The 1,096,015-nt window shown below is 42.7% G+C and overlaps 4 protein-coding genes and 3 long non-coding RNA genes across 36 annotated transcripts; all 7 read left to right on the top strand.

Annotated features, from left to right (window-relative positions):
• Window positions 1–178,978: 178,978 nt before the first annotated feature.
• Window positions 178,979–187,346, top strand: LOC135973742 (uncharacterized). Of its 2 annotated transcripts, XR_010590750.1 has the most exons (4): window positions 178,985–180,298; window positions 184,725–184,830; window positions 185,040–185,373; window positions 185,740–187,342. It is a non-coding gene; the product is annotated as an uncharacterized LOC135973742 (long non-coding RNA). The 2 variants fall into 2 exon arrangements; XR_010590749.1 differs by having other exon boundaries at window positions 178,979–180,298; window positions 184,725–185,373; window positions 185,740–187,346.
• A 105,967-nt stretch (window positions 187,347–293,313) lies between these two features.
• On the top strand, window positions 293,314–301,569 carry LOC135973948 (uncharacterized). Of its 3 annotated transcripts, none has more exons than XR_010591059.1 (4): window positions 293,314–293,627; window positions 294,798–294,911; window positions 299,338–299,443; window positions 299,653–301,569. It is a non-coding gene; the product is annotated as an uncharacterized LOC135973948 (long non-coding RNA). The 3 variants fall into 3 exon arrangements; XR_010591060.1 differs by having other exon boundaries at window positions 299,338–299,986; window positions 300,353–301,569; XR_010591058.1 differs by having other exon boundaries at window positions 299,338–301,569.
• A 36,240-nt stretch (window positions 301,570–337,809) lies between these two features.
• Window positions 337,810–901,431, top strand: RORA (RAR related orphan receptor A). 14 transcript variants are annotated; one of them, XM_042853815.2, is made up of 12 exons: window positions 337,810–338,135; window positions 733,479–733,508; window positions 860,432–860,517; window positions 873,981–874,122; window positions 875,898–876,293; window positions 880,068–880,189; window positions 884,556–884,688; window positions 885,317–885,424; window positions 887,440–887,550; window positions 888,419–888,531; window positions 889,107–889,267; window positions 889,583–889,882. In XM_042853815.2, the coding sequence occupies exons 1-12, from the start codon at window positions 337,964–337,966 to the stop codon at window positions 889,737–889,739; spliced, it is 1,731 nt and encodes a 576-aa protein (XP_042709749.1). In that variant the 5' UTR covers window positions 337,810–337,963; the 3' UTR covers window positions 889,740–889,882. The 14 variants fall into 14 exon arrangements, with proteins under 14 accessions (XP_042709749.1, XP_065414410.1, XP_008162310.2 ...); XM_065558338.1 differs by lacking the exon at window positions 889,583–889,882 and adding an exon at window positions 900,182–901,431 and having other exon boundaries at window positions 337,831–338,135; window positions 875,898–876,104; XM_008164088.4 differs by lacking the exon at window positions 889,583–889,882 and adding an exon at window positions 900,182–901,431 and having other exon boundaries at window positions 337,831–338,135.
• Window positions 901,432–916,408: 14,977 nt separating this feature from the next.
• On the top strand, window positions 916,409–972,964 carry ICE2 (interactor of little elongation complex ELL subunit 2). 10 transcript variants are annotated; one of them, XR_010591054.1, is made up of 16 exons: window positions 916,409–916,676; window positions 918,713–918,817; window positions 932,661–932,928; window positions 934,800–934,919; window positions 939,636–939,770; window positions 940,820–940,942; window positions 942,299–942,458; window positions 949,441–949,625; window positions 950,081–951,044; window positions 951,818–951,867; window positions 955,556–955,734; window positions 961,211–961,340; window positions 967,295–967,379; window positions 967,801–967,851; window positions 968,993–969,251; window positions 971,009–972,964. XR_010591054.1 is itself a non-coding variant. In XM_008164085.4 (15 exons), exons 1-15 carry the CDS (start codon window positions 916,648–916,650, stop codon window positions 971,183–971,185), a joined length of 2,970 nt encoding a protein of 989 aa, XP_008162307.2. In that variant the 5' UTR covers window positions 916,409–916,647; the 3' UTR covers window positions 971,186–972,964. The 10 variants fall into 10 exon arrangements, 5 of the variants coding, with proteins under 5 accessions (XP_008162307.2, XP_065415596.1, XP_065415597.1 ...); XR_010591057.1 differs by lacking the exon at window positions 951,818–951,867 and adding an exon at window positions 965,348–965,482 and having other exon boundaries at window positions 950,081–950,227; window positions 971,009–972,840; XR_010591056.1 differs by lacking the exon at window positions 951,818–951,867 and having other exon boundaries at window positions 950,081–950,227.
• On the top strand, window positions 971,327–1,040,877 carry ANXA2 (annexin A2). 5 transcript variants are annotated; one of them, XM_065559528.1, is made up of 14 exons: window positions 971,327–971,467; window positions 976,091–976,204; window positions 1,001,041–1,001,100; window positions 1,006,598–1,006,697; window positions 1,021,024–1,021,118; window positions 1,026,264–1,026,377; window positions 1,030,628–1,030,718; window positions 1,032,849–1,032,928; window positions 1,033,324–1,033,383; window positions 1,034,115–1,034,208; window positions 1,034,985–1,035,080; window positions 1,036,062–1,036,120; window positions 1,037,964–1,038,086; window positions 1,040,509–1,040,877. In XM_065559528.1, the coding sequence occupies exons 3-14, from the start codon at window positions 1,001,053–1,001,055 to the stop codon at window positions 1,040,566–1,040,568; spliced, it is 1,020 nt and encodes a 339-aa protein (XP_065415600.1). In that variant the 5' UTR covers window positions 971,327–971,467; window positions 976,091–976,204; window positions 1,001,041–1,001,052; the 3' UTR covers window positions 1,040,569–1,040,877. The 5 variants fall into 5 exon arrangements, with proteins under 5 accessions (XP_065415600.1, XP_065415599.1, XP_042709756.1 ...); XM_065559527.1 differs by lacking the exon at window positions 1,040,509–1,040,877 and having other exon boundaries at window positions 1,037,964–1,038,224; XM_042853822.2 differs by lacking the exons at window positions 971,327–971,467; window positions 976,091–976,204 and adding an exon at window positions 991,654–992,128.
• Window positions 1,040,878–1,046,176: 5,299 nt separating this feature from the next.
• Window positions 1,046,177–1,048,575, top strand: LOC135973844 (myb/SANT-like DNA-binding domain-containing protein 2). The gene is made up of 2 exons (XM_065559009.1): window positions 1,046,177–1,047,032; window positions 1,048,093–1,048,575. The coding sequence occupies exons 1-2, from the start codon at window positions 1,046,495–1,046,497 to the stop codon at window positions 1,048,290–1,048,292; spliced, it is 738 nt and encodes a 245-aa protein (XP_065415081.1). The 5' UTR covers window positions 1,046,177–1,046,494; the 3' UTR covers window positions 1,048,293–1,048,575.
• A 2,991-nt stretch (window positions 1,048,576–1,051,566) lies between these two features.
• Window positions 1,051,567–1,083,480, top strand: LOC135973843 (uncharacterized). Its single transcript, XR_010590882.1, has 3 exons — window positions 1,051,567–1,051,922; window positions 1,068,648–1,068,718; window positions 1,082,923–1,083,480. It is a non-coding gene; the product is annotated as an uncharacterized LOC135973843 (long non-coding RNA).
• The last annotated feature ends 12,535 nt before the right edge of the window (window positions 1,083,481–1,096,015 follow it).

The following is a 1,096,015-nucleotide window of genomic DNA, read 5'->3' as shown; positions in this document are numbered from 1 at the left end:
ATTGAGGGAGCATAGCTGTCCATCAGTCCAGATTGTACACCAGCAGATGCCACAGCCACTTACTTGGGTCACCACTTTATTCAGATGTCCCCGGGGAGCCAAATTAGCCTAATGAATGTCAATGTCAACTTATTCAGGACAGCATTAGTAAAAATTCCACTCTTACTAGACCTCCCTCTGAACCATTGGCTGTGGACAGAGACTGTGAAAGGAGTGGTAGGGTAATAAGCCCACCTCCTTGAGTTCCAATATGTCTATGGTTTTAAGTTTCCCCATATGTTCATATCTCAGTTCTCCTGGCACTGCTGCCTCTGTGCCCAGTGGAGATGAGGCAGCATTGCCAGAGGGAGCCTTTCAAGCTCTGATACCCAGATCAAGTATTATCTTTAAAGAGCAATGAGTCTGGGCTAAATGTACCTATGAGAACTTTTGATATATGTGCCCACTCTGGCTTGTCCCACTGACTCATTACCAATAGAATTATTGCATGCTAATACGCTATAAAGGACAGGTGGGCAGTTATCTGTTGTCAATGACTCCACACTTAAAAGTTACCTGAGCTGTTGCAACTTTCTTATATCTTATAATCAGAAAACAATCAGATACAATGATTAATACCTTCGTTTAATTACAATCTAATGTGAGTGTTGTGCAATTTTTGTGCGAGACCATTTTTCCGTTGTAAATTGGAATGATACATCAATGTGATGATTGTTTGAGGAGTGGTTCATTATCCTTTTTTATACATAAGATTCTTCTAGAATGGGCCACAAAGTGTCTAACTTTTCCTTAATGGTAGCTTGTGCCAGTATTATGAAACCATCTTGATGTAACCCATTAAAAAGAAAGCTTAAGAAACAGGCTGCTGCAATAAATGTCAAGAGAATCAGTATCCTCCTCCTCCTTTCTTGCCACTTTCCTATTTGGGGTCAGCGACTTTTAAAGCCTTCCTTTAAAACTTACGATCATATGCCAGACTGTCGGAGATTGGATCTCTCTGAGTTTCACAGATATTTGGTCCATGTACCAAGTCTTCAGTCTCCTACTTGGTCGTCTTCCATCCAAAATCATTGCAATCGTCCTGCCAATGTAACTCTCCAGTCTCTGCTGCATATTCCCACATTGTAGCTTAGCTTCCCTCAACTTGTCTTCAATTGGAGCAACCAGCATTAGGCCCCTTACAATCTCATTTCATTTTCTATCATGGAGTGCCCAACCATTCAACCATCTTGAACATCTTCATTTCCATGGAGAGCATACTGATTTCTCTTTTAATGACTGGCCAGGTCTCTGGTCTGTACATTAAGATGGGTCAAAGTACATTCTGCCTTTTAACTTCAAAGAGAACTGGAGTCACTCCCACCATTTCCATCAAACAGCTTCAGTACGCTGCCAGGCATCACTCAGGAGGGCACTGTCATTGGTATTGAAATTCTTTCACTCTTCTAAGCTCTCTGCACGTGGTATCCTTTACTGTGCATAAAACAGATACGTCCTTAATTTGACAGGTCTTTGCAAAAAATAGAAAATACTACATTAACTTTCTCATTTCACTGCTAGGATTTTTAAAGTTCAATGTTTAACGTTCACTATAACATATGAAGTTTGCTAAATAAACCAAGATGCCTCCGTTGGTTATTGTATCAATATGTATCATTGTATTATACTATAATGTGAAATGATGCTGTAAATTGTTGTTTCAGTTGTTGCCCACAAGATGGAGGAATGACTTAACATTTATATTTTGCTGCTGCCCTTTTAACATTTTTTCCACGTACTGACATTGGTGAAAGGAATTAAAATCTTTAATGCAGGACATAAGATGTATATCAGAGGATGTTATAAGGTTTGCCAGCTGTGGACAAAAACCAATGATTTATGGAGGACTACTGAAAATACAGCATAAAGGACACTCTTGCAATAATTCTTGCTGTGGCCACTGTGAAATATGAATTGCTGCCCAATTTGCAAATGCACAACATACCTGAAGGGATATTAGTTTTGAGGTTTAAGTAAAACCTTTGTATATAATTCACTCAACATACTCCTCTCTCTGCTGTATTGGAATGCAGAAGTTTGTGTATAGATCTTTGTATAAGACAGAGTATTGTATCAAGTCTGTACTATTTTTTGCTTGTATAGAATAACAGGCACAGAGGGATCTGAGAATATTTGAGATCCTTCCCAGGTCCTTTTCCGTTTAGGCCTTCCCAAAACTCTTCATGGGATTATTCTTTCTGTTTCCTCACACTATTCAGCTGAAATTATCATTTTTATTTTTTGGGAGAATAGAAGGAATGGTCTAAGCATTGTGTAACACAAGGAAATGTCTGACACATGAGACCATTGGGGGAAATGCTTTAGAAAGATCCATGAGTTCAAAATTTTTGAACTGTTGTTGTTCTGGGTTGGCTCTTGTTGGACAATTTCTATATTTTATAGTTATAAAAACTAGATGAGATTTGCTGATTTAAAAAACAACAACAACAAAAGCTCTAACAGAAGTTCAGAACATGGGTCATGGCTGCTACTTTCTCTCTGTCAGGACACTGAGGAAAACATACTTTAAAAAAAGGAATCCTTCATTATGAACTCACCATCATCCTCTTCATACCGGTGAGCTTGAGGAACCTTCTAGGAAAAGGTGTTTTAACTGCACAAGCGCTCCCTCATGGCACTGAACTTGGAGTCTTGCTTATGTATAAAAACACCAGTCACTTCAGGGGTTTTATGGTGACCTAGATGTGGGAAGGTGTGTGTGTGTGTGTGTGTGTAATTACATAGAAACAATAGGTGCACACACATACATGCAGTTGTGTATTATTCAATAAAACATCTTAGAAGCAATGTGATTTTTTTTTTAAATTAACGTACTGGGTGAAGGTCTGTACTGCACTGCTCAGGGACACAGCACTGACGCAATCTGGGGTAGCATGAGGTTTAATGGTGCTCAGGGCCGGCTCTAGGCACCAGCCGACCAAGCACGTGCTTGGGGCGGCACCTCAGAAGGGGCGGCCAATGTTGGGGTGGCGGAGGGGCGCTCGAGGGTTTGAGCAGCCCAGTGCTCTGGGGATTTGGGCGGCCTGGCCTGGCGCTGGGGGTGGGGAGGGGTTTGGCCGGCCAGGCACGGCGCTGTGGGGGGGTTCGGCGGCACGGCGCTGGGGGAGGGAGGTGTTACGGCGGGGCGGCACTCTTCTTTTTTGCCTGGGGCGGTAAAAAAGTTAGACCCGTCCCTGATGGTGCTAAGAGTTTTTTTAAGACATCCTTACATCCTTGTGACTCTGCCAGGTCTGGCTCCAGCATTTCTGCCGCTCCAAGCAAAAAAAAAAAAGCGATTGCGATTGGTGGCGGCAATTGGAGGGGAAAAAAAAAAAAAGCTGCGGTTGGTGGCGGCAGTTCAGCGGCAGGTCCTTCACTTCTCGAGGGAGTGAGGGACCTACTGCCCCCGAATTGCTGCAGGTGCCGCCCCTCTCCCTTGGCCGCCCCAAGCACCTGCTTGTTAAGCTGGTGCCTAGAGCCGGCCCTGTACTCTGCACTATTGTTAACACTGGAGTAGCCCCTGGCCTAATTTATGCAGACACGAGGCGCTGTCTGAGTTACAACAGCCTGTGCCCTGCTGCTTCTGGGTGACTGGGCTGCCCAGAATCTCTACAGTGCTGTTATCCAATCTCACTTTTGGCACAGCCTTCCCATCTTTAACCTCACCTCTACTATGCACCCTATCCCAGAGCTTGTGACAGGGTCCTCTAAGGACAACTAGTTGCTGTCTTCCTCAGTTCTTACACCAGGAGAATTCTGTACTGGCTGGATCCAGAGCTTAAGACTCCTTTTATGCCAATCCAGCCCTTTTACCCAACATAATGGGGTCAGAAGGGAGGTGAAAATCTCACCCAATATGTATTAGAACAAACCATAAAACGCAAAAAAAAAAAATTGCAAAAAAATTTTAAATTTCCAAGCTATGTTTTTGCAGAGTTCAAAATGGGACCATTTTTAAAAAATCAGTTTTGCATTTTGGGGTTTTTCCCCTTTCTCTCTTTCTGTTTTTTCCCTTTTTGCTGCATAGTGAAATAATATGAATATCCAGACTATTTTTTCAGATTTTCATTTTCTTCTCTAACTTTTAAAAATGTCTCCACCTTCATAATAGTTAGAAGGTAGGCAAGAGGGTAGAGAAAGGAAAAAACGAGGGGTGAAAAACCTCACAACAAAATTGATTTACATTCACTGGCAAAAAAGGAAAGGAAAATACTTTCCCTCTTTTTTCCCCACATGGGAAAAGTGAACTTGGTTGGTTGTAATGGAATCATGAAATAAGTAACCATTTCTCTTTTGAAACAACAAAAATGACGCACAGTAATCACAGTTTTAGGGGGAGGGGGGAATTAAAATAGAGGGTTTTTTGTTCCCTTCTACATACATTTTCTCTCAATTATCTCCAAGAGAGAGAAGGGAATTTTACAATTGTGAAATGAGAATTCTTTTGGGGGAAAGACTTTTTTCATTGAAAATGAATTTTTCCCCACACAAAAATGTGTTTGATTAAACTGTTGGTTTTTTTTACAAACTTCTCATAAAAAAAATTCCAACCATCTCTTTCATCTGTCCTTTTTCCTTCCACTCAGACAGGCAGGGGAACGATGTGGGGAGATGGAGACAACTTTTATGGGGAGAAGTTAAAGGTAAGGGGAACAGCCTAAGGGGGAGTGTGGTTGCTGGGCAACAGGTAGCCTGGAGATCACTGGAATAAACCTGGAAGAAGGGTTGCTATAGGGTTATATTAACTTCTGCTTCTTTTCCCATTAGTTTCTGACTCTCAGGACAGTTCTGCCCTGGCTTTTCCCATCCCTGGCCTTCTGCTCCTTCTAAGGGCCCACAGGAACTTCTCCACTTACATGCATGAACTCCTTCCTTCCCATGCCTGTGGGGCAATGAGGCTGCTGCCTCTGAGCCACTCTAGAGGTCTGGGAAGTGTCATGGGAAGCAGAGGATGCTTGCTCAACACTAATGCTTTGCAACAAGGTTGCTCTCCTATCCCTTTCAAAATATAATCCCGTCCCGGCTTCCTGCAGCCAGCCCAAATGAGAAGAGAGGGTTAAAACAATTGACCACTCACGCCTTCCATACAGTGCAGCTTGTCTGGGGAGTCAGAAGATAAGATCTGCATTTCTTCCTCAGAGTCTACCAACTGGTTCTTCTCTGCAGGAAGCCCCTAGACCCTGTACCTTTTATCTCCCTTCATAGCTGCTTTCCTCTGGAAGCCTTGGCTTTAAAGGCTTCCCTGTTCATGAGGTGTTGCCCTCAGCTGCCTCTGGCAGCAATAACAATGGATAAGAACAGTATCATGGTAGGCCTGTATCGGGAGCTTCTCCCCTTTCCTGCTGGTCAACTCTGTGGCACCTTCCAGACTTGCTTGAAGGAGGATTATGTAGAGTGGATGAGGAAAGGGGAACATTAAATGGTATGGAGAAAAAAGGAAACGCAACTCCACCCCTAATTCCAAGAAAAGGGGATGGTTCGTGTGACACTGTATTCTCTCTGCATTACGTGTTTCTTAGCCATGCTTTTAAAATTCTACTAGAACCAATTTATCATTAATGCTAACACTTGTAGCCTAAGAATTACTTAAAGAAACTCTCTTGGGTTAATGAAACCAGTCTAGTTTCTGTAATGGAAATCAATGCATTCGGGAATTCTTTAAAAAAAAAAAAAAAAGTGGAACTTAGTTTGTGTGTGCAAATTGTGTGTCTGTGTGCGTTCCATGCTTAATGCGGTGATTTCAGGATTAAATACAGTAATAATAGAAATGAACTAGCTTATTCTTTTCATAACAGGGCAGAAATACCAACTCTTTACTTCACATTTTATTGCAAAACTATTGAATATAAAAATAAACTCTGTGGAATAGTGCATTGGGGGATGCTCACACTGCAGCTATGAATATTGTGCCTATGCTGTGGAGAAACATAGAACTTCATCTCCAAAGCTGACAATCCTATCATCTTCCAAGAGTCCTACATTCGTTAACATGCTTTACTGCCGTTGTCTACAGCGTACGTTTGATGAATAAGTGGACAGCAACTTCTACTTTTGCCATTCTTCAGGTTTTGTTAGCTCTATTTTTACAGTTTAAATACAAACTGGCCATAAATCCAAAATGAGTGGCATTACTTTAATTTTGGGAGGAACTAGCATGTCACTGATTATCTTAATAACTTTTGGTACAAAACTCATGAAATATAAGATGGGAAATAAACATCATTTTTCAACATTTTTATCATCCTCATAATCAAGTGCTACGATACAAACATGGAAACATAATCTACTAAATTACCCATGATGGCTTATCCTGTGTTAATGCAGTATTTCAAAATTGCAGCAGTCTGAGAGAGAAATCAATTACCCTAATTCATATTTAAACTACACTACAAAAGTACATCTCTCTTCAGATAAAAACAGTTTTCTCCAAGCTTGTCAATTTTTTCTATTTGATGACCACATGTAAGTCTATAGAGACGCAGAGTGAAATGAGGAGAGTTCATTTCACTGTGGGGAGCTCAATGGGTGTTTTCTGTAAGGTCATCAGACATCCTTGAAAGATTTTTGGAGGGAAAATGACATGAGGGGAACCATGGGAAGCATGAAAGAAGAATTAATATAATAACACAATGGTTTTGCTAGCATACTTGTCCTCCCACTGACTGGCGGTTCAAATCCCACAGCATGGTTTGGGCTCGTAACCAGTGTTGTCTAGGGCTGGTTGAAAATTTTCCGTCAAATCTGTTTACTAAAAGAGAAATTGGGCGATTTATTTATATATTTTGCTAAACTAGTCTTTCACAGAGTGTCTGCTTTGCATGGATTCCTCCCCCCCCCCCCAACAATATTGGGAACCAAAAAATTATAGGTTGTCAGCTGAATGCCAAAACCTTTCAATTCAATTCTGAAATGCCACTGCATGGGAGTTGTAGTTTGTATTGCCTCATGCTCCCAATCTTCTTTAAGGGCCAGGCTTTCCAGCCAGTCTTCACCTTCCATGATGTACCTCCTACCCTCACCAACAAGGAGACACCATGGTACATCATGTAGTCCACCGAGGGAGTCTGTAATTGTTACTCATGGATACCTTTGGCATAATAGTACTGTACCATATGCAACTAAATAGTATTTTATGTTTTATAGAATAGACAGAGTTCAGACAGCTAATAGGGCCCTTCAGCTGGGAAACCTTAAAATGCAAATTGTTCAAATCCTTAGCCCTGAAGCAAAGAGAGAGAGACTCAGTGTCTGTGGGGGAGCACACTGGATTTCATTCCCAGATGCTATTGGGGTACTTGGGTTAAGTTTAAGTCTGCCTAAGACTTGAGGAAAATAAGACTAAGCTTTAGGTAAGAAAATATGCATATAGGCTTCCTGATGTTTAACCCTTTTATTTCCGATTTCTATATGTCTGGGGTGGCTGAACTTACTGACCCGCCGAGACCATTTTCAGAAGTTCCAGAGATGGGGCGCACCTGCTGGGACTTGGGGCTCCAACCATGCAAAATGCACCTGCTGGGGCTTCACCCCAGCTCTTGCTGAAGCCCTGAGCCCTAGCAAACGTGCCCTGAGACACACACCCCCTGTGGGGCAGGAGTCCTCTAAATTCCCCCCAGTCTGGTAGGTGGAGAATGGGAGGAATGGGGGGGGGGCCTGCAAGCTGCACTTTAATTGTAAAAGAGCCGTATGTGGCTTGCGGTCTGTGGTTTGGTCACCCTTGTTATATGCCTATGGATAAATAAATAATAGTTTGCTTTGAAGAAGCTGTTCTGAGTCACAGCATTTTCCTAATTGCCACAGCTCCTGAAGGCACCCAACCCAGCTGGGGCTGCTGAGGAAACATACCCAGTAACCTGGGGTGCTGTAGCCTTGAGACTTAGTCGAAAAGTAGAAAGAATCATGGGAGTCCTCTCTGAAAGAAGTGCAGGTACTGGGCCTATTGTTTGGAAAAGGTGGCCATGGGAAGACAGAGAGGACAAAAGTGTGGATAACCCAGAACCATAACACTAGATATACACCGGATTTGGCAAAAATTCCTTGGTATTTGGAAGGTGTTTAAAATAATGGATGATGATAGTGATTTGGATAATTGAGGTTTTATTGATTGAAACTTTAAAAAAAGCAAACACTAAAACTGAAGATGAGAGGAAACACTCAATTTTATAATAGATCCTAAACTATGAAGTGGAAAGGTGTGTGATGCATATATCCTTTGGAGAGGGAAGGAATATGGGGAACAGGAATGGTAGAGCTAAATTTTCACAAGAGAACTTGAGGACTAGAGCAAGTGATGTGTGTCTGTATAACAGTCTTAGCTTAAGGAAGGGCAAGTTCATCTTCAGGCGCACTTGTGCAGACTATTGGGTTGTCATGCCAGTACCCTTGCAGACCTTGGGGCAGATGTGCAGTCCAATAAAGCACTCCCAACCGCAAGATGAAAGGAGTGGAGCACACGGAGTGTACAATTTTAGTAGAGAGGCTGTTGGCAGGCATGCAGGCAATCCATCAATCCACCACCAGATAAGCGAGTGTGTGACTTTTTTACAAAGGCTTAGGGCAGGTGAGTAAGGCAGAAAACAAGTTGGCAGCTAAGCCTATCGCTCTATGTTGAAAAAAAAATCCCTCCAGCACCACTAAGATGTACTTTGTTTTAGTTCACTGTGATGGGGTGCGCTTTCTACACTGGCCCTGAAAGAGCCAAATTAGGACAGGTGGGCCCAATCAGCTGCAAATGGGGGAGCTTTAGGCTGGAGGCAGCTAATAAGAGAGAAGCTCACCTGTGAGGGACAAGTGGGGGTTCTACAAAAGACAAGAAGTTGGAAGTTTCCAGGGGGGCTCCAGGGAAGGAAGCTGTAGTCATTCCAGGGGGATTGTAGAGATGAGTTGCTTGAAGTTACTCCCTGGGAGGAGGGAGTGAAGGGACTGGTAAACCCAGAGGAGTGGGGCGGGTCAGAAGATATTGAAGTGCCTCAGAGAAAGGCAGCAAGGGGCAGGGAATGGGCCTTGGCTGCTGTGTGTGGCAGTGTTTTTCAAACAGTGGGTCGTGACCCACTACTGGGTCGCAGCATGTAAGGAGCTGGGTCGCCTTGCTCCGGTCAGCACTGCTGACTGGGATGTTTAAAGCCCCGGTGGCGGAGCTGCCCAGCTAAGGCAGGCTAGTGCCTTCCTTTTCCGACACCACGCTGTGCCCCGGAAGCGGCTAGCAGTGGGTCCGGCTTGTAGGCAGGGGGGGCCATGGGGCTCCGTGCACTGCTCCTGCCCTGAGCACCAGCTCCACACTCCCATTGGCCGGTTGCCGGGCAATGGGAACTGGGCGGCAGCGCCTGCTGGCGAGAGTTACGCAGAACCACTTGCATGCCTCCGCCTAGGAGCCAGACCTGCTGCTGTCTGTGTCTGCTTCTGGGACACAGCATGGTCTGCAGTGCACCCGGGCTACGCCGCTGACTGGGAGCCGCTGGCGGTAAGTCTGTGCCCCAATCCCCTGCACCAGCCCTGAGACCCCCCAAACCCAGATCCCCTCCTGCACCCCAGATCCCCCACCCCAACCCCCTGCCCCAGCCCTGAGCCCGCCCAAAACCAGAACCTCTCCTGCACCCCAAACCCCTCATTCCCAGCCCAGAGCCCTGACCCCCTCTCGTACTTCTGCCCCAACCCAGAGCCCCCTCCCACACCCTGAACCCCCTCATTCCTGGCCCCACCCTGTAGTCCTCACCCCCAACCCTGAGCCCCTACCACACTCCAAAACCCTCATCCCCAACTCTGTTGTATCACAGGCATCAACAATTTTCTTCAACTGGGTCCCCAGGAATAAAGTTTGAATATCACTGGTGTAGGGGGTCCCAAAGCAGGAACCCAGAGTAGAGGGTGAGCCTAGGTGCCCCTGCCAGTCACTGTGGGAGTGGCACCATGAGGCAGTGAAGCAGAAGACTGCTTGAGACACTCTCCCACTCCCCAATAGTGACCTGGCCGTAGGGCTGAGTCAGGAAGAGGATGCTGCGGTTACTGGAATGAGAGAAGCGCTGCAGAGGAGAAACTGATGGGGTGGAATGGCTGGAAGCGGTGTCTGCCTGATGGAGCTAATCCACTGAACTGCTAGGAGGCTGTGCCATCCAGCGGGGAGTAGGGCAACCCCGTCACATCCACTTACCTGCCAGTGTGTGACAAACTAAACATGATTCAAGACCCAAATATAGTGACAGCTGACAAAAACAACAGGAAGTAAAAGATTGAAGGGTGAATTCTGACAATATCACAAGCACATCTAGATGTTAGGAATGACAGCTGTTACCTAATCACTGAGAGTTAACAATGCTTTCCAAGGAACTTTTTGTATGAAGACCTCTTAACATTTTAAATTATAAATATGCAGGAAAGATGGTGAGAGACCACAGCCTGTCTCTGAACTGAGGCCAGTCGAATTCCTAGTACTCCAGTCAGGAGACATTCCTTGCATTTTCAGCAGAATCTGAAATAGATTTCAGTTAATATGAAATGCAAAGCAATACAGAGTAGAATGATTGCACTGGTCTGTAATGCAGTTAAGTGTTTCCAATACCCATTTTTCTTATTAAAAAGAGCCTTTTCTAAGCACCCAGGTGGAGATCACAGGATAAGTAGATGCATAATGTATTACACACACTATTCCACTAGGCATATTCTATTACAGGTGAGAGGAACTTGGAAATGGAGTCTTCCAGGTCAATGCATTTTCATTTGAGAGAAACTGTTTTATAATTAAGATTGTATCAGCATTTCCATTACAAACCTCTGTTTTAAAACTCACTCTAGAACTAAACTTGGCTTAACAGCTCTCCGTCTAGAAGCAACCTGTTCTTTCAGATTTAAAAAGAAAACTCCAGTGTAGGCATTCTGAAGTTAGACCACAGTAATGCCAAATTAGACATTCGTGGTAAGGCTGAATCATGAACATTTACGCATAAGCAGTAACTTTTTGAGAAGGTTGATCAGGTACATGAGGGATGAAGATGCTAAATATCTGCTACTGTGTACCTGCTACACAGGTAGGGGCCTCAGCAGAGACAGATGCATCCCGGAGGTGAATGCCTGGGTGCGAGGATGGTGTCACCAGGAGGGCTTCGGCTTCCTTGACACAGGATGCTGTTCCAGGAAGAAGGACTGCTAAGCAGAGATGGGGTCCACCTATAGAGGAAGGGGAAGAGCATATTTGGCTACAGGCTGGCTAATCTAGTGAGGAGGGCTTTAAACTAGGTTCAACGGGGGCAGGTGACCAAAGCCCACAGGTAAGTCAAAAACATGGAGATCTGGGAGAAGGGTTGGAATCTGGGGGGAGCATGGGCTGTTGTAGCAGAAATAAGGGAGAGACAAGACAGAACTGCGGGGGGGGGGGGTCAAATTAGTATTTTAGATGTCTGTATACTAATGTGAGTAGTGTAGGGAATAAGCAGGAAGAACTTGAAATGCTTGTAAATAAACACAACTATGAGATAGTTGGCATCACAGAGACCTGGAGGGATAATACGCATGACTGGAATATTGGTACAGAAGGGTACAGCTTTCTCAGGAAGGATGGGCAGGGAAAAACGGGAGGAGGTGTTGCCTTATATATTAAAAATATATACATTTGGACTGAGGTTGAGATAGAAGTAAGAGGCAGACTTGTTGAAGGTCTCTGGGTAAGGATAAAAGGGGTAAAAAACAAGGGTGATGTCATGGTAGGTGTCTACTACAGACCACCAAACCAGGAAGAAGAGGTGGATGAGGCTTTTTTTTTAAAAACATCTAACAAAATCATCCAAAGCACAGGATTTGGTGGTAATGGGGGACTTTAATTACCAAGACATCTGTTGGGAAAATAACACAGCAGGGCACAGATTATCAAACAAGTTCTTGGAATGTATTGGAGGCAATTTTTTTTTTCAGAAGGTGGAGAAAGATAGTAGGGGGAGGCTGTTCTAGATTTGATTTTGACAAATAGGGAAGAACTGGTTGAGAATTTGAAAGTGGAAGGCAACTTGGGTGAAAGGGATCATGAAATGGTAGAGTTCATGATTCTAAGGACTGGTAAGAGGGAGAACAGCACAATAAAGACAATGGATTTCAAGAAGGCAGACTTTAGCAAACTCAGGGAGTTGGTAGATAAAATCCCATGGGAAGCAAGTCTACGGGGGAAAAACAATTGAAGACAGCTGGCAGTTTTTCAGACATTATTAAGGGCACAAGAGCAAACTATCCCACTGCATAGGAAAGATAGGAAGAATGGCAAGAGACCACCCTGGCTTAACCAGGAGATCTTCAATGATCTAAAACTCAAAAACGAGTCCTACAAAAAGTGGAAAATTGGTCAAATTACAAAGGATGAATATAAACAAATAACACAAGTATGTAGGGACAAAATTAGAAAGGCCAAGGCACAAAACGAAATCAAACTAGCTAGGGACATAAAGGGTAACAAGAAAACATTCTACAAATACATTAGAAGCAAGAGGAAGACCAAGGACAGAGTAGGCCCATTACTCAATGGGGGTGGGGGAGACAATAACAGAAAATGTGGAAATGGCAGAGGTGCTTAATGACTTTTGTTTCAGTTTTCACCAAGAAGGTTGGAGGCAATTGGACGTCTAACATAGTGAATGCCAGTGAAAATGAGGTAGGATCAGAGTCTAAAATAGGAAAAGAACAAGTCAAAAATTACACAAGTTAGATGTCTTCAAATCACTGGGGCCTGAGGAAATCCATCCTAGAATACTCAAGGAGCTGACTGAGGAGATATCTGAGCCATTAGCAATTATCTTTGAAAAGTCATGGAAGACGAGACATTCCAGAAGACTGGAAAGGGGGAAATATAGTGCCCATCTGTGACGGTACCTCCCATAAGACTTTATGGAAATATGCTTAGAATGTGTTTTATGCTACATATGCCATGTAACATATCTCAAAAGTTATGATCTACTGAATCTATTAATCCTATTTGTATGCATGTATCATTTTTGTATTCAAAGTTATGAATATTGGCTTGATTTCTAAATAACCTTAGTAGAGCATTTGGTCAGTTCCTGGAGAAAGGAATGTTGAAGTTAAGTACCTAATGAAGAGACACTTAAAGGACAATGAATCTTGGAATGCTCCAATCCACATAAGAAGTCTACTTGAGGACATTCAAGGTAGCATGTGACCCATGGCTGCTACCTGGTAAGAAACTGTGAGTCATGCATGGACATGTGACTTGCCCAGGTGACTCCATCTTGGAGCTGAACTTTGCATAGGAGTGAGGAAGGGGTCTTTTGGTTTAAGTTGGACATTAGGAAAAACTTCCTATCTGTCAGAGTGGTTAAGCACTGGATTAAATTGCCTAGGGAGGTTGTGGAATCTCCATTATTGGGGATTTTTAAGAGCAGGTTGGACAAACACCTGTCAGGGCTGGTCTAGATAATACTTAGTCCTACCTTGAGTGCAGGGGACTGGACTAGATGACCTCTCGAGGTCCCTTCCAGTTCTGTGATTCTATGATTCTACTATGTTGGCACTGCTAGAAAATTCAAAAGACAGGTGAGAAGCAGTGATGAGAGAGAAACCTCAAAACTTAAATATTTTCATGCCTCTTGTGTTCCCGCCAACTCAGCAGCGTAGGGCTGAGTTAGTATTCATGCATAAAGCCTCCATGAAACAGCCAAGATGCTGCAGGTGTCAGTATTGTAAATTCATAGATAATACTTGTAACTTAAAGTAAGTACTCACCCAAAATGGTGAAAGAGGGCAGTAGGCTTCTATGGGAGATGAAAAATTGATTGTCTGGCTATTATTGTCATTTAAAAATCTTAGCACTTTTTGAAACAGTAACTATACTGGAAAAATGGTATAACTTAATAGTAATAATAATTACCACCTTGTCCTGACCAAATATTAATGTGGGTAACTGTATCCTTAAATTCACTCTGCTGTTTTAGTTGGGTTAAGCTTTTCACTTGCTATCCAAAAGACTTTGAAGTTTTTCTCTGCATTGTCGCAGTTGCTCCATTTCACTTTGGAGGCATTTGCAACTCATTGAAAGTAAGGATGGCCTCGTGGTCAGAACATCAACCTAGTTCAATTTCCTACTCTGCCAGACTTCGTGTGACCCTGGGCTAGGTGCTTTTAAAAATTTCACATTAGTCTCTCTGTGCCTCAGCTCTCCATCTGTAAAATGAGGATGATAGCACTTCCCTAACTAACTCTTGTGTTGAGGATAAATACATTAAAATTGTGACATTCTCACATAATAGGCTAATGAGAGGGTCCCATTATCAGTACTTAAGATAAGTAGATAGTCTCAGTTTGTCATTTCTTGTATATAGTTATACAAGTGTGTGACACATTTGGTGGTCCTTTGAGATGAAAGGAGCTATACAAGTTTAAAAATTGTACTAAAGTTAACGTTTAAAATTAAATATACACAAGTTAAGAGGGAAGGTACTGTACATCTGGGGTCTGGCTTGAGTTATGAGGGATTACAGGTATCGGTTATAAGGATGAAGAGATACATATCACATATCACATAACCAGCATAGACCCAGATTGGGGTGCGGGAGTTTTTAGAGCGTCAGTGGATAAGTGGGCTCAGGTACGCCACCCATGGAATGTATTAAGAGTCCAAGTCAGTATCGGTGTAGTGAATGGGTGGGGTGCGTCCCTTGGTTCGTCAGGGAAGGAAGTGGGTTATTTCCCTGGTCGGCGGTCTCAATTACTCAATGTAGTATTGATGGTGTCCTGTGATATGTTCCGTATAAATGTCTCTGGACCACTACTATACTCAGCCCTTAACATATATGTCCATTTTGGCTGATATCGCTATATTATATACATACTCAATCAACCTTGTCCACCACTCCATGCACCTTGACTTTCAATTCTTTATTAATTGTGAGAGAGATGCTTAGGAAAACTTTGAGGAAACATTGTTGTTCTTGGAGGGTTGAATTGTTTGAATTAAATTCCACCAGAAACCTGCCTGGTTTCTTGTTAGTTCACCTAGGTTCCCTAAGTTGCCTGAATGCCCATCTGGCAGGTTGTCACCATTGTGGGCAGCTTGGGAAGCCTCGGAAATGTTCAGATGAAAATTTTGGAACTTTTGGCTTTGTTCCCACATTAGAATGAAACCAAATTTTGAAATCTTGAAATCCTCCATGAAATTGAATTACCGCAATCTACCAAGCTCTAATTTTTTGTGTTTTCTCCAAGAAGTTAAACTAAGTTTTTGCATAATAAATAATCCAATGTCCTTTGGTGTTGAAACCAAGTGGAAGTTCAGATTCAGAATTGTCTTATAATTTATGATGCCATCAACACCTTCCCTTGATTGGGTCCCAGCTTTACACCAGAGACCCAATCTCCATGTTTAATCTAAAAGTTAACAGTTTGCACAGGATGCCTTTTTCTAATTTGTAAAGCAGGCAGAGATTCAACCTTTACATAAAAGGTACTGAATAAATCCATCTGGCTGTTAATGGCATTATAGTATGGGGAACACTAGATAATACTGACAATTGTCCTCAGTATTCCAGAAATGTTGAGGTTATGCCCTGTGTCAAGTGAGTGTCAATGCATTTTGAGTTGGAAATCTGTAGGGACCGTAAAATATGTGAACTTTTTCTTCTTTAGGAAATATTTCTGTAACTGTTGAGGAATTAAACCGGAGGTCTAATCTATAAAGTCAATTCAAATGGCTAGTCACTCTGAACTGCTTATCTTAGAAATTTGCTTAAGAACTTTAAAAGGATTGTAAATATAATCATCGAATATTTTGAGATGTTGAGCATTTGCTAAGTTCAAAAGGCATAATTTATTTATTTTGAATGTGTGTTCTGAAAGCCTGTGTGGGGTGAGCCAGAAAGGCCAGATCTAAGCGGGAAGTAAATTCCATAAAAAGTTGAAAAATTGCTTTAAACATTAAAAAGCAGAAATGTACTGATCAGTACTTGTGCTTAGAAATACTATCCACTGTAACTACTGTCATAGTAATGCACCAACATGAGCGTTGCCTGCCAGCAGACCGCATCGGAGATCCAACATATTGCTTAAAGCCATAGTAGATCTGAGTCTGACCCCAAAAGTTTTCAAATTTGAGTGTGGTCCTAGGCAATTATCTCATATACGCTATCAAAGGAGTGGCTAGTGCTCTGATTATCCACAGAACACACAAAGCTAACACTTGTAGCTAGGAAAGAAGTCCTAGCATTTGTCTGAAAGGGAATGTACAAGCGCTGAAGCATGTGAGTGCTAAGTCATCAAGGTGGCTGAAAGCTCAATAGTTCGAACAGCCACTTAAAATTTTTGAACTTAATGAAAGAGCCTCAATTATAAAGCTCTCTGCCTTTGACACTTCAGTATCCATCTCCATTTTCTCTTTCTTTACAGAGAGACAGTGATTAAAGATTCATTCTAAACATAAAACAAGTGATCAATGGCAGCTGGCAGTTGCCATTGTTCCTTTCTCTGAAAGGTTTACAGTGCACGTGAGGAGCAGCAAAGCTTGAACAATGAGTGGCTGGGTTAGGTTCTGCTTTTGCTTATACTGTACACAGTGTGTATTTTTATTTTTCATTTTTATCTCACAGAGATGAGACTTTGGAGTTTGAGAGTTTGGCATTGACAGTTCCAGAAAAGATGTGATGCAAGAGTGAAACCAAACTTTTAATTCAGTGAATTTGTTTAAAACAGAACAAACTGGCTGTGTTTTTAATCAAATTTGTCATTAGCAGTCTTGCCAACCCAAGCATTCAGAAACCATGAGTCAGACCCCCCAAAATAATTGAGACTGGCTTAAAAGTAATTAGAACAAAATAATAGTATTTTGGCAGTTCTATTTGCCTTCTGGTCTTTTGAGCCTTTTGGTTTTGCTTTTCCAAGCTTTTCTCTGTAACCATGAAGACTGGAGGCTTACTTTGTTCTTTAACAGAAAGCTGAGATTCTCACATAATGACTCCAAGAACTGGGACCTGATGAAAAAACAAAGTTGTAATGAAAAAGGTGCCGGGGCTCAAGCTAGGCAGCCAGAGAGTGGCGACACCTGGCCAGGCATCCAGCTCTGAAGGCAGCACCGTCACCATCAGCAGCAGTGCAGAAGTAAGGGTGGCATAATATGGTGTCTTGCTGTCCTTATTTCTGTGCTGCTGGTGGTGGCAGCACTGCCTTCAGAGCGGGGCAACCGGAGAGTGGTGGCTGCAGGCCAGGACCCCAGAAGTGCTGGGGCTAGGAACTGCCAAGCCTAGAGGTGCCAGGGTTCAGCCCTAGCACAAATTAAGTACTGATTTTCATGTATTGGTGTTAAATATGAGTGTTCCTATAAATTCACATTAGTATTCTGTTCTAGTTCTTGAACAAGTAAATCTGCTCTTGGCAACACAGGTAGTTGGTTTTATGTTTCAGTTCTCCTCTATCCTCTTAACCAAACCCTAAGCAGAGGGCACAAGATCTTCTTCCCTTTTGTACTATCCCATTTAAAGCTTCAGTGCCTTAGAGGAGCTGGTTAGTAGTTGTGGTAAAGTAGTGGTCCGCAGTAATGGTGCCAGTCAAGAATATAAGCTCTTCAGGGCATGGAAAAGTTGTAAATTACTGTGTAAAGCATGATGGAAAATTGATATAAAGATTTTTCATCACTTTTAGTCCAGATTTTTTTTTTGGGGGGGGGGACCCACAAATAGGCATCCAGATAAGTAGCCTGAATTTCAAAAGTTCGGAGAGCCCAGAAGCTTCCATTGTCCATTCCAGCCAGAGACTGGCTGCTTGGCCTTTAAGAAAATTAGCATCTATGGGTTTAGGAACATAAACGAAGGCTTGTATTTGTGAAAATCTTGGCCTTGGAGAATGTCACTTGAATTTCTCCCTATGTAAAGAATCTATTGTTTCCTTTTGTCTCATAATAGTTTGATAGTGGTCATGTCTGCCAACGCTTTATGTTGCATGTATACTGCTATCACTTGTTAGTGTCCAAAGCACAAGATGGTTAAAAAACACCTTTCCCATTTCATCCCATGGAACCGACTGCTACCTTCCAGATGTACATGTACAATTCTCTTAAGGTTTTAAGAGAAGGTATTTCTTTTGCTCAAACTAAAAGTCCAAAGTAGGTGATAAGCAAAGTTCCATCCAACTATAAAAGTAAGAGTTGTGTTATTACTGTATTAAAATGTGCTGCCTATGCAACTCCCAAGGAAGGTACAACTGAAGCAAGATATTGTTTAAAAATATTTAAAAGGATTCACACTTGTGATAGGGTTTATAGGCCTCTCACAGATGAGGAAGGGGCCAGAGAGGGCCTGGCAGCACGGCTAACCCCATTCCTCTGGCACTGTCAATCAGTCAGCAGCTGATTCTGAGGAGCGTGCAGTGGCAAGGCACTCCCAGGGTAAGGCAGACAGGCTGATCCTGTCCCAGCCAGAGTGATTTCCCCAAATCCATTGTGCTGGGGCTGCATCGTTGCCAACACATTCGCTGCTCCCGCCCTCCACCCCACTTTCTGGGACTTCAGGGAGAGTGTGTCCCTGGAGGTGAGGAGGCTTGTGACTTTCATTTTGATCCCCCAGCCAGAGAGACTTAAGGAGGCTCACAAAGGGCAAATAGTGGGGAAGTGGGACCGGGTTGTGACCACCCAGTGTAGCTAAGTGGTCAGGTTCCCCCTGCTTCCCTTGAGGAAGGAACCACCAGGGACTCCGTTACAGCACCAGATAACCTCATTGAGTTAAAAAGCCATGTTACTTTAGTATTCATGAGCACAGCATTGCAGAATACCGTTTCCTAAACTAGTTTTAGGATCTTAAAACATTGGAGATATTTGAGTGTAGGTCAATGAGGATCAAATAACATCCTATCAATCCTTACGACATATAAGCTGAGAGAGAATTCGCTGTGTGCTTGCTCACACAAATTGGGCACGTAGCATACGCTGACTTGTACAGCAAAAGCTAGAGTGCGCTACACAAGTATCACTGAGAAACGCAGTTCTCAATTTTTAATTCTCAGAAATGCCGGGATGCAGCTGAGGGCATAATGTTAAGCAGCTTAAGGTAAATGAGAAGGCTAAAGGAGACCAAAAAAAGATGACATCCATGCCAGGAACTCTCTTTTAACTGCATTTTTGCATTATGTTCATACCAAACTCGCCTGCAGCACTGTTTTGCATCAGAAAGTAGTCTCATAGAAGAAGCCCTTGTAGTCCTACGAAGATGACCTATCATAAAGTTGGAGGGGAATGTATTCTAGATGTCAAAGCATAACTGTGTGTGTCACTATTGCCTTCCATCACTTTACAGTACCTGCCTACCCAGAGAAGATAGGGGCATGGAAGAGTTTTGTATTTAGATAGCATTCTGTCTTTTGGAAACACAACACTTGTAAACTGTTTTGGTAAGATGTGACAGTTCTTTAACACCAGTTGCAATGGCCCCATTTTAGATTCTTACTTTTTATTTCAGCTAATCTCCTATATTTGCTGCTACTAGATGCACATTTTGTCTGCTTCCAGCCCTTCTGGTAAAGGAAGAAATAGGAATTCCTGCTATACATGAGCTATGTAAAGGCTAAATGTTGTTGTAATATGCGTGTATCTGCTTGGCTTTGATTGAAATCCTGTGCTGTTTCTACAACCCTTCATTCCCTGCAGGATTCTCCATCCTCCCAACTAAAATATAAGGGTTTCCATACATTCTTTCATCAAAGAGTTTCAGTATGTAGAAACAGCAAAGGAGGAAGTGACCATGAAGAAGTTGGCTGGATAGTTACCATCTTGGTAGCTTGCTGAGTGCTAGTCAAACGATTACTATGCAAGCTAAAGTTCCTCCTTTCCCCCAAATAGATGACATCAGTGCTGTCAGTTGTTTTAACATGGTATGCAGTCATAGGTAGTTAAAGCTGGTGGTAATGCATACTAACACGTTTCATACTTTCTTACTACTCACAAGAACGAAGCATCCATTAAAGGGGTGAATAGATGTTGTGATATGCATTTGCAATCCACAATAATACTGTATCCAAAGCTAGGTAGACCAACCTCAACATGCCTATTTTAAGGATACCATACTAGTAGTAGTATGCGTAAGTTTGTGATTGTGTGAAATCTCCAGCATTGATACTCGCACGCTTCCCATTCAATAAATGGGAAAATCTATGTCTGGGAAAATCCCCATCAAGAGTTGTGATAGGTATGGTATGTCTCAAGGTAAAGTAGATGAGCATTCTGTGAGGTATTAAAATAATTCTGGATCTTTGTTTGAAGACAGGAAGGTAATGTGCAAACAGAATAAAGTCCAGTTCAGTTATATACTAGGTGCTTTACAGGAATCATTTTCACAAAGCTGCAAACAGCTATGAGCAATTTTAGCTGGAAGAATTTAATCAGAAAAATGAATGGTAATTGGGTATTATTTAAGAACACTTTACTAGCTGACCAAAAAAACCACAATTGAAGAAGGCCATATTGATTTAAAAACTGGCCTGGTTTAGAGGGGAAGTCAAGGCAGCTATAAAATAATGTAACCTGGGTACAAGCAGACAATGTGTTTTAGTATGGCTAATTGTAAATATCTAGTAACAAAGAAGGTAAGCTATACTAATGGATGGAGACTCGAGTCTGGGAAGCAGTGACTTGTGACAAGCAGTGACAGATGGGAGTTGTGCTGGATAATCAGCTGAACCTGAGCTCCCTCTGATGCTGTAGCCCAAAGGCCTAATGCATGAACAAGGGAATCTTGAGTAGGAGTAGAGAGGTTCTTTTGCCTTTGTATCTGGCAATGATGCGATTGCTGCTGGAATACTGTGTCTGGTTCTGGTGTCCATAGTTGAAGAAGGATGCCAATAAATTGGAGAGGGTTCAGAGAAGAGCCACGAGAATGATTGAAGGATTAGAAAACGTGCCTTATAGGGATAGACTGAAAGAGCTCAATCTGCTTAACGTAACGAAGAGACGGTTAAGGGTGACTTTATCACAGTTTATTAAGTACCTACCTGAGAAACAAATGTTTGACAAAGGGCTCTTCAATCTAGCTGATATCTAGCTGGTATAACACAGTCCAGTGGCTCAGAGGCAAACCCCATATTTCTGCCAGTGCTGAACTGCACTTGCCCTGCTCAGCCTGCTGGTGGGGAAGGAGGGCTCTGTGTCTCCCCCCGGCTCACTCAGCCCCTCCTCCCAGCAGCCAAGCCTGGGCAGGGAGCGGAGGGAGCGCTATGGAGCCGCTTCTCGTGCCGGCTGACTCGGCTCAGGGTCCCTGCCTCTGTGCAGCGTGGCAGCTGCCTGCAAGAGTGCCCAGCTGGGGAGGCAGTAGCAGCCCACACCCTTCACTCCCCACCCAGCACAGCTGTCAGCAGGGGCGGCTCCAGGCACCAGTGCACCAAGCGTGTGCCTGGGGCGGTAAGCTGCAGGGGGCGGCGTGCCGGTCACCATGAGGGCGGCAGTCAGGCTGTCTTCGGCGGCATGCCTGCGGGAGGTCCGCCAGTCCCGCGGCTTCGGTGGCAATTTGGCGGCGGGTATGCTGAAGGTGCGGGACTGGCAGACCTCCCGCAGGTATGCCGCCGAAAGCCGCCTGACTGCCGTGCTTGGGGCGGCAAAATACATAGAGCCGCCCCTGGCTGCCGGGGACAGGGTCTGAGCAAGCCAGAAATGTGCCAGAGGGAGGAGCAGCGGGAGGACAGAGACCCCCCTGCAGGCAACTCTGTTGGGGAACAGTGCCTCGGCCCCACGCTGGACACAGGATGGGGGGTTGCCGGGGAAGGTGTCAGGAGCAGGGTCCCTCTGTTCAGCCAGAGGTAGGGGCATTGCCTGTGCCCCTCCCCCAGCTGAGGTGTCCGCAAGGGCATGGGAGCTCCAGGAAGACACTGGTGCTGAGAGTTGCCTCAGACTGGACCAGAGGCACGTTCTCCCTGCTCTTGTGGCCCCAGGAGCCAGCGGGATTGGCTGCCCTGGCCCAGGGAGATGGAAGCTTCCTCCCAGAGCTGGCACAGCCCCTCCCGCCCCTTTACATTGTACCTCCCCACTACCAGCAGGTGCGAGTCATCTCTGCCGTGGCTGGAAGTTGAAGCTAGACAAATTCAAATGGGAAATAAGGGGTAATTTTTCTAACAGTGAGGGTAATTAACCACTGGAACAACTTAACAAGGGCCATGGTGAATTCTCCATCACTGAGCATTTTAAAATCCAGATTGGATGTTTTTCTAAAAGATCTGCTCTCGGAATTATTTTGGGGAAGTTCTCTGGCCTGTGTGATATGCAAGTTCAGATTAGCTATGGCAATGGTACCTTCTGGCCTTGGAATCTATGAATCATAACACACACGTCCCTACTGAAATAAAAGAGATCCCTTCTTTCTATAACGATCTGGAGATGAAGAATTCAGGTGAAGGACATTTAGGTAAGTTACGAAACTTATTGCCATATCCCCCACCATCCTCTGGCAGGTGAATAACTTTGTGTTGAGACATGTCTTTGATGCTTCGTTGCTATCACTCTTTTCAAAATTTCTTTCCAGTAGTGACTTGTCTGTAGCCCTTCTTGGAAAAGAGACATACTAAACATTTTCATCGTAACCCCAGGGTACCAGTTTCTTGAAACAGCTTAGCATTATTGTATTTGTATAGTATTCAATTTGCTTTCAGGTGCCGAGCCTGCTTTTTACTTCTTTGCAAACAGAAAAATAGAACACATTTAAATGTCACTCTTCACTTGACTTTTTGAGACCCATTTTGTTGCTCTTAACTGGCACAGTAAATAATCTCTGCAGTTTGATGTCCTGTATTACTGTCAGGGAGAGGGATGCCCAGTGTAAGCTTTCAATTTGAGGAACACAACTAAGCTCCTTATAGAAAAGACTGCTTTTTATGTATTTATTTTTAAATTTGCCATTAGTGAATTTATTCCTTGAGAAATATGATGGCTTGGCAGTTCTAGAGCTGCCAGCCCTGTTTATCCAGAGAGGATAGCTTAACTGACACAGCCTCCCGTCTGAAACACCTACTCCCTTGAATCCACAGTTCAAACCCTAGCATGGGCAATTGAGCCTTTCATCCTACCAAGGCAGAAAAATTAAATTTCATGCTATTCACTTGGTGAGGGTCTTCAGATGTTATCTGCTTTTTGGTAGTTTGTATTGCAGGAGTTTGCCATGGTGCCCTTGTCCAACATTTTCCTTTCCCTTTTATATTGTGTTGTGTGCAATTCACCCGTTGGTTACTACCTTGACTGTGTTTGAATGAAGCAGTGTGCAAGTAGTTTGAAAACTTCTTGATGAAAGCTGCTGTACAAATGCAACATATACGGTAACTATCCACGGGATATGGACATTAGGGATAGTAACAGCACAAGCTGCCCTTTGCAGGCACTGTGATTAGCCCTGCCATGGAGGGATCCATTTATAGGAAGTAACTTCCATGCCTGTTCCCTCTTAGGCCTTTCTGCTGCGGCCATCAGCAAATGTGCTAGTGTGGTGATGGTTTTGTATTGTGAATGCATGTTCATTTCATATAGGCCAATTGATATTCATTAGGGACTTGAACCTGCTCTCAATGAAGTCAATAGCTAATTTTGCATTGAGTTCAGTGAAAGCAGGATCAGGGAAAGATGGAAGCAACTTTTCATAGACAACTGACCTCAGCTGGGCATGAATTTGTGGTGACCTGGCAGTGAAAATGAGTGAACCACTGAGTTCTTCGAGTGATTGTTCACGTCCATTACACATTAGGCGTACGCGCGCCGCGTGCACGGACGTCGGAAACTTTTTCCCTTAGCGGCTCCCGTTGGGCCGGCAGGGCCCCCTCCTTCCCGCCAGAGCGGTGCCCCGCTCCAGGGTATGTATATCCCTGCCGACCCGACCCCTCCAGTTCCTTCTTACCGTCCGTGGCGGCGTTGGAACAACTCTGTCTCTCGTGTGAGAGTGTCCCTTAGCAATAGTCATTAGTGTTACTTAGCAGTTATCAGTTAGTTTATGGTAGTGTTGAGCCAGTAGTTAACAGCTCATTAGAGTACTTAAAGTTCCTGCCGTGGCTGTTTGTTCAGCCCCGGCATCGGCCCTGGGCGGCGGGGTATGCCACACGCCCAAGGCTTCAAGGCTTGTGCCACGTGCCGTAGGCCTATGCCATTGAGCGACCCCCACGCCTCGTGTCTCCGTTGCCTGGGGGAAGCTCATCAGAAAGAGCGCTGCAAGATCTGCAAGGCCTTTAAGCCCAGAACTAAAAAAGAGAGGGACTTTCGCCTTAAGCAGCTGCTCATGGAGACGGCGTTACAGCCCTCCACTTCGACGGCACCGTCTGCCTCGGTGCGGAGCGCCCCGGCATCGGTGCGGGAACCGGCACCGGCGGGTCACCCGAAGCCCGCGGCACCGACCCAGCGGGGAAATGCACGGCGCCGATCGTCTTCGCCGGCGAAAGCGAAGGGCCAGTCTAAGGCCCGAGGACGCTCCCCGCACAAGAGGCCGGCGCCGGTAAAGACCTCGAGTGCCCCTAAGGCCGATACGGCCCCAACACGGACCCCGGTAGTGGCTCCGGCGCCGAAAGGCCCGTCGAGCCCCGGGATGGGCGCGTCGAGTGAGGATGAAGGGCTCGAGGAGCTCGTGGAACAGCCCTCCACTCCGGACATGTTTGAGGCAGCTAAGGACCTCATCGCGTTGTCCGTCGAGGCCCCGGCACGCGCTGAGGGCGCTCCGCCGATGCTGCCGCGTAGAGGCAAGCCGGCGATGTTGCGCCCATCGCGGTCGCCGTCACGGCACCGCTCCAGGAACCGGTCCCGGTCGAGCTCCGCCTCGGTGGACTCCCGGTTGCCCTCGGCGCAGGAAGCACTGCAGCAGTCGGGCTTCATCAAGCGGTCGGCACCGACTCAGCAACCGAGCACGAGTCAGCACCGCGAAGCGTCGGCGGTTCGTTACCCAAGGCCGACCAGTCGTAGCCGTTCCCGGTCCCGCGCCCTCCCCCTCCATCGCGACCTAGTCACGCAAGACGAAGGTCGCCTACTCCACCCGAACCTGTCTTCGCTACATCTCACGGCATGGTATCTCTCTGGCTGAATGATGCAGAACACAGGTGTTCTCACCAAGTTCAGCAAATCCTCCTTAATAGTGGGAAGCCCTCTACAAGAGCGACCTACCTGGCAAAATGGAAAAGGTTCTCCCACTGGTGTGAGCCTCAACGCATACAGCCTTTACAAGCTTCAGTTCCGTCTATCTTGGACTACCTACTGCACCTCAAGAATCAAGGGCTTGCGCCCGCCTCAATTAAAGTTCACTTAGCCGCTATTTCGGCTTTCCATCCAGGAGAGTTGGGGGTGTCAGTGTTCTCCAACCCCACAGTGGCCCGATTCCTCAAGGGGCTGGAAAGGGTCTTCCCCTACTTGCGCCCGCCTGTCCCGGCGTGGAGTCTGAACCTAGTCCTAACAAGACTCATGAGTCCTCCCTTTGAGCCCCTAGCCACTTGCTCCCTCACGCACCTCTCGTGGAAGGTGGCGTTTGATTGCCCCTACTTTCCCTGGGCTAGTCCTAAATAAAGAGGAGATTAAGATGACCACAGAACGTGTCAGCCTGTCCAGCTAGTTGCTCTGAGGAAGCTGGTTGGCCAGTGTGAGGTGTTGTCTCTGACAGGAACTGTGGTCATTTTGGTCTCCTCTTTACTTAAGGACTACCCTGGGAAAGTAGGGACATGAGCCTTTTTTTGTCTTCTGGGGGCCAGAGGGGAAGATGACATTTTCTGCGTTTATCTTGATTTTTAAGGTTGCAATTCTAGCTGGTTACACCCAATGGCACCTTCCCAGAGGTTCTCTATGCAATTCAAGGCATCAAAAATCTTGCACACCAACAGCGTGGTCTAATCCTGAGCAGGAGTGAGCTGGCTTGACGACGGACCTTTGTTTAATTTGGAAAGCTCCCTTTTTCAACTGGCAGTTTTTACAATACCCATCTTAGACCTCAAGCGTGTGATTACTCCAAAAATACAAAAACCCTGGGATCAATAGGAGAGAATTCCAGAGAAACCACTTCAACCTTCTCCTTTGGAGTGAAGAGTTAATGGATGCAGCTGGCTCCAAGTCTACAGAGGCCTTGCCACCTTCGTGGACATGACTTACGGGCCAAAGAAAACTGTCATCGGTTCTCATCCACTTACACATCTCACCCTCTCAGCATGTCTCTGAGGGCCTCCTAGCAACAGTAAGGAATTAGGGAACTGACAGTTTGTGGCTTAGCGTGGGTGAAAGGTTGCCTTGCGTTGACAGTGTCTAAAGGCATGGCTGCTTTTAAGATTCTGTTAATATAAATCTCTTTGAAGCTAAAGCAAATTAAAGTTTATACATGCTGTGCCATGCTCATCCCTCACCATGTCCTGATCCTGTACAGTGGAATGCAGATTTCAATAATTAAATACAAGTGAGTTCAGTGACTTCTCCATATAATTTCTAGCCCTCTATAACTGCTCTGTTTCTGACTGCCAGTATACCATTGTACCATTAGAAGATTGACTAGAACAAATGAGACATACTGTTGGGGATGGAGGAGGAATTATCTGTGTTTTCACTAAATGTTCCAATCCTTAGAGGGCTGCAATACAGAAGCAAGACAAAAGATATTTATATACATTCATCACTGTCTCATACTACAGGTGGAATTAAAATCATGGATGAGCTGTTGAACTAAATTTGAAAACAAACATGGTACTTGCCTACACAAGTGCCTTTAATCAGATTTTTAAGCAGTAATTTCCCCTCTGTTGATATTCACCCCTTCTGGTCAACTGCTGAGAATAGGCCACTTCCACCTTGATTGAATTGGCCTCGTTAGCACTGACCCCCGACTTGGTAAGGCAGCTCCCATCTTTTCATGTGCTGTAATATATATACTGCTTCCTGTATTTTTCACTCCATGCATCTGATGAAGTGGGTTTTAGCCCACGAAAGCTTATGGCCAAATACATTTGTTAGTCTCTAAGGTGACACAAGGACTCCTCGTTGTTTTTGCTGATACAGACTAATATGGCTACCACTCTGAACCTTTAATCAGATTGTTAGCTGATGCTTAAAACTGTTCACAGGATGGGAAGTTTGTGATTTTTCTTTAGGAATTTTTCTCCCTGTAACTTATTAAATTTCACTGAGTGCCTCTGAACTGCTGGTACTGGGGACAAAAGAAGGGGTGGCTACCAATAACTGAGACACGGGACCAGTGCACTAACTATTCACCTCTTGACTCCTGAAATGAAATCCTGGTCTTGGACTCAAGTGAAAATGAGTGCTGTAGTGTTAGCTTAGTTTCCCATATGTCCACATCATTAACTCATCCCTTGCCGTTGGGGTATAATGGACAATCTTGTGCAGATTGGCTCCAGCTTTTTTGCTGCCCCAAGTAGTGAAGAGAAAACAAAAAGCCGCGATTGGTGGCACTTTGGCGGCTGCTCTACCGCGCCACTTCATCCTTCGGTGGCAATTCAGCGGCCGGTCCTTCCCTCCGAGAGGGACTGAGGGACCCACCGCCAAATTGCCACCAAAGACCCGGATGTGCCGCCCCTTTCCATGGGCCGCCCCAAGCACCAACTTGCTGCACTGGTGCCTGGAGCCGGCCCTGATCTTGTGAACACGGGATCTATAACTGAACCAATTTACCAGCATTCCAATAGTTGCACGTCACCTCTGTGTATGCTGAAGCCCAGCCAGAGGTGTTCAAGCAGCAGCCGGCAAGCTCCCTTCACTGCCATGTGCTCTCCAGAATGAAATTGGTCTACACTTTAATCCCCAGAAGTGACCCACGCAGGGGCAGGTGGCAAGAGATCATAAGGAAACTTGTGTTGCCTTTGCCTTCATCATGGATAAACTAAGACCTTTTATAAGCATTAACATTTGCTAGGGAGAAAAAGAACAGCTGGGGAAAATACAGCTGAGCTCTTCCATAAGCATGTTGTTTGGGGGATTGGGTATAACCTCACTGAAGATAGTAAGTGTAACAGCTGTCCTTCATTCAAGATAAATGTAATAAGCAATAAAGTTCCTTTATTGAGTAGATAGCTGAAACAATAGGTGTCACCACTAGAAACACAGGCCACAGCAAGGCTAGTGAGGAAATTGAGCTAGGTGGGCAGGTTTGACTAGGGGCCGAATGCGAAGGCAGGGCACTGGGTATTGCTGTAGGAGGCTGTGTGAGAGAGAAGCAGCAGCAAACACCACAGAAGCATACAAAGAAGGCAGTAAGGAAGCCCCAGAGACACCAGAGAAGCTCTTGTAGCATGACCCTGAGAAAAAGCTGAGAGCACGCTTAGCGCACTGGCTATAAAAGGGCTTGGAACTGGGAGAAAAGATTTCTACATGTTCAGCAAAAGGGGACTTTATGTACGTTCTTAATAAACAAACAGGATTGTATCAAAAATGCCTGATTGCATCATTTTCTCCTCCTAATGGAAGTGACTTGCAAGATTCTGAATACTGTCTAAGAGCTTGGGTCAAAAGGAGTAATTATCAGAAAGATACAGGGATTCAGGCTGTCCAAGGAGGACTGCATTCCTTTTAGAAGAGAAGGTTGAGGGGAACGCCCCCTAAGGCCCAAAAAATGGAGGTCATAGGCACAATAAGGTTGTTGAACCAATGTCAAAATGTAGGAAGCAGTCATCTAAGGGAGGAAACCGTGGCTTTGGCTTGAAGTGTGCGGCGACAGTTCTGTTCCTAGCACTGCCATTGACTTGCTGTGTGAATATAGGCAGGTCACTTATTGTTTCTGTGCCTCAGTTTATATGAGTAAAAAATTAACATACTGAAATAGGCATGTAGTATTTGCTATTTCACTGGGGTATTGAAGCATAATTCATATGTGTAAAGTACTTTGAGATCTTCAAGATGGAAGGTTCTTAATAAATGTAAAGTATAATAACAAGTGAATGAGTTAAATGCTGAAGGAATCTACGTGGAAGATTTCTCCATAGTTGATCTATGGATAGGGTGACCAGATGTCTCGTTTTTAAAGGGACAGTCCTGTTTTGGGGGACTTTTTCTTATATAGGCACCTATTACCCCCCACCCCCATCCCGTTTTTTCACAGTTGCTATCTGGTCACCCTATCTATGGAACAACCAAGCAAATGCAATGACACAAGTTTGAAAGTGTTCAATTTTCTAGACAAGTATTTGGAAAGACAAGTGAGCTCCAACAACGAAAGACAGACATATTGGGGGATAGACTTAGCTGGATTGCATAACCCTTTTCTGTCTTAAGTCATCTCTATGTCTGTTTCTAAGCATTTTAGCAAAAATGTGAACACTAGACCATCCAAACCACATTCTGTGCACATTTTACAACATGAATGACTGCACCGCCCCTTTAAGTGGGGGAAAGAGGGTGGAAGGGGTGTTGTCGAGCTTGCCGGGGGAGAGGGAATAGGGCTTTATGGGCAGGGGGGGGGGGGGTTATGAGGCTCAGAAGCTTCTGCAAAAAGGGGATTGGGTCAGTGTGGTGATGCTGACTTATCCCTAGGGACCAGAAGGATTGGGGAGTTCACAAAATGCAAGCCCTGAGGGAGAAGCCCCTTTTTCCTAGACCTAAGGTGACCAGATGTCCCGTTTTTAAAGGGACAGTCCCATTTTTTTGGGACTTTTTCTTATATAGGCACCTATTCTCCCCCCACCCCGTCCCATTTTTTTCACAGTTGCTATCTGGTCACCCTACCCAGACCAGGTGGAGCAGCACCTGCCCTCCCTCCCCTTGAGGTGGCAAGAATACCAGGTTTGGTCCAGACCTGCGTGGACATTGCGCTAGCTGCTCCTTTTTAGGGGAGCTGGGAAGATTGGCCTTGGTGGGTTGGAGTTTTTTTCGCCTTCCCTACAGTGGGTTCAGGGAGGGCTTTGTTATGGTGAGTAGGGAAGGGCATTAGACTATGATGTCACAGCTCATTATGCAAGTGTGGGGCAGATGTCCAGTGCAGGTACATACACCGTGAAGCTATACAGTGACTGGATAAATGGTTTGCTAAAGGACTTAAAAAATGAAGTGTTGGTTAAAGGTGCAGAACTGGGGAGGGTGCAGGGCTCCTATGACTGGTATGGCAGGGAGCCAACCCCCTTTCTTATAGCAATGGGTTGGCTGGGGGACCTGAATGAAAAAAGGGGGGGCTGGTGGAAGCCCCCCAGGTAGTTATTGAATGAACAAGGAGTTACCTGCCCTGTACACTTTTATCTGCTGGGTAGACCCAGATATCTTCTAATAAAGTTGCAGCCTGATTAAAACCATATCAAATGTCACTTGTCCTGCTTTCAGGATAGCTGGCCCATGTTTGCAAGAAATTTCCAGTCCCATCACCTTACTACTTACTTTGATAGTATGAAGAATAGCTTTGCCTGTTAGCTGAACAGCCCTAAAGGCCATCCAGACTCTGTTCTTGTACAAGAGACCTCAAATGGCAAATTTTCAATTTGAATAGGCCACTAAATCAACAACAGGAAGTGTAAAATCGATCCACTCTCATATAAGACAATGGAGAAGATCTGAGCAAAAAAGCGGTTCAATCTAAATAAGAGCATGACATGAAGAATTTTTCACGAGCAATGCAGATTGTAGGATTTTAAGGTAAGTGGGTAAAAGCACCCTTTTAATATCCAATAGTAATGGCAATGTATGTTAAGGTCTCTGCTACTGGGTTTAAAGAAGGAAAATACCTGAGTAAACTAAGGTAGAATTAATTCCTAAGTAACAGAACAGTGTGCATCAAGGCTTACTTGTTGAATGCACAAAGTGACATGTGACTTGACAATTCAAATGTTCAAGTGATAGTTAATTCAGAACCAAGAGGTAATGACTTCGATCCTGATACCCAAACTGAATTTTCATGTATCAATTATTGTGTTAGCCAGAGACCGGGAGCCAATACTTCAAAAGGCTCAACAGCAGTAGCTGCTGTTTAGTAGAGACTAAACCTGTCTGTGCGCAGGAGCGGCGCCAGGGTTTTTGGCGCCCTAGGCGGGGGGTCCTTCCGCGCTCCTGGTCTTCGGGGCACTTCGGCGGCGGGTCTCGGAGCGAGTGAAGCACCCGTTGCAGAATTGCCACCGAAGACCCAGAGCGCAGAAGGACCCCCCGCCGCCGAATTGCCGCCGATGGCGGCAAAATGCCGCCCCCCCCCAAATCCTGGTGCCCTAGACGACCGCCTAGGTCGCCTAAATGGAAGCGCCGGCCCTGTCTGTGCAGTTCCTTCTTTGTTCTGAGATTAAATAATACACAGATTTAATATAGCATTAAGCAAAGCTCAAGTTTTGAGGAGTGGAGCCATTTTCAATTACTGAAGTCACTTTGGTTGACATTTGAATAATTATCTACAAAATTTATAAGAAAAGTGCGATTTCTATCTTTGGGTCAGTCTTGACATCTAAGCAATAGCCAGGCCTCTTGCAAAAGGAGCTTGAATTTGCTTGGTTCAGAAATTCTGCAGTATACCCTAGAAGATTCCTGTATCTATAACCCACATTCTTTAATGTGTAGCTAGTCATTATCATTGATGGACAATTTCCATGTCTCATACAGGCTTCCCAACAAAAATAATTTGGATCAAAAGTACCACTCTTACAAGTCTTCAAGCTAGAGGTAATGAACAAGGCTGGTGTTGGCCTATTGGCCACTTTTAACAAGCAGATTGACTTTTTTGTCCGAAACACATTATTAATTACTGTTTGTATTATGGTAGTTAGCTCCTAGAGGTCCCAATCAGGGATTAGGGCTCCATTGTGGTAGTTACTGTGCACATACATTAAAAGAAGGCTCTGCCCCAAGGAACTTAAAATCAATGTGTAAAATGAGAGACAAAAGGTGGATACAAGAAACAGATGGAGGAATACACAGTAACAATTCGATGATTGTAAGTGTAATATACAATGGTCACAGCATACTAAAAGCCTTGCCATCATCCACTGTTTTGTAGGAATCGTGGCAGAAATGACTTTTAAGGAGAGATTTGAAGATTAGTATAGTATACATTAAACTACAGACACCTGTGACAGCTGGGAACTGACAGGAGACAACTCATACATCAAATCCACAAGACAAAAATGATTTTAAATGAATTGCTGTGCTATCAATTTAGTGAGGTGAGATGGAAGCTGGAAACTGGCTGGATTTACCCTCTGCCCTATGTTTTATTTGTGTAAACAATATACAAAACGTTTTAGCAAATGTGGATATCTGTTTCAGCTCCAGAGATGACTGCCCCATTTTCAGTGGGTTTCACACTTGTCCAAGCTGAGCCTGGTACCTGCACACACACACATCAATTTGTTTATGGCAAAGCAGAATGGTCTGTGTGTGTGTGCAAAATGGATGTGACACCTCTAAGTCTTAATAGAAAATGTATGTTTAATAATGGGCTCAAATTCTGCAGGCTTGCAGCTACTTAACACCCCCACACCCCATAACTATGTCACAATTTTGGTTTAGATATCTGGCTCAAAGAAAGATTAAGAGAACATCTGTGCATAACTTAATTATGAGTGACTTATCAAATTTGCATCCAAAATACAAAATCGATTGCTTGGACGTCTCCTATAGGATTTCACCTCCTTGCACCCAGCTCCCAGAACAGCATATTTATATTTAACAAAATTCTAAATGTGTCTGTATAGAATTCATAAGTTTTGGTGTTGGGGGAAAAAAAGATCAGATCTTCCCAGGCCCCAAGTGCTGTTTACAAATAACAGCCAACGGTGAACCTTCAGGCTATGCCCACAGACATTTAAAGTAGGGCTGTCAATTAATTTGCAGTTAACTCATGTGATTAACTCAAAAAAATTAATCACGATTAATCACAGTTTTAATTGTTAAACAATAGAAAACCAATTGAAATTTAGTAAATATTTGTGGATGTTTTTCTACATTTTCAAATATATTGATTTAAATTACAACACAGAATACAAAGTGTACAGTGCTCACTTTATAGTATTATTTTTATTACAAATATTTGCATTGTAAAAATGATAAAAGAAATAGTATTTTTCAATTCACCTCATACAGTACCATAATGCAATCTCTTTATCGTGAAAGTGCAACTTACAACTGTAGATTTTTTTTGTTATATAACTGCACTCAAAAACAAAACAATGTAAAACTTTAGAGCCTACAGGGCCACTCAGTCTTCCTTCTTATTCAGCCAGTCACACAGACAAACAAGTTTGTTTATATTTATGGGAGATAATACTGCCAGCTTCTTATTTACAATGTCACCTGAAAGTGAGAACAGGCATTCGCATGGCACTGTTGTAGCCGGCATTGCAAGGTATTTATGTGCCAGATATGCTAAACATTCATGTTTCCCTTCATGCTTTGGCCACCATTCCAGAGGACATGCTTCCATGCTACTGACGCTTGTTAAAAAATTACATTTTGACTGAAATCCTTGGGGGAGAATATTATGTCTCTTGCTCTGTTTTACCCATATTCTGCCATGTATTTCATATTATAGCAGTCTTGGATGATGACCCAGCACATGTTGTTCTTTTTAAGAACACTTTCATTGCAGATTTGACAAAATGCAAAGAAGGTACCAATGTGATATTTCTAAAGATAGCTACAGCACTCGATCGAAGGTTTAAGAATCTGATGCGCCTTCCAAAATCTGAGAGGGATGAGGTGTGGAGCATGCTTTCAGAAGTCTTAAAAGAGCAACACTCTGATGCGGAAACTACAGAACCCGAACCACCAAAAAAGAAAATCAACCTTCTGCTGGTGACATCTGACTCAGATGATGAAAGTGAACATGCGTCAGTCTGCACAGCTTTGGATCTTTATTGAGCAGAACCCATCATCAGCCTGGACTCATGTCCTCTGGAATGGTGGTTGAAGATGAAGGGACATATGAATCTTTAGCACATCTGGCACATAATTATCTTGCAACGCTGGCTATGACAGTGCCATGTGAACGCCTGTTCTCACTTTCAGGTGACGTAAACAAAAAGTGGACAGCATTATCTCCTGCAAATGTAAATTAAACTTGTTGGTCTGAGTGACTGGCTGAACAAGAAGTAGGACTGAGTGGACTTGTAGGCTCTAAAGTTCTACATTGTTTTATTTATGAATGCAATTATTTTTTGCACATAATTCTATATTTGTAACTTCAACTTTCATGATAAAGAGATTGCATTGTAGTACCTGTATGAGGTGAATTGAAAAACACTATTTCTTTTGTTTTTTACAGCACAATTACTTGTAATAAATATAAAGTGAGCACTGTACACTTTGTATTTTGTGTTGTGATTGAAATCAATATATTTGAAAATGGAGAAAAAAAATCCAAAAATATTTAAATAAATGGTATTCTATTATTGTTTCAGTGTGATTAATCACGATTAATTTTTTAAATCACTTGACAGCCCTAATTTAAAGTGATTTGAGTTATTTCATGGCCAATAGCCCATAAATTATAGGGTGAAACTGATGAGTTTGTGCAAGATTCCTTGAAGAAGATAGGAGAATAACCTTATAATAAAGGAGAACGTAAAAAGATGGGAGAGGAAATATATTACTGTGACACAGAACAGGCCAACAATTTATGATTCTTCTGTAAATAAATAATTACATCTTATCTATCAGCCAAGCAACCACCAAATTTACATTTTAAATGGGCAAAAATTGATTTAGTCTTCTTTCTGGGTGCATGCATGTTATTCTCCATTAATGTTAATAGAAGTTTTGTGCACTCATCAAGAAGAAATATAAACCCACAATTGTGGTGGCCAGATGTTTTAGACCTTATCCACAGGACAACCTTTTAAACTAGACTTGAAACTTTGTTTTGGTTTAAATTTCCATGAGTATGTATGTGAAAGTAGTAGACTTTGGTTACAAGAAGGAGCCCAGTCTTAAGATATCAGGGTTGGAAGGGACCTCAGGAGGTCATCTAGTCTAACCCCCTGCTCAGAGGGGGAACCAATCCGCAGATAGATTTTTGCCCCAAATCCCTAAATAGCCCCCTCAAGGATTGAACTCACAACCCTGGGTTTAGCAGGCCAATGCTCAAACCACTGAGGTATCCCACCTAGTCTCTTACTGTGTAAAGGTCAGTTAGAAGGATATAATCATCACTGTGTCAGCATTTCATGCTGTTGTACAAAATGTTTGTTTCTTCTGCAAAGTGAGTGTCGACACATGATGTGAGGAAATCATCTTTTTATGTGGACCTCAGGTGTGCCTGGCTTTTCCTTGCTCTTCTCTACAACTGGCTGTAAAAGATGCATAAAAGCTCATCTATGTGAAAGAGAAATTATTTTTCTTTTGTTTCATTGAGAGAGAGAGAGAGAACTGCTACTCTCTCTGCTACCTCCCAAATAATGAATTAGGAAGTTTGTACAACCGAATTCTACAATATTAATCTCCAGCGAACACAGCACTTTGGTCACTTGCATCTTTTTATATTCATCAGTTGTCATGCTTGCATCCACTTTAAGTTGTTTTAAAAAATACCCCCCCCCAAAACACAAAAAAAAAACCCCAAAACCCTCCATTTGGCCAAAGTCTTGCATGCTATCTGTACATGCTGGACTGCAAGGTGATTCACGAGTACGATCAAGCATTTAGTTCAAGCTGTACAAATAGCAGGTTGTAAAAACACGTTGATATTGAATAAATTTAAAATGAAGCGTAAGCCATTATCTCAAGGCGTTGGTGTCCGTATGTTCTATGAAGGAGAAAGTTGCCAAGATTTTTTCTCTGGAAGTGAGAAATACTCTACAGATTTATGTGCAGTCCAGTTCTACAGGTACGCAGCAGCCCACCCAGCTGCTTAATTCTCCTGCACCCTAACCTTGTGCATCACGATTCCGTTCCAGAACTGCCCATTTTAGCTCTGGGAGACGACAATTGTAACGTAGATTTTCAAATTTAAGCACTTTCAAGTGTCTTTACACACAGATACGAATTTTAATAGATAAGAACGATAGTGCCTCTTTCTCAAAATGTTCTATCCCCATTAAGTGACTGTGTGCAACTGGCTAACATTTGAAGCCAATATTTGTATCATACTCTGAATCAAAAAGGAGATATTTGTTTGTGACTATTAACACACTCACATTGGGAGAACTGCCCTGGTAGGAGGGATCTTGCATTTTATTATTGCATAACAATGGGAAAGAGAGACAGTTCCTGAAAATAAATGAGTGAAGAGAGAGCTATATCCCTATAGTCCACATTTTCTCAAGGCTGTGATGATCTAAAGGCAAGTGATAACCTTGAGCTACTGCACAGGCTAGATAAGAATTTCGGAGATAAAGTAACTATTTCTGCCTTGACAAATGGAGCTGTCCCCGCAGTCCCAGGTAAAATCACAGAGTTAGAAGGGACCACAAGAGTCATTTAGTCTAACCTCATGCCAAGATGCAGCATTTGTTGTGTCTAAACCATCCAAGACAGATGGCTATCCAGCCTCCTCTTTGAAAATCTCCAGTGTAGGAGCTTCCACAACCTCCCTAGGCAATCTGTTCCATTGTCCTCCTGTTCTTAGAGTTAGCAAGATTTTCCTGAGATTTAATCTGAATCTGTCATACTGTAGTTTGAGCCCATTGCCTCTTGTCCTGCTCTCTGTGGCAAGAGAACAACTTTCCTCCATCTTTTTTATGGCAGCCTTTCAAGTATTTGGAGACTGCTATCATGTCTTCCTTTAATCTCCTATTTTCCAAACTAAACATACCCAGTTCCTTCAGCCTTTGCTCATATGGCTTGCATTCCATCGCTTTGATCATCTTTGTTGCTCACCTCTGAATCCTTAGATTTCACACATGTATGTATTTGTAATATAATAAAAAAAAATGCAAAACCAAAAAGAGGTTAGCTGGTTGTTTTTTCCTAACATAATGGTATTAACCTATGCTTGGTAATTGAATGCCAGGAATAAAAGGTACTCAACATTTGCCATTGAGACCGCAAGGGTTTGTTTTATCCATTACTAATCCTTATATTAAAAAATTGCTGTAAGTTGCTCATTACTATTTCCAGTGATGCTTCCTCAAGCTCGGAACAACGCTACATGGACTTGCAGAAGAGCTAACTCCTCGTACAAGAGCTAACATCCTTCCAGGACCTTGTAGTTACAAGCAAGGCATACACAGTCCATTCTCTATATCTGCATATCAATAAAAGGGCCGCACATTTAGAGTGAGGAATAGCACTGATGTAAAGCTGAAATGGTTAAAATTCAAATACTTTTTCAAAATGTATCATGGGTTTTTGGTGTTTTACCTGATCTTTATTGTTATTACATATATTAGTGATCACATTTTCCCCATTGTTTCTATTTTTCTCCTAAGTGTTTGGTTATGGTGGGGAGGAGGAGGGAAGCCATAGTGTTGGAGGCTTACATGTTCTCTTATAGCTACCAGAGTATGTGTCTTAAAGAAGAAATGGCTTGAATGATGCCAGCATTTGGTCTAGCAGTGAAGGAATGTGCTTGACACACTAAAAACAGTTAATAGACTTTTGGCTTGGTGGAGGAGAGAAGGAAGAGTTGGGGAAGTTTAACATGTCACCTGTTCCCAGGAACTGAGGCATCAGAGATTGGTTTGAATGTTTGTGTTTATGGTGGTGAAGAGAAATTGGGAAGAAAAAGATCAGAGTTGCGGGATTTCAGAGGATGGGTAAAGATGGTGTTTGTGGAATTTAGAAGTATTTGATTGAGTTTAGAGCAGAGGTCCCTAAACTGTGGGCCGCGTCCCCCTATGGGGAACAGAGGAACTTTTGGGGGAGGGGCACAGCGGAGTCCGGGATAAACACCATGGGGTTAGGGGAAGGAAGCACCACCCAGCTCAGCTCCGCCCACAGCCCCGTTCCTGGCTCCCAGCTCCACCCGCAGACCCAGTCCCAGCTTCACCTGTGGTCCTAGCCTCTGGCCCCTTACACCCGTATGGGTCCCCCAACCCTGGAGCCGCAGCCCTGGGTGCAGTTGGGTAATGGGGGACAAAATACTGAAAAGTTTGGGGACTACTGGTTTAGAGAATCATAGAATCATAAAATATCAGGGTTGGAAGGGACCTCAGGAGGCCATCTAGTCCAACCCCCTGCTCAAAGCAGGACCAATTCCCAACTAAATCATCCCAGCCAGGGCTTTGTCAAGCTGGGCCTTAAAAACCTCCAAGGAAGGAGATTCCACCACCTCCCTAGGTAACGCATTCCAGTGCTACACCACCCTCCTCATGAAATAGTGTTTCATAATATCCAACCTAAACCTACCACACTGCAACTTGAGACCATTGCTCCTTGTTCTGTCATCTGCCACCACTGAAAACAGCCAAGCTCCATCCTCTTTGGAACCCCCCTTCAGGTAGTTGAAAGCAGCTATCAAATCCCCCCTCATTTTTCTCTTCTGGAGACTAAACAATCCCAGTTCCCTCAGCCTCTCCTCATAAGTCATGTGCTCCAGACCCCTAACCATTTTTGTTGCCCTCTGCTGTACTCTTTCCAATTTTTCCACATCCTTCTTGTAGTGTGGGGCCCAAAACTGGACACAGTACTCCAGATGAGGCCTCACCAATGTCGAATAGAGGGGAACGATCACGTTCCTCGATCTGCTGGCAATGCCCCTACTTATACAGCCCAAAATGCCGTTAGCCTTCTTGGCAACAAGAGCACACTGTTGACTCGTATCCAGCTTCTCGTCCACTGTGACCCCTAGGTCCTTTTCTGCAGAACTGCTACCTAGCCATTCGGTCCCTAGTCTGTAGCAGTGCATGGGATTCTTCCGTCCTAAGTGCAGGACTCTGCACTTGTCCTTGTTGAACCTCATCAGGTTTTTTCTGGCCCAATCCTCTAATTTGTCTAGGTCCCTCTGTATCCGATCCCTACCCTCTAGTGTATCTACCACGCCTCCCAGTTTAGTGTCATCTGCAAACTTGCTGAGAGTGAAGTTCAGACCATCCTCCAGATCATTAATAAAGATATTAAACAAAACTGGCCCCAGGACCGACCCTTGGGGCACTCCGCTTGAAACCGGCTGCCAGCTAGACATGGAGCCATTGATCACTACCCGTTGAGCCCGACGATCTAGCCAGCTTTCTATCCACCTTACAGTCCATTCATCCAGCCCATACTTCTTTAACTTGGCAGCAAGAATACTGTGGGAGACCGTATCAAAAGCTTTGCTAATGTCAAGGAATAACACATCCACTGCTTTCCCCTCATCCACAGAGCCAGTTATATCATCACAGAAGGCAATTAGGTTAGTCAGGCACGACTTCCCCTTGGTGAATCCATGCTGACTGTTCCTGATCACTTTCCTCTCCTCTAAGTGTTTCATAATTGATTCCTTGAGGACCTGCTCCATGATTTTTCCAGGGACTGAGGTGAGGCTGACTGGCCTGTAGTTCCCCGGATCCTCCTCCTTCCCTTTTTTAAAGATGGGTACTACATTAGCCTTTTTCCAGTCATCTGGGACCTCCCCCGATCGCCATGAGTTTTCAAAAATAATGGCCAATGGCTCTGCAATCTCATCCGCCAACTCCTTTAGCACCCTCGGATGCAGCGCATCCGGCCTCATGGACTTGTGCACGTCCAGTTTTTTCTAAAAAGCCCCGAACCACTTCTTTCTCCACAGAGGGCTGGTCACCTTCTCCCCATACTGAGAGAGTAGGGACAGAGTGAAAATGGAGGAAAAAAGCTTAGTGTTTTGTAATCATACACAAGTTTCAGCACTTGGGTTCAGATACTGTAACTTGTAAATTTGTCTCTGCTCCCAAGTGGAGAGACATTCAAGTTATGACCTCATCAAAAGAGAAAATGCTAATATAGCTGCTGGCAAGGTAGTTAGGACCTCTTGTGTGGAGTACATGAAAAAAATACCTGGTATCTGATCTCATAACTAAGACTGATCATCATGGATGAGTGAGGAGATTAATGTCAGAAGACATGAACCACCATTGTGTATTTGTACTGTTTGTGCATGGGCTCAGAGTATGTATTTTGATTTTTCTCTGACTCTTCTGCAGCACTGAATCTGTTCTGAATGAGAATGCTGGAGAATTAAGTGATTGGATTGTGTCCAAATATGAGGTTATGAATACTGTTAGCTCATGTGTTGTTAGTGTAAAACTTGATCATTGCTGTAATAGTAATACATGTGGAGAAGTATTAGCCTAGAAATAATTACAGAAAGGTCCTGAAAACTCTCAAATTCACATAGGAAAGGGAAGATGTCTGTTGAATAGGAACTTGATATCATCTGCAATGAACAACAAATGGAATTTATTCGTCAAGACTGTTTATTATATTTGAAATATTGGCATGGGATGACTCCAATTTTTTAAAGTTAATCATCTGTTTAATTCTATTATCCTATCTCCTTGGGTTTTATTTTTATAAAGGTATTTTGGGACTGACCCTGGGACTCCTTTCACAGGCAAAATTCTCATTAAAACTAATGGGAGTTTTGCTTGTGACAGGACTGCTGGATTTAGCTTAAGATTTAACCTCCTGGTACATTAAAACTGTTATCATTAAGCAGTATGTCATCTGGGTTCTAAGGATTTATATTTCATTAAATCAACCACTGTATACCACAAGCAATTAGGTTTTTTTTTAAGTAAATGAGACTAGGATAAGACAAAAACTATCTTTATAATGGACCCAGAAGAGACGCTACAATCCAAACACCCCTGAACTTTGGCTTGGATTTCAATTTTATTCCAGATCTGAGTTTTGTGGTTCAGGCCCATCTTCAATAATAATGGAAAGGACCTATCATGTTTTGAGCCAGCAGAGAAAGTAGAAACCCTAATACAATAGAGACGCTGACACTAACAGTGCGGATACATAAGAAATATTGATCAAGAATATCATGCTAGTTTGTGTTCTCCTAAGCAAGAAAAACATTCTTTTTTTCCAGATGGGAAAGGACAAAATTGGTAGAGGGAGAAACTATATTTCCCGGTTTCTAGAGCTAGTTGGACTTTTCCAATGAACATTTTAGATGGAAAATGCAAAACCTAAACTGTTGGCAGGAAAGAATCCGTTTTGATGAATCTCCTGATAGAAAAAAGTTTGAGATTTTAGAAATGGGATTTTTTAAACCAAGTTCTTTGTTTTTCAATATGAGGCAACTTGTTTTGAAATGATAATTAATTAATCAAAAAGTTTCATTTTGATTTTGATCTTAAGCTGATCCAAAATTATTTTCAGATTCGTTCATAAAAGTTTTGGAAATTTCAATTTTGTCCCAATTTGGTATGGGGAAAATATTTAAAAAATCTCAAACTCTTGTGGAGCTGAAAAACTATAAAAACTATTTCCCATCCAGCTTCTAGAAGCAGATTACTAACAATGGGGTGAGCAATACACACAGATGGTTGGGAGAAGTACATGAGTCCTTTTTGAAACAATAAATAAAGATGAAGTAATCTGGAAATGTCTTGTTTTTATGCAAATACTCACTAAGGGACCGATCATGGAGGTGTTTCTATTCGGTGTATGTTTCTCAACATAAGCAGTGCAATGCTAGGTAATAGTGAAATACAAAATTAGGTAAGTACTGCATTTAACAATAGGGAAATGGGAAGATGCAAATAGGAGGCATTTCTTATTACTGTCCCTAAAATAGTTGGGTCTATTCTGAGGTACCATTGCTCCCATAGGGATCTATCTGTATAGCTGTTGCAGGTCTGGCACTTAAGCCATAACACACTGATTTTGTTATTCTAGCTCTTTCCCTTACCAGTAACGGTTTTCTCTTATGCTTTTCTAAAGTATGGGGGGAAAGCATACAGCAATAAAGTCTGAATTATGGACAATAAAAAATAGCAAAGTAGCTACTTGGGAGTAAAATCTGATCTAATTAAGCTAGACTGCATCTGGTTTTCAGTTTCACCTCTGGTGACACCATACTCCTCTGAGCAAGAAGTTCTGGTTGGCTTATCCTCTGAAAAGGTTTTTTAACGAATGTAATATTATGCATGTAAGAGGAACTTTAAAACATGTAATTTTACTCAATATATGATCTTACCAGTTATGGTTTTATGCAGAATATCCAGGAGCCTTTCCAGTATGGTGTGACTGTATGGTAAAGTAACTTGGAACAGGAGGCAATAGATTTACCATAGCTATATATTTCCTAATTAAAAATCTGAGGTCAAAATACTTTGGTGACTTTCAAATCATTATTTTGTAATCATTGTTCCTCAATTTTGGGGTTAACATAGGCATTACTATATTCTGAATTTTCAAATGCAATAAATTAAACAGCCGCTGCACGGTTTAAAAAAAAATCTGATAAGGTGCAAACTGCCATTAAATAATGCCCACAGCAGATTTAACTGCCTTTGGCTTTGCCTCCAGCTTTGAGACTGTCTAACTGTTGATACCCAATGAGTGCACATTTCCACGGTTTTTAGAACATTAATACGCCAAAATGCATATACAACCAATTTGAGTATATTGGATAAAATAAGTTACCTAACTGTCTTATGAGAAACCCAAACAGTGAATTTACCTAATTATACTGAAATGGAATCTCCAGCCAATCACAGTGAGCAGTTGCTGTCGAGTTACGGATAGAGAGCTGTACAGTTTTTTTCCTGTTTGCCAATTCCATACAGTCTGATTGGTGTGTTTCAGTTGCATAATTGTTATATGGTTATTTCTGAATTAATATGTAGTATGTGAATCGGTGTAATTTAGCAGGCATGAATGCTAATCAGAATGCAGAGGGATGATTTTCATTGCTGTACTGTCACTTCTGAATAACCATAACTTGGGAATCTACAGATCTTTTGATTCTGGCTAGTGTAATCTTTCTGCTGCGATTGAGCCTGTACTCAGATTTTCAGAGCCTAAACACTACATCATCTTAGAGAGGAGGGAGGGAGGATGGGACCCAAAAAGCAAAGAAAATGGCCTCTAACCACAGGTTAAAAAAACCCTCCCAAACAAACTTTGCTTTTTCTTCCCATTCCTCTCTCTCCATCCCAGCTTCCCCCATATCCACATTCCCCCCATATCCACATTCCCCACATCTCTAGAACAACCGTCACTTATTAGTATTTCAAATCCTGTTGTAAAACATGCACTTATCAGTTCTGGGGACAAGAACCTTGGTTACCTGTAAAGAGGGAAGGGATCAGACAGTAGAGAAGGAGTAATGGAGTGTGTGGCCTAATTGTTTATTTCCCTCCTCTCTTTGACTTACGACTTCCTAAGATACCTGTGAGAAATGTTATATATCAAGTATTCACGACTTAGAAAGATGAAATAAAAGATGAAAAAGGCATTGAAACCCCCAAATGTCCTAACCTGGGCTTCTGTGCTGGATTACACTCTGCCATGCTGAGTTACAGCACACTTCTGACATGCTTCTGTTAATCATAATAACTGAGGAGTTCTTTGCTTGAACTCCTTGTTTCAGACCCTGGTGCATCAGCAGTTGCTAAGTGAGCTTCCGAAGTGACATTTTGTCTTAACTTTTGTATTTTATGATTACATCGTAAATCTCTCCCTAAACCCCAACCTCCTTTATTCTTTGTGTAAAATTTGGCTCATTTTTACAAGTGGCCATAATGAAACTCATTAGTATTGGTAAGACTTAGCTGCTGCAGGCTTCCTTAGAGCAAAGCCATACTAATGCTGGCTACTGTTCCAGTGGCGTGTGCTCTTCATTAATACAAGGTCATTTCCACTTCCTTCTCTCATTTCTCCCTATGGCAATGCTTCCCCCAGTAGGTCATCTGGGGGGCGGGGGAGTTCTCCCCCTTTTTCTTGATGTGCTGTGGTGTTATAAAATTAAAGAATCCTGTCTCCTAAATAACAGCTACCAGCACACCCTAGTCCCAATCTAGTGTCGTTTCTATTTAAACAGGAGCCTATCTACTTAAGACATACGAGCCAAAGCATAACATCCCGCCTTTCCCAGTAAAGCCCTAGGAAATGAATGGGCTTTGCAGAGTGGCCTGAAGGCTATCAAAGTTGTGTTCCATTGGACCCAGGTAAGGAGACTGAGTGCCAAATTAAAAAGTCTCCTGGCTGAAAATGCCATGCCACCAGCCAACCCTAGCTTCCAAGACAGGGCTTGTAGCTCAAGCACATCCTCTGCACCCAGCTCTGGCAGTGTCACATAGGCGCAGCGGCAGTCACTGGGACAGCACTGACCCATGTCATTCAGGGCTTCTTAGGTTTAACAGCACGTAAGCTAATAAGCAGTGTAGAGGCAGACCTTAAACCACAGGTGTGACGTGCTCTGCGTCAAGCTCCACTGAGCGGCCACTCGGAGTCTCCCCCTCCCTCCCTCCCTCCCTCCCAGGTTCTCAAACCTGGGAGGGGGGGAGACTCTGAGTGGCCGCGGCGCGGGCGCCACTTCTCCCCCTCCCTCCTAGGCTTGAGAGCCTGGGGGGAGGAGGCAGGGCTGGGGATTTGGGGAAGGGGCGGAGTTGAGGCGGGGCCGGGAGTGGGGTAATTAAAGAACCGGGGGGGTGGCCAAAATTGTTTTTGCTTTGGGTGGCAAAAATCCTAGAGCCGGCCCTGAATCAAAGGGACTGATATCACCACCACAGGTTGCCTTCTCCATCCTACAAGCTTTACCTCACTCTGACCAGGAGAAAGCCTCAGCCAGTTGGCTTTTTCAATTGTCCATTTCAGCCAGATATTGAGTCAGACCCTCAACTATTCCAGTTTGGCCAGGTGAGATGCAGGCAGAGCTGAGTGCCACCAACATTAGAGCTCACAATTTGTTACCCTCCTGACTTCCTTGTATGTGCGTGCAACAGAAGAGGGGACCACAACACACTCCTGCAATACCCCTCTTCGGAGAGCCACTAGGGCAGAAGAGCAATTTCCAACACACGGCCCCTCTGGCACATCTCAGAAAGAAGGGATTGGATCTGCTTGTGCAACTCCGTTTCCCCTGCAATGGATTATAGGCTTGCCACCAATGTGGACATGATCAGTGGTATTAAAAGCAGCTGACACACCTAGAAGAATCTGCATGTGAGGTGAAAACCTGGCCCCCACTAAATTCAATGGCAAAACTTCTTTCATTTGAATGGAGCCAAGATGTCACCCATGTTCTTCATCTGCATGAGGACATCATTGATCATTCCAACGAGCACAGCGTCAGGCACACGCAAGCCTGAAATCAAACTGACTGAGGTCAAAGAGACGATACTTGGATTGAGGACTCCAGATATTGCCATAGATGCTTTGCCTCAATCTTTACAAAAAGCTTTGGCCAAAAATGCGTGTTTTTCCATAGTTTGAGATCATCCATTTCAAAAGATGACAAAGCAGCTGGCTGCTTATCTTCGCAGAATAGATGTGTAAAGCAAAGGTTGGAAATGGTGGTGACATGGTGAACTGTTTGCACCATCTTTGCATTTGTGTGTGCCCTGGTTGGACTGGACAGACTAAATACAAGGGGATTGGTTTCACTTGAGTTAATATTTTGAATTCAACTAGTGAAGCAACTTTTGCATGGAACTCATGGAACTTTAATGCCTTGTTCAGGCATTGTTTACTTGACAGGCTAAAAACCGCTCCACAGCTTGAGCTCCTAGAGGACAAAATTTGTTTCATACCTTGAGGGTATACAATCCCAGGTCAGCAGATGGCCCTATGATTATTATTTCCAACCTGTCTTACCTGACCATTCCTTCCCTGTATGAACAGCTGTTTCATTCACTTCAGTGCAACCCATCCGGATGGGCTATTTTTCTTCTGCCCTTTTCTTTGCACATTACATACATCTTTTTTTTTATTTTTGACCTGGCCTGCAGTTCCATCCACCTGTGCATGCCTTGAGCAATATATAACTTTTGCCAGCTTTGCTTGCCTTTACGAGCTACAGCTTTTTAAACCACACTTTTTTTCAATACTGCTGAATTGGCACATTAATTGTGTCCAGTTTATGGTTTTCAATTTTAATATAGTTTCACAATTTCAGATCCTTAGTTGTTCTCAACTGACTAGAATGGAGCTGCACTCAAGATAGGAAATGCCAGGATTAAGGTTGCTCGTGCATAATTAAATTGGTCCCTGGTGTGTTAGTATTATACATATAATTACATGATTGCATACCATTTTTTCACAGGGCCCCTGCCTCATTCAGTGTGCAGGATGGAGCTCACTGAATAAGCAGCATGGGCCATACCTTATTTACTGCACACTAGCCAAACCCTGCTCTGAATACAGACTTATTTCCTTATGGGCTTTTTTATGGTGCCTATCAATTGTAGCATCAGCATCCTTCACAGATATGAATCTATCTTCATAACACTTGTGTGAGAGAAGGTGGTGGTATTATTCATGTTTTGCAGATGAGAAACTGAGACACAGACCCTAATATCAAAAGCATACATTAATCTTGGGCGCCCAATTTGAGACACTTAGGAGCTAATTTTCCAAAATATTTAACATTATATAGTGTTTTATAATGTTCAAAGCACAGCACCTGTTGCAGCTGCAAGTGCTCAGCACGTCTGCAAATCAGATCCCAGGTGTCAAGTCAGGCACCCATAAAATGAGGAACACAATTAGTGATCACCGGTGGAAATTTCAAGTGACTTGCCCAGCATCACATAGGAACTTAGTAGCAGAGATAAGGATCGAATCCAATTCTCCAGGGACACATTCAAATGCTTCAACTGTGAGGCCCTCGTTTCTCTTCCTGCAATCCCCTGCTTCATTCACTACACACAATCAAATTTCTGCAACAAATAAGGCAAGGATCCTACAGGCAACAGCCTCCTTCACTATACAACCCTAATTGATTCCCTGGGCACTGCCCATTCTCTATACATGATCACGTAATTAAAGGCTGTCTTAGAAAGCATATTCACAGTGGGGCTGAATTAAAGATCCATGGGCATGTCCTAATTTTTGAGTGTTCGACTTGGCATCCTTAATGTTTCTTTAATGTAGTTTTTAATACGTAATTGTTTTTATAAATACAAATTTAAAAAATAAGATTTCAATCATGTCGAGCCTGCTGATTCACCTATGATTCATCAGGGATATAAACTTTAGGTCTTGAGCTAACTGATAGCAGTAGTAGGTTGTCATCTATGTGGGCCAGCCAGTAAAGGGAGATGAGGCACGCATTTTGACAGTGGCTTTCGCTGTTGTTTGCTGCCAGAAGAGGATGCTGAGACTCAGAAGTCTTGGATTCTATTCCTGATTCTGAGAGGTGTACTCTAATGCTTCCAGAGCCGCCTTCTAGTGCCTCTAGCTTAGCTTGACCACTTCTGCCCCGGTGCCTCCAGCCTGTCCTTCGCCCAATCTCAGCCTTACCTTGGCCCAGCACCAGTCTCTCTTCCCCCTACCATTCCTTGTCTCAGGATCCCCCCTTTGAGGAACTGCTCTTCGCCCACCTACTGCCAATCAGCCTACTTCTGCTTCTCTTCCTCCTCGCTGTGTGGGCACCAACAGGGGGAGAACTGAGAATGCAGGAGAGACTTTCCTGCTCTGTTCCTGTGCCTGGCACCACAGCAGCACTTGACAAGGAAAGTCCGGTTTGGCCCCTGCAGCCTTGGCTGAAGCATGTTCAGTCTCTCTGTGGGATGATGCATGCGCAACTTGGTTGCCATGCAGGAGTTGGCTGGGAATGAAGAATGCTCAGTGCAGATGGAATCTTGGGAGAATTTAGCTGCTACACACTCTACTGAGCTTGTGCAGACTGCTTTTGATTGGAGGCTTATAACGTGACAAATGTGTGTGAAATTTCACCAGGACAGAAGGAGAGATATCCCTGACATCAAGGCAAACTCCTTGCCAAATTCCAAGTCCCTGCTCCAGAGCATGGAAGCACTAAAGCTTGTCAACAAAACTGTTGTATGAAATTTAATATGCACAAAACATATTTTTTTCCATTACCATGTTCTCTGCTTAGCTGTTTTTGCTGAAGTTTATAATAAAATTCAGCCGGAGGGTAACAACCGGCATGGGACATTTCAACCTGCATGGTTTGTCTAGCAAAAGGTAGAAACAACTGAAAACAGGGTCTTCTAACGGAAGTGTTTGGCAACCTTAACTAAAGGCAATATTACCTGAGCAGCCTATAATAATGCCTATTTCATTAACTTCTTATTGTCACTTTCTTGAGACTTTGCAGAATCCTTCTGACCTCCTCATGTACATGTTGAATAGAACAGGTGACCAACACACAAACTCTGACATACTCCACCTGGGAGAGCCCTTAGGACAGAAGAGCAATTACCCAATAGTACCAGGCCATTATTCAGTGATCTCAACTGATCCCCAGACACTCATGTTGTGATATAATTGCTATCCAACATTACATTGATCTTCAGGGTTATTTTTTGTTGTGAACTCTTACTATCTGTGTGGGTTTTTGGGGGGGGAAGAGGGATCCACATTAAATGCTTTGCTGTAGAACCTTTATCCACTTTATCCACTGTCAGCAATTGCTTTTATGTAACTTGAACTGCAAATAAGATATATTTGATACAAACTAATCCTAAAAAAGGGCCTGATGAAGTGTTATAATCTTATTTCTTCTGAGAGTTTAGCGGAGTCCCACATTAAATATCAGGCTGTACTGCCCCACTTGTGCTACATAAATAATAAGGAAAAATAATTAGCAACCATGCTAATAAAAACCCGAAAAAGACCAGCTTCTGATTTTGATCCCGGTCTTGTCTCAGCATCTACGGTGACTTGGATAGCACCAGACGTATGCTACTTTACTGACCCTAATTTTGTACCTCGGGTAAAAGTATGTGTGCACATAAAACCCATGAAATTCAAAATAACTGACAAGTTTGAGACTTAAAAGACAGTATGGGAAACAAGGGATAGAAAGCTTTCCAGAAAGGTCTCGGAGGAGCAGTCAGCATAATCTAATATATATAATGTTTGTGTGTGGGGGAGGCTACATATATTAAAAATTCTATCCACATCTCTGCTTCTCTTACATTTAGAGACATGAGTATGAAATAGGGAGGTAGCCCTGACTGTGAAACGTTATGTTTGAAATATAATGTAGTGGAGAGAAACACACAAGTTTTTATAGATGATTTAACCAGGGGACTTAAAAGTATTACTGAATATTTTTATAGTAAATTGAGAGGTAAAAAAATATAAATTTGTGTCTCAGGCACCAATGGACAAACTCAGCAGTCTTGTGCTGTGTATAACTCTTTTTGAAAGACAGACTGGTAAAGATAGAAAATTAATTATACATAATATGAACAAGAAATTTGAAAGAAACAAGTTTATCTATGTTGATTAATAAGTTGAATTTTGGAGAGGTGTGGACATACATCATGAAAATGAAATCTGTTTGCAGAACAGGGTCAGTAACCCTGCACAGTCCCCACAGATGAAGCATCCAGCATGTGTTGAGGTTTTTAAGTGTAATGTTAGCTGGTCAGGTAGCGCAGTCTCGTCTCTCTGAAGCCACACGAATAGAAAGAAAATGATTTCCAGTATTCTTCGAGGAATGACCTGGATTTAAATTTCTGTGACTGATGGAATATACAAGCCCCACACTGAGCAATACAGGGCTAATGAGCTATTGTGGGCCCACTACACCTGTGAGAGATGTCAGACTTGGAGGGAGTTTAAAAAGGGGAAGCACTGCACAGTGGTGGCAGACCAGAGAGAAGTGTAGGCCTCCAGTCCTCAACTCCTGGAGCAAGGACTGGCTGAAGGTAAGAGCTCCTTAAACTACTGCTGCCTGATGGCTCTACCCGGAAGGGAGGGAGGGCGTAATGTTGATCTACTTTTGATGGGACTCTTCTTCCATATTAGCCTGTGAGCCTAGTTGGGGCTACAGCTTCACAGAAGCCCTCTGAAGAAAGAGACCCTTCCCATACATTCCCATTGGCATTCATCCAAGAGTTCTGAAAGAACTCAAATGTGAAGTTGCGAAACTATTAACTAAGGTTTGTAACCTGTCCTTTAAATCAGCTTCTGTACCCAATGACTGGAAGTTAGCTAATGTAATGCCAATATTTAAAAAGGGCTCTAGAGGTGATCCTGGCAATTACAGACTGGTAAGTCTAACGTCAGTACCAGGCAAATTAGTCGAAACAATAGTTAAGAATAAAATTGTCAGACACATAGAAAAACATAAACTGTTGAGCAATAGTCAACATGCTTTCTGTAAAGGGAAATCGTGTCTTACTAATCTATTAGTTCTTTGAAGGGGTCAAAAAACATGTGGACAAGATCCAGTGGACATAGTGTACTTAGATTTCCAGAAAGTCTTTGACAAGATCCCTCACCAAAGGCTCTTCCATAAATTAAGCTGTCATGGGATAAAAGGGAAGGTCCTTTCATGGATTGAGAACTGGTTAAAAGACAGGGAACAAAGGGTAGGAATTAATGGTAAATTCTCAGAATGGAGAAGGGTAACTAGTGGTGTTCCCCAAGGGTCGGTCCTCGGACCAATCCTATTCAACTTATTCATAAATGATCTGGAGAAAGGGGTAAACAGTGAGGTGACAAAGTTTGCAGATGATACTAAACTGCTCAAGATAGTTAAGACCAAAGCAGACTGTGACGAACTTCAAAAAGATCTCAGAAAACTAAGTGATTGGGCAACAAAATGGCAAATGAAATTTAATGTGGATAAATGTAAAGTAATGCACATTGGAAAAAATAACCCCAACTATACATACAATATGATGGGGGCTAATTTAGTTACAACGAGTCAGGAAAAAGATCTTGGAGTCATCGTGGATAGTTCTCTGAAGACGCCCACGCAGTGTGCAGAGGCGGTCAAAAAAAGCAAACAGGATGTTAGGAATCATTAAAAAGGGGACAGAGAATAAGACTGAGAATATATTATTGCCCTTATATAAATCAATGATACGCCCACATCTCGAATACTGCGTACAGATGTGGTCTCCTCATTTCAAATAAGATATACTGGCACTAGAAAAGGTTCAGAAAAGGGCAATTAAAATGATTAGGGGTTTGGAACGGGTCCCATATGAGGAGAGATTAAAGAGGCTAGGACTCTTCAGCTTGGAAAAGAGGAGACTAAGGGCAGATATGATAGAGGTATATAAAATCATGAGTGAAGTGGATAAGGAAAAGTTATTTACTTATTCCCATAATACAAGAACTAGGGGGTCACCAAATGAAATTAATAGGCAGCAGATTTAAAACAAACAAAAGGAAGTTCTTCACACAGCGCACAGTCAACTTGTGGAACTCCTTACCTGAGGAGGTTGTGAATGCTAGGACTATAACAGCGTTTAAAAGAGAACTGGGTAAATTCATGGTGGTTAAGTCCATTAATGGCTATTAGCCAGGATGGGTAAGGAATGGTGTCCCTAGCCTCTGTTTGTCAGAGGATGGAGGTGGATGGCAGGAGAGAGATCACTTGATCATTGCCTGTTAGGTTCACTCCCTCTGGGGCACCTGGTATTGGCCACTGTCGGTAGACAGGATACTGGGCTAGATAGACCTTTGGTCTGACCCGGTACGGCCGTTCTTATGTTCTTATACCCTTGGGACAATTCGTGTGCATTGATTTCTTTTTGTGTTAATTGACAACCCTGAAAGGGGTGGACTGTTCAGGGTTGAGCAGGAAGACTGAGTTTCTTAGAACTGGACTGGTGTGGTGGAACACCCAAATATCGCAGAATAGAGGTTGGGTGAATAACAATATAGGCATGTCCTGTATACCCTACATATACAAATCTCCCATTAACCTGTAGAGAAGATGTATATGCTGAAGGCAAGCATGATTTAGACCTGTGGAAATAACTTCCTTAAGTTTATTTCTTTTGGTCTTTGTACATTTTTTTCCCTGTGCTACCTTGTTAAAGGGCAAACTCCACTGTCTTCTGTGACTCTAATAGTGTAAGAAGGCCATAAACAATGCCCAAGCATGCTTTAAATTGGCAGATCCTGAAAGTTTGAACTGTGCCTATCATTATAAGGGAAAGGTGAAATAACTCAAAATATTCCCACTGCAGTTCTAAAGCCTATTGTCCAGGCTGAGAATCTGAAATGCAACCTCCCACCTTGAACAATAACTTCTGGGTGACTCACAGGAGATTGAGATTTTACTAGACTTATACAAAAATTTCACAAATTGCTTTCAATTGTCCAAGAGAGAACTCAGAATGAGAAACAAATGGTTTTCTAAAACAGATTAGATAGAGAGTTCGCTGGCTAGGGGTCATATCCTGCAGATCCAAGACTGGGAGTCCAGAGAGAAGAGTTTCATTATAAGCTCTGCTGCTGACTTGCTGTATGATCTTGGGCAAGTCAGTTTCTTTGTTGGAAAGTGAATAGTTTCCTGGTCTTCAGTTTCTCTTCCTATTAGATTTTCCTGCATTAGATGGCTATATGTAAGGATTCCCCTGGAGTGCTGCTACTGGGTTGTCAAATTTCAGGCTTGGTTGTAAGACACAAGATGGGATGTAGACCCCTCACAAGGCCTGAGGGGGTTAAGATGGCTAGCTGGGCCAATTAACTGTTTAGGCTGCACCTGGAGGAGGGGCCAGGGAACAATGAGGGCTAATTAAAGAGGAAGCTCAGCTGGACAAGAACAGGACTGCTTGTTATGGCATCCCTTGGCTGGAACCCACTGTAGAGGGCAGGCCTGGGTTCCCCTATCAGCCACTGAGGAAGTGGCACCATTAAAAGGCCGTGAAAGAGAAGACTGCCAGGGACAGTGAGTCCTGAGAAAATTTGATGTATGAAATTTCTCTGGAAGGGGAAAAAACACAGTGACCTGGCTGGATCCAAGCCATGACGATGGGTCAGTCAAGTCTACAGAGCACAAGACTTGGAGAGTGATACAGAGCAACCATAGGAAGGGTCATTGGCCCAGCAGAGTTAATCCCCAGACACAGCCCAAAGGAGGCGCTCCAGCTGTGAGTAGAGCGCCCCATGACATCATGGAACTGAGAACACAAAAGTGACTGGAATGGTGACCTGTTATGTAACCTCTATGCCAGGGTGGGCCCGCGGGCTGGATCCAGCCCCTCAGGGCTTTGGATCCAGCCCATGGGATTGCCATCCCAGTCCGGGAAGCAGCCGATACCACGTCCCTGCACCCCTAGGGGAGGGGAGGCAGAGGGCTCCGTGCGCTGCTCTTGCCTGTGGGTACCTCCCCTGAAGTTCCCTGTTCCCTCTGTCAGAGGGAACCTTGCCCTGGCCCGCTGCACGCCATTGCCACCCCAGCCACTCCAGGCAAGCAGCACTGTGCCAGAGTCTGCACCCCAATCCCCTGCCCTGAGACCCTGCTGCACCCCTCCTGCACCCCAACCCCCTCCCACACCCTCCTGCACCCCAGCCCTGAGCCCCCGCTGCAACTTGCACCCCTCCTGCACTACTGCCCTGAGCCCCACCACACTGTGCATCCCCTCCTGCACCCCAACCCCATTCCCTGAGCACCCTTGTGCACCCTGCACCCTTCCTCTGCCCCAACCCCTTGCCCTGAGCCCCTTCCTGCACACTGCACCCCCTCCCACATCCCGCATCCCCTCCCGCACCCTAACACCTTGCCCCAGCCCTACATTCATGGCCCTACATGCTATTTCCCCACCCAGATGTGGTCCTCGGGCCAAAAAGTTTGCCCACCCCTGCTCTATGCTTACCGTACCTTTTGTCATAGCTATTAACTTTTCTGACGAAATCATATTTCTCCTGCTGATAGCCCTGTAGAGCAAATACAGCTAGGACAGTACCTAGGTTCCAGTTTGACAATTCTGCTGATGATGCATGAGGCAGCTGTGTTCCAACTGCAGAATTTTTTTGCCAGTGATAACACAGGAGGCAGAGAAAGCAGCCTGATTTTGAGCATCCATGCTGAGTTTGCTGTTCTGACAATTTGGGCATGGAGGGGGAATCTATTTGGACTTTAAAACTGAGTTAAGGCGATATAGAAATCATTGAAAGAGGGGAGGGGGGAAGTATGATAGCTCATTACTGAAGGTTGATTTCAGTCACTTTTCTTACTAGCATTGTATTTCAAACTTGCATCAGCTGGGAGAAGGGGAAAAAACCACACACTAAACTAGATATACCTCATGCCTTGGTTTTGGTTTTAAAGCCACAAATCAAAACTTATCTTCAGTGCATGCTACTCAAAAAATTTCATCTGGAAGCTAAAATATTATGACAATGTATAGGGCATGTTGTCCCTTCATATATGATGATCTAGAATAGTACCAATTTTCTTGCTATTGGGTTTGGTATATTGTAAGGCACTGCACTTGGCTTCGTACTCTGCTCAGCCCCGTGAAGCGCCCTCATTTTTAGTGAGAATACTCATTTTAAAGAAGCTGACTCTGAGGGTTTCCTGACCTATACAATTTCAGGAGCTGATCTAGTTAGTTCTGTTTTATTTAGTAAACTAATCACAACGTATCCTAGGCATTTCTAATGGGTCCTGTGATATCTAGTGTTTTTCAAGTGAAAGATGTGGAAAAGATGCATGTATGTATGTGGGCGCCCTTTGGAGGGCACTTAAATTTTCAAATATTCACCACCATTCTCTTCACTCTTGATTACAAGTACTATAGCTTTGTGAGACAAGTTCTCCTCTCCCTAGAGACTATCGTTTGTGTCACAGCCATTCCTGTTTTGTGGTATGACGTGCTATCCTGGCACGAGGGAAAAATATTCTTCATAGCAAACACTCATCAGTGGTCTCTGCCAAAAGAGTTGCAAAAACAGATAGAGAAATTCTTCTCAGAGGCAGTCTAACTTGTTCATGGCAATTTGGAATTGTGAGAGGGAGATACGATACTGTTTGCCTTTTATGCATTTTACTTAGGGGGAAAAAAAACACAGAAAATAGCTCTGCAGCTATTGGATTTTCTGAACATCTTCCATCCAATTATCCTTCAGTGTTAGGACTTTACAGAGCTTATTGGAATGTCCAATGCAGGAAACAAAGCAGACAATGTGTTTTCTTTGTTTGGTACACACTGAGGTGCTCAGATAAGACACAGTTCAGTGAAATACAAAGTAGATGAAGTCAGAAAGCAGACTGGAGATCTATTTACTTATTCACGAACTGAAAGTGTTCGGGCATGTAGCAATCCTTTTGTAGAGTTGGCATGTGTCTGAGACACCTGGGTTATAAGAGGTGATTTTTAGTTATGCCCTCAATGCCTAATTTAAAAACACAAGACTCCATTGCATCTGCTTTTCAAGTATATGGATTGTTAAAATCCTTGTGATTTTGTCATTAACTGAAATTCTCTTTTTTTTTCTTTTCCCTGGCACTGTCAGAGGTTTAACTGAAAACATGTGGACATTGTGTCAGCTTGGAGCTTCCCCTTTTCTCTTCCAGAGCAAGGGGAGTGGTGGTGGATAGTGATAGGAGTCACACTATGTCCAGGTTCTGTTCTTCCTCCTCCCACCCCCTCCATTTTACTTGCTGTGGCTGGTGAGCGGTTGTGGTGGAAGTCTCCTTATTTTCTCTCTGTTCTGTCTGACTGACCAGCTGTGATTTCTTTGTTCTGTTCTTTTTTGTAAGGAGCCTAATTGGAAGGTTTCACAGCCCTAGTTATGCTCCGTCTGCTTGGATACTCAGACTGCAGTGTTTGGATCCCAGCACTGGACTCAGGTGCTTTTAAGCTTCCCTTGGTCAGAGTAATCTCCAGCACTGTATCTTTCTATGGTCTACTTCCTAAGCATAGCCATACTATCTGTTACCTCTTCTGGAAGTGGGACCTCATAGTTCAGCTGTCCTAGTTCTCCAGGATCAGTGCCGAACTCCCCCAAGACACCCCAGTAGCTTAAGCACACTCTTTCCTAGGTTCCCAGCCTTGCAGGCACTCTGGTTTAGAGCTTACACCTTCAGGGACATGTGATAGACATAGATTTACAGAAGGATTGCTTAAAACAATCACTCTTTTTACTTTAAACAGCACAAGACCTGAAGAAGAACTCTGTATAAGCTCGAAAGCTTGTCTCTCTCACAAACCAAAGTTGGTCCAATAAAAGATATTACCTCAACCATCTTGTCTTTGATAGCCTGGGATCAACATGGCTACAACAACACTATGTAGCACAAGAGATACACAGATCTAGGCAAACCAACAAACACCTGTACACTATTATCTGCCTCAGTTTCCTCACCACTTTTGAGCATTCTTGAGGACCTGGTCAGCATCTTCTAAGGAGTTGAGTATCTTTCCTCTCCTCTTTTCCACTTGCACATGTCTTCTCTTCCAGAATATGGAGTCTTTCTTCTTGGCCTATGCAGTCGATGTTCTCCAACTCCTTTGACAGTCAAATAGGTTCCCCCTCATTCCAGGTACCTGCCCCTTTGTTCCTCCAAGTCCCGTTCACAACTTTTCAGTCTTTTTGTTTGTAAAGGATGTCAACGCCTCAGTCTTTGTTCCCCTTCTTTTGAAATTCCAGGCCTTCTCCTTTAGCGATCAGGTTTCCCTGGGCTTCAGACATCTATTGTTCTATTCATGCACAGCCTATTAACCTGTTGATGATAGCCCTTAATGAGAATCAAATTCAGAGAAAGACATTCAGGCACCACTTCCCTCCCCTAAGCACCAGGAGTATAAGGTAAGAATATAGTACAAATAACTGGGCTTCACTGCCCTGCCCACTTTGACCCCAAAACCCTCTGTCCCAGTTGAAGTGAACACCACCTGTATTGAGGGCTGCCTAAAAGTAAGTAAGTAAGTGTGTGTGTGTGTGAGAGAGAGAAAGCAGTTTGCCCTTTGGCCCCCATTTGAGAAGACCCTCAAACCAAGTGATGTTGTGACTCCATAGATGGAAAGGCAGATGGGCCAAACCTGAGTAGTTCTGGATCTCACTTGAGCCACTTGAAATGTCGGGAGTAGGAAATTAATCTTAAGGGCTTAAACACACAGTTGATAATATCAAACAGTAGAGATAAGAGTGAGTGTTAGATCCTGGAAGGAGATGTTGAATAGAGCCAAATGCAAACAGATCCCTGCAGGATCCCACTCTATATGCCCTTCCAGCCTGACTATGAACCATTGATAACTGCTCTGAGTATGGTTTTCCAACCAGTTGTACACCCACCTTCTGGTATGTTCGTCAAGGCAATATTTCCTTAGTTTTTGCTTATGAAAAGGCCATGTGAGTCAGTATCAAAAGCCTTACTAAAGTCAAGATATATCACATCTATTGCTTCCTCACTCTCCACAAGGATTGTTACCCTGTCAGTGAATGAGGAGAGGATGATTAGACATGATTTCTTCTTGACAAATCCATGCTGATTAATTATCACCTTATTATTTCTAGGTGCTTACAAATTGATTGTTTGCTCCATTATCTTTCTGGATGCTGAAGTTAAGCTGGTCGATTACACTCTCACGCTCTCTCTCTCTCATGTTAATAAATGGCTATTTTTATATGCATCTTTCTGGCCTTGAATTTATCCATCCTTCTGAATCCAGTGGGGGTAGTGGGTTCTTGGTATAGGTCTAAGAATGCTATTGATTTTTACTTGTATCCTCTTTATTGTTCTGATATTCTTTTATAGAAATACTACAATACCTGGTCTTATTTTTAATATCTATTTAACCCCTTGGATTCTGCAGGTTGGCCAACACCTCTTTACAATGAGGCATAACACTGGGAAATCTCATCACAAACATTACTAAGGAAGATAAATGTACACACCTTGGGAAACACACGTTATGGGCCCCTTGCACTTTGTTATGCCTTCATGTGGCATAAGATACATGAGACCTTGTGAGAGCAAGAAAAGGGAGAACTAGCTTGAAACTCATCCCTGTTCCTAACCAGTGTCATCTCAGTAATATTCACCCTCTCTAGAAGATCTGTTCTACATACACAATTACCAAGGACATTGGAATTTAATATAAATTCAATATACATAACTTTTTCTTCATCCATTGATCTGGATTGCTTATCAAATAATTATACCTCCAATAAAAATACTTGCTAATGATGCTTATCTTTGTTACAAAAAGCTTTATCAGCCATCTTTTATAAACACAGCAGTGGCAGTCTAAACCAAGATTCACATTATATAACTTCACTTATATAGTAAAATGAAAAATTCAGATTAGAGATTGACATTGCACTAGAGAAAAACATACGGAAGTCTCTTTTGAAATGCCTTTCTCGTGGCAGCTAGGACTGTTGAAATTAAAACTGCAACCGCCCTGACTTTCATAGAGTTGTCTATTATCCCACAAACCTATTATTGGACACTAGCAGCATCCCAAAGTAGCTAAAGGTCAACATGCAATCACAACATGAAGTTATGTGGCTATGCAGTGACAAACTTCATGATTTTATTGTAGAAGTCACAGTGGAAAAACCAGCAAACAAAGCAAGGATGGAGGGAAAGGTTAAAAACAGAATGTCAGCATGACATTTCAATAGAAATTGATTGCTTTTAGTGGCTTGCTTTAGTAGTTTAAGTTATTTTAAACTATTTTTCTTGTCGCTATATAATACTAAAACACAAATATGAAACCATGCAATAAAAACTAATAATGAAAACATTAATACAGGAGGTGAATAAGAAAATCTTAAACTAAGTATTTTGTGGAAGTTTCAGATACTTTGAACTACTTTTAATGAATATTAATGAGAATGGGACATAGGGTTATAAAACCAGGAAACCAAACTTTAGAAAGATAAGAATTTAACACAAAATCTTAGTTATTAAAAATAATTGATGCTAATGTAATAATGCATTTCCAAGTCTTTAAGAGAGAAAAAATTCTCTTTGAATTTAAGGTCAGGGTAGTTACCCTCTTAAATGCCAGCTCAGCCACTGTTGTACCATTTCTAGCTCCCATTAAGCATTGAAAATGTATCTTAGGAAGCTTTCCATTTCCTTAATTTAGTTCTGTTAATAGGGAGCAAAAGTCAAAAGGGGCATGTACTAGCTGAACTGCTATTTGAACTCAATGATGGTAACCTGAATAACATGGAACAAGCAAGCAACTAGGAATAGTGTATTACCCCATGTATATGTAATGTCATTAAACTGGAATAGAAATTTTTAGACAAAGACTAGAAATAAAATGCAACATCTGTCTAAGCTCGGTTACCTTAATAACCACCAATATAACAGAAGCCCTTTTACTTGGCTTTGCACAAAGGATTAGAATTTTAACTAGATAGAGTTCTTACTCCCAGTATCTACATGTGTCTATGGCCAAACCCCCTCTGCACTGTTAGACTTAGGAATGAGGTGAAGGATCTATGGTTTAACGGAGGAGCAGCACAGTGGCCTTGGGGACGACCATCTCTCTGAAGCTACAGCAGGAATCACGAAGCAGCCAGTTCCCCTGGCATTCCATATCCAAACAGAAGAGAATTCCTTCCCTTCTGCACATTTTCCCCAAGTGGATGTTACTAGGTCCAATGCCAGCCATTCAGACTGTGTTCTGAGGCCAAGTTTTGGAAACAGCTAATAGAAGGTTTTATGCTTTAAATATTGCCTACCTGCCCAGAGACTGGATATGCTTGTACCTATAAATCATGACCAATATTTTTGAGCTTTAGTCCTGAAATCCTTGGGCAGAATATTTGTGACAAAAATACCCTGTTTAGAGGATACTTTCCAAGAGTCCTCAAGTGGAACTCATTACCTGGAAACTTAGTTCCTTCACAGGTTTAGGGTTACCCTGATTGCATCAACTGTTGCATGGTTATGAGCTATAAATAAGTTTGCAGCTTCCATTTTGGGGGATCTTCTTTCTTGTTTTCCTGCTAGAACCCTCAAAGTAAAGTATAACAGACTAACAAATATACCAAGAACAACAATACAAGCACTTGCTCAAATAACATCAGCTTTGATTGATTAATTCCCAGCATTTTCATGCTTTACCGGGGCATTTCTGAGGCCCTTATTCTTTACAGCAATTTTACACTGACTGATTTCATTGTAGTTGTTCCAGAGTTACACCATGGAGAGATCAGAACCAAACACCCATAGGGTTAGGCCTCATCTAAATTAGTTGCTGATGTGAAACTAATTAGGGATTAATTGGCTAATATCTAAAAATTATGGATTAGTGTTTATATAGTTCAGTGCTTTGAAAATGTAAATTGCTGTATAAGTGCGATTATTTGTCAACTAATAGTGTTTCTATTGCTCTTAATTACAGACTGCATACTGTAGTCTCTGCCACCTACATGCTTCTTCATGGTCCCTTCTGTCTGTATAGTCACTGATTACGGATCAGATCATCCCATCTCATAGAAGAGTTCAGAGAGGAAAAGGGAAGCATTTATGGGGAAGTATCTGCATCTCACAACTAGAGGTGTAAGGGAGAGTCGTCCCCCCTCCTCCCCCCCCAGCCCAGAATGGATGACTGTCCTGCAGAGGTATATCTGTGAAATCACAAGATGCAAAGATTTCACTCACTCTCTAACCATATAGGGAACAGGGCCCTCTCCAATATTCTGACACTTCCCTTCTTCATTGGCTCTTTCCTCCCAAACCCTCACCCCTTCAAAGATGGATAGATAGCACAGAAAGGGAGTTTAGGGTGTTTGGCACATTAACTCTTGTGCAGATGAGAGATACGTATGTTCTGCCTACCTAAAATTCTCACCCTAGTTCTACAGGGATAAGGTATTCACTTCTTGCACTAAACTGTTAAGCAGTGTTAATTTGCACGCTCAAAGAGCTGGCTGTGTTTCAATGGCTTTCATTAATTAAGTCATTCCTACGATGAGTTTTCAACCTAAATGTGTGCCCTCATCTATGGTGCTAAACTTTTAAGCAGTATGATTATTAGTTAATTAAGGTCAGAAAATGAAAGCATTGGGCCAGACCTGGAGGTGGTGAGATTCTCTCTCTTCTTTCCATAATTAAGGAAGAAACTTGTGTAAGAGTGCATAGGCTTTTTTTTTTTTTTTTTAAGTCATGATAGGTGTGATTTAACAACATGGACTAGGTACATACAACTAGTGAAAACCCAAGATCAATTAATACAAAATAAATCAGATTTAGAACAACTTTTCAAGCTTTATAGACTACCCTGCACCAGTCCAGAGTCTTAAAGCAGTAGACCATAGCAATATTACATAGTGATATTGCTGAGCGCACTTAAGACATGCCAACACTGCAGAAATGTTTATTAAAGGTAGCCCTTTACCCCAAATTCCCTTCTCTAAAATCTTTTAGTTTGTTGAAAACTCTGACAAATGAGCAAAAGAAAATCTTGTAGTAAATAAATTTTATAGGAAGAAAATGCTGGTATCTAAAGCTTTTTTTTTTTTTTTTTAAACCAAAAAATACCTTTTTCCAGTATTGGCAAACTCAAGATTCCAAAAACAATCAAATCTTTAGCCAGGAAAAATGTTAAGGACAGTTACATGCTAGAACAGACCATACCCAAGAAAACTTCCATAAACGGAGAATTCCTACAGAACAACAGCTAAAGCAGACTCATGCCAAGTCCCCTATTGTTTCCAAGTTACACAAATAAACTAGCAACCCAGTAATGAAAGTATCTCAGATAATTTACACACAATGAGCTTCTGAGTCTTCCTCTTGCCACAACAGTGAGCTCTTAACTAGCCCACAGCATACTGCTTGTAAGCACTCTGATTAATTCAATCAAACTATTTCAGATGGCTGCAGTTTCAACAACAGATTTGTTCCCTTGACAATAAACTGATATGATATAGACCCCCAGACAAGACAATTTCAAGGCACCCTTGTAGAAAACAACAGTTTGATACAATATTCCTCCTCAACCTTCTAGTTAGCAATGCAACTAACAACTGTGCAGACCTACAAATGATCAGGTGATGTGTGTGTTAAATGAGGATAGTGTTAACAACATATGCAAAATGTTCATTTTGTCTGTGCTACTTTGTATTTTTATGGCAAAGCTCTTGCTTATATTGCCATATCAGTGGAGACCAACAGGTACCAGAGCTCAGAATCCACAATGGAAAGCTGCACAAAATTGACTGATCCTGACAGAAAAATTTCCATTAACGACAAACTTCATCTAAGACGATATAAATAGCTAATTTGCCAAATTCTCCTTTCATAAGCTATCAAAACTGTGTGTGCCAGGGTATTTGTTCCCCACTCCGGGAAGCCCTACTGTCTTGGTGCACCTCTCCCGAAGAATGTGTCCTGGCCTGGGGAAGGGAGTTTACACCTGCAAGAGCTGCCTATGCAGGCCACCCAGGATCATCAGTAGGCAAAACCAGTGAGAAGTGGGCCTCCCTCCACTAGAAGGGCTTGGAGCAGACAGAAGGCAATCAGGGCCCAACATATGCAATACAAAGGGCTGCCTGCTTCTGCATAGGGTCAGTTCTTGGTTGGGATGGGGAGGGCTTTCCCAGCCATGGGCCTAAGTTTGACTGCACCTTTTTGACTGAGTTAACAGAAGGCAGTTTTGTTTACACCTTGTGGAATTGAAAGCCCAAGTCACCACATTGAGTCTGGACCTCAGTTTAAGTGCTGTAAAAATTAAAGGGAGCTTGCTTCAGGAGGTGTTCTGTTGGTTCAGCTGAACCCAGGACGCTTACCATTAAGGAGATGGTGAAAGGCTAGAAATACTGTTTAAACTTTTAGGGTCTGAATGCAAAGGCTGAACAATTCATATCCCATTTAAATTATACTTCCAGTGGAAGAAGCAACCTAACTAAATAAATGTAGCAAAAGGATCTCATTTAAGAACAGACAGCAGGATATTTAAATTTGTGGCCCCATACCTCCATTGTCTCTTGTTGATTTTTGTGATCTACCATTCAGTTTACCTAAATGTATTCATCTCTAACAAAACTAGTATCATTAAATAACTGAGCTCTGAAATGCTTAGTCATGAAACTGATGTTGTGGAAAACTCTATACATGTTAGGAGTTGAATCCCCAACACCATTTGAAGCTTTTTGCAAGATACCCTATGTTGTCTCTACTGCAGGGTTTTAATCACACATTTTAAAAGGTAGTGGCACATGTTTGAGTGCTCCAGTATCTGTTAACCATCTACTAAGCATCCAAGTATATTGCTATTAGTCATCCACAGGCCTTTTTCTCAGAAGCTCTTGTCTTTATGGCTGTCTCTACACTATGCTAATTATGCCTTACTGACAAAGCCACACTAGTATTGAACATGGTTAGCTGTAAAAGTAGGTAAGGATGAGATCTATTCAGCTAGCACTGTTTCAGTAACCGCTGTTAATGACTAAGACTTATCAGCAATGGGTGTTTGTCCAGTACAGACAGAGACTCAGGTTTTGTCTATGTACCCTGCTTGGGAGTCCCATGCGGGCAGGGGACTGGACTCTATGACCTCTCGAGGTCCCTTCCAGTCCTAGAATCTATGAATCTATGAATCTATTATGCCTGCTTAGATCAAATTTATAGAAGCCGATTTTAAAGAATTCGGTTTTATACAGTTGATTGTGTGTGTCACCACATAAAATGCTCTAAGTGCATTAAGTCGGCGGACCGCGTCCACAGTACCGAGGCTAGCGTCGACTTCCGGAGCGTTGCACTGTGGGTAGCTATCCCACAGTTCCCGCAGTCTCCGCCGCCCATTGGAATTCTGGGTTGAGATCCCAATGCCTGATGATGCAAAAACAGTGTCGCGGGGGGTTCTGGATACATGTCGTCAGGCCCCTCCCCCTTCGTCAGAGCAATGGCAGACAATCGATTCACGCCTTTTTACCTGGGTTACCTGTGCAGACAACATACCACGGCAACCATGGAGCCCGCTCAGCTCAGCTCAGCTCACCGTCACTATATGTCATCTGGGTGCCGGCAGATGTGGTACTGCATTGCTATACAGCAGCAGCTAATTGCCTTTTGGCAGTAGACGGTGCAATATGACTCGTAGCCTTCATCGGCGATCTGCGTGCTGGCAGACGTGGGGCTGTACTGCTATACAGCAGCAGCTCCTTGCCTTTTGGCAGTCGATGGTGTATTACAACTTGTATCCATTGTCGTCGTATTCCTCAGTGAGTTCAATCAGAGGCACCTGGGCAGACGTTTTGTCTCCTGGAGACTCAGTCCTGCCTGCAATCCTATTGAACTGTCTTGACGATGATGGCTAGCAGTCGTAGTACAGCATCTTCTGCCAAGCACCCAGAAGATGCCGATGGCTAGGAGTCATGCTGCACTGTCTGCTGCCAGCTTAAGATGTAAAAAATAGATGGACCAGATTTGTTCTGTATTCATTTGCTTCCCCCTCCCTCCGTGAAATCAATGGCCTGCTAAACCCAGGGTTTTGAGTTCAATCTTTGGGGGGGGGGGCATTCTGTGTGACAGTTGTTTATGTTTCTCCCTGATGCACAGCCACCTTTGTTGATTTTAATTCCCTGTACCTGTAAGCCATGTCGCCCCTCCCTTCCTCCCTCAGACAATAGTTTCGCGCCTTTTTTCAGCCCAGACGCCATAGCACTGGGATCATGGAGCCCGCTCAGATCACCGCGGCAATTATGAGCACTATGAACACCATGCGCATTGTCCTGGAGTATATGCAGAGTCAGAACATGCCAAAACAAACCCAGGCGAGGAGGCAATTGCAGCGCGGCGACGAGAGAGATGAGGAAATTGACATGGACCTAGACCTCTCACAAAGTACAGGCCCCAGCAATGTGCAAATCATGGTGTTACTGGGGCAGGTTCATGCCGTGGAATGCCGATTCTGGGTCCCGGGAAACAAGCACAGACTGGTGGGACCACATCGTGTTGTAGGTGTGGGACGATTCCCAGTGGCTGCGAAACTTTCGCATGCGTAAGGGCACTTTCATGGAACTTTGTGACTTGTTTTCCCCTGCCCTGAAGCGCCAGAATACCAGGATGAGAGCAGCCCTCACAGTTGAGAAGCGAGTGGCGATAGCCCTGTGGAAGCTTGTAACGCCAGACAGCTACCGGTCAGTCAGGAATCAATTTGGAGTGGGCAAATCTACTGTGGGGGCTGCTGTGATCCAAGTAGCCAACGCAATCAAAGACCTGCTGATATCAAGGGTAGTGACTCTGGGAAACGTGCAGGCCATAGTAGATGGCTTTGCTGCAATGGGATTCCCTAACTGTGGTGGGGCGATAGACGGAACCCATATCCCTATCTTGTCACTGGAGCACCAAGCCACCGAGTACATAAACTGCAAGAGGTACTTTTCAGTGCTGCTGCAAGCCCTGGTGGATCACAAGGGACGTTTCACTAACATCAACGTGGGATGGCCGGGAAAGGTACATGATGCTCGCGTCTTCAGGAACTCTGGTCTGTTTTGAAAGCTGGAGGAAGGGACTTTCTTCCCGGACCAGAAAATAACCGTTGGGGATGTTGAAATGCCTATCGTTATCCTTGGGGACCCAGCCTACCCCTTAATGCCATGGCTCATGAAGCCGTACACAGGCAGCCTGGACAGGAGTCAGGACCTGTTCAACTATAGTCTGAGCAAGTGCCGAATGGTGGTGGAATGTGCATTTGGACATTTAAAAGTCGCTGGCGCAGTTTACTGACTCGGATAGACCTCAGCAAAGCCAATATTCCAATTGTTATTGCTGCTTGCTGTGCGCTCCACAATATCTGTGAGAGTAAGGGGGAGATATTTATGGTGGGATGGGAGGTTGAGGCAAATCGCCTGGCCGCTGATTACATGCAGCCAGACACCAGGGTGGTTAGAAGAGTACAGCAGGGCGCGGTGCGCATCAGAGAAGCTTTGAAAACCAGTTTTGTGACTGGCCAGGCTACGGTGTGAAACTTCTGTTTGTTTCTCCTTGATGAACCCTCCACCCCACCCCCGGTTCACTCTACTTCCCTGTAAGCTAACCACCCCACCCTCCCCTCCCCCCTTCAAGCACCGCTTGCAGAGGCAATAAAGTCATTGTTACTTCACATTCATGCATTCTTTATTAATTCATCATACAACTAGGGGGATAACTGCCAAGATAGCCCGGGAGGGGTGGGGAAGGAGGGAAGGAAAAGGACACACTGCAGTTTAAAACTTTAACACTTATTGAAGGCCAGCCTTCTGATGCTTGGGCAATCATGTGGGGGGGGGGGGGGAGTGACTGGGTGGCCAGAGGCCACCATCTTTCTGGAGATGTCCCTGGAGGATTTCCGCTCCATTCCCATACACGTTAACATACTTTTCCAGTAGCTGTACTGGCCATGATTGCCAGGGAAAATTAATCATTAATCATTAAACACGCTTGCTTTTAAACCATGTGTAATATTTACAAAGGTACACTCACCAGAGGTCCCTTGTGCGCCCTCATGGTCTGGGAGCACGCCTTGGGTGAGTTCGGGGGTTATTGGTTCCAGGTCCAGGGTAATAAACATAAAAAAAGGGCTTCGTCGTGTGGACGTGCCCAGGCTTAATTCGATTTAACGCTGCTAAATTCGACCTAATCTCGTAGTGTAGACCAGGCCTTACAGGCAGAAGTGGTCCCCTTAAGGCAGAAAAAAAAATTGTTAGAAGTAACAAAATATGGAGTGCCTGGGCTGTGAGATTTTACTAGTGTGCCAAGGGAAGCAAAAGTATTATGCAAAAAGAAGAACAGGAGGACTTGTTAGTCTCTAAGGTGCCACAAGTCCTCCTGTTCTTCTTTTTGCGGATACAGACTAACACGGCTGCTACTCTGAAAAGTATTATGGAATATCTCCAGATCAGCTATTGAGTGCAGCAGTTTTCAGATAAAACTGCAAGTCCCCCTCATCCCCCCCCAAATGGATAAATACCACAAAATTTCTGTTCAATTTCCAATCTAAGCCACTTAGGTTTGGGGGATTTGTTTTTTTTAAACTTTGTTTCCCTAACTACACCCACTTAGATGGTCTCTTCCCACACAAAGCCAGAGTATGAATCTGTTTTCTCATGGGAGCAAGCTTGGCAGCTAGGACACTAGATCCTCCTTCCCTGGCAAGGGCTACCTTTGTCTGTTGCCTGTGCAATACTGTTACCTTGGCACTAGGAAGATTGTGTTACTGGATCCTTCCCATTTGACTCATAGATAGAGGGTTAGTCATAGAATACTTAAAGACTTTTTCACATCTGGGCTCACCCACTGTTTTCTAGAACACTGGTGGATGGTTTCACTTCCCCTGCATGACTGCAGCCATCAAAACACACACACACACTTTTCATTGCAAAGCACACAACACCTTTAATCTATATATGTTCATTCCCCATAGAATGTAAGATGCAATAGGAATTGTGTAATGAGAATGCAGAAGGTGTGAAAACTCATGTGTGTTGCTCATTAATTAGTCAAGTCCCCAGCTGTCTTCCTCATCCAATGCTGCTAGCTGGCTCTTTTAGGATTTTTTTGCAAAGGAAAACTTGCACCATGCACGGAGCTTGCGTTAAAAAGGATTTTGTCTCTGCAGTATTTTACTTGTACCTCTCAGTATTCAATGCCTCTGATCAATGTCTCCTATGCTAAAGGTGCTCCATGGAAAGCTTTGGAGAACTTCCTGGTCACATGGTGCTGAAGGCTCCTTTGTTTCTGCTCAAAACTGCACTAAGGTATAGATGAAAAGATAAATGATATTAGGGAATTCATGTATCTGCACAAGAAACTGCTGTTTCCATAGGGATGTTATGAGTATGAGAAGGAAGAAGGATGGCTCGTATACATATGAATATCAAAGGAAATGGTCCATGAGACAGTTGTTATACAACAATATGGCTGACCCTTTTTTAAAAACAAAAAAACCTCTATTGATTTGTATTACAATCATGCTTGCAGACCCCAATTGTCATCAGTCCAGTTGTGCAGGCACTACACAAACAGATAGTAAGAGACAGTCCATGCCCTGAAGAGCTCACGGTCGTCATCATCCCAGCTCATCAGTAAATCTCAGAGCACTTTACAAAGGAGGTCAGTCTCACTGACTGGCAAAGAGTCAGAGTAAGGCAGCATTATTCCCATTTAATAGATGGAAAAATAAGGCAGAGGTGGGAAGTGATTTGCTCCAAAGTTGCACAGCGTCTGTAGCAGAGACAAAAAGTTAATCCAGATCTCAGAGATCCAGTCCAGTGCCTTAACCAAGAGACTACTGTTCCTCTTTGGCCTCAACAATTTCATTGTTAACTATAATTATTGATTTATACACAATTGTTAAAATTCCTTAAAACAGTATACAAAGTGGCATTGATAGTAGGCTGGTTCCTTTATCGTGTGTGTGTGTGTATACGCGCACACACACACACACACTCTCTTAGTGGGATTATATACACAACACCTGCACCCATTATAGTTTTCATGGTAAGGGCTTTTTCCTGATCCAAATAAATACTCAGCTTTCTTTAATGGTAATTGGAAAAGTCACCATTGACATTCACAGACTTCTCACGAACCTTTTATTTTTAATCAAAACCACACACACAGTAGAAATTAATCCAAAATTAAGCAGGGCACTTTGCTGAGACATGTCTTTCTGCAAAGTAAATGAAGCTTAATTGCTCTCTTTTTAAGCCTACCATTGATAAAGCCCTACCCAACCTGTAAGGGTACCATTCAGAAATGCTTTTCAATTGTTTAGATCTTCTTCTTTTACCAGATTTATATGAAGGACAATCTTGAGCCATCTGGTGCCTATTTAATTTTTAACCACCTCTCACTTGGAATATTTATTTCTTTATACTTATTTTGTCTTAACAAATTGGCCATAAGCGAAACCACACCATCTGTGACTTCCAGTAAATACAACTGTTACTAATGAAATTACCCAGCTTCATCATTTTGATTTAAATGCTTTGCCTGCTTTTTCTATGACCTTTCATTGCTTGCCATCAAATAACAGCTTTCACACATTTAGATACATGTTCATGTAGGTCAGGCTTCAGGAATAAATCTTATCTGTGAATCTGAAGAAGCCTGGCCAAGCTTGCTCAGCAGGTTGGCATAAGAGACCACAGCCGGGGCCATGCTAAGAAATCATTATGGCATTTGTGCCCATCCAGCTAGGGGCTCGAACACTGTGTGCGTATCATGCTCCAGGGCAGATCCCCTGCCATGTGACCAATTGGTCACTGTTCCTTGTTTCCTTGCCTCCCATTTGTCAGACTGACCGTATTAATGATTCTAGAAGCTGAAGGCCATTCTTTTGGCTCCTCATTCTCACTTTCAATAAAAGGACTCGTTTGACCAGATTGAGCAACAGTAAAGTCACAACAAAGATTTGGCATCTGACATTAGGAAAAGTACACCATGAATATGGGACATCCATAAAGGGAAGAGATGTTTAATGACAGTTAAATATGAGTTTTTGCAAACATTTATATTGTATTTCTTAAATAGTTTCCTGTGTGATTAATATGTACATACAGGAATCAATTCATCCTCCCCCTGAATCACCCGCTCCAATCACTTCAGCATGCTGGTGTTTCCTTGTAGGTCTCTCATCCATGCACTGAGTATGTTACCATAGGCAGTGATCATCTTGTGACATCTAATGATATTGCCGCCTGAGCTGCCATTGCTACACACAGAGATTTGATCCAATCGTCACCTCTGTGGATGCACATTCACTCAAAAAAATCAGCCACTGAAAATTGTTGTGTGGCTGATGTGACAAAGAGTGGCTAGCACAACACAAACTTTTACAAAAACACACAATGATCCAGGTTCAGCTACTATAGAAATTGTCCATGCTATACACAGAAAGAACACTCGTATATAGTTTCCTGCTTGGATACCATCAAGCTAACAGAACAAAGTCTCAGCTAGTGTAAATCTGGTGAAGCCAGTGAAACTACTCAAATTTACATTAGATGAGGATCTAGTCTCAATAATATCAAACCTGAGAATGCAGTAAAGTTCTGCAATGGAGTTCACTCACCACTCAGGGGCCTCCTTGTGGTTGCATCTGGGAATTAGCTCTTTTCAGGTCAGATGCCCCTGGTTGCTTACACCAGCACACCCCTCTCCAAGACACGGTGCTGCCTCTTTGGGAGGGAGCCCTCCTGTCAGATCGCTGGATAGTCCTCCCCTTCTAGGTTATCCAAGTCCCACTGGATCCACTGTCCACATGCCTTTTCAGACAGTCTGCTGATCAAAGGCCAGGTCCTGTGCCATTTTCCCAGCATCTGGTAGGGGAACCAGGCACACCCCCTACTCCAGATTACAGTCCAGTGACCCTATGTCCATCAACAAGAGTCTGCTCATGCCCAGAACCTGTCGCTACTCCCATGGACTTCTTCCTAACTTATAGGCCCCCACCTCTGGGTTTACCGGTCCAAACACCCTTCTTCCAGAGACTAATTGTAGACTCCTCCTTCTCTCTTTCCAGACATCATACCCTCAAAGAAACCTCCCAGGGAGTGACTGCAAACTACTGCCCCTGCAGTCTCCTTCTGGTCTCCACTTAATCCTGTCATACAGGCCCAACCTGCCCCTTCTCAGATGAACTTCATCTTCCATTAGGCTTTATTGAGCCATGGCAGTCCAGGTGCAGTATATAAGGTCAATTGATCTAATTTAACCTATTCTGCCTTATGTGGGGTGGACACCCCATCACGAGCTCATGAAACCAGATGCATGTGGAATAGGAAAATAAACTGAAGATTTCATTCTGATTGCTCTTTCAGTTACCCCAAATCAAGGTGTAGAACTATGAAGCACAGGTAAATCACTGCGTATTTTAAATCAAGGCATAGGAGTTTGAACAGACCAGCATGGTAAATAAGCTCCTCTTCAACAGTGACAACAAAAGCCTTTAGAAACTTGCAAACCTCAGAAGAGCTGAAATAAAATGAATTGTGGGTTTGAAATTTGACAACTTCTCCTCTGAAGCTGTGTCAGAGTGGACATAGAGATATTATATTGTAAAATGAAAGGTCTTAAATTGCCTTTTCTGTGTTCCTCTACTCTCATTAGCAGGTATCAATTCTGATCACCACAGTGAGCCAAAATTTGAGCCAATGCTTCAGTTTTGTACATATAAAATGGCATACACAAATGGGCCATGTCTATTTAACTATAAATCTCCCTTATATTCAGCCTGCTCCTCTTCTCATTGGATTCATGTAGGGATGTTGTAATCTACTGTTTACATCACTGCTGTTCAGGCTGAGACAAAGGGTTATGATATCACAAAAATGTAACTCTTGGTAATTTTACTAAATGAACCAGGCTAGAGGGCTCATCAGCAAGTAGGCGGGTTATATTTTTACAGGGATACCGTGGTAGTCAGATGGAAAAAGGACAAACACCTATGGGAAGATGGCAGTTACAATGGAGTTTTGGATAAAATATAAAGGTTTGTCAGATTGAGGCAGGGCTTGTGTAAAGAATATGTCTGGGGAAGGTGAATCACCTCTGTAACATTGCACTTGTCTCACTTAGATTTCCAAGAAGGCTGTGGATGCCAGCTAGACTTCACTCATGACAGCACCATGCTCCCTTGCCAGTTTTCAGCAAAATATATGTTGTTAAACATGCTGTTCACCAAACTGCAGTCCACGGGAGTTGCAGGTGCTCTTAGAATTTGGCCTATATGTACTGTATTCATTTTCACTGGCACAGCCAAAGTTCAATGCTTAATAAGCACAATATTTACAATAATCAATAATTAATTACACTGAATCCAACAAGTGTTTTTCTTTTCAGCGTTAGATTCCACAGCAATGAGGAGTTGAACCCTATTCTGAATTTTATGAAAAATAGCAGAAAGCAAGGATAATTTTTCTGCAAGTGCACTGTAAAGAAGATATCTTGCTGGAATATGACTTCTGGCAGCAGAACATGCTCCGTGATATCTGAAGACATGAATGTTTTAGTATCAGAGGGGTAGCCGTGTTAATCTGTATCCACAAAAACAACGAGGAGTCCGGTGGCACCTTAAAGACTAACAGATTTATTTGGGCATACATCTGAAGAAGTGGGTTTTTTACCCACGAAAAAATAAATAACCCAAATAAATCTGTTAGCCTTTAAGTTACCACCAGACTCCTCATTGTTTTTATTAATATTTTAAAGTTTCAAATCTATTTACAGAGACAAAACTGCAAGGGCAACATTATGGACAGCATTGTTCATCTGGAGAGACTTCTGAGAGTCAGCAGTAAGTTTAGTATTCAGCCTGTGGGAACAGTTAAGGCTGGTCAGAATGAAGGGTGATATATTGCTGCTAGTGGATCGACTTGCTGTGTATATATTTACAGCACACAAATCCTGTGATCTAGAAAATGAAAAATTCCAGCAAAAAGGACCCCCGATACCTATTAAATATGCTTGAAAGTATTTTAGATATGTAATATACAGTATACAAAGCCCGAATATTTAGGCTGCAGACGTCTTGTAGATTTTGAATTAGTTTCCTATTATACATATATACACACTTGCAATTGGATGATCACAAAAATTCATGACTTGCCTTCTACAGCACCATTTTGTATTTGAGTTGAATATTCAAGAGAAAATTGTACTTGCACAGCTATTCATGAAAAGTGAATTTTAAGATTACAGACTAAAGCACTGTAATTGATAACATTATATTTTACATGGGATGGAATGCAACAAGAGGAAAAGGGCTCCCAAATCAACTTGCAAAGCTCAAGCACAAAGACAATTAGACCCTTCACAGCTAAGACTATTCATGTTCGTTCCATAACTGTGTGTCAACAATTGTTTTTATAACAGAAAATTGCAATGCAATTTGTTATATTTTATTACATGGAACTCTGCTTACCCTAAAAAGATAAGGTTCCCTAACCCCCCTGTTAGAGCCAGACACACATGCAGTTAAACATGCCTGAATGATTACCATGCGGTCAAATTTTTACATCATAACAGCATACTACATTCAATATGAGATTTCAGATGTAAACTCATTCAGCTCAGAGATCTGACAACTGCATGTATTGTCTAGGTGTGAAGAGAACATTATATAGGGTATATTAGAAATCGTTAATCTATTTTATCAGATATACCTCCAAGAGTCTCAGTGTTGCAGTGTTCTCTTCACTGTCTCCTGATGTCTGACAGCTATATGTATCCAATCAGTGAACAAATACCCTGGCACCAATCACAACTAACAAATATATCTTGAAATTTGTTTATCAAATGTATACAGACAATTGTTTATAATGAACCCACAGAAAAAAAGCTTCACAAAAAGGTGTTACATAACTTTGAATGATTTATAGGAAATCAGATTCAAATATTTCATAAGCAGTAGAAAGGGGCTAAGTTTGTTGAGAAAATTATTTCATAATCTTTATTATACAACAACTGTTGTCATTCCATGGTCTGTCGAATACTAGTGGTCTGTGGTGCCCTTCTTGGGGTTTCACATGATGAAACAGTGGAGAGTTGGACTGATGGGAGGGAAAGCGGGTCTAGTGAGGTGACTTCTGTTATGAAACATTCTATTATGAAACCCGTTCTACAAGGCACACAGTGTTCTATCATCAACGAAACCACAACACACACCCCTTCTAATTAAGTTCACATTACACGATGCCCAGCCAGAATTGTTTTACACAGAAACCATTAAAATAGAGAGGTTTATACAGGCATCGAGAGGTTTTGAGGTGGAACAAAAAAAGGGCGCAAAGACTTGTTTATTTATATGTGCATGTAACAGGATGACTGGGTTCCTCCTTTGACCCACCCTAGGTTGGAACCCTGCAGAGAAATGCTAGTTGATTCTACTGATCCATTGCAACAGGCGCTGCATTTTAACTCCACCCCACCTATGAGAGGGTAGGGGTGTGTGAAGCCCTTTGAGGTCCCCCGCTGGAGGCCTCATGGTCCTACCACATCCCACCCCAGGAGAGGAGCAGTGAAGGTGGGTCCTCCAGGCCTGCGTAGAAAGGGTATAGGGAAGCAGCCAATCAGAGCACAGCAGGCTCCGACAAAAGGAACTACAGGGCTTGAGCAGGTCAGTTCCTGACTGGGACGGGTGTGGTAAGGAAGGGTGCTCTGCCCTGGTCACAGGAGCTTGAGAGATAAGCAAAAGTTGAGTTCTGACTGCATTTTGCTCTTTGCAAGGAGAGAGCAGACTTGAGAACTATAATCATAAAGTAATAACTGAGACATGAGAGAAGAAGCCCAAGGAAAACAATAGCAGCTAATTGAAGGAGTTGAAGGGAGCAGTATGTGACAGCTGTTCAGAGGATCTCTGGGTTCGGACCTGGGATAGTGGGCAGTCCTGGGTTCCCCCCACCGGCCAGTGAAGACCCTGGTGAGGGCTGACCAGGCCCAGAGATGGGGTTGAAGATCCTGGTGAGGACTAACCATTTGTTGAACTTTGTTACCCCAGAAGGGGTTCATCGATTACTGACTGTGTGACTTGGCCAAAGGGTTGAGCCATGGAAGACCCGCCCATCAAGGGCAACAACCTACGGGGGTGCCAGAACCAAAAAAAAAGGTTACAGCATCAAACCCAGCCCACAAGAGGCACTGACGAGAGGTGAGTATGCCCCGTCACAGGCTGTTTCAATGAGTGGAAGGTACTGAGTCCAAGACAGAGGTTTCTGCAGAGAAACTCGAAGAACAGCTAAGATTATAGAGGAAATTAAGGCTAAGGATGAAAGATTTTTGTTATTTGAGGTAGCAGTAAAGAAAATCCAGGGTAAGTTTGGACTAAATACATAGTGGGGACTCTGCTGTTATGGTTAGCTGTTGGAGCATGAGACAGTTTTGAGGCACCGGGGGGCTGAAGTATAACCAAGCATTATAGTGAAACACACAGCAAACTAATTCAAATATCTAGTGATAATTCACAATGACATTTTTTTCCAGATTGTTCTTTCTTAATGTTCCATTTAAAATCCCAGTCTAAGCAGAATTTTAATAATTATCAAACTGCCATACAATTTTATTTGCAATCCCATTAAGGGAGAGATATATGTTAATTGTTGCAAAATTATAAAGGCCCTTAAATTACAGTTACTTAACTAGTTGAAGCAGCTGGGCTTGCTAAAACAGGAAGTAATCTGTTAAATGCTGACCGTGGTCGTGAAACTGATATTGTATTTAGATGTCCTTGCAGCATAGAGAGAAAGATCTGAAATCAAGTTTATAGTCTGCATGCAATAGAAATATAAGCAATGGTGTATATTTTGGCAGGTAGTGTTGAGATTTAGTTGTAGTAATTCAGAGTGTTGCTTCAGGGCCTCTATGTTGCTTTGGGCATAAAGCTGTATTATAAATTATAGCACACAAAGCTGAATCTGACCTACCAGTTGGTGCATAATAAACTGACTTAATTCTGAATATTAACTACATATTGTGGCCTTAAGGTTTTCTGCTCTCTAATTGTAGCACTGAATTATACAAGAATCCTTCTCTTGGGTGAAACCTATATATATATCTATATAAATTTCTCAGTCATAATACTATACAGAAAGGAACAGTTGCAATAGATAACACTGGGAGAATATATTAATCTTAAATATTTGTTATTGTATACCGATTAAGATAAGTTTTGAATATTGCTAAGTAAGTGAGGCAATTTTTGAAACTTGGTGATTGTATTTTTGTCTTGTTGAAGTGTCAGGACCCGAATAAATCATTTGAATACCCGGAGAACATTAGCAGTGATGATTATGAACAGAGAAAATGTCCTGATTATAATTGTACAGTATTTCAGGTTGTGTCAGAACCTGTTTTATGAATTAGTATTTTAATAGATTCTAACTTGGCTTTAAAACTTTGCCCTAAGCTGAACTATACCATAAACTATTTCAGCCCTGGTGAAAATATTTTTTTGCTGATTTTCTTTAAAATAGTTTAACTAGATTTTTTTTTTAAATTTCATTTCAAGTGAAGAGCTTTTTGCTATGGACCAATAGTACATATTAGCATACCTGGTAACATATTCTTCCACTAGTAAAGCTAGAGGAATAGATAGTTTCCATGTGATGCTGAAGACAGAGAATGTTTTTTCAAGTGATGACTCCTATGTTTCACTGTGGGTACACAGCCGCTCCATGCATTTGAGACCCAAAGATTCTTGCTAGCAATGTCCTTTGGTCCGTGCCTGCACCCCTCTCCTCCTCGTACTCTGAACCAAGATCATAAGGAGTGGTGTGGACCAATCACCTCTCCAGTTCCTTTCTGCTGCCCATGGTCTGAGATTGAAGCTTTTCACTGTCTGCAGCATTAGCTAGCTTCTTCAGTCTAACTGTTATCTGTATATAGTTTTTAGATCATAGTTTTAGATAAGTATAGTTTTTAGTGGTCAGAGTTTCGGGGCTCCACTTACCTGAACACCTTCCCCTGTATGGGATGACTAATATGCCCCAAATCCCATGATTCAACAACTGTGTATCCTGTCCTTGGGGCTTCCTGGTCAAAAATGACCACCTCAAGAACCTCTTATTGACTAGGGGAAGCTCACATCTCCACAAAGTGCAGCATTTGCCAACACGTTCCTTGCCAAACTCATCAAGCCCATGAATATAGGCTGTGAAGATTCCTAATGGATTGTGCTATGAGGCCCCAGTCAGGCCCTGGCCCATCAGCTCCCTCCTCCTCCATACATCGGGCAGAGGCACTGAGAAGGGCTCCAGGGCTGATAGGATTAGATCAAAGGACACCTTCAAACAGGAGTGTGAGGAGGTAGGAAACACTCACAAAAATGAGAGAGATCCTCCTCCACATCCTCAGTCAAGAACAGGACATCTTCTCCGACACCCTCCAAGCTGGGTGAGATGCTGTGCCCTGGTATAGGAGAGTCAGGAGCTCACAAGGACCACAATACTGTTCTTCTAGCTCCAAAGGACAAAAGTGCCCTGGAATGGATGCTATGTACAGGCGTGGGACTGTCCCAGGTACCAGGGAGGGAAAAACAGTGGAAACCTCCTACCCTGAGGGCACTGATCCACTATGTAAAGGAGTTGCCTGTGTCGAAGACCAGGACAAAATCGACACTGCCAGTGCCACCAAAAGAAAGGAGTCTATCCTGCTCCTTTGTGTCATGGGATAGATACACCGCCCCTGAGGACATTGCCTTCTGTGTTGCTGGAATCCCTGTAGTGGAACGAGCAGCTGACGACGGAGCAAGTGGCTGACAGAGCAGCTGGCAGAGTGAGTGGGCAGCAGAGCGCCCAATAGCGGAGCAAGCAACCAACAGCAGTGTGAGCAGCCAACCTGCTCTGCCAGCTGCTCCACAAACAAAACCTGGACAAACTAGTCTCTGTCTCCCACAGGTATGGGCTTCTCTCTCCTGGTGGGATTACAAAGATGTAGTATGGGTGAGTGGCGGGGTATCTCTTTCATGTCTCTCCCTCCCACAAAAAAAATGATCACTGAGAACTCCCTACTAGGGTGGGGAGTCTACCTGGACAAAGAGGTAATGCAAAGTACATGGACCCTCCAAGGATACCCGTTACACATAACCCCCCTGGAGCGTTGGGCAGTATGAGACCTGCAAACTATTCATACAGTTTGTTCAGACCTTGCATGTCCAATTCATGTCACACAACATGACAGCTGTGTCTTACATCAGCACTCAAGGAAGAGTAAGATCCACCCCTCTTTGATGTCCCTCTTCTGGAAATCTGCAGAGTGGCAATGTATGGCTCTGTTCATACCTTTATGAAACATTATGACTTGGTGCAGACTTCTTCAGCTGATAGAGGACTATTCTGCTGAAGGATGCGATCAGTGGTACAGCAGGGGTCCTCGCACTCTCCCCTCCAATAAACACTGTTTGTGAGTCACCCACATAGTAGAGTGCACATAGGGACCATCGCTCTTAGAAGAAAAAAACGTTTCTTACCTTGTGCAGTTACTGAAATTCTTTTGAGATGTGTGGTCCCTGTCTGTATTCCATTATCCACCCTCCTTCCCCTCTGCTGTGAAGCCTTATCCTAGGACATTCATGGTGGAAAGGTAACTAGAGAAGTGGTTGGTCCTCACTGCCCCTTTATACCCTCAGTTTGGAGCACAAGGAGGAGAGGGACCTGGGCACAGACCAATGGACACTGCTAGCAAGAATCTTCTAGTCTTAGGTGCGTAGATGTATGCTAGTGCACAGTGGAATACAGATAGGGACTACACATTTTTAAGAACTCCAATTACTGTATGAAAGAAAAATATTACTGAAAGAAGCTTAAAAAAACTGTAAAGAAGTTAGGTACTTATTAAAGTGACAGAGAAACTGGGTAAGAGTGTTGGTGCCAATTAAGATTTGTTAAAATATATACTAGAAATAAAGCTAATAAACTAATAGCAGCGTTCTGTTAGAGCCTTGGGGATCATCTTTATTTGTCATTCCCATAAGTTAGTATCTAACTCTTCAGGTCTTCTGAAATAGAGGACAGCAGTGAAAATGGGAACCCAACATGCGCACTTTCTATCGTAGTATGGATTGGTTCTGATGCTATGATTAGATAACTGTTGAAATATTTGTGATTCAAAACCTTTCTTCTTAAAGAAGATTATTATTATTTGCCCTTGTGGTAGCACCTAGGAGCCTTAGTTATGGACCAGGACCCCATTGTGCTATGTGCTGTACAAACACAGGACAAAACCACGGTCCCTGCCCTAACGGGTTTACAATCTAATCGGCCATTTATTACCAAAGGTGGCCAAAACACACACTAAGAGTATTATTTGTAAGAAATTAATTTCCCTTAGTAAATGATTCACCAACCAATCCTGATTTTTAGGATGAAGACATGGGAACCGACATGTATGCTGAGGTATGATTAAATACAAAGATGCTCAGGCCTGCCCGGGTATCCTGGTTGCTGAAAGCCAAAATACTCTTTCCTCCTCCTGCATGCAGGGAGGTAGGAGAGATGAGATATGGGGAATCCCAGGCTGTTTGTGGTATGCAAGCCTATCCCCTTGCTGTGCAATGTCATGCTCTGGGCCCAGGCCCAAATAGCCCACTGGGTTTCAGGGATCTCACATCAGGTCCTTTTTTAATCCCCCAGCTGCACTGGAATCCAGAGCCGTAACTAAGCATTTTAGTGCCCAGGGCAAGCAAGCATACTGGCACCCCCTACTGTTTTATTCATCACTTTTTCCACCAAGAGGTGACGCATGGGTGGGGGGTGCATGTGGGTCATGTGCCCCCCCAGATTTTTTGGCTGTGGCCCACCTGTCCAGACAGGCTGGGGGGCCTGCTGAGGTGAGTTGGGGTGGAGGTGATGCTCCCTCCCTGAGCTCTGCCACATGGGGCTTTATGTATCTCCTCTGTTTCTGCCCATTTTTTCACACCAGCAGCTTGGCGCCATGGGCTGCTGTCTCACTCACACCACCCCGGTTATGTCCCTGCTGGAATCTGCCAAACTTGTGAGAGTGCAATTTAAACTCTCAAAACCAAGTGTCTGAGATGCTGGATAGAATGTGAAAACACCGACACAGCAATTTACCTATTTTGCCAAATGGGAGAAATCTCCTCCAGTCTCCAAACACTTGACAACCAGACTGACCCCTGACATCATAAGAGGAGGCCCATCTCACTAGAAAGGGATGGGGCTGGAACAGAACCCAAAATGGCTACTCCCCAGCAGCAAGAGCAGAGTCCAAAATGGCTACTCACAAACAGAAGCTAGTACTTCTATTCCAGCAGGAGAGAGCCGTTCAGGGGCAGCAGGAGTGGGCATGATAGGCTTTTTTACCTGTAACCAGTGGGATAGCCACTGCACTGGGAGTAAGGGGAAGAGCGAACAAGAAAGAAGCAGCATCCTCCCTCCTTCCACATTATGCTCATGCTGCAGGGAGGGATGTACATGTCTCTGTTTCCATGTCTGCATGCTTTTAGCCCCATCCACTCCTGTTCTCCAGGATTTTCTCATCCACCTCTCCACTACCCAGAGGATGTGAGAAGTGGGATGTCCCCATTGCTTCTGGACCCATCAAAGACACATCCTGGCTAGCGAGGTGAGGATTGTTTCTAAGCATCTGCTAAGCAGTTTGAATAACAATAGGTAGGCTTGGAAAGATTAGATTTTTTTCTGGTCAATGTTGGTAAACATTAATTTCATCATACACACCCCAACGAAAAAATCCTTCAATCAATACTCTCAATTTACAGATGGGGGAAGATGGAAAAATGCTGCTTGAAAACTTGTTAGAATTTGATTTAAGGATAATTACTTTCTATATTTTTGACTTGTGATGTTGACAACTTGTTTTAGTGGGTATAAAGCTTTAACTTTTTGAATCTCAGTGTCTACTGTCATTAAAAGCAGCAAAGAGTCCTGTGGCACCTTATAGACTAACAGACATGGTCAGAATACTTGTGAATAACTGATATGCCCTTGTGAGTCATAGCAAACTAAACTTTAGTTTGTAGAAAACATTGTTGAATCAGCTTTTAACTATTTGTGAAAAAGAGACCCAGTATATGTCTGTTAGTCTATAAGGTACCACAGGACTCTTTGCTGCTTTTACAGATCCAGACTAACACGGCTACCCCTTTGATACTGTCATTAAATAATTGTCTGATTGCACCCCATAATCTCCTTCAAGTGTGGAAATTTAAATTGATAATCTAAAAAACAATTAAAAATAAATACTGCCATTACCTGTCAAAATGTTTAAAAAAGGATTGAATTCTGCCAAGCCTACCTATGGGCAATCTCAAACAATTCACTTGCAACTATTTGAAATTCATTTTTGCATATAGTGTAACTGCCCACCAAAGTGATCAGGAGAATAACAAATTGTGAATTTCCATCCAATTTTCTGAGGAACACTAAAATTAATTGAAATTTCAGATATGAGAACATTTTCATGAATACCCAGCAGTGGTCAGAATACTTGTGAATCACCGATATGCCCTTGTGAATCATAGCAAACTAAACTTTAGTTTGTAGAAAACATTGTTGAATCAGCTTTTAACTATTTGTGAAAAAGAGACCCAGACAGTACTTTTTCCTTTTCTTAACTTACAATATTTTTGCCAGGAAAAATAACCTGTTGCGATATTATGGTCTTGTTTTGAGTAGTGCCTTGGTGAGAAGCATATGACAAGCAGCAATGTACCCCGTCATTTTGAGGCACATCATCCATCATAAATATTTAAAACAATTTAAATCAAAATAGCTGTATACATGCTTCAGGTGATCAGCAACCAAAGCCTTAAGAACTCTGATTTTTAAATTGGCTTTTGTAGTCTTTTTCCCCGCCCCTTCTTGCAGATGGGATAATCACAGGCTACCGGCTATGATCTAAGATTCCTTCTATCAGCAGCCAAGTTGTCATCTTGAAATTTCAAACTTCTTAAGGAGTTGCACTTATTTGTAGGCCTCATGGATGTTGAAATTTTTCGAGAAGATGCTTGGCTCTGAGAATTAGCGTTATGAACTATGGTCTTGAGGCTCTGTGTGAGGATCCATGAGTCTCGAACCCAGATCCACTGGTCTGGAATCTGGGTCCACAGGTTCTCAGACAATCATTGCATCCCACCTGCCATCTGGCAACTTGCTAGTAATTAGAAGGCTGAGTAGCTAATGGAAAACTGGTCCCACCAGGGGCACCACTCACAGGTTTCATGATTGGAGGAGTGCCAGGCCCCACTGATGGTCCAGCGGCACAGTTTAAACCAGAAGGAGACACAGGAAGTCTGGACAACAGGGTCAATTCCTTGCTGGCTGCTACATGGAATCCTGCCTTTTTGTCTTGTTCCTGCCTTGTTCCTGATCTGGGGGGGGGGGCTCCAACTCGAGCTTTGACTCTAGGCTCAACTCTCTCTTGCTTGCCTCCCGACTCTGGCTCTGACCCTTGGCTCAGCTCCTGACTCTGGCCACTAGGGCTGACCACCCCAGCCTCAGTCGCAACACCTTGAGAATTCTTTGTACGTAGAGGGGAATAGAAAAAGATGCATGAAGAATAAACTTATTCTTACTTGATTCTCAACAGAAACTTGAACATGTTGTTATTTAAAACCAAAATATTTTGGGTGGGTATTAATGCAGAGTCCAGCTGTCCATTCACTGAATTTTAAAGTCTCATCTGAAACACCCCCACACAGTAAATTCTGTAACTTGTCTCTACCTTGAGAAAATGAAAAGCACTCAGTTCTGCTTGGAATATCAGTTTGCAGTTCCAGATATTTCAAACCTGAAGCTTCGACCTGTACTAAACTTCAGGTGAAGTTCTGCAATGGGAACAACATAAAGTGGGTAGTGATTTCTCATCTTGACTACTTCCTGTCAGGTTGGTTTGTTCTTTTATTATGTGCTGACAATTGCATGGTGTAAGAAAATAACAAGTGATATCTATAGATCTACATACACATAGCTTATGATCGAGGCTTCATGTGCTCTTATGTATATCTTAAAATATAATTGTAAAGTTTCTAATAGTGGGGCTGTTTACCACATGTTTGCATTGGACTAGGTTTTGAGTAAGGTAATATTCTGAGTGAAAGAGGGAGGCTATCCCATTGTTGCATAGTATGTTGTGTAATGTGTTGCTCAGCATATGTCATTGCTAGCCAGTGATTTAGGTGCTGAAGTACCTGTATCCTTGAAAAGCCCCAATGAGCTGCTGTGGAAGCTGGGTACTGTATTTATTAAAAAGTCTAGGTACAGGTTTTATCGCAGTTGTGGGAGTTTATTATTGAAACGATCTCCCAGGCAGGGACACAAATTTGCAATTTTGATCTGTAAGAGGGACATGAAAAGAAGCATTGCTGAGGTCAGTTGTAGGAAGCCAGCCACCTGGCTGTATAAATATGTTAGTTTTGACCAGTGGTTATCAACCAAGGGTTCATGTACTGCTGGGAGTATGCAAAGGTCTTCCAGGGGGTACATCATCTGATCTAGATATTTGCTTAGTTTACAACAGGCTACTGAAAAAGCACTAGCAAAGTCAGTACAAACTAAAATTTCATACAGATTATGACTTATTTACACTGCTCTATATACTGAAATGAATGTACAATATTTATATTCAAATTTATTTAATAATTATGGTAATGAGAATGAGAATGTAAGCAATTTTTCAGTAATAGTGTGCTGGGACACTTTTGTATGTTGTAAGTAAGGGTACGTCTACACTACCCGCCAGATCGGCAGGTAGTGATCGATCTATCTGGGATCGATTTATCGCGTGTAGTGTAGACATACCCTTAGTGAGGTGAAATTTGGCATACGCAAAACAAATTAGCCTTCTGAAAGTGGTACAGTAGTCTGGAAAGGCTGAGAACTACTCATCTAGATCAGTGGTTCTCAAAGCCGGTCCGCCGCTTGTTCAGGGAAAGCCTCTAGCGGTCCGGGCCAGTTTGTTTATCTGCTGCGTCTGCAGGTTTGGCCGATCGCGGCTCCCATTGGCCGCGGTTTGCCGCTCCAAGCCAAAGGGGGTTGCGGGAAGCGGCGCAGGCCGAGGGTTGTGCTGGCCGCCCTTCCTGCAGTCCCCATTGGCTTGGAGCGGCAAACTGTGGCCAGTGGGAGCCGTTATCAGCCGGACCTGCGGACGTGGCCGGTAAACAAATTGGTCCAGCCTGGCAGGGGCTTTCCCTGAACAAGCGGCAGACCGGCTTTGAGAACCACTGATCTAGATCACTTGTGAATACACTGAATAAAGTGTTTGTTTTGGAATGGAATGGAATGGAATTTTTGTGTTTGTGACTCAAATACACCCTGAAAATAGGTCCCAGCCTACAGAAAGGGAGAAAAAATGAAATGTGAATGAAGTTAAAAGTAAAAAAGCAAGAAACACACTCACAAGTGAGAACAATAGAGGGACACTGGGGCTGTGGTTAACAATTTGCACAGCCTTCCAAACCCATCTGAGTTTGAGTTCCTAAGCCTTCTTTAAAATGCAACCAAGTTAACAAACTTTTAACCCATATGGGCTAAAGATCTAGTTTGTAAAGCCATAAGATCCAACCTTGCAAGGTCAATGGGTATGAGGGGTCTCAGCCCTGCAGATAATTAGGCTTATAATTCCGTGTTTTAAGGAGCCTTCCAAGTTCCCTAGCAACCTCTCCTGATGGAAGATAGACCTCTACCAAAGGCCGTGGTATCTCTGCTAAGTATTCTTACTGGACATGTGCGCCAAATTAGGCCTGCTCACTCACTCCTATCTGTAATCATGACTTGGTTCTGTATTTTGGAGTAGGAAAACTGTTCACCGTTGTGCATCTCCTGATGGAAGTTTTGCCAAACAGCAAAACATCCCCAGACCACTGATGAAATCGTGACACCTTTGTGATGATGGGAGTTCTTGAAGTTAACTTTTTGAAGAATCCAAATATTAAACCCACTAGAACTAAGTGAGCCTGGACAAATAAAATTAACTAAATTTCTAGACCGGGGTTGGCAACCTATGGCACGCATGCCGATTTTGAGTGGCACACTGCCTGCCCGGTGAGAGGAGGAGGGGAGGATGGGCCGGAAAGCGCCACACTGGGGGAAGAAGCGGTGGAGGGGGAAGCTTGGCTGCCACAGGACCAAGCTTCTGCCTCCTGTCCCGGCGGGGGAGAGCGGTGGGGGGGGTTCCGCCCCCCCACCCCACTCATCCCACCGCTCTCCCCTGCAGAGGCAGGAGGCAGAAGCTTGTTCCTGCGGCAGCCAAGCTTCCCCCTCCCTCGCTTCTTCCCCCAGTGTGGTGCGTTCCGGCCCCTCCGCATCCCCCTTCCTCTCCCTCTCCCTCTCCCTGCCGGCGATGGCCCTGGGGAGGGGGAGTGGAGCGGAGCCGAGCCGAGCAGCAGCGTGCTCGCTACTCTGTAGAGCAGGCAGAGAGGTAGGGACGTGCCTTGTGGAAGGGGGTGGAATAGGGCATATCCCTCCCAGCCCCCTGCCGTGAGCCGCTCAGGGCAGGGGGCTGGGAGCACCCCCACGAGCCAAGCACCCCAGCCTTCTGCCCTACACCCCCCACACACCCCCCAGCCCTCTGCCCTGACCTCCCTCCAACACCCAGCCTTCTGCCCTGCACCCCCCCCACCCCCAGCCCTCTGCCCTGAACCCCCCCCACACCCAGCCTTCTGCCCTGCACCCCCCACATCCCCCCAGCCCTCTGCCCTGACCTCCCCCCAACACCCAGCCTTCTGCCCCGCACCTCCACACACACCCCAGCCCTCTGCCTGACCCCCCCACACCCAGCCTTCTGCCCTGCACCCCCCACACCCCCCCAGCCCTCTGCCCTGATCTCCCCCCAGCACCCAGCCTTCTGCCCTGCACCTCCACACACACCCCAGCCCTCTGCCTGACCCCCCCAGCACCCAGCCTTCTGCCCTGCACCTCCACACACCCCCAGCCCTCTGCCCTGACCTCCTCCAACACCCAGCCTTCTGCCCTACACCTTCACACACACCCCGCCCTCTGCCCTGAACCTTCCCACACACCCAGCCTTCTGCCCTGCACCCCCACACCCGCCAGCCTTCTGCCCTGACCCCTGAATCTCCCCACACCCCTGGCCTTCTGCCCTGAACCGCCCACATCCCCACTGCCCTGACCTCTGAACCCCCCTCCCCCACACACACCCAGTCTTCTGCCCTGCACCCTCTGCCCTGACCCCTGAACCCCTCCCCCCCAGGTCTGGGGTCCCAGCTGCCAGCCCCTTGCCAGCCGGCGTCCCGGCCACAGGCCCTACTCAGCCCGCTGCAGACCTAGGTGAACAGAACCCCAGGCTGGAAGCGGACTGAGCAGGCTGGCGGCGTAAGATCAGCATTTTAATTTAATTTTAAGTGAAGCTTCTTAAACATTTTGAAAACCTTGTTTACTTTACATACAACAATAGTTTAGTTATGTAATATAATATAGACTTAGAGAGACACCTTCTAAAAAACGTTAACATGTATTACCGGTACGCGAAACCTTAAATTAGAGTGAATAAATGAAGACTCGGCACACCACTTCTGAAAGGTTGCCTACCCCTGTTCTAGACCAAGAGGCTTTGGAGACAAGTTTTTGCAGAGGTTAAATTTCACCCATTTTAAAATCTCGTAACTTGACCAATTAGCCTGAAATGTGTAATTGCCCTGGGTCCCATCCTCAAATCCTCCTGTGAATGGAGAACTCACAGGGGCATTTGAGCCAAAGGGAATGCTTAAGGGGTGATAAAAATAATTAAAATAGAAAGCTTCACACAGTGGCAACTAAAGAGAAACTGTTTTCTCTTCTCATTTAAAAGCAGCAGGCTTTTAAAATTTCAGTTAAAACAATTGGGAGAAATTTAAGTGAGGATATTGATTAATGATCTGTTCAATTATGGAACCAAGTTATTTAGGGATAGCTTAAGTTTCAAGATATTACACAAACATATATGTATGCATATGTATATAAAATGTAAGTTGTTTAGAGGATGGTGTAGCAATTTGATACTCTGAGCCCAGATGGAGCTGCAAAGATAAGGAAGTGTCAGACAGATCATCTGTATTTGTAAATTGTCCATCTGCAGAGAGGAAGTACTTGAACCTACTTTTCTCTTTAGACATGAGATTGTGCCATTTCATGTTTCCTAGCTGTGTCTACTGCTTTATTTAAATCACGCTCGGGAGCGATTAAAGAAATGCTTTTTCTTTTAAACATATGTAAAATGAATGCCATATCTACTTCTCCAAGTGATATTAAATCTACTCTGGACAAATCTAAGATTTTTAACATGCCAGCTATTCACTTGGCCCCAATCCTGCCACATGCTGAGCATCTTGTGAGAGGTGCTGATCTGCCTGAGCGCTCTCTGAAGCTGACATGTCCTGAGGATGCGCAGCAATTTACAGGACTGGCCACTTAAAGGGAAGAATATTCCAGTCATGTATAATATGATCTTTGCTTTCAAAAAGTAAGAATGGCACTTACTCATTCCAAACTGCATTTTATGCCTGCCTTTTTTTGCAACCTTTGGTGATGTGCCAATACACAGAATGGCAACTGGAAATATTTCTTTTTCATGGATTTGCTATAATGCTTCATGAAATCCTGCAATAAATATAGACCATGCAATTTTGTTTGGTGCTTTTGTGTATGCTTTTCTTTAGGGCAGCCCCTAGACATTTTTGAGGCAGATTTAAAATGGTTAGTAATTGCCATTTGGGAGTGATAAAATGAGAGTAGGTGGTACTCTTTAAAAACATTGACTGGGCATGTGGTATTCAAACAGTTAACCTTAAAGCCAGTATGATTGTATAGGACCCCTCACAGTGGGGCACGATCACAATTCTGGCCTTTGAGTACTACCACCATACAAATAACACTAATGGTAGTTCATTTTTTAACTTAGGAAGGCTGCTGGCATTGGCTTTATATAGCATGTTTAAATCAACCAGATATGAACCCTTAGTCAGAACTGCTCATGGAGTGAAGGGCTAATCAGCATAAACCAGAATAACAAAAATCAGACCCTGTATTTATTTATATACAAAAATAATAAAGCATTAAGGAAGGACACTTGGAATATTTTTTCTTTCAGTAAAGTGCACTTACTCAACTTTTCTTAAAAAAAAAACAGTTATGCACAAATGCAAGGTAACCTTAAAGACAGTATGATTCAAAACTATACATAGTAGCATAAAATATAGGAAACAAAAAAGTAATCAAATAATGACATGCAAGTGCTTTGCAAAAACCAAGTCATGGACACCACCTCATTCTTCCGCCTCCCAGTACCTCCTTAGCAGTCTTGTGTATCTCTCATTTTGTAAAATTGTGTTCCTCCAGATAAGACATGCATTTATTTCCATATTATCTTCATTTTTATCTTTATTATTTGTATCCAATAGTACCCAAAGATTGCACTAGGTGCTGCACTAACCCATAGGAAGAGACAGTCCTTGCCCCCAAAGAGCTTGCAGGCTAAATAATCAAGATAAGTTAAAAAGGAAATAGAGGAGAAGGGATGTGACCAGAGTGCCACAGCATATCAGTGGGATTGCTGGGAATAGAATCCAGGTCTTCTAAATCCAATCCCATCAATAGACAACACAGCCTCAATTTTATGAGTAAGATATTCATAAGAAGCAACATACTATTCTTTTTTTAAAAAAAGGAATATAAGAGATTTTCTGTCTTCTAAGGAACAATCTCTTTGCATAACAAAGGGCAATTTCACATCCTTTAAAAATACTTTGTAGCCTTATGAGTTGAAGAACAATCCTGCAGCAAATATTCTGAGTTGATTGCTAATTTATGAGGCCATGCTATTTCTCATGTATAACATGTGAACAAAAATTTGTTGTAGTAGGACATGACAATTAGTGTGTGAAAATTTATATTGCTGTTTCCCAAATGGCGCCCTCATATCATTGTCTGCAGTGTTGTTGTAGCTGTGTCAGTCCCAGGGTATTAGAGACACAAGGTGGGTGAGGCAATAACTTGTATTGGACCAACTTCTGTTGGTGAGAGACAGACAAGCTTTCCAGCTTACACAGAGCTTTCTCATCAACAGAAGCGCAAAGCTGCGGAAAAGCCTATGGTTCTTAGCCGTAATGGATGTAACTGTTTGGAAGGTGGCTTGGCTTTTTATTGTATGGTAGGATCCAGACTATGATTGTGGACAATTGTTCGTATATCTCAAGCTTTCTCTTCTGTGAGACACCATAGGGCGATATCCTAGGCACACCCTGCTTTTGTACATTGTCCCAAGAACTTCTGTTTGGCACACCTTGAGCGTACCTTTTTTCATATCATTCTGTTTGGATGTTTGTCACTATACAAGGTTTGTTCAATATGTAGTGCTGTATTAAGTAGAATTTGTGTTTTGTTCACCAGGGACAAGCAGTTCAGTGAATAAGTGTTCACTGTGATGAACAATGTTTGGAGTGAACAGAGAAGCTGAGTAGAGTGTAGACGTTATCAAAGCTGTTTCTTCAGAGCAAATATTAATGACAGTGCCCAGGAGTGCATGATAAACTCATTAGAACAATAAGTTGCAAAAAAAAAAAAAAAAAAAAGTCCACTCTGAAAAGTGCTCATATGCTGAGTCAGAAGCTGTCAATTACACTGCTCTACAGCCAAAATGCTTCTGAAATAAATGTAGTTAAACTTTACTAATTCTGGGTCACTGAGAACGAAAATGATGCTTAAAATTGTTGATTGGCTCTAGTTTTCAAGATATGCTCTTGGGTCAGTATATACGACCCTTGACTTGGGAATGGCAGAGGATAAGTGAGTTATAAAGGGAAGGGATCTCAATTTAAACCAGAAATGACTAAAATACATCTTTGACTGGATCTATGAATAAATCTATGTTTGGGTTTGGACAGTACTTGCTTTTTAGGCAAAACAATGAATGATGCAATCTGAAGCTGGTATTGCGTCACACATGATATGAATTGCATCATGTTATTCCTAGAAGTCATGGATGATGCAATCATAACGAAGCTTACATCACTCTGCTGAACAAATTGCCCTATATCAGCTCTAGAAATCATACAGTGTCGTGCTCTCTTATTTGTCAGTTTGATTTTGCAAAGGGACACATTTCTGTTTAGCCAAAGTGAGCAGAGATGCCTCGTACTTGTGTGAACAGTGCAGATAACTTCTGCTATGTTTGTGGTGAAGTGACTTTTGCATCACAAAAGCGCAGTATAACCACTCTGGTTAAGAAAGCCTATCACCTTTATTTTGGCTGCAAAATTGGAGCTCAGGACAAGAGGTGGGCCCCACACATATGCTGCAACACTTGTGCAACAAATCTTCGCCAGTGGTTGAACAGGAAAAGGAAATCTATGCCTTTTGCAGTGCCAATGATTTGGAGAGAGCCAACAGATCATACCAGCAATTGTTACTTCTGCATGGTGCCTCCAGTTGGGAAAGGTGTGTCAAAGAAGAAAAAGTGGACTGTGCATTATCCAAACATTCCATCAGCTATATGCCCAGTACCCCACAGAGAAGGACTGCCGGTGCCTGATGCACCAGAATCATTCTCACTTGAGTCAGACGAGGAAGAGGAAGAGGATGAAACTTCTGGTCCTGAACCATCAATGTCACAGGACCCACATTTTCTCCCATCCTCCTCCTCTGAACCACACCTCATAACACAAGGTGAACTGAATGACCTTGTCAGGGATTTGGAACTACCCAAGAGTAAGGCAGAGCTGTTGGGCTCCAGACTACAGCAGTGGAATCTCCTGGCAGGTGATGTTAGGGTTTCCATGTTCCGTGACCGTCAAAAGGATCTTGTCCCATTCTTCTTCATGGAAGGTGATCTTGTAGCCTGCAACAACATCGATGGTGTGATGGCAGCCCTCAACATTGTTCACGATCCAGATGAGTGGAGACTGTTCATTGATTCATCGAAGACGAGTCTTAAAGCTGTTTTACTGCATAATGGCAATGTTTTGCCATCAATTCCAGTTGGTCATGCAGTTCATATGAAGGAAACCTATGACAACATGAAACAACTTTTGAGGTGACCAACATCAGTGGCAGCTTTGTGGTGATTTGAAGGTTGTTGCTCTCTTGCTTGGTCTGCAGACTAGATACACAAAGTACTGCTGTTTTCTCTGCCAATGGGATAGTCGTGCAAGAGATTCCCACTACATCAAGAAAGATTGGCCACTCCGACAGTCATTGGAGCCTGGGAGGAAAAGTGTTCAGCATCCACCACTTGTTGAATCAAGGAAGATTTTGTTACCACCCTTACACATCAAGCTGGGTCTGATGAAGAACTTTGTCAAGGCCATTGACAAAATACAAGCAGCTTTCAAGTACCTCCATGGAAAATTTCCAAGGTTGAGTGAAGCTAAGATAAAGGAAGGTGTCTTTGTTGGTCCTCAGATTTGTGAACTTCTTCGAGATGATGCCTTTGACCATGCACTGCGCAGCAAGGAAAAGACGGCATGGAAAGCCTTCCAGTTAGTGGCAATAAATTTTCTCGGAAACAACAAGGCAGACAACTACAGGTTGTTGGTGGAAAACCTCCTCAAGGCATACAAAAGCCTTGGTTGCAACATGTCACTAAAGAGACATTTTTTGCACTCTCATCTAGATTTTTTTCCACCGAACTGTGGAGCAGTGGGCAACGAGCACGGCGACCGATTTCACCAGGACATTGCAACAATGGAGAAACGCTATCAGGGCAAATGGAACCCATCAATGCTTGCAGACTATTGCTGGACAGTGACAAGAGATGCTCCATTTAATGAATACAAGAGACAAACCAAGAAGCGCCGAGTAGACACTGAATAGGACTAAACTATGTACATAATAGTTTTTTGCCTTTTGTTTCATAATAAATTTTATTTCTATAACCCTTTTGCTGATTTTTAAAGTGTTACATAAACAGGACAGGTGAAATATTATCTTTTAAAGCAACCATAAACACATGAAAAGACCTAGGTTTACAATTTATGATTAAAACTCTCCTATCTACACAATATACATAGACATAAAATGTAAAAACTTAAATATCTTAGAAACAGTAGCCAATTAGTTGTTTTAATTGTCATATTTGAATTCAGCACATGAAAATACATAATAAATAGCACATTTTATCTCTGAAGCAGACAACGTCTCAAAAATTGTAGACCAGTGTTATTTTTAAAATTTACTTTTCTCATTTGCATGACTATTATACAACCGTAAAGTGTCACCACAATATGGTCATTTTATTAATTATAAACATTTCCATATGAAATGTTACTAGAATTTCTTTTAAATGTTATTAGAATTGCTTCCCATTTCACAGACCTTCACAAACAAACATGTTTTTATGAGGAAAAGTAATTTCTTGTGAATAATCCACCCTAGCTGCATTAATGATTAAAATGATAAAACATGTACCTCTAATCTCAGCAAAGAGTAAAAATTTAAATAAGGAATTCTAGGCTACTCAGGATATTAGATACATTACATATATTATTAAAAAATAATAGGGACAAATTCATAAGGGAGAATAGAATCATAACAATTGGGCATTCGTTGTAGGAGGGAAAGAAATTACCTTTTCCTTTTAGATACACAGCGTGATTTCAGACCTGTAAGCCAGGTTGCTGAAATACAAATTTAGATGCATGGAACTTGACAGAGATGACAGATTTTCACATCTGGAAAACCGGATAATAACAACAATTCAGTTCATGTAGAAGGAATGAAAATTATGTTTTCAATTTTGATGCATGGCAGGAGCTCTAGATGAGCAGATACAAACTTCATTTTGTATGAGTTGACTATTTTTAAAAAAAAGTGACAGGAAAGAAATAATAGTTGGGGGAAATTGCCTTTTGGTGACTTCAGAAAGAAATCTTATGACTTTTTTTCCCCCTTTGCTGCTAGCAATGTAGATCATATGTAGTATGGTAAGTGATTAGTTCCCTCCAGCCACTTGATAAACTGCAAGGTGACTGAAATGCTAACATTTCTAAGCCTATCAAGCAGCAAATTAACCAATTTGTTGTATACACTGCACATGTGCACCTGCTAATTCAAAATGCTGATGCATCAAAGAGAATCTAGGCTGCCCAAAGAAGTAAGCTCTGGCCCATTTCTTTGATACGTGACTTGTTCTAACTTTGATGTTACTAAATAATTTTTTTCTATTCACTTTTAATTTGAACAATAATGGTTTATGACTTGAGTGCTACCTGTGATTTCCATTGTGCTGAGAATCATTGCAACACATATGCCCCAAATATAGGGAAAATATAGACATCAAAGGAAAACCACAGGAGGATGTGAGCAGCATTTTAGAAAAAACAAAGAGTTAGAACAAAAAAAACTGTAGGTAAGTATAAGCTCACTTAAAATGTCATAGACTGTGTATATTTAATACAGTAAAAGTGACATTTTTTCAGCTTAAAACATGTTAATAGGAAAAATTGCAGCCATAATAAATATTGTATGAAAAGCTGTCAAATAACATTAAAGCCTTGACAAACCCAGGAAAACAGGGAACTTCAGTTGATGCTGCCACTGTATTTTTTGTACAGTCTTCTACCCTTGTTCTATATGCAGAACTCACCAACTTCAATAGGAGTTTAGCATACAGGGTGGATGAATTTAGATGCCACAGTGATGCATGTGTGAATAGACTAGCCCATGGCCCAGATGCATCGTTATGGATACATGGTATTACAACACACCTGCTCTGTAATTCCAGGGCATGACATGATGGCAAGCTGAGAATGGAGAATTAAAAAAAGAAGCCAAACTACTAACAATTATTTCAAAAGTAGTTATGTGCCTAACAATTTGTCACAAACGTGGTTATAGATATAAAATCAGTGCTATGGTGCTATGGTGGGGGCAGTAGAAGAGGTGAGACTTGCAGAAGGGCTAAATAAAACAGCCATTGCAGGAGATGACCCCAGTGTGAGCTGGACTTAATGACACTGTAAATCACACTATCGATGCTTCAGACTAGGGCTGTCACGTGATTAAACAAATTAATTGTGATTAAACAATAATAGAATACCAATTAAAATTAAATATTTTTGCATGTTTTTCTATATTTTCAAATATATCGATTTCAACCCAACACAAAATTTCAGAGGGGTAGCCGTGTTAGTCTGTATCGGTAAAAACAATGAGGAGTCCTTGTGGCACCTTAGAGACTAACAAATTTAGTTGGACATAACCTTTCATGGGCTATAACCCACTTCATCAGATGCATGAAGCGGAAAATACAGTAAGCAGGTATAAATATACAGCATATTAAAAGATGGGAGTTGCCTTACCAAGTAGGGGTCCGTGCTAACGAGGCCAATTCAATTAGGGTGGATGAGGCCCATTCCCAACAGTTGACAAGATGGGGTGAATATCAACAGAGGGAAAATTACTTTTTGTAGAACTAACGAGGCCAATTCAATCGTGGTGGATGTGGCCCATTCCCAACAGTTGACAAGAAAGTGTGAGTATCAACAGAAAGGAAATTATTTTTTGTAGTGACCCAGCCACTCCCAGTCTTTATTCAGGCCTAATTTGATGGTGTCAAGTTTGCAAATTAATTCCAGTTCTGCAGTATCTCATTGAAGTCTGTTTTTGGATCTCTTGTGTGCACTGGTCCTGGCTAAGGTTGATGGTGAGGTGGAAATTGTTGAAATCCTGGTGGAATTCCTCAAGGGCCTTCTTCCCATGGATCCAGATGATGAAGAGGTCATCAATGTAGTGCAAGGAGGGTAGGGGCGCTAGGGGACGAGAGCTGAGGAAGCGCTATTCTAAGTCAGACATAAAAATGTTGGCATTCTGTGGGGCCATGTGGGTACCCATAGCAGTGCCGCTGACTTGAAGGTATAAATCGTCCCCAAATCTGAGATAGTTGTGGGTGAGGACAAAGTCACAAAGCTCAGCTACTAGGTTTGCCGTGACATTAAGCAGGGATACTGTTCCTGACGTCTTGTAGTCCATCGAGTGGGGTTCCGCAGGGGTCTGTTTTGGGACCGGCTCTGTTCAATATCTTCATCAATGACTTAGATATTGGCATAGAAAGTACGCTTATTAAGTTTGCGGATGATACCAAACTGGGAGGGATTGCAACTGCTTTGGAGGACAGGGTCATAATTCAAAATGATCTGGACAAATTGGAGAAATGGTCTGAGTTAAACAGGATGAAGTTTAACAAAGACAAATGCAAAGTGCTCCACTTAGGAAGAAAAAATCAGTTTCACACATACAGAATGGGAAGAGACTGTCTAGGAAGGAGTACGGCAGAAAGGGATCTAGGGGTTATGGTGGACCACAAGCTAAATATGAGTCAACAGTGTGATGCTGTTGCAAAAAAAGCAAACATGATTCTGGGATGTATTAACAGGTGTGTTGTGAGCAAGACACGAGAAGTCATTCTTCCACTCTACTCTGCTCTGGTTAGGCCTCAGCTGGAGTATTGTGTCCAGTTCTGGGCACCGCATTTTAAAAAAGATGTGGAGAAATTGGAAAGGGTCCAGAGAAGAGCAACAAGAATGATTAAAGGTCTTGAGAACATGACCTATGAAGGAAGGCTGAAAGAATTGGGTTTGTTTAGTTTGGAAAAGAGAAGACTGAGCTGGGACATGATAGCAGTTTTCAGGTATTTAAAAGGGTGTCATAAGGAGGAGGGAGAAAACTTGTTCACCTTAGCCTCTAAGGCTAGAACAAGAAGCAATGGGTTTAAACTGCAGCAAGGGAGGTCTAGGTTGGACATTAGGAAAAAGTTCCTAACTGTCAGGGTGGTTAAACACTGGAATAAATTGCCTAGGGAGGTTGTGGAAGCTCCATCTCTGGAGATATTTAAGAGAAGGTTAGATAAATGTCTATCAGGGATGGTCTAGACAGTATTTGGACTGGAGTCGATGACCTCTCGAGGTCCCTTCCAGTCCTAGAATCTATGAATCTTCGTGTGGAATGTTGTTGTAGAGGGATTCTACATCCATGGTGGCTAGGATGGTGTTTTCTGGAAGATTGCCAATGGATTGTAGTTTCCTCAGGAAGTCAGTAGTGTCTTGAAGATAGCTGGGAGTGCTGGTAGTGTAGGGCTTGAGGAGAGAGTCCATATAGTCAGACAATCCTGCTGTTAGGGTGCCAATGCCTGAGGTGATGGGGCATCCAGGATTCCCAGGTTTATGGATCTTGGGAGCAGCTAGAATACCCCTGGTCGGGGCTTTCGGGGTGTGTCTGTGTAGATTTGTTCCTGTGCTTCTTTAGGGTGTTTCTTGAGCAGATGGTGCAGTTTCTTTTGGTAACCCTCAGTGAGATCAGAGGGTAATGGCCTGTAGAATGTAGTGTCAGAGAGTTGCCTAGCAGCCTCTCGTTCATACTCTGACCTATTCATGATGACTACAGCACTTCCTTTATCAACCTTTTTGATTATAATGTCAGAGTTGTTTCTGAGGCTGTGGATGGCGTTGTGTTCTTCACGGCTGAGGTAATGGGGCAAGTGATGCTACTTTTCCATAATTTCAGCTCATGCACATCGGCAGAAGCACTCTATGTAGAAGTCCAGTCTGTTGTTTCGACCGTCAGGAGTCCATGCAGAATCCTTCTTGTAGCGTTGGTAGGAAGGTTTCTGTGGGTTAGTGTGCTGTTCACTGGTGTGGTGGAAATATTCCTTGAGTTGGAGATAATGAAAGTAGGATTCCAGGTCACCGCAGAACTGTATCATGTTTGTGGGGGTGGTGGGGCAGAAGGAGAGGCCCCGAGATAGGACAGACTCTTCTGCTGCACCAAGAGTATAGTTGGCTAGATTAACAATAGTGTTGGATGAGTTAAGGGTACCACTGTTGTGGCCCCTTGTGGCATGCAGGAGTTTAGATAGTTTAGTGTCCTTTTTCCTCTGTAGAGAAGCAAAGTGTGTGTTGTAAATGGCTTGTCTAGTTTTTGTAAAGTCCAGCCACGAGGAAGTTTGTGTGGAAGGTTGGTTTTCTATGAGAATCTCCAGTTTTGAGAGCTCATTCTTGATCTTCTCCTGTTTGCTGTATAGGATGTTGATTAGGTGGTTCCGCAGTTTCTTTGGGAGTGTGTGGCATAATTTCTCCTCTTTCAAGCTCCAGCCTCTATCCTGCTCAAGCATCTGGACTATAAACTTATACTAATAGGAGCATTCTAACCAACGGACTGAGGACCTTCCATTGATTTGGAAGCAACCAGAGACTTATCAAGCCAGCAGTTTATTCCATCACTGCTACAAGCGTGAACCAAGAACTCTGCAGTTACTGAAGTCTCTCTTTAGCTCTGTTAACCTTGACAAGAATGGAAATGTGAAATCAACCAGTAATAAATGTGAGAGGCAGACAGCAATGTGATATATACCATCATGTCCCAGCAATGCCCCTCTGCCATGTATATTGGCCAAACCGGGCAGTCTCTATGCAAAAGAATAAATGGACACAAATCAGACATCAATAATTGTGACATTCAGAAACCAGTAGGAGAGCACTTCAATCTCCCTGGGCACAGAGTAACAGACTTAAAAGTGGCCATTCTTCAACAAAAAAACTTCAATTGGTATTCTATTGTTTAACAGTGCGATTAATCATGATAAATTTTTTTAATCGTGATAAAATTTTTTGAGTTAATCATGTGAGTTAACGGCGATTAATTGACAGCCCTACTTTAGACACTTAAATAATGAACATAGATTAGATAATGATCGCCTATGGGCTCTAAAGCAGATGTTACTTTCAAATATAATACTGTAGTTTTATAATAAGCTCCCTTTTAGTTAAACTAGAGAAGCCCCATGTGGGTTGGTACGCGACTGGGACGCTGGGTGGAATGATTGTGTGTCAGCCCAAGCACATATGCTTGCAGAGAAATTTTTATGGTATTTTATAATTTCAAAATTGCACATTAGTTTGGGACAGTCTTTGGAAAGCAGTCTGGTTGAAGGTTTGAACATAACTTCCAGAACTCCAGCAGAGTAGTTAATACCATATTCTCAGTGCCAATGGTCATGTTATCCATCTTAGCTGATTACACTGAAATGAACGAAGTGCTTATATTATAAATAAAAAGAAATTAAGAATGTCTTTGATCTTTCTTTTCACTTCTTCCCAAACAAAGAATTAAACCTTTCCAGAAGTCTAAGACCAGCTTGGCATTCTTTATACTTAACATAATAGCAAACATATTACACCATTTTTGATTTCCATTCTAATTATATTTATGGACGTTAAAATCCTTTTCTTTCAAAGGACTCCATGCATATGCATCTTGGAAAACTTTGACTTTTGTTTTTGCTCCCTTTTCCCTTTCTTCTTCTTCAGCAATTAGCCTTTTGCTTTTCCCCCTGTACCTATTAATAGCCTTTGTATTCTATCATTTTAACCTTAAAAAGCTAATTAAAAATAGAAAGCATGCCTTCAAAGCATTGAATTACAAAGTGCAATGGTTCACTGTTTAGATGGATTATGATAAAAATGCGACTCAACAACAATTTTAAGGCAGCAAGGAGAAAGTAAATAAAATAATTGACATGTATTTTTAGTGTCCTTGTTCTTTAAAAAAACACCACACTGTTCTTCATGGTTTCAACAGTGATACTCAAGATATTTACTCTACTATATAGTCTTGTTTTAATGTAAGGATGGATAGGGTAGTGAAGGCAGAAAGCAGATGGGAGAGAGGCTTTTTCTTTTGCTCTCATACACCTCTAGAATTCACTCCAAAGTCAATGAGTTGTGTACACATATCTGATGGTAGGGCTGTGTCCTGTATTTTTCGGTAAAAAATCTGACTATTGTCCTAAAGCCTGTTTAACGATTAAGAACTAGGTTTTTAAAGCTGTTTAAAATTTCTAAAGCTGCTGCATTCACTGTTGCAACACCTAACTGATTTAGGAGTCTAAATGTCATTTTCAAATGGATTCAGGCAATTACGAGCCTAAATCCCACTGACTGGACTTTACACTCAAGTGCCTAAATCCTGTTTGAAAATGAGATTTAGGCTCCTAAATCAGTTACGCGTTGAGAAGCTGAGTGCAGCAATGCCTAAATATCTGGGGCTAATAATCATACATTCTCGGGCTGTTTTAATCCATTTATTTTCCAAAATAGTGAATGTTTAAGGACCAATTGCTTTTCTGAATTAAGCCGATTAATATTCTATTCAGTGAAATATGAAACTGCCGTGATACAGTTAAGCCCAAGCACCCAGATTCTCCCTTGAATTGCTGACTGAGCAATTGTCACATCACTACTCTGCATAGGTATTTAGTTAAGTTCCTCCGGTGTTACCCACTGTGAGGGAAAGAACTTAGCATTGCTGTGTGCCACCTCATCAGACAGAGCAATGTACTGCTTTACATTCTTACCACCCCCCAGTCTTACTTGGCACATAAAGTTGTTGAAATTTCCTGTCTGTGCTGTCATAAAACCCAGTGCAGCTACCAGGGCTGGGTTTCAAAGTCTCACTCTCTAGGTAGAGCCAGTTTGACAAAGCTGACTGCCGAATTCTTCACTTTATATATCGTGGATCACTGTGTTGTAATTCAATCTGAATATTTTCCTGCCATTAAGAATACAGTCTATCCATAGACCAGATTTCAACAGAAGCTGTGTGTGGTAGTGTGTTCGGTCACAGAACCATATATTTGTTCTTTCTGTTGGTATACTGTGTTAAAAGTAAAGTGCATGTTATAAAGGAGATTATAAAAGACCAGAAATGAGTTGGAAGCTGAAATATAAATAATTTCCTTTACTACCAAATCTGTATCCCAAAGGGCCTATCACAATCTGTCTCCACAAATGCTTTAGAGAGTTAAGTAATACAGTTACAAAGTTAAAATGAAAGTGGAGGGAGAGAAATTGCATATAAGTAAGGGAGAAAAGCCTTTTGATGCTGGATTTTTCAGACTCAAAACTTAGATGAATGAGGACTGAGCTTCCTTAGACTGCTTTGGAAAACAGTACATGAACTCTATCAGAAAGTATAAGGACATATTCAATGTAACCTTCACATCTGCAGTTTTTGAGTAAGCTGCTTGCTAATAATGTGGAAAATTTCAAACTGTCTCCAAGTATTAAAGCATCAAGCCAAATGGAAACGGAATGACTTATTAAGATGTTAGCACTATGTAAGTGACCTCCTTGATGTGACATTTGTTTGGCAGAAGAAGCACGTCCAGCAGATGTTTAGTATTAAAATCTGTTTGAGAGGCAGCCTTTCTGTAGGAGACAACTGCAGGAAAACTTCTATACAACAGGCTCCCTGCCCCCAACAAATACTAATAAACCAATATATAGCGGCAGATGATGGTTGGGTCCCTTTGATTGAAGTGTGGAATTGAGAGCTTGGATTTTGGGTTTCTGCTCCTGGTTCCATCACAAGCTTCCTATGTGACCTTGGGGAAGTCACATAACCTCTTTGAGCCTCAGTTTCCATACCTGTAAAATGGGATTTTGTTTTACCTTACTGGGGTATTAAAACTTAATTAATAATGTTTATAAAGTGATTTGGCATCCTCTGATGAGAAGTAATAGTGTTTGTGAACCATTACATAGATATGCCTTTGCTTGAAGGGCATTCTTGTGACAGCAATAATATTTCCTGTCCTGTGGCGAAAGGCAGACAATGCATAGCCTTTGTCTCTCCAAAGAGTCTCTTACTAAGTAGAATAGATGACCAGAGCACAATGTAACTTATGCATCCCTAAAACATAAATAAATAAAGGTTGAAACTGTTTAGTTTTCTCTCTTGATTAGGAAATGACTCTATTGAACAGGTCATTCCACTCTCATTTCATTGGTTCTGTATATTCCCTTGGGGCTACAGTTGCCTGACACATTTGCATATGAAAGAGTTTAAGTATGTTGGTAACAATGTTTTTTTCCCCATGTTTGGAGTGTTCTCCACATGTGCAGACTGCAAGCTGCAAAAACCCACGTAAAGTAGCTATGATATTACTTTGGAGCTTCATATCCAATGACAATATTAACAGGTTGAGTCTTGATGTCTTCTTATTACTCTTTAAATGTGGCTCAATACTTTCCAGTGCTATGACTTTACTACTCTGAGTGCACACATAGGGAGAATCTACTTTGACAATTAAAAGATCAAGCTTGCCTGATTATCCCACAATTAGTTTTTGGGCTGTGGGTATTAAGCAATTAAAAATAAAAGCTTCTTTCTGGATTAGAGTGTAGATATTAAGTGACTATAATAGAGACTAGGGAAAGTCTTTTGTTGTACCTGGGCAAATGAGTTAGCATAAAAACACAAAACAAATTTTGCCTGTGTTTCAATATGAAATATTCCTGCTTCATAGGTATTTCATGCACATTTAACTTTAGGCCTGTGAAACAGCCCACAAGGGAAGGATAAACATTTTCATGTGAAAACATTTTATTTTTCACACAGCTCAGCTAAGAATGACATCAAGGAAACATGATGGCTCCCAAAGAAGTAGATTGGACACCAATGACTGTAGTTTAATCACCTCCAGAGAGAGCGACAGCTTGACAATGCCATTGATAATCAGCCTCATGCTAGAGATGGTGACAGTGGGAATTCTTTGTGGGTATTTCCCCGCTGTATGATTTTGATGCATGTGGGCAGATTATTTCTGAAGGTATTGAGTATTCTTTCCAAAAAATCTAGCAATTGTGAAAGTTCCACTAAATTCCTAAAATATAATTTAGTGAAGTTTGTTATCAAAGTATCTGCATCTTGGTTGGCCGCCTTCAAGTGGATGAATTGAGGAGTGTGAGAATCAGAAATGGTCAGGAAGTCGCTCTTAAGGGTCGTATTAAATGCACCATATTTCTGCGTAATCTCGTATGCAAATGTAAATTCATCTACTATCTCTATTTTGACAACTGACAAATCTACCTCTCTACTCCTATATTGTCTTCTTCTGTCCAAAATAAATTTTCAGCCTGTATCTTTGACATTTCTTTTGTGGATGCCTGTCAGAGCAAGCTCAACATGGCTAACTCAGAGTTCTTAATCTCCTCTCCTCATCTCTTTTTTTCCTCAGGCCTGTAACCTGGGTGTCATCTTCAAGTTGGACCTCCATCTTGATTCTCACATTCAGGCTATGCCTAAATCTTGCAGATTTTCTTGTCATAACATTTCTAAGATGCATCCTTTCCTATTCATCCATGTAGCTAAAATGCTCATCCAGGCTCTTGTGATCTCATATCTCGATTACTGCAACATCGTTTTGTCAGGCCTTGACAAATGTTATCTTTCCCAGCCTATAACCAGAATGTTGTCACAAAGGTTGTTGTCCTAACCTGTTCCTTTGACCAGGTTAACCCTGTCCCGGCTATCACTCCTCTTTAGCATCAAACATAAAGTACACCTTTTCACTATCAAGGTTCTTCACAACCTATCCCTGTCCTATTCATTCACTATCAAAAATGCCAACTCTTGCCCTCAATCCATCCATGATGCCAGCCTCCACTGCCCACTTGTTCAACTTTCAAACATGCTCCTTTGTGCTTTCTCCCTTGCTTCCCCTCATGCTAGAGAGGAGCACCTGTAAACCTCTGCAAAGTGACTTCATTATTCTCTAACAATTCCTGCCTTAAACTCTCATTTTCTGTCTACAAAAAACTTGACAACTGTTAGGTCACTGGTGTGCTGACACGCTGGCCAATATTGTCTTGGTTCCTTGTATTCTTGCATCTGTCTGTCTGTCTCCATCTGTTGTCTCTTGTCTGTTCTTTGTCAGGGACTGTATTTATGCATTTCTGTAAAGTGCCTCGTGCAATGGGGTCCTGGTCCATGATGAGGGCTTCTAGGTGACACTGCAGTGCTGATAATAGTAATAATTGCCCTGTCTTAGTTTATTTCACCTGAGAGTTTAAGTAGGTACAAGATAATTGTGTATTAATAAATCCAATTAGTGAAACCATCACTGAATATAACGTTGCATTCCCTGATTGGAATGTAAAATTCCAAATGTAAATATACTAGGAAAAAATACATTCTAAAATGTGGGTCTGGTTCAGTATGGCTTCTCTACACTAGACCATTAAGGGATGTGCATACCAACACTTTTATCTGGCTCCAGGGAGATGGCCCCACTAAACTGAGATGTTCTACTGGTATAGAGCCAACATAAAGTCTTCTCCACACCCTATCTCCCTGTTTCCAGCCTTTGCTGCATAGACCTCTTATACTGACACCTGACCGTGTAAGTTAAAGCAGCCTTCGGACTGTGATTTGCCCTGCCCACAGTGGTTTCAGAATGCAACCGTTTCATGCAACATTCATGCACAAACCTGTCTAGGTTTGTGTGACATGCTCCTTGCTTGTAACTGGGCAGTTGGTTCATGGTATCACATTTGAAAAGACACTACAATTTTAAGTTCAAATATTACCTGTCTCAAAATTACTGGGTCAGGACAACCATCTGGAATGTAAAAATACTCACTCAAAACTGAGAAATTAGTGATTTAGTTTTAAGTCTTGTTTTGTGCTCCCTCTGCTGGTACCACAGCTAAATGGGAAATGATTCCAAGAGCCAACCTTTTCATCAATCAATGATGCTCTTGTACAAAGATACTTTGGCATAACAGGTGATCCGTATTCTGGAGCCTGAAGCTGAGGTTGTAGTTAAAATGAAGTTACGTGAATTGAAGTTCCTTTTAAAAAAAATTATGTGAGGGGGATGAGAGGTTGGAAATTGGAGTAGCCAAATGGAAAAGGACCAAATTAGTACAAGAAAATGTTTGTAAAATTATTACAAGTGATAGGTTAAGTGGGGATTGCAAATTATTTTAAAATTACTTGGTAGAATCACTTTCTGTTTCACTGTACTGTTGGAATGTAACTATAGTACTTCAACTTAATCTTCAGCTGCTGGATAATTAATCATTGGCATTAGAGAGATGTTGACCTTAGAGTGACATACTCTGCACTTGATCCACATGCAGAGATATTTTTGAATGTTTGGCTCGAGGACAGCCTACGGGGGAGAGAATTAAATCTAAAGCAGAGCTCAGTCTCCATGTAGAACACCATTGCATGTCTGTGGACAGTTATTAGGTCTAGTCCTGGTTCCTTAATGTTCCTCTTGTTCTGCAGGGGATTTATTGCAGGGGAAAAAATCTCATTGAATAGCATCGAGACTCTTCCTAAATAAATAACTCCCCTTCAGCATGGCAAGTGCACCATTTAAGGCTACAGGACTGTAGACACTTTCATGCCACACTGGTACTTCTTGCTGTCCAGACACGTTGCCCTTACCTGCCCTAAGTACCTGTAACTGCCTACATGGTGCTCCCGATCTTTTGTATTTTATTTATAAACTTCTCTGTGGTACTATGCTGATGTGCATCTTGCAAACATGGCTGAAATAATTATTAGTACATCCCTGTGAGGTAGAGACATACTATCCTTATTTTACAGGTAGGAAAACTGCAGGCTCAAAGAGAATCAAGTAATAGAGGAAATTTCTGGCAGAGCCAGAAATAAAACTCCTGTCACTCAGAGTTTGTCACTTTTTGGATCAGACCAATATCTTGTCTCTCACAATGGCCCAGGTGCTTCAGAGAATGGTGCAAGAAACTGTTCTGACAGTTATGAATACCTTGCTCATCAGAAAAGTTACTTCCTAGCCCCATTAGCCAGCAATTACAGACCGGTAAGTCTAACGTCAGTACCAGGCAAATTAGTTGAAACAATCGTAAAGAATAAAATCGTCAGACACATAGAAGAACATAACTTGTTGGGCAAAAGTCAACATGGTTTCTGTAAAGGGAAATCATGTCTTACTAATCTATTAGAGTTCTTTGAAGGGGTCAGCAAACGTGGACAAGGGGGATCCAGTGGACATAGTATACTTAGATTTCCAGAAAGCCTTTGACAACGTCCCTCACCAAAGGCTCTTACGTAAATTAAGTTGTCATGGATTGAGAACTGGTTAAAAGACAGGGAACAAAGAGTAGGAATAAATGGTAAATGTTCAGAATGGAGAAGGGTAACTAGTGGTGTTCCCCAAGGGTCAGTCCTAGGACCCATCCTATTCAACTTATTCATAAATGATCTGGAGAAAGGGGTAAACAGTGAGGTAGCAAAGTTTGCAGATGATACTAAACTGCTCAAGACAGTTAAGACCAAAGCAGACTGTGAAGAACTTCAAAAAGATCTCACAAAACTAAGTGATTGGGCAACAAAATGGCAAATGAAATTTAATGTGGATAAATGTAAAGTAATGCACATTGGAAAAATAACCCCAACTATACATACAATATGATGGGGGCTAATTTAGCTACCACTAATCAGGAAAGAGATCTTGGAGTCATCGTGGTTAGTTCTCTGAAGACGTTCACACAATGTGCAGCGGCAGTCAAAAAAGCAAACAGGATGTTAGGAATCATTAAAAAAGGGATAGAGAATAAGACAGAGAATATCTTATTGCCCTTATATAAATCCATAGTACACCCACATCTTGAAAACTGCATACAGATGTGGTCTCCTCATCTCAAAAAACATATACTAGCATTAGAAAAAGTTCAGAAAAGGACAACTAAAATGATTAGGGGCTTGGAACAAATCCCATATGAGAAGAGACTAAAGAGGCTAGGACTTTTCAACTTGGAAAAGAGGAGACTAAGGGGGGATATGATAGAGGTGTATATATAATCATGAGTGGTGTGGAGAAAGTGAATAAGGAAAAGTTATTTACTTGTTCTCATAATATAAGAACTAGGGGGCCACCAAATGAAATTAATGGGCAGCAGATTTAAAACAAATAAAAGGAAGTTCTTCTTCACACAGTGCACAGTCAACCTATGGAACTCCTTGCCTGAGAAGGTTGTGAAGGCTAGATCAATAACAGCATTTAAAGAGAACTAGATAAATTCATGGAGGTTAAGTCCATTAATGGCTATTAGCCAGGATGTGTAAGGAATGTCACTCCCTCTGGGGCACCTGGCATTGGCCACTGTCGGTAGACAGGATACTGGGCTGGATGGACCTTTGGTCTGACCCAGGATGGCCGTTCTTATGTTGGTGTATGCCTTGAAGCATGAGGGTTTATGTCAGAGACAAAAGTCTTGATGATTTTCAATATGGATATTCTTTATAGCCTTTCTTGAATTTTGCTAAACTCAGCCTGTCTTTGTAGCAGTAAGTTCCATAGGCTAATTGTGAGTCATATAGGAAAGTATTTCCTTTTATATTTAGAGTTTGTCAGCATTCATTTTCATTGAATATTTCCTCATTCTTCTGTTCATTCTCATATAATAAAAGTTCCTGACCTGTTTTCTCTATGCTGTTCATTATTTTGTATACTTTTATTACATCCCCCACATCATCTCTTTCCAATCAATTTTTATTTTAAGTTTTATAATCTTTGTGACAAGTATCAGGGGGTAGCCATGTTAGTCTGTAGCCACAAAAACAACAAGGAGTCTGGTGGCACCTTAAAGACTAACCGATTTATTTGGGAATAAGCTTTCATGGGTAAAACCCACTTCTTCAGATGCATGGAGTGAAAATTACAGACCTTTGTGAATCTTTGTGATCATTCTCACTGTTAGCTGAAATAGAGGAGATACAAGTAGGTAAACCCTTGAGAACTGAACACAATATTCCAGGTGAGGGCATCCCCTTGATTTATATGATGGAATTAGAATATTTTCCAAGATATTTCTGTCACCTTCCTTATGTATATTAACTTTGTTTACCTTTTTGACCACGGCTGCAAGCTTGGCAGAGGTCTTCACTGAGTTGTCCATAGTTATGCCCAGGTCTTTTCCTGAGGTGCTACAGTTAATTTAGAGCCCAGTAAGGTGCCTGGGTAATTCAAATTACTCCCTGTAATATGCATTATTATGCATTTGCCAACACTGAATTTTATTTGCCAACATGTTGACCATTCACCTAGCTTGGACAGGTCTCTCTAAAGTTCATCACACTCTTCTCCAGTCTTAACTAACCTAAATAATTTGTCATCTGCATATTTCCCATTTCACTGCTTATTCCATTTTCCAGAACACAGATGGGTAGACTGGGCAGAGTGAGAATATCTGAGCAGATAGGAACCCAGGTTGGGGAATAGTTATCAGGCTGATGTTGGCTCAGGTTTGGGAACTTGTAGTGATATCTGTATGGCTAAGAAGTGGGTAGGGGAGCGTATCCTCAGTTCTCCTCCCCGTCCATTTTGACCACTGTGTAGAAGAAGGGTCCCTATGACCATTCGGTACTATAGCTGCTTTGTTTCAATTCCCTTTTCTCAGGTTCAGCATATAGCCCTTCTACCACTAGACGAGGAGCTTCATTGACACCAATGTTGTCCGAATGGCTTTTCTCCTATTTTCTAACTAATGGAGTTGAGAGCCCTGAGACAGCTTGTCGTTGTGTTCATCAGCCATAAATATAAATATGCCACACTCACCTTGATTTCATGGAGGACAACTGCACAAAAGCAATTCAATGAATCAAGACTCTATCAAAGCAATTCTCTGAGTTATGCTAGGATTTACTGTTGTGCTCATCAGGACATTATAATTCAGTTTTCATTATTTTTTGTTTATAAACAATGATTTATGACACTACAGCACTTGTTCTATTGATACTGCATTGTTACTTTTGAGAACATTTCTTCAAGCTTGTAGACCTCCCAGCAGTGCAATAAAGATTGTATAGATAATGGAACTGGAATTGATAGAGACCTTTGAACTTACTAGCTACTATCACTACAAAGTTTGGTATGACAAATGGTTAAGGTCGGCAGCGTAAAACCAGGAATGATGAATAATTAAATCTAATAAAAGACTTGACCTGACTCCCAATGAAGGCATTGGCAGTGTTTCTATCCATTTCAATGGGAGTTGGAGAGGCTGTAAAGGTATTGACTGAAGATCAATACTTCTTTGTAAGCTAAATGAAGAATCCAGTTAAAATAATATGCCAGCAATACCTTGATTCTAAATCTATTCACAATTGATTTAAAAGTATTACTTTTTTGTTTGAGTAACAATTTCATGGCACAAGCTTCAGTTTTTCTCCTCTCTTGTATTCAATTCATGACCATTAGTACAGGAAGCATCCTGAATTATGCCTACTGATGATGATCTTATACAGTTGGATCCCTTAAATGTACTTAAAGCAACAGGCACTGGTTTATTTTAATCCAGCTGCTTCTAGAGATTGTAAGGAGAATCCTTTTGCTGACAGGTGGCAGAAGAAAAAATCACAACTATGCTCAGGTTTTATTAAAAGTGCTTTATAGGTGTAACTACCTTAGATTGATCGCACAGTAAATCTGCGTATTAGACCTACAAGAGTCTGTTAATTATTAAAATATTGCATTATAATATTAAAAAGTAGTATGAGGAAAGTCTGTTAAAGTAACTCACAAAAAATGACCCTGTTAGGTTGTTCAGCAGTTCAAGTTTAATTACAACTAGAGCAAGGATCATAAACCATCGAAATAGACACCTGACATCCTTAGAAGTCAGCTTACTAAATATAAACATGTTCCCAGACAAAAACCTTTCAGTTTGTTAAAAGAAAGGAAAACTTAAGTTGCAGTCAAAAATTTTTTTAAGTGTTTCAGTGCACAACTGATATCCACTAAACAACCCTTCTCGTGTGCCACTTGCAGAGCAACTAGAAACTGAGTAACACTTATGCATAATTCAGACTACATTTAGATCAGTTTCTGTCTCCACTACTTTCTCCTCAAAAGAGTCTTACTCTTCACTGTACAGTGGTTGCAAATACTCCAGTTGTCTTGATGTAGATATATTTTGCCATGTAATGAGTTGAAATCCAGAATAAATTCCTGGTCACAAAGGGTGAATATCATAAAAAGGCAAGTAGATGGAAAGCAAGTACCTCTATATATCTAAACCGCCCTCCTAAATGATCTTAAGATGGTTACATAGGTTATACTCAATATGTACACACATTACAGAATTTTACGGCTTGCTAAGCGGGGGTTACCCCATGGAGATATGTCAAACATCACATAGTTCTGGAATGTTTATCATTTATTACTTCAAATTTTAAAATTACACCTATATGTGGTACTCAGTGGGAATTTTGCCTATATAGTACAGAATCGGACCCCACGGTAAAAATGTTTAGAATTAAATACATAAAGAGTGATCTAAAATTGATGGCCATAGTACAACACACAACAGGCCTATCACCTTGTACTGCACAATGTTTACAGTAAATACTGGAGTATATAAAGTCTATCAAGGAGCTAATACTCATGGGATGAAAGGGTCGGTTTCAAATGAAACTGCTGATGGAACCTAAGTATTAACATGGATTACCAACATGGATCACTTTGGGGTGACATGACGTGATATTTTCACTAGTTAATTATAATTAAAAAATTACTGTGGGACAGAGTGTGATACCTCTGCGCACACTGAATTTATTCTATGAGTTGTCCCATTAAAGTCAATAGACTATATATGGAGTAAGCTACCCCTTCATATCCATAAGAATATCAAAATTTGGCTCTATCTACTTAAACAGCTAGAGTCTAGATTTCTTTGTTTGTAGTTTGTTGCCAAATAGGATTTTTAGTGTTGTGGGAAATACTAGGACTTTAGTTATTGAGAAACTTCTGACAGCTGCTTGTTCAGTGACAGGTATTTATTTCCCATCAATATTGTAGAGTGCCCCCATTTGCACAAGTAAACATTAACAGTATAAGGTTAGAATGGTGTTTAATCACTGGATTTGCAGTTATTCGTTATGAGAAGGCCTTACGGGTGCTCTGTAGTAAAAATTTCATTAAGCAAGTCACTCTGAGACTTGACTTAGCTTCCCAGAAGTTATTTAGAAGGGGGAGTGTCGAGGAGATGCATACGGTGGTGCCACTGGAGCCATGGAAATGCCATCCTTTTATTATTGCTTCGTCCTATTTATTAAGAAAAACTTTGCTTCTGTTAATGTCTTGAATCTCATACAATCCCTTAATATGTGTGAGTGGGAGAGAGAGAAGAGAGAGTGCCTAATTTTCAGTCTTTGATATAACAAATTCTGGTATCAGCCATTTAGTCCTTGGCAAATTTAGGTTAGGAGATTGTGCCAAGCTCTCCCTTTCTCTTAAATATTTTCCATTGATTTGCTGGGTTTTTTTTACCGTCAGAGGTGACAGTACATTCTTCTTAGTTGTTTGTAGCTTACTTTGAAACAAATACCTGAGAGTTTGGGCTTGACACCATTGCTGCTAGACAGCTCACTTTGGGATTTTTTTTTTTTTTGATGAGGGCTCTTGAAGGGGGGGACAAGACTTCTCCAAAAATCATCAGTGGCATGATCATTCCCCACATAGGTGGAGAGGCGTTGCATGTACCCACTGCCTTGATGGACCCTTGGCCTGAGAGTAGGATTTGGTGATGGTGAAACTATCTGTTCCACCTTGTATTTAGCTGTGACACACTGAGTATCTTTCCCAGACCTGAAGAAGAGCTCAGCATAGCTTGCAAGCTTGTCTCTTTCACCAACAGAAGTTGGTCCAATAAAAAAATTACCTCCCCCATCTTATGTCTCTAGCTGCTACAGGGTCATTTCTGAAGAGGTAGGAACTCTCTTGGGATAGATGGTGCACTCAACCTACGCAGAGCATTGCTGGTGCACTCAAATCTAATCTGAACATTTCAGTGCCAGCCCATTGCTTGCTACTTAAGATTTTGGTCTTAAAAATCTTTCTAATAGGCATTAACCAGATGTTTCAACTACAGCTACACAGATGTGTATGATTACAGAATACACTTTCTCTTCGTTTCCCTCTTCTCCCTCCCCCCAAAAAAAAGTTTTCTTGGCAGAGAAGACGTATGTTGTAAAAAGCTTGAGTGAGTTGTGAAAAGCTTTATATTACTTACTAGGAGAAGCTTGTCTCTGCAGCACTTGTATGCTCCTTTGGTTATTTTTACTCGCAAAGAGCTTTTCCCCCCCATTCTTCAGCTGCTGGACAAGATGGTGTTCATTTGGCTTCAGTTCTGACACAAGATAAATGAGCTTTGGGCCCTCAGTGATTCACTCTGGCTGCCAGAGGGTTCCAAAATAGCAAACTATTTTTCATAACCGCAACGTGATATGAAGTGAGTTGCAGCAGGTGCGCTAACATACACCACAGCCGTCTGTGGAGTGGGGAATTCATTAAGTTTCCTTGTTTGTCCAAAAAAAGTCACCTTTCTCAGTGACTAGTGTTTTGTCTTTGCTGGGTTAAGAGTCTCTCCTGACACTGGGTAGAGCATTCATTTGGGTTAGGTAACGATGTGATTGCTGCTACACCAAGTGCGTATTTTAAATGATGATGTGTATTTAATTTGTCCAATTTGTGAAGAAATGTTCTTATTCAGCAGCATGAACTTTTTACTTTCCTCTTCAATGGTCTTCTGCCTTTTTTCCCAAAAGATGGAATAAAATGGACTTATGAGTTAGGTGTATCTCTCAGGGATCATTTATATATTTGCTGCAAATATAACTTTCTGTGATGCTTTAGAAAAACCTACAGACAAAATTTGAAATAATTGACAAAATGCTCTTGATATTTAGGAATCTTCTTACTTCAGTCCTCCTCATTTAAATGGAAATCGGGATGTTCAATGCCCTATCAATTCCATGACGTTAAATATGTTTTAGATATTTCTTCGAAGATGAAGTGTTGAACCAAAAGGTACTCTGTAGTTCACCTTGTAAGTAGATACAGCTAGGTATTGAAGCACCCTAGAGGAATCCGCTCACAGCTGGGAAACAGGAAGACTTCAATTCTAATCCAGGTTTTGTCACTAACTTCTTGTCACAAGTCACACATAGACTTTCTGCCTCAGTTTCCCCATTCATAACATGGGGATGATAATGCTTATCCACTTATCAGGGATGTGAAGAACAAGCACTGATCTCTGTGCAGGCAGATGCCTGAGGCTGGCTGGAGCCTCACGGAATTCAGTGGGGTTTCACAGAAACATGGGTCTTGCAGGATTGGGGCTTGAATACAGAATGTTTGTACACTTGTGCAAAGGTGCAAAGCGCTATATAAATCCTACAGTGTGGTGATTATTATTTTATTCAAGGTCTTTTCCAGGTGAGAGTTTGTTTAGAAGAAATCTGTAGATAGATGTAAAACATATATATGTTTAAATCTATGAAATATAAATGGGAGGGGAGAGATAAATACAACCAAGTAGTCCATACGCATCTATGCATGTTGTGTAATGGTTATGTGGTAGTATTTGGTAACTGAAGGTACAAGACCCAGCCTCCTGCCTTAAAATACATCTTAATCTAGAAACAGCTTTGTTTCCTGCAGAGCCTGAAGTACGTGGTGGGTGAACAAATTAATGCCACTGTTTATTTTGGAGGCCCCAGTCATAAAATACAATTACATATGTTGCAAATTCTCATATGCTACTTCTAGTTTTCAGTTTATTTTTTACTGCATTGCAGGGGAGAAATGAGGCTAATGAATTGCTAGAATTTAGCTAACAGAACCTTAACCAAAACAAGTCCCTGTGGTATAAAAACAAGGTTTGCTTTTTAACTATCCAGTGGAGCATGAATATATTTTGCATGTATTCAGGTGTAGCTTTGGTCTTTTGCATAGTGAAGCAGTTGATAAGTGCAACATTACACAGGAAACTCAGGCTAATAGAACTGGTCTTATTGGCAAGTTTTGTTTTGCGATTTCTTAAAAATTCAGAATAAAGTTGTAATAAATAGATTTATTGCATATGATTTTCTAACTCTCAGAGTAGCTATGAGAGGGCCTGAAATTCAGTGACTAGCTTCCCAAATAAAGAGTCTTTCCCAGATTTGAAAGACCAGCTATAGTTCAAAGCCAATGATGCCTTAAATTTTGAGATTAGGATTTGCACATGTTCAGTTAGTTTAGTTGAGTGTGGTTTCACAAACAGCATGGTCTAGTCATCCGAACCCAGATTGCCTCACTGTCAGTCCTATGATTTCTTAGCATTGACACTGACCAAGAACTTGGATAATATGGCAATGGGCATGTGTATAAAAACCTATATACACAGATTTCCCATGTGACCATGGACAAGTAACGTAACCTTTTCTGGGCTGCAGTTGCCTTGCTGGTGAGTTGAGGATACTGCTTCCTTACACTGAGAAGGGGCTCAGGTTACTCAATAGGAAAAGTTGGTTTTGTCCCATTTTTGCTACTTTCTGATGTATGAAAAAGGCTTGAAAGGTTTTCACTTCCCCCTGCCCCCCATTTTATTAGAAATTCAGATCCCAATATTTCTGTGGTGACTAGTTAGCATAACAGCAATATAAGAGAGAAGAGACTTGAAAACTAGCCAACTGAGGAGAAGCGGATTTTTATTTACCGGTAATTTATTTAATTAAGTTATTCATTAGAATGTTATAAACAGTTTCATGTCAGTGTTAGACATTTGTGAGTAGGGGGTTGGAAGACATCTTTGGTATAGATACATCACCCTGTTCTTTCAGTTAACGTATGAGAGATCACGGTAAACATTATGTTGTTACTTTAACCAGCATAGTGTTAAACTATCCTATGGCAAAGTCTTGTAAAAGTCTGGCTTGCCTTCCATATTCTGTTTGGTAGTTCTTGATCCAGGAAACTGTCACTGTATTACTTAACTCTCTAAAGCATTTGTGGAGACAGATTGTGATAGGCCCTTTGGGATACAGATTTGGTAGTAAAGGAAATTATTTATATTTCAGCTTCCAACTCATTTCTGGTCTTTTATAATCTCCTTTATAACATGCACTTTACTTTTAACACTTGAGATGAGGCTGTTCAGGGATGTAAAGTGGCTGACATTCTGTAGTTTTCTACCACTGACAGTAATTTTTGGCTAAGTGCTAATGGGGCTGGTTGGAAGAGGTCTTAAGTTTTTTCTAGGCTGATGGTGAGTCTGAACTATTCAGCTGCTTCTGACTGCCTCCTGCCTGGCTCTCCGGCCAATCTCCAGAAGAAGACTGGATTTTTTCTGGCCAGGGCTGCAATGGGTCTCTACGGGAAAGGATGGCAGACAGGGCCTGCTCTGCCTCTGCAGTCAGGTCCAAGTCTTCTGCCTCCAGGCACTGCAGAGACTCCTTCATGGAGCAGGTAGTCCGGCGAGGAGCGCGTTGGTGCATGCCTTCCTCCACTACCTCCGAGGGTTCCAATACGACCGGCAGCTCTTCTGTCTCCACCTAAGGATCAGAGACATCCTGGACTATGACCAGAGGGACTGGGTGGACCCTGTGGTGCTTGTTTGGCACATAGGGCTCTCAACCCCTCATGTGCTCTGTTATGTACTCCAGGAGGTGAGGGCAGCCTTATCGCATGCCTCTCGCATTTTCCTTGAATGGGTCCTGCAGAAGGGTTCTCTCTGCCCTCTCCTCACCCTGGTCCTACAGAAAGTACCATCAGGCCTCTCCCCACAAGCTTCCCCAGCCACCCCATCCATCATCTAAGCTATGAGACATGCAGCCAGTCCATCTGCAAGCCACGCCCAAGAAACAACTGTCCTTGTTCATGCTCCGCACCTTTCACTTCCTCACCCTTGTATCGCACCCTGACACCAATTGGCAGGACCTCTGATCACCCAAGGAGGATGAGTAACCCCGGTGAGCTAATCCATATTTCATTCTGGTCCCATGGCCTGCCAGGGATATTAGTTGGTGGTCCTTCATGGAGCCATGAGCATGGGTGTGTACCTGGCCTGGTTCATTACCTCCCCCAACTCCTGCTCCTTCTGAGGTGAGAGGGAGACCCTAGCACACACTTATATCAAATGCACCAGGTTGCAGCCCCTTTTCCGACTCCTCCAGAACTTCATCCTCTGGTTCTGGCTGCACTTCTCCCCACATCTCCTGCTTTGCTTGCACCTCACCCGTGGCCCCACAAAGTCGCAAGACCTCCTCATCAACTTCCTCCTGGCACTGGCCATCCACCATACCAGGAGGAGGCAGCTGGACCAGGGGTGCTCTGAGACAGTGGGGTATACATCCAATCCTCCCTCAAATCACATCTCCGAGCAGAGTTCCTCTGGGCTGTGTCCCCTGGCTCCCTGGATGCCTTTGAGGAGTAATGGATGCTATCCAGGGTTCTCTGCTCGGGGTCCCCCTCTGGCTCCCTGATTTTATACTTGTGACCCTCCCTTACGTCCCTGTTTTTCATTTGTTGTTCCTCATAATCATTTGATGCCTGGATCCTGTGGCTTCTCCCATTATGCAGGGGGAGGGGCCTCTAAATGTGTGTGGGTGGAAGCCCACCCATCCCCAGTGCTTCAATAAGTGCCTCTGAGAACCTGTCAAGGATAAGCTGTAGGTCACTTTCATTATGACTAAAGCACAATCATTTGCAAAAAGGGCTTTGCATGGGAGTTCCTCAAGGACTTTTGTCTTTGTAGTAATCTTTTGGAGACTGAAGAGTTTCCCATCAGTTCTGTACCTTATGTAGATGCCCTTTTAAAGGTTTTTTAGTTGTGTAATTCACAATGGCTGCTTAGCCCTGGTCTACACTGGAGGGGGGGTCGACCTAAGATATGCCGACTTCAGCTACGTGAATAGCATAGCTGAAGTAGGCGTATCTTAGGCAGACTTACCTGGCCAGGAGGACGGCGGTGAGTCAACCACTGCCACTCCCCCAGTCAGGGATCGATTTATCCGCATCTAGGCAAGACGTGTTAAATCGATCCCCGATAGATCGATCACTACCTGCCGATCTGGCGTGTAATGTAGACCTGCCCTAAGAAGAGACCAAAGAGGACTGGTCAGGGCCGGTGCAAGGATGTTTCCCGCCCTAGGCGAAACTTCCACCTTGCGCACTCCCCCCTCTCCGAGCCCTGCAGCAACTCCCCACCCCCACTCCACCCTGAGGCACCCCCCCCGCAGTAGCTCCCCACCCCGCCCTCCGCCCTGAGGTGCCCTTCCCTCTGTGGCAGCTCCCCACTCCCCCTCCGCCCAGTGGTGCCCCCCCTGTGGCAGCTCCCAACCCCCCTGCCCTAAGGCCCCCCCGTGTGGCAGCTTCCCCCCCCCTTCCACCCTGAGGTGCCTCCCCCATGGCAGCTCCCCCACCCCGGCCTGGGGAGCCATGCGGCAGCTCCCCACCCCAGCTCACCTCTGCTCTACCCCCTCCCCAAGCCCTGCGGCTGCTCCCAACTCCCCCCCGCCCTGAGGCACCCCCCCTCCGGCAGCTCCCCACCCCCCTGCCCTATGGTGTCCCCCCCGTGGCAGCTCCCCACCCCCGCCCAGTGAGCCACGCGGCAGCTCCCCACCCCAGCTCACCTCTGCTCCGCCTCCTCCCCAAGCATGCTGTTGCTGCTCCACTTCTCCCACCTCCCAGGCTTGCGGCGCCAATCAGCTGTTTGGCACCTCAAGCCTGGGAGGGAGAGAAGCAGAGCGGGGTGGCATGCTCAGGGGAGGAGGCAGAGCAGAGGTGAGCTGGGGTGGGGAGTGGGTTCCCCTGTGTGCCGCCCCCCCTTACTTGCTGCAGGCGGCCCTCCCTATGCCACCCTGCCCCAGCTCACCTCCACTCCACCGCCGCTCTGGAGCGCGTTTTTGTCTGCCCCCAACCACTTGGCGCCCTAGGCAGCTGCCTAGTTTGCCTAGTGGTTGCACTGGCCCTGAGAGTGGTGCAAGCACACAGCCTTGTTTCACCCCACTGGAAATAGGGAATGGTTAAGAGAGGTCACCATCTGAGAACAGCTGGCCAGTCATGTCTTTGTGAAAATGACATGATGTTCAATAATTTGGTGGGGCACCCAAACTTTTTTAGGATTTTCCAGAGGCCTTTTCTGCTCATAGTGTCAAATGGTCTTTTTAGATCACTGAAGACAGCATGCAGTTCCATACTTTCTTCAGTTCATTTTTCTTGAAGCTGTCTCAAAAAGAAAATTTCAACTGTGGTGCTCCAACCTGATCTAAATCCACCCTGAGTCTTTGGTAGAAGCCTCTCTGGTACTCTTTTGACAAGCCAATTGAGTAAAATAAGAGTGCAGTTTTTATTACCTGCAGTGAGCAGAGAGGTACGTCGGTAGCTGCCACTGTCAGATTTGTTGCTTTTATTTTTGTATAGTGTAACTATGATTGCATCTTTGAAATCGTGGGAAATGTGCTCAGATTCCCAGATATCCTTAAGAATGTCATATAGATAGTTGACAGTTTGGGGGCCTTCAAGATTAAAGATTTCAGCTGGTATGCTATCTTTGCCTGGTAATTTACCTGACTTCATTTGTTTGAGAGCTTTTTGTACTTCCTCAATAGTAGATACTTTTATCATGTATGGGGTGCAGGGTTAGTTCCTTGAGCACCTGGGAGTTGACAGTAAAGTGCTCCACCCATATTTCAGAGATGCCTCTCTTGATCTTGATTAAGGTGGATCCATCTGAATTCTTTTGTGGAGCCGGTCCCAATTTCAAAGGGCCATAAATGGCCTTTAGGGAGTCATAGAACAACTTTGTGTGACAAAGTTCCTCCTCTACCTTGGTGGGTCCTGCGCTTATTGGCGGATTTGCTCGCTTCACAGATTCACCCTGTGGGTCAGGAAACAATCCAGAGACCTTCCCCTCTGGTAGAAGCTATAGTCCAGGTCAATTCCTCCTGTGTTTGATCAGGAGTTGAGAGGTATGGGGGGAACCAGGGCCCTGTGGACTGCAGCCTCCTGGTACAGTTGCACGACACCTACAACTCCCTGGGCTACTTCCCCATGGCCTCCCAACACCTTCTTTGTCCTCACCATCGGACCTTCCTCCTGATGTCTGATAACGCTTGTACTTCTCAGTCCTCCAGCAGTACGCCTACTCACTCTCAGCTTCTTGCACACCTCTTGCTCCCAGTTCTGCGCGCGCACACACACTTCCTCTCCTCTGGCTCCCTAGCTCCCCCAGCTTGACTGGAGTGAGCCTTTTTATAGCAGCAGAGGGGCCTTAATTAGAGTCAGGTGCTTAATTGTCTCACCTGACTCTTAGCAGGTTAATTGGAGTCAGGTGGTCTATTAGCCTGGCGCAGCCCCTGCTCTGGTCACTCAGGGAACAGAAAACTACTTATCCAGTGGCCAGTATATCTCCCTTCTGCTACTCTGCTGTTCCCAACTGGTCTGGGTCTATCACATTTTTTATTACATTGTTGTAATACACATATGGGGCATAGGGCTGTGTGCCCTGTGAATGAGGATTGCCTCCTATTTTTTATTTTATTTAATCTTTTAGTAATAAATTCCCAGATTTGACAATACTGCTTTTTATTAATTGGGGATCCCAGGCATGTCACTTGTGCATACCCAGGTAGGTTCCAAACAGGCTACTGTTACCATACAACAAAGCCTGAGGTCCTTTCATGTTGATATCTATTCTGCTTATGCTACTGTGTATTTACAAACAATCAAAACAAAAATCTCTCCTTGTTTCCTTTAAACAGAGAAATATAATTGCAAACATAAATAGTTTGTCCCTCTTCTGTTCATTGATCTAGCACTTTCCGTCCAAGGATCTCATAGCCCTTTCTCTACTCCCTGTGTGTGTTTCTCCTTTTGCAATCATTGTCGTCTGTGGGTCCATCCGCCTCCTGCCTCTTGCCCATGGAGAAAGGGAACAGGAATTACAGGAAGCATCTTTCTCCTTTTTCCAGGCAACAGCAGGTACTTGGAGGGGAAGCAAGCATATGTATTCTCATGCATCACAGGGGGACAGGTTTCTCTCTCTCTGAGCAAAATCCTTGGACTTCAACATTTTCTACTATGCAGACATGGTAGCCAGTTTCCAGTTGTCTACAGTATTCTAATATTCAACCAATTTTTTGACCAAACCTGGCCTACTTAGTGAAGGTCTGCATATACGTATGTAAAAGCTATTTAGTCGACATATCTCTCTGCTTGAGACCTCTTCATCATGACATACAATAATCTCATTTGGTGTATGCTATGGAGAGATTGCAATGCAGATCTCATTTAATGTTATACGTTTTGTCTAAAAGCGGCAACATTTGAAATCCTGCATGGTTCTATTATGAAGTCAATCTCCCTCCACTCCATCTTCATCATAATGCAGCCTCTGCTCCCCACCTCATCCTTTGTTCATAACCGTACAGGGCAAGATACATCATTGTAGCATTTACTATTTGGAAGGCAGAGCACACACCATTTTCTGCGCCCAGTTGTGCTCTTAGATTGGAAACAATGCCACCTGCAGCTCTAAATACCCTGCACTCTCATTATAACACTATCCTTTAAACCCAATCATTTTAGGAGTTATCAAAAGGTGTTATTACAGAAGTACCTACTGTAGTTAATGTTGTGTCAGCACTTTCATTTTGAAGCAGTATTTATTGGGGTTACGGCGAGACCATCAAAATTATTCTGGGAAGGCATTTTGATGTAGAAGATTGCTCAATGTGTGAGGGGAATTTGATTTTAAAAGGGTTCTATCAAATGGTATTAAACTTAATATGAACAGCAATGTTTTTATTAATTGTTTTAAATTTAAATGAGCACAGAGATTTGGGGGATTTAAGCAGCTAAGCAGTCCCCTTCAGGGTAGGAAATCTAAACAGACCAGAATTGTGCATCAGAAGGAAAGAGCACCCTCTTTCCTCCCAACAAAGACAGGATGAAGCACTAGAGAACGTGAACTTAATGGAGCAATCTCAAATCACCGGAAGGGATAAAGTAGATCTTAGAGATCTTGTCTAATTTCTGTGATCCGCAAAGTGAAAAAGGACATACACCAAAGTTAAAATGAGCAGTCTAAGTCCATTGAGTATAGTCAAATGCAAGCAGTGTAGAAATAGAAGTAATGGTGGCATTTAAATCAGTAAGGAAGATGTTCAATAAGAAAACAGAGAGGTTATTTTCAAGAAATTGATTATGCTATTGGCACTGATGATTTAACTACTTTCCAGAAATTTATGAACCAACTGGCCTTGTGCTCATGGCAATGAACAGAGATCAAAACCAATGTTTTTTGAGTGTGTCTTTGCACAGTGTATGTGGACATACACGTTAAGCATAGGCATTCATGATGCTCATACAAGCTTGGGGCAGAGTTCTGAGTGCTCAAGACTATTTGGGCACTCTTAACCCCAACTTGAGTTGGGAAATTTTTGTGCCTTAATCTTGCTCACATAAAATTGCACATGCATCTAGACACACATGCTTTTGAAAATTTGGCTCAGATATCCCTTTTGATAATATTGGATCTAATATCAGCCTTTGGCACCGTTGATTATAAGGTGCTGCTCATTCACCTACATTAACAAGTAATCTTCAGTGGAGTCATTTTTAGAAGGCTTAATTCATTGCTCTGAGAGATTCCATGAGATGTGTGTAATTAATTACTCCCCTTGCTCAACGTCTCTGAGGCCCTGGGATGGGAAAGGGGGTGGAAATGTCAGACATTAAGAGCTGAGATGTCCTTGGTATGCTCATGGAATCCAGGGCTATGTCTCTTTTTAACAAGCTTGAATGGGGAAAGTGTTCTTGCTTTCTCACTGTCTGGCTGTGGCAGGGACTTGATGATGATAACTTGCTGGTTAAGACTCAAGCCAGGTAGATGGAGATGATGCTCATTTAACAAAAGCCATTTCTATCTGTAAATACTTGGGAGATACTCAGAGGTCATGATGAGGTGAGCCACATGAGTACCTGGATGGATATGAAAGTACCTAAAAGGCTGCTGGCATGTTGAAAATAAATAATAGCAACAGTAATAACAATAACGGGCAGGTGTTTTGAGGAGCTGATGGACAGGGACCCCAAACTTTGTTAAAAGTTTATCCACCAAGTAGCATACAACTTTGGGGTCCTACGAGACCCCTTTCTACTCATTATATCCCTAATAGCTGTGGCTGGAAATTATTTTTTTCATATTTGCCAAGCCAGGAAAATGTATTTTCCTCCAGAATCCATCCCTAGCTATGGTCATCCATGTCTGTCACCTCCAGAATAGACTACTGCAATACATTCTTTTTGGCCTTCCCCTGAGGGACATCCAGAAGCTATATATAGAATGTTGTGGACCAATAACAGTAGATTACACTAGTATTCTGCACCTTTCCTCCACTGCCAATCTAGTACCAGTAGTAGTAGATTCTCTTGGGTATCTGGTATAACTATTGTGAGTTGAAGTTATTTCGGATTATGGACATCAAGGCTGAATTGGTAGGGGCAAGGGGCTAGGCATTCTCTAAGAGTGTCCTCCACCATGGAATGTATTCTGGATGAACATCCATTGTAGCCAAGTCTCAGCAGTTTCTGTTTGGGATTGCATCTCTGTACAGTCTTTCTTTCCTGACTCTTATGTCCTAGCTGGCCACCCTGGCACAATCAGGGTTCGGTTTCCTCATTTTAAGTTGTTTCAGAAAAAGTGAAGAGGAGGGTATTGTTCCAGATTTTGAGAGACGTTTATCAATTGTAATATGTAAAGAATACCTACATATTGCAGTGATGGGTTTGTTAAAAATATACATAATACAGTTATAAATTACGCCCTCAGAACCACGAGTATCCAATCCCTCCCACTGAGGTTAATGCAAGTTGCATGCATGTATCGGAGAGCACAACTTGGCCCTTGGTTTCCTAATCTGCAAGTGATCTGAGTGCTGAAAAAAATTAATGGGAATTGAGCCTTCTTGTGATCATAATGCAAATATGGCTTGAATATAAATAAAAAAACTCTGGGCCTATTGTTTCTTAGGAATAAATTCCATGGCAAAGTTAGTGCCAAAGTTAGTGTTTATGCATTAAATTTGTTTGAGTAATATGAGCACATCCTAGATTTTTAATCTTCACTCTGAATTTCCTTTCCTTGTAAATTTTAATAGGAAACAAGACAGATGAGCCGCAGACTAAAATAATGTAATTCTTCTGTCCTTAACTCTTCCAGTTGTACTTAAACCTCAAAACATATTAAGGAGCATGGTGAATTAGAGAGCACTGAGAAATAACTATAAAATCATGACAATTCTCTTCAGTCTCAACAAATGACATTTCAAAATGTGATACTGAAAGACTATTGCAGAGTGGTTTTCCCATCCTGAACTCTCTCTTCCAGGCTCTTTACAAAGTTGTTCCTTTAAACAGGTTTCAGGTACATTTTCTCCTTACCTCGCAATAATGCGGAGATTCAGGAAGTGTGGTACGTGGTCTATAGTGTTTTACTGAGAGCTGGGCTGGTCGGATGCTGCTGCCTGTCATTTGTTTTTTGTTTGGCTGAGGGAAAGGCAGATGGAAGGGGGAACAAGAATAGGGCAATGGGCTGGGAGGCAGGAGAGCAGGTTCCATTCCCAGATCTGCCACTGCTGTGTGACTTTGAGCAATCACTGCACCCCTTTCAGCCTCTGTTTACCATCCCATTCTGTCTTCTCTAAACACTTTGGGGGCAGACACTAATTCTGTGTGTCTGGCCATCACCCTAAGCAAAGCCAACCTCCTTTCTGAGGCTGTTGCACTACAGGAGAAAAGCCCTATGCCCATTTTTTTGGTACAAAGAGGACATGTGAAAGTACAAGAGGAGACGGGGTGCCACTAATTCCACTAATGGGAATGGACTGGAACGGGCGGCATAACATCCTTTCTGGAGACTTGCCTTTGTGCTCTCAGTGATACCAACTGACTCCACAACAAAACCAGCTTATTAAAGGAAGGACAGAGTTTCTCCCTGCTCCCTCCTGTGTGAAACTCTCATCAACAACCCCCACCATCACCCACCAACTGGTCCTTTTAAAATGTTGCAACCTGAGTCCCACATGGGCGCTGCCAACCTTTTTATTTGTATTAGTATTATTATAACGGTGAGCAGCTGTAATTGAAGTTATCAAACTAGGTGAACAAGTTAGCAAAACAACCCCTCCTCAGCAATTCCCATTATACCTCCCATTGCCTAAGGGCGGACCACACACTGAGGTGATGGATGTGTGGCCGATCGGCTATTCTTTCTCACCTTGCCTCCTCAGTCTTTTTCATTGTTGTTGTTTTTAACCCACCATGTGTTGTTGATGTGCCTGAAATGATCACAAAGGTGTCGGAGACATACATATTATCCTTAGCATCATTGCTAAAAAAAGGTGCGTTTTTTACCTGTGGGTAACCAGCGTAGCATGAGTTATCCCCAGATTAAAAAACACAGTAAAGAAGACAAGGTGTTTTACCTTGAACTGGTGGTAAAATGAGACAAGGTCGGCATGATATCTCCCCATCTGTGGTGACCTCATCTAGTGCCTTGTCTTCATTGTGTTTTTCACCTGGGGATAGCTCACACATGGCAGTTACACAGAGGTAAAAAATGCACCTTTTTTTAGCAGTGAAATGAGGCATAACAATTCTGCAGCAATAACTATCTGCACGGTATATAATATAATCTCTAAACTAGCGGGGCTCCCTTGCTCAAGAGCAGCATGTAGCTCTTGCCGGGTGTGTAACTTTTTGGTGTTCCACTTGCTGTATCAGGGAGTAGGGGACAAACTAATCAAATGGGAGTGGTGGAATTTCCTTCTACCCTATAGGGGATGATAGAAAGGAATTGCTGGGATCTTTCTATAGCTAAGAGCGCAGTGCCTCTCCTGTCTGATAACAAATCGGATGAGAGGAGGAGCAGGAAAGATTCCTTTGTCTCTATCCTTCTCTCTCAGCCAGGAGGCTAAAGGAAAGAGGGTAAAGTCTCCTCTTTCCCATCAACAAAGGATCACAGGCACTGGAGATGGCAGAGACCATTTAGACCATCCAGTCCAGGTCCTTGTAGATGTAGAGTTCTTCCCTACAATAGTTTTTCCATAGTCTCATAAGAGCTTGAGATGGAAAAAGGCCTATTGGAGATAAAAATGAGAAAGGAGGGAGAACTCCTCTCTCCACGCATCCAGGACTATTTGAGGAGAGAGAATCCCAGCTGTCAAGTGATACTGCATGATTGTATTTGTGCAACTTTGTGTTAACACTTAAATCATGATGCAAGGTTAGGAGGGATTATGATGTGTCATTCCAGCTGTTAAACGTTGAGTACCACTGATCTAAACAATAGCACAACTGTCTGTAATGTTAGACAGTATTGGCTGCCCAAAAATGTAGTTAAGTTTGACTGGCGGTGACTCTTCCAGAATAGCAAATGTGTGTGTGCATATATACGTAAACCACAGAAAACAGTGTTCAGGTACTCGCAAGCCCTACCCTGCAACCTTAACTCTGCCCTCTTTGGTCTTGTTTTGTCTACGGAAAAAAAAAGGGGGTGTCTTACCACATATCAGCTAACAAAATTAACCTCATTTTCACCATTGGCCCTATCTATTCTCGAGCAACACAAAGCACAGCAATTTTCAAGACAATCCGAGTAAGTGTGTGGAATTTAGAGAACTTAGAGATAAATCAACAGTTCAACAGTAAGCGAGTCTCAACCTTAACTAGACTAGGGCAGTAGTAACATTATAATATCAAGTTGTACATAAGACTGGTCACCAAACACATTCTTTCCATGCTGGTTCTACTAGCAGAGTTTTATCTAATGCTCTTTACAACTATGATACAAAGAAACCACATGGACACAGTTAGGCCCCAAATAACTGTTCACTAACTATACTCAAATACGCAAGGCCTAGCAGCATACATACTATTGCTCTGACTGGTTTACGGCCGCTTCTAAAAACTAGAACACAGCAAGGCCCACTAGAAAGCTCACAAACTCTTTAAATAAAGGTATCCTGCCCTATTCCTAGATCCTAAGAGTAAAAAGGAAATGGTAGAGGAAGTTCAGAAGCCAACTAGATCTATTCCTAATGTAAAATGTTGTCCTGTATTTAGTTACTAAAGTTATGTCTACACTAGAAACGTACGTCGACCTATATTGGTGCAGTGGTGCATGTCCACAGTACCCTCCTTGGGTTGGTGGTGAGCGTCCTCACCTGGAGCTCTTCCACTGACCTAAGAGGGATAGTGTGGGGAGCGGAGAGCCTGGTCTCTCAGCCTCGCTGGCAGCATCCTGCTGACAGCCCAGCTGCCCCATAGGCTCCTGGGCTCCGGGAGGGCTTCCCGAGAGGGGTCTCTCTCTCCTCCCTGCCCCTCTCCTGCCTTGAACTTGACAAGACAGCCAAGAGCTTATGTAAGGGACACAGTGTCTACGGAGACACTGAGTCACCCTAACTACAGTGACATAAGCCTTATGCCTCTCGTGGAGGTGGAGTTATGCCTGTGTAGTAGGGCACTTAGGGCTGGTCTACACTAATGCTGTAAGTCGACCTAAGTTATGCTAGTTCAATTATGTGTCTTGCGTAACTGAAGTCGACATAACTTAGGTCAACTTACAGCGGTGTCTACACTGCACTATGTTGATGGGAAATCCTCTCCCGTCAACATAGCTTCCGCCTCTCGGGGAGGTGGAGTACTGATGTAGATGGGAGAGCACTCTTAGTGTGTCTTCACCAGACCCGCTAAATCGACCCCTCTGCAGCGATCTCAGCGGTGCTGATTTAGCCAGTAGCGTAGACATGGTCTTACATCAGCGGGAGGAAGGCTGTAGTGTAGACATTTATATAATTAGGTCGACATAAGCTGCCTTATGTAGACCTAACTGTAGTGTAGACCAGCCTGAAGTCCTACTTGTGCACCTATAAAAAGGAATAAGAGCACTTTTGTCCCCCAGAAGCTCCCATAGTTCTGTGAGACAGTATTTCAGAGTCTACCCTATTAATAAAAACCCACATGAGGCAATTCTGTCTTTGAAATGTCAAAATATATAGATCATTTGGCTTTGCTTTTTGTATGTTTTATTTTCTAATACCCTCCTCTGTGATGCTCTGGGTTTTTGAATGTGAAAAATAGATTTTACCTACCAACAAAGCTATAAAACACACAAAGAAATGTTTTGCCTGATAAATGCATGTGAAAATGATTAATTATACTTAGCAGAAAATCTGTTAGGCCTTGGCTACACTTACCCGCTAGTTCGGCGGCTGGCAATCGAACTTCTGGGTTCGACTTATCGCGTCTAGTCTGGACGCGATAAGTCGAACCCGGAAGTGCTCGCCGTCGACTGCGGTACTCCAGCTCGGCGAGAGGAGTACCGCGGAGTCGACGGGGGAGCCTGCCTGCCGAGTGTGGACCAAGGTAAGTTCGAACTAAGGTACTTCGAACTTCAGCTACGTTATTCACGTAGCTGAAGTTGCGTACCTTAGTTCGAATTAGGGGGGTAGTGTAGACCAAGCCTTAGAGAATTCAGACCACAGGTGCATGTGCATTTTCTCTTCCTACTTTCAGACATGCTCTCACATTCCCTGATGTTCTTGTCTCTCTAATTCCTCCTCCACTTAGTGAGTGTTACTGTTCATGAGCAGTGAAGGATTTCTTGGGGCAAAATTGTCCTGTAGTACAGATTTCTCTCTCTCTCCCTCTTCCCATCTCTCCCTGTTTGTGGTCTCAGAGTAATGTGCAGCAACAGCTGAGCTGTTTTTCTGAACTTCCTATATTGTTTAGTCATTTTCTCAATTTTGTTTTTTCACAAAGTTGTTGCATTTCCAGACATGGATTCAGCTCCTGAGCTTGTGTAATTAACTACAAAAACCTGTTCTAATTTGACACACGCTCTCACCATCTGTCTACATTGCAGTTGAAGCCCAGGGTTTGAATTCTGGCTCAAGCCAAACCCCACTTTCATTTACATACAAATTGCAATAACCCAGTGCTTGGACCCAGGGTCTCAGGACCCCAGGGGGATGAAGGTCAAGTCTGAGTCAAGCTGGGACCCAGGTTTAAGCCCTATTGTTTTGCAGTGTGAATGCAGCCCACTGGACTCATGCTCTGGGAGTCTGCCAAAAGTATCCCATGGGCCAACTTTCTTTGTGCTCAAGTTTTCCCACATTGCACCACAAAGAGCAAGAGCAACCACATTTTGGGAGGGTGGTAGGAAGTCTGGGATATGGACGGCTGGACTCGGGCCCACATAATGCAGTGTAGACACTAGAGCCCTAGGTTGGGACCCACAGTTCAACAATTCCTAATCAAGGGTTACAAATGAGTGTGGATGCTCAAACCCTTGGTAAACAAACCCAGGGACTGCTAACTTGAGTTCTACTAAACCAGAGTTTACATTGCAGTGTAGACAGACCATCAGTCTCTTCTCTTCTTGAGTTAAAACATCCTGCCCCTCTGCCCTCAGAATTATGGGCAAAAATCTACTCACAACTCACCCATATTGCAGCCAACAAATTTATAGATTTGCAATTCAACAGCAAATGTATTGTGAGGGGCAGGATAATATACTTGTCAGAGGGTGTGTTGCTGTTATGGATTTAGATGTTCCCACTTTCTCATGCTGAATGTTGTTTGCTCTTTCTCTGTTTCCAGCGAGGTCAGTTATCCACTGCTAGCAGTACCCTATAGGCCCTAAAATATAAAGCTATTGTGGCAAAAAAAAAAAAAATCTTTAAATCAGTGCCTAAAGTTAAGTTCCTAAATCTACATTTATGCTCTTTAATAAATGGCCTGATGTTCCAGTCTGAACTTGGGACGCAACGAAAATCAGTGGGAACTGCTTGGATGCTCAGCAGTTTGGTAAATGAGGCCACTTATTTAAGAGTCTCTAAATAAATAGTTATGAAAATTTTGGTGTAAGAAGGAGGAAATGAAGTCCTGACATTAAGAGGCACAAAAATGGAGACAGATTTTCTAAATTAACTCTTTTTAGGCATTTTTAAATTACTGTAGTTTCCTGGCAAGAAAGGAATAAGATCTCCTCTCCATAGGAAATACATTCAAACATTGGAATGGTAGTGTCACTTCAAATATTTGCTATTTAACTAGTATCTGGTTCCAGGCAGTTGGGAAATTAGTTAGTCTCTCTCTTTGTGAGGAGAAAAGATTCAGAGTAATGACTCAGTAAATGAATATGTTAATTCTCACTTCATTGTGAACTTGAATGTGACATGAAAGCAAAGAGTAACAAGTATCTGAGACATTGCGTCATGGTCCAGTGGTTGGGGCATGGAAAATTTGGGGATGTTAGACCTGGGGTCTCTTTCTTGCTCAACTACTGACTTGCTTTGTGGCTAAGAGCAAGTCACTTAACCTGTCTGCCTCAGTTTCCTCATGTCATAATGATACTCGCCATCTCCTTTGAAGTTCTTTGCACTCTCTTGATGAAAAGTGCTAAATATCATTATATGCTGCCCAAGCATGGAAAGGACTGGAAATAGTATTTGAAACCAGTGGCAACGTCCTCGTGTTGTGTTGCACATGAGGCCCCCATTCAGCAAAATACTTATGCACATTCTTAACTTTAATGCAACTTTTGAACATCTGTGGTACATGAGTAATCCCATCTCTGTTAACATAAGTTACTCATATGCTTAGCTCAAGCCACATGCCTAAGTTCTTTGCTAAACTGGGCCCATTACCTACTGAGCTAAGTGGGCTTCTGAGCAGTTAAATGATTATTTTTATAGATCCATGTGAAAGCACCTTCTAAACTGTCAATACATATTTTAAGTACTTTAAAAACTGAAGAATAAGAGGAATGTTGTCTATTCATTTCGTGATGAAAAGGAAAGAAATAGTTCGGGATCAATAAAGCCTAAATTCTCCCCCGCACCTTATTTAAGATACAACAAAGCCAACAGCCATGGTATCTCTTCAGTCACTGTCAATGAGCAAAGAACAGGAGATGTGTCCCAGTGTCCGTTGCCTCCTGGTGCCCGCCTCACCCCACGTGGAGACCTACGTGTAGGCGTTTTGGGTGGTGCCAAAATGTATGGCAAGGTTGTCTTCTTCCTTGCCTCAGAGGCCGCCGCCCAGGAAGCAACGGACGCCGTGCTTCCTGGTCAAGGTGGGGAAGGGGCCCCGGCTGCTATAGAGGGAAGCAGAGGCGGTGGATGGACGAGATGACGTATCATCAGGCGGTGGGGCTGCCGCCACCTGGGCATACACGCTGGGGGCCGGGGGAGGGGCACCCGCAGAGCTGATGAAGGGAGCAGCGGGAAGGGACGCTGCAGCCGGTGGTGAGGCTGCGGCAGTGGGGGCAGCCCCTGCCATGGAGGGCCCAGTCTTCTTAGCGGGGCTCTTTCCTTTTTTTTTGCCCTGGCCTTTCCTGCCGGCTGGGGCGGCTCCCCCAGAATCGGAGGGGGCAAGGGACGTGGCAGCAGCGGAGGTCACCCCATCGCCCGCTGCTGCCGCAGCGGGGGCAGTGGCAGGTGGTTTGGCAGCGGCGGTTGAGGAAGAGGCTAAGGGGGCAGGCGGGGGGAGGGGCGGCGGAGTCTACTTGGTGGTTCTTGCCCGCCGTGTTTCCCTCCATAATGAGCAGGGAGGGAGGGGAAAACTAGGGTGACCAGACGTCCCGATTTTATCGGGACTGTCCCGATATTTCCTTGTTTGTCCCGCGTCCCGACCGACGTGCGGTCGGGACACTGGACAAACAAGGAAATGCGCTGGAGCCTGAAGCCCGGAAGTGCTCGCGCCCCCCCCCTGCCCCGACTCCGCTCCCTCCTCCCCCGATTGGCTCCCTCCCCGAATCCCCGCCTCTTCCCCGGGCTCACCATTCCTCCTCCCTCCACAAGTGCTGGAGGGAGGCCCGGGAGACTATGGGGAAGCGAGACTCAGAGGAAGCGCGGGGCCGGGGTGAGTAAGAGTCCGGCCTGGTCCCGAGCAGGCAGGACTCAGTTGGGTGGTAGGGAGAGGAGGGGGGCGGCCCGCGGGGCCAGGCGGCGGCTGTTCTCACCCCCGGGCAGCAGGACACAGGAGCAGCCGCTGCTGCAGCTCCCACTGCCGCGGGGGGAGGAAGCGGCCATGGCGCTTGGCAGCTGCGGCTCTGGCGCCCCCGAACCTCCCGGGCCTGCTGCAGGGACCCAGCAGCGCGTACGCTGCGCCCAGCCCCTGGCCAGTTGCGTCTGGGCTGCTGCCCAGCTGGTGCTATCGCGCGGCGGCCCCGGGGTGGAGGCATCGGCAGCCCAGCCCCGTTCGTTCCCCTGCGGGACCCGAGCGGAACGGGGGGGCTGGGGCCTGGGCCGGGGGCTCGGGGGATGGGCCAGCGGTGCCAGGCCGGGCCGGGCCGGGGGCTCAGGGGACGGGCCGGCGGTGCCAGGCCGGGACGGGCCGGGAGCTCGGGGGACGGGCCGGCGGTGCCAGGAGCCGGAACAGCGGTGCAGTGCCGAGGGCCGGGCTGGGGACCGGCGGTGCGGTGCCGGGGGCCGGGGGTGCTCGGCCGGGGGCCCGGGGGCCGGGCCGGGGACCGGCAGTGCTGGGCGGGCCGGGGGTGCTCGGCCGGGCCCGGGGCCGGCACCCCAGGGCCCAAGCCGACCCAGGCTGGAAATGCCGGGGGGGCCAGCCTGGGCCGCGCCTCCTCCCCCCACACCCCCTCTTACCTGCTTCAGGCTTCCCGCGAATCAAATGTTCGCGGGAAGCAGGGGAGGGGCGGAGACTTTGGGGAGGGGGCGGAGTTGGGGTGGGGGAGGCGTGGGCGGGGCGGGGGCGGGGCCGGGGCCCCGTGGAGTGTCCTCCTTTCGGAGGCACTAAATATGGTAACCCTAGTCTAGACCCCCACCACTAGAGCACAGTCCGAAAATTACTCAGTCCTGAATGGCCCCCGCCACAGTGGTCTCCAGAGTCCTGTGCACTCCCCCAGCAGCCGATGGTCTACTTAGTCCTCTTCCTTCTCCAGGCTCCAGCAGCTCCCCAGGAAAAACGCAGCAGCGGCAGCAGCTGCAGCTCCAGCAACCCTAGCAGCCAGGCAGGAAGGACCCCGCACAGGGGGTAGCAAAGGTGGTGAAGGTCGGGTCCTGGCTCCTCCCTCCAGAGGTGGTGGTGGGGGGGATGGCCAGCAAGGCCCCCCCACCCCTCGCTCAGTAACAGTGGTAGCAGCAGCAGTCCAGAGAAAGAGCACTCCAGCCAGCAGCAGCAATCCAGGAAAGGAAGGGAGAAGGAGCTCCAGCCAGCAGGGCAGCTAAAGAGGAGGAGGAGGGAGAGCTCCAGCCAGCAGGGCAGCCAGAGGACACTGAGCACACTCTGTACATATTGCTAAAGGGTCCCCCCCCAGCCTAAGGGGAGGACCCATAGGGCCTGAAACCCAAAAGATTACGGGGGACAACTAAAGTAATGACAGGGACAGGAGTGCGGTCAAAGGGTCAAAAGAAGGGAACCTGACTGGGACACCGAGCAGAGAACCCCAGACAGCGCCCACTGCTCCTCAAAGGTGTCAAGGGAGCCAGTGGACGCCGCCCAGAGGAACTCTGCCCAGATACGTGAACGGACAGAGGATCGGAAACGGGCCCCACAGTCACAGGAACCTCCATTGGCCAACCTCCTCTCCCTGGTTTTATAGATGGCCAGTTTAGCCAGGGCCAAGAGGAAGTTGACCAGGAGGTCCCGCGACTTTGTGGGGCCACAGATAGGGAGTGCGTATATAAGAAGGTGAGGGGAAAAGTGCAACCAAAAATGAAACATAATATTGGTGAGGAGCTGGTGTAGGGGCTGCAACCTGGCGCACTCCAAGTAAACGTGAGCCTGGGTCTCCCTCACGCCGCAGAAAGGACAGGTGTCTGGGACAGGGGTAAACCGCGCCAAGTACACGCCCGTGCTCATGGTCCCATGAAGGAGCCGCCAGCTGATATCCCTGGCGGGCCTCGGGACCAGGGTGGAATATAGGCTGGCCCACCGGGGCTTCTCACCCTCAACAGGTGGTAAGAGGTCCCGCCCCTTTGTATTGGGGCGGGACACAAGGGTGAGGAAGTGAAGAGTGTGGAGCACGAGCATGTATAGATGTTTATTTGGCGCAGTCAGGAAATGAACCAGCTGCAAGTCGTGCAGCCGGCTCATGGAGAAGGGGCAGGGGGCAGGGGGTCCACGGGGCAGGGGCCCGATGAAAAGGTCCGGAGGGCCAGGGGTGGAGGGTGGTAGGGGCGTGCCCTCGTGCAGGACCCGGTCGAGGTAGACCTGAGCAGCAGGCAGCAAAGCGGCCCTCACCTCCTGAAGTACGTGCCGGGCGAGCCCCATGCGCCGAGCGAGTGTCAGGGGATCCAGCCAGACTCCCCGGTCATAGTCCAGGAGGTCTCCGACTCTAGTGACTTCTGCCAGGACCAGCCTCTGGCGCACCGCGGGGGACTCCGCCACCTGCACACGGAGCTGGGAGTTGTGTAGCAGGGGCTCCGCAAGGAGATCTGCCTCTCCGGTGGCCGCCACGGACCTGGTCGCTGAGAACAGTTTCCAGGTCCGGAGGAGGTCCTGGTAGAAGACTGGCAGCCCGGAGAGGTCTCGTGGAAGACCTCTCGGATCGACATAAAAGAGCTGCCGGTCGTATCGGAGCCCTCGGAAGCGGCGCAGGAAGGCGTGCGCCAGTACTCTCCATGCTGGACTACCTGTACCATAAAGGAGCCTCTGCAGGGCCTGGAGGCGGAAGACATGGACCTGAGTGCGGAGGCACTTCAAGCCCTGCCCTCCCTCCTCCAAGGGCAGGTAGAGGACCCCTGCAGAGACCCAGTGCAGTCCTGGCCAAAAGAACTCCAGAATTGCCCTCTGGAGGTCGGCCAGGAAGCCTGGGGCCGGGACCAGGGTGTTGAGACGGTACCAGAGCATGGACAGGACTAGTTGATTGAGTACCAGTGCCCTCCCTCAAAGGGAGAGGCACCGGAGTAGTCCTGTCCATTTCCAGAGCTGCTCCATCACCCTGCCCTGTAAACCGTGCCAGTTCTCCGGCGGAGACGGATGCGTGGCAGAAAAATAAATGCCTAGATAGAGCAGTGGACCTGCGCTCCACCGGATGGCGCTGAAGCGCGGGTGGGAGGGAGCTCACCTGCCACCCGTTCCCTACCACCAGGCCAGAGCTCTTGACCCAGTTGACCCGGGCGGAGGAGGCCGCCGAGTACACGGTCTGGCAAGCCTCCACCCGCACCAAGTTGCCCAGGTCCTGGACCACGAGGAGCACATCGTCGGCGTACGCCGACAGGACCAGCCGCAGCTCCGGCTCCCGAAGCACCAACTCCGTCAACCTCCTGCGGAGGAGACAGAGGAAGGGCTCGATCGCCAGAGCGTACAGCTGGCCCGAGAGGGGGCACCCCTGCTGCACTGATACTGCAGTCTGCCCCAGGCGTGGGGCTAGATGATGACTGGCAGTAGCCTTACACTGAGGTGAGGTGGAATTAGTGGGTGGAGGTACCCCTGGGTGGGGAGACCCAGAGAGAAATTGGGGTACTGCCAGGGGGGCAGCACCCAAGTCAAGAGCACTGGGGTCTGGGAGGGCCAGGTGGGACACCTGCCCTGCAGAGGGCGCTCCGGATACTGGTGAGCTAATTCCTGAGATGACCAGCAGGAGGTGCCGCAGGGGTGAGTCTGACCCCTTACAGGCCTCAACTTTTTACTCTCTGTTAAAATACAGACATGATCTAAAACCCTTAGACAAGACAGAATACCTTCTCAACTGTACTAGATGTGGTGGTGCAAAACGAAATATTGTGGGTTTCCTGGCTGAAAATATAGTAGCCAACACTACAGAGCAGCTGTTAGAAAACTGAGTGGGAAAGTGGTAAAATGTATTCTGAGTTAGCTGTAGTGTAGCATCTAAATTGACTTTAAAAAGGGAGTAAGGATTGAAGAACTTTCCCAGAGTGAATGATTTTGTAGATTATTGATTTGGGCAGCAGTTTATTTAAACATTAAAACTCTGAATGAAGCAAGTTACCCCAAAGAAAAATGTCAGGTATAGAACTTGTTCCAGCTAACTGTTCAGCCTCTGAGGACTTTGTAAACTGTCCAGATATATTTATTAAAGACAATACTTTCTTGAGGAAAAAATAGATTTCCCCCCCTCCAGAGTACACCAGAGTATTTTCTGAAGTGAATGTTTGATGTTAGTGGTTTGTTGCCATCACAGGTATTGTAACTCTGTATTGTGGTTGCTTCAACATACAAAAAAACCTTTGTTTTCAAGTCAATGGCATTAGAGGGAAAAAAGGAAAACTTAAACTTGTATCAATAAATAGCAACAGTTGTACTGTGGGCACTGAAAGGAATTACTAGGACAGTGCACCAGGATGCTGTGATATGTGGATACTATACTAATCGTATGTATATAGGGCATATCATCCAAAGATGTAGCATTGGTGGCTAAGCAGCATCATTAGTTTTATGGACTGGTTGAAAATGAAGGCACTAGAATCTTGAACTCTTATTCAGAGTTAGGTTGAAGAAATAAAATCAAGGCAAATTAGTATTGGAAGGGATTTGGGGACAGCCAGGTGAATATCTGTTCTTTATTCCACTGAGGATCAAATGTTGGTCCTTGACCACAGCTGGGCAAAGGGGAACTGGAACCTCAACTTGGAGCTAGCGAATGGAGGAGTACTCATGTAGACTTTCTGCGGTTGCTGCTGCATTATACCAGTTCATAAGCCCCCACATCCAATATTCAGTCTTTAGACACTGATTTTGGCTATTGAGCACTATTCATGCTATGTGTCTGCTCTGACACAAATTGACCAGCTGTGGGCCTGCTGCTAAGACCACTGTCAAGCTATAAAATCAATGGAACTTCTGCCTCAGTGAGGGCTGAAAGATTAGTTCCTATGGCTCAATTCCTCAAATATATTTAGGCACCTAAATTTCATCAATTTCAATAGGAGTTAGGTGCCTAAACACATTTGAAGATCTGGGCCTATGTGGGTTTTTTAACGTGACAGCCATGTACTTCATCTGCACTTTAGAATATCAAAATCGAACCTCCAAACTTTCAAGTATTTGCATTGCTGGATTAGCCACACACTTCCCATGAAAGCCGAGAGGAGTCTGAATCACATTTCTTTGAAAACATAGGGGCTTAATGTTCAAAGATTCTGAAGGGACCCATCATAGTCACAGGGTGGGGTGCGGAAGACTTGAGTGAACTCACTGTATCTCTTCACAGTGCGATTATAAGAGCTGTTTTTTTTTCCAGTGCTGTATGTTCCTAACTGCTGCAACTCTTAATTGTGTAATAGTTGTAAAGTAATTTGCGATAATCTGATAAAAGGTGCTACATGCTATTTTAATGTGCTAATTATTATTATTAATAGAAGCCTTGGGTCTTCAGGACTATGAGTCTGGCACTCTTCATACACAATAAATTTACTTAACAGTTGCAAGATCCAATCATTTTTAAAAATTGCCTATGTGAGTACTTACACAATTGTGATATGAGCCACTAAGATATGATGTCAACATTGGTACTTCTCTACCTTTTTTTTTTCTTTGTATCTTTTCTTTAGGGTTCAAAAAAGAACTAGATCAATTCCTGGAGGATAGGTCCATCAATGGCTATTAGCCAGGATGAGCAGGGATGGCAGGATGGCATCCCTAGCCTCTGTTGCCAGAAGCTGGGAATGAGCGAAAGGGAATGGATCACTTGATGATTACCTGTTTTTTCCATCTGGGGCACTGGCATTGGCCACTGTAAGAAGACAGAATATTGGCCTAGATGGACCTTTGGTCTGACCCAGTGTGATGTTCCCCTGGTGTTATCTGGACTGGTGATCTGCTACGTCACTCCAATCCTTGACCCTGGGAGCCAGCCTTACCCTGCTCTGCTGTGAGAACCCCCACTCCTGGGCTGATGATGGCTAAATATAGCGGCATTCTCTAGCTGCCTTAAGCTTCTCTGGAGCAGTGCTGAGCAGCCAGAGTATAGTGGCAAATTAAGGTGGGTTTACAGCTGCTTTGTTTCACCAAATAGCAGTGAAAAGCAGATAGTCCATACACCTTAATTTCTCTCTCCCTCCTTCCCGCACTCCACATTGCCCTGGGCTGGCCACACACACATTTACACAACATAGGTTATCTCTCCCTCCTGGCCGCTGATAGATTTGGTGCCACAGATAGCTTTTGAAAAGAAGTATTTAGGATTAATGGTAATCTTCTCCTCCCCCCCCCCCCCCCGCCATAGCTAAAAGTTTGTCAGCAGAGGCTAGTGTATAAAATCTTCCCCAGCAGAGAAAATCAAAGAATTGTCCCCCTTAAATATGGCCACAATCTCCCATTGGTCCCAAAGACAGTGAAACCAGCAAAGATGGTGGGTACCTATTGTGTTAGGACACTCAATCCCATTGAGAACAAGATGTTTTTCTCAAAAGCCCACCTGAGAGCAGTCTGAAAACCACAGCTGTCATTTTGAAAGAGGGTGGTTCTTGTGGAATTCTCTGTAGAAGACCATTACTCTTCAGCCTCTGCTGAAGAAGAAACTTTCACTTTTGAAGAATAATGGGGAAAATTTCCATTAATCCTAAAACAAACAAACAAAATGTAGCTCACGCGTAAGATTTCAGTGAGCTGAATCTATTTGGTAAGTTTGAAGAACCTACCTCCTGTTGTTAAAATCATTTTGGGGGGGTGTCTGACATGGGATGCTAAATTTTTTTCAACGACCTATTTTTAATTGAACTCCAAACTAATTAAGAGATTTATTTGGAAACTCAGTGCTGAAAGATTAAGTACTGTAATTTAGGAGTAGATGCACTGTGGCATTCTTACATCAAGAGGTTGAATCCCTGCTTTCAGTGCTAAACCCAACTTATCCTTAATTATGGATCCTCACTTGATTCCTCCATAATTATTAATGTTACAGTAGAGTCTAAAGGCACCAAGAGATAATAGGCCCCAGTGTTATAAGAGCTGGACAAACATATAAGACAGTCCCTGTCCCAAAAAGCATAGGAAGAGAGGTGGAATGACTTGGCCAATGACACACAGCAGCTCAGTGGCTGAGCCAGGATTAGAACACAAGCTTTCATGGCACCAATGCAGTCTAGTGCCCCTGTCTTGTGGACTACATGGGTGCCCCTTAATGCATTCAGATGGCACTTATATTTCTTTCCAGGATATAGTATAACAAGGTTTTTCTTTTGGTTTGATTCTCCCTTCCCAACCTGTCTTACTCTGTGGTTGTTGTTTTTTTCCTCAGTGAAGTTGCTCATTTATACAGATATGATAGCAAAATCAGGCCCATTATTTTAAATGGTGAAGAAATGCCAAAAAATTACATTCCCCCCATCTTTCTCTATGCAGGAAGCAGGATGTAGACTTATTAAAATCCCACAACTGAATTCACTTAAAATATCCTAGCAAGGGGGAGTTTGTCTGACAGGCCAATTCTAGAAAGTCTATTGTCTAACTCATTAAGACACATTTTTGACAGGCTGGATCTTATTTAAGCTCAGTGTCTTATACACAAGCTAATAATTTAATTTTCTTCCAGTGAAATGAAATATGCTGAGGGGCGGGGGAACATCACTGGAAAACATGAACAAAAAAAAAGCTAGCAGTTCAGTGTTAAGTTGAAACAAGTTTGAGACAGCAGTCATTTTGTCTGGGGGAAAAATATGTTCCAGGCTAAATAGATTATACAGGGCTTCAGCCCAGGAGCACATACTTTGTTTGTGTTTTACAGATTGTAAAAATCATGAGTGCTGCCGTTTCTGTGTAAAACAGAACATAGAACCACTTTCCTCCTTCTAACTAAAACAAAAATAAAACCCTTTTTATTTTCAATAAAAGTAGTTAGAGGAAAACAACAAACGATACAGCAGCGTAAGATGACAAAATTCACCATCCAGTTAGAGGTTAGATTCTGGTACCCTTTCCACATTTGAAACAAATGGTTTAGAAATCTAAATTCTCAATAGTCTCCAAGATAGTGAGGTTTTAGTAGGAATTGCTGTGTACATGCAGTAAGTAGATGGAGATGTAATACATAGCCCATAGTAAAGATAAAATCCTGGCTCTCTTACATGTCCTGGACATATTGGGGTGGGGAAGGGTAAGACTTCAGAGAGCCTTTTCATTCCCAACACGTATTAATGCAGGGGCCTGGTTATGAGATACCTAGCAAGTGTCATGCATCTAGGCAGCCCCATCACAATCCTGCAGCCCAGACTGAGTGTCACACATTCCGCTGGGCTACAGGACTGGCCTGCAATTGCTGCTGAGCAGGTATCCAAACTGCCCCTGCTGGAGGCAGGGAGTTGCTGAGAGGAGGAGACAAATGGAGACAGCAGGGATAGGTTGGGGGGACTGAGTACATGTCTCAGGCTTTCCTAACCAGAAACCAATAAGTTCCCCATCTGGACACTCCCAGCCCCCTCAACTATCTGTCCCCCTCTCTCCTCAGCCACCAGCTCCAGCTACCAAACAGCCCCTTCCCAACTGTCCTCCTGAACACACCAACAAACCTACTTTTTCCCAAGAACACCCACTCAGCTGCTCCCTTTATTCAACTTCTATCCTTAGCTACCTCCAGAAACCCTGCTTCCCTTAGCTGCCACCTCTTTCCCCCACCACCCACTCGCTCCCCCAGTGCTCCCATCTTCCAACCAGACACCCTGGCAAATCAAACTGCCCTGACTTTCTCCCCAAACAGTCCTATACCTGTCAGCTTCCACACAACTGCCATATTCTGGGCAGCTCCATAACCAACCCCCACCATTGCCTGAGGCAGAGTGTATTGTCCTTAGGCTGGAGTTTTATAGTCTGTTTATATTTGCCTGTTGGAAAAATTATAATGAGTCTGCATATTAACAAATATTTTGCATAAAACACAAAACTTGGCAGCTGTGAATGAAGAGCATGAGATATGGTGCCCTAGATATCTCCCTTCCTTTGAACCATCTTCACTTCCCTGCACCTGCTCTTCACCTCCACTCTCACAGCATGCATCATATTAGAATATCCAGAATTTGGTCCTGAATTTATTATGCAGATATAGTGGTGTTATATATGTGCACTGCATACTGTGTGAATGCATAACCCTATATGGTTTAGGTCCTGGTTATCCCAGAAACAGCATCTCTCCTCATGCTCCATTCCAACAAATGAAATCTGCTACGGTGCTAGATTTATCCCATGTTAAAAAACCAAAACAAATACAAGCATGCCTTAGTTCTTAAGGTCACTTACGTTAATTTCCTTCCCATGTAATCACTAAAAATCCAGGACCATTATCCTGACCAGCCTCAACTCTTATTACTGCCACCCCACCTCAAACCACTTCAGCTCCATAGGAAACTCCCAATCCCTGCCACCATAGATCCACCGTAGTGCTCATATCCAACTGATCAAAATAGCATTTAAATACATAAACTCAACTCCAGCCTCAGCAAAATTGTAATCTTACAGACACTTTTACTCTAGAAGTGTATCTATAATGTGTTATTACTACCGAAGAAAAGCCTTGGATTTGTAATGATGATAACTAATATATTCTGAAGTGGGATCACTTCACACCGCACCACTAGAATGGAATCCTCTCTGGGGTAGAATGCAGTGTCTATCTGAGAGTGCACAGCAAGACTACATAAGTTTAGCACATGAAATAGAGATACTGTATCTCTCAAACTTGATTTCAAAGTGGGCTAGGAAATGGGGGTTACTATCTCTGTTTGTAGAAAAATAAAATTACCATTGGTACTTTAATGACCTCATGTGAATGGCATTTAAGTTGCAGTTGATCCAAAAGGTAGTGGACACTGAATTTGCTATTCTGCTGGGGTGCTGATTCAGTAATGACTCAACATGAAGGTTGCAATCTACCTCCCCAATGCTTCCTACAGCATCTTGTGTTTTCTGTGAGGTCTTGGGTTCAAATACTGTCCCACCCCAGCCCCGCCTCTCTTGTGAGAGAGTCTGTTTACTAGTTAGTCTTATGAAAAAGGAGGAACATGAGTAGAGTGCCTAAAATCAGCGGCAGCTCTAACTCCATAAATATTATAGCCTGCAGATAAGCTGCCAAAAGATGTTTTACACTTCTGAAGTAGTTTTAAAAATTGCAACTCCTACTATTCTGTTTCCAAGTTTAAAAAAATGGATTTGTTCAATTACAACACTTTTCTGGGGAAAATAATGGCAAATCAAGTTATGTAATGTAATGTATCTCATCATAAATTTCAAAAATTATACTGTTTCAATCACATTCCTGCTATAAATTTTAAGAATAATTATTCTTCTCTTGTGCTGAGTAAGAGGAGAAGGTCTGACTGTCCTTGGGAAGAATCAACAAACCCCACTGTGTTTTCCAAAAGACTCTGTTCTAATTCTTCATGAATTTGAGCCATGATGATAAGAACCTTAACATGGGTGTTTTTGTAATCAGGGTTCTGGGTTAGGCCCATCACATAGGCAGTCCTAACCACAGCATTTAAATCTGAAACTGCATTTGAAGATTTGCAAAGATCGGTGGTTATGTCTGATTCAAATTAATGTCAATTTATAACTAATATAGGTTGTCTGATGCAATTGGGTTTGTAGTCTATTTTTCCTATATGCCCGCAGTGAAACCAAGAAGGTTTCTTCCCATATTCCCATCTTTTAACCCTCCCACACCAAAAAAAGTGATCAGACTGTAGTCTGCATCTCCCAAAGGCAGAAAGGACTGGAATCTGACAGTGCATGGGCACTCCCTCTCATCAGGGACTTGCGCAGCCTAGAAGGCGGGAAAGCAAAGTTCAAGCCTGAACCAGAATCTCCCACTAGACAGTTCAGAGTCCTAGAAACCTGAGTCAGCCTCAGACTTGAGATTTCAGTGGAGACCTCTGCTTTATACTGATTTTAACATGCTTGTTGAGTTTTAAGTGGCACAATCAGTATTGTCAATATTCGCTGGTAAGTACTAGGCACAGTAAAAACCCAACTTCTAGTTAAATAGAAAGGAGTTTGTCTACATGAAATGGAGACAGTTTCAATTTTTATGGATAAAAAGAAAATAAATGCTATTATGTACTACCCATTTGTCACATTTAAATATGATTTATTAGGACCATGGCCCTTTGTATAGCAAGTATGCAGTTGTGCAAATAGCCACATTATTTGCCCTTGTCAGGTTTCATCAGTCAAAACAAAAATGTGGCCTTCTACTCCTGAGTTGCTCTGCCCGCTGTTGTGCCTTCTGATTCCCTTGTTTGTTCCCATGCTGTTGGCCATAAAAGAATAGAGTGGGAGCCAGTCAGAGGAAACTTTATCCAGACTGAGGACTGCAGCAAGGGCAAGAATCAATAGCCAACTTTTCCCGACCTTTACTGTGTGGATACAATGCTGTTTCCACTGACCTGGGCTCGCTGGGTTACTATTAGGAGCAGCATGCCATTGATAAACTGCTTCCCTCCTATGGGCCTTGAGAGCTCCGTCAGAGAGGGGACAGTAGATAGCACAGCAAGAGTCATGATGCTTGCAGTGAGGGGAGGCTGGAAGATGGCTGCTACTGTGCAGCTGCAGGGGTCTCCACCAATTTTCCGCACAATAGCTTCTCAAGCAGCAGGGGAAAGGGTTCATGGCAGATCCACAGGTGTGATAGGTTGTGCCCCTTCCTCACTCAACAACCTGAAACCTCTCCCACTTCCTGGACAATTGCCAGGACACTCTGACGCCGGCCAGCAGTTTCCTGGCTTCTCTGCTGAAATGGTTTCCTGAATCAGGGCCATAAGAACTGCAGCGGGTTTCTACATGGAAGGGATGATCCACAGGGCCGGTGCAAGGAAGTTTCGCGCCCTAGGCGAAACTTCCACCTTGTGCCCCCCCAGCCCTGCGGCAGCTCCCTGCCCCCCCCGCCCTGAGGCATTCCCCCCCCCCCGTGGCAGCTCCCCCCTGCCCTGAGGCGCCCCCCCCAAATTTGGGTCTGGACAAGAGACAAAGGCAGCAGAGTCCCTGCCTCAAGGAGTTTACAACACATGAAGGTTTATTGATGATGATCTATTTTTGCTCCCATATTTACCCTAAGTCTAGGACCACACCCTGCTCCTACACCGGAGCAAACGCTGCTCCGGATTTACTCCAGTGTCCTGAGCTCCCCCACCCATTGCCTGGCCCCGGTGGAGAGGGTGAGTGGCTGCTGTCTCTGGGAAGGGTCTTTGGCAGGTGGCAGCCGGGGGCAGAGGACAGGAGCCAGAACAGGGCAGTGCCATGTGAATGTGCTGCCTTCGGAGTAAGGGGTGGGTGCAAGATGCTCTCACCTGTCTCTGGCAGGTTGCTCAGCACAAACTCTTTGGCCGCGGCCACGTCCCGCTCCCAAGTGACATCCAGCGGCAGCACCCGCAGCAGCCGCTGCGCCCCTTCCCTGCCCGGGCAAAGGCAGCCGGTGAAGACGGTGAAGCCTAGGCGGTGCAGGCGCAGCGCCAGCAGGTGTCCGAAGCCGCTGTCGCAGCCGGTGATGAGCACCGCCCAGCCGGCGGGCTGCAGTGTTGCCTGCTGCAGGAGCCTGGCCAGCAGCGCCAGGGGCAGCAGCAGAGCAGTCGCTTCCCACCTGGTGGCTGCGCAGGAGCAGTGCCAGGGTTTTTGTGGCCCCCTAGGTGGGGAGTCCTCCCGCGCTCCCCGTCTGCAGGGCACTTCGGCGGCGGGTCCCGGAGCAAGTGAAGGACCCGCCGCAGAATTGCCGCCGAAGACCCAGAGCGCGGAAGGACCCCCTGCCGCAGAATTGATGCCGAGGGCAGCAAAATGGCACCCCCCAAATCCTGGTGCCCTAGGCAACTGCCTAGGTCACCTAATGGAAGCACCAGCCCTGATTATCCAGCTTCAAGCCCCCATTTCAGCGAGGACTGAAACACGTGCTTAACTTGAAATATGTACTGGAATCCATTGACTTCAGAACTTAAAGCGTGTTTTAGAAGTGCTTTTCCGAACAGGGACGCTTTCCTGAATTGTGGCCAGAATGAATAGATCTCAGAGTTAAATAAGTTCTAGTAGAATGGCTACCCATCTTCCACCTAAATATAGCTTTGAACTAAAAGCAGAGAAGTTAAGCTATCATGAAAGCTAGGCTGTTCTTACTGTTTGGGAAGCTGGGGAGTAAGAAAGTAAAAATGTGCAAGTTTAACCAAAAAAAGCATACGGCATCCTTATGTCACATCTAAATATTTTATTTTAATGTAGGGAATAAAAAATTGCTTAGGTTGGTCACTCATGTCTACAGACTTACAAGTGAATTTTGAGTTATCCAGCCAAAACCAAACAGAATTAAAAACCCAGTATAAAAATCACAAATTGAATTGGTTGGCTACATTTCTCCTTCAGTATCTCAGACATCAGTGATGATTAGGGGCTAATAAATCCTTCAATATTATCCCACATGTATTCTAGTGTGGAAATATTACTTTATGAGTTAAATGACCTCAAATGAGCCATTATATACAGGCATAGTGGCAAGAAGGTTTCATTTCACTTTGCGTTCTCAGCCCCTCGGTTACTGTTGCTTGGAATGTAAAAGTATCTGGAATTCCATGAGTTTTCCAGTAAAGTTTGTACACTTTCTTTGCTCTACAACTGTATAGGCCAGTTTTGTACAGTTTGGTCCATTTTCATTTTTATTTGCTGGATATTTGTTTTGCTCCTCATGTCTACTTCCAGAGCAGGTTTTTGAACGATAGCATAATGTGAACTGTGGGTCATCTGTCACTGGATTAAGGTGCTTTCATCTGTAGTTAATATGGAAATCACATGTAGCATAATTTAGTCATGGTTTCTGTTTGCTGTAGGCAAGTTGCAGGGGATATAGCCATAACTGCATATTTCAGGGTTCATCACATGGTCTTGAGAGATGTGGGGAAGCTTGGTAAACTCAGGACCAATCGGGCCGGCTTCTGCAGTCCACCCCTGCCCAAATTCTGCCCATTCCCCTTGCACAGTGGAAGCATAGCAGAGCATTCTAGACTGCCTTGTAGTGAGGGGGAGGAGTTGAGATGCTGAATACCCTTCACTGGTATTAATTTCAGTGGGAGTTGGTTTCTCTCAGCCTTTTCCTGGATTGGTCCTCACGCAGTCAAACCAAATCCAGATGTTTGGTACAGCTCTTCCCAATTACACTGTAAATATTTCAACATATTGCCACCACTAGTTTTATAAAACTAATGCTATCATGCCAGTTTCACTGGCTTGGGGATCCTCTATCATAGATTTCAGATAAGCACTGAACAGCAATATGGATGACCATTTGTTTAGTATTATCTCTTGAGGTCCCTTCCAACTCTACATTTCTATGATTGTGTCTCCAGTTGTACATCTATATAAACTGTAAGCAAAATGCAAGAATAATCCACCCATAATAAACTCCAAACACAATGGCTGGGTCTACCCTAGCGTACTTGTGCTAATATATCCAAGCAAGGCTACCAATCTTCCAACTCCTCTGGTAAAATTGGGAATGCTAGAGTAGACTGGGTTCTAGGCAATCACAGCACTGTGTTGTCTAACCCGCATCACAGCAAGTTTACTCAGTATGGTGATTAAAATTCTAGCAGCTGTCTGGAGCCCTGTCTATGCTGGTGCTACTACTACCAGTGATAAGTGAAATGGTGGCTAGCAAGAGGGGGAAATTTTATACCACAGGCAAGACTACATTGTTGCATTCTGACCTCCCTTAAACTAGTTTTAGACCATTGTAGCTCCATGGACTGTGAATTACTTCTGACGTATGCCAGTGTAAATAATTGGAACAAAACGGTTGGATTTATTATACCATCCCAAATGGTAGGTGATTACCAGAGCTGAGCAAATAATTTATTTTTCAAATGAAAACTGAATATTTAAGTTTACAAAACAAAAAATTGGGAAGAAAAAAAAAAGCTTGTTTGAGTCAAACAAAACATTTTGAATGTCAGTTTGAATTGACATTTTCTATATGGACTGGTTTGACATTTTCTAAAATTGTTTTCAGGGGTGTTTTGGGTGGGGGATGGTTTTTTGTGTTTTCGTTGGTTTGTTTGTTTTTTTGAGCAAAATTATTTACCAGATTTGACCCAAATTCTCAAATAGTTCTGGTGCCCCAAAAATGCATATTTTGGTGAATTTACTGTTGGCCAAAATAATTTTGCCCAGCTGTACTAATAATCACAAAAAAATTAACAGCAGACATTTCCGATTACCTCAGACCAGTTATACTGGATTGACATTGCTGTATCTGAGAGCACAATCAGACTTGGAGTATGTGTAGAATTTTTCAATGTTTCTTGACATTTATTATTGTTGTTGTTGTTGTTGTTGTTTTGCTTAATTTGTTACTCTAAATGTTTCTCAATTAAACAAAATAACCCCAAATTACTGATTTATTTGCTAGCATTATTTTTCCTTACCTTTCTTCAGTCTGTTTAATCTTTGCATAGACTGATTTATCTTCCCCACTTCCATTTTAATTCCTGTATCTCACGGTTGGCTACCTAAGTAAAACATTTCCCCCTTTGGGATTTCATTGCCGCTTGATTCAGAATTTCACTTTTATGAAAAACCTTTAAAACATCATGGATAATCAAATGAAATGATGAAATAGTCCCCTAAGGAAAAACATACTTCAATTTGTAAAATATTCCCTCCAGATGTCTTAGAAAATGTTCCCTCTCCTCATGCAATTCTCACTAGCAGTACAACATGCTTTGCATTTGTAGATCATTTTACTAAGTGATAGGCATTAGAACTCTTTAAAAACTCCATAATCTTTCATTTGCACTCTGTTTCACCTAAGGGATTTCTTTTGGGGACAGTTACCCTCAGAGATGGGAGTGGATACAAATCTGTTTTTTACGCTAGACTAAGTGCTGTTACATAGAGCCATATTTTCAAAGGGCTGCCTTAGATATGCAAATCAGGTAATTTTACATGCAAATAAGTAGACCAGTACTCACTTTATTTGTGAATATTAATATGAGGGGTTATTCTTGCATATGTTGCCAGTGCACTTAAGGGGGTTCTTTTGAAAACCTGGCCCATACACCTTAGCTGCATGGTTGGATGTATGAATGCAAGTGTTTCAGATCTGATGCATGTCTTAGAATATGAATAGTTTAAGTAAAGCAGCACAGTGTAGAGTGAGACCAAATTAAAACCCTAGAAACAAATGCTAAATCCATTTTTTTTTTAATCTCAGACCTGTAAATCAGGCAGAACACTGGCTCTAGACACTCCAGAATTTGGCAATTTAAATTCTAGATGTCAAACTAACCTTTGCAAATATTGTGGAGTATTCAAAGTCAGTGACCAAGTCTGGCCCTTTATAGACTATCCCTGATTTTCAGTAAATTCAGACCCAAAACTCAGACTTGTTCCAATCTGGAGTTTTGGGTTCAGGCCCATCCTTGTCATGTAATAAGCCTGTTCATAATCTAGGAAGTTGGAAACTACCAAATTAAAGCTCTCATTGTCTTGATAGCTGCATACCCTGCAGATGCTCTGGGAGCTGCAATGTGGCTCTGTAATTCTGATTTTGGTCCTACACAGATTCCAAGACCCGTCTGCTGGACTGGGGCTCCACCATCTCATATCTGGCAGATAACAATATGCTGAGGATTCAGGCCCATTATGGATGGATAAAATTTAAGCCTTACTTGGACATTTGCATACTTAGTTATTTTAATGTAAAAAGTGAAATTTTGCAAGCTAGCAATACAACAACTTACCTATCGGTGTAAAAATCTGACATCATGCTTTACAAATCAGTGACACATATGGCCTGGTCCCGAGAGGTCCTGAATTCCCTTATTTCCCATTGACTTTGGATCAAAGCAAGTAACAGACAGCAGAAAGAAAAGATCCTATTCAATATCAACCTCCTTGGCTAGCTCCTTAAAAGAAAAACAACCCCACCGAAATACATTTGCTGTGTCTGAGTGTATATGCTAACCTGTGTACTACAGAGTTGTAATAGATCTAATTGGGCAGGCATGAGCAGTAGTAGCTGAATGTAGGATTTTTGTCTAGTGGGAAAGTACAACAGGGGAATTGAAACTGTATTGGTCACATCCCTTGTAGTGAAATGATGCAGTTCTGTAGTGGTTCAGCGGCAGGGTTCCTCCCACTCCGGGTCCATGGGAAGCCAGTCGGCCTCACTACGTTGCTGGACGTTGCCTATCGTGGGGAATTAGCAGCGCGGCAAGAGTCTCTAACTCGGGCCTGTAGTCAGGGGCTGAGCAACAAACAATTAGCCCAAGCCCTCATGCTGGGTGAGGCAATGAGTCTATAGCTCAGGCCTGCTTCAGGGCTGAGCAGCAAGCGGTTTGGGCATCCTAGCTCCGGCGGATGGCTGACAAACACTGGCTCCTTGGCCTAGAGAGGGAGAGACTGGTACCCCAGGATTGGGGTGGCGGCGGGGGCGCAGGCCCACACACTCCACTGCACCTCGGCCCAGGGCCCTAACAGTGGCAGCGGGATTTGCCACTGGGTCAACGGGGATCCTGACTGCAACACGCTGACCTATGCTCAGGCGGTGCTGCAGCCAGACAAGGGTGAGCTGTCCCATGGCCACTTCCTAACTCCCCCTCGGGTTGTACCTGTGTCTGTAAAGGGTTGTCCAGATCATCCGGGTAGAAGGCCCGTGGTAGTGCTGGCAGCTCCTTTGTGGTCGGGTCAGCATACGGCTCTGGCCAGTCCTCAGGTCCCCAGGGGCCAGCAGCAGTCTCCCAACTTGGGAGCAAGCAGGAGGTGTCTGGCTCTTCCAGCAGCTGCAGCCCAACAGAGCTTTCAGACCCATCTTTTATACTTCTTGTCCTACCCACTGACTTCCAGCGGGAGGGGTGAGCATGGCCTGGCTCTGCCCAGCAGGCTCAGTGAGGGGTTCCCCCCCCTCCAGATCCATGGGAGGCCACTCTGCCTCACTACAATTTCCTATGCTCTTGTGCTTCTGAGTATATATCAAGGGTGCCCAGAGTGCTCCCTTTGGTTGTGGAGTTCATATAAAACCAAATTGTAAATAAATAATACTATTAGTTACACAAACACATCATAACGTAGGGATGCATATGTGTATGTGCACGTGCCCACATACTCTCACATGTTTCCCTCACTGTTCTACTTTGGCTAGATTACCACCTTTCAAGAGTTGACTTATTTCGGGTAGTGTCCCCTAGCTGTGAATTTGACGCACACCCTCTCTTCCTAAGCAGAACATGTTTAATGACAAGTGTGTTATGGGAGAATTGTGGCCTCCAGATCTGGGCATGGAGGGAGCTCTCTGTACACAGATTTACCCCTCTTCCATTAAGAAAGGGGTGAATAGGGCAGCTAAGACAAGGGAAACAGAGGCCCCTGTCAGGGACTCAGGCCCAAGCCTCTAGGGTCGCTGTATTGGGTAGCCTGAGAGAAGCACAACACCCCTGGTATTTCTGAGTGAAGGTGCATATATAATTCTAGATCAGCCCTACACACAAGATACCAGTTCCTATCAGACATGCCAAACCCGTGGAAAAAATGCAGAAATTGGGCTTGTTTTTGGCTTAATTGGCTTGTGAGTTGCTTGTTGGCTAATTTTTGGTTTGTACCTTGTTGCTTGTTGTAGCTTGTTGCTTCTTTTTTTTTGATCAGCTCTCGATAAGCAGGGGCAAGCAGGGGTGAGAGTCGGGGTGCACAGTGGGCCCTCCACAGTCCCAGACTGCATGCCGGGGGGATCTAGTCACATAGAGTGTTGGGGTTCTTAGGGATTTACTTGTTTTGGCCTTGTTTTCAAATGGGATTAGCTTGATTTTTGGCTTATTGTGAAAGTCGGGGTGCTTATTTACCATGTGAAAGTTGGCAACTGTGGTTTCTATATATGGACTTTGGATGCAGTATGTTCATCTCTACAGAGCTCTCTGAAATCTTTGTCACACTGACACCTGCCAACAAACATACTTGCTTGACTGTATACTTTTTGTATAGACTTCCCTATAGCTAATGGAAACTGTCAGTTAGTTTTGACTCAAAGTGAGAAGGCTGAACTCTGGTCAGTTACCTAGGTGTAAGTTTGGGAGAGCAAAATGTACCCAGGTCTTGTATTGAAAGAGTTTGCCATAATTGCAAAAAAAAAGTTGAAGTAATATTTGTTGGCATTTAAACTTTTCCCTGCATGCCAACCAGCGTGGTGCACAAGATCCAAACTCACTCACCTATTTTAGTGTTTGAAGCAGAGTGAAATGTAAATAACAAACAATCAGCATGAAGCATGACAAGGGACTTTTAATAATTTATTATAGCACAACTTCCTCTAATAAACAAATGCTTTATTAAGATAGGGTTTTTTTAAATCCACAAATGAGTGGGGGGTAGATTTTCCAAGGTCAAAGTCTAATTGTGTGAGTCTCATAAGGCTATAAAAGGTGCTCTCAACCCCTATTGATCCATAAGAAGGAAAGGCTAAGGATGAGATGCAATAGGTATTTCCTGCAGGCTGGGATTATTGTGTCTTCACTATTGCTGAACTAGTCTCTTTGCTGTCTTTCTTCAGAACCTGGCGATTTGTGCAGTTGATGGGATGGGAGAGGACTGCTCTCCCACTAGGAAATGTTCCAGATAGATGAGCCAAAGGTCAGGTCTACCCTACAAATTTATATCAGTATAAGCCACACCCATGTGCGATGTAGTTATACCAACCTAACCCTCCATGTAGACAGCACTGTATCAACTACCATCTCTCACATAGGCAGATTAACTACATCGTTGGGAGAGCTCTGTCCCATTGGCATAGGAGTGTCTTCACTTAAGCACTACAGCAGCGCTGATGCAGCATTTAAAGTGTAGATGTGCCCTAAGTCTAACAGTGCCCTTGTGTTACTAAGAGGAGAGAAAACAAAGTTTGTCACATTTAGCCTCCTTTTCCTACTGTGACTAATGCTTAAGGAAGGTCTTTAGCCATCTCTGCTATACCCTTAATCACACTGTCAAATGCCATAGAGATTGCAATATGATTTGGAGACATTTCCTGTGTTTACATCTCATCATTCATGGAAGCTAGAGGGATCTCTGTTCCCACTCTGCGGTATATATAGCAGATTGATCACTCTAGCATCTGAGCACAAACTGAGATGCAGCCAATCCACTGAAGTATCTTACAGATACCATTAGATGTGATTATTGCCTGAAGATAAAATAGGAAGGGACCTAGGCTCTCAAAGTGCATCCACCACCCTCCCTCAGGGCAGCAGGCCTCCAAGGGAATAGCTAACCTGTTGTATGGAAAAGAGACAGCATGGGCACCCTCCCATCCTCACCATGTTCTCTTTGGATGTTTAAGATCTCAATATTACAGTGCACTATGGGTGTGGGAGACTTTCATGGGATCCAGGAAGGAAAGGCTAAGTCATGGAGTCACTGTTCCCTGCATTCTCTGCCACCCTTTCACTATATCCACATGTTCTCCCTTATGAAGGCTGAACTGGCAGGGAGCAGTGGGGCTTTAAGTTAGTAATAGTACTGTCACTATGGTCTGTGTAGTACCTTTAAAACAGAGCAGAAAAGACTGAGGTGAATGGAGCTGCATTTACAGCCCCACCTTATATTCTCCTTCCCTTGTTTATATAGCTATTTGTTCCCTTCCTAGAGTTGTTGGGTTCATGCTTTCTAAAATGAGAGGCTAGCAGCTGAAATCAAAATCACTGTCTTGACTTCTCACCATAAAAGTTGTTCAATCTCAATATGGCTGTTTGAATTCCATCGGTCACACAACTGGACACACTTCCCAAAATAAGTCAGCTGGCCAATCCTCCAAGGTGATGTCCACCCTCTTCTTCTCTGAAGACCAATAGCAATAGCCCAGTATCTTGCAGGGAGGACCCAGAGTAAGGGCCTCATCCTCCTGAAAGTGGACGTGATCACTTGTCTTCTCTGGCTATAAGAGAAACCACTGGTTATTGTCCCTAGTGTTGTGCCCGTGTGTCAGGGGTTTCACTATTATTTATATTGCAGTAGCACCTAAGAAATCCAGGTCTCCGTTGTGCTAGGAGCTGTACAAATACAGGACAAAAAGAGGGTCCCCGCCCCAAAAAGCTTACAAGGTAAACATAAGACAACAGGTGGGTGCAGACCTACAGGATCACAAGATAACAGCTAAGACTTAATTTAACCATTAATTGAAGGTTTTTCTGTTTCCTGGGCTAGTATCTTTGTAATTAATGAGTTCCTACCCCAATTTTGAACTACCACTCGCCAAACCAAAGAAAGTCATGCTTTCTGGGTTTTGGTTATTAATAAAAAATATTAATCCCAAAATACTACCGGAAGCTCCAGGCTAAGCTTTCCCTTCAGGTTTTGCAGCTCCTAGGGTTTGTTCCCCCCAAGGTCTGCTTGTCCTAACCCCTAGTTTCCTTCATCTCTATGAAGGATGCGCCCACCTCATTTATAGCCACGTGTGATAGCACACCAGCTATGCTAGTGTGTCAGCAGAACCTACTTAACACTTTCCCTGCAGGATCAACAACAACTAACAGACGCAGATTATTTCAAGCAAACACTGCCAGCCTGTTACACGCTTATTTTTATCTACAATAGTTCCTCCAGGCAGAGTCATTAGGTAGGTTGATCATACGTGATGCCCAAGATTTGTGATCTCAGAGGCCTTGGAGAATCTCTGACTTGAACCTTCACTTCATCTCAGCAGAGTAATTAAAGAAGTGAATGCAGATAATGATGTACATGTAAATATAGTGTCTAAACACTTATCTTGGATTTTGTCACAGCTTGAAATATATAACTAGCCTGCTGCTTCCAGTTCTCAGCTGCACTATCATTTTATTTAGCTGTTTGTTAGTCTCCTATGCTATTTACAGACACTTGGATACTACAGCTCAGCTTCCAGTGTGGTTCTGCTCGTTGTCATCATAAGTTTATATTAAAGCAGGACAGTCACTAACTGATTTCTTATATCACAACTCCAGTAAAGCTGTGCACGTCTAAGGCTATTACTGTAATAATCAAAGATCAACATTTTCAACGATGGATTCTTAAAGTCAGACACACATCCGTACTTAGACACCTAAATATGGGGCCTGGTTTCCACTGGAACTGAGCACCTGCAACTTCCTCTTAAAGTTAGAGTGAGTTGTCGGTGCTTAGCAACTTTTGTTAATTAGGTACTATACTTTAGGAACTTCAGTTTGAAAATTGCAACTCAGCATGTTTTAAAATAAGAGGCTGACAGTGAAAAGCAATTTGAAAATAAGGGGTCAGAGCTGTGATCGGCACTTGAGAAACAAACATGAGCCCTGAACAAAAATTCATTATGTTCTAAATTAAGAGAAAATGAGCCTGGAAGTTATGCAATAAAAGTTGAGCACTCTAGATTAATAGAGGGTTTTTTTTATTAGTCTTTCCCATGTAACTCTCCTGTTAAGTGAACATTCATAATGGAAACAGTCTAGAGTATCCTATTGTTTCTGGTCATGCCACACCATCTCTTTACATTGGTCTCTATTTGCAGATTTACCCAGCTGAGTGATTAACAAAAACAATAGGTAAAATATATTGTGTACAGCAGAACCAATGTATATGTGTTGGCAAACAACTACTATGAGCTTAGCTTGACTTCTTAAGTAAAACTATTAATTACATGTTATTGTGCTGCACATTGATGAATTTCTTTGTGGTAGAAGAATTGTGCACATTTCGCTTGATATTAAAGCCTTTTCTCTTTGATGGTGGTAGTTAAAAACAAAGACAAAATATGACTGTCAGAACTGAGGTTTGTTTTTTTTTCCTGAGAAGACATAATTTATAAATTAGAAGCAGTATGTCTAAGCTAAGAATAAGCTGGCAGGTGGTCTTCTGAACTATGGTATGAATTTTGTCAAATACGATATGAAAAACATCATCTTTTCCCAGCAGAATGAGTGTTTTTTCTAGTTTCTTCACATCACTCAGAGCCTGAGCCTGCAATCTTTATTCACTCATGAGTAATCTTTACTCACTGGAGTCAGTAGGACTGCTCCTGTGAATAAAGATTTCGGAGACTAAGCCTCTGGTTCACATTTAAGACTAAACCTAAGCCTATTTTGGCTTCAGCAGTTAGCCAGAATTCAGGTCCTGGAAGGGATATTTCCATTAGGATGAGAAATCAATTATGTGGGCCAGGCCTATTCTAGGTATAATCTTGGTTATTTACAAAAAATGTACATAAAGTCCTGTTTGTCTGAACACAGTGGAAACAAACAGAAGCAGGCAATGTCCTTGCTCAGAAATCCCCACGTCTGCCCCTCCAATGAGCTCTGTCTCTGCTTCCCCTCAGGGTCACTACCCATCCTGGCTGTCTGCCTCTGATACACTCAGGCTACATCTACATGTTTCTGAGTGTATAGGATTGTATGTGTACTTTTCTGCCATTACCCTCCTATTGTCCACATCTGTAGCCCTGAAGGACAATATAGTGTGGGAAAGCTAGCATGCATGAGGGGTGTGAGTATGTACATGACCCTGTACCTATTTCATAGTGCAGCATGGACAGAAACAAGAGGTGTGTATTGAGTTACATGTATCAATAGTCCTCCAGTGCCATCCCCATAATGCATTGAACCCTTTGCTGCCTGACCCTTACCCAAAGTTATAAAGTTTCCCCCCTCACTCACACACACACACACACACACCATTGCCAGTGGTAGTAGAGACCTGAACTGAGCATTGAAGATCAGTTCTTCCTTGAACTGTATTGATGAGCACTAGCAATCACGGATCATGTTCCAAGAGCTGCCTCCTCGTCTGTGGAGCATACCTGGATGCTGATCAGTATGTGGCCGAGTGCACTGTCCTCCATGACTTCGCCCATACCAGCAGGAACATACCGCTGTACCAGGAGATTGCGTGGAAGGTGAAGGAGGCAAGCACTCACCAGACTCCATCCCACCTCAGGATGCTGTGCTGAAGGTTGAACAACTCTACCAATCACTCCAGCAGGAGATCTAGTTGGACTGAGTGCTCTCACGGGCTGAGAGTACTGAGTCTGAAATGACTCATGACCTCCTCCTCAAACCTGCTGTCCTCCTCGTATGGTGGGACACCAATGAGGGGCAGGGTGAGGAGGCAGCCCGCATCTTGGAGGAAGTCCCGGAGGAAGCCCTGGGAGACCCGGAAGAAGAGGAGTACATTATTCTGTACTTCTACTTGGTGGGCGTGGTTGAAGACAGCCCCCTAAGGATCCTGAAGATGACACTGAGCCACGGCAGGAAACAGATTCCAAAGCCATTAAGTTACAATAGTCCCACACACTCCCTGGAAATATCCCCTCTTGTTCCAATAATATATGCCTCAAGCTGGCTCCCCACCACACCACATGGTCCCCGAGCAAGACAAGGCTGTAAAGCAGTTATTTAATTGAAGTCCCATGAACCACTGTGTCTGTGCATTTCTTGGCCAGCACTCTGAACAAGGCTAGGCCCTGGGACCTGTGGACCAGTGGGGAGGAATGGCTGAAGGAAGGGAGGGGCAGGTTCTGAAAGGGTTAACCTATGGAGCCTATGCCAGCATAGCCCCCTAGTGTAGACACAGCGATAGAAGGTGTTTCTGTGCAGTGTAGGAACACTACCTCCCTGAATGACATTAGCTATGCTGACAAAAGCACTCTTCTGTCAGAGCAGCTGCATCTACACTAGGGGTTTTGTTGGCATGTGTCAATCAGTGGTGTGTTTTTCACACCCTTGACCAACATAGCAAAGCACTAAGTGCTAAGTGTAGATCTAGCCACAGTCTGCAACTGATATTTTAGTCCCTGAATTTCAACAAGGGAACCCCCTGTTAATATTTCTAGGTTTTGCTCTAGTTTGCTATTATCTTGGTCAGTCACCATCTTTATTTGCAGCTACATACAGTTTTTACTATAGAGCGAGCCTTGAAAGCCTCCAAGAATGCTCGTCCCACCCGTTGGTTTTAACAAGGTCAGTGTCCTCCAGGTGGCAGCCCATAAAGCGCTATTCATTCTGTGAAGTCTGGTTGGGTTTAGGTGTATGACATAATAATGATCCAATAGGGCAATGATAATCTAATACCTCAGTTGAGCTCGCCAAAAAAGAGTGTATAATATTTATATAAAGGCCTAATCCAATTATTTAAAGATTTCCATTGATTAGGGTTGTGCCCTGAATTCAGAAAAGTGAGCATGTAGTAGTTTAAACTTACTGCGTTGTTTGGCATTTCCCATTCTAAAGTACCGGAGAAACATTCTCTGAGCAGGTATTACTTTTTTTTTTGAATATGCATCGTTTACCCAGATATACCACTATACTATGCTTAAAAGAAGTGTCAGTTTTATAATATATAATATAATAGGGTGACCAGACGTCCCGATTTTATCGGGACCGTCCCGATATTTCCTTGTTTGTCCCGCGTCCCGACCGACGTGCGGTCGGGACAACCGGACAAACAAGGAAATGCCCCGAGCCTCGAGCCCGGAAGTGCTCGCGCCCCCCCCCCCCTGCCCCGACTCCGCCCCCTCCTCCCCCGATTGGCTCCCTCCCCGAATCCCCGCCTCTTCCCCGGGCTCACCATTCCCCCTCCCTCCACAAGCGCTGGAGGGAGGCCCGGGAGACGCAGGGGAAGCGCGGGGCCGGGGTGAGTAACAGTCCGGCCTGGCCCAGTGCAGGCAGGACTCAGTTGGGTGGTTGGGAGAGGAGGGGGGCGACCCGCGGGGCCAGGCGACGGGGGAGGAAGCGGCCATGGCGCTCGGCGGCTCTGGCGCCCCCGAACCCCCCGAGCCGGGGCCTGCAGCAGCGCGTACGCTGGGCCCAGCCCCTGTCTAGGCACGTCTGGGCTGCCCAGCTGGTGCTATCGCGCGGCGGCCCCGGGGTGGAGGCATCGGCCGCCCAGCCCCGTTCGTTCCCCTGCGGGACGGGGGGGCTGGGGCCTGCTGCCCCCACTCCGGGGCCGCCGCGGGATAGCACCAGCTGGGCAGCAGCCCAGACACTGGCCAGGGGCTGGGCCCAGCGTGCGCGCTGCTGGGTCCCCGCAGCAGGCCCCGGCTCGGGGGGTTCGGGGACACCAGAGCCGCAGCCGCCGAGCGCCATGGCCGCTTCCTCCCCCGCGGCAGTGGGAGCTGCAGCAGTGGCTGCTCCCGAGTCCCGCTGCCCGGGGGTGAGAACAGCCGCCGCCTGGCCCCGCGGGCCGCCCCCCTCCTCTCCCTACCACCCGACTGAGTCCTGCCTGCTCGGGACCAGGCCGGACTCTTACTCACCCCGGCCCCGCGCTTCCCCTGAGTCTCCCGGGCCTCCCTCCAGCACTTGCGGAGGAAGGTTTTTTTTTTTTTTTTTGGCCCCGCCCCCCGCCACGCCCCCCCCCACGTCACACCCCCCCCCCCCCGCGTCCCGATATTTGTCTTTGGTGATCTGGTCACCCTATAATATAACATATTATATACCATTATATTTTATATTAGTGTTAAGATCCAGGAATAAGAACAGAAGAATCCATTTAATGTCAAGCAGGAATGCACATGGATATTGATGAATACTGCTTTACCACCCAGTCAGCCAATCCTGGTGCTGTTGCAAGATTAAGATGTTACTGTCTTTGAGCAACAGTGCCATTGATTAACAGCCAAAGAGTATGACCTGCTTTCCATGCCCTACTCCACAATCCTATGTTCTAGGAAGACAAGTAAAATGGTTGTTGGTGGTTTTCAGACAACCACTATAAACTAGGCAACATTTAAAACATACCACAGCACCAAAAATCACCCTGGCCTGGTATTAATCCCAATTTAAGGTATGGAAACAGCTTCCCTTAAAGCAAATACAGCCCTATCTAACACATCCCAATAAATTCTAAAAAGTCTTGAGACCCAAATTTAAAAAATAAAACAAACCAAGGTGCTTTTTTCCATGATTGCAGGTGATACGGAGAGTCCAGAGAATGTCTTTCTCAAATGTGTAGTTAAAACATCCTCCATCCATGAATTGGATCAAGTTTGACACTTTCTGGTTGTTAGCATTGCTCTTGTAGCCATGTTGGTCCTAAGATATGTGAGAAAAAAGGTGAGTGAGGGTAGTATCTTTTATTGGATCACCTTCTGTTGGTGAAAAACTCAGAGAAAAGCTTTTGAGCTCCACAGAGTTGGGTTTGGGAAAGGTACTCAGAGCATCACAGCTAAATACAAGGTGGACCAGATCCTTGTGTTTTACAGTCTGGTCAAATAAAAGATATTACTTCACCCACCTTTTCTCTCTTTCCTGGTTGTCAGGCTGAATATCCAAACTTTAAGAGTTTGAATGTACCTCTGTAGAAGTCGTCCCCTCGTTTTCTCTCCCCCCCGCCCCCCCCCCGCCATCCGAAGCAGTAAAATATTTGATTGGTGGATTTTTTAATCTTTGTTAATTTGAAGGTTTGCTTCTCGTTACCTTGCACTTTACTGCTGTTTCCTCTAAAACCCAATTTTAGCCTGGCTAACTTCAGTGTCTGAATCACAGTCTGAAGCTTTGCGGTTTGTTCCCAGTTCCTGCAGCAGAAGATTGCACTTTAAATAGCTTTGTTGTTCTTCTATTTCATCAAGGAGCTGAGTTAGGTTTCGTGATCTGCTGTTGGGTGCTTGTTCCTTGTGGTTGTACACGATGACGTTTCATGGTACAAAGTTCTTTTTGCTGCTTGTATTCTGTCTTGGTACTGATAAATTCAGGACTTAAAACAGAATAATATATCAGATCAGTGGCTTTACAATCTTTTATCTAAAAGTTTATTAAAATTACAGGTGGCTGTAATTTTTCATCCCCAGGTGTTTTGATGAAAAATTGCTTATCCCCCCACCCCCATATATGAATTTTAAATGAACATTTCAATTTCTTTCAAAAATTTCTATTTTGGAATGAAAAAGTTGAGGATTTTTTTAAAGGGATCTCCCCCCTTTCTTTCAATGCCCACCCACCCCCCTGCACCAACACATATACAAACACACACACTCCTTTTCTAGTGGCAAAACAGAACACCAAAAAAAGGTGTGGAGCAGGGGTAGGCAACCTATGACACGCGTGCCGAAGGCAGCATGCGAGCTGATTTTCAGTGGCACTCACACTGCCCGGCTCCTGGCCACCAGTCCGGGGGACTCTGCATTTTAATTTAATTTTAAATGAAGCTTCTTAAACATTTTAAAAACCTTATTTACTTTACATACAACAACAGTTTAGTTATATATTATAGACTTAGAGAAAGAGACCTTCTAAAAATGTTAAAATGTATTACTGGCACACGAAATCTTAAATTAGAGTGAATAAATGAAGACTCGGCACACCACTTCTGAAAGGTGTGGAGAATGAAGAGGAGAAGGAGGGAAATCACCCAAACCAGAAAATATGAATGGAAAACTTGGGGAAGGAAAGCATTACCACAAAATATATTTAATGTGTTTCAATGAACTCTTGTTAAAATTAGCTGAAAGTATAATATTGTGGCATCAGTATCTCTGAGCTTTGTGTGGCACCTCTGCCCTCCTCTTGATATTTTTAGCACTACTTCTCCTTTTATGTCTTTCTGTTCTTCCCAGGTGAGGTTGCATTATAGGACAAAGTACCTTTCTCTGTGACTCTCCTGTTTTCCACTGCCCTTTAGTGGCTCTTGGCACTTTTCCTTGAAGCACTAAAATGAGTTTTACCGGTATCCAAGCTTCAGGCACCATACTGCCAGAAGTCTCTTATGACACTGGGGATCACAGGAGCTACAAAGAACTCTGAGTTCTTTTGAGAGGCATGATTATGCAGTGGTTGTCATGCTTTGTGTCTTTACGCTGTGTGTTTTCGTGCTACTAAGGGAGAGGTGAATGGGGAAAGAGTTAATGTCAGCTCCAGGGCCATGAGAACAGACAGTCATAGCAGCATACATTGCCTGGGGCCAGGCTCCCACTTGGCATCTCTGGTGTTGCCTCTGCTAATCCCTTTTGGGTTGGCTGCATGTGGCCCCAGTGTAGAGTAAAAGAGTGGAGTGACCTTCCACCTCTGTTAGAGGTTGTTAGTTAAAGACAGTTAAAATGGCAGTAAAAGTTTATTAAATATTGTTGTTAATAAATATATGCTAATATTGCAATCATCCTGATCAAGGGATTGGAGGTCATACCTGAGACACTTGAGCTAATTGGGTGCTGTGGAATTCACAAAGGAGAGACAGATTAAAACCAGAATCACATGAACCCTCATTTAGATACCACTGCAGAATAGGCAGAGTGTTCTCTGCCCACCCCACCCTCTATTTATCTTTTGCTCAGAAAATGTTATTGAATTTTAAGAACAGCTATCAAACATGCATAGACAATATTGAAAAATTCAGTCACCGAATAATATATCTTCAAAAAGAAAAATGTGACCAGGATTATGTCCTGTTATAAGATATTTTCCATCACCAAATATGAAGAGCTCTTGCATTTTCTAGTCTAAAGTCTTATGGTCATTCCAATGTTATCTTGTATTGTCCCAATCCACTAACAGTAAAAGCTGTTTTTTTCTTGTTTTGCCAATTAGTGCATATTTGATAGGGAAGCTGGCTGTTGGTTAAAGCATGTTTCTGGGTTGTTTATCCTAAAATAATAGCCCAGGCTAACAAGATGCTGGGTTATCACATATGGAAAAATAATTCATAGTGAATTAAATATGAAAGAATGGAGTAAATCTTCTGACTCTCTCTCTCTCAAATATTTAGAGTTAGTTTTGTCTTATTTAAAGCCAGTTGGGTCAACAAAATTGCATAAAGATGGTTTGATATAACAGGTATATGTTTTTTTTAATCCTCCTCATGATGAAAATTATGTGTTTGAACCTTATACATATTGTGAAAAGATAATTTCTATATTAGAAAATACTGTTAGTTGATTACTGTTAACGTTGAGCTTTGACGACCAAAGTTATCCCTAGAGTAACTCCCCTGACTTCAGTGAATTTACATCAGATATGAATTTGGTCCAGTGACTTTATGTGAGCAATCTAACTGGCATGTATGGCCCTTAAACCTGCTATGAATTCCACATGGAGCTGCACATTCTGTTCATAGCAGGACCAGGACCTAAAATTGTTGCTAAATTCATTGATAGGTGTCTCTTCAACCGGTCTTTCTGCACTGGTAAGAGGATTCAGAAATATATTTGAACCATATTTGAGTATTCTCTACATCGAATATGTACAAATTTGCAAAAAAAACATATCAATCTTACTGCTGTTTGGGGTTCTGATAGTGGTCATTCCACATTACAGTTATCTTCTGGATGACATAAATTCACCACTCCTTGTGAAGAATATTGAAGAAAAAAACTTTCTCTTACTGTAAGTGTATTATTTGGGGTTTATATATATTTAAATTTTGTCTGTTGCAAGTGCAATAACATGTCTGAAATAGAGAAAGTGATATTGTTATAAGAACATCTAGCAACCATTCAATATGCTAACTGGATTAGTCAGGTAAAGTTAATGGCTTGAAAATTCAATTTTCAATGGTACTTCATTTTTTCTTTTTTAAAGAAATTTCTTTTTGCAAGTACTTAAAGATGAACTTACTTTTAAATAATGGGACTAAATCTACCAGCGAGAGTACTATGAAGCCAACACGCTTGTGGGTATTAAATCATCTTTATGCAGTTTTTATGGTGTCCATTTGATGCAATGCAATGCAAAAAAACAAACAAACCCCAAACAAAACAAAATTGAGATCTGGAGACTTGAGACTAAGCCAGAAGATTTAAACATCCACTTTCCTATTTTATTTCATTTTTCCATGCTTTACTCCCATTGTAAATCATCTTTTCATAGGAAACATCAGATGACTCACATTTATTACTAATATTGAGGTGGCTCTTTTTTTTTAAAGACTGTCTGGGAGGATTTCAATAAGGAAACAGTTAAGGACTCAGCTGCATTCTCATATTTTAAAGGGCATGCAGTAAATTGAGAAGGAGAAAACTACAGCATGTTAATGGCATGTATTTATAGTATGGAGATTCTGCCTTACAGTATTTTCACTGTATTTCTGAGAATCTCTTCTATCAGTTGTTGTATCTACAGAGTGAACATTTTTCTGTCGATTTTTTTTAGTGAAATGGCATTTTATTTTTAGATGAGACCCACTGAGCCCCATCTGCCAGAGTGGTGAAACCCAGCGGAACAGCAACAGCACATCAGAATAGGTAACACTGTTTGTCTACAATTCAGCAAACTATTTCTCACAGCCAACCCATGACTTTGTGAATGGGGCAGCAGACAAGGGGTTATATGAACTCACGTACGTTGGAGCACAAACATGTCACAGCTGATTTTAATCCTTAAGCCACTTTTTGTTTTGAAGGTTCTTGTTTGATGCAGGTACCTAAATTTAGCCATATTTTTGTCAGCTAGAAACTATGTTACAGAAAAGAAGGCTAGCAAATCTCAGCAATGTCACACTTTATTAGTCATGCAAGCACTTAAAAGCAAGGTTAGACACAAAATTCCAGAGATTTGTGGTGGCAGTTCTTTAAAAATGCCACATTGAGCCTTTTAGGATTTGCCTCCTGAAACTGGACAAGTTATAGCATTAAATTTTATGAACAATGCAGCTTTTTTATGTTTGGAAAAAAGAATATTTAAATCCCAAAGAAAAGCTCAGCTGGTGATGCGTGCTCCCTTTTGCTGCGACATTGAGTCTATCACATTTTCTATCAAGTTCAAAGGAAGAAAAATTTTATTTTCTGATACTTTGCTATCTTACTTGGGTAACTTATATAGACTGTCAATGCAGGTTGAGTTACACAAATAAGCTAAACTGAACCCTGGCATCAAGTTTTAAACATTCTCCCTCTATATTTTTTTAGTCTGGCTATCTGTCATTGTTGCATTGTTCTATTCATAATGTTAGAGGCCAGAAGACATGCTATGCTGTTAGACAGCAGTTTCAGATACTGCAGCTCTAAAAAGGAGCTTAAAAGCACAAAGCAGTTCTGTTGCTTCTATGTCAAGTAAGGATGTATTAAAATAAATAAATAAATAAAATAATAGCGCCATGTCTATCATTTTGAGTTCCCCACCATGGTGAGTGCAAAGGAGAATAGCTAATCAGATGTTTTTATTTATCCTGTCCTGTCTTTTTAAGTTCTCTTGAAGTTACACAGAATTGATATTAGAGATTTAAAATCACAGGCTCACCAAATATCTCTAGCCCCAATGTCCTTGAGCCTATTATTTCTTTCCATTACATAATGTGCTGCTATTTAACCAAAGAGAGCTAGTGAGCGTTCTAACAAACAGCAATATAACAAATAAAATAAAAAGGGGGGAGAGATAGCAATTGATATCAATTTTCTGCACTTCATAACTTCCAATTTATAAGGGAAGTTAAGGACATCAGGGAAAAATCTCTGGCTGGCAGGGCAAAGGACAATAGGGAGTTTTTAAATGATATTAGGAACAAAAGAAATCCTAGCAATGGTATAGACCCATGATTAGATGGAGATGATAAAACTGTTGTTAATGATGTAGAAAAGGCAGCAGTGTTCCATCAATATTTTTGTTCAGTATTTGGAAGGAAACAGGATGATGTACTGGCAGGGCTGGCTCCAGGGTTTTGGCCACCCCAAGCAGCCAAAAAAAAAAGAAGCCGCGATCGCGATCTGCGGCGGCAATTCGGCGGGAGGTCCTTCGCTCCGAGCGGGAGTGAGGGACTGTCCGCCGAATTACCGCCGAATAGCTGGACGTGCCGCCCCTCTCCGGAGTGGCCGCCCCATGCACCAGCTTGACAAGCTGGTGCCTGGAGCCGGCCCTGTGTACTGGAATTATATGAGGATGATGAAGTACTTTGCAGCCCATTAGTAACTGAAAAGGATGTTAGACCACATATACTAGGGCTAACATTTTAAAATCAGCAGGCCCAGAAAGCTTGCACCAAAGAGTTCTCTCAGAAGATCTCGGGCCTGCTGATGTTAATTTGTAATCGACTTGGAATATCTGGGAAATTCCAGAAGACTAAAAGAGTGCTAATGTTGTGCCAGTATTCTGAAAGGACAAGCATGATGACCTGGGTAATTATCCACTGGTTAACCTGACATCAGTCCTGGGCAAAATAATGGAAAAAAAACATACAGGATTCAACTGATGCCGGTCAACACGGTTTTATGGAAAACAGATCTTGTCAAACCTGATTTCATTCTTTGATGAGATTGTGTTTGGTTGATAAAGGTAATTGTGTAGATGTAATATACATAGTTTTTGGTAAGGTGTTTGACTTAATACTGCCTGACATTCTGATTAAAAAATTAGCACTATAGAATATTAATAGAGAACACATTAAATGGATTAAGTACCGGACTGATAAATCTTTAAAGGTAGTTGTCAATGGGGAATCATCACTGAATCGGGATGTTTCTAGTGGGATTCTGCAGGGATCAGTAAGAGCCTTGATGCTATTGAGCATTTTTATCAATGATCTGGAAGTAAGTATAAAATCACTGCTGATAAGACGTGCAGATGACACACAGATTGGTTGAATCGTTAATAATAAAGAGTACAGAGGATGATCTGCCTCTCTCAGTAAATTGGGCCTATTTACATTTGATTGTATTAAAACACATTTGGTTTGATGTTTAAACATCTAGGAACAAGGAATACAGGCCAAACCTACAGAAAGGGGGACTGTATCCTGGATAGCTGCAGCTCTGAAAAGGCTTTAGGGGTTATATTGGACAAACAACTGAATGTGAGCTCCAGTGTGATGCTGTGGCAAAAAGAACTAATGCAATTATTGGATGTATAAACAGGGAAGTAGAGAGGTGATTTTTACTTCTGTATACGACATTAGTGAGACAATATTAGAATACTGCATCCAGTACTGGTGACCGCACTTTTAAAAAATATTGAAAAATTGGAGCAGGTGCAAAGAAGAGGCACAAAAACTGTGCATCTGGAGAAAACAACTTACAACGAGAGACTTAGTGCTTGTCTACACAGCAAGTTTGTGCATGGCAAGCCAGGGTGTGACTCTACAGTGCACTAGCTTGCTGTACCCTCATGGGACATGTGGAACCTGTAATAGCACACTGAAAGTTCCTATAGAAGTACATCAAACCCACTCAGCAGGGTCCACAAGGCCATTTTCACTATATTGGAACAATACGTTGGGATGACAAGGAGAGCCACAAAATGTAAAGCCATGCACAGGGAGGGCAAAATGAACAATATAAAAGCTATAAATACAGATCAGGACATGGGAATAAAGGACTTGTCAACGGTAACTAAATTATGATGACACTGGGCCAAATTCATGAATATCGAACAATGAAATTCAATTTTTTTACCCCTTCCCCAGTGATAGGACTAAGGCTTCCACTTTCACATAGTATTCTGTTCCAAAAACTGCAACTATGAAACATCAGCATCAGAGAATTGCACTTAACGTGGTTCCCAGTAACAGATTTACAAAGGCAGCACAATGTGAAGTTGTAGGGAATTGAAGCCTTGAGGCTGTTATCAGCATCCCTTGATCCCTACCTGGTTACAGAACCTCATCTTTCTGTGCCAAATCCCATTAGGATACCCCAAAATGACAGATGGCTGTGCCTAGCTGCCATTCGGCACAGATGTGATCCCAGTTTTTGGATAAACAATAGAGCTTGTATGTAGTAACCTAAATTTTCCTGGCATAAATGTAATGAATGCCATGATACAAGTAATGCAGGTGGTTAGTTGTCTGTTTGGGGGGCTTTTTTATATTGTGAATCAGGGCTTTTGTACATGAGAAAGTTATCTCATTATAAGGTAATGTGTGAATTTTAAACCCCCATAGTTAAAGCAGTTTAACCCCCCGTGTAGATACTCTTACTCTGGCATGAGTGACTTTTCTTTTTTCCAATTTAGCTTATGTCACTTTTGGAAGCAATTTAAACTAAGCTGCCAAAAGCCATTCATATTCTAGAATAAGAATGTCCACACAGGTACTCTTACCAGTATTATTATAACTGGTGAAACTTTTCCATGTAGACAAGCCTTCAATTTAAAAAAAAATTATTCAACTAATTGTTAGTAAATGTTTCATCATGTTGTAAATATAGGATTCTTAAAAATATGGCAAACTGGCCCAGCTAGTGTGTAATAATCTAGTCTTCTCCATCATACAGTTGATAAATAGTGGATGTTAATACAAAATAATTATTTACTACACCATGGTCAAAGTGCCCTTGCTGTTATAGGATCGTATTGTGACTCTTAACCATGGCTCTGGCTGGGGACCAGGGTGGACCTGTGTGATGTCAGCAGGAGCACTACAGAGGGATTGTGCCTTCTTCATTCCTCACTTTCTTGGAGTCTTTTACCCCAGGGCATTAGCAATGGATGGTTCCTATGACTGGAAGGGTGCAAGGTCTGTGATTTATGGCTGGAGGACACTTCATGCTTTCTCTGCTTACCTTTTACATTCACCCAGCTGCCAACCACAATCTGGCTACTGTGTGGTATTTGCCCACTTTCTAATGGCAAGTGCTTGTAGTAGAGCTTATTCTGTAAGGGGACAAATACACACTTAAGAGCACATGGCCCAGACTCTCAAAGTGACTAGTGATTTTGTGTGTTCAAGCTGAAACACCTTAAAGGGACTTCCTTTTCCAAAAATGCTGAACCACTTGACCTCTGAAAATCAGACCTCTTTAAGGTGTCTCGGCTTGTACACACAAAATCACTAGTCACTTTGAAAATTTAGGCCAAATGTGAATGTTCATCAAAACACAAAATATTGTGCATGTGTTATACATGTATCTTACTTTTGCATTTGATGTTCAAATGGAACTCACCTGTTTCTAGTATCTAGTTGTGAATCCTGTTTAACTGCAGAAGTAAAGCTCTTCATTTTACTCTCAAAAAGATAATGCACAGCTTACACAGGTAGCATACAAACTCAGAATGCATGAAACAAATAAATGAGAAGAGTTGTTTTCAGAAATACAGTTTGCTACAGAATTAAGATGGAAAAGTTGTGCTTTCTGGGAAAGATGAGAAATATTATTTCTTAAGGGAATTGACAAAGGAGCCCTGCTGTTATTGAAGTTGATGGAAATTTTCAGTCAATTCAGTGGGGAAGAATTAGGTCCTAAATAAGATACTGTAAACAGTACTCAATGAATCCCAGTAGTGGCTGACTGTGCTAGGGGACCAAACTTTAATATTTCCCCACCAGTACAATATGGAGAAATGATAATTTCTTAGCTCAGCACAGAAATACTTACCAATTGATTTCTGCTCCTGTGTTGTGAACAGTTGGACATACTTGTTAGCTTTCAAATAAGTCAAATAAACCTCCCATTTACCAAAGCAACCATTTCTGGACTTCACTCCTTTTGAAAAGGAAGAATGTAGAACCATGCTACCAGCCAATGTACATGGCCAAAATTGTAGTTGTGGGCTCTGCTGATGAAGTATTTGGGTCCAACCCCGCTCCAAAATGAAATAATACAGGAAAACTAGAAGGACTGTGCATTGTAATATACTTAAAAAACCAAAAAACAAAATAGAACAAACTTTTAGTTCTGCCTTGAGTCATTGTCCCTATATGTAGTGCACTTCAGGCTGTGCATGTGTTCCATGCACCAAGGCCAGAGATTTTTCCCTTGAGGTGTCTGTCTGGTCTGCACGTGCACACCTGCTTGCCTCATGCTCTGCACTGAGTGAATAAAGGGGGCTGCCGGACCACTACCAGCTTAGTTCTTTCTTACTGCTTGAGTTGCTTACTGCTTATTGCATGAAGTAACCCAAACCTTTCACGATCATGGACTTCCATGAAACCTGCTTGTCTTGCCTGGGGAAAACTCACATCCCTTCTAGGTTCAGTATCTGCAGGTTTTTCCTGAGTAGGACTAAGCAGTCCAGGGAGTTTGGTCTCTAAAATTTCTTTATGGAGAAAGACATGAAAGCAAGAACAACCTCTGACTGGGGAGACACCCCTGTATGTTGGCCTGAAGGAAGTAAGAGTGGCCCTTTTTTGGTCCTGGATAGCTCAATTCCTACACTCCCACCACTGGCTCTGAGAGACTCAGGAGAGCAGAGACAGAGCAAATATACTATTCCCATAAGGACAAGAGGGAAGGCTCCCCATCCAAGCCCTCTAAAAGGAACAGAAATACCCATCTCCTACGAAGTCATGCTCCAAGGCGGGACCATCTGGTACCAGGAAGAGCCGGAGTGGGACTTCTTTGAAGGGCAAAACCACCCTCCAGTACCATGGACTGTTTCTGCAGAACCAAAACCTTCACTGGTACCACCGGATCCAGCGCTCTCTACAAGCTATGGAAATGACTCAACATTGGCTTGCTTCCTGGCTCCAGAACACTTTCTATTACTCCTGGAACCAGAGTCATCTTTCCTTTCAAGACTTCAGTGTCTGGTCCCAGGACTTCAGCCAGTACCGGTATCACTACAGTACTCCACTCTGTTCCTGTCTACAAGTAAGGGTCAAGCCAGACTGTCACTGGTACTGTCAATGAGTAGAGACAAGTCTTCACCACCTCCTCGGATACCAGTGGCTTCTCCACTAGATCTGGGCTCTGAATAGTCAAAGTCGGAACAGGTCTGTAATAGACACCCACTCCCAAACTATCCCCCAGGGAGCACCTGGAGGGGATTGAGCCCAGACGGGACATCAGGAGTCTCCAGGGTATCTCACTACTCTCATTCAAGAGAATATCCCCCTCTACAGCCAGTAGTACCCATCACCCTGGGGCCCTGCAATGAGGGGAATATGAGATTCCACAGTGGCAGTACTGGGCCTTGAAGATCCTCAAGACTACTGCCCAATATGCCCACCTTGTAACACAAGGAACTCAAGCAGATCTAGGGCTCCAAGAGTAGAGGAGGGACATCTTCAGCCTCCTAAAGAGGCCCAACTTCAGCAGCATTAGCAGACAAGCAACAGGAACAAGAGGAATCTATGCTTGTGACCTCTTCTCTTTTTCCCTTGATGAGGTTGAGGTTCCAGCTTCCCCACCATGCCTTGGTGATCCTAAAGCCTTCAGAGTCACTTCAGATCCCCATGGAAGAAGTTCAGGAGGCACCATGCAAACTGCTGGGTATCTTGCATAGCTTGGCTCTGAGTATAGTGGCACTTCCTAGTAATGTGGCTATCCTCAAACCTGCCAGGGCCCGCTGGCGGACACCTGCCATGATCCCACCAGTATCTATGTGGGCTGAAAAGACATATCTCGTACCAGCAAAAAGGTTGGAGTACTATTCGCTCACCCACCTCCCAAAGCATTGGTAGTGTCAGTGGCCACCGAGCACAGCAGATGGAGACAACTCAAGGCCATGCCACATAAGAAAGATGCTCGACCTCTTTGGGAGAAAGGCATTTTTCTCAGCCTCCCTGCAGTTTCAAGTCTCAACTTCTAAGCTCTGATGGCCAAGTATGATTTTATCATCTGACAGATTGGCTGGCTTTGCCAATCAGGTGCCCCAGTATGATAGAGACTAGTTCCAGGCCCTGACTGATGAAAGAAATCTGGCGATGAAATCAACACTTCATACTGGCTTGGACATAGCAGACATGGTGGCAAGGTCCATGCTGACTGCTGGTGTGATGAGACTTTCATTGTGACACTCCTTTTTGGGAATCTCTAAGGAGGTTCAAGCTGGCAGAGGACCTTCCATTTGAGTGTGATGCTCTGTTCACTGTAAAGATGGATGAGTGTCTCCACTCATAAAAAGACTTCCAAGCCACATTGCAGTCGCTGGGTATTTAAACACCTTCACTCAAGAAGAAATCCAGTAAGCCGCAATTTAGATGACCAGCCCTTACATGCTTTTTGTCTTCAGCAACAGTATGACCCACCATGTTAGCATCAAAGGACAAACAGAAAGGGTGCATGAGGTCAACAATCTTTCACTTCCCAACCACTACCACTCTCAAAACCAGCATTTTCATTGGACCTTTGAGAACCACACACCATTTGTCCCTCTGGATCTGTACAACCCCTATGGTATTTCCCCTCCGATTGAAGGCTGAATTTCCAACTACCTATTTGCCTGGATGCAAACCATGTTGAACAGATAGGGTACACCATCCAGTTCTCTTCAATCCCCAGTCCCCACCCCCTGTCCTCCTTCAGGGACCCATTTCACACGAGGATTATTCTGCAGGAGGTAGAGGTTCTCCTTGAACTGGAAGCAATAGAACTAGAATCTCCCGCAGCAACAGAAACGGGTTTATACTTGAAGTACTTCCTCATCTCCAAGAGGACAGGGACATAGAGACCCATTCTGGACCTCATGGAACTGAACAATTTCATCCGCTGTGTAGCATTCAGAATGGTGACCTGCCATCCATCCATAGAGCCAGACAATTGGTTCACAGCTGTCTGTCTCAAAGATGCCTACTTTCATGTGGACATTCATCCAGCACACAGGAGATTTCTAAGATTTGTGGTGGGCCCCTTTGGGCTCTGAGTGGTGCTAAAAGCATTTACCAATGTGCTGTTAGTGCTGGCAACTCACTTTCATTGACAAGGGACAATAGCTTTATTTAGCTGATTGGCTCCTGAAGAGACAATCACACCAAAAAACAAGAGAAGCAACCACTGTACTTCTAGATCTCTTTGAGATATTGGGTCTCAGAGTGAACCTAGAGAATTCCACCCTGGAACCCTCACAGTGAATAGAATGTATTGGGGGAAGGCTGGATAGTGTAACGGTCAGGGCATACCAGACAACTGCTTCCTTTCCATCATTGGGCTTATAAAGTGAATCCATACAAGCTGTAGTTTCTGTGCTGACCTGCATGGCACTTCGGGGTTATATAGCCCCAAGTACTTATGTACTTATGTGACACTGTTTGCGAAGCTTCACCTGAGATGTCTACAAGCCTAGTTGTGGATTATCTACACTCTAGCAAACATAGTCTTGACTTGCAAGTTTCTAATTCCCCAAAGGGTCTTAGCCTCCCTTACTTGGTGGGAGGACAGAGGAAAGGTATATGTGGGGGCACTGTTCAACTTCCCAGTTCCATCAAAGACTATAACCACAGATGCTTCCCTCTTAGGGTGAGGAGCATGCATGGAGGGACAAGTTGCCCAAAGAAAGTGGTCCCCTCATAAGTCTATGCTTCACATCAATGTGTAGGAGCTAAGAGCTGTCCGACTGGTCTGTAAACAATTCCCTCTTGCATCTGCAGCCAGCCAATCCAGGTGTTATCAGATGCTATCATGGCGTCTATTATATCAACAAGTACAGAAGAGCACACTCTTCACAGCTCTGCACAGAGGCTGTCGCACTTTGGAACTGATACATTCTCATTTAGGTTACCCTGACTCCTACCAAGGGTGTACAACACCTTGGCAGATTATCTGAGCAGACATTTCTCCACAGAACACAAGTGAGCGCTGTACAGTCCAACTCTCCAGGAGGTGTTTCAGGTGAGATATCTCCCATCCACAGATCTCTTCATGTCCCATGTGAACATGTGCAAGGAGTTTTGCTCCAGGAGGGTTGCAGCCCAGCCTCTCTGGGTGATGTGTTTCTCATGCAATGGTCAGGAGCTTTGCAACACCCATTTCCCCAAATGACCTTATTACTTCAACTGTTGAGGAAAATAAGATAAGACAAAGTGCAAATTATCCTTATAGCACCAGGCTGGGCCCCCACAATTCTGGTGCACTATGCGTCTGCAACCAACCTCCCCTCTGCCTTCCTTTGATACATCAACTATTAACCCAGGACCAATGATGGACTTGCCACCCGAACCAAGCCATGCTTCACCTGACAACATGGTATTTGGATGGATGTCAGAGATAGAAAAGGTCTGTTCAGCTGATGTCCGGGTTATCCTGAGAAGCAGTAAGAAATGTTACGAAAAAAAGTGCAAAAGATTTGTTTTGATGCGACCAGTGTGGAAGCTCTCCTTTTATGGGCAAAAATTCCAGATGTACTACTAGACTACCTCTTTCTCTTAAAATCCTGGGGGCTGCCTAGTAGTTCCCTCAGGCTACACGTGGCAGCCATCCATGTGTTTCATCTACCAGTAGACACCTACTCTATATTTTCCTACCCTGTCAGTGCCCACTTCTTGAAGGTATGATTCAAGTCTTCCTTCTGGTGGCAAAGTCTGTACCAGCCAGGGACTTGAACCTTGTTTTAGCAACCCTGACTGAGTCACTTTTCAAGCCTCTGGCATCCTGCCCTCTACGTCTCTCTATGAAGGGACAATACGAATGTCTACACTTGTAGACAAGTTATTACAAGGGGAACGACCTATCTCTTTGGTTTTTCAGAGGAGTAATCTAGGAAAACAAAATTACAAGGGAATCTGGAAACATTGCCTCAAACTGTCAAATTCAATACATTGCTGATATTTTAAAATCTATGATGAGTGCCACAATATCATGCTGATATTGCTGGTAGAGTACAGTATATAATCAAGGTTGTTACATGTGAATATAGCAAGGTTCTCATCAGGCAGTACAAAGATAAAATACCCATTAAGAAGAACTTAAAAATCTAAAGCAAAAATCTGCAATGTGTTCTGTACAAGTTAATGACTTACTTGTGGTCCTGTTTGGTCATATAAATGGACCCATAAGTTCATGGCAAGATTGGGCCATAAAAAACAAGTGATATATAAAGGATGTCGAAGGGTACAATCAAACTTAGTATTTATACAAATGTGCACAATTTCTGTTTCTTGTTGCTTTTTTGAAGGAAGAGAAGGCAGTGGACGGGAGGGTTACAATAATGCAAGATTGGAGCCTTCAAGGGCTGGGATGGGAATTTTGGTGTCCTAGCAGAGTGAAAAGGCCAATCTTACAAATGTTATGGAGCAAGAAGCAGCAAGATTTGAATTTTGGTTCCCCAGATACTCAGATAGTTTACTCCACTTCTGCTGTGACCCCCCTTGGGGGTAGGTTATGAAATGATATAAGGTATATGCAAATCTGTGCCATATATCTGAAAAACAAAATAAAAGAAAATTTATTGATCTGTCCCTCCCTACTATGTAGATCAGCATCATGCTTGTAGTATGAATACATACACAGCAGAATTCTGGGACACAATGGACAAGCATAAACCAGCCATCTGTGATGTCCAAGAAATGCAGCGAGGAATGGGAGGGGAGAGAGAGAGTTTGAAATCACATAGGTGTGGAATGCTCCTTGACCCCTAATGTTTGGAATAAAGGAGCACATGTAAAATGTTTTGTATTTGATTTCCAGCCTGGTTGGAATCCCAGCCTCACTTTTGGTGACTGCTATTTCGCAGGCACAAATTAGCATTTATTGAGCTAGCTATCTGAAATACAGGCTCAGACAGATATCTGAAAGGTATATAAACTGCACCCACAACTATTTACTTATGCACAGTGCAGGCTCCAGAAGGGAGGCTAGGCTTTTTAAATTTGAACTCACAAGTGTCAAGTAGAAGAAACAGAGGCAAACTGCTTCCTGACTTTTTTAAAAAATATAGAGTAGTTTCAAGTTTCACAGTAATGAAACACAGCACACACACTTTAATAGCCATCCTGCTTAACAAAATGACTCCAAAGCAAGAGTATAGTGAGGAGCAGCAGAAATATAATGCCTTTTTTAAAAAAACAGCTGGCTCTTATTGACGTGATCAGCTGCACTCAGACTCATAAGAGATAGAACTCGAACAGAGGACAATCTCTGACCTACAATTTGAAGAAAATGTTGGGGTTGTAGTGGAAAAAACTTGCCTTATTAGCTTTATTAATTGGAATACTTAGGTTGTTTAGATTGGGCATTTTAAAGTGTTGTTTTGTTGCTTGTTATTAAAACTTTGCCATGTAATTTAAAGAAGTTTGTGGATGATTTCCTGGCCTCTGATGGGATTGTCCTGTCTTAAATCAGCCCTGCCAAAGTAAACTTAGTTTGGGGTTTCTTCCAATACTTGTAAAGTATAATTTTTGGTTGTTGGAATGCACCATGTTTGACCAAGAGTCAGGTATTTTAAAAACATTTCCCCAAAACTTCCAGAATTGTGTTTAACCACCCCACCCTCCTACAAGGTCTTGCTTTCTCCAGCATGTTGTTCTACTTTGTTAAAAACCTCCAGTTTACTTTTTGGGAACGAAGTATCCAAACACTTCCAGCAAATGTTACAGTTTTGATTAGCCTCAAACGCCACCAAATTTGGATCCAGACTCAGATTCTGAAAACCTCAAATTGTGAAGCTCTTCAGAGCTGGAGTTGTGAATGGGCCAATCTAAACTATTTTTTTCCTTAAATGTTAATGCAAATGAATTGAATACTCAGTCCTGTACTCCTTTTTGGTGAGCATACATACACACCCCTACTACATGGTTATCACAAACTAAGAAGAGCAATTTTTGTGAGCGCCTGTTTACAAGATAATATTGCATGTCACAGCATCACAGTTATCAGCTACACAGCTCATTTCAGCTATACTTGACTCGTCACCATGGTATCCGAAAGCTTCTGAACTGACATGGCTTTTTTGTAGGAGGCCTTTTACAAGTATAAAGCAATTCAGAAATATTTTTAATTCTGTCATTTGAACCAAACTGAAGTACTTAAAAAATGTTGAACCCTGTCTATGGATGATTTTTACCCGGCTACAAAGTATTTCATGCTTAGAGCATGCATCATACTGAAACTTTTAGGTTCATATACTTGTAATGTATTTTCAATACATGTATGCAGTACAAGCATTCTGAGCTGCCAACAGATGGTGCTGGTGTGACTTACACTTATCTTGCCCAATATGCAAATCTAGCTTCAGGCAAAGGGTTTTAGGGCTTACCTCTGTGCACATAGTTATGAAGCATCATGAATTGATAGCAGGAGATTGTTAGTAGGATTCTGTCAGGTTTTTAAGGGATTTCAGATAGCTGTGTTGTGCCCAGAGAAAAGTGCTAGAAAGCAGGTAGAGTTAGTATTGGCAATGGCCTTAGGGGGTTTTGATCCTAGGAGAAGCATAAGCCCATATATATAGAAACCCAGTATGTGCTCTCGCTGAATATCACTAGTTTTCCTCTATCTCTACACAGTCTTAATTTCCTCTAGCCTTCTCTTCCCTACCTACGACCACCCTAATGCACCAGGGGAATTTGCCACAGCGTACCTATCTGTGTGGCTTTTGGGTCTCTGGTGATTCCTCTGCATGAATGAGGAAGCCAGGGGATGGAGTTTTCAAAACCTAAAGTGGAGGTTTTGGGAGTAGATGGCACCCTGCAGAGACAGGTGTGTTAGAGTGTGGGGCCTATATAGCAGCACTGGTCTAAGGGTGCCACAGGTAAACATAGCCTGTTAAATCATCCAGACTTTGTGTTTGGAGCTACAGGGAGAAGGATTGGGTGGGACAAAGGGGAGAAGACTGTGACACCCATGTCACTCAGTGGAATCTTAGGCTGGGTCTACACTACCCGCCTGAATCGGCAGGTAGAAATCGACCTCTCGGGGATCGATTTATCGTGTCCCGTCGGGATGTGACAATCAATCCCCGAATCGACGCTCTTACTCCACCAGTGGAGGTGGGAGTAAGTGCCATCGACGGGAAGCTGAGAGGTCGATTTTGCCGCCGTCCAACCAGGGGGGTAAGTCGGCTGCGATACGTCGAATTCAGCTACGCTATTCGCGTAGCTGAATTTGCGTATCTTACATCGACCCCCCCTGTAGTGTAGATGTAGCCTTAGCCCAGTAATTCATTTATACATATGTAGCTTCACTCCAGAAATTAGTTACCAATGGCAGTACCGAGTCTCATGGGAGTTGTACTTGTTTTGTAGCTGCACAGTGCAGCTAAGTTGGAACTTCGGTACTGTCATGAACACTGACAACAGGAAGGGAAGATGCTTGTAATTTTAGCATGCTTTTTCCTCCGCTATTGTCCTGTTCAGTTTCATATGGCTCTGATACACATGGTAGTTGTACCTTAGGGTGACCAGATGTCCCGATTTTATAGGGACAGTCCCGATTTTTGGATCTTTTTCTTATATAGGCTCCTATTACCCCCCACCCCCTGTCCCGATTTTTCACACTTGCTGTCTGGTCACCCTATTGTACCTTGATGCTACCTTTAGTAAAACAATCTACAGAAAAGCTTGAGGGTGAATAACTCCCATCCCTCATTTGATAGTATCTTACTATACCATTCATTACAGTGGTTAGATAGTATTGGGTATTAATTCCAAAAGTACTCTGAGAAAAATGCATTAATTTATTTAATCCATCAGAAAATATCATTTATGGGAGTTCTCTTTACAATTAAAAAAACCTTCAACCCATTACAATTGTTATATTTACATGTTTTATATATTTTAAAAAATATTTGATTTTGGTGCAATTGATCAGAATGAATAGAAGGAGAGATGCATTTGTAGTCTTATTCTCTTTGAGATAAAATTGCTAAATGCATTAGTGATAATGTTTTTGAAAGTGAATGTAGAGAACATTCTGAATTAAATATTCATGTTTAAGCTTTTATAGGCAATCTAAATAAAGCTTTTGTGGTTTTTTTCCACTAAACAAAGCAGGCTTAATTTTACTCAGCCAAATTTAACAGGTTTTGGCTCAGTAGGTACTAAACTGTGGTTTTATGGGGAAAAGTGCTAGTAGTCTATGATCTTAACTCTGTTCTACAACTCAGAAGGGCAGGGCCAAGATGGCTTAATCTGAGCTATGCACCTCTCAAGCTGCAGAGGTTATACTGCTGTACACCTTGCCCGCAAACTGCAACAGTCCCCAGTGGATCATCCAGCAGTCCAGGATAATTGAAATGCAGAGCACTCCAGTCACATACCCTTTCCTCCTCAGTAAAACTGGGCGGTGGTGGTGACCCGCACAGGACTATTACCGTAGCCCTACACCAGGAAAATGCATCTGCACTAGGAATGTTCTTGGTTCCTGCCTTCCAAGAGGAGTGGTATCAAGAGCTCAGAATGCAGTCCTGAATCAGGGCCCGTATGTTAATTGCTTTCAAAATGGAACAGCAAATGGTAAACCTTCCTAGGAATGCTGTTAGTTACAAGCCTGGTTAACATAGTTCATTAATTACAAATGATGTATGCAATTATTACTGAGAAAAGGAACTTAAAAGCATAAAAACTAATGAGGAAAGGAACTAAAGGAGCACAAACTCCAAAGACATCAGTTATAGTTCTTCACTGATATTCTTCACATTAGATTGTGAATGTTTTTACCCAATAAATGACTGACTTTCAGAAACATGCAGATATATGACTAGCTTGAAAAATCATACACAGGAAACAGATAGGAAGAGCCTTTCAATTTTTGTCTTCATGGTGCATATACCTTAATGATACCCTACTATGAGACAGAATGTTTGGTATCTGGTTGTACTGAATTATTTGAATAAGCTGCGATCAAACAATGGTGGTTTATAATACAGGGGTATTTAGTTATAATTATAAATTTAATTGTATTGAGGAATGGTACAAATGTCTTTTCGCTTTCCTTCTTTTAAAATCTGAATGCCATTAAACATTTGAACCTGGATTGAAATTATAAAAGCATCACAAAATTAATAAAACAAACAAGCTTGTGATTTAAATATCTTTCACCCAACTTTTCTCGGGAGTGGTGGGTAATTTTATACTTAAAAAACAAGTGGGAGTTGCTTGAACTTGAAAGTAATGAAGTTAAATTACCTTTTAGTACTCAATCATAATCAAACCTTGAATATCTGATAGCCTAGCCTCAGCAGCAAACGTGACTGTCTGAGTTTGCCTGAAATGTGCCTGACTTGTAGATTGTAGACCCTAGATCCATAAACTATAACATGCAATGAAAAAAATAATCAACCAGTTCAAAATGTTCAAAAATAATGAGTTAAGCCCCACAAAATCATGATTGGCTTAAATCATGTGATTTAAAAAGAAATGGGTTTGTTTATTTGCCTCTGCTATTTCAGGTTTAGGGTTCAAATTGTCAAGCTTTCTCCAGGACAGAAGGCCTAGAAACTTTTCTTTTAGATGAAAGCTGAGATTCTCTCATAATTACAGGACTCCAGTAGCTGGGGCTTCGAGAGACTCCAAATATCACACAACTCACAATAAAAACTGAGAGAGTTGGTAAACCACTTCAAATAATACTTTTGAGGGTAGCATATATATATATATGTAATATTAAAATAAACTGCTCACAAAGTTACCAAGTTTTTGATTTTAATATAAAGCTAAATCTACTCTTATAAATATTCCAGTATGTCTTCATAATAGATCTGCCAGCCCTGAAAGAGCACCATCACACAATCCAGCTATATATATAATTAGTTTTACTTGATTAATATAAAAGAGAAGCACAGTACAGAAAACCGGTGGTATTCTCTTTGCTGCTGTTAGGAGTGTGCTTGGATAGGAAGAAAGCGGATACACTGGTTTTACAGCTACACTGGAATGAGAGACCTGCAGCACGGCTGCCCCGGCCTGGGTCAGCTGACTTGGGATCATGGGGCTCGGACTGTGGGTCTAAACATTGCTGTGTAGATGTTCGGGCTCTGAGGCCTCCCCCGATGTGGGGTTCTAGACCCTGGGCTCCAGCCCAAGCCCAAATGTCTACACTGCAATTAAACATCCCCATAGCCCAAACCCCACAAGCCCAAGTCAGTTGACACAGGCCACTTATGGGTGTTTAATTGCAGTGTTGGCATCCGAAAGTGAACAAAACCACCAAAAACTTGAAGGTCATTATAACTAGTAATACCAAATACACATGTAGGGTGAAATTCACCTCTGAGAAGAAGGGGCACACTCAGGGCCTATGCACCACTTAACTTCCATGTAAATATTCAAATTAGGATTTCATTTTTTTTTAATTTGCATTAAAAAGACTAGGGATCTTAATTTTCCTCTCATCCATAAGATGGCAGTTAGCAGGAAAGGCTCAGTGTCCAAATTGAAAGACTGCTTGCGTGTTTGCATATTCTAAAGCTGCAGTTTTGGTTGGTTTGTTACTTATTTATTGCCCAGTGTGCTAAGAACACCATACGAGCAAATAAAGAAGCAAGGTCACTGTTGTAAGGAGTTCACAAGCTAAACTGACAATGAACATGGGATAAGAACTAATAGGATTTTTTTCTTGCAGAAAATTTCAACTTTTTGGCAAAAAATGGAAGTATTTTGGCTGTAAACTGTAATATTTCAGCTGAGAGCCAAAATAGTTCAATTTGGAAATGCTGCCGCAGTGCCTCCTGTGAACTACTTGAGGCACTTCATATTCCCCTTGGTCTTCTACATGCTGGGATTCCTGGTTGGTTTGTATCTCCCAAGATGCACTATGGTCTCTCATCTTGGTGAGAGGAAGCAGTGTATCATGGGATAACCAGTCCAACTGGGGGATCTGACCCATAGAAGATAATGGGGACATGAGGAAACCAAACTACAACTCCCATGAGGCACTGCTGTGGCATTTCCAAATCAAAATATTTGTTGTTGGGCATTCAGTTTTTTCATGACAAATTGAAACTTCCCTTGAAAACAAGATACTTCTGTTGAACAAATTTGGTCAAAAACAGTTATCTGACAAAACGGTTTTGACAGAAAAGTTTTGGTAATGGAATGTTATGTGGGATGCAACAAAAGGAAGCTGATCCAGATGTGGAGATTGGAAAGTTTTTTTTTTTTACTTATTTAAAAATGTAATGTGTTGTAAAGTCTTCCTCACCATGGTAAGTGGAGTTAATAGGCTTTGTGGAAATATATTGTAATGATTAGGAAGAAGAGTTATCATACCACTTGGATGGAGCAAAGGGGCTAGGTCAGGGGTCGGCAATGTTCGGCACGCGGCTCGCCAGGGTAAGCACCCTAGCGGGCTGGGCCAGTTTATTTACCTGCTAACGCGGCAGGTTTGGCCGATCGCGGCCCTCACTGGCCGTGGTTCGCCGTCCCGGGGCAATGGGGGTGGTGGGAAGCGGCGTGGGCTGAGGGATGTGCTGGCCGCGGCTTCCCACCGCTCCCATTGGCCCAGGATGGCAAACCAGTGGGGGCCGCGATCAGCCAAACCTGCCGCTTCAGAAGGTAAATAAACTGGCCCGGCCAGCTAGGGTGCTTACCCTGGCGAGCCGCGTGCCGAACATTGCCGACCCCTGGGCTAGGTGAAGAATGGAAATGGACAAGAGCAAAGAAACAGGCAGACATTAAGTTGCAATTCCAGGGCAAGGACAAAAATAAATGTCTTACACCATGTCCTTTCTAATGAATGAAATAACAGGTTCACTCAGCTGCCTTATACCAGTGGTTCTCAACCAGGAATATGCATATCTCTTCAACTCATCTAGATATTTGCCTAGTTTTACAACAGGCTATATAAAAGCACTAGTCAAGTCAGTACAAACTAAAATTTCATACAGACATTGACTTGTTTCTACTGCTTTATATACTATACACTGAAATATAGGGTTACCATATTTTGTGCCTCCAAATGGAGGACACTCCACGGCCCCGCCCCCAGCCCCGCCCCCAGCCCCGCCCAACCCCGCCCCCTCCCCAAAGTCTCCGCCCCCTCCCCTGCTTCCCGCGAATATTTGATTCGCGGGAAGCCTGAAGCAGGTAAGGGAGGGTGTGGGGGGAGGAGGCGCGGCCCAGGCTGGCCCCCCGGCGTTTCCAGCCTGGGTCAGCTCGGGCCCTGGGGTGCCGGCCCCGGCCGACCACCCCCGGCCCGCCCAGCACTGCCGGCCCCCGGCGGCCCGGCGCACCCCCCCGGCTCCCGGCCCCCCGCGGGCCCGGCTCCCCGCCGGCCCAGCTGACCGGCTCCCCGCGGGCCCGGCTGACCCGGCTCCCCGCGGGCCTGGCGGACCCGGCTCCCCGCCGGCCCGGCTCCCCGCGGGCCCGGCCGACCCAGCTCCCCGCGGGCCCCGCCGGCCCGGCTGCCCGCGGGCCCGGCCGACCCGGCTCCCCGCCGGCCCGGCCGACCCGGCTCCCCGCCGGCCCGGCTCCCCGCCGGCCCGGCCGACCCGGCTCCCCGCCGGCCCGGCCGGCCCGGCTCCCCGCGGGCCGGCTGACCTCCTGATTTTCCCGGACATGCCCGGCTTTTGGGGATTTCCCCCCGGACGGGGATTTGAGCCCCCAAAAGCCGGACATGTCCGGGAAAATTCGGACGTATGGTAACCCTACGGGTGGGGGTGTGGGGTCTGGGAGGGATTAGGGTACAGGAGGGGATTCCGACCTGGGGCAGGGGGTTGGGGTGCCGGGTGTGAGGTCTGGGAGGGAATTTGGGTGTGGGAGGGGGTTCCAACCTGGGGCAGGGTTTCTGGGTGCGAGCTCCAGCCAGGCGGCACTTACCTCAGCCAGCTCCTGATCAATGGCACACGGGTGCTAATGCAGGCTCCTGACCCCTGGTCTCCCTCCGCTGGCAGGCTCTGAGCAAGGCCTGCGCCGAGAACATGGATGACAAGCTCTCGATCCTGCTGACAGCACCCCCCAGCACAGACAAACTCCAGCACATCTTGGAGGTGAGCAGAATGGGGAGGGGCAGCAGGGGTTTTACCTTAGCCCTGGGGACTCCTAGAAAGAAGAGACTGGAAAATCCATGTTTCTATTGGATCCTTCCGAGTATGCATTCGTGATATAAACTCACTGGGTGACCTTGGGGTAACTCACTTCCCCCTTACGGCATCAGTCTTCTCCACTATCAAATCTACACTGGGGAAGAAGGACAGAAGCCCCGACAATCACCTTCACCTCTGGGTGTCTGGTCCTGGGAGCCGAAACCAACTGGACTATCTGCCCCATCTCCTAAACTGCCCTGTCTTTCCCTCCTAGGGCCTGGTCCTTAGTGCTCAACCTGGCCCCTTCCCAGCTTGTCCCTGACCTTTAAAGGACTCTCCAAGCCCCTCCCATGCCTGCTTCCCTTGGGGTCTCTCTCCTGGCTGAGCACAGGCTGCCCTTCTATCTCTCAGCAGGCCTGGGTCCTAATCACAGGCTGCGTCTTGTCACGTGACCCCCACACTTATTCCCTTCACCCTAGGGAGCTGCATCACCTGGGCCAGGTGCAGTTGAGCTCCAACCCCTTTCCTGGCCATCTCACCCTGGGACAGGTTGAAACTGGAAACCTGTGGGTAACAGTAACTGGTTGCTCGCAAAGGTGCTGAAGACACAATGGAAGAGGAAATCCTTTGGCCTGGATTGAAATTATTCCGACTGAAAGTGAATGAGAGAAAATAGGTCCAGAGTTCTCTTCCTAGCAGCAGAAAATGTAGCGATTGATAGAGGTTCAGGTCAGAAAGGACCATTATGTGCATCTAGTCGCCCCTCCTGTATAACTCAGGGCCTAGAATGTGACCAAGTGGTTCCTTCAGCCAACCATAGCATGGGACTGAGCCAGAGCATGTCTTTTGGAACGACATCCACATGCAGGAGGGCCAGCTGGCTACCAGAAAATCTCTCTTCTGCAGTGACGTGGGGTTAAGGGACACGGGGGAAAAGACATGGAGGCTGTGACTAAACTTAGAGCAGCAAGGCCAGGAAAACCAGGGTTAGGTCCCAGGCCTGGCTATCAGATCTACTGTTTTCTATTCCTGGCTTTGGGACCATGAGCGAGTCTCTGCACCGCTGGGTGCCTCGGTTTCCCCAGCTATCAAATGGAGCTAATCAAGGTTTTGTTTGTTCTCCCCATTTTACAGGGTGGGAAACCGAGACACAGTTGGGACCTGTCTACACTACAGGTCTGTCGTGCGTTTGTAATCTGCTGACCCCCACATGTTGTTCAGAGCCTATGGACAACACAGCTCCTAAAGGTACGTTTGTTCTGTGCTTATCCCCTATGTACCAGCAGGGCTGGACAGCATTTCTCACTGTGATGTGGGGAGCAGGTCCTGGGTACTAAGGGTCTGAAGAAGCTCTCAAGGACTAATTTTTTAAAATAATTGTTATCAATGAATTGGGAGAAAACATACAATCACTGCGGATAAGATTGGGGGGTGACAAAATACAGGCAGAGTGGTAATTCCTGATGGGGAGAGGGCAGTGATACAGAGCGATCTGGCTCATTCGGCCAGCTGGACCCATTCAAAGAAAACAAGTTTGAGCAGAGCCCAATGCAAGGTCCTATGCGTGGCAACAAGGCACGCCGGCCACACCTCCAGAATGGGGACGTGTATCCAGGAAAGCAGTGACTCTGAAAAGGATTTAGGGGCCAGAGTGGAGAAGCCACTCAACATGAGCTCCCAGTGTGATGCTGTGGTGAACAGGGCTAAAGCCATCATTAGACGAAGGAGCAGAGCCGTGAGTAGGATAGGGAGGTGACACAGCAGCAGTGAGACTGCTATTGGAATACTGCCTCCAGTGTTGGTGTCCTCCTTTGAAAAAGATGGTCCTAGAAATTGGAGCTGGGGCAGCAAAGAGCCACCAAATGTTCTGAGGGCTGGAGAAAAATGCCTTCTAGTGAGCTATTGAAAGAGCTCAACCTGTTTAGCTTATCAAAAGAAGATTGAAGGGGACTTCATTGAAGTGTTGATGTGCCTTAATGGAGAGAAAATACTGGGGATTAAAGGGCTCTCTAGTCTAGCAGAGAAAGGCAGAACAAGACCCAATGGCTGGAAGGTGAAAAGAGACAAATTCCTATGACAAATAAGGCACAAATATTCAACAGCGAGGATGATTGAACACAGGAAGAAGCTACCAAGGAAAGTGGTGGATTCTCCATCTCTTGATGTCATTAATAAAGACTAGATGCCTTTCCGGAATGTGTTTGCCCCAAAAGTAGCTATTGTGATAGACAGGAGGCCTGTGATATGCAGGGGGTCAGATTAGATGCTCTAACTGTCTCTTCTGGCCATAAAGTCTACTCATTTCTGAGAAACCGAGTGTAGCATTGGGAGCAGCTTGTGATGTTTTACTGTCTAGCCGGCTTGCTTCCTAGAATGAACACTCATTGAGCGGGGTGATCCCCAGAGAGTAGCTCAAACCTCCAAAGTGTCTGCCCTGTGGCAGGACATTAACACTGCAGGGGAGGGGTGGGTGTGGCAGTGACATCACAAAGGCCTTTTGCAGGACCTCGGCCTATTGGCCAAAGGTGCAGGGGAGGTGGTGACCTCACAGAGGGATGCTGACATCAGCCAGGCAGGACAGGGGCGCAGGGCCAAGGAAACCTCAGAGACCCCTGTGGCTTTGCTTCAGCAAGTCTCCTCTCGAGATCTCTCTTTGAGGTCTGAGAGAGTATTTGGGTTCGTGTATGTGAGCACCAGGAGGAACCTCTTTTGAGTTTTCTCCTTTCTTTTTCCTGATTTCATTAGAAATCTGACGTCCCTGTTTAGAAGGTAAGAGCCTCCGAGAGGTTTGGAACCTGTTCAGTCTGCTGCATCTGGCTCCAGCTGAATTTTAGGCATGGAAAACACTAGCTTAAGGTGGCCAAATTTTATTCCCCACCTGGGATTTTGTCCCTTAGAATCTCTGGGGACATTAAGGTTTGTCCTTTTTCTTTTACCTTTTCCTCTATCCCTCCCTCCTTTCTTTTCATCTCTTACTTCTTTTGTCCTTTCCCTGTTCCCCTCCCACCACCAGGAGGGGTGTGTGTGTGTCATGGGGGTTGCTCTACAACTCCCATTGTGGGAGGTCCACCGAAAAATGTGGGGCTGAAATAGTGCTCAGACAGTGATCCCCAGCGGTGACCTGGGCCATCCTTTGGGCTCTCTGGTGAGAACCCTCATCCTCCCGCCCCTCGGTCTCTACCCTGATTGGCTGAGCAGGGGGTTATTGACAGGGAGGAGACTCAGGTCCCTGTTGTTTTCTTTTAAGACCAAGTAAATAGTCATAACCAGTCATATGTTCGACAAATTTTGCTGCGTCTCTGCAGTTCATTATTTTCTCTAACATTCCAGTTCTCCTAAAATACTTGCTGAATAATTACTATGAACTCTTGCTGGTCTGGAACTCACTTGAGAGCACTTTATTCAGGTCATTCAATGTCTGAAATTCAAGATCCGATGGTTAGTTTGAAAATCAGGGCTCTTGGGTCCTATTCCCAACTCTGCCACGGACTGGCTGTGTGACCTAAGACAAGTCAATTCTCCTTTCTCAGCCTCAGCTTCTCCCTCTTTCAAGTAGGGATAACAATCCGCCCTATTTACCTCCCGGCAGGTGGAGAATGGGGATCTATTGGAGAGTGTCACTAGGAGCAGTGCATAAGATGAGGTGTCCTATCCTGTTTACTCAGATCAGATTAGGACATAATAGAATGGCTGAAATAGTCTATTTTATTTGTATTTTATTATGTTGCAATTGTTAAAAGCAGCACCTACTTAGCTCAGACTGAAACATCTTATCTAATTTTTGAGATCTAAGTATCTCCTCTTTGTGTAGCTCAAACCTCCAAAGTGTCTGCCCTGTGGCAGGACATTAACACTGCAGGGGAGGAGTGGGTGTGGCAGTGACATCACAAAGGCCTTTTGCAGGACCTCAGCCTATTGGTCAAAGGTGCTGGGGAGGTGGTGATCTCACAGAGAGATGCTGACATCAGCCAGGCAGGACAGGGGCGCAGGGCCAGGGAAACCTCAGAGTCCCCTGTAGCTTTGCTTCAGCAAGTCTCCTTCTCGAGGTCTCTCTTTGAGGACTGAGAGAGTATTTAGGTTCATGTACATGAGCGCCAGGAGGAACCTCTTTTGAGTTTTCTCTTTTCTTTTTCCTGATTTTACTAGAAAACAGACGTCCCTGTTTAGAAGGTAAGAGCCTCCGAGAGGTTTGGAACCTGTTCAGTCTGATGCATCTGGCGCCAGCTGAATTCTAGGCATGGAAAACACTAGCTTAAGGTGGTCGAATTTTATTCCTCACCTGGGATTTTGTCCCTTAGAATCACTGGGGACATTAGGGTTTGTTCTTTTTGTTTTACCTTTTCCTCCATCCCTTCCTCCTTTCTCTTCATCTCTTAAGTCTTCTGTCCTTTCCTCTGTTCCCCTCCCACCACCAGGAGGACTCTGTGTGTGTGTCGTGGGGGGTGCTCTGCAGTGGGAACAGGGACAATTCTCCAACTTTGGGCAGTCGAGAGCCTGGGTGAGATAAGGGGCGTTAAAGCCCTTTGTGAAGGAGAAAGGGGAGTTTCACGGTGTTGAGCACCAAGGAATTCTAAACTTTGCTAAAACATCTAGTCTGCAGAAACCAGAAATGGTTGGGGCCACATTGTAACCATTGTCTTTTTTAAGCCCATTGAGGGATGTGAGTCCCACCCTTTTAGGTATCTGGGGTGCTGGGAGAAGAGAAGAGGTGCCTGTCTCCATTTTATGGCCTCAACAAACTAAGTGCTGTGCCCCAGTTCTCGTCAGAGATCCCTGAAAAAGAACGTCTTCCCATCCATTAACATACCTGGAAAGATACTGGAACCCCTTATTAAACAATCAGTTTGTCAGCACCTACAGGACAATTTGGTTCTTAGGACTAGTGAGCATGGACTTGTCAAGAACAAATCATTCCAAACCAATCCTAGCTCCTTCTTTGGCAGGGTTACGGGCCTAGTGAAGTAAACAGTAGATGTGATCCATCTTGGTGTTAATAAGGACATTCTCACAAACAAACTAGGGAGATGTGGTCTAGATGCAATTAGTATAATATGTGTGCACAGATGGTTGCAAGCCCGTACTCCAACAGCCCAGAACCAAACACTCCTTCTCCTGGGCAGTGCGCTCCGACCTCTAATGGTCAGATGCTGCTTAGCACTGTCAGAGCAGCTTTTGCTGGGGGATTCTCCCAGCACTTTCCAATAGTGGGAAAGTATGAAATCCCCATTTGACTGCTGGGGACAGAGCCTAGAGCGGGGAGCAACTTACCCAAAGTCCCACAGGTCAATAGGAAACTCAGGCGCAGGGCTGGGAGTCACTGCCCCTCCCACTCCCAGGTCACCGCCCAAGGGTGGCTCCTCTGGCAGAGGTGCGGGGAAGGGTCACTCTCTCCTGGCTGGGCTGTTCTTTTCACTCCAGTAACATTGCAACGGCTTTGGGGAGAGGCTCACTCCCAGGATCAGATACAGGAGGGGCAGCAGGGTCCAGGGAACAGGGGCTATTCCTGCCCTGCCACTGTCTGTCTGAGAAACCTTGGCCTTGTCATTCCCTGGCTCGGTGCCTCAGTTTCCATTCTCGCCAGCCTGTGCCTATTTCCCTGCAGTTTCACCTGCGTGTTGGTGCCAGTCCCATCCCCGCACTGCACAGTCTAATACCGGCTCCTCTCTCTTGCCAGCACTATGACACCTGCCGTGGAGCCAGAGCTGGAGACCCACCTCCTCCGAGCTGCCCTGCACGCCGTCTTCACCCTGGGCATGGAGAAGGACACCACCCAAGTGCAGGTAGATCATGCTAAAGTCATGGATTGAAGAGCCAGCTGTCATCCTGCCATGAGTCCTTGCTAATTGCCTGCAGTGGGATGTGAATGAGAGAGGCCAGGATATGTGTTTGGGGGTCTCACCAGTGTTTCCCAGAGACCCCACTTCCCATCCTGTGGCAGGTGTAGCCCCACTTTCCCTAACTCTGACCCATGGCTCTCCCTTGCTTTCAGGATCTGCCTAGGGTCTTGCCAGACCTCCTGGATGCCATGCTGGGGAACCTGCTGGCAGAGTCCCCAGACACCGACAGGCTCCAGTACATCTTGGAGGTGAGCCCGATGAGAGAGGTGGGGACAATTTTACCTTCACTCTTAGATCCATTTTCCAGTCTGTCCTCCTAGCCGGGCCCCAAGTGGGCATCCTTGGTCAGGGCAGTCAGTGCAATGCCTCCTTTCCCCACAGCACATTAACTACTAGATCGTGTCCACGGTGCCGCGAGAGAGAGCCAGGGCCGTTAAGAGCAGCACTGCCCTGCTCAGATTCACCATCACCCTCCCTGAGTTTGACGTAAGTGACCTCTGACCCCAGCTTCCTGACTCCAGGCGTAGGTGATCTGGCTCCGACGGGCTGTAGGATCTGCTGCTGCAGGGGCTGTGGGTTAGGAGTGTTCCTCTTGGGGAGGCAGAGTCAGAGCAGAGAGTGAGCCTGGCTTGAGTCAAGTTCTTCTTGTCCTAGTTAAGTGGTGACTCTGGGCTTTTAAGGGGACTGTGCTCCAGGTTCATGCCTCCCTGTCATCCTGGAGCAGCTGGGGAAGCAAGTCCTCATGGAGGGCCCTGCAGAGGGGCTGAGGGGAAGGAGAGTCCTGGCCCGGGGGGGACTGGGAGCTGACAGGAAAATGCTGATGGAGTCCCCTCTCCCTCTCCTGTCCATTAGAACTCAGCGGAATTCCCCAGGATGGGTCACCACATGGCACAGCTAGCTCTGTCCGTCAGTGACCCAGCCAAGGACATCAGCCGGCAGGCCAGGGAGGGGGTTTACCGGCTCTACCAGCTGCTGCTGCACCAGAGGAGTAAGGAACCCAGCTGGGAAATGGCACCCGCTAGAAGAGTGAGACTGGGACCCCAGCCAATTTCTCTCAGATTGACCCCGGCTGGAGGATGAGTCTCTCTATCTCTTTCTGTGTTCCACACCACGCCCTGCAATTCTGTTGGGCCGGGCACGCAGCGAGGACTCTGCCCACTGTGCAGCCACCAATGGGATTGGAAGGACACAAGCCCTGCAACCAGAAGGACAAATGTGTGTGTGTGTGTCTCTCTCCCTGTCACCTACTCCCTCCTGGGGGAAACCCAGCAGCTGATGGGGGACAAGGTGAGCAGCTGCATTAGACTCAGGAGATTGGGGCGCGGCCCAGGCCTCATTCCCATCCTGTGGCCATTCGCTGGCCTGGCACAAGAAGCCTGGTGGGGAATGAAAGGGAGAGCAGGTGCTCCTGGGAAGGGAGATGAATTCACCTCCATGAGCAGGAGCGAGCCAGCTTGTCCCCGGAGCAGCTCCAGCCAGCTCTTTAGCCAGGCTAATTAATGACAAGCTTTGCCTCATCCCAGACTTATGTTCTTAGGACAGGGTGCTATCGCTCTTGGGAAGGGCAGGAGAGTCCCCCAAGTGCCCTCTGCGAGACTCTCCTGTCCCACAGGGCCGCACCCAATTCCTAGTGGTCTGGTGTCTGTGTCACCCGAGCCACCACCCAGAGTTGCTCCCATCACTGGCAGCCTGGGAGGCCAAGGACTGACGGGTGATGGCGTCTGACCAGGCAGGGCTGAGGCACATGGGCAGGGGACGCTTGCCCTGCTGCTGGCAAGGCTGGACCCGTTCTGGAGAGAACAGGAGGATTCAGTCAGCAGTAGGGTTACCATGTCTAATAAATAAAAAAAGAGGACCCTCCACGGGCCCTGGCCCCGCCCATTTTCCCACCCCTAGCCCCGCCCCAACTCCGCTCCTTCCCCGCCCTAACTCCGCCCCCTCCTCCCTCCCACTCCCAGCCATGGGGAGAGGGCTGCCACAGCGCTACCGGCTTCACGGTTTGCCGTGCAGCCCCCAGACCCTGCGCCCCCGGCCGGCACTTCCCCAGCGCAGCTGGAGCACGGGAGGGGAAGCGCTCACCCGGTAGCGCTGGCTCGTGCAGCTCGGCTCTTAAAGTCTGAGAGGGGAGGAGCGGAGCAGCTCAGCTGGAGCCCGGGAAGGGAAGTGCCTGGCCGGCGGCTCGGGGTCTGGAGGAAGGGGGGGTGCTGCCCGAAGCAAGTAGCGCTGGCTCGGGCAGCTCGGCTCTTAAAGTCTGAGAGGGGAGGAGCGGAGCAGAGCAGCCGCGGGAGAGGAAGTACCCGGCCAGCATTTTCCCGGACATGTTTGGCTTTTCGGCAATTCCCCCCGGACGGGGGTTTGATTGCCGAAAAGCAGGACATGTCCGGGAAAAAACGGACGTATGGTAACCCTAGTCAGCAGGGGCTGCCGATCCGTCCCATTCACCAGGGCTGCCATCCTGCGGCTTCAGCATTACTGGCTGGGGTGACTTGGGGAAAGGTCTCAACCTCCCCACATCCCACTTCACTGCTGCCAGAATCCCTCCTGCCCCCCCCCCCCCCGCTACAGTCCCCTCCCTACCCAACCTGCATGGGGCTGGAGGAGAGGGGTCTGAGAACTTGAGCTGTGGATTGGAGGTGGAACAGCTGTCAGGGGCACTGAGGGGGAAGTGGCAGGAGCTCCCCGTACAAGGAAGGGGGTTGCCACTGGAGGTCACTAGGAAGGACAACAAGACTCCATCCTGGGGGTCAGGAGGGGAAATCCATCCCTCAGAGGTGGGCAGAGGCTGGGTGGAAATGCTGCTGGTTCCAGGGGCCGTTAATCCCCCCTGATTCCTCGGAGGCGTCTGAGTCTCAGACAGGTTCTCATTCCCTTGCAGCAGGAGGACGTCACGGCCAATGTGATGCGCCAGCTCCGTATCATGCGGCACTTGCGCCAGGTGCCCGAGGAGCTGCAGGGCCTGTGCCTCCCAGGACACCAGCAACTCCCGCTCTCTGCTGCAGGTACTGCTCTGGCTCTCTGTAAATGGGGAGCTAGTGGAAGGGGAAATGGAGCCCCCTGGCACTCACAGAAACCCTCTCCCCTCTCTGTGGAGCAGGGTCCTTTCCTCTGCCCCCAAATTCCTTCATCTGGGACAGGAGCTCTTTCCCTCACACCCATTCCCCTCCCCTCTTTCCTTGATCTACCCCCATCCCATTCCCCCTGCGCCCAGGCAGAGCTCTGCCTGCCCCATATGGTGCAGAAAGGCCTGTGATATGTAGGGGATCAGATTAGGTGCTCTAACTGTCTCTTCTGCCCATAAATTCTACTCATTTCTGAGAAACCGAGTGTAGCATTGGGAGCAGCCTCTGCTGTTTTACTGTCTAGCCGGCTTGCTTCCTAGAATGAACACTCATTGAGTGGGGTGATCCACAGAGAGTAGCTCAAACCTCCAAAGGGTCTGGCCTGTGGCAGGACATTAGCACTGCAGTGGATGGGTGGGTGTGACAGTGACATCACAAAGGCCTTTTGCAGGACCTCCGCCTATTGGTCAAAGGTGGTGACCTCACAGAGAGATGCTGACATCAGCCAGGCAGGACAGGGGCTCAGGACCAGGGAAACCTCTGAGTCCCCTGTAGCTTTCCTTCAGCAAGTCTCCTTCTCGAGGTCTCTCTTTGAGGACTGAGAGAGTATTAGGGGTCACGTACGTGAGCGCCAGGAGGAACCTCTTTTGAGTTTTCTCCTTTCTTTTTCCTGATTTTACTAGAAAACTGACGTCCCTGTTTAGAAGGTAAGAGCCTCCGAGAGGTTTGGAACTTGTTCAGTCTGATCCATCTGTTCCACAAGTCCTTCAGTCCAATCCACTTCCCTAACTAATTTCCTTAATTTTTTAAAGTTAGCCCTTTTGAAAAAAAAAACCCTAGTCACAGATCTATTTTTGTTTACCCTTCCATTTAGTTTAAACTGAATTAGCTCACGATCGCTCAAATGAAGGCTGTCCCCTACAACCATTTCTTCTAAGAGATCCTCACTACTCACCAAAACCAAATCTAAAATGGCATCCCCTCTTGTTGGTTCAGCAACTACTTGGTGAAGGAATCCATCAGCTATCACATCTAGGAAAATCTGAGCCCTATTATATTACTAGCACTTGTCCTCCAGTCTATATCTGGGAAGTTAAAATCTCCCATGATCACACAATTCCCATTAGTATTTACTTCATTAAAAACATTGAAGAGGTCTCGATCCCTATCCAAATCAGACTCCAGTTCTAACAGACAGCAACCCCCCCCCCCCCCCCGAAAGGCAGAGATAGAGCCCAGGAATCGAGATGGTGGGGAAATTTCATTGAAACCGTTTCTGACCGAAAATCCTATTCAAACTAAACCAGTTTGTTTCTTGAAATCATAACAAGTGGCAATGAAAATTCTTTGTCACAATGTGTTAAATTGTCTCGTCGCACTCAAAGAGGAGACACTTAGATCTCAAAAATTAGATAAGATGCTTCAGTCTGAGCTAAGTAGATGCTGATCTTAACAATTGCAAAATAATACAATACAAATAAAATAAACTATTTCAGCCATTCTATTATGTCCTAATCTGATCTGAGTAAACATGATAGGACACCTCATCTTATGCACTGCTCCTAGTGACACTCTCCAATAGACCCAGCAGTCCTTATTTCCAGGCCCCTTAACTAACCACTGCTGCACACTCCCTCCCACAGCTGGCAATTACAACCAATCATGTCCGGTCCCCCTGCTTTGAGAGGGAGTGTGCTCCGCTGGAGAGACTTCCCTCACGGATCACAGGGGGAACTCAATCCTGCCAACGATGCCAATCATAAATGAATCTACTCATCGTTAGGTGCCCCCCGGCAGCCAGGCATGGCATCACAGCCCTCTCGCTGGGCTAGCGTCCCCCATCCATGGTCGCTCCAGCACCACGGCAGTTTCTCTGCCTGGTAACTCCGGCCAGGTCACCACCTTTAGTCCACCCTTCTGGAGCCCAGCTTGCCTCACACTAAAAGTCCAAAGAGGTCTTTCCACAGACAGAAGTCCTTCTGCCATCGCTGGGGCATTTGCTCTGCCTGTAGCCCCCTTGCTGGGCTTGGGAACCCTCTCCAGGTGCGTGTACGCCGCCTCCTCTGGGGCCGGTAGGGGAACCCAGTCCCACCCTGACATTGATAGCAGCTCAGGGCCCTGGACCCAACAGCTAGGTCTGCACCTTTCTCTTTGCTGCACTTTTCCAACCTCTCTTCTCAAGTTCCCCTCCAGGCTTTCCTTGCTGCTCTGAACTTCCTACCTCGTTCTTAATCCTGTTGCTACCCCAGCTGGGCTGTATCACCACTGAAGTCTGGCTCTTTACGGGGGCGGATATGGTGCCTCTCAGTTCGGGCTCATTCTATAATCAGCTTTCTGTGAGTGCCGGGGGGCTCCATTTCCCCTTCCACTAGCTCCCCATTTACAGAGAGCCAGAGCAGTACCTGCAGCAGGGAGCGGGAGTTGCTGGTGGCCGCAGAGGCACAGGCCCTGCAGTGCCTCGGGCACCTGGCACAAGTGCCGCATGATACGGAGCTGGCGCATCACATTGGCCGTGACGTCCTCCTGCTGCAAGGGAACGAGAACCTGTCTGAGACTCAGACGCCTCGGAGGAATCAGGGGGGATTAACGGCCCCTGGAACCAGTAGCATTTCCACCCAGCCCCTGCCCACCTCTGAGGGATGGATTCCCCCTCCTGATCCCCAGGATGGAGTCTTGTCCTTCCTAGTGACCTCCACTGGCAACCCCCCTCCTTGTACGGGGAGCTCCTGCCACCTCCCCCTCAGTGCCCCTGACAGCTGTTCCACCTCCAATCCACAGCTCAAGTTCTCAGACCCCTCTTCTCCAGCCCCACCCAGGTTGGGTAGGGAGGGGACTGTAGCGGGGGGGGGGGGGGAAGGAGGGATTCTGGCAGCAGTGAAGTGGGATGTGGGGAGGTTGAGACCTTTCCCCAAGTCACCCCAGCCACTAATGCTGAAGCCGCAGGATGGCAGCCCTGGTGAATGGGACGGATCGGCAGCCCCTGCTGACTGAATCCTCCTGTTCTCTCCAGCAGGGCCGGCTTTAGGAAGGGCGGGGCCCAATTCAAACATTTTTGGTGGGGCCCCGGCAGGGATGACAAAAAAAATAATGTAAAAAAAAGCCTTTCATTTCTTCCATGTATTATTTACTTTCCATAACTGTATAAATAATAAAATTATACATTAAGTACATTGCATCATATATGCTGTTGATCAGTTATTAATGAGCTCCGTTTCACATGTGTGGGTCCCCGCCACTCCCTGGGGGTGTGCTAGGGTGACCAGATGTCCTGATTTTATAGGGACAGTCCCGATTTTTGGGTCTTTTTCTTATAGGATCCTATTATCCCCCACCACCTGTCCCGATTTTTCACACTTGCTGTCTGGTCACGCTAGTGGTGTGCACATGTGTGGGTCCCAGCTGCTCCCTGCCCTCCTCATTGAAGCAGGTGTGCAGGGTCACTGCCCTGGGAACTGCAGGGCACCAGTGGACATGGGGCTGGCTGGAGGCAGGGCAGGGGCTCACTGGAGGTAGGGTCTGGCTGCAGGCAGGGCAAGGGGTGCGGGGCTGGCTGGAAACAGGGGTGTGTGGGGCTGGCTGGCTTTGGGCAGGGCCGCAGGGGGGTTGCGGCAGGGGTTGCCTGGGGACAGGGCAGGGGATGCGGCAGAGGCTGGCTGTGGGCAGGGGGTGCAGGGCTGGCTGGAGACGGGGCTGGCTGTGGGCAGGGCAGGGGGTGCAGGGCTGGTGCGGGGACGGGGTGCAGCAGAGGCAGCTTTAAATAGCCCCTGAGTCCCCCGCTATCCCAGGGCTCTGGGGGCTATTTAAAGGGCCCAGGGCTCCCCTGCTTCTACCGACCCGGCCCTTTAAATAGCCGCGGGAGCCCTGGGGAAGCAGCGGGGCTCCAGTGGCTATTTAAAGGGCCAGGGCGGTAGAGGCAGCGGGAGCCCCGGACTTTTTAAATAGCCCCCAGAGCCCCGCAGCCCTACCCCAGGGCTCCAGCAGTGGGGGTCTGGTAGCAATTTAAAGAGCCTGGGGCTCCGGCCCCTGCTGGGAGCCCTAGGTCCTTTAAATTGCCCCCTGGGGAAGCCGGGCCACCCTGGTACAGCGCACCGGCTCTTGCCGGTACACCGTACTGGGGCTTGGGCCCGGGGCCCGATTCAGGGGAATTGGTTGAATTGGCCTAAAGCCGGCCCTGGTGGGGGTATGGCCACAGAGCCGCAGGGAGGGGAACCCTGAGGTGTGGCGGCTGGGTGGGTACTGGGAGTTCCTCCTGAAGGGACGGGGGTTGGCCAAGGTCACTCAGCCCCGGGGTCTGGGAGGGGGACAGGCTGAGGGCACTCAGAGCCCCATGAAGTGGGGGGGGGCTGAGGGGAGGGACTGGCCAGGGGCACTCAGAGCTCGGGGGGGGGGCTGTCCGGGGGGGCACTCACAGCCCCAGGAGGTGGGTGGGGGAGGGCACACAGGATTTCAGGAATTCCCTGGCAGTGAAGAGCTGCTGGCGGCAGGGAGGAGCCAGCCGTGACAATCCCCACTTGGGATCCCTGGCTGGGCTAGTGGCTATGGGGGCCCGTGGCCAAGCTGCAGCGGAAGGTGACCTGAAGGAAATGCCTCGGCCTCGGCCTCCGGCTAGGAAGGGCCTGGGCCAGACAATGACCCACCGCGCAGTGTCCCAGTTCCTTGCCCCACACCTGCGGGGCACGGCCCCTCCTCTGTAGGGAGGTTGGCATGTACCTTAGTGCTGCTTCCTCCATCCCCAAAGGCCTCTCCCAGCCAGTCTCTGGCAACCCCTGCCGTTCAATACGCACATTACCCTGCTGTGACATACCCGGGTTGGGGGGGGAACCCCTCGGGGATGGGGGGGCTGTCACACAGCTGGGCAATTTAACCCAGCTGGGCAGGAGTGACTGTCTCCCTGGAGCTGGGGTCTCAGCCCAGGTGTCTCTCTGCCCTTCCCCCTAGTCGCCCCCGGGCGAGGTGGGAGTGCCCCACGTTGCGTTCCAGCCCCACATTCGCACCCACAAGTGCTGGTGGGTTCCAATCCCAGCTGAACACGCCCACCCGGCCCTAGTGCGGAGCAGAAGGGCCCAGCGCTGCCCCACAGACCCTCTGGCTCTCCGAGCCCGCTCTTACCCATCACCCCAGCACGTCTGGCCCAGGCTGAACGCTGCTGCTCTGTGCAGAGAGGCTGGCACTTCTCGCTCCTGCCGTACGAGGGGCTGCTACCGACTGCTCCCCCTAACCCCCGCCCTGCTGCGCTCTGGGGATGTTGCCCTGCTGTGGAGCTCTGAGGTGTCTTGAACTGGAATTTGTTTGGAAAGAAACTGCTAAGGAGCCTTATCAGCCCCGGTCAGAGAGTACCTGGGAGCCTGCCTGGGTCGGGCGGGTCTGGTACAGCCTCCCCCCAGATAAGGCTCTTCCCTGGACCTGCCACCCATTGGAATCTGGAACGATTCCCTCCGAGGTAACACCCGGGGCAGCCAGGGCAGGGCAGGGCATGGCCTGCTCCCCTGGAGCGTTAGGACTTTCAGGAGTCAGAGGTGTCAGCGGAGCAGGTTGTGATTGTACGTTAAAGCAGTGAAGAAAGTTGGGGGGACAGAGGAATTGGGTGCTGTGGCCCCCCCATGCCTGGGGCCTATTTGAAAGGCAGCTGTCACACTGTCCCCTTTATCGGGAGTGCCCACTACACCCATCTCACGCAGTCCTCGGCACGAGAAGGGGGAGCATGTTCCCAGCTGAACGGCGTTCGTCCAGGACTCACCGACCCCTATTCCAGGATGGGGGAGTGACCTGAGAGAGAGGTCACCATGTAGCCTGCAATTATCAGTGGCTTCTGGATTCCTCTGGGAAAGGGTTAACCAGGGGCTTAGTTTAGTCCACACTTGGCTTTCTCGGCAGTGCTGGACTCTGGTGGCAGGGAGGTGTCCAGCTCGCACCCTTTCACCTGGCAGGGAAAGTGCCCTAAAGGTTAGGATGTTCTCACAGGCTGTCGTAGTTACTGGGACCTTGGCAGGGAGGATTGGTGGCTTGTGGGGCATCGGATACCTCCCCTCCTCCTAGAGCTGTGCAGTAACCAGAACATTACCCCCGCGAGGAGAGGGTTTCGGGGACCCTGGGATCTTGGGAGCCAGGGCTTCTCTCAGCAGCCTGGAAGCCCAGGCCCCCCATCAGCCTGTCAAGCAGGTGGGCAGGCGGGCGAGCTGGCAGGGAGCTAAGCAGCTTTCCGTGCTAAACCTGCCTGCTTTCTGTCTGAAGGTTTGTCCAAATCGACGTGTTCCCACGAAACGTTTGGATTTTGACAAGCTGGCAATTTCTGATGGAAAAACGGTTCCACTGGCAAATTCTGACCAGCGCCTCTCCTGACCGCACAGCTCCCTGCATCTTTGCTGAGCGTGGAATCAGAATGGACTTGACACAGGTGGTTGTGCCCTGGGATGCCATCTCAGGCCAGCTCCCCCAGTGCTCCGGCGCTCACATTCTCCTAGTGGTGACGTCTGACCCTGGGGAGATGAAAGGCCTCTGCGGGTTGTTTCCTGCAGTGTGAGCTTTGGCTGCAGGCTTCTGTCCCCAGCCATGGCACGAAGGAATCTGTCTAGCCAAGCTGGGCGTCCTCCCTCATCTGTGGTCAGAGGTCACACGGGCCCTTCCAGTGACAAGGTGGCAGCATCTGGCCCTGGGAAAACAGACTTCTGCTGTGTGCTCACCTCAGAGATTTCTTTCTTTCTGCAAACTGAAGAGGCCTCTCTCCTGTAGCCTCAGCAGAGGCTGCGAGGAGGCCAGCAGACCCGGTGGCCCCCTGCAGACTGGGGGAGGCCCTGACCAGTAGCTCTAAAGGCCAGAAGACCCCACAGGACAGGTGGGGAATGGGACTGTGACGTTACGTTGCTGTTCCATGGTTCCTTTCTCCTAGGGTTACCATATTTAAAAAAATAAAAAAAAGAGGACACTCCACGGGCCCTGGCCCCGCCCCAAGTCCACCCCTACTCCGCCCATTCCCCCAAAGTCCCCGCCCTAACTCCCCCTCCTCCCTCCCAGCCACACGAAAAAGGCTGCCCAAGCACTACCAGCTTCACGGTTTGCCGGGCAGCCGCCAGACCCTGCGCCCCCGGCCAGCGCTTCCCCAGCACAGCTGGAGCCCGGGAGGGGAAGAGCCCAGCCGGGGGCGCAGGGTCTGGAGGCTGCCCGGCAAACCCGTGAAGCCGGTAGCGCTCGGGCTTTGGGCAGCCCCTATGCCTCCGGACCCTGCGTCCCCGGCCGGGCACTTTCCCTCCTGGGCTCCAGCTGCTCTGCTCCTCCCCTGACTCTTTGTCTCTGTTTAAGAGCCAAGCTGCCCGAGCCAGCGCTACGGGCTTCGGGCAGCCCCCTTGCCTCCGGACCCTGCGTCCCCGGCCGGGCACTTTCCCTCCTGGGCTCCAGCTGCTCTGCTCCTCCCCTGACTCTTTGGCTCTGTTTAAGAGCCAAGCTGCCCGAGCCAGCGCTACCGGCTTCGGGCAGCCCCCTTGCCTCCAGACCCTGCGCCGCCGGAGCAGAGCAGCTGGAGCCCGGGAAGGGAAGTGCCCGGCCTGCGGCTCGGGGTCCGGAGACACGGGTGCTGCCCGAAGCCAGTAGCGCTGGCTCGGGCGCTTGGCTCTTAAACAGAGCCGAAGTCTGAGTCAGGGGAGGAGCAGAGCAGAGGGAGAGGAAGTGCCCGTCCGGTATTTTTCCCGGACATGTTCGGCTTTTTGGCAATTCCCCCCGGACGGGGGTTTGATTGCGGAAAAACCGGACGTATCGGTAACCCTACGTGACTGGTGCCCGGGGCCGGGGGCGCAGCTCCAGCCCCAGGGGGATCCAAATCCGGACAGTGCCGGCTCCCCGCAACGCGCTGGCGTCCACAACCCCCGGAGGGCGCCCCCCAGCCCTGTGATGGCTGCCAAGCGGTGCCCAGAGACACCCCCGACCCAAAGGACAGGGGCTCGCGCCCCCCCTCCTCCGACGGCTTGCTGCCTCACGGGGCAGGTTGGTCGCGTCGCAGGAGCCGCTGGGAGTTGTAGTTCTCGGCTGCTCCCCTCTCCCGGCTCTCCCTGGAGCGTGAGGCCCGGCCGGACTACAGCCCCCAGCATGCCCTGGGCAGGAGCGAGTGTCGCACCGAGATGATGTCACAGCGGGCGACCAACACACACAGATTCGGAGATCCTAGCCTCCCTATTTCCCCGGACATGTCCGGCTTTTTGGCAATTCCCCCCGGACGGGGATTTGGGGACCAAAAAGCCGGACATGTCCGGGGAAATCCGGACGTATGGTAACCCTACTGAAATATAAGTACAATATTTATATCCAATTGATTTATTTTATAATTATATGGTAAAATGAGAAAGTACTAGTGTGCTGGGACACTTGTATTTTTATGTCTGATTTTATTAGCAATTAGATTTTAGGTGAGATGAAACTTGGGGGGAAGGGGAGTACAGAAGACAAATCAAACTCCTGAAAGGAGTATGGTAGTCTGGAAAGGTTGAGAGCCACTGCCTTAGACAAGCAGATTAGATTGATGATGGTGGCTAGCTGTGAAGCAGTTAACAATTTTGGCCTTGAAGTGGTTTATATATAGGCTTCAAAGCTGACATGCTAAAGCAAAGAATGGGAGGCCAAGGCACTTCTCTATGTAATACTGTTTTAAAGTCTGTTCTGTTGCAGATGCAAAAAGAAATGTTTGCCATCTTCTCAACGAGAACGGCTATAACTTGTTCTGTCTTGCTCTGAAGGGAGGTCTTCAGGAAAACCTCTAGTTCATAGATTATATGGGTTTTCTGAATGCACAGGGTTTTACTTTCCTAGGCTTCAGTTCATCATGGCCAAAAGAAACTGCAGGCTGACAGTTGTCTGTCTCTTGTGCTGTGTTACTCTGACATTCAAGCTGTCTGTTTTCCATTCAGTTGCACTGTGAGTCTGACATGAGCGCTTGGTAAAGAAAATAGGAACTGTTAAGAACCTGATGCTCATAACATCCATCCAGTGGAGGGTTGCTCCTGGCATCAGGTGGTCAGGTTCAAAAGGTCAGCCTCTTATAACAGTGCTATGCCATTTTTAGCCTCTGATGCATAGTAATAGGTTGGCAACTGACCGTGATAGAATTATAGGACTTCTGGGTGAATCGTACAGTGTGTTCCTTTACTGTGCACTATATTACACTATAATATTCAATAGATATACTATTGAAAAGCTGAACGTTCTTTTCCACTTGATATTAACAAAAAGACAGCTTACCATACATTAAAGGACAGATCACATCATTATGTGATCAGTAGTTGTCTACAGACTTTGGTACAACATTGAAAGAACAGGGTATATAGGCTCAGTACTTCTTGTGCCATGCTTTTGAAATAACTGATGGCTATTAGGTGCTCGATTACTTTCTTTTTAATTAATTCCATCATGTTCGGAAATAAAGTATTAAATGAAGAATGTAAAGCTTCTTTGCCTTTGCTGTTTAATTGTAAAGAAATGAAATTGCCTGTCCCCCCCCCCTTTTTTGTGGGGGGGGATGCAGGGGGTAAGTGTTCCGCAACCTGAATGCTACAAAAAGTATTGTCAATGTATGCATATAATGTGATATACTAATATTACTTGAAATGTGAGGGCAAAATTAATACTGCTGGTACCATGGTTAAGGTGTGTGATGAATTATATCTCAAGCATTTGAAGCATTTTTTATACACCAGATCTGAGCACTTTTACGCTTCACACCGGCCGGTATTTAAAAATGATTGATTAAACTGACATTATCTGAGAAGACTGCCACTGTGCTATTCTGCCATGTTACAGGAACAATATCTCAATTTAATAGAATAGACGGCAAGTTACAAAACTACCAGGTTTATATCCTTCTGAATTAAGTTGGAAAAACATACACAAGCTTCCAGCAAGTAATTGTGTAGGGGTAAGGAGGGGGAAGTCTCAAAGAGGAGAAGAGAGGGGAGGGATTGAAGGATGAATATGGTACAACAGGAATTCAAACAGATGTGGCAATTTGTTTTAGAAAATGCTACTTAAAATATCTCATTTGTATTCTGTGTCAATGTAACAGATGTAAATCTTTCAGTGAGTTATTAAATACAGTATACATTTGTGTTGGCAAGTACAAAAAGCACATGATCCATGAAAAGGTCACAGTGATTTTTTAGGGGTGAATGATGGGATTTTCTGGACTTGTTCAGAGTAGCCTCACATTTTACTTAATTTGTTCTCTGCCTTTCCCTTTGACATTTTATTGCTTCATAGGTGGGTTTTTTGTCTTGTTTTGGTTTAGGTTTTTGTTTGTTTGTTTGTTTGTTTTTTTAGTTCTCATCATACACATCATGGTACTGGTCAGTGAAATATCTGCTATTGAAACTTGCTTGCTGTATAAAACAGTGATATGTCACAAATAGGGCAATTGTAAAATCCCCAAAGTCTTCTAGTGAATTTCCTGAGAAATAGCAGGTAATAGAGGACCTGAGGCCTGATCCAGAGAGTTGGTGAGTGTTTGCAGCTCTGATTGAGGAATGAGAATTATAGGATCAGGTCTTTATTACATCAAGAGAACAGTTGACTTCAATGGGACTACATGGGCATAGGCAGAGTTTGGCCAATCTTTATAAAGAATGGGAAGAACATATTTTCAAATGATTCTGGAAAAGGTGTAAAATTGGTCATCCGATAACAGTTTTAAATTATCTAATTATTTAAATTATTATTATTTTAAATTTAAATTTTACGTTCCATAAATATGATGACTGCTACGGACAAGAGTAACTACTAATAAAAAGAATTAAGGGAAGCACATATTTTAATGTCTGTATGTCTTACATGAAGAGTTCTATAGATAACATGGGGAACAAATTTCTTTTGTCTGCTAGTAGGTATTGACTTCTGTTCTGCAGAAAGTCTGGTTATGTGGACCAATTCTTGACTCAGAATTCAGTTCCTGTTTCTTTCACACGTTTGTCTGCTGACTTCTGAGCTGAAGCATTCTACATCACCTATTTTTCTAGAATGTGGTGCCTCTAGGAATGATTTTATGTCATGGAGAAGATAATAGCATTCAGCTGTGGTGAAATATAGGCACAGATCTTGCCCGTATAGGTTCTTATCACTGTAGTATTTAGTAAAATACTGGCATCACCCAGAAATGAATGTGTATTTCCATATTAGGACATAACTCTCACTTCATCATTCAAACCTGTAACAATTTGATTTTGCTGAAAAGTCTTTGGAACAGCTTTTATTTTTAATAGCAAAAATATGTCCTCTTAAAGTATTCTGCCTAATAATGAGGTTATAGATCAGTTAGTCTGCAATCTATACTGTGATTGATTTCAGTATCTGCACATTTGTTAATATCTGTAGCTGTCCTATTCTATCTTACTTATTTGATTCACTGCATCCATTATCATTTGAAATCTCACTTAAAAGGATTAATACTCTGAACTCTAATTTTTGATATAGTCCGAGAAGTTCATCTCCAGACTTCAGAACCCTTGAGGAACGAATCAAAACAATCACACAAAGCTCTTTGACAGACCCAATGTTTGAATTTTCTGGGAGCTGCTGCCTTTTGCTCTCTTTCTCAAGTGAGTTGGCTGACATGCAGGAAGTTATGACACCTTTAAGATCACACAGCAAGATAGAAATCAGATGCAGTTAAAATCCCAAACTGGCTTTGTTTCCAGTCCTTTGCTCTAACCATTGGACAGTACAGACCCGCTTGTGGGTATCATATCTTGCTTGGTAGCTACTATGTGAATTTTATGCTGCAAGTTATATCTTTTTCTTTTAACTTTACTAAATGTTGAAAGTATGCACACATAATTGTCCACGTCTCTCTCTGCCTTACTTGCTGGTTCATAATACTGTATTCCCGAAGCCCCAAAATCCATCTCCCTTGAGCTTGAGAAGCTGAAGACTTCAGAAGTGATTCTTTATCCTGCATGAGTAATAATGTGTCTATATATGCATAGCTGTGTGTTTGTGTCTCTGTGTGTATACGCATTACTGTGTTCTACAATAGTTGTCTAAAAGAGCATAATTTACAGTAATACTGCATCATATGGGGCTATTTATATTTAATGGTGTAGCCTGACCTATAGATTATGTATTGATTATATTGATTACTTAAGAATTCCCAGTTATCACTTTGAGGGTTGATAGGTTCTTGTCCCAAGATCAGGTCCAATATTATGAAAATTACTATATAGTTGGGAACCCCGAGGTGCATGGTTGCAAAACTCATACTACAGGAACTCTTCTATATTTACAATAATGTATTAATATATGTAGCAAAGTCACAAACACTCCAGCTCAATAAGGTAAATAGAAATAATACAGAATGTACATCTAAACATCCATACTTTCCATATTCCTTGCAGAACAACCTGAAATGTTAGCCATTATCTTCCTCTTCACCATCACCTTCCTCATCATCATTTGAAGCCATCATTCTGGCACCTCCCAAGGGCTACATTTCTCTCTTCTACTGCCCACAGGCTTGGGTGCAACTTTATAATATTTTACGCTGACACCACTACAGCTAATGCATATTCAGTAAGGGTTTCTCCCCTCTTCCTTATTTGTATTTCCTCATCCTATAATGTTGAGGTTTCGTCCTTCTATAGGTTAATATATTAACATATTATCATATACATCAATTAGTTGCCATGACACTCTTGCAGTTGGATGTTCTTTCCAAAAGTTTCCAAAGGCTGGTGTAAGCTTGTGTTTCTATGGTTGGCCGATATCATTATGGACCACATAAGATATAGGCTCGTAAGTTCCTTGCATCGCTGCTGTATATCATAAAGGCAGAATAACAACTTAAGGCAAGGCAGTGAATATAATAAAGGCAAGCTAGTCCTATGGGCTACAATGGTTATACAATAGAACTCAGGACTAAGAGCTAATTTTTACCCTAGCTGTCAGTCCCTGACTTAGAAAGACCTGGGAATTGAGTGGATATGGTCCAGATAACTCATGAGCCCTGTTTGTTCTCCATGTATCATCCTAGTCTCATAATTATCTTATTTCACCATTCTCTATGCATTCCTTCTATCTGTTCTCTGACTAAACCAATGAACTCTCTTTCACCTCTTCAGTTCTCCTTCTTTTTCTTTTTCATTTTATTTTAGAAGCTAATATTCTCTTTTCTTTCCTCCTTTGTTGGACTTAGGTTGTGATTGGTGCAAGAACTTTCCATTGTGAACTCCCGCATTAGCTTGTTTTTTTTTCTGAGATTTTGATTCGACTCTGCTGGAGTCCCTTCACAGTCATGTTTTACAATATGAGTGTCCCACCTGGCCCAGCTAATATTTCAACTTAATCGGTCTGCTGAGCATGGTGGCAGCAGCAAAGGGTATTACAAAGGCTGGAAAACCAATTGAAGTACAGTTATCCTCTGAAAAGTTACTTAAAATAAAGTATCGTGGGGTTCCACACTTATTTTCTCTTAATGACTTTGTCACTTCTGTTCACTTTACAAATCACATAATGACTTTTTTCCCCCTACTGGCTGACTCCAGTGACTGAATAGTTTAGTGCTACTGTATCTCATAGATAAAGGAGTTAAATAACTCACATATTAGAAGCCTATATTCTTGCTGCTGACATTCCTGGGTTTGATCCCCACTGGTAACTCCAGGCTACCTATGTGTGTGTGTGTGTGTCCATGGCATGTGACAAAATTAGCTGTATGGACTTGGGAAGCTCTTTGTTTCTCTTACTAATTTCAAATGTAATTCAGCAATCACTTGCTAGATACCTTGGCTAAGATTCTTACCCTGATACAGGCCCCATTCACCTGGAGCTGTAGAAAAGCCAGGTTTATATCTTTAATGAGAAAGGGGAAGAGAGAAAATGATCGGAAGCATAGTCTTGTGGTTATGGCACTGCACTTAGAGTCGGGAGATTTGAGTGCAGCTCCTCACTCGACACAGTCTCCTTGTGTAACCTTGGGCAAGTCACTTAATCTCCTAGTGTAAGTCTTAGCTGTTTAGATTCTAAACTCTTTGGCACAGGAACAGTTTCTTACTATGTACGTACAGCATTTAGCACAATCTGACCTGCCTGGGCCCTATGTGCTACTGTAATACAGAAAATAATATCAACAGAACTAGAATTTAAACATTTAAATCTGAGTTAAGGGTGTCTGTGCAAACAATGGGGGGGCTCACAAATAAGCTCAGCAAACTGGACCAAGGATTGACCATCAATCCATGCCTTTTCTGCCTCACAATGTTCTCCCTAGTATCACTGGTCTTTCCTTCAGAATTCAGTGGACAGTTAGGTTACTGATGTGCGTTTCCCAATAAAATCCGGCAGGTTCTTATCAAGCTGACTTGGCTCTGCAATAATAATGATGAACCTCTTTTATAGCTGTTTTCATCAGTACATGTCACAATGCTTTGCAAAGGTGGTAAGTGTCGTTTATAATGCAAGAAACTATTGACTCAGTAACGTCAACAGATAGGGTGTGTGAGATGGTGTCAGTTTTACATAGCTACCTTTTTGGCCATCACTACCATTAGCTGAATGGGAAGGAAATAATGTATTGTGCACACTTTAGCAGGAATAGAATCCAGGGCCTTTTAAGGTGTTGGACTTTTTCACTGAGAATAAATGAGTAACTCCAGTAGCTGTTAGCAGTAGTGGGCCTTCATGCTCTATGTGGACTGGCCATTAGAACGCAACTCGTTGCACAGTTACCCCAAGGATATAATCCAGATGGTGTTTACACCAATATTAAAATGCTAATCCCTACCCGCCCTATATTATGTAAGACCCCAGCATAGAAGAAAGATAAAGCAAGCTGCAGGGAATAGGCTAAATATTACCATTTTTAAACTATGTAAATGATTGGGAAAGATAAACACCAGCAATGTACTCCTTTTCTGTATACCTTTCAAAGCAGAGAATTAGCCCAAAGTAAATTTAGCAGATAAAACAAGTATTAGTATTTTTGTACATTTCCTGCTGCTGCAATAAGATATTTTTAAGTCCCTAAAATGTGTAGCATTGGCCCTAATGAATATTCTTATGGAAGCTCACAAATATTTAATAGAATACTATGGTATGTAGTTCTGCATACAGATGTATTATCATAACATTAACAATTATTCTCATTCCAATTCAAGTGACATTTAAACATGCTTAATCCTGAATCTTTATGAATTATTTTACAGATCACTAAAACAGATGCAAGCAAATGTACTGTAAACTGCAGATTTTATGTCTTCAACTTTGGGGCTATGTCGTAATTTGCTTTGTTTTCACCACCAGCTTCATTAAAGAGTAAATATGTTTCTTGGTCTTTCTGAAGCTCAGGATCATTTTCTCTTTCGTTATATAGTTCCAGTCTTCAAGAAACATATCCTTAATCTTAAAGAAATGTTCAGTATTGGCTGCACACAAACAGCAAATCTTTCGTCTCATTTCATACTCAAAGATAATAAGCTGATTCACACTGCTTGAAGCAGCAAAGTATGAAACTGGACTAGGTTGCATTTTACAGCTTAATCTATTATATATTTTGTTCTCCTTTTAAAAAAGATTCATGGCCACTTAAATGTACGTGTGTACACAGGGTAAGTATTTTATGTAGTTATATTTCTTTTACTGATTAGAGGTCTTGTTTTTCTGAATCTGAAACCAAAAATAAGGCTTTTTAAAAAAAATTAGAAACAGCATACTAAATGGGGAGAGACTGTATCAAAATGAAGCAAACTGTCAGGAATCTATTCATATAAGTAGTTTTTAGCAAAAACATGATATCAAGGAATACTGTCAACTATATTTGGCATTTCTGGAGCAGGAAAAATGTGGGTGCTTCATTAAAGACCAGCATAGTGAAAAGGGAAAGAGAATGTTGAGCCTCTATCAGGAATGTCCTTGAAATGAATATAGGTGATCTGAAAGGTATGTTCATATCATTGTGGTATTGTGTAATATCTTCAACAACAACAACAACATTATTTCTTTGTTTAAAGAGCAGTAAGCTGTAAATAATCTATGGGAATGTTGAAATGCCATGCACAAAATTATTTTTGATCAAAGGGAAGACCATAAAATATTAATATTTTTAATACACATGAAATTAAACATAATGAAAACCATATTTTGATCCTTTTGTGTCCCCTGGCCACATAATAATGATTTAAAAAATATATCCTGGCCAGAGTTCTAAAGATGATTTTAGATTATCAGATATAAAATGGCCAATTTTAAAATTGTACTTAATCAAATAATTTATGCAACAAAGCATACCTGTGTATCTTCCTTCCCCAACTATACACAATAAAACCATAAACACTAATCTTTATGAAGAAACAGTAATATTTAGTAAATATTCTGTATCAAGAGCCCACTACTGCATGCTCAGTCTTCCATTTTTCTTGCTTTCCCAAAACTTCTGTGAAAGCTAGTGAACATGGAATTGCAGGGTCAGCGTCCAAAATGACACTCAATAGAAAATGTTCCACCAATGCAGTGTGGTGGCATTGTAAATTTAAAATATAAATGTCTAACAGATGTATTTGGTATTTAAGCAAAGGCTTTTTAAGCCTAGTGAACTATCTCTTAAAGACTAATTTCCTTTTTGAAGGCGAGGGGGAAAGAATGTTCTGCCTGCAGAGGTGTGTTGCAGTAGCTGTTCTCTAGGTTGCCATGTGGCCAGGAGTGACCATAACACACTCATTCTTGTAGTGGATACTAGGTGTATGGTAAAGATAACCCTTCCTGGCATATAGCATGCTGTTGGTTCTGCTTTTCTTTTGATCCTTTGAGAAGGACTGAGTTTGTGAAATAATGGGGGTGTTCCATCCTCCTGATTGCAGATGTTGTAAGGTACATTGATGTTGGCCAAATTGTGGGTGTCAGGGGGGTAAAAAAAGGCTGAGAAGGCAGCCAAGAATGAAGGCTTGGCTAAAGCCCATAAATGAATGCTTAAAAATCCCTCTCTCCAGCTTTGCTGTGGGGTGGGGGGAAAGAAGAACATTACTTTTTTTATTGTGTTCCTTGTCTGGTGCTGCTTTTCTCTTTCTCCTTTTCTGTGCCATGCCACACAGAACCCTTTGAGCATGTTAAAGAAGCCAAAATTAAAACTATAATGGGGGGGAAATAGTGTGTCCAGTCCCCATGGTGTGGTGAATTGGCCCAAAAGCTAATACCACCCATATGCAGAATGAGGCGCTTGCTGCTGCAAGCCTTTGTTTCGTTGCCAGTGTTATATTCAGTCCTACAGATACCATTCCTGAAAACATCTCCCAAACACCAGCTGTAAATGCAGTTACTAAATGCCCACATCATAAAAGCACTTCTAAATGCAAATGGCCCAGTTTTCTTTTGTATATAAAACCATGGGGTGCGGAGTGTGTATAAATCATTTTCAGTTTGGTTATGATTGATGGACTGTCCTCCGTACCAGAGGGGAAATAGAAAAGAAGGAAGTCAAAGCCTCTGATTTCTGTTTCAGTGACAGCCAGGCACATACATCTGTGCACAGAATTTGGCACTCCGTAAGGCTGAATTTGCCAAACCAACCCAAGCAATTGGTGTAACAGGGCTCTCCTGAAATGCATGGAAAAAAGACAGTAAAGCTCTCTTGATCTGAACAGAACGAGATGTAAGGAACATATTTAGATAACAACCAGGGTTATCTTGAAGGTTAATGTAGGTTATCCAAGTAAGTTATCCATCAGGGTTAAATTGGTGTCTTTGCAATGCAAATGATGCTTGTAAGGGAGACTTGACTGATGATGTTATTTATTTGGATTTTGTTAATGGCCAAAGGCCCCATTGTGCTAACACATAGGAAGACATGGATTCCCAACTTCAGAATCCTTACAATATAATTCCAGACATTGCTCAGTTCACTCAAGTGCTAACAATAAGGAAGCTAAGAGAGGCAGAAGAATGGTTACTGGCATAATAATGTAAAAAGATATGACTAATATTAGTTATTGTCAGCATCATACTATGTGGTTTAGGCACAGAGGAAAGTACTTAACACACACACATCTGGGAAACATATTGACTGGTGGTGGTTATGGGAAGGGGAGAAAAGAGCTACTGTCTTGGTTTTGTAATGACCTTTTGTTTGGTGTTGTATTAACAACAATACGGGTACTTAGAGCCCTGGCTAATCACTGTCAATACTGACAATCCAGAGTGTTTCAATATCATGAGCCAGGCCCCAAAAATCATGACATTGGTTTTAAAATCTTGAAATGTAAAAAAAAATACATTTTTGATTTCCTTTACTTACTTTCTGGTATTTGCTGTGCATTGGGATGGCATTTTCAAGCTTTTCTCCACAATAATAATGGCTAGAAATTTGAGCACTTTTTAAAATGAAAGTTGAAATCCGAGCATTTTCACATCATTCCAGGAGCACAAATATTGCAAGGCTTACAATAAAATCATGAGAGTTGGCACCACTGCATTAGTGTTGCATTTAAATAGACCACTGCAAGGTTCAGAGATTGCTGATGAGAGTTCCATGCTGCCATCGGGGAGGGGCAGTCTTGCCAACTCCCTCTCCCCACACACACATCTTTTTTAACATGCAGTGTTTGGAAAGATGGGGAGAAAGTATATAGCGGAGAGAAATAAAAAAAATCAAATAATGTTAGCGCAATCTCTAAATGTTTTGTATAGATGATTGTTAGAGCTGGATGGAAAATTATTTTTTTCTGCTGAAAATGTTGACAAAAATAAAAAAAAAAGTCTTATTCAAAATTTTCTATGAAATATGTGACTTCTTGACAAAAAAATAAAAAACTGACAAATGAAAACAAGCACAACGTTGGGTATTTTTGGAAATGTTGTTGTGGTGCCTCATGGGAGTTGTAGTTTGGGGTCTGATTCCCCATTTTCCTCTATGGGCTGAGCTTCCATGGTGCGCTGCTGTCTCCCCTCTTGCTGAGGTGCTATGGTGTGTCAAGGTCAGAGTTGTAGTTCAGCTAGGAAGCCCACTCATGGAGGAGAACAGGGGCATGTATTGCCCAAACTTCAACTCCCAAGAGGCGCCACAGTGACGCGTCAAGAAAATTCTATTTAGGCATTTTTGCCAATGCCAGGGACATTTCTGAAGCAGGGGCAGCTCTAGCTTTTTTGCCGCCCCAAGCACGGCAGGCCGGCTGCCTTCGGCGGCGCGCCTGCGGGAGGTCCACCGGTCCCGCAGATTCAGGGCCATGCCTACAGGAGGTCCGCCGGTCCTGCGCGGCTTCAGCGTACCCGCCGCCGAATTGCCGCCGAAGCTGCGGGACCGGCGGACCTCCCGCAGGCATGCCGCCAAAGGCTGCTTGACTGCCGCCCTCTCAGGGACTGGCAAGGTGCCCCCCACAGCTTGCCACCCCAGGCACGCGCTTGGAGTGCTGGTGCCTGGAGCTGCTGCTGTTCTGAAGAGAAATTTTTGGTTTGGGGCCAAAGGTTACTGCATTTCAGATGAAAAACAAACACTTTTCAGTTTGGGAGAGGGGTGTTAGCTTTTTGATGAAAAGTTCATTTTCTGCAGTAAGGGGATTTTTTTGTGAAATGTGTTGTTTAATCCAAAAAAATCTGATGGAAAATTTTCCACTTGCCATAGTGTTCATACCTGAATAGTTCTTCAAAAACAAATATATACACTGTCTTCACCTATTCTACCTCACTGCCCTAACCCCCACCACTACCTCCCTGTGCACTGATCAGATTATGAACCATTACCTATTTCTAAAACCAAACTTCAGTCAACTGTTTAAAAAGTTTAGACAAGTTTGGAGGGAATATTTTTTTTGCTTCCAGTTTCTGTCTGTAAAGAAGGAACCTGCTCTCCTAAGATTTACAGCCCAATTTCTTAATCTCAAAAGCTTGTATAGTTGGAGTAAGCATCTGACCTGTTGGATGCTTATCTACACTGAACCAGATCATTTCAAGCTTTACCTGTTGGTGATCGGGTATATATCTCTGAATGTCACACCTACACTTTAACACTTCTGCAGATGCCTGTTTTGAAGGGCAAAGAAAATAGATACCTAAACTCTTTTATAAAGTAACAAAATCCAAAACAAAGTTAAAGCATGATCCTTAGCTTTAAGGGGAAGGGAGTTCAAAAGGAAATACTTGAAATAGCCTCTTTGACTTTAATGAGCTAGGAAAAGCAGCATTAGAAGACGCAGGGTTCACTTTACCCGAAAGCTCACGCTCCTATATGTCTGTTAGTCTATAAGGTGCCACAGGACGCTTTGCTGCTTTTACAGATCCAGACTAACACGGCTACCCCTTTGATACTTTACTCATATTGAAGCCAGCGGGGAGCTTTGCCTTCTTGTGAGCATTTTCTTGTGGATAGGTTGCTGGATCAGAAGTTAGAAGTCCTAGGTTCTGTCACTGGCTCTGCCACTGATCTGTTGTATGATCTTGGACAAGTCACTTTCATCAACAATTTCTCTCCCTCTTTGGTGTTGACAAATAATTATTGCCTCTTTTGTTATTGTCTTGATTTAATTGTCAAGTAGCCCCAGGTTTTGTGTCCACATCAAGGCACCCTAGTAATTAGTAATGTGCACCATGGCTATCTAAACTTACCTCCACGGTCATAGTACCTAGAACTGGCCAGGACATTTTCATTGGAATGGTTTTTCTGATAGAAAATGCCCTTTTTGCAAAATCTGAATTTTCCATATAAAAATATTTCAGTTTTCCTCAGCTGCCCACACGGAGAAAGGTCTTGTCATCTTCACTTCCTGCTCACAGTCAGAAAGTGAGATGGACAGAAGTCTTCAGGAGGGCTGCCAAGACTTAGTCCCCTGACTCTTTGCCTCTCTGATTCTCGGGCTAGAGAGAGAGAGAGATGGGGTGCTCCTCCTCCCTCTTTTCCTGTCTCCAGCTCTGGGGTGGAAGAGGCTGAGCACCCCAGCTCTCTGCTTCTCCAGCAGCCAAAGTGAAATTGACAGGAGTCGACCAGGCGGGTACCTGGGAAACCAAAGAAATCCATTTTCGGGACTCCCAAGATGGACCCTTTTCTTGAAATCCCTTCCTGTGAATCATTTTGCGGTTTTGACTTTTTTTAGCCTGGTTTGGAACAACTTTTTTTTTTTTCAAAAATGTGAGATTTTTCATGGCAAGGGATTTCCATTTTCTGGCCTGTTCTCATAGTGACCCAGTGATAGAACATGGCGTTGCTTTGTCCTTTAAAGGACTGCTATAGTTCCATTTGCAGCAGCTGTCTCCGCTGTACTATTCACTTTCAGATCCAAAAACAGAAAAACCTATTGCAGATTTTCATTTTGTGTTTGTAGAAATAAATTTTACAGCTGTTTTTTTTTCATAAAACTCAGTTTTTTAAATAATACCCATTTTTCTTTTCACATCACAGCCAGACAGTGACAAAGGAATTGCACAGGTGTCTCTCACTGAGACAATGTAATTGTTAAGTTTGCTGGCATCCTGCTTGCTTAGTCTCTGTCAAGACAGACAGCAGTATGAAGTGTTACTTGAGCGAGAGTTTTTCACACCCAGCAAATGGCTAAGAGTGTCTGTAGCTGGGACGCTAGCAGCTGTCACTGCAGAATTTGAGATCTGGTGAACTGAGATCTTTGCTATCCCCTGGGCTGTTTGTCTTTGCCCTTCTGTAACTTTCCTCATCTGATTTATAATGGTTTGTGAGATAGATGCTACTTGAGCAAATCTTTTCTTGTTTGTACACAAGCTGGCTGTGTAACTAGCCAAGACTGTAGCAGCCTCATCAACCTCTGTCTGTGGCCCAACACCACTAGAGTGAGACAGAGCACCACACTGAGTGGGTGTGGGTTACCCCTGCTACATACTTGACGGACCAGTTGGTAAACTGCGCTGCCTGACAGAGTGCAAGTACATGTATTGGGACTCACTACTCAGTGACTTGTCCCTGTACTATAGCACGAGGGGAAGAGAAGGCACAAGGATCTTTTCCCCACCTCGCATCTTGTACTGCACAATCACAACCCTTGTGTTTCCTGAGTGCAAGAGCTGGTTCTGGTAGCTCCCAATACACCCAAAGGAGGTACAGTGAGGATGCAGTCAGAGCCCAGCTCTTCCTCCTCCCCTGTCCTTGACCATGAGAACTGAACTCGTAGTAGGAGAGAGCACATTTTCATGTGGTGGCAAAATTAAAAGTTGAGTGCTTCCTCAGAGCCTCAAAAGGGATTCTGGCTGACTTATTTGGACACTGGGAAAAAGCTGGTCATGAAGTTTCTAGAGGGACTTTGCTGCTTCTCACCAGCTGAAGCACACTCTCAAGCTTAAATAGCATGTGCACATAATAATGTGATGTCCTGGTCCGCAGCAATTACATTTTCAGCTTTTGCAACAGCAAGCAAACAGAAGAACCCAATAAGTTTTTTAACTGAATGATTCTCAGTAATGTAGGATACACTGAGACCCAGTGTGTATTTAGCTGCTTTGTTTTGATCACGCTAACAATCAGTAATGGTCGATATTTTCCCTCACAAATAGCTGCTGCATTTTCTGTAAATGTTTTAGTGGTAAGGTCGCATTGGGAGGTGGTGCATCACAGTGATTTCAAAAAGGCTCAACTTGACCAGTCAGATTGTAGTTTTGGAGAGGTGATGGCCCAGCCCTGCTAGTACATGAGAAGTCCCAAACCTGCTCTCTTTCATCCTGTAATCTTATTCTTAGCCCATAACTTGAAACTTCATTGAGGCCTTTTGTCATCTTCTGCTCATTTTTTAAATCTGGCTCAAATTTGTTGACAAGTTCTATTAGACCGGGAAAAATTACCATCAATATTATGAAATCACCTGAAGACAGGTTATCCTGCTGAGCACTGCATAATAGCAAATAGCTGCTTCACCATGCTTTCCTGGTACTGTTTTCCCATTTTAGTAACCTTTGATTGTGGCTGTCGCTTTTGCAAGGCTTATAAAGGCTGATTTCTAGCTCCAACTACGTGTGCATATCTCCCTATGTTGTCTGTATGCTTAGGCAATCACTCATGTTGACATAAAATTTCCCTTGTTCTTCCAGGTGAGAGACCCTCTAGTCATTACATTAATTTGAACAGTTTAAGAATGATCAACAGCAAAAGCAGAAAACATCATTTCTTACTTTAAATAAACAATTCATCTTCTTACAATGGCTACCCCCACCACTTGAGTTTCCTACATATTACACCATAAATTTATGCTTTCAATAAACTATAACCTCGTGGATATTTCATAATTCTTTGGATTGCATCTTTGGCAACAATTCTGATTTCCAGCTTGGCATTAATTATGCTGTCCAAGTAGCTGTGATCAGATGGATGGGGTTGTGATCAGATGTAGGTAACATAGTTTGAACATCACTATTATGGGAGATATCTTTCAGTAAATCAGTAGAAAAAAATCTTCCTCTCTCCATGTTGGATTGTTCTTTTGTTCCTTAACAATATGGATGTTGTTAGATTTCAGCAAAGCACATTTTTTATCAGCAGCAAATGGGAGAAAGGAATCAGAAATCATAGGGGATGCTAAACTTCCTTCATATGATTTCAGTGCTTCCTCTGTCCTATTCTTCTCCCAGTAGTTTATTCTTACTGCAAAGATCCTTTTTTGATGTTTTAGAAATGAGTTTCATTCAGCCTTAATCGTCTGAAAGTATTTTTTAAATGATTTTTTTTCCATCTCTGATTTTAGGATTATTTTCTCATGTAACTAACATTGTTCAAAGAAGCCAGTCTATTCGATCTCTCTAGGAATGGGTGGAGCCCCATGTCTCAACAAAACAAAACAAAAATGCAGGTCTACAAAAGAACAAGATCAAATAATTACAGGGGGAGAGAGAATGCACAAACAGGGATTGAAATACAGGTCATAAATTCAAAATCAGGGGACACGAAGGGGATACGAAGCAGAGAAGCTCAGACAACACCCACTGCTCTGAGAGATAATCTAGGGAATTGGTGGATGCCACCCGAAGGAACTCTGCCCAATATGAAACTGAAGGAATGATAGGAAATAGGCCTGGCGTTTCATACTGTGTATATCATGAGTAAACACAGTGCAAGCTGACATTGCCCTGACAATGAGCTCTCCCCTTCCTTGGAGAAAGGACCTTCACAAACGAGAGGGTAATTAACGCCTTCATAGCCAAGGCTGAAAGTCCCAGAAACATGTGCAGGTTCATCTCCTCTGATCTACTAAAGAGGCACACTGAATTATTTTAATAGTTTTGTACACAAGTCTTGGCTCCAATCATTGATTTAAATGTACAATGTCTTTCCAACAATATTCGGAGAGATATCGGGAGGTGGGAGGGAGTTCTTATGAATAAGATACAACCCCTTTCAAATAAATTCAATAGTAATGGTTTATCTCCTACCACCAATTACTTAAAAGCAACAGGATGTTTTGAGACAACTATTGAATTATTATCAAAATGTCTCAGTCTCTCAACTCAGACTTTGACACATTCTATAGCATGGTATGTTCTTTAGCCAGATGTATGGAATTGAGGATTCCACTCAGTAACTTCCCACTCAAGTTATAGATTTTCTGTTGGAGAAAATAAAATCATACTCATATACAGCTATAATTAAAATGTGTGGCTGTGTTTTGGCATCTGTTCTTTCTTTTGATTAAAGATTTCAAATAAATAATAATAAGGGCAGTGTTATGACTACAGCTAGTTTTGGGTAGTGATTTACAGTTTGGGAGGCTGGTATTACTATATTCCTTTAAAATCTATAAGAATAGTTCTTTACTAAATGGTTCACAAAACATAACTATTTTGTGGGAATCTGGCCTGGGTTTCTAGAGTATCTGAATCTAAACATACAGTAACTCGTCACTTAAAGTCATCCCGGTTAACGTTCTTTCGTTGTTACGTTGCTGATCAATTAGGGAACATGGTCATTTAAAGTTGTGCAATGCTCCCTTCTAATGCCATTTGGCAGCCGCCTGCTTTGTCCACTGCTTGCAGGAAGAGCAGCCCGTTGGAGCTAGCTGGTGGGGGCTTGGAACCAGGGTGGACCGGCAGCCCCCCATCAGCTCCCCCTATCAGCTCCCCACTCCCCTAAGTTCCCTGTGCAGCAGCTGCCCAGCAGGCTATCAATTGCCGGCAGTTCAGCTGTCCCTCCCCCCACTGCCATGTGCTGCTCCTGCCCTCTGCCTTGGAGCTGCTCCCCGAGACTCCTGCTTGCTGTGGGGGGGGGAGGGGAGGAAGAGGGGGTGCTAATGTCAGGGTGTCCCCCTCTCCCCGCTCCTGCACCCCACTTACCCCATCTTCCATAGAGCAGGGGGGACAGACGACAGGGCTCAGAATGGAGGGAGCTTGCTGGCAGCAGCTGTGGTCTCAGCAAACTGATCTAATTAACAAGGCAGTGTACTTAAGAGTAGGGTCAGTGTACTTAAAGGGGAAATGTGCATCTCTCTCATACACACACACACACACGGTGTGTGTCTCTGTCTCTGCCTGCGATGCTGTCTCCCCTCCTTTCATTCCTGCTGCCTTGTAGAGTTTGAGAGTTAACCCTTGAGGGCTCAGCCAATTGCTAGTTCATCATTTAGCAGCAAGGCATTCCCTGGGAAATATCCCATCCTCTGACTCCTCCACCTCAGCCAAGCTTCACAATTATCATCGCTGTGTACCAGTATTAAATTGTTTGTTTAAAACTTATACTGTGTGTGTGTGTGTATATATATATATATATATATATATATATATATATATATATATATATATATATATATATATATATATAATATAGTCATTCCCTGGAACCTAACCCCCTCATTTACATTAATTCTTATGGGGAAATTGGATTTGCTTAACATCGTTTCGCTTAAAGTCACATTTTTCAGGAACATAACTACAAAGTTAAGTGAGGAGTTACTATATTAAATCAGACTAATTATGACTAATTCCTAAAAGGTATCAAATGTTGACACAAATTCAGCATTATTAAGGTGGAAATTTTCAAAGGCACAGTTAGGTACTTAAATTAACCCATTGTGCCTTTGAAAAATGCCCTCTAAATTCTGAATCAGTATTGTCTTATTGGAGCATGGTTTTTCACTACCTATTTAGACAAAACTAAGATCTTAGAAACAATGATAAAATATTCCTTATAACTTTTACAGCCGGGCAAGTAATGGGCAAAATCTTTATTGAATATTTTGAAATTGATTCACTTTGGAGTTGGTACCTTTTTAGTGTCATTTTCCTCCAACATTTGAGTTATCAGTTTGAAGGTCACAAATTGTAGTGGCACTGTTAGCACACACATTTTAAAGCTTTCTATTGTATTTGAAAGTGCATTGCATGCTCACCTGATCAAACAGTAAATACCATTTGACATATCTGACAAATCACAGCTAAGTAACACAGCTCAGAGTTTGATTATTCAGGATCCACAGAAATATGTGATAAGATATTCATCACATTCGAATAAAGACTATATATGAGGAAATAATGATCTTTTCATTGGTAGTCTATGAAGTGGAAGAGGCTGAATTCAATGAATAAGTTACTTGCTGTGAATTACTTGCTTAGCTCAGAAAACAATGTTGAATCTTTAAAAAGCAGCACTAAATTCTTGGGTGAATGGAATTTTAAAAGCATCTGGTTTGGATGTATCTGTATTAAGTTCTTTGACCAAATGTGAATGTTTCTTCCAGTAATGCACTAATGAAAAGAAAAAAACTTAAATCTCTAAGGGCAAATCCTGATCCCATTGAAATCAATGGGAGTTTTGCCATTGACTTAAATAGGAACAAAATTCTGCTGTAATTGCATTACAGCAGCTGGATGGTGTGGGTAGCAAATTTTCCAACTGTTTTACTGGAAGCCAAGAAGGCAGATTCTTTCAAATAAGCTCCTCATACATCTAGGTTCTATGTGGTACCACTAACTGCATGCTATAAGTCAGAGACTAACTGCCAGAAAGATTGACATTACATAGGGTATGTCTTCACTACCCGCCGGATCGGCGGGTAGTAATCGATCTATCGGGGATCGATTTATCGCATCTCATCTAGACGCGATAAATCGATCCCCGAACGCGCTCCCTGTCAACTCTGGAACTCCACCAGAGCGAGAGGCGGTAGCGGAGTCGACGGGGTAGTGCGGCCATGGGTCCCATGCCGTGAGGACCCAAGGTAAATCGATCTAAGATACGTCAACTTCAGCTATGCTATTCATGTAGCTGAAGTTGCGTATCTTAGATCGATCCCCCCACCCCAGTGTAGACCAGCCCCTAGTGCCTAAATTCCTTTTAGTTACTGTAGTGAATTTACATTTCCAGAATGTTTCCAGTTGCAGAATTCACAGATGCAGGAGCCTAGTGATAGGAATGTTTTATTGCTATGCAAGCTAAGACTATGAAGAAGGTAGTATATTAAGAGCTCTTGTTGCAGGGCATCAGATGATGACTTTCATAGTTTATGTAAGAACCCCGCTCCTTCTGTAGAGTGCTGCATAACTGGCTGGGGTGATTGTAGAGGAGTTTGCCCTAGTCAGTGGCCACTGTCAAAACAGGATACTAGATCAGATGGACCAGTACTCTGATCCAGAAAGATAATTTCTGTCTTAACTATACATCCCTTCACTCCCACTTGCTGTGCATACTGTATCTGTGTACTTTTTTGTTGTTAAAGACATAATACCCAGCTCTTGTATAGCATTTTTCATGAGCAGATCTCAAAGTGCTTCTACAGATATGGAAACTGAGGCACAGAATAGGGAAATTACTTGCCCAAGGTCACCTAGCCAGCCAGAATAAAGGTGGAGTCAGGAATAAAACCCATGTTTCCCCAGTCCAAGCCAGTACTCTATCTATTAGGCCACATTCCTCTGTGTTCTAGATATGTGGATGTTGCGGTAGAGAAGTCTATGATCTGGAGTCATTATTTTACTCAAATTTTTATGTCACTTCTTTAATGTTCTGTTTTTTCTTTTAAATCCAGTTAGATATTACTCCAGTTGTTTGTTATAGCTGTTTTCAAGCAAGGTTGATGCTAAATGACAATACTTAAATATAGATCTAAACTCCATGTCTGAAAAGAGGGAATTATTATTTTTTTAACAACACAGTTTTGGCCCTCAGGTTCTTAAATCAGTTTTGTCTGGTTATAGCTTTTAATTTATATGTACTGAGTGTTCCAACCTCATGTATTTTGAGCATAAGATATAGAATGAGCGTTCAGTCTAAAAATGTAGATTCATTGCTATGACTCAGAGAAACTGAATTACCATATCATAAAGTCCTGGTAATCTGTCTTTCCTAGGGCACCTACAGTTTTCACCATCTGCTCATATCGATTTTTTCCCTTTGCCAACTATAGTAGTCAGCTCTTTGAGACAGTGGTTTTCTTTTATTGTTTTACAGATCCGGGATCATATGATGGGCATAGAAACAGGCAGAAGATGCACCAGAAGTCTTCCCAACATCAACTACTGTATCCTCATATTTAAGAGAGCATTATGCTCTGTGTGTTGCTCATCCAAAGCTTCCTACATTGTGGTTTGTAGATAAGCTAGCTTCATGTGGCTTCTCTGATTGTTCGTCTCTGGGAGCCATCTTGTTTTAGAATACACAATTCCTGAGAGCTCAAGATGCCACTTTGTGCCCTTTGGGCTGGAGAATATCTTACAGCATGTGGACTTCATCATATTCCAATGTCCTGTGCTAGATCAGACTGGGAATACCTTTACCGTTTCCACCTTTTGGGAAATGCCACTGCAGCACTTTCAAAACTTAAAAAAAAAAATTTTAGCTGCCTTATTATGGAAGTAATTTTACAAATCTTCCTTAAAATATTGTCTCTTAGTGTTTCAATGCTGTAGCCCCTTTAAAGTGAGGTGCCTCTACCAATGGTCAGAGGGGAGAAGTCATCACCTCAGTAGGTGGTAACTGTACCCTTCCGTGCAAAGCTGCCACTGAAACAAAGCATCTCTGCTGATGTCCTATTGGTATTTGGAGGCTAATGGGGTTTGGTTGGGTTTCAGATGCCTCTAAGAAATAAAGCCATTATGCTCTTGGATCACTCTAATTGTAGCCAATTTGGACATGAGCTTTTTTTGCCCAAGTCACCCTTCATCTTCTTTGTAGCTATCCAGTCAGAAACTGAGATGAATTCACCAATGCTTCTACATTCCTTATGTTCACCACCCTACTTGAAGGACGGTTTTTATTGGGGAGAATTTTAACTTCATGTTGACAAGTATATTACATCCACATGTGTAAGAGTTTGCACCAGAAGTGCTTACACACTCATTGAATCAGGTCGCAAAGCAAAATCCTGGGACTTGACTGCTGAATAGCAACTAATCAACACAGTTTGATTAGTGAACATGTAACAGTAACGCTTGAATAATCCAGATTTGGGAAAAATAGTCTACAAATAATTGAATCATTTTCAATAATGAAAAAGATCAAGGAAATTGTGGTCTGCTTGTGGTTATTTTTGCAAAGAGAGGCCACATTTATTCTATTATTCCCTCAGTCCTAGTTAATTTTATTATACAGCTATTATGTGAAAGTTTGTGCCATGTAAACTAGAAGACATTTCAAGAAAGGAATAGTTAAATAAATACAGTGAAATGGGTGCAATTTGCTTTTTTGTCATTTTCCTTTCCAAGCAGAAGAATTCACCTATCACTTGGGTCAACTTTGCCTCAGGCAAATACTTTCATTGTTGATGGTGGTGGTGGTGGTGATATATATTTTAACTTTCATAGCAGAAAGTGCATCAGTGATAGAGGTGCAGGTTAAAGATGGAATTCAATTTGCTATGCAGTGACGGTTACCAGAGCTCAGTGTCACAGCCAGGGAAATGTGGCAGGCAAGGTCATGTAGGCCTTGAAAGAAAAATCAAAAGAAAATACTAAATAGAATTCACTAAACAGAGTTGTTTTTAAAAATATTTGGCAGGAGACATTCATGGAGTCGTTAAGGTTAACTCTCCATTCTAAATCCAATTATTACCAGCTTAGATGATGTTGTATCCTCATCTTACTTTAGTTCTCTTTTACTCTAAAGTTTGACTTTTTGAGCTTTGTTTGTACTTCATGGATTTTGGAAACTCTCTGTTTTGCTGGCCCATATTTCTTTTGTGCAAAACTTCTGTGACATCTATGCAAAATTGTCTTGGAAAATGTACCAGCCCAGACACACAATATTCTGTCCTACCTCTTGATGATGGTTGATAAAATGAATGTCTCGATCACCTAATAAATGTTTGTTACTAGTACTTTTGCAAGGCTGGAGTACAGTACATAGACAATACAATACATAGACGCCAATCTCCTGAGTTGCAGGCTTTAATAGCATGTTAAAATACTAAAACTTCTAAATTCCAACACAAAAATGCTGCTCTGTAAGTACATACTGAACCCTGAAAATTGTACTGAGCAACAAATACCAAATGACATGGGACAAAGGAAACCAATGAGACAGATTCTCCAGCTATGATTATAAGGGTATGTCTACACTACGAAATTAGGTCAATTTTATAGAAGTTGATTTTTAGAAATCGATTTTATACAGTCGATTGTGTATGTCCCCACTAAGCGCATTAAGTTGACAGAGTGCGTCCTCACTACCGTAGCTAACATCGACTCACGGTTCCAGCCGAATGGCTAGTCTACACTACCCACCCGGATCAGCGGGTAGAAATCTATCTCTCAGGGATCGATTTATCGCGTCTCATTTAGACTGATAAATCGATCCCCGAATCGACGTGCTTACTCCCACCTCGTCAGGAGGAGTAAGCGCCGTCGACGGGGGAGCTGCAGCAGTCGATTTGCCGCCATCCTCACAGCGGGGTAAGTCGAATAGGATACGCGTAGCTGAATTTGCGTATCTTAAATCGACCCCCCCCCAGTGTAGACCCAGCCTAAGTCTGAATGTCTACACCACAGTTAAACAGCCTGTTAGCACAAGCCCCTCAAGCCTGAGTCAGCTGGTACAGGCCAGCAGCAGGTTTTGAATTGCCATGTAGATGTACCCTTAGAGCACCGATGCTCTGTGGAGCCATGCATAATGGTCCACATAATGATACATTTGGTGAACCAACATGACAGTGGCTGACTGGTGTCCTCAGAGGAGAGATGGGTCTCACAAGAGAATCTCTGTGTTGCTAAGAGGCTCTTGGGGGGTGGGGTAGAGTTCCTGCATTAAGCAGTTAGACAAGGATTCTCAGGTTTGCCTTAACAATTGTCTCCTTTAGGATTTATGATAAAAAAAATTAAAAACCCAAAATCTATGGGACGTACTGCAGGAAAACTTTTCTGTGTATATATTTTAAAAGAAGAGCATAAGAGCCTTTCTAGTGCTCTTTGGGGAAAAAAACTTCATATGGCCAAAAATAAAATATCTTAAAAAATAAATGCCAAAAAGAGAGTATGAAAATATCACTACCATTCACACCTAGTATTAATGATTTAAAACAAGCAGGGAAAGGAAAGTATTAATTATCTATGGAATTACTTATTATCCAGGGACTCTAAACTAGCTCATGGAAAGTATCTCATGTATCACTCCTAACTTCTATATAACACTTTTCATCAGTAGGTGTCAAAGCACATTGCAAAGGAGGTCAGTATCTTTACCCCTATTTTGCAGATGGAGAAACTGAGGTACAGAGAACAAAGTGACTTGCCCAAGGTCACTCAGTAGGCCAGTAGCGGAGATAGGAATAGACTCGAGGCCTCCTAAGTCCCAAGTCATTGCTCTAGCTAATAGGCAGCATTTCCTCCATTTTAATATAAAAATATTTAGCATGGAAGCCTCTTCTCATGAAATCAATTCCCCCTCCCCATACACAGGTGAGAACTGTAACTGTCAGTTGGAGCTATGCTAACTAGAACTGTGATTTGTTCATTGCAGTGCATGTGTATAATTGGAGATTTTCATGCCTTTTCAGCATCTGAGCTTCATTATCTGAGTTGACTGTGGATCAAGTGCCCGAGGCACTTCCTGCAGCAGGGCCAAAAGCAACGTAAGGGTTGTAGTTCTGATCCATAGAAAAATAAGAGTGACAAACTCTGCACAGGAGGATTCCATGTTTCTATGAAAGCTGCCCAAACTTTTGCTGTTCAACATGTTTGGTGAGGGTGGTGGTTATAAACTTGTTGAACAGTGAGTCTCAACTCTATTCCTCCTTATGCTTGGTAGTGATTGTATGCAAACCAGCTGTACTGGAGATCTGGCTACTCAGTGAGCGTGAGGTTTCTGTTTGTTCTCTGTGTTGTGAATGAAGTTTTTGTTCATACCACTCAACTTACATCGTTCTCCCAGGCAATTCTCTTTGTGGGTTTTGCTGTTGCTGTACCTAGATTCTTGTCTGCCCTACATCTGAGAGAGGGAGAAAAACAAGAGGTCTCTACAGAAAAAAATAGAGCAGCATTTCAAACAAAGGGACATAAAGCTTACCAGAATCACATGCTGATACTTCCCAAGAAAAAACATGGGGAAACAATTAAAACATGAACCATTTCACAGTTGGGGGAGGGGGAGGAACTTGCACCAATGTTTTTTAAAGAAGCAAACAAATTCTGGGAAATATGTGCCTAGCACATTTAAGTGCCATAAAGACTAATGTAAAGATCCAGTGATACCAATCCATCTGCATTTTATTTAAAAATAAAGTGAGGAGGACAACCCTTGGGATAAGCATGTTCTGCGGAACATTCTGGCAGAGCTGCATTGATACTGGAGGCACTGGTTCAAGTAGCTCTGCCGGAGCTCCTACTGCTGTAGGGGTGAGAAATAGGATGTCAAAGTGTGGGGAGGGTCAGACACACCTGGGATGTGGATGTCTCGATGTGGCGAGGGTACAGAGTGGGGCTGCCAGAGATTGGACTGTAATGGGGAGGGCATAAGTAAAAGGTATTAACATTAGAGATATTTTTCTGCAATATGAAATCTCTGCCCTTTGCCCTTTCAAGACAAATGTATTGAATCCCAGGGATTTTGTCATATGGGTGGGAAGTCATACAGTTGAGAGTTTAAATCATGAGACTCTGTCTGCTCTGCATGGACATGGGAAATTTCCATAGCTCTTTTAATATGCATCTAGATTTGTCCACTTTTCATTGGACAGAATTTCAACTTCAGTCCATTTGGGTTGAATTCCAACCCAGAGATGGCTCTCTATACCAGTACTTCTGTATTGATAGAGACAGTACTTTCTCTGGTGCTTTGTGTTCATTCAAAATGAAAGGCAATATATTAAGATAAAATAGCATTTATTTTCATTGATTCTGACTCTAAAGAGATTAGAATTCCACCAAGTGAAGGTTTGTCAGATATATGGGTAACTTTACAAGAAGTACAATGTGTAATACTGCAATAGAAAACGTTCCATTTTCTTAATTTTATTTTGTTTGTCAATACGTAGAGTGTATTGAAATCACCTCATTTATGATTATATGGAATAGTCAATTATTCTAATAGTGTTGTCATTTCTTATTGGAGAACAATTGAAAGTTCATAGTCCATAGACACAAATCTATTCTTCCTAGGAATGACTGGAAAAAAGGGAGAGACTATCAGTATTCAGTGCCTTCCATTCTTGTTGGCTTAGTAATATTTGTCTGAATCTGTAACTCTGGGGGTTGGTATATGTGAGGGGGGCAGGAGTATTGAGAGAGATCTGGAAATGCAAAAGCTTAGGCAAGCATGGCATTAAGAGCAGACAAAACTATAGGTCAGTGCTGGCAGATGGTATTGTGAGCTGAGGAGGCTGAAGGCAGATGGCACTGACAGCGTGGACAAGGCTGAAATTTTGGCTACAGAAAGGGAGCTTTGGAAAGATATTAGATGTCTGTCTATCCTGATGATTTCACTGTTGAACTTGGACATACTACATGTTTTTGACCAGACATATTCAAGAGATAGAGAAGGGGACAAGCTTCACTGGTATAGAAAGGGAAAGGGGCATAAAATAGGGAAAGGAGGGCTTTGTAGTTTGGCTAGTGCCTTACCAAAGGCTGACCATTCATTGGCTGTAAGTAACAAGAAAGACACTGTAACTGACATGTAGCTTTATGATTACCAGTGAAGATCCTTCTGTCTCCTTCCCTGTTACTGAACTAATTACACTTTCCTTATGCAACATTAGCAAATGAAATCATTCCAATTATTCACATTTCTTTCTTTTCATTTATCTGTGTTTCCTTTTGTGCCATGCAATCTTTCTCCTCATCCCCTATGATGGTGTCTGTCACACTTTCATTTGCAACACAATTTCCTCTTTGGCAGCTTGTTCATTCTTCTGCTTAGCTTAGAGCCTACAACAAAATTCTGACTAAGGTACTGGATATGATCAGTGTGAATGTGTACATAACTCCGAATGTGTGTGTGTATAATAGTCTACTTGGATTTCCATGGTGACAGGTGACCTAAGAACCTAGGTAGATGGTAAGTATGTGAACACAGATATTTCAAAAGCCAAATGCTTTTAAATATGAATTAGGAATAAGGGAAACAGTTCATATAAAATAAGAACCCTCCTGAAATGTCATCCAGATGCAAACCATAGTTTTTAAGGTTCAAAATTGTTTGTTCTGTTGATTTTGTTTTTTTGTGCACCTCAAAATGTTAAAATATCAAGAAAGCAGGTATTAGGGAATGTTGGTTGATTTGTTTGTTCCCCCCCACCTCCAATTAGACTTTTAGGTCAAAGAGTCAGGGGTTTCAGAAAAGCAGCTAGATTATTGGCTGGGTGCTGATCATGTTACATGTTGGTATTCTCGGTGGCTTTAGGGGGAGGGGAGGGGGAAAGTGCTGCCTGGAGAAAAAAAAATTAGGCCGCTCACCCAAAAATGCTGAGGTCAACTCAGGAAACTGTCCCGAAACAGAGGAGTTTGGATCCAAATCTCAATTTATACGAAGTTCAGTGGAGTTGTAAATTGTCATTCTTGTTAGGATTTCCCTCGCAGAGATGGGCCTGAGCCAAAATGTTTGAATTCAGACCCGAGCTTCCTTAGATCTTAAGGACCTGCACCTGAACTGGAAAACCAGATCCATCTCTACTTTTGAGGTTCACCTATCACTACTATGAACTTGCTCCCCTGGGTGTCATGGTAGGTGTCATGGTAATAGGTAACAGAACCTTTCAAGAGCTCTACTTACAGCCAATAAGTAACTCTTGCTTTGCCCCATTATCCCTGCTGAAAGAAATGTTACAGCTGCAATTGTTTTTGCTTTACAAATTACAAATATACTGTAAGCATTAAAGTTCTGTGGGACTCAGACAGCACCAGCTATTTACAATATTCTCCTTCTGAAATACAGTTTGAATTTAATGTTGGTGCAATCCCTTTGTTATTATCTTCCCAAGCTTTTCCCGACTCTCTCTAAGTTGGCAATATGGCTTTAATTGAAACTTATTGACTACAGTGATAATTGCAGTACCTGAGAACTGTAGTTCACACTAAGAATATCTTGTTAAGTTGGCTGGCTTCCTCATGACAAGTATGGAACTTCAAAACTTTACTTTGCAAAAGAAAAGTATTAAATAGCAGTAGAAGCATTGTAAGAATAGTATTAATAATTGTGTGAATGTTGCATAAACAGGAATATATACTGCAGTGGTAAACATAAAAAAGTCAACCTTTGCTGGCCATTATATGTCAATAGTATGTCTGATATTACGGAATGTCTCAATATTAATAATAGGAAATACTTTAGTATTTAGTGGGTAACCACTGGTTAATGCTGACTTATTGTGGGGACCAATGTAGTGTAGAATTATGAAGTCAATGGATAGATTTTCAAAGGAGCTGAGCTCCCTCTTAAGCAACTAAAGGCGCTCATTTAAGCAATTAAATCAAGTGGCCAGATTTACAGGCGTGCTCAGCAGCTCATACTGGGAACAACAGAAGCTGTTGGGTCCTGAGATCTTCTGAAAATCTGGCCTTCTCTTCCTCCATCTAAAACCCTTTCACCTTACCACTTTTTATTTCAAAGAGCGGACTGAAAGTTTGGAAATGCCGATGCGAAAGTTGTAGTATCATCTATTCCATTTACAATCTCTGCTGGTGATGCTCAGAGTTGATAAATACCTCAAGCAAAGTAAATGTTTATGCAATACATCATCTCGAGACCTATTTACATCAACAAGAGTCTGGAGAACCATGCATGTGTCAAATTCTGCAGAGTTTAGGTACCAGGCAGTCATCAAGTCACCATTCCCTGTTGTCCATTCTCAGCTTTGGCAATCAGAGGCTAGGGACACCCAGACCATAGGGATGCATGCCTGACCATCTGGGCTAACAGCCATTGATGGACCTATCCTCCATGAATTTATCTAGTCCCTTTTTTGAATCCCATAATAGTTTTGGCCTTCACAACATCCCCTGGTAATGAGTTCCACAGGTTGACTGTGTGTTGTGTGAATTACTTTCTTTTTTTTTAAACCTGCTGTGTATTAAATTAATTGGTTGACCCTTGGTTCTAGTGTTATATTTACTTTCTCCACACCACTTATATAGACCTCTATCATAGCCCTTCTTAGTCTTCTCTCTTCCAAGCTGGAAAGACCCAGTCTTTTTAATCTCGTCTCATACAGAAGCTGTACATTATCCTTAATCATTTTGGTTGCCCTTCTCTGTACCTATTCCATTTCTAATGTATCTTTTTTGAGATGGGGTGAACAAATCTGCATGCCGCATTCAAGGTGTAGGCATACCATGGATTTATATAGTAACATTATGATCATTTCTTATTATCTGTCCCTTTCCTAATGGTTCCTAACATTGTTAGCTTTTTTGACTGCTGCTGCACATTGAGTGGATATTTTCAGAGAATTATCCACAGTGACTCCAAGATCTCTTTCTTGAGTGGTAACTGCTAAGTTAGACCCCATCATTTTGTATGTATAGTTGAGATTGTTTTCCAATGTTGCATCTATCAACACTGAATTTCATCTGCCATTTTGTTGCCCAGTAACTCAGTTTTGTGAGATCCCTTTTTAACTCTTTGTGGTCTGCTTTGGATTTAACTATCTTGAGTAATTTCGTATCTTGTATTGTCTCTGAAGCCTTTTTAAAAACAATTGGCATCACATTAGCTATCCTCCAGTCATCTGGTACAGAAGCGGATTTAAATGATAGGTTATATACCATAGTTAGTAGTTCTGTAATTTCATATTTCAGTTCATTCAGAATTCTTGAGTGAATACCATCAGGTCCTGGTGATTTATTACTGTTTAATTTATCAATTTGTTCCAAAATCTCCTCTACTGACGCCTCAATCTGGGACAGTTCCTCAGATTTGTCACCTAAAAAGAATGGCTTATGTATGGGAATCTCCCTCACATCCTCTGTAGTGAAGACTGATGCAAATCATTCATTTAGCATCTCCACAATGGCCTTATCTTCCTTGAGTGCTCCTTTAGCACCTTGATCATCCAATGGCCCCTCTGGTTGTTTGTCAGTCTTCCTGCTTCCGTTATATTTAACAAAAAATTTGCTGTTAGTTTTTGAATCTTTGGTTAGCTACTCTTCAAATTCTTTTTTGGCCTGCCTAATTATACTTTTACATGTGACTTGCCAGAGTTTATTCTCCTTTTAATTTTCCTCAGTAGGATTTCATTTCCAATTTTTAAAGGATGCCTTTTTTTTTTTTTTTTTTTTTTTGCCTCTAACCATTTCTTTTACTTGTATTTAGCCATGGTGGCACTTTTGGGCCTCTTACTATGTAAAGTCTTTCTCACGCTTGTACTGACAGAACTCAGAAGTGCAGAAACAAGTAAAAAAACTGCAAAAAATAAAGGTATCACCTTTTAAAAGGCTCAGTTTGGATACTGGGAGAAAGTGTGGGGTTCTTTATATGAATTGTGTAGCCCAGCCCTACATGGAATATATGAGTTTTACTTTCCATGGTTTCACACACAATGTATTTGCAAGTGTTAATTCACTGTGAAAATTCTGCTTACATAATGCCACTTAAAAATTTGGCAGGTGGCCCTGAAGCCCAGCTGTGGTTCTGAACCCAGACTTCAGTGATAATGCTTTAGCCTGTGATTGGCTGACATTTTAAATTTGGAGTAGAACAGGAAGGTGCTCACAAGCTGGCAGAGTGAAATCTGTGTGTTTTGCTTTATTAATGAAAACTATGCATGAACTAGAAAAATTCCTGATATTTCACCAAATCAAAATCTGAAATGAAATTTCACCCTACAACAAAGACAGGGAAGAGAATGAGCCATAGAAACAAATTTAGCTTGAAACTCTTTCCAAGATTTTGCTGATCACTAGGGAGGGGGAACTTCCAAAGGTTGGGAGATAGATTTGGTTTGAGCATTCATAGGGTTTGATACAATATCTAATTAAAGTATTCAACACATTTAAGCCTGTAAAACTGGGGTATAAAACTGGCTTTCTGAGTTATTTTCAGTGCTTCCTGTCCTTCTTAGAAAAACCTTTTTCTCCTAGTATTTTGGCACTTTCTCATTCCAATCCTGGCTGCAAACAAAAAGTATATCACACAAGCAGAACTTGTCCTTTGACATTTAGCTCCCATCCTCACAGCATTAAGCAACTGTGCGTGCTGCTTTAAGGCTGAAAAACTCAGCCAGGTTTTTGCCTTTTTGTGAAACTTAGCTCTTCATTTTCACTTTCCATCGGTACTTTACACAACTGTATTTCAGCTGATCTTTGAAAACCACCGCCCTCCTCTTTTTTTACCTTCTGGTGTCAATCTTGATTTTCTGTTGTTGACTTGTACATAACAAGAATATTTAGCTTTCACTTAGAAATAAGTTCCAGTTGATTTTTATTTCATTTTAAATGTTGACTTTTAAAAGATGGAGGGACTTTTCTTACCATTAAAATGTAATGAAAGTCCATATTTGGAATTACAAATATAAAATCAATGCAATATCATTAATAAGCTAACCTTTAGGAAAAACACCATAATATTTTTGGTTTATGTTTAGTATGATTGAGAGTATAATAAAAGGAATTAAAGAAATGTCAGTCTAATAGCAAGTTCAGAGGAATGGTGTGAATTATTCATAACAAAATGCTACTCAGAATTCAAAGTTTTTTCATGTTAATTCACAAATGATTCAATTGGGAAAATTTTGCAGTAGTGCTGATGTGCAAATTCTCAAAAAAATGAAACTAACTAATATTTAGTGACTTGGCCAACTCTGGAGGTAAAAATGGACCCATTTTTTCAAGAATAAATGTCTTTTGCACCAAATATATATATGACAATAAACCCACATGTCTGAATACTTGAAATGCAAAAATACATTATGAACTATCCATTTTGTAGTAATGGGAAATAAAGCATAATTTCGGTAAAGTGAAAGCATGTGACATAAATTGGTGGGTATTGCAGCTCATCTCTGAAAAAAAAATTGTGAATGTTGCAGAGCTTTAATTATTAGCTAACTAGATTCAAGATGGATCTGTATGTAAGCAAAACAATAGACAAAAAGAGTATTATGCAGAGCACAGCATGCCTCTAGCCACTGTTTGTTCCATTTCATTTGCAGCTACTCATAACAAGATGCTAGTTTAGCTTGGCATATATATACATCATTATTTTATAATTCAAGTAATGATTCTAGATTTTGCGATACAAAATTCTGCTATAGGTCAGGAATATATACAATATTCAATATACATGATATATATTGTATATATTGTATATACTGTATAAAATAATTCTTCTGAGTAAAGGTTAGAATCTGGTGACTGCCAATTTCTCTCTAATAAATTATTTCTGGTTTATATTTCATTGCAATAGATTAGATTTTTAAACTGAAATCAATTTTGTAGCTGAAATTCCTGAGCGAAGAGAACTTTGTGATTTGTTTATAAAATGCTGATAGTATACACATACTTAATTCATTCAACTTTCTTCATAAAGATTCAAATAATACTTGAAATCGCTGTGATTCATAATATTTAGGATTACTAAATTCCATGCTATTATCTAAACTATTATGTAAACTCTGCAAGATGTATCTGTAGAATCTTTGAGTCCAGAACCTTGTCTTCAAGGTTCAGTCATCAAAGTGCTAGTAAAGCAATATGTATTGTGAACATGGATATTTTGTGCATGGTGATGGAATAGAATTTTTCTCTAAGATATTGCATTGGTGAAGTTCATGGACCTCATCCTGCAGCTCTTATGTAACTTGGCCGATCACATATGACAAACCGGGGGAGGAGGAGGTTCTCTTAATCTGTTTCCACCTCATTTCCTGCATTTTTGTGTGTGTCCATTTCAATTGTAAACTCTTTAGGACAGAGACCCTGAGCAGGCATTTTTGTTTCTAAAGCACCTACTACACTGTAAACACTTCACAAATATAGCTAACATCTTTCTACTGATAAGTACAACTTAATTCCACCCTGAAATCTTGGTGATATATATTATTTTTAAATTAAATAACTTTAGAAATGTATGCATTGTTTTTTTCATTCCCGTGTAAGCAATTTTGTAGACGTCATGGCACATATGAAAGAACCCTATTGCTTTGTGCAACTACTGAGGGTGTTTATTTGTAGAACAAATGGCATGTATAGCTCAACAAACATACATTTGTAATCACACTTGAAATTCAGTAGCATATTCCTGCTGCATGTCAGCACTCAGAAATATAAATTGACCTCTCTGCAATGGCTCACATAAATTCTTAAGAAAACCACCAGAGAAAAAGGATGTCGTTTTCAACCAAGATGCACCTATCAGAGAAGAAACTTTGCTGCAGCAGAAACAGTCACAAAACCTCACTGATGTGCTGGAGAGGTGGATTTTCTTCTCCTTCCCCCCTTAAAATCAGTTATATGGAGATGGGGGCCATATGGATGATCTCATACAAAAAATGAAAACGTGGCAGACCATAACCATAAAACCCAGACAGAGAAACTAAGAGGCTAATGAGGAATGGGAGGAAGAGTTGTGTCACAAGGTATAGCCTGTGTATCGAGAGGAAAGGACCTCATGAGGACAAGGGTCATACCTTGGCACTGAAGTGCTAAGCTCTCATTGCTGCATAGTGAGTGTATATCAGGATATTGGTGTAATAGAAAATAAATCCAGCGATGACTGGAAGTCTGGTAATGGCCCTAGCTCCTAGATATTTGAGCTCTTTTTCTCACTCTGCTCCCCCAATTTCTGCATTGTTTCCCAACTGTTCTCTATTTTACCATGTTCATGGTTAGCAGAGGCAATATGGAAATCATTCACTGTACTTATTATCTCTGGGGTTTCTGTGGTGGTGGTTTGGAAAGCAAGCTGTTGGTTACTTGTTACTTTTCTGCTGCTAGGTGAACAGCATGGCAGGGAAACCATAGAGTGAGCATCGGGCCAACACTTCTCCCAACTTTTATGACATGGTCCTTCTTTTCCCCAGCCCCAGGGGCCTCAGGGCTGGCTCCTCAGAGCAGTCTTTCAAAGTCAGAAACCCAGAAGCAAGAATGGTGGAGGCTTATGTGAAGGGTTGCCCCCAGGGTGCCACCTGGAATTGGGAGCCCTCTGACCAATTGGGAACTGGAGCCCTCTGACCCACCAGCCTGGGCTCCCTCCCTCTCACACTGTGCTGCTTTGACAAGCTGCCAAAGCCCTCCAAGCTTGCATTTTCACCACCATTCACACAGGTAGGGCACACCCAGCTGGTTACATGCAGGCACTGTAACCACCAGCCTCCCAGGCTAGGACCCCAGAGCAATACCATTCTGCCCTGGTCAAATCTGGCCAGTATATGGTTTAATACCTGGTCCGCCTCTCCCTCAGTGTGAAGAGGACCGTGGACACTTGTGGTAACCAAGCTGAGATTTTCCCCAGACTTAGTCAAACACACTCTGGTTTGGATTAAAACATAAAATAAGTTTATTAACTACAAAAGATAGATTTTAAGTGATTATAGGTGATAGCAAACAGATCAAAGCAGATTACCTAGTAAATAAACAAAAACGCAAACTGATCTGAACATACTAGCTGAATTAGCAAATTCTCACTCTGAGTGATAAACAGGCTGGCAGATTCTTAAGGCCCTGGGCGGTGGGTGAAATTTTCCTGGGGAACATAGCCTAATTATATGACAGTGGTGAATAAGGGGTGCCAGGGCATCACAGCTTAAACTCCAAACTACTCAAGAAGGGGTAATGAGGTAAAGAATACACTTTTGAAAGTAGAATGAAAAGAAATAGTCTGTATGACTGCAAGAAAGTCATCTGTCATAACTTGAAATTTTTGCTATCCCCAATGGAATCAGGATGGCCTGCGCTTGTGAAAGGGGTATTAAATTGTGATGGTATTTTAGATTCACTGTAAATGTAGGTGAAAGGTGAAATGTATTCATGTCTGTTTTAAATGGTACTATTCTGGAATATTAAGCAATACTCAGCTCCTATGAGCTAAGCACTGTACGTATACATACTGAATTCTGTAATTAAAAACAATTGCCAGTATAAATAGAGCAATACTACATTTTATGCATCTACATTAAAATAGTGAGCTGTGACAAACTTGGAAAATAAGCCACAAATATCCCAAACACCCACTGACAACACAACTGCCTTATTATTTGGTTAGCCACATAAGTGCACATGATGCTTTATAAACAAGTACGAAGATCGGATCCCTGCTCTGAGGGACTAGCTTTTTCCTGTTAGACTGAAGCACAATAAAAGAGCAACAGACTATAGTGAGCAAGTGGGACTTGTCTGGAATGCACGTCACACTGAGTTACGCATCTTTCCCAAATATCTGCCTTGCCAGTCATTACCTATATCTTTTGGAGGCCTAGTTCCAGTTTCTAGTATTCGCAGAGTAAGACTACCACAATTACACAATGGAAGACTAGATGTCAGTGTTATCTTAAGTCCTGACTGAGATTTATAAGCACAGATGGGGAAGGGACATGATCAATTTCACTATCATAACTGTCTGGCAAAGAGTCATGAAAAAATCTGACACTTTCTCCTTTCTTTATTGCCTGGCAAATGCTGTCAAGGGAAGGTCATCTGACTCCTACCCATCAGTACAGGAAGGTGATAAATGTGTCACATCAGATTTTGTGCTATCTTCCCCCTTGTAAACACTTTCTTTTGCTGTTCGTTGAGTTGTTTGTTTTGTTTTGTTTCGTTTCATTTTCATATTTTTTCTCTATACCAGGAAAGTGGTTGAAACGTGAGAATTCCCCCACACACCCTCCATTAAGCATTTTGATTTATGTTGAAACTTGCATGTACTGTGTTTGTTTATTTTTTGCATAGGCTGACATAGTGGATGCACAACCCAGAGTCGGAGTGTGAGTTCTATCAATGGAGGGAAGTTGCAGGAGGGAATGTTTTTTCCAGTGCAGTTTTCCTGCTTAGACTCAAAGTCACATTGGCAGGCTTAGAAGGGGCACAGCATCTATTTGTGCACGTTCAATAGATGAATTGTGGTCATTTTGGGGTGAGAGGGTGTTTCAGGGGAACAGTGGTGTTTTGTTTTGGAGAAATGAAAATACTGAGTCAGGAAATAATGAGACAAGTTATCTCCTGTGCTAAGGCACTGCTTGGGGTATCAGGAATCCACTCCCAGCTTCCTGATTCTCAGGTCCAGGTCTGGCCCCAACACCACCTGGAGTACTACCGGGCAGTTTCTAATTCTCTGATTGGCTCCAGGAACTGTAATTTACCCCATGATAGTGCAGGATTTGCTTAGTGCAAAGGGAGATTCTCCCTGCCCTGCTATATCCTCAGCACACTTCCTATGCCAGAAAGCAGGAGAGTTGCAGACTCCAGCTGCAGTATGTATTTCTGCTGGCCATTTTGAGATGCCATATGCATAGTCCAAAGGGTCCATGTCAAGCCTTGAGAATCTGGCCTTAAGAATCTGGGCAAGAATTAAAGGAATACCTGTCCTAGAAGCTTCTGGAAAAGTTGCCTTAAAATTAACCCATTCATGGCCACTTTACAATGTTTGGTGGAAAAAGAGCAGATGCTTTGTCACTTGAAGGCAGCAAGACCTACAATAAGGTGTAAATAGATCAGCGTAACGGGTACATTAGCATGTTCGTTTGTGCTTTGAGGGTCTTGTTTTAAAAGGTACAGTGGAAAAAAAACAATTGAAGAATACGGAAAGCTTTCCGTTGTCTTTGGAACAGGCTGCAAATGATTAAATGTGTTGGGATAAAAGAGAATAAATATTTAAATCTGCTTTGCAAAATTTTAATCAATCATTCACCTGGGTGAGTATTTTTTTGATGAGCAAGTAAAATACCATTAAATGTTTTTATCATCAACATGGCAAAAGGAGTCTGAATAAAGTGTCTCAGATGTTGAATTCTCATGACAACTTTACAAGGTTGATTTAAAGCCGCTGTGTGCTTTAGCCAATCAAAAGTTGGAAAATTTCAAACTTTCTCGCTTTTTTATTCTATTAGAAAGTTCATATGTTTATAATAGATTTCAAGCTGGGGAGGAAGTGTGCATCTATGGATAAGGGCTTGGGACAGCAGGCTTCTATCCTTGCCTCTGTGTGCCTCTGGTTCCCCTCCTGCCATTTCTCTAGTTAAGACTCTAAACTTTTCAAAGTAGTGACTATCTCTTACAGTGCACAATGGGGCCTAGCACAATGGGGCCTCCTATGGTTACCATAATACAAACCAGTGTACCTTCTTTTGTACTTGATTCCACAACAAACAAAAGAGAAAAGTTGGAGAAGCTGTCTGAGGGGGTCCCTTGAAATAACAACAAAATCTCTCTGAAATAACAGCATTAATCATCACATTTGGGGATTGATAAATCTAATAACCAGGCAAAGAAGTCTGAAAATGTTGTGGTTCAAGCATGCTAAGAAATTTTAACTGCTTTACTTAATTAATTAATTACGTTTATTTTGAATTCTCTGCCACGTGCCTGGCTGCCTCTTTTCTTCTCCATTTGTTTCACTTTCTCACATTTCGAAGGCTACTGGGTTGTTGTTGGAGGGTGGGGGCGGTTTATTTTTTGGTTTTGGCATTATAAAAAACACTAGAACTCATTCTTAGAAAAAAATGAAAGTTTTTCCCTTATGAAGGGTAATCTCTTATTATCCTGACTTTCCTGATTATGCCCTTGGAGAAAGTATTGAGGGCTACTTGAACTGTAACATCTCCAATGGAGACCAATTTTTCAGGCTCATCGTTGTAGTCATTCATCAGCTTCAATGAGGGAATCCTGACTTCTGGTGCCTTAGAGGTAATATGTCATTGGAGTGAAAGTGCTATTAAAGGGCTTTGCGGTAAATCTGCTATAGGAGTTTTCATGTATTAAACAGCTGTTTTAAAATTTATTTCAAATTTTCATAAGGATCCTCTCAGGTCACGGTTGTACGTTATTTTATGGTGGAAATAAAACTGTCTAGTCAGTGTGAGTCTAAAGGAACATGTTTCATTTTGTCCTGTGCTCTGAAGAAGCACATTAGAATCAAGAGGATTTCAAAGGTCTGTATTAGTGCATAGTGAAACTATTATTAATGGTGAGTTAGTTAATACTGGAAAAAGCATTCATGACCATTTGTTCAAATAAATTGTGCGTTTTCTTTGATGGTATTCACAGCATCTTCTATTCACTTCACACAAACAATTATATGAGTGAGTTTTTGTTTGCAATAATACTTCTGGAAAGAGAATTTTGAAATTACTTAGTCATGTAAATATTTGGGGAAAAGTTTGTGTCGGCCATCTTGAATGTAATAATCTGAATAATCATGAAATCAAGGCCCAAGTTTGAACTACAAACTTTGGCTGACACAAGAGACGTCAGCATAAAGCTGCTGCTGCAGTTAGTACATTGCTTGTGTGCCTGCATACTTGGCTCCTTGCTTCAGTGCTGCACATACTTACCAGTAGTGCTTGTATTAATGCATGGCACAGTGCAACATGGGTAGTACCCCAGTCTGAAGCCCACCATCATCCAGCGCACTGTTTTGGCAATGCTTGGTGAGGCAGAAATGAGTTGCACAAGGGTGACTAGTAGCAAGGGCTCAGCTTGCCAGAGTGCAACTGTCTCCATCCTATGTCATCTAGATCCCATAACTTTTGTGCCTCTTTAAAAAATCCCATGAATCCACACAGACCTCCTTGCTGTCCAACCTACTCCCCTCCCATGAAGTTATACACCAGCCACCTTGACAGCACCAAGGAAAGATTCAACTACAAACATTCAGCAGGTGCAGAATGACAGCTGAATGAGCTTCTGGTAGATTGAAGGGACACCGGCACTGTTTACTCACAAGATTGGATCTCAGTAGGGGGGTGGGGGGAACATCCCAATTGTTGTAGCTGCCTGCTGCATCCTGCACAATATTCATGAAGCACAGAGGGAAAAGTTGCTGATAGGTAGAGGGCAGAGGTGGAGCGGCTGTCTGCCGAGTTTGAACAATGGTTTGAACAATGGGCCATTATCAGAGCTCGATACAGACCAATACAGCTCTGGGATACTTTGAAAGAGCACTTTAACAGTGAGCCACAGTAATGCATTGTGGTGTACTTTGCTCTGCCTGGCCCTGCTGTTTCGGGCTCTGTTAGGAATCGTGTGGTACTTGGTGCACATCTATGAATTTAACACTGTCGATGCTCCGATTAATGTTGCGGTGCTTGCTGTATATTCATTATTATTACACTGTTTGTCACTGATCCTATGAGTTGAGTCACACTGTAAAGTAACAAGTAAGTGGGTGCTTTGAGAACTGCTAGGCACTATACAGCATGTGTTGGGAATTATAAAGATGAAATATTTTCCAAATAGAATTTTATTCAGTAACAAAACCAGTGCAAAAATCTGTTCAATTTAAAAGCAAGTATATTACAACTTTATATATTAATGGAACAGAATTTAAGAAAGGGAAAGAAAATTCATGTCCATTTTAGCTACACAGACAGCAACCATGGGTCCGTGTAAGTGAAGCTGTGGTTGCCCTTACCATTCCCTAGTGTGGAGTGGGTGGGAAAGGAATGTGGCTCCTGATGCCACATGGAATGTTGAGAGGGTGGGGCTGAAGGGAGGTGCTGTAATGGAGTTGTCCCTGGACTGCAAAGGGAGGTGAGTCTGTGGTTGTTGAACCTGTAGGACCAGACGAGTCTGCAGCATCTGTGTTTGCTGCTGGATAAGCCCCATTATGTCCTGGTGCATCTCTCTCTTCTTTTCCTGCTGGGACCCTGGGACTTTCTCCTGCCTGCTCTTTCTTTCTCCACATAGACTGCAATGTTTACCTTCTAAATCTAGGCCCTTTGATCACGGTGTCATACAGCACCGGCTTGCAGGATCCCATTGAATATCATCCCAAGTCCTCTGTTTTCTCCTCCTCATCTGGTTCAGGCGTTCCAAGGATGTGGAGGGGGTGCTCCTGAAGACTGCAATGGCAACAGCTACAGATAAAACTCACAGAGGTAACATTGTCAGTGTTGTTGCATTGGGAAACAAAAGTTAAGGTTCAGAATGCCCGTCCCTTGCTCCCCTAAAGTTTTATACAAGACATAATTATTGACACTTCTACTTTGGAAGTAGATTCTTCTGTTGGTAAGAAAGACAAGCTTTCAACTTATACAACTTGAACTCTCTGTAAGCTCAAAAACTTGTCTCTCTCACCAACAGAAGTTGGTCCAATAAAAGATATTCTCTCTCCCACCTTGTCTCTCTAATCTCTGCTGAAGTCAATGTTTGTGCACATACTGATATCAGCATGTAGAACAGTGTTTCTCAAACCGGGGCCGCCACTTACGTAGGGAAAGCCCTTGGCGGGCCGGGCCAGTTTGTTTACCTGCCCCATCTGCAGGTCTGGCCGATTGCGGCTCCCACTGACCGCAGTTCGCTGCTCCAGGCCAATGGGGGCTGCGGGAAGCAGCAACCAGTACGTCCCTCAGCCTGCGCTGCTTCCCGCAGCCCCCATTGGCCTGGAGCAGCGAACTGCGGCCAGTGGGAGCCGCGATCAGATGGACCTGCAGACAGGGCAGATAAACAAACCGGCCCAGCCCGCCAGGGGCTTTCCCTACACAAGCAGCAGCCCCAGTTTGAGAAACACTGATGTAGAATGACTTCTCTTCTCCCTTTTAATCCTATCCATTAAAACAGTGTGTCTACTGCTGCTTTGTATACCCAACCCCGCTTGTACTCATGGTGGATTTTGAACCTGAGACCCATAGTGCTAAAGGCATATGTTTCTACCCCTTGAGCCATAGCAGTCCATTAGTGGACTAGCCATTTGTAGGATCAAAGATGCACACTCTCATAGTATGGGTTGTAAATGTTTGTGAGTACGAGTGTGTTCACAAAACATTCTTGCAAACAGTATTTGTCAAAGTCTACTTATTATATCTAAGCAGCTAATATAATTTTAATGTCATAAGTCAGCATTTCTGTCAAGGCTTTAACAGGTTATTTGGTTCTTCACACAAATTATTAGTAATATTCTGCTATATGTTTAAAAGCATCAGCCTTAGAAAATTATGGCTAGGCATCAGGGGTAGGGTCTGCACTTGGGTGCATGGTTGCTGGTACTTAAAATTTACTTGGCTAGATATACCCTGTAAGGTTATCAGTGGGTAAAATATATAGTATTTGGGAACCTCCCAGTGCTTACAGAAGATTATGATTACAATATGAAAGTTTGGAAGAAAACCTTGAACATTACAGCATAACAAAGCATATTGGACAAAAATCCACATAATTAATTAATTAATTTTAGAGTGTGACACGCAAGACAAAATATATGGCAATTCAATTCATAAGTCAAGAACTCATCAGAAAGGGAGGAATAGAGCCAACCAGAGCTGGATGATGGAAGAGCAGTAGCACTGAATAATTTATGAAACAACACAGCAGAGTACATGTACTGGTCGGAAGCCTCTTTAAAGCCTTATTAATAGATGACAAAGTTCAATCAATTCAGCTATTAATGAGTCTTTAGAAAGAAGGATGTTGGAGAATGTGTTTGTGATGCAGAATAAAGAATTAATATGAGTTAAAAGGTCAAGTATCCCTCACATCAAATATGAATGATCAGGACCAAAAAAAAAAAATGCAGGACAAGTATATGGTTGATAAAACATAAGGTAGCAAAGGCAAATGTGACCTTTATTATAGCTTTGATTGTTTAAGGTGTTTATAAGCTCTGCTAAACCCTGTCCAACAAGTTCTCAACCCAAAGGAATACAAAACAAAGTGTAACATGTAGAATAAATGTGGGTACAGTACTCATAGGTGAAATCGACATACAGGAACTTTACATACAAGTTTTCTGAGGGATAGAAATCCAGATTGTTACAAATGCATGTCCCTCAAAATCTGAGACAAGCCAATAGAAAATGGTATCCAGGAAAAGCCCAGAGAGCCCAGCAGCAAAATAGTCATGTGACAGATCCACAGGTAAGTCCAAAGCCACTTGAGGAGTCTACCACGAAAGAAGATGTTGCTGCTAAAATGTCTTCTGCAGCATGGCATTCAGAGCCTCTGAGTGCTGTCCAGAGACAGTGGGGAGAAACTACATACCCTGAGGAGGTGAACAGCAGTTTATCAGAAGATTTATTTGTAAACTAAAATCCAAATTATTGAAAACAATTGAGCAGAGGATTTTGATTAGGAATTCAAGATTTTTTTGCTTATGATGAAATGATACTTTGAAATAAATTTACAAATCTGTGTACACCTGCCATAGGCATGCAAATATCTGTGGTTTCTGCAAACCCAATATTGTATCCACACCCATCTACAGATGCATGAGGAATGAAATTAAAAACACACATTGGCCTAAATCAAGCGTGAACACATGTAGTTGTGTGCTTATGATTTTGAAAATATGGCCCATTATTATCAGTCTGAAATTGGACTCTGGTTTAACTATATGCTGACCTCAGTGTCTGTGAGAATGGGTTTTGTACTTGATTCAGGAAAATGGAACCTGTGGAGTCTTCAAAGTTTTTGCTAACCAGAACAATGTTTGTGACAGTAGCGGAGCTAGGAGTGGAAATTTGGGTGGGCCCTGACTTTCGAGTGGGCAGGCAATGTCAGGCTTTGTCTATCACCCAAATCTCCACTCCTAGCTATGCCACTGGCCTGCAGGCAGGGGGCTGGCGGCCAGAGAAAGGGAAGGGAGCCAGGCAGAGGAGAGCATGGAAGCGTGGAGGAGGACAGGTAGGAGTAGGCCATGCACATGTGCGTCCAAGGCCACTGTATGGGGGGGGGCAGATTAACCCACCACCACCCAAAACAAAAACCAGCCACTTTTTATTGATATTTTGCAGACTTTGGGAACCTAAAAGGAGAAATCTATTATGTTTCAGCATTGACCGTTTCGCAGGGTGAGAGTGGATAGTATCAACCTTTTGTTGCCACTTATGTACGGAGATATACCTATCTCATAGAACTGGAAGAGACCCCAAAAAGGTCATTGAGTCTAGCCTTGCCTTCACTAGCAGGACCAACTACTGATTTTGCCCCAGATCCCTAAGTGGCCCCCTCGAGGATTGAGCTCACATCCCTGGGTTTAGAAGGCCAATGCTCAAACCACTGAGCTATCCCTTGGTGGTGTCTGCCATAGTGAGGGTGGGGATGTTGTTGACACAGTTACTGCAGTCCTGGGGAGAGCTATAGAGTAGCCCAGGCAGGTGGAGTGTGTGTCTGGCAAGAGGGAGAGAGGGGGTGCAGGAGAGAGAGGGAGTGATGGCCGTGGTTTCCTCCAGCCTGGGAGCTCAGCTCCTCCCATTGTCCTGTGCCGCTGCCTGCCAAGAGGGCTCCGTGCTGCTCCTGTCCGACCCGCCTGCAGGTGAATTGAAAGTCATTGGCGAGGAGGGAAGGACGCAGACTGCTGGGTGTCCCCTGCTCAAATTTGGGTGGGCCGGGATGCTAAGTGGGTGGGCCGCAGCCCACCCAGGCCCACCTGTAGCTATGCCCCTGGTTTGTGATCTGGAGTGCAACAGGAGGTCAGACTGTCACCGGATGAATTCTATATGATGTGAGGCAATGTCATGGGCTGAATCAATATCCACTCACGTAGCAGTGCTTACGCTCCCAACAAGGGGAACTTTGAGAGGGGGAGTGTGTGAGGTTGGACAAAAATGGAGAAATGTGTTGATGGAACTGGATTTCAATACCGATTTACCTGGCAAATGCTTTGGGACCAAATGTGCCTTTAGACATGCATTGGTTTATTCCTGAGAGGGAATTAAAGTGAAGTTTTGATGTGAGTCCAAAACATTTAATTTAGGGGGACCAAATCCTTTTGGCCTTACTCAAATGAACAATCTCATTGGTTTCAAGTCTGGCCTGCTGGAGTTGACCATGTATCTGAAAGATTCTGCAAGCCTCCCAAACCTCTCTGAATTCCTGTATGAGTGTCTTGTGTAATTCAGAGGCTGGAATTACAAAAGGGAGAATGGTGTAGATAGAGACTCCTAACTAACCGTTGCAAAAGTCAGGTTTACAGTTACCACTCTCAATAAATGGGAGGTTGAACATGACCTCCCCTTCCAATAGTCAGAGTCCTTGCTGGACATTATGGTTTATTTAAAATCAATCAGTGCTTTACAGACCAGTAAAGTTTGGTCTGCCTGAGAGCCTGCAATCTGATTTTAGTTTTGAACATGACACAGGAGTGGGACAAGACAAAAAGCAGGTTAAATGGTGGGAAAGGAAAAGCAAGTAAACTGAATAGGAGAGTGAGCCTTTCTGTGAGCGGTTGAAATGGGAATCCTGGGGGCTGTATGTTGGTTGGCACTGAGCTGGAGCACAAAGGCCTTTGTAACCCACTTACCCGACCACAATTTCTCTCTAAAATGGGGTGAGTGAGTGGAGTTGCTGTGGCAGCATTTGGAGAGCACTGAGGATCAGCCAAATCTGGCTCCATCAGCGCAGTGCAGGAAGAAAGTTCATTCAAATATGACAATGGTGAGTTGATAGTGACACAGCCCAAAACCACGAGGCCCTTTACAGATGAATATTAACTGTACCTGAAAGCAAATAGGAAATTAGTACAATCTATGGCACACAGGTACAATGTTCTCCCTTTGGCCATCCACTTGAGTTTGTAGCAAATTTGAAATTCTTGTGGTGAATTTTTAGTAGATTTGAAATTTTTCAGCAGCTTCCTTTAAATTAAACAAAGGGAGGGTTTTTTTAAATAATGTATGCAAATGAACAGCCAATTAGAGCAGTAGCCCCGTGTCTGTTATTTGGATAGTACTTTAAGTTTATTTTACACGGTCCTTTTGTTCTCAGTTTTTGATATGACACAGATTGACATCCACAATGGACAGATCGCTGCAATGTAGAAATTACCATGGAGAAACACGAAGTTCGGGCAGCTGAGCAGAGAGTATTTGGGGACTTACCGGCACTTATTGTGGTGTAGGGAGTAATTTGGGATTCTGGAGTAAGCGCATTAGCTGCATGTTTCCACTATAAACACTGAAATAGTTAACAATGTAAGTTTCAGGCTTAACACCCCACTGAAATATATGGATAGTTCATATTGATCTGTGCTATTGTTTCAGGCAGTCTACAGACTTGGAAGAGAACATAGCATGGGTTTCCACTTAGTTAATGTTTTCAAGGTTATCTTTGCAATCAGGAAAAACTAGGCCAGGTGCACACAACAAATTTTTGCCAGTATGCCTATGTCTATCAGGGTTGTTGATGAGGGATTATTTCTGATTGACATAATTATGCTAGTGAAAGCCCCTAGTGCAGACATAGTTATCCCAGAAAAACTGTGCATTTGCAGGTAGATCTTATTTCACCTGGGTGGGGCGGGGGTACACCTTCCTTGGCTGACAGTCGTTAAAAGTCAGTGTCCATTGTTTCTTAAGGGTGCCATATTCATATGAGTTGATTCCATTCAGTTCTTGATGGTCCATTTTCATCCCACCATGCACACCTTTGCCTATGTGATTCAAAAAACCGTCTCTTATTCCCTGTGTCCCAGAGGAGAAATTAACCCCTTCATACTCGGTGGCAATACAGACTGAGTGGGTAAACTTAGTCACCCGGCTTGTTCATAAAATATTACAAGCATTTCAACATTCTCCACATCAGCGAAGTGCTCCTAATATAGACCTAGTTTTGTGTGTGTGTGTGTGTGCATGCGCACATTCGTGTGCTGACATTCTGGTGCAGTCTGTGGCAAAGGGTGGATTTCTTTCATTACAAAATACACAGGTCCTGCCTGCGGCCCACTCCATTAAGAAGGTGGGCGTTCTGCACCAGCTGAAGTTTCAAGGTTTTATGGGATAGTGGATGTAGAGCATAGTGAAGCAATCCTGTAAGTGGGGAGGGAGGGTGCACAGAAGGAAGAAGCAGGAATGCATAGGTAATTGTGGCCAGGTGGACATTGGAGAGATGTTGGCAGAGTAGATGGGAAAAGTCACTTAGCTGAAGAAAACCTCTTCCTGTAACTGAAGTCTGTTTCAGGAGCATACAGTAATCCTGGCTTTAGGTGGAGTAATACTTTGGAGCAGCTGTGGATGAGTAACCAACAGGAGCTGGCTGCCAAGATGTGTCTTTAACACATATATATGCTAATGTAAATGACCTAATGCATTTCTAAGCATTCAAAAACATTATGTGGATTTGGGAAAACCCCTGAAATTTTAATTCCATAAGCAAAATATTATTTTGGCAGTGGATGACAGAAATAATCCCGCTCCCCTATGTTTCATACTTTTGAAATTGAAATTAGTGTACAGCCATTTTCCAGCCAGAGCTGAAATTTCACAAGAGAACCATTTGAGTATGTGTCAACTGAAGTATACAGAGCAGCAAAGAATTTTGCATGAACTTGGAAATTGCAGTTTTCTGGGAAATGTGAATTAGAATGAAGTTGACTTTTGACCTGTTTTTGGAGCATCTCACTTGAAAAAAGAGAACAGAGTGGAAATAGTGAAAAGGGGGAAAAACTGAAAAGGGGGGGGTGACAACATTTTGTGGCTTGTGCCAATCAAGTCACAGTTATGTTACATGCCTAAATTTTGGGGCTGTGGCCTGCCAGGAGGCTGTGTCATGTCACAGTTAGTTTATAGGTCCTCTCTGAGGGTTTAGAGTTTGGCTTTTGAGCAGTCAGCATGTAGTGCATCTGCTACAAGAAGAAAATAAAAGTGTATATAAAGCTCTGTGACTGTATTTGGGTATAGCCCTAGTATGTTACCAACTCAAATTCAGGGATACTAGTCCCTACAAGAAATCTGAACCTAACTGAAGATCATAGGGATGGGATTATGAATTGTTACAACAGATGGATATTATCAGGGATGCTGGTTTGGTTGATAAATTATGGGGAATCCTCAAATAGGGAAACATTGTTTTTGCTGCTCTTTTTTTGTCAGAGTAATGTGTGTCATAAGTAGCTAATATTTCATTTTTGAACATGTATTTGTTTAAATAACTGGAACATGACCCTGTTTACTTAGGATTTGAATACAGTGAGAATAGTGCAACATCGTTTAGAAATCTTAAGGGCTTCAGGCATTAATAACATAATGCTGTACCTGTAGCAGAAGCACGAGGCATAACAGGCCACAAGAATTAGTTCAGGGGTCTGACTTAGGATCCAGGGAGGACTAGCCCTTCCCTGTGCTGCATAGCTGTGGCTCCTGGGGCTTTTATGCCATGGAGATATGCCAACAACATCTAAGTAGATTCATCGATTCCAAGGCCCAGAGGGACCATTGTGATCACTACATTAATGAAGTTTCTGCAAACTTGTCCCAAAAGTTTAGACCAGATTTCAAATACATCCTCAGGGATATCTTGACATATTTATAATATCTGAAGAGCTTGTTTTTAGGGGAAGCACAGCTTGAGGAATGGCACTTTTTCACACTAAAAAACTATTATATACTAATGAGACCTATATTAAATATCTGAATATCAACTCTTTTTTTATAAATGACTGAAGAGATGGTTTGTAGACACGTAATTGGAAGGAAAAGAAGAATATTGGAAAACTATTGAATCAGATATAAAAGGATTGCTTAGGTACCTGAGTGGCAAATAGAAGGCAGCTATATTAATGCAGATCTTCTAGCAGAATGAGCTACGATGTGAGGAATAAAAGGAGAAACATGATTATTTCTGATTCTCAGTCTTTGTCCTTGGTTTTGTGTAGCACAATGGTCAAAAAAAGTGAGAGAGCGAAATGTCTGAGTTGTTGCAGAAAAAAAGCCAATGCTTAATTGGAATTTACATTAAAGAAGGCAAGAAAGAAGCTATGGGTAGTGAATGCTTCTGCTTGTAGAATAGAGTGAAATATTTGCAACAAAACTGAACACACGTTAAATATTCCTCTCTTTCCAAACTCTCCAAAATCCCACCCTGTATTTTCACAGGCACCCAACTCCCACTGACTTCCACTGGCAATTGGGCAACTCCCTATCTCCTTGGAAATCCTAACCACAGTGATTAAAAAGTATTTTCTCTATTATTTGTTCACCCACTTATAGTAAAGGGTGTTAACCGGGATGACTGAGCTATTCTGCCTGTACTACTCACATAGGCTTTGGGGCCAGATTTGCCCACCAGATCACTGCAAATCCAGATGCTGGGCCACCAAAGTAGGATATCCTCCCAGGGGAGACTATTTCAGTACAAAATTGCAGCAATTTCTTTTCTGGCAAGTGACATAGCCAGGGGAGCAATGTGCTGACTGACTGAGTCTCCTTAGAGAGACGCGGTGGGTGAAGTAATATCTTCTATTAAATCAACTTCTATTGGTGAGAGAGACAAGCTTTCAAGCTACACAGAGCTCTTCTTCAGGTCTGGGAAAGGTAATAAGAGTATCACAGCTAAATACAAGATCAAACGGATAGTTTAGCATAAGTAGTTTACACACATTCTATAGGACCATTCAAGGTGTGGTCCATTAACACTAATGCAGCCATAGGACAAAAATGGGGGTTAGTGGGTTACAGATTGTTGTAATAAGCCATAAATCCAGTGTCTTTATTAAGACCATTATTTTTAGCATCTAGCAAAGTTATGAATTTAAACTCCCAGGCTTGTCTTTTGAAAGCATTGTGCAGGTTTCCTTTGAGGATGATAGGTCAGAAACAGAGTGATCACTTTTTATGAAATGTCTTCACCCACGGGTGAGAGGGTGTTTTTGTCTTTTTTCATTTTCCTGTGTGAATTCATTCAAGAGTGTAGTTATTGTCTGGTTTCACCCAGATAGTTGTTATTGGGGCATTTAGTGCACTGGATAAGGTACACCACATGTTGTGATAGGTGTGTGCAGGATCCACGGATCTTGAAAGGTGTATCATGGAGGGAGTTCATCATTGTGGCAGTGGAGATATGTCTGCAGTTTTCCATCTGTTGTTCTGGGATGGTCTGGTGCTGCTTTGAGTTGGTGTGTCCTGGTCTGTAGGAAGCTTACTTCTGATGACAAGCTTGGACAGGTTGGGGGGGGGGAGGGCGGGGGAGTTGTTCGAAGGCCAGAAGAGAGGGTTCAAGAACAGTGAGGCTCTTACTGACCTGTAGCACAAACCCTGAAGAACTGAATCCCTCATTCAGTGTGTAGGCCCTTTTTGGTTCAAAACTTCGATTGGCACCTATGCCAAGCAGAGTGAATCTGATCCTTGTGTCTGTAACAGTACATAATTGAGGCCTGACTGACCACAATCTTGCTTAATTCCCCCTTGAGTTGAGGGAACTAATTGAACGAAATTTATTGCCTTGGTTTAATCCCCTTGATTTTCAGACAGGGAACTGATTGTGGCTTCCTCTACTTATTGAGTTTCCTTTTTAGTATTAAATTCTAAAACTAAATGTGCTGCTGCTTATTACCACAATGGCATTTGAACCCAGCCCCCTGAGAAATACCAGAGTTCTCTTCTCTTAAACTGAGGCAGGAGGGAGACTCCTCACAAAATGAAGAGGGTGAATAGCACAGAAATAGCTTTATAGTCTCACACTTTGTCTTGCACAACTCTTTTCTCCCCAAGAGTTACCATTATCAAGGTATCACATCATGCTGTCCACTTCCCAAGCACACAGTTCTGTTTGCAGGTCTCAAAGAGGTGCCACTCAAGAATCCAAAACTAATTGACAGTAGTTAACCAGGATGATTAGTCAGTCAGCAAATTTACTTGCCTGAACAAGAGACTGTGATACAAGTTGTTGCCGGGATTATGAGGTGGCTGCTGTTGCAACTATGTCTGGAAATCCTGTTACATAAGTACACTGTTACAGAGCAGTTAGCAATGGCAAGAAGGAGCAGTAGAGTTGGCTGATTTTCAAAAGTTATTCAACCAAAAAAGAACGGTATTTTTGGAAAACTTTGGAAAACTTCTGGTAGTTTTCACTGTGGGTAATGTTATATCTCTCTTGATGATCACAACAGGCAGGTGGACACATTTGTTGAATTATTGTCTCTATACGCGTGAGCACCCAGTGGGTTATCTTTGAAGGAGGAAACTCTGAGGCTTGGTCTACACTACCCCCCTAATTCGAACTAAGGTACGCAACTTCAGCTACGTGAATAACGTAGCTGAAGTCGAAGTACCTTAGTTCGAACTTACCTTGGTCCACACTCGGCAGGCAGGCTCCCCCATCGACTCCGCGGTACTCCTCTCGCCGAGCTGGAGTACCGCAGTCGACGGCGAGCACTTCCGGGTTCGACTTATCGCGTCCAGACTAGACGCGATAAGTCGAACCCAAAAGTTCGATTGCCAGCCACCGAACTAGCGGGTAAGTGTAGCCAAGGCCTGAGAGAGAAGAGGAGGAGGGTTAGTACTCCAGGGCAGGATGCCGGGCTGTGCATATGCAACTTCAGGATGCCACATACTATGTGACAATCTTTTGCACAGTCTGAGGCAGTCTGAGTGGGTGCCCAGTTCTCCTCCCTGAGAGGCCACAGACACTGGGCTGGGTACGGTGCATGACAGTGGGTAGCCTGCTTTGTGCCAGGCCAGCCAAATATAATTGTGTATATAATGATTCCTGTCTTTTAAAGCTAGAGAATGCACAGCTGCTACAATATCTATGAGCATATTTCAAGGAAAAACTGTCTCCTTTGTCTTTGCAAGTGAGAGAGACCGAGATCGAGCCTCTGTCTGAAACTTCACGACAAAGTTCCATTTTGGGAGCGTGAAACCATCCTAAGTGAAACAGGAAAAAATGTTTACCAGGGAGCCATGCTAATTAGCTTGTAAGGCATGTCGGAAACCTAAGGTGCTATAGAATGCTAAGAATCAAGTGGCTTTTCATATTACTCCATGTGGCTCTTCACTGGCATTTCAAGAAGACTCTGTTCAACTTGATGACAGTTGTCCCAGGAAGTGGCAAATTCAAATGAGGACAAATGGAGAGATGCACACACAAGTGTTAGAGACACTGACTGTCACCTGGCTTGTCAAAATCAGTGACAGACGTTGAATAGCTCATCTTGGGTTGAGTTCTAAGCAATGCAACTTTTGTAAAGCTATTTGGATTAATAGTAACTATTTACTTACAGCAAACTTGTTTGTCGTCCCTCACCCCTCCCCCTGGCTAAATCCCACCCATGGTGAATGATGCATTCTCTTCGACAGGAATCCTGGTAAAAGCAGGAATCCTCACAGTGAACCAGTGTGTGATGCTTTGTGATGCATGGTTTGCTTGTCCTCTAAGTAGGAGCAAAGTTCCCGCAGGCAGCCAGGTGGTGGTGTTTTGCCCAAGGATCTCACAGGCTACATAGGCAGGACATAAGAAAGCAAAGCAGGGCAAGCAATCTGTGGAGTATGGAAACAATGAGAGTTACATCATATAGAACTATTTAATGTATACATCTTATGAGTTTTCTTATGAGCTGGATATATGGTTCTAGGTATTGTAGATGATGGAAATAATCCCATAAAATATCATGTGTTAGTCCTGTAGTTTGATGGAACAAAGTTTGGCAAGTGGACAGGCGTATACATCCTTCCTCTAATGTACACCGCTACCCCGATATAACGCTGTCCTCGGGAGCCAAAAAATCTTACCGTGTTATAGGTGAAACCGCGTTATATCGAACTTGCTTTGATCCGCCGGAGTGCGCAGCCCTACCCCCCCAGAGCACTGCTTTACCACATTATATCCGAATTCGTGTTATATCGGGTGGCGTTATATCAGGGTAGAGGTGTATGACTTTTCCTTCGGGGTTGTAGTTCCTTAGTGAATTAGCCAAGTGTGATTCCCAGTGCACAAAGGTGTGTGTTACCATAGAGGAATTCTACCTAACTCGCTCAGGGGCAGAGGTGGGGAAACAACTCCTTTACCCCTTGCACATCAGTGTAGCAGAGAACAGGTATCAGCCCTAAATGTGTGTTATTGTTTTGTGAAACTTGATGTACGGGTTATGCTACAGCTTTATTGCATTCGTACAGTACTGTATAAAGAGGTAATGGAAAGCTCTGATCATGTGCCCCAGCTTGAGCTCTGCTTATCATATTTAAAAACAGACATTTCCCTAAGGTATCAGACAACAGAAATAATACTGTATTTTATAGAGTGAGAAAATGAAGTTTCCAGTGAGAATGCTTAAAAAGCTCCAGAGATATTACTGAATTTACTGGTATTCCCCTTTATAAGTATAAAGAATCCTCTGAAACCTCATGACCTCTCCAACCCAGAATGAATTTTTTATGTGCGTATACTGTAGGCTGCTTGAAAACAGCATTCTCCCTCTTAGCAACCTCTTTGCCAATTAAAAGTTGAAGTAATAGAAATAATGATGAAGTTGGATTGATTTACTTCTTTCTTGTAAAGTTATGATATTTGCAAATAACAAAATCAGAATCGGAAAGAGAAATATAGGAGCCTGAACTTACCATAAATGTGATTGAATAGTTACTACCAAGAGGCATTGATGTAATGAATTTGAATATACTCCAAACAGTTCCAACATTCTTATGAAAAATTTAAGGAAATACCATGTTGAGCACTTTCAAATGTATTATAAAAAACCTCCAATAAAATCAGAGGGAAGCTAACTGAAAAATCTCTTACAATATAACAATAACAGTCCTTTCTACATGCCTATAGTACTATGCAGTTGGTTGGCAGTTTTTTAGGGAAGAAGGTGGAAAATACTAGCTTTCTAATTATGAACATTAAATTAGAAACCTGTTTTTCAGTGGTTGCTACTTACTTGACATCCTGACAGCCCCCTTTTTCATGCTGCACTATTAAATAAAATAAAACAAAGAGAAGGAAACATTATTTTTGTTCATCTCTCTACATGATCCCAAGGTGCTCAGTAAGTGCCTCCCTTTGGTACTTTTAAGTTAACATGCTAAAACTATAAATAATGCTTTTACTGTTCAGTTGAGCCCCTCTTTAATTATGGAGAGACACTAGTTTCTCCATAGTTAAAATGGGAAGCTAGCTTGATTTTTTTGACCTGTAACAATGCTTTGCACTTCTGTAACATTCTCCATAAGAGCACCTCCACAAGCTTGACAATCATTAACAAATTTAGCCTGCCAGCTCTCCTGTGAGGTAGATAAGTACTGCATTAGCATTGTTAGTTTACAAATGGGGAAACTGAGAGGTCTGATTATTGCTGCTATACAGTATGGAAAGGCACTTCCCAAAACTTACCCAAGACATGCTTGCCCTGAAGAGATTATAACCTAAATAAATACATTACAAAAGAAATGGATGCAAGAGAACAAAGGGGATGGGTTGAGTGAAAGGAGCACATGGTTACAACATCACTTGGTTGCTTTGAGAGTGGGGTACACATGTCAGTACTCAAGTTCTGAATTTTGTTTGGTGAGAGAGTGGTTTTTAGCTGCTGTGGTCTTTGCAAAATTAAAAAAAGAGAATTAGAAGATGGGTGAGAAACAGAAGAGAACAGGATGTAGTGAGGTTGGGCAGCTGAGGGGCCACAGTGATAGAAAAGTTGTAGGATGAAGGAAGATCATCCATCAATGGCAGTAGAGCAAATGAGAAAAAAAGTCCAGAGTCCTAGGTTTAACGTTGGGTGAATATGATATCTGGAGGTTCTGAAAGTCACTCTGAGTCTGGGTAGAGCTGGAATTCCCTGATTTATCCCATGTAATTTTGTAGCTAGTACTGGCTGCTTTAGTGAAAGAGCTCTGAGGATGCGTGGCTTCCCCAAAGTTCACCTCCACATGCTGACCTTGGCAGGAGCTGCTGCCCATTGAATGGGGAAGGAGAGGCTGCTAAGTGGAATCTTGTCCTTGGCTCCCCTCTAGTTCAGACCTACCCTTGGTATCCTCAGATTTCTTGAGCTTTGGAGTTGGAAAATTACCCTTTAAATGATGTTCCTTTTCCAGATTACTCTGAGATATCTAGCACTGAAGAAATAAATTGGCTTGTGATGAGATCAGTTATACGGCCTGTGGAAGCATCCGTAATCCCTCTTCTGCAAGCAGAATCCTTTTGCAATGTTTCCAGCTCTGTGATTTTATCATGACCCTTATGATATTTGGTGTATTCCTTAAGTTTTTAAGGAGTCGTGTGATTAGGTGACAGTCTGTTTGCATTTTTTTAAAATAAATTTTAGCCTTCAAGGTTCCAGAGAAAAGCTAAGAGAATCTGACCCAAGGGTATCACAAAGATTCACAAAACAGAAGGTAAATAAAAAGAATCTAAAATATATACATATATTTTTTTAATCTCATGATTTTTTAATGCTTGGGGCTGGCAATACTCCTTTTGGATTGTTGCTGGATTGTCACATACAGGGGCACCCATTTGGATTGGATGAAAATGGTCACACGTGTTTGCTTTGCTGCTTGCATTTTTGCAGTATGTTGTACCTTTGGCACCAACTGATGTTTCAGGTGCTTTTTGATATCAATACAGCTTCATTCTGTACCTGAAGAGTGCTCACTGAGTTCCCTGGGTTATAGAATCAGTCCCTTACCACCATGGTTTGATTCTATGCTAGGTTAAATACAGAGCTGCCTTTAAAGGCTCTGTAAACTACTTAAGCCTTCAGTACCATTATCAGTATGTGCTGATAAATTTTTCTAGGAGCTTGAGTGCTACATTTTAGTTTTCTACTGTAACATGCTACTGGATTTTAAAGTACTCAGAGGGTTGATCTTTCTCTCAAAGTGAAGGTCTTGCAACAGAACTTAAATTATTATGTAGTATTGCATGTGTATATGAAGGAGAGAACAGACCCTTATCTAATTTGTCCAAAAAACAAGTGACTATTCTGCAACTAAGAAGTCTGGTCACTAGCACCACTTAATGTCAAATGCTTCTCCATCATATGATTTAAAGGACTATAGTGCACTCGATAATTGTATTGGCAGGAAGCATTTGTATTTCTATGAAGCATGTGCGTTTTGCATTCAGGAGTATCCCTTAACATGGCTCTTAGAAGGATTGTCATTTTTTAAATATGTTTTGTCCTGCTTTTGAAAGACATTTAATCTTTTCCCCATTAATCTGCTTTCCCTAAACCTTTCCCTAATTCTTCTTTGAGGATTCCCCACCTGCTGTGCAAGCTACACAACATAGTGAATCTAATCATGTCTGGAATTATTTTATCATTTTAATCCATATTTTTGTGTTATTTGCTTTCCAAAATCTTAGATATAAATTGTACTGTGCTAAGCAATGGTGGGAGTTAGTCTCTTTCTGAAAAGGCTATGATTATGTAGATAAGATAATAAATTGATTATGTTCTGGAATATAGTGTTAGCCTTCTATGTAAGCTAAGCTTGATTCTTAGATTTGTTGAATTTATTTTAGACTTCAAATTGTACTTCCATTGAGCAACAACCCCCTCCCCCGTGCATTTAATTGTTAATATGAAGAAGGTTTGCTTTAATATTTAAAACATTTTCTGTCATAGACTCCACGCTATTGTCACTTTGAATTTGTTCATGCTGTGTTCATATACATTTTTTTCATATGTTTTTTTCTGGGAAGCTTTATAAAATAATTAAAATGAAGACAACGACATTGCCTATTTTCTCAAAAATTATTAATAGCACTAATTTAACTTAGGTACAAATCATACTATCTTGGCTTCAAATAGCACAGGAAACCAGTCTTAATTCAAATTAAGGGCTATATACTGGGCCAGACTTGGATTTTTGATGGGAATACTCTGGATTTTTGATGGTGTAACAGAGACTAGAGTTTGGTCGAATGTCCCCAATTCTTCTGCATGGAACTCCCGTTATATATGCTGAACAAGCACATTATTCAGTTTACATTTTTGCATGCTGGGAAGGGCAGATTCCTTGTGGCTTTGACTTACAACATATAACAACGAGGCTGTTGCTCCTGTATTATTTTGATATGTGATGTTTTCCTTATGGGCACCAGGTAATATGAAACACCTAAAATAAAATTATATATAGATACCTAAGTTTTTGCTATTAACAGCAGTTCTGGTGCAGGTGTCATAAAGAAATAGCCCCGGAGGCTCCGTACTGTTTCCTTCAATAGATTTCACTGTGGTTCCAGGGTAATTTACTCATTCAAGGTTGTCTTTTTTTCCCTCTACTTTTTATATCAGCTGAAGGAATGCTCAGCAACTTTAGCTATTGATCATCCATGTAAGTATAAAGGTCTAGTACTGCTCCTTCTGAGGTGTTTTATAAAATATAACTTAGCAAAATCCTCACTAACACACTGTAAACCGTTTGTAAAGGCCTATGATTTCTGCTATTTTCATTCTGAGTGGGACATTAGGGGTCCAGCCACATTTCATTATCCATCTGAATAAGTTTTTCAATTTAGAGCTCTCTGCCTAACCATGAGCACTAAATTATGACTAGATTCTTTCCCTGCCTAGTGGGAACACTAAATAGATAAATAAAAATCTTTGCAGAATAATTGTAGGTGCTGTGGGCTCAATGCCAAACCAGGCCATTTCAGCCTTTGAGCCTTGTCTGTCTGTTTTTTTCCCCATCGTAATAGGGTATTCAATTATAATCTTTTCTGTGCGTGCACAGTGGAGGTTTGCATACAATGGCCTAGGGGCATTATTAATCTCAATGCATTTGGAGAGTGAATGAAAAGACTAAAGGGTTAGGGGGCAAATCTCTTTCCCTTAAAGCTGTGTTCATCACTTAGGGTCTTTTTCAAATTGTACTCTTCCCCCCCCCCCACCCTTCCTTGGAGCGTAAGCTGGAAATGACTCCAGAAGTTACAGGACAATGAAAGCATTAGCACAGGGATTATGGATCTTCATGTTTACGGTGGGGGAGGGGGCCTGCTCCTGGCAGCAGGGTATGGAGGTTTAAATGCACCACTGAACTAGTGCTTCCTACTGGATAATGAGTCAACAACAGTATAATTCAGTGACAGAGCTTTCTGTGGTAATAAGGGGGTGCACTAGGTAGTTTCTAGAGTGGGGCAAATAATAGATCGTAGCATAAATGCCTAGATAGAATTCATAGCAAATAACATATTCCACTAATTTTGCTTATTATAGTTCAAAAACTGCCTTCCAGCAGCTTATGATTTTCTTGAATTTATTAATTACTCAAAACTATCTGAATACTTTCTGTGCATAATTCTTAGATTGCATATGGCTTGTGAGCACTTCATTGTAAGAGTCCAAAGTTAGCAATATGGGGTGATATTTTCAAAAGCACCATAGCAATTGGAAGCAGAAGATCCCATTGAAAGTCATTGCCACCCCTGAAACTATATGGGCTGGTTTTGACTGGACATGTATGTCACATCGTATGTGCTTTCTTTGCCTGTCTAAAAGAAAACAAATTAGAATCTGGTTTCACCACTAATCATAGAATCATACAACTGGAAGGGGCCTCGAGAGATCATCTAGTCCAGTCCCCTGCACTCATGGCAGGACTAAGTATTATCTAGACCATTTCTGACAGGTGTTTGTCTAACTCACTCTTAAAAATCTCCAATGATGGAGATTCCACAACCTCCCTGGGCAATTTATTCCAGTGCTTTTCCTAATGTCCAACCCATTGCTTCTTGTCCTATCCTCACAGGTTAAGAAAAACAATTTGTTTTCCTCCTCCTTGTAACAACCTTTTACATACTTGAAAACTGTTATCATGTCCCCTCTCAGTATTCTCTTTTCCAGACTAAACAAACCCAACTTTTTCAATCTTCCCTCATAGGTCATGTTTTCTAGACCTTTAATAATTTTTGTCACTCTTCTCTGGACTCTCTCCAATTTGTCCACATCCTTCCAGAAATGTGGCACCCAGAACTGGACACAGTACTCCAGATGAGGCCTAATCGGAGCGGAGTGGAGCAGAAGAATTACTTCTCGTGTCTTGCTTACAACACTCCTGCTAATACATCCCAGAATGATGTTCGCTTTTTTTGCAACAGTGTTACACTGTTGACTTATATTTAGTTTGTGGTCCACTATGACCCCCAAATCCCTTTCCACGGTACTCCCTCCTAGGCAGTCATTTCCCCATTTTGTATGTGTGCAGCTGATTGTTCCTTCCTAAATGGAGTACTTTGCATTAGTCCTTATTGAATTTCAGCCTGTTTACTTCAGACCATTTCTCCAGTTTGTCCAGGTCATTTTGAATTTTAATCCTATCCGCCAAAGCACTTGCAACCCCTCCCAACTTGGTATCGTCTGCAAACTTTATAAGTGTACTCTGTATGCCATTATCTGAATCATTGATGAAGATATTAAACAGAACCAGACGCAGAACTGATCCCTGAGGGACCCCACTCGTTATGCCCTTCCAGCATGACTGTGAACCACTGATAACTACTCTCTGGGAATGGTTTTCCAACCAGTTTTGCACACATCTTATAATAGCTCCATCTAGGTTGCATTCCCCTAGTTTGTTTATGAGAAGATCATGCAAGACAGTATCAAAAACTTTACTAAAGTCAAGATATACCACGTCTACCGCTCCCTCGCTTCCCCCATCCACAAGGCTTGTTACCCTGTCAAAGAAAGCTATCAAGTTGGTTTGACATGATTTGTTTTTGACAAATCCATGCTGACTGTTACTTATCACCTTATTATCTTCTAGATGTTTGCACATTGATTGCTTAATTATTTGCTCCATTATCTTTCTGGGTACAGAAGTTAAGCTGACTGGTCTGTAATTCCCTGGGTTGTCCTTATTTTCCTTTTTATAGATTGGCACTATATTTACCCTTTTCCACACTTCTGGAATCTCTCCCGTCTTCCATGACTTTTCAAAGATAATCGCTAATGGCTCAGATATCTCCTCTGTCAGCTCCTTGACTATTGTAGGATGCATTTCATCAGGCCCTGGTGACTGGAAGACATCTAATTTGTCCAAGTAATTTTTAACTTGTTCTTTCCCTATTTTATCTCTTTTGATCCTACCTCATTTTCATTGGCATTCACTATGTTACCCTTCTGTACCAATATTCCAGTCATGCATATTATCCCCCCATGTCTCTGTGATGCCAACTGTTTCATAGTTGTTTATTTATGAGCATTTTGAGTTCTTCCTGTTTGTTCCCCATATTTCTTACCTTAGTATACAGACATCTAAGATACTGATTTGATTTCCCCCTCCAGTTCTGTCTTGTCTCTCCATTATTCCTTCTATAACAGCCCTTGCTCCCCCCAAATTCCAAACCTACTCCTGGGTCTCCATGTTCTTGACTTACCTGTGGGTTTTGGTCACCTGTCCCCTTCTAAGCTAGTTTAAAGCCCTCCTCACTAAGTTAGCCAGTCTGTATTCAAATATGCTCTTCCCCTTCCTCAATAGTGGACCCCATCTCTGCTTAGCAGTCCTTCTTCTTGGAACAACATCCCATGGTCAAGGAAGCCGAAGCCCTCCTGATGACACCATCTTCACAGTCAGGCATTCACCTCCAGGATGCATCTGTCTCTGCCCGAGCCCCTACCCTTGACCGGAAGTATCGAAGAGAACACCACCTGCACTCCAAACTCCTTCGCCCGTACTCCCAGAGCCCTGTAGTCACTTCTGATCTACTGAGGGTCATATTTTGCAGTATCATTAGTGCCCACATGTATGAGTAGCATGTGGTAGTAGTCAGAGGGCCAGATGATCCTCAACAATCCCTCCATAACATCTCGGATACGGGCCCCTGGCAGGTAGCAATGCCTCCCAGGATGCCATGTCAGGGTGACAGATGGGTGCTTCCATCCCCCTCAGAAGAGAGTCACCAACCACCACTACCCTACGTTTCCTCCTTGGCTGCAATCCTCCCAGCCTTGAAGGTACGTGGCTTCTCCTCCTCCTTTGGGGGTGATTCCTCATCGCTCGTTGCCAAGGCAGCATATCAGTTTTCCATCACCATGGTGGGTGGGTTGCGAGTAGTGGTAGAGCACTGCGTGCTGCCAGAAGTAACCGGCTGCCAGTGCCCTCCCTGTGACAGAGCCTTATCCTCCTCCCCCGCTGGTGTGACAGCAGTCCTCGCTAGCTGGATAGCGTCCTCAGCCTTGGATGTCTCCATGTGAATACTCTTGAGGAATTCCTCGTGGGCATGGGTGCTCCTCAGCCTAGCCACCTCCCCCTGTAGCTCTCCCACCTGCTTCCTGAGAGATTCCACCAGCAGGCACCTTTTGCACTGGATGGTCCCCCCAGCCGGCTTTCTGAGAGTGGGGAATGCAGGCCACAGTCTCTGCAAATCCACACCAGGATCTAGGTAGAGGCATCCATGATTAGATTGTCTGTCTGGATACAGGTGCAGGTGGAGAAGACAGGAGCAGCGTTGGCACTTGCAATGCGGCCCTTCCTAATCATAGCGACTATATTACAACTCCCTCCTTCAAACTCCCCTGTTTGCAGTCCCCTGTTTGCTAGCTCCCCTTGGTCACTGAGCCTCTGGCTTTTAGGGCCTTCTCTACGAGGTCAGCCCTACCCCCTTATTAATCACAGAGGGGGAGGGCAATCACAAGGCTGATTGAGGCTGATCAAAGATGATCAATGATGATCCAGGGAACAAAGGCTCCAACAGTCCCCAGACACACAATCTCAACTGATCCAGTAACTGAAATAACTGAAATAACCTGAAAGAGAAAGAAACACACAAACAGCCAAACAAACTCACTCATCCCAAAGTTAGTACTCTCACCTTGTTCATTCAGCAGGGGAATCTCCTTCTTCCCCTCTCAAACTCCCCTGTTTGCAGTGAACTCAAGTTCATGAATTCAAAGATGACTCTGAATTTTCTATAACAATGGCTTAGGGGTTGGATAAATCATTTGGGGGAACTGGCTGTTTCTACAGAGTTCAGGGGTGTTTGGAGGCAGGATTTGGGCCAATTTCTAACAAACTTGGTAGGGATGTTAGTAAAGAAAACTGATGAGAGGTGAATGAATAATAAATGTAGAGTTGTTAGTAGTTTGGGATTTTTATTACTTAATTTCCACATTACATTTTTTCTTACCAAAGAAATGATTCTTCACCATGTATTAGCTGAAAACACAATGCAGTTTGTACAGGCGACCATCATTATTAGAGACCTTCCCAAAACACTGAGTAAAATTTTTCTCCTTCCTTATTAAGCTACTGATTATTGTTATCAGGCCTGAGAGTGCTTTAAATAAATCTTAGTGTTGCTTAAAGGAGGTTTCAACATATATTGAACTTACATGGGAACAGTAAAGATAAGGGAATAATGATTTCTCTACTTCTTTGTTTTACTTTGAATATTTTTCTGACTATCAAGGCCTGGACTTTTTGTTAAACAATTTTGACTGAAGGCTTGTGACTGAAATTGATCTAGTTCAGTGCGTTGAAGAGGTGGGGAAGGATTCTGGATACTACTGAACATAAGTCTTTCCACATACATGTCGTGACCCCAACTGGAGTGCCCTCCTGCTGCAGGTCGTATCATGACAGGCATGCCTGCCACAGTTTCCCCTTTGAGGGATTTCCCCTTGTAAATCTACTTCAGGGTCTCTTGCTTAAATAATGTCCCTCTCTGAGGCTGGATTATTACCAAACAGTTCATTGAATTATCAACAAAAGACACAGACATAGTCTATTTCCCACACACAGTGGAGACAGTCCTCAAAACCCCATTCTTCCCAGTGGGCATCCCAACCAGACCCTCCATTGGGAATCCTTCCATGCCACAGTCCGGTGTCATCTGCCATACCTTGGTTCTTTGTCGGTCCTCTTCTCTCCTTCTGCCACGACAGCCGCCCCAGTTCTTCCAGCTGAAATGAAACCCCCTTTTCTCTGCAGGAACCTTCACAGCCTTTCTACTGGGAGCTCATCCTTGGAACACCCCTCACTGTTCCCCTGGGTCCTTCTCTCTGGCACGGAGAAGTCAGTGGATAACCCTCTCCACTGCTCCCCTGCCTTCAGACCTCTGCGGCTCTCAGCTTCAGCTCCCTGGCTTAGAACTGGTAGGTAGGCATTTCCCTCTGCTGCTGCTCCTGCCTCCAGCCCTGGGTCTCTGCCTTGGGAATGTCAGCCAGCAAACCCCTCTTCCTGCTCTCCTTGCATTCAGCATTCCCCCAGTAAACACCTTCCAGCTCCAGCAGCCAGTGCCAGGTTTACAGTGGTGCTAGTGACGCCATGGAGCTGGGCCCATGCTCAGAAGGGGCCCCAGCCTGCTCTGCTTGCACTGTGCCCTGAGATCCCACCAGCTCTCTGGCTCCCCCCCCCCCCCCGACCCTGCCCACCACTTGCACCTTTCAGCCTTCACTCCCTGGCCCCATCTTCCGGCTTCTCTCCGCCCCCTGGCCAGACCCCAGTGCACCTCCAGCTTCGGGTAGTCTCTGCTTCCCACCACCTGTGGGGCCCCACCTGTCTCCCCCAAGCTGAGCTGCCTGGGACTGGTGCAGAAGCCTGGCCAGTCTCTGCCAGTTATGGGGGGGGGACAGTGTGGGGGGCTTGACTGGGCCTCTCTAGGCAAGTGGGTCCTGAGGGAACCCGGCCGGGGCAGGCCCTGGCCTGGCTGATTGCACCACTCCCGAGGGGCCAGAGCGATTCCCCGCCCTGGGACCAGCCCTGGCTGCACTGGCAGCTTAGCTTGGCAGACAGTTGCCTCCCAGCAGGGCCAGTGAGAGCGGCCAGGAGGCAGGGCAGGGGGGAGTGGGTGTCTGCAGGGCCTTCGGGGGTGGGGGTCCTGGGCTGTAAGGGGGTGGGGAAAACCTGTGTGTGCTGGGGCACTAGAGAGTGGGGGGTTTGTGTGGGGTGCTGGGCAGTTTTGGTGGGGCTGGTGGCAGGGGGGCGCTGGGCAGGGGTGGTGTTGTGCAGGGTGCTGTGCATTTGTGGCAGGGTCTGGGGGGGCGCTGGATATAGTGGGTCCAGGAGGGCTCTGGCCATAGGAAATCGGGGGGATGTTCCAGTATTGGGCAGAGGGGCTGTGTGGCATGGCATGGGCCCACCCTGAGGGGAAGGGGCATGCTGGCTGCACAGGGCTGGGCGGGCCACTGTGCGTCTGGCAACTGCCAGTTTGTAAATAGTGCCCTCACACTGGGCTGGGCGGAGCAGGGCCGCCCCTGCCATGCCATGCCATGCCCCTGGCCAGCCCCTCACTTAGAGACTGACCCCCATGCACCATGCTCCATTGCCCCAATGGGGGCCCACAAATATGTTGGGTGCCAGGCCCACAAAAGGTTAATCCAACTCTGCCAGCAGCTCTCCTCTGCCCTTCCTGATTCTCACTCAGGCAGCTCTGATCACTTGCTGTGCTCCACCCCCCGCTTCTCTGATTCTCCCATATCATTTTATAGCCCCAGGTGCTGCTCTGCCCTCTTAACTGGCCAAGTGGGAGCACCTGTTCTGGCACAGGGGCACTGGACCTACTTCATTTATAGGGGCCAGCCACCTTGTGATGCATACACTACTAGTTTTCTGTTGTTGAACTGTACGGTGCAGCTCTCTAAGTATTCACAGTTGTGATCTCTTGCATGACTTTGTGTAGCTTCATGGGATAGCCACTAACCAGGGCTATTAGACAAGAATGGATGTTAATAAGCCTTGACCCCACTGAATCTTTGGTGTGCAAAATTCATGGGCACGTTCCTCATTGAAAGCACACAATTTGATTTCAGAGGCTAAGATTTTCAAGGAGCCTAGGAGTTCAATGGGATATGGATGCCTACCTCCCTAAGGCTCTGTCAAGGCTGCTTCCCCACTCTGAACTTTAGGGTACAAATGTGGGGGCCTGCATGAAACTTCTAAGCTTAACTACCAGCTTAGATCTGGTCCGCTGCCACCACTCCCAAAGTGCTAATTCCCTTCCCTGGGTAGCCTTGAGAGACTCTTCACCAATTCCCTGGTGAATACAGATCCAAACCCCTTGGATCTTAAAACAAGGAGAAATTAACCATCCCCCCTCCTTTCTCCCACCAACTCCTGGTGGATCAAGATCCAACCCCCTTGGATCTAAAAACAAGGAAAAATCAATCAGGTTCTTAAAAAGAAGGCTTTTAATTAAAGAAAAAGGTAAAAACCATCTCTGTAACATCAGGATGGGAAATAACTTTACAGGGTAATCAAACTTAAAGAGCCCAGAGGACCCCCCTCTAACCTTAGGTTCAAAGTTACAGCAAACAGAGATAACCACTCTAGCAAAAAGGTACATTTACAAGTTGAGAAAACAAAGATAACTAACACGCCTTGCCTGGCTGTTTACTTACAAGTTTGAAATATGAGAGACTTGTTCAGAAAGATTTGGAGAGCCTGGATTGATGTCTGGTCCCTCTTAGTCCCAAGAGCGAACTCCCCCAAACAAAGAGCACAAACAAAAGCCTTCCCCCCACCAAGATTTGAAAGTATCATATCCCCTTATTGGTCCTTTGGGTCAGGTGTCAGCCAGGTTACCTGAGCTTCTTAACTCTTTACAGGTAAAAGGATTTTTGGAGTCTCTGGCCAGGAGGGATTTTATAGTATTGTACACAGGAGGGCTGTTACCCTTCCCTTTATAGTTATGACAGGCTCCTTGGAAAATCCCAGCTTCACAGTTTAGCTCCCTATCCTGTCTATACATGGTGCTACAGTAGAAAAACAGTAGAAGCTGTTTTAGTTGATAATTTATTACACACATGCAGTAGGTCCTGGGCTCCACAGAGAAAGTTGTTGCTCAGTATTTTGAAGGGTCTTTCCTTTTCAAACACCATACATAGACTAGGTCGTTGCCTCCCCCCATGTACCTCTTCAATGCTTCCCCCAGCGATGCAACCCAGATGAATTCTGCCTGGATACATGAGCCAAGGGAGGAGTGAAAATAGGCCCTACAGTCACAGAGCATCTCCTTGTCCAGCATCCTCCTACTGCAGTGTTTCCCAAACTTGGGACACCGTTTGTGTAGGGAAAGCCCCTGGCAGGCCGGGCCAGTTTGTTTACTTGCTGCGTCCGCAGGTCCGGCTGATCGCAGCTCCCGCTGGCCACGGTTCACTGCTCCAGGCCAATGGAGCTGCAGGAAGTGGCGGCCAGTACGTCCCTCGGCCCGCACCACTTCCAGCAGCTCCCATTGGCCTGGAGCAGCGAACCGCGGCCAGCGGAAGCTGTGATCAGCCAGACCTGCGGACGCGGCAGGTAAACAAACCCGCCAGGCCGGCCAGGGGCTTTCCCTACACAAGCGCCGTCCCAAATTTGGGAAACACTGTCCTACTGGTATGATGGATGGCCACCTTGCCAGAACCAGGAGGAGGTTGACGAGAAGATTCTCGCAACTTCATAGGGTCATGGATGGGATTTGCGTAAATCCGAAGATGCGGGGAAAAGTGCAGCCAGAACCTAAGGAGGAGATTCTGGAGGAGCCAGAAAAGGGGTTGTAACCTGGCACACTCAAGGTAGATGTGTGCCAGGGTCTCCCTTACACCTCAGAAGGGGCAGGCATCAAGGAGGGGGGTAAACAGCACCAGGTACATGTCTGTGCTCACAGATCCATGAAGGAACCATCAACTAATATCCCCAGCTGGCCATGGGAGCAGGGTGGAATACAGACTGGTCTGCCAGGGTTACTCACCTTCCACAGGTGATAGGAGGTCCTGCCACTTGGAATCAGAAAGCAGGAGCCTGATGACAAGGTCCAGAGGGCCCAGGTAAGAGATGGGCAGGGAGAACCCTCCTGTAGGACCCATTCAAGGAAGATGCGAGAGGCAGGCGGTAAGGCTGCCCTCACCTCCTGGAGTATGTGCCAGGTCCCGTACCATGAGGAGCATGTCATTGGCATACGCTGACAGGAACACCCATGTCTGTGGCTCATGGAGCACCAACCCCATCATCTTCCAGTGGAGAAGACAGAGGAAGAGCTCAATAGCCAAAATGTACAGTTGGCCTGACAGCAGACAGCCTTGATGCACCCCTTGCCTGAAGCTGACAGGTTCAGTCAAGGTACAGTTGAGCTTGCCCAGACACTCCGTGGAAGTGTTCAGCACCTAAAGAAAGCCCACAAACCAGAGCCCAAAGCTGAATGCCCGCAGAGTGCCCAGGAGATACCCATGGTCCACCCTGTCCAATGCCTTCTCCTGGTCCAGGGACAGGAGGGTGAACAACAGACCATCCCTATACCTGAGTGTAGGAGATCCCTGACCCAATAAAGATTATCAAAGATGGTACGGCCTCAGACAGTGTAGGTCTGGTTGGGATGAACCACATCTGCCAGCACGGACCCCAGCTGCAGCAAGATGACCTTCGCTACAATCTTGTTGTCTGTGCGGAGGAGCAAGATAGGACATCAATTCCAAAGGTCACAGAGGTCCCCCATCTTGGGCAGCAGGTCAAGCACGGCTCACCTGCATGACAGGAGGAGCACCCCGCTCTCCAAAGACTCAATCTAGACAATGGTGAGGTCCCAGCCAAGGATGTCTAAGAATGCATAGTAGATCTCCACAGTCAGTCCGTCGATGCCTGGGGATTTATTGGTGGGCATCAGACAGAGGGCTTCTGAGAACTCAGCCAGAGTGAGAGGCAGCTCCAGCAAGTACCGGTTGCGTGCGCTGACTGTTGGGAATCTGTCCCAGAGCACCCCGCAGGCATCGGCATTGGTCAGAGCCAGGGAGAAGAAGCTGGCTTAGAATGCCCTGCCCCTGCCCTGCATCTCCACAGGATCTGTGAGGGGGTCCTGTCCCCTGCCAGGAGGAAGGTGAGGTGCTTCTTGGCCCCCCTCCTTTTCTCTAGGACATAGAAGAAGCTGGAGCCACAATCCATCTCCCTGTCTTTGCATTCTCTTAACCTTCCTTTCAGTGGCTTTCCCTTCACCCAAAGGTGTTAAGGCCATCTGCTCTATTAATCTCTTTCACCACACCTTCCACTTAGCCCTCTAGAATGGGTAGCTCATTCCTCTGTTCTTTCTACCTCCAATTATGTAAGGGAAGGAAAGGAATTGTATTGCACTCTCCTGACCAGCCACTCCCACCCCACTCAGAGGTGATTAATGTTGGAAGTGACCCCTTTTTCTTTCACTATCCCCGATCCACCACAGAGAGAAGGGGTCCATCTATTGAAATGTTAATACAGTAGATATTTTGGCAGAGTTCAGACCATATTTATGGACCCTTTGCCTGATCTTAATTTATAGTTTCAATGGCAGACCCCAAGAGGGCTTGGATCTAGGAATCCATGGTCAATATATCTATGGTTGTAGAGTATGAACTGAATGACCTCGTTCACCACCATGACAGTGTGACGTGACACTTGCATCTCCTCTGGCAAGTAGGGCAAATGTAAAAAAAATCAGGGATCCCAGACGGAGTTAGCTGCTATGCTGAAACCGGTCTCCTAATGGAACAACATGAAGATTGTGTGTGTTGAATATTGCATTCAGTTTTTTTACATAACTAATTAAAATCCAAATCTTCTCTTTGTCCCTGGAAAATTACTGAAAATTTCAAGAAGAAAAATCAACAAGTTTTCCTATAACAAATTAAATTTCTCTGTAGCCCCAGAACATTTTACAGTCAGTACTGCCCCCTGAGAAATCATCCTTCTGAAATATTGATGACATGAAGAATGCTAATGTTGTAGAAAATATTAACTAATTATTGCAGACTACAAACAAATTAGATATATAATTTAGGTCATAAGCCAGAATATGGTCTTCTAATATCTATTGCATGTTTTTCAATCATGAACTGCTTTTATATTACTTATATTCTGTTTTGATTTTAGAGAAAATATTTTTAAAAGTATACAGTTTCACAAAAATTATACAATGTTACCAAATCTACAGACCTCTGAATGTTGTTGTCTAAAGTGTAGATGCCGTGATATTGTGCCAAACACTTCTATATGTAATTTTAGCTGTCAGCATGCTAGAAGCATCGTCAGCTGGAGAAGGATTATGACCTTTTCTTATTCTGTTCAATGAATTTGGTTCTAAGCCTCACTCTTAGCATTACAAAACTACTTGTTCGCCTTCTCCCAATCTTCCCATGCAAGTCCAGTGCTTGCTTTGAGAAGATGGCTCGCCTCAAAACACAAGGTAGTATTTACCCATGACTTGCAGTGAACTCAGTCCTTTCCACCTGTCTTATACTCTGGAAATCTTAAAATGATTATTCACATTTCAAGACTATCTTCTCAATAAAATCTCTCGAAACTGTAAAGCTCACTTGGCATATCCAAGTGGTAACCTTGAGGGAATTCCCGTTCTTATGTTGCCTCGCTAGTTTTTTTTTTTTTTAGGGAGGTTTATCCATGAAATATTTCCATGTGAGTGATATAGGATGGTTCTAACTCAACTACAAGAATAGAAATTATATTTTAAATGAGTAAACCATCCTCAGTCATGTTACTTAACCTCCATGTGGGAAGATATGGGTGTAGCTTTGTTAGCATGGCTGCATCTACTAACAAAGAATGACTTTTTTTAAACTTATGTGTGGTTCCATACTCAATCACAGTGACTATAAAGCTTGCAGACTTCCTCACTGAAAGTCTTCATGCCTGACTACTAGTAAACCAGGATTATACAGTATCTGATTTAACCTGGATAATACTTTAACAGTGTCTTCTGCATAAAAGCTTTAACATTTCACATCAAGACTGTGATTTACTTACCATCTGCTCAGAGGTCTGTCATCAACAGAAATGATTTCTGATTCCCTTCAGAAGACTGGAATTTGGCAGGGTTCTGGTAAACAGTCTATAACCTTGAAGATGAGGAGCATACAGTAACTCACACATATCAATTAACCTTTTAAAGTGGCTTAATTGACTCTCTCTAAATGAAGTCTGCAAGTCTGCCAGGTTTTTCATGACTTTCCACACGAGTCAGAGAGAAAACATTCAGTGAGACCTAGAGGGCAATGAGAAAATTTCATCACTGTTTTGTCTTCAGTGTCTTCTGGTCCTTCCCCAAAAATCATCCTTAAGGTACTTGTTTTCCCTTATATCTGTCTTCCTCAAGATTGCTGCAGTGGACAAAGTTTATGGCGAGTCCTTTTGGAAATTTTGTCGTGGGAATACAAATGTTTGGCAGAAAGTCATAAGCAACTTCACTGGCTATTTTCTGGAACCAAATTAGTCCAATAAAGTAGGAAGAATAATTTGGGCTCAGTTTCTGACTGTGGCTTTGGACAAACCACTTGACCTTGCTCCTCAATCTACCAAACTTTAATAATAAGTCTGATGTTTCAAGAGATATAATAATTTAATACTATATATTTCCCAGGGTGTCAAGCTAATGACTGAAAGCAGAAAGGAAAATGAATGTCTCCTGCTTAGGTTTAAAGAACAGAGGAACTGCAGAAAGATTTCTGTGCACGGAACTGCAAAAAGATTATGCTAAATGGTGGCCCAAGACTTATGTTTAGATACTCGTCAGACAAACAAGCCAATATTAGATGGCCTCATTTAAGGCATAAGAGCAGAAGGAGTGGCCAGAAAATAAGAGACTGTAGCTTAGACCAAAATTCCAAATGTAAGGCAAGAAAAGCTCCATCAATCTGACTGGCATCCAGTAGTTCATCAAGGTAGAACTGTAGTTAGACTTCTTTGGTGCCAGTCAAAATTGCAGCTGTATTTAGTACTAGATGTACTTGATTAAATAATAAAAGGGTGTACAGAAGAGTGGCCAACTACCCCATAGCAGCACATTCACTTAGATACTATGCTGGACTACTTATGGGGCAAATGTTTTTGATTTCAGTAGATGCCCATTCTAAATGGCCTGAGGTATCTTTTATCAATTCAACTAGTTCAGTGCAGTGTAAGTGCAGTGTAAAGACTCCCATTTTCAAGGACACGGGTTCCTGAACAGATTGTAAATGACAGTTGAACTCAATGGATATGCTTAATCCTGAGTACAGTTTTCCTGAGAAGCTAAATTACAAAAACTAAAGCCCTTTTAACTTCTCCACAGATTGAATTCTGTCTACATTTCACAGTCTCTGCTCAGGGAACAGAATGGGAGACCTTGGCCAAACATCCATTGAGGAAGAAGCTGCAGAATAGGGAATAGCACTGCTACTACAAATTACCAATCTTCAGTGATCCTTAATCTCAATCATTTTAAGTGCTATTTTACCTGAAAATGAATGTATTTATTCCTTCAGATGTGCTTTTTTCACTTTATGGTCATATAAAAAAGACAAGGCATTCAGAATCTAGCAGCCAGCACTCCACACCTATCAGGAGGTGATTTCTCTGAGATTTCACTGGGATTTTAACCTAGAGTCTCTTGCATCTTAAGTGAGGCTCAGACCCCAGGGCAGCAGGCCAGCTATACACAGGCACACTACAATGATTTTAGCTTTGATAATATTCAAGTAGCAGAAAAGAGGCTTTCTGATAAAAATCTGAACTTCTCCACTAGGTCTCAAGTTTTATATTACATGCTTTCCCTAAACAATAACAACAACAATCCTCCAACTGTCTTATTTACCACAGTCAGATTTGGGACAATCCAAAATATGACTAACATTACCATGAGAAGAATCTGAAGATGGAAAATACGATGCATCCTTGTTAAATCTCACAGTACCGGTTCAATGTAAAATACAAAAATACAAACTGGCTCATCTTTTTGCTAAGTGACATGAAAGTAGTACCAGTATGTGCAAGCCCACTAAGCCATGTTCAATACCTTTTGGATTGCACAGGTATAAATTGAGGGCACTGCATTTATGTCAGAGGGGTTTCATGAACGTTGCTGTTGTTATTTATGCTATTTTTATTACTGTAGTGTCTAGAAATGCTAATCAAGGATTTGGAGCCACAGTGTGCTGAGCACTGGACAGATGTGCAGTTAAGACAGTCCTTACTCCAGTCTTGGCCGAACACAAGATATAACTGCAATATGAGGTTAATAGTAAAAATACCTTGTTTTGCATAGACAGGCCATGTACTCCCTTCATTTGGCCAGCTGCTTTGCCATTATCAGCTAGCAGTGTAACTGAGCTGAGTTTGGTCCACTGTGGTTAAGGTTCTCTGAGAGTATGTCGACACTGCAGTCGCAGGATGTGGTTGCATCTCATGTAGACCTATTCATTCTTGCTTTAATCGAGCTAGCTTGGGTATTGGTAACAATGAACCCACAGACTTCAGCATGGGCTAGCCATCTGAGTAATTACCCAGGGTTCCAAGTAGGCTTGTACAGCCCATGCTGGTGTGACTTCACTGCTGCCAGTACTCAAACCTGTTAGATTAAAGCTAGCTCAGGGATGCTGACATGAGTTGCAATCATAACCTGAGGTTGCAGTATAGACATACCTTGCCTATTTTTTACTCTGTGTATTGCTCATTGTGGGGCAAAGGGAGCTCACCAGTGTGGTGTGGTTTGCATTTCTCTAGTCCCGTTTCCTACTTTTATATTTGTAGTTTTAGAATACAATCTATGGCTTAAGAATCAGCTGACAAAAGATGGAATACATGTGATGCTTCATGGAGCAGGTCAATAAGAAGCCAGTAAAACTAGATGGTATAGAGTTAAGGTCTGTGCCACAGTTTAAATACCTCAGTTCAGCATTGAGCCATGATGGGAATGGGGATATGGAGTTTAGGAGCCAAATGAAGAGTGCTTGATGTAAATGGAAGGAGTTGACTGGAATTCTCTGTGATAAGAATATGCCGACTAAACTAAAGATCGAAGTGTATAAGATCATGATTACACTAGCCATGATGTATGGGTCAGAATGCTGGCCAATGAGGAAGAGGGAAAAACAACTACTTCATACTGTCAAAATGAGAATCTCAGGTGAATGCTGAGTAAGGCGAGGCTACACAGTGAAATGGTATGAGCCATAGTGCAGGTAGCCCTTATCATGGAAAAGTTGTAGGAGTATTGGTAACTGAGAAGGCTGAGCCATATGAGATGATGAGATTGGGATATGTTGGCCAGAAAGTATAAGACCTAATAGTCACAGGACAAAGACAACAAGGAAGACCTAGAAAAAGGTGGTTTGAGACCCTGAAGGAGAATATGAAGAAGATTGATGTTAGCTTGGAAGACACACTTGACAAGAATGCTTGGATGTGAAGAGCAAGATCACCAACCCCAATTGACTGGACAAGCCAAAAGTGGTGAAGAAGAACGCAATCCATTGTAATAATCCACTACAGAGGCATGTACTTCAGTTTATACTCAGTACAATAACAGGAAGTGACTAAGCAAAACCAGGAAGGATTTTTTACTAGGCACAAAGGTAAACATTCTAACCTTCTAGCTTGGTTAACCTACCACAGAAAATTCAATCAGCCCCTTGCAAGAGCTGTAGTGAAGATCTGACGGCTGTTGAGTTAACTTCTCCCTATTACATCAAGTGTCTTTTGCCTTGTGGGTTCTTACCTGTTGGTAAGTACCTCTAGTACCTGCTAAAGGTACCTTACAGTGCAGTGTGCTCGTTAAGCTTCAAACTACATACTAGGAGGATTTCCAGGCATGCTGCATGTGCTGGGTCATGTCCCAGAGCTACCAAATTCAAAATAGCCAACAACAGTAGACTCAGCACTGTCTCTGATGACAGAATGGAAGAGAGAACAGAGTCAACCTCAGACTCTTGCTGAAAGGATTGCAGAGAGATAGTCTAACCAACCCAAATAGCCAAAACTCATGATAAAAGACTTTCATAGTGGGTGGAGGACATAGAACCTACCTTTAAAGCCTTAAGCAAATGGCAATGCCTAGCCTCTCATCTCCACGGTGTTACTCCCTGGTGTGACATAGAGGAAGACTCCACTACTGCAAAGTGTGTGTGTGTGCACACACGCATGCAGAAAGAAGGGCTCAGGAAGAAGGCCTTCTCAAATATTCAAAGACTTGTTAAGATGGCTGGGTGCTTATTCACAGTGCATACTCCATCATTAGGAAATGATTACTTTTAGACTTAGTCTTTTAGACTAAGTAGGAGTTCTAATTAAAGCACTTTATTATTATTTTATTACAGTATAATCTAGAGATTGGAGGCCCCAGTGTGTGAGGCAATGTACAAACACATGGCAAGAGACAGGGCTTAAAGTCTAAATAAACAAGACTGACAAAGGGTAGGAGAAAGGTTATCTCTATTTTCTCAGATGGCAAACGGAGGCACACAAGAGCTCGGTGTCAGAACTGAGAACTGGACCTAGATTTTCAGTGCCAGCCCAGTAACTTAGCCACAGGACTATCCTTTCTCTCTACTTGTATGCAGCTAGAATCACTCTGAATGCAAGAGAAGATGCCTTTCTAAATGCTTAATACTCCAAAACATTCTGCAATAATCTCTGGGGTGGAGTTATCAAGATTAGAGTTTGGACGTCAATGTTTAATGACATTCTGCACAATATACAGTAATTGAATTCTATATTAAAAATTTAAACTGAATTACATAACTTTAAATGGAATCCAGGTGCAGTAACAACTTTTTGCATTGTTTATATGAATTCCAGACTATGTATCAGCACTGCAATTAATCCATAATGAGGACTGGCATAAAACACCATAATGACTCTAAAGAAGTCATAAAGTATTGTGGTATTCATTAGCTTTTTCTGTAGTGTTTGTGATTGACATAGTGAATTTCTTTTTACTGCAAACTGATTTGAGGTATACATTAATGAATGTCACCTTCTTTTAAACACTGATTGGTTTAGATATATTATGCTTGAAACCCTTAAAGGAACGTGTCTATTACTGCACAAATAGAGTTTGCAAGTATCTGTTTGTATTCTGAACCACTGTTAGCTGCTTAGACTGTGAATGTGACTCTTTGTTTATGGACACTTGTGAGAACAGGTTTGTGTTTATCTGACTATGTGGGAAATGATGGTACTTTGTATGAATGGCTGTATGTGTACATAAACAATGATGTGCATGAGAGAGAGAGAGAGAGTGTGTTTTTGCTGTTTATTGTTCATCATTTCTTATTCTTGTATTTAAATAGTTTCAGTGATCCAGTCAGAGAGGAGAAACAATGCTTTGTGACCCAGCTGTCAAACATGTGCAGCACAAACAGTCTCTGTGAATGCTCCAAGAATAACCTGTAAAGCTGTAAAATGTTCAAAATCTTTGGTAAATAGTTAGGAATAACTAACATATTTTGAGGTAAACAGTATCAGTCTGGGAACAGAAAAAAAGTTAAATTCATAAGAAACTTATTGGAAACCAGTAATTCAACAAGCTGTTGTCTGAATAGAGCACCTTAACTCATATTGATCTTGAATTGTACTCGGGTGCCTAACTCCCTTAGGCTCATTTGAAAATCTTAGTCCTAATCTTGACTAGGTACTTCTAGTTCAGCATGTGACACAAGTGCTTGATGATGCTGTAGAAGTACAATAAAAATAGATGGATATGGAGAATCCTAGAAAGAAAACAGAACATACAGTCATAAATCCGGCCTCTCTTTGTGAGAAAGGAGAATCAGATTAGGGGAACAGTTTTTCTTTAAATGAAAGTTTAGAACAAACAATACCTTAAATTACCTTGCTCCCACCTATATCTCTGTCCTTGTTTTTCTAGGTGCTCAATCTCTAGGTTCTTCACAAGTCTTCCTTCACCTCAGTCTCCCACCCTTGTCTTTATGTTTCCTACCATGCTGCCCACCATGCATCGAACCCACTATCCTCTCAGTCTTCAGGTGGCCTCCTCTCTCCTCCTTAGAACCTCTGCAAATAATCCCTTCTCCCTTCTGATCACTAACAGTCCTCATGCCACGCCTCCTCCAAGCTGTTCTCCTGTCTTACCTTTTCTTTAGATTGTAAATTCTTCAGGTCAGAGATCATGCCACACTTAAGTTTGTAAAGTGTACATAAATACAGTGCTATATAAATGTTTTGTAATAATAATAGAAAATCATCCGGGTAGGATAATATGAAATCTCAGGTTTAGGGGGTAAATCTACACAGTGGGTCAGATCCTCTATCACAATCTGGCACTTCGAGCTGCCTGAGTGGTGCTAAGGAGCAGGCCCGCTGACAGCAATTCCGGGCCCCAAAGGCAGAACAGTCAATGGGCCCCCTGGCAAGGGATGGCCTGGCGTGGCATCGCCATATGGGTGTGGAGCTGGACCACGTGTGGCAGCTCGTGCACGCACACACAAGCTGTGCCTGCATGGACGCGGTCGACCTGACATTTGGGCTGTGCTGCATCTGTGCTGGCTAGTGCCCAGCAAGCTGCCGGCTGCACTAATGGGCGTGCTCTTCCAGCCAGGGCCAGATTAACCTTTTGTGGACTAGCGCCAAACATATTTGTGGGCCCCCATGGGGGCAATGGAGCATGGCGCAGGGAGGTCAGTACCTGGAGCGAGGGGCCGGCCAGGGGCAATGGGACGGCATGGCATGGTGAGGCCAGCCCCACTCCACCCAGCCCAGTGCGAGGGCACTGTTTACAAATCAACAGCTGCCAGATGCACACTGGCCTACCTGGCCCAGTGTGCTTTCAGTATGCCCCTTCCCTCAGGGGCTGTGCCACACAGCCTCCCCACCCAAAAGCGCCCGACTATCTATGCCCAGCATCCCCACGCTCTGAGACCTCCCCACAGAACCCACCACCACAAATGCACAGAACCCTATCATAGAAGATTAGGGTTGGAAGAGACCTCAGGAGGTCATCTAGTCCAACCCGCTGCTCAAAGCAGGACCAACGCCAACTAAATCATCCCAGCCAGGGCTTTCTCAAGCCAGGCCTTAGAAACCTCCAAGGATGGAGATTCCACCACCTCACTAGGTAACCCTTTCCAGTGCTTCACCACCCTCCTAGTGAAATAGTTTTGCCTAATATCCAACCTAGACCTCCCCCACTGCAACTTGAGACCATCGTTCCTTGTTCTGTCATTTGCCACCACTGAGAACAGCCTAGCTCCATTCTCTTTGGAACGCCCCTTCAGGTAGTTGAAGGCTGCTATTAAATTCCCCCTCACTCTTCTCTTCTCCAGACTAAATAACCCCAGTTCCCTCAGCCTCTCCTCCATAAGTCATGTGCCCCAGCCCCCTAATAATTTTCATTGCCCTCTGCTGGACTCTCTCCAATTTGTCCACATCCTTTCTGTAGTGGGGGTCCCAAAACTGGACACAGTACTCCAGATGTGGCCTCACCAATGCCGAATAGAGGGGAATAATCACTTCCCTCAATCTGCGAGCAATGCTCCTACTAATGCAGCCCAATATGCCGTTAGCCTTCTTGGCAACAAGGGCACACTGCTGACTCATATCCAGCTTCTCGTCCACTGTAATCCCCAGGTCCTGTTCTGCAGAACTCCCTTTTCTGCACCCCGCACACCATCACCCCTGCCCAGACTCCACCACGCCCGCCCACAGCCCCACCATAACTGTCTAGCACCCCACACAGAACCCCCACTCCCTAGCACCCCAACACACAGAGATCTGGGCCATAGCAAGAGATGCCATAGAGCCCAGGCTGCTGTGGGGACTCCTGGACCCTCCACCATGAGGGTCACCAGCAGAGAGAAGTAATGCAAGGAGAAGGCTGCGGGAGACAGGAGCTCCTGGGAGGAGGTGGGTTTATAGGCCCATGGGCCAGGGGGACTAGGTGTTTTGGAAGGGTGGGAAGCTTCAGTTTCAGATTTTGCTCCAGGCCCACCCCCTCCCCACCCCCAATCTCTGTGCTTAACACCACAAGGAACACTAAAACTGACCAGCTACATGGGGCACCAAGCTGGAAACACAACTCACCACAGCATAGAGATGTGAGTCTCTGTGTCAGTAACCACACACACACAGAATTGCTTCTTCCTGTTCACTTGAACTTTAAACAACTGCTTCCCATTAGGTCCTTGCACTATTTATATTTTCCAGAGGAAGATCTGCAGGTCCTGGTTTCATACACTTGCACCTCAGTGACATTAATAATGTCACTTAGTTAATAACACCACCTTACAAGCCCCCCTGAGTGAGAGACAGCACATAGTTGTGCTTCCTCGTGTTCATATCAGGTACTGAATTGTGACTCAATCAGTATTTCGTCTTTTCCTCCCCACCCTCTTGCTGCGCTCGGGGAAATAAGCAACACCAGCCCTTTTTCTGGCACAACTTACTTCCCCCAAACATGCTGTATGCCCTGCACTCCCCTTCCTCTCTCTCCATGTGCAGAATTGTAAAGTGATGCCTTTCTGATCTCTTACTTCTCACTGTGGGCACAATGTAGGCAGCCCACATCTTGGAAAAGGGCTGCCCACATAAAGAAGTGGAATTTCTACACTCATCACGTATCCTTTGGTGAATTCAGGTTCAGCCTTGGAGCCAATTATATTAACATTTATTCTTATTAGTACAATTGCTAGAAAGCAGAAACAGCAGCGGACTGACAAATGCCATCTCTTCCTCATCATCTTTCTTCTAGTTTCATATTAACACCTTTCTCCCCCACACAAAGAAAAAGTAGCGAGGCTAGAACTAACCTGTTTCCCTCATGCCTGCATTCTTTACTCAGGGCCAAATCTCCTTTGAAATCAATGGGAGTTGTTTGTCCTGGAACCTGTTTCCCCCTGCCCACACCGCAGCTTTTGCCGGGGCTCCGGGGCTTCCCCACCTGGCACGGCATCTACTGGGCTCAGGAATCCCTCCACCCCGCCCTGTGGTGTCTGCCTGGGATGGGGCTTTCCCCAGCCCGCCTACACACCTGCCCGGCGTAGCTTCTGCCGGGGCACCCAGGCAAGCTTGGGGCTTCTTCCGCCCCATGGCTTTGGCTGTCTGTCTGCTGGGGTGCCCAGTTTTTCAGGGCCCCCAAATTGGCCGGGGGCAGCCTGGGCATGGGGCCCATTGGCCTGTGCATTAATCTTCATGGCTCCCAGTCCCTCGCAGCACCCACTGCCCCATGCCAGTTCCTACCTTGTTGATCTCCCAGGGGCTGGAGAGAAGCCCTCCCGCCCCTCTGCCAGCCAGCGGGCAGGCCAAGAGGAGCAAGCGGTGGGGGGGAGGGGACAGGCAGGTGGGGCTTCTTCTGCTCCCCTCTCTTTTTTTTTAAAGTCCCGTCTGTGCTGCAGCGGTGGCAGATGGGGGCCCCTAGGCCCTTTTAAATCGCACAGGCCCCTGGGCAATTACCCCTTTTGCCTCCACACCCATCAGCGGACCTGCAAATGAGCTAAGCATTGCTTCAACATAAACACAGCTGCTAAGTATTGCCTCAGCATAGAGGGTTAGTCAGGGGAAGGAGGAGGCATGAGTGGAGGGAGCTCAGGTCCACTTTACTGATCCTCAACTGATATATAGTTCTTTTGGGATCTTACGCTGATAGCATAAATTAGAGCAGCCATAAGGCTGCTCTAACTCCATGTTGGGCCAATGCAGATAAGTTTCAAACACAGGGAGATGTAACCAGCTATTGGATGCCCCGTCCTTCTCCTATTTGCCTGCACATTGAGTGGAGTTCTGGTGCAGGAAAGAATCTGCACCACCATCTCTTTTAATATTCTAATAGTCTTCTTGGGTCTTAGAGATACAACAGGGTAATTATTTCCTAAGCACCTTGTGACATTGCACTCCATATGATTTTATGAAAATATGCTAGTAAGTGTGGATATAATGTAACTGGAATATGCTTCATGCAAAAGGTCTCTTGTAAGGTGTCATTACAAAGCTTATAATCTACTGAGTGTGTTCATCCTATTTGTATGACTGTATCATTCTTGTATCTGAAACTAGGAATATAAAATATAACTCTGAGGTCCTATTGTAGTTATACAAAGTGTGGGCCATTAATGGTGGTTTAGACTCTTGATGGCGCCCATCAACTAGGACAATTGACTGTAGATGGTTCTGTTTACGTGCAAGCCATCCTGTGAGTCAGGCTGGGAGGAATGAAGGCTGGGGGTCTCCCAGGACATGTGACCATGTCACCTGGTACTGGAATCCATCTTAAACCTGGTGTTTTTCCAGTTAGAAGGAGGTGTGGGGACCTAGAGAGACAAAAGATTTCCACCTTGTGCCAAAGGTATATAAGGGGGTGGAACAGAACAAAGGAGGCTGCAGTCATGAGAAATCCCCTAGCTACCACCTAAGCTGGAACAAGGTTTGTATCAGGGGAAAGGATTGGGCCCAAACTAGAAAGAAGTCTAGTCTGTGAAAGAAGCTCATTGGAACATCTCTGAGGGTGAGGTTTCATCTGTAATAGGTTTCTTACTGTATTGGGCTTAGACTTGGATGTTTTTGTTTTATTTTGCTTGGTAATTTACTTTGTTCTGTCTGTTATCACTTGAAACCACTTAAATCCTACTTTTTATATTTAATAAAATCACTTTTGCTTATAAATTAACCCAGGGTAAGTAATTAATTCCTGGGGGAGCAAACAACTGTGCATATCTCTCGATCAGCGTTATAGAGGGTGGATAATTTATAAGTTTACCCTGTATAAGCTTTATACAGAATAAAACAAATTTATTCGATGTTTGGATCCCATTGGGAACTGGATTCCTGGGTGCTAGAGACAGGAGCACTTCGTAAGCTGTTTTCAGTTAAGTCTGCAGCTTTTGGGGGATGTGGTTCAGACCAGGGTCTGTGTTTGCAGCAGGCTAGTGTATCTGGCTCAACAAGACAGGGTACTGAAGTCCCAAGCTGGCAGGGAAAACGGGCTCAGAGGTAGTCTCAGCACATCAGGTGGCAGTCCCAAGGAGGTCTCTGTGACCCAACCCGTCACACACCTAACATTCTTTAAATACATTTTTTTCTATTTAATTTTCTAAATAGCTAATAATCTTTATGTAATGTCCCAAGTAGGTTTCCCCAATTTACTTTTTCATTTGAAAGACTCTTGCAATCTCCAGAGCTCCAGTAGTATTAGCTGATTTTGTTGAATATTTGGACACCAACCCAGTTTCTACTTCACCTTCAAATGAGGTGATCTTCTGTTTAAAGTCCTCCATTGATCTTCTCTCTTTTTAAAATTTCTCCAAAATGCATGAGAACAGCCTGAAAATATATAAATTAGGCTTGTAGAAAATTCCCCTTTCTCTGCCAAAAAGGGATATCCAGAAGGTAATGCAATCCAGTCATGAAGCTTGGAGTAAGTACTTGCTATCTTAACTATTTATAACATTTCTGCTACATTTTTGTGATCTAAATACTAATCTCTGAATCTTGTGTTGCACTTCACAAAGTGATTTCTGTCCAGTGGGTGACTTTTAAACCCAAGTACAGGATTAGAATAATAGAAATTTTGAAATTTTGGTTTGGTAGGGTTTTTTTTTTTGCAGTATTCAATGCTTTCTTTTCATTTAACTCTTGCAACTCTAACTTCTGCTTTATTTGCAATTTTGAGATGTTACTTGCACATCAAAACCATGAACAAATTTCATGCAAGTTATGCGAAAAACCATCTTCATTCAGAAAATGGGTCTGTTAAATGTAATTTCTGCAGAAGTGAGTCAAATTTTGCATAAGGAAAAAATCTTCCATTCTGGCTAGTTTCACATTTTTTCCTCATTAATTTTTTGCACACTTCCAGCATAATCAAAATCTATCATGGGCAGTGAGTAACATTCTGTCTACAGAAAAATTCCTTTTTAAATTTTGTTGGGAGAATGTATTCTTCACTTGGCTCATTGTGTGAAGCTGCTGATACAGAATCAAAATGGTATTCACCACCTCTTTAGAGGTAGAGAGTAAGAGCATCTCTCTAATCTCCTTGGTATTCTTCTGGTTTAAGGATATATAAACTTAATGATGCTGTTACTGTATAGTATGGATTTTGGTATGCTTCATGGAAAGGACAGGAAGAGGTTGTCAAATATAGTGTTGCTCCTCAGTCATACTTGGTTTCAAGGAAGACTTCTGAAACAAAGTATAATAACATCACTGTATTTCAAAGGAAAATTAAACAAAGCATTAACAAAAGGTACCACAAAAAAGGCAGCAAAAAGGAAGTAGGGACAGGAATGCACAAATAAAAAATTGGGGAGAAAAAACACCAAGTAGATATTAACGTCTGGGTTCATTTCAGATGAAGAAGCTCAAACTATCTTGGAATGTGTTCTAAAGAAAATTTTCAGTTCTCTCTAATATATGCTGTTTTATTACAATCCAAAACTCTAGGTGTGGCTGGGAACAAATATGATTGTACTAAGAAGGCAGCTCCAACGAGGTAATCTGGGACTAATCAACTCAATAGGCGTTAAAGTAACACAACAATGGTTCTCAGGGTATAGGGCCAGTGAAAGTAAATGACACTGAGACTATTACATTGTAGAGAAGTCCCACTATAAACATCTCAAGAAACAATTCAAAGTGCAATTATGTTTCTCCATTGCCATGGATGCTTGGGTCTTCACTTATATCATTAAGACAAGGACCCTACTTAAAATCTTCATGAGACAAAAAAACAGACTGAGGGGTGAGGGAAGGCATGTTTCAGGTATGTGACATGCCTGGATTATGTTTGTCATGTGTTGTACCTCCAGTGTATCTTTAATAATATTTTATATTTTCATATTTATAACTGGTATTGAAGGCAAGAGAGTAGGAGAAGACTGTTAGTGCCAGAGAGGAAAAAAAGCCAAAATAAATTATTCTAGGTGCAACTTAAGGAGGCCACTAAGCAGCCTGGCGCACAGGAGAGGGAAAGGAAGCTATTGCAGGAATAGGGACCAGTGCTGGATAAAGGGGTAGTAACTTCCAGTGAAGAGCCTAGTCAGAGAATCTGATGACCGAGCACATGGCTAAGACTGGGTTTAAGAGAATGGGCTTGATTCTCTTCTGTTAGTCCAATACCAGTATAAACCTGTAAATCATTGATGTTATTCCATCCTTAAACTCATGTGGGTCCAGTAGATGTAGCTTTTCATTAGTCACATATAATCCTGGAGAGCCTCATTACACTTAACAAAATAAACAATAATAAAGATCACTCAGTTTGATAACCAGAAGATTTAAAACATCTGTTTGCGGGCAATAATGTTGGCCTGCAGCAATTTAAGATTAGGTAGGTGAGCAAATTGCTCTACACCATAAATTGAGCTAACTTAGTTCAGTGCCTCATAGCAGTAAATGAAGCATTAGAGGGATTGCTAAAGTATGTAAGGCCCAAGAGGTGATAGTTCAAATTTACAAGAGGCTGGATGAAGAAGCCTGTATGTTAAAAGCAATTGACTATTTTATCCTTGTTAACAATAGAAAGAACAGTAAATAACTGAAGTCTGGTGGGCTAAAACTAATAAAGCAAGCTATCAAAAATACAGCTAATTAAACAAGATAGAAAAATCGGCACTGAAGTAAAGTAACCTATGATAAAATCAATTTTAGCAACATGAGCTGCCAAGAAGAGAGAGATTTCAACCTTAATTTTAAAAAGATGCAGTTTAAGTAGCACATGGTGCCTTGGTGATGGAGGCGTTTAACACTTAAAATATGGCAGCTAGAGGTTTTTGCTTCATGCATCTTTCAGGCAATCTCTGGGACAGGGAGAAGATGTAATCCTACATAGTATAGAATACAACCAGGGACAGGAATACTTAAAATATTGGTAAAATGTGCCAGACCATGACACTGTATCCCTGATTTGTGCTACAAGTAAACAAAGCAATTTTTTAATCTATTCATTGACTTTGTTGCAACTGATGGAAAGACTTTGCAATCAGCGAAATATGTTCCAATCATTACTTTCTCAACAGAAATGGAGCAGCAGCCTGTACCAGCTGGAGACTTTGCAGAGCCCTGTTGTGCAAACCAGCCAATAAAGAATTACAGTAATCTAATCCTGAAGGAGAGACGAAAGTGTAAATTGCCTTTTCAAAGTTTCCTGAGATGGAAATGACAACCGCTTGGCAATGGCCTTTTCAAATGGTAGCAAGATGATCTCGCTGTGGAGATGAAATACTTCTCAAAGGTCTAACATGAATCTCAAACATTTCTGACGACTGAGAAAATAACTTGATTGCAAACTGAAGAATCGTTTGGTGAAGAAAAAAGCTTCTATGAACTTCACAGCTGAGAAGCAGCATATCTGTCTTGTCCAGATGGACTGGACATCCACCAAGAATGATGCTAGCACTCCTGTTACATGGCACGTATGTCTATGAGAATTATAGTATTAGAGATAGGCAAACTCTGTGCACTGCCTGCTTAGTGACTCACCCACTTCCCTGCTGGAATCTAACATGGATTTCCTCTCTCTCTAGTATAAAGCGTTCATCACTGAACAACTTCTTTGGGCTGAGAAAGGAAGTTCCTCTCAGGATTCACTTGGATATCAGCAACTACAGAGCAAGAAAAAAATATCAGGTCTCGTGGCCTCCATTCTGTGCAGACTTTTGGGCTGAGCATTTGGGCAATTTGTTATCCTTGTTATCTGGATGACACAGATAAAAACCCCGTCTTGAAAATTTTTCTTTTAATATTTTGTTGTTTGTAATGTGATTTTTCATCCTCGTTCAGAGTGTTTTTAAGAGTGGACGTTCCATCTAATGCAATGATCAGGCCCCTCTGGCCACTGTTTGGAGATTTATTATTAGAATTTTACACGTGTTTGATCTGAGGGTGTGAGGAATAGGCAGCAACACTAAATAATTATTTAGTATAACCAACAAGGCAAACATCCAGAAGTCACTAAAAAACCTCACTGAAGATTAACTACTTTCTGAGACATCTCTCTAATGATGTGGATATTACTCAATAAAATTTGTAGTAACTGATGTATAATGTAGAAACTATTGCAAGAAAATCAATCTGGAATTGGCAAGGGAGTTGTTCTATGCTGAATAAGGGGCAAACTGATCCTAGTATAACTCCACTGAAGTTATTCACTCCAAGTAATTAATTGTCTGAAAATGATGAATAAACATTTTCTGAGGACTAGCCTTGACTCAAACAACTGCTTTGTGTTTCTATGTAACTTTAAGGGTATTTGTGTAGATGTAGATTCTTTCCCACTTAAAAAGAACAGTCAGCTTGTAAATCAAATTTCCACTGGAACCATTTTGTAACTGCAATTGTTACATGCAGCTCCTAAGATTATGACTCTTTCACTGGCTTGTCAATTTGCATCATTCTCATGCACTACTTTGGGGGGAGCTTCCCTGCATGTTTTTTCCTCAGGCTTAAGAAAAGAGGGTGTTCCAAGTAACATTCAGCAAAGCTGAAACTTTGAAGACAGGTGTGTTCGCAGAGAGAGGAGGGGGAAGGAGAACTGGGCCTAAGCATGTCTGATGATGGTATGCTCAGGTTTGCCCAGGTGTTGCATCCAAAAATTTATTTAAAAAAAATTGTAGTGTTCAAGTGAATTGATCCTGTGAGATCTTGAAGAGCCAAGGATGGGTCAGTATCTGAAATAATGCATAATAACTTGGGAAGTTAATAACTATGGAGAATGGATGTTAGAACAGCAACTACATACCAATAAGTCAAGGAGTCCATTTTACATAATACGTAAATACACTTCAATTCTGCTTGCTTTTTAATTTTACCATGCATTCCAACATTCTGGAAGTAAGAAGGCATGTGATGGGGTGTACTCCCCACACTGGTCCTGAGAAAATTAATTAAGCCCAATTAACCTATTGATGCCACATGGAGGAGGAGTCAGGGAACAGGGCTTGATTAATCAGACGTGAGGCTCAGCTAGACAGGAACAGGAGGGGCCTGTATAAAGCCAAGTAGCTGGCAACTGAAGGGGATGAAGGAAGGTGTGTTGGGACTATAGAAGGCAGTCCACAGTTACTCCCGGTGAGGAGGGAGTTGGGAGGCTGGTAAACCCAAAGATGGGGGAAGCCAAGCAGGTAGGAGAAGGCTCACAGGAAAAGCAGCAAGGAAAAGGAGTGCAGACGTTGGCTGCTGATTAGAGGACCCCTGAACTGGAACCCAGAGTAGAGGGTGAGCCTGGGTTCCCCGACCAGCCACTGGAGATGTGGCACAGACCAGGCAGAGGACAGTGGACTGCCTGGGATGATTTATTCTGGAAAGACTTTGTTAACCTTCTCCTAGTCCCCCGAAGGAGGAACTATGTAGAGACCCAGCCAGAGGGCTGAGTCACGAAGGGGAGGCTGCAGTTCCTGGATCAAGAGGGGTCTAGAGGGTAAGAGGACAATGGGAGAGTCGCTGCCAGAGGAGGAACCAGCGCCTGGCCGGAGCTAATCCCCAAAGCGACCAGGATGAGGTGCCATCATCAGTGAGTGGACCCCATGACAAGGCATTATTTCAGCCTGAAGTTAAAATTTAAATCTGTATTTCCAGTGCTATCTTTCATGGGCCAGCATAAAATCCTGGCAGCATGTCTTCCTTTGAGAGCTTCTCCTACCAACATAGCTACCGCCTCTCATGGAGGTAGATTTATTATGCCAACGGGAGAGCTCTCTCCTATTGGCATAGGGCGCAGCTGCACCAATGTAGCACATATTGTGTAGACTGACCCTTAGTCTGTAGGAAATAAAAGGCACAGAAAGATGAAAGATCTATCAAGATACAGAAGAAATGAGGATGAGAAGAGAGAAAAGAATGACAGCTGAGAAAAAAACTTTCATCTTAACTGTGAGATGTTATCTTATAGAAAACCTGTTTTTGAATCCATGAATAAATGGTAATTTTGCTGAACCTGACCTCACCTGCTGCCTGCCCCAGATACAACCTGTTTGGTTGCTTATGTATATCCTCTGTGTGTGTTTATAGACAGAGCTGGCAGTAATGCTCAAGTTAAGATTGACTAACACTTTCTATTATTCACCAAACATTAACTATTAAGGTTGAAATTTTCCATGCTCATCTCTGACTCAGATTCTTTTTGGCAAACTTTCAGCAAAATGATTGTCGTTTCTAAGAATGATATAGGGGACAAATATATTTATTTGCTCAGGTGTATTCTTACGGTTTTGCTCAGAATTTTTATCACTCCATGCTTAGGAGCAGGAACTTCAAACTTGATAAGAGGGCCATCCTGGGGTCAGAGGTCATTTGTTGTTCCCATAAAAATCCACTCAAATCTGGCCATATTACAAGTCTTAGAAAATTGCTATTTGCACGTGTTTGGTAGGGGCTTGTTAGAGTTGGTCAGCAAAATTCCCCCTAAGATTCTTTCTGTGTTGAGTGTGCTCCAGTCTCTGAGAACTCAGTGAATATGCTGCAGGGAGCAGGACTTTCCCTGCAGTTGATTCTCCTAGATGCCAGGTGCTCCTGGACACAGGAATTGAGAGCAAAGATGCTGCCTCTGCTGTGTTCTTAACGATCCCCCAGCTGATGAGCAGGTAGCATAAAGAAGAAAGGACAACCGCATTGGAAAGCGGAGAGGTGAGGAACAGAGAGAGGGAGACTAGGGGGTGGATGAGAGAGAGAGAAGAGGAATATGTTGGAAGAGATGGGGCAGAAGGATCTGCAACCACTAGAGCAAACTCTCCTCCAGAGCCTGGAAATGAATCCAGGATTCCTGAGTCTCAAATTCCTCTGCAGTCTGCAAGTATCTTTGAAACCAACTGGCAAAATGTCTTATTCCCCCTTTAGTGGGTGGTCCAAATAGAGAGAAACTTGCTACTGCTGCCAATTACTCCATTAACTCAAGAAGACAAGAGGTCTACACTGTGGATCTAAAGGCTGCAACCCTGCTTATGACCCATGCTGAGGGGCAATATGATTCCCCATGATAGAATTTTGTGAGGAGTGGGATTCAGTTTATAAAAAATTCAGAAATCACATACAAACATCTGTTAAAAGAACATAAGGTTACCCATATGATCTTTATTCATTCCTCCCCCCCTTGTGCAAGTGCATTATGAGACAGTCTTTAATTCCATGATCACAAGACCCCTGCCTCATACTGTGCACGCTATAGACCTGCTCTGGGTTATGTAGTGAAGGAGCCTGTTGTCTGTAAGACCCCTGCCTCGTTTGTTCCAGAAGTTGGAAGGTGTGTAGTGAATAAGGCAGAGGACTGGAGGAAGAGAAAGTACGGTCTCATGGTTAAGACAATTGAATGCTGCCCTGGGAAATTGGATTCTATCCTTGCCCATGCTACAGAACTCCTGTGTGATGCTAGACAAGTCACTTAAACCAAACTCATCACAGGTGGTCACTTGTTGCATGTTCCTCATGTTCTAGGTGCCCAACTTTTTGAGACACCTCACCCTTGCAGTGATAAACACTAAAAACTGCAATTGAAATCAAAGGGAACTGCACTTTGAATGTAAAATGTGCTGAGTACTCTGAAAAATCACATTGTAGGTATCTCAAAATGGGAACCCAAAGTAAACTAACATTTGACAATTTTGTCATTAATCTCCTTCTGCCTCAGGTCCCATCTGTAAAATGGGGTAATAATACCATATTCCTTTCCAGGGGTGCTGTGAAGATAAATTCATTAATGAGCACCATACAAAAATCCATAAGGAAATTAATAATTCTGCATTCAGTGCAGGGTTTAAATGGCATACAGCAAATACGGTCTGATGGCACACATTGAATAATAAGGATAAAAAGAAATATTAAATGACTCAGAGGTCCAGTGGAAAGAAGACATGTGTAGCTAAAGTCACACAAACAAGGGGGGCTGAATTAAGTGGCATTTCCCTACTTTTGAGTGCTTGACTTTGCAACCTTATACTATTCGAACTGTTTGGGTTTGGGTTTGGGTGGTTGGTTGTTTAATATCACCTTAATTTTGGACTAAAAATCTGAACAGTAGCAAATGATAGTGGTATAAAAACTGTGTAGCCCAGGCCTAAATGTCCAAGATGAATAAATAGTGAAAAGTAAAGTAGATTTTTAAAAATCCTTCCATGCTTGGTGGAGCAGGTGCTGAGGTCCACCCAGTACAGGATTAGAGCCCTTAATTTACATTAGGTGGAGCCGACCCTGTAAACCCCCAGTCATGTGAGTAGTTCTTATCAGGACTACCTCCTCTGAGCAAGGATTTATGCCACTGGTTTTTATATTGAGTATTTGAATGCATTACAACTAACAAAACAAAGTGCCGTGGAACTGCTGGTACTTCTTGCTTTTGGTTGGGTTGATAATACAGAGAAAAGAACCTTTCTTACAGTAATTCAGTGCTTCTGGGTGGAACTCAGAAGTGTAGGTATGTGGTTAAAAATAACTTAATTAATATTCAGTGTTTTTAATGCTTTTAAAAAGTTTCAGTTCCTGTCTGATTTCAGAAGATCTATTACCATCCTTCCTCTTGCAAGATCCCTGTCCATTTCTGAACATGTTCATGAGGTTTAAAGCCTCAGGGTGTTCAAACTTTTATTAAATATGGTAGATCAAGAAGCTTTCTTCAGAAATATTATCTGGTAGAGACAGTGGAAGACAACTAACCACCAGAATTAATGTTACTCTATGAGTTACATTAGCTGACTGAGTGCTTCAGCTTGAGATGTAAGTGAGCTTTTACTTTTGATATTTCTATTTGTCTGAAAACAGAAGCACCTTGTAGTATACTTCATAAAGTTCTTCCTGGTTTGTTATCCATGTAAAGGACTGCAAATGTCACAGCAGCAACTTGCTTTTGTAACACAAAATGGGGTGAGATATGGCTGTGCTGAGAACATTATGCATTATAGAACATCCCAGCCACCTGTATGTGCATGAGGTGCTCTAAAACAGAAATGTGCAAATTAGTGCTTGGCCTACCAAATCAAAGTTCTATGGAAAGGATAATACATTTTACGGTTCTTGGGAATACAAAGTTGTCTAATAACCTACGCAAGGAAAAAGAAAGAAAACCACAACGCCCTGAGAGATGAATGCAAGGAGTGCTGTTTTTTCTACAGTTCTTTGAAGAGTATTTTAGACAAGATTTTACAGTGTTCATAATCTTGGACTTTTTAAAAGGAATGGGAAATGGATTGATTGGCATGGTGTGTTTGTTTTAAGTAGGTAGACTTGAATCAGAAAGTTAGGGAAAATTCAGATCCAAAAAGTTTGGGGGTGGGAGTGTTCAAAGGTTTTGCTTCATCCCATTAGGGATAGGAATAAACTATCTGAACTAGTCTGAGTATTTGTTATCTTAAGTTTGGAAAGAACAAGGAATTTAACTTGGATTATGTTGAAGTATGGGTTGGGACTGGGCAGTTTAGTTTGTTTTGTATTATGTATTGTATGTTGTGCTGTTTTTTGATGCTTCATGGGTTTGAGATTTGTGCTATTAAAAAAAAGTGGTGTCCAATTTTGTGAGGTTCTGAGCCCTCAACTCCCATTAATTCAGTAGGAGCTGAAGGTGTTCAGCTGCAGGATTGACCCCAATCTCTATTTCTAAGATTGGATTGAATGTCAATGAGGTAACTTAAGCCATGTACAGTGATGTAGGATATATTTGAGCAATTCCTTATCCGTTTGCACTTTGACTGTGACTCCTTGAAAAAATGTTGCATATTAATGCATTAAGCACTCCCAGAAGTAGTTCTCTCCAAGGAAACTGTATCAAGCAGGAATGAATTAAGAAAAAATACAGCAGGCAGCGTCAGCATCAGGAAGAAAAGCAGCAAGGTCAAGACCAATTGCAGGACACAAAGTTGAGTTTCTCATGAAATGTTTCCATTGTAAAGTGTTAGGATATTGCAGAACATTAACTATATATGTAATATGTATGTTGTATTCTTTGTAGTTTCCAACTGGAAACATTTTAGGGTCATTCCTCCCTAAATAAGAATTCTTTATCATATAGGGCTAGTAGCAAATGGGTAAGATACCAGAAGGAAAATGCATTTACTTAATTAATTTTTGGGTCTAGTTGTATTTCCATTAAAGTTAATTGCAGAGCTCCTATTGATTTCAGAGAAACCTAGATCAGGCCCACAAAAGATGCTTCCTAAGACGGAGAAACCAGTTTTATAAACAATATACAAAAACTGAGCATATTAATTTTAACAACAAATTAAATTAAAAACCTTTAAAATGTATTAGCAAAATCTAATGTTAAACATGGCTGAATTCTGTGCAAAATAAAGAATCTAAAACTGTTTACATTTTTAAATTTCATATTGTTAGTTTTATACATTTTTCTATGGATGATTTTTCTGGCAGAAATATACACAAAAATACATGAATACCGGAGACGATTTGTGAAAACCAAACTCTGAATGCATAAACATGAGATTTTGTATCAGAAAACTTCTACAGCCAACACAGCTCAGATATCAAATAGTCTCTTATGCATAAACAATTCACTTAGACCAATAATTATTTGTTCGAATTGTAGAGTGAATATTTTAGAATAATAAATTCATTTGAGGAAATTGAAATCTGCTCATGGATAACTTGAAAAAAAAAAAGAATTATTTGACTGCCCTAACACTCCCATATATATAACTAGAGCTATATGATCCTTTGGCAGTGATACCCAAAAACCACCTGAAAATCAGCTAGCTTTGGGTTCATAGGTGGGGGTGGGAGGAATCCAAGTGGGCCTTATAAATGTTTGGCACAACCTAAAGCCATACATGTCTATCTGCTAAGACCCAAATGTGAGATGCGGACCCAAAGTGCAAGAAGCAAAATAAAAAAAAAAATAATCATACAGAAAATGTAAAATGTCATGATTCCTTCCCTTAGTGTAAATAACCTCATATAATGTCAGTTTTATTATTATTTTACAGATATAATTTTCAACAGTGGGGGAATGACTTATTTTGGTGGTACATGGGTAACTTGGAGAATAAAATGAATGACACAGAATATCAGGGTTGGATGGGACCTTGGGAGGTCATCTAGTCCAAGCCCCTGCTCAAAGCAGGCCCAATCCCCAGACAGATTTTTGCCCTGGAGCCTTAAGTGGCGTTCTCAAGGATTGAACACACAACAATGGGTTTAGCAGGCCAATGCTCAAATCACTGAGCTATCCCTCCTCTTAGGTCCAGACTGTGGGGGGGCACTACTAGGACCCAGAGTGTAGAAAATTGTGTCTGCTACTGGTGCATATGTATTCTCTCTGCTCTAGATACACAGAGATGGTGGAGTGCTGTGCTGGAGGAAGGAGGGCACAAGAGACATAACAGGCAGCCAGGAGAAAAGGTGAGAGGGAATAACAGAAAGCAGCAGAAGCTGCAGGGAGAAAGAGGAGGAGGAGCCTCTTATGTACCTCTCTAGCACCCCCAGGAGCCTGGACTGATTAACACAAGCTTCTCAGGGAGCTTCCTGTTGCTTCCCTGAACCCACTTGAGGAGAACAGGCAGTCAACTGAAGTAGTAGGAGCCAGTTAGGCCCTTAAGACGCTGATATCTTCCCTCACTCAGGCCCTGCTACCAGCCTGCTTATTTGTCCCCTTCAACTGAGTGTTGAGAGCCACTATAGCTGGCACAGAACAGCAGTCATGAGTGAAAGAAGAAAACACCCCTGTGGGGCAGCATTCAGAAAAAGAAAGAAAGCAAAGGAAGCTTTTCTATCTAAGCAGGAAGGTGCTCTCCTGAGATACATAGACTGGACTGCACACCTGACATCAGCCATACAGAACAAATGTCCCTGCAATGGTGACTGTCAGACAGCATTTTCTAGAATGTATTGACATTGATGATACTACAGGAGCTGGTATGACAAATGTGCTTCTTAAAAAGCTGGAAGATACAGGAATTACGATAGCTGACATGAGAGGTCAGGACTACGATAATGGTGCCAACATGAGAGGAAGAACAGAGGAGTTAAAGAGTTAAACCCTCGAGCTTTTTTTGTCCCATGCAGTTCTCATTCATTGAACTTGGTGGTCAGTGATGCAGCATCAGATTTTAGTGAGGCTGCTGAATTTTTTGATACAATTCAGAGCATCTATGTATTTTTCTCTGCATCAACTCATCGATGGCAAATTTTGAAGCAACATCTGGGAACATCCTCTGAAACACTGAAACCACTGAGTGCCACACAATGGGAAAGTCGAGTGGAGGCGATAAAGCCTATCAAACACCAAATTGGGAAAATAGATGATGCCATAGTTGCCATGATGGAGGATAATGCTATGACAGGAACTGTTCTTGGGAGAACAGTGACAGAGGGAAATGGAATCATCAGAAAGATACATAACTTCAAATTTCTGTGTGGCTTAGTGTTGTGACATGACCTACTATTGTAAGCAAGAGACTCCAAGGTGCTGACCTTGATATATCTGGAGCAATGGAACAACTGGACAAAGCAAAGCCATATCTACAGTCTTACTGGTCAGATGAGGGATTTCAAAACGTTCTGAAGAGTGCACAGAAGTTGGCAGAGGAACTTCACACTGAAGCTATTTTCCCACCCATTCAAGAATACAAGAGTCACCGAAGAAGAAGACATTTTGATTACGAGGCACGGGATAATCCCATAAGAGACCCCAAACAACAATTCAAAGTTGAATTCTTTAACAAAGTGCTAGATTGTACAATACAGTCAGTTGAAGAACGTTTCATGCAGCTCAAGGAACACAGCAGTATATTTGGGATGTTGTATGATATTTCAAAACTCCTCACTATACCTGAAGAAGACCTACATCAGCAATGCGGGACACTAGAGACAGTGTTTACACACGATGACATGCGCGATATTGATGCAAGTGATTTAGGTGATGAACTGAAAGCCCTTTCAAGATACATTTCAGAAGGATCAACTCCAAAGGCTGTTCTGAAATATATGTGCACAAATAAGATGACCACCCTCTTTCCAAATGCTTTTGTTGCTCTGCGCATACTTCTAACACTTCCTGTAACAGTTGCCAGTGGACAATGCAGCTTCTCCAAGCTGAAGTTAATAAAAACACATCTACACTCCACAATGACACAGGAGAGGCTGGTCAGCCTTGCAAGCATCTCAACAGAGCATGAGCTGGCCCGCACTGTGGACCTTCAGCAGGAAGCAGTTCAAATCTTTGCAACCACTTTAATTATTCAAACAGATAAAAATGCCAGTGTTTACTATGCAGATAAGAAAAGTTACATTTGCTGTTCAGGTGTTTGAAAGTTAAGTGTTACTTAAAATTTTTGAACCAGGCATTTTAAGTTGTTAGTTCTCCTTTATTGGGGTAGGTAGCAGAGCAGTACCATGAAAGGAGTAGAACAGGAAGAAGGCAGAATTGAGACCTTTCAAAGTTTTGGCCCAAGCGAGGGGCCATGGGGACGACATTTGAGCTCCCCACCTCAGATGCCAAAATGTTGTGGGCCAGCCCTGTGAGGGGGAACTGAGTGCTCAGGACCTCAGAAATTAAGCCCTTTGAGTCTGGACGAGTTGTAGTTCACAATGAGGAAGAAGAACAAACCAAAGGGCAAACATGTAGAATCTCTCTCTTTAGCACCTCCCCCTTTCATCGGCTGCTTAGCTGACAGGCCTGCAGACTTCCTATATTTAAAGGTACAGTGCTATCCAATTTGTTGTATGGGTATGAGATCTAGACTTGGTACAGGCATCACATCAAGCTTCTAGATAAGGTTCATTTATGAAACCTGCATGCCTCAAATAGCAGCATAAAATTACCAATAATGAGAGCATGGAAAACAGTCACTCCAAGGGATTGAAGACATGCTCATTGCATCACAGCTACGCTGGGCTGGTCATGGGTTGAGGATGGATGACACCAGAATGCCAAAGCAGTTGCTGTATGGCAAACTGAAAGTTGGTACCCACACATGAGGCAGCCAGAAGAAATGCTTCAAGGACACATTGAAGCATAATGTGAACCAGTGCAACATTGACATCGACAGCTGGAAGTTGTCAGCAAGAGATAGATCAGGCTGGCGAGGAACAGTCAACAATGGAGTTATTCAGTTTGAGATTAATCACTGGATGGCTCTTGGGGCACAGAGGCTGAGTCATAAACAACGGCAGATTCAGTGGGCACAGTCAGTTATCCCTTCCTCAACACTGAGCTACATATGCGCTCAATCCAGAAAGGACTACCACTCCCGCATCAGCTTTTTTAGGCACAATAGTACTCACAAGGTCTAACACCATCATCTGCAACATCTTCAGTGATGAAGGGCAACAATAGTCGATAATAGAACATACACTATGGTGCTTCCTTCTGGTTTTGATATGCAACTTACACCCTGCTTTATTTATAAGGTGAATTGAGAGAAACTGCATTATTAATTTTTCTCTTCTACTCTCTGAATAGGTTTGTCATTGTTACTTTCTCTACTATACATAGCCTCTCAGCCTCAAAGCAGTTTTAAGCAGCAGAAGCGCATAAATTATTTCTTGTGTATATAAAATGTAAAAATTGAGGTGTGAAAAATCCCGTGAATGCCAGTCAAATTAACTGGATAACTTAAAGCAAGTATGTACTTGCATAACCTATTTTATATTATTAAAAATAGTGGAGCTAGCCTTGACTTCTTAAAAATGTTAATAAAATTGCTAACTTTATACTTTGCAGCTTGTTATAAATGACAAACATTGAGATTTTTTTTAATTAAGCACTTAACACTTTTTATACATTCTCAACAAGATTATTATAGGGAGAAACATTTATTAGTACAAAAAATAAGGATAGGGTGTAATGTAAACCAGAAACAAGCAAGGGCATTCTAAGATGAGACTGCCCCATAACTCTATGCCTAAACTCTGCAGGATCCATTATCATTACAGTTAGGATTGCTGGACCATATTATATATGCTCAGCGGTTCAGCTGTAACTAATACAATAGTTAGTAACCATTTAGTAGCTGTGGAGTAAATGGAGAGCTGTCAACTGGTGGAAAGACTCAACAATGACCCAACCCAACTGCAATGAGTAAGACTCTTTTAAAAATTATTTTGGGTAGGGATTGTATCTCGGTTGCATGTGTATATAGTGGCTAGCACAATACAGCCTTATGGGCTACTGCAACATGAATAATAAAAGTTTATATGTACTAATAATGAAGGAAAATAAAACAATTTATTTAGCGTGTGCATAGTCGTCTAGCCAAGCGATGGCATCTTCAGTGGCATCATGCAGGTCTCCTAGGCCACTGCTGACCCTAGTCAGCAGGCATCCATCGACAATGTGCGTCATCGTCTGTATTGCACTGCAGCTGTGCAAAGAGGTGTCACAAAAGCCCCAGCGATACTGGTTGGCTGCATAGAGACCTTGCCTGGTCTTGAACCTGTTCAATGGGGACCACTGATGACAGGGCAGGTCAAAACCAGGCGGGCAGATTGTGGGGTCGGCAACGAGGGACTGGTTGGGGATTATAACAGATATCCATTCCTCTTGCCAGAGTGTTTCCACCTACCATCCTGGCATGGCGGATGAGACCATAATGGGCAACGTAATGGCAAACATGCAGCTGGTGGTTTAAAAAGGTCATTGTGCAGAGGCAGGCTTGGGTTGGCGCATACTTTCTCCAGTAATTTGCCAGTGGCAGCTTCTCGTCTGATATGAGAAGGAGCAATATTGCTCAGAGCTGGAAGCCATGGGAGTGGAGTTGGATGCAGGGTGGCGGCATGTAACTGCGTATCCATCAATTTGGTGTGTAACGATCGACTCCAAACTGGTGCACAGTACTCCCCCACCGAATACGAGGTGGCAAGAGCTGACGGCAGAGTTGGAGCACTGGCACCCCATGACGAACCTGCCAGTTTACTAAGAAGATTGTTACACGTCTTAACTTTAGCTGCTGTCTTCTTCAGGTGGGCATGGTAACTTAGTGTGCGGTCTAAGGTCATACCTAGACAGACCGGTTCTACTTCATGCTTCACCCTCTGACCATTCAGATAAACATTCAGTTCTCGGGTTGCGCTGGTGTGATGAAGATGGAACAAACTGGAGACTGTTTTTATGAAGCTTGGCTGGAGGCACCAAGTCTTACAGAAGTCAGCTAACTTTACCATGTCCCGGTTTAAGGTGGCATCAAGCTCATGAAACATCCAGGCCGGGGTACCGCAACAGATGTCGTCTGCGTAAATGAACTTTTGTGACTCCGTTGTTGGCAGGTCATTCATGTAAAGGTTGAACAGGGCTGGAGAATGCACAGAGCCCTGGGGTAACCCATTGCTCTGTCGTTTCCAAGCACTTGTCTTCTCCCCCATATGAACTCTGAACTGTCTGTCGCGGAGGAACAGTTCAATGATGCCTGTGACCCAAGGTAGCAGGACCCGTGATACCTTCACAAGCAGGCCAGTGTGCCATACCGTAACATACGCTGCTGTTAGATCGATGAAAACAGCACCTAATTTCAAGTTTCTCTGGAAGCCATTTTCAACAAATGTGGTCAGCGCGAGACATTGGTAAAACAATGAAAAAGTGAACAGAAAACTGTAGAATAGGGTGACCAGATGTCCCGACTTTATAGGGACAGTCCCAATTTTTGGGTCTTTTTCTTATATAGGCTTCTATTATCCCCTACCCCCGTCCCAATTTTTCAAATTTGCTGTCTGGTCACCCTGCTGTAGAAGGTGGAGTGGTGAACTCAGTCCATTGGTTTCTAGATTGGAGATTTACCCTTGAATATTCTCACCACTCTGTTTTTTGTTTGTTCGTTTGTTTGTTTGTTTGTTGGAGGGTATATGTGAGGGGAGTACTGAGCCGGAGTTAGTCTCTTCTTATCCAGGACCAAGCCATGCTTCTGCAGCCTATCACAGCCCTATAATTTATTTAGCTTATTTGGGGGAAAATTGTTCTTTTCCAAGTATTATTATGGCTTACCATTAATGTCATTATCTGCCAGTAATTTTAAATTTACAGCAGCTTTCACATGAGAGTCCAAAGCACCCATACAACTACAGAAACTGATTACAAATGATATAGAGCAGTGGTTCTCAACCAGGAGTATGCGTAGCATACTGGGTACAGTAGATGTTTTCCAGGGGGGGGTACATCAACTCATCTAGATATTTGCCTAGTTTTACAACAGGCCACATAAAAAGCACTAGCAAAGTCAGTACAAACTAAAATTTCATACAAACAATGACTTGTTTATTCTGCTCTATATATGATACACTAAAATTTATATTTATATTCCAATTGATTTCTTTTATAATTATATGGAAAAAATGAAAAAGTAAGCAATTTTTCAGTAATAGTTTGCTGTGATACTTTTTTTTATTTTTATGTCTGATTTTGTAAACAAATAGTTTTTAAGTGAGGTGAAGCATGGGGGTATGCAAGACAAATCAGACTCCTGAAAAGGGTACAGTAGTCTGGAAAGGTTGAGAGCCACTGATATAGAGCAGTTACTTCACCCTTCACTGAAATGCACCAGCCCTAGGGATGGAAGTTGGCAGTACTCTTCGATCAGTGTACACCAATAATATATAATTCTTCTGGACACAGAACAATGCTTTCCCCTGAAGGAGAATATTGGGTAAGTGAATCATTTACCCAATCAGAGTTTAGTTAGGACGTTAACACTCAAATGCTTAAGTAGACATGTTTGGATTCCACAAGGAGTGCAGTATAAATGTCCTTAATGCCTAGACACTTCCCCCCTCTGTGCTTGTGAAAAGGCCCTGGAGATTGTTGATGACCACAGACAATGAGAACTTTAACTTTCATCTCATGTTGATATGGGGGAGTGGCCAGAGAATAGCTCCAAGAATGATTAAAGGATTGGAACACATGCCCATGCTAGACTAGGGTTACCATATTTTGTGCCTCCAAATGGAGGACACTCCACGGCCCCGCCCCAGCCCCGCCCCCAGCCCCGCCCAACCCCGCCCCCTCCCCAAAGTCTCCGCCCCCTCCCCTGCTTCCCGCGAATATTTGATTCGCGGGAAGCCTGAAGCAGGTAAGGGGGGTGTGGGGGGAGGAGGCGCGGCCCAGGCTGGCCCCCCGGCGTTTCCAGCCTGGGTCAGCTCGGGCCCTGGGGTGCCGGCCCCGGCCGACCACCCCCGGCCCGCCCAGCACTGCCGGCCCCCGGCGGCCCGGCGCACCCCCCCGGCTCCCGGCCCCCCGCGGGCCCGGCTCCCCGCCGGCCCAGCTGACCGGCTCCCCGCGGGCCCGGCTGACCCGGCTCCCCGCCGGCCCGGCGGACCCGGCTCCCCGCCGGCCCGGCTCCCCGCGGGCCCGGCCGGCCCGGCTCCCTGCGGGCCCGGCTCCCCGCGGGCCCGGCTCCCCGCGGGCCCGGCCGACCCAGCTCCCCGCGGGCCCGGCCGACCCGGCTCCCCGCCGGCCCGGCTCCCCGCCGGCCCGGCTCCCCGCGGGCCCGGCCGACCCGGCTCCCCGCCGGCCCGGCTGACCGGCTCCCCGCGGGCCGGCTGACCTCCCGATTTTCCCGGACATGCCCGGCTTTTGGGGATTTCCCCCCAGACGGGGATTTGAGCCCCCAAAAGCCGGACATGTCCGGGAAAATCCGGACGTATGGTAACCCTACGGGTGGGGGTGGGGGGTCTGGGAGGGATTAGGGTACAGGAGGGGATTCCGACCTGGGGCAGGGGGTTGGGGTGCCGGGTGTGAGGTCTGGGAGGGAATTTGGGTGTGGGAGGGGGTTCCAACCTGGGGCAGGGTTTCTGGGTGCGAGCTCCAGCCAGGCGGCACTTACCTCAGCCAGCTCCTGATCAATGGCACACGGGTGCTAATGCAGGCTCCTGACCCCTGGTCTCCCTCCGCTGGCAGGCTCTGAGCAAGGCCTGCGCCGAGAACATGGATGACGAGCTCTCGATCCTGCTGACAGCACCCCCCAGCACAGACAAACTCCAGCACATCTTGGAGGTGAGCAGAATGGGGAGGGGCAGCAGGGGTTTTACCTTAGCCCTGGGGACTCCTAGAAAGAAGAGACTGGAAAATCCATGTTTCTATTGGATCCTTCCGAGTATGCATTCGTGATATAAACTCACTGGGTGACCTTGGGGTAACTCACTTCCCCCTTACGGCATCAGTCTTCTCCACTATCAAATCTACACTGGGGAAGAAGGACAGAAGCCCCGACAATCACCTTCACCTCTGGGTGTCTGGTCCTGGGAGCCGAAACCAACTGGACTATCTGCCCCATCTCCTAAACTGCCCTGTCTTTCCCTCCTAGGGCCTGGTCCTTAGTGCTCAACCTGGCCCCTTCCCAGCTTGTCCCTGACCTTTAAAGGACTCTCCAAGCCCCTCCCATGCCTGCTTCCCTTGGGGTCTCTCTCCTGGCTGAGCACAGGCTGCCCTTCTATCTCTCAGCAGGCCTGGGTCCTAATCACAGGCTGCGTCTTGTCACGTGACCCCCACACTTATTCCCTTCACCCTAGGGAGCTGCATCACCTGGGCCAGGTGCAGTTGAGCTCCAACCCCTTTCCTGGCCATCTCACCCTGGGACAGGTTGAAACTGGAAACCTGTGGGTAACAGTAACTGGTTGCTCGCAAAGGTGCTGAAGACACAATGGAAGAGGAAATCCTTTGGCCTGGATTGAAATTATTCCGACTGAAAGTGAATGAGAGAAAATAGGTCCAGAGTTCTCTTCCTAGCAGCAGAAAATGTAGCGATTGATAGAGGTTCAGGTCAGAAAGGACCATTATGTGCATCTAGTCGCCCCTCCTGTATAACTCAGGGCCTAGAATGTGACCAAGTGGTTCCTTCAGCCAACCATAGCATGGGACTGAGCCAGAGCATGTCTTTTGGAACGACATCCACATGCAGGAGAGCCAGCTGGCTACCAGAAAATCTCTCTTCTGCAGTGACGTGGGGTTAAGGGACACGGGGGAAAAGACATGGAGGCTGTGACTAAACTTAGAGCAGCAAGGCCAGGAAAACCAGGGTTAGGTCCCAGGCCTGGCTATCAGATCTACTGTTTTCTATTCCTGGCTTTGGGACCATGAGCGAGTCTCTGCACCGCTGAGTGCCTCGGTTTCCCCAGCTATCAAATGGAGCTAATCAAGGTTTTGTTTGTTCTCCCCATTTTACAGGGTGGGAAACCGAGACACAGTTGGGACCTGTCTACACTACAGGTCTGTCGTGCGTTTGTAATCTGCTGACCCCCACATGTTGTTCAGAGCCTATGGACAACACAGCTCCTAAAGGTACGTTTGTTCTGTGCTTATCCCCTATGTACCAGCAGGGCTGGACAGCATTTCTCACTGTGATGTGGGGAGCAGGTCCTGGGTACTAAGGGTCTGAAGAAGCTCTCAAGGACTAATTTTTTAAAATAATTGTTATCAATGAATTGGGAGAAAACATACAATCACTGCGGATAAGATTGGGGGGTGACAAAATACAGGCAGAGTGGTAATTCCTGATGGGGAGAGGGCAGTGATACAGAGCGATCTGGCTCATTCGGCCAGCTGGACCCATTCAAAGAAAACAAGTTTGAGCAGAGCCCAATGCAAGGTCCTATGCGTGGCAACAAGGCACGCCGGCCACACCTCCAGAATGGGGACGTGTATCCAGGAAAGCAGTGACTCTGAAAAGGATTTAGGGGCCAGAGTGGAGAAGCCACTCAACATGAGCTCCCAGTGTGATGCTGTGGTGAACAGGGCTAAAGCCATCATTAGACGAAGGAGCAGAGCCGTGAGTAGGATAGGGAGGTGACACAGCAGCAGTGAGACTGCTATTGGAATACTGCCTCCAGTGTTGGTGTCCTCCTTTGAAAAAGATGGTCCTAGAAATTGGAGCTGGGGCAGCAAAGAGCCACCAAATGTTCTGAGGGCTGGAGAAAAATGCCTTCTAGTGAGCTATTGAAAGAGCTCAACCTGTTTAGCTTATCAAAAGAAGATTGAAGGGGACTTCATTGAAGTGTTGATGTGCCTTAATGGAGAGAAAATACTGGGGATTAAAGGGCTCTCTAGTCTAGCAGAGAAAGGCAGTACAAGACCCAATGGCTGGAAGGTGAAAAGAGACAAATTCCTATGACAAATAAGGCACAAATATTCAACAGCGAGGATGATTGAACACAGGAAGAAGCTACCAAGGAAAGTGGTGGATTCTCCATCTCTTGATGTCATTAATAAAGACTAGATGCCTTTCCGGAATGTGTTTGCCCCAAAAGTAGCTATTGTGATAGACAGGAGGCCTGTGATATGCAGGGGGTCAGATTAGATGCTCTAACTGTCTCTTCTGGCCATAAAGTCTACTCATTTCTGAGAAACCGAGTGTAGCCTTGGGAGCAGCTTGTGATGTTTTACTGTCTAGCCGGCTTGCTTCCTAGAATGAACACTCATTGAGCGGGGTGATCCCCAGAGAGTAGCTCAAACCTCCAAAGTGTCTGCCCTGTGGCAGGACATTAACACTGCAGGGGAGGGGTGGGTGTGGCAGTGACATCACAAAGGCCTTTTGCAGGACCTCGGCCTATTGGCCAAAGGTGCAGGGGAGGTGGTGACCTCACAGAGGGATGCTGACATCAGCCAGGCAGGACAGGGGCGCAGAGCCAAGGAAACCTCAGAGACCCCTGTGGCTTTGCTTCAGCAAGTCTCCTCTCGAGATCTCTCTTTGAGGTCTGAGAGAGTATTTGGGTTCGTGTATGTGAGCACCAGGAGGAACCTCTTTTGAGTTTTCTCCTTTCTTTTTCCTGATTTCATTAGAAATCTGACGTCCCTGTTTAGAAGGTAAGAGCCTCCGAGAGGTTTGGAACCTGTTCAGTCTGCTGCATCTGGCTCCAGCTGAATTTTAGGCATGGAAAACACTAGCTTAAGGTGGCCAAATTTTATTCCCCACCTGGGATTTTGTCCCTTAGAATCTCTGGGGACATTAAGGTTTGTCCTTTTTCTTTTACCTTTTCCTCTATCCCTCCCTCCTTTCTTTTCATCTCTTACTTCTTTTGTCCTTTCCCTGTTCCCCTCCCACCACCAGGAGGGGTGTGTGTGTGTCATGGGGGTTGCTCTACAACTCCCATTGTGGGAGGTCCACCGAAAAATGTGGGGCTGAAATAGTGCTCAGACAGTGATCCCCAGCGGTGACCTGGGCCATCCTTTGGGCTCTCTGGTGAGAACCCTCATCCTCCCGCCCCTCGGTCTCTACCCTGATTGGCTGAGCAGGGGGTTATTGACAGGGAGGAGACTCAGGTCCCTGTTGTTTTCTTTTAAGACCAAGTAAATAGTCATAACCAGTCATATGTTCGACAAATTTTGCTGCGTCTCTGCAGTTCATTGTTTTCTCTAACATTCCAGTTCTCCTAAAATACTTGCTGAATAATTACTATGAACTCTTGCTGGTCTGGAACTCACTTGAGAGCACTTTATTCAGGTCATTCAATGTCTGAAATTCAAGATCCGATGGTTAGTTTGAAAATCAGGGCTCTTGGGTCCTATTCCCAACTCTGCCACGGACTGGCTGTGTGACCTAAGACAAGTCAATTCTCCTTTCTCAGCCTCAGCTTCTCCCTCTTTCAAGTAGGGATAACAATCCGCCCTATTTACCTCCCGGCAGGTGGAGAATGGGGATCTATTGGAGAGTGTCACTAGGAGCAGTGCATAAGATGAGGTGTCCTATCCTGTTTACTCAGATCAGATTAGGACATAATAGAATGGCTGAAATAGTCTATTTTATTTGTATTTTATTATGTTGCAATTGTTAAAAGCAGCACCTACTTAGCTCAGACTGAAACATCTTATCTAATTTTTGAGATCTAAGTATCTCCTCTTTGTGTAGCTCAAACCTCCAAAGTGTCTGCCCTGTGGCAGGACATTAACACTGCAGGGGAGGAGTGGGTGTGGCAGTGACATCACAAAGGTCTTTTGCAGGACCTCAGCCTATTGGTCAAAGGTGCTGGGGAGGTGGTGATCTCACAGAGAGATGCTGACATCAGCCAGGCAGGACAGGGGCGCAGGGCCAGGGAAACCTCAGAGTCCCCTGTAGCTTTGCTTCAGCAAGTCTCCTTCTCGAGGTCTCTCTTTGAGGACTGAGAGAGTATTTAGGTTCATGTACATGAGCGCCAGGAGGAACCTCTTTTGAGTTTTCTCTTTTCTTTTTCCTGATTTTACTAGAAAACAGACATCCCTGTTTAGAAGGTAAGAGCCTCCGAGAGGTTTGGAACCTGTTCAGTCTGATGCATCTGGCGCCAGCTGAATTCTAGGCATGGAAAACACTAGCTTAAGGTGGTCGAATTTTATTCCTCACCTGGGATTTTGTCCCTTAGAATCACTGGGGACATTAGGGTTTGTTCTTTTTGTTTTACCTTTTCCTCCATCCCTTCCTCCTTTCTCTTCATCTCTTAAGTCTTCTGTCCTTTCCTCTGTTCCCCTCCCACCACCAGGAGGACTCTGTGTGTGTGTCGTGGGGGGTGCTCTGCAGTGGGAACAGGGACAATTCTCCAACTTTGGGCAGTCGAGAGCCTGGGTGAGATAAGGGGCGTTAAAGCCCTTTGTGAAGGAGAAAGGGGAGTTTCACGGTGTTGAGCACCAAGGAATTCTAAACTTTGCTAAAACATCTAGTCTGCAGAAACCAGAAATGGTTGGGGCCACATTGTAACCATTGTCTTTTTTAAGCCCATTGAGGGATGTGAGTCCCACCCTTTTAGGTATCTGGGGTGCTGGGAGAAGAGAAGAGGTGCCTGTCTCCATTTTATGGCCTCAACAAACTAAGTGCTGTGCCCCAGTTCTCGTCAGAGATCCCTGAAAAAGAACGTCTTCCCATCCATTAACATACCTGGAAAGATACTGGAACCCCTTATTAAACAATCAGTTTGTCAGCACCTACAGGACAATTTGGTTCTTAGGACTAGTGAGCATGGACTTGTCAAGAACAAATCATTCCAAACCAATCCTAGCTCCTTCTTTGGCAGGGTTACGGGCCTAGTGAAGTAAACAGTAGATGTGATCCATCTTGGTGTTAATAAGGACATTCTCACAAACAAACTAGGGAGATGTGGTCTAGATGCAATTAGTATAATATGTGTGCACAGATGGTTGCAAGCCCCTACTCCAACAGCCCAGAACCAAACACTCCTTCTCCTGGGCAGTGCGCTCCGACCTCTAATGGTCAGATGCTGCTTAGCACTGTCAGAGCAGCTTTTGCTGGGGGATTCTCCCAGCACTTTCCAATAGTGGGAAAGTATGAAATCCCCATTTGACTGCTGGGGACAGAGCCTAGAGCGGGGAGCAACTTACCCAAAGTCCCACAGGTCAATAGGAAACTCAGGCGCAGGGCTGGGAGTCACTGCCCCTCCCACTCCCAGGTCACCGCCCAAGGGTGGCTCCTCTGGCAGAGGTGCGGGGAAGGGTCACTCTCTCCTGGCTGGGCTGTTCTTTTCACTCCAGTAACATTGCAACGGCTTTGGGGAGAGGCTCACTCCCAGGATCAGATACAGGAGGGGCAGCAGGGTCCAGGGAACAGGGGCTATTCCTGCCCTGCCACTGTCTGTCTGAGAAACCTTGGCCTTGTCATTCCCTGGCTCGGTGCCTCAGTTTCCATTCTCGCCAGCCTGTGCCTATTTCCCTGCAGTTTCACCTACGTGTTGGTGCCAGTCCCATCCCCGCACTGCACAGTCTAATACCGGCTCCTCTCTCTTGCCAGCACTATGACACCTGCCGTGGAGCCAGAGCTGGAGACCCACCTCCTCCGAGCTGCCCTGCACGCCGTCTTCACCCTGGGCATGGAGAAGGACACCACCCAAGTGCAGGTAGATCATGCTAAAGTCATGGATTGAAGAGCCAGCTGTCATCCTGCCATGAGTCCTTGCTAATTGCCTGCAGTGGGATGTGAATGAGAGAGGCCAGGATATGTGTTTGGGGGTCTCACCAGTGTTTCCCAGAGACCCCACTTCCCATCCTGTGGCAGGTGTAGCCCCACTTTCCCTAACTCTGACCCATGGCTCTCCCTTGCTTTCAGGATCTGCCTAGGGTCTTGCCAGACCTCCTGGATGCCATGCTGGGGAACCTGCTGGCAGAGTCCCCAGACACCGACAGGCTCCAGTACATCTTGGAGGTGAGCCCGATGAGAGAGGTGGGGACAATTTTACCTTCACTCTTAGATCCATTTTCCAGTCTGTCCTCCTAGCCGGGCCCCAAGTGGGCATCCTTGGTCAGGGCAGTCAGTGCAATGCCTCCTTTCCCCACAGCACATTAACTACTAGATCGTGTCCACGGTGCCGCGAGAGAGAGCCAGGGCCGTTAAGAGCAGCACTGCCCTGCTCAGATTCACCATCACCCTCCCTGAGTTTGACGTAAGTGACCTCTGACCCCAGCTTCCTGACTCCAGGCGTAGGTGATCTGGCTCCGACGGGCTGTAGGATCTGCTGCTGCAGGGGCTGTGGGTTAGGAGTGTTCCTCTTGGGGAGGCAGAGTCAGAGCAGAGAGTGAGCCTGGCTTGAGTCAAGTTCTTCTTGTCCTAGTTAAGTGGTGACTCTGGGCTTTTAAGGGGACTGTGCTCCAGGTTCATGCCTCCCTGTCATCCTGGAGCAGCTGGGGAAGCAAGTCCTCATGGAGGGCCCTGCAGAGGGGCTGAGGGGAAGGAGAGTCCTGGCCCGGGGGGGACTGGGAGCTGACAGGAAAATGCTGATGGAGTCCCCTCTCCCTCTCCCGTCCATTAGAACTCAGCGGAATTCCCCAGGATGGGTCACCACATGGCACAGCTAGCTCTGTCCGTCAGTGACCCAGCCAAGGACATCAGTCGGCAGGCCAGGGAGGGGGTTTACCGGCTCTACCAGCTGCTGCTGCACCAGAGGAGTAAGGAACCCAGCTGGGAAATGGCACCCGCTAGAAGAGTGAGACTGGGACCCCAGCCAATTTCTCTCAGATTGACCCCGGCTGGAGGATGAGTCTCTCTATCTCTTTCTGTGTTCCACACCACGCCCTGCAATTCTGTTGGGCCGGGCACGCAGCGAGGACTCTGCCCACTGTGCAGCCACCAATGGGATTGGAAGGACACAAGCCCTGCAACCAGAAGGACAAATGTGTGTGTGTGTGTCTCTCTCCCTGTCACCTACTCCCTCCTGGGGGAAACCCAGCAGCTGATGGGGGACAAGGTGAGCAGCTGCATTAGACTCAGGAGATTGGGGCGCGGCCCAGGCCTCATTCCCATCCTGTGGCCATTCGCTGGCCTGGCACAAGAAGCCTGGTGGGGAATGAAAGGGAGAGCAGGTGCTCCTGGGAAGGGAGATGAATTCACCTCCATGAGCAGGAGCGAGCCAGCTTGTCCCCGGAGCAGCTCCAGCCAGCTCTTTAGCCAGGCTAATTAATGACAAGCTTTGCCTCATCCCAGACTTATGTTCTTAGGACAGGGTGCTATCGCTCTTGGGAAGGGCAGGAGAGTCCCCCAAGTGCCCTCTGCGAGACTCTCCTGTCCCACAGGGCCGCACCCAATTCCTAGTGGTCTGGTGTCTGTGTCACCCGAGCCACCACCCAGAGTTGCTCCCATCACTGGCAGCCTGGGAGGCCAAGGACTGACGGGTGATGGCGTCTGACCAGGCAGGGCTGAGGCACATGGGCAGGGGACGCTTGCCCTGCTGCTGGCAAGGCTGGACCCGTTCTGGAGAGAACAGGAGGATTCAGTCAGCAGTAGGGTTACCATGTCTAATAAATAAAAAAAGAGGACCCTCCACGGGCCCTGGCCCCGCCCATTTTCCCACCCCTAGCCCCGCCCCAACTCCGCTCCTTCCCCGCCCTAACTCCGCCCCCTCCTCCCTCCCACTCCCAGCCATGGGGAGAGGGCTGCCACAGCGCTACCGGCTTCACGGTTTGCCGTGCAGCCCCCAGACCCTGCGCCCCCGGCCGGCACTTCCCCAGCGCAGCTGGAGCACGGGAGGGGAAGCGCTCACCCGGTAGCGCTGGCTCGTGCAGCTCGGCTCTTAAAGTCTGAGAGGGGAGGAGCGGAGCAGCTCAGCTGGAGCCCGGGAAGGGAAGTGCCTGGCCAGCGGCTCGGGGTCTGGAGGAAGGGGGGGTGCTGCCCGAAGCAAGTAGCGCTGGCTCGGGCAGCTCGGCTCTTAAAGTCTGAGAGGGGAGGAGCGGAGCAGAGCAGCCGCGGGAGAGGAAGTACCCGGCCAGCATTTTCCCGGACATGTTTGGCTTTTCGGCAATTCCCCCCGGACGGGGGTTTGATTGCCGAAAAGCAGGACATGTCCGGGAAAAAACGGACGTATGGTAACCCTAGTCAGCAGGGGCTGCCGATCCGTCCCATTCACCAGGGCTGCCATCCTGCGGCTTCAGCATTACTGGCTGGGGTGACTTGGGGAAAGGTCTCAACCTCCCCACATCCCACTTCACTGCTGCCAGAATCCCTCCTGCCCCCCCTCCCCGCTACAGTCCCCTCCCTACCCAACCTGCATGGGGCTGGAGGAGAGGGGTCTGAGAACTTGAGCTGTGGATTGGAGGTGGAACAGCTGTCAGGGGCACTGAGGGGGAAGTGGCAGGAGCTCCCCGTACAAGGAAGGGGGTTGCCACTGGAGGTCACTAGGAAGGACAACAAGACTCCATCCTGGGGGTCAGGAGGGGAAATCCATCCCTCAGAGGTGGGCAGAGGCTGGGTGGAAATGCTGCTGGTTCCAGGGGCCGTTAATCCCCCCTGATTCCTCCGAGGCGTCTGAGTCTCAGACAGGTTCTCATTCCCTTGCAGCAGGAGGACGTCACGGCCAATGTGATGCGCCAGCTCCGTATCATGCGGCACTTGCGCCAGGTGCCCGAGGAGCTGCAGGGCCTGTGCCTCCCAGGACACCAGCAACTCCCGCTCTCTGCTGCAGGTACTGCTCTGGCTCTCTGTAAATGGGGAGCTAGTGGAAGGGGAAATGGAGCCCCCTGGCACTCACAGAAACCCTCTCCCCTCTCTGTGGAGCAGGGTCCTTTCCTCTGCCCCCAAATTCCTTCATCTGGGACAGGAGCTCTTTCCCTCACACCCATTCCCCTCCCCTCTTTCCTTGATCTACCCCCATCCCATTCCCCCTGCGCCCAGGCAGAGCTCTGCCTGCCCCATATGGTGCAGAAAGGCCTGTGATATGTAGGGGATCAGATTAGGTGCTCTAACTGTCTCTTCTGCCCATAAATTCTACTCATTTCTGAGAAACCGAGTGTAGCATTGGGAGCAGCCTCTGCTGTTTTACTGTCTAGCCGGCTTGCTTCCTAGAATGAACACTCATTGAGTGGGGTGATCCACAGAGAGTAGCTCAAACCTCCAAAGGGTCTGGCCTGTGGCAGGACATTAGCACTGCAGGGGATGGGTGGGTGTGACAGTGACATCACAAAGGCCTTTTGCAGGACCTCCGCCTATTGGTCAAAGGTGGTGACCTCACAGAGAGATGCTGACATCAGCCAGGCAGGACAGGGGCTCAGGACCAGGGAAACCTCTGAGTCCCCTGTAGCTTTCCTTCAGCAAGTCTCCTTCTCGAGGTCTCTCTTTGAGGACTGAGAGAGTATTAGGGGTCACGTACGTGAGCGCCAGGAGGAACCTCTTTTGAGTTTTCTCCTTTCTTTTTCCTGATTTTACTAGAAAACTGACGTCCCTGTTTAGAAGGTAAGAGCCTCCGAGAGGTTTGGAACTTGTTCAGTCTGATCCATCTGTTCCACAAGTCCTTCAGTCCAATCCACTTCCCTAACTAATTTCCTTAATTTTTTAAAGTTAGCCCTTTTGAAAAAAAAAACCCTAGTCACAGATCTATTTTTGTTTACCCTTCCATTTAGTTTAAACTGAATTAGCTCACGATCGCTCAAATGAAGGCTGTCCCCTACAACCATTTCTTCTAAGAGATCCTCACTACTCACCAAAACCAAATCTAAAATGGCATCCCCTCTTGTTGGTTCAGCAACTACTTGGTGAAGGAATCCATCAGCTATCACATCTAGGAAAATCTGAGCCCTATTATATTACTAGCACTTGTCCTCCAGTCTATATCTGGGAAGTTAAAATCTCCCATGATCACACAATTCCCATTAGTATTTACTTCATTAAAAACATTGAAGAGGTCTCGATCCCTATCCAAATCAGACTCCAGTTCTAACAGACAGCAACCCCCCCCCCCCCCCCCCGAAAGGCAGAGATAGAGCCCAGGAATCGAGATGGTGGGGAAATTTCATTGAAACCGTTTCTGACCGAAAATCCTATTCAAACTAAACCAGTTTGTTTCTTGAAATCATAACAAGTGGCAATGAAAATTCTTTGTCACAATGTGTTAAATTGTCTCGTCGCACTCAAAGAGGAGACACTTAGATCTCAAAAATTAGATAAGATGCTTCAGTCTGAGCTAAGTAGATGCTGATCTTAACAATTGCAAAATAATACAATACAAATAAAATAAACTATTTCAGCCATTCTATTATGTCCTAATCTGATCTGAGTAAACATGATAGGACACCTCATCTTATGCACTGCTCCTAGTGACACTCTCCAATAGACCCAGCAGTCCTTATTTCCAGGCCCCTTAACTAACCACTGCTGCACACTCCCTCCCACAGCTGGCAATTACAACCAATCATGTCCGGTCCCCCTGCTTTGAGAGGGAGTGTGCTCCGCTGGAGAGACTTCCCTCACGGATCACAGGGGGAACTCAATCCTGCCAACGATGCCAATCATAAATGAATCTACTCATCGTTAGGTGCCCCCCGGCAGCCAGGCATGGCATCACAGCCCTCTCGCTGGGCTAGCGTCCCCCATCCATGGTCGCTCCAGCACCACGGCAGTTTCTCTGCCTGGTAACTCCGGCCAGGTCACCACCTTTAGTCCACCCTTCTGGGGCCCAGCTTGCCTCACACTAAAAGTCCAAAGAGGTCTTTCCACAGACAGAAGTCCTTCTGCCATCGCTGGGGCATTTGCTCTGCCTGTAGCCCCCTTGCTGGGCTTGGGAACCCTCTCCAGGTGCGTGTACGCCGCCTCCTCTGGGGCCGGTAGGGGAACCCAGTCCCACCCTGACATTGATAGCAGCTCAGGGCCCTGGACCCAACAGCTAGGTCTGCACCTTTCTCTTTGCTGCACTTTTCCAACCTCTCTTCTCAAGTTCCCCTCCAGGCTTTCCTTGCTGCTCTGAACTTCCTACCTCGTTCTTAATCCTGTTGCTACCCCAGCTGGGCTGTATCACCACTGAAGTCTGGCTCTTTACGGGGGCGGATATGGTGCCTCTCAGTTCGGGCTCATTCTATAATCAGCTTTCTGTGAGTGCCGGGGGGCTCCATTTCCCCTTCCACTAGCTCCCCATTTACAGAGAGCCAGAGCAGTACCTGCAGCAGGGAGCGGGAGTTGCTGGTGGCCGCAGAGGCACAGGCCCTGCAGTGCCTCGGGCACCTGGCACAAGTGCCGCATGATACGGAGCTGGCGCATCACATTGGCCGTGACGTCCTCCTGCTGCAAGGGAACGAGAACCTGTCTGAGACTCAGACGCCTCGGAGGAATCAGGGGGGATTAACGGCCCCTGGAACCAGCAGCATTTCCACCCAGCCCCTGCCCACCTCTGAGGGATGGATTCCCCCTCCTGATCCCCAGGATGGAGTCTTGTCCTTCCTAGTGACCTCCACTGGCAACCCCCCTCCTTGTACGGGGAGCTCCTGCCACCTCCCCCTCAGTGCCCCTGACAGCTGTTCCACCTCCAATCCACAGCTCAAGTTCTCAGACCCCTCTTCTCCAGCCCCACCCAGGTTGGGTAGGGAGGGGACTGTAGCGGGGGGGGGGGAAGGAGGGATTCTGGCAGCAGTGAAGTGGGATGTGGGGAGGTTGAGACCTTTCCCCAAGTCACCCCAGCCACTAATGCTGAAGCCGCAGGATGGCAGCCCTGGTGAATGGGACGGATCGGCAGCCCCTGCTGACTGAATCCTCCTGTTCTCTCCAGCAGGGCCGGCTTTAGGAAGGGCGGGGCCCAATTCAAACATTTTTGGCGGGGCCCCGGCAGGGATGACAAAAAAAATAATGTAAAAAAAAGCCTTTCATTTCTTCCATGTATTATTTACTTTCCATAACTGTATAAATAATAAAATTATACATTAAGTACATCGCATCATATATGCTGTTGATCAGTTATTAATGAGCTCCGTTTCACATGTGTGGGTCCCCGCCACTCCCTGGGGGTGTTCTAGGGTGACCAGATGTCCTGATTTTATAGGGACAGTCCCGATTTTTGGGTCTTTTTCTTATAGGATCCTATTATCCCCCACCACCTGTCCCGATTTTTCTCACTTGCTGTCTGGTCACGCTAGTGGTGTGCACATGTGTGGGTCCCAGCTGCTCCCTGCCCTCCTCATTGAAGCAGGTGTGCAGGGTCACTGCCCTGGGAACTGCAGGGCACCAGTGGACATGGGGCTGGCTGGAGGCAGGGCAGGGGCTCACTGGAGGTAGGGTCTGGCTGCAGGCAGGGCAAGGGGTGCGGGGCTGGCTGGAAACAGGGGTGTGTGGGGCTGGCTGGCTTTGGGCAGGGCCGCAGGGGGGTTGCGGCAGGGGTTGCCTGGAGACAGGGCAGGGGGTGCGGCAGAGGCTGGCTGTGGGCAGGGGGTGCAGGGCTGGCTGGAGACGGGGCTGGCTGTGGGCAGGGCAGGGGGTGCAGGGCTGGTGCGGGGACGGGGTGCAGCAGAGGCAGCTTTAAATAGCCCCTGAGTCCCCCGCTATCCCAGGGCTCTGGGGGCTATTTAAAGGGCCCAGGGCTCCCCTGCTTCTACCGACCCGGCCCTTTAAATAGCCGCGGGAGCCCTGGGGAAGCAGCGGGGCTCCAGTGGCTATTTAAAGGGCCAGGGCGGTAGAGGCAGCGGGAGCCCCGGACTTTTTAAATAGCCCCCAGAGCCCCGCAGCCCTACCCCAGGGCTCCAGCAGTGGGGGTCTGGTAGCAATTTAAAGAGCCTGGGGCTCCGGCCCCTGCTGGGAGCCCTAGGTCCTTTAAATTGCCCCCTGGGGAAGCCGGGCCACCCTGGTACAGCGCACCGGCTCTTGCCGGTACACCGTACTGGGGCTTGGGCCCGGGGCCCGATTCAGGGGAATTGGTTGAATTGGCCTAAAGCCGGCCCTGGTGGGGGTATGGCCACAGAGCCGCAGGGAGGGGAACCCTGAGGTGTGGCGGCTGGGTGGGTACTGGGAGTTCCTCCTGAAGGGACGGGGGTTGGCCAAGGTCACTCAGCCCCGGGGTCTGGGAGGGGGACAGGCTGAGGGCACTCAGAGCCCCATGAAGTGGGGGGGGGGCTGAGGGGAGGGACTGGCCAGGGGCACTCAGAGCTCGGGGGGGGGGGGCTGTCCGGGGGGGCACTCACAGCCCCAGGAGGTGGGTGGGGGAGGGCACACAGGATTTCAGGAATTCCCTGGCAGTGAAGAGCTGCTGGCGGCAGGGAGGAGCCAGCCGTGACAATCCCCACTTGGGATCCCTGGCTGGGCTAGTGGCTATGGGGGCCCGTGGCCAAGCTGCAGCGGAAGGTGACCTGAAGGAAATGCCTCGGCCTCGGCCTCCGGCTAGGAAGGGCCTGGGCCAGACAATGACCCACCGCGCAGTGTCCCAGTTCCTTGCCCCACACCTGCGGGGCACGGCCCCTCCTCTGTAGGGAGGTTGGCATGTACCTTAGTGCTGCTTCCTCCATCCCCAAAGGCCTCTCCCAGCCAGTCTCTGGCAACCCCTGCCGTTCAATACGCACATTACCCTGCTGTGACATACCCGGGTTGGGGGGGGAACCCCTCGGGGATGGGAGGGCTGTCACACAGCTGGGCAATTTAACCCAGCTGGGCAGGAGTGACTGTCTCCCTGGAGCTGGGGTCTCAGCCCAGGTGTCTCTCTGCCCTTCCCCCTAGTCGCCCCCGGGCGAGGTGGGAGTGCCCCACGTTGCGTTCCAGCCCCACATTCGCACCCACAAGTGCTGGTGGGTTCCAATCCCAGCTGAACACGCCCACCCAGCCCTAGTGCGGAGCAGAAGGGCCCAGCGCTGCCCCACAGACCCTCTGGCTCTCCGAGCCCGCTCTTACCCATCACCCCAGCACGTCTGGCCCAGGCTGAACGCTGCTGCTCTGTGCAGAGAGGCTGGCACTTCTCGCTCCTGCCGTACGAGGGGCTGCTACCGACTGCTCCCCCTAACCCCCGCCCTGCTGCGCTCTGGGGATGTTGCCCTGCTGTGGAGCTCTGAGGTGTCTTGAACTGGAATTTGTTTGGAAAGAAACTGCTAAGGAGCCTTATCAGCCCCGGTCAGAGAGTACCTGGGAGCCTGCCTGGGTCGGGCGGGTCTGGTACAGCCTCCCCCCAGATAAGGCTCTTCCCTGGACCTGCCACCCATTGGAATCTGGAACGATTCCCTCCGAGGTAACACCCGGGGCAGCCAGGGCAGGGCAGGGCATGGCCTGCTCCCCTGGAGCGTTAGGACTTTCAGGAGTCAGAGGTATCAGCGGAGCAGGTTGTGATTGTACGTTAAAGCAGTGAAGAAAGTTGGGGGGACAGAGGAATTGGGTGCTGTGGCCCCCCCATGCCTGGGGCCTATTTGAAAGGCAGCTGTCACACTGTCCCCTTTATCGGGAGTGCCCACTACACCCATCTCACGCAGTCCTCGGCACGAGAAGGGGGAGCATGTTCCCAGCTGAACGGCGTTCGTCCAGGACTCACCGACCCCTATTCCAGGATGGGGGAGTGACCTGAGAGAGAGGTCACCATGTAGCCTGCAATTATCAGTGGCTTCTGGATTCCTCTGGGAAAGGGTTAACCAGGGGCTTAGTTTAGTCCACACTTGGCTTTCTCGGCAGTGCTGGACTCTGGTGGCAGGGAGGTGTCCAGCTCGCACCCTTTCACCTGGCAGGGAAAGTGCCCTAAAGGTTAGGATGTTCTCACAGGCTGTCGTAGTTACTGGGACCTTGGCAGGGAGGATTGGTGGCTTGTGGGGCATCGGATACCTCCCCTCCTCCTAGAGCTGTGCAGTAACCAGAACATTACCCCCGCGAGGAGAGGGTTTCGGGGACCCTGGGATCTTGGGAGCCAGGGCTTCTCTCAGCAGCCTGGAAGCCCAGGCCCCCCATCAGCCTGTCAAGCAGGTGGGCAGGCGGGCGAGCTGGCAGGGAGCTAAGCAGCTTTCCGTGCTAAACCTGCCTGCTTTCTGTCTGAAGGTTTGTCCAAATCGACGTGTTCCCACGAAACGTTTGGATTTTGACAAGCTGGCAATTTCTGATGGAAAAACGGTTCCACTGGCAAATTCTGACCAGCGCCTCTCCTGACCGCACAGCTCCCTGCATCTTTGCTGAGCGTGGAATCAGAATGGACTTGACACAGGTGGTTGTGCCCTGGGATGCCATCTCAGGCCAGCTCCCCCAGTGCTCCGGCGCTCACATTCTCCTAGTGGTGACGTCTGACCCTGGGGAGATGAAAGGCCTCTGCGGGTTGTTTCCTGCAGTGTGAGCTTTGGCTGCAGGCTTCTGTCCCCAGCCATGGCACGAAGGAATCTGTCTAGCCAAGCTGGGCGTCCTCCCTCATCTGTGGTCAGAGGTCACACGGGCCCTTCCAGTGACAAGGTGGCAGCATCTGGCCCTGGGAAAACAGACATCTGCTGTGTGCTCACCTCAGAGATTTCTTTCTTTCTGCAAACTGAAGAGGCCTCTCTCCTGTAGCCTCAGCAGAGGCTGCGAGGAGGCCAGCAGACCCGGTGGCCCCCTGCAGACTGGGGGAGGCCCTGACCAGTAGCTCTAAAGGCCAGAAGACCCCACAGGACAGGTGGGGAATGGGACTGTGACGTTACGTTGCTGTTCCATGGTTCCTTTCTCCTAGGGTTACCATATTTAAAAAAATAAAAAAAAGAGGACACTCCACGGGCCCTGGCCCCGCCCCAAGTCCACCCCTACTCCGCCCATTCCCCCAAAGTCCCCGCCCTAACTCCCCCTCCTCCCTCCCAGCCACATGAAAAAGGCTGCCCAAGCACTACCAGCTTCACGGTTTGCCGGGCAGCCGCCAGACCCTGCGCCCCCGGCCAGCGCTTCCCCAGCACAGCTGGAGCCCGGGAGGGGAAGAGCCCAGCCGGGGGCGCAGGGTCTGGAGGCTGCCCGGCAAACCCGTGAAGCCGGTAGCGCTCGGGCTTTGGGCAGCCCCTATGCCTCCGGACCCTGCGTCCCCGGCCGGGCACTTTCCCTCCTGGGCTCCAGCTGCTCTGCTCCTCCCCTGACTCTTTGTCTCTGTTTAAGAGCCAAGCTGCCCGAGCCAGCGCTACGGGCTTCGGGCAGCCCCCTTGCCTCCGGACCCTGCGTCCCCGGCCGGGCACTTTCCCTCCTGGGCTCCAGCTGCTCTGCTCCTCCCCTGACTCTTTGGCTCTGTTTAAGAGCCAAGCTGCCCGAGCCAGCGCTACCGGCTTCGGGCAGCCCCCTTGCCTCCAGACCCTGCGCCGCCGGAGCAGAGCAGCTGGAGCCCGGGAAGGGAAGTGCCCGGCCTGCGGCTCGGGGTCCGGAGACACGGGTGCTGCCCGAAGCCAGTAGCGCTGGCTCGGGCGCTTGGCTCTTAAACAGAGCCGAAGTCTGAGTCAGGGGAGGAGCAGAGCAGAGGGAGAGGAAGTGCCCGTCCGGTATTTTTCCCGGACATGTTCGGCTTTTTGGCAATTCCCCCCGGACGGGGGTTTGATTGCGGAAAAACCGGACGTATCGGTAACCCTACGTGACTGGTGCCCGGGGCCGGGGGCGCAGCTCCAGCCCCAGGGGGATCCAAATCCGGACAGTGCCGGCTCCCCGCAACGCGCTGGCGTCCACAACCCCCGGAGGGCACCCCCCAGCCCTGCGATGGCTGCCAAGCGGTGCCCAGAGACACCCCCGACCCAAAGGACAGGGGCTCGCGCCCCCCCTCCTCCGACGGCTTGCTGCCTCACGGGGCAGGTTGGTCGCGTCGCAGGGGCCGCTGGGAGTTGTAGTTCTCGGCCGCTCCCCTCTCCCGGCTCTCCCTGGAGCGTGAGGCCCGGCCGGACTACAGCCCCCAGCATGCCCTGGGCAGGAGCGAGTGTCGCACCGAGATGATGTCACAGCGGGCGACCAACACACACAGATTCGGAGATCCTAGCCTCCCTATTTCCCCGGACATGTCCGGCTTTTTGGCAATTCCCCCCGGACGGGGATTTGGGGACCAAAAAGCCGGACATGTCCGGGGAAATCCGGACGTATGGTAACCCTATGCTAGACTCAAGGAGCTCAAGCTTAAGAAAGTGAAGATTAAGGGGTGACTTGATCACCATCTATAAGTACATACATGGGGAACAAAAACGTTATCATGGGCTATTCAAGCTAGCAGAAAAAGGTTTAACAAGGACAAATGGCTGGAAGTTGAAGCTAGACAAATTCAAACTGGAAATAAGGTACTTAACCCTGAGGGTGGTTAAACACTAGAACAATTTACTGAGGGGTGTGGTCAATTCTCCATCACTGGCCATATTTAAATTAAGATTGGAGGTTTTTCTAAAATATCTGTGCTAGTTCAAACAAATTATCTTGTGGGAGCTCTAGGACTTGTGTTATGGTGGAGGCCAGACTAGATGATCAAAATGGGCTCTTCGGGCTTTAGAATTTATAAGTCTTATGATCAGTTATGGCCATCAGAGCCTAGAAACCAAAAACAGAGGCTCATCTTTCAAACTGTTTGTTATGGGAACTGTAGTGAGGCACACGCTAGGCCCCTCTGGTTTTGGCCCCTGTTGCCCTCTCCAATCAGCCAGGAATGCCTCAGCTTGATGCAAAACCAATGTTCTTTATTTACAGTTGTTTTCCTGCCACCCCTTTCCACCTATGTACAGGTTTCGCAGCCAACTTTGCCAAGTGCAGCCCTTGCCAGCAACAGACCAGAAGGCTCCCAGTTCCCACCTCCCTCCATGCCTGGCCTTTCTCTTTCCTCCATTCCTTCTGGCTTCCTCCCAGCCTTTATAGCCCTGGCTAATGAGGCTGGCAGGTGCTGCCCGTTACCATAGACACAGGGCTATCCAACCAGCCCCAATCAAGGGATTGGGGCTGGAGTGTCGGGCTGATTAAGTGCTTCTCACTCAGCCAGGGCTGGCGCCAGCATTTCTGCCTCCCCAAGCAGATCGGCGGCGGCAATTGGAAAAAAAAAAAAAAGCCGCGATCGGCGGCGGCAGTTCAGCGGCAGGTCCTTCGCTCCTAGAGGGAGTGAGGGACCTGCCGCCCCCAAATTGCCGCAGGTGCCGCCCCTCTTCCTTGGCCGCCCCAAGCACCTGCTCGTTAAGCTGGTGCCTGGAGCTGGCCCTGCACTCAGCACCCTGTCACAGGAATGTTAGGGGCCAAATTTTGACTGGTTTGCATGTATGGAGCCCCAGTAAAGTCAATATGGTCACATGAGCGAAAATAAGAGCAGAATTTATGTTTATAACTTGAAGGTTCCACTCTACTCTGTAGAACTTGATATCATAGTGACTGACTGCTGTAAAGAACTCCATACACAGAGTAGCAATCACCCCATCACCTCTACCTTTCTAAGCACAATCGAGGCAAGAGTTTTTGTGTCAATTTTTTTTGCTTTGTGAGCTACTGTTTTATTAAATATAGCTTTTCCCACTGTATTTTGCAGTAGCTGCAATTTTCTAGTGTTTTTAAGATGTAGCCCCATGTACATGACACTGCAGTAATCCAGTCTTCCAAGTGACAAAGATATTGAATAATTGTGTCAAGGTCCACATCCAAAAGATAAGGTTGCAACCTTGTTGCAAATCACCAGTGATTAAAAATATTCTTTGCAGCTGTTGCTATTTGGACATCCAGAGCTTCTAGAATCCAAAAAGATCCCCTAGTTGTGAAGCCAGGTAAGCAGCAGCACCCTGCTCATCTCGGTTGTAGGTGCTGACATCTCTGCTGTTTCTTCTAGTTTCTTACCCCAAATCCCACATTTCCTTGCCCAGAGCTGCCCTGTATTAGACGTTCCATAAATTTACCAGCTGCTGTGTCCGGTATCTTCTCTCAAGGGTGCAGAATGTTATCTGATCATGACCCTGCATTGCAATTCATGCTGTTTAAGCAAGGTCAGTGCCTAATGAAGTCTATATTATTGATTGATTTTTATTATGGAGAAGCTCTCTCTGATTTTGCATGTGTAGCTAAGACCTCTACTGATAGATTATTAGCCTGTATGACTGTGGATGGTACTCTGTTCAATCTGAATTGAGAGAGGGTCATGGATGGTTTGCTTGTACCTGGCCTTAATTGGAGAAGGTCTATGGTACCTCCAGAACCGCAACATGACTCTTCCTCTTTCCTTTTCAGCATACTGTGACTGGCTCTCCTTCCTTTGCTCTGCAACAATATTTTAAAGCACATAGCCTCTTCCTCAACCAGTATATTTAATAAAAATATTACACATACAATAAAAATGAACACATATAAAGTTATTTGCACCAAAGCAAATTAGAAATGAATAGAACTGAAAGAATTACTAAATAAAACTTCTATTAAATTAATAGAAAACAAAATTCGAATAAGCGAAAAAGTGAAGCTGTTTCACATACAGTCTTCTACCATAACAGTTTAACCTCATAGATGAAGTCTAAATGACTTAGGTGCTTTTGAAAATTTTATTCTGTATTTAATTGTGTCTCTCAGTCCCATTTTCAAAAGCAACTTCGAAGCCTTTTTTGAAATGGGACTTGGACACTTCTGGAAATGTTACTCCATGGTTTGCAAACAACCAGAATCACCATCACCACCCAAAAATGAATTTATAGTTTTCATTCCTAACAAGAGTGATACAAATAATATACCTTTATATGAATTACATGAACATTCTTTATCCTGATCTTCTAGTGCCAGAGATTGTCCCAATGCAGTCTAGAATTATCAAGATGGGAGAAAAGAGAAACCTCTTCTGAGTTAAAAAGTCAAAATTTGGTAGGAAATAAAATATTAGTATCAATCCCCAAAGAAATGAGAATTTTTGAGCAACTTTTTCTTTGGGCTTAGGTAGCTTGAGTAATATCTAGGAAAATAAATATTTTCTCCTCTTGATTCAAACTATTTCCCTGATACATCCAAACTTTACTCATAATGTGATCTACATTCTGACCAGAATAAACAGCAATATATGAGTTAGTTGACACACTGTGCCTTACCCAATTGTCATTTACACCAAACTGGCATAAGTCCATTGATTTGACTGTATTTATTCCTGATTTACACAAGTGGAACTGAGAACAAAATTACTGTCAAGTTACTGCATGGTTCTGTTGAGAAAGATGCAGAATTAAAAGGAAGCATAAATATATTTGATATCTGCAAAGACAGATAATACTTCCTCCAGAAAGGAGACTGTAGCAAAAGAGTGAAGGTTTTTCAGAGAACATCTCCATTACTCCTCCTAGGGATACATAATGCTTGATGATCTCCCCAAACTATTTTCCATTTTCTCTGTTTTGATTATAACAGCTTTTCCTTTGTGAGCACCAAAATCCACCATTTTCCCTCCAAGTTTTTAAGATCCCTCGTCAGCTTGCAATCCCACCTGCCGCTTCCAGGGACCTAAATGGTGCATAGAATTTGTGTGGGCCTTCTGAGCAGATTTTGCCTCCTGTGAATATTCAACAGATGAAAAATTCTCCATTACTTCAGCTTTTTTATTTTTAGGGCATCGTTTTAGAGACATCTTAACAAAAAGTAGCGGAAAGCATCCAAAACACCCACTCTAATTAAAGTATGGAAAAAGAGCTACCTTTGAGCTCATGAAGTGTAATTAAATTCAGTGCTTCTTAAAAGCGTATATGTAGAGTAAAATAAAATAGAAAGCAATATGCTAATCACTAAAGCATCCATCAGCCCATATCCCTATAGCCCTGTACTTTCTTAGAATTTCTTAAAGACCAAGAGTGATTCAAAATTACCCTTGAAAGTCCTCAGCTGGAGTATCCTTCTAAGCAGAAACATAAAAGGGGGTTGCAGCAGATCAATTGGGTAACACCCCAGCTCAGCAGTTCCACTTCACCCCTCTGAGCGCTTCAGTAGCAGAAAACTTGTCAAACAGCAACTCAAACACAGCCCATCTCATTAGCACAAGTCCCCAATGAAACATCAATTGGGCAGGCAGCAGATTCACCAGTTCTTGCTCCTCAGCATCTTCAGCTTGATAAATCAATATGTAGCTTAAAAGTTATCCTGGCTGGACAATACCAAAAATAAGACATCACCTCCTTAATTCAATGCTTAGGCCACTGTAATATTAGGCTGACCATAGTTACTGTACATATTTTTTTCTAACATTAGTGTGACAATCAGGGTCCAGACACACCCAGGGGAGAACAGGGGCTGAACACCAAAGAGTAAGCAATGGAATCAACTGGTTGCATACATTGATATTGTGTATAAAATATGTTGTCAGGTCTTTTATGAAAGCGTGTAATGTTCTGTACTTGGTCATTATGAGATAGACGTACGACTGTCCTTCTGACTGTATGTATTTGTGCATGTTTAGAGCTGTGCTGCAACATTCAGCTCCACCTCACAGAAGGGTGATGAAGCAGTCAGGCAATGAAAACAGATCAAAGGGGAAGGTGCAAAGCATGCTAGACTGTTAAACCTTTTGTTTATTTTTTCCCCAAGCTGGTCACAAACTGTGTGGAGTGCCGCTGCCCAAGGGAACTGATAACCATGGGCTGTTTTCACATCTCTGGGGGTAACAAACCATAGAGGGGAAGTGTAGTAAAGTACTTGGGGTAGACGGACTTTGGGGACACATGGGACTGGAAAGGTTTTTGGGGTCCCCCTGTAAGGAGTAACTGGACTGGTGAGAGCCAGGGTCGGACCTGATGCTTGTGGACTGGCTAATGGTGTCAGGGCTCTGAGCCATAGCGGCATAGCATTAAGGCACCCAAAGTTACATGGCAAGTGGTGACACAGCTCCTTAGTGGTCTGGGTCATGCCCAAAATGCCACAAATAGAAACCTAGATGGTGTATGGCTTAGGCCCTACTAACCTGAGATTTCTTTCTCTCACTGTGTCATTCCGCCACATTCAGCATCACTCTATGCACGAGCTGAAGCCCTACTGGATATGGGAGAAGGGCTACTCTCTGTGCGTTCTCTGGGAGGACATTCCAGACCTTGGTTTGTAATATTCCCAAACTGGGGTCTTTCAGGGTGTGCTGCAAAACTCCTTCCCCCTGCCAGCCTCCCCGCCCCCAGGTATTTGAGAACAGTCTCTGGATTGCAAGGGTGGGGAATTGCTGAAATTGAAGGGAACAATGGAAGCTGTGAAATTGCCTGGTTTGCTAGTTATAGGTTATATTGCATTTTGCTGCTGTACTTCTTGGGTCTCAGGTTTTTTTGTGTTATTAAGTAATGTTGCAGATAGGTGACCTCTTTAGCATTTTCTGTGAATCTAAGGAAATAACAACATTCTTCTGGTGCGTGCAGCTTCCCACAGTCTGTCTAAGGTCACTAGTGGAGACTGGCAGAGGGAGCAGCAGCTGCCTTGTTAAGGCGCTTCTATGAGCGTACACACATTCTAAAATTGCGGTTTCTGGGGTAGAGCAGGAAGGGGCCAGTGAAAAGTTTGCATGTCTAACTGCAATTTTTCTCTCGATCTTTTCTAACAGAATAGAAGCTTGGCATTATGACAAATGCCACGGTAAACTGAACTACTGTATATGCACAGCTCTGAATGATTCCGCCTGTACTTTGCAAACAGCTAGTAATTTGCATGACTACTTGGGCCATTGCAGAATTTTGTTCACTAGCTTCATCTCTTCAGTGCTTTTTATGTGTCTTAATATTTTTGTAGGTTTCTTCTAACTACAATATGGACTTACCTTTTTGTAGCCCCAGCTACTCTGAGCTCTAGAATGCTTTTCCTTCCATGATTAGATATTTGAATTTTTACCACCTTTGTCAACTGGTGCTAGTGAGGTTATACACATAATAGTATGGACTTACAAATGCGTGATGCTCATGCCTTATGGAAACAGGTACACCACCTTGTGAGCTATCTGTGTTAAGATCGTTCTAAAACATGGTTGTGATTTCAGACTAGCAAAAAACCAGCTGCAGAAGTGACACAGTCAGTGACCAAACAATGTAAAATTTCACAGTTTCTCCATAATGAGTGTAGCTAAAATAGAAATGTTAAATGTGGTACTTTAAGTTCAGAAATATTGACACAATAGTCAACCCCACCTCTTTGAATAATGGGCTATGACATCACTGTACCAGTTGAGATTGGAAGTAAAATAAAGAAGAAAATAAAAGAACAAAGAAAAAGAAATCCTCTGCAACCACAAAGCATCCCTGGCACTGATGAGTCAGGATTAATGTCCTGAAATGGTAAGGAGAGAGGTTCCAACTGGAGCCCCACCGCTTTTTGTATCTCCATTCAGGGTCCATATGGAACTGACTTAGTAATTAGTCAGGCAGCCAAGTTTCTGCTGAACAAGTCAAAAAGGCCTATTCCACATCCTGAAGGCCTGCATACTATTTAGGCATCTTTAGTTTCAAAGGGTCAACACTGGCATGCTACAAAAGACATCTTTAAGGGAAGTTTGTCTAGAATTTTGACAGATGTTGTTATGTAGCTTAATTCCTATTTAGATTGTAAACTCATTTTGTAAATTTCCTTACAGTTAAAGCACATTATTCTGTCAGATAAAATTTCAGTCTCTTCCAGTGAGAGAGGAAACCTTGGGTCAGATTCATCAAAAAGGGATAACAGATCGTTTTAAGGTGTTGCATTCTAATGAATAACTGGCTCTTATTCATTATTTATCTACTTCAGAAGTTTAATGAATAGCTTGAAAGCTAATTACTGAATTTCTCTATTTGTGGAGAAAGTGCTTTAAGAAAGTAGAACCAGGTGAATACCCTCCCCAATACTAAAGTATGGCTGAATCTTAACATTAAGAACAGAGTAAAACATAAGAGAAACAATAGCTTACCACCCCTCAGGAAAGTTAGGAAGACTTAACTTCTTCAGAACCCCAGGTGGGTATGTCTGTCTATCTGTTTGTCTGTCAGTCAATCCGTTCCCCATAGACAGCTCTCTGAAGTCTGGCTAGAGAGAGACTTTTTTAATTCAGAGGTTCTCAACTGGGGAAGTGCATCAAACTTTCTAGGGTGGCGTGGCAAGCTGGGTCAAATTGCCTGCTGGCCTGAGGATGGAGGACAGTCTGCAGTTTGTGCTCTGAATGAATCCCAGGGCTGTTTCACAGAACCCCACCCTCACAGGAAAGCCACGATTAGCCTGTGGTTTTGTCAATCACCATAGCTCTGGGACGGAGGGAGCTCCCCATGAGCCGGTGACAGGGAGTTCTGACCCAGGTGAGTGGGGAAAGGGACTTCTGGACTAGGGGGCAGGTGGTAGAACAGGAAACCTCACCCCTCCCAGGAGAATTTGCTCCATGTGGCCTCCCCTTCCTCATCTTCTCTCTGACTGCTCCATTGTCCCTAGAGGCAGGGGCCATGGACAGATGATAGAGGGTAAAGGGAGCTACCTGATTGGAGCACAGCCAGGACATTTGCAGCTGGGGCACTGCCAGGTGGGGTTGGGGCAGTATGGAGATGGAGGCAAGTGCTGCCAGCTGATCTGGGGGGGTTTAGGAAGTGGGGGCACTGCTGGGTGTGAGGGCACTGTCAGGTGAATTGGAGGGGGGAGCATAGGGAATGGGGGGCAGTGCTGGATGGTGTAGGATATAACAACAACACATGCTCCTAAAATAGATGGATTTTTAAGGTTAAAATGTAAATATCAAAGAGCTGCCAGGGGCCAAGTGGCCCCTGGACGCCCGCTGAAAGTTGCCCTCCCCCCAGTGAAATCTGAAATGGCAGCCTTGCCCTCTGTCATGACTTGGGGAGGAAGAGGGATGCTCCAATTAATTTTAATAAAATGCTAAGCTGGGGCATGATTCAAAAGAGATCGAGAAAAACTGTTTTAAGTGTTTGTGGTCCTTTTGATCTGTTTGCTCCCACCATTGACCAACCGAGTCTTGTAACATGGCTGGCGCATGGAAATAGTGCCTTCACAGCTGATAGCTCAGGCATTGTCCTTTATTGACCCTACAGGTCTTTACCAGGAGATTGCTTATGTAGGTTACCTTCCTGCTTGTTTTCCTAATAGCACTGCTATTAAACTAAACCAAATATGCATCCAGTAAGCATAATACATGTTTAGAACCTTGCTAAATAAGGACTTAAATATTTTCTATGATTTTCTGCTTCAGTCATCAACAGAAGGACGCAAGTACATTGCTATAGCATTGTAAAATGATTGGTAAAATGTTCCATTACATTCCATTGCGTTGTATAAAGACTGAATCTTCTCAAGATTGGTCAAAATGCTTCCCTAAAATTAAACTCTTAAGCCAAACTGAGCCCAGAATTTCACTCCTTATTTAGACAAAACTCTTTTTCCCCCCAATCAATGGAGAGTCTTGCCTAAGTAAGGAGGGCAAGATTGAACCCCTTTAAAGTACAAACCAATGCAAATCTTTTGGATAAGTTGCTTAGCAGGCTCTCAATGCGTGCATTCAACATGACCAGGGCTGGCTCCAGGCACCAGCAAACCAAGCAGGTGCTTGGGGCGGCACATTTTCAGGGGCGGCATTCCAGCCAGCCTTTTTTTTTTTTTTTGCGCTTGTGGTGGCAAAAGCCTAGAGCCGGCCCTGGCAGCAGCAGCGCGTCCTGCACAGGGGGCACCCTGTGGCCGCTGCGGTTTGCGTTAGGGAGCAGCGCCCACACCTTATGGCCGGGCGGGCTCCGAGCGCAGGACACTCGAGCTGGGGGCCGCCCTGCGGGGCACATGGAGCCGCCTGCAGGTAACACAGGGTGGCCGCACCCCAGCGCCGCAGCCGGGGCTGGATGAAGCGGCCCGAGCCACCCAGGGACTGCGGCAGGGCGGCCAGGAACAGCAGCAGCAGCAGGGCTATAGTGGGAACCGGTGCCCGGGGCGCTGTCGTGCAGGGCACACATCCCGCTCTCCGGGGCTCTGCTCCCTCTGGGGCTGCCCTGCCCCAGCTCCTCAGCCCTCTGCTGTCCCGGGTCCCGGCCGGTCCTGGAGGCAGGAGCCCCGGCTGGAGGGACCCTGGGCTGAGGCACGGCCCGGGAGCCGCGCTGCTTACCCCGAGCCTGCCAGCACCGGACCGGCTGGAGGCGAGGGGGGAAGTGGGCGGAGTCAGCACTGGTGGGGAGAAGAGCCCAGAGTTTGGGCAGCAGGGGGTGGGGGGGAGAACCCAGCTCTGGGGCGGCAGGGGGTGCGGATGGCGGGGGGAGAGCCTAGGGCTGGGGCAGCAGGGAGGTGTGGGGGGAGCCCAGGACTGGGGTAGGGGGCAGCCAAAAATGTTTTTGCTTGGGGTGGCAAAAAACCTAGAGCCAGCCCTGAACATGACATGCCGAAGTCTTATTCCTCCGCTGCTGTAAATCATCATAACTCCATTAACCTCAAATGTTTGGGTACCTACATTATTTGCATGCCCCCCACATCAGATGTGTGTGCACACAAATATTGATTGTTTATGGCCAAATGGGGCGCACAGATATCTGTTTGCCTGATTTGGGAGAGGAAATACCTTTTCATGAACAAATCCAAGTTTCTGTGTATGCAAAACCTAGGGCACTTAGTTTTGGGCTTGGCAATGTAGAGCCCAGATTGAGAGAGAAGGACATTCATTTGAAAACATAATGTGAAGTATGAGGAAATGTTAAGAGAGCACGTGTATTAAAAATGCCCAGTTTTCAACCATTCTTTAAAAAATTAAGGATTCTTCACTAATCATTCTGTATGTACTTTCCAAAAGTAGATTTTTCCTAAAGATTTTATGACCAATTTAGGACCCATTCCAATATATCTTTCCTCGTGGGAATAAGGTTTTGTGGAATTGAGGGTCTTAAAAAAGATATTCTCATCCAAATTCCATAGTTCTGTGGAAAAACCTACTACGGTAATCAACAGATTCATCTGGGTCAAAAACAGAGCTGAGCTATTTATTTATCTTTAATTATAAGTGGTTAAACAAGGAGAACAGACTTGCAGTTCTTACTGAACTTTAAAAAGATGTGGTTTGTGTAAACTGAAAATTAATAAGGGATTTTTAATTCCAACATCCCAGGCCAAGTCTATTTATTCCCCAAGGAAAGGGGAGGGGTATGAGATCAGATCAGAAGGAATATAAACTTTGTATTACACAAAGCTGACACTTTGAGCACCAGTGCATAGCAAGAGTCCATTTTGTGTTTTTTTATTTATTTATTTATTTTGTGGTAGAGCCCAATTTTTATTTATGTTGTGGTAGAGCCCAAAAGCCACATTCAGGATTGGGAGGCTCCATTGTGTCACATAGAGGAAGACAAGGTTCCTGAATATCACTAGAACACTTTCAAGTAGAAAAATATTAACAGTAATTTGGTGGCAGACACAAAATGACTCCCCTTTGCCGTGTTTATTTAGTTGGAATGATTTATTAGCTAATACTATTAATTTCAGGAGAACATCATACTTTTTACCCCTCCCTCTTCTCCATTTTTATTAGAGGGACAAAAAAAATTCACAACAAAAGGCATATTATTTATTCTGAGTGTTTTGGCATATTGAAAATGGGATTATTTTGCCAAAGCTTCACTACATTTTGTCTTATTTTGGAGGTGGGGGATTGAAAATGGAAACCTTTTAAAACTGACAGACTAAATGGACACATTTCATAAGGCAAGATTTTGAAGCTATTTTTCCTGTTGGAAATGTAAAGTTTCACATATTCTCAAAATGAAAATATCTGATTCCAAAGAAACACAATTGTTGAGGGTCGCAAAATCACTGACGGCAACTTTTTCTGTATCATATATTCACATATCACAGTTTCAAACACTTCCATTTATGAAGAGCTTCACCACTACCTCTGGGAAATGAATAAAAGAACTTAAAACATATTTGTGATTTAGCTTAATCTTCTAACATGCACCTATTGAAAACCTCTTAGTAGATCTGTGTTTTCCATTGTTGTTGCAAGTATATATTGATTATGCCTCAATTTAATTGAAAGCAACAAAGTCTTGCATGGAATTAGTCCTTAAGTGAGCGAACATTTTTTTCCCTTTGAAAATTATCCAGTGAGCACATGCAAAATGCATCTTCATACAGTTTTGTGACAATGCTATAATTCATCCTTCACTTGAATATTTAATATCAACATGAAGGTCTCATGAAGCTATAAATCAGGGCTCAGGAAAGGCTGAACAGAAGCCCCAATGGTGTAAGTACTGGGAAAATGTCAATGCAAGTCTACAGATGATATACAATATGAGGCAAGGCAAAATGATGTCAGTGTAAAGTGAATAGCTTAACAACTGTTGAACTTTCTTAACTATTTGTTTAGAGTATTGGATATCTGAAGGTGAGGGCAAATACTGGAATCCATGCTAAGGTGAGAACAATAGTATAATGTTGTCAATTAAAGTTTGTCTTCTCTGAGGCCTAGTCTTCACTTACCGGCTGGTCCGGCGGCACGCCATCGATGTTCTGTGATCGATTTATCGCGTCTGGTTAAGACGCGATAAATCGATCCCGGATCGATCCCGGAAGTGCTCACAGTCGGCGCCGGTACTCCAGCTCGCCGAGAGGAGTATGCGGCGTCGACGGGGGGAGACTTCCTGCCGCGTCTGGACCGCGGTAAGTCCGGACTAAGGTACTTCGAATTCAGCTACGTTATTAACGTAGCTGAATTTGCGTACCTTAGTCCGAAGTCCGGACTAAGTGGGGACCAGGCCTGAGTGAGTAATGGGAAGTCCGTATTGATGAATTTATGTGAGCAGTGGCAAAAAAATGTTGGGGGGGAAAGTCTATGGCTGTTTTATTATGAATGTAACCATGGGCAAACTTATTCTTATTAATGGCTATAGCTTTATAATGCCAGGCAAAAATTAGAGTCTATCTTTAGATAGGTAATGAGTTGACTTTAATTCACCCATTGAGTTGTCACCTTAGTAGAATTTTCTGCATTTTTATCTTTAAGGGTTTTCCCTGAGCTGCTGCTTTGCAGTACCTTTGATTGATAGCTACATTTCTACAATATAAATAAATAGAATATGGGAAACTTCTTCATTGCAGAAGCAATGTAAGCATAGAAGTCCCACTCAGACTCTCATGCAGTACGGAAGATAGGATAGCAAAAGCATAGCACATAATCTGGTACACGTGAAGAGCTCAAATGGAAAAGTATCTTGAGGTTCTTTCTTTTCCTTTATAAGTTCAGTTCAACTGTATGGGTAATCCTAAAATGTCTCTATCACAGTATTCAAACATAAGCTAAAACAAACTTGTGTAGGGAAAGGTTTTTTTATTCTGCATATAAAAGCTGAAAGCCAACTATTTTTTTAAATGAGAATGTCTGAGCCATGTTAATGGGAGTTTTCTGCATAGTTTGTTTTTACTTTTAAGTAATGACTTTAGCTGTAAGAAAAATGATGATTCCCTCTAGAGGGAAAAAAAAAGAAGAATCCTAACTTCCCTATTTAACTGCATTGACATTGTGTTCTTGGAAAGGTTTTTCTACTGCATATAACTGGGTTCTCTTTAGTGGAGGGTGGTAAACCCACACTGACAGTTTTGAAGAGAACTCTGTCTGTGTTCTTTGAATCAGAGTAATGAAGACTTAAAGAAGCAGTGAGTTATTTTTACATTTAATTTGCATAATTCAAGATTTAACAAGAATCTCGTCAGATGAGTAGTTCAAGATAGTTATTTTGTTACCAGTCTTTTCCAGCTTCTTGAGATTAAAGTTGATATACGATTACCCCCAAAAAACAAAACAAAAAACCCCCTAGAAAATATTTAAAACTAAACCTGAGGCCTTTGTTAGAGTTTCTCCTTCGACTGCTATGGGGGGGAGAAGGGACCGGATATGCTGCCATCTGGTTTCTGTCTTTGTCTTCGATTTCTACGGTTTATTGTCATTTAGATAACACTGGTCTACAATTTTTGAGAAGTCGTCTGCTTCAGAGATAAAATGTGCTATTTATTATGTATTTTGATGTGCTGAATTCAAAAATGACAAGTAAAACAACTGATTGTATTTCTAAGATATTTAAGTTTTTACATTTTATGTCTATGTATATTGTGTAGATAGTAGAGTTTTTATCATAAATTGTAAACCTAGGTCTTTTCATGTGTTTATGGTTGCTTTACATGATAATATTTCACCTGTCCTGTTTATGTAACACTTTAAAATCAGCAAAAGGGTTATATAAATAAAATTTAGTATGAAACAAAAGGCAAAAAACTATTATGTACATAGTTTAGTCCTATTCAGTGTCTACTCGGCGCTTCTTGGCTTGTCTCTTGTATTCATTAAATGGAGCATCTCTTGTCATTGTCCAGCAATAGTCTGCAAGCATTTATGGGCTCCATTTGCCCTGATAGCGTTTCTCCATTGTTGCAATGTCCTGGTGAAATCGCTCGCCGTGCTCGTTGCTCACTGCTCCGCAGTTTGGTGGAAAAAAATCTAGATGAGAGTGCAAAAAATGTCTCTTTGTGTATCCAGTCTGCAGACCAAGCAAGAGAGCAACAACCTTCAGATCGCCACAAAGCTGCCACTGATGTTGGTCATAGTTTATGCACCTCAAAAGTTGTTTCATGTTGTCATAGGTTTCCTTCATATGGACTGCATGACCAACTGGAATTGATGGCAGAACATTGCCATTATGCAGTAAAACAGCTTTAAGACTCGTCTTCGATGAATCAATGAACAGTCTCCACTCATCTGGCTCGTGAACGATGTTGAGAGCTGCCATCACACCATCGATGTTGTTGCAGGCTACAAGATCCCCTTCCATGAAGAAGAATGGGACAAGATCCTTTTGACGGTCACGGAGCATGGAAACCCTAACATCACCTGCCAGGAGATTCCACTGCTGTAGTCTGGAGCTCAACAGCTCTGCCTTACTCTTGGGTAGTTCCAAATCCCTGACAAGGTCATTCAGTTCACCTTGTGTTATGAGATGTGGTTCAGAGGAGGAGGATGGGAGAAAATGTGGGTCCTGTGACATTGATGGTTCAGGACCAGAAGTTTCATCCTCTTCCTCTTCCTCGTCTGACTCAAGTGAGAATGATTCTGGTGCATCAGGAACTGGCAGTCCTTCTCCGTGGGGTACTGGGCGTATAGCTGATGGAATGTTTGGATAATGCACAGTCCACTTTTTCTTCTTTAACACACCTTTCCCAACTGGAGGCACAATTGCTGATATGATCTGTTGGCTCTCTCCAAATCATTGGCACTGCAAAAGGCATAGATTTCCTTTTCCTGTTCAACCACTAGTGAAGATTTGTTGCACAAGTGTTGCAGCATATGTGTGGGGCCCACCTCTTGTCCTGATCTCCAGTTTTGCAGCCAAAATAAAGGTGATGGGCTTTCTTAACCAGAGTGGTTATACTGCACTTTTGTGATGCAAAAGTCACTTCATTACAAACATAGCAGAAGTTATCTGCACTGTTCACACAAGTACGAGGCATCTCTGCTCACTTTGGCTAAACAGAAATGTGTCCCTTTGCAAAATCAAACACTGACAAATAAGAGAGCACAACATTGTGTGATTTCTAGAGCTGATATAGGGCAATTTGTTCAGCAAGGTGATGTAAGCTTCGTTATGATTGCATCATCCATGACTTCTAGGAATAACATGATGCAATTCATATCATGTATGATGCAATACCAGCTTCAGACTGCATCATTCATTGTTTTGCCTAAAAAGCAAGTACTGTCCAAACCCAAACATAGATTTATTCATAGATCCAGTCAAAGATGTATTTTAGTCATTTCTGGTTTAAATTGAGATCCCTTCCCTTTATAACTCACTTATCCTCCGCCATTCCCAAGTCAAGGGTCGTATATACTGACCCAATAGCATAACTAGAGCCAATCAACAATTTTAAGCATCATTTTTGTTCTCAGTGTCCCAGAATTAGTAAAGTTTGACTACATTTATTTCAGAAGCATTTTGGCTGTAGAGCAGTGTAATTATTCCAAAATAGATTCTTTATTTGGTTATTTATTCATTTGTTGTGATAGGTGTTGGCTTCATGGCCCTAGACATGCAAGTTGGTCACTTATTCAACGGTATGGTTAGGTCCTTCGCCCCACTCTATCCCTAAAGCTGGCTCAGCTGGCGCAGTAGATGATTCCTCCTGCCTAAGGGTGTCCTTGGACAGCCCCGGTACAGGAGATGCATTCGGTCAAGAGGATATGTGACCAGAACTTTTCTATGTTCCACGGATGCTTGGCCCTGGAATTTCCTCTTGGGGAGCTGTTCTAATTTACAGCAGAGTCCTGGGCCAATCCAGATTTGTTCTGGGGCCACAAACGTGCCTTAAAGCTACTTTTACACAACTTGGCCAGACTGGAGGAGCTGGCCCAAAGATGTGAGCCATCAGACACCTCCTAAGGACCAAAATCATCATCTGAACCATAACTGTAAAGCATCACTCTGGACTACTGTTTATGGCCCATCAATTCGCAGAGCACACATTCTGAATTTGAAGGTTTTGAAGGACCAACTCCAGGGATGAGAGAGTAGTTGCATCCTGATTTCTAAGGAAGACTTGGAGAACTATGCTGAGAATATTAATAAGGGGTCTGGTTTTCATGCTGTGGACATATGTCTACTGGGAATTGGACCGAAGTCACCGACTCTTTGTATGTAGGCTATCAAGCAGCCACTAGATACTTCATTACACACTAGGCATATAGAAAACATCATGGTGAAAACAAATCACAGGATTTTCTTACTATTATAACTGTCGTTATGTATGGTCAGTAGCTACTTTCTTCTCTTCTCACTCATCTCTATACATGGGAGAAAATAACCTTCTTTTCCTGCCTTGTAAACCTTCGACACACTGGAATTATTATATCTATTATGAGTGAGTCTTCCTCCTTGCAAGCACAGATTTGTGGGTGTGAGTGTGCGCATGCGGGCACTGCCTGATGCTTCAGACTCAGAACATGCATGCAATGTATTTATCATCTACAAGTAACAAACACAAGGAACCCTGACATTAATAGTATCTTATATGGTAATGCACTGCCTGCAGATCCTTTAGGTTGTCAGTACATGAAGAACTCCCTGTTCAGATCCTCCTCCCCACCCCCACCCCCACAAAAGTTTTCTAACTACCTGAAAGCCTGGTAACAAGACCTGATTGCATACTGTAGCTCATGTCAGCTGTGTGAAACTAGAGCGAAAATAATCAGATGATCACTCAAATAACGAAGCCCAGTTGCTTGACTTTGGCATCTCACTAAGTAAGAATATATATGTTTATTTCCAGTGCAAATGTAATGACTGAGTGGATTTTCCATTTTATGTTTCAGATGCAGTCTTCCTATGTGCTGTTTCCCTGGCTCTAACCTGGTGAGGTTAAGTTCTCTAAAAGTTACATAGAATGGAGGACATATATTTTCAACAACTTTTGCCCTGCTAGATGACCTTTGCACACGGTGGATAGCTTCCTTCTTTTATTTAAAAAAAATATATATTTTACTAGCTACCATGTTCAATAAATTAAATTAAGCCCAATATTATGTAAAAGCTGAATAATTAATTAAAATTAAAATTGCAGTTTTCAACTCTGTCTGTGTGACATAATTCAATTTTAATGCTAATCTAAACCCCAATATCTCAGTTTTGTGCTTGTGCTGAAGAGACTGATGGGGAGTGTAATTTTTTGGTTCAGACATTGGGGTGCAATTTCTAAAGTTTTAGGCTAGCTGAAACACAAAATACTGTTAATGAAGAGGACTCAGTGGGGGGGGAGGGCAGGCTTGCCTCCTCAACATCATCCCCATCCTCAATAGGAACCCATAAAAGCCCCTCTGCCAGAGCTCTACAGGTTTGTGACTTCAGGTTAGTTGAAAAGTGCAGTTGTTTCTTTTTAATAGTCTTTCTTTTCATACGCCTCGGAAATTCCAGGTACATTCTGTGGAGAATATTAAGGTTGTGCAGTTAAGCACCAGATTCAGGAAATACCAAAACTACCACTAAGCATTTAGTCTTCACTCTGCCTCCTTGGGTGGATGCATTATAACATGGCCTATGAAATTATTGCCTTGATTACATATGTATATGCTGTTTTTTGAGCAATATAATGTAAAGTTCCATTTTTACAGCCTTACATTATATGCAGGACTAGGAATACTGATGAAGATATACACTAATCTTTCTGCTTTTACATACTGTTGGTTTATCAGTGTAAAGTTTTTCTTATTTTGAATACAACTGAACTTTCCAAGTGAGTTTGAACTATTTGAGTTTTTAAGATCTCCCCTGTAACAGTGCGGACTCACCCCGCAAAGAAAAAGTAACTTGGAACACATTGACTCTCTGATAAGATATTTAGGAGGAGTATCACTGGCAAAGCTCAATGGGAGCATGATAGGCACTCAGTACAATTTGAGAAATATATGCATAGGTAATGCTAAGAACTCTTTTATGACAATGCAGCTACTTTTCCTATATCCCAGCTTTAAATCGCCTCAAAAGTTTGCTAGCTCAACTATATTTTGCAAAAACCTTTGTACAAAAGGTGCTAATTATCATTCAGACTTAATGGGTAGGCCAACTATTTGAATTACATAACAACACTGCATTTGGGGAAATGGCTAGTCAACGGAAACTGTGTTAAAATTACGATATATGAAAGGGATTTAATTAAAAACAAACAATAACAATTAAAACTTAAATAGAGTTTGAGCTTTGAAATCTTTTAGAAATGGCCTCTCTTTTTCTGGTCTTCATTAAAATACCTAATTTTCCCCTCTTCTAAGGAGAAAAAAATTCATACTTTAAGATTTTCTTATCCATGCCTCACTTGGTTCACCAGATAGTTTGGGTTTGACAAAAGCTGTATTGCTCTTCACAATTCAATTAGCTCAACTTTATGGGAGGAAGAGTCATAGACTTTAAGGTCAGAAGGGACCATTATGATCGTCTAGTCCAGGGGTCGGCAACCTTTCAGAAGTGGTGTGCCGAGTCTTCATTTATTCACTCTAATTTAAGGTTTTGCGTGCCAGTAATACATTTGAACATTTTTAGAAGGTCTCTTTCTATAAGTCTATAATATATAACTAAACTGTTGTTGTATGTAAAGTAAATAAGGTTTTTAAAATGTTTAAGAAGCTTCATTTAAAATTAAGTTAAAATGCAGAGCTCCCCGGACCGGTGGCCAGGACCTGGGCAGAATGAGTGCCACTGAAAATCAGCTTGAGTGCCGCCTTCAGCATGTGTGCCATAGGTTGCCTACCCTGGTCTAGTCTGACCTCCTGCACAACGCAGGCCACAGAATCTCACCCACCCATTCCTGTAATAAACCCCTAACCTAGGTCTGAGCTGTTGAAGTCCTCAAATCATGGTTTAAAGACTTCAAGGTGCAGAGAAACTTCCAGCAAGTGACCCTTGCCCCATGCTGCAGAGGAAGGCGAAAAACCCCCTGGGCCTCTGCCAATCTGCCCTGGAGGAAAATTCCTTCCTGACCCCAAATATGGCAATCAGCTAAACCCTCAGCATGTGGGCAAGACTCACCAGCCAAAAACCCAGGAAATAATTTTCTGTAGTAACTCAGATCCCACCCCATCTAACAGTCCATCACAGGCCATTGGACATATTTACCGCTCAGAGTCAAAGATCAATTAATTGCCAAAATTAGGCTATCCCATCAGACCATCCCCTCCATAAACTTATCAAGTTTAGTTTTGAAGCCAGATATGTCTTTTGCCCCCACTGCTCCCCTTGGAAGGCTGTTCCAGAACTTCACTCCTCTGATGGTTAGAAACCTTCATCTAATTTCAAGTCTAAACTTCCTGATGGCCAGTTTATACCCATTTGTTCTTCTGTCCACATTGGTACTGAGCTTAAATAATTCCTCTCCCTCCCTGGTATTTATCTCTCTGATATTTTTGTAGAGAGCAATCATATCTCCCCTCAGCCTTCTTTTGGTTAGGCTAAACAAGCCAAGCTCTTTGAGTCTCCTTTCATAAGACAGGTTTTCCATTCCTCGGATCATCGTAGTAGCCCTTCTCTATACCTGTTGCAGTTTGAATTCATCCTTCTTAAACATGGGAGACCAGAACTGCACACAGTATTCCAGATGAGGTCTCACCAGTGCCTTGTATAATGGTACTAACATCTTATCTCTACTGGAAATACCTCGCCTGATGCATTCCAAGACTGCATTAGCTTTTTTCACGGCTATATCACATTGGCGGCTCATAGTCATGCTGTGATCAACCAATACTCTGAGGTCCTTCTCCTCCTCTTACTTCCAACTGATGCATCCCCAGTTTATAACAAAAATTCTTGTTATTAATTCCTAAATGCGTTACCTTGAACTTTTCACTATTAAATTTCATCCTATTACTATTACTCCAGTTTACAAGGTCATCCAGATCTTCCTGTATGATATCCCGGTCCTTCTCTGTATTGGCAATACCTCCCAGCTTTGTCATCCGCAAACTTTATTAGCACACTCCCACTTTTTGTGCCAAGAGGCTTGTCTCCAATTGTATGGAACCTCTTAAAGCTGCTCAGTTTCCTACAGGATGATATTCAGTAATTTATGACCAAATTGCAGGAAAACAGCGGTGAAAGAAAAGGTATTGAGAAAGCCAACTGTGGGAGACAGAGATGACTGTGCCATTTCCCTTACTTCAGTGAGAAAGGCTATTGGTCTGTTAGAAATACGTTGGTGCTGTTACTGTTCACCCTTTACATCAGGAGGTATTGAATGTGAATATGGTCACTAGTATATTGATGCGTGCTAAAGAACGAATTTGGTTTACATATTCTCTGTTTCAGCCATTTTCAGAAATAAATGAGGAATCCAGTAAGGATCCAAATCCAAACTGCAGGAGCGGGAAGTGAAAGTAGTGGCTTATCAAGCAATGAGCTTGTTGAAGGAAGACTAGTGGGTTATATTGTGAGTTTGCAGGGCACAGAGGAGACTACTGCAAAAAAGAATCTAACCAGTGACTTCTGCTGAGCTGTATCTGAGGCCAGCAGCCCACACTTCTGCTTCATTTAGGGGCTGAGGAAAGAGCACCCATCATTATATAAATGATATTTAGTTACATTTGTAGGTGTTCATGTATAGTTACAAATATGAATGAAGAGGCTTTAATAATTTAGTCACAATGCTTCTCCCTACCCCTTCACATTGCTCTCCCTTTATTTTCCAATTTTTTCTCCTTTATCCTAGAGCAGATGTTTAAAATTCTGCTAAAGTAATGTCTTATTTAATTACTGGCAAATGTTTGAGTTCCAGACATGTAACCAGCATTTTTTTGCTAGAGATTAGTGGGTTGGTTAAGTTACAGAAAGTTGTTTTCAGGTACAGACAGGTAGCAGATATTTCATGTGGAAGCCATGCCTGCTATTGTAATTGCAGTGCCAACTTTAACCAGCAAAACAATTTCAATTAAGTTATATAAATCATTAGAATACACACCTGAGGATATGGCAGCAGAGAATGGCTGCACACAATGCAAGTGCTTATTTTAAGAGGGAATTATGTAAAGGTGAGTATATCCTTAGTATTGCCAAGATAAATTCATACAGTCGTCTCCATATGAACTGACGCATTTGAAGACCCATCACAGGTCCCTCTCCATCAATGACTGAAATTAGCTTCTCCTAACTATCTACTACTCTCCCCCACCATCTCCAACATCTAACTCCTTTCCTGCAATCCTTGTCATCTCTCCTGTCCATCTGTTTGGCTTTGCAACCTGTAGAAACCCACCTCCTGATACGTACAGGGAAGCTAATAGGATGCAGCCAATGAGCAGTTCCCTAAGCAGGAAAGGATAAGGCTGGCTAGAGCCCATCCTGTGCTGTGGCCTGATCTCATTGGAGTCCAGTGGGAACACAGAAGGAGGTTGTAGGACAGTGCAGTAGCTGGTGTGTGGGTATACAATAGTGTGGCATTCCTTAAAGTTAAAGCATCTAAATGGCTGCATTAGTCATGTAGCGTTATGTGGCTCAAATTCAAAATGTGTGTTCTGCGAATTGATAGGCCATAAACAGTAGGCCAGAGTGATGCTGTCTAGTTATTATTCAAATGATGATTTTAGTCCTTAGGAGGTGTCTGGTTGCCCTATAGCTGCTGCTGATACATGCTGCCCGTTGTGTTTGATGGCTACATGCATTATTCCTTCTCTGTCAGTTATGCTACTATGTCACCACCTTGACAGTGTACCTACATTATTTCACACTGTGGATGTGCATTGCTCCAACACCTATGGGTTCATTTCTGTGTTCTGCAGACATTGTTCCAATAATTAATATATGCAGTGATACTTGGATTACACAATTTCTTCCCAAAATGAATGATAGTTTATGCAAAGGTCCCAACTTCTCTGACATAGCATCTACAAAATCAGCAGCAAAATGCATGCAATTTTATTTTTTATATATCTTGCTATGAGAAATATGCCATTACAGAAAGTTGTCAGGGATGGTCCTGGGTTTAGTGGGGCCACAAGGAAATAACATCTGCAGGAACTTATGTAGCACCTTCTCCAACCAAACATTTCTCCCCACCTTTCTCTGCATACCTATCTGTGCCAGCGACACCATCTCACCTGTTTAAAGAAGTTCCCTGGACCATAGAGAAGGATCCTGGCTTCCTACATGCTCCTGACAACCACAAATGGAAGAGGAATTTAACGTTCAGTACAAAGCATGAGACAGGTCATTCAGGGAACTGATTTTTCTGCCATGGCTCATTTCCACAAGTATCTGAAAGGCCTACAGATAGAGAACTGGGGATGGCTTGGGGCTTAGCGCATGGTGTGTTTTGTGGTGAGGAAGACTACTCGGGGCTCTATAAGTAGTGTGACCATATTTACCAAAGTAAAATTGGGACACCTCTCAGGGCTGGCCTGAGCTGTCTTGGCATCACCGCTCGCCTGAGCCCCCCCTCCCATCCTACTCAGGGCTATCCTGAGCCACCTGGTGTTGCTGCTTGCCCAAGCTCCATGCCACCCGGGACTGGGGCTGATTGCCTGAGCCTCGCACTGCCCTGGGCTGACTGCCCGAGCCTCGCCGCCCAGTGTCTCATGTCGCCACTGGCCTCCCTAAATGTTCCTCCATGCCCCCCCCCAAAGGGGAACAGCATTTGTTCCATTTGTTCTTGTCAACTGATCAGAGCAACTTGCAACTGGTGAGACCAAATGGGACAAATGCCCATGTTTGCCAAAAAAGTCAGGACACGGTTTTAAAAAGGGACTGTCCTGCCCAAAACTGTATGTATGGTCACTTTATCTATAAGTCACATAGGTCTAAGGCTGGCTGTGGGCCTAGTGATGTACCTAGAGCTGGCTGAAACAGGAATTTTGGTTCATAAAAAATGTTGGTATTTTGCAATTTGCTTTTGTTCTGAATCGGGACAAAAGCCAATTGACTTGAAATTTCTTGTGAACTGAAGACCCTTGAAAATTTTGTTTTGGAAACAGTGAAACATGGTGTTCCCAAAAGGAAATCTTCGGGGACAGCCGGGAATCCGGGACTGGCAATGGAAATTTGCTTATGTTTTTACTAAAGTTTCATCCAATTTGTAATAGATTTGGCCAACAGTTTGTTTCAGCAAATCAGCACTTTTGGAAAAAAAACATTGTTTTCTTGGGAAATTTCTGACCAACTCTAATTATATCACTATATATAAATCCGGCTGGCCACTTGACCCTAGGGATTGACAGTGTAGGGGAATGTTTATTAGAATAATGTACCTCTGCTCTTCTCCCTCTTCAAATCCATTTTTCTTTCCCCATTGCCACCTTTGCTTCTTTCCTAATACTCCTTTCCTTTCAGTCACTGAAATCCAGTGCTGCTGGCATTATTGGTAGAGGGACTTATGTGGGATCCAAAAATAGGCTTTTTTATTGTTCCTAATTATTTTCACTAATCTTGAGAAAATAATACTGGTCCTGCCAGTGCAATATCAGCTCAAAATGTAGCCCTCCTTCCTTCAGGTCTTTGCTTTGTTTAAGGATATTTGGCTAGAGTTTAAGCCTTCCCTAGAGAATGATGAAGTTGCAGGCAGCCAACTTCACTTGGGTAGTCACAAAATCGGTCAGAGAAGCATGGAAATGGTGTCTAAGGGTTCCTGGGGAAGAAGAGAGGTGTATGTGTCTGTGGCCTCCCACTGACCTTGTGTATGCGGTAGTGAAGTGGGCTCAGCTGCTCGCTTGTTTCTTCCATGCTTGAGCTTGCAAGACCGACAAGGGCTGCTTGATAGCAGCCTAGTTAGGGAGCTAATTTGAGCAATAATCTGTTTCAGTGCCCCCGACATAATGCCCCATAGTCTGACTGCAGTAATGGTTGTTTCTCCCCAATTATATAAAATGTGAGGAAGCTCCTGCTGCTATTGTTTCTCTGACACTGAAATTAGGTTCTCCCGAGGCTTTGTCTTTTGTTTTTACTGAGCAACAGGGCCGCTTTTTCCATTTCTTGTGTGGATGTTACTGAAACACTCCAGTAAAGAGATATTGCCTTTTGAGCTGTTACTTTAGGCTCTAGCCCTGCCTCAGGTGATTCTTGCTCCTAGTGAGTTATAGAGGAGAGGTGGTGTTGAGAGAGAATCTCTCTTGTGCATTAATTCAAATCCCTGTTACAAACACTAGCATTTTCTCCTCTGGTCTGTTTTCCCTTATTTTTAGTTTTTGAAGAAACCTCATTTTCCAACAACCAAACCCTACTGTACATTGTCCTACCACAGCCTTCAATGCCACACTCTCTTCTTTTTTCTCCCTTAAAAGTAACACAATAACTTTTTGATTTGTTTAGTTTTGCAAGCAGAAAAAATGAACGCTACATGAAAAATATTTATCCATAAATAGGATGAGTGTATTCAATCTCGGTTTGCGTGTGTGTGTGTGTGTGTGTGTGTATATATATAATCAACAAACAAAGATCCCTGGTTATTGAAAGTACACCTCTACCCCGATATAACGCTGTCCTCGGGAGCCAAAAAATCTTACTGCATTATAGGTGAAACCGCGTTATATCAAACTTGCTTTGATCCGCCGGAGCGTGCAGTCCCGCCCACCCGGAGCACTGCTTTACTGTGTTATATCTGAATTCATGTTATATCAGGTCGCGTTATATCGGGGTAGAGGTGTATATGGTATTCTAAAAGCATAGTGTCCTGCAAATACTCCTTACCCTCAGATGTAGTCCCATTGTATCCAGTGCTGGTGAAAGGCATTGGTTTGATAGTCTTAAGGACTGAAGTCCTCTTTGCCTTGTCAGCAGGCCTCAACCTGGATCTGGGAGGTGGGAGAAACTTTTGCTAGGGATAACAGGTGGTTCAGTTTCTGTGGCGTATGCAATTCTTGCTTTCTCTTCTGAGTCTGCCAGTTAGTAAAAAGAGAGTCATGATGTAGGAAGTTGAAACTCAAACCCACTAAACTTGCACCATAGAGGGGCCGCCAAACATCCATTAGATGGGAACAACTTCTGATCCCTACTAAGCTGAGCTGGTCTCAGAATGGTGATGCAAGTGAAAAAGCTTTGTAGCCTTTGGGGACAATGAATGGTGAGGTTATTAAATAAAGTTCTGACCTTCTGGAGTTTATGCATTCTCTGGGGACAAAGGCAAAATAGTTCTTATGCTGCTCTCTGTCTCCTCCTAACATACACTACCATCTCAGTTCAGCCCCATTGTATGTTTGCATTGGGATATGGTTTTTCCTCCCTGCATAGGTGGTCAGCCAGGACCGTCAGATCCACAGCCAAGATATTTTACAAGTGAGCTAAAAGAACAACCGGCAGTAGAGTAGGATGTTGTCCAATTTCTGAACAGGGCCCTAGAACTGTACATGTCAAACAGCATGTCATACAATATGAGAGACAGTTGTGAATGTTGTCTGTTGGGATTCATGGGTTCTTTTCCAGGCTCTGATGCAGGGCATGGTGTAGTGGTTGGACTAATGCTTACAAACAGTATACCCAAGCACATAGACTTGTCACTTTGAGCCTGAAAGGCAGTTTGGCTGAGATTTGCCTGTCATAGTCGAGGTGTATTTTGTTCCCAATTCTGGCTACTGTGGTTGTGTAAAACTCATGTTATGTTGTAAAAGAGGGTGATTGATAGTTGTCTGCTTTCTGGGATGGGGAATACAGGGGACTCGCATCTTACGTGGGGGTTAGGTTCTAAAGTCAGCGCGTAAGGCGAAAATCGTGTATAGTCAAAATTACCCTTGAAAAATCCTTTAAATCGCCCATAAAGTACAGTATACTGTACATGGTTTTGTGTATACAACCCTGTACAGTAATACTGTACATATAAATGTATAATGTATACAGTAATGTACAGTATATAATAAAGGGTACATATGCAAAATATAATTTTACAGTATTTTTAATTACATAAAAGAGAGAGAGATGGAAGAATGAAAGAATAAAAAAGGAAAACAGTAAATCTAACCACTCCATTCATCCTGGAGATTCTTGCTAGTCTACGACGACGATGATAATGGTGATACGATGACTATGACAATGGTGATGTGATGACGATGATTAGTACAGCGCCCGTATGTTGAACGATAAGACGATGAAGATGGGTGCTGTACACAATCCGATGATTAGTCTTCCTCTTCCCCTGATAACACTATTGGAGGAGTCATCAGGGCTTTATGTCGAGCCAGGAGATGGAGGTGACGGAGAGCGAGTCGTAGGTGAAGTGGTTGGCTCTGGTTCAGCTCGAGAAATTGATTGCGTAGGCTCATCTGCAACTGATCAGCAACTGTTGCTGTTGTCTCTTGAGCTGCTCAAACATTTCTTGATATGGTCTCAAATCGTCTGTAATACTACGTGTGATTTTGAGGCTTTGTCCATAGAGGGATCGTATCCAGAAATTAAATCATTCAAGTGTTTTGCTGCTTGGAACACTTCAGCAAATTTACCTTTTAGGGCACGGGGATTTGCAGCCCTGTAGCGCAAGCCCGGCTTTATTAAATACCCAGCCACATTGCCACAAAACAACACAGTCACACGCTCTTTAGCTGCTTTGAAGCCAGGGGCTTGTCTTTCTGATTTCGAAGTGTAAGTGCAGTTGGGCATTTTTTTTCCAGAAGAGCCCAGTCTCAACAGCATTAAAAACTTGTTCCGGAATATAGCCCTTTTCTTCTATGATTTTCTTTAATTGTTCGGGGTAGGCTTTTGCTGCCTCTTCATTGGCAGATGCAGCTTCACCAGTAGTCTGCACGTTTTTGAAGTTGAAGCAGTTCCTAAAATTGTTAAGCCAACCTTGCCTGGCTTTGAATTCCTTCTCATCAGAAGGCTGTCCCTCTTCGGGGGGAGGCTTGAACAGCATGTAGAGGAGAAGAGCCTTTTCTCACAATGTCTTGCCATCGATAGGCACACGTTTACGGTTCATGTCTTCCAGCTCTAAGTTTAATGCCTTTTCAGTCTTCACTAAAGCGCTCTGGCCGCCGGGGAGAGCGGAGAGCCCCGGCCGGGCTCTCTGTCCTCCTCCCAGCGCTCTGGTCTCTGGGGGCTCTCCGCCCTCCCCCGCAGCACTCTGGCCACGGGGGAGAGCGGAGAGCCCTGGCTGGGCTCTCTGTCCTCCTTCCGGTGCTCTGGCCGCCGGGGGCTCTCCGCCCTGCTCCCGGTGCTCTGGCCGCCGGGGGCTCTCCGCCCTCCTCCCGGCGCTCCGGCCGCCGGGGAGAGTGGAGAGCCTCGTCCGGGCTCTCTGTCCTCCTCCCGGCGCTCTGGCCACCGGGGAGAGCGGAGAGCCCCAGCCGGGCTCTCTGTCCTCCTCCCGGCGCTCTGGCCGCCGGGGGCTCTCCGCCGTCCCCCGGCGCTCTGGCCACCGGGGAGAGCGGAGAGCCCCGGCCGGGCTCTCCGCCCTGCTCCCGGCGCTCCGGCCGGTCGGGGATTGCGGGCCCACGGCCGGGCTCGGTGCCCTCCCCTGCCGTGCTGGGGGGCAGCAGGTGGCGTTTTTGCCTAGGGCCGCAAAAAAGCCAGAGCCAGCCCTGGTGGTACCAAGGGGAGCAGCCAGCTCTCTGACCCACAAGCCGGGTGCCTTGGCCTGGGCGTGTCTCCGCCGGCGGTGCAGCGAGAGCCCCCCGCCCCCGTGTCGGGGCTGGGCAGCCCGCGCCGCGCGTGGCGGCGAAGGCGGGGGGATGCGGGGCTCTCGCTAGCGCTGCCTGTGGTCACAGCCCGGCGCGCTCGCCTCCCATCCGGCTCCGACTCGCGCTCTCCCCGCTGCAGCCGCCGCCGCCGACCATAGAGTCGCGCTGCAAACAGAAGATAGAGGGAGTGCAGGAGCTCGCCATCTCCAAGCCATCTACAGCGGGAAAAACATGGAGTCCGCTCCGGCAGCCCCCGATCCAGCCGCCACCGAGCCGGGCAGCAGCGTCACCGAGCCGGCTGCCGGCGCCAGGGACACCCCGGTCAACCTGGAGCCTGCCCGGAAAAGCGAAGCGCCGGCTCCAGTCCGCAGGCAGAGCTACTCCAGCGGCAGCGGCAGCAGAGGTAGGGAGACTTGGGGAAGGGGGAGCGCTGGGATAGGGAGGGTGGGAATAGAGAGAGGGGGGTAGGAGAGAAGGGCGAATGCAGCAATTAAACCACCGGGGATAAACCAGGGGATTTATTGGGAACTGGGCACAAAAAAGCAACTCCCCACTCCATGCAATCTGGCAAACTTTTACAGCTCCTTTTAATTGCTGAGGGAGGAGGGACAGACCGGAGGGAAAATATTGAGAGAGAGAGAGAGAGAGAGAGAGAGAGAGGCTGCTCGGTGCTTTCCCGTTTCCCCGTTTATCGCCTGCAAAACTCAGATGGGAACTATGCCCCTGAAATTACATAATTAAAACACAAAACAACCCCCCAGCAGGATCATTAGAATTCAAGAAAACAAACTTTTAAAGCTGCAGTGTCCTTCTCCCCCACCCTTTCCTTTTCTCCCTGCTTTTGACAGTTTCGTCTCTGATGTGCTGAGGTTTGTTGTTGGAATGGGGGAGTTTTATGTGATCTCGCTGATTAACTAGGAGGTTGCCGATCTGCGATTTACTGCTCCACTCTTTCGCATGCTGTGTTTTTTTAATTTGTTTCTTCGGTGTGTTAAAAAAAAATCCCTCCCAAAAGTTGATGCTCTCCTGGCGTTTCTTGAAGGTGCACAACTTTGCAGAGAAGGCTCTTCCTGATCTCATGGATTTTCCTCCCCTCCACCCCCAGTCACAAGATATTGCAAACAAATTTTAAAAAGCCTTTAATTGCTGGTTTGATGATGACCTAAGCATTCTCATGATACCAACCGCATGTTTAATAGTACGGGCAGCGAGAAACGTGTGCTGGCCAGTTTAAGTTCGGCATTGTTTATAGCATTACCTGTCCACTTTTACTGAAAGTAACTGTCTTTCGACAGCATTGTACGCTAACTGTTCGCTACTGTAGAGGGAGGGAGAGACCCGCTGCCCCCCTTTCTCCATTGCACAGGAGCGGTTAAAGTCGATGGGTTTTAAATATATTTAGGGTTGGGGGGGGGGGGAAGCGAGAGGGACAAAAATGCCGCTTTAATTCCCGCTGTCAATAATTTATAAATCGCTGCTATCATCCAGGGGGAACTGACTCGGTAGGATCGTTGAGTGATCGGTGGAAACTAAATAAAAATACATATACTGATCTGTTAAAGAACTGACAGCCAGGCTGGCGCACACAGTCCTCGCATGGCTCCGGGGTCCTGTGCCAGCTGCCGGCTGATCGCAGGGAGTCGGGGAACGTTTTCAGGTGGTGCGGGGAAAAACCCGATTCCTCCCGGAGTGTGTGATTTTTGTTGTTGTTGTTTGGAATATGGCTGATCATGTGTTGGCTTGTGTTTTACAGTATTTTTCCCATTTTGGCCACGCCCCCCTTTCCAGGCAGCTTCCCACTCAGGGAATCCGAGTACAGTAAAAGCCAGCAAGATGACACACGCTGAAACATTTAATTAGAGGCAATTTCCGAATAATGACCGCGCAGTTATGCAAATGCACGGGGGAGGGGGGTGGCGAGGAAGAGCTGGCTCTGGAGAAGACGGGAAGATGGGGAAGGTTTTTGTGTGCAGAAAGCATTTGGCTGCAAAGAATATATTTAGAGCTTGAGACAGTGGATTTGGAATGCAAGCCGGTTATGTAACAAGGTTAATCAGAACCACTAGAGAAAATTTCCTTAATAATGTTAAGGAGTTTTCTGAATGTTTTCAAAGCGGCCGTAGTTTGTGGTTGTTACACAACCTCCCCCTCCTCAGTTGCTTCAATCTGCTTTAATTGTCATTGCTGGCATATGATGACTTTTACGGGTGGGAGGGGTGGGGAGAGAGGGATGGCAACCTTCAGATTAGTCTTGCGATGTTGTAACTTTTAGACCATAAATTATGTAATGGACTACTAGTAAGGTATGTATGTATCCAAAGGGGAGACGGCAATATTTTTGATGATGAGGGTGATCCGCTTGTGATTCTGAATCGTTTAGGCTTTGCTACCGCTAACCTGCTGACCCATATGTCCCTCCTCCCCCTTGTGTAGCATTAAATAAGGGGGGGGGGGTTAAACACACACACACTGCACGCAAGCACTAGGTTATGTAACAATCTGAATGAAAAAAACGAAGGTCAGTGATGGAGGCATCCATGCAGCAATGCAATACCAAAAGCCCCTGGAAATTGTCTTCAGAGTCTTTAATATCTAAGAGAATGTATGCTTTTTAGGGACAATAATTGTTTGTGCATTGGAGGGGGTGTGGGTATGGATAGGAATGATTTAAAGAAGGAAACTGTTTTGGGTTTAGGGATGATGTAATGGAGTTGGTAGGAAATACAAATCTGCTCCTAGATTGCAAACAGTAAGAAAATTGGAGCTTGCATTCAGGATTAATGTTGCATAAATTACAGTATTGAAAATAATTTGACCTATACACTAGGTGATTATGCCTTTCTAATATTTAAAAGGTGAAGGTCTGTAACTTTGCAAGAAAATACCAGAGAATTGTAATTAACGTTTTTAGCCTGTTTGAAAGCAGGATGCAGATGGAGACATTGGGTGAAATTGAGGCACCCGACTTATGATTTATTTATTTATTTTTTTAAAGATTCCTGAGGCTGGTTTAATGCTTATTTCATATAAAGGGAAAATATATGGAAATCTTCTTGACATTGGGATGACCTCGCAATGCATGAATAGCACATGTATGCGTATAGATAAAAAGAATAGCCCTGTAACACAGGTAAATTCCAAATCATGTGTTCGTGTACATGTTCAGCACATCAACTAATCTCTTAGGTTGTTATCCTGCAATGTGCTCCATGCAGGCAGATCCAGACACACATGCAGGTCAGTTTGCAGAATTGGTACCCAGAAAAGCATTCCTTAATTTTTAAATCAATAAAGTTAAAAGACACTGGAAATATTTCTTCTCTATCATCTATTTTAGAAGCTGCTACTGTTGTAAACCTGTACTCAGGGCTGTGCAGCTAAACTAGCTGTTCTTAACAGGGAATTTGAGAAAATAAAGAATTGAAGAAAAGGGTAGTCGATGAGACTCGGGAAAAAAAGATGGTGAGAGGTTAGATTCTTAACTGCAGCTTTAATTACTGTAACATTTGAAATACTGTATCTCTTGATACCACTTATATATCTGGCGTGTCAGAACCCTAAATAGCTTTATTTTATTTTTACTTTTGCTAATGTGTGGGTATTTTTACTTTTGTTCTAACGGGTTGGTGTTTATTATAACAATTAATTGTTGTGCTTTTAGATATCAAAAGCATTTGCAAAGCAAGTAGTCTTATAAAAGTGTGCGTGTGTGACTGAGAGAGAGATCACCTGTGGACTGATGGTATTGAGTAATGTTATTGAGTAGTGTGGAAGAATAATGACACAGTAGGTTGAAAAAAGTGACCAACAGTCAGATAAAAAGCCTGGTATTTCCAAGTAAAGATGTTGTTGTCACCTCCTCTAGTTGTTTATTTTAACCTAAGGGCAGTAGATTTCCAGTTTTTCATTAGGTTAAACCCTAATCCATACATGTTTGTACAGATGTTCTCAGATGTCTTCATACATGCACTGACTTCATTGACTACTTTGCACACCCTAGTCACAATTGTATATACCACTTCCGCTTTCATCTGCAGTCATAGAATATTCCTAAGGCAACTACAGCTGTTGCTTACATGTAAAGTAATATTAGGAGAGTATTTATATATATATATAATATATAAATTATTGAGCATCTGGAAACAAAGAGAAGCCAGAATCATGTGACCAGCCAGCTGTTTGTGGATCATCAGGAAGTGCTCCACACACCACAGTCTAAGATTCTCAGTGTTATTACCTCCTTCTAAAAATGAACGTATTTGAAAAAATGATAACAAATGTTGGACTGGGCTCTCTGTTATCCCATCAAAGCTTAAATGTTGCGTTTTCATTTTTTAAATCTGAAATATCAGTTGTCCTAATTTCAGGAGCCAAGTTCTTGTTCTCTAGGCTTTTTTCTCACCTTTTGTCATCTATAATATGTCAATCAATTGCAGTAGTTTTCCAAGGGCTGCCGAGGGGCTTGTGTTATACTGTCCTGAAGTTTCTCCCCTGTCTGTTAATCAGACCTAGGACTAGAAAGCAAAATATTATTTTTTCTTTTCTGGGCTGTTACTCTGTTTTTTTTTTTTTTTTGCAGTGTCAGTAAGTGGAGGGTGGGAGGGAAAGAAGTTTCCCCTCTGTTGAGAGAAGAGACAGAAATTGTTTAGTAAAATTTCCTATTCATGTCCCCCAATGCATTTTTCAGGTATCTTGTTAGGAAAGTTGAACATTTTAAAGGCAGCATTCATGTTGTTGGAGGACATTGTATTAAATGTTTTGTGGTGGTGATTGCCGTACTTCTTTGAACAGAAAGCTATACGCACATAGGAGGCAGTTTCCTGAACCCTTACTGATGAATATTGAGTGTCTGCTTGCATTTCCCAATCCCTTGTTGGGACTTGGGTTTTTGTTATCACCACTTGAGACTAATGATATCCTGATTTTTACTGTATTTAATTTTTTGCACTGTGCTGTGCGTAATTTGATTATAACATCAATGAATAGTGGCATCAGCCCTTTATTTCACAGCTCCATCTGCAGTTGCACACTTAGCAAATATTTCAGATGTTCTAAACAGAATATTTGTGATGTAACAAAATTTGTCAGTTTAGTGCGTGATCTTTGCATTTTCAAGTTTTGAGTATTCTCTTTAAATTTTCAGAACACTTTTCTCACACCGAGTGCTGTTTTGGAAGCACTGCTTCTGATTTAGGACTATAGATTTGCCTGTTGAGTAAATGAGATGTACTATGAAGCATCTGAAAGAAAACCCCAATCATTTAGTTTTAAACCTTTGTAGCATAAGAGCAATAATACCACTTTTGCATTATTTTCTCAGGAACAGTCCTGTTCCCTTGTTGCAATAAAACCATAACTTAGTCTTTTATTTTATTGACTTGAAAAGTATCTCAGTGGCTCGTAAACCAGTAAAGAACACATTTGGTAATGGAGATTAATTGGCAATACGACTATTATAGCTCAGGTTATAGAACTATATTTGAGTGGTAGGACAGTTTTGTCTGTTGAAAGTTGTCTGATTTTTTTTCTACTGTTTGTTTCCAACTGTAAGGAAATTTGGCCTTGGGAAAATATGGAGTAACTCCATTGAGGTTAATGGAGTTAGTCCAGATTTACCCAACTGCAAAGAAGAGAAGAATCTAGCCCTAAGGTTTTATAATGTCTAAAATTAACCTTAAAATGATTTCATTATCAATACTTCAGATTGAGTATTTTGAGTTATTTAAGGTTGTAAGATAATGGGCCCAAAAAACTGGGAAGTGAAAGTACTCTGGGGAAAAAATATTAAAAAAAATTCATTAAAATATGTTGATAAATGATAGATTTAATATGTTTGAGAAAGAGAGACTGGTACCACCAACTTCAGCACGCATAATTAATTTAAAAGTTTCAGTTAGCTTTAATATTGTTTGTTAATTTTGACGGTTATCAACAAATTTGGGTAACTGCCTTAAGTGTAACCTATATAATAGAATAAATGTCTTTCAGTTTAAAATAATTATGAAATAATTGTTCTAAAGTACTTCTTTTTTTTTTAAATACATTTTTCTTTACGTTAGGCTTGGTGCTGACTGTATTAAGGACTGGGTTTAAAAACCATAGGTATATTGCATTTTGAACATAATTGAAATGGAAAAAAGGAAGGGAAATGCACTTTCTTTTTTAAACAAAATTCCTAAAATCACTTTATATTTTTAAAGTTCATTAGGTATATTTTAAGTGATTATTTTGACAAGTTCAAACACAGTTAATATATATTTCACCAAAAAAAGGGGGTATATTAGATAATGCAAAATATTTCTTAGTTAGAAAACATTGTGTGTAATTTTTGCTACCTGTTTGGGGTGTGAACTTTCTGCTGCTGCTTCAGTTTTTTTGAGTAGCATAGAATGAAATTGAGTAAATTTCGCATGTGTTGAAAATACTTTAATATGGTACATTTCTGTTGTTCGCTGTGGTGCAGTCGTGTTTTAGAGGTTGAATTTCAAATTTCTCAAATGATGGGGCTTTCACCACTTACCTTGGGAAACTCTTTAACACTGTGTCATGTTTTCCTGATACTCTGTTTAACATATCTTACATCCCATTTGTCCTCATCTCTTTCATTTGAACCTCAATTTTTCTCACTGCATGCTATTCCATTCCTCCTCCTTAGACATCGTTTATGTCTTTTAAAAATATTTACTCAGGCATCAGTCCATCTAACTCTAACTCTCTCCCTCTTCTCTCCCCCCCCACTCCTTTCAATTGGACAATAAATAAGAGAGATTTCCTTTTGTCACCTACAAGAAATTCAAACTCAGCAGAGAAACCACACCTGTCCACCTGATAGCTGCCAAGTTGTGTGCAGCTCCATTTGTGACATTTCTCATGAATGACAGAAGTCACTGATTGGGGCAGGGTGCGTGAGATGGGGGGAAGTAGTCGCATTAGCGCATGGACATGGCAATGGGGGTGTGTGATAGGTGGGGGGCTAGGGATGCTGGGGTGCCTGAAAGGTAGTAAAGTTGCTGATGTGTCTGGGATGGGCGGGTGCAGGTGACAGCTTCGAACCCAGTGTCCCGCACCCACAAACGATGTGGGTAGTTGCAGGTGTCTATCTGAAGAGGGTATCTGGGTGGAAGAATCTTGGGCCAGTATTCTGTCCTTCCTTTGCCTTCTGTCCTTGCCAGCTGCTGCCATTGCCACCTTTTGCTGCTGTCTCCTCCTATTCCTCTATTCGGATCTAGGGGAACTGCTGCTGCTGGCTGTGAGGAGCAATTGCAGGTCATCGCTTCAGTCCAGTGGATATATGAGGATCCAGCTGGGTTGCGAGGATGCATGACAGGACTGCCAGATATGGCTGAATTCTGTTCTAGAAACCTAGCTTGCAGTGACGCAGGTGTCTCTACTCATGATGGTGTTGTATTGCAATATCTGATGCAGTGTCATGGTAGAATTACTTGATCCATGGACAAGAAAAAAAGTCATTAGAAGAGGGATTTGTAAATTATGTCAGAATGTAACAGTCTCCCTAAAGTTTCCTCTGTGAAACCTTCATTTCCTCAAAAACTACATAAATTCAAAGCTTAGCCCTACGTTTTCAGAAAGTTAATGAATTTTTCAAGTTAGCATGGGACCAATTTTGAGTGAAAATCGGCCAATGGAAAATTCTGTTTCACAAAGTTCTGATGGGTGAAATGGGTGAAACTTGCAAATTCTGACCAAATTTCACATTTTTATTTTTTGGGTTTGTTTTAATACTGGTTGTCCATTCTCCCTAACTGAAAGTGAAGAGGAGGTTGGCATGAACTTTTGTGAGATCTGAACTTCCACACTGAGCACTGCTCTCTCTGTCTACAAACTTCAGTTGAACACTTCAGCATACCTGTTATTGGTCTGTGCTGATAAACGCATAACTGTAGGTAGTGGTGCCTGTCAATAGGAGTTACGTATGTAAATTACGGCTTCTTTATGAAGTTGCTATTTGTGTGTGCTTGTGTTATAACACTTTAAATCTCCTAGTTATTCCTGCCATAATAGCATCTTTCCTTTGGAAGGCTCCTCAGGTACTTTAAATACTGTACTGCTATCAGGAACAACTTCAATTGTTGTTGAAATCCAGTCACTTCTTGTGTGGAATTTGACAGCTATATAATAGCACAGATAGGACAGGAAGTGAAGAATACCATCCCTGGCTGGAACACCGAAGGAGTTTAGATAGCTAGAATGTAGTTACCCAGTCAAGACGCTGGGATGAACAGCTGTATTCCTGTAGAAGAAGTCTTAGCAATCTTCCATGACTGTGTATGTTATTACATCTCACCCGAAAGACAGAACTTCCAGCAGCACAGTACACTCTAACATCAGTAATCAGTGCTGTCTCAGATGGAAGAGTGCTGTCTACTAAATCATGACTACTAGTTCTGTAAGCTTCTTTGGATATGTCTGCATTCATTCACTGAGCAACTCCAAGCCTGACTGGGTTTTGAGACCTGACAACACTGAAGCTGGAAGTGGTATGTCTGCAGGTCCTGCTTTCATTGACTTTATTAAACAGATTTCTATACAAAGTTCCTTTCTTTAATAACGTGTTACAAAGCATGGTACCAAATGCCCTGATATTACCAGAGGCTTTAAGAAGCTTGTCATGAAGCATGTGTTGATGTTAAAGCAATGTGATTTTTTTTTTCTTTTTGGGGTATGGGGAAAGTCTGTGGCTGTTACCCAACCTACTTAATTTCTTCTTCTCGCATAAATCCTCTTCCCCCCTAACCCCCCAAATAATCACACAAACAGAAGCTTCTGCAGTTAAGGGACAACCGTTAAAATTCACGCTCAACCAAATGTACATAAATGATCCAGTACTGGTGTCCCACTGCGGAGTCTTTCATTTGTAATTTAATCTAACAATTTCCATACACTTCTAAAGCAGCACACTATGAAACTGGCAACTTCTGAGAAATTGCTGTGCTGTTACAAACAGTGTTTGAGCTGGTATTATAGCAGCATGAATAGATGATGCGATGGAGAACAAAGTTAGTGGCTGAGAGAAATTGCTAGCAGAAGGTGAGAAAGCAGAGTTGGATTATGATAACCTCCCTTGTAGAATCAAATTAAATCTTGTTAAAGGTTTTATTGGTCTTAGTTTGTAGTTGTACCATGCATTTACTGCACATAGGTACATGAGATTAATGAGGCAGATGTTCTGATCCAGGAGTGAAAAATTACAGTGTTGCTGTTTTTAAAATGTTTTATTTTGTATATGTTGTAGGATAGTTTGTTAATTGACTGTATGTTTATGCACTTTAATTCCATGCCCACTCAAATATGTTGGAGGCATCTAATGTGTAGCAATAATGGAAATACAGTTAAAATGTAAGAACATAATATTCTACTCAAATGTGTTTGAGCAGTAAGCACCCACTTTCTCTAATTTGTATTTCCCAGAGAAAGTCAGAATTTGTAGTATACAGCAGTATTGTCATAGGAAGAGAGTGTCTGTGTAAAGAATAATGTATGTATATCTGATCATGTGGAGCTAGCTTTTGAAGGTAGTACATGCACACTGTCTGATCTGTTGCCCCTAGCTCCATAGCTTCCCAGAGTAGACATCATTGCACACAGTGGGAATCACTAGTAGATGCATGCTTTTAGATATTTTTAGATCTCACTATGCATTAAATGCTTAATGAAATACTTTACAACTTACCAGTTTCCATAAAAAAAATTGGCCTGGGAAAAAAAAAACGTGTGTGTGTTTGAAACCAATGGAAAAAAAGTAAACCTTGATATGTAGTGGGGTATATGGGATATGCTTGAGTACAACTTTTGGTATCTGAGCCATCACCTACCTACCCAATGGAAATTAAGGTTTGGCAGTATTTAGAGGTCAGTTTGTCTGTGTACATGTGCAGTAAGGTATAAACAGGCTGCTGAAACACACATACAGTTGTGGACATGGTGGGGAAAATGAAATTATGTATTAATAGAGTTTTACTTGACTTGCTTTGACACTGGTACAAGGTCTGTGATATACAGTCAAGAATAAAATCAAGGCCAAGGCTTGTGAAACACAGGTTGTAGGATTTCCCCCCTCCCCCCGTCATATGAGTGTGAGAGTATTTTAAATTGAGATTTTTCCTTTTTGATCACCTGTGAATGGAAAACAGTGGCTATTCGTATGGAACTTACAAACTGATAGACTTTGCTTGGCAAAATAATGTCAGTTGTGCACCAGTGATTGCCAAGTACTACTGTAAGTAAGGACAGAGAGAATTGGTTTTAACTATGCTTTTGAAAGAAGACTCGGAATTTGCTAAGACAAGCTAATATACAACTTTTGTTAATACTTGAAGTCATAAATCTGTTAGCACAAAACTTACTCTAAAACCTGTGTACATTAAAAAATAAAATGAAACAAATCCCAAAGAAAATGGGGTATACCAGAAAGTCTTCTCTCCACGCATAATGTTTTATGTGCATAATTTTCGATGAGAGTTTTTGTTAGTCATTTGCAGTGTGGAAGTTGCAGATAGTTGGCCTTGAAAGTAATATAGGACCAAAAAGTGATCTTTTTAAAATTTCTAACCGGGTAATGAATGTACTCTAGATTTTTAACACCTGATGTTGAACCATAGTGTGCTGAGACAATAAATATAATTTATGTTGGATCTAGCTAAAAACAGATGTAGCAACTATTTCCATGGCTGTTCCCTGGTGCTGATACACAGAAAAATTGTAAATGAAAAAAATGCACAGTAATTTCAAACTCTGTTAAATATACTCTCTCTCTCTCTCTCTCTCCAAGTAATTGGCTGATCATTAGGAAAGTACAAAACAAACAGCAAAAGAGATGTTATTTTAATACTTCTAAGAGCCTGTTTATAAGCAACAGATAACTTTAAAAAATATTTGAAAATGTCTTATTAAACATCCTCTTGATTTTTATTACTGTGTCTGTGGTGACATTTTATTTCATATTGAAATCGCGGTATACTTCCTTAACCGTATTAACCATAATTCCATGGAAAATCAGTATGCAGGAGATCCGACTTCTGGTTAGTAGTTGGTCATGCAGTACCAACGTGAAAACAAATCTTGGCTTCTAGATTGGGAGTGTTTTATATTCCTAACTAGGGCTCCAAACCTGCAAACGCTTAAGCACATGCTTAACTTCATGTACGGTGAGCTGCCCCACTGAAGTCAGTGGCACCACTCACAATGTGTAAAGTTAAGCATGTCCATTGATGTTTGCAGGATAGAGGCTGAGGTCTGCTACTAGTTAAGAATCATACTTTAAAGTAATTTTGGGGAAATAACAAGCTTCTTAGTAACATGAACAAGTGTTTGGAAAACAGGTGAATTGTATTTTATTTCATGGGTTTGTAACTACTTTGCAGAACCTACTGTTATCATGCCATAATACTGCCTCCCTGATAGTACTGTGCCTCTGGTGCTGGTATTGTTATACAATAAGGAAGGATTGTGTTATGGTATAGGATGTAGAACTTGAATTGTGCTTCTGTAACACTATTTATGGTATTTGACTATTGGCCAGTTTTTTGTTTCAGGGAAGTCTTGTCCCCTTTGCTCCAAGAAGGCAGAAGAAAGGCTGGAGAGACAGGCTTCAGAGAGCCCAGAGGGATTCTGCATCCACTCAGACCCTGTGGCTGTGGAGCAGAGTGCCCTAATGGTGCTGTGAGCTCAAACGCACAAGGAGGGTTTGCAGGCAGGTTGGGGGCATGGCCAGTGAATCTGTCCATTGCATGGCTCCATTGGCTTGAAACGCTGTGTAGGAGGCAGTGAAGGGAAGCAGGCTCCATACAAAATTGCCCCAGGAATGACTTGGCTGCTGAGGCAACCCAGTCAGTTGGGTTCTGTTCCTCCAGAATTTCCCTCATGGAGCAAAGCTTGCTTGTGCAGTGTTTGCTCCATACAACAGGTTTTGGCCTGGAGGGCTTAATTCTGCCCTGGCATGTGCATCCACAGTTCTGGGGATAGAACCTGACAAAACACTTCTGCTTTATCTCTTTGATTTTTGCAGGTGGGTGGGTTATTTCTAAAGACCTATTTTTCCAAACTCATCTGTACGATTACATACTTTGCATCTTTTTAAAAAATGTTTGGCTCTGGTTTTGAGCTATTTGCAGTTGTTCATGCTTTTGACCATATAACTTCTCACTAAAAGGACCATGTCCCACTGAGCAGTGTCTCAAGGATATCCTAGCTATGGTGAATATCAGTATTTTAACAAGCCCTTACACAGCAAAGTCTGCCTCCGTTGGATCAGTGCGGCGATAGGCTACTCCACTCCCGAAAGAACATTTGGTTTCTCTCTCAAACCACATTTGCCTGCATCCCAGCTAGTTGGGGAGGGGAAGCTCATTGCAATAATGTGAACGAGACATAAAGATACCGGGCAGACCCAGACTGAACAGCTCAGCATGTGGGCTGACAGAATTTGCTTACTTTAATTGGAACTGGTGCATTTTGCCCCTCTGACAGGCTTCTCTGTCTTTGCCTACGTCTACACTAGAAGCACTACAGGGACACAGCAGCAGCGCTGCGGTTACACTGCTTTGTGCTGACACTTACTACAGCTGTGAAAGGGTTTTTTTCCATTGCTATAGTAAATCCACCCCTTCAAGAGGCAGTATCTAGGTCGGAGGAAGAAGTCTACTTCTATCAGGGATATATGGGTGTCTATACTGGGGCTTAGGTTGGCTTAATTGCATCTCTCAGCTGTAGCCTTAGGCGTGTCAGAGGCAGGCAGGCTGGCTTACATCTCTCAACCCACCTCTTATCCTTCTCTGCCAAGCTTGAAACTGCAAGAGTGGTTTGCCTGGGATCTTTCGGTTGCTGCCTCTCCTCTGCACTCCCCCTGCCTATCCTGCCGCCTCCTCCTTTTCTCAGCAGAGGCTGCAGAACTAGGATGTTTTCAGGGACTTAAATAAAGGGTGGTCAGTTGTTGGGTAGGGGCATGTGCAAGCCTTCCTGGTACCTCTGAAAGATGCTCAGAAAATATTTGCTGAGCTGCTTGTCTCCATCTGTGGCAGTCCTGGCAGAGCTTTGAGACAGTGCACACTGGAGGCGTTTGAGAGGGTGAGAGAGAATTAGAACAGCCAGCAGTAGGAAAACTTGGGTTACGGGCAAGGGAACCATGAGAGAGCAACAGCGTGATTGTGGGAAACCGTGGGATGGTATTGGAGAAGCCAGGACACCCAAGAGAGGGTATTGAAAAGGCCCAAAGGACGTTAAGAGTATAGAACAGTGTGTGACGGATTGTCACCCCTGGAGTGCAGTCGGGGAGCTCTGGGGACCACTGCGCCCCCCCAAGACACACAAGTGGGTTTGGGAACACAGCCAGCCTCACCCAGGCCTTGTTATCACCCAGCACTACAGCAGGTGCTGCCACTCACCCAAAATGGGCTACCTGAGTGCAACCAGCAGACAGCAGCCAATTTCCCAGCTCCGTAGGCATGCGCCCCCCTCCTGTGGAGTAGAAACCCAAAATTGTACCGTCTTGCACTGCACAGAGATTGGTACAATGTAAGCTCGTAGAGTTTGCCCCTCCCTTAATGTGGAGAGGAAATACAACAGCCCCAGCCCCTGCTCCTTGAGCTAAGATTCCCAAGCACTTCACTCCAAACTTACTGGTTAAGATAATGCATAAAACACGTTTATGAACTACAAAAGATTTTAAGTGATAGCAAACAGATCAAAACAGATTACCTAGTAAATAAACAAAAATGCAAAGTAAACTTAACATCCTAGAAGGATAGGATTTGAATTAACAATCTCTCACCCTGACCGATGATTAGGGCTGTCAAATGATTAAAAAAATTAATCGTGATTAATTGTGTGATTAATCGCACTGTTAATAATAGAATACCATTTAAATATTTTTGGATGTTTTCTACCTTTTAAAATATATTGATTTCAATTACAACACATAATACAATGTGTGCAGGGCTCACTTTATATTTATTTTGATTACAAGTATTTGCACTATTAAAAAAAAACAAAAATAGTATTTTTTCAATTCACCTAATACAAGTACTGTAGTGCAATCTGTTTATCATGAAAGTTCAACTTACAATTATAGAATTATGTATAATTATGTAAAATAACAACAACCCTGCATTCAAAAACAAAACAATACAAAACTTTAGAGCCTGTAAGTCCACTCAGTCCTACTTCTTGTTCAGCTAATCGCTCAGACAAACAAGTTTGTTTACATTTGCAGGAGATAATGCTGCCCACTTCTTATTTACAATATCACCTGAAAGTGAGAACAGGTGTTCTCATGGCACTGTTGTAGCTGGCGTCGCAAAATATTTACATGTCAGATGCACTAAAGATTCATATGTCCCTTCATACTTCAACCACCATTCCAGAGGGACATGCGTCCATGCTGATGACTGGTTCTGCTCAATAACAATTCAAAGCAGTGTGGACCGATGCATGTTCGTTTTCTGAGTCAGATGCCACCAGCAGAAGGTTGATTTTCTTTTTTGGTCGTTCAGGTTCTGTAGTTTCCACATAGGAGTGTTGCTCTTTTAAGACTTCTGAAAGCATGCTCCACACCTCCTCCCTCTCGGATTTTGGACGGTACTTCAGACTCTTAAACCTTGGGTCAAGTGCTGCAGTTATCATTAGTAATCTCACATTGGTACCTTCTTTGCGTTTTGTCAAATCTGAAGTGAAAGTGTTCTTAAAATGAACAACATGTGGTGGGTCATCATCCAGGACTGCTATAACATGAAATATATGGCAGACTGTGGGTAAAATAGAGCCGGAGAGATACAATTCTGCCCCAAGGAGTTCAGTCACAAATTTAATTAACGCATTATTTTTTTTAACGAGTGTCATCAGCATGGAAGCATGTCTTCTGGACTGTTGGCCGAAGCATGAAGGGGCATACGAATGTTTAGCATATCTGGCATGTAAATACCTTGCAATCCCGACTACAAAAGTCCCATGAGAACGCCTATTTTCACTTTCTGCTGACGTAAATAAGAAGTGGGCAGCATTATCTCCCATAAATGTAAACAAACTTGTTTGTCTTAGCGATTGGCTGAACAAGAAGTAGGATTGAGTGGACTTGTAGGCTCTAAAGTTTTTTGCATTGTTTTGTTGTTGAGTGCAGTATGTAATAAAAAAAATCTACATTTGTAAGTTGCACTTTCACGATAAAGAGATTGCACTACAGTACTTGTATGAGGTGAATTGAAAAATACTATTTCTTTTGTTTATCATTTTTACAGTGCAAATATTTGTAATAAAAAATTATACATTTTGATTTCAGTTACAACACAGAATACAATATATATGAAAATGTAGAAAAACATCCAAACAACTTAATAAATTTCAATTGGTATTCTGTTGTTTAACAGTTTGGTTAATCGCGATTAACTCAAAAAAATTAATTGCTGTTAAAAAAAATGAATGTGAGTTAACTGCGATTAATGGACAGCCCGACTCATGATACAGGCAGGCTTGCAGATTCTCAAGGTACAAGATGCACTTGCTTTGCAGTATCCCCACCCCTGTTCCAAGTCCTTTTCTTTTGGAGCTTCTCCTAGGTGCTCAGTTGTGGGGGAGTGAAGAACAATCAGTGATGTCACTCTCTGCCTAATATAGCATTAGCACATGGTGGGAACCCTTTGTTCCAAACTTAGTTTCCGGACCAGCTTGTGGAAAAACACACACCCTCAAAATGGAGTCCAGAGTCATGTGGGCTGGTCATGTGCCCTTGGAGAGTCATAGCAGCCTTTGTTTACAAGCTGGACAAACTGTCCACAGGAAGGCTCACCAGGAGGGGGAAAGCTTTTCCTAAGACCTATTGTTTTCTCTAATGGCCCATTACCCTATTGGGCCCTTCACAGCCAACTATTTAGACTGGAAAAACAACAAGGAGTCCGGTGGCCCCTTAAAGACTAATAGATTTATTTGGGCATAAGCTTTCGTGGGTAAAAAACTCACTTCTTCAGATGCATAGAGTGAAAATTACAGATGCAGGCAGTATACTGACACATGAAGAGAAGGGAGTTACCTTACAAGTGGAGAACCAGTGTTGACAGGGCCAATTCAATCAGGGTGAATGTGGTCCATTCCCAATAATTGATGAGGAGATGTCAATACCAGAAGAGGGGAAATTGCTTCTGTAGTGAGCCACTCCCAGTCCCTATTCAAGCCCAGATTAATGGTGTTAAATTTGCAAATGAATTGTAGCTCTGCAGTTTCTCTCTAAAGTCTGTTTTTGAAGTTTTTTTTGTTGAAGTATGGCTACTTTTAAATCTGTTACAGAATGTCCACGGAGATTGAAGTGTTCTCCTATGGCTTTTGTATGTTACCATTCCTGATGTCTGAGGCAGGCCAGTGCTCGCTTATAGACAGCCCCCTCAACCTAAAGCAAATACTCACCAGCAGCTACACGTCCACACCACAGAAACACTAACCAGGAACCAATCTCTGTAACTAACCCCGTTGCCTATTCTGTCCCCATATCTACTCTAGCAATACCATCAGAGGACCCATTCACCTGCACATCTACTAATGTGATATATTCCATCATGTGCCAGCAATGCCCCTCTGCCATGTACATTGGCCAAACCAGACAGTCTCTATGTAAAAGAATAAATGGACACAAATCAGACATTGTGGGACTGCAGCCCAGGGCCCCGAGCCCTACTACCTGGGGCTGAAGCCAAAGCCTGAGCAAGTTAGCTTCACGGTGCCCCCTATGCAGTGTGGGGCCCTGTGCAATTGCCCTTCTTACCCACCCACTAACACTGGCCCTGGCTTTTATATGCAGAAAAAACAGTTGTTGTGGCACAGCTGGGCCAAGGAGTTTTTATAGCAAGGCGGGGGCGGGGCTCAGAAAGAAAAAGGTTGAGAACCCCTGGCATAGAGAACTGGGGAATGGAGATGGCACTGGATTGACTGGGGAAGCAGAGGGAATTGGAGAAGCTGAGGCATCTATTAAAAAAAAAATTCAATTGATCCATTGCCTCTGCACAGCTCTCATTTTGTAAATGATGACCTTGTCTTTACTCTGAAGTGCAACAGAATGTGCTTTAATGCATGATGAGGTCTCAAATACTTGCTTCTTACAACTTTGCTCCAGCACCCCATTGTTTCCAATGAGCTCTGACTAAATGCTTTCACTGTAGATATTGTGCTAACGTGTTATATGAATTATTTGTCTTATCACAGTGCTGGGAAATTAGAGGCCCTTTCCCACAGAGTGTTAAGCAGATTAAAATGAAAGGCTGTTTTTATGGTCCAGAAGCAATGCAAATATTAGGAAAATATTTTGTTGTGATCTAACAGTAGGGTGCTGTAAGGCGGCTTTATGAGCAAATGCATTTTGTAACCTAAAAGCTGAGATCAGCCCCCAAGGTTCCTTCAAAGAGGTTTTTATTTTATTATCTGGTGCTTCTTAAAGCAAAGGGAAAGGTTTAGGATTGGGTGATACTTGTTGGATGACTTTTTTGTTGTCTTTTCAGATTTTGCTTTTTTTGGCAGCAGTTCAGGTAGTTCTTCAGAACCTTCTCAGTAAGTTAAGGCCAGATCCATCCTCTTCCATTAGGCCATGCTCATTTCCCCCTCCCCCCGGAAAGTATAGTGGAGCCTAGTACTGGCTATGTTTTATTGTTGTTTTTAAGAGAGCTCTGAACAGAAACCATTTAAAAACCTAGTGAAGAGATGGTTCTGCTAAACTATAGACTAAATCCAATATTTTTGTTACTCCAGCTACTCTATTACTTGAATTGATCTGCCTCATGTGCTACCCCTTTGCTTATGGGTGTGGGTAGAATATAATCTTACTTTCAGTGATATTTTATATTCATCTACTTAGTCTAATCTTATTGTTAGTGTCTCAAAGGATCTTTAGTGTCTTAGACATTTATATTTTAGCTACTCCTCTCTGTGCAGTATTTGGTACAAAAATGGTCTAAAGCTATAATGAAATTTCTGCAGGTAGTGGGAGGGAGGGCAGGAAATGAAGTCACTATGCAGATATTTAAGATACAATGAATTTTGTATTGCCTTAGAGCAATAGTTTTAATTATAAGACCAATACTATTGTATTACGCACAGTAGGGGACAGAGTAATGGTAGCATGTTAGAGTTAAGGTTGCACATTTCCTAACCTCAATTCTTAACTAGGGGATAACTTTGTTTTCCCTCCTCTTCTTCTACTCTCTCCCCTTCTCTCCTCCCCCGGGTGTGGGAAATAAAAACAATATATATTTTTGTGTGTGTGTGTGTATTGTATGTGTGTTTGTAAGATCACCATGTGGGGTCTTCTGAGTAGTTTTCCAACTTTTCTTGGCCTTAGAAAAGCCAGAACTTGTCTCTTAAAGTGTTTGTTTTTTATTACAAGGCTTTCATTTTTCAATATTTTGTTTTAAGCATGAATATCTCTGCTCACAATAGTTATTTCATAAAAACACTGTGGAATACGCACTGTATTTAAGGTACTGCCTTAACAAATGGCATCTTAGTGTTTTACCTACGTAAAGAAAACGTGGTCACACAGAGGAATAAAGAGAGCCCTTAGAAGGATATAGACATGATCATAAATTCAGGTTATGCATCGTTAGTGGACCTGGTTCATGAATATTCCAAATGACAAAGTGCATGTTCCTTAGAATTTGTTTAACACTTCACATGGTGAAGAAACTGTGAATGTAGGTACTGTAGAGAATGCAGGGCACTTCCTGGAACAACATATTCAATCCTCTGGATAATGGGCTTCCACAGAATTAGTGTATACAAAGGGGCAGTGGAAGCATTTCGAAAAATTCATAGCAGCACTATTGAGGTGGCTCAACAGCAATGAATTAAATGGCTAATGGCAGGTGGTGGGATTGAGCCTACTCACTTACAGCATTTGATTTGTCTGTAGGTACATTTCTTGTAGGAAGCTGCAGGTGCCACGGCCCTACTTTATATGAACCCTCATTTGCAGGGTTAGTCCCCACTTGGTAGACTCAGACAGTCTGATCAAACTGCTGCCGCTTCAAAAGAATGCTAGGGACACTGAGCCCCACCAATGGTAGAGTGATGTTCATTGCTCTTCTTACAGTGTGCTGTGCTATGCAGTGTGTGTGGCTTCATGACTACTGGGAGCTCTGTTCAATGCAAACACACTGTTGAATCAGGATGTCTGCTACTTTTTCAAGGCCCTGGTTTGGGCATGTCACAAGTTTCCCTCCTGAAAACTCCTCCACTCTTCCCAAAGCATCCCCCTCCCCTTCCAAACTACAAACATATTGCCTATAATGTTTTCTTCAACCCATTGTCAGACTGAGCCTCTCATGGCATAAGAGCTTGGAGCAGGTGATGAATCTTTGGACCCCAATGAATGGGTTGGTTTTCTGGGGACGTTGGGGTAGGTGGGTCAGATTTGCTTGAATCGGCTCTTCCAAGTCGACTTTCTGCCACTAAGATTCATAGCCTAGGTTCTGCTGATGGAACCTAGGCAGTGAATCATGCTTGTGAATAGATGAGTCTGGGAATGGGGACAATAGAATTCTACATTCACTCTTCTTCCTACCCTGCTTCTGAGCTTAATTTATTATTAATAAATTATGGCTGAGATCACATATCTGTATGATATTTGGAAGGACAGGGGTTTGTTTGCATTGAGGAAGTGGGAGAAGTAGGAACTTCATCTTGTACCTAAGTATTTTAAAGCTAAACCAGGACATTAATATGATCAAATGTGAGCATCTGTATTTTACCCAGTGATTATTCCATCATGCCCAACAACATAAGTTTGAATAAATCCTTTCTTGCAGAAAGACATTCAATCTTAATTTAAAGACTCCAAGTGATGGAGAATTGACTACATGCCTGGGTAATCTGGTCCAATGATTAATACCTCACTATTAAAATGTGCATTTTATTTCCAGTTTGAATTTTGTTGATGTGCTCTTCCAGCCAATGGATTTGGCTGGTAGATTAAAGCGTCCTCAAAAGTCTCAGGAGAACCAACGTATATCCTTTTGACTGTATATTTTCTCCAGCTTCTCTCTCATTCTGACCACTTTCTGAATTAATATTCCCTTCTTTTGGAAAAGAAATGTTTTCTGAAACTTGTTTTTTCACTTTTACAATACACACAAACACCTTGTCCTTTTGAACTAGAGTCAAAAGGACATGCATTGCTTCTCAAAAGACTTAAAATGTTTCTGCTGCTTTTCTGTCTGGGTCTTGCTAATGCAAACTATTGTCAGATAGTATGTGTTAAATCTGCAGTGAAACCATTGATTTCTCTTTTTCTTTTTTGGAAAGATGAGAGTGGGATAAAGGGGAGGAGATCAGAATCTTAACCCTTATCCATCCTAAAATAATAGTAAATAAGCATTCAGAAAGGGTATGAAATCATTTTCTTAACCTCTAAATAAAAGATATATAAAATATTTTGTTGCAAACTAGTAACAGAACATTCTCAGCTAGATTTTTCCAAAGAGCTCAGCAGTTCCCATTGTTTTCAAAGTGAAGTTTTAAGTGAAATATTTCTATTCCTGCAAGAGGGGGCAAGGAAGTATTAGGAAAGTAAAGATCTACTTGATTGGTATGTACACTGGTACTATCGTTGTTCTCAATGAGTGCTGCTAGATGCTGAGGACTCTTGAAAATCTGTACCCAATTTTATTTTCAAAATGTAAGAGCTGGGTTTTGGAAAGGAAGATAGAGGTATCAAATTATAGAACTATGCTCTATTTATTAGCCAATAAAAAGCCCACATATCGAGATTCCATTCAAATGCAGGACTCTGGCATATAACAAGAGTCTTTTTATTAAATAATTTAATAACAGTAAAAAAAAGCTTTAGAAAAATAACAAATGCAAGGGATGTGGTATCCTATTAGCAAAGATCATCTCCCAGGCTGTTTTTTTTTTTTAATTGACAAAATTATAACAAATGATGGACCATTGGGTTCAACATGTCGTAATGACCAATTAATGGAAACAGGTTTTACTTCTGAAAATTGATGTGGCAAACAACTAGAGCAGATGCAAGTACATTGACAAATTGCTAAATTGATGTACTGTAGTGCTGCTTCTGAAAGACAAACAGCTGCGCAGGTTTTTTGGTAAGTGGGCTTTTTTTTTTTTTTTTTTTTTTGCACTAGCAGGATAAGTGCTGGTGATGCCACTAAGCCAAATATTAGTCTAGTAGATCTTTATTTTACTAATTTGTTGCATGTTCTGTTAATGCATTTGAAAGTGTAATAGATGAAGCATTTCCTTTCACTGTGCACTAACAAAGACTATGGGGTTCATCTGCGTCTTGTGTTGGAGTAGTGTTTCTTTTCCCTGTTTTGTCTCTTCCTAGCTGTTCATATTTCAGTTCTCTCACCCTCAGGTGCTTCTTATTTATTTATTCTTAAACATCTTGTTCCCCAATTTACAGGGAAGGATGTTTTTCAGCACGAGTAAACTTCTTGATAGTATAACAAAATTTAGCTTTGCTCCCTGCTGTCCTAACTAGCTTCCTTCTGGGTAGACAAAATTAGGCTCCAACCGTGTGCTTCTTGCACACGGATTTGACAAGTAACTTTGGCTGATTGTTAAAAGCAAGCTATGATTATGAAATGGCAGTATGCACTACCAATTCTGAATAGTAAAGAGGTATTATCTGCTGTTCCTTGGAAAAACAACCCCAGCTCCAATCAATACTTGAATAACAGGAGTTATTAGTGGAATTATTCTTGAAGATGCCTTGGCCATACAATTAGGGTTTTTTGCTAGGGATCTGACCTATTGGCTTTTTTTCTATTTTCCAGACTCACAATATGGGGGGAGAGGGGGCTGTTTTTCTGTAGTAGAATCCCTTAGATTGTATTTTACACCCCATAAAAGTAAGTACTGGATGCAGAATAATTCTAAAAGTTAATTTTGGATTAAATTCTATGGCCCAATGGAATTTAATAGGTGAAACGGAGAGTGGAATTTAGTTCAGTGCATATGAAGTCTGGCTTAAACATCCTATACTTGGGAGTCATGATAATGAACACGACAATGAGTCTGAGGAGCTCCATGAATATTTCATGATTTTTCGCTTGTTTGTCATTTTATTTTGACAACTGTAAAAAGTAAAAGTGGTACCAGATCCTTTCTTTAAATGTTGGCTCTGGGTATACAAAATGTATTACACTATAAAATAGACATGAAATACAAATAATAGAATGCCACACAGACCTCTTGATTCCTATAGTGCAAAATCAACAATTGCTTTCAAATGAGCTCCTTAATAGCAAAAGCTGTGCTTCTCTACGATCCTTGGCACATTACAGGATCGTAAATCATGACCCTGTAATGTACTGCCAGGTTACTTTAAAGAAATCTTATTTCTAGCACACTTGCTGTGCATGTTGTATCTGACTCTGTTCTGTTTTTAGATGTCAGAATATTTGTTATTAAAGTAAAAAAAGTCACTGAATATGGACTTTCTTCTTAGTATCTTAGTTATCAGGGCTGAATTAAAGAGCACTCGTCACTGTTAGACAGGGAATGTTAATAACCAAAGTTAGTTGCTGAAGATGTAATCTGATATGGGACATACAAGTCCTTCAGAACTCAATATGGAAACCATCCTGGGGCAGAAAATTTTGCTTTTTACACCAGATAATTGCCCTATCATCCTTGTAAATTATATTGAGAGGTATAAAGTCTATGAAGCCAAATACTACAGGCAGGAAAGTAGAAAGAGTCTTTCTGAATCTTAGGTAGATGAAGCAGAAATCCTGTAGAGTCAGTAAGTGTTCCCCTCTAGTCTGAGGGGTGGCAGTCTGAGAGCAGTGTTCGTGCGACAGCTAATTAATGAGCTAATTAAAGGGACTCAAAAAATGGGTTGGGAAAGAGACGGAGATGGGAGGACCTGTCCTGGGAGACTTCTGATGCATGGAAATCAGATGAGTGAGTTTTATGTACTCTATAGGTTTTGCGATTGCTCAAGTGTTTAATTTTGACTGTAGATACTATGAGCCATATGTCCATGACTCTGGACTGTAATATTTTATTGAGAGTCACAAGCACGATAAAATAAATCCAGCCTCCTTGAAGATGGTTTATTCAGTCATCTAATCTGCTCAGAAAGTCTGGGTTTACAGTAGCACTGATCCCCATCTCTTCCATAGCAGTCATGAAGTCCTAATCATTTACCTGTTGGCTTGTAAGGAAACTATTACTGTATTATTCACTTTCAACAGAATCCTCTTTCTGAGGGTATCCATAGGAAAGAGTACTAGAAGCTAATAAACTATGCCCTTTAGTGTTTCACTTTCCACAGTATAACTTTCATAGGGTGCTGTAATGAGACTATTTTTCAGACATGCATGCTTGATACTCTCCCATCCAGATTATAGAATGCAATTTATATCACCTAACAGTGATGTCAATTCATAGTTGAACGTTCAGAATGGGTGAATTAATCTGGGGGGCTCCTTTCCCCAACTCACAAACCTTCACTGTAAAGTTAAATTGAAACCAAATCAAACTTGTACTGAGATTTAAAAAAAAGTTTATTTTTTCATTATTTTCTCACATCTTTTGCATTTTTTGGGTTCAGGACTGAAAGTGTAAGTGCCAAATATCAAGAATGAGTTGTCAAGTTATTTCCAGCCCAAGTTTTGCAGATATAAGGTGTTTGGATAATTCAGATAAATTTTGTGTATGTACTGGTATTTGCCAATGCTTATGCAAACTGAACCTGCACTCTCTCTGAACACTGTATCTTGAAACTGATCCATCTTTTGTGTTAATGATGATACTAATAATAGTAAAGAAACTGTGTTGTGTTACTTTACTGTTCCTTTCATATGTTGTCTCGTTCTTTAGTTTTTGTCTTGAGTTGTAAACTCTTCTGAGCAGGGAATCTGTCTTTGTTTTGCATAGCACCATCTGTGTATACCTGTGTTGCTATAAAAATTAGCAATGTAAGGTAGGCTCCCCGATCCTTGTCTATGTCCCCAAATAAATGGCAGAGTTTCCAAAAGTGCTAGGCATTGTCAACACTCCAGTTAAGGTAGGTGCTCCTGATTTGCTCTTAGTGACACAAGACCAAGTTCTTGGTAATGCAGACAAAGTCCTTCCTTTCTCATAAATGGCAGATATTCCTTACAGGTTTGCTACAGTACTCGCAGTCACATCATTCTCATAATTATCCACTATTAAATTATGGCATCAGAGTCTGGGGGGTGCACTGGGCACACCTTTCTTAGGAGACTTAGGTTAAAAACTGGTTTAGGTCATTAAAGAAATTACTGATATAAACTGAGATACCGGCCCCCTTCCCCTGTCACAATTCATTCAAAGAATGTCTCTATATTGGGAAATATTTTGGATTAAACAAAATGGAAGGATGTTTCCAGTTGCGTGTGTGAGAGAGAGAAAACTTAAATTCCTAATGGTGGTTTTCAGGACCCATAATTAAGGTACACTTGTACAGCTGCCATTGGAGTCGATGCATGCACATCTAAGGACAAAATCTGGCCCTTTATTCCCATATGTTGTGTCACAGATTCTAGTGAGCACCCCTTCCTGTCACCCACCAGGGCTGCTGCTTGGGGAATCCAAGCCCTGTGTTTTGGATCCCCTGAGGTGTGTTAAATTCCTGGAGCCTGAACAGAGTCCAGCCACTGCCCCAATCTTGGGGTACCTAGGCATACTCTCAGGGTGCAGACCCTCTGTGTGTTTGAACCTGGTGTCCCACCACTTAGCCCCCCTGGAGAGCAGCATTGACTCTTTAGACTCCCCGGTACTTAAACACACCTCTCTTCCAGAACGCCAGCAAAGAGGTGTGAAGCTTCTGGTTTACAGTTTAACATCTCAGGGGCACGCAGCAATTGTGAAGGAGTTAACACACACATATTTGGTACAGTGTAACAACTTTATGCTCTCTTATTCTTATTCATATAATACACAGGAGAGTATAGATGAGAGAAAACAGCAAAACATTCTAACCACAGCATCCCTCATTAGTTCACCCCTCCCTTGGCAGTCCTTGGGGGATCATCTGTGTTCTGTCAGGCCTGCAGGGTCCTCTGCCCCCTTGCCTACCCTGCCCCTTCAGTAGCTTCCCTCATCCTAATCTGGTGCAAAACAGCTCTCTCCTCCAGTTCTTTCCTTATAGACTCCTACTGCGGTTATCTGCTTCTTTTGTTCTCCGAACTAGAGCAAAGTCACTGACCAAGGTATTTTACTTTGAATAGAGGATCGCTGTGAGTTGATTGCTCGCTATTGGCTCTGGCCTGGCAGACATGACACAATCCTGCTAATTGAGGGTGGGTCCACATACATGTCGTCTTCCCATGACACACTAATTTAATGGTACAATTTCATGCAATCTTCCACAATTCAGAAGTGGTTCCGAGGACCCCCTAATCATCATCATCATGTAGAAACAAATCACGGGGCTTAATATTTATATTTACTATATTTTAACAGTTTGCGGTTTCTATGTAAGTAGAATAATTATTCTATTTGAAATTTCTATTTTTTCCTTTAAAGCACCAAAACCTCTCCACTTTTGTCTCTCCCTATTTCTGTTCCTCCTAAGAATGAATAGTTTTGCACTGTAAACACTCATGGGTTGATCGACTTTAAAGATTGGTAGATCATGACCAGGTGCCCTGGCAAGTTGTAAAGCGGAGACTGCTAAATTTACTTGGCACCTTTGTTTTAAAAGAAGGAAAAAGTAGCTTTGAAAGAGAGACTGCTTTATGTGGGTTAGTTCCATGTGTATTTCAAGGGCTTGAGAACATATTGAAGAAACTACAATTGTGGAATTAATTTTCAATGATTTACGACTTGAGCTAGCTGCCAAAGAGTTTACTTAGGTATGTATGGATGCTAAGGATAAAGGGGAAAGGGAACGAAAAGATGGAGAAGAGAGCCCTATATTATGTTACAAGTTTATTTCCTTTGCCTTCCACCTCCTTCTGCAAATGCAGACTCTTAAGCAACCTCCTTGTCCGTTTGTTTTTCAACTACCTTTTCCTAACCTGAATTTCAGCTTTTGTTTTCCATGTAACCATGTAATTCTTGTAACCTGGATTAAAGATGAAAAGAGCTAATTTGTCTGTCTTGCTGGGCTAAATTAATCTTTAATTTGCCTTTGCTTAGTTGCAGCCCCATAAATGGTCTCACCCGACTTCTAGAGAAGTTTAAAGATAACTAGATACATGTAACTTCATGGTACATTTAAGAAAACTGCAAAGTCTTGAGTTGTTTCACCTGCCTTTGATTTAAGATGATGAGGTTGAAACAGTTGATGGGTTGTAATGTGGATACAAAATTCATTCTGACCTGGTTGCATATTCTCGTTAATATGGAAATCTTAAGGATTTTTCTCTCCCCCACCTTTGGATCCAAGGATTATTTATATTTCCCCGCCCCATTTCATAGCACCAATGATGATAGTCATTGCTGAGTATGATGCTACATCTGTAACTGAGGGGTTGGCTACAGAGTTACATGTATATCCATCTACCAGTTTAGTTCTGCAAAGTAGCTTTAATTCTTTCATTTTCACCACTACAGATAGAACGCAAGTCTGTGAATTTTCCAGCAATCACATGGCATCCTACACCTCCACTCTAATTGGTAAATTACCTGACTAGATCTGCTGAGAACTGAAACTAAAGCTTCACCCAGGGCAGCATTATCTGCTTTCTCCTGTTTGCACTGCATTCTTCTGTTATGCCACAATATAACGCTCACAATGAAAAACTGTATCTAAAGCAGAAGAATCACTTCAAAATTTATTCTAGTTTTGAGGCTTGCAGTATGGATTTAATTTACCATGAAAATGTTTTTCTTTTTATTTCATTGCTATCAAAGTGAGAAATGTATCTGTCTCTCCCCGCCTCCCCATATTCAGAGGAATGGGATTGTGCTGTGTAGTTTCAATGTATGTGTTGAATTTTAGGGCCATTGAAGATTTAATTCAGGAATGATTTAATTAGGGATCCAGAGAACTGGATTCAACTTATCCTTAAGTGTTGACTGTCCTGGGAAATGCTCTGGCAGATGGTTAGTTCAAAGTGAGTTTACCTTGGGCTCAGTTGCTTTAGACTGACAGCTTTTTTTACTCAATTAAATGAGACAACTGTCAAAAGAACAGACTCTGAGTTGATGCAAATAACTATGCAGCACTGATAAAGCTTAAATGTGTTCCTTGAGTCAGCTGAAACTGTCAGGTGCTTTCAGTAACTAGTTCAGCCAGCCAAAGAGGCACACTGGTATGCAAAAAGAAAATGTTAGGAGGCACCTAAAAATAAAACAAGCCTGGGTTTGTGTTACCTTTCTTTCTTGGTTTCATTTGTTACATACTAGTATGGAATGTTGGGGTTCTGTTGTATTTTTTTGCACTTGCTTTTGAGCCTTTTTACGAAAGTTACATCAGGATTCATTTAATTACCTTGTGGAGTTTATTTTTTGTTAGGGTGCACAAATGCCTTGGGGTGCAAGTTCATGAAGATGAGCTATTAATAATAACAATAATAATAATATCCTTTTTATTGCTGTTATGTCACAGTCCTTAACCTAAGTCCCTTGTCTGTGAATTTTCAGTTGATTCCAAATGAATTCATTTTATTCCCCAGCAATTATAGCCAAAAACTATGATGTATGCAGTTAAAATCCAGGCCTTCCCTGACCCTTAGAAATGAACTAATTTTTTTTCCCAGGTGCTGATTCTTAACAGTAAGTCAGCCCCCAGGGTTTGTGGTTTCTACTGTCCAGTCCCTACATCCTCCCTCTCAGATCAGATCAGCCTTACTGCTGGGATCTGCTTCTGTTCATGTCTTGAGTTCTCTGCACCAGATTTTGCTCAAGGAGGAATAACAGTGGAAACTTAGCAGATAAAGTGGAAGGCCAAGTGCTGCTGTTGAGCAAGGGGGAAGCCAGCTGTTTGGCTTTGAACTGAAGATGAGCTGCTGTCCTCTGAAGATCCTGTTGTCTCCAGGTTGTCATAGGAAAGGCCGAGGTCATCTTGCTGAGTGGGAAATTAGGGGAAGTGAGAGAACCAAGGGCTGCAGGAGAGAAGTCTCAAAATGGGGTGAGGGGTGTGTGGGGGTCTTGGCTTGTGTGTGGAATCCACTGTCACTGGATGTTGAAGTGGGGTGTGGCTGAAATTACTCTTATAAGGTTGAATAAGCGTTTATACTAGTGAATGCTTATCCAAACCCATAGTTTCCCCATTAGTGTTGTACACTGACTGAGCATGGACAGCAGTTGAGTTAGTGTAATAAAAAAGCAAGCTCTTGCTCCCACAACTCTGCCTGGAAATTTCAGTTGAGAAAAGGCAAAAGCCATTTTATTTTTTAAAGGCTATATCATTTCTTCAAGGGAAAAGGGGATGGGTTCATGCTGCCGATATCAGATGGGGAAGATCCTCTAGTTCACATTTTGTATGCCCTTGGAATGCTGCTCATGCCACATTTATGACTATTAACTCTCCATAGGCTGTAGCGATGACATAGAATGGTGGCTAATAAACAGATTTGCTTGCAGGGCTGCATATTTTTATAAATGGAGAAGTTTGGCTGGCAGGTATAGGATTTGACTGAGAGAATCCAGTGTAGCTGTGCAAGTCAGAGGATCCTTTAATACATGTTTATATAAATGTACCAGGAAATTTTTTTTATAAATGCAGTAACATTCTTCAATAAAATACCTGCCCAACATGGGAGGTCGGAGCACTTGTTTCCAGCTCATGCCTCACAATGTATCACAGGCATGCAGCTCTCCAGTATATAACTATACAGCTTATGTGTTATTACTTATGTATGAACCAGGGAATGAGACCTTGAATGTTCCTCTTTGGATACATCCTACTTGTCAGCCTGATGCCAACTCCCTGATTTACTGTGTAACAGCTTTGAGAATTCTTGTCTCACGGAATTACATTTTCCTGTTTCTCTCATGCTCTACAGTAAACCTGTGTTAGAACCATGTGCTAGAAAAAATAGAATTGTACAATATATACAGTAGATTTTATAAAGGAAATTTAATCTCTCTAATAGTTAGGAGGAATATATTTAAAACTTCAATCTCCCTGGCTAAGATAGACTCCAAGACCAGTGAATGCCAAGTGACTTGCAGGACTCATCCTGAGGGGTGGAGAGTGGTCTCAGATCAGGGTTCAGGGGAAAAAAAGACTCCTCCCAGAATAAAGCCCAGTCCGTGAGTTCTGTAAGTTTTTTACAGGTTTTGAACTTCAGTAGATAAATTTTATATGAACATAATTTTTATATTAGAGCCATTAAGATTTATTATCAGTCAGTGAATGAAAATGTTAACTACTCTGACAGGTAAAGAAGAAGTGATGAGAACATCAGAGAAGCTGAGAGGGAAAGGGGAGAATGTGAAATCCTGGGTAACTGGAGTGAGGGGTGTAGCTTCTGGATCATCAGTATACGAATGTCTGATTCAATATGCCTGAAATTGAAAGAGGTGGTAGGAATGGAGCGATAACATGGAGGAAAAGGTAATGCTACTAGTTAAAATGTAAGAACTGACATGAGTTAAGTGGTAAGGATTTGTGGTCATTTTAAAAATAAAAAGCAGAAAATCATTTGAGCCCAGCACAGGCTGAAGAAGTTGAAATGTGCCTGATTGAACATAATCCTGAGTTCCTTTCTTTTTTTTCTAGCATTTTCATTAGAGGTCCATATTTCTTTCCCAAATTTTCCAAAGGAGACTGAATCACAGTTCATTGTAGTAAAATGTTAGAAATGAAAACAAGGAAGAAATGACTTTAATAACTTTGTCAAATTTTAGAAAACCTGCATTATTGTCCAGCTAGCTCTCCACAAAACAAACATGTTTTTAACACATTTGGATTGGTTTGACTGAAACTTCATAATAGGTTAATTGCTGAAAAGAGCATCTAGGCCTACCGCTCATGTCTCTGCCTTTAGATCCTAGTACACTCTAATAAATCTATCTAATTATTAGTTTCAGGAATTGATTATTGTCTACTTATGTTTTATTTATGGAATTGCAGGTTATTTATTTTGGGCAATATATATACCTGTTTGAGTAATAAATATATTTGCATCATATAGCATGTGTTTTCCATTTCATTTGGTAAAACTTTGGATATTTTCCATTTTATTTTCTGGAAGAAAAATAGTGAGATTTCTTTTGGGTTGGGTAAAATCACAATGCCAGTGGCAACTCCCAGAAAAGCTGTCATACCTGCCTCAAGAGTGCAACATCATTCTGATAGGCAAAGGAACATCCACAGATGGCTGTCTTTAAAATATACTAAATCATATGTAGCTGGATCCTTGGTACATCCTTTCATAATGCCTTGATCAGGAGGTTTTAGCTTGTGATTTTTTTTTTTTTAAGCACAGTTACTTTGAATACTTTTCCTTTGGAACAGATTAATGTAAAGATACCATGGCATTTTCTATTCTAAACTGCACATATGAGAACATTGTATTAATGACAAGACTCATTACTGCTCTTGAAAAAAGGAATGCATGTGTTAGTGGAACATTGCAGTGTTTCATAGACTGAAGAGTCCAAGGGACCCTGGTGATCTGGAATGCTGGATAAAAGATAAGGACGGAAAAGTGCCCTCAGGTATGTCTGTGGGACACCTTAGCTGGTCATCTAAGGTAGAATTGTAATCACATGTGTTCCTGCACTTACACTAAGGCCCTATTACCCTGCTAGAGCAGCGTAAAAAGGCCTTAAAATGATGTGAGAATCAGGTGCATGTATGTTTAAGACTATTTCAACTGTGGGTTTTTGTATACAGTCTGAACTTCCTTTCCTTTAATGTTCATCTCCATACTTATACATTTTTGACTTTTTTTTTACTGTAATGTTATTGTTTGGGCTACATGTGTGCATTTGAGTGCTGACTAGCCAACTTCAGTTAAAGGTAACCCAGTGTTTTGTCTGGTAATAAATAAAATAAAGAAAACAGACTCACAGAGATTAGCCATAACTCTCAGTCATTGGGATGTGCTAGTTGTAAATGCTAAAGCAGTTTCATAACGATGCTAATAATATACTCTGTTCTCATTATAAAGCTCCCTGTTATGACACATTCTCTATACAAGTGCTTACACTTTGGCTCATAACTGTATTAAACCCCATAAGTATCTATATTGCCAACGCCTGCTGTTTGAATGCAGGTGGAGGGAAATGTGGCCAGCTTCGTAAATGAACAACCGTGCTCTTGTCAGGATTCATTGTTCTCAAACTTGCTATTAAAATGGCTAATGCGACCGTGTTTCTGTGACAAGCAGAATGTTGCCTTACAAAACGCGATGTCTGAGTGACCTATCTGATTCTTTCCGTGGAACCTCTGCCCTCCCCCAGCACAAAAACAAACAGGGTGATATGTCTTTAAATTTCTATTATTTCACGTGGCCTTCTCTAGCAACAGATCTCTGTCCTAAACCTGCAAAGTTAAATTTACCCAGAATGACAACTGTATACTCAGGGTTTAGTTACATAACAGCAGTTGCTGCGTTTCACATTGCACTAATCCAAATACACTGATAAAACGGCCCATGAAAAAGCTGTCTGTTTTCAAGATATTTACATAGGTGATAGGATAATGTGCCTTTTAATTTTCCTTTTACATTGTCAAAATTATGCCCAGTACCTTGCATTTTGCGCTATCTGGTGACTTATTTAAGATTTTAATTGTTAAATTAGCAGATGAGTGATACATAATTTTGTTAATTTATTCTGTCAGGTGAAAAAATGTATAATATCCCTTCCCCCATACACCCTTAATACCATTACCTGATCCTTTATGGTGCTGCAAGAGGAAAAAAATGCACTTCAGCTTTTGTATACTGTTGTGGGACTACTCTTAACACTGTTCATATGGAGAAGTTTCAAAACAGCACTGGGAAGAGCACCCCTGGACTACACTTTCAAGAAGTTACATCTGGGTGCTCAGAAGTCATGGTGGTCATATAATCTATTGAGTATCCTATTATTTATAGGTTATGGTTCAAAATTTTGAACCCTACTGAGATTGTGCGCCAGTCAGTTCTGTTTGTGAGCGCACACCTTCCAATTCCATGTGGGAATGTTTGCTCCAAATTTTCATTTGTTTAATCAAATGACAAGCCCTCCCTTGCACTCCTGATGTCGATGAAATGTTCTAGGGGTGTACAGAGTTGGGTTCTGGATTCATGCAGCTTGAGGTTGGTTTGTCTTCTCTTCCCTAAGGCTTCCCCTTCTCCATTCCTGCATCCTTGCTGAATCTATAGTTACCTTTCTCACCCCAGTGATGCCTTGAACTCCTCTTTGGTGGTGGTGGTTTTATCTGTTTTGTCCTAACGTTGTGCTTGGCACTTGTACAAGAAACAAAAATAAAGACTGTCCATGCTATTAAGAGCTTGCAGGCTGAAGGACTGTACCTTAGATGATCCCATGTGAATGATGTCTCTAGACTCTGGCAATGTGCCCATGGTCTGCAGTGGGGCCTGGCAGTGCTCCATTAGAATCTCTCATGCTCTAGTGCACAGTGTACTGTTAGGCTAACTTCGTAAGGAAAGCCACAGAGTGTGAGAGAGAGCTGAGCACAACTGTGTCAGGTGCCCAGTGTAAAATTGCAGGCACACTGTCTTAGGCAAGACCTCCCATGCTACGATCACTAGGGGATAGGTCTTGGGTGTCATGAAGGGAAGTCTCAGGAGGATGAGGAGAGGGAACTTAAAGCCAAGTTGTGGGGCTATTGGAGTTTTCCATAAGCCTGACAGCATAACACAGACGTGGAAGTGGATAGGAGCGTGCTAATATTTAGGAAACGGTCATTGGCTACTCAGATTTATGCATGTCTTTGAATACAAAAGCAATGTTGGGTGCTATGAATGAGAGCACTTCAGGCAAATGGACACCTCAGAAAAACTTCAATGAAATGTCCAGAACTTTATCTCACTGTTTGTTTAAATACAATTTACCTGTGTTGATAAGCATAAATAACAGGAATTAATGACTGAAAGTCAAATGTTCAGGCATTATTAACATTGATTTGGTAACAAATCATGTGCACAGGCCCTACAAAGTAATGTTGAGTTAAATAGACATGCATTGGTTTTGGATAGCATACATTGACATAATTACCCTGAACATGTTACATGCTGACCTATGAGCTAATAGCCATTATACACCTCTTCTTTACATATAGGCTTTTTATTTAGGGATCAGTGAATGTTTTTATTTGCAAACTAAAATTTTGTATGGTTACGTTGGCATTGATAGTATCATCCCTGGAAAAGAACACATGGTTCACAGCCCTTGTACTTACCTGTGGACATCACCTTGGCTGGAAGGATAGGTGAACTCAGGTCCCTCGTGGCTGATCCATCATTAGCAATGTTCCCATAAAAAACGAAGTCTCGCCATGTTTACACCCAAAACTCACTCCTAAGCTAGTTTCAGATTTTCATATAAAACTGTCAATTCACTTACCTAGATTTCTTCTGAAGCCTCATGTCTCTTGCGAGCTGAGGAGACTTCATTCCCTCGACATGCAGTGAACATTGGCATTTTACTTGCAAAGAACTAAACTAATTAGAAAATCATGTAGACTGTTCATTACTATAGCAGAACGAGTCCAAGGTCAAGTTATTTCATCTGAGTATCTCTAAGTGGACTTCTGACAGTATCCTCGTCGATCCATTGACACAGCTTCCTCTCCCACACTAGGAGAGGACTGCCTTTACAAGGGCACGGGGGTCCTTTCAAGAGGTATTCCTGCTTGATGTTTGCAGGGTATCTACTTGGAGTTCCATCCTCACATTCTTGAGACATTAGGCCTTCGTCCCGGACTCCTCCACTAACCCATCAATTGGGACAGCAGTTTTACAAATAGCTATACCTCCTGTATCCTTACACCTTCCTCCGTTCTGAGTACTGCTAGTCAGTCACCCACCATGGGAATACACTTAGGGACCAGCACTCAAAGACGAAAGGGAAGTTACTTACCTTATTGCAATTGGAGTTCTTTGAGATGTGTGGGCCGTCTCTGTTCTGCTAGCTGCCCTCGTTCCCCTCTGCTTGGATTATGACTCAATTCACAGTAGAGAAAGAACTGAAGAGGAGGTTGGTCCACTCCGCCCCTCATATCCTCAAGGCAGAGCATGAGGAGAGGAGGGTCACAGGCATGGACCAACAGACTCTGCTTGCGAGAATCCTCCAGTCCCAAGGGCCTGGGGTGCATGTGTACCCACAGTGGAATACATCTAGGGACTGCACATCTCCAAGAACTCTACTTAGAATAAGTAAGCTTCCCTTTTATTGTCTGTTCTCAGTGAGCACACGTTTACCCTCCCATTCATATTAATAGACATTGCACACATGCAGCAATTAAGGTATCAACAGACTCTTTAGCTTCTGTCTTTGATTTTTTTTATTTTACTGAGATTTCCAGTGCTTCATACCATTACTTGTGCTCCAGCATGAAATTCTATGTAAGCAGTCCTTTTAGTGACATTTCATTATTACTAGTTCCAGTCATAGCCAGAACTTGGACTCAGGAGAATGTAGGGGAAAAGAAAAATGTAATCCAAACGATATGAATCTAATAAAAAGTTTTGTTTAACTTTGGAGTGAGGTTTTTGTTCATTCATGTCTGTCCAAACTCATTCAACTCTACCTAATAAATTTACAGATCCAGTGCTGCAGGAGCAAATTTATAATGAGCAATTTGGACTTTAAAATGAAACATCCCAAATAGTAGAACAATATAGATTCAAGTCCAAAATGCATCAAGAGCAGAATCAATTGATTACATGATTTTGCTCCCAAAAGAGGGCAGGAAAACAAAAGGGGGAAATAAGTCATGGGCTTGCTCCCTCTTTGAGGGTATGAGAGGGATGTGATTCTCAAAGATAACACCACTTTTGGCTCTTCCAGGGAGTCTTGTATGTGTTGGGGTTTAGATTATAAACTTCCCAAGACCATGATTCTCTTTGTGTTCCGTGTAACACTGAGTGCCGTGGAGGCACTTAAGGGAGATTTTCTAAGGCACAAAAAGACACACAACTTCCATTAACAACGAACTTTTATTTATGCCTGTGAAACCACTTCCTCCTAAATAAATGCATTTATTATTTGTTATTGAGAATGGAATTGTGTGTAGCCTAATGTTCGAGTTCTAAAATGTGGCGCCGGGGGTTGGTGCAGTTTTTCTTCACTGTTTTGTAGCTGAGCAAGTAGAGCTAGCATTGGGAGGGTTGTTTTGTTTTTTTCCCGACAAGCTGACCATCCTTATGTTATCCTTATGAGATATCAGAATGTGAAGTTACCCGTATAACTCTCACTTTGTTATAGCTGAAATAATAGTACAGGCTCTTTGACTTTGTGTATTGAAGTTTCCTTGAATTTTGTGGATATCTGAAAACCAATATAGTCCTTTCTCTTTCTCACTTCCCCCGTTTTAAGGTTAGTTTTCTTTAGGGTATCTCCTCATGCCTGCCGATCTGATAAAGCTGACTTAATTAAAAATATTACCATTGGATCATACAGTTCTTTCTGAGTTAGATCCGTAGGGGTCCTTCTCCACTGGGAAATTATTTACTTCAGAACTTGAGAGGATAGCCTTGGCTGTCTTTTGTTTAACATTGCTGCTTTAAAGCTTTCTACCAGATGAATATTTTTCCAGGTCCTTTATTGCAAGTGCACTGTTACCTGAGATAACCATGTGATAGCTGAGTTGTACAGGATGGACTGTAGAATGTTGTTCTGACTGGACAGTTGTATTGCAAAGGAGACATAACTATGTATTTTAGGAGTTGAGGTATGGACCCAGTCTCTGTAGATCTCTCTCATTCTCCTTTTAACAATTCCGCAATGGCTTGATTGTAGGAACCGTGCAAGATCTTTGTATACTGACGTAATTTTTCCCTCCTTTTCGAGGGGGGAAAAATAAAGCAGTTATCCTCTTCCATCTTATCTGCCAGTTTCATATAAGGGCATTGATCCTGATCTGCTTGAGATGTAGCATGCAATATTTTTTGCATCCTAGTGAAATAGGCTATTGTGTTTCGGGTTGGGGGAGGCAGGGCAGAATGCTGTAATGGAGTCCTAGAACTTTGTGGTATTCTAGTCTGGGAGAGGATGCAGTGTGGCCTAGTGAGTAGGACACGAGACTTGCAGTCAGGAGATCTGAATTCTGTTCCTAGCTCTGCCACTAAACTATCATGTCACTTTGGGTGAGTCACTTCACCTCCATGCCCTGGTTTCCCTTCTTATCCTTTTTCTATCTTCTTTTGTTTAGCCTGTATGCTCTTTGGGACAAGGACTGTCACTTACTATGGCTAGTGCAATCCGTGGATGTGGTTGGGACCTCTCTGCACTACTTGGACACAAATAATAAATAATGATGATAATAGTATTGGCATATCTTCTGATTATACTGATACATTACTTCAGCAGGAATTAATTCTTTCAGCATGTGTATGTACATTACTCTTTGATCTTAGTGTGCCTAAACAAAGACAAAAGGGGGTTTATTAAACATGTTAGCTAACATATTTTAACTGAATCATTAGTAAACCTTCTTGTAGACAGAGCAAGTTGTATTCTACCATATTTTAGCCGGTTGAAGTGAACGCTTCAACTATCTAATGTGTTAAAATACAACTTGCCCCGTCTGTGCTGGGGTTATAAAATGTGGTCATTTTTATCCTATTTAAGACATACCATAGGAAATGGGACATTCCATGCATACCTTGAATAATGGGCACAACTCACCTTTATTCTCTCTCTCCTTCCTTTTAAAAGCTGTAATTCAGAGGATAATAGGATTTGCTGGCAATAGACACTATTTGTTGCTAAGATTCTGGTCAACTGAACAAGACTGTATTTGGGAATAACGGTAATGATAACTTCTGTTTCCTGAAGCATGCAATTTAATTCCCTTGCTTCCACCTATATTATTGTGCACAAAAATAAATACGGTTCTTTCTCAGAACATTATTTTAAGGTGGTCACTTGATGCTGATTCCAGCTTTGAGGCCAAATCCTGCTCACTTCACTCATGCAAGCAACCCCATTAAAGTGAGAAATGTGAACAGACTTTGTCCCCCAATCTTGTCTATTTTTGTTCTCATCGGACATGACTGCTGTAGCTCAGACTATGTTAAATGCTAGCATGTAGGGAGCATTATTTTTCATGATGCTCCCGCCCTCATAATTAAAATTCATGAGCAGTTCCCCAGAGAGCCACCTGAGGTAACTTAGTCTTTTCAGCATGCCATTAATATACAGGAACACTGTAGACAGACATTTGGCTGTGTTCACTTTTCCTCACTCTTCCCTGGCTGGCCGCCTGTACGTGTTATGAAACAGAACAACCAAAATCTGGACAATTTATATTTCGGTATTGACAGGATAGTCTCTCTTCCCCTGTCACTTCACATTAAGGACCTGTCACTAATAAAACTAATTAATAACTGTTGGCTCTGCACAGAATAGTTGGACTCCCTAAAGCTGGCACTGTGCCATTACAGCTTTTGAAAGAAGTGTTTCATCTTAGTCAGGGACAGGATGAATATTTCTCCACACTTCTAATTGGACAAAGTGCCTTTCAAATTCCCTGCCATTTCGAAGATAGCAGATAAGTAGACTATAGGCACACCAGATAGGATCACCTCTCCATAGCCCTGAGATAGGAAATGTGTGTGAGGTGGGAGGAACTATGGTTTCTTTTCTCATTTCCCCACCATAATAGCATCAGGATGGGACAAAAGCTGAATATGACTCACAATACGTACCCGTTTATCCTAACCATGCTTTTCATCTTCAAATCCCTCTTCTCTGCTGTCCTTCTGCTCGTGGCAGAAAGGCAGACCATAGTGGCATTGGCGGTCTGGGATGTCATTGCAGATATGTTTGTATCCAAGCTGATCTCTTTTAAAAACATGAATGTGGTACTGGCTGACAGCTCTGAAGGCTCAAGTCCTCTATCAGGTCCAGCATGGGCAGCTGTGATGCTTTCCTGACATTGCTCCCACCAGTGTGCTTAATCCTGAAGGACCAGTGCTAGAGGGAATACAGTTTTAAATGGAGCTGGCCAGAGAATTTCTGTCAAAGAAATTTTGCTGAAAAACATAGCGGGGTGTGTGTGTTGTGCAAAACAACCACTTTGAATTTTCTGAGCTATTCTAGCCCTAAAGCTTCTATGTCTATGCAAGCCTCAAGCTTCCTAGTCTGTTCAGTCCTTGGTCTTTCTGCTGAATCTACCAATTGCGGTGGGTGATGATTTTTAAAATTAATTTATTTTTGAGGGGAAGGTTACAGAGGGGAAAGGTTACAGGCATATTGGAAGAACTGAAGAGAATCCATAGTAGGGGTAATACTGTACTGATGTTAATATCCCGTCACGTACAGAATACGTGAGCTCCTTGCTTTTCTTTCCCACCAGTTTACTGTCAACATAAGAGACTTCTCATTTATCATAGAATCAAAGAATCATAGGGCTAGAAGGAACTGCAAGGGTCATCGAGTCTAACCCCCTGCCAAGATGCAGGATTTGTTGTGTCTAAACCTTCCAAGATAGATGGCTACCCAGCCTCCTTTTGAAAACCTCCAGTGAAGGAGCTTCCACGACCTCCCTAGGCAGTCTGTTCCATTGTCCTACTGTTCTTACGGTTAGGAAGTTTTTCCTGAGATTTAATCTAAATCTGCTGTGCTGTTGTTTGAACCCGTTGCCTCTTGATTTGCCCTCTGTGGCAAGAGAACAACTTTCCTCCATCTTTTTTATGGCAGCCTTTCAAGTATTTGAAGACTGCTATCATGTCCCTCTTAATCTCCTCTTTTCCAAACTAAACATACCCAGTTCCTTCAGCCTTTGCTCATATGGCTTGCATTCCATTCCTTTGATCATCTTTGTCACTCACCTCTGAATCCTTTCCAGTTTTTCTACATCCTTCTATACACTGGTGACCAAAACTGCAGAGTACTCCAGCTGAAGCCTAGCCAGCGGTACTGTCATGTCCCATGATTTGCATGCTATGCTTCTGTTAACGCAACCTAAAATTGCATTTGCTTTTTTTTTTTTTTGCAACAGCATCACACTGTTGACTCATTTTGATGTTGTGATCCACCGCAACTCCCAGATGCTTCTCAGCAGTGCTGCTGCCAAGCCACTTATCCCCCATTCTGTATTGGTGCATTTGGTTTTTCTTCCCTAAGAGTAGCACTTTACATTTGTCTTTGTTGAATTTCATTATTAATAATGTGACATAAATGTGCATGGCGCTTCACCAACAAAGATGGATTCTCTATCAGCAGGAACTTTCTGTGTAAGTTAAGCAAAGAAAACTGGAGGAGGTGACAAACGCTGAGATGGGGGGGTCGAAAAGGATGACAACAGTAAGAACATCCGATAGCTTAAGTGGGTAATGTGCACATGTGAAGTTTTGGTAAATTTTGGGGGGCCTACGATTAATACACAGGAATACATTATCTAGGCTGTGTTCACTTTGCCTCACACCTCTCATCATTCCCAATGCTACAGCTCCAGAGGGTGTAACTAACATGGTTCAGGTTCTAGAACATAAAGGCAAGGAGAGCTTTAGTCTAACAATAATGGCTCTGTCATCAGGAGGGAAAACCATTGGCAAATAGATGGAAAAAAGCAATCATTCTATAAAGCTCTCTCTGTCCTTATTATCATTGACATGCTAACAGATGTGAGGCAGTTACAATCAAATTCTAATCTTTTATACCGATACAAATCTGGAGTAATTACATTGACTCTAGTAAAGTTATTTTGGATTTTTACCAGTGTTAACTGAGCAAAATTGGCCTCCTGGTTTTGTTGCCTAATAAACTTGTAAGGCTCAAATACTAAATGAATGAAAGGACAGCAGCAATCCACACAGACATTCTAATGGTCCTGGAAAAGTAACTGCTGTGTTAAGTTCTATATCATGCTGTCAAAAGAAAATATGAGTCCCTAAATCCCAGCTATATTTCTTCCCTAGTCTCACTCCTCCAGTACTCCTCCTTGACTTTATGCCTTAATCTTTTTCAGCGGAGCAGCCAGTTGGCAGCCTCATGGTCCCAGAAAATATAGCTTTTCCCAGCATAAATAAGAGAGTGGCTGGAATAATAACGGATACTTCTTACTCAAGAAGCTTTCATGTATTGCCATCTCCCTCAATTTAGTCAGGAATAAGGACATGGAAGAGGAAAAGTTTCCTTCTCTCTAACAGGGTAACGTATCTTGCATTGAGCGAGCTGCTCCCAGCATTCTATCCTGGTCTCTGAAGTGAGAGAGAATGCACAAGTGGGATGCTTTGGGCCTTACCCGGACCACTAAGGGGTTCTGTCACTGCCTGCCTTGTAACCTGGGGAAGCCTTAATGCTGTGCTACTATGGCTCAGATGCCTGACACTAGTAGCCTGCCAACAAGCACAGAGTCTCACCCTGGCTTCCACCAGTCTAGTTACTCCTGTCAGGGTTCAGAGTAGCAGCCGTGTTAGTCTGTATCCGCAAAAAGAAGAACAGGAGTACTTGTGGCACCTTAGAGACTAACAAATTTATTAGAGCATAAGCTTTCGTGGACTACAGCCCACTTCTTCGGATGCATCGATATATATGCATCCGAAGAAGTGGGCTGTAGTCCACGAAAGCTTATGCTCTAATAAATTTGTTAGTCTCTAAGGTGCCACAAGTACTCCTGTTCTTCCTTTCAGGGTGACACCAATAGCCCTTGCAAGTTCCAAGTCTCCACAAATCTGTCCTTCCTAAATTCTTAAGTACTGTTCCTCTCTGGTCCGTCAGCCCTGAAGGCGTGAAGCTAGCCCCCCAGTTATCAGTTCACTGTAGCATGTATGCTCCCCACATAGTTTGCACAGTAGAGGCCAGCGTGAGGTAAAAATAAACAGTTCATTTAATAGAAAACTCACAGATGAAATAGTAAGGGAGAGCAAACATACAAGCTATGCAGTAAATAAATATAAAGGTTCAACCTCAGGCTTTACACTGCTATATTAGATAAAATCCATTTTCTAAAACAAGTTACTTATTACTTTTGAACATTTTTGCAGAGTACCCCCTAGCTAAAGGGGGATCCACTGTTTCATGGACAGCTTCCCTCCTAGAGACTGTCCCTCAGTTTCAGGCTGCCTTTGACTTCAAACACTTCCCATTTTAAAAGGGTTTGCTGGGTTTTTTCCTTCAGTCACTATAGATATTCAAAGTGGGGAAATCCCCAGTTGTTTCAATGTCTTTCCATTAATTTTTTCGGTCCATCATTGCCTTTTCCTGGGTTGTACAACTGATCATTACTTGAGTCTGGCTTTTCTGTAAAGACCTATCTTGGGAGCTGCATTATCGTGTCTGATCACTCCCTGTCCTGCTGTGAGGTAGAGCTGATGTGTGTACATATGTACATACACACACACCCAGAGCCTCTATACATATCTCATAATGATTTTGAAAGCCTGTAATGTTCTCAGTTTAATAAAAGACCTTACTTGACATATTTCTTTGCACAATAACATTATATACAAATGCTTATTCTTTGGAATGCAAGCTCCCTGTTTTCCCCTTGTAGCATGTGGACCCTAATTGTCACGAGTGTAGGGAAAGCAGGATTTGACCCTATATTTTCAGTGTGTGTGATCAATATTTTGCTTCAGATTTATTCTTCTGTCTTCTGTTTTTCCTCTTCGGGATTCCAGTTCTACACAAAGACCTTTTTTTTCATTTCTAAATTAAACAAGTAGTCATTTTTTTCATTGCAATAATTAAACTGGGCTGCCTTTTCCACCAGGGAGCCTTTATGATCTGGGCTGGTTCACGTTTTTCCAGGTAGTGATCAAACAGTTCATTAGTTAAAAAAATACTTTAAAGGCATTATAACCAATAGCAATATAGTGTGTAAATAAATGAAAGACAGAGCTGTGTGGTCGGTGAATTACCACTAGTGTCACAAGTCATCCAGCAAACAAATGGAGAAACTGGTTGTCTGAGATCAGTTCTGGAAAGATTGATAACAGGGAATTAATTGTGCTGGAGGGACTGGAAGGACAGCCGTGAAGGAACTGCAGGTGGCAAAGTGAACCAGGCATTTAAGGAACATCCAGGGAAATTCAGTAGGCTGGATTACAGGAACCAGGAACTGGACTCATGAAGCCAGAGGAGCTGTGGGAACCAGAGCATCAGTTGGACTTGGGGCTTTTGCAGCGAGGCTTGATTTTGCCCATATTGAAATTGGATTCATTTGATAATGTATTGGATTATCTGTCTCTCTCTCTTTCTGTCAAAGTGCTTAATTCCAAAATTACAAATGTATTTAAAAAAATGTATCAGGACAATGCCAGCCAGATTAAAGACCCTATTTCAAAAAGAGTTGGAGGTTAACATTTATGTGTGTGTGAGAGAGAAATATTTATAGGAAATGCACATTACCCCTCTCTGTGCAAAATCATCAGCGTACAGATGAATTACTCAGTATAATTACAGTATTGACATCACTAGCTTCACTTTGGGCTTCTCTTTAGAGGATTGGTAATAACTTCGACTAAAATCCTCAGCTAGATCAAGCTGACAAAGCAAATGCTTTAATTCTGTATTACATTGTACTGTGTTGCAGTAGAACTTAAGGGCTTGTCTACATGGCACTGCAGTCCAGACTGTGGGGGTGTGAATTGTAGAGTGGCTTTGAAGTGTTACCCAATAATTACCCTGTATAGGCCCAGCTGATGTGAACTAAAGCATACCTAGTTTGTGGTAATGTAGTCCTGTTTGGAATGGGAGTATGTTAGTGCAAACTAGACACCTCTTAGTTCGCACCAGCTGGGTCTGCACAGGGTATTTAAAGTGCAACACTTCAGAGCGCTCTACAATTCACCCCCCTCCCCAGAGTCCGGACTGCGGCGCTGTATAGACAAGCCCTAGGTCTTAAGTACAGTGGCTCTTAATATTTAAACAATAGTTTCAATCTTTAACATATGATATCAAATAATGCAGATCACTTTTTCTGTGGTGTTTCTAGTACATGGTGAGTCAGGACTAGCGTGCCCAGTCAGTGGAGGAAAGTGACTTTGGGTGGTTTGTGATGGAAGAGTGAGAGCACAGCAGCGTAGGGGATGATAGCCTCAAGAGTGGTGAGGAGGAGGAGGAACTGCTAATATTAATACTCATTTAAACCTAAATGAGTACACTCATCACAATTATGGGAGTACTATATTTTCAAAGGTATAACTACTAAGATGCTCTCTCTTAATTTACTGAATTTGAATGGCCCTGGTCTGTTTTTATGGTTCTAAAAGTGTTCTTTGGGCTTGGCACTTAATGACCTACTTAATCCGCTTCCCTGCCAGCATTTATCCTTAACATACAAATTCTTCCTCTGCTTAGCTAATGAAAATGCGTTGTTTATCAGCAATGAACATGTCATTTAAAACTAGGTGACAAAGTCTGATTGGCTATGGGGCACATTTGCAGAACTCTTAGACTTGGCAATGATTTCTCAGACCTATCTAATTTCTTTCTTCATTGCCTTTCTAACTTGCATCCTCACACTGCTCAACAGCTGGTTTTGGACATTATTTGTCACTGCTTCTGATTCTTGACTACTTGGCCCTTTTCCCTGGTTCCGTGCTGAGTTCAGGATGCTTTGTTCACCTTAGTAGTAGAGCTGGGCACACTGGATCCAAACCTTTGGTAGTTAATATTTGGGTCTGAATGTCATGGCTTTGGCCAGTCTCTGCTTGCTATACAGTATGTTTAATGACATTGTTTCATAAATTGCTCTGAAAAGTTACAAATCTGAATGTACTGGGCAGAGTGTGTGGGTTTTCATTTATTTTTAAATCAAATTTTCAAAGCCATTATAAGCCTCCTGTATTATATCAGAATCAGCAAGGTGGAGTATTTTCTGGTTTGGGAGTTTGTTCTTTTCCTAACCATTTAACCTGGTGAATATGGAATGGCACCTTTGTAGTAAAACTGTCCTAGATGCATCTTGACATACAAGGTGTGCACTCCTTTTAGTGTATATCTCATAAAGTAGAAAAGCCTGAGTTTAACAGTGCAGCTGAATGACAATGTCCTTGTGGGCATAGCACTCCAATGCCATGTCTTATTAGGATCCCAGGAGACAGATATCATGCATGTCTCTAACCAGAATTTTGAGTGGGAACTTTGATACAGTTAAATTCTTAAAATCTTGTTACTTGAGAATGGTGGTGTAAAGCATATAAACTTATACATGATTAGTAGTTAAAAATGATAGTGTTTTATGGTGCAGTCCTAACAAGCCTGTCAAAAGGTACAGAATTTGGAAAAAATATTTTTTTGTGCACCAGAGGAAAAATTATAGGGCCAGATCCTGCTTGCTTTATTCCTAATAGTCCCACTGGGGCTACTCAGGGGAAGAAGACAGACAAAAATTGTTTTGTCTACAGTAGTGCAGTGAATCCTTTCATATTTGTTTCCTTATCAGGTACTCATTTTAAAGACAGCTGTTCCACTGAGCCAAAAGGTGAAGTAGAATAGAAAATTAAATTGAAACACTAGTCTGTGTGTCCAGCATGTCACGCATTCTGTACATGTAACTGGAGTATAGTTCAAAAACATCATGTCAATTTAATTTTTATTGTAATTTTAATTTGAAATTAAAAGAAAATAAGTAATTAAAATAGAGCTTTCTTATTAAGATATGCCTGTGAAAGTTTGATACTTCTTGTTGAAACAGTATCAATTCTTGCAGATTTTCGGTGACTTTCTTTTCGCCTTTTTTGAGGCTTAAAAGTATTATTCAATATTGAGACTCATTTGCAATTTAAACTTGCATAGAATTATAGCATTGAGAGAGAGAAAATCAAAATCTGACTCATTTTTTGCAGTTCACTCACTGGTTGATGAAGGAGCAATGTGGACTTCAATTTCTACACGTACATTTTATCTGTAAGAATCCCTTTCTGCCTACGGTGCGTTGTAGGGTTCATTCATCAAAGATAAAACACTTTTTGCTCCTGTTACATTAGATGACGATTAAAATATACAGTGCATCCATATTGTCTAAATAAGTTGTGCAAGAAGAAACGTTGAGTAACAGGATTATAAATCAAGTAGGTACATTTCTACAGACTCAATAGCAAATAAAAACTCCACAGGATCATATCTTTAGCTTTGGTTTTGTCCCAAAATAAATCATTTGAAAGGTAAATGTAGACTATAAAAATATCATATAAATTGCTAATTCTGAATGTTTCAGTATTCTGTATTACTAGAAGTTGAAAGTCATGGCATATGCCACTGGAAATGTAATTTTTCTGAAGTTTGCAATAAGGTCATAGATCTTACATGGACCTAGGGGTTGTGAGAATTTGGGCTTTCTTTTTATATTTGTCAAATAATTACTATATTTCCTTTGGTATTTGCTAATTTTTCCTGTTGAAAACAGCTAGAATTGAAAATTTCTCGTTCCTTTTTTTTAAAGTCATACAGTGTGACTATTTCTGCATATTTATGGCCCTGTTACAGTCTGGAATAGTACATATAGAAATGAAAAGGGTTCATTTGAAACTCAGTTATCTTAGTAGTTGCAGTATTGCTGTATGGTTGGATTTGTTGGTCTTGAAATTGCTTAAGTAGAACCAAATGGTTCTAAACAGTTATTATGGGCCAGCTCGTTTGTGCTACCCTTACACAAATTTAATTGAATCAAGATTTGTGTGTGTGTGTGTGTGTGTGTGTGTGTGTGTGTGTGTGTGAGAGAGAGAGAGAGAGAGAGAGAGAGAGAGATAAGGCTGCCCTATCTGGGGTGCCCCCCTGCAGTAGGTCTCAGCTTTACAAGGACGCCTGCTGAGTTTTCCTTCCTCTAGAGTCCCCAGAAATAGTTCCCAGACTCTCTCCAAGTATAAATGTAGCCCTTGTGGGGTTCATTTATTACAAAAGTCCCACAACCCTAGTTGAGATTTCCCTCAAACAGTATGTACAGCATGCAGCTCCAGTCTCCCTCACCCTGCCCCAGCTCCGCAGCACGGACCTCTCCTGCAGGAAACCACACCCCCGCCCCGAGCTTCTCTGCTGGGAGCATTTTAGCCAGGAGAGCATCCCTCATTCCCTCTGGCTCTCTCATGGCTCCCCTGGGTCCAGCTCTCTGGCGCTGGCAATGTCAATGGGTAAGCTCCTCTGCTGCTACCCTAGAGCCTTCTGACCCTGGCTATATGGCTTGGGGATGCCAGCCAGCAAACCCCTCTTGCTGGTCCTGCCTTCAGCCTTCCCCCAGGAACCGCCATCTGCTTCTTTCCAGGACCACCTCTAGGCCCCTGGTTTCTGGCAGCTCTTGTCTGCTCTGACTCATTGGGACTCCTCCTGGCTTCCTTCAGGGACATTAACCCACTGGATCTCTGAAACTTTACAGACCCCAGCAGCTACCTTTCCTAAATTGGCCCAAAATGGGAGTACCTGCGCTGGCCCAGGGGAGCTGGACTTGCCTCATTTATAGGGGCCAATCACCCTAGGACAGAGTGATATTTATGTTATTCCCAGAAGTGCATCATATAAATGTAGTATGGACTAATCTGCACACAGGATATGTGGCTGCTGACACATGCAGTATATTTCTGTAAATATCAGAGCAAGACACAGCAAGTCTGTGAATCGATTGTGATAGACGAGGTATGGACCAGGACACTGGGGGTATATATCTGAGCTTGAGGACACTGGATTATACTTCCTTTTAATAGTAAGAAAAAGGATTTTTAACAATCAGATTGGAAACATAAGGCTGGGACCTTTTTTGTTTTACACTTCATCTGATGGCCTTTATCCCATTAGCACACGGTTTGCATGCAATACCTCTAGTTCTTTAGCATTTGGCTCTAGCGGTATATTGGATATAATGCAATTGTCCTCTAGACTAGGGTTTAAAATGTATACTTTACTGATCCACAGCAATGTCCCCAGTGGAATTATTCCAGGACATTAGTGTAACTCTGGATTTTATTAGGTTAAAATAATTTTCAAGACCTTTCGTGATCAATGTTTCTGAACTGTTTTTCTTTGTTTTGCATTAGCTTTGTTTATCTAAGGACCCCGTTTCCTGTTGTTAACTTTAAGCATGTGTGTACATAACTGCAGGATCGTGGCCTTAGGTTGCAAACCCTGAACAGTAAGGAATGTACTATACTCTGTTATCTAGTGGTGTGTTATTTTGCAGTGCTGTTTGAGATCCACAGAGCAGGTCTGAGGATAAAAAACTATTAAAATAGAGTGTTTAGATCGTCAAACCAACAAAAACCCTCAAGCCCTTCAATTTATCCATTTAGCTAACGAAAGGGCTGGGAACATAAAAACAGGATCCCACTGAATGAAGGCATCTTATCAAAGACCAGCACAGGTGGAAATAGTCTGGCGAGCCAGTTAGTATAGAATAGGCTGAGTTCAATTTAATAATAGTGCTAAATAAGAAGATTGGACGTTATGGCAGAATTTTTGTAAGACACATTGATCACTTTGATCTATTAGATGATGGGAATGGTTTCAGAGCCAACTAATTCAAATTCTTGTTTCAAACAGAAATAGAAACTGCAATTTTACTTAGTCCTTCCTCAATTTGAGTTCAAGTGTGTTTGCGAGGAATATTTAGATACGTACAGCCATGTTAAGTGGTCATTCCTGAATATAGGACTTTCCATGGTCCTGCATGGAAGTGAAACACCTGAGCTTCTGGATGGTCACTTAAATGACTGTACAGACTCTGTCCAATAGATAAAATATAAAGATCCCTATCACTGTGCTAGACAAAACCTCAGTCAGGAATAAACCGAGGATAGTGAATTCCAGTTGAAAAATATAAACAATCTCATTGGGTGAAATGTTGAACCTACTAAAGTCAGCGGGAGTTTTGCCTCTGACTTCAGTAGAGTCAGGACTTCACCCCTGAGGCCTGGTCTACACTACAAACATGTCGGTATGAATACATTCCTCAGGGGTGTGAAAAATGCATACCCCTGAGTGAAGCTGTTATGTCTACCTAACCGCTGGTGTAGACAGTGCTGTGTCAATGGAACGGCTTCTCCCATCAATGTAATAGCAGCGTTTTAAGTGTAGACCTGCCCTGAGTTAGTGTTCATTCGCATCAGAGTGAATTTGAGACACACGTTCTCAACGAGGGTGGAACATTGAACTAACAAGTGACAATAAAATGTATTTATATACTGACAAATTGCCTTGCATGTTTACATTTTTTCCCACTGCAATATGTTGAGGCAGAGATTACGTTTAAAAATAGCAGGTGTGAGCAGATTGGACCTTGTGAGGATGCATCAGGGTCATTTTGAAGTAATGGTTTATATACTCTAAGCAATAGGCCTTACCCACTCTCAGAAAAGTCAGTGACAACATATGTTGACTTAATTTAATGTAGTGTCCTTTTAACTAGATTGTAAAGCCTCATTTAGAGCCTTTATGAATGACACTTTTCCGTTTGCAGTTTCAGTTAAGTTTGCACAAAAGTGCAAAAATGGTCTCTTAAGATTCCAGGAAGCGAGTTGGTTTCATAAAGCCACTTACTTTAAATGCAGTTTTTATAATTGGTAATTTGTTTTCCTGATACTTCCAGTAACAGCTGATCCTTACACTCCTGCAACAAGGGGGTAATAGAATATGTAGATATTGTTTTTGTTATCTTGTATATGGTATAGTATTGTACAGAATATGCAGAGTATAAAAATAATGTATTTTTTTTTAAGATAAGCCCCAGACGCTGAATATTCAGTTTCCTTGTCAGAAATTTGGACTAAGTTACTGTGGTTCCTGTCACATCTTTTCATTTCGATCCTTCATCCTTTAGTCTGCATTGTTCTCATAAGATGCTACACACTGTAAATAGTCCCCTGTGCAAAGCTTAAAATCCTCATCTGCAGCCAACCGAGATATGCTAATATGTTCATGTTTCAGTCAGGCAGGGTTATATCTAAATACCCCCACTGCAATGGTGTAGTCATGCTGATGTGATCCAGAGTGGTGTTCTAGGAACAGTTTTACAGTTGGTTGAAGGCAGCTGCCATGTCTGAATGGAAAGGTGTATGTTGGCGTTCCTTGAATGCATTCCTTTCCTCTCCCCAGAGGAGGTACTGTAGGGTTATTTAAGTGTTACCAGGGAGAGATTTTTGATGCAGTAAAAGTTTTAGAGAGATAGTGATGATTTGATAAAAATGCCGTATGCTCATAACTGTTCTTGTTCTTATTTTGTCATGTCAAGGGTTGACTATTTAACTCTCAGAGTATGAGTTCCCTAAGGGCACGTCTTCACTAGCAATGTTAAAGCGCGGCATAACGCTGGGAGAGAGCTCTCCCAGTGCTATAAAAAAAACCACCTCCACAAGGGGACTAGCTACCAGTGCTGGGGTGTGTTTTTTCACACCCCTGAGCAAGAAAGTTGCAGCGCTGTAAAGTGCCAGTGTAGACAAGCCCTTGTGCTATCATTTAAGGGGAAGCTAGAATTTGATCTCAGCACTCCAGATCTGAAACTTTCTCTGTTGAAGTCACATATTGATTATAAAGTAATTTTCTTAGCTTACTGATTCAATATGAAGCCAATGCATCTTTCCGACTTCCTATTTTAGAATGTTTGTCTGTGTCTGTCCGGTCTTTTTGAGGGCTGTGATTATTGGCTTACTGATTTGTTTTATTTTTAACCAAGAATTACTTGGGTAAGGACTTCTTTGTGCTTTGTTTGAGCAATCCACTTAAACGTAACACTTGCGGAGGGGGGGAAGCAATTTTTTAAGTTCAACACTCGATGTTGGTGTGTGATAAATCTTGATCTGCTGCTAGATCTTTAGGTAAAGATCATGTCCATATGTGTCCCCTACAATATAGTTTATACATGTAAGTGGCATTAAGATTCTGCCTTGAACCCAGGTATAAAAGCAAACAAATTTGTAATACTGAAACATCTTCCATAATACGCCATCCCTCTTTACTCCTTGTTTGCTGAGCTCTTAACTTGTGTATAAAGGGACTGAAAATGTTCTAAGGAGCTGCCTGTGCAGTAACTTTGTGCATGTGTTTCACACCCATCTGCACACTGGCGGTCCTCAGAATTGTAACTCTTGCAACCACTAAGAGTGTACAAATCCCACTGTTCTTTGTCTAACACTAGGGATATTTGGACATCACACTTTCTCCTTCCATTAGGACACATTGTGGCAACTTTTTCCTTTGCTGCCTTCTTTTGCTAAACTCTCTCCGTCAGTTTCTCATTGGGGACGAAATGAAAGAAGTAATTCTAATTGTGTCTAGGGTGCTTTTACTACTGCATCATTACTGAAATAGTATTTTGCAGCTCAAAACCTGAGTCCCATAATTGAGAAGAGGAGGATGATGAGAAAGAGAGAGACTTCAGTGCTCATCTCCCAGGCTGCTGTTCTGTTACGGGAAAAGTTATTCAGCTACATCCCCATCTGTAAATTGAGTAATACCACTGCCCTCCCTTCCCGGGGTATTGTAAGGATAAACACGTTGAAGATTCTCAGGTGCTTGCATACTATGGCAATAGCAAGCATAGAACTATGTAAGATACATAGATGCTCCTCTTGCTGAAGCATCAGAAGAGGCAAAAAATAGGAACAGTTTTATTGCCTTAAGTGGGCTGTAAATGCTGAGAGTCGCACCATTACCACAGTACTTGTGTCTGCTTGGCAAGAGATGGGTTGTGTCTCACTGGGTAGAGGCAGGCTTTAGTTCAGTTGAAATTCGAACTTCAGCTTCCTGGAACGTGTTCACCTGGAATGTTTACATGAGCAATATTTCCCAGCTGGAGCAGAGCTTGTATCCACTTTCCCCACCTGCTCATTCTGCTGCTGTAGTTTTAGTCACTTATTAATCCCCATAATTTGGTCTGTCTTTTATATTGCTCCTTCTGTGGCATCTGCCACTGTCTCCACACCATGGTCTTCGAGCCCAGTGAGCCACTTCTCTTCTTTAAACATCAGGATAAAAAGCATCCTTTGCTCTTTAGTCTACAGTGGGACTCTTTGTGTGCATGTAACGAACACAGGTGGGGGAAATAAAGTGCATTGCATAGCATTCTTCCTGGGACTTCTGTGCTGCATATTACTCTTTCTGTAGTTGATGTTGGAGGGACCACTCCCAATACCAAGGGGAAGAGATGGGAGGATTCCCATTCCTGCACTCAGAACTTTGAGGGTGAAGTCCATGCATGCACTGTGGATTCTGTGCTTTTCTCAGATTACACAATGCAATGTGGATAGGTTGCACTGAACCAGAGTCGGTTTGGCTCTTATGCCAGTGTGCAATGTGGCCAGGAAGAGCTCGGGGAACTTCCCTTTTACCTTGTGCATGTTAGCCCTTGTAAGAGCCAAGCAGAAATGCAGTCCCTGTGCTTAGGGGAAATCAGGGACTGTTCAGTTCCTACTCCCCTGGTACCAGCTTGCATATGGGAGCAGACTGTACCCCATGAAGGTATGTAGTAGAATTCATACTCCCCTTGTGTGCTGGGAAGTTCAAGGAGGTGCTCTACAGACTGACTCTCCGTGCTTCCTCTGGGATGCTGCAGCCTCGTGTTGCGCTCTCTCTCAGGGCTCTGCACACCTGACATGATCTATCCCTTTAGGAACAATTCCCCCTTTTTTAAAAAAAGACATAAGGAAGAGCAATTCAAATGAGCACAGGTTAAGCCAGTGGATAATACAGCCCCCCCCCCCCCCCCCGGGTTACGCAAACCCAACTTACACAAATCCGCACTTAGGGAAAAAGTTCTGTAAGCTAGAAATAGTTGTTTTTTTGTTTTGTTTGTTTTTTTGCATAATAGTTGGGTATACGTTTCTGACTTACGCAAAATTCGAGTTACACAAGGCGTTCCAGAACAGAAAGCTTGAGTAAGTTGGGGAGCATCTGTAGTTACCATGCAACACCTTCCAAAGGGCATTATTTGATATGAGCTTTGGTTTAACTAGTAATATAATGTTCAATATAATATGGTGCAGAGAGGACTTGCTGTTTCAAGGAGACATATTTCTGGGCATACCAAACAACTCTTTCATAGGTTCAGTGGTTTTAAAATATTAGCTTTTTAAATGTGTCCCATGTTAAATATCTGGCCTGGTGCCTGGAAAGTGTTCTTGCACCATGGAAGCATGAATCCCTGGGTTAGGTAAAGATTTAAGCACTTATAGGCTCCTACTTGTTAAGTATCTTTCATGCATATTAAATGCATACATTCAAAAAAACCCTGATCTTTTAATGCTGTTTAAAAACATATCTGCTTTTTGCCTATATTCTAGGCAATACAGTAGATATGTAACTTTTAAAATGGTGCATTTGACACAATTGAATAAATTCCGTGGTTGTGCAATAAACTCGAGATGCTTTGTATTTAATACATCCAAGTGTAACTGCATTTTTTTTTATTGGGTGGTGTGGGGCAAAGAAAGCAAAAATTCGCTAAACTAAGGCTTATCATTTATTTAACTGAGGGAATGCATGCACAATGCCGCTATCTGTCAAATGGACACTCTTTGCAGTTCTAGAGACCTTCCCTTTCATTGCATATAACTTAAGCAACAACGATAAGAGCATTGAACAAGGAGCTCTTTCATTATTACAGTGTCTCATCAAAAAAAAAAAAGAATCAAACTTAGCTATGGCAGCTCCATGTTAGTTTTCTTTTAAAATATTAATATAATATAAAGAAGGATAAACTTCATATAGATGTGTGAAAATGTACATGGTCGATGCTATATAGGTGTAATATATATGATCTGAGAATGTCTATCTTCTGCTTTTCCCATAGCCAGTATAGAGAGAAGAGATTTAATTAATGTGATCATTATTCCCTTCCAAAAAAAAAAAGTGTGATATTATCTAGTGTTACTGAACACACATTAGGGTTTCAGACTGTAGAGCAGGGGTAGGCAACCTATGGCACGCGTGCCGAAGGCAAGCTGATTTTCAGTGGCACTCACAATGCCACAGATCCTGGCCACCGGTCCGCTCTGCATTTTAATTTAATTTTAAATGAAGCTTCTTAAACATTTAAAAAACCTTATTTACTCTACATACAACAATAGTTTAGTTATATATTATAGACTTATAGAAAGAGACCTTCTAAAACGTTAAAATGTATTACTGGCACGCGAAACCTTAAATTAGAGTGAATAAATGAAGACTCGGCACACCACTTCTGAAAGGTTGCCGACCCCTGCTGTAGAGGTTCTTGAGTTGAAGTTACCCTCTGTGACAAGCTTTTATATGCATATTAAGAAAGACCAGCTTCTCACAGGTCACCTAATTTGCTAATTACTCAGCATTCAGATCAGGTATTTGCAGTGAAATTAGCATGCGACAAAGAGCATTTTTGAAAGGGTTTTCTGATGGGAAAACCGGTCAGAGTTTAAAGTAACATTTAAAAACATGAAAGCAGTTTTCTAGGGTTTAGATTTTCAGTTCCATTGTATGTGGCTGCTACAAGGAGGAGGGAAAAATCAAACTTTGGGAAAAGGGCAAGAGAGGATTCAGAATAGTGAGAAGAATGATTTGCTTTGAGGCTATGGCATGAAAATAATGGTACCTTCCTAGAGATTATACAACTTCTCTTAGCCCTTCTGTCCGTATCCCTAACCCTTGTGCAGGGGCAAAAGGAGATGGAGAAGCAGACTCCACCTCCCTAGCTGGAAGGAACAGAAAAGGTCAGTGCCCTGGGATGTCCAACCCCCAGGTAGGTGGAAATGGAGATCATCAATAGCTGGGAGAAGGAAGAATCCTTGGAGAAGGGGAGAGAAGAGGACACCCAGCTTGATCAGGTTACTATGGGACTGTTCTCCGGAAGACTTACCCCATCAAGTTAAGCGCATGGGAATGGGATGGGGGAGCTACTGTCCATGGTGTAAATCTGTCTTCTGGATGAGGACTCTTGCCATCTCTTGTGGTTCTAGCATCTTTGTTTGGAGCCCTGACTTGGTTTCAAAACACATCCTCAGCTGTTACGGTATTATTGCTAATTCCTGATCATTATTGTTGTTGAAGAAAAGATTCTGAATTTTGTTTCTTTCCAGCTGAAGAAGCAACCCAGACGTTGTTAGCTAACAATGCAGACAGCACCATCATCCTGCTATCCCAGTGCCGGGGTGAGATTAACCCCTGGATGGAAAATCTAATCCTAGCAAGACAGAGTTCATGTTGGTGGGACAGGAGAAGCCACTTTGAAGAACTACCCAAAGCTATAACCCCTCTCTCCCTGGAAGATGTCTCCTTTCTCATGGCCTGGATGGTGGTATGCAGCCTGAGTTTTACAGGATCACACTCTGCTCCTGCCTACCTCTATAGTGACGGTGCCTTTTCAGCCTCTTCAGCTGTCCAGGAAGCTGTGCCTGTACCTTTCAGCTGTGAACGTGGCCATGTTGATCCATCTGTTCATCATAACCAGGCTCAGCTGCTTCTCTGAACTTCATCTAGGGATGGAAAGGGAGGTGATGAGAAAGTTCCAGGTGGTTCACCCTTTAGCAGCCCAGCGGCTACGTTACCCAGGGTGACAAAAACACATCAATGAATGGTTATTTGTGTGACATTGGCCACCCTTTTGGATACCAGATTGTAATCAAGATCCTGATAATTATACTCAATGTGCTGGGCCCCATTTAATTCAGTGATTCTTTCTGCAGAACCTACCATAACAGCTGTGCTTTATTAGGGTCCTGGAGCTGTTGGTGCCCAGGATGAGGCTCATAGGGGCAAAGGAAGAGGGCTTTCTCAGCTGCTGAGGCTCAACTATGAAATTGTCTTCCACCACACAGGTCAACATAACATCTTGCCACCTTCTGAATTTAATGTGAGACCTGCCTCTTTGCAAACACCTTCCTACCATAGCAACTGTAAGGAGTGGTCTGAAGATGAGTTAATGAAACCTTCTTTGAAACTCAAACAAACTATGCAACTTTAATGCTGTATAAGGAGTTGGGAAAGAAGGAAAACAAAGCCCTTTGAGACTGTTTCTTGCTTTAGATTCTGAGCACCAACAAAATTACATCAACTGATAGTTACATTAGAGCTACTTAAATAAAATCAAAGATGAATGTATTTACATTTTATCTAAATTTCAGACCTTTTGGATCTTTTTTTTTCAGCTGGCCTAAAACAAGCCCCTAATTTTGCATCCACAGCATTGCATGCATGTGCAATGGTGTCTTCCAATCATGTGATTGGATGCTAGCTTTCCAATATGTGTATGCAAATATCCATTTGCATTTACAAAACTGACATGCATACAAACACTTCCACACACATTTATGTGCCGCAACTGAAAATTTAGGGAAATTACATAAAACCAAGCCTACAGAAAATGATTCAGTGCCCATCTTATGGCCACAGTTCACACCCAAGCATACGTGCACACATATGGTAAGCTGTATTTATAGCTAATACAGTTTTTAGGTCTTTTCAACATATGGGCACTAGATGAGTGTTCTCTTGAGATGTATTGTACTGAAAAAGAATCACATCAGGTACAGATCAGAAAAAAAATAATGATTTGCTTCCAAACCTCAGTGGAAAAACTGCCAGACACTATTGTCAGTTGTATCTCTTCGATCTGTTGTTTCTTCTGGCACCCTGCTTTGGATCACCACTGCACCCACAAAAAATCCAAGAAAGCTGATGGCTCTTCAACAGGAAGGGGAAAAAAGTGGGCAGTTAAATTGTTCATCACTATAGTACTTGCTAATGATTTCTGTATAGTAACCGTAATGAGTAGCTGAGAGTAATACTGTGTGTACCCACAATAAATTGCTTCCAGATCTGGTAATTACCACATTTTTGGCATTCCGCCAACTTGGTAATGAATTATTATGCTGTGTCTTCATGTTATACCTTTCCCATATGGAAGATTTCCTTCCCATCTTGGGTGACAGTGACATAGAGTGGATAAATGATGCCTGGATACATAAGCTAATATTAGGAGCAGTAGCTGTGATAGGTTGCAGTGAGTTAGACATCCTTTGCAACACTCTTCATCTATCCTGTCTGACTCTTTTTTTCTTCTTCTTCTTTTTTTCCCCCCTTGGTATCTTCCGACATGGTGTTACCCTGACTTTGGCACATTTGTTTTGTTGTGTCAAAAATAGTACAGTAACTCCTCGCTTAACGTTGTAGTTATGTTCCTGAAAAATGCGACTTTAAGCGAAACGATGTTAAGCTAATCCAATTTCCCCATAAGAATTAATGTAAATGGGGGGGTTAGGTCCAGGGAATTTTTTTTTACCAGACAAAAAAACTACATATTATATAGATATACACACAGTATACGTTTTAAACAAACAATTTAATACTGTCCACAGCTATTGATGATTGTGAAACTTGGTTGAGGTAGTGAAGTTAGAGGTGGAAGAAGAAGGGATATTTCCCAGGGAATGCCTTGCTTCTAAAGGTTGAACTAGCACTCGGCTGAGCCTTCAAGGGTTAACACATTATTATTAATGTAGCCTCTCATCAAGGCAGCACGAACAGGAGGGAGGGGAGACAGCAAGCAGACAGAGACAGACACCACCTTGTGTGTGGGAGATACACACTGCCCCTTTAAGTAAGCTGACCCACTCTTAAGTGCATTGTCTTTTTAAGTGGATCAGGAAGTTGAGGGACCCAAGCTCTCTCTGTCTTTCTCTGTCCATGTCCCCTCCCTGCTCTATATGGAGAAGAGGTAAGCGGGGTGCAGGAGCCGGTGGGAGGGGATCACCCTGACATTAGCCCCTGCCTTCCCCCCCTGCACAACAAGCAGGAGTCTCTAGGAGCAGCTCCAAGGCAGAGGGCAGAGGGCAGAGGCAGAGGGCAGGAGCAGCACATGGCAGTGGGGGGGGGGAAGGACAGCTGAATGGCTGCAGCACTGGGAACTTAGGGGAGCGGGGAGCTGATAAGGGGAGCTGAAAGGGGGGCTGCCGGTCCACCCTGGTTCCAAGCCCCCACCAGCTAGCTCCAACGGGCTGCTTTTCCTGCAAGCAGTGGACAAAAGACGTTAGAAGGGAGCATTGCACAACTTTAACAGAGCATGTTCCCTAATTGATCAGCAACGTAACAACGTTAACTGGGACGACTTTAAGTGAGGAGTTACTGTACTACAAGGTAAACACCCACTGTATTGATCCTCTGAAGAAAGGAAAACAGCAGCGTCCTGTCAGCCTCAGAAGTGATGCTTGAGTCTTTGGAATATGTGGGAGAAAGTACTCTTCACGTTTGTTGGAGATGACCTTACTGGTGAAGGGATGGATGCCAGAAAATTCAGAGTTCACCGTCAGTTCAGATAGGCCCAGAAGAATTAAGCATTTGTTGGAGCCCCAAGAGCAGAACTTAACCCAGTGTTTACCTTTAACATTCCTTCCATTCTGCTGACTGCAAGTGGTGGCTTTTCTTTTAGGCAAGAGAAAAGTGGAAAGACCTGAAGAGGCTTTACCTCACTTACGTGAGCTGTTCCTACATGTATAATTTAACACCAAGCTCTATGTATAATTTAACATGTGGAATAAGCCTAACATTTGAATTGCACAAGTGGAACACTTCAGCTTACAAAGGCAGATTACTTTCTGCTGCAGAAGTTCAGTTTCTTAAATAAAATAAATCTCTTCCAGGCACTCGCAAATGCTACTGAAACCCAAAGGCAATGGTTGCCTGACCTACATGTCACTCCAATAGTGGCTGACAGGACCAATGTGCCTTGTGAACTGATACCTGCATCACAACTGAGCCCTCACTTTTGTCCTGCAAACTGAGCCAATTATTAATAGCTCTTTTAATAGTGTCCTAAGTGTATAGTGATGCTTTTCGAACCCACCAGAATTCAGGCTCCTGCTTCAAAGAGCTTATAGTATAAATGAAATAGATAACCAGGAAGACAGCTCAAAGGGAACAGTTGGAAAAGATACAAGGGTGGGAGGAGGAGGATACAATGCAGCTCTCATGAGAGCAGATCCAGTGTTCATTTTTTTGTTTTGAATTTTTGTTTTTAGCAAGGTCACTATTTTTACTCTTAGGAGTAGATAGGCCCAGAGCAGAGATCAGTGAGCTGATTGACAGGAGTGGGGAGATATTTTTAGTGTACCTGGGGAAGGAAAGCTGTTCTAGGCACTATGAGTGGCATAGAAATAATGCTTGTGAGGAGACTTTGGATCAGATGATCAGCTGGTGTAATTAAGTTTAGCTCTGTTGACTTTGATAGAGCTATGCCACTTTATTCCAGCTGAGGTTTTGGCCCAAAGGGGGCAGTAAGGAGCAAGAAGGAGTGGCCTCTGAGGGTGTGAGGAGAGAGGAACACATCTTATAAACTTAAGCCCTTTGCTTAACATTGACCTTTCAGTCTTCATGCACATTGCTCCTCTTATTCTAATATACTGACAGATCCTGTACCTTAGTAAAAACGAGGAGTCCTTGTGGCACCTTAGAGACTAACAAATTTATTGGGCATAAGCTTTTGTGGGCTAGAACCCACTTCATCAGATGCACGGAGTGGAAAATACAGGCGCAGGTATAAATATATGAAAAGATGTGAGTTGCCTTACCAAGTGTGAGGTCAGTCTAATCAGACAATTCAATTGATAGCAGAATACCAAGGGAGGAAAATAACTTTTGAAGTGGTAATGAGAGTGGCCCATTTCAGACAGTTAGAATCATAGACTTTTTAAGGTCAGAAGGAACCATTATGATCGTCTAGTCTGACCTGCACAACGCAGGCCACAGAAGCTCACCCACCCACTCCTGTAACAAACCGCTAACCTATGTCTGAGCTATTGATGTCCTCAAATCGTGGTTTAAAGACTTCAAGGTGCAGAGAATCCTCCAGCAAGTGACCCTTGCCCCACGCTGCAGAGGAAGGCGAAAAAACCCCAGGGCCTCTGCCAATCTGCCCTGGAGGAAAATTCCTTCCCAACCCCAAATATGGCAGTCAGCTAAACTCTCAGCATGTGGGCAAGGCTCATCAGCCAGACACCCAGGAAAGAATTCTCTGTAGTAACTCAGATCCCATCCCATCTAACATCCCATCACAGGCCCTGGGGCATATTTACCGCTAATAGTCAAATATCAATTAATTGCCAAAATTAGGCTATCCCATCATACCATCCCCTCCATAAACTTATCAAGCTTAGTCTTGAAGCCAGATATGTCTCTTGCCCCCACTGCTCCCCTTGGAAGGCTGTTCCAGAACTTCTCTCCTCTGATGGTTAGAAACCTTTGTCTAATTTCAAGTCTAAACTTCCTGATGGCCAGTTTATATCCATTTGTTCTTATGTCCACATTGGTACTGAGCTTAAATAATTCCTCTCCCTCACTACAAATATATCAGAGGGATAAATACTAGAGAGCAATCATATCTCCCCTCAGCTTTCTTTTGGTTAGGCTAAACAAACCAAGCTCTTTGAGTCTCCTTTCATAAGAGAGGTTTTCCATTTCTTGGATCATCCTAGTAGCCCTTCTCTGTACCTGTTCCAGTTTGAATTTATCCTTAAACATGGGAGACCAGAACTGCACACAGTATTCCAGATGAGGTCTCACCAGTGCCTTGTATAACGGTACTAACACCTCCTTATCTCTACTGGAAATACCTCGCCTGATGCATCCCAAGACCGCATTAGCTTTTTTCACGGCCATATCACATCGGCGGCTCATAGTCATGCTGTGATCAACCAATACTCCGAGGTCTTTCTCCTCCTCTGTTATTTCCAACTGATGCGTCCCCAGCTTATAACAAAAATTCTTGTTATTAATCCCTAAATGCGTGACCTTGCACTTTTCACTATTAAATTTCATCCTATTACTATTACTCCAGTTTACAAGGTCATCCAGATCCTCCTGTATGATATCCCGGTCCTTCTCTGTATTGGCAATACCTCCCAGCTTTATGTCATCCGCAAACTTTATTAGCACATTCCCACTTTTTGCCAAGGTCAGTAATAAAAAAAGATTAAATAAGATTGGTCCCAAAACTGATCCTTGAGGAACTCCACTAGTAACCTCCCTCCAGCCTGACAGTTCACCTTTCAGTATGACCCGTTGTAGTCTCCCCTTTAACCAGTTCCTTATCCATCTTTCAGTTTTTATATTGAGCCACATCTTTTCCAATTTAACTAGTAATTCCCCATGTGGAACTGTATCAAATGCCTTACTGAAATCGAGGTAAATTAGATCCACTGCGTTTCCTTTGTCTAAAAGATCTGTTACCTTCTGAAAGAAGGAGATCAGGTTCATTTGGCACAATCTACCTTTTGTAAAACCATGTTGTATTTTGTCCCAATTACCGTGACCTCAATGTCCTTAACTGCTTTCTCCTTCAAATTTTTTTCCAAGACCTTGCATACTACAGATATCAAACTAACAGGCCTGTCATTACGTGGATCACTTTTTTTCCCCCTTTCTTAAAAATAGGAACTATGTTAGCAATTCTCCAGTCATACTGTACAACCCCTGAGTTTACAGATTCATTAAAAATTCTTGCTACTGGGCTTGCAATTTCATGTGCCAGTTCCTTTAATATGCTTGGATGAAGATTATCTGGGACCCCCGATTTAGTCCCATTAAGCTGTTCGAGTTTGGCTTCTACCTCGGATGTGGTTTCTCAAACTTTTGTACTGCTGACCCCTTTTACATAGCAAGCCTCTGAATGCACACCCCCACCCCCTTATCAATTAAAAACACTTTTTAATGTATTTAACACCATTATAAATGCTGGAGGCAAAGTGGGGTTTGGGGTGGAGGCTGACAGCTCGTGACCCCTCATGTAATAGCCTCGCGACCCCCTGACAGGTCCTGACCCCCAGTTTGAGAACCCCTGATCTATCTCCATATCCGCATTCCCATTTGTCATCCTACCATTATCCCTAAGCTCCTCATTAGCCTCATTAAAGACTGAGGCAAAGTATTTGGTTAAATATTGGGCATGCCTAGTTTATCCTTAACTCCATCCTCAGTGTTTAGTGGTCCCACTTCCTCTTTCTTTGTTTTCTTCTTATTTATATGGCTATAGAACCTTTTACTATTGGTTTTAATTCCCTTTGCAAGGTCCAACTCTACATGGCTTTTGGCCTTTCTCACTTTATCCCTACATGTTCTGACCTCAATAAGGTAGCTTTCCTAGCTGATCCCTCCCATCTTCCACTCCTTGTAAGCTTTCTGCTTTTTCTTAATCACGTCTCTGAGATGCTTGCTCATCCAGCTTGGTCTACAACTCCTGCCTATGAATTTTTCCCCCTTTCTTGGGATGCAGGCTTCTGATAGTTTCTGCAACTTTGACTTGAAGTAATTCCAGGCCTCCTCCACTTTTAGATCCACAAGTGCTTTAATCCAATCCACTTCCCTAACTAACTTCCTTAATTTTTTAAAGTTAGCCCTTTTGAAATCCAAAACCCTAGTCACAGATCTATTTTTGTTTATCCTTCCATTTAGTTTGAACTGAATTAGTTCATGATCGCCCGAACCAAGGTTGTCCCCTACAACCATTTCTTCTATGAGGTCCTCACTACTCACCAAAACCAAATCTAAAATGGCATCCGCTTTTGTTGGTTCAGCAACTACTTGGTGAAGGAATCCATCAGCTATTGCATGAAGGAAAATCTGAGCCCTATTATTGTTCCATCCTTCCCTCTCCACTCCTTTCTGACATAAGGGTGTCTGCAACAGAACTGCTAGAGACACAGACAATGCAAAAATAGATGCAAACCTTTATTTAAGACTCCCTTGTAAAAGAAAACAGAGCCTGGAACAACATGAAGGGATAATTCATGGTGATTGCTGTTGTTCAGAGCCACAGTCTGTCTTGCCGTTCCGCAAAAGTTTGCTTCCTACCTGTTTGCTGGTCTCCAGTGCTTTTTTTTTTTTTTTTAATAGAAAAAAATCATTAGATCATTTTGTGTTATTCTGTGGTTTGGCTGAAACACTTGTTCGTTGCAATTTGGAACTGTACATGTGCTGTCTGTTAGTGGTCCTTGCTTTGACTTTTTGGTTTAGCTATTGCTTCTAAGACCTGAGTCCTGGTTTCAGTATCTCCCTGTAATGGCTGATGCCATCACTTCCATTGGCTATGGTCCTTACTCTGCTTTAGATAACAGTGATATCACCAATGGAGGAAGAAACACAGAAGAAAATTGAACTTGGGTCATGTCAGCTTACTGAAGGAGGAACTCCTCTTTAAAACGACTTTTTTTTTTTTAAATTGAAGTTGTGGAGAATTCACAAGGTCCATGGCAGCAGGAGGCGTGTAAAATAACTAAGTACCAAAGGAATTTCATGTACCTGTGTAGGCCAAGTACTGTGCACTCTGATCACACTAAATTCCCATCGAAGTCAACAGAAGTTCTGCATGAGGAAGCTGAACGGAATTAGGCCATATATGAAGTATAAAGCTGGCAGTAATTGCAATGTTCAGGTTTGGAGTTTTGTGTGTGTTTTTCTCTTTTCGTTGTGTGCAGGGAAGAGAGGGCTAAAGAAAACTTTCAATGATGTACATTTTTTAAATAGATTACAAAATGAAGGCGCTATTTGGCATCCTTTGTGCACCCAGAATTCCCAGTGAACCACTTAGGAACCTGGGCCTGCAAGTCCTTATTAATATGAGTATTCAATGGATTTCTCACATAAACTTAGGACTTCATAGACTGTGAAGGGGGAGATATAAGACTTGACATCTGTGGGCCTAGAATATGAGTGAAAGTTTGCAGTGACAGGCTCTTGTCTTTTAAAACTAAACCTATTTTTTCCCAATTTGGGATTTTAAAGAGGTTTTAGTATTTTATTTATTTTGGAGTATTTTAGTTATTGTTTCCAGGGACAGGCTATTGAACGGAAAGCCATATGTTAGATTCCACATAAAGAAAACTGAATAGCAACATTATATGTGAAGTGGTTTCAACATTACACGAATTCAGTATCAGGTGAGTAAATTTCAGGTATGAGTTCATTGTCCCCATTACAGTTGATAGGATCCTGAAATCTTGCATCACAGGATACTAAGAAGAAAATAGTAACCAATATCTTTGAAGGACGTCTAAGTGGTATGAGTTGCCCAGTGGTCTCTTGCAGAAGATTGCTTTGGTTGCTGAATGATAGGTACAACAGAAGTGCACTCAGTGGGCTTGTGGGTGATCTGTAGTAAAAAGAAATGAGACTTTTTTAATCTGGCATCTTCACAGATTACTCTTCTTTTCAAAAAAATGTATACATGAATTGGTAGGGGAGAAAGTTTTGTGCATTTGGAGAAAATCCCAGATCATATGTCTTGGATTTGGCCAATCATATGCCAAAGCTTGTGATCCAGTTACACTTTGCTTTTAGATTAACAAAATTTTGGAGTCGATTTACAAACAGATCTTAGTATGAAGTGTTCATTATTCACTGCTGTTCTGGCCTGAATTAATTATCTTAATTATGGCTTTTCTCCCTCTGTTATTTTTCAGGTATCCTACAGAGTGCAAATTTATAGCCTGATCGAAACATTTCATTTGTATTTCAGCCCATGTCTATATGTATCTTTCTTAAATGAGGTGAGCTACAGAGATGTGGTTGGGAATTGCAATCAAAGCAATTAGAATGAATGTTCTTAATAGCTAATGATAGGCAGTTGACGGGGGGAGGAATGCTGCTTTTCGGAGGAGGGGGAGAGTGAAGAAATGACCTTGAACCTTTAATGTGCACTGTTGCTGCATGTAGTAAGTGTGAGAATAAAGGCTATAAACAGCAATACTGTCAATTACTAAATAATTTGGAAATAGAATGCAAATGAAAATCCAGAAGTATAGAATTTGTTTAAATTGAAGATCTTTTTAATTTAACAGAACACCTTTAAAACATGCTAATGTTATGAACGTTATACCAGCCTCACAAAATAAGACACTGATATTTTGCTTGCCCAACCAGATTCCATCCATACTGGTTGCACAGTGTTTTCACCAATTTGAAAGATTTTACCAGTTTGAAAGAGATTTCCTATATGTCAAATGCCAAATCCCACCAGAACTGGTCAAAACCCTAAAACTAGTACAAACTTCTAAGTGTGTGTGTGTGTGTGTGTGTGTGTGTGTGTGTGTAACCCAGAACTCATCTGTCAAAAATTACTCTTCAGGAGTTTGTAGAATTTTCCACTGCTGACACATCAGCCATACAACACAATGTATGTCTGGGTCAGTACTGCAAAACTCTACTTGCCTGTTTGCCCAGAGCAAGGAATTTAGGCAGAGAAATAAAATATTGGAGTTTTCATGATCAGTTGTCATGATGAAGGATGGATGAACATATTTTTTGTTTGGCTAGTAAACTCTGACAACTTGGTAAGGTTGGTATAATGTCCATGATATTATAATGTTTTATAGTATAGAGATAATATAATATATTATACACGTACATATGCATTATATATCTACACATAGGACAATGTTTACAATTATGGCTTTTGTCTGATTAATTTTGCTATGATACTCCCTGTTCTTGATATAGATTGCATAGGGAATACCTTGGTGATGCTGATGACTTGCAAACTACAGCTGTAAAGTTCTTATAATGGCAAAATGAAACCAATCCATTTCTCACAGACTTTTTACATTCTCTTCATAATGTGCTGTTTCTAGTTTAGTGCACAGTAATGAGTATATTCTAGTTCTTTACTTAGAGTCAGTGAAACATCTTGCTGACGCTCTTCCATTAACCTTGCCTGGCTGGAGCTAATGGTGGCATCATATAATATTTTGCTATTGATTCCCTCCTTCCTCTCCCCAAATTGCCACATCAACACACAGGGTGAATAGCTATTTTAAAATACCTGTTAGGATTAAAAACTATAGATAAAGGGTGCTGACAATTTCCCCTTTATGGATGTAAGCTATTTCTGCAGCTTCTCCTGCAGGGAAGGGTGGCAAGTAGCAACCTTTTGGGTCTCTTTTCAGTATAGAAAGTGCAGTCAAGCCAACAGGCCAGCTTCGTTGACGTTCTTATGCAGCACATCGTGTTAACCAGTTTTCCAAAATCTAATTGACGTTTGCTGTATGACACAGTTTAGCCAAGTAGCAGATCAAACCCACAGCCTCTTTTGCTGAAATTTACTCTAAGCGCAGTATATTAGATTTGATGTTGTAATTGTGGTACCAGCTATTGAACTAGTTGGTGGTTTCTCTCCCCAGGGCCAGCCCACAACATTTTGGCACCTGAGGCAGGAAGCTCAAATAAGGCCCCCCTGCCCCCTCACTTGGGCCAGAACTTTGAAAGGTCTCAATTCTGCCTTCTTCCTGTTCTACTCCTCTCATGCCACTGCTCTGCTACCTGCCTCAATAAAGGAGAACTAACAACTTAAAATGCCTTGTTCAAAACACTTAACTTTCAAACGCCTGAACAGCAAATGTAACTTTTCTTGTCTGCATAGTAAACACTGGCATATTTATGTGTTTGAATAATCAAAGTGATGCTTTCCGTGCCTCCTTGGTTGCAAAGATTTGAACTACTTCCTGAAGGTCCACAGTCTGGGCCAGCTCATGCTCTATTGAGATGGTTGCAAGGCCGACCAGCCTCTCCTGTGTCATTGTGGAGCGTAGATGTGTTTTTATTAACTTCAGATTAGAGAAGCTGCATTTTCCATTGCAACTGTTACAGGAATTGTTAGAAGTATGCGCAGAACAACAAAAGCATTTGGAAAGAGGGTGGTCATCTTATTTGTGCACATATATTCCAGAATAGCCTTTGGAGTTAATCCTGCTGAAATGTATCTTGAAAGGGCTTTCAATTCATCACCTAAATCACTCGCATCAATATCATGCATATCAACACTGTCTCTAGTGTCCCACATTGCTTGTGTAGGTCTTCTTCAGGTATAGTGAGGAGTTTTGGAATATCATACAACATCCCAAATATACTGCTGTGTTCCTTGAGCTGTATGAAACGTTCTTCAATTGACTGTATTGCACAATCTAGCATCTGGTTAAATAATTCAACTTTGAATTGTTGTTTGGGGTCTCTTATGGGATTATCCCGTGCCTCGTAATCAAAATGTCGTCTTCTTCGGTGACTCTTGTATTCTTGAATGGGTGGGAAAATAGCTTCAGTGTGAAGTTCCTCTGCCAACTTCTGTGCACTCTTCAGAACGTTTTGAAATCCGTCATCTGACCGGTAAAACTGTAGATATGGCTTTGCTTTGTCCAGTTGTTCCATTGCTCCAGATATATCAAGGTCAACACCTTGGAGTCTCTTGCTTACAATAGTAGGTCATGTCACAACACTAAGCCACACAGAAATTTGAAGTTAGGTATCTTTCTGGTGATTCCATTTCCCTCTGTCACTGTTCTCCCACGAACAGTTCCAGTCATAGCATTATCCTCCATAATGGCAACTATGGCATCATCTATCTTCCCAATTTGGTGTTTGATAGGCTTTATCGCCTCCACTCGACTTTCCCGTTGTGTGGCACTCAGTGATTTCAGTGTCAGAGAGGATGTTCCCAGATGTTGCTTCAAAATCTGTCATCATGAGTTGATGCAGAGAAAAATACATAGATACTTTGAATTACATTAAAAAATCCAGAAGCCTCACTAGAAGCTGATGCTGCATCACTGACCACCAAGTTCAATGAATGAGAACTGCATGGGACAAAAGAAGCTCGAGGGTTTAACTCTCAGATCCATGTCTGCACTCCTCTGTTCTTTCCTCTCATGTTGGCACCATTATCGTAATCCTGACCTCTCATGGCAGCTATCGCAATTCCTGTATCTTCCAGCTTTTTAAGAAGCACATTTGTCATACCAGCTCCTGTAGTATCATCAATGTCAATACATTCTAGAAAATGCTCTCTGACAGTCACCATTGCAGGAACATTTTCGCTAGGTTCTGTTGTTGTTGTTACAAAACGCACCATTAAAGTAATTTGTTCTGTAAGGCTGATGTCCGGTGTGCAGTCCAGAATAACAGAGTAATATCTTGCTGACTTCAGATATGTCACAATCTTCTGTTTGACTTTTGTTGCCAGTAACTGTATGATCTCATTTTGAATTGTTTTTTCAAGGTAGTGGTGTGTGTACATTTCTTGGGTGGTGACTCTTCTTAGATGCTCCTGGAGTACAGCATCAAACTCAGCCATCAGCTCCACAATTTTAAGGAAGTTTCCATTGTTTGGCACATACAGCTGATCTGAAGTGCCACACAGTGCTAAGTTTTGGGTAGCAAGCATTCTCACAATGGCAATGAGCCTTTTCAGCACATTTTGCCAGTAAAGAGACTCTGATGCAATCTTCTCTTGATGCTGATCATCTATGGTGGCTTTTAACCTTAGTCTCATCTCAAGCTCTTTCCAACTATGGAATTCTCTCTGATGATTTGCTACCTTCTCATGGCATGCCAGATTTCTAGCCAGATTTTTCCAGTCCTTTGTTCCTATAGAACCCAATGTGGCTAGAAGATTAGACTGGAAGAGTTTGCAACAAAAACAGTATGCAGCGTTCTGGGTTTTTGAGTACATAAGCCATGGCCTCTCCACTTTGTCACCATTGGTGATTTCACGCCAGTAATGTGTTGGATGGAAACTTCTATTTTCATTGTCTTTGGGGAGCATGAAGTTTTTCACTTGCTGTGGCCCATGCAGTACAAGGAAGTCCCTCAGGCTACTGCTCAAGTGGGTCCACAGTCCTGGATCATCTAGACTTAAGGAACTAAACTCAGCAGCAGCTGTTTCTTGTGCCTCCACCACACTCTTCTCTGATCTACACTTTCCTTCAGGAATGTGCATGGTTACATCCATTTGAGATGGAGATATGGATGCTGCAGTAGCTGCCAGGTCACCTGCACTCTGACTAACTGGAAGATCAGGCATCTTCTCATCACTTACATCTTCACTGGGGCCAGAAGGCTCACTGTGAACATTTTGTGTCTATGTATCTCAGGAGAGCTCCTTCCTGCTTAGATAGAAAAAGCTTTCTTTCTTTTTCTGAATGCTGTCCCAAAGGGGTGTTTTCTTCTTTCACTCATGACTGCTGTTCTGTGCCAGCTATAGTGGCTCTCAACACTCAATTGAAGGGGACAAATAAGCAGGCTGGTAGCAGGGCCTGAGTGAGGGAAGATATCTGTCTTAAGGGCCTAGCTGGCTCCTGCTACTTCAGTTGACTTCCTGTTCTCCTCCAGTGGGTTCAGGGAAGCAGCAGGAAACAGGAAGCTCCCTGAGAAGCTGGTGTTAATCAGTCCAGGCTCCTGGGGGTGCTAGAGAGGTACATAAGAGGCTCCTCCTCCTCTCTCTCCCTGCAGCTCCTGCTGCTTTCTGTTATTCCCTCTCACCTTTTCTCCTGCCTACCTGTTATGTCTCTTGTGCCCTCCTTCCTCCAGCACAGCACTCCACCATCTCTGTGCATCTAGAGCAGAGAGAATACATATGCACCAGGAGCAGACACAATTTTCTACACTCTGGGTCCTAGTGGCGCCTCCCCCCCCCAGTCTGGCACCTGAGGCAGCTGCCTCAGTTCGCCTCATGGTAAGGCCAGACCTGTCTCTCCCCCATGCTTCTTCTAGTCATCCTAGACTGCTTCCAAACGGATCTTTATAAATACTCACTGTGACTTGTAATGGAAGGGTAGGAAAGAAGAGCACTTAGCCTAGGGTTACCATTCGTCCGGATTTACCCGGACATGTCCTCCTTTTTGGCTAAAAATAGCGTCCGGGGGGAATTTGTAAATCACTCAAAATGTCCGGGATTTCCCCCCTCCCCCGGCAGAGCAGAGCGAGCGGCTGGGAGGGCTGCAGGAAAGTCCCGGGCTGGACTCCGGAGCAGCTGTAGAGGAGCTCCTCCCCCCCCCCTCCCTCCCTGCATTCTGAGCCGGCAGCTCCTCCTCCCCGGCAGCCCGGCAGCACTGTGCAGGGCCAGGGACCGGGTTTTGTTGTGCTGGGGAGCGCAGCCACGTGTCCGGCTCGCACAGAGCCCAACACCCTGTTCTGAGCAGCAGGGTAAGGGGGCCAGGGGGCAGGAGAAGGGGCAGGGAGGCTCTGGAGGGGGCAGTCAAGAAACGGGGGGGGGTCAGGAGTTCAGGGGGGGGCTTTTTGGGGGGAGTGGAGAAAGTTTTGGGCAGTCAGGGTACAGGTAGGGGGTAGGGTCCTGGGGGGCAGTTGGGGGGGGTCTTAGGAAGGGGCAGTTAGGGGATAAGGAACAGGGAGGCTTAGGTAGGGGGTGGGGTTCTGGAGGGCAGTTAGAAGCAGGGGTCCCAGGAGGGGGCAGTCAGGGGACAAGGAGCGGGGGGGGGGTTGGGAGTTCTGGGGGGGGCTGTCAGGGAGCAGGAGTGGGGAGAGGGATCGGAGCAGTCAGGGGACAGGGAGCAGAGGGGTTTAGTTGGGTTGGGAGTTCCGGGGGGGAGATGGGGCGTGGGAGTCCCAGGGGTCTGTCTGGGGGTGGGGGGGTGGATAAGGGTTGGGGCAGTCAGGGGACAAGAGGCAGGGAGACTTAGATAGGGGGTGGAGTCCTGGGGGGCAGTTAGGGGCAGGGGTCCCAGGAGGGGGCAGTCAGGGGACAAGGAACAGGGGGAGGGTTGGGGGTTCTGGGGGGCGGGAAGTGGGCGGGGCTAGGGCGGGGCTCCTCCCGTCCTCTTTTTTTGCTTGCTGAAATATGGTAACCCTAACTTAGCCTGGGTGACTGAAAATGCCTTCCCTTTGGTGTTTGCTCTGTGCAGGTGCAACACACAGATCCCTTCCACCCCTCCTGGTGACAACTCGCAATTCACCATGGCTGAAATCCCCTGGACGTTTGGAATGTGTGACTGTGAATCCCAGCCCTGTGATCAGAAGGCTCTCTATAGCTTTCAAAACAAACAAAAGAGTGGCTGAAATGTGTGCTGGTGTATCAGATTCAAAGTGATATGTTTGTCTACTGGGTCTTCTCCAAGCTGTGGAGGAAAAAATAGAACAAGATTGGTTTTTCCATATTTTTTCCCTATAGCCCCCAAAAGACTTCATGACAGAGATGTCTTCTCTAATCTTTTCTATCTAGTCTGTGTTCTCTGCTTCCCCTCCTCCTTTCCTTCTGTTTCACAGCCGCTCTCCTTTGGCAGAACACTAGTTTTATTCTCTAGCTCCCTGGTTAGCCCACATAGGTGTCTAGCCAGTGCCCCAGCCCCAGCTAATACATTAGAGTTTGAAGAAATGTATAACAGCAGGTAGCAAGTGACTGGTGACAATGTGACATATTGACTTAATATCTTGTGTAATGTGATATGAAGGATGTGCCTTTTGGTGTGTATTTTCATTTTAATTATTTTTGTTGTGTGCCTTAGACAGACACTTGTAGGCAGTTCTGAGTAATTGTCTGAAATCATTAACATGTTTATTAAATAAGGAAGCAGAGTGCATTATCTGATGAATCAATTATGTAAATGCACAAAAAGCATAAGAGATGAATCTTTAACTGTTGCTGAACTGCATCCATTTTCCTAAATTATAGATGAAAGTGTTTTCTGCCTGTGTGTGCGCCTTTGTGGTGATAATCTCCATGTTACTCGCTTAGAGTAATAGCAATTAATTGGTGATATTGTGCAGGAAGAGGGCATTTCTGTTGTACAGTAACGAACATCAGTGTGCATACATCCTTTCTATAGAGGGCTAACAGATGGTCTGGAGTGAAGAACAAAAATAATCTCATCAGAAGGGTCTGGATGACGTGATAAACTGACAGTGAAACTCCAGCAATTTATTCTCTCATCTGGACGCTGGGAAAATCTATGACTCTAGCCTTGTTAGCAGTATGTTCTCTTTTGGGTCACTTACGATAAAAAATGCCCCCTGCAAATCCACCTGTCCTCAGATCAAAATCAAAAGGTTTCTTGATCACTGAGCACCCAGAAAATTCACCTCCTTCATTTAAAGCCCAAATAAATGGCAGGTGGGTAAGGGACTGTGTGGAGTTGGAGAAGTACAACTATCCTACTCCCACCCATATCCACTCCATCTCTACTCCAGAGATGAGAGGATGGCCTTTTTGACTACGAGGCTGGTCTTTTTGGGACTCCAACGATTGGAGTCTTCTTGCTTTTCTGCAGGTTGCCTGTGTGAACTGGGGCAAATCACTTAACTTCACTTAATAGGAAGAATTGCACATCCTTACTGCAAAGGTGTGTATGTGGAGATAGGTAACTTCATGTTTGTGAGGCACTCAGAGGCTACAGCGATGGGGGCATAGCAAAAGCTTAAAAGGCAGACAGGTTCATGGCAGTTCTTCCACAACTGTCCCTGGGCTGGAGTAGAGGCTGTTGCTCCCATACATTCTCAGAGGTCACCATTGGTGGGAGGTGACAGAGACCTGCCTCCTCCTGGCAACCTAGTATTTTGCTGATATCCTTCTGGTACTCCCTACAACTGTGCCTATTGAGTTTTGCCTCTATGGCTATATGCAGAGGGTTGTGGAATCTGGATCTGTGGAATCCTGGATGCAGTAGCAGTATTAACCCCACCCCCAAAGTACCCCTGAATAGAGGCCGACAGAGAGCTGATGCAGTATACTCATCTGCCCTCATCTGTAGGAGTTGCAGAGTCCACTTGCAGTGCCCATTTTGCAGCCCCCTGTTCACGCCCAATCCCCATAAAGGAGAGCTGCCTCGGGGACTTTCTGCAGTCCCTACTCCCTAGATGAATTTTATCCTTGGAGCAAGTTAACTCAGTTTATTCGCATTGGCTTTACTCCTTACCCAGTACTGAATGCAGATGTCTATTCAGTTTGTGTAAGAATTTTAAGTGGGTATTTCTGTTGGTAGTTGTGGCTGATGTAGCCACATACAATCCTTACACAAACTGAATGAAATGGTTTTGCACATCAGATCCGGTTACTAACTCAAGGTTGTTTCCAGCTCTTGAAGGCCAGCAATTTCTCTTTGTCTCCCAATCCTGACAGCTAGCATGAGGGGGAGGAGCCTTGTATCCATGGCTGTCTTGAAGGACTGTGCCCTACAATGGCAATGGCATTAGGCTATGCATTGCCAAAGTTCACTTGGCATAAAATCAACAGCCATGTTCCGTAGCTTAAACTAAAGAACTCCAATGCTGTGTTGCCATGTTACTCTGCTTTCAAATCAGGATTGTGTATTGTAATGTAGGGCAGTGCATTTAAGTAGGTCTAAAATGGATACTGTCTGTTGGAAGAATTTATGGGGTGCCATCCCTGTGGTGCCAGGGAATCTTACTGGCTTAGCTGGAGTGAGTAAAGATCTTAATGTGGCTGAATGTAAGATCCTTTGGCTTCTGCTGAAATTTTACTTATAAAATCTCATTTAAAAACAGTCCCTTTCCTGGAATTCCCAGTGCTTAAGTAACAGAACGACGTGTGTCATGTTTATTAATTGTCAAGATTTAATCAATCATAACAGAACTAACAGACGTGTCTGGTTGAGTTGAAAGATGAAGATGGAAGAGCTAACAGATATCACTCAGGAGCGAAGAGATGCCAGAAGAGATGACAAATGTGGCTGGACGTGTGCAGGGAAAGATTGCGGGGGGGAGGGTGGTCTGGAAAACACAGCCCCAGATGCTCAGTGGTGGCCTCAGGGAAGCAATATTAAGCCTTGTACATATTTAGAAAGATGAAAGAATATGTAAAATGAACAGGCTGAAGATTGTCGTATAACAGTGGAGGAATCTATTTTGTACTTGGGGGAAAAGGCCAACTTGCAAACGAGAAGTAAATGAGATGACGTAGTAAGGATTGTAGTAGCGGGGGGAGTGCTATTCACAGTCAGGGCTTTGTTTTTGTTCATGTTTTGTTTTAAAATCGACAGACACAATACAACTGAAAATAGTGAATTTGTGTATGTCTCTAATTGTGATCTTACTTCTGGTCATGCCTCATCATTTACGGAATGGTGAAGGTCCTGGCTAAGGTGCTGATCCTACAGGCAGCGGCTTGTGAGCAGACTTCTATATCCATGCAGAGGTTTGAGACGAGTGAGGCTCCAGTGTTAAGGCACTAGCCTAGGACCTGGGAGACTTTTTTGTTTTCAGTTTCCTGCTCCACTCAAGACTTTGGGCAAGTCACTTAGCCTCTCCATGCCCTAGTTCCCCATTTGCAAAATGGGCTGATATCGTGTCCCTATCGTACGGGGTGTTCTGAGCACAAATACATTAAAGACTGTGAAGCGCTCAGATATTATGCTAATGCTGGCCATATGAGTACCTTAGGTAGATGCAAAACTCGTTGCAGGATTAAAGCCTAATTTATTGACAACTTAAAATAATCATATTAAAATATCCCTTTCAATGTGTTTTAAATTATTATACTGGCATACTTTAAAACGCCTTATTTAATGTTTTCCACGTAGGGATGCCTGGGAAGTTAAAGTAGATGGGTTCATTTCATTTCTGTTTGTAAATGGTGGTTTCTGTGCACTAGCACAATACCATTGAGTTTGCATTTCCAGTACCTAAAATAGTTTTTCATTCAGTTGTTAAAAATAATAATGAAAATATTTATACTCTTAGTGAGTATGATAAAACAGCTCCCCACCCCCACACAATAGTTTTCTTACCAAAACCTGAAATTTGAGCCCAGACTATTAAAAGGCCCTTTTCAAAATAATCAAAGATTTTAACCTAATCATGCAAATGTATATACTTCAGACGGTGGTACTGTAGGTATGGTGTTTTTGTAAATGTTGGTTCAGAAAGTCTGCAGTACTCCCCCTCCTTTATGCTATAAATACATCTTTGTGAGGGAGCTGAAAATGTGGCTATAATATTTTGAAACTGGTTATAACTTTTTGATACATCTCTTGGCTTTCAAGATGAAAGGATTTACTCATAGAATTTACACTTCTCTGATGTGATTAAAAACAGATAGGTGTACCGTAAATAGAATATGCTGTGTATGAAGGTAGGTACAGTTTGGTGTTCTGAGCAGAAGGTTTCTCTCTGTGAAAAACAGCTTTTATTGACAAGCAGGTTGTCACAATTTTCAGTAGTGCCTCCTTTCATTTATTATTCATTATGGGAGATTAAATAGTGTAATTCAGGCATAAACTGGCAGCAGATGCTAATAAGCCATAACCCCTGAGAAAATAAGAAACCAGCGAAAATACTGAGGGCGTGATGGGAAATGCTGGAAATATATTCTTTAGAAAATATCAAAATTATCTCTGTTGTATTCCTTCTTTGTTTGCCTGCCTGTCTGTTATATTTACCCCTGTAGTTGGATCAGACATATGTGAGGGACAGTGTGTGTGTGTGTGTGTGTGTGTGTGTGTGTGTGTGCAGCGTACTGCCTAATGTATTTTGTACCACTGTCCTCTGGAGATATAGGGTTGCCAAGCCTCCTGGATTGGCCTGCAGTCTCCTGGAATCAGCCTCAATCTCCTGGAGGCTACTGCAACCAATCTGGGAGCTTTTAATAGCCTGCTAAAAGTCTGGTGGTGCAGCAGGGCTAAGGCAAACTCCCTATCCGCCCTGGCTTCGCGCAGCTTTGGGAAGCGACTGGCACATCCCTCTGGCTCCTAGGCGCAGGGGCAGCCAGCGGGTCTCTGCGCACTGCCCCCCATCCCGAGCGCTGACTCCACAGCTCCCATTGGCTGGGAACCATGGCCAATGGGAGCTATGAGGGCAGTGCCTGCAGGCAGGGGCAGTGCGCAGAGCCGCCTGGCCGCTCCTGAGCGTCAGAGTCAGACATGCCGGTTGCTTCTGGGAGCCGCCTCAGGTAAGTGCCGCCTGGCTGAAGCGCACACCCCTCAGCCCCCTACCACACCCAACCCCCCTGCCCCAGCCCATAGCCCCTATGAAAAGGGAGTGAGGGTGGGGGAGAGCGAGCGATGGAGGGAGGGGGGATGGAGGGAGCGGGGATGGGATCTTGGAGGAGGGGCGAGGCAGGGGAGTGGCCTCGGGGAAGGGGGCATGGCAAGGGTGTTTAGGTTTGTGAGATTATGCAGTTGGAATCGCTACATGGAAAATAGAATGTCAGACCTGCCCAAGTGCCTTTAACCATATTGTCTAATAATGTCTGGCCCATATAATAATACCTCATGTAACTACATCTAACATTCTCCATTAGCTCATTTGAGTGGGCCTATGTTTTTTGGAGAGGACGGTATAGAGTTTTTCCCTGTTGTTGATTGTGGGGGTCTATAGGCCATGGTATTTGGTATAAATAATGACTGTGAAGTCCTGTGCGGCCATAGATTTGTTGCAGTCTCTGTGTGCATGTAGATAGATATATTTATAGAAGAATCACTGTAATGTGAGAAATAAGCCTTTGAAGTGTCAAGCCAAATATTCTGGGGGGAATAAAAGATTTCTTGTCTACATCAGAAGCTTGCATTTCATGTAGAGCTATCTCATTTTGCCCAAAACATTTCCCCATGGGTTAGGAGAGCTGAAAATAATAATAACGGGGGGAAGCAGCAAACATCTTCCCTGAAATGTTTTTGTGTTGTTTTATCTTTACAGTTTCTTTGTTTCCACCAGTCCTTTCCCTCATTTATTTCCCATCCTGCCCTACAAAAGAATTCAGTAATCAGGAAAGCGGAGCTATGTTGCTGCCCTCCCTGAGCCAATACCCCTGCAGGTCCTTGGCTGGTAAGAAATGGGTGACGAGGAAGGGTGAGGCTTTTGGCTTTTTCTGATGGGTGAACATATCAGATCCTCAATGTGCTTGGGGTTCAAGTACTGGGTCGTTGTGAGATGATGTCCAGGATGGTTACATGTTTCCCAGTAAGTTGTCAGCACAGCTGCTGCTGCTGCCATGAAACCAGCCGAGCCCTAGCTTAGTTTTATTGGTTTCCCGTTAGAAAAGAAAAGGGAAAGGACATGTAGGAACTTGGGGGGAGGGGGGAGAAAGTGTGGGGTGATCTTTTTAGACTGCCTCTATTAAGGCAGCCTGAATGATTTTTGGGTTATCACAGATATAAACCAAGATACAGTGGTGGCAGTGATTTGCAGTCAGAGCAAAATGTAATAGATTAAGATGGCTTCTGAAATTAACTCTTTAGTTCATTGTAATGCTTTTATAGACTGTAGCAATACATGAAGGTCATTCTCACCAAGAATTGTTTCAGAACATCTCTTTCAGGAAGGAGTCCCTCTTTGCAGGTTTTGCTAAAGGTGCTTTTAAAAAATCTCTAGTAAATGTTATAAAGGAAGACCAATGCTTTGTGTATACAGGTGTGCGAAATGTAACTCTACTTTCTCTAGCAATACAAATTAATAGTAGTAATGCCCTGGATCTGCAGAGTACACCACCACAACAAAGACCTTAAAAACAGAAATTTGCAAATAGTTTGTGGTGATGTTATGAAGCTCTCTTTGTTTTTTTGGCCATAGACAATTTGCCATTTATTAGGCAACCTATATCAGTCCTCCGATTCTTCCATCCCCTTTTGTGATTAATGAAGAGTGCATCATGAACCTAGATGACTTTTTAAAATGAAATAAAAACCACAAGTTATTCCATATAAAAACTTAATTTATATACTTCTGTGTCGCTGATTTCATAGGAATGTTGCCTTCTGAGGCTTTTGCATGCTGAAATGATGCAAGGTTACGTGGTAAGATGTATGATCCATTGAAAGAGCATTTGTGACCTGAGGTATTTAGAATCGCTTAATATCAACAAAATATGTGAAATTTAGCCAGGCTAAGAATTCACCAGTTTATTGTGAAATGTATTCAAAATCCATTATTTCATATCAACTGATGTCCATTAAGTGTGTGATCGTTTTTATCCTGTTCTTAGATGGTATTGGCACAATAACTGCAGTTATTAAGTTTCTTGTTTACTGTTCAGAGGATTTAATGATCTTACATTTACATTAGAAGTCATGTATCACTACCTATTGCTTAATCGTCATCAATACACATCATGGATACTTTTATATAAAACTATTGCTATGCTGACTTAATAGAATGTAAATTGTTTGTGTGAGCAAGAGTATGGATTTAAGAAAATGTTTAAATGCTCAAATGGAGTTTCATTTTGCCTTAAGGCTCAATGAGAATAAGTGTTTAATCTCTTCATATAACTTGCATGTTTGGAATGGGCTTGCACTTTGGCATTTGAATAGACGTGCACTGCTGTAGGTAAATGTTAGCATGCAGCAGGCACTGCAGGCAGAGAGACTGGCTGCCAAAAACAGGCATTTTTCAAATGTATTGCTATAGTTTTGAATAGGAACTGAGACGATCTTTAACAATCTTAAAGAAGCGAGTAGCAATAGATGAAAGAGTGCCTATTGGTTAACAGCATTTGGCCAAATATCAAGACCAAATTGGGAAGTAGAACTTATAATTTAAATTACAGCCTATTTTATATTGAAATATGTGTTAAGAATTCTTTTTAATTACAGGATGTTAAAGCTTCAAAAATTAATATTCTTCAAAGTAAGTCAGAGTAAAATAACTGCAGACTTAGCTGAGCCTCAGCGTCATTAAAACTGCTCAAACGGCTGATGGAGCCCTAATAAATTTTGTTCAAAGATAGAGATCTTTGAAAATTCTCTGCAAATCTAGCTATTAGCTTTGATACTCCCTAATTGGATGTTGCTATCTCTGCTCATGTTGACCAGCGAATTGCATCCATAATAGGAGGTTGCAAATGTATAGCCTGATCCCATTGTCCTGAAATTAGCAAAATCCCAAGGATTTAAAGGTCCATTTTGAAAGCTCTTTGAAGCAATATCTTATAGGAGAAAAGCGCAAACAAGTATTTTGTCTAATATGGGCAAGTGTATGAAATCTATTTTGGGGGTTAAACTGGAATCACAGATGTTCTAACAGAATCAAATCATCAATGAGGGCAAAGATACCTAAATTATTGACAGTAAATTCTATGTGCTCATTGGGTAAGAATCATTAGCATTAAATGCAACTTGTAAATCACAGATCATTTTTTTTTTAATTTTCTTTCTCTTCTCTTTTTTTGTGATATAATTACTGATGCTGTTTTTTTCTCAAAAGGTGAGAGGATTTTTTCCTACAAAGTAAAATCAATAACCAATTTTAAATACAGAGTATCACCATCTTGAGAGCTATCAAAAGCGCATACACCATGGAGAAGCATGGACAGTTAGTATTTATTTTAATAAACTGCAGTGTATAGGGCGGAGCCATGATAGGGGTTGCATTATGTCATCCACTAGAGGAAAAATCAGGTCAATTATTCCTTTCTTGAAGATTGTCTAGTCAGGCTCCATCATTTGCAGTACAAGAGCATTTTGCAATATTTTCAAGGTCTATTCTTTGATTTTGGGAGCTGTTACTTTCAGGACCTACATCTGACCATTATCCTTTTGATGACCATGAGCCAGCATAGACAGCAGATACAAGGGCAGTGTATTGCTTTGTCTCCCAAGTGACTTGAAGGCTTTTGAAAATTTTGCCCTAAAATCCATGTGTATGTGCCTACCTAACTTTCAGAAGTGCTCAGAACAGATCCCAGTAGGCTGGTGTAGCGAAGTTTTCCCCTCCACCTCATATGTGTGCGCATGTTATAAACCAGGTGTACTTACAATGCCAGAAAGGGTCCTGCAACCCTGATCGCTTCATCTGAGCTATCCCGTGCAGTTGTGGACCTAGCTTAGATCCAAAAATGGAATGGGTCTTTTTGGTTTGGAAGAAGTCAGAATCCTTTGAGAACTTTTCCTCCATGACTTAAGATCAAGATGGTGGAAATATTGTAAAAACAATGGATTTTTTTCATTTGGGTCTGAAATTTTGCAAGAACAGTATATAGATCTTAATCACTGTTGAACTCTATTTCTGACTTTGCACTCCATCAACCCCCAAGCCCTGTGCTTAATCAGAATTTGGATATGACCATCATCTCCTTGGCATTCCTTCAGTTACTAGTGATACTTATCAGAGTAACAGCCGTGTTAGTCTGTATCCGCAAAAAGAAGAACAGGAGTACTTGTGGCACCTTAGAGACTAACAAATTTATTAGAGCATAAGCTTTCGTGGACTACAGCCCACTTCTTCGGATGCATCCGAAGAAGTGGGCTGTAGTCCACGAAAGCTTATGCTCTAATAAATTTGTTAGTCTTTAAGGTGCCACAAGTACTCCTGTTCTTCTTTTTAGTGATACTTACTCTTTCAATAGTGGATATGTTCAGTCTCTGTTCTTAAATGACATTACACAACATTTTCTCATGTCTGATGTCCCACCCAATCTTTAACTGGCCAATTTATTCTATATACCCCCAGAATAAATACTCAGAATTATGTGAAATAATTTTAGGATTTTTTTTTTACAAGGTCATGAGAGAGGATAAATGTCATGCAATCACTGAAAAATAACAGGCAAAGATGTGCAGAATTTCACCATCATTTGAATGAGAAGCTACACTTGGGACTTTGCTTGTATCTGAGCTCCTTAGCGCTATCGTTAGTATTAATGTTTGACCTTAGGCACTTTGATGTTGAGAGAGGTTGTTTAATACAAAACATTAACAGCTAACCCCTGTGATTTGTAGGTGTAAATACAAAATACTATAATATTTTGTGTTGAAATTCATTCCTGCATCCAGCACAGAAGTTTTATGTAAGGCCTTCCTTGTCAATTCAGTCTTTAACATGGGGACTGAGGCCCTTGTACAGTTCTTCTGTACTGGAATGAATTTTATCCTTGGAGAAATTATCTGGAGTGAAAATGGATGTATGTTCAGAGAACTACTGTTTTCATTTGGAAATATGGATTTTATAGGGTCAGACACCTTGCATAGAATCAATAGAATAAAAATGGGTGTAGAAATACTTAGCTCCCTAATGGAAATTTTAGGAGTAATTAATATTTGTTCAGTGCTTTGTAGGTTCTTTGTTGTTGTTGTTTTTTGTTTTTATTTTCAAATTAGCTACTCCCATGAAAAAGAGTTTTGTTCATTTTAACATGTTTCTTATGAGTTGTTCTTTTATCCCTTTCTCTCCCATTTCTTCCCCAAGGAGATAAATTGTCACTTCATCCTTCTGAAGGAATTTCTTCACGTTTAAGGTGGGGGGATTGTCTGAGAGCCGGAGGAAAAAATAGACTTGCATTATTTCCATGAAGATTTGTAAAAGTGCCAAATGTATGTTCTGATTTTATGCCCAGCTGGAAAGCCATTTAGTTTTAGAGACATATGAATTCTCAGATTATTCATTGTATCATTTTAACCCATTTTAATTCATAATGCTAAGTGATTTAAAAAAAACCCGTGAATGTGAATTCTGCCTGATATCCTCGTTGGCTTTTCTCCCCCATTCGTTAGCATCACAAATGAGTTGCTCTGTGCTCCAAATATTCTTCATGCTTATATCCTTTACTGTCTATTGGTATATGTACTAATCATGAAGACAAAACTAGTTTTAAAGCTACTTGCCTTATGGCAAGGTGCTCTGAAGGTCAGTGCATTTCTTGTAGCATCATCACTTGAATTTTCCCCGTTGTTGTTGATCATTAAATCAACACCCTGGTTTTGTAGGAATGATTCTTTCTTTGGAGAGTGGGATGGTATCTTATGCTTGAATGTTTAAAAATCAAATTAGGATTCAATAAATGGATCTGTGAAGATTTTCCCAATTTCAAAAAATAATTAAAAAAAAACCCCTTATGTATAGGTAGATCTTGGGGATTGGACCTGGCAACCTAATTACATTGATACACAAGAGGAAGCAAGAAGTTTATGGTTAATGTATAGGTGTGAGAGGTAGGAAATTAGGGTTCTGTACCCACCTCAGTCACAGATGTACTGTGTTTCCATGGACAAGTCACTTAATCCCTCTATCCCTGTTATGTCAGTTAATTAATGTTTGTAAAGTGCTTTGAGATCCTATGATAGAAAGTACTATGTAAGCACAAAGTGGCGGTAGTCGTATTAAAGAAGACAATAGGGCTTAATGAACAAATAATGAAATAATTTATAAAATGTCAAAGGCCTGCAATGTTAAATCAGATTAAAATAAAATAAAATTTACTGTTCCTATTGATTATTTCCAGAAACTTAATCAAAGGGGAAAATAGGTATAGCTATATAAGATTTGACATATTTCACATGTGTTTTCTCATATATACTTGTTTTTCTCCTAACTTCTGTAAAGATTTTTGAATTATTAAAATGAAGCTGGTTGTTTGAATTTGGAAGATTTTGTATACAGTACTGTCCTGATAATCCCCTTAGCAATTATCACTCCAGAACATACTGTCTTGTACAATGTGCAACATGGAGTGTCTCTTTTCATTTATAGAGATATTCTTCACATCAGACAAAACCCTATGCCTGTAATCCTTAGTAGATCCCTGTTTCATCAGTGACACACTCAGCGTTTCATTTGTTTAATCATTTGAATGATGAAGGTTTAATATTCTTCACTTGTCATTTTCTGAAGTAAAATTGGCTGGTAATAGCCATATTAAATCTACTTAGTCATGAGAACCAGATCTGGTACCTGGAGCCACCCTGGGAGGCCTTGTTGAGTGCAGATTTGAGGTTGGAGGGCACAGTCAGGATACCTGTGAAACCAGGTCTGAGACTCTGATTTTATTGCTGTATGGAGAATGCCCCTGCCATACTTTTCCTGGGTAGGTGTCTAAAGCTGTAATATTTTTATAATTGGATTTTAATGGTCATCTGATTTTTTTTTTAAATTTGCTAGTGCCAAAGGGGCAGTGATGTAAATGAAATTCTGCATCTTGCTGGGTAATTTATACAGAACAAAGGAAAGTACACTGAGACAGTGAACCAAGGGATACAACCTGTCTCTGCTTGTGCAGGGGCCCTCTTGCAGTGGAACTGATGTATCCTGCTGCATGAGGCACTGTGCGCTCTCTCTGCGCTCCCCCCCCGCCCAATGGATTCTAACCCTGCGGGGGTCCCTGTGTGTCAGTGTGCCGTTGGGGTTTGAGGTTGAGCTACGGCGGGATGGAGAGGGACCAGAGGATCCATGATGCTGGGACTCCTCCATTCTCTCTTTGCCCTTTATGGAGGCAGCTCCTGCCATTAGGCTGGATGGAGTTACTTGCTGCAGAGCATGCCTTGGTGAGGAGAGAACTTTTCCCCTGCTTCCCTCATGAGGAGTTTCCCAGCATCCAGCTGGGTTACCTTGGGTGGATGCGGGATTTTGGTCTGTTGTGTGTTAATATATTGCTTTATCCAAAACTCTGTAGTCTGGTTAATTAATTTATTGTTTTCATTTAGATCCTTCTGAATAAACCTATCAGACTTATTGAAAGTTTTCCCCATCATTGTTAAGGATCAAAACTCTGGATCCACACACCCCAAATTTGGGTAGAGTTCAGGTATGGATCTAAATTTAGGTCCTTTGGCCCATCTCTAATTAATACTCTTCTTTATTAAACACTCTGGGTGCTCATCACTTATGAAAATCAGGCCACACATTCTGGAGCCTAAATATGGATTAGGAGCCTAACATTAGGCACCAGTTTTTGAAAACCGTCACTCTTATGGCTAATCCAGCTTCAACAGAGCAAGAGAAGCATTTTGCTTCTGTCAGAAGTGAGGCTTGCATGCTCTTTGGTAACTGAGACTGGGGAACTTGGTGAACACTCAAGAGGGAAAAGGTAGTCAATCTCCCCCATCACCCTCTCCTGAGATACTCAGCCCCCACTGTCATGATAAAAGCATTGTTCATGCTAGGGTTGAAACAGTGCTAGCAGTAACTGTGTTTAAACATGCCTCAGGTGCCAATGATGGATAGCACTGCAGGAAAAGTGTAACTTTCGCAGTGGTCTCAAACTGTCCCTTGTTTAACCAAGCTGGGAGAAGAAGTATTGAAGAAATTGTTAAAGAATTGGATTGGGCTAGATGTTAAGTAAGGGATGTGGGTTAACGTGCAAATTAGGGGGGAGAGGGGATTTTTTTTTTAAATATAAGAGTGGTGAAGGGAATAGCAAAAAAAGAAGGCAGGAAGAGATGAAAAAGTAGGAAGAGAGAAAGCAAGGCAAGGTGAGAAAAATGTGAAATGGAACCAAAATAGACTCTGGTTTTCAGAGTTAAAGATGACAGAAGTTAAAGTAGCTATTCATCTCTTCAGCTTGGCTGAATACAGAGGAGTGGAAAAGCTAAGGTCACTTTAAAGGGTAGGTCAGCAGTGTGACTTCATTGTTCTGTGCTCTTGCTGCAATGTAAGAGCCTGGAAAAAAGGAGCAAGATGAATTGAAGACATACTGGAATATATAGTACCTTTAAAAGAACAAAAAGATTCTGCTGATTCAGCATGAAACATGAGCAGAGATGCCTTAAAATGAATCAGTTTTATTCATACTTTTGTAATGCTCACCATGCAAGGGATGGATACCCCTTCAACTATATTATCATGAACTGCCCCATAGGAACATGGGAATTATAATATTGGAGCAGACCAGTGGTCCATTCAGTCCCATTTTTATCCTGACCATGACCAGTAGCAGCTTTTTTCAAAAGGAAGTGCAAGAAAACCCAACATGGGTCAGTAATGGAATAGCTTGCCCACAGGTGAAATTTTTTCCCATCACTTAAAGGTTGGCTTATGCCCTGAAGCATGAGGTATTATCTCCCTTCCATATTTGCGTAATCTTGTGTAATAGAACTGCGAAAGTCTAATCCTTTTTTAATTTTGCTGCGCTATGGCCTCACTGGTGTGTGTGTTATCGCTTTCCCATGCCCTGTGGCTGTCTTTTCTGTTTAGATAGTGAGCTCTTTGGGGCAGGGACTGTTTGCTATCCTGTGTTTGTACATTCCTCAGACAACATTAAATCACATTTCTTTTTCTTACATGTGTGTGTATAGTCGGACAATCTGATATTTGGAAACAAATGCAGTTTCGCAAGAGCGATGGAAAAATATACAGTAGTTCGTTTTAGGGCATGACCATTTTCCCATTTGAAGTTACTGGGGAAATGATTGGGCCCTTCATGTAATTCCTCAATATATGTCACTGTAGATTCAGGTTTTTCAACACAAGAAAGTTCATAGTAAAAATTAGACAACTTGGTATTTCACGAAAGGATTTGATTCTGGGTAGGGGTGTTCCATACACTTGTAGCTACATTGAGTTCTGGTTTCCAAAATATCTTGAAGTCTACACAGGAGCCACTGGCTTTATGTGACATACACATGTCTTCTGTATTTCCAGCCCAACTGGGGAATTGAAGGCTTAAAAATAAACATCTTGGAATTTGGCTATGAAAAGCAAATAATGATGAATCAAGGTAGATATTAGCCAATGCTCACACTTCCAATAATGTTGAGACTGTTATCCAAGGAAGTGCGAAATGAAACACTTTAGTTCTGGTGGGCAGTTTCTGTTGTACAAGTGTTTTAAAAGTAGATTTGATTTAAAAGGACTTTTTAAACATTAAAAATGTTACTTCGGCATTACTTTGATGTTTCATCATGTGTATATTGTGACGTTGTGCAGTCTATATGGTTTTATAAAAATATGATAAGTGAATATAATGTAACTGGGATATGCTTCATGCAAAAGGTCTCTTGTAAGGTATCATTACAAAGCTTATAATCTACTGAGAGTGATCATACTATTTGTATAAATGTACCACTCTTGTATCTAAAACTAGAAATACAAAATATAATTCTGAGGGCCTATTGTAATTATGCAAAGTGTGGGCTATTAATGGTGGGTTTGGAATCTTGATGACTCCCATTAACCAGGACCATTGTCTGCAGATGGCTGTGTTTTACCTGTGAGTCTTCCTGTATACGTATGTGCTGGCAAGTGAGTAATGAAGTCTTGCAGTGACATAAAATTGATACACTTTTGGCCACTTACTGAAGGGGGCAGTCTCCCATTGGGCATTGACATTCCATGGTAGTTAGAGGATTTGCATAATGCTGTCCTCAAATGCACACATTGTGACTTTTTTTTAAAAAAAATTGAGTTCATATTTCTCCCAGCCCTGAAGGTTTCAATACCTGCATATTAAAATGAAAAGGTTAAATAAAGGAAAATGCCAAACCTCCTCAGAGGTTGTAACCATGTAACTTTCATACATTTTCTTTGGATCCTTGGCTTCAGGACTTATTACTTACTATGGCAGGGCACATCAGAATGAACATCTGAAGGTCTAAGTTACAGCAGTACCCTGTTTCCCCGAAAATAAGACAGTGTCTTATATTAATTTTTGCTCCCAAAGATGCGCTAGGTCTTATTTTCAGGGGATGTCTTATTTTTCAATGAAGAAGAATACGGTACACATCGGTGGATGCCTTATTATCGGGGAGGTCTTATTATCGGGGGGATGCCTTATATTACAACGAGAGGCAAAACTGTAAGTAGGCCTTATTTTCGGAGGATGTCTTATTTTCGGGGAAACAGGGTAGTAGATGCCCCACTCTGAGGCATGGTCTTTCTGCTCACCCTTCACAGTATACTGATGCACATTTAGCTGGTCAGACAGTGTCTGACAAATAAAGTGGTAACTCTGTCCTCTGGTTTTCTCCCAAATAAGCAAAGTCAAGTAAAATTGCTTTTAAAAATTTGAAAGTTGCAAAGCCAGATCTATTTTTTTCTATTAATTGGTAACTCTGGAGAACATACAGTTCTGTATACAGTATGTTAATGATCTGCATTTATCTGTGTCAGGTATTTTAATATTCATCTTGTTTGAACTCTCTTGCTTTTGTTAGTCTGGACTGTTTTCCTTACTTTCCCCGCTCATGTTAAAGGCTATATAGAAGCATCCAAATTGTCATTTTGGGTTTTACAGCGTGTAGAGAATTTTGAGCACTTAGGTCTATCTGATGCCTTGTTTTTTTATGATTTTTTTTAAATAGATAAAAACATGATTAAAAAAAACGTAATAAGACAAACAAAAAAAATGTGGAATATATTATAAAGCTGCATCAAAGCTTGTTGAGGAAATCCTGAATATGAGTAGTTTCTGGGAGTGTAAATAGAATTCACTGTGATTAAACTATCACTATATGGTAAGCCTAGGAAAAAGTAAATGCTTACAGCAATGGAGGAACATCATGTTAGCCTAAAAAGCCAATGAAAACACCATTGAAAGCTGGCTAGCAGTTGCTACTATTTTTTGTAATAATACACTTTCTTCAGTAAGAAGAGTTCTATATTTCTCACACAGTGTGAATAACATCCTGTACATCCTGTTTTCTGTCTCTCTTGCAATGACCACAAACTTTAATTCAAACCTTCCTCATCCATTGTCTACTAACTTTTTTTCAATATCTGATTTCAGTGATACTATATTTCAAAAGAAAATGTGTGTGTGTGGGGGGGGGGGGAATGTTGGTGAGAGTGGTTTTCTGGCTTTCATCTCTCCTTTTTCCAAGCAGTGTTGGACTCCTATGAAGTGACAAACGAAAAGGAAACAGATCAGTTAAGCTTTCATCAGTTGTCAGATTTCCTGGATGAAATGAAACTGGTGAAGTACAGAGTGACTGGCCAGACTTGTGAAACCCTCAGCATTCTTCAGGAGTCAACAAGCCAATGGTCAGGGGAAATGGAGGCCAAGGCCCTGGTGAAAATCATAAACTGGAACTGAAATAGAAGGGTTGTAGACAGTTGTTTCATGAACAGTAGATTACCAAAGAGGGAGAAGCTGAACAAGTGGTGGTTGGTAAGGATGTGTGTCCCAAATCAAATGCACTCTTTCCCTGCCTTTTCTTGGCACCAGACGTTCTTGCAACCCTCCTGGTTTTAACTTGAAAGAGAACTTTGAGGAAAAGGGAAGAGATATTTCACAATGTGTCCTGTCTGCAGAAGAAACCACAGGAATTGATCCCGTCAAAAGTTAATATCAGGAAAATGAGAGAAATTTACTCTTTAGTTGGTTATAGTTCAGGTGGATGTGGTCTGTTCAACATATGGACTGGGTGGTAGTGTCTATGTAGCATGGTTTGCAATGTCTATTTGAACTTCAGTAGGAGAAAACAAAATATAGGCATCCCTTTTTGGGTTTGCAAAATGGTATAATCCCTCTGCTGAGATGTTAAATATATTGAAGGACCCTCTCCTGGATTGTAGTGAGAGACAGTCAAAAGTACAGACACAGTTGACTAATCATAGAGATTTCAGAAATAGATGTTGGGTCATGACCATCCTGACCTTTCCATGTTCCTGAATACGAGGGAAGTCACAGCTAAATGGGATGGGGGTTCTGGGATAAAATAAAGGATAGTGTTATGAAAAAGGCTGAAAACCCCTGGTTTAGATACTCCAACATTGGACAAGAAACATGGCAATTTCTCATTTCAATGTAGGCAATCTCTGGTCAGAAAGGAATTGACTATAAAGAGGGAATGTGAAAGGAGCAGAAAATAATGGACACAGGTTTTTTTTCCCCCTTCTCGTATCCTTTCCTCTCACTACTACTGGGCAACTTGGAACTAGAAGAGAACTGTGTGTCTGTTAAATGCTGTTCTATTTCATAAGAGGCAAGAATTCCAGTTCTTGGGTCATGCAGTACTCTGTTAGCTAGCTAGTGTAAGGGCCTTAGTGTTCCAACTCACCGGTACTGAAGGAGTAATTGCACAGTGTTGAGATGTCTCAGACTCCAAGTAAAATATTATTTATGCAGGTAGATGAATAGTATATAATTGGATGAGGTTAAGGAGAGAGAGAAGATCTCTTGAAATGCTTGGTGCTTATGACCACATCATCAATACTGCAGTCTATTAAAATGAGAAGACATTCATCACTTTCCTTGTTCATGCAAACAAGAAAAAGCCCAACCAGACTTGACATACAGGAAATTAAGAGACCATGAAGGTGTGTCTGAGGAAGGCCTAGACACTCCCAACTCCAGTAATATTATTTAGTTGATTTAAAGGTATATTTCTCCCCCAGCACCACCTTAATGTATGTCCTTTTGGGCTCCAGTCAGCGTAGTATCATCAGGACAGAACATGACACCAGCACAGGATAAAATTCCATTTCTTAAACTCTGCATTCCTTATTCAAGCAACATCCTCATTAACGTATCCCATGGGCCAATTCCTACAGTACTTGGACCTTGGTCAGTCAAATCTCCCTGCAGCTTCAATGAGGATTGCATTAGCAGGAGTGTTGTAAGCAAGACACGAGAAGTAATTTTTCCTCTCTACTCTGTGCTGATTAGGTCTCAACTGGAGTACTGTGTCCAGTTCTGGGCGCCACATTTCAGGAAAGGTGTGGAAAAATTGGAGAAAGGCCAGAAAAAAGCAACATAAATGTTTAAAGGTCTAGAAAACATGACCTATAAGGGAAGATTGAAAAAAATTGGGTTTGTTTAGTTTGGAAAAGAGAAACGAGAGGGGACATAACAGTTTTCAAGTACATAAAAGGTTGTTACAAGGAGGAGAGAGAAGAATTGTTCTTCTTAATCTCTGAGGATAGGACAAGAAGCAATGGGCTTAAATTGCAGCAAGGGAGGTTTAGGTTGGACGTTAGGAAAAACTTCCTAGCTGTCAGGATAGTTAAGCACTGGAATAAATTGCCTAGGGAGGTTGTGGAATCTCCATCATTGGAGATTTTTAGGAGCAGGTTGGACAAACACCTGTCAGGAATGGTCTAAATAATACTTAGTGCTGCCATGAGTGCAGGGGACTGTACTAGATGATCTCTTGAGGTCCCTTCCAGTCTATGATTTTACCCTAAATTTGTACTGTAGCATGAGGTTTCTGTCCTGAAGCTTGGCTGCTTTTCTGAAAATTATTCCTGCTGTACTAGAATGCTGTGTCCATAATGTTTCATTGTGAGATACAGAGTACCCGCTATTTTAACACATTTTACAGTACAATGTCTTTCTTCAAATGGGAGTCCAAGGAATGTTTTAGTCTTTGAAGCTGAAATATTTTGGCATTGCACTGGGAGATGAATTACTGTGATTTCCAAGGGTAATGTTACTGCTTGGGAAAAATCATGCCCTTAAAATGAAGAGTTAGGTGATTAATCAATGGGCATTCCAGCCACTCCATACTATGTGTCTCATTATCTTGTGGGTCAGAATTCAGTAACCACCTCCTTCCCAATAGTGCTTCCATCAAAGGGCAGAAAAAAATCAGAGGGGAAAATATGCAAACTATTATTCATTTAATATGCAATTAATTTCAATTGAGCAGCACTTTATACACAAGAAGTCTGAGGCACCTAAAAGTGCATAGCTGCTTTCATTTAAAAGAGACACTTGCTATGTTGACGTGGTGGGCAGACATTTTGAGGCTAGCACTGCTCAGGGAAAAATGGACCATGTTTGGAAATTCCAGAGTTTCAGAGAAGGAAAGTAACCGTTTTGATGCTCAGAATACTTGACTTCTGTCAGAGAAAACAAATGATTTTCTTGAAGTATTCCCACTTCAGAAAGACTTTTTGCACACCAACACTCAAAATGATGTCTTGGCCAAATCAGCATTTTGTGGATTGCGTGGTTATTTGGGTGAAATCCCCTATGTGCTTTAGGCTTTAGGCTGACAGGGTCTTCAGTGTAATATTGGTGGCCCACTGTTGCACCTGCTTTAGGGCTATTCCTTGTAAGCCTTTTCTCATTAGTTGATAATTTTTCTGTTTTCTGATTTGTTTATAAATGATTACTGGTACTTGTTGATTTTGTTGTGGCTGCCTTTGTAATCATTGCTCAGCACTTAGCTATTAAGTGCCACACACAAATGAGTAAAATGTAGTGTAAGATTTAGTTCACATAGAATATGAAAGAAAAAAGATTATCTTCTGATTACATAGTCATAGAGGAATAATACCTGTTACAGGGCGAGCTAAACTTTAGACCCCATTTATAGTCCTCCTTGAGTGCACCCGGGTTTTGCTACCTTCTCCTCTGTCTGGGTGGAACCACATGGTCCTACTGCTGAATCTCTGGGTTGCAACAGCAGCACCTTCTCCCCCTGTTTCCCACTGGTGTTAACATGTTAACAGGCCCATGTGGTTTTTGGCATCTGTTTCTGTGATTATGAACCAAATATATTGCTGCTTAGTAGAAGCCCTTCCTTTCTTTGGTGTAAAATACAGTGGTCAAATTTTTTTTTCCCCAGCTGTTGCCAAACACTGGTATGTGAGATCAAAGATTTTCCCTAGTATACGAAATAGTTATTAACTCTGGTATCTCTTGACAAATCTGACTTTTCATTATGACCGCTGTAGTAATAATGAGAGAGCCTGTGTATAGCCCTCCAGGGCTCTGTGACAGCATGCTGGGCTGTAGGCATACCTTACTAGGACCTCATATGCTGTCTAAGAATGCATGTCAGCAGAAAAATAGCTACTGAGACACTAATGCAAATAACTTGTTTCTAGCAACTCACTGAGGTCAATGTTGATTCTTATTTTTTTAATCTCAAAGCAATAAATACTCTACTAATTGTAAATATAGCATGCACACACAATTTGCATGACACCAAATATTGATTGCTGTGCAGTTGTCTGTTAAATGCCATATTAATTCAATACTTTTTCAGTAATGGAAACAACGCTAATGTGAAAATCTAGCCTTTTTTCCCTACTGATTTGTCAGTTACCATTTGCCTTTTTTTCTGTCTTTGTTAAAGGGGGGGAGTTTAAATTTGTAACTGAAATGTAATTAATATGTAATTGGGTTAGGGTTGTCATTTAAAATCTTTGCCATTATTTTTCACCTGTAAATTGTGTGTGAGGGTGGGACAAGGGAAAGGGAGTGTCACAAAGTGAGAGAAGATACAGAATGGGAAAGGCACTGAAATCTCTTCCCCATCTTGTTCTAATGATCAGAACTCCCCTGACAATGAACCAACCATATTTGATATTGTTGGGGTTAAACCTATTGCTTTTAGAGGTAAAAATGTGCATTCCTGGGAATGACAAGGTGGGCGAGGTAATATTTTTTATTGGACCAACTTCTGTTGATGAGAAAGCTGTGTATAAGCTCAAAAGCTTGTCTCTCTCACCATCAGAAGTTGGTCCAATACAAGATATTTCCTCAGCCACTTCTCTAATATTACCTCTCTAATGCCTTGGGACCAACGCAGCTACAACACTGCATATGTTCCTGGGAGTGGCATTTAATGTATGTATTTATAGAAAATATACCATAGCTGCACTGACAGTAATGAAATGGATCTCCCTGAAACAGGGATGATGTCCTCACACGTAACGAATGCCACGGTGGAAGGTAATGAACAAATCCTATTCCACATGGACATGCTACAGTGTCCTTTCTGGTTCTAACATACAGTATCTATGACTCTGGCGTTGTTAAACTGTCCCTAGATTTTGGCCAAGGCTGCCATTATATTCATAACTTGCATTTATAATTGTGCCTTTGATCCCCAGCATCCCAGAGTTCTTTAACAGATATAGGAATGGGCTCCAATCCTCCAAACAGCTACAAGTGGGCACAGAGGTTCTCCTGTCTGATGCATTTATCCATACTGGGGCCATGGTTTGTAGTCACTACCAATGCACAGTAAGCAGAATTTGCCCAATAGAGGTGGACGTTCTTGATAGTGCATGGAAGCAGAAAGGAGAAGAGATAAAGAAAAGGGAAGAGCATGGTAATATTTTTACAGAGATGCTTGAAGGGATCCCATCTTGACTGGGTGTGTCCAATTCCCCTCCGTCCCCCGCCTGCCTCTTTAATGTTTTCTAGATTAACTGGTAAAATTTATTTACCTTTTCAGAGTAAGATATCTGTAAAATTAGTGAGCGACTGCTAGACCCTTGATAAGTTTGCTGATGAACTATATAGAATTAAGTTGAGCAGTTTCCAAGTTCAATGTTTTCATCAAGGAACTCAACATATTCTGGACAAAACTTTTAGGGGGAAAATAACATGAGGGTGACAGAAGAATTCCAAAGCTCTTTGAAGTTCTTTATCAACTAGTACCTACTAAGAACAGCTATATGTACACTGTTTTTTTTCTATCCATTTATCATCTACCTAACAAGCTTGTGGCATATATGCATATTTGTCTAGGAATCAGAGACAAATGTTTAGAAAGTCTATCGGGAATCCAATTAATCAATCTGATTCATTACATTACTTAATAGTAGTGATGGCTGAGCCTCAAAAGGTTTGCCATTTTCTCTGCCTAAAGTTCAGTGGATTCCAAGCCATAACACTGAGATTAATATCTTAACTTTTCTTTACCCAAAGAAATTGTCAAATGTCTCTAAAGATTGCAGCTGGACTGAGAACAGCTTTTTTTTCTTTTCTGTGTGTTATCGATTCTGCCTGAAGCTGAAACAGAAAGAGGATAGAAACACAAAAATAAAGGTGAGGGCGGATTTTAGTAAAGGTTTGTGTCCTTTTCAAATTTTATGAGGCCATTTACATAGTCTTTTATTTTGTCTCTTCACCCACCCCTACTTAACTGCTTGTAGAGATCTTTGAAATTCTATTACTTTATTCATTAGAGATTTGCCTGCTATTTTCCTCTCTCTCTCTTTGTCTCTTTGGGATTCTGTGAACTTTTTTCCTGTACGCTGTGCCAACAGCAGATTTTGTCTGAGTGTTCTTTTCCTCATTAACATGAATCGAAGTGAGACGTCAGAAACCCCGGGACCATTTGCAATGACAGGACACTGCCAATGCTTTTTTCTTTTATAGCCCATAGGAATAAAACTATGCAAAGCATCATTTCATTATTCACATTATGATAACCTGCATAAGTTACGGATCATAAGCTAGGGAAGTCATTTTCATGCTGTCCATTGTCAAATACCCAAAGTTAAAATTTTGAGAGGAAAAACAAAAAAGAAAAAACTCTAATGATACCACTATTAGTTTTTTGGCATGTCAGTTTCTCTCCAATAAGTTTGTCAATTTAACATGTTAGTGTGCATAGATGAGCGGAGATAAGCGATGTGTCTTTTTAAATTTTTGCATATATTGAAATTGGTACCAGTATGTTTTCTGATGATGATGAGATGTTCTGGGACTAGATCCAATGCCCATTGAAGCTAATGGATGCCCTATATTGACTTCATTTGGCATTGGATTAGGCCCTAATGACCTGATTCAGCAAAGCACTTTAAGCATGTACATATGTCCACTGACTTGAGAAAATGCTTAGTCAAATGTTCACTTAAGTGCTCTGCTGAATTGGGACCCTAGTACACAAGATGAAATAAATATTCATTTTAGTAAATTAATCAAGTATTCACTTGCAAAACGAATTAAAAAAAACATAATTATTTGTTGATAAATATTTTAACAACCTTGCTATGCAGTAGCTTTAAAAGGTCACTGTCTGATTGGTTTGTGTGTTTGTTTTATTAAAAAAAAAATATTTTCAGTTGGGGCCTCCCTACTCACTGTGCTTAAAGGCTGTGCCTTTATAGTATCTCCCTGGGAGAGTTTACACAGTCCTGAATGAGTTGCAGTCTCTAGCATTGGGTAAGGCCGTGTCTAAACTACAGACTGTGGCCAATGCAAGTTATGTAGGCATAAAGCCACCACAATTAGTATATTGCTCTTGTACATGCATACTTGGCTCCTTGCGTTGGTGCTGCATGTGCTCCTTGCGTTGGTGCTGCATGTGCTCACCTGGAGTGCTTGTGTTGGTGCACCATGGGTAAGTATCCCAGTGTGCAACTCACCACCATCCAGCACACTGTCTTTTGGGAAGTTTTGGCAATGCATTGTGGGGCAGAAACAAGTCATGCAATGGGGACTGGGAACAGAGGGTCAAGTTCACATCATGCAACTTTCTCCATCCCATAATGTTATCTATGTCCCATAATTCTCATGCCTTTTTAAAAAAAACCACTCGCATGGCCCTCCTCGCTGGCTGTCATCTCTGGCAGAAGCATGGAACCTTGCACAATTCTGCACTATTGTCATGAGCGTTGCAAGCACAGGATGCATGATCCCATGGTATTTGCAGAGCCGCAAAGAGAAGTGAATCAGTGGGGAATATGATGATTTCTTGGAAGCCAGATTTCTATGGGAAATAGTGAAAACCAGTTGTAAGTTGTTGTTGGCATTCACAGAGTGCTTCTTCTGGGCCTTAGAAATGAGTACCGACTGGTGGGATCGCATCATAATTCAGGCTTGTGATGACAAGCAGTGTCTGTAGAACTTACAGCTATGCAAGCCACATTCCTGGATCTGTGCACTGAGCTTGCCCCATCCCTCCAATGCAGGGACACCAGAATGAGATCAGCGCTGTCAGTGGAGAAGCTAGTGGTAATCATACTGTCTAAACTTGCAATGCTGGATTGCTGTTGGTCAGTGGGCAATCATTTTAGGGTTGGACAATGTGCTGTGGGAGTCGTTGTCATGCAAGTGCTCAGGACCATTAATTATCTCCTGCTACGCAGTACTGTGACTCTCAGTCATATGTAGGACATGTGGATGGATTTGCAGCAAAGGGGTTCCTGGATTGTGGGGGATCAATAGATGGTGCACATATCCCTATTTTGGCACCAGTCCACCTTGATCCAGAGTATGCCAATGGAAAGGGCTACTTTTCAATGGTTATGCAAGTGTGGTGGATCACCAGAGGTGCTTCACAGACATCAATGTTGGATGGTGAGAGAAGGTGCATGATGCTTATATCTTTAAGAAAACAGGACTGTTCAGAAAGGTGAAAGCAGAGACTTTCTTTCTCGACCGGTGACTTAACACTGATGAGGTTGAAATGCCAATAGTGATCCTGGGGGACCCACCTACCCCTTGCTCCTTTGTCTGTGAAGCTGAACACCAGCCTCCTCGACAGCACCCAGGAAAGATTCCATTACTGGCTCAGCAGGTGCAGAGTGACAGCTGAATGCGCATTTGGTAGGTTGAAGGGACACTGGCACGGGTTTACTCACAAGATTGGAGCTCAGTGAAAAAAATCCCAGTGGTTATAGTTATTGCTTTGTCCTGCAAAGCAATAACTATATACCTGTGAAGCAAAGGGGGAAGAGTCACAGCTGGGTTGGAGGAGGAGCAGCTGCCTGCAGAGTTTGAGTGAACAGCCAGAAACAATGGCTATTAGAGCTCAACACAGAGTTTTGAGGCTGAAGGAGGCCTTGAAAGAGCATTTTAACTATGATTCACGATAATGTGTTGTGGGTGGACTGTACTCTGCCTTGCCCTGGAATTTGGGAGCCTGTTAGGAACTATGTGTTGGATGTTGTATATTTATGATAGTTACACTGTGTGACTGTGTGTGTGAGTTCTGTCACATTGTATAATAACAAGTAAGTAGGTGCTTCCAATATTGCTAGTCATTCTGCAGCATATGTTCTGAACTAATAAAGATGAATTATTTCCCAAAAAATACAATTTTATTGAGTAACACAACCAGTGCAAAACAAATCTGTGCAATTTTAAAAGCAGATACATTTAAAAACTTAATAAATTAATAGAAAAGAGCTTAACAAGGGGAGTGAACGTTCATGTCCATTTTAGTTATGCATACAGCAACCGTGGCTCTCCCAGATGAGTGTATGTGAAGCTGTGGTTGTCCTTACTGTCCTCCATTGTAGAGTGGTAGGTGTAGGGATCCGGCCCCTAATGTCACATGGCATGTTGAAGGGAGGTGCAGGGAAGTGCTGAAATGGAGTTCTCCATGGGCTGCAAAGGGATGTGAGCCTGGGTGTGGCATTACACCCCATATTCTTCATAGTAATGTTATGATATACATATGGCATAATTATGATGTATTTTGTGCAAGATAAGGCATGTGAGATATCATTGAAAAGGTTATGAGTCACTGAATATGATTATCGTATTTGTATGTATGTATCATTTTTGTATCTGAAGTTAGGAATATTGTCTGTGCACCTATTACAAAGGTTTTACACCAGGGGAACACACACTAGATTGCTGGCTGGAAAGGGCCAGTAGGAAGAACAATAGGTCTTAGAAGATGCTAATCTTTTACTGGGAAGGCCTTCCTAGGCAAGCCTTCTTGGGGATGCTGCAAACAGACTTTGCATTATGGTTGCATGGTCATGTGATCAAGTCACCTGGTACTGGACTCTGTGATAATATTAGTACTTTTCCACTGACTGGGGGTGAGACTCATACTGGAAGACAAAAGTTTCCTGCCATATATAGAACCTATTTAAGGCAGGGGAGTGACATAATCAAGGTTGGTTCTTCACTGAATCCCTGCCCAAGATGACTGCTATAAACATCTAAGAAAAAGACTGAAGGAGTGGAAAAGGACTGAGCCCAGACTGGAAGGTTTCTAGCCTGTGAATGAAATATCTGAAGTTTTAAGCTGCAGCCAAGTGCAGCTGGCCTTCAAGAATCTCTGCAATCTGCCTAAAACAACATTTAGGGTGAGATATTACTACTTGTAACCTGTTTCTTTAGTATCTTAAAGCTTAGATTGCGTCTTTGTTTTATTTGCTGGGTAATCTGCTTTGATCTGTTTGCTGTCCCTTATAATCACTTAAAATCTATCTTCGTAGTTAATAAACTTATTTTGTTTTGTCTAAAACCAGTGTGTGTGGAAATTATAACTTTGGGGCAGAAAGCTGTGCATATCCCTCTCCACATTGAGGGAGGGGTGAATTTAATGAGCTAACCCTGTATAGTTCTCTGTGCAGCGCAAAACGCTACAATTTTGGATTTACCCTTTAGAGGGGTGTGCACTCGAGTACTGGGCAATTCCTAAGTCCTCCCATCCAGAGCTGATCTCAGCATCTGCGTGTATAGTTGCAGCTGGGTGTGTCTCTACCTGTGTGTATGCTGGTGAAAAAGCAAGCCTGGAGAGCTTGGCAACTTGTCACAGCAGCACAATGTAAAGGGGAATCCAGGCTGGTGGGTCAGGTGGGCTCAATGGTACCCCAGTTCCAAGTGGCACTCCGGCAGGGAACCCGTCACACTGGGATTGTTGAACCTGTAGGTGCACAGGAGTCTGCAGCATCTGTTTTTGCTGCTGTAGAAGCCCCATTATGTCCTGGTGCATTTTCCTGTCCTTTTTCTGCTTCTTTCTCCTCTCCACTCTTTCCTTCTCAAGGCTGTCTGCAATGTTCACCCTCCGGGCCCATTGCTTATGGTCTGATGCAGCACTGGCTTGCCTGACTGGCACCATTTTCCACAGGTGGTGGTGATTTTAACTGATATCTTGTTCCTGAAGGTAGCAAAGGCACAGAGAGCACAGCTGCTGCTGGTGTCCTGAAGCTGTCCGGGCCTGTATGCCACTAGTCTGTGTACTGCAATGATGTTGCTAAAGTTCTCGCAGACTGGCATGGGAAAATGTCCTCACATGGAGGAAGAAATAGGGCTGCCAAAGCTAGAAATGTTTAGGAGAGGATTACAGAGTACCTCCATGAAAGTTTCATTGAGATCTCTCAGGTGTATTCAAGGAACATCCTTGTGTACATAAACAAACTGCTCCCCAACCTATAGGGAAATGAAAAGCAGATAACAACTCCACCTCTCTTTGTACCGCTACCTCTTCTAATACAAGTAAATGAAAAGTTAATAGTGCTGTCCTGCAAAAGTGGAGATGCCATCATTGTAATGGGAAATACATTGACACATTTACCTGAGGTTCCTTCGCCTGCATTGGGCTTGGCAGTACTTGACTGCTGGGACTGTCTGGTCTGCGATGGAGTCTCAAACAGGTCCTAGCTGGCGGCATAGTTGGACCTGCCAGTCACGTGCTTCTCATTCTTGTCCTCGCTGTATCCACAGTGGGCCACCAAGTATGGCATGAATCTCTTTATAAATGCAGCAGGTCTGTGGCTCAGCACTGGATTGAATGTTGGTCACCTTGGCCTTCTAGTATGCCTGCCGCAGTTCCTTCACTTTCACACAGCCCTGCTGCTGATCCCTGTCGTACCCCATCTCCTATATTCCCCAAGCAATCGGCTCATAGGTGTGCACATTTCTATGGCTGGTGCATAGCTGTGCCTGCATTGCCTCTTATCAACAGGCCCAGGAGATATCTCCTGTCTACTCCAGGCCAGAGTGCATCTGAAGCACGGAGCTGGCATGGTAGGCTGAGCAGTTGCAAACGACAGTGGAGAGCTGCTAAGTGCTTGCCAAGCTGGATGATCAGAGAAAACATTTGAAATATGTGTGGGGTTTTAAAGTGTGTATGGGGGGGGCAGATTTTTTGGTCTCTGTCCCCTGGGCAGTGGTATTTGTGACAGTGTACCCCATAAGGCTTTATGAGGGGTGTGTGTGTGCTCATAAATGTATGTATGATATAACTGGAATATGCCATGTAAAGGTTATGATCTACTGGTTATGTTCATCCTAGTTGTATGCAGGCACCATTTGTGTGTTCAAAGTTATGAACATTGGCTGTATAATTGCTTGATTTCTGAGTAGCCTTAGTTAGAACATTTGGTCACTTCTTGAGAAAGGAACGTGCAAATTAAGTGCTCAATCAGGAAGCACTTAGCAGACAAAAGAGCTTGGAAGACTCCAATCCACATAAGAAGTCTACCTGAGGATGTTCAAGGTAGCATGTGGGTAATGGCTGCTACCTGCAAGTCCTGAGTCATGCATGGGCATGTGACTTGCCCATGTGATTCCGAATCTCCATTTTGTGACTGAATTCTACACAGGGTGAGCATTGGGTGTCCACCCACAAGAGAAAGTCTATTTAAACCCCTGGGAGACCCCTCCATTTTGTCTTCAGCTGGCTAAAGAAGGAGCCTCTCCACCCCTCCAGGATACTTGAAGGAAACTGGAACAAAGGACAGTAACTACAGTGGGTGTGAGTGATTGCTGGACCCAGGCTAGAATGCTCCTGTAAAGGGGAGCATTCAGGAACTGGTGAGGATCTTATTTGTATTTAGTTTGATTAGACATAGATTTGTACATTTTATTTTATTTTGCTTTGTGATTTACTTTGTTCTGTCTGTTACTACTTGGAACCACTTAAATCCTACTTTCTGTATTTAATAAAATCTCTTTTTACTTATTAATTAACTCAGAGTATGTATTAATACCTGGGGGAGCAAACAACTGTGCATATCTCTTTCAGTGTTATAGAGGACGAACAATTTATGAGTTTACCCTGCATAAGCTTTATACAGGGTAAAACGGACTTATTTGGGTTTAGACCCCATTGGGAGTTGGGCATCTGAGTGCTAAAGACAAGCACACTTCTGTGAGCTGTTTTCTGATAAACCTGCAGCTTTGGGGCAAGTAATTCAGACCCTGGGTCTGCGTTGGAGCAGACGGGAGTGTCTGGCTCAGCAAGACAGGGTGCTGGAGTCCTGAGCTGGCAGGGAAAATAGGAACAGGGGTGTGGCACAGCAGTTGGCACATCAGTTGGCAGCTCCCATGGGGGGTTTCTGTGATCCAACCCGTCACAATATTCACAATTTTGACCAGAGCGGTCATTGTGGGGTGGCTGCTGAAGGACTGTGAGGGTCGATATAAATAATGCAGTCTCTACATTTGCACTGCGTCGACTGCAGCACATTGACCATGGCTCAGTGCCATTTGGGAACTTGGTGTTACTGTGTAACTGTAACAGGGCACTTACATCGGTGGGGGGAGAAATTATGTAGAAGCATGTGTAACTAGGTTGACACAGGGCGCTTTCATTGATCTAACTTGGTAGTGTAGATCAGGCCTCTGGGAATGCCACTGGTGAAACTAGAAAGAAGTTTGAAGGGTCATGGCTTGGTAGGGTTGCCAACTGTCTAATTGCACAGACCCAAACACCGTTGTCCTGCCCCTTCTCTGAGGCCCTGCCCCAACTCACTCCATCCCTCCTCCCTCTGTCTCTTGCTCTCCCTCACCCTCACTCACTTTCACCAGGCTGGGGCAGAGGGTTGGAGTGCAGGGTGGGGGGCAGGGTCTGGGAGGGAGTTTGGGTGCAGGAGGGGGTGAGGATTGTGTGCTTTGGGAGGGAGTTTGGGTGTGGGGTGAGGGCTCTGGGCTGGGGCAGGGCGTTGGGGTGTGGGAGGGTTGAGGGATGTGGTCTCCAGCTGGCTGGCGCTTACCTCGGGTGGCTCCCAAAAGCAACTTTGGCAGCAGCTCCTTGGTGGGGGTGGGTGGGCAGGGGGTCTCCGTGCCCTGCCTTTGGGCACAGTTCCCAGCCAATGGAAGCTGTGGAGTCGGCACTCAGGGCGGGGGCAGTGCGCGGAGACCCCCTGCCCATCCCCACCCCTCCCCCGGGGATGCAGAGATGTGCTGGCCACTTCCGGGATTGGCGCGGAGCCAGGGCAGGCAGGGAGCTTGCCTTAGCCCCGTTGCGCCTGATTCCGGGAGACTCCCGGCAAAACTGGGAAGGTTGGTAACCCTATGGCTTGGTGGTAATGAGTCTATTGCCAGTAAACATGGTTTCCTGAATATACTAAGTTTCAACATTAGTTCAGAATAACTTTCGCTTACAGCAAACCACATGGTTTGACATGCAAAATTAGGGCAAATTAGGGTGTGAATTTGAAGGGCAATAGCTGTTCTGAAATAACTCTTCTGTGGACACTCATTCCAGAATAGGTATTCCAGTCAGTTTCCAAGTGTAGACAAGCCCTTACGGAGCCTTATTATATTAAATGTATGTTTTAAGTAGTCTATTTACATAAGAAAGGAGGCATGGGATGATCACATCTCTTGGCATTTCCAGCGACTGACCTACATTGATAATGAAGGCAGGCAAAGCACAAACCAGATGCCAGGTGATGCACACAAACCTCTAACCATTGTTTAAAATTCGATGGAGTTTCATGAAGTGTTTTGAATCATTTTATGATTGCCCACAGTCTTAGAACAGCCCAGAAATGTGTCCATGTATGATGGATGTAGATTAGCCTGGTCATAAGATACTCTATTACCTTGTTTTAAAGTGCCATTTTTTCTCTGCAATGGAAAGCTTTAACAGGTGAGGATAAACTTCCCTTGAATGCCCTCAAGGCCTTGTTAGATCCCTCAGTATGTAAACATATATTGCATTTTTCTTTTGGGAAAACAGGCTAGACTCTTTGCAAACACCTTGAAACCTAAGTGAAATCTTGAAACTTTAAGATAGAATGCATCCACTTGCTAGGAATCTTTTGACTGATGCCAGATCCATAGCATCAGTCATGTGTCTTCCATTAAAGATGGCTGTGTGGTGGTGTGCTGCATTGGGTGGAAGTTCTCATAAAGGTTTCATGCATTTATTATTATATTGATGGAGTCAGAGCTTTTTTTAGTTAAAGCCCAATTTTTATGTTACATCAAAAGTGCTCAAACTTATAAATAGAAGCCGTAGTCAAAGTGAGCAAGGAGAGAACAGAAATTCTGGATTTCAAAGGTGCTGTGCACTCTCAGCTCCCACTGACTTCTACTAGAGCTGCAGATGCTCAGCCCATCTTAGGTATTTGCTCTTTGAGCTTGATCACCAAAAATAACTGGAAAAAAACAGGTGCGAAGGTTTTCAAGTGAAGTATCTCTTCCCTCCTCCTATAATTTTGGCATTTCCTGACATCTGAATCCTTGGTTTTGAACCTTAACATTGTTTCAATGCGTTTTGATTTGTTTGTGTGTATAATAGTAAATAAAACGAAGTGGTTATTAGACAGATACTTTGTCTTTTTCGGGACTAAGACAGGATGAAGGATAAGTAGTTTAATCTGAATTTCATAATTGCATTCTGGAAGCATGTCTGTGAGTCAGCACACCTCGGTTCTATTCCTGGGTTCTGCTGGTGACCTGCTGTATGAGCTTAGGCCAGTCACTTCACCTCTCTGTCCCTTTGTTTCCCTTCCCACCTTTTGCATTGTCTGTTTAGAGCAGTGTTTCCCACGCCGCTTGTGTAGGGAAAGCCCCTGGTGGGCCAGGCCAGTTTGTTTACCTGCCGCGTCCGCAGGTTCGGCCGAGGTACGTACTGGCCACCTCTTCCAGCAGCTCCCATTGGCCTGGAGCAGCGAACTGCGGCCAGTGGGAGCCGCAATCGTCCGAACCTGTGGACGTGGCAAATAAACAAACCAGCCCCGCCTGTCAGGGGCTTTCCCTACATAAACGGCGTCCCAAGTTTGGGAAACACTGGTTTAGATTATAAACTTGTCAGGGCAGGGACTGCTTCTCACTAGTGTTTGTATAGAAGCTAGCACAATGGGAGCCTGATTTCAGATGGGGACTCTAGTTCCATTCTATGCATCCGAAGAAGTGGGCTGTAGCCCACGAAAGCTTATGCTCTAATAAATTTGTTAGTCTCTAAGGTGCCACAAGTACTCCTGTTCTTTTTGCGGATACAGACTAACACGGCTGCTACTCCGAAACCTGTAATATAAATGAAGGCTTCGTTTTCACAAAAAACCTGGGGTAGAAATCTTGGCCCATTTGGTCTTGACGTCACTAGGAAAAAAGGCCTGTTCTTACCTTACATTAGCTAACGTGGTAGACAAGGCAGTTGGTAGCTTTCACGCATATTAGCAGGTCAGCCTAATAATGGGTGAAAGTTATGAACTGCCTTCATTAGAAATTTATCAGGTGTTAGTTACCTCGGGGTAAGAACACACCTTTTTTCCCTATTTAAGGCACCCCATTGAAGTTGATGGTGGAACTCCCATTGATTTCAGTAGGGCCAGGATTCCACCTCAGGTTTGGCTCTCATGTTGGGTTTGTCTTGCCAGAAGTAATGGGTTATAAATATGGGATATTTCCATTTAATCTGACCTTGCATCAAGAGAAGTACTGGAATTCTTCCTTGGACCTGGCCATGGTTTAATAACAGGCTGGCTAGACCTAGCTGCATAGAAAATAGACTTTGAGTCAATGGGAGCCTTGCTCCTTTTTGAGAGTCAGAGCAAGAAACAACCTTTTCTTTAAATAAATAAAAATAAATGAAGAATAAAAGAAAGATCATTCTGTCTCTAGCTAATCCTGCAGATCAATTGTTACCCCTTCACCTCACAACTGCAGGTAGACTGTTTTGGCTTAGGCAAAACTATTTTTGCTCATTATAAGGGTAATTTAAGTAAATTGGAGATGTTAGAAGTTTTCTCTATGCTTGTCAGAGTTTATATTGGATGCAAACTGACGGCGCCTACAGGCTGTGGGGCTAATCATAGAAGAAATCACCTAAGTGGGTTTGTTAATTTTCTTGGTTCCCTTGGTGATCTGTCTGCATAGCATGAAGTTCTTCAATCTGACTTAGGGAACAGAAGGATATTTTTTGCATTGCTGACCGTGACAAGGGAGTGCAGGTTTTGAAATTAGGAGGCATAGAAAGTTGACAGGTAAACAGAAAAGAAGGTAGAATGTCTGGGATTCATTGCCTGCTGCTAAATCTTCAAAGCAGTGATTTGAAATGTACATATTTCTTTGTTACTCCTAGGCAGAAATAAGCTTTTTAAAAAAATGGAGAGCATGGTTGAATATAATTGTGCTTAGTTTAAAAAAGAAATTGAAATGAATTAGCATAGTCTTCAATAGAAAAAACAGAGAAAAAAAATCACCTTTTCCATCAAATTTGTTAAGATCTAAGAGAGTTTGATGTCCCTTTTTTAGATTCATAAAACACACTGTACTTGCAAAGTGGTATTTCAGGGAGGTTGCAAGGCAAATTCAGCAAGTTTAAATGAAAGGAATTTAATCTCCTCTTGCATGCAAATGATTTGGAGTTGCAATGTTCGCAGAGTCCTTTGTTTGTGTCCCAGTGATTTCTGGGCACAGGTTTTTGAGGTGTCTGGAGAGCCAGTATTTTATAAAGGTGAAGGGAATTGAAATATGCTATATGATGCCCTGCACCTAGTATTGTACTTCTAGAGTCATTCAGGATAGTTTTCAGCAAACACATGCAGAATGTTTAAAGTGTCAACAAGTCTCTAAATTGGAGGAAATTAGCAGTGTATTTAGCAGTCTCCTCACATAGTTCTTCCTAGATGGAAGTATTGTTCAATATTAAAGATTAAAACTAAAACAAAACATAACCAAGAGCTCTGTTACTATAACTCTAAATGTCATGTACCCCATACATAAAGTATTTCTCAGCTTAATTATGGAACTTTTGGATTTCAAGAAATCCATTATAGATGCAGGAGGGGTGGCCCTCCAGAGATAGATGTAAAGGTGTTTCATGCCAACAACAAGGAATTGTTGGGGATACTAATTGCTATGAAGGATTTAAAAAAAAAAAAATAAAGAAAGGACAGGGAAAAAGTCAGCAAGATGTAAGGAAAGAAAACAAAAGATGATTTGAGTGCTGCCAAGAAAATTAGTAGTGGAGTGGGATCATTTTGTGTGTGTGTGTGTGTATACATATGCATACACACACACAAAATGATCCCACTCAACTATGAGTGGGATCATTCATATATATATATATAGTGACAGACCCAGACCAGTGGGGTACAGGAGTCTGGTAGAGGGCAAATATACTGGTCACTGGATGAGTAGTTTTCTGTTCCCTGAGTGACCAGAGCAGGAGCTGCACTAGAGTAATCAGGAACCTGCTAGAACCAGTTAAGGCACGCAGGCTAATTAGGACACCTGGAGCCAATTAAGAAGAAGCTTCTAGAATCAATTAAGGCAGGTTAATCAGGGCACCTGGGTTTTAAAAGGAGCTCACTTCAGTTTGTGGTGTGAGTGTGAGGAGCTGGGAGTAAGAGGTGCAAGAAGCTGAGAATGAGAGGGTGTGCTGCTGGAGGACTGAGGCGCACAAGCGTTATTAGACACCAGGAGGAAGGTCCTGTGATGAGAATAAGGAAGGTGTTTGGAGGAGGCCATGGGGAAGTAGCCCAGGGAGTTGTAGCTGTCATGCAGCTGTTACAGGAGGCACTATAGACAGCTGCAGTCCACAGGGCCTTGGGCTGGAACCCGGAGTAGTGGTTCCCCCCAAACCTCCCAATTGACCTGGACTGTGGGTTCTTCCAGAGGGGAAGGTCCCTGGGCTGTTCCCCAACCCACACTGTGAATCTCTGAGGCAAGAAAATCCGCCAATAAGCACAGGACCCACCAAGATAGAGGAGGAACTTTGTCACTATATATATATATGATGGTGGGGTTTAACGGTTTTATCTGTACTCGTTTGCCAGACTCTAACAAACCTCCATTCCACATGTATGAACTGCAGTTTTTGTTTCTGAAACAGCAGAATCATTTTAGCTGAAACTCTTCCCCTCTCGCTTCTCTGCACCCCCCTCAAAAAAAAAATCTAACCTAATCAAAACAAAATCAGCCTGAGGCAGACACCCAGTATGGAAAATTTCCGTCTGAATGGTTAATGTTTGACAAAGTTTTAAGATCTCTTTTCTTTTGCTTTTAGGGAGCTTTAACTATAGATGATGTCCGCATCACCTATAATTCCTACCCTAATCTACCACTGCTTCTCTTGGCAGTTCTCCTACCATCTACTATTCTCAATCTTTGTATCAAACCAACCTTTTTCTGGGTGCTAAGAGCACAGGAGAGACCGGCCGCTCTTTTTATCTTTCACACTAGTCTCCACAACAATCCTGTGTGTGTGTATTGCCACACAGAGAGATGGAATCCATGTGATACACTGAAAATCCCTGTAATAAGAAAGAAACTAATGAAACACAATGATTTTTGGCATATACTGAAGCTGTCAGACTTCACCATGCAGGGAAGGTAGCCTTGACGTTAAAGGGTAAATGGCATTAAGGGAGATAGGCTGAGTAAGGAGCTGAAAGCAAGTGAGCCAGGTTCCCCTGTAATGGTCCCGATGTTACTGAACAGCAGATGATGCAGTGCACGGCTTAAGGTAGGACTTTGATTTTTTTTTTTTTTTTTTAGGAGAATAGTTACATGCTCAGTGGGGAGAGGAATGAAAGATCACATCTCACCGTTTTTGTGCCATTTGGAAGGATTTACATTGGCTAGCTCCAGCATTACTGTTTGCCATTACTTGTCGAGTTGTCCCAGGAGGAAAGAGTTTTGGGGCCCATTTACCAAGGGCCTCCTTTTTTACCTGTGGGAAAGAAACTTCACTGTAAAGCCCACTCCTATGTCTTACCCAGCAACTCCCTGGCAAAAAACTAGTTAAAACTTACTTTGCCAGGTTTCAGGCATGGCTGGATTTTTACAGAGATGGGCACAAATTTTAGATTCACATCTCAACTTCCCTCAAGTTCAGGGTGATGTTATGGATCCAGAGTTTTTGTTCAGCCACTATAAATATTTTATTTATTTATATTACTGTAGTACCCTAGGAGCTTGGATACAAAGATCCCCAGTTGGAGTCTATTTGGAACTGGGCCTTTTAATTTAAGCCAATCTTTATTTATTTTTTTTTCATTTTGCCAACTAAATGTAATTCATGGGTGGTGTGTGAGAAAAGGTATAAGCATAATGTCCAGAGAGCTGTTTGGAACTGAAAGATCAGTTTGCAGCTCCCACAACTGATAAACCTATCAGTCAGCTTCATCAAAGAGTTTGTAGACAGGTAGCCTTGACTTGCAATCTCTGTGTCCTGTGGGAAGACCCTACTTTATTCCAGACTGAACTAAAGTAGGAATACATGCTTCTCTTCCCTAGACACCTTCTACTGTTTGGGGTATTTGACAAAAAATAACAGTGAAAAACAATGTTTGAATATTGTAATCCGTGCACCTTTAGCAAGTACTCTGTGAGGTAAAAATCCAAAGCTGGGAATAGTATTAGGGGATTAAATGAACCACTACTGAGGATTTGGCTAAACCCCAAAGGTTTAAATTGCTCACCCGAACAAGGAAGGTGAAGGGGAGATTATTCCGCTCTGTCACTGCCCCAACACATTCACACAGAGACAGCACTGCACTTGGCAAAGCGGATCATGGAGTGTAGGTGATTTTCCTCTGACTCAGGCATGGTACACTGCTGAAGGCAGAATACAGAGTTTATGGATCAATGATCTGATACAGACTAGTAAATTCTAGGTTCCTACACTCCACTCCAATTGGCTGCGCATTTAATATATATAATCCTAACTATTCCACAACAGGATATGTTATGCCACAGAAGGCAGAGAGAAACAAAATAAAATATTTTGAACTTCTTTTTAAGCTTGAAAAACACGCTGGTTCGGAGTCATAGTCCAATGTCTTCATCTGCATTTTGACCATAGTTTTGGGTCACAGTTCAGGGAGGACAATTCCAAAAATCTTGCAGCTCCCAAATCAGAACTAGCTTCTGCCAGATCAAGGGGTTGAAGGCCCTTCTGTACCCTTCCTTCCCACCTATTTGTGGTCAAATGTCTAGATATTGCTTTTGGAGCTGATTAAAAACACCGAAACCACAGTGTAAGGTTTTAAGAGTGTAGCTGGGGTGGAGCAAAGCCCCTATACTCCTCTCTGCTGCCATTGTCAGAAGAAATGAGCTGTGAGCAGATGCCGTCAAACTATGTCCCCTAAAAAAGCCTAAATGACATTTTCTTCTTTTCCAGAGGAAGAACTTTCTCTTTGTACAGTGTGTCAAGTTCCAAAGCCTCAAGCTTCAGCTGAGCCTAATGCCAGTGTCATTAAATGAATCTGTTTTCAGTTACTTATCTATTTCTGCTTGAATGTGGGGATCGTTCTCCTCATGTCTGTTCATTATCCTCTGCGTGTCTGCTCCCATCTGCTGACTTTCCCAAATTAGTTGTGGCTTGTTCCTAGAGATGGGGATTTGTTAGGGTGAGCTTTATAAAAATGCCTTTGGTGTTCTTCTAACGGGGGGAAAAGAATAAGAAAAGAAGAAATCCCAAAGGCAGCCAGAGATAAAAATCACCCAGTGAAAGGATAAAAATGAACAATGCCTCCTTCAGTGAGCCTAAAAATACAGTACTTCCCTCTCACATGTGCTTTAGTTATTGAAATAACAACTTGATTGTACAATGCCAGAATTATTATGGCCTCAAGAAAATACAAAGTCTAGGAACTTTATACAAGATGCCAGGTCAGAGGAAACATAACTTCAAGTTTAAATTAGATCCAATATTCTCAGTAAAGAAGTGTGTGTGTGTGTGTATATATATATATATATATATAAAATAGAAGGAAGGATGGTCTGGTGGTTAAAGCATTGGGCTGGGACTCAGAAGGTCCTAGCTCTGCAACAGACTTCTTTTGTGACCTTGGGCAAGTTGCTTAATCTGTCTGTCTCAGTTCCCTGGCATTTTTTTAAAGTAACATGAGACTGAAAATCCTTTGTTAACTCATGGGCAAGTGGTGAAGATAAATTGATTGGTCTTGAGTTGCTCATGTAAATGAGATATTGGATGTATTGCTGACAGTAGCCATGATTTACATGGAAAGAGACAGAGGAAAGGATGTGGAACTGAAGGAGATGGGGGCGGGAGGGAGTGGAGAGGGAAGGAACAAAGAGTTTGAATTTTCTTCCAATGAGATATTGAAGGAGCAAATCTGGTTTGCTCCCTTCATTACAGATCCTATGGAACTCTTCGACACCCCATTTAGCAAGCTGCTTATGCACATGCCCCACTGCAGCCATGTGAATAGTTTCATTGGTTGCAAAAGGATCTTTACTCACAAAGAGTTGGGCATGTGTTTAAGTAGTTGCTGAGTTGGAGTGCCAAAGAGCAGGAGTTGACCCACATGTCCTTGGTCCACATTTCCCATCCCCACTGCTTTGTGACAAGTTTATATCCAGTAGTACCCTGTGTCCTGCACTTTCAGGTGAAGTCGGGTGATATAAGGCACTGTGGCTAGCTCCTCAGCTAGAATAAATCAGCCTAGCTCCACAGAACTTAATGGAATGACACTGATTTACATCAGCTGGGGCTCTGGCCCTATATAAATAGAAACTAACTGCTCATTGGTTAAAGAACAAATTGCCCCCCAATCATATTTGCTTGTGATTTTTTTTTCTTGACTGCGTTGTAAGTCTTGCACTGTGCTAGTGGTGGTTACTTTATCAAGTTATCTCAAAAGATCATCCTGCTCAGCTAGAAGGGGAGATCGGAGGAGCAGGTATGCAAGAAGCTTTGGTGTGTGTTTTTGGGGAGGAGAGGCCTGTTTTACACTTTAATGCCAGTATTTCCTAACTGATTTCAGGATGGGGCGTGGCGTTCTCTGAGGCAATGCCTTTGTTAGTTCACTGACACAATAGTGTACGTATTGTACTAGCTTATTTAGCAAAGGACTGGAGGGGGAACCTTGGAGTGGTTTCTTTTTAGAAGGTCAATTATGTCAATTTCTAGATTTTTATTTTTTTAAATCACTATATCCAAGTAGATAATGTTTAGGCATAGCTAGTCCACGTTTCTCAATCCAGGCTGAGGGCAGGTCTACACTAGAAGCACCGATGCAGCTGCGTTGATATAGCGCGTCTGGTGAAGATGCTCTATGCCAATGGGCGAGCGCTCTCCCAACAGCATAATTCCTCCACCTCCGCGAGAGGTGGAAACAGTCTATCACCCACGTAATCTCCAGCTGACATAGTGCCAGTGTGGATAGCACTGAGGTCACTGTAACTGGCGTCACTCTGGGGGTGGGAGGTGTGTCTTTTTCACACCTCTGAGTGACATAAGTTAGATCGACTTAAGTGGTAACGAAGACCTGCCCTGAGATCATAAAGCAACATATCCTGCCGAAAAAACAGGCTTTCCTAATGGCAGACACTGCAACTAATTGTTCATCCTAGGTAAGGATAAGCCCCTTTTTACTGTTTCTCTGATGATGGCTTTTTGTTTCCTGCTACAAGCAAATCTAATTTGCAAGTGAAAAATTTCATTATAACTCAAGTTGCCTGCAAGGGAATTAAAGCCCAGCACATTCAGAAGAGTTCAGCAGAACATACAATTGCCTTTTAAACAAAAGATTTACGATCCCAATTCGCAATTAAAATAACAATTGCTCTTAAGTGGTGCTTATTATTTTTAAAAGGGTAGACGTTCCAACAATAGCATTCAAAGGGAATAAGTCAGCTTGTGAGCAAAACATACGGTAAGTAATTGGCAAAGCTCACTTAATATTTCTTGTTTGCTATCCAAGAGCTATTCACAATGCCACTGTAGCAGTATGTTGTTGGTACAACAATGCTGACAGTTTTCTGAGATGAAAAGGAAGAGAATGGAATAAATCACACACATTTCACCACACTGTCTAATAACACTGCAAGACTGAGCGCTGCTAGTACCTGTGTTACTTCAAATTGCTCTGTTATATTAATTAATCCTTTCTCTGCTGACCTCTGCTGCAGTTTCTGTACAATAGCAGGATGTGGCTTGTTGCCTTTTGAAAAGATGAGGCTACGGTAGGTGATATCTCTGGTGTATGTGGCAGCATAGGAGGTGCACTGTATCCAGTACACGATGTAAATTAAGCAACATAAAATTGGTTAATCTATTCTGTGGGGGCTGGCACTCCTTGTGGTAGGAGTACAGACTGATGGATGGAAATATCTGAAAGGCGTACTGTGACTGAGAGGACAGTCACAGTACGCCAGGGGAATGTCATAAATACACCTTTCCAGTTTTGTTTTTTATATATTTTTCTAAATGTAGGTTGTTGAAGAAGGGTGTTGGTTTTTGTTTTTATTTTTTGCCAATATAACATTACTGGTGGGTTAGGAAGACATTTCACCAGGAAGAAACTACTCACCCGAGTTAGGATTTCTTACTTATGAGCTATCATGTGAGATTTGAATGCTTCCTGGTTGGGGAGGACATAGTAATTTCACATGGTATAGGGCCCTGTCTTGCACATGGTGTGGGATTCCCTTCCAAACACACACGCTTCAAAATTTAAAAAATCCTTTTAATTTACTCTGTCTTGTAATAAACCATGCAGTCGGCAAGTCAAGGTTATGACTATGTAGCTGCCCTTTGAGTTGTAATGTTCTGCATCTGTGCAACACAACACAGTGGAGAACATACAAAAGGGTCATGGGAATCTGGGTGTAGATTGGTGAAGAAAGGGACTAGGAATAATAGGAAAGTGTAACTGCTTCCTGAAAATACAGTACTCCATATCAGAGCCACTTTATTGACCAGGAAATGCTCCTGTACCTAACCAAAAAAAAAAAAAAAAAAGTCCACATTGAGGAATATAATCTGTTCCAGAGGACTGTTAAGATTTGGATATATCTAGTTTGAGATATATAGAACTATAATTTAAAACATTTATTGTATGTTACTTTAAAGACCTTGGAAAGACTCTTGTTCAGGAATACAGAAAAATTCACCTCAGAATATAATCCATTAACTCTGTTACTTTTAGTGGCCTCGGTTTCTTTTTGCCATTATCTAGAAAGCTCCAGTGACTAACATACATGAGTCCTGCTTTCCTGAACAATCTCTACTCTAGAGACACACTCGGTTAAATTTTCAGTTGATTTTAACCCAGCAGTTCAGTGTGCTTATTTTGTGTGCATACCTGTTTGCTTTGCAGAGAGTTAGGAATCTACTTTTAGAAGGCCATGTTTTGCAACATTTCACTCATTGGCAAAGAGAAGTCTTAACATTTTATTTTATTCTTTATTCAAGAGGCTCTTTTTTGACCTGTAAATTTAGGGTTTTGCTGAGAAACTGACTCTAAAGGAAAACAATGTGTGCACAGGAAGGAGATCTAAATGGCTTTTGGTATGTTGGTTTCTATAGAGAGAAAGAAAAGGGCTCATGAAGTGATAGCATTACAAGGTTTCAAAGGCAACTGTCCTGACTCTAACCTTTTTGCATATTTAATATTATGCGGTGGACTGCTTTGTGTAGACAAGACAAAATATTGGTCTTGCTTTTGTCCTCAAAGGATCACTTTGATTCCTTACACCTTATTTCCAGTGAGGTTGCAAATTGCTTCCACTGTGATGCAACCTTAGTGTGACGGCACTTTGGATGTCTGCCCTAAACCTATTATGAATTTATATTTCCATCTGGAGCTCAGACTTGCAATGTTAGTCTGCCAAGGCTGTATTCAGTGTCGGTTCCATCAAGCATCAACAGTCCTTTAGTTATCTGATCAAATAAATTGATGGACCACTGAATCATAAGACTTACCTGATGCTGTTTAATGTCCACCTGTCCCCAGCAAGTAATTGTTCAAAGCTTTAAATGTTTACTGTTGAGCTTTGAACTCTGGTGCATACCTCAGGCATATGAATTATATGCCATAAAGGAGGGAAACCAGAGTTGAATGAAAATCTAACATTTTGTTTAGTCTCTGATTACCTTGTGCACGTTCCTGATCTTTGAGGTTCGCACCCAAATCTCCTCTAGCTGCACAATTGCCATCTGGCTTCCTCCTGTGGTTTTACCACTCAAGCAGGAGGAAAGCCTGTTAGGAAACGCAGTCCAGTTTCTGACCAATGGGAGCTTGAGGCATAGATGCTGGAACTAGAGATGCTGCCACATCCCCTGGCTTGAAGTGGTTTCCAGCATCTACAGGATTTACAGTTTGGTTCAATGGCTCTCAGCACCCCCACTGTACAAATTGTTCCACCCTATGGCTTGAACCTTTTACCTGTGGCTTTGTGAAATGCCATATTTCATTCCTCTCCCTCTGTTCTTACTCTGTATCCGGGATTGTTCTCTTCTGACAGAGGGCAGCTCTAGCTGTACAGAGAGGAAAAGTTCATGGGATGTCACAATCTGGTTGACAGCAGGAATTAGGCTTTCTCTAGAATTCTGCATCCTGTCACTTCGGTGAGACGGGGGGATTGGCACAGTAGCAATGGGAAACGACCTGCTAGAGTTGCCGTCTCCACGGAGGCGCCTGCCAAGGTATGGGTGCTGTTTATAAACTTCAGGTAAATGACCCTTCCAACATGAGAGTGGGAAACATTGTTCAGTATTGTAAGACGGGCTCCCCACATGCCAGTGTGTCTTAATACCACTGAACCACCCGTCTACCAATGCTTTCCCTGTACACTTAAAAGTTAATTTGTGTAGGCCTCTATTAAAGTCATCCCAATTGCTTTTACGAGCCAGTAATATTACTGTGGGTTGCAGGGCCGGCTCTAGGATTTTTGCCGCTCCAAGCAGAAACAATTTTGGCTCTCAAACCTGGGAGGGAGGGTGAGCAGCGGTGTGCGAATCAGCTGTTTCGCACGCTGCGGCTGCTCGGGATCTCCCCCTCCCTCCCAGGTTTGAGAGCCTGGGAGGGAGGGCGAGCAGTGGCGCGCGAGCGGCAGCAGCGGAGGTGAGCTAGGGCGGCCAGGGCACATTTTTAGGGGCGGCATTCTGGCGCCAGCCATGCCGCCCCTAAAAATGTGCCGCCCCAAGCACCAGCTTGTTTTGCTGGTGCCTAGAGCCGGCCCTGGTGGGTTGGTCCAGAATAGCATGGTAATGCTGTCCATGTGCAAAGACAAAACTGAAGATTTTAGTGGCAACCCCTTTTGTAAGCAGTAAGAACAAAATACTGCGGGTCTATCATCTACCGCTGAAAACTCTTCATATTTCCTGAACTCTAAGTGCATTACTACATATTTCATCTAAGAGCTACAAAGGAAAAAATGTGTTAAGACCAATTTTATATCTTATTGTTTTAATATAAATTTACAGCATATAGAGTAGCAGACCCTCGAGGGACTATAGTAAAGACCAAAAGGGCTAACTGAATTGTATGCATCATGCTTAATGCTCATTTTGGAGCTGTTGCACTGCATTCTGAGAACTCTTTTAACAAAAAACATGTACAGTATGTTTTCATATTATGTTCCACAGGGATTTTACTTTACCTTTGGAATTATGGTTTCATAATCAGTGTATGCAAATCAGTCACCCATCTGGGATGGTTTTGACTAGGCATTTAAAAATACTGAAAGCAAGTATTTCCATTATGGGCTAGTTACCTGCAAATTTTCATTATAAAAAGATAAGTGGTAGGGGAACTGAATGGTTCAGATGCTTGGTAGTGTGATACATTGTGTGGTCTCTCTAAGGTGCAATATTGAATCTTTCCCCATTAGGTTATGCTTGAAAATTCATAGTTAATGAATAGCTGTTCAGACCCTGTGTGAAATGAGCTCCTTATCTTTTGTCCAGTTCTTAGTGGACAGGTGTTGGCATTACAAGCGCCATAACTGGGTAATAGTCAGAACCCTAGTTGGCTGTCCCAGCAGAAGATCCAAAGGTATGTAGAATGGACTGCCCCTTCCATTCCTAATTGTGGTTCCTCTAAATCAGAGTTGAAGCATGTTATTGGGAAGATAAAAGGGAATCTTGCACTGCCATTACTCATGCTATATGTCCTGGGTGAACAAGAAGTGAGCTTCACTGTCTAGCATTCTCATTGTGGCACCTTTCCTGAGCACTCTGCGTTTTTAAAAATGAAATAGGAAATTAAAATAGAAAATATTTAGAAATAATTGTGCATAATATTCCATTGAGTGGGTATTTGGCAAATGCAGAAATATCATTGATCATGATTTATTAAAAATTTTCTTTGGAAGAACTAGCCCATTTAGAAATGTTATCCCACTAGGAAATCAGACAGGTTTAAGGTACCTAGCATCATGCCTGGGAAAAGCCATATTTTCCCACTGCTTTTATAAGTGACAGGTATCATTTTGGAGATGGAACAATTAACATTTCTAATCACTGTCTGGAAAACACGATTCATTTTCAGAATATTGAAATCTCCCTTCAGCTTCGCTGCTCTTCCCCTTCACTGGAAAGCCAATGTCCTTTCCTATTCTCCTGGCATTTCAGCTGTTCATCTCTAGTAAGTAACTGCAGCTTGTGCTGCTGTCAGTTTTGTTTATCTCTTGACTGTCTATTTACACATCTGTCTTATTATGGCACTTGAAGTATGACTAGGCAATTTCTTTCCTTGTGAAAAGTGGAAATGCTTTGTTTTTGTTTTATAAACACTGATTGTGTTCTTTACCATTGGGGATTGCCATCAACTCTACGCTCTCAAACTCCTCTTGGGACTAGAGAGTTTTTAAAGCTAATACATTCTTCTCGTTTGTAGTGCCCTCAGCCTTAGGAGCTCAAATCTCCCCCCACGCACTAAGGAATTATTTTTTCTGGTGAGCAAGGGAAGCGTTCTCCCCATTTTGCAGGTGGGGAAACTGAGATACAACAGTATTAAGCAACTTGCTCAAGGAAGATTGTGGGAGATCTACTAAACCAGTTGGATAATGGAACCAAGCACCATCCTTTCTTTGCTTCATATTCTCTCTCTTCTCTGACTTAAAAAGAAATCTATATCAATACATGTAGTTATATCTTTGTAGTGTATGTGTATGCATATTTACCTATAGCTATAATAATTTACTATATGGCATTGCAGGTGGGATTGGAATCTTCACTTGACCACTATCCAGTTTACACTTTTATAAAGCAAGCACAGGTCTCTGGCCGTTTGCTTTAAAGAGGTGTCTGAAGCAGAAAGCAAATTCTGCAAAAAGCACACAGAGTGGATGGCGTATAGCTGACTTGCATGAAGAAAATGTTCCTTCACCTCAAATAGCCCTGCAGGTTCAGAGTCTGATTACGATGAGCTGCACACTGTGTCCTAACACTTGGGTAGAGCTGTTAGCCCTCACGTTAAATAGGAATTTCAAGTTTGGTTTAATAGTGTTGAGAGTCAGCATTATCCTAGTCCTGCAGGAATGGATGTATGGAGTTAAACAATATAGGTGACTATACATTTACCATTGCCATGGCAACTTCAGATGATGATTTATTAAGCTGCATTTTTTTCACATTCCAGACAATGCATTTCTGTTGGTCTGAGCTCTCCAGAGAATTTATTTCTTTCAGCTCCCCAGAGAATATTTTTTTTTAAAGTATAGAACAATGGGGACACATTTATAGCTACCTTTTGACAGGAAGGGGGAGTCATTAGTTGTTGCTGTTATTAGGTCATTAATAAATAAACTTGTAGCAGTCAGTTGGTTATCACTTACAACTGCAACACAAATCCAGTGACTCTAACATAGCAATTAGGAATAAAGGACCAAAGGAAGAGAAACAGTGTCAAAGAGATAGTATTAATAGAACATAAGACACTTCAGGAACAGAGAGAGACCTTTTGGCCCAGCTCGGCTGTTTGATTTTATTGATCTCCAGCCCTCTGTCCTGCTTTCTTTCCTATGTAGCTATGTCTTCCAGCTTAAAGCTTGTGCTATCTGTTTCCATAGCCACCACTTGGCTACTAATGCCATATAATTATTACTACAATAGTGTCATGGCCGTTTGCCAGCCTGCATGGGAATAGCTCCATTGAGCTCAATGGAACTTCTTGCATGCGTAATGTTACTCGTGTGCACAGGGCTGGAGTCTTGGTGTTCACAATGACCATAGTGGTCCTTGCAAGCCCTCCTGTAGCAGTGTTTGGGGAAGAAGGCAGCAGCCTTCTTCTTGTCTGTGCCGTAGTATGCACTCCATTCACTGCCTTCCTTTAGAGGCAAGGCTACTTTGCTCACTCTGGAGTGCCAGCCAGTTACAGCCCCAAATAAGGCTCCAAACACAAATGCATTTGTCTGAGACAAAATGATATTTTATATTCAGTTGTACAGACACAGAGAGAAACTCCCTGAAGAATAAAGGATGGTGGCTACACGACCCAGAGAAATTACATGAGCTTACCAATAGAATGGCCTTCCCCTTGGTGACAGAATATTGAAATATTAAATGGAGCCTCCCATAGCAGAAAAGCATTCTTTTCCTCTCTCATATTGAAGAAGTGTCCCGCAGAAAATCTCAGTAGTGTACCGTAGTGTGTCAGTATTCATTTGAGCAGAACTTGCTTTGTGGTTGGGTTGGCTCTTGAAGTCCAAGTCTCTAAGAGCACTAGGACATTACATCATTTAAACATTAGACACTTCTCTAAAAAAACATTTCAAAGGGATTTTTTCCCCCGGTACAGTAGTGGTTCTCAGGCAACTTGTTTGATACATGTCTTGACTGGTGAAGTGGGCATCTCCCAACTGGCACTGCTGGATATCAGTAAATTTTGTTTAGATGCACATTATTTAAATAGATCAAGATAAACAAAAACTGTGTTACTTGGACCTACTTGTGACAATTATTTTTGTTTATGCCTAATTTTATTATTATTTAAGTTACGCCCCCTGCCAGGTTACAGTTGTGCATTTATATGTCTGTTTATGCGTGTGTGTGTGTGTGTGTGTGCAGACAGATAACATAGTTTCTTTCTGTATCTAATGTTTTGTTGTTTGGGTTAGTCCCTCCTGTAAGGAAGTGGCAGAAGCACAGTCTGAGGCTGCCCCGATATATTCTCTAATCACATTGAAGTTCTTTCATTTTGTCTTGTCCCCATGGTAGCAATCGGACATACAGCACTTCTCTTGGAGAAACATTTTTTCCCCTTGCCAAGTAGCATACTGCACGTGTGACAAGCAACCGTGATCATTCTAAGGTAAGCGTATTTGGCATGATTTGTTTACCAAAGGCATTATTAAAGAGCTAATAAGTGAAATAGCTACCGGGTTACCAGAAAAGCATTGATGAGCAAAACAGGAGTTTTGTCATAAATGTCTGGGCCCTACTCTCACTTACACTCAGGTCCCTTTATACTGCTGTGGCAGTGTAAATAAGCCTTAAAATGGGAGTACATTAAAGTTAATTTAAAGTCCCTTCACATGGTTAGAGCAATATACAGTTGCCTTATGTGTGAGGGTCTTCCTTGACTTCAGAGAGAGCGTGGGCTCTTACCTGGGTATTCCTTCTAACCCCTCTCCTGTCCACACACACAAACATCCTACCTGAAATGGGTGGTGCTTTCAACCCAGGCTACCTAGGGTTTTGGGTTAGAGCCCCAGTTCTGCTTTCATTTAGGATGGTGACCCTCCCTCTTTCCAGTGAAAATGCAGGCTAAATCGCTCGAGTGCTGATAGTCCTCCAATGCCCTCCCACAATTCCCGCAGTAAAAAAATTCTCCCACAATTCACTTGGAAAGAATTCATAATGTTGCAACTTGTGACAGCACAAAGAATCATGGGATAAGCCCTTTGAAGTCCTAGTGACACACACAGAGGAGTGCAGTACCAATGAGAACACACTAACTTGACTATGGCTTTGCAGTGTGACTGCTCACATCTAAGCTAGGCTGGTGCTCAGAGCTAGGCCGGTGCTGATTACCCACGCTAATTCTGCAGTAAATAAGATTCAGGCCCCTAGTTTTCAAGCAGGCAGCTGATTTATAAACCTGATTACTCCTGGGGGAATTCTGCATCACTCTGCATGTGCAGAATTCATGTCCCCTGCAGATTTCTTTGCTTCCCTGCAGATAAATGACTTTTGATGGGGAAGCAAAGGGAAGCCACAAAAGCAGTCATGCGCTCCTCCCCAGCAGCTCAGGCAGATCAGTTCAGGTGCTTGCAGCAGCCAGTAGAGACATAAATCACCTCAGGGAGGGGCTGGGCAGTTGTGTGTGAGAGAGAGAGAGATACTCTGTCCCTCTTGCTTGCTATTATGGCACATTTGGCGTGGAGGGGCAGGGCTTTGGGGTGTTTCTGAGGCAGTAGGTTTGGGGCAGGCTCTGTCTCCTCAAGCAGATCAGAAAGTAGCAGCCTGCCTGCTTAGTAAATTGTTCCCATTGTTTTTCTGACTTCCCCCAGGAGTATAAAACAGCTGTAAATAGGCTCCTTTACATGGCCAGAGTGGTGTAAAGGACAGTATGGCCTTATAAATGCTTATGGTGCTTTAGTGATTAAAACTGGTCTAAATTTTTGGACTGAAAAAAATTTCTATCAAAATGTGCTCCATGAACTGTTTGTTACCTTTCTGGAGATGGCCAATAGCCAAAATAAATTGTGAATTTGATTCCCCAGCCTTCACTTGCTCTTCGGTTGCCTATGATGTAACACTGAGCATATGGCTGCATATATTTGTTGAATAATAATTAGAAATAAAGGGTCAAACCTAGCTACATTACTATCAGACAAATGGGGTTTGGGGATTTCCTCCAATGCTCCCCACTCCCATTCTCCATCCATTGTATTGTAGTTTAAATAAATTACCAAAATAACTGAAACCAGTGTAATTATATTGCTTTATTTTGACAAATAAAATATGCAGAATTTTTAAATATTGTGCACGGACTTTTTAATTTTTTGGTGCAGAATTTTTAATACTTTGGTGCAGAATTCCCCCAGGTATAAAACCTGGTGAACAAGCTCTTTTGTCTATGTTGAATAATGTTTTGCTCCTCTATTATATGTTGTATTTAGGAGTGATCACAAAGTGAATGGTTTGAACTGTTGTATTATAGTAACACCAGCCTACTGTTGCTGTTAGTTTTGTTCCTGGTTAAAAAGTTTATGTGAATTTGGACATTTTATAGGATGGAAAAAAATGTTCTGATGTTTCTGGTTGGCTGGTTTTTGTTTTTGTTTTTGGATTTCTTCAGTGACAAAAAATGACTTCACTTTTTCAGACTTGAATACAGGGATATGACTGAACAGTGATATAAATAAGTTAATTCTCAGCTATTGGCAAGGGCTCTGCAACCCCATTCACACTGAATCTGAAAAATACATTCAATAAATTAGTTAGCTACGGTATGTAACATCTCTTTGTGACATATATGCTCTTCTATTTGTTAATGTCACAAGATTCAGGATTTTTTCCTATATTTTGCTAGACTCTCAGTTAAAACCCCCACTTATTTACAAGTAGCATTTTCAAAGATAATGATGTTGGGAACTCAAGTCCCATTGAACGTCAGTGAGATTTGTGATTGTGAATCATTTAGCCACCTTTGAAAAATTTCACCCTGCATCATCGAAGTAGGTATAACATTACTATCAGAACTGGGCTTAGTTTTTACAATTTTGATAACTTTTTCTGAATATTTACATTTTAAATTTTGTTTACCAACTCTATAAAGGGATTGCAAAACAGCAGACATATTTCATGAAAAAAGCACATGAAAAATTTTTGACTTTTTTCAACTGTTCCATGAAGGGGTGCAGGAAATATTTTTTTGTACTTCAATTAAGATTAGTACTGATGTATCAATCCTTTCTGCAATATTCATATGCTGCAATATTTGCTTCCCTTTTACATTATGTGGACCTGAATTACCTTAAGAACTTTGCCATCTGCGGAATGATTGCTGCCAAAAGAAGGGATCTCTTGTGCATCTCTAAACAGTTGCTTATTTGTTGATTTATATCATTTGGCTTTTCACAGCTATGTCAAGTTTGTATGCAAGTATCTTGACTAGATGTCCCAGTTTATCTATGTATGTCCCGTGTAGAAGAGTTGAGAATCAAGGTCGTAGATTAAAAATAATAAGGTAATATTCTTTAATTTTAAAAAAAGGAATTCTAGCATAATGTATTACAATGAAAAAGTGACTCTAAAAGTTACTTTGCCTGTCCCAGCCAATGCTGTACTGGCACTTCCCAGAACCAGTACCTGTTGAGGAATGAACAAGAAATTCTTGCTTCTGGCACTGATTGTTCAGTGATGTGATTGGTGGCATCAGTGCACAGGGCTGCTGAAACAAATTTCTATTAAGTATGTGGGATAAAGGGCTTAATTTGTGCCAAAGCTTGCCAGGGCTTAGCCCTGGCATCTCTAGGTTTGGCAGTTCATAGCCCTGGCACCTCTGGGCTTGCTGCATCCATTATGAATGTAAAACAATTGCATGAGCTCCAGCACCTAATTTCTTGAGCCCCAGCACCTCTTTCATTACAAATTAAGCGCTGGTGGGATGGCAGAGCAGAATGGGAGAAAGGAACAGTTTGCCTACTACCTCTGTCTTTTAAAATCCTTCTTTGCCTGCTGTAAAATCCGACTGGCCTCCCCGTGTAGCGGAATGGCTTCAATAATAAATAAATAAATACATTTTTTAAAAGGTAGTGCCCCAGAGGATCTGTGTCTGAATTTAGCAGCTGGGGAGCCGCCGTTCCACCATTATCATTATGTCAGTGCAATCACTGGGAATTGCTGCTGAGGATTTAGAGAGGCTTGGGGATAATTCAGCCAGCCAGGAAGAAGAAAAAATCCCATAAACAGATTGTTAAAACTACTGGCAGAAGACAAACAATGCAAAAAAGGAACGTTGTCTGTGGAAGAGAAAGTGCTTTAATCTCTGAATAGATTAATATATTTTAGGTTTTAAGGCCAGAAGGGAACATTATGATTATCTAGTCTGACTTCATGCATAACGCCAGACATAAAATTTCACTCCGTAATTCCTGCATCAACCCTGTAGATTTTTATTTCCACCTGGAGGGCTTCCCTGGAATTTGAACCCAGAACTTGTACTTACCAGCACAAGCAAGAACCACACCCCAAGGCTGCCAGCAGCTGAATAGGTAGTGTACGTTTCAGAAAGGTCAGTTGCTAAAATATATTTCACGAAGTTGTAAACTCATTGAAATATAACTGTTGTGCTACGGACATCTGACCCCGAGAGCAGTCCACACTTGTTCCATTCCTCACACTTGTGAACAAAATGTTTACAGCAGGTAATATATACAGTCAACCTCCTGCCATACCTCTATCATTCCTTTAGTTGTATGATAAGTTGGCAGTATAATGCTATCCATTTAAGCAAGAATGAAAAGCATAGTTCAAATTTGCTCTGCCTTGGTGACATAATGTGGGATTAGTGAACAAATATTGGCGAATGTCTCAATCTCTTTCCCCAGAAAGGCATACAGTATACATTGCTTTTTTTGTACAATGACTCATCACTCTTATCAAACCATTCCATGCAATAACATGCTTGGAAGCAGTCAGTTATAGTGGTGTAGTGGGAGAGATTTGTGCTCTGAAACAGCTGGCAGTGGCTGCATAGCAAGGTGTGGTGTTATAGTGCAAAATCTGGTGGTGGCATGGTCTGTTATAGTGTATGGGTATATATATGGCATAAGAATATATCAATAATGTGCAAGTTGTACAATGATCTCATGTGTCTACCCCAGGGACAGAGTAAGGCACAAAGTTGATTTCTTTGTTAGATATCAAGAATGAAATTCTGGCTCAATTGAAGTCAATGGGAGCTGTAGCCTTGACATGGATGGAGCCAGGATTTCACTTCAAATATGTATATCGGGGTCGGCAACGTTCGGCACGCGGCTTGCCAGGGTAAGCACCCTGGCGGGCCTGGCCAGTTTTATTTACCTACTGACGCGGCAGGTTCGGCCGATCGCAGCCCCCACTGGCCGCGGTTCGCCGTTCCGGGCCCAATGGGGGCTGCGATCGGCCGAACCTGCCTTGTCAGCAGGTAAATAAAACTGGCCCGGCCCGCCAGCCGCGTGCCGAACGTTGCCGACCCCTGATGTATATTATATAACTGAAACTTGGTTTAAAAAAAAAAGACCCATATCAGTCAGATGAGGATGAGAGAGATTCATGAAAGATGTGAAAGGATGAGCATAAAAAAAAAAGAAAAATAGTAAGAGAAGAATATTTTACAGCAGGGTGATAGTGGGTGCAAAAGTGAATTCTGCTGTTTTGAAGGCATTTCACATGGGCATGTAGACAATAATAGATTCCTTCCTCTTCCAGGACTTACTCAAGAGTTTATTAGATTAAAATAAAAGGTCTGTGTACTGTGGGCAGTATCTTTGTATTACAAGTGTAGTGGTTAGAAGTGTTGGTAGAAGTACATTTTTTCCATCAGTGCTGAAAATAACAGCATTTATCTGTTGACTTTATAGCAAACAATATGGCTAGGTTTTTTTTAACCTTCAGAGCTTTTAGAAACTTCAAGGATCATTTTTTTCTCATTTCCCTGAAAATTTCCCCCCTTGAAAGCAGCTTGGCATAAGGGGCAAAAATTGTAGTTAAATGTGACTGTATATTTCAGTCTTACACGAGTCCAAATGAGCCCTTAAGTTTGGCATTTCTCTGTGTTAAGTATGTTTGGAAATGAACTTTTGACATTGAGAAATCCCAAGTCCTGGTACTAATGGGTTAACAAATGACAGCTATCTGTATGAGCCCAAGGTGAAGAGAAATTGGGTGGGTGAATGGCATTGCTGTTTTCTGGTGCTGTTAAATCTAAAATGAGATGAACAGATTTTTCCAACCATTGCAAAAGCTGGAGGCCTCATGAGTTCTGTGTTTAATAACACTTGCTCTAGAAAACCTATATATGTACCAAAGCTGGCTTGTATTGAAATGTAAACTAGGAAGCCAGCCTGGTTTGAAAGCTCAACAAACAAATAGATCCTGCTCTACTTAGGAGTGTGGTTTCATGTTGGCACTTCGGGGTTGCTTGAGGATTCCTGCAGTTCCTTACTTCTTCATGTGAAATGGCTTGTTCTATCCAGCTAAGACCAAGAGAGAGGCCAGAATGGCGAAATATATGCATAGTATAGCTTGGTGCTGAATGAATAAAGGAATTGCATGAAATAGCTTATGTCTTTTACTATCTTCCTTGGTGCCTGTCTCCCAGAGTTCTGGGAAGTGTTCAGATTATTTTCTTTCATATTGACAAAAAGATGCTGCAGAAAATTTTACTGATTACACAGGATGCCAGAGCTCTGGGGCTAATGATGATGTGTAGCCTCCAGTGTAGCAAAGCTTACAGAATTCCAGAACCCCTAGAGTGTATATCTATCACGGTTTTAGTTTGAATTCTGCACACACAGTGATCAATCTGTTTCCCCCCTTTGCTCCTCCATCCACAACATTTCATCAATCAATCAGTATGATCTTTCACACACTCGGTAAATAAAAAGCTGTGATAGAAGCACATAAACCGTGGTAAAGGACATTCAGTAGCAGAAAGGCTGCAAGGCAATGGTTGCAGTGGTCGAAGGTGGCTGCAATATCCCATTTAAAAATGGGTCAGCAGTGCCTAAAAAGTTTCCAGCACTGGTCCTTGGAAGAAATGTGACATGGACATGTGCAATTTGCATCACAGTGCATGTTGGATCTGAGAGTTCTTTCCCCAAAGCTCCAACTCCAAATCAGTCATATGGTTACTGAGCCTTGCACAGAAGTGTGTGTGTCATTGATTTCAATGGATGTTGCAAGGCTAAATTCACAGGCACTGCTCTGAAAGGGTGACTGTAGAACTTGTATATGCTGAGGCTGGAGATAGCACATTCCCTGCGTCAGTACGGAGGAAGCTTTGCTGTAAAAAAAAAAATTTCACATCAGCAAAATTTTCACTCTGCTAAATCCTTGATGAGTAATTTCTGCATCTGAGTCCTTGCAGTAAGGCATGGAATTATTCCTAAACAGCAAATAGAATAAAAAACAAATTGATGGTGTTAATGCCTCCTTCTCAGCTTCACCTCTGTTTGACCATTGCCAGCCTGTTAATTTTTTACTGTCTAAAAAACATTGGTCTAGTCTGTGTGCTTGCTGTGAGCCATTTCAAATTTTGTTAGGCAACTCTAGTGCCAATTTTGGTACCAGTTAAAATGGATTTGGGGAATGGGGCAGAAGCTTGGCCAACAGTTGCTTCCTGCATTCAAACTTACTCCTTCTCTGTTGCTCTGTAGGGGAAGGGGAGGGCATAAAATAAAATAAATGCAATCACTTGATGAGGCCTGTTTGAAGCTGGCTGTTCCTTTGCAATTTGGCGTGTATGAAAATTCCTGGAGCTTGATGAAAGCTAGTGGCTGAAGTGTGGTAGAAGGGGACAGACGTCAGCGGTCTAGAGACAACTGGATCGAATTACTCATGTCGTTTCCCTGCTGTAAGGCTTGTGAAAGTTGCTTCCTGCTGCCTTTGTTTTGTCTTCAACGGATGATTTAGAATAAAAGATCTATATGCCATGGCTACTTGTAATGTAATGAGAAGAGTAATACTTGTACAGCTCTGCATGTAATAAAAAGAAATCAAGAGAGATTTTCTATATTGAAAAAGATAAGCCCTATTAACTGGGTGACTTGGGGTGTTTCAGTATATGCTGCTGTTGGATGTTTGGCTGCATGTATGTGTTCTTTCAGCATGCTGTCCCAGCTCTGCGCAGACAGCTGGTATGGCAGACCTTGAGCGAACTGCCCAATGACCACAAGATCTGTTAAGGTACGAAGGCGCCTGGCCAGGTTTATTGTCGACAAGGCACGGTCCTATTATCCCGCAGACTCTAAAGGACCACTAATACATGTATGTCCGTTACAATGGACCAGCACAGTCAATGGTGGGACTGTCCGTTCCCCCCACCTCCAAGGCCAGACAAAGACATTCCTTCTGAGATGCCTCTTTATACACCAATACAAACAAGTTATGTACTGCCCCTCTGACGTAGTTAGGTGCCACCCCCTGATGTGGTTAGTTACTGCTCCTTCAGACATAGCTAACCACCACCCATTACCTTATACCTGTTGGTTCAATTAAAACATCTCTATCCATCAGCGTGTTCCTGTTATCTTTTGGAGAATGTGCTGTTATCAAGGTGTTCTGGTACCATCCTTCTGGAATATATACACCTCTACCCCGATATAAAGCAACCCGATATAACAAGAATTTGGATATAACGTGGTAAAGCAGTGCGCTGGGGAAGCGGGGCTGCGCACTCTGGCAGATCAAAGCAAGTTCGATATAATGCTGTTTCACCAGTAAGATTTTTTGGCTCCCGAGGACAGCATTATATCAGGGTAGAGGTGTATGCATGCATGGCCTGTGCCTAGCACTTCTTAGGAATGTGTGTTTCTGCAATATCAGACCTATTCTTGCCAGGTTCTGTGAGCAGGCCCTGCCTAGCTCACAGCCTGACTTTGCTTTATATTAGCAAACCTTTGACCACTACTTGAGCCCAGGCCTTTAATACAAGGGCTTATGTTTCAGGCCCTCTTCCTACTCCATATGCCACAGTCTTTCATTGTACCCAAACATGTTTTCCCCTTTCTATAATGGATCTAAGCATTTTTTTTTTCTGAATAAAATCATCCTTATCCGACAGTTCATTATCACTGAGGCCATCTACAGAACTGTTGCTTCATACAGTAGCTTTGGTTTTCCATATTATTGTGGCTGTCAGCCATGTAGCTATAATGCAGATGCCTGTCAGTGCATTAGTGATTGATAGTGCCTAGAGTCATGTTTTCAAAGGCAGGAAAAGTGTACATATAGGCAACCACCCATATTTGTTGTACCTAAATACATACATGTGCAAACTGGGTAACTGCACCCAAATATCTGCTAGCAGATGCATGAGATTCCCCTCAGCTGAGAAGCATGACATTTCCTCTGGATGGATACGTGTGACAATAGGAATATAGGTTGTTTAAACATTTAACTGGAGATAACATGACAGTGATATAGGTAACCATATAATTACCACGGTTTCTCATGGTCGCCATGCAGTTTATGTAAAATATCATGCAGCATTTTTCAGTAAATACGGGATGTAGCTAATTTATTGCATTTTCACATCTCAGTCACTTCAGGGACAAATCAGGTGGTGTTGCAATAGTAGTTCAAATAAATAACTGCTGGGATTGGTACAGCACCAAGTCTTTTTGTGAGAAATATTTTCTGATGACAGAGTTGATGAAAGTGCTACAGCCATCAAACACTTACCAGCTATGAAAAGTATACTATATATGGTTATTGCTGTATATAGGGAACATTTCTATCCCTTCTGTTATTCTTCATTGCTTATTTTTGTCCCCCATTTCATACCTCCTCTTTAGCACTTGAACCTTAAAGTTCAATCTGTTGTGCTGTTACATGTTTTTCAAAGGTGTTGGCACAAAAAAAACAAAAAACAAAAAAAACCGTGATACTGACGCACGGCAGTAGGAATTGCTATAATAACAGCCATAAGGGGACAGAGCAAAGGTACATCTAGCTCAGTATCCTGTCTTCCAACCGAAGCATCTGGCACTGGCCATTGTTGGATGACAGGATACTGGGCTAGATTGACCATTGGTCTGACTCAGTATGGCCGTTCTTATGGATTCCTGGATCCTCTTAACAATTACTTCTATATCAGTGGCTTTCAACCTGTGGTTGATGAAGGTAACTGATACTTAGACTTTTGTAAGGTGTTTGACTTGTACCCCGTGACATTCTGGTTAAAAATCAGATTAAATCTGATTTAAAATCAGATTATATAATATCAGTACACTTTAAATGGATTAAGAACTAGCTAACTGATAGATCTCAAAAAATAGTTAATAGGAAATCATCATGAAATGGGGATATTTCTAGTGGGGTTCCACAGGGATCAGTACTAGACCTTGACGGTATTCAACATCTTGAGCAACGGTCTGGAAGTAAACAGAAAACCATTGCTGATAATGAGACAACGTTTGGGAGAGAGGTAACGGTGGGGACAAGTCACTGATATAGAACAATTTGGACCATTCGGTAATCTGGGTCCATTCAAACAAAATACATTGACACGAATGCGAAGTTACATCTAGGACTAGAGAATGCAGGCCACACCTACAGAATGGGAGACTGTACCTGGACAGCTGCAACTCTGATCTAGGGGTCATAGAAGACAAGCAGCTCAACACGAGCTCCCAATGCGATGCTGTGGTGAAAAGGGCTAATGTGATTTTTGGATATATAAACGGGAGCAGTGTTGAGTAGGGAGGTGATTTTATTTCTGCATACAGCCTGGGTGAGACTGATGATGGATACTATTTACTGTTCTAGAGTCCACATTTTAAAAGGAATGTTGAAAAATTGGAGAGGATGAAGAAAAGAGCTACCAAAATTATTAGAGGGCTGGAGAATATGCCTTGCAATGAGAGACTTAAAGAGCTTAAACTGTTCGTAATCTTGCCTTAGACTTTAGTTCCTCCTGTGCCGTGGACACATCAGGGAGTCTGGTCCCGCCACTGACTATGATCATTTTTGAGTTGTGGTAATTCTTCCCAGGTGATGCCAGTGCATTCAGCATCCTCTGTCACTGTCTTCTGCCAGTTCTTCCTTATCCTTTCTTGCGTTCTCTTTCTTCCCTTGGGTGCCACTTAACAAAATGAGGATTGAGAGGTGACTTGATTTGTGTGTAAATACCTTCAGGGGAAGAAAATGCTGGATATTAAAGGGCTTTTTAATCTAGCAGAAAAAGGCAAAACACGAACCAATGGCTGGAAGCTGAAGCCAGACAAATTCAAATTCGGAGGTCACGGTGTCTGCAAATGGGTCAGAACTGAAAGTGTCAATCTCAGGTCAGGCTCTCAGAAAACAGGGCAGACACTCCAAACTGGTGGTATACTCTAGAATTAGATTTAACCAAACTAGCAACAAATGTGTGCACCTGGATCAATATACTAACCATGGAGTCACAGCCAGGACCCATAGAAACTCCCGCCTATATTACCACCCAGACAAACTGGACTTAATGATGAACAGTTATTAAAACCAAAAATCATCACACTGGTTACTCCCAGCCCCGAAGGGCCACTCACTTACCCCAGGTCAAGGTATACTTCAGATCTCACCAAAGACAACGCTGAAGCCAATTTCTTTAGTAAATTAAACTAAAGATTTATTAGCTAAGAAAGAGAAATGAGAGTTATTGAGAGGTTAAAGCAGGTAAATACTGGTGAATTAAAGTTTGTATGTCCGATATGATAGCAGAGGTGTACTAATTTGCTGGTTTCCAATAGTTTCTCAGGGTTACCTAGAATGGCTCTAGGGATCTCGGGATGCTCAGAACTCCAGCCTGTCAGAAGTCATCAGTCCAGAGATGAAAGATATTCATAAGAACATAAGAATGGCCATACTGGGTCAGACCAAAGGTCCATCAAGGCCAGTATCCTGTCCTCTGACAGTGGCCAATGGCAGGTGCCCCAAGGGGAATGAACAGACAGGTTATCGTCAAGTGAGCCGTGCCCTGTCACCCAATCCCAGCTTCTGGCAAACAGAGGCTAGTGACACATTCCTTCCCATCCTATCTAATAGTCATTGATGGACCTTGAATCTATCTAGCTTCCTTTTGAACCCTGTTATAATATTGGCCTTCACAACACCTTCTGGCAAGGAGTTCCAGAGGTTGACAGTGCATTGCGTGAAAAAATACTTTGTGTTTGTTTTAAACCTGCTACCTATTAATTTCATTTGGTGGCCCCTTGTTCTTGTATTATGAGAAGGAGTAAATAATACTTTACTTTCTCCACACCAGTCATGATTTTATAGACCTCTATCATATCTCCCCTTAGTCATCTCTTTTCCAAGCTGAAAAGTCCCAGTCTTCTTATTAATGAGGAGAGTCTTATTAAGCTCTCTTCATACGGAAGCCGTTCTATACCCCCAATCATTTTTGTTGCCCTTGTGGGTTTTGATGAGTAGCAGCTGCCAATTGGGCTGTGAATGTCTATTTTTGAACACGAAAGGACCCTTGCTTCAAAGTTAACATTCTACTTCCTGTGCATACACAAGTAATCCAGTTACAGTGATATAAAAAATGGAATTGCCAGCCATTCATTACAATAGGAATAGGTAACTGAAAAAACGACAGATAACATTCATTCGTTTTCAGGAAGTCTACACATCAAGGAAATTCTCATAGTAATGCTAACAGAAACCTCGGATGTAGGGTTATTTAAGCAAAGAGTATACATATATAATGCAAATTAACAGGTTACAGATATGTGAAGACAGTAGCACTAACATTTCTTTGTATTATTCTAACAGCCAAGTGAATTGGCTTCATCCCATTAGAGTGTCTCTTGGCATTCTTTTGTTCCTATCAGCACAAGTGAATGGGCCTATGTCTACTAGCCCACTTAACATCTCTTTGATATCCACACACAAGTGAATTGGTATGCTTAACACTTCTTTGAGGTTTTGACCTGAGCTAGCTAGTTGTCAGTGCCACATAGGAATTGGGTACCATTTTTTAATTAACCACTGGAACAAACTACGAAGGAAAGAGGTTAATTCTTCATCTCTGGATGTTTTCAAATTGTGATTGGATGGCTTCTTGAAAGATATGCTTAGCCAAATATAAGCTACTGGGCTCCGTACAGGAGGTAATTGGGTGAAAGTTAGTGAACTGTGTTACATAGGATGTCAGACAACATGATCTACTCTCTTCTGGCCTTAAAGTCAGAATCATAGAATAGAATCATCAGGGCTGGAAGGGACCTCAGGAGGTCATCTAGTCAAACCCCCTGCTCAAAGCATAGTCAAGTCTATGACTTGATGAATGCGTAACAGTGGTAAATGCTATACAACTGTGTTTGCAGTCTTTGCATTTTTGGAATGATGGTGTGTTTAAGATTACATATGCTGTGCTCTCAGTTTTAGGCACTATTAAGCACTTAACAGGATGAAGGGCTGCATTCATGTAAGATGTATGGGGAAATGACTTCAAATTCTGTGGCTGGATTTTAATAAGAGCTGAATATTTTTGACTTTTACTTTGATATGCATAAAAGCAGATGTTAACAATAGCCTTGTGTGAGGGCATTATAAAAATAAGATCATAGCTGCTGAGGTCAGAAAGGAAGTTTCAATGCCACCATGTTCAACATTTCACAATAACTCATGTGCATTATGCCTTTTCATCCACTTTTCTGTGAAGGTACTGGCCACTCCCACAAGCAGAACATTTTGCTTGACGGACCATTGATCTGATCCAGTACAACAATTCCTAGGTTGTTATGATTTTTGAGTTGTATTCAATGGCTTTCTTAATTTTTATTTTCTTTCCCGAATATTAATTATTTGGGCCAGTGGCAATTTTTCATTTCTGACATTTATAAGAAACTAGAACACCATGTAAATATCACAAAATTCTTATGTATGAAGTACTTTTGTGTGAACGTGCGGGGGGGGGGGGGGGGAAGGAGGAGTGTAGCGGGGCACCCCACTCCGGCTCAGAAAGGGTTAAAAGCCGGTCCTTGGAGAGGGCTGGGGCTGGGGCTGAAAGCAGCCGAGGGAGGCTGATTGGGTAGGCAGCCGCAGGTGTGGCCACACCCAATTAGGGTCCAGCTGGCCTTGATAAAAGGGTTGGGAGCTAGGCAGGCGGAGATTCACTCCACTGGTGGAGCTGGAAGGACTTGGCTGCAGGCTAGAGAGGGGTATCCCAAACAGAGCAGTGCTGGGGAAGGACAGGCAGAGCTGGGAAACTCTGAGAAAAGGGGTTAGATGAAGATTGGTAGTCGGTCATTGAGGCAAGGTGGGCTTCGGGAAATTGGGGTTCCCTGGGGAGGGGAGGTTCCCTGAGCGTGGGGTACTGCCAGGGGGCAGTCCCCGAGAGAAGGGGCACCACGGGCTGGGAGGGACGTGAGACCTGAACTAAAGGGTGGTACTAGAAAAGGGAGAAGCAGGCAGCAACACGGGAGACACTGGCCAGCAGGAGGTGCTCCAAAGCTGGAAGAGCTAATTCCCAGACCAACCAGCAGGAGGCGCCGCGGCGATGAGTGCACGCCATGCTACAGGGAGATAAATGCACTGGAAACCTTATTACTGGCATTCATGGATGTCCAAAGTTAATACTAAGCACACTTGCAAGGGCTATTTAATATTGTAGCCTTGGACAATATTTGATTGTCGTGATTTATTCTTGGTAGTCTGCATTTATCAAGGAAAATAGGGAGCCTGATATTCAGATTTTAATTAGTATTTGTACAGCCCCTAGCACAGTGGGGTGCTGAACCTGGTACCTGTCTCTGGGGTCTACTTCAATACAAATAATAAATGTTGGTGTTGTTCTTGACGTATCCAATTTCTATAATGCAGGAATTATTGTTGCAATATTTTGTGAAGAGACCAAAGGAAATACTGATTGCCACCCAGTTAAATTGGAAGCGTGCATTTGTCCCTTCCCTTTGGAAAATGAGTTCAGTCTGGTGACTGTATAATGTGGTGGTTTAGTGCTTCTGATTTATTTTAGGAGAGTGGGATAAATCGTTAGTTGACTACAGTTGTGTCTGAGTGTTGAATTGATGTTGTTGATCAGATGCATCATGTTCTTCTTCGAGAGATGTCCCTGTGGGTGCTCCACTCCAGGTGTTGGTGCGTCCCTGCGCCTTCACTCGGAGATTTTTACAGCAGTACTCGTACCAGTCGCGTACACACAGAGTCTGCCCCGCGCTCTGAGTGTACCTTAATACACTCCTCAGTTCCTTCTCTACTGTCCCCGGCCTGAGATGGAGCTCAGAAGACTCATTAGAGAATTTCTTCTCTCCCTTGTTCAACTTTTTCCCCTCTTAGTTTAGCTTACCAATATTAGTTAGGTACCTTTTCCCTTCCCTTCCCTTCCCTTCCCTTCCCTTCTGTTGTAAAAACAAAACAAAACCTTTTTGTTCCTGTCACCGCAGCCGCTTCCGACATGCTGGCTCTCTAGGTTTTAAGCGCTGCTCTAACTGTAATGCTGCCATCCCTCTTTCAGATGGTGACTCTAAATGTATTAAATGTTTGGGGGAGTCCCACATCCCCCCCAAATGTGCCCACTGCAGCAAGTTGAAATCCAGGGCATGCAAAGACAGGGAGCTGTGGTTAAAACTACTCCTGCTGCAAAAATCTCTCGGACCAGGCTCAGACCCGGACTCTGACTCTGCTGTAAACCGCAGCCCCCTCGCTTCAAAGAGACAAAAGAAAACTTCAAAAAAAAACAGTCTCTCTCACCCGCAAAGGGTATTCTCAGGGACATGCCTTCTCCAGGTACTGCTTCCCTCCCCACGCTCCCCCGGCTGAGTACCTTTGATGCGCTGGGCTCCTCCAGCACTGCGCGAAACCTGCCTGTCGCTGCGGCGGTCACAGTCGCACTAACCTCCAGTGGCAAGGCTTCAGGTTTTCAGTTGCCTGCTTCTCACACGGCACGGTTCAGCACCACAATGGAAGCGGTGCTGACGCATACTAGCTGCCTGACCCCCCACAGGCTTCTCTCTCTCTCTCTCCCGGTACCGTCAGCCTTTGAGCTAGCCAGCAGTGACAGAACGCTCAGGACATGGGTGCAGAGGAATCCCTCCTCATAACAAATTCCTCTTGCGCAGCCCTCCCCTCACAGAGGCACTGTGGCATCGCAAATCACACACTCAAGGGACTCCTGGTGTCACCTATCTTGTAGTCATCCCTACTTAACACCTACTTCTCTCCGGACACTCAGGCAAGGTCCGCATAGCTTTCCTCCAGTGATGAGGAATCTGGGCTGCAGGGAGAATTTTCACCTTATCAGATCTCCCGTCCACAGACCCCAATCAAGAGAGGTCATAGAAAAGCTGCCTCGTCCTACTCCGAGGGTCCTGCCTCATGGTGCGTGAACCCCTGGATGGCATCACCCATGTCCTTCCCACCGCTGTGGCAATATTGGGCTCCATGGGCTCCTTATATTTGGGACCACACTCATTATACCACTGCAGCTAGGTGTGAGACTGGCTTGGTACCATCAGCTGACAACCCTACCACTGACTCCAGATGCCAGGCAGCCCTGTCACGACCGCAAGAGCAAGCACGGCCTGCCTCTAACCTGGTAAAACCAGTTGTTCCGCCTGATGAAGCATTGCTTCCTCCTCCCCAGACTTTTTCGGATGACTTCTCAAAATGTCAAGACCTGTTTAAAAGAGTTGCCAATGAACTACAAATTAACCTGGAGGAAGTCCCTGAACAGCAGCATGAGCTAACCGGCATCCTGCAGCCCTCTTCTTCTTCTAGAAGTGCATTACCTCCAATGCAGCCCTTTTAGAACCTGCCAAGGCCATTTGGCAAACCCTGGCTGCAAGCCTGCCTACCTGTAAGAGAGCGGACCGAAAGTACTTTATTCCTTCCAAGGGCTCGGAATTCCTGTTTACTCACCCAGCGTCAAACTCGCAGTTAACCAAAAAAACAAACACCAGTTTCCCCACTCCACCCTTTCCAACAAGGACAGTAAGCGATTAGATCTGCTTGGACGTAAGGTATACGCTTCTTCCACATTGCAGTTTCGCATTGGTAATTATACAGCTATTCTAGCAAAGAACGACCACAAAAATTACAATAAATTCATGGACTTTCTTTTCTTCTGGAATGTTATCAATAAACAACAATTTACAGCCATAGTTTCTGATGGACAAATCATCTCCCGCGCTGCTCTTCAAGCTGCCCTTCATGTGGCCAATACTGCAGCACAGTCCACTGCCACAGCAGTCGTGATGCATCGAGGGTCATGGCTCTTGTCCTCTTCCTTTCCCCCGGGAGGTCCAGAGTACCATTGAGGATCTCCCCTTCGACGGTGACAAACGGTTTGCCTCCACCACAAATGATGTACTCCATTCCATGAAGAACTCCAGGGCAACTCTCCTGTCTCTAGGAATTCAAACCCATATAACCAGAAGGCGACAATATAGATATCAGCCTTACCAGCGACCACGCTACCCCACATACACCCAGCAATTCCATAAATCTCACAAGCAATAGCAACAACAGCAACGCCAGAGACCCAGATACCAACGCTGGCATCTAACTCCTCGGCAGCGTCTCAACCCCCTCCGACCAATACGCAAATTTGAAGCCTTGGTCGAGGATACAGAAAACAATATTCCCACTTCAGCGCTTACACTGCCTGCCCCTATTTTTGGTCACCGCCTATGCCCATTCTCCCATCAATGGCGAAATATTACCACCGACAAGTGGGCTTTAGAGGTTGCCACAGTTGGCTATTCCATCCCTTTCCTCTCCCCGCCTCCCACACACCTTCCCCATCCCGCTCTGGTTCTCCACAGAGTTCTGACAAAGATATGAACAGATCGTGCCACGGTAATTCTGATTGCCCTGTCGTGGCCTAGACAACCGTGGTTTCCGTTCCTCACCAGAATGTGAATTTGCCCGCCGATTTCATTGCCCCTCACTCTGAACCTCCTATCGCAGCAACACGGACGATTTCTTCACCCCAACCTGTCCATGCTTCACCTCAAAGCATGGTTCCTACATGGTTCTCCCAAAACAAACTAGCATGCTCTTAACAGGATCAAAGAGTGCTCCTACATAGCAGAACACAATCTACTCACACCACATATCTCCAAAAGTGGAAGCGATTCACACAATGGTGTTCAACTAAACAACTTCCTCCTACTTCTGCACCTCTTCCACCCATACTTGACTATTTATTAGATCTTAAGCAATCTGGCCACTTAGCTGCTATTACAACTTTTTATGACAAGATCGACGATACCTCTGTTTTTGCTCCAATCACCAAATATTTTCTCAAAGGGCTCCAATCCCTATACCCAGACATAAAACCTCCTACCCCTCCATGGGACCTTCATGTAGTATTATCCTGCTTAACTCAACAACCATTTGAGCCCCTAGCCACTTGCTCCCTCTTACACCTCTTTATGAAAACAGCATTTTTAGTGGCAATCACCTCCGCCAGATGTGCAGGAGAAATAGCAGCTCTCATGGCAGACCCACCTTATACACTATTTTTAAAGGACAAGGTTACCCTCTGACTACACCCCAAATTTCTTCCAAAAGTGCATTCGTCATTCCACATTAATGAGCCGATACACCTACCAACCTTCTTTCCTAAACCACATGCAAACACTTTTGAATCCACAATGCATATGTTAGATGTACGCAGGGCTTTGTCCTTCTATTTGGATAGAACCAAGCCCTTTAGGAACTCTTCTAGACTATTTGTCTCCATCGCGGAACGCTCCAAAGGGACACCTATTTCTACCCAGAGACTTTCAAACTGGATTTCTGAGTGTATCTGACTGTGCTTTCAGATAAAGAAAGTTACGCCTAGATCTGTGGCTACCTCCGTGGCTTTTCTACGCAAAGTTCCTCTGGCTGACATCTGTAAAGTGGCCACTTGGACCTCTGAACTCACGTTTGTTAAGCATTATGCCCTGACTCAAGGCCCTCTCTCTGATACAGGATTAGGCAGAGCTTCTCGGCTCTCTGTGAGCTGAGGGGTGAAAACATTATCTACTGCATTCCTACTAAATCTGAAGTCCCTACCTCCTTGAGATACACTGCTTTTCAGTCACCTAGAGTGGAGCACCCACAGGAACATCTCTCTCTCTCGAAGAGGAAGTTACTCACCTGTGCAGTAACTGACGTTCTTAGAGATGAGTGTCCCTGTGGGTGCTCCACTACCCACCCTCCTCCCCTCTACTTTGGAGTTGGGGCGGCCTCCGTTGTAGAGAAGGAACTGAGGAGACCGGTCGCACACGCTTACTATTAAGGCACATTCAGAGCGGGGAGGCAGGCTCTGCGCATGAGCGACTGATACGAGTACTGCTGTAAAAATCTCTGAGCGAAGGCGTAGGTACGCAGGTACGCACCGACACCTGGAGTGGAGCACCCACAAGGACATCTGGAGTGGAGCACCCACAGGGACACTCATCTCGAAGAACGTCAGTTACTGCACAGGGTGAGTAACCTCCTCTTTTGCGGGGAGGGATTTTTTGGTCTATTTGTGAAAATTCAATAAAATATTAATGTTCAAAATGGGTAGGGGGACCAAATGAAAGGTTAAATAGATTTTAATTCTGGTATGTTTGATTTCTACCCCTCAGACCTTTTCACATTCTATAGGTAACTGTCTCTTTACGGTAAGGAATCTGATAAGTTATGTTGAGTATATTCCTTTAAGTTCCAGTAGAGAGCTGTGAGGCAAAGCAAAGATCTTCTTGTGCATCTCTAGTTAAATCTATGACCTGTCTTGTTGTACAAAAGATGCCTAGTAAGTGAGTTACATAAATACAAGACGTTTCATTGGGAATAGGGAATTGTCACTTCAACAGTATCTTGGAACAGTACAGAGTATGGCAATGTGATTGAACTATGTTGCTCGTGTTGACTTATGTTCTGATGCTCATATGTCACCCTTACTATTTCTAGTTCCAAAATTTAGTAACAAAAATAAATGCATGGCACAAAATTTCTCCTAGTGTTACATACTGACAGCAATTTCTGCTGATGGAACTGCAGGAGGACTATTGCAGCTGAAGTCCAAGGTCTCTGAGAGTAGCTCAGGGATCGGCAACTTTTGGCCCGCGACCCGCTAGGGTAAGCACCCCAGCGGGCCAGGCCGGTTTGTTTACCTGCCGCGTCCTCGGCCTGCGCCGCTTCCCGCAGCCCCCATTGGCCTGGAGCGGCGAACCACGGCCAGTGGGAGCTGCGATCGGCTGAACCTGCGGACGCAGCAGGTAAACAAACTGGCCCGGCCTGCCGGGGTGCTTACCCTGGCAGGCCGTGGGACAAAAGTTGCCGATCCTTGGAGTAGCTGAAAGAGCCTTCATATTCATTAAAACTATTTTAGAACAGCTTTTATTTGTGAGTGAACAATAGAATATCTCTCCACATAAAAATTAAATTATAATTTGTGCTTTGATTAATATAGTAATGAAATAAATTTTCCTTTTTCTTTACCTGTCTTGTACTTTGCAGAGTTATAAAAGACAAAACAATTGTCCCTCCCACTTTCTTGTTGGTTATCCTCACCTTAATTACACCCAGGCACCACATTGCATTCCTGTTTGTTCTAGTTCGTTTCTGTAGTCCAGAAAGATTTAATCAGAATGTGCCCATTTTGATCTCTCTCTCTCTCTCTCTCTCTCTCTCAAAATATAAAGTGCAAATTCTTATGCTGCATTTGGGGCTGAGGAGGCCCCTAAGCAGCAGAGGTGGTGTGCTTCTGCTATGCAAGGGGACAGGCAGGCTTTCGTTGGATGTTCTGCAAAGTGCTTTGGGAATGGTGCAGAGCTCAGCATTCAAGGTGTGGAGGTGAGGGTGATGGTTCTGCTGATATGTGCCTCATCCCATCTTGTCCCCCACACAAAAGGTGGTGCCTTGGACATTTGAGGACCCTTATAGTGGTAGCAGAGAAGTGGCTTTTAATCTACTTTTAGAGGTCAGCAATATTTGCCCCATGTCTACAGAGATTGGAGGTCAGCATCATGACTCAGGCTGTTAAGATAGTCAACCTGATAGCCTACAGTGAAAAACAAACAATTCACTATCTCGCTCAGTTATTTGAGACTCTAGTTTATCTTATTGTACAAAACATAGTGTCTTCTGAAGATAAATTAATTTGTTAGACTGCTAATGTGTTTGTTTCCTAAAGAACAGACATTGCCTCAATGTTAATTCACCTAATTCAAAGTCAAGCAGAACCACCAAAAATGCACAAAAAGAATCTAGGTTTAGTAGTGGGCTGACCCGACACTTTGCTTATAAATGAATAGGTTTCTACAATTAGGTAAATTATTTTGCCTTGCAAGAACAATTGATCATTTCTGAATAACACCTCTGATGTGCTTGAAGGGGGTATTCAGTGCACCTGAAATGGGGACAAAAAGTTTCTTTTCTTCACAAAGTAAATTGCAGTCCCTAGGGGAAGGAAGGTAATCTTTAAGGTATTATTGGTTCTGAAGCAGGTGTTCAGTCCTTGGGGATATGTGTTATCCTGGGTCTAATGTTGAACAGATTTTTCCTACCAATGGAGTTTTTGTTGTTGGGTTTTTTTTTAACACTTAAGAAGGTCGTCTTCTGTAAATTACAAAAATTGGTATAAAAGTTGCTTTTTAAGTCAAATGCGGTTTCTGAGCTCCAAGGGCTGACAGCTGTTCTAGTTTTGCTTGGGGACATTTTCACAATGTGGATTAATCAATGTTATGAACTGGGTCCATGGGGTTTTGGGAATGTAATTGGTTTCAGATGACACTTTGCTAGTCAATCTGTGAAACAGCCAAATGTTGACACAGCTGAACAATTCCAGCTGTTTCCACTCGCCCCTTCTTCCCTCCCTGGACGCTACATCCTTTTTCCTCTCTCTCATCTCCCCTTTCTCATTGTGACTTTGCTGAACAAATTTATCTTCTTTTCTGGCATTTTTCTCTGCTTTGGTTTCCCTTCTCTTCCCAGCATGCCTTCAAAAATATATGATTCTGGGAATGTTTTCTGACATCCACCTTTATCATTTTAATCTTTGTTTTGTTTTACAGCAATTGACTGGTTGCTTTGTTGGAAGGAATACAGTTAGATCTCTGAGTGTTTAGAGGCAGGTATATTTGTACTTCAAAAGTGGCTGAATAACCTTTTTCTAATTTTTTTTAAAATTGAAGGTGGATGATGAAAGAAATGGAAGGAAATGTATTGTACAGGGTATTTTATTGCTTCATTCAAGGCTTTGCTGTTACCTCTTTACCAACCAGTCTAATGCAGCAACAGACATGATTCTGTCAGGTGTCAGTCTTGTTGCTTGAGAGTTGTCTGACTAGTAGAAAGAACAGACCATGTGTCCTGGGGTATTATGGGTTGATACACTTTTGAGGGTGAGAGTCTTAAATCACTTTAGTGGTTTTTATTTTTAACCCCACTTTCTTGCTCCACGCCACACACAGGTGATATTAACCCCAGATATGCAATCCCACCCCTTCTTCCAGTCCTGGGTTTTCCAAGGGAGAAAGCCAGTCTTTAGTTAAGATGTGAAGTGAGTTAGAGAGTTGATGAAGCAGAGCAGTAAACGAAAGCTATGTCATATTGCAAGAACTGCAGGGGTGAAGGCACTTGCACCAACAGAGGCCATATCATGTGTGGGGCCAGAAAGCTGTGTGAGAAAGTAGAGGGGAGGAAATCGAGGGGAGCAAGGTGTGTGAGGTAGGTTAGTACAAGCCTCTAGAAATTTTTAAAACAAGGAATTCCAGCAGTTTAACTAGTTCCTGAAATGAATGGGGATTTAGTGGTCTTTGAGGATGGGTAGATATGGCTTTGCAGCTTCGTATATGCAATAAGGCTGGCAGCAGCTTTCTTTGTATGCTGGAGTCTGGAGAACTGAGATTTGGGTGGCAGGGTGAGGCGGGAGCTATGACTATTCTAATATGCTCATGGTTTCATTAATGGCTGCAGTGATGGTGATTTCTTTCATTATTTCACCGAGGCAAAGTCAGAAACCTCTCGAGAGAGGACATGTGATCTCTCTATGTGTTTATATTCCGCCTCCAATAGCAGATTGTTCTAATATAAAACTTAAATTAAAAATTTCGAAAATCTATTTTCTTCTGACAGGATTTAGCTCAGCTACATTATTAAAGTAGCAAAGAGCACCTCCATATATAATACTGAAACTTGGTAAGCTGAGTATAGTACAGCATTTCTCAGTAAATAATGTAACGACTGATAAATTAGCATCCCTACGTGGATTCCGCACCATTATTCCAACCTTATGAAACTCTATCTGAGAATAGGATCCTGTAGCCAGCTACTAAGAACAGCCTTCTGTGGAAAATGAACAATATTTAAAACTTATAATAGGAAAACTGAGTTTGTATAAATGTCTTTGTGTGCGTATATGTGTATAAATATTAATTTATGGGAACATACAATCTATTGTGCATCCCAGGAGGAAAACTTAAGTACCATTGGTCTACATAAATGGTATTTTTAGGGACTCAGAATGATGTGTGTGATAAGAATAATCCCACATTAGTATTTTTTTACAGTGCATACAGAAATATACAGATCTGTGGACCACAGACCAAGAAATGTTCATAATTGTACATTGACTTATGCCATTTTCATCTGCATTCTTTAAGAGCATTCTGTAAGAATGTCTCTCTATACAAAACACCAGTGCTGAGGAGGAAGGACGGTCTTTGGATTAGACACTGGGACTCAGGAGGTTTGGGTTCAATTCCTGGTCCAGCCATGGGCTTCTTGGGTGATTTTGAGCAAGTCACTTTGCCTCTTTGTGCCTCAGTTCCCCATCTGTGAAAGGGATGATAATGCCTTCCTTCTGCTTCCTTCTCCTCCTCTTTTGTCTGCCTGGACTGTATCAATAGTTCCTGCCCCAAGGATCTGTCTCTTACTAACAGTTTTTAAAAGTCTTCACTGACTAAGCAGGAAGTGAAATGACTATTAATATTGTAGTACATTGAAAATGCATGACAGGGTGGTTTGATAACATCACAATCAAACATCTGCAACAAGCTACAGTGAAAGTCCTGTAAATTTATCCTTTCTTTTTTTTTTTTTTAATATTTAGAATGAGTTTTTTCATACCTAGGTATAGACAACTGTTGAAGACATAAATGCACATCAGGTATTTGTGCATGTAACTTAATGCATAACTATACTAGCAACTTAGCCTGTGGACTTAATTATAGATTTTACACAAACTATATTCCAAAATATTTTGACACATCCTGTACATACACTTTCTCTTCCTACACCTCAGCCATACCAGGATTCAATTCAGTATCATCATTGTGCTTCCCCAAAAGCAGAAAGTTGGGAGGGAAGACGAGTTGAAGATTAATCCTATGCTAAACCGGAAGGAAAGTTGGTAGCGCTTCTTATGATTAAACAAAAGTAAATGTAACAAGAACATACATCATGCTCTTCACTCTATATACTTTTTTCATCCTCATTTAGATGATCCATAAATGGTTCCTGTAGTTTCTTAACATATCCCCCTTCTGTTCTGCCTTATGTATACCGCTCTTTCATACCAAGTCATCCATAGAACTGGAGTTCTGGAGATGCAGAAATAGAATGCAGGCAAACATTAAGTGGCAGGAGGTTCCATTCTACTCTATTATGTGGCCAAATGAGTATCTTCTCACTTTGCTAAGTGGTTTATAATCTTTGTTTATAGTATTTTAACAAATGTCCTACTGTTTTTCTTTCGTAGCCCAATGAATTTCATTACTAGCTATTTTCGTGGTTAACTACAAACACACACACACACACACACACACACACACACACACACACACACACACACACACACACACACACACACACAAAAGCGGGAACAGAAAAGCAGAATCTTAGAGTGATGTATAGTACAATGTTGTCAAATGTCTAGCTTGACCATATTGATGTCACTAGTTAAATACAGCTGAAAGCAAAGTTTATCATACACTTGGTCTCATATTGCATTCTCTGGCATGCTGAGTGAAAAGTAATCTCAGCAAAAGTACCTGCTGAAAGTACTCAGTCCTTTGAATAGATGAAGAAATATATGCTCTCATTCTCTTCACACAGCAGATCCTTGTTTTTTCTCAGTGAATCAGAGGCATAGAGTTTAAGGCGGGAAGGGACCACCAGATGGTCTAGGCTGACCTCCTGCATATCACAGGCCACCAACACCACCAAGACCCACACACTAATGCTAACAACTGAAATTACACCAAAATATTACAGCACAAAGGAGTCTAGACTATGTCTGTGTGCCATGGCCAGAAAATCGGAGGGACCGAGGTGCACCACAATGGCAGAGATATATAATTGGTTGAAATATACCCCAATAATCCTGTCAAGCAATCTGTACCCACATGCTGCAGGGGAAGCTGAAAACCCCAAAGGTCACTGCCAGTCTGTCCTGGCGGAAAATTCCTTCCTGATCCCACATATAGCCATCAGTTACACCTGGAGCATGTGACCCATTGTGAATTACTATTACTTGGCAAATTAGGAATTAAGTCAATGAACAATCATTCAAAGGCAGGGAAAATGCATCACCACATACTTGGGTTAATTTATGTTAACATATGTAGTTTAAATTATTTATAATAATACACAGCATTCTGTAGTATTTTCTGCAAATAATCTTAGGCATCTCCACAACTCTCTGCTGTTGAAACTTTGAAAACTCTGATACATCAAACAAACAAATACAACCAAAACCAGCTCTCGACATTTGCCAACCACAAACGTGTTGCCTTTGTTTGTATGTTGTATTCCTGACCTCTTGGTCAGTCTTCCCTGTTTAGACACCAGTCTCAAAATCAGATCTGTGGGGTAGGAGAGGACCCTCATGCTCTGATGGAGCCTCATAGGAGTGAATGGGGCTCCTTGCAGGCGCAGTAGGCCAAATTTTCAATAGAGGCTAATGATTTGGGTTGTCCAACATGACGCATCCTCAAAGGGATTTGATTTTCAGAGGGGAGGTCCTCAGAGCTTTCTGACAATTAGGCTCCATTCAAAGTGTCTCAAGTTTGACAGTCAAAAGTGTAGAAACCAAAATCATTAAAGAAAATGAAAGCCAGAGATCTTTCCATTCACATCACCTGCCGGACCAGGACCTTGCAGTGTATACTCTTTGGGACTGCAACTGCATCTCGGCCTTTTGGCTAAGATCAAGTGTTGTATTTTTATATCATCTAATATAATGGCACCTTGATTCTGAGTAAGGGCCTTTGGGCACTGTCACAGTGCTAATAATAATAGGAGGAGATGGGCAGAGACAGAGTGGAGTTATTTAAATCCAAGCAATTTAAATCATTGGTTTTAATCATGATTTAAATCAGCAAGAAGGAAAGCTTGATTTCAACCAAGAATTTAAATTGTGTTTTGCATTTGTGCTTTGGTTACGTTCCTAAAGAAAGGTTGATTTTTGTTGATTGGTAACCATTAAAACATGTTGATTTGCAGGTTACATTTTTATTACGTTTGAAAATGGTGCATGGTGCATTTCTCGTTTTACTAGTTAAATGTTAATTAGTTAATTTTTTACTTGTGATTTGTGTCAGGCTCTATTAGGATGAAAATTCAATTAAAGTGTACAAACCTGCATTTTAATTTTGTTTATTAAATAAAACTAACTTAAATGTTCTGGATACAAAAGAAAAAAAATTTATCAAAACATGTTTTGCATTTAAAACTAACGGATTTAGTAAACAAAGGACATACTATCTGTAGTTAGTGAATTGCTTTGTTTCTGATTTGTTTCTGGTCATGAAGCTTTTAGAACCAGTAGATCTTAACTTCACACATCTAGTTTTTATTCATAGATTGGAAGAGTAGAACAATCTTTCCTGCTTTTTCACCTGCTTTTTCCTGCTTGGTTTCTTAACTTTGAATGAGCTAGTCATTTAACTGAACTATTTGGATGAACTGAAATGAAGAAAATAGTCTCTTTGCACCTTGAGAAGAGGCTGCTGCTGTGAAGAGCTAGTTTAGCACTTTGACAACTCTAGTTCCATATGCTTTAATCAGTGACTTCCACCAGTTCAGTGGTTTGACTATATTTAGAACTTGGCAGCAAACATGTACTGCTTAATATTTTTTTAATCAAATTTAAATTATTTTGATAGATTATAGTAATTTTAGGCCATAACCTAGGTTGCCAGTTTCAAATTTAATTTTAAATTTAATTTTAAATAGGTTATTTCTTAAAAAACTGTATTTAGTTTAAATAGAATAAAATTGATATTTTACTTTAAATCGATTTTTATCCATTATAGGCTGAGAACAGCTATAATGGCTGTATACAGATTAGTGAAAATTCTTGGTATTTTAAACATAAGAGTGTATGGAGGCATCTGGAATGATGTTTGGAGATAGTAAATTGTCTGTCTAATCACATATTTGCACATCATTTACCCATGTTCATAAGATGTTACTCTTACCTTCTGTCTCTCCATGAGTTTTGCCTGAGTGAAGACTGTTGGACTGTCATACTTTTATGGTAAATCTACATTATAGATTTACTTTTATTTATTTATTTTGGAGGCATTTTTAATCACAATATATTAGCATTTCAAAATAATCCAGATGGAACCTTTTGCATATTAAGGAAGATGTTTTGTGCTGTCATGTACCTCACTTCAATCATTTATATCACTTCTTGTAAAGCAGTATGTCCCTATAGTTTACAATGAGCTGTTACAGCTAACATATACTACCTGTATCTTTGTAGATGACATGGATTTGCATAAGATTTGCATGTAGATACATAAATTCACGTACAATTTTTGCATCACATCTGCATCTGTTTAGTCGTGAGGGAGAATGTTCCTGTACTGACTTGTGTGTTATCAGTAACCAGGCTCATGATTATTGAGGTTGTGTTACCACACCACCCTATACAAATATCATACATGTGCATTTTAAGGACTCTTGCATTTGAAAATGGTAGAGGTATAATTTCAATGATTAGAAGGTGATGAAATAACAATCTGTTAACTGCAAAGAAAATTATACCAAGTTATGTGTTCAAGCATCTTACCCATTGCATAAATAAAGAGGTTTAGCCATCTCGGGTTACCTAATACAACTTAGCCTGGGGCTGTACGGTTTGTAAAGCGATCTAAAAACAGTAATGGTAAAAAAAAAAAAGAGAGAGCATTAGAAGGAAGCAATCCTAATTCTTCTGTGCAGAGGCATTTCATTATTCACCCCACATATTAAAGAACTTAGTGAATGCAGCAGCTTGATATTAGTTGACCTTTTTAAAAATTAGTGCATTTTTTAAAGTGGATTTAAATGTATTGTGTGAAAGAGTTGTAAGTATCTGTTCATTTATAATGTTTAGACTAAATATTGTGGCACCTTTTAATATGCAAGGAAAGACTTTTTCATGTCTTCCCCTCCACCCCCCGCATCAGTGTTTAAAAAACAAACAAACAGAAAAAAATACCAGAAACTGTTATTAGGAATCTCAGGAATTTTTGATCCATAATATCAGAAAAGTCATTAGCTCCCCTTGTGTGCATGATGAATTATTAGAGAAACAAGGCGGGTGAGGTAATATCTTTTATTGGACCAACTTAAAAGATATTACCTCACCCACCTTGTCTCTCTAGTATTGGGGACCAACACAGGTACAACTAAACTGCACACCATGAAATATTGGTGTTTTAGAGAGGAAAGGGTTCCTAATTATGCTGTTACTGTTTATTCAGCTCACACTGCATTTATTTTGAGGCTGTTATTCTGTGAGTTGGTAGTGCTCTCACTACCAGGCCACAAGGTCCTCTGCTCCCATTTCCCAGCATTACTTGGGCTCTGTGCTGATCTGGTGCCATTCTGCGCTATCGGGCTCTGCCTTGTTAGTGCAGCTTTCAGGTGAGACATGGAACTGAATTCCCCTAGTATTCTAGCCCAGTGTTTGCCAGAGGAAGGCAGCAGGTGTTGGAGCTTCCCTATGAGTGGGAGCAAGTGGGGACCCAAATCAGCAGTCTGACATCACTTTGGTGTTGCTCTTGCTCAACTTGGTCAGCGCTGGAGGGTCATGAATGGGACACTGAACAGCTAGTTGCTCTGGCTACTTTACAGGAGGCATGGGCAGCCATGTGTTTTGAGGCAGATGTTTCCCACAGGTGATGCAGGTGCCCATGGGAGCAGAGACTGACAACACAGTCAGTTCCTCTACTGCATCCTCAGTAGTGGACTCCTTCTTTGGCTTTACAAGATTTTCTACTGCTGCAAGCCCCTCTTTCCCTATAGTCCAAGGGGATGTGGCATGCTCACCTAAGTGAAGCCAGGCAAGGGTGAAGTGACTTGAAATCAAAACCAGCAATAAGAACTCGCAAGCCTTAAAATAGTCAGATGAAGAGCCTAATCTTGCAGAGTTCCAAATACCCTCAGCAACATTGGAAGTGGGGTTGCCAGGCATTTGGTTTTCAATCAGAATTCCCAGTCGAAAGGGATCCTGGCAGCTCTGGTCAGCACTGCTGACCGGACTGCTAAAAGTTTGATTGGCGGCACAGCAGGACTAAGGCAGGGACTCCCTGTCGCTGTGCGGCTCCTGGAAGCGCCCGGCATGTCCGGCTCCATGTCGCAGCCAGTGGGAGCTGCGAAGGTGGCACCTACAGGCATGGGCAGCACACACAGCCGCCTGGCCCCTCCACTTAAGAGCCGGACATGCCTGCCGCTTCTGGAAGCCACCTGAGGTAAGCACCGCCTGGCCAGAACCCGCACCCCAACCCCCTCCCACATCCTAACTCCCTCCCAGAGCCTGCACCCTCACCCTCTCCCGCACTCCACCCCCCTGCCCCAGCCCTGAGCCCCCTCCCCACCCAAACTCCATCCCAGAGCCTGCACCCTCTCCTGCATCCCAACCCCCCGCCCCAGCCCTGAGACACCTCTTGCACCCCAAGCCCCTCATCCCCAGCCCCACCCCAGAGCCCACAGCCCGAGCCAGAGCCCTCCCCACTCCGGCACCCCAACCCAGAGCCCAGTGAAAGTGAGTGAGGGTGGGGGGAGAGTGAGCGACGGATAGGGCCGGCTTTAGCAAGTGCGGGCCCCGATTCGTGGGACTTGTACTCACCAGGCGGCGCTCTGAGTCTTCAGCGGCACTTTGGATTGCCGCACTCTGGCCAGGATTGCGGGGCCACGGGGTTGCTGGGCTCCAGCTGGTGCTCCGACCGGGGAGCAGGGCCGCGGGACTTGCAGGGCTTGGGCCACCGCTCCGACCAGGGGAGCAGGGCCGCCGGACTTGCAGGGCTCAGGCCAGCGCTCCGACCAGGGGAGCAGGGCCGCGAGGCTTGCAGGGCTCGGGCCAGCGCTCCGGCCGGGGAAGCGGGGCCGCGGGGCTCCCGCTGGGGGAGCAGGGTCGCGGAGCTTGCCGCGCTCCAGCCAGGGAAGCGGGGCCCGATTCCGGGGAATTGGCGGAATCGGCCTAAAGCCGGCCCTGGCAACGGAAGGAGGGAGGATGGAGTGAGCAGGGGTGGCTGTTACCTTTGCTGAGCAATAGCAGAATGCAGGGCCTTGCCTGTCAGTATCCAATTTGGAACAGAAACTGGAGATGTCTCATGGTTTTTTTTAAGTGTAGTTTTTTTATTTACAAAATGTACACAAGACTTGTTTCCTTGAACCAGGGTGGTAATAAATTGTACATGATTTAAAGGGTCAGGCACCACTGCTCTGTCTCCAGAAGCAGCTGTCTTGTTCCCCCCTTCTTCCCCCCCCCCATTACCCTCCCAGGGCTTCACATAAATCTGACTGCTTAATGAACTCTGTGACATTTTTCTCCCTCAGCCATTTCACATTTCACCTGGAAAAGTCCTAGTCCAAGGATGCTCATAGAGGCCACATGCCCTGGAAGGGTGACCCTACCCTCCCTTTGTGCAGCTGCTTTTCCATGCAAAGGAAGTTCAGAAAGGACTACTGGCAAAGACCCTAAGCCACCACACAACACCCCTTAATGACTCGGTGTACGGTTACTGCATGGCATATTTAGCTCTTTCTGTTGAGAATTTGAGTTTCACCCTCAGTGCTTATACATCAATGGCCTGTAATGTGCAAGCCATTAGCACTTGCTTTTTTCCAGAAGGGGATGGTTCTCCTGCTGATGTGGAAACTAAGGGCTTGTCTACAGTACTGAGTTAGATACAGACTTACTACATTGCTCAGGGCTGTAACAAGTACGGACAGTGCTGGAAGAATGCTTTCTGTTGCTGTAGTAAGTGTCTATACTACAGGACTACAATAGCGCAGCCGCAGTGCCACAGATCTGCCACTGTAGCATTTCTAGTGTAGACATACCCAATGGCTTGATTTACACTTAAAAGTTAGGTCGACACATCTATGTTGGTCAGGGATGTGAAAAATCCACACCCCTGACCAACACAGCTATGCTGAGCCAATCCCCAGTGTAGAACATAACTGTATTGAAGGAAGAACGCTTTGGTCAATGTAGCTAGTGTCATTTTGTTGGTATAGGCGGCATGTGCATTATGGGGTTATGCTGGCATAGCTACAGAGACAAGTTATGCTGGTATAGTCTCCATAGTGTAGACATGACAAGATGGAGAATATTTATCTTTTTTTGTGTCTGCGTTTTAACGATCTCACCATCAAGTTTAACATTTTCCTTCCTCCTCTTGTCTTATAACCTTGAAAAACAAAAAATGGGAGGAGATGTTCTGTTTGATGCAGAGGTTTTTAATGTACAAACAACCATGTTCTTCCTATGCAGAGTGGTTTAAATCTTTTCTTTTGGTAGATGAAACCACACCCCATAACTACACTGCTGACACAAACCCTGAGATAGCTATGGCTCAGTAGATCCTTCTTGTTCCATTGAAGTTGGTGCTTTTTGATCCAGATAAATGAAGCTCAAGGTAGGGGAATCACTATTGGTGGGAGGAAGAATTAGCTACCTCCTCTAAGCACTTGAATCTCTAGCTAGCTTCTGAGCCCCCCTCTTGCTTCCTCTGTGTCTATTGTTAGTGGCTGCAAAAGAAATTTGAGAAATATATAATTTTTCCCCGTAATGTGAGATCTTATGGCTCTTTTTTGAAGCCAAGTTCAGATAGATTTAAGCGGATTCAGAAAAGAGACCAGTTAATTTTTTTTCCGTTTTTCAAGAGATTCACTTAATTTCTCATGCTCTGGATTTGAGATGAGAAGTTGCCCCCTGTGGAGATTCCTGGCAGGCTATTTAAGATTTTATTTCATGAAGGAAGTTCAGATGTGGTGGAACCTGGATTATTCTGTGTGAAGGAAGCTATGCATAACTTGAAGGTAGCAGCAAATGTAACATGTCCCCTCCCCTAGCATGTTTCCCCCCCCCCCCCCCCATGTATTTAGTAGCAGATCGTAAATATTACTAGTCTGTATATGTTACAAACACCAGTGTCTCTTGAGGAAAGCTAGATTGGTATATTTGGCCAGGGAAAACAAAGCAGTAGTAAAACCTTGAGTGTCACAGCTGGGCCCCGTTCCCCTCTGGAAGGACACCAGTCTGGTGTGGGCAGATCAAACCACTGATCCCACCTGCTCCTAAGCCAACCGGGTCTGGGCAGAACCAGGTGACAGTTCTTAACAATCTGGGTCTCAAAGGCATGAACCCTGATCCTGACCCCATGTCTGCCCCTCTTCCTGGGAATGTGGGGCTCTGCAGTCTGGCCACTGGAAAACCCAGAACACATGCCTCAGACCTCCTGAGTCCTCAGTTGCTTACATACATTCCCTAAGAGTCCCACATTTCTGTGGGCACACAGAGCTCAATTAACCCCTTCAGGGACAATGTGGCAGGCTGGCAAGCAAAGAATTAGAGGCTTAGCAAAGGAATTTCTTACCCACAGACATTTTACTTTTAAACAGCTATGGAGTGTTTGGAAAACAACGAACAGTCCTGAATGCACCCTTGTGAGTCTAATCTCACCGCACCTGTGAGTCCTGGGTTTGATCAGTGTCCATAGGTAGTCCTTCATTTCTTTCCTCTGTGGGGGCCTAGTCTTCTGGCATGATGGTGGTAGTTTGTCCCCTTTCCACAGAGAACCCCCTTCCTTCATGGGTGGCGGGTATCATAGGCTGGGGGAGGCTATGCCTCCCCAAACAGCCAGGCATAGCCCTGCGCATGCTCCACCCCAGCCCCACCCCGCTTCCTGCTTGGCGTGGCTCCACTAGTCTCCATGGCCCCAGCTCGGGCCACGCCTGCGCCACCCACCCTCCTGATGGGGCTGGGGCAGTGCCACCTGCCCTCCTGATGCTCTGGGGCTGAGCGGGGAGGGCTGGGGCCAGTAGCCTGGGGCCCTCTGAGCTCCCATGGGGGGCACAGAAGGGGCAGGGCTTGGGAGGAAGGGGTGGGGCTGGGGGCTAGCCTCCCACAGGTGGTGGTTCACGTGCTGTCCACGCCTTCCTTATTTATTGTCTCTTACCACTTTGGTCAGGTAACCAGCAGGAAAAATTGCAGATCTCCAGCCATGTGCTCTAGCTGGGGAATTCCAGTTCCTGTGCAGAGAATTCATTGCTCTGGTGGGGGTTGTTACTTGATCGTTGAGAGACAATCAGAGTTGATGACCCTAGACTGATCTCTCATATTTTCTCAGAAATAGTTATTATACTAAGTTTCAAGCTGCTACTGCAAACTAGGTTTACTAACTTTCAGTGGAGATTTCAGTACAGCAAGAGGGTAGTAATTATTTCAGAAGATGACATTGAGAGTATTGAAGGGAAGGGAATATTGATATATTTATAGTGATCCCTATAATTAAACCTGTCTGAACCATTTTGCTTGACCTTCTGCAGTGATCTTGTGCACATGTAGTTGAAGTAGGTTTGTTAGTCTTTTTGTTTTTTCTTGTGTTTGGCCAGTTTCTGTTGTGTGTTGCATGGCAGTGTTTTGTCACAGTAATATTTAATGGCAACACTGTCCTTGTGAAATTACCAAGTGTGATAACATTAAATCATCACATATGAAAAACATAGCTTTTTAAATGCCTTTATGAAATTGCATGCAGACAGTCTCCAGTTTGATTTGATGTTTCTGATTTGGTAAAAGTAAGAATTGGTTAGCTTGAAAACTCTGTCTGGAAATCTGTCTAAGGTCCATTCTGGTCCTACAAAGCAGGGCATCCTTTGAAAAAGGTCAGATAATTAAAAAAATAAAAATCAGAAAGGTAGACTTAATAACAGGAAAACAAAGGGACAGTGGGGGAAAAAAGGAACAGAAAACTAACATCTATTCTAGACTGGATTTTACATCTCTTTGCCATTAAATGTGGTATCTACGGGAAAATATTAATTAGTAATTGACAATCCAGTGCAAGAAAGAGACCACTGACTTACAAAAATTATACATAGATGAAAATTATCTAACTGTGTTTGGAAATTTTTACTACAAGTGAGATAGTAATGTCCTGTGTCTGATTTGCATGGTGCAGCATCATAACTGCAACTATGCAAAATGTTTGCAACCAAAGTAGAGATGAACCTAAATCAGAACATCAGAATGGATCTGTCCTGAACTTTGTGGAAGCTGGATTTGTATCCAGACTCATATCTTTATTTAAAGCTTTCTTGCATTAATGCACCTTCCATCTTAGCCAGTGACAGTTAAGGAAACAAAATAAAGGTGCAGAAATGGTCAGTGTCTGAGAATGGATTGAGAATATTCCAAATTGTTAGGCTACCAGGGAGAGACTTTTGAATCACATTGTTGCCCTGCAGTCTCCTCCTCTTCAGAGGAGGGTATCTTTATTTTTTACTTTTATTTTTTTGTTTATTGCATAACTCTAACTAAAGGTACTTCTAAGGCATTGAAGCTGAAGTGAGAGACTAAATGGTACCAGTTAAATTTTAATGTATTATGGCCTGACAGTGAGAAATAATATTCTTTGCCTTTTATCCTGAATTTCCCTTTCAACTTGTGTATTAACCCTCCCCCGATCCCCAGCAGTAACGAAGTGTAAAAGATTGAATTAAATCCTAGTTAGAATGACTTTGCTTTAAATAGTGGAATATCTCAGCTCTCATTCTTTTTCTTTTCTCTCTCTCTCTCTCTCTCTCTCTCTCTGTCTAGTCTACAGAGACTTGGCAGTTTCAGGTACCCTTGGGTGTTCAAAGGTAGATCAGACTGTGTCAAGGCTGCCTTTGATGGTTTTACCTCCAAAAATGTCATATAACAACCTGCTCTGTTATTTCACATTACATGTGAAAGATTCACTAAAAGGTTAATTTCAACTCCTGTTGAGTTTTGTTCCATTAAAGTCGATGCCTTTTCAAAGATGCACCCAGAAAATTATTGGAAGAAAGAGAGGAGGGGTTAGTTGTAAGTTTCCACTGCGTATACACAGACACACACAACAGTCCCCAGGCATGCACACAATACTCTCAAAAGCCCAGGTCACCAACATGTGCATATACTGTCCTACCCAATAGAGGCACTCACAAACACCACCCCACATCACCCCCACCAATATGGCCAGCATGCATGACTGACCAACAGCGCATGCTACCCTAATGCCCCACACTCCCCATCAACACATGAACACTCACGACCACTGCCATTACCTCATGAACATGCTGATAGCCCTATACTACCCCCACCAGTGCCACCGCCCCAGGAATGCACATAGCGATATCACAGCTCCCACAGCCGAACTCAGGAGCACGCCACCCACCATCACACACTCGCTTGTCACTGCTGCACACCTGCATTCTAAGTGCATGGAACCGCGTACCCTTGTCACCACAGCCTCATGCCATCCCTCCCCCCGCCCCCATATCTTGTATTCTATACTGAAGGGAGGCTTAGAGGGCATTTGCAGGAACACTCATTTGTGAGGCTGAACAGAAGTTTGTTACAATAGGACTGAAACAATCACTTACAGTAACCTGTCCTGGTACATCTTTTGCGTCTTCAGCTTGGTCTCTCCTTTTGCTACAGAGTTTGGCTTGGCCTCGATTTGCCCACAACCCCCCTTTATATTTCACTCACTGACTGAATATGATATCTGGATTACAAATAAACTTATAAAAATACCTACTGCACTGTTCATCACTTAGTTTGTTTTCTTTTTTAACCATTATATAGGACCAAGACAAAAAATATTTTGTTTTCTGCTGTGAAAGCCAGCCGATATTGCACAAATTAACACCACACCTTTTTTTTTATGGTTTATGGACCATTAATGGCTCTTCATGAAGCATTTTGAGAACCAGCCAGGTTATGAGGGAGTAGGAGAAAAGCTTTCTCCGTTAGATGATTATTTTTAAAAGGAGTGACCTTTGGAATGATTAGGTTGGAGAATTGCTGTACTAAGAAACCCATAATGAAGATGCTGGTGCACAGATAAAGCCATGTTAAGTTCCATAGTGGTCATCAGAAAAAAAAAAAAAAAACCCAACAAACCCACCAGTGTTAAAGAAAGCAGGATAGATGTAATAGGAGAGGAGAATGTGGGCTAAATCTTTAAAAAGACAGGGACAGTTTTAAAGATCTATCCTGCTTTTAAGTGTTGACTTGTACAAAGTTATTACAAATATGGGGAATAATGTGAACATTTCTGCTATTCCAGTTTCATTCCCATTAAACTGAATCTGAGTAGACTTGTTGTGAAGAAATGCTACATCTTCATACACAAACCACTCTATAGTTTTCATGGGCAAGTGGAATACAATAGATTATGCTAAGGAACAATGCCTTTTCAAAAAATATATGTACTGGGAACGCAAAACATAAATTACAAAAGCAAATTTAATTTTAAAGCACTTTTTGTTGCAAAAATACATTTTCTGTCAATCAGTATAATAATATACTTAAAGGAGCGCTCTGAATGAATGTTTAAAGCATAATGTGCATATCCCATGCAAGATGCAGGTAATGCTTTGAAGTTGCATCATGTTTTATTTTAACTCTTTCTAAAAGAATAAATGTATTTATATATTTTCTTATATTAAAATAAAAAGTGCAGTTTAAGGCACTTACAAATGGACAGGGTCCTTCCTGCCCCCCTCCTCCCCAAAAAGAAAAAAACCCACATCTGGGTATATACTTTGTGAACTTGATCTCTTGTTCTCTTGCTCCTTTCTGTACAAAACCATTCTCTAACAGAGCAGCAAAGAATCAAGTGACTCCGATGAGTGCCATCACATTTATGTGGGGCAAGGGTTACCTGATTCATCAAGCTGTGTTTTTATGAATCCACCATATTTCCTTTAATTTTAATATATTGAGTGTCTCAATCACCAGGCTGTTGTGTTTTCCCATGTGAACCCTAATCATTGAAAACAGAAGGTACATAGTTGAGACAACTTGTAATTTAATTGGGGTATGAAGCTGGAGGACAGAATGAACAATTGGATGGTTTTGGTCAGCTTGAAATCAGGCTGCATTTCAGGCAGAACAAGAGAAAAAAAATCAGATTTTTACTGGGATGAATTAGAAAAGCTTTGTGCCAAAATTCCCAGACATATAAGTGATTTAGTAGTATAAGTCCCATTTTCAAAAGCAACCTAAGAGCCTAAGTCTCATTGCAAGTCATTTGGATTTAGGCTTCAAAGGGTATGTCTATACCACAATGTAAGCGTCGGGTTAGTGGAACTCGAGTCAGAGGGTTAGAGAACCCAGGGCTTGAGTGTCTGCATTGATTGTCAACCCTAGGTTAAGAATTTTCTAACCTGGTCTCAAACCCAGTGCTCCAAAATCCACAGTGCAATACACAGACCCAAATCTAACCAACCACATTCCAGACTTCTTAGCACCCTCCCGAAATGTGGCCGCTTTGGTCCTTTATTCATTGTTCACTGTGTGAAAACTTGACTGTCCAGAGGACAAAGAAAGTCGGTCTGTAGGATTATGAAATATTTTTGGCAGATTCCAAAGAGCACAAATCCAGCAATAGGGCTTGAACTCTGGATCCCAGCTTGACTCAGGCTCGGCCTCTTCACTCTCATGGGGTCCTGAGATCCTGGGTCTGAGCCCTGGGTTAATGCAACTTGTGTGTAAATGGAATGAGGGTTAGGCTTGAGCCTGAGTTCAAACCCTGGGTTTACACTACAGTATAGACATACGCTAAATGCCTAAGTCACACAACTTTTTGAAAATTTGGCTCCTGGGTTTTCCTGTGGCTTAATCCGGTACACTGTATGATCTCCTCCACTGTTGGTCACCTACATTATCAACTTAGCCTACTACATTCCACTGAAATCAGTTGAAGAAAGGGGTCTATTCTGTTTGGTCCATTCAGCTGTCTAAATGGGGTGTTTTGCCTAGATGTATCTGGAAAATGTAATGGCATCCCAGGAGGCAGGTGTACTGTGAATACTCTCTGATGCTATTTTAAAATAACCAGTCTAATAAAGGATTTGAAATAAATCAGCAAAAGAGCATATTTTATTGTGCAAAAGAGCAAATTTTATTGTTCAAATGATAGCAGTTGTCATGCACAATAGATGATGAAACTCATCAATTTAAAAATCATTTTTACCACTTCTATCTAATAAAACCTATGTAGGTTTTGTAGGAAGATATAAAAATATGTACAGTAGCATATCTTTGCTATTTTACTCTTCGTCTGACAGTTAATAAAATACCTGCAAGTTCTAATTCTGAAAATTAATGGTCCAATCTGTCACATTTATTATGACATATGTAGTAATGGCTGATCTTTTCAGTCTCATAGTATGAACAGTGTTAATTACACTGATATAAACTTGGTTGATAGCGGTGCAAACAGTAATATTATTGCATGTACGCTTCTATAATTTAGGACTGACAACATCATGCCTAACTAGCCATCTTGCTTTTGAATTATTTGCAGATTGCTCAGTGAAGCTGTTGGCAGAGCAATAGCCTAATGCTATTGTAGTTTCTGCCGAGGAGAAAATTAAGTCCTATTGGTCCTGTGCCCATCCTGCAAGAGGCTCACTGAGTGTTTAGAGAGTGAGTAGGAGAGATTCTGAGCGTTTGGAAAAGCAACAAACCTTCTATTTAGACCACCCATGAAAAGGTTCTGTACTGCCAACTTTTATTTTTGCCTTTTTCTTGCCATCATACCACCATTTATATTGAGCTCTCATCAGATGGGTCAGTATTTGGATGCAGGACCTCCAGGGAATACTAAGTTGCTGCAGGAAGTGTAATGCTAATGAATCAACAAGTGGCGTTCTCTTCTTGTGAATTAGTGATGAATGCTCCAATATGTTGTTTGGAGGCACAGTAGTGCTGGATGGGTTTCTTTTAAATGATTAAAAACAAAGTCCTAACCAGTTCTGGCTACTAACCCTCACCTCCTCCCACTCACCCTTCCCCCCCGCCCCCCCCCCAAAAAAAAAACTATGGCACTTCTCACAAGTGTTTGGATTGTTGATCCTGGTATTCTAACTTGTGTAGTGTCCTTCTGCTTGCCTGAAAACCTTCCATTAAGGTTCAAGTGTGGGAAAAGTCATTCTTCCCTTCCTGTCTTCACACTGTCATGTCATGCCTCTGTGCACTGTTAAACAGCTACTGTGTTCCATCCCAGTGCCATTTGAAGTAATTCCTGTTCAGAAATAATTTAGACACGTGCCTCAGTTACAAAGTTAAAATCCAGATTTTGTATAGTTCAGGGTATTTATATGTGGGATTTTGGTTTAGTTGATTACTTAGAGCCCAGCCCTGAAAATTCAGACCCATATCTAAAGTCAGGGTGTTTTTAGCTCCTGCATATTTATTTTGGATACATCTCTAATATAGTTTTTACTCTGTATCTCCTTGTAAAGCTAATTAGGATCCTTTGTGATGGGGCTATTTTTGATATGCACGGAGAAGAAAATGACTACCTATTGTGTGTGAGAGAGAATCTCTGCAGGGTATAAAGAGAATAAACCAAAGTCATAAATAGGTGACTTACTTATGGGGAAACATCCCCCTTTGTGAAGTAAGCAGAGCAACGGCCCTAGTGGTGTTAGCTTGATCCTGCCTTCTTGTTTGTTTGTGTGAGTGTGATTTGCCCTCCATATCTGCCTTAGTTCTGCCTTTGATTTATTTGAAGCTCAAAGGCTATTCCTACTGATATGAAGATTCCCCCGTGTTGGGGAGCTGTAGCAGATTCTTGGTGCTGTTTGTTTAGTAGATTATGCATGTGACTGTACAATATGTAAAGAAAATCTTTTGAGAATTGGCTTTTGCTGACACCTTTCTTGAGCTTCAATCTTTCTTTTTTCCAGAGGCTTATTTCCCAGTGTCTCCTAAAAACTTCTTTCTTCCATAAGATAATTTCCCCATAGGATAAGCCTGGATGATTCCTGCTGTTAATAGTAAAATGCTGCCACTGCTCAAGGGCTGAGAACTTCTAAATTCTAAATGTTTGTCAGGTATGCTAAACATAAGGTTCAGCACTGCAGTCTTATGAGTTCTCATTTTGGGATGAGAACAGTACATAACAAATATCACTAGGTGGCATAACCACCCTGGTGTACCACCCGTATTAAACCGCACTTGTAACAATTGTTTGTGTCTTTGGTTGTAGTCTGAAATAATTTCTGTTCAAAAGATAATATATTCTGGTCCTTTATAAAACTCTCTTAACAGAGAATCACTGGACTGACTCTACAATGGAAAAAAGCAACTAGGCTAGTGTATGCAGTCATATGAAAGTTCTAGCTTTTTGAGCTCAACATATTTCTGTTAATATATCACAAGCTAATGCAGAGAAAGTGCTGAGAAATAAATATTTTTCTTTCCTTTTCTTGTATGCTTGAAAAAGCATTCTCCAACGATTTCTTGAAAAGGTCTTTCTACCAAAAGTTAGGTTTATTCTTTCTTTAAAATTATTAGGGAAAGTCTTGTATATTTCAACCTGGCTATGACATACAAGTTCACTAGAGTGAATCAGCACATAAACTCATAGAGCAAAGCACTTAAAAGTGTTAAGCACATGCGCTTTGAGCTTTGAGCACCAAAAAGATGCTTAAGTTCATCCCTCAAGTTAAAGCATCAGCTGAATTGTTTTCTTAGATCGGGACCTTAGTGAAAATGTATTTATAATGAAAATAGTATTGAAAAATTTCTTCATGGGAAGTGGTTTCTTTATTGATTGTGGCAGGAAATCCACCTTTCTGAAACCTGGAGAGAGGTAAAAATAAAGTATATAATGTATGGTATGTGAAATGTGTATGGATCTAAATTACATTTACTTGATTTTTATTTAAATGTAATTTTTTAATTCTAAAATAGTACTTTATTTAGAAATATAGACTTGAATAAAATGAGGTATTTCTACTGTTTAAAATATTTTCTCTGAAACGTGATCCATATTGCAAGTATTTTTGCACCATAGCAAGAAGTTAGTTGTCTGAAAGAGTGCAACCAAATTCACTTTTCAGATATGTGCACTCATCTCCCATATTCGTGAAGAAGAACACAGTTTTGGCTTTGAGTTTATGATAAAGATTTTGCAGTATTTGTTCACAAGTGAGTGACAAACTTTCAAGTGAGTGGTGACAAAAATGGAATCTTGTGCAAGTCGTGCATCTAACACATCTGTTTGATAAGGGTGCACATTAGAGATAAAACTGAAATATTTGAAACAAATCAACCTTTCAATATCTGATATTATGAAAACTGAAAGAATTTTAAAAGCTTACTTTTCACCTTTTGAAGTTGACTTTTTTTCACCTGGAGAGCAACAATAGGGTGGATCAGCTTCATTTCAATCATTTCACATTTTGGTTCTGTGCTCCTTACAATGCTTGTGAGTTTGGGTTGCAAAACTGTAGAGAATGTTTGTATCCATTTCTTTGAAACTATAACAAACAAACTTGCAACTCTTTTGTTGATATTAAAAAAAAAAAAAACTAAGCGAAGGACCTACATCCAATTGAAAGTATCCCTTTGAACTGATGAACTGGTGCTGTGTGCACAGTGCCTTCCATCAAAGGAAATACTTAATTTAAAAAAAAAACAAGAACAAAAATGATCCTGGAGATGCAAGACAACCATGTAGTTCCAGCAAATACAGTTGCTGTTTTCATTAATTCAGTTTGTCATTCTCAATGTATGTTGTCATGTGACATGAAAAGTTTTACCATCCTGATGCTATCAACTGAATAAAGCTATTCCCAGAATCTGATTGGCTAATTATGAGGAAGTGGTGGAGTCTGTATTGTTGGAGGTGAAGGGATGGGATTGCAAGCTCAGTTCAGCCGTGTGTGAAGGTACATGATGGAGAGAGAATAACCTCTTCTTCATATTTAAGGTTGCAGCCACAGTCCCATTATAAGGCTGAACTGATTCCCCCTTGTAACTCTGAAAAGAGGGGAAAGAAATCCTTATACTTTCAAATATACCTCTACCTCGATATATCGCTGTTCTTGGGAGCCAAAAAAATCTTACCACATTATTGGTGAAACCACGTTATATCGAACTTGCTTTGATCCACTGGAGTGTGCAGCCCCGCCTCCTTGGAGTGCTGCTTTACCGCGTTATATCTGAATTCGTGTTATATCGGGTCGCGTTATATCGGGGTAGAGGTGTATGTAGTGTTCAAGGCTCACTGACAACTGGAACATTTTCTGAAGGTCTTCATTGAATTTGAGGAAATGCTTCTTGATCTCCTTTTTGAAATATCTGCAGTGTCTGACGTTTCTTTGTATTCCTCAGTCAGCCAAACAAAATCAATTCACATGAGGAAATAGAACTTCAGTCACATACTTAAATTTAAGCACGTGCGTAAGTGCTTTGCTGGACTGGGTTGAATCCAGGGGTAGCTTTCAACACTGGATGATGCAAGAGGCAGTTTTCGAGGGTTGTGATAGTAAGATTTTTAAGAGATTGCCATTATTTGAAAACTAGACATGATTCTCAGTCAACTGTAATAACAAAGGGGGGAAAACTGATGCGGGAGAATATTTTCATCATGGAATTCAGAGCCCATCTCAAGCTACCTTTCAAAAGTGAAAGAAAATGTCAGGATCAGATAAAATGACTCTTCCTTTCAGCATGCTTCATCAAAGTGCTCTTTTGGCTTGGCATTCTCTAGATGGGTAACAGAAGAACAGATCTGAAAACTTGCCAGAGGTTACATAGGAATCATCTGACAGCTGGACACACAGTCCTGCTATACAGTGTAGTAGATACATAGCTTATCCAATGAGCACGTGGAAGTTGGTTCAAATCGCAATTGTAATATCCTAATTCTCACTGTTCTTTGTTTAGTGCTTTCAGATCTACAGATGAGAAAGCAGTAGATATGTGCAGGTCATTATTAGTAGTCTTTTTTTTTTTTTCTTCCGAGAGATGTAACCAACACTCAGGGAAGTTCAGGGACTTAGTGAGGACGCATTGCACCCTAATGAGCTAGGCATGGGCTATGGAATTAAGAACTGTGCAAGAACAACTAGTCTTGTGCTGAGACTTAGGCCCTGATCATAGAAATATTTGTTTGTACTTATCTTTATGCAAGTTAATGGGATTACTAGTGTGTGTAAAGTTAAACGTATGTGTGTTTTCACAGTTGGGGCATTAATTTGCTGAGACTTTTTACCAGTCTTTGGAAAGAAGATAGCCTGCACTTTTCATGTGTATTCACAGTGTAGCTGTCTTGGCAAGTGCACTCTGCTCTGGGAGCCATCATTAGTTTGGGCTTCACCAGTCACTGCTTTATTTTATTTTTTTTAATAATCCACTGGCACATTCTGTCCAAAGATCGGGGCACAATGCGGCCCCGATCGTGGTCAAACCCTATGCACTATTGTAATAGTTACGATTAATAACAATAATTAAGAAGGGTGATTGAACCTACGATTGGTGATAGCAGCCTCATGCTGACAAGGAAAATGAATGTTACAACAAACTTTTTGAAATAAAAGCCAGTGAAGTTAATTAACTAACTAATGAAGTTAGTTAACTTCATTGGCTTTTATTACCTAATTCTTCTTCAGAACTGGGTGCTAAGCATCCAACAAAGGTGGGAGGTTCTTTGCCTGTCATTGGGAATGAAGAAATATACCTTAAGATTTTGTCAAAATATAGAGCATATGAGAGGTTTTCTGGATGGTTTTGGTTTCTTTAATCCAGATATCTGCTTTTAAAATAGTTTCAAAGCTCTTATTTTAAAGAGACATAAAAGCAAACGGATGGGAATAACATTGTCAGTAGCGAGAACATTTGTAATGAGATGCTGGACAACAGAATGTGTACTTTTGATGTCAGAATAGATTAGGGATCTGAATACATTAATGTTCTTAGAACGTATTACTAATCAACTTGGAGGTCAGGCAGAGACATTTAAGATGATCTGAGACCCATATTTGAGCTTACAATTAATATTTCTGTGTTATATTGTGTACAATATTTGTTTCTATTTCTTTGTGAGATTTACCTCCATAGGAATACAGTTTTATACTGCCACATTGGCACAAAAGTATATTTTATGTAGATTTTGTAAATCACTTAAGAAATTAATGGAAATGTGTGAATCTAGTGACCATGAAAGGTCTCCTACTGATGGTTTAGACACTGGAGATCTTTCTGTCCACAACTAGTAAAGGCCTGGAAGTTTAATTCATGTAACTGCACACTTTCTACACATACATTTATTACTTATGAATTCTATAAAATAATTAAAATAGCATTAATTATATTGGGGGCAGTGGCATTCAGTGCTGTCTATTAACAAACTTTCAGGCCATCTGGTCGTCCTAGCTAATCATTAATGTTCTGTGTCTAGAGAGCTGTTTCTTAACTAAACTAGAGACTGTCCAAGTGGAAACCCCAAATCTGAGCACTTCTGAATTCAGTGAGCATTGGCTCCGAATCAGATTGTGAGGTTCTGACCCATCTCTAACTAAGTCATGAATATGAAGACCAGATCCCATCCTAATTGTAGGTTCTAGGGCTCCTGTGGGCTTCCCATGTAGAAGAGGTTTAGTTGTTGAAGGGGATTTTTATGGCTCACGCTGGGACTGACATCACAGCCTCCCATAGTAAAGAACTGATGAAATGCTGAGCACTGCACATGCCAGCACTCCTGTCAGGCACTCTAATTAGAAGCAGGTTGGGTTCCTTGGCTGTGATGCACAGGAGGTTTGTGCAGGCAGAGGTTTGCTGAAATCAATGTGTGAAAATAAAGACATCCGTAGGGAAAATGATCTTCAGACCAGCTCTTCCCCATGCAGTATGGAGAATCCCTTACTTTGTTGGGTGTCTTCCTGCTCTCTCTGTAGTTGAATATGTCACAATAATAGATTTTTTTGTGTTAGTGCTTCCACTGGTGTTATATTGACCACCTAGTGGTCCTTTTTGCTATCTCATGTATGTCCCTTTTTAACATGTCTTGAAAGTTACCTCTATCTCACCAGTGTTCTGTCCAGTTTTCCCTATCTGATCATGCAAAGTAGCTTGCCAAGGCCATGTACCAAGTCAGTGGGAGCTCAGAAATATAGACCTGGACTTCTGATTCCAGTCTCCAGTACTAACCGCAGGTCTTGTCGTCGTCTCTAAGGAGGTGCAATTCTGGCAGCATGATTCCCACATTGAAGCTTAGTACCTTCCACAATCAGAATGAAAAATTACAGTGGCCTGAAGTTTTGGCTCAAAAGGTTGTCTCTCTCACCAACAGAAGTTGGTCCAATAAAAGACATCCCCTGACCCACCTTGTCTTTCTCTCTTTCATGGAAAATTTAGAAACAGACAGAGGAATTCATTTTGCAGTGCTCACCAAACAATCCAAGTGTTAAACACTCTTTAAAAATGATCCTGCTGGACAAGAGAGGCACTTGGATTGTCAGTTCAGTCTTGCCAGAGTGCAATTGGAAAAAGAAAGACAACTCCAAGTGCAACTAATCATCCCCTGTGTTTTGTTACAGCATCCCTGAGTGGGTTAGGGAAAAAGGGAGGTTATTCCAGATGAAGCAGCCTTTCTTCTTTCCTCTCTACCCTGAAATGGTCAGGTTTAGGTGAGCCATCTGCTTCCACTTCTTACATTAAAAATTAGTGGGCCGTGCTGTGTAGCACATTGCAAAACCCAGCTGGAGGAATCCTTGGAGTGAAAATATACAAAAGCAGTTGTGTTCCCCATGATGATTCTCATTTGAGAGGCAGAATTACACACAAGCAAGTACAAAAATTCAGCATTAGCACATGTCCTGAGCCCAGTTGTCTTTGCTTTGACTTATCATGAACCTGTGAGGTTTGCTAAAGTTCAGCTAAGTGTGACTCAGAGGAAAGGGTGCCAACTAGCTGTCCACAACCACCATCTCTTCATACATCCATTCACATTCTGTCATTCACCAAAGTTTTCTTTGTTAACCCTGCAAGTTACTCCTAGATGTCAAGCAACTCAGAGCTGTATGGGAAGACGACGTTTTTATTTTTGTAGTGTTTCTCATGCCACAATCCCCACCTACGAGGCATGAGACACCTGCGTTAAGGCACCGATCTCCGTACTCACGGTACCGTTGGGCCTCCCTGCAGACATTGCCACGACGCAGGTCACCTTCGCATAGGCAGTCTCCCTGGCATTGATCCACTCGGTTGCAGGATCGTTCCTGGTCACGGTACTGGTCTCCAACTCCCCGGTACTGCTGTTCAGGCAGGCACCGATCCTTGTCCTTTCCTTACTGGTCGGATTCAACACTGTGTCAGTCGGCAGACTCAGGCCTCTACAGCTCTGCCCTGGTCGCCGGAAGGGCCATGGTCTGAGTCGGAGGGGGAGTTCAGCCCCTCACCAAGGAAAGGTGTGGCTTCTGCGGTGGCGGCATGGCAGCAGAGACAGTTGCCTGCTTAGTGTCAGTACTGGAACCAGTGGGGTGTATCTGTTATGCCGGTCTCGTAATCCCACCATTCCTCCCTGGCCGCATCAGACGAACCACTGCCGGCATTGGAATTGGAGCACAGTGCTGAATCCGACACCGGGGCAACACAGCAGGCTCCAACACCCAAGGAGCCATCCCCAGACAAGAAGGGGAAGCTGCCCCTCCCCCTGTGGTGCAGTCATCATTGTCATTTCCGGACGAAGTGGTGGCGTGTCAATCCCAAATGAGCAACCCCCCAACGACTTCAAGGAGCACCAGGCCCTTCTCAAAAGGGTAGCTGCCAATCTGAAGTTGGAGGTCAAGGAGCTAGCAAGGGAGACTGATGACCTTTTTAACGTTATATCCACCACCACCCCGGCCCAGGTTGTGCTGCCCTTCCACCTAGGGGTTCTTAAAATTGCTAAATCAGTATGACAGACCCCCTCTTCCATTCTGCCTAGCTCCAAGAAGGCGGAAAAGAAGTACTATGTCCCTGCAAAGGGATTTGAATACCTACATACTCACCCTCCAGCAGGGTCCTTGGTCATATCTTCTGTCAGTGAGAGGGGCAGGCAGGGCAAGCCAAGTGGCACACCAAAAAATAAAGATGCCAAGAGGCTGGATTTGTTTGGCATGAAAAAAATTTCGACAGCCAGCCTGCAATTTCGGGTGTCTAGGCAGATACATCTTCAACCTGTGGGACGCCATCAGCAAGTTAAAGGAGGCCCTTCCACAGGACCATGTTGGTGGAGGAAGGCAGAGCAGTAGAGAGAGGCGCCCTCTAGATGGCCTGGAAAGGGATTCACTTGTTGGTCCTCGGATAAAGGTATTCGGCCCGAGCGGGCCTTGTTGCAGTTGATCCTGGACTACCTTCTGCATCTCAAGCTCCAAGGCCTGTCTCTTTCATCTATTAAAGTCCATTTAGCTGCTATTTTGGTCTTCCATCTGCTGCCTGAGGGCAGGTCGGTTTTCGCCCAAGACGTGACGGCCAGGTTCACCAAGGGCCTCGAGCGCCTCTACCCGCACGTCATGGACCCTGTCCCTCCGTGGGACCTGAATCTTGTGTTGTCCCGACTCACAGGACACCCCCACCTCCACCCAGCCTTCGAGCCTCTGGCTTCCTGCTCTCTCCTCCTCCTTTCCTGAAAGGTTGCATTTTTGGTCTCAATAATTTCAGCCCATAGGGTCTCTGAGATTAGGGCACTTACCTTGGAACAGTCTTTTACAAGGACACGGCCCAGCTGTGGCCACACCCGGCCTTCCTGCCCAAGGTGGTCTCACAATTTCATACAGGCCAAGACATTTATTTACCTATCTTTTTTCCAAAGCTGCATAAGTCGGAGGAGGCGCGTCGGCCGCATTCCCTAGATGTCAGAAGGGCACTAGCCTTCAGCATTGAAAGGACCAAGCCATTCCGCAAATTGACGCAATTGTTCATCGCAGTGGCTGACAGGATGAAAGGTCGTCCAGTGTCTGCTCAAATAATTTCTTCTTGAATCACTGCCTGCATTCTCTGGTATGGTCAGGTAAAGGTGCCACCCTGGGCGATCGTAACCGCCCATTCAACCAGGGCTCAAGCCTCTTCGGTAGCTTTCCTAACTCAAGTGCTGATCCAGGACATCTGTAGGGCAACCAGCCGGTCATCTGTCCACACATTCACGTCCCATTATGCACTTTTCCAACAGGCCCGGGACGATGCTGGCTTCAGTAGAGCAGTGTTATAAGCTGCAAGACGGTGAACTCCAAGCCCACCTCTGAGGATACTGCTTGCTAGTCACCTAGAATGGAATCAACATGAGCAAGCGCTTGAAGAAGAAAAAATGGTGACCTACCTTTTTCGTAACTGTTGTTTTTCGAGGTGTGTTGCTCATGTTCATTCCATTACCCGCTCTCCTGCCCCTCTGTCAGAGTTGCCGGCAAGAGGGAGCTGAGAGGGCGTAGAGTCGGTGGCACCTGATATACTGGGGGCGCCATAGTCGACCCTACGGATACCTCTAAGGCAAAAAGCTCCAACAACTGTGCACCTGGGCACGCAAAAATCTGGAATGGAATGGACATTAGTAACACATCTAAAAGAACAACAGTTACGAAAAAAGTAGGTCACCGTTTTTTCTCTTCTAGCTCACAACTGTTGCCTATCACTTTGGTGTGAGAGCTCTGAGAGGCACCTAGAAGGTTTACTCTGTACTAGTGAGCTCACTTTATTTCCCTCATAGTTTAACCAGAATTATAAAAAAATGTCTTCTAGCCATCAAACCCTCAGAATGTGCAACTAAAAACCAAATCATATTTTGAGCATATGTGATCTTCACTAAGTGAAATCTTTCTGTGGGGTATCTTTGAAACCCTTCATTTAGAATCCCTTTTAAAATCTATCAAGGCGGTGGGGGGGTGGAGAGAAAATATTTAACAACTAATTCAATAAACAGGTCATAAAAAGGTTATGTGAGACAGGAGAACAGAAGGGAGGAAAAACAGTAATGGCTCTGTTATATGCCTCTGTCCCCAATTACTGAGCTATCACCATCTCTTCCCAGACAGTGAGAGAGAGAGAAATTAATTTCCTGTGGCTGACCAATTACACACATACTTTTGTACAAAACAAGTTTTGAGAAATAAATTATTTAAGATTGCTAGCAGCACTTCCTTTCCCCTCTCTCGCTGCAGCAAAGCTTGCTAGCTATTGGCATCTATATCTCTGTTGATTTGATCAGAACCCATCTGAAAATGACCAGCCTTACCCCGAAGCCTAAAAATAAAGAACCTCTCAACAACATCTTTAAAATGTTCAGTTGAAACACAGATTGTCTGGCTTCAATATTGGAAAACAATGGTAGGGATGCTCTTATATTGGCATTTCTGTCTCAACCTAAAGGGTCCTCAGCCTGGCTTCTAAAATTGTGTCCATCATATTTCATGTGAATAATTCTGGATTTGTGTTTTGCAAAACACCTCTGTGTATGCAGATTGGGAGATTTGGGGTCTAGATACCTACATAGTGCATTGAACACAGACAGGACTGCAAGTCCAGAGACTGAGTTTGGTTTCCAGCTCAACCACTAGCTTTGTGTGTCCCTGAATAAGTCCTTTAACTTCTTTGTGCTTCAGCTACCTTGTTTATAACATGAGGATAATAATGCTTTAGCCAGCCTTGTAATGTGCTTTGAGACTTGCGTAGTTTGGGGTTGGCACTTAAAGCTGCAAATCTACTGCTAACATTCACATCTTACATATTTGAAAACGCACATTCTAACACTAACAAACTTCTTCAGTCATTCTGTTGATGGCTAAATCTCTGCTCGCACTAATCAGTGCATTTGGATAGACAGCGTTCAAGTTTGTGCTTTTAGGTAGCTTTCTTGCAAGCACTGGGAGTGAAACAGAGCCAGAAAAAATCATTGTAAAAAGTAAGTGACTCGACATACTTTATAAACCTCTGTCAGCTCATCAGCATTGTTGTTTAGAGATGAGCCCATGCTGTAGAATTTGGACCCAGATCTAAACATTCCCAATGTTTGGGGCCATTTGAATCTGGATTCCTGGTTTGAACTCAGAAAGAATGTATTAATATAGAATTAAGATAATTTAGGTTAAAATAAGGGTATCATGCCAAGTGAGGAAGAATAAGAAGGTATTTAAGGATAACGCCTGCCTAGAAAATACAATTTGAGGTTATGTACTTTAAACTTCCGATATTGAGTACAGAGAGGCTGAGCAGTCTAGATGGATAGGAAAGACCATATCTTAAGAAAAGATATGCAGAAAAAATCGGCAAGATTTAAACATAGGCTAGATGTGAGGACCTGGAGGGAGGTCTGAGTTGAAGATGACACCCAGGTTACAGATCTCAGTGGCAAGCAGGGATGGTAGTGGTGGTCAGAGTGGTCAAGAAAGAAGGTAACTGAGAGGGACTAAAATGAAAAACCATGTTGAGCTGGAATTGGCAGCTAGACATCCACTGGGAGATGTCAGAGACAGAAGCTGGAATTTTACCTTAATCAGAAGGAGACAGTTTGGAGTACACAGGTAGATATGTGAGTCATCAGCATAGAGATGGTAGTTGCACTTGTGTTTGTGGATGAGGCATGGAAGCCAGAGGAAGACAAAATGTCAAGTGGAGGAACATGGTCGACGGAGTCGTAGGCAACTGACTGGTCAAGGGGGATGAGGATGGACTACTGGTTCTGAGCTTTTGGTCAGGAAGAGGTTATTAGAGATGTTGGTGAGAGTGATTTCAGTGGAGTGCAAGGGGTGGACGGGGTCTAGGAGGAAATTGGAAGAGAGGAACTCCAGAGTATGAGTTTTAAACAGTGTTGAATGACCATAGAAATGACAGAGAGAAGAGAAAGGGGGTGGTAGTTGGAGAGGCAGCAGTGGTTTTTTAAAATGTAAAGGACTAAAGCATGCTTGTATAGTGAGGTGAAAGAGCTGAGAAGAGAGAATGGAATGGTAAGGAGAAAAGTAAGGGAAAGAATAAGATTCGGCACAAAGGGGATGGGATGGGATAGAGTCACTGGGGCAAATTAAGAGGCTAGAAGAACAGAGAATAAATGGCTGTAATCTGTGATGGGGGAGAAGAGGAGGTGAGGCAAGGGGAAGGTCATGTCATATTTTGTCAGTTTTCTCTTGGAAGAAATGAACACATTTCTGTGCAGAGAAAGAAGTGGAGGCAGGAGGAGGGGAGGGTTTGAGTGAATCAAGGGTGGCAAAAAGGTGGAGGGATTATGGGCATAGGGATTATGGGCACAGGATTCAGTTAAGTTAGAGAAGTAGAGTTCTCTAGCTAGGAAGATGGCAGACCTGAAAGAAGAGAACATGGATTTATAGTGGAGGAAGTCAGCCTGGTCATAGGATTTCTGCTGAAGATGTTCCACAGTGGGAGAGCATGAGTGGAGGAAACAGATTTTGGGGGTTAGCCAGGGCAGAGGGTTGGCAGGTGGACCTTTTGATGGGAGCGTGGGGCAAAAGAGTCAGACATGGAGGAGATTGGCAACAACCCTATTGGTGGAAGAAAGTAGGAAGGAACAGGGATGAGAAGGCTGAGTGCGGACAAGAAGTCATATGTGCTGCCACAGTCAATTCACCTGTCCCTTTTATAATTGGGATGGGGAGGAAAGAAAACCCAAAGATTCTTTGCTCACTGGCCAAAAATGACTCTCCCTAAGAGTGGGCTAGGGGAATGTTGCAAGGTTTCCCGAACCTTAAAAGCTATGATATTATATGTTCTATTTCTGCATGTGCATAGTTTCTAAAGTCTTTAGATTGTAATAAGTTGCAGTGTCAGGAAGTATGAGTGCTCTTCATTCTTAGGTGTTAGTAACTGGTGTTGTGGCTCCTCACTCCAGATTCTTTATATTCACTCTTTTACACTGCCGACAATGTGAATGCTGCACCTTTAAATCTTAGACCTGCAAGAGAAGTCGAGTAGGTCTTGTTTCTAGATGTCAAAATGTTCTCTTCTGACCTGACCATTCCAGGAAGAAGTTTGTTGAAAGTGTGACTGACTGACATAATGACTGATTGGCTGATAACAGCTGCTGACAGTGATTGATTGAGTGCAAAATTATCTGTTCTCGTTACTCTTGAAATTGAATTCAGATTGGTTCTATCATAGCGTTACCATGGAGATGGCAACCTGCTGTAGCAGGTGACTGTAGCTGTATTGTGCACTGTGATCGATACCTACTTCCTGTGCAGGTCTGGAGATGTTATTAAAAATTGGTTAGGTGAGAAAAAAGATACTTATTATTTTTAAGTTCATTCTGCTTTTTTTTAGTGCCAAACATTTAAAATGTAGAGTTTCACAAAGTTTGATTCGTGACTAAAAAGTTGAGTAGAATTTAATAGTGTTGAAATGAAGAGGGCATATGGAAATTTAATAGGCTAACTTAATATTTAGTCAAAAAGTCAATAGGGTTTAATACAAAGGATGTCATCTTCTATATGTTTTTAATCTTCTATGGTTCTGTCATATGTTAAATTCAATAAGATGTTTAAAACAATATAGGTTATCATTTTTAATCAATTCTCTTGGACTTTTCCATGAGTGTAAGTGACCTGCTAGAAGTCAATGTGTCTAATTTGTAGTTAAGGGATATTTGTATGTCAATAATATAAAATGATCAAGTTACAGTAATATATTTGAACTTTTATCTATTTAACTTTCTACCAAGGATTTCAAAGTGCTTGACAATTATTAGTTGATTATTCCTCACAACAGTTCCTGTAAGGTGCAGAAGATTATTATACCCATCTCATAGAAGAGTAAAATGAGGCTCAAAGTTCTTGAGTGCGTTTTTATAAGGAGACTCCCACTCTGCAAATGCAGTATTCTAATATCTAGGCCATCTTCCCTTCGATTAATAACTGCCATTTTCCCCTTAAAAAGGAATAAAATAGTAAGTGAATTTACAAGCCAGTAGAGATTTTGATATATAATTTCAATACAGTAAAGATCTTTGAGTGCCTGTTCTCCACAAGTTAACTCTGCTCACTTAAAATAAAAAGGGATGAGCAGGTTTCCTCTGAGCAGCTGTCATCTGAATAAAAAAAATAGCTTTTTATTAAATCTCCAGTACCTCATCCATGGTCCCCGCAGACTTAGTGTTATATCAATAAATTCAGACTCAGAGACCAAGGAATTAAAATCCATTCCTGAAGCTGATCATCTTTTTGACAGAATACATCACGTTATCTCAATGTTTTGTCTCTAAAAAGTTAGTCTTTCTGTAAAGGCATCTGGCTTGCTCAAAGCTTGCAGCCATATAACTGATAGTGTGTTAACATATTTCTTTCCTTTAAGTAGGCATTTCTGTACCCTATGACAGTTGTAAAAGAGGTTGTGGGAGTACAAGTTGCAAAACGATCTGTACGTTGATGACAGATAGACAAATAGTCTATATAAAGAAAGATCTGACCTGGATCTTTGTCCAGAATGTGATCCAAGCTATATTTGAGTATCAAAATGCAAGGTTAACTTTTCTGTTTAAAAACCTGTGTGCTTTCCTGCTTTGTAGGAGATCAGAAGGGAAAATACTTAAATATAATGCTAAATGCTTTTAATTGCAAGGAATTTATTGCAGTAAGTACTGATAATTATCACTATCTTCCATATATATAAGCTCTCTTTGGATGGCCATGGCATTGTGTAAAGGTGCAAAAACATAGCCTCTGCCTTAGAAGCATACAGTCTAAAGGTGTGAGTAGGTGCTCTACAGAACAAAGAAATAGAGAACGGTGTGTGCAAAGTAGGCTCTTGCAGCTGGAATGCTACAGGTGTGACTTCAGGAGTGTTTTCAAAGAGGAGTTAGGATACATTTATTGGAAGGTTAGTCCCAAGTGCAAGGGATATACACAGGAAGCTATGAAGTTTTGAATTGGTGAAGGAGCAACAGAGCAGTTGAAACAGAGCACGTGAGCCATGAAAACTTGCCCAGTCATCAAGTTCTTCTAACATTTTTGGCCATAATTTCTCTCACAGAAGGCCACATAAATTTCAGTTGATCATTCACGTTTCTGTCACTAAAAGATCAAATAAGATGTTGAGTCGGAGAGTCCAGAAACTTCCTTTCCCAACTAAATTAGTGCTCTTGGCTTTTTGTATTTACTTTCTGGAGTCTAGATCCTTATGTGGTGGAAGTCAGTGTAGCCCAGGTGGTGTCAGTGGTGCTGCACACATTTACTGGAGCTGAAGACTTGGTTTGGAGGTTGTTTAGTTCTACTTCTAAAGAGATGGTCCCAATCCAAAACAGTGGGGTTGAATGCTTGGAAATTTGGAGTTAGATCTGGGGTTTAGAATCTTAACCCAGATTCAGATTTTATAGGAGTTCCTTGTCTTGCTGGGCCAAACTAAAATCCCAGCTCCAAACACCACCAGTTGTTAGAGGTTTTAACTGCAAAATTAATTTTGTTGCTTGGGTCTAGCTAATTTTTTTTTTTAAATTTACCAGCCCATCTCACCATTTTGCTTGTAGCACTCTGCTCCTTGGATATAGCAATATCTCTGTCTAAAAACGGCTTCTATTTGATATGCATGTTGTTTTCTTTATAATGTCTGTAAGTACCTGTGAGGCAATGGATAAACAGCTAGCAAGCTATCTGAAACATGCTATATTTTGCCAGGAAAATTACATTCAATCTGCCATTTGGTTCTTTGTAGCATTTTAATTAAGAACTCCAGTGAAGTTATTTGAAAAGTGAAAATCCTTTTTATTCTTTCTCTCTCTCTCAAAAAAATGAGACATACGACATTGTCAAAATATTTGCCTACAGATTTGGAAGCTTGTAGCTACTCTGACAGACCAGAACAATGGTCATTAAATGAGAAATAAATGCAATAAAGTATGCATGCTCATTCTCTGACAGACGGAAGTGAGGAAAAATTAGCTGTTGTGAAAACAGTATTTTCAACTGTCCCAAGCTGACTTCAGATCTGGATATAACTTTCTGGGTTTATTTTTTATACTTTGCCTGGAAGTGAAATCTCCAGAAACAAATTTATAAGCGTTGGCTTAACTACTTTATTTTTTCCTGACTAACTTGTTGTTCAGCACCATTATTTACAGAGCACTCTGCCATCTGAAGTTCTTATCAACAGTTGACTTCATTACAGAATATTTGCAAATCCATGTGATTAAAAAAACAGAGATGGACCCAAACCAAACCCTAGATCTGAGCACTCTTGGGGGTTAGGGAATTTTGCATTTAGATCTGAACTATGTTTCTTTGGCACATCTTTAGTAACCACTCAATATTCTGATTACAGGGCGGATATGCAGACTTCTTTATACATGGGGCTAAATTCTGCCGTAAATTACGTTGCAGTAATCTGAAGTTAGAATTTGAGCTATTCCACTTTGCTGATGTTCCGGTTACTCAGCCAAGGCATGAGAAATTAAAAAAAATCTGTTTTACTAAGAAAAATGGAATTTATTCAATATTTCCTTCGCTGTGGGATATGTGTATGTGCATGTGTATAAATACAAACTCATGCTACACATATGATCTCTATCTATAGTATGTACGTGTAAGTAGATCACAGGTATTGACTGGAGTAGGATAGCTGTTGCCCCTCTGATTTAAAAAGTGACCATTAACAATATTACTTATTAGAGTGCACATTTCACATCTCTCCCTTGTATTGTTGTCCACTAAAAGCCAGGAAGACAATGAATATATATTCCGTTAAATCTTTTTGACAAAAAGTATAAGCTGTTAATGCTGGTTTTGCTGATGAAACGCTACATAGTGTTTAAAACTATGAGCCCATGCATGATCCCATAAAAAGTCAAAGCAATGTATTTAAAGGGGAAATGAAATATATAGCACTTCGTGTGTGCTAAATGTACAGCAGTGCAATATATTGTACACCTGTACCTCGATATAACGCTGTCCTCGGGAGCCAAAAAATCTTACCGTGTTATAGGTGAAACCGCGTTCTATCGAACTTGCTTTGATCCGCCGGAGTGCGCAGCCCCGCCCCCTCCGGAGCACTGCTTTACCACGTTATATCCGAAGTCGTGTTATATCAGGTCGCGTTATATCGGGGTAGAGGTGTATTATAGAAGGTTTTCCTATAGAAAAAAACACAATATGATCTGTACTAAACAATCCAGATTAAAACTGGTTTAAAAATCAGTTAACAATTATTTCTGGCTCTGTACTAGTGTGGGCAGCTCCACGCATCTTCTGCAGTGTATCAGTCAATCAGTTTGCTGTACGTGTGACTAGCTATTTAAAGGCCCAGTTCTGCAAAATACTTAGTGTCTCCAGATAGGGACCTTAATGGGAATTGGAGGAGTTCACTGCCTTGTATTTCAGGCTTTAAGTAAGTTCGGGTCTCAATGGCTTTACTGCAAGGATTGGTTCATGTGCTGAAGTCTTCATGAATACTGTACTTGGATATTTGTTTGAGTAATGAATTTTTATGGGGTAATAGGCAATGTGTTCTAGTGGATAGCCCCAGGGAATGGGGTTCAGGAGAGCTTTTATTCTGCCACCCTGCTGGGCAAGTCATTTTGCTTCTCTGTGCCTCAGTTTCCCCAATTATAAAATGGAGATGATTCGCTTACCTCCTCTGTGAAGCACTTTGAGATCTGCTAATGAAAAGAGTTAGATAAGAGCTAGGTATTATTCTTAGATTATTTATTTGTTTACTACAAGACTCAAGGAGACTCCTACCACTGTTTTCTTTCATTAAAACCTATCTCCAAATCCTGGTGTCAAGGAAATGGGAAGACTATTTATATAGTAATCACCCAAATGCAGCTGTATGTAGAACAGGATTTAATATGTTAGGCAGCAGCTGTAATAGAGGTTTATGTTCCTTTAGTTTGTAAAGGAGGACATGGCTGAGTGCCTGTTGTAGACAATGCCATACTAGGTAGTGATTTTTATAAATGGTGTATGGTCGTGACTTCAGGGGCATGGGGTCCTTTGGGGCATGCAATATTTATTGTTATTCCAAGGTTTGCAAGATGCAAAGCATATTAAATGCTCTTATTAGCCTGTTCTGCACAGTCAGAATTGCCGAGCTAGAAGCTTCCCTCTGTGTATTTGGAGCTTTGGGTGTTGCATCTGATGCCACAGTCTTTGCTTTAGATTATTTATGGCATTTTTGGTTAGTTTGTTTAATTATCTGTAAAGAGTTGGCACAGTTGGTTATAGGTGATGTGCGAGGCACTGTATGGATTCTCTTCTGAATTTTGTACCGTTACAAATGTATGTTTTGTTAACCTCTCCATTAACTAAACTGTTCTTTCTGGATATGGAGTATGCTAAGCCTGACAGCATGAATCCTACCTGAAGTGGTGTCCTTTTCCCAGGGCACGAAAAGGACATTGCTTAAGGTAAAGGCTTTCCATGTGATCAGCTAGAAAATCACTTTCCTTCTGCAACTCTCTACTTGTGGAGAAATGCTTCTTTTTACAACAGCTAAATCAGATCTGATACCAAAGTTAAAAACATCTGGAAAGAATATTTATAGTGCTTGGGAGAAATACAAAAATGTTGGTCATTAATTGAAATTAGAGACTTTTGTCACACATGAAAAATTATAGTGGGCATAGACTATGCAGCATTTAGCATAAATTCTAGTATTTCTTTTAACTGTCTTAATGTGTTCTTGATTATGGGGTAAATCCCCATGGATTCATTTGGGTAAAAAAAAAAGGTACTTTCATAAGTTCTTCATAATGCCCTCGTCTTTCCTTTGAGCTTTTGATCCTCAGTGAACTAATTAATAATGTTGAAATGTAGAATGGCACTCATGCTCCTAATGTCAGAAATGGGATGAGAGTCTGAGCTTGATGCTGCATGGATTGAAGTCATTGGCAAAACTCTTGTTAATTTCATTTTGAGCAAGATTGGGCCCAATTACACCAACTTCAGCCTTGATAGAACATCATTTTAGCTGAGTCTCCGATAGAGTAAGCATGATCTGTTATGAGGACTCTGTTTGTTTGAAGCACCAGCTCTTGAGATTGATAATCTTGGCCTTTCTCACTCTGTTTCTAACCTTCCTTTTTAATGAAAAATGTTGAGCTTGAATTTAGTTTGGACACAGCCTTCCAAACCTTGATGATTGTCCGGAACACTTTGGTCTGCAAAATGGTAGCTAAATCTGATTTGAACAGGCTTTCTCACAGTATTTTGTAACATTATTTATAATCTCACTTTAGTATATGACCGTTTCATATACATGAATCGAATATTCTTAACATGCCTGTAAAGTGGGAAAGTATAATTTGTTCCCATTCTTGTAGTTGGAAACTAAACAGGAGACTGAGAATATATTCTCAAATTTAGGTGCTACGTTAGGTGGCTTGATTTTCAGTGGTGCTGGGCACCCATAGCTCATGATGACTTCACTGTGTGTGCACATATATTGTGCATGCTCAACCCCTCTGAAAATCAAACCATTTATTTAGGTGCCTAACTTAGAATCATAGAATATCAGGGTTGGAAGGGACTTCAGGAGGTCATCTAGTCCAACCCCCTGCTGAAAGCAGGACCAATCCCCAACTAAATCATCCCAGCCAGGGCTTGGTCAAGCCTGACCTTGAAAACCTCTAAGGAAGGAGATTCCACCACCTCCCTAGGTAACCCATTCCAGTGCTTCACCACCCTCCTAGTGAAAACGTTTTTCCTACTATCCAACCTAGACCTCCCCCACTGCAACTTGAGACCATTACTTCTTGTTCTGTCACTTAAAACTTACTTTAAAACACTTTAAACACCCAATTAAAAAAAAATGTTGGCATAAGTGACTTGCCCTAATTCAAAGAGGAATCTGTAGCGGAGCAGGGAACAGAATTCCTCTCTCCTTGAGTCCAGTATGTATACCACAAGATCATCCCAAATTCCACCTCCTTTCCAGGCCCAAGCCTAGAAGTTCAGTCATAAGCTAAAATAATAAATAAGGGTGTGTGTGGCAGGGGGGAATGGCCCTTTCTAAACTTTACAGTTCATTTGGTTCAGATCGTAGTTTATCTCCACCAGTTCAGCTAGTTTGTAGGAATGGAACGGTAGCAAAGCAAAATGACTTCTATTAATTTTTTTTAATCAGTAAAATTAAGCTGAGGGCCAACTGAAAGGCTGTGGTTTTACTGAAATAACATTTCTAATTAGCTTAGGGCTAAATAGCTAATGCCAGTCAAGGATTTTGAATTTATGATTGGGCTTAATGTACAAAGCACTTAAATATTCTGTCATAGTTAGCTATTTGAAGTTTAGGGACCTTATACAACTGTATCTAAAAGGCAACCCTCCCCCAAATTAATACTTGAGATTTTACATTAATATTCCTAAATATTAGAACTTATGGTAGAGTTACTGCAGTTTTCTGAGTCATTCCTGAATAATATCATATTATTTTTTGTGTAAGGATAGGAAGATTGAATATTTTGGGATGGTTAATTTCTTCATTCTTCAGATCCTCACATATAAGCATTCAGTATTGACATCAATTAAATCTTACATAAAGTCTAAAAAAATACAGTATATAATATCATTGAAATTCTAATTATTGCAGTTTTCTAGTAGGATACAGCAAACGTAGAAGGCTGCATATATTTGGAGACTTAAAACCTTTTGAACTCTAGCTGTTGGATTTGTAATCAACGTAGCTTCTTCCTTAAACTTTATAAAATCTGGAGCCTCATGATTCAGGAGGGAGAAGCAAAAGTGGACAATTTTAACAATGATGGATGTGTTGCTAGGGAGTAAAATTAAATGGCTGATAATAATTGTGGTAGCTTACAAAGAATGATGTTATTTACTAAAGCTCCATTTTGCATGTAATCAGATGTCTATTCCCGTGAGTTCTGTCATAATTCATATTCCACTTTAATGTGTCTGGAAAATTTGATTCTTTCTGTACATGTATTATTTTTAGGATGTTATGTTTCCTTGTAGGAATCCTGTAGGAATGTGTTTAATTTGAAAGTTTTATCCTCTGGGCCTGGTTAATTCAAATACAAGGCTATGAACATTGCTTTGGTGCCTTAAAGAATGCAGGAATGGCAAATTACGTGCACAAAGGCAACTGAGAACCAGTATTTCGTTGATGTGTTTAGTGAAAGGTGCTGGTTTTCTGAAGATCTCTTTTCTGCCTCTACTGTACTCACTTATTTCCTATATTAATTCTCCAGCCTAATAAACTGAAGTTATCAGTGCTTTATAATCTCATCTCTAGTGGTCCCTTGGCATTATAGTGTTCCACTTCACAGGCATTCTTTTGTCCAGAGCAGTGGTACACTTGATGGATGAATGTGCCTCCTTTGACCTGATAGCTAGTGAAACACATTGTCCACGATATATTTCTAAGGTTTTTAAAGATAAAAGAAGCATCTGAAATTTGGCCAATAATTTTTTTTCATGCACACTGTTTTTGAAAGATGGATATTCACACATGCTGAGCGAGTCTGCTCTTCCACCATTTCTTGGAGATGTAAACTCTGTGTTTGCCTCTGTGGAGCTGCTAACCAGGCAGAGAAATGAAAGGCTTTTTTTTTTTTTTTTTTTTTTTTTTAATATCCTGCGCAGCGTATGCAGGATGTTAAGTCTGGCTTGGACTGGGCTTATATGGTGACTCCATTTTTTTCCTCATAGTAGTAGCAAAATAGATATATGGGAACTATAGGCTAAGATGGAGAGGGAACAAGAAATTTAAAATAATTTTTAAGTTGTACAGTATAGAATTCATAAGCTTTTGGTCAGAGAAATTGGGCAGTCACCAGAGACAATAGGAACTGAGTGTTAATTTTCTAAAGAGCACAAATACCAGTTGAATACCCAGATTATCCCAGATGTGTGCCATAATGTAGGAAAGGTGGTATTTGAAGTCAGCTGCTGGTCAGGAAAGGGAAAGGCCTCCAGGTCAGCCCATCTAGAAGACAGCTTCAGATAAGTGTGTGGGGAAGGGGAATGGGGAGGAGCTTTTAGCTAGAGATGCCCGAGGCTCAGCATCATTCAGGCATCACTGGGATGGCAAACACCAGGGATGAAAGGGATGATATCACTCCAAAGAGCGCGAGCAACAATTCCTTGAGCTCCATCTCCCTTTCCTCCAAGGATGTGGTGCAGATGGGATGGATTCATACCCCTTCCCTGAGCATAACTGGTGGGGCCTTCATTTTTACTCCTGCAGGCTCTAAAGCACTGGGGACTGGGAGCTTCAGTCCTCTTTCCTCCAAAGAAGAGGGAGTGAGTGGATGTTTCTCTTCGCCCCACTTTGATATTTGCGTAATCTTTGGGTCACCAATTACCATGAATATAAAGGTTTCAAGCAAATTAATTGTGAACCCTCTGAATAAAAGAGAAGGAAGGAGAACAAGATCTGTGGATATGATCAGGGATGTAAACACATATACTAATACTACTAATGTGTAAACAGCCCCTATCTGATTATAACAACCTGGGCCAAATCCTGCTGTTACTATTCAGCGTGGATTCTGGTAAAGCTCCCACTGAAGTATACTTAGCACTTATAAAGAACCCAGCTGTGATAAGTGCTTAGTCCCCATCTCGTCTCCCACCCCCCGCAAACTGTTGAGCATCCTTACTTCTCATTGAGATTAGTGGGAATTGAAGGAGGTGCTTAGCACCTCACAAGTGAAGATCCCCATCTCTTTTACAATCCAGCCCTGCTTTATGAACTCAGTGGCCAAACTCGCTGTGACCTCACCAGGCCCTTATTGAGAAAGGCCAAGCCTTATATTTCTTGCTCTACTTTTCCACCCAGTCCAAACCTCACCTGGTCCAGCACATTTCAATGAAGTGAAATGATCTGTCCCTATTTCTAGCTTTCAGATATTGCCACATATTATGATGTGGCAATCTCTCATCATTTAAAACCTAAAGGGACTGAAGAGAATAAAACAGCTTTGCAGTTATTCATATTCTGGTCTTAATATAAAGGAAGGTACTATGTTTTGCAGGAAAAATAATAAGATATTCATTTTTGGTACTATGCATTCCTAAGCTTGGCAGAAATCAGAGGGGAAAGAATTAGATTTTTTTTCGTCTTAAAAATGTATACTGGGATTTCTAGCTTAAATTTGTTTTGCTGAGACTTTGGAGTCAAGTTTTATATATAGTTTTTGATGTAGGACCTAATTAGGCCCTCTACATCTTAATACTTTCTGCTACATCTGCATGAAAGATAGCATTGCATACATTTGCATGCAATTTACATTAAAAAGTTAGCCATGCTGTATGCAATAATCATTTTAACTGAGTACCATTGACAGCCAATATTGTGAATAAGCATAGAAAATATGTGTCACTCACAATGCATGTGGTGTTCTGTCTTCAGAAATGTGGGGGTTTTTAGTGCTGTAAATTCATTAGGATATTTCAGGACAACCATTGTTGTTAATCTAACAAAGCAGTAAGAACAGCTTAAAGGCTTATACTTCCACACCAAACTGAATGGAGATGGGCACAAGCCAAAAAGTTTGGAGCCAGATCAAAACTTTCCCCAAATTTGAAGGTGTTCATTCTACTCCAGGTATAGGTGTCAGTCACGAAATTCCATCTGGATTTAAACTCCAGAGGAATTCTTTATTGGGGCTTTGGTTCAGCATTTTGGTTTGGTTGTAAGATCTAAACTTCTACAAGAAACAAGCCTGTGTGAGGGTTTTGCGTGGTGTTTGCTCTTTGTTTGTGTGATTTTGTTTGGGTTTTTTCTATGTACAAAAGATGTAGTTTTATTACAGTACTTTTTTCCAGAATATGGAGCTGCTAATTGACAGAAATGGGAAAATTTAAGTTCAGAATATTTCTTTGGTTGTACTTTTTTTATCTACCTCAAATCAAGAGAAAATTGTACAAATATCAAGAAGTCAGAGAAAGAAACAGAACAAATTACCTAACAGGACAAATAATCATTGTATTTCTGGGTTTATGCAAAGCCATGCAATCCAAGAGATGCAGATTTACATCTTGAATAGTCTATTTAAAGAGCACTGGGGCAGAAGTGCCAGTATTTTACCCAGCAAAACCATGTCTGCTTTTTTGCTTAAGGGATCAACATTTTTTATTTTATGATTAGGATGATGTCAACTTTCTCAGACTCTCATAATAAAGGCATGAAAACAGCTTCGACTCAGCTAGTGATTAGGCTAGTAAAGATCACACAGAGGCAGATTCTTTTTAGACAGACTTCAGATCTGATTCTATCACTGACTGGAACTAGAAAGTGACTTTCATACTTCAGATGAGTTACATAGACCAATAGAGTGAAATATTAATTTATGTCTCTGCTGTTAAGTAATAGGAAAAATTAAGACTAATGAACAAAACTTCTACAATTTCCTCTGATCTGCTGATAGATAATAGAGCCTTTCTCCATTTACTTGCTTTGATATTTCCTTTTTTCTATATATTTGTTCCATATACAGCTGTCACAAACAGACAGGGTCTGAGGTTTACTTGGAGGTCTGCAGTGTGATGAGTATGGACTTCATCCTGCGCCATTAAAGTTAATCGAACTTCCATTCACTTAAATGGGAGTAGGTTCAAGTCGTATAAGGCCGGGTGCTCTTGAAGATGCATCTTCAAGATGGTAACAGATAATCCCACCATGTCCCAGCTGGGTGACAAGGTAGCCTGAAATGCCTAATAATTTAAGGCCTGTGCCATGACATCATTAAGACTGCTCATATATTTAAAGTTAGGCACATGTTAAAGTGCCTTGTTGAACTGAAGCCTAAAGCAGCCATCTGCTCTTGATCCATTAGTGGGAGACAATTTCAACGGGGGCACAGTTCCAGTAGTGGGAGAAGATACCTGCCAAATGTAGTTCCATTAGCACATTTAGGCCTGGTCTATACTTGAAAGTGATACGGGTAAAACTGTGAGTTGGAGGTTGTGATTTTTTTTTTGCTGGTATAGTTATACTGACATAAGCCTTAATGTGGATGTAGTTACACTGCTATAAAGGTACCTTATACCAGTATCGTGTATTACATGTCCTGAACTGGAATAAACTACACTGTTATAAGCATTTTTATAACTGTGATCACCTAGTAGGGGGTGGGGTTTGCCTCTCTGTAGTGAAAGTGGCAAAACTTTCTAGTGCAGACAAGATTTTGGCTGATTTATATGCACAGAATGGTGCGACTTTACTAATAATAATTAATAATAACCTTTGTATTTTCAAAATACTTTGGATTGTCAGTGTTATTGAAATACTAATGTTAAATGTCCTATGAAAAATATGAAGGTAAATAAAGATTATCCCCACTTTACAGATGGAGAAGAGATACAGAGACCTAGAGAGTTGCTCAGGGGAAGTCAATGGTAGGGGGAGGATTAGAACGTAGGACTTTGACTCCTACTCAAATGCTCTTTCCTCTAGACCACTCTACCTCTCTGAAGACCGTAGAACAATTACAGGAACTCTACAACTGACATTTTAGCCTGTGAAGGCTAAACTAGTACACAGCCGTGCAGCTGAACTCAGGTTCTGAGTTTGTTTCAATACAGAATATTTCCTTTGTGCCAGGGGATCAGTTTGATTGAAAAGAGCTCTGATTTTGCTGTTGTAAAAATCACTTCATTGTGGGTAAGCAGTTGGCTTCCTGCTTCATAATAGTAAACATATTTTTATGTAGCCACTTTTTATCCAAGAATATCAAGGCGCGTTTTCCAAAACATAATTTTTTCAAAGATCCCTCTGTGGTAGGTGACTATTGCTATTATATGCATTGTGCAGTTACATAAACTGAGTAACACAGCGGTTAAGTTACTGTTCTCAGGAGTGCACATGTCTAGGTAGTATGCAATGGAGGTTGACATTGAACCCAGGAGTCTTTTGCTAGACAGAAGTGATTTTATACCATAACAACTTTTCCATTGAAGAGAACCAAGGTGGGTGAGGTGATATATTTTATTGGACCAACTTCTGTTGGTGAGAAAGACATGCTTTCAAGGTAACATATTACTTCACCCACTTTGTCTTTCTGTTCAAGTGCATTTTTAAGTTGAGTGAATTGTTTAAAAATAATGTCTGAAATGAGTTGTATATTTCTATACTTGCTGAAGTACAAGCTCAGTTTTAAAATCCATGAACTCTTAAGTGCCCTCAATTTGGAGAGTTCTTTGATCAGGTAAAATTTCTGCTTTAATATTTACAGATAGATGTACTAGTTCTCTTGATGATGGTAATTAATGTGCTGCTTATATCCTGTTATGTGGGGTTTAACAAGCTGGATGGTAGTTTATGGATCCTGCACTTGTCTTAAATACCAAGAAACTAAAGCATGAGAATAATGCAGAAAATGGAGCATAACAAATTAATGTTTTACGAATGAGAATCTTTCAGATTAATAAAACCTTATAATAAACAGATGTTATTGGAAAACATCTCCCATTTAGGCACCTAAATATGTGGTTAGACTTGCAGAAGAACTCAACTTGCTAAGTGATGGGCTCTTTAGAAAATCTGGTCTTATTAGTTTTTTAAATGGGAGCTAAGGTTTTTTAATATCTGTCTCCCCCACCTCTACTCCCTTCACAGCCCTGAGCTTTTGAAAATCCGGTTGACGGTATATTCACAAATACTTAGCACACAGTCTGTCACATAGACTGATGTATGCTTGGCCTCAGCAGAAGGATTCCATGCACAGATTGCAATACATACGACATGTAGAACTCCATTGAATTCACTGAGAATTATGTACTTGGAGGGGACTGCCGGATTGGGTCTGCAGAGCCGTAGTCTAAGAAAGTGCATACAATACAGCTGTAATGGAAAGTCAGAGAATGCTTGAAAGTGCTTTGCTGTTAAATTCATGCTCTGACGTGATAAAAGCAGCTTAAGCGTGAAGCGATGTAAAATACTTTCCAGCCTGTACATTGTAAGTTAAGCAATGTATTTTATAAGACAATTAAATGTGTTTTACTGAGGTTTTTTTTAGCCACATAGTGCTCTGAATTGTGATATCCTTAGGGTTTTTTTTAATTAAATTTGAAAAGTGAATTGTTCTAAAATTTAACAGCAAGAGGAAATGACTTCTAAAGCTGAATTTAGGAAATGAGATAGATCTGTAGTTTATTACATTTATTGATCTTTGAGGAAGAGTCTCAAAATACCTTGCATTTTGCTGTACACTTTAGTTACTTACAATTGAGATAACTGTTAAATTTCATTTGGAGATGAATTAGCAGTTTCCTGCAGTGAATCAGTTTGTTAATCTGCATGGCTTTATTTCTGTTACTTTCTCCAGGGGATGCAAAGCATCTACTAGGAACCGTGGACTCTTTGTCACAGCCTGATGTAGCCTTTGCTGTCCAGGTTTTTCAGCATGCGTAGCCAAGCAAACCTGAAACCCAAACTGGCAACAGGGTTATTGGCTGTCTTTTGATAGTCTGCCTGAAAACCATGGGAGAAAGGACATGGCTATAAAGGAATTTTGGTTTTCTTGATTATTAACAGGGAAACCGTGAAAAATGACTCTCTTCAATGGGATTTCTTCTACGTAATGAGGATGGTTAGGGGCCAAATTTGGCTCTGGTAGAAGGCCAGTGAAATCAGTGCAGCTAAGCCAGAGGTGTGTAGAGAGGACAGAGTTCTTTTAAATATCTACTTTCTGCTCATGAGTTTTGCATTCTGTTAGTCTTGCTGAGATTAGGTAAAGACCTCGACCTCACTTAACCATCAGAGCCATTATCCTGGGTCTAATCTACTTTTTCTCATTTTCTAGAAGGTGAGGGATTTTTGTGTGATGTTGTCCAAGCTCAGTGGCACAAAGTTTATGGCAAAACAGCTAATTTACTTTGTTTTTGCAAGGGCTTTGGGGGCATCAGGATTGTTAAACAATAGCTGATAGAAGAGCATACTTGGGAGTTGGCTTTAAAGGTCTCTGGTGAATCCTTGCACCTTTCACTACCCTTTGGGAGCTATTTGAGAAAATTTCCATGTCTAGCTGTCATGGTCATTGACACATTTGTTGGGACCCCAGACCTGGTTGAAGCATAAATGCCCTTGAGGAGGAGAAAAGGTCACAGACCTCCTCTAAAAAATGCCCTTGAGGAGGAGAAAAGGTCACAGACTTACTCTAAAAACAAAATAAAAAAAATCATCATGCATGCCCCAAAAGAGTGGAAATTCTTCTTGATACATTATTTCTCATTGTTAGTGGGTGTTTTTATGTCTTCCATATTTTAAAGGTAAATTAATCTTTCCCCTGTCAAGAAGCACTGTCAATAAGAGAGCAGGAACATAACAAGTAATTTAAATCATGGAAGAAAATGTCAAAAATAGAAAAAATGGAATTCTTCTGTGCTTCAAAGTGCCTGGCTGAGAAGGTTTTTAAAGTAGAAAACTCTCTTCCGCCATGCCTTGTGATACCTGTGAGCAGAGGGTCCTGCAAGATAAGGATTTTACTGGAGTTCTGTAAAATAGGAAGATATGATATCTCATATCTTGTATCATATCTTTTAGGTTCTTTTATAAAGGACTTCCTACTAACCTTTAACCAACAGGAGTGCAGCTCAAATAAATAAGGGCAAGGGTATCTGGTGAAAATATTGGGTGGGAGTAGATGTTGCAGAAACATAAACATCCAGACGGGCACAGTAACCTCATTCTTGTCAAAAGCAGGAAAATGCATCTATTTTTCTCGTTAACCAACCATTGCGCCCTTCTTTGTATTATTGGAACATAGAAATTACCACACCAAACTGGGCCAGTAGTCCATCTAGTCCAGTGATCAGTCTCTGATGCAGCCACTAGCAGATGCTTTAGAGCAGGGGTGTCAAACTCAATTGCACAGGGGGCCAAAACTCAAAACTCGCGGGCCGAACAGTATAACCATTTATTTAACAGACTAAATATTTATGTTTTTTAACCATTAATATGAACCAAAATACAGGATATCATTCCAAAATAAATACATTTCAACTTAAAATATTTTGCTCTTCATAAAAAAATATCCTGTCAATACAATACATTCAAAATCTGTACATGCTGGAATATTAAAAAATCTGAAAATATAAATAAAAAATTGAATTTAAAGCAAAAGTATAATCATAACAAATCATAACATTCCATTTTCTTGTCCTATTTAGTCAGAGCCTGATACTTGGAGTCTTTTCTTTGCAACAAGTTCATTTATGTTTGGGGTTAGGTTCTGTGTTGTGAAGATTCTCAGGATCGATTGCAGGTGTTCATCAGTGAGGCGACTCCTGTGTGACGTTTTGTTAATTTTCATCACAGAGAACAGCTGCTCGCACAGATATGTGCTGCCAAACATGGACAGGATTCGAGCCGCATGTTGGCGGAGCTGCGGCATCGCTTCAGGAATGAAGCGAGTGAACTGTGCTGGCCCCGCAGTGTCGTACTTTGCCTTCAGTGTCCCGTTACATTGCAGTTCTATCAGCTCCATCTGCATTTCTACAGGTGCGGTTTCCACATCGACTGCAAATGGGTTGCGAAGCAGCTCGAAGTTACTTTTCTGTGCCTCAAAGTCACTGAAGCGCCGTGCGAACTCAGTGCGCAGCGCGCTGAGTTTTTCAGCAAAGGTGGCATTTGGGAAAACTGTGGCACTTTCTTGGTTCCGTATTACTTGGCAACAGGGAAAGTGAGACAAGTTGCATTGGTGCATTTGTGTCTCCCATAAGCGCAGCTTCACTTGAAATGCCTTCACTGCATCATGCATATCGGTTATTATGTGCTCCCGTCCCTGGAGTTGAAGGTTTAAAGCGCTAAGATGCGACGTTATGTCAGCCAGGAACGCCAACTCACATTTCCACTTTTCATCCCGCAGAACTGTGCAGTCTTTCCCCTTACTGTCCATGAACTGGCAGATTTCCTCTCGCAGCTCAAAGTGTCTTTTGAGAACTTTTCCCCGACTTAGCCACCGGACCTCCGTATGATATGGCATATCGCCAAACTCGCTATCTATTTCCCGCAGAAAAGACTGGAATTGGCGGTGATTTAAACCGTGGGCTCTGATAAAGTTGACGGTTTGTGTTACAGTGTTCATCACATGATCCATTTTTAGGACTTTAGCACTCAGCGATTCCTGGTGTATGATGCAGTGATACACTGTCAACTCACCGGCACAGTTCTCCTCCCGCATCTTTGAGCGCATCCTTCCCACCAGTCCATTTTTTTCACCACACATAGCAGGTGCGCCATCTGTTGTAAGTCCAACGAGTTTTTCCCACGGCAGTTTCATGTCGGTTACACTTTGAAATACATTTCCAAAGATGTCTTCTCCTTTCGTTGTCCCGTGCATCGATTTAATGTCCAGTATTTCCTCTGTTACGCACAAATTGGAATCCACACCACGGATAAATATCGCCAGCTGTGCAGTGTCAGTCGCGTCAGTAGTTTCATCCACGGCAAGGGAGTATGCAACAAAATCTTTTGCTCTTTCAATCAACTGTGTTTTCAAATCAGTCGCCATCTCACAAACCCGATTAGCAACAGTGTTTCTGCTGAGGCTTACATTTGCAAACGCTCGCGTTTTATCTGGACAAAGGACGTCGCACACTTTCATCATACAATTCTTTACGAATTCCCCCTCGGTAAACGGCCGTCCTGATTTGGCGATCTCTTCGGCCACAATGAAACTTGCTTTCACAGCAGCTTCACTTTGTGATTTTGCTTTGGTGAAAAACGTCTGCTGGGATGTCAAATTCTTCTTCAACTCCTCTACCTTTTGTAGCTTCTGTCCTGCGCTCAGGTTTTTGAATTTGTTCTCATGTTTCGTCTCGTAGTGCCGTCTTAGGTTATACTCCTTCATTACAGCGATATTACTCCCGCAAAGGAGACACACTGGTTTACCTGCAATTTCAGTAAACATATACTCATTCTCCCACCGGCTTTGAAAGCCTCGGTTTTCAGAATCAATTTTTCTCTTGGCCATTGTTGGGGTCTAGCTTTGATTTGATATTAGCGTTGTATACATCAACAGACCGCGAACTTGAACCGCGGCTTGCCGTTGGCGGCAATTGCACTGCATCATGGGATTTGTAGTGTGTGTTATTGGGGCGTCATATCACAGGGCCATTAAAAACAGATATATAAAACGATTTCGCGGGCCGGATATAATTGTATGGCGGGCCGGATGTGGCCCGCGGGCCTTGAGTTTGACACATGTGCTTTAGAGAAAGATGCAAACAAAACAAAACAAAAAAAACCCCAAACCCTGTAGTTGATAATTATGGATTATGTGACCGTCGGAAGTTACTTGCCAAACTCTGGCATTTAGTGACTGGTTTATGCCCTTAAGCATGAGGGGTTATACATGCCCCTTATCCATTTTATCCTGTCTCAAGTAAGAGAGGATGTTCTTATTATCCATGTCAATATCTCCTATTTTTGAGTCCTCTTAATGCTCTAGCCCTCGATACCTTGTGGCAATGAGTTCCACATGTTAATTATCTGTTATATAAAAATATATTTCCTTCCGCCAGTTTTAAATCTGTTCTCTTTCTGTTCCATTGAATATTCCTTTTTCTTTCCCTTTGTGAGAGAAGAAAACAGGACCTCATGACTTACCATTCATTGTTTCATATACCTCTGTTTTGTACCCTCTTGTTCATCTCCTCTATAAACAAAAGAATCCGAGTCTTTGAAATCATATGGAAGGATTCCCATGTTAGTTACCTGCCGAGAATCTGTTTTCTTTCTACTGTATTTTTAGGCCTGGACTGAATATACTGTTCAAGGTGAGGGAATACCATTAATTTACAGGGACATAATATTTCTCATGTTCTATTTTTATCATTATTAAAAAATGTGCAAAAACACATCAATGTTTACTCCTTGTTGTTTCCCCCTAATCCCAGCCCCATCTTATTTATCTTCTCCATGTGCTACCTTGTTTCTTCGTATGAACTTCCTTTGGTCTCTAAACACCCTTGTCGCCTCCTTCTTTATGGTTTTTATGTTTGCTTATTCCTTCTTTCTTACCCTTTTCCCCCTTTCTCTCCCCCTTCTGAATCCACCCTTCTATATAGCAAAGGGGCTTGTAGGACTCCCCTCACTATAATATCGGAGTGCCTCAGTCTTTCATGTAGCTATCATCACAACACCACTGTGAGATAGGGAAGAGCTACTATCCCATTTTACAGATGGGGAACTAAGGCACAGAGAAGCAAAGTGATTTGCCCAGGGTCACACTGGAAGTCTATGGTGCAGCAGGGAATTGAAGTCAGTTCTCTCAAGTCCTAGGCTAGTGCCCTAACCATTGGATCATCTTGTCTGTCCATTCCTCCTCTCTCCCCAGCACTCACCCCTACCTGTCTGCTCTCACTTCTCACCTGAATGCTCCATGCCACCCTTATGCACAAATGCACTCACCCTACCTCATGTACACACACTGAGAGCTTGTCTACATTACCCTCAGGATCGATGCGCAACGATCGGTCCAACGGGGGTCGATTTATCACATCTAGTGAAGATGCAATAAATTGACTGCCGAACGTTCTCCCGTCGACTCTGGTACTCCACCGGAGTGAGAGGCGCAGGTGGAGTCGGCGGGGGAGCGTCAGCAGTCGACTGCTGCGGTGAATAGATCTAAGTACGTCGACTTCAGCTACGTTATTTATGTAGCTGAAGTTGCGTAACTTAGATCGATCCCCCCCAGTGTAGACCAGACCTAAGTAGCAACGCCACTTCACTCTAATCACTTCTCCCAAGGTAGAGACTGGGGCCCAGGTCTAAGGAGCAGCCTGCAGAAACTATGGAGGCTAGGGTTTGAGGAGCAACCTTCATTGATCAGGAAGAGACAGCACCGCTACCGGCCATAAAGGAGAGACCTCTGACTGGCTGCAGGACGCCATTCTGTGCTGCTGCAATTTTCAGTCAACCCTTGGGAGCTAGGGCCAGGTTCTTCAAAAGAGTGGTTGATGTTTTTCCTGGCTCTCATGGCATAAGCCCAGCAATGGGAGCACTTCTTGTACAGCCAGTCTGAGGGAATGACTCCATACATCAGCTGCCTGTGAAGATGAGGGCTGTCTTCTTAATGTTGAGAAATATAGTTAGTTCTGTACTATTGCCTTGGAGGCATTTATTTAAGAAATGTCTTTTCCAGCAAATAGAAAAAGGCAAGATAAGCATTGTTTGCTGCCAAGGGAGTGTTAGAGTCAGGATTCCTGTTTTTTAATAACAGCTCTGTCACAGGTTTGCTGTGTGACCATGAGAAAGTCCTGAACCTCTCTCTGCATTTGATACCTTGCAGTTTCTGCATTTGTAAAAATGTGTGAGTAATACCTCCCTCTCCCTGTGCTAGTGTTGAAGCTTAATTAGTTGATGTTTGCAAGGCCTTTAAGATCAACAGAATAAAGGTTGCTATGTAAGTTCATCATTTTATATTGTTTGAAGTTAATTGGAACGATTATGCACAGTGATGCACAGAAGGAAACTAATCCCTTCTGAGAATGGTCAGTATTTGCTTTTGCTGACCTTCTTTCCCAACCCCACAGGCCTGTGGAGAAGCACAGCCTAATGGTGTAGGATGAACATGTACAGCTATTCATATAAACGTCTAGTGTAATTATGACGCTGATAAAAAGATTAATGGTAAACTCAAGATGCAACAATTAGAGCACTTTGTGTTTCTTCCCTTTGCTAATGGCAGTTACCACAGCTAACTTGAATTTTCTCCTCTGTTAAACAATTGAGACCATTCACAAAGCTACAACTTAGAGTGGATCAGTGTACTGATGTCGACTGTTGTTTGATTTTTTGAAATCTGGCACTTTTAGTGCAGTCAACTGACTTTGTGTTAATTCTCATTTTGAGAGACAGACCATTTTGTTGCAGACATGCCAGTTATCAGAGTTTCTCCCAGGCACTCCAGATTTAATGCACTTTCTGGAGTTGAAAACCATCTTCATGGTCTTGCTTTGTGGATCTATGTTATCTTTGTCCAGCTGTTTTTTTCAATTATTATTAGAATGATAAATAAAATTCCTATAAATAGCAAATGTCCAGATCTCTAATGTTGGGAACATTTTTCTCTTATGCACTTTGATTTTTCTATGTTCTTATGCAAAATATAGCTAGAGTATGAGCATTAGAAAGCAAAACAAAGTTCATTTATCAAATTTGTTACCTAAGTGGAACATAAACATCTGATATTTGAATGCTCAAACTAGCACTAAAGTATACAGATGTTCTCTGTGGTGGTTTGACCATTCACATTCAATTTTTTTTGCCTGTGTTGAAGATGTCTGTATTCAACAACAGCCGATTATGCTCTTCCAGTCTGAAAGTTAGGGAAGTCACCGGTGCTGGCATATCTACCGGACTTACTGGTACCATCTCAGCTTCCTGGGTTGAAGTCAAAAGACTTTGTCATTAATAAAAACATCTACCACCTAGTAAGGAGTATATAGGGCTCACCATTGGACAGTCAGCATTTATGAGCCCTTATTAAACTATACAATGATAAAGGCCGCCGAGAGTGGGTTCGGGCCCCGGTGAAAAAAAAATTTCGGGCCCCCCAGCAAGGGCAGACTGGCTAAACAGGGCCGACGAGAGTGGGGGGAAGCTGGGCCCAGAATTTTGTCGGGCCCCCCAGCAAGGGTGGACCGGCTAAATAGGGCCGACGAGAAGGGGGGGGGGAGCCGGGCCCCGGGCCCCCTTCCGGACCACTGGGCTCCGCTAATTTGTACCCCCTTTCGTGGGCCATGACAATGATATGTGAGACTGCAGTTACTTCCTACCCTTAGAACAGGAGAAACCATGGTGTTAGAGATACTTATACGTGATAAGTGTTTTCAAATGTTGATTTTCTAATGGCAACTTCTGTATAGGACTTACCCATACTTCACATAAGCAGCAGGCTTACCAATTGTTAATTCAGGGTAAGCATTATATGGAAATGGAAACTTTCCTCCCCTTTATGATACCAACCCTCTAATTCCTCCTGTATTTCATTGTTTTCACACATTCAGAGACCCCTACAATGCTCAAGAGTAAATTAGCCGGATTCCCCCTGCTGTTTCTATTGAATTGAGTTAATAATATAATGAGTTGATTGTTGAATTAAACAAAATAAAGCTTGCCATGTGGCTGCAATACCACTGAGATTGCATTATTTCCCCCTATAACTTGTCTCCTAACTGTTGGTTTGTGGCTTTAATGGTTCAGACTATGCGTCTGTCTAACATGTGTAACTTGCTTCATAGTATTTTCATTTGGAGACAGAAATGGTTATAAAGTGAGGTGGCTGTGACTCAAAAGCCAACAGTTTGATCAGTAAGAAATTACTTCCCATATGGATTTCTTGCTTTGCGCGTGCGCCCACATGCAAATCCTCAAGGCATTCAGTAGCTTGCGTAATGTGTGTTAATTTCTCTCTTGCTGCTTTGCAAAGAGTGTGGTGACTAAGTGGTTGTGGCTCAGGTCATCTGCGTATTGAACTCATTTGCCATTTGTTCATGTTAACACACAACTGCTTTGGGAAGGGATTAGGCTATGTGCCGTATTTAGCAATGTCAAAATGTTCGTGGAAACACAGTAATATTTTGGGACAGGATTAGGCCATGGCCCTATCTAGCAATATCCACACCTGTAAACTCCCCCGCCCCCTTTGCCAGTGCCCTTCATACCCCAAAAAATTCTTGTCTAACTTTTTTTTTTTAAATGTTCTTCTAGTTGCACCTTGTGTTACTTCTATGACTCCTTAACACCCATTTATTATCCATAACCTCCCTTACTCCCAGATAAGACAATGGGCTAGTTTGTATGATCATGTCTCCTTTAAGTGGCTAACCCCAAAGACTACCTAGAAAGGAACTTGCTACTTTCTCACATTAAAGGAATTTTCCTTGAGTTAAAATGATAGAGCCCTGAGTTTTTGGTGTTGATCATCGTAGGATCAGTCTCTATTGATGACCATGTTGTTTGCATCAGATGTATGTCGCTACAGATGTATTATGCTGGATTCTTTCTTGGCTTCAGTTCATGCCCTCTTGTGTTTTAGTAGGGTTACCATATTCAAACATTTAAAAAAAAGGACACTCCACGGGGCCCCGGTCCCGCCCCCGGCCCTGCCCCAACTCCGCCCCTTCCCCGACCAGTCCCGCCCCAACCCCACCCCTTCCCCAAAGTCCCTGCCCCAACTCTGCCCCCTCCTCTGAGCACCCTGCATTCCCCCTCCTCCCTCCCGCTCTGATCTTGGTTGGGGGTTGCTAAGTGCTTCCCTGCTCCCCACTCGCCCCGCAGCCCCTGCAGCCTCTATGCCCTTGCCTGCCCTGCTCCTCCTCACCCTGCAGCCTCTGCACCCCCCCCGCCCCTGCAGCCTCTGTGCCCCCTGCTCCCCACTCGCCCTGCAACCTCTGCACCCCCCCACCCCTGCAGCCTCTGTGACCCCTGCTCCCCACTCGCCCTGCAGCCTCTGCGCCCCCTGCCTGCCCTGCCCCTGCAGCGTCTGCACCCCCCCGCCCCTGCAGCCTCTGTGCCCCCTGCTCCCCACTCGCCCTGCAGCCTCTGCACCCCCGCCGCCCCTGCAGCCTCTGTGCCCCCTGCTCCCCACTTGCCCTGCAGCCTCTGCGTCCCCTGCCTGCCCTGCCCCTACAGCCTCTGCACCCCCCGCCCCTGCAGCCTCTGTGCCCCCTGCTCCCCACTCGCCCTGCAGCCTCTGCGCCCCCTGCCTGCCCTGCCCCTGCAGCCTCTACACACACACACCTGCCGCCTGCCCTGCTCCCCCCGCTCACCCGGCAGAGGGAGAGCTGCAGGCTCCACATGGAATCAAACACTGTGCCGGGCTGCTCTGTGGGGGAGGAGGGAGCGGGGGAGGGACTCTGGCTGCTAGAGGCCCTAGTGGCTGCGAGCGGCTTTCAATCAGGCCAGGCGTCCAATCAGCTGCGCCGCACTCTGCCGGAGGGGAAGGGGGAAATCCCGGACATTTCTACTTGATTAGAAATCTCCCCCCGGACGGCCATTTAACGCTGAAAAAGCCGGACATGTCCGGGGAAACCCGGACGGACGGTAACCCTAGTTTTAGCCCGTTATGTTCTGGAGTATTTTCATGGGTGACAGACCAGGGTACAGTCAAGACCAATGAGTAGCTGTGTCACCCCTACAGGATGCCCTTTATCATGCCTTGCTGCTGTAGTTTCTAACCTGGACTGCTCACAAACAGCCACCAGTCACTTCCAACTTTGTCTGTGTGTGCACTGCAGCCAGCCAGCCGCACCTTGGCTCTTACCAGCCTTTAAGACTACCACAGGGTGACCCCAACATCCTTCCAGTCCCAATTTCCCCTCCACCCCACAAACATATATTCTGTTACAAGAAAAATAAAGATAAAATACTTCCTAGGGCCCAACTTAAACTATGTTAGATTCAAAGCCAAGTGTTCTCACCACATGCTTTCTGCAGTCTTACTAACCAAACTCCTTAGGTCTGGACCCCTCCCAAAGAGTCCAATGGCTGCTTCCTTTGTCTCTTCAGCTGCAGTGAATGCGATGGGCAGCAGGATGAGGGGGGGTGCTTTGGGGTGTTTATCCCTCCTTTTTATAGTTTCAGTCCCCCTCTTGAAAAACATTTCCAGCTGAGATCCAGGAGACAGAGTCTGTGTGGAAGGATATTCCTTGCTGGGTTTTTCCACCTGTTTGAACTTCCTTTGTTTTCCCTCCTTGCTTGATGACTCTGTTTACTGCTTAAATGCAAATTTATGCAAGCACACATTCCTTCCTTTGTTTGGGACACACCTGACTTTTTCTGGACAGTTGCTGTGGGGTTTGGAACATGTGTTAATAACATCATACAGGGGAATCTTATAATTTCACATACTATGTTGCCACACATATTTTATACTCCTGAGGGAATTCTGCACCAAAAATTAAAAGTTCTGCATACAATATTTTAAAATTCTGCAAGTTTTATTTGTCAATAAATAAATGTGGAGGCTTCAGCATGGCAGTGGGGAGTACAGGCCACTGGCTGCTCAGAGGTGGGAGATCACCTAGGGACAGACAGGGGGCTCTGTTCACTGCCCCCTCCAGAGGCGCTGCCCCCACAGCTCCCATTGGCCAGGAACAACAGCCAATGGGAGCTGCAGGGGCGGCACTTGCAGACGGAGCAGTGCGCAGAGCTGCCTGACCATGCCTCTGCATGGGAGCCGGAGAGGGGACATGCCGCTACTTCCGGGAGCTTCCCCAAGCCCCTCATCCCCAGCCCAACCCCAGAGTCTGAACCCCCAGCTGGAGCCCTCTGAACCCCAACCCCCTGCCCCAGCCTGGAGCCCCCTCCTGTACCCCAAATCCCTCATCCCCAGAGCCCTCACCCCCTCTCACACGTCAACCCCCTGCCCCAGTTTGGAGCCCCCTCCCGCACTCCGAACCCCTCAGCCCCAGTCCAGAACCCTCACCCGCAGCCTGAACTCCTAATTTCTGGTCCCACCCTGGAACCCGCATCCCCTGCCCAGAGCACGTACCCCCTCCCACACTCCAAACCCCTGCCTCAGCCCGGAACCCCAACCTATACTCCAAACCCTTCAGCTCCACCCTACCGCCCGGAGCACCCTCCTGCACCCCAAACCCCTCATTCCTGGCCCCACCCTAGAGCCCATACCCCCAGTTGGAGCCCTCACCTCCTCCTGCATCCCAACCCAGCCTCAGCCCGGAGCCCCCTGCACTTCATACATCTGCACTTCTCATTTCTGGCCTGACCCCAGAGGCTGCACCCCCAGCCGGAGCCCTCACCCTCTCCCGCACCCCAATCCCCTGCTCCGGCTCAGTGAAAATGAGTGAGTGAGTGAGGGTGGGGAGAGTGAGTGACAGAAGGAGGGGGATGGAGTGAGCGGAGGACAGGGCCTCGGAGGAGGGGCGGGGCAAGGGTGTTCGGTTTTGTGCGAGTAGAAAGCTGGCAACCCAACCCCGAAACACCCTGGGGCTCTGCCCCTCCACTCCAGATGTGCCAGGTGTGAGGCAGGCAGGCTCAACCAGGCAGGATCCAAGTGTGGAGGGGCTCAATGTGGGGGGATCCAGGTGTGGGGGTGAGAGGGTACTGTGTGGGGCAATCTGGGTGTGGGTGGGTTAGTGCGGGGTCCAGGTGTGGGGGGGGAGCTGGATGCACAGAGGCTCATTGGGGAGGGTGTTCCAGGTGCAGGGGCAATGGGACTCTGCAGGGGGTTCCTGGTAAAGGTGATTGGGGCTCAGCAGAGGGGTCATGGTGTGGGGAGCTCCGCAAGGAGGTCTGGGTGCTGAGGGAGTAGGGCTTGGTGGGCTGGGAGTAGGTGGCTCATTGGGGTGGTGCAGGTGCAACGGGGTGGGGCTCGTTGAAGTGGGGGTTCAAGTGCAGGGGACTCAGTGGGGAGTGGTCTGGGTGCAGAAGTGGGTCTGGAGGCAGGGGGGTTGGGTGCAGGGCGGCTCCAGATACAGGGGTTGAGGTTCAGTTGGGTGGGGTTTATGTATGGAGGGCTGGTGGGGTTCTAGGTGTACGGGGTGAGGCTTGATGGGGGGTTCTGGGTACGGGGGGTCCGAATGCACGGGGGTTGGGCAGATGAGGGAGCAGCTTTCTGTACAGTGGAGGAGCAATAGGGGAAGGAAGCAGGGGAGGATGCTGAGCTTTCTGAAGACAGGGGAGGATTTTGGGGGTGGGTCTGACCCAGCCCCGTTTGCTCCTTGCAGGGGAAGAGGAAGTCCCATTCTCCCGCACCTCTAGCCCAGCTGGTACTAGCAGCTGATCCCAATGCAGGGTAGGAACCACTGGCTGGGGTGTCCCCAGTCCCATGGTGATTTAACTCTCTGCTGGCTGCTCCAGGTGCCTGAAATTATGTACTTGCATTACTAGGAAGGGTTGTGTGACTGCTCTTGTAGCTTCCCTTTACTTCCCTGTCAGAAAGTCATTTTTCTACGGGGAAGCAAAGAAAACTTCAGGAGATATGAATTCTGCACATGCGCAGTGGCGCAGAATTCCCCCAGGAGTAATTTTATCAGGACAATACTGACCAGCAAATGATGAATTTTCATATGATACCTTACAAGGCATATTTTGTAGAAAGATAATTATAATAGTGCTTAGGGTGTGAATACCGAGGTGTGTTCCATCACATGATGGCATTCATGTTTATGTCTTTCAGAGATTCTTAGCCTTTAGTCTTGTGCAGGACTGGGGAATGTATGGCTTTGAGTTCTAATTGAAACTCACTCTCTTTTGCATTTTGTTGTGAATTCAAAACGATAGAGGCCATTTGTGGACGTAGATTTCCCTGAAGTTTGTGAGTATTTAGCTCTGGGGCTTTGATTCTGTCTCACCACCAACTAATTCATTAAATTTCTCGCTTTGACCGGTTGAAAACTCTTGTGGTTTAATCTACAATTAACTTTGAGATGTGGGCTTGACAAAGGGAAACTTGCAGGGCATGTCCCCATGTGGATCAAAACCAAAGATGCTGGCACAACCCCCTGTGAAATGAAACTGCTCAGTGACTAACTTCTAATATTCCCCTTAGTCTGTTAGATGAGAATTTATTTAACATTAGATACACATTAGTTTCATAATATCAATACCATTCTTTCAGGTCTTATTAAAAAAAAAAAATCTTCCTTCCACCTCTGAACGGTTCCAGATGACTAATGTATTTTATAAGTTATTTTTCTACCCAATGAAGAACTTCAACATGTTAAATATATTCTGTAATTTTCCATCTGTTGAGTGGCTCAAACTGTTAATCGTTAACACCAGAAAGGTTGCTATTCCAGCTGGTAAACTGCTCGAAACATTAAACATTTTACAGGAAGTTGCTTTTCCAGCATCTAAGTGGTTCTAAATGTTAGGATTTTTTTTTTAATTTCTTACAAAAAAGAAAACAGTCCATCTGCACTCAGCTGCTCCAAACTTTCTTAGCATTCTAGACCTGTTTAGATTTTGCTCATGAAGCCAAGTGTGAAATCCATGGCCACAAACCAAATCCTGCCCCAGAAGCAGGAGATTTGCAGAAGTCATCTTGGAAGCTACCAGCAAATGGAAAAGCAGCAACTGTATATTTAGAAAAGAAAAACCTCTTCAGAAATCTCATTTTAAACTGGGGGTATTTTCAGGCCTTTGGCTGTCTCTAGATAGCTGAAGCCTGTAGTGGCTTGTACTTAGTTAATATTGATTGCACTTGCATTAATAAATTCACAAGCTAAACCAATATAACCAGTTTTAAACTGATATAAGAGCTGTCCACCCAGGTGTTTGCACTGGTTCAACTAAGTCAGTTTTTAAAACAATTTCAGTTGAACTGGGTCAAGTTTTTGGGTAGACAAGGTCTTAGATTATAAACCCTTCAGGCAGGACTCTCTCTTACTATATGTTCATCTAGATAGAGCCCAGCACAGGTGGGGCCTGTAGGTCTTAACATCAGTGAAACTGTTTTCTTAGGACAGTTCTCTTAATAAGCAATCGGTATGGGAACCACTTGCAGGCTATATATATATGTATAGGCTGGTGAATTTTAAGTTATCCTTTATATAAATATCTTAATTATGGACTCAAAATTAATGTGGTTTTCAAGCTGCCTTGAAAGTTCTACTTTTTCACTAGCCTCAAACCAGCAAAACAACCCCACCAAATCCTCCATTCTTGCCATATAAAGCATACTGTGATGTTGCATCGAAATGTGATATTTATTACAATAATGAGACATTATTAAAGTCCTCTATATAAAGCCACAGGAGAACCTTTAAATGTTTGGTGGTGGGGAGCAGTTTCAAGAAGGATCTTAAAGCATGGATGCTTACTGATATGTGGAGACCACCTGTCAGCCGCCGTGACCCTCCCACATACTTCCATCTGGTATGACAGAAGTCACTGGCAAACCCACATCCCCCTCCTGTATCTTTTAGAGAGGCAGTGGCAGGTCTGCATGTTCCCTGTAGCCTTTGTGGGTCATACCATCTTTTCTCTTCTTTGACCCATCTGTTTCCTAAGCTTTCCACTTTTATTCCCCTCTGAACCTAGGACCCCTTTTCCCTTTGCCTTATGGGGTCTCCCTCTATCCTTGAATAGGGTCACCCCATTCTCCTCCTCTCCTGCTTTACCCATGAGAGCCTCAAGAAGCTGTTTATGGCTAGTGAGTAAGGTTTCTGATGGTTGCCACTTCCTGTCTCCAGATACCTCTTTCTGTCACAGATGGGGAAACAACATAAGGAATGGAGCAACCTCAGCAGCAGGTGGAGCATTAAAAATGCATCTGGGTAGGAGAGTGGCCATGAAAATGCTGCTCAGTCTCCTCTTCTCATGGCAAAGAGGCAGCAGCTGAGGACAGGCCAGTAGATGGAGATCCTGCAAACCAAAGTGGGACTCTTGGCAAGAGTACATAGCAGCATCAAAATACTGCTCAGAGGTATAGATAGGCTCACATAGTTAAACAGGTGACATACCGCACAGATCAGCTTGAGCAATGTGCTGAAAGGAATATCTGATTGTTACTAGAAAACGTGTAGCTATCAGGTAGGGGAAAGGATGGAATAAGAGGAAGAGGGGAGGCGCTTAGGAAGAAGAGCCTCTTTCAAGGTCACCTTTTCCCAAAATTGGGGATGGGGGATCGAAGAGAGCTCTCATACTGCTTTTGATGGCTGCGGGTTGCTGCAGTGCTGGCAACTCTCTCAGGAATGGTTCAGGAAGATCTGCTGCCATACCTGAGGCAGACACTCATTTATCTGAGACACTGTGCTCTGACTGCTAACAACCAGCTCAAATTGGCTTATTTTTTCACATTTGTCAAGGAGCCAGCTGCATTGGCTCAGCTGTGGCTCTACAAAGAGGGAAGTACAGAACCAGAAGAAGTTTTACAAGTCGTTATTCTTATTCATTTCTCCTCTCTGCACCCGTCTCCTCTTGATTTTTTTTTTAAACTCAGTTTATATCAAGTTGTCCTTTGTTATTTGGAACTCTGGGAATATTTTTAGTATATTTCCTTGCAGACAGATACTCCAACCTGATTGTATGTCTCTTACTGTAGCCCTTGATGAAGATAAGCCATTGTCCCTTTGCTCTCAGATAACACAACCTGGATAACATAATGCCTTTACAACACTGAAAAGGCTTCACTCCCCCTAAGGTGGTTGTCATAGGGTTTACTACTCATCAACCTGTGGCCACGTCGCGGGATTAGTTCTCGACCACCCCTACTTCGGTCAGTTACCTGTGGTCTTGTTCCTTCTCTGTGGAATCAGGTTACTCCCTCAGCATAACTCAGGGAGTTCCCTCTTAGTGGCTTGGCCTTTGGCCAGGTCACTATAGTTTTCCCCTTCTAGGATATAAATATCTCTTTGGACTCACTTTCTCAGGCAGTCTTCTGATCTACTGCCCAGACTGTGCCACTTCCTCAGTGACTGGTAGGGGAACCTGGGCCCAGCCATTACTCCGGGTTCCATCCACCCCAGGGACCTTATATCTAGCAACAGCGGGCTACGCAATCCCAGACGCCGTTGCTGTTTCCCTGGCCTGCTTCTCATATCCCTTCCCTATCTCTGGCCCCCCTCTGCATTACAACTGCAGCGTCCTCTGCTTCCTGTGGGTATTTGACCCTTCTCGGTCTCTTGCCAGAGTCTGTAGCCCAAGGCAGGATTCCAAGGTTTACTCTCTCCCTTGATGACCTCCTTCTGTCTTGCAAACTATTCTCTTCTTTAGGGAGTGACTGCCCAGTTCCTTCCTGAGGTCCACTTCCTGGTTGTATGTCACTTGAGTCTGCCCCTGCCCCGCTGGGCTTCATCATCAATCAGCTTTTCAGCTCTGACTCTCTTCCAGGTGCAACCTGTCACAGCATTGATTATCCCTTTTTACACACTCAGGCCTTTTGTGGGATAAACACTCAGCACAATGGTGTTATAAGGTACTGCATGATTTCAATACCATACCCATATATATGGCAGAAAAGACCCCAAGATAGCTGGTGCATTGCTCCCTGTTGGGAACTTTTGATGTCTGTATTACCTAAAGTTTTCTGGAGTGCCATTCTTCCCCCTTCTCCCGAAATCATTCCGTAAAGGCAACTACCAGAAGAAGTTGTTCCAGGAATAACAATACTGCAGCAACAGAAAAGCTGAGAAGCAAGTTCTGGGATCACCTGGAACTACAGCCAGGTGGGAATGAGATAATTTGTGGTGAGTCAAAGAATACTGAAGCTGCGCCAGCTGCTAGTTATGGTGTGTTTTTATCTATACGTTGCTAGTAGTTGGGAGGTGTAGTTGACTTACGCATGAGCTTTAGTGGGAGTGCATGGCGATGCTCTTGAGTGGTTGACATTCTTTCTTGGAAAATCGTTTGGAGCAATAATAATAATTAATAAAATATCTAGCTATGACTTTTCATCAGTATATCTCAAATCATTTGACAAAGGAGGCCAGCATTACTGGCCTACAAATTACCATTTTAGAGATGGGAAAACATAGAGGGGAAGTGAGTTGCCTGGGTTACTCAGCAGGCCCGTGGCAGTGCTGGGAATAGAATTCAGGTCTCCTAAGTCCCAGTCCAGTGCTCTATCAACTAGGCCACTCGGCCTCTGCTTGTCCTTGAGTGGTGTGTTGTACCACACAACTCTGTCTCATTTTCCCTCCTGTCCAATGTAAATGTGGGCTGTTGGGATTACTAGTGATGAGACATCACAGGTCACAATGCTTTCAGTACATTGATAACACCCAGCTGTATATCTCTCTCTCTCTCTCATCCAAGCTATCTACTGCTGCTTAGTGCCTTTTCTAGTGTCTGGTTCAGGTTGGGGCACAAATGAGAGCAATTGGTTAGATGGCAGAAGAAACCTGTGGCTAAAATGCGGATTATGCTGATACACTGAGGGAAGCAATGAGAAGATATGGTGAGAATTTTATCTACCTCTTTGAAAGGTGTGTGCCTGCAAATTCAGAGTTGGCATGCTCAGGTAGTTTTGGTTCTCCAGCTGGTGTTAACAGCAGCAGTAACCAGGAAGAGTTATTTTAATCTACAGCTGGCCAGAGGAGTGCAACGATTTTTCTGGTTAATGTAAGGATTAATTAGTTTGTTTGCATTATACAGTGATTTGAAGATGTAAAGTGTTATACTCTTGCTACAATTAGGAGAGGAGTTATTCTTAATCGCTTATTTATCTAATATAATGACCTAACCCACCTCTGCTTGGATTGTTGAACGCTTTCACCCATGGATACAAGGTCAAATCTCAGATGGTGTTGAAATATCCATTGATGTTTTAAGTTGGTTCTGATGTTCTATGTTGATGCTGTTTTGTATATTTTAAGCATGGGAGCAGATTTTTTTTTTCTTCAGCAGACAAATTCTGAAGCAGGTAGTACAGATCATCAAAATAAAATCTGCCTTCTTGAGTATTTGTAGTCTCAATAAATGTATCTCACAAAACCTTTGTATATATACCAGCTGTACCACCTTGTTCTGCTATCAAAGAATGAGAAGGTTTGGCTGGGTCTCTGCTTGGATGGAAGTCTTGCATCACCTGGAAGAAGCAAGTATTGGTGCTGCTTATTATAGTAGATCGCATTCTTTCCTCTGAATCACTAATGAGTCAATATCCCAGCAAGGAGTTAAGGACCCATGTGCTACTAGCGATGTTCTTGTTGGATGAAAGTGATACCAATTTTTAAAAAGGGCTCCAGAGGTGATCCCAGCAATTACAGGTGGGTAAGCCTGACTTCAGTATCGGGCAAACTTGTTGAAACTATAGTAAAGAACAAAATTGTCAGACACGTAGATGAACATTATTTGTTGGGGAAGAGTCAACATGGTATTTGTAAAGGGAAATTATGCTCACCAATCTGCTAAAATTCTTTGAGAGTGTCAAAAAGCATGTGGACAAAGGGGATCCAGTGGATATAGTGTACTTAGATTTTCAGAAAGCCTTTGACAAGGTCCCTCACCAAAGGCTCTTAAGCAAAGTAAGCTGTCATGAGATAAGAGGGAAGGTCCTCTCATGGATTGGTAACTCGTTAAAAGATAGGAAACAAAGGATAGGAATAAACGGTCAGTTTTCAGAATGGAGCGAGGTAAATAGTGGTGTCCCCCAGGGGTCTGTACTGGGACCAGTCCTATTTAATATATTCATAAATGACCCGGAAAAAGGGGTAAACAGTGAGGTGTCAAAATTTGCAGATAATACAAAACTACTGAAGATAGTTAAGTCCCAGGCAGACTGTGAAGAGCTACAAAAGGATCTCTCAAAACTGGGTGACTGGGCAACAAAATGGCAGATGAAGTTCAATGTTGATAAATGCAAAGTAATGCACATTGGAAAACATAATCCCAACTATACAAATAAAATGATGGGGTCTAAATTAGCTATTACCACTCAAGAAAGAGATCTTGGTGTCATTGTGGATAGTTCTCTAAAAACATCCACTCAATGTGCAGCCGCAGTCAAAAAAAGTGAATGGGGGGAGGGATAGCTCAGTGGTTTGAGCATTGGCCTGCTAAACCCAGGGTTGTGAGTTCAATCCTTGAGGGGGCCACTTAGGGGTCTGGGGCAAAAATCAGCATTTGATCCTGCTAGTGAAGGCAGGAGGCTGGACTCGATGACTTTTCAAGGTCCCTTCTAGTTCTAGCAGATAGGATATCTCTATTAATTTAAAATTTAATTTAATGTTGGGAACCATTAAGAAAGGGATAGATAATATCATATTGCCTCTATATAAATCCATGGCACGCCCACATCTTGAATACTGCATGCAGATGTGGTCGCCCCATCTCAAAAAAAGATATATTGGAATTGGAAAAGGTTCAGAAAAGGGCAACAAAAATTACTAGGGGTATGGAACTTTCCGTATGAGGAGAGATTAATAAGACTGGGACTTTGCAGCTTGGAAAAGAGATGACTAAGGGGGGATATGATAGAGGTCTATAAAATCATGACTGCTGTGTAGAAAGTAAACAAGGAAGTGTTATTTACTCCTTCTAGAACTAGGAATCACCAAATGAAATTAATAGGCAGCAGGTTTAAAACAAATAAAAGGAAGTATTTCTTCACACAATGCACAGTCAACCTGTGGAACTCTTTGCCAGAGGATGTTGTGAAGGCCAAGACTATAACAGGGCTCAAAAAAGAACTAGATTAATTCATGGAGGATAGGTCCCCCAATGGCTATTAGCCAGGATGGGCAGGGAAGGTGTCCCTAGCCTCTGTTTGCCAGAAGGTGGGAATGAGCGACAGGGAATGGATCACTTGATGTCTGCCTGTTCCGTTCATTCCCTCTGGGGCACTGGCATTGGCCACTCTCGGAAGACAGGATACTGGGCTAGATGGACCTTTGGTCTGATCCAGTATGGCCATTCTTATGAAAAGACAGGGGAAAGTTAATGGACGTTGCAAGGAACAAATTCAGTGACTCAAATATTTTTATCCAGGGAAGAAAATTCCAAACCCACGCAGGTTCTGTTCAAATTCTGATCATAAGAAGCTATTAAAGTTTTCCCAAACTTGTATCAATCACTCCAGAAAGGAGAAGTACCCCTTTTGGCTTAGAGGGTAAAAGAGAGGGCTCTGTAGGATCCCACCTACTTTCTAAACATGTTCTCAGATTAATGTGGTAATCTTTTGAAAAGAAACTCTTTTCTTTAAAGCACTGAAATCCTTGACCCACGGTTAACTAGTTAGCTAGTGGTACAACAGACAAAATGGTAGTGCCGACCATGTTTGTCTAGATAAACAACTCTTCAGTTGTAAAAATTGCTAGGACAACTAATCATTTGTAGAAGAAAGGTAGTTCATAGGCCTGTAATTGTTTGCAAAGCAAGATTTATCATGCACATATTATTTGTTGCTGGTAATGTAGCTCACATGTCACTCTCATCTACAATCAAGCCCTCATTTTAACATCACACTGAATGATCTTTAGAAAATAGTGTTACAATGAGAAGGGTTGATAATAAGAGTTCCTTCCTGTGGAAAGCACTGTAAATATTGGTACCAACAACTTGGAGATTTATTGGTAATGTAAGGGAATCAAGCTATAAACAAGAGCAATTGTAGAGAGTTCTGTTGTTTTGGGTTGTTGGTTTTTTTTTTTTATTCTCTCCATCACCGCAATTCATTTCTTAGCTATTTCTGCATGAGTAGGATAGGGTATGGTGCAAATGTAAGGTTCATGACCTAAAAAGCCCCCAAGCACCTTTCCTTTAGGGTCCTAATGGCTATTTTATTTAGTTAGTCACAGCAATTGCATCTGCAAATAGAGCTTTCTCTGGATATTATACCAATAAGCAATAGACACATGATACAGATTTCTTTTACGAAGCACAAATAAAACATGTGCCATCAATGTTAATAGTTATGAAAAACATTAAAAAATATCTTGTGCCAGTAGATTACTGAGGAATCACAATTCACATAATATTTTCTTTAACAGTTATTTTAACATAATATTTAACCTCTTTTTTTTTTTTTGAGGGACTTACAGATATAAAATTGTTAGTGGAGGGGGAAAAAAGAATGCTGGGAAAATAATGTCTCAGCCCAAGAGAATTATGAGCTGTGAAGTACAGCTTGGAAGCATTGGTGGCTAGTCAACAATTTTCCATTAAGTTTTGCTATTGAGTAATGGGAAATTTTTTATGATTTTGGTTTCAAGTGGTTAAGCAGTTAATGAGGTGTTCCTGCTGCATTTTTTTTTTAAACCTAAAATTTGGACTGACTGCAAACATACAGGAGATCAGTGATGAAAACACAAAAGTTTTAAAAAATATTCAGACCTCTTGCACTGAAGCAGTAAATTTCTTTGGAAAATAATATTTGTAAATAAGCCATTTTTCTGGTTAATAACCAAGGTGTAACTGAACACTGTTAGTTTTCTAAATCACCATTTGTTACCCAGTAGTGATCTAGTTTTGAAGGAATGATTCTAGCTCTTAAAAACATATTTGACAGTCTAGTTTATGTTGTATTTTCAGTTTTGTTTTCCTAACTTGTTGCTAGCACACTGCAGAAGTGGAAAATTGCTCATTTATTGGCTATTAAAGATTGACTTACTAGCCAGTCACAACACAGGATGAACGCTGTATGGTTTTAAAGCAACTGCTCAATGAAAATATAGGGACTTCTATAATACCAAGGAAGCTGCTGGATAATATAGACAATGGGAAACGTAAAGTTTACCTCATAGAATGAATAAATGGTTGAATGTATAAGAACCCCTTACTTACCTCAGAGGGTGTTTGTTAGGATTTATTTATATTTGCAGAGCCATTGAAGATGTCAAGTCCTATAAATACTACAATTTATTAATAGTATTGTTATTATAGTATCTTTATTAAATAATATTAATAGTGTGTGTTTATGAGCTAATATTATTGAATAAAAGTATAAATACATAAAACAGTATGAAACCATGTGCCAGGAAATGTAGCATTAGAAGGGTGACCTTGAAGTCTCTTTGAGGCTGTCACATTTATCAGGTAACTTTCTCTCTTTCAGCTGACTTTGAAAATGGATAGTGTAGTTCAGTGGTTCAAGTCAACATTCTAGCTAATGGATTGTCTTCCCGAAATATGTGGGAAATAAACATTTCTGATATTGGGTGAGAGTAGTGAATATTTCTGTCTTTCCAGCACTTCCAGAAGTAGGTGCTGCCAAATAATATGCAACGACAGACTATATAATCCCGTCTTTCTGTGGTCAGAATCTCAATTGGAATAATAGCTGAGAAGGAACTTTTAATGGCTTAGCTGCGCTTGCCAGAAAGTCTTTTTGAAAGAGTGTTTGAATTTTCCCTGCTCTGCTCTCCACATACAATTCTGTGACTGATTTACCAATCGTTTATTTTAACCCTAGGAAGCAGTAAAGGGTTATTGGGCACTTTCAAACCAAAAACATCTTTTGAAATGTTCGGATATGTAGCTGACAACCTTTCAGGTTTAAAGAGGTGGATTTTACTTCCAAAAATAGAAGCAGACAGAAGACAGAGAAATATTTTATAATACAGTAAGTGACACACTTTCATAAAAATAATAACTTCTTGGAAGCAATATATCTGAAATTTCCAACCAAAAAAGACTAGCCTTAACTCTAATTTACACATTTAGACAGATAAATAAAAAGGATTTAAACTCTTTGGTGAACTGAGGCATCATGCACTAAAAATATTTAAAACTTCAAACAAAGAAAAACTTTCCATTTCTATCATCACTATTCATTCTAAAAACCCCAGAGGCGCAATTCATTGGAAATTAAGAGGTTTGAAATCTGGATCCAAAGTTTGCAAGTTGGGCTCATCTGTATTTCTTAAGAACAAAACAAATCTCAAACCTACCACTTAAACTGTGGCAGAATACATCTGGGTAGAATATGGCAGTTGTACAACTGACAGCAACAATGGTTTAGGATTTCTTGGGAATTTAGAAAAATACTAAGTTAATAAACTTAGTGCAGCCAGTGTTATTTTTCCAAAACCTAAGCAAGCAGTCATCGACAGGTAAAACTTCCTGCTGCTAATATTCTAGGACTCTTTTTTTTCTATAATGTGTACATATGTGCACAGTATGTTTATATATACTTATATAAATGTTAACTCTGTAATGTCTAATTAGTGTATAAAAGTCCTTTGCTAGTAACTGTAATGATATTCATTCATCATGATGAACTCATGTGTTTTCAAGGTGAATATGATATGTGGCCATAGAAATTGCATTGTAATTAATCTATCTTCATATGTTGGTCTTAAGAGTATCTTTTTTATTTAAAAGAAAAATAATAGAGTATCAGTTTTGGAAATTCTGGTTTAGCATATTCCATATTTGGAAAGTTTTGCAAAATAGGTAAAATCTCAAATGTTTTCAATATTGACATTTCTGGTCTCTCATCTAGCTAGGTTTTTGTAATGCTTAATCAGGCTATTTGCCAAATATATTTCATAAGTTACAGTCTCATACCAGAAACTGGCACCTTTTTTGCTTTATGAACATAGGAAATATTATATAGTTTCTCCTTTTGGTATGACCCATGCTGACCTTAAAAATGCCAAGTACTGGAGTTTGTCTCTCAAAAGCCTCTCAAAAATCATAGTTGAAAGATATGACATCCTCATGAGAGATTATAACTGAGCTTCAACAGGACTCGGCTATAGTACAGCCTTCAACCTTCACAGCTCACTGAATCTAGTTATGCTTCACAGTCCACCTAAGTCAGATGGGGCATGTCCAAATGACCAAAATCAGAGGTGTAACAAAAACAAGGTAGAAGTCTCTGTATGCTGATTGACTAATCCCTTTAAGTACAGTATGTCTCAGCCATGTTGCTTTTATGATTCAGCAGTCAAGATGCTAACTGAATAAATGCCAGCACCAAAAGGGTTTTGTGGGACTTCTGAATACAAAATTTGGGATTTTTTTTAATCTCTCATTATTGCCTGGAAAATTTTTGACACGTGATGTAATTTGGAGTTCTCTATAAGGTGCTTGGAGATGAACATATATCCAACAGGACCTCCTAAAATTGACATAGATGTTATCACCGTGTGGATTAATATCTCTCATCTAATGGTAAATGCTCTGTAAGTTTTCAAACCTGAATGTAACTACTGGAGTAGATTTGTTGAGCAGTTTGCTTCCTTGAATCTACTACTGGATTTTTGAAGTTAGGGGTTAGAAAAATGGACATCGGAAGCTAAACAATTATAACAAAAATGATCCAGTGACTCTGCTGTGAAACACATAGAAACGTTTATTTTAGAGTTAGCAGTTCTGGGAGAGATTGTTGGCATATGTAATTTGGTCATTGAAAAGTTAATTTGCCATAGCTGAATCCCAATTGCTAAAATTAGTGGATATTGTCTATGTAGAATGTGTAGAAATCCAAAGAATCCCAACAAATACAGCTGAGCTTGCAGTTTATATCAGAATCCAAACTATTAAGGATACCTTCCTTCTGTTAATGTAGAGAAATTCCATTTCATATACATACTCCCTCCTTAATCTGGCTTCAGGGATCACAGGAAGAGCTTCGATTGTAAGTAGAACAATGTTAAAGTGAGGCCATGCCTCCCAGTCTGTTAGAGTTCATTCTTTATTTTTTAAACAAGTCTTTAAGTGAAAATTTTTAGCAGAAGGTGAGAGATGAGTATCAGTGGAGCCTAATCCTCAAGGCTGAAGGCTGAGAGATTCAGCACCTTTTCAAAGAGAATTGTGGAAGCTATATAGATAATTCCTGCTATTTGTTAAAGGGATCTTTGCACACCTCCCCAAGCACTGCTTTGAAACTTTCCCCGTCAGTGTTATTACTCATGAGGAAATTCTGCGCCAAAAAATTAAAAATTCTGCACCAAAATATTAAAAATTCTGCACACGATATTTTAAAATTCTGCATATTTCATTTGTCAAAATAACACAATATAATCACACCATTTTCAATTATTTGCTGACAAGTATTTTGAAATAAATTACCAAAGTAATTGAAAATGGTATGATTATATTGTTATTGTGTTTCTGTGTTGTTTTGACAAAATATGAAGAATTTTGCAGAATTTTAATTTTTTGGTGCAGAATTCCCTCAAGAATACCAGGGTTCTGTGTGGTGCAATCTGGGTGTGGGCAACTCCGTGAGGGATCTGGGTGTGAGGGGGAATCTGGATGCACAGGGGCTCTGTGCAGGGTTCTGGATGCAGGGGGAATGGGTCTCTGCAGGGGAGTCCAAGTGAAGGTGATTAGGGCTCCATGGAGGAGTGGAGCTTGGTGGGGTGGGGTTTCAGGGTGCTGCTGGTTGAAGCTCAGTGGGATGGCAGTCTGGGTATGGGGGGGCTCTCACTACAGGGGTGAAGCTCAGCAGGGTGTGGATTTGGGAGGCTTGGGGGTGGGGCTCCTGATGCAGGGGGCGAGGCTTGGGGGTGGGGGAGGATGCAGGGAGGCTCAGTGGAGTTTTCTGGGTGTGGTGGAGCTCCTGATGCAGCGGGTGAGGCTTGGCGGTGCGAATGTTCTGAGAGCTCGGAGGATTCTTGGTGCGGGAGTTTCCTGATGCGAGGGAGGCTTGATAGGTGGCAGTGCCGGGTGCACAGGTGGGGGGAGGGGTCACTGTACAGGCAGTTGCTCCCCCTGTCTGCCCAACCCCCATGCATCCAGAACCCCCAGAACCCCCCGCCCCCGCCAAGACTCTCCCACCATGGTGCAGAGCTTCCTGCAGTCAAGGCAAGTTTCTGAGGGTTGATCTGACCCAGCTCTGGCTTCTCTGTGCAGGGGAGGGGAAGGGGGAACTCCGTCTCCATTCTCCTCCTCCTCGCACTGTCCCTGGGTGGCCGGGGTACCCCCAGACTCCCCTCCCCCCAGTGATTTACCTCTCCCGGGATGCCCGAACAGATGTGTCTAGCTCAGGGGTGGCCAAGCTGTGGCTCTGGAGCCACATGCAGCTTTTCAGAGGTTAATATGCGGCTCCTTGTATAGGCGCCAACTTGCCAATGTGCTACAGGGTGCTCAGTGCTCAACTCCTTGCGCTGCCTCAGGCCCTGGCCCCACTCCCACTCCACTCCTTCCCCCAAGGCTCCCACCCCTACTCCTGAGTCTGCTGCGCCCTTGCCGCCCCCCACCCCGCCTCCTCACACCACAAAACAGCTGATCACAGTGGGCGGGTGGCGCAGGGATGGAGGGTTAGGTGCTGATCGGCGATGCTGCTAGTGGGTGGGAGACACTGGGGGCGGTGGGAAGCTGACGGGGGCTGCTGATATATTACTGTGGCTCTTTGGCAATGCACATTGGTAAATTCTGACTCCTTCTCAGGCGCAGGTTGACCACCCCGGTCTAGCTGCTGGGGAGGGGTGAGTGACTACTGGTGCAACTTCTCTTTGCTTCCCCACAGAAACCATTTTCTGCAAGAAAGCCTGCGGGGAGGTGGAGGGGAGGCATTTTTCTGCTGTGCCGCAGTGGTGCAGAATTTCCCCAGGAATAGTGTTATTCATAGCGGTTGGTATGTGGATCTTCTCTATAGTTTGGAGTGATGGTGAACTTCAGCCTGGACCTGTCAGTACAGATAATATTATACAGTAACGGATGAATCTCCTAACATTCTGTAGCTTGAGGGTGATTTTTGAGGTGTCTGTTGACCACAGTTTCCTGCTGAATTGAGAACCTCAAGTTCATTTCAGTTTAATATTATTTCAGATTGCTGTCCAGAATGACTTCACTGATGCAGCTTTGTCCTGTGACTAGAAAGGGCAAGGGAACCTGAACAAGTTTTGGTTCTTATTCTATGTGTAAAAGCCATACAGTTTAACAAAACTAAACCTGACTCATGTCATGACATGACGCTAGGGGAGAAGACAGATGTCAGAAAAAGCCACTGGTTTAACTAGCTCTGCTGCCAATACAGGAAAGTCATGAGATTCTACAGGTTATTTTGTTATCATATTAAGGGCCTAATTCTGCAGTGTGCTGAATGCCTCCAAAGGGGTGTTAAACGCCTCTATTCAGTTCAGACAAAGGGCTGGTCTACACTGGGGGGGGATCGATCCAAGATACGCAACTTCAGCTACGCGAATAGCATAGCTGAAGTCGAAGTATCTTGGATTGAATTACCTGGGGTCCGGGATCGATGGCCGCAGCTCCCCCATCGACTGTGCTACCGCCGCTCGCTCAGGTGGAGTTCCAGCTTTGACGGTCAGCGCGTTCGGTGATCGATATATCGCGTCTTAACAAGACGCGATATATCGATCCCGAATAAATCGATTGCTACCCGCCGATACGGGTAGTGAAGATGTACCCAAAGAGTCCAGCACAATGTCACGTTGGTGGGCATGTTGGAATATTAGAAATAAAATGACATGATTATGAATGGGAAAGCTATTTTAGATCAGAGTTAGAGGTTTCTACAATGGGTTTGTTACGATTTCGCTCTCCCTCTCATTCTACTTTGTAATCAGCTAGACTCATGGGAATTAAGGAAGTCTTGGCTTTCCACGTGGAGGGATATGAAACATGGCGCACATAAAACTTATTAAAAAAATTAGGAAAACATTTCTTAATCTAAATGGCTATTTTTCAAAGGAAGTCTCCTTAAAGTGGAAATAGCTTGGATACAGCTTGGCATGCTTGACTGATCAGCTGCTAAAGTCTCTAGTGATTGGTGCTCTATGTATACCTGGCTAGCTATTTTTATTTTTCCTGCAGGAAACAAGCAGGGTGATTTTATGGCATTTAACTCAGATACATCCAGTTCTTAAGATGCGTGTTCTTCTCTGTTTATTATATTATATAATGATACATGATCGCTTATGGCTGAGCCCTCTTGTAATTTGAATATTTATTAGAAAAGCGAACACATTGACAAGCAGCTTGCAATAAAGTCTTCTCTGAAGTCAACCCTGTGAGGCTCAATGTGATGTTTGCATGAGCTCCCATTTCATATTTATTTGCTCTTGTTCTGTTTTGCAGTAATGGAAGAAGTGCTGGGCTAAATTCTGCTCTGCACAGGACCTGCACAACTTGCAGTTAGCCGTGTTAAATAGGCTTTTACCCATGTAAGTGCTAATTTGAGTGCCTAAATATAGGACTTGTGTGTAATGTTTAATAATAATTTTCATTAGCAGATCTCAAAGTGCTTTGCAAAGGTCAGTATTGTTATCCCTATTTTCCAAATGGAAAAGTTGAGGCACAGAGAGGTGATGCGGCCACCCTGCAATCTAGTGGCAGAGCTAGGAATAGAATTCAGGTCTCCTGAATCCCAGTCCAGTGCTCTAGCCATTAGGCCACACTGCCTTGCTCAGTTTAGGCACCCACATCCAAAACTGGGACTGTATGTACTAAATTCAGGGCTGGTATATATGAAGTCCTGTTTAACTTCAGAGAGTTTCATTTGTGCAGAATTGGGCTTGAAAGGGCCTGATTCACTATGGAATTACTCCAGTTCTATATTGCCATAACTTTCTGGAGTTACATAGGCATGAAACTGGAGTAACAAAATAGTGAATCAGATTCTAAAGGTGGCCTTAAAGAGATGGCTAACTCTGGTTTTTATTTTGTCTCCTCTCTGTTTCCCATCCAGTGTTGTTCCACTCTTACAGATAGTGACATCTGCTGATAGAGCTAAGAGGACAAACTGATACCTGGCTTCCCTGCTGCTAGTGTCACCCACTCCCGACCATTAATCCAGCTGTGTGCCTGAGTGCTCAGCAAGGCGGATTACTTTGTCTGCATATTTTTGGCTTTCCTCAGTCTGGGTCAATTTACTTGCTAGGTGCGATGAGCCAGAAACCGATTGGTGTAGTGTGCTGCAGCAGAAGCCAGCTGAACTTTAATACAAGGCAAAGCATCAATTTGAGAGGTTACTGTGTTTACAGTTCCTCATGCTGGATAAATCATAAGGAACCTAGGCCAAAATAAGCAGCCAGAGGTGTTTTTTCCCCTCCCTTTGTGGCAAGGTGATTATATTTAAGAGAAGTGCAGGAATTTCCATCTTTCCAGTGAAACCATATGAGAACCTGCTTAGTGCTCCGAAGTGACAGCAAATGCTGAAGTGGAAGAATATTTTCATTCATCTGCACTAATCTTCTTTTACTCCAAGATTTAGGGGGGGGAAATGAGCGGGTGGAATCAGAAAAATCTTAAAAGGTTGGCTTAAGCTTTAGCTTTGCCAGCTCTTTCTCCAGCCAATGAAGGAAGTGCCAGACTTTTGCGTTTGTGGTGGGTGTACTGGGATTTTAATCACTTGAACAGTGACACTTGCAGATTTTATTACAAAATAAATAAATATAAAAAACCTGTAAGTAATAGCCTTCAAGCACAGTTGTGGTAAAAACAGCAGCAACATATATCTGAACATAATTGATTGTCTTTATAAACAGACCTATAGGTACGTGTATGAATGGAAAAACCATCAATTAATGATTTTATGTTCAGGATAAAAAGCATAAAAGGTGTCTTGAGTTTTCCTGCTGTTTATGTAATTTATATTTTGTTATGCCATCAAATTAGTGAACGCGTACATTAGCGTGAGCTGCACAGCTCTCCTTGCCACGTAGACAGAGTATACTGAAGGATTAAAATATTTGAGTTATACTTTTTCTTTCCACTTTCCTTCAGCCTATGCAGATGTCACATTTTCAAGGACATTTCCCACTAGTAAAATATATAATTTCTCACCATTCCCGTCCTGCACTGAATCAGACCTTAAATAACATACTGTCTACTTCATTAATATTCTCTTTCCTATTTGTGGTGCTATTCTTGCTGATATAGCCAGTGCTTCATTTATAAAGGGGGTTTATAACTGGCTCATGAACATTTTGTTTCAGGGCTGAAACTTTCCATTTAGAAACTTTTTTTAAACAACAGTGTTTAGAAAGTAACCGTTTATAAATGTACTGAAAGCAAAAGAGAGATTTTGCTGGCTGCATATAACAACTAGGGAAGAAAAAAATTGAGAATGGGCAAACTTTGTGGAGTTGCCTTCCCTCTCCTTTACCCAAGGACAGTTCAATTAAAAACATTATCACACTTTTCTACTTGAAGGGAAGCTTGTGCTAGGGAAGCTTGTGCTCGCAATTGATGAACAAGGACACGCACACATTCTCTTCCCGTTCCCCCCCAAAAATGGTTGGCACAATTCAAGAGCTCCTACATAGTATGTATTTTGCATTTTATTTGTGTTAGAATGTTTTCTCTCTCTCCAGATTATCTTCTTTTATTCATTCTTTCTTCTCTGCTTCTTCTACATTCCATTTCTCATCTTATGTGTCCCAATGTATTTTTCTTTCCTCCTCCTACTTTCTCCAAAGTACAATGCAAACAGTACTCTTGGAGTGGGGGTTTTAAGGCCCCCTCGGGTATTTGATTTTAATATTGGACAAAATGATGTCCCCCATCCCTAATAATTCTAAAATGAATAATCCCTGGAGTTTAATGCAACGGAATAGTCAGTGCGGTGATATGTTAATTTGGTTGTGTGTTCATACTGAGTTAGTAAAGCAGTAAATCATCAGCATAAGGATAAGCCATAATATAGGTGTGTAATAAATGTGATACTATAGTATGCCATTTGCACTGACATTTTTATTTTGCAATTGGCTTTCACTCAAGATGATAGGCAGATGGCCAGATTTGCCCTTTCATTTTTTCCTATTTCAATAAGTCGCCTAACTTACTAGCAGAAAATGACATAAAGGTGAGCTTTGGCTTCTACAGCTATTCCAAATTGTAGGTGTAGATCTCAAGCACATAGCCTGCAGGGTGTGCTGCGATACATGATAGAGTCATAGATTCCAAGGCCAGAAGGGACCATTATGGTCATCTATTCTGAGACCTGCTGTATAACATAGAACTTCCCCATAAAAATTCTTAGATAATGATGATAATTCATGATCATTCATTCATTTCTGTGTTTTTAAAAAACACGATCATCTCAGAAAACAAAACAAGCCCCCAAACCTAAAGGTTAGACTGTATTATGTGCTTCAGTGGGTAACTCCTTGGGAAGGGGAGGCAAACTCAATGAGAATCCCCTCTCAGATCTGATCCCTGTCAATCTGACAAGGAGGTGGGGTTTGACTCTGAGAGTTGTTATGGAGAGCCCTACTCCAGACCCTACAGATGGACTATGTTCCCCTGGTGGCCAGAGCCCTCTGCACACAGGCCCTGTACCTTCATGCTGACTCTGGCCATGGTGGTTCTTCACCTTCCTGACAGCGCAGCCCCAAATGGAGCCTCACTAGCAGGATCCCGTTGGCCAACAATTGCCGTCACCGAGGGGGCTCTCAGGAAAAGATAATGCCACCCTGTATTATCTTACCAGGGAGTTTCCACAGCACGCGAGGAGGGACATAGTGTGCATCCAGTCACTTGCTGTGGGGACAGTTTCCCCCCACAGCCCATTCAGCCCATGCCACCCTCCCTTCCTTTATCTGCCAGCCCCACAGAGAGCCCTATGGAACTCTTAGCATGGGGGAGATGTTGCTATGAAGATGGCTGAAACCCTCCCTTCTGCATGTGGATCTCTGGGCCACAGTTTGTCACAGCAATAGTAGGAATAATTACATTTGGGAATTTTTTAATTCTGGAAATAAACAGCGAGTGAAATGGGCAAAAAAAAATCTTGCTTCTAAATTTTCGTGCAGTGCCAGTAATTACCATGTTCTTGTTGATTAAATCTCCGTTTTCAATATTCAGTTGCTTTCCTTAAAAGCTTTGTCAACCTTTGTTCTGATTTCTTTCTGTTTTAATCTGAATCTTTGTACATTTGGGACAGAATGTCTGAAAGCTTATGTTTTTGTTGGAATAAATAAAAAGGACTAGACCAAGCTGAAGAATCATGGGGATCTAACAGCAACTTAATAGTTTCACCCAGATCTCTCTTTCCACCTGTTGTAGTCAATGCTTTTTTTTAGTGCAATCATGTTGATTCATTTTTAAAATCATAATAAATTAACACCTGTGTATTGTTATAATGATAATTTATTCAAGATGGCAGCATCCTCCTCCCAACTTTTGTTTAAGTTCACTTTGTGTAGATATGCCCTCAGTTTCACTGCTTTTCACTGGGACTTAGGATATGTCTACACTACAGTGGGTACAGCGGCACAGCTGAGGCATTGCTGTTGATTTAGATAATCCATTTCTCTGAGAGGCGGTAGCTAGGCTGACAGCATTCTTCTGTCTACCTAGTTTTAGCTACATTGGGGGTTAGGTCAGCATAACTAAATTGCACAGGGCACAACATTTTTTACAGTCCTAAGCAATGTAGCTAGGTTGACCTGTGTTTAGGTGTAGACCAGGCCTTAGGCTCCTGAGCAATTTAGGAGCTTAAATGGGATAAACCTTTGAAAATGTTACCTGCTATTGTACTTTCCATCTGTAAAGCACCTCACAAGCACCATACTTAGGCTATGTCTACACTACAGCTGGGATCGACACTCTGAGATCGATCCACCAGCCGTCAATTTAGCGTGTCTAGTGAAGACCCACCAAATCGACAGCAGATTGCTCTCCAGTCGACCCCTGAACTCTACCCCAGTTGAGAAGAGTAAGGTAAGTCGATGGGAGAAACTCTCCTGTCGACCTCCCGCAGTGTAGACCCTGCAGTAACTCAACCTAAGGTACGTTAACTCCAGCTACATTATTCACGTAGCTGGAGTTGCGTAGCGTAATTTGACTTACTGTGGTAGTGTAGACATAGCCTTAGTCTTTGCAACACCCTTGTGAAGTAGGGAAACGTTGTAACAAATCCACCACTAATTTACAATTTTTTCTGTGTCATTGAGGCATGTGATGGTCACTTAAAACTTCATGAAGCCAAAGGGCACCAAACTCAGAGCCCCCTCATAATCATAGTATATTCTATTCTTATATATATATATATATATATATATATATATATATATATATATATATATATATATATATATGAATTTGGTGGAGGGAGGAGATAATAAAAGCAGTGCTCAGTATTGCATTTCCGCTCTCCATGCTTTTAAGAATTAGCTGAATTCTGGTTTATTTTTACAATAGATGGAGCGGAATAGAATTCTGCGTATAAACAACAATCATTGCAGGCTACTTTATAGTCATGAAATCCTGGGACGCTTTCTCGCGGCGGTTCTCAACATGTAGCACATCAGCTTTCTGAGAGCTTTGTGACATCGGCAAAGTAGTGTGCTGCATTCAGCTATTTAATGGAGCTGACCTCAAACTGAAGCAGTAAAAATACATTTCCTACCCCACCCCCACTTGCCCATGATCATAACAGAATAAATGATGAGCTGGAGTATGGGCTATGGAATTTATCTTGCTTGAGAGAAGTCAATTGTATGACTCACTTCTGGTGTTAACGCTTCTCAGCTGAAAAATAAATTTCATATCTCCTAGAGAGATGTCCTGTCTGCTGTATATTTACATGGTTTGTAGAAGTATGGAAATTTCTTTTTCGCTATTGTTACTTTTAACATTTATTTTAGTGGGAAGCTAGTCTTCGTGGTGAGATCCACTGGAGTTGAAATTTGCAGAGCTACCAACACTGCAAGATAGAGAAAGGAAGAAGCCGCTAACGAATAAGCATGATAGCAGATGAAGCTTGAGGTATTTCCTATAATAAGATGAGAAAATATAGTTAGCTAACAATTGGCCTTGAATATGGTTGGAAGACCATAATGTTAATTACTAATTTGTTTCCAAAATACAGCAGCAGATCTCTTTGTTTTAGTTTGGATTGTCTTGGTTGACAGGTTTGTTTGTTTTGATCCCAGAAATAGTTACCAAGCCTGTTCCTAATGTCTTCTGTGGCAACCACAATACATTAAAGTAAACAATGTGAGGTACTGTAAGGTGAGTGAGTGTTTCTTGAGCCAAAGCCAATAGAAAACCACCACTGCATATGATGCCAACATCTTTCTCCTTTCTTGGAGACACCTTGTCCTTACCATCCATGCGGACTTTATTAGCTAGGAACTGTAGCCCTGATTCTGCAGGTGTCTCTGTGCTTAGCTTCACATGTATGAGTAGTCCCACTGGAGACTATTCCAACATGTAAAGTTAAGCACCTGTGAAAGTATTTGCAGGATTGGCTTGTAACTCATGTAGGTTTCCTCTTATATAAGGGATTATACCTCTTTCAGAACTCAAGTGCCATCAGATAGTGAATGCCATCTGGGTCCTGGTGACATATTACTGTTAATTCCAAAATCACCTCAGTCTGGGACAATTCCTCCGATTTATCACCTGAAAAGAATGGCTTGGGTCTGGGGAACTTCCCTGTATTCTTTGCCGTGAAAACCAATGAAAAGAAATCACTTAGCTTCTCCACGTTGATCTTGTCTTCCTTGAGTGCTCCTTTAGCACCTCTATCATCCAGTGCCACCACTGACTTCTTTGGCAGGTTTCCTGCTTCTGATGTACTTGAAAAAAATTGCTGTTAGTTTTTGTGTCCTTAGCTAGTTGCTCTTCAAATTCTTTCTTGGCCTGCCTTATTATACTTTACGTGTGACTGGCCAGAGTTTATGCTCTTCTCTATTTCCTCACTAGTATTTCACTTCCAATTTTTAAAGGATGCCTTTTTGCCACTCACAGCCTACTTTACTCTGCTCTTTAGTCATAGTGACATTTTTGGTCCTCTTATTGTCGTTTTTTTAATTGAAATATGGGGGCATTGGGGTAAAGAGGTTTGATTGCTTTGGACTAAAGTAACTTATGTACTCAGACTTCTGATCTGAAAAGCAGTAACTTTTAAAGAATTTCAATCATATATTTCTAAAGGTGTGTCTCCACTATAGTAATCAAAATTGTGCTGTAACAGTATATGGTTCTTAAAGGGACACTGTTGAATTCAATCTAATCCATTTCAAAAGTGTGTGGGTGAGATAGCAGGGTATAATTTGCTTACTAGACAGGGCTTTTAAGGAAATCAGTTTAAATGTTAAAATCAGTTTCAAAGAGTGAAATCTTTATTAATTTATTTTGAAATGCAGTGAAAGATGGGGTAATGGTGAGAATTGGCTATAAATTGCTTGAACTATTCTTTGTTCGATATCACCATTTTAGTACTTTGTCAGAGCTCTGTGAGAGCCTTCAGAATAATCATCATTTTGTTTTTATAGGGCCTGCTTGTCATTGCTTTCTAGGTATCTTAGGGCTTGTCTACACTGGCAAGTTTCTGCGCAATAAAGCAGCTTTTTTCGCTTGAACTGGAGACGTGTGTACACTGCCAAGCCACATCGTGCACAGAAACTCCTCAGTTGCAGCACTGCAAAAAAACCACCTCGATGAGAATCATAAGGCTATTTGCACAGAGGCTCCAGCGCGCTCTTGCTTTCTGCGCTGTAATTGGCCTCCGGAGCGGTCCCATAATGCCTCACAGGGCTGCCCAGAGGGGGGGGGGGCAAGTGGGGCAATTTGCCCCAGGCCGTCCAGGGGCCCCCACGAGAGTTTTTCAGGGGCCCTGGAGTGGGGTCCTTCACTCGCTCCGGGGCCCCCGGAAAACTCTCGTGGCGCCCGGGCCCCCGGAGCTTCTTGCGCTCCAGGTCTTCGGCGGCAATTCGGCGGCAGGGGGTCCTTCCGCCCCAGGACCTGCCGCCAAAGCACCGAGTCTTCGGCGGCAATTCGGCGGCGATGGCCCCCTGCTGCCAAAGACCCCAGGCCCCCTGAATCCTCTGGGCAGCCCTGATGCCTCAAGTGACCGCACTGCTCATTGTTTTGAACTCTGCTGCCCAGGAGACATGCGCCCCTCCCCTTTCAAAGCAGTTTCTGACAGCCCTTGGGTGCTGTGCTGATCTGCTCTGGGACACAAAGCAAACCATTAATGTGGAATGCTCGTGCTGTTGAACACAGAGGAGTGAGTGAGTGTGTGTGTGTGTGAGAGAGAGAGAGAGAGAGAGAGAGAGAGAGCGCGCCCAGGGAGGGAGGCCGGAGCTGATGTTGGGGTTTCCCCCTGCCTCAGGACTGGTTGTTTCCTGCCGCTGTCTGAACTTACAAGACAGTGTGCTGACACAGTCTCTGTCCCCCCAAAAAACTGTCTCTCTCCCCCACTCCTTCCCCCCCGCCCCAGACTTCAGTTGAAAAGCAGCTGGCAATGTAGTAGAATGCCCATGGAGCAATGGGATTGGGAAACCTGCATCGTGATGCTCTGCCTGCCCCATGAGGCATTGCAAACCCTCCCCAAAGCACTCTGCGGCCAGTTGCACAGTGGAATAGCTACCACAATGCACTGCTGTTTTTGCCATTCAAGAGCTGCTAATGTGGATGCGCTCCAGCATTACAAGGAGTACTGTGTGGACACACAACAGCAGTTTGTCCAGCGTTTTAATAAACGTGGTATAACTTGTGGCACAGAAACTTGCCAGTGTAGACATACCCTTAGTTACATCAACTTTGTGTAAGCTCCAGCTGTCCTGATGTTTTCTGGATCTTGGTTTTCATGGAGGAACAGTGTTTGTGTTGCAGGGAGCAACAGCTCTGTCCACGTATATAGCTGTAATTTATAATAGGTAGGAACTAGAAGACTGCATTCATTCCCATGCTTAATTCTCTAGCAAGGGTTGTCAGGAGACATAGAACAAACCATTGTTTCCTGCCTGCTTTGTCCATGTATTTATTCAGAGTTCCATGTTGCCAGATATTGATAGGGTTATTGTTACAGTGAAAAGTGAACATGACTATAAGAACATGTAGCACATTCTAATATTGTAATTCTATTGGTAACCAAAGGGAGATGACGTTGTTAGATTATTTATTATAAATATGTATAAATAATATCTGGTGGTGCTGTCAGCATAGTGCACAGGAAACTGGGCTCACAAAAGCTGTAAAGAAGAATGTGAGTTTGCTGAAAATACCTCATCCCACAGTGTCAATTTAGTGACTTCCAGAATGACCCCTATTCTCAGTGCAACTAGAATACACAAGTACAAAGTGCTTTCACAAAGCTAATGTGCAGGCCCACTCAGTGTACTATAATACCATCTATTATTCTCTAGAGGCCTTTGTGGACATGATGACAGGGCTATACACAATGCAGGCACTAATGTTTATTTTAAACAGAGCTGAGTGGGTTTCCTTCCTGCTCAGACAAAAGTGTGCACTAAGTTGTATTGGGACTGGAAGTACAGGAGGTGAAATACATGGGGCAATCTCTGGGTTTAACAGAAACAGCTGACTTGGAGCAACATGGAGTGTGTTAACTCTTAGAGCTAAAGGATGCTCACTGGAAAAATCTTCCATCCCACTGTTATAATTCACCTTAATGAGCAGCGAACAAAAGGTTGTAAAGGACATTTGTGACTGATTGCTGACAAAGTCACGGTGTACTGCAGCTGGCTAGGCTCCTGCTGGCAAAAGACATAATATATTATTGCTACAGGTCACCTAATGGTAAATGAACACTTACTGCCTCTGCGGCAACTGGATTGATTGTTGTATCCACCTCCGAACAGGCCCTGCTTTGTTTTACAAGTAAATGCATTTGTCCCTGCTGTGTTAGTGTCAGCAGAACAGTTCAAATGCAGTGAGTTCAAAATGAAGATGATGGTGGTGTGTGTAGGAGGTAGTCTTAGCCTTTGCACAATTAGCTAAATACACACACACACACACATTTTCTTCCAAATGTGATTGCTTGTTCCAAACTCTTACTAACAGAAATTTTCTTATCCAAGGCAAACGTTTACAAAACTGATCCAAATCTGCTTATGCTAACCAAATTTGTTTTGAAGTTCCTTTCAGAAACTTAAAGTGTGTGTTCGTCTGTGACAGCAAGTGCCTAGGATATCTTTCCTGCATTTAAAGTCATTCTAGGTTAATAGATTTTGTCAAGCAAATGTATTCTAAGAGACCGCTTGTGGTCTGACAAAAGGCAGTTGATAGAAAATACTATTTAGCCTTTCTAATACAGATAGACAATGTACAGATGTTAGAGGAGTCCACTAAGAATCAGATTCTGAATTTGTGGAGCCTGAGGGACAGATTCTTGGCCCAGCAAAGGTACCTTTGTACCACCTGAAATGGGAATGCAGAAGTTCTCTGCTGGCATAAAACTGACTTAGCTAGCTCTACACCAGCATCCTACATGTACAGGAGTCATGGCAGGTTGGGGTGGGGGCAACCTAATTGCCTTCTTTGACAGGGTTGTGATATTGCTGGTCGCCTCGATTTTGAGGACAACTTTGACAATCATAGTTTGTACAAGTGGGACTTTGTGTGACTCCATTGACCAAGATGCTGCTGGACTACAGTGCACCCCAGGTCAATGCAGAGCAACCAAAATCTTGACCTGCCAGTGTGCAGGTTCATGACTGAGACTTCCAGCAAAGTCCATCGCCCGTCACTTTTGCTGTCTCCCCATCACTGCAGGACTTGTTAGAATGTTGAAGGCTGTGCGAGAATTTTGTTTAAAGTGGATGAGCAGTTGTGCATCAGCTCACACGCTCTCTTGGCCAACAAGACCATTTCCAGTGGCAAAGTGAATCGAGACAACTGAAGGACTTGCTGGCAGCTGATTTATTTTCAGAGTATTCATCTTTTAGACCAGTTGCCCAGTTACCCAGGCTAACAAGCCTGATGTGCACAGTCAGAGCCTCATTAGCCAGAGTGTTTTGGATTGAATCCCTCTAGGTCTTCATGGCTACCGTAGGAGCCTGGAGAGCAAAGCTTGCCACCATATTTCACCCTCTACATGGCAATCCCCTACTTGACCCATTTCCACCATTCCATCATGTAAAGGAGGGTTGGACTTATGGGAGGCAGGGTTTGGGAGTGTTACTGGTTTCGTGGATAGAGGGGAGGTAGTAATGTGATATAGCTTGATATTAGTACGCTACTGACACAGTCCTATGTGATATTCTCAGAAGCAAACTTGGGATATGTGGTCTAGATGAAATGATTATACAGGGGTTGCATAACTGGTTGAAAGACCATACACAAAGAGCAATTACCAATGGTTCACACTGGAAGGACATATCTAGTGGGAACCCCTAGGGGTCTGTTTTGAGTCCAGTGCTATTCAACATAATCATTAGTGACTTGGACAATGGAGTGGAAATTTGCAGATGACACTGAAGGGTATGCTTGTGTTCATTTTGGATAAATGTGGTTTGCAGGGTGCTTATGCATAGGGAAGCATGCTGTGGCTCACCACCCTAGGAACATTCTAGAGAAGGCCAAGGGGAGGGGGATGAGCTCAACATGTGGAGTGAAGAAGTATAAGCACGAGATGAACAAATCCATATATGGAACGGTTAAATTTGATTGGTTAAAGGTTTGTGTTATGTAACTTGTTATGGAACGTGTTATGTAAGTGCCATGTTCTATAAAACAACAATGGGAGGGGCTCCTTGCTGGAGGGACTCTGCCTGATTTTTGTATCAGGGGCTCTTCCTTTGTGCACATTGAATAAAGCCTTGTTGAATTGAATTGAATCAAATCGCATCGCTTCGAATCGAAGTCCCTTGATTCTGCTCCAGCATCTGACTCATTGGGAACCACAAAATCCCAACAACACCAAACTGCCAGGGATCACAAGTGCTTTGGAGGACAGCATTAAAATTCAAAATGACCTTGACAAATTGCAGAATTGGTCTGAAATCAACAAGATGAAATTCAATAAAGACAACTACAAAGTACCACACTTAGGAAGAAAAACTCAAATGCATAAATATGAAACTGGGAATAACTGGCTAGGTTAACTGCAGAAAAGGATCTTGGGCTATAGTGGATCACAAATCGAATATGAGCCAACAATGTTATGCAGTAGTCAAAAAGACTAATTAGAATTCTGGAGTGTATTAACAGGAATGTGGTATGTAAAACACAGAAGGTAAATGTTCTGCTCTACTTGGCACTGGTGAGGCCTCAGCTAGAGTATTGTGTCTAGTTCTGGGCACCACACTTAAGGAAAGATGTGGAAAAGTTGGAGAGAATCCAGAAGAGAGCAACAGAAATGATAAAAGGTTTAGAAAACCTGACCTTTGAGGAAAGGTTACAGAAACTGGGTATGTTTAGTTTGGAGGAAAAAGAAGACTGCAGGCGGAACTCAATAAGTCTTAAAATATGTTAAGGGCTGTTATAAAGAGGACAATGATCAATTGTACTCCATGTCCACTGAAATAAGAACAAGAAGTAATCCGCTTAGTCTGCAGTAACAGAGATTTAGATTAGACTGGGGGGAGGGTGGTGGTGGTGAAATCCCCATCAGTGGAGGTTTTTAAGAACAGATTAGACAGACACCTGTCAGGGATGACCTAGGTTTGCTTGCTCATGTCTCAGGTTTGGGGAGATGGAGTAGATGACCTCTTGAGGCCCCTTCCAGCCCTGCCTTTCTATGATTCTGGGAGTCGAGGATAGGGAGTGCACTGTACTTCAGCAGTCCTCCATGGAGACTTATGTTAGAGCAGTCCTTTGGCAGCTCTGACTTCTATCCAGGGTTAATTTGGTCTCCAGCCAGATCCAAGAACAGGAGAGGTAGAAGAAGTGTTTTAGAACTACTTTTACCTCCCAGTTCCACAGCTGGGCAAAGCACTTTGATAACTGAGCCCTGGGTCTGTTAAGCATGCACTCCCATTAATTCTCCTTGAGACGAGAGATACCATGTTTTGAGGGAAAAGGTCCTAGCTGTAAAAGATTTTACCCCTTAGAACACTGATGAAATATGAAGTGTATGCACTGTATACGTGTGATGCTATAAATACATGCATATGGGTGGGGAGGGTGTATGTGTAGAGAGACAGACAGATCCCCTGTTGAGTGATAGCCCGTTTGTGCTGCTCATGTGGAGCAAACAAAGGTGCTGTAGCTCCTTTATTGGAGTGGAACTCTCTGCTCCAGTAACTGTCATTGCCAAGCCCTGTGCCATCTGCCATATATCTTCCACAGCATGGAACTATCTATAAGTATTGCCAGGGCGAGGCTCAAACCAGAGTCAGGTGGATGGAACCAGCTCTCTGATGTACACTACTCCATGCCAACCAGAGCTCTGGCACAAAAGAGTCTGACTCATAATATTTAATGTGTGCAGAAGATTAGCCCCCCTGACCTGTACCTCATCGTGGTGGAGGGGTGTAACATCTGAAGTAGGGGATTGCTTATTGGAGCTATGCCATGAGCATGAAGGCTGGTCCGAAATATCATCTTGGGCATTATGTGAGGTGGACAGGTCCAAAGAGAACTCTGTAAATGATGGCCAACACAGGCAGCAAAGATGCAGGGCAGCAGCTGCACCTAGCTACCTGAAGTGAAGGAAGTAGCTGAGAAAGACCCAATGGGGCGGGCCAGTACTGGTAGACCAGGAAAAGGTTTGTGTTACTGCGCCTCCATCTCATCCCAGTGGGAGGAGCTATTCTTGGGACAATCGTTCGCTCTTGCTTTTGATCAACATGAATAACTTAGCTCTCAGCACCAAGATTAAATTCCCTGCTCTACTCTTAGCTGTAGATGCCCTGCCATTGCTGTCTTCCCTTGGCACAAATGTGATAGGCTTGTGCAAAAGCCCCCCGGGGGCCATGTGTCCTCTGATGTCAGCAGGCATGTCTTCAGTAAACCATGACAGTGTATACAGTCGTAGCTGGGATCTCCGCCAATCCATCAAAATTGCAACTTGGAATGTTGCAACTCTTCACAGGTATGGTCATCAGGTTGCTGTCTCATGCGAAATGGACTATCTTGGCATATCAATCACAAGACTGATGCCATGAGGTGGAAGATTCATTACTTCTGTATTCCAGTGGCCCAAACCACTGACACAGGGTAGTGTTATTACTGTGAGGCGAGGCCAAGTCCTCCTTGACAACCTGGATGCCTATGTCTTCTTGATTACTTATTGCACTTCTTAAACATCGGCACGGTCACCTCACTGTCATAGTAGTCTATGTGCCAACAGAGGAATCTGTTGATTCAGTCAAAGATCATTTCTACGATCAATTGGAATCTCTAGTAAGCATCGCCCCTCCACATGATAATCTCGTGCTCCTGGGTGACCTAAATGCAGTTACTGGCTCCTGTGAATTGGGCTTGAACAGTTTATTGACCATTACATTCAGGTATATCCAACTAAAATTCTTGCCAGTTGCTCACATTCTGCCCCATTCTAAGGTCATGGTTCAAGCGGTGTAACATACACCGGATGTCATGGATCTCTCATGACAGTGTCACTCCAAAGGAGTTGGACCATATCATCACATGTGATGGGTGTTTCTTCATCTCCTATAAACTATGGTGCACAATGTGCCACGAACAGAGATCACCACCTAGTGGTGGCGTTGACACTCTGACGAATAAGTAAGCCCTCTGCGATGATGAAGTTTGACATTGATGCACTTCTCTGTGTGCCGGGTTTAGCCAGCAGGTTTTATATCGACGTCAGCAATAGATTCTTGGCTCTAGCTGACCTGCCAGATGATGTTGAGGTTGCCTAGTCTCTGTTCACCTCCATCCTCCACCAATTTGCCGAGCAGATGATCGGCTATAGGCACACAGCACGCCAACCATGGCTATTAGAGGAGGCATTCCAGACCATTAAATTTAAGGCCACAGCCTGCCAGCAAGGTGATAAGTGCTCTCATAATCAGCTAAAGCAAAAGTTCAACACCCTGGCACTCCGCAATCCTGAGGCATATTATAACCAAGTGGTGGATGATGTTGAATTTGGCTTAGCTGGGGAGACTTAAAACCAGCATTCCGCGTGATCTACAACTTCAGGAGGCAAGAGATAGTCGCTCTTGTCCATGTAAATTGAATGACAACATTCTCTCACTTTGGGTAGAACCGCCCTTCAGCTGCTCCTTCTTCAGAGCTAGATGATTTGGCAGCCACTGTGGTTTCAAACCCATTGTACTGATGCACCAATGTTGGATGAAGTGCAAACTGAAAAATGGATGCACAGTCAGCACTGATAGCATCCCCCCAGAGCTGCTAAAATGTGCTATTGACCCTGCAGTGGAATCACTTCTGGCCATCTTTTGTCTGGTATTGAGAACTGGAACCTTGCCAGTTGCCTCGAAGGATGGTATTGTGATCTCACTTTATAAGGGACCATACAGTGAATGTAAGAGCTTGTTGTGCATGCCAGGGAAAGTGTTTGTGCATGTTCTGTGTCTAGCACATTTGGAGCCCCTTCTACGTTAGAAATGTTGCCCCCAACAGTCAGGCTTTACAGGTCCACATTAGACGCCATTTTGGCCCTCCACTTGTTGTCGGAGATGCACCATGAATTCAAGATGCCCCTGCACATGGTGTATGTCGATCTTAAGGCTGCATTTGATTCAGTTGTTTGAGTTGTGCTATGGAACTTAAAGGGCATAGGTTTTCCAACCACTCAGGTGGACTTGATTAGCGAGCTGCTTAATGGAACCACATGTACATCTGGGGACTTGTATGTTGGCACCTTTTAAATCTGTATTTGGTGTCAGACCAGGGCTGTGTCTTGGCCCCTGCACTCTTTTGTCAGGCAATGGATTTCATAATGCAGCATTCTGTCAAGTCCATTGGCATTAAGATCAGTTATCTCTCACTCTCAGACCTTGATTATGCTGATGACGTTGGTCTTCTAGTATAGAACCCCAACAAGTTTCATGAGGCACTCCAGCAAATGGAGGAGAAGTCGGCTAAGGTTGGCCTCCATGTTTCGTGGTCGAAGACAAATCTGCAAAACCTAGTACCAAGTCCACCTGTGACTCCAATCTCTTTGAATAATGAAACTGTTGAAGCAGTTTCCAGCTTTCGCTATTTGGGTTCTATACTCACCAGTTTCTCCAGCTCTCACACAGAGGGTCTCCATCAGATTGGTATCGCAGCATCTGCCATGAGTTGTTTACAGCGAATAGGGAATTAACATAACCTCAGCATGATAACCAATTTTAGGATCTATTCGAGCTGTATCCTCTCCATACTGTTGTACAGTTGTGAAACGTGGACATTATGTCGCTCAGACTGGGCAAAGCTGGAGGCTTTCCAAACAAAATGCTAGCATCGTATATTGGACATAAAGTGGAATGACTTAATTGTAATCCAGATATTTACGGTCGCTCCTGTCTACAGACTACTGGGGCTGTTGTCTGCAGATGGCGTCATGCTTTTCAGACATGTCGTGAGAATGCCACAAGGCATTCCAGTGAACATTGTTCACTGGGTAGCTTGTAACATCTGGGATAAAATTCCACCAACCGAGAGGTGGAGGTGACCCAGAGGCAGACCCCCTATTACATGGGTTCATCAAGTCTGTTCCGATGTTGGGCCATTAAGCCATTGCAGCCGCACAGGAATGGACCAAATGGTGAATGATTGCTATGGCTGACTGTTCGGCTAAGCGTTGAAGAAGAAGCAGTTTAGCCAGAATTTCACATGCAATGGAAGGGACTGAGCATGGTATATTTAGAAACTATATGAACAATAATATGAAACCATCAAATAAATACTGCAACTAAAGTTATATTAAAATATAGTGAGTATGTTGACTTTATCATTAACCTTATTACTAGATGGACACAACAGTGTTATTAGCTATGGTAAATATCACTCTTGTACTATATAGATCTTACACAATCCCTTTAACATGAACTACATATGTTCAATAAGATTTATTCTTATGTTAATGATGATATAAATGAATCCTTATGATTAATTGCTTCTATTGTAGTGGATCAGGTTGCTGTAGTGGAATATTTGTGAAAAATGAAATTCTTGTGGGGTTATTCACTGGGGTTATTTACTCCTCTTTGTTGTGGCAGGGTGTGTATGTGTATGTAGTTGCCATTAGTATTAATGGGATTTCTGTACATCCAGGGAATGATCTGCTTACCTTTCTCACTTGCTGTACTACCATATAGAAATAAAATTATTTTTTTCTGTATCATTCAAGATACCAGTATTCCTCATTCAGTTATAACAAACTGCTGCTAACTACATAGATTCTCTGTCTATGTCCACTCACTTTCCCCCTCTCACTGAGTTCTTTTCCTTCACCGAACCCCTGGAAGAGGGCAAGCTCTTGGCTATGTAACAGCAGATCAATCTCTCTCTAGAAACTTTCTCCACTAGCTGATCCTTAAATGGCACCATTATGTAAGTTTCACAGGCTGCATCCAAACATTGTAGACGTCTGTTAGGAAAGGTATTTTCAGCATGGAGCAGCTTTTGCAGTAGCTGCCTGTAGGATGCTAGTTAACAAGCGGAGACTTGTTATAACAGATCAATGCAGCCTTTTAGAACAAAGCAAAACAAAAATCTTTGATTGGATCTGTGCCAACGAGAGGCCATTATGACCTACAGCAGTTAATTTGTTTAGTGTGTTGCTGATGTTATGCTAATTAGGTATTTCTTTAGCAGGGAGGCTGTCAGTTGCAAGTTTCAAATGTGCCTTCCTTAACTTCAGAAGAAAAGTGACATGAACATTGCCTGAAAGTGTAAAACCATAAGCTGTCTGTGACTTTCTTTGTGTACGTGTTTTTATAGTCTGCACAAAGCACGCAGAGCGTGCTTGTTCTTACTTTATCTGAAAACCATTGCACTGGCATCAGCTCAGCTGTAAATGACCTGAAAGACACAAGTCCTTATTCAGACCGTATTAAATATTAGGTCTGTGGTGCCTAGGGCAAAGCAGCAATTTTGATGAGGAGAGGTTCTTCATGTGTGTTTTTGTAAACTAGAAAAATAAATAAAGAGGAAAATAAAGAATTATGAGGCGTAGAGGGTGCAAGAGCTCATTTTAGAGCCTGTCGTTACGACTGGGTTGATCTAGTCCTAGTACTAACCTTATATCTTCTTATAGGGACATTTTCAAGGTTGATAGATCTGCTGACTTTGATTTGGTGTGTAAGGAGCGGTGTGCATCTGATGTCCCTGTATTCCAGGGATGGATGGGTTCTTAGATATGCAGCATATGGATATTTTTGAGAGCTAAGCCTTAGAACTCATTGTCTTATATATGCCCAGAGCCCCTCTTCCTCTCTGCATGGTATTGGATAAGTAGTCGTTGCTTTTCTTAGAGCACCATTCATATAGTTGTAAACTGGGTTTTTAAAAAATGTATACCAAAGAAATACATGGCTATAAAGGGATACTAGCTAACCACTCACAAAAGTAGACTGTCTTTCTAAAGATTAGACTGCAAATACTATTTCTGCCCAGTAACAGTTCTAACTTTTGCATCCTCTGTTTCGGTGTTTCTCAATGAGTGGGTTGCAGCCCTCACAGGGGTCATAACAGGCAAATCAGGGATTTGTGAGGCTTTGAAACTGTTACAATCCAAAGCGAAGAAAATCTCACTTGCCCACTCACCACACACCTTTTCCATTCATTCCATTCCATTCTGTCAACTTCTTGAAACACATGCAAATGAATTTCATATTCTTCATATGGTTATCTTCGATACATCTCAATCTTTAAGTCTTTTTGTAGCAAATGTAAGGGGGTCGTGAAAATTTTTGACTTCAAAGAAGAGGTCATCAATTGGAAAACCTTGAGAAATACTGCTCAACATCATCTATTTCTGTGTCTGCCAACTCGTGGAGCATTTAGTCACCATGCACGCTGGAGACTGGAGCGAGAGTTCCCCCCTATGCAGAGGCAGTTGCTATACCAGGAGAATCAAAACAGCTTACTTCTGTCCACGTTAGTAGGAGCTGTGCTGATCTTGTCAGAGCATTCTTATGTCTTACTGCTCTAAGACAATCCTAGCAGAATAATCACCCAGTTCACCAGTTGTGAAGTGACAGCATTCTGTGCACATAGAAACGCTGTAATTTTTAATTTACTCACCTTTCCGTTTTAACAACTAGTAATGTAATTTATTCAGTAAAACTGAATTTAACCCTCTTTGTTCCATCCTTAACAATGTAGTCCCTAGAGATCAAATATTTAGCTATGTTGATAGGAGAACATCATGGAATCTGAATACTGTTGAGCATGTCTTAATAGATTTCTCTCTCCTTAGCAAAAACTCATGTGGCTCAAAATAGATCTTTGAAGCAAATGAATAGGTAGAAAAATCTTTGTCCTTTTCTACCATATGATTCTTTTATGTCAGAGTCAAGTCCTTTGTTGTAATGTTCTAGGAATCAGAGTTTTGCTTTGATTTTTGTGTCATACACATGAAACTATCAGTGCATTTCAGCTGAACTTGAGCGGCCCATTTGCTAGAAATTGGTCTCTGACTTACTTTAAAACCAGCAGAGTTGTGCCAGTACCTATATGGATAGAACTTGGCCCAAGCCTTAAAATTTGGATCCAGATCTGAATTTCAAACCTCATAATGTTTGGAAGTATTGAATCTTCACTATTGGTTCAGTCCTTTATAGCCAGAAGACCCAGTCGCAAAATTCAAATCCAAGTCAAGGGTGGGCTTGCCCTCCCTTTTACCGGCATCTGTGCCACAAAGATCTGCAAGTGTTTGGATGTGTGGTTTTGGTTCAGGCCTTTCTCTAAAATACTGTTATAACTTTCCTATTATTTGGGGAAATATGAATTGATAATGGACCATGGTTTAATCTCAACTGCACTGGTGAAATTCTGGAGTCATTCTACTGTTGGCAATGGAATCATTTCACATTTTTACACCAGTGTAACTAAAAGCAGAATTTGACCCACTAGCTGGGTTTTGTGGTGTGCATGTTTTAGCTTATGAAAACTAACTTTTATTCAATTCATTGTTTAATGGTGTTACCTTAAGAGTCCAAAGATAATTGCAGTGGCCTAATATGAATTAGTCTTGGAAGAGTTTGAGTTTGGATGGGGGAAGCAATGGAAGTCTCCCAAGCCCTGGCCATTTGAGACACCAATCACAGAAGACTGTGCAGATCATTGTGATATCGATCTCCATCCTTGTATGCTTTGATCTGTAGAGAAAAACATTGTATTTACACTTTGTCTGCTCTCCATTAAGATGACTGGTGCTATTGTTTAAGGCTCTTTGCAGACTCAGACTGACATTATCGTGTTAACTTTCAAAATGTATACTCAGTGAAAACTATTTCGGCAGCCATAAAGGCTAGAGACTGTTTTTAAAATAAGAGTGCTTAGATTCTGGAACACAGGATATCAGCCACAGTGGCAAAGTTCCAACTTGCTGAATGGCTGTGAACCCCGAGTTTTTCTTTGAAGCCAATTTCTGGCAATCTGTGGGATGAAGATGGTATTCTTTTGTCGTCTTCTGTGTTGCTCTTCCAATTTAAAGGCTATTGTGATATCAACAGTAACAATATGACTAGGGTTTTTGTGACCCCAACATTTAGAATCTTTTATCATGACACTTGTCTCATGCAAATGTGAATCATTTGCAAAGCGGTGACACAAATGACAGTCTCTCAGCCCACAACTTGAGCTACTTCAGACAGAACAGAGCTCTCGTCATGAAAAACTAAGATTTTGTTTGTTCTGTAAAGCAGCTGGAATTTAATTTATATTAAGAGATTTGTCCAAGAGAAGAATCCCTCTTATAAAAGACAGTAGTAGCCTTCATTTGGCCCCACCCTTTGGATGCAACTGTGAGAATAGGTGCGTAAAATGGGGGCTAAGTAAGAGTGTATCAGTAATAATTACCTAGATGGTTGTTTAACCATGCAGTAAGTAATGAAGTCAGGGACTGTAATGTCACATCAACTGCATTACCTCATTTTCTCCTCTTGCAGACACAGGGAGGTTAAAAATAATGAGCCTGTCTGCCTTTCCCTATACCCCTGAGCACACTGAATCACAAGTACCTTCTTTCTAAAACAAATTTATTTCTTGCTGCCTCCTTCCCAACAAAGACCTGCTTGTGATGAATACCAGACTTCGCAGCATATTTGTCAAAGCAGCACACCTGTGAGGGTTCCAGCACAAGATAAATTTTGGCGAGCAGGGGGGAGAGAGGCGGTACCAAGAAGGAATAAATCTTAACATGTTCCACCAGGCTGTGAATGAGCATTCTCCTCACAAGAATCACCCCTCTGACAAGTAATGATAAATTACACTCTTTGTTGACACCTTCATCGGGTTATTTATGGCTCATTAATTGAACCGAAAAGGAGACTTGTAGGCGCAGCAGGGGCACCGTACAATGCTTTTTCCAGTGGGTTGGTGCTCAAAGCAAAGAACAAAAAAGGGGGAGGGAGGGAAGGAGAAGGAAAATGCGTGTTTGTGTCTACTCTGGAAACTGTTAGAGAGAGAAATGAAAGGGGTGAGACAGCAGCAAGAGTCCAGAGCTGGGGCAAGCAAGTCCAGGGTTCCCGGGGGTTCTCCTGTGTACTTCTGAAGTGTTCCAGGAGTGTGTATGTTTCTCACCTCTCCCACTTTAGCTCCTCATGTCCCTATGAATTGCCCTGTGTGTTACTGAGCAGTGAAATTGGCATGTCAATAAAGGTGTGGCCTGTCTCCTAGATGGATATAGTGCTCATCTCCCTCTCATCTTTCCTCTTTCTCCTTTGCTCTTTCTGCTGCTCCAGCAACACCCTTGTTGCCAGGTGATGGGATTTTGACAGCAGAATGGGTGGAGAGTTATAATTGTGACATCAGAGCAAAAGAAATTGGACATTTCCTCACAGACAGACAAGGCTATTCTCTCACTGGATATAGATACATAATTCAGAGATGCTGAGTGTAAGAGTGTGTCCCAGAGCCCCATTCAGAGTTCTGTGGCCAGCTGGGTCTGGTGATCAAGAATCATGTGTCAGCAAGGCAGAGGTGGCACTTCTTCTAAGAAGGAGCCAGTCTAAACCAAGAAGAGAGTCCCAAGATACGGGAAGAATCTGGTTGAGTTTATCTCTGCACCAGCCATGCAGAAGGTACCTGCAGGAAGCAGGAATAGAAACCATAACAGGGGAGAGGCTTTAGGAAAGGCCAGGCAGCAAGTCCTGGCTCTGGGAAGGAATTATAGAGTCCATTACAGATTTGGTGCTGAGCTGATGTTGAACAGTGATGTTATAACAAAGCATACGCCAAGAAAGGATGTTAGTTGACTCACAGGATTCTGTGCAATTATGGGGGATCCAAGAATGCCATACTGAGGTAGCAGTCATCTGACTGGGGGGATGTAAGTTCTTCACAGGATGCTGTGATCGCCATTTGTGTCAGTCTGTTAATGGGATGGTATCCGAGATTCTCTGGATGAGAATTTCTCACACTATATTCTCATAGCCCCGCACCTGCAGTACTCTTCACAAACACGCTGTCTGGGTTTCTTTTCACTTACTGCAGTTGTGGATTTAGTAGTTTCTTAAATCACATTCAGAATGTGCCCATTCTGGAGCTGTTCCAGTCCTACGGCTGCAATAGCAGATGCAGGATGTGCACATCCCCAGTGGAGGAGCCCACAGTTCACATCCTTGTTATACTCCCCGCTCACCTCTGTGCCAGCCTATGTAAGACTTGGTGTTTTGTTTCACTCCAGGTAGTGGGTGTGCAGTCTCACGGATGCCATTGCATTGGATGGGAGGTTTCATGACCCTATACTACGATCAGCAAATGTTACCATTTCTTTTTTACTAGTCTTGTTAAGGGATGCTATTTGGGGAGCTGTGAATATTGTACAATTACTGCTGTTGCTTGGAACAATTGACTGTAATCTTTAGGTGCCATAAAATCACACAGGGTATAGAGCCATGATTGAACCTTGGCGTGATGTGACTATGGACTCAAGCACACCTGAATCTTTATAGATTCACTCAGAGGTGAAAGGGTTTGTATTCCATTATCGGTGCCCTGCATCATCTTGTCCCCAGTTACAATTAGACTTTGTACTCACTGTGGAGTGTATACTTCTCTCAGAGGATTTTTGTAACTCCTGGTAACATGAATGAGAGAGACAGATTCCATATCAGAAGGAGAATAAGACACCTTTCTGATTTTTCTCTCTCATTTATTTTCTATGAACTGATAATAAAAGAGTTAATGGAGGGTAGAACTCTTAGCTTGGAGACGGTGGAAATATTCTGGCTTTATGGTGTTGCTCTCAGTAATCTTCTAGCAAAATTTGCTCTGTATAAAGTAAAAGTAATCACTTCTAACCCAAAGCCTATTGCAAATACGTTTAGACCTTATTGTTCTTTATTCTACTTCCCAGAGTATCTAAATTTTTATTGGGAAAATGTGGTAGTTCATTTAAATAGTTATTTTTAAACCTTTCTAAAGATATTTTTTCCTAATAGAAATATCAATTAACTTCAGTATTGTAAACTCTCTACATTTCTGCTCTAGCTCCTGCTGTTCTCTGGTTTCCTGAATAAGCAATAAATAAAATAAAAACAAATAAAGAAATAAAAAATATATATTTCTTTCGCCTGTCTCTTTATTTTGCTGCAACTTCACCTGTAAAAAAAAAAAAATTAATGGAGATATTCTATCTCCTAGAACTGAAAGGGACCTTGAAAGGTCATTGAGTCCAGCCCCCTGCCTTTACTAGCAGGACCAAGTACTGATTTTGCCCTAGATCCCTAAGTGGCCCCCCTCAAGGACTGAACTCACAACCCTGGGTTTAGCAGGCCAATGCTCAAACCACTGAGCTATCCCTCCCCCCAGAACAGTGTATAACAGTCTGACTGTGGTGTGCTGAGGCTGTTGTAAGTTTTCTCAGCAGTTAGGTCTTCTCAAATGTTGATCATGATCTTCCTCAACAATGGAAACTAACAGTCAAGTGCTCTGCCTTTTGCTTTTGGCATCTCTTTAATTTGTACTAAATATGGGGCCTTATTCTAAGGGTGTTCCTAACCATCCAAGTAAATGTGTGTGTAATTTAAATGGGAAATCTAAGATGGTACTCTAGCTTCCTCATTTAACTTTTGCTGGAATCTATCAATTAAAGTAAAAACAAAACTAAACAAAATCCTCCCATAGGGCCAACCTTTCCCAACTTGTGTTCTCATTGATAGCAGTGGCTGCTGGGGGGAGGTCAGCATCTCTAATCAAGTTACTTAATTTGGGTGCCTAAGTATAGATTTAGGCGTTTAATGTCTGCCACCTACATTTGAAAATTTTGTCCTAAATCTCCAGCTTCCTGAGATTTTCCTCTCCCCGACTGAAAAGCAGGGAAAGTGAGAGCAAGGAAAAAAAGACAGCCTTACATGATGCTTTGTTTTGTAAGGGCACCTCTAATTGTGTCAATAGCGTTTGAGTCTGTAGTAGCCAGTTGTTGGTAATTACATCAGAAATGCCCAGTTTGTACATGGTAATTCCAACTATAATTACCATGAAATTATATAACTACAAATTACCCTGTCATGTGGATGCCCTAAATAAGCATGTACAGTACCTGCTCTGTGATAACAAATTAGAATTACATGGTTGGTTAGTTAGTAGTAATATGAGATTTTCAAGTGGCCAGCCAAGCCAGCTAGTTATGTGGGAGAAAGTGTGTCTCTTTCAGATGCCTCGTTTAGACTTTCTAATGGTACATTTATTTCTTTTCTTACACTTGCTTCTGGAAAAGTTACTCACTTGTTGTTCTTGTAAACCCATCCATTCAGTATTGTATTGAATCATGTGCTTTACCATTGCCAGCTACTGTGCTTGTGTGTGTGGCACTGCAATTGTGGAATAGCGCCTGAGGTTTTTTTTTATCACTGATTTTTAATCAAAGGTGTTAAAGAAAGGCCCCATTGTTTTGCAGTTTTACTGAGGACCAATATGATCGTTCAGGGGTAAAAAGGGTTAGTGGGAAAAAATAATTGGGGAGACCATTTTTCTACTCCCTAAGTACAGGTGTAAGCTTTTCCTTTTACATCTGATTTTTGTTGCGGAGGGAGGAGAGAGTAGAGGAGTGGAGGGAAGGGAAATCAGGGATATAGGAGGAGCATGTCACAAGCAAAAGAGAACCTGCCTTCTCAAAGATTTAACTGTCCTTTTCACAGAATGCCCCGATGTAATTCTTTTCTGATTGACAAAATGAGAGAAACATTAATCTTTCTCATTTGGTCTTTTATCTCTCAATATGACAAACAGCAGAAGAAAGACGATCCTGAAGGCCAGATAATGGTGCACTAGCACTAGCAAGTAATTTTGATAGCATGTCTAGACTGGGACTGACGCACTCCAGAATGTAATCAAACTGCAAAAGTGGGAGCACACTTTACATCAGCCAGAAATGTAATGTTGCTATTAATCTTACTCTGTGATGAGCGGGAGGATCAGCCTTCGATGGATAAAGAACTGCTGAAACATGGTAGACTTATATTCCAAAAATGTTGTTAAACTTCTTGTAACCATAGCTACAAACAAAGCTATTATGGAAAATGGCTTTGCCATATGAAAGCAATCATTACGTTAACCAGGTATGGGAGGTGAGCAAGGATGGTAAATTGAAAGGAAAATGCATTACATTTTTCCTTGGCTGTACACTCTTTATTTTTTGTAAAATGTGGACGGTAGTGTCACTAAGTCCCAGCAGGTGGCAGAATAAAAAAAAGTTGTTGTATTGCTTTATTTGCAAGTTTGCATTAGCTTCTTGTATTTTGTTTAAAATTCTTTGGATTCTGCTCTGAAACCAGTGGCTTGCTCTGATGAGACTATGTTGCATACTGATTTTATTGTGCAATTGAACTAGTTTTTAAAACCACAGTGGTAGCAGACTTAGTCAATATGTTTGGGATGCTTGTTTCATGCACAATTCTCTGCTATATTTTAATTTTTAATAATATCGAAGTACCTTAATTACCCAATCTCATATAGGATTGTTGTAGCCCAGAGGTCCTCACGCTTTTTCATTTTGTGGACCACATATCAATAAGAAAATTTTCTCATGAACCCACCTCCTTTCCCAATGGTAGTTGAATAACATCCATGTGGAAAGTGCAGCAGCTGCTTACTTGTAAAAGTAACGTTAGGAAAGTACACAATTGTGGCTGTATACCTCATGGGTACTATCCCTTTTAGAGCCATTTTTCAATTGCTCTACTAGACCAACTGCACCTCTTACAAATGGGCTTGCACAACTCCAAGTTAAAGTAATTATCAACTTTTGGGCCAATCTACGTTAGCCAGTCTCTCAGGCCTATCCTAACATGAGCTAGGTCGCCTCCTTCTTAGTCAAGATGAAGGATTTCCAAACAGGTGTACAAACTCAGGTGGAAGTTCTAGTCAGAGGTTCTTCCCCTTGTGTCTCCAGGAGAGACCCTTTGAAAGGCAAACCATTATAGGAACAGCAGTTGGTTCCAGCTGAAGTTCTTCTGGTTTCCTAGCATTCACAATAATCCCTTGATTATCAGTTAGGTGCATGCTGGGGCTGTGTGCATTTATAACCTTCACCATAATGGATGTATAAATTGAAAGGAAAATACATTACATTTTTCCTTGGCTGTATACTCTTTATTTTTTGCAAAATGTGGAAGGTAGTGTCACTAAGTCCCAGCAGGTGGCAGAATAAAAAGAAGTTGTTGTATTGCTTTATTTGCAAGTTTGCATTAGCTTCTTGTATTTTGTTTAAAATTCTTTGGATTCTGCTCTGAAACCAGTGGCTTGCTGTGATGAGACTATGTTGAATACTGATTTTATTGTGCAACTGAACTAGTTAGCCAGTCTCTCAGGCCTATCCTAACCTGAGCTAGGTCGCCTCCTTCTTAGGCAAGATGAAGGCTTTCCAAACAGGTGTACAAACTCAGGTGGAAGTTCTAGTCAGAGGTTCTTCCCCTTGTGTCTCCAGGAGAGACCCTTTGAAAGGCAAACCATTATAGGAACAGCAGTTGGTTCCAGCTGAAGTTCTTCTGGTTTCCTAGCATTCACAATAATCCCTTGATTATCAGTTAGGTGCATGCTGGGGCTGTGTGCATTTATAACCTTCACCATAATGGATGTATAACTTCATTCAACATTCGTTAGCAGCTGGAAATGAGGAGTACCAGCACCACATATGACCTGCCAATTTTCCATAGGTCACTGATGGTCCATAGACCGTACTTAAAGAACTGCCCATCTCACCATATAAGTTCATTGTTATTTGTGCGTGCGCTTTAGTCTCCATTTCAAGTTGATGTGTCTTGAGTGGATCATAAAAACTTGTATTTGTAATAAAAGGCAGAATACCAGAAATTCCAACACTGAAAATGAAACGATCACAGAAGAATTAATAGTTTTCCTGTTGTTTGTTTCCTGACTTCTGCTTTCCTCTTTGTTTTAGATTGGTCCACACTGTAGGACTTTTCTTGGTTCCTACCATATTTTCCAAAAGCAGTAAAGAATTTGCAGGAGATGAAGTTGGAAATATTTTTAAACAAGTGTCCTTTAGACAACTGGAATATTTCAGAACATTTTTCTGAGGGTTCTTGATCATTGTTATTATAATGAATGTATATAGTCTAGCAATCAGACAGGTTTTGAGCCTGGCCAAGTGCTTTTTTAATCTCAGCATGGTCTAGGATTGAATCGGGCATATGCAATTTACTGAAAAACCCGGCATAATTCTTTGGGTTGGTTGTCTAACTGCACGTTGTTGTTAGTCAGTGCTATTGCAGATTCTGTTGTCTGCTACTACAGAAAACTTTATTGACCATCAAAACTATACTTAGTTTTTGTTACTAGAGCTGGTAAAAAAAAACCCATGAAAGTTATTCTGAAAAATGTGTCCATTATCCATAAAAAAAAAAAAAAATTATAACCAGCTCTGTTTATTAACTGCATATAATGTCAGGGTGGCTCTGTTCAGATGCCAGAGTTCTTATTTGGGAGGGTTGCTTTAAAAGTTGCTAGCATCTTGAATGCCAACTATCTTAAACCAGTCCAGACTATTGCTGCTGTTGCTGATAGTAGTTTAATTTCTCTCCCCCCCAGGTTCCAGCTTTGAAATCAGTTGAGTACCAGACCATATACCAGTTTGGAGTATCTAATCCAAACAGATTAAATTTCTCCTGCCTAAACATGTCTATGACCACTGATTACAAATTTACAAGTTCTGCCTACATGGGTTCCTGGTTAAACTGCTCCATTTCTAAGGGCTCATTGTTAGAACCACTTTCCTCTTTTTCAGGAGCACTCAGAGAACTATTTCAAAGCCTATATGTTCTAGAGACTATTTATTTCCATGTAGCTACGGGAAGAGAAATCTTTTGATTTCTCTGCTCAGTCTGTGTTACTCTCTGAGGTACTAGTATTTTCTGTGCCCTGGGATATGTCTCATCTGACTGGTTTCCCAACATTTTACCTATACAGATTTAATGGACAGTGTATTAGCTGTATCATGATTCTATGGAAACAGCTGCAAAGGACATTCACAATCTGATACTGCTAATGTATTCTTTGGAAATCAAATTGAAACCCTTTCCCATTCCAACAGTTATCAAGCCAGACTATCGGTTCTTTTCTTATTTGCAACACTAAGTTATACCACCAACTCCCAGTGGCACTAATAAGGGGACACGTGTCTCATTATTTTCCTAAATTTCACTGTAATATTGAACCTAAATATCACAAAAGACAGAGAAATACCTAGGCAATTTGAAGTAAGTTGGTAAGATGAGATATTCAAATCTTAGGATAAATCTTAATGCAAGGATCCTGGTAAATCAGGTCAGGAATATAAGCAGTGACACTTCAGTACTCTTCCAATTAGTCTCCATAGCTCAAATGACAGACGCTGTCCACTGGAGTATAACAGATTATGTCTGCAAAAAAAAAATCCATATTGCTCCACAGACGTACATACGATGTATATAATGCCTTGCCATGAATATCGTACTTTTATTAGTATGCTGTGTGGTATGACTGTAAGCAGCTAAGAAATTAACTTTATTTTTTCCCTTTGCAAATCAGTTCTGCATCTGAAGGCTACAGATAAATACAGCTGTTCAAATGTGAGCTTTGAAAAAATGTCAAATAGATTTGAATCGGCAGGGCAGGTGAGGTAATATCTGTTATTGGACCAACTTCTGTTGGTGAGAGAGACAAGTAGATTTGTATATCACCCTCATAGGAAACAACTGTTATCTGAGTGTGGCATTGTGACCATGTATGTGCTATACTTCTGTATGAGACTTTTTTGCACTAATTTACTGTGTTTCATGAGATAGTATTTTTTGACCAGCAATGATAGTGTTTTCCTAAGATAAAGATTGCCAGAGGTGTCTCTGTGGTGCTATACTACTAATAGTCCTTTGTGTTTTAAAAGCAGATGAAAGAGCCAGTTATGTTTATTTAACCGAGAGAATCCTGAATGTGTTGAGGTGGGGACCAGCATAACTAGGTTCACAGACCCTGGTAATGTCCTAGATTATTCCATTCGGAGAAGCTTTATAAACACACTAAACAATGTGTACCCAAGCAAGATGCGGCATTATTGTTCAGTTAGACCAGGTAAATATGGCATATAACCTTTATGTTTCAGAATTGGCTAATGATCTCTGGACACAAGATGGAGGTGTTTAGTGGCGTTATTTTTGTTAATAAGAGATTGCTTGGTGCAATAGATAAATTTTTTTCGAGTGAAATTGCTCATGATGAATTTCCACATACAACATCTGGTATCTCAGGGTATGTCTTCGCTGCAGAGTTAGTCCAGCTATTACTTAGGTGTTGCCCCTAATCCCCATCCTGTCCACACAAAAAATGCTCTCACCTGAGTTCAATGGTGCTTTCAACCTGGGCTAGCTGTAGGGTGACCAGATAGCATGTGTGAAAAATCGGGACAGAGGGTGGGGGGTAATAGGAGCCTATATAAGAAAAAGCCCCAAATATCAGGACTGTCCCTATAAAATTGGGACACCTGCTTGGGGTATAGGCTGGAGCCCGGGTTCCAATGGTAAACTGGAGCCAGATTGCGCGAACCGGTTGTTAAATTTTGAAGCGGTTTTAGAACCGGTTGTTAACCCGCTTCCCTATGAAGATGGGGCGCTGCGGTTTTGATGGGCTCCGGTCGGGAAGTGATGTAATTCCTCCTCCGGCCACTGGGGGCGCTGCACTGCGGGAGCCATGTGGGCTGCCGCCTGGCCCTGTTGCTGCTGCTGCTGCTCCCCTGGCCCTGGGGCTCCCGCTGCTGCCTGGTGGGTCCCCGGCTGCTCTGCTAGGCCTGGGCTGCATCCTGCTGCCCGGTCTGCTCCGAGACGCTCTCCCCGTGAGTATCTGCACCCCCTGCCCACAGCCAGCCCCTGCCGCACCCCCTGCCCTGCCCGCAGCCACGCCCTGCCCTGCCCGCGGCCAGCCCCTGCCACACCCCCTGCCCTGCCCGCAGCCAGCCCCGCTGCCCCTGCCCACAGCCAGCCCCTGTCGCACCGCCCTGCCCACAGTCAGCCCCGCACCCCCTGCCCTGCCTGCAGCCAGCCCCTGCTGCACCCCCTGCCCTGCCCTAGGGTGACCAGATTACATGAACAAAATATTGGGACACATGGGGGGGGGGCAGGTCCGGAGCGCTGCCGAATAAAAAAAAAAAAAAAAGCCAAGCCAGAGCCCCGCACCCCCTGCCCATCCTGCAGCCAGCCCCGCACCCCCTGCCCTGCCTGCAGCCAGCCCCCACCCTCTGCCCACAGCCAGACCCTGCCGCACCCCCTGCCCTGTCTCCAGCCAACCGCTGCCACACACCCCTGCCCGAAGCCAGCCAGCCCCACACTCCTCTGTATCCAGCCCTACCAACCCCTGCCGCACCACTCCTGCGGCCCTGCCTGAAGCCAGCCAGCCCCACACCCCCTGCCTCCAACCAGCCCCGCACTCCTTTGCCTCCAGCCAACCCCGCACCCCCTTGCCTCCAGTCAACCCCGCACCCCCTTGCCTCCAGCCAACCCTGCACCCTCTGCCCTGCCCGCAGCCAGCCCTGGACCCTGCCTCCAGCTAGCCCTGCCCCACGCCCCTGTCTGCAGCCGGCCCCAGTCCACTGGTGCCCTGCAGTTCCCAGGGCAGTAACCCTGCACACCTGCTTCAATGAGGGGGGCATGGAGCAGCTGGGACCCACACATGTGCACAGGGTGACCAGACAGCAAGTGTGAAAAATCGGGACAAGGGGGTTGGGGGTAATAGGAGCCTATATAAGAAAAAGACCCAAAAATCAAGACTGTCCCTATAAAATCAGGACATCTGGTCACCCTAGACACCCCCAGGGTGTGGCGGGGACCCACACATGTGAAATGGAGCTCATTTCTAGTTCAGGCCCATCTTTTTAAAAAAGAACTTTAGGTAGGGTTAACATACATCCGTATTTTCCTGGATATGTCAGGCTTTTTGGTTCTTAAATCGCCGTCCGGAGGAATTTTTAAATTCCGTGAAAATACGGACGTATGGTAACCCTATTGGTACAAAAAATACATACTGTGACACATCCCTTAAATCAGAACTTTTTATAGGGAACCGGTTGTTAAGATTTTGGCAGCTCATCATTGCTGGGTTCCACTTTCATTTTCACCCACCCACTTTGCAGGGAGGGTGCAAGCTAAATCATGCCAGTGCTGATTGTCTTTCAGTGCTTTCTCAGTTTCCCCCATGTGCCAGAAGGACAGAGAAATTTTCCCACAAAGAATCACAAAGGGGAGTGGCTCAGCTTACTGTAGCTATGGGATCTGCCCCCAGAAGTCTTTGTGACAATGATAACGTAAATCCGATAGGACTTTGCAGTGTGACTGCTTACAGCTGGGCTAGGCTAATCCAGATTCTCAGGTCCGGGTGCCAATCTCATGGGCTCATTCTGCAGTGAAGACATACCTTCCAAGAGAGGTTGAAAGGTTTGTGAAACAGCTGTAAAGTGCAAGGCTTATGTGTGCTAATGACAGCTGAGTTGTGCAAAGTTACAGCTAGAAAGTGGTTAGTTAATTCACTGACTTTTCACTGTGGGCTGCATTTCCAAGCTGGATCAGAGGGGACATTCTTCTAAAAGCTTGTTCCACTGAATACATCAAAGGTTTTTGGTGTGTGTTCATCACCAGTAATCAAATGTTCTGAAATGTCTGTTGGTTTAATGATGATTTAGAAATGTATCTACAGCCTCTAATTTATTCTGGAGAGTTAATCAATATCAACATATGGCCTCATTGGTTTCAGTATCACAGTATATCACCTTTAGAGTATTTTTTGAATATCAAAGGAATTACTAGAAGCTCAGAAAATATTAATGAGGGGCGTTCATAGTTCAGATAGGTCTTGGAAGGTATATCTCTACCACTTCTTGGCCAATACCCTCTGTGGTTTGATAATAACCAAGGCATTTTCAAGCACTAAATGTAGTTTGCTAAATATGAATGAATTTGTTGTTAAACTTTTGCATAATGTCATATTGCTTGTGCACTAACAAGAAAGGAAGAAACCCAGCTTTGTATTACATTAGGAATCTCTTTCCCCAGCATTCTGGTTCAGCATAACAGCTTATATATAAGTGGTTTAAATAACAGAATTGAGATCCTCATATTACTTTGTCCTTTTTTGTGATGGAGATGTGTGACAGAGCATGTAGACCCTGTCTCTGGGCTAGCAGTGAAATTGTTAACCCACCTTTTCCAGGAAGGGCCACAGCAATCTGTACTGATTGCAGAGGCACTCAGGAGGGGGTGGATACAGTTGAAAGGAAGGGGAGGGCTCCCTCCCACTCTCTGTAGGACGCCAGTTGCTGGAAGGCATTGGGATGGAAGGAGGTGAGTAGAAAGAACTGTGAGAGTCTGAGGGGTTGGAAGGGCTGATGAGCACTGGGAAGGTATGTGGACACATCTGCGAAGCCTTGCTAACCAGACAAGGAACTGGCTGTTCTTTGGGTAGGCCAAGCCAACTGTTTCTTTTCTTTCATGGCTTAATAAATTAGACCCCATACGGGGGAATATTAATTGAATCATATATTGTGTAGTGTGTGAGTATTACTGTGGCTAAGAAAGAGGGGTAACTGAGGTACAGCAGTACACCCTGGCTGGGGAGGGATAAAGTAGCTCAAAGTAATAATGCACTATTATTTTCCTGTGATGTTAGCCGTTTGATTATTGAATGGATTTAGGTAACCTGCTCAAGACCATAAATCGATCTTTCTTAAAACTCACAAATGTAATTCCATGCTCATCCTGGAGGATTTCTCTCCCAATACAATATATTGTATAGCACACGCTTACATGTTGGCAGCAGTGGTGAAGAAGTTAGAAATCACTAAATTACTGCACACGTGTCTGAGAGACTGCAGTGTACAGATAAAAGCAAATAACTGCTGTATTTCCAGGCCATATCCTCTGTTCCACCTCAGTGTATATAGACAGAACGGATAAAACTAGTAGAGCTGCAGCACTGTGCAATATCCTTCCCCGACTGTATGGACTGGCTTCTGCAGTATGGGAGGGGGCCGGCTGGGGGTATGAAGCAGCTGAGATGGCCACTGTCTGCAGCACCCTATCACTCAAACCTTCTGGACACTGTGGGTAAATTAATGCTCACCTTGGGATTATAAACTTGTCTGCTTTGCCATGCTATGAATAGGAGCAGTGGCAAGATCCTGAGGCATCACAAAGTCTGGAGGGCTTCTGTGAATCCTGAACGTTGAGCTTGGGGACTCATTTGCCCACTGGATGAAGGTCTTTATTAGCAGATTTTCCAAGGAAAAGTCTGAAGGATAGAACTTTTAACTGGCTAGCAATATATGCAATAAAGCTCTTTAACCTGTTCTGTTCTTTAAGTTGATCTCCTTTAGTTTACAGAAGCCTGAAGAGAAGAATTTCTTAGGATGGAGCGGAATATGACACTTCAAATGTATTATGCAAACGAAAGACAGCTGGGGAACTTCTTCAAGTGGGCCCCCATTTGAGGTTTGGCATTCAGCACTACAGCTACAATGAAACTGTAATGTTGATGGTGCAGTTGACAGTTTTGGGTTTCTGTTGATTACATTTGAATAGAAGGATGCTTAGAATTCATCAGCTCAGTATTTACTGGTTCATTTTGTAGCATCTATGGGAAAATTCTCAAAGTCTAGGGATCACTGCAGTATGATTTCGGCTACCGGCAGGAATTAGCTAGCCCGATATTTATTGATTATTATTTATTTTAAAAGTAGAGCTTCCCTCTCTCAATAACTGCATGATGTTGCAAGTGTGAAAATAAATTTTAATTAGAGGAATGGTCGAATTTTTCATATAGGAAAGATACCAAACAAGAGAGCCCACTGTAAAATCTTTACATCCTGTTTTGATGATATCACAGTAAAAGGCTTAGACTATGGCAAAAAGAACTTTTGAGAAGAAATGAATCACTTGTAGATTTGCTTCCATATTTATGATGTGCTTCTAAAATATTTATCAGTGTTTCATTGACATTTGTATGAAAACATTTTATATACCCAAAAAATAGATGTTAGATATAAATAATTATCATTTTTTGCCAATGCAGCGCCAACAAGGGAATTCCATCTGAGCGATAATTTGTATGTTTACTTCCTACAGTCATGTAGAAGTGCAGTGCCTGGATACAGAAAAATATATCTATGAATAAAAATAACCAGTTCTAATCTACACTGCTGAATTTGAGCAGATTTGTTAAAGCTGTGAAAATGTCCATTGACATGCTTAATTTTGCTGAGACAACAAGTCATGTGTAGGAGCTCTAGATAAACTAATAGGCCTATCATCTTTCTCATTCTTGCAGTTGTGTATTTATTAAAATAACAGATTTGCTCCATCCTTTGCCCCAGACCTGCGGCTCGTGACCTTTTTCATCTTGTGAAGCCAAGTTACAACAAACAAAAGTTGCAGTTACTCCCTCCTGTAAAGAAAAGAAGGGTGATTGCAAGCTTTCCTGAACCTGTTCGTGACCACCCAACCATGCCTCAGATCTGCTTTTGTCTGCACAAGTGCATTATGAGATATGTGGAAGAGTACAGGGATATCAAAAGTGTCTGTGGGAATGGGTGCAGGAGCACAGAAACATACCCAGTGCTTTCTCTATATAAAGCTGTTCTAATGAGCAAAGGCTTTGCCACCTTGTGGTAAATTCAGACCTGTTACCTTTCCTGATTGGGCCAGCATGTCCCTGTTTTTAGCAGCCCCAAACAGCTCCAAGCCTAAAATTACTCTACACAGGATCTTTATGATTAGAGTGCTCCAACTCACCAAGGCCCTAGACTTGGAGCTATGGCTGGCTGAGTGACACTGGGCAGTGCTCTAGCCTGCTGTCCCTTGGTTCTGGGGCTTGTTCCACATCCCAACTCTGGCATGAGTTTTGGTATTTGGGCCATTTTGTATGAGAGAATGTCCATTCGTAAACATGTAAATTAGGACATAGCCTCATTTGCATAAACTCTCCACAATTCTGGTGCTGCAGGTTCAATGGGTGTTAAGTGCATGATTTTGGGAGGCAATTGAGGTTTCAATGGAAGTGGTTATCTCCATTTTAACGACTCTACAGAAAGGATTGCAAATGCTGTAGAATTATTAGAATGTAAATAATATCCAGATTGTTGAAATTAACACAATCTGGCAGACAACAGAAATAATTTTCACATTACTGTGATATAGTGGAGGACACCAGCATAATGTGGGAGTGATTCTGTAATGCATATTTAATAGTCAGCAAAACTGATCCTCTAGAACGGGTTGGCAAACAACGGCCCGCGGGCCTGATCCAGCCCACCAGCCGTTTTAATCCAGCCCTCAAGCTCCTGCTGTGGAGCGGAGTCTGGGGCTTGCCCCGCTCCGCCGCTCCAACCGGGGAGCAGGGTCGGGGGGTCGCTCCCTGCGGCTCCTGGAAGCAGCAGCATGTCCCCCCCTGCGGCCAATGGGAGCGGCAGGGATGGTGCCTGTGGATGGGGCAGCACGCAGCAGAGCTGTCTGGCCGCTCCTCCGCGTTGGAGCCAGAGGGGGGACATGTCACTGCTTCTGGGAGCTGCTTGAGGTAAGCACCGCCCGGAGCCTGCACCCCTGAGCCACCCTCCCCCCGCCTTGCATGCCCCAAGCCCCTGCCCCAGCCCTGATCCCCCTCCTGCACCACAAACCCCTCATCCCCAGCCCCACCCCAGATCCTACACCCACAGCCAGAGCCCTCACCCCCCCATGCCCCAGCCCTGATCCCCCTCCCGCCCTCTGAACCCCTTGGTTCCAGCCTGGAGTACCCTCCTACACCCCACACCCCTCATCCCCAGCCCCACCCCAGAGCCTTCACCGCACCCCAGCCCCAATTTCGTGAGCATTCATGGCCCGCCATACAATTTTTATACCCAGATGTGGCCCTCGCCAAAAAGTTTTCCCACCCCTGCTCTAGATACTGTGAATCTGAAAGAATCCCTCATTCTGCTTTTCACTGAGACAAATGGAAGTGCTCTTGCTGTGAGCTATTGTGACTATAACTCCAGGAGAAGGACATTCTCAGGAGACAGCATTTGCCTTGAGTTTGCTCACTGCTGCTACAGTACTAAGAGCTGCCAAAGCACAGTACAACATATAAAGCTTTGAATTCAGTCATTCAGGGTAACCAAATTTTAGAATTGTTCCCATGAGCATTTGCTGCAGAAGTGCTTGCATCTTTGTTCATTGGGCAAAGAATGGAAATAATACCATGTGACTTACCAGTCTAGTACAGCTAAGCAGCACAGCTTTAATCACGAGTACTTAACTCAGTGAGCTGTTGGTTGGTTGGGCTTTTTAAAATTGCAAAAAGGAAAATTTGAATAACTAGGATTATAAATTTGAGGCACTTGCAATCTTCCTTGAACAGCAAAAAGCTAAATTTGTTAGATAAATGATTTACTCACTGAGCTCTACTTTGGAGACGCATTGAATAAGAGTTGGGATTTGGGACCTTTTAGAATTCTGAGCCATTAATGAAAGGAAATGGCCTTCCATTTTTTTTAAATAACTTTATTTTTGTGTCAGAATTTTAGGGCAAAATAGCACATCAAGTGCTTAACTTTAAGCACATGAGTAATCCCAGTGAAATCAGTGGCACTGCTCATGCGCTTGTGTGATTTGCTGAACAAGGGTATAAATCTATTTACAGGTAAATGTAAAGATCAGTGCAAAAATGAATTAATAGGACAGGTAGCTACACAGTTTCTTTATATAGTGATGTGCTGTACAGGCAACTGATACAGCATTGTAATGCTCTAGTGTACAGTGGATGCCAATAACAAATGGATACTTATAATGCTCAGTGGTTAAATTTACATCAGATGTATTTTCCAATCTGCATAGAGGGAATGCCACATAAAAATGCTGTGGTTCAGTAAATGTGTCTGTTTTTTAATGGCCCTACTTCTGACATATAAACCAAACCATTGTTGATTAATGATTGTGGTTTTGCATAATGTGCAGACCCAAAATATTTCATATATCCAGCTTTGGAAAGGAATTGTTGTGATGAAAAGAAAAGTGGGTGCTGGAAATGATTCAGATGGTTGAAAAACATAAACATTGGCAAATAAGGGGGGGTCCATTCATAAGCCAAACATGTAAGTTTATCTTGCTGTTGATTAGTGCAAAGTGTCCAATATACAGCAGTTTGCAAACTCCAGTAAGGAGAATGTTTGGGAAAAGCGAGCATATTGTTACAATCCAAGAACCAGCTGTGAATGTGATCATGCTGGCACATCTCACTGGGCCATCCTCTGTGTGTGGAGAAAATACTGAATTGTTTCTAAATGCTTATTGATTGCAAAGTTATTTCCTTCACAGTAGCTCAGTGTGCAGAGACAGACACTGCATTCTGCTAGTGATATAAATTCAAGTGACAAGTCAAAATGAAAGACTTGTCCAAATGATTTTAAGACAATAAATATGATGGCTCTTCATTGACAGCATGTTAAATATTAATTCTTAAAACTCTGAGTTTTAAAGGCTTTGACATGTGTCAAGATTCTGACTATTTAAAACCAATCGCCTACAAAATTTCCTAGAGACTGAAAGCAAAAGCATTGACTTGTATGTCAAGCAAATAGGACTCTATAGGCTGTATCCCTAAAGAGAACACTGAAATTTAACTTGAAATGTGTTTTTCCAGGTACAGGGTGTGCTATCATATTGAGACTATTATATTAGGCCTGGTCTACACTACGAGGTCAAATTTAGCTGCGTTAGGTCGATTTTATAATGAATGCGTCTACACAACCAACCCCGTTCCGCCGACCTAAAGGGCTTTTAAAATCGACTGCTGTACTCCTTCCCGATGAGGGGAGTAGCGCTAAAATTGACCTTCCTGGGTCGAATTTGGGGTAGTGTAGACGCAGCGCTGTGCAATTCTATGGTATTGGCCTCTGGGAGCTATCCCAGAGTGCTCCAATGGGACTGCTCTAGACACTTTCAACTCTGATGCACTAGCCAGCTACACAGGAAAAGCCCCGCGAACTTTTGAATTTCATTTCCTGTTTGGTCAACATGGCGAGCTCAGCAGCACAGGTGACCATGCAGTCCCCCCAGAGTCACAAACAAGGTCCAGCATGGAGCGAATGGGAGACACTGGATCTGATTGTTGTATGGGGAGAAGAATCTGTGCAGGCAGAACTCTGATCCAGCAGAAGAAATGCTGATACATATGCCAAAATTGCACAGGGTATGGTGGAGAGAGGCTACACCAGAGATACACAGCAGTGCCGCATGAAAATTAAGGAGTTCAAGAAAGCCTACCCAAAGACAAAGGAGGCAAACGGTCACTCTGGGTCAGAGCCCCAGATATGACGCTTCTATGATCAGCTGCATGCCATTCTAGGGGGCAGGACCGGCTCCAGGCACCAGCTTGGCAAGCAGGTGCTTGGGGCGGCCACTCCGGAGAGGGGCGGCAGGTCCAGCTATTCGGCGGCAATTCGGCGGACGGTCCATCACTCCCGCTGGAAGCGAAGAACCTTCCGCCGAATTGCTGCCGCAGATCGCTATTGCGGCTTTTTTTTTTTTGGCTGCTTGGGGCGGCCAAAACCCTGGAGCCAGCCCTGCTGGGGGGGACCCTACCAGTACCCCAACACTCTCCGTGGACACCTGCAAGGTGGCAGCTTCATGCAACATGGATGAGGATCTTGTGGAGGAGGAGGAGAAGGCGCAATAAGCAAGTGGAGAATCCATTCTCCCAGGCAGCCAGGACCTTTTCCTCACCCTGGAGCCAACACCCTCCCAGCGCCTATTGTTCCCGGACCCTGAAGGTGGAGAAGGCACCTATGGTGAGTGCACATTTGTAACGACACTACAGGAGTTAAAAGCAATTGTGTTTAATGTTTGATTTGCCCTAAACAATTGGGATGCATTCGCGGCCAATACAGCTAATGGAAAAGTCTGTTTACGTGTCTGGGGATGGAGCGGGAATCCTACAGGGACATCTCCATGAAGCTCTCCTGGAGGTACTCTGAAAGCCTTTGCAGAAGCTTTTTGGGGAGGGCTGCCTTATTTCATCCTCCATGGTAGGACACTTTACCACGCCAAGCAGTAGCAAGTGGTCTGGAATCATTGCAGCACAAAGCACGGCAGTGAATGGTCCTGGATTTTGGTCACATTCATGAAACATTCGGTCTTTATCTTTCTGGGTCAGCCTCAGGAGAGTGATATCATTCATGGTCACCTGGTTGAAATAGGGGAAGTTTTGTAACGGAACAGTAATCCCCTCTGTTTGGTTATCCCCGACACATTAGACCCCAGGCATGCTGGGCTGTTTGCGCTTGGCTAAACGGGATCATCCCGGAGAATAGCCATGCTGGGGGGGAAGAGGTGTGCTGCACATCCACCCCAAAACTGCAGTCCCTCCTTTTAAATGGCAATCGCAGCCCCTCCTTTTAAACAGCAAACCCAACTGACATTGGTTGCTATGGGAAAGGAGGGTGCTGCAGTTTGAAAACATTCCCACATGTTATGAACACGGAAGAAGCCAACCCCGCATACCCTTTGGCTTACCATGGCTGCCTGCAAACTGAATTCTGTTGCCCAGCTGTGTGTGATGTGTCACCATACCGGCAGGCGCTCAATATAAAAGGTAAAATGTGACCTTGTACCTAAAACACTTGCTGTCTGCTGTGAAGTGCTTGATTCACTGTGAAAGAGTCTCCCTTTTGTTCTCAGAAATATATCTTCTTTAAAGTCTACTCTCTCTTTTTCCCCCCCTGCAGTTGCAAATGCTTCTATGCTCCCCGCATCAACTCCGTCCCTGAGGTTATTGCAGATTAGAAGGCGGAAAAAACGCACTAGCGATGACGTTTGCAGAGCTCATGCAGTCCTCCTGCACTGATAGGGCACAGCTGAATGCATGGAGGCATTCGCTGGCAGAGGCCAGGAAAGCATACAGAGAGCATGATCGGAACACGCAGGAGGAGATACTGAGGCTAATGGGGACGCAAACAGACATGATGAGGCATCTGGTGGAGCTGCAGGAAAGGCAATTAGAGTACAGACCCCACTGCATCCATTATGTAACCGCCTGCCCTCCTCACCAAGTTCCATCTCCTCGCCCAGACGCCCAAGAATGCAGGCAAGGAGGCTCTGGGCACCCTGCCATTCAACTCCAGGGGATGGCCCAAGCAACAGAAGGCTGGCATTCAAACAGCTTTGATTTGTAATGTGGCTACAATAAGCAATGTGGCCTTGTCCTTCCTTCCTCCCTCACCTTACCCCGTTATCAAACCCTTTGTACACCTGGGCTTCCCTTTTACTAGTCAGCGTTGTCAGTGATCTCAAGTTTTTTTTAATAAATAAAGAATGAATGGATTCAGAACAATAGGGACTTTATTTCCTATGCCAGCTGTGGTCGAAGGGAGGAGGAGGGGGATTGGTTTACAGAGATTCACCAAAGGGGGCGGCTTTGCATTAAGGACAAACACACACAACTGTCACACCATAGCCTGGTCAGTCATGAAACAGTTTTTCAAAGCCTCTCTGATGCGCAGCACGCCTCGGTGTGCTCTTCTAATTGCCCTGATGTCTAGTTGTTCAAAATTGGCCACCAGGCGATCTGCCTCTACCTCCCACCCCACCATAAACATCTCCCCCTTACTCTCACAGATATTATGGAGCATACATAAGCAGCAATAACAATGGGAATATTGCTTTTGCTGAGGTCTAACCTACTCAGCAAACTGTGCCAGCGCCCTTTTAAACGTCCAAAGGCACATTCTACCACCATTCCACACTTGCTCAGACTACAGTTGAACTGCTCCTTACTGCTGTCCAGGCTGCCTGTGTTACGGCTTCATGAGTCATGGGAGCAAGGGATAGGCTGGGTCCCCAAGGATAACTATTGGCATTTCAACATCCCCAACAGTAATTTTCTGATCTGGGAAGAAAGTCCCTTATTGCAGCTTTCTGAACAGCCCGGAGTTCTGAAAGGTGCACGACACTTGCATCTTTCCCAACCATCCCACGTTGATGTCGGTGAAACGGCCCTTGTGATCCACTGGTGCTGATTACAATACCCTTGCAGTTTATGTACTCTTTGGCAAGGAGTCCGGTGCCAAGATAGGGATATGCGTTCTGTCTATCGCCCCACCACAGTTAGGGAACCCCATTACAGCAAAGCCATCCACTATGACCTGCACATTTCCCAGAGTCACTATTGATCCCCTGGCTACTTGGATCACAGCTGCCCCCATGGTAGATTTGCCCACTCCGAATTGATTCCTGACTGACCGGTAGCATTCCTGTGCTTCAGGGCCGGGGAAAGCAACTCACACAGTTCCATGAGAGTGACCTTACGCATGCGAAAGTTTCACAGCCACTGGGAATCATCCCATACCTGCAACACTGTGTGGTCCCACCAGTCTGCGCTTGTTTGCCAGGCCAGTTCCCCTGTATCAACGTGCCCCAATGCTGCCATGATATCCCAATTGCTATGTCCCGTGCTTTCAGGAATGTCTGTGTCCATGTCCTTTTCACAGTCTTCCTTGTGCTGGTGGCTACTAGGCTACTAGGCTGTGCAGATACTGCAGGATAATGCGCGAGGTGTTTGCAATGCTCACAACGGCAGTGTGCAGCTGAGCGGGCTCCATGCTTGCCATGTTATGGCGTCTACACGGATCACCCAGGAAAAAAGGCGCGAAATGATTGTTTGCCATTGCTTTCAAGGAGGGAGGGTGGGGAGACTGACGACGTCCCCAAAACCACCAGCAACAATGTTTTTGCCCCGTCAGGCATTGGGAGCTTAAGCCAGAATTCCAGTGGGCAGCGGGGACTGTGGGATAGCTACCCACAGTGCACCATTCCGTGAGTCAATGCTAGCCATGGTATTGAGGACGCACTCCGCCGACCTAATGCACTTAGTGGAGACATGCACGGTCGACTGTATAAAATCCACCTAATTTTGTAGTGTAGACATGCCCTTAGACTAGCTCAAATGTTGTTAATTGTCTTCAATTCATGGTAGGTTGAGGTACCAAAAGATGCTGTCCTGCAGTATAGAAACAACACAGTTAAAAAAAACCAAAAAACAGTCATTTGAAAGAGTTGCCAGCTGCTTCATTTGCCACAAATAGCAGAGCTTATACAAAAAACAAAAAGGGGGAGAAAAAGAATCTGTGCTTCTAAAGGGTGCAGTGTTATTGAGATGGCCCTTTGCAGTGGGAGAATAGTATATATTCTAAGATTTTTCAGATACTAAAACCCATTTACTGCTGTTGAGAAAAATCTCTCTGCCAGAGGATTTAGCTCCCACTAATCCTTAAGTGACTTGTTTTGACAGAGCCTTTATAGAAGATTTTCTCAGTAACTTCTGATTTGCTATAAAAGAGCAATTACTGATTTGTCCTCCAGCGCCTTTTTGATGCACGTTTATTAATGAAGTTCATGTATGCACAGAAATAGAAGGAGAATCCAATCAGAATTGTTTACTGTGAAAATGCAGGAACATTCGGATTTTCCTGGATCTTCAGTTCTCTTTCTTGCCCTCAGGGTATTGGGAGTCTGGATTTCATTTAGTGTGTCATGTGGCCTTCTCAGCAGACTGTGGAAACTAAGCCTACTTTATGTTTAGAAAGTGCAGTGTAAATAGACAGACATTTTCTTATGTTCTGGGATGAGCCTTGCGATGCATGCCTGCTTTATAGGCATCACGCTATTTTCTCTACCTTCCCTTTTGCACAGGTGGCTTAAAGGCCCTAATTGCAGCGTGGATATTCCCATTAAAGATACCAACCGTGCCAATGTTTCGGAAATGTCTCTGGGTTGTTTTTTCCTTCCTTTCTGCAGAAGAACGATTTGAAAATTGAACAATGTGACTTCTCTTTTCAAAATCTCAGATGTAGCAATAAACATAGTGGAGGTGAAATAAAGGATGAATGTAGATGATGGTGACTAGGATCCAAAGTGGATGCCTGTGTGAGGCTGATTGAGGTCTCACCGGTGAGAGTAGCCCAGCTCTTCCGTTCAAGAAGGTCTGTGTTTGGATTGCATGTGTGATCAGCTTATAAAATGAACACTGAGAGTGAGGGAATTATATACTTTTTGGTTGCTGCACAGTCTAAAAGTCTATACAGAAAAATCTAGCGGTACAAAAGCCAGTATGTTTTTACCTTGAAACCCAAACACAGCACATTTACTTCTAAAGTAACATCCATGGAAAGCATTTGGGGTGTTACATGGGGTTTACTCTTCTTTTCCAAGGGACGCTATTTCCTTGATGCTAAACAGGGACACAGTCATAGAATCATAGATGATTAGGGTTGGAAGAGACCTCAGGAGGTCATCTAGTCCTACCCCCTGCTCAAAGCAGGACCAACACCAACTAAATCATCCCAGCCAGGGCTTTGTCAAGCCAGGCCTTAAAAACCTCTAAGGATGGAGATTCCACCACCTCCCTAGGTAACTCATTCCAGTGCTTCACCACCCTCCTAGTGAAATAGTGTTTCCTAATATCCAACCTAGACCTCCGCCACTGCAACTTGAGACCACTGCTCCTTGTTCTGTCATCTGCCACCATTGAGACCAGCCGAGCTCCATCCTCTTTGGAACCCCCCTTCAGGTAGTTGAAGGCTGCTATCAAATCCCCCCTCACTCTTCTGCAGACTAAACAAGCCCAGTTCCCTCAGCCTCTCCTCGTAAGTCATGTGTCCCAGCCCCCTGAGAGTTTTTGTTGCCCTCCACTGGAGTCTCCATTTTTTCCACATCGTTTTTGTTGTGGGGGACACAATACTCCAGATGTGGCCTCACCAGTTCTGAATACAGGAAAATAATCAAGGAAATAATTTTGTAGCACTTGTAGGAGCAGCAGGTGATCAGGAACAGTCAACATGGATTCACCAAGGGCAAGTCTTGCCTCACCAACCTGGACATGAGTCAGTAGTGTGCCCTTGTTGCCAAGAAGGCTATCGGCATATTGGGCTGCATTAGTAGGAGCATTGCCAGCAGATCAAAGGAAATGATTATTCCCCTCAGTCAATAAATGCTGATCTTCTTATCTAGAACTGCAGAAGATGATGCAACAGATTCTCTCCATTCCTGTCCGTGAACTTGCAGGGAACTCAATGGGTGAGGTATTGATCTTTTTCATCCTGACATATGATTCTTACTCAGTGCTCTAAAGGAAGATCTCCCACAAAAGTTCTGGGTAATAGAGCTTTTCTGCTATCTTGATAACGTGGGTGTTTTTGTTGCTCCAAAGTTGTTTCTTTAAATTAGGATCTTTAGAACCTCAAAAGATTCAGAGCTCAAGTTCAGTTCAATTAAGCATCTAAAAGGTCTGGATGCTTATTAGCTCTCTCTCAAACTGATGAGAATCCAGACCCTTTAGATGTTTATATATAAAATCTTACTCTGTGGGATGGAGTGATAATTAGATGGAGGATAAAACTGTAACACCAGAAGGAACGTTACACCCAGGCCTTGTCTGAACGTAAAACTTAGACCAACCTAGCTACATCACTTAGACCCGTGAAAAATGTCTCACCCTGTGTGATGCAATTAGGTCGATCTAATCCCCTCTGTAGATGGAAGAATTCTTCCGTCTACCTGGCTACAGACTCTTGAGGGGATTAATTTACTGTAATGATGGTAACACCCCTTCCATCGCTGTAGTAAATGTCTAGACTATAACACTACAGCAGCATAGCTGCAGGAGTCAACAAGTAATGTACCTTGTGACTGAAGGGAACTGCCTAAGCTGTTAGAACAAGGATTAGTTTTCATACAGCAGTTTAAGGATTTATTTTTCACCTCTGGTAGAAAGGTCTGAAAAGAGACAATAAGAACCTGCTTTGCTATTTATTGATTTATATTACCTCACTGCCTAGGAGATGATAATGGAAATATGCCCCATCTCCAGTAGGTGAAGTCTCCTGGCTTGGAGATGTTCATTTTTAATAATGAGAGTGCCACAGAGCACCACTTTTGCAGTGCATATATCATCCTTTCAGCTATTTTGACAAGAGCTAGGGTGAAGTATAGAAAGAAGACATGAGCTAGCAGCAGTTGCACTGAAAGAAGTTGTGAATGTGAAGAACATAGAATATCAGGGTTGGAAGGGTCCTCAGGCAGTCATCTCGTCCAACTCCCTGCTCAAAGCAGGACCAATCCCCAGACAGATGTTTACCCCAGTTCCCTAAATGGCCCCCTCAAGGATTAAACTCACAACTCTGGGTTTAGCAGGCCAATGCTCAAACGACTGAGCTATCCTGCCCTGGAACATAGTAGGTTCCAATTTAGCCTTGGTGCCTGTGTGTGATACTAGCTAGTCTAGACTTGTTAACTTTAATTTTAAGAGGAAACTGCAGGTGGTTGTTTAATCTGCTAGGAAAAAGGTGATTCTAGTGACTGTGGCCAGGTGAGGAGAATAAACACTATCTCTTCTGGGGTTTTGAGTGAAACATGCAATTATGTATGGTGGGGGGGAACCTAGTGGGAAATTACCAGAAAAAAATTATGTTAATTGTGCCCCTACAAAGAGCTCCATGCAGGTAGATCCCTATGCCTATGCAGAGCCCCATAGAACTACTTGCAGGATCAGAGCATGTTTATGAACCTTGCACAGGCAAAGATGGCCTAAAAGGAAATAGAGAAATAGAATTTGGAGAAAGAGAACTGTAATTAACAATCACTAATACTGCTCCCAGAACCTACACATCTGAACTGTGGGATATATTTTTCCATGTAATCAGAAAATACTATACTGAGAATTATTATTTGTCACAGCAGAGCCTTGAAGCTGTACATCCTTGATACTTGGCTCCTGGCCCCTTGACTCTGCATCTGTGGAACATGAACTCATTGTGCAGCTCCATCATAAGGCACAAGCCCATATACAGAGTCTAAATCATGTTAGTCCTTGATGGCGATCTTCTGTCTTCTGAGACTAAGCTGATACCTATCTCGAATTCTTAGAGTTCAGAGCTCTTAGCATTGTATAGCTATTTCCTAAAGCCTTGCTAGCAAAAATGGTTCTTTAAGTCCATCTTTCTAAGGGCTGGTCTACACTGGGTGGGGGGGATCAATCTAAGATACGCAACTTCAGCTACGTGAATAGCGTAGCTGAAGTCGAAGTATCTTAGATTGATTTACCTTGGGTCCTCACGGCGCGGGATCGACAGCCGCGGCTCCCCCGTCGACTCCGCTACCGCCGCTCGCTCCAGTGGAGTTCCGGAGTCAACGGGGAGCACGTTCGGGGATCGATATATTGCGTCTTAACGAGACACGATATATCGATCCCCGATAAATCGATCGCTACCCGCCAATACGGCGGGTAGTCTGGACGTACCCTAATTCCCTCTCTGGGTACTGCTGCAAAGGATGCTATCTTATTGTAGGGGTAATATAATCACACCCTCTTCGTCATCCTTATTGTATTTTGCATGTTCTGAAAGCCAAATCAGAGCAAACGTTTATCAATGCACTCAGTGCTTTTCTTAAATGTTAACAGAGTTATTCAATAGTTCAACCAACCAGGAGGGACAGCAGGGGCGGGTATTTCAGTTTTACATTTGCTTTCATGTTTAGATATAGTGTCTGAGAGTATAGCTTTCTGATCTGTCATTGGAAATGCTTTGTATTTTCAATTTATTTTCCTTCCAAATATGTGTGCCATAGCATTTAGTAGATGTGCCAAATGGATAGAGAGACCTTAAGGAAGTCTTACTGTTGCTTACAGATTGTGACATTCTGTTTATGTAACTACTAAAGATTTGCTATCTAAATAATTCTTTCACCATCACAGGTAATTGTTTATGCAACAAAAGTTGCTTGTTGTTTTTCACCCTGTACTCAAGATCAAAGTGGCAAATATTGCGTGAGCTAATGGAACAGAAGAGTTATCTGAAATGCAAGCTGAACTTAGATACAACATTCAAACTGGTGGCCTTCCCATGGAATTATCTGTAAAAAGAAAAGTAATCATGATAAATGGAAACATGCAGTAGCATTCTGTCCTGAGATGTGTCTCATTAACTGCTGCAGAAGTCACCAACAGGCATCAGAGGTCGAACTGAGCTTTAGATTTGAATGTTAGCACATTTCATCTTTAAGTACACGTTGTGTGGCAGGAAATAGTGTGAATTTGGAGTGTCGCGTGAGTCTCAAGGAAGCATAGGGCCAGGAAAAGCAATATGTCATGTGAAAGAATAAATTGTCAGGGTGGTAGCACATATTGACCATGAGGAAAATTGTATCAAAGACCCATTTTCAAAAGTGATTTAAGCACTTAGGAGTTCCAGGCTCATTGAAAAATACATTTGAAAATTTTACTCTTAGGATCCTAAATGCTGAAGCAGCTTTTTGAAAATGGAACTTAGGCTTCTAAGCCAGTTAGGCCCTTTTGAAAATGTAACTCTTTGTCAGCTTTTCTCTTTTATAGCTCATTCCTAAAGTCACTTTGGGCTTGATTCTCTCTTGTGGCGAAGATCCACTCAGCCCAAGATGTGGGGTGAGAGGGTCACTTGTGGCTGATTCTATAGGTTGGACTGCACCACCCCCAACCCTGAGGTAAGACAAAGCAGTCCCGGACCATGTGCCAGCTAGAATCAGGAGCAGAACTTTGCCTCAGTTCACTCCTTCATGCCAGGATGGAGGGGACTATTGACACAGAAGCCACCAGCTCACAGATCTCTTTTCCCCAGGTCCCCGCCTCTTTCCAGTCCTGTGGTGACATTCTCAGATGCCTAGTTACTGCCAGAATCTGGCTCCTGGACAGCACAAAGGAGCTGGATCAGAAGAGAGAATCTTGGGGTGGGGGGAAGGAGGGGGTGTTAATCCATATTTGAAAGAAGTTCTATTTGATTTGAGCATACATTCGAGAGAGTTCCTTTTTCCATGTGCAGTCCAGAATCATGCCTCTGAAATCAACTTCTTCCCTAGTGACTTTTGCCTTTGATGCCTGTGGTGTTCATAAGTCCATTAACAAGTTGTCAAGGCTGAATCCCCACTCTGGCACCTCGAGGGCAGGAAGTAGGGGCCCGCAAAGATTTAAAAAACTAATCCTTGCCACTTCAGGCTTGTATTAAACTCCCAAGGTTACAGCTTGTCTCTGACCTTGGTTCAGTAAACGCTGCCACCACCCAAATGCAAAAAAACCCAACAACTTTGGACCCATGAAGAAGCTCTTGGGAATTTCTCCCTGTGGGGTACCCTCAAGCCTTTTCATTCCTCCTCCCCTCCCCCCCACCCCCGGGGAAGAGGTGAGAAAGAAAATGAAGGAGAATAACTGTGGCTATCAGCTAATCAAACAATATGCACAAACCTCTTAGGACACCAAAAATCCAATCATGTTCTTAAAAAAAGTAAATTTTATTAAAACAAATAGAAAATACATCTGGAACAAAGGCATTTGCTAGATTTTAAAAGAGCAATTCCAAAAATTAAGCACCCAAACTAGCTTTCTTGGGGATTCAGCTTAAAGGTTACAAGCAAACAAAAGCAACAGTGGTTAGCACAGAAGAGATCCACAAGCCAAAATAAGAAATAAACATGATCGTATTTAACTAAACATTATCTATCCAAATAATTTCTTTTAAGTATGGAAGATGAATTTTCATTCCTGGTTCAAACCTTACACGTATAGCATTGCTGCTCCATGTTCTTGCAGCCCAGAGAACAATAGACAAAGGGAAAGTTTCTTTCCCAATTTTAAAAAGTTCTAGCCTTCCCACTGGCTCTTTTGGTCAGGTGCCCACTCCTTTAACTGGCAGGTTGGGTGTCCATCAAAGGAAGCTATCCCCCCCCCTTTATTTATCACACAAATGCAGTTGATATGGGGCTTGCTCCTCGTCTTAGTCATAGATATACATATGGTTGGGAAAACTGTGTTGAGAAGTTAGTTTTGAACTTGCAAGTCTCCCACACCGCAAATAAATGTGCTGTCAGCAAGTCACAGGTGTTCACAGCATGATGGCGACAAAATGAGATTCTGAGGAGTTTAGTGACATTTCTAATACTGTAATTAATTTGTCTGAAGCACTCTTGTGGTCATCTGTTACATGATGTGCTATTCTTCACTGGTAGTTCTTGATTTCATTAGTTTAACTTCTTTACCTAAAATACCACGAGATGAATAAAGGTTACCTTTCCAGTCTTATTTTTCATCTCAGTTTGCATAGTCCAGCAATTTCTTGATATTATTTTTACACACACCCCCAACACAATATAGCTGTTTTTTAATTTATTTTGGCAGCATTTTTAAGTGGAAAAAAAAAATAGAAAGAGGGAGAAAAGACAGATTTTGCCTACTAGTTCTTAATGTGTTACTGCCTCTTAAATATGTATCTAATCCCTTTGATTATGTTTAAGCAAAACCAAAACCACATCTGTCTATGCATTTTAAGTGTGTCAATCATTGCGGTATGTAAGCATCTAAATACATTTAAGAGTTTTTTTACCTAGCAAATCAATAAAGACTGATTATATGACAACTAAAGAGGAATTAATAACATATGAACTGTCTTTCCAGTGGAGGAATAAAGAATCAAAACCAGGAAGGACAGATTTCTCTAAGGTGAGAAGATATAAATATCAGAACCATTTATAGCATTCTAATTACTTTTTAATTTCTTTGAAGTGTCTCCAAACTCTGAAAAAAATTCATTTCTCATGGCCTCTGTTCTTTCATGTTTGTGGATTAAACATATTTGGTTGAACTATTTTAATGTTTTTCTGATGAGGAACAAAAGAACACTTTCATGCTATCCAAGCTAAACTAGGGCAAGTGGGTGCCATATATATTTCAACATGAATTTTATTGATTCCCCCATTCTGCTTGGTAGAGACTGTGGATATAGGATCAAGGAAAAGAATAAAGAAACATTATAATATTTAAATGCATATATTACACAGAATTTTTCTCTCTGTCCCATGGTCCTACATCCATACTTTCTCCTAAGCAGAATGCAAAATCAGTAAAGCTGTTGATCCTGCAATGTTTGAGTGGCTAAATGAACATGCAAACATCTACGTGTGCGTGTTCAATGGGGCTGCTCAAGTTGTAAAGTTCCTCACGTATGCTTACAGGATCAGAGCATTTGAGTAAATTTCCAGCGGGCCTCCAGTGATGCACACCCCAGATTTGCTGTCATGATCACCTGTGTGCTTGGACATCCCACCCAGTCTGTGTGTAAGTGGGCACTTGAGAACACCTTCTTAAAATGGAATACTGTTTTTCTGTGAGATGGGATATCAATGGTAATGAACTGAAGGAAGAAGTGGCCACAGAACAGACATTACACAGTCTTGATTTTCAGGAACTTAAACTCTCCTTGTTTTAATTCCTTTTTTGTTCCTTCTATTCCATTCACCTAGCATTGGCTGGCTCTCTTGTCCCTTTAAACACTCTCAGCACTGTTGAAGGGAGACTTCCACTCCACAGCTCCTGCCATCTGAAGCAGCTTACCTCAGGCTCCCTCTGCATATTAACATACCATCTAGTCTCATATACTCACCTACAAATGTCTCTCTTTTCACTTCCCTTCAAATCTTAATTTCTCTCTCCACTTGCTATTATTTTGTAACATTTAACTGTATCTTTTTACTCAAAAACTTTTTGGGATGTTCTTTGTATGAAAGACAATATAATTATAATCTTTTACTGCAGTCCCCCTGTAGAGGCAGCACTGGACAACATTACTAAAAAGCATGAAGAAGTATTATTGCAGTATCAAATTTTTCAATCTAAATGTAAGAATAAAGATTTGTGTTTTAACTCAGGAGTAAGGGCCTTTGCCTAAAACTTTATGCAGATTTTTTTTACATACACTGTAACCTTGACTGCAGTGAGAGTAATTTGTTACTCGCTACTCAGATCAAAACCATGCAAACTACAAAAACCGGAGGGTTTAATCCCCAAAAGATTTGATTATCCCAGGAAAAAAAATTGGAGTTCAGCTGCTGCAAAACTCTTCTAAATCAATGGAATTCTCATCTGGCATTCTCTCTCGACTGGAAGACCAGGGAACTGGGTCCTCTTTGAAGAATTCTTTTGAATAGGAAAACTCACTGGTGTTCTAGCTACTCCCCCTTTCACTAGTTGGGCCACCTGAAAATAGCAAGATCATATCACCAATCTATTAATTCTTTACTTCTGGGCCATCTCCCAATCCCATTTTCAAGCAAAAATCTATGCAATTTCTCAGGCTTTCCACAAAATTTGTCCAGTTTCCCTGAATCAAAATGTAATGCGGAACATCTCATTTGGGGGTATATGAATATCATTTCCAACATTCTGCATAGACTAATTCACCCATTTAGCATGAGAGGGCTTTAGTCTCATTTGCACTAACATCCCTTTGGGTGCTTGGCAGCCTGCACTTACTTCAAGGCCCCTTTATAATGCCAGACTGGCATATAGGGCTTTAGTATAAATGAGAATCAGGTCCAGTATTTCTAGCCCGAACACATTTGGACCTGATTTTCTCATTTACCCAGTGGCCTGTTTATGCCCCTCTGGGAGTGTGAAGAAGCTGGAAAGTGGTTATAACTGTAATTCACACTAGTTTGAAGGAGCAGTGCAAAGGAACCTTAGTGTAAATGAGAATCACATCCATTTGATGAATCATTGGGAGAGCATCATCTTGAAGGAACAAGTGTTGTGATGCTTAATGATTAGCCTTAAGAAGTAGAGAATTATGGGACTTTGGAAGTGCATAATATCATTAAAAGGAATCACTGACTCCTTCAGAATCACTGTTTCTTTCCAGCACTAGAGAAACGAAAGTATCCTGCTTTTTAGAGAGAGCCATAAGTTAAACAAATAAGAACAGAAAAGACACATTGTGAAGTATAACCTGTCAAAGGATTTGCTGTATTTAAGAGCTGTAGTCACGTTTAAATCTTTCTTTGGGACAGATCTTTTCACCTCTTTTACTGTTGCCAAAGGCCCTTTGGCAACAGGTCCCATGTATTGTCACTGTCAATTGGGGGAAGACTAGAATTTGGGAAAGCTGTGCGGATGGTGTACACCATATTGCAACTGAATTATTTTCATACCTTCCTCTCCTGGTTGCCACAGATCAAAACATAAAGAAAAACAGTGTGGAATGTGAAAACTTAAGGGAAAGAAGTGTACTTTACTCGATCTGGTCCAAAATGAGACTGTAAATATTGTTGAAAGTGTACTTGGCAGGTCAGCATGTGATACATAAAAGGTAAACATGAGACTTTTAAAGAAAGACCTGACATTTGGCTCAGAAAGATTCACGTTTAAGTTGAAAAATACTGTATGTATATTAGGTTCCTGGCATGTGAGACTTATCTGCAAATAGATAAAGAACTTGTCTATCTTGAATATTGGACAGAACGCTTTGTACTCTTTCCTTGTGTACTATGTGGAAGACTGTAGGTTGGCATGATACACCCAAGTAGACTTACCTCTTGCTCAAGAGATGCATTATTTTCATTTGTTCTTGCACAGAACTTCTGATTTACTTTAAAAAGTAGAGAGGCAGTACTTTTGTGCATTCACTTTAGTTCTTTGGCTATTATATTGTACATTCCAGAACAAACCTGCAAACATAATGACTTGTAGACTGAACTCAGGCCTAAGTATTTTTTGATGAATTAATTTTTCAGTGCACAGTACTTGCTAACATAAGTCTGACCTTGTGAATATGGCTTTCCTGCAAAACTTGAGGATATTACTCATAATCTAGAAAGTGAAATGCTGATATATCCCTTGTTTATGGATTACTGAGGTAGAAGTATAACATTTCTTTGATAAACTTTGACTTCCGTGCCTTATTGTCACCTCATATTGAGAAACTGATTCCTCTTTCTGGAATACAGCCAACCTGTATGAAAAGATGCCCTTGTCCAGAAATAAGAGCCATCGGAGGTTATTAGGGAAAATAAAGAGATTTGAGGTGACATAGTTGCAGTCTCAGAAACTTGTTTGGGCTACTGTAGCCTTCAGCAACATACTCTAAAGGAAGGAAAGAGTCTCTTGTATTTTTGTGCCTGACTGACAAGAAGCCTCTAGTGAGGGATAAACCAGAAAATACTTGCAGTTTCATTTTGGGTAGTTATCCCAGTCTACTTCGGTCTACAAGATCTGATTGCAAATCTGATGAGAATATTGTTTCCCAGCAGATTTCCAGCTGTCCCTGCGTGCAGTCAGACCATAAGTCATGGTTCTTCACATTTGCACTTTCATTCTCTGTCACAAGGCAGAAATGCTGCAGGTTCCAGGAAGAAAAATTGTGGGAAAAGTAGGTAAGGAAATCAAAAAAGTTCAAACTTCTGGCTGCATTTGACTCTAGAAATAAGGAATGGTGTTGGCACTGGGTAAGATTGTGTGTTTGGGTTTTTTTAATTGCTGTTATTTTGAATACCCATTCCTATGTAGAGTCAAAACTTTCCCCACTTTTTAAGGATAAAACTTAATACAAAAATTTCTGGAGGGTCTCACTAGTTCAGATAAGAGTGTCTTACATTTCCAGAAATGTTCAAATATCACAAGTAATACTCTTCTCATGGTACGAACAACCAGACACAGGACTGGAAGTATGGGAAATCTCAGGAGAGAGCTGTGCTCTTGGAGAAATTCCAAACCAGTTTTGCAAGCTCAAATATGAGATGAGCCATAAGCATCCAAACTTTTGCGTGCTTATCTGAAGCAAGGCTGAACTCCAAACCTAGGGTTACCATTCGTCCGGATTCCCCCGGACATGTCCGGATTTTTGAACTAAAAATAGCGTCCGGGGGGAATTTGTTAATGTCCGGACTTTCCCCCCCCCCCCCCCATGCAGAGCATGCGCGGCTAACAGGGCAGCCGGATGGTGCCACTTACATGTGGCTCCGACAGCGAGAGAGAGTCCCTCCTCCCCCTGCAGCATAGCTCACTCACTCCCTCCCTCCCTGCATTCGCCTCCGGCAGTCTGGAGCTCCTCCCCCGCTGCTGCCCAGCATACCAGAGAACGGCTCAGACAGTTCCTGAGCAATCTCCCAGAGAGCCCTTAGGTGAACCGAAGGCCAACGACAAGGGAGCCAGGGGGTTGGAGAAGGGGCAGGGAGGTTCTGGAGGGGGCAGTCAAGGGACGGGGGGGGTCGGGAGTTCGGGGGGGGGGGCTTTCTGGGGGTGTGGATAAGGTTTTGGGCAGTCAGGGTACAGGTAGGGGGTAGGGTCCTGGGGGGCAGTTTGGCGGGGTCTTAGGAGGGGGCAGTTATGGGACAAGAGGCAGGGAGGCTTAGATAGGGGGTGGGGTTCTGGAGGGCAGTTAGGAGCAGGGGTCCCAGGAGGGGGCTGTCAGGGGACAAGGAGCGAGGGGGGTTGGGAGTTCTGGGGGGGGGCTGTCAGGGGGCAGGAGTGGGGAGAGGGATCGGAGCAGTCAATGGGACAGGGAGCAGAGGGGTTTAGATGGGTCGGGAGTTCTGGGGGGGCTGTCGGGGTGGGGAGTGGTTGGATGAGGCGTGGGAGTCCCAGGGGTCTGTCTGGGGGTGGGGGTGTGGATAAGGGTTGGAGCAGTCAGGGCACAGGTAGGGGGTAGGGTCCTAGGTGGCCAGTTAGGATGGGGGGAGGGTCCCAGGAGGGGGCAGTCAGGGGACAAGGAGCGGGGGGGAGGGTTGGGAGTTCTGAGGGTGGCGGGAAGTGGGTGGGGCAGGGGCGGGGCCAGGGCAGGACAGGGGCGGGGCTCCGCCCGTCCTCTTTTTTGCTTGCTGAAATATGGTAACCCTATCCAAACCTTTTGAATATCCTTGTCTGAAAGATTCTTAAAGTATAATATTTAAATTCATATCTGTGCTTTAATAATTGGGGCCTACAACAGGTTTCTCTCTCCCTCCCCCCTCGCCATAATTAATGATACCAGTCACAAAACATACAGGGCTCTATGCTATATCTAGGACTTCTCTTCTTTGAACATCTCAACTTCAGCTGTGTGAAAACATTTATATCCATGGATATGTATATTGATACTGATGGTCTTCTAATTAAATATTTATACATTGTTAACACACCACAGTCATTACATTGTAATATTTGGCCAATAAAAATATTATTAATGAGGAAATACATCTCCTAAATACCTGAATGGTGATGTCAGTGTGTTGACATAACTGAAATACTGTTTCAAGTGTTTGAAATAATGGAGTTTTAGCTGTAATGCATCCTGTGAATCTCTAAATATATTAACCCCCTTATCTTACATATCATGGGCTCTGCCACATTTAACTACAATGAGTAAAGGATGATGGTGTCACATACTGTGACTCTAACTTTCCTTGCTATTTAGAAGTTTATCAGATTCCCTGTGATTGTGATTGTTTTATAATATTAGCATTTAACATTTTTCTTTTATAACTGGAGTATGAAAATAAATAGCAGTTATTCTTTGTGTGCTGGAATTCTAGCTAGTAAGTGATATATGTTGCTTAAAGTTAGGCTTTGGCTTTTAGTGTCATGAACCTTTCTGCTTCTAAAAATTCCAGTCTCACCAATCTCAAGAGTTCAAAAATCATGAGTCAGGCCCCCCAAAAAAGAGATTTTATATAAAATATGAGTTTTTATTTGCTTTCTGGGTTTTGAGACTTTAGAGTGCACTTATGTCACATATTCAAGCTTTTCTCCACAGTCATGCGGGCTAGAACCTTAATTTTTTTAAATGAAAGCTGAGATTCTCTCTTAATTACCTAACTCCAGAAGCTGGTGCTTGAAGTAAAACACCAAATATTTTGAGACTTGTGATAAAATTGCAAGAGTTGGCAACAGTCGCATATCAGCAGCCATTTTGTTCTGGAAATACACTGATGTAACTCTGCTATGTTTTATGGAGATTTTCTTTTGTTCTTTCTGGTTGTTTTACTGAAGTCATTTTGGACCGAAAATATATCATTTTAATTTGTGGTAGAAAAATATAACAGTAAGAATGCTAGGTGCTTGGAATAAATAATCCAGAAGATCCCTTCAAACTCCACCATCTATAGGTTCATTTATAAAAACTGACTAAATTCAATCCTGGTATTACATCAGTTGTCACTCTTTATTTTAACCTAATATAGTCCTTCATGTTACAGAAATTGTCTTAACCTGTCTGGAACAGATCACGGTGATCCTTTAATTCAGAACAAGTTATCAGCTGTTTAGATTCAGATTCCTTTCTCTTTTATTTGCTATCATTTTAATAGCTTTTGAGCTGAAGTGTATTTTCTCCTGTATGAGGTGAAAGTGATAACCTATTCTCCAAGTGCGCATGTATGGATGCCTCCAACTTCAGCTAATGCACTTTTTATAATTTTCACCCCCTTTTTAAGGTGATTCCTCCATGGAGTGGTGATGACCAGCTTTTTATACGCTTCCTCCTATCTGATGTTGTCTTAATAGAGCTCTGTCATCTCATTGCTGGAGTGTAGCTGAGCTGCGCACTCTGTCATAAGACTGACTGTACAGAAAACCAGTGTGTCAAAACTGCACCTTTTCTTTTGTATTTGTTAGACGATTAATGTTTAATACCCTTCCATTAGAAGATGGCCTCCTATGCCCAGTCATCAGATGTAAAATGGATGGATCATTAGTGTCTCATGCGTGTAAAAAAAAAAAAAGTGGGGAAAAATATGATCTAGCTAATTATATTATATGTTACTCATATTCTCTTAAGAAACCACAAAATCTATCCTTAATCTCTAATGGAGCAGACAATTAGTTCATACTGCAGCTGTAAGGTTGCTTGGGATCAAGGCAAAGGCATTTGAGAACAGCTGTAACATTACATTTGTTAAGAGATTCATTTCTCACTTTACCACAAATTACTTGCCCGTGCATCGAGTTAGTCCATAAGCTATTAATTACACAGGACGTATGGAGGCTGACAGTGTTGGGCAGAGACTTTAATTGGGCACTGGTGGGGACAGAGTGGGAGTCAAGGGAAGAAGTTCTCTTATGCATAAAGTACTCTAGGGTTGTGTCTCAAACCAGAACTTTTTTTCCCTTCCCTTTCTGTTTAAGGAATGTATCTGGGTGAAAAAGAGGTGGAGGACTTGAAAAACACCTTTGTGAGGTTTACTTGATAAATGGTATTGTTCATAGCTTATGTGGCCATAGTCTCTTAAAGCAAGCAGTGTTCATAAAGCAGTTAATATATCATGTAGATCAAGCCTTCTGGTACTATAGACTTTGTATTGTGAAGTGAATAATAGCTACAGCTTGCTAGGGCAGTGGTTCAATGCGGGTCATGTATTTAGAGCACATTGCTCTTGAGAGCGGAACTCAAAAGCTTAGCAGCAAACTCCCTGAAATCTACTTCAGTGGCCTTGAACAATGTTGACTCAAACTCTGAGCTCTTAAATTCTTAAAACTTTATTTCCTACAATAGCCCCATGCTTCAGAAAACTGGACAGAACCAACATTTAAAGGTATTAACCAGAGTTCCATGTTACACCTTCCCTGAGTGTTTTGCCTTTAGAAATTGCTGCTTCTGGGAATATCATAACCAAGCGACTCAGTCAGCATTTCCACTGCTCAGATGTCGAATCTGCGAGTTTCTGGGAATGTCATTAGCACTGCAGTGTAACCACCCGGGAGTAGTTAGCTGCACAGGTAAATTATTACCCATCTTATATATGAGACATTTGCCACTTTGGGACTTGGAAATATCCTACAGTTCCTTATCTCTGTGTTATTTTTAAAGTATCAGTTTTGTATCAAAGCTTCCTAGTCTTTCTGTTGCTGTTTTGTTCAAAATACCTTGGGTTGCTGAAAGTGGAGCAAGTGACTGCTTCTATAGAGTTAATTTGACAAGAAATGGCTAGTTTTGTATTTTATTACAGAGTCAAAGTGCAAGGAGTAGTTGCATGCTTATCATTTCCCTTGTCTAATCACTTAATGACCTTAGGCTATAAATAAATAAAGATATCCTATCTCCTAGAGCTGGAAGGGACCTTGAAAGGTCATTGAGTCGAGTCCAGTCCCCTGCCTTCACTAGCAGGACCAAGTACCCATTTTGCCCCAGATTCCTAAGTGGCCCCCTTAAGGATTGAACTCACAACCCTGAGTTTAGCAGGCTAATGCTCAAACCACTGAGCTATCTCTCCCCCCTAATTTTGAAGGTGGCCAAGCAGAGCAGGACATTTCTGTGTGCATACTGCTATATTTGAGGATAGTTCTTTTGAATATTTTGATTACCAAAATAAATATTGTTTGCTTATGGCTCTGTCCTAGTATATGTAGCCTGTATAACATCAGGGGATGATCTGAATCTTGTGAAGATTCACAATCCCAGCTGCAAAACCTACTTGCCCACACTTTAGGTGCAGACTGTCAGTACTTCAGAATGTAACTGAAGTGCACAGCTTCTTGGGTTTGGCCACGTAATTGTGGATGAGTAGAACTTTGCAAGACTGAGTTAAATATCCACGGGTTCTGCTATTTTATTTTTCCAATGTACTACATCATTTCAATTGCTGAAGTCGGCACCTAACTGTATGTCTACACTGCAATCAGAGGTGTGACTGCAGCTCAGGTGTGCATACCCTCGCTTGTTTTAATCTAGATAGCACGCTAAAAAATAGCAGTGAAGCTGCGGGGATGTGGGCTTCAGCACAGGCTCCTGTAACCATTGGCATGTACTCACATTTCTAGTACATTTCTAGCACTGAACCCGGCATGTACTCACATTTCTAGTACATGCCGGGTTCAGTGCCACTATGTCTTCACTGCTATTTTAGCCATGCTAGCTAGACTAAAGCTAGTGCAGGTACCTAAAAGACCATTTGGCTCCTCTGGCACTATGAAACTGGGACTGAATGACAGAGGATGGATCACTTGATAATTGCCCTGTTCTGTTCAGGGCAGGGCAATTATCATGTGATCCATCCTCTGTCATTCCCTCTGAAGCATCTGGCTGCTGTCAGAAGACAGAATACTGAGCTATATGGACCACTGGTCTGACCCAGTATGGCCATTTTTATTTTCTAATGGAATGCCCAACAATGAGAGTAAAGCTTGATTACGTGGGAGACAAACTTTTTCTGGGAGTGGTCCAAGATTGTGAAATTAACTCTTCCAGGAACTACTGATATCACAATCCTCACGGCTTTCTGCTCTAAGGGCGAGGTGCCTTTCTTTGACCGTGCCTTTCCTAATATAAACCCAAAGCAATGGGTATATTTAAAACCCCCCGCTCCACATGCTGCTCCCTCCGAGGAGAGGATAAGAGACCAAACAGCATGTGATATATATGTAGTCATGGTGCTTAATGCACTACTTGAAAGCACTCAGGTACAGTGTTGACGAGCACAGTATAAAAACCTATATCGAATAGAGAGCCACAGTCACAGCCCCAATTGCAGTGTAGGCATATCTTAAGTGTGTTGCCAAGGGAAAATAATTTCATGATAGTTACAATCAAAATATGTTTTCCCCTGCACAAATGAGACACTCTTTTCGAAAGACAACGTAATCAAAATACTTTTAAAATGTTACGAAGCATAATTGAACAATTTAGCATGAAGTTGACAGCCACTGAATATGAGCTTTCAGCATCTGAATTGTATTTTCTGAATGGCATCTCGGTGTGGAGAATGTTGTATTGTGGAGATGAACCAAAGTAACGAAGTTGAACAAACAACTGTCAGAGTATGCTACAAGCAGGCTATTAGCTTACAAAAGTTATACCAGAGCTAGATAACCAACAAATAGTCTTTCCTAGTCGTCGTAGGTTTCTCCCTCCTTTTCTCACTGTGCATGGTAAAATATTTTTCAGATTTGATGCTGCACAAATAAATGCAAATAACCTTGTTCATAACAGGCCATACATGAACTTAACTGAAAATGCTCACAGTGTGGTATGCTAATAGAAATCTGGTGAATTTATTCATGCAAGAGGAAGACCAAGGACAGGGTAAGCCTGTTAATGAAGGGGAAAGACAATAAAAGAAAATGTGGAAATGGCAGAAGTACTAAATGATCTTTTGTTTGTTTTCACCAAAAAGGTTAATAGTGATTGGACATCTAACATAGTGAATGCCAGTGAAAATGAGGTAGGATCTGAGGCTAAAATAAGGAAAGAACAAGTTAAAAATTACTTAGACGAGTTAGAGGTCTTTAAATTGGCAGGGCCTGATGAAATATATCCTAGAATACTCAAGGAGCTGACTGAGGAGATATCTGAGCCATTAGTGATTATCTTCGAAAACTCATAGAAGAGGGGGAGAGATTTCAGAGAACTGGAAGAGGGCAAATATGGTGCTAATCTATACAAAGGGGAATAAGGACAACAGGGGGAATTACACACCAGTCAGCTTAACTTCAGTACCTGGAAAAATAACGGAACAATTAATCAAGCAATCAGTTTGCAAGCGCCTAGAAGATAATAAGGTGATAAGTAACAGTCAGCATGGATTTGTCAAGAACAAATCATGTCACACAAACCTCATAGATTTCTTTGACAGGGTAACAACCCTAGTGGATGGGGGCAAGTGGTGTGTGGTATTCTTGACTGTAATAAGGCTTTTTGATACTGTCTCGCATGACCTCATAAACAAACTAGAAAAATACTACCTAGACGGATCTACTATAATGTGGGTGCATAACTGGTTGAAAAATCTTTCCCAGAGAGTAGTTATCAGTGGTTCAGTCAAGCTGGAAGGGCATATCAAGTGGGGCCCTGAAGGGTTCTGGGTCTGGTTCTGTTCAATATCTTCATCAATAATTTAGACATGTGTCTGACGAAGTGTGTATTCACCCACGAAAGCTTATGCTCCAATACATCTGTTAGTCTTTAAGGTGCCACAGGACTCTTTGCTGGTTTATAAAGTTTGTGGATGAAACCAAGGTGGGAGGGATTGCAAGTGCTTTGGATTAAAATTCAAAATAATCTGGACAGACTGGAGAAATGGTCTGACGTAAACAGGATGAAATTCAATAAGGACAAATGCAAAGTACTCCCCTTAGGACGGATCAATTGCACACATACAAAATGGGGTTATAATGGATCACAAGGTAAATATGAGTCAACAGTGTAACACTGTTGCAAAAATGCAAACATCATTGCAGGATGTATTAGCAGGAGTGTTGTAAGCAAGACACTAGAAGTAGTTCTTCCCATCTACTTTGCGCTGACATGGTCTCAACTGGAGTATTGTGTCCAGTTCTGGACACCACATTTCAGGAAAGACGTGGACAAATTGGAGAAAGTCCAGCAAAAATGATTAAAGGTCTAGAAAACATGACCTATGGGGGAAGATTGAAAAAAATAGGCTTGATTAATCTAGAGAAGAGAAGGTGGGGGCAGGACAGGATGACATAACAGTTTTCAAGTACATAAGAGGTTGTTACAAGGAGGAGGGAGAAAAATTGTTCTCTTTAACTTCCGAGGATAGGACGAGGCAATAAGCTTAAATAGCAGCAAGGGAGGTTTAGATTGGATATTAGGAAAAACTTCCTAACTGTCAGGGTAGTAAAGCATTGGAATAAATTGCTTAGAGAATCTCCATCATTGGAATTTTTTAAGAATAGGTTAGACATACATCTGCTAGGAATAGTCTAGTTCAGGGGTAGGCAACCTATGGCACGCATGCCGAAGATGGCACGCGAGCTGATTTTCAGTGGCACTCACACTGCCCGGGTCCTGGCCATCAGTCGGGGGGGGGCTCTGCATTTTATTTTAATTTGAAATGAAGCTTCTTAAACATTTTAAAAACCTTATTTACTTTACATACAAGAATAGTTTAGTTATATATTATAGACTTATAGAAAGAGACCTTCTGAAAACACAAAATTGTATTACTGGCATGCGAAACCTTAAATTAGAATGAATAAATGAAGACTCGGCACACCACTTCTGAAAGGTTGCCGACCCCTGGTCTAGTTATTACATAGCCCTGCCTTGAGTGCAGGGCACTGGACTGGATAAATCTCTCGAGGTCCTTTCTAGTTGTACACTTCTATGGTTCACAATGACTATGATGCCATTCTCAAATTTGGGATACTCTCTGACTAGTAATTTATTCATTCTTTGCACTTCCATAGTGCCTCTCAGCCAAGGAACCCAGCTGGGCCGGGATTTCACTCAAATTGCTTAACAAACATTAACAAGTTAAGTCTCCCAGCGCCCTGAAGCTTCAGTGATTATATATGAATATCATAGGGATGGTTTCACCTACTACTGAAGTGCAGCAACCTCTGAGGTGGAATGCACAGCTCTTTAACTGCTCATGACAACTGAAACTTGCATGTGTGAGTTTGGGATTTTACTATTTCAAACTGAAGGCTATCCGCTTCTTAATAAATCTGCTTCATTTTACATCATACACATCATATTATGGGAAATACTTATCTGAGAGCAGTATTTCAAACCTCTGTATCGCCAGGGTCAATTTACAGAACAAGAATTTAAAATAAATTTAAAAAGGAAGTGTGGCTGGGGATGCTTCACTGGCATAAGAATAATCCAGTTAATAATAACTGTGGCTGACTGAAAGGTATAAAGTAGGTTTTATACCTTGCCTGCCTAGTAAATTCAATCTCCATCTACTGTTGGTGCAATATTAAAGATCACCCTTAAAATAAGAAAATTCTCTTGAAATCCATTTTATTTTTCATGCTTCGAGAGGAAGAAGATTTTGTTCTTATAAATTCAGTGTATTAACTGCTAACAAACAAACCTAAGGAGACTTCTCAAAAGTTGCCCTTTGTTGACTGAGGCCCTGATCCTGCAGTTGGTTGTGGGTAGGTGGACTGCTGCATCCATCCAGGGCACAGCAGTCTGCCCTTGTGAGACAAATTGCGGAGTCAGAGTGCAAAAGAGAATACACAACCCTGCTCATGGGCACTGTACTGTCGGGCACACAAGCAATAGCTTTTTGACATGTCTGCTGTGCATTCCAAAAGCATAAGGAAACTCTCCATACTGTGATGTGGGCAATTAACCAAGTCAAAGGAAGGAATATCATCAAATGGGGCTAATGCTTAGCCTACGTAAATTAAGGATCTATCTACATTTTTTCACTAATGCCCCAGTTTCAGGAGTGTATAAAATGAGAATGTAATAGTTTCCAAGCTCAAATGTGACACCTTTTCTGTCCTACCTGCCTACTGTGGCTGAGGAGCTAATTTCTGATCTTGATTGTACCAGTTAAATCCAGAGTAACCTGATAAAGTTGGTAGGATAAATCCAGATTCACCTTGGTGTAGCTAAGCAGAATTTGGCTATGGGTGGTAACAAACACAAATTAACTCAAAACTAGCCTAATTTGTGGAAACTGAAGTTTTATAGGCCATTAGTTGAGAACACTGACTAGTGCCCATTAGTAAAATTAAGCATGGCAGGGTTATTTAATTTGGAAAATTAGCCACCCAATGACAATTGGCTCCTGAGAACACTGCAAAGCAGATGCTGATTGCTGCTAATTGTGGATGGTTGGTCTTTTGACTAGGAACCCAGAGAGGAAGATTCCATCAAAAGTCTTATGTGGTTGTAATGTGGAGAGATTATCTATTCCCCACTGGTTATTAGTTTCTACTAAATAAGTCAGTTGCTGGACTCGTCCCCCATTTCTCCCCTACTAGCCATGCATCCATTTTCACCTGTCTGAAACCCTTTACCGGTCCAGGGAAAAATAAATCACATTTAGTATATTCCCAGGACAGTTTCAAATAAAAAAGGATATCAACATGAAGGACAATTGCAGTGTTGAGCTGTCATCCAGTCCCCACAGGTACCATGAAAAATTGCAGCCAGTAAAATAACATTTTTCAAAATGTGACACTACCCTTAAATTTATCTTATACAATAAATGGGTTCTAGAGAGAATTTTAGTCCATTTGAACTCAAACTATTCTTCAAGACTCAATAATAGATTACAAATGAAATGCATTATTAATTTATAATAGAATAATTGTTTTGCTTCAACGGTCACTTTCAGTAGCTCAGACAGTAATTTTCTCTGCTTCTTTATCATCTTAAAGGTATTTTCCCATAATGAAAAAAAATAAGAAAAAAGTTAAATGTTTGACTTAACTGCCAAAAGTCATGAAAAGTCAGTGTTAAGGCAGATAGAAATGCAAACCTTAATTCATCCTACTCTGCCTAAGTGTGTCATCAGTAGGGTATGGAGGATCTCCCACTGTTTGAATGTACCTGGTAGAAGACCACAGCAGCTAAATCACTTACTTTGACATGCCAACCTTGGTTAAGGACAGACTTCAACTTCGAATCCTAATTTCATGGACCTTTAGCACAATATTAATGTGGATTTTGTATGAATTTCCTTGGTTTTGCTTAGCATTGATAAGGAAAAGAAAATCTGTGTGTGTGTATGAAAGCCACAGAATTTGAAAACACCTATTTATGAGCTATGAGTGTATATATATCCCCTGTCCGTGTGCTCCAAGAGCATCATTAACATGAGAAGGATTCACACACCCACATGGAGAGGAGACCTCTGTTATGGTCTATTGTGTAAATATTTTGACAGTCTTTTAAATGAACAGCTAGGGAGCATTTTTTTTCAAGTATATATTATGATTTTCCTAATGGACTCCACTGGATAGATTGTCAGTCATTTACATCTACGTCTCTTTGTTGTTACACATTTGTAGTCTTGTGTGTAAATCAGCAGCTAAAGACTTTATTTTAGAATGGATTTTTGGAGAGACATTAATGACTCCTTTGACAGTATTACCGTCCATCATGTCAGAGGTACTTGAGTGCTGTTTACCCTGGGGGTTATTAACAGAATAGATCATCATAGCTTTACACGAGTGTGCCAGGCCTGCAAACTAGAAATACTTAGAAATTATTGCAGAGAAAAAAGTCTATGTGCTATGAAAATGGTTACTGTGGGGTTTAGGTCTTTATGAGAATGGTAATAGAGTGGTGTACTGCATATCAAAGAGAGTTTGTATGAAGGAGTCTGGGTTAACAGGACAGAATCTATTACACAGGGTCCACTAATGTATTACTGAGCGCATAGGTCAATTGCTGTACTTTTATTGGATATAGTCATTATAGCCGTTGAATACATGGTAATAGTGACCTTTTACAGCAACTCTCCCTCTCACCTGATGGGAGGCAATGGCAGCACAAATAAGGGGCATGAAAAGAGAAAAGCTTAATACAATAAAGCAGGAATGTAACTGAACGGTGGCTGAGCATTACAGTGTACAGCTGTGTTTTTCCAGCAGAGTGGGAACACAGCATTGGAATGATTTCTCTGCAGCATGTAAACTAGGTAATGGAAAAGTAGTTGTCGGATTCCTGTGTAGAAAAAGCATTTATGGAATTCTAGGAGCATCCAAGACTGTGTGTTGTCAGGGGTCTAGAGGCCTTGTCCCGTTTCCCTCCTTTCATCCCTGCAATCTTTCTTTATCTATGTAGCTAACAGTTCAATAGTTTATTACTGAGGTCCCTATCTGTCATAGGTGTTCTAGCCATGCAAGCTAGTTTTAGTTCTGGATTCTGTTCAGGGTATTTGGCTTTAATCTGTAATTACCTGAATTGGATGATTTCTGGCTACTTATGCAATGGTTTCTCTTCTCATATGGTACCACCAAAGTTGAGATCAGTTGAGGCACTCAAGTGCAGCTTCCTGAAGGGTGACTGATGGCAGGAGTTTTTCAGAGGAGAGCCCTTCTCTGGGTCTGACAGAGTCACTCTGCTGAATACCATGGAATTGAAAGCTCTCTCTCTTCCTGCAGGCTTTCAAGAAGAGCATGGGGGCTGGGGGAGCGAGAGAGAATGCACGCAGGGTCATGGAGATGGGCATGGAATAAGAACATGAATAGAACAGGATCATCTGTTTCAGATTTATTTGTGAGATTTGTTACTCTGTGTGTGTGTGTGTGTGTGTGTGTGTGTGTGTGTGTGTGTGTGTGCACGCGCACACGTGCATGTGCCCAGGGCAGAAGGCCAGACAATTTCATTTTGAAAATTTTAAAAATAAAATAGTACAAATAAATTAAAATACTTTATCCTGTACTGAAATAGGCTCACCCTTTGCTTTCTCAGCCCCTGGGACAACATTTAAATATGTCTTTCAATCCTTAAATGGACTAATAATGCAGCAGCGTCATTTTGCGCAGAACTTATTTGTTGGTCCTTTTGAGACCGAGAAATTCTAAAGAAAAGAGCTGGATGTTTTATACCAGAGGTACATTTAGAAATGTTGGATTAACTGCTCGGTGCAGTAATTCAATCATGGACCGAAGAGAATCCTACAGCTTCTGAACAAATTCAGTCAAGGAGTCATACTTTCCAGTTCTCTGCTGTATAGAGCCTTTTGCGTTAGATATCGGGGGTAGCCGTGTTAGTCTGTATCTACAAACACAACAAGGAGTCTGGTGGCACCTTAAAGACTAGCAGATTTATTTGGGCATAAGCTTTCATGGGTAAAAACCTCACTTCTTTGAAGTGAGGTTTTTACCCATGCCCAAATAAATCTGCTAGTCTTTAAGGTGCCACCAGACTCCTTGTTGTTTTTGCGTTAGAGTTTCTCTGTAATTTACTGCCTTCATTACAGCACTGCATTTGCTGTCTGTGTGGCTGGGGATTGGATTACATATTGGCAAAAGCAATTTTCTTGTGGCTGCCCCCAAGAGGCCTGCATTATAATCTTCTTGGAGGCAGGTGTCTAAAACTAGTGGGCTGAAAGCATTAAAGTGCAGATGTTGTTGGTTGTAGCTCTCTGAACTGCACCCTGCAGGGAAGAAGGCTCTTTCCTGAAGTTATTTATGCAATGAATCTAAAGATGTATTTGATTATTGTATTGTGTTGATACAGACAGTACAAGCTTTTTTAGAAAACACCATATGAAATATTTCATTTCACGCCATCACATTCCCATCTAGATTCATTCTTCTATTAAAATATTTCTCCATTCAAATATGCTATAGATCATGTAACAAGCTCCTTCTTCTCTTCCATGTTTCTTGGGACTTTTCCCTCCTGACACTGTCCCTAACTAATACTGCTGCTAGAAATTCTGCCTCCTTCAGGTATAAGGCTGAGGCAGATCTGCTAAGACAGTGGTATCCAACCTTTCTACGTCTAAGATCACCTTTTGAATGTAAGGACACCACAAAATCTACCCCTCTCCTTCCACAAGGCTCCATCCCTTCCCTGAAGCCCGCCCCGCTCACTCCATTCCCCGCCCGCCCCGTTGCTCGCTCTGTCCCACCCTCACTCACTTTCACTGGGCTGGGGCAGGGCTTTGGGGTTCTGCAGGGGGAGCCAGCTCTGGGCAGGGTCTGAGGGGTTCGCAGTGTGGGTGGGGGCTCCGGGCTGAGCCGGGTGCAGGAGTGGGTGAGGGTGCAAGCTCTGGGAGGGAGTTTGGGTGCAGGAGGGGGCTCAGGGCTGGGGCAGGGGGTTGGGGTGTACGAGGGGGTATGGGATGCTGGCTCTGGGAGGGGGCTCAGGGCAGGGACTTGGGGTGCAGGAGGGAGTATGGGGGGCTGGCTCTGGGAGGCTGCAGGTTGGGTGGTAGAAGAGAAATGCTGGTCCAGCATAGCTGGGCCTGCTGTACTCATGCTACTCCTGGTCTTAATGCTGCAGAGCCATTCAGAACCTGCCCGTTGAATGGGGCAGCACTTACCTCGGAGGGCTCAGCCCCATGCCGCTCCCAGAAGGGACCAATGTGGCTCCGCATGCTTCCCCTTTCTGCAGGCACCGCCCCCGCAGCTTCCATTGGCCACAGTTCCCCGTTCCCAGCCAATGGGACCTGCGGGGGTGGTGCTTGCATGCAGGGGCAGCGTGCAGAGACCCCTGCTCTCTCTTCCTCCAGGGCCGCGGGCCAATGCTGGCCACTTCCAGGAGCGGTGTGGGGCTGGGGCAGGCAGGGAGCCTGCCTTAGCTGCAGCCCCGCTACACCACCAGAGATCGCAATCAACTGGGAGAGTCCCCAGGATCAACCAGTGGATCACGATCGACCAGTTGGTGACCACTGTGCTAAGAGGAGGACAAAGTGATAGAACAACAATAATATCTAGCCCTTATCTAGTGCTTTTCTTCAGTAGATCTCAAAGTGCTTTACAAAGAATGTCTGTATCATTATCCCTGTTTACACCTGGGGAAACTGAGGAACAAGGTGCAGTGACTTGCCTAAGGTCACCCAGCAGACTAGTGACACAGTTGGGAGTACCTAAACTAATGGGAATATAAATTATGCCCAGTTCTCAAACTGTGTTACATGTCCTGAAGGAGAGGCAGAGGCTATGTTGGCACTGCCGATGTAGCGCTGTCCATACTGGTGCTTATGTTGGTATAACTTACATCACTGGGGGGGGGCAGGATGTCTACCCCTGAGTGACATATGCTATCCCGATACAAGTTGTAGAGTGTACAAACCCAAAATCGGAAGAGTATAGGGAAGACTTACTCGGTGTCGCTATGTATTGATTATGACTCTGTGCCATTTCACCAGCCCATAGAGCTCAGGGCTGCCCAGCGTTCTGCAGTTCCCTACGTTAAGCAGTGGTGTGACAAGATAGGATAGCCCTCCTAAGTACAACCTCAAAATAGGCCTCCCGTTTCTGTACAGCTTTGAAGTTGCTTCCCCTTTCGCGCTCTGCCCTTTTTCTGCACCCACCCAAAATGTCTGTTCTAGAGCCAAACCGTGCACTCATGTTCTGCACTCCCCGATGGGGGTGGGGAATGGGATCCTGGAACTTCCTAGTGGGAGGACAACTGGGCTGGCTGTCCCATTGCTGGAAGGGGGCGCCCATTGTTCCCTTCTTAGCAAACACCCAGGCTTGCTGGCTGCACACTCTTTCCTTCTCTGACAGGAGCCACATTATCTTCCTGATGAGTCCTCCACCTAGATTGTCAGGCTCCTAGGTGATCTGGGGATGATTGCTTTCCCATTCTTGTGTGTCCGTCCATGGTAATGGTAGAGCATCGTGAGGTTCCTGTCTAGCTGGTGCAGAGGGTAATTTCTCTGCTGGAGGATCATGCTATTATTGCCTAGTAAGGATTTTAACTTACCCAGGGTATTTGTGCCAGAGTCACTGAGGCTCATGTCATATTTTATCACCCATATGTGATTCATAAACCATAATTACTGTGCACGCTGCTTACAGTTCCTGATTCCCCACCACCTTGCACCCGGTGTAATCATTTACCGCTGTGTAAAGCAGGTGTGAAATACTACCACCAGTGTTAGTGAATAGAGAATCTGATGGGTAAAATTTCACACCTTTTTCCTGCATGTGTGAATGACTACACAGAGTGAAGGCAGTGGAGAAATGGGCTCTCGGTGTTACAAGTGTAGATGACATTAATTTACATGTAGGATAGCCATCAAATGGCAGTAATATTAGAGCATCCTGCTTTGTTCATGTTTATTGCACTAGTTATCATCTTTTCTCTTCCCTCTGAGTCTCTGAGCATAGCCCCCAAACCTTCAGAAGAGCATGCAATTGATGAGCCTTTTCTTTGGGGGAGGGGGGACTTCTGATGTCCCATTATCAGGGCCGGTGCAACCATTTAGGTGACCTAGGCTCTTGCCTAGGGTGCTAGGATTAGGGGGGCGCCATTTTCTTCGGCAGCGACCGCGGCGGCCGGATCTTCGGCCGCCCAGGTCGCCGCCGGCATTTAGGCAGAGGGAGCTGGGGCAGTGGAATGCGGGGAGGGCCGCCTGCAGCAAGGGGGGGGCAGCACGCAGGGGAACTCCCCGCCCCAGCTCACCCCTGCCCCGCCTCCCCGAGCACCCCCCCTGCGGCAGCTCCCGCCTCCGCCCTGAGGTGCCCCCCCTGAGGCATCCCCCCCCCGCCCTGTGGCAGCTCCCCACCCCCCACCCTGAGGCACCCCCCCCCCGCCCCAGCTCACCTCTGCCCCGCCTCCTCCCCGAGCACGCCGTCGCTGCTTCACTTCTCCCACCTCCCGGGCTTGCGGGGGGGGGGGGGGGGGGCAAGGTGGAAGTTTCACCTAGGCGCGAAACATCCTTCCACCGGCCCTGCCCATTATTGACATAGGGTTACATTGGATATCATCACACACAGAGCCTCACTGATTCTTTCACACAATCCTATGCAAATATGGGAGGTTGCAGTTTGACAAATTACTTTGACCATTTTGAGGGGAGGGGGAAATGTCACTGAACCAGGTCACCAGGATATGACTCAAAGGGGGATCAGAGTAACAATGTGGTAGACAAAGAAATGGGGTTTCCTAGTCTGTTTTGTGAAAGAAGGGAAAAGGTGAGATCTCTGTGACACACAGGCCCATTTGGTGGTTTACTACTTTGAGTCAGCAACTCATGTCAGACCTGACATATACACACAGTTGTCATGATATATACCAAAAGGTGGCATGTACTATATCATTGCAAAACTAATATCTTGTGTGATATATGTATGGGTTGTGTCCAAAGAGCTCTTGAAATCACAGAACATTGGGTCCTTCAGCCAAGGGGATTGAAGTCTCTGGGAACTGAATGTAGGTGAGAAACCTGCTTAGGCAAAGATTGTAACTTGCTAAAATTAAATGTTACTCTAAGAAGCATATTTTTACTTTTGTTTGTGTTTTACCCTTTCTATCTTTATCCCCTATACTTGAACTCACTTAAAAACCTCTCTCTTGTTTGAGTAAATATACTTGTTTTACTTGTACTATAAACCAGTTCAATGCTGTGATTGAAATAGGAGTGTTTGTCAAATCCCAGTTAAATTAATGAGCTGCAGTGTATTACTCTTTAAAGGAGCAACAAACGTAATAAGGTTCTGTGGGTGCTACAGTCAAGAGGACTGGACGCTGCAGAGCAGATGGTTTGGGGGAAATTGGGGACTGGGAGAGTGTTGACGTCACCCTGCAAAGAGGGCGGGGGAGGCCAGGGTGTGACCTGCACACTTGTCTGCTGGCTATTGGTGTCAGGGATGTGAGCCACTGCAACGTAGCCTTTAAGGCACCCAGAGTTGCAGGGCAGGCAGTGAGGCAGCCTCTTACTTGTTTGGTTTGAACCCCAAAATGTCACAATCTCCTTGGATAGTTACTGCTAGTGCTTTGTTTTATGTTATGTTATGGAGGTTCAAATCTGTCCTCGTGCACATGAAAGCAATTCCCTTCAAAATCACTTTACTGCCAGCTTCTATACAGTGCTTGCTATACATTTGTGTTTTCGGCTCTTAAGTGCAAATGAATTTTACTCTGGTTGTCATCACATTTCAGTCTCGTGTATTGAATAAATTGTTAGTTGGACAGTGTCACCTGTTTTCAATTTCAGAACCTATATTCAGAGGCCAAGTCTGTTTGGTATTTGGCTTCACTGAAGTATGTTTTCATGCCAGCATAATACCGATGTTTCTATTGGAAACAAATACAAATACTAGAAGAAGTCAGCACCGAGACATATAGTAAACCTTTTCGCAGAATGGATAGTCCTTGTTTATTTCCCTGTCCTTGAAAAGATTGTAAGAGTGGTTCAAGGTGATGTGGATTACAGACAGTCATATGGGAACATGATTTTTGGTAGTACTCAGAATTAAAATGCTTTTGGCAGCCATCCTTGCTATTTAGACATGATTTCAGTATCTCATTAAGTTCTATGGGTGTGCAGGATTTCGAAGGAGTGCTAGTCTTTGTTCACACCAATTGTGGATTACGCATGTACTGCAAGGGAAGTGTCCTCTCAGCTTTTTTTAAATGAAGAAACCGAGGCTATAGACATGGCCAGTTCAGAAGCTATTTGGCCTTGGCCTAATGGTTATTAGCTCAGTTGGCACAGCCATCAAATTTGCTTTTGTCTTCTCTGTTATAAAACTGTCATTCTTCAAGCTTACAGATTAATTTACCGGTAGCATTATGAATGAACTTCTCAGTACAGGATCCCTTTTCAGTGGGTAAAAGGCAGGGCAAGAACTGGAGGTAAAGATGCAGTTGTGGATTTTGCACACTCAAACATGTCTGGACTAATGCCAAAGCAGGCTGTGTATTTCTTGTTATACTATAAACAAACTGAATATAATGTTATCACTACTTGTTTTGGTCAAAGGTTTAGTGTGTGTGTGTGTGTGTGTTGACACAATTCCAAAAGGACTCAAATTCAGGGATACTAGAAGGCATGCCTGGTTTACAAGGCCATAGGATGCAGTTACTGAGTGGATAAACTGTCCAGGAACCAGATTATTACTGAGTAAAATAAATCACTTATAGAAGCTTTGAAAATTCTTCAGATGGCGTGACTGAGTGTGGTGGGGTCTGCAGTTGAGGTCTCTTTAAAACTGCTACAACTTGGGCTGAAATGCCAGCAGAGCTGCAATACATGACTAAGGTTGAAGCACCAATATCCCCATCTGATGAGACTAAGGAGATCCCCAGAATGTGCTTAACTGCATGAGATCCTGATTTATTATTTTTTAAAGCAAAAGAAAAATATCATTAAAAATTAACTTTTCTAAACACTATGGGCTTGATTGTGACTAAGCTTGCACAGGGTCAGGAGAGAGTGGAAGAAACCATGACCAAGGTCTAATCAGACTCGTTGCCCCACAAGGAGTACAAGGATTGATTGTGTCCAGTTCTGATGGTGGAGCTAACCTCCTACAAAGTGGGGAAAGAGGAGAGAGTGCAGGGCTATAACCCACCCACTACACATTAGCTGGTCAGTTTGGGCTGGTGCAGTGGGGGAACACACGCTTCAGCCTTTCAAAGGGTGTAGCAGACGTTGCTCTGGCTGATCGCTTTGTGTCTGTCTATGGTATGTTTAAAAAAGGCATTTCTTCTACACCAAATAAACAAGTCATTAAATAATGTAGACATGCTTATGCACCCTCTTAAATGTATTATAGCATAAATATGCTGTAAAACATTCCATACTATAGATGAATCGAATGAATGAATGTTTATCTCAAGCTTGAAAAGGCTTAGCCTCACACTTGGCCATGGATCTTAGGTGTCACTCATGTTGCACACCTGATTGCGTGTCACTCATTCCATGAAAAACCATGCATAGGCACATGTGACGTGTTTGGTAACATTTTACTGTTTCCCGGAAGCTATGTTAATGGTACTAATAAGTAAGAGGCATCAAGTTACAGGTATCTTATAGCTGAGTCACTACTAAGAGCTGACTTGTGTCACCTTATATAAGTGATACTGACATACAAAAATATGACATGTATAAGTATATATAGTACACGTTAGTATTCAAATCATTAGAGTTGATTGATTAGAATGATGTCACACGTTAACATGCATGTACAGTAATAGTGCACATGCAAACAATATTCCTAATTAACTTGTTTATTGGAAACAAACACATGGAAATGAACAAATACAATTTGGTTGGATTTCATTGTAACATTGTTGACGGGTTTCTCCTAATCTCTTAAATTCTTGGACTTTTCATTTGCAGCATCTCTCTAATAAAATATAAATACATGTGTTAATATAGTCGCTGAGCCTGTGCAATAGCAGTTGGCTTTGAGGAGCTCTTCTTTATCTTCTCATACAACATGAAAGGGAAGGCAGGAGCTCATAAAGCACTGTTGTTTTCCTTTGATACATCTTGCTCCAGGGAGCAGGAAGGAATGTGAAAACAGGTGTCTCACAGATTTCACCATTCTCATTATATCCTGTTGTACCAGCTCCAGACATCATAAAGCGTAACTATTTGCAGCAGTGATCTAGCTCAGAAAGGCCATTACACATAGGAAGACAACTGTACGAATAGAGCCCAAACTTGACCGTATACACATGTGTTTTGGTGGTTGGGGTTGGGTTGGGGTGGTTTTGTTTACCCTCTTGTGCTGACAAGTTTAAATATTCCAGCCCTGGATGAATTTTACACCCCCCAATTTTGTGCATGTAACTCACTCTGTGCAAAACAACCATAGTGCGTATAGTATTGTGGCACTTGGGTGCTCAGCTGCTCTGTCCAAAATCAGGGTCCTAATGCAGATTTTTCCGTGAACCACGAAAAGGGGGTTGAGATGATAGGCTCCTTTGGACAGCCATAATTGGTCTTGTTTCGAAATAGAGAAGGGTTACTTGTGGGTGGCTGCAAATATAAACCTAGGAGAATATAGTTTCCTTAATCACACAAGTTCTAAGCGTGCCATGCTGCAAGCTGAGTGTATACAAAGAAATATGCAGTGAAAACTGTTCAATATAGAATATGTTGAGAAATACCATAGATAGGAGAGATGTTGCAGGGAAAATTCTTCTAGCTTTGGGGGGATAAATGTTGGTTTTAATTTTCAGGTCATTAGTAGAATGCGGAATTTCATCTGTGTTTTGAATTGAAGAACCTCATTCCTTCCTCAGCTGCAGTGCTGGGACTGCAGTTCTCCAGTCCAAAATACCCCAGAAGAGAAATAAATTAAAGCCTTGTATTTATTTTATTTATATTACAAATATGGAAAGCATAAACATTACTTCACAAAAATATCATCATTTCAGCACAGGCGTAAATATTATGATAGCCAATGAGTATGTAGAAATAAACTTAGGTATACAGAACTCTGTGGACATAACCCATCATTTATACACCAGAGAATCTGATTCTAGTGCATTTCACCATAGTGAAGCTGAGACTGCAAATCCTTGTGGGTTCCAGTTCTGGTGATAGTGAAATTTGGCTTAAAGTGAATGTGTGCCAAGATGCGGGAGGAGGAGCATGCAGCTGTCTTACACCTTCTGTGACCCCGATTCAACAGCCTATCCCTACTCAGCAATGTACATGCTTAAAATTAAGCATGTGCTTTGCTGAACTGGAAGGAACATTTTAAGTGCATAAATGCTCTGATGAACTGTGGCCTGTGCCATAAATTGTACTATGTCCAAAGCAATGATGCTATAAACAAAATAGCAGTACCCCGTAGCACTCCACTGAAGAATTCGCTGCCACATGTAACGGAAGAACCAAGCACACGTGAGCAAGCAAGCTCACACCACAGATAGATTCTATATTAAATCCTGTACGTGTCTGCCAAAGTGAAATAAAATTTTGCTTTGGTTATTAGGGTGAGTGTATCAGGGCTCTACTTCTCTCCAGAAGTCTCTCTAGCATGGGATTCCAATAGATGGTCTATGGTGTGGAAGCAGAGAAAAAACTGACAGGAAGGGGATGCAATGCATGACAGTTCTTTCTCTGCTTCCACAACGGCCTCCCCACATATTTGTAATTCCCAGTTATGCATATTATTATTGATGCTACAAATTACTTTTAGGAGAGTGAGTGTTTGGGCATTAAGAGCACAGCAAAGCTGTGTATCTAATTTATGAGGACAACCTACTGCAGCTCCACAGATTGTCAGTGATGTTACTTACATGTTGTGTATTGCGTATGGATACTGTGCAAGTGAATTTGAAATGTATGTGTGGGGGGGGGGGTGAGGAGGCAGGTATGAGAGCTAGAGATCTATCTGCTTTCAGATTACTGCTGGCAAACACTACAAAGATTTTGATTTTTCAGGGCTGCCTGGAAATCATTTCTCAGTTTTGCTTTATGTGAATTTTTGATTTGGGATTCAGATGACCTTAAAAACTCAAACATATCCCAAGCTGTTGATTTTTGGATGGTTTCATGCATGCACACCCCACCTAGCTTTGTACAATTTCCGTAGATTGGCCCAGGGTCATTAAGAGCTCAACTCTGCTTCATTCAGTTCAGGTTGGTGCACCTTGGCGAACCTTGCCTTTGTTTCAGGTTTGTGATGAAGCATGAAAGCAAGAAATCTAGCCTACTTATAGATCTTCTTGTACAAATCTCTCTCAGCTCCACTCCCAACTCCATTTAAGTTCATTGCATCCATTTCTGTGTGTGCTTGATTCCCAGTAGAGCCTTCATAGAGAGGGGGAGCTCTGTAATGCAGCAAATGGGTTCACATTAAAACAGAGTCATTTCCTGAAACAGAACACACTGCAGAGACAACTGCAGATCCCTGCCCGCTGGCACAAATCCTCCCGAGCGACACTACCAGTCGAGGACATGAATGGTTAGTGCCCTTAATTGTCTTACCAGTTTCTCTTGTCATGAGCTGGTTTTTTCATCCTAGATATGAGCGTTGCTCTTCTTCATTACTTTCTCACTCAGCGCCTGGCTTAGATTTTTTCTGGAAGATGGTGTAGGTGGTTGTAACTTGCCCAATTAAGTCAGCATCCTTGTAGTCTGTTGTAGAATGTGAAAACTTCTTGTTTTATATCTTGTGACTTTGCTTTATGGAAACGAAGGAGATCAAGTGAAAAGGTCAGGGTCACTCTGTGTTTTAACATTTTTGTTGTTATATTGAGAGCTCCCTAACTACTTTAGGTGTCACAGCTTCAGTCATTTAAGAGGTCGGCTAAAAGCTACAACCCCGTACGATAAAGCTAAGCAATCATTCTGACCTTTAAAACTGGAGATAATGGCCAAGGTTGTGACATGGTGACCTTTCAGTCCAAAGTGGGCGGTGATAGTTCATTTTCTGTGACATGATTTTGGCTTTTTATTCTTAGACACTTTTTTTTTTAATTGGAAGTATGTACAGTGTGAATCAGCTTCACCCCCGAACTCTGGTGGCTGTTAGTAATGTGCAAATGTCTGGCGGCACCGCGGTTATAAATGAGCTCGCTCACAAGACCATACTGCATATCTGCACTAATTGCCCTTGCTGCAGATATAAAGAATTAAGGCTTAGTTTAATCATGAATACTGGCTTTAACAAATGGGCCATTCTTGAATGGCCCAACTCATCATGCAAGTTTCTTAGAGTTTTACAGAGATGGAGGCTCAGATGAAATGTGAGGTGAGTAAGATCTGATAAGTCCTCCATCAAGGAGCTCTGATTTGGAGGATCTTATCCTTTTCTATCTTGTGTTATCTAAATTTGGTGTTTTTTTGAATTTTTAAAACCATAGATTACTGACAGGCAACATCCTCACCCTCCTCCAATCCCGCAAAAAACTCCAGAGGTGTTCAGATCCGGAGTTGGGGTTTGGATAAACATCTAAACATTACTGATAAAAAAAATGAACAGGCTTTTATTGATTTCTTGATTTTTATCATGCTTCATGCCTTCTCATGATTCACAGCGTAAGTGATCACCATCTGGGATCAGTAAGAAGACCAAGTGCATTTGTGATAGAGTAGTGTAACTGACCATGCGCATATGGCTGTGGGGAGGGAGTGATGTTCCTCTGAGGCATCTGGTGCAAGCCACTGTCAGAGACCGGATACCATAGTTAATGTTATTATTTATTTATTAATTTGTATTATCATAGTACACAGCAGCCCCAGTTGTTGGCTTGTTCCAGGGTGGCAAACCTAATGTTCTTAAAATTAAATCTATTTTTCTGAAGATTCCTCACGATACCCTAGCTAGCAAAAGATCTTTTATTCCCATTCTCTATTAAAAAGATGTCAAATTGCACTCTGCTTTTGGCCCTGTGCCCTATGCAATGCTGTTAGGCCAGGAAAGGCTTTTAGATGGTGCTGTTTTCCTGACCACCTCTGTTGGCCTCCCGGAGTCTATTTTCAGTGCGACTGTTAATGTCCACACTGTATTTCTGCTGTAACCTGTTTTCTGGATCAGCATACTAGTGTTTTGGACTCTCTTCTGACTGAACAAATCTCCCCCAACTGATGATATGGTATTTCTGACAACTAGTGACAGGAAGATTTTCAACAGAGTTTAGAAATGTCTCTTCTATGCCACTCCTTGCTTGAATGAAGCATCGGAGATTGCCAGCGAGATGGAACACTATTATGTTAGGCCCTGTTGTCGCAATGGCCCGTGCATAGGTCTGTCAAGGCCAGTGGGGCTCTGCCCAAATGCAGGATTCTGCCTACAGTGAGCTCATTGCAGGACTTTGTTGGGAATGAGTGGTGGAAACTCCTTTTCTAATGGTGTCTCCCCTCAGGTTAACTGTATTGTAACTTGTGAACCTCAGCTATTCTGGAAATTAGTTTAGTGCAAGAGCTGTAAAAGTGTGGAGCAGACTGCTGGTGATCTGCTAATAAAGGAAGATTATCCCCATACTTGTGTATGTGACAGGATTTACTTCTGCAAGATGTTCCACCCATCAAGCAAAATCTGTCTAGCGGAGTGTTATTGACCTACTGTATCTATTTAGGTGTTCTGTCGTCATTGTGGTTGAGTCTGAGCACTTAAATCCAGCTTTTATCAATACTATATAGTTATTATTATTATTTGTATTACATGCAAATATTCTGCATCATTGCACAATGCAGAATTTGCGCAGAATTAATGTTCTGCACAGAATGTCATTTTCCCCTGCAAAACTGGTGCTGCAGTGCTGTTGGCTACCACTAGGGGCCGCTGGACCCAACAGAGCCCAGCTCTCCTGCTTGCAAATACAGGACACTGCTGAGTGGGAGGAACAGCTGGAGGGTTCCAGGCAGCTGCAGTTCCTAGCATGTCCTGAAGGAAGAGGGAGAAAGTATGGGTGTCTGGGCTGGGGGGCATCCTGCAGCTGGGCTCTGGTGGGTAGGGAATGCGGGAGTCTGGGCTGAGGGTGCCCCATGGTTGGACTCTGGGGAGGAGTGGGTGTGAGTATCTGAGACGAGAGAGGCAGAGTTTTCCTCCAAGATATGCCCAGCTGGCACATCTGACATATCCAGACTGAAGAGTCCAACAAAAGCATAACAGAGAACAGGAATTGGGTTGTGTAGGAGTTTCTTTAACTCTCTGTTCCTGGGGGAATGTTTTTTGTTGTCTGTATTGTTACAGACATAATAGCTGACAGGTATTTTGATATAAATTACCAAAATAATTGAATCTGGTGTGATTATATTGTGTTATTTTGACAAATAGAATATGCAATTTTGCAGAATTTTAAAATATTGTGTGTGGAATTTTTAATTTTTTGGCACAGAATTCCCCCAGGAGTAATTACAGTAGATCCTAGAGGCCCCAACTAGGACCAGCTTGGAGCCTCGTGCCACATATTGTACAAATACATAGTGAAAGACAGTCCCTCCCATTAAGAGCTTACAATCTAAATAGGCAAGATGGACAAAGGGTGGAAGGGGAAAGAGAGGCACATAGAGGTGAAGTCGTTTGCCCAGCATCACACAGCCGACCAGTGGTAGAGCAGAGAATTCCACCAATCTGCCTACTAGAGCATAAGGCCTACTCTGCCCGCCCGTTGTTGAAATAGGATTGGGTCTGAGAATTCTCAAAAAATTCAGATGGACCCACACCTTTCTGGAAAACGCAAAGAGTCTGATTAATTTTACTTTTTTAAAACATCGTTTGTCCTGGCTATCTTTGTACTTCTTGGTTGTGGCTGAGACTGAAACTGGAAGTGTTTAAATGTCTGTGATAAAGGTTCCTCTGACTGTGTTTCCCAGGCAGAAGTAAGGAGCACGTCCAGTCCTTTCAGGCCTGTTCTCAGATCCCAACCCAGATTCAAAAGATTCTGAGCATCTATAATTTTCACCTGTTAGTCCAAACTGATCTGACACTCCAGGCCTTTTGAGTGTCACCTAGTATGAAGTTAGAAAAGTTTTAATGTAAGTTTGTACAGAATTTGGTGTCAAATATTATTGTCCTTCTGGAATCTGCCCCTTCAAAAAGTTCCCCTGTAATGTTAATTGCTAGCTCTTGCCTGTCTATATGGGGGACTTTATGTTGACAATGTAAGAAAGCACGCTGTTGTGACTCCTTATTACAGTGACAATTTGACAAGAGAAAGTTTGACCATAAAGAGCCCTCTACTGCAGCATCCCAGACAAACTTTGGCTGCCTTTTCATTAGGGAGGAAATGTACTTTTATTTCAATTTACTTCACAAGTCCAAATTCTCCTTATTTGCCATGGAACCATGTCACGGATTATACTCTTTTGTTCCTGATGATTCAAGTAGCGAAGCTTGCAGGGAAGCTCCATCCGCATCATATAAGTTCCCCTGGCTTAACAAGAAGTGTGACAATAGCACTCTGCTACTTCCATTGTTTGTACCACATCTTCACACCCACTAACTCAGGAACAGAGTGAATGAAATGTGCTTGGATGCTTTGTGGCAAAAAAAAAAAAAAAAAGGGAAAAAAAAAAAAGCTTTTTGCTGCTTTAGAGGAAGCGGTCTTTTTTATCTTTGTTGTTTTTGTAGTCACATAATGGTGTTACTCTTGTGCTTCATAGACAAGTATCAAAGGAGGGATCTAGCCAGGAAAAAAATACCCCCGGGATATACACTTTTAGGCCTAGTTTACACTATAAATATAACTGAATTAGGCATTCCAGTTAAAATACTGTTATTCCTTGATCCATCTGCAACATGGTTAAAATTAGTAGTGGTCCTGTAATCAGGCAAATCCCTGGATTTGTGCACTCACAATCTTGGCATAGACATCCTAGAAGTGTCTAAGGGACACAGCTATTTTGAGGCCAGCTCTACGCTAGAAAAGGCTTGCTGGTATATCTGTGCCAGCAAAAGTTTCTAGTGTAGCTTTAGCCTGAGGGATGTAATTGAAATCTCAGAAGAATGGTCACTCTCAAAGGTTTCAACCCAAGTTGAATACAGAAGTTATTTCCACTAATTTGGGCCTAAGTTTAACAATAACAGCTTGTGATATTTTGACAGCATAAGCACAGTTGAGCTATGGTCAAATCTAAATCTAGCTCTTTGTCCTCAGACCAAATTCTAGCCTAAACCTAATCTGAATCTAAATGTGGTTTCCTCAGCCTATCTACATAAGCCCATTTTACATGTCTTTTTAATTATAAATATATCTTACCTTCTCCTTCCACGCTCAAAAGAAATTACATATTTCACATGCAGCCCAATTCCCTTTATGCCATCATAATCAACTACATATTTTGGGTGTCATCTATTAAGGACCCCACGCAACCCACAACTATACTCCTGCTCCAGTTGGACCCTTTAAATGTTCTAGTGAGGTGTTGCTAATGCTAGTGCTTGTATTGAAGTTCAGAATAGCTGCGGATGGTGTTTTTCGTAACAGCCACTGTAAAGAGTTTACCACCGGAAACCTTGATTTTACATGTAAGGGGAGTTGGAAGAAGAGGAGAGAGCTACAGTATGGGCCAGATTTTTCAAAAACGTTGTGTTTAGATTTTCAAGTCCTCGGCACCCAGTATTGGGGCTAGATTTGGAAAAGTGCCCAGCGGTTGCCGTTGTGATCCTTACAGTCAGATTTTCCAAAGAGCTCAATGCCCACCAGGCTGAGTGCTTCTGAAAATCTGGCCACTTATTTTGGTGCTGAAATGGGAGCTGAGCTCTTTGGAAAATCTGACCTTATTGGAGGGGAACAACATGTAATTCTAAAATCAGTTCAGGCAACAAACATGATCTTCTCCTTGATGCTGATCTAAAGCGACAGTTCTGAGAGCAGTGTAGTCTTGAGCCACAATTTTTTTTTTTAATTTGAAATTTTTTGGCTGAGGTGAGTTGCTCTCTGCTGCCCACGGGTGATTATAGTCGTAGGTGTTGCAGTATTATTTCCTCCGCCTGCATGGGTCATGCAGCTGCACTTAGACACTATCTGGTTAGACTCTCAGCCACAAACGGTTCGATAAAGGTTAGCCAGATATTTGAGCTTATCAGAGAGAATCATCCCTGCCGTAAAAGCTGCATCTTGACTTGTAACAATAATAGGATTCCAGCAATCTTTATTTTATTATCTCATCTCTTTCATACAAATATAAATGTGGTTAGATTTTAACTGAGAATTGTCAGGCTGTAATTTGTGCATGGGTTTACCCACATCATCACGTGATAGCGGTGCAGCACGTTGATCTCGTATGCCTTGCTGAGTCCTGCAGAACAGCTTTCAACCTCTCCGAAACATTGCATTTTTCCCCCTTTGCTACCCTTAAGTATTTTTATTCCTCCATTAAATGGAAGCAGGTAATGCCGATATGATTATGCTGGAGGGTTGATTGAGGATCACGAGCAATCTTTCGTAAAGACTAATCAAATAACATTTTGGACAGCCATTTTTTGATTAGTGTCATTATGACTAATGACATTTGGTTAGTAGTGGGAGGGTTTCATAGCAGGGGTGAGCTAGGTTCTAAATTTCACTTGAAAGAAGGCTTTATATTTTGCTTTTGGATTTAAATCCAGCAGCTAAAGAAATCTGCTGCTACACTCTGAAATTTCTGCAATGATAAAAAGAAAGTCTAGAGGTCAAAGTTTCTGGCATCTTCTTTACAGAGGAAAAAATTTAGATTTTTCTTTAAATATGTAATATATTTTCATATACATATAATAATTACTTTAAAATGTTCCTTTGATTTAAATCAACAATCTGACAAGCTGGTGCTGGAGTATTTTTGTTCTCTGACTGTGCAAGTTTCTTTCAGTCAGACCATGTCACCGCCTTTTCCATGTAACAATCTAGACAGTCAGACCTGGCCCCCACACTGTGCATCTCACATGTCATTCAGAGGCAGGAATTGACTTTGTAATTACCAGTAGCTCAGAAGTTAAAGGAGGCAGGTTGGTGGTTACAATGCATGGCAGTCTTGGAAAATTCCAAAGCCTTGTCTGGGATCTGAGGATGCTAAGGCCTCTTCCTCGCAAATCTTCAACATTATGCATGTCTGTCATTATAGCAACTACTACTACCATTTTTATATCACATTATGGGCCAAAACTTGCTCTGTCCCACCCATCCAGCCCCACGGGAGTCAGTGTGGATGGATCAATGTAACCAACAGCAAAAGCGCTGTGCAACCGTTAATTAATCCTCACACCACCTCTGAGAGGGACTGCAGGCTAACTATTACATACATATGTTTTACATATGGGGAAAATGAAGCTCAGGATCCATTAAGAACTTGCTATGAGCCACACAAGGAGACAGTGGCAAAGCCATGATGAAGCCCTCAGGACAGTGGGAGCCGTGATCGGCCGAACCTGCTGACGGGGCAGGTAAACAAACCGGCCCGGCCCGCCAGGGGCTTTCCCTACACAAGCAGTGGAACAAGTTTGGGAACCACTGCACTAAACAGGGAAAGGGACATATTATTATCCCCATTTAACAGATGGAAAAGTGAGGCACAAATTGATTAAGTGACTTCACCAAGGTCAAACAAGTAGTCTGGGGGTAGGTCTACACTACCCGGTAGTTCGTCGGCAAGCAAATCGAACTTCTGGGTTCGACTTATCGCGTCTTGTCTGGACGAGATAAGTCGAACCCGGAAGTGCTCGCCGTCGACTGCGGTACTCCAGCTTGGCGAGAGGAGTACCGCGAAGTCGACGGGGGAGCCTGCCTGCCGCGTCTGGACCGAGGTAAGTTCAAACTAAGGTACTTCAAACTTCAGCTACGTTATTCACGTAGCTAAAGTTGCGTACCTTAGTTCGAATTGGGGGGTTAGTGTAGACCAGGCCTGGGAATTGAACCAAGGTCTCTAAAGTGCTAGGTCTCCCTGTCCAGTGCCCGACCCACAAACCAACCTATTCCCTTAATGCTGTTAGAGAAAGAGAGAAGAAACACAAGACCTCTTCTGAAGCATACAGAGGCTTTAATTACATAGAAGCAAATACAATTTTGCAGAAGTTTGTGAGCACTGTAGCTGCTTTTCTACCCACACCTTCACTTGTGTGTGTGTCTTTTGTATTCATGGACTGACAGCTCTAGAGACCTCTCTTTATCTACAGGAAAAAGTACAGTGTGGACACTGGCAGGGAAGGATTCTTCATGCTTCTTTAGTGTGACTCACCTTCACCTGAAGGGACCACTCACAGGTCAGATGGGGATTCATTTTCCAGGCCCATTCAATAGGTGGCTTCTCTTCTGATTCTGCCAACAGTGCTGCCAACCCTTATGGCAAAACCCCATGGAATTTAATAAAAAAATGATAATTTTTCTTTGTTTTCTGAACTCTCCCCCCAATTAATTTAATACACAATCTCTATGTCCTTACAGAATTCTGTAGAATGATTTATTTTAAAAAGTTGTAGAAAGGATATTTAATTAAATTCTAAAGTTTTCAGAGTAACATATGAAGCACTGTTTTGATTTCATCCCTGTAAAATTGCATTGAACATTTCCACAAGGGAATTAATGCAGCTGTGATTGCATCTGTGACAGTTTTCCATTGGGAAGTGGACTGAGGCCATCTTACTCATGTGCCACCTACCACTTGTCAGATGCTGTTAATTTGATAGCCGTGTATTTGACCCAGTAAACCAGAGTTGAAAGGCACCATACCCCAATTCCAATCTCCTGAGTCACAGGTTTCCCCACTACCTATGACATTTTAATGCTGATTCAGTTTTTAAAAAGGGATACAATGTGTATTCCAAATGATTGTAGGTATCTGTGTGTAGAAAAAAAAATCTTCCTGTGTCAGTCACATCACATTGTTCATATAAAATGATGCAAACTCTGTTTCGAAAATAACCCAAAAGTCAGTGTAACTTTCCATTCCCATTTTGAGATATGAACATGAATGTTTGTGGTTAATTTGTGAACATTAAAACGTTGTTAAAGAAACCATGAGTTTTACCCTGTGTCTGGTGAGTGTCACACCTTAGCAGGTTGCAGGGAGAGAGCAGCACCTTGCAACCCAAGAAAAGGAAACAATCAGACAGATATCTGAGCCAAAATTTGTCGCATCAGCCTTATTTAATTACACCCCTAGAGTCAACTCTAGACCTTAACATTAATATAGATTAGCCATACCAAAATAACTGAGTAAACATATTCACTTCAGTCACATTTATACAGCAACATTTTATTTTAAGCAAACATAGAGCCCGACTGCGGGACCCTCATGTTGGCGATCCATGATTGCTGAATTATTGCCCCCAGTTTCAAATGTGCTATGAGGTAGTGGAGTGCATTGTTTCAGCTCACACTCAGATGTACTGGAGTTGAATGCTCTCAAGTTTTTTATTGTATGGTAACATAATTTCAGTGCGTTCTTGTAGGATTCTGTGTTGGTAGAGGTAGCGCTCAGTTGTACAATACAGTGCTCCTCTTGAGTGCGAAGTCTCGTTGCAACTGATAAGTGTTGAATCCTTTGTTCCATTGCCTTCAAGTGCAGGTATCTCAGTCTTTGGTCTATATGCAAAGTAGTCGTTACAGTGTTTGCCATTTTCTTACAGGATAATTGTTTCCAAAGAGCTATATTGTGTACTAATACATAATCCCAACCCAGCTAACTAGGTGGGGAATGAGTTTATAGGAATTTAGTAGTATTCCTTTAAATCATTTGTGAGCCCTCTAGTGGCAATCTCTATATACCATCTGTCACTAGCCAGCTGGAGCTATGGTATGTTGATTGCTTGGCCTTGAATGTCACCCTTTAGTAGTTGGACAGTATAAAAAGTTGGATGAGACTGCTACGACTTCCAATCTAAGAACCTGATACAGAGTAACAGGACAAAATAAAAATTGAATGAGGAAAGATTGTTGCCAATCCAAGTATTCAAAAATCATGTGTCAGAGCCCGAAAATCATGAGATTTTTAAATAATAATGAATGTTTGGTCTTTTTTATTTGCCTTCTGGGTATTGAGCCTTTGGGGTTTACATTTGAAAGTGTTTCTTTGCCACCACAAGGGCTAGAAACTTACTGTTTTTTTAAATAAAAGCCCAGACAGACACAATGTAATTCCAGAAGTTGGGCTTTAAGAAAAACAAGAAGTAATGGGAGACTCACAATTAAACTGTGAAAGTTGGCAACACCATAGAGCAGTGGTTCCCAAACTTATTCCGCCGCTTGTGCAGGGAAAGCCCCTGGCGGGACGGGACGGTTTGTTTACCTGCCCCGTCCGCAGGTTCGGCCAATCATGGCTCCCACTGGCCACGGTTCGCTGCTCCAGGCCAATGGGAGCTGCTGGAAGCAGCAGCTAGTACGTCCCTCGGCCCGCGGCGGAACAAGTTTGGGAACCACTGCCATAGAGGATGAGGATGGGCAAAAGATTTTGCTGGATCGGTCATGGCAGGCAGAGGAGCAAAATGAGTGGAGTGGAAGAAAGGGAGCTCAGCAACGCAGAAGGGGTTAAAACTTTGCCCCAACTTTGCTGACAAGATGTAAACTTCAGGGACAATAGCAGCTCTAGCCCACTTCCATTTCAAGCAGGGGAGACTACCCTACCCCTCATTTTGGGAGCAAATATCTGGAGGCATCAAGGGAATCCTTGTTTTTCTCTCCAGATTCCCAGGTATTACCTCCAGAAAGATCATTCTGATTGAGTCATCAGTGTGTCCACCATCCCCTGGTGTTCTATAACCCAAAGTCTGCCACAAACAGGTGCTGTGCTCTGCCCAGCGCAGCAGCTTGCAATGTTACTGGCTAACTAAGAAGGTGTTTGCCTATTTCCGAGTGTGCCTGTGGGTTTGGTTTTGCTTGTTTTTCTCCTCTTTTTCCTGTTTGTAGCTTTAGGTTTATAATCCCAGACACCTCTAAAACATAAAAACAGCAACAATGTGCTGATTATTTTCTTTAATGACAAGTGGCCACACCTCAGTTACACGGCAGCTAGAGGAGGGCTCAGCCACCTACGTGGGGTGGCAGAATGAATAAATTCTTTCGAAGCTTATTTCGGCTGCAATGTTGCAGCGGGTAACAAGTTGGGAAATGAATTTTCCCCTTATTGTTTGCAGAGACAAAGATCATAATGAATCACTTCACCTTTGGTAAGTCTCTACGTTTTTTTCTCCCCTCCTCTCCCCCCTATTATTTTTGGTGTTAAACTGTCTTTGATTTTCTTTGAACTTTTGGTGGTGTTACACAGGCAGGTGGGTGGGTTCTTTTCTCTCGTGTGGTGTGACAGAGCAAAGATCATTATCTTCATTCTTAGAATCAGTGCGCTGCCCAGGGGTTAGGAGTATTCTCTAAAGTTAAAATGATAGCAAAATCCTGCTAAGGAGGTGAAGTTAATTATGCTGCTGCACAGTTCAGCATTTTCTTCTCGAGTCTCAGAGATCTCGTCTTAGATTGTACGCTCTTCGAGACAGGGATTGTACTTTATTGTTTTGTACAATAATCACAGTAAAAAACAACGTATAGATTAAACTATGGATCAGTATGTCACATGTTTGATTAAGAAGACAGCTGAAAAGTAGAAAGTCAAGAAACATCTCTGTTTTCAACTTGAACATGGTGTAAATCTCGTTCTCATTTGAGGCTCTAGGCTGCCTTGATCAGGGCTGTGCAGGAAAGGGACTTGGAGGGGTTGTTCTGCAGAGGGAGTCCCCAGGAAGAGTTCTAGTTGACTCAGCCACAGTTGTTCTTGGTTGCTACCAGGGACCACCTGCTGCAGTGGAAGCTCCTCCATCTTGGAAGAGTATATAGCACGTCCTCCTTGTCTGTCCCCAGTTGGTGCAGAGAATGGGGGTTGAGCTAAACGCCCATGCCTGTCCCATGCCTCCTTGTACCTTTTAAGAAGGCCAGTACAGCCACAGCTGTCCTACTGGAAATTCCATATAAAAAAGTTAAACTGGTTCCAGTGGGCCAATAAGATTTTGGAAAAGAGCAAGGGATCTTCTGGTTTATTGGTTCCTGGGCTACTGGTCCTCCCTCCCAATAAACTCACCAGAGACCATTTCAAGGATTCTAAAGGAGTCTACTGGAATATCCACTGAGATCACCATGCACGGGCTCTGCACTCTCCAGCCATATTGTTGCTATATCCAGTTGATGGTACAAGAGATGAGAAGGGCTACTTGTGCTCTCCTTCCATTCTCAGTTATGCACTTGTGCAATGTGGCTTTAAATCTTCATAACACATATAGACTGAATACTCAATACCTTCCAGGACTGAGCTCTGTGTGTCTTATAGCCTGGGCTGGATTCTCAGCTGCACTAATGTATATCTAGAGCCTCTCCACTGAAGTCTAGGGTATGATTTCAGATTTACAATGCTGTAGCTGAGAATAAAATTTGATCTATACAGTTTTAGCAGCTTTGTTATTTTAATGGCTGTTTCATCCATTATTCTTTAATCTTAATGTAGTTTGATGCCCAGAAAAAATATTGTTCCAGTGGGCTAATTAATTTAATGTAAAGGTTTTTTATCATAATTGAATTTCATAATTCAATATTTTCAGTGTTGGAAGTATTTTGCTTTAGTGGCCATTCATTTCAGATGACTGTTTTTTGTTAATCTATACTTGTAGTTTTGGGGCAGAAATAGCATTATGGTTTTATCCTTTATGTAACTTCCTCTACTTATTCTCATTATTATATATAGACTGAAACTTATGATGGGACCTTCCATAGTATACAGTTCACCTACAGTCACAAGCGTCACTGCACTAACACTGATAGTAATTCTTTCTAGCAGTCACAGAACTTTGTGTCTTTACAGTAAATATGTTCATGTACAGTGTAAGGACCCCGATCCGGCAGTGTACTTAAGCACTTGCTTAACTCTAAGCATGTGAGTACACCTCTACCCCGATATAACATGAATTCGGATATAACGCGGTAAAGCCGTGCTCCAGGGGGGCGGGGCTGCGCACTCCGGCGGATCAAAGCAGGTTCGATATAACGCGGTTTCAACTATAATGCGGTAAGATTTTTTGGCTCCCGAGGACAGCGTTATATCGGAGTAGAGGTGTACTTCCATTGAAGTCAGTGGGACTACTCACATTCTTCACTTTTTTGGCTGGATCAAGGCCAGGCCCATGCAGAAATAAGCCCTAAATGTTTTATAGCCTGGGACTGATCCTATTCTCTCTTACCATGGTTTAAATCAGGAGTGATTCAAATGTAAGAGCAGAAGCAGGCCCACTGTATGAGAACCAAATCATCCCCCTGCAGATATGTACCACTACTAGTCACTCAGCACTACTGTTTTAAACTGTATTTTCATGGGTTAATGATTCAGCTGTAAGAAATCACGCTGCGCTGAAAACTGACATCCACAGTATGGTTAAACATTTGGCGCCAGATGCTGATCACATGTATTCCTGTGTAAGTCTGGGGTGACTCAATGAAGTCAGTGTAGTTATTCAGTATTTACGGAAGTGCTGTAAGGCTCTGACCTGTTGTTTTATTAGCATGACATTGTGACTAGAGAAGAGGACTGGGAGCAGAACTCACGGATAGTGCTCTTTGCTCAGTCACTGGCCTGTACTGGGCAAGTTAATCTTTGTGCCTCAGTTTGTCCATCTGTAAAATGAGCATAATAGTGGTAGTCAGGCTCATTTAGGGTAGTTGAAAAGTGCTGCAAGTTTTAATTAATATGTAGAGACCCCTTTCAGATCTTTTAGATCAATAGTGTTATATGAGTTCAAATAACTTATATTTAGAGGAAGAAGAGTAATATCTATTGTTGAAATATAATGGGAAGAAAAAGATGATAGTGTCCCTTTAAAAGGTATCAGTAAAATTAGGTCCCCAGGCCAAGAAAGTTCCAGTCTATACCCTTGTCTTCCTCCAATGTGGGGAGGGGAGGGGGTGGGAAGAGTCATACTCCCTGTTAACTGTCCCTTTGGCGCTTTTGTCAAATGAGTTTTAGTGCAGAAGCTGCTAAAAATATAAGCCAATTTCTTTCTTCATTTAAATATAATGCATACAAGAAGTGTCCTTTAGCATATCAAGCTGGTGCAGGTATCATCAGACCTAGAATAACAGGAGTTAACATGCCAGTGTCCCTGGTAAAGCTGGGATGTAAATCAAACCACTGAAATCGAGAGTTTGCACTTGTCAGCCTCACAATATAAGATGAGTCTACTCTAGAGGGAATTCCTTTCCTAGGTTTCCTCCTTGAGAGGTTAGGGCAAAAAATTAAACAAATCTCCAGATAGATGTGGTGTCATGATCAGTGTTCTGCAGTTATTTCTGCCTGTCAGACATTATTTGAGTTGCATAATTTTGAACCTTACATTTCTGATTCATGAGTGTTTGTGCATTAGCAGTGTCAGACACTGGATGACTGAGCAAGATAAATTCCATTTCTTTAGATTTGGGGTGGAGGGTGAAATTTACGGGTTTTGTTATACTAATTAACATGAAACATTATTATATATAATGCTCACAGGTGCACTCTGCAAGATAGGTATATACCACCAGGGCCGGCTCTGGCTTTTTTGCCGCCCCAGGCAAAAAAGCCTCCCGCTGCCCCCCGGCGGGGAGCATGGCAGGGGAGGGCGCCAAGTCCGGCCGCAGCCCCGCTCTCCCCAGCCGGCCGGAGCACCGGGAGGAGGGCAGCAAGCCCAGCCGCAGCCCTGCTCTCCCCAGCCAGCCGGCCGGAGCGCCGGGGGAGGGCGGCGAGCCCGCTGCGGCTCCACTCTCCCCGGTGAGCGCCGCCCCCCTCCAGGTGCCGCCCCAAGCACATGCTTGGTAGGCTGGTGCCTGGAGCCAGCCCTGTATACCACAAAGTAGTGTGAAATAAATATAAAGATATACTATATGAACAACAGGAAAGAAATTAGTTAACAACTAGTTTTGCTATTTATTAAATAAGAACAGAAGCCTTGAACATTTTCAAAATTATCATTTGTGATTTTACCTAATTAGCAAAATAATTTCATCTGGTCTGTGCTGTTAAAAATTGGAAAAATTGCTAGAAATTTAATAAGTAACGTTTTAACCCCCATAATAGATTTTTACAGAAATGTGTCATGTCTCGCTTAGATCTGATATGACTTTAAGGGACACATTTTAAAAAAGACAGTCATGATCACTGTATGTTTTGTGCGTATTTCTTTTACGCACATCATGACGGCAACGGCATGCCAGCATTAGGGGTTTCAGTCTCTACTTGTGTACACTGGTATTGCTCCACTGACGTATATGGAATTTCCCCTGATTTACTCAATGAGCATGAGTGAAGAAGCATCCCTCAGCAGTAAAGGAGTGTGCAAAGACGCATTCACAAAAATGTATATAAATGAGCCTTTGCTTTTTAGACGTCTGGACCAAATTGAAGATTAATAGGCACATGACTTTTGGGTCCTTACATAATAGGAATGATCAGGAGTCCAAATTTTGCAAAGTTCATCAGTATTTTTAAGGCTGCAGAATTACTCAGTAATATAATGTATGCAGTGTTGTTGTAGCCATGTTGATTCCAGGTTTAGACAAGGCAGATGTGGTAATACAGACAAGGCAGATGTGGTAATACCTTTTATTGGACTAATTTATGTTGGTGAGAGAGACAAACTTTCAAGCTTACACGGAGTTCTTCTAATTTGGGAAACACAAATCAGAGTGTCACAGCTAAATACAAAGTAGAACAGATTGTTTAGCATAAGTAGTTAACATATATTTCAAGGGACGACTCAAGGTGATGTGGCCCGTTAACATCCCTCCAGTCAGAGGGCCCTTTTTTCCCCCCTTTCCCCTTTCCCCCCATGACTGGAGTAGTGTTTACAGGCTGCTTCACCTTGAATGGTTCCTTGAAATATGTGTTAACTATTTATGCTAAACAATCTGTTCCACTTTGTATTTAGCTGTGATACTCGGAGTAGATTTCCCAGACCTAAAGAAGAGCTCTGTATAAACTCAACAGCTTGTCTCTCTCACCAACAGAAGTTGGACCAATAAAAGATATCACCTCACCCACCTTGTCTCAATAATATAATGAAACTCCATTGCTGCCCGCATGCAAGGAAGAAACATGGGGCCAAAGTCATTCGTAGACATACTTCACTGACTTCAGATCAATTTGATCCACCATGTCTGCCATTTTTAAATATCTTTAGTCATCCAAGACGATACATTCACATTGGTGCATGTATTTTTTCAGCAGTCTTTCACCAAAACCTTGCCAAAGGTTTCTGGACAAAATGTTGATGTTTGTAATGAAACAGATGGTTTGTTATTTTTAATTTTCTGATAATATTTTTGGAATAATGTTTTGCACTTAAAATTCTGCCATTCAGTTGCACTGAATATTGCTAGTAATTGTTAAAATATGTGAAAATATCACAATTTAATTCTGAGACGTTTTAACATTGCTGTTTTTAAAAATCAATTTTAAAGTAAAAAGAACAGTAACTTCTAGGTGGATCTGAGGTACAAATGCACACGAAGGGAGCGTAGTCCAGGGTATAGTACTGAAACTCTGGTTCTTTTCTCTGGGGAGAGTCTGTAAATAGCAACAGTTCTTACCCCACCCTCAATCTAGAGGCAAAGTCAGTTTCCACTTGGATGGAAATAAAGGAAAGAAAGCAGAGTTTAACTAATAATGGAAAAAGCAGCTGTTTTGACCATGATTTTAAGATTTGTCATCACTATCGTTTGACTTCATTGTTTGTGTGAATAATATTTCTCTGGATACAGCACCTAGTACAATAATAATAATGTCTAAACATAAGAAACAGTAACTACATTATTTCCTAAAATTTAATATACTCCAAGGCATTCAAAATGAAATTAAAATCTGTACCTACCCGTTGGGAGCATTTGTGCTCAGCAGAGAGTGCAAACTGACACGGAGGCATTACACAATGATATAAAACCACCAAAAATAAAGTCAGTGACTGAAAAAAAAAAAATCTCTGTGCCAGGATATTTTGTGAATTTCTCTGGGGAAATCCCACAACCCTTCAAGAAACTTGACCTCATTTGCATGTTCTGATTAAATCACTATCATGCTTTTCTTTTGACTTTGTATAGAGAAGGAGAAAGTAGTTCTCCAGAAAGTCCCAAGAACTTTTTACTATCATACTGTTACTCTTTATGTATAACTTATTCGTTGTCAAGTAGTAGCTGTGTAGGTTGTTCAATTCCATAGAGGATACATGTCTGGAACACATTATCTTAGAGGAAACTTCTCCATATACAGCCCAATTTAATGAAAAGTTCATCAAGATCCAGAGTAAATTCCTGAAGGATTTATTAGTTAACTAAACCTTCGGCCTCATTACAGCTGGGATGATATTTCTTTCAAGGACCACAGTTCATGTAGCAGCATAAATCACAAGGATGGAGTATAGGGATGCTCTGTGCTGGAGAGTCATTTTTTTTTTTAATCGAATGCCCCCAAGGGAGGGGAAATCTAGAGGTAGAAAAATGAAGTGTGAAACCACCAGTATATTTAGGCATGAGATAATGATCTGCACTGCAGGACTTGGCCATGGGGAAGGCTGTAGTGTTCACTACCCATTAATTGATGTCATGAGGGGCTTGAATAAAGATAAGGAAAGTGTGTGCATATAATATATATAAAACATGCACCACCAGAGAAATGAAGACAAGACTCAATCCCTAACTAAACTGTCATTAATGCCCCATCCTTTGTTTCAAATGCATTTATATCTATAGTTAGATTTTTTCCATCAGACCCATGGCAGTAAATACAATCCCAAGAAGACATTTGAAGCTGTAGCTGTGGAAGATAGATGAACAGGCTAACCAAAGTCTGGCACCTCTGTCCTTTGCAGGAGGCAAACTACTTGGAAAGACAAGTAGCCACATTGCAGAAAGTTACCCCTCCCCCAAATGTGACCTGCCCCCAAGTCAGCTAAAGGGGAATGCAAATTGTGTCATAAAGCCTGCTAGTCATTTCCCTCCTACACAGTCTAGATGTAACAGATAGACGACTCCTACAGAGACCAACTGACTAAACAAAAAGAATAGTAGAGGAGGAACAAGGCAAGAAGTCTAACTTCAAAAGAGCAGAGTCCTCTTTATCATTACAGAAATGCAAGCCAAATCCTTGTTCTCTATTTTAGACCGATATCTACACGTGTGTGTGTAACATAGCCACACGGTCATGGTGACCACAGTATATGCTGCCATCCCAGAAGAGTGCTAAGGAGCACTTTACACCACTCCATATGTAAAGAGGTTATCTGAGTTTCTCATTATAAACATTGTACTTATTTAAACAAACCATGCTAGAAAAGTAATTCCTTTAGAATGGGCAAGTAAAGCCAGTTGTCAAGACTAGTTTAGCTATCTGCTAAGTTGCATGCATGACCTTTCCCATTAGAATTTCCCATTAGCTACTGGTCTCAATTGTCTTTCCTCATCACTGTAGAGAATTAAAAAAAAAACTAAATCAATTTTAATATGAAAGCTATCCAGTTCACAAACAAACTTGTTTCTTGTTGAATACCAAGAGCTACAGCCATGCAAAACTTCATGAAAACTAGATATAATTTACAGTCTTTTATTAAATTAAAGTGAAGAACAACATGGATTTTCCTACATTTAGCTTTACATTTCTTCATTAAACTGTACAAAAATGACCTGTTTGTAATGTCAGTGATTAGATCTATTCTAAAACACAGTAATCGTGAAGTTTTAATGCTTTGTATTGTTAGGGCAATATCCCAGCGTTTCCCTCCTCCTTGGGTACTAGACAATAACAACAGTGCTCCTACTGTAGCCTGGCTTAAGTCACTATCCTGATCCTCAGTATTATAGACTGGGCTGGTAGCACCACCCATTATTAAGGTTGCCCAACATTTTCCATTATAAGACTCTGTTTCCAATTGCTTACAACTTTTCCAAATTATAACTGTTTGAGCTGAAATCTTGCATGTTGGGCGATTGCCTCCGGCTGAATTATTTGGAAATTTTCAGTCAAAACAGTTCAGCCATTTCTGAGAATGAGGCTAGGGAAATTATGGTGTTTTGCCCACAATAAAAAATTTCTGTGAAAAACTCTAGTGCACCAATGTTTGGAGCAGGAACTAGAAATTTGGCAAGGGGAGGCCTTTGTGTGAGGGAGGTGCCTTTTGCCAGCCCTGTGAAAATCTGCCCAAATTTGGCTGCGTTATAAAAATCACAATTAGTACCTTCTAAGTAGAGTCTTCTTAGGATTTAGCAGCTAAATTCTCCTAATATTCCATGCGCACTGAGCATGCTCAAACTGGGAGCTGACCAGGACTTTTCCAGTAATTGCAGCTCTGGGCAGGGGCTTGGTTACAGAATTGAAAGCAGGGATCCGGTCTCCTCTGTGCTATCAGCAGGGCCGGCTCCAGGCACCAGCTTAACAAGCAGGTGCTTGGGGCGGCCAAGGGAGAGGGGCGGCATGTGCAGCAATTCAGAGCGAAGGACCTTCTGCCAAACTGCCGCCACCGATTGCAGCTTTTTTTCCCCCCCCAATTGCTGCCGCCGGTCGCGATTGCGATCACGGCTTTTTTTTTTTTTTTTTTTTTGCTTGGGGCGGCAGAAATGCTGGAGCCGGCCCTGGCTATCAGGGCCTCCCATGCAGATGTCCAGGCAGTATGAAGGAGGAAGCTGTCTGATTCAAATGCAGAGATGACAAGAGCCAGACCTTTTGTGAGGGCAGAGGCAGTCGACTGGGATAAGGATTTGGTAAGGCAGGGGAGGGACTAGGATTGGATGTCGGCAGCTGGAAGAGGGAAACTGGAAAGTGACTGGGAGTTGCTGGACAAGGAGACTGGGATGAGAACCCTGTGGTGTGGAGACTGGGTTTGGGTAGGTGAAGAAAATGGGACTGTGATGGGGAGCCTGGAGTGGGAAAGAGACAGAACTTGGACAGTGATGTGTTGGAGGAGACAGGCATTAGCCATCAGGCTTGGGGAATTGGGCAGAAGAGTGTGTACCCACTAGAGCACACTCCTCTCCAGAGCCTGGAATGGAAACCAAGTTTCTTGATTTTCACCATTTCTCTGCTGTCAGTAAATATTTGTGAAACCCACTGGCAAAGTGTCCCATCCCCTTTTAGTGCTGTTTCTACTTAGAGGGTGACTACCTTCTGCTGCTGTCAAGTACCCCATTAGCGCAAAAGGCAAAGGTTTCTGTGGTGGATCTAAAGGTTCCAACCCTGCTGATGAACCATGCGGGTGTCAATAGCATGTTACATGATGGAATTTCTGAGGGTTTGGGGGTTTTTCTAGTTTTTATTTTGTTTAAACCTAGGAAATCTCTCTCTCTCTCTCTCACACACACACACACACACACACACACACACACACACACACTCTCTCTCTCTCTCTCTCTTTTAAAAGAAGGGGGGCCTGTGGGAAAAAATAGTATGTGGTTTAAAGACAGTCTCATAACCCATGTGCATGCTGGACTGAATTAAGGTTGCCCAGATATCCTTAATTCTGGCATTTCCTAACTTTTCAGTGCTTGAATTTGCAATCTGAATAATGTACTTTTAACACAGGGTTGCTGTTGGGGTTTTGCATGTAATATAAATCATAATACTGTGTAATCATAATATATTTTCCAGCTGCAATATGCATGTTTTCTTCTCTCTTGTGCCCCCCCCCCCCCTTTTTTTTTTTACATTTTGTTTCTTACTGAAAAAATCAAGAATAGACGATTTAGGCTCCTGACAGTTTTGACTTTTCTAAGAAAAGGGAAATGTTCAAAACAGCAGTTCACTGACTAAAATGCTTATTAAAGATGCATTGGCTGCAACCGGGGTTCTTTGGAATGAACTATCGAGCTAAATATTCAAATCTGTGCTGCAGGGTTGGAATCCTGTTCACAAGTGAAAGAAGAGGAGTTGTGGCGCTTCTCACTCCCATCACTGAAGGGGATTATGGTTTATGTTTTCTCCTACCATCACCATAGTATCACGATGCTCATTATTGTCTGTATCATATTTTGCTCGTAAGAGAGTGTTTTTTTTTTTTTTAAGAGTACCTTTCTGCTTTTGCTCTATACGCCGTGATCATGGATGCTACAAGGGGTGGGAAACGGGTGTCCAGTTTCAACTGGAACCACTGTTCCTCATTCAGATGAGGTATCTTTATTTGGGTTGTTGTCAAAGTTACTGTGTATAATGAAGTAATCCATGTGGAGGCGGGTGTTCCTTTGGCTGCCGGAGGAAGAGTTTAATTACAGTGTCAGGGGAAATCAGCAGAACAGACTCTCATGAGCTGGATAGCCTCACTTGCATATTAGGCAGAGGATTATGCTGAAGTAATGATTCATAGTTTTGGAAGAGGTCACGACTTGAACTGTGTCACAATTTTTGCGCCCTAAGTAAATCCAGCATATATATATATATATATATATATATATATATAATATATATATTTTTTGGTCAGAAACAGTTGCTTGACTGCAAATTGTCCCATTCTCCCTCACTCCCAAATACACACATAGGAAAGGGTTTAGCAAGGCCAGAGTCCAGAAAGAAATTGGGTCAGTTTTACAGTTGTAAAGGGATGTATGCAAAAGGATGTATGCATACATCCCTAGTTAAGGGATGTATGCAAGCTGCAAAATTTGAGTCCAGTTCTGGACTTGCCCAAAATGCAAGAAGTGTTTGGCTCTTGGGTATTGGTTTGGGCCCAATTTTAGTTATGTGAAATTAGTGCAAAGCAGCCCATAGGCAATTTTTTGACAAGACTGAATGAAGCAAGGGGATCTCTCAATATGACAGAACACATTCCAAGTGACCAAGACTGGTTTTTAAAGCACAATGCCCTGCATTATCCTTGATCAGTTTGTGTAATACATTCCCTATACAACTCCAGCCTCAGCCCAGCACTGGTTGGGGAAATACAGTAGACCAGAGTGAAGGGCTTAGTGAGGAAGCAGGCTTGAGCAGTACATGACTTCCCTTCCATTTTTCACTCCCGGGATTTATTTTTTCTTTTGTCCTCAAATAATTTTAGTTACAGGCAGAAAGGGGTCCTTGTTCCAGGTCCAAGTTGAAGTGACAAGTCCTGTGTATCTTTAAGATATTACATAGCAATTAGAGAGGGGCTTAAGGGAAGTTTGGATCTGCATGAGAACTAGGTGGCTTGGGCCCTAATAAAAATGATAAATTACTAGCAGTGCAGATCCCTGTATTCATGAGGAAAAATTATTGGCCTCCTGTGGGATGGATGGAGAGAGAGAGAGAGATTAAAATGATACAGTTCTAAAGATAAGCTCTTGAATTTGTTGATAAAAACATTAAGGCCCAATTGCCTTGGTTCTCCACTAACCCCAGCGAAACCCTGCCGTTAATCAAAATAAAAACACCATTGTTAAAAGCAACAGGCGGGGGAAATCAAGGGTGTGTGATAAATGTAACACCTGAGAGCTCCAGAGAGTTGCGGGCTGTTCCTTTTTCCTGTAAAAGTAAAACTGAATTACACCACAGAAAATCTTTATCTATCGTCACTCCATGTGCCCTCTCACATAGCAAGTTTCTGCTGAAGAAAACAAGGAATGAAACCTTGACAGATTTCCTGTCTTCTCTAGAAATGATGCCAATATTTATCCAACAAAATCATCTTTGTAGCCTCTTTCTGGAAGGGTTTTAGACACACAAATATTGTGTTATCAACTGCAGGTGAATAGTACTGTACTTAGAATTTGAACGATTCAGGGAGAGAGCGAGAGATAGACGTGTCTCATCAGTGTGATTTGTGGGTGGTTATTGGTCAACTCTCTCTAGAAACCCTGAGTTGTCATGCATGGCAGCTGCCTGGCATTTTTAAGAATTTATGTGTTTGAAACACATGCGATTTGTTAAGTGGACAAAAGGAATATGAGGTTCTGAGATTATTTTTTTTAAGTGCTCATACTATACTTACTATCTCTTCCAACCAGCCAGGTTAGAAAAGGAAAAAAGAAATTAAGTTGAGCCCTTCAAACAGGCTGGGAATAGGGGCATTTGAGGTCAGTCTGTTTCACATCTTTATGCCATTAGGTTTTTAAGGCATCTGTAATTCAGATACAGTCCAAATATCCTTTGTTTTTCATTTTTACATATGGCATGATATTCTGAGCAATGTTCCAGTATGTTGGGGAGCGGGGAATAGGATTTTTGGAGACTGTACTAGAGTATTTCAGAGCCCCAGGGTTCCATTTGTATTCAGAAATATTTAAGCAGCTAAAGTTGTTTTCTTTCTTAATGCCTTGCTTTGTTTTTAGAAAAAAAAATGTCTTTTTTGCACTGACGTTACATTTTACTCCACTCTGATTAGGCCTCAACTGGAGTATTGTGTCCAGCTCTGGGTGCCATATTTCAGTAAGGATGTGGACAAATTGGAGCGAGTCCAGAAAAGAGCAACAAAAATGATGAAAGGTCTAGAAAACGTGACCTCTGAGGGAAGATTGAAAAAATTGGGTTTGTTTAGTCTGGAAAAGAGAAGACTGAGAGGGGACATAACAGTTTTCAAGTACATAAAAGGTTGTTACAAGGAGGAGGGAGAAAAATTGTTGTTGTTAGCCTGTGAGGATAGGACAAGAAGCAATGGGCTTAAATTGCAGCAAGGGAGGTTTACGTTGGACATTAGGAAAACCTTCCTAACTGTCAGGGTGGTTAAGCACTGGAATAAATTGCCCAGGGAGGTTGTGGAATCTCCATCATTGGAGATTTTTAAGAGCAGGTTAGACAAACACCTGTCAGGAATGGTCTAGATAATTAGTCCTGCCACGAGTGCAGGGGACTGGACTAGATTACCTCTCATGGTCCCTTTCAGTTCTATGATTCTTACCGCTAAACCCCTTGGACAGAGTGATGTCTCTATTTTTTATTGCTTATAATGTAGCTAGCAGAGGACATGTATAGAATGCTTTTAATAGCTATAGAATGAGTAACCTATGTAATCTTCCTCAATCCACGGATGAGGCAGTTTTCTTGCCACCTGGAATGACTGAAATTTAAGAACTAGAAGAAATATTTTGCATTTGGAAGGAGGAGATTGAGATGAGTTACTCAAGGGGAAGAGGTAATATGTTCTTCTAGACCTTACATAATAAAGAGTTTTTTTTCTTTCCATCTAACTAATCTGCTCTATCTACCTATTCAATGTATTGGTGTCTGTTCTATGTGTTTATACCATATTTATCATAGTAGCTGAGTGCCAGAACGTAATAAATTAAAACAACTCAATTTCTGAAGAACACACTTGTTTCTCTGGGATTGTCAGAAGGTATCTCATTCAGTATGACTGCACTGATGAATGTCCGGAAACTGATGTTTTTACACATAACCTTTTCAACATGCTACAGAGAAATTTAATAAATTTAGCAAACCAGAGCTTTCATTGGAAGTTCCAGGTGAATTTTATGCCCCTAGGCAATTGTTAGGGTACCTGCAATTTCTGCTCTTCAAGAAGGCTGAGCTTGCAAATATGTGCTTTACATGCACACTCCTGTGTCCTGACACCCAGTCACATTTATTCTTCACAGGAGGGGAAGCTGTCCCTCTCTGAACCTCCAAACCTGGTAGCTTGTCTCAGATTTTTTTCCTTTCTAGTGTTGGTTTTTTTGTTGTTGTTTGTTTTTAAGAATTCCAGAAACTGTCATCAGGAAGCTGGTTTTCTCCTAAGATTTCTGAATTCAATTTTGCAGTTCCTTGTGGCTGAAATAGTTAAGATTAACATCCAAACTTCTGGGTGTTTCTGGCTTCTAATCCTTTATCCATCACTAGTTATCCTGCTACTGTGTGATCTGTAACGTCAGCGTCTGTGACAATTACAGGCTTTCCAGCACTACTCCTTGTATGTTTATCTTTGACCAGATTTGTGATATAGAAAACATCATCCTAGCTGTATGCTTCCACAGTCAGGAAGGGAAAGGGCCACACTGTCATGTTACAAACTACTGTTTCAGAAAATAGTGCTTTTGGGGCTTCGCTTGAGTTGCTTTAAGCGGCCCTGATTTTTAGATGTTGGGTGTTTGGTACTGCCTGAAAAATCAGGCCACTTCAAGATGTCATTCTGGGCATATATTGGCTTTGGCTTCAGTTTTCAGAAGTTCCTCGTAATTTTGGGTGCCTCAATGTGCCGCTTATTTTCTAAAAGAAAAGAAGTGTCAGGACTACAGGACGAGCCTGGTAGTATGTCAATGTGCAGTTTGCTCCTCTTCGATGGAAGCAATGTCTCACATCACAGAACACTGACTTGTCTAGAAGATAATAAGTGTTAAGATTAAAAACTCAGATGCGAGCTCTGTCCCGTCATTTTTGTCTATAAGAATGGTAGGTACTACTTAAGGGACACTGTAAAGAAGAGACCAATGGGGGGAAGGTCATGGGGGGGCTGAGAACCCAGAAAGCATCCTCCCACCCCACTGCAAGTGAAAAGGAAGGTTATACTGTACTTGGAGTGAGAGTATCAATTTAGATTAGGATTAACTATGTGGTATTTGTGTTGTTATGTAGCTATTGCTGATTCTGTAGGTAAACACCCACAACAAGTTATATAAACATATGTGGCCAGACCAACATGCAATACACAATGAATGTGTTAATTTTTTGCTCTCCCAAAGAGTAATCTCTTTTCAGAGAGGCTAGAAACTTGCTGCTAGTTACGTTGGACAAAACCTTTGGAAGGAGGTGGACTCCTCATGGAAGCCCAAACCAAACCCATCAAACAGATCATTCTGTTAGGCTAGATTTCTGAAGCAATGACATTTCTAGTAATGACATGGCAAATGTTAATGATTTAAAATGTCTGATGTGTGTTGTAAAGCTTTCAGTGTACCACACGGAAGGGTCAATTTGCTTGTCAGCAACGACACCTTCAGCTGAACCAGTTTATAGACACTGTAAACTGCTTTATTTGAGACCAGCATGTGTTGCATGGCAGTTGTTTGAGTATTGAAAGAATCAGGGAGGAAAGAGGAGGCTCCTCTTTGCTAAACATAGATATGGAAATGTTTATATGCTGTGTGAGAGAGAAATAAAAAAGGCATGCTTCTTTTGTATACAACATGAGTATTTCCAAATCTAAGCAGTCTGGCTTCTGAGCACGAAGGGTTAATGCTTTATGTGGAATGTGTGAAAACCTTACATAACTCATTCAGTCTCATCTCATGGGTGTTTCTCTTTCACTCTTCCTGGTTTTAAAAGAAAACAATACGTAATGAGTTGCTGTGAGATATGATTTTTTCCCATTTGTGTGCAAGAGCTCTGCAGGACTTACCAAGAATCATTTCTCAATTAAGCACAGAACCTAAGGCTTAACAAATGCATACAGTTTATATATTTCCCCCAACTAGATCAGGGGATGACCAGGGAAAGTTTAGCTTTGGCAAGAGGCTGAGATACTTTATTTTCCCCACAGCATCTTTTACTCAGCTAGTTTATAAATTCAAAGAGACCATAAGCTCGTGTAGACAAAAAACACTGACCTGGCATAGTCTGTCTCATCCTGCACACTGAGCCCCTGTCATATCTCAGAGTTTGAAAGCAGGCAAAGCTTTCTGGTGCTGTCAAAAAAGTCATTTTAGAGAAAAGAAGCAGCATCCTAACTGTCAAGACCAATACTTGCTTCCTCTCAGCCAGTGACGTTTCACTCTTGAAGCCTGCATAGCAATAAACTACCTATTTCAGTCATAAAAAGACAGAAGCCAAATGAAGGGCTAGCAAAACCAGAGGGGAAAAGGGGGGGTGAGGGGAGTGTGCCAATCGGTAGCTGAGAAATTCACTGACAGATAAGTGAAGTTCTCACAGGTTTCAACTGGCTGAAGAGACTTGCCCATCGGGCAAGGAAGGGACTAGTGAATGATGTTCTGAAATGGGTGAACCTCCTTCCAAACTCCAGCTGAAAAAGTCAGATTCCCTTAAGTCAATAAAACTGGGAAGTCACGTTTAATTTAGCTTGCCACTTACAGTGCTATGTAGAGATGATCCTGAGGTGGGTACTGAATCTTTGAATGACCCCTTCCCCAACTTTGGGGATGGTTGGAGTAGAATCTAAATCCAGATCTGAGCAACATGGCATGGGCTTATACCTACTCCTGAGACAAAGTCAAGGGGCAGATGAAAATTAGCATTCACATTAGAGAGCTTTTTCGAGCCATAAGGCTAGATCTGATTCAAAGGATGGGAGTCCCTTCTAGTCTGTTTCTAATGTAGTTGAACCAGTTCTGTGTTTGGTGCTGAGGGGAGGAAAGGTACTGAACCTTCAAAGGAATTTCAGTCTTGTCTTGGAGGGTTTCTTGGTATTTATGCTGCCTTGCTAGTGAAGCTTCGCTTGCAAAAAGCTAGAATAATTGGTGTCCATGCAGATGAAATGTGAGTGGACTGGGGAGGTAAAATACACCCCAACACAGAGTCAGAGCTTGGGGCCACAGCATAGCCACCCTGACTTAAACAGGAGATGGCAGCCACAACCATTCCACACAACTTCCACTGTATATTGGAGCAGCAGAACCAGACAAATGAGGATTCTTTGGTCATTCCGCTTGCTGGCCTCTGTCTTTGTCCCTGCAGTGTAGGGTATGGATATCCTTTTCACAGCATGTGAGGGGTGTGGACACAATTCTGCACAACCACAGCGCTAATTGGTGCTCCACACGGCCCCAGGGTGGGGTTAAAGTGGTGTGTAGGGTTTGATCTGTCCCTCTCCACAATGAACAAACTTCTCCCTTGCACTTTTACTGTATGGGGTGTGTGTGAAATGATTGAGATGCATCTCTGAGACTTTCCGTAACAGCAACACTGGCATGTTTGTATGTACACAAGAACTCCCAGATTCAATCAAAGGACAGATTTCTATCCTTGCTACCATCAAACACAGAGTTTGCTACAAAAGAGCAATTTTTCTTTGCCACAGACCAAAGTTGTCCCAGTAGGACGCAATGCCTTTTTTGTGAGCAGCAAAATGGCTTTTTCACCTGCCAAAACTGCCCATTTTGTGTGGCAAAGAAGCAAAAGATGTGAGGCAAGAACCACTCATCCATCCTTTTTTTTTGCAAAACCAGTGAGAATAGGGATGCAAATTAGTTCACCGTACAGCTCTAATTAGTACCAGCCGTTTTTTCCATTCAGTTACCTTGAGTTAGAAGTCATGTTATCCTTTGAGCTCCTGATGGCTTAATAGCTTAGAATACTCTCTGATAGCAGCTTGATGAGTATGTCATCAAAAGTTAAGTCTATGTATGATAGTTACTACAAAACACTCACTGATTTTAGTTAGGGTTGGTTTTTTAGGGTTATTAGAGCCAAAAATAAAGTAATCAGCCTTGAGACACTCACTGTAACATATGTTGAAGGACTTCCGTAAAGATAAATCAGGCAATCCAGTAGGCTTGGAAAGAGGCAGGGTTTGGATCCAGTTTTAATTGTGATTTATAATACCTCCAATATTCAGGGATGTTTGGATCGGAGGTTTTGGTTTGTATGTGTAGTAGTGAAAGGAAGAGAAGGGAAGATTGTGGTAGAGTAAGCAGAAAATTATTCAGCATTTCCCTGTTACGTTCATGAGGAAGGCAATGTTAGGCACTGAACTAAGTTATATTTCAGTCAAATCTTCATTTCAGTATTTGTAAATAATTAATGTGACATTTTAAATTGACTTGTTTCCAAATGTAGTTATGCTCAATGACTGCATAAATACAATAATGAATTGCACCGCAGAAAAGAGGAATAGCTTAAATGCTGTGGCCTGGTTTGAAATGATTTTTCACTTGCCTTTCAAGGTGAACATTGGTGTTATAAGGTTAACAACTATGCCTGAGGACTCTCCTCAGAAAAGGGAGTCCCCCACAGCAACCAAGACTTCACAGCAGCAGCCAGATTCCTCAGGGAGCAATTCCATGACTGATCAGTACAGTGTAGATTCCCTCTTCTGCCCACTTGGATCTAGTGGGCAGGGAAGCGCAGAAGGCAGTGGTGCAGGAAGGGGGACAACATTTCAAATGTCACAGAGCATTTTAACTATAAAAGCACCAGTAGCAACTTTTCCAGACAGAGAAGCAGGCAAGCCATGCAATTTAACTGGGCCTAAATCCTATCTCTTTAGCAAATCACTGGTAAACCTTTCAAGTCTTACTAAAGCACCTCCAGGGGAAAAAAAGGAAAGAAATATTGAATATTAACAATGTAGTCATCCTCCAGGGCCTCTCAGCTTACTTACACAGGGAGTTGCTTGTGCCAGTGACTTCTTGCACTTCTGGGAACGAAATCCTATGTCGCTCAGCAAAGCAATTGCTAAATGTTTAGTATGTCTGAGGAACTTGAAAAAAACATCATTTTGTTTTAAAAAACAACAACATTCAGACACAAGGAAACTGGAATAGAGCATTAAAAATACTATATTGAACGCACAGGATGACTTTGAGGGGGGGAAAGCAGCAATTTACCTGTGGTACCCCTGGATTATGAGGCTGGAGGAAATGTTGCAACACAACCATATTAAACTCACTTGGTTTTTGGTTTAGATGGAAACTTCAAGTTTGCATCAGGGTTTGCCACTATTCACAAACCTCATGAGCAAATTTGGACTGATTTATGCTGATGCACTGAATTTGTGTGCAATCCAACTGGTTTTAACATTGGTTTGATCCTGGACAGTTGACTGGAGGGCAGGGGTTAGTGCTTTTGCAGCCAAAGTCTTTATCTGATTAAACTGGTACAATTACTTTAAAAAGCTGGGAACACCTGATCTTGATGGCTATATTTATTTAGATTGATAGGAGTGGACAGCTGATGCTCTGGGAACTGTGGGGTCATAAAACCCAACTTAATAGAGCTGGAAGACTTCAGATTTTCACTAGGCTCTGATTGAGTCCACTGAATTTTCCTCCAGCTTATTTATTCAGATATTGGAATCCCAGTATCTTGCACACCACCCTGCTCTTCAGATTTGCTTTCTGACCACCAATCTGCAAAAAGAGAACACTCTCAGCATTGCTGCTAAATTAAATTCAACCAGATAGGTCTCCCTGCTGCAAAGCTGAGAGTGAGGAGAACTTTTCAGATGTACTCTCTGACATGCTGTCATTCTTTTTCTTTTTTCTTTTAAACTCAGTGATGAGAAATATTACCACAGCCCCTGACTCCTTTTAGCCAATCAAAGCTCCAGCTTTAATCTTAGCACTCCTTTCCAGCTATGGCATGTAAGGGGCTATTGGTTACAACACACAAGAAAGACTATTCTGGGACTGAGATGGGGGAAATAATTTCTCATTGTCTTTCCTTTTCCCCCCTTTCCTTTCTTTTTTTTTTTTTAAATTTTCTTTGGACTGCCACCCTTGCAAATCAATATTTCTTTTTGACGGAGCCATGTTTGATGACAGTTCTACTTATTTGCTTTGCAATCACTGCAGTAATGCTTTGTAGCTCTGTCAGTATGTAAATTAAACCAAGCATAGATAGCTTTGTGTTACTTAATGTTCAACTGATAAAAATTAATGTGGTGTGAAATGAGCATTTTATCTGACTGCAGATACAGTGAGGGTGTTAATTAGACTGGCAGAGTAAAATGTTATTAAACATACAGGGCCCTGATCATCAAGAGCTGGGTGAACCTCAAAACTGAGGGTTTGGGTGGGTGGTGTAATGTAAATGGACTGAGGCAGGCTCAGAGCAAACACACTGAGAATGGTGCACTAGTTAAGCAATAAGACATGACAGACTGAGCAGTAGTGCTGATGAATGCATGCCTTGGGTGTATAGTGTAAGGTACAAGGCAAGCCAAGTGCTTCCAGCATGCTTGGGAAGTGCATTAATCAGAATTAACACATGGTCTGCAGTGTCTTATTGTCATTAAACATCACCACTTCTAAAGTTCAGTATTTGGAAGCAGTTAAATGATCAGTAAGCCAAATAAAATAAAGCCGCAAAACATTTTGTTCAGAACAGTTCTTTTAGTGAAAGTTGTTTAAGATATTTATTTAGTCTTCCTGGCTGGCCTGCCTTGTAGCAATCATGTAGTATCCTATATTTTATTCTATAATAAAAATAATTTGCACTGACAGTGTTATATTTTACAGTAGGAACTCAATATGCTCCATAAACATTCATTCACCCTCAGTTCTGCTGTGAAGTAAGTGCTTGTACCCTTTTCACAGATGGGTAAATTTATGTACAGATTAAAAGAGATACAGTGGAATGTTGTTCATGTGAAGAAGGCCTATCCGAAACAGAATCACTCACTAACTCTATTTGGGTGTTGTGGACAAGTGAGGGTTAGAAAACTTTCATCCAGCTTTCTGAAGTCTAGTGCCCAAACAAGACACAGCAGGTCCAGCAGGCTTTATGCAGTAAAGTCCAGAGCTTTTTTCATAAACTATTAATAGTTACCTAGAATTAATGCATAATTGAAGACTGTAGACTTTGATGTCTGTACTCAGACTTTTACTCTTCAGGTTGATTACTTCAAACCCTGCAGGGCCAACCCTAAAAGCTTCAGGTGTCCCCATGGATGTCCCATTAATCATGTTTGAAAGACTGGCTAAACTTGCTACAGGCAGAACAGAAAGTCACTTAGGGAGACGAAATATTTGGGATACCAAAACATTCAGCCACTGATGGTGTGGCTAACTGTGAAATAGGATGGCAGAACCCCTGGAGATGATCATTACGTAAGCTACAAAGCTCATCATGCTGCTGATTTGACATCTACCATTAATTGTTCCATCCATGGGCGATACACTCACTGCAACTTGCAGGCACAATTCAGAGAACTTAAGCTTCTCAACTCAGGCTATCTGAGTAAGTGGTCCAGGGACTCTATGTATTACCAAGGAATGTCCGTCCACATGATGTAAGGTCATATAGTGTTCTCCATTCAGTACTATTTTACTGTTCCTTTCATTCAAAACTGTGTGTATGTGCATAAGAGGGAGGGGAAGATTGTCTCAACACTTGCATCCAAGCTCTTCGTGCTTCAGCAGTTTGCAGATAAAATCCAAATCCCTACTCCATTTACTTATTCATTTATTTAAAATATTTAGCACATTTCCCTGAAAGTCCCCACCCTATTTTCAACAGAGACTTGATAAAAGAAGCAGAAAGATTGTATTGGTTTCAAAACCCACGCTCTTTTCCCTGAATGTGTCATAATTTTGTGTCACAGCTAGTATAGATCCTTTAGAGAGATGCACATTGGTGTTTATTTCTCATGTGCAAGCAGCTAAAGGCAAACTGTTTACTGAAAATTCTTGGGTCCAGCAGACAAAAAATCCACCACACAAATAGATGTACAAAGGGGACAAAGGTGATGTTAGCTAATGTACTAGCCATACATAAAATTACCCTGCAGAATGAATGCTGATTCTGTAACATATGTGCTTTGTTATATGGGCTTCATTCTGTAATGTCCTGAGTGCCCTCAATTCCCATTCACCCCAATGGAAATTGAAGATGCTCAAGCACTTTGCGGGATCACCTTTATAAGGTACATTATATTGTATTCTTTATAGTTAATTCCCATGTGTGCTGCATCTTCTGTGCAGGGTAAGTTAGAACTTGTGCATATAGGAAGGAGGTCAGGATTGCACATATTTGTCTCTAGACTCTAAACTAATGAGAAATCAAACCTGGATCCCTTGACCCCATCTTCTGTTTTGAAACTTTCCTTATTGGGGACTAAATATCAGCCCCCATCAACTGTAGCAAGCTGTATTTTCTCCTTTCCAACACTGCTTACTGCCAGATTCATTGTTTCTTGCGTATTTGTTCCTTTTCATGATTTGCTTGTTTTGCAACTGAAATGAGTGATGGGTTATTAGGGCCTCAAACTGGCTGGAAGTTCAGTTTGAATAGGCATCTGAAAATACAGATGATTTTTAATGTAACATGAAAATAGCCTTTGCATGGTATTTTAATGCTTCTGTTTCCGGTTTTGACCAGACAACACAAACACTTACAAATCTGGGGAAAATAAATTACCAGATTTTTTTTGAACCTCAGAGTTCAGATTTAATTATTGACTTGGATTAAAATTTGGACTGGCTTTAATTTTATTTGAAATGGTTAATCTTGTCCCTATGGACATTTTCTGGGATTTGCAGATTAGATCACTCTGAAATAAAATAGAATCATGACACTGGAGGCTTTGACTACCTCCTAATTAGCAGGAAGAACCGATTTTCCTTCAATTAAACTAGTTAATATTAAAGTTACTGTTTATCTTACTTGATCATCTCACTGTATTCCAAGTCATTGGTGGATGGAGGACTTTGCCTTTGTTCAAAACTGTATATATCCTTGCAGCGTCCAAAACTACAGAAACGAATGTCTACTGACTTCCGGCAGTGTTCTGCAGGGCCCATTACCTTCAGGATGTTCTCTCCAACATACTAGACTTCACCATCCTGATTATCCAAACAGGACCATCTGGTTGCTGTTCAGATACCTTTCTGAGAGAAGAACCTCAAATCTTGTCCCCAACCAACTTCCATGAAATATGCAAGAGTTCCAAAAGGAAGGAATAAGTATTCAACCAGTTATGGGCGCAAGAAACAGAGCTGTTCAGCGGTGGAATAGAACTGCTAATACTCTTTTCTTTTCTTTTCTACGAAATGCAGTGTGCAAAGCTGTTAATGGGCAGCCAGACTTTTACAAATGTCAAAATGAGTCACACTGCAACCCAGATTAGTAGTGACCGAAATTTGTTACAGTGTAACTGTTGTTCAGTGGTGTGAAATAATAAATTGCTTGTTTTAGTCCCATTCTTGGGAGAGAGGACACCCATTCTTGGGTGACCGTGATCTAAAACTCCACCACTTATGGCAGTCCCAGGGCTTGTCTATACACGACAGTCAGGAAAACTCACCCAAAATAACGGAATTTGTGAATTTTAAAGTGGATTAGTTAACTCACATGAACCCCTTTGTGGATGCTGTTATTCAGGTTAAAGATTAAAATGACCTTAATTTGGTTTAGTTTAGTTCACTTTGGAAACTGAATTACAGCAACTTAAATTCTGAACAAATCCCTGTTTGGACTCTCTTAATGTGGTTTAACTAATGCAGGGGTTCTCAAACTTCATTGCACTGTGATCCCATTCTGACAAAAATTACTCCATGACCCCAGGAGGGGGGACTGAAGCCTGAGCTCGCCCAGCCCCGCTGCCTCAGGTGGGGATGGGGGGGGGGACAAAGCCCAACCCCGAGCCCCATCACCCTGTGCAGGTGGGCCAAAGTTGAAGCCCAAGGGCTTCAGCCCCCAGCAGAGGGCCTGTAACATGAGCCCTGCCGCCCAGGGCTGAAGCCCTTGGGCTGTGTTGCTTGGGCTTCAGCCCTGGGTCCTAGCAAGTCTAGTGCGAGCCCTGGTGACCCCATTAAAAGGGAGTCACGACCCACTTTGGGGTCCTGACCCACAGTTTGGGAACCACTGAACTAATGCACTTTATACATTAATTTGAATTAACTTTCCTGAGTGTCTCTGTGGAGACAAGCCCTTAGCAGGGAGTTCAGAGATTAAACTACAAAAAATGGTTGTGGACTAAAGGATCCATAGGGCACAGTGGATTCATTCTCATTTATGCTGAAGTCAGTGGGGTTAGGCTTATTTACACTAGCTCAGGATTATAATGTCTACATTAGTGGGTATCTCTGGGCAAAGCTTGCTTGGTCTGAATCTTCACAAGAGAGATGTCAGTGATGTTTTATTTCTTACCCCTCTTGAAATCACTGGTGAACTGTTGCAAGAAGCTACTAGTGTAACACAAATCTTCAGAGCCTTCGTTCAATTTCTTTCACTCCCCTGTGTCAGAGACTCCGAGTGACAGTTGCTCTATACCATTCTGGTAGGGTTGCCAACTTTTTAATCGCCTACAAAACTGAACACCCTAGCCCTGCCCCTTCCCTGAGGCCCCGCCTCTGCCCCGAGGCCCACCCCCGCTCCCTACATTCCCCCTCCCTCAGTGGCTCGCTCTCCCCCACCCTCACTCACTTTCACTGGGCTGGGGCATGGGGGTGAGGGCTCTAACTGGGGGTGCGGGCTATAGGGTGGGGCCAGAAATGATGGGTTCGGGGTGCAGGAGGGAGCTCCAGGCTGGGTCAGGGAGTTGGGGTGCGGGAGGGGGTGATGGCTCCGGCGGGGGGGGGGGCTCTGGGATGGGGTTGAGGATGAGGGGTTTAGGGTGCAGGATGGGGCTCCAGGATGGGGGGTGGGGCCGAGGAATTTGGAGTGCAGGAGGGGGCTGCGGGTTGAGGCAGGGGGTTGGGGTGCAGGAGAGGGTATGGCCTGTGCGCTGGGGCTGTGGGCTCTGGGGTGGGGCTAGAGAGGAGGGGTTTGGGATACAGGAGGGGGCTCCTGGTTTGGGGGGTGCTCAGGGCTGGGGCAGGGGGTTGGGCTCAGAGTTGGGATGTGGCGCAGCAGGGCTAAGGCAGGCTCCTTGCCTGTCCTGGCATTGCACTGCATTGCACCCCAGAAGCGGTCAGCAGGTCCAGTGCCTAGGTGGGGGCCAAGAAGCTCCGCGTGCTGCTCTCGCCTGCAGGCACCGGCCAATGGAAGTGCAGAGCCAGTGCTTGGAGTGGTGGCAGCGCGCGGAGCCCTGTGGTTCCCCCGCCTAGGAGCCGGACCTGCTGGCCGCTTCTAGGGTGCAGCGCGGTGCCAGGATAGGTAGAGACTAGCCTACCTTAGCCACGCAGCACTGCCAACTGGATTTTTAAAGGCCCAGTCGGCGGTGCAGACCAGAGCCGCCAGGGTCCCTTTTTGACCAGGCGTTCGGGTCAAAAACTGGCCACCTGGCAACCCTACGTTCAGGGCTTTCTTCAGTAAGTTAGGTGTCTGTGATTTGGCCTTGGCACGACAATATTTCAGTTTGCGCACTCCTAATCATCACGTTCAGTTGAGTGACTGCAGAGAATTGTGCTGTATTGTACATTTATAGAGTATGGCCTACTGTAGGCAAGTAGCTGAGATCAGCTCATTTCACTTGTTTCACTAGGTTTCTAACAGATTCAAAAAGAGTTGCTCTGCAGGGTTGAAAATGAGAAACAAACCTTTACAAAATCACAATTGATGAGAAATCTTCAAAGTCTGTTTTTTTAGCATTACGTTAATAATGCCTTTGAAACATAGGTTCCTGCGTCTTCGTTTTTCCTTTGTGTGCTCTCCTTCCCCCTATGGGGAGGCATTCAGCTCAGTTGGTTATATAACTGTGACTTGACACTGCAGCCAACTTACCAGTAGCATCAGTTATTGAACTGTAGCGAAGTGTGAATTCTCCTTAGTACACTTGCAGTGGTGCTAACTGCTTGAAGAAGCACAGCGAGAGGATAAATAGATGACTTAGTGTTACAGAGCAGCTACATTTAATGCTCTAAGCTGTCGGTTACTGACTTCATGCGGTTTGGAGTATTGGTAAACATGCTGAGCAGAGTACAGCATCTGATCAGTAAAATGAATGACCCTGCTTTGCCAGACTGCATTTAGCCCTTGCCACTATAACTTGGGGTTACTGTACTCAGTATTCATCTCATGGAAGCAGCAGACTCTCTTCTAACAATAAATAGTCAACAGTATGTGGCCACATAGTGACTAAATTGCAGTGTGGGTTTTTTTCAAAGCCCTAAACCTTAAACTCCAAAGTTGTTCAGTTCAGCCTCATTCAACCTCATTGTTCTGAGCAGAAAATGGAGTTGAGCAGGCAGGACTGTAGCACAGAGATGAACGGTTTGGATTTAAAAGGCATTTTAATAACCGCACACTTTTATTGGCTAATATGGTATTTGATATTAACTAATACGATTAATCTTTATACTGTTTCTAAAAGAAACATGGTGGTTGTGGTAACTAAGATGTAGATGCATTTTTTTCTTTGAGAAAAATCTGAGATCCAGCAAATAAAGATGTTAACAATTCTACTTAAAGGAAAATTTATCCTGAAGATAGCAGTATTTTCCTCATCTTACTTGTGACATGTTCTTGGAAGCAGTGGCAAATATCCTTCTGAAGCAGAGGGCTTACAAGCCTGGAGATCTGGTTCTAGTCCTGTTTTTTATCTCGCAGATGTTCTTGGGTGGGGCACTTAACTTCTCTGTACCTTGCTTTGTCCATATGTAACATTATGGCACAATTATATTTTCCTGTTTCACATTTCTAGTCACGTGAGGTTTCTTAAAACACCACCTTTTTAATATACATAACTTAAATATTAGGCCTAAACTACTGGACGATGCCAGTCTAAATAGAAAATATTTCAGTTAACAGGAAAAACAAGGTTTTTTTAATGCATATAGGTGAAAGGTAAATGGATGTGTGTGTCCATGTGCCATGTTGGGAGGTTCTCTTTTTTCCAGTAGGAAGCTTACACTCAATTAATTCATATGGGCTTAAAAGCCAAGTTATACCCTGGTACTAGGCAACTGTACCAGATGAAATCAAACCCAGAAAGAAAATAACAAACATCTAATAGAGTCCAAATGAAAGGCTTTGCTCATTTTAAAGAAAAAAAAAATATTCAGTAATCCAGCCATAGAAGTTGGAGTCATGACTCAGACTCACAGCAATACCAAAATTAATATATGAGAGTTTTACTTCTGTGTAAGAGATGGGATTCACTCAAGCATATAACAATTACATATAGAAATACCACTATTATGTTAGTGCCTTTTTTGTCTGTTTTATGTTCACAATTTTTTGTAAAGTGAGTTAAACATCAGGAAAATTCAGAGATGAAATCTGGCCACTTTGAATGTGTCCTGCATCTCTGCTGTCTTGCACCTTATGATAATCCTTTATCCCAGCACAAAGTGAATGTATAATGCTATCCACCTGATAGCATTTACTATTCATTTTACTCAGGTAGAAATTACTATACAAGGTGCAAAGCAGTGGAAAAATTAGACCATGTGAGTTTTGTATTTGAAAGTGGCTGAGATTGTTTGGGTGTGAGTTCTAATCCTAACAAGTGATGGGTGATCTGAAGGGGTCTGATCCTGTGAGCAGCTGAGCATCTTCAACTCCCAAAAATTTCCCTGCAGGTTTAGGAACACCCAGGAGACACTCAGACCTTGCAGGATAAGTAGGGCCCTACCAAATTCACAGTCCATTTTGGTCAATTTCACAGTCATAGAATTTTAAAAATAATAAATGTAATGATTTTGGCTATTTAAATCTGAAATTTCACAGTGTTGTAATTGTAGGGATCCTGACCCAAAAATAAGTTGGGGGGCCAGAGGGTTATTATAGGGGGGGTTGCAATACTGCTATCCTTACTTCTGCACTGCTGCTGGCGGCGGCTGCCTTCAGAGCTGGGCAGCTGGAGAGCGGTGGCAGCTGGCCAGGAGCCCAGCTCTGAAGGCAGAGCCACCACCAGCAGCAACGCAGAAACAAGGGTGGCATGGTACGGTATGGTACTGCCACTCTTACTTCTGTGATGTTGCTGGTGGGGCGCTGCCTTCAGAGCTGGGTGGCTGGTCAACAGTCGCCGCTCTCCAGCCACCCAGCTCTGAAGGCAGTGCAGAAGTAAGGGTGGCAATACCGCAACCCCCCTAAAATAACCTTGTGACCCCCTGCAACTCCTTTTGGGGTCAGGACCCCAATTTGAGAAATGCTGGTCTCCCCATGAAATCTGTACCGTGTAGGGTAAAAGCACACAAGACCAGCTTTCACGGTCCGTGACACATTTTTCATGGCTGTGAATTTGGTAGAGCATTAAGGATAAGGTACAAACTTAGGATATATGATTCAATCTGGAAAAAGCCCCAGATATTTGGATATTGACCCATAGGATTTGGACCTGCAAAGCTGAGCTGTAAATCTCACAAGAATAGGCTATTTCAGAAAATTTTCAGTACCTCCTGCTTCTGGTCATACTAGAAGTGCTGTGGAACAAAGATCCCCTTAGGCTAGGTCTACACTACCCGCCTGAATCGGCGGGTAGAAATCGACCTCTCGGGGATCGATTTATCGCGTCCCGTCGGGACACGACAATCGATCCCCTAATCGACGCTCTTACTCCACCAGCGGAGGTGGGAGTAAGCGCCGTCGACAGGAAGCCGCAGAGGTCGATTTTGCCGCCGTCCTCACAGCGGGGTAAGTCGGCTGCGATACGTCGAATTCAGCTACGCTATTCACGTAGCTGAATTTGCATATCTTAAATCGACTCCCCCCTGTAGTGTAGATGTAGCCTTAGTGAGGTTCTTTTGTGCTTCTTACTTCCCACCTGGTCAAATCTAGGAAGTGTGGATTCAGGCAAAAATGATGCATTTTCAACAAAAAAAAATTTTTTACCCTCAAATAAAAGTTCTCCTCAGGGTTGGTTAAAATTTTTAGTGACTCTGAATATGCAATCTTTTTACTGTCGGAGGGTCTTCCCTTGTCCTTCTGTAACACGTGTGCTTGGGCACTCTTTGGTATACACTGCTGCGCCCAGGGGACCATGCACGTGTATAGAAGCATGATGGGGATGTGTATATCATATAATAGGGGTGGCCAGACTTACTGACCCTCCGAGCTGCATACCACAGGCTTCAGAAGTTTGAGAGATGGAGCACACCTGCGGGAGCTCAGGGCTTCAGCCCCATGGGAGGCGCCTGACGTGGCTCAGGGTTTCAGCCCCGCTCTTGCTGAAGCCCCAAGCTCCAGCAGGTGCACCCCGCAGGGAAGAAACCCCAAGACCCCCCTCCCTGCTGGGCAGAAACCCCGAGACACCCCTTTCCACTGGGCAGAAGTCTTAACCCCACCACCCCACTGCAAGGCAGAGGTCCTGCGCTCTCCCCCCCCCCCTCCCAGTTTGGTAGGTGGAGAATGGGGGTGGGCTCTGTGAGCTGCACTTTAACAGTAAAAGAGCCACATGTGACTCGCAAGCCACAGTTTGGCAACCTCTGTCATATAGTATTAAACACTGGGAATTTGGGAATAGAAGGATTTACTTATCCAGGAAACAGACTACCTTGTCCAGACTCCCCTGCTCTGATCTCTGAAGTGGAAGGAAAGATGCCTACCATTGAGTCCCGTCCTGTGCCACGTGCCCAAGTGCAGGATGGGACCCATAATATGTGCAGAAGTGAGGTTAATTCAATGCATGGGAAAGGCATAGGCATTCTTTTATTTGGGGCAGTGATGAGTGGCACCATGTCCTTTAGGAAGGCATGCTATGATTTGAAGGGCAGCGAGGGCTCTATTTCTTGAGATGTTTTTGTAAGAAATATTGTGCAGTTTCACCCAAAGTGACTACCAGCTTCGTCCTTCTAAGCAGCTTGTGGATTAGTGGTATCAGCCAAGAGGTTTTATGTTGAAAGGTTACCTAATTTGTTGGCCTTTTAATCTTCCTCTTTTTCTCTAAATTGCACTTACTGGTGTCCACTATCGACTCCTCTTGCCTTCTGTGGCTGATTGCAGCAGCTTGTGGTAAGCAAGGAGATTTACCACTCCTGTCTCAGCAGAGCTAAGCTAGTGTAACATGCCAGATCCTCTTGAGACAAGAAATGTGTCTGATAGGTTTTAGCATCTGTGTCCCATCAGGTGAGCTTCTGATCCCCTTTGCCATTTCTTCTTTTAAAGGAATGCACTGCAAGCAGTGAAACTGCGAATGTACTAAGATATTACGTATGTTGAATGCTCTGACAGGCCCAGGTGAAAATCAGTAGTCTTTTGCAGTGCAATGGAGAAGATGACATCTAAGTTTGCGAAGGTGTAGAGTACGGACTCCTAGGCATGGCGCAGAGATGCACCCCTGCACTCCAACAGGGGAAAGCAATACTGTGTAGCTTTGGAAAGTCCTACCCTCTGCCTCCACAAAATCCCAGGGGAGGCAAAACATGGAGATGGTTCTGCTAGTCTGCTGTGAATTTTATGGGGCAAAAGTTTGTGTCTAAAGCATTAAACTTAATATGACTTTAATTTCCATCTCTGATTTATCCTGATGTCACTCGTAGTACAATGGCAAATTGCAGGCCCTTGTCTGCCACCAGGTATCTGCATAAAATGCATTACAAAGTTAGACTCAACTCTGCTAAATCAGAGACCTGTCCTACAATTCTTACTCAAGCAGTGTTGCCAGCATAGTCCAAAGGAAATTTTACCTGAATAAAGGGTGCAAGATCGAGCCCATAATGAGTGATAAAAGAGGAGTCGATGAAGAGACACTTCTGTGTGCTTGGGACCATGTAGGTTTTCTATGTGAATTTGGAAAACAACACTTCCTTGGGAAAAGTTCCATGTAGAATAGCATAATCCTCTTTGTAACAGAAACTTCATCACACACCTAAATTAACAAGCTTGTGTTAGCTAAGCTATAAAACAGATCAAAAATCCTTGAAAAATATAGGTCTGCTTTTATTAACTGTATTGATCTCTGGATTACCCTTGTTCCCACAAAATTCAGTTCTTGATCATTGTTTCTTATTGAAGGAATAAACGCTGGTGATATCCATCGATACAGCTTTGCGGCATGGTATGTTTGTGTTGGACTTCTCTTGCTTGAGGCTATACTTGAGTTTTAAGTCAATAGTCTACACAACAGAATCTTGTATTGACTATTGGATTAAACTCAAGTCAATTTATTTTTCTGGGCTCCATATTCAAGGATGTATGAGAGTTAGGCGACGCTCCAGGTGTGCTTTTGTTCGGCTGCATTAACCCATTTGTACGGTTGTGATACTTTTTAAGCCATTCTAATAAAATATGTGCATTGCTGGTAGAGATTATTGGTATATTTATATGTCTTGTTGTGCACATGAGATTGCAATTTGATTCCTGCTACTCCAAAATGCTTTAGAGAAGCCACTGGTAGAGGTAAGTCTCTGGACTTTGATGCAGCTAGCTAGTTTCACTACTCTCCCTTTCCCTTGTCTGCTCTGCAGGCTGAAGATATTTAAAAGAAAAGTGTGCACAACAAGGTTGTTATACCCTAGAAGACAGGCTAGCAAGGCCACAGATTAGCAATAAACAAACCTCTATATGTTGGATTTCTTTTGGCTCAGATACGGATTTAAAAAAAATCTGAAATTTCTAACCCTCTATTTTCTGCTCATGAGAACGAATGCGAATTCTGTTGGTGCCTGGATTGGAAATACTGCAAGAATAGCTCTCTCGTATGTTCAAGTTGCATGAAAATGTAATAAATTCAATAAAATAAATAAACAGACCAAAACCCTGATCTTGAAATGATCTCCATGCAGGAATTTACTTCAGTGGGCTCAGCATGGGTCCATCTGCCTGAAGTCAATTGCAGGATTGGGACCAAACTTAACCTTATTCTTTTGAACCTCCCAAAAGGTTCCTGGTCAGGTTCAATCTTCTTTTTAGCCAAACTGGCTTACTTCAAACCGAGCGCATATATATGCAGGATACAGTAACTTCCCCAATCCACATTCTGAGGCAAAAGAATCAAACACAATAAAGGGAGCAAGACTTAGTCACAAAATCAAATTTGGGCTTTTTATGTTTAATTGTTGCCATAATAAGCAAGCTTTGAAAGTCTAGGGAGTACCGCTGAATGCACTGAAGTATGACAATTCTTCTGTGTCAGTAATTTCAAGCCTAAAGGAGATGACATCCCATGAGCACATTCATCTATTTGTGTTTATTAAATTAAAGCCTACATGAGTTTGAAACAACATACTGTTCATTAATTGCTTTCTTCTTGGGAATATTTTCACTCTAATCCATTGGTCCATTCCTATGTTGACATAAGTGTTGGGGGGGTTGTTTTTTCCTGTACAAATTGGAAGATAAGCAGCAGAGAATGATTTTTATGTTGGTTATATTTTTTCCAACTCTTCCTAATGTCACACCTGAACAAGTTTTATATATTTATAGAGCTAAATAAAATAAAAATCAATATGTAATGACACGGTCTGGAAAAAAAACAAGTCTGTTCTCAGGTGGTTCTACTACAATTTGGAATATCTTATTGGACATGGAGAGGTTGGAGAGTTTCCTGTTATCATCAGTGAGCAATTTTCTCTCACAACTGAGATGATGATGATCATCATCATCATAATTACTTACTTATTTTGCAGTAGCAGCCAAAGTCTCCCTATCAGGATCAGCGCCTCATTGTGCTAGGCTATGTATAAAGACATATGAAGATAAGAGCCACGCCTCAAAGATTATACGCTCTAAGAAGCTAAATGTCGGACACAGAGAGAGGATACAGTCAAATTAATTTTTTCATAATATGCAATTTTCTTCCTCTGAGAGTAATAAATATTTCAATGAGTGCAAACTATCTCCATGTGCTCCGCAAGCCTGGCTGATTTTTACAAGCATCATGGCTGAGGTGCATCTTGAGGGTAGGGTAATGGCCTTTGGAATCAGTTCATGGAGGGTATTGGATAAAGGAGGAAGCATGCTGATGTTTATGTGAATAGCTACACACAGACAATGAGATGTGGTAGTGGGACATGAGACTGAGGAAACTTGTTTGGCAAGGAAAATGGCAGAGGTGAAGGAGGAGAGAACATATTTGTAGTGGAGGATGTCAACATTATTGCCCAACTTTCTCCCGAGGTATTCAGAGGCGTGGGAGAAAAAGTGGATGTTGGGATAGAGTAAGGATTGGAGTTGGAGGGGCAGACGTTGTGGTGGGAGAGAGTCAAGAAATGAGTCAGCAGAGGGGAGTGAAGTGGCCTGAGAGGGACAGAGGCTATAGTTTCAACCAGGAAAATTGGTTGAAACTATAGTAAAGAACAGAATTATCAGACACATAGATGAACATGATATATTGGGGAAGAGTCAAAATGGCTTTTGTAAAGGGAAATCATGCCTCACTAATATATTAGAATTCTTTGAGGGTGTCAACAGGCATGTGGAAAGGGGTGATCCAGTGGATATAGTATACTTGGATTTTCAGAAAGGTCCCTCACCAAAAGCTCTTAAGCAAAGTAAGCAGTCATGGGATAAGAGGGAATAAGGAAGTGTTATTTACTCCTTTACATAACACAGGAACCAGTGGTCACCTAATGGAATTAATAGGCAGCAGATTTAAAACTAACGTAAGGGAGGACTTCTTCACACAGCACGCAGCCAACCTGTGGAACTCATTGCCTGAGGATGTTGTGAAGTCCAAAAGTATAACTGGCTTCAGAAAATAATTAGATAAATTCATGGAGGATAGGTCCATCAATGTCTATTAGACAAGATGGTAAGGGGGACAACCCCATGCTCTGGGTGTCCCTAAACCTCTGAATGCCAGAAGCTGGGACCGGATGAGTGGTGATGGATCACTCAATAAATAGCTCTTTTCTGAAGCATCTGGCACCAGCCACTGTTGGAAGACAAGATACCAGGCTAGATGGACCATTGATCTGACCCAGTGTGGCCATTCTTATGTTCTTAGAGGGGTCATGGACATCAATTGTTTTAGGTCATGGAAGTGTCAACTGCAGCTGGTCCATACTGAAGATGTGAGATGGAGAATGTGGAAACTGAGTGGTCAAAAAGTGATCAATGTATAGTGAAGGTGATGTCCAGTGAGTGACTATTTTGTTGTGTGGAAGAGTTGATTCAATGTTCAAGCTCCAACAAGGATGTGAGCTGCTAATTGGTTGGATGTGGAAATTGAAGTTGCTGAGAATAAGCATCAGTGGGATTGTAATGAGAATAAGAGCCAGGAGTGAGTCAGAGAGGAAGGAAGAGCCAACGGGTAGAAAATTAAGCCACATAAAAAGAGAGAAGAGAAGTCAGGTGATAGCTGACTTAGTTCAATCAGATTAAACAGGACTTCCTGACTGTGGTTAGTATTGGGGGAGCTCCTGGGTGTTCAAGTAAACTGGAAAAACACTGAAAGCCCATCAACATGAGTAAATGTTTCTGTTACAATGGAACTAGAAAATCTATAAAGGAGTGGAAAAAATTAGAAATAAATGTAAGATGGTGACTAGTAGCATGAGAATTTTGAGTCTTAATGTGACATATATCAAAAGATGTCAGTGCACTTGAGTAAAGAAATATCCATTTAGACTGAAGTGTGCATTAAGAAGAGTCCAAGTATAGGATAGGCTTTAGTACTCATAAACAAGAAAATGTGAAAACCTGTTGATCTGATTTCACCTGAACTGCTACCAAAAACTCAAATTGAACTAACTCAAAACTTTTTTGAGGTATGATAAAGTTGGTTTAATTTTTTCATCAGGAGCAGAATTGAAAGTACAGAGATAGTTTAAGACTCAGAAATCCAAAAAAGAGTCTGCTGGTGAAAGCAGTTCAAAGAAGCATTGAAACTTTGGGATGCTCCGGATCCAAGCTGAACCTCCAACAGTATTGCCAACCCCAAACATTCAAAAATTAATAGCTAGAATCCCAAAAATTCATTCACATTGGTTTTCACTAGTTTTCTGGGCTTTTTTCACCTTTTAGGGGGAAGTCACACATTCCCTCAACTTTTCCAGGATTGTATTCTGTGTTTGCATGGCACCTAGCACAGAGGGGCCTGGTCCATGACTGGGGCTTCTTAGTGATATGGTAATACCATTCAATTCAGCCTTAAATATACACAGACAAATGGAAGCCCTCTGGGTCAACCATTGAAGGGTATCCTTTCCACTCACACTCTCTTATCCCGGGGGTATAAGAATCTATCATTCTAGCCCTCTGTATTCTCCTCCCTAGTTAGGCAGATAGGCAGCTACCCCACTCCCATTGTCCCTGCTTATTTTTGCATAGTCTCTCCCCTTACATTCACTTGCCCCCCATGTTTCTCACCCTTGTCCTTGTCCTCCAGCACATCACATTCTCCCTCTGTGCCTCACCACAGTCAGCTTCCTGCTGCCCCATTCCCCTGCAACCTCCTCAGTATGCCCCCTGCTTCCCACATTACTCCAACTTAGCTTCTTGCCCTGTTTCCCAACATTATACCTTGCCCCCCCCCCCCATCTCATTCTTGGCACTTCAACATTCTCCTTTCTCCTGCCTGGCTGTCAAATGGCCACCAACTTCCTTCAGGGCAACCTGGCTTCAGGGCCACTGGATCCTCACTTTCATCTATGAATTTTAAAGGGACATGCTATCAGTTTTTCTGAAGAGAGCCTGTGGCTTTAGTCCCATTAAAAGCTGTGTGAGACAGTGGCCATTTTGGATAAGAGCAAAACCTTGTGAGCTGAAGGGAGAATTTAAATTCATGAGGACCATTAAAAAAAATCAGCTATGAGATTTACAACAAAATTCTAAGAGTTGGCGACACTGTTTATATCCCTTTAGTAATTAGTTAATATGGCTGAGATCCAAAGACTTAAAAAGGCAACTATTATATACACAGTAACCAACTACACTTCTTAATGTGCTAGTGTAAACTGTAGTTAACACACAATCACAGTACATGTTAAGTAATGTCTAATTGGAGCCATTGCATGTATACCTTGTGATACAAATTCTTCTGCTCAATCTATACATGTCCATGAGCAGGTGGAAGATTGGTAATGCGGCATATCAGGAGTACACATTTTTATGAGTCGGTAAAGAAAATAAATTAAGATTCTACAAATTGTGTTAAAGGATTGAAGATGCTTTGTGCTGGACCCGTGGCCCTGACACATACCCTTTGCACCACTCAGGCAGCAGAGAGGGGCAATACAACTGCTACAACTGGGCAACTGAGGATTCTCCCAGTATGGGGGAATTCCTGGTGGCATAGAGCCAGCACAGGCCCCCGTTGTAGGGAGCATACCCATTGCTAGCTATTCTCTGGTAATCCCCAGCTTGTGTGGCCCTCATGGTGACTGTTACCAGCCCTAAGTTAAAGCATACATATGGATCCTCTAACTTGCGTCAGAGGGCAACCTACGATGGGAAGTGGAAAAAGAGGTGTAATAGCAGCATAACTTCCCCAGTTCAAGTCCTGCCAGATCCAAGAACTGGAGGTCTTTCTTTTGAGGATTTGCTTTTGCAGATTGTGCATCAAGGTGAGAATCAGGTGCCTCCAAACTGAGGGAGTGTTATGTCATGTGAATAAGAAAGTGAGTTCTAAGGTAAACCCTTGCCAATACCTGTTTAAAACCTTACACGAGGCTTTAGTCAGTGAGTTACTGTTCCTTTGAATGATGGAGCCTTATCTGTTCTCTACTCCTCGAGAACTTTCTAGCAGATCCTATGAGAGGTAACAAAGAAACTTCATGTCACAAGATTCAGTGCCTGTGTGTTTAAAAAGATGTACTCCTTCAACATGTTGTGGACATGACCCAGGGTTTACCCTGTTGGAAGGACACTTAGTATTATATTGAACTAATAAGCTTTCCACGACTATGGCAGGTGCAAATAACTTCTCAGGGTTCAATCTGTAGAGCAAGACTGTTAAATTTCTTGAACCTCACCCAACTAATGGCAACCAGACAGGCAGTAACAGCTAACTGGTAGTCCCCAGACCAGTCTCGCTAAGTGATTTGTTCCTTAAAGTTTGGAACATATTTGTTATGGAGAAGTTGACTCACTTTAAGGGCACCTGCAACACTGATTTGTCATTGAGAAACCTCTCAGGCTCAGCTGAAAAGAATCTGGGAGCCAGAAAACCCAGCCTGTTTCCTCTTTTAAAGTAATACAGTCTCCTGCTTTGTAACACATCCTTCTGTCTTTTGAGGTAAGGATGGCAGGCAGCTCCCTTGACTATATCTCCTTAGCTTGACACAACTTCCTATTCAGAAATTTGCAAGGTAAGATTGGCTTGCCTGTATACCTAGGTTAGTTCTGAAAATGATAAATTTTATATCACTTTCTATTCTTGCTGAGGGGTTAAGCCCTTTAGCTACTCAGGTTTCTCTGTCGTTAATTGTTACTTAATTATAAAATGGTTGTTTCTTTAATGCTCAGTTTGCATGAAGCAATTTACAGTCAATAGTAACAATGCCTTATGTGCTATTTTTCTAAGATACTGAATTTATGTGTTTGCCTGGGATTTTAATTTTTTGCAATCTGTGTACATACAATAAAAAAATAAAAAGTATGTTCTCTAGTCAAGCTTGCTATTGTGAGTTCTCATTTGGGGAAAAATTAAGAACAAAGTTGTCATAAAAATTGGAGATTTGTATAAATCCAACCCAGAAAGTTAAGATCTGGGAAAAAATGTCAGTACCCTGATCTCCAGGGTTGGTTCAGCTATTGGGGGCCTGTCGCAAAAATGAGATCCGGTTTGGATTGTGGACTACCCCTAAAATTCAGAGGAATTTGGATCTAGGGGTTTAGTTTTGGGTTGTTTTTAATACATAGTTCTGAAACCCTTGGTGCAGAATTGTCTCCTGGCGAGGTTTCTAGAAGGACGCTCATCACTGTAGTAGCTAACTGTGTCCGGTGTAACTTACCCCATAGAAGAGGGTGGTTGCTTGAGAGAGAAAGGAACCCAACCAAGCAATCTAGTATTATACAGCCCACGTAGGAATTAATAGTACAGGTGGGGGGGAGGCACACAACAGTCTCTATTTTTATGTATTGGTATTACTGTAGCACCTAGGGGCCTCAAGTGATAAATACAGCTTTTGAAAGACTTTTGCAGGCTGGTGTCCTGAACCTAGGGAACCTTCTGATGTAGGTCAGCCGTGCATGTTGATCTGCTTGGGGGTCTCAGGAATGAGTGGCCAAATTAAAATAGGAAAAAAGAATATATGACCTGAATATTTGGATCCCCCCCACCCCAAGTCACTAATAACACGGGGTATGTCAATAAGGCAGCTAGCAGAGATTCCCAGCCAAGGTAGACAGATTCGTGCAAGTGGGGGTTTCAAACTAGCATGCTAAAATTAGCAGTGTGAACGTTCCTGCTCAGGCTCTTAAGCATAAGGGTTTTGGTGGGCTTGAGAGCCTGAACCTGCCGCCTGAGCTGCAATGTCCACACTGCTAATTTTAGCAGGGCTAAGGCTAGCATGAGTCTGTCTCCCTAGGCTGGGAGGCTCGCTGACATCTGCAGTGTAGACATACCCAAGGACTTACAGAATTAATAACAAACAATGTGGTAAAAAATTAGTTCATCTGAAAGTGTGTGTGTGTGTGTGTGTGTGTGTTAGATAGCTAAGAGTGTTCTTACCCCAGTGCCAGTAGTAAACTACACTTCTACCCAATCAAAATAGGAAAAGAAAATTGGTGCTATGTCAGCATCTTGGCTGCAAATAAAACTCAAAACAGATTATAGCACATGCTAGGAATACAAACGAAGGTTAGAAATAATGCTTCAGCTGTGAATTCTTCAGGCTGTGGAAATAATAGAGCATAATTTAGTAGAAGAACTAGGGAATCAGCACACACAGGGAAAAAAATGAAAGGAGCAAGAAAAATGCAGGGAAATGGAAATGAGAATGGGGGAAATTTGACGAGTAGTGTTTGTGGTAAATTAATGTACTTACTGTATGGAAGGACCAGAAGAGAGCTAAAGAAGAGTTGGGAACAGTCCTAGAATAAACAAGGCAGTGATTGATTTTGTAAAATGCTCAAACTGAAAGGCCTGAAGAGGATACCAAATGAACAGCAAAATCAGATTGCTAAGTATATTTGTTATGATTGAACCCAATGCAATGTAAGCAAGTGCCCATTCCTATTGTCAGTTTTCTCGGAGCAAAATTAGAACTGCGAGGTCTCATGAAATCAAGCTCACGTTTTGTCACTTATGAAGTACTGTTCTCAGTCTTAACCCATTATTTACACTAGCAAATGCGGATTTTTTATTTAAATTCTTTTTTTTTTTCTGAGCTTCTTTAATATATGAGGGATGCTCAGTTCAGCGTGGGTCTGCTCACTGTTGACGGGGGTTAGTGGTGAAGCAGCGCAGGACTGATGTGCTCCTGCTCTCTGTAAGTGTTCATTGTCCAAGGCAAGCACCCCTTTCTGTATGCTTGATGAGGGTGTAGCATACTGCTGCAGATGCACCTGTTGGTGCTGCAGCGGGAATGGGTACAGCACACCTTTAAACACTCTGTGGTTGGTACCTGTGCACCTTCTCCACATACCAGCGCCTCCCCCCTGTGCCCTCAGGACTCAGGTCAACAAGGTTCTTAAGCACATACTTAACTATATGCACATGAGTGTAATCCAGCTGAAGCCAATGGGACTATACTCGTGCTTCTAGTTAGGCATGTGTCAAAATACCTTACTTTACTGGGGCCTGAAGGATGAAGCCCAACACATTAAATTGAATGGGAGATGCCAGCCCAAACTTTCAGCTAGGAAAATTGTCTAGGGACTTATGGTCTAAGACATAAAATATATGTCTAGGTACTTCAATGACCTTCATCACCTGAGCACCTGTAATCATCATCAAACTAAGCCAAAATATTCCTGCCTTTCTGTCCTCATTAAGAGCAGTGTGGTTTTATTTAAAAATAATAGACCCATGAGCTTTATTTGTCTCTTTCATTAATTAGAACTAAGGATGGACTAACCAGTGAGGAGTGTCAAAGAACAGGCATTGTATCCAAAGGCCTCCCCCTTTCTTTTCCATCCTTTCCTCCCATTAAATAGAATTGATAGCGGGGGAACCCCTAGCACTTCAGTTCTAGTACAACACAGAGAAGGAGTGATAGGGAAGATGACAAATTGAAAGAGAGGTGTACATTCAGCCTTCAAATGCTGTTTTCTCTCAGCAGTCATTGTGTTAAGAGTCTGAAAGTTAGAATCAGTAAGACGCCTGACGGGAACGGGGACATTCTGAACTAGGGTTTCGTGCATGAAGAGCAGAGTCTTGCAATCCATTAAACAATGAGTTACAATAAAAAGTCTAGATATCACAAAGGCAGGGGATTAATGTACACATATCCACACAGGAAACTTTGATGCTTTCAAATGCTTCCTCGTCATCTGAAAATCAGTCAGCAGGCATCGCCTACATATTTCACAGCAGTCTACATATCTGGACATTTCAGTATGACAGTAGGAAGCCTTTTGAAATGATAGAGAGACATTTTAGTGTAGCTTGCACTCGAAGTTTTAATATCCAGCGTTGTTGTGTGTTTTTTTTTTTTATAAACTGCACTGATCCAAGCCAAAGATAACTTAATAAATTGTTCCACAATTAGTTAAATGTCACAGATGAGTAAATAATGTAGCTAAGATCCCCACTGCAGTCCATATGCTAATAATCCTCCCTAGCAACAGTTGTGTACTAGGGAAGCATAGGATGTGATTTCTTCACAGATAATAACAATTACTAGCTGTATCCATTGTATACACTCATTTGGCCTTTATATTTGCTACCCAGATTATTTCACAATCTTTCAAGGGGGCTTTGTTGATGAGTGTTCTGCTAAACTGTTTTTTTGGGGGGGAGGGGGGGAGGTGGAGAATGGGAGGGGTGTTAAACTATGGGCACTTTAGCTGGCTTCTACCACTCATGGGAGAAATTCTGACCTGAACCACCACTGGGTTTAATTTTGTGTTCGGTGCTTAGTGCACAATATGAGAACTGGAAAATGCTGTCCCAGCTGCATAAGCTAAAATAAACATTAAGCAAAATATCATTCGGAAAATAGTTGGGTTTGTAGCAAAGTTATATCTAGCAGTAGTTCAAATACTGGATAAAGTCAGGTGTGTAAACGTGTTTGCTGATCTCCTAATTCCATTTTGTGCCCACAATGCAATGACTGCCCAGCTTTCAGGTGCATTGGCACAACTGCATTGAGAAGCTCGCATAATGGCTGCCCAGGCTAGTCTGTGACACTTATTGCTTGTATGCTAGTAGTCCTTTATGCTTTTAGTCCCTATCTTTTCTGAGCGTGAAATTTACTCAGATATAACATAAAAAGAAAATAGAACACCCACGAATTTAAAGGAGGCTCCTCTCATAAGTAAGGAAAACATGTTTTGGCCCTTAAATGAGAATTGGCATTGATCCTAGTCTGTGCAAGTAATGTGATTAGGTGACAGTTCTGGTACGTTGATGGAAAACCTTTAGATGCGGGGGCTTTGATCCTGTGGTCTCTCACCTTCTCTTAGTTTATGTGCATATTGCCCACTAACATCCAGGGCACGACCAGGGCTGGATTTCCAATTAGTCACAGTATGCTCATGCCTAGGGATGCCGGTATTCTAGGGGCTCCTTGCCTCTCTAAAACTGTATGCAACAGAAAGGTCAGCTGTAGTGGAGGGGTGGGGGGGCAGGAATGCTGAAGATGCTGTGCCTAGGGGTGCGTAAGGTGTAAATCCCGCCCTGAGCATGACAGTCTTTTGGCTTTTTTAAATATTTGTGGAAGGTGCCATGTCATTGGACACAAAATAAAATGTGCCACCCTTGTTTTAATAGCATTGCTGTCAATTAAGTGTAAAATAAAAAGAAGTGATTGTAACAAAAGGTAATGATAGCAAATGTAATGGGGATGGAAGTTGAGATGCAGTAGCTTATGGCAGGTAAAAAGCTATATCAGAGTCTTGTAGAGTGAGTGCAGTATCAGTAAATAAATTAGTAATTCAAGGGAAGTCTTGTTAAAATATTTTTCAAATTAAAGCTTTGTGAGTTTGATTCCTTTTAGCCAGTGAAGTATGGTCTCTAATTAGATTTCTATTCTTGTTGTACATTTCTGAGTCTAGTTGACCCTTTCAGCCTGGGGAGCAAAATTATTTCCAGGCTCTTTAGTTCCAGAGGAATGTCACATTTGTTGCCACAGATAACTTTCATAAACAAGGAAGAAAGTTTAAATGGTCCAGAGACCTGCTTAACCCTCTGCACTAGGCACAGGCTTCATTAGTGCTAGTTTGCCTATAGAGTTCTTTCTGGCCCTGCATATCTGGTTGGTTTTTTTTGGGGGGGGGGGGCATATACACGCTCTCTGAAGTGGATTCCGTACTTGCTCACAGGGATCCTCTGTACTTGCATCTATCTTATGCATTTCTTAATTTCTTTGGGAAATTCTCTATTCTCTCACCTTATTAATGTTAAAGCAAAAAACGAGAATTTCTTTCTTTATTGCTAAAGGCAGCAGAAAAGTGAACTTCTTGGTGGTGTAGCATGCCTTCCCCAGCGAGAGAAAGCTAAATGAGTTCTGAAGTGCTTTCACTCATTGGAAGTGTAATGAGAGACACCAGCTACCCCTTATTAATAACACGCCAGTCACGGTGGGAGTAGCAGACAAAGCCTGCTGGTCGTGTAGCAGCACCATTGCCAGTAGGTAGGCAGCAGAAAATTAAAAAGCTCAAGAGCTGGGAAAACACAGGTAGGAAATTGGGATTCTGAGGTGAAAGGATGTGAAGCCATTCGACTAGGTAAGAAAGAGAGACTGGGACTCTGGTTGGAAAGGAAGGGCCAGTGCTAACTAATGAAGGAGGGGTCAGTAGCAGCATTTGGGGCATGGGCTAGTTATTCCAGATGCTGTCTCACTTTTATAGCCTGTTCACAGCCCATTAATAAGACTGGGACTTTTCAGCCTGGAAAAGAGACGACTAAAGGGGGATGTGATAGAGGTCTATAAAATCATGACTGGTGTGTAGAAAGTAAATAAGGAAGTGTTATTTACTCCTTCTCATAACACAAGTACTAGGGGCCACCAAATGAAATTAATGGGCAGCAGGTTTAAAACAAACAAAAGGAAATATTTTTTCACACAACGCGCAGTCAACCTGTGGAACTCCTTGCCTGAGGATGTTGTGAAGGCCAAGACTATAACAGGGGTCAAAAAAGAACTAGATAAATTCACAGAGGATAGGTCCATTAATGGTTATTAGCCAGGATGGGCAGGGATGGTGTCCCTAGCCTCTGTTTGCCAGAAGCTGGGAATGGGCGACAGGCGATGGATCACTTGATGATTACCTGTTCTGTTCATTCCCTCTGGGGCACCTGGCATTGGCCGCTGTCAGAAGACAGGTTACTGGGCTAGATGGACCTTTGGTCTGACCCAGTATGGCCGTTCTTATGTTCTTATATGTTCTTATTTATGTGCTCCTTGTTGTTCTCACATATTTAATGAAACTGGAATGGTTTTGGGTTCCTTGACACCCCACCTCCAGGAAGGGGTTATCATTTGCCTGACATTGTGTGCCCAAACTGATACATCTAAGACAGTGTCCAGTGTAGGCAGCTTATTCCTCCACTTCTCCCTTCCCACCCTATACAAGCAGCAGGGTGGCATCTCTTCACAGTAAGTGATATAAATATTTTACCTGGTTATTAACTAGTCAGGTATACTAAGTCCCAAGGGAGTTTGGTCAGTGGGTTAGGGGTATGGCTAGTGTCCCACCAGTTAGGGAACAAACAGAGAGGGCAAGATACTGGGAGAGGGGCAGTAGCATACTCTCAGTGCAAATTCTAATGGTTTTTATTGAAACATGCTGCCGGCATCCACTGGCAGACTGTCCCAAGTGTTGGTCTCATGGCTGCCTACCCAGAGCTCCCACCCTCTACACGGGAAAAGTTAGAATCAGCCTGCTAGTATTTGCTTAGAGGAGTTACATTTTGAAAGGAAAACACAACTTGGTTTCGTTTACAAATCTAGGCAGCGCCATAGAAAAACGTCTTATTTTTGTTTCTCCCTGTCCTATACATAAAATTTTCCTTAATATTCAAACCCTGATCTTGAAATCCTTCTGCCTCCCACTTTCACTGCCCCGTGTGCAATTACTTTGAAGACTGCTATAGTGTTTATTAGGTAGTGGGTTTGATGAGGTATGTAGATTTTTTGCACTATTGTTCAAAGACTTGGGACAGGAAATCCGATGGTCAAAATCCTATGCAGTCTGGAACTAGCTGCTTTAGCCTCTGTGGGTGTAGATTTTTTGTTGTTTGTTGCTGTTACCAATTGTATGACTCTGCCTCTGAAGGTTAAGAGACTTGCAGCACAAGAGGCAGAGAACAACTACTTAAAATGTCTGAGCATACAATTAGGCATAGCTATGTCCTTCAAGAATCAGGTAGCAGCAGCTCTAATGGGCTAAACTGCACCTTGAATGTCCTTTTCTAAACTCATTAATGGCAAGAGAAGAAATAGCAGCAGTTTACAACACACCAGTATTCTCCCTCTCGGAGACATAATCTTGGGTCAGCTGTTAGAGAAATTGCAGAGACTATAGAATAAAGGAAGGTGTATTATTATAAACAGCAAAAGCTTCAGATGAAATATCATTCATTAAGTTCATTTGGCTCCGACTGTCTGAGGAAATAAATAAATAAACGGAACCTTGCAGTGGCAATACATGTATGCACAAATTAAGGGACCACTGCTGCAGTCCTACGCAAGCAAACACCCATCGAAGGCGCTGGGAGACTGGTCTGAGGTGCATGTACAGGATCAAGCCCTGTGACTGGGCAAGTTGTTGAGCAATTACTTTTAAAGTAGTTTAAAATGACACTCTTGCTTTCTCTCTCTTTTTAAAGTGTGATTACAAAATATCACTATGCAGATTAGGATGCAGTAAAATATTGTAGCACTATCTTCCTGAATGGTTTTGGGATCTTTTTTTTTTTTTTGCATTAGTGCCCAATTCATCATTCCAGTTGTAGTCAGTGGGAGTATACAGAATGCAGGACTGAGTTCCTGATTTCAGATTTGTAAAATCTCTGCCTCTTTTAGTCCCATGCTGTAACAATGCTCGTTTTTGTGTGAGCTGGGATCTGCAGTATGATATCACTGTCATGCTACTGTGCTCCATGAAATGCCTTCAAATGCTGACAAGACATTTGTGCAACACCTTCTGTGAGGATCTCAGAGTACTTTACAAACATAAATTGGACTGTGCGTCACAATGTCTTCAGCTGCGATGTGAAAAGTATTATCACCACTCTTATACTAGGGTGACCAGACAGCAAGGGTGAAAAATCGGGACGGGGGTGGGGGGTAACAGGAGCCTATATAAGAAAAAGACCCAAAAATCGGGACTGTCCCTATAAAATCGGGACATCTGGTCACCCTACTCTTATACAGGTAAGGAATCTGAGGCCCAAATACAAGTGACTTTGTCACAGCAATTCAAGACAGAAGTAGGGACAGAACTCAACAGTTCTGACTCCTTCGTCTTACTCAGAAAGGAAGGAAATGCATTGTGGACACGCTTACAACACACCTCTACCCCGATATAACGCGACCCGATATAACACGAATTCGGATATAACGCGGTAAAGCAGTGCTCCGGGGGTTTCACCTATAAAGCAGTAAGATTTTTTGGCTTCCGAGGACAGCGTTATATCGGGATAGAGGTGTAGTTGCTACTAAGCCTTTGAAGCAGGGGTAGGCAACCTATGGCAAGTGTGCCAAAGATGGCACGCAAGCTGATTTTCAGTGGCACTCACACTGCCCGGGTCCTGGCCACCAGTCTGGGGGGGCTCTGCATTTTAATTTAATTTTAAATGAAACTTCTTAAACATTTTAAAAACCTTATTTACTTTACATACAACAATAATTTAATTATATATTATAGACTTATAGAAAGAAACCTTCTAAAAACGTTAAAATGTATTACTGGCACGCAAAACCTTCAATTAAAGTGAATAAATGAAGACTCGCACACCACTTCTGAAAGGTTGCTGACCCCTGCTTTGAAGGCTAAATGCAAATCAAAGGAATATGGAAGGAGTTAAAGCTATGTGTGCAACCCTAATGAAAATACTGTGCCAAGATACCTTGTGGAAAACTGTGGCATTTCAATTCTGCCCATCCATGCATACAATGCTGCAGGCATTTCCCAAGATAATCTATTTCCCCCCCTAAAGGATGGAAGCACAATTTTGGCTAATCCTTAATTATGCAAAACAGTGGGAATGTTGATAAGGGGTGGGAGGAATGATAGTACGTTGGGCCAGAAGATCTTTACCTATCCCTAATTCATCCCCATAGGAATTATGCCAATGTTCTTCAATCCATAGGCTAGCAAAACAGCTAACCAGGCAAAAATGGTCTCTTTGTCTTGTTTCCTGTCGTTTGTGTTTCTAAGGCTATTTACCAACAGATTGTCTTACAGACGTTTGCATCACACAGACACACAAAAATGAATCAAAAAAGCTCTTTAAGATTGAAGGGGCACCAGTGAATAAAGGTGGCCACAGTATAGGCAGCTGTAGTCTGCTACCCAGTATTGCCAACCCCAAGGTTTCAAAAATCATGAATGCCAGGCTTCCCTCCCACCCACCCCACCCCCCCAAAAATCGTGAGAGTGTAAAAGAAAAAATTGGTCTTTTTATTTGCCATTTGGTGTTTGGACCTCTGCATTTCCTGTTTTTCATCTTTTAAAGATTTCCTGGAGCTTTCACTCTAGTACCGTTCAAGTCTCCTGGTCAGTTACATGCCACATCCCCATGCATACATCCCAGGTGCCCCATACTTTAAAGGGGCAGCGCATTAAATAAATTGAGTTTCAGACAGACAATTTGCCATCCATAGTACCATATGGGTGTCACTTTTCTAGGGATATGCTAAAGTGGTTTAATTGAGAGCAGTGACAGTCTGTGGAATGGTCTGATTAAGCATAACAAGGCTTTTTTTTGCTTAGGACCTAAAGGTGCATATTAAATGCAATCTCCAGACTGAAAGACCAATATTTAATGCTCTTAAAAACAGAGTTTGCTCATTAGATACTTGTGGGAATAGCAGCTGCTATTGATTCAGGGTTTTGTTTTTGTTTTCTTTTAGCACTGTATTAATTGGTACAATGGTAGCACCAGCATTGACCTTTGACTCACTTTGACTCAAGAGGGCCCTAGTGATAGTGTTAATGAGCCTGAAGATGAAAAGACTGCACTGTAATCTCTTCTTCAAGTTTAAGTAGTAAAATATTGCAGTCTGTAAGACTAACACAGACATGTGGCAAGAATCTTACACACTTTGCAGGCAAAGTTGGAGGAGCCTGGAAGATCGGCAGGCCAAACAGTTGTATATCAAGGAATTCGTAAAGTCTAGGGCCAAGATTTTCTAAAAGACTAGTAATTTGGGGTACCTCAGTGATGCGATGTCCAAGCAATGACACCTTGAAGAGGCCTGATTTACAGACTGGTGATAGAGTGACCAGATGTCCCGATTTTATAGGGACAGTCCCGATATTTGGGGCTTTGTCTTATATAGGTGCCTATTTCTCTCCCCCACCCTCGTCCCGATTTTTCATACTTACTATCTGGTCACCCTAACTGGTAAGCACCTTCCCTTATGAAAATCAGACCACTTTACATTGGCTCTAGTTGGTAACCCAAAAATTTAGGCACTGAAAAAATCGCTAGTCACTTTTGAAAATCTTGGCCATAGGTCATTCCATGTAGCACCTTTATAAATTGCAGGGGACACCTTAGCATAGAACCAGAATAAAGGAATGTTAAATTATGCTAGGGCAATTAACAGTCTAAGATCCCCAAACCAAATATTTTCATTTATCTCTATCGCTAAACCCTCCTCCCATGCCCCAAACCCCCACCCCCACACCAAAGAAAATTATAGGGAAAAACTAGCATTAATAAAATATTAAAAGTTAAAATATCAAGCATTCAAAATTGAGGCAATCTCCAATGATAATGTCACAATATTAATGTAAGTCATGTAACCTATTTTTTTTCTTCTTAAACATAACACTTAATCTACTGTTGTTTGTTATTAATGTATAGAATAAAGTATATGATATGTGCAATATTGTAGGAACAACCTTAACATTCGTGTCCAGACTTTTCAATGCTTGATATTTCATCCTGCACATAGCATTTTTGCAATATCTCTTTGTGTGTGTACATACAATACATATAATAAAGGTGGCCACAGATTAGACTATTGTAATCCAGTGTCATGAAAGACAAACACATTTTATGATTGTAGGGTGACATCAGCAGAGTAACATGTTTCTTCTTATTTGTAAAGTCTGATTCATACCAACAAGTTGTCTTAGTTGTGTAGAAATTACAAGTGTGGTAAAAGGCAACACACACAACAAATTACAATATATCTGGCGTGAATACCCATGCATTTTATCACAGGATTGTGAAGGTGATGCAGAAGAAAAACAAACCGGGTAGAGCAGGAAAAGTAGGTTTGTAGCCTACACTTTCAGCCTGAGTTCAGTACATTATGGTTGGGTTCTTTTATAATACTTCAGGGGGAAAAAATCAGAACAGTATATGTTTTGGATGATCTTCACCATTCATCTTCATGATCCTCTGACAAGATTCTTGTATAGAGAGTTGCTATCAGGCATTTTGATTTGCTTTTTGTGTGTCTGTGGGTGGGGCGGGGGAGTGGGTGTTAGGTCCATTAATGAGTGTTGGATCCATTGACATGCGTTGACTCAACACAATGGACCAAATACAGTCCTACATTAAGCAGGTGCAATGCCAGTTGACTTCCAAACCCCTTTGTATAATGGGAGTTGAATTCACTGAGGGTTGTGCCACTTAAGCCAGGGCTGAATTTGGCTCCAAAGAGTGAAAGCCAATGTAATGTATGAAAATGCATCCAAATTGTTTATAGGGCATATTACATAGGGGAAAAAAGTATTTGACCTGTAGTTATAATTTGAGTCTACCAAATCCTAAATGCCTAGATTTCTTTTTTAAATGCCACCTGTTTCAGAGTCCTCCCAAACACACACAGTATCATTCTTTCTGTGCAATCCACAGCAGTAGCATCCGAACACACTACTCCCAGCATTGTGCTGACCTCAACTGATGAAGCTGGCAGGGCACAAAGAATGCTGTTTTGGCATGTCGAGGTGCTATAAAGCTGAAGTTGTTAAATTAATAGTGTTACGTAAATTTCAGATCCATTCAAAAACTTGGGGGGAGGGAGGAGGAACCACTGTTTGCAGGTAGAGAAGGACCAATGGGTAGTGAAAGGAGTAAATTACAAATTTCAAAATGGGTTGGCCCAAATTTAACACTATCCAAACAGTACCTGCAAGTTTCCTTTTAAAAAGCATCTCTCTATTTTCCAGCCGAAGAGTCAATATTTAGTCACTTCCCTTGGTATACAAACATTCAGCAATGATCGCAAACCAACCAGCTCACTGCATCCAGCTGATCAGTTTAATACATAGGGACAATTTGTTGCTTTCACACATCGGTTAAATGACAAAAATACCAATATAAACAAGATGGTTATAGGTTTCATGTTTTGATACATACCAAATGGTGTCCTGAATTCTCGAGAAGTTATTTGACTGTTCTCCCGTGAGGTTATCCCTTCTGAGAATCCTCATGTGTGAAGTTGAGTTTACAGGCACACGTACAAAAAATCAAAAATCTGAAGTTATCGAACATATTGATTGGGAATTCAAATATACCACACATGCACCCAGCCCTACACAAGATGTTCTTTACACCAGTGTTTGAAGGGTGCCCATCTCATCTTTGTTAAAAGGAGTGAAAACCGTTACATGAGTCTTTATGGAGGCGCTGCTGAGAGGAAAATTTGAGGCCTCTTCTACTTAAAAATAAAACTAAAACCTCAAATTATGTCTGTTCTCCAAGTCCTTGCCTCACTCAGCACAGCAGGAAAAAGGAACTCTGTTCCACTGAAAGTCTTTGTACCGTTTTTTTCGCCCTGCCATCACCTCGGCACTTTCAAATGGAAATGTGTGTTTAGGAGGCTGATTCATCCTGATGGCTTTTAATAGAACCTGGTACAAACTCTTTTCTTTATTTGCTGTCTCTCACTTTAGTTTACAAGGTCAGGTCTGATGTTTTGGTTGTTTTCCCAGCAGTGCTCTACTGACCCACTTTGCCATAATCCCTTGATGTCACTAAAATAAACTGGGGAGGGTGAGATTTGAGAACTCAAACAATTTCCTCTGCTGTTGTGCTGTGCTGCAAATTAATTTGATGCTGTTATGTAAGCGTAATCATCCACTCTAATCACATCACAGGGTTGGGAGCCGACAGAAATAACAGAAAGGAACATTCTGGAGAGCAAAAGGTGGCCACTAAAATAGACTGTTCAGTTAGGAACTGGGCTGAAGCACTTCTGGGGCCCAATCCTGCTGACACTTGCTCCTGCAGATAGTCCTTACTCACAGCCAATGTGGCAATTTGAGTAATAGTTTGCAGGCTTGAGCTTACTGGGAATGAACAATTCTATCCATGTTATTTCCTTCTCCATCAATCTGCATTTTGGGCCAGCTCCTGCAAGGTGCTGAACACTCATGTCCCAACTCAAATCAGTGGGATCCTGGGGCCTCAGCACATTGCAGAATCCTGCCCTTTATGTGTTTATCTGCATCTGTGAAAATCCAGTGCAAGACGCAAAGCTAACTCTCCGACTCCACAGTGTTTCTGATTGTGCAGTCCCTGGGCAGCAAATAAACAAATGTGTAAGAGGGAGAAAATATACAAAGGGGCCTTTGTTGTTTCCTACTCCAATTCCTTTTGGATTTGTGCTGTTGCCAGGGACTCATTAAGAGATTTCTCTGTAGTTCTTTCCCCACCCTTACTACCCTCTTTATCTAGTACCTTGGCAATAGTATTGAAATTAACCCTCATGTATCAGATCCAGGAAGAAAGATCACTGGGCACAGTCAGAGTGTGATGTAAGAAATGTTACCCCCTATTTGCAGATTTCTCTTTCTCCAATGCTCTTAACCCCAATTCGGTGCCCTCCCCATGCGGTCTCTAGCAGAAGCATGTGATGTAGAGATGGTCAGGCTGCACCAAGGGGAACAGCACTACTCAAGGCCGGACCAGCATTTTTTGTACATCCTCAAAATAGGAGAGTTTTTGGTGCACAAAAAATGCAGCGATGGTCCCACTCTTTAGTCCCAGCCGTACCTCATCCTCTTGAAAATTTGTAGCAAAATCTCACATTTGGAGATGCACAGGAATTTGAGGACCTGGCCTGGCAGAGATACTGGAAAGCAGCTATGATGCGTGGTCTGCTCCTTTAGCATAACCTGCCTGGCAAACTAAACAGAAAGGAAGAGATTACAAGAGAAAACAGTTAATCTGAAGGTTTGATTGGAAACGTTCTGTACTGTCAGTCCTGACACATTGAACCTCTTTGTTCTCATTCCCAGTGCAGATCTGCACAGCAGCATACACATGTTCTTCCTCTTTTTGCTCAACATTATTACACCTCATCCTAAAAAATACCCCACAGTGAAAAGCAATGCACTGCTTGGGCCATCTGAGGCATTGCTACTGTATCTGAGTGCAGGTAAGAGACATAATGAGAACAGTATTTCACCAGAACCTTCTGTGACACAGTAGATTTTTTCCTCAAAGGATCCTCCCAAAGAGCAAATCGCTGTTGCTATTCTACCTGCTGTTGCCCAGTTCAGTCATATCCCCACAATAGCACCACAGTTCCTTAGAGCTTGCTACTACTCGTAAGCATGCAGCCTAATTTGTGAAAGTAAAACTAAAAAGGGACTTTCTGGTGCCTCACTCAGCAAGGCCCCATAGTACAGGATGAATCTTGCTGGAGAATGCAGGAAACGGTTGAAATCCAGCTAAATAATCCTCCACAAGAATTTGCAGTGGAGGAAGTGGTGAGATATTGTAGATAAGCAGAAAGTCCAGAGTTAAGAAATGAGACATATTCCACAAAAGTTGTCACAGAATCAAGACACACAAACAAGAGTAAGTGTTAACAAAACAAAGAAAATGTCACACGGCATCAGACTCTATGAGCTTGTGAGAGAGACCTGGCTTACTTCTGAAAAAATTTCCCCTGCAGCATCAATGTGTTGCTGCTATTGACCTTTAAATTACCAGCTTAGCTATCTTAAAAGTTCCAAGGTGGATAAAGTGACAGGTAAACACCTGGGAATTTCAGGAACAGGACAAGGGGAGGATTCAGTGATATTCAGGGGAGGGAGAAGCTATGTAAAACCAGGACAGCTTGGCACCTCGTGGATGGAAATGTATGTATTGCTGAACAGCAATTGCCATTCCCAAGACCCTGTAATGTTGTAATCAATTTCCTCTGTGCCAACACTTTTTCCATGTACAGAGCAACTCATTACAGTTAAGTTTGCAAACTGAACTGTGTGTGCAGCACAACAGAGCTTTTGTTATGGCCTCAGCAGAGCTATATATTCACTGTGACTGGCCTCCAGCATGCTTCCTCAGTTGGTGTTCTTCTACTGCCTCTGGAAAAATGTTGACGGTCCAAAACTCAGTGCAACATGGTTACGTTTTAAAAAGAATGGAGCAGCAGCTAATACCACTCAACTGGTGAATACTGAAACTGAAATTATAACATGAGTCTCTATACCGATGGCATTGATTGTGTCTGAGTTAAAAATGAGGTGGTTAGTTACCTGGATGATGAAAAAGAGGCTGGTCTACAACTGGGGATTGAAAGAGGAAGCCACTGAGATCCAGCCAGAGAGCTGCATTATGCCTAGAGCTGAACACATCACTGAACCAACCACTTGTGGGTAACTCTTGCTGTATTTTTAAGCATTATGTAAAGAATGCAGTGGTAGGTGCTTTATAAATCCTTCTAGTCTGTGAGAAGAGATCCAAGTGTTGCAGGAGATGGGAGATCCAAAGTGTCTCCTACATAGCACTGCCACGGGAACAGTGTCCAGCAGGAGCATTCCGTTAGACTCCCGATATAGCTGGAATGGAGGAGTAGTCCACCAGAAATTACCTTCTTCTCCCTCCCCCCCCCCCCCCCCCCGATACACCAGAATCTTTGCAGCTCCTGAAGAATAGAGCGGGCTGCTGTGGTCTCCCCTGGAATCGCTCCGCATGATCAGCACCACCCCACCTGGTACCTTGGAGGTGGGGATATTTTTATTACTAATACGGTATGTCGCTTTACCTGCATCCCTTTCAGTTGCCCTGGGGAGTCAGGGTCAGAGACAAGAACAGAACCTAGGAGATGCTACCCCCAACCCTGCTCTGCGAGCACTAGGTATGCTGCTTCTGTGGCGAGATTCTTGCAAATGAAGACTAGAGTGTTGCCTATTTGAAATGTTTTAAATTTTAACAAGTGCTAGATGTAATATGGATGATGTTTAAATCATTTATGACTTTTTTGGGAAATCTATATCAATTATAAAATGAAAGGAAAAGCACTAGAACAAAAACCTGTTTCTGTTGTTGCTCCAGAAAGTGACTGCTGAGGCCTGGCTACCTAGATGTGTTTAAAAAAGAAAAAGAATGAAAGGGATGCCTCTTACATAATGGCTCTGTTGCTGAAAGAAATAGGTAGCTGCTGCTGCTTAGCACAATGTCCCTTTGGTGGTATCCTGCTACCAGCAATACATTTACTGTACTTCAGAATGAGAAGGAATTTTAGAATGAATATCCTCACCATAGGTTTACAATGAGCAAAATACCACTTAAGATGTAAATGGCTGTGCCTCTAAGGAGATGAAGCATTGTGGAACTAAAGCCATTAAGCATTAGTTTTCATATGATGAATTTGAATGCATGGTAGTTATTGTTATTGTACTGGGTATGTAGGGTCCGATTGTGTCTGGTCCTTCTATGGGTGCCTGGGGAGTGGGTCTAAGGAACCACTTCTGCTCCCCATGTAAGGGCCCTTCGTAATGGCCTCCCTCTATCTGGGAAGTACAGGGATTGCTCCCTCAGTGCATCCCAGGAACCACGTTCCCCAGAGGGTCTGAGGAGGAGGTGGGCCATGGCCCTCCCTACGTAACAACCCACAAAGGCCAGGCACACGGAAGTGAACACACCATGCTGATGATTGGCCGTGTGGCCCTTACTTTGGCAGGTTAGGGTGCTCTTGCTGTGTTCCAGCCTCCTAGGAAGCAAGCATCTTTGGAGAAATGCTTTTTGTATAAAATGCCCCTCAGGATATGCTGATGCGATAGCTGCCCTCTTGGCCAACACACTGGCTATTGAACTGGGGACCTCTAGAGCTAAAAGCATGAGCTCCTATAGCTTGAGCTCAACATTGGTAGCTGGGAGCTGTAACAATTCATATCCTCTGTGGCATGGCACAAAGAGGCTTGTAGCACATGCTCACCAGTGGCTTACACCTGCAAGAGGCTATTGTGGATCAACTGATAGGTAACATGTAAAAATGCTAATTTATCTGTGTACAGCTAATATTCTTCTGTTCATATTTTATTTCTATGTCTGCTGCTTGTAGCTGTAGAAGGAAATGCTTCCCAGCTTTTCCAGCGTTGGTCACCATGCTTGCCACTCGCTAATTCCATTCTGTGCTGCATTATCCCTCTCTGCATCATCAAATTGTCCCCCAACACAATTGCCACTAATTAGTGTCTTTGTTCAGAGTCTTTACAGTTTGCTCGTGAATTGTGGGCCCAATCCTGCTTCCATGGAAGTCAATTGAGATTTTAATCACGGATTTCATCAGGAGCAAGATCAGGCCCTATATGAGCCAGGAATACAGAATTCCCCTCTCAGTCCTAGAGGTGATGGTACCAGATGCACATGGGATCAAAGACTTCAGTGTCTGGGTCTGCCAGTTGGACATCTCCCACCAGAATTACAGTCATTTAAAGTACTTATAAGAGAAGTAAAAAAACCCTGCATTAGTGCATATCATTCATCATTGCCATATTTGCTGGCAGCCTGCAGTTTACCAGCTGTGCTGTGATGACTGAGTTTTATTTATGGCAATTATTCAAAGTTGGTTTTAGGGGGATGTACATGAAAAATCAGCAAAGAGATATGGAATATATTTTTAAGTGTGATTTAAAAAAAAAACCTATGTCATGCATAGGGCATACATTAGAATTATTTTTTGAAGTTTGAGATATTTTCAGGAAGGGACTTTAAACTGAAGTTACACATTTTTCTCATACTATTCATTCTTCCTGGCTGAATATCGATGGTACACAGGAAATGAGTGGCTTTAAACTGCTCAGAAGAGGAGACGCCAAACCATGGAGTTGTTTAAATGTGGCAGAAAACTTCCAAATCAATAGCTGGCAACTCTTGCAAGTGGAAAAAGTGCAGCAGGTTAACTGTGATTTATTCATGACAACTAATGCACTTCACAGAAAGCAGACACAGTTGTTGCTACAATAGTGGGAAAAATTGGCTGAAAAATTAATATTTGCATAGCCATTAGATGGAGAACAGTTATAGAATCTCAAGGGACAGTTATTAACGATTGCTGGCATTTATTTGGTTATGTCTTGTAATGAGATCACCACTCACTTAGAGACTGAGGTGCCCTTAAGAAACATGAAAACCTCTTTTTGCCACCACCAGCTATTCTCAGCTTTTCCTGTGCTGATGACCATGAAAGCAGAAACCTTCCCTCTGCCTGATGCATCAGGAAGCTAGGGCAGGTTTTCAGTTTCAGTCATTAACACAGCAGGAGAGAGGAAACAGTTGGAAGCAGCATATATTTCCAGTGTGATGGAAGAGAGCTGAACAGGCCACAGTAGGGGCAGAGACTTGCGCATGATTTCCCAAGGTGATTTTGAACACACTTTGCACCTGGCCACACCTGCAAACAACTTTGCTCCCAACAGGTTTAGGTGGGAACTGTTTCTGATCAGTGCTCTACAAAAGTTTTCAAACATGGCTGACTGTGGTAGGTAAGCCCAGTGGGAAGCACTTTTCTATCAGGACTATGACTATGCTGGAATTTTCATGTCTGATCACCCTGTCAGTTGAGGTAAATGGGAGTTCTCCGTGTGGTACTGACAAGAGGAGCAGGCCTCAGAAAAACAAATTCCCCAGAGGCTAGGTAAAATCCCAAGACTGTCTGGGAACAACATATTGTCTGATGTACCAAGGGCCAAATGCAAGCACCATTAAAGTCAGTGGAGTTGCCCAGGTAATTGAAGGCAAAGTCTGGGCATAGAATATTAAAGCAATTTTTAAGTCATACTGGCTGGATCTGAAAAACAGAAATTCCAGTGACCTTGCTTGCCAGCTCTCTGTTTCAGGTTATTCTAGTTTTCCTTTTTGGGGTTGGAGGTGGAACAAACTGAGCAAAAGAAAAATGGAAGCACGTATAATAACAGTTGAGTGCTTCTCCCTGCATGAGTTTTCAGGAGCCAACTGTATATTATAGTGATGAGTTTGTCTACATCTTTAGCGGATAAATTGGGGGATGTAATACTCTCCAGTAGCATGATTGAAGGATTATCAATGTACTTGCCTTTGATCTGGCCTAGGTCAGTAGTGACCAAAAAATCATTATTGTCTGATGGTTGCTTAGTTCCCTTAATTAAATGAATTGGCAATAAAAAGTAAATACCTACTGGGAACTTTAAGAGTGAGCTGACCTGCAAAACACCTGCATTGCAGCCCTGTGTGTAAGGACATTTTTGGAAGACGCCGAGCACAGCAGAGTGAAGATTGTGGTCGTTTTTTCTGCTGCAGTTAGAGTGAAGAATCCTGGCCTCCCAGGGCACAGGAGCCCAGTGATCAGAAGATGAAGGCGGGAGTGGCTGGTGGAGAGGATAGCAGAGAACAGAGAGGGCGAATGTTGTGCATTATATAAACTAGAAAAACAAAACAGCTTGCTTGTGAATGAAACTAAAGTGTCTTTTTTCAGAGTAGCAGCCGTGTTAGTCTGTATCCGCAAAAAGAAGAACAGGAGTACTTGTGGCACCTTAGAGACTAACAAATTTATTAGAGCATAAGCTTTCGTGGACTACAGCCCACTTCTTCGGATGCATATAGAATGGAACATATATTGAGGAGATATATATATACACACATATAGAGAGCATAAACAGGTGGGAGTTGTCTTACCAACTCTGAGAGGCCAATTAATTAAGAGAAAAAAAACTTTTGAAGTGATAATCGAGATAGCCCAGTACAGACAGTTTGATAAGAAGTGTGAGCATACTTACAAGGGGAGATAGATTCAATGTTTGTAATGGCTCAGCCATTCCCAGTCCTTATTCAAACCGGAGTTGATTGTGTCTAGTTTGCATATCAATTCCAGCTCAGCAGTCTCTCGTTGGAGTCTGTTTTTGAAGTTTTTCTGTTGTAATATAGCCACCCGCAGGTCTGTCACTGAATGACCAGACAGGTTAAAGTGTTCTCCCACTGGTTTTTGAGTATTTTGATTCCTGATGTCAGATTTGTGTCCATTAATTCTTTTGCGTAGAGACTGTCCGGTTTGGCCAATGTACATGGCAGAGGGGCATTGCTGGCACATGATGGCATATATCACATTGGTAGATGTGCAGGTGAACGAGCCCCTGATGGTATGGCTGATGTGATTAGGTCCTATGATGATGTCACTTGAATAGATATGTGGACAGAGTTGGCATCGGGGTTTGTTACAAGGATAGGTTCCTGGGTTAGTGGTTTTGTTCAGTGATGTGTGGTTGCTGGTGAGTATTTGCTTTAGGTTGGGGGGTTGTCTGTAAGCGAGGACAGGTCTGTCTCCCAAGATCTGTGAGAGTAAAGAATCATCTTTCAGGATAGGTTGTAGATCTCTGATGATGCGCTGGAGAGGTTTTAGTTGGGGGCTGAAGGTGACAGCTAGTGGTGTTCGGTTATTTTCTTTGTTGGGCCTGTCTTGTAGGAGGTGACTTCTGGGTACTCGTCTGGCTCTGTCAATCTGTTTTTTCACTTCAGCAGGTGGGTATTGTAGTTTTAAGAATGCTTGATAGAGATCTTGTAGGTGCTTGTCTCTATCCGAGGGATTGGAGCAAATGCGGTTATATCTTAGAGCTTGGCTGTAGACAATGGATCGTGTGGTGTGTCCTGGATGGAAGCTGGAGGCATGTAGGTAAGTGTAGCGGTCAGTAGGTTTCCGGTATAAGGTGGTATTTATGTGACCATCGCTTATTAGCACAGTAGTGTCCAGGAAATGGACCGCTTGTGTGGATTGATCTAGGCTGAGGTTGATGGTGGGATGGAAATTATTGAAATCATGGTGAAATTCCTCAAAGGCTTCTTTTCCATGGGTCCAGATGATGAAGATGTCATCAATGTAGCGCAAGTAGAGTAGGGGCGTTAGGGGACGAGAGCTAAGGAAGCGTTGTTCTAAGTCAGCCATAAAAATGTTGGCATATTGTGGGGCCATGCGGGTACCCATAGCAGTGCCGCTGACTTGAAGGTATATATTGTCCCCAAATGTGAAATAGTTGTGGGTGAGGACAAAATCACAAAGTTCAGCCACCAGGTTAGCTGTGACATTATCAGGGATACTGTTCCTCATAGCTTGTAGTCCATCTTTGTGTGGAATATTGGTGTAGAGGGCTTCTACGTCCATAGTGGCCATCTGGGACTAGGAAGCCTTGGTAAGAGGCAAATTAATCAGATTCTACTCCTGTAACAACCCATTACAATGGCAGGGGCCTTACATCAGTGGTAGCCTTCTTCTGACAGAGGTACTGTACAGCTTGAGGCAGCACCAAGCAAAGATGAGACCATGGAGCTCACTTGAGAGCAAAGCAGTTAGGGGAAATAAGTGGATCTGTTCAAAGAGTATAATTTTTTTGTGCAATAAGAGCCTTCATTTACCAGGTTTCTACTGAACATTGTAGGACATTACCATATCAAAGGCCTGGGGAAGCTTCTTGCCAGCAGAACTACCAGAATTATTTCATTACAATCTGTATGCTGAAAAAGAGTCTTCCCACCATGGTTTTGATTCTTACGCTGCATAAATATAAAGGCCTTTATTCCTGGCGTGCAGTCTAACAAAGCAATTACTGTTATTTACTCCAGTTCACTCCAGAGAGCCATTTCACAGAGGCTACACTGCTTTTGACAAAGCTTTGACAGTATTGTTACTGGTGTCTTTAATGATTTCTCAGGCTCCGGTTCACATCAAGGCTATGAATGGCTTTTCCAGACAATACTTCGAGCCTTGAGTGTGCTGGAGTTTTTGCATTTTAAATGGACACTCAAAGTTCATGTACTATATCAGTTTTCACTTTACATGCCCCTGGAGCAATTTTGCTTTATTAGTCTACTTTTGTTTAAGGTGATTTTTCTTTTGAATTGATAGTCTGCATGTTGTTGTGGTTTGCCGTCTCCTCTGGGAATCTAAGCATTTAACATTACAGAGAAAGAGAGTTTAGTGACCCTTGTTTGCATGTTTGATGGTAGTTTAAAAATAGATTCTAAACAAGGGAGCACTTACATGGTCTCAAATATTCCCCTACTGAAAAAGGCCTGTGGGGTACAATAGTTGATTCATTTTATTTTCCATCGTAACCTTTCTCCTCAGGCAGAGTTTCACTTTCAGGCCTATGTTTTGACTGAGTGATCAATCAACAGCTGGGTATAAATTATACCTACCTGCAGAAAAAAACGTAGCTAATCTCAGCATGGAAGAAAAGAATCACCGGAAGGAGGGGGCAATCACATGAGCATCTTGTGGTGAAATTGGAGGTGATGGTTACTTTTCACCCAAACACTGGAAAGAGTTGAAATGCAAAAGTATTATAAAGGGGAGCAGAAGAACCTACCTTTGGGTTGGGAATATACCCATTTGAGGAAATAATCTTGAAATGAGCAACTTTGAGCAAAGAATTACATGGCAAGAAACTGTCTACAGATTGTATCTGCAATGATTCTATCTTTTGGTTCCTTTCAGTAGAATAGGTAATGTCATCCTCTGCTCATCAGATTAGGTAACCAGTGAGATGACTGAAAATGTTCAAGTGGGGAACTCTGACTCAGGAAACGTTGACTAGTCAACCATGTACAATTCCAAGTCGATCTATATGAGCCCAGCGGAGATGTTTGTGATGCTATCTGTTAACTGAAGCCTGTTTGAGAGAAGTTGGCCGTAGCTTGCCCTAGTGTCAGGGCTGGCCTTACCATGAGGCAAACTGAGGTGGTCGCCTCAGGTGCCAGACTGTGGGGGGCACCACTAGGACACAGAGTGTAGAAAATTGTGTCTGCTCCTGGTGCATATGTATTCTCTCTGCTCTAGATACACAGAGATGGTGGAGTGCTGTGCTGGAGGAAGGAGGGCACAAGAGACATAACAGGCAAGCAGGAGAAAAGGTGAGAGGGAATAACAGAAAGCAGCAGGAGCTGCAGGTAGAGAGAGAGGAGGAGGAGCCTCTTATGTACCTCTCTAGCACCCCCAGGAGCCTGGACTGATTAACACCAGCTTCTCGGGGAGCTTCCTGTTTCCTGCTGCTTCCCTGAACCCACTTGAGGAGAACAGGCAGTCAACTGAAGTAGTAGGAGCCAGTTAGGCCCTTAAGACGCTGATATCTTCCCTCACTCAGGCCCTGCTACCAGCCTGCTTATTTGTCCCCTTCAACTGAGTGTTGAGAGCCACTATAGCTGGCACAGAACAGCAGTCATGAGTGAAAGAAGAAAACACCCCTCTGGGGCAGCATTCAGAAAAAGAAAGAAAGCAAAGGAAGCTTTTCTATCTAAGCAGGAAGGAGCTCTCCTGAGATACATAGGCACAAATGTTCACAGTGAGCCTTCTGGCCCCAGTGAGGATATGAGTAGTGAGGAGATGCCTGATCTTCCAGTTAGTCAGAGTGCAGGTGACCTGGCAACTACTGCAGCATCCTTATCTCCAACTCAAATGGATGTAACCATGCACATTCCTGAAGAAAAGTGTAGATCAGAGAAGAGTGTGGTGGAGGCACAAGAAACAGCTGCTGCTGAGTTTAGTTCCTTAAGTCTAGATGATCCAGGACTGTGGACCCACTTGAGCAGTAGCCTGAGGGACTTCCTTGTACTGCATGGGCCACAGCAAGTGAAAAACTTCATGTTCCCCAAAGACAATGAAAACAGAAGTTTTCATCCAACACATTACTGGTGTGAAATCCCCAATGGTGACAAAGTGGAGAGGCCATGGCTTATGTACTCAAAAACCCAGAATGTTGCATACTGTTTTTGTTGCAAACTCTTCCAGTCTAATGTTCCAGCCACATTGGGTTCTACAGGAACAAAGGACTGGAAAAATCTGGCTAGAAATCTGGCATGCCATGAGAAGGCAGCAAATCACCAGAGAGCATTCCATAGTTGGAAAGAGCTTGAGATTAGACTAAGGTTAAAGGCCACCGTAGATGATCAGCATCAAGCGAAGATTACATCAGAGTCTCTTTACTGGCAAAATGTTCTGAAAAGGCTCATTGCCATTGTGAGAATGCTTGCTACCCAAAACCTAGCACTGTGCGGCACTTCAGATCAGCTGTATGTGCCAAACAATGGAAACTTCCTTAAAATTGTGGAGCTGATGGCTGAGTTTGATGGTGTACTCCAGGAGCATCTAAGAAGAGTCACCACCCAAGAAATGTACACACACCACTACCTTGGAAAAACAATTCAAAATGAGATCATACAGTTACTGGCAACAAAAATCAAACAGAAGATTGTGGCATATCTGAAGTCAGCAAGATATTACTCTGTTATTCTGGACTGCACACCTGACATCAGCCATACAGAACAAATTACTTTAATGGTGCGTTTTGTAACAACAACAGAACCTAGTGAAAATGTCCCTGCAATGGTGACTGTCAGAGAGCATTTTCTAGAATGTATTGACATTGATGATACTACAGGAGCTGGTATGACAAATGTGCTTCTTAAAAAGCTGGAAAATACGGGAATTGTGATTGCTGACATGAGAGGTCAGGACTACGATAATGGTGCCAACATGAGAGGAAAGAACAGAGGAGTGCAGACACGGATCCGAGAGTTAAACCCTCGGGGTTTTTTTGTCCCATGCAGTTCTCATTCATTGAACTTGGTGGTCAGTGATGCAGCATCAGCTTCTAGTGAGGCTGCTGAATTTTTTAATGTAATTCAAAATATCTATGTATTTTTCTCTGCATCAACTCATTGATGGCAAATTTTGAAGCAACATCTGGGAACATCCTCTTTGACACTGAAACCACTGAGTGTCACACAATGGGAAAGTCGAGTGGAGGCGATAAAGCCTATCAAACACCAAATTGGGAAGATAGATGATGCCATAGTTCCCATTATGGAGGATAATGCTATGACAGGAACTGTTCGTGGGAGAACAGTGGCAGAGGGAAATGGAATCACCAGAAAGATACCTAACTTCAAATTTCTGTGTGGCTTAGTGTTGTGGCATGACCTATTGTTGTAAGCAAGAGACTCCAAGGTGTTGACCTTGATATATCTGGAGCAATGGAACAACTGGACAAAGCAAAACTATATCTACAGTCTTACCAGTCAGATGAGGGATTTCAAAATGTTTTGAAGAGTGCACAGAAGTTGGCAGAGGAACTTCACACTGAAGCTATTTTTCTACCCATTCAAGAATACAAGAGTCACCGAAGAAGACGACATTTTGATTACAAGGCACGGGATAATCCCATAAGAGACCCGAAACAACAATTCAAAATTGAATTCTTTAACCAGGTGCTAGATTGTGCAATGCAGTCAGTTGAAGAACGTTTCATGCAGCTCAAAAAAACACAGCAGTATATTTGGGATGTTGTATGATATTCCAAAATTCCTCACTATACCTGAAGAAGACCTACACCAGCAAAGACGGGCACTAGAGACAGTGTTGACACATAATGACATGCACAATATTGATGCGAGTGATTTAGGTGATGAACTGAAAGCCCTTTCAAGATACATTTCAGAAGGATCAACTCCAAAGGCTCTTCTGGAATATATGTGCACAAATAAGATGACCACCCTCTTTCCAAATACTTTTGTTGCTCTGTGCATACTTCTAACACTTCCTGTAACAGTTGCCAGTGGAGAATGCAGCTTCTTCAAACTGAAGTTAATAAAAACACATCTACGCTCCACAATGACACAGGAGAGGCTGGTCAGCCTTGCAACCATCTCAGTAGAGCATGAGCTGGCCCAGACTGTGGACCTTCAGCAGGAAGCAGTTCAAATCTTTGCAACCAAGAAGGCACGGAAAGCACCACTTTGATTATTCAAACAGATAAAAATGCCAGTGTTTACTATGCAGACAAGAAAAGTTACATTTGCTGTTCAGGCATTTGGAAGTTAAGTGTTATAAGTCCTTTATTGGGGTAGGTAGCAGAGCAGTACCATGAGAGGAGTAGAACAGGAAGAAGGCAGAATTGAAATCTTTCAAAGTTTTGGCCCAAGTGAGGGGGTACAAAATCCCCAAGTTATTTGACACAATTCACCTATTTTCCTGGCCATGAACAGACTTTGACTTTCATGAATTCACTTGTGATTTGAAAGTATTTGATTGTCTCATGGAAAATTTTTTTGCAGATTATGTTTTCAGCATTTATTTAGTATTGCTAATGTGACAGGTTACTTTAGCCATGAGGAATTGTTTCTGCTCCCTGATTGGCTTAGTATATCTGTAATAAAGAAGGGGAAGGCATAAACAAGTCTCTGCACCTTTGAGTCTCTCAGGAATAAGGTATTAAGTTATGAGGAGCTTCTCCAGCAGGAGTAAACCCTTTAAAAACATCCCTTTGCTGGCTCCTGGAGTAAGTCACTTCTAGAAAAATGAGGCTACTGTGGTACATGCTGGAATCTAACTGAATATAGCAAGCGGTAATACATGGATATACATAAAAATGTTACACTGTATCACCCTTCACTCTTGTTCCTCCACTTATGAGTCAACGTCTTAATCAACAGAAGTTGGCCCGGTAAAAGATAATACCTCACCCAGCAGACCTCTGTTAAAACAATGTTATTTAGGTTGCAAAGGCAAGCACACAAAATGTAGGATCCCCCAGTTCTTTTCTTAAAGGGAAAGCTTAATCTAGTCAGCAGTAATACATACGTACACATAAAACATACGTACACTGCTGCTGCCTGCTGTTTGTGTTACCTTCATCAATGTAATGTTTCAAGGCAGCTGAAATCCTCCCGTTTTTGTCAGTGTGACACTGTGTTGTACCAATTGTAGCGAAAGACTCCCATGTCAGGCTCTTGGTGATGGATAATAAAAGAGCTATATTTAGCCATAGTTGCAGAAAACTCCCTGTTGTTTATATTCTGAACTCAAAGCATTTGTCTCCTTAAGCAAGTTCCACCTTGAGGATCCAGGGCAAGAACACCATGCAAAGTGATAATGTAACTGTTCAGCTTTTAATAAGGAAAACTTTCAACCTCATTAGCTGCATGCTGTGAAGGCACAGCTTGGTTGGGTATGCTAGGGGACATGTGTAGCTCAAGGTTCAAAGCTGACCAAAGGTCATTTGGAGATAGTAATTTTTGTGCTTTTGATTTTGTTTCTGAATATTAGCTGCTTACTATTGTTTGTTCTATGATGATGAGAGGGTGGGCAAATGTTAGGAATGACAGGTCCTTAACGAAACCACTGAGCTTTTTTCACTTCACTGCTGCCTGCCTCCTAAAATAACAGGCAAAGAGAAAAACCTGACAGGTGTGGCAGTTTCCCACAATGAAATCACTTCCGAAGCAGTAAGTGGTTGGAATAAGATGTGGGGAAATGACACCTTTAATGGTAATTACTGTAAGAATATCCCCAACTTTAGCTGCCTGATGGTGTAACGTCTGTAGAAGTTTAATTATCATCGAGCTTAAGAGAGCTAAGTTAAGCTCTGCCACCATCAAATCAAATGATCCAGTGATTATATTCACAATTACATGCCTTTTAGCTGTGAAGCGACGATAATACTGTATACATTACAGTAATATATGTTTATATTAAGGATGTGCAGTCAGATTAAGGTTTCCATTGTACAGTGAAAACTGGGGCTGAGATTTTCAAATGGGCCTAAAGCAGTTAGGTAGTTTACTGCCTTCGGTTTGAAATGGGAGTTGAGTACCTAACTCCCAAGCCCCTTTGTAAAGCTCAGTAAAAGCTTACACTCTTACCCAAATATTTTGGATGATAAAGGCAGGATTTCCCTCATATCTGAGAGACCTTTCCAGAGGCCAGGTCTGCACTGAAAAATGTCGCTGTGCCTTTACACAGTTGCCAGAAACCATGTTAATCAACATAATGCTGAAGTCTGTTTTAGCAGTGAGTTTAGAGCAGGATAAAGGAGTATTCAGTAATGTGCCATCTAAACAGGATTAAACCATCAGTTCTGGGGATAACATTTTGATGTGTAAACCTGGCCAGGGAGAGGAGGAAAGTATCACCAGGTGCATGTGTGGCCTACAGTACTGCTTTACTGGAGCAGGGTGTTTGTCCGGCTAGCACAGGGGTGGGCAAACTTTTTGGCCTGAGGGCCACATCGGGGTTCCGAAACTGTATGGAGGGCCAGATAGGGAAGGCTGTGCCTCCCCAAACAGCCTGCCCCCGCCCCCTATCCGCCCCCTCCTACTTCCCGCCCCCTGACTGCCCCCCTCAGAACCCCTGACCCATCCAACCCCCCCTGCTCCTTGTCCCCTGACTGCCCCCTCCTGGGACTCCCGTCCCCCGGGACCCCACCCCCTATCCAACCCTCCCTGCTCTCTGTCCCCTGACTGCCCCAACCCCTATCCAAACCCCCGCCCCCCCCAACAGGCCCCCCAGGACTCCCATGCTTATCCAACCTCCCCCTTTTCCCCATCCCCTGACTGCCCCCCACCTCAGAAACTCCGCCTCATCCAACCGCCCCCTGCTCCCTGTCCCCTGACTGCCCCCGGAACCTTCTGCCCCTTATCCAACCCCCCCGCTCCCTGCCCCCTTACCATGCTTCTCAGAGCACCAGGACTGGCAGCCGCACCGCCCGGAGCCAGCCACGGCACTGCGCAGCCTAGAGCACCAGGGCAGGGTGGCGGCTCTCGCAGCCACGCTACCAGGCAGGATCTCGCAGCCCCACCACCCAGAGCGCTGGCGGCACGGTGAGCTGAGGCTGCGGGGGAGGGGGGACAGCAGGATAAGGGCCAGGGACTAGCCTCCCCGGATGGGAGCTCAAGGGATGGGCAGGAAGGTCCCACGGGCAGGATGTGGCCTGCAGGCTATAGTTTGCCCACCTCTGGGCTAGCAGTTGCTGCTGACAGAAGCATACTCACTAGATTTCTGAGAAGGTGATGTGCCTTTAACATATAGCTCAAAACTCTCAGGCCTTGTCTTCACTACTTAATGTATTATTCAACACACCTTTTTTCCTAGTATGACTCAGCCTAGTTGGAATGAAGCCCCCCTTACATTAATTGTTTGGGAATTAATTGAACATTTAGAGCCAAGGAACAAAATAGTTTAGGGGTATTTGAGGGGAGCAAGGGGAAGAGAGGGATTACTCTAGTGTCTCTTCTGAACAAAAAATTCAGTGGGAGATAATGTTTGCCATGGTTTACTTAATCAAGAATCCAAATACAGATGGGGAGCAGACAGTCTTTTGTAATTGGAGTGAATTTACAGGAACAGAATGCAACCAATGCTGAATGAAAACAAGCACTGAAAGTAATGTGAATGCTCTAAATACCTTGCTCTGAATGCAAATTTCATAAGGAATTGAAATTGCTTGTTCCTAGCCCTCTTTCTATCCTCTCCATTCATCCAGAGTGATTATATATTTCTGCTCCCTGTATATCTCACTCCACGTACCTGGTGTAAAATCACCTGTGCATTTCCATAGTGTCTCTATACCTCAGGTTAGTTTGTTGGGAATATTGATTTTGTTCATGACGGAGCATCCGTCACCAAGGCCTCTTCTTTTGGACCCCACCCGTATTATGTAATCTGGCAGAAACTTGGTTTTGTTTGTAACTCTTAAGAAATAGCATACTAACATGCGCCCAGTTGTCCAGGAACAATATGAGCCCAAGTAGGGATCTGTTATGGAAGGAAAGTATGTGGGGAATTCAGTGTGCTTGCTATAATAATATTCCACAGTTATTAAAGTAAATATGAAAGTGCACATGGAAGTCATTAAAAAGACCTATGGCCAATTTCAGCTGCTGGCCTGAGAGGGTGCTACCTGAGATATGCACCAGCGATTAATTTCCACCACTAGAGAGAGAGGACTATTTGGGAAAGGAGGAGAATGTGTTCTACCCACGTCTCAAACATAAAATGGAGCCAGCACACTTATTGGAATGTCTGATGACAGAATTATCCAAGAGACTAAATATTTTGTCTTATTTCTTATAAATGAGAGTTAACTGCTGTGTAAAAAGAAGCGACACAAACTAAAATAGCTGTTCAAGAAATACTGGGAACAATTAGCAATCAAAATGATTGTACGTGTGAAAGTTATTACTGCTAAAAAAGAACTCTAGATCAGGGTTAATTATAAGATGATGCAGTAGTATAATTAGTATTCTTCCTATGGAGGATTATGGTCCTCCTCAATGCTCTTTTTGATTGCCTTCCTCTCTTTTTTAATTTTCTCCTTGTCCTTTTTGATTATCTACCCTGTGACCCTGAGGGCTCCTAAATGTAATGCAATAGAAATAACATTTTAGTGTTAGAGGGTTTTTTTTTTTTTTTTAGAAAACAGACTGTTAACCTCTTGCTTACCAAAGGATGAGAGACTGACTACTTTTTTCTGAATTAACAGAAGGGAGTTATGGCTTTTGCGGCGCCACCAGCAGCAGAAACCATCTCTAATATCCCTGCATTTTCGTGCAGTGGATCTTTTTGCCTATCCCTGAAGCAATCTCTAAGCATCTGTCAGGCATTAGTCTGCATAAGAATGAGCTGAGAGAGAACAGAGATCATTGAATGTATTTTTACTTGGCAAGATGAGATCTAGTGTCCTTTAGAACTCAATAATTTCCAGGCATTCTGAAGGTCCTTGCTATGATCATTAGGTGGTAAGATGAGCAATGTGAGTTTAAATGTCCATTATCAATTACCTTTTCTTTATAAGCTTAAAGAGTATTCCTTTTATTATGTAGTGTCCCTTAGGAATATAGGCTGAGATTTTTTCCAAGGGTCTTAATCACTCCACTCCTATGTATTCCCATAGGGGGACTGGGTAGCCAAACTCCATAAATCTTGTTTGAAAATTCTAGACATAAAGTTTATTTCCCTACCATTTTTGTTCTTCTCCCAAATGTATCCAGCATTGTGTTTGGCTGTCTCTCTGGCACCTAAAATCCCAACATAACTATTTTCTGTATTCCGTTCATGACACAATACAACCTTGAACTTACTGTTGTAGTCAACAAATACGCTCATCCCTGGGAAACCTGAGTTATATTAGCAAACGGAGGTGTATTCTGTTAATTCTCTCTGTTTTGCATATAGCTATCTTGTGATGACATCTCAAATGCTGTACTTCCCTTTTCCTTAATTCGTACTACATGCTGTTATTAATTCAAGGTACCTTCCCTGATCATTCATTTCATTAAAAAGAAGAGGACATTGGTTCATCGCTGTTTATTAACTTATATCCATTTCAGACAGGATCTTTGAGCTAGAGTTGTGTTCATTAAGACGTTGTCTGAGATGTGGTTACTTTCACGTTGTCTGGTTTTTCCAAGCCTAACATAACTCACTTTCAACTTCAGATATGCAAATAAAGTAAGGCTTTGTCTGCCCTTTGGTTCAGCCTTTGGAGGCCAGCAACTGGTGAAACAACACCTTAAGTGTAAACACCAGAAAGGTACAATATGCTGTGATTAAGCTTACCCCTGCTTGAAACCAGGAAAGCTGGAGAGGTGCTAATCACAACTTTGCTTATCTATACTTGGGGTTTGCAGTAAGTTTACTGAATTGGGGCTAGTCTGAAGAATAGACAAGGCTACACTTATCAGACAATGTCCCCCTCCTTCATCCAGGCCACTGGACAAAAAAAATGCACATTTTTTCACTTAATTCTCTTTGAATGACTAAAGATTGCAGATGACACTTAATATCATTAAGTTTTCCCCTCAGGTTAATTAGCATTTGAATATTTAATAGAAAGGTCAGTGGTTTCTTGCGTTGTCAATAATGCAAGTGAACTGAATTATGTCAGTCCTCAGTGCATTCCAAAGGCAAGATTACAAACAACAAGAAATTCATAAATTCGGATAAAATAATTAAGCATTCTTCCACTGAAGCCTTTTGATCCAGTCTGTGTGCAGAGTCAGCTTTCGTACATCATTGCGGATGTACATGGGCCAGCAGAACGTGTGTATTTGTCCCATACAAGTACACTGGGTGTCACTTAGGTGGTTGGCATTAATGACCAGCAGGCCAAAATCAAACTGATAGGGCACAGATTGCATTTTAGTGTGATGATACTAAAATGGTGGCTTTTAAAAATACTAGTTGACAAAATAGAGGAATTAAAATGAAATAGTTTAAGTGTTTAGGAGTACAAGGACTTTCTTGTTTGCATTATACCATATCAAAAGTAGGTCTAATTTGAGGGCTAGCTGATTAAATAGTGTCCCCTTAAAATATGATATGCAATAAGTTAGTTATAATAAAAATCTAATTAATAGTGATTGGAAGCAAATATTGGAGGTATAAGAACTTGAATAGAATAGAGAATGTTTGTCTTCTTCTGCCCCTAGAAGTGAATGAATGTTAGCATGGAATGGAGCATCTGTACGTACTTGATTACTGGAATTGTGCTGTCTGACAAAGGTAAAAAAATTATTCTTTGTTCTAGAAACAGGTAAGACGCATGGGCACTACTTGTACTTGATCTTTTTTGTATGTTGTGAAGCTCTCTATTGGCCCCTCAGTGATAGTGAAATTTGCAAGAGTAATAATATTGTTAGGTAGAGAAAAAAACAACAGGTAGATATTGGTGACAATCCATGTCTCTGGAAATTAGGGAAGAGGTATGGAGAAAAAAGAGACCATGATTTTTAACTAACTGGCCTTATTCTCTCTGTTCTCTCCCAGGGACAGGACTCAGAGACAAGAATAGATTAGTACTCTCTTTTTACCCAGTGTTAGCATACTTGTTTCAGAGGGGAAAGGGACCCCAGAAACGGATCCTAACGTATGAGTCTTTACCTGGGAAAGAGACTCAGAGCATGGTGCATAGCAAGCATGCTCCACAGAGAAAGTGGAGAAAAGGCAGCTTGCCTGTCAATTTTCTTTTAACAAAGCATGCTGGGAAGGGGAGTTGTCTTGTGTCCTTTGTAATGCAGGCCCTTCTACTGTACAGTTAGTTCTTAGAAGAATAGTATTAAGGAAGGAGTTGTTGTGCAAGGGTTCCAAGGAAAGGGAAACTCGGGGAAGAACATACAGGTGGATTGTGGGAAGGGATATCCTGCGTGGAAAAAAGCACACTTGATTGTATTTTGGAGACTCATTTAGAGATCAGTATCACTTAATGTTTTTAGAAACTCATTTAAATGCAAGAAATTGTGTTTGCTGGTATAATAAACACTGTTTTGGGGGAAGAAAATTGCTTCATTTCTGCTCTTTATCTCACCCCTTTTATGTCGGACAGGGTATCTTGACTCACTACTGTGAGGGGTGACACTAATACACAGCACATTATTGGCTACCTCACTGAAAAGATTCTTAAAATATTTTCCCCCAAGTATTTTAGACCAAAAAGATTGCCGAGGGGGTGGGGGAGAGCTATGACTTGCACAGGCTCTTAAAACCTAGATGCATAAGTTAGGGAGAGAGGGGCAAAGAAACATTTCTGATTGCTGGAAAAAGTTATCCAGGACTCGACACATCAGAGCAGAGAACTGGGGAGTGCTGGAAATGAATAGCTTGGCAAGGGAAGGAAGGGCATACGGTGCTGCCTTTATTAACATTTCACAGCTAGAACTGGGTCTGAGCTGTGACATTCTGGATCTGAATTTAGCCAGAGTCCAGGTTCAGGCCCCTCTTGTCTTGCTCTCCACCTCAGCCTCCCCCGCCGCCCCAGTCTTGTGCCTCAGAATGTCATAGCACATTTTGGTCCCTTTGTATTAATTTTTTTTTAAAACTGAAAGGAAGAAGGAAAAATTGCATGTTGTTACTGGAATACACTGGCACCAGCTGCGTGTGCTGAGCTTGCAGACTTGTGTTTCTTGGGACTAGAACTCCCTAGTCACTTATTCGTATTCTCTCTTGCTTCCAAAATGAATGATTGCCATTTTTCCTACTTACAAAAAACACCTGCAGCAAAAAAAGCAGAAAGAGAAATGTGGAAACAAAAGCACTTCTTAGATTCTGCATTTTTATTAGCACCAACAAGGAAAGAGACAATCTTTCCATTATTTTCAGGTCTTTGTTCCTGTTAAACTCTGTCAACTAAAACATGAAGCAAATTTCCTAAGTGGTCTGTGAACAGATAGGGTCTTCATGTTTCCCAGTACATACAGTATGGTTACTGTGCGAAACCTTGTCTACTTACCTTTAAACTTCAATAATAGAACCCTGGCACAGTAAGGCTTTAGCGTAAGCTGCTAAGGAGGGAGGTTTCCTGTTCCTACCTCCAGGTGCCTAAGAATCTTAAGCCTTTTATGCTGCTGAACTGGAACTGGGATCCATCTGGCTTGTTTGTCAGCATGGATCTGCAGAATAGCTCTGCACCTCCACAGAGGGTTCTATGACCTGATAGCCACAAATGGGATTCTGACACTCTGTCAAATTCAGGCCCAGGAAATAATTGGCTCTAGGTGTTCTTTTTAAAAGACATATTGGAAGAACACAAATAAACCATTTACAGCTGTCTTTATACCATTTAAACAGCTATAAAGGTAAAAATGAGTATAATTTAACAGGAAAGGCAAATGATTATACAATGTTGTTTAGTTACTGATAACTTAGGGTTGCCAACCCTCCAGGGTTGTGGCGGAGTCTCCAGGAAGTAAAGATTAATCTTTAATTAAAGATTATGTCATGTGATGAAACCTCCAGGAATATGTCCAACCAAACTTGGCAACCCTATCTGGAGGTCTATACTGATCCTTCCCTTTAAATAGGGAAGCTAATGTAATGTCTTTGGCCTCAGATGTGTCTCCTGTATTGTAGTTGGAGAGCTCGAAGGTTTGTAAACAAACTATATGGAGTGGAACAATACAAGGTTTGGGGAGTAGTTGCATGGAGCAGATTCACAGCCCCCTCCTGCAACCCAACACGCCTCCACTCCGCTATGAGGAGGCTTATAGCCAAAAATTAAGCAAAATCATGGACACAAAGACACAGCCCAGTGGGCATGAGATCTGCAGAGGTGGATGCAAAGTCTCCATGTGTGCTTATGCTATAGCCACATGTTTGCTGTTACTGCAGCAGTTCAGCTGCATTGTGGTGTGGGGTAGGGTCAGAGGGGCCTTCTAAGGTCTTAAGCTGGGTGAATTTCAGAGCGCATGTTTAATATCGCTAGGGTTGTTAGGTGTCTGGTTTCTGACCGGAACGTCTGGTTGAAAAGGGACCCTGGCAACTCCAGTCAGCACCGCTGACCAGGCCGTTAAAAGTCTGATGGGCCGCCCACAGCAGGGCAGGCAGGGCTCCCAGAAAGTTGCCGGCATCTCCCTCTGGCTACTAATCTTAGGGGTGGCCACGCGGGCTCTGTGCACTGCTCCACCCCTCAGTGCCGGCTCAGCAGCGCCCATTGGCCAGGAACTCCAACCAATAGGATCTGCGGGGGGCAGCGCCTGCAGGCAGGGGCAGCGTGCAGAGCCCTTGTGGCTGCGCCTCTGCCTAGGAGACAGAGGGAAATGCTGGCAGCTTCCTGGGAGCTGCCTGAGGTAAGCGCCACCCGAAGCCCACACCCCAAACTCCCTCCTGCATCCCACCCCCCTGCCCCAGCCCAGAGCCTCCTCCTACACTCCAAACCCCTCATCCCCAGCCCCACCGCAGAGCCCCTCCCACAGCCCAACCCCCTGTCCCAGACCAGAGCCCCTTCCTGCACCCTGAACCCCTATCCCTGGCCCCATTCTAGAGCCTGCTCCCCCAGCACAGAGTTCGTACACTCTCCCACATCTCTGCCCCAGCCTGGAGCCCCCTTCCATACCCCAAATCCCTTGGCCCCAACCCCCAGCCTGGAGCCCCCTCCTGCAGCCCAAACCCCTCATCTCCGGCCCCGCCCCAGAGCCCGAATCCCCTCCCATACCCCAACCCCCTGCCCCAGCCCTGAGCCCTTTCCTGCACTCCGAACCCTTTGGCCCCAGCCCAGAGCCCCCTCCTGCAACCCAAACCTGTCATCCCCAACCCCACCCCACAGCCCAACCCCCCAGCTGGAGCCCTCACCCCCTCCCGCAGCCCAACTCCCTGTCCCAGCCTGGAGTCCCATCCCGCACCCTGAACCCCTCATTTCTGGCCTCACTCCAGAGCCTGCATCTCCAGCCCAGAGCCCATACCCCCTCCCACACCCCAACCCCCTGCTCCAGCCTGGAGCCCCCTCCCACACTCCAAACCCCTTGACCCCAACCCCCAGCCTGGAGCCCCCTCCTGCACCCCAAAGCCGTTATCTCCAGCCCCAACCCCCAGCTGGAGCCCTCACCCTGTCCTAGCCCGGTGAAAATGAGTGAGTGAGTGAGGGTGGGGAAGAGTGTGCGATGGAGGGAGGGGGGATGGAGTGAGCGGGGGCAGGTCTTGGAGAAGGAACAGGTCAGGGGCAGGGCCTCAGAGAAGAGGTAGAGTAAGGGTGTTTGGTTTTCTGCAAATAGAAAGCTGGCAACCGTAAATATCACTCTGTGTCCCAAAGGAATGAGCGCATACATGCAGGGATTGAAAATAGCCATTGAAGCCATGTGTCCACTTAGGGAACAAACCTCTCCTGAAATTCTGTGTGTTCCCGCTGGCAAGGACTTTGTAGGGTATTTGCCACTGGGGGGGCGAGGGGGGAAGCTTTTCTGTGATAGGCATGCTATAGCCAGTGCTATAGCCTGTAGCCAGTGCTTCCTGTCATGGTTCAGCCAGGAATTTGGGAGTCAGTTAAGTAGTAAAATGTTGTCATGTTTTGCTTGGCAGTGTGGACAGATAATTTTTCTTAGAGACATGTTATCACAGTGTTATAAAAACCTGCAGCGGTTTTAAACATGGTTCCTAGCCCACTGTCAGCCATGGCATGGTTAGGGCCTGAGGAGTTGTTAACCAGACATGAAACGGAGAAAATATAATATAAAAAACCGTTTTCCCCAAAACGATACTCTATAAAGATAAGGAAGGTTGTTTAAAATAGTAACCACCTAAGCTGGGAAATTACAAAATGACAGCTATTAGTCAGTATTTACTGGCAAGGGGAGACAATAAAAAACCACACATGTTCAATATAGTGCAGCAAGTAAAGTGACTTGGTTTACTAGACAGGATAATAGTGCAAGGATCTGTTCTTCTTGAGATAGTTGCAAGATGGGGACAGAGAACAATGGGCTGTCTTTTTTATGGGCGTTTGGACATGTATAAAGCTTGTTTAGTTCCTTAGATAATATCCTGATATAGCCTAATAATATGCTGGTTTTACTCTCTCCTGGCATTTTTCTTGCCAAGCCTGAATGCAAAGGATGGCCTGGGTTTTTTTGGGCTGTAACTATGGTGACATACCCTTTTTTTGTGGGAAGAGAACGCTAGTATGATCTTGGATTCTGTATGGTTTTGGCAGGTAATATGACATTTTAACAGCAAGATTTGTATATATTCTGTATATAATGAGGGAGAATGTCCCACTAAATCAGATAGAGAAAGCTATTGTGCTGCTTAAACAATAAGAACATTAAAAACCCTGATTCACCAGAAAGATCTCTATTCAAAGCACTGAAGCACCCCAGCTAGACCTAAAGGTAGGATTCTGTAAGGTGAATCTCCTAACAAGCTAACTTTTCAAAGGTTTTTGTGCTCTAAAGAACATGAAAGCCATGTTTAAAAATGTAAAGGCTTGATATGTTCCAGTTCTGTGGAGCAGCAGAAGGAAGAAGCTTTTTACAGTGTTATGATTCCCCAACCAGCAGCTCTTTAAATTAAGATGTTTATGACAGCTGCTTCCACTTAATGGACTGTACATTGCCTTGGTCATTAATTATTGCTTTTTATTTAGTTATTACTTGTATTCAGTAAGTGCATGTGGTTATAATCCTGCTGTAGCCAGTACAGTAGGGCATCCTTTTCCTTCTGGAAAAAAAATAAAGCTTTATATATCTTTCTAGTGGCTAAGAAATTTGTAGGAACATATTCAACAACAGTAACTTATGGGACTATTTCCCCCCTGTGGAATTATTTAACTTGGCAGTGATCCATCCACCTTAATCCTTTTCTCACTTTGCAAGCAGTCAGCTCAGATCAAGGGTCCAGTGGGCAGTCTCTGAACTAAGATATTTGCGTTCAGCTTCCAGAACTGGTCTTAAGTGCCTAGTAACCCTACAGCTTTGGTTTCATTAATTAGAGACTCCCTTTCGTTGATTTGTGAAAAGCATTGGCCAGCACTTGAGCCTCGTATTCCTACAGCCTAGTAAATATTTATACAATTCCTTTATGATGTTAATTAATGAATGGTGCTCATTTTCCACTTGTCTAAAAGAGGCCCCTTTTCCACATGTTAACGATTTCCTTTTGTGACCCGGCCAAATGCAGCAGTTGAGGTAAGAAGAAGGTGGGGCATAGAGGCTCAGGTGAATTTAAATCTAAGGGATCCTAACAGAGCTTTGTGAATTAATGTGTCTCTGAATTTCACTTGGCTGAATTGCTATTTCTTCATTATATTTACAGAGTGCTGACTGCTTGATTGGAAAATGGAAAAAAAGTTGAATAGCAATTATTGATTTAAACTTTAATGTGCTGACTGGCAAGGCTATCATTCAGTATCTGACAGGTAACTAAGTGCTAAATTGTGATGGGAGCGGGTTAGGAATCTATCAGGATACTCACATGAACTCGATCCCTGTCGTATATGAGCATCTCATAAACATAAGTGCATTTATCCTGAGAATCCTTGTGAGGCAGAGCACCATGATCCCTCTTTTACAGATGGGGAACAGAGTGACTTGCCCAAGGACACACAAGAAGATCTGGTAGAGCCAGATCTCCCAAATCGCAGTTCAGTGTCTTAGCAAAAAGACCATCCTTCCTCAGTGATGAGCAAAATTCCAGCCTTGAGTGTGCCTATAAAATTGCCCACTCACTTGGGAAAATGTGCAATCAAAAATTCACACACGCTATTGTGCATGAAAATTCCCTGTTTGTACATATAAATGCTGGGTCCAGTGCATGGAGTTTCTTTATGGGAACAACTGAAGAGCTGTTTAGAAAATTTCTCTAGTGCCTTTACTTAAATATCTGATTTATTTTGAATGTGGAAAATACCCAAATGTTACTTTTTTCCTCTTCAACTTTCCTTTCTGCAACCTTTCCTTACCTTTTGAGTCAAGCACTGCTGGCAGTAGCATCCATGCAGCATCACTGAAGAGACAGTATTTCACAGTGTTTAAAACCTGAGCTGCAGCTTCTCAAGGCTTCTTATTTACAACAGAAGTGAAGAGCAGAAAGACAACAAAACATTTTTATGATGACTTCCATTAACTTTCTCCAACTCTGAGCCTGCCATGGAAAACCAGATATATTGTCTACCGACAAAGAATGAGTACGTGGATCGTGACAGGATACCACACAATAAGTCACTGATGTAACACAGTGGACTTTTTCCATTGTGTTGAGTTCACATTTAAAGCAAGGTCTCTCGGAAAGGCAGTTTCAGGATGTGTTTCGTGTTAAGTGGGAGGCTACTGTCTCTTCAAGAATTTTCTTCTTTTTGTTTTTATATACAAATGACTTCCCCATAACCTGACTGTAAATGAGCATTGGTAAAGCCATTGCTTAGGCATAGTGTGAAGGGGGGGGAGGGGTCAACACCTTAGCCTCACTGTCTCTTAAGGGCAGTGCTTTAATGTGGCTTGTGTGGTCATGGCAGAGTGCTGGGAGAGAGCTCTCCCAGTGCTCTAAAAAAACACCTTCACGAGGGGCGTAGCTACCAGCGCTAGTGCACTGTCTACACTGGTGCTTTACAGCGCTTAAACTTGCTGCCCTCAGGGGGGTGTTTTTTCACACCCCTGAGTGAGAAAGTTGCAGCACTGTAAATTGCCAGTGTAGACAAGCCCTTAAACACTGTTGTACATAGTGGGTTGCAGCAGTGTCGTTCTCAGGATATTAGAAAGACAAGGTAGCTGTGGTAATACCTTTTATTGGTGAGAGAGAGAAGCTTTTGAACCACACAGAGCTCTTCTTCAGGTCTGGGAAAGGTACTTGGAGTGTCATAGCTAAATGTAACAGGTTGGGGGGTTGTTTGAAGGCCAGAAGTGGGGGTTCAGGAAAGATTTCTTTCAGGATGGGGTCCCCATCGAGTATAGGTTGTAGTTGGACAGATGTTATTCCAATAAAAGATACTATCTCACCCACCTTATCTCTCTTAAACAGATTACTACATGTTTTAACTAGTAAGAACTTAAACTATTTACTTAGAAATGTCTGCTACAGCCAGGTTCTACCATGCTTAAAATTTAGCTCTATAAGCCATGTGAGTTGATTGTTCAAAGCATATTCCAAACTATGTCTTTAGTACCAAACAGCTCAGGGGACAATACTGCAACCCTTATATGGTCCTGTTGAATTTAATAGGACTTTGCTTGCATAAGGAGTATAGGAGTGGGCCCTGCAGCACTTTGGAACGCCTCAGCTATTTTACCCTCCTTGGGAGCAATTCAGAAAAAAAAACTCTGTTTGATCACTCAGTGCCAAATCTGATTAAAACCAAGTTAGGGAGAAGAAATAATTCTAAAAGTTGGTTGTAATATCCAAGATCCTTGTAAGATTCTCCACTATTCTACATCTCCTGCCTTAGGAGAGGATCATGTCATGTTAAGGGTGGAGTTTTATCCTACCCATTGAATTTCCTGACATAGGCCTTAATCCTGCATTGTGATCTGCATGGGAGCAGCACTCCACCTCCACGGATCACCAGGCAGGATTGGGGCATTAGTGGATTGAAACTGAAACGCATTTTTTTTTTTAACACAGGGCTTCTTTGGGTGTTCTGTCTTTTTTAAGAATAATTCCAAGGGAGCCAATGCTGCTGTGTAGGGACTTTTAAATCTCCATCTGCTGTGCAAAAAATAATGACTAAAAATCCTTGTAAAATCATTTTCTAAACTAATATCTTGGTCGTATTTGTTTTCCACCAAATACTTCAAATATTGACTATTAGTCTGCCAAGTTTTTTAAAGCAGAATTTTTGAGTTACCTGAGCACACACAAAAAAAAAAAGCTTCTGAAATCAGCGTCATTGTCCTACCAATTCTTTCACCTGTAGTTCCAGCATCTCCCAACAGCTTTGTTTACCTTTTTCACCAGTTTTCCTTGACACTAACTGGCACCCATGTTGGCAGCTTCAGTAGAAGTCAGGTGTTGAGGCTCAAGTTTAGAAAGTTTAATCACCATAAGCACATACTTCAACGGAGGTATTTGCTTAAATGCCTTGAATGAATGGACCTGAAGACTGAACTCCCTCAGTCTCTCTATTTGAGGGGGTCTATAATACTATGAGATGAAGCTAATGAACAATGCGAGGACGCTTGCACTGCAGAGGCTTGGGGGATTAAAGAGAACCCTTGTCAATCCAACAACTTTTGCCAGCACTAAATTTACATATTAAAAAGTTTTTGTTTGTTTTTTTAAATTGGCCCCAGAACAAGTCATCCTACACTCTGTTTGTCTGGAGTAAGTTTTTATATGGAAATACCTTTTTGTAAGATAGTACAGAGAAGTTTAGAGTTTGTTGAGCCAATTGATTCTGTGGGGAATGTGCTGAGTTTGAGTAAATATGGAGGGTTTTTACAGCAGCTGAGCAAAGCCCTTTCTCAGATAAGATACCTTGTCAGTGAAGAGCACCCTTAAATCGAAATGCCTCAAACATCAAATCTCTCCTCCCCCATCCCTTGCCTTGTCCTCCCATGCTCAAATCACCTCCCCTCCGCCCCCCAGTCAGATAGTCCTGATATGATGCCGTTAAAATGAATTTACAGAGTAATGCTCAAAATTCTGCTCCTGGGCTCCAATCACTAGTGTTGTAAATTTGAGATATGTGTGTGAAGGAGCCAGGTTATTTCTTCCTCCCACCCCTTGTTTAATTTCCCTGGAGCCCTGAAAATAACTAGTGTGGGATTATTTGGAGATATTCATGTCTTTTTGCAGCTACAGTGCCTTCCTATTGCTCCCAAGCATTTGCAAAAGCTCTCTCTGAGTTCCTTAGGGGAATGCTGTCTACAGGGATCAGAAAGTTTAAGGAAAGAATTAAATGTTCCCGTAGCCACTTTGCCAGTGAAAGGTGATTGGAGATTGATCCTAGCTTCTTCTAGGGGCAAGGGAAGGTCGTATAAAGTGCAGCCATGAACTGAAAAATCTTTTCCTTTAACCACATTTCTCAGATTCTATATAATTGGTTGTTTGCCTTAGTGATGACTCTGAGATACTGAAGTTGGCCCAAATAGGGTATTAATAGCAATATAACAGTAGTACCTACAGGCTGCAACTGAAATCAGTACAAACACTTAGTGAGGGACAGTCCCTGTTCTAAATAGCTTACAATCTAAATAGACAAGATACAGGGTCAGAGGAGCAGAGTATATTATTCCCATTTTACAGATAGGAAGCTGAAGCAAAAAAGATTAAATGACTTGCCAAAGGTCATCCAGGAAATCTCTGGCTGAACAAGGAATTGAACTTAGATCTCCTGAGTTCTAAACTATTCATACCACAAAACCATTCTTATTCTTGAATTATACACCGTTGACATTTAAACCACAAAACTTAAATCTGGCAGGTTCAACCATGCTCTGTAAACCATATCAGCCTGGTGAGGTTGTAGTGCACTGATCTCTTCCGATAGTCCAGTGTGTAAGAAAAGGGATATATAACACAGCTAAGCTCCTGAGGGTTCAGTAGACGGAAGGAAAAGAGGGCAGAGTCAGCTGGAAAAGAGTGTTGGATTTGGGCTGTTTCCTTCACTTTAGTATCAAAATTAGCCTATTTCTGTGCCTAGCTGCTCTGCATATTCCCCATATTTAATGTAAATATTTATTTAAAAGATTCTGCTGAATTTCTTCACGTTTAAAAAAGTTAAAAAGCTAAAAGCATAAGTGGGCCCTATTGAAAGACTAACCCAGCAATTTAATTCAAAGCCCCTGGGCCATAGTCTGGCTTCAGAAGCACATACCATGAGCCAATTGATTTCACCGTGAAACCTGTGCTCATACCAACAGCAGAGGATAAGACATATTTTATTTGTTACACAAATTTATTACCATGTATTATTATCAGTAATAGCCACCCAATTGCCATTAATAGGATTATAAATCTACTGGTGGACTGGAATGATAGATGCATAGGCCCCCAGGTCCAGTCTTCAGGTGTGCATTGCAGCCCTTTCTGTTCCCACTTTTACGTGTAGTATTTTTAGGACAGCAAACTTTCACTTGATTTAAAATAACACTTCTCCCATCCCCCATGCAGATATTTCACTACTAAAAATAGAGCTTTTATGGCAGACTTTTTGACTTTCCTAATGGATTCTTATTGGTAAAGTGCTGATGGGTCAGTGCAACTGTGTCTGAGCTTGTACACTCAGGATTGTCGATGGTATTTTAACCTGGGATTGAGGTTGCAGGATCACTGGCGCTATACTGCAATCTAAGAGAAAATGACATATGTACGATGGTGGCAAATTCAGTCTAAATAATGAAAACAAACAAACCTCCTCACCCCATCAAAGAAAAACTCAGAGTAATACAAAAGGCTCTATATTTTGAAAATATAAATATTAACCTTTTGGGATATTGATTCATTCTGTCTGTAGATATTGATCTTTCTGAGACAGCAAATGTCCCTTTCTATAGATGGTGTAAAAAGGAAAACCACTCACTCTTAAGTTCACATTTGATTTCATTATTTACTGTAGTTCAGATATTTCGGAAACCTTTTTATTATAAAAGGTCAAAAAGATACTTAAGCACTAGAACATTTCATTATCACCTTGCAGTATTTTTCAGACTACTGTAATTTTTTACATGCTGGATTTAAGCACTAGAAGATAATCATCTCAGCAAAGGAGTTAATCTTTTTGACTAATTTCATTGTGCTCAAGGATCTGAAGACATTTTGACTGTACCATAAATTCCCAGCCACGATAACAATGTAGCAGACTTTACACTGCAATATAACGCATCCAAAGCCACATGAAAGTAAAAGATCTGCCAGGACATTCACCATAAGGAGAAATGCAAAATATAAAAAACTAGTATGGAGAGGAGACATGTATTAACATTTTGTGCCAAAGTCACCCTTGTGTAACTCCTTGGCTTGACCAGAGTTAGCTCAAAGATGAATTTAACCCATATTGTCTGTATATGTCACCTGTAAGAGAATTTCAGTTCACAGCTGGAGTCACATCAGATTGATTTTAGCGGGAGTTTTACCTGGGTCAGAACTGCAAAGTTGGACCTAACGTACTATAATATTCAACTGTAATTCTCTCAAGGGTTGTGTTTAAGATCATTTCCATTATGTTATGCATTTGTGTTGAAAGAAGCTCAGATGATCAATTAAGCAATAAAAGTGATTTTTTTCTAGTATATGAACATTTTACAATGAAAAAAGAATACTCTTTTTGGATGACAGGCTTTCAGATTGGTCATAGCAGCCTTGCTTTATAGATTAGAAATGGCATTGCACTTCCCAATTTTTATCACCCCTGTTGTGTGCAAAAAAAGTAGTGTCAAAAACAATAGCAACAAGTGCAGTGCACAAGATGGCTTAGTGGGAAATACAAATTTGTCAAACTCCTGTCAAGAAATGTAGTTCACATCAGTGGTAACCAGTTTATTAATTTTGCTGGAGTCGACAGAGTTTTCTCTAGGGTGTTTTCCCCTTTCCTGAAATAAGTTTAGTGATTTAAACTGAACTCACCAGGGAGCTCTGCACTAGAGAAGTCTGAAGTGTTGAAGTGCTACTTGTGCTTTATTCAAGTCTCAATTTTTGCATAAGTCCTCAGCATAGTTCCTTCCCCCTCCTTATTTCCCCCCATTCATCTGCAGCTGATCAAGACATAATAGAATCTGCTTCTCTTCCCCAGGAGAGCAAAGCAATGAGAAGTTGAAATTCAACCTCAGTATATTTTGAAATAAAAGGGAACTAGTCTATAAAAGTAAAAAAGTTACCATGGAGAGAGCCTACTAAAAAGATGCCATTTTTGAGACAGCCAATCTCAGAAGAATAAAGAAAGTCAAATTTACAAGCACATTGCTGATAAAGTATTTGGTTGGGATAAATCAAGCAACACACAAGAAATTGACTTTCCAGATCATAAATACTTCTTGAAAAAAGACCATTCTTCAGAATCTATAATACAGCCATTGGGCAAAGAGAAAATATTCCTTGCTAAAGAATATTGATTATCTTTTAATTATGCTTAAAATAGTCCCCCAGGTGTAATAAGAAGTTGATGTCCAGTGCTGTTTCCATTTGAAACATCATGGGCCAAACTCATTGATAGTCTAGGGTTACCATTCGTCCAGATTTACCCGGACATGTCCTCCTTTTTGTGTTAAAAATAGCGTCCGGGGGGGAATTTGTAAATCACTAAAAATGTCCATGATTTCCGCCCCAGGCAGAATGAGGCGCAGCTGGGAGGGCTGCAGGAAATTCAGCCGCTCGCATGGGGCTCTGGCAGCCAGAGCCCTTCCCCCGCAGCTTGCCGGGCTGGACTCCGGAGCAGCTGTAGAGCTCCTCCTTCCCCCCCCGCATTCTGAGCCGGCCGGCCTGCCGGGCCGTTTGCATCAGGCCTCGGCAGCTCCTCCTCCCCTGCTGCCCAGCGCCCCGCTCCGGCAGCACTGGGTGGGGTGGGACCGGGTTGTGTGTTGCGCTGGGGAGCGCAGCCACGTGTCCGGCTCTGCACAGAGCCCAACACCATGTTCTGAGCGGCAGGGTAAGGGGGCCAGGGCGCAGGAGAAGGGGCAGGGAGATTTTGGAGGCGGCAGTCAAGAGACCGGGGGGGGGTCGGGAGTTCGGGGGGGCTTTTGGAGGGGGTGGAGAAGGTTTTGGGCAGTCAGGGTACAGGTAGGGGGTAGGGTCCTGGGGGGCAGTTAGGGTGGGGGGGTCTTAGGAGGGGGCAGTTAGGAGACAAGGAACAGGGAGGCTTAGGTAGGGGGTGGGGTTCTGGAGGGCAGTTAGGAGCAGGGGTCCCAGGAGGGGGCAGTCAGGGGACAAGGAGCGGGGGGGGGGTTGGGAGTTCTGGGGGGGGGGCTGTCAGGGGGCAGGGGTGGGGAGAGGGATCAGAGCAGTCAGGGGACAGGGAGCAGAGGGTTTTAGATGGGTCGGGAGTTCTGGGGGGGGCTGTCAGGGGGTGGGGAGTGGTTGGATGGGGCATGGGAGTCCCAGGGGTCTGTCTGGGGGTGGGGGTGTGGATAAGGGTTGGGGCAATCAGGGTACAGGTGGGGGTAGAGTCCTAGGGGGCCAGTTAGGATGGGGGGAGGGTCTCAGGAGGGGGCAGTCAGGGGACAAGAGGCAGGGAGGCTTAGGTAGGGGGTGGAGTCCTGGGGGGCAGTTAGGGGCAGGGGTCCCAGGAGGGGGCAGTCAGGGGACAAGGAACGGGGGGAGGGTTGGAGGTTCTGAGGGGGGCGGGAAGTGGGAGGGGCAGGGGCGGGGCTAGGGCGGGGCTCCTCCCATCCTCTTTTTTGCTTGCTGAAATATGGTAACCCTAATCATTGATACTATAACCATACTGAAGTCTGTGGGGTTACACCAGAGATCAATTCAGTCCAGTAAACTCTCCCCATATTTTTTTAAAAAAAAGATTTCACACTAGAGATAACATTTCCTTATGGAACAGGCCTGTAGGATTTTGAATGACAGAATTTTAAATTCTATAAAAAACTATTGTCTATAAAAGACTATAAAAAACAACACTGAAAACTCTGTAGCAGGGCTGTAATTATCTATTAAATACTATGGGATGGTTTAAAAAATGATAGAAAGATTTTAATAAAGAATAAAATCCTAAAATTTTAGACTAATTTCCATAGGTTATTTCTTAATTTTTTTTTATTCTTATTGAGCATGCTTTCGCAGTAGCCACTGATATTATTTTGCACCCATATTGATTAAATATATACCAGCAGCAGTCACAACGGTTCAACTTTTTTTAAAAAATCCAGTAAATCAGGATATTTTCCCCATCAACATTTTGCAAAACAAAATATGCAAAATTCAAAGCAAAATAGTGGAGGAGGGAATGCTGGTGATATTGGGAGTCATTCTTTGTATTTTCTGGGAATGTCCCAAATTGAGACTCCTGATGTTAGAAAATTACAACAAGAGTTATCTCCAGAACATAGGCCTAGGGTTCAAATCCAAGCTGTCTGTTGATTAAACAAGTGGTTATTTTTAATATTTTACCCTCTTTTTCAGTAATGTCAGAATGCTTATCTTGTGACATCACAATCATTCTGATGCCTTATGAGCTGGTTGCCAAAGGGAGAAGATAAGGATTTCATTACATAAGCAGAAGGCGTCATGGGGTAGAGGACAGAGTGAGAAACTCCTTACTCTCATACCTTTGTGAATGAAGACTATAGTGTGTTTTTAATCCCAGCTCTGTGGGCTTGAACAACTTTTATAACTACATTATCTCTTTCCTTGTCTGTAAATTGGGGATAACACTTGGATTTTGAGGATGTTTGCACAGTGCTTTGAAGATGTAAAGTACTGAATAAAGTAAATGCTAAGTATTATTATATCTGCACTAACTGCAAGGAAAGCACACCAAGCATTTCTTGTATAGTTGAATACTTTTCTGATATTGGAGAAATCTTCATATTTTCAAATTTGCTTCAGTGTAACTATAAAATTCCTTCACTGCATTGCTCATATCTTTGCACATGTTACAACTCCACTTGAAAAGTAATATACTTGCTCGTCAGTCACTACATGCAATTGTTATGGGTAGCAAAGTTCAATAATAATAATAATAATAATAATAATTTGATTATAAATTACATAAGAAATTGGCAACAAAAAAAATGTAGTCTGCAAATATACCACCTGGTACTGCATTCCTGTTTTTTGTCAAAAGTTAAGCAGGGCTATACTGGGTCAGTATTTCCTTGGGACATCTCCAGGGACTGCTTGAATGTTAAAATGGAGCTGGTGTCTCAATAGATGGTACACTTCTTCCTTAGACAGTATTGAACCAATGTCTGTGTGTTGTACTAGTTGATATTGGGCTGTTAGAGGTGCCATCTTTAAGGTAACCTGTTCAAGCCACTTGGGCATAAGAGCCAATGAACTTCTACAGCATGGTATTCCTGCTAGACCTGTAGCAAATGGCTTTCCACAGCCACCATAGTTTCTAAGCAGTGCTTAGACATGTCTTATATTTATCTATATTGACAAGGAGAAGCATGCAATTGAGAAAACAAGATATGTATTATAAGCTTAGAAACGGCTTGAATATTGGTTTTGGAGGGTGGCAACAACCAGAATTTGGGAGAAAGTTGCTGCTCTCCAAGGCATTACCATGATTAAATTATTAAGACAGTTACCCCATTCTCTCAGCTGTAAAAATATGTTCTTCTGCCCTTTAGCTACTGTGCTGATGAAAGATTTTCTATGCAAAACTTAGGTAAAGTTTTCCATCTATGTGAAGTCTTCCCTTATGTACGTTCTTGAAGAGAATGGGGAATCCTTCTGTGCCTATGTGCAATTTGTGTGCACCAGGGTTAATTGAAGAAAATATGCACTGCAGCCAGACTGGAATTCAGCCAGCAATGCAATTGTCTCTTTGATCTGCAACTCTACAGCACATCCTAGTACTGTATTTTTTTACAATGGGCTTAATGCCTAAATGTAGTTCTGCTAAGATAACTTCTCAAGGTGAATACGTGACATTGCTTTCGTGGACTGAACTGTAAAGTCCTTAACCTCACAACTTAATGAGAACAAAATTAAATACCTGATAAGATTTATCTTGTCAATAGAAGTCAAATAGGAGCGCTGTTCAGTTATTTAAAATCTGTTGTTTTCTAATTTATCTATTCTTAGCTGTGTTAGTATGTCACTAACTAAACGATACATATGTGACAGAAATCTGAGAGTTTCTCGTGTTACAAACCTAATTTTTTTCTATTAAACCTTAGATTAAAATAGTATGTCAAACTTGGGAAGTATCTTCATCTCAATAAGTAGCACATTTTAAGGACATAGGTCAAGAAAGTAGACAATGTTTTCACCCCTCAGCTCACAGAGAGCCGAGAAGCAACATGGGCCAGGCTCTGGCTGCAAAATTTCAATGTGAATTCTAAACCCCTTGAAAGTTCAAGAGTTTTGAGCTGAGGGGCTTTGGTTAGTTTATTCTAGGGATGGGACAGCTCTGAGATTTGAATTTGGAACCCTGCATTGTATCACAGTGAAGTGTGTGTGTTGGTTCAGACCCGATGAATAGGGCCAGCCACCGCCTGAGCACCCCCTTGTGGCCAGGGTGCCTCTGCTGTGTCCGGCTTGTTTTCCCCTTCACCAGGCCTCTTGCAACAAACTCCGCAGTTTCTCTTTCAGTCACAGCCCTTCTTAGGGTCTTTTTTTTTTTTTTTTTAATTAAATTAAATTAATGATGTTCTCAAACAAACACAAAGACAATCTTCTACCCTGGCTTTAGCTGGGCACAGCCCCTCCTTTCTGAGCATCTGTGCCTTCCTCGGGAACCACTGCAGACCCCCATTGCAGCTTCACTCTGCAGACCACTCATTGCAAGAGCCCCATCCCTGCAGCTTTTTACCCTGGGCCCACCTGGTTAAACCTAAGTGTGACTTGTCTTGTAATTAGGATTGTTTTAGCCCCAGGCTCTCCAACCCACAAGCAAGCCACCCTTTTGCACCATAGTATAGGAAAACCCTGGTGATTCTGCAGTGTTACCAAAGCTATACAAAGGATAACAATCATCTCTATACCTCCATGCAGTAAAAATACAGCACTCCAGGACTAAATCAACAGTACCACAAGAAGCTCAAATAAAGGCTACATAGAAATAACCCTTATTTTCAATTCAAACATTGATCATAAAAGTGGATCTTGTCCATTACCATCTTAACTGTGTTCCTTAAGCACCTTGCCATTCATTATTAGTAAACAGAAGGTTAGCAACATACAGCACAACAAATGTACAGAGACATGGTATGGTATTCTTCAGATACACGTTATCTCACAGCATCTACCAATTTGCTGTATTTCCAAACCAGTAGATAATTCAGAGGTTAGTTCAAAGACTGTTTTAATCCTTATTCTGAACTCTATGCCAAATCCAATTTCATGTTTATAGTCAATGCTTCCCCTCCTGCTTTTGAATCAAAATGCGTAGTGCTATTTTCCATTTTTATACAGAACTTTCTGTGACCAGTAAAGGAATACTGGCTTCATTCAAACATTTTATAATGTTTGCCCATTATCCTAATTTTGCCCAGTAGTTTGAATGCTACAGAAGCTGAAATATCATTTTGATGTGAATTCCTTTAAAAAACATACTAATGCCTCAATGCTGGATTTCCAGGAGGACTCCCTTTTGCCAGCAGTTGTTCAGTATTTGCAGTAACCACTGGCATCAAGGGACGGAAGAGGTAGCATTTGTATTATGTCATGCAAGAGAATTAGTCTCCCTTTAATTCATTAGTAAATTGTGTTTGATAATCCAATTTAATGGTCAGTGTACAAATTAGATTTCCCACACATAAGCTGTTTCAGAGAACCCACCAATATTTTTATTTTAAATGAGCAAATTTCCTTATTTGAACTGGGAAAAATCCTCTGTCTGTTCAGCATTTTGACTGTTTTGGGAAACAACAATGGCAATGCTGCTATTTGTGTAGGATAATGAAAGGTGTGTCCTTTACTTGAAACCATTACAATCTCCATGACCCCTAGAATTAAATCTAGAGAAATCCAAGGACATGGGCATATTCGACTAAATCCAGAGAGAGCGCTTAATTTTCTAATACAGATGAGCCCAACCTGCAGAGTTTGCTTCAACATGCAAAGTTGACCATGTTTTTTGATCCAATTTTTGATTCAACCTCTTATAAAGACTGAGGTTAATTGCATAGATCTGGAGCTGAACTTCCCCACAGTCCTGAAGTGTTCTGTGGTTTTGATTTGGGACTTTCTCTAGCATTAAAGCAAACTTCAGTTCTTCTGAGTTTTTAAAGTATTTTGTGTAATGTACATAATGCATTGGACTAAATAAATTAGTGTTGCATGTTTTTATGAATCTAGAGAAATGATATTTTACATCAACATGATACATATTTAGTGCCTTTCATCAGGAAGGATCCCAGATTCTTGAAGTCAAACTGATATGCCAGTGATCCAGCACCAACATGTCTGTTTTACCCTGGAAGTCCACCATACTCTCCATGGCTTCAGGAGGCAATCCTGCAGTCTGCTGCTTAGATCATCCTGTGCCTCCCTGTTTCCCTCCAGCTGATTGCAGCTTCCTCCCTTTTAAAGGCCTTCTCCCTATCATACAAGATTGACAGGGTCAGAAGGGAAGGGCCAGCCCTACCACCATGGCCTCTCTGGCACCTTCCTCATCTGTGTGGGGTTTATACATCCCATCACAGCCTGTTTCATAACTTTTGAATGCTTGGGGTTGGCACTGCTGTGTACATTAACAGGGCAGTGCAGAGATGCTTGTTCAACTCATTCTGTACTTCTTCTGTGTATTGATGGAAGGCTTCTTTAGACTGCATGATTAAATAAGGTATTGCTTCTAAATGTAACTTTTAATAAATATATGCTGGCATTTTTGTTTTATGCAGAAGGTCAGGGGGAAAGTCAGGAAAAGTTAACCTTTTATGATCCAAGATGCAAAAAGAAGCAACTCCCACGGTGTCATCAGAGGAGTAAAATGGGCTATAGGATGTCCAAAATACAACAAATATGAATCAAGAAGCTCCCATCGCTTCATAGTATTGATCTGCTTGTAGTGATATCAAACAGTGATCTTGCTAAAATTATGCTAATAGTTAAACAATTCACATTTTCTGGAATGTCCTTTTTGTCTAAAATCAGACGAAGTGGAAAGAAAGTGGAACTCTAGTCAATGAATCAAATGAATCAGGAAGGGCCAACCATAAGGACTGATTCCCCTCAGGAAGCTGCACACATTACAGAGCTCCTTGGCTGTATATCTAGTGCAGGTTAAATGAATTGTTCCCATTAGTGAGCTGATAGGACAGCTCCTTTTAATGAAGGAGACTCTGTGCTTTGAATGTCACTGCAAGGAAAAGGTACAGGGCTTATAGAGAGGGTGTCTGTCGCTTGTGGCAATATTTTACTGTCATAATTAAAACTATATAAAATGATGGCTTATAGTAAGACTTACAGTTAGGATAAAATATATAAGAAGGCCTCTGTCAGCTTTTAAGAGATGTATGATTTCTTTATGGTTTGTAGCTTATCTTAAGAATAATAGTGGAGGGGTGTGTGTGGATTTATAGAATGCTGTACATTAAACTGAATTCGCTCCCCATAATTGTGTTGCACTGTAAGACTATTTTTAAATCCTCACTTCATGGTTTGCTCAGTCAATTGTGTAATTACTAGTCATTAAAACAAAACTAATTCAAAGTTTTCCTATGAAGCCTCCTGCTGGATCTATGTTCTTTTTTTAGATACAATTCTAAATTGTATTTTACTTTTAATACACTAGGTACAAATAGGGAAAATAAGTTTAGGTCAGCTGTATAGAAATATATACTACGCTGATGGTTGCCATATAAAAATGTAGAGATTTTTTTAATATGTTTTGTCTGTCTGTTTTTTCTTATCTATTTCATTACTTATTTATGGAAGAAAAAGAAAATACTTAAAGGTCTGAAAGACCCTCCTTGAGATAAGGCAAGTCCAAGAAAACAAGCGCCAGACACCAGAAACTGCCTTAAAATTGGGGCTTAGCTCATCAGTTTTCCCAATTCGTTAGACCAGCAGTCTCCATAAAAGGGGAACCAAAGAGTTTAATCCACTCCAGAGGAGCTCTACAGGAGTAAAGTTTGACTCAGAAACTCAAGGGGACATAACTGACCTTAAGTTAACTAGGAGTTAACTCAGTTAAGATCTAGCAAAAATCGCTTTTTTCAAAAATCAATGAAGAAGTGTGAAATGTTGCTTTCGTGATCAATACAAGTAGAAGATTTTCTGCGCAGGATCTGACCAGTGTTGAAGTTTCTCCTGCCACTGGCCAATAGCTGATGCTTTATAGGAAGAGTTTTAAAAAAATGTAGCTGGCCAGTTGTCCAGTGTTATATACTGGGGAGAACATTGTGTGCCAATTCTTCTAATAAATAAAGGGTGCTGTGTGTCAGTGTAAACTGTTTTGGTTATCCCTAAGTGCATGTGTGTAATAATTGCATTATCCTAGTACCAAACATTTAAGGTTTGATAGTGACATTTATCTCTAGAGTCAGACTTTTGCCCTCTGGAATTTTGGCACCTGAGGTGGGACAGTAAGAATTTATGAGGTGGGAATGTTGAGAGCAAATATCAGCAAATGTTCTCGCAGGGTTAGGATTTCAAAAAGTGAGAGAATAGCCTTTGTAATGACAATGACATTTGTTCTTTTTTTATGCGTATTTTGGGTTTTTGGAGGAACAATAATAGTTTTATTGGCTTTTTCAGAGATGAAGTCACTTTGAGGTTGTAGGTGCTCAGCCTTTATGAAAAATGAAGTTATTAAATGATGTGCTCAGATCACACAGCAAGTCAGTATCAGAACCAGAAGTGACTTGACTGTGAGTCAGATGGTGTTGCCAGGTGCTTAACACTTGCTTAAATCAGGCCATTAACCTCACCATAAAATGGGGATGATACTCAAACTACTTTTTAAATACTCAGTGTTTGTACATCTGTAAGTCTCATACTATCCCCATTTTACATATGGGGAAGCTGAGGAACATAGTTTAAGCAATATGTCTGGAGAACCTTGTCTGGGCACAAGGGTAATCTGTATTCCAAATATAGTTGGAATTTTAATAACCACAACAGATCTCCGTTGATAGAAACAAGGCAGGGTGTTGACAGAACTGGCTATAGATATGGGAGACTGGAGTAGAGCAAGCAGGGGCCCTAGATACATGGCTCCCTCCATGCCTCTGGCCCTGCCCTTATATTGTGACGTTGACCACACCCTAGGGTAGTTGTGGAGGGTGTCTTCCTCTGTTGCAAGGGAGGCATGGACAGTAGCATGGAACTCTCTTCTTTCCCCACCAGGATTGGCAGCAGGAGTCCCTTCTCCTCTTCCAGAGAGGCAGGGACAGCAGGGATGGGGGATCCCAGTCCTTACCTCAATTGCTGGGCTCTCTCTGCTTGGGTGGGAATTGTTCCAGGTTGTCTGCTGACATCACTGCAATGATTACACTTGGTTCACATTTCCAAGCTGTTCTCCCTAACTCTGCGGGTTAGAAACTTGCTTTGAAATAAATAAAGTCAAAAGTGAATTAAGCACTTAGGAGTCTGTGTCTCACTGGATCTTTAGTTCCTAAGTGACATTTGAAAATGGGACTTAAAATTCCTGCATCACTTAGCCTCTTCTGAAAAGGTTACCCAAAGTGCCCAGGCCTTCATCCAGCCCTCAGAAGAGTATGCAGCATTTCCAGTTCAACCAGGGAGTCAAAGTCCTAGATCCTCAGTGGTATTTAGGCATCTAGCTCCATTTGAAATTCAATAGGAGTTAGGCACCTAAGTACCTTTGAGGATCTGAGCCCAAGAGACATTGAGTGCTCCCCCTGTATACCATTCCTTTACAATAAAAAGGCATGAGCTCACCCTAAATAGAAAAGCTTTGTTTTTGCCATGGTGAGCTGCTGTTCTATCGGTAACAGCTAGACGTCCCCTTTTCTGTATGAGCAAGCTTTAGGAAAGCGAAATCCTTACAAAATATTTTCATGCTCATAATTTCTAAAGTGATTTTTTTAAAAAAGCTTTTATGTAATTATAGAATGCTTGATTATTCTTATATTCCTGATGGTTTGATGTCTAGTGTATGTTGTCCTTGCAACCCTAGCACATAATTTATTTCTCTTTTGAGTGAACTGTAAGCATTACTGTCCATTAACAATTTTTGAAACAAAAGTACTTGGAGCACTTTCAGTAATATGTACTGATTATCATTAACTGCTCTTTTGTCCTGGACAAGGACATTGTTTTGTAACATAATTTTGTTTGGTCAGACCTGCTCAGCCTGCATTTACAATACATGTGTGCATTTTACTTTTACCTTGACCATCATAAAATCAGTGCCAAGAAAGATTGTGTGACTTCTTTGAGCCAGGGAGCCCTATGTACTTTATATAAACCATTGTTAAACGTTCTAAAGGAATGTATTCCTGTCTGAGTACATTCCAGTCTATTATTCTGCTTTTGCTAGGTTCTCTGCAAGCACTCAAGTGTTATGTATAATCTACCACCTTAATTGCAAGCTTCTAACAATGATAAAGTAAAAGAGAAGTGGAGTGATGGATAGAAACACAGTAGGATCCGGAAGATTGTAATACATTTTCTTTTTGATTTTACACAATACATCAGGCGGGAAGCCTAGAGTTAAAAAGTTTTAATGTTTTTAATTCCATAATGACAGGTTTATAATGTGCCATAAAAACACTAAGTTCCAGAATTTCCCAAAGTTACAATGCTGACTTCCTGATTTTTTGTAACCATGCCATGGATAAACAACTAATGTTGGCTCAAAGATATGAGCTAGTATTATAAAGTCAGTTTAAAATAATATTAAATAAAGAAAATGAAACATTATCCTGATTGAAGCATTCTGAAGCTCAGTTACATGGTCTGCCATTGATGCCAGGCCTTTCTAAAGACAATTTTTTTGGAACAGTTTTCTCAGAGGTTTAAGAAAACTATATGTAACTACTGCACTCAAGCAAATATTCCCTTGGATGTTTTAGAGAATAATGAATTCTGCCAGATGGGACTTTTTACTTATCATTCTGTACATCAAAGTACAGAAGTTTTCCCCTTGAAATATGGAAAGTTGACAATCGTACAATAGCAGTAATGATCCAAGTTCACAGACTAAGCAATGTTTCATTATGCTTCTTTAGACATTATTTGGGTGGGCAACTCCAAGAAATAGTTTATGATGTATAAAGTGTTTGGGGTTTTTTATTCTCAAAAGACATTTTTATCTCTGTTTGAAGTTGGCTAGTGAAGGTCATATGGCTAACTGCTTGCAAAATGATATCCTATCCTTGTTGCTAGGTATTCTTCCACAAGTTCATTCCATACAGAAACCTGTTTTTGTAAATATCACCCATAATGGCAAATGATGTGTATATAGTGGGAATGGAAAAACGAGTGTCATATAAATTCTTTTCACTTAAAACAAAATGAAATTGCTTGTTGCCACATAGAGAATTGCATAGCAACTTGACTAGGATTTGGCATTGATTGGGAATGTCCAGTCACACTGCTGAAATGATAAACACTGTGATAAGGTAATATTGAAACTTTCACTCACTGATAAGCATGTCAATGATGTACTGTGGTATTTTCGTGACATTTCCTTTGCTTTACTTTGAAGTCTGGCCGGTTGAAATCAGGAAATCTTTCTGTATTAGCAACACTGAAGCTGTTTTTTTGTTTTAAAAATTAGAATGAAAAATTGGCAGTTTAAGACAGTAATAATCACTTTAAGTTGTCACACATTACTTCAGAAAATCACATTGAAAATGAACCCATGTATGTAAAGTGTAACATACTGTAATCTGATTTAAAAATCTGAGTTTTTCTTAAATAACATTTTTAACTGGGGTCAAAGGATTGCGTATATCCCCACTTGTTTACAAAAATAACACCTGGTGCTTTATTTTAGACACATCTTGGAGTTTGGTCCTATGCTGAGTTGTGGATCATCCATGCAATATGCATTTTTCCATTGTATTCCATTTTCCATTCCATTGTACAAATTTAGGGTCCAATCCTGCAAATATTTAGGTACACAAGTAATCCCATTAAACTTAATGGGATGAATCGGTGAGTAAAGTTGATTATATGCATTAGACTTTGCAGAGTTAGATCCTGAAGTGATCCCATTGATTTCAGTGGAATTGACTGCTTTTGTAAAACTAGTGAGATATGGCCCATAGAATAGAAATAGAAATCTGGACATTAATAGAGTTAGCATTGGCGGTGAATGATGTAAAATTAATGACAGTGCCTAGTTTATGCCTCATATCGACAGATTCTTCAGAGTTATTTGTACATTTCCCTTCATAACACACTTTTAATTGTCTATTTCTAGGAGATTATTATGCTTAGGTGGTTAGAATCATTATGCCTTTGTTTTCCTGTCATAATACTAGACAAGATATGCTACAATGACCTAGAAATGCACGGCATATTTATTGTTAAAGCACTGGTTATAATGTATCCTATCTGATTAACTGGTTGGATGTCCCAGTACCTTTGCTGTTTAACATTTCTCCATGTGTAATTATTTATGTGGGAGGAATCTTTACATTTACAAATTAAAAAAATATTTATTTAAAAATATAATTAAGATTCCTAGTTAACTTTAATCTAATCCTGTTGAAATCAATGGCAAAACTCATATTGATTTCATTTGGACCAAAATTGGTTTCAGTAAAGGCTCAATTAAAATTAATACCTTTGGTTTATACACAGCTAATGGCAGTGTAATGCTGCGGAAGACACCATCATTGACTACAATCAAGATGATGTATGTTTTTAAACAGATCTAAAAATATGTGTGTAAAAGATCTTAAGCCTTATTGGCTGCTAATCGGTAATTATTACAGATACATTTGATTAGATAAATATACCACACTTGTTTAAAAATTTTAAGTAGAAAGATATAAACATTGATATTTCCATCAGTGCTTCATGCATCAGGAGAAAGTAGTCCCTTGGTCAGCAAATACAGCTAAGTCTGTTTTGTGCTGTGGCAAACCCTATTGTGATGAGGCTGTGAGTAATCAGAAGTGACAGCATAAGCCCTTTCTGTTCAAAGTGATTTTACCGAAAGCATTATTTTCTGAGAAGAGTACACATATGGCTCTCATAATGCTGAAAGAGCACTGATGTATCAATTTATTAGCACTAGAGTTCTGAGAGAGAGTTGCAAATCGTGTTCAAATTAAAGACTCTTTTTTTCCCTCTGCATTTGTGATGCAGTAGAATACCCCTAAGATTGTCGGGGCTAGTCAAATAGGCTATGGCAGAGATGAGGGTTTCTATCAAGGAAATGTTAGGAAAATTCATAGTGATGACTTCTGAAAGGAGCTGTATGTGCTATTCTGTAGATCAACCAAGAAAATGGAAAATAACAAAGACTTTCTCTCTTGGGGGAAAAATGTGTGTTCTTGATGAGGGCTATAATTTCAAATTCAAGTAAGTAAGACCTTTAAAAAGATCCAGATATAGAAGTGGGTGCTGCAACATATCTACAGATGTATGTACTATGATTTAGATGGTTAGGCCAAAATCAAATTGGGTGCCTTGACCCCCTCCTCTTTTCTCATACACACTCATAGCCTCAAGTAGCATCTCTATGCTGATGATATATCAATGTACCTTTCCTTTCCTGACTGGTCTCCATCCTTCCAATCCCTGTCTGGTATCTTCTCCAAGATGTCCTGACTTCTGCAACCTCCTTCTCTCTGGCCTTTCTGAAAAATGTTGCCCACACTGATCATTTTAAGATGTACCTGTTAACAATATTTTGGTTCACTCTGACTGTGTCATCCCATTCTTTGAATCCTTCCACTTTTATCAAATGAATTGTGTTCGAGTTTCTTCACTCCACCTTCGAGAACCTTCCCAGCTGTGCTCCTCTCTACTTTTCTGCTTATCTCAATATGTTGCTCCCACTCCCCGCTCCTCAATTATGAAAATCCCTCAGCACTTTTTTCTATTCTGTCCCTTATGTATGGAGCACCCCCCAGCTTTACTCTCTCCTCCTTCAGACACACTTCTGGTGCAGTGCCTGCATGTTATCAGCCATGCCAATGAAGGTGAAGTTGTGACATAGTTAAGGAAAGATTTTTTTTATTTATTAAATATAAAGCTGTAGGATTACTTTGAACCTTATAAGTAGGTTTTGCAGAATTCAATTATTTTTTTATAATTTTAACAGATGATTTTGATGGTTATTTTTAAGCATTTCCCCCTGATTTGTATTTATTTAAATTTTCATGGTTGTGGAAAATTATGGGAGGGAGGCAAACAATAATTATGCAATGACAGTAGACGTTGAGATTCAAAAAGTTATAGCTTGATAGATGCTAAAACAAATTGTCAACATCCTTGTGACAGATAATGTAACTGCATGCAGTATATTTGAGGGAACATGATGTATTACATTTGTGTATCACTGTGGGCCACAGCTTCTCCAGGAACTAAAAACAGGGCCCAGAGACTGACTGGGAACTCCTGCAATGGACCAGAGAGTGGGGGCATAGTAGTGTAACTACTCTGAAACTGTGACTATCACATGTCAAAATATATAAAGTAAATATCCTTAAATCAAACTCTAATAAGTTCTCAAGCTGCATTTTTCTTACTTGGCCCATCTGTAAATTTCAGTTATCATCGAGGGAAATATTTTTTCCTATGTTTGTGTGGGTACGGTGTAATCTACATTTAGCAATAAAAATCTAATCTTTTCAAGTCTGCCTATAGCTGTGCAATAGCTATCTAAGGCTACATCTACACTACAGGGGGGAGTCGATTTAAGATACGCAAATTCAGCTACGTGAATAGCGTAGCTGAATTCGACGTATCGCAGCCGACTTACCCCGCTGTGAGGACGGCGGCAAAATCGACCTCTGCGGCTTCCTGTCAACGGCGCTTACTCCCACCTCCGCTGGTGGAGTAAGAGCGTCGATTCGGGGATCGATTGTCACGTCCCGATGGGACGCGATAAATCGATCCCCGAGAGGTCGATTTCTACCCGCCGATTCAGGCGGGTAGTGTAGACCTAGCCTAAGTAATCACATGACCTTATTATTGTTACTCTTGCCTTTCTTCTCAACTTCGAGTCTGTTGTTTGCCATGCTTGTTGCTCAAATTATATTACAAGGTCTTTGGGGGCAAGGACCGTGCTTCTTATGAGTTTTGTCCAGTAGCTAGGATGTTCAGGGCTTTGTCCTGACAGGGATATTTGTGTGTTGCCACACTAGAAATAAATAATCAAGTTTAGGCACCTGAATAGATGCTGATCACTGAGAATTCCCATTGGCTGCAGTGTTCAGCACTTCTGAGTTAGGTCTCGTCATCAGTTTTGCCAACTTCTGTGATATTTGTTGTTAAAGTCTGGAATCGGGTTATTGTGAGAATCTCAGCTTTCCTTTAAATTAGTTTCGACCCATTGTGGTTATGGAAAAAATCTTGAAAATGTGAAACCCAAATGCCCCGATTTTATAGGGACAGTCCTGATTTTTGGGTCTTTTTCTTATATAGACTCCTATTACCCCTCACCCCACCCCACCCCCCGTCCCGATTTTTCACACTTGCTTCTGGTCACCTTAGGAGGCCTGTGCCTCATGATTCTTGAATGCTTGGGGTTGGCAATATTGATTTAATTGTGTGTCAAAATAGGGACACTTTGAAAATGTCGTCTTTAGAGGTCAAGTATAAATTTACAAACAACATCATCTGTTTTTTTTGTGGAGTTTTAGAATCCACTTTGTCCTGCTGAGAAGTTCCATAATAAAGTAATAGGGCTAAAATAAAAATTTACTCTTTCTGTATAAATTTGTTTTGGGGGTCAAGGAGATACAGAACAGCCTTACTTTCATACATTGCAAGCAAAGCCAATCCAAGATTTCATTACAGGTCTTAATCATGAACTAAATATTTCAAATACTTGTATTACTTCCAGTAGCCTCTTTCCCCTCTCACAGAATGCCCCCAAAGGAGAGTGAAGCTTAAATAATGAGAGCTCAGAGTATAGCACCAGTTATCTACTAAAGTGGAGACAACATTGTTTATATTCAAGCATGAATTCCGATGACATTTAACAGAGTTAATGTTATCTTTATTTGGTATTATGTATCTTGCCTAGTTCCATTTGTTTTGTTGCATTTTTTAAAATGTCTCAAATTTCACTGGAGCTGGACCATCCCTGCTGACTATCACCACAAGCCTCTTTGGCATAAAAACATCTTTATTACTTCAACAATATATTTAACAGGTTATATCTATTTTGCTTCCAGCTTAGAATAGCAGCCAATAATGCCCATATTCATAAAGCTGTTTATTTGGTTTTAATGAGCATGATCTGCAGCTTGCAGTGAAAAGACAAGTTGAACTTAATGACCATAGCAAATGAATTGCTCTCTTGTTCAGATCTTTTCGGACCAGGTAGGTTGATGTGCATTGGTTGGTATGAGTGTGGGAAAATTCTTTACCATGGGAAATAAATGGTGGGGGCCCTCTGAATGTAGTGTTGTGCCTTTTAGAACTGCCACATGTCTCAAATCAGTTTTAACTTGAATAGGCTTTTGGTCAACAAAATCTCAGTGGATACGTAGCTGAGCCTTCATTTATGGGGAGGAGGATGAGGATACAAAATAACATTAAAACATGCACACAAAGAAGGGAGATACTCCTGAATCTAATGTTGAAATCAATGTGACGTTCATGCCTCTTCTATAGAGGCAGCCATATGTCTGTGATAAAAGAGTTTAACAATGAAATATGTATCAAAAGAGTTTACACAATGGTGACTTTCCTAACAATGGTATCATTTCTTCCCTCCAGGTATTTCCGTAACAAAGAAGACGCATACATGTAAGTAATACCTTTTGATTTGGTCTTCTCTTACAAATGGAATTCATGGTAGTCTGACCGATGTGTGTCTCAGACTATTACCTGCTTGTCTGATCTGGGGAAGTTCCACTTTACAAACTCTAGTGTGCTTCCCAAGACAGAGTGGTTCAGCCCAGAGATGATATTTCCTCAAAATGAGTATGCAGTGTGTGTGTGTTGTGGGGCAGAGGGAGGGAAGGGAAGGGGTTTGAAGAGGCAAGGCAAAGCTCTGGGTTCTGATATATGTGCCTTTCTAGTCAGCTGGTAACTAGTGTATCCTGAAGCCAAGGGAGAGGACAATTACCTTCTGATCTCCCTTCATTTGTGTGCCTGTTACATATGCGATATGCTTCAAATGAAAACCTATTTTTTTAATTTTATTTTAAATCTCCTCCCCCTTTCTGTCCACTAGTCTATAAGTGAGATGATGTTGTGCTTGTGCTTAAGGAGAATTCTGGTTGGAAATGAGAAATTTTTCTATTAGCCATCCATATACAAAGCCATAGTAAATGGCATTGTGGGAACTGATGTGGACGTGTGCAGTGACTGAATACATATTTACTCCGAGTCCCCCTCGTCACAGACAGCTACTTTTGGGATCAGCCCACATTCTTACTCCACAGTGAGCCAAAAGCTCAGAGCTGAGGAAATGTTACGATTTGTTACTGGGGAGTGATATTATACACTGCAGCGTTCCGAAATCAGAATGTCACGGAAGTCAGGTACAGTGAAGTGATTGCACTTGCCCACCGTTTCACGTATCCATAGAAGGAGGAAAAATTAATGGAGATGGAATTTGATGAATGCCTCGTATTGGTATCATACACGCTGCGATGCAAGACTTGTTAGGATGTATTTTAACAAAGACAAGACTTAGAGGTGTGTTTACCACAGCTTCATAGGGTGAAACCAGTTTCATAAAATATCTTACATTAATTTCACTCCTACTTCATTCATCATTTTAAAATATCCATGCTAAGAAAAAACACTCTTTAAAATCATGTACCACTAAACAATGTCTTATATTTAATAAGAGATTTATAGTCTACGGTTTGTTGATGCAAGACATTCTGATGTCACGTTGCTTGAAATGTTAAATGTCGCAAACTTGTTTAGAGCACAATGATGGTCGTCTGCATAGGAGGGTTTAGTACTAAAGACTCATTTTTAGGGTCAGATTCTCCCATTGGATGTATGGATATGTGGTTCCCATTGACACAAATGAGAACTACACATGGGCATCTGAGGGAAAAATTTGGTCCTTAGCTTTTGGTGAATATTTGAGCTCACAGTGACTGAGATTGACAGTACAGGAGACTGAAGTCCTCTGTATATCCGCAGGCCAGGCAATGTACAGACAGCTTCCTTGCACAGCCTTGCCCATGAGCTCAACCCTGGCCTGGAGGGACCACCCTCTCTAGAGGTGGTAAGTAATTCAGAATTTATGCTAGCTCAGTCCTGGGCCTCTCTTGTGCAGAGGCTAGTGATTGTGCTTACTGTATGTGGTGGTTTGTGACATGGACTCCCAGTCCACCTGGAACTAAGCTGAAACCACCAGATTATATATTTTATATACAGTAGCGCCTTTGACTGACCCGCTGTCAGGAACGCCACTTCTCCATTTTCACTCTGTAGTGCCATATATACACAAAATTATACATTAGCCAGAGACCTGAAGACTGTAGGAAAGACTTTCTTGATCCATGTCAGACTAATAAGGAATTGTCCTCGCTTATGCTTTAATGGATTGTGCGTCTGGGGCCTATTATGGAAAACAGTCTTGTTTTGGAAACCTAATTTGTTGTACTGGATGATTTATGCTAAGTCACTGTTGACAGTGCTGACTAATGATGGCAAAATGTTGTCTTCTATCAGTAACAGTGAAAGATACTCTGATTCATAGCTTGCAGAAAAGCAAAGCTTTGTTTGTGTTCTATTATGTATATGCTGCTACCGATCACACACGTGCCCTATGAACTAGCTCAAGCAGATATTAGAGGCCCTATTCTTTGGCATCATACACATGAAGAAAGATCTACTTGTTTGTAATTTAAAGAGAATTGGCAAAGTGTGGTTCTTACTTTGCACATTGGTACCTAGCAGATGTTTCTATGCACTTCTCTGAAGCATAACAAGCAAGTTGTCTGAGCAATGGAAAGATGAGCTTATCCATTAGGCAAGGATCAGAATAAAATGAGTAATATACAATAGTTGTAATATAGTCACCATTTGCAGATTCCTTCAACTTTGATTGAAGTTCCTTGGGAACTAAATGATACTGTGACTAATTCTCTTAAATCAGGAATTGATTCAGACTATGCATCCTTAACAATTTGTCATAATGCACAGTAAATTTGTCTTTTTTCCTATCATTGCGCAGAAAGCAGCTTAGAGCTTAAAATGTCCAGTTGTGGAATAGTGTCAGACAAGTGTAGTGTCATGTTGGTACCCAGATGCAAGAATCACAAAGCAAATCTGAGCTGTTATGGAGCCTAATAATATGCAAATGAAATGACACTCTTCTCTGACAAGCATTTTGTGTATTGACTTATGCCAAATCATTGTGTTTGTATATTTAATCTATTTATCCACAGCATGCTCATCACCATGAGCATAAATTTAACAAAAATAAGACAAGTTAAATAGATTAGGATTTCTCTAAGGAAAATCCAAAAGCATTCTTACCAGCAGCATGTGACGTGGGTGCTGTATGTGATACTATTTAGCGATCCAGCAAAAGTGCACAGTTCTATCAAATTAAGTTTTCCAAGTACAGAGGCATTTGAGTGTGCTGATTGGCTAAAAGTCCGGCACTGATTTTAGAAGAAGAGTTCTAATGACTTTCTGACCCAGTTAGAGTCATGTGTTGTAATGTCACTTATTCTAGTAAACGTGCCAGGAAGTTTGGGCTAATTATATGGAACATAGCCATGTTGAACAGCAGATTAGCTCTGTTTGGATATCACCCATTGTGTTGGGTTGGAGTAAATAGTCTTGTTGTGGTAGTCTTCTTGGTATTAGTCTTTGATAAATTCTGTATTAGGTGAAATTTAACTGCTGGGCAAAAGGCAGCTGGTTAGTTGAACTCACTTCTGAATCAAATCCTACACAACTATTCCTGCACATGCAAAATACTGTTGAAGAGGCTTATGTCTCCCATCTATTTAACTAGCTGAATAAAACCCAAGAGATTTAAGCTCTTGCTAGTATAACCTGTCACTAATGCTCTGTGGTTATATCTCACCACGTAAAAATGCACTCTTTCTCTCTAGCAGCTTCTGTAATGTCATCTTTATATTATGTCCTTCAGGAATTTGTGAGTTACGATACTTGAAACCCCACAAGAGAGTGGTGTTCTTCCAAACTTTGCCCACAGAATAAGCTATGTTCACACAAGAGACTGAGGCACTGCTTTCAGGAGATTGAGCACATGTTCAAAACAGGATGACGCATAGTGTCTCGGCCTCTTGGGCTTGGCTCCTCTTCCTTAGGGCTTGTATGCCCTGCTGGCCTCTGCTAGGCTCCCTGGACTTGGATTTTTCTTGGTTAGGGAAAAAGATGATGGTACTTGCTGAAACCTCCCCCATTCCCAACCCCATTGGCACCAAAGTGGCACGTCCCTTAGAGTAGATTGTGCTGCTCTTCATAAAATGCTCCTCCTCTCCCTTCTTCTATGCCAAGGGTGCGCAAACTATGGCCCATGGGCCACATCTGGCCCACCAGCCATTTTAATCCAGCCCTCGAGCGCCTGCTGGGGAGCAGAGTCTGAGGCTTGCCCCGCTCCGATGCTCCAGCTGGGGAGCAGGGTCGGGGGCTGCTCCCCGCGGCTCCCGGAAGCACCAGCATGTCTCCCCTCCGGCTCCTACACATAGGAGCAGCCAGGGGGCTCTGCCCCAAGCGCCACTCCAGCAGCTCCCATTGTCTGGGAACTGCGGCCAATGGGAGCTGCAGGGGGCGGTGCCTGCGGACGGGGCAGCGCGCAGCAGAGCCGTCTGGCCGCGCCTCTACGTAGGAGCCGGAGGGTGGACATGCCGCTGCTTCCAGGAGCTGCTTGAGGTAAGCGCCACCCGAAGCCTGCACCCCTGAGTCACCAACCCACCTCCCAACCCCCGGCCCCAGCCCTGATCCCCCTCCCACCCTCTGAACCCCTCAGTTCCAGCCTGGTGCATCCTTCTACACCCCTAACCTCTCATCCCCAGCCTGCAACCCAGAGCCTGTCCCCTAGCCAGAGTCCTCACCCCCTCCCGCACCCCTGCCCCAATTTCGTGAGCATTCATGGCCCGCCATATAATTTCTATATCCAGACGTGGCCCTCGGGCCGAAAAGTTTGCCCACCCCTCTTCTATGCTATGAGTAAAGAAACACTCTAAATTCACTTCGATGACAATAATAATAGCTAACACCCACTGAGATGAACTGGGCAGTTCACATTTCCCAGAACTACAGTTTCAGGCTCTTTGGAAACTCAGACAACCATCACTGCATCTGTTACACTGAGCTTACATTTTCAAAACTTTCCTTACTACCATAATAGCTAGAGACCCCTTTTAAAAAATAAAACTTGCAAGTCTGGAGAAAAAGAGGCCTCTGTGCTGCTTTTTGACTCAAGTCGAGCCACGGAAGTGTAATAAGTGAATATGGTAGCATTTCACCTCTAGCATCTTGAATTCAGTTCTTACCATATTCAGTGAAAATCACTTAAGTGGACACAGTGCAGATACTTGCTGAGATGTCTCCATACTACCATGCAATTTTTCATGTTTGGTATGCTTATTCAGTGAAATAGCTTGTCCTGTATTGGTTCAGAGTTGGAGCTTGTCTACACTTGGCAATGTACTGGAATAGCTATTGCAGAATAATTCTAGAATAACTATTTCAATATAAGGCCTGGTCTACACTACGAGTTTAGGTCGACTTTAGCAGCGTTAAATCGAATTAAGCCTGGACACGTTCACACGACGAAGCCCTTTCTTTCGACTTAAAGGGCCCTTTAAACCGGTTTCTTTACACCACCTTCGACGAGGGGATTAGCGATAAAATCGGCCTTTGCGGGTCGGAATTGGGGTAGTGTGGACGGAATTCGACGTTATTGGCCTCCGGGAGCTATCCCACAGTGCTTCATTGTGACTGCTCTGGACAGCACTCTCAACTCAGATGCACTGACCAGGTAGACAGGAAAAGACCCGCGAACGTTTGAATTTCATTTCCTGTTTGCCCAGCGTGGAGAGCACAGGTAACCACGCAGAGCTCATCAGCACAGGTAACCGTGATGGAGTCCCAGGATCTCAAAAGAGCTCCAGCATGGACCGAACGGGAGGTACGGGATCTGCTCGCCGTATGGGGAGATGAATCAGTGCTAGCTGAACTCCGTAGCAGTAAAAGAAATGGCAAAATATTAGAAAAGGTCTCCAAGGCCATGAAGGACCGAGGCCATAACAGGGACACACAGCAGTGCCGCGTGAAAATTAAGGAGCTACGGCAAGCCTACCACAAAGCCAGAGAAGCAAATGGAAGGTCCGGGGCAGAGTGATGACATGGCGTACAGGTACAGGGAATTAAAATCAAGAAAGGTGGCTGTGCATCAGGGAGAAACACAAACAACTGTCACACAGAATGGTCCCCCCAAAGATTAAACTGAAAACCCTGGGTTTAGCAGGCCATTGATTTCACGGAGGGAGGGGAAGCAAATGAATACAGAACAAATGTATTTTTTACATCTTAAGCTGGCAGCCGACGGTGCAGCATGACTGATAACCTCTGCAGTACGACGACGATGGATACCAGTCGTAATATACCATCTTCTACCAAAAGGCAAGGGGCTGCTGCTGTGTAGCAATGCAGCCCCACGTCTGCCAGCCCCACGTCTGCCAGCATCCAGATCGCCCTCGGCCTCTTCTGGGTGCTTAGCAGACAATACTGGGCAATTGGCAGAAAATAGCATACTATGACTGATAGCCATCATCATCAAGACAGTAGCATGTCTGCCCAGGTGCCCATGATTGACAGCCACTGCAGTACGACGACAACGGTTACCAGTCGTAATATACCATCTTCTACCAAAAGGCAAGGGGCTGGTGCAATGCAGCCCTACGGCTGCCAGCCCCACGGCTACCAGTCATGCTACACCGTCTACCGCCAAAAGGCAGTTAGCTGCTGCTGCTGTGTAGCAATGCAGTACCACGTCTGCCGGCACCCAGATGACATATGGTGACGGTGAGCTGATCTGAGTGGGCTCCATGCTTGCCGTGGTATGTTGTCTGCGCAGGTAACCCAGGTAAAAAGGCGCGAATCTATTGTCTGCCGGTGCTCTGACGGAGGGGGAGGGGCCTGACGACATGTACCCAGAACCCCCCGTGACACTGTTTTGCATCATTCAGGCACTGGGATTTCAACCCAGAATTCCAATGGGCGGCGGAGACTGCGGGAACTGTGGGTAGCTACACATAGTACAATGCTCCGATTTCTATAAAACCGGTTTCTATAAACACACACAACCGATTTCTATAAAACCGGCTTCTATAAATTCGACCTAATTTCGTAGTGTAGACATACCCTAAAACTCCATGTGGATACTCCTGTTCTAGAATAGGAATGTCACAGTGGGTCTTGTTAGGAAATAGTTATTCTGGAATAACGGTTTCCAAATGTAGACAAGCCCTTAATTTTCCAGTGGCAGTTGCGGAATATTTTCAAAACACTGGGTGCAAATTTGAAAGAGCATGAGCTCCTGTTCAATAGCTAAATCAGGTGAAGACTATGTGAGTCTCACAAGATTTGGTTAACAAAGGCATTCACAAACCAAACAAGCAGTTTGGTTAACAAAGGTGGAAGTGAATCAACCCCTGCAGATTTGGTTAATGGAGTTCCCCATCCAGCTTCTTCCTAGCCCCATGGAGGCCGCCTCTCTGTGCTTTATGGTACCATCCCCACAATAAGTTCTGGCATTACTCCTACACAGGTTTTACATTAGGCTCTGACTCAGGAAAGTACTTAAGCATTGACTTCAGTAGGATTTAAGCACATAGTTAACTTCAAGCATGTGTTTAAGGGATGCTTTCCTGAATTGGGTCCTTAATATCTTCAGGCCTCAGAGGATGTTAAAAAGAGGGCATGGCTTGTCAGAGAGTGAGGGAGGACAGCTTTGCGGTAGGCTCATCAGCTGTCTAGATGTTCAAATAATCTTAAATCATAGTCACCAAACTTTTGCAAGCAGACTGAGGTTTCCAGTTCTGTTTGATTCAAAAAGTCAGGCAATTTATCTACACTAGTCCTCTTTCTTCTTCCATGTGTCCCTCTTATACTATACATGTTACCATACTGTCCTCATTCTGGTCACAACATTGGTGGACTTTCCTATCTTATGATTGTTTCTTTAAATGTAGTAATTATGTAATTGTGCTAAAGGGAAAAAGAGAACAAAGGATTGATCTTTACTGCTCAGACTTATGAATACCTAGTACATAAATTACACTTTTGCTTACTTTACACTGTGCTTTTGTATGCCAACTAGAGTAAGTAAAAATACACTTTCCCTCACAAAGTGGGAACAGGCAGAAAATTGATGGTTAACAGTATCTGCTGTTAGTGACTATGCCTCTAGAGAACAGGTGACAAACTAAACCCTGTCCCCTGGGGCCAATAAAAAAGCTGTTTGGTCCCCTGTGTGTAACTTCCTAATAACTTAACTGGGCAGCCTTAAGAGCCCCTGGAGGCTTTTCTGCCAGCACGCTCCCTCTCTTTGTTAAGAATTCTTATTAAAAATGGTTTTATAATGAAGTTGCCTCAAATAGCAGCTACTTTCCTGTTTGTCCTTGAAGCACTGTTTGCCCTGCTGAAGAATCCTAGAGACAACTATCTAGGGCTTTTCTCCTGGTTAAAAACTTTTTTCTAGACTTTGATTTCTTGTGGGAGCCAGGGGACACCTGTTCTTCACCAGCTGGTTATGTAAGTTTAATTTGTTTTTGAAGCTGTCATAGGGCAATGTTTGGTTTTAGTGCACTGACCGGTAATCAATCAGTTTTATTCTCTCCCAGATACAGTAGCCTGTCAATGGTGGTTTGTTGTGAAAGAGAGAGTGTGTGTGTAAAAGTTAAGTCTTCTTCTCTCCGTAGATGGGTAAAACACCGAATACTGGGGCAGAGATAGTGAAGCACACTCCTTCATGCATGAACTGAGCCTTTTGATTAACAGAGGATTCCTCCCACCAGCTAAGGAAGTGGAATAAGAGGATATTTAAATGATTGATTATTAATTTTTTTGGTGAGCATGAGGCTGGGAGCACAATGACAGCAACTGGGCTTGGATGTGTGGCTTTCATCAAGGATAGCAAGAGGTTCAGATGTGTGTTGGGACCCTGCTATCTTCTATTCTCTACACAGCTGCTATGTGTTTGAATGAGGGTAGGCTCCTGGTTAGACTCCACCTCACCAGCAGGCAGAGTTGGCTGAGCTCAGACATTAAACATACTTTGTAGTTTCTGCAAGAATGGAGCATCAGGCAAGCCATGGGCATGGCCTAGGAGAATTCTGGCTGAGTCTGCTAGAATTCCTACCTGGGACTCTACGGTGCTACGGTGCAGCCGCTTCTTATTTCTCCAGCAGATCTGCTGGTATATAGAGCAGCATCTAGCCATGTGTGACTTTTGGCTCTGAACATAGGTTTGCTACCCCCTCTTACTGTGCTTTCTGATAACCGGGATCTCTGGTGGATGCTGTAACTTGGATCTTGTTTGTCTTGTCTGGAGAAGTAAGAAGCGGCTGCACCGTAGCTGGAGTCCCAGGTAGGAATTCTAGCAGACTCAGCCAGAATTCTCCTAGGCCATGCACATGGCTTGCCAGATCCACTAGAGTAAGCTGAGTAGCTACTAACAAACTGGGATGCAGATGAAATTTGGCAAGTCAGGACTCTAATCAGCTTCTAGCAGAGGAATTATTAGTATTAATATGTCCTTTAGAGGTACAGTTTGTCTACATATGGAAATTCAGGCAGGAAAAGTAGGTGAAATGAAACTCCTAAATTGTGCAGCATTTTATCCATAGGTAAATTCTAATCCACTCTTCAACTCTAATATACACTAATGGAGATTATAAATTAATAAGATCCATTTCTGTTTCACACTTCATTTATTTCACTGTACAGCTGTGTGAAGTGTATAATATGGGTGTAGACCTTTCTTCAATATCGTCTTCTTATTGAAAGGATGGATTTGGAGCTGCTGTTTTAAAGACCAATAGAAAATAGCTGATGACTTCTGGCTATGAACGCCTAAGCTGTTGGAAGCCATTATTCAGGAAGATGTTCAGAAAACAACGAACAGAATTAATTTTACACTGTCTTCAGCCCTAGGTAGTAAATGCTTTAGGAATCCCTTCCATTCTACAGTCAATTGCCCAAAAAGCAGCACTGTTTCCATTGTAATAAGTCAGGGGCCATTCATTCATTGCACAATACTATGGCTGTGTAGTACCTCTCTGCCAGAGTAATCTCTCAGAATACTGCAGTGACACTGTTGGCCCCTTATTCCTTTTGTTTCAGTAATTCCTAGGGAAGACTGCTTTATGTGAAACACATTGGAGTGGAGCCTGGACATCACTTATATCCCTGTGCTCTGCACTCTAGCAAAGAAACTGCAGGCCTGATCCAAATTCCATTGAAGCCACTGGAAAGACTCCCATTGACTTGAACGGGCTTGGATCAGCCCCCAAAACACCAGCAAGGAGGTAACTTTAAAAAAAAAAGAGAGTGTCTCCTAGCTTTAGACTTCATGCTGTTCTTGTTAGAAATGAGTGTCTCCAACTTGGTACTAGTAGCAGCCGCACACAATTTCAGTATTGTGGTTAGAGAAAAAAAAGTACGTGTGTTGGGAGGAAGGGAGGGTTGAATTCAGAGTTCAGCATAGATGCTATTCTATATACTTTAAAATTCTAATCAAACTCTGAAAACACCTGAGTTTACAAGTGGCAGGCAGTCACGGGGGATGAAATACCATTTCCAGCTTGAAGGGTTTGCTAGTAAACAGACAGCGTGGAGTTCTCCAAATCTGTTTTTGGCATTCTTGTTACTTTGCAATGTGACCACTGCGAAAACTAATAGGAAGTGTCAGTGTTTGTGGCTTGCTGCTTTCGTAACTAGCTGAGAGAGGTAGAGCAGAGTACAAGATGGCATGCCGTGGTTCTGAATAGTCCCAAGTACACTGGGTAGCTTTAACTTCACAGGCAGAGAAATGCCACAACACTGAACGCAGCCATATCAGTATGGTCTCAAAATGCTCGTGTTCTCCTTGAGCCTGGTCCAGTCCCATTCAAGTAAATGGCAAAACTCCCATTGACTTCACTGCTGCAGGAACAGAATTCAAGTGCAGATGTAAAACTGACTGGAGTCGACCAAAGCATTCACATGGCCTCCTTTTTCACCTTTGTGTAGGGATGAGTCTGAGCTGTTATGTGCGCCTCACATCCAAGTGCACAAGGGGTTTGGTCCATTATAAAATTATGGGCCAGACAAAAAGTTTGTATCCAGAAATCTACTTGTTCAAAGACCCTTAGCCTGATTCTTCTCCTACAGAATATGAGCTGCAGCCACTGGAGTTAGTGGGAGTTGCTGGTACCCTCTGTGGAAGGGATGAGAACAGTCCATCCTCAGGGTTTCTTGCTCTTGGCCTGTCTCTATTTTTATGCTCCTGCACAGAGGCGCTCTTTTTAAGACAGCAGCACATTTACTCCCAGTGGGGAGGAAAGGCTTTTCCAACACTTGCCTTTACGTTGTTTGTGGAGGGTTATTTTGCTGCAGTAAAGTTAATCGTACAAAACTTCTGGAAAAACTAGCACAGGATAGGGATGAGAAGAGCCATTTGATTTCTGCCTTATGCACTGATGGAGCAGGGATGATTATGAAAGTTCAACTATAATGACTCTCAAACAAGGTGGGTCAGAGAGACTGCTCCCAGATTGGTCTCTGAACAAAAAAGAGCGCATTTTATTATCTGGATTCTGAAACCAATGGCTGTGTTCATATAGTGGTATGTCGTTAGACTTACTGTCAGAATTGAGGCAGGAGCGTATCCAAGCTGGAGCTGGGGCTGGCTAGCACGGAAACAGGCATGGGCTGGAGCGAGAGCAGGCGCAAAGACCAGCTGAAACATGAGCAGTCTATCACAACTACTAAACAATGGGAGTGCTCCCAGCCAGACAGTGATGTTGAGCAGACTGGAGAGACTGCTCCACTTAGCCATCTACATACCTGCCTTGGGTTTACCTGGGTGGGTCCTCACCGTGAACTGGCTGAACCCTGATTGAATAGAGAGGGGCCTATCACAAGACCTGCAGGCAGTTACCTCTGAAAACTCAACACACTTTCTGGCTCATGGATGACTCGTCAGGTTCAGGGCGGCTCTGGGATGACTCATCACACTTGCGCCCTCCCCCCTTTGAGACAGCTATTGAACCTGACAGGTTGTTTTTCAATGTATGTTGATGTCTAACCCTCCTATTGGAAGCTGTTGCAGCCATTCTCTGGAAATATTAACCTGAAATCACTTAAAACTTTGTTCTAACCAGGGGACACGTTCTCTATTAAGCTAATCTAGAGGGCATCACTGTGACAGATCAGTTAAACTGTTTTATGATTCCTATCAAATATAGACTAGAATTAACATTGAGAACAAATGATATAATCATGTGAAACCCTTGTCTTTAAAAGCAATCTTTACTGGTCATGATTACATCACCCACTAAGACAATTAACATGTCAAATGCAAGGTTATTAATGCCAGCACAAAAGGAAGGCAACCTTGAGACCAGGGAGGGTGTATTTGGGTAGGAAAATGCAAAGGAGGAACAGGAAAACAGGGACTGGAACAGTTTAGTCACCAAACTCTATACAATCCTGATGGAATCTGGGGACAGAACCCCAGAAACACCCTGGAGGGTGGTGATAAAAAGGAGTGTATAGTGATAAACCTAGCACAAACAATCCAGCAAAGTAATAACAGGAATGAGAGTCAGATATGGATACTATGAAAGAATCAAGTCTTTGATAGGCTGAACATCTGAAAGAGTCAGGAGGAAGACAGGAGAAAATAGTCTCTGAAAACCTAAGGCTGTTACTTCCATACAACTGATTCAAGATGTGCCTGCAGAGCTCTTGCTAAGTCTAGGCCATGTGTTTTACAGACTTTCTTTGTGTTAATCTGATTTTCTCTATTGCTTTTAAGACCATTTTAGTGTTTTAGTTTTGAGGTAAAATGTCTCTGTGGTACGTTCTTCTCATCTCTTGAGAGAGGCATTTGGGAAGAAAATGGTACATCTCCTGGAGTTCTTGGTTGAGGCAGCTTGGCAAGCCCCTTAAAAGTGTTGCCCCGTTACAGACTGCAGTCAGTAAGGGTGCAGTGAATGCCTCTGAATGGCAAGTGACAGGAATAATAGATCGAAAGTTATTGACAGATGCTTTGGGCTAAGTCTAACGGGGCCTCTAACAGGCTTCTTATATTTGCATCCATGATTTAACATGTAACTTGGGAAGATGGGCACCTACTTACCCAAACTGCATTCTCATATGTGATAACTGCATGCAAAATTCTGGGCACAGGTATACTGGTTGCTATTAGAAAATATGGCCATCATTGCTACTTTATTATAGATGATTGCTTTAATTTCCTGTGACATTTTAATCGCAGTGTTTTAACATTAAAGCGGAGGGAGAACAAATACAGCTGTTCTCATGTTATGACAACTAAGTGTTAAACACACAAAATAAAGTCTAATTTTTCTGAAGTGCTATAATAAATCCATTTGGGTCAATTGCAAAACACAGTTAAAAGATAGTTATTTTGCAGGTGATCAATAACATATTCATCTGACTTGTAGAATAGAGTCACAATAGTGAAATAAGATTCCTTCTGAATATCAGCTGATCTCCATATGCGGTATGATTTGTTATAACTTTTTTAGCTATTTTCTCTTCATGTTTTAAGTATTAAAACATCCATTCCTGCACTATGCATCAGCTGTTCCTGTATTGCAAATAAACAAAATTGCATTGATTTTAAGCCTCGGTGAGATGTAAGACAATGTCTGAAGACTACATGAATTATCTCACTGTTCGTACAAGTCTATAAGAAATTCCATTGTATTATATACTGTGTTTAATTAACATGGGTATTTTACAAAATTGGATTTTCTGATACAAACATTATTGAATTCCATTACATTCAAATCCATAGTACAACACCAACCCGTGAAGCTTTTGTTCCAGGTTGAATCCAGAACAGGAGTGAGTCTTATTTTCTGGTCACAAATGTCGGAAGACCCCTCAACACCTAATTTCTTCCTATTATAAGTAAAAAAAAAAACCTCACAAAAGCAGCTCACAAGATTTTTTTTATTTTCCTGAACCTAAACCATACGTCCGATTTGGCCTGGAACCCAGATGGTCACCTCATCTTCATGAAGTGCATTGGTGTCTGGTTCTGGACTTTTGGTTCAACCTTTTAAGAGCAATATGCTCCCCTTCCCACCAAAATCAGGTTTGTGGGGGTAAAGGGGTTGTATCTGGGATTTTGGAACACTGCTTATCATGAGCCTCTGGCTCCCATTGAAGTCAATGGTAAAACTCTTGACTTTCAGTAGGAGTAAGATAGGGTCCTGTGACATTACCCAGGGTACAGTCTGTGTCCCCTCAATTTCTCCAGCCTAGGGTACCTTTTACACTGCTTTGCTGTGAGATCAATCACTCCTGGTCTGCTCAAACACAGTCCCCGGCATGTAAATTACTCTCAGCCATGGCCCGCCACTCTTGAATTACACTGCAGAGCAACACCAGCAAATTCCTAGTCCCAGGCTTTCTCCCAGAAATGTGTGTCTGATACTGCCCAGCCCTCTCCTGGACAACACAAGCTTGTATAAAGTCCGTCATTTATTATTAGAAAATGATATGCACAAATCTTATTATCTCAAATGGAGTTTCCCACATTTCAGTCCAAATGCACTGGTCTTGATAAAACAATAAAACAAGTTTATTAACTACAGAAAGATAAATTTTAAGTGGTTACAAGTAATGAGGCATAAATGGGAATGGGTTACAAAGAAATAAAAGGTTCAACGCAATTAACATCTAATTTACCAAGCTAGGTGAATTCAAAGCAGAAGTCTCTCCCACCTCATTTTTTATCACTCTTACAGGCTGAATTCCTTTCTGCCAGGTTCCCTCTCCAGTCCAATGATGCTTCCTTTGTCCTTCAAGTGTTGTTGATGCCATGAGTAGAGATGAAGGAAGAGATATCCTGGGGCATCCATTCCCCATTCTTATACCCAGCGCCGGCTCCAGCATTTCTGCCACCCCAAGCAAAAAAAAAAAAAAAAAAAAAAGCCGCCATCACAATCGTGACCGGCGGTGGCAATTGGGGGGGAAAAAAAAAAAAAGCTGCGATCGGCGGCGGCAGTTCAGCGGCAGGTCCTTCGCTCCTAGAGGGAGTGAGGGACCTGCCACCCCCGAATTGCCGCACATGCCGCCCCTCTCCCTTGGCCACCCCAAGCACCTGCTTGTTAAGCTGGTGCCTGGAGCCGGCCCTGCTTATACCTTTTCATTTTCTTTGAGAATCATCTCCAGCTGGGGTTCGGAAGACAGAAAATATGTGGGGATGGGAATCTCCAGCTCTTTCTTTGCCCAGATGTAAATTTCTTGCTCACACCCTTTTTCCTGCCAAAGAATGGTTGCTTAAAGATGTGATAGTCCACTTGATTTGTTTGACACCTGGCTGAGGCCTTGTGTCTCTGAGGGACTGGTCTGTGGCTGCTTTCCCAGATTTGAAATACCGGGTACGTCTTAGTAACATCATATAGTAGAATCTTATAATTTTACATACAATATTGCTACACATATTTTACCAGAACAATAAAAATCAGTAAATCCTGAGTTTTCAGATGATACCTTGCAAGGCAAAGTTTGTACAAAAGTTATTATGGTCTTGAAAAAGGTGGACATATCCTGAATGAGTAACTCCAGAATGCATAAGCAATGGAATAAAGATGTGCAATGTGTAGATCATATATTCACTTCTATATTTTTTCAGATGGGGGAGACTGGAAGTTTTGCACATTCTTCCATTAACTACACTGAGCCACACAAAAAAATAACTAATTGTTGCAGCTGGGATAAATAATACGTATTGAGACTTTTTTACTCTCTGTCAGGCATCTAGAGTGCTAGTTTCATGTTGGGAAGGAAACACTTTCAATCAGCTGCAGCAAGTAATTTCAGATACTTGTAACAACTTATCCAACTGAACAACAGAATGGACACACCCTCGAAGCACACTTCCTCCCCTCTCTGAAAGGTGTTTACCACTGACTTCAAAAGGCTGCACACAACAATGGTGCTAGCAGTTTTCTGGAAATTCAAATCAGACCTCCTTTAATCTCTGCATGCACCCTGCTCACTGGAGGCAGGGGAACACTCTGGGGTTCTCAGGTTTCAGAAAACCAGAATGTGGACTGAAGCCATTCAGAGATTTCCTTCTAGATATAGTGAGTGACCAACCTTCCCGCCAAGTGTTTATCTGAAGAAGCTGATTCCTTATCTTTGTTATTGCTACTTTACAGATATGAAGGTGTGATATTAGCTGACTGTTGAAACAAGTCTCACAGATAAGAGAAGCTTCCTGTTCCAACTCTTAACATATCTCTTCCTCTGGCCCCCTTTTCCTTTGCCCTCCCTCTATTGCCTGCTTGCAGATGGGAAATTCATGTAGCCTACCATACTTACTCCAGCTTTGCTTCCATTTAAATTGAATGAAAATGGGCACCTGGGAAGATATAATCCTAATTGCCGTTAAAGGACAAGGGTGGGCTTGAATGCCCTGATGAGAAACATTGTATATTAACTAAAAGAATATTTAGGGAAACAAATTTAGCAGTTTACACCTGACAACATCATCTGTCAGCAAACATTCTCCTCATCCCATGTTAATCTGCTGTTGTCCCTTGACAGAATAGCAGATTGTACAAAGTAATTTAAAGTGGGAGTTCATCTTGTGTTTTACAAATCAGCTGCTTTTCTTACTCAAATGGAGGGATTCAAGAAGCCCCTGGAGTGTGCAAAGAGTTTGGCCTACAGAAGCCATAATGTATGTAACCATATAGCCAAACTAAATCTGAACTGTCCCTTTTTTTATTAGAAATGGGCTAAACAGCTCAAAATAATACTCAGCTTTTGAGGTTTAACCCTCCTCCCTTATCCCCAACGCACATTTTTCAGTTAGCTTGGTTTTTGTTTTTATTTATTTTTCAGTTTTGTGTCTCCGCACTCTTGTTCCAGTCAGGACCAGAAGCAAAAGCGCAAACTCTTGCAAGGTTTCTAGTACTCAGGAGATTTGCAGCCAAATTCTATAGGCGTGATATGGTCAGATATTTGAGTGCATGTTGAATCATAAAGAATCTTCTAAACCTTTGGAGGCTCACCCTTCATGAGTTTGTTAGAGCATTGTAAATTATACACCTGTTTCAGGGGCTACAGTCTGGCTTTACTCTTTTGTTAAGGACTCACTCCCTTAATTCTCTTCAATACACGTTGTTAAGATTTGCATCTGTTTAGATGGAGGTTTGTACAAGAAATCTAATTTGGCCCTGAACAAAAGACTAATATAATTTTGCCTCTATTAGCATAATAAGGAATCCAGGGTGATCAATAAAGTACAGTTCATCCAGTCCACGTACCCACAAATAAAACTATCAGTAACTGGTCTTTTCCCATCTCTGGTTTCTATGGTTGTTGGCCAGGAAATCTGGATTCTATTCCCAGTAAGGCACAAACTTGCATAACGACATTGGGCAAGCCACTTAACCTCTCTTCCTCAGTTTTCCCGAGTGTAAATGGGGATAATTATCTATCACACAAGAGTTACAAGGCTTAAATATTTAAAGTGTTTTGAGATTATCAGATGGGAGGTGCTATGGAAGTGTTTAAAATAGAATAGCAAACAGCAGAATCAGTGGTAGGCCATATCAGATATAACAAGCTCTCATGAATGGAATGTCATTTGGGACATGGTGCCTAAGTTGAATATGGCTCTTAATTTTTTAAAATTCACTGGGCCAGATACTTTCATTTCAGAGAAGTTCTGCCAGTTTATATCAGCATCTATACCACTAGCTGTAACTTGATTCATTCAGATGGATGGGGAAGTAATACAGTTCCTTTTTAATGCAACAGTCTCAGCAAGCAAAATGAAACTGCTTCTTAATTTTTCCTAGACAAAAAATTTCCATTATTGTACCCATGATTTCAGTGTGAGAGTCACATGAATGTCCATTATGTAACTTTGCTATGCATTACTGCCAGTAAGCAGCTGTCTAGGAAAACACATGCTTCTAAATGCCTCTCAAGGAAATTAACATGGTTCCTTAACCTATGGGCATATATAACAGGCACAGCACCTCCACTGTCCCACTGTGATGAAAAGGGAAAGGCTATTGGACTACTTGCCTGTTCTCTCAGTTACACATTGCTTCTCCCATCTGTATAATATTAAACACTAGAGAAAAGAGTCTGATCCAGTGCCTGTTGAAGACCATAATCAAGTCCCATTGATGTCACTGTTTCCCTTTGTGCTCCAAATGCATAACTCTAGATTCATTTTTTTCAATTTGATGCACAATAGAAAACATGAATAACTAGAGTAGTTTGCAGCATGCCTGCATATGTACCAGAAGAGAGAGATTTTTTCAGGGTATGTCTTCAAATAAAAGGTGTGTTCTTAAACTGAGTTAGCTAACAGTTGAAAATAGCAACAACTCTGCTATTTGCTCTGGTTAGCAGCTTATGTTAAAGCCTATAGTTGAGCCTGGAGTTGAACTAAAGCTGCTAACTTGAGTTAAAAGACTTCACTGTTATTTTAACCCAAGTTAGCTAACCTGAGTTAGGAAGACTTCTCTTTTTGCAGTGTAGACATACCCTCAGACTGAACAGGAAAAATAATCTACGTTGCTGACCTTGAATTAAAGGCCAATATGGAATCCACTTGTATAGTAAATTTTCTGGGTTCCAGATTGCCTAATGTAAAATTTATGTCAGGGATGAAACAGGTTGATCCAGGCCTTTTTTTTAAGGAGAAGAGGCCACCTGTTTAATTTACTTATTTTCAAAATAGTAATAGAGAAACTATATATAGTTTGCATGATTCTTCAATTCCTCCTTCACTTAGGGCCTGATCTAAAGACTATTGAAATCTATGGATAGATTTGACTTAAATGGACTTTGGATTAGGCTTCCTGTAGAAGTCATGTTTTAGAGTTAATAATAATAGGAGTAAGAAGTATTGTGCTTAGTGTTAAGCAGCCTTTGCTTTGTGCTTCCCCTAAATTTTCTGCATAGCAAGATTTGCCTGAATAGGGAATCTGCCTTTTTTTTTTTTTTTTTTTTTAATTTAGATATCCTATCTACTAGAACTGGAAGGGACCTTGAAAGATCATCGAGTCCAGCCCCCTGCCTTCACTAGCAGGACCAAGTACTGATTTTTTCCCCCAGATCCCTGAGTGGCCCCCTCAAAAATTGAACTCACAGCGCTGGGTTTAGCAGGCCAATGCTCAAACCACTGAGCTATCCCTCCCCCCAGGGTGCATCCAAAGCTAAAATCCAGCAATGTGAAAAGTCTTACAGCAAATAAACCATGCTACAGATTTGAACTAAAAATTTCAAATTTAGATTTCTAAAATTAGTCATCTGAACCCATCATTAGATAGCCTGAGAAAGTGTCAAGATTAAGATTTCTTTCTCAGAATGTTAGATGTCAAATTAGGTTAATAAAGAACTAATCTACTAGTTCATCTAGTCCATCCTGCTCTCCCTACAGTACAATATAGGTGATGTTTGTACATTAGATTATGTTAATGAGATAAACCAGAATTAGGAGAAATGAATTGGTTTAGTATTTGCAGGATTTGGCTTTGGGTTTAGCAAACAGCAGTTATACGTTGAATTATTGAGTATTAGTTTGACATTGGCAAATAGATGTAAAGTTTCAACACCCACTAAAAAGCTTTGTTTTTTTTTTTGGTCTGGACTCCCATCCCTCCAGCTTCCTTTTCAGCAACTGTCATCAAATACACATCTATTATAGGATCAATACATTTTCAGGGTGCAAAATTAGTTTGTCCAAAGCAAAAAAGAACCGCTTAATCCAAAATACTAATTTTAAGTAGCACACCCAAAAATAACACTTAATAATAATTGTTGTTTCATAGCTGTGTGATTAATCCAGAAGACATTTTTAATTAACTATTTTAATAGTTTTAGCACAAGCTAGTCTTCCATACTTTTAGCTTCGGTTGTCATTTAGACTTAAGGCAATTAAATGGGCAACCTCTTTGGTTGATTTTTATCAAGAAATATGCTTGCCATATCTTTTGTTCATATCAGTCTTCATAATTTATTTATTTGTCTTGGCAACTTTTAGTACACTAACTTAGAGCTATAGCGTGATAAAGACAAAGGGAAAAAATCGTCCAAAAAAGGAAGAATTGCAGCTTATTTACAATTTATCTGCATAGATATTTTGTGCAGATCCTTTGTATTTGCACTGATCATACAGTAGGTAGGGAGAGAAGCAATAGGTTCAGCTGGGGACCATTGCATGCACCAAGAAATCGCAACAAAAATGGAGAGGTAGCAGAGTAAAGGCTCCATCCTACAAGGTGCTGAGTGCTCTGGCCCTGATTCATCAAAGCACTTAAGCTCATGCTTAATTTCAGGTACAACGTAGACCATGCTTAACTTGCATGCTTAAAGTTAAGCATGTGCTTAAGTGCTTTGCTGGATCAGGGCCAAAGCACTCAGCATCTTGCAGAATAGCGCCCTAAGAGCATTGCTGTAGGAGTCTTCCTAGAACAGTAGCTACAGTAGATTTATATCAGATACTTTTCATAATCGTAATACTCTGATTTTTTTTATATTCCACTATCGCTTGTTATATAATTTTCCCCCTATCCCATTTTCATGGTTGTGCCAAGAAATCCACTTTTGTTCTCCCTCACAAGAATTTTACCACTAGAGAAAGAAGATACTTGTAAGTGCTGGACAAAGACATGTTGATTGGCACATGGATAAGAGGGAGACTATAGGCCCACTCTTGAGCCCAGTAGAGTCATCGCCAGAACTTCACTGAGAGCAGGATCATGCTCCGTAGCAAGCTACTACTCTTAACTTTTCATCTGCAGCACAAATTACCCCTTAGGAATTCTCATGAATAGGGGAAAAAACAAAACCTCATGCAGTAGGGACTGTTTGCCATTTGTATATAATATAATACTGCCTTCCCAATGTGTAAAAAGAAGAACAGGAGGACTTGTGGCACCTTAGAGACTAACAAATTTATTAGAGCATAAGCTTTCGTGGACTACAGCCCACTTCTTCGGATGCATCCGAAGAAGTGGGCTGTAGTCCACGAAAGCTTATGCTCTAATAAATTTGTTAGTCTCTAAGGTGCCACAAGTCCTCCTGTTCTTCTTTTTGCGGATACAGACTAACACGGCTGCTACTCTGAAACCTTCCCAATGTGTGTTGATACAACTTGTATATTGCACCACTCCATAGTGCATTCTCTCTAAATATTTTCTATTATAACATACAACCCTTCTGTCTTTAAATGCTTTTAAATAAAAGTACTTTCCAAAAGTATCCTTATCCCAATTTTCTTTAAAGTAAAGATGGTCCTATTTACACAGTAGATTCACCACAAGTGTAAAAGGCAGAATTTCTCCACTCCCACTAAGTATTTTGCTGGCGAGTGTGCTTGTTATACAGAGAAGCTGTTTAATTCCAGCCATGTGTTTCATGGAAACAAACATGTACAACACATTGTATTTCTATAAAAACACAAGCTTATTAATTGGCAAACATTTTATGTTTTCATGACAGTCATCTTGAAATTGGCAAGTTAACTGTATCGGAGCATTTTATGAAGTAAACTTAAACTGCCATATCGTGTATTCACATAGGAAAAGGTCTGAAGTCCCACACTCAAAGGAAGAGAAATAAGGCTTTTGTCAATTAGCAGACAGTGAGAAATTTAAGAGTGTTTGTTTACGAGGCTTCTATTAAGATAACAGGAGCTCTTAATCTGAATATCCTCAGACATTAAAAGACGATAAGGAGGTGGCTTCAATGTCAAGACAAAGAATTCATTTGTGCTTACTAAGGGCTGGCTATAAATATCAGTGCTTCCTTGTGGGGCTTGAGCTGTCTGTGCACATTTGACTTCATCACTCAGCTCATGCATTACAGAAATCGCTTTAAAAAAAAAGGAAACTGGGGAGAAAATGGCTCTACATGACTCAACACACTGTAGGCTACTGGAGCTGACTGATCTTAAGGACTGTAGCAAGGGTTTTGGCATTGCCTAACCATTGGGGAATTGTAACTGCAGGTTCTTGGATCAGATTGTAACAGGCTGAAAAATTACTTTCAAAGTGGTTTGTGTCTGCTAGAACAGAAAGCCTACTGGGTAACATTCTTAGCAACAAAGTACCGTGTCACTAGGGTAGAGCATGCTGAATGAACTGTGGTTATCAATAACTGGGCCTTGTTATGGGGAAACTACAATAATATCAAAGCTTGCCATAAATTCACCAGCGGGTATTTTGGGTATCAGACTGTTAGAGAGTAAGTCAGAAAAGTAAGATGCATATAAAACAAAGACCACGCAAGAGGAATAACAAAGAGAATTTCATCTTCACTGCTATAAAAAGGGAAATATTTGTACCGAACAAAAATAAAGCAAAGCCATATGTTTTGCATTAATATTGTTCATTGTCCAATGTATTGCTTTTTACAAGTGCAGAGATAACATTTTACCACAATACTGACTTTTTTTGGTACCAGAGAAGGCAAAGAGAATATTTACTTTGAAAATAAGAAACTAAAATCAGCCTCTCTTTTTTAAATTGTTCTGTGTTTCATAGTGCTGATGTTACTAGTGTGATTACACTGTCACAGGATGTATTTAAAATGCATGCAAAATGTTTATGCATAAATTGCACATGCATATATTGTGATTGCATATGCAGTCAAGGCTACCTGAACATGGCATTATAAATTAAAGCTTTAGCTGTTAGCCTGTACAAGCATTTACTGTTTGTGTGGGGAATTATGCATGCACATGGACAGATTGACTGAGCTATATTTTCACTTAGAGAACATACAAACAACCCTGATATATTTCTTATCTATGAGACATTTTATACACCACTTCTCTCTATAATACAGTGGATCAAATCAGAGCCGTAACTAGGTATTTTTGTGCCCGAGGCAAGAATTTAAAATTGCGCCCTCCCCCAGGGCAGGCTCTTCGGCGGCAGGTCCCTCAGTCCCTCTCGGAGGGAAGGCCCTGCCGCCAAATTGCCGCCAAAGAATGCATGAAGGGGCGGTGGTAGAGCCTGTGATTTTGGGGGGTCAACTCATGATTTTTGACTTCTTGGGCTGATAATGTTGCTTCCAAGATGGTCTTTGGTTCCAGTCCAGTTCCAGTCCAGAGAGGGATTCACAGGTTAAGAGAGGAGGGAGGTGCTGGATATCAGCAGTGGCCACTAGGGATCAGCATGTGTCCTGAGAATGCTGGGAGTTCAGGTTTGCGGGGCAGAATCAGGGGTGGCAGGTTTGTAGAAAATTTGGTGCCCAGAACCCGCCCCCGCCCAAACTCCGCCCCCCCCCCACCTGCCCAAAACTCTTCTGGGAGGGAGTTTGGTTGAGGGAGGAGGTCTGGGGTACAGGCCCTAGGCTGGGGCAGGAGATTGGGGTGCAGGGTGCAGGCTCTGGGAGGGAGTTTGGGGATGGAGAGGTGCAGAGGGATGGGGTGCAAGGATGAGGACAGTGGGTTGTGGCTGCAGATGAGGGGTTTGGAGTGTGGGAGGGGCTCAGGGCAAGAGTAGGGGTGAGGGCTCTGTCTGGGGCTGGGAATGGGAGGTTTGGGGTGTGGGAGGGGCTCAGGACTGGGGCAGAGGGTTGGGGTGTGGTGGGTGAGGGCTCTGGCTGGGACTGGGGATAAGGTATTTGGGGTGCTGGAGGGGGCTCAGGGCTCAGGCAGAGGGTCAGGGTGCGGGGGGATGAGGGCTCTGGCTGGGACTGGGGATAAGGTGTTTGGGGTGCTGGAGGGGCTCAGGGCTCAGGTAGAGAGTTGAGGGTGCGGTGGGGGGGTGAAAGCTCTGGCTGGGGGTGTGGGCTCTGGGGTGGGGCAGGGCTGGGGATGAGTTTGGGGTGCAGGCAGGCTGCTCCAGGACAGGGGCCAGAGAGGAGGACTCCCCCCAGCCCTTTCCCTGCCGGCAGCAGCAAGCTCTGAGAGAGGAGCCCCCCTTTCCTGCCCCCCCGCAGCAGCACACTCAGCCCCACCACTGTCACTGCATGTGCTCCTAGGGTCCCTCTCAGGTCCAGGAATCACCCTTGCCTCCCTCGTGGTGGGTGCCGGGAGGTGCTGCGTGCGCCTCCTCCCCTGCTGTTGCCCCAGACTGTAGCTTCACTGGGGGTGAGGGATGGGGCTGCCTCCTTGCCCAGCATGGGGCAGGAGTGGTGACTGTGGGCAGGGGGGCCACCTGTGCTGCTGGAGAGTCCTACTGGAAAATGAAAGGGTCTGAGGGGGAAGGGCAGGCTCAGAGTCAGACTGCCCTGGCAGTCAAGATGGGGGCACTAGGACCCTGCGGCAGGGAGGCAGCATGGAGCTGCTCTGCTCAGGGGCTGGAAAGGGGGGAGCAAGTTGGGGCCAGGGGACACTCGGGGGAGGTGCGGGGGGCGGCAGGTGGGGCGGGAGATCACCTGGGTTATAAATATCTCTGTGCCTGCCAGCAGCTTTTTTTTTTTCTCTCCACTGCTTTGTGCGTCCCCCTGGCTTTGTGTGCCCGAGGCAAGTGCCTCATTCGCCTTGCCCTTGTTACGGCACTGGATCAAATCAATGTTTTTTTCATCCCTGGTGAGCTGGGCTTAAATAGAATCTTTAAGTCTTCAAATGAAGAGTCTGTGGTATCTTCCTGTCTTTATTCAGTGGATGTTTGTCCTGATCACAAAACCAACGAGAATTTAGCATAGCTTGGGGGGGGGAACGGCATAGGATTGCAATCACATAGATCACAGCTCATGTGCACTGGGTACTTTGTATGAAGAGCTTGCTCAACACCTGGTCAGGGCTCATGGGCCTCATTTGGGCAACTAGTTCCAAGTGGAGTCTGATCTGAAGCCCATGTGGCTACATGCAAGTGGACCCTGGTTTCCTCAGGGCCCCCTAATGACTCCAGTGGGGCTCTGTGTGAGCCCAGAGCTCCACCCACATGGAACAAGCTGCAGGATCTGAGCCTTACACTCCCTTCCATGAGCACCATGTTTAAACACAACTTCCTGGAAGTTTAACTTCTGTCTTTGTGTTCATCTTCCCGGCAGCTCAAACCGTAGTTAATGATAGACATCCACCTTGCTGACAAGCTTAATGTTCCATGAAATCCTAGCCCTCAGGGCACATGCTGGTTATTTATTGTTACACACACAAACACAAAGCAGATAGTAAATTTGTCAATTTCAGATTTCGGTGACTGAAATGGGTGTTTGAAAGTCTGATGGGGTAGTGAATGTTTATAGACATTGCCTAGCAGCCATTTTTCATTTCATGGTACTACTATATACTGTAGATATATCCATGGATACCATGCAGCAGGCTCCACCGGCGGTGCTTTCTTGCAATTGTTTGTATTTGGGATCTTAAGCATTGGTGTTTGGGTTTAACTTGGGAAGGGGATGTGTCATGTGTCAGTATTGAACATCACTGAATGTTAAGGCATGACTAACGATACATTATTTGATAATGAACCAGGATGGCAAGCTCACCTGAACTGCACTGGACTGGTGACATAGTAGTGAAATACTTTTTCCCCTTTGTCTCCCTGAAAGTTGCTGATTCTCTCGGTCTAACAGAATAATAGAGTGAAAACCTGGATTCTTAGCCTTGGCTAAAGGGCTGGGAGTAAGTATAGTGGGTATCTAGCAACGTGTCTCTCATTTAACATTAATGGGAGCTGTGCCACTAACTCCCTACTGCACATTTCAAATGTACTCTTTAGTATCAGCGATGGACAAACCTAAAAGGTACCAGACGGAAACGCCCAGAAGTCCAGATGGTGGTGATCTCTGAATAGGGATGGAAATTTCATAGCGGAATAAAGGTTGTACACCATCTGTCTTTTTCTCCCTTAAGTCTCCTTGCTTTTTCCAACACCTACATATGATCTGACCACTTAGAGCTAGCTCACAAGACCACCACCCAGTTTATGTGTCAATAGTAGCTGATGCCCAGAATAAGTGATAGTCCTGCAAGAAGCAAGCTGGTCTCTCCATTCCCTCTCCTCCCCCACAGAATAAACTGATCATATTTTCAGTGTGAAAATATGGGACAGCCTGGGGGGTGTCATGAATCTGCACAAAAGGAGCCAACAAGGACATAGTTTATATAGATGTCCAACAATCCTTTAGTATGCTATGCTGGGCACTAGTCTCTGAGGAGTAACTGCATAATCATATTGATATTGCCTCATTCAGAATTAACCTGTCATTAAAGACTTTTGGTGATGCACTTTGCATACCACTTTACCAGAGCAAGATTTGTTATTTCAAGTTATTTCATCCTTTCTCCTTTGCTGTGTTTTCTTTGTATTTCTATTGTATAGGATATCAGGCTCAGGAACACCAAACTTGCTCCAAAATATAGCAGAAGTGGCTGGAGTGAAAAGATATTTCCACAAGGCCTATTAATTTTATCATAAGTTGGATATTGGCATACTTGTGAAAAAAGAATATTTTAATGTCGTTGGTGTATCATAGAAAAAGCATTTTCCTTTGGGGTATAGGATGGCCATTGAAATTAGGGACATTACATGATTTTCTCATGTACACATTTGAGTCCTAAGCATTGTATTCCTTCACCACACTATATACTTGTTGCAAAGGTTCACTTTATGACACTATGTTGGTCTCTGTTAGTCTTTAATTAAGACTGTCTACCAGTTGTGAGCCAGGAGGCTAGAGACATCTCAGGGAAATTTGATTTCTCTTATCTTCTGTGATTTCAGGAGCTAAAATCTGACTTTTCTAATTTGATTGTCAACTACCCTCGAATTCATAAATACCATATGTCTTTGATACCCCAAATTTACTGCAGCTACCTTAGAGAAACCCAGATTCATAACAATCTGACACTGAAAGTACAAAACAAAGTACAAATGTATCTTAGAGAAGCTTTCAATCAGGCCTTCAAGAGCTTTGTGTAAACCTCATAAGCAATTTTGTTAGCTATTGAATATTGTGACCTGCACAAGAGTTTTTGTCTAGTTATTCAAGGGTCAAGTGAGAGGGGAAACTCAAGTAATGAAATATAATGTTTCTCAGAGTTCTAGCTACATGGAATATAGCTGTCTTTTCATCTGGGTTTTACATGCTTACTTGAAGATATCTGCTCTATGTTTGACTTTCATGTTTCCTTTCCTTAACAGTACATTCATTTAATCCAAAAGTGAAGATGTTAAATGGTAAAAAAGTAGGATGAGTAATTCTACTTCACACAGAATCAGAGAATTTGATGGCCAAGGTCACACAGATGGCAAAGATGGCTTTAGAATCCAGGATCCTTCTCTCTCCGTCCCCTACATCAACAGCTGGTGCACAATGCCAATGAGCCTCTCATTTTACATTGTTATTACAGTGATTTAACCAGTCGAACCTCTCAGCAAAGCGGCGACAATATTTTCCTGACAATCAACACAGTGTTTCCATGTATAATGAAAGTACCAGTTTTATTTCACACTCCAGCAGTCAACTTCTTGTGATCTACTGCCTAAATCAATTACCTCTTAAGTAAAAAGCGACAAAGAGTCCTATCTTTGTTGCTTTTTACAGATGCAGACTAACACGGCTATCCCTCTGATACTTACTACCTCTTAAGTGTGAGTTAACCTTCCCATGTGATCCTACTTTCCCTCCAGCTTCATTGTAACCTCATTTGCCTATCTACACTAAACCTATTGTTTCATACCTAAGTTGTTGTACTAGGAGATTTATCCATCTCTGAGTGTGCTGTGTTGTGTTTCCATTGATGGGCATCCCCAGTGCCCAGGCATCTGTGCACTCTATCTCTGTGTACACTGATTCTGCTCAATGAAGTCTCTCTCCACCCCACTCGTGTCTGCGTACAGGAGAGCAAACAGCATGTGCTCATGATTTTCCTTTCCTTTCCCTCCAACACTCTAATTTGTGGGAGCACATTGTTCTGTAAATCATCAGGCACAGCAAAACGATTAGCCACAAAATTGCAGAATCTGAAAGATGATTAATCAGACAACATTAACTTGTGCTGATGATACTATTCAGTGAATTATGAGTAGTCTCTAAGGGCAATACATCTGCCTGCTGCTTGCCTTCTAAAACCAGTGTCCCCAGAGTCCCCTCAATGGTTGCCCACTCTGGCACATATATCCCCCATCCAAACTCCAGAGACATACAGCTGGTGAGTACAATCAAACCATGGCCCACTTGAATTGAGCAGTTCATGAGAACTCTCAGACTTTCCAAATGCAGGCCTGAAATCTTCCAATCCTTTTTCTGAGATTGGGCTGAAACTCTTAAAGCATCTTCATTCAATCCAGAGGCACACTGGAAAAAATTCTGGGCTAATGCTAATGGCCCAAACCAAACGCCTGATTATCAACCCCACAAAAAGAACTTTCAAGCGTCAACCTACCCTGGAAACAATGGTCCACATTGAATCATTTCAGAACATCATGTGGCAGAGGCTGTCATCTTTTACATCACTGGAAGATGAGAGACAATACCCAGTATGATGATGGACACCAGTCACAAACTATGGACCACATTGTAAATGAGTGCCTGCTTTGATTGTTTGCTGGTGGTATCTCAGGCTAGTGTAGCCACTCTAAGCCAACGGGAGAGAGCTCTCCCGTCAACTTAATTAATCTACCCCCAACAAGCAGCGGCAGCTATGTCGGCTGGAGAAGCTCTCCTGCTGACACAATGCTGTTCACACCAGTGCTTAGGTCAGTGTAACTTATGTCGCTCAGGGGCGTGGCTTATTCAAACCCCTGAGCAACGTCAGTTAATACTGACATAAGTGGTAGTGTAGACATAGCCTCAGACTTAGACCATCCCACTTCTGAAACTATTCACTGACTCACTAATCTGGACTTGGTTCTTTGAACATTTCTTTCATATGGCAAGAGAGGTGATTAGCAGAGTCCCATCCTTCTCTGGCTCAAATGCACCAGGGAACTTAAGATCTCTGCTGAACCAGAGTTTTGTCTGCCATATTACCAGGTGCACTGAGCCATTTGTAATGGTGTTTCAGAGTGTGCATCAGTTATTTGAATATTAGTGGCTCCAAAATAAGTCCCTATCTGCTTCACGGAACAGGTTTATGTTTTCAAAGAAGCCCAAAGTTAAAATCATAAGTCAGTTTGCTTGTTCTAAACCATTATCCCACAAGTTGACCCCTCAGTTCAGTTAATCTCTAAGGCCCTGTCCGTGTTATAATTTAAACCATGCCAGGAAAGCCATCTATAGTTGCTACTAGTAGGTTTCTAGCATGGTTTCCTCAAAGAATGTGATAGGATTTTTTTCTGAGAACTCTGCTATAAAAACCAGGGCCTATCTACACTTCAAGAAGACACACTAGCGTGCCGTCGTTAATGCTGTTTTCATTTTTGTACCCTTGTTCATCTCTAGGTCTCTGAGAGTTTTATACGGAGGCAGTGAAGTATCCCCATTGTAAAATGGGGAAGTTGAGGCACTGTGAGGCTAGATTACTCACTCAAGGTCACACAGCAAGTTAGTGGCTGATGTGGGAAAAGAGCTTGGGTCTGACTCCTACTTGAGTGTCCTATGCACTGCATGACGCTACCTCTGTAGTAGATGCTATCTGGGTGTCCATGCATAGGAAATATATGACTTTATAGCTGTGGTTTAGTTTACAAAAATGTTTTTTTCTGTGGAAACTTTATCCATGAAGTGGTCACAAGATCTGACCTTATGTAGGGTAGGCAAATGTTCTGAAACTAAACTCATTATAACTGTGCAGGTGTTATCCATGTTGCTACCGTAGTACAAGGCTCCACAGCTGTTTTGAGCATCTTGTCAATGAAACCTAGTCAGAGCAAATCCAATAGACATGTTCTACTGCTGCAGCCATGGGAGTGGTTCCCAACCTGGCTAACTGTAGTGTAGCTGCAACAATAGGAATCTTTTGTAAATGTATCTTAAGGTAGACAAGGCTAAAGCAGTTATGCACACTACTGTACATGGTAGTTTCTATGTGTACTCCCAATGGTCTGTACCTAAGACCTCACCTTTAAGGAAACTAGTCTTATTGTGTGCAAGGATTTCTCCAAAGTCAACTCAGGTGCACAATTTTTGAGGGAGAAAACGAGCTTGTAGAAACTTACAAAGGACGTTTTCCATGAAGCTAAGGGTTTGTTAACATGCATCAGCAGGGTACATATGGATGGTAGGAATGTGGCAGGCTAGTGCGAGGTAGATTCACACCTTAGTTTCCTGCAATCCAAGGCCTTGGCTACACTGGCGGTGTACAGTGCTGCAACTTGCTGCACTCAGAGGTGTGAAAATGCCCTCCCCCAGCGCAGCGAGTACAGCGCTGTAAAGCGCCAGTGTAATCAGAGCCTGCAGCGCTGCACTCTCGCTCACAGCGCTGCAAGCTATTCCCCTCAGAGAGGTGGAGTACATACAGCGCTGCGAGAGAGCTCTCGCAGCGCTGGTGGCACGACTACACTCGCGCTTCACAGCGCTGCCGCGGAAGTGCTGGGAAGTCCCTAGTGTAGCCAAGACCTAATTGTTTGTGTAGACAAGATGTGAATCTGATCTGAAAGCTTCTGTTATGTTTAAGATCGTTTTAGAAGGCTAGCACTGGAGAGACATGAAAATGAATACCTTTCAAAAAGCTTTCCGCAAAATCTTAAAAAGTCAATGTAATTTCCAAATAAAATGTTTAAAAGATCTAAGTACAGGCAAATGGGAAGTTAATCCAAAATGTATAGCGTATATCAGGGCACTAATAATAGTGAAAATAGTTGCCAAGTCTTAATTTACACAGTATTCTGAAATTTTCCTCTGATATTTCCAGATCATCCCACAAATTGATTTGACACCCTCTGTTTAGCTACTAAAAGCCCATTACAGAAAGGGGTGGTCTTAGTTTGGGATCATATAGGTCCTGTTTAGTGTTACAATAGATTTTCCTAACCCCCTACCTCCCTCTCCCCATTAACTCATCAAAGGGTCAGTAAGAAGCATCACCTGGAGTGCTGACTATGAAAAGAGACAAAGAAAAGGGACAAAGATAAACACAAATGGAGGGGCTAAGAAGGTTCATTCTACAGTAAGATTATAATTGTTGCCTCAATTAACCCATTGTTACCTGAAACAAAATCACTGAAACTGATTGTGTGGCTGTCCAAACAGGAGTCCATCATTTCATAGGATCCATCACCTTACCAGGAACATGGGCTCTTGGAGCAATCCTGCTTTACTAGAAGTGGGGGGTAAAGAAGTCAGCATGTTGGGAAGTCTCGAATCCCTTCTACTGCAAGCTCTTGTGCTTCTTATTTTTCAGAGGACATTGCCAGGGAGGAGAACATGCTGTCTGAAGCAGGAGTTCTCAACCTTTTTCTTTCTGAGGCCTCCCCAACATGCTATAAAAATTCCATGGCCCAGCTGTGCCACAACAACTGGTTTTCGGCATATAAAAGCAGGCCAGCTTTAAGGGGTAGCAAGCAGGGCAATTGCCCGGAGCCCCATGCCACAGGGGCCCTGTGAATCTAAGTTGCTCAGGCTTCGGCTTCAGCCCTGGGTGGCAGGGTTTGGAGCCCCGACCTTCAGCCCCAGGAGGTAGGGCTTCGGCTTTCTGCCCTGGACCCAGCAAGTCTAATGCCTGCCCTGCTTGGCGGACCCCCTGAAACCTGCTCGTGGCCCCCAGTGGTTCCCGGAACCGTGGTTGAGAATCACTGCTCTAAAGGACTGTGAATGAGGGAAAACTTGTGAACATATATGGGCAGGGGCTTGGAGTGACTCACCTGCTTGAAAAGAGGCCTTTGTCTGTGTATTAAAGACTTTGGGGATCAAGACCAGTAATCACTTTGAGAAATTAGGCTATTATTATTATTATTATGTATTGGTGTAATAGACATCCCTTTTCTTAGACTGCTCTGCCTCTGTTCGTCTTTATCCTACTACTTTCCTCACAGGCAGGGTGATAGGATTCACCGCTGTGGCTAGTAACAGGGTATAACCAGGAAGACACTAACTGGAGAGCAAAGCTACAGGAAGCTGATCAACTAAGGGAAAAGGGGTTTTTTAGTGAGATAGAGCTGGTGACACTTACATACCCTCAATTGACTGACTAACCTTCTGGATAAAGGAGATTCGTGTTAAAGCCTCACCATTCCCTACTCATTAGTCCAGCTGTAAGAGCTAACAATATACAACCCCTGAAAACCCCAGTATGTGCTCCAGCAAAATCAGCCATGGTTTTCCCAATTTGTTTTAGGGTAAAAAGCCAATCAGACTTTTTTTCCCCTTTAAAGTCAGATATCCTTTATACACCACTAAATAGTGAAAAGGGCCCAACTGTTAAAAAAAAAAAAAATCCCTCAAAGGTCACCTGTGACTCTGGCCATTATTCCTTTTGCCAATCAGATAATTACTCACTCTCAATTGCTATGCCTGCCCTAGAACCAGTTAATGAATGCTGCATGATAAAGGGAAGTAGGCAGCTGGATAACACCAGTACCGGTGAGGAAGAGTGCCTCACTTAAGTAGGAGATAATGAGCATGAAAACTTGTTTTCCTAAATACCACCATCCCTTCCCTCCTCAGCGTGGTCCAACCCCCAGCTCCTGCATCTTGGCCACTCTTCCTTTCTTAGTCATTCCCACTTTGTCCTTGATTAACCGGCAAGGGTAAGGCCATTAAAAGGAAAAGGCAACCTCGGCAAGGGGAAAAGCTGGAGGATCCGCACAGTGAAGCATCCTCCCCTTCCTCACAGCCCAGCTCTAAGCATCTTTGCCTTCTCTGTGTGCTGTTGTGCAGCTTCCCACTGGAAGAGGATTCTGTGGAGAGAGTAGTCACTGTTCCTCTGCGTCCTCTGAATCCTTCTCCTTCCCTGTGTCTCGTTCCCTCCTTCCTCAACAGAACTGCACCAGGTCCAGTGCCAGGGGTCACACCGCACCATACCATTGGGGGTCAGGACAGGAGTTGTCCTTAATAGCAGCCTAAAGAACTCTGAGAACCAAGGAAATTGTCTTATGTCTTCCATCTCCAGTGCCACCGCCTGCATTGAATATTCTAGACAAGTATTCTAGACAAGTCTCAGGATATGCATCAGAAATGTGCACCTGTCACAGTCAAGTTTAATGGCCCTGATACTAAAAATAAGTTAATATATCACATTATTGTCCAAGTTGGGATTTTCAAGAGAAAAGTACAAATAAAATATCTCTCATGCCTAGCAGCAGCTCTGAAATTGCAATTTTGGGGTGATCGTACATCTGCATTATTGAAGCAGGCACTAAGTCATCAAGTGATCAGTGTTCTGCAAAGTCATAGTGGTAGAGACAAATGACTAGGTGACAGGAACTATTAAAAAGCAAGCTGGGGGCCATGAAGTACGTTGTGTGTTTCGTTAACCTGCTTGACACATAGGAAGGAAATGGTGTCTGAAGGGTTCTGCGCTTGCTAACCAAATCATTAATCACATAGATATGGCAAAGAGTGAGTTAGTGAGATGGTTATCAGGGACTCAGAACAAGATTTGACTTCATGTAGTGACTTTCTTGAATCTCAGCCAAAATGATGTAAGCTGGAATTTTCAAAGGAATCTATAGTGTCCCACTCTCACTGAATTCCAGTGGGATTTAGGTACATATTTCTCTATGAAAAACTCCACCTTAATCTTTTAAAAGTGTATATAACATTTGAAATGGCAGATGTCACAACCTGAACAGCTTCCAGCCAGAGATGTGATAGGAACATAATGTACACTAGCAAGTACAGGCAAGCAATAATTCCAGAATCTCTGCCAAAAAGCTAATGAGAGCACATTTGACCATAGCCCTTTTTCCAACTTCGGCAATATCTGTTTCCAGTTGTCTTATGTTCACCAGCTATGAAATGGAGGTATAAAAGTAACTGCCCCTGTATGAGGAACTAAAGGGCAAATGATCAAAGGTTGTTTGATCGGTAAGGCGTGAAGATTGAATGCACTCCTCCTCGTACTGGACACACCCTGTGTTGCATATACAAGTTGGTATTTTGCTTGAAAAAATGGACTGATGGCATGTGCCTATGTCCACAGTTGGCCAATGGGAGGACATGTTTTGTGAATCCCATCTACTGGGATATTTGAAAAAAACCCCACAAACTATAATTCCATATGAGTAATAGTTAAATGTAGTTGCCAATGAACCGTGAAGAGATTCTGTCAGGTCCAAATCCCATATATGTTTAAAAAAAAAAAAAAAAAAAAGGGCCTCAGATCCACCATACTAATGGGCCATGCTCTTCCACATCTTTTGGAAGCATTGGTCCTTCATGACCCATTCTGCCTGTGGCTGCACGTTACCCTCTCTCCTTGAGTGAAAGACAGGCATGGAATGGGAGTTAATGTTACATCCACAAGGCTCCACCCTGAGCTTGCCCCAAAGAGGCATCCCCCCACACAAGCTGCTGAGCCTTGACCCTGTGAAGAGGGGCTTATGTGAAATCCAGTGCAAGATGTGATTTAGGGAACAGAAGAGCTTGTAGCAAAGAGGCTGCGCCTCCTCTTGAGTTCGCATCCCATCTCCTTCCACTGTCACTCCTTTTGCCTAGGTCAGGGGTCTCCAAATTACGGCCCGCAGGCCGGATCCGGCCCGGGGCTTCCATTTGTCCGGCCCTCCAACCAACAGGGGAGAAGTGAACAGGCACGCCAAGCAGGCAGGGGGAGGGGCTGCCGGCAGCAGATCACACGGGGGGGTAGCTCAGCTGAGCTGAGCTGTGTGGAGGGGTGAGTGCCCCCAGGAGCCAGTGTCCCCCCAAAAGGAGAGCCAACTTATTGGAGACTTGCTGTTGCAGCCGAGCAGGCACAGACCCCTGCCTTAGAGTAAAAATACAAGCGGGATGCTTAATTACATCTCCAATAAATGGAGTAAAGAACATAGAAATTAACACTTCCATAATGGTTAAATTTTAACTACAGCACTAATAGAACCAAACAGTATTTGTATGATACAAATGTGTGAGTTTTTAGAAATAAAATAAAAAAAAATGTGAAATTATTTTTAATGTATTGACAACTATTTTGTGTGATTTCACAGTACCTGCATCGATTAACTTTTATACCTGATTTAGAATTTAATGCAACACTGACACAGTAGAGTAGTGTTGTTTTTTAACGATTTTGCATATATTTGCATATATTTAATTTCTTTCACAGTCGCTTCGGCCCGCGAAGCCCCTTCAAAAATCTAATATGGCCCTCGTCTCATAAAGTTTGGAGACCCCTGGCCTAGGTGAAGACAAGCGTTGGGCCCTACGTCCCAACTCAGAGATATCTCCCCCAGAGTAAGAATTAAAGGATTTATAACAGCATTTTGAAGTTAAACATACCGTATACAATGATAACTCTTTCTTTATTTGCTGACAGTGAGTCTGGTGCTGCATCAGACACAAGAAACATACTGTTCTGGCTTGAAGAGTGCACAAAGTAAACAAGCCATAGTAGAGATGAGGCACTTGGAAACCACAGGCGTGAATGACTAGGAATTCTACTGTACAGTTCTTTTCCCAAATTAGGATCGTCCTGAGTGTGATGTAGGCTCCACACTTTCAGCTGGGCACACTCCTAAGGCTGCTGTTGCAATCAATTGCTAAGAGTTGGATATCACTCTTCTACCATGGACCAACCATTGTCTTGAGCACTTTGAAGGTGGGGCACAGATACTGCAAAAGGGCAGAGGACCAGTCTTGATGATCCATTCTTGGAGGCTGGTGGAAAGAACCAACAAACTGCCAGGCAGCCTAGAGGAAAAGGTCTGTTCATCAGAGTGACCCCATTGATAGTCTGGTAGAACACTCTAATCTTTTTATCTCCACTCTTGATACAATGGCCCCCAAATGTCCTCTCTGCCAGCTTTGTAGGTCACAGGACTGGCAGCAGAAATAAGAGGGAAGAGGATACTCTTGGTTTCTGCAGAACATCATAACCCATAATTGTACTTTAGAAAGCATTTGAGTGTAGGATCATTCAACTACAAGCACAAGAAAACTTATGAACATCTTTGGGTACGTCTATACTTACCTCCGGGTCCAGCGGTAAGCAATTGATCTTCTGGGATCGATTTATCGCGTCTTGTCTAGATGCGATAAATCGATCCCGGATCGATCCCGGAAGTGCTCGCCGTTGACGCCGGTACTCCTGCTCCACGAGAGGAGTACGCAGAGTCAACGGGGGAGCCTGCCTGCCGCGTGTGGACCCGCGGTAAGTTCGAACTAAGATACTTCGACTTCAGCTACGTTATTTACGTAGCTGAAGTTGCGTATCTTAGTTCGAAGTGGGGGGTTAGTGTGGACCAGTCCTTAGTCTCCCTACCCCATTGCTTGTTACCTCTCTTACTGCATCGTATCTAAACTTACACTGGAAGATCTTCAGGGCAGGGGTGTGTTTTTAAATGGCATAGCACACTTCAAATGCTATATAAGATTCTCCTGAGGGCACTCTGTGCCAAAAAACTCTGCAATTTTTATTTGTCAATAAATACAGAGGCTCCAGCATGGCAGTGGGGAGCACAGTCCACTGTCTATATGAAGATGGAAAATCACCCTTCAGCCTCCCCACCCCTGGGACACGGACTCAGTGGTGAGGTTGCACCTGACTCTAACACAGCACAAGGCCTGAGCATGCCCCATAAACACCCTGGGGCTCAGCCTTTTTGCACCAGGTGTGGGTCAGGCAGGCTCAACCAGGCAGGATCCAAGTGTTGAAGGGGCTTGTTAGGGGGGTTCCAGGTGCAGGGGCAATGGGACTCTACAGGTGAAAGTGGTTGGGGCTCAGCAGAGGGGTCTGGGTGTAGGGGTCTCGGCAGCGGGGTCTGGGTGCTGGGGGAGTGGGACTTTGTGGGGTGGGGGCCTGGGTGCAGCTAGTTGGGGGTCAGTGGCATGAGGGTCTGGATGTGGGGGCTCAGGGTGGTGCAGAGGTGTGGGGGCTCATCAGGTGGGGGTTTGAGTGCAGGGAGCTCAGTGGGGGTGATCTGGGTGCAGGACTGGGGGGACGGAGGCAGGGGGTCTGGGTGCAAGGGGGCTCCAGATGCAGGGGTTGAAGTTCAGTGGGGTAGGGTTTGGCTATGGAGGGCTAAAGGGGTTCTGGGTGTATGGGGTGAGGTGTGGCAGAGGTGTCTGGGTATGGGAGGTCCAGATGCACAGGGGTTGGGTGGATTGGAGAGCAGCTCTCTGTACAGTGACCCCTTCCCCCGCAGATGAGGAACGATGGGGGCAGGAAGCAGGGGAGGATGCTGAGCTTCCTGCAGCTGAGGGAGGTTTCTGGGGGTGGGTCTGACACAGCCCCAGCCACTTCTTGCAGGGGAAGAGGAAGTCCTGTCCTCTCCTGCCTCTAGCCCAGCCGGGACTAATAGCTGATCCCGGGTCAGGGTAGGAGCCACTGGCTGGGGTGTCCCCAGCCCTGAGGTGATTTACCTCTCCGTCATCTGCTCCAGGTCCCTGAAACAATGTACCTGTGCAGCTAGGGAGTGGTGTGTGACTGCTCTTGCAGTTTCCCTTTGCTTCCCTGTCAGAAAGTCATTTTTCTGCAAGGAAACAAAGAAATCTGTTTCAGAGTTGCAGCCGTGTTAGTCTGTATCTGCAAAAAGAACAGGAATACTTGTGGCATCTTAGAGACTAACACATTTATTTGAGCCCACGAAAGCTTATGCTCAAATAAATTTGTTAGTCTCTAAGGTGCCACAAGTACTCCTCGTTCTTTTTTTAAAGAAATCTGTGGGGAACATGAATTCTGTGCACACGAGTGGCGCAGAATACCCCCCAGGAGTAAAATAGGAATCAACTACTTCAAGGCCAAAGAAAGTTTTGGTGCGTTGGATATTGAACTACAAATATAACAAAGCAAAATTTCATCCTCTGCCCCATACAGTTGGTCTTAAACTCTTTGGCATGTCTCTTTAAATGCTCTCATTTTGAATGTAACACACTATTGGTCCATCTGGAGTTAATTTTCCAAGGCTTATGAATGTGCAGGAACAGTGATAAACCTTGAATTTATAGGGATCACCATTAAAGTCTTTCCCTCTCCTGCTATTTGATTTACATCTACAAGAATCATTCCCAGAAGGAATTCAACTAGATTTATTGTCCAGATTTGTAATTTAATTGATGGTTGTTTACACAAGCATCCCTGCCTAAATAAGGTGATTTGGCAGTCCTGTGGAATATAAAGGTTCAATGTATTGATTTAATCTCTCCCTGGGAGAGTTAATCTTTTTGTGGCCATGAATCGTTATTTTTGTTCTTATGAGCATAGGAGCTTTCTTTACATAGGTTTAATTTAATTCTGTCCATCACATGCTGTAAGTGGAAGATTATCCTTTCATGTAGTTATCATTTGCTAGAATAAGTGTTGTTGAACTCTCAGGCAAACACTTTATTAATGAGTCTTGAATTCCCAAAGGTACTAATTCTCATGATCTTTCAGTATGATAAGTACCAAAGCTGGTTAAACACTAGAGATTCTATTCTCCCACTGAAGTGTAAACTCCACTAATATTAACAGGAATAAGTCACATTGGGGAATCTTACCCTTATGGTTTCAAATCAGTAATACCAGTTATAATATACAGATACTCATATCTGAATCATTAATATAATGTATATACAGGATAGCTATTTGAACATGAAAGATCAGCTTATTACAATCTCAGAGTAAAAAGTGGATCTCTTGAGCATTGTGAATATTGAACCAGAATTAGGAATGTTATTTTCAGAGATTCTGTGTGATGAAAATCGCAGGTAATTTTTTCCCCACTTAGCAATAGGTCTGTTTGCGTTTGGATTTGTGGTATTCTTGTTGCCACTAAGCGAACTGAATAGCAGCTGGAATGCTTTGGCTGAAGTTTTGTTCTTTCACCTGGTTTTTAGTAGGGATGGGCCTGGATCAAAACCTCTGGTTTGAACACCCCAACTTCTGGGTAGCCAGGATCTGAACTTACAACTAGCCCCTAACCATGTAATGGGCTAGACCACTACTCTCGAGCCAAATGTACCCAAAGGGGGAATTTTGTATCCACATCTGAACATGCAGCATCAACTCTTCTGTTTCTTTTTCTGCTTTAACGTCTTTCATCAGTATTATTTCCCAAATTTATCTACTACATGTGTTAGTTGTTTACTTCCATATTCACTATAATTTCTCCCCTCTTGTTATACCAATAGAATAAAAACCAGCAGGATTTTATTAAGAGGGATAAGGCAAAGATGCCACATTTATTGTAAATATACTGATAAAGCAAAAGATAAAAGTAAACAACGTTGTTTGACTACTTATTTTTTATACATACACACATACATATATATATATATATATAGAGAGAGAGAGAGAGAGATTTATTTACACAATTATTTATTCAAGTTCTGTATAGGTGTTATAGTTACCAGCCTAGAAGTTGCTCATGCCAAGTTACTGGCCAGGTATCTTGGTCATGAGGATGGAGCCGAGTCTGTGTCAGGTGCACCTGATGCTCCTGGAGGCTGGCAGCAGAACCAGAGACTTAAAGTTATCAGTCTTTAGAGTTCATTCTTATAGGAATTAGTTTCTATGTTAGTTTATGGGAGCTGTTTTATCCTGCTGTTGCTGACTCAATCAGCAGATGGCACATTTCTGTTTAAAGTGGCACATTCCTGGTGGCTCCACACTGTCCAAAGTTTGTGTTTCTCATCCTTCCAGGTGATGACACTCTATGCCTCTTATGGATTAGAACAGGAAATCCCATAATGTGGACTATATTTTTAGTAGAAAAATTGTCTCGTGGACCAAGGCAACATCCCTATGACAGCTCCAATAATGGAAGAGTAACATTGAGAAAGCATTTGTGTATTTAAGTTATTAAGAGACTTGTACTTCTTGGGAGAGGGATAAATTCCCCTGTCTCATTTTGCTTATCATCTTATATCCCCTCACATCTGTCCTGCTCTGCTGGAAATGAGGAGAGCCAGAAGCATGTGAGCAGTCAACTGTCCTTGGACCACCAACCAGTAATCTGTGGGATCACAATTTGGGAACTGCTGGATTAGAACCATAGAGCCAAATTCATTCCTGCTGCAAATCAACTGATTACAGTGGAATTAGATCAGGAGTGAATCTGGCCCATTATGATTGAAGGAAGAATGTTATCTTCATCCATTTCCCCTCCAGGCTAAATGACTCTTTCCTCCTAACGCTTTGATTCATTGTTTAACAAGTGATCCATCTTCCTTACAAAGTCCGAGCATGTAGCTACTTCCTCTTATTTATATGTTTCTTTCTCCCAATTCCTGCAAGGCTTATATTTTAACACTAAATCTTTTGCCCAAGGGTTAATTATTATCCTTATAGACCTGTAAGGAATTAGTCACATATTTGGGGTCTCCGTTTTGTGATTAGTACTCAAAGGATGTATTGTTGGACATATTGTTGATAGTTAAAAAGCCAAGATCAAGTAACCACAGGAATTTACTCCCTTTATGGAAAATCTAGCATGATTTCTTTGGTATGGCAATACCAAAATGTGTCATCTGGCATACCCACCTAAAACGCTTATAACCATATAAAATGAATGGCTTTCAGGAATTGGATTTAAACACAGACATAATATTTTCCATCAGTTAGACACTGAGAAACCCCAGACATACAGCGCTGCAAGTGAAATTAGATATCTTGGGAAACCAATACCAAATGGAAACCTAATATGTGGGATCCTGACTCAGTCACCACTCCCTTAACTTCTTACCCTCCCCAAAATATATTTGGATACATTAGTTTGTATAAATGTAGTAATGTTATACTCAGTAAACATGCACAGATTGAATCGTGCCAGCTGCACTAAATGTAGCCAGCGAAACGCAGCTATAAGCCAGCCAAAACATAATGCATATTTACCTGTTTTACCAAGTTACCACAGATGTACCGCACTACCATTTTGTGGAATCAATTCAGCAAGCTGTGCGTTATTTATAAAAGGAGAAATACTGAATCTATGGTAAGCCTTCTGCAATAGTTGCTCGGTATATGGGGAATTTAAATAGGACTGAGTAATCATGGATTTGCTGCTATACTATTGCCTGCAGTGGTCACCTCTGACCGAAGGAAATGCCACAAGAGTCAAAATAAGAAGGTGCCCCTACTAGCCTTTTTGTGCATTGAAATATTTTCCTGCTTCATTTCACTCCCTTCTGGGACAGCAAATGAAATGGAGTATTTTTAACAATGTTCTTTGCATGTATGTCACACTGAGTAGCTTATAAAATCCTTTGGAAAGTGTTTTACTCTTTTTGGTGGCTTTGTTCAAAAGGTACTTCCTACCCCCATCTCCAAATGCTCTGGCTGATTCCGCCTTTGGGTACCAAAACTGGCACATAATTGTTTGTGTTCAAACCAGGTAGTTGGGAGCTCAGCTGAAGAGTTGAGTATGCAGATAAGGTCCTGCAAGGTAGCTTGTCTCAGATGCAAACTGAAGTGACTGCTTCTCAGTGCAGGGTACAGCGCAGTGTATATGATAAAGGAAGTGGCTTCTGAACACTGGAACAGTTTTGCAGGCTGGGCTTGCAATAATACCAGGTTCAAAATGGCAGCGCAAAAGGTAACTTTCACAAAATTACTTTTACTTTCTCTTGTCATATTAAAATGGCAAAGAAATATTAAATTTACTGAAAGTGCCATTATACACTGTAAAACTGAGGAGAAACTCAAAACACAGCATTTCTTCTTCCTAATTTCCACATCACATTTGCTCACTTTAAAAGCCAAGCAATGATTTTTCTAACTGCGAACAGGAAACTTCACCAGTAACAGATTCCAGAATCTGAATTTAGCTGGCAGTTCTGTTTGATGTAGACGACAATCCAGGCTATATTGGTTGTACAGGGTTACCAGGACAGACTCTCTAGTTCGTGGCATTCAAGTAAACAGACTGTGTGGTTCTAAAATACACAGGGGCAGAGAAGATTATTCAACCAGTTGCATTCCGAGTCGTTTTTGGCTACACAATTAGGAAGAAAGATAGCTCTGTTTCCTTTCCCAAATCATTCATATAAACAAGTCAGGTAACATGCCAGTTATTACTTTAATGAAGCGCAACAAGGATGCCAAACAAGCAGCTTTTGAGGCTCCTGCATGATGTTGTTATGGGAAATGTTTGTACTAGTTTGTTAGATAATAGGTGTAGTTTGAAGTAGGAACATCTAGTTCTCTTCAATCCACTCCCTTTCAAACTGTGCACCATTTGGGTGTGGACATGTAATATGGAAATCTATAGCTCGGCAAACTTGAAACTGTTGACAAGATTTTATGAAGCAACAAAACTTTTCCATGGATTTTCTTCTGCTTTTGGATCATTAGTGCAGCACAAGCTTGGCAGAAACAGGGGATTGAGGAGAATGTTTTCAAAATGTACAATCTTAAAAATCTGGATTTTTTTTGTAAGCAAAAAGTTTGATCTAACAAAGAGATACTGTGTACTTAAAACCAAATGCAAAATTACTTGTGGATTAGTTGTATATAAAAGTGAATTTTAAACCAGTACATGTTGAATGGACTAGACACGTTCTTTAAAAGTGCACCTGCAGCACTGCAAGCTCAAGTATTTTTATGCAAGTTGCCTTTTTGTACAAGCTGCCTAAAATGATTGCACACCTACCTGACTGACACATCCAACTATATCTTAGACGGAAAAATGCATCTGCAAAATTTCAGTGTTAGGAGCTGGGGTTTGGGATGCCCAGTAATTAAGGCCCCGTTTGCTCTTATGTAGTTTATTTTGATGGGTCAATGGAGATGCCACCTTCTTATTTTGGAAGGGCGGGCCTCCTTTCTGCAGAAGATGCTGGGGATTTCAACCATAGGTCTCTGGGTCCCCAGAGATCAACCAGAGGCCTCTGGCCTCAGCACTTTTGCCTGGTCTCACTGCAGGTTCCTTTCCCCCTTGTCAACAGAGTTTCTGCTTTCCTTGACCATTGGCTGACCCAGACATTTTCTGAGGGATGTAACTTTCCTACCGAGGATGTAGCTTCCAGCCCTGCTCTGTATGGATGAATCAGTTAAGCAAATGATCAGCAAGCAGAGTTTACTATTCCTGTTCATGGCTGAAAATGCCTTTAAAACTAGCAAACCCTTTTAAAAATAATCTTTTATGAAATAGTCTTAAGCTGATGGAGTGCAGTATAGAGGAGGAGTTTAACGGCTTGTTCTTTATCACCATAAAATTACTGTCCTCAGGAGAGGATACCAAACGATGCCTCTGTTGAACAAAGATTATCTACCTATCCAATCACCCCGCACCACAAGCATTTAAAACTCCAATTTCCTCAGGCAGACAGTTGGCTCAGACATAGTGTACCTGTAGTTTCCCTTCTTTCCTGTGTCTTTTCACAGAACTTGGTTTCCACAACAAGTGCCTTTCAAAGATGTTGTAGTTCAATAAAATTGCTCTATAGTCCTTTGTTTTATAAAGGAGCTCTCCTATTAACTCACTGTTGAATAACTTACAACCTCAGGCCTATCTGAATTCTACTCAGAACCACAATATCTCATTGCAGACCACTTGTTACCTTCTGAACACTCTGCAGGCTTCCACTATTGCCTTTCTGATTTCAAGTGTTACTTCCTCTACTATATATCCTGCTCATATTCGAACCAAACATTCTACCTTGAACAGCAAATGGCTGTCCATATTTCTCAAGGCACTTTCCCATTCATACTGACTAGGAGCTGGTCAAAAAATGGGGATTTTTTTCCATTAAAATTTTTCACATCCCTTTTCTCTTTTCCAAAGCTCTGTAACTAGGCAACTAATGTCCTTGTTTTCTGTGCACCACACCTTTCAATTTCTAAAATCTGCCTGGTTAAAGAGACACCACCCATTTTTATTATCAGTGTTGCTGCAGCCTGTACAGATGGGACAAACACACACACTATATTCCTAATCTAAACACAAGTCATCCAGATGCATAGTATATGCTTAGTCTTTGGATATGGGGAAAAACAAATGCCAAGCACCAATCATCCAACTTTGGAAATATCAGTGGTGGTTTGATCAGTGTAGGTAGGAGATATTAATTAATTTGAAGAAATCAAGTGATGTTAATGATGCAACGTCACATACTTATTTTGACAGTGACATTAGAGGACACACACCCATCAGGTGGACTTGATTAACCATTTCATTTAGATGAGATTTAGATAAGGTTCAGCCCTCAACTCTTAAACTCTCCTGCCTCCATCTCTATTGTACAACTTCAGAGTTTAAAAAAAATGTACATGTATGAAACTGAAGAGGGTATATTGCAGCATAAGTGAATAGAGACATTCATACTACATAATTCTTTGTGATAGAGAAAAATAATCTGGAATCTACCAAATAACCTCTTTTAAGATGCAAAAGAGACCGTGACTCTCTTAAATATCTTTGCTCAGTTTAGTGTTTTGTTGATACCTAATTTGGTACTGTGGGGGTATAGAGGGACTATAATACGATTCCCCTCACTCTGGAATTTGCATGCACCTTGCACATCACTAGGTAGTAGCTGGGGTGCTTGCTGTCCTTGCTGGTACTTTTCTGTTTGTTTCTTCATTTCCATCATCTTGCGGAACAATTTAGTTCTATTTCTGGTGAGATTCTTCATCATGCAGAACAGAGAGCATTCAGCTGCTCATGTTACTGTTGTCCTTTAAGTTTGTTTGTATATCTTTGCTGTATTTTGGATCATGTCAAGAATCTGTCAGATACACTAGCAGTGAGCAGCTGTAACATGACAGAGCACTGGCTTGCGTAACTTTGGAGGATTGCTGCTTATCCAGTATTGCGTTACATGAAAGAGAATTTTTATATGAGACCTTATTATGGTGAGGACCAGCTAACGCCAAGCACAGGCTTCTCTAGCTTGCTCTTCAGTTCATTCTTGAGAAGATAAAAATTAAAGGACCTAAGTGGCTGGGTGTGAAACAGTCTGACTCTCTACCTAACCAAAAAGAAACATTTGATTCTTTTGGGGGTGGGGGTGAATATCCCTAACAAACTATTTGAGTGTTTTCACTTGAGATGAGAACTCTACAAACACATTCGGCCAAATGTTGTCTTTGTCACATGTGTGCATCTCCATGTACTTCAGTGGGCAGAATTGCATTATCTGTGGATATTTCTAGATCTGTATCATTGAGAGTTTGGTTGTGATGGGGCAAGATTTTATGCCCAAACCAAGGAGACACTAAGACTTACCTTTTAAAAAAATACCACTATTTCAGCATATGCAAACCGAGGCCTGGTCTACAATGAGGTGGAAACACCTAGTGCAGACACCATCTCAGTTTTAGTTAGTTTCAGACAGTGACACATTGGCTGCAATCTGAATGTAGACGAGGTCGAAGGCCCAGATTCTGCAAGCAGCTCCTTGCAGGCTGATGACTCCTGCTCTGCGCTCAGTGCAGGACTGGGGTCATAATGCTTTCTTCAGGGAAATGAATTTTTCCTTCCAAATTTGTAATTTTAAGATTTGGTTTTTCCCCTACTGCATCTTGAAAATGTGTAGCAACCGTATGTGATCCATAAGGATTGCCAGAAACCCGTTGTATTTGGCAATGTTTTTTATTTGCCGCAGCCCACAGTTTGGGAAACCCTGTTCTAAGGGGCACCGCTATGGTGGGGATGCATCATGACTGCGAGGTTCCCTCCCAGAAGTACCAGAAGATTTGGCACAGATCCTTTAGTTGCTGTTGATATCCCTGGTTTAGATCAATATTTGGGGAAAAACCCACACAGGGCACTGGAAATATCTCGAGGTTCTCCTCAGAGTTTAAACCAGATTATTCCTTCATTGTGTGGTTGTTTGTACCACACAATGGTTGTGTGGAACAACCAGCGGATCCATGCCCAAGATGCATTGTTTCCCTCCACCCTCTGCAAAGATCTTTAAGAAATCTCAGAGGAGCCATGGGAGGCCAGCGCCATCCATAAAAAGGGCCTGAGCTTCTGTACTTCTTCCCCTGGTCCCTCTGGAGCCTCACTGCCGACACACACCCATAGGTTAAGTGTTAACTTAAATTCTTCCCTCTCCGCCTCCAATGAGGGAGTACCAAGGGCATCAGTTTTTAAGGAGGCCCTGGCTTAAGGCACCAGTCCCTTTGTATTGATCAACAGCATCATGGAGAACTTACCATGGAGACCAGGAGCAGTAAATGCAGTACAGCAGATGCAGTACATGCTTCAGCTCCCAGGAAGATCTGCCTATTCCCTTGTCTGCACAGATGAAAGAGAGGATTTAGATCATGATTAATTCAGTCATCGTTCTTGAGTGTAACATACAATGACTCTCAGGATAACTAGCCATATTCTCACTATACTCCCTAATATCATCATAAAAACACATAGTCTTCTTAATCTTTTTGGCCTTTTGACTGAATATGCTTGTGTGTAGAAATGAACTGCAATGGTGTCTACTCACAATCCAGATTTCACTGTAAATCAGGCAGGACCAGAGTTCTCCAAGGAGTGGCTTGACCACAGATCTATTGACAAATACCCTTATAATGAAGGGAACTGTAGATATTTGCCTACTTTTAGCAAATGGCTGAGTCAGCTGCCAAATGCTCTGATCTGTGCTCCTGTAGTGTCGCTTGGTCTTAAGTATAAAGTGCCATGATTTTCATGACTCCCATTTATTTTATGCCTGTTATCACTGTACAGTGTGTCATTGTACAGTTTAGCAAATCTAACAGAGATGTTCAGAAGACCCAAGATGTCTTGATAGTTTTTATCAAATATTCTCTCCTTACACACAAAACTGAGACTCAGAGAGGCTTTTAGCACTTTGCATTGTTCAATAACGTGCTGTGGGAAGATGCAATCTCTAAGCAATTGCTTCTGTCAAAATCCCCTTTGGTTTTTCTCCATGTGTCTCCTCTCTGTGATCTTTAGCATGATTAAGAAAAAATGTTGAAAAAAGACTTTGCTGGGTGCAATAGGGTGAGTCCTCTCCAGTTTCCACATTGAGCTAGGTTGCCCTTCTTTTGCAGTTTCACAGTGGCATTTCTGTTCCTATTTGATAGCAATTCCTGTTCTTTTCCGATTGTGCTGCATATCTTCAGTAGTGCTTCAAAAGCTTTGTCCTTAGAACAGTTTAGCATTTTGGTGTTGATCTCATCACCACCTCTGGACTTTAGTTATTCACCACCTCCTTTGATGGCTTTTTTCAGTTCTTCTATTGTAAGTGATCCAGCTTCCACTTTCATCTCAGGTATTTGTTCAGAAATGGTGTTATCTATTCATTCAGCACATTCTAGCCGTTCAGTCATCTGCAGAAGAGTTCATTTCCATGCCTTCTCTAGCTTTTCCTCAACGGCAGATAGTCTACCACTTTGTCTTTGATCAGTGAATTGTTGAGGTTCTTCTTGCTGCCATCATTTAACGAAGAAATTTAACATATCTTTATCTTCGGAAGCCTTTTCTGCTAATTCACTTTTTATTGGCATGTCTCCTGTCTCGTTTGGTAGTGGTTTTCTCAAGGATTTTGTCATATAATCTTGTTTTTCAATGTTTTATATGCATCTCTTACTGCTTCTCCTGATAATTATTCAGCTTTCCGACATATTTCAAAACACCCAGTTCTTTTATATGTAGTCCTCAGGAGTGCAGGTGAGCCAACGTACTAAACCAAATCCTGTTTGCCTTAAACATGGGAGTAGTATATTGATTTCAATTATTAGTTTTATGTTTAACCATTTTGTGTTTAATACAAGATATATACAAGCACACTGTTTTATAGCAGCTCTGATGGTATGTGATAACTAAGGCTGCAAATCAGTTGTAATCGAAACCTTTTGTTTTCACTCAGTCAGCTTTCTGAAACTTTCATCTTTGAGGCTGAAATATGTCACGTACATAGGACGAGTAGCAGGAATTAAAAATAGTGTTGATGTATAAGTGGTGGAAAGCAGGTATGAAAGAAAAAAGGAACAAGTTAGATGAACATGTATTTAACATTGTGAGTGGAAACTGTGTGTGCTGTCTCTGGTCCAGGACTGAATGTTGCTCATTCTATACCTAAAAATAGTGTGACTTTGTGAGGAAGCATTTTTTTTATCTGGTGGATTTTACCAAACTGGTGGTCATTCAAAAACTGTTCAGAGATTTTAATGTTAGTAAAAGTTCAGTTGTTGGCCAAAGAGAAAGTAGAACTGTTAAAAGTGCATGAAAATTGCAGTTTATACCATGATTCCACAATTTATCGCATAGATTGTACCATCATGTATGTATCCTCCCCATGTGTGGTTTAACATCCAGTAATGAATGGAACCATAAAGGCTACAAACACGTGCTTTATGACACTGTGGAATGGGAAATCCCACCTTTAGAATAGGATAACTCCTTTGGTCACCTGGTAGATTGTAAAACATAGACTCTTATAATTACAACAATACTATGTATATATTTTTTCTGAATTTTAGAGGTTTCCAATATTTGTCCTTTTTTTTCCTCTTCCTCTTCAGACCCATACAGTTGGAGTCATATTAATAAGGCAACTTAGCTTTACAGGCTAAGAGATATAAAACATAGTACCCGTTTAAAAAAAACAACCCTCTAAAATATTCACAAAACTTTTTTTTTTTTCGGAAAAATATGCAGTATAAAACAATATATGTCTGCAGTGATATAAACTTTTTATGGGCACTCACTTGGGATGATCTGCATAACTTATTCATGGATTTGCCACTTGTGAGTAAGCAGCCATGCAGTTGATGTTAATCAAACCTTTATTCAACACCACACCCAGGGCCTGATCCAAATTCCATAGAATTCAATGGGAGTGCTTCTTTTGACTTCCATGGGCTTTGGATCAGACCCCGAGGGAGAGACAAGCATGATAGTGTCATGTGGTTAACATGTCCAAATCAGGTAACTGTGTGCAGTGTCCTCTGATGCACCTAACTGAAAGTCAAGCATACGCTGTTCATTTATCAGGTAGAATTGCACATGCTAGGGGACAGACAAATAAGTTCTTTAACTAAATGCATTAAAAAATGCTACCTTGGTTACTATTTTTATTATAATATGAAAATCATTCAGTACTCTTCAATTAATAATTAACAGAATGATTTAAAAGACTGAGTATAATTTTAAATAATATTTGGACATTTTAAAAATGTCTTAAAGTCCAAGCGCAATCCACAAGCAGTAGTTTGCAAAGTACATCCTTGCAGTACATTTGCTTTGAAACCAAGGTATTTGTGTTTAATACTGGGGTGTGTGTTAGAATCTGAATACAGTTGTGAGCCAGAGTTCTGCTGCTGCTGTGTTAGAGGTAACCCCCTCTCAGCCCCCCAAGTTATAACAGCCTTAAAGTGAGGATTAACTGTGTCTTAAATTAGCCTTGATTCTATTAACTGTCCCTCCTCTTTCATGTTCTGGAAAGGGATACGGGGAAGGAATGTCATAATGTTTCTCTATTCTCTGACAAGCCTTTCAGTATCCCTGTCAGAGATCATTTAAAATTGAATTGAAATAATCAGAAATGATGTGCCTATGTGAAAAATACTTGGCGAATTCCATTCTGTCAGATAAAGGTATGCTAATGAGTTTTAAATCCTGAGTTAGGAATGATTCTTATCAAGCAAGCAACAGTAGTTCATTCTAAATTATTAAGATAAGAAATGAGACATTTATAAGTACTTTCCATGGCTTGTTTCTAAATACATAAAATAAAAATTGCTGTCTCTAGCTAACTTAATATAAATTTTGGTTGGGAAGCAAGATAGGTTTTATATGAAGCAATGCATCATTCACTGTAGGTGGTCTGCCTTATATGCTCCGCTTTGTAATCAAATGCATCAACTTAGAATCTTTCTTTCTTTCTTTCTTTCTTTCTTTCTTTCTTTCTTTCTTTTTCTTTCTTTCTTTCTTTCTTTCTTTCTTTCTTTCTGAAAAAGGTTATACTATGCAGGTATTCTCTTCAGAACTTGGTAAACAATATTCCCTAATAATTAGCTTCCTTTGTCAGTGAATCATCTTGTTATTTTGCATCCACTAAAGACTAATATCCTTCAACGGTATCACTTTATCATGTTTGATAATCGTAATTATTCAAGGGAATGATCTGTATAGATTTCATGACCAGTAACTGTATTGTTTGTGCAGCTTATTTGTCATTGTACGTAGCCAGGTAGCCTTTTGTTTGTTTCATTCAATATTTGGGGGCTTTTTTAAAAATAAAATCATTAAAGTGTATTATATCCTTGATGCTTTAAAAGCTATAATTAGCTGTCACTTGGAAAGTGTTTCTTACAAGACCTTCATCTGCTTATAATTTATTTTTTATTTTTCACTAAGAGCAATGTACAGTAATAAGCTTTCTTCTGTAAATTACAAAATCTGGTCCGGTATAGGAGGGCGTCTTGAATGAAGACTCCAGGGCTGGGCATGAAGTTTTATTACAGCAGTAGTATTTGATCCATGAAAAACAGTTTGCCTGTTGCCAACAGAGGTAAGGGATGGAAGATATGAACAGTGGTATAACTGTATGTCATTAAAGGCACTTCTAGCCTTGCCAAAATTCATTAACATTTTAGAGATCAGAATTAATCTGTGGGAGGAACTGAAGGGAATGAGTTACACGCAGTGCCTAAGATGTGTCCAGTCGTAAGTATTGTGCTTGAAGAAGGGGAGTCAGAGAAGCTTAGAACCTCATGTTAAGTGGTTTAAAAAATAATGCTGGAGAGCAGCATTAAATTAAACTTCAATTATTTTAGAGAGCATATGTGGTATTAAACTTATGTTTTGTATCAGAACATGAAAATATGCCTTAATTGTTTTCATCCTAGCACAAATATTCTTCAATGCAATGCTGTATAAATAATGTATATGCTCATGGGAGCAAGGAATATGCTGCTCATCAGACAATGTCAACTTAGATGAATTCTGTCCGGTAAGCTGTAGTTTAAATGTGAGCAGTAAAACCACTATTGACATGTGGCACAACTGATTGAAATGTCAATAGTTATAAAAAGAGTATTTCATAACGCAGAATAATTGATTAGTTTGCTTGACTGGACAGAAACATCTATTTTCCAATGAAAGCAAAATAATTTCCATATTTGTTCTCAGAGCACTAACAGTAGAGAAAGCTGATTTGTCCAAATGAAGCCTCGAAAATAAGGAGAGTTTTTGTCACATATAATGGCTGGATGGATAAGGCATGACTTGAGGGAATTTAAACACTGGCATAGAGTTTAGATTAAATTTGCCCAAACTGGAAAGAAGTGAGCAGGCAAATATTGTGTATTTAGGGGTAGATTCTGTAGCCTTTATTCACCTAAGTAGTCTCAGTGAGACGACTGAGAGTAAGTGCTAGTCATTGTGGGCAAAGAAAAGTTGCACAATCAGGTCCTTGCTTGTTTTTATTCAGAGTTCTTTCCAGCTGCACCTATGTAATTCTCTAGGCACATTGAATTAAAGATATCAAACAATGTTGAAGACAGATATATTAAAAAATCCCAGTTTCAAAGCAGATACCTTCTGCTCAGTCCCACTTCCCACCACCCGCACCACTCCCTTTCATCTATGGAAAAACAAGTAGCTGGCACCATATCTAAAGGTAAGGATATGTTTTGCTGTTAGCCTTCTCCCATTGAAAGGAAATGTTACATCCAGTATCTCAGGTACTTGCAACTCCTATATTACCATATGAGGAAAGAAGTGGTCTCTCAAGCTGCCAAGACTTGAACCTTCTTGGCTTTGCAGGTCAAAACCAACTCCTTGAACTTCAGTCGCTAGCCAGTGCAGATCATAGAGCACTGCAATGATGTGCTCTTGGAGAGAAATGCTACTTAATCATTGGGCTTCTGGATTTCAAACTAGATGCCTGAATAGCCTGAAGATGTACCACTATGTAACCTAACCATGAAGTGCCAAGCTATACTGAGGACCACATTCAACCTTAAGATGCAATCTCTTTGCCAAGGACAGATGATAAAAAGCATGCTGAGCAACTGCTTCTACAGAAACAGCTAGGGACCAGTAATACCCTCGTCTGTGAACCATGGAATAAAATGGCAGGCAGACTCCATCAAGTGAGACTACTGATATGATTTCTACCATTGCTTCCCCGCTCTATGTACGTTATTTCAGTCTTGTCTAATGAATGCTCATCCATATCTCATTCTCTGTTACACATAGCACAGGCAGGTTTGTAAATATAGACCCGAATGTCTCTGGTGTACTGGAGACACTGTAACCAGATGTCACTTCCTCTCTAACCCTCTTCATTCCAATACATGTGTTGAAAAAAAGGGATAACCACACAGAACCCTGTGCTGTACCCTATGCTAGAGAGTCTTCAGGCGGGTAAACAATTCTCCAATACTACTCTGGGATCTCTCAGAAAGAAGGGGACAGAGGCACTCAAACAACTCCAGAGACTCGTGCTAGGAGTCCAGATACATTATAGACATGCTGATGTCTTTTCAGATACTTATTTTCATCCATCATCGGGAGGATGGTTGATAGATAATCAACCAACATTATCAGAGTTGTTTCCATACTATAGCTATACCTCAAACCAAGGTGGCTAGAGTCAAAAAGACTTGAAGATTCCAGGAAGTTCTGGAATTGCTTCACTACAATCTACTCAATTTTCCTTCAAAGTGTGAGCTTTGAGGCAGAGTTATTTTTTTGAGAGACAGTCTGGGTCAACAGGGGACTCCAGGAAAAAGGGTCTAACAATTGGATCTTGCCATTTCTTATGGAGAAATCAATAATCAACTCCAACAATAGCCTTACACCTCTCCAATTCTCCGCAAGCAGCACAGGTCATGTGATTGTTGAGATGGTGTGTAATTGTGAGTGAAGGGAGGTGATCAATCTACAAGATAATATTTAGAATGTGGTTGACTTCAGAACCACAGAGAAACACTGTGAGCTCAAGCAAGGACTCTGCAGTGCAGCAGAGTGACCAATACTAGTTGCATCTTAACCCCAACCTAGGGCTCTCATATATCTTATCAAATGCAGCTTGATACATTTGTTAGTAATCTCTATAATTTCATGGTCTGATATACATTCAGTGACTGCTGATCAGTCATAATCTTAACCTCAGTATACTCTGGATTTAAAGTGATTAGGAAGACATCTTACATTTGGAGACACAGCAAATGTATGATGTCCTTTCAATGATTTTCAAGGTTGGAGGAGTTTGGGTGACAATAAATTTGACTAGAACTTTCAAACCTTTCACTGCCAACATCATATCTACCTGATTATAATGATAATGACTTTGTAGACTTACATTTCATCTGGAAGCATTCCAAAGCATTTGCAAACTCCGTGTCTGTCTTTATTTTATTTCACCAACCGCAGAACTGCAGCAGCTGTTTAACAGAGCACAGCAACAATGAAATAGTTCAAGAAAGGAAGTGAATAATGTACCTCAATAAAAATAGTGGGGGAGTTCACAAAATGGCTTGATTGTGACATATAGCCAGTCTCACACTGGGATTAGTATGAAAGCATACTGCACCAATAAGAACTCTGGGACATGCTGTGTTTGAAGCAAGGTAGTATGGCAGTTTAGGAGTACTAGTGTCCATTATAAATAACAACAAAAGAGGTACCTGAGCTGGGATGACCAATGCTATATTCAGCTTCAAAATGTTAGCAAAAACCGCAGAGAAATTAATCTTGAGATTTAGGGACTATCATTCTCCCTCCATGTATATCGTCTATAGCAGGGGTTCTCAGCCTTTTTCTTTCTGACCCTCCTCCCCCCCCCCAACATGCTGTAAAAACTCCACGGCCCACACGTGCCACCACAACTGTTTCTCTGCATATAAAAAACAGAGCCGGCATTAGGGGGTAGCAATTGCCCAGGGTCCCATGCCACAGGGGGGCCCGCACAACTAAGCTGCTCAGGCTTTGGCTTCAGGCCCTGGGTGGTGAGGCTCAGGGAAGTGGGGCTTTTGTTTTCTGCCCTGGACCCCAGTGAGTCTAATGCCAGCCCTGCTTGGCGGACTCCCTGGAACCTGCTCGTGGCCCACCAGGGGGCCTCAGACCCCTGGTTGAGAACTGCTGGTGTATAGGAATTGGATAGTGTCCCTTTAAATAGTGAGCACCACTAGGGGGCTAACAACTGAGAGCAGCAGTGTAGCTAGGCATTCTATGTGTGCCTGTTTAAAACATGTTTATTTGGACCCCACCGTGACCATGTGGGTTTTTTTTCCATATAATTATTGCTATGTAAGGAGTAAAAGACATAAGAAAGTGGATTTCCAATGTTTGGAATTAGTTATGCATTATAATGGTTGCCAGAATTCTCTGTACTAAACTCCTAATCTACCAGTATTCTGCCGGTGCTTATCTCCAGAAACTGCTTATATTTACCCTTCATTAGTGATAGCCCTTCCCCAAAGTTTTGGCCAAAAGTGGTTAGGTTTAGAGCTGCTTAAAAATGGGGAAACAATGTTTGTAAAAGTTTGCAATTTCAAATTGTTTCCAATTCACTAGTAGAAAGAAGCCATTTTTGCCCAATTTTTGGATACTTTTATGAAAAGTTAAAATTTATTTACATTTTTATCAATCTGTTTTGAAATCACTGAAGTTTTTAATTTACTGAAGACCTCTTTTTCTTACTTAAAAATGGGGTTTTCAATAAACTAATAATGTTGTTAATCAATAAAAATATGTAAAAACATCAAGGAAAAATGAAAAAATAAAATTAATTTCACCAATTTGTGATGAAAACTCAAGGCTATTTTTTCAATAAAAAACTTTTCATAAGAAAAAGTTAGCTCTAGGTGAGTTTTAAGCACGGTCCATACATTTTTTCTCTGCTGACATCTAAAGTACATAGATCTGGGGCCATTTTATTTAATGCTGTTTATACCACACTCGTTCTGGAATAAACAAGGTTCTCATCTAAATGTAACAGAGGCAGCATGCAGTAATTTGATTACAAGAGGATTTACATACTGTAATATAGATAGCATTGCTGTAGAATTTAGTAAATGGATCTCCCAATGGTTTACAAATATTAGCTTCTTAACACCCCGTGTGGTATAGAATCATAGAATATCCGGGTTGGAAGGGACCTTAGGAGGTCATCTAGTCCAACCTGCTGCTCAAAGTAGGACCAATCCCTAACTAAATCCCCAAATGGCCCCCTCAAGGATTGAACTCTCATCCTTGGGTTTAGCAGGCCAATGCTCAAACCACTGAGCTATCCCTCCCAACCGCAATAGATATTATATCTAGTTCACATATGGATAAAGTGAGGCACAGGAAAGTTAAAGGCCAGGTTGTGGCTGGCCACTGCTCAGGCGCACAAGAGAAGGTCAGATTGTAAATGGGTATCTACTGTGGAAGGTCCAGACTCAATTATGCTCCTTCCTTGCTCCCTTTACAGAACACGCCACCCCAGAAGTGGTTAGCTGTAAAGAAGGGGTCATGTTACTTCTCTTGAAGGCATGTGCTGATGAATATATACATCTTTAGGGTACCAGCAGTGGTTGAGGAAGAGTCACTCCTGAGCTCGACCTAATTAATACAGCTACACGCCATCCACAGAGCAACAGCTGAGTTCCAAGTGACCTGTACATGTGTACACCATAAGTGGGAGGGATGAGAATAGAGCCCAAGAGTCCTGATCCACAGTCTCCCTCCTTATCTCCTCCATCCTCTCCTCCCAGTCTTTAGTGTAAACCATATACAGGGTCATTAATGTGGTCTCGATACCTTCATGTGGTCTTTGGATCCATAAACGAATGAATGAATTACATCTAATCATGTGTGTCATTTCTCCTGTCTGACAAATGTATGGATATTTACAATATTTTAATCTTAATATATATTAATATTCATCAAGTAGTACATAATCCAAGCATAATGTAATGTAAGTTTCTGATACCTGAAAAGTGTTCTTCATATTACTTAATTGATTCAGGTTTGAGAAATTGCTTATATGAAAAAGAGAATACATTCTGGTCAAGTAAACTGTAATGCTGAGTTAACTGTTATATGACAGTCACTGTGGGAACAGGATATGAAAAATGACAGCAAATAAGGCATTTTTCTTGCTATTCATATGTTGACTAAATTCATGTAATGCTCTGTACAATTACTGTAATACTCTTGGTTAAAAAACAGAAGTCAGTTTTGGATTGGATGATCAGAATGAGGCATCTGGAAGACAGAAAGGTAACTGGATATGTGTGTAGGTTAAACACTGACTATGTAGACTAGAAAAACAGAATTCTGAAGATGGTTTTAGATGGGAATTTCATATGAAAGTATAGAATACAGTGGAAAAAAAAGTCTGCTTCCCTCAGGTTTGTGGTATTGACATTCTAAAGCTTTAAGATATAAAGATAGGTATTATATTCATCATTTAAAATATCTAATGGCTAACCTTTGGTAAATAAATGGAGCAAATATTGTATGTAGGAATAAAAATTTGTGTTGACTACTTATTACTGGAGCCATTTAGCACATCAGATGTCATTGTAGATTATCAGTTTCATTTCAGTTGGACTGGAAATAAATACAGATCAGTAATAATGTAAGGCTATGTACCTTAAGGTTAAATATTTGACATCCAGACTGGTGCTAATGGACTATGACATTTTTCAAGCCTAGGTCTGACATTACTTGTTGTGTCAGAATGAAATGTTTGTCTAACTTGACATTACAATACATTAAGACATTCTTTCTTTCTTTCTACACTGTAAGTTATCCTACTATATTTAAATTTCAAAGTGTGGAGGCTTCAAACAACTGACCCAAATGTAAAAGAAACTTTTTCCAGAGTCTGAAAAGTTATAAACAACATAGTAACAGAACTTGATCCAGTCCAACATGTCTTGTATGATTTCTGTTCAGTGTATCATGAGTTAAACATGTGTTTTATAGGTGAAGTACTATGAAGAACAGCATAATTTGGGGTGGTATTCTTCCACCCTTGCTCATTGAGTAGTACCTTATTCTGCTTGTTGAAAAGTAAGGCTCTACTTAATGAAAGTAAGGATGGCAAAATGGATCAAATGATGTATGCCAAAGATAGGAAACCTAATTCTAGCATCACTATCAGTCCAGTTCTTCTAGTTATGATTTTTTTAAACAATGAAGATATAAAAAGTCAAAACATTGCATTAATGTGACTTGAATGGCCAAGCTGATAAATGGCTAGGTATACCTGAGTGGCTTATAATCACATATAAAGAATACCATAATGTATTGTGCCCTTTATTAAAATATATAATAATAATCCATTATGGGACATTTACTAAAGTATGATGTCTATACCTTCATCTCTTAAATGTTCTCTCAAATGTAGGTCTTTATTTCAAACATTTAGATGTTCCCTTTGTCCCTGGTCTGTCTTTATGTAATTTTTCAAGCATATGTGCTAGCTTCATTATTAAAGAGACAAGGTGGGTGAGGTAATACCTTTTACTGGACCAACTTCTGTTTGTGAGAGAGACAAGCACTCTATGTAGCAGGAAAGCTTGCGTCTCTCACCAACAGAATGTGGTCCAATAAAAGAGATTACCTCACCCATCTTGTCTATCCAATATCCTGGGACCCACACAGCTACACTACTACTGCAGACAGCTTCATTATTGTCATTGTTCTTCTATTATATACATTATAGTGCAGGGGTAGGAAAACTTTTTGGCCTGAGGGCCACATCTGGGAATAGAAATTGCATAGAGGGCCATGAATGCTCAGAAAATTGGGGTTGGGGTGCGGGAGGGGGTGAGGACTCTGGTTGGGGGTGTGGGCTCTGGGGTGGGGCTGGGGATGAGGAGTTTGGAGTGTAGGAGAGTGCTCTGGGCTGTGACCGAGGTGTTCGGAGGGCGGGAAGGGGATCAGGGCTGGGGTAGGGGTGCAGGAAGGGATGCAGGTTCCGGCTGGGGGTGCGGGATCTGGGGTGAGGCTGGGGATGAGGGGTTTGGGGTGCAGGAGGGTGCTCCAGGCTGGGATCGAGGGATTTGGAGAGCGGGATGGGGATCAGGGCTGGGGCAGAGGGTTGGGGCCTGGGGAGAGGCTCAGGGGTGCAGGCTCCAAGCAGCGCTTACCTCAAGTGGCTCCCGGAAGCAGTGGCATGTCCCTTCTCCGACTCCTACGCAGAGGCGCAGCCAGGCAGCTCTGCACTCTGCCCCATCTACAGGCACTGCCCTTGCAGCTCCCATTGGAGTGCCGGAGGGAGCCATTGGGCACGTAGGAGCTGGAGCGGGTCCATGCCTCGGCTTCTGGGAGCCACATGGAGTGGCCCCCAACCCTGTGCCCCAGCTAGAGCGCCAGAGTGGTCCCTGACCCAGCACTCTGGCTGGAGATCCGAAACGAGGCTAAGCCGCACGGTGTGGCCTCCGACCTGGTGCCCCGGCTGGAGCACCAAAGTGGGGCAAGCCCTAGACCCCATTCCCCAGAGGGAGCTCACGGGCCAGCTTAGACCCATGGGCTGTAGTTTGCCAACCCCTGTTATAGTGTATCTATGCACTACTTTACTCTTACTTGGGGAATTTCTCTGCTCCCATTACTAGGGCAAGATTAGGCAAAATGAATGTTCTTGCTAATACAATTTTCCTCAGAGTGTACTTGAATAAGTTGAATTTGTGTGTGTGTGTCTAGAGTGTACATATCAAAGCTGCAAAATTTAAATTTAATGCGAACAGATAGACAGTATGGTGACAGCTATTGCTATTCAGAATATTGAAAACATCCAATGATAGAATTATGCTTCATCCATTTTACAGTAAATTCTGAGGGAATATTGAACCCATCATAGAATATACTTAAAATGGGAATGTTCAGTTTGATCAACTTCTAAATCAATAACCCATAAACCTATAGTTTTGTCATGCTGTGACCTATTCTTAATATAAAATGTTATTTTTCAGTTCAAAATACAATCCTTTGGAAAAGTGTAAACAGGAACAGAGATCAAGTGAAAAGCAGCGCAAGCTGCGTTTTGCTTGGAAATACACCATCAGGTACTCAGATGTGATGTTTTTTAATGTAGTTCTGTTCAATTATGTATATGCTTGCCACAACTGAAAACACAGACCCTATATTGAGAACATCTGTCCTTCATTGAATCACAACCTAATAATTGCTGCTTTTAGTTTCCCATAAGGCCAGGTGCAGGAGAGAAAGGCCCTTTTCCCTCCATCAGTGTCTTGGTTTAATACTACAGCACTTAAGTTTCTCAAAGGGCAGCGACCGTTAGAGCTCTGAAAATCCTCAGCACTGCCCCTGCCTTGATGATCAACGTTCAGCGTAATGCCAAAGTGGCTCGTTTGGAAGCTATTTGCAGGAGACACTAGCATATTCAAGTATCCGAGGGGTAGCCTTGTTAGTCTGTATCCACAAAAACAAGGAGGAGTCCAGTGCCACCTAACAGATTTATTTGGGCATAAGCTTTGGTGAGTAAAAAAACCCCATTCTTCAGATGCATGGAGTGAAAATTACAGATACAGGTGCCATGCATCTGAAGAACTGGGTTTTTTACCCACGAAAGTTTATGCCCAAATAAACCTGTTATTTTTTAAGGTGCCACTGAACCCCACTCGTTGTTTTAGCGCATTTAGTGCAATGTAACCTGTCCTGAAAGGGCGCTCGCCACAGCCCTTCTCTTAAGCACTTCCCGCAAAGCAGCCCCAATTCCAGTATAGACTCTCGTGGCAGACGTAGAGTCCAGCTCTGACCCGTGGCCGGTCAGTGGTGGGGGGGTGGGTTGGACACTTTCCTCCCCTAAACCAGCAGTTGGCGCGGGCGGCTTGTCTTAGCGCAGGGCAGGGCTCCCTGCTGCTGGCGTGCATGGGGCAAGCTGGCTGTGCAGGCGCGCGGCTCGCTTGCTGCCCGCCGGCTGCTGAAGTTGGAGAGCTCGGAGCGCTCGTGCTCTGGGTGTTTTCGGGCGGGGGGCGGGCGCGCGGCGGCCGTTGGAGATGGAGCGAGCCCCGGAGAGGCCCCGCGCGCCCCGTGCCGAGGAGGCGGTGCTGCCGCCTCTCTGCCTGTGACTGGCCGGCGGCGCTGCCTCTCAGCCCCGGCAGGGCGGGGAGGAGGCGAGCGGTGTAAACAGGGAGGGAGGGGGGCTGGCTTGATGTCAGCGGGTCACATGGAGTCTCATATGGGCTGGGGGAAGGAGGCGGTGGCAGGCTGTCAGCTGGCAGGCGGCAGATGCTGCTGAGGCGGTGGTACAAGAAGAGGGGCCCGGCCAGCGCGCACCCAGCCCATCCCGCCCGCCCTCGGTGCTCTGCTCCCCGCCGCGTCGCCCCTGACAAATGATGTGTTTTGTGATCGCCGCGATGAAAGGTAGGCGCAGCCCTGAGACGAGCCGCCGCGCCGCGCGGGGATGGGCGCTCGCCCCGCCGGGGAGCTGGGCGCACGGGGCCGGCCGGCGAGCCGGTGTGCTGGGGGATCGGGGCGGGGAGTGCCACGGGCAGCTCTCGGGTGGTCGAGTTGCTTGTGGCTTGTTCCCCTTCCCGAGGCTTTGCCGAGGCTTGGGTGGCTGAGCGGGGGAGTTGGTGGGGCTAGTCCCGTGCCCAGGGAGCGCTGCTCGGCGCGGCGATCCCGTGCTGGCTCCTCAGGGGTGACTGTCCTTTGGAGCTGGTGCTGCTTCACCGTGCCCCTCTGACCCTCCCTAGGACAGACCTTGCTGAGAGGTTCCGCTTGGCGTCTCCCCTTGCCGAACGCATCTGCGATCGCTGCCCCCCCGGGCAGCCTGCAAATTCCGGGTTGCTGTGTGGAGGGTATATCCCCTAGCGCCTGCCCTGCTTCTGGACTGGCTCGTCAGTTACCTTTCTCGGCAGGGGGACCCGTCTGGGCCGGCTACTGCAGAGCGGCGGCTATTTCTTATTAATCTTTACAGCTGAAGTAGCTCACACTGGAGTGTGTCATCTACGGCTTCTTTTGGTGTTCGCTTTTGGTTTGATTTAGAGCTTATCACGTAGTGAAAGTGACCAGGCACGTGCGGAGAGGTTCCTTTTTTGTTTTTTTCCCCAGACCAGCTGTGTGCTTAGAGAACTGAACTTTATACTTCTACATAAAAGTTGGAGGATAAGAGAGAGCTTATCTGCCCACATGATTTGCAGAGGGAGAGGTTATGATTAACATGGTTGGGATTGCATAAAGCAGAGACATGCTGCATAATCCTTATAAAATCTGTCTCTAAAATTTTACAGGAAAACATACTTCTGATAGAAAGGAAGAGAGAGTGTGTAGTGTCCTGTAGACAGTTTATGTGGGTAAAAATGACAGGCTCAAAAAGCTGTACATTTTTAATGAGGTTTTGGTTTGAAAGGAAAAGTGAGCATTATGAAATGACACTTGAAAATCTGACACTTTCTCTGCTTTCAAATCCCAGTCCTTCCTGAGGGACAATGAAGGATTGGGGAGAGTCAGAGGAAGTTTTTTGATGAGAAATGAAAAGTTTAAAGGTATGTTTTCAAATAATTTGTGGTGTTTTCTAATATAATGGGATCCACAGATAAACTATGCACTGCAGCATATTTTTAAATCAACAATAAAAAGCACATATCTAAACATTGTAACAGTTCTATTTAACTAGGACCTTCTTTCTCTGTAACCCAGTCTTTGTAAATTTATTAATTTAGTTTCCCAACTAAAAATACTAAGCCTTTTTTTTGTACATGGATCTCGTTTAAAAAGGAACTATTTGAAATTGAATATTTAATGATGATCCTATTAGAGACTGAAATGTATGCTTGGTTGTGTCTTTTACTTTGCAAATGCACTAAGTGAAAGACACCAGTGTGCAGTGGAATTTACAGTTGCTAAGCTTCTTGACTCTCTTTTTAACAGAGAAGACTAGGTAAATAGAAAGATAGTACTATCCATTAATCATTAGCATCTCTAAATTAGGTTGATAATAGACTGTAACCAGCTTGATCCAAAATATTTGTTTCTGTGACAAAAATAGCATAATTTGAGAGTGATTTATAGGGAATTATAACACCTCTTCAAAACTCTGCAAGTTGTACTGACAAAATACTGTTTTTATGTATCCCTCTGCAAACATGTAACCAAATAGGAAAAACTGAATGCATACTGAGGAATATATCTTTAGGATATAAATCACTTAAGAATGCTTTTGGAAGAAACATAATGGAACATTGTAAGATGACAGTAAGATGATTTTGAAAAACTCAGCGTCTGAACTCCAGAGTTATCTACTTCCCTGGTTTTTGGGCTTCATTAAGCAATTTTCCATATAGATGTAAAACTGTTAAAGCTTAGCTTTTGTGCTCACAGAATGTGGTTATAAAATGGTTTTATTTTATAACTATTTGGGTTGATGTTTGCTCTTTTTGTAATGCGAGGCATATTATTTCTCTGGTAAGTTTAATTGAAAGTTCACCGTAATCTTTTATCTATCAATAAGTGTATTCATTACTTTAACAGTTTTTCACTAGTGACTTTTGTATGGTTTGTTGGATAAGCTTCAATAATAGGAAATGTATTTTAATATCACCCTTTTTTTGTATGGAAGGTTTCAGTGTACAGATGTATTTTGCTTTTGTGTTGCTATTACCAAAGTGGTGTTCCATATTAACATTGACAAATAGATTAATCAAAATCACTATTTTTTTTCCTTCCAAAGCCCATAGCTCTTGCCTACACATTTGTCTTGGGTGACCTCTGGCTGCCGTGAAATAATAGATCCACAATATTGTGCTTTAAGAGAAGTAGACCAGAAGCACTGGGAATACAGTTTTTGTATGAGCTCAAATGCACACGGGAGAAACAGAATAAGTCTAGGTGATTAGAATATTTTATTTAGTCCTGATGCTGTAATATCACTTTGGAGATATATGATATAGTTGCTGTGAAGTTAAGGTGAAGAAAATGATGGTTTGTGGGAGAATGTGAAATGTTACAAATTTCTGAACCAGATTTTTTTAAAAGAGACGCAGAAACCTATTAAATTCTTCCCTTCTGTTCTTCAATTCTGATTACTCAAATTGACTTCATACGAAAAGAATTGTGTGTGATTGTATGTTTCATGCAAAACAAATGCTCTGTTAAACATAATTTATTTCATTCTGAAATATACAGCGATTTCTAATGTGTGTGTATATAGGGATTTGAAAGAATTAAAAAATATGGTTAACTGTCAGCATGTTGATAGCTACACTGGTACATTCAAAGAACTTGTAAGCCAAGGCACAGCTAATGAAAAGGGGATGGATTATGTCATTAAGATAGGTTGCCCTATGTGAAATGTAACTTTCTGGTTTCAGCTTGAGGGGAAAGCTTTCTATTTTTGGAAATAAGCAGTTGTGAAGCATTTCTGTCCATGATGTTAGAGGAAATATTTTGTGGATTGACTGATTTTTTTTTTAATTTTTATTTTTTTACTTTTTATGCATCTCCACAAACTTGTAAAAGTTGATTAAGCAAATCTTGTAATGTATGAATATACTCAGGCTATATTTTTTTATTTAAGGAAAGAGTGCAGTTTTAAGTGTTTGTCTTATACCTCTGTTTAAAAAAAGAAATAAAACATGCTTTTCCTGAGTAGATTAATCCTTGGGTGAATCTGAATATTTGTTGTTCCTGATCCTATGCACATTAGCATTTTGCCGTTGACTTGACCAGGAGCAGGACTCGGTAAAATACTCTGCACTCGATTTGTCTCGTTGACAAAATGTCATAACTAGGAATGGGTCCAAGCCAACTGTGCTGAATTTGGCTTTCACAGCCACTTTGGGATAACTTTGTACAAGTGAAAATGACTATCTGTGGTGCAGGGCAGTGGTGAATCAGGCCCAGGGTTAAAGGGAGTTTAGAGTGCTAGTATGCCACTGAAAGTGCTTAGCTGGTAGTATCATCAGGTCCCTACATAGCAGAGTTCTGCATGCTGGACAAATTAGTATAGCTTCAGTAAAAAGGACCCTAGAAGTATTTTACTAGGTTTGGGTTGGAGATTCACAAATAGAGGATCCTAAAGGTATGTGGGACATTGTGTATAATTTTTCCAACTTCTTTGTATTGGACATATATTTATTAGTAACCAATCAGTGAAGCACTTCATATAAATTATTGGTACAGATTTTTACTGTTCAGGCATAAAAAATACAAAGCAGAATTTAAAACAAACAAGCAAAAACTCCTGGGTTAAATCGCTTGTAATATTGTTAGAAATCAAATAAGTGTTAAGAGTTTATGGTTTAACCATGGAAAGATATGGCTCTGATTTTGGGTGGCTTATATATATAGGCTATATCTTTGCGCGTGTGTACTGTTAGTGATTTTAAAGTATTATCCATTTAAATAAATATGTTTTATTGAAGGCCTGTGGGTTTCCTTATCAGTGCCGATGTTTGTTTTTGTTTAATGGCTGCCTGTTGTAGCACAATCTGTGTATATTTGTTGACAGGATCTTAGTGTTCCCTGAGCTTCCTTTCCTTCTGCTGACTACAGTACCCTTTGTTTCACAAGATTGGACCCAACAGGCTAGCTGAACTGATCACTGTGGTTGAGCTTTCCTGAAGCTATCGAGTCTGACCTCTTGAGAAGTTCTCCGTCACATTTGTTGGCATTGACCTACTGACTATGAGGCCTTTCTGGAAGGAGGATGTGTTCTTTGCTAGTAAACCATTATGTACGAGTAAATTTTAGATTTTTACGCCTGTTTTAACTTGCTATGCAACTTTACTGCTGATGGAAAGTCAAAGCCTGCTCTAGCGAGCACTCTAATACAGAACTCCTGTTGACATCAATGGGAGTGCCACATGTGGAGCAGTGGCAGGATCAGGCCCATGGAATTGGCAGCTGAGAGTTTGTCTATTTTCTTGGAATATTAATGAATATAGCAGTTCTGACAGATCTTCATTTACCTAAGTCAACATACTTGTTACATTATGTTGGCAGTGCCAGACTGATCTTGAGGTTTGTCCTTGACATTTCATTTTCGGGCTCTCTGAAAGACTATAGGAGTCTTCCAAAAAAAGCTGGTGGTGGTGATGGTGAAATCTGTATTGTGCTTGATTTTGTGTAAAATTCATAGAAGGCATCTTGCACCATACAAATCTCACTTGAGAACTGATCCCACAAGGTGCAGAGCAGCCTAGGCTTCTGTTGAAGTCAACGGCAATTGCAGGTGCTGATCTTCTTGCAGGATCAGTCTACTGAATGACATTGAATGATAAAAACATTAGCCTGTTTAAACTGGCTGACAATAGAAAGACAATACACCATTTTAAAAATAATGATTTGTGGATTATTCTGAACGGTCAGAATGAAATTCAGCCTATTTATGGGGAATCTGTGCAAGGACCTCCATGCTGCACAAACATCAATGAATGATGTCATTCAGCATGAGCAGGGAGGTGGAAATGCAGGGGCTATGCACTAAAGCATCTTGGAGGTGGTCTACATGCCAACTCAGTATGCCAGTACTGAGGGCAACTTGGAGGCAAGCTCATGTAGTAAATCCAGTGGCCTGGTATGGGGTTGGTGAGGAACTGCTACTGCAGCATGTAGTCCAGAGAACTGGCCACAGAGACTGCAATTTAGCTTTGTTGCCTGGCCTTAGGATAGATAGGTGAATATCTGTTTGTATTATTATTTTATTTGTATTGCAGTAGTGCCTAAATACATTTACAATATAAGTTTTCATTCCTCATTCTCCCCTCCTCCCCCCATGCAAGACTTCCATATAGAATCATATTTCTCAAGCTTTATGTATTATTTGAAAAATTCACCTTTGGAGTTTTAAATCCTCTCTGGGAGTGTTGGGTATATTACTAGCAATATAGTATTGGAAATGTTCATTGTTGTATGTTAATTGAGTATATAACAAGTGTGTTAATGTAAAGTGTTTCATTGTTACTACCAGCGAGAATTCTTATTTTTCCTTTTCTATATGGATGTTTGTTTAAAAAATAGGATTGTTTTTCATAAAATAAAAAAGAAATCAAACTGCATTAAGGAGAATGTGGCTACTCTTTATCTCTTTCTCCAGTAGGTAAATGCAGCTCTGTTATTCGGTGACTTTGTAAATTACCTATCTAGTGTTAGAGACACTTGGGATGCAGTATGTTCTTCCTTTGCATTCTCATGAGATAAGCTTTTGTAGGCTGCAAAATAACTCCATGTGCCAGGCAAGCTCCTGGAAAGAATTAGTTAAATTATTACAAGAGCAGTCAGTCTAGTTGCATTTAAAACAAAAATTATTTCGCTCATCTTCATTTGCAGTGAGAGCAGAACTTAAATATTCACCTTTCTCCTATTTATCCTCTAGTTGTAATTTGCAATTACAGCTGATAATTCCAGAGATCAAGCAAGTGGCTAATTTTCTCCTTTCATGATTTGGCTTTTCTTTGAGGACTGATATCTAAGGACTGAGGGACCTGCACGTACTGATGGTGCTGAACTGTTGCCTTTTTAAGTTCTGGTTTTAATTATTTTAATTTTAAAACAATTAGAAACTGTCAGTTTGGATATATTTGGGCCCCAAATAGTGTCAAGTGAGATGTTACATGGCCCTCATGTTGGGGCAGACCTCCTTAGGTACATCTCACCATGAAGAGTTATCTTATCAGACTAAAAGGTGAATGTATTGCATGCCAGCCTCTGCTTAAACACAGGACTAAAAAGATAAGTAAAATATCTTCTTAGGATATCTAGCAAGGGGGCTGCTGTTCTCTTCTACTATGCAGTGTTTGAAAGGGGTCCTTAACTGATCTTAATAAATGCTACAGTCTGCTTTCTATTCTTCCTGCTGGTGACTATCTATTTTGTGCTACAGAAAGATCAGCAGAAATTAGTTTCGGGTGCTCTGTATAGTTGCTGCTGTTGTCCCTAATATCTAAGCCTTGGATTTAGATACGAAGGCTAGATGGTGCCGTTTAAGGCGCACTCTCAGCAGGAGCTTCTTCAGGCATTGGATGTGAGGCAGTTGCAAGTCACAAGGGCTGTTGGGGAGCATGGGTGTGAGCAATTCTTGCTGTGCCTCTCTACAGAGTACAGCAATCAGTTTGGACCAACTCCATTGGGTAGTCAATGAGTGATGGAGCCATGGCCCCACCCCTCTCCACTTTCTTTCAGGGAGACTAGTGTAGTTAGTGGCAGCCTTGAGCAGTCCTTACACTCGCTGAGCTCAAGGACAGGGATTGTGGCCCAGATCCTCAAAGGTATTTAGGCACTTGACTCCCAGGGAAATTAATACCTTTGTGTATCTGGGCCTGTATGCGCACATAGGTCCAGACACCACCCGGCCCCCTGTTTCCTTTTTTAAAAACAGGGCTATTTGCCCTCACTCTTCAAAAACCCAGTGAAACTAATGGAGCTTTTCATGTCTTTCCTTAATGGTGCCATGGAAAACTGTCTCCCAACTGTGTGGAACTAATGGATACACAGAAAACACAAGGTCCACATCCCCAAATCTCAGGGCATTTCTGGATTGTAAGTTAGCTCTTCCAGACAGCTCACCATGCTACGCTTGCACCCTAAACCCATTCTATGGGAGATGAAGGCATAAAGTTGAAGTCTGTGCTCTGAGGAAAAAATATTAACATCTACACATGCATGTCCACTGGGTCACTAGGCATGGTGGAGCTGCATCCCAGTTTCAGAACCGTCAGCCTTTACTACAGCCCTCTCCAAAAATTGCTGGAGCTCCCACCACATGGTATTAGTATGTAGGGGCTCTGCAGCATGCTTCCATCACCCTTTGATAAGCCAGGCCAGAGTTCTACCTGCATTCCTGTCAAACCTAACAAAATTTCTCATTGCTGACAACAGTTGTTGGTGGACACAGTTTGTCATGGTTTGTACATGCAATGGTCAGCTGCACCCATTGCTGATTCCCATTAGTGTACAGCAGGGGTAAAATCCTGGCCCTATTGAAGTCAATGGTCCTTTTGCCATTGACTTCAAGGGAGTCAGGATTTCACCCCATGACTTCGGCTCCCTTCTGTGTTGCATAATAGTAGCATAGAAACTACTAGTCCTTCTGGTTGTGTGACTATAGCCTTTGTGCTTTTTGTCATGCTATTTACATAGCCAGCTAGTCTAAAATCAATGCCAAGAGAGGTATAATAATGCAGCCCTCATTTCAAGAATGTTGATTTCTAACTTAATTAAAACTACTTAAATGTAAATACGTCCAACCTCTTCACTATTGAACAATGCAAGTAATATATCCAGCATGGTTATAATATATGGTGTCTGCCATGTAATTATTGTGTAATGTATTTCTGAGAACACAAACAGTGCAGTTTATTGCCATTGAAACATGGAACGAGGGTCTTCATAAAACTGCTCCAATTAGCCTTTATTTTTAAATTTTGGAAGAAACTGATCATTCTCAAATACAAAAACAAATCAAACTTCATGTGTAATCTTGACATATATTCAAATTGGTGCTTGTCACAGAGAATGTAATTAATCAGATACTCTGATTACAACTGTCCCAGTGTTGCACATTGATCATTAGAATGAATCCTCTCAAATTTAAGTAACACCAAAATGGAGCTGTATCCATGAAACAAGATCTCATGGAGTCTGTCATTCATGCGTAGTACAGTATCTGGTAACTAGCTGCTGAACCATGACTAAAAATAAGGGAAAGGTCCTTGGGTTATCTGAATGCCTTATAAACATATATTCTTAGGTAATGTGCTTCTTGTTTGGTGTCCTTTTCCTTCAGCGTATTTATGTCATTTATAAAACAATAATAATAAAAAAGCCCATTTAACTTAAAACAAATCAAACAAATCCTGGGAACGATGCAGCTGAGTGCCAGGCTATTGCCAGGGCTGCTGCTTCTTATCCCTATAGATAGGGCCCTACCAAATTCACAGCCATGAAAAATGTGTCACGGACCATGAAATCTGGTCTTTTGGGTGCTTTTACCCTATGCTATATGGATTTCATGGGGGAGACCAGCGTCTCTCAAATTGGGGGTTCTGACCCAAAAGAGAGTTGCAGAGGAGTCACAAGGTTATTTTAGGGGGGCTGCGGTATTGTCACCCTTCTGCGCTGCCTTCAGAGCTGAGTGGTCAGAGAGCAGCGGCTATTGGCCAGGCATCCAGCTCTGAAGGTGGCGCCCCGCCAGCAACAGTGGAGAAGTAAGGGTGGCTGTACCATACCATACCATGCCACCCTTATTTCTGCACTGCTTCCTTCAGAGCTGGGCAGCCAGAGAGTGTCAGCTGCTAACTGAGGGCCCAGCTCTGCAAGCAGCACCACAGAAGTAAGGGTGGCAATACCATACCATACCATGCCATCCATACTTCTGCGCTGCTGCTGGTGGCAACTCTGTCTTCAGAGGTGGGCTCCCAGCCAGCAGCCGCCGCTCAGCTCCACAAGCAGTGCCACCGCCAGCAGCAGCACAGAAGTAAGGGTAGCAATAACCCCTGCCCCCACCTACACACACCTTTGTGATCCCCCCCACAACTCCTTTTTTGGTCAGGACCTCTACAATACCAACACCATGACATTTCAGATTTAAATAGCTGAAATCATTAAATTTACGATTTTTAAAATTCTATGACTGTGAATTGACCAAAATGGACTGTGAATTTGGTAGGGCCCTACCTATAGAGGCCAAGGTACAGGGTGTTAAATTCTGCAATGTCACCTCTGCCTCGTCTACCCTGGAAATTAAGTGGTAGGCCTCAGGGAATTAGGGTTCCTCAGCATAGAGATGGATGGATTTTGTTAAACCGGAGCCAAAGGCTAGATGGGTGTGCTTACTGCAGTTTAAAATCAGGCTTATTTTGGTTTAGCTAAAGTCTATTAAACTGGTTTTAAGCTAAATCAAAATAAGACATTCTTAAACTAAAATAAGAGTGTTCACAGAGTTGAGTTAAATCGGCTGGACTGTAGGCATCCCACCTCCCCACTTCACTTCCACAGAGGGTTAAAAGAACGTGAGGGGAAGGATGGTGTGTGTGTGTGTGTGTGTGTGCACACGCACACACATGCACACAGGCATGAGGCATCAAATTTCCTACCCCCACACCAAATCCCTGAAACCAGAGTTTGACATATCAAATATTTTTCCCTAATCCTAGTATCATTTGTAGTTGTTGTTTGTATTGCATTAGAACCTAGAGACATCCAATTGGGGATCAAGGTCCCCTTCTGCTAGGCAGCATATGCAGACACCATTAGAAGGCAATCCTTGTCTTAAAGAGTTTATACTATACGCTTAATGCTCAGATAGATACCCCTGGAACTTGCAGACATGAGGCGACATTTGATTTGGTTCTCGTCCTTAACCTCTTCCCACCTCTCAACCCGCGAACTTACCAGGGGAGGTGATGTGAACTGCATTCAGACCCCACTATTCCCAATGGAGGATGAATCTTCTCTAAGCACATGGTGCTCCAGTCTCCACTTTGCCTGAAGCACAAACTCCAGATAGGGAATGGATGGCCAGACAAAGATGTGTTGTTTGTTGTCATCACAATAATTAATTAGTGCAGAGAGATTCATGTGCTTTTATTCTGACTTTCATTAGAGCCGTGTGAATTGCTTTACTGGGTTAAAAGAAACACTGTGACCTGTTGGCATTCTATGTTAACTTTAAACGTTAGTTTTGCTTATTAACAGATGCATTTTCCCCTCAGTTAGATGAATCTACACTTATTTGTCTGTATTTGATTTGCCACAGAGCAGTTATTGTGTAAAACAAAATTTCTAGCTAATGTGTTGTGACCGTTCAGCAATTAATACACCAAGTTTCTGCACTGCATAAAACCTTTTCTTCTCGGCATCCTTTGCCTAGAAATACATTTTTTCCTCTCATTGAATTGGGCCCTTCATATTTACTTTGGAAACATTTATGTGTTAGATGTTATATTAATAGTGAATGTTGGAGAACGTGAATGAAATAGAAGCTATCCTTTGATACTGAGTTTAAAACAGCAGCCTGAAGTGCTGAGGAATCTGGAGAAAATGTCTTCCAAACCGCACTATAATGGCTCTGCTGCACAAAGAGGACAAAATTGTGGGAGAAGCTCCAGAGTAACTGGGGTTACATTTATCTTTGGTTTTTGTTCAAAGGAACAGTCCCAATAATTTATACTTACATAAGATGCATTGTACCAGACTCTGGATAGTTTTTCTTGTACTGCCAGTGCATTGCTGTATTAACAGATACATTTGGCTAAAACATGAGAATACGATGCACATTTATAATTGCTGAGTAGATTATTGCATCAACAGGTTATTAAAAAACAAGTTATATAAACAGCTATAAATCTTCCATTTGGGGATCGTGATCCAATAAATGAGATGGAAATATGGGCCCTCTGTTATCTAAGAGCTGAGCAGCCTCTGACTGGGGCTTGCCATGTCTGGCACAATATCTTCCTCCCTGAGAATTTCCAGATGCACTTCAGGGAGCTTGGGGTTGTAGAGGGCAGTTTTCTATGGTCCAGTGGCAACAGATGTCATGGTGTTGCACTGTGGTGGCTCACAGCAGTGAGGAGTAGGAGAAGAGCTATGTGCAGGGGGCCAGTCCTCCACTGTGCCCTTCTCCACTGGCCCCCAAATTCCATGGGCATGAAAATGACACCTCCCTCCCCTTGCCTCCTACAGCTTCCACCTAAAAGGATGTTTTTTGGAAACTCCATGACATCACCAATGAGGAGTTACCTAACCCACTTCCGCTCTCCTCTTGTTGGTTTCTCCGGTGCATGAGATGGTCAAGGCCGTAACTAGTAGTTTTTATTACTAAACTGGCAAATGTTTTTGTGCAGTGGAAGTCTCACTGCTGGAGATTTCCATAGTGATATCTGCAACGTAACTTCTTTCATCTTACTTTCCTCTCCCTCCTCCACAACCTGAATGATTAAGCCATAAAATGGGTTTAATCACTTAACAAATATCACTTTAAAACTAATTAGTTTGGCTGTTCAAAATGTTCTTTTACTTCTATTCCCCCCCCTCAAATGACAGTATTTAGCTTTGTTAAAGTTAAAACAGACGAATGTAAAGGCCATTCTAAAGCAGAGACCTTGTGAATGTCTCCAAAGAATTATTTTTTAATGGTTGAGGTAAAACCCTTTAAAATGTGCTTTAAAATGAAAACCCTGACACAGACATCACAACGGCAGCTCTGAAGTGCACCATGGTAATATAATACTTTCCCCAAAACTCTGGCTTGTAAAGTAGGTGCCATAGTGAAATGTGAATATTGAGAAGTGAAAATGACTGTCAGCTCTTCTTGTAAACATGTAGTTACAATAAAGTCTAAAAGTTCAACATCAGAGAGATCACTGCTTACTTTGTGGCAGACTTTCACATCAAAGAGCAAATACAGGACAAAAGAAACTGTATAGAGATACAGATAGCTTTACACCCAAGTCCTCATGGGAAAGTACAGAGAGCTCCTTTTATAACATGAAAATATCCCTGATTCATCTTTATTTCTGAATTATGAAAAAAAATAAAGGTGTATAAAGTAAGAATGAAGAACTCAACCAAAGAGTCCAGTCCTGTCAACTTATATGGGTATGAGTAACTTAACTCACAGGATTTCAATGTTACAACTCATATGAGCAAATTTACTCAAGCGTATATGTCTGCAGGTTTGGGACCTAAATTATGACATTGGCAATAAATGGGGGGAAATTAGGCAAAAAGTACATAAAGTACATGAACGAAAGTTACTGCTAAATGTCTCCTTGGTATAAAATAATAGCAGCTTTTATTTAAAAGTAGCTTTCTATATGCATTCTTAGTTATAATTCCAGCTAATATTAGGCACAGTTCAGCCAAAAATATGTCCAGCTTCCACACCGCAAAAGCCCACACAAGCCGACTTTTTCTTTTTCTGAGGTTCTGCAGCATGGAAGCTGGATGTAATTTTTGCTGACTCAGACTTCTGGTATCTATCAGTTCAGACTTTCTATTCTGCATTTACATTAATAAAGAAGTGCCTGACTTTCTAGCTTTAGGAGACCTAATATTATGCATCGAAAAACACATGTCCAATTTCACAACAAAGAGGAGGTTTTTTGCATGAAAACTCCATTGCTTGACTAGTGTGAACCGTTTTAAATAGCTGGTTTTGTTTTCATATTAAAGTCAATGGAAGCTTTGCCATCAGCTTCAGTGGGACCTCCTAAAAACTACATCACGGCACCTGAAATAGTTCTCATTTCTTTTTTTTCCCCGTTGTCAATGAAGAGTTTTGGTGGACTATAGAGATAAGTCTGAACCCTAAAATTTAGGTCTGGATCCAAATCTGAAATCCCCAAGTTTAGGTGTTCTTGGATCTAATGTTTTTCTTCCAGAGCTAAACATACTTAACAGATTTCATGCAGTCATTGAGAAATACAAAGAGTTTTCTTAAAAACCCTAGGGAAACCTGAGTAAAAATACTACCATGAAATTAAATGATATGCTAGTGCAGTAATAAAAGTGCATCAGTAAACATGTAAGAGCCTAAGAACTGTTGGGAATTGTGTGAAGACATCGAGGCTTGGAAATAACAGTAAGACATCTCAGGGGGAACCAACATTTGCATCTGGTGAAAGGACATAAAATTCTCTAAGGGAACTGATGCCAGGGGAAACATCAAGACTCAGATTGGAGTTTAGGAACAATATTATGAGCAATGAAACAATTGCAGGCAAGCTTAGCTTTACTGTTTATGGTATCTCTTAGGACTTTCATAGCATCATAGACTTTAAGGTCAGAAGGGACCATTATGATTGTCTAGTCTGACCTCCTGCACAATGCAGGCCACAGAATCTCACCCACACACTCCTGTATCAAACCCCTATCCTATGTCTGAGCTATTGAAGTCCTCAAATCGTGGTTTAAAGACTTCAAGGTACAGAGAATCCTCCAGCAAGTGACCTGTGCCCCACGCTGCAGAGGAAGGCGAAAACCCCCAGGGCCTCTGCCAATCTGCCCTGGAGGAAAATTCCTTCCTGACCCCAAATATGGCGATCAGCTAAACCCTAAGCATGTGGGCAAGATTCACCAGCCAGACACTCAGGAAAGAATTCTCTGTAGTAACTCAGATCCCACCCCATTTAACATCCCATCACAGGCCATTGGGCATATTTACCGCTAATAGTCAAAGATCAATTAATTGCCAAAATTAGGCTATTCCATTAGACCATCCCCTCCATAAATTTATCAAACTTAGTCTTGAAGCCAGATATGTCTTTTGCCCCCACTGCTCCCCTTGGAAGGCTGTTCCAGAACTTCACTCCTCTGATGGTTAGAAACCTTCATCTAATTTCAAGTCTAAACTTCCTGATGGCCAGTTTATATCCATTTGTTCTTATGTCCACATTGGTACTGAGCTTAAATAATTCCTCTCCCTCCCTGGTATTTATCCCTCTGATATAGTTATAGAGAGCAATCACATCTCCCCTCAGTCGTCTTTTGGTTAGACTAAACAAGCTAAGCTCTTTGAGTCTCCTTTCATAAGAGAGGTTTTCCATTCCTCGGATCATCCTAGTAGCCCTTCTCTGTATCTGTTCCAGTTTGAATTCATCCTTCTTAAACATGGGAGACCAGAACTGCACACAGTATTCCAGATGAGGTCTCACCAGTGCCTTATATAATGGTACTAACACCTCCTTATCTCTACTGGAAATACCTCACCTGATGCATCCCAAGACCGCATTAGCTTTTTTCACGGCCATATCACATTGGCGGCTCATAGTCATCCTGTGATCAACCAATACTCAGAGATCCTTCTCCTCCTCTGTTACTTCCAACTGATGCGTCCCCAGCTTATAAAAAAAATTCTTGTTATTAATCCCTAAATGTGTGACCTTGTACTTTTCACTATTAAATTTCATCCTATTACTATTACTCCAGTTTACAAGGTCATCCAGATCTTCCTGTATGATATCCCGGTCCTTCTCTGTATTGGCAATACCTCCCAGCTTTGTGTCATCCGCAAACTTTATTAGCACATTCCCACTTTTTGCCAAGGTCAGTAATAAAAAAAAGACTAAGATTGGTCCCAAAACCGATCACTGAGGAACTCCACTAGTAACCTCCCTCCAGCCTGACAGTTCACCTTTCAGTATGACCCGTTGTAGTCTCCCCTTTAACCAGTTCCTTATCCATCTTTCAATTTTCATATTGATCCCCATCTTTTCCAATTTAGCTAATAATTCCCCATGTGGAACTGTATCAAATGCCTTACTGAAATCAAGGTAAATTAGATCCACTGTGTTTCCTTTGTCTAAAAGATCTGTTACCTTCTGAAAGAAGGAGATCAGGTTGGTTTGGCACAATCTACCATGTTGTAAAACCATGTTGTATTTTGTCTCAATTACTATTGACCTCAATGTCCTTAACTACTTTCTCCTTCAAAATTTTTTCCAAGACCTTGCATACTACAGATGTCAAACTAACAGGCCTGTAGTTACCTGGATCACCTTTTTTCCCCTTTCTTAAAAAGAGAAACTATGTTAGCACTTCTCCAGTCATACGGTACAACCTTTTACAGATTCATTAAACATTCTTGCTTAACGGGCTTTCAATTTAATGTGCCAGTTCCTTTAATATTCTTGGATGAAGATTATCTGGGCCCCCCCAGTTTAGTCCCATTAAGCTGTTTGAGTTTGGCTTCTACCTCGGATGTGGTAATATCTACCTCCATATCCTCATTCCCATTTGTCATCCTACCATTATCCCTAAGCTCCTCATTAGCCTCATTAAAGACTGAGGCAAAGTATTTGTTTAGATATTGGGCTATGCCTAGATTATCCTTAACCTCCACTCCATCCTCAGTGATTAACGGTCCCACTTCTTCTTTCTTTGTTTTCTTCTTATTTATATGGCTATAGAACCTTTTACTATTGGTTTTAATTCCTTTGCAAGGTCCAACTCTACATGGCTTTTGGCCTTTCTCACTTTATCCCTACATGTTCTGACTTCAATAAGGTAGCTTTCCTTGCTGATCCCTCCCATCTTCCCACTCCTTGTAGTCATTCTGTTTTTTCTTAATCACCTCTCTGAGTTGCTTGCTCATCCAGCTTGGTCTGCAACTCGCGCCTCTGAATTTTTCCCCTTTCTTGGGATGCAGGCTTCTGATCGTTTCTGCAACTTTGACTTGAAGTAATTCCAGGCCTCCTCTGCTTTTAGATCCACAAGTTCTTCAGTCCAATCCACTTCCCTAACTAATTTCCTTAATTTTTTAAAGTTAGCCCTTTTGAAATCAAAAACCCTAGTCACAGATCTATTTTTGTTTATCCTTCCATTTAGTTTGAACTGAATTAGCTCATGATTGCTCGAACCAAGGTTGTCCCCTACAACCATTTCTTCTATGAGGTCCTCACTACTCACCAAAACCAAATCTAAAATTGCGTCCCCTCTTGTTGGTTCAGCAACTACTTGGTGAAGGAATCCATCAGCTATCACATCCAGGAAAATCTGAGCCCTATTATTATTACTAGCACTTGTCCTCCAGTCTATATCTGGGAAGTTAGTCTCCTATAATCACACAATTCCCGTTAGTATTTACTTCATTAAAAACATTAAAGAGGTCTCTGTCCATATCCAAATCAGATCATGGTGGTCTATCGCACACCCCAATCACTATCCCAAGGGGAGCTCTAGTAGCTTTATTCACCAATGTGATTTTTGCCCAGACAGACTCTGTCTTATCCATTCCACCACTTCTTATTTCTTTACCGTGTACCTCCTCATTGATATACAGTGCTACTCTACCACCTTTGCCTTTATTTTTGTCTTTCCTAAACAGCACATACCCTTCAATACCTGTACTCCAGTTATGAATACTATTCCACTATGTTTCTGTTATCCCTATAATATCTGGTTTCACTTCCTGCATCAGTAACTCTAGTTCCTCCATTTTGTTACCTAGGCTCCTCGTATTGGTGTACAAACATCTTAATTTTTGCTGTTTGGCTTCGCTCACATTCTTTACCTGATTAGGCACAGACATTCTACCGCCAGTATCACCTATTAGACTGGTATCTACACTACCCTTCCTCCTTATGTCCATTCTCCTACACATGGCTGTATCATTTCTTACTTCGTTTTCTTCCTTCTCAATGTTAAAATCCGGCATGGACATCTGCCAACCATCTCCCCCAATTCCTACTTTAAAGCTCTCTTAATCAGTTGTGCCAGCCTCCATCCTAGAAGTCTATTTCTCTCCCAGTCCATCCTGAGAGAACAGTCCTCTGTCCATGAATGCCTCCCAGTGGCCAGACATCCCAAAGCCCTCTTTATAGCACCACTGCCTGAGCCATCTGTTGGTCGTCATAATCTTGTCACACCTTTGTTGCCCTTCTCTAGGAACAGGCAGAATCCCACTGAAGATCACCTGAGCCTCGATTTCCTTAAGCGTCTTCCCCAGTCTGGCATAGTCTCCCTTGATACATTCCAGCGAGATTCTAGCTGTATCATTTGTTCCCGCATGAAGGACAATCAGTGGATTCTTTCCCGCTCCTGTTAGGATCCTTTTCAGCCTCAGGTCCACATCCCATATCTTAGCATCCGGCAGACAGCACACCCTTCTGTTCTCTGGATCAGCTCTGGTTACAGGCCTGTCTATTCTTCTCAGTAAGGAGTCCCCAATCATGTAGACCTGCCTTTTCCTGGTGATGGTGTGATTCTCTGGTCTATCCCCTGTTCCCTCTGGCTGCAAGTCCTCTCGATTCCTATTCTCCCTTGCAATCCTCTGCAACCTATCCTGTATCCTCCTGGGGCTCATATTTGGTGTTGTTATCTCCATTGACTCTTCCCCTCTTCTGATAGGACTAGCTGCTCTTCTCTTCTTCCTTGCCCTCTCACCCTCAGTGACCACCTGCTGTGCCCCTTCTTCATTTTCCAACTCCGCAAACCTGTTCCTGAGCTCTATTTCTCCTTCACTAGCCTGTTTTTTCCTTTGCCTGGTTCTCTTAGTCACATGCTTCCACTGTCCAACTTTCCTCACCCAGCAGTCTCCCCTCATAGTTCTTTGGTCCTGCTTCCATCTGCAAGTCTGAGCTTTTCCCTTCAGCCTCCTCATGTCTTTGCTCCATCATCTGCTCAAACCCCCCTTCTAAATTCAACCAGAGTTTCCACCTGCATCTCCAATCCTCAGATCTTTTCTTCCATCAGCTCTATCAGGCGGCACTTCATGCAGACAAAACTCTTTTCAGGACCCCCTCCAGGATCATGTACATGCCGCAGCTTCCACATCCAGTCATCTTCATTGTGTCTTCCACTGCTTGGGTCACTACCACTGCTGCCTCTATAACTATCATAGCCTTCCCTCCTAAATCCTGTAAGTCTTCTCCTCCAACAGAACTCCCACTCAGACTCCCCCGTTTACAGCTCTGTTTGCTGGCTCCTGTGCCGCTGCAGCTGCCTGCTAGTTTTGAGAGAGTATAGTGGGTTATATTGACATATTTATAAAAGCAGTATTGAGTAAGTGCTATTAAAATGTTCCATCTGGTAGCATTATGCTTTAAATAAAATGAATCTTTTTTAGTAATTAAGTTGTCTCTGAAATATTGAATAGGATCCTTGATTTGGGCTGCTGTTTGTCTTGGATGCTTTGACATACTCCAGGTAGTTGTCTGTTTGTGAATAGTCTGTAAGTTAATATAGAGCAAGATCCTCTGAACAACATTTCTGTTGGCAACATTCAGGGTTGTCTACAAAATGACCCTCCAAAAGTGAAGCTATAATGTAGGTAGAAACCATCAGTGTAGGTTACACGGCATGTGGATGAGTAAGGCTCTGCAGTTATTGAGTTTAAAACCTTGGGTGAAATACTTTGATGTAATTCCATAGACTTCTATAGAATTTATGCCAGTGAAGCATTTGACTCAGGGAGTATGTGTGTCACTAACTTACTAACTTCATTCAGGAAAATTTTACCTTTTATTATTTGATAAAAATGTGTCAAATATATTCTTTTAACAGAGTTATTTCTTTTTATATATCAATAACAATCTTCTGTTTGACTTTTGTTGCCAGTTCGCCTCATGGCAAGGCCAGCCCTGTTAACAACTTCTTGTCATCAAAATGTTTTTAAAGAAAATCCTTCACCCTAGTTCTGAGATATTCTAGTTAATGTGATTTAATCTTTGATGGAACAGTACTGGTCCCCTTCTTTCTATTGAAATACTTCTTTAGGAAAGTGCTAGAGAAAAAATAAATGCAGGAATCCACATCTTAGCATTTTCTCTTGTGATTGATTTCCCATTGTGAGGTTTTTTGTTTTTTTTGGTGGGGTTAGGTTTCTCACCGAGGACGGATGTGAACTCCTTGCAGTGCTATAAAAAAGTTCACATTTGCATTAGTGTTAACAGATTGAGTGGGCAACATGCTCAGCTGTCCAGGTTATCAAACTGGGGGCTACAGCTGGAGCTGTAGGGTCAGATCCTTAGTTTAGTATAAATCAAGATAAAACCATTGAAATCAAAAGTGACACTGATCTACATCAGCTGAAGATTTGGCCCCTTGAATCTAAGTGACTTTTTAATCACCAAATGCTTATTTTGGTGGAAAGAGAGTGTGAAATCCTGGATGGCCCTGTGTTCTTTCAAAGCAAAGGCACATAGGTAATCCAGATTACAAAGAGAACCAGACTTCAAACTTAATCACAAAATATACTGTGGGGGAAATGCACTTATTAAATTTTTTATTTATCAGTAATACTCTGAGCTTCCATAGTGGCTTCTGTCCAAGGATCTCAACCCATTTAACAAATGTTAATGAACCAAGCTCAAGTGACTAGTGAGGTTTTGGTTTGTTTGTTTGGTGCCCGTCTTGAGAAATCTTTAGACACTGACTTTCAGGAAGTGCTGTTCACCCATCCGCTGAAAATCAGATACCTTTAAGATGTCTTCAGGTCAGCACCTAAAAATGGAGGCACCCAGAATCATTTGTCAGTTGAGAAAATGTTGCAAGTTCCCCAACAGCCCTGAAAGGTAAGGATTAGTACCCATTTCAGAGATGAAGGCCTGTGTTCCAGGCAGGCCAAGTGATTTGGTCAAAGGCGTAGGTCCCAGCTTGCTTGCTGCCAGTCCAGTGCCTTTCATCAGAGTTGTCCATCCTTCCAATTACTGCTAATTTCACTTTGAGATTGATACAAATTGGGAAGGTGCCCAATTAATAGTTAAATCCATTACAGACACTATCAGTAGAAGAACCCTAAGATTTTATTAAGCTCCAGCATGTGTCCACTCACTTCTTCCCTCTAAAAATGAACCATTCTGTATGTCCAGTGCTTCAGAAGCTGCAACAGTAGAAATGGGTAAAGCACTTTAGACCAGGTCTCCATTTGAATTTTACATCGCCTCTCAGAAGTTGTGTGTTGTACCACAATCTTTTCCAAAGGATTAAAGCGGTCATCAACTTGACCTCAAATCAGAAGAATTTATTTTCCTGGGAAGTACAAGATAATTGTTGTCACAAATCCCTTTTTGCACCTCTATTCACTTTTGTCTGTACTTCTTTTAGTTCTTGGAGGTGCTTACTATTACTGAGGGCATGTCTTCACTAGCACCATTAAAGTGCTGCCACGGCAGCGCTTTAACGTGGCTGTGTAGTCACAGCACCAGTGCTGGAGGGAGCTCTCCCAGCGCTGTAAAAAGACTACCTCCACAAGAGGAGTAGCTACCAGCGCTGGGAGTGTGGTGCACTGTCTACACTGCCACTTTACAGCTCTGAAACTTGCAGTGCTCAGGAGGTTGGTTTTTCACACCCCTGAGTGAGAAAGTTGCAGCGCTATAAAGTGGCAGGTAGATAAGGCCTTAGGGTATGCCTAAGCTTTGAGCATAGGTTGAAGTGTAGATATACCCTTAATCATGGAACCAAAGATGGTTCCTCTTCATACAAGGATGGTATGTAATATGTGCCACAACTCTAATAATACAATAAACTGATTGTTCCCTTTTTGGACACAAGCTAGTAAAGAATTTAGGGCCATCTGTAGAGCTATACATATTTACACCATTTTAGGCTATGTCCTTTTATGCTGAAAACAGGAATAAGAACAACATAATCCAAGGCAGTTTATCACAAACTGCTGGATTAAAAGGCATCTCCCATCAAGAAAACTAGCTTTAAGGTTTTCATTTATTTTCAGGAAACATCCAGTACAATATATTATAAATATACTTTAGAAATTAAAAGGGTTTCATGTTAAATGGAAAAATATCTGCTGCACAAAGGAAATGACAAATATGTGTTAGCTCGAGTACTAAATAAAGTCCACGTACTTGTAAATAATTGGGACAGTCAAGTTAAATAACTAGCTTGAAATATTTTAAAGCATTTTGAAGCATTGTTGACTGGAAATCATTGCATTTTTAATGACAGAGGCGGTGAATTACAATGGTTATGAAATTTATCAGAAACCTCTAGACCTAGATATTGTTTGTTAGCTGTTAGGTGACATGAATGGTAATGTTTTAAAACACAGTATGTTGCATAAATAGTCTTAGATGAGAGAAAGACCTCCAGTTTGTACGGTATGTCTCCAGTGTGAGGCTTTGAATAGCTGTCCTGCCACCATCTAGAGTGGGATTGTGCCATCCATCTGTGCTGTGTTCATTTATTGATGAAAGCCCACACCACCCCCACACACAAAGCTAGCATAAACAGGCTTTGTGTGGGAAACCATGAGGGGACAGAAATCCACCCCAACCCATGGGCACAGGACAAGTCTGCACCATCTCTGTCTGACTGTTGTGCTAGGCTCTGAACGAGAACAGGAGCTCTGACCCCTGAGCAGCTTTTAATAGTTCTGCCCATCCCCCTCCAAATTGGCCTATACTGAGCTAGCAAAGGGTCCAGATCTACTGAGGGAAGGGGGGTGTAGAATCCCCCATCCTTAACTTCCTGATCAGCTGTCCACTTTTCACTAGCAGAAACACATTGGTCTGACTGAGTTGTGGGCCTTCTTCAGATCCTGTGCTGCTAGGTGAATTTCATCTTTATGTAAATAGACTCAGTATAAACAATGAAAGGGTACAACTTCATTTGATGTCCACTGTTGAGGGAGATCATCTCTTCAGCACAGTGAAGTGATTTACCAAAGTGATTTTTGCTCCCCTTTGCCAGGAAAAGGGGAGCTCAAAAGAGTAAAGTAATCTTTAACTTTCAATAAAACCTGAGTTTATTCATTGTTATAAGAAGCACAGCCCAGTCAGAATTCAGGAACAAAACAAAGCTGTATTACTTTGCTGTGTGCATAGGCTCTGTGTATGTGTGGTTGTGAATATAAATATTTATACTTTTCACTAGGTTCCTGAACCCACCTAAAATTAATTCTAGATATAGTATGCAGCCTAGACTCTCTCTGTGGGGTTGCATTCCTACATAAAATATCATTAACAATAGGCAAATATATGTATGTTCTTGCTTGCCTATCTTTTTCTGACAAAAACATCTTGATGTAATGAAGGCTTTTAAAAATATCTTTGGTTTTATTATAAAAGGATTTGTCTGTGTAGGGATCTGTTAGGGATGGTAGATTGACAGATACTCTATAATGGTTTTGCAGTCTCGAGTTTTCCCTTCTTGTTATAAATGGATACAGTGAGTTTATTATGACGCTGTGACAATATGATGGGTTAAGAAGCTGTATTGACTTTTATCTAGGAGAGAGCGGATTGTTTTTTTTCCAAGGGCTGCAGATCAGTTGATGTTCTTACAAAAAGTATACCTTGAAAGGAGGCAAGAATCTCTCCTCTTTGATACTTGTCTGTCTATTCCGATTACACTGTGCTTTAAAATTAAAAGTTTTGTTAAAGCTTGTAGTCCTTTTCAAAGTGATGACGGTTGAGACAAAATAGCTGAGTTAGAATTCATGTGTTTATCCAAGCCTGTTAAAATAAGATTAATGTTGACTGTGCTAGTGGCACAGTTTTAGTACAGGTTATAGAGAAGTCGACCATCTGAATTTTCTGTAGAGAAACTTCCAATATGTATCTGAGTTATGATTAATACTGGATTAATAACTGGATAGATATAAACACTGATGGCCAAATTGAACCAATTCCATTTTGTAATCATTTTTTAAGATGAGCTGTATATAATTAAACAAAAGAGACATCAAATGACCTTGAATAAAAATGACAACAGAACTTTTGTGGGAGGTTTTGTACCTCTTGAGCTATGAACAATGAGTGATTTTTCTATCAATGGTATTAATGGAAACTTGATTATGCATTGATACACTGCAAAGACAACCAACTTTTTAAAAAAGGATTAACACACTTAGTGCTTTTTTGCCTTTATTATATCAATGTTTTGGTTTTGCAACAGAATCTCTGATGGTGCAGTAATCATACTACAGAGTACACAAAAACAAGAACATTTTAAAACTAATCCACTAATTCTTGTCAGATTGGTAAACATCAAGGTAAACTTTCTCAGATGTGTTTTTAATGGGGATAAGTGGTGTGCTCCATCCAAGCAACTTAATGCAAGAAAGAGAATCAAATGCTTTGACACCTGCTCCCAAAATCTATTAATACATAAATTCTAAGAAGCTAAACATAACGTATTAATGCACCAATGATCAACAACTAAAAGCTTGATGTAACAAAAACTCCAGTTGAAAGAGATACCAATTAAGTTATGTATCACGGGTCTCTGCACTACAGAAAAGTGTGAGACTAAATTTTGAGAGAGTGTCTCAGATCTTCTCCTTGAAACAGTGGGCCATGTCCCCTTCCACTTGCTACTGCATATGATATGTGCGCAAATGACAGCAATAGTTTATGTGGTAACATTAGGAAAATAATCTACTTTTTAGCTGCCTGGTAATGCAGTTTGTAGCTTGAGGCAAGGGGCCCCATCACCCTATGATCTGACAGTTCTATGTAGAGTGTCACTGCACCACAGTTTGAAACATCTGTGTTAGATTATATTGGGAATAAAATAGATTGAGGTCCTGCTTTTTAAGCATGCTGAGCACTCTCCAAACCAATTGCGGGCTGTAGGAGATGCAGGTGCTCAGCTCCTCTGAAAATCACTTTTTCAGTTGGCTGATTGATATCACTGATGTCTTCTTGCAAAAGGGCTACTCACATGAACAAGTGATTTGTAGTACTGAGCCTTTTATTGCACCACTGTTAACGTGATTCCTTTGTATGTTTTCAAGATTGTAACTTGCAAGATGTTAAAACAATGCTCATTGCTTAGCCAAGGGCGTGAAGACAGGCCCAATTGTTGTTGTTTTTCAACTAGGATTGATATAATCCCATTCCATATTGAGATTAATGTGTCTTCTGGCATATGTTTGTGATATATGTTATAGTAATTTCGCCTAAATGTTTTGCAATTCTCTTTCCTTTGGTGTGTAGATTCACAGGGCTTCTTTTTCAATCACTTTCACTTCTTCCCTATTCATATTAACTAGGGTTACCATATTTCAGCAAGCAAAAAAGAGGACGGAAGGAGCCCCGCCCTAGCCCCGCCCCTGCCCCCTCCCACTTCCCGCCCCCCCAGAACCCCCAACCCTCCCCCCGTTCCTTGTCCCCTGACTGCCCCCTCCTGGGACCCCTGCCCCTAACTGCCCCCCGGGACTCCACTCCCTATCTAAGCCTCCTTGCCTCTTGTCCCCTGACTGCCCCAACCCTTATCCACACCCCCACCCCCAGACAGACCCCTGGGACTCCCACGCCCCATCCAACCACTCCCCACCCCCTGACAGCCCCCCCCAGAACTCCCAACACATCTAAACCCCTCTGCTCCCTGTCCCCTGACTGCTCCGATCCCTCTCCGCACTCCTGCCCCCTGACAGCCCCCCCAGAACTCCCAACCCATCTAAACCCCTCTGCTCCCTGTCCCCTGACTGCTCCGATCCCTCTCCCCACTCCTGCCCCCTGACAGCCCTCCCAGAACTCCCAACCCATCTAAACCCCTCTGCTCCCTGTCCCCTGACTGCTCCGATCCCTCTCCCCACTCCTGCCCCCTGACAGCTCCCCCCCAGAACTCCCAGCCCCCTACCCCCCGCTCCTTGTCCCCTGACTGCCCCCTCCTGGGACCCCTGCTCCTAACTGCCCTCCAGAACCCCACCCCCTACCTAAGACTCCCTGTTCCTTGTCCCCTAACTGCCCCTTCCTAAGACCCCCCCCAACTGCCCCCCAGGACCCTACCCCCTACCTGTACCCTGACTGCCCAAAACTTTCTCCACTCCCCTCCAAAAGCCCCCCCAGAACCTCCCTGTCCCTTCTCCTGCCCCTCCTTACCCTGCTGCTCAGAACAGGGTGTTGGGCTCTGTGCCAGCCGGACACATGGCTGAGCTCCCCTGCAAAACACAAAACCCGGTCCCTGGCCCTGCACAGGGTTGCCGGAGCGAGCTGCAGGAGGAGGAGCTGCCGGCCGGCTCAGAATGCAGGGAGGGGGGGGGTGGGAGGAGGAAGCTGCTCCGGAGTCCAGCCCGGGACTTTCCTGCAGCCCTCCCAGCCGGGGGAGGGGGAAATCCCGGACATTGTGAGTGCTTCACAAATTCCCCCCGGACGCTACTTTTAGCACACAAAAGGAGGACATGTCCGGGTAAATCCGGACGAATGGTAACCCTATATTAACATTCTTCAGTTGTAATTTACTTTCTTGTACTCTTCTTAAAGTCAGCCTCTGTTCAAAGCATACTGCCAGTCCCACTGCTTAATTCCATTTTTAGCGTCAGTAGGAGTAACAACCCAATCTATACATCTCATACTCTTTGTTAGACCCTGATCAACATGTACCCTTCATAGCCAGCTATGTTTTGCATCTTCATCCTGCTACCATATTAACAAAGAGAATGAAAGATAGTTGTATAGGACATCTCTCTAGACATCATCATTCTAACTCAGTTCTTATAGAGGTCTTTGTTACTTTAGTATTGTTATATAATAGCTCTAAGCTCTATGGAAGGTTATGACAACTGGAAGAAACCATATCTCCAGATGGGCTTTAATTGTCTTTCCAATGTACCAAAATTCACATTTGGTCCATAGAGCTGCATTGTTTTCTAAAACTTTTCTGTTTTTATTACTACCTTTTGGCACTTTTTGCAGGGGACACCATCAACACTTTCATTGGCACACTCAATAAGCTCTTAAATTTGTTCCTGCATGACCCGTTAATTTGCAGAAAGATTGTTGCTCTCGGCTTCTGATGCGGAAGAAAAGAGGTGTGAAAATATTCTACCATGAAAGAGCACAGCTGCTGCAATATCCTCAGTATTTTTTTAAAGATAAGCTCCCTATGAACTTACAAAATAATCTGGTCAAAATTTAGATACTTAGTTTGACAACTGAATCAAAAACTGCTTTTAGGAATGAAGCAACATAGATTTAAGGACAGGGTCAATCAGAACTCTGCTTCGCTCACAGATCACTTAAATAAATGAAGAATTATCAAAATTAACTAAATAATAATATATGGAGATATACCTATCTCATAGAGCTGGAAGAGACCCTGAAAGGTCAGCAAGTCCAGCCCCCTGCCTTCACTAGCAGGACCAAGTACGGATTTTGCCCCTGGTCCCTAAGTGGTCCCCTCAAGAATTGAATTCATAACCCTGGGTTTAGTAGGCCAATGCTCAAACCACTGAGCTATGCCTTATCCTGACTAGCATGAGGTGAAAGTCTGCTACGCACACACACTAACAAATTGCTTTACAAATCACAGTCACAGATCCCCTAATGCCTTGCAATATTAAAAAAAACAAAATTACAATGAAGTCACACATTATATATTGGGATTGGACAAACCACAAAATGACCGGGCACAACCAAAAATACACAAGAAGATATAATTTCCATTATAGCTCCTTGGGTGAAGGATTTCCTTTTTGTTTTGTCTTGTACAGCACCCAACACGGTTGGGCCTAGGGCTCCTAGGTACTACCATGATAATAATAGCAAAACTAAGGATATATATGAGTAGGACCTACCTACTGTTTCCTCTTCTCCTTTGCCCAAGAAATCATACAAAAAAGTTAATGTAATCCTTAAAATATTCTGTAGTCTGGGATGAGGGTGGTGCTAATAATGTTGGCTATTGTTTTAATGCAGTAGCCAAGAAAGGTTGAATAGGATATCAAAATAACCCTTGGGAAACAATTATGCAGTTCTCAAAGCAAAGCTGAAGGCTGTTAGCCTGGCTCCCCAGTCCAGGTGGTACTAAAACCGCCTCCAAAGTCTGGTCCAGGCACTCTTTCTCAGGGCTTCAGCTTTATTTCTTTACAATAAAATAATTCAACACAAGCTCCAGAGATTAAACCCATTTCTCCCCCCCCCTCCCCCACTCCCCCCCGAACCAGGGCCTATCTGTTCCCTACAGGTTCCCACTTTCCTGAAAACCAACCTACTTGCTATCGCTTTCCACCCCAACTGAACCACTCCCTAGCTTTTATAATCATCTGATCATTCTTACCTGGTAGGTAACAGATTAGTTACAGGTGAGACTGGGCCCAACTCCCCTTAAAGAGCCAGCCAGTTTGGAGAATTTGAGAGTTCACAGATCTATCCTAGTTCCTCTTTTGGAAAAGGTTGAAACGTTCCATGAAATGCTCAGTATAGTGCAGAAATCAAAAAGAAATGTATCTTCCAACATAGATTATCCTCCCCTTGCTTAAATCAACTGGGCAGCTTGATACCAATTAGTGCTTCTGAGGCTGGAACAGTTGTAATAAGGAAAAGTTTCCATTTTGGCATAAGATTGGCTTCCTTTAAATTGTGGTCGTGATCTGATAACCTTTTGTTGTGTTATCTGCTTCATTGTATACTTAATATTGGCGAGGGTATGGGAAACGTGGGGCAGATACAAATGCAAATGAGTGATATGCCCTTCTAAATCTTTGGATTGTGTAGTTTGGTGCATTCCTGCTTTCACCAACTCACTCTTCCCTAAATGCTAGGCAGATAGAATAGTCAGTGGGGTATAAGCATGGAGCACTTATGGCTGTGGTTCTGGTGCATGGAGGATCTTGCTCTGATTTGACATTACTATATAAATAGGCAAAACAGTTTTCTAAGTTTTGTGGGGGGTTTTTTTTTTTGTTAAGTATATTCCACCAAAATCTGCTGAGTGTTACCATGAAATTGGCCAGTTAGATAGACTTATCTCAAATGTCACAGAAAATTGAACTGGTAACTCCTGACAACTGTACTGTACTGTCAACTCTCATAATTTTATCACAAAGAAGTGATATCTAACTGCATATTCCACTTAACCATGGGGAGGATAATCTCTGCTGGCAGAAAAATGTCTTCTTTCTTGCTGTTGTACTAAGCACATTGTGGAAAGCTTGAACCTTCTTCCTTCAAGCCCCAACTTCTGGAGTCATGTGAATATGTCAGAACCTCAGCTTTCGTTTAAATAATGTTCCTAGCCCTTGTGGTTGCAGAGAAAAGTTTGGAAATGTGAACTGAAAAAGCTCAAAAAACAGGAAATAAATTACATCCCTCCAACTTATTTTTAAAAACTCATGATTTTTTTAAAGCCAGTCTCATGACTTTTGGTGCATTACGCGTGATTTTTGAATGCCTACGTGCTGGCAATACCGTGAAGAAAAGTGGGACAAGAGAACATAAATGGTAGTTGCAGTAGGAATAATGGCTACAAGCTTAGCGAGGTTTAGTTTTTACACAGTGCTTGATTTTTAATACTAATATCAAGAAGCCATGATATTTTCAAATCATGTTTATACATGCACCGCTGGGATAAAGGTAAGATATACTATTTGCAGCTAAAGCTTGAGCCAAATCCCATTGAAATCAATGGGAGCCTTTACACTAACTTAACAGGTTCTCAATCAGAACTCTGTGCATACTAAATAATCACATAAGGTTATTTATAGTTTGGAAAATATTGCTACATTTGTCCAGGAACTAGAAACTTACCATACCTTTAAGATAAAGTCATGGGAGAGCAAAAGGACACCTCATACTAGAAGTGTGAAAATCCTTCCCTTTCTAGAAGGAGGTCCAGTAACAGAGTACTTCTGATTGAATGCATGGCTACATGAAGAAAGGCCTCCTCCCTTCATATGGCTTATTTGAATCTTCTGTGCTTCCTCCACATAAGCTATGCCAGTGTGGATAGTCAGGAATTTCCACACCCCTAAGCTCAGTGACTCCAGAGCAAAAAAGAACTAGATAAGTTCAGGGATGGGCAGGGATGGCGTCCCTAGCCTCTGTTTGCCAGAAGCTGGGAATGGGTGATGGGGATGGATCACTTGATGATTACCTGTTCTGTTCATTCCCTCTGGGGCACCTGGCATTGGCCACTGTTGGAAGATAGGATACTGGGCTAGATGGACCTTTGGTCTGACCCAGTATGGCCGTTACATTCTTAAAATAGTCTGAATGATTTGAGAGTTGCCCTTTGAAAGGGGACCTATTAGAGCCTGAGATATGTGATGCACCTGCCACCTTTAGAAATCCAAGGTTAGACCATCGCAAGAAAAAAAATGAGTGAGTGCTTTTGGGATGGGTACCACAAATTTGTATTGTCTACTTTAGAAGTGGCTTTTCTCCAGTTTCTTTCATCAAGGAATATTACCCCTGACGTGTAAGAGAAATCTAACATCTCTCTCTTTTTGGCTTATAATTATTTATGTCTTTTGCATTTAAGAACAAAATATTAGATTTGATGGACCAAATTCCTTCTAGAGGTAATCAGGCTAGAGCTCCATTGAAATCCAATGCCACTGAGTCTCTTTACATCAGACGGTACTTTCCCCAAGTACTTTACCAAAGTTTCCTGTACTTTACCAGAGTTCCACTCATGCTGTTTCATAATTTTTAATTATTGGCGCTGAGGTCCTTGCATATGGAAAAGGGAATTCAAATGGTTGGTGTAAGGGATCCTCCATCCCTCATCTGAGGTCATCTGAGGGTGCAAGTGAATACACATTTGTAGAAATGTAATAGGGCGCTATTCCCCTGAAATAAGCAAAAGTGCCTTTGATTTTATACACAAGAAATTTATTGTTTTTAAACAAACTTGGAAGCATAAAAATTCTGTACATGTTTCTTTTCAGGGTTTCATTAACATTTCAGCAGAAGCTTCTCCATCATCTTTTGCACTGCTTATTGTAGGCTGATTTACTATCCTCTCTGTGCAAACACAAAAGAAAAAGAGGCCGTGCTCTCCTGAGCTATGATTGAGAAGTATAAAAATGTGCAGTTCCACATCTCTTCTAAGGACATCCTTATTGTTCAGTGATTTGCAGGACAATGAAATGATAATGTTTATAGTACGATATATGAAATGGGGAAAGTGAGTTCATTGCTTTACTGTAACCATTTGTCAGTCCTGGTTTGTGTCTTTTACAATTAAAGATGGAAATGAATATTTTGTTTCCATAACACTTAAGCTAGTATGTTTTGTAGAACTAGTTTTTACATGGAAATATTTGTACATTTCCTTAACAGAAACAAAGCATAGAATGCTGCAACCAAGCACAAATGTTTTAATAACATGCTATTAACTTTCAAGTTATATAGTCACTTTGAATACTGTGGCCACAGACGTAGTAATTATCCTTTACTTGTTTATATCCTTTGATTTTTGTTTGAATTTAGTTGACACTTAAAAGGACAGTGTTCTTTTAAGTTAAATCCTGTATTTAAACTTTTGTTCTTGCTTCTAATATAAATTTAAAAAAACAATTCTTCCAATTATGTAGTTTGTTTTTCACTATTCAGTTGTTGGAGTGGGGCAGGGGGGCGGTTGTTATTTGGCTTTACCAAGTCAGTGAGTATAAGCACTTAGTATATTTTTGCTTCCATTTATAGTCTATTTCTAGTCAATTTCACTTTCTGATTTTCACACACCAGCATAATATTGCAACAAAACTTTCCAGATTGGTGTTTATGCCCTGCTATTATTAGCATTGTAGGATAATGTGGTGATTATTTTAAATAGACTATTTTAATTTAAAAAAAATATTTCAAGGAACTATTTTTGTTGGTCTTAGACTTCTAAAAGCTTACTTCTGCAAAATGTAAATTTGACCTATCTATGCCCCCCAAGCTTTTTAGGCTGGCTCCATTTTAAAGGAGATGCAAAAGAATGCTAGTGATTGCTATTTTATGGATTTGAGGTTCAGGAATGGTTTGAATCCCGGGGATGGGGGGAACCTTATGAATTAGGTGTAAGAGTTGAGACACTTTTTTAACTGACTTATTGTGTGACCTTGGGCAAGTCACTTAACCTTTGAACCTCAATTTCCCATCTGTAAAATGAGGATAGTTATATAACTATTATATAATAATAATAATTAATATAATACGTATCCTGTAAAGCTCTTTTCATCTTTAGATTTCAAAGTGGTTTACAAAGGAGGTCAGTATCGTATTCCCATTGTAAAGATGAGGAAACTGAGACACAGGGAGGGAAGTGTCTTGCCCAAGGAGGCCAGTGGCAGAGCCTGGTTTTCTAAGTGGTATAGAGTTGCAAAGTATATTAAAGACAGTGAATGGCAGAGTTAAGACTAGAACTCAGGATGTCTTGGCTCCCTACTGTGTGCTTGATCCAGTAGTGGTGATGTTGGTGTGTGTGCGCATGTGCCAATTTTTACTGGTTTATATAAGCAATTCACTTACATGTATTAATGTATCCACACAACACCACCGAGAGTATTACCCTTATTTGAGAGATAGGGGACAGAGGGTCAGAATAAGTAACTTGGCCATGGCCACACAGGAAGCCTGTGGCAAAGCCAGTGATCCAAGCTAGAACTGAGAGTCCTATTTCACTGCCTTAACCACAAGACTTTCCTTATTTTATTTTAATTAAAAATAAAAGCCAAACAGAAACTGAGGCAGCACAAAAAAATTGAGTCTTGAAATAGCGTGTAAACTGTATTCGCCCTTCTGTCTGTAGGAACTATAAGGATCTGCTTTAGAAGCCCATTAGTACCTATATATTCCCATTGATTTAACCAAAGGCTGCATAGCTGTATGAAGTTCTTGCCTGCCTTGTATTTCAGTGATATCAAGTGCAAATCCCGATGGGCTTATAGTTCTATTTATGCAGTTTATATTATTTATATTACCATAGCACCTACAAGCCTTGGTCATAGATCAGAACCCCATTGTGCTAGGTGATGTACAAACACATAACAAAAAGACAGTCTCTGCCCCAAAGAATTGACAATGTAAGTAAGGGATTGTCTATACTTACCAGGGATCAACGCTGCGGTGATTGATGCATCAGCGGTCGATTTAGTTGGTCTAGTGAAGACCCGCTAAATCGACCACCAAACACTCTCCCATCAACTCCTGTACTCCACCTGATCAAGAAGAGTAAGGGGAGTCAATGGGAGAGCATCTCCAGTCAACATCACATAGTGTGGACCCCGCGTTAAGTAGATCTAATCTACCTTGATTTGAGTTACGCTATTCACGTAACTCAAATTGTGTAGCTTAGATCAACTTTTCCCTTTAGTGTGGACAAGGCCTAAGTATAGAACAAGAGACAACAGATGGGTATAGACAGATTGGGAACTACAAGGAAACAGTTGGACAATATTGGTTGGCATGATAGGCAGCGGTGTCAGCACACCAATAGCCTAACTGTTAAGGTTTTTGCACGCGTCATGGCAAAAGAGAGTTTTGAGGAATGATTTTAAGGAATGACATAGGTTTGTGTGAAAATTTATGGGACAAACATATGGGGCAGCATGGGAGAAAGCCCCGAAGTGCTTTGTTTGAAAATTTAACAAATGGGCAGAGGGGGCTGACATCATGGGCCGATCAGAAGGCAGCACTGAAAGTTTGAGAGCAAATGAGGGCTGTTAAGTAAGGTGCGGAGGAGTGACTCTGCACGACCTTGAAAGTGAATACAGGAAACTAAGTTTGATGTGATAGAGACCAGGGTGCCAGTGGAGGGATTCAAAGAGAGGGATGACATGGTTAAAGCAACAGACTAGTTAAATTATCTTTGCTGGGTGACAATCCCAAGAGTTCAAAATCAGGAGTCAGATCCAAAAAAAATCATAAGCTTGGCACACCAAACATGAGAGGGTTTGTTTTTTTTTCTTTCCAAAATTGGGTTCTTTCCTTCTGGTTTTTGAGTCTGAAGGTTCGTATTTTCTGTTTTTCCTCTGCAACTATGAGGGCTCTTTAATGTAGCAGACAAAGGCATAACAAGATCCAGTGTCTGAATATCTGTCTATTTAAGGTGTTTATATGACCCACATTACACCAGTATCTGAGCACCTTGTAATCTTTAATGTATTTTTCCTCACAACACCCCTGTGAGTTAGGTAAGTGCTTTTATCCCCGTTTGATGGCTGGGGACCTGAGGTACAGAGAGGCTAAGTGACTTTCCAAAGGTCACACAAGAAGTCTGTGGTGAAGCAGGGAATTGGACCCTGAACTCCCAAGTCCTAAACTAGTGCTCTAGCCACTGGACTATCCTTCCTATCATTCTGCTTTACAAAGTTAGACAAATTCAGATTAGAAATAAAGGACTTTTTTTTAACCATCAGGGTTACAAACCTTCCGAACAACTGACCTATGGGTTTCAGAGTAGCAGCCGTGTTAGTCTGTATCCGCAAAAAGAACAGGAGTACTTGTGGCACCTTAGAGACTAACAAATTTATTAGAGCATAAGCTTTCGTGGACTACAGCCCACTTCTTCGGATGCATCCAAAGAAGTGGGCTGTAGTCCACGAAAGCTTATGCTCTAATAAATTTGTTAGTCTCTAAGGCCTGGTCTACACTAGGCGTTTATGTCGAATTTAGCGCCGTTACATCGAATTAACCCTGCACCCGTCCACACTGCGATGCTATTTAGTTCGACATAGAGGTCTCTTTAATTCGACTTCTGTACTCCTCCCCGACGAGGGGAGTAGCGCTAAATTCGACATGGCCATGTCGAATTAGGCTAGGTGTGGATGGAAATCGACGCTAATAGCTCCGGGAGCTATCCCACAGTGCACCACTCTGTTGACGCTCTGGACAGCAGTACGAGCTCGGATGCTCTGACCAGCCACACAGGAAAAGCCCCGGGAAAATTTGAATTTGAATTCCTTTTCCTGTCTGGCCAGTTTGAATCTCATTTCCTGTCTGGACATCGTGGCGAGCTCAGCAGCACTGGCAAGGATGCAGAGCTCTCCTGCAGTGATGGCCGTGCAATCTCAGAATAGAAAGAGGGCCCCAGCATGGACTGATCGGGAAGTCTTGGATCTCATCGCTGTGTGGGGCGATGAGTCCATGCTTTCCGAGCTGTGCTCCAAGAAACGGAATGCAAAGATCTATGAGAAGATCTCTAAAGACATGTCAGAGAGAGGATACAGCCGGGATGCAACGCAGTGCCGCGTGAAAATCAAGGAGTTGAGACAAGGCTACCAGAAGACCAAAGAGGCAAACGGACGCTCCGGATCCCATCCCCAGACATCCCGTTTCTACGAGGCACTGCATTCCATCCTCGGTGCGGCCGCCACCACTACCCCACCACTGACCGTGGACTCTGAGGATGGGATATTGTCCACGGCCGGTTCCTCGGACATGTTAGGGGACGGGGAAGATGAGGAAGGAGATGAGGAGGACGAGGCAGTCGGCAGCGCTCACAACGCTGATTTCCCCGACAGCCAGGATCTCTTCATCACCCTTACAGAGATCCCCTACCAACCGTCCCCAGCCGTTACCCCGGACACAGAATCTGGGGAAGGATCAGCCAGTAAGTGTTGTAAACATATAAACATTTATTTTTAACAGAACTGGAATTAAAAGAATGGGTTGTTCATGATTACTTTGCCCTAGGTGCTTAACGGTTCAGTCATGGGCAGTGCAAGTTTTGAAAAAAAATCTAGCAATGTCCGGTTTTGCATGATTGTCCTGCCCAAGCCGCTCTACTGTTTAGTCCCTGCTACTGCAGCTACAGTAAAATGCGGTCTATATGTCCGGGGATAGAGCAGAAATCCTCCTGGGACATCTCGATGAAGCTCTCCTGGAGGTAATTGGAAAGCCGTTGCATGAGGTTCCTGGGGAGAGCGGCCTTATTGGGTCCTCCGTAGTACGACACGTTGCCGCGCCACGAGACAATCAAGTACTCGGGAATCATTGCTCTGCACAGCAGGGCGGCATACGGCCCTGGTCTTTTGAAGGCTTTCCCGGAGCATTCTCTCTTTCTCGCTGTCAGAGATCCTCATCAGCGTGATGTCGCTCATGGTGACCTGCTTTGAATTAGGTAGGGGAATGTTAGTGTTGGGACTGCTTGCCCGTTCCTTTACAGAACTGTAACCGCTGGTTTGCAGCCACGTGGTGGAGGCGGGAGAGGGGCAGGCTACAGGGATCGTTCCCAGGGACAGCCGCGAGGGGGTGGGACAGGGGCAGAGTTCCTGCTTGCCGGATTGCTGGCAGCAGGGACTGACATTGCTTTCAATGTGAAATGAGGCCAGTGCTAATATTAAAGTTTTAAGCTGCCACAAGTCTACGGTTTACCATGTCTGCCTGCAACAGAAATTCCGTTGTGCTGCCCCGCTTCTCAAATGTGCTGTGCAAGACCCCAGGCACTGAATGCGAAGGCCGAGAATTCGACCTTGTGCTGAGTGCGCATGTGATAGGTGCTGTGCATGGTCTTGTTCACAGAGAAAGACTATGTTCTTTGTTCACAACTACATTTATCTTTCTGAGGAATTCACTCCCTTTTTCCCATTCCCACAGCCACATCTGCGACTGTCTCACAACCTAGCCTGGCATCACACTCCCAGAGGCTAGCGCAGATTAGGCGTAGGAAGAAGAGGACACGGGAGGACATGTTCTCGGAGCTTATGGCCTCCTCCCGAGCCCAGGCAGCACAGCAGACCCAGTGGCGGGAGAACTTGTCCCAAATGCACCAAGCAAACATGGATCGGGAGGAGAGGTGGCGGCAGGAAGCCCAGCAGGCGACTCAAACGCTGCTTGGACTACTGAGGGAGCAAACGGACACGCTCCGGCGCCTTGTGGATGTTCTGCAGGAACGGAGGCAGGAGGACAGAGCCCCGCTGCAGTCCATCTCTAACCGCCCTCCCCCGCCACCAAGTCCCATACCCACCTCACCCAAAGTCCAAAGAAGGAGGGGCGGCAGAGTCTGTGGTAACTCTCACTCCACCCCTGCAGAGAGCACTAGTAGCAGAAGGCTCTCATTCCCCAAAATTTGAAAAGTTTTTTCCTTCCCGCCTGACACAAGCCCCCGTCCAAGTTTCACCTCCCAGTTCCATGTGTAGTTGATAATAAAAAATACGTTTTTGTTAACTACTGTTTCCATCATGTTCTTTTGGAGGAGGAGGGGAAAGGCGGTTGGTAATTGGACAGGACAGTCACCTTTGGCAGGGTACATAGGAGGGGGCAGGTACAGCAGCAGGGCACATACACAGTGCAGTTACTAATTACCCTGGTCAGTCTGGGAGGTGGTTTTCGTGTTATGTGGTGGTGGGTGGGTTGCTCTGTGACTTTGTGGCAGGGGAGGGCAGTTACAGATCGTAAGCGGCGGACCTTATGCAGGATCACAGAGCCACACAGCAGGAGATCTGTAACCGTCCTCCCCCTGCCACAAAGTCACATAGCCCCCCCCATACACACAGTCCCGATCAGGAGGGGTGACAGGCTCCGTTGAAAGAAGCAGCCCACCACAGCGGAGCCTGTCAATCCTTGAGTTTAGAAGCTTCATTTGCGTCACTACACTACACCCCCCCCCCAACACAGTCTGCGTCCCAGTTTTAAAACATTCCCGCGAAAACAGTAGTAAAGAAAACGGTGTTCATTAACAAAGTAGAAGTGATTTTATTTCGAAACGTGTGTTGGAAGGGGGTGAAGGGGGTATGTAACTGGAGAGGATAGTCAACATTAACTGGGTGAAGACACGGGGCCAGGTTCAGCTTCTCTGTACACAAACTTAAAAGTCACAAGTTACCATGCTCAGTCAGGAACCTAGCTTTCAAAGCCTCCCAGATGCACAGCGCGTCCCGCTGGTCTCTTCTAATCGCCCGGCTGTCTGGCTGTGCATAATCAGAAGCCAGGCTATTTGCCTCAACCTCCCACCCCGCCATAAAGGTCTCCCCCTTGCTCTCACAGAGATTGTGGAGCACACAGCAAGCTGCTATAACAATGGGGATATTGGTTTCGCTGAGATCACAGCGAGTCAGTAAGCTTCTCCATCTCCCCTTGAGACGGCCAAAAGCACACTCCACCACCATTCTGCACTTGCTCAGCCGGTAGTTGAAGAGTTCTTTTTCACTGTCCAGGGCGCCAGTATAGGGCTTCATGAGCCAGGGCATTAGCGGGTAGGCTGGGTCCCCGAGGATGACTATAGGCATCTCCACATCCCCAACAGTTATTTTGTGGTCCGGGAAGTAAATACCTTGCTGCAGCCGTCTAAACAGACCAGAGTTCCTGAAAACACGAGCATCATGAACCTTGCCCGGCCATCCGACGTAGATGTTGGTAAAACGTCCCCTGTGGTCCACCAGTGCTTGCAGCACCATGGAAAAGTAGCCCTTTCTGTTAATGTACTGGCTGGCCTGGTGGTCCGGTGCCAGGATAGGGATGTGAGTTCCATCTATGGCCCCACCGCAGTTTGGGAATCCCATCGCTGCGAAGCCATCTATGATCGCCTCCACGTTTCCCAGGGTCACTGTCTTTGGCAGCAGTACATCAACTATTGCCTTGGCTACTTGCATCACAACAACCCCCACGGTAGATTTGCCCACCCCAAACTGGTTCGCGACTGACCGGTAGCTGTCTGGCGTTGCAAGCTTCCAGAGGGCTATCGCCACTCGCTTCTGGACAGTCAGGGCTGTTCGCATCCGGGTGTCATTGCGCTTCAGGGCAGGGGACAGCAACTCACAAAGTTCCAGGAAAGTTCCCTTCCGCATGCGAAAGTTTTGCAGCCACTGGGATTCATCCCAGACCTGCAGCACTATGCGGTCCCACCACTCAGTGCTTGTTTCCCGTGCCCAGAATCGCTGTTCCACGGCATCAACATGACCCATTGCCACCGTGATGTCCTCGGCACTGGGTCCCGTGCTTTCTGAGAGGTCTGTGCTACTCTCAGACTTATCTGCATCTGCCTCAGGGAAAGGTGTATGATAAGCTGCGAGGTGTTGAGAGCGGCCACAAATGCAGCGATGGTCGCAGCGTGCTCCATGCTCGCAGTGCTGTGGCGTCCGCGCTGTCACTGACTAGAAAAGTGCGCGAACTGATTTCCCGCCGGCGCTTTCAGGGAGGGAGGGCGGGAGTGGTGGACGGATGACGACAGTTACCCAAAAGCACCCTGGACACATTTTTTTTACCCAGAAGGCTTTTGGGGCTACACCCAGAATTCCAATGGGCAGCGGGGACTGCGGGAACTGTGGGATAGCTGACCACAGTGCACCGCTTCGAATGTCGACGCTTTCACCGTTAGTGTGGACTCACAAAGTCGAATTACTGTCCTTACTGTGGACACACACGTTCGACTTTGCAATATCGATTCCAAAATTTCGATTTAAGTAAAATCGAACTACTCTCGTAGTGTAGACATGGCCTAAGGTGCCACAAGTACTCCTGTTCTTTTTGACCTATGGGTGGGGCAGATTCTCTGTCACTTGATGTCTTTATGTCAGGATTGGTGGTGGTTCTAAAAAAGATCCTGTCGCATAACCAGTAGTTACAGGCTTGATGCAAGAAGCACTTGGTGGAATTCTGTGGCTGTGTTATGCAGAAAGTCAGACCAGATGATCATAATGACCTCAAATCTATGAATCTATAAACTTTTCCTCACACTAAAATCATCACACTGATTGTTAGGGGTGAGGCATGTCTCATCTGGCCCTCGCCCACTCCTCAGATGTTGGGGAGTTTCCTCCACTCTGATTATGGAAAGGGGTGTAGTATTTTCTGTCATGTAGCCAGTAGCAGGTCCATGTGCACCAGTGTCCTATCAGTAGAGCCATGAGCGGATACACAAATGAGTATCTGCATTCGATCCACTATCCGCAAAAATTATCTGCTGATATCTGCATCCGCGGATTTGCAGGGCAATACACTGGGGGCTGGGCTGAGGCTCCAAGGCATCCCCCCTGCCGGAGCCCGGTTGGGGAGAGCCGCGGGCAGCTCTGGGGAGCACGCACAGAGTCGTGGACCCTCTACCTGCCCTCAGCCAGGCGGGGAGCCTGGGAGGATGGGGACACAGTCGGATACTGCTCTCAGTCCCCCTGCCGCCCATACTGCCTGCAGGTGGAAGGTCCGCCACGGCTCCCGACTCCCCGGCCGGGCTCCATGCTGGCCTGGCCGGGAGAAGGGAGGAGACCATGGAGCTGACCGGGGGCTGCTCAGGCCTCCCACACAGTGTCCCAGCCCCCTGGCCAGAGCAAGTGGAGAGGCCCAGGCTCCCCACAGCTGCCAGTGCAGCACTCCTGGATCCAGCTCTAGCTGGGGGAGGAGGATTTGGAGTCCCGAGCCCAGTATCCCTGCCCGCCCAGGGCAGGTGGACGATCTGTGCCATGGTTCCTCACAGCTGCCCGCCTGGCTTTTACCATCAGAACCTTGCGTGGATACAAAATTTGTATCCGCATCCACGCTGCTATCCACAGAAATGGTTCACGGATATAAAGCAGATACCCGTGGATTTGCAAGGCTCTACCTTTCAGGTTAGAGATACGGAGGGGGACAATCTGTCCGTTAAGTGTTATAAAGCCAAATTAATTATTTGCTCAAATATCTTTCCACAATGCAGTTACTTTTGCACACACACAGGCCACTTAGTTGCAATTCCTCATGACAGGAGGTTTGTGACTGGAAATTGAGCCATAGCTATTTCATTACATGGATGTCCACCCACAAAATAAATTAACAGTGACTCTTTGTCCCTTACCATCAAGTAACTAGCACTTACTCTGGTTCATTATGTAAGAAAGTAATCCAGCAAAAACAACATGTTGACTCTTCTGCCCCTCCCTATTACCCAGCCTCTGCTCCTTCTCATCTATTCTAGCAAGTTACTTATTTAGGCCTCATCCTAACCAGTAGCTTAGCCACTAGACATCCTTCTAGCCTCCTCCTCTTCTTCAGTTCTTGTTACCCCAAACAAAAAGCCACATTTACCATTTGAATCACTTATCTTTTGCCCCATCTCCCACCTCCCAGTGTTTAATTTATCAGAATATGAATTGTACATTCCCTCCCAACGCCCTTCTTAGGAATGTAAAAAAAAGTCAAGATTAAACCTTACAGTGACCCTGCCCTGCTTCTGGTTCTCTCACAGTTTGGAGTCTGGATTGCACATTTTGAATTCTTAACCATGTTCAGAAAATCTGCACAAGGAATGGCTAAGCACTGTGATGGGCAGCTAAGACTTGCGGAGCTCAAGGAAACTGTGGGAACACTACAGCCCTGATCCGGCAAACACTTAAAGCTTGTCTGCATGGAAAGTTTTACCAGTATAATTACCCCAGTATTGTTAAGCTGCTATAACTCCCTGTGTGTACATTTTCATTCCGGAATAAGATTTTCTTTCTTCAGCTTATTTTATACCACTTCCAAAGTGACATAAGCTAAAGCAGAAAAAGGCCCTATTATACTAGAATAAGGTTTTCTGTCTATCTATATAATCCATCTCCCAATGCAGTAGTAGCTAGACGGAGGGTTTGTTGACCTGGCTGCATTTACAGTAGGGTTTAGGTCAGTTTAACTACAGCACTCAGGGGTGTGAATTTTTTACATCCTTGATCACTGAACCTATGTTGACCTAACTTTTAAATGCAGACCAGAGTGTCAACTAAGAGTGTCAACATGGGAAGTTGTACCATTATTTTAAAATAACATATGATACCGGTATAACTTCTCATGTTGACAAGCTCTTACACATGCACTTAACTTCTGCTCTTGGGTAGTCCCACTGAAATCAAGGAGAATGCTCCCATGGCTAAAGTCAAGCATGTGAAAGTGTTTACCGGGCTGAGGCTTAGGAGTGATTTTTCCCCCATGTCCCTAGAGTGCCTACCTGTGGTAGGACATGGTGACAAATATTAACTTGCTGTGGCTTTTATATAAAAATGTCTCGGGCAGCGGGAGAAACCCTTTGTTCTGCTGATAGCTTTCTTTAAAAGGTAGTGTTTAAAACAGGCAGTTTCCAGATTGTTACACTGATCTGTATTTTCGCCACCAAACAGAGGGCCATATTGAACCCTGCTCCTTGACTTGAAGGGCAATTTCAGGTGAGTAGGACTTAAAGATAAAGTGTAGAATGTGGGCCTCAGACTGATTAAATTATAAACCAAAAAAATGTAAGCAGGGATTCCGGACTTGCTAACAACTCCGCTGCTTATGAATAAGCCAGGAAGAAGGATGAAAGGGGAAATGCAAATATCTTCCTCTACAAGATAAGCGAAGTGTTTTCCTGATTTAAGAAACCACTTTAAGAGAAAATGAAACATGTTTTTCAGTCTCTGGCAGGTAGAATTTTTCAAGCAGTGGGAGTATTCCTTCCACCTCAAGTAACTGCCAGGTGACATGGCCAAAAGTAGTTTAAAAGCTATAAAGCTTTGGGGTGGGACTAAAGCAGCAGAGACCCGTAGACTCTTCTGGTCTTTGTGATAGATCTCCACAATTCATCGTCTCTGAGTTGTGGAAGAAACACAGGGTCTCTTTGGGAAGTGCAAGAATATGGACTTAGCTACATAGTCCATGTTGGGAGAGGGAGCAGTGAGTGGCCTATCTCCATGCTACTGCCATACTGTCCCATACTGGACAGTTCCTGGGACCCAGCCTAGCTTCAGAGGTACCCAAGTTCAATCATCTCATAGGTCTTGCTAGCAACCCCCGTTTTTTTGCCTAGAGGGTTAAGATTTGTACATTAGTCATTTTGATTTTTTTCCCTTCCACCCCGTAGATGCAGACTACAGTCATGTAGCATAACTGCAATTACTTTGCTTCAATAGTAACTTAATATGAAACCGATTTTAACACAGTCACTAATTTCTTTGAAGCCAGTGTTGGCAATTATGAAATAGATTAGACATTGGCAAGATCTTACAGAATAATTACAGGCTTCCTAAAGTAGTACAGTATAAATAATTACAGGTTTTAAAGTGTTATTGTGAGCAGAAATTTATACCGAAATTTCATCTTGCTCTTTGAAGCAGGGATACATAACTCTCACCATGCCACTGCAAATGTTTGGCTTTCTGGAGTCTGGACAGCAGAATGTACCCTTTTCTTTTATTGTACAGCAAATGTTCTATGGTACTTTTATTTAAATTGGTATATAATTGAAACCTAATTGGACACTAGGGGCTAAAGCTTCCACTGGTATAGATCATTGTACCTCCATTAAAGTCAATGTAGCTATGTTGATGTACACCAGCTGAGGATGTGAAGCAGCTATCTGGTTGTAGTATAGGCATTATTAAAGAAGAGAGGCAATGGTAATAGTTCTGTTTTGAAAATTACACTCATGGCATTGTCAAAGATAATTACATCCGTTAATATGTAGCCAGGCGAATAAAGGGGGGAAAAATCAGTACAGCTGTTTCTTTTAGCTGAGGGTTTCAATTCCCACTGTGCTTTGCTACCATTGATGAGGAAATCATGCAAATAGGGTCATCTTGTTGTGGTTTTAATTTCTTAGCACCTCTGTACTTGTCTATTCCCCTCTAAGTAAGCAAGCACAGATTCATATTTGTTTCTATTCAGTATGCCAGTGTCTCGGACCAGATTCGTATCTATTGGAGCAGTGTAAATTCAGAGTAATTCCACTATCTTCACTGGAGCTAGTCCAAATTTACACTGCTATAACTTTTCTGTAGTTACCAACAACCCCTAAAACATTTTTTTCTCCTTCCTTGGTGGATTTTCCACATACACCAAGGTTTGTGAAGTATCTGTTTTTCTATGTTTTCCCTGTATCATTCAGGGAAATCATGATTTGAAAGAGATTGATGCACTTAACCATTGAAGCTTTCGATGGATCATTACCATGCATGTTATTTCAAATAAACTATTTGGTTATTAACATGCGACAGCACTCTGTCTCTTTCGAGAATCAAGTGGCAAATTGAGCAAGACAATAACTCTCTACTTCTCAAAATGTTTTTTACTAGTCTAGGATTTGGCATGCCTGGTTACTCGAAGTCTACTTTTCTTCTGGATGCTGCATTGAGGAATACAGAAATCTTTGGGCCTGAACTTCGCCAATAATCCATCTGTTAGGTTTGTTTCTGCACTATGCTTGAAAGCCTGCTGGCACACCTCCCCCTCAGTTATCTGCAGGTTTCACTTGTCCCCTGATAGCTCAGGGTAATCAGGGTTGCACTGTAAATATTTTTGAGACTAGGCATGTGGGAGTGCTAGTTAAATGTTTTGGTCCTTTATCAAGAATAATGTAGCAACTGTGTTTAAGTCATTTCTAAACAAACAATTTTGAATTGTTTATTGATGTTTATTCTCCTCTCATCTTCTGGCAAAGGTAGAATACAAACTGGAAAATAAGCATCACAAGTAGCAAGAGAATAGTGAGTACATCTACCTACAAAGATATGGTCTCGTTGGTAAAGAACAGGATGGGGAAATCAGGAGATCTCAATCTTATTCCTGGCTCTGACTGACTCACTGGGTGACCTTCTTCAAGTCACTTAACTACTTTGTGACTCAGCTTCCCCATCTGTAAAATGGCAATAATATTATTTACCTCCTTGGCCAAGTGAGGTTTAGCTCATTAATACTGTAAAGTGCTTTGATGTATTTGAATGGAAAGGAGGATTATAGTAGTGCACCTACTGTTTTGTATTCGTCTCGACTGACTTTTTATCAGTTGTCATTTGTTATAGCAAACACAAACCAAATGCAGGTAGTAAACATCCACTTCTACCCAACTGGATTTTTTTTTTTAAATTTGGTTTTGATCACATGAAACAATAGTTGAACTCAATTCCTAAAGCATTTACCTACAGAATGGGCTTAGTGACATCTGGCTGGTAAACAATAATTTACTTGAAAAAAAATTATCTTAGGAACTCATGAGGTTTTTGAATAGATACAATTTATTGAGTTTTGTGAGTTAGAAGGCTGGTTATTTTCTTCATTGTTCTCTCCTAAGGCCTTGCACTGGAAGTTGCTTTGGTTTAAAACATAAAGTAGTTGGATCTTCTTAGTGTTTAAGGTTCAGAATTCCTTTTAGGATATCATTGTATGGTCTACTGAAAATATGAACAATAAAGTATTAACACTTTCAATTTGTGATGCTTTAAGAAAAGTAGCACATTCAAGTTTTAATGTTTCACTTTCTGCCTCACTTCCAGTGTTTTCCACTTTGCTGCATTAATGTTTTAGGACGTGGCACATTTAATGGGTGTGACCAACTGGAGTCATGCAAAGTAAATCTCCACATATTGAGATGAGAATGCGCTTTTTGAATGGAGTCCTCCATCTGAGAAGAACAGTCAGTGCTTGTTGTCATTGGCAAAATAACACATTATAATCCTAAAGTCCAACAACCAGCTGGCATGATAACCCTTGTCTATCCAGAGTGCTAAATCATGTTAGTTAACACATGTAACCCCTACCCCAAAGTGAGGCTTAAGCCTCTTCCCTGATGCTTGCTACATGGAGTGGCTTCTCCTCTCTCCTCATGCAGGATGGGACCTGGGTTCTTTTCTGATGCCTGATGCTTCTACCCAAGGTGATTCCCTACTGTGCCTGAGACACCAGGGATGCTGTTCTGGGGGGAAATGAATAAAGGTACCACTGCTGGCAAGGAGTATAAAACTCCGTGCACACAAAACAATACAGTACATCAACACAAACCCCAGCAAAGAAATGACACTCCCCAAAGTAACAATACAGCAAAGGGGGGCTTTATTTGGAGCTGGGAAAGGAAAGAGTTAGGGTTAACTAATAAGTACTAAACATTAATAAATCAACCAGTTCCCCACTTCACAACACTCACAACTTTTCCCAACCCCTAGCTTCCTCCCTGGCACCTTCCCAGGCAGATGGTAAACTGAGGATGAGTCTGGGGACGACTGCTGCAGCACTGTGAATGTTGGCCGGCTTAAACAAAAACAAATATGAGGTGCTCTTACAAGTCTTTGTCCCTGGGTTGGGCAGGGTCCTTTCCTGGCTCCCTGGTCCAGAGTTCTTTGAGGGAGGGGGGTCACAGCTGACTCTGGGTCAGATCTCTGACACTCTGGATGCTGGTCTCTGCAGGGCTAGAACTGAGCCATGCAGCAGTTCAGACTCCCTTTGTGGGGAGGAAGAGTTAATCAGACTCCCTGGGCTCTGCTTCTCTCTCCACTCCAGTCCCCTCAACTCAAAGCTCATAATTGAAAATTAATCCAGATCCTGCCTCTGAGTCAGGCTGTGAGGGGGCTGAGCACCCTGATTCATCATTGATCCAGCATACTATTTATCCATAGCATCCCATGCAGAAGCCTCCCTATAGGCTTCAACAGGAGTTTCTTGTCCATTCTATCCCACCCCTGGCTCCAGAGATGTTGAGAAATGGCACCAGAGGGCTCGGGTAGTTGTAGTCTATAGTGTAGGAGCCACAGAGGCTAAATCCAGAGTTCAGGAACTGCAAATTCCAAGCAGGGGTACACATCTTGCAGCCCGGTGTCATTTCCCAGTGTAGACAAGTCCTCAGTGACATAGTAGTCCCACTCAAGCTATAGGTGGGATGAAAAACTGAAGTAATTTTGAAAGCATCAAAACATATTAGCATCAACTAGGCAGTAGATCAGCTGATATTTAATTGCTCGCTGTCATTTTAATCCATGCTGAGGTCACACTGGTAACGCTATTATGCATTGTGCTTCCTGCCCTTTTGTTAGAAAGAGGTAGGATCGCAAAGATAATGGGTGAAGGCACTGGACCATTCACAGCAATAATTTCTAAATGCTGGTGATAAATAGGCAGGCAAAGTTGTAGACTTATCAGTGAGGAGATATTAGTGCTTTGAATACTCTCAGCACAGATGCAGTTATCACTTAATTGACTTTACCTTAGGGAACACTAGAAAATCTCTTCACAATCATAAAGGAAAATTTTTGCACTTAGTCCATAGCAGTCCTATATTCTGAGGCTATTATACTAATGGAGTTACAACAGAGAAGGGGAGAGCATACCACAGATCTGCTGCGGCACAAACAAGAACACCAGAATTAGTGTCTTGTTGCATCAATATATGGGCCCTTTCTACAGTAACTCCTTACTTAAAATCGCCCCGGTTAACGTAGTTACATTGCTGATCAATTAGAGAACATGATCGTTTAAAGTTGCGCAATGCTCCCTTATAACGTTTGGCAGCTGCCTGCTTTGTCCACTGCCTGCAGGATCCTCTGGAAGAGCAGCCCCTCCTTGTTGGGATTAGAACTGGGGGGGAGGGGGGCGGCAGCCCTCTTCAGCTCCCCTAAATTCCCTGTAAGGTATGTGGCTCAGCAGCTGCCCAGCATCAGTTCTGCTGTCCCTCCCCCCATTGCCATGCTGCTCCTGACCTGGCCTCTGCCTTGGAGCTGCTCCCTGGAGCTTCCTGCTTGCTGGGGGAGGGGGAGAAAGGGGTGCTGATATCAGGATGTCCCCCTGCTCCTGCCCCCCACTCGCACTCCGTACCCCCTCTCCACAAAGTGGAGGAGGGGACAGGGCTCGGGGACAGAAGGGAGGGAGCTTGCTGGAAGCTGTTGCTTCCTGTCTGAACGGGCTGATCTGCTTAAAGGGCAACGTACTTGAAGTGGGGTCAGTGTACTTAAAGGTGCAATGCACGTCTCTCGCTCTAACTCATGCATGCACCCCCCAGCACTTTGGAAAGTCAGCACCTGTGCAGCCGTGCATGTGCTGTCAGGAGGAGGGAATGGTGTGCTCCAGCTGGATAGCATGGGCTCATCATCATGTTCAATTTTTGCAGGGAAGTGTTTGCAGTGACTGCCCTGCATCTATTTTGTTTCCTCCCTCCTGCCTCAGTCCATGCTGCCTTGTAGCGTGTGAGGCTATATTAACAACAGCGTATTAACCCTTCAGTGCTCAGCCGAATGCTAGTTCATCATTTAGCAGCAAGGCATTCCCTGGGAAATATTCCACCCTCTTACTCTAGGACCTCAACCAAGCTTTACAATCATTCATTGCTGTGTACAGCATTAAACTGTTTGTTTAAAATTGTTTAAAACTTATACTGTATAGGTATATAATGTCTTTTTTCTGGTGAAAAAAATTTCCCTGGAACCTAACCCTGCTATTTACATTAATTCGTATGGGGAAATTGGATTCGCTTAACATCGTTGTTCATAAAGTCGCATTTTTCAGGAACATAACTACAACGTTAAGTGAGGAGTTACCGTATATAAGAACTCTCACAAATGAACACCTTTGGCTTGATTCGTCGCTGTTCTCTCAGCATTCCATTGACATCAAGGGAGCTAAACTGGAGTGAACCTGGAATGCCACAGTGCTGAATTGGACCCATTGTTTCTAGAGATCCCTGATTCCTGGGACACTGCAGGCTCCCCCTAATAGAAGAGGCAGAGTAAGGCTGGTGGGATGCCCAGAACACGTAGCTACCAGTTCCAGCAGAAGGCCCAGATCCATGCAAACAGGATCATATCCTGCAGATGCTCTCAACCCACCTGTAAACCCTGTCATTCGCTCCCCAAATACCCTAGGAATCTGTGGCTGCCTTGTTGCCTTCCGTGGCATGTAAAAGCCACAGAGGGAATTTGTGCTCAACTGCTCCCTTGAAAGGGAAACATGATGTGAAGAGTGCCCATTTACCAACTGCGCATGTGGCTGGCTGGCTACACCTGTCACAGCTGCTCGGTGTCCAGCTAGTACCATTGGCATCGGAGGGGCTAGATGTGCCTGTGTGGTAGGATTGGGAGGGCAGGCACATATAAGGTGGCCATTCATGCATCCCCAGAATATTGGACATTCCAGTGCTTCTGAAAATGGGGTGACCCTATCCCACCAGAGGTCATGCTACATCTGGTTTTGTCTCAGTACCAGCAGGGGACAAACCACTTAAAAACAGGACTGTCTGCTTAAAACCAGACAAAAACCTAGGCCCCTATCCTCCATTCTTCCTGTCATGTTGCCCAGCAGAAGGGGAGGGTATACACTCTTAATAGCCAGTTTTCTAATCTTAGTTTTCAATCCTACATTGGTCAGAATTAAAGGTGAATATTTTGAATTTTGTAGAACTTTTGTGGATTATTTGCAATTGTGGACTATTCACTGTAATGAAAGCTCCTATTTCCTGTACCAAAAGCAGTTGAGACATAGGGAGCAGTGTCTGGTAATGCAAGTCCGGCTAAGAGAGGTGAAAACATTATCTACTTATCTGAATAAGGAGGGCTGGTTGTGTGAATAACTGTGCTGGAGACTGAGGTTCTTGCAGGTTCATAGCTAAAAGTGACCAGTCATTTGGGGACTGATGTCATTAAAAACCTCAGACTCAACACAGTTGTCTCTCTGGGAAAGATGCTAATTTTGTTTTGCACTCATTTTAAAATTTCTCTTTTAAAACATTCGGATTTTATTGGTATTGTTCTTTCGACAATGTTGATTGCTACAGCCATTATTTCAAGGCTTAATTTTTCATGTTTGTTAAAGTAAGATTTGGCTTAAGGCAAAATGCGTAAGGGAGTGGAATTAGTATGTTCATTTTCTTCCAACCTCAAATAAATACATAAAAGGGTTTTAACAACTTTAAATTGGATTTTGGAGTGTCAGCTGACTTTAATAGCCTATGTACACAAATAAAACCAGTAGAGCTGATTCTTGTTCCTGGGCTCTGAGATACACTTATGTAATCATTAATCTTGTCACCTCTGTATCTAAAGCAGATTATGATGTCACTGTCATTTTGATGTGTTCAATATGTTAAACTTAACTTTAGTTTACCTATATCCATAATGCAGATGTCCTGTGACTAAGGATCTGTAATAATGAGGATCTTATAAGTTTCAGAAGTATATTAGCATGCTGCTGCTGCTGTAGAATTTGATCTTAGATACATTTTGATGCAACATAAAATATTCATATGTGAAAATACCTTGGAAATGTATGGTTGTATTTTTTTTTCAAATTCAAATCATCAGTATAACTAATATTGAACAGCAACCAGATCTGTTTTATCCACACTGCGAGGTGGTTTTATCATTCACAGACAGGAAATTAAATGCTGTAAAGTGGGTGTGCAAAACAAGAATTTATGATGGATACCGGTAGATTGTAGCACCATACTCTAATTATGGTTGCAAAACAGTTTCCATTAGAATCTCCTCTTTTTCACAGGCTTATAATTTTCTAAACCATTCTGTTTTTTAGGAGGGGGAGGAGATGAAATTTTCCATGCTTGATCTCTCACAGAAGATGATTTCTCAGCTTTGAACAGAGCCATTTTGGAGATATGGTAGAGTGGGGGGAGGAGAACCACAGAAAAAGGTCTACAGCAAAAACATCTGAATTTTGCAACTTGGCATGGACATTATTCCAATGGGCAGCTGTGCAAGTGCATGGTTTAAAGAAAGCATTCTGAAATGAGCTGTAACCTATAAGTGATGGAAAACTCACATCTGAGCATGCCCAGTGGATATCTGAGCAGTTTTCTTTAAACACAGCCTATGGAACTCCCATCCACTTGTACATCACATTGCACCTTCTGCCTGCTAATTTCCTAGATCCATGAACTGCTGCTTTCAGGGTATTGCTGGGAAAATTTGAATGTGGCAAATTGAAACCACGTTATATTGAACTTGCTTTGATCCACTGGAGTGCGCAGCCCCGCCCCCCCGGAACATTGCTTTACCGTGTTATATCCGAATTTGTGTTATATCGGGTCGAGTTATATTGGGGTAGAAGTGTATAGGAGAAAATGTCTTGTAATGGTCATCCTAGAACAGTGGTTCCCAAACTTTAACAACCTGTGAACCCCTTTCACTAAAATGTCAAGTCTTGTGAACCCCCTCTTAAAAATAATATTTCCAGGGATTTTCTCCTTTACCTGAGTATAAATTATAAAAGCAGTGATCTTGGAAATATAATTTTTTGTGACATGCTTATTACCCACTATGTATTATTAATTATTATTTATCATTACAGTATTTTTACTGCATTATGAAAACGGCAACACTCTTCCAAGATTTCACTTTCATAGCTTGTATCACTTTGAATAAGCCTATTATAAGACAAGGCTTCTATGTTTCATCAAGGAGTATCAGATGTGAAATAGCATGAAGGTATTTAAGGAGCTAACTCAAAGAGTTCCTCCTACACAAGCATTCAGGTCTTGAGCTGTCCAGGCAAACAACACATGTTACAACAAAGCTTAAACTTGTTCTTCATAATCATTTTAAAAACAATACTAGCTGCCTATTTAATTTTAAAAACAGCAAAAAATATCAACCTTCAAGACTCCGTATAAGAAATGGAAAGGGAGGTGAAGTCTCCTCAGTGTGATAGATCTGCTTGCTTTGATCTGCTTAGCTCTTGGAAGTCTAGGGGTTCCGGGCTGCTGGCCCTATGCTGCCCGGGGTCCCTAGAGACAGCTTTGTCTGCCATTAGGGATTTTTTTCCCCGAGAACCCCCTGTAACAGTTCACGAACCCTAGTTTGGGAACCACTGTCCTAGAATATGGAAAGGAGACTAAGTGCTGCAAGAGTTAAGGATATGTGAAAGGTTTTCAGATGTGATATTGAAATACCATACATGGTAGATTGAATTTACAGTCATACATATTATCTTTAATAGAATTATCTTGGGTCACATGCTCTAGCCAAGTCCTAGATTGTTCTTTCCACCATTCCAGTCTCTCCTAAAACCCTGTGTGAACGTTCCCCGTGGAAGTAGGCTCAGCAGGGCTGAGGCTGGCGGGCTGAGGAGTTGCTGCTCCCAAGCATTCTTCTTTTACTGGGCATAAATATCTACAGTATTAACCTAGGCTTTGCATCAGCATCACCCTCTGAGCAGAGCTCCTGCAGGAGTCAGACTGTATGGGGGCAGTGAGGGGGGAATAGTCAGGGGGGTGCACAGAAGCTATTCAGAGGCAGGGTATGACCACTAGGGAAGATGATGAGGACATTATCCATCACATCAATATTTCAGTCTCTGGGGGCGATATTGCTCCAACAAGCAAAGAGCTCATCCTGTGAAGGAAGAAAGCAGCCCTCTATGGGGATAAAAGTAATATTATTCATTTGAAAGATGTTGGACCTTACAGGAGGAGTTGGGTTTGAGTTCCCATTACTGAGTGAAACTAGAGATGGTCCATAACCAAATGTCTCTCAGAAAAGGAGTAGTCACCACAGCTGCCAACTTTCACGTGGTAAATAAGCACCCCGACTTTCACAATAAGCCAAAAATCAAGCTAATCCCATTTCAAAACAAGCCAATCCCTAAGAACCCCAACACTGTATGTGACTAGATCCCTCCGGTGTGCAGTCTGGAACTGTGGTGGACCCGCTGTGCACCCCTGACTCTCTCTCCCCCCCCCCCCCCCCGCCCCTGTTTGCCTCTGCTTGCCAGGAGCCGATCAAAAAAAAAAAAAAAGGAGCTACAAGCCAAAATCTAGCCAACAAGTAACTCACAAGCCAATTAAGCCAAAAACAAGCCCAATTTATTTTTTTTCCGCAGGTTTGGCATGAGGTTTAAGCTTCTCTTCCCACTGTCCAATATGCATTGACTGCAGTGACATCTACAGGTTAAGAAATGCACAAGAGCTGCAAATTATCCTGTTGCTTATAGATGTCAATAGAATTTTATAGATATGTTTTTCTTTCCCTTCAGATGGAGAAAACATCTATTATAATCAACATTTTTGGTGCTTGCCACTAGAAACTAAGTAGGTAACTGACTGCAATAGCTGTGGATTTGGCATCCTCTGAAATAGTTGTCTCACTATTTAATTAAGAGACCTGATTACATTTCCTATGAAAAGGCAAAGCAGCATAGGTGCACTAGAGATGAGGCTAATGAAAAACACACTTTTTTATCTTTATTAGTGGTAAAAGGATTAATATAAGGAGATGGTGCACAGACTTGGGTAGAGTAGACAGCTCTGATGATCCTAATTTGTTGATTGTTTTTAACATTGATGTGCTCTTAATAGCCAAGTATTATAGGAAGCCCAAAGTACAGAATAAATGCCCAGAACTTTTTACCACAAATGGACCCAGGAAGATCTGTTTAGAGGGAGAGAAGTTGAGTGATAGTGAGTGGAAACTTTTTGACTATTCTGAGACTTTGAGCCTATATTTGGTTGTTATTGTACATCTATTAGATGAATCACTTTAATATGAAAATTTAAACTAGACAGAGTATATCTTTGTATGAGAAACTAATTGTGCCACTTGGCATGCAACATCAAAGGAAAGCTTTTTAATGACATCAAGTTCCCATACAGCCAAAATAAAGGAAAATATTTTTTAAATGCAGATGTAGTCACTTCAGTTTGGAAGAACTCCTTATCTCGGTGAGATGGTTTCTCTGTTCATTTTACTTATAAAAGGTAAATTCAGATTTTAGAGTGGTTTTTCATCAAAGCTCAGCTCTCTTGTGGGGAAGTGGCTTATATGCCATCTGTGGTTGACAAGCTTTTAACATAATCACTCAAAGTAGCACTTCTCAGTGCTCCAAGGAACACATCCTGCCATTCTTTCTGAGGCAAAACCCCCAATGAAGTCTCTATGCTCTTGCAAAGGCACAGGAGAAAGCCAAGTCTTGATAAAGTGTTCTATTTAAAGGGATACTACCTTGATTGTGATCCCATCTGTTTAATTTTACCTTCTGGATTCTGGAAATTACCACTAAACTGGTATATGACTTAGCCTAATGGTACGTGTAAACAAATTAATGCATACATGTTATGATTGTGGAATAGGGATGCAACAGTTTGTTAAACACACTCAGCTTTTTAAACAATATTCTGCAGTGTTATTAACTATAAAAGTGCGCATGTGCAAAGGATGCAAAAGGTGGAACTACCGACAATGCAGATCATATTTTAGCCTCATTAATACTGACACGTATTTTTAACAATTCAGGAGCCTAACGGTCACCTTGTTAGCATTAATGAATTTAGCTGAACTTGTTAATAATGTTGACACAATATTGCAAGCTGATTAGCTTTCCCACCTGCTTTTTTCTAGTAACAGTAGGTGTCATTTGATTTTTGCTAGTGCAGATAGTGATAAGGCTATTGAACTGAGGTGTAATTTTGCAAACAGATAACACAAATGTACGTGGCTCTTTTGAAGAAAAAGCAGCCACATTTAATGTTTTATATACAGGGCCAGCTCCAGCTTTTTTGCCGCCCCAAGCAGCGAGGAAAAAAAAAAAAAAAGCTAAAGCCGCGATCGGTGGCACTTCGGCAGCAGCTCTACCACACTGCTTCATTCTTCGGCTGCAATTTGGCGGCCGGTCCTTCCCTCCAAAAGGGACTGAGGGACTTGCCGCCGAAGACCCAGATGTGCCGCCCCTTTCCATTGGCCGCCCCAAGCACCTGCTTCCTTTGCTGGTGCCTGGAGCCGGCCCTGTTTGTATAGTTAAAAAATGTCTAATGTTCATCTCTTAAGTACCCTTCCCACCACACTATGAAATGCTGGTGTAAGACCCCCTATGAAGCAAACCTAGCATAATTCAACTGCCAACTATATTTAACTTCATAATCCTGCATATGGCACGATTGTACACCTTTTGGGTGGAGGCTACAACAGTTGCTTCTTAAGTATAGTTAAATAATGATTTAGAAGCATGCTTGCCACATGTAAAAAAAGCCATTAAAATAAAGATCAGTATAGTGAGATGTGATATTTCTGGCAGATTTTGTTAAACGTTTGCTTAAAATTTTAAAAGTACTAGGTACTTCTTTTCTCTTTTAGGTGGTGAGAAAACACCGAATTTAAAAATGTTCCCATAGATAAATGTGTTTGTTGAGGACAAGAAGCTTGGGGAAAGTGATGTGGATGTAATGAAATGAGAATTTCACCAGCTAATGGTAGAAAATCCAGCCTAAAACATGAGATTAAATTCTGCTCTGGGTTAATCCATGAAAGTATGGAAATTTTTTTGTTTGTTTTATTTTTATTTTTATTTTTGGAGGCAGGAGGGAGAGCCTTTCTTCAAAATGAAGAAAAATTTCTCTATTTTCTGTTTTTTTATTGAAAAAAAATATTTTTTTTCAGTTTTTCTTCTAAAAATGGAAAGCATTAGGGTTGTGTGGTTTTTTTTTTTCAAAACAAAACAAAAAAAATTTTCCAAGAAAAATATTGACCATTGTCCAAACAGCTGGTCAAATGGCATTATTCCAGATTTACACTGCGGGTGCTAAATCTGGCTTTCCTATCCTTTCCATTGTCGCTAGCAAAAGAGAAACCAACATGCAGACCCCATTCAGTACACGTTACTTCTTTGAATGCACGAGAAAAATAAACTATGAAAACTTCACAATCCCCCAGCTAGATAAGACATAAGGAGACACACACTGCCTCAAGATCAGAAGTCTTCAGGGTACCACTCCTCAGAGCACAGGAGCATAGGCCTACCAGCTCATTTTTTGGACAGAAAATATGGATTGGCGTCTCCTAGCAGTAGAACACCATAGTATACAGCATATGACAATGGGACCATACAAGTATCCCTGCTATATGTGCTCATCTTCACAAGTGACCAAGGTTAGTGGTTATCTCCAAAAAGAAATTAGGTATGACTAAAATTCTATGAACCTTAGAGTCCTGTAACATCATCCAGCCTGGGACAACTTCATTTGCTGGCTGCTTACTGAATAAAGGCAGTAGCAACTCTGAACAGAAACTTTATTTAGAGAAGCTGCTGTTCACCATTCTCAAGTGCTGTTACAATAAGCTGAACTTGGGTTTACTTTTTAAAAAAAACAAACATTTTTCATTACATGTAAATTGGGATGTTTGTGCATCTAAATAGCTGATATTGCCGTGTCAATGGGAGTATTTTATGGCTATGTAATTATGTTCCCAAATCTTGTTTGTTAAATGTAAAAAAATATAGCTAACACGGTAGCTGAAATTCTAGACTTCAGATACCTTGCAGCAGTGTTGTGCATGTCCATGGTATGTTTGATCCGAGCATCTCAAAGCACCTTAGAAGCAGGAAAAGGGCAAATAGCCTGTTGGGAGGAGAATTCATTTCCAACTGGAGCCCAATAAAGCTCCCTAGTGCATGTCCCAGTTTATTTGGCTATGCACCAGTGTGATGGGATAGCCTGCCCCCTTAACGGTAAATGGTTCCTAGTAGTCAGCCCATCCTTGTGATGAGGTGTTGCCCTTTAACATTCTGAAAGGTCTGACATATATACCTAGGAGATATTGATAACGAGGAAGTGGTCTGGGAAATAAGTGGTTCTTGGGAGGAAATCCCATCACTGTGACTTCAAGGGCTCAAGATCCGAAGCCTTGCAGAGAGGGCAGGGGGAGACTGTCCATTCACCCAAACAGTGGGGGTGAGTTGGGAGAATAGGAAGGATATACATAAATGCTGCTTCCTCCCTCATGGCAGGGCAGACTCTTGCAGGAGAAGGCTGTCCTGTGTACTCTGGGTACTAATTGGGGAAAGGGGCTAGCTGAGAAAGAAGCTGGCTAACTTACAACCCAGCTCTGATGAGGAAAGCTGGGGCCTCCTATTTAAGCAGGGCTAGAGAGACTGAAATGTAACCCAAAAGGGACTGGGAAGAGGGTAGGCTCCAGAGAAACCACAAAGATCAGAAAAGCCTTTTGTTTGGACTTATTATCCTGAAAGGGGATTGAACTCCGTGACCCTGCTGGATGGCTGAGCAATGTGAACCCTGGGAGAGAGAGAAAACCCTGGGACAGGAGGAGGAAACTTGAGGAAGGGAGTACCTGCAGTGCCACACATAGCAGGCACCACAGGGCAGTCACACCCCCATGGCAACCATGTATGGGATTTAACAGTAAAGACTAATAAGGCTCAAGATATTTGTTTGGGGTAGAGAATTATCATTTCCATTATACAGGAAGGGAAATGGAGGCACAGACTGATGTCCAAATTAACACAACAGGACAGCACTGAAATCAGAAATAGAGTGCCCATCTCCTGAACCACTGTCCTAGCCAATGTTAACTCCGATTTAGGATAAGCACATTGTTGCCATTTCTTACATGAGGCTGTACAATGTATTTTTTCTGATTATGAAGACCTGTTTTACTGAAATGGTATTTAGAATCATGCTGCATATTGAACATACCCCGTTTCTGTTCCATTCCCATTCATGCCTTGGATGGCCCATACAGTTAATTTAAAAGTAAAAGAAAGGGCCAGAATTGTTAAAAATGTTTGATTCACAAATGTGTGCTATTCAGGCTCTGGAGAAAGTCTCCCAGCTCTGTTTTGTATGAGAAGGCAACAGATTACAGGATGATCCTGCCATTTTATTAAACTTGGAAGCCTTTTCTTACCTTGTTGAAATAGTCAAACCAGTCTTAAAATACCTTGGCTTTGGCACGCACCGGGCCTTGCATGGGAGGACCTCTCCCCTTCTCCTTTCTCTGCTCTTTTCCCCCTCTCCCATTTGCAGTAATTTTAGTTCATTTATTTTGTAACTGCAGTGAAGTAATGATTATGCTACATGCTGTGGTTGGTGACTGCATCATCTTCTCCGTCGGGGAGAGGGGCAGAATCTGTGATCACAGCTGGTAATTGAGTTTTTTGTTATGCCGGGTATGTTGTCTTATCCTCAAAAAATGTTACAAGATGAGTATCCTTAAATACCATCTTGTTATGTTATTAAAATATACACTAAAAGATTAATCTAAAGTATTAATTGTTCTTAAATGTCCAGTCTTCTATATTTTTGTGCATTTCATAAAGCTGCGATTGTTTTTTTTTTTTTTAAAGTACACTTTACAGCTAGTGAAGCGATTTTTCCGAGGAAATTGCTTTCAAATAACCAATGGAACACTTTTTTACACACACACACACACACACACACACACACACACACACACACACACACACACACACGTGTGTGTAAAATGTTCCATCGGTTATTTGAAAGCATTTTCCTCAGAAAAATCTCTTCACTAGCTGTAAAGCGTGCTTTAAAAAAAAAGAAGCACAGCTATATATATACCCCTGCAGTCCTTCACAAGATCATGATGAATGGAAAGTAGAAATAAACAAATGTACTGTATTTTGTGTCCAGCAAGACAGTGAAGTTAAAGTAAACAGTCTAGCAATGAAGGCTTGATTCAAGACTAGATGCTTTGATAACAGGCCAGATCTTCAGCTGGTGTACACTGTCATAATTCCATTGACTAAAATGGCGCTAGGTTGATTTACATCAGCTGAGGATCTGGTCCAGTGCTTCTTATGTATAGCTATGTTTTCTGCTTGCATGCTGCTGTCTAAGTTGGGAAAACCAAAATGTGAACTATCTTTTCTTATCTGTTTAGTTCCTGTCATTCTTGGTCTTTCCAAAACAAATGTTTGACTGCACTTTAAGAAATTGTTATTGACTTCAAATACTCTTGAGCAATAACCATCTTTGTGTCTTCCGAACAGAAAAACAAACATTGTCTAAAACTTCATTATAAACAGCTAGTTGGGGGAGACTTTTAAAACATGCATGGTTAATGCTTTAAACTGTTTGCCTGTGTACCTTAGGTGCCAGCATTTTCATTGTTGGCTGTCCTTGCACATCTGTGCTCATGAACCCAGCAGTGTCATACACGTTCTCTGGATGTGACAGTCCTAATCCTTCCTTAGGTATAGACTTGTCACTTAGTTGATTGCTGTTGTATTCCAGCCTACAATGTGGTGGTTTCATAATGTGACTACTGTTCAATGCAAGAGCCATCTCTACCTGTCATGCCCTCAGCAAGCATTTGGGAAGAACATCTAGTTTTCAGATGCAAATTAGATTGCACTTTTTTCTCTTTATGGCAGCAGCCAACTGTGGGTGGCAGAGACGCTGCTGTTTAGTTCATGACAGGTGTCTGCTGCATAATACAAAAATCCTTATATTCAGCCACCGTGTCCAGTTTTGTGTGTGTAACTAACTGTGCCTTCAAAGTGAACAGGCACCTGTACAGGGGCTTAAAGAGATATAATGTTTTTATCCTTTCTCAGTGCCATCAGTTGCGTTCATAAAATCAATGAATGGCTTGAAGTCCAATGGAAGTGTGTCTGAACATAAGCATAAAAGACAAGGTGTCTTTCACATGTATGCATGACATACCAAAGTAGCATTGGTGCAAGAGGGAAGAAATTAGCTCAAGCTAAACCAAGAAAATGGGGAGAGCTAGGAGCAAGATGAAAATCATTTACAGTTAGACCGCTTATCGAGAGGTAGCAAACTCTATGCAAATGAGTTTTCTCACAACACCTTGTTCAGTAGTTATTAACTGCTTTGTGTTGCCCACACAATTCCATGTGTTGCCCACACAATTCCATGTGTCTGAAGTTCAAGTCAACCCATGGTTGGCTCAGTTATGGACTATAAGGATGTGGAAAGAGACTAACTTTGTATCCCTTCTACCAAATGCTTTCCACTTAATTTTGATTTAAGGTAACTGCTTGTCTTTCCTGTGTGTTTGTGATTGTCCTAGAAGGTTGTGCTATTTTATCTTATAAGAGAATCTGCTTTTACACAGTTGTTTTTTTTAATTATTGAAAGTATTATTTGTAGAAGAAAAATTGGTCCAGCCATTTGTAATGTTTAGCAGATGCTCTGGCAACTTAAAATTTTCAAGCAGTTAGTCAACTGAACAGATCAGTTAAAAGGCACCACCACCACCACAACAACAAAAACTTATTTAATTAGCAGTAATTATGCACCTTATGGAATCAGACCATTTTTCATATAGCCTGCAGTTACTCTATCAAGTTTCTTAATTCAGTAACAAAGCGTGAGCTACTTAAATTTTTATCAGGGGGTAGCCGTGTTAGTCTGTATCTACAAAAACAACAAGGAGTCTGGTGGCACCTTAAAGACTAACAGATTTATTTGGGCGTAAGCTTTCGTGGATAAAAACCTCACTTCTTCAGATGCATAGGATGCATAGATGCATAGGATGCATCTGAAGAAGTGAGGTTTTTACCCACGAAAGCTTACGCCCAAATAAATCTGTTAGTCTTTAAGGTGCCACCAGACTCCTTTAAATTTTTATGTTGCATCTTGTGGTGTAGATCAATACACCACAAGATGATGGGCATGGTACAAGAACCCGAATGAAAGAGCATAGTTGCCGTGTGGCACACTCAAATCAGGCTATTAGAGTCAGAAGGACTTAAATTTTCACTAGCAATTAATTTTGTGGGCCCAAATTGTGCCAGAAAGAAGACGAGGCCAGGACTCCATCCTTCTAAAAATTTTACCCCTATACTGTTTATCCATCTACATACTTTCATACTCATAGTGGCATTCTGACAGGGTCCCAGCAACGTTCAGGCACAAGGAGTTTAAGCTGGGCAAGAGCCTTTCTTCCTCATATTTTGTTTTTAATTAATGCTTTGATTCTCTTGATTCCACCCGTTTACCACACCCATTGACTTCAGCGGAGTTGTACCTCCGTACCTGAGTAGAATTTGGCCCAGTAAGTTTCTGTCATAACAAATAGCATGTGTTCTAACAAAGCTGCTGTAGCTATTTACATAGCCCTAGAATGAATGAGGTTTTAAATAGCTTAATGTATCTGAACAGTCAGATGGTCGCTTAACTAAATGTAACATATTGACGAAATTTGTGGAGCTGTGCTGCCACTAGCTTTTGGTTTATTGAAACTGCAGATGTTTGGAGGAGAGAAATTAGCAGCTGAGTTGAATTACTTAGGGTGCATGACAGAGCAAATTGTTTAGGTAATGAAGCTGAAAATGCAGGGGGATTAGAATATTATATAGTAAAATTGTTCCTTGTTAATTCAGTTTGTGCTCAGATTTTGTTGCCTTAAACAGCACATTACACGAACCTTCCTTGTTTGTGTCAATGAATATATATGAGTCCTAATTTAATCAATATACTTATAAAACAGCAGTAGCAATGATGTGTAGCACAAATCGCAGCCTTTCAGAAGCAGGTGAGTTCAGTTTACATACTTAACACAGTTTAACGCCCTATTTGAATGTGTGGGGTAAGGAAATTCTGCACAGTCTGTAAAGTAGAAAACATCTAATTCAGATACAGGGAAGGATTTTTCATTATTGTTAAATATTTATTATGTAGAGAGGAAGAAGCTTTTTTGGGTAAGGCACTGGACTGGGACTCTGGAGATCTGGGTTCAATTCCTGACTCTGCTGTGAACTTGTCACCTTGTGCAGCCTTGAACAAGTCACAGAAGTGTCAATCTAGCAACTTTGACCATGAGATTAGTCCCAGTGATGTAAATTGGACTATTTATGTGCTTGAAGTAAAGCACATGCATAAGAACTTTGCAGGATCAGAGCCAAGGTGCTTAGCGCTTTGCAAGATTGAGCGCATAGGCTCCAATTCAACAAAGCAATTAAGCATGTGCTTAAATCCATATCTTCTCAGCAAAGCAGGAATCAATGCCACAGGAGTATGTGCACAAAACTAATCACTACCACTGCCGGGAAAATTGGTTTCCCCCCCCCCACCCACATAAAATTTTTCCCATCCAGAGATTTTATTTTTCCGCAGGCAATTCTGAACCTCTGCAAAAGGGTTGGAGGCAGAAGTGAAAGTAAGCTGGTACGCCCCGGTACGGCGTACCGGCAAGAGACGGTTTGCCATACCGGGGCGGCCCGGCTTCCCCAGGGGGCAATTTAAAGGGTCTGGGGCTCCCAGCAGGGGCTGGAAACCCAGGCCCTTTAAATTGCCACCAGAGCCCCACTGCTGGAGCCCTGGAGTAGGGCTGCAGGGCTCTGGGGGCTATTTAAAAAGTCCGGGGCTCCTGCTGCTTCTACCGCCCCGGCCCTTTAAATAGCCCTCGGTCCCCAGGGGTAGCGGGGGGCTCCAGGAGCTATTTAAAGGGCCTGGGGCTCCAGCTGCCTCTGCTGCCCCAGCCCTTTAAATAGCTGCGGGAGCCCCGCTGCTTCCCCAGGGCTCCAGCGGCTATTTACAGGGCCGGGGCTATTGAAGCAGGGGAGCCCCGGGCCCTTTAAATAGCCCCCGGATCCTAGGGGTAGCGGGGGGCTCCAAAGGCTATTTAAAAGGCCCAGGGCTCCAGCTGCCTCTGCCGTCCTGGTCCTTTAAATAGCCGCTGGAGCCCCGTCGCTTCCCCAGGGCTCCCACGGCTATTTACAGGGCCGGGGCGGTAGAAACAGGGGAGCCCCGGGCCCTTTAAATAGCCCCCGGAGCCCTGGGCTGCTGCTGCTACCCCGGTGGGGGTGGGGGGGGCAGTTATCTTACAGGGTGGGCTGGGGCTGGCTCTGACTCCCTCAGCCACCCACCTTCCGCCCTAGGCCCTGCCCCTTCCAGGGGCCAGAGCTGGCCCCAGCATACCAGTAAGTCACTGGAACTACTTTCACCTCTGGTTGGAGGTGAGAATGTTTTCCTACATTTTTGTTTACAACTCTTTCAAGTCACTATACAGTTGGGAAATAGTAAGTGTGTGGGGAGAAAGAAACCGCTTTTAAAAGTGACCCTTTCACTTTTCCTTCTCTCTGCAATCAACACTTTAACTTGTCTCACTTTTGCCAGCTGGAAAACAGTCAAAACGTGTGTAGGAGCCCCTACAATTTTGAAATGAAAACTTCTGAAAAAAATTTAGAATTTGTTTCCAGAAATTTTTTGTTCTGAAAAACTTTTGGAATTTGTCAAATGAAATTTCTTGCAGAAAAATTTTGTTTTCAACAAAACCCCATTTTTCCACAGAAAAAAACTTTCTACCGGTTCTATTGATAACATACTTAGGTGTTTTGCTGAATCAGAACCTTAATCTGTCACTCAGTTTCCCATTCATAAAAGGGAATAATGCTTCCTTTGTCTGTCTTGTCTTAAACTATAAGAATTTGGAGCAAGGGCTGTCTCTTGCAGTGTGTAACATAATCAGGCTCTGGTCTTGGTTTGGGCCTCTCCACAGGATAGCACAAATAATAAAATGTAAAACTTGTAAAGAACTGTAAATTTGCACAGCTCTTCACAGATGTAGAGTTAGATTCCATCCCTACCCTGAAGAGTTTACAATCTATCTGACCAATAAAAGGCACAGGACAGTATTTCATTAGAGGGAAGGATGTGAGAATTAATAAGGGAGGGGTGATTACCTGGAGAAGAATAAATGGTCAGTTTTCAGAATGGAGAGAGGTAAATAGTGATGTCCCCCAGGGGTCTGTACAGGACCCAGTCCTATTTAACATATTCATAAATGATCTGGGAAAAGGATAAACAATGAGGTGGCAAAATTTGCAGATGATACAAAACTACTCAAGATAGGTAAGTCCCAGGCAGACACTGAAGAGCTACAAAAGGATCTCTCAAAACTGGGTGACTGGGCAACAAAATGGCAGATGAAATTCAATGTTGCTAAATGCAAAGTACTGCACATTGGAAAACATAATCCCAACGATACATATAAAATTATGGGGTTTAAATGAGCTGTTACCACTCAAAAAAGAGATCTTGGAGTCATTGTGGATATTTCTCTGAAAACACCCACTCAGTGTGCAGCGGCAGTCAAAAAAGTGAACAGAATGTTGGGAATCATTAAGAAAGGGATAGATAATAAGACAGAAAATATCCTGTTACCTCTATGTAAATCCATAGTACACCCACATCTTGAATACTGCATGCAGATGTGGTTGCCCATCTCAAAAAAGATATATTGGACTCGAAAAGGTTTAGAAAAGGGCAACAAAAATTATTAGGGCTGCCGTATGAGGAAAGATTAATATGACTGGGACTTTTCAGCTTGGAAAAGAGATGACTAAGGGCAGATATGAGAGAGGTTTATAAAATCATGACTGGTTTGGAGAAAGTAAACAAGGAAGTGTTATTTACTCCGTCTCAGAACACAAGAACTAGGAGCCACCAAATGAAATTAATAGGCAGTAGATTTAAAATAGACAAAAGGAAGTATTTTTTCACACAGCGCACAGTCAACCTGTGGAACTCTTTGCCAGAGGATGTTGTGAAGGCCAAAAGTATAACAGGGTTCAAAAAAGTACTAGATAAATTCATGGAGGATAGGTCCATCAATGGCTATTAGCCAAGACGGGCAGGGATGGTGTCCCTAGCCTCTGTTTGCCAGAAGCTGGGAATGGGTGAAAGGCGATGGATCACTTGATGATTACCTGTTCTGTTCATTCGCTCTGGTGCATGTGGCATTGACCACTGTCGGAAGACAGGATACTAGGCTACATGGACCTTTGTCTGTCCCAGTATGGCCGTTCTTATGTTCTTATAAGAAATGGGTTTAGGGGAGGGACTGTGAGAGAGGGTTCTTGGCAGAGAAGTGCAGGGAGTCTGTTCCAGACCTGAACAAAAGGAAGGAATGAAGCACAGAGTGGGAGGAGATGAAGGGAGGCTTTTTGAGTATAGGCAGCTCACAAAGATGCCAATTAGTGCTGATTTTGGTTGTCTGTTGCGAGTGTGCATTTGAAATTAGGCTAAAACAAACATAATTTTATTTTTGAAAATGCAAATATAAAGAAACCGTACCAACCAAAACAGATGTCAAAGAGGTAATGTAGCCGGTCAATAAAACATCCACATCAAAACATCAGGGATGGATGGGAAAGGAGTGTCCAGTAGTTAGGGCATTTGCCTGCCACTAGGGAGACACTGAGTCAATTCACTGATCTGCCACAGATTTTCTGTATGATCTTGGACAAGTCACTTGGCCTCTCTGTGCCTCCATTTCCCAACTGTAAAACAGGGATAATAGTACTGCCACCTCACAGGGGTGTTATGAGGATGAAGACATTAGACTGTGAGGTACTCAGACACTAATGTGATGGGGACAGTATAAATACCATAGATATTCAGAAATACTGCCTCTTGCCCTCAATGGCTACTTTGTGTTCTCAAGAGTTATTTCTGCAGTGGCCTGTTTTGCTACTCAGGTGACTGCCAGCTTGAGCCTGTATTTGGGAATCTTGGTGTGTGGCTTGGGTTTTTTAATTCAGTTTCTGGGTGGGAGTGTGCCACTTTCTTCTGCACAGGACACTTTCAGTATGGTTCTGGAACATGTTTTTTTCCACAATATGAAATATTCTTAGTATTCTAATCTACCAATACTAACTATGTCTGTCACCTTGGTATCCATAGCCGTTTCTAAGCAACCACAGGAGTTTTATTTTTTCTCCAATTCATATGGAAGAAATAATTTGTTCATGCATGAACCAAAATCAGTCTGAGCACCACCCTGGAAGACTGGAATTGTAAACTATAATTTAGGCTAATTCTAGCTTAAAACATGAATTACAGTATTTTATATAACCTAAAAAAAAAACCTACTGTATAATGATGTGTAAGCACTAAACAGACACAATTAACATTAATAGTGCAGAAACCTTTGAAACTGGGAATGTGAGTAACTCAAGTTGTAACATATTTTTGACATGCAAAAGTGTTTCCCATGTGTCTTGTTTGCATATGAACAAGATTTTAGCAAGTGCATATTTGCATGTCAAAGTTGAAAATGAGAGAGAAGATGCCATATTTTCACCCTTATAAGAAAAACATGTAGCTTATGTACAGGCAGTTTGCATTCACTAGCCATAAAGTAGCTGTGACCTTTAATAATTTTACAGAAGGTATATGAACTTGTTACAGGGTTCTGTTTTAATATTGATTTGCAAAAGCAACCACTTAAAGCAGTAATTGATCTTATGTCTTTCCCTGCGTTAATTTTAATACAATTATTGGTTGTGGCAATCCCAAGCAATTTATGCTTCAGAGCTTCCTTCTACTGAATTGTAGCTCAAAAGTTAAAAGTAAAGGTTAAGTATTAAATGTTGTGTGATAATTGAAACTAAGTGTACTAAAGATAATCTACTCTATGACAAGTTCAGAGTTCTAAAAACGTATCTAATTTGGTGCCACTACCCTTATCCATAATGATCAGTAAATGCTTCCATGCCCAGGGTCTAACTATTTCCCTTCTTGTGTTTTATGTAAATTCCATTTCATTATCGCAGTAGGACATTCCAGACAATGCATTTTAGGCTAATTATTGCCCTTTTTAGACTATTCATCACTTAGCCTCAGGCTTGTATTGTGAAGTCATGTTACATTTCTCCAGAAACAAATTGCAAATGTCCTCTTGCTTAACAATTTGTAAAGAAATAACTATTGCATGCTTAAACTTCAGATGAGACTTTATGCATTAGTGATAACATACAAACAGCCTATTACATCAGTTTCTACAAGTAACAACACGGCAATAACATATACAGAAGTGGAGTATTAAAAATATATTGAGGTTTATCTATCCGGTTGAGTCTTATCTATTGACTGGCAACAGGAGTTCGAATAGGATGTTAACTCACAACAGCAGGGAAGAAAGTGGGTCTTAAGTTTCTGGTACAGAAGTGGGAGCTGGATGATTTATTCCTGAAGTTGTCTTAGAATTTTTGTGTTGTTATTAGGCCAGTTACATAATATCCGTGCCTCAGTTTCCAGTGTGTAAAATAAGGATAATGCTATGTCACCTGTTGTGAGGTGCTTTCGTCATGAACGTTTGTGAGGTGCTCAGATGCTGTAGTAATTACTAATGCATATAATACATTAATAAAATAATATAAATTAACACTTGGTAGCTTCCTCCCCTGTTGTTTTCAGTGTGTGAGCGGAACAGCAAAGTGAAATAAAGACGCTTGTATGGAGGGTACAAGCAACCCTGCAGAGCTTTCAGAGGTCCAGTCTCCTTAAGAATCCTAATATGACTTTCATTTCAGCCTGTCATTATAACTGCCCCAGGAAAATTGTGGGATTAAATGTCTGGAAGTAGGAGGTGCCCAGGATAGAATCAGTTGCATGCAGTGCCCCACTGTGTGAAAATGTTTGAGAACCACTGGTACAGAAATGTCAGTAAAGAAGCTGTGTAGTTGCATAGCTGCTGGTGCTGCTTTCCTGAGTTTAGCATAGTAGCTAGTATTCAAATCATGGGAGCAAGTCACTATTCCTCAGTAGTTGCTTCGTTCACTGCATTTTATATGGATTGGGGAATATTCTAATTTGCCAGATGTCTGTAATAAATTTAAGACATGTTCATTTAATGTTTTTGGTCCTTAAAATAACATGCCTGACCCTAAACTGTGAGACTCCCTATTGCAAGCAAGTGGATCAGAGGAAAAAATTGACATTGCTTGCTTAACAACTATTCATTTCACACTATTGGTGTTCAAAGTGCTTAACAGTACATAGAACAATACACAATCTCTAATCAGAAAAGCAGACACATTTACCATATGAACCCATGCTGAGAAAAAAGGCTAAGGTACCCCCAAACATATTGTGATGTAATGTACTTTGAGGTTTACTGTTGGACAGCTATAAATTCAACAAAGTTAATATAAAGTCTCTCAGAGGTAATCAGGCAATGTGTTAATGGATTTTAAACTCCTCATTGGAGATTAACTGCTCTTCTGATAGTAAATTATGGTAAGAAACCTCATTGTATCTTGGAAAAACTCCATTGGAAATTGTGAGAAATTTATGGATGGAGCAGCCAAGTTTAATTGATCAAGCCTGATCCCACAGCATTGCATAAACCAATCTCAGAATTTTGGGAGACAAAGCATACAAGGCAACAGCGCTCAGGTACACACTATTTTATAAAAAAATGCGCGCTTGAACACACACACAAAGAAAATTGGACTTCTGAACTGTGAAACACTACCGATACTTGGTGAAAAGTCCTGCCTGAAAGAGACTTTGTTAGTAATAGAACCTTTCGAAGGATGCAAACCACATACACTGGTGAAGTTTGAGGATGTATTCCGAGGTACTTACACAGAACAGACTCCCTGGTAATGTGTGTTACTTGCCCGGATGGGCACCTTATGAACTTTGAGATATGCTGAAAGAGCTTCATAGCATGATAAACTTAATTCTAATTGCTGTTAGTTCAGTAAAGAAGCATTGTTTTCATAGAGTTCATCTGTGGTCCTTTCTCAAGAAAGGGAGAGAAATACAAAGACAGAAGAGAAGATATACTCCAGTGCACTAGAGTACTGCCATATTTTCCTCCCTTCTTCAGTTTCAGGGTGTTAATACACAAATTATTAATAATAAACATTCAATCTAAATTTTTTGTGAATTTGAGATCCTTCATTTAAAATGCTACCAGTATTTCCCATATTTATCTGTGTATAAACTGGTCAATAGTGTAGACTAGATGGCCGTGACACTTGTGTGTAAAGTGTTACATTCATATCATGGATTTTCAGCCAGGACAAGCTTTATACCTTTTGTAACAATTCTGAGGAAAGGAGATTTGAGGAAACCTTTTAGTATTTAGTTCTTCAGCCAAACTGTGAACTCCCCAGTTCTTTTTGGCTTTGAAATGCTGATCCTAGCCTTCTTGTGGGTTCTTAAACACCTTCTCAAATGACCCATTTTAATAACCTGAAAGCTATTATATAACGAGCAGCCATAATTTAGTCCAAGGCTCTAGGGGGACCCTCACAGTTCAGCAATGAATAGTTAATGCAGTATAATGTTTAGTAGGTTATTAGTTTTCACTGTACAAATGCTGATCAGGGAACGCTTTTATAAGGTGTTTAAAAGAAAATGTAATTAACTGGTTGCGTGCTTCTGTTGCAGCTCAAATTGAAATTATTCCATGCAAGATCTGTGGAGACAAATCATCAGGAATCCATTATGGTGTCATTACATGTGAAGGCTGCAAGGTAAGCTTTGGGAAAAAAATTAAGTCTTAAAACATCTGTGTTTATCCATTTGAGTTTCAGTCTTTCATTTTATAAATATCAAATTTTGTTTTGCTGCGAAGTTGATTGTTTGATTGATAAAACTAGTAAAAAGATGGGGAACAAGTTTTAAAATACAGTTTAAGCATAAGCTTTGGCTCCTGGGTGATTTTTTTTCTAAGCCCTTGGGAGAGCTTCCAAAATCACAGGACTTCCTGTTGTGCTATGGATGTGATAGGTTCCTTTATTATCTAACTGACACTGAATGAATAGAAGCGGAATAGAAAGATGAGTCCTTTCCAGCAGGCCACAATGAATCTGTTTTATGGATTCACTTAGATAGAATTTGTGGTTTTCTTGATTTTGGGATTTTTTTGGTAAGTTGCAAAGAAACCTAGTCAAAGGGTGTTAGTTGAGATCTCAGGCTTTTAAGTTTCCATTTGTAAATGTGTGTTTGTAATTTACTGGACTGACTTATACGTATATTTTATCCCGCATAGAAAACAGCATGAGATGAAAAAATTGTATGGGGTGTAGTTTTTGTATTAAAGATATAAAAACCTTCCTGCTGGCAAAAAAATTTTTTCTCTGTGGTGCAATTCATTGCCGTGTGATGTTTAGGCTTGGATTTTTTTTTCTCCTGAAGTTGAATCTTCAATAACTCCACTAAAATAAAATTTCAGTAGCAGTGTTAACCCTCTGTTCGGTGTCAATTTCTTTCAACAAAGATTAAGTTCATTCAGCATTAATGTTGACACCTGTCTGGCTATACTGCAAATACACACACACACACGTGCGCGCGCGACCTGGTCCTGACACATTGCGTACATCCCCGCTGCAGGCTTACTTTGCAGGCATCATTCTCTCATGCGAGTACCTTCTTCTGTCACTCGAGTACTAATGGGTTTTCCACCTTTAACCCACATTTCAAAGGATAAGAGATTACTCTTGCCATTTCTTTCCCAAGCTGCTTGCCTGCTTCCCTTGCTGGGCACATGTAACTCCAACTACCTTCAGAGATTAGGCTCCTGTCTTTGTGCTAGACAGAGATTCATCCTGGGCTCTTCCAGACAGGATTTTAGCTTTTTTGCTCTGACTAACTCTTCCGTCTAGCAGCAGCGCTGGTAAGGAGAGTTTCTGGAAGGGGATCATAATGGAAGCTCGGCATTTCCCAAGTTCAGTGCTTCCTCGGTGATGGGATCTGCTAAATATCTTCATCCATTTTATCCTGATGAAGCTTCTGTCCACCACTGAGCAGCTTCAGGATTCAAGGGCCAGCTTCATAAGAGAGAAGGGAAGGGTTGCATACCTTGGCCAAGACTGCTGCTTTGACAGGCTCATTTTGTCCTAGATATATGATATTGGGGAAGGCCAAAGCCATGATGCCTGAATACTGCCTGACTGTGTCACAGTTATCGTTGCCCCTCTTCATCACTTACCTTAGGAATCAGCCAGTCATTTTCAGCCAAAGGACAACTCTGATGTGCAGTGTGAAAACCCAGGTAGTTGCTCTACTCTATTCAAATCAGACTCTTTATTTTTGATAGGGACAGCCATGCACACCAGCAGCCCTGAGCAAGTGACTTTGTGTTTCATATCTTCATCTTAGTGCTCCTCCCCATCCCATCATCCAGACCTAGAAATTTAGAGCATCAGTTAGCTTGGTTCATTCTAATTTCTTTACACAGCTTACATTCAGCTTGCCACACAGTCTCCAGCCACATCTCTCAACGTCTAAGGTCTTGAAGGAGTTCAGAGAGAAATTCTAAAAGAAAGTCAACGTGCTTCACATTATTACGGACAGTCTGCAGTATTCCTAGGTTCTCAGCCAGATATCGCTGCTCTGCAGTTCCAACTTGAGATAGGGACAGGAAGAGGACAAGAGATTCCTCCCATCTCCAAAATATCAAACCCAAAAAGGAAAGAAACACTAGAAAGAGCCACAGTGAGTTTAATCTCTTGGGGGATGTGTTAATCACTCCAAGTATTCATCCAGGTCATCAGCTGGAGAGGGTCCATTTCTATGTTCATCCTTTTATCTGGTCTCCTTTTCCTGTACGAAGAGTTGAGGCTCATGAATTTTATTGACTTACACCCTAACAAGCATAAACCCTGACCCTCAGCTCTCTCTAGCCCAAGACCCTCTATACGTGAGCATAGGAAGAAGGGGAAAGCCATTTTCCTAATGCCTGAATCTCTGTTGGAGATTCTGGATACCAGTGGATTCCAGGACATAGAAGAAAAGATCCCATCAACAGGGCTGTAGAGGAACCATACTAATAGGTTCAGCCGGACAAATCTTTCAAACTCTCCTTGGACCACAATGTCTGCTTCATTTTTTTAGATAATCCAAAATCTGTGTCATCACAGGAATATCAGCAGACTAAAGATACTATTCTTGAGATGGCTTCCCCTCCATAGTGCGAAGTTCTATTGGCTCATGATCTCTACCCACTTGGAAGATTGGCGAATGTTTTCTTCTCCCAGGTTGGTACTGCTTCAGACAAATGGGCTTTCTAAGAGAGCAGAGACCAGGCATAGAATCCCAAAATGCTCCCTCTCTTACCCTCTTGTCTTTTCTCCCTCCTCAGGACACCAGTAATTGGCAAGTAGTGCTGGACAGTTCCATGGAACATGTCATCACCCTCAGGTTCATTATTCCATTTTCAGTGAAAAAGCAGGGTTTTGTTTGTTTGTTTGTTTGTTTTTGGAGGGAGGGTGGAGACTAAAAACAAAAAACAGTAAGCTTAGCCCAGTATTTGTCCGGTCCAGATGGAGTACAGCAGTAGTCAAGGTTTTTTTTTCCTGAATGAAGACACTAGCTATTCTAATGCAAGAGAAAACCCCTTCATGTGATCAATCAACCTCACGAAGGTTTGTCTCTGTACTCTGGTGTACCTATGTCCCCAGTGCTACCTGAGAGATGAAGTCAAGAAAGCCACAACCAATTATAGTAATTGTACATCTCAAGTTGTCCCAAAGTGCGTGGTTATCTTGACATCCACTTTGAGACACAGGGCATCTCGTTTTACCAGTACCTCTATGGCTTCTTATCAAAGTCTTATTCATGTGAAGAAGCAGCACTTTGACACTCTACCTTGGTTTTCCATAGAATATCAAGTCAAGCACAAGGGCTCTGTCCTTATTTTCAAGGCTGTCAATGGTCTGAGCACTGGATATCTAAAAGATCACCTAAAGCTCCAGGATGAAGATTATGGTCAACCACTCCACTCCTCTGGCTCAATGGAACTTTCTGCTGTAAGGGTAAAGCTAGAGTTCAGGAGACAGAGCTTCCTTGGGAGCTGGTTGCAGACTTGGGAACAAATTCCCACAGGAACTAAGGATGATCACAAACCTCACCACCTTCCAAGTACAAGGTGCATTTCTTTGACCTGCTTTCTCTAACATAAACATGTAGCAGCGTGTATGTATGAAAAAAGAACCACACTGCACACACAATCCAATCTCCCATTGGGAAGAGGATGAAAGCAAACAAGCCACACATAATATAGTAGGCAGATTGCCTAATGCACTGTGGGAAGGTCCTCAGATTCTATGGTGAAGAAGATGGTATGAGAACCAATATAAAACAGAACTGTTCAGATCTTCAAGACTCACAATATTGTCAATGACCAGAATTGTTCCTCAGTCCAGTCTGAGAAGTTCATTCACCTAGGAGTTCTTGGGCAAACCTCCACAAGAGGAGCTTTTGGCGAAGCTGGCAGGTCTCACTTTACCAGTGCTTTCAGCAAGTAGGTGCATGGCCATCTGCATGGAGACAGTACTCTGGGCAATTCTGCTTCTCCTCCTCTGCAAGATCCCCTGATCAACCATTGGAACTCACCTGAGCAGACATAAGTTCATCCATTGAGAATCCCTCCATCAGAATGGCTTTTCCACCTTTAACTAACGTAAATCCCTCACTTATCAAAGGACAAGGAGGTCCCTGTCTGAACCTTCAACAATCAGAATAATGACAGATGCCAGCCTGACAGTGGGGAGTGTAAATGGAGTCCCATATGGGTCAGGCAAATGGTTTCCCCTGGTCTCCTATACAGTGAAGAATGCAAAACTTAATCTGCCTTTGAGAATCCAACCAGGTCAGCTAAGCTAATGGTGGGGAAAGCAAAAGCAGCCCTCCCCCCCAGTAAAACAAAGGCCCAAACAACAAACTGAGGGATGTTCTTCTGTTCTTGGAGCATCAGGACCATAGGATAACTATGTACAGCCAGGACAACTAAGCCTACACACACTTGAAGCAGGTGAATAATATCCCGCTTACCTCATTCATGTCCTTCACACATTCTTGGTTTTGGGGTTAAAATGAAATATCGTTTCTGCTAGGTATCTGACACTCTGCGTGTGTTCATGTATTTCTCTTCTTAAAAAAGAACGGCACTCATGGAGTTCAAATCTTCCTAACCTTGGTGGGGATGACTGTGTTCAGAGTGTAAATGATCATGGTTTAAAATGTCTTTAAAATCCTGTGCTGTGGCAGATGTAAAGGTAAAGAAGGATTTTGTTCGTGTTACGCTCTTCCACAGTAGAAGAAACAAAGTCTCACTGAAGAGAGCTATTTCGGGTGGGGGACAACTTGGTGTATCTTGGTTTCTCTCAATGTGAAACAGTTAGGTACTATTTCCCCACAGTGTGTATTCCAGCTTTTTTGTGGCTGTAATCACTGCAATTTTATATGTTCTTATACTACTCTTCACATAATCTAACCTTTGATTTTAAAAAATACCCTAAGTTTGAATTATTTCACACACTGCTTTGATGGTGCAGCTATTAAGGTAGTGGTCCCAGTCCTGCACTGTGATTCTCGGGTAGACTCTTGTACTAGTTCAAAATCCCAGTGAAGTCAGTGAGGTTCCACGTGGGTGCAAAAATCCATCCATGTGCATCAGATTGCAGAATCATGGCCCTAAATGATCATTAAGTGAACAGAAGTGCTGCTACCCTCTCAAGCCAGTCTTGTGGGAAATGATCTCCAATAGCAGCAGCGAAGTTGGATGGTTTCTTCTCTCTCGCTCTTTTCACCCCAGTGTGGTGGGAACTTCAAAGCCAAAATGGGATTGTTTAAATGCTAACATTATTAAACACGGGACATTTATTTTATTTTCTAACTTAAAAAATAAAAGGAAATTAAACGCAAACATCTACGCTAATGTAGCATTAAGATTGCACATTTGAAACCACAAAAAAGCTGGGAAGAGCAAAAGTTAAGATTCCAATAGCAATGTTAACTTGGCCTAATTCCCCTTTGCAGTGCTGTAATTATTACATTTAATAATACTTAGTAGTCTTTTCTGTTCAGGTTTCAAACTTTTTTTATTATATCCTTTGGCATTTTTAATGAAGCCAAGTTAATGCTACTCAGGAATCTTTCATTTCCTAACTTCTTGTGATTTTAGCTGTTCTACCTTAATCTAGTGATCTATATTTAATATTTCCTTGTGTTTTACAAAGAAATAAAAACCTCACTGAACATTTGCAAGCCTCCTGCCTCTTACTTGGGCTTAAATGCCTCTTTAAAAAAAACACCCTCTTTTTTTTAACCAAAAAATGAATTTCCTCATCAGTCTATTGCTAATCTCCTCTGTGAAAGTTAATGTACAAAACACATTTGAGGGTGAAGGGAAGAAAGTACCCCTCTCTGTAATACTTTCAATTGTCATTGTTTGGTTTGTTGAGACAGAACTGAATTTTCATTTGTGATTAGTAAATACAATCCTTGAAAATCTGTTGGGTACCATCATTAGAAGAGGGAGAGTGATTGAGTGCATCATCTCCAGCTTTGTCCCTAAACAGAGAAACTATTTTCGAGTACTACTTGATATTCTAAATTTAATTCCTGAATAGTTTGTAGAGACTTATAGTGAAATACTTTGATATTAGGAAACAAAATTTTGAATATGAATAGGGTTAGAAGGATTATTTATCATCGGTAAATATCAGTAAACGTCAATTTCATCGGACGTATAAATTGAAAAAAATATCTCCATCGATAATAATCCAAATTTACACACAGGCAAAATAAGATAAAAATGATGCCTGAGAATTTAGAGTTTGATTTAAGGATAAACACTTTGTATATTTTGATGTGAGACGTTGACAATTTGTGTTTTAACAGTTATAAAGCATTAAACTTTTGAATTTAACATCTGTCATTAAATATATGTCTGACACACAAACACACACATTATTTCCCACAGCGGTGAAAATGTAAATTGAAAAATGCTTAGAAATAAAGATTGATATCCGCTGAAATTATGAAAAAATAAAAATCGAGATTTGCCATGCCTAGTTCTGAACTATGCCTTTAAAGCTGTGGATAGAACTAGTTTCAGGCCACTCTCCTTACTTGAATGCATACATTCAGTTTCATAACACCTTTCACATAGGGCACTTGAGGGCATTTCTTGTACTTTCAGAAGTTTAAAGGCACCCAGCCCTCACTCTCTTGGCACTCTTCAAAGCTGTGAGAGAATCTTGTTTTGTTAAAAAATACAACTGGAGTATTCCTATTGTTGCTTTGAAGGAGAATACTTTCGTTTTTCTTTTCACGTGGACTTCAATTTATTCATGAATCGAACTAGTTCTAAGTTCTCCGATTATAAAATCTTTTTTTGTTTGTTTTTTACTTAACTCTGAGGGTCCCTTTAAATCCTGTGTTTTTTTTTTCCTTTTTTCTAATACTGTACTGTTCTGCCTAAACCAGTTTCCAATAAAAACTGGTGAGCTGTTATGGATGGAACCTAATCATATTACAAACTGGGTTTATCAGAAGCTTTGTATAAACTGATAAAGGCACTGTAGGAAAACCTGTCTTGAATATAATTATTACCAGTTTTGGTTTTTGCATTTGTTTCCAGAGCTGTTAAACCCTTAATCTCTATTAACAAATACTTACCCAAAAATCTTTCCCCTTGAAATCTAAAAAATAATTTAGTTGTCATAAAATGGTTACAAGTACAGTTGGAATATTTTCATCCTTTTCATATAACAATTATCTCTTGTTATGTTTTTAAAAGAAATTTGAAGAGAGTTTGATTTAAAATCAGGAAGGATTCCCCCCACACACAAATTGTTAGTTGCTGAGAATATTGCAAAACTTAATGATACGTGGATGTCTCTAAATATTAGCCATAAATCATGGGATTATGAATAAGTCTTAGTTGTCACAGGCTTGTATATAATCATTCCAAAACGTCTGTCATTAGTATGCAGCAAGGCAGCTGTCAGCTGTTTTCTTGTAATTAAACAGCCAATGAGCAGCTAATTAAGACATATGTGTATACAGAAGTGGAAGAGGGTAAGCTAATGAACTGTAGGAATCAATTCATTAAATGAAAATTGTCAAAAGACCAAAACATGAGATCAGCATTTCAGCCTGTGCATAGCTGGGAAGGGAACCTATAAGGTGAGATTTATGACATCAGGGAAGCACAATTGAATTTCTCCCCTCCTAAAGAAGGAACCTAAACCAACATGTCTATAATACCCAGCCATTAAATAGTAAAGTTATTGAAACTATTAATAGGTTTGGTGAAAACTGCTATTTACATTTCAAAGTTGCTTTTTTAACAAGCTTGTATCCAAGCTGACAAGCAGATGAAAAGTTCCCCTACGCTTTTTTTTTTTCCAAACTTGATTTTTTGGCACTCTATGAAAAAACATACAGTGTGCTGTGTATAAACAGGAATTTGAAAGGCAGAGATGAAACTAATGTTCAATTCTGCTCCTCTCTGTTCTGCTAGAACTATTTTAATCTATGTATGCAAAAAGAGACTTTAGGATGAGATCCTGGCATCATTTGAAGTTGATGCGAGTTTTATATTGACTTCGGCGAGGACAGCATTTCACCTTTGGTGCAAATGATGTAGTACCAGCAAACCCTGAACCAAATTGTGCTCTCAGTGACACCATTGTGAGCTTTTAGGGTCAGGATTTGTCACTTATTTTATATCTTTGTACGATGTCTTGCACAATGGGGCTTGTAGAGGGGTCAGTCACCAGCTAGTGCACCCCCTCATGACCAAGCACGGTGCAGCAGCCACTTCGACCCTGGAGCCCCTTGTTGACAGCCCCCTCCAAAACTGTGATTGTTTGACCCTTCTCACAACTCAGCCCTCCAGCCAGGTCACTTATAGTTCACACCCTTTCTAGCGTAGTTGAGAGTCCAGCAAACAGAATCTAATGGCCTGAGGCTGGGTCTTCAGCCTTACCCTGGGCTCAATAGTCCTTTCTCCCTTGAGTCAGGAGGGCTTTTACATCCCTTTACCTGCGGGCAGGTATGGGAACCCAGGGCCTCTTTCTCCTCTCCTCTGGGTTCCAGCCCAGGGACCCTGTAGTAAGTAGCTAAGGTCTGCTTCCTCAGACTCACTGCTCTTCCCCTGGTTCTGGCTCCTTGCACCATTTCCTGCCAGTTTGTAACTGATACAGTCCCCCTCAGGCTCACTGCCAGCCTTCTTCTGCCTGGTTTGTAGGCTCTTATCCCAACTGTTGATGATCCACCAGTTAGGTTCAGCTGAGGAGCTATCCACTCTGTCTCTTGACCTTTTGGTGGTTGTGACAGGATGGAGTTTATACCCTCCGTCACAGGACCTAACTTGGCTATGGCGTTTAGGCGCCACCACAACATAAATGATAGTAACAGTAATTCTTAGAGCATATGGCTTCTAGCTGGCCTCCATCAAAATTGTAACTGTATATTCTATTTTTCCTCCTCACCCCTGCTTTCCCTGCAGGAATATCATGACTAACTCAACGCCTTTGACAAGACAGTGCAGATTGTACAAGAGCAGTGTATATAGTTGTGTTGTGTTTTCAAAGAAAATTCCAAAGAACTGTAATTGCTTGTAACAGCTCTTTGATGTTAGGGTTTTCACACATACATTTGTAATAATGTGAGTCCAAAGGGTTAAAGAATTCTAAGATAATTGGCAAAAACATATAATTAAGACCCTGGTCATTTTTAAACAAAAACCAAAACCCCACTCAGGTCAAATTTGGCTTTTTTTTTTTTTGGTTTGTCCATCATTAATTACAACCAAAAGCCCCAATCGGAACATTCCTGAGCTCTGGGGAAGTTTGGATCTATTTCTGAAAGTTGTAACTTGGGTTTTGCTGTACTTTAAATGCTGTTGATGTTTTCAGCAGACACACATAGTATATAGCACAGTTGATCTTTAAAAGCATTACACTGCATTCATCGGGTGTAAACAGAAAATGCTTTTAAAAGTCCCAGTTGTAGATGGCATGGTTCTTTAGGCAGTTCTGCACTGTTGAAATCTAATTGCAAGCTGTAACTTAGTTGATAAATTGTACACAAAAATGTACTCGGCAGATATGTCTCTAGGACAAATCTAGAAAGAGCAAAAAGCCTAGTAGTTTCTCAGTTACAATATTGAAAAATAACCCTCTGCTTGAAACCGATCCTCAGGAGCCATCTACAGACCTTCCCTATATAAAAAGGCTAACTGTCAGTGTAGCCACCCACAAGAAATTGTCTGCTTGCCCAAATTAAGGATTTACCCAAAAGAAGGCTATCATTCTTCCAGTTGCATACAGGGCCAGATTAACCCATCACTGGGCTCTATGAAAACACAATTGTGGGTCTCTCTAGTGGACAGCTAAACTAGATGCTCTAGCAGTAGGAACGCATTTGTATTAACCCCATCCTGACCAGCACAGCTGCGCTAGTGATCTGTTAACACAAGCACAAGGGGCTCCTGCGGCAGGGATGTTGCTTAGTTAACTCTCTCCTATCCAGATCAATTTGTGACTGGCTCCTGCTGCACAGACACTCCCCTATTTAATTCCTTCGGGTCTACCCCGTCCCACCCCGGACTCGCCGCTGCCCCTCTACAGTTCCTCCTGAGCGAGGAGTCCTGGTGCAGGAGCTGGCCCTCCCCACAAAGTGGCAAGGAGGAGCAATCCTGGCTGCCCCACTTCAATCCTGGCTGCCCCACTTCCAACTCAGGTTTGGCTTGGCCACCCATTTGTCATGACGGAGGGGTGGCCAGGCCAAATTTGAGTGAGTGGTATTGCGACCTGGCTGATGGGGTCACTGCACTACTCAGTTTGGACCCCACTCCCTACTAATTTGGGCCCCAGGCATGTGCTTAGTTTGTTCATGTTGTTAATTCAGCCACGATTGAATGGCCACTCTTGTTAAGCTATTGATCAAGTTGCCTTGCAGGATCCCAGTGGCTGGCAGTAGGAGATGAAGACATAGCACAGTTCATGTACCAGGACAAACATTAATGCACCTACGAGAATGGGCAGTATGGGGAACTGGCTGGTTTAGGGGTCTGATAATAGGAGATGGGGAACCTTTCATCTCTGTCACTAGTAAAGTTGATATCCAGCCCAGGGAGTCCTGGTCCCATTTTCTAGTGGGTATCTACTTGCACCCTTACTAGGAGTGTTACTAACAATGCCAGTGAGCATGGAAACAGAGCAATCTTCTTTGTCACTCCAGTGAGGGTTCAGTCATGTTGTCAGGATGGTATTTGGAAACTTGCACTGTCACGGCCCTGGGCTTCAACTATCCTTCAGATAATGAAAGGGCTTCAGGGCAGTTTCCAGTGATGTCGGTCCAGCATTATTCATTACAACTGTGTGAATAACTGATTTTTTGGTTTCCTGTCAGTTCTGAAAATTCACAAAAAAAACCAACTTTGGGTCAACCAAAAACCAAAATTGTTCAGAATTTTCTGTGAATTGGAAATTAGAAAAAAAATGTCTTCAGGTCAAACAAAATTTCTTCAGGTCAAACTTCTGTTTAGTTTCCAGGCATTTAAAAACCATATATATAGATAAAAGCAACAAAAATGAAGGGCAGGGACTGGTCTCTGCCCAACCCCATCCCCACATGGGTGCCTCACCCGTGGGCTGTTCTGAGGTGAGTCCCTCTTTCATTCTCTCCTATTGAAACGGTTCCACTTTGTAAAAATACTTAAATGTTAATTGGGCCGGAGAGAGAGAGTGAAAATGACTCCATAGCCTAGTGGTTAAGGCACCTGGGAGAGGGACACCTAAGTTCCATTCCCTGCTCAAATAAATGTTTAAGTATGTTATTAAATTTACAATGGGATTTATATCTGAAAAATCAAAACACTTCATTTTGGAAATGTTAAAATGAACTGTTTTAACATTCCCCACACCCCAAAAAACAATTTTTTTGACTGAAACAATTCACCAAAATTGACACAAATTTGTAAAATGTTTTAAGACTAGCCTAAATCTGCCAAAAAAAAAATGTTTTGGCTGAAAAATCTCATCCATCTCTACTGTTCACAAACACTAAATTCACTTATTTGAAATTCACTTATTGAAGAAACAACAAGGGTCAGAATAAAGAGAGGCGTGACTGATCAGAAACAGTACTACAACACTGCAGGGCTGAGGGAAGGAACCTTCAGCTCCCACTTATTTTTTTTTCAGTATGAGGGCATCTGCAGTCAGCTACTCTTAGATATAAGGGGAATAGCTGATGTAGGACTCTGTCCTCACCTCTCCATAGGTTTGGTACACGTGACTTTGCATTGTGCATTGACTTAGGGCAGTGTTTCCCAAACTTGGGATGCCACTTGTGTAAGGAAAGCCCCTGTCGGGCCGGGCCCGTTTGTTTACCTGCTGCATCCGCAGGTCCATCCGATCGCGGCTCCCACTGGACGCGGTTCGCTGCTGCAGGCCAATGGGAACTGCTGGAAGCAGCGGCCAGCATATCCCTTGGCCCGTGCCGCTTCCAGCAGCTCCCATTGGCCTGGAGCAGCGAACCACGTCCAGTGGGAGCCACGATCGGACGGACCTGCGGACGCAGCAGGTAAACAAACTGGCCCGGCTTGACAGGGGATTTCCCTACACAAGCGGCATCCCAAGTTTGGGAAACACAGACTTAGAGTCATGTTATTGTCTGCAAGAGACCAGCTGGGAAGTTGCTTCCTTGTCATCAGGGGCGGCTCTAGATTTTTGGCGCCACAAGCATGGGAGGTCCCCGGTCCTGCGGATTCGGCGGCATGCCTGCGGGCTTTGGCGTACCCGCTGCCAAATTGCCGCTGAAACCGTGGGACTGGCGGACCTTCCGCAGGCAAGCCACCGAAGGCTCCCTGACTGCCGCCGTCACAGCGACCAGCAGGCCGCCCCCTGCAGCTTGCCGCCCCAGGCACGCGCTTAGAGCGCTAGTGCCTGGAGCCGTTGCTGCTTGTCATGCAGAATTTCTCCATTCTGTTTGTCTCACTTGCTTATACACCAGGTGCATGTGCCAAGGCACTTTAGGATTTGGGCTTCAAATAATTAAAACATTGGTCAAGATCCAACAATAATTAAAGGGTGCCTAGCCTTTCTGAGGAATTATTTTCTCTGCCACACTGTTCATTAGTCCATTATGTGGTAACATGAAACTAAAATACTGAGTTAGCATATGTGAAATGCCTCTTTATGATGACAGCACCACCTCAGAACCCTTGTGAAGCAGGTATTACACACTCCCATGCATGCACATTTATGAGTGGGAAGTCTGAGACAGAGAGATGAAGTGAACTGGCCAGGATCTCAAGGTGAGCCAATGACAGAGTGGGGAATTGAACCAAAGAGCCCTGATAACCAGGACTATGTTGTAACTGCTGCCCAGCCTCTCACTGTTTTTAACATTTTCTTGCGGATGTGACCCTGGTGACTGTCCATTACAGAGAGTTCAGGAGAACAGGAACACCTCACTGAGTGAAAGAACTCACTTTAGCAACAAACTAGAAAATCCACCTCTTCCCCCTCCCCATAATGAGTTGATCACATTCCTGACTGAGGGAAGCTCTGACCATCTACCTCCATTTTCTTCCTGCCTTAGACACACACACTTGCCCATGCATATGCACTCGGCTACACACACACCCCTATGATTACACATCAAGGTCTGTCATCCTCCCATCCAAAAAGGACAGAATGGGATGTCAGAACAATGGCTTAATCTGCCAGTGAGGTAGCTGTAGGATGCTGCATTGCACTCCCTGTCCCCGTGGTCTGAATGTGCTGTCCCTGCTGAGCCAGGAAGAACAGAGAATGGCACCTAGATTTTTCCATGGCAGTGAAAAACACCTCTGCTAGGACACTGGCTGGCCAGGAAATCTGATCTTGAAACGCTTTCACTTAATCAAAAAGGATTGTTACATTTGTGTTACAAAAGTATATTAGAGTATCTCTGAAAATAAAGAAGAAATGTGTAAACACTTCCTGCCTCAGATTATTTTCTCATTTAAAGTTTTTTTTTTTTAGAAAAGAATTTTTTTTCTCAGGGAAAAAAAGTTAGCTCTTTAATTTAATGAATAGGCTCCTCTTAAATGCAATTTTCCATTAAGTGTGAATACCATTCAGAATCTTGCCTATGGTGTCCTATGAATCCAGTGACTAATAGCATCGTATATTTTGCAATTCTATCACAGGGCTTTTTCAGGAGGAGTCAGCAAAGCAATGCCACGTACTCCTGTCCTCGTCAGAAGAACTGTTTGATTGACCGAACTAGTAGAAACCGCTGCCAACACTGTCGATTGCAGAAATGCCTTGCTGTGGGGATGTCTCGAGATGGTGAGCACTGCTAGTCCAGGATTGGCATGTGAAAAATAATACTTAGTACGATGCCTGCTCAAACAAATCCTAATGTAGAACTTTAAAATTACTGATGCTATGTTCATATCTGAGAATACCCAGTGGCTTTTATATACTGTATTCTATAATGAAAATCTGTCAGTGCTATCAGAGAGCTAAACAGTTACTCGATTTTTTTTTCTCCTCATTTGCTATAGTTGCTTGTCCCTGGTCACCCCATGAAGATGCCATTTTTAGTCTAACTGTCCTAACATTTGCTCTGTGTGTTTATTACACTCAGATTCTTACCGTTCCAAGTAAAACTCTAATCATTAGATCAGCGTAGACCCAAATTATTTACAATTCACGAATGAGTCAAATATTTGGATATGTACAATCTGTGAGAATGGAAGAGTAAAGTTGTAGAATGAAAATACTTAAAATATTTTTTCTTGGCAAAGAGACAGAGAAACCTTATATCTTCCTTTAAACAGGACAGTCAATGTCTTCCTAAGACAAAATGTTAAGTGCTTTCCATACTAAACCCACCTTGTATGCATGCATGACACCTTGTATGCAATACAATGGACAGGCAATATTTCACGTAACACATTTTAAGGACATTACTGAATACAAGACCAGATTCGCAACTGATGTAAATGAGTGCATCTCCATTGATTTCATTGGAGCTGCCGCCACATTGGCCAGCTGAGGATCTGGCTCAGTCTTTTCTCAGTTCATATTGTCAGCAGTGTCCCACGTCCATAATCCCAAATGTTCTGAAAACAATGTGCTGCTCTGTGCACATAATAAATGGGACCCTACTCCCTTTGACTTACTTTTCGTGTGGAATTAAATGCCTGACTGTTATTTAAAATCTCTAATGGTTGGTCTCATAAGTGGCTAGGTTTCTTGGAGTTGTTTGGCCTGCTACAGAAACACATGTGCTGATAGTCTTCTTCCCAAAAACATGAAGCCTTTATAGCTGATATCGGTCCCAGAAAATATATAGCATGTTCTTAGGAGCTGCTGTCATACGCAAAACTACTGATGCCAAGCCAACACAAGTCTTTTGCTTCTGATTTTAATGTGCTAGTTCACAAGCACATTAGATATATATGAATATATCTTTTCATGCAGCATACTTATCTTGTGGATTTATTTACTATAAATCATTGATTAAATGTCTTTGTTTATCACATTGACAGACTTGGAACACTAATAAATGTCTGTTGTTGTAAACTGGCTCTATAGCTTTTCCATGCACCTCAGTCCTGATTTCTAAAAAACTTGCTATTTGAGCCTCTTCTGGGCAGAGCCCACCAGTTTATACCTAATCATATGTTGGCTACGCTTATATGTGTACATGCAATAGGAATTGTGCTACTGGTGTCATACCATCAAATTTCATTTTTAATTGCCATCCAACAGTGATGAGATTTGATTGCCTGGATGTTGTAACTCTGACATCTGTGGTGGTGAACCTGGAATGAATATGATCTATTATCTATACAGTTGTAGAGCTAATGAACTATCAAAATAACAATAAAAGCAAATGGTTAAATTAAATGTTTTATTAAAACTGCCATTTAAAGAATATAAGATGTAGCAGGAAGTGTGGTAGTTAAGTTGTGACTGTACCTGTAGGTACCTGGAGATATTTGCACAGATCTAGGTTTTCGTAATGTGTTCATCACTGGGATCTAAGTTCTCAGGATGGTTATGGTGTAGTGGTGATGTATGGAAATAAAGTGTGTTTTGTGTGTATATTTCAGCTGTAAAGTTTGGTCGAATGTCAAAAAAACAGAGGGACAGCTTGTACGCAGAGGTGCAGAAACATCGAATGCAGCAGCAACAGCGAGATCACCAACAGCAACCTGGAGAGGCAGAACCACTGACACCAACATACAGTATCACCACCAATGGGCTAACAGAGCTACATGATGACCTCAGTAATTACATTGATGGGCATACCCCTGAAGGTAGCAAAGCAGACTCTGCAGTTAGCAGCTTCTACTTAGACATACAACCTTCTCCAGATCAGTCGGGTCTTGATATTAATGGAATCAAACCAGAACCAATATGTGACTACACACCAGCATCGGGCTTCTTCCCTTATTGTTCTTTTACAAATGGGGAGACCTCGCCAACTGTGTCCATGGCAGAATTAGGTAATAAGAGAGAAAAGTTTCCATTGTAATTGCTTTAATAATACCCTTTGGATTCAGAGTAACACATTTAGCCTTCTGTGAATGCTGCTCTAAAATTACACACAGCCTTGCTGTTTTGGTAAAGCTGTAAGAACTGTTCCATGAAGCGCTCAGCACCCTGAACTTCAGCTGGCAGTTGATGGCACTCAGCACCATACAGAATCAGACCAGCAAATTCCACTGGCTCCTTGCTGGTGGGATTTGGGTGGTTTCCCCTGGTTTAGAATCCTATTGGAGGTGGGGTGAATCACGAATGCTGGCAGTTAGATAAAATCATTTTTAGAACTGGGCAAATAATATTCCTTGAGTAATTTATTTGATGAAGAACAGCATCATTTTTTTTAATTATCAGACTAATATTTTTCCCATCTCTACTCTATGTTCCAGCATAAAATGAATAGGCCTGATTCTCTACTATTTTGGAGTCATTTGCACCTGTGACATATGGGTCCAGAATGCTATTCTAATTTGATGGCTTTTTATACCCAGTTTACTCAGGTGACTCCAGAAAGTATGAAGTAGAAGAGAATCTGGTCCCAAATTCATTAGGGAATGAATTCTAGGAAGTTCTGTTAATTTCCCTAGGGCCCTTATAACGACAGCTTTACTTAGCATGTTCTGCCCTACATTTTTCTCCCTGAATGTCTTCTTGAGTACTGAACTCCACAAACGTACTTTAGTGACTTGTCTTAAGAAGGGCTCTGTAAGGTGGCTTGCCAGCATTACACAAGTGGTTTTTAAATCCCGGTTTGCTTAATTGAGCAACCAGTTGTTTTAAAATACCTGTTTTGTTTATTTCTGTAACATTCATGCTAAATACTCATTTACAACATCACTAAAAGTAAAACAATCTATTTGGAAAATATCATATTCTTTGACAAATCAGCATAACACAAGTTTGATTTCCCCCTCCCTATTTTTCTTAATAGGGACATCTTGCATGAAAACAGGTTTTTTGTTACTCCTGTTTGAAGTCCTCCTCCTCCTCTGCTTGTGGAATCCAGTTCTCTGCAGCGCAGTTTGTTGTGACTTTACAACCAGAGGATTATGTTCCTGTTTCAATTCAAATAATTTGAGTCTTAGATAAGTAAAAATGAGAAGAAGAAATCTGAAAATAAAGGTTATGCCAGCAGCTTTGTCTCAGTCAAATGGTTTTGTGTGTGTGTTTTCATGGGTGATTATTAAAGGATAACCCGACAAAGGCAAGGGAATTGAAGGCTAGCTCATCCTAAGTGAGATGCTAAGTTTGGAGCCTGGCTTAAAGTAGTGGTTTATTATGTTACTTATCTTTTAAACTGGTTTGTAATATGGTTTGGCTGGCCAGCATGGACAGGGCCAAACACTGTAATAACCATATTTAAGTATTTTCCAATCCTGTTCATAAAAGTATGTAAGCACGTGATTAAATACTTTCCTGAACTGAGGCCTAGATTTGTGCTTAGCCACGCTATCAAATCTAGCCCAGTGTATCTTGCAAATACATCCCCCTCCCCGAGCTGTCAGATGTTGTGACTAGGTTCTAATGTTGTTTTTAAGGGTATATATGTATGAAATTGCTGCTGGAGCATATGAAAGCTGTGGTGACAACAACCACTTTATACTCTATGTTGTGTAATTTAGATGGTGCATATGATCAGCTTTTATTGAAGGTTGTAATTTAAACCTTTATTGAATTGTCTTGCTCTTGAGAAAGGGCTTCAATTAGTCCATTTAGCATGATGTGAAACAACCTGTTTTGTAGTGTGAGTTTATTATTTAAAGAATTTTTCAAACAAAGAAACAGCTTTCACAGAAAAGCTGACTCAAGGGGCCTTAAAAGGGGAGTTATGGATGACCATTTAGATCATTTTAGGGCCAGAGGTTCATGGTGGTTTAGCCAGAGAAAGCACTGATTGCAGAACTGTGCAAGTAGGGGGACCAGGATTTTGCTCTTTAATAGATCTGTTTCTATGTGCTTAAATAAGGATGGGCAGGGAGGTAGGTTGCACGTCTAAGGGCACATTTTTTAGGCGTCTGCCTTTGAAAAACCTCCTCCCAAATATGTACAAATCAGTTATTGATAAGCCATTCAGATGTGTTTTAACAAAGCATATTGGCAAAAGAAGGATGGTCTCTAGAATGAATATATTGTATGTAAACCTCCATCACGTCGAAATGGCTACACTACTACTTTAAAACTAAGGAAAATTTGAGACATCATTTGTATAATTTTTTATCTTGGTTCCCTAAAAAGTGTATTCTCAACCAAGATTTATTTTTAAAAAATCATCCCTAGAGAAAAAAACTTGCCAAGGAGGCAGCCTCTATGATACAGTGTCCCAGCTGATATCTCGCAGGATGGGTCCTCTATACCTTACATTCCTTTTTAAAGAAAACATTTCTCTTATTTCAAACGTTCATGGATTTAGTTCTGGAGAAAGATGCCGGTTTGACAGCCGTGGCGAGAAATGCTGTTTATTCATGAAGCAGCTTACAGCACCAGCAGGGCTGTCATCACCCCACCTCCACTAATGTGCCTCCACCCTAAACTGATGGGCCCATTGACTCCTGGGCCACTCTTCTGTGGCTCCTAGTAAGGAGTTTAGTTTTTTGCCCAGTTCCCCAGGCAGGTTTCCATCTCAGTAAAAACACCAAGACCACCAGCTAGTACAGTACATTACATTGAGAGCAAGGTGAAACTGTGAGTTTGCCGATCACAAGGCTTTCTCAAGTTTCCACGGAGCTTTACCTTTACATAGTTTCAGATGGGTTTTCCTCCCTTAAAACCTATTTGGCAATCATTGCTCCTGGAGAGAGGAGCTGTTTCTCTCAAATCTCAGTATGCCTACTTCAGCCCAGGTTCACCCAGACATCTTAACTAAGCTTTAACTTGGTAATGAACTAATAACAGAGCAAATCTACCAGTTTTTGTTCATTATTGAAAATTTCCTATAGCTGCACTTGTGAACCAGTAACATACGTAAATGGGTGTACACTGCCCTCTCCTGGATGGTCTCCGACCACTGTGGGAACACTCTCAGAGCTATTAGGTATGTATACACTGCAGGAGTATTTTAATTTAATTTAAATCAGGGTGATTTAATCTAGCTAGTTTGGATACCAATAGCAGTAAGCTGCAGCAGCCCACTTACTCAGGTGGCTAGCCCGCACTAAAGTCCATGCTGCTATGGTTCAACTGTTATTGGTGTCTGGACTAGCTAGATTAAAGCTAGCTTGTGCTGCAATCACACCTCCAGGTGCAGTATAAATAGCCCCTTACAGTATGTCTACGCTGCAGCGGGGAGCATGCCTCCCAGCCCAGGTAGACAGACTCGCACTAGCTCTGCTTGAGCTAGCGCACTAAAAATAGAAGTGTGGATGTTGCAGCAAGGACTGGGGCTCGGGGTGGTCACCTGTGTCCCAAGTCTGCCCAACCCCCTTGGTCCAAGCTCAGGTGGCTAGCCTGAGCTGCTTCGCTGCCACAACATCCACACTGCTCCCAGCTCCAGTATAGACATACCCTTAGGGAGCAGAATTTTTTTTCTTTACTTGTATCTTTTTGCAAACGTCCTAAAATATTTTTCAAAAGGATAATCCAAGGAGCTATTGGAACTATCAGAAAATAGATTAAAGTTCTTTTCATAATAACTAAAGTTTCTAATCGTAATTTCTGCAGTTCACTCTTCTGCTGGACAGAAATCACACTGGGATAGCGTTGCTCTTTTAATGCATGCCACTTCTTACTCTTCCTTCTAGAACATCTTGCACAGAATATTTCAAAGTCACACATGGAAACTTGCCAGTATTTGAGAGAAGAGCTACAGCAGATAACATGGCAGACTTTTCTGCAGGAAGAAATTGAGAACTACCAGAACAAGGTATAATAAAATACCGTCTTTAGACCTTCTCGGGTTTTTTAAAGCTGTTAATCTTATAACATTCTGTTAACTGTTAAATTCAGCGTTTTCAATTTTTTTCTATTTCTAGTAGGAAATTTTGGTTGGTTTGTATGCAGGAGAGAAGTATGTACCCTGCACCTTTAACTTGTCACTAGTAATAAGCTGGAGTGAAAAGTCGCAAGTGGGTAGTGATTTCTCTGGATCTCGCATGTGGGGTTTTTACAGGTGTGGCACATACTCCTGGTTACCTGTGCTTAAAGAACAAGGGTTAGAAAGACAGAGCCAGTGAGTACCACTCCTAAATGGTAGAATGAGTCTCTGGATTAGTGAAATGAGTGCTCCCTACAGCTAGGTCCTGTTTACATTTCTGTTGCTTAATTTGTGGTGTACCCAGGCACCAAAAATCCTTAAGATTAAGAAAAACTAGAAGGGCCAGACTCAGAAACCCCAGGTTCTTGTCACCCATGTCATACTGCTGAACATATCTATGAGGACACGTGGGCTGTGTTGTCTTCCTTATGTTGACATCAAGCTGTATCAATAAATGGCCTAATATCTTAATGCTGTATTTCAAATCCCAAGTGCTCAAACATCATGAGTCAGGTCCCAAAAAATCATGAATTTAATTTAAAAACCATAAGATTTGGGTCTTGGTATTTTTCTTCTGGTTTTTGAATGTTTCATTTTCATGTTTTCAAGCTTTTCTCCACAACCTGGAGGGGTGGAAACTTTCTTTTTTTTAAATGAGATCTGAGATTCTCTTAGAATGGCCTGACTCCAGGAGCTAGTGCTTTAAGAAATGAATTTAAGACTACTGTTAAAATCTTGAAAGCTGGCAATACTGTTAATAAAGCTGAGGTTCGGATAAAAGGTTAGCTGGGTCAGGCTCAATCAGCAGCCTATATGCAAACTGATGTGCAATTTGATATTATCCTTGGGTCCATTTCAACATTGCTGCTTTCCCGGATTCTCTTTTAGTATATGTGTTTTGGAGTATTTGTGCATTTTATTTGTATTTTTTTAATGTATTTTTTGTTTGTGCATTTGGTCCCTGCCTTGTGTAAGGGGAGATGTACAGTTATGCTGCCCTGGGAGAAACCTTGGGAAGAAACTGACTATCAGCCAACTGGAATGAGGGCAGTCTAGTCTAATTGTTGGAGAAGGCGGCAGGCCTAGTGTTTATGGTCAGAACTGTAGTCAGTAGCCAGGGTCAAGCTGGAGCCTGTAGTCAGAAGCCAGAGCCAAGGGTCAAATCAGAGGGCAAGAACTGGAGTCTCAGGCTAGACAAGGTGCAAGACAGGAGCAGCAGGAACCATGTAACACAGGAGCAGGCACAGTTGTGGGCATGAGCATTGCAAAGTCAGCGAGGAGCTGCTGCTGCTGGCTTAGAAGCCAGCCTCAACAGTCGATCAGGTTGCGTGGCTAATCAAGCAGCCTGCTGCAGGCCAGCTGTACTGGGGCGGGGGAGAGAGAGCTCTAGACTAGCTCTGCTGTAGGCCCTCATTCCTGATACTGGCTTTCTGAGCCATTCCTCCATTCCTGCTCCTCACGCTTGGGGACAAACCCTGTCTCTGCCTGCATGGTGGGTGCACAGACTGCACAAACCATGTACAGCTCCGTGTGGAGAGGGAGTCATGGCCATCCCCCTGTCCCTTTGAGAGGGATGTGAGCTCCCATGGATGCAGAGAGGGAGCAGTACCTGCACTCCCATGAGCTTAGGGGACAATCATTCTACTTCTAGCCCTAACCAGTAGTATAATACTCATAGACTGTGCAGCCAGAAGGCACCATCATGATCACCTAGTCTGACCTCCTGCAAGCTCCTGAAGTCTCCTCGCGTAAGGTAGATTCTTCATTCTTCTGAGCATCCTGTAGTCCTTCTCTGCATCTGTTCCAGTTTGAATTGATCTTTCTTAAACATGGGAGATCAGAACAGGACTTAGTATTCTAGATGAGGTCTCAACAGTGCCTTGTATAATGGTAATAACACTTCCCTATTTCTACTGGAAATACCTTGGCTAGGATCGCATTAGCCTTTTTCATAATCACGTCTGATAATCATACTGTGATAGACTTGCTATATTGGTCATTCTCCTCCTCTGTTGCTTCCAGCTGATACATCCTCAGTTTACAGCAAAAATTGTTGTTGTTAGTCCCTAAGTAAATGACCTTGCACTTCACACTATTAAATTTCATCCCATTTCTATTACTTCTGTTTTCTAGGTCATCCAAATATTCTTGTATGATATTCTGATCCTCCTCCATATTGGCAATACCTCCCAACTTTGTATCATCTGCAAATTTTATTAGCTCATTTCCACTTTTTTTTGCCAAGATCATTAATGAAAATGTTAAATAATATCAGTCCCTAACCAATCCCTGAGGAGCTCAACTAGTAACCTCTTTGTAGACTGACAGTTCATCTGTCAGCATGACTCATTGTAGTCTCCCCTTTAATCAGTTCCTTACCCACCTTTTGATTCTTGTATTAATCTCCATCTTCTCCAGTTTAATAATTTCCCATGTGGAACTGCATCAAATGCTCTACTGCAATCCAGGTAGATTCGATCTATTGCAGTTCCTTTGTCTCGAAAATTAGTTATCTTCTTAAAGAAAGAGATTGGATTGGTCTGGCACAATCTACCTTTTGTAAACCCATGTTGTATTTTATCCCAATTACTGTTTACCTGTATGTCCTTAACTACTCTCTCTTTCAAAATTTGTTCCAAGACCTTGCATATAATTGAGGTCAAACTAACTGGCATGTAGTTTCCCAGATCACTTTTTTCTTTTTCTTTCTCAGATATAGGTACTGTATTTGCAATTCTCCAGTCATAGGGTATTGCTCCCAAGTTTACAGACTGATTAAAATTCCTTGCTATTTGGCTTGCAATTTCATGTGCCAGTTCCTTTAATATTCTTGGATGGAGATTATCTGGGCTATGCAATATGGTCCCATTAAGCTGTTTGAGTTTGCCTGCCATCTCACATGTGGTAGATTCTACTTCCAAATCCTTGTTCCCATTAGCCACCCTGCCACTGCCCCCAAGCTCCTCCATTACCCATGTTAAAAACTAAGGCAAAGCATTGATTTAGGTGTTGGGTCAAATCTAAATTCTTTAATCTCTACCCCATCCTCAGTGCTTAGTGGTCCCACTTTTTCCCCTTTGTTTTCTTTTTATTTATATGGCTAAAGAAACTTTTACTGTTGGTAAAGGACTCAACCCTTCTGCCAGCTCAGCTGCACTGGCCAGAGTTTTGGGAAGTGCAGCAGAGGCTCTGCTCACCATTTGATGGGTGTGGGAAGGGAGGGATTACCCAATGCCTTGCACTTCCAGCCACAGTGCAAGGAGGCTGCACCAGGGAATGAAGTGTCTTATTCCTGTTTTCATTCCTGCATGACAATATAGGGCCATGCTGTAATCTGGCTCCTAAATTGCACTGGCTGCTTAATATGTAATGCGGAGGGTTAATTATTATTTAATTGTTATTTGAGATAGTGCATTTCTGTTTGGAGATTAAAATCCTAGAACTGGGTGTAAGGATTCCTGGTTTCTGTTTACAGTTTTGCCTTTGAGTCACTCTGCAACTGTGGGCAAGTCACTTGATTTCACAGTGCCTCGGTGTACCTGTACAGTGGGTAGCACAATGCTGTCCTCCTCAAAGGGGTTTTGTGATACGTAATTAGCCTTTGTATTTCCATAGCACCTTCCATCTGAATGTCACAAAGCACTTACTAGTGAAACAGTTCTTGGGAAGTACTATTAAACCCACTTCTGTTTAGATAAATATTTCTTGTGTTCTCTGCAGCATGTCTATCGTATTAAAAAGTCCCAGTTTTTACACTACATAGGTAGTTTCATTCTAAATTATTGAGACGCTTGTGGTGCAAATGACTGGTTACCAATACCATAAATAATATGTGATTATATATATTTTAAGATCCCCTTGTTATTTGATTTAAATTCAGTAGGAAACAGAGTACTTGGTAAGAAGCATAGAATTACTTTTGAGAGCTTAGTTATGTCTGTTGGGTCCAGTTCTGCCTTCTGTTGCACGCATACAAATCCAGTGTAAATCATTGGAAGCAGTACCCAGGCATCTGAGGGGAGAATTTGTCTCTTGAGACAAGAAGTCCCAGCCTAGATCTTATGGCCAACAGTAAATGAGTGCTGCACGTATACATATGCCTGTAAGAAGCTCGTTTACCCTTTCCACCTCCTAAATTATACTCATGAACGCTGGCGAGGTTTGGGGGCTCTGCTTTGCTTTTCAACTTCATTTTCCTTTATGAAAAGGAGCTTACACAAGCTTGAATAGTGATTTATCCCTTTCTCTTCAACAGCAGAGGGAGGTAATGTGGCAGTTATGTGCAGTCAAAATAACAGAAGCTATACAGTATGTCGTGGAGTTTGCCAAACGCATTGATGGCTTTATGGAACTGTGTCAAAATGATCAAATCGTGCTTTTAAAAGCAGGTATGTTGGTGAATTCTGAGGCCTGCTTCTAACGAGCTTTTAACCTAGGGAAATGCTATGTAAGTAAAATGATTGAGGTCAGTTTTGACTTCAGATATTTCCTTGTGTTTCTTTCAGTACAACCTAACAAGGTTTATAGCTCTTTCCTTGGATATATGTGTTCATCTTAGATGTTCTGGATGGAAGCGTCTGTATGTATCTGTGTGGAGCTTCCATTAGAAACAGTGGAAGTATTGTGTGGGTACAAATGACTGGGTCGAGCACATAAAATAGATTTCTGATTTGTTTTGATAACAGTGAATAGTTCTTTTCCAGGTAAAAGTTCAGACTTTGTTATAGGGAAGGTATTATAGAAATGACGTGGTTTACAAATAAATGGTTAAGTTCTTATATGTTCACCAGTGTAAATCCAATTTAATTGCCTTGACTTCAGTGGAGGTACACTGGATTTATTCTGATATAACTAACTTTGGAGATTTCTTTTAATGCTCATGGTAAATCAAACCATTCTCAGTTATAATTGCAGAACCACTACAGTACTGGACCTTTTTAAAAAGTTCTTCCATTTTGCTCTTTGTAACTGAAATCCCTATTAAAATAATCAAATCTGTGTATTGTTTGCATTTAGGATCTTTAGAGGTTGTGTTTATCAGAATGTGCCGTGCCTTTGACTCCCAAAACAACACAGTGTACTTTGACGGCAAGTACGCTAGCCCAGATGTTTTCAAGTCACTAGGTAAGAAAATCTCAAATACTCTGTATAAAAACAAGTAGAAAAGAGGTTAGAAACTGAAAGCGGACCATATACAAAAAATAGACTGGGACTTAAACACTGTGTTAGGTATACAAAGGGAAAAGTTTAAAGGTAACTCAAAATCTAGATAGTCTTGGATTGCTTATTATGTAAGGTACTATGTATGGGTCCACTTCTTAAAGTTGGCTGACTAAATTTGGGGACCAGTTGAGTTCAATGGAAATTGAAATCATGTAACAGAATGCAGAATTGGGCCCTTGGTGTTCAGATCAGGCACCCAGATACCTGTTTTAAACAAGTCAGTACTAATTTGAATATGCATCCAGTTTAGGCACCCAGATTTGATAACTGGAGTAATATTTGCTATATTCTAACTATACAGAAAAGCAGGTTCTTGGGTGAATTTGGACACCACAATGTTATCCTTCCAAAGCTGCCGGTCTTCTTTTTTAATCTTTCAAGAACATATGTACACAAAGATGAAAATAACATTGCTGAGAGATTATTGGAAGTAGATCACTTGACTAAAAAATGGATTTTTTTTTCAATTTCCCAGTAATTTGCCATTTTGACCTTTTGTGTGTATTTTTGTCAATTTTATCTGGGAGTTACTATTAAGTTTGTATATGGGGTGTAAACTGGATAAGATAACATAGAGTGCTGAAGGATAAAATGGCAGTGAAGAACTGGCTGTATCATTTTACAGATATTCTGCACCTATTTAAAATGCCCAAAGGTACAAAGTATGGACATGAACAGTTCAGATAGTAATATTGTATGTGGGCTTCAGCTGGACTCCACTGAAATATACTTTCAACCTTAACCTTTTAAATTTGTTCTCCATGAGCATCAAAAAACTCTAAATCAGGTTGGTGTATAAGACTGCGGGGGAAAGCCCTGTTCCAACAAATCTTCCAAGGCCCTCTAAAGCGGGGCTCCCCTCCTGCAGATTGTAGGAAGCATGTATGATAGTGGTGGTAATCTGAGTTATACCTGCATGGCATATGGGGGTGGAAGGGAAAGGAAGAAGAGATGGAGAGGCGCCTATCCACATTAAAATCTTGCAGCACTCTGCTTTTCCCTGTCCTCCTCTCTTTCCGTATGTTCCCTGTGCATACACCCTATATGCCTCCCTCAGTTCCCTGCACCTTCTTCCATGGCTGTCTCCTTTATCCTGTTTCATTTGCCCTCTATGTTTTTGGGTTCCCCTGCACTCCACTTCATCACTATTGTCCTGCCCCATTAGTGTCCTGTCTCCTCTGCATGTTCCTCCTCCTCTTGGATCTTCTAGAGCTAGTCCCATTTTGAGGCTGGGAGCCACGTCTACCCCAGTTCATGTCCGCTAGGTCCCCAACCCATTATATCCACGCTTTTTCCCATACTGCTGTCCCACCCTATTTCACCCCTGGGTCTTCTCTCTCTTCCTTCCTCCTTTTCCTGTCTCACCCTCTGACACTACCCAGCAGCTGGAGTCAGATGGAGGTCATTTTATTTTTATGAGCATATATAGTACAGTTGCTCTTGATACACTTTAAAACAACTCCTTATGCATTTTTCTGCACCCCCTCCCAAAAATACCAAAGGCACTTCCTTCATCAATAAAACAAAACCAATTTTAAATTTTTAGGCCAAGTCATTTGGAGATCAAGTCAGCCCAAAAATTTTTAGATATTTGGCAAGCGTAGTGGTAGTTCACGTCTATGAAATGACTTTAAGTTATAAAATGATCTTCTTTTCACCAAATTTACCAGAAAAAGTCACAAAACTTCAGGAAGATTGGGGAAAGTTGGAGGTGTATAAAAATGGCCCATAATGGGCTACTAGCTTCAACTTTATTATGCAACTACCACCAATCCATACTTTTTTAAAGAGAGGAGCCTTGATCTTGTAGGTATTTCACATCCATTAGCCTCCGCCGTCAGAGTAAAATAACTGTCCCATCACTTTGAAGCAGTCTCATCAGAAATCCTGAATGATATGTACCTTCCTTTTGGCAGGTTGTGAAGACTTCATTAGTTTTGTGTTTGAATTTGGAAAGAGCTTATGTTCTATGCACCTGACAGAAGATGAGATTGCTTTGTTTTCTGCATTTGTTTTAATGTCTGCAGGTAAGATGTAAAATATCACTCTACATTTGTTTGATGGAATCTAGTGATTCTTTTATTATGAAGTATGCCTTAATGATAATCTGGTAGGCAACCCGTAAGCATGTAATGTAATCACCTTCTTGTATGCCCCTTCCCTAATCATTTCCTACTCTGGATTTTACTTTAACAAATATATTTAAAGGTGGGTGCTAGGGTAATTTTGCTCAAACGATTCATCCTAATATATGCCCACATTTTGTTGCCCTTAGTCTGTGTTGAGTAGTACATGTCTCTGTGAGTAGTCCCATTGAAACTAATGGATCTCCTCGAGGAGCAAGGTATTACCATGTGAATAAGGGTGGCAGGTGTCCCCTGATTTGCAGAATGGTAGCTACATTATCATGCCATTTGGCAGCTCAAGAGTATTTAGTGTTGTGTTTTCTTAGTGCAAGAACCACAGAATTGTTTGGTTCTGCCACCTTGGCGATGTCAGATATAATGCTCCTTGTTTGCCAAGAAGTGCACAGGAACGATTTCTTTTAAATATGCTTTTCTTAAAACTATTTGTTTCTGTTGTTTTCTGTGCGTCAAAAAGAAAACCTTGCAACAAAGATCCTTTGGTTAGTCATTCATTACATAATCTCGTCGTCTCCAGGATGAAAATATTGCTAGCTTAATTTTGTAATACAGTCTTATTAGCATGTGACACATTAACAAATATGGTTCAAGCTTGCTGAGATCCTCTTATACTTCCTGTATAAAACTCCATTGGAATGGAAGGGAGGTTGGCAACAGGAAAGATGAATGTAGCATAGGCTCTAAGAACATTTCTTTGCATATTGTGATGCCAATGTGCAATACCAGAAATATTCACTTCCTTTACATTTAGATCGTTCATGGCTTCAGGAGAAGGTAAAAATCGAAAAACTCCAACAGAAGATTCAGCTAGCACTTCAGCATGTCCTGCAGAAGAATCACCGAGAAGATGGAATTCTAACAAAGGTGAGCACCAAAAACTGTGCCTTATCCTCTGAACATGAAAGCATTCTACACTAGTAACAGCAGCATAATTACTGCCTGACTAACAGCTCTCATTGGTCCTTTGCATCCCTCTCCTTTTCTAGACTTGCTTGTTCAAAATCCAGCCTGCCTAGTTTCAACCACTTCCTAACAGAACCCAGAAGGGGAAAGAAAAGGTTGAGGTAGAGGGCAGAGAGAACTAGAGGGGTTAGAGAAATGTAATTTTAACTTTGAGCTTCATGAAAAGCCGTCAAGTGTCTCCTCTCTTTATACCTTCCCTCTCTGTTCCCCCAACTACCCCAGTGAATGTTTCTGCCACACAGGTTACTATTTCAGCCCTACTACAGAAATGGAATTAGGCCCCAAAAAATCCCTGCTGTTTAATGATTTCCTCTCTTTGAATCAAACAAGCAAGTGCATCTTTAAGCTGCTAAAATTCATCTTTAAGGAAAACAATCAAGGTAAACTAGAAGTGGTTGATCCTAAAAGCAAAATCAGCAGAGAAGAGAGCCTGTTTTGTGTATGACTGTATTTTTCTTGTGTGTTTTTTTCCCCAGTTAATATGCAAAGTGTCTACTTTAAGAGCACTGTGTGGACGACATACAGAAAAACTTATGGCATTTAAAGCAATATACCCAGACATTGTGCGACTTCATTTTCCTCCATTGTACAAGGAGTTGTTCACTTCAGAATTTGAGCCAGCAATGCAAATTGATGGGTAAATATATCACCTAAGCACTTCTAGAATGTCTGAAGTACAAACATTAAAAATAAAGAAAAAAAAAAGAAAACCAAGACACTTTATATGGCCCTGCACAGACCTAGGGAGCCAACACACTGCACATCTTTTGGCGGTCGGGGTCAGGCAAAGGATGGGAAACAATGAAACAAAGTTGAACTTGTTTTTCTCATGCATATGATTTCCATTATGCCTACAAATATGGACCCTTTTTCTGTCTCGACTTCTCAATCTTTGACCTCTGTTTACACAGAATGAGGGTACTAAACTCAGAAGGTTTCTTTTTCCTTGTAGTTCACTGCCCACAGACTTTCAACAGAACAATCAATTTGTTGATCACAGCAGAGTCCAGCGACTGGTGTGTACTGCAGAGGTTTCAGCATCAGTTTGCACAACTTGCTCATTGTTTCATGAAGGACGAATTTTTTCATCTACCATTGATTGCCAATAGGCAAAATGGCACGAAAAGGGTCCATAGCAATAGCAACAATAGCATTATAATATATTACAGGGTAAATGGGCATGAAGACTATATATAGCAAAAGAGATATTGTTTATATATTGTTTTAATTAATATAAAAAGTAGTTACTGGTATAGCTTTTCTTGTTGAATTGATAAGGCACTTTCATTTTGCACCTTTTTCTTTAAATTAAATGCTAGCGTGTTCATTGTCGTGTTGCATGTGCACCAGAAATTCAAGTTTAACTGAAAAGGTTTGGAAGGTACTGATACATTAGAAGGTATTTATGCTGCTGTTTTCAACATTACTTTTCAAGAGAGGCTGGTCACATCCTGAAAAGATTACATTGATTTTTAGAGTCTGAAAACGATGAACATTTTCTAAAATCAAATTAGCTTTCCAGCTGCTTTTTAAAGGGTGCTTTTATTTTTATACACAACCCAAAAGTTTCAAATCTGGTTGTTTAAAATTGCACGTCTAAATCCATATTTAGACTCTGAAATAAAAAACCCTGATTTTCAAAAGTGCCAAGCACCCACAGCCAAAAATTTGCTGAGCATCTGCAGGTCAATCACAGCTGCAAGTGTGAAGCACCCTTGAAAATCGGGCCATTAATTGTGGCGTATAAATATGGGTATGGATGCCCAACACTATGAACCCATGTTTGAAAATGTTGACCAGAGTGTAATATATACACAAACCAATTTGTGTATGTTATATACACTGTTACATACTTTTAAACTCCACATGGTAAACAATGCATTTAAAGCAAAAGCCTAGTCCCATTGATGTCACTGAGAATTTTGTTACCGACTTCAGCAGGCTGTTTTCCAAGATCCAGCAATTTCATCCAGCACAGCACAACAGAGAAGTCCTTTGCTTTTAGAGCACATCTATATGGCTCTAGAAACAGCTAGGTTTATTTGGAAAGAAGCACTCTCTAAGGCTTATCAGATAAGTGCAAACTGATAAAATAAAGGCACAATCCTCTTGATAGAAAGCAGGCATTTTATATTCTACATAAAGCCTGGAAATCATGAAAGTGGACTATAGAATGAGCAGTAAGATGATAAACCTATGTTGTGTAATTCCAAAAATGATTGTGATCCATGCATTATACTAATAAGGGACCAGAGTTTGCAGTCTTTACTTATGCAAATTACCATTCCCTTTACGAGGAGTTTTGCCTGAATATGGATGGTAGAATTTTGTCCCAAAGGAGAAGAAAAGTCAGATTTAAAAATATTAAACTAATTCTGAATGAGAGAGCCATATTAAACAACATTAAGGATAAGTTATCTAGCTTGGACGAGAAGGGAGCCCTCCCCATATTTATTTGGAAGAGTAGTTTTAGGGTTGCAGCCTGATCTTCCAGCTCAATTGAACCAGAACGTTAATCCAGGAATTCTTCTTTGGCTAACTCTGCCCTCAGTCAGCCAGTGGAAAGCCCGTTTCTGCCTCAGTGTCATGCCCATGATTAGATGAAGCCTGACAGGAGTGTAGACAATTTCTGTTATATATGGGTAGCCAGAGATAAAATATCATAATATACCCACTGAATATTACTGAGTCATTTTGGACTAAATTTATCCCCTTATTATAAAGTGAGATGTACAGTCTGTTCAAAATTCAGTTTTCTTTCTTTATTAATGCAATCCCTAAATGTTTAATTTCCGGTTGTCTACGCCCATGTCAGAAGTGTTATGCAGCTGTGGCTTGCCTGAAATGGAATTTAACAGTCACTGCAAAGCTGGAACCGCCCCCTTTGAATTGGAAGCAACTGGGATGTTGAATTGGGGCTACCTGGGAGCAAAGTGAAACTTTGCATTTTTCCATATAGACAGTTTCTTAAAGTTATTGTTAACATATTGGAGTAGCACCTCAGGGCTATCACCATATTCTGCTAGGCACTGTAGAAAGATATAATAAAGGCAGCTCATGCCCCAAAGACCTTATGATGTGCTCCAAAATATGAATAACTTTATTTTCTAAGGTTGGTGTTAGTATAAGATCACGTTGTAATTGTTTTTACACTACCCATCCAGCCCCTGCTCCTTTTCCTATGATCAGTTTTTTTTCTTTTTAGTGTAGGAAGGAGATAGGGAGAGCGATTTAAATAAAAGATTTTGATGTGTGACTAATCTGTGTGGTAAAGTGTGTGTATATATGTATATATGTATATATATATATATATATATATATATATATATATATATATATATATATATATATATATATATAAAATACCTAAATAACTTCCCAGGTAAACCTACTTAATCCTTTTTTTCTTTAAAACTGAAATGGCAGTAATGGTATATTTACCTGGACAAATTGGAGCCTCTGCACTTTAACAATTAATAGCAGTCATTTCAACACGTTGTGTTAAAGGGACACTGCCAACTTGAATGTTAATAAAATTAAGTTGTTTGTCTTTCAAATTCATTTTTATAGAGTACATTTTAAAGTAGCATTGCCTTTTGTTGTTTTATTAAAATTCGTAAGGTTTTATGCTTCTCTGTTCATTGAGGTTAATAAGGGCCTTTTCAGCAAAGTAGAAACTTTGGAAAACAGTGAAATTGTGCATTTGACCATTTTTTGTATATAGACAAAGTAAACTAATAAGACAGAGGAATATTTTTTCACTAACATTTCATTTATAGTCACTGTAGTTGTTGTAAGTAACTATTATGGAAAAAAAATCCTCAAGACAGATGATTTTCAAGTTGACTGTGTCTCTTTAAATCTATGGGGCCTAATGCTCCTCTCACACTGTGTTAACTGAGGAGTAATTGGAGGAGATGGAGCTACACTGATGTAAAACGGTTGTAAGGGGAGAATTAGGATAATGGGTTATTATGGGCAAAATAAAGTGTTCCCTTTTTTATAATTTGAACATCTCTCACTTAGGCTTGAATTGTTGCATTTAACCAGTGACCCACACTGAGGTCTGTATGGAGCTGCTACACTCTAATGCAGTTTCCCAAACTTGGGACGCCACTCGTCTAGGGAAAGCCCCTGGCGGGCCGGGCCGGTTTGTTTACCTGCCACGTCCGCAGGTCCGGCCAATCGCGGCTCCCACTGGGCGCAGTTCGCCACTCCGGGCCAATGGGAGCTGCTGGAAGCGGCACGGGACGAGGGAGGTACTGGTTGCCGCTTCCAGACGAACCTGCGGACGCGACGGGTAAACAAACCGGCCCTGCCTGCCAGGGGCTTTCCCTACACAAGCAGCGTCCCAAGTTTGGGAAACACTGCTCTAATGGATTGTGCCTCTGATGGCATAGTCTGCTCCCTAGAGTACCTGCCCTGCTCTGCTAGCTGATAGAGATGGGACAATGCTTCACCTTCTCTACACTGCTTCACAGTGATGTGCCCATGGAGACTTCGGGAGAAGCCCCTGTTCTTTCATGAATGCAAAGGCTGGAGTTATGAGAGGGATTTGTCAAAGAGCATGGAGGAGTATGGTGTACGTCCTTCATTCCCTCCTGTATGCCTCCCCCCCGCCCCCGCCCCAAGGGTCATTCACCATCCAGGATTCAATCCAGAGCCCCTTACAGTCAATGCAAGGAGCTTTGGATTGAGACCCTAATCTTTAAAATGAGCCAGAAAAATCTCCCTGCTAAAAACAGTCAAATATCTCTCTCAGTTCTTATTAGTTTGCATTTTCTGGAATCATTGTTTACTTTATTGGAATAACTAGCCTGATGTGACATTTCCATTCTGATCTTTGTATTTGTGGATTTAGTTTTAAAGCAGATGTTTTACTAACAAAAGATTTCTGAATGTGACCAGCCTCAGGTGCTAGCCTCTTAAAGATCAACTAAACTTAATTCCAGTGTCAGCTAATGGATAGCTATTAAGACTTGATCTTTTCCAGAGAGTGAGAGACAAACCCTGTTTTTGACAGTAAGTAAGGTAACCATGCTAAATATTTTGGGCCTTTTTCTCAGTCATTACCTTGTTCTTTTTTTTTCTGGTAAACAGTACTTTACCTGGTCTGTGAGTGTAAACAGATGGTATGTTTGACATCTAGCTACTAGATGCAACTCCTTGGGAACACAAAATTGCAGGAGCAATTATGTTTGCACCAGAAGCCAAGTAGAGGCCTAACTGAAAGCCGTATAACTTGTGGTCTGATTTTCGTAGCTCTCACTGTCTTTAGCAGGAGCTGCTGAGTGCTCAGCACCTTGTAAAATCAGGCCATTAGTGATGGCAGATTTTTTTTCTGAGGATAACAGGGCGGTAGATGTACTTAAAGAGTACTGCTGCCAAAGAGCCTTTTTGTGAAGGGATGTTGAATGATTCTAAAAATATAGCTAGTCATAATGAATCGACAGTATAGGAACAGGACATTGGCAGATGACTTATGTCTGTTAAGAACATCTGAGATAGGGCCTAAGACCAGAAGTTCAGCAGTATATCAAGTTGAAATACACATTCATGCTCCGTGAATGAATGTCAGATGTATGAAACTTTCAGTCTTCCCAACTCACTACCACAAAAAAAAAATGTGAAATTACAGAGAATAGCTGAAGATATTGGAATAATTATTCCTCTTAAGTGAGCTGTTCCTTATAATTTGTAAAGAAATTGTCTTGGGTTGTTGGCATATATCCAGTTTTCTGTTCTAAGGCACAGAAACATTCTCAAGCTTTCTTATAGAAGAGGTACTACTGTACAGCATCAGTTGGGCCACTCTGGTGTACTTTTGTGACTGATGCTGTTCATCTTTTTAATAACTATTGGATGAGGTGATATGAGATGCTGTTTTTAAGTTTGGTTTTTCTTTATAAAACTTATGTATCATAGTATGGATACCAAGGTCTGAGTGTGTGTGTGTGTGCGTGTGTGCACGCATGCATGAATGTGTGTGCGTCTGCTTCTAGGCTGTTCAGTGTCAGTGGAATAAAAAAAATGTATTCAAAATACTTAACTCAAAAATAGAAGGTGGAAAAAAGATTTATTCTATACAAAGCCTTGTCTGGACCACTTTAGAGAGACTTCTATTTTTTTAACCCTTCTATAAATATTTGATGGCACTTGAAATATTCCTGCAATAAAATGTGATTTGTGTAAAGATTAAAAAAAAAGATTTTGTAATGTGAAACAATGAAAGAAAGTAATGTAATTTTTCTAAAAAACAAAAACAAAAAACAAATGAACGAACTTTGTATTATTTTGTTGATGGAATTTGTCTATTTGTCTTTGGAAAACTTTTTATTTCATTGAATGTGCCATAGTAGAGGTGTCGGGGGGTGGGGGGGTTGTTTTATTTCCTCCTTTTTTTTTAAAGTTTTTAATGAAAGGAATATAGCTATTTGTGTTACGACATTCCAAAATGCGAGACGACATAGCAGAATCATGATTACAAGGATTGATTAGTAAGCTTTGATCATTGTTGCTTTTTTGCACATGTTCTTCATTCCTCTATAGTGCAATATGTACATAGAGCACTTGCGGGTGTAACCTTATCCCTCAGGGAAAAATACATATTTGTACAGGATTTTTTTTACTTTTTTTTTCTTAAGGAATGTCGATTGAATCACTTGTTTGTTGTCGAGGGGCAGCCAGATAATAATCCTAAAGCCACTGTCATAAAAATTAATTGTTTAATCATTTTGTGCCCTTCTTTTATTTAAAAAGAAATAAAAGTTATTTTCTGACAGTTCTTTGTGCTGATTGGTGACAAAAAGGGTAAATAAATAAGCACCTTATGATTGACTTAACTGTGAATGACAATCCATCTTGTTATCAACAATAGAAGCCCTATTATTTCAGAGTTGGGTTTAAGAGTCAGAAACTAATGTGCTCAGGGATCAACTAAAACTCTTCAACAGGGTGGCCAGTACTACTGGGACAAATTGCTTTTTGAAAAATATATCATCATCCCTCCAAGGCACAAGTGAACTGTGTAGAACTCTTATGTGTCTAAACTCTCCATGTGTGCCTCATTTGAGTTTCCAGCCCATTACTCATCAGTCTTATTTAATGAAAAATTAAAGAAAGGAAGGAATAGAACTTTAAAAATCATACTGAATTTTGTAAACATTCTTGGAAAACAAATCATTATTCAAATTTCATTTCAGGACCCACTGTTTACCATTTTTTAATCATAGGAGTGTTTATGTCAAGTTGAACTTCAGTGTTTTGTAACAAAAAATGAATCTTCCATGTTTAAATTATAATTATCAAAGAGAACTCAGTTTTTCATATGCATTATGAGTGGAAATGCTATGATTATTCAATCTTTACATTGAGTCACATAGCACAGAACACCATTCAAACCAGAAGCATACCAGAAGAACAAGTTATTAGACCTTCCTGCTGTTGCTCTATGTGCTTCACTGTAAACCAAAAATATGTCATTTAAAGAAGCACTGTAGCTACCTACATCTTTGCATTTCCACATCTAAGTCTTACAGCAATTGCAGTAGTAGCCGGAAACAGAAAAGTCTAATCTGTCAGTGCCAAAACTCTATGGATTTAGTGTAAGATTTTTCAAATATATCTATATTGGGTTCTGGAAGCCCTGAAGTACTGATGAAGTTGCTTTGCTTTGCTTTCTTTTGTACCTAAAATAAAAGCAAGTAGAAGATGATTAAGGTAAGCAATTACAAAAACAATGGGCAAGATTTTGAAACTCTTTAACCAGGGCAAGAAGAGTGATTTCTCAAAATCTTACCTATATGATTTAAATTGTTCTTTTAAAAAGCATCATTTCTCCATTTTCTTGCGAGTTTTCATTTTTCCTTTGCTCGTATAACACAAATCCCAATTCTACATTTATGTAAAGAAATAAATCTAGTGAAATCTGACTTAAGTAACCACTCTACAAGCTTATGCAGTTGATTTTCTAATGCATGCAGGTTTAGTTTTAAGACAGGAAATTGCCTAATAAGGTTGGTCTCTTGATCAGTTCTCATTCTCTTTTATTTTTGTTAGAAGAGAATCCCTACTGCTGATCTTAAACATGTAAAGACTAAGGTAGAGGTCTAAAAATATTTATTGAAATGGTTGACATCCTTCTGTTCATATTTGCAAATCATTCACAACATTCTGTTCAATGTGTACAGTTTACAAGATAAATTGTATCTCTATATTTCGGTGCTCCAGACATTGGTGCATGTATTTTCCTGGACCCCCTGATGATAACAGGGTAAACAATGGATTTTTTGATTCGTTAGCAATTTTGAGCTGTCGGGGGGGGGGAGGGGGAAATCGTTTGGGTTAGACCTACAATGGAAATGTTTTGACATTTTTGGCAAATCAAAACGTTTTTAAAAATTGTTACGATGTCAAGTGTTTTAAAATGTTTGAATATTTTAAAATAACATTAAAACAAATTTCAAAAGTCATTTTCAAACTGAGACCATTTTTTTTTCAGAAATGTCAAAACATTTAGATTAAAAAAAAAAAATCCAAAGCAAACAATGCAACCAAATCAACATGCGTTCACAAAACAAGTCTGCATATTTCTCCAAAAAAAAGTTTGGGTCAAAAAAAATTTGCCTGGCTCTACTAATGATTGGCTTAGACCCTTCCCTAGCCTTCAGAGTTAGGGATCCTTAAACTGATATAGAAACCGGGTTACTACTAAAACTGGGCACATCGTTTGTAATGAATCATTTATTCTACAGTTTAGCTCTGTATTTGAGTCTCCCACAGGCAGATAATGGATTTTATCAATATTAGTTGTAGGAAAAAATTACTGTATAATATTCTAAAATAATTAGTGATAAGGAGTTTTCTCTGACTATTCAATATTTGAAATTTTAGCTGTGCTGGCTGGTTTTGATTGTGACACCTAGGACACATAGTATATTTATTTTCCCTAATTGGAAGAGTGCACCCCTTAGAATTGGATTTTTATGATTAATTAATATTTATTATTTTACAATTCACCTTCTATGAACATGTTTGAATATTAGTGTGACATTTGCTTGAATATTCCTGCCACTTAAATGATTTGGTGGAATATTCGGGGAAAGCAAACATACAAGGAAGCCAAATGCAATAGAAAAAACTAATTTTAAAAATTGAAATAACCATTTATAGAAAAATGGTTGTAGTATTTGCTCAGCTCCCATTACTGTGTACCATAGCAGCCCAATATAATGCTGTTAAGACACTGGGTAGAGGAGGAAAATATGTAACGTTTAATAAAAGGATACTTGCTAGTATCTACTCCATTCTTTGAACTTTATTCAGGTATTTAAAGGAATTTTAACAACACAATAAAAGCTGTATTCTACCTTTATATTCCATGTGTGTAATTACCAGTGACAGAGGGTTTTTTTTGCCTTTATTAGAGGTAGAATATAGCAATAACCTTCTAGAGCAATAAATATACTCTATCCACATATGAAATAAAACATGATGCCACATTAAATGTTTAGCCCCTTTACATTGTGAAAATAAAAATGTATGAAATATTCTGACTATGCAGGCAATCAATATACACTCTTTACATTTGGATTTTGCTGCCACCTTATTCACTTTGATATCTTTCCTCATAACCTCATTATCTGTTGGAGCTGCACTTCACAAGAAAGTTGTTTGGCATAATATATATGACATGAGACTTTATTTTTAGGCAATATCCGCATGCTTTCCATGTTTATATCTGCTGAATATACTGATTTTCCCCTAAACTATCTTAATATAGATGCATAAATTTTACAAGCACTTGCAATCTCTTTAATTATATGATATCTAAATGCAGAGAATTCATAAGCAATACAGTGAATTTTATTTCACGAAAGGCATATGTACTGTAAATATCTTTCTAAATCCAAATTTTTCCTCATTTTTTGTGTTTAATTTATAGAACAGTGGTAAATATTTTGACGATTAGGACATTAGCTGGCTGCTTCTTTATATGTAACTGTATTGTCTGCCTGCTCCTTTTATGGAGATGTGTTTTTGTATTGGATGTTTGGGCCAATGGGAGGCTTCAAGCTACAGTGTATTTTCCCAATTTAAATATATTTAACATATGACAAACCCCAGACAAGGCTTTTTAAAATGTATAAAGAACTGCAGTGTTAGGAGGTTTATTTGCTAACCGATTTCAATGTTGTCCATTTTTATGGCACCTTTAACAATATTCTTGTTTCCAAAGTACAAAAAAAAGGTTAAAAATACTCTAGCCATAATTGAATGTCAAGCAATAAAAACAAATGACTTTTTGTGCATAGATTTAAAAAGAAATACAAATTTTAGACATCTGCATGTAAATGCAATCTCTTGTTTACTGCTTTCTTAAACTTGAGCAACTGATTCCTTATTTTACTACTAATTTAAGGACTTGTAATGGCCTGTAAACATTTTCTCTTGCTCTGTTCTTTCAACTTTATCTTTGTCTCTGCTTTTGAGTCATAATATTTAATGTTGTTCTGCTCACCTCTATACAGTTAACTTTTTTGCTTTCATTCTGTATAAAGTTATGCTATAAACAGCCTACACAGTGCAAATATTTATCTGTTTATCAAATACCACATTATGCTGTATAATATCTGTTTTACTATATAATCTATTTTAGACATAGCTGTTTAGAACTAGAGTGTGCTATTTTTGTGTTTTTTTCTGATGTGTGGTGCTAGATAAGTTACTTTTGTGAACAAAAAACAAACCCCTTTTATTCCTAGATAATACCACCTTGGGTCTTGTTAATTTCACTGAGTATAACATATATATACACACACATACATATATGTGAGTGTGTGTGTGTGTGTATATATATATATAAAAAATCTACATATGCCCAACGAGTACCTGTATCAGAGTACTAGATTTGGGACATGTTTTTTCTCTTTAAATACATAGTATCATTATATAAATTATTCTGTAGTATATTTAATGAGGAGAAAATTACTTCAACAGTATAGATATTTGATATCAAATATTTTTCTATGTTCATATTATGATAAATGTGCTATGTCCTGTTTATTATCCATTGTGTTGCTAAAATGCTTTCACTGTATATCACATCATATGAAAAATATGTAGCCAGTTCCCCAGTATAAAATGCTGTCTAGTTTAAGGGTTGAAGTAGGTAGTTATTTGGCTTGTTGAGAGATATCTTTTCCAGTTAGTCCATGTGAGACATATAGACCTAAACCTGCTAAGTGCTGGGTGCCTTCTACCCCCTAAATCTAACAGGATTTGAGGGCACTCACCATTCCAGAAGTCACATGATCATGCCTAATTCCAGTTATTGTCAGTTATGGGAATGTTCTGTAAATCTTTCATGAAACATTGATGTTCAAATTCTGACCTTATATATGCATATGTGATTCCCATTAAAACCACACGTGCATGTTCAAGGATGGACTTTGACACCTAAAGTTAATGCAAAAATGGAGTTTGTGGAACTGTCAGTCAGTCATAGAACTCGATATTTTCTTAATTTTTATACATACCTTTATTTATCTAGAAATCATACTTCTTGGAGTTACTCTTCGCTTCAGCTCTCTCCTCCCACGAATACTGTCATTTAAATTCTTACAAAATTGATGGATATCAAATATCTGAGGTAATTAACCTTTTTAAATATTTATTAGAAATTTTCTGTAATATTACTGAATTTATAAGATCTTTAGCAAAGATTTTTGAGCAATTTATTAAAGTCAATGTTTCTGTTTACTACACTTTTTGATAATGGAAGGTAGTGAATTTTAAAGCCATGATTCTTGGCTTCCATGCACTGCTTTTGTACCCTCAATCCAAGGGAAAAAATTTTTTTTTTTACAGTAACATACTATTGTCCTGAAAATAAATACAAACTTTACTGCACCATGGGTATATTTTCATAAGTAGAAAGTTTAATTGCAAACACTATCAGGACAATTACTTTTAAAACCTCTTCAGAGTTAGTCTTATTTAAATACAAGCCATGATGATTTTATTTCTAAATCCCTTGTTGATTCACATCACCTTTTTGATACTTTCAAACAGCAATCAATGGAGGATCTCTTAATTTTTTATCTACTAACATATACATCATAAACTTTATGCTAGGAAAATGTTCTCCCTGATTGTTTAGGTTTAGTTGTTATATAAATTATGCAAAACCCTCTGGTTATATTTTCTCCTGTAACTAAATGTTTAAAATAAAGAGACCAGAATAAGTGCTGATTACAAATGTGTGTTGGTTTGATGATTAAGCACATGAACTTCACAAACCTCATTGAGTAATACACTCAGTTTTCTGTAAATACATGCAAGTTTAAATGAAATTATACTGTACATGTAAATGTGTACAGTATGTAAAAATTCCTTTTCTAGTCACAATAAAAGTATAAGCCATCAAGAGAAATGTTAAAATGGTATTGTACTAAAACTTTGCTAATGATCTTTACCCATTATCACCTAACTTTTCACTTTCTTGAATCTTCTTTTAAACTCACTCTTACAATAGTCTGCTTATATTCAACAGTTTATTTTACTCTGAGTCTTGAAAAAAGTATTTTGATTCATTTTGTAAATACAACTGTAAAAATAAGAGATTTAATGTTGTCTTTTAAATACTCCAATTTTCATTCTAATATGAATGTTGTTATATTGTACTTAGAAACTTGTACCTTTAATATTACATTACCTTTATTAAGTGCATTGAACACATCAATTTTAGATGTGCTTTATGTACTGTTATCCTGTAATAAAAGTTTCAGCTTCTAATGGAAACACTTGTCTTATTATTGTTTGACATTAGGATCATATTCATTTTCTGCATTGTGTTACGTGTTAAATTTATTCTTTGGTGGCTGTACAGAGGTACAAAGTTGATCAAGCTCTAGATGTGTCATGATGGATTTTGTTGAACAAATAAACCTCTATAAAATTTGTTAGTATTCAACCCTTTGACACTGACAGGCATAGTAAAGAATCCAGGTGCACATGTCTTTACCCCCTAAATTATTAGATACATATAGACTCAACAATAACAACATCAAGGATGTTAGCAGCGTGAGAGTGAACACTTGTGAGGATTGGAATCCAAGGGTCTGCTATCCTAGAACAGTGCTGGCATGTAATGAAGAGGTAGTCTGTCCAGGTTCAGGTATATAGGTATTGCATTGTGGAGAAACCACTGCACACAAGAAACTACCTTAAAAGAACATTATTAAATTAAGCACTGAATTGTTGGAAATGCCAGGATTACTGTTGCCTCTGCAAGTTTAATTCAGCCCCCTTGTGTGTATCCATTATAACACTGTCTTTAATTACATGATCGCATGCTATTTTTTCCACAGGATCCCAACCACATTCAGTACAGAGGATGGATGCTATTCGATATTTAGTTTTCTCCTTGTTTAATGTGTGACCCATGCCTTTTTTTACTGCACACTATCCAAACCCTGCTCTGAAGACAGAATTATTAATTTCCTCATAGGCTTTTCTATAGTATCTGAGTGCTTCAAAAAATGTGTGTCTGTATATGTGTGTATTTATTTCACAACACTTCTGTGAGATGAGAGGGTATTATTATTCCCCTTTTACACATGTGGAACTGACTGAGGCACAGAGAGATTAAGGTCAGAAATATCTACTAATTTTGGGTGCCTAATTTGAGACATTTAGAACGTAATTTTTCAAAGTACTTAGCCTATCACACTTCATATGTTCAGAGTTCAGCTCCCAAGACTTCAGTTGCAGCTGTGAGTGCTCAGCACTTCTGCAAATCAGAACCCAGGATATCACGCCAGGCACCAAGAAATTGAGGCATTTGTGACCACCTGTGAAAAGTATGGTTTAAGTGGCTTGCCCAGCATCACCAAGGAATTCCGTGGCGGAGGCAAGGATAGAATCTAACGCCCCAGAGCAGCATTTAATCACTTTAACCATTTTTTGTGTGCAATCCTCTGTGCAATCCTCATTTATTACAAACCTTCATTTCTGCAACAAATGATGCATGAGTCCCACAGACAACAATCTGCTTCACTACATAACCCTGAGTCATCCACAGAGCAGGTCCATTCTGTGCACTGAATGAGACAGGGGTCCTGTGGAAAAAATAGTATGTGATCCTGGAATTATAGACTGTGCTAATGAATACTCACAAGGCCCAAGGCCCAGATCCTCACAGCACTGAGGCTCCTAACTTCTATTGAAATTGATGGAAGCTAGGAGTTCAAACACTTTTGAAGATCTGGGCCAAGAAGGTCAAGATAAGGTTGCACAGAGTTGAAATGTGGAGTAGCTGGTCATCTTTCCTCTGACCAGGCCCAAGACTGAAATAACAGGCTGGTTCCAGTAAAATATGATGTATATTAACAGAGCTTTGTAGCGGAAGCTTTGGCAGTTGAGGCATTTATTTACTCTAGCTAGTGCTATTAGTGCCTGATTCTGCATCATTGAAGTGCGTGGGGGTTTAACCGAGTCTGTGATTCAAAAGACTCCAGCTGAGTCAAAATTCATGTTATTCCAGTGAAAGAAATAACTCTGGGTAAATCAGGCCTTTTGAAATCATAAAATATGATTATGGGGGACTTGAACAGGATTGAAATTGTAAAAGGATTTCTGATTTCTAGCTCAGAGAATAAATGGGTCAGACTGCACTTTGCAGTAGGCCAGTGGTTCCCAACATTTCTGTTGGCTGCACCCTTGTGCTGGGATGAATTCATGGATGCTTCTCCACTCTACCCTGCAGTTCTTCCTCTCACAGGTTCCCTTGTTCCATTATTGTTATTTAATTAGCTATTATGGTAGTGCTTACAGGACAACCAAGAATGGTGGTCCAAAGTGCTAAGCATTGGACAGAGTAGTAGACAGTGCTTGCCCTGAAAAGTTTACAGTCTAAATAAAAGACACACATGAAGGGTAGGGAAAGGGATATAATGCATATACAATGTGATAGCAGCAAATGTCACTTAGTTCCATTATTTCATGTTTGGGTGGGTTTAGTTAGGCAGGGATAAGCTAGATGGTAAGGTGAGAGGGGACACTGAAGAGGGGACTATATGAAAGGCAAATATGGAGCAAGGCTGAGTTGAAGAGACTGTAAGGGAAAGGGGGAGAGAGAGAGTTGGAGAAAACAGCCAATCGGGCAGAGGAGAGACTATCCCATTAAAACTAGAGTAAGCTGACATCATCAGTGTCAATGCTATCCATGACTGAGCTGAGTGCTGTCTGAGCAGCAGACCTAGGAAAGCTTGGGTTAGTAGGATCCTGCCTGCACTTCCAACTATGTACATCAGAGTTGTACTTGCTGCCGTATACATTAAGGAATAGTAGAGAAGAGGGAAGGCAGACAGGCCAAGTACCTTTGAAGCCTACCATTTTACTCACGGCAGTAAGAGTAGGGGCAGACTGAATCTGGAATCACATACTTTTCCTTTCCTCTGAGTTAAGTATCAGGGGGTAGCCGTGTTAGTCTGTATCTACAAAAACAACAAAGAGTCTGGTGGCACCTTAAAGACTAACAGATTTATTTGGGCATACGCTTTCGTGAGTAAAAACCTCACTTCTTCGGATGCATAGGATGCACTCAGACAGCACTCAGCTCAGTCATGGATAGCATTGACACTGATGATGTCAGCTTACTCTAGTTTTGTTGTTTTTCCTCTGAGTTGTATCCCTGACCTCTGCATTAGTCTGGTGGTATCCCATTCTTCTGCATGATCTGGTTCTGTATGTAGAGACAAGTGCTGATGGTTACAAGGTGCTGTCAGAGGATCTCAGTGTTTTATGGGGGCACTCACTCCCACTGGGGACAATGGGAAGTGGTGGTCATTTTGAAAGAACATTTTTGCAAAGGGCAGCCTGTAATCACACACCCGTTAATAATGGAAAGATGGTAGCCATTCTTAAAAAGGGCAATTCTTCATGGAATTCACTATAAAACAGCAGTTCTCAGCCCGGGATCTGTAGCCCACCGGGGGCCCACAGCTGGTTTCAGGGGGGCCGTGATCCCTGAGCCCCAGTGCCCTGCAGAGCAGAAGCCGCAAGCCCATGAGCAGAGTTGGGCGGGGCATGGAGGGGCCTTCAGTGCCTTAACCAGAGTGGGGCAGTCCCAAGGCACATACATACCCCTCCTGCTCTCTCCCCTGAGGCCACATGCCTCTGGCCAGGTCAGGTCAGGGTGGCTGCTGCTCTCTGGTTGGTTCCATGGAATGGGCAGCTGTGGCGCTCCCAGTCTCCTGGTGCCCAGGGCTGAGGCTGCTCCTCAGCTCCCCGCCCCCTTTGACTGGTCGCACCCGGTAAGAGCCACGCGGATGGCTAGACCCGACTCCGGGGCTGGCAGAGCCCTTGGGGAGTAGCAACCATGAGGGAGGGGGGCCTCCTGACCCATAGCCCCTACCTAAGCCCCTCTCTACAACCTGAGCTACACCCCTGCCTGCATCCTGCGCTACCCCCACCCCACACACAACCCCTAGCAACCCCTCTCCCAGCACCCTGAGCTACACCCCTGCCTGCACAGAGGCCCTAGTTCAGGGGTTCTCACAACAAATTTTTTGGAGGCCTCAGAGTGTGACCACCAACTCTTGCTGGTGGCCGCACTGACACTTTTTCCTAAAATACTTGATTAACTTTAAGAGAAAAAAAATGGTACATATACACAGCCACATCACTGTAATTTATTCATGTAGGGTTTTTTTGCAGACTCAATAATAAAAATATTACTGTGAAAAGTAACATTTGTATATTTGTTAATATCAATCACTTTTCACAGGACGCTTAGTGACTATTTGCATGTTTAATATCACTTTTCTCAGCAAGTCCTAGGACAAATTAAGCCCTGGATGGGAGGGGAAGCAATCATAGGTGGAGGCAGTGAGGGACATGGTGGGGTGGATGCTGGCTGGGGAGGCAGTGGGGTCCAGGGTGATGGAGAGGGTGGTATGGATGCGGGGCCAAGAGAGAGGAGGGTGGGTGGTGAGCCCCACAGCTGTGTGGCTGGAACTGGGGGTTGCTACCCGCTGCTGTGCAGCTGGGGGGGGGGGTCAGTGCCCGCAGTCAGAGCCCGGAGCTAGGGGCAGGAGCTGCACGGCCAGGGAGAGGGTCAGTGTCCGCGCTTAGAGCAAGAGCTGCACTGCTGGGGCAGGGAGTTGGAGCCCAGGGCCAGTGCCTACCACCGCATGGGCAGAGCCCGAAGCTGGGTGCTGGAGCCGGGGCCCACGTGGCCAGATCCGGGGGGCAGTGCCCACTGCCATGAGGCTGAAACTAGCACCTGCTGCTGTGTGCCTGGGGATCGGCGCCTGCTGCTGCATGCCTGGGACCGGGGATTGGCGCCTGCTGCTGCGCGCCTGGGGTCGGCACCTGCCACACGGCTGGGAGTACAAATCGGCACCCAGGGTGGTCGGCCAGGACTGGGGATTGGTGCCTGGGGCTGGTGACTGCTGCCGAATTGGTGGTCGGTGCCCAGGACCAGCAGCTGCCACCAGGGTTGGGGCCCGTGGCCCGTGCATTGTGGCCAGAGATGGGGATGGGAGCCTGCCACCACATGGCCAGGGGTCAGCTCCCGAAACCCTGCAGCCGGAGTCAGGTGTTGGTGCCTGAAGCTCCATGGCTGGAGCCCTGGTCCGTGCAGACAGGCTCCTGCGCAACCAGGAGGAACAGGGAGGGAGGGGCAGATGCTTTGCGGCCTCCCGCATCACCACTCAGGAAGCTGTCATAACCGCAGGGAAACCTCCTGGCATTTGAGAAACCCTGCCTGCCTGCACACAGCCCAAAGCTACCTTCTCCCTACACTAGGGTTACCATATTTTAATTTTTAAAAAGGAGGACACTCCATAGGGCCCCGGCCCTGCCCCAACTCCGCCCCTTCCTCGCCCCCAGTCCCGCCCCAACTCTGCCCTCTCCCCTGAACGCTCTGCCCCCTGCTCCTCCCCCTCCCCTGCTTCCTGCGAATCAAATGTTCGCGGGAAGCATGAAACAGGGAGGCAGCAGGTAAGCTGGGGCTGGGGCTGGGGCTGGGTGCGGCGCAGCCCAGTCCAGCCCCCCTGGCCGAGCGGCTCCCTCCGGCGGCCGGTCGGCCCAGACCAAGAGGCTCTGGCCCTGGCGTCTCCCGCCCGGCTTGGCTTGGGCCCTGGGGCGTCGGCCCCCGGCCAAGTGCCCGCGCCCCCGGCCGAGCACCGCGCCGGCCCCGGCCCAGCACCGTGCCCCCGGCCCGGCCCCCGGCCCAGCACCGCGCCCCTGGCCCTGGCCAAGTGCCCACGCCACTGGCACCCGGCCGAGCACCACGCCGCCCCTGGCCCCTGCCGAGCACCACCGGCCCCGTACCGGCCCCGTACCGCCGGCCCCAGCCCCAGCAGCCCCGGCTGAGCACCGCCGGGCCCTCCCTCCCTATTTTCCCGGACATGTCCGGCTTTTTGGGATTTCCCCCCGCACGGGGATTTGAGGCCCAAAAAGCCGGACATGTCCGGGAAAATCCGGACGTATGGTAACCCTACACCCTGAGCTACACCCCTGCCTGCACACAGCTCCTAACTACCACCTGCCTGCACCCTGAGCGGTTTTCAAACTTTTTGAGCTGAGCTCCCTCCTTTGAGTTATAATTTTTGATTGCACCCCCCCCTCCGCAACCCACACAGGCTGGATGGCCTGCTGAGGTGAGTCAGTGGGGTTTAGGTGGTGCTCCCTCCCTGGACCCCGCTGTGCGAAGCTGGCCTAAGCCCTGCCCAGCCGTGCCCCAACAAAACAGAAGTCAAACTATGCCTGTGCCTGAGGGCCCCCACACCCTCCAGAACGCCGATTCTCCCTCTGGATGGGCTGGGGGGGTTATAGCGTGCTGGGGGGAACCTCCGAAAGAAAATGGTTGAGAACCCCTGCAAGTATAGAAGAATGTTATTGCTCAGCCTGTACTGAAGAGGAAACTTTCAGATATGAAGAATAATAGGAAAAAATGACTATTAATTTTAAAAAGTTGAAATTTAGCTTATGCACAAGATTGCAGTGAGTTTTAACTACATAGGAAGTTGAAAGAGTTGTATTATTCCATTATTAACAAAGAAATGGGCAGACACAGAATGGTAAATTTCTTTTAAATTTAAATTCTTTTAAATTCTTCTGGTAAATTAATTTTACAATTAATTTAAACTCCTACCTATAATGAATTTACCTGTAAGTTCTCAGAAAATTCTCTCTGTATTCAAAGCCTAAGTGCTGCAATATTAGGACAGAGATGCACTCTTCTCTATGCATAGTGGATGATTCCTTGCTGATTTCTTACAGGTGGGGTGCTGAGCTGGCTCTGGGGAAAATTAAAAGGTTGTGGCATCAGGGAGTGCTTGTAGGAAAGGGAGCACGGGTGCCAGAACAGTGGGGGTCAGAGGGTCATGGGCCTCCCACTTTTTACTGGCCATAAGGATGAACAACCGGAGTGGGGGGAGGGAGTTTCTTGGGAGGAAGAGATGGTGCAGGAGCAGGGCCTTGGGGAATGGGGCAGCAAGGAGCGGTGGAGCCACAGTTTGGGTGCCAGTTGCCCCCTACTGTTAGGAAGCTTAAAATCACAGAATCAAAGAATATCAGGGTTGGAAGGGACCTCAGGAGGTCGTCTAGTCCAACCCCCTGCTCAAAGCAGGACCAATCCCAACAGATTTTTACCCCAGTTCCCTAAATGGTCCCCTCAAGGATTGAACTCACAACCCTGGGTTTAGCAGGCCAATGCTCAAACCACTGAGCTATCCTTCCCCCCCAAAAAATGTTCAAGTCAATTGTGTAGGAAAGTAAATCCTCATTTACTAAGAGCACAAATCTTAACTGTTTTAATTCTGTACTTGCTTAAACAAAACGCTGTCCCTGAAAGGAAGTCAAGGGAAGAAAGAGGATCATATGCGGTGGGTACAATATGCCAGGGGAGGCTAAGCCTGCACTCTGCCTCTTCCAATCCCTGCTCTGCCCCCTCCCACCGCTGCCTGGTGAGTCCCTCCTCTCCTTCACTCCACTCCACCCCCCCGCTGCTCCCTCGGCCCCCCCCACCTGCCGCATCCCTCCTCTCAGGCCTGCCAATGGGGGAGGGGGGAAGGAGGGGGAGGGACGGCGCAGGAAGCAACTAACCAGGGGCCTGGGCGATTTAAAGGGGCCCCCGGCTGCCGCTGGCAGTGGGGCTAAGGCAGGCTTCCTGCCCATCCTTGCTCTGCCGCTCACGAACCCAGCCGGCATGTCCCTGCGGCCCCTGGGGAGGGGGTATCTGTGCGCTGGCCCCATCCCGAGCGCCAACTCCGCAGCTCCCATTGGCTGGGAACTGCGACCAGTGGGAGCTGCAGGGGCGGTGCCTGCAGGCAGCGGCGCCCAGATATCCCCTGGGCCCCCCACCTAGGAGACACTGCCAGAGGGGTGTGCCAGTCATTTCTGGGAGCTGCCTAAATGCTGCCCCCTGACCCTCTCCTGTACCCCAACTCCCTGCCCCAACCTAGAGCCCGACCCCTCACCCCCTCCCGCACCCAAACTCCCTTCCAGAGCCTGCACCCCTCACCCAAACATCCTCCTAGAGCCCGACCCTTCACCCTCTCCCGCACCCAATCCTCTGCCCCAGCCTGGTGAAAGTGAGTGAGGGTGGGGGACAGCGACAGAAAGAGGGGGGATGGAGTGAGCAGGGGGCAGGGACTCAGAGGCGGGGTGGGACAGGGGCATGGTCTCAGGAAAGGGGCAGGCAGGGGGTAAGGCAATGGTCTTTGGGTTCACTCGTTTAGACAGTTGGCAACCTTAGTGGGTGGGCATATGGAAGCCCTGAGCGTGCTAGAAGAGCGCGCCCAGCAGCGCAGGTGGCAGCTCGCTGGCACCAGCCAGCACAGACACGGCACCGCCCAAATGTCAGGCAGATTGCGTCCACGTGGGCATGGCTTGTGCGTGCGTGGGGGCCCAGTGACTGTTCTGCCCTGGGGCCCGGAATTGCTGTGGATGGGCCTGCCTCCTTTCCTCCACCCCCCCCCCCCACCTGCCATGTACCTCCTCTCCCCTGCTCACACACACCCTCCTCCAGGCTGGGCCGGATGCCCAGAGGCGCCCTTTGCCCTGAGATCCAGGTGACCACCCAGGACAGCTGAAACACACAGCCCAGACCCTTCTTGGAGGGGGACGGGGTAGAGGTAGGTCTCCCCTCAGCGGCTCGGGTGGGGAGGGGGACAGACACAGGGTTGCCAAGTCTCATGAGAACAAAAAGTGGCACTATCTTTAAAAACAAGCCCAACACATTTCAGAGGGAAGGTAGTGGGGATGTTATACAAATTCCATTTTTAGTAGTTCTAATTTTGTTGCATACAACATTAAGTTACGCATTACAAATATTAAAATAATAAATGTGTGTACACTCATGTTATTAAAAAAGGTCATCCTCCCTCTCTCCATCCGCCGGGGTCTTTTGCTTCCACGTGGTACAGTTCTGTGTTGAACGGTTGAAGCGCATCCCAAGTGTGGGACAAAAAATTGTGGCTGTGTTAACTGGGCGGGTCAAAAAATTCATGAATTTGGTATGTTTTCCCAGGGCTGCACAGAGGATTCAGGGGGCCTGTGGTCTTCGGCAGCGGGGGTCCTTCCGCTCCGGGTCTTTGGGGCACTTCGGCAGTGGGTCCCCGAGCGAGTGAAGGACCCGCTGCCAAATTGCTGCTGAAGACCGGGAGCGGAAGGAGCTCTGGGTCTTCGGCAGCAGGTCCTTCACTCGATCCGGGTGTGTTCGGTGGCACTGAAGGTAGGGTTACCATTCGTCCGGATTCCCCCGGACATGTCCGGATTTTTGAGCTAAAAATAGCGTCCGGGGGGAATCTGTAAATGTCCGGACTTCCCCCCCATGCAGAGCGCACGCGGCTAACAGAGCAGCGGGCCGGATGGTGCCACTTACATGGGGCTCCGACAGCCGGAGAGAGCCTCTCCTCCACTTCCCCCTCCTCTCCCCTGCAGCAGAGATCACTCCCTCCCTCCCTGCATTTGCAGATCGCCTCCAGCAGTCTGGAGCTCCTCCCCTGCTCCTCCTCCCCCGCTCCCCAGCGTGCCGGGACGAACGGCTCAGGTCCTTCCTGAGCAAGTTCACAGAGACATTAGGTGAAGGCCAACAACAAGGGGGCCAGGGGGTCGGAGAAGGGGCAGGGAGGTTTTGGATGGGGCAGTCAAGAGACGGGGGGGTCGGGAGTTCGGGGAGGGGGCTTTCTGGGGGGGGGGATAAGGTTTTGGGCAGTCAGGGTACAGGTAGGGGATAGGGTCCTGCGGGGCAGTTAGGGGATAAGGAACAGGGAGGCTTAGGTAGGGGGTGGGGTTCTGGAGGGCAGTTAGGAGCAGGGGTCCCAGGAGGGGGCAGTCAGGGGACAAGGAGCGGGGGGGGGGGGGTTGGGAGTTCTGGGGGGGGCTGTCAGGGGGCAGGAGTGGGGAGAGGGATCGGAGCAGTCAATGGGACAGGGAGCAGAGGGGTTTAGATGGGTTGGGAGTTCTGGGGGGGGGCTGTCAGGGGGTGGGGAGTGGGAGTCCCAGGGATCTGTCTGGGGGTGGGGGTGTGGATAAGGGTTGGAGCAGTCAGGGTACAGGTAGGGGGTAGGGTCCAAGGAAGCCAGTTGGGATGGGGGGAGGGTCTCAGGAGGGGGCAGTCAGGGGACAAGAGGCAGGGAGGTGGGCGTGAGCCCGGTCAATAGGGGCAACCCCTACCAAGATCTGAGCCTTTTCTCACACGCCCGTTAGAGCTCGACATTATGCTGTTTGGGACCCCTCTTTGAGGAAAGCCTCTGGATTGCAAGTCCAACTGCTACCTCCTCGTGGTGAGAGTCGGTAACTGGCTTGGATAGCCAGGCGGATTGCGGAGGACGAACCCACATTCAGTGGGGTGTGGGACGGGGTTGGGCAGCCCCATATGGTGCCACATGGATGCCCCCCTGGTAAGGGTAGCCTCCCCCAGGTACGGGTTGATTCCCCCTGGTAAGGGTTAGATTCCCCCTGGTAAGGGTAGTTTCCCCCAGGCACGGGTTAGTTTCCCCCTGGAAAGGGTTAGTTTCCCCCTGAGAAGGGTAAATCTTTTAGCTATGGAAAAAAGTAATTTATATTTTTATACCGGATTGGCGCTGGACCGGGTTAATAACGCCCCCGCTGTTGGCTTTGATGCCCCGGCTGACAGTGTTAAATATATTAGGGGTGTGATCAGGGTCGCTGGACCAATGGATAAAATGGTGTGGACTATAATGAAGTCTCATGAGAATGAGAGTGAGAATCAAGTCCTCCCAGTGGAGCATGGAGAGGAGGTAGAGGAGAATGTTTGTGATGATCATGGTGAGATTTTATCTATCTTACCGATGGTTTTTACAAGGGACACTTTTAATGATTTAACTATGGACAGTTTTAATCTAGATTTTAAGTATTTAAGTACATTTGATGATCCATATGTTAGGGAATCAAGTACTGATTTTAATAGGGATCGTAATAAGGATCTTAACAGTATTGGTAGTAATATAAATATATTAGAAAGTAGTTCGTGGAAGGATGGGGTTTTTTATTTAGAGTATCCCGTTGATAGTTTTAATTGTCCAATATGTCCCCAGATATTACCAACATTTGGTAAATGGGCCAAACACATTAATGTGGTTCATAAAAGTAAAGCCATACGAGTTGTATGTAGTAAATGTGGAAAATCTTCTCAATATCATAATATAGCTTGCCACTACCCCAAGTGCATACCCAAGAAGGCGGATACCCCAATGAAGAGCCATACGTGCTCGGTCTGTGGGCTTGGTTTTCATACTAGATCTGGATTGAGCCAACACTGTAGACATAGACACCCTGCTGTGAGGAATGAGCAAAGAAAAGAAGATATGGCTGCTAAAAGTAAGATCAAAGAGGGATCGACTAGATCTCGTATATGCACTAAAGATGAGGTTGCGCAGCTTATACAGTTGGAAAGGAAATATATTGGGAAAAGGAATATAAATAAATGTATTGAGAGCGAGATGAGGACCAAAACGAATAAACAAATATCAGATAAAAGACGAGAATTAGCAAAGAAGAAGTTAGTGGTAACAGGAGATAGGGAGGAAGTGACTGAGGTAGAGGACATTAGAGTAAATATATTAGAAATTCCGCCCCCAAGAGAGAGGATTTTCCCACTAAAAGGACATCCAGAAGTGGATTTAGTGGAGAAAATATGTAAACGGGGAAAACAAAGTAGGGAGGGAAGAGAAATAATAAATAGTTTAGGGGAAATTGAAGGATTATTAAAGGAGGATTTAACAAAAGCTCTCGGATGGGCAATGTTGGAAAAATTATGTTATTCATTAGTAGAGGGACAGGACCCTAGAAATGAAAGTCAAATAGAGTTGAGGAATAAAGGAAAAGGGAAGATTAGAAAGGAGGGGAGAAGGAAGCAATTTAATGCAATTAGGAGATATGCTACAAAGAAAGCTAAGTATAAATTCTATCAACAATTATTTGATAAGGATAGAAGAAGATTGACTCGCATTATAATGGGAGAGCCAGATAAGGCTAAGTGTGCTATCCCTATGAAAGAAATTGAGGAATACTATGTAAATATTTTGGGAACAATTGGACATGGTAATATGATAGGGTGGCCATCATCCACAGAGAATGCGGATAATGATATATTAATGAGTCCGATCTCTGTGGATGAGATTAGAATAGCTTTAACAGAAATAAGAAAAGATAGTGCTCCTGGCCCAGATAAAGTAAAAGTGAGCAATTTGTGGGATATTTTTAATTTAGACTCCTTAATACTTACAAAAATTTTTAATATATGGTTTCTAAATAGACAGGTACCAGATGAATTTAAGAAAAATAGAACGATTATAATACCAAAGACACAAGATGAGGAGGAAATGAAGAAGTTAACATCTTGGAGACCATTGACAATTGGGTCAGTTTGGATTAGAATCTATACCAAAATATTAGCAAAAAGACTGGTGGAAACAGTTAAGATATGTAGTAGACAAAAAGGGTTTATATCCGCCCCTGGGTGTGAGGAAAATATTGCTATATTAGATAATTTGATTAAAGGGGCTAAACGAAATGGGAATGAAATTGCAATAGTGTTCGTAGATCTGGCTAAAGCATTTGATTCTGTGGGACACGGACATATAATAGCCGGGTTGAGAAGATTTGGTATAGATGAACATTTTATAGATATTATTAGGGACCTTTATGATAATTGCACAACTAGGGTATGGGTGGGTGATGAAGCTACTGAGTCTATTTTAATTAGGAGGGGGGTCAAGCAGGGTGACCCGTTGTCCCCAATTTTGTTTAATATTGCTATGGATCCCCTTTTAACTAGATTAGAAGTAGAAGGAAGTGGTTTTTATGTTAAGGGTAATAGTGTCACGTCATTGGCTTTTGCCGATGATGTGGCAATTTTAAGTAGCTCATATAAAGGAATGATCAAAAATTTGGGTATCTTAGAGGAGTTTTGTAAAAATACTAATCTCTCTGTTAATGTGAAGAAAACGAAAGGCTTTCATATTTTAACTAAACATAAAACCTATGTAGTTAATCCTAAGGATAATTGGCAGATAGGGTCAGAGAAGATTGAATATGTTCAACCAGGGGATTTTGAAAAATATTTAGGGGCTAGAATAGATCCCTGGATAGGTGTAGGGGGACCGGTACTTAAAGAAAAATTGAAAGATTGGAGTGAGAATTTAATTAAGGCCCCATTAAAACCGGCCCAAAAAATATTAATTTTACAGACATACATCTTACCGAAGCTATTTTATAATCTTCTTTTAATAGAACCCCCTTTTAATCTTTTAGACGATCTTGATGTGTTAGTTAGAAAAATAGTTAAAGAGATTTTACATTTACCTCAGTGTACCACAGATGGGATATTTTATTCTAGAGGTAGGGATGGTGGTTTAGCTCTCACTAAGTTTAGTGTGCAAATCCCAAATATGTTAATTCGTAAATGGAGGAGACATATTGTCTCGAGAGATGATTGGATGGACCTATCTTATCTATATGCAGGAGAAAATCTTGTGGATAAAATATTGTCATTTAGTGCAGTAACATCTCATCCCAAGAAATGGAGGGAAGAGGAATTTTTAAGATGGTCGGAACTGAGATGTCAGGGAATAGGGATAAAATATTTTAAAAATGATTTAATTAGTAATTCGATTTTTAGAAACTCTAGTAAAGTTAAATCGTCAGCGTATATCGCAGCATTGCAGCTTAGGGCAAATATTTATCCTACTAGGGAGACATTAGCAAGAGGAAGAGGAGGTGTGAATGCTCTTTGTAGATGGTGCGGTAAAGTGCGGGAGACTGTTCCCCATATCTCAGGACAATGTTATAAGACTAAGAATGCTAGGATAAAAAGGCATAATAGAGTAGTGTCTGCAGTTGTAGATAAGGTTGGTAAATTAGGGTGGAAGGCAATGATAGAGCCCCATTTGAGAAATAGTAAGGGTGAGTTAAGAAAGCCGGATATTATATTTATAAAAGGAGATACAGCAGTGGTGGTTGATGTTACAGTGCGATGGGAGGATAATGCCGGAAGTTTGGAACAAGCCCACAGTGAGAAGGTGGCTTATTATCTTGAGTTAGAGGAAGAAATTAAAAACTTAACGGGAGGTAAAAATATCCACTTCTTTGGTTTTGTGCTTGGGGCGCGTGGCAAGTGGAGTGAAGGTAATAATGATTTGTTACAATTATTGGGAATGGACAGAAGTAAAAATGTTAAGGAGAGTATATGTAGACTTGTTTTATATTCCACTATTGGTATGATGGCTATATTCAGTGACAGGTAAAGATCCCGGAGTTTCCATTCCGTGTATCTTGGCAAAACTAAATTTTAGCTATTTTGGTTTCCATGCTCTAAATTTTCAAATTTTTAATATTGTTTTGAACATTAATATATTTAGTGTTATTTAATATCTGCCCTTCAATAGAATGGTTTTAACTATATAATAAATACTTATTAATGGATGAAATTCCAATTTAAATTATTAGTTTATTTATTTATTTTAACTACTGGATGTGGATGCGGACTGGCCGCGTATAGTAACCAGGAAAGGGCAGGTAGTCACGCCTGTACATAAATAGGGGGTGGAGTCCTGGGGGGCAGTTAAGGGCAGGGGTCCCAGGAGAGTACAGTCAGGGGACAAGGAGCAGGGGGGGAGGGTTGGGGGTTCTGAGGGGGGGCGGAAAGTGGGTGGGGCAGGGGCGGGGCTAGGGCAGGACGGGGGCGGGGCTTAGGCGGGACTCCTCCCGTCCTCTTTTTTGCTTGCTGAAGTATGGTAACCCTACTTAAGGACCTGCTGCTGAAGACTCCACCAAGGGAAGTGGTGGAGTCTCCTTCCTTGGAGGTTTTTAAGGCCCAGCTTGACAAAGCCCTGGCTGAGATGATTTAGTTGGGGATTGGTCCTGCTTTGAGCAGGGGGTTGGACTAGATGACCTCCTGAGGTCCCTTCCAACCCTGATATTCTATGATTCTATGAGGGGGGACGGGTACATGCCTGTGCAGGGACCCAAACCCACGCCCACAGGGTACACCCGTTTTAAACTAACTGTGCTTTGAAATCACCGAGTACAAAAAAGCCCAAATAAGCAACCTCCAAATAAAACAAGCCCAAAGCCCTGCAACTCGCTGGCGATCAAAGCACCTTTTAAATAAAAAGTAGCCCACAATGGCCACGCTGCTGCTCAGCAAGCTTGGTCCGGAGGCAACCCCTGAGAGCCGCCCCCACGCCCCTGCTCTGCCGCTCGGGGAGGGAACTCCCTCCCGTGAATCCCCGCCCCCGCCGCGTCCCTGAGCGAAGGGGGTGGGATTGTTTACCCGGGCCTGCAATGTAGGCGCCGCTCGCTCTGCCCACACCAAAGATGGCCGCTCACGCAGCTGCAGTTGCTGCTCGAGCTCCTGCTCTGGTTGGCTGCCTCGCCCACGTGAGCCCGCGCTGTGCTGATTGGATAGCGCACTGAGGGAGGGGGTGGCTGGGGTCGTGGAAGAGGCAGTTTGCCGGTGCCGGGAGTAGCGCAGCCAAGATGGAGGCCGGTGAGAAGCGGCTCACCTGGTGAGTATGTGTAGTTCTGCCCCGGGGCTCAGGCCCTGCTGAGGTCGGGTCTCCCCCGTAGCGGGGTCGTGTAGCTCAGAGCCTCCGCGAGCCACCCGGTATCGCCCATCCCCTTGCTGCTGAGCTCGTGTAACCAACGCGCCTTCGCTGTAGCCTCGGAGAGTCCCCGCTCGCTGCTTCCACATCGCCTTTCCCGCTGCCCAGGTGCTCGGGGTCCCCGCACTTGGCCCGCTGGTGTGGACGGGGCAGAGGCGATCGCTGGAACCACCGCGTGCTCCGAGCCCCGGCCCGCTGGTGTGTAGCGAGGGTCTGGGTAAGAACTAATTAAATTTGATGCCCTGCAGTAGGAGCTGCCTGCCTCGTTGTTGTCCCCGCGATCGCCTACAAATAAAAATGAAACTGTTAACAACTGAAAATCGCCAATGCGGAGCAGGCAATGCAGTAGTCAAAACGCCAGCACCCTGTCTGTAGTATAACGCTCTCCCTCGGGAGCAGTGGTGGGAAATCTCGGGCAGGGGAGTCCATGGACACAGCAGTGCAATCTAGCAAGGGGTGGGACTGGGAGCTAGTCAATTCAGAGGCTCTGCTTCAAGCAATACCTACATTATCCCTCATCTGTGATAGGTGCTGGACACATCTGGGGTCACATATTAAAAATAATACACCTCTATCCCAATATAACGTGACCCGATATAACATGAATTCGGATATAACGCGGTAAAGCAGTGCTCCGGGGTGGGGGCTGTGCACTCCGGCGGATCAAAACAAGTTTGATATAATGCAGTTTCACCTATAACACGGTAAGATTTTTTGACTCCCGAGGACCGTGTTCTATCGAGGTAGAGGTGTATCTTTCTTTCTCTCCTTCATTCCACCTGCATCTTTCACATAGGGAAGGGGTTGGTCAGCAGTTAATTGAACTAATGCTGCAATACTAATGCACCTATAGTAATTTTATATAATGTTTTAAATTGTCATCTATTAATACAGCTCATAGATGTGGCAGTGATTTTTGCAGATGAATAAAGTGAGATTCTTTCCCTAACAAGCTTTACAGCTTTGATACTCAAAGAGTTGTGCAAGTGCTTGACTGTAAGCATATCATAAGCCTTTGCAAGACCAAGGCTCATACCTACAAATGCTTATTTTAGAGAATGACAAATTTTATGTTTCATGAAGAAATCACCCACTAATGAAATACCAACCACCACTGAGATGAAAAATAGGATGTGTTTGATATGTCAGACCAACGCTACACAGTAGGACAAGAAGTTTAGGACAAAAATTGAAAAAATACCTTATCTGGTCGAGATTACCAGACATATTTTAAGTAGGTGGATTGTAATTACCCTTGATGCAGTATGGTTATTTAGCAGGTAGTGGAGGAGAGAGGAAGAAATTATAATTATTTGCATTACTTTTATTCAGAAGAATCCTAAAGTACTTTATAAATGTACACTGTGGGCGCCCAGAGCAATGACTGTCACCAGTGTGTGTGTGTTGGGGGGACTGGGTCCCCCTGACATGCTGCCGCACTGCAGCTTCCAGTGGCTATTCAACAGTGTAGGAAGATTCAACATTGTCAAAACTTTTTTTCCATATTATTTTCCAAATGGAATTCCAGTAAAATTGATCCAACTTTGTGAAGTGTTTCGATTCGAATCACAATATTCCAACAAATTATGGCTCCCTAAATTTTCTCTGACCTGCTCAAGAAATTTACCCCATCCTATCTGTAAACTTTCTTTTGAATAGTGAGGAACAAGTTCATTTTAATGTTGAAATGAAACATTGGGTTAGCTTTATCTGTCTAAGGAGGAGGAGGAGAGTGTGAACATTATAGATAACATTCTCCCCCTTTTCACACAGTATTATATACCTTATTTCTTAGTGGTTCAAAGAATCATTTTTCAAATTCTGAGTGTTTGGTCACTCAGATATTGTCCTTAAGTTGGCATCAGTAACCATATAGTCAATGTTGTGTTTTGTGTGATTTAACTGTAAGTACATGTTGTCTCTTTTTTTTTAAAAAACAGGAATGTTTCACCAAAAAATGGTGTTGAAGTATTTTTCTCACGAGACATTTATGAAAAATATTCCTTGTCTCCAACTATCTCTGAACTGTGGATTTTGTCAAACAAGTATGTATTTTCTTTCAGCTGTTGTGAGTATTATCCCTGTTGCCTGTCTGCTTCCTTTCAAAACCTGCTTTTTTCCCCTCTTATTTTAATTGAAAAACAAAACAGCAAGGGGAGAAAAAAACTTTGTTACCCAATATGTGAGGAAATCATTGGTTTGACAAATATGCACTGGTCTCTGCCCTCTTTCTTGGGACCTCATAAAGCAGGAGACCTCCTTGGGTAGTGGTCTGATTCTCTGCTTCCTCACTGATACCAAAGAAGAAAAACTCCTTTCACTGGCAACTTCCAAAGATCCTGCTTCCTGTGGCCTAACATATTTGGTGAGGCTGGCTGTGTCCCACTCCTTGACTCTCTATCTCATTTGGAGAAGGCTGGTGATGTTGTCTGAGTTAGAATCCCATTTATTCATGTCTTTTAAATCCATTTCTCTGTCTTCTGTCTATTCATGTCTCAAATAATTCTTTGAGGGGGTCAACAAGCATGTGGGCAAGCGGGGGTTCAGTGAATATAGTGTACGTAGATTTTCAGAAAGCCTTTGGCTAGGTCCATCACCAAAGGCTCTTCGGCAAAGTAAGCTGTCATGAGGGGATGTCCTCTCATGGATTGGTAACTCGTTAAAAGATAGGAAACAAAGGGTAGGAATAAATGGTCAGTTTTCCGAATGGAGAGAAATAAATAGTGGTGTTCCCTAGGGATCTGTACTGGGACCAGTCCTATTCAACATATTCATAAATTATCTGGAAAAAGGGGTAAACAGTGTAGTGGCAAAATTTGCAGATGATACAAAACTACTGAAGATAGTTAAGTCCCAAGCAGACTATGAAGAGCTACGAAAGGATCTCTCAAAACTGGGTGAGTAGGCAACAAAATGGCAGATGAAATTCAGTGTTGATAAATGCAAAGTAATGAACATTGGGAAACATAATCCCAACTATACATATAAAATGATAGGGGTCTAAATTAGCTGTTACCACTTAAGAAAGAGATCTTGGAGTTATTGTGGATAGTTCTCTGAAAACACCCACTCAGTGTGTAGTGGCAATAAAAAAAGCCAACAGAATGTTGGGAATCATTAAGAAAGGGATAATAAGACAGAAAATATCCTATTGCCTCTATATAAATCCATGACACGCCCACATCTTGAACACTGCATGCAGATGTGATCGCCCCATCTCAAATAAATAAATAAATAAAGATATTTTGGACTTAGAGAAGGTTAAGAAAAGGGCAACAAGAATGATTAGGAGTATGGAATGGCTGCTGTATGAGGAGAGATTAATAAAACTGGGACTTTTCAGCTTGCAAAATAGATGACTAAGAGGGGATATGATAGAGGTCTATAAAATCATGACTGGTGTGGAGAAAGTAAATAAGGAAGTGTTGTTATTTACTCCTTCTCATAACACAAGAACTAGGGATCACCAAATGAAATTAATAGGCAGCAGGTTTAAAACAAACAAAAGGAAGTATTTTGCCGGAGGATGTTGCGAAGGCCAAGACTATAACAGGGTTCAGAAAAGAACTAGATAAGTTCATGGCGAATAGGTCCATCAATGACTATTAGCCAGGATGGGCAGGGATGGTGTCCCTAGCCTCTGTTTGCCAGAAGCTGGGAATGGACTACAGGAGATGGATCACTTGATGATTACCTGTTCTGTTCATTTCCTCTGGGGCACCTGGCATTGGCTACTGGGCAAAATGGACCTTAGGTCTGACCTAGTATGGCCATTCTTATGCCTATTTACATAGATCCAGCAGCATGCTCGGCGCTTTAAAGGCGAGGTCACTGTCTTAAAGAGCAGCTTAGCTAAACAAACTACATTTAGCAGAAAAATGGGAAATGGGTTGCAATAAAAAGCAGCAATGATATTGGCACACATGCTGTTAATGCCACAACTTTTATTTCTTGGTGTTATTTTGCTAACACTTGTTGAAAGCAGGACTAGCATTTGTAAGGCTTAAGGGAGCTTTCATGCTATATGTCAGAGCACTGGATTCCAAATGAACAGAATACAGATTTGAGGTCACAGATTTGAGAGGTGTTTAGTACGTTAAGGCAATGTGACAGTCTGCCCTCTTTTCAGTAAACTGAGTATACATGTTGCTTTTTAATCCATTTCTCTGTCTTCTGACACTTTTTAAAAAAAAAAATGTATAGGATAAGTAATGTATTTTTTTTTTTAAAAACTGAATGTGTTTCAGAAACCAAATAATTACAGGAATATGTATAGTTTAAATATTTTAGCTCAATAGATACTAAACCAACTGTTTGTAAATCAGTTCCTTCATTTACATATATATATGTCAAGACCTGAGATCAGGTTTCCCTTCCTGTAGTGGCTTTTGTGGAGTATAGTTGTCCTAGTCAATCCTTGACCTGTCACTATATTGTGCTGTGGCTCTGCCCAATAGGACTTGGACTGATGCTATCTGTCAAATAGGCAGATAGAACCATCCTGTAGGAAGTACTTGCATTTCCCAAGACCTTGATGAAATTCAGCACTGACCGCCAATGAAATACCATATATACTCGTTCATAAGCTGATGTTTTTGGTAAAAAAGTGAAGCATCAAAGAGCGGGGGTTGGCTTATCAATGGGTCTACACCAAAATTTGATCATTTTAAGCACTATTGAGTTATTGAATTGAATATCTAATACACTGTTGTTTTGTTTACCTGGAGTGTTTGCAGGCACAGAGCCCTTCAGCTCCCAGTGGCCACAGTTCGCTGTTCCCAGCCAATGGGAGCCGCAGAAAGTGGTGGCCAGCATGTCCCTCAGCCTGCACTGCTTCCCACAGTTCCCATTGGCTGGGAACAGCAAACCTAGGCCACTGGGAGTTGAAAGACTCCATGCCTGCGGACGCTCCAGGTAAACAAAACGTCCTGACCTGCCAGCGACTTGTCCTGACGGGCCGGGAGCTAAAGTTTGCCAACCCTTGTTGGAGATCGCTGATGATGGAACGTCAGTTCTGGATTCGCTTCTTTAAAAATGTGCTAAAATTTTATTTTTACTTAAATTGTATATTCGTTATGTTATAATTGAGATAAAAGAAGTTTTAATATAAATAAAACGTATGGATATCGATTATACAATTTTTCTTCATGTCCGTGTAAACCAAGCACTTAAAAACATGTGCATCCTAAAGTTCAATTTTCCTAGTATTAGCTGTTTGCTTTTCCTAGTATTGTTCTACTACAGGACTATATTATAATTATTTTTATTGCGCGTACTTATATTGATCGTAAAATAATTTATTGATGTCAATACTGCAGCCTTTTAAAGTTGCAAAGGCTTTGTTTAGTGGACGAGATTGGCTTGAAATGAATGCTAAAAGAGCAGTGCTGCAAATCTGCATGACTTTTGACCCAGGCATTTCACAAAATGCTACACCTTACAAGCCAATCGGAAAAATACAATGAACAATAGTACTATGGCACTGGTGTCAGTCTGCTACTGTGTAATTTGATCTCTTCATGCATTTCTACCAATGGGCCTCGTAAGTCTCAAGCCAATCTAAAAATATAACGCGCATAATGGATGGAATCGGTAATAAAATTTAAATAGCCTGTTATCGCCGCATCTACAGGGCTGCTTTGAAATAAACAAAGAACAATAATAATTTGACAGTGATAAAGCAGATGACATTCCTATATAAAGTCCTACAAAATCTATAACTAAATTATTATTTTCTAAGATTTTCATACTAGTATTTAAAATGAACAACGGTGGAAATCAAAAGAAAATGGTATGCTTATCACGCAGCGTTCAAACTTGTTGAATATGCAGAAGCAAACAATAATTGTGCAGCTGCTCGTGACTTCTGTATCAATGAGAAGCAAGTAAGGGAATGGCGAAAAAATAAAACAAGACATGCCAAGAAGCAAGAAAAAATGTCCAACTAGGTGCGCTTCATTTCCTGAGCTGGAGATAGAGCTCAATGATTGGGTTGTTGAATGTCGACAAAATGGGTATGTTGTCATTAGAACTGGAATTCGTTTGGATGCTCTGCAAATGTCGAAAGATGACAAATACAAGTCAGTAAAGCTGTCAATGTTTGTCGCGTCAGCGGGTTGGTGTACTCGCTTCATGAACTGTCATGGTCTCTGTCTTTGTCAGCGAACAAAGATAGCGCAAAAGCTGCCAAGAGATCTAGAAGAAAAAATCAAATTTTTCCAAAGGTTTATTATAAAACATCGAAAAGAATATGCATTTGAGCTGTCACAAATAGGAAATATGGATGAAACACCGATGATATTCGATCTCTCGAGCAACAGAACAGTAACCATTGTTGGTGGAAAAAACAGTTTTAATTAAAACCACTGGCCATGAAAAAATCCATTTTATGATGGTTTTATCATGTTTGGCCAATAGATCAAAGCTCCCTCCTGTTGTTGTTTTTTTAAAAGAAAAACCTTGCCAAAAAACATGAAATTTCCTGCTCATGTCATTGTACGTGCACACGAAAAGGGATGGATGGATGAAAGTGGGACTATTGAATGGCTGGAAAAAGTGTGGAATAAGAGACCAGGAGCACTTTTCAGGAAACCTGCTATGCTCGTTTGGGACATGTTCAGGGCATACAAGACGGATGAGGTGAAAAATGTGGCCAAAAAAATGAAAACTACTTTGGCTGGAATACTTGGAGGCTTAACTTCTGTTCTACAACTGCTTGAGGTCTACCTGAACAAACCCTTTAAAGACAGGCTATGCAAAATGTGATCTGAATGGATGTGCTCAGGCATGGTGAAGTTGACAGAAGGCGGGAATCTTATGAAGCCTGAAATCAGTCTGGACGCCCAGTGCGTCAAGGACGAGTGTGAGTCCATTCCCTCAGGAAGGATAGAAAAATCATTTCAGAAATGCTGTATCAGCAATGCATTTGATGGGTCGGAAGACGATGCCATATTTGATGATGACACAACAGAGGCTGATGATGAGAAGGAATCGGAGTCTGAAGATGACACTGCCAACTCTATAATGACAAAGCAAGTACAGCTGTGACTGAAGCAGAGTTTAATTAACTGTTTGGTGAATCGGAGATTTATTCGGACTTTGAAGGATTTTAAGACTTTTTAAATAAGAACTTTAGAACAATATGAGACTTTAAAATCAGTAAATGGATATTTAAAACATTGAATGTAATTTTGAAGGTGAATACGTATTTGTTCAGTTATTAGTATAACAGGTTTTTCATTAGATTACATTAAAATAATTCTAGCAAAACTTTTGAGTGTTTCTTGTGACGCCTGTTTTTAAAATATAGCGGGGTCGGTAAACTTTGGCTCCCGGCCCGTCAGGGTAAGCCACTGGCAGGTCAGGACGTTTTGTTTACCTGGAGTGTCCACAGGCACGGAGCCCCTCAGCTCCCACTGGCTGTGGTTTGCTGTTCCTGGCCAGTGGGAGCTGCAGGAAGCAGCGCAGTCTGAGGGATGTGCTGGCCACCACTTCCCGCAGCTCCCATTGGCTGGGAACGGAGAACTGTGGCCACTGGAGCTGTGGGGCTCCGTGCCTGCGAATGCTCCAGGTAACCAAAATGTCCAGGCCCACTAGCGGCTTACCCTGACAGGCCGGGAGCCAAAGTTTGCCAACACCTGGAATATAGGGTCAGCTTATGAAAGGGTCATACAGCTTTTGCCATTTTTACCTATCCATCTTGTGGGGTCAGCTTATAAATGAATGGGCTAATGAACGAGTATATAGGGTACTCTGTATGCAGTAAGCAGTCTTTTGAGCCAGGTGGTTCCCTAATTTCTTTTTTGCCTAAATTCAATTTTAAATTTTATTAAAATGACTACCAAGACAAATTTGGTGCTGTGGGGTGGAGGAAGGAGTGTGTGGAGAGGTATTAGAGGATGAGACAGAGATGAGACTTACAGAATTGCTGTGATCAGGGGAGTTTGGACTTTGAGAAATAACTCATTCCAAATGGGAAATATTCTGTTCTTTTCCAGATACTCCAGGAATTTGTGAATCTCTCATATAGGGACCCCTGATAATATTTAACGGAGATGCCACTCTTCTATTCCCTCCCCATTGAAGCTGTAGCTGAGAAAAGGGTGGATTGCATAAAGTGAAGGGGAAATTTTTACACTGTCAGCTTAAATAAAGTATAAGTGCAAATATGAATGGAAAGGCCCTGTTGGATTATTTTGGTATGCACCCTGATGAAGATTTTGACAGCACTGCACAGTGAAATAATTTTGAAGTGCTGCCATTTAATTCTGCGCTGAATGTAGCCAATTTAAACTGCTAGAATTTTTTGACATTCCTACATTGGCAAATCTGAGTCAGCATCTTGTCGCTGCTGCAGCTTAATTAAATTTGCCAGTTTGTGCCACAAGGATGGACATATTCTTATATTCAGTGAGACAGCTGTGAAGTATTATTTAGAGTTGCAGACGTGGTACTGTTAGGTATGAATAGCTCTTGTGACATTTTTTAGTGCTGAAATAAATCACTAAAATATGTTTTTCCAAAATCAGCAATTAATGTTCATTTTGTTAACCTAAAATATGCTCATTTTTAAGCATAGGTATTGTAAATACATAAGGGCTAAGTAAGCTTTCTTATACTGAAGTTGTTTTAAGAACCAATCTTATTACATACCTTGCTTCCTGTTGCTAGGACCATTTCCTCCTCCATGCCTGTCCTCCTTCTCGTGTCCAGCCAGTGTTATCTTGCTTTAGTAACTGATTCCAGTACTGTTTAGTATTCTAAATGGAGCTCTCAATAGCATGCTTCGTTCTTGGGAAAAATCTTCTCTGCAGTCTGGACTTTCCCTGCTGTTAAAATCATATGTCTTCCATTTTAAAAGAGGCTTCAGTGTCGAGTACTTCTCTTTTACTATCATAACTTTGCTTCAGGAGTAAGTGAAGCCTAGTTGATTATAAGTTGTTGACACGCAGCTTAACAAACATAAGTAACAATCAAAGTGGTGTCAGACCCTGCTAGAACAACAGATGCAAAACGTGTCCAATGATACTCAGATTTCTCTGGTTCAGGAGCCAAATTAGTGGTCAGTATTACCCAAAAGAGCCACAGTAGTGTGAATTCATTGTTTCATTCACTATTATATCTATAATTCTCACAGCAACATGACTGACATCTTCTACAATTGGTTAATAACATAATAAAAATCTCCTGATTGGTTAATAATCAGTGTTTTAATATCATCTGCTGCAAAGAGCCACAGGAGACATATTAAAGAGCCACTTGCAACTCCTGAGCCTCGTTCTGAGTATCACTACTGTAGATAATCAGCACCTCTCACAACATACCTTTCAAGATCTATGGGTCCTACATATGCCTATAATATGTGGTGTATCTCATTCAGTGCACTAAATGTCCCAATAACAGTTATATGGGTGAAACAAGACAATCACCACGCTCTTGAATGAACTCGCACAGAAAAAGGATAAAAGACAAAAACATATCACCTGTGGGTGAATGCTTTTCACAGAGTGATCACTCTATATCTGATCTGTCAGTTTGCATCCTCAAAGGCAGCCTGCACAACACCTTAAAAGACGAACCTGGGGGCTTACATTCATAATGTTTCTAGAAACTAATAATCATGGAATGAATAGAGACACTGTTATAAGCCATAAATCCAATCTATAGCCCACTAATCCCCCATCCCCTCAGCTTTTTTTTTTCTCCTATGACTAGAGAGGTTTTAACAAGCCACTTCCATTTGAATGGTCTTTTGAAATAGGTGTTAATTACTTATGCCTTGCATCAACCTAGCTGTGGAAGTGTTTTCACTTAAATTTGGGTCCTGCTGGCATAAGTGCCTCTCTATATCGACTTAATAATACCACCTCCCGGAGCAACATAGGGTTTGTCTTCACTGGCAAGTTTTGTCGATGAAACTGTCAACATGAAAAAAATCGACAAAAGCAAAGTCGCCAAAGCGAGTTTACATTTGCTCCCTCTGTCAACAGATTGTTTCCACATTTGGGGCACCATTGTTGACAGAATGAGCAATGCACTGTGGGTATGTATCCCACAGTGCCTGGTGACACCATCTGTCACTAGGTGTTGTGGGAAGGCGGAAATGGAGCGCGGCGCATTCTAGGACATGCAAAATGTCCCATCATGCACCGCTTTGTGTCCCAGCCCTCCAATCGTTTCTGGCTTTCCTTTCGTGCCGTTTTTCCAACTGTTAGTCTTTGCAGCGTGCGCCAGCATCTGCAGTGAGAGAGGATGGATCCTGCACTTCTCTCCTATGCGCTGTTCACTGTTGTGAGGACATTGCGCAAGGCAGCAGAGTTACTCACAGAGTTACTGAGAGAGGATGAATCGCAGGCACCCGAGTGTGATATGGACAGCAGCAACTTATCAGTGCTTTTGGCATTCACAGAGCAGCTGCATATGGTAGACCGTTGCTTTTGGGATAGGGAAACAAGCACTGATTGGTGGGATCGCATTGTCATGCAGGTGTGGGATGATGACCCAGTTGGTACAGAACTTTAGGATGCGTAAAGCAACCTTCATGGAGCTATGTGCTGAGCTGGCCCCCGACTTGCAGCGCAAGAACACCAGAATGAGAGCTGCCCTTTCAGTAGAGAAGCGTGTTGCAATCACTGTGTGGAAGATGGCGAATCCAGACTGCTACCGGTCAGTTGCAAATCAGTTTGGAGTGGGGAAGTCCACTGTTGGGGCTGTATTAATCCAAGTGTTCAGGGCAGTAAATCACATCCTGCTGCGGAGGACTGTGACTCTGGGAAATGTGCATGAAATAGTGAATGGCTTTGCAGTGATGGGTTTCCCTAACTGTGGCAGGGCGATTGACGGCACACACATTCCAATTTTACCGCCAGACCACCTTGCCTCTGAATACATCAATAGGAAGGGATACTTCTCCATGGTGCCGCAGGCGCTTGTGGATCACCAGGGGGGTTTCACAGACATAAATGCTGGTCTGGAAAGGTGCATGACACACGCATCCTCAGGAGCATTGGCCTGTACAGAAAGTTGCAGGCAGAGACTTCCTTTCCAGACCACAAGATTACAGTGGGGGATGTGGAAATGCCCATAGTAATCCTGGGAGACCCGACTTACCCCTTACAGCCCTGGCTCATGAAACTTTACACAGGGCACCTGGACAGCAGCAAGGAGCGTTTTCACAACAGACTTGGCATGTGCCACATAGTAGTCAAATGTGCCTTTGGCCGTTTGAAAGCTCGCTGGAGGTGTTTAAATGGCAGGCTAGACCTTACGGAGGATAATATTCCCGTGGTCATAGCCGCGTGCTGCACTTTGCATAATCTGTGTGAATCTAAGGGTAAAATGTTTGCTCAGGTGTGGAGCACTGAGGCAGAGCGCTTGGCTGCACCGTTTGAACAGCCAGATGCTAGGGCTGTCGGAGGAGTCCAGAGGGCTGCTATTAATATCAGAGAGGCTTTGAGGAATCACTTTGACAATGAGGGGCACTAACACATGTCTGCTTTGGAGTTGCTTCCCTGGTGTATCCATGTATAATTTTGGGCCTCAAGATCCATGCAACAAAATGCTTTAGAAGCCTGTTCCTGAGAGTGAATTGATTGCTATACGCTTTTGTGGAACACAGAATAAAAACTCTGTACCATTATATACCTTAGCCTTTATTTATTGTTAAAAAGGGTAAAATCTCACAACTGTGTGTAGCTCCATCTATCATTGTGCAAGCTGTGAGAGGGGGTGGAGTGCTGGGGAAACTCAGGAGTGCTGTAAAGTGAAAAGGAATGTGTGGGCATAGAGGGGGGTGGGATTGGCAAAGAACTGTGCATGTGCTGCAGTGGAGGTCGTCCACGGATCTGCTCAGTCTGCAGCTGTATCAAAGACTTGAGCATCTTTGTCTGATCCTCCATAACTTTTATCATCTGCTCTGTCGCTTGCCTAGCAAATGCTGCATTGGCTTCCCAACACTCTTTGTGTTCCCTGGTCTGATTCATCAAGCTGCAGATCTCGATGTCCATCAACATCTTACTTGGCCATGCAGATTAGCTACACAGGGCAGTGTCCAGCTCACATAAAACACTACCTGCCTCCCACTTTTCGATTCCCTACACAAGCCACAGCAGCTTACCCAGCGTCTCATCTGCTTCCTGCTCCACATAGAGCACTTCTGGAGTGGAGAAAAGTTCCTGGCTGCCTGCCCCACCGGGAGACCCTGCTGGGAGCTCCACATCCTCTTCTAGCTTCACTTCTTCATCCAGAATTTCAGCCTCTAGCTTACCCCCTCTTTCTGCTGCATCCAAAGTATCCACGGGGCTATCGGTAGGGTGACCAGGTGTCCAGATTTTATAGGGACAGTCCCTATTTTTGGGGTCTTTTTCTTATATAGGCTCCTATTTACCCCCACCCCCCACCCCGTCCCGATTTTTCACACTTGCTGTCTGGTCACCCTAGCTATCGGCAATGGAGATGAGGTGACCACCGAAGATAGCATTCAGCTCCTTATAGAAGCGGCAGGTCTTAGGTGCACCACCGGAGCAATGGTTTGCCTCCCGCGCCTTATGGTACGCCTGCCTCAGCTCCTTTATCTTCGCTCTGCACTGCTGCGTGTCCCGATCATAGCCGTTTTTGCACAAGCCTCGAGAAATTTGCCCATATGTGTCCCGATTCCTATGGGTCAGTTGCAGCTGCGACTGAACAGACTCCTCATATACTGATCAGATCCAAGAGCTCAGCGGTGATCCAAGGAGGAGTGCGTTTGGTGCGATAGCCAGCCATGCTTACCTGGAAAGCTCACATGGGAAGCCAGCAAGCAAGAAATGAGATTTAAAATTCCCAGGGCTTGCAACGGGGAGGGGTGGGTTAGAATCATAGAATCATAGAATATCAGAGTTGGAAGGGACCTCAAGAGGTCATCTAGTCCAACCCCCTGCTCAAAGCAGGACCAATTCCCAGCTAAATCATCCCAGCCAGGGCTTTGTCAAGCCGGGCCTTAAAAACCTCCAAGGAAGGAGACTCCACCACCTCCCTAGGTAACGCATTCCAGTGTTTCACCACCCTCCTAGTGAAATAGTTTTTCCTGATATCCAACCTGGACCTCCCCCACCGCAACTTGAGACCATTGCTCCTTGTTCTGTCATCTGCCACCACTGAGAACAGCCGAGCTCCATCCTCTTTGGAACCCCCCTTCAGGTAGTTGAAGGCTGCTATCAAATCCCCCCTCATTCTTCTCTTCTGGAGACTAAACAATCCCAGTTCTCTCAGCCTCTCCTCATAAGTCATGTGCTCCAGACCCCTAATCATTTTTGTTGCCCTCCGCTGGACTCTTTCCAATTTTTCCACATCCTTCCTGTAGTGTGGGGCCTAAAACTGGACACAGTATTCCAGATGAGGCCTCACCAATGTCGAATAAAGGGGAACGATCACGTTCCTCGATCTGCTGGCAATGCCCCTACTTATACAGCCCAAAATGCCGTTAGCCTTCTTGGCAACAAGAGCACACTGTTGACTCATATCCAGCTTCTCGTCCACTGTGACCCCTAGGTCCTTTTCAGCAGAACTGCTACCTAGCCTTTCGGTCCCTAGTCTGTAGCAGTACATGGGATTCTTCCGTCCTAAGTGCAGGACTCTGCACTTGTCCTTGTTGAACCTCATCAGGTTTTTTTCTGCCCAATCCTCTAATTTGTCTAGGTCCCTCTGTATCCGATCCCTACCCTCTAGTGTATCTACCACGCCTCCTAGTTTAGTGTCATCTGCAAACTTGCTGAGAGTGCAGTCCACACCATCCTCCAGATCATTAATAAAGATATTAAACAAAACCGGCCCCAGGACCGACCCTTGGGGCACTCCACTTGAAACCGGCTGCCAACTAGACATGGAGCCATTGATCACTACCCGTTGAGCCCGACGATCTAGCCAGCTTTCTATCCACCTTACAGTCCATTCATCCAGCCCATACTTCTTTAACTTGGTGGCAAGAATACTGTGGGAGACAGTATCAAAAGCTTTGCTAAAGTCAAGAAATAACACATCCACTGCTTTCCCCTCATCCACAGAGCCAGTTATCTCATCATAGAAGGCAATTAGGTTAGTCAGGCACGACTTCCCCTTCGTGAATCCATGCTGACTGTTCCTGATCACTTTCCTTTCCTCTAAATGTTTCATAATTGATTCCTTGAGGACCTGCTCCATAATTTTTCCAGGGACTGAGGTGAGGCTGACTGGCCTGTAGTTCCCCGGATCCTCCTTCTTCCCTTTTTTAAAGATGGGCACTACATTAGCCTTTTTCCAGTCATCTGGGACCTCCCCCGATCGCCATGAGTTTTCAAAAATAATGGCTAATGGCTCTGCAATCTCACCCGCCAACTCCTTTAGCACCCTCGGATGCAGCGCATCCGGCCCCATGGACTTGTGCACGTCCAGTTTTTCTAAATAGTCCCGAACCACTTCTTTCTCCACAGAGGGCTGGTCACCTTCTCCCCATGCTGTACTGCCCAGTGCAGCAATCTGGGAGCTGACTTTGTGCGTGAAGACAGAGGCAAAAAAATCATTGAGTACATTAGCTTTTTCCACATCCTCGGTCACTAGGTTGCCTCCCTCATTCAGTAAGGGGCCCACACTTTCCTTGATTTTCTTCTTGTTGCTAACATACCTGAAGAAACCCTTCTTGTTACTCTTAACATCTCTTGCTAACTGCAACTCCAAGTGTGATTTGGCCTTCCTGATTTCACTCCTGCACGCCTGAGCAATACTTTTATACTCCTCCCTGGTCACTTGTCCAATCTTCCACTTCTTATAAGCCTCTTTTTTTGCGTTTAAGATCAGCAAGGATTTCACTGTTTAGCCAAGGTGGTCGCCTGCCATATTTACTATTCTTTCTACACATCGGGATGGTTTGTTCCTGCAACCTCAATAAGGATTCTTTAAAATACAGCCAGCTCTCCTGGACCCCTGCCAGCTCTCCTGGACCCCTGGGTTGCCTACAGGATAGCAGAGTTCAAACCACTGACCAGAGCAGCAGCATGGGAATTGTGGGACACTTTCTGGAGGCCAGTAAAATTGGGGGAAAAAGGCATGGTGTCTACACTGGCTGTTGGTCAACAGTAAAGTGAGAGACTTTTGTCTTTTCCCCTCCCAAGGGTGGAAGCTTTTTGTTGCCAAAACAGCATTTTTTTTCCCTACAAAAGTCCCGTTGCAGTGTGTAAGCTATCGCTGCATAGAGTCTCAGTCAATAAAATTAGGTTGATGCAGTGTCAGGTGCACTGGTCGCTCCTGGGGCAGTCTTGGGCCAGCGCGCCCCCACCCTCATCCCAGCAGCAGGGCTTGGGTGTGGGAGGGGACAAGGGGTTGGGGCACGGGACGGGGTGAGGTGGACTCTGGGTGCAGCTCTCATTGGCCATGGTTCCTGGAGTCCCCTCAGGTAAGCGCCACCCAGAGCCCGCCTCACCCCCTCCCACGCCCCTGCCCCCTCCCACACCCAAACTCTGCTGCTGCTGGTGGGGAAGGCGCGGAGCCAGATAGGGAGCCTGCACCAGCTGGCTGCCCACCTCCTCCCCAGCACCAGTGAGGGGGTCTCGGGCTGTGTGCCGTTGCCCGTCCCTTCTTCCCCCTGCATGCAGCCAGGCCTTCCTCCCCCAGCACCCGTGGGACTCCCGGGCACCCTCCCCCTGAAAATTTTATTCACTGGTATTTTTAGTAACAATCATGGACAGGTCAGGGGCCATGAATTTTTGTTGACTTTTACTAAAAGTACCCGTGAATAAAATGTAGCCTTAATTATGATGTATTTTGCCCAATGATTGGAAATCTTAGTCTTCCATGACGTCAGCATCAATTTTCTCAAATACAAGTCTTCATGTGAAAAGTGTAAGTTGTAAGTTTTTTCACTTACTACTATTCTTTCAGACATAAAGAAGAAAATGTAGAGGCATCAGTAAACTCTGTAGAAGATGCGAAAACATTTGACACGCAGGCTGCAGCTCCAGCTGAGGAGGAAGTTAAACCCACAGCTGATGATAATCCTTTTCCAGAGCCCAGATTCCCCTATCCTTATGTCTCTAGTCTAACTGAGAAGGAGCAGAAAACATATTTATATCTAATGACTAAATTTTCAAAAAACCCTGTATCCTACCAATTCATTGCAAAACATCAAAGAGAATATTCCCAGTATTTGGTAAGTGTTAAAAATTGTCTTTTCTCCTAATATTCCTTGCTGTTATAATCCAAGGAAAATTTTCTAAAAGTCATTTGTAGATAAAAATTTGATTGTAATAATTATAAGTCCTTAAACATTTCCAATTCCGACATGTTTTATCTCCCCAACAATGACATTTGATTTTTTTTTAAAGTAACTAAAAAATGTACATTGTTATTTTACTGAGGCTTTTTTACTGAGAATTTTTTAGGATAGTTGATGTCATGTTACTCTAAAAACATAGTTTAATAGTTGCCTTGATGCCTCCTGCTTTCCTGTCCCTAAGTCAGTTGCTATGATGGTAGTTATAGGAGGAATTCAAGTGATGAATTGACCATAAAATAAGTAGTAAGCGGAGGACACACATGTAGAATTTCATAATGTCATGGACAAATGTTTTAACTGTATTAGAAGTTAGATACATCATGATGGCTGCGTCCTTCTGTGATGGGTGGATTAGGTCTGGAGGCCCCACCACATCCCACCCCAGAAAAGGACAGTAGAGAGGTCCCTCAAGGTGCTTAGAGCAGCTGTGTGAGAAGCAGCCAATCAGGGCCCAGCAATCTAATATAAGAAGAGCTGCAGGGCCAGAGCAAGATCAGTTCCTTGCTAGAGCTGGAGGAGAGTGGATGGTGCATCTGGTTGGTTGAGGGAGTTACAGAACCTCGTGCAAAGCAATGCTGGCAGAGGGTTGGGGGGAGGACGTGAAGGATCTCCAGCCTGGCTCCAGGCCTGAAAAGTCTTCAAATATGTTAAGGACAGTTATAAAGAGGATGGTGATCAATTGTTCTCCATGTCCACTGAAGGTAGGACAAGAAATGATGGGTTTAATCTGTAGCAAGGGAGATTTAGATTAGATACCAGGAAAAACATTCTAACCATAAAGATAGTTAAGCACTTCTAAGGGAGGTGGAATCCCCATCATTGAATGCTCATCATTGGAGGTTTTTCAGGTTAGAGACACACTGCCGCAGTGGTCTAGGTGTTCTTGATCCTGCCTCTTGAGGTTCCTTCCAACCCCACATTTCTATGATTCTATATGCTGATTATATTTTAGGCTGTATCCCATAATACAAGACTCACTCATTAACACCATTGGAGATCTTCATGTTGACCTTCAGTGCTTGACATAGCAAGTAGTCTACTCACTGGAATAGAAATGCAAATATTCACTCTTTTAGTTCTTAGCAAAAATTTGAGTCCTGTAAGTGGCATTAACTGATTCATTGGCTGTGGCTATTGCTCTGTTACATTGATGGTCCTGCGATTCCTTGTTTATGGCAATTCCATTCTCTTATGTTGTGACAATGGATATATCTACATTAGAAAAATTAGTACCCATTTTTTTCAGCAACAAGGCTAGTGTGCTATTGTTAGTAGCAGTGTAAGTGCTAAGGTAGACAGGGCTCTTGTCAACTTGCTCTGACAGTGCCCAGGCTTCACTCTCCTTGGTTAAACTAATATTTGTTGCAGGGAAGAAACTTCTTTTCTTAAGGAAATAGACTCCAATCCTGTAAGCTTCTTTTGTGTTGACTTCAGTGGAGATGTACAAGGATCTACCAGTGTAGAATACCTAGTGAGATCTGGGCCATAATGTCTTCAATTCTTCACCGAGATACCTACATTGCCTTTCTAGACATGTCACTTCTTGTTGGATTTAAATAACCTACTGGATGCTTTGTAAATATGCAATGAGATGTGTAAATCCATCCTTTATAATAATGGTTTACATTTACAATTACATTTAAATTATGGGGGAGGGTATTTTTTGTTTTTTGTTTTTTCTTGCTATCTTCAAAATGGGACCTTTTGTGTGTGTGTGTGTGTGTGTGTCTTCTTTCTTGTTACAGCAAATGAAAGAATTTCTGAACAGTGAAATTGCAGAATTTTTGAAGTTTGCACAAAATGCAGCCAAGAGTTGTGTTCAGGATTATGATACCATCTCTGAGGATGCACTGCTTTATACTGAGGTAACAGAAATGTTTGTGTATTCATTCATTCATTCATTCATTCATTGAATAAATAGATGAAAATATTGGTGGGGGGGGAATAACATACTAGCCAGGGATGAGCAGACGTACACAGATACATTCAGTAAACTGAGGTAATTGAATATAAATAAAGAAATGTAGTTTGCTATCAATGAAGCATGCGGTGTTCCTTCGGCAGTAGCTGGGGCTCCCCCGTTAAGCAGGCCCATCAAACCCTCATCCTAACAAGCCCTCCCCTCCCCCTACACCTGGACCCCTCTGACAAGCCCCCCATACCCAGACCCCCACCCCACTGAGCCCCAGCCAGCTGCACCCAGACCCCCCCCATGAAGCCCACACACACACAAAGCTGTCATGCCCCATCTCCACTCACCTAGCCCCCCCATCCTGAGCCCCAACCACCATCACCTGGATCCCCTGCAGAGCCCCATTGCCCCTGCACCCAGAACCCCCCAACGAGCCCCTGTGCATCCAGATCTCCCACTGAGCCTCCTGTACCCAGATTGCCCCACACAGAAACCTCTCGCTCCATAACTGGATCCCCCCCCACTAAGCCCCTCCACACTTGGATCCTGTTAGGCTGAGCCTTCCCAGCCACACCTGGTGTGTCTGGCACAGCTGGGCAGGGCCCCAAGGTGTTTCTGGGGCAGGCCCAGCCCTTGCACTGGGGCAGGTGCAGCCTCACTACTGAGTCCCTGTACAGGGGAAGGTGGGAGCTTCAGGGTGATCTCACACCTCAATGCAGCCAGTGGCCTGTGCTCCCCACTGCCATGCTGGAGCCACATTTATTTATTGACCAATAAAATTTGCAGAACTTTAAAATATTGTGCACATAATTTTTATTTTTTTGGCACAGAATTCCCCCTGGAGTATGAGATAAGACCTTGTTATACCTCCTTGAGCTCACTCAAAATCACTATCATAGAAAAGTGAAGGCAATGTTATCTATCTGATGTCATATGTCATAGTGAAATAGGGTGAAGGCAGCCTTCTGTTAGTTCTCATGTATTTTCTGTTACAGTGGTACATATTCCTTTAGAACTGTTAAATAGTGAATGGCAAAAATAAGAGCATCATAAGAATATGAAGGTCAAGAGCTGAATTTCTGCCTTATTCCTGCACTTATCTTCCCCCCTCCCCCACCCCGGCCCTGAATATGAAATTGGCAAATTGTAATAGTGCAGAGTCACCCCTGCAGCGCCTCCTGCTGGTCATCTTGGGAATTAGCTCGTTCCAGCTCCGGAGCTCCCTCTGCAGGCCGGTGATCTGCCTGTCCTCTGGCCCCCGTGTCCCTCCCAGGACCCCGGTGCCCTTGTCTTGGGTGCTGCCCCCCTGGCAGTACCCCACTTTCTCTGGGTTTCCCCATCCACTATCCCCACGTCACCTCAGTTTTGGCTACTGCCCAGTCTCCATCTAGCCTCCATTCACTGGGGCAGACTGCAGTATCAGCCACTCATCATAGGCAAAGGGGTTTGGACTAGCTGCCTTTACCCACCCTCAGGCTGCCCCCCTGCAAGCCCAATACCTAGGTGGGCCTAAGACTAGGCCCTGCAGCCTCGGGAGTTGCTGACCTAGGGCTTCCCAGACCTGCCTCACTCTAGGTTCCCAGGTGAATTCCCCAGTAGCCAGGCCTGTCTCCCTCTCCAGTCAAAGAGAGACTCCTCCCTCTGGCTTCCCTGGTCTTATAAGGCCCAGTTGCTTGGTTTGGGGTGTGGCCCCAGCTGCAGCCACTTCCCCAGTCAGCCAGGGTTTTACTCCCTTGCCCAGCCCCAGCCCTTGGCAGGGCTTTTCCAACCCCTCCAGGGCTGGAGCGGGTGCTCACCCCGCTACACAAATATAAATTTTAATTAAAAGTTATTTATTAGAGATGAAGTGGAGAAAATACTATAAAATAAAACATTTTGATAATTGTATATATTTCTGGTAGTGACTTACCTTGACATGAAATAGCCTATTATTGTGTTCTAATAGTAAACTTTTCCAGATGGAAAATGTTTTACTTTCTGTCTTATAGCATAGAGCACTGGCTTGGTCCATACATAATAATTATAATATTTGTTAGTGAGTAGTTACTTCAGCTAAATTTGGTAATGAGGCTGATCTTATTTCACCTTAACATTTTCTTGCTTTGCAGTTTCTAGTACACAAGACAGATTTGTTCTGTAGTTGAGAAATAGTTTGGGTAAACACAATGATTAGAATCCCATTCTACATTATAGCTTTGTTTCAGAAAAGAAACAATAAGGAATAAAAACACAAATTTGTTTAAAATTGAGATTTGCCTTCCTTTGTTATATACCTTGTTATATATTGTCTATTGTTGCATTTTGTGTCCTTTTTTTTTTTTTTTTTTTAACAGAGGACCCTACATCTGGTCACAAAATGTGGCTTCATTCCTCCATGTCTTTTAGTCTGTGATTTATATTTAACAAAATTACTTGCCTCCAGTCATCTTTGAAGCAGCAATTGTGGATAGAGAATGGAATAATTTTTAGTAGGTGCAAGTAATGAATTACTAAAGTCCCTGAGTACATGATGTGAAACTAGTGTAATTTGTCTCCGCATCCAGGGTTCATGTGCAAATGAATGTGTTTCCACAGGGGACATTCCCCTACTCTTTACCCTTGCATCTTTCACCTGAAGCCTATATAAAATAGATACCATGAAAAAGGAATGATTAACGGTGTTTCAGAGTCCAACTAGAAGGCTGAGCCTACAAAGAAAGTTGCTTATTTGCTGAAAGACTTAACTAGTTCAGTGCAAACTGATAGGCCTAAATATATATTTACAGATTGGTATCTGAATAAAAATCATACTTTTAAGTACCCCTTTTGCTGTCATACTGTATCAACAATGATTATTACAGCTTGATTGTTTATTACGTAGACTTATTGTATTAGTAGTAATAAATATTTATTTGCATTCTACCCAAAACTCCAAAAGTTTTCTGAGAGCTTTTCCCTCACTGTGTAAATTCCAGTACAACAGAACAGCAAATGTTACCTATGGATCTCAAATACCACGGTCACAGGTGACTTAGCTGGCTTCTTAAAGAAGAAAAAAAAGACGTTGGAATTGTTTTTTTTAAAGGCTTTTAAAATTGGGAAAAATGTGTGGGAGATAGGGAGAGTACCTTAATCTGTTTCCCTGCTTTTGTTTGTTCCTGCCTCATCCTCTGCAGAACCCCCAAAACAAGATCTTAGGAACTTTTAGCCACTTTTGAAATTATCAACTCATGTTATTTTATGCAGTGGAAAAACAGCCAAAAAAAAAAAAAAACCTATTTTGTTCTCTGTTTGTACAGAGCCTAGCATTCTGAGGCCCTGGTACATGACTGGGGCCATATAGGTGCTACCACAATACAAATAGTAACTGACTAAGATTCTCCACCCCATACTGTTTTTTCTTATCAAGACCTATTTCATTTCCCTAAAACAACATTTCGTCTGTACCAGTTGTCTTTGGTTCTACAATACTTCCGAGCTTTCTGGATCAGAGTAATCTATAGTGTGGTAAGGTACCAAATGCTTTTATGATACATTACAGAATATATTTTCTTCTACTTTATTCTGTCAATTGATTGTTCAGAATACTGATCTAGACAATCCGTACTTAAATAAACCCATACTGATCTCTGCCTTTAATAATTTTCACACTTATAGATCTTTCCTCTAGGGAACTAGGCCTGCAGATGTTTAATTTTTCTCTATACTCCCTTAATCCCTTACTAAATATGGAAAACCAAATTAGTTCTTTTAATACTGCCTCTAGTCTTAAAACCAACGTATAACTTAGCCAAAGGCTTTCATATTCCCTTACTTGTTCCTTCCGAATTTTGGAATGTAATTCTTCCAAGTTTGGCATGTTTCCACGTTTTATAATTATAATGGCTTAATTATCTACTTTCAGCAATCACACATGCCCCATGCAGAGAATCGTGTCCCATTATCTGGTAGCAGCTTATTTTCTGCTACCTTTATAAAGAACGGTATGATGGTATACTGTAGTCTCGTGCATTTTACAGTTGAAGAAACTGAGGCTTGAGAAATCTAAGACCAGCCTGAAAATGTGGTCCTTATACAAACTCCTGTTTTTGTAGCTGCAAATGGGTAAGTGCAGTTAAGGTGATTTAGTAGTTTCAGTACCTGATTTGTGGGCATAATCAAATACTTAGACTTCCAGGTGACCTTAATTGCATTTGTGCCCACAATTTGTGGATATTTTTGAAGACCAATTTTTAAAAATTGGGACCCAGTGATTTGCCATGGACCACACAGTGACTCAGTGCCAGATCCAAGAATAGAATCTACATCTTGCAACTTCCATTCCTGTCTCTTAACCACAAGATATTCCCTCTGTCTCTCTAGGTTCTTATCTATTGTTTCCTCCACCACATTGTTATTTGAGCACCTACCCATCTCCTTTCTGTGGTAGTGCTTTAAGAAAAACAACAAGTAGCCTCCTACCAACCTCATTTTTTCCTCTTGTCACAATTTGTTAAACTGAATTCTAAAGAAGAATAAAGAAATATTTTTAACAAATCCATTCGCAGAAATGGATGAAATAAACGTTTTTTCTCGTAGCTAAAAATACAGGCAGATGTAACTTTTGCAGCATTCTAACTTTTATGAAACTGTTATTGTATTGATACATAGGCTATGTAACATCCTTTTTTTTTTTTTTTTTTTTTTTTAGCAATTTTTAAGTGCTTGTATTGGACATGTAAAGAAGTACCCTGAATTTTACATTCTCCATGAAATCACCAGTATCCTGGGAGGCAAATTTAGCACAGAGTTGACCTTGAAGCTGGAGAAAAATCTACTTGCATTGGTAACATCTCTCTCATATAAAATTTTCTGATAACTTGAATTAAACATGCATTACATTATGTAATAATACACTAATTGAGATCATTCTTCTATGCTTGGACTATAGGTTACAACTTGCAAGACATATTGCTTAGGTCAGGGGTGGGCAAACTATTTGGGGCCACATTGGGGTTGCGAGACAGTATGGAGGGTCAGATAGGGAAGGCTGTGCCCCTCCAAACAGCCTGCCCCCTGTCTCCTATTTGCCCCCTCCCACTTCCGACCCCCTGACTGCCCCCCCCCAGGATCCCTGACCCATCCAATGCCCCCTGCTGCTTGTCCCCTGACTGTCCCCTCCTGGGATCCTTGCCCCTAACCGCCCCCAGGGACCCCACTCCATATCCACCCCACCCCAGCCCCTTTCGTAATGTGGCCCTGCGAACATGGGCGGAGGACTCAGGAGGAGCAGGGGCAGCCGTGCAGCCGGAGAGAAGTAGCGGGTGCCGCTTCTCTCCGGCCAGCTGTGCGGCCTCCCGGTGCTCCTCCTGAGTTCTCCGTCCGCATTCCCCGCACTCCCGCCGCCCACCTGCTCCCCGGCCCCTGCAGTGCAGCCCCTCCCCCTGTGTGTGGGGGGGTGCTGGTGCTGAGCTGCCCGAGTCCCCATCCCTGGGTCCCCCTGTTGGTGGGGGGGCCCATGCTAGGGCACCCAGTGTTCATTGGCAAGTCTGCCCCTGAGCTGCGCCGCCCGGCCGGAGCCAGCCACACTGCTGGCACGGCGAGCTGAGGTTGCGGGGGAGGGGGGACAGCAGGGGAGGGACCGGAGCCGGCCAGGAGCTCAGGGGCTGGGCAGGATGGCCCTGTGGGCCGTAGTTTGCCCACCTCTGGCTTAGGTAATAAGTAAATTATCTTGGGGACTGGAAGGTAACCGTTCTATATGAATATCTCTAAAATATGAGAATCATAAATTTTTAGAGGGAATTTATGTAAATAATATTTTCAACCTAAAAAATCTAATATAAAATCCCAACACTGATGCCAATAAATGTCTGATGCTGCTTTATTTTATTCAAGGGAAAGGCAAGATTTGTTAAAGTATTGTCACCTGCCATGTATACGCAACTACAGCTATCTGTAGATTATAAAACTGCAGCATCTGTTGCAACTCCAGAACAGAAAGCTTCTGCTATGCACAATGTGAGTAACAATTGTTGTTATAATGTATTTAATAATGTAATTCACATCATTCTTTTTAGTGGTGCATGATCAATGTAGCGTTTCTGTTACAACAATCATCCTACCATTTTTAAAGTTTGAAATAGCACTAACAGCCTGATCCGATGCTCACTGCAGTAAATTCCATTCACTTCAATAGACATTGGATGAGGCCCTTAGAATGTTACGTGTCGGCTATCTGTAACCTCTAATGAATTTAGATAGAGCTATTGTTTGCAGTACTTCTGGTTAAGGATTTATTTTTGTATTAATTTAAAATTTATCTTTATAGTATTAAAATATCAATATATATGTAATAAAAAGAGTTTGATTATACAAAAAAGTTAGTTTACAAAGGATTTTTTTTCTCATTGTGGGAATTTATTTGTCACAGAATGTGAACTCGGTCTTTGAGTTAAACAGTTTATTAGGCTATATGCTAGATTATTTCCTGAAAAGATATCTTAAATTATTGCTAGTATCCTTAAATAAACAAAGTGATAAGAAGCAGTTGTCTACTATTACAGTTGCCATGTAATGTGACTTTTTTACAAAAATATTTATTCTACATAACTTGTTGTACACTAATATAGGAGCTATGTTCACGAGCTATGCATTGACCATTCAAGAGACATGTAGTTCACTGGCAAGAACCTTGAAAGAAAGGAAGAAATAGCTGGTGGTTCCTCCTTCTCCCCCACATTCTTGTACTGTCCTAAACTGCTCTTGAGTTCCCCACATTGCCCCTTCTGATCTTTCCAGCTCTCCTCATCTCATCACCCCATGCTTCCAAGTTCCTCATGTTTGTGTAGATCCACAAGCATAATTTCTTGCAAGTTTCATAATCTTAATTCTATATTTCGTGCGTTTATTATATGTGGATTTTGTGTTTAACGTTCTTGAAAGATAATATTTACTCAGATCACTGATGTGTGCCTGCATATTTAACTTCACCATGCTTTTTTTTGTGTGGGAACTGTTAATGCTATATCTGGGCCCATAAGGTGATGATATTCTTCTAAATGTGTTTTTTTTTTTTGTTTTGTTTTTGTTAAGCATCATGCAGCTGGTTATTGCTTTTCTTTTCTTTTTTTTTTTTTCTGGTAATTTTTTGTGCTACAGGGTGTATGTACAGGATTCAGAGAACACTTTTAGGGTCTTGCCTTAAAGTTTCTTTGATTCTGAACTTGAACATTAATGTTGTATTTGAATATTTGTTTTCAAATATTTTTTTTATTCAGTAATTTAAAAAAACCTGGATATTGAAATTAACTTGTTTTTGCTTGTTAATGTTTAAAATGTCACTGTTAATTTCTTTTTTTTATTAATTTGTTTCAGGACATTAGTTTGGATCCAAATGCTGAAAAACTTGCTTTAAAATATTATCCACAAATAGTTTTAAATAGTCAGTCATTGTTTACTTTGTTGAATAATCATGGACTAAACTATAAGGAACAGTGGGAAATACCAGTTTCTGTTAAAATGATCACTGTTGCAGGTACAGTATGTTTTTGTTCACAGGGTTTGTGGTTTCTATAGTCACTTTTCCAGAGGTACTCAGATAAGAGAATTTAAAAATCCTAACTGTCCAAATAGTCTTTCCCTTCTTATGCATACTTATGCTTGTACATTGATTCCCTGTGACAATATGAATTATTAGTCAAATAATATGTGCTTTCTGTTGTCGTTGTTATAAGATTACTTAGGTGTTTCTTTTGCACCCCACCGCTATTGTTGTAGCTGAGGATTCTTTTTAATGGTCTCAGATCTAACTTCTCAGTAATCATACTACGTTAACCCTTCTACTTAATTAATCTAAATGTGCAGGAAAAAATTACAAGTTAAAAAAACAGCTTTGTTTCTTAATGAGGGAATGGTAATTATGTTTCAGATAGAGCATTCAGGACCTTTAAGTTTTGTCAAATCAGTTTGCATAAACACCATGGACCAACAAAGAGAAGACAAGAGAAGGGAAAAATAAGAAAATAGTGCTCCTTTTCTGGTCTGGTGGTAGATGGGGGGGGTAGTCATTTTAGACCGCTTCTTGATGGGGCTATGGCTCTTTCCTTAGGCATACAGAGTCTGGTCCATGGTAAACTCTGATTAGAAAGGGTGGATTAGAGGCACAGTCTCATAGGTAGGTGTAGTTTCCCCCTTTTTCTTGGTGACAGGAACCAGTGGCACTGCCATCAGAATGTTAAGGCAACACCAAGTCTATGACCTAGGGGTCATTGGTAAAATCTGAGAAATTCCTTGTCCTCAAGTCAATCGGCATAGCATTCGTGACTAGGATCAGAAAATAAAGAAAAGCAAAGGAAAAAATGAATACAAAATAAAACCAACCAGAGCAGAGAGAGGGATGAGCTTAGGCCCTAGACTTGATCGGCCCATAGAAAATTAGTAGGCTGTTCACAACAGTCTTTCCAGAGGTTTATAGTAGCTTTTCTAAATGATTTAGGAGTCTAAATCTCATTTTCAAAGGGGATTGAAGCACTTTTTGGCTTCCAAGTGTTTAAATCCTTTTTGAAAATGAGACTGAGCCCTGGTTGATACTACAGAGTTGGGTTGACATAAGGCAGCTTACATCGACCTAGCTCTGTAAGCATCCACAGTAAAATGTAGCTCCTATCTATGTAATTTGCCCACTACAGCGACTTAATAACTCTACCTCTGTGAGAGGTGTAGCGCTTAGGTCGATGTAGTTAGGTCAATGCAGTGTCAGTGTAGACATTACGTTGCTTACGTCGACTGTTGCCTTTCAGAAGCCTTCCTGCAATGTTAACTGACAGTTAAATTGGTGCAAGCACTGCTGGTGAGTATGTGCATCACTGACACAAGAAGCGCAGTGTGGACATGCAAAAGCAATTTAATTACTGCGGTGACTGTATCTCAACGTAACTTAAGGTTCACTTAATTTTGTAATGTAGACATACTCCTGAATCAGTTAAGTGTTGCAATGCTGTGTGCACTAAATGCCTAAATACCTTTAAAAGTTTGGGCCTAAATCAGTTACACTCAATCTGTTAGAAGTAGCCCGAGTCATTTGATCCTATTGTCATGACCAATCTCAGTGTTTAAAACAGTGGTTTTCAGCCTGTCGTTTGCAGGCCTTCAGGATCCACAGACTGTCTAAGATTTCCAAAGGGATTTAAAAAATGTGAATGGGTCTGCAGATAAAAAAGGGTTGAGAACCACTGGTTTAAAATAAGATTGCTTCATACACATGGCACACCTATCATTTCAATGTCATTTTAGAAAGTTTACAGCATTTGTTCTTCTCAAGGCTATGTATGTTGCTCTTCCTTGCAAATGAACACCTACAAAAATTATGTTCCAAAACTTGAGAATTTTTGACTCAGATATTGTTTCCATTGTATTTGATCATTTTGAAAAGCAAAAACCAATGACTGAAAATGGATTCATCAATGTACCCAGACATACTGTAATCAGATTAAAAAACAAAACAAAACATGGATGTGACTTAACACCTCCTATCATCATATTCAGTGAAAATGGTTTAATGTGTGTCTGATATATTTTTGTCAACCGTAAAAGTGCTGTTATGGTCAACAAATTGACTGTAATGGCATACATTTAATATTCACCACATCTCCAGAGTGTTTTCTGTGTGCTTATTTTTCTGACTGAAATAGTTTTTTCCTCCTGTTAGCCCTATGAAACCAATACATCACTGTCATGGTGACCTATATTGATTGTAGCAACAGTATACACCAATACCTATCTCAGGTAATTCCATTTAGTGAAAGCTATTAACTATATCAAGGAACAGCAAGGGTATGTCTACACCCAGCCGCTAGTTCAGCGGCTGGCAATGGAAGTTCTGGGTTCGACTTATCGCGTCTTGTCTGGACGCAATAAGTCGAACCCGGAAGTGCTCGCCGTCGACTGCAGTACTCCAGCTAGACGAGAGGAGTACCGCGGAGTCGACGGGGGAGCCTGCCTGCCGCGTGTGGACCGAGGTAAGATCGAACTAAGGTACTTCGAACTTCAGCTACGTTATTCACGTAGCTGAAGTTGCGTACCTTAGTTCGATTTGGGGGGTGAGTGTAGACCAAGCCCAAGACTCCTTCTAATGAAGCAGAAGGGGTGTGTGGGGGGGAGGAAACCTTGTGATTTTATTTGAGAGGTGCCATCCCATCCCATAAAAGCCATTAGTTGTCTGAGAATTACTTTTCAGTGTTTCAAACATGATCTGCATGTTTGGGTTTTTCTTTCATTTTAAAAAAAGAAGTCAGGGAGCATGAAAATTCAACTATTTTTTTTTTTATAGCTGTGATTTTGGTACTTCATGAGGAAGCAGCCATCTAGGATGCAGGTATCATGGCCTTTCTGCTCAACATTATTCTTTTCAGTTAAAAATCAATTCAGTTAATGTAGTTTGGCTGGAGTTATTAATTTATTCCATAAATTAATTTAAGGACAACATGATAAGACAGTTTTCTATAATAATCTGGAAATGAGCCAAGAAGGAAATTTCTTGTTTTATAAAGAAAAAAGGTCCAATTTCATTGCAATTATCATAAAAAGTAAACTTAAAAAAACCAAGCTACTGCAGTTAATCCTCTGTTCTCAAGGAGAGAAACTGATAGCAAAGTCATCTGATAGATTTTTAGACCTTGTCCTACCTCGTTACTGAGAATAGTAACGACCTCTAGAGATATTGCAATTAATATTGAGTTTGGACCTGCTATTTTATATCATGTTGTTGCAATGAAATGCCCTCCTTGTGTTTTAAAATTTGTAAGCTGTGCCCTTTGTGAAGTAAGTAAATGTGTTACTTGCAAATTTTATAAAATATAGTAAGGTAGAGATGGTATCGAAGAATTGACTGTATAATAAGGGAGCTTCAGAAAAACATTTACTATAGTTTTATAAAACAAATTAGTAAAAACTTCCTGGAATTGGAAGGGCCAGTGTTACAATGTACTGTTATATAAATAAGTTAGGTTAGTAGAAGACACTCCTGCCAGTGGAAAACACACAAAAAAACTGGTAATTTAGTCTAAACTAGGGTGGTCAAACAATTAAAAAAAAATTAATCTCATTTTAATCGCGTGATTTTTAAAAAAAGTAATCGCATTTTAATCGCACTGTTGAACAATAATAGAATACCATTTATTTAAATATTTTTGGATGTTTTCTACATTTTCAAATATATTGATTTCAATTACAACACAGAATACAAAGTGTACAGTACTCACTTTATATTTATTTTTGATTACATGTATTTAGACTGTAAAAAAACAAAATAAATAGTATTTTTCAGTTCACCTAATACAAGGACTGTAGTGCAATCTCTTTAGCATGAAAGTTGAATTTACAAATGTAGAATTATGTACAAAAAAAATTGTTTTATTTTTGAATTCAATGTAAAATTTTAGAGTCTGAAGTCCATTCAGTCCTACTTCTTGGTCAGCTGATTGCTCAGACAAACAAGTTTGTTTGCATTTGCAGGAGATAATGCTGCTTACTGCTTGTTTACAGTGTCACCTGAAAGTGAGAACAGGCATTCTCATAGCTCTGTTGTAGCTGGCGTCGCAAGATATTTATGTGCCAGATGTGCTAAAGATTCATATGTCCCTTCATGCTTCAACCACCATTCCAGAGGACATGCGTCCATGCTGATGACGGGTTCTGCTCGATAAAAATCCAAAGCCGTGCAGACAGACACATGTTCATTTTCATTATCTGAGTCAGATGCCACCAGCAGAAGGTTGATTTTCTTTTTTGGTGGTTCGGGTTCTGTGGTTTCCGCATCGGTGTGTTGCTCTTTTAAGACTTCTGAAAGCATGCTCCACACCTCGTCCCTTTCAGGTTTTGGAAGGCACTTCAGATTCTTAAACCTTGGGTTGAATGCTGTAGCTATCTTTAGAAATTTCACATTGGTATCTTCTTTGCATTTTGTCAACTTTGCAGTGAAAGTGTTCTTAAAATGAACAACATGTGCTGGGTCATCATCCGAGACTGCTATAACATGAAATATATGGCAGAATGCGAGTAAAGCATAGCAGGGGACATACAGTTCTCCCCCAAGGAGTTCAGTCACAAATTTAATTAATGCATTATTTTTTTAATGAGCATCATCTGGATGGAAGTATGTCTTTTGGAATGGTGGTCAAAGCATGAAGGAGCATACAAATGTTTAGCATATCTGGTACATAAATACCTTGCAGTGCTGGCTACAAAAGTGCCATGCAAATGCTTCTTCTCACTTTCTGGTGACATCGTAAATAAGAAGAGGGCTGAACAAGAAGTAGGACTGAGTGGACTTCCTGAAGTTTTACATTGTTTTGTTTTTGAGTAGGCTTCTGCTTCTGCATACTTTTGTTTTCCATAGGCTCTGAAGCATTACGTTGTTTTGTTTTTGAGTGCAGTTATGTAACCAAAAAAAAATCTACGTTTGTAAGTTGCACTTTCACGACAGAGATTGCACTACAGGTGCACATACAGGTATGAGGTGAATTGAAAAATACTATTTTTTGTTTATAATTTTTACAGTGCAAATATTTATAATAAAAAATAATATACTTTGATTTCAATTACAACACAGAATACAATATAAATGAAAATGTAGAAAAACATCCACAATATTTAATAAATTTCAAAACTGCGATTAATCGCGATTAATTTTTTTGAGTTAATTGCGTGAGTTAACTGAGATTAATTGACAGCCCTAGTCTAAATCAGTTAAGTCACGCAAATACAAATATTTTTGTTGCCAGATGAATCCTGGTAGGAGTTTGAATATAGGCTTCCCCATTTTTCTACGTCTACTACCTTCTGACCATTTTTTCACTTTGTTTTCTCTAGTTTGTTAAAGAAGTTAAAATGTCTTAAGTCAGTGGATTGTGAATTGATGGTGATATGGAATCTCAAAATTTGGTGTGAATAAAAAAAAAATGTTTTTTCTTCAGTATTTCTTGAATACTCAAGGCAAATAATTGGGAGTCAGGTGGGCAGGGCAATGCTTTGTCCCACCTCCCATTACAGTTGCTAACCAAGGGCTTTTACTTAGCTCTCAGCAAGCCGGGGTGTCAATCTATCCCACAGCAGTCTACTGTACATTGTGTTCATATGGATCCTGGTGCTGTGCACTAAAAAAGTTCCTTGGTGTGTTTTAATCTACTCCCATTTCAAAGTGGGATAGATCAAAGTGCACTACAGAAGGTTTTGTTTGCAGCACCACGTGGACACTTAGGCTATGGCTACACTACAGTGCTTGTAGTGGCACGGCTGCACTGATGTAGCTACGCTGCTGTAGCGCTGCTAGTGCAGACACTCTAAGCCGACGGGAGAGAGCGCTGCCATCAACTTAATTACTCCAGCCCCCACGAGGGGCAGTAACTATGTCACTGGGAGAAGCTTTCTCCTGGCACTTAGGTCAGTATAACTTACGTTGCTCAAAGAGGTGGCTTATGTTTCTCAGGGATGTGAATAACTTATACTGACTTAAGCTGCAGTGTGTACATAGCTTTAGTGTGCAATGAGCTGGTGCAGGGTAGATTCACAACTTAGCTTGCCATATAATAAGTGTTCATGTAAACAAGCCCTGATAATAGGAATTCCATACCAGGGAGCGAGTGAATACAAACATTTGCAAATTTCATGTATTTGTTTATGAAGCATAATTGTCTTGTCTGTAACTGTTTGACTCAATGCATACCTATTTGATGGTTTTCACTTTAATTTGCAGAATGCTAAATTAACACTTTATCATATAAAAGGCTCCCATCATGTGTGATGTTATTAAGAGGGTGGTCTTAGTCTCTGAAATTAAACAAAAAAAGTATACTGAAGAGTTTGGTTAAGTGTGTGTCCTACCTTCAAATGATTTTGTAAAGATTAATTTCACTGATTTTTCTTTTTTTCCCCCTGTAAAATTAGCTACATTTTCAAGGGTATCAACATAATCTGAAGACAGTGGAGTCTATGATATGAATGTTGCACTTAAGGCAAAGTCTCAAAACAGGAGGGCATTACAGCTGACTGTGGCTAAGGATATAGTTTAGGTTGCTGAACATTCCTTGCTGATAATGAGACATGAAATGGATAAAACCAAGCTTGACACTCAGAGCCCTAGATCAGTTTGTGGGGCTGGCAGTTGGAGAATATATCTTTTTTTTATTTGCAAACTGAATATATTTGATATGGGAATCGGTGAGAGATAATGAATGTGAAACCACAAAATGCTAATTTTACAAATTAACTTTTCAGGATAGAGCAGCACTTTAAATAATATGTGAAACTGAAGTAACCTGTCAACATATTTCATATTACTGCCATGGGGTCCTGATAAATTTCACTTTTCTTAGATGTATTTGTTCCCCAATGAATAAGCAATAGAAAGGAATGTAAAATGGTTTTGAACACAAGTTGGAGGGACGAAGTTTAATATTTAAATTGCCTAATGATTTTTCTTTAGAATATGAGAAACCTAAACCCTTTCTTCCTCTTAAAAGGTGCCAAACCAGTCAAAGTGATTTATATTAACTCACCACTCCCAAAAAAAGAGATGACAGTGAGAGAGAAGAACCAAATTTTTCATGAAATCCCGCTGGACTCTCTGATGTCCAAAAATTCAATTATTCCAGTCTCTGCTGTGTTGATGGACAATCCATTTAAGGAAAATATGTTTCAGTGGAACGTATGTAGCTGTCTGTCTTTTCAAAAATATGCTAGCTTATTTCCTTGATTTTTGTGTTCTGCAGTGATACTGGGGGGAAAACAAGGTTCTCTCCATTATTATCACTGAATTATGGAGGATTTTTTTTAATGTATCTCTCTCTTCTTAAATGTTTCTATCCAATTTAGGCTGGTTACTGATGTGTGCCCTCTTTAAATATATTTGTTTGTATGCCTTACATAGGTGGCAGTTTTCATATTGTTTGTTCCCTTTACTCATATTTTGAAAGGCTCTTGTGACTCTTAGCTTTAGAGGTGTTTTATACATAAATTACTGAAATATTTTTCTTTCGGTCTTCAAAATAATGTCTGGTGGGTACAACATTTTGTGCATCTCTGTTGCATTGGATTTAGCAATTTGTTTTACTTTGGTATGATGCACTTTATTGTTGATTAATTTTTCTTTGTTATATGAAGATGCCTCCTGATGCTTGTCAATTAAGGAGGACTCCGACTCTGGACCACATGGATCTAGACTTTGACAATGATGTCACAGAATTGGAGACCTTTGGAGCAACATCTAAGCCCTTGAAGACATCCAAAACGGAAAATACTCCTGCTAATGTATGTAAAACTCTATCCGACAAGCTAAAAATAGAGAAACAGTTGGTAACTACTGTAAGCGATGGTGCTGAGGAGGGAACAAGTAAAGTTAATGAGCAAGGATTTTCAGCATGTAGTAATGTGCAGAATGTGAACAAGACACAGCTGCCATCATCCAATGGTGATGCCGGGTGGACTGATTCTGAAGAAAATTCCTCATTTATAGGCCTCAATTCAGATGAAGTTGAGTTAAATGATGAGCAACATGGTACGGCCACAAACAAAGTATTGGACACTTGTACAAAGTTAACTACTTCAGCTAAAACTGATAGTTTCAAGAGAGAATCTGAAGTTACAGAAGTAAATGAGACTCCCATTTCTTTTTGCAATAGTGATACTGATGAGGAACGTTTGATTATTGACACAGAATGCAAAAGTGTGGAATATTGCAAAGCAGCTGTTTTCAGTTCTAATCCAAATCCTGTAGCAGATATACCTAAATCACCCTCCCCGAGACACACTTCATCAAGTAGCTTGGCTAACTCTTCAGAGCCCCCAGACCAGGAAAAAACTGCTTCCAAAAAACCTTTCAAAAGACTGTCTAAAGAATTTGACCCCCTTGGACAAATTCTGAAAATGCAAACTGAACTCCTTAAGCCGCCTTCCCCCAAAGCTCCTGAGCAGCCACTGGTGAATTGTGATAAAAGTTCTAATCCTACACCAAGCCTTGTGCCACCACCTTCAAAACCCACTGTAGCTTCCAGCATGGAACCTGCTGCAAACACAAGCAGCTTACCTAAACCTACATGGACTTCACATTTTCAGGGAGCTCCAAAGGGTAAGTATTGCATTTAGGGTATTCAAAATTAGAAGGAGAATTTGATGAGGCAACAACAGAAGCCTTAATTCAGTCCTGTTGAAAGCATTAGTGGTAGCAAATATGTTAATTTTTGAGGGTGGAGGAGAGGTGATGGAGCTTGGAATAGCACTTTGTTGTGTGTGAGAGATAACGAAAATATTGGATGCTCTGTTTAAATGCAGAAAATGTGCAGAAAATCTTTGTAGCTATATTGTTCCTTGATGGAAAATGTCTAAAGAAGGTACAATTTTATTTGATTTATTTTACTATTGAGCCAGCAAAAAAAAGTTACAGTACCTAAGCTTTCAGGCCAAGAAGGGACCCTGTATTTCAACAGCTTCTCAAGCATTGGGGGGACTTCAAATATTGTGTATTGTCACACATGGTCCATTAAAATGGCCATATTTGTAAAATATATTGAAATACATTTATTCTCTACCTCATTTATATCTTCACTAAAAATCTAGGACCTGATTATCATTTGTGCAAATGAGAATTACTCCATGTCATTGCATCACTGCCTCAGTTTTCCTGACAGAGTTTAGAGTTCAGTTTGGTGGTTTATGTGACTCAGCCCTCTGGCCAGCTCACTCCAAAAGTTCAAACCCCTTTTAGGGTAGCAGAGTCTGAAGTCCCAGTACAAACCAAAGGAGTCTTTCCCCCAGTAGGGCTTAATTCTCTGCTTCTTTTGGGGTTATTTGTCTGTCCGTCCTCTGGTCTCCGCTCTAAGTCCCTGCACCCCTTTCCTTCAGGTAGGACACCTCTTCTGTGGCCTGGCTTAACAACCATCAGCAAGTCACAGGTACTTCCAGAATGTTCTTTCCTCTTTTTGTGTTCCATTGTTCCATTCAATGCAAAATGGTGGAAGGTGGTTTGCTTTACAGTATCAAGTGCTACTTTTCAGTCCCAAAGAAGTTGTCTAATCCTTTTGTGGTGAAAATAAATGGAGGGTGAAGTTTGGGTATTTGTGACCAAAGAAGGAGATGGGTATTTTACAACTTGTAGACAAAAGGACATCGTTTTTCTCTTCTTACTTTTGGTGTTAATGCTCCTGGCCATTGTGCCAGCAAGCCAGGATCAGCTGAGTAATGAAAGGGGAAACCCCATAACTAAGAAGCAAGGGATAGAGGGAGGCAGTGGTTGAAAGTTAGCTCTCTGAGTGGTGCTGGAAATAGTAAAAGGAAGGAAACCTGGGGAAACTTTCAGTTAAACTGAAATGAGGGTTTAAAGGGTAGTTTCATTGAGACTATTTATTTATTTATTTATTTAAATTCATATTTTCTTCATCACTCTAAGCGTATTCTTAGCCTTCCAGCTCGGGATGTAATTCCCAGCTCAAGGAGACATACCCATGCTAGCTCTGATCAGCCTAGGGTGTTAAAAAATAGAAGTGTAGCTGCAGCATCAGAGATGCTGGGTACAAACTCAGGGCAGCTAGCCCTCGTGCCACACAGCTATTCTTCTGATTTTAGCACACTATCTCAATCAGAGTGGGTGGTATATCTTCTCGACCTGGGAATTACACCCTCAGGTGTTCACACCTGCCCCTCAAACAGAGGGGTACAAATTTGTTCTCTTAGTATCTTGGCTTTCACACAGTAAAAATATCGAATTAAGGTGTTTGGCACTTAGAACTTTGATTTCTCTAGCTACAACAGCAAACCAATGCTGCTGGAGAAGTTAGAGTACTTGTGCTTCCAAATGAAAGAATGGCAGTCCTAAAGTGTTCAGTAAAAAATTATACGGTAATTCTGACAAACCTCCATACATTTCTGTATCCTTTTTGGCAGCAGGCCTGGAGCAGGTATTTCCACCTTTCCTATCTGTTACTTCTCCTTCAGATAGATGATCGATAATTATCCCCAGAAATGTTTATATTTCTGTTTTTATTTTTTAAACTCTATTAAAGGCATCATAAAAGAGATGCTGAATGAAGTTTTACTTACCTACCTAAAATTTAAGTTTTGGGTCCTGAACAGGCTGACGGGCCCTTTAACACAAGTTCTTTTAAAATCTCTTTAAAATGTACAGGTATAGGTTTAAACTTGATTTTGAAGAACTGGATGTGATAGTTCATCCAGGCTACACTTGCCCCAGAGATACACGGGCAAATGTAGGTTTGTATGCCATCTCACAGCTCCTCAGTTTTGGGGTCAGTTAAGCATCTAGTGCTACTACATGGAGGTAATTCTTAGGAGGCATCATAAATGGATTTTTTTGGGCCCTTTTGTGCCACCAGTGGATGGGCTGACTATCTGGCCTGGGTGTATGCAGGATGTCAGCATTTGAAATATGCAGTGTAGTTGTAGCTGTGTGAGTACCAGCGTATTAGAAAAGATGGGTGTGACATTCCCCTGGTGTTATCTGGATCTGGTGATCTGCTAGGTCACTCCAGTCCTTGACTCTGGGAGCCAGCGTTCTCCTGCTCTGCTGTGAGAACCCCCACTCCTTGGCTGTTCACGCACAGCCTCTGGCATGTAAGCTGCTTGGATTGTGCAACTGAATGACACTAGCCAATATCTCCGGTCCCAGACACAACCCTAGGAACCTCTGTCTTGCAGTGTCCAGTTATGCCTGCTAGATGCTGCAAGCTTATATGAGTTTGTCAGTTTAGCAAGAAATTGATATGTACCATGCTTGTTATCCCAAGGGGAGTCTCTGACACACTTCAAACCAAATGCACTGCTTCAGGTAGAATAAACAAACATATTTATTAACTATAAAGATAGATTTTAAGTGATTAAAAGTCAAAACATAAGTCGCATTTGGTCAAATGAAATAAAACCAAAACGCATTCTAAGCTGATCTCAACACTTTCACTGCCCTTACAAACTTAGATGCTTCTCACCACAGGTTGGCTGGTTGCCCTTCAGCTAGGCTCTCCCCTTTGATCAGCGCTTCAGTCGCTTGGTGATGAAGTCTGTAGATGGAGGTGGAAGAGAGAGGAAGAGCATGGCAAACGTCTCTCCCTTTTATCATGTTCTTTCTTCCCTCTTGGCTTTGTCCTCCTCCCTCTTCAGGGTCAGGTGAGCATTACCTCATCGCTGTCCCAAACTGACCAAAGGAAGTGGGGTGACTCACTCGAGAGTCCAACAGATCCTTTGTTGTTGCCTAGGCCAGTGTCCTTTGTTCCTTTGAACTGCCCCTCTGCTCTTGGGCAGTTTTTGCCTTAAGCCATGAGGACACGTTTTCAGCATCATAACTATATACATGAAATAACAACCCATAATATTACTATAACAACAATTACTATAACATTACCATAACAACAATGCTCAGTGCATCATGAGCCTTCCGAAGACACACAGCATGACAAACTTTGCATTGAATACCACACAATCATTTTACAAGGATGAACATGTGGGTGCTGGGTGTTTTTCCCCCAAGGTACAGAACGTCACAGTGGGTGAGGTAATACCTTTTATTGGACCAACTTCTGTTGATGAGGGAGACATCTGAAAGTCAGCTTCCTTAGTTTGAAGCATAAATAAGTTAAAAATCAAATCCAATAACATCTTGCCACATACATGGTGTTTCACAGAATTATAAACTAGTTTAGTAGCTTCTGGATTCAGAAGCCCAAAAATGTCTTTATTTTGGTTATGAAACCTGAAAAGAAATAGAGGCAAAGAACTACAGGTCATATGCACTGATGGAAATGAAAGCAGTTAATCTAGAAGACCTACATTGAGAGATGGCAGCTGCCAAAACACCATTGTTGCTGTGTTTTGAACCCATCAAAAATTATGTATTATTCTAAATCTATATAGGTCCAAGAAAGACATCCAGTTTTATTAATTGCAATTCTGCATTTTAGAATTCAAGTAGATGCATTTTAAACCACACTGACAATGAGCTTCTGACAATAAGACTTCCCGTACCCATGCAACCCTGGCACTTTTTTTAGGTCTTTTACTCTTTTTAAGCCTGTAGCGCTTGCCCTCAGCCATGGGTTTGGTCTCCTACCTACTATGATTGTAGCTGTGTACAGTATTCTAAATCTTTTCTCTCTAAATCCTAGTAAATCACAGAATTAAATTCACATTCACTAACCTCTTCTAATTCCACAGATGATGATAGTATTTGGGACAGAATCTGCCATGTTACAGCAGGGTAGATTCAGAGTAACTACTTTATCTTCAGTGGAGTTATTCCAGGTGTCCACTGGTGCAACAGAGGTCAGATTCTGATTCTACATTTGTATAAGAACAGCAGCCTAATGTTCTGTCTGCATAAGAACAGCTGTGAGTAGGGTAAAATATATGCAAATATTTAGTATACTTTTAGTAGTTACACAGGATTGGTGCATGAAATTTTCTATGTTTAGTTTATCTAGAAATACATAGCAAGCGACCCCTCTGATAAGACAATTTTGCAAATCTCTTACTAAAAGATAAAATACAATAAATGTTTTATTCTACTCTGAGGGGGAAAAATGTAATTCCTTCCTTGTAAAGACTGTTGTTTTCTGTTTTATTTATTTTCAAAAGGATTGCTCCCAACTGAACTTAAGATGCTTGTTGAAGACCAGTCAGAATACACAGCTCCTCAGGATGGCAATCTTGTATATAAATTGTTCAGTCTGGATGATCTGCTGTTACTCGTGCGTTGCAGTGTAGAAAAAGTAAGGACAGAGCCACGATCCTGTAATAAAAGACAAATCAGAAAGGTAAATATCCTGCTTTTGGCACCTTTTACATATGTGCTTGACTGAAACTTGTTCCATTAACAGAACTTTTATTTAAAGTGCACTAAGGAGATAAAGGTGTTGCCTCAAGTGCTACTGTATTGTTTACACACACTTATTCCTTTAATGTATTTAATCCAGTCCTCACTAATACATCCTTTCGTATTTTGTTCATTTCTGTAACTGTCCAATTTCTATCCATTGAGCAATTATTTTCTGTAGGGGGAGAAGCAAGGATTAATTTTGACTTGTGTAGCCCCATTTGGTTCATGCAGTTAAGTACTTTTGGGTCTGATACTTCACTACTTACTGCAGTGACACTCCCACAATGGGAATTTGGTCTCATTAAAGCACGCAATGTAATGTCCTGTTGGGAAAGATAGGCCCCATCCTACAAACAATGCTCTTCGTGTTACCTATCCATTTCTGATCTTTCAGATGTTCATATTTAGGACACCGTTGTTTCTTGAGATTTATGAACCTAGAGTCTTTTCAGTTTTTATTGATGTTAGGCTAACTGCATGTTTGATTTTTGAATGCTGTTTTGTTGGTGTGATTGCAAATTTATCGTCCTCATACTCCCAAATATGGAGTACGAGTAGAATTACCAACTTTCTAATCACAAAACCGAACACCCCTGCCCTGCCCCTTCCCTGAGGTCCCGCCCCTGCTTGATCCATCCCCCCTCACTCATTCACTTTCACCAGGCTGGGGCAGGGTGGTGAGGGTTCTGGGGTGGGGCCAGGTATGAGGGGTTTGGGGTGTGGGAGAGGGCAGGGGATTGGGGTGCAGGGGGGGAAGGCTCTGGGCTGGGGATAAGAACAGCTGTACTGGGTCAGACCAAAGGTCCATCTAGCCCAGTGTCCTGTCTACCGACAGTGGCCAATGCCAGGTGCCCCAGAGGGAGTGGACCTAACAGGTAATGATCAAATGATCTCTCTCCTGCCATCTATCTCCATCCTCTGACAAACAGAGGCTAGGGACACCATTCCTTACCCATCCTGGCTAATAGCCATTAATGGACTTAACCACCATGAATTTATCCAGTTCTCTTTTAAACGCTGTTATAGTCCTAGCCTTCACAACCTCTTCAGGTAAGGAGTTCTACAAGTTGACTGTGTGCTGCGTGAAGAAGAACTTCCTTGTATTTGTTTTAAACCTGCTGCCTATTAAGGTTTAAAACAAATGCTGGCTTCGGGTGTGGCCAGAAATGAGGGGTTCAGGTTGTGAGAGAGGGCAGAGGGTTGGGGTGCGGGGTGGTGGTGGTGAGGGCTCCAGCTCTGGGGGTGTGGGTTCAGGCGTGGGCGGGAACTCCAGCCTAGCGCAGGGGGTTAGGGTGTGGGAGGGAGTGCAGAGTTCCGGCGGAGCTTACCGTGGCTTCTGGAAGCGGCTGCCAGGTCCCTGCAGCCCTATGGCGCACAGGCAGCCAAGGAGGCTCTGCACACTGCTCCTGCCCCCGTAGGCACTACCCCCGTAGTTCCCATTGGTCGCAGTTCCCAGCCAGTGGGAGTTGCGGAGCCGGCTCTCGGGGCGGGGGCTGTGCGCGTGGAGCCTCCCTGGCCGACCATGCGCCTAGGGGCCACAGGGACTTGACAACTGCTTCTGGGAGCCACACGGACAGGGAGCCTGCCTTAGCCCTGGGCACCCGCTGCACTGCCGACCAGACTTTTAACAGCCCACTAGGCAGTGCCGACTGGAGCCGCCAGTCGCTTTTTGACCGGGCGTTCCAGTCGAAAATAGGATGCCTGGCAACCCTAAGTATAAGCACTGTACTGGTTGGAGCAAGGAGGCTATGACGGGGGAATGTAGTACAAAAAGGGCAATTTTGTGACTTAAGCGTAGGATCAGAAGCATGGGATCAGACGTTAGGAGATCGCGGCTCTATTGCTCGTGCTCTCACACTTTTTGTGTGACCTTGAGCAAGTCAGTTAATCTCAACTGTACGCTCAGTTGCCACACTTGTAAAATGGAAATAATTATAATTACTTCACAAGAGTTGTGGGAATATTAGTATTTGTAAGTTGCATTTAGATCCTAGGAAGATGATGCAGAAATGCAAAGTATCAGAGGGGTAGCCTTGTTAGTCTGTATCCACAAAAACAACGAGGAGTCCGGTGGCACCTTAAAGACTAACAGATGTATTTGGGCATAAATTTTTGTGGATTAAAAAAACCACTTCTGCATCTGAAGTAGTGGATTTTTTACCCACAAAAGCTTTTGCCCAAATAAATCTGTTCGTCTTTAAGGTGCCACCAGATGCCACGTAGAAATGCAAAGGACTCTTATTTTATGCATCATATTAAAAAAAAAAAAAAAAAAAAAAAAAAAAAAACCTACAATGTTTAGGTTCCAAAATCAAGCACTCAAAAGTTAGGAATTGCATGTGTACAAGAGGGCTGAATTAAGGTTGCATAGGTACCCCTTAATTCTGGCATTTCTTAACTTTTTTAGTGTTTTGACTTTGCAACCTTAAAATTCTTTTACCTTTTTGTGAAAAATATAATTGACTTAAAAAAAAGAAAAGAAAAGCGAACTGAAACACCCCTTCCCCCGAAACAGAGCACAGCAACCAGAAATTCCCTGATGTGGAACTGTACTGACCCTCACATGGGTCATCAGCAGGGTTGGGACCTTTAGATCCACAGCATAAACATCTTGACCACTGCAGCTAATGGAGTAACTGGGAGGAGTAGGGTGTTCTGTATGTGAGACAGATACTAGATGGGGAGTATGCCAGCCCCAGACAAACCTGTGCTGAGCATGTACAAATTATGATTTTCAAAAGCTTATAATTTAGCAAAATTTTCATGAAGAGAGCAAAAGGTACCTCTCTGGCATCAGAGTGACCTGCCTGCCAAATTTCAAGTCCCTGCTACAAAGCATGTAAGTGTGTTTTAACTTAAGAAAAACAACACATTTCCCCCTAAACCCATTCTTGGAAATGCTTCAACCATTCATGCTGAAATTTGAAAAGAAAAGTCAGCATGAAGCAGACACAGAAAATTGCAGCTGAATGGTTCAAATTCGGCAAAGTTATAAGCAAATGAAACCAGGGTCTTGTAATCGAAAGTGTTAAGCAACCTTAACGATAAGCATTGCTGCCAGCCCTGCCTATATTTCAGTAGAGGTCCTTGGTTTCCCTGTGATAAAATTGGGGTAGGGTTTTCACTAAAACATCAGGGAACCCCACCTTCTGATCTGGGTTGTTCATGCTTTTTTTATGCTATGGCAAATCCCTCATGTAAATCTATAGAATGCTCACTCCTCCTTCCTTTTGCATCTTGGTGAGGAGAGAGAGAGGGGGGAAAAAAAACTGCACTGGCAGATGAAACACATTGTAACAGACCTAGCAGCAGCACCAGGGGAGCCTTTATATTGCTAGAATTGGAGAGGAGGTGGCGGTAACCCTGGGTGGTATTGATACTGGTATATTAGGTCAGGAGTTCTCAAGCTTGTTCTTTCTGGAACACCCCCCCCCCCCCCTCACACACACACACACACACACACACTCTCTATAAAAACTCCATGGTCCACCTGTGCCACAACTGTTTTTCTGCATATAAAAGCCATGGCTGCTGTTAGTGGGTAGCAAGCAGGGGAATTGCCAAGGCACAATGCCACAGGGGGCCCTACGAAGCTAAGATGCTCAGGATTTGGCTTCTGCCCCGCATGGCAGGACTTTCTGCCCTGGACTTGGGCTTTCTGCCCTGGGCCCCATCAGCTCTAATGCCAGCTCTGCTCTCTGGTTTATTTGGCGGACCCCCTGAGACCTGCTCATAGACTCCCTCAGGCCTTGTTGGGAACCGATGTATTAGATGATATTGAATGAAATGAAGTAGGGAGAAAAATTTTAAGTGGAATTTTCTCATGTCACTCCTACAATGCTTTGTCACGTCTTTTTTTTCTGTACTTTGCCAATCAAAGGTAAAGGTAGTCATGATGGTTTGGGAGCAATGGTCCTAAACTGCTAGAAAGACTGGAGGAGGCTGTAGAGTTTCCCAGAACACAAAGAGGGATGGCAGGAGGTTCTGGTTTGCAGGTGGGCCAGAAGATCATATCTCTGTTTCCAGAAGGCCCACAGACCCACTTTGTTCTATTATAAAAGCTGCTATGAAATGTTTCACAGCAGATTGTTGCACCTGAGAAACAAAAGTCTATTTCAGTAGCATGGGAATTCCTAATATTCCAGTATAGACTTTGCCTAGCTGGGAATCAAAAACTTACTCTGAAATTATCAGGGGATTCCTGTGCTTTGAGTAGATCCTCTAGTCTTTCATTTAATGAACTTGGCATGTTACCTCGTGCCTGAAAACACATACAGTTTGTGAGACTCTTGGAATATGTGAGCATATTGCCTATCTCTGTTAATGCAGAATTCAGTTTCCATTATGATTTGATTATTCCCCAAGGTTCACTGATCAGTATGTTATTTGGAGGAATTATCGCTGTTTAGATACTAAGTCATTTCTTGTAAATGCTTGTAAGTAACTACCTAGTACATTGCTTAAATCCTGATGACTGTTTTTTTGCTTGTTGCTAGGGTACTGCACATTTTCCCTCAAGCTTTGAGGGACAGTAGTGTTGGGGGGAGGTTTATGTTAACAGAGGTTTTAACACGTTTCCCCAAAAAGGATAATTTTTTTGACGTGTAAGCGCTGATTTTGGGATTTAGGGGATTTTAGTATTTGCACTCCATTTCAAATCTTAAATTAATAGTTACTTTATACTAATAGTGGAGGAGTCTTCCATGGGAAGGTCAACATGTAGATTGAAGACTTCTAACCTCTCATTTTGTCAGCTCTTCAGGGCTTCTGCTTTCATTCACAATCATAATTATGAGCTTTGTTATTTATTAATAGTTGTACTTCCATCTGCTGAAATTTAAAGCTGTGCGTACAAACTCTAAACTTCTGAAATAATTTTAGGGTTGGGGGGGAAGCTTTATTTCCATTAATTGTAGATAAAAGGAAAACTGATGTTCTATGTATTTTAAACACAAAATGTTAGTGTTAAAATGGAAATTATATTTTTGGATTTTAAATGTGGTTTTGGTATACAATATGTATGGCATTTTCCTTTCCCTCTAATAGGTTAATTCAGAAATAGAACAATTGTCTAATTTTTCTTGAATTCCTGGAGGTGGCAGCAGATCGTAGAGACGTAATAACTGTACCTAATTATTAGATTGTAGTTTGCTTATACATAAAAGCTTACATAGATTCATTTTTCTATTTCTTATATTTTTCACCTTTCTTTAATATAATATTTGTTTAAATTTACAGTGTTTCATGTAAAATGTTCTGTTGTACCAAAATCCTGTGTAATTATTTCTCTTGCTTCTTGAGTGAGTGATACTTAGAAGTCTGTGATGATTGTCAAATACTAAAAAGTAATTAAGGAGCTGTAATAACTTGTAGATAATTAATGGCCTTTTGGCTGATATTATTTTTACTTACAGCATACTCCAGTTTACATATTGCCAAAAGTAGAATATCAAGCCTATTATGGAGTAGAAGCTCTTACAGAAAGTGAAATATGTCGGTTGTGGACAGAGAGCTTGTTGCATTCTAAATGCTCATTTTATGTTGGTAAGTTTGTGTATATTCTTGTCCAATACTCAGTCATACAAATTAATTGTACCTGTGATTTTAATCACAAGAATGGTGTTTTTCTTCATTTGGTTACTGATTTATTCACTTATGGCCTCTTAGTTTATTACTTTGCTATTACCTGTTGCAATTTCAACCACAATGTTAAAGATACTTGTTAACAAAACGGTATTTACATATAGCAATGAGAGATTAGGTGTTTGGCTAAGATGATATTGAGTCATTTGGTTTGATGATATAGTGACGGAAAAGTTAAAGTGCCACAATTTTTTTTTTTTAAAGTGAGATGAGCAATACATCCTGTATGTTCAACCCCTTGATGATGAATAAAAGGCAAGGGAATTTGAATAAATTCTATCATTGAATCCACCTTCCTCTTCTAAGCTCTAGCCTTTGTGAGTGAGACTGTGTCATAGCAAACAGAATTTCCCCTTTGACCTTGCTCTATCCCAGACATTGTGACTCACGTATTTAATTTTAATATGTCAAAGTTTAAAAAAAACCAACACAATTGCAAGAGCAATTCCTGCTTTTTTCTGAAACTGCTTGTTCCACTTTAAACACTTCATGTGCAAAAGTTTTCATACAGGTATTACAAAAACTGAAAATATTGTACAGTTTCAAAAATATAAGGAACTGGGAATAATTTTCTTGTTTGTGGTTTTGCTGCATTCTGTACAAACATTTTGTAACCTTTCGTTACTATTTCTGTGTTTTAAAATTGTGAAACACTAAACATCTTTAAGAGATTGCATTGAATGTAGAATATTAGAATTTCAGTTGTCTTGTTATCTGTAAGCAAAAGCTCCTAACATGAGGGAGAGAGTATCAGATCACACAGCAGACAAAAACTTCTAGTTTTATCTGTAATTTTCCCCCAGAAGACTTGAACATTGAACTACCTTACCTAGAATAACAAAGCATTTTCCGCCAAGCGAGTGCTCCTACTTCAGATGAAAAAATGTTCAACTAACAGTGTGCTAGTCCCCACCCATGTCTGTCTGACGCCTGTGGTCTTATTTCCCAATATGCCTTGTGGTTAGAAACAACCCTGACTAGAAGGGGCTCAATATTCTCTGTCCTCTAACATGTGAAAAAGAAGGGGAGGAGCCACTTCTGGTTGAAATGGCATGGGAGGAATGGAATGGGAGGAATGCATCAGTAAAGAGAGAGCTTGTGGAAAAATACAGTGGGAGATATAGTGGATGTAGTTTGGAACTTAGAAAATAGGAGGAGGTTAAAGCCAGGTTGACAGCCTGGGAATACTTAGGACTTAATTTTGTAGAGGTGTGGCTTTCTCAAAACGCTTGTCTCTCCAGGAATCACAAACATAGCTCTTACAAAGGAAAAAATGTCTAATGCTTTGTTCATGATTGTACAATTAAAATTTTGAAATCAGGAAATGCAAAACTTAAACTTCCTACAACACAGTTAACGTGGCCATGGAGCATATCCTGTGAATAGAAACATAGTTTTTGTTAAGTGTTTAGTTCAGTAACTGAAAATACTACATATATGTAGAGTTGGCTGGAAAAAAAATCCCTTTCTGCAAATATTTTAATATTTTGTCCCACTTTGGCAAGAAACTTTCTCAAAAGCATCAGAAACTTCACATTTTCCATGGAAAGTGTTTTTAAAAAAACCTCTGTTTCAGGAGAACCAAAATGGAATTTTTTGCTTTCCCAGTCACCCACAGGGTGAAATTGATAACAGCCATTCCAGTCTGGCTGCTGGAGAGACAGAGGCCCTGGAACCCTGGGTCCTCTTCCTCCGAGCCAAACGCTCTGGGCGTAGGGAGGCAGAGCACCCAACCCTGGGCATCTCTGACCTCCAGAGCTATAGAGAGGCAGGGAAGTAGAGCTGTGCCTCTCTCTTCCTGCAACTCTGGGGAAGGAGCTTGCCTGTGTTTTGACTAAACTTTTGTCAAATCTGTAATAACCAGGTCTTACATATATATGCAATGTGGCCCACATTAACGTAACTAGGATCCCTAACTAAGATTTATAGGTCATTTTTATATTGCTGCTAGCTAATAAATAGGGCAATTTACAGCAGATGTGATGTCTACTTTGTTCAAAAATGTATTTTTAAATGAGTTTGGCACTCAGCTTGTGGTCAGAGAAATCCTGTTTGTACAGAGAATGAATGTTCTACTGTTAGGACTGCTTCATTTTCCTGTTGTAGAAAAAGCTTGTCTTATTTTGTTAGTTTCTATAGCAACTGTTGTGGCCTGTGGTTCCAGTTGTTCTCTGAATGTATCCCTTTTAGGTGGTTCTCTTTCCCCCCCCCCCCTTTTCCCGCCTCCCCCCCACGCACATAACAGCTTCATAGCAAAAGATTTTGTATTTGTCTCTTAGAGCTGCTGAGTTATTTTTATCCTAACCTTTACATACAAACTTCTCTTTTTATCCTAATCTTAAAAGTATAGTGTGAAATCTAGTCAATTTTTTAAAAAGTAACCCTTACTTCTGAATTCACCATTCAATTTTAATCCGTTTTACTACCACATTTTCCTATTTTAATTGTTTTTTTCCTCTCTCTCCATTGCTATGTGTAGAAACCCCATAAATGGGAAAATAAATGACTATGGGCATAATTCTACTCACACAAGTAGTCTCTGTGGACTATGCTTCTGAGTAAATTTATGCATATAGACTTGGGTGTTTTCAAAGGGGCCTAAGAAAGTTAGGTGCTAAACTCCCGTTGAAAGTCAGTTGGAAAGTTGAGCGCTTCACTTCCATAGACCTTTTTAAAATCATCGTTGTAAGGGTTTAAAGGATCAGTGCCTAGGCAGGGGAAACAATTGATTGTACATAGAGTGCTGTCATATTCATCAAGGAAAGAAAATATTTTGTCACTAATCTTTCATCTATAGTAATTCTAGATGGCAGTTGTAATAGTAGGTAGACACACAGAGACGTAAATTGACAGAATCCCTTTAACCTTCCTGCAAAAGAACATTGATCACTTTCTATATTCTTCTGCTTCACTGTGGGAAATAAACCTAGAGTGTTGCACTTTTGGATTGTTTGCTTTTGCTATGAGTAAAAGTGTTTTGGAAGACTGTTAGTGAAATTCTGTCTATCGGGTTACATTTCTAGTAGCATTGAGGTAAAAAATAGTTTTTGCTCTGAAACATGACTGCCAGTCCTAATGATACTAATACCCTCTTTAAGATACTTTGTAATTTAAAATATATGATAAACTACTAGCATGATACTGGCAACCATCCTCTTCCTGGGAGTGATACCAGAAAATAAAAGATGTCAATATGCCTACTTCCATGAAATAAGGGCATTCCCTTTCTGTAGTATGCTTCCCTCTTCTATCTGTCTACACAGAAGCTCTTTCATGGAAGTTCGGCAGGGTTCTAGCTTTGGGGGGGGGGGGTCTGAGAGGGCAGTGAAGCCAGCATGTTGGCTGTTGATTCTCACCATCTCTAACCTGTGGGGGAGAAACAGTTCAAGTGATACAGTAGTTTTCCTCTTTGTTCGTGGGATCCCAGGACAACCACAATGCAGTTAGCATAACTATTTAAAACAAATAAAATGGAACAATAAAGACTGATTTTTGCAGCTTATGTGTCCAACCTAAATGTACACATTTGTCTGCCGGCTTTGATGACTTTAAGCTAGAGCTTTATGTGTATGTATAATATATTGATATTGGAGTACTGGTTCCCTTGGAACCTACTGTGTACATGGTTCCTGGCCTCTTCCCATAATGAAATGTGCTCAGTTTCGTAATGTTGGCTGAGAAATAATTTAAGTTTCAGCCTGAAAAAGATGAGTGTATCCACACTTTATGTTCAATGCAAATCTAAGCCATAATGCCTTGGCAACATTAACATTATTGCTTTGTAGTTATGGAAACGTTGATAGGCACTTAAAATGAGTAAAGTGCTATTGAGATTCTGATATGATGTAGGCTGATTACTTTGTTTACTTTTAAATACTTATGTCACTTGCAAATTTGCTTTCGCTTAGGTTGAAGGCCTATGCAAAGCCCTCTGTGTTCCTTGACCCCCACAGGACTCTATACTGTGGGGAGTGGGATTGATGGATCAATGGCATAGAATAAAGGATTTCAACTCACCTCTCTGTGCGAAGGGGAGCCTTGAGGTAGGCCAGAGTGAGGTCAGTTGAATCTGTGCAGTCACTATTGCAGGGGTACACTGCAATGGCTGCATAGACACACACTGATGTGCAGTTGCTCCAGGTTTGCAACAAAGCAAACTATCTCTGTATCTTGTGTTTCCAAAGAGAGACACTCATGCTTGCTGTGAGCTCAGTAAATAAAGTTGAGATCAGCTCCCTTGGTTTAAAATGGGAGCTGTTGTTTCTCAGCTGATAAAAAGGTAAAAAAATTGAGTTGTCTCCCTTCTTGTCATTCCTTTATGTGTATTAAAGTATTTTCAGGTCTTCATAAGTACCTAGATAAAAGCTAATAAAAAAGACGAGGTTACTGTTTTCCCGAGTCAAATGAGAGCAGCTCTGTGCCGGTTGTCCTCTTACAGTTTCTAATCCATTAAAAATAATGACGTCTATTCAATAATCTTCCACAACATCAAATAATGCATTACCTAATATTTGGCATTGAATTTAAAATAACTGGTATGAACAATTTGAGTATAATGGTTGTTTTAAAATTCCTTGGTTCTACAAGTGCAGATTTGTAATGAGCTTGTGAAGTCCACAAAATGTATAATATTTTCTCTTGCTCCCCCATGGAAGCTAGAATGAGAGGGGGTTTTCCAGGAAGGAGCTCTCTCAATGTGTTGTCTTGGGCCAGTGGATCTGATTGACTAGCCAATCCTCACCATTCTCCTACCTGCTCTTGTTTAAAATTTGACAAGCCGGGAAGTTTGAATCACTGGTTTACATCTGTGTCAAAGTGGTTTTTTAGCAAGATTGTTGTCACCAATGGCAACTCAGACTTGCAAATTAAAATGTTTCAAATAAGAAAAATCCAGATAGAAAAGGGAAACAGGAACCCAGGTGTTTGGATTACACAATGAGGAGTTCAGTATAAAAGCAAGCATAGATATAACCCAGAAGGAAAAGCCCACATAGTCTGTAAAGTGCTGAAACATAATCATTCTCCTCACAAAACAGTTTTAGTTTGAAACTGACAAGTCAAGCCATGGTGCTTGGGAGAAGCGCTCTGTCAATATCTGCAAAACTAACTTAGTATCCTCTCTCAAAACCTTCCTTAAAACTCTACTTTGTTGCGAGGTCGACAAAAAACTTGACAATGGTTAGACTGCTGTTTCCCTGAGATTATTGCTTATTGTACTGACCAATATTGTCTTGTTGTTTCCTTGTACTCCCTTGTTGGTATGTCTGTTTCTATCTGTCTTATACTTAGATGGTATGGGGGACTGGAACTGTCTTTTTGCTGTATGATTATACAGCCCCTGGTACAATGAGGTCCTGGTCCATGACTGGGGCTCCTAGCCACTATGATAATAAAAATAATACGTTTAATGCAGAATACCCAAAACACCATCACAAAAATGAGCACGAGTATGGTCACAGTCAGTGGGAACTCCATCAGGATTTTAGAGACCGGATATGGCTGGTTAATAAGTGCAGCTCACCTGCTCCTGAGATTGTTTAACTGGTCCAGATTTTTAGATTTTGTTTTCTGTCCAGCATAGTTCGGAAGGACAGGCCTGAGCATGGACATCTATATTTAGAGAAAAATTACAGCAACATAGAGTTTCATTTTCAAATACTTACTTATACAGAGTGCGTTAATGGTTAGAAATGCTTTTTACCTGATTGACTTTCAGATAAGTAAAACTTGTAACATTCTCTTTTAAATTGGATTTGGCTTCTACACACACACATTTAATAAAGTATTTTCTTACCAGATTTGTTCCCTCGTGCTATTTCTTTACTGACGAGATTCAAATAATGTTTTTTTTCCAGCACATATTGATGCCTTTACGTCAAAGCTCATTATGCTTGAAGAGATTTCTCCAGAACGGTTAAGAGAAAAATTTGGATTATTTAAGTAAGTAAAAGTTATTGTCATAATTTTTAAAAAATCAAGATGAAACAGCTTCACAATTAACAAAATTGATTTTTCCAAGTCATTTCTTATGATAGATCTTAATCTGTAAGTGGCAAAGCTCCCACTGAGTGTAAGTGGAACCATGATTTCATCCTTTTGCTTTAGTTTAAAATTTAGAATAGGACTCCCAAATGCTTTGTTTAGTGTGATGGCCAAGATTTCCAGTCACAGCTAATGACTTTGGGTGCCTCTGTTTATTAGATGAGCAACTTGAGTCATCTTTAAAGGACCTGATTATCAAAACATTACTTACTGAAAATCAGATCCCTTCAGGGTGTCTCAAATTGGGTTCCCAAAATCACTTGTCACTTTTGAAAATCTTGGCTTATAAATTTACTTTCTGTGAATTTTCTATCCACAGGCCTGCAAATCCATTAAATATACTTCGACATATCTTGAAGAAAGTGATTGAGTAAGTAATTTTTACTATTGTTAAGTATTTATTGCAGTAACATCCAGAGGCTCCAAAGATCATCTTTTTCTTTTGTAATGTGATTGTCTACCCTTCTGCTGTACTTTCTATTTTAACTTCGATAATACAGTTATAAATAAACTAAATTATTTAGGGTTACTTTTTATGTACAAAAGATAGGGTACAAAATAAGAATTTGATCCTACAAGCCCCCTTACTCAAGAGTAGACCTTCCTCAGACAGTAAATCTCACTGGCACTTCTCACTTCACTGAGTTTGCAGGATTGGGCTCTAACATTATTGGTGCTTCAAGGGCAACATTTACACTTGGCTTTGCTAACCTTTTGCTTGTGCTGGAACTGATTGTTGTTTTTTATCCCCCTCCAGGGCTTCACTTGTCCTTACTTATAGTTGCACAGTTTTTCTCCATATGTCTTCACAGGTTCTCTGCGGTTTTGTTTTTTGCTCTGTTTAACTGCTAACATTTTCTCAGGCTGTTAGCCACTTTGGAAGTATGAAATGTGTTTCATAAAGCCAGTTTCTTGCCATGCATGTATGTGAAGCATCTTACTTTACATTCTAAATTTTGAGCTTCGCGGTTTTGGGGTCCAATCTTACGACATGACATGGGGAATTGGTAGAGCCTTTGCTTTCTATAAACCTACATAATCCTGGGTGGATTAAAAAAGATTCCAGTGTATGTATTCATGATTATACTTTCATCATTGTGCTTTCTAATGATTTATGTGCTTTGCTAAATAGGGATGGATTTTAGCATGTGCTTAAGTGCCTAGCTGAATCAGGGCCTAAATAATTAATGATAATAGTACACAAATGGAAGATAAATTAGCATTTTCAGCCATACATTTTTTAATTCCTTAGTTTATAAACAGGTTGCAGATTATATACGTTATTTAGGTGTAATGTTAAATATTAAATACTTTGATGCCCCACTGTGTCAGCTATGTTCTCCTTTCTTTTTTAACAAGTCTTTATCCAGCAGAAGCCATTTACTGTTTTTACCATCTCTGATTATGAACAGATTAAATGGTTGGACTAAGAAGCAAAAGTACTTTTTGTTTTATTTACTCTACCTTTTAGTAAGTCTTGAATTTTGATTTGTGATGTGACTGTGCTTTAGTTTGCAGGAGGGCTCTTACTTATTGACTCATGCTTCAGGAGATTCATCAGTTGCAATCTACCAGAGCTGTCTTGGGAAAGTGACCAGAGCATCATATAATTTACATAAAGCTCACTGCAGTCTGCCTAATATACCTTCCACCCTCTCCGTTCCATGGGTACCATTAGATCCCAACCTTCCTTTACCCTATCACACTAATCACGGAAGAGTCCCATGCACCTTTCCACCTAGACCCCAAGAAACTATGAGAAAACAGAAGGTAAGTAACCACACTAAATGCTAATAAATGTGTTGGCTGAGTTGAAATAAGCAAATGTGCTCCATAGGTTTCAGATAGCTTACTAGTCTGTCACCTTTGGGCTTGAGATATTTAGTTGAAAAATTCATACCACAGCCCTCAAGTGTACAGAACACACTGCAGGAATAACAAATTCACTTACCTGGAACTAGCCCTGCTTATTTAATGAGTAACTAGAATTAGCTGGTATTCCAGGTATGCCATCATGATTGACATGGATTTTTAAATCATGGCTCTTTCACAGTTTGGTGGTGAAGTTACATCTAGCAAAGTTCTGAAGTGCAGCTTTGCTCGCTGAACTTGCGTGGGCTAACAATACTTGCTGACAGTGTAAGGGGTGAGCCAGGTTCTTCGCTAGGAGCATCCATAGCTGGTGTAGCAACATTCTGCAAGCACAACTAAATAGGGGCTAAAATGTTTGCAGCAAGGACTCCCTCCTAATTTTGGCTCTGGAGGTGGATTTTTGTGCTGTCCTTTTTGGTCGCATTTTTTCCCTCAAACTATCTCAGGAGGGTGGGGTGTTTTTTTTGTTTGTTTGTTTGTTTTTTGTTTTTTGTTTTGTTTTTTAAACAAAAGTTTACATAACTGCTCCTCTTCCCATATTGATTTCACTGATACCCTGATTTGCTTCTTTTGGGAAGGGAGGGCCTCTGGATATATACTCTGGTTTTTGTTTTTATAAAGAGCATTTGCAGAAACAACAGTATCTCTGTTCCACAAAGAAAAAAAAAAATCCCCCAACCTAGTTCCGGAAGTAAGATCAAGAGAGCCAAATTCTCATCAACATATTGTAGATATAATAGCTTGTTGCCTGCTTCTGGTCCCACATAACTCCATTGCCTTTGAAGAAATTCTAATTACAATTTAGGTGGCTTTTTAAGATGAGCCTGAGGTAAAGGGCGTTACTCAAATTCTCACTCCTAAGCTATGTCCTTTTAAACAGTGAAATAATCATGGAAATGGCTACCTTTATTTTTATACAAGGCTATTTTTAAAATAAGAGCCATATGTCACTCATTGTCTGAAGGCATATGATTTATTTTTTATTTAGGAAAATATGATTATGGTCTCTCAGACATAAACATAATTGTATTTGAGTGGCTTATTCCTTTTTAGTAAAAATGAACAACTTCACACAGTGTGTTTTCTGTTACTTCACAGACTAAGTTAGCATGAAGATATACATTTTAATAAGTTTGTTAGAAATTAATTTTACCAAAGAATTTATCAGACTGGGAAAATGACCATGTCTTCTAAAATTAAACCACAAGTAAACTGATTTAGTGTAACACAATGTTAAACTTACATTGAACTGATTATCTAGGTCTGGAGAAGCCTCTGATAGAATTTGTCAGAGTCCCAACCTATAGGGCAGTGAGTAAACGATGCATTTCTCAAACTGTGAGAATTTCCACTAACAAAGCCAAACTGTTAACTCTAATATTTTGTACAAATGCTGTGACATTTTAAAAAGTAAAGAATATCCAAACAGTATTTCTGCTAGCTTAGTTTGTTCCTATATTTTTTTTTCAAGGAGTTCCTTAGATTAATCTATTGTATAAATGTGACATAATCTTAAGGACTGCTCTGTGGGCTAGATGTAGCTGGCAATTTTCTGAATATAAGCCTGTAGATACTTAGGTTTAAAGTTTAATGCAGATTGAAGTAGCTAATACTTTTCTTTTCTTTTCTTTTCTTTTTCTCCCCAATGCTTCTAGATGAATTGGGCAAAAGCACACACAGACACACCCAACAATGAAAAGCCAGTATCCATGGAAACAAAAAGCAATCCCTTGCCAGCTAAGCCTGTTAGAAATGAAGGTGTGGCTGCAAAGAAACTGAAGAAAAATAATGGCAAACAAGCAAATAAGATGAAAAAGTGGAAAAAGAAATAAAAGCAAACTCAAGCAAAGCAGGAATAACTTAACCACAGTGAGAAAACATGGATTGGAAAAAGCACAAGACAAACAAAGAGCTTATTTTTCTTAATACTTTAGAGAAGCCAGAATGCCCTGGCAGAGGAGAGCTGCACAGCCATGTTGAGGAAGGTTGTGAAATGCTACGATCCCTTAACACTTTCTTAACTCACTGAATGCAACTCAAATGTGAACATCTTATTTTAAGTTAGCACACGAGAAGAAAAGTCAAGTGTCTACAATTAAGACCTCTGGACAAAAGTAACTATCATAACTGCTTTTGTTTTTTATAATAAAACTATAATTTGAGAAAAGAAACTAACACCAATAGTCAATATTACATAAAGATGAAAAAAGTATTTTTTTCCAATTGTCTTGATTCTTTTTCCAGTTTGTTGCAGATGTGTATTTTTGATGATATTTGAATTGTGTACTGGTTGTAAATGTAAAACACAGCATCAGCAGTTTCAGTTTAATTTGTTCATGTTACTAAAAAAGCAGGGTGTGTTGTGCCCAGTTTGAAAAGGAAATATTACCTCTGAGAATAAGGCAGGCTCCTTCTAGGGTTGTGTAGTTAACGGCTTTTGATGAGCAACATTTGTTATGTTTGCAGAAGCTTTGTGTCTTTCAAATTCCATTATTGATATATCTGTTGGCATAGTGTCTTAGTGAGCATTATGGTACACCACAGTATAAGAAAGTTAAAATTAACTTCCGTGTTTTCTCAAGGTTAGTTTTTGGCATTAAATTCTTTCCAAAACTTTAAATCCTTAAGAGCCAGTGTGGTGTTAATGTAGTACTGAATGACTAAAGCCTCAGTCCTGTGTCTTTTCGCAGGCAGACCCTTGTCGAAGTCAGTAGGGCTCCATGTAAGCACAGAAAGTTTTGCCCATATGCAACAAGTTGCAGGGTGAGGGCTTTAGTCATTATTACAGAGACAAGCCAGACATTTGCTGTGGCTCAGCAGTTCGCTTGTAGTTTGGGAGCCACGCTGAAAGGGGGGAGTTCAGACAAAGATTCAGCGAGGAAAATTTTTGGCTAGCATTTATGGGTGTGACTACATGTTTTCTGTTTGAGTGAATATCAGTAAAATTGCTGTTTTGTAAAATGCTAAAAAATTAGATTATAAATTCCAATGCACCACAAATTGATTGTCAACATACGTAGTTTATTTAAATAATTTATAAACGTTCATTATTGTCACAAGGTTTTATAAACTAGACAAATTGCAGGCCTGAGTTCAAAACTGAAAATTATGATTGCTAAATAATATGCTATGTATGAAGGGTTTTCGATTGCTGCCTATAACTAATTAGTATGGGTTTTATCCTGAGAGGTGTTCAGCTACTCCTGAATACTCAGGATAAGGAATGTAAACTTTTTTTTTTTTTTTTTTTTTTTTTAATGACCGAGCTCTTTTATAGGCCTTGATTGTGTTCATTGGGGTTGTTCATGTACACAAAGTACTCACGTGCCGGATCAGGGCCTTAGTTAGCAATGAGTTTGTTCAAAATGTTTTGTTTGTATATTATATAAGTTAACTGCACCTTTATGTTCAAAGTTGTTCTACTCAAATGTATTGTATACAAATATATTTTAATATCCTGTAAAGATGAATAAAATATTTAGTTTTAGTGGGTTATATATATTTATTTTTAAATCTTAGTGACATGTTAAAGAAACAGGTTTTAAAGCAGTGCTGATTGGCAAATGTGCATTAAAAACTATCTTCTGTGAAATATAAAATGTTGTAATTTACCAATATTGTTATATTTTATTTATATCTTTTTATTTACCTTCTGTTAACTTCCCAGACATTGCTTCAGTTGTTCCTTTTAGGTGCAATATGTTAACAAGGAGCAACATATTTGATAGTGATTTGCTAAATAATGAATATTAGATTCTGATTCAAAATCATGAATCCATTTTGTGACCTCCCATGGAGAAGAGTTTTGCTTATGAGTCATGTGCCAGATAACTGAGGGTGGGGATCCAAGGCATAGTTTTCAGCACAAAAGTAAAAATTGTACTATAACAACCAAGGAATTTGGTCTTTGGACACAGCCCTGTTAACTTCATGCTGAGTTTGCCCTAATATCTGGGTGTCTGAAAGGCTTAACCTTTCAAGTCTCATAATATATTGTGGGCAATCCCAGTTATTATACAGTTAAAATGGACAGGAATCTAAAGGTTAAACGAGTACCCATTATATCATTTGTATGTACTGTTACATTTAAAATTTCAGATTCAGATCAAACTTGGACTCTACAAACTGTTCCTGATTAACTGGGTCTGTGTAGTTTGCCCTCTCTGATTAGGACAAATTAGGTGTTTGTGTTCCCTGGTTCTGTTCACACACATGCTTTTAGCAAGCTGCATTAAATGTGTGGAATGCCTCTTCCCAGAGAATTAGATCTTTGAGTGGCTAACATAGTGGGTGAAATTTGGGATTAAACTAGTATATCAGTGCTTCAACTAATGGCACAACAAGCTTCCCACCAGGGAGGAAAGCTGTTGTCCTATTTGATCCTGGATTTGCCAAAACTAATAATCTTGGGGGACTTCAGCATATAGGCAGAGGAGAGATTTGGTGCATTGGCGCAGGACAGTATGACTCTCGAGTCAGCCTTGGGTAATGCACCTGTAGTCTTGGGCATTTCTTATACAGGTAGATTCACTTTTGAATCTATCTTGATCTGCACTGACATAGAAAGCAACGTGAATGCCATCTTGATCACCCATAGTGACCCATTCAGGTCAGGGCTGCAGGAGCAAAACCAGCAACAATCCTGTTTTGTAATTTTCCATAGGAGTCCATTGGATCCTTTTGGAATCCCAACCCCAACTGGATTATCTAGGAATTACTGTGAGGCAAATAGTAATTCCAAAACTGTTTGGGGAGCAAAATCATCCTTCCTTTGGATAGCAGCATTGGCAGCCTGGTAGGGCAGTGTTTTTCAACCTTTTGTCATTTGCAGACCCCTAAAAAAAACTTCAAATGCAGGTGCAGATCTCTTTGGGTATCTTAGACATAGATTGAAACCTACTGCAGACCACAGGTTGAAAACCACTGTGTTAGGGCATTAATACAGTCTACTATCCACAACCATAAATGGTCTGGCCCTCAAGAACCCACAGTAAAGATTTCTGTGGTTTATCAATGACCAGTGAAAGATGAAACAAGAAAGGAGGACAGTGAAAATCTAGAATGGATTCATTTCTTTAACAAAAAGTATTTTAAAATTCTCTGTCATGGCTGTGGTAAAGACTCAGCTCCATGTCCTCCATTATGGCATCAGTGAAGTTCTGCCATTGGAACAACACTTTATCCTGTGTGCACAAAAGTCATTGTTGATGAGGACTACACAGTACATTGCTCAAAATAATATAATTATTTCTCTAATTACAGGAAATTGTGTACAAAAATAACTCAAGATTAGACTAGATTAATCAAAATGCAAACATAACAGGAACTGAAAGCCTAAATGAGCTTCTGGCTTCAGCTCTAGTTTCTGGTTTCAATTTAACATTTTAGAGAAAGTGTTTAGGAGAATTTTTTAAGGAAAATAAGTGTTTGTAAAATAGATTTCAACCAACCCAAAAACAGACTGGTTATGGTGCTGTGTACTCAGCTACTGCTGTGGGCTGTTTTCATGGTAGTAACCAAACCATGGTAGGGAAGATGAATGAAGAGAAGAGTTTGTTGATTCTGTGAGGATAGTACCAACTCTTAAACAAGTTCCAAATCCTAATCCAGAGTAGAATGTAGTGAGAAGCAGTGTTTACTGGTTAGAGAAGGGATTTGTAAGTACTCCTGCGGTCTAAGACTTGGTTTTTACTACTGACTTGCTTTGTGAACATGAGCCATAACCTTTAGGGCCAAATTTTGAAAAGGTCTTACACTTTGAACTTGCCATTTTGTGCCCAGAATAGATTATGGATATGTGTTATTAAAATTTAGGTAACTCCAATTTGTGGATTCACATTTGGTTACTGCTCCCTGTCAATGCGTATGTCATCTAAATTCTTATAACAGCATTCATCACCTGGGTATCTCAGTCAGTTTGGCTCTCCCTCAATGGGCTTTGGATAACTTCAGTTGATTTTTCAGTGATCTGGCATTTGTTTAGTTCATGGGTGGTAGACTTTTAACCAGCCCCTCACTAGGGCAGATAGAAACAGTAAATAGTCAATGTATCATTTCGTCTTGGCCACCTCAGGACTTCTTCTACCTTAGGTCAAGGTCAGCTGGAGAAAAGAAGTTCTCTGTCTTTTAAACAGAGACATGTGGTGAGCTATTTGGCCGTTGATTAGCGTGGGAAAGGGCCTATGACTAGGTAAGATCTTCTTCAGTTTCTTTTTACAATACAATATTTTTTTCTCCTCCTCCTCCTATTTATGAGGTTAGGTTTTCACATTGTGTAAGCATGTAGGTTTTGCCATACTGGATCAGACCACTGGGCTTTCAAATCTAGTAGGTTCCCTTCACTAGTGACTATTACTTGGTGCTTCTGAACAAGATGAAAACGTAGCTGGCCAGTTGTGCCTTGCTGGGTGAGGGGTGGGCTGTCAGTTTACATCTGGAAGCATAAGATTTTATTAGTCCCCTTTCTTAGCATGCATAACCCTAATGGCTATTGTTCATAAAATGCAATTTCCCCTCTTCAACTCGTGCAATAGCAAGCAATCTCCAATATTATCGCAGCATTTTCCACATATTGGTGGAGACACTATGGACCTCCTCCTTTCCTATATATAATTGTCCGGGGCTCCTCCCTTCCTCTTGGCAATTGCAAAACACCCCTATGGCAATGACAGAAATTGTTTATGTGCAAAAAAAATAAGGAAAGTATTTAAATATTTTTCCACTGTCTTTTAATGCAGTTTAGCAGCTGGAAGCAAGGAAGAGAGCCAGCACCAGAAAGCTCCCCAGAGATCACAGTTTGGGAACCTCCCACGCAGTAAAGGCCACTGGTTAATGATGCACTGTTTGAAGAGGTATTTCCTTTTGTTCTCAATTTATTTGCCATCCAGTTGAAGTAACCCTTTTTTATCAAAAGAAGAAAATCATCAGTTCAGACACTATCCTTCAGCATATTTAATACTGTCCTCCACTTTAGTCTCCTCTAGCTTTTCTCATACCTAAATGAATGTACCTTTTGCAGTCTCTCATCCTGTGGAAGTCCCACTATATCTGTAATATCCCTCTAAAGCAGGGGTGGGCAAACGACAGCCCGGAGGTCACATCTGGCCCTTCAGATGTTTTAATCTGGCCCTCGAGCTCCCGCAGGGGAGCAGGGTCCGAGGCTTGTCCCACTCTGGTGCTCCAGCTGGGTAGCGGGGGCTTGCCCTGCCCTGTGCATGCCGTGGCTCTGCACGGCTCCTGGAAGCAGTGGCACGTCACCGCTCCGGCTCCTATGCGTAGGGGTAGCCAGGGGGCTCTACATGCTGCCCCATCCCAAGTGCTGCCCACACAGCTCCCATTGGTCAGGAACCACAGCCAATGGGAGCTGCAGGGTTGGCACCTGCAGACGGGGCAGCATTCAGAGCTACCTGGCCACACCTCCACATAGGATCTGGAGGGGGGACATGCCGCTGCTTCCAGGAGGTGCTTGAGGTAAGCGCCACCCAGAGCCTGTACCCCTGAGCCCCCGTCCCAACCCCCTGCCCCAGCCCTGATCCCCTTCCTGCCCTCCAAACTCCTTAGTTTCAGCCCAGAGCACCCTCCTGCACCCCCAACCCCTCATCCTTAGCCCCACCCCAGAGCCCTCACTCCACCCCACCCCCAACCCAACCGACTGCCCCAGTCCGGAGTCCCGTCCCACACCCTGAACTCCTCATTTCTGGCCATACTCCAGAGCCCACTCTCCCAGCCAGAGCCCTCACCCCCTCCTGCACCCCAACCCCCAATTTCATGAGCATTCATGGCCCGCCATACAATTTCCATACCCAGATGTGGCCCTCTGGCCAAAAAGTTTGCCCACCCCTGCTCTAAAGTGTCCCTTTGAGGAGTTGCTAAATGACCTATATCTTTTCTAAGCGATATTGAACACAGTATATCTCATAAGAACATGCCATTGCTAGATATGTCCTCTTATTTCTTCTTGCTTAATGCCCCCTAGCATAGTGTTGCTATTGGTTTTAAACTGTTGCTAAAATGTATTTGTCTGACTGTCCACAATGATTCTCAATTTTTTCCCCCATGAAAGTTCAGAATCGCTAACCTATACCAGAATTACTAGATTATTTTTGCAAATGTGCATTACTATATACTCATCCAAGTTACATTTCAAATGTGGGGGCACAAAACAGACTTAAAGCCAGCCTAACTGGTCAGCTAACGATGCATTACCCTTGTACGTCAGATCTTCCACTACCTGTCGTGCCCAGCATAGAGGGGGTCCATTGAGGAAACGGTTGACTGGAGCGCCTCAGTATTCCAGTAATTCCCAATTGTCAGATTGACCCTGGGGAGGACCATTGCAGATGGGCATAACTTAGAGAAGCCACGAGACTGTTTCTAAGTTGCAAACCAGCCCCTAGTTGGCCCTAGAACATGCAGGGTATAAAGGTAGTTTGCAGCTACCTTTGCCCTTCCCTCACCCCTTCATGGATCCCGTTCCGAGCGGAGCTCATCTGGACTCCTGGATTGAGCCCTCTGGTGGTTTTTGTTTTGTTTAAGCTAATGGAAACAATTTCATGTCATCAGCAAACTCCAACTCTGTCTTCCACACCATTTAAAAATAATTAAACGGGACTGGTCCTGGCCAAGCCCCTGGGGCTCCTCACTTTTAATCATTTTCCTCTCTAAGGAGCCGGTCAGTATACTAGTGTAGGAAAAAGTGCCTTGAAGATAAAGTGGGAGTTTTGTATGAAGTATAATACTAGAGATATATAAAAATAAAATTATATTAAGACCTTAACTCAAGAACTGTTCATATTTATGTGTGAGCATTGATTGATTTGTTTTTTATTAAAAAATACAGGGCATTTTTTAAATTGAGATTGGTAGTAAAGCCTGTGAAATAGCATCACCAGAGGAAAGGGGAAGGGGCACATTTTTCACTACAGAATCTAACAACTTGTCTCTGGTTCCTCATATATAGTAAATTAGCTCACAATTAGAGCAGGATGGAATTTCTTTGGCAAATAGTTTATTTGTTGAAAAATGCAATTTCGTTTGACCCAAAACTGTTTGCAGATTGGTGTCCAGTACACTGAATAGTTTCTACTGAACCAAAAAATCAAAATGTTGGTGTTGAAATGAATCAGTGGTGGTGGTGCCTTCTTTGTAACTTTTAGCCCAGTAGTTAGGGCGCTCTTCTTGGATGTGGGGGAGACAGCTTCAATTCATGTGGAGAAAGGCTTGGACTTGAGTCTCCCATGTTGCAGGAGGTTGCCCTTGTCACTGGGCTATGGGATATTCTGGAATGGGGCTTTCTCGATCTTTCTTGTAGGAGCTGTTCCACTTGGTGTAAATAATTAAATAGTAATTATAGCCGGGACTTCAACTGGATGTTCTACATGTTAGGTGAGTACTCTAATCACCAGGCTACAGAGTTACTCTCACTCTTTTCCTAGCCCAATGACTATTCATTGCCAATCATTGCCCATTCATAGTCAGTCAGTCATGAATTTTTTTGTTCGATCTGACTCGAAATGTTTTATGCCTTCTCAATTTGCCTAAAAACTTTGGGGGGGGGGGGGAGGGGGGAATTCTGGTTGACCTGAAGTGAAACTTTTTTCCAATTTTTTAGAATTGCTAGCAAACCAAAAAAAAGCCATTATTCAGCCAACTCTCCTCCCAACACCTTTTTGACAAATAGCCTGTTCTAGATCTGTACCTTTCAGTACTTAATATTGTCAGAACATAATGGAGGGAGGCTCCTTAATCTTCAGTTGAGTAATACTCTTCTTCATGGAAGTCAAAAGAATCAGTACACTAATTTTCTTTCCCAGGAATATGTCCAAATCAACCAGCCCCACTCCCTTGGATGATGGCATGGGTCCAGCTGCGGCTCTATAGATATATTCAAAAAGGCTATTTATTCCAAGAACCATATGATTAAATCTGTTTTATTAAAACTTGTGCCAGAGCATCAGCTTATATAGTCTCCCACATACAGGTGAGATTTTTCTGTAATAAGATGGTGCAATTATCTAGGAGCATGATACAACCTGTCTAGGTCTCCAAATTGAAGTGTACAGCTTTTATTTCTGCATTCCCTTAGGTGCTGCCATAGTAGTAGTAGTTGTGCAGAAAGGGGCTTAGGAAGGCTGTGGTAGTATCCCATACCCAGTATTATACTAATCTAAAATGTTGAAAAATCATCAGATTGGGGGAGGGAAAGGGGGGGAGTCTAGGTTCTTTTTCACCTTTTGGGTTCTGAGCATTTAGGGTCGTGTTTTCAGGCTTTTCTCTACAACTATGAGGACTAGAATCTTCTTTAAAAATGAAAGCTGAGATTCTCACATAATCATAGGATTCCAGGAGTGTGGCTTTTAGAAATACACCAAATATCATGAGACTCTCCATAAAATTGCGGGAGTTGGCAATGCTGCACACCTCCATGATGATGTAATCAATCCCTCTGCACCAACCAGCGTACATTATGAGGATCATGCAATCAATGGAGTGTGCATAACTAAAAGGAGCAGGTGTGGGAGGAATAGTGGAATATTCCTCTGAAAAATCAACATCCCAGATCATGGAAGTTAGGCCAAGTAAGCTGTCATTAATTGTTTCTTACATAGCAAGTGCAACCCATTGAGGACTCTCAGGACTATAAGCACTAGTGAGAAACCTGGGTCAAGCTGCCATTGATGTGCTGCTGATGTTGGTGAGAAGGTCACAAAGTGCAGAGGCATCTCAGCTGTGCATGCCTCCCTGCCCTTCCACAATATCCCCGTCCTGTGTTTTTAGTGGGATCGTGCAGCATAATTAGTCCCCCTCTGCTATCCTGGATTTTCCCTAGTAAATTCTCTCCTTTGGCATATATTTATATGGAAGGTAGAGAACAGGGCCTTTTGAATTTAGTGCAAATACTTAAGTGCAGCTGCTAATGATTGCTGCCAAATTTCCTCTATGATCAATATTCCTAATGCAATTTACCAGAACCATTTAAAACCATCAGCAGGATAAGAAGATGATAAATAAACACTTCGGAAATAAATTTAACGGCTGAAAATCAGTTTTAGAATAATTGTTCTAGCAGTAAAATAAATCACTTTCTATTTTATGTATTTATGAATTCATGGCTCCTTTGTAGACTTGGAAGGTTTGTTTATCTCATATCTCTGTGAACTACATAAATGTCATCCTAACCAGTGAACATGTCAGTACCTGCAGAGCTCCACCTACCAAACTTCTGAGCAAGTAGAGTTGTTCTTTCAAGGACAAAATATAGGAATGAATTGTGAAAATGTTTCCCACGGACTCAAGTGGTTTTTCAACTAGCGCTGTCCATAATGTGTGTTCTCAGTTGGCGCCTGATGAGCTTTTACTGGAATGCAGTTTAGATAGCAGTTTGAATTCAAACATTAAAAAGAGCATCAAAAATAACCTCCACCACATCTCCTTATGCACAAAGAATGCAGACTATCCTCACTGAGAATCACCTGACCATACAAACACCTATTTAATTCAGATTCTTATATATATAATGTACCCAGTACCGTATGTGTGCATTGTATACAGGTCTATTCTGGTAGCTACACAAAAGGAACATGAATTACCTTAGTGTAAATCTGAGGCTGTCTACACTTGCCATTGTACATGGTTACATGTGCATTGTGCCATAACCCCCCTATTGACCAAATATGAAGCATGTTCCTGAAGGAGAGCACACAATAAGTAAGCTAGCATGCCTGAGTGGTGTTGGTATGTACATGCTGGAGAAAGAGGAGCATCTGATTCTGCACGTCTACCTGGCAGATCCAGAACCACTGCAGGAACCAGAATCCGAGGTTGGTAAATTTTGCAGTGATTCTCCCTACTCCCACTTCCTGGAAATATCCCCTCCTCCTGCTCCAATGATACATGCCTGAAACCAGCCTTCAGTCCACTCTTGACATGGTCCCAAGCAACACATGGCTGAAAATCAGTGATTGTATTGAAATCTCGATGAACTACTGTAAAGATTTAGAGGAAGCTATAACAACGATTGTTAACTAGCAGTTACCATGCGCCTGTGTCTCTGTATTTCTCAGCCAACAGTTTTGCAGGGTTAGTCCCTGAGCCATGCAAACCAGAGAGGGAGGGAGGGAGAAAGAAAGAAAGAAGCCAGTCAGTGATGAGAACTGTCACTTTGATATCTTTCACAAGCACTAAGTGGGTGTGTGTGTGTGTGTAAACAAAGTTGGTCTGTCTCTCTTCACCAATTAAGATATGAACCCCATGTCATGTCTCATATCATCTGTGAATCCAAAGAACAGATGTGAAGGTTCCCCTCCATGCCAACTCCACAGCCTGACAAGATAAAGAATGGTACAGCGTCCTTTGACTTTTACGTATGTAATGACATCCCTATTGGTTTGACAGCTTATATCTCTGCAGCCATGCCTTGGAACTGCTGGTCCCTTAACCCTATTTGCCCACAAAAGTATCCTCAAGTCTTTCTTTGGGACAGCTTCAGAGGAAAGATGACAGCTGTCTCTCCATGTCCACACTGTAGACCTGGTGTCACTTGCACCTCCCTGCCTCCCTTAAGAGGTCAGAAATCAGTTCCTTTTAGGAACACCAGCCAGTCCCCATTTCTTAGAGGTTTACAAAAGAGAAGACACTAATGAAATACGTTAAATATTACACACAGGCTATGTAACCATGCAGTCATTCATGCCAACCCTGCACTTAGGTTACAGACAATTTGTATGTTTATCTGGCCCACTATCTAGCAGAAATCTCAAATCTTGGGCTAGATCTCAAAACTGCACCTCCGCTCCAAGAGTGCAGGTCTCGCTCTGCTTGACAGAAATGTTGCTAATGATTACTCCAGTGGTTTGACACCCTCCTTCATTGAATGTCCTGGCTTCTTAGACACCAAGTTCACTATACCTTGCTTCAGCTTTGATCTTGCTTGCTACCTCCCAGCGCTGACCCTGCCTTTTATATGCAGAAAAACGTTGTGGCACAGGTGGGCTTTGGAGTTTTTATAGCATGCAGGAGGAGGGTTCAGAAAGAGAGGTTGAGAACCCCTGACCTAGGCATCAGAGATAGTAAATAGGAAACGGAGATTTGTGGCAAGTGTTTTAGGCCTGTCTTTGATTGTATGTAGTCTGGTTTAGTGGTATATTTATTAGTTACTTTGTCATATATTGATGATGAAATTGTGGGGTTATAGTTTCAAAAGGGCCTAAGGCAGTTACACTCTCAACTCCCATTGTGTTTTGGTGGGAGTTAGGCACCAAACTCTGTTAGGCTCTTTTGGAAAGACAGTATAAATATCTAACGTCTGATATCTACTCTGCCATCTAAGGGCTTGTCTACACTTACAGGGCTGCAGTGGCACCACTGTAGCACTTAGTGAAGACGCTACTTATGCTGGCAGGAGAGCTGCTCCCATCGGCATAGATACTCCACCTCCCCAAGAGACAGTAGCTATGTCGATGGGAGAAGCTCTCCTGTTGACATAACCCCTGGTGCAGACTGTGCTAAGTTGGTATTACATTGCTGAGGGGGTGTGGATTTTCTACATCCCTGAGCGACGCAGTTATACTGACATCAGTTAGTAGAGTAGCTGAATATCAGGGGATATTGGTTAACATGGCATTTCTCGCTACCCAATAAAGGACTGAAAGGGGCCAAGTTTCAGCCTGCTCTGTAACCATAATAGTTGGATAAAACAACTTTTAAATGAGCAATATACAAAACCATCAATGAAATGGAGGGGTTTGAATCCATATGGAACCTGATTTTGGAAGCTGCCAAGGGAAAAGGACTTCTAAAATTTCTATTGAGGGAGGAAAAAGTGTAGAAAATATGAGATGTCAGAGTGTAATGACCTTTTTTGATAAAGGGCACAGAAGACAGTGGGATAATGTACTCTTTGAATTTGTTAAATTAAAATCTGATTTGAATACACTTGTTTAAGTAGTTACCCCTTTGGTGACAGTGTTTGCTAAAGGAATATTTATTTGTCAAATTGTTAATTTTAAGCTCTTTGGGACAAGGACCATCTTTCTGTTCCATGTGGTCCACAATTTCATAGAATCATAGAATATCAGGGTGGAAGGGACTTCAGGAGGTCATCTAGTCCAACCCCCTGCTCAAAGCAGGACCTAATCCCAACTAAATCATCCCAGCCAGGGCTTTGTCAAGCCTGACCTTAAAAACCTCTAAGGAAGGAGATTCCACCACCTCCCTAGGTAACCTATTCCAGTGCTTCACCACCCTCCTAGTGAAAAAGTTTTTCTTAATATCCAACCTAAACCTCCCCCACTGCAACTTGAGACCATTACTCCTTGTTTTGTCATCTGGTACCACTGAGAACAGCCTAGATCCATCCTCTTTGGAACCCCCTTTCAGGTAGTTGAAAGCAGCTATCAAATCCCCCCTCATTCTTCTCTTCTGCAGACTAAACAATCCCAGTTCCCTCAGCCTCTCCTCATAACTCATGTGCTCCAGCCCCCTAATCATTTTTGTTGCCCTCCGCTAGACTCTTTCCAATTTTTCCACATCCTTCTTGTAGTGTGGGGCCCAAAACTGGACACAGTACTCCAGGTGAGGCCTCACTAATGTCGAATAGAGGGGAACGATCACGTCCCTCGATTTGCTGGCAATTCCCCTACCTATACAGCCCAAAATGCTGTTTGCCTTCTTGGCAACAAGGGCACACTGTTGACTCATATCCAGCTTCTCGTCCACTGTAACCCCTAGGTCCTTTTCTGGAGGACTGCTGCCTAGCCACTCGGTCCCTAGTCTGTAACAGTGAATGGGATTCTTCCGTCCTAAGTGCAGGACTCTGCACTTGTCCTTGTTGAACCTCATCAGGTTTCTTTTGGCCCAATCCTCTAATTTGTCTAGGTCCCTCTGTATCGTATCCCTACCCTCCAGCGTATCTACCACGCCTCCCAGTTTAGTGTCATCTGCAAACTTGCTGAGAGTGCAGTCCATGCCATCCTCCAGATCATTAATGAAGATATTGAACAAAACCGGCCCCAGGACCGACCCTTGGGGCACTCTGTTTGAAACCGGCTGCCAACCAGACATGGAGCCGTTGATCACTACCCGTTGAGCCCGACAATCGAGCCAGCTTTCTATCCACCTTATAGTCCATTCATCCAGCCCATACTTCATTAACTTGCTGGCAAGAATACTGTGGGAGACGGTATCAAAAGCTTTGCTAAAGTCAAGGAATAACACATCCACTGCTTTCCCCTCGTCCACAGACCCAGTTATCTCCTCATAGAAGGCAATTAGGTTAGTCAGGCATGACTTGCCCTTGGTGAATCCATGCTGACTGTTCCTGATCACTTTTCTCTCCTCTAAGTGCTTCAGAATTGATTCCTTGAGGACCTGCTCCATGATTTTTCCAGGGACAGAGGTGAGGCTGACTGGCCTGTAGTTCCCCGGATCCTCTCTTCCCTTTTTTAAAGATGGGCACTACATTAGCCTTTTTCCAGTCATCCGGGACCTGCCCCGATCGCCATGAGTTTTCAAAGATAATGGCCAATGGCTCTGCAATCACCTCCGCCAACTCCTTTAGCACCCTCGGATGCAGCGCATCCAGCCCCATGGACTTGTGCTCGTCCAGTTTTTCTAAATAGTCCCGAACCACTTCTTTCTCCACAGAGGGCTGGTCACCTTCTCCCCATACTGTGCCGCCCAGTGCAGCAGTCTGGGAGCTGACCTTGTTCATGAAGACCGAGGCAAAAAAATCATTGAGTACATTAGCTTTTCCCACATCCTCTGTCACCAGGTTGCCTCCCTCATTCAGTAAGGGGCCCACACATTCCTTGATTTTCTTCTTGTTGCTAACATACCTGAAGAAACCCTTCTTGTTACTCTTAACATCTCTTGCTAGCTGCAACTTCGTGTGATTTGGCCTTCCTGATTTCACTCCTGCATGCCTGAGCAATATTTTTATACTCCTCCCTGGTCATTTGTCCAATCTTCCACTTCTTGTAAGCTTGGACTCCTAGGCATGATCACAATATAAATAAAAAACCTGAGCATGACTTTTATTCAGTTTTGGTAGAGCACAGAACAGGAAAAGGGTATACGTGGTGTAGGTGGTGAGATGCATATGTTTGTGGAGCTTATACCATTGAAAATGTATGGATTTCCTTGTGTATATACAAATGTTTGGGGGGAAAAAGTGGGACAAGTTGATTATATTTATTATATTATATTCCTTCTGTAATTTAGATTTTTTGGCGGGGTGTCCACATGCCTGTTTGTGTGTGAGAGAGAAATCGTAGAAAAAGTTCAACAATCTTTGTATCTGAAAAGTTTCAACAGAATGTATTTAATCAACATCAGTTTAGGCTCTGGTTATCACTGCATTGCCTCACCAATGCTTGATTTGCAATTACTTTTCTTGAGTGATATCCTCTAGATCTTGAAACCAAAAAGAAACCTATCTCTTTGTCTGAAAAGCAAAGTGAAAAAATGTTACACCAAAGAGATTTGCTTGTTGTAATACTATAGTGTCGCTTGTCAGTGTTGATCTTTTAATCTCTGTGATGTTTGTGTGTGTGTGTTTTTTGTTTTGTTTTGTTTTTTTGAAGGGGCATGTTAGAGGTAGATCTGTCAATCTTAAGTATTGATACAGGACAGTTGCTACAGTATATAGGTACTGATATATAGTTGTTTCATGCATTTCACTGGGAAAGAATGTCTTGTCTAAGTATTGTTTAAAATGAGTTTGAACCTGATACTTAACTACATTCCTTGAACATTACAAGACCATTGCTCCAAATCAGTAGGAGTTACAACCTTCCCACTCTTTGGCAGGGACCCGTTGTTTATCCAAACTATAAAATTGGCTATACTGTGAGTCACTGAAATGGAAGAGTAGGTTGCAGGTAGGGTGATCAGATGTCCCGATTTTGGGGGCTTTTTCTTATATAGGTACCTATTACTCCCCACCCCCGTCCCGGTTTTTCACACTTGCTATCTGGTCACCCTACTTGCAGGTAAGCAGTAGTACAGAAATAGAGCTGATTTTCTGTGACAACTTTCTAAGGAGAAAATCTCTTAAAAGTTTTCTGAAGCTTCCATCTTCTAGTGTTGCTCCTATGCCATTCCCCAAGAACAGCAAGTTGTGGAGTAGCTATACATGCTGTTTCCACCACAATTGCTGCTGCTGCCAAAGGCCCGGTTTGCACTAGGAACATTTTTTCCTAATTTCCCACTGTTGCTAACACTGGTGTCAGCAACTATGGGGAACGCTAGCGGAGCCAGGCAGTTGGCTGCTGCCAACATTTTAAGTACTCTGTCGTTTAATCCTGCTCACAACCTAATTGTGATGGTGCTTAAAACACAGGCAGAAGCAATAGTCCATCTACACTAGGGGCTTGTGTAGATGAACACTTAGTTTGCGACAAGCTGGGGTGTAAATCTACCTTGCACTAGCCTGCATTAGACACACTAAGTGTCTGTGTGTGCCCTGCTGCTGCACAGAAAAAATTCCCTAATGGGCTTTGATCTGTCCCATTTTGAAACTGGAGTAGTTTCAAGTGTAGTTAGGGAACTTTTACTGTGTGGCAGCACAGCAAAATGCCTAACAGTGATAATACCAGAGCTGAATCAGTCTCAGCAATGGTGGAAGAGTTTTGAAAAAATGTCCCTATTGTCTTTGGGACACAAGTCAGTAAAAATATTCAGATTCAGGCAGAATAACTAGTCTCTGCCTCCCAATGACACGCTGAGGCTGCTTAGTGGATTTCCCCCCCTTTCAGTGCGTGATTTTCTTTTTATACTTAAAGTGGTGTAATGGATTGGACCAGCCCCCTGAAGGCAGCCAGATATTTTGCTTTAGAAGGGAGTGTCAGGAAATCCTCCTGTATTCAGGAAGTTAATTGAAACATGGTTACACACAATAGGAATGCTTGTTTGTGTATCCTGTGACTGTTTCATTCACTCTGTGTAGACAGTTCATTCACACTATCAGTTCTTGGTATTTAGCAAGTGTGTTTTTATTTCTGTCTGCATGTGTATGTAGGCAACCTCTAACCTCTGTAGGACTAGACTAGTAGGTCCATGTTACATAATGAAAGACCAAATAGCTGGACATTGGTGTTTCAATTTAGAAATCAACTGAACTCAGTTCAGTGTGCTCAGAAAACTATAAAGCCTATCTTTAAATATTTGTGATAAATGAAGGGCAGTAACATATGTAGCAAATTGTAGTAAGGTTTGGGTGGGGTTCATTCATAGTGTATATCCTACACTGCATGTGTAAACATAGTGCTAATCCCACACTGTGTGTCTGTTAGCACTGGACAATCAGCCCAGTGGGATTTAGCCATAATGAGTCAAGCCTGACCAGAATGATGATTTTAGCAATGCAGTGTGTACAATGTTGCCTTGAAACAGCTTTACTATTATTAGCCTGTGTCTATATTTACTAGAGATTTTTCCTCATTGAAACTGCACCTGTAAATATAGTCCTAGCATGCATGCTTCTTTGGCACCATTGGCAGGTGTTCCTAGGAAGTGGGCAGAGCACTCCCTTCCCTTAAATCAGATCCCACTCCCCCTAGACATTACTCTGTATCTGGAAGGACCTTTCTGGGGGGAAAAGAGCCAAACATTTACACCTGGATTGTGAACTCAAAGGATGGGGAGCATGGGGGAATTTCCAGTGATGATAGACGAGAGGGAGTAGAAAGGCTTTGGGAAGAAAGATGAAGTTCAGCTGAGTTCCACTTGGTGGGATATCCAGGAAGTTCTGTCACGAGATACAATCAGAAAGATGACAATGAACAGAACAGAGAAGTATATCTGCAAGTAGTCACCATAGACGAGGTAGCAGAAGACATGCCCAGGGATAAGGGTGCACTGGGAGATAAGGAGAAAGCTAAGAACACACCAGCAGAGAGTGGGAAGGAGGAGGAAGAGGTCTTTTACTAACTACCAAAAATGTTGGCTCCCAAGATCCAAAGAAGTGTTTGTAAAGCGCTTTGAGATCCTCCAGTGAGAGGCACTAAATAAGTACAGAATGTGAGATCTGTATCTCATCAATGTTAGAGAAGCTGTATCTCAGACAACATCTGGCCAAAGTGGATGGACTTAACTAAGGAAAATTGGTCCTAATGTATCATACAAAACTGGTGAATCTTGAAGCAAGTTGTTGGGTGTAATTTATTCCATTGCCTTGATGGAATAACTTATGCCTTTGATCACCTTCACTTCTGGAGAATTCTCAGGCTCCATGAGTTAACACACTTTTCAATAAAATGCAAATGCACATCCTATCACTGAGCAATATCAGGTGGATCTGTAGTGCTGCCTTAAAGATCAAAGGCAACACAGCAGGCCAAGAGCCATGGTATGGATGAATGGGGTAGAGTGCTGATCAGCCAAGATCTCTGGCAAATGGCTCTTTTCTTGTGGACCTCTACTTTTCAGTGGACTTCCCAGCCACCAGCTGACCATTTCATTTCTCTCGTTAGGTTCATCTGCCAGAGGGGGGGCAGATGGCAGTGGAAAGCTGGCCAGTGGCCATGGAACTGTGCAGGGCTTTACCTTCATACAGCATACATCCCCTTCATTGGTAGCTGTAGTGTAAGTAAGTGTCTAAGATAGTTTACATAGGTGTTGTGGAAATATAAAATGTAGTATTGTTAGAAGTGTTTCTGATGTACTGGATTATCTTTAACCTCAACCCGTTAGGAAAACAAAGCAAAACCACAACGCTGAATTCAAATAACAGCTAGAATCAAATTTCAGGACAATGAAGTTCTGCTACAACATGATTTTGTTTGGTTGAAGAGTCACGTCAGATAATCCCAAAGGCAACCTCTATATGCTCTGAAGTTGCAGGAGCTTGAGGGATTCAGCTATTATTATTTATCATTTCATAGATTTCGAGGCCAAAAGTGACCATTGTGATCATCTAGTCTGACTTATAACACAGACCATAGAATTTCCCAAAAATAATTCCTTTTGATTTAGAGCATTTTTTTTATTCCAATCTTGGAATTAAAAATTGCTTCTGATGGAGAATCCACCACAATTCTTGTTCCTGTGGTTAATTGCTCTCACTTTGACAAATTATGTCTTATTTCCCGTTGGAATTTTTTGAGTTTCAACTTCAGCCATTGGATCGTGAAGCCCCAACTGATATTCAGGCCCTACTGTGCTAGGTGCTGTACAAACATATAGTAAGAGGTAGTCTCTGCTCTGAAGAATTTACGGTCTAAATAGAAAAGACAGACAAAAAGTGGGAGCGGGAGAGGGGCACCGAGAGATGATGTGACTTGCCTAAGGTCACACAGCAAATCAGTAGCAGAGCTAGAAATAGCCCCAAAGTCTGCTAACTCCCAGTCCAGTGTCCTGTCCACTAGAGGACACTGCCTGCCATGTGCCCAGATATAACTGGAGTTCTATTTCTATGATACAAACCTAACTCCACCTGCATTTATTTCTTACTATAATGATGAATTCCTTAAAATATACAAATGAGAGTATGTGAGATCTATCTTACAGACAAGATCTTTCCCAGGGATAATTATAGCCCTTTAAAGGGAAGCATTTTAAGTAAATTGAATTCTGAGCAGAGCATGACTTGTGCACAGGAATTACATTGCACAGAAAAGAACTCATCCCATTGATTAGCTTGTTCGGTGGAGCACCTAACACGATGTCTGGCTCCGCTGTATTGAGTTAGATAAAAGATGGCTTTGATGTACAATGTACTATCCAAACATGCAGCAGAGTTACAATTCTATAAGACTTCTAGTGTGTAAATCTGTCAGAGTTGGTCCGGCAAGAAGGAACCGAGGGTGGGGGGAGCGCGCGGCTCCCCTTATAGCACTCTATAGAGGTGCCACAACAGGGATTGCAGCAGCGCTCCCCCTATGGGTACTGGTAAGGGAAAAACTTCTGGCACCAGTGCATGTGGTGAGCACGCACACCTACTGTGGAATAGACATGAGCAACACATCTCAAAGAACGCCAGTTACGGAACAAGTAACTGTCCTTTACAAAAGCATAGTTCTAATAATGCTTAGTGGTTCAACATCATTCCTCTGGCAACTGCCTTGTTGAAGCTTAAGCTAATAAATGTATGACTCTAATGAAAGTTTATTATAAAATTTATATAACATTAGTAACAAAATCCTATGCCATTTCACACTCCTTTCCTTCTTTGTCTGCCAAATGCCCTCTGTCTCTCTCAATGCCTCTTTAAAATACAGTTCTGCAAAGTCTTTTTAGTGTGAATGCACCAAACTTTAACTGGATGATTGTAAGGCTATGTCTACACTACGGACCTTACAGCGGCACTGCTGTAAGGTGTGCTGTGGTGTTGCTCTATGCTGATGGAAGAGAGCTCTCAGAACGGTATAATTAAACCACTCCAATGAGTGGTGGTAGGTATGTGGTTGGGAGATGCTCTCCCACGAACATAGTGCAGCCCGCACTGGTACTTTTGTTGAAGAAACTTTTGTCGGTCAGGGGTGTGGTTTTTTTTTTCCACACCTGTGACCTATAGAAGTTTTATCCACAAAAGTGCTAGTGTAGACATGGCGTAAAAGACTTTGAAAATAGAAGGTAATCACTTGCATAACGGGCCTCATCATGCTGTTACCTAGCAGCTCTGTGTTCTTGGGGAACCAGGGTGCAGTACCCACCTGGTCCTCTCAGATGTGCTCTGTTAGTGTGTGTTCGTCTGATTGTGGGGCTAGAAGAACCCAGTCCTGGGGAACTTAGGACTTGCAGGATAGCTCCAGTGGGAGGGAACCTGCAGCAGGGAGAAGTAGAGCTCGTAGGAGAACACAAGTGACACATTGATAGAAGTACAGAACCCCACCCCCCCGAAGAGTAACCCTAATAAATGAGCATACTCCAAAGTAACAGGCAAAGCTGGTAACAATGCAGTAAGTGTTACTCCTACAGCTAAATCCTCTGTTAGCAACTTCGAAGCCTAGAGCACTAGAGTGGGACTATTGTGCCCTGGGTTCTAGTCCCAGCTGAGCTGGTGATCTTGGGCAAGTCAGTGCCAACTCGTGCCTCAGTTTCCTCATATGTAAAATGGGTATACCTAGCCTGACATCCTTTATAAAGTACTTTGTAAGCTATGGATGGAAAGTGCTCTCTAAGAGCTGGGCATTCTAAAGAATAGCCTGGTGAACTCCTTGAGGGTGGAGGGAGACTGTCTCCCCCTCTGTGCTTCACACAGCAGGCACCAGCTGAGGATACTCAGTGCATGGTTCAGAGCTAGGGGTGACACCGCCCGAGTGCCCTGACTTGTATTGGAGACGCGCCTTTCCTGTGAGAGGCTGCAGTGCGCTGGAGAGAAGGGGAGGCTGTGCAGCCTGGACACTATCGAGATTTAGCTCAGGCACAAAGAGTGCCAATTGACCGTAACTCCTCTGCAGCCCAAACCAACCAACGGGCTGGGGCAGTAGGAGGCGAGGGCTCGATGCTGTGTAATGCCCACCCTATCTGCGGGCAGCTAGCACCCCACCCCACCCCCTCCCCTCCCCGCCCTGCCCCGCCCGAGGTTGCTAAACCCTGGTGTGCCCAGCCAGCGTGAGTCAAAAGGCAGATGAGTCAGAGGCAGCCTGGGGTGGGTGGGGCGCCTCTCGTCAGGCTACCGCAGGCTGGGTGAGGGGCGGGGGAGAGCCTGGGGAGTGCCAGGGGGTGGGACTAGGCTAGACTGTAGATGTGGCTCTGTACAAAATCCCCACCCAAGCGGCCACCATCCTCCCTCTCTGAGTCCTGAGGAGCCCGGCGCAGCCTGTGCCTTGCCCCAGGTAAGTGCTCCCCTCCCCCTGCTTGGCTGCCAATGCTACCCCCTGCAGGGGGGCTAGCACCGCCTGGGCATTCACTAGGTGCGAGCGGGGTTAGCTAAGCAAAGCTCCCCGGGGGACTGCAGCTGAACGAGGCGGCTCCTTTTGCAGACGTTGTTTCTGAAAGTTTTTGTATTTGAAACAGACTCGCTGAGCAAAGCTCTCGGAGCAAGAAAGTTTCCCTGCCTGGTATCTGCAGGGGAGCTGGGCAGTGTAGGGCTAGGAAAAGCATAGCAGTTTCCTCTGCTAGGGACACACCCCGCCTCTGCTTCTGATGCGCATTGCAAGATGAAACTTACTTTAAGGGGGCCAGGAGGAGGTTTAAGGTAACTGTAGCTGGCGGTGAATTCCAGGGAGAGGGAGGGGAGAGGGGCTGCATAAAACAGCCTTAGGAGGCAGTAACTAGCACCTGTAATAAAGTAATTAACACAATTGCTTATGCTGCAAATACCAGAATCTTTGCTAGACTGTTAGATGTCATGGCTGTTAATCAGAGAATTAGCCAGACTGCAATGTTGGGTGTGGCCTCCATCGAGTAGAGTGTCTCTCCCCCCCCCCCCCTCCCCGCTTTGGTCTTTGGTCTTTTTAATTTTTGCTTCTCCTACCCCTCCCCCCCTTTAAGGTGATTCTCAGTGTTTTGTTGCACATTCCGGTGGTTTCAAATGATCAGATCAAGTCCTGTTTTTAAACTTGTTAGTATGAAACTACCATATTGATATCTCAACATTATCCTTTTCTAGGTGTGGAGAAAAAGGAGGTTCGTTTAATAACCCCTACCAGGAGGAGTTGGTCCCAAATTACTAAGAAGTCACTTAAGAACTAACTCTCTTTTCTTCCCCTGTTAAAGTACATTAAGGCTCTTTGAATGAATGAGTGGTTTTGCCATAGGTAAGATTCACTTTTCAACCAGAAGCTTTGCAGAGAAGATTTATTTTAGACAATCAGCTGAGCATTTAACTTTCAGTTTAAATGCAAGTTTCATTCAGGTATAACTAAGCTAATGTTATACACAACAGAACAAAGTGTGATCCTGGTGCATAACCTGAGTAAATGGGCCCCACTTGTGGGGCTCTGGGTTACAGAAAATGGAATACTCACTCTTGCTTACTCAGGGCGTGGTGGAGCAGTGCTACTGCAGCTATTCTAGCAATTTCTGCCCCTACAGTCTTCCTATACAGGTAGCTTTAGATAATGACTCTCCATAGCTGAGCCTCGCTTCTCCTCTTATACCTTCTTCCCCCCACCACACAGATATAGGTGCTGTCTGCCATGGAGCACTGTAGTGTGGCTGAGGTGCAGTTCTGATTTATGCCCCATTTCCCCCCCCCCCCCCCCCTTAGCAAAATTGCTGAGGTTGTGCTGCTCTTTGGGCCTTGTGGGTAGGTTTTGCACTACCCCTGCTGTCCTTGGGCAAGGACTATAACTGGAGGAATATTAGGGTGCTTTCAGGGAGGCCATGTACAAATTTGGCTCATTACTGGACAGTTACAGTACAGTTTAGGATTCACTGTTCATAAAACTATTGAAACCTTATGCATTAGGACTCTGAATAAAGAGCACTTTGGTACGTGGAAATAAATGAAGACTGAAAGAGGTAACGTAGTTACTCAAGGTTAATGTTCTATGCCATTGAGAGAGTTCAGCTGAAAGATGCACTTAGTCCTATATGTGGACACTGCCTGCTTGTCCATTTACTAAGGCTATGTCTACACTACCCGCCTGAATCGGCCGGTAGAAATCGATCTTTCGGGAATCGAATTATCGCGTCTCATCGGGACACGACAATCAATCCCCAAATCGACGCTTGTACTCCACCAGCGGAGGTAGAAGTAAGCGCCGTCAACAGGGGAGCCGCGGAGGTCGATTTGCCGCCATCCTCACAGCAGGGTAAGTTGGCTCCGATACGTCGAATTCAGCTACGCTATTCGCGTAGCTGAATTTGCGTATCTTAAATCAACTCCCCCGCCCTGTATGAGGACGTAGCCTAAGTTAAGTGGGCTCTGCAGGGTAGGTCTGTGGTAGGACAGAGATTTCCTTCTTGGGTTGATGTTGCAGGATTTGAGTTACTTCTGTTGCTTGGTCTGGTGGTACTGAACAGCCCCAGTGAGTGTATTTTTCTAGTTGCTCTTTTATGGAATGGTTTTTAATAGGTTTTCCTGCAGAATCTCAGGAATATTCTATTTTAAATATAGATCTAGAGAAGTCCTAGCTTTACTGTTGGTTAAGCACTCGTGTATGGTATAGGCAATTGGCATATTCCTGAAATGGAACATCTATAGCCCCTGGTTTATGTAGTATTGACCTCTGGAAGAGAGTGAGTCTTAAAATATTGTGCATTGTTAATAGATCAAAATAATGTTTTTCACATATGGCCTATGAAATCTTTTCCTTTCAAGTTTAATCAATTCATGGCCCAGACAGGGCCTTCATTTACCCTCCTAAGCTCTGGGGTGCAGCTTGGGGACACAGCCTGACCTGCTGTATTTCCAGTTACCATTGTGTTCAAATAAATGACTTTCAGTCCTTGTTCTATTCAGTTCAAAGATATTCTATTCCTTTACTTTTTTGTGGTACTTTTCTTTCTCCTCCACACTTCCCCTAGCCTCTGGAGCAAAGCTCCTCTGTTGCCACACCCTGTTTTTGTTGGAAGACTTAAACCAAATGGGCTCTTGATTGTAAGAGCTTCCATTCTTCTATTCTCTATTTCTTTGCTCCATAAGCCTGGGAACACCGTTCCCTGTCATCCATAAAAGTGGAGCACGTTTTCAGGCTAGGACAATAGGTTAGCTGTCTCCTCACATGATGATTGCTGCTTGTTTAGTTAACATCAGGCATTTTTTTCCCTGGAACCTATGCATGTTTTCTTTCATGACACATCTGAACTGTGCTCAGAAACCAAGAGATCTGAGGCTGTGTCTAAATCAACATTAGCTGCTATAGCATTATCACCAAATTGCCTGATGGTTGTTACATGGGTGAGGGATCAGATAACAGTGTGGGCAATTGACCTGCAAGTATCTGAACTGTGTCTTCTCTCAGCAAAGAATAACTGAGATCTCTCACTTCTCTGTGTATTATTAAAATAAAGAAATAGTGAAATTCTGATTCAGGATCACATGATAGCCTTCTGAAGAAAAACAAATTGCTTGGGCTTGTCTACAAGTATGGAGTCTTAAAGGGTTGGGAATAGAGGCCCAGATTCCTTCCAGTTTACGAAAAAGCAAGACTGTGCATGTGGTTTTTATTTTAAATACATCCAAATCCAAACAGTATTAGTCAGAACTTCACCAGTAACAAGAGGGTTTACTTGAGGACCCTGAGAGTATCTTGACAGAAATGGGGCCAAAATTCTAATGAAGGAACTTGTGACTATCTACACATTTATTCTGTAATTGAAGATCTTTCTCTGCAACCTTGATTTTACAGAAATCCCCATTATGCTGCCAGTTTTCTTTTGATCTGCACTAAACCTGGTTCTGATTGGCTCTTGGTTGCTATAGCATTATTTGGTAACTCCATGACCATACCATTTTCATCTGTCCAAGAGGGTGTGTTAGCTCAGTTACTGGACTCCGTTCAAGTTTTCTGTTCCAACAAGCCTGATTCAATGTGGTTTTTATTTGATTTAGAAATGGCAGGCTTGCAAAAAGCTGTCTGGCAACTGTTGCTGTGTGAAAGACTATACTGCAAATGCATTCACTTCAGCTTTCAGTGGAGCTTTTTAGTTCTTTGTGGCATGCAAGACCAAAGGATTTCTTAGTCACATGTCTTGAAGATGCGCTAAAATTGATCATCAGTACAAAGATTGCCTTGTTTATAACATTTACTTTTATTAAGAAAGAACAAGTACTTTGGCTTTCATAATGTAACTGCCATATCACAATCCTCATGATTAAGGCTTGTGCAAGACCTTAAGGCTTTCTCTCTGTTGCCTCTTTTTAGAGGGTTGGACCTGGATTGTTCTGGATTTCTGTCCTGAGACTGATTATTTCAATGCAGTTGATGTTATCCCAAACTTCCTCCCTTAGATACTATATCTAATTATTCCATAGGCAAATGAGTGGAGTTTAAACTTAGTTCTTTTCTCACCTAGATTGCTACGGACGATTTAAGGATTCTTAATGTTCTGGGTGCTTATAAGCATACAAGCTTTACAGACACTTAACACAAGCTAGGACAGGTTAGATATGGATGAGATTACAGTAGCTATGTTAAGTGAAATAATACAACAGTGTTCCTACTATTTACTGTTATAACAATTAATACATTTTCTAATTTAAAAAGGACTGATACCTGGAGTACATACTGTACAGCATTCCATTTGATATTGTTTTATCAAAGACATTGATGGGAAATAAGACAAGTTTGGAAGGAAGGGAAAATCATTCTTCACGGTTACAAAATTGTAACCATCACAATAAGCAAATCTGTAGACAGCTGTAGAACAGCTGGGGCAGTTCTGTTCAGTTCTGTCTTTAACTCAAGCAACGTAGAAGAAAAAGCATTTGACAAGTAGGGGGGCTGAAGAAAAATAAACATTCATGATGTCGTCTCCTTAGCCAAATATAATACTGTCGCTAACAATATGGTGCTGGGGAGGGGGATATGGGCAGACGTAGGTTTTATTTTTGTATTAAAAAATATAAAGCCTTATTTCTTACCTTATGTAACTTATTACACCGGGCCCCCTTTTTCAGCAATACCATATAGTACTGCAAAGGTATCTAGGGACCAATGCTTATTTTCTTTTGAATGTTTTCCTGACAAGATCATCATGTTCTTTAGCAGCACTGGCTGATTGTATCTGCTCATCCCATCTTTTGATGACCCTGCATGACAGAGAGGGTTGTTCTTTTCTTGGTATCGACTCTTAGACCTCTCATCTGCTTTCAAGAGAGCCACACTTGGAAACTGGGTGTTGTATTGTAAGGGGTTGGGATATACTAGGCTCAAGGATGAGGGAGAGTTTCCAGCAATTTGGAAGTGGATGAGAATTCTTCTAGAGGGAGTCCCACTGCATCTCTCTCCTGTTTGGAACTCCTGGACCCTCTCAGCTGAGCTGCCTCTGAGCGATTGGCTCCCCATCTAACTCTTGAGTGCGAGGCTGGCAGTTGGAACACTGACTGAAAGGACGTGGGCAGGGTAGGGTGTCTGGGAGCAGGGAGATGGTTTGGGGGAGTGAGATAATGGGAAGGGGAGAACTGGCAGCAGGAGCATTGCTGAGGACCCAAGAGGGAGGGAGGGAGTTATTCAAAGTGAGGTTGAATATACTCTCATTCAGTTTCTTGGTCCGGTGTACTGAGGACAAATATCCTGATCCTATGTGTGCTAAATTTGTGCATGCGGGTGATGTACAGGCAATGCTATTGGCCTAAACAAGCAAATGTCTAGTTTCCAACACCTTAACATTGCATAATGCCTAAGATTAGTGGTATTAGCAGGGGAACATTTCTCACCTATTAGCAGAAATGCCTCTGTCTAATCTAGCTAGTTCCTTTTCCCTGTTTGACATTTCCACTAGATTTCTTGGTGCTGGAGTCCTTAGAAGGCAACCTTCAATTTTAACTGATGAAATAGTTAATGCTTATTTCAGTGGCACCATCAGAAGGTGACACAAATGGCTACATTTCTCTCCTTGCTAGTGGAATTTGGGAGCGCCTACCTTCCTGCCAGAATTTCAGGAATGCAGTGATGTTGCCCAAACTTCTCCTGTTTACACCCCTTGAAAAAATTCTTCTCCTCCTCCTCTTACTCTTACTCATGATGATTTAGGACCCTCCCAGTCAAACAATACTACTGCCCAGGCAAAGAGACTAAACTTGTCAGGGAAAAATGGTATAGTGGCATCAGCTTGTCCAATTGAAATGTTCATTTTTGTAGTTTATAGGATCTATGCACATTAGGCTTATTTTTCATACATCTGGAAGTCTGATCCTATTAGATGCTTAAAAAACAATATTCTTTGGAACTTTAAAAATTTCAGCAAGCTTAGTTTCCATCACCAAGTATTGCTGAGAAAGAAGTTGTTGCCTTGGCTATGATGTGAAATGGATAAGCTTTTTGGCCACGGAAGCTATGCCCCACAATTATGCAGATTATCTTACTCCACTGCATTGTTCCTTTTGGGGTCTGTATTTTGATGGGGTCCTTATTATTTGTGATCAGATACTCATGCTGCTAATCACTACAAGTCTGTCTCATCTTACGCGAGGGTTCCGTTCCGCGGTTAGCATGTAAAGCGAAAACCGCATATAGTCAAAATTCCGTTGAGTTCAATGGCGGGCAGAATCGCCCGCACTACAGGTATAGTATTAAAATTGTTGTTTTTCTCGACCGCGTAAAGTTGAAATCGCACATGTTAAATGTGCGTAAGATGCGACAGACCTGTATTTGTGCCCCTGGCTTGTAATTTTTATTTTTTCAGTAGCAATATTAGAAACTGTTTAGCCACTCAAATGCAAAATAGCAAAGTTAGGCAAGTGTTCTGGCTCAAGTGTTCCAGATCAAATAACATCAGCTGCGTCTGTAAAATACAAATAACTTAAATTCACAGAGGCCATTTCAAGACTTGTGATTGAGGAATTTAGCCTCTGAGTTGCAGATCATTCGCCTAAAGCAGTTGTTTTTAATTGCTTTTTGGCAGTTGTCTGGGCCGACTCAGGGTACAGTTTCTCTAAAAGAAATTTGTTGATACTAAAAAAAAAAAAAAAAAAAAAAAAAAAAAGTTAATCAGTGTCTGTGTGTTCAAAAAATCATTAATCTAATATCCTTAGTGTGGTGGTATTCTAGCAAAGCAGTCATTAATTAGAGTCATGACTCAGATCAGATTTTTAGGAAATGACCCTCTGTTGATGAATGGTATTGATTCTGAAATGTGTTTGAGGGTTTTTTGGTTTTGGGGGGTGGTTTGGTTTTGTTTTTTTTTTTTGTTTTTTTGTTTTTGTTTTTTTTTTTGGTAGGAGTTCTTTGACTTACTGGAGACCTGACAAGTCTGGTTTCTTTGCCTGGGTAGTAGTATTGTTTGACTGGGATAGTCCTAAATCATCATGAGGAGGAGAATTTTTTTTTGAGGGGTGTAAACGGGAGGAATTTAGGCAACATCACTGCATTCCTGAAACTTATTGACTGAAATTTAAAAGTGGATTTAAAAGTGGACATCAGCAAAAGTGATTAGAGTAAAAATAGTCACTTACTGCCATATAGTAGGGTTACCATATTTCAGCAAGAAAAAAAGAGGACGGGAGGAGCCCCGCCCTAGCCCCGCCCCTGCCCCTCCCACTTCCCGCCCCCCCAGAACCCCCAACCCTCCCCCCGTTCCTTGTCCCCTGACTGCCCCCTCCTGGGACCCCTGCCCCTAACTGCCCCCCAGGACTCCACTCCCTATCTAAGCCTCCCTGCCTCTTGTCCCCTGACTGCCCCAACCCTTATCCACACCCCCACCCCCAGACAGACCCCTGGGACTCCCACGCCCCATCCAACCACTCCCCACCCCCTGACAGCCCCCCCCAGAACTCCCAACCCATCTAAACCCCTCTGCTCCCTGTCCCCTGACTGCTCCGATCCATCTCCCCACCCCTGCCACCTGACAGCCCCCCCCCAGAACTCCCAAACACTCCCCCCCTGCTCCTTGTCCCCTGACTGCCCCCTCCTGGGACCCCTGCTCCTAACTGCCCTCCAGAACCCCACCCCCTACCTAAGACTCCCTGTTCCTTGTCCCCTAACTGCCCCCTCCTAAGACCCCCCCCAGGACCCTACCCCCTACCTGTACCCTGACTGCCCAAAACTTTCTCCACTCCCCCCAAAAAGCCCCCCCCCGTTTCTTGACTGCCACCTCCAGAACCTTCCTGCCCCCTGACCTCTTTACCCTGCTGCTCAGAACAGAGTGTTGGGCTCTGTGCAGCCGAGCCGGACACGTGGCTGAGCTCCCCTGCACAACAAAACCCGGTCCCTGGCCCTGCACAACAAAACCCGGTCCCTGGCCCTGCACAGTGCTGCCGGACTGGGCTGCAAGGGAGCTGCCGGCTCAGAATGCAGGGCGGATCCGGCTCCTCTACAGCTGCTCCTGAGTCCAGCCCGGGACTTCCCTGCAGCCCTCCCAGCCGCTCGCTCTGCTATGCCGGGGGAGGGGGGAAATCCCGGACATTGTGAGTGCTTTACAAATTCCCCCCGGACGCTATTTTTAGCACAAAAAGGAGGACATGTCCGGGTAAATCCGGACGAATGGTAACCCTACCATATAGGAGAGTGAAGACCAATTCCTATCCAGTTGTGATGTGTGCCATTTACTGTATACTCTTGAGATACTCCCTTACTTGTTACTTCAGCTCTTGCTGCAGGGGTGGCCAACCTGTGGCTCCGGAGCCACACGCGACTCTTCAGAAGTTACTATGCGGCTCCTTGTATAGGCACTGACTCTGGGGCTGGAACTGCAGGCGCCAACTTCCCAATGTGCCGGGGGGTGCTCACTGCTCAACCCCGGCTCTGCACAGGCCCTGCCCCCACTCCGCCCCCTCCCCTGAGCCTGCCATGCCTTGACTCTTGCCCCTCCCCCCCAGTCTCCTGCATGCCAGGGAACAGCTGATTGGGAGGGAGGAGGAGGTGCTGATCAGCGGGGCTGCCGGTGGGTGGGAGGTGCTGGGAATGGGGGGGGAGTGTTTTGATGAGGGACTGCTGACTTATTACTGTGGATCTTTGGCAATGTACATTGGTAAATTCTGGACCCTTCTCAGGCGCAGGTTGGCCACTCCTGTTTTGCTGGATTGTCCCAACTTCGGTGTGATGGTATAACAGGGCTAGTTTAATGTGCTGTAGCGTGTTGGTAAAAAAAAAAAAAATGTTTATGAAGTCTCTTTTTCTCTTTTTTCCCCCCTCTCCAGTTTCCTTTCAAGATGTCCACGGTTCATGAAATTCTAGGCAAGCTCAGCCTTGAGGGAGATGTAAGTATCACTGAGGAGCTAGAAAAGAGATTTGGTATGACTTTCTCTTAAATGCCTGACTTGTTTCCTTTCCAAGATGCCTTTGTTAGGGTTGAGACTGAACTGTAGTGATTGTAAGGTGAGGCTATAAGACTCCACATACTTGAACTGACCCAGACTAAAAGCTAGGTCGGTGATACTCCATCTCTGGTGCTAGAGACATATGTGACCCATAGGGCACCACCCGCATCTTTTGAGGAGTCCTGGGATTTAATTAAGGCTTCTCCAAAGCTGATGGTGTGGTACTGGTGCTGCTTGACATGTTAAACGCAGGAAACACTGAGCAGACAGACAAGAGTTGGTGTGACTCCTCCCTACCTCTCCAAATGGACAAGAGCGTTAGAAGCAGGAAGGGGAGAGAAACGCCCCCATAGTTTACGCCGTCCAAACAACAAGAGAGGTGGAGAAGAAAGAGAAAAAGACGGAGATTGGGCCAATTCCAGAGTTGGTGTATAAGTGGTGTGAGTTAGAGCTGGTCAGGAAATGGCTTTTTTTCCTGCATAATTTTTTGATGAAAATGTAAATGTTTTCATTTATGTCAGAAATGCTCAGCCTTTTTGTTGAAAAAACAAAAAAAATTTGAAAAACCTGAAATTTTTCAGTTTTTGGTTACTGAAAGTTGAAGATTAGAAAAATGTTCAATTTTGGTGGGTTTTTTTGGTCAAAACACCAGATTTATTCCCCCCCCCCCCCCAAAAAAAAATTTCCATTCTCTCCCCCAAAGTCATTTTCTGTACAAAACAATTCCCTGCTCCCTGCCTCCACATACAAGAGTTCGGCCAATATTCTACCAGGTCTAGCATGAGGCCATGGATGTTAGCTTACCCCATGTCTGCATTTGTCCTAGGGTATTAGTGGAGCAGTCCCAGAGAGCCACCTGTGGCTTTCATGTATGCTCCATGATGTTGCAATGATGATGATATGACAATGTAATAGCAGAATATTGTGCCATGAATTTGTGGTTGCCTATGATTGTAATCAGGGAGGAAGTGAATCCCAGCTCTGCAGTTCTGACTACCTTCTTCTGGCTGGGTACATTTTCATGGCTGGTACTTGCAGAGCTGTGTTAGGTAACCACAAACTTTTTTGCCTATTTTTGGCGCTTGCTCCTAATGCAAGTAAGCAGTAGAGCTGGGTTAATACTGCAAAAATATTCAGTTGTCTCATAAAAAAAACTTCCTTTGGCCATTCACGTCTAACCAATACAACTGAAATCCTAAATCGTAGCAGAGAATTGTCAAGTCAAACCAAACATTAAAATTAACCCTCAACCAGACCCCCCCAACATCAGGTAATTTCAAGTAATGAATACTGTGACACTTCTTGGGGTTGTGAGGCACCTTGCTACCATCTGCCCTTAGTGTGAGAGAGCCTTGTCTGTGCTTGCTCTAGGTCAGTCCTGACTCCACCTGTCTTGGTCAACACAATGCTCCCCTCCCTACACAGACTCTGGTGTCTCTCTGCAGGTTATGGATAGGAGGTTCCAACCCCTGAGCATCTCCATTGACTGTCCAGCCCCATGTCCACTGGCTACTCACAATATTCACAGATTTGCTGCTTCCAAAGAAGCAGCACACTCCAGTTTCACTGAGATCACTTACTCAGATCCCTGCTCCGCTTAACACACTGCACTTAGGTATCTTTATAGTGAAAACAAGCAGTAGTTTATTTAACAAAGAGAAAAAATTCAAATGATGTCAAGCAGAAGTAATGGAAACATGTAAAATTCATTGGCCGCATTCTAGAACCTAGACGTAATGAATATTTTCATTTCTTATAGATCAAGGGTCACCCCAAAATCCTTCCAATGTTTTTTCAACTAGACCTGGATGTGTTCGTTTATTTATTTATTTATTTATTTATTTTTTCATGAGACAAAATGTGCTGCCAGCTTCTCTGAAGGCTCCTGGGTGTCTCTTTGCAACCCCTGATATACCAAAACAGTCCTTTGATCTTTATTCATCAGCCAGATACCCTCTTGCTCTGTGCTCCTTTGTATAGATTTCACAATCGCTTGTCAATTTCACAATCTTGATTATCTGGTGGCTCAGTACGTAAATAGACTCATTGTGAGCCACAATGACCAGACAGAAAGATAAACGTCTACTGCCCGCTGCCAGAACAGAACCTGTCGAAGGAGTGTCACCTCCTGGTGACCTACCTCTAATTTCAAGGCTTCAAGAACGTAATTTCCAGTGTAGATACATAACCTCTTAAATGTTATCCTTACAGATGTTTCACAATGATTAGGATGACTAGTGAGCTGCTGTCTCTCAGAGACCTCACATGCCACCTTTGGTGACTCATTGTCCATTTAACTGACCCAGAGGATCCCTGTAAAACTCTGTGCATCCTCTATGCCCTCTGCCAGTTGGCATCAAGAGGTCTCTGGTTCATGAGGATTTTATGCTGCTCTCAAATATTCCACAAGCACTAAAAGAGGCTAGAACAGTTGAATAAATTGTTGAATTTTAATTATTTGCGCTGGTCAACCCAATTCAGCCAGTTAGCTAACACTAACAAACCAAAATAAGTCTTTCCTGCACTCATTTCCCCAAAGGGATATTTGCCTCTTGGGGTGTGCAGAGGGCACTATTTACACCAAAAGGAACTGAACAGATTGGTCTGACGTGGTCCAGACAGTGATATTTGTGCCTATTGCCTCAGACCTGTAGGGAGAAAAGATTTTTCTATACATGAAAGTTAAACCAGAATAAGGGAAATGTGATTTCAAAGTGAATTAACTGTTCCTGATTAACTCTGTGTGGAAACTTATTCCAGATTAAGCATGCCTTATTCCAAATTAGCTTAACCCACAAAACTAATTTAGAATAAGGCACTTGTATTCTGGAATAAGAGCATCCACATGTGGAGTTAATCAGGAATAGCTATTCAGAATAACTCCCTGCGTAGACAGGCCTTCTATGAGGAGGCCCCCATGTTCAAAGGCATAATAACGCCCATCTCCGAAGCAACTGCTCTTAAGGATGGTCCTGGTTTCTCCTGTGGAACTTGATTCAGCTGCTCTCTCCAGCCCTACAGTATCTATATCAGTCTTATCCTATATATGCTCTGGAAGGAGGAAGCTGAGCTGAAGTTAACTCCATGACTGCTGGTAGAGTCTGTGTCCTACCACAAAGTTTTCAGAGGCAGCATTGTCTTGTGGCTGGGGAGAGCACTGGGAGTCAAGAAACCTGGATTCTATTCATGACTCTGCCACTGACTCAATGTGACTTTGAGCGAGTTGTTTAGGCTACAGTTTTCAAAAGTGACTATTGATTTTGGGTTCCCAGTGTCAGCTATCTTTAAGAGACCCTGATTTTTGACAAATGTTGAGCACCCTGCCCCTCTGAGAATTAGGCTCCTTGAAGATTTCTCAATCTGGGCACCCAAAAACTGAGGCACTCAGTATCACTAGTCACTTCTGAAATGTTGGCCTTAACCTCATTTTCCCCTTTGTAATGCACTACCTTTGTGAAACATTTGGCGATCCACAGTTGAAAGGCACTGTATAAGTGAAAAGCATTATTTCATTCTCTGCTTTGGTCTTACTCAAACTGCCCATGTTGCTTACACTTTAGGACTGAAATTCAACCATGGATGCATGAGCAAGACACCTGTTAAACTCAATGGAAAGTCAGTGGGAACTACTTGCATATCCAAGGGCAGCATATGGCTTTGCGAGCCTGAGCAATTCAGGAAGAAACATTCCTGAAACTTAAATGGGCCCTATTTTTTTTCTCCATTGCAGATACCATTTGTCAGCATAATATTCAGTTCCAATGACTCTCACAATGCATAGGGAGGGAATGAGATACCAAAGTGCCATCTCTCACCTTGCTTTTTCAAATCTAACTCTCCCAGGCTAGCTGTACCAGGTTATCCAACTATACCAAGTTAATCAGCTGAAACCTTCAAATGTGTATTCTGTAACATATGGGCTTTGTGGTAGGAATCTTTCAGGCACACAGATTTCTCCAGGAGTGCATTAAGCTTTTCCATTTACTGTTGTTGGCAGTTAAATGTATAGATTCTGGGAAATCATGCATCCTGTGGTGTGGCTCTGGGCCAAATTCTGGCTGCTTTGATTGAAAGGGCTGTTAATAGTAGGGACAAAAATGGGTGTTTCTTTTCCATAATGTTTTTGCTTCCCTGTCTCTGCAGTGTAGCTCAGATTTTCAAAGGAGGGCACAGTGTGTATGCCAGTGTTTTTTATCCTGGGTAGATAGTTGTGCAGGTATCACATCTGTGGACAACTTCAGTGATGCCTTGTATACATGCCCTTCTTTAACAATTTGACCTTAAAGCAGTGGTTCTCAACAAGGGGTACATGTACCCCTTTGGATATGCAGAAGTCTTCCAGCGGGTAGGTACATCAACTCATCTAGATATTTACCTAGTTTTACAACAGGCTACATTAAAAAGCACTAGTGAAGTCAGTACAAATTTCATACAATGACTTGCTTATAGTTCTCTAGATACTATATGCTGAAATGTACAATATTTATATTCAAGTTGATTTATTTTATAATTGTATGGTAAAAATGAGAGCGTGAGAAAGTAAGCAATTTGTCAGTAATACTGTACTGCTTTTATATTTTTATCTCCAGTTTTGTAAGCAAGTAGTTTTTAAGTGAGGGGAAACTTGGGGTACGCAAGACAAACCAGACACCTGAAAGGGGTACAGTGGTCTGGAAAGGTTGAGAGCCACTGCCTTAAAGAGTTTGAAGGTACAAAGGAAGTAAGTGTCTTAAGTGTTGAAAACCTTTGTCTATTATGTGAGCACCCTGCTGGTGAATTTGGGTAGAAATCAGGCCCCAGGCATTTCAAAGCTCCCTGTGTGATTACTGGGGTGTTTTCAAGATGCAATTTACCCTGAAAATAATGAGAGAAATTTTTTGATCCTGTAAAATCCATCAGCTATGTAGAGCACAGAATTTGGTCCACTGTACATAACTTATTCACTACTAATTCTGATTGCCTCCACCACCATAGTATTATGAGTGATAGTCTGCCTTCAGTTCATATCAGCTGTAAATTTGAATTTTCCAGGTTTTTGTCATTTTGACTCAACTTTTTTTTAATTTTTCCATACTGACTTTATGGACTGAATTTCTTTGAATTCTAGCCAGCACAATTTAAGGTTTTTAACATTTTAACTTTAATGGGTGAATTGTCCTCAGAATTACAGTGTGATTTGCACCCCCAGTGATGTTATGCCCATTTGTGTGTGCCTTCTATAATGCCAGATGCACAGCTGCGGGCGGATTCATGGAACATTCAGAAGGTCAAATGAAGTGGCTCTTAGCTGAATTCCAGTTATATTAATAGGTTGTCCACGTGTGCATATTGGGGGGGCAGGGAAATATGACCCAATGATACTTTACCTTTTGGGAATAATACATTAACCACAAGCTAAGTGTAAGACTTTAATTTTGCTTTTTTTTTTTAATCTCAGCATTCTCTTCCTCCGAGCGCATATGCCACTGTCAAGGCATACGCCAACTTTGATGCTGACAGAGATGCTGCAGCCATTGAAACAGCCATCAAGACCAAAGGTAGGGGAAATAGGTCTCTCTCTCTGCCATTATACTTGCAAATGATAGAGCTGATATAATATGGATAGGTGCTGGGTATCTTGACCTACCATTTACTGTCTTTAATCCAGAGCATTTATTTTGGGTGTTCTTCTTCATGACTTGCTCTATTGAAATCTTGGCAGAGAAAGACTTAAGACTGCCAGTAGAACAGTCTTAGAAAGAGAATGAAGTTTTGTAATTAAATCTGAATGTTCTTAGCAAAGGAAGGTTGGGCTAGTCTATAAAAATCCACATTTTCTTCCCAAGGATTAATCTGAACTTTGGGAAAAAATGATTAAACCGATTAAACTGTGCATTTAAATCTTTTGTCTTCTAGGATAAGGAATTCATTTTTTCCATAGAAAAATGGTCTAATACTTTGAAATGTTGGGTGTAAAAGTAAAGGGACCCAACTGGAAAGTGTGATACAGCAATGGAAACAATAACATCATTTTATTGTTGCATAATTTGATGATTCATTATTTGCATTCAGTTAGCACATGGTGGTCCCAACTGATTGTAGGGCCCAGTCATGCTAGGCGCTGTACAACTGGATACTGGGAGACAGCCCCTGACCCCAAAGAATTTACAATAGAAATTAAGAAGAGGTCACACAGCAGATCTCTGACAGAGCTGGGAATGGAACCCTGGTCTTGTGACTCTGTCTAGTGCCGTGTCCACTGCCTCTACAAAATATTACAGCATTGAAAATGGCCCTTTATGTGGTTACCACATCCCTGAGTATAATTAGATCTCTGAACTGGACTTTTCCCATTCAGATATTCTAACTTTGATAATGGGTGACCATGCCTAATCAGAGCAGTAAATAGCAAATGGTCAAGATGCTGAAATGTTACTGTATCGTAGGCCCTGCCTGTGCTCCTCCTCCAACTTCTACCTGAGTTAGTAACAAGTTTGTTTGGTTAGCTCTGACCATGGCCACGAGGGTAATAGCTGTACCCCAGTCTTACAGTTCGCTGCTGATGGGTGTGGTGGCATGCACAAACTAAACAGATTGCAGGATCAGGGCCTTGGTTAGTAACTATGGTAGGTAGCCATGCGTCCCCTTTATTAGAGAGCCCACTGCAGTATGATTGTCTTCCAGTAATTGATTATTGTTCTTTTGCTGTGTCCTAACGGTGCCTGTGTAACCAGTTTGACAGGTTTTCCGTCTTCCCTGCTCTCTGTGCAAGATGGCATTCAAGGCTGCTGGTTAGGGCTGGTTGAAATTTTTCCATTGAAACTATTTTTAATGGAAAATTGGATTTTCAATAGTGCTGGTTTTGTTGTTGTTGTAACAAGTGTCTACTTTTTGCAGAAAAATTAGAATCAGTGTCCCCCCCTCCCCCCAACCAAAATATTTTGATCTGTAGTGCCTCATGGGAGTTGTAGTTTGGGTGCTTCGTGTCAGTGTTGTCTATGGACCAAGCTCCCCAGCTGCACTTCATCTCCCATAATGTGCAGTGGCCATCTGAATACTCTGATGCACTATCTCCCCCCACAAAGAGGGGAGACTGGTACATTATGGGAGTAGTCATCCCACTGGAGATCCCAGTTTACAAAGGAGAATGGGGAGCATGATGCACCTGAACTGCAACTCGTGTTACAGTGGCATTTCAATGTTGAAATATTTCAGTTTTTGGCTGAAGTAATTTTTCAGCTTTTCACCAAAAACTCACAGAGAAAAACCCTTTTCCCAACCACCTCTGCTGTTGGTGCCTCTGTGTCTTGCAGGCGTTCTATCCCTGCTGAGGCCCTGTGAAGTAGTTGCCCAGGTTTTCACAGAATGCAGATACAAATGCAGCTAGGCAGCATGGTATTTTTGTTGTGGGGAAAAGAACTGCCTTGTGGACAGAACTCCACCCTGTCATCCCAAACTGGTTACAAAAATACTCCATTATACCCATAGCGTGGACATGTAGGGCAGTAGCAACTCGGTCTCATCCTCCTTCATAACAAAGAAAGGGTGTGGTTAATATTCCAGAGTCTCCTCCGCTCAGGATCAGAAAACAGAGTTGGGTGTGGCTGGAATTGCTGAGGTTTTGCCAAGAAGCCAGAACAGAGAGGCATTAATAAAAGCTGAGACATTTATCATCTGAAGGAAATGCTGAGTTTTATGAATCTGAACAAAGTCCTCTTTTTATTCCTCCGCATTGTGTCCAGAAAATGTAACAAATGATGGGATGAAACCATTGCCTGTTCCTCATAGCATGACATTTCTATGCAAGGGAAACTTTCTTTTAAAAAGTTACAAGGGTTATTTTGTAATTAACCATCATAAAAAACAAAACACCGCCACCAGATGACAACACAGAGGGAGAAATAATAATTTCCCTTTCTCTAAGAGCTCATCCTACAAAAGTAGGAATGGATTTTTAAAATCTGAAATTCACATTTGTTTTTAAAACAAACAAAGCAAGCTTCTTACAAGGGAGGCTGATGAAGGGTACATGGCCCTGCTGTGTATGTGTGTAGTTTTGTCTAGCTTTAATCAACAATATTTTGCAGTGCTGATTATAGGGCAACTCTTAACATTTCAAAAGTACTATGAAGCCTTCTGGATAAAGACATTTACTCTAGCATATCAAGCTGTTAATTATTCTAATTTCCATTAAATATCCTGGGAAATGGAAGGGCTTGTCCTGTCAAGAAAAGCCAGGCTAATGTTCGTTCACTTTCTTTCAACTAGAATAATCAATTTGCTGAATTTGTTTTGACGATCTGGGGAACACACCTGCTTAACTGTACCAAAAGTAGTGCCTGATCCTGCAGATACATAAATAATAAGGAAACATACTCATACGTATAAGTGTTTGCAGGATTGGGCTCATATCTGTTATCCAGAAGTTGTCGCTCACGGTAATAATGTGTGGACTTCTAAATGGAGACTCTGGTTTTGATGTTGACTGTTCCATTGTAAGGACAATTACCCAAAGAGAACATGCCTAAGAGAGATAAAGCACAAGAATTCTGAAAACCCTATCTTTAAAGTTCCATTTCTTTGTAGTTTGATTACTTGAATATGGAGCTTGGGCTCTTGTTACTGCAGAAGACCAGTAGAATTTCCATTTGTGAACTCTCTAAACATATGATTGTTTGCCATGGTATGTCTGCCAGACAAGAAATGACCTAATAGAAAAACCAGTGTAATGACAATATTAGGAAATACTTCTGCAAGCAAACAATGGAAAAGATTTGTGGGATTTTCCAGATCTTTAATAAGAAAGACTGATCAATATTTATACGCTGATAACCTGCAGGCACCTATACAAACTTGTTTCCACCAAGTATCACTGATATTTATGTATCTCAGTAATTATTGTTTGTATAGTGCTTTGAATGTATAAAATGCTGTATAAATGGATCATGGAATTGAAAGAGAATAATTCTATATATTCTATTTGGATTGTTTTAAGATGAGCAGAAAGCTGCAGCTTTCATAATAGACTATAAATAGCTAAGCAAACAACTGGATTATGTAGGTAACTAAGAATTCAAATGCACCACTCATGTTGTCCAGTTCAATAAAACATGGAAAGTTAAAGTGGAGATTGCCCATCATGTTTCTGGCTTGAGAGCATACAGAAGAGGATTCATTGCATCTAAACCCACACCTTTCTTTTTGATCCCCGCGTCTGGACAACAGTACTACTGTGAGAATGTTGTGATAATTTTATAATTCTTGGGATGCCCTTTTACCTTGTAATTATTTCATAGCAGTACTTTTGAGATTGCCTCTCTTGGAGCTTGACAAATTCTGTTAGGAAACATCTGGGTGTGATTTTTGGCACTGGAGTTGTTTTTCTTCCTTTTTTTTTCTTTTTCTTTCTTTCCTCCCTCCCCCCCAATCTTCTTTTGTTAAGGAATTAGAATGCAACAGTAAACCACTGTCAGCCAATCTGAAAACTCACTACAACTAGTCCAGTTGTTGCCTAAAAATCCAAGCAACATGAATCACACAGCCGTCGTTCTCTAATTTGGTGGTAATTTATCCTACCTCTGTCTTCCTCCTAAATCAAAAACATGTGTTTTTTAATCTATAGAAGGCATGCACCTTCTGTAGATTACAGTATCCAAATAGCATAGCACAAACATTTCATCTTTCTGATTAACAACTCAACTTTTAGGCCTATATGTGTCCACTCTGGGATTTACCTTCTGGTAGAAACGCTGGGGTGTATGCACTAGAAACTGAGCAAATCATGCAAAAATATGACTGAGCATGTAAGAGTTTGTTGCTCTAAATCTCTGATTGGCCTTGGATTAAATGCATAGAGTGCACAGCACAACTGTGGATAGTTTACCATAAAAGTCCAAAAAACCTAGAGAAGAAAAACCATCTAAAATAGAAAAGAATGAATCCAGATTACATAAAATGGCTCATAATTAACTGCAACACAAGCCCAGAGTTAGCATAAATGCCAGTAAACCGATTACCTCTGGCTTATTCCCAGTACAACTGTGTAATAGGACATGTTTATTACAGAGGCCAGGCTTCAATTTTGTTACAATGTTCATTTTGTTAGGAAAGGATGGAGGAAATCATTTGGGACCTTACCATGTACAATGTAGGTGTTGGCATAGAGCTTCGTAGAAAATTGGCCAAGTACCTCTGCCTGCTGATGCATGGCTGCACATGTTACATTGGATAATACAGGTATCCAAACCTAGATACCTAGATGTGCATTCAGAAAGTCAGGATCGAGAAAAACATATAATAACTTGCACTGAATGTCCATATTCTTTTTAATTAGCAAAGTATGCTTACTATTTGTGTGTGTGTGTGTGTGTGTGTGTGTGTATATATATATATATATCTATATATATATATCTATATATATATATCTATATAATGCACACATACCTGTTTAGTTCATGAAAATGTGTTGTGTTGTATCTATGCATACTTACAATTCAGAACAGGTAATGGAGTTGGGTGAAAAATTAATAAATTCATAACACAAATTTTGCCTTTTTTCCTTTTGAGAATTGTGCATAGTGACTAACTGTTTCTTGAAAATAATTTTGCTAAATTAATTCTTGTTCTTTGGCATACTTGTGAGCAGTTGGTTTTGACGTTTAAAATTCATACTATGATGGACTTGTAACCTAAGTAACGAGATATTTCTGTTCTTTTATTGGATGAACAGATAGCTTACAGTTCTTTGTGTGAAAGTGGTCACAGAATAAGCATTCAATGCATTAATCTTTTCCAGAAACCAGAGGAGTGACTGTGTCACCCAATACCTAGATTTTTTCAGAAGATTGTATTCTGTATGTGGATAGTCCCTCATGCCTGTGCATGTTAATGGTATTCTTAATGTGTGAGAATAAAAGCTTAAAGGAAACGTCCTTTGACGTGGATTTATGAAACTCCAACCTAGCGTGTTCTGGGAGATACTCCCTGATATCTACAAAACTGCATAGAAATATATTTGTTCAGAGTGTTAATAGTAGCAGCAAAGAGATGCAGCGCTGTAATATACCTCACAGAGAGAACCCTACAAAGCAAAATACAACAGGAGAAATCCTGGCCATGTTGAAGTCAAAGGCAAAACTCCCATTGACTTCAATGGGGCCAGGATTTCTCCCAAGAATTATAAAACTATACACCTCACCATTCAAAGCGGATAGTCCCAAAACAGTTCAAGGAGCCTTGGGGCCAGATTTACAAAAATATTTAGGTGCCTAAAGCTACAGTCAAAATAGTAATGCTTCCTATGCACTTTGTATGGTGTAGTGATCTGATTGGCATGAAATAACACACTGGAGGCATAGAGTTAGCACCAACTTACTTGCAAACCTGAATTTATTTATTTATAGTATTGCATTTTAGGTTTAATGCCAAAGCAGCATCATTGGGTGCCTTCATTAACAGACTAGCTTTCTCATAGGAATGACATTCATAATTGTTAAGGGTAATGTGAACCAATTTTCCCTTATCCTCCTATAAACATAAAATTTCTCATTCTTATATAGCTGTTATTTAGAAAATCACATAAACTGGGTGCCATCTTGTTGCTATCTGTGGTGCATTGCTAGCTTTTAAAGCCATTTGGCTAACCTTGTGTTTATTTATTTCCATCTCTATCTATTTGCCCCCATCCAACCAGAGTTACCAAATTGATCTTTGTACCTACCCATATGAGAGCTGAAACCATGGTAGCAATGGCTGTGTTTAAACAAGGTGGTTACTGGGAGTGCAGTTTCCCGACTGGGGTAGACCATTTATTTGTTTTCCCTGTAGAAGTATGGCTATGTGGGTGCACAGTTCTCTGAAAAATCATCCCTTCTCAGCACTGTTATTGCTAGCATAGATTCAACCATGGTTTGGGTAGCTGTACAAAGCCTAGTGCTTTTATTTATTTATTTATTTATTTATTTATTTATTTGAAGTACTTAAAAGTTGAAGGGTTGCTGTCAAAACTGGTAAGCCTGGACAAAGTCCCATAGTCAAAGACTTACTTTCAGGACTGTAGAGATATAGTCCCCTGCCATTCCATCCAGGCTGTCCTTGAAAATTAAAGGCAAAACTAAGATTCATGATAAATAAACTGATGCACTTATGCTGCCTCCTGCTGTAAGCGCCCCACAACTTTTTGCTGGGAGACAATCCAAGTATCTGCTGGCTTTTCTGGTACCCAGATGCTTATCAAGATAAGCCAATTCATAAGTGGCCCTTTTAAAAGCCACCAAAAAAAAGCGGGGGGGGGGCAAATATAAGTCAATCTGTTCATTTACACAGCTGAGGTTTTTACTTCCTCCTTTCTTGCTGATTAAGCTACAACGCTGAAGTCGCAATGGCAGCAGCAAGCCCACTTATATGAAAGAAAAATTATCAGTAGGTGAAAAGAATATTTTTTTGTCAAAAAGAGTTAAAATTTTCAACTTGAAAATGTCTGTTTTCTGAGCCTGAAAGGAGTTGTCGTGCTAGAAAAAAAGTACAGTATCAAAAGTAACATTAGCAACTCTGCTTGTTACTCACGGGTAGAAATATACAAGCAAAATATGCTCAGCAAAAATAAGTTTGCTTTTAATGAAGATTGAAGGAAACAAACTTTAACTTCCAGAGCTTTAGTGAGCAGCCAAGTGAGATCAGCCCTTCTGCCCCACCCTGTGTTAGCAAATGTGAGTCAGTATCCTGTTCAGAGCCGTTAGTAGCTCCATACTTCCCTGCGCTGAAGTGCAAGCATGCATTTTCCATGAAATGCCAGAGCAATGAATAGACTTGTGTTTCCATCCCCAGAGCATGTGAACAGGAAACTTTAATGTGAATATTTGTGGCTTTTGTTCTGTCACTTTTCTAACGCTTGCAGACTTTATTTGTCCAGTTTCAAATGCCAGGATTAAAGCTTAGTTTCATTCAACAGTTTTAGAGGTTGGTTGAGTGCTGCAGTGAATCACTGGCCGAGCAGAAGCTGACACAGTGTGTGTGACTGTAACTGGGCTGGGCTGTGCTTCTCCTCAGTTCCAAAGCATATGCTGCTATGCCCAGTCTTGCAAGGAAGCTTTTTTTCTTAACTGAGGTTAGCAAACACACAGATCAACAGTCTTTTAACTCACTCCTTAGCCTGAGGCTTCCCAGGGGTCTCTGGCATGCCTGCTCCAGGCAGCTTCCCTGTCAGTTAGCTCTGCTCCTTACTTGGAACACCAGCCCCAGGGCTGCTTCCCTGGTCCCTTGCTCCAGGGACCTGCCACAAGAACTAGCTCCACTGTGGTGTCGCCTTCCCTCCCCAGGGTGCAGTCTCCCAGTTGCCCATTAGCAGCCCTTTATAGGCCCAGGTGTAGCCCAGCCCTCTTTAGTTGGCTGGATTGGACTGCTCTGCTCTGGTTCCAGGGGAGCTGGGCTTAACCTGTCCATAGGGACCAACTACCCTATGATGATGACTCCTGGCCTAGCAGAGGTTGGGGGAGAGAGGGCTTTTCCTACACTGGGGCAGTGAGTTGCGTTAGGAAACAGTCACATTTAAAAACACATTGGCTAGTTGTGGGTAACTCAGTTAGTACGTATTTGTCTCTACAACATGCCAAAAGGTTTTTAACAACGATAGTTAAAATGCGTTAACACGCTTTTTACTGCAACTCATTTTTCCCAATGTAGACAAAGCCCAGGCAGATAAAATCAGCTCTCTTCCTCTTACTCACACAGGCTATTAGCTCATAATAGAATCTGAAAATGATTGCACCGGTTTAGCAAGCCTGGTATCTTGTCACTTGGATCAGTTACTGACTTTGTTCTTTCCCTGGTGAAAAAATGGAATCAGGAAAAAGCGAAGGAGCCTGAGTGTTCTGAGCTAGACTGATTGTTCAGGTCTGCAGCAAAAGGTGAAATGGCCACGTTATCTCTCTCCTAAGGAGCTGAAAAGAGCTTGCCCAAGACTGTCTACATATATCAAACCAAGAAGTCAGTGCGGCTAAACTTGATGCAGAGCAGGTTGCTAAACCTCATCTTAATGGCAGGCTGCTGGGAGTGTGCCGTACCCTGCCTCACTTGGCAGTTGAGCCTCAAAGGGATAACTTCCCAGGGATTTTTGTTCCTGGATGTGCACTTCAAAGTAGAAGGGGAGAAAGCAGCCTATGATCCGCAGCCATGAACCGTTGTCACTCTCTCTCAGAGCCCTGTTGAAGCAAGAGATTCTCCACACGTGTGTAAGGAATGCAGCTTGTGGATTTCATTGTAGAATCAGGGCTGAACAGTGAACAGATCACCTTTTATTGGGACTTGTTAGGCTTAGAATAAACTCAGAGTTGATCAGTTTGAATTACTGCACCAAGCAGGGTAAGTGGTGGTGTAGATTGCAGTACTTGCATCTCGGTCAGTCAAAGAGCTCCTCTGTTAGGTCATCAGTTAAATGCATTCCAGAACTATGTAGTGTCGTTGTAGCCATGTCGGTCCCAGGATATTAGAGAGACAAAGTTGGGGAGATAAGATCTTTTATTGGACCAACTGCTGCTGGTGAGAGAAACCAGCTTTTGAGCCATTACCTCACCCACCTTGGCATTCTGGAACTGTAATTCTAATCTAATGAGAGTTGACACATCGTGAACTTCCAATGTGGACACTTCACTGAGCTTGGTGATTTCAGGATTCGGAAATGAAAAAGCAGCCTTCCTTCCTTCTCCCACTGGCGCAGAACAGAGATCCTAGGGAGTTGGGTGGTGGGGTGACAGTAGTCAGAGATGACAGTTTAGCAGTGACGGGCCTTATCTTTGTCATCCTTCAAGCTAAGCTGGAAGTGAATGGAGTAGTGTGTAAAGTTTGGAAACTGTCTCATGCTACCCATTTTTCACAAGAATCTGACTCCTTGGGAATCCTGAAAGATAAGGTCGTTGTGTTCTGCTGGCAGGCGAGAACATTGTAGTGTTACTAAGCTACAGCGCTGCTACGAGGAAACAAGTTGCCTGCAGGATACTCAAGGAATGTTGTGGGTTGTTTTGTTTTTTTCAGTGTAATTTTAAAAAGTAAAACAATGGAAGCAGTAGAAAAGCCAATGTAAGGAAAGTGCCCTGTTTGTTTTGGCTTGTAGAAGTTCCCCTTAATTGTCTTTTGTAGACAGCAGCATTTGTATAATTTTATTTTCTCAGGCTTTCCCTCTGTGTCAGATGCTGCATCTCGGTGGGTATTTGCTGGGTCAATAATTCTGAGAGAACACTCAGAGAATGATTGTTACTAGCTAGATTTTTCCAGAGAGTGGGTGTGTTCTGTATGTAACTACAGTTCTGTTCTATAGTCTCCTATTTGTATTACAGACACCATTGCATGCACCATAATGTGCACAATTATGTAGGAAGCTATTTATAATACTGTTTTGGAAAACTGAGCATAGTAAGGACTTTGGTCCTATTTTTCAAACCTAGCATCTAAGTGAGAGCAACCCGATTCTGAATATGGACTCACAAATTGACACACAACTCCCAATAAATACCTATTTTACATATCACAGATCCGATTTGAGTGTCCAAATGCAGAACTGTGCCCCAGTTTTAGACACTTAGGTTTAAAAATTGGATTCTCTGTATGTAGCTTTACCTCTTCTAAGCCCCAGCCTCTCAATCAGATAATACAGCTACAAAAGGCGTCATTACATCCATGACTAGGAACAAATAACCAGCCACTGGAACTCAATCAAATGAAAACTTTAGCATGTTGTTGGAACCTAACACTGAGAGCATCTTTTTGACTCCCTTTCTGGCTGTCTGGCCATGTATATACTATGCTACTATTTTCTGGTTTGAAGAATTTGATATCTGGATATTTCCTACAACTGTAACATTCTGCTTCTGTCTTTCTTTGAGTGGCAGGTCCAGACAGCTATGCTTAATCAGTACTGTACATCTGATATAAATGGACAGTTTATCTAGGGACTGACTTGCAGCTGAATTGTATTATGGACACAATTAAATGGGTGTTGGACATTTTGGGGGTGGATTGGTAAATATTTTCTGCTTCATACAATCTAATCCAGGTTGAAATAGGTATTATTTCTCCTCTATAAACCAGCTGTTCTTATTAAAGGGAGGTGGAGTGTGAAAATTAAATTAGAGATGCAAGATTCTGAATTGAAAAGAAGGTTTCACTTAAACAACAATATATCTTTACCCCAGGCCTTGTGAAAATTTGACCGCTTACCATTATTGGATCAGAATGCCTTAACTAACCTAACCTCTACAGATCAGTTCAGATCCACTCAGCCTCAAAAATGTGACTGCACCAACTCTTTTTCCATGAAAATCTCATTAATCCCTTGTTCCCTGGCAGCTCCGGTACTTTTTGTTCATGATAGTGTGGTGGTGTTTCTTTTTATTCCTAATGACTGGTGGCTAATGATTTTTAAACAACTGTTTCTTTTGTCCTGTAGAGGTTGGGTCACTGTGCATGCAAAGACCTTCATCTTTACATGAAGAGATCCACCAAAAAAATTAGTTGGGACAAAGTTAGTGCTTAGTGGCTGTAATGTAAATACTGATTTTTCTGTTTGAGTGAAGTATTCAAAGAGTTAATGCAAGGAAGCCCCCAGGCATCTATTGTATTTGAATACATTAATAATCAATTATTTAAATCCTATTGATTGGCAATGTAAAAGCATGGTGAACGGGGTTAACTGCAGTTCAGCTTTCCGCCTCCTCCTCTTTTTTAGCTGCTTAGGGGAAGGGCTATGGACCTGATCCGAAGCCCATTGAAGTCCGTGAGAACTGTGGCAATTCATTTCATTGGGCTTTGGACTGGGATGTATAAGAGAGTCTGTTTGCAAGGCAGAGGGGTGAGAGCCCTTTGGGAAGGTTAGGCTCCATGCTAACACTGTGGGTCTATTACCAGAGCACGGAGTGTTGGCTGGTCCAGTGTAGGCTCTGTTGGCAGGCAGTGAATCCAGCCCTGTATGTGGAGCTTAGCTGTTAATGAATCCAAATTCTCCTCTGTATTGTGTACACACTGCTCTGGAAACCTTCATTTCAAATGTTACTAAAATGTCACTGTTTTGTAGCTCAACTGCTAAAAAAGATAGACTGGATAACTGAGCATCTTCTAGGGCAGGGGTAGGCAACCTTTCAGAAGTGGTGTGCCGAGTCTTCATTTATTCACTTTAATTTAAGGTTTCACGTGCCGGTAATACATGTTAACGTTTTTTAGAAAGTGTCTCTCTCTAAGTCTATATTATATAACTAAACTACTGTTGTATGTAAAGTAAACCAGGTTTCAGTATGTTTAAGAAGCTTCATTTAAAATTAAATTAAAATGCTGATCTTACGCCGCCAGCCTGCTCAGCCCGCTTCCAGCCTGGGGTTCTGTTCACCTAGGCCTGCAGCGGGCTGAGCAGGGCCTGTGGCCGGGACGTTGGCTGGCAAGGGGCTGGTAGCTGGGACCCCAGACCTGTGGTGAGGGGGGTTCAGGGGTCAGGGCAGAGGGTGCAGGGCAGAAGGCTGGGTGTGTGGGGGGGTTCAGAGGTCAGGGCAGTGGGGATGTGGGGGGTTCAGGGCAGAGGGCTGGGATGTGGGGGGATTCAGGGGTCAGGACAGAGGGCTGGTGGTATGTGGAGGTGCAGGGCAGAAGGCTGGGTGTGGGGGGGGTTCAGGGCAGAGGGCTGGGGTGTGGGTGGAGGTGCAGGACAGAAGGCTGGGTGTTGGAGGAGGTCAGGGCAGAGGGCTGGGGGCGTGTGGAGGTGCAGGGCAGAAGGCTGGGTGTTGGGGGCGACTCGAGGTCAGGGCAAAGGGCTGGGGTGTGGGGGGTGCAGGGCAGAAGGCTGGGGTGCTCGGCTCTTGGGGGTGCTCCCAGCCCCCTGCCCTGAGCGGCTCATGGCAGGGGGCTGGGAGGGATATGCCCTGTTTCACCCCCTTCCCCCAGGCTCCATCCCTACCGCTCTCTGCCTGCTCTACGGAGCAGCGAGCACGCTGCCGCTCAGCTCTGCTCTGCTCTGCTCCCCCTCCCCCTCGCAAAGGCCATCGCCAACAGGGGGAGCAGGAGGAGGAGGAGGGGCTGGAATGCACCAGGCTGTGGGAAGAAGCGGGGAAGGGGGGGAGCTTGGCTGCCGCAGGACCAAGCTTCTGCCTCCTGCCCCCGCAGGGGAGAGCGGTGGGCCGGGGGGGGCTGAGTGGGGCTGGGGGCCGGGACCCCCCCCCCCCCCCCCCCCACCGCTCTCCTCTGCCGGGGCAGGAGGTAGAAGCTTCCCTCCTCCCCCGCTTCTTCCCCCAGTGTGGCGCTTTCCGGCCCCACTGCTGCTGCTCCTCCTCCTCTCACCGGGCAGGCAGCGTGCCACTCAAAATCGGCTCGCGTGCCGTAGGTTGCCGACCCCTGTTCTAGGGCAAAATCTTCGCCTGCGTCTCCTAGTGACAGTTTCAGGAAGTAATGTGTATATATAGCTCCGGCCAGTAACTATCAAAGGGTATGAAAATGTTATTAAAGCTAATGTTAAAATGATATAATACACAGGTTGAGAAAAGAGTGTCTGTACATTTGGGTATAGTTCTAGAGTATCCACAAATACAAAGGTGGTTATTAAAAGTCATATGATGCATACAGTACATAGCAGCAATAACCCACATTTAGGTGAATAAATTTAAGAATACAATTTAGATATTAGTATCCAAATCTACACTGCAATGTAAGCCCCAGGCTAGTAGAACTGAGCAGACCCGTGGTTTGTTAACCTGGGGCTTGAGTGTTTATGCTGGTGTTTATACCCTTGAGTGTTTATACCCCAGGTTAGGAATTGTTGAATTCTGGGTCCCACCTTGGAATTCCAGCATATGCTCTGCCTGATGCGGGCCCAAGTCCAACCATCTGCATCCCAGACTTCCTAGCGCCTTCCCAAAATGTGGCTGCTCTTGCTCTTTGTGGTGCAGTGTCGGAAAACTTGACTGTCCAGAGGACAAAAGAAAATCCGTCCATAGGATTGTGGGATACTTTTGGTGGACTTGCAGGGTATGTCTACCCTGCAATTAGACACCCATGCCTGGCCTGTGTCAGCTGACTCATGCTCGCTGGGCTCGGGCTATGGTGCTGTTTAATTGAGGTGTAGACTTTTGGGCGTGATCTTGAGCCAGAGCTCTGGGGCCCTCCCCACCTACACTGCAGAGCAATTGGCTTGCACTCTGGGTCCCAGCTTGACTTGGGCTCAGACCCGCCACCGCTGTAGGGTCCTGGGTCCAAGCCCTGGATTAGTGTGATTTGCGTTTAGACGGAAGGGGAGTTAGGCTTGAGCTTGAGTTTGACCCTGGGCTTACATTGCAGTGTAGACATACAGGGGCCATAGCTTTTTGAGCCTTTGGGCTGCTGAAAAAAAGGGAAGGTGTGACCTTTCTTCTAATCACTGTGTTTGGAATATTTGTGAAGTGCCCGGGCTGAACTGGAAAAATAACTGGTTTATTAAGAAACCTAATTGAAATGGCTGAATTGAAACTACATGAGCAGGCTGTAATTAATTGCATTTCACATCACTTTTACAGGAAATACTCTCACATGACTTTCCTAGCAGGAGACTGAGTGACACACACTCAACCAAGCAGGAGATAGAAGTAGCACATCATCTTTGTGTTCCAGGGCCAGTTTTTCAAACAGGTGCATGCCTGAGTGCACCCATGTTTCCAAGTCCATGCACAGATAGATTTGCACACATTATATGTGCACTTGTTTTGAAAACTGGTGCTCTCATTGGCTGCACTTACTATGAGGGCAGGACGTTGTTGATACTAATGAAGCCCATTGTGGGTGTTGCATACACTACACTTCTAGCAAATGATACTATTTTAATAACTAAGAGACCGGTGCAAGAGGGGATTCTCAGTAATCCTTTGCCTTATATCTTTGTAGGTGTGGATGAACTCACCATCATCAACATTTTGACAAACCGCAGCAATGAACAGAGGCAGGATATCGCCTTTGCCTATCAGAGGAGAACTAAAAAGGTACCGAGAGCATCGAGACTGGTTTATGATTAGTACTAGTCTTCACATTCATAGTTAGGGTTGAAGTGATCGTACTGTAATTGATTTCACTGGGAGGACCACTTGCTTTTACCGTGCCTGAGCTTGGATCAAGCTAGTCTGAGAAATAGCTGGTGACGGTTGATGCACTACTCCTGTAGGTATTCTAAAGTACCAGGAGTGCTGCTGATGGGGATGTGCCACCATCGCTCTAAAGCCAACCTTAGTGCAGGCAGGTTATGACACCGTTGGAAATAAAAGCTGTGCCTCTGCTGCCAGGTTTCCAGGGTTGCTAAGCATGCACACCTGCAACTGAAATCCCCTGGAGATGGGGTTCTTTGCACCTCCAAGCATCAAGCCCAGTGTTTTAACACAGCCAATCGTGTTCTCCTCAGTAGCGTAGCTAGGAGGGAGTGGGGCAGCGGCCACTCTCCCACTGAGCACAAGTGGCGCCTTTTAAATTTTTTGGTGCCTTTTTAATTTTTACTCACCCGGCGGCGCTCCGGGTCTTTGGCGGCAGTCCCTTCTCTAGCTCCTTGTGTCTTCGGCGGCACTGAAGGACCTGCTGCCAAAATGCTGCCGAAGACCCGCAGAGTGAGTGAAGGTCCCACCGCTGAGGTGTCGCCGAAGACCCGGAGTGCCGCCCCGTCAGTAAAAGCGCTGCTGGGTGAGTAAAAGCGCCGCAGCGGGTGGCGCCTTTTTTTGGAATCGCTCCCCCTGTTCCCTCCACCTGGCTACGCCACTGGTTCTCCTATATTGCAATGTCATTCTAAGCAGTGTCCATTGTGTGCGTAGAGTATATGTGCTTGGGAGTGTGAAAATCCTTTTTGTTCAAGTGATTCCTGACATTCTGGGACCCAGTGAAAGGGAGAGGAACTGAGGGAAGATTATGCATGTTCACGTAGCTTAGCGGAAGGAAACTCTTCCAGCTTTCATTCACAAAGTCCGTCTAAATGACGACTGCAATCAGTTATGCAGTGAATCGTACAGGTACTGAACAAAGTCAGCTCCCCGGCTAAATTATCACCAGCTGTTATCCTGACAAGACTATCCAGTGTACCAAGCTGTTGATGAAAAGGAACCTATAAAATATGTATCGCTGTCTGTAAAATGAGCCTTGCTAGCAGGGAGCCGAGAGATGTTCTCTTGAACAAGTTTTAAAATCTTAGTCTAATTGAAGTTTTATGCCCACATAAAAGAAGGAAAAACATGTATAGATTCCCATTGGGTTCTGACGGCTGTATCCAGGGCCGGCTCCAGGGTTTTGCCTGCCCCAAGCAGCCCAAAAAAAAAAAAAAAAAGCCGCGATTGCGATCTGTGGCGGCAATTCGGTGGGAGGTCCTTCACTCCGAGCAGGAGTGAGGGACCGTCCGCCGAATTGCTGCCGAACAGCTGGACGTGCCGCCCCTCTCTGGAGTGGCCGCCCCAAGCACCTGCTTGGTAAGCTGGTGCCTGGAGCCGGCCCTGGCTGTATCTCTTTCAGATTTGTCAGACACCAGATAAAAGCCCTGAAATCTCAGCTGAAACCAAATACAAATCCAGAGCTACGTTTTTGAAATTCACAAACTTTTGTGCATTCCCAATTTAGGTACCCACAGACTCTATTGAGTATGTGCAAGTTGGGTGTGCGCGCACACACACACACACACAGCTGAGTGTAACCCCCATCTTGTGCAAGGGCATCAGGATAGCTGTAGTTATAAGATGGACCCTGAATAGTAAGGCTTGAAGCTCTGTTAAAAATATGCCAAAGTTCTGAAATCATATAGACGATCTTCAGAATTTTTATCCAGATGTTGATTCCCTTCACTTATCTTCTCCCTTTCCCAGCCCACAAGCATGCTAAAGATATCAATTAAAAGATGGGATTGCAAAGGTAAAGTGGCCTGTGGAAACAATGGAAACTAAGAGAACAGACCTTCCAATGCAACTGTGAAAACAAATGAGTCAGTGTTAAGAGAGCAGGAAACAGCACATGAATCCATGCATCCTGTCTGATGACTCAGGGCTCCCCCTGCCCAGTGCTCTCTAGGGATATTCTCATGTGGATTTCCTTGGAGACAGATTATATTGCTAAAGTAGAGTCCCTCCTAAGGTGGGGTTGGTACATTATGCATGCTGTGGCCTGTTGCTTACAGCAGAGGTCCTCAAACTTCTATTAATAGTATGGATCTCTGTTTTAAAGGGTGTGTCTCATGATCCCACCTCCCTTCCCATTCATGAAAACTCAAACCCTGTTTGGACCCTCTTTCTCTTGGGGACCAGCATCCCTTACCCATGTAGCTGCTAAATCCTCCCTTTCCAGATGTGTTATGGGAGTTATCCAAAGCTGCCTAGGGCCTTGTCTGTGTATGTCTTTGCACAGAGCTCTGCAGCCCCTGCCCATTGTAACCCTATAGGGAATCCGTTCGCCAACAGTTATTTGGGATCGTGCTGCCATATTCTAATAATTTTGGAAAATTTTGCTGGTTGTAAGTGTGAGATTTAATAATGAGCAGCTTGGCAAGTGTTTGCTTCCTGTTGTTTCCCTTTGGGTTCACTTATAGCAGTGGCATAGAATGGCAGGAAGGATCCCCTGCTGGATATGTGGGAATTATGCTGCTGCTAGCAGATCTTACCACTGTCTCCCTACAGTTCCATCGCTGCAATTAAAAATAAGGATGCAGACAGAGTAATTTCCAGCCCTTCCATTAGCATTTTATCCCAAACCAGGGCTGTACTAATCTACCTTTGGCTCAAGTGAACGAACACTTGTCCTGTTCTCCTAAAGGATCTATGATGAACAGCTAGCTGGAGATCTCTCAAAGACAGACCCCAGACCCGTAAACTCACTTCAGCTGGCACCTACAGTGTGCATAACACACAGCTTTTGCTGGAAAAGAGACTTTCTGGTTTCACAGCAGATTCTCATGGTCAGCTGAAAGCTCTGTTTTCCTGAGCCCAACTGGTCAGGAAATGCCAGTAGCATTGAGTGAAGCTCCCTGAGTTAAGGGATCACTTACTGTAAGCAGCATAGAACATTATTGATACTTCTCACTACATCAGGTTAGGGAGCTTCACGTATGATAGACTTAGTCCCCAGCACTTCATATACCTAGCCGTGGTGCTCGCAACCACTTCTTCTGGTAATGATGGCGTGTGCAGGTTTATGGCATCATTGCACTTGACTCACTGCTTTAAATTAAATTATCCCATCTCCTAGAACTGGAAGGGACCTTGAAAGGTCATCGAGTCCAGCCCCCTGCCTTCACTAGCAGGACCAAGTACTGATTTTGCCCCAGATCCCCAAGTGGCCCCCTCAAGGATTGAACTCACAACCCTGGGTTTAGCAGGCCAATGCTCAAACCACTGAGCTATCCCTCCCCCCCTTTGAAGCTCTGAAGCTCTGTGTAAAATGGCTGGAAGATGTTTAGATGCACTCCTTTTGAGAGAAGAGCTATAAAATGAAACATTAATGCACTTAGCTCTGGTCCCCATAGGAGTGTTGATGTGCACTTCACGTGTCAGTGTTACCCTGAAATCGTGCCTGGTTTGTTGCTTCCAACACTGAAGCAGAAATTTGCTTAAAGGTAACTAAGGGTATGTGTACATGGTGCAGCAAAGCAAACTGGAGGGGTGTTTTCTAGTTGTCCTGTGTTAACACCTACTGGTGTGCTCTAATAGGTGCTTGTTTGTGTCAACATAATCCTGTTTGGAAGAGGATTCCCAACTAGGTGCCTTTTAGAGTGCACCAGGAGTGTCTACATGGGGAAATTCGAGCATTCTACAAATCATGCCCTTCTAGTGTGCTTTGCCAGTGCCATGTAGACAAGCCCAAAGTTGGAAAGCCAAGGGAAGAGGAAAGAAATTAACACTCCCAAACTCATTTGAATTAAACTGTTTTTTCTAATCCCATTGCATTGGGTTGTATGCTTTTTAACCTTTACACTGAAATGCAAAGATTAGACGTCACACAAAGTTAATTGGAATCGATCATACTCTACTGGAATGGATTAGAGAGGAGTGCATTGTCTGCACTGTGTAATCTGAAGTGAAAGAGCTGTTTTCATGCACACAACGGACTAATGCACCTCAAGTATGGCTAGTGGAGTTAAACATGTGTCAGATTGAAGGAGAAAATAATCCAAAAGACTCCTGTTGATTATTTCTTTCATTGGTCACCTTGCAGTGCATAGGACTGCTGGCCTGTGTCTCCCCCAGCCCAAGACAGATTAACACTACCCCAAAGTCTGTTCAGGCCGAGGCCCAGGCTTAGTCTTCAACCATAAAACTCACAAATTTACACCAAAACAAAGCAGTTTGCCTGACCAAAGCAGGTTGCAGGGGGCTAGAGCCCTCGCCTCTTACGTTGTGCCCCAACTTGCTTTGTGTAGCTCTCGCCCTCTCAAGGGAGCCACTTACTAGCTTTTATAGTCACTTGATAAGTCTCAACTAGGAGTCACAGGGGAGGCTGGGCCCAGTTTGCAGAAGAGGGTGTTTTGAGTGATTGGTGTAATGGATTCCTTTGTGAGCCAAGCCAACAGATGTGGAAGTGAGCTGAAGTGTTTTGGCTCTTTGACTGTCTGAGCTGAGCTTCTGCAGAACTTGGTTGAGGTCATAATGGCCTTTCTTTTGTTTCCTTTTTACCAAAACTTGTTCATATGAGACATCTAACAGCTGCAATGAACCCAACTGTGTCCTTTTGAGAACTCCAAATTAGGGAGGTTACTGACTGACTTTGGGTCCAAAACTGATAAGGATTTGGTGTTTCTTAACTGCATGGCAGTGCAACTAATCTGTGTCATTAAAATAAGACCTGAAAATGATAAGATAATGTAAACTCTAAGCTGTAGCTCCCTGAGTTTCATCACATCCTAGGAAATGGACACATCTGCCTCTATTTATTATTCTCTCTAGCAGTGCGGGTTGGTGCAGATTGGTGATAATTTCCTTTAAAGAGGTGAAGGAAACTCCGCTTGCCCCATTTTTCCTCTCTAGACTTCACTGAAGAAAGACCCTGTCTTCTGTTTCCTTGTCCACTTTCCAGGAAAAGCAGTAACAATCTTGGAGATTTACAATTACTGAAGGCAGAATTGTCTGGAGGTCAAAAATGAGCTTTAATCATTTTCTCCTTTTATTTTTTTAAAGGAACTTGCTGCAGCACTGAAGTCAGCTCTCTCAGGTCACCTGGAGGCAGTGATTTTGGGCCTGTTGAAGACACCGGCTCAGTATGATGCTTCTGAACTGAAAGCTGCCATGAAGGTAAATGAGCATTGAAATTAAAGTTGCTCCAAGTAAGTCTGTCATCATCCTTTGGAATTGCTACCTAAGGCCATGATTTTAAAAAATGGCCACATATTTTTAAGTGCTACAGTTTTCAGGTGTCCAACGTAAGGCACCCAAAATCAGTATCCACTAGTTAAATTCTTGGGCCAGGTGAGATTTTTCATCTAAATGTTTCACTTATTTTTTAAAAATAACTTTGAAGAATGAACATGAAGCTAAGGACATAATTGATCAGCTGCTTTGAATGGGCACCTGTACAAGAGCTTTTGGAAAGCAAACTACTTTCCCGATTGCATTTCTGCATTTTTTTTAAAGTGTTTACAGTATTAAAACAAAATAGAGAAGTTGTTAGTGAGAGCCAAAAACTCCTGTGATAGAACATAAATCATTTCCAATTACTGGGTCACATCACTGGTTGTGAGAGAGTCTCTCATACATAGTCATTTACCTCCATAGAATCTGAACACAAGGACACACAAGTCATATTTCTTATGCACCCCTAGGAGCCTCTGAAAGGATAGCTTTGAAAACTGACTCTAACTTTGTGCACATGCAAAAAAATTGTGAACACCTACCAGTGCCAGGATTTGATTTTAAAATCCTACAAGAAAACTCATGTTTTGGCTTTCATATTTCTAAACGTCACTTAAATTTTTGTATGCAATGTAGTTGTAGCCATTTAGGCCCCAGGATATTAGAGAGACAAGGTGAGTGAGATAATATGTTTTATTGAACAACTTCTGTTGGTGAAAGAGACAAGCTTTCGAGCTACACAGAGCTCTTCTTCAGGTCTGGGAAAGGAACTCCCAGCATCACAGCAAAATGCAAGATGGTGCAGATTGTTTAGCATAAGAAGTTAGAACCTATCGCGAGCATAGGCGCCGACTTTACCTGGCACCGGTGGGTGCTCTCGCCTCCATTCCAACCTCTTCCCCAAATCCCCGGGCATGCCTCCTCCCCCCCCGCCCCCCCCCCGGCGCACCGCATTTCCCCTCCTCCCCAGCAAGCCTGGGAGGGAGTGGGGAGAAGCAGAGCAGTGGCACACTCAGGGGAGGAGGCGAAGGCGGAGCAGAGGTGAGCTGGGGGGCCACGGAGAGCACCAATTTTTTCCCTGTGGGTGCTCCAGCACCTATGATTGCGAGGGACCATTCAAGGTAGAGTGGCCCGTTACCTTGCTGGGAGTTCATTTCCTAGACCTGAAGAAGAGCTCTGTGTGGCTCGAAAGCTTGTCTCTCTCAACAACAGAAGTTGTTCCAGCAAAAGATATTACCTCACCCACCTTCTCACTTAAATTTTTGATATTCTTGGTTAGGTAAATTTGGGGGTTTTAAAATTTTTTTCACTAATTTAAAAAAAAAAATTGTGTGAACAATTTATATTAAAGTTGGAAGCAAGAGACTGAACTAATTAACAGACATCCTCGCTCATAGAAAAATGTCAGGTACAGGTAATAACAAAACCATTTAAATCGGAGTCAAAAGTTGGTTCTTTTGGACAATCAAATGCTGCCCTCTGCTGGCTGAAATAGATACGGTCTGTATTTTATTCCACATTATATATAGACGCTTGGTTTTCATTCTGTCTTCTGATTATTTATATGTCTGTAATTATGGACAGTCACTGTCCCAGTACTGTATTTGTAACCAGAAGATCAGGCTGCAAAGCTCTCACCAGAACCACTGCTTGTGGCATTGTGCAGTTGTTATACTTTCAGTTGAGTACTTGTGTCCTCTTCATACGCTCATAGGTCCAGCTCTTCCACTGATCCAAAGCTTGATATCCTGAGCCTGCTGTTAGAGTTTTCAGCGGTGGTTGTTAAATGCTGCCATTCATGAATGAGCTTTAATTTGGCTTGACTCGTTAGTTTTTTTTTATTTGAAGCTTGCTTAATAAGCCAAATCCAAGGAGAATCTTAGATGAGAAAAGAAGAAATCCCCCACAAAATTTATTCATAAAAAATCATAAAATCCCCCATAATGACTAGCACAGAGAAAAATTACCACAAAAGAAGAGAGGGTGAGAGCAATTTTTGGTATGAATCCTCAGATTGGACCAAAAATCACTCAGTTATTTCTGTATTGGGGTCTTGGAGACCCCTCGTATGTCAAAATTGGGAAGGAAAACAAACACACACATGGGATGCATTTAAAACAGACACTGTTGTAACCAGTGAACTATGAACAAGTTAAAACTCTCCTAGATTCAGCAGCACCACTGCACAGTGCTTGTGTTGGGGGCGAAGTGTCCCCATGATCAAATGCATTCTAAAATAAACCACATACTATACAGGTGTCAGAGTCTAACTGACTCCATGTTTAGACAATAAAAATAGCAACAGTAACAATATAAAAGCCACAGACACATTGAAGGGGCATTAATGACCTAATACTTTGAACAAATAGGTGACATGTTCTGAACATACAAAGTTTCTACCCTTTGCACATTTTGCTGTGCTTTTCTGTCTCGTTCTCTGGAACAGATGCACCTCTCATGCTGTCGGGAGTGGCTCATGACTGTGTACTCCTATCTCTGGGCAGATGACCCAAACTGATGGTGTATTCTATAAATAGATTTCACCAAGCCATTAACAAATGTGAGCTTCTTTAGTGACTTCTGGTTTTCTATAGCCAAAAACCAAAACCAAAAACCCCAAACAGGTAGGGTGATAAAAACCAGTGTGGAAAGCTTGATCTCATCCTACTTTGAGAATACCTAATGTATGAAGAGGCACGGGTTTGGCATGGGAAATTTGTGTTTACATTTTGTATGCATTGGGGTCAGATATACTCTAATACATTAGAAGGGCTATAAACAGTCTTGGTCTAATAACCTCCTTTGGATATGTTTACCCTCGGATATCACTATCTTATAAACAAGGAGCACCAACAAATTGCCATGCGCAGGGCCAAATGTTCAATTCTGGCTTTAAATTAGCCTTAAAATGCAAGTGCAACTCTTTTTGTATGGATGAAATCCATGTTTGCCCATGTAAACAGGCATGTACATGCACAGATCAGGCAGATGGGCCTCAAACTCATTTATTTGTGCTGGCACATGCAGGTTTTGGGTGTTTTTTTTTTTGTTTGTTTGTTTGTTTTTTTTAACCCATAAATAGGATGCAAGCAAAAATTAAGATGATTTGTTAAGCTGGCTGAAGATTTGCCCCACAAAGCCTCCTGGAGTTTCAGCATTAAGGGTACTTTTTCTAAAGATCTTGAGTGTTTGAAACTGGGGGGGGGGGAAGTCCTGTTAATATGTATAGCCTGTTTTATTCCAGAAAAAGACTAATGTTGAGAATTAGTTTGTGGTAACTACAGTATTATCACAATTCCATTTCCCCCCCGCCACACACACACCTCCCAAAAAAAGAGTGTTTATATGAACATCAATATATTTTAAAGCAAAACAAAAATATACTAAGTATTTTTGTTATTAATCTTTACTCCTTCCCCAGACATTTATTAGAACAAACCTAGTGAGAAGATTTTCCTGTTTCTGTTGCGTGAGCCTTTTTGTAAATTGTTTGGTATTAGATTCTTCTTGTTTTTTCTATTATTAAAGAAGCGCTTACAGAATGGTGGGTTTCTTCATAATTTACTCCATTTTTTAGATGTAAAATAATGCAATGTGAGACGTCTCTTCCTGGGGTTTTGACCTGTAGATAGATGACCTTTGACTCTTCTGCGTGGCTCAGGCTAGAGTATACCCCGACTCAGAAAAGACAGTAAGAGGATCAAAAGCATGCCACCTAAGTAATGGAAGCTGTTAGAGGCAAAAAGGCATCGTGTAAAATTGTGGAAGTCCTATCCTAACGAGGATAATAGGAAGGTGCACAAACTCCAGCAGGTTCAGTGTAAAAAATATAATAAGGCAGGGCAAGAAAGAATTTGAGAAGCAACTTGCTAAAGATGCAGAAACTAATGGTAAGAATTATTTTAAGTTCATCAGAAGCAGGAAGTCACTAGATGACCAAGATGTTAAAGGAGCACTCTAGAAAGACAAGGCCATTGCGGAGAAGTAGACAAGGTTTTAGAACACATTGCTAAATTAAATGATAAGACGTCACCAGGACCAGATGGCATTCACCCCAGAGATTTGAAGGAACTCAAATACAAAATTCAAGAGCTACTAATTGTAGTATGTAGCCTATTGCTAAAACCAGTCTCTGTACCATTCTAGCAGTCTGCTCATTTTTAGTGTCAAATGAAAACTTACCTGTGTTTCAGGGTTTGGGGACTGATGAAGATACTCTCATTGAGATCATCTGCTCCAGGACAAACCAGGAGCTTTGTGAAATTAACAAAGTCTACAGGGAAAGTAAGTATGTATTAGTGTTTTCAACACAGTGAACTTTGGTTTTCTCATTTGGATGAGTGATGGGAAAATTTGGAAAACTTTCAACCATTGGCTTTCCTGGGGATTCTCATTATCCCTAGTGTTTTGGTCAAATACAACGGGCAAATTTCAGAGTAGCAGCCGTGTTAGTCTGTATCCGCAAAAAGAACAGGAGTACTTGTGGCACCTTAGAGACTAACAAATTTATTAGAGCATAAGCTTTTGTGCACGAAAGCTTATGCTCTAATAAATTTGTTAGTCTCTAAGGTGCCACAAGTACTCCTGTTCTTCTTACAACGGGCAAAGGTATTTATGCTGGCATAACTGATGAAGTTTTCAGTGTAGTTGAACATGACCTAGACAAGCTGCCTACCATAAATACTGTATCTAAGACCTTATGATTTATGGACCCACACATGTCAATGGAGCCCAGGATTTCACCCACTGCCTGCCCTTTCTAATAACCAGCTATGCACAAATTAAGGCGCCATGATGGCTAGCTGGAATTATGGCTTCCAAATGTTTTCGCTTACCTTCTTTACCTTGAAATTAACTTGAATTTCAGAAGCATTTTCCATGGAGGAAGAAATTTGTCTTTCAAGGATTGGTGCCTTGGAATTAACTGCAGACCTTGTAGTAAACAAGTATCCACCAATCATTTCTCTCATGTGAAAACAGCCGCAATAATCTGTTTTCTACTTTTATTGTAAGGAAGACAGTCAGAGTAAGTGAGAGCAAAATCTTACTCATAGATTCTGTCCATGTTGAGCAGCTGAATTCCGTCAGGTCCATGGAGCACGTGTACCCCACCTATCCTCCAGAGCTGGCCCAGCCCTGCTGTCCCCACCTATGCACCCTCCAGATCCGCTTCGCCCAGACTTGCCTTGGGGCTGCCACCCCCAGCAGCCTGTTGGTTCTCGTCTCACTTCTTCGATCTCTGCACTTTCACAGCTGTAACTCACCCAATAGCCAGGCTCCTCCATACCTCACACCACACGCCCTGACTGGGAGCCCCTGGCAAGCCGCATGGGGCGGGCTTCCATCTCTTGTCCAATGTGCACCCCTGGCATCTCTCCCTGCCTCCCCACCAGGCAGCAGCAGGAGCCTCTGCACCTTAAAGCCAAATCATCTGCAAAGCCAAGCCAATTGCAATGGACCCCGTCTGTCTGTCTCGATGGCTAGTAACCACTGTGCCAGCACAGCAGAACTTCGCCCCTGCCGCACACAGGCACCTCCTCAGCCCAGGGGCTGCACACACCTGGCTTGGCCCAAACTCTCTTCTCTCCTGCTCCTGTTTCAGTGCATCCAGATGTGCTTCATCAGCTGCATTGAGATTTGGCTTTTCTCTCTGTCTCTCTCAGTGCTCTGCAGTGATGCAGGCAGATGTTTCCTTTCAGTTGTTCACACATTTGTACTCCAATATTCTATGATCTGCAAGGAATGGTTGATAAATAGCAGAGACACCAGCCCCTGGCTTCCCCCACTCCACTGTCCCTTGCATCTGCCAGGCTTTTGAACTCCTGAAGTGCTTTGTAACGAGAGGCTGCCTCCTCACTAGCCCTCCCATGGCCTGTTATGTTCGTTTAGATGGGATATGGGGGCCCAAAGATGTTGACCAAAGCGAGGGAAAGTAGTAGCCTTATAGCAATGCAGAAAATTGCTACTCTAATAAGAAATAAAATGTTTTAGTGCCAGGCCAGAAACACAGACAGCACTCCTGTATTTAAGCATAGGTATTTAAACTATGGTTATTTTGCATAAAATTGTCTCTTAGCTGCAAGCAGTCTAAAAAAATCGTTGATTGATTATCTGAATCTGCTGTAATAAAACACTCACTCAAGAGCCTAGGTGTGATGTGGTTGTGTTTAAATAATAAGTGCTTGCAAAACAAGCCTGGATGGCAGAGCCTTGCCTACACCAGGGATCCCACCAGTGCTACCCTTGGTACAACCTGTTGCTGTGTTTTAATAGACTAGCCGGTTATTCGTATATGTCTTCCCAATACAGTATCTAAAGTAACTTGCAGCTATCATCCCTCCAGTTGACCTTGATGAGGTATGGAGTAATGTTTGTGGGTCAGCAGTAAATAGAAAAGTATTTGCTGTGTTCTAGTGTACAAGACAGAACTGGAAAAGGACATTGTGTCGGACACCTCTGGTGACTTCCGCAAGCTGATGGTTTCCCTGGCAAAGGTAAGCTATTCTGAGTCGGTATGTGTTTTTCTCTGTCTAGTTTTCCTTATTCCGTCATGTTTCTCAGTCCACTCACCAGCTGTGGCAGGTCACGTACATTGATTGTGACTAGCTGTATCAGAAATCCAACCACCTGACTGATAGCTAGTTTGGATTCATGTGCATCGTCACTGCATAACTGACCATTTGAAAGAACGTGATGCAGATGTTGAATGACAATGCAATTTGACGAGAAAGTAACTAACATAACTGTGCTTTGTAATGGAGATGGAGCATGTTGTAATGCTCATTTGGCAAATGTTGGCTAACATGAACCAAGAGAAAAAATGTAGATAGCAGCTTGCACTGTTTCAATTCCGATACATTTGCTAAATGTTTGTTTTTCTTGTTTAAAGGGTAAAAGGTCTGAGGACACTTCTGTGATTGATTATGAGCTGATTGACATAGATGCTAGGGTAAGTGCTGGTGATGAGTGGTAACAGTACACTTTGGGGAGTTCAATCTTTTAAAATAAATCTTGCAAAACTCTGAATAGACAATATAAAAATGTTGCTTACTTTTTCACATAGAGGTGCATATATTCCCTAGCATGTTATGGACATAATATTGGTTTCAGCATGCACCACTTATGATCGTGAGAGCTCAGCCATTTCCATGTAGGGGTTCCCTTTCCCACCGACACCCATACACAGCTGTCTTATTGCTTCCACAGATACCTTGACAAAAAGAGACTTCCTAGTGGAGTTTCATAATAGGGTGGTGGTCTCTGCTGAGATTCAAAAATGATGGTGTCTAGATGATTCCAAGAGAGAATCTGGAGAAATCTTTCTTTTAATGAATTTCATTTGACAATTTTATGTAAATGTCCCATTCACCAGTGACCATTAAACTGTGACTGTGACATCATTAAACTCCCTGACTGTTCTCTGGGAGATCAAGAGTAACTTCACTGATGTCAATGGAATTATAGTAATGTAACATCTTTGTTAGTTGAGAATCAGGTCTGTAAGTCCTTTACTTCTGTATGCATTCCCCTAAGTGGTTAGGTTAAGTATGTGTCTACACTTAACCTCCCCCTCTGATTTGGCTCTAGTAGGACTTGTTTTCTGAGATATCCTATAGCTTTGCAGTGGCTCCTTCATTTTATCCCTGGTGGCTAAAATAGCACTTTTTATTCTAACCACAGGACCTCTACGATGCTGGTGTGAAGAGGAAGGGAACTGATGTTCCTAAGTGGATTAATATTATGACTGAAAGGAGCATTCCCCACCTCCAGAAAGGTACTGTTGAAAGAAAAAAAAATTCCATAGCAGGGAGTTAGAAGGAGATGGTCATTGCTTGGTTGCAATAATGATTTAATCAAGCGTAAGAATCCAGGAAACAGGAAGATGTTTTTGAAAAGTTTATCTGCTGAGCCATGACTATTTGAAAAGAAATACATTTGTATCTCTAGAGTAAATACATTAATGTTCCTATTCGAACATGCATACACACCCAGCAGCAGATCTTAAAAGCTACACTTTTAAAATTGATCTCTAAATTCACTCCTGCAATCTTGCACAAAGGCCTACATTTAGGCACACAATTGCCGTATGTAAACATCACACATGTAAAGCTTATGTCAGTGGATCTCAAGAGTGGCCTCTGGTGTTTCCTGGACAGTTGTTATGTAAACTCCTTTGAGAGGTTCTTTTATTTCTGAGGGCCTAAATTCCACAGTGCGAAGTAGATGGAGATTGGACCAATATCTATCTGATGGACGGTCTGTCAGTGATTTTTCATATATCCTAGTGAGAAAACCAAGCTAATACATGGTGATATTTTCCTAAATCATTGATTAATTGAGAACTTCCTGAAATGTATCTGCTCATTCACGGATATGAAAATGAGGTAGCGTAGTATCTAGATATTGGTGGTCAAACTTCTTACTGTCCCCTGGCCCCTCTCTAGTTGCACTGTGCAGTTTTTTGTGCACACAATCTTTCTGCCCCCCTGAATTTTTGTGTACAACTCAGGTACACATCTGTTCTTTTAATTGTTTTCTTCCTTATTATAGTGTTTGAGAGGTACAAGAGCTACAGCCCTTATGATATGTTGGAGAGCATCAAGAAGGAGGTCAAGGGAGACCTGGAAGTTGCCTTCATTAATCTTGGTAAGTAAACCGTCGTTAAGGTTATTAAGAATGGCTTTCAGTGAAACATTTCCAAGGCTCTCGCAATCTACTTGCTGAGATGAGGCAGAACCCAACTATTTAAAGTGAATGAGCTGGTGTTAGTTCATCTCCAGTTTATAATCTTCAGTGGAGACTGAATTGTTCCTTCAGCTCTTTGTAAAAAGGGGGTATTATAGCTCCAAGCTGATGCATTAAATATTTGCTTGGGGTTTGTTCTTTGGAAACCTGGAGGGTTGAAAAAGATTGGAGAGAGTGGGTGGCTGGAAGGGGGGATGTGTTGCGGTGAAGCCAGTCCATGGATTTTGAAGACTAGAAAATGGAGGTTGATTTAGGACTGTATTCTGTGAAATGGACAGGAATGTAGGGGTGAATGTGAGGTTTGGATTGTGGAATGAGTTTGAGGTGGTGGCATTTTGGTGGAGGGAAGTTATGGCAGTGGGATATTTGTTTTGGATACACTGAGTTGATAGAAATTATGGTAGAGCCCAGGCTCTTGTTTAAGACAAGAAATGAAGAAAAGCCAAAACCATGAAGAGGAAATCTATTTGGGTGTGATCTACATTAACATTTTCAGAGAGAATGTGACCAGAATGTGTTAGACAAGTAGAATATGGGTCAAAGACTGAATCCTGGGGGGACACCACAGTGAGATGTGATAGCAGTTTGAGGAGAGAAAGTACTTTATTTGATTTTAGGGAGCTGGGGTTACATTGCAAACCTTCCTTGGTACAGTTACTTAAACATATTAACTTCTAGGTAACAAATGTTTCAGACACAAATCATTTGTCTCTGGGGTTTTGTTGGTTGGTTTGGTTTTTTGGGAGTGGGAAGCCATATCTTTTTGAAAACCCTCTCCTAGTTCAACTATCAGATCTATAAAGGAGGAGTCTAAGCCATTTTAGTTTGCAGATCTGAGTGTCTGCAGTATGTTTAACCAATAATATGTTCTTCACTTTGCAGTCCAGTGTATTCAGAACAAGCAGTTGTATTTTGCTGACCGATTGTACGACTCCATGAAGGTAGGGTGGACTAAAGAAGGCCTTGTTTCTTAGTACTGAATTTTTTTGCTCCTCTTCATAGTCTAACTACATTTTAATCTTTAGTCTCCATGATGTCTATGATTGTTTAGATGGCACTGGAATGCCTACTGATGGCATCATGGCTGGCCTTCTTCAAAAGAATGCTTTAAGAATTATATTCATAGAGAAATTAATCTAATGCATCTTGTCCATTCATATCAGCAGATATATTCAATGCAAAAAATAATAGACTAATGGCACCTGCTTGCAAAAGTAGAACAGAAAGAATTCTAACAGTAAGAACCCACAACAAATGTTATTTCAAATCTGCTATTGTCATCAAAGTGTAGAGCAGTGGTGAACATCAGTTAGTTTTTCCACACCCATCTCTCATGTGCATGTTTTCCTTTAGGCCAGGAATGTATACCTTGATGAAATATTAGTGTTCATTTTTTCCAGAATAAACTTAGTCTGGAGTTTCTGGGTTAAGCAGCAATTAATGTAAAGGAAAGTGACAAAAGCTAGAGTTACTTAAGTAAGCTGGGAGTGCAGATGAACAGATAGAACAAAGCTTGACACTCAAATTAAGTACAAGCTGTAGCCCAGTCCGATTCCCATTGAAGTGAATGAGAAATGTATCTGGCCCATAAGTAGGTAGGAGTCAGAAGAGACACCATGCACAGAATACATAGCAAGAGAAAGTGAGCATAGGAATGGAGTAATGAAACTTTGGAAAGTACATGACTACAACCCAGCGGTTACCAGAATTCTGGGATGTGAAAATGCAGGCAGTGAACACAAGTCACAAGAAATTGTTTTAGAGCGCCATTACATGTTAGATCACCTTTGTGTCCTGGTTCGGTCACCATACTGTAGAGAAGATGCCCAAGGAAGAAACAAGATTGATTAAAAGAGGAGGAGATTATTTTATGTAAGAAGGCTATAAAAACTCTGTTATCCAGAGAGAGAATTGTTAAAGTTAAGTATGAGTGAAACTTTCCAGATGCCAAGAAATTACTGACAAGCCTCTTTGAACTGATGGTTAAACCTTAGGACACTCAGACCCATGTGCTTTAAATTGGTTCAATGGAACATTGTCAAGTGGTTAGGATTCAGATTGACTCAGCTGTAACTTAAAATTGTTATAATATTTGGGGGGATGCCCTTTGGAGACTAAATATTTTTTTAAATTGCTGTACTGAAATACAATCACTGTCATCATTTTGGGGAGGTGACATTGAAGTAGAGTGCTTTTGCAAGTTCTAGAGTAACAGTTAATTAGCCTTCACTGAACAAAGAAACTGTGAATTAAACACACACCCACACCCCAGAAATAAAACCCTATTAAAACAAAGCACTAAATTGCATGCACTATTCTCCCCATGGGGAGAGAATGAGAGACCACATGGGACAACTGTTAGCCATATGGTATAATGCATTACTGGAAAGTGCTTAGATAAGGTGATGAGGGTGATGTAAGAAACTATAGACTAGAGTGAATAGAGAGCAAAGCCAGTACTCTGCTACGGTACAAGTTCCTGCAGCAACTCTTGGTGTCCCAATGCTGGTGTCTAAAGATGTAAATGTACTGCTTCTGCTGTAATGGAAAATGCACAATAATATATTGGCCAAATGGAGGAAAATTAGTATTGTTTGGAAAATAAGCTTGATCCTCAGGTTTTTAGGAGGGCGTTGTGAATGCAGAAAGAAGTAATTGATTGTGACCTTTTCCTGCAGCAATGTACAGCTCATCGGTAGATTCTCTCCCTCCTTACAAGACACTGGTTCTCTTTTGTTTTTTCACTTCACCATGCTACAGCTCTCAATGTAAATCTGTTTTTAGGGCAAAGGAACCCGTGATAAAATCCTAATCAGGATTATGGTCTCCCGCTCAGAGGTTGATATGCTGAAAATTAAGAGTGAATTCAAGAGGAAATATGGAAAATCCCTCTATTATTTCATCCAGGTAAATCACAAGGCTCCTTGTTATAATCAGTGTATGGGATTTTCAGAAGCACTCAGCATTAGTCTAATTGCACCCACTGAAGTCAATGGGAATTTTATCACTGGCTTCAGTGGGAGCAGTTAGATCAATGCCGAAAATCACTTCTGAAAATCCCACCCTTAGCTTTTAGCTGCTGTACACTCGGAGAGTCTAGCCAGCAAAATTATATGCAGATTTCAGGCTGTGTATGCTGACTGTGCACCAGTCTGTGGGAAAATGTCCACATCCATGGGGAAAAGCTGGGTCTTCCCAGAAAGCCAAACAGAGAAAAAAATAGCCACAGACAGGCTTGCTCTGGAACTGCCCAAGGTGAAGAGGTCATGTAAATTCCTGCCTGATTCCAGGCTGTGCTGTCTAGAGCTAGAGTAACCGCTGTCGGTGGCCCATGAGGAGTGGGGGAAGATAAGTCTCTAGCCATTTTTTTCCTTCATAAATATTAGATGGAGAACCGGGGACTTTGTTTCTCTGGTTACTGGCTCACAGCAGCAGCGGCTCATGCCTCTGATCACCAGACATGTTATGGACACACACACACACACACACACACACACGTGTCACCATGTTATGGACACACACACACGTGTCACCATGTAGGAGTCTCAACTTCCTTCCCCCACCCACTATTTGTGAGTGGTGCTTGGCAATGGGGTGAATTTAAATCAGAATCCTGAGTCCAACAAGCCCATTCTTTTACCCTCAATGGAATTCTGAAACAAGATGTAAGTTCTGAGTGAAGTGGCCCCTTCTGAGATGACTTCTGCTACGCACCACCCACCCATGCCACTCCTATTAGTGCACTCTCCCACAGCATTCTCTGAGACTCTGGCCCTGGGAGTTATGCTGGTGGCAGCATAAAGCTGAAATAAGTATGTGGGTGCTGGTTTCCAAAAGGGGAAGTACCCTCTCAGAGTAGCCAATGGTGGTCCCAGTTGTGGAGCCGCCACAGAGACAGTTTGGGGCCAGATGTCCTTTACATTTTGTTGTTCAGTGCCCATCCACTTTTCACTACAGGGTGGGCAGCGATGTGGCTGACTACATCTTATGTTCTTGGTTCATATACAGGGGGAGTTTCCCTATCCCTCTTTACTGGCAGAGAAAGCAAACATCTTTCATTTGCGCTGAGTCTCCTAAGAAAAGGCCATATCTTTATATTGGGGAGTGACATACAATGCAATCCATTAGGGACTAGATGGATATTAAGCTGGTTCACACAAGGATTCTAACCACTACTTAGATATTACATTTTAGCATTCTGTTATGGCTGTGTATTCTGGGTAAATGCCCATAGCAATGGGAGCACAGTCTGCTAGAACTCACAGGTCACCATTTTATGTCAGCCCAACAATAGGGCCCAAAATATTGTTAGGCTGCGCCAGCTCTGCAATAGACTTACTGGGTGGCCTCAAGCAAGTCTCTTACTTTTTCTGTGCCTCTGCTCCCCATGGAGCTAGAGGGTTGGAAAAAAGGCGGTATCTCTATCCATCTGGTCTCTTTAGACTGTAAGAGTGTTAGGACAGGAACTGATTCTTACTCTACGTATGCATAGTAAAGATCAGTTCCTGTCCTAAAGCTCTTACAGTCTGTTAGATTCTCTGGCCTTGTCTACACTTAAAATGCTACGGTGGCTCAGCTGTAGCACTGCCTGCTCTGACAGGATGGATTCCGCCATCACTGTAGTTAATCCACCTCCCTGAGAGGCAGTATCTAAATTGATGGAAGAATTTTTCCATGGACCTACCATTGTTTACACAGGGAATTAGGTTGGCTTAACTGTGCTACTGAGGGGCCATGGATTTTTCACACCCCTGACTGACTTAGTTTAAATGACCTAATTTTCTAGTGTAGACCAGGCCCCTTTCATGAATACTGCATTGTTTTCTTATTGATTGTATTCCAAATAAGACCGGGCTCTATCCAGTGTTCAGGAAAAGGGAAGAGCTGTGCAATTCCAAATCCTTTGACTTAGAATGGTAGAAATGTTTTGTGTTTTGCTTAATTGAACCAAATTGGAGAGTGGGTGGGCAGATGAGGGTTTGATAAAGAAGCCTTTCCGCCAGGAGATTACTGATTCAAATCTACCGCAGGTTGGCAGTGATCAGAAGAGGTTAGTGAATAGCTAATAGATGGTAACCATAGGACAGAATTGAACCATGTCCCTTTGCGCTCTGCCCTTAGGTTGTTAATTTTATACCAAGGTTCCCCTTACTGGTCCCACTTTTATCATGGTACATACCAAACCCTATAGAAAACTTCAGCTTACAAATAGATTCCTACTTGAACTTTGTCCTGCAAGTCCATGGTAGAGTGCAGTCACCCTGGGACTTCATGTAACCTTCATTGCTTCATAAAGTTTCATTTTATTTTTTCTTCCCTCATATTGCAGCAAGATACAAAGGGCGACTACCAGAGGGCGCTGCTGAACCTGTGTGGAGGAGAGGATTGAAAACTGTGACCAAAGAAATCCATGTCCACAGATGTGCTTTTCTGCTCTTCATCTTCCTGTAATCCTCAACTTGCCTAGCTAACTTGAATTTGCCTCTGTATTTGCAAGACTGATAGTATTGTTTGCTTGCTTGTACTTCTCTAGATGACAGTGCATTGCTTGGCTTTACCAAAGTTCTTATAAGCAAAAGGCCAGAGAAATGACCATTCCAAGGATAAAAAGTTGAAATGTGTTTGTGAAAGACTCTGCCTTCTTATTATAAAGTTTCTGTTAAAATACAAATAAAACTGAATTTTTACTTTAAGAAAACAGGTCTTTCTCTTGGGTGCCTTGTTTCATAGCATAGGTTGGTGTGTAAACAACCATTGTTCTTTACCTGCTTTATTTTCTCTGTGGAATCTTCTCCATGTTACCCTGGATGAGCAATATTCATTGCTAGATCAGAGGCAGTTCGAGATCCAATGTCTCATGATGATGTTGATCTAAAAACAGGAGTTTTATACGGCGAATTATTCAGGGGGGAGAGAGTAGGAGGTTCTAGAAAATATTTCAGAGGAGGATCCAACAATCTGCAGAGGGCCAGACCATGTAGGAATGAAAATGGAGGTTTTTTTACATTTGGTTTCAAATGCCCCTCTTGAGCTGGGAGCATTCAGTGAGTAAGTCTAATCTTAGCATTTTTCTTTTTCTCTTTAACACGTCCATGTCTAATTTTAAAGGGGAGCATGCCCTATTTTTCAGATTATTCTGAATTCATTTAGGAAAAAAACTGTCCCATACTGGATTGCAGGCAGAGCTACAGTCAGTGGTTAATTTCCTTGGTATTCTTGATCTGGAGGCGCTTTCTGGCCTTCCTTCTGGTCCTCTTTGACACACCTCAAGTGGTAAAATTAAATCCAGTAGGGTAAACTGCAGAGTGAGTAGGCATCAGAAACCAAATCATGTTAGTTTCTACATTTTATCAAACCTGACTTGTAAATAGCTAACTTTCTTCTATTTCCTCTCTCTTGTTTTCATAAACGTTTGTAACTCACTTCCCCCATCCAGCAGGCTCTGCTTTATTTCAGTTCTAACATTTTCTAAACTGTCAATGTTGCAACCCAATTGTCAATAAGTGCAATGGGTTTCCAGGCCTGAGGGAGATTCTGGGTCAGATTTTTCCGAACAGGGAGCAAGGACTACTTGTCAGGATCAGGCCCTCCCTACACCTCTTATTTAGCTCTGACCCCAACCTCAGATCCTTACATTGATGCCCTAACTCCAGGAAAGCAAAGTAAAACATTTGGCAGGATGCACAGTTGTAATTCGGGGAGAGGAGTGTGTCACTGAGGGGGCCCTCTGGGATTGGGGTCACTGGCCGCCCTGCTTCTGACAACTGGGCTTCACCCCCCACCCCGAGTGGGACCGAGCCCAGCTGAGCCCAGAAACAGGGAATGCACAGTCAGTCATGTGGCCCCCACAGAACAACTGCCCCAATCAGAGGGGGCCAAACATTTCCACCACAGGGAACCACTCTGTAAAGCAGCCACCATGCTCACATGGACAAGGGGGAAAGTTGAGGGGTCAGAGGAAGCATTGGAGGGGCTGTCAGTCACTCTGCTTGGGGAGCAGGAGAACGGGGGTATCAAGGACGGGGGAAGGGGGGGAATGTGAGGTTGGTTGAATGGGAGTCAGTCGGGATTAGGGATAGAGCTCTGCATGGAAAGCGAGGGGAGCTACTGAGACTGGGGGCACAGCTGGCTCCAGACTGGGAATGGGGGTCCTGATGCTTCACAGCTGTCTTGCCAGGGGTAGCTGCTCCCAGCCCCCACCTGCTGCTCGGCCCAATCACAGGCGCACGTGGCCACTCCAGCCTCTCCAGCTCCTTCTCTTGCCTCCACGCCCAGCAGCCAGGCTGGGCCTGAGTCACCAGCCCAGCTCTGTAGCGCTCGCAGTCTCTGCCCCGGGGCACCAGGGAAGTTCTGAGCAGCACATGGTGACGTGCAGTATGTGGAAGGTTGCTGCGCAGCCGCATGGTTTGCAGGGAATGCTGGTGTGAAGTGAGGGGACCAAAGCACAGCTGCCCGGCACCTTGAATATGACAGATGTGAGCTAATGCCTAAAAGGAGCTGGGGCCCTGGCCTGCCCTCCTGCACTCTTCCAGCCTCGGAAGGGCCCACGATAGCAGACTTTAAAAACAGAAACACTTTTGGGTCAGAGAAGCTATTTTCTAGCACTGTTTTAAGGTTTTCATGACACATTTTGGGCCTCATTTTATCCCTCCCTCCCCAGGGCACGATTCCTTGCTTTGGATGCTTCTCTTCCTACCAGCTGGAGACTTTGTCCTTTATACCAGCATAACTACATCTATGCTAGGGAACTGTACCACTGTAACTATATCGGTAAAAATATCACCGCTCTTACCACCCTGTTATACAGATCCAAAAGCTGTGTAGGCAATGGGCTCCAACCCTGCAATGATGCACTGGGCCCCTTCTGGCCACAGGGAGCTTTATAGGGAGGGGAACCCCAGTATGTATCTCAGTGCGGGTTCAGGGCTTAACCCTGTATACTCTTTGGATTCTGTTGCATATAATTATACACTTCTCAGCAGAGAGGGCCCAAGCCTGGTGTGTGTGTGTTTGTGTGTGCGCCCGGGGGAGGGAGGGGGGTGTAATACAAATATTAAATAGTTGTAATAGCTGCTAAGGGAGGACTTAGGTTCTCCTGTGTCCCTCAGATGTTACCTGACCTGTAGCCTTATTGCAAAGACTGTTCTACTCCCTGGAGATAATTTAAGATTTTTTTTTTTTAAATCAACCTTTCTGAAAGGCGACGATGCGCCAGAAACAGCAGCTCGGTTCATGTTGCTGTTAAAGCATGAAGCAGTTTTTCTTGCTGACATACAGTTGGCTTTACACAGAGCTGAAGATTTGGTGTGGAAACACTGTCTGCAAGTGCCAAAATTCAGCTGCAATCTCGGCATCCGCATGCACAAATGTAATATTTTTTTCAGGAGCACTTCCAATTTAGTGCTTGATGGAGCATTGTCATCGACACCTGTTTACAAAAACACCTTTCCTTCTAGATTTGTACATTAAAACTACTTGTCGAGACAGCAATTCACTAACTTAATATAATTAGATAAGTCAGCGCGATAAACTTTGCTTTCTCAAATGTAGTCCTATAAAAGAAATCAGATGGCAAACATTTTTCCAGTCAATGGAATGAGCAACTAGAATTTGATGGCTAACATGTTCTGCTTCACTGCAAGAGGATATTCAAAATTCCCCTCTCTGGAATTTCCATTTAAGTGGTTAATGAGAAGCAAAGTTAAATAAACCTATGTGATTTAGAAGGCCAGTGTCATTTTGTCTGCACATGGAGCAGAAATAAAAGCAGTCGTGAAAACAAGACCCCCCCCCCATTTCAAAAAGGCCAAGAACCGATTGCCCCAAGCATCTTTAGTTTAATGCAGGTTTTCTTTTCCTAAAGCACCTTTCTCAGTGTTTGAGTGAGGAGAAAAAAAAAGTCCAAGCACAGTCAGACTTTACATATGTTAGTATAAAAAAGCTTTAATTAAATATATACAAATATTTTAGCTTCCTTTTAAGTGCTGGTATGTTTGAGTACAAACCTAAAAATCCTAGCAAAACTCCCATTGACATCGATGGGGCCAGGATTATCCATGATGGCAGTTTTGTCTCGCTGTGTTTCTTTCACAGATAAACAGGCCAATTTTCAAAGGTATTTAGGCACCCGATGAGATTTATCTGTATCTTTAGGTGCCTAAGTACCTTTGAAAATCTGGCCATCAGTCCTTACTCTTTCAAGCCGTTGCTCAAGTGACCAAACGCTTGTCTACACTGGCCTACGGGGTGTGAATAGCAGGGCATGGCAAAGCACTGTGCTATAACTCCCGCATGTGGACATTGCAGGCATGAACTAAAAGGGGCCTTGTTTGTTTTAATATGGTTCTCATCAAACAGGATTACATTAATATGGAGTAGGACCCTTTCAGTTTGCACCCGCAGTGTCCACTCAGGGGTGGTACAGCACAGCATTTTCGTGTGCACTGCTATTCCCACCCCCGGTAGTCCCAATTGCGGGGCAGTGTAGACAAGCCATTAGCGGCTTGAGCAAATGGTTGAAAGAGGGCAGGGCAGGTGAGGAGTTCCAGTGAAGTCAGATCTCCTGCAGGTGGACAGAGTGGAGTAACACAGGAGTTTGATGGCCCAATCAGGCACTCAGGGCAAATCAGGAAAACTATCTAAAAGAGCTACCTGGGAGTAGGTATAGGCTGGAGTCATTAGAGGCTGCTTGCTAGAGGAAGGCTTGAAAAAAACCCCAACATGTTAGGTTTGCTGCTTAGATTATCTCGTATTATCATGAGAAATATGGGTTAGTTGGTAACTCTACAGTCTTAGGGGCTAGGCTAGCTCCCCTGTATGCAATAGGCATTCTGCCTTTGATGTCAGCATTCTACTGCAATAGCCAACTGTTGTTAATGTCCACGTTCTCTGGTGAGGTACCCAGTGCTGAGGCAAGTGTTTTTCACTCTTAGTTTTCCTCTAAGCCTTACTCAGGGTGCTGTTAGGTTAAGAGTGCTAAAATACTTGCAAGTTTTTTATTGGTGTCCAATCACAATGGTGTGTCACTGCTGTTTGACATAGATGTGATGGGGCATTTGCCCCAAACTGACCTGTAAGGGTTAATAGAGCCTTAGGGAGGCTGCCTGAAAAGCAGCCAATAGGAGGAGGGGCCTGGCAGATCCATATAAGAAGAGCTACAGGACAGAGCAGGGTCAGTAGCTACCTGGAACTCAAGGAGGGAAAATCAGGCTCCTAGTAAGAAGGAAGGAGCACCAACACCTTGGACAGGACAGTGTTACTAGCAGAGACTGGGGAAGTTAAAGAGAGCTCCTGGCTGGCTGCTAAGACTGGCATTCTGAGGCCCTGAGGTAAGGGGAAAGAAGGTGCTAGGGCTATGGCTTAGGGAAATGTACTGAGATGTTGGAGGGGATGTAGCACATAGCTGCCATCTACAGAGTCCCTAGGATGGGATCTGGGTGTTGGTCCCCTGCCCTTTGCCACTGAGAAAGTGGCTGGGCTGTTGGACTGCAGTACTGGCCTCTGGAAGAGGGGCAAGCAGTCTATGGCACAGCTGGAGGGCTGTGTCATGAAGAGGATGCCATAGTCCTTGGAGTGATATGGGTCCAGGAGCAGAAGTGACAGTGGGTGAGACATTGCTGGCCTGTGAAGTTGATCCCCAAGATGACCAGCAGGATGTACTAGCGTGGTGAGTGGTGCCCCATCACAATAAGTATGCTTATTTGTGGCTCATGGCTCTGTCTGTCTAGGTGTTTACAGAGCTCCCATTCTTGTACTTTGTAAGAGCCTCAGGGCCAGGTGCCTAAACACTTTTGAAGATCTGGGCCTCAGGTAGTAAGTAAATCATGATCACAATTCCCTGGTAAGGTAGAGGTGGTAACCCAATTTTACAAATGGGAAACTGAGGCACAGAGGGCTAGAGTGGCTTAGTAAGGAGACAAGACATGCATGGCTTAGGCCTGGTCTACACTACGACTTTAATTCGGATTTAGCAGTGTTAATTCGAATTAACCCTGCACCTGTCCACACAACGATGCCATTTAATTCGAAATAAAGGGCTCTTTAAATCGATTTCTGTACTCCACCCCGACGAGCGGAGTAGCGCCAAAATCGATTTTAGTATTTCGAATTAGGGTTAGTGTGGCCGCAATGCGATGGTATTGGCCTCCGGGAGCTATCCCACAGTGCACCATTGTGACCACTCTGGACAGCAATCTGAACTTGGATGCACCGGCCAGGTAGGCAGGAAAAGCCCCGGGAACATTTGAATTTCATTTCCTGTTTGCCCAGCGTGGAGAGCACAGGTGACCACAGATAGCTCATCAGCACAGGTAACCATGCAGGCCAATAATCGAAAAAGAGCACCAGCATGGAGCATACGGGAGGTACTGGATCTGATCGCTATATGGGGAGAGGATTCAGTGCTAGCAGAACTTCGTTCTAAAAGACGAAATGCAAAAACTTTTGAAAAAATCTCCAAGGGCATGATGGAGAGAGGCCACAATAGGGACTCAGATCAGTGCCGCGTGAAAGTCAAGGAGCTCAGACAAGCCTATCGAAAAACAAAGGAGGCAAACGGTCGCTCCGGGTCAGAGCCGCGGACATGCCGCTTCTACGCCGAGCTGCATGCAATTCTAGGGGGGGCTGCCACCACTACCCCACCTGTGACCGTGGATTCCGGGTCGGGGATAGTCTCATCAGCTACACCTGAGGATTCTGCGGATGGGGAAGAGGAGGAGGAGGAGGAGGAGGACGAGCTTGCAGAGAGCACCCAGCACTCCGTTCTCCCCAACAGCCAGGATCTTTTTCTCAGCCTGACTGAAGTACCCTCCCAAGCCAGTATCCAAGACCATGACCCCATGGAAGGGACCTCAGGTGAGTTTACCTTTTAAAATATAAAACTTGTTTTAAAAGCAAGCGTTTTTTAATGATTACTTTGCCCTGAGGACTTGGGATGCATTCGCGGTCAGTACAGCTACTGGAAAAGTCTGTTAACGTGTCTGGGGATGGAGCGGAAATCCTCCAGGGACATCTCCATGAAGCTCTCCTGGAGGTACTCCAAAAGCCTTGCCACAAGGTTTCTGGGCAGTGCAGCCTTATTCCGTCCTCCATGGTAGGACACTTGACCATGCCATGCCTGCAGCAAGTAATCTGGTATCATTGCCTGACAAAGCCTGGCAGCGTATGGTCCTGGTGTTTGCTGGCACTCAAGCAACATCCGTTCTTTATCTTGCTGTGTGATCCTCAGGAGAGTGATATCGCTCATGGTAACCTGGTTGAAATATGGGAACTTAATTAAGGGGACAGAGGTGGCCATTCCTACTGGGCTGTTTGCCTGTGGCTGAAAAGAAATCCTTCCCTGCAGTTAGCCAAGCGCAGGGGGGGGGATAATTGGCCCTGAGCTTTTCGCGTTTGGCTAGCAGGGATCTTCCCTGATACCAGCCACGCGGTGGGGGGAGGGGTACAGCGATCATCCCAGAGAATTCATGGCGGGAGGGGGGAGTGGGGGGGTTAGTTTGGTTTCTGCAGGGATCTTCCCTGATACCTGCCACGCGGTGGGGGGAGGGATAAAGCGATCATCCCAGAAAATTGGATGGGGGGGGTTAGTTTGTTTTCTGCTGCTGAAGGTTAACAGGAAAACCGCAGCAGTCAACGGGCTTTGCTTGGTATGTGGGAAAGGAGGGCGCAGAAGCCGAAAGACAATGGCTTACCATGGCTGGATGCAAGCTGAATTCTATTGCCCGGACCTGCGTCTGTGATCTCTAACACCAAAGCCACAGGCACTCAATATTAAGATGGAAATTGCAACCTTGTACTGAAATCACATGTGCTATGTAATGTGAATAGTGTTTTTCACCAAGAAAGAGTATAAGCATTGTTCTGTAAAATGTATCATTTTAAAAACTTCTCTCCTTTTTTTCAACCCTCCCTCCAGCAGCTGCAAATTTTTCAAGCCTCCCTCCTCCGTCCCGAAGGCTATCTCAGATAAGGCGGCGGAGAAAGAGGACAAGAGACGACATGTTCACTGAAATAATGGAATGCACCCGCAATGAAAGAGCTCATTTGAATGAGTGGAAGGACACTGTAACTAAATTTAGGAAAGATGCCAGTGGTCCTGAGGGACGCTCGAGATGAGAGGTGGCAGGCTGCAACGCTGGGGCTGCTGCATGAGCAAACGGACATGCTCCAGCGTCTGGTGGAGCTTCAGGAACGGCAGCAGGATGACAGAGTGCCGCTACAGCCCCTGTATAACCTCCCTCCCCCCTCACCATGTTTCATATCCTCCTCACCCAGACGTGTAAGAACGCAGGGGGAGAGGCTCCGTGCACCTTCCCACTCCACCCCAGTGGACAGCCCAACCAAAAGGCTGTCATTACATTGAATTTGTTCAGTGGCCTTTTACTTCCCTCCTATTCTCCTCCCAAACCTCATCCAGATTACCTTGTTGGTTCTCTCCCTATGTTTATAATCAGTTAATAAAGAATACATGATTTTTAAATGATAGTGACTTTATTTCCTTTGAAAGAAAGCTGGGGGAACGGGGAGAGTGGGTTCCTTACAGAGAATGAATGAGTCAATAAAGGGGGAGAGTTTTCATGAAGGAGAAACAAACAGAAATTTCACACTGTAGCCTGGCCAGTCATGAAACTGGTTTTCAAAGCCTCTCTGATGCACAGCGCTTCCTGGTGTGCTCTTCTAATCGCCCTGGTGTCTGGCTGAGCGTAATCAGCAGCCAGACAATTTGCCTCAGCCTCCCACCCTGCCATAAAGGTCTCCCCCTTACTTTCACATAGATTGTGGAGCACACAGCAAGCAGAAATAACAATGGGGAGATTTCTTTGGCTGAGGTCAGAGCGAGTCAATAGCGATCTCCAGCGACCTTTTAAACGGCCAAATGCACATTCTACCACCATTCTGCACTTGCTCAGCCTGTAGTTGAACAGCTCCTGACTCCTGTCCAGGCTGCCTGTGTATGGCTTCATGAGCCATGGCATTAAGGGGTAGGCTGGGTCCCCAAGAATAACTATTGTCATTTCAACATCCCCAACGGTTATTTTCTGGTCCGGGAAGTAAGTCCCTTGCTGCAGCCCTTTAAACAGAGTAGTGTTCCTGAAGACGCGAGCATCATGAACCCTTCCCGGCCAGCCCGCGTTGATGTTGGTGAAACGTCCCTTGTGATCCACAAGTGCTTGCAGCACCATTGAAAAGTACCCCTTGCGGTTTATGTACTGGGTACCCTGGTGCTCCGGTGCCAAGATAGGGATATGGGTTCCATCTATCGCCCCACCACGGTTAGGGAATCCCATTGCAGCAAAGCCATCCACTATGACCTACACATCTCCCAGAGTCACTAGCTTTCGTAGCAGCACCTCAGTGATTGCTTTGGCTACTTGCATCACAGCAGCCCCCACAGTAGATTTGCCCACTCCAAATTGATTCCCGACTGACCGGTAGCTGTCTGGCGTTGCAAGCTTCCACAGGGCTATCGCCACTTGCTTCTCAACTGTGAGGGCTGCTCTCATCTTCGTATTCTGGCGCTTCAGGGCAGGGGAAAGCAAGTCACAAAGTTCCAAGAAAGTGCCCTTACGCATGAGAAACTTTCGCAGCCACTGGGAATCGTCCCACACCTGCAACACTATGCGGTCTCACCAGTCTGTGCTTGTTTCCCGGGCCCAGAATCGGCGTTCCACGGCTATAACCTGCCCCATTAACAGCATGATCTCCAAAGCACTGGGTACCGCAGTTCGATAGAATTCCATGTCCATATCCTCATCACTCTCCTCGCCGCGCTGCCGTAGCCTGCTCCTCGCCGCCTGGTTTTCCAGGTTCTTGTTCAGCATAAACTGCACGATAAGGCGCGAGGTATTTACAATGTTCATGACTGCTGTCTTGAGCTGAGCGGGCTCCATGCTTGCCGTGGTATGGCGTTTGCACTGTTCACCCAGGAAAAAGGCGCGAAACGGTTGTTTGCCATTGCTTCCTGGAGAGGGGGGAGGATATACCCAGAACCACCCGCGACAATGTTTTTAGCCCCATCAGGCATTGGGATCTCAACCCAGAATTCCAATGGGCGGAGGAGACTGCGGGAACTATGGGATAGCTACCCACAGTGCAACGCTCCGGAAATCAACACTAGCCCCGGTACATGGATGCACACCGCCGAATTAATGTGCTTAGTGTGGTTGCATACAATCGAATTTATACAACCTGTTTTCCAAATTCGAATTATATAAATTCGGATTAATCCCGTAGTGTAGACATACCCTTAGTCAAGAACCAGACCCAGATTTCTGAGTCCTGGTGCCTACACTGCAAGTTTGACCTAAATCAACATCTACTTCTTACATTAAACAAAAGTAGACCTTTCTTGCTATCAGGTCTCCAAATGGTTTAAGTTATGCCTTGTTGTGAAGGAGCAGGGTTTTTCTACACTGTGTGGGCAGGAGCCGCTTTCCATTGCTTGCCCCTTAGTTCTTCAGGTTTGATTTTTGCTGAGTTCAGTGGGCACTGATGAGCCCCACAGGAGAAATATCAGCTAGGAACTGTTTTCTCCAGTTTATATACAGGAGCCCCAAAAACTGACCTGTTTCCCTCTAGGGACAAATATTTGCATTCAAATAATATTCTTGGAACCACAGCTTGGTGTTGTCAAGACCCTTGGGGGCATGACACACAAACAAACAACTTGATCCAAAATTGCAACTCATTGTTGGAGATGCATTTTTAGCAGTTGCTCACAAGAGGGAGCTCAGAGAAAGCTATAAGCTTTCACTATCTTAAAAAAGAAATATAAATAAATCGCGAACTCTGGTCTCCACAAACATTTACATTTTCAGACTCTTGACTAACCTTTTCTCAAGCTTAATGTAAAAAAAAAAATACTCTTTCAACTTAATACTTTCCCCAGAATATAAAATTAAAGCCACGTTTAGTGGGAATAATTACCCCAGATAATGATAATTGATCTTTCTGACTCTAGTGTAAATTATAGGGTTTGGAGGCTCATTCTAAACATTTTTGTGTTGGTCAAAAACAAGAGGGTTTTATAAACATCCCTTTAAAAAGCAAGTTAACAATGGCCCTAGCTACAAAGGGACTTTTTTTCCCCATCCTCCTGCAACAAGAAGTCTTTAGAGGAAATGTTTTTGGTCCTAACAATTATTTGAGGCTTGCTGATGGAGACAGGTTCTTTCAAAAGGATTCTCATTCTTGCTTTCTCAGTGGGAAATTAAACCCATCTTCACTTCTTTTGCTGTATTCATATTGGCAGTCGAGGGTTTAATTGCTAACAGCTGAACGTCCTTTGCACTTCAGCAGTCTTTACTGATAAAATAATTAGAATAATTTATGTGCACATGTGCTATTAAAGTGAGTTGGCTAAAGAAGATGTCCTGATTTTATAGGGACAGTCCTGATTTTGGGGTCTTTTTCTTATATAGGCTTCTATTACCACCCACCTCCTGTCCTGATTTTTTCACACTTGCTGTCTGGTCACCCTAGTTCCAATTATTCATGGCTGTTAAGGTGCTTTGCCTCCCCACTCAGTGACATGTTTACACTCAGGAAACCCTTTTTTAGTAGAGAGAAATAATTCATTTAATTAGGTGGAGTGACTTGTTCATGTCCAGGTTATATAGGTTAGTGTCTTAATGAAGATGCCCATTGAGCTGCATCTTTTCATTGTGGCTTTTTAAAGATAATTGTACTTATTTCTTAATGGGAAACTCACATTTCAGAGCTCAAAAAGGTTGATCAAAAGTACAGGTAGGAAACCACACAGTACCATTAACCTAATGTAATGGCTGTCTAAATAATCTTGCCAGAAAGCAAAATTCTATGAACATACTATTTTATACATACTTATTTTTAGGTAATAGTTTACTCTTAAACTGGTAGTATTAAGAGGGCTAGATTTCAAACCAACTTTTTGAACATACAGATAAAACTGTGCTCTGAAGATCTAATTTTTGTTTGCTTTTATTTTTTGCAAATGATCTGTTTGGGTGTGGCACCTTCTAACCTATGAATGAATTGTTCTCCCTTTTAAGGTAGTCTGAAAGAAAAAAGTGAGTACTTGTAAAAATATTAGTGTATGTGGAGAGTTTTTAATTATTTTCAGAAAATATAAACTTGATATTACTTTTATTGGCTTTTCATAGTTATTACAAAATGTGCCTCAATACATTTTATCTTACTGGGGTAAATCTAATAAGCTTATCAATTCATTTATTATATGTATCTCTAAGTAAATCAGTAATGCAACAGATACCTGTTTTAGTATACTCTATAATGCTATAATTTTAAAAATATCTGTGCTAGAAGAATAAAGGCTCTTATGTGAGTTAGAGGATTTTTTATTGTAAAGCTAATTCTGAACTGTCTGTCCCCAGTGGAACAGGGTATTCCCTTGGGGAAGGAAGGGAGAAGTAGTGTTTTTTTAATTTTTTTTTAAAACATTTCTTAGTTGTTCTAGACAGTGTATATTACAATTGACTGATTACTAGAAGATTGCTCTCAGACCATTTGCAAACCTATAGTTTGTGAATATATTCTTAATCACAAAATGAAATGCTGGTTTAATATCCTCTACTTCCAAGAAGAATACCTTTTCTGGAAAGGGCTTGGGATGGGGGAGCTGCAGGGGGACAGTATAACAGCTTGATAGCTTAATATTAAATCTGTGGGGTTGGTTTGCTTTTTAAAGCAAAAAAAAAAAAAAAAAAAAAAAAAAAACCCACCAGTTGGTTGATATTTTCTGGTTATACTCAAAGCTTGAATGTTAAAAGATTTTAAGTGGGAGGAGGGGAAGCTGTTCCTCCTCTCTTTCCTAGACTAATTTATTTTAACAAGCAAACTGTGTTGGCCCATCAGTGCAAGACCTGCCTGGCTGACAAGTGGTACTGTGGGAGGGGTGTGTGTGTGTGTGTGTGTGGCAGAGGGGCATGTGGAAGAGATTATTAAAACCAAATCCCACCTTATTAGGTTTTCAAACAAATGAAGCCCATGAAGGTGTGGATAAGAATATTTTTAGCCCGGGCATTGTTTTATTTGATAAGTCATAAGCACTTGGGTGCTGCATAAGATATAGCTTATCAATACAGAGAGTGGTACCAGTTTAACTGAAAGTGGGATTTTAAACTGATCTAGTTCAACCAAAGCAAAAGGCAAACTGAGTTAGTATCCAGTTAAACCAAAGTAAATTAGGAACAGTTTCAGTTAAACCACACAGGGGTTTACAGCAGTTGATCTAAACCAGTGCAAATTTGTGTGTGGGGTAGGCAGGGTCTGGGTAGTGAGGGTCTGGCAATGTAACTTTCTACCACTTGCAATCCCATTGATGTTAATGGGTGTACTCTTGATGCTAAGCACAACTCCCATAAGTGTTTGCAGGATTGGACTCACAATTTAAAAACACTTGCAGAACGGAGCTTGTGCTGACCAAGATCTAGAGCAAATGCTAATGCACAGATAAAACACAATAAACATTATAACTGCAGTACGAGTTAAAGGACAGAACAAGAGCTCTTAATTTGAACACTATTGTCCCATTCAAACAGTAGTTATATTATTGTGTCATTTTTGTTTTAGTTCATGCTTGGCAGGTTAGAGCCCCTCCTACAACTGGTATGAATCATACATTTAGAAAGCACATTAGCTGTTTCTAATATTTTTCTGGATGCTTAAACAGAAATAAGCTTTCCTCCTACCTCTGTTTTTATAACTGTATGTTTGGTGATTTGGAAAAGACCTGATGTAATCTAAAATGTCTGTTTTGGCTTTTTCTGGTATAAGAGTGTGGAATGAACAGTGCAGAAGGGAGTTAGATGAAATATCACTGAATCTGAGCAACATTCACTCCCAGCACTGAGAAATACCGTTTTGTGTGCCTCTCTTCCTCTCCCCCCCCCATAAGTATGTATAACCAAGTATTTATTTCAGCAATATTTCTGCCACATGCATCCTTTTTCTATTTCATTCCTATAATGGGCAAATTAACCTCCATTCTTGTGAACTTTACTGTCTGAACAAGAATCAGCTTGTGTACAACAGAATACAATTCTCTGGTCAGTTCATAGTGCTCCTCTTTTTATTGGGTATTTTAGGTCTTACAAATCTGTATGTTTGATCCTAAATTTACTGAGATATTAACTGTCCTATGTGCACTTTGGCATAGAAATGTAGGTCCGTAAAAAATCTTGAGAGGTCATAATGCAGAATATTAGCCTTCTTCCAACATTGTTGGCTCATATTCAATTTGTGATCCTATTATAACCCCCAGATCCTTTTCAGCACTACTACCACCATCTTGTCATTTATTCCCCATTTTGTAATTGTGCATTTGATTCTCCCTCCCCCTCCGCCCCCTCTTAAGTGTAGGCATAACACACTCAGTCATATCTACACTGGGGAAATACATCATGTTAGAAAGCATGTTAACTAATGTGCTGTTCAACATGATTTAGCATCAATTGTATAACAGGACAAGTTGTGCCTAAAAATGTCAGCTGGTCAGCCCTACAGGAAATCAGCTAATATATTGTAAAGCAGAACTGTACTTGTTTTTTACTGTAGGCAAAAGTACATGTTAACACCCTTTCTAATAGGATACATTTTCCAGTGTAACCAAGACTACATGTTTTAGTATTAGACACTAATAATCAATGTTAACTCATCAATTTGGAGGTAGCAAGATCTTATTAAAACACGCATCTGAGAATCCAGGTTTTTGGAGTCTATTTCCCACTTTGTCCTAGGGCTTGCTATGTGACCTTGGGTGAGTCACTTATCCTGTCTGTCTCAGTTGCTCCATGCGAAAAATTGAGATAATGTTCGTCTTTGTGAAGCTTCTAGCAATCTCAGAGTAAGTGTTTTACAAATCAAACTCATTCCAGTTGTGGTGCTAATTGTTAATAATGGTCTATATACCTGTCGGAGAAACACAGTTCTCATTTTTTGTTTGGGTACAGCAAGTCAGGTGCTTTATTTCTTTCACATACCCTTTCATTCTCAGGTCATAGGTTTAGCTCCAGCCAAGGTCTGTAGTAACTGTAATGACTGTCAGTCATCTTTTGACTTGAACTGTTTCTGTGATTAGTTTTACAGCCTCAGTCCAATTCTCAATGAAAAGGACTTAAATGCTTGAATGTGTGCCTACTACGCATGTATGTACTTCTGCCCCTCCCTAACTTGCACAGTTGGGCTTTTGATATAGTTCTGAGAATTTGGAACCATGTATTTAAAAGCAACAACACAAATTGCACTGAGTCGTGACCCTGTTGGCAGTCTCACCAGAGAGGTCAGGAATTGAATGAATATGTAAGCTACTCTTCCCTAAAGATCACCCCTCCAGAGCAGGGCATTATGGGGAAGTTTGTACTGTTATCAGGGCCTGCTCCAGGCACCAGCTTGTCAAGCAGGTGCTTGGGGCGGCCACTCCGGAGAGGGGCGGCACATCCAGCTATTCAGCGGCAATTCAGCGGACGGTCCCTCACTCCGGCTCGGAGCAAAGGACCTCCCGCCAAATTGCCGTCGCAGATCGCGGCTTTTTTGCTGCTTGGGGCGGCCAAAACCCTGGAGCCGGCCCTGACTGTTGATGCACACATTGGAGATTGTCAAGACAAACATAATTTATGCTGCATTGTTTCATAACATTAGGTGTGAAGCAGGCATGACTGGCATACACCAGGCAGTATTAACCCACACAAAATGGACATTACTTGGCAAAGTAGGGGAGATGTGCCCTAATAGGGAAATAGGCGTAGAGTTCCGCTGAAGGGTTGTACCATACTATTGAACAAAGAGGGAAGTGTGAGCTCCAACAAGGGTTGAGGGAGACTAGAAAATGCTTTTAGGCAAAGATGAGGTCATTTGTCTCTCTCTCTTTTTTTTTTCTTTTTTTTTTTTTTTAATTTAGATAGCCATAATAGGCAAGACTTCCAGTTGGTTTCCACAGCATCATGTGTGCCATAGTTAGCAGCCACAAAACTACATGCAAATCCTCACTTATGTGCTCCAACTGAAAATATGGCCCAAGCTCTATTCCTCACATTCTTCAGCAAGAACTAGAACATCTTGCATTTAACTAGGTTGCAGGTACTGTATATGGTTCTCCAGGTTGTGTCGCTCTTTTCACTTGTGCAGAACAAAAAAACGGGAAAGTTAAATTCTGTAAGGCCCTGATACTAAGTCCATGGAAAGACTGTCATAGATTTCAATGGGCTTTGGATCAGGCCCTAAAAAGCAGAAAAGGAAGATTTTTGTGCTCCCCTGGGCCCATTCATTGCTGAAGGAGGTACTGAAGCACTCTGCATTGTGCTAGTGTATAGATTTGCCATTAAAGCATTCAGAGGGTAATTAAACTACTTCATATTCAGTATAAAAGTTTCCAGATGGGTTTTGTGGTACCAAGGGTGGTGATACATCTTCAGAAAGAAAGTCAAACAAATGTCATGGTAGCAGACGCTTCTGCTACAAACGCTGCTTGGTTTAACTTAAAATTTGTCATTTTAGTGAAAATATTAGTGAGAACATAACCTTTAGTGATGCTTCATCTTTTAGTGGCAATAGAAGAAACAAATAGAATAAATTGTTAGGTCAGGGGATAGATTTTATGCTTCTGCTAACTGATAAAATAATTATAAAGATCAGAGTGCCGGCCTCCTATCTCTTCCTTTTTTTCCCCCTGTGTATATTGAACAAGCCCCTCTTTGTGGTAGTTAGGCCCATGGGAACTCACCAAAACACCAGGACCCTTTTGTTCAGGGGTATCAAGTCAGCTGTTTAGATCAAGAAGAGTATAGGGGATGCTTCTGGTGCAGAAATTAAACAGTTGGGAGAGGACTAAATAGAATGGATGCTTGACATGTGCAAATGGGACATTTGCTCACGAGGGATTCCAGAGCTATGTTGTGAGCTAATTCAAGGCACAGGGAAAGTGTTAAGTAAACTGGGTATTAGCATTTTACCAGGAGTCGAATATGCAGGCAAAAGATCTTGAACTTGAGGAACTATGACAGGCGGTGTCTGACATTAATTTAGCATGCCAGTGTTCAGATTTATTCAAAGGGGAAGTGATGTCTGTCTGAGGGCTCTTTGGTAAAATACGGTTGGCAACCTTGGTCAGGGAAATCAAATCTTGTACATTCCATAAACCGGAAATTCAGGTAGGTCCCGACCAGCAAAGCACTTAAATGTATGTGTAACTTGGAGCACTTGAGTAATCCTATTGGTCTAATCTGGGACTGAAATGCTTCAAATGATGCACATTGTTAGATGTTTCTTTAATCCCCAGCTGTCCAGCAGTCTTTTTGGAGGCCAGTCTTCTGCCCATGGATTTGATTCTAATTAGCATTCTTGGGCACCTTTTTTCCAGAATTCACCCTGTCCTACTAGTGTGTGGTGTGTTGCTGAATGTACTGTTCTTTTTAATTATACAAATGTCACAAGGCTGACACAGATCAAGAAAACTGCATTGCTCATCAAAAGGACAATTATTTTTATGCAACAGGTGGAATTGAGGGCAAATTGGTGGTGATTCAGGTCATTTTTAAGCACCTTCTGCTCCCACTCCTGCACTCTTTTTGTGTGTGTGTGTGTGTGTAGTGTGTTTTTTGTTTTTGTTTTTGTTTTTGTTTTTTTTATAAACTAAAAGCATAAAATGGAGAAGATGCAAATCAGCCATGTCTGTTGGTGTTGAAGTATGTATAATATGGTCCATTTTTTATGCGTAAGGATGCAGAAAGCAGTTTGTGATCCAAGTTTTCTATCATAAGCAAACGAGGGAATATGATGTAGATGACTATAAAGTGTGTAAACAAGTGGTTGAAAGACTGTGCACAAAGTAGTTATCAATGGTTGCTTGTCAAATAAGGCCTGTGTATCTACTGGGGTCCTGCAGGTATTGGTCCTGGGTCTAGGGTCGGTGCTACCATTAAGGCAAACTAGGCGGTTGCCTAGGACACCAAGATTTGGGGGCGCCAAAAAGCAATGCCCCCAGTTTTTTTTTTATACAGCGTCCCTGGGCTGGGCTGCACACTCAGACTCCCTCTCCCAGCGTGCGGGAGGGGGGCGCCTCAGGGCAGCTGGAGTACTGTGTCCAGTTCTGGGTACCATACCTTAAGAAAGATGTGGACAAATTGAAGAGAGTCCAGAGGAGAGCTAAGCCTTTTATCATTGCTGTTGGTCAGGTTTTCTATGAGGAAAAGTTAAACATACCTAGGTTTTTTTTTTTTGTTTTAGTCTTGTGGGAGGGAGGAAGACTGGCGGTGGGGGCAGATAAATCTTTAAATATGTTAAGGGCTGTTAGAGGATGGTGATCAATTGTTCTCCATGTCCACTGATGGTAGGCCAACAAGTAATGGCTTCAAGTGCAGTAAGGGAAATTTACGTTAGATATTAGGAGAATCTTTCTTACTGTTAGGGTAGATAAGCTCTGGAATAGGTTACTAAGGAAACTAGTGGAATACCTGTCATTGGAGGTTTTTAAGAGCAGGTTAAACAAATGCCTTCCAGGGATGGTCCAGGTATTCTTGGTGCTGCCTTAGTGGAGGGGGATTGGATTAGATCACCTCTTGAGGTCCCTTCAAGCCCTATATTCCCATGATTCCATAATCTTTGCCTGATAGAATCCTTCAAGTGATAAAAGCTGATAGACCATTCTGCTACAATGTGGCTCTATTAATAGACTGGATTCCAACACCTTTGTTGGATTAAATATGCTACGACAGGATCTTTGTTTCCATGTCTGAGTCATTCCAGTGGACAGTGCACACCCACAGATAGAGTATTTCTGCTGTTCCATGCTGTGAAGTGTCTGCACTTCATGGCTTTAATTTAAAGCCAATGAGTAGCCAGAGTGTGATGCTTGTAATGATCATAGGATTGGCAGCAGGGGGAAATAGTAAGAATAATTTACATATTTTTATTTTTCCTTTCATCCCATGAGATCCTGGAGCACTTTTAAAGCTACTGTGGAACCTGCTTATAATGAAGGGGAGTGAAAGTCCGGAGTTGCTTCAGTGCATTTAAGTGGGCTTTTGTTATTTGTCACTCTGCTTATGGAGACTGCTTTGCCCCAGAGGTGTTATCACCTTCTCCCACTTGGTGAGGAGAAACAGGGCAAGTATCCACTACCAAATTAAGCTGAGCTAAGATACAGCCACTGCAGTAACTAAATAGTTTTTGTGTGTCCACACCACGCTTCTTGTGGTGGTGATGTGTGTCCTCACCAGGAATATTTTCACCAATTTAACTGTCAGTGTGGGGCATTGTGGGATGGTTTCTGAAAGGCAGCGACAGTCAATGTAAGCGATGCACTACACTGACACTGCAACGACCTAACTACATTGCTATGCCTCTCTCAGAGGTGGAGTTACTAAGGGCCTGGCTACACTTGCGAGTTAGAGAACATTAAAGCAGCCCCATGCGCTCTAACTCACAACCTGTCCACACTGGCAAGGCAGAGTGCTCTGACTCTGCGGCTAGAGCGCTCCTGGTACTCCACCTTGGCAAGTGGAATAACACTTGATGCACCCCCGTTGGAGCGCTGCAGCACCAGTGTGGACGCCCTGGTCTGTTAATGTGTTCTGATCGGCCTCCAGAAATGTCCCACAATGCCTGTTCTAGACACTCTGGTCATCAGTTTGAACTCTACTGCCCTGCCCTCAGGTGACCAACCATCAGACCCACCCTTTAAATTCTCTGGGAATTTTGAAAATCCCCTTCCTGTTTGCTCAGCCAGGCATGGAGTGCTCTCAGCGCATCTTTCCAGGTGACCATGCCTCCACACGCCAGGCAATCCCCAATATGGAGCAATGGTGAGGTGATGGACCTCATCAGTGTTTGGGGGGAGGAAGCTGTCCAGTCCCAGCTGCGCTCCAGCCGTAGGAATTACAATACCTTCGGGCAGATGTTGAGGGACATGATGGAAAGGGGCCATGACCGGGAGCACTGCAGTGCAGGGTTAAAGTGAAGGAGTTGCAGAATGCCTACTGCAAAGCCCGCGAGGCAAACCGCCATTCCCTTGCTGCCCCCGTGACCTGCCGTTTTCCACAAAGAGCTAAACGTGATACTTGGGGCGGCCCCACCTCCACTCGGAGTACCACCATGGACACTTCAGAGCCCAGTTCAACAAGGAGGGAGGAGGAGGAGCAAAGCAGGAGCGAGGGTGCTGAGGCGGAGGAAGACACCCCAGAATCCCTAGATGCATGCAGCCAGGAGCTGCTCTCAAGCCAGGAGGAAGGTAACCAGTCATGGCGGCCAGTGTTTGGGGAAGGACAAACACCAGAGGACATGCCCAATAAGTGGCTTTCATTTTGGGAAGGAAATTGTTTAGGGTGGTCTCTTGGGGCAAGGAGGGTTAGGGCTGCATGCATGCCTAGATGCGGAATAGGGCATTGATGTGCTCTTGCACATCACGGTAATTGGCCTCAGTGATCTCTTCAAAGGTCTCAGCCAGAACTTGGGCAATACGCTTGTGCAGGTTTCTTGGGAGAGCCACTGTGGTCCTTTCCCAGTCAGGGTAACATGTCCGCACCACTGTGCCCTGAGGGGTGGGGGGGACCATTGCTGCACACAGGCAAGCTGCATATGGGCCAGAGCAGAAGCTGCATTGTTGTAGAGGACCCTTCCTTGCTTCCCAGGTCACCCTCAGCAGTGAGATCTTCCAGGACAAACTCCTGTGTAAAATATGGGGACAGTGTTCAGTATAGGGGGCCCCGGCAGCTGTTGGCTCTCCCCAAGGCACAGAAACCCAGAGGACAGTACAGCCATGAAACAGTCATTCCTCCAGACCTTGTGCATACTCACCATTTTGGGGATCCCGTGGGTTATGTACGCTCGCTTTGGGATGGGCAAATTATGCTATTTTGTAGACTGTGCTTTCCCTCCTTAAGTACAGGGGAATCATTGCTCTGTCTGGTGTGAACAATGCTGCCTCTAAGTGTTGCATTTTGCCTTTACAGATGCAACCTTGAGATCTCAGCCATCCGTGTTATCATTGGCCGAAAGGCTGCAAAGACAAAGGAAGAAGCCACATAGAAGCAAAGACATGCTGCATGAAGTAATGCAGCAGTTGCTCAACGAGAATCTAAAAGCACAGGAGTGGAGGGAGAGTGAAAGGAGGATCTGACAACAGAATGTGGATCGCCGGCATAAAAGCATGGCGCTCCAGCAGCAAAGCATGGATCGGCTGATAAGCGTCATGGAGCACCAAGCGGACTCGATCCAGGCGCTCGTAGCCATGCAGGCGGAGTACTACCGCCCCCGAAGCCCTTGTTCCAAAACTTTTTCGCTTGTGCCCCTGTGTCACCTCCAACCCAGGTTCCCCAACATCCAGGTTCTTATCGCCACCAGCTGCCTCCAACACCTGTAGCTTCACCACCCAGCCCTGCAAACTACGACCCTTACCCGCTGCACTCAACCCCCATCACCAGGCAGTATAGCCATCCTGAAGTGCAGCACTCATTGCACAGCACTCCAGACAGGAAGGCTGAGTATGATAACAGGACATACGCAAATCTGTAATTGTACCATTCTCCATCCCACCCCCTTGCCCTTTCTGGTTCCAAAGCAGTTGTTTGTTTTCAATATATGGATTTTTTTGGCCTTGAAAACATTCTTTATTATTGCATAAAGTAAAAGATACCTTAGCCCAGGAAAGCAACAGGCACTGCAAATAAGTGTAGCAAACAGATTCCTACTAACATTGGAACCACTGCACTTTACTCCCTTGCAGGGCACCAGACGTTACTGGTGGCTTTCAGCCTCAAAATGCTCCCTTAAGGCATCCCTAATCCATGCAGCCCCACGCTGGGCCCCTCTAATAGCCCTGCTCTCTGGCTGTGCAAATTCAGCCTCCAGGTGTTGAACCTCCAAGGTCCGTGCCTGAGTGAAGCTTTCACCCTTCCCTTCACAAATGTTATGGAGGGTACAGGATGCGGATATAACAGGAGGGATGCTGTCATCGGCCAGGTCCCGCTTCCCATACAGAGAGCGCCAGCAGCCCTTTAAATGGCCAAAAGCACACTCCACGGTCATTCTGCACCGGCTCAGCCTGTTGTTGAACTGCTCATTGCTGCTGTCAAGGCTCCCTGTGTAGGGTTTCATGATCCATGGCATTAAAGGGTAAGTGGGCTCTCCAAGGATCACAATAGGCGTTTCAGCATCACCTACAGTGATCTTCTGGTCTGGGGAAAAAGTTCCTGCTTGCAGCTTCCTGGACAGGCCCGTGTTTCAAAAGATGCATGTGTCATGCACCTTTCCAGGCCAGCCTGCGTTAATGTCAATGAAATGCCCACAGTGATCCACAAGCGCCTGGAGAACCATAGAGAAATACCCCTTGTGATTAATATACTCAGAGGCTAGGTGGGCTGGTGCCAGAATTGGAATGTGTCCTATCTATCGCCCCTCCACAGTTAGGGAAACCCATTTGTGCAAACCCAGCCACAATGTCATGCACGTTGCCCAGAGTCATGGTTCTTCTGAGCAGGATGCGATTAATGGTCCTGCAAACGTGCATCAACACGATTCCAATGATCAATTTTCCCACTCCAAACTGGTTAGCGACCGATTGATAGCTGTCTGGAATTGCCAGCTTCCAGATTGCAATAGTCACCCGCTTTTCCACTGGCAGGGCAGCTCTCCATCTCCTGTCCTTGCGCCGCAAGTTGGGGGTAAGCTCATCACACTGTCCCATGAAAGTGGCTTTTCTTATCCAAAAGTTCTGCAGCCACTGCTCGTCATCCCAGACTTGCATGATGATGTGATCCCACCACTCAGTGCTTGTTTCCCAAGCCCAAAAGCAGCATTCTATGGTGGTGAGCATGTCCATGAATGCAACAAGAAATCTTATGTCGTATGCGTTACTTGAGTCGATATCATCGTTGGAGTCATCACTGTCAGTTTGGATCTTAAGGAGTAACTCGACCACCAAATTTTAGCTGCTGGCAAGACTCCTCAGCACTTTGAGCTCCATTCCCGCAGATCAAAAGGGAAGACAGCACAAAAAATGCTGAAAGATGGTGCCAAATGTGCACGAAAGCAGAGGGATTGCTGGGATGTGAACTGATGCGTCATGGGGCGTTGGTACAGGACCCAGAATGCTCCGCCCCCTTCCCACAGCACCAGAATGGGAAGAGGTGCTCTGTGGGATAGCTGCCCATAATGCACTGCTCCCAATGCAGCCGCAAGTGCCGCAAATGTGGCCACACCAGTTCTCCGAAGGCTGGTTTAACTCAAAGTGCTCTACATCTGCAAGTGTAGCCATGCCCTCAGTTGCTGTAGTGGGTGAGTTATATCAGTGGGAGCTACATTTTAGTGTGGACGCCTACTGAGTTAGGTCCATGTAAACTGCCTTATGTTGACCAACTCTGTAGCGTAGATCAGGCCAAAGTCACCACTCCCTAGGGGGCAGAAGTACAGAAGAATCTCTGGCTGGAGCCTAGTGGTGGCACAGAGGAGGTGGGCTTGCCACAGCTGCAGTATGGTCAGAGGAATAAAGATGTTTGCTATTACTCCCAAGGTGAAGCGTGGCAGCAGCAGGGATGTGTGTGGGGGAGGGGGCTGTCTTTGAATAAGTGATTTGCTTCTGTTACAATGAAACTCAATTTATAGTGAATTGTCCTTTATAATTATATAATTAACAACCCTCTATTCATGCACACTGCTGAAACCCAGTCACCTCTGTCAGCTGGGTGGTACACAGCACACTGTACATCATGTTGTGAGGGGAAAGGAAGGTCTCTAAATACCCAGTTACATGGTGCAGGGAACCCAAACAGTGATCTCTCCCTGTCATTAACTACGACCTCACTGTCTCTTTCAAAAGAGTTGTGAGGAGATTTCTCTCCGCTAGTCCTCCTGGGTCAAATCAGTCCTGAGCTTCCCTGCAGCAGGGGCTTCTTGACAGGTGGTGCTCTTCAGTCTAATCTACTTAGAAATTACCACTGGTCAAACTTGAACGTGGGTCACAGAAGGAAGGAGATGTTCGTGTAGAGCCATGCAAGTGCTGCTGTATGTGGCGCTCTCCTTTTCAGTTGCTGTTCGGAGCCCAAGATCATTTTAAAGGCCCGTTCCACTAGCTAAATATGATGCTTTAATTCATAGGTGCTGCCGCACCTCCTGGTTGGAAGTGGTTTCCAGCATAGATAGGGGTTACAGTCTGGTTCAATGGCTCTCAGCACCTCCACTATACAGATTATTCCAACAGCCCCGTGCTTTATCAAATATGTAAAACCACTTGATTGTCAAATATGTACAACATACAGTGAAGTCAGCTGAACAGTACCGCTTGGCTGCAGGCAGGGGTTTGCTGAGTCTGCAGAACCCTGCAAGGCATAGAAGCAATCTACATTGCAATACACTGACTCCTGCAGGAGCACGCTGCACTTCATCTGTTTTCACTGCACCTACGAGAAGGGATGGTCAGGAGGAAACCTAGCTGGCTTGGTGCCAATTCTGAATAATGGATGGCCCCAGAATTTGCATTCTTCTTTTGTGGAGCCAGTTTACACCTTGTCTTATTGGCACCTAGAGCCCAAGGAAATATGATTTGGAGCCAATGTTGGCTCTATAGCTCCAGTATGCCTCGCTCAGGAAAAAAACAGGGCTGTTTCAGCTAGGCCATCTGGCCCTCTTGAATGTGCTTATTGGTAATAGTGGAGGTGGGTCTATTAGCTTGGGACAAGAACTCAGAAACAGATGCTTTGTTTATGTGTAAAATATGGCTTTGAGCCAAAGCGCTAATCATGATTGCCTCTGAAGTGGTTCTAATCATCTGCATGAGGCTGCATCGGCTCTTATGTTGTTTATACAAGCTGGTAGTTTAGAGGTGTTGTGTACAAGATATTTGTAGTCATAATTTCTCCAAACAGGTTAAGGCAAACATTATGAGAATCAGCATATTAATGTGCTGTGTTTCAAATTAGAATTATAAACACACTTTCCTCATTGGATTCCTAATCTGCTTGGAAGAAGCCAGATGTTTACTGATGACACCATTATTTAGTAGGACCTTCAAACTAAAACAAATTATGGTTGTTTAACTGGAGGAAAGCCTAGTTTTTGCTAGAAACTCAGTAAAACTGCTCTGAGGTGCAGCTGACTAAAGTCGTTCTGGTTCTTCAGGCAACAAGCCTGATACAAAGACACAAGCTTTATTAATGCTAGCTGCACACTTTACATGGAAAATTGTAAAGTACTAGGGTGAAAAGATATATTGCTCTGAGTTGTTTTTCAAAAATTTCTGTGGATTTTTTTTAAATGTTTGTTTTTAAAATGGAACCTTTCAGCTCTTCTCTGCCCCACCATGTGACTAATCAAACATGGGGCAATACCAAAAACAATAAGAAAAAAAGTTTCCACATAAGGAGCTGGCTAAATTGGATCCTTTAAGGTTTCTGTTAAAAATATTAAACAAATGGAAAAGCTTTTTTTAATGGAATGTTTTGCAGAAAATTCCATTTTGGGGGAAAATGGACACATTTCCTGTGTGTATGTGTTTTTTCCTCAAAAGAAACTGGAACATGTACCTTCTCTCATTCTGTGACAAACGTGGACTGGGTAGAAAAGGAGACTTTTCTATGTGGCTTCTTGAAACTCCATTTGATTTTTGAAATGTATTCACATGAATTTGTTTTGAAAGGTACTTTGATGAAGGTGTTTAGGTGTGTCAGACCTTTTCTGTCCTGTTTTGAGTAGATCCTTCCATATTTCTGTCTCTGCTTTCTTAATTTACCTGATGAAATGGAGGGACACATTTTTGCTTTTAATCATTAGTATCATCTCTGTATAAGATTTATTCATCCTAAAATAGTTTTGCATCAGTAGAAGATGTGTTTTTACTCCATTAGTCTTACTTGCTTTGCTAAATTGGATGATTCAAACACTTGTTTGAAGAAAAAATAAGTTGGCCTTATATATAAGGCCACACTTCAGCAAAGCCCCGAACAGGCTTAAAATTAATATAATACTTAATTCTTATATTTAAGCATGTATTAATGCTTTGCAGAAGAGGGATAGACTTAAGCATGTGCTTAACGTTAAAGAGATGCGCTGCTGTATTGGGGCCTTTCATTCCATAAGAAAAAATGCAAGATACTGTACACATTGCCTCCTGATCCTATTGCACTAAAGTTGAGCCAGAATATCCCAAATAAGTGACCCCCGACTTGTTTGAGAATGACAAGCTGTGTAAAGAGCATATATATATTTTTCCTCTCAGTGGGATCCAATGGAACTCCATCACTGTCCAAAAGTGAAAACTGAAGGATTGCTGAAACACGACTGCAACAAAGTGTGTATATGATGCAATGTGAATTGCCAATCTGCTAAATTTGGCACTTAGTCTACTGCTTGGTGAGGGGAAATTAGTTACGCAAAGAGGTGACTGTTGCAGAGGTACCCCAGACAATATGATGGTTTGCATACAGTGTAGAGACACTAAGTGCATATGGTATAAAAAGAAATACATATTTAAATGAAGTGATCTGAAAGGTATATTTTTAACCACCTTATTAATAAATGAGTTGTAATGTCTTGGGATGCTAGGTGGCATGTAACTGCGAAGAGTGAATAGAATCTAACAACCACAAACCTTGTTAATTAATCCATTATGTCTCTGTGCTCACCTACTTGATTGTAAAAATGGGTTTCAGTACATAGAGGCCCTGCACCATTCTGATAGCAGAGCATTAAGACATACAGACGCTACTGAAATCATGTGAAATGTTTCTGATTTTATGTCTGAACCTATGACAGTTCTGAGCTAAGTCTGTAATATTCCTCTTTGTGGGTAGACACTGCAGCCCAGAGGGTGTGCAAAAGTAACTGTTGGTTCCACCTCACCCCCAGAGGGTAATTGCTTAATTGGTAGAAATCCCTATCACTGTTATTTGTGATCTTACATGGTCCTTAAGCCAGACAGACAAGCTGGAAAGTTGTTTAATTTCTCTTGTGTCAGAAATTGAACCTTCAGAGTGCACATAGGGCCATAAAATAAATAAGCATTCCTTTTAAATTAGCTTAATTTCCCATTTTCACAGCTACTTTTTTTTAAATGCACCCTGAGTTTCACTTCCTTTAAAAAAAAAAAACACCATTTAAACTGGTTGATATAGTTAGAATGTTGTTTTCAAAGTGGTGATGGACATTCTCTCTTTAGCATGCACAGTAAGGCAGCTTTGGTGTGCCTGGGCTGGTTTAGACTAAAAGTGTGCTGGTATGTGCAGAATTTTATTAAAGCAGTGTGGAGTTTTCAATGTATTGGGTATATTAATGGCTGCATTGAGTTCTCCACATATTCGGTTCATGAGTGTCATTGAACTTGTGTCTTGGTAATGAATTGAGGTTGTAAAATATTCCTGTACTTAGAGGAACATCGAATAGAAGATGATTTGAAAAAAATAATTGTGGCTCTTACAAATTGTAATTTTGCAATAGTTTATCATGCTATTGAGCTGGGTGTTAGACTAGGTGGTGGTGGTCTTTTGTTTGGAAGTCAAGACAAAAGCAATAAGTATTTGTAAGGCCAAATTTCTATGGTCCTTAATTAAAACTCCCATTGACTCATACTCAAATGAAGACCATGGTGTTTGTCCCAGAAGGAAGGGAATTTGTCCATTACAGGTTGAAAATGCCTAAAAGAGTCCAGGTGGATTTTCTTCAGTCAATGGAGCTTCTTTGAGGAGAAAGGCAGTGTTCAATGTGAGGGAATGTATCTGACCCTAGCCATCTTAACAAATGTTATACTGTGTTAGAACAGAGAACCAAGCATAGTCCAAATTGAAACATTTCTGTTAATGAGTCTATTGTGCCTTATTGCCCTTGGAAGTTAATAATTATAATTAATTACCTCAAATCTGCTGCTAATCCATTTGTGCTTAGAAAAGACACGAATTAAACAAAAAGTCAGTCTTTGGCTACACACTTTAATATTTGAAGTAACTCCACAGTTGACTGATCTTGATTTCATGCATGCCTACAAACTGATCCAGCACCTTGCCAAATTCAACTACTGCTGTTGAGGCAAACCACTGGAAAAATATTTGTATTGTGAAGGAGGAATATGGGATGCTGCTGCAGGTTTGCATTAACTTGGAAACTACAAGATTTAAAGCTAATTTTAAAAATTGTATTTAATGACTGTCAACTGTTTGCAAGTTTTTGAGAATACAGATGCATATGAGGTAGACCCCCCCCCCCCAGTATTGTTATCTCTTATCCTTCTGTCATTGTTCTTGTAAATTTCTTTATAGATGATAAATGTTACTAAAAAGCTGTCCAGGCAATTAATTATTGGGTCAGATTCTCAGTTGATGTAAATCAGTGTGGCTCTGGAGCTAGATCAGCTTACCTGCTGAGGAATCTGTCCACAAAACTCTAGTAGTGCCTCACTCTATAATATAATGGATTAATTGGCTTCTTATTGAAGGTACTAATTCATTCAGGAGCCCATTGTATTGTATTTAAAAGATTTTTTTTTTTTTTTTGCAGTGGCTCAGACACCAATTGGTTGAAAATGTAGGCCATCACTAAAGAACAAGTGTTTAGTATAAGGGGGAAAGGTAGGTGACTTTTTTTTTTTCCTTCCCCTCATCCAAAAGAAAAGTGATCACCTGTGTCAAATAATATGTATGTGGTGTTTGTAGCCATGTCAGTCCCAGGATGTTAGACAAGATGGATGAGGTAATATTTTTTTATTGAACCAACTTCTGTTGGTGAGAGAAGTTTTGGAGCAACACAGATCTCCTCTTCAGGTTGGGGAAAGGTATTTGGAGTGTCACAGCTAAATACCAGATTGAACAGATAGTTAAACGCAGGTAGTTGGTTCTTATTCTAAGGGACCATTCAAGGTGAAGTGCTCGTTAATACCTCACTCCTCATAGGACAAAAAGGCAGGTTAGTGATTTACAGATTGTTGTAATCAGCCATAAATCCAGTGTCCCTGATTTTTAGAGTCTAGCAAAGTTATGAATTTAAGTTCCCAGGCCGCTTTTTTTTGAAAGTGTTGTGCAGATTTCCTTTGAGGATGAGGATTAATAGGTCAGATACAGAGTGATTGCTTTGAGAAGTGTTCATCCACAGATGATGTGGTGGTCTTGTGTTATCACTTTTCCATGTGAAGTCATATTTACACCCCCCCCCCCAATCCATGGGCATGAAAAGATACTGTCTCAAACATGGAGTCGGGGATCACATGTTCTATGTCCCCTGCTGAGTCGCGAGTTAAGCAATCCCCATTGTCTATGAGCTTCAGGAGAGGTCCACTGGGAGACCAGATTCTCCTTAATGTGCCATCTACACATGGCCAGCTAGTCCTAATGTAAATCTGTCTTGGGGGTGTTAGTTGCTCCTTTGCCACTGAAAGGCCATCTGTGGGCATCTCCCAGACTCAGTTTATTTCAGTAACATAAATAGTATAACTTTAGATACAATGGTAACTCATATAATTCAACAGGATAGTAATGTTCAACATATCATGACTTCTCAAATGATACCTCACAAGGCATAATTGTGATGCTAAACTATTTGTTAAAGCTTGTATTTAGCTGTGACACAGAGTACCTCTCTCAGACCTGAAGAAGCTGGAAAGTTACTGTCTGTTGAATAGGTTTCTTTATTATTGCCTTGCTAATGCAGTGTGGAGTAGACTAGTGTATTGCGAGGGAAAATTTTCAAAAGTATTTCAAATGATTTAGGAGCTTGAAGTTCCATTTTCAAAAGTGACTTTTGAAAACTGAATTTAAGCATCTTTGAAAATGTTACCTGTAGTTCATAAGTAATATGAACTTGCAATCAGTTAACTTTTGTTTGAGAATGGGATTGTTGAACATCACAGGGTTGTTTGATGTTTTGTATAGTTTCCTGCAAGTGCGAGGCCACTAATTGCTTTAATCATTGCATTTTGCCTCTGGCGATCAAGGGTGGGTAACTGTCTCCCTTTGGAGAAAAAAAACAGATGCCTCTCTCTCAATTTGGTTTGGAGGAGCCACAAGAATAATATATTTAGCAGATCAAGCAGTCATCTTTTGGGGTCCAAGGTCTAGGGTTTTCAGCAGTTTTGTTTTGTTTTAAGCTCGGAGATTTTCTATTCTGAACTATGGTTTGCTGTTGAGGTACTGGGCTATATAGTGGTTCTGGGCTATATAATTGACAGAACTTAGAATGCTTTAGAGTGGAAAGTGACACAATAAGTGAGATCATCTTATTACTCTTGCAAATTCTAGTTTGTTTCAATTTATATCAAGAACTGGGTGCTTCTAACCAAGCTAAATTGCCTCTAAATATTATCTGTTTTGTGACAGTCTTATGTACCTCCAAGGTGTACAGCTTGTGGCACTTGTGTAATATTACCATGGGCAGCAGGTATCCTAGGCCAGGGGAGGCGGTGCCTCTTCAAACTGCCTGGCATGGCCCTGCCCACACTCTGCCCCAAGTCCCTTCCTGCAGTTCCTTCCTGCTCTTCCCTAGCCCAGGCTGGCTGGGGCTGGGGCTTGGGCGGGGGTGGGCCAGTGTGCCACCAGGACTCAGGAACGCACCAGGGCTGGGACCAGAGACCCACTCTGGGGCTGGGGGCTAGCCTCCCTCAACAGCTGGTTCACCAGCCACCCATGGTATATTACCATCTGGCACTATGAGGTATTCTTTATTCTAAAAAATGCTAAATATCTGTAGAGCAAATGTTGTTGTATATAGCTCCCTGCTTCCACTGTCTCTCAAAAAGAGCTTGATCCCAAGGTTCATCTGAGTGATGTTTAATTGCTTTTGTTGACTGATTTGTTGAAGAGGGAGAGTTCTGCAGTGTCTTCCAGATATTATGACTTTCTGGATATTACAAAGGGGGTAGAGTGGGAATAAGGTCTTGAGTTTCCTGGATGATGAAGTATGTCTACAGGGTGGGTAAGGATAGGTTAGATGATGGCAGTGTTGTAGCCATGTTGGCACTAGGATATGTGAGACCAGGTGTGTGAGGTGATATCTTTTATTGGACCAATTTCTGCTGGTGGAAGAAATAAGCTTTTTGAGCTGAACATAAGAACAACCGTACTGGGTCTGGCCAAAGGTCCATCTAGCCAAGGATCCTGTCTTCTGACAGTGGCCAAGGCCAGGTGCCCCAGAGGGAATGAACAGAACAGATAATCAGTGATCCATCCCCTGTCATCCAGCTTCTGGCAGCTGTTCCATACCCCTAATAACTTTTGTTGTCCTTTTCTGAACCAATATGTATAATATATTGAGATTGGGGTGACCACATCTACACAGTATTCAAGATGTGGGCTTATCAAGGATTTTTAGAGAGGTTGTATGATAATTTCTGACTAGGTATCTATCCCTTTTTTTAAGGATTCCCAACATGGTTAGCTTTTTTTTTTATTGCCATTGCAATCCGAGAACTACCCACATTGATTCCAAGAGCTTTCTTGAGTGGTAACAGTCAACTTAGACCCCATTTTATATGTATAGTTGAGCATTTCCACTGTGAATTAGTTTGCATTTATCAGTATTGAATTTCATCTGCCATTTTGTTGCCGTCAGCCTCCTCAAAGAGTCCTAGTAGACTGGTGAGGCATGATTTCCCTTACAAAAACCATGTTGGCTCTTCCCCAGTAAATCATGTTCATCTGTGTCTGATAATTCTGTTCCTTGCTATAATTTCAACCAGTTTGCCTCCTCTGATACTTGAATCTGAGACAATTCCTCAGATTTATCACCTAAAAAAATGGCTCAGGTTTGGGAATCTTCCTCACATCCTCAGCCATGAAGACCGATGCAAAGAATTCATTTACTTTCTCCACAATGACCTTATCCTGGAGTCCTCCTTTAGCATTTCAATCGTCCAGTGGCCCCACTGGTTATTTAGCAGGCTTTCTGTTTCTGATGTAGTTAAAATTTTTTGCTTTTTTTTGCTATTACTTTTTGAGACTTGGGCTAGCTATTCTTCAAATTGTTTTTTCCTTCCTAATTATAAGTATAGCTCAAAATCTCATCTCTTCCTCAATAAAAGACATTACCTCACCCACCTTCTCTCTCATTATGATGATGAGAGTTTGCAGTCTTGTTGCTGTGGAATTCAGTGCAGGATTGCAAAATGGCAAACACTTGAGATTAATCTCTATCCCACACTCCTAGTAAGCATGGGAATTGGTTTTTTTATGCTGCGTTTGTAGCCACCTGCATGGAACTTGGTGCAAGGAACATAGAGGGAGGAAGCAGCAGGAATCCAGTCTGTGTGCATGTGGCTGGAATGCAAGCTGCAATTGCAGAACATCTGTAAATATTTTTCAAGAGCTAGTTTAATTTTTAGAAACATGGAGTCCTGTCATGTTGTTGCCAAACATGCAGTGCATTAAGCAGCATTCATGGTAAGAAGTATCTCCTCATAGAGACCAACATACCTGAGCTAGTCAAAACTTCTAAACTATTCTGCTGCTGGCTCTCCTCCTTTTAGACATGTCCAGTCCTCACCTGATCTTCCACATCACTCTTCTAAACAAGAGGAGAAACGTGCTCTAGGTTTCAGAAGGCAGCCAACCCTCTGAATAAAGGACTATACTTTTAAACTTGAAATTGATTTGCCAAATTTCTAAGCCTAAAGGAAAGTGGCAGCGGCAGCAGCAGCAGGCAGGCATGAGCTAAGAGATCCACGTGGAAAATGGAATTCAACTTCTAGTTTGGGGGATTTTGTTAAATGTAATGCCTGCCACCCTCTGAATGTGTAAATTAATGGAATATGATTTCACTAACAAACACGAATAGCAACAGGGGTGGGACTAGGCCTAACGGTTCTATAATGTGTTTAATTTCTGATGTTACTGCTAAATGTTGAGGAAAATTGATAGCTTTTTAACCAGTTGGTTCTAAATGTTGTTGGTGTCTGGTCTCTTATTGCTTGTTTAGGAGTGAATTTTGGTTCAGTTTTACTCTTAGCCACTCACATTTCTTCAGTATCTGTTTTGTGGAGTAACAGTGATTTGAGGTGGTATTTTGTGACTGGCATAGCTGTAGATAGAATTAATTAGACTTTAGTCTAATCTGCACAGCAACTAGACACCTACGAGGAGGGAGGGTCCCAGAGCCTGAGTTCCAGCCTGAGCCCAGAAGTCTACACAGCAATGAAACATCCCCGCAGTCAGAGCCTCCCGATGCAGAGTTGCCTGGCATGGGCAGGCAGCAGGTGTCTAGTTGCTGTGTAGACATACCCTAAGGGCCAATTCCCATCTCTGTACTCCTGTTTTGAAGTCAATGGGAATATTTTAAGTAAGGTGCTATTCAAAGGAATGAGAATATGGTTCTATGTGGTGCTCTGTATTATAAGCCAGATTCTGACATCCTTGAATAGTATGTTGCCTTGTAAATATTTTGACTTCCAAGGAACAACTTATGACAGAAGACCCTCCTTGTTGTGAGGGAAGTCTGGATTTTAAGCAGATATTTACTTGGGTTAAGGCAAATGGAGAAATTTGGCTATGCTGCTGGGGGATCTACTGAGCTTGAGTGGCCAGCTACTGTAAATTCTCTTGGCAATATCATTGGGTTTCTCCTCTCCAATATCTTTACTATTATCATTATAGCCTGACAAATACATTACTGAATACTCAGGGAGGAAGCGGGGGGACTCACTGCTAGTGCAGCACCAAAGAAGTCAATGGAGTTACTCCGGGGATTAATTTTGATTTTAAGTAAATCCTCCAGTCACATTATTTGATTGCATGATATCAGCAATGTGATTGGAGGATTTACTTAAATCAAAACTAATCCCTGGAGTAACTGAGTAATAAATGCCTAATGTAGGCACCATATTGTATGTCTGCCAATATGCACAGAGTTCCCCTAGCATCAAGGAGCGGATACTTTACAGGATTGTTTTAATAAAGCAAACTACTTTTTTTGCACTATGGCTACAACCTTCACTTATCCTTGCCTTCTGAAAAGCTAGTTGTATTAAGATATAGAGCAGGGGTAGGCAACCTATGGCACGCATGCCAAAGGCAGCATGTGAGCTGATTTTCAGTGACACTTACACTGCCCGGGTCCTGGCCACTGGTCTGGTAGGGCTCTGCATTTTAATTTAATTTTAAATGAAGCTTCTTAAACACTTTAAAAACCTTATTTACTTTACATACAACAATAGTTTAGTTCTATATTATAGACTTATAGAAAGAGACATTCTTAAAATGTATTACTGGCACGTGAAACCTTAAATTAGAGTGAATAAATGAAGATTTGGCACACCACTTCTGCAAGGTTGCCGACCCCTGATATAGACACACACTGCAAAGAGAATGGATGCCAACCTCCTACTCTGTGGTCTTGAAGTTCTTGCATGCCAAGCTGCTGTCTGTGAAGTTTCTTTAATAAGGATATTTGGAAATTCCATTGTGTATAAAATGTCTCTCAAGAAAGAGGTCCTTGAATGGAATTCCCCCCCCCCCCTCAAAGTTTTTGAGTGGTTACTTGGATCCTTTTTGGCGTTTCCTTATTTTGCTTCACTCCCTAATGTGTTCTTGTGGAAAAATCAGACTCCAAATGCCTTCCCTGCCTCGGGTGGCCTTGGATATGCAAATCTGCCTTGAATAGCTGAGGAGTTGATAACTCTGGCCTACAGCTTTCACACAAAGGAGACAGATTTGTCTTCTTTACCCCCTGTTTGTCTCCTCAGGAACTCTGTTCCTAGTTGACAATATAAAGCAAAAAAGAGTTCGCTCTAGGCAAAAAGTGAGAATGAAAGAGAGGCGGGGGAAAGAAGTTATGCTTCAACCCAAATAAATTGCTTAGTGCAATTATTTTGATAAGTGTCTTTTTTAGTATTTTCTCCTAGTCAAATTAAAATGGAAAGTAAGAAGTTTATCTGCCAAATATATTCTCTCCCCTACTCACAATTACTAGATTTGTTTTGTAATATGTCACTATTCAGGTGAAATACAACTGAGTGGGCCAGGTCCTGACTGATTTTGTTTGCTACTAAACTAAATATGTTAAAGGGAAGCTAAAGGTGTACAGTCAACGCAGATGGTAGAAATGGGGGAAGTAAAATGAATGTTTGGGAATGGAGAGGCTTGATCAGTACAGTTCTTGGTCAGGCACTTAAGGTTGGTTTGCTATTAAAAGCGTTAAATGCTCAATTAGTGGGGTTAATCCTTTTGAGGACAGTGATTCTTTAACTCTCCTTAGCTGGAAATTGAGGTATGTATCTTAATTTTCTTAAAGCATATGGTTGAAAACAATGGAATATGAGCATTTTGAAGAAGCATTTGATCATTCTTTTATGGTCTTCAGTTCTGTTTGGCTAAGACAATGGTGTGACGTACAGCATTGGACAGCTGTCCATATATGAACAAATTTTCAAAACTGGTTGTTGACAGGTATTCCACATCTCTCATCTTATGGAAATTTCACCCTGGGCAGATAAGAGTAGTTGCCAATGAAAGCCAGTGCTACCAAAAGTTTTAAATTGCTATTTTTTTTTACATGATCTAGTTTAGAGTACAAATATGAATGGCAATACCGTAGCTTGGTGACTGTGGAATTGGAAAAGACTGGAACTTGTCATGCAAAAGCCTCTACAAAAGTTCAGCAGAGAGAATTTTTAATGTACTAGAAGTGCAACAGCTGCACTAAATTAGTAGCTGCCTATGGAATCCATAATAGAACAGACAAGTGAGGCTTCAAACAGAATTTACATGATTAGCTGCACCTACATTCCAGCTACATTTTGTTTTACTTTATAACCTTCACTCTTTTTACTTCCCTTACTCTGAAAGCTCAAATGGACTTGTGCTTAATAAACAGCCATTTTACTAAAAAATATTCTGCTTCTCAGTGAAGTTTGTGCATTATTAAGCAATAGGCTTTTTTAATCTGCTTTATATTGAAAAGTGAATTAGCTCTTATGTGAGCTGCTGTTTGATAGCAGTGCTTTGCTTAATCACCAAATTGGCAGCAGAAGTTCAGGTTTTCTTACACTGGCACACTGATATGCCTCAGCTATGGTTGGAGGGACTGCCAATGCCCTAGGAGTTTCATTCCATCACTGTGACAGTTCTTGCTGCTGTTGCTAAGGTTGGGATTGAGAACAATGGTCAGAAAATGACTCCAAACCACTCTAGGCGAGTGGGGAAAATAATGCCCTCCAGCTAGTTGTGAGGGATGCAGCTATGAAATGGTCACTCTAACTCTAGCTTTAAAAAACTAGGCCCTGGTCTACAATGTGGGTGGGTGGGGTTCGATCTAGGTTACACAACTTCAGCTATGTGAATAACATACTTAGATCGATTTACTGTGATGTCTTCGCTGCGGTGAGTAGACTGCTGCCACTCCGCCGTCGACTCTGCTTGTGCCTCTCACGGCGCTGGAGTACAGGAGTCGACGGGAGAGGGCTTGGGGGGTTGATTTTATCCCGTCTAGTCTAGACGGGATAAATCGATCCCCACTGGATCGATCTCTGCCCGCCGATCCAGTAGGTAGTGTAGACAAGTTCTATGTTCTCTAATAGTCGGTTAAGTAACAGCCAAGGTTATTTTTCACTGTGCTGTCAGTCATGTGGGCCAGTAACCCCAAATGCCTGAGAGTCAGGAAGCATTTCCTTGACCTATTGACCTAGATTCTTGAACAAATTATTTAACCTTTCTGTGCCTGTTTTCCCATCTATAAAATGGTTATGTTTTACTTACCTCAAAGTTTTTGCAAGGTTTAATTAGCATTGCTACAAAAATGCAAAGAATTATTTCTAGCAGTCACAGTATTTTTAATTCTGTGGTTGTTTATAATAGCCATTAAAAGACTGGCCCAGTTCGCCTACTCAGACTTTCTGCAACTCACACCACCACTATGACTAGAGTTGGTCAAAATTTTGGAATTTTTGTCCCTTGGAAAATTCCAGGGACTTGAAATGTGGCTTAGTTCCAAATTGGGACCAAAAATCTCAATCTTAATGAAAAATCCCAAATTTCCTTTTGATTTTAATATCCTATTGAAATGATAAAGTGAAACATTTTGGTTTTGATGAAATATTGTTTCAAATTTCCAGTGAAATTTTTTTTAACAGAAATGATGTTTCTGTGAAATGTTTAAATTTAGTGCAATCAGCATTTTCTGATGGGGGGGGGAAACTGTTCTGTCAGAAAAAATTTGACCTGCTTGACCTAATTGACACAGAAGGGAGTTGTACAAAAGCATGGTAAGAGGTCCCCTATGGGCCCAATCTCCAAGTTCCAGAGTGAATTTAAAAACTTCAGAGTTTGGGGACCAGTGAGATTAGGGTCTAAACTAATTTCATACTAGTATCTGACACTGGCAATCAAAGTCTAGGTTTAGATTCCCCCCCCGCCCCTAGAATTAAAACCCCAAAACCAGAAGACAGACTGCTCTGGGTTTCATTTGCTTGCATTAGGCCATTTCCAAGCTTGGATGCCTGAAGTTGGACCTCCTATATCTGATTTTAGGTGCCTAAATTATAAAGTGGCCTATTCTCTCCTCTTCCCCCCCCCCCAACCCTCCCGAATTGCTGAGCACATGTAGCTCCCTTTGTTGGTGCAATATTTAGTTTGTTTGAATCCAGTCTGTGCCATCACAAGCTGTATTTAACATAACTACAGATGTTATCCGAGTACAAAGCATGTCCATATGTCACTCCTCCTCCTTCCCACCCCCTAGAAGTCAACCTATGGACAACATGCAGAGTAATTTCTAGTCTTCAAATTTTTATGAAACAACCTGTTTTAGACCACCTATTTAGTGCCCGGTCTTGCAACCACTCATCCATATGAGTGACTCTACTCATGTGCTTTAGTATTTGCAGGATCAGGTCCATTAATTTTCCCATGCTGTTAAGATTTAGTTCAGCCCTGCAGTGAATGACACATCTCAACCTCTGCCATTACAGAAATAGAGAACCATTGCACCAGTTATGCATACACATACACATCATTGTATCAATTGTGCTTCCTCTGGAACAGAATGAAATGGACATAAAAGGAATCTGAAATTTAAATGAGATTTTTGGATTCTGCTGATTTAAGGAAATTGATTTAATTTCAGACAAAGGTCTGCAAATGTAAGGTTTGTAGGTTTTTTTTTTTTTAAATCCTTAATCACTCAGAAAAGGCTTTATTTACAAAAGCAAATGCCTTGATGTTTCACATTTCAATTTTTTTATTTAAGATCAATTCTCACATCAAATCAAATTTCCAACCTGGACATGTTTGGACTGGAAAAAGCAGATTTTTTTGGAGGGAAAGGGGGGAGTGGGGGGATGATGGGAGAAAGCAAATCATTGGGCTTGCAGAAATTGCCCAGAATGGAGTTACTGACCATTTCAAACTCCATACAGACATGTAAAACATTCTGTTCCCCAGAAAATCCAAGCAAGCATACAGGAGCTCTAATTGTCTTCAGCATGCATTTAATTAGATTTAATAGGTTGTGTATTTTATGTTAGCCGGATGCTAATTTTTTAGATAAACATTTATTGCCATTTAACAGCTTTGTAACAATATGTGCATATCTAAGAGCATATGAGAGAGATCTGTTACATAGCTGTTATATCTCAATAAATACATTTTAGGTAATCAATGAGTATTTAATGTGCAATTACTGTCTTATTAAATCTAAATTGAATGCCTGGCTTAGAAACTGAGGGCTGGCTCCTCCAGTCAGATACATGAGCACACATCACTGCAGATGTTAAAAAGCTGATACCCCCATCCCAAAGTGACTTGTCAGGAAATTCAGGACTTTAATAAGGATATCAAAAGTGTCTGTCTTTCCTCCACTAAACTTCCATTTTGAAGCTTGTCACCTGCTTGGCTTATGCACTGATGATGATTTTGATTAAGTGCACCAGATTTTCAGCTATGATATAGGTCTCATAGCCAGTGGTGATGGCATATCCAAGCTCATGTTAGTTGGAAGATGCCATTTTGCAAGGAAGTCTCAGGCTCAGCAAGACCCTCTGAGCAAGTGATGTTTCTCAATAGCTGAGTCAAGAAACAAATGACCAGAGATTTTGCAGGGGAGGAGGGGCACTGGTTGCCTTCAGAATGCTTACAAGGAAAGGGACTACTGGGAGGCTGGGATATGGAAGAAGGCAAAGAGAAAAATGTTTCTCAGTTGTGGCATCTCCTCTCCTCCCAATTTTGCACTAGATCGCCAAATTCATACCCAAAGTAAATGGGTCCAACCCATTAAGTTAAGTTACATGTTGCTTTCACCATGTTTGAATTTGGGCTGGAGTCTAGAACTTGCCATAAATTCAGCAACTGCCCTAACATTGATGTGCTTGCTTTAGCAAACCCATGGTATAGATGTTCACAGTGTTGTAGCTATGTTGGTCCCACAATATTAGAGACAAGGTTGATGAAGTAATATTAGTTATTGGACCAAGTTCGTTGGTGAAAGAGACGAGCTTTGTGTAAGCTGAGAAGCTTTTCTTCAGGTCTGGGGAAGGTACTCAGAATGTCCCCTAAATACAAGGTGGAATAGACAAGGCATTAACACACAATGCAAGAGACGATTCAAGGTGAAGTGGGCAGTTAACACCTCTACATTCATAAGGCAAAGGAGGACTAGCGGGTTTTGAATGAGCAATAAATCCAGTATCTTAAATTCAGGTTTGTCTAGCACAGTAATGAATTTAAGGCCATGTCTATGCTAGAGAGCTTGCATCGGTACAGTTCTGCCATTGTAAGACCTCCCATGTAGCCACTCTATGCTGACAGGAGAGAGCTGTCCCATTGGCATAATTAAACCACCCCTAACAAGCTGCAGTAGATATGTCTCCCGCCAACCTACTGTTGTCCACACTGGTGCTTCTCTCAATGTAAATTATATTGGTTGAGGGGTTTGGTTTTTTTACACCCCCCTCTCCCCCGACCGACACAAGTTACATCGACAGAAGTGCTAGTGGAGATGTGTATATACTGGAACTTAGACTCAGTTAAATGGACCAGATCCTCGATAAATGCATGAGGATGGCTCTCCTTGACTATTTCAGGAGGCCTTTGTTTGCATTCAAAGACACAATATGCTCTTCGTGTCTAATCTCTATTTGTGTTTAAACTCCTTGAGTTTGTATTCATGTTACTCTCCCGGCGGCCCACTTTATCCACCTCCCTGAGAGGCGGTAGTGTGATGATGGAAGAAGCTCTTCCAATGACATAGTGCTGTCTACACGGGGTGGGCAGGGACGGGGGGTTAGGTCGGTAGAACAAAATCGTTCAGGGCTGATGATTTGTCACACCCCTGAATGACAGTTAAATCAATATAGGTCTGTAGTATACGCCTGGCTCCTCTTCCTATCTGATCTACAGTGAAGTTGTAGTTCAGCTGTGGCAGCACAGTAACTTCCATGGGAAGGAACTGCTATGTCCTATGGACAGTGACTCCTCCTTCAAATTCAGTTTCCCCAGGTTCAGATGGTGGTGAACAAGCAAAGGAAGACTGTGCTGAGCCAAGATACACTAGTAAAGTTTGACCCATTCTGTACTCTCCAAAAAAGACAGCCAGAAGCATAGGTGCCAACTCCATGGCATGTCACTCCTGACCACTCCCACTTTCCCATTGCTTCTATTGTGACATGACCTGGTGGAATGCATGGAGCTGGGAAGAGGTAGCAACTTCATTAGGAAGGAAGAGTGACCAATATCCAATGCCTGAACAAAGGGAATTTGTTTGTACCAATGTTGTCTCTTGCTTCCCTGCCACTGACGTCTTCACTCACCTGCACAGCCCCTTAAGCTTTAACTGAGTTTGCTGCCTTTTTAATTAAAGTTATAAAAACATCCAGTCACCTGTATGCTCTAAAATGCACAGAACTCTGGCCAATATTTGAAATATTTTCTGGTCTGCAGTTGGGGAACAGTTTGTATATTCTGGAGGACTTTTCTGAACTAGTTCTATGTATTTATATGTACAGAAGATGCAGTGTGAAAATTAAGTTTTCTTATTGAATGGACTAGCCAGTTGCTCCATAGTAACATAATGAACAAAACAAGGATCACTGGATCACGGTTCCATTGTGTCTATGGCCTGCTCTACGCTACAAAGTTAGGTTGATATAAACCACCTTGTGTCAACCTACTTGTACTCGTGTCTACACGTTTGTCTACCCCAACATTAAGTTCTGTTTACTGTAATACCACCTTCCCGGGTGGTGGTGAGCCATGGTTGATGTACTGAAGTTGATGCAGCACAGGTGTAGACAGCATGTTACCTATGTGAACTCTAACAGCTGTCCCACAATGTTCCACTGACTGCTGTAGTCACAATTGTGAACTCCACTGCCCAGGACTCAGAGACCAGACCACTTTCCCCCCACCCAATGTAAAATCCCACACATTTTTGAAATGTCTTTTCCTGATTGTCTAGCTTGGGGAGCACGCCTAGCAGCTCTCCATTGTTGTGTGCTGCTGACCACACAGGCTACACATCTAGATGCTCTCTGACTTGGAGTAGACAGGAGATATTGGATCTCCTGGGCCTGTGTGGAGAAGACAAGCAGTGCAGGTACAGCTATGGTCTAGCCAGAGAAATGTGGACATCCTATGAGCAGATTGCACAGGGTTTGCAGGAGCTGGGGTATGACCGGGATCAGCAGCAGTGCCACAAGAAATTGAAGGAACTGTGGCAGGCATATCAGGAGGCCAATTCAATCCAGTGCTGAGCTGCAAACCTGCTGCTTTTACAAAGAGCTGCATGCCATATTTGGCAGACCCCCCACACCCATCCTTCAGAGCACCGTGGATACTTCCAAGGAGCCAGAGTCACAGGCTCTTGGCCTGAACAGAGAAGAGGAGGATGAGGGACATCTGACCAAGGGGTCCAGCTATTCTGTAAGCCAGGACCTGTTTGAATCTCTGTCACAGTGCATTCAGTTCTGGCATTGAGCGCCTGTGAGCCCAATGTAGGGGAAGGAACCACAGGTAAGTGTGTAATTGTATTTCTCATTCCAATGATGTACTGATGGCACTACCACAACTTAGCAGGACACAACTGTCAACTATTCATTAAATTACTCTACTAGAAAAGAGTAGGAGGAGTCTTTCTGAATAATCAAGGTTGACATCTCCAACGTTGTTCCTTCATTATAAATATTGTTAAAGGAACTGTGACCACCATGGGCTCAAACAGAACAGAGCATGAAGGGGAAGGAAAAGACAGCCTTTGATATCTGCTCTTTACTAGTTATTTGCTTTTCATTCCTCTGGAGAGTTAGGGGGAGGGACGTTATGAGATGTTTACATACCCAGGGATGTCCCTTGAATCCTGCTGAGAGATGTCAATGAGTGTTTCTTGGAGGTACTCTGCAATTCTCTCCTGAAGGTTTCTAGGGAGGGCTGCCTTATTTCTTCCTCTGAGGCAGGACACTTTCTCACCCTAGTCAGTGATAACTTGAGCAGGCACCATTGCAGTAAACAGATTAGCAGCATACGGGCCTGGGTGACTTTGGGATGCCAGCAGCAGTTGTACTCTGTGTCTTGGTCACCTTCCAGAGTGAGATCTGCTAAAATGGTCACCACCTGTGGAATACAGTGTCAGTATTCAGTCCCATTGCCCTATACTTACTGTTTCATATAACTGAGCAATTCCCTCACTCCTGGCAGGCCATGCTCACCAGGGCTAGTGCTGGGAGTGGTGCCATGCACAAGCACTCTGAAGCAGAAGTGTCAATAAGCATGTCTTGTGTAAAACTTTAAGGGAGCAAGGGAAAGGCATTGTTACCTTTCAGTTTCTTGTGACTATATTGAGTAGGGTACCTCTGTTTCATCTGCAGCTGCTGCCATCGTGGCCTGGAGAGAGACCCTCTCCGCATCTGTGGAACACCTAAGCCAGAAAAGGAATAGAAAGAAGAGGACTTGGGATGACATGTTCAAAGAGATCCTGCAAGGCTGTGCTGCATCAGACTGAGCAGAGGGCCTGGAGGGTGAATATTGAAGTGTGTATGAAGGAGAGAGCAGACAGGAATCCCAGCAGGAAAGAGGGAGATGCACCAGGACATAATACTGCTTCTCCAGCAGTGCAAACAAATGCTGCAGACTCTTGTGGACCTACAGGTTCAAAGATCATGAGCTCACCTCCTTTTGCAGTCCATGGAGAACTCCATTATACCATCTCCCTACACCCCCGCTCAATATTTCATGTGGCAACAAACTATGGCACATTGGAGTACATTAAGGACAGCCATAGCTTCACATACATGTAACTGAGAGTCATGGTTGCTTTATGTGCAACTAAAATGGACATGAATATTTTCCCTTAAGCTCAGTTCCATTAATATTAAAGGTTCTAATGTACTCTTCAACTTCACAAATTTTTCTTTGCACAGATTTTGTTACTGAATAAAATTCAAGATTTGGAAAATAACATTTATTAGTTCCCAACCTATGGTGCAGAATGCCTAGTAATTCTAAAAGCACCCACTTCCTGTCACACTGTACAGTAACAAGTGTCTGTGACTCATAGGGTCAGTGATAGTATAATCATAATATACAGCAAGAACCATAAAATGAAGAGATGCACTGGTAGTTTTATATTCATAGATGTACACCAAGCACCAGACTATTCCAAACAGGCTCCAAAACAGCAGGGCCAGGCAGAGCACAGTACATCTCATGCATTACAGTGGCTCACTGTTGAAGTGCTCTTTCAAAGCCTCCAAGAGCCATCGAGCTCCATGTTGAGCTCTCCTAGTAGCCCTTGTGTCTGGCTGTTCAAACTCAGCAGACAGCTGCTTTGCTTCTGCCCTCCAACCTGATGGCAACTTTCCCTCTTTGCTTCACGGATATTATGCAGGACACAGCAGGTAGCTATAACCATTGGGATTTTTTCCCACTGAGAGCCAATCTTGTGAGTAACAAATGCCTGCGTTCCTTCAATATAACACAAGCTCATTCAACTGTCATTTTGCACCTCCTGAGCTGATAGTTGAATCTTTTCTTGGTGCTGTTGAGCTGGCCAGTGTACAGATTCATGAGCCCTGGGAGCAAGGGCTGGGTCCCACAGGATTGCTACTGGGATTTCAACAATGCCAGTGGTAATCAACCAGTTGGGAAAGAGTCTCTGTTCATAGCTTTCTGAACAGTCCTGTGTTCTTAAAGACATGCATGTCATGCACCTTCCCTGACCAGCCAACATTGTTGATGAAGCATCCCTGGTGATCCATCAATGCTTGCATAATCACAGAAAAGTAGCCTTTTCTGCTGATGCACTCGGTGGCAAGGTGGTCTTGTGCTTAAATAGGGAATATACATGCCATCTAGTGCTGCGTAGTAGGAGATAGAAGCATAGAACTGGAAGGGACCTTGAGAGGTCATCTAGTCCAGTCCCCTGCACTCAAGATGGTTAATGGCCCTGCATACTTGCATGAAAATGGCCCCCACAGTGGATTTTCTAACTCTAAAATGTCTAACTGACGGTTAGCAATCCGGCACTGCAAGTTTCAGTAGTGCAATCACAGTTCACTTCTCCACTGTTGGTGCAGCTCTCATTGTGGTGTCCTTCCACTGAAGGTCTGGAGTGAGCTTGGCACACAGATCCAGAAGTGGGTCCTTGCACATCTGAAGGTTCTGCAGCCACTGCTAGTCATCCCAAGCCTACATTAGGGTATGATCCCACCATCAGTGCTCATTTCTCAGGCCCAGAATCAGCACTCCACCCTCTGCAGCTGCTCTGTGAAGGCCACCAACAACCTTGAATTGTTTTTTGCTATGTCCTACAGCACTCTGTCCTCCAAGAAATCATCAGGTTCCATGCAGAGCCACAAGAACCACCAAATCAGCAAATACTGGAGGATCATGTGTCCTGTGCTTGCAACACTCATAACAATAGTGCAGAGCTGTGTAGGCTCCATGCTTCTGTCAGAGATGGCAGTCAGCAAGGAGGACTGTGTGGGCTTGTGGAATTTTTAAAAAAAGGTGTGAAAATTATGGGACACAGATAATGTTATGGAATGGAGAACAGTTCATGCTGAGAGCTTGACCCTTTTTTCAAGTCATCCCTCTGGGACTAGCTTCTGCCCCACCTAGGCTGACCAGATTTCCTGATATCCGCCGGCAGCACTTTTTTTTTTCTCTCTCTGCTGGCAGGCACCCCCGCCCCATGTGTCCCGATATTTTCTTCCCCTCATCTGGTCACCCTAGCCCCACCAGGCATTGCCAAACTTCCCAGAAGACAGTGTTCTGAATGGTGGTGAATAGCACCTTGGGATACCTATCCATGGTGCACTGCATCAACAGACTGACTCCTGATGAGTATGTGCAGCACTGATGTGAGGAACCAAGTATGCATGTGTGCACCAGCGAAACACCAACTATGGTGGCTTTATGCTGATGTACCTTGCATCAGCAAAAGCTTGTAGCATAGGCTTCCCCTATATATGCCTCAACAGCCTCCTATGGTGAGAGGAGCTCAGATAGTGCTGGCTATGCTTGGTCTGTGCCACTTGGAGATTTTCCCTATACTGGTTTATGGGCCCTTCTGCACACCAAAGTTGTGCAAAAAAGCTATATCTGGGGAGAGGCTCTGGCCTGGTAACGGGTTGGTTAGCAGTTGCCTTGAGATGGTACATTCTAATATAGTAGATTTTCTAGAGGTTTTTACCTACGTTAGTCTCCATAACAGAAAAAACTCTAAAGAATATTTTTACAAACGCTAGAACGTGTATCATTCCTAGAGTAATGATGATGCACTAATTAGCCACATGCTGTGACATCTTATTCTGTGACAGAGGCTATAAAACAAGGTCCATTGGTATGAAAGGTAGAGTCAAATTAATTTCATTCCTCCTCACTCCTTACACAACTTTTCTTTAACTAACAGTTGTAAATAAACCATGGAGCCTTGAGTGGTGTAGTTGAATTTGACTGAATACATTCTCTCCAGCTGAGACGTAAACCCAGATGCTGATCACTTGTGGTCATTAAAGATGCCTGCCGCCTGTTGTAGCTGCAACACAGACTTGTGCACATGCTGTGCATGTGCAATCTGGGACCTCACACTTATGAACCTTTGGACCATTGTATCTAGAAAACATCAATAAGGAGATTTAAAGGCTTAAAGACAAGGGCTCCTTAGCAATGTTTGCAAGTTTAGGGATATTAACTCCAGTATATAGGTCAAACCCCCATGCAGGTGATAACATACTTAGGTAACGCTGCCTCTCTAAATTCTCCTAGCAGCTTCAGTTGGATAGTGTCATCATCACTTCTTGCCCTATGTGCTTATGCAACTTGCTGTGTGCTATCAAACAGCACTCTGGTTTCTCCCCAGGAGGTGGATCAAGTCACTCACTCTCTCTAATGTAGACAGGTGTTAGGAAGCTTAAAGGGTAGACTTGAATGTTGCAATCTGCCCCAAATACTGACCAGGATAGGGAACAAATTGTGATTTCCCTCACTCCCTCTCTATGGCTAGCCAGCTACTCTCACCAGTGGGGGCCCACTTTCTTCTGCTGCTCCTTTTTGCCTCTTCCCCAGCCAGTGCTCGCTCTCTCCGCTGCAGCCAGAGCCACAATGAGAACAGGGTTGTGATGGTCTGCAGGTCCTGAACCAGGGCCTGCAGGTTCTCTGCTGCAGCCACAACACCTCCTGACAGCTCTATGAGTGACTGGAGAATTGGGAGCCCTAAGGTCTTTTGATCTACTAATGATATTGCGCACAAGGACCTGGTGGGAAGAGCTCTGGAGTCCTGATTGGGCTGGGTACACTACTTAAGCCAGAAAGAGAGACACTAAGCTGTCTGCAACAAGATGGATCCTGGCTTGCTGCTGCTACACACTCTGCCTTCTGCCACCTGTCTTCCAGCCTCGTCACTGGCTCCTGGTTTTGACCCTACCCTGTTCCTGGCTCCTGCCCTCCGCCTCATACCAGTCCCTGAACCATTGTAACTGACTGCCAATCCTAGTCTATGTCTCTTTTTGGCTTCCAACTCAGTTCTGACCCATGGCTTTGAGTCCTGTTTCCTGTCTGACTCCTGACTCCAGACCTACCCATTGGCCTCTGGTTCCTGAACTCCATGCTACCCGCAAGGTCAGACTGCCCACGTCCAGGTCACTGGTGCCCATCTCCCAAAGACCCTGCCAAGGGCTGAGCAGAGGAAGAAGCGAAGACTTACTCGCTTTCACTCCCGTGGTTGGGTGAGCGATGGCTGTGACAATTCTAGCTCTAAGTAGCATTTGTCAAGCACTTTGAGATGCATAGACACGCTACAGCATTGCAAATCATGTGTTAGTCCAGATTTTTGTTTGTTTGAAGGTACTTTATGTACACTTGAAAAAAACAAAGGCCCCAAAGTAAAGCACTAAACCAGAAACCTTTTCACCGGGCCAGCGTTCTCCTTTGTTCTAGATGCAGCATGAGTTCAAGCTCAATGTGCTAGGATTCACAGCTCTTAAGACCTCTTCCAGTCATCCCAGCTCCAAAAACTAATTTAAGTTTCCTGGGTGTACATTATACCTTGTTGCAGCAGCTAGGAGATAAAACGGATGCTTCTCGGGATGCACTGAAATGTAAATGAACAGGAGTTTAAAAAAAAATCTGAGTTCTTGCCTCTTAAAATTTTTATTATTTCCCATCCAAGCTTACTGTTTTTGTTTAATCTTGCCATTCCTTTTCTTCTTCATTGTGTGCTCTTGTTCTTAGGGATATGCAAACTTTATTAGTCAGCTCCGCTTTCAAGCTCTGTGCGCTTTTGTGTTTGAGAATTGGGAATCAGGTACTTTTACAGTTAGCCTAAAGGGAGAGCTGGGCAGGAGGAGCCTTTCTGAATAATCAAGGTTGACATCTCCAACGTTGTTCCTTCATTATAAATATTGTTAAAGGAACTGTGACCACCATGGGCTCAAACAGAACAGAGCATGAAGGGGAAGGAAAAGACAGCCTTTGATATCTGCTCTTTACTAGTTATCGCTCCATCGATGACAGTAGTGCTGGCAGGTCTCTTAGATTTGGTTGCCTTTTTTTAGAAAGTTTTTCTTCTATTAGCATAATTTATTCTGTCTGTGAAAGGCTGAGTTCATCTCACAAATTGTAAAGGCTGGGAACGCTAGTTCATGTTAGTGCTTGTAAATTTTCTTAAATGCTGCATTCCTAATGGAGGTGTAGTGTCCTGATTATATCAACCACTTTTTGCTGCCTCCCTTTACTGGATTTATTGAATACATTAATTATTAATGAACAGATCTCAGTAACCTACCTGCTCATTTCACTTCCCTTATATCTCATTATATATTGTTCTTTAACGAGCACCTTCATACAAGTGTCGCGCTTTCATAGCACCTTGTTCTAAGTTTGTTTAGTTGCTTTAATTGTTTTGGAAATATTCATCTCAATGTTTTATTAATACTTATTTGTTTGCAAATTGGACCCTTGATTTTTCTGAGTTAATTCTTTTTTTATTTTATATTTTGTAGTCCTTTTTCTCTTTGTCAGCTAGAACTTAATTTTGGTATCCTAACTAAACACTAAAATGCTGACAGGGAATCTATCCTTTTCAGCCGTTTTAGTCCTTCTAAGTTTAGAATAGCTTATTAGCATGGTTGATATAGGCCTTTGTATATAAAATATCACTGCTGTTTTATCAATTAAAAAAGCTACAAATAGTTCTGAAGATACAAATCCGATTATATCCCACTTCCAAACTATAGTAAAGGTCTTTGTTACTGAGTTAATATGATGAATGTAGTCCCTTCCTCAGATACCACAGTACTGGTGCATTTTTCTTTCTTTAGGTTACTGAATGCTAGAAATGAACTTGTGCTGCAATACAGGAGGTGTCCAGGTATCTGTAACTATACCCCAATCCTTGCACAGAATGGAGCATCCTCTAATTGGTCATGGAGCCAGGACAAAATTGTCTGGGAGTATGGCATCTGAAGAAATTACTCCACAAATGACCTTCTGGGCATGAACGAAGCATTAGTCTCAACAGCGTTCTGTACCCCTGCCAGAGCGTGAAAGAGAAACCACAGAAAAATATGAGGAGCAGTCGAGATAAAAGGAAGAGGACTGAAAAGAAAAAACATATCTATTGTTCTAATTGAGCTGAGGAGGAGGGGCTGGGGATGATGACATAGCCTGCAGCTCTTTGTTTATCGGAACATCTTACCAGTGATCTATGCCTGCATTTGGGTTTGGGAGGCGGGGAAAGTATGGTGCTTTTGTTGAAATGTTTTTCAATTTGGTTATCAGTCAAGAAGTCAGTGATTACACTAAGCACTTTGCCAAGCATAGTATAAGGGACTATTTTTTTTACTGCCTATACTGAGTTTGCTTTGTTTCTTGATTTCACATTTTCCTAATTGTAGTAAAGTCTGTACGTCAAGTCACTGAGTCAGTGGAGCCCTGTGCCCCGTCTCTGAGGACCGAGTTTGCTGGCAATTCTTGATAGGATGGATCTTTTTTCCCTACCACCTCTTAAGTAAATTATTTGCATTAGTCAGTGAAGATTGAACAGAAGTAATGGGACTTAACATGTCTAACACAAAATGTCAGTTCAATGTAGGTTTACACAATTAAGTTATAAAATTAGGGAGAGAACAACCTACCTACGTAGGTTGTAGAAGAGCACCTGAGGGAGATCTGTTAGACTAGACATCCATTTATTAATATTCAAGTGCTGTGACAAATGTTCCTATAATGCACAGAATGGACTATATGGCTCTCTACTACTCCCTTCCAACCCAAATGAGCATGAACATTGCACGTGGCCTATACTGCAGGTCAGCTGTGGCTTGTATACATATGTTTCTCAAGTGTTTAATTGAATGTTTGACAGCTACCTAAGACAAGTCACTGCTTTAAAAAAAAAGATTGTGTTACATGGTCTTTTGGCTCCACTGAACCTTTAAATTGCACCCACTGACATCAGCAGAGAATTTGGACAAACTCCATGGGAATAGATATTTTTGGTGGTTAATGTTCATAATGCCTTAAGTTTCATTTTGGGAATTTTCAGAATGGAGAAAGGTAAGTAGTAGTGTCTCTCAGGGCTCTGTACTGGGCTGGGTCCTATTCAACATATTCGTAAATGATCTGGAAAAAGGAGTAAACAGTGAGGTGGCAAAATTTGCAGATGATACAAAACTACTCAAGAGAGGTAACCCTAGGCAGATTGCGAAGAGCTACAAAAGGATCTCTCAAAACTGGGTGACTGGGCAACAAAATGGCAGATGAAATTCAATGTTGATTAAATGCAAAGTAATGCACATTGGAAAACATAATCCCAACTATACATATAAAATGATGGGGTCTAAATTAGCTGTTACCACTCAAGAAAAAGATCTTGGAGTCGTGTATAGTTCTGTGAAAACATCCACTCAATCTTCAGTGGCAGTCAAAAAAGCAAAAAGCATGTTGAGAATCATTAAAAAAAGGATAGATAATAAGACAAAATATCATACTGCCTCTATATAAATCCATGGTATGCCCACATCTTGAATATTGCGTGCAGATGTGGTCGCCCCATCTCAAAAAAGTAATTTTGGACTTAGAAAAGGTTCAGAAAAGGGCAACAAAAAGGATTAGGGGTATGTAACGGCTTCCATATGAGGAGAGATTAATAAGACTGGGACTTTTCAGCTTGCAAAAGCGGCAATTAAGGAGGGATATATTAGAGGTCTATAAAACCATGACTGGTGTGGAGAAAGTGAATAAGGAAATGTTATTTACTCCTTCTCACAACACACGAACTAGGGTCACCCATTGAAATTAATAGGCAGCATGTTTAAAACAAACAAAAAAGTATTTTTCACACAATGCACAGTCAACCTGTGGAACTCTTTGCCAGAGGATGTTGTGACTATAACAAGGTTAAAAAAAGAACTCGATAAATTCATGGAGGATAGGTCCATCAATGGCTATTAGCCAGGATGGACAGGGATGGTGTCCCTAGCCTCTGTTTGCCAGAAGCTGGGAATGGGCGACAGGGAATGGATCACTTGATGATTATCTGTTCTGTTCATTCCCTCTGGGGCACCTGGCATTGGCCACTGTGGGAAGACAGGATACTGGGCTAGATGGAACTTTGGTCTGACTCAAATGGCTGTTCTTATGTTCTTAAACAGTTTGGGCTAGCAAACCTATTTTTTCTAAGTGTGTGTATGGAAAAGTGATTTCCAGTTGGGAAGAGCTGAGCAATGTTCCCACTGGCTAGGCTGTTAGCCCACCCCTTTGATGTGAAGCATAAGTACCAGGAAAGTCTGTAAGCTTGGCCCAAATTCTGTGTGTGGGGGTGTGTAGGCTGCATACATTGGGCCTGACCTCTGTTTGCCTGCGCCTTTTGTAGTCATTTGCACTGAGGCTGTAAAGATCTGCCCAATCAGAATGGTAGCATCTGCACTGGTGTGAATAGCTACACCACTTGCAGGATAATGTAGAACCAAGTTCACAGTCAGCCAAGCTGCAGGACAGTCAAATCTGTTAAATCTGCATGGAGAGTCTAGCTGCTGTTTATCAGAAACCACACCATGTTTCCCCAAATGCCAGCTTACCTATATATAATTCAAGAAGCTGTCCTAGCTAGTTTGGAAAGTGCTGTATCCAAATGCCACATTTCCAGGTTCTTATTCTGCTTCAGTTTTCTTTGAGGCATCACCCCTCAAAACAAGCAAATAAATATTTACTTATGTTCAGTGTTTTTGTTGTTGTTGTGTGCTACTGCTGTTTGTTGCTTTTGGGGCTGATATCGTAGATCAGTGCAAGCTAAAGCAAACCCTTTATGAACCTGGAAGCAACCTATTATCACTCCATGCATGATAAAAACATGCAAGTATTAATTCACTGGCTTGTGCACCATAATTACAGTTAACCCTTCTCCGCTCCCCAAAAAAGGGAGCAAAAATGCAAAACAGCCCCTAAGAGACATTTAGCTGGCTACTTGGGGATTCTCCTTATGTAAGATAATTTGTGAGATTGAGAGTCTAATGAAAAAGACACCAGTGTCTCCTGTAAATATCTCTGTCCTCAATTTCCGATCCTCTGCTACACTTTCGGCAATCTCTTGTTAGGTTATGTGACATAATCCCTTAGCCTAGTAATTGATCCTTCAAGACCTTGCTTTGTCTAATCATGGCCAGAGTGACACATGGAAATAATGGGGAGACAAGGTGGACGAGGTAATATCTCTTATTGGACCAACTTCTGTTTGTGAGAGAGACAAGCTTTTGAACTACATGGAACGTTCTTTTGGGAAATAATGTGAGATGCAGGTGAATTGATACTCCTAAAATCCAAACCAACTCACTGCATTTTGGGTTTCTGCTCTGAGACATTGACTTCAATGCCAGCTTACACCAGCTGAAAATTTGGCTCATGAAATGTTGCATGTTGTTTGGCTTTATTATGGGGAAATTCTCTGGGCTGATCTAACTCTGGCTTCTGAGTAAGTTTTGCTATTATAAAGGTTTGCATGTACATTAAGCGTTTTGGGGTCTGCTAATGAAAAGCATTATATAAGAGCTAGTATTTCTATTAACTCCTCTTCTCCCTTGAGTTTAGGACTGAACAGTGGCATGTCACAGGGCTGAAGATGAAGTTTGCTTCCCCTTCCCAGGATTCTAGAAACACTTCTTTTTGTTAAGGTGTTTTTTTTTTTAAATTTGTACTTCCTAAAGCTAAGGCATGATTTGGCTTGCCAGGGTGCTATAAAATCAGGGCCAAATATTGGCCTTTTGTCCTATTAGCTTGTTTTCATTTACTGGCTTGAAGTGTTTGCATGATCCTCCTCATTTATAAAACAGGGAACTGTGACTAAGGGACTGGTTATACCGTTGCTTGATAAACCTTTGTAAAGCAATGTGCTGTTGCGAGTAATGGACTCCATTCATTATTAGCCCAGTTGATTTTCATTTACACTTGGCTCTAACAATTAGCTTGAGCAGGTGTGAAGGTGATGGAGGGGCTGGGACGCACAAGGTCAGCCACTGCTCTATGTGATAAATTAACCATTATTATCGGCAGTAAAAGTGGCTCTTTACACTTGTCAGCAGCAAACAAAGGGACGACATATCTCACACAAACTCAAGTCAGGGCCAGGGCTGCAAATGTGACGTGACTGCTTCGTTTTGTCTGCTAAATAAAGGCAAGTCCTTCCCTTGAGATGTCGCACCTGTGTGTCTCACTTCAAGCAGGTAGAATAAATGGTTACTTGGGGAGGGGAAAAAACCCACCTTGAATTGCAAGCCATATTATAATGGCTTTTTCTGTGGACAAATTCCAGTCTATATTAGAAAACAATCAGGGAAAGTCTGGCTGTGTCTGAACTATGGGAGTAAGTTTTGAAAAAATAATCAAAGATAATTTTGGGCTGATGTTCTCTTAATTTCCTGGTGCTCTTTGTTTAGTTTAAACTGAGCCATTTTGCAAAATACCCAGAACTCTTCTGCACCACATTGAGCTTTCCACGGACAACTGTTCTCTATTCATCTTTAATTAACCATGATCCACTGAAAAGCCCAAAAGATGTGTAATTCTAAAATCCAGTGATGGAATTCTAGAAGTTTGAGATCTTCTGGTTCTCTCTCCCCCCCCCTCCTCCCCGTTTTGCCATATTTAACTTATGGAACTTTCCTGTGATTCAGTTTGGGGGAAGGAGTGTGAGGAAGGGAGCTGTGTTGCTTGATTTTGGACAAGAACAAACATAAAGAACAGGTAAGTTATTTAACAAGAAGATGTCCATGACCAGGTAAGACCATTGCAGTCGGTAAATGGCTAGCTAGCAAGTCCTTCCTTGTCTGTTACATGGCTGCTGGGGTAAAGTATAAAAAGCAGGGGAATGACATGGCCTCTCCTCTCCACTTAAAGCAGAGAAATGCTTTGGGAATCATTTCCAAGTTTTTTCAGTTGATTTGCTTCTTTCTTTTGAAGAAAGGGCCTTAATGCCTTATGCTTTATTTCCATTCCCTGACTAGCGAAACAGCCCACCAGCTTAATGTCAAAACTATATGTGCTTCCAAACACAGGGCTATCTTGCAGTTGACTGGAAGGGTGGGCGTTTTCGCGACTCGTATCTGCTCTCATATTTATGTAGGCTGGGGGTCTCAAAGGAGCCTTACAGCTTGTGTTAGCTCAAGTTGACTCCTCTCAAATTCGCCAAGCTCAAGTGAATCTGGTCACACTGCAAAACAACATTTGATCAGCACAGAGCGACTGAATGAGCTGCATAGAGCAGCTGAGGCCCCAGCGCATTATTAGTTTGAGCTCAGCAGCAGTCAGGCTTGATCCCAGACCTCTGAGGATATGGCTACGCAGCAAAGAAACACCTATTGTTGGCCTATGCCAGCTGACTACTGCTTGTAGGGCTTGGGCTGTTTCATTGCTGTGTAGGCTGGAGCCTGAGTTCTGGGAACCTGCCACCCTATAGGGTCCTAGACATACCCAGAGGGGCCAGCTAGCTCCAATTTAAACTATCAGTTAACCTTAGCTAGAGATTTTTGTATAAGAACCAGAGGAGAACACTTGACTTAAACCTTGAGCTAGCACGGTAGTGAAGAAAAGCCCTCTAGGAGTTAGGATCCCAAATCTCATTGGAATTCAGTAAGAGCTGGGTGCCTACCACCCTTGGGCTTGTTAGAAAAGCTTTCATTCCCAAATGTATCGTTCTTGAATATGGTACTTCTAGAAATATTCTATGAAAACGTCGTTTTTTCTTTTGCAGGAAACAACTAACCAGAGTAATTGGAAGTTAAACTTGAAATTAATAACAATGTGGAAACATTTATTGCGACCCACGGCTGCTGCAGTTCACTCTTCATGGGGTGTATTCTAGGCTTTAAAAACCTCAAAGCCAAAAGGGGCATGAAACTAAAGAACTAAAAGCTGGAGTTGACTTCAGAGGTCGGTGAATGGGGAAAATAGGGTTTGAAATATACCCTAGCCAAAATCACAGGGCTTATTTGTCTGTAGAGTGAAATGTACTGATGCATGTCAAGATCTATCAGTACAACCTCAAGGCATTTTGGGGACCTTCACACATAGGGTATATCTATGCTGCAATTAAACACGCCCTGCTGGCTTGTGTCAGCTGACTAGGGCTCCGGCTGCAGCTCCAGCCTGAGCCTGAATGTCAACCCCACAGCTCTAGCTTTGGGAGGGTGAGGCTGAGTCAGCTGAAGCGAGCCAGCCGCGGGTGTTTACTTGCAGTGTAGACATACGCATAGAGCACATCAGTGGGAAAGGGGCCTAGGGAGAGAAACACAATGAGGTCACTCACCACACATAGAATGAACTACATGGGACAGATGTTTGACACGTTGATTAAAGTACTCATGGAAGCTGTGCAGATACTATGGTGAAGAGGATTTATCTTGTTCAAAAAGCCATTGGAAACCCTGAAAGAGATTTGGGCAGCACTACCGCAAGCAGGAAGCATCACTTCTGGAAGACGAACAGACACTTCACCACTGTGACGGAAATAACCTTTCAGGAACTAAAAGTCCTGTTGTACGTGGGAGATGCTAAAGACGTATTGCAGACTACAGAGTTGGGGGTTAAATTTTTTTTTAAAGGCATATAAATGACTAAAATGTGCTGTTTGTGTCAACTCTCTCCAACTTGCTGATGGCTGTATTGTTTGCTTGGCTTTTCATTTGTGCAAAAATTGCAGTGGAAGGGTTAATTTTTTTTCTATTCCATACACTGGGGGGAAAGGGCAGAATTGTTCCTTTTGTCAAAACGTTCAGTAAAATTTCCCAGCAAATTTCAAAATAGATGTTCTTTCTACCTTTCTGCATGCAGCAGGTCAGCAGTGAATGACACCATTGCCAGCTGAACTAGTGTCCTGTGTGAAATGAGGGGATGCTCCTACGTATCCCCATCATAAAAAACACCCCCATCACCACCTTCCACTACACCTCTACCATGATCTGAAGAGAC

The sequence above is a fragment of the Chrysemys picta genome, chromosome 10 (assembly GCF_011386835.1).
Source record: "Chrysemys picta bellii isolate R12L10 chromosome 10, ASM1138683v2, whole genome shotgun sequence".
Taxonomy (NCBI): Eukaryota; Metazoa; Chordata; order Testudines; family Emydidae; genus Chrysemys; species Chrysemys picta.
This window is presented reverse-complemented; position numbering and strand designations above follow the sequence as displayed.

Excerpts from the sequence above, each read along its gene's own strand:
- LOC135973844 (XM_065559009.1), top strand. The coding sequence starts at position 1,046,495 with ATGCAGGCCAATAATCGAAAAAGAGCACCAGCATGGAGCATACGGGAG. Across the intron at positions 1,047,033-1,048,092 it reads CCCCATGGAAGGGACCTCAG|CAGCTGCAAATTTTTCAAGC; the intron begins GTGAGTTTACCT and ends CCCTCCCTCCAG.
- ANXA2 (XM_065559527.1), top strand. The coding sequence starts at position 1,001,053 with ATGTCCACGGTTCATGAAATTCTAGGCAAGCTCAGCCTTGAGGGAGAT. Across the intron at positions 1,001,101-1,006,597 it reads AGCTCAGCCTTGAGGGAGAT|CATTCTCTTCCTCCGAGCGC; the intron begins GTAAGTATCACT and ends TTTTAATCTCAG. Across the intron at positions 1,035,081-1,036,061 it reads AGTTGCCTTCATTAATCTTG|TCCAGTGTATTCAGAACAAG; the intron begins GTAAGTAAACCG and ends TTCACTTTGCAG.
- ICE2 (XM_008164085.4), top strand. The coding sequence starts at position 916,648 with ATGGAGGCCGGTGAGAAGCGGCTCACCTG. Across the intron at positions 916,677-918,712 it reads GGTGAGAAGCGGCTCACCTG|GAATGTTTCACCAAAAAATG; the intron begins GTGAGTATGTGT and ends TTTAAAAAACAG. Across the intron at positions 940,943-942,298 it reads AAGCTTCTGCTATGCACAAT|GACATTAGTTTGGATCCAAA; the intron begins GTGAGTAACAAT and ends AATTTGTTTCAG.
- RORA (XM_042853815.2), top strand. The coding sequence starts at position 337,964 with ATGGAGTCCGCTCCGGCAGCCCCCGATCCAGCCGCCACCGAGCCGGGC. Across the intron at positions 887,551-888,418 it reads ATTTGTTTTAATGTCTGCAG|ATCGTTCATGGCTTCAGGAG; the intron begins GTAAGATGTAAA and ends CTTTACATTTAG. Across the intron at positions 888,532-889,106 it reads AAGATGGAATTCTAACAAAG|TTAATATGCAAAGTGTCTAC; the intron begins GTGAGCACCAAA and ends TTTTTTCCCCAG.